The sequence below is a fragment of the Crocodylus siamensis genome, chromosome 1, assembly GCF_052110815.1.
Source record: "Crocodylus siamensis isolate JL-2025a chromosome 1, ASM5211081v1, whole genome shotgun sequence".
Lineage (NCBI taxonomy): Eukaryota > Metazoa > Chordata > Crocodylia > Crocodylidae > Crocodylus > Crocodylus siamensis.
The window spans coordinates 33,238,712-34,392,144 of record NC_143395.1 but is presented as its reverse complement, the minus strand read 5'-3'; the positions used below and the strand labels follow the sequence as shown (position 1 = coordinate 34,392,144).

Genomic DNA, 1,153,433 nt, shown 5'->3' with positions numbered 1-1,153,433 from the left:
TCGTAGTCAGCACCTGGATGAGTGGCCTGCTCACTCTGACCTAGTTACTCTACTGGGAACAATACTAAAATATTCTTCCTATCTGTGTTGTAGATTACCTTCTATTTAATATTCTTGTCTGGGTCCAGACATGCAGGCACATGTGGTTTGTGGTGCCATAAACCTCTCTGCAGCATCACAAACCGTATGTGTTGCACGTTAAGCTGTGTGTGTTGCTGCTAGTTTGGAACACTAAGGCAAAATATGCCACTGGGATTTCCTAGTAGCCAAAATACCCCGGAAAAAAAAAGGTGGCACAAAACATGCCAAAGTGGCATGCACCAGGACAAATGCAGAAAGGCAGTAGGCAGCGCATTTGTCCGAGTGCACGCCACTTTACTCCCATGTTTCTGCCAACTCCCTCATCTCCGTATGCTTTTCCTTGGCTGGGGGCACAGGATGCTGCTGCACAGGGGCTTGTAACCTACCTAATAGGCACAGTGTAACTTCCACATAATGTGGAGGGATGGATAGATGATCTGTCCTTTACCCCAAATTATTCTGTGTTATCATCAGGAATCCGGGTTTTCTGCTTGCCATGGAACAACCAAGTAAACCACGGATTTCACCATTTACTGGAGGCAAACATGGATTTCTCATTTTACCAGTGAAGCCTGTGGATTTTGCAGTTTTGCAATGAGTTCCCTCAGGGAGCTGGGAAGGATCAGGAGGAGGGCGGTCAGGCAAGGGGCACCATGTGCATGTACATGCACATGTCCCCAGGCCGCTCGGAGAGCAGCTTCCACAGGTATGTAGGTGGGGCGGGGCATATTGAGCCACCTTAGGGAGGGAGGGGGAGAGTTGGACAGGGCTGGGGCTGGGACTGCTGCCCAGCCAGGCAGTGTGTAGGGCCTGCGACCAGGGCCTGCAATGTACACTTAACAGGGCCCCAGCAGGGAGCAGGGCTGTAGGGGGTATAGTGAGAGGCACCAGCAGAACCAGGGGGCTGTAAGGGGGAGTGAGGGGAACCAGCAGGGCTGGGGAGCAGCTGTGGGGGGAGTTAAGGTCACCAGCAGGGCTGGAGGGCCTGGGGGGAGGGTATTGGGGGGCACAAGCAGAGCACTGTGGGGGGCTTTTATTTTAAACATGTATTTTGGGGTTTTTTAACAGAATTTACAACTTTTTAGCAGAGAATTTGCAATTTTTTTCTCAGGGAAAAACAGGATTCCTGATGATCATGGGTACAGATTCTAGCTATCCATTTTGTAACGCACAAGGATGGGGACCTCATAACAAAGTTTCCTTCTCCTTTTTTCTCCCCCTGAAATAGCCACTCTGCAGGTAATATAAAATGCTAAAAGAGCATTGAAGTTGCAGTGTAATAATAACAAGATTGTGGATCCTTTTCAAGACCTGAACCTGGCTCTGCCTTTATCATGGATTTTTTGACATTTGTGCTTTGCTAGCTGGGTTTATGCAGTAGGATTACCAATGGGCCGCACTAGCAATCTGTAGGAGGAATGCAGGCTGTGTCAGCTAGTGTTGTTTCTGGTGAATTGGGGAACAATATAGCCTCTCAACAACACCATTCAGCTCATAAAAATGGGTAGATAGAAAGTAACATCATAAAATTCAACATAAAATAAGCAATGCGCTGTATTCAATATCTTTTCTCCCAGCAGTTCTTTAATTTTTTTTTTTTTTAGTGAAGGATGTTGGACGTAAGAGTTGCAAATCCTTACTTGGGAGAAAGTCTACACAAGTCTTCCAAGTGACACAAGTTTTCCAAGTGAGAAATCAAGGGCTAGAAAGATACAAACCTAGGTGGCAATCTTAATGGGTGCATCCAGACGAGTGCGAATGTGTCTCTTGCCCCACTTCAAACCCCTTTGTGGAACTATACATCTATCAGCCTGACTTCTATCTCAGGGAAGATCTTAGTAAAGTTTATTAAAGAGGCCATCCTTAACGGACTGGCCAACGCCAACATCCTGAGGGATAGCCAGCATGGGTTTGTTGCGGGTAGGTCTTGCTTGACCAATCTCATTTCCTTCTACAACCAGGTGACCTATCACCTGGAAAAGGGAGAAGAGATTGATGTCATATATCTTGACTTCAAAAAAGCCTTCGATCTAGTATCCCATGATCACCTCTTGGCGAAACTGGCCAATTGTGGCCTTGGGTCCACCATGATCCACTGGCTTGGCACCGTGGTCGGACCCAGAGGATAGTAATTGATGGAAGTCAATCGTCATGGTGTCCTGTGACCAGTGGGGTCCCACAAGTCTCTGTCCTTGGACCCATACTGTTCAACATCTTCATTAATGATGTGGACATTGGAGTCAGGAGTGGACTGGCCAAGTTCACCGATGACAACAAACTTTGGGGCAAAGCATCCACACCTGAACAGGAGGGTAATCCAGGCCGACCTGGATAGGCTCAGCAAATGGGCAGACGAGAACCTGATGGTGTTTAACACCAAAAAATGCAAGGTTCTCCACCTTTGGAGGAAAAACCTGCAGCATCCTTATAGGCTCAGCAGTGCTACGCTGGCTAGCACTATGGAAGAAACAGACCACAAGATGAACATAAGCCTGCAATGTCATGCCGCAGCTAGTAAAGCGACCAAAATGCTTGCTTGCGTCCATAGATGCTTCTCAAGCAAATCCCGGGATGTCATTCTCCCCTTGTACTTGGCCTTGCTGAGGCCGCAGCTGAAGTACTGCCTCCATTTTTGGGCTCCACAATTCAAAAAGGATGTGGAGAAGCTTGAGAGAGTGCAGAGGAGAGCCACATGCATGATCAGAGGTCAGGAAAGCAGAACTTATGACAACAGACTGAGAGCCATGAGGCTCTTTAACCTGGAGAAGGGCAGGTTCAGGGGCGATCTGATGGCCACCTATAAGTTTATCGGGGGTGACCACCAAGATCTGGGGGAACGTTTGTTTACCACAGTGCCCCAAGGGATGATGAGGTTGAACAGTTATAAACTACTGCGAGACCATTTCAGGTTGGACATAAGGAAGAATTTCTTTACTGTCTGAGCCCCCAAGGTCTGGAACAGCCTGCCATCAGAGGTGGTTCAAGCACTACATTGAACACCTTCAAGAGTAAATTGGATGCTTATCTTGCTGGGATCCTATGACCCCAGCTGACTTCCTGCCCTTTGGGCGGGGGGCTGGACTCGATGATCTTCCAAGGTCTCTTCCAGCCCTAATGTCTATGAAATCTAAGAAATCTATATCCAGGGGTCTAAAAAACATGAAATTTTAAAAAGTGGACAGGCAACCAGAGGCTGAGTCCTCTATGGAGACGGTCTGGGTGCCAGAGCATCCGAGTGTATACAGTGGTAGCTGTAGTCAAAGAATTGAAACACTCAGCTCTAAAACTGGCAGGTATTCAGATTTCAGATGTATACTTTGTACTCTGAGGTGTGAGGATGTGTAAATGACAGAAGCATAGCATTCCAAAAAAGTGCAAAACCTGGCTAGATTCTGTAACTGAGTTGACTGGGATGAGCACTTTTATAATAAAAGTTACAAATAAATGCAAATTACAACTACATATAGGAAGTAAACCGGAGAAAACTAATGATCCCAGTCAGCAGAAGCCGAAGAATATCTCCAGATGTCCATAGTGGCTGCTGCACACAGGGGCAGCGGTAACATCTGTGATCATACAGTTGTGGCAAAAGCCATTTCTCCACACAATCCTACCACATCTCAATCAGTGCATGGGGCAATTGCCCCCTACATGCTCCCCTCCCCCTCTCCAGTTATGTCCTGACTCAGTGCTGTCTGGCAGACGTTTAAAGCTACGGATATGATGAAAAAACTTAAGACACTTCAATAGTGATTTGGTTCTTACTTCAGACAGACTGGTAAAGGACACACATTTCCCCAGGCAAAATGTCTTATTAAAAAAGTGAACAAATACTACAAAGAATTACATTTTTAAATGGTTGGACTGCTTTTATAGCATTTTTTTATTTTGCAGTGCTAAGTTTCACATTTTGTTCTTCAAAACTTGATATGAATACACAAATACTGACTTTTGTACAGCACTTTGGAAGATTTAATGTATGAATGTTTCCTAAATTAATTAATTGAGATACATATTGAAATGTTATTTTTATATTCAAAGTTCAAAATTTATACAGCTTATTTCCAGAGTTGCCTAAAATAAAGTGTATTTGAAACACCAAGAGATCTAGCTATATTAGGAATGGAGATGACTAATGCAAATCATGGAATCACAGGTTTGTAAATAACCTTGATGGTCACAGCAATAATGAAGAAAATGTCAAATCCTAAAAAGCTCCAAACTATTACCACACTATTGAATGAAAGTATAAGCTTCAGTTATCTGGAGAATATTGATAATATAGATCATACTCCATCACTGTAAATCCTTCCCCAAGACTACCCTCATTTTCTTTTGCCTTATTTTTTCCCTGTAATTATATGCAACATTTCATGGAGTACTATCCATAGTACAAATACTACAAATTTAATATGTTAGGATTGTGAGAATCCCCCCACCCACCCCTGACAGTTTAACACTTTTTGTTACCTTCTAATTCTTACTGAAAAGAGGAGAAAAAACCCTATAATTTAAATTCTTTATGTGAACTAATTTATTTTATTACACTGACAAACCTATTGTAATAAGTGTATGAACACTCAGGGTTCCTTACATCTCCTCTACAGTGTTAAGCTTGCTTATCACTGTGCAGCTGACATGCAGACTCTTGCAGATCCACTCTGTAAAATGACAGCTACTTTCTTAGCTGAAAAATAGGTTAAGCTGAAAAGTAACAGCAACCAGAGAAGTATCACCACACTGGGTTATGTTTTTTGAAATATATTTTTCATTCATGTTGGCAACTCCAAAAGTTGTTTGCTCAGAGGATCTTGATATTAACCATTGGATTATGAATACTAGATTCACATTTGTTTTTCTATTTGGAATTAACATTGAAAATGGAGAATAAGAAAAAAAATATGTACACTGCAGTTTATCATCAAGTACCCTATGATACCCATAACCTACAGGAATTGTAAAACAATGCCTGTCATCTATCAGGAGAAAGAAGTTTAATTGGTATTTATATTAAAAATATCCTTCAAAGGACCCCTGAATTTTATTTTGGTTTTCAATATTTATCCACTTTTTGTTGTTATTTGACAGCTATATAGAAAAACATACAGTAGGCACCTGGAGTATCCTAATATTACAAAAAATATTAAAGTCCTGTTTTTCATAAACTGTAATAAAGTAGAAAACCAGTCTTCTATTTAAGATATCTTAAATTAATCTTCCCAGAATTTTTGGTAACATTACAATTTCCAAGAACTGTGCTATCAGGTTTTGAAAAGCTTTAGTTTTTAATTAATGAAACATTATTTATATCTTTCATGTTAGAGGGACAAACATGCAGTATAATATGTTTCCAAAATAGGAAGGCAATTTTTATTACCCTGCCTTAGGAAAAAAACAAAAAACAAACAAATATGGTGGATAAAACAGTCCTCATTTTCCAGTGTTCTCTTAAATTTTATTTAAAAAAAAAATTAGATACTTGTGAAACGCTGTAATATACTCATTGGGCACGTCCACCCATGCAAGCATGTGCACCTGCAGTACCTCAAATAGAAGCAGTGCAAATTTGAGCCGGGACTTTTTCATAGTTTCATAGTTTCTAGGGTCAGAAGGGACCTGAGTAGATCATCTAGTCTGACCCCCTGCCAAGGCAGGAAATAATACTGGGGTCAAACGACACCAGCAAGATGTTCATCCAACCTCCTCTTAAAAACCCCCAGGGTAGGAGCCAGCACCACTTCTCTTGGAACTTGGTTCCAGATCCTAGCCGCCCTGACCGTGAAGTAGCGCCTCCTGATATCTAGCCTAAACCTGTCCTCTGCCAGCTTGTGACCATTATTCCTGGTCACTCCTGGTGGTGCACGGGGGAATAGTGACTCCCCCAATGCCTGCTGATCCCCCCTGACTAGTTTATAACACTAGATCCACTAGATCCCCCCTCAGCCTTCTCTTTTGGAGGCTGAACAGGTTCAGGTCCTGTAGCCTCTCCTGATAAGGCCTGCCCTGCTGTCCCCTGATCATGCGAGTGGCCTCCTCTGGACCCTCTCCATGCTGTCCACATCCCTCTTGAAGTGCGGCGCCCAGAACTGGATGCAGTACTCCAACTGCGGCCTGACCAGTGCTGCATAGAGGGGGAGGATCACCTCTTTGGACCTGCTCGAGATGCATTTGTGGATGCATGACAAGGTACAGTTGGCCTTCCTGACTGCCTCCCCACACTGCCGGCCCATGTTCATCTTGGAGTCAGTGATGACTCCAAGATCCTTTTCCACCTCCATGCTGACAAGAGGGGAGTTCCCTAGCCTGTAGGTATGGTGCTGGTTGTTCCTCCCCAGATGCATCACCTTGCACTTGTCTGTGTTGAATTCCATCCTATTTTCATCCACCCACTCTTGTAACCTGTCTAGGTCTGATTGCAGCCTGATGCTTCCTTCTAGTGTGCCCACATCCCCCCCACATCTTAGTGTCATCAGCAAATTTGAACAGGCTGCTTTTTACCCCCTCATGCAAATCACTGATGAAGATGTTGAACAGTGCAGGCCTGAGGACCGAGCCCTGTGGAACCCCACTGCCCACGTCCTTCCAGGTTGAGAAGGACCCATCCACTACCACCCTCTGGGTGTGGCCCTCCAGCCAGTTGGCAACCCAATTGACTCTGTGGGTGTTGACACCACAGTCCCCCAGTTTCATAATGAGAACAGGGTGAGAGACAGTGTCAAAAGCCTTCTGGAAGTCCAGGAAGATTATATCCACTGCTACCTCTGCATCTAATGATCTGGTGATCTTATTGTAAAACGCCACCAGGTTGGTCTGACAGGACCTGCCACTGATGAACCCGTGTTGGTTGCCCCTAAGCATGCAGTCCCCTGCTGGCCCCTCATGGATGTGTGCCTCAGTGCACATGCTCAGACATGCACTTTGTTGTGGAACAAATTGTGCCACTCCGGGAAAAATAACCCTTCCTGGCTCCTCCCGCACCTGCAACCAGGGGGAGCTAGAGCCTGGGGCCAGCACCTGTGCTGTCCCCAACAGTATAAAAAGCTACCCTGTCCTGGCCTCATCCATAAACTGGCATCTCACAAACAGGCATGTTCTGTTAACTGGCATGCTGGCTTGTAAGGTAAAGTGAAACTGGAGGAGCCCACCATGGTGCTTCCAGATTCGCCAAGCCCCCACTGCCCAGGGCATAGCAGACTGTGCAGGGCCTGCCTCCCTGTCCCTCAGGGCCTGTGGGAGGGTCAGCAAAGCGGAAGGAGGGTTGGCAATGCCCTAGACATGGCAGGAGAAGCAGCAGCCCAAACAGGCAAAGATGCCTTTTCAGACCTCTTAATTAATCTCATTAATGATGTGGATGTTGGAGTCAGAAGCAGACTGGCCAAGTTTGCCAATGACACCAAACACTGGGGCAAAGCATCCACACCTGAAGACAGGCGGGCAATCCAGGCTGACCTGAACAGGGTCAGCAAATGGGCGGATGAGAACCTGAAGGTGTTTAACACTGAAAAATGCAAGGTTCTCCACCTTGGAAGGAAAAACCTGCAGCATCCTTATAGGCTCGGCAGTGCTACGCTGGCTAGCACTATGGAAGAAAGAGACTTGGGGATCATCATTGACCACAAGATGAACATGAGCCTGCAATGCAATGCTGCAGCTAGTAAAGCGTCCAAAATGCTGGCTTGCATCCATAGATGCTTCTCGAGCAAATCCCAGGACGTCATTCTCCATTTGTACTTGGCCTTCATGAGGCTGCAGCTGGAGTAGTGTGTGCAGTTTTGGGCTCCACAATTCAAAAAGGATGTGGAGAAGCTTGAGAGAGTCCAGAAAAGAGCCACGTGCATGATGAGAGGTCAGGAAAACAGACCTTATGATGACAGGCTGAGAGCCATGGGGCTCTTTAGCCTGGAAAAGCATAGGTTTAGGGGCAATCAGATGGCCACCTATAAGTTTATCGGGGATGACCATCGGGGAAGATCTGGGGGAACGTTTGTTCACCAGAATGCCCCAATGCATGATGAGGTTCAAATGGTCATAAACTACTGCAAGACTATTTCAGGCTGGACATAAGGAAGAATTTCTTTACTGTCCGAGCCCCCAAGGTCTGGAACAGCCTGCCATGGGAGGTGATTCAAGCACCTACATTGAACACCTTCAAGAGTAAATTGGATGCTTATCTTGCTGGGATCCTATGACCCTTAACCTCTTCAGCCTCTCCAAGAGAAGACTCAGAGGGGACCTTGTGGCAGTATACAAATTCATAAGGGGAGGGCAACACAAAGTAGGCAATGATCTGTTTATCAGGCCCCCCGGAACAAAAAGGAACAATTGCCATAAGCTATTGGAAAGTACATTTAGACTGGACATTAGAAAAAAGTTCTTCACAGTCAGGTTTGCCAGGATCTGGAATGGGCATCCAAGGGAGATGGTGTTTGCCCCAACCTTGGGGGTCTTCAAGAGGACACTGGACAGGCACCTAGCTCGGATCACATGATCCCAGGTTTGGTGACCCTTTTCTTGCCTGCCAGGGGCAGGGGGTCCGACTAGACGGCCCACTGAGGTCCCTTCCGACCTTAAAATCTAGGAATTTATGAATCTATGAAAACAGATAAATTAACTTCTTGGTGGTTATATTTCATACATCACCAGATTATCAAGGCATCTCAAGAAAATTAAAGAATATAATTTTGTCTAGTCTTATTAATAATGGTTGACGGATAGAGTTTAACCAATTTAAATTATGTTCAAGCAATAAAAATGGTGTGTGGGGGGGGGCGGGGTTAAGAAGAAAAATATATAGTTGTGCATGAGCCTATCACTTTTTGGGTTAAATAAAAGTATACTTCAGCTCAATGTGCATATGTTCATATTTATAATTATAATAGTGTGTGCTTATAGATAATCAAATAAATATAGACTGACATGGCAACATCTCTTAATCTTTTGTTTTCCTGGTACTATAGTGTGTGTTCCTAGCAAAAAGAACTCTGATCCTATTTACAATAAATGAAGTTATTCTTGAAATAATGTAATATATGAATAGTTACAAAAATAATCAAAAAGAAATACTGTGATGTGGACTTAGAAAGCTTTTTGGCTAATTGGTAGTGTTGGAGAGGTTGTAGCTGTGATGGTCCAGAAAACATGTGGTAGGTGAGAGTTTTACAGATGATACCATTTATTAAACCAACTTGATGCTTGGGATGCACTTAGACAATCTTAGAGAAGCAAGCAGACCTGAAAAAAATCCATTGCATTCCAAAGCTTGTCTAAATCTATCCCAAACATTGTTTGTCTAATAAAAGGCATCTGACACAAAAATCCTTGCCTCTCACATTTGCTAATTGATTTTAGCAAGCATTTGACAGTATAGTCAGGGAATCCGACATGTATACAGCTCAAAGTGGGACTGACTGAGGGAGTGGATGAAGTACTGATATTCCATTAGGGTGTGTATTAAGGAGCTGTACAGGAGGACTAAACTTATAAAGGTTTTTCCAAGTCTTTCTTAATTGTGCTTGAATTTAGCACTTGTAAAATGTGTGAGGCAAGGCTAAAAAACTACTATTTATCCCAAAAGGAAGTAAAGCACCAAAACCGTGTGGTACCAACTCTGCCATACAGTGTACCTCACACCTGATTGCAAGGAATTGATGATAAACATGAGAAAACAGGGCATCTTCTACCTGTATACAGTCTTTCACCTCTGTATTAAGCATAAAAAGTTTGTCTATTATTGTAAATTATACTGGTGAGTTCTATTTTTTGCTGGATACTTGTCCAGTGAGAATAAGACTAACATTACAAATCACACTGTACATAAACCAGATAGTCATGATCAGATAGTAATACCTTCTAGTCAATATCAACCTGAAATGGGTTTGACCTAGTGAATTCTAATTGAAGTGTTCTGTATTTCATTGTCCTAACAAAATTGCTCTCTTATAAACACTTTGCAAGTTTTCTCAGATAGACTTCAAATAAAAAAACAGCAAATTGATTTCTCTGTCTGCATGCATATATACATATTTTTTAACTTTTAAGAAATGTATAGGTAATTTAAACTACACCATTTGGATCCTGATTTTGAGACTATCAAATTTACTTGAATTTTGTAGTCAAGGTTTTAGTTCACTTACACCAGTATGAACTATTTATATCCTTTGAACACAACCAGGTTCGGGTGTTAGATTGATCCACAAACTTTAGTGGATAGTTGGATACTCCAGGTTTCCAGTTCATTTCTACTAAAAAATATAGGTATATGTTGCTAGTAAAGTTAGGCCGATACTGTTATGAGCCAGATAAGAAAGGAAAGGTTAAAGAAACCAGTACCAATGCTAGAAAATATTTTGCTGATGTTGTTTTTATTATTTATAATTTTTCCTGTTTTCTGCCATATTAATATTTTAGCATTTTTTTGCTACACTAAGATTGTTCAGGTTTTCAGCTGACTTCACTTATCAATAATACAAATATAGGCAAGTTAAACCAATATCTTTCTAATAATGAAATCTTAATTAGTAGGGGTGTGCGAAGTGGGCCATACTTGATTTAGATTTGGCTTGATTCAGGGGACAGTGATTTGATTCACTGATTCGGAACGCTATCCTGGTTCTATTCAGTCAAATCTGAATCTGAAGATTCAATTCTGATTTGGAGAATCAGCAATTCAGCCACAGACACAGTTTTTTCTACATACCTCAAGGTACCAGGTGCAGCTTGTGAATGCTGTGGGAAATAGAGCACCCCACTGAAGCATGCCCCTTCCCCCCCATCTACTTGGAGGTGGACTTGGAGGTGGACCCAGAAATGGATTGGAAGTACTTCTGGTCCACTTCTGGGTCCACTGATGAGCGTGCAGCGAACCCCCCCCACACACCTCCCCCCAACTCAGTAATTGGCCATAGGGGGACCCCAGATGCCCCCCCAGACCCAGGAGGCACCAGTTGCTGAGCTGGGAGGCAGGGGGAGGGTCCCCCGTGTGCTCCACTGTGGACTCAGAAGTGGACTGCAAGTGCTTCTGGTCCACTTCCGGTCCTCTGCCAAGTGTGCTGGGGACCCCTCCCCTGCACTTCCATGGGACACACCATCCACCCCACCATCCACCCCATGCAACAGCTGTGAGTGAATATGGGGGGGGTTTGTTTATTTTGGGGGAGGTTAAGTGCCAGAAGGCTGGGCCAGACAGGGGCTGGGTCCAGACAGGGCAACCATAGGGCCTTCTCCCATGGCTACTTTGGCTGTGCTTGCATCTGCCCTGGCAGGGAGAACCATTTGTCCCCTTCCGCCAGGAGTGAATTGCACCCACATCCCACCCATCCCCACCCTGGCTGGGCAAGTGGCAGAAGGGCAAAGCCCAACGTTGCCACACCCATGCTCCCAGCATTGTCACGCCCGCATCCCACCTCCCTGAGTATCATTCCTCCCTGCCCCGGCTGGGCAGCTTGTCCCAGCCCAAGCCTCAAGCCTTCCCTCCGCCATGCCCATTTCCTCCTTCCTCCCCCAACCTCAACAGACCTACTAGCTGGAGGCAGCTGTGTCAGCTACCTGTTTAGTCTATGGCCAAATCTCTGAATCGGCTGAATCTTTTCTAAAGCTTTTCCAGATCTATTTGGATGCTCCAAAACAATGTAGAACTTTTACTCGATCTCCAGATTTAGAGATTTGGTCCTTGAATCAGCCTGAATCTCCACTGAATTGAATCAGCTATCAAAGTTTTGCACAGCCCTATTCTATATACCCTCAAAGTATTCACATATTATGCCAATACTACCTGAGAATCAAGTGTTCACGGTGCTAGTTACCAGGTACAAAGGTGCTGATATATAATGAGAACAAATATAGCTTTTTCATTTATTGTAAACCATTTTTTCAGGTTAATTGCATTTCTGTCTTAGTTCCCTTTCCTTGCATTGGTTTTCTGCATAATTTTCTCCACAGAAATATCTAAAATGCTAATAATCCTTGTCTTTTGCTAAAATGACATAAAATTATTTTTACAGTATTTTCAACATTCCTCAAAGTCAGGGGATAATGCCAATCTTATAAGTAAACTTAATGATGTGGGATTTTTCAGCTGAATGGCAATTTTGGAAATGGATCTGGTCAATTTGATAAGTTCTTGAATGCCTGAACCTTTTGGAGCTTCTGGAGTAATTAGTTGCCTCTTTGATATTTTCATTCCTCTGGATATGTGTATGATGAGATATTCAGTGTAGTGTAGAGGTACCTTAGCTAAATTTTAAATGAGATAGTTACCAGAAGTGGCTTAGTCAAGACTGCACAGGGCTCAGGTAGGACTAACCTAGGATCAGGGTAAATTAGCATATGTTGAGTTCTACATTGATGTAGTTAGACATTTCTGGTACTTACACTAAATCTTAAGTGTATCTACACTATATTGCAGTCTTCAGCATTGATGTAAATTCTATCTGATGCAGGTTTACCTTACTACTCAGTGAGCACACCTATGAGACATACATGAGACATCTTACTGTGCATTAGCAGTTTTCTACACAGTAAGAGTGTGCTTACTGCACAGTAAAAACTCAATCCTGCTTAAATTTACCACCTTTAATTCTGCTTAATTATTCAAGTAGTAAATTTAAATGGGATTAGTTAATTCTCAGTAATGCATGCATATATGTAACCTGGGAGAAAGATTGCTCCCATGTGTACCCAGCCACTAGGGGGCAGGTCTAAGGGCTGCAGGCTAGGAGCCTCTCCTGCTCCAGGGTTGGGCTGCCTTTGGCAGCCCCTGTCTGCAGGCTATAAAAGCCTGCAGACATTTTGTACTCTGGGGCACACAACACAGGCAGCCTGAGGGCACTGCAGGCCTTGTGTGTCCCTCTGGGAAAGCCACAGCCCTGCTGTGCCTGAATGCCAGTACACCAGCACATGGCTACTAGGGCAGTGCCATTGGGGCCATCTGAGTGCTGCAAATTGCTGCAGTCCCTGGCCAGGGCTGCCAGTCTCCCAGTGCTATCTGCAGACAGCTTCTGAGCAGCAGGGCCAGCACAACCTGCCTGCAGTACACCACAGCAGTCGCCCTGCACCTGAAGATGCTGCAAGGCATTAACTCTGCCATGTGGCTGACTATCTTGTGCCTGTGCTGGGTGTTGCTGGAAGCTACCCAGGGCTGGCAACACTAGGACAACTGTGCAGGGGCCCAAAGAGCTGGTACAGGACCCAGCATGGCATCATCCTCCCCATCCAGGCCTGGAACACACATATTTTCATGCCCATACCCTCCACCCAGGGCCCCAGCTGGAAGCAGGAGTGATCCCATGGTACCATGGGGTGAGGCAGAGGTGCTGTGCCAGTTTATGTGAGGTGAGCACTCCAACTCTCACATTTATGATGCCCTGTCAGGCTGGATGAGGGAGCAAGGGCATGACCAGTTGGCACAGTGGTGCTACATAAAGGTCAAGCCTTTGATGGCACAGTGGGTAGCCATGAACCACCACAATCATCAGTACAGCTGTGCCCATAAGACCATGTCCTTTATGCAGCAGCTGACTAAAATTCTGGCACCTTGGGACCCAGGCCACAGGCATGTATTTTACACAAGCATGAGCAGCCTGCCCAAGCCCCCTCCTCAGCCTGGCCTCTCCAGTGACACCTCCTGACCCGAGGAGGTACCCACAGGTCTGAAGTGCCCTGTCCCACCCAGTTCCCTGGATGCAGTTTCTACCAGCAACTATAGTAGCTCTGGCTAGCACCTGTACCAGAGCTTCACCAGCTGCACAAACTCAGGGCCAGACATGCCAGTCACCGGCAGTGCCGGTTCATCCATGAAGAGGGCGGGGGCGGGGGGCAGCTGGGTGCCTGCATGGCTTTCCCCATGGACTGAGGACACTGGGCATATCTGGATGCCACTGCCAACTGGGAGCACCACAGTGAGCCACCAGCCATGCCAGTCCCCGACACATGGTAAGCCCCACACTGGGGGAAGGGCCAACTCCACCCCTGCCACCAGCCCCAGCCCCTGCCCCTGATGCCCCTCCCTGCCTGGCCCACCCACACTCGCCTGGCTCCAGGTCTCCCGCCACACACAGCATGCAGAGAAGCAGGAGACAGTGCAAAACTTTATTGAGTAGCCCATGCCCCCACAGCTGCATGGGCCTCTCACACATTGAGGAATGTGCTGATGTTGAAGGCAATGCCCTCCTCAGCTGCAGGGGGGAAGGGATGTGTAGTGCAGCCAAAGGTAGCCCTCCAGGCAGTGATGGAGGTTGCAGAGCAGCCTGGCCTTTCCCCCTGCACTGTTGTAACTCAGGGTCCCAAACCAGGAGCACAGGTATGTCCAGAGCACCAAGAGGATCAGCAGCAGCAGGGCATAATGCATCAGGCACATCTTGTCCTGCACAAACAGCTCATTGTGTACTGCCCAGGGAGGGAACACACAGCAGGGACACACTCAGAGATCAGTTTTGGTGTAGTGGGGGGCTGGACCCAGGGTGCCTTCCTGGAGAAGCCCCAAGCAGGGAGGGTAGGGGCATGGCCAGATGCTCACCCCAGTTGTCCAGGAGCCCCACATACGCTTAGCTTGGGCACCATGGGCTAGTTAGCAGGGCAGCAGAGTAGTTGGCCTGCAAGAGGAGGGTGGGGCAGCAGGATCAAGAGTCACAGAAACAGGTACTGCCAGGAACCTAGCCTGTTGCACCTTGGGAACAGGGTGAGGGAGGCATACTGTGTGCAGTCAGCATACAGCAGCCTGCTGGCTCCAGGGTAGTGATCAGGGATGGGGATCCTGGCCAGTGGCTGCCTGGCCCAAGGCCTGTCAGGCCTACTTACCACAGTCCCTGGATACTTGTGCATGCCTGACCCCTGATCTGGCCTCTGGTACAGAGCATCTTATCTAAAAATGTTGCAAACATTCACAAAAAGCTTCTGTTTCGTGGCTGTACAGGGCCTCCAGCTGCACATGGGAGAGAATCCAACCTGGACAAGACCCTTCTCCTGGACCACCTGGTCACAGTATTGGAGGACTGGCTGGGGTACCCTTGAGCTTGGCAGGTGGAGGAAGTAGTTCACCAAGACAGGTGGCAGGTGGAGAACATCACCCATAAGGACATGTGGTGGGTGGAGGACATTGCCCATGAGGATGCATGGGACCAAGTGGACAGGGAGTTCTAAGAGAGCTCATAGCCCTGGACTGCCAGCAGGTGGAGGCTCTGCACAAGCAGAATGCCATCCTGGCCTAGGCAGTGCAGGACATGGGCAATGACCACTGTGTACTCTGCCTCTGACCCTAGCCCTGCAAGCCCCCTGGTGGCTACCCACCGCCCAGCAGCAGGCCTCCACCATGGTCTGGGAGAATGTTCTGCACCAGCTCCAGAAGCCAGAAGCCACTGGCCCAGACCCTACCCCAAGTCTGGTGCCACCCACCCCACCCCCTGCCCTACCCTCTACCTGAACCCAGCCCCACCACTCACCCCAGCTCCACATGGGCACAGAGCAGGAGCTGCCTGCAGCTGGGACAGGACTGCATGCTGGTCTTGATGGGCCTGGACATTGGCTGCTTGAGGGGGAAGCCCCTGCACCATGTGACCAGTGGCTGCCATCACTCCTGGGTGAGCTGCACTCACTGCAGCATTTACAACCATGGGGGAAGGGCCAGAAGCTAGGGTGACTCTGGACTCTGCCCCAAGATGCCCCCACCTCATGGCCTCCTACTCCAGGACACCACACAAAGTTCTTTGTAAATAGTTTACACAGGAAAGAGGGTGTTTCATTGTTGGTGTTGGGGTGGGTGGTGGAGGGTTTCTATTTGTTGGGAAGAGATGGGGCTCTTTGTTTGAGGAGGGAAAGTGGAGGTGGCATCTGTTTGATATGAGGGAAATAAAAAATTGTTCTTGTGAGATGTGTTTGCAGTAAATGTGCTGGGAGTAGGCAGGGTGCTAGCGGGGGGCATGGGTAGGCAGGGAGGATGCAGTGGGTAGTGTTGGAAGAGGTGGTCAACCAGCATCTCCTGCACCTTGTGTCCTGGCCCCCACCTATGGGTGCACAGCTCTCCTGGGACCTCAGCAGGGGTGGAAAGCCACTGCTGTCACTGCTGCTGCTGCTGCCACTGCAGGTGGTGCTCCCACTGCCCGGGTTCCTCTGTTCATCATGCCTCCTCCACCCAGGCCTCATGAAACAACTCCCCCAGGGCCTCAAAGATGTTATGCAGCACACAGGCTGCAACAATGACCGGGGGAAGTTGTCCTCAGTGAACTCAAGGTAGATGGTGAAGATGCACCACCGGCCCTTGAGATGGCTGAAGGTTCACTCCACCAGAGCTCAGATCCAGCCCAGGCAGTGGTTGAAGTCTGCCTGGTGGGGGTCCAGGTGGCCTGCATAGGACTGCATAAGCCTGGGCAGGAGCAGGTAAGTAGGGTTCCTGAGGAGCAGAGGTGGGACAATCATGGTGCCAAACTCCAGGTCCAGCACCCCCAGCATGAAGCAGCTGATCTGCAAGCCAGAGTTCTAAAAGATGCAAGCACTATGGATGCTGCCTATCCAGCCAGCACTTACGTGCATGAAGGTACTTCATTGGTCCATAATGGCCTATAACACCATGAAGTGAAAGCCCTTCAAGCTGTAATGGGGGCAGTCTCTCTGGGGCATGTAGGTGATGGTGATATGGGTCTTGTCCAGGGCTCTGATATACTGGGGAAATCCCAGGGCACAGAACCCTGCCACCACCACAAGGGAGTCATGCACGTGGAGCGCACTGTCCACCAGCACATTCTGGAGGGCACTAGACACCTCCAAGATGGCCACCCTCACAGAGGCCTTTCCCATACCAATCAGGTGTCTGACATACTGCATACTGGCAGATATGGCCAGCTTGAATAGGGCAAGGGCCAGGCAGGTGTCTGTGGGGAGGGGCAGCTGCATGCCAATGTGCTGCTGCTCCAGATGAAGCCAGAGCTGCTTCAGGTGGTCCCAGAAGGTGGCCTGGGTCATCTGGGATGCCTTCAGCCCCTGCTTATAATCCCAGGTGTGCTGAATGACATGCAACCACTAGTCCTGGCTGGCCAGGCAATTCCAGAGGCAGTGAGGCTGGAGGCCCAGGAAAGTGACAGCGGTTCTGACAGTGGCATCCTAGAGTTTGTCATCAGTGTTCCTGGTGGGGTCCAGCCAGGTGGATGGGGTGGAGGTGACAAGTGCATGGCTACAGCCCTGGGACAGTGCATGGCAGCTTAGCAGGTGGTCACTGCATATGAGGGAGCAGGGAGGGATGAGACAGCCATGGGCCAGGTGGCAGTCAACATGTTGAGCCAGCAAGGCCAGCACAGCAGCCAGCAGGAGCCTGGGATGCTGGTCAATACTGCCAAGGGCAGGGGCAGAAACAGTCATGGCATGGATAGGCAGAGGCAGGGAGGAAAGCACTGTTGTGTGATGTTCCCATGCTGGGCACTGGGCATGCACGTCTGCCTTTTGAAGAGGACTGCCAGATGCTGGCACCTGCAGCCAGAGCCTGGAGCTCCCCCTGGCAGTGACAAGGGCCCATTGCAGGGCCCCAGAAAACAGGAACAGATTGGCAGCAAATCTATACCCACTCCCCTGCATGTGTAGACACCTACCAATCACCATTTACTCACAAGTTATTTACTTACAAGTCAACTGGTGCCACAGGACATGCATGTGTAGATGCACCCACTGTAAGTCTGTGTAAACCTTCCAGTATAAAACCATCTCTTGACCACACGCTATAGAAACTCTGGCAAGAAGAACAGCAAGAACCAAATGCAAAAAGATGCTCAGCCTCTCCAGGTCCCATTAATTTCAGTGGGAGTTTACATTTACAACCACCACTATAGAAGGCATCTGAGAAATCCTAAAGGCAGAGCAGAAAACAAATACTCTGAAAAGAATGCCAAGAACAGAAGCATCCACTGTGGCTTTACAAGGACCTGCTCAAAGATGTGAGGTTGAAAAAAAATAACTAAAAATGGAAGGAGGGGAGACAACCCAAAGCAAACAGAGTTACAGGAAAAGGATAATGAAACAATGAGGCAAAATGAACTAAAGCCTCTAAAATCTAATCTACTTTATTGTCCACTTCATCTTAAAGTTCTTTCTTGCCATAAGGTTGTGTATAATTTAATTCCTGTATACCAAATTGAGTGTCACCAGGGTAACAAGGGAAAAGTGACCCCGTTTCACAACAGAACTGAGCACTTCATTTGTGTCCTACCTTCATACAGAAGCCATTATGCAGGTAGCTCCTCCTACTGCAGGTGGGAAACTCCTGCCACCTTCTGCCACCTTGCAAAAAAAATCTTGTCCATTTTTGGGTGCCAAGCAAAGTGTTCGAAGTTGCAATTGCCCCTTGACCATATCAATAAAATAAATAGATCTTGATATCAAATTAAGTACCACAAGACATACTGCACTTCTTTCTTATTAATTTGTTACCGTTAACAAATGCCTAGGAAAAAGCAAACTTGTTATATGGGTACTTTGCATCAGTTTTTCATCAGCCCCATGGGATGGCCCTGCCCACTATGGGTCAGGGAGGCCCAGGTGAGGGAGATTCCTTGCCCTCCATCAAGGGAGATTCCTTGCCCTCCATCCAGCCTGACCTCATGAAGGAACACTTCAACAGGCTGGATACCTTCAAGTCAGCTGGCCCTGATGGGTTACACCCAAGGGTACTCAGGGAGCTGGCAAGCATCATAGCTCAGCCCCTGGCACAGATCTTTGAGAGTTCTTGATGTTCTGGTGAAGTGTCCAATGATTGGAAGAGGGCCAATGTCATGCCTATCTTCAAGAAAGGGAGGAAAGTAGATCCATCAAACTACAGGCCCATCAACTTGACCTCTATCCTAGGGAAGGTCTTGGAAAAGATTATCAAGGAGGCCATCCTTAACAGACTAGCTGAAGGCAATATCATGAGGGATACCCAGCATGGGTTTGTTGCGGGTAGGTCTCCAATCTCATTTCCTTTTATGACCAGGTGACTTATCACCTGGACAAGGGGGAAAAGATCGACATCGTATACCTTGACTTTAAAAAAGCCTTTGATCTGGTATCCCACGATCACCTCTTGGCTAAAACAGCTAACTGTGGCCTTGATGTCACCATGATCCACTGGCTGGGGAACTGGCTCCACAGTAGGACCCAGAGGGTGTTGGTCGACGGGAGCCCATTGTCTTGGCATGCTGTGACCAGTGGGGTTCGACAAGGCTCTGTCCTAGGGCCTATATTGTTTAACATCTTCATTAATGATGTGGACATTGGTGTCAGAAGCGGACTGGCCAAGTTCGCCAACAACACCAAACTCTGGGGTAAAGCATCCACACCTGAGGTCAGGAGGGTGATCCAGGCAGATCTGGACAGGCTCATGAAATGGGCAGACAAGAACCTGATGGTGTTCAACACTGAAACATGCAAGGTTCTCCACCTTGGGAGGAAAAACCTGCACCGTGCTTATGGGCTCGGTAGTGCTACGCTGGTTAGCACTACAGATGAAAGGGACTTGGGGGTCATGATTGGCTACAAGATAAACATGAACCTTCAGTATGATGCTGCAGCTAGTAAAGCGAGCAGTAACACTGGCTTGCATCCACAGATGCTTCTCAAGCAGATCCCAGGATGTCATTCTCCCATTGTACTCAGCCTTGGTGAGGCTGCAGCTGGAGTACTGCGTCCAGTTTTGGGCTCTGCAATTCAAAAGGGATGTGGAGAAGCTTGAGAGGGTGCAGAGGAGAGCCACGCGCATGATGAGAGTTCACGAAAACAGACCTTATGATGAGAGGCTAAGAGCAATGGAGCTATTCAGCCTGGAAAAGAGCAGGCTCAGGGGTGATTTGGTGGCCACCTATAAGTTTATTGTGGTGCTCATCAGGATCTGGGGGAACATCTGTTCACCAGAGCCCCCCCAGGGATGACAAGATGGAATGGTCACAAACTCCACTGTGACCGGTTCAGGCAGGACATAAGAAAGAACTTCTTCACTGTCCCAGCTCCCAAGGTTTGGAACACACATTTGGATGCTTATCTTCCTGGGATCCTGTGATCCCTGCTGACTTCCTGCCCCTGAGGCAGGTGGCAGGACTCGATGATCCTCCGGGGTCCCTTCCAGCCCAAATGTCTATGAAATCTATGAAATTCAATGGAATCCTTCTTTTTACTGGAACTTGCTACAAAACCTTGGAGCCTCTGTGACTAAAGGTAGATTCATCTGGACAGAGTATAAATTCACAGGGCCTTGATTATAATCTGATTTATACTGGAGCTTGACAACATTGATTCACATAAGCATAACAAGAGTAAAGATAAAGCTTAAACAAATTTTTTTCTAGAACAGAAATACAATCTGAAGCCTTTCCTAGAAGTTAACTGTATAATTGGCAGACAAATAAATATAGGGCTATGTAGCCCATGTCATGGGACTGCTTAGCTGGACTCACTATTTCTGTGCTTCTGTTGCCCAGATTCTCTGCTTAAGGAAGGCAGCATCAGCTACAGTAGCAGTAACAGTAGCAGCTTCATCCTCTGTGTAGAGATCCTGGATAAGTAACACTTCCCTGCCCCTTGCCAGTACCACCAACAGTCGTTGGCATACACCTGTCTCTGCCCATCCTAGATGCTGAATAAGCTCACTACAGCTCTGTGTTGGAGTCATAGCACTAACAACTCTGCTTACCTGGGTGACACACAGGTAGTGGTATGTCCACCATCTTCTCCCAAATCCTATGCATGGCTAACTGGTTGGAGAAGAAAGTTGGTTTCAGGGCCCCAAAAATTCTTTTAAGTGTCAGACTTCTGTGGATAGGATGCATCTAGTGTGATGAAGTGTCAGACTTCTGTGGATAGGATGCATCTGGTGTGATGTACCTCAGACTCCCCTGCTAAAATAGGACTACAGCACTGTTGGAAGCCATGGCCAAAATCTTATCAAATCTAATGTGAAGAGTGTTTATCCCTTATAACTAAATTTGGCGCTGGGTTCAGCAGATCCTCAAGCTGAATTTGGCTCTCAAGTGTTCAAACTAGTGTGTGGATTTCTACAATAAGCACGCATTTTATTCCAGATAAAATAAGCGATAAAAAGAAAGTTTGATCTAGTTTGTTTAATTGCCTTTGCAGAAGTGCCAGTGTTTTTGTACCTTTAGGTTTCTTCAGGAAATGTCACAGCAATACTGAAAAAATTTATTTCATACAGGTGGAGCCCATTCTTCAAGTGAAGAAATGGATAGTGGAGGTGCTCTCACTTGGAAAGCATAATATTCTATTTCGCAGTCACCTGTGACAAGTTGAATTATGCCAAACTGTTTCAGAGTACAGAGGAGACTGAGAGGAAATTCCGAGCAAAATGTAAAATGTCCCAAAGCAAGACTGTGTCAGATAAGCAAGGATTATTTGACTTCAGTGGCAATATAGTTAGGAGATGCCATAAAAGCTTTTCTAAGTTAAATGATCTGGTTAGTGGATGCTGTTGCTTCAGTTTAACACATGTAAAAATGTTGCTAATCATAATTATGCCACTGGCACATCTGTCTAGATTCTCAGCTCACACATAATAATACTTTGACAAGCTAGAGATGGATAGTGACTAAGCCATGAAAGCTTCCACATTTTAATATGACTTTGGCTCTAACTGGTTTCTCTTATAGATTCATAGTTTCATAGTTTGTAAGTTTGGAAAGGTCCTGAGCAGATCATTGAGTCTGACCCCCTGCCATGGCAGGAAAGAGTACTGGGGTCAAACGACACCAGCAAGGTGTTCATCCAGCCTCCACTTAAACACCCCCAGGGTAGGAGCCTGCACCACTTCTCTTGGAATTTGGTTCCAAATCGTAGCTGCCCTGACTGTGAAGTAGCACCTCCTGATATCTAGCCTAAACCTGCCCTCTGCCAGCTTGTGACCGTTATTCCTGGTCACTCCTGGTAGTGCTTGGGGGAACAGGGACTCCCCCAATGCCTGCTGGTCCCCTCTGACTAGTTTGTAACAGGCCACTAGATCCCCCCTCAGCCTTCTCTTGTAGCTCCTGGAAGGTCAAGACCCCTAGCAGCCTGGAGCAGTACCGGCACTGGTGGCTGTGGGGTAGAGTTTCTGCCTACCACATGGGCGATCTGAGTTTAAGTTTCAGCTTAGGTGACCTGGGATGAGTAAGCTAACAGGAAAAAATTCCTGTTGCTGTGGAAAGGGACCATTGTGTTTTCCCCCCTCCAGGTACCTAGGCCCTATATTCCTTGTCATTTGACATTTTGTATTTTGTGCCTTTTGTATTTTCAGTAATACCAACCAGTATTGTTTGTTCTCCTGTTTGTGTTTTGCATTTTGGTTAACCCTGTCTTTTGTCAACTGGATGAATATGTCTATGATTGTAAGTGTCTAGCCTTTGTTGAATCCTGCCCCTTCAGGGCATTGTAGTGTCCCCTATACCCCCTGCTTTATACTGGTTATAGTTTCATAGTTAGTAGGGTTGGAAGGGACCTGAGCAGATCATCAAGTATGACCCCCTGCCATGGCAGGAAAGAGTACTGGGGTCAAACAACCCCAGCAAGGTGACTATATAGCCTTGTCTTAAAGACCTCCAAGGTAGGAGCCAGCACTACTTTCCTTGGAAGTTGGTTCCAGATCCTAGCTGCCCTAACAGTGAAGTAGCGCTTCCTGATGTCTAATCTGAATTTATCCTCTGCCAGCTTGTGACTGTTATTTCTAGTCACTTCTGGTAGTGCTCGGGGGAGCAGGGACTCCCCCAATGCCTGCTGGTCCCCTCTGACTAGTTTGTAACAAGCCACTAGATCCCCCCTCAGCCTTCTCTTGTGAAGGCTGAACAGGTTCAGGTCCCACAGGCTCTCCTTGTAAGGCCTGCCCTGCTGCCCCCTGACCATGCAGGTGGCCCTCCTCTGGACCCTCTCCATGTTGTCCACATCCCTCTTGAAGTGCGGCACCCAGAACTGGACGCAGTACTCCAGCTGCAGCCTGACCAGTGCCACACAGAGGGGGAGTATCACCTCCTTGGACCTGTTTGAGATGCATCTGTGGATGCATGACAAGGTGTGATTGGTCTTCCTGACTGCATCCCCACACTGCCGGCCCATGTTCATCTTGGCATCAATGATGACTCCAAGATCCTTTTCTGCCTCTGCACTGACAAGAGGGGAGATCCCCAGCCTGTACGTATGGTGCTGGTTCTTCCTCCCCAAGTGCATCACCTTGCACTTGTCAGTGTTGAGTCTCATCCTATTCTCATCCGCCCATTCCTGTAACCTGTCTAGGTCTGATTGTAGCCTAATCCTCCCTTTTAGCATGCCCACATTGCCCCACATCTTAGTGTCATCAGAAAATTTGAACAGGGTGCTTTTTACCCCCTTGTCCAAGTCACTGATGAAGATGTTGAACAGTGCGAGCCTGAGAACCAAGCCCTGCAGATCCCCACTGCCCACATCCCATCCTGCATTTTGGCTAGGAACCTACATGAGAAGTCAGACCTGGCTGACTGCTTTTTCCAGCAGATGTCTGGAAAGTTCAGGTCACCCATGATGACCACATCTTTTGACCTAACTACCTGCATGAGCTGACTTAAGAATTCCTGGTCTGGCTCTTCCCCTTGGTTGGGAGGTCTGTAGTAGACCCCCACTGTTAAGTCTCTTTCCCCTCGACTGCCTTGTATTCTAACCCAGAGCACTTCAGTGTGCCCCTCCTCTGATTCTGTGTTACTTGACGAGGATGTGTATAACTCCTTAATGTAGAGTGCCACACCCCCGCCTTTCCTCTCTGTCCTGTCCCTCCTGTACAGCCTATAGCCCTTGATATTCACCACCCAGTTGTGAGTTGAGTCCCACCACATTTCAGTGAGCCCCACTATGTCTGGGTTGGTGTCAGCTAGCAGGAGGGTAAGTTCCTCCTGCTTGTTTCCCATACTATGAGCATTTGTGTAGAGGCATTTGAGGTCTCCTGAGGATGTGTGTACTGGCCCCCTAATCTCAGCATTGCCCTGGCCCCTGTTGCTCACCTGTGTATATGTTCTGCTCGTTGGTCTAGGCTGGGCTGTACTTGTGGGTGCTGCTTGGTTTAGTGGTCCAAGGCTTCCTCTGCCTTCATTTTCCCCTTCCCCCCGAAGAGCCTAGTTTAAAGCCCACCGGAGAAGATCCACATTATGTTCCCAGTATTGTTCTGTCATTAAAAAGTATATGATTAAGTCCCCATTGGTGGTCTGGCTCTGCTCCTTAGGAGGAGGAAAGTCCCTACACCTCCCACAGTGTTTGTGCACATGTTTTTATCCCTTCAATTGGAGGGGGAGTACCTCTTGGAGTACCGCCCCGGTTACACCTTCATTTCCATTTTCACTGACTGACTTTCTTGCCTGCATTACTCCCCCACCCTCTTCTAATTGCCTCAAAATGGCCAAAGTGGCTCCGAAGCATCCAAAGCAGGTCCAAAGCACTTTGGATGTCCCCAACCCACTCCAGACACCATTGATGGTATCCCACTTCAGCCTGGAAGTGCTGCTTTGGACGCCAAAGCATCTGAAGCAGGTCTGGATCCGATGCGGTATCCAGAGACTTGCACAGCCCTAGTTTTTATATCAGTTTATTTTGATGGGTAGTTTCCCCTCCACTCTTGGGCATTTTTATTTCATTTTAAGAGTGGCTTGTATTGATTTAGTTTAGGTTTGTTCCCTATTGAAAAACCAGTCTTCAAACTGAACAAAAAGAATCTATTAAGGAGGTTACCCTAGTTAACCTGTGGCAGTTTAAAGTCAGATTCTCAGGTTAAGATAAAGCAATTTGTTGCATGGATGGATTGCTTTGGGCATGTGCATGAGACCCAAAAGACAGTACCTACTGTTTGCATTGGTCTTTTCAATCAAATTCTATCAACATATCTTAAATGATACCATTGCAGAGAGGCACAATAGTGCAACTCCATACCCTGGGTATAGGAAGAGCAGGAAGCAGCACTGGAAGCTATGCTGCCATTGTCAATGGCACAGTCAGTCACTAGTTGCAGACCAGGACTGCTGCCCCAGTTGCTCAGTTATGTTACTGCCACTGTAAACTACTGAACAGAGTCAATAGCCCCCCAAAATGGGTTATTCTATGACAAAGACAGAGAGTTATTCTGACATTGAACAACAGACTTCCTTAAAAAAGGAAAGCAATATTGTTCCTACTGTTTTCCTCTACTCCATTTCACACTAGATACAAGTGCATGACCTTCCCCAGTTTCCTAGCTTTCTACTATGGTTTCAAAGGAATAATACATGTGTTTTAATTGTGTTGGTCTTGTAATATTAGTGATCCTACTTAACTAAAATTGCATATATGCAACCCCCATAAAAAATGTGACCATTCTCCAAGAGACTCAGAAACACTTGGAAAAGGGCGCAGAAATATTATGATCATCTCTTAATACTCAACATTCTGCCAACAGCTACTGATGAGTGAATTCATTCATATGAATAATCTATCTCTTGGTGATGTCACATTGACAAGATCAGTAAATACTAGTTTCAGCAATGTACTGTTCAAAGAGATCAGACACATTGAAATGCTAAGTGTGATTCGTAAATCATATCCAGATGGTTTGATAGTGTGATACAAATGTTTTATTTGTGCTGAAATAATATCATATCATCTATAATCCATCTGGCAGTGGAACAAGTATGTAGTCATTAATTCTGATACCACACATGGAAGATTAGATCAAGGCTCTGTATTTTCCAAAATTTCAAAACTATGGACCTGTTTCTTTGTTCTCCAAACCTCTGTGAGATAGTTGAGGAATCTAATAGATTTAAAGAATAATTCTAAGTTAAAATGGAGCTAACATTTCTATTAAAGCTGCTGCATTCTGTTCCTACATCCAAGGTGCATCCAAAGTGAATTGAGACAATATTTTATACCAGCTGTGCAAACCATTTCCAACTTACAGCAGATTTTGCTTTCATTATTTTCTTTGTGTGCAGGGCGGACAGGAAAGGGAGTAGAGGGAGAGGGGGGAAAAGAATCCCTTTTTTTCTGGACTTATTTTTTACCATTAAAGTCTATTGTTGAAAGTTTGTTTTTTCCACTTCCTCAAAACAACTTAGATTATTATCTTGTGTAACCCTGGCGGGGGTGCTACCCACAGCCATGTCCACATGTTTGGGATCCCGGGGTACCAATAGATCTCGGTCTACTCTCACTCTGTCTACAGGCTGGAAGCACCACTCGTTGGAGTGCTCTCTCCCATGGTCCTCCCCACATCAGACCACACACTAAATAACCACTTACAATAATTTATTATTTACAATAATAACTGAGAGACTGACAAATTTGACATCCCATAAATAACAAACAAAATATTTTCAATGAGCTCTAGATAATAATCTAGACCAGCAGATATAACAAAAATTATTATGTTATCAACTTTACCACTCAGGCAACTTATAACAGGTATACACACTTAATCATCCAGGCCTCCACAAAAATCACTCTGTGCACAGCAAAGTATCCCACTGTGCAGTGGCTGCAGCAGAGCCCCCAGGAGTGGTGCTGAAAAGGGGTGACGATGCCATCATCTGGACAGAAGATGGGGGTGCCTGTGCCTACCTCAGGTGTGGCTGCTCCAGAAACCAGGGCTTCTTCCCTTTTCTAGTCTTTTCTGGGTGCCTGCAGTCAATGACACCATTCCCCAGACACTTCCCAAAGCAGCTCCTCTGTGTTTGGCATGGAGTGCCCCTTCTTAGCTGAACTTTATTGAGCTCTCTGCTGGAGCTCCCACACAGCCATGATTCCCTGCTGCTTTCTCTAGCTCTCCCAGAAAACCTTTTCTAGGAACCCCTGTCCCTGATTCCCTCCCAGTGACTCTTTGCACCCAAGGATCTTAAGAGTAGGGAGGGGAAGCCATTTGCACAACCCCATCTCCTTTAGTAAAGGATACCATGCAATCCTCTCATTAGCTGTTGGCTCCTCTGCCCTCAGTAGAAGCAGCCCTTCTCAGCACAGCTTCAGCTACCCCTTCCCCAGATAATTTCCATTTTTTTCCCCTGTGCTTCCTGCCTTGGAGTTACAGCTGTCCAACCAGGTGTATGCATTCCGTGTGCACAGCCTGCCGCAGATCCTTGTCCCAAGAGTGCAAACACCCTGACTGAGCTTACAAGCTCTGAGGAAACCTTCAGCACCTTTACACTTGCTATAATGAATAATGCATTCCCTTGCACTTCTATAGTTCTCTTTTATCCCTGAACTGGTCCACAATATCATATAAACCAACAAATGCAGGAGCTGATGAAGACTGTTCAAACCCACTTAAAACCACTCTATGTCAAGACTGTGTACCTTACAAGAAGTACCTTTGACTTCAATATAACTATACCCCTAAGAGTAGATGCTCACCAGGAAGAAGTTCATAATCTAGCCCTGCATTAGAAAATTCCATTAGGCTGCTTTCCAGTTTGGATTATGTTAGCATCACAAATAGAATTCTGCTTATAGTAACTGAGAAAAAGTGTCTGTATTAATAAACCTATCACATTCAAAAGTAGACCCTAGATTCCTATAATGGCCTATTGAAAAATTTAGTGAAATCTTATCATTGCAATATCTAGAGAGCTGCTATACTGATACCATAAAAGGTCTTAGCCAAAGCACAGACATAATCACAGAAAAGATAAATTTCAGACTTAAATTGTTTGGGGCTTTTTATGTAATAAAATGACCTGACCGTTTCTTAATACCATTTTTGTTCTGAAATTTAAACTAACAGCAGCTTCAGGGACTTTCAAATCATATTGATACTAAGCCCTAATTATTTTATAAGCATTTTATTATTAAAATATCTATATTTATATAACGGCTACTTCTATATGATAAAAGTATCTATTTTGATTAATGCACAAAAGATTAACTTGTGACAAGTGCCATCAGCGAGAAAGATTTCGACAAATCCCTTGTGTATCAATACAGAATAGGTCCTGCAGACCCTCACTCAGCCAGTATAAGCAAATACTTAATTTCAGGGTAGTACCATCAATGACAGTGCAGAATCAGGGTTAGGATGATTAATAATACAAATAATGCCTTTTTTGTTTTGGTGTAGGGATCCTTGTGTATTATCAGACCTAATATAAGGTGAGATAGTTTGTCCTTTCCTTCAATTCCCCGATGAATTAGTTAACACAGAACAGGAAACCTCAAAGATTGGTGTTAAAATAGAAAGACAGATGTTTTCAATGTTATAAAATATATGACCTACTAATTATTATTTTAGATGCTCAGATTGGTTAATTTTGAAGTATCCCATTGAAGTATCTTCCAGTGAAAGATTTCCTGTTTAGAATCATTCCCACCCTATAGTCATGATTTTATGCCAGGGAGAGCCCCAATTTCACACTCTAACCAGTCAGTTTGACAGCTTTATTTTTAAATGTCTTCTTATAGTAGTATTTATAGCTCTTCTTTGATTAAACATTTTTCTTTAATGCCTTTTGAGAATTTCTGCTACTATCTGGTCATGTTTTGGAATAAAAGATAAAAGCATCCTACATAAAGAAGAAAATCAATTTGTTATCTTACTATGTGGCTATAACTTCACTGCTTCATGAAAAGAAATATATTTGTCTGTTGCTTTTGAAATAGAATACAGATGGACTGGCACAAAAGTTACCTTAAAAAAATCAACCTATGGGATATTGCATTGGCTTACTTATATAAATCTGTGTGTCACAGGATTTTTATACTATAACTATAGATGTGTAAAGTTTATTGGCTATAATTTAGCTTTCTCTATCACCCTAGGGCCTTTCCTGAATGTTTATATCTCCCTCAGCCACTTTAAATCCACATATCTATCACTGTACATAACAGGAGATTCTAAAAAGAAAACAGTCTCAGTTCTATAGAGTCCAGAAATTATGTGGTTAATAGAAACATACATACCCATATTCCTGCAATCAAAGATTAATTATTTGGCCCATACAGTCCTAACCTATGAAACCTGATCAGTGCTTATAGAAAATAATAATTAAAAATAACTCTAGCATTATTAGTGGTAGCCATATATCTAGTATATCTTCTAGCAGCCCAAAGAAGATCACAAATGAATTGTGTGAAACACTACAAAAAAATCAGAGAAAAAACAATCCATGTTATTCCTATGTTACTGATAAGGCACAGAACACATGGGTCTAAAATCCACTGTAAGGGGCAATATAGCCATCCACATTTTCAGCTAAAACTCCTAGAAACATTAATCCACAGATGGGGAAAATGCCTTCATAAGTAAAGGATGCAGCCTGTGTCATTGTGCATAGGCATTATGAATTTGCCTAGTGGCTGGAGCTAGCTGTGACAGTGTTAGCTTTAGCCTAAGAGTCTTTGTAATCTAATATAAGGCTGTGCTTCTAGCAAAACTAATTATCTTGGGTACAGCACTACACTAACAAAGGTGTATTGCTTCCAGTTCTGGACTTCTACATACTCCTGCCTGACACTGAATAGATGTGCCTTGTTTGGGAAATCCTCATAACTTATCCATGCAAAGATACTTCATGCATTCTCAGCATTGCCCTGGTATATAGGTATATAGTCCCTCTCTCTGTATCTTTCAACATATATGAGAGAGAGACTTTTAACTGCAGGTATGGATGCCTATTACTCACTACCATGGATTTTGAGACCCAGCGGTTGTTCTACAAACACATTACATGGATATATTTTATTTATGTATCCTAATCACTTCCACAGATATTAAGTTATAGGAAATATAACATTCTCTTTTATCATATTGAGAAAAATTGTTCCCTCCCAGCTTAATGAAAAAATGTAATCAAGGGGAAAAATGAACAGGCTTCATTCTTTTCATGAATTTGATTGCGTTAACTTGCAGCATAGGCACCTGGTAGAAGGTGCACGTGCCTCCCCCCCCCAGTGGGGCCGGTGCTTCCCCTGACAGCCAACACGGATGCTGTCGGTAGGGCTGGTGCCCTACCTGATGGCTACCACTGTCGGCGGCTTCTGCGAGTGCCCCCCAGATTCAGGAACCACCAGTTACTCATGACTCGCAGGAGTAGAGCCAGGCCCTTTGCATCTTACTCAGTAAAAGCAAAGGACCGTTTCAGGCTGGACATAAGGAAGAATTTCTTCACTGTTTGAGCCCCCAACGATTGGAACTGACTGCCACCGGAGGTGGTTCAAGCACCTACATTGAACACCTTCAAGACAAATTTGGATGCTTATCTTGATGGGATCCTATGACTCCAGCTGACTTCATGCCCCTCGGGCAGGGGGCTGGACTTGATGACCTTCCATGCTCCTTTCCAGCCCTAATGTCTATGAATCTATGAATTATACCCTAATGTGAAAGATTACTAGCACCATGAAAGAGGAAGAAAGAGAGGTCCTGTAATTCCATACATCACATTTGCCTGCAGAATGTTCTATTCCAATCTGGTGGCACAGTCCGGTAGTAAATTATTTCCCTTGTCAACTAAAAAAACATCTGAAGTTAGCCGTACAGTGGTGCAGGTTATATACCACCTGCTGCTCACAACTGTACTTAAAAGTACATTCAAGCTGTGTCAAGTTGAACTAGTTAACTAGTCCAAACTAAGATGCCTACATATCACTTAACACAGTTTGATATACATTCTGTCAAAGAAATCCTTTATTAAGCTTATGTGGTGAACTGATATGTCATAAATAAGAAGAGTGTAGGCCTACCAGAGGTAGATAATGTCCATTGAAAATAACTTGCTATGAAGCTACTCTGCTCTTGCCAGTATTCCTCAGGAAGTCTGGTATTATTGCAAAGCCAGATCATGATCTAAATGAGTGACTTGATATCTACAAAAAATTACAGGTAGCTTTTCACAGTTTCACTGCAGTGTGTTAATAAATCAGACTTCAGTAGAGAGCTTATTTTTTGATTATGGGGACATTATCTGCTCACATTTATACCTGGTTTTAGAATTTTTTAGGGTATAAAGGAGCATGGAATTTAGATGCTAACATTTTTAAAGTCTCCTCTGGTCTATAAGCTGTAATCAAACAATAAAACACAAAACTAGTTGGTTTATGTATATAAAATTATGCACTTCACTTTTGTAGTTCAGGTCAAATACAGTTTTAAATACATTTTAATAAATTGCAGGCCTAGACTGTATAGCTCCTAATTAATCAATTTGGTATATACTAACAAAGTTTCAAGTCCACCGGGTATCTCCGTGAGACATGTTACTGTGCGGTTCCCTAATTTACTGCACAGTAAGCGCATGCATCTACATGTGTGTGTACTTACTGTGGAGCAAAATCTCTTAATCATCATTAAATTTGCTACCTGAAATGCAGGTAGCAAATTTAAGTGCAATTCATAACTGCACAGTAACGCACATGTACACACAACCTGGTAACAAATTTGCTTCTGGGTCTGCCCAGTCACTAGGGTGGTGGCTTGAATCCAGGCCCCAGGCTACTGGCTGGGAGCCTCTTTTACTTCAGAAGCCTCCCTGGCAAACTCTGGCTTCAGGCTATAAAAACCTGCAGCCATTTTGTGCCCTGAGGCACACATCACAGACAGCCTGAGGGCTCTGCAGGCCCTGTGTATCCACCTGGGCAAGCCACAGCTTAGCTGTTTCTGCCTTCCTGTAGCTATGTGTTCCTGTGTGGCCCTGCACAGCCTTGTGGTTGCCCCAGGCACTGCTGTCAGGCGGGTGGGTGCTGATCAGTTGCTGCAGGCTGCTGCAGCACATGGCCAAGCCTGCCAGCCCCCAGGGATGCCTGCAGGCTGCTTCTGAAAGCAGGGCCAGGGCCACCTGCCTGCTGCAGACCCCCAGCAGCCTGCCTTGAGCATGCAGTTGCTGCAGGGCATAGACTTTGCTGCATGGCTGCCAGTCCTGTGCTGTGCCGCTACAGCACCTGCCCAGGGTAGACAACAGTGGGACAGCTGTGCAGAGGCCCAGAGAGCCAGCACAGGACCCATGATGTCCTCATCCTTCTCATCCATGCCCACCCTTGCCCACATGCACACACTCATGCCCTCCACCCAAAACACCAACTGGAGACAGGAGAAAGTTGCTGATCTCATTGCACTCTGGAATGATGCAGAGGTGCTGCAGCAATTTGAGCAGGGAAGGCACTCAAATACATACATTTATGAAGGCCTGTCAGGTGGGATGCAGGAGTGAGGGCACTTCTGGTAGGTGCAGCAGTGCCACTTAAAAGGTCAATGCCTTGTGGGCACAGTGGGTCACCATGAATGACCACAATCTTTAGTCCAGCCGTGCCCACAAGACAATGGCCTTTATGTGGCAGCTACCCAGCATTTTTGCACCCCAGACTCTAGGACACAACCATGAAATCTTTACCAGCATGTATGGCTTTGCCAAGCAGCCACCCTGCCTTGATCCTCTGATGACATGTCCCAAGAGGAGGGACCCTCGAGTGTTCGGCACCCTGTCCCACCCAGCTCCCCAGCTGTGAAGTCCATGAGCACTTCAGGGAGCCCTATCCAGCTTAGGGAGTGCCTGCCTCAGCTGCTGTGAATCTCTAGGTCCTACCATGAGGACTGGCTGGTAATGTAACCACTGGCAATCACCAGTGCCAGCTCCAGGGGGCCCCCTGGCCAGGCACCTGCATACCATGCACCACAGGCCCAGGACACTGGATGCAGCTGCATGCCATCAACAGTGGGGAGGACCATGCTGAGCAGCCAGCCACACCAGACCCAGACACTTGGTAAGCCCCACACTAGAGAAAGGGCCCTCCTAGCCCCTGCCCCTGCTCCTGGCTCCAGCCACTGCCTCTGCCCCCTACCCCTTCCTGGCCTGCCTACACTCTCTTGGCCCCGGGCTCCCCCTCCCCCCACAACACAAAGAGAGGCAGGACAGAGTTCAAAACTTTGAGCAGCCAGTGGCCTGACAGCTGGGTGGGCACAGGCTTCCTACCCCACAAGGAATGCAGCAATGCTGGTGGTGGTCTTCCTCGGTAGCAGGAAAGCTTGTTGAAATGGGTTGGGCACCCCTAAACCTATACAAACAGTTCATCACACACTGGCTGGGGCATGCACAGCAGGGGCACACTTGGGGTACAGCAGCAGTGGTGGTGGGGGTAGAGTGCACAGCCTCTGGGCACCTCAAAGAAGACCCCTGCGGGAAGGGCAAGGTCACTGGAAGCTCTTCATCCCAGTTGTCCAGGAGCCCTGTGCACCTTAAGTCCAGGCATCATGAGCTGGGTGTCAGTGCAGCAGGGAGGATGGCCTGTAGGGGAGCAGGGGGGAAGTGAGGTCCTGAGGCATGGCAGCAGGTGCTGCCAGGAGCTTGGCCTGTCCTGCATGGGAAAGGGGCAGGGGAGGCAAGCTGCCTGCAGCCAGCACCCAGCAGGCCACTGGCCCCAGGGGTGTGTGGGGAGTAGGGACTCAATCAGTAGCCACCTGGGCCCAGGCCTGCCCAGCCTTCTTCTTTGGTCATGTTCCTGGCATGAGAGTTGTGCTGGGGGTGGACAAGGGGTAGGGAGTCTGTGGGCAGCAGGGTACGAGGGCTAGAGTGGGGAGTTATACAGGAAGTGGCTCACTAAAACCTCCCACACCCAGTGTCCTGGCTCTCACTGGCAGTGTCTGGCTCTCCTGGGGCCTCACTGGGAGGGAGCTGCTACTGCTGCCACAGCTGGTGTTCCCACTCCCAGGCCACCTCTGCACATGCTGCCTTCTCTGCCCAGGCCATGCAAAACAACTGTCCCCAGGCCTCACATATTATGCAGCACATGGGCTGCAATAATGACCTGGGGGAGGTTGTTCTTGGTGACCTCAGGGCAGGCAATGAGGGACCTCCTGCAGCCCTTGAGGCACCTGAACATGTACTCAACTAGGGAGGATGTCTGGCCCAGGAAATGATTATAGTAGGCTGGCGGGGGTCCAGGTGGACAGTGTAGGGCCTCATCATCCAGGGAAGGAGCAGGTGGGCAGGGTCGCCAATAATCAGGTGCAGGACCATGATACTGCCAAGCTGCAGGTCCGGTGCTCCTGGAGTGAAGCAGCTGCTCTCTACTAGTCCAACACCACTAGAATTCCTAAAGACATGGGCATCATGTGCAGTGCCCACCTGTAATAGGGTGCTATCCTCAGAGGCATCTGAGAATGCCTGGAGGCATCCCCCAAGTCCCACTTTACTTTGAATTTTCTTCCAGAAACAGACTTGCCTTCAGTCGCCTGCCACAACTTGTTACTTTGGGTTCTTAAAAGGGCTTTCTGGGTTTGGTCTTGGTTCTCAGACACTTGGAGGTGATGAGTTCCTGTCTGAAGGGCTATTTGCATGACTCCAACCTCCAATTATCATGCCTCATGCCTTGCAGGTGTCATTTGCATCATCTGTTCACTCTGTTGGAGTCTCAGCCAACACAGCTTATGCCACTTTTATATATGCCATCCAGCTCAGACCCAATGTATTGGGCCTGGTTTTGAGGCACTAGGCTCAATCAATATTCTCCTCTCTGGGTCCCTGGCCCTGCATAGCTGCGCTCCTGTGGTGCCAGGCTCTTTGGCCCCTGTAGCTGCACCCCTATGACACGGGGCTTCCTGGCACCTGTAGCTGTGCCCCTGTGGGCACTAACGAGGCCTCCACCTCCCCTACAGCTTCAGCTTCAGCCACAAACCATCAGTTTACTGCAACTTAAACACTAAGCCCCTGGGCTATAACAATGAAAAAAATTAATAGGGGTATTTAGCCTGCTTACCCATGGCTCCATGTCTGTGGGTCACTCTGTTTGGTGCTCTCACTTGCAGGGATGCTTCTTAAAGCCTTCAAGAGTCCACTCTTTGCCACAGCCTGGGGTGGGCCCTGTGATTAAGTTAGCTCTCATCTAAGCTTTCACCCAGTCATGTGACATCACCAGTCAGCTGACTGGTCTGCATGGCTATCTTTTAACCCCTGCTCTGCTGGCAGGCTGTGCTCTACAGACTCTGGTCCACGTGCCCTGGTGATCTACAATGTGAATATGCCCTGGTGGTTTACAATGGCCTGTAGGAACATAAAGTGGAACCCCCTGTGGCTATAATAAGGGTGGTCTCCAAGGAAGTGGGGGCGGGGTAGGTGTTAAGTATGTGGGTCTTGCCCAGGACCCTGACACACAGAGGGAACCCCAGTGTACGGAACCCTTCCACCACCACCTGGGGGTCAGGGATACTGAGGACGATGTCTGCCAGCACATCCTGGAGGGCTCCACACACCTCCAGAATGGTCTCCATGGTGGTGGCCTTGCCCATGCCAAGCTGGAGACCCACATACTAGAGGCTGCTCAGTGTGATCAGCTTAAGCAGCATCAGGGCCAGGCAGGGAGGGCTGGGTGCATGCCAGTGTGGTGCCAGGGCTCCTGGAGCAGGTCCCTGAAGGTGGTCTCATTGATCCAGAAGGTGTCCACCCATTGCTGATCATCCCAGTTCTTCTGGACTAGGTGCTACCACAAGTGCTGGCTGACCTGGCAGGCCCAGAGATGAGGCTGGAGGCATAGGAGGGCAATGGCAGCCATGAAGGTGGCCTCCTGGAGCCCCTCATTGGTGTCACCAGCAGCAGCAGCTGTGCAGCAATGTGCTGCCGTTGGGCAGAAGGTGGCTGGTTGTGAGGGAACCTGCGCAGGTGAGATGCCATGGGCCAGCTGTCAGTCAGCCTGGTGGGTCAACAGGGCAATTGAGGTGACCAACAGGATCTGGGGATGCTGTCTCTTGCTGTCAGGGGCTGAGGCAGCCATAGCACTGAGAATCAGAGTGGGCATGAAGAAAGCGGCCGCATGCTGCCTCAATGCTTCCCATGCTACCTTGAGCACAGGCAGTGGCTGCCCAGATAGCAAAGGGCAGAGCTGCCTTTTAAAGATGGCTGCCAGGTGCTGTCAGCTGTAGCCAGAGTCTGGAGTTCCTCCCAGTGGCTGCAGGGGTGCACTGAATTCAGGGCTGCAGAGACTTGGCAGCAAATTTTTTGCCTAATCCTTGCATGTGTAGACATCTAGCCAAACTTGCTTACTGTACAGTAAATTTAAGCTCGAGTTAATGCTTGTGTAGATCAGCCCACTGAGAATATTATTCAAGGTGATTATTGTCAGATCAGTGAAATTTCCTGCTAGCATATCCTGGGAGGTATTTTTTTATATATATTAATTTAGATATTTTAGCCAATCAGTTTTGAAATCAAGTGGTACAGTCTATTTTTAAAAGAAGTTTAATAAAAAATCTGTAAGAGCATATGTTTAGTTTCTTTCCAGAAATATTTTCTTCTCTGCTGCTAACAGTTGGATAGTAGGAACCATTAATTTAGGACATTTTTTCCTGTCTATCTTTAGAAAGAATACAGAATATGAAGTGGAAGGAATTACCTGTTAGTGTGCTCTGTAATATATAACATTGAGAAAGGGTAAGAGACTAATGGCCTCACTGGTCAAATGAACATCCTAAAATTCTAGGATTGTCTACTTAGGAAAACACTGCTTGGACTTTGGGTATAGTATACTGGTATAATTTATATAGAAAATAAATCTCACAGAAACAGGTTTTTGTGCATACTCCACTGCATCAGTACATGTTAATGTGAATACTTAGTTGAACCTTAAAATGCTTATCTCAAAGAATTAATGCACTGGATTTTGATTTCAACAAAAGAGAGTACCAACCACAAATAAAAAGGAGTTTGATTTCATTCATTTGATGGTTTCTTCGCCTTGCTTCTATAAGCCTTCCTTTAATTGTATCCCCAAAGCAGTGTAGCATTTTAAGAACAATCAACAGTCTGTGCTTCTGAGACTCTGAGGCCTACAGTATGGGGTATCTAGTTTAGGTTTGAAATTCATTGGCATGAATGACTGTGTTCTGTATGAAAAGACTACACAGAACAATGCTTTGCTTAGGTGAGTATGCCGGAGTGGAGGCTCCCCAAGATCTACCACACCCACTTTAGACCACTGAGACAGACTCCAAAGGCCAGACCAAATCCAGGCATTTAATGCCTTGGTGGTTATAGCTTCTACCAGAGAGCAAAAGTTATCTCATGAGATTCAATAATGACAAGTGCAAAGTCCTGCACTTAGGTTGATAGAACAATCCCATGCACTAGCCAGGACTGACTGGCTAAGCAGCAGTTCTGCAGAAAAGGCCCTGGAGGTGACAATAAGCTGAATATGAGTCAATAGTGAGGTAAAAAAAACTCTCTCTCGGTTCGTTTCTTTGGAGGCTCAATGAATATTAATGATCCTTCAGGCACACATTGTTGGTGATACAAAAGGGTATATATTTGCAAATAGGGTCAGAGAGAGAAGACAAAAGATCAAAACCCTCTGCCCCCGGGCACAATCATTAGCAGGCTTTTATCCCCTCTCTTCTGGCACGTGTACAGAAGCAGGAACTCTTACAACTCATTTCCGGTTCATACAAACATGCATGTGAATACGTCAGATCATGCATCCCATGTGTATTATAATTAACTACTTAAGTATGCGGGGCGGATAGGCTTAATATGTATTAGGTTATTGCGCTTGCCCAGAAAGCACTCGAGGTTATGAAGGGTTTAACTTCAAGGCTAAGATTGCAATTATTCTTATCTTAGCCTAAGAATGTGGGAGCCATGAAAGAAAGTGTGATTTAGTGTAACAAAGAGATAGTAAATTTGCAGAACAAAGAGAGAGTGATACCTTAGTACAAAGAGCTCTTGGAGTTTTTCCTTCAGTTTCCAACCCCCCCTTCCCTCTCTCATTAAGGAGACAAGGAGGGCTGGCAGCCGTGCTTATTCAGAGGACAACACTATTGATGGGAGCTAACAGCTATTGATAATGCATTTTTAATAATATTTCTAACAATAGTGTGCCCTTGATGCCAAGATCACTAATAGCATACTGGGCTGCATTAGTAGGAGTCTTGCCAGCAGACTGGAGGTCATGATTATTCCCCTCAATTCAGCACCAGTGAAGCCACGTCTGGAATATTGTGTTCAGTTTTGGGTCCCCACTACAGAAAGGATGTGTACAAATTGGAGAGGGTCCAGTGGAGGGGAAATAAAATGGTTAGGGGACTGGGGCACATGACTTCTGAGAAGAGGCTGAGGGAACTGGGTTTATTTAGTCTGCAGAAGAGAAGACTGCAAGGGGATTTAATAACAGCCTTCAACTACCTGAAGGGTGGTTCCAAAGAGAATGGAGCTGGACCAGCAGTGGGTAAAATATGGCTTGTGGGCCAGATCTGGCTCACCAACTGATTGGATCTGGCCCGCAGCTGCCTCCGTGGCACTCTGCATGGGGGTGGGCCCTGCCCAGGGTAGCAGGTACTGCATTCCACCTCACTCCAGCCCACACCCACTAGCTTGGCCCAGCCAGCATGCACAGCTTCTAGCAGGGCTGCTTCCAGCATGGCTGCTGCTTGGTTCCCTTTGTCTCTGATCACAGCTCCTCCTCCTGTTACTGCTGTGCTGTACTGGGCTGGGAGGAAGTTTCATCTAGGCAGCTCCTGCACCAGTATGTGGGGCTCTGGCTTCAGCTACTGGCTGCCTTCCACCCACTCTGTCTACCCAGTGTGGGAAGAGCCCTGCACAATGGGTCAGAAGCCACCCAGCTGAAGGTCCTGGCTGCCTTCCACTCACTTGGCTGTCCATGCTAGGTGGGTAGAGTGGGTGGAAAGCAGCCAGGATCTGGAGGAAGAGCCCCATGCATTCAAGCAGGAGCCACTCAGCTGAAACTCCTGGCTGCATTCCATCCACTCCGCCATCCTCAATGGGTGGGAGAATGGGTGGAAGGCACCTGGGATCTGGAGCCAGAGCCCCATGTTCTGGTGCAGGAGCCTCCAGGCTGAAGCTTCCTCCTGGCTCAGAGAAGCACAGGAGGAGCAATAGGAAGAGCCACTAGCAGCAGCACCAGGAGCAGCCCCACCAGAAGCTGTGCACACTGGCCAGGGCCAGACCAGTGGGTGCAGGCTGGAATAGAGCATAGGCTGCTCCATGCGGGTCTTGCCCCCATGTGGAGCACTGCAGAGGCAGGCAATGATCACACCACCCTGGCAAGCCCTGCTTCATGCACCCCCTTCTCCCTCCCCACCCCTCTGGCTGCCTTTTAGGACCTAATACCCAGGCAGTACCCCCCCATACACACACACGCACACACACACATGTACCCCTCCATGCACCCAACACACACTGCCACACACCCACCCACAGCCTCCCACAGGGCAGAGGCCACGCTGTGACCCTGCCCCATGATCCCCGCCTCACCCACCTGTCTCACTCATGAACACTGCTCCCTACCCACCTGCAGCCCCATCCCACATAGGGAGTTTTGGTCAATTGTTGTGGCAGGAGTGGAGGGGTGCTGACCCAGCCCATAACAACCCATCAAAACTCCCTATATGGCCCCCAGGCCCAAATAATTGCCCACTCCTGAGCTAAACTGTTCTCAGTGGTGGCAGATGACAGAACAAGGAGCAATGGTCTCAAGTTGCAGCAAGGGAAGTTTAGGTTAGATATGAGGAAAAACTCTCTCACTAGAAGGGTAGTAAAGCATTGGAACTGGAACAAGTTATGCAGAGGTGATGTGGAATATTGATCCCTGGAGGCTTTTAAGACCCAGCTAGACAAAGCCTTGGCTGGGATCATCTAGCTGGAGTTGGTCCTGCTTTGAGCAGGGGATTGAACTAGAAGACTTCCTGAGATCACTTCCAACTGATCAGAGGTCAGGAAAACATGATCAGAGGTCAGGAAACAGATCTTACGATGATAGGCTGAGAGACATGGGGCTCTTTAGCCTGGAAAAGCACAGGCTCAGGGATGATCTGATGGCCACCTATAAGTTTATTGGGGTGACCACCAGGATCTGGGGGAACGTTTGTTCACCAGAGCGCCCCAAGGGATGACGAGGTCGAACGGTCACAAAACTCCTGCAAGACCGTTTCAGGCTGGACATAAGGAAGAATTTCTTTACTGTCCGAGCCCCCAAGGTCTGGAACAGTCTGCCAGCGGAGGTGGGTCAAGCACCTACATTGAACACCTTCAAGAGTAAATTGGATGCTTATCTTGCTGGGATCCTATAACCCCAGCTGACTTCCTGCCCTTTGGGCAGGGGGCTGGACTCAATGATCTCTTGAGGTCCCTTCCAGCCCTGATGTCTATGAAATCTATGAAACTTTAATTTTCTCTAATTCTATAAGAATTATGTTAACTGCCTTCACCTCAGAGAGGACACATTTCTATCAGGGTGATGACCCTTAGTCTTTCTCCAACCAAGGAGTACTCACAAGGCAGTGGGAGCTAGGGTTTTGATGTGCCCCATAATCACCTTATTCTTGAGGTGTCAACATTGTGGTATTTTATATCCCACCATGTTGCCCCCAGGCCCTCCAGTCAGATGCACTTCACAATCATTTCCAGGACCAAAAAAATTTAGGTAAGATTCCTAAAGCAAAAAAGCACTCCATCTATTGGAAAGAAGAAGGACAGAAGTGTCATACAGAACTAAGAATAGTTAACAACCACCTGATAATCTGTACTTATTTTCACCATGATGGTTCCTATACCCTTACTTATTTATTTGTAACATGCAAAAAGCTAAAAGTGTCATAGATGAGGAACCCATTGTTCTGTGTACTACACAGAACTAAAAAGCAACCTATACCCAAAGAACTGTCAGTCTAAATAGAAGACATGGCAACAAGTAGATGCAAAGATAAGCACAAATTTAGGAAATATTACAGCTCTTGATAATCTTAGGAAGTTATGGCAAAATACTGTGGAACAGCCAGAGCTAGTCTGAATGTTGTATATTGTGTCATGCCTTCCAGTAAGGCATCGATATGTTTACTGAAAAGCACTGAACCTATTTATTAGAACAGAAAGATTAAAACCTTTTCTTTGGATGTAGAAACTGCAAAACAAATCCAAGCCTTTCTTTTTCCCAGTTCCTCCACATTTGCCATTTATCTGTCTGCAAAGAAAATGCAGCTCACAGGCACAAGAAGAATTCATCTTTTCCCATTGAGAATTTGAAAGGGAAACTTGTTTTTAAAATGTACATTTTTGGTAATATATGCAAAAAAGGAGAATTCCAAAAAAAATAAAATAAAATAGAGGATCTCCTAGAATTAGTCAATTAGAGCAAGGGAATCAGTACATATGCAAATGTACAATATGCATATTCTCTAGGAAGTTCTGATTCTCTGGTATATAGTAAAATATGCCTGGTATTTCTGAAAAGAAGTATGAATAAATCAAAGGTCTCTAGTTATGCAAAAATAATTTGTGAAGCTTGGAACCTGTCTAGTGGTACACAAAGTAAGCAGTCAGACAACCCATCTATTATTTATGGCAGTAATCTGGGACTGAAACAGTGAAGAAAGGTTTACTTAGACCATAACACAAAAAAGATTCTGGTCAATGAACCCTAGAGGTACATAGTATTGGGATTTTCAAAAACAACTATAGGATTCAGGCAAAACTTCCATTAATTTTAATGAGTTTTGAATGTCTAACTACCCAAGGCAACTTTTAAAATCTCAATCATTTATCTTTTTCGGGTCATTTCATCAGACAGTCCAAAGCAAGGGCACAAAGGTGACTTTGAGATATGCAGGTAAAACAGATCTGAAGTAAATAAAACTGCTATTTTATTGCTTCTACTTCCAAAGCAGTATTAAGGAGAGATACATCCTCTGAGTAATGTACTAGTGAGGATTTTGATGTGCTGAAGTGTTGCTGCATTTGGCAGTTATAAGAGGGGAGACAGTCATGCATAATGAAACACTAAAAAGGTTTCCATCAGAACTGTGTCAGAGCTGATGGTGGTTTCTGAAGAGAAGGCAGATTAGCAAATTAATGTTGATTTGGGGCCTGAAAATTGGAAGCTAATATGTAACTAACATTGGTCCAGTTTAAATTTGGTTATTCTCCAAGTCCCATCAGGATCTATATGTAATTAAGGGTAGACGTTTACCTTTATTTGATAAAATATCAAAGAAAAGATATCTGAAAAGCAGAGTCTCTGCAGGAAAGCTAAAGATTCTCAGAAAACACACACCCGATGTAAATTGGCATAGATCCACTGAATTCAATAGACATGTGCAAATTTACATTAGCTGAATATCTGGGTCCATTTGTTTATGGTAGTGAAGTTTTAAAGTTGCCATACCATCAGCAAAAGGGAAGGGAGGGGATAGGAAAAGGCAGATGACTCCAATATAACAATATTAGCACCTAAAACACTAGGGATTCTGAAGAAGCAAAGCAAAACTGTATCAGTGCAGGCTGGAAAAGGAGAAAAATAAAGGAAGGGCTGAGTGTACCTAAGCCCTAGAGACTTCCTTGTGGCCTGAACTGTGGTTGCAGGAGGTAGTTCACACCGTGAGCAACCTTTTGAATTGTCAAGGCATGGACCAGTTGGAATGGGAACTCCCCCAGCCTAACCAACCACACCTCTTCATAGAGTCCCAGGTGCACAATGTTCATATGGAGGGGATTCCATGGGCTTAAAATGAAAAGGCAGTGTTATGTTGTGATCATTCCTTACTTTCTCCACTGCTTTCATCACATCCACACCTAAGACCAGACAAGAGGTTGAACCCAAACTTGTTACTGAAGAAGAAAGTAGTATGATATTTAAAAATGCTCAAAAGCCTAGACAGAAAGTAATGGGAGGGCTGTAGAAGGGCTATTAACAGGCTTGAAGAGGTCTGAATGGGTATCTGAAACTCTGAATGCTTATCAGGATTGAACCTCTGAACTTTGAAAGGTTTGTCCAGTACAGCTGAGACAGAATGAGGTGACTGCCAGCATATTCTCTCATCAGAAATGTTAAAGGCTCCTTGAAATGATACAGAAGAAAGAAAGTTGGCAACGAGGAGGTAATTTGAAGTAGAAAACTAGATAAATCATGTTGGCTGCAGCTGAGGAGATAGCAAATGGTCTTGTCAATTGAAAGCTATAAAGTAAAAGAAGTTATACTTATTTCTATTAAAAGAGTAACTCAGGTGAAAAATCTACTTATTTTTTCTCTAATACAAAAGGTGATCATGTTTCAGCTGAATTTCTAGTGACATCAGTGCATACTCTAAATACTCATCTGCTTATTTATTGTCATTTAGTGTGCTAAGGACAACTTAAATGGACTAGGATTTAGAGTCAGAGTCTCCTAGGGATAAAGAGGAGGCAAAAGAGCTTTTCTCTTCATTAGTGTTATTTTAACAGTTCCTACCACAACTACTTGCCCCTAAGAATGACCCTGTCGTATACTGAAAAGAGTCAATTATCAGTATAGGTTGGGGGAAATAATTCACACCTTAAATAAAGGTTTAAAAAAGAAGTGTGTTGCTATTCCGTGTTTTGTAGCAAAGAGCAAAACACATCAAGGGTCCATTATTCAAAATTCTCTTTCTCTCAGATTTCAATCTCCTTGGCAGTTTCATGAAAAGAAAAAAAATGAACTGAAGTTGGGTGTTTTGGTCCACCGTAGGTGTGAAACTTCAATGTCAGTTTTTTTAATCAGTCCTTAATCTGACCTCCACATATTGTGTCTAGAAATAACTGTGGATGAATACTTCAGGTCATTATGAATATCACTATATTAATATGTAGTTTTCTTAGTACCTGACAGGCATGAACAGGTAGGTTCTTTTTTTATGCATCTGTGACATGGATCTCATCTTATCTCATGTTGTCTTGTCACCAGCTCTACTTTCCTATGATTCTGATCCTGTGTGCATAAGACTGAACTATTTGATATTAGTGTCTGTAAGAAAGGTGTACTCACCCTTTGCACACACACTTTTGTTTTCCTCACTAACTGCATACTGGGTAGGCAGCTAAACCATCACTCATTTCCTTCTTATTCTTTATTCCAGAACAACCTCATTGTCTAACCAACTAACCTCACTGCTTGAAACACAATTGCTTAATATAGTAGGATAGGATTGAAAACTGAAGGGATTTCACATATGTTCCTTGTCCTAAAAATGTAAACCTTCTTGCCATTGTTGTTTTAATGTAGCTCTGTATAAAATAGGATGTGTGTTCATACCCTCCCAAGATGGAGAGCTGTACAGTGAACAGACCAGAGCTCCTTGATTGACTTTTGTTGATTATGACTGACAACAGATAGAAAATGGAGATTCAGGCAAGTCCTGTTACTGTCACTGAGAATTGTTAGTCAAATCCTTGCACATAACACTGAAGGTTGGTCTCTTAGGATCTAACATTATTTCTCAAGATTACTTTACAGTCAATTGACATTCATACCTAGCATTCACCCTCAAAGACAACCTTAGCAGCAAGACAAGGCATACAAATCATTCCCTTTGTCTGCCGTGTTAATATGTTTATTTTAGTAATTCAGCTGTTCTTCCAGTAGTAAATTTCACCTTTTACTTATTACTGGACTTGTACTTAATTAGCGCCTAATTAGCACCTCCCAAGTAATGGCTGACTCAATAGTCCAGGTGCAAGTGGGTGATTTTTTGGCCCGCCACTGGCTAACAAATTGGCCAGCCATCTTTATCACCACCCTATCAACCCAGCAACTACTTGTACTATAGCTAAGTAAGGAAACTCACACACTCTGAGGTGTAACTGAAAAAAATCAATCAGTTTATTGATAAGAGGTAAATTTAAATAACTTAGACAACAGGTACAACCATTAATCAATCTAGCTAGAAACAAATTACACACCCAATCAAGCTATTCTTATAACTTCCAAAAGCCTATATCTAACTAATCTAATCTAGTACCTATTTTACAATTCAAAAAGAACACCATAATCTCAGAAACAATATTAACTCAGGAATGAGAATGAACTTTATTATATGGGAAGGAAAACTATTTAAACACTAGGACTTTGAATCTCTTTCACTCCAGATTGCAGTGACCATACACACCAAGGGTGTTTGTCTGGTGGCGGCTAACCTTCTACTTCAGGGAAGGGAGGAGAAAGGGGTGAGAGAGGAGAGGCAGAGGGCTGCTACTTAAGCGTTATGCATGCTCAGGGAGAAAGACTGGGGAGCCAACCCTAACCACTCTCACTGGGAGATCACAACCAGGAGACCTGCGGTGGTGAGGACAGATGGAGTCTCAGGAGTAGGGGTCTCTGATGTCCAGCTGTATGGTGGCTTCACTGTCAAGGGTGTGTTCAGCTCATCGGACCTCTATCTATAATCCCAGATAGATAGATAGATAGTAATCAAATATAATGGTTTATAACCCCAGATGTATGTATGTGTGTGTGTGTATGTATGTATGTATATTTGGGGTTATAAATCATCATATTTGAAGATGTCCACCCTTGGTTTCCGTATGTGTTGTCTCCCTTAATCATTCTTCATCAGATCACTTCAAACTAATTGCCGAAAAGATTTTGCTGCACTTCTCTGCACTTTTTCCAATGTATACTTCTCTGATATTGAAATGACAAGACTGGATGTTTTCTGTGTTTTATATTTCTGAGAGGGACACTCAATGAAATGTTAAATACAACAGCAATTAAATACAGTTAAATACAACAGCTATACACACACACACACAAACACACCTATGTTTGTATGTTATATATCTAACGCTTTGTGATGATGAACTGCAGTAGATTTTGGTGAAAAATGGATTAGATAACAGGTCTTTTACATCAATAATTTGTAAAATTTTATGGAATTTCCTGTTGCAGTCCCATAATCCATAAAGTTCAGATAAGTAAATACATTTTAGGTTCCTTCTCTACGCTGGACTACTAAAGTCTTAAGGATAGCTCACAAATATCATAAAATAAATCCTTTGCTGTTCGCTTAAGTTCCCCATAAACTGAGTAATAAGCATTACAGTGTTATCAGATGGTTAGACCTGTAGGCTGGGAACCAGAATTCTTGTGTTCTAATTCTATATCTGCCATTGACTCACTGTGTGACTTTTGTTCAAATCCTATAAATTTCCTCTCTCTCAGCTGGTCTAAAGACAGATCTCACAGTCAGAATAGTAGGGCTGGAAGGGACCTTAGGAGGTCATCTAGTCTAAACCCCTGCTCAAGGCAGGATCATCTGTGATGAAACTATCCCAATAAAGTGTGTGTCTACCCTGCACCTAAACACATCTAAGGATGAAGATTCTTCAACCTTGCTGGCTAGCCAGTTCCAATACTATCTCATAGTGAAAACGTTTTACTGAACATTGGTCTCCTTGCTTTAAAATGTAGCCTTGGGTGAGAATAAACTTTGCCTTGAAATTATAAGAATTGATTAATATTTAGATTTTTTCAGCTGCCTAGCACTTTGTAAATGCTCAGTGTTATTTTAAGAATACTTAATTCCATTTTAACTCCATTTTTCTGAACTGAGTAAAAGAGAAGTACCACGTTCTGAACATACATGCATAAATACATAATCAATTTTAAACACTTGAAAATGAATAATTATAAGGTTTAGAGCAGTGATTCCCAACCAGGGTGCCTTTTCACCCTGGAGTGCCTTGACATCCTTTCAAGGCAATGTTAGAACACTGTGAGGTGTGCAAAAATGATTCATAAGATAAACCCAGAGATTTTAGCTAGGATTCCATAGTGTTAAAAGCATTCTGATCTGTTGTGGTTTTCCTGCGTTCTTTGCAATAAAATAATTGCTCTAGTATTTTTTTTTGTAATAAAGCATGAGTGAAAACTAAGAGCTGGCTTTTCCAAGGGGGGCCTGAATCTTAAAAGGTTGGGAATTAATGGACTAGAGTTTGGAAATTTGTTTATGCCTTGATGTTTAAACATTATTAAAGGAAGAGAAGTTCTTTTCATTGTAGAGCTTCCTTAAATTTCTTGAATAGTAGTTTAATATTAGAAATGTCTTTCTTATAACCACTAACTCTATATCTACACTGATCATAAGATTCACCCCAAGACTTCATTTATCACCACTTATATGAGTGATAATCATATAGTGGCTCCCAAGTCACAAGTAGCTCTTTAACTTGCCACCTACAGCTAGCTCTTCAGAGAAATGGTTGTCAAAGTTTTCACTGCATATATTGGGTACATCTTTCCTGAAATCATAAATAATGCAACATGCACTACTGATTTCTATTAATCTGGCACAATGTACTATAATTCTTTTTTTTTTAACTGAACTTATTTGCCACGATTCACCTAGAGGTGAAGTGGTTATTGTGGTTTTCTGATTGACACTGATTGTTTGTGAGCCAGTCAAGACTGAGTGTCACTCATCTATATGGTTAACTTTTCAGTTTGATTCCTGGCAACATGTCAGCCAGGTTGTGGAAGCTCTGTTGAATATAGGTTGAATGAAGTTGTCACTGCTAATCACCTCCATGCCGCTTTCATTTTCTGGAGTGCGTTTGGAACTTACTCTAGTGCACAGACCTTGAGAACAGGCTGTCTACCAGGAGATATGGCACAACTCCCTGTTCCAGCTTTTCTGAAATCCTCTTTCTCTCCATTAGAAGACTTAATCCTAGAAATCTACAGACAAATCTCCAGAAGAGGTCCACAAGGAAATGTAGGATATATCTTAGTACCGCATTAAAGAAGAAGAGTACAATTCAGACAGCTTTGGATAGGGTGGCCATTGGTCCTGTTTTATACTGAACTGTCCTGTTTTTAAATACTTTGTCCCCTGCCTATTTCTAAATGAGGAACAGACTGCAAAAAAACCTGTTTCTCAGTTAATTGGTGGAAGTATAGGTCAATCATTTGTCCTCACAATTTGAGTGACTGTGCCTAGAGGTAAGGCAGGGCACAGCTAGGAGATGCAGGGTTCTGAGCCAACCTGGGAGGGAGGGAGAGCGGGAGGTGGCCTTTCTGTGATAGCCCAACCCCTTGCTGCTGACTGGCTGAGGAGGTAGCAGCCCTACCCCTCACAGCTCATTGCCAACAGGGCCAGTTGTCCCTCCCTCTCACCAAAGGAATGTCCCGTATTCTGGGGATGGGTCAGTGACTACCTTAGCTTTGGCACAGGCTGCAAGGTATGATATAAGTGGAAAAGGGGAGCTCACATTACCAATCTAGCTCAGGACAAATCTTAACATCAACCACCAACATCAGCATAAGCAAATCCTGAAAGATAAATATTTAAGCTAAAGGGCCAGGTACAGACATTTAAATAGCCTAAAGTGGAATCAATTTAACTTACAAGGTTTTCTGTAAGCAGCATAGTTTAGATCAGTACCAACCAGAACACATTTGCCCTTTGGTGGGGTGGGGAAATCTTAGAGAGGGTTCAGGTATTTTTAAACTGGTCTATATATGCCATACTTCTGTTCTGCTACGGTTATAGACAAATTTCTGATCACTTATACTAGTAAAAGTGTGATGTCTGTGCCTAGATGTTTCTGATAGAAAATGTTTAAGTCCTGTCTTCACTACTGCAGTTCCTATGGCTGAGATAGCTTGGCTTGAATGACAGTGATATTGTCGCAGCAAAATCATACAGAGTCTGACTGGATTAATAGCTGATGAGTTGTTTTAACTCAGTCTGCTATATCTCTATAATATGACTACTTTGATTGGCAGCTACACTTAAGCTTCAACCTTGATGCCCTGCCAGGCTACATGAAATTAAAGCACTATCTAAATCAAGCTAGAGTCTTTTATGTGTGAATGTAAGTGGACAAGGTACAAAATTCAACTGACTCCTTGACCAAGTACTGCAATCAAGACAAAGTTTTACAGTTCTGAACTGTTCAGCTATATTATCAGTACTTTTTATAACAACCTGACTCACCAGAAATTGTAATTAGCCCAGTCTCAAATTTTACCTTTTGCTTCAGTTGGCTGTCTCAAAGGAAGTGTACATGGATGGGTATGGATGGCCCCATGCTGGATATTTCCCACCAACTCAGCCCTGGGTCTGTTCCCATGCCACACTGGGCCTGCTGCCCCAGCTCCATGTGTACCAGATCAAGTCCATTCATGGGGCCATATTATTTAGTCCACAGGACTTGGAAACCTGGTTAGGGGAGTGGTTACCACTTCCCTAATGCCAAATTTCTGGACCCTTGGAGAGTCTCATCGGCCAAATTACACAACTTCCATGGGCTCAATCTGGCTCACAGGCCAGGGGTTGAGCATCCCTGCTATAGATCAAAGCAGTTGACACACCATAAAACAGTATTCTACATATACTTAAAAGATAACATGGAGTTAGGACAAAAGATAAGTGCAGTAACTGCAGGATGTAGAAGAATTATGATATACATCTTCAGGTTAAGATTCCACTTCTCATCCCTTACAAGACAGAACAGAACTGTGATTTCATCAGTTATTTCATAAGCAACTTTGATCTTGAGTAGCTATAGGCGCTGTAGAGGCCTCTCCTGTACCTTTGGGGCCTGAACACATGAAGAATTTACTCTGGTGTAAATGACATTGATTTTCTACAGCAATATAAATGACACTGGAATCTACAGTGGGGGACCAGTAGTGATGAGAATCTGTATATCATACATATATTGAATATATTGAATATATTATGTATCTGTTCCTTTTATACACTGGTGGAAAGGTTTGATTATACTGGAAATGTGTATCATGTTTCCCTACCTTTTCCCAGACCTACAGGACATTCTATATTACCAAAGACTTTACAGTGTTGTATTTGGCAAGCCCTATCTATTTTTAGCTTTGCCTTGCTCCTGGCCCAACTTCTATGCAAAACTTACAAAGGGAATATTTGGTGATAGCCTTCTAGTTGTTTTCTACCCTTCCTGTGCCTAGGACATCCTACACTGAATGAGTATAGCTTTTCAGGACTTACTGGGTGCATCTATGTATGCTATTAAGGTGATGGAATAAACTCTGGTGTAGTTCACATTGGAATCAGATGTTTCTGGGTGCAGCATGTATACATGTGCCCAGGACAGCAGCAGTGTGAACCAGGGTGGAGCAGCTCCAGGCTGGCAGCAGGTTTTTTGTGGGGGGGGGGGGAGGGTCAGCCCCAGGCTCCAGGTGGTGTCATTGGGCAGCAGAGGGGCTGGCTGCGACAAGAGAGTGCTAAGGTGTGGAACCATATGTCAGGCAGCCCCTGCACTTTAGCACCCTCATGCCCCAACCTGCCCCTGTCACCATCTACATGTGCATTTCATCACACTTAATTACTCCACCATAAGATAGTACTGTCCCCAACAGTATTATCTTAAGCAGAGTTAATTAATTTACTGTGCCCTAACACTGGCCACATGTAAACAGTGATGCTTTACTGAAGATCTAATTAGTCAACTCCACAGTAAAGTACTTGGAGGGGAGTACCCACTGAGGCTCCAGCCTATTTATCCTACACTGAAGAGGACAGAGTAGGCATGAGGACCTTTTGACTTAAAAATAAGGAGTATCCACTAGAATAAGAAAGAAAGAGGATAGCAATGTAGCGTGACACTAACTGATATGAAGCTAGCTGTCAAGGTAGAAAGTGTCTAAATCTATTTCCCTGTATCAAAGCTGAGCCTAGAATGTAGTGCACAGTTGTATCCAATCAACAAGCAGCACACTAGTACACAACTATAGAACTAAACGAATGTCACTGGAACTCCGCATTCAGATTCATTATTCTATAATAGGATTTTTATTTGAAGTTGCATACACAGCTTAACAGAAGTCTTAGTCTGAGTGGAAATTAAGTAAAGTCAACCATCCTACCTCAATCCTTATGCCTTATCATTGAGACATCATATTTCTCAAATGCATTCAAACTGCTTACTTTTGCAACTAACTGGTATAATTCCAACCCACAGTCATCTGTAGCAGTAATATCTTCTTTCTCAAAGATACACACATACAATTTTGAGTGGGAAAACAGACTGCTGAAATAATTGCATAGAGCAATAAGATAGTGTGTTATTCCTGGAATTAAAGTTACATGTATGTGTGAGTGAGAGAGAAATTCTTTGTCTAGATAAGACATTATAAAATAGAGAAATGTTGAGGATACTTAAGGGTCAGCTTCAGTTGTTGTGGTCTTTATCCCATGAAGCATCTTGAAGTGCAACAAGAAAGGTATCTATCAGGTTGGATTGTTTGACATGAAAATATGACTATACAACTATAAAAATAACTAGAGGCACTATGAAGGGCATTTATTAATGTCAACAACTTATATCTAATATCAGAACTATTGTCTCACCTTCTTGAGTTGCATATTTCTAACTATAACCATTAATTTGAGCGAATACCCTGAAGACATCATTGCAGGTTGTCAAGCTGACTTCACCAGTACTGTTGATGTCATCACAGTTGACGTATTGATAAATAGTGACTTACTATAGTAATCTATTCAGGTCAGACATTTAATGACATGACTAAATAGGAGCTGAGTCTAGCAATTCTCCCCCTGAAGATGGCATACTGTCCTTAGTATCAGCAGAAACGTATGCTATAAATTACTGTAAGACATATATATGAAATGTATCTCAAAGTAAAATCCACTGTTCTTTTTTTCTTTGATCATATTCTCAGCAGAACTACATTCATAAATCTTACTGTGCTGTACTAAGTACTATTTTAACATAGTGGCTATTTTTATTTCTATCATCTTATTCACATTCTTCTTTTTAATTAACATTGGAATTTTTGTTGATATTTTTTTAGTGGCTTGAAACTCCACAAGTCATTTCATTCATTACAAACTTCTCAATGCCTGTGTACCTGAGGGAATTTCAGATATTTTATTCTGTGCAACTGTTGCTTGTGTTAAGTGTACATTGTCACCAATGATTCCCAATTGTAATGTAGTTGTCTATTTCTGTCAGGCATCATTTACAGTACTGGAGATTCAGGACTGTGGAACTCAGAAATTTAAAATAATTGAATACAAATATGAGTAAAACATATATCAAATTTCTTTCGTTTAACTTTTTAACACACCACCTTCAGATCAGAATAAGAAACAGCACAAATGCACTGAGAAATTAGGATGCTGTTGTCATAAAATGAATTAAAGTACAATCATGTCTAGTGTAACTTCATGCAGTAAAATTGGTGTATTAGGAGAACCATTCATCAAGGCAAATATGATGAGACTTGTATTGGATAGAAGGTAGCGAACACATTAAAAACAGATAAAGTTGCAATTTAAAAGACATACTACTTGTGTTTTGTATACTTTACATCCAACATTACCTAAATCTGTTGTTTCAAGGGGGATTCAGAGGAAATTTACAGTGAGTTTTACTAAGGATTAACATCTTTATACAAGAAAGGATTTATGCATGCTAATTACTCTTAAGTTGGAATTTGTGCCTCTTCTCTAATGTGTAATTTAGCAAATTCTGCCTAAATACATAGGTGCATGTAAAGTCCTAGCTCTTTCAGATCTAGGCATTCTAGCACTTCACAAAAACCGACATAAATTTAAAAGCATAACTGTTGTACACTCTGGGTACACTTGACATTTTGAATAAAATGTGCATATTCATATCTGAAACCTGCCTGTCTGGGGTTCACAAACTTGTCATCCCTGCACTTCAGTCCCCTTGGGAGCCTGGTCTGTTAAGCGTACTAGAATATGCCCCAATGACAGCAGCAGTGGAAGAAGGGTGATCGTCTATCTTTTCTATGGGCCATCCATCCCAATTTACTACTGGTTAAGGCACTTGCCAATGAAGTTAGATACTGGGATCCTAGGTCCTTCCTACCAGAGGACATTTGAATGCACATATCCCATTTCCAGGCTATGAGGCAGAGGTGAGGGTGCCCTCGCTCACCCCTATGGGAGATAGCTCACGGAGTGCAAGATACAGGATCAGTAGGGTATTATGCAATGAGCAGCCTGACTTGGCAGGCCAATAAGAAGAGAAGTTCTGTAACAGTTACTCTGAGTCCTGATCCATGCCTCCTAGTGCCAGTTCTGGTTATATCTATCCAAAAATTATTTAATGCAAAATGCCTATGCAACTCTAGAGGTTCTAGCCCCCAGTGCAATGACTTCCTCTCTACTTTTACTCTATGACTATTTAATATAAAATACATGAACACTCATTGGAGTAGGCACCTGGCAGGCAGGAGACATGGATAATGGACAAAATTGAATCTCTTGGATGAGTCCTCTAATGACATGCAGAGCTATTGGATAAATGAGTTATGGTGCCATTACTGTCAATTCCTCCATTTGAGCTTTGAAAGAAAGGCCCAGGCATTGTCACTGAGGAAGAACAGGCTGAGGCACCCAGTTCTAAGAGAGGTGTCACAGGTGTGCATCTTGATTGAAGCACCTACTGCAGTAAGATGCCCAGGTCCCAGATACAACTTTTAGATAGTGCAACAGGCATCCAGTTCTGTGCCTAAGTCTCCTGGTTCATTGTACAAGGAGCCTAGGCAAATAACTTAAGTCTCTGACTTTTATAAAAATGGCAAGGCATCTAAAACTGAGACATGGCAGAAGAGATGTATTGTTGCTTCAGGGTTAGAGCATGATTGATATGTAATATATGTTGGACTAGAATATGCCACTAATAGGGACATACAGGACAAGAGAAGAATAAAGGATTCTGCCTTCTTTGCAAAACTATTGTTTTGTGCATGTAACTTACTTAACCTTCTTATGTTCCCATGGGGTAATTTCCTACCCAGACACATATTTTGTGCAGTATCTTAAAGTTAATTTATTGTAAAAAAAAATCTTTTTAGGACATTGTCACTGGCACCACAGTGTACAACATCCCCAAAGAACAGCCAGCTTATATGAAGCTGCTCTTTGCCAAAAAATAAATCCCTTTGTCACACCCAAATCCACCTCTGCTTTCTTTTTTTATGGCTATCTCCACCTCACCTGCCCCTTTCATAACATACAACCTAGTTTGCCCTGCCTTTGTTGGAAGTGAGGACAAGGAGCAAAGAGACAACAGAGAAGAAATAGAATAACATCATACTTCAGTATGGTGTACGCTATGGAACCCCTTCAACGATAAGGGCTTAACAGCCCCCCATGGATCTTTTACCCACTCTCAATAAGCCCCTGCAAGTGTGATTTCCAAACAGCGTCCCCCGCACATTTGGCTTGCCTGCAAAGGGTGGATGCTGGTCTCTGGCTTCTGTGCCCTGGAGGAGAGGATGCTACCTGCACTGCCATAGGGCAGGGTGGAATTGCTTCTGTGACAGCATAAGTGGACAGGCTTGTCTTTGATTGTTATTTACATGTATTCAACAGTAATCTTTTTTTTTTCTTTTTTCTCTGCAGTCCAGGATGAGAAGGCAGCACATATTCAGGGCTGAAGCCTGCCTTGCACAGGTAACTGGGGATGACAGCGACAGATCCACTGATGAAAACTTATCCCAAGGCAGTGAGGATGCTGAGTTTGTTCCAGACATGGGAGATTGTATACCAACACTTCTACTGGGAAAGGGAAGAGGACCAGCATCGGGCTGCCATGAAAGACCAAGGAGAGCTACAGCAGGACATGGAGCAGAACCACTGCTGCCACCCTCAGAAAACATTGCAGATAATGACACCTTTAGAGGAACAAATGGCAGTGTGTGGGGGGAAAAGTCCACAGCTAATACATCACTGGAGAGCAGCCAAGGACATAGTCCATGGAAGTGCTGGGCCAACAAGAGAAAGTAATGAAGACACAGTGGAAAGGTTCCACCTGTTTCTCTCACAAAATATCTGAACTGTTATCATAAGAGAAACAGAGAGGCAGAAAGAAGATTTAGGGAGTGGAATGATAGCCATCCTGAAAATAGAAAGGAGTGGAAAAAGCTGGATGAAACAGAGCTGAAAGCCTTATCCTCCTACTGCTGAGTAGTCTATATCACAGAGGTCATGCGGCACTGGAGGTATTATGGGAGCAATGGATTGGGAGCGTCCTTGCTTCCATGCCACCATGAGTTTAAAATGATTCTGTCAAATCACCAACTACCTGAGATTTGACAACAAATTGACACGTGAGGAAAAAACAGCAGTGGACAAGCCTGCTGCTTTCAGAGATATTGGGACACAATTTGTGGACCAGCTCAGGAATTGGTATAGTCTAGGAATACATCTGACAGTTGATGAGCAGCTCATTACGTTCAGGGGTCATTTTCCCTTCATACAGTATGTGCTCAGCAAGCCTGCCAAATATGGCTTGAAAATTTGGTGGTGCTGTGATGCAGCAACATCATTCCCCCGGTATAAAGACATCTGCCTGGGCAAGCAACCAGAAACTCCACACCAAGGTAGTCTTGGTATCCAAGTCATTGAAAAACTGGTTCATCTCTGGTACAAGACGGGAAGGAATATTGCCAATGACAATTTCTTCACTAGTATTGACCTGGCAGAAAGACTGCTACAGTGGGACTTGACCTATGTGTATCCAATTTGGGAAAAACAAGGCCAGTATCCCAAACTAAATGCAAGCAAATTGAAGAAGGAAAACTTTTTTCATCCATTTTTGCTTTTTACCAATGATAAAGGCTTTGCTATTCCTGAAAAGCTATGCTTTAAAGGAAAAGCAATACATGTTATAGGTAACAAATGTTAGTGAAAATGAACTTTTCTTTTGGAAAAGTGCAATAGAATTTAATACAGAATGAAAACATTTCTACATTATTTTAAAAAAACATTTCCTGCTAGACTTCTTTACCCAAGAGTTTATCACCTATGAACTATACCATATTTTAAACATTTTTAGGAAACATTTCTGTTATTCACATTCCATTTTTAGAATGATTTGTTAAGACCATTTCATTTTGATAGCATTGTATCAATTTTTTTCTATTAATTCTATTGAAGGGAGAGAGGATGCTGAAATATTAGGAGCAGCTACCAGAATAAAAGGAGGAACTTTCACACGGGGCAAGTTTAACCATGTGACTTGACATATCCAGAGGCGCACTGCCTTTTGGCTTTCACAGTATTCCTGTTGTATACTACTAGGCTTCTATTTAAAATTCCAACTTTCCTGGGTCAACCACGAAGAGGAAGAGTGAAGATTATTCCTTAATTAGATAACTCATCACATCTAGCTTCCAGGAACACTGCTGGGAAGAGATGGCCTCCACCTCTCCCCCCTGGGGAGGAGGCTCTTCTAAGCCAGGCTGGCTGACCTGCTCCACCAGGCTTTAAACTAAGCCCGCTGGGGGATGGGGGGACTACTGCCACTGCTGGCCCGCTGAGCAACCCTTGCAAAGCCAGCAGACCAAGGCACTTAAGGGAGCCCACCCCTGCCCCAGCCCTGGCACAATCTGTAGGCAAGGCAAGAGCCCCCAAGGGGACACTTGCCTGCCTGTACACTAATGCCAGGAGCCTGGGCAACAAGCAGGAGGAGCTCATCCTCCTGCTCAGTGCAAAGAATTATGACATCATTGGGATAACAGAGACCTGGTGGGACTCCACCCATGACTAGACCACGGCTATAGAGGGCTATACCCTGTACAGGAGGGATCGTGTTGACAAAAGGGGCGGGGGTGTAGCTCTCTATGTGAAGGAAAGCTACATGTCCCTGCAAGCTGATGTTGGTGACCGGCATGGACAACTAGAGACCCTCTGGGTAAAAATTCGTGGGGAATATGGCACAGGGGACACAACATTGGGAGTCTACTACAAACCTCCCACTCAAAGTCCTGAGCTTGACCAGGAGTTTGCCCGGGAACTGACTGAGGCCGCTTGCTCCAGAACCTTGGTTGTCATGGGTGACTTCAATTACCCGGACATCTCGTGGCAAGATCACTCAGCAAAATCCGAGTGGTCGCAAAGCTTTCTCTCATGCGTGGATGACCTCTACCTGACTCAAGAAGTCTATGGGCAAAACGCTACTCAACCTGGTACTGGCTACGGAGGACGACCTAGTGATCGATGGGAAGCTGGGTGACAGCAACCACGAGCTGATCACCTTCACCATCCGCCATAAAGCTGGCAAGTCAGTCAGCAACACAGAAGTCCTTGACTTCAGAAAAGCCAACTTTGATAAGCTCAAGAGGCTTGTCGGTCAGGCCCTCACGGACCATGACCCCAGGGAGATGGGAGTTCAAGAAGAGTGGTTGCTTCTCAAGGAAGCAATCCTCAATGCACAAGCTAAATCTATTCCAACACAGAGGAAAGGCAGCAAGAAGGCACAGCAGCCCTCCTGGCTCTCCAGGGACCTAGCGGACCTCCTGCGGCTAAAAAGGAAAGCCTACAAAAGATGGAGGATGAGATTCTCCTCCAAGGAGAATTATTCTGCACTGGTCCGGTCCTGCAGGGAGCAAACCAGGAAAGCCAAGGCTGCAACTGAACTCCAACTAGCTTCAAGCATCAAGGACAACAAAAAGTCCTTTTTCAGATATGTGGGGAGCTGGAGGAAAAGCAAGGGCAACATTGGACCCCTGCTGAACCAGATGGGGCAACTGACAACTGACGCCCAGGAAAAAGCCAACCTATTAAATAGGTACTTTGCGTCAGTCTTTCATCAGTCCCATGGGACTCCCATGCCTGCTATGGGACAGGGAGATCCGGGTGATGGGGATCCCCTACCCTCCATAAATGCTGACCTCGTGAAGGAACATCTTGAGAAGCTGGATACCTTCAAGTCAGCCGGCCCTGACAAACTGAACCCCAGGGTACTCAAGGAGCTGGCAAGCTGGCACGGATCTTTGAAAACTCCTGGCTCTCTGGTGTCGTGCCCGAAGACTGGACGAAGGCCAATGTGGTGCCAATATTCAACAAAGGGAGGAGAGTGGATCTGGCTTACTACAGGCCCATTAGCCTGACTTCTATCCTGGGGAAGATCTTAGAAAAGTTTATTAAGGAGGCCATCCTTGATGGACTGGCCCAGGCTAACATTCTAAGGGATAGCCAGCATGGATTTGTTGCGGGTAGGTCTTGTTTGACCAATCTCATTTCCTTCTATGACCAGGTGACCTATCACCTGGACAAGGGAGAAGAGATTGATGTCATATATCTTGACTTCAAAAAAGCTTTTGATCTGCTATCCCATGATCACCTCTTGGCCAAACTGCCCAGTTGTGGCCTTGGCTCCACCACGATCTGCTGGCTGGGAAATTGGCTCCATGGTTGGACCCAGAGAGTTGTAATTGATGGCAGTCACTCATCGTGGTGCCCTGTGACCAGTGGGGTCCCTCGAGGCTCTGTCCCTGGACCCATACTGTTCAACATCTTCATTAATGATGTGGACATTGGAGTCAGTTGTGGACTGGCCAAGTTCGCCGATGACACCAAACTTTGGGGCAAAGCATCCACGCCAGAAGATAGGCGAGTGATCCAGGCTGACCTGGACAAGCTCAGCAAATGGGCAGATGAGAGCCTGATGGTGTTTAACACCAAAAAATGCAAGGTTCTCCACCTTGGGAGGAAAAACCTGCAGCATGCTTATAAGGCTCGGCAGTGATACGTTGGATAGCAGTACAGAAGAAAGAGACTTGGGGGTCATCATTGACCACAAGATGAACATGAGCCTGCAATGCGATGCTGTGGCTAATAAAGTGACCAAAACACTGGCTTGCATGCATAGATGCTTCTTGAGCAAATCCTGGGACGTCATTCTCCCCTTGTACTCGGCCTTGGTGAGGCCGCAGCTGGAGCACTGCGTCCAGTTTTGGGCTCCACAATTCAAAAAGGATGTGGAGAAGCTTGAGAGAGTCCAGAGGAGAGCCATGCGTATGATCAGAGGTCAGGAAAACAGACTTATAATGACAGGCTGAGAGACATGGGACTCTTTAGCCTGGAAAAGCATAGGCTCAGGTGTGATCTGATGGCCTCCTATAAGTTTATCAGGGGTGACCATCAGGGTCTGGGGGAACGTTTGTTCACCAGAGTGCTCCAAGGGATGACGAGGTCGAACGGTCACAAACTCCTGCAAGATCGTTTCAGGCTGGACAGAAGGAAGAATTTCTTTACTGTCCAAGCCCCCAAGGTCTGGAACAGTCTGCCAGCGGAGGTGGTTCAAGCACCTACATTGAACACCTTCAAGAGTAAATTGGATGCTTATCTTGCTGGGATCCTATGACCCCAGCTGACTTCCTGCCCTTTGGGCAGGGGGCTGGACTCGATCATGTCCCGAGGTCCCTTCCAGCCCTGATGTCTATGAAATCTATGACATCTATGACACAACACTATTCCTGACTTTTCCATTCATTTCCAATAAAATAGATTTTGTTCCTTTTTTTCTGTTGAACTTTCTAAAATAATATAACGTTAATGAACAGAAAAATAAAATATTCATGGTTTGCCACATTATCTATGACTCATCACCAGGGATCTTGGGTTTTCCCTTATAAAAGTCACATATTCTCTGATAAAAACCCCAACGTTTGTGATTAAGATGAAAGTCCCCTCACTTACCCCCCCCCAGCCTCTCCGCGCATCCCCCCAGCCCTGCTGGTGCCCTCACTCCCTCCCAGTTGCACCCTGGCCCTTCTCATACCCATCACTCCCCCTCGCCCAGCCATGTTTGTGACCCTCACTACCCCCACATCTCCCCAAGCTCTACTGGTGCCCCTTATGCCCTACCCATAGCCCAATGCCTCCCCCCCGGCTCTGTCAGAGGGGGCCCCCAGCTGCCAGGACTATGGGGTCCAGGACCCAGGGTTACAGCCCCCTGTCCCTGGTAGGAGGTGGCATCTGCTGCAATGGAGTGGAGCCTAGCTCCCCCCAACACTGCCTGATGTGGCTTAGGCAGGGAGAGCTGGCTGCCTGCTTCTGTGCACTCTCCCAGGGGGGCAAGGTGGTCCCATACCCCCCAGATCTGTGTGCAGGGTGGGCACAGGCTGGCCACTTCAGGCTCAGACTCCCACCCTGCTGTCCTCCCCTGGGGCCTCCGCAGCACAGTGGATGTGACCTGGCACTGTATGGCACACTGGGGCTCTGAGGGGCACCTCATTGCTGCTGCAAGCTCTGTGCTGCCCTAGCTATGTGACCCTTGCACACATGGCAGGACTGAGCAGCACAACTCCGCTTTGCTGCCCTTGCTGCTGCCATGCATACAGGGGACACATCGCCAGAGCAGTTCAGAGCTCATAGAAACAAGGAGATGCCCATGCAGCCATGCTGTGCCCTGAAATGCTGGATCACAAAGGCAGCCCATTCCTGCCGCTGCCCTGCATACAGATCTGGGGGGCATGTGTCCCCCCTGCCTTCCAGGGAGTGTGTACAGTGGCGGAGAGCTGGCCCCCCCACCCCCCATATGAGCTGCCTATTGCCCCATCCCACTCTTTTCTGGGGCCCTGTGGCTACACATTGCAGTGCCAGGCCTGAAGCCCCATGCACCCCCCCCAATTGGGCAGCAGCCCCAGCCACAGACCTTTCCAACCCCTTCCCTCTTTATGGGGGCCTCAATCCCCATCCCCGCCACTTACCTACAGGAGCTGCTCTCCAGGCTGTCTTGTGTCCATATGCATATACACACATGGTACCCCCTGCCTGACTGCCCTCCTCCCACTCCCCACCAGCCCCTTGCAGGATGGATCCCTTTGCAAAACTGCCAAATCTGTGGGTTTCACCATTAAAATGAGAAATCTGTATCTTCCTCCAATAAAGGGGGAAATCCATGTTTTTCTCCAGTTGTCAGTGGGGAACAGAAAACCTGCTCATCACATTGTTACCTAAGTACTTCATGTATTTAAATTATTTGTGTATTGCTATTGTTGTTGAAACCAAAATGGCATTTTCTAGTTATATTGTTCTAAATGTATTAGAATGGTTTTTAATCTACTATTTCATGATCATGTCTTACTGCTTTGTTCTGTTTTGATGTTTTTTCTTTTGATCTTTATAAATGAGAAATAAAGCATTGCTTTCAATTTAATTATAAATTCTTAATGGATTAATTACTGTATTGAAATAAATATTTAATTCAATGTTACTGTTGTCTGCTGAATGTGCATTGTAAATTAGTGAATTGTAAATTAGTTCTTATATATCAGTTGCCAATATGCGTAATGTATCTTAATAATTCAAATAAATTAATAAATATATTATTCCAATTTTCATCACCAATATTAAATTGCAAATAGGTTATACATTAATATATTATGATCATGCATTGTTTATAGAACAAGTAAATGCAATGGTACCTGGATTATTTAGCTCTGGCCAATTAATATTACATTTTTACAACTTGGAATTTTGGGAGTCAAACTTTGCTGAAGATTTCTTTCTGTTTTCTAGCATTGCATATTATAGTTACATCTTCCTTTACATTGTGTTATTGTTATGTAAAAAAACAGGCTTACTTGTCAGCTGGAAAGATCTTGGCTTAAATCCTGGAAGAGGATGGAAGAGTGCAACAATCATCAGTATATACAATAAGCCCATTCTACAGAAGCCATGAAGTACATGGTTCTCTAGTTAAATATGATTTGTATATCTGTAATTGTGTGTGCATTTTGAGGAACAGATTTCACTCAGTAGAAAACTAAACTAAGAAATCTCAGTGCAGCTCTGTCTCAGTGTCTATCGATTGGCTTATTATTGATTGTTGCACTTTGTTGCAGAGGTCTTGGCCATATTCCAACTGTGGGAATGATATTGTCCTACATGATTCACTAATGGAGGAAGTAGATACTTACCCCATTATCTATCTTGTGAATACAAGCCAGGAGCAAAGAAACATTTGACCTGCAGCAAGCTGTCTGCAACAAATTATTTTCCTCCTAGCTCATAACTTTACTGCTCAAGCACATCTAGCCCATGATGAACGCCTAGCAAAACTTGAACTAAAATGATAGAAAATATCAAACTGCTCCACATATAGATGGTGAAACTTGCCTTATAGATGGTGAAACTGTGCATAACTGACATGCATTTACTGTAAAGGATTAGAATTAGCAGCCTTATAGGTGTCTCTTTTAGTTTTTAACTTATGCAAGTGAACAGTGAGAAAAACATCCCTGCATCACTGCTGAAATCTAAACAGAATTTCTCTCAGTATGTATGATGCAGGTTTTATTCCAAATTGGGGTATGTCACAGACGAGGAAGAGAGGGAAGTGCACAGAGAGAGCATCAAAACAGTAAGAACAGCACTTTCAAGTACTGAAGAGAAAAAAAGAGAGAGAGTGGGAGAGGGATAAGACAAGTGAGCCCAGGAAATACACACAGTCCACACTCAGATGGAGAGGCTGGTAGAGTAAAGCCCTTTGATTTTTAGCAGAAAACTAGGATGTGTTTTTATAATATATCATATTAGTGTCCCATGTTAGGATATGCATTATATATTATCGACAGTAGCAAGGTTCTCATTTGCTGTTATTAATAGTTTTAGTTATTTCCTTTTCTTTTTGGCTGATTTTATGTTGAACACTGACTGTTGTTCCAGATGATATATTCACCGTATCATTCTCTTGGTCTTTCTCCTGTTTTTTCCTGTCAGTCTCTCAAATGTACTTATTTAACTCTTGGAAGGATTGAGATTACTCTTATCCCAACAACTAGGAAACAACATTAACAAAAGTCTTAGGCAGCACTGCATGCTCCATACTTTTCTCTAGAATAATAATTCCATACTTGCTGCTTCACTTGAAGGTAAATCATAGAGACTGATTTGAAATTGTACTAGTAAAAAATGCTACATTGGCATCAGTTAAACAGCTCATAATAATGTTGTTAGTAGTGTTAAATATATGTAATGCCTCAACAGTGTGGAAGGTGTTCCTTTTAAAGGACATGTATGCTGTTACTTTGGAACTGTAGAAAGGGAGCTAGACAAAATTCTGGGCAGAAAAATCTGCAGTAAAGCAGCAACAGACAGTACACATGAGAGTAATTTAAGTGAACCCCCAGTTCTTTATGTTTCAATAAAGGCTTTAGTTAGTTCTAGGAGAAAGATTTTTCTGTAATCCTTTACCACTGGACACATGTTAAAGTCTTTGTCCAAAACAACTTATGCTCTATGGACCCAGTTCTGTCTAGCCTTAACTGTGAGCTATTCTACTGGGTCCACTTTAGGAAAAAGGACTACTCAGCAAACAGGTAATTGAATTGTCACTGGTGATTATAGATTGTTAGTCACATGACTTTTATAAGCATGTATCATTTGATCTTTTGCCTATATTGTTTATATTTTTATTTAATCTGTTATGTACTTATAGTGCAAGTAGCAAATTGCCCATCAAGAATAATGGGGGACAGTGGGGACGGAGCCCCATGTCTGGCCATGCTCCTCCCCTCCCACCAGGTCTGTCGCTTTGGGTCAGACCCTGCTCCCCACTTCTCACCCGCTGCCTCAGTCCAGCCATGCTTCCCGCCACCCGCCTTCAGTGCTTTGGGTCCGACCCTGCTTCCTCCCTCAAACTCTCAGCTCCCCCTGCCACACATACAGCATCCCTCTCTTAACTACATATACTGCTCATGTCCGGAGTGCGGAGCAAGCTCCTTTCTTTGCCATGCTCACCACTTGGCCAGCAGGTCAGTATTTTATCTCCAGGAAAAATGGGAGATAGTTAACAGACCATTTTACAGGCTCCCTCATGGTTTTGAAAGGCAATCCTCAATGGCTATGTTTCTTTTTCTCTAATATTCTTTCTTTTACATATCTGTTTTGTTACATCTTTAACTTAGACTCATAAAAGTTATATCATCCGCTCATGGCATTACAGAGAGCCACAAAATAATTGTGATATGATCACCTTCACCATCTGCTGTAAAGCTGGCAAGTCAGTCATCAACACGGAAGTCCTTGACTGCAGAAAAGCCGACTTTGACAAGCTCAGAAGGCTTGTCAGTCAGGCCCTAAGGGACCATGACCCCAGGAAGAGGGCAGTTCAAGAAGAGTGGTTGCTCCACAAGGGAGCGATCCTCAATGCACAAGCTAAGTCTATTCCAACACGGAGGAAAGGCAGCAAGAAGGCACAGCAGCCCCCCTGGCTCTCTAGGGACCTAGAAGACCTCATGCGGCTAGAAAGAAAAGCCTATAAAGGATGGAGGATGGGATTCACCTCCAAGGAGGATTATTCTGCACTGGTCCGGTCCTGCAGGAAGCAAACCAGGAAATCAACTGAACTCCAACTAGCTTCAAGCATCAAAGACAAGAAAAAGTCCTATTTCAGATATGTGGGGAGCTGGAGGAAAAGCAAGGGCAACATTGGACCCCTGCTGAACCAGATGGGGCAACTGACATCCAGGAAAAAGCCAACCTATTAAATGGGTACTTGGCGTTGGTTTTTTATCAGTCCCATGGGACACCCATGCCCGCTATGAGACAGGGAGGTCCGGGTAGGGGAGATCCCCTGCCCTCCATAAATGCTGACATCATGAAGGAACATCTTGAGAAGCTGGATACCTTCAAGTCAGCCGGCCCCGACAATTTACACCCCAGGGTACTCAAGGAGCTGGCGAGCAGCATAGCCCAGCCCCTGGCACAGATCTTTGAAAACTCCTGGCACTCTGGTGTAGTGCCCGAAGACTGAAAGAAGGCCAATGTGGTGCCTATCTTCAAGAAAGGGAGGAAAGTGGATCCGGCTAACTATAGGCCCATCAGCCTGACCTCTATCCTGAGGAAGATCTTGGAAAAGATTATTAAAGAGGCCATCCTTAATGGACAGGCCGACGCCAACATCCTAAGGGATAGCTAGCATGGTTTTGTTGTGGGTAGGTCTTGCTTGACCAATCCCATTTCCTTCTATGACCTGTGACCTATCACCTGGACAAGGGAGAAGAGATTGATGTCATATATCTTGACTTCAAAAAAGCCTTTGATCTGGTATCCCATGATCACCTCTTGGTGAAACTGGCCAATTGTGGCCTTGGGTCCACCATGATCCGCTGGCTGGGAAATTGGCTCCGTGGTCAGACCCAGAGGGTAGTAATAGATGGAAGTTACTCATCACTGTGTGCTGTGACCAGTGGGATCCCCCAAGGCTCTGTCCTTGGATCTATATTGTTCAACATCTTCATTAATGATGTGGACATTGGAGTCAGAAGCGGACTGGCCAAATTCACCGATGACATCAAACTTTGTGGCAAAGCATCCATGCGAGAGGACAGGCGGGTGATCCAGGCTGACCTGGACAGGCTCAGCAAATGGGCGGACAAGAACCTGATGGCGTTTAACACTGAAAAATGCAAGGTTTTCCACCTTGGGAGGAAAAACCTGCAGCATCCTTATAGGCTCAGCAGTGCTACCCTGAGTAGCACTATGGAAGAAAGAGATTTGGGGGTCATCATTGACCACAAGATGAACATGAGCCTGCAATGCGATGCTGCAGCTACTAAAGTGACCAAAACGCTGGCTTGCATCCATACATGCTTCTCAAGCAAAGCCTGGGACGTCATTCTCCCCTTGGTGAGGCCACAGCTGGAGTACTGTGTCCAGTTTTGGGCTCCACAATTCAAAAAGAATGTGGAGAAGCTTGAGAGAGTCCAGAGAAGAGCCACGTGCAGGATCAGAGGTCAGGAAAACAGACCTTACGATGACAGACTGAGAGACATGGGGCTCTTTAGCCTGGAAAAGCTCAGACTCAGTGGTGATCTGATGGCCACCTATAAGTTTATTAGGGGTGACCACCAGGATCTCGGGGAACGTTTGTTCACCACAGTGCCCCAAGGGATGACAAGGTCGAATGGTCATAAACTACTGCGAGAACATTTCAAGCTGGACATAAGGAAGAATTTCTTTACTGTCCGAGCCCCCAAGGTCTGGAACAGCCTGCCATGGGAGGTGATTCAAGCACCTACATTGAACACCTTCAAGAGCAAATTGGATGCTTATCTTGCTGGGATCCTATGACCCCAGCTGACTTCCTGCCCTTTGGGTGGGGGGCTGGACTCGATGATCTTCCGAGGTCCCTTCCAGCCTTAATGTCTATGAAATCTATGAAATCTATAATGTTTTAGGATTACAACTCAACATCATTATATTCTACTGAGGCAAGCTCAAGTATTGCAAAATAATATCACTGTATCTGTGAGCTATTGTCTTGTGGTACCTAGCAGACTCTTTTAGTTAAGCCTCCTAGCTATTTATTCCCCTCCTTCCCAGCTTTTTGGAATCATGAGAGAAAATCCCAGCTGCCACAGTGTGCTGATTCAATGATACCTTCAATTCTTTATATGTGCCAAGCATCATGATCAAGTTTGTAGATAACATGTAAAGACAATACAGCTCTAGAGACTCAGCTAAAGCATTGCTGGTTTTGACTCAATGTTGCCTCAGGTGTCTTATGGATTGCATCTTTTGTTGCTTCCTCTTTCCTTTTGGCTTGCTCTTTCTTTAAGCAGTAAATTTTTAGGGATCAATAAGGATTTTGTCTGATCTTCCCGGCTATCTAGTCTTTCCCTGCTAAAAGGTATAAGAGGGGCTTACTCTAAAGTGAGACGAAATCTTGACTAAATCTTTATAGTTGATCTTAGGTATCCACTTCTTTCCCTTCATTTTTTATGTTAGAAAATGGAAGGATGTGAATACAGCTTACTCCATTCTCCTAGCTGAAATTTTTACATCTCTCATCTAATATTTGGCCTTGGCCTCAAGGCTGTTTGCAGGACTGCAAGCAATATGTTTAAAATAATGTCAAAAGCCATATTTGCATATAAAACTTTTTAAAACCTTAATTTTAACTTCTTATTGCAAGAAGTTCATGAATAGCTTGGCATAGGATTAGTGCTGATGCAAAATGCATTAGCACTAACATCGTGAACTGTGGACAAGTCAATAACAAGGGGTTAAACATCATTTGTCATATGACAATTTGTTGGCAATATGGTTAAGCTGTCTTATTCATGCTATAATTTAATTGTTTTCATTGTTACCTACTGTTTCTAACATTTGATGTTCTCATCTATGTTGAATTTTGAATTCTGATGAGACTAATTTACTGTTCACTTACAGTGAGTGAGACATATGGTCTACCTATTAAGAAATTGTTTTTGCTACACCTATTCATATTGAATAATTTCCATGCCAACTGATGCAGTAAATTAACAATGCCAGTGGAGGGTAACCTGTTTAAGGCATAATTATCCTCTATGAAGACCAGCAAGTTGATGGCAGTTGTGTTTTAATGTGACTTGTGTATTGCAGCATAACACAGTATATGATCTGGAAAAGGGCCTCAATTCAACTTGTTCTTGAAGCATTAAGAACTATTATTTAAAAGATTATTTTTATCAGCTGATAATATTTTTATTAACTCAATTGTTTTCCTAACATATAGTCAAAGAAAGTCTTTCAGTACTTGGTCCCTGCAACAGCCTGTAATAAAAATATATTTATGTTATATAGCCTTTGAAAAATAAGATTAAAAAGCAACATCGGATATCAAAGCTGTAGGTGTATCTATGTAAAATAAAATTTTAATCAGAACACCTGAGCAAGGAAGAAGCATTTTGTTTTACAGGCCAGATTCTGCAAAAGGCTGAGTACTCTCAAATCCCACTAAAATTAAAATCAGCTTAATGTATACATTTCACTGGAGCGCTCGGCATGTGTCAGGACTGGAGCATGTTCTCAATAACAGAGCAGTATGTTAGCACACTCTCTCCAAGTAGCAAGTTTCTTGATAAGGACCATTTTACAAGGAGATAGCATTAACTGAATTGAAAAAAAATATGGATCATTTCTGTGAAATCAGTATATGAAACTGTTGCAGGGCACTTAGGTGCCTGCTCCTGTAAGAGCAGAAACTGCCTGGGGAAGAGAGCCCAAAGACCCAGACAGGAGCCCAGGTGCAGGTTACCTTGGCAACAGGCTAAAGAGCAAATTAGCCTGCACCTGGTCAGCTGGCCAGAAGAGAAAGGGTCCTGAGCCCATATAAACCCCAGGGCTAGGACTAGGGAGTTCAGTTCCCTGCCAGCAGCTGAAGGGGAAGGAGCCTCCAGGGAGGAATGGCCCAGAGATGCTACAACTACCCAATATGCTGCACTTAGGAATAATGAGGTACCCTTGCCTACTAGACACATAGTGCCAGGGAAGATGTTGGATTCTTTTAAAAGGGGCAGAGCACACCTTGAACTTTGGTGTTATGTTATAGCCCAAGGGCTCATGTTTTGTTTGCTGTTTTATAATACTGGAGGAACGGGCTGAGGCTATTGGGGAAGGAGGAGGCCTCATTGGTGACCCACTACAGTTTGGGAAACCCCAGAGCCAGTGTGGGTACAGTGTTCAGGGGTTGACCAGACCCCGGCACCAGAGGGCACAGTTGCGGAGGCTGGACTAAGCTAAGGCCGCAACTCAAGGAGACAACATTGGTACGACATCTGCAAGGCTTGGGGCATGGCAAAGGGCCAGTTTTGGAGCCACACATCTAGCCCATAAGGCTGAGGGTGTCCCAAGAGCACCCATTTTTAGCAGAATCCAAAACAGGATCTGAGAATTTATGAGGCTTAGGGGGATCCAGCAGGACCATGTCCAGACAATAAAATCAAGGGCAGCCTCCCTATATTATAATTACAAACAAAGATGTGGCAGGCGAGAAAGAGGGTGCCCACTGGGATGGACTGACATAGTCAAGGGGACATAGAGGAACCATGGCCATTGCTGAGGACCCCATCCTGAGACAAAAACAAAACAGTTGTGACTTTTTTTTTTTCCCCCCAGAATTATTGCTTACAATAATACAGTAATTTGGTACAACTACCAAAACAGTTTTGCTTTCTTACATGTTTAGAAGAGATGGTTTAACAACATTTATTATGGATACTGAAGTGTCTTATACTTCTAAAAGTAATTTACAGTACAATAACATGTGTGTTTTATACAAAAGTAATCTTCATTTTCTACCACAGGAAAGCATATTAATCATGCCATGCACTTGCGAACATGATGAGCAAAATAAATACACTTACATTCTTTTGCCACAATTCCAAACTCTCAGTTTCATACATGCCATCGCAAACATGATTGAATATGGATCATGTAGGAAAATTAGAATAAAAAATGGGGATTTTTTTGGCAACTTGTAATCAAAACATACCATAAGGAAAAAAAGCAATTGACAAGGGTTGGTCACAAGAAATCCATTGGCTCTACAGAACAGCTATTGAAAACTGTGTAATAAACATAAAGGTTATTTGGACAGGAGTCATGACAAGTTGGTACTGGAAAGGCCAAAGGGAAATTAAGCGAAGTGGCAGGATGTGCCTGTTTGAAGAAGGAGGTCCCCCAGAATTGAGGAGAAACAGACTGACGGCAGCCACTTCTTTCAAACACTCTGGAGTATAACAGCTGAGGAAAAGGCAGAGAAGAGGATATCTTCAGTTATGATACAAAGGACTTGGCAGTGGAGAGAGCAGGAACTGCATGGCACCAAGGATGGTTGGCTCTAAGACAACTACACCAAAAAAGGAAGAGAAGGGTGGTAGCGGCTGTTGACTCCCTCCTGCAGAGGGCAGAGGCACCAATTTTTCATCCAGATTTCTGGATCTGGGTGGTTTGCCAGGAGTCCACATTCAGGACTTCAGAATGAGACTGTCAAAGCTCATCCATCCTTCAGACCTCTACCCTTTCTGTTTGTCCATGTAGGCACAAATGATACTGCTAGGCATGACACTGAGCCAAATTTGGCAGGAGGGTTAAGGAACTTGGAGTACAAGTAGTGTTCTTATCAATCCCCCCCCATGGAAAGCAATGACACAGCCAGGGACTTATTTTCTCTTGGAAGTAAATACATTGCCAAGACATTGATGTTTCAGTGAAAGCTTTTGCTTCTTCAGTAAAGTGGCAATATTCTAGGGAGGAGGACTGGTATGAAGACATGGGATCCATCAGATGAAAACTGGAACAAGCAGCTTTGTACATTTTCCAATAAGGAGGGCTTTAAATTAAGTTCCATAGCAGATGGTGAACAAACCCCTCCAGCTACAGAGTAAACAAGCCAAAGGGGACAACCAAACTAGAAGAAGCAGCTCAATTCTGGGAGAAGGTCAGAGAGCCACAGGACTGCAACAAGCAGTGCAAAAAGGAAGCAAGTATGTCGAAATGCAAAATATGTCTGATATATGAATACAGATGCAAGAAGCACGGGGAATAAACTAGAGGAGCTAGAAGCTACAATTTTCAAGAAGATTTATGACCTGATTGGTATCAAAGACACCTGCTGGGACAGCTCTTGTAACTGGAATGTTAATACTGGGGGTTTCACTTTGTTTCAGAAGAATTGCATTAAGGAAAAAAAGTGGTGGTGTTGCTTTGTGTGTCCTAAACACATACATTCCCTGATTCAGGAGGAAAAAGATAGCAGAGTAGAATTAATTTGGGTGAACATGAACAGTGGAAGATGCAGCATTGATATAATAGCATGGGTTTACTATAGGCCACCAAATTATGAAGAGAACTAGGCACTCTTCAAGGAGCTCATAAATCTACCCAAAAGGTATGGGATGGTACTGATGGGAGACTTCAATTTTCCCAACATCTGCTGGAAGAACAAGATAGCCAAAAATAAAAGATCAACTGGTTCCTAACTTAGGTGGAGGACAAATTTCTATTCTAGAAGGCTGAGGATACTACTAGGGGATCATCTTTCTTGGATCTTATCTTGACCAACAGAGAAGACCTGGTCTAAGATGTGAATGAAGGGAATGGACAACTTGGGAGGAAATGTTAACAATATGATAGAATCCCAGATCCTAAGACAGGAAAAGCACAAGGTCAGCAAAACTAGGTTGCTAGTGTAATCCAGGCATACCAGAGTGTGTTCCCCGCTTTCCAATAGAAGGGGATGATCAGCAGGGCATATATGCTGGAGATGGAAACTGCAGCTTGCTCGCAGTGTCCCCTTCTCTGGTGTCTCTATAGAGGAAGACCAGAACACAATATCTTAACTATATACATGGTTTATTCAATTGAAGAATAAAAGGCGAGGGGATAAAATAGACTGGGTGAGTGATAAAGATAAATATTTATATAAAATACATTCAAGTCAACAAATGCAGAACAAGTAAGTAGAGCAATTCCCATGTACCATGAATTCATCTAATGTAGCTGATGTTAACACAGAGTGTAATAATAGTGAAATATAACCATGTTAGTTTTGTCCTGTAAACAACTAGAAAGCTCCATTTTTTTTTTTTTTTATCCTTCTGCTTGACATAAGTAAATGAACTCTGCATAGCCTTTATGTATGTGTGTGTAAAAAGGTGAATGGTGAGAGAATGGCATAGAGACAGGAGAAGATTTAACTGTTTATGTAAGCAACAAGGTACCAGCCAAATGTAAGTTAACATTCAGTAAACTTATTCATAAATGACTGAAAAATCCCTTTCAGGCCTAGGGCACAAAGAAGATAATGAGGAGAAGGAATGCACCCATTCTGCCAGATGGGCAACAAGAACACTCCAAAGCCAAGGTAAGCTGAAGACAAAAGAAGAACAACCACAAAAAGAGAAACTGGAATGGAAAACCCCCAAAGCACTGAAACAAATTATGCCAATCCCTATAAAAGAACTCTTTGAAAATGCCAAGTTGGGTGAGTGTCTTTTTTTTTTTTTACTGCTGTTTCATCAGAGCACAGATGCATCTGTTCACCCCGGTCCAGCTGTTATCAAATCTGCTATCTTCAAGTGATCATCATCTACTCAATAAGCCCATGGCTCATATTGAGCAACCACTGCTGATTAACTATATCTGGTGTATGTGTGGATGAAATGGTTGTTTTGTATAGGCCTGTGTATAATTTCATAGATTTCATAGACATTAGGGCTGGAAGGGACCTCGGGACATGATCGAGTCCAGCCCCCTGCCCAAAGGGTAGGAAGTCAGCTGGGGTCATAGGATCCCAGCAAGATAAGCATCCAATTTACTCTTGAAGGTGTTCAATGTAGGTGCTTGAACCACCTCCGCTGGCAGACTGTTCCAGACCTTGGGGGCTCGGACAGTAAAGAAATTCTTCCTTCTGTCCAGCCTGAAACGGTCTTGCAGGAGTTTGTGACCGTTCGACAATGGTGTGTATGATGATTTGTGTGTGTTTGTATGAATGGTGTGCCTGAACCTCTATGTCTAACTTGTATGACCAATAAACACAGCACCTTGCCTTATCCCCCTTTATAAAGTCCCACTCATGATTTGAGCAATTGGCAATCTGAGTAATACCCAAGACCCACAAGAGAAACCTCACCCATGGATCCTTAGAGGGTAAGTATATCCCAGCATTACATTTTGGCGGTGCTTACCCATGAAAAGCCCAATGAAGAGTTAATAAATTCTCCAGAATCAAAAACACAACAATCAATTAATAAGCACTCCAAAATGTAAGGTGTGGTAATCCCAAATACCCCCTCTCCCCTAAAGGAGTATCTTTTTCTCTCTCTAGCCTAAACCCCTTCTGATCGGGATATCTACTGTGTGGGAAAACCCTTGCCTGAGGACTCATGCTTCCTGGCAAGGAAGGTCCAGCAAGAACTCCCTATGTTTCATTCCCAGCTAGGCAAGCAGCTCCTGCAGTGGGTGCTCTGTCTCAGTCACCGTGTGGGGTGCATGGCTTATTCACAAGCTCAGATGGCTCGGCCTTCTCAGCAGGGTGCGGGCCTGGGCCACCTCGTATGTGTGCCCAGGCCTGGGGCTCCAGTAGAGGCCTGCTGCACTGCAGAGCCTGTGCTTCCCATGGGCTCTTGCACCCAGCAACGGGGAATGGGGCTCAAACCACTCTCTGCCTCTGCCCCCTTCAAGGGCCGTCAGCCCAACAATCACTCACCATGCAAGAGCATCTATACTGGTATGGGCCTCATGCCACAGTTGGAGACCTGAGCCACCTCGACTGGCTCCTGAGGTCCAGTCCCTTGCGGACCCTCTGTGCAGTGATGCTTGCACTGGCTCTCCACACTCTCTCGCAGTGAGGGGTTGGGGACGTGGCCAGTCACTCCTGTCCACCAGTGGAGTCTTCAGGACAACTAAAAGTTCCCCCAGGCTTTCTTCAGCCCTAGCTTCTTCTTTTTTCTCTGTCCCTTGCCATCTCCCCTGCGTGCTGTGCACACAGCTCCTTATATATCCTTTTGGGGCTCTGCCCCAAGATTGAAGAGTAACCAATCAGGGAGGGGAGGGGGGGATGGAGTGCAGTCTTCAATTAGGTCTGCTCCTCGCCTCGCCCTGAAGCAAGGCTCCTACCCTGCTGGTCTCTGATTGATTGGTGGGTTTGCCCCACCAAGTGCTTTGGCAATTCTCTAAGCCCAAGGAACTGGCGAAGATAGGCAAGCCCACCATACTAGATTTTAAAAAAGGAGGATTTCACCCAATTCAAGGAGTTAATAGGCACGGTGTGGAAGACAGACTGAATGATAATGATACCAAGGAGGGCTGGGAACTTCTAAAGGGCACAATATTGGAAATCCAACAAGAATCTATCTCAACACAATGGAAGTACAGGAAGAACAACTAATGTGGCAAGAGACCAATGTGACTGCGAAAAGAGCTTCTAGGATGCCTCAAATGCAAAAGGAAAGAATACAGATAATAGAAAAATGGGCAGCTCACCAAGGAAGCATACTAAGAAATAGCAAGAACTTGCAGGGAAATAATCAGAACAAAGATAAAGAATGAGCTGCACCTGGTGAGGGAAATTAAATATAACAGGAAAAGGTTCTGTAAGTATGTTGGCCAGAAAGAAATCCCAAGGGGTCCACTCTTAAATAGCCAGGAGGAACTTCCCTTCCCAGCTCTGGGAAGACTGCTGCTGCTACTGGCCTCAAGCAGCAGCAGCCTCCTGTCATCCCAGACACAGATGTGGGGGCCTGCACCCCTGGAGGGCTGTGGGGCTGTGCCAGACTCCTCCTGGGGGTGTGGTCACCCGGATCTGCACATAGGATGCCAGAAGGCTGCTGCTGCCAGCTGGGACAAATGCCAGGAGCAGCCTGCGCCCAGCGCCAGGAAGACTGCTGCTGCTCTGGCCCCAGGCAGCAACGGCAACTTCCTGTCATCCTGTGCACAGATCTGGGGGTCTGCACCCCGCCCCCAGGAGGCCCAAGTTTGGTGGCAGTGCTGGGAGGGAAGGTGGAGGGGGGCTACAGTGAATTTTGGGGTGGCAGCAGGCTCCCTTCCATCTCTGCAGCCTGCCTCAAGTGCCAGGGAGAGTCCAGTGCTTCCCCTGCTGCAGCCCCAGGAGCAGTGGATGCTGCCTGCCTGCAGCCATTGAGCTGTGCCACGCCAGGAGCAGCAGATGCACGCAGGTGGCATCCCACCACTCCTGGGGCTGCAGCAGAGGTGGCACTGGGCTCTTCCCAGAGCTCAGTGGCAGCACTGGGAGAGCAGGTTGAGCTCCATGGGGCTTGTAAAACTGCTCGGAGCACAGCCCTGGCTCTCCCACCTCCTGCCACTGGGCTGCACTTTGAGGGCCTCTGCCAGCCCTATGGAGCTGAGCCTGGTGGTGGGAGGTGGGTGAGAGCTGCTGTCCAGGGCTGCGTTCAGTGCCAGGGCTATGCTCTGAGTGGCTCTGACACTGGCTTTCTGACACCTCCCACCACCAGGCTCAGCTCCATGAGGCTGTGGAGCCTTCAGCCACCAAGCTGTGCTCACCAGGGCTGTGCTCAGAGCCACAGCTGCACTCCAAGTGGCTCCACCAGCCCCATGGCACTCGGCCTGTTGAGGAAGAGCCAGTGGCAGAGTGCAGCCCAGCAGCAGGAGGCTCCTCAGCCCCACGGAGTTGAGCCTGGCAGAGGGAGGTGGAGAGCCACTTGTCAGGGATGTGCTTGGAGCCAGGGTTGAACTTGGAGTGGCTCCACAACTGGCTCTCCGCTGCCTCCCACTACCAGGCTCAGCTCCATGGGACTGTGGAGCCTCCCACTGCCAGGCTCTGCTTGCCAGGGCTGCACTCAGAGCATCTCCACCACTGGCTCTCCCACCACTCCTGCCACCACGCTCAGCTCCATGGGGCTGGTAGAGCTGCTCAAAGCATATCCCTGGCTCTCCCCCACCTCCCACCACCAGGCTGCACTCCAAGCAGCTCCACCAGGCCCATAGAGCTGAGCCTAGTGGCAGGACATGGGGGAAACCCACTGGCTAGGGCTGCATCTGGAGCCAGGGCTGCACTCTGAACAGCTTCACCACTGGCTTTCTGTGCCTCCCACTGCCCCCCACCACTACACTCAGCTCTGTGGGGCTGCAGAGCTTCCAGCTGCCAAGCTGTGCTCACCAGGACTGCTCTTGGAGCCAGGGCTGCACTCCAACTGCCTCCGCCAATCCCATAGAGCTCAGCCCAGCAGCGGGAGGCACAGAGACAGCCAATGGTGGAGCTGCTCAGAGCGCAGCCCTGTTGAGCACAGCCCAGTGGCAGGAGGCTCCACAGCCCCACAGAGCTGAGCCTGGTGGTGGGAGGTGGTGGAGAGCCACTGTCAATGGCTGTACTTGGAGTCAGGGCTGCTCTCTTCAAGGCTCCACCACTCGCTCTCTGCTGCTTCCTGCTGCGAGACTCAGATCCATGGGGCTGGTGGAGCTGCTTGGAGTGCAGCCCTGGCTCTCCCCTGGCTCCCGTCACCAGGCTGCTTCAAAACTTTAAATGTTTCAAAACTTTCAAAACATTTTCAGTGCCCCCATTTTGTTTTGAAGCCTTTTGTTTCGTTTTGATTTTGCTGTTTTAAGCTCAAAATGCATCCAAACAGCTTTGAAATGAAACACCCATCAAAATTTCACACAGCCCTATTATACATAACACTCTTAAAGGTATCTATACATCTCCACTCTTTACATGTAGCATATCCCTATGTAATACTAACATTGGAAGTTTAGTTCAACCCATAGTTAAACCACATTTTAACAGGTCTCTGTTTAGTCTTTGTGTTGGCTTTTTAGCTCTAAGTGATCTTCTCAATTTCTTTGCATTCTCAATCCTTATTGGTTCAATGCTTGTTTGGTTTCCTTGTTCAGATGTCTCTACTTCTGTGTCATTTATAATCTCCTCTGTTGTTTCTTGTTCCTGTATTGTTAGCTCTGTTTCCATTGGTGAATCTCATGATGATGCTTCTTTCCCTGCTTTACGAATTGCAAGTGTTGTTTTTTCTTCTTAATACCTTCCGGTGAAACCACTTGATAGCATTTGGGAGCTGCTTGATGGGAAATGAGTGCTTTTTGTTTCTATGTTTTGTCTATCTGCAATAAGCACCATATCTTTGTCATGCAGTTATGGTAACTCTCTGGAGCCCCTGTCACAGTGCCATCTTCATTTGAGTTCACTGATTTTTTTTTTTTAAAACGTTTGTATGTTTTTCTGTTTGTTATGATGGGCAACTTCCACAAGATTTGGCAGCCTGGTTTTGAGTTTCCTGTTAAACAGCATTTGTACTGGTGACGATCCATGTTTCATGGATGTTGTCCTGTAATTTAGAGTGACAGGTAAAAATCAGTGTGTGAATCTGTAGCTTTTTCCAACAACTTCTTCACTATTTGTACTCCATTATCCACCAGACCATTGAATTGTGGGTATTTAGGACTTGAAGTGTTGTGATGGAATCCATATTTGTTTGCAAACTCTTTAAACTCATAACAGTTGAATTGAGGACCATTGTCTGTTCTCACAATTTATGGAATCCCATGTCTAGCAAAAATCAATTTGATGTGAGTTATGTCATGGTTTGCTGTTGTGCTTTCAAGCAATGTAATTTTAGGATAGTAAGAATAACAATCCAGCACTAATACTTGATTTGTTCCTGCATTCATGAATAAGTCAATGCCTGCTTGATACCATGGCACAGGCTCTTCCATGACAATCATGAGCTCTTTTCTTTCTGCTAATCTGTACTTTAGGCACTTTGTACAAGCCTTTACAGCATCTTCTATGTCGTTATTTATGTTGGGCCTGTGGCAGAATACCAGCTCTGTCTTTCCCCAAACTCTGCTATCTGACAATTTAGTTACCGTGGTCACTACAGAGGGCAGACTTCTCTGGTCTCATCTGCTTCGGGTAACACCTGAGCTGTAACCTGAGCTGAATACATTCCTGAGCGAGGGGGGGAATCCTGCTTTTATATGACTGGCCACACATTCCTAGGCTGGGGGCTTAAACGTCCTATTGTTCTAAGCAATGCCAACATGAATGGGAGGGTGCTAAAGACCTTGCCAGTCTACCTGGCAACCAGTGATGCATTTTAAATTGGTTGGCTGGCAGCCAACAGTTGCTGGCCTTCATTGGATCAGGTAAATGAGGTCATAAGGGCTATATAAGCGAAGGACTGCCCAAGAGGAGGGGCAGTAGCCATGATGAAAACTCAGAGAAGCTGGAACATTGGAAACTCTCTCTCTCTTTCTCGAAACTCATGGTCAAGGAACCGTTTGCCTCCAGAGGGAATCTCAACCTGCCTCTGGATGATATTCGTGAGTATGCTACCTGAGATTGAAGGAGATATACAGTTTGCAGTAACACAGATGCATGATCAAAGGCTACAATGCCACTGTTTGCTCTGAGGCATTTCTCTGATATTTTTCTGTACCCTATTCCAAACCTACTCCTTGTAACAAATAATTTTTTTCTTTGTACCTAGCATGGGAGACTTATTGGGAGAGAGTCAAATTATGCCTTGGGGTCCCCTCAGTTTGGCTGACTAAGGAAGACCCCTATTTGTGTGTCAAACTGAGGTAAGCACCTTGAGTTCTTCAAGTGGGTCAAGGACTACTAGGCCTGTGTTTCCCAGAGGGTGCAGGTCCACTATTGTTCCAGACTCTGGGTGGTGGCAATGTTTCCCCTAGGCTTGTGGGTAGGCTCCAGGAAGGGGATTGGCTGGATATGACACACCCCTAGGGAGGCACTCAGAGCCTGGGGTGATTGGCTGCAGTGGAAGGTGGTTGGATGAAGTGAGGTGATTGGTTAAACACAGGTAAACCCCCTACTGGCCCACCACTGGGCCAATATAGAACATTCCTTGTACTTCTTTTGCATTTTTTAGTGCCTAGATGCCCCTCATGTATTCTGTTTAACATGTCTTTTTTTTGACACTGCTGGAACAACAAGTCATGAGCCTTTGAACAAAATGCCTTGTAGTACTGACAGCTCTTCCTTGAACTGAGAGAAGGGGCTAGGTATGTGTTTTCCAAGCCAACCAGCACAAACAGGTGTTATAACTTTTTTGCAATATGGTGCCCTGAGCAATATCTTCTGTAATTAGTGCCCACATTTAATCTGCGACAGGAATCACTCTTTTAATTAGATTAACATGTACAATGTCTTAATCTGGTATTGTCATTTTCCATTGTGTCATATGCTCTGGACAATGTATCTGCAATAAGTAGATGTTGTTCTGGCATGTACTGTATATCTAGATCACACATTTGCAGGTAAAACAACAGTCTCTGTAATCTGGGTGCCATGTCTGATAACCCTTGCTTTACTATAGTTACCAAAAGTTTGCAATCAATTTCAGCTATCACAGGCTTCTTCCCATAGAAGAATATATGACATTTCTTACAGCCATATACCAGAGCTAAACTTTCTTTCTCAACTTTTGCAAATAGATACTAAAGAGTACCCTAAAGATGCATATGCTTCTGGTCTCCAGGTATCCCCATGCTTTTGAAGCAAACCTGCTCCAATGCCTTCTTTAGAATCAGCTGTTGACAGTTTAATGGGTCTTTTAAGGTCATAGTATTTTAGTACCAGAGCTTTCATTATTTCTTTTCCTTCAATGTTTAAAATTCAGCTTCATCTTCATGTTCCCAGATCCACTGGGCATTCTTTTGTAAGAGTGATCTAAGGTGCTTCATCTGCCCTGCTAAGTTAGGCAGATATTTAACAACTGTAACAACTATAGATGTGTAACAACTTATACACAACACTCTTAAAGTGATCCACACAGGATGATATGGTTTGGGATGATAAGTGTAGCTATGCCTGTATTCTACTATGGGTATTTCCCATCCATTTGGACTTTGATTGCTGAATGGGGATGGGAAGAAATTCTGCTCCCATCCCTCCCATCCTTTCCCCTCCCCTTTCCTCACTGATACATATGTGAGGGTTTTTTAAGCCTTCCTCAGAGGCATTGGGCATTAGCTAGAGCCAAGTCTGGGGATTTTAACTAGGATGTGCTGATTTCTCCTACTGGGACATAAACCCAGAGGTCCCTGGCTGGAGAGTCTTGCCTTTCCACTCAGGGTCACATTGATTGCCATATTTTGGGTCAGGAAGGAATTTTACCCTATGGTCAGACTGGAACAGACTTTCTTATGAGGGAAGGGCTGTTACATTCCTCTGTAATGAGGTGTGGCTTTCTTCCTGGGATCTCTTGATCATATATTAACAACTTTGACAACACCAGGATGTTGACCACTGTGGACCCCTCTGCTTTGTCTGCAGCAGGTTAGGGTGTTAAGTCTTCAGTTTTGCTAAGAGGTTAGATAATGGATTTATATAAGATGGTTTGGCTAGGGATGATCCTGCCTCAGGCAGGGGATTGGACTAGATGATCTACAGGTTCTTTCCAAACACACTTCTCTATGATTCTATGATTCTTTTAACAACATCCCTCATTGTTTTGGGACATACTTACTTGTAAGCAAGGAAAAACTATTTGCTTCCTATTTCCAAATGAAGGCGAAAGATAGCTGCCAGCATACCATAAATTTGTCTGTCTGTGTTCATCTCAAATCCTTTCCTTCCTGCCCCCCCCCATATTTCTAATAGGTAAACAGTGTCCATATTTGTATGAAACAGACTTTATCAGATATCTTTACACAACAATATTCATTTTCCTCAAATCAGTAGTAATAAAAAAATGTGTGAAATCAACTAGCTAAACACTGAAAATGGTACTATATGTTTTTCACTAATTTTGCCCATCCAAGGATCTGAGTGTGTTTAGAAAACTTCCTATTAAAAGTCTGTGAAATGTTTAAAACTTAACTGGGAACTAGGAAGCTATACACAGGCTAAGAGGTGGGCCATTTTTAAAAAATGTTATTCATCTCATGTAGGGCAGAAAAACCTAAAGTAGTTAGTGAACATATAAATAGGAACTTGTAGTTTTTTTAATCAAGTGCTCATTAAAACTTTAATAACACAAAAATACTTGTTTGAAACTAAACAGTTATTCTTGTTCCAGCAGGTAAAGAGCAAATACTTTGACACTGAAACCAGTGCAGATCAACATCCATTTTGCTAGAGTTCAGATACCAGGGGATCATACAAACAGGTTCATTTCCAGAGGGCATAGCATCTACAATGTTAAAATTCCCTTGAATGAAAAAGTTGCCCTTTATATGCTAATGACTCAGTTCAAAGAAGAACTCTGTTGCTAAAAATATGAATAAGGCAGGAAAACTGGTAGGAGAATTATGAGAGACTTTGTGGTAGAGAACATTTAAATCTGTGGCAATAAAGAAGGAAGAAACTACCCAACTCTTATTAGAAAACTCTTCTCTCAGCTACTCCTAGCTTGAGGGAGGGCATTCAATGGAAGAAAACTAGATTAGTTTTTGTCACCTCACTGATCATGTCTGACAGACTAGTTTGTCAACACAAAATGTGAAATAGTAAACATATTTTAAGGCCCATAAACAACTTATAAATGGCTGCAGTAAATAATTTTTCACTCTTTGGGAAAGTTGGGAGTTTGATTACTTGTAGTGGTTGTGTTTTTATATTTCAGTAAACACACATAAACAGGTTTAAGTATTTATATAAGCTAACATACTACTTGTCATTAGGGCAAATAAATCATCCCAATTAGTCTTGACACTTGTCTAGCATTTTAAGTATTAGTAAAGTATTTTGAAAAAGATGTGCTCTTGTTTTATGGCTTTTGAGATAAGTTATGTCTAGTCAAGTGGAATTAAACTGGCAAAAGTTTTGAGTTTGCCTCATCTTCATTAGGACAAAAATATAACTTTTCAGAGTTTTTAATGGAAAAAGAGCAATAGGACAGGAAATATTGAGACTCCCACCCTAAAGGCACAGGAATATAATAGATTTCTGTAGTAGAAGTCAAGCTCTTGCTCTGCCATTCTCCAACATCCCACTGGAATATCCTTTCCACTGAACTGTTGGCTGTTCTGGAGTCTGCCTGGGACCCAGCATTTATAGTGTGAATTGTGGTATAAAGTAGAACGTCATTGAGGCTGGTTTGTGTCCTGGCTTAAATTGAAAGTGTGGCATGTGTTCTATACCAAACACTGGCCTAAGCCTGATGCCAACAATAAACTGATGATTGGCATTGGGTCTGGGGTAGCCCCAGGATCTGAGAAACAGCAGCCTCTTACCTGATCACTTGGATGGGGCTGAGTCAGCCCCGGACCTGGTTTGGGCCAAGCAACTGGGATCTGAGGATTTTATGTCTCATCCCAAAAGCTGGGTTCCTTTCCATGAAAGTCTGAACATGAATTTTAGAAAGAAATGTTTAAAATCTGCTTTTATTACATTCCATTCCAGGGCTTATAAAGGCTAAGGAGAAAATAGTACCATGATTGTCACTGAAAAAACTCTCACTTTTTGCTTATTTAGGATATCTGGCTTGTTGCTGATCAAAGGTCAACACTTTCAGGATGAAACAATGGTTTAAGATGATACTAAGTAGCTGATCATATTGTATGCTGAACATTCATGATGTTTAAGCTGTAGTGGGGATGGACTGTTGTTGTAGTCATGATGGTCCAGGAAATAAGAGAGAAGCAAAGTCTGTCTGATAATCTCTTCTACTGGCGCAGTATTTGGTGCAATAAAATATATCATCAGAAAGCCTTACTTCTTGCATGACTTCCCCGGTGGTTGTGAGTATTCAGCACTATTCAAGATGGAGCCCTTTTTAAAATCTCAGCTTTTAAATACAAGGCCAAATCCTTGGTACTGTAAGTAGATGTAACTACATTTACTTCCATGTAATAATGCTGTTTGACACCAAATGAAGAGCTAGGCCAGACATTAGGTGTGTCTTGACTCAGACATGGGCCTGGTTTTAAATTGTAGCAGTATGATGGCGTTCTCCTTCATGGTTAGACTACCAGCCATATTCTAAGGCAATGTTTGTTGTTGTGTCTGTGGCCTAAAACTAAATGGTATTATTAAACCTGCTATGAACAACTATCCCATGCAAAGTCAAGGAGTACAATGCAGCATGGAATTAACATGGGCTGATGAATTTGCAACTTTTGTTTATCAATAATGAAGACTGTAAAACATTTTTCTCCTGTGATACCTGTTGGTGCTCTTCACATGTAAAGGGTCATTAGAACAATGGTGGCTTTACCTTGCATAGAAGAAGATTATGGTAAAAGGTAGATTTGTTTCGGCGTATTACAAATTGAGTATACTATTGTTGCCAGAGGCAACCCTGAATACTTTCTTCTTTTTCAAGAAAGAAGCATAGCTTCTTCCAGGAAGTTTCATTTCTTCTGGCACAATGTTTCCTTCTGACACGGGAAGAAAGAAGAAGACTTCCTGACTATAACTTTGGCTACTGAAGTAGTAGGAAACAGCAAATGTTTATTTTAGAGAGAAGAAAATTGCATACGGAGCAATTTTTTATATATATTAGTATATCTATATTGGTGTGTGTGTGTATATATGTATGTGTGTATATATATATATATATATATATATGTGTGTGTATATATGTGTGTGTATATATATATATATATGCAGAACCATTTAGTGTATATATATTATAGTAGTATATATTTTATATAATCTTTACTAATATTATATCAGTATAGCTGAGATTATAAAGCTCAGATTTTAAAAAGGGCTCCATCTTGAATAGTGCTGAATACTCACAACCACCAGGGAAGTCATGCAATATATATTAGTATATAATATATACTAATAATATATTAGTATATAATATATACTAATATTATATTAGTATATATTTAGTGTATATATATTATAGTGGCTGCTATTTTGGTTAGAAGCAGCCATCGGGGATTTGTCGGCAACAGCACCCTGCTAATTATTCAGATGCAAGACTGCGCTCATACTAAATGGTTCTGCAGTATTACCAACTGTTATTTTTGGCTTTTCTTGAAAGTTCATAGAACCAAGTGACTATATAAAAATCTTAACTAAATATAAAATCCAAGTTGTTTGTTCTTATGAACGTGGAGATACAGTTTGACCATATGGTTCCATGAGGCTCAGAAACCAAAAGGTAAATTTTAAACAATCCCAAAAATCATTGGATATCAAAGGATCATTGTTTCTGAGTAAATGTCATGGTTTTGGAGAACCACTTCATTCTTAGAGTTGGCAATAATGATTCTGGTAAAGAAGCTGCATCCTTGTGGATCCCTTACAGCACTAGTATTACATGCAACTATTCATTTTGAAAAGGAAATTGGTCTCTTAAAATGAAATTTCATACCTTGGGATAGGCACAGTTAATTCCTTATTCACTACAATTAAATACATAAATTACAGTAGCACCTAGACATAGCAAAAGTAAACCTTTGTTCTGAAGCTTGCAGTCTAAATGTCCTCAGAAATATTGGAAGGGGCAGCAGATGCTTAAAGAGTAAGCAATGGTGGAACCAGAAACTTCAGTTCCAGTCTAACAACCTTCTTCACTGACCATATTGCATTGCCTGGTTTAGGTTTAGGCATTCTCAAGATTGGGTTAAACTCCCTGAGGTGTTATTAGAGGGATTAAACTAATTTAGGGCACATTATTTTCTGGATGATTTAAGCCCTGTCAACATCTACGTGACTGGTCAGACCTACCTTTGGTTAGGGAAAGCTAAATGTAGTGCTTATACATATCCCTACAGGTAGTATAACATGTTTCCCAACTGCATAGTTATTCCAGTAAAAATAACCCAACAGATTTTACTTATCACATAAATTAAATCATTTTTTGCTTAGATATCCCATATCCCCTTAATTCCTGCTTTGAAAATTAAGCACCTGTGATATGATCAGGCTCTTAAATCTCTGTGCACAGAGAAACTGGGATGAAGTTTTGGGACACCTCTTTGCACCAACTTCCGCTACATGCCAAGATGTTTACAGAGCATCAGGGACTAATGAAAGATAAACAAGTATAGAAAGTGGAGTAATTGTTTTATGCACCCTTCTTATTAACAAGAACTGCTGTATGAATGGCCTGCACTGGTGATGTATCTTTTCACACCCCTGTTGTAGGATTAGGCCCATAAGAGGAAAAAATGCCTTTGTTTTAACAGAACCTGAAATGCTAACATCGGATATCTTATTTGCAACACTGAAGGCATTTCATATGTCCATATATGAGCTGCAAACTTCGTGAGTAAAGGAGTTTATTCATGTGAATCATCTAAATGTGCTATCAAAGATGTAGCACCTCACTTGTAAAGGAAAAAAGAAACATTTATCACTTTGCCTTAACATTATGTTGATGTAAAACTGTTAGGGGATCATAAATCTCTAAAGGAAAGGAGCTGTTTTATCATCTGGGAAATAATAAATGTCAACACATAAAATAACAATGCAATTATATTTAACAGTTTGTTGACACTGATTGACAGAAATAGTAACAGAGCTTCTTAATCTATAATGGCCTATGGGTTCATTTTAGAAAGCATAATTTCAAAGACTCAGAACTTGTCTCATCAGATTATATAGCAATAATGAAGTTCCTATTCCCTGCAATAGAGGCACACTGAATATACTCTCAATGATTTGTGGACACTATGGCTAGGTACAGATGTTACAATTATTGTGTAGTAGGTGCACAGAAAGTGCTCTGTAGCCAGAAGTGAACGGACGTTCACAGCACATAGAGTACTTTAAAAATGATGGATCCCACTCTAAGTTAACCCAGGGGTTAAGTACAGGCATTCAAAAATGACAAGTCCAGATGATCTCCACCCCAGGGTGCTGAGTGAATTGGCAGGGGTCAGTGCGGGGCCCCTGGCATTGCCTTACAAGCACTTGTGGTGCTCTGGCCAGGTTCCAGAGGACTGGAAAAAGGACGATGTGGTTCCCATTTTCAAAAAGGGGAGGAAGGAGGACCCAGGAAACTATAGGCCTGTTAGTCTTACCTTGATCCTGGGGAAGCTCTTTGAGAGGATTATCCAGGAGCACATATGCGAGGGACCAGCAAAGGAGGTGATGCTCAGGGGCAACCAACATGGGTTCATTAGGGGCAGGTCCTGTCAGACCAACCTGGTTGCCTTTTACAATAAGGTCACAAAATCCTTCGAAGCAGGTGTCACTGTGGATGTAGTCTTTCTGGACTTTAGGAAGGCCTTTGACACTGTCTCTCACCCCATTCTCATTAAAAAACTAGGTGATTGTGGCATTGATGCCTACACAGTCGGATGGATAGCAAATTGGCTGGAGGGCCACACCAAAGAGTGGTGGTAGATGGGTCATTTTTGACCTGGAGAGATGTGGGCAGTGGAGTCCCCCAGGGCTCAGTCCTCAGGCCTGTACTGTTCAACATCTTTACAAATGGCTTGGACGAGGGGGTAAAAAGCACCTTCTCCAAATTCATGGGTGACACTAAGATGTGGGGAGAGGTGGGCATACTAGAAGGGAGGGACAGGCTACAACTAGATCTGGACAAGTTACAGGGGTGAGTGGATGAGAATAGGATGGGATTCAATATCGACAAATGCAAGGTACTGTACCTAGGGAGAAAGAACCAGCAGCATACCTATAGGGTGGGGAACTCCTTTATCATCAGCACAGAGGCAGAAAGGGATCTTGGAATCATTACTGATTCCAAGATGAACATGGGCTGCCAATGTGAGGACACGGTCAGTAAGGCTAACCATACCTTGCCATGCATTCACAGATGCATCACAAGCAGGTCAAGGGAGGTGATCCTCCCCCTCTATTCGACATTGGTCAGGCCGCAGTTGAAGTACTGCATCCAGTTCTGGGTGCTGCACTTCAGGAGGGATGTGGCCAGCATTGAGAGGGTCCAGAGGAGGGACACTCATACGGTCAGGGGGCAGCAGGGCAGACCCTACAAGGAGAGGCTAGGGGACCTGAACCTATTCAGCCTCCACAAGAGAATACTGAGAGGGCATCTGGTGGCCGTCTATAAACTTACGGGGGGGGACCAGTAGGGAATGGGAGAGGCCCTGTTCCCCCAAGCAATACCCTGAGTAACTAGGAATAATAGCCACAAGTTGATTGAGAGTAGGTTCAGGCTAGACATCAGGAGGCACTACTTCACAGTCAGGGCAGCTATGATCTGGAACCAACTTCCAAGGGAAGTGGTACTCCCTCTTGAGGGACTTCAAAAGGAGGCTAGACAAACACCTTGCTGGGGTCATTTGATCCCAGCATTCTTTCCTGCCCATGGCAGGGGGTCGAATTTGATCTGCTCAGGTCCCTTCTGACCCTATCAACTATGAAACAACTATGAAACTATGAAAAAGCCCAAAGGTGAATTGCTTCAGTCTTTGCAGGTTAATGTAAACTGTGTAAATTGAACCAATAAACAAGTGAACCGACATTTACTTTTAATTCTACAAATACAGCCACATTCCTGACTGCCCTAGTTCAGAAGCCACTGAGGTGCTAGAGGATGTCTCCCTGCTTGTTTGGAGCAGACAGCTTAGGCCAAGGCTTGCCTGCCTACCCTGCAAAGGGGTGGGGGGTTGCAGTGGAGGTGCAAAGCATGCTAGGATGCCGAGGGACTATGAGTTAACTTGAATCTGGAGGAGACCTGAAACAGAAGTTCAATAAACTGATTTAATGTAAATCAATTAAGTCTGATACTACATCCATCCAGGTTTATCTTAAACCAGTTTCAGCCATTTTGAAAGCAGTTTATGTGCACTGAACCTTTGTTGTGTTATAGTTTTGAACCAGTTTCTGATCACTTATATCTGGAAAGGATGGAGACAACAGCAACTCACCTACAGGCAGAGAGCAATGGGACCCAGAGCAACCTGCTGTGTTCCATGGTAATTTGTCAGCTTGTGGTCCCTGCGAATCCAGGAGTGCGCTGAGGCTGACAGTTACCAGAAAGTATGGTTACCAGAACCCTCAGGCTCAGGTCCAGAGCAAGGACTGTTGGAAACAGTCTGTTTTGCTGTTCATTTCCCCTTTTGTTGTTTTCTTTTTCCTTTTCTTTCCTGCTCTTGTGGGGTTTATTTTTTCTGGGGGAGGAGGAGGGGGGCATGACTGTGTCTGAAACCCAGAAGATGAAGCCAGATTAGGGGATTTGATCTGGCACATAGGGGATTAACAGTAGCCAGATACTTCCTCAAAGAGGTAGGTCAAAATTTGAACACTGCTAATTCATTTTTGTGACTACACTGCTTAAGTCACTGTGATTTATTTTCTGAGTTATATTGAAAGGACCACTCCACTCTGGAAGGGGACAATTATCCATTTACGTCTAGAGTGGAGATTTCTTTTCTTAAGCAAAGTCACCATAACATTAACTAGCAGTGATCCAACAGTGTGACTGAAGTGCAGGAGTAAAAAGAACAACATCATCAAAAGAGCTTGGGGCCTTCAGAGAACTAACAACAACTGACCAAGTTCCAGGTCACCATCGTTTTTGTGTTAATGGTTGGCATGTGAACAGGGTATAGGGGAGGAGATCTTGCCACTATGTGAGTATGCTTGGGGAGACACCCATATCATCCTTGAGCCCTCCATTCTTTTTTTAAGATCAAAGGTGTGACAGGTGAGCTGAGGGAAGCCTCCCAGGCTCTCAGGTAATCAACACATACCTAGTGAGAATGTGAGAGCACCTCCACCCAAACCCCAGCATAGACTCCTCTACCAGCAGGAGCTGGTGTGAGTTGCTCACCTCTGCTGGGTTGGGATGATGGACTTCAAAGTGCACCAGCATTCTGCCTACATGGAGACAACCCTGTGGCCTCTGCAGCTCAGACACTGCTGGCAGGTACAAGGCCCATGGTCGCCTGGCATTACTGCAAAGCTTTTTTGGTGCACAGCTACAAGCCAGTCTCTAACCCACTCACAGATGCAAATACCACATGGACACCATCATGGACTGTGAACAACCCCACCCCCTCCTCTTCCACCAGCCAAACCAAGGCATACAACTAGGAGTATGGGGAGATGAGTGATCTCATTACCATCTGAGGTGAGGAAGAGATCCAGTACCTGCTCCAGAAAAGGCACTATAACAGGGATATCCTCAAGAGCATTGCCCAGCAGATGCAAGTGCAGGTCCACAACAGGGACTGGGCACAGTGCCACACTAAGGGCAAGGTGATGAGGAGTCAGTATCACCATGTGCTTGATGCCAATGAGAGGTTCAGGGACCAGAGGCAGACCATGCCCTTTTACTTGGAGCTCTTTCACTTCCTCACCTAGGACAGGGACACTAACACCCTGCACACCTACAAAACCATGGTGGGGCAGACAGATTTGCTGAAAGAAACCCCTCCAGAGGAGGAGAAAATATAGGAAGGCTCCAGGGCAGCTGAAAAACTGGGTGACCAGGAGCTTGTCATCAGGAGCCAGAGGGCAAGAGCAAAGCTTCTGGAGCTTGCCTCTGAGTAATCTGGCATACTGCTGCTGGTCCCCAGACAATCATAGGATGTGGGATCAAACGTGCACCTGCAGCTGGAAGTGGGATCCAATGTGCACCTGCAGCTGGCACTGCCACCTGTGGGGAGTGGGGCTCAGAGCTGCCACTAGGAAGCAGCTACCACAGCAGCAAGGCCAGCAGAGGGGAGGGGAAGGGAAGGGAAGGGAGGCAGATGGGGCCATTTGCACCACTGCAAATGACCAGGGTCCCTTGTGGCTCAAGGCCCTATCTGTGTGCCTAGTTTGACTATGTGTTAATCCAGCCCAGCTCCCAGAACATATTCTCACCCATGGCAGAGAACATTGAGTACAAGACGCAGGAAGGGGAGGAGAGCTCTGACACCATGGACACTGGGACATTGTTATCTCTCTAATAATAGCCTACAGTACAATTATTTTCCTTTGTCTCTGCAAGAAAGTGCCCCTAGACTTCCCTTCTACAGTAGTAATAAGTCTTAAGGAATAAAGAACATGATTCTTGCTTAAAAAAAAATTAAAAAGCAAGGCTCCTTATTTTAAAAAAGGTCCAGCTTCTCAGATGTAAATATTCAATGCAGTATTTTGCAAATGGCTTTTCAAACCTGCACAATGGTGAATTTCTAAAGAAAATAATATTTTATGTTTGAACAAATTTCATTTTAAACAAACTAAAAATGAAATTTCTATAGGTTAAGTTGTTATACATTGAATACCCATAAAAACAGTTTAATATTACCAAAATGATCTTGGTAACTGCCATTTCATTTACTGAAAATTTGTTTCAAATTTCCTTAGATATTATAGCAAGAATCAATATGACATTTTTAGTATAAATGTTGGCATTGTCTATTCCAAATTATATTATTCCATCAGTAAAAGAAATGGAAAATATATCCCTATTTATTCCTACTTTCTCATCTTTTTAATCAGAGAACAAGAATATTCTCTGAGAATACTTCATCCTAGAAAATTTCTAATCAAATAATGCATCTTGGAGATAATTTGCTAGATTTTCTTTTTTGCCTTAGCTTCAAAAAGATTCCTCCTTTTCCTACATCTTAATGGCATAAGAAATGCGAGCAATTGAGCATCTATTTCCCTTAATGTTTTCAGTTCAAATAATATGTACTTCCTTCTTTAATTGAAGACATTTCTTTGGTGAAGTACCTTTCATCGGAGCTCTGGATTATCACTTTGTCCAAAGACAAGTCAAACTCTCAGATACCATGTGATGAATGCAATAGAAATGCCCATAATTAAGTCCCAGTGGAACTAAACCTTGTTAATCTGTCCTGGCTTTGAGATTATTTCACCACAATTGGAACTAGAGCATGAGATGCTAAATTTTAAAAGATCTTGTCTTATGTGCCATAAGCCATAGGAAGTTATTTAATTTTGTGTGAATGGTGGGGGAAGAGGAGGAGAGACAGCAAAGAGAAGTTTCTGGAGCAACTTTTTTGGCCCCATTCAGATGTTTCACAGCCAATCATAGATTCCACTGCTGCTGTGTCCAGTGGTCAGCAGAGATGTAACTATAACCAGTAATATGCACTGGTTGATGGCAGTGCACAGTTCAGGGGCAGCAGCCAGAAGTCCAACATTCATGCAAGGGGGCAGAACGTCACTTTTTTTTGCCACTGATGTGTTGAGCAGTCATTTAACACTGGGTAACAAGGGTACAAACAGGAGATGACTTTTCCCTTCCCGCAGTAGCAAACTTTCAGTTGCTAGTCCGGTACCATGCACTGCTGCTGCTTCTGCTGCTCTGCTCTCCCCACTGTTGGAGCTGGAGCTGTTGAAGGTGCAGGGGATGGGGGATGGAAGGGTGTGCCAGTTCCATTCTGGTGCCCTCTTTTTCAGCAGTGCCCAGGGCTTGTGTTCCTCTTGTCTACCCATCATTACATTACTGCCAGTGGTGGATATCAGTAACATTTTCTGCTTCCACAAGATCTACAGGAGTCAGGAAATTTTTAGACAGCGTGATGAGCAGTGGCAGGGTTCACTGTTTTCCCAAAAGCTTTACAGAAATTTTAATGACTAAGCAAGACTACGAGACTGCATTATTTTTCAAAGTATTCTTTTGCTGCTTCAGAGCTTCATGAATGCAGGGGCTGAATCTCACCATCCCTCATTCCCTCCTTTCCCTTCCTGCTGATTCTGTTGGAAGGGCGACTGGGGGGAGGGGAAAAGCAAACAGCAACACTGCTCACTCCCTGGGTTCCAGAGCTGCATGGAAGCGAGGCTTCTGGCACCAACTAGCCAGTGAGTGTATAGAGGTCGTGGAGCTCCCAACAGAAATGATTATAACATGCCAGTAAGCTCAGAGAGCTCATTCTCATCCAGGATCACAGAAAGAGTTTACAGGTACATGCACTTTGGTTATGTGGTGCATGAACAGCAAGCTCTCTTCACTGTGATGTACTGCCCAGCAGGAAGTGTTGTGGCCTCCTAACATAAAGATGCTGGATGGCAGTGAGCTCTGTAATATGTTATGGCCAGTTCTAGATTTGGTAAATGACTAACATAGGTGATTTCTAGGTTATGTGCATCTCTAGTACCCCAGTCAGATTTACCATGTGAAACTTATGTTAATCAATTACTGTCTCTTTTCCCCACGCTTCAGATTTTTCCTAGGCAATTCTGATTTACTCCAAAGTAACTGGGTAAAACAAAATATTTTTCTAACGCCTGCAAAAATGTTAAGTTCCATTTTCACTCTATTTCTGCAAGTCCTTTTCACTTACATAGCTTATCAAAGAGGTTTAACAAGCATAAAACCCTCTAACTTATGCATGTTATTTTGGCATTACTTTCTAATAGCAGATTCTTCAATTTGTTTAGCTAAGTTATGGGTTCATTAATATGTTCCTAATAAACCTTGATTTTTCAGGCTTAGGACATCAGATGTAACTAGGCTCATATCTGAAACTAAAAATTGACTAAGTATTTTCAATGTTGACTAAATAGTTACTGCATTATTAAAACATTTTGGAGGATAGATTGGCAAGAAAAAATACTCTAACCTAGAACAGGAATTGATTCCCAATAAATTACATATCTATTAATATGTCTGGAAATGTCTATTTACATGCCTGTAAATATTTATAAATATATGATGTTCTGGGTTGTTCACAACAGTCTTTGAGTTCTTCTAAGCTTTTATTCTCAATATTTTTTTTTTCCAAAAAGGACTTCTAATTAAACAGAAATAGATACTTGTCAAATATCTATAATTATTTACATTTAAAAATAATTCTTGTTCTTTGTCAGGAAAAAATAAGGTAAAACTCAGCAGTCCATAGCTGACAAGTCCATCACTGATGGACAGCTCTACAAACATTCAATATCATTATTGATTTCCATGAATCAGTAATATGGACTAGAACCCCAAAGGTGCTTAGGCTTCGCAGTGCTACATAGAGCAAGACCTAAATCCTCAACTCACCACTTTGTATTAAAATGCTATACCTTCAGTCAGGTGTCCATATTTCTTAAAGACATGGGGAACTTTAGACAACCTGTAAGAAGGATCATCCTAAATCAGAACAGTTTGGTACTACCTGAGCTTGGCTGGAGTGAAATGTAAAGAAAAGCTTAAGTATTTAAAAGGTTAACTGGCCAGTGAGAGGAAGTCACCTTCTTTTCACTATCTTTAGTCTTCTCCTATTGGACCCCTAACTCCCGTCCACAGAAATCAGGCAGAGAAATGGAGAGAGAGACAGAGTGCTTATATGCTACTGACTAGCTCAGAGGTTAAAGCCCTCAGAAGAATAATAGAATTAAAAGGGTAGTCAAGTTCCTTGCTACTAAAAGCAACCCTGTCATATAGGCTAGGGACAGATGTTCAAAAAACCTAAGCCTGAATTGATTCAGTCTTTCCAGGTTAGTCTAATCTAGCTAGGCTAAATGAGTTTTGTAACTGGACAGACATCCCATAAATGCAGGCACATGCCTGAAGTGGGTCAGGCTAGAAGCTGGGGGGAGGAGGACAGGAGGGAGCACTAGAATAGCCCTCCCTTCCTTCCACAGCATGGAGCTCTAATTAGCCCAGCAGGAAATTGATAACAGTGTTTATCACCCAATTAAGAAAACAACAGAGGGACATTACCAGCTACTTGTTGATTCTACCTGTTGATTCAGCAGGGACCATAGCCAACATGTGGTCTTCTAGCTAATATACAGACACCTCCTCAGCAAGGCAGAGGAGAGGGGGGAATTCCTGCTTAGCAGGGAGTGGTGAGGGGACGGGAGAAGCAGCCCACAGTCTCTGGAGCTCCAGCCAGAGCATAGGGGAGCAGCCAGGCCTACTGTGGAGCATACAGCCCTTCCCAGTCCAAAGAGCATGCTGGGCTGCTAAGGGTATCTGGTTTATCTTAAACCAGCAAGGGGTCTGGGACAGACATTGCATAAACTGGTTTGAGCCAAATTAGTTAAGTCTGATACTACAATCAACCAGGTTTATCTCAAACCGGTTTCAACCATTCTCAAACTGGTTTGATGCACTGAACATCTGTTCTAAGTTTAAACCAGTTTCTGATCACTTAAAACAGTTAATGTGTAATGCCTGTCCCTAGCCATAATCCCTTCATGAACAGACATGGTCTATCTAAAAACAGCTGTTTTTCAATCCTGGTATTCACATTGTAAGTCCAGAGACTCATTACTCTGATAGTTTAAAACATTCTTCCAGTTTCCAACCTAAATTTATTCATGGCCAGTTTGTATCTATTTGTTCTTGTGCCAAAATTGTCTTTTAGTTTAAATAGTTTTTCTTTCTCCCTGGTGTTTACTATGATGCATTTATAAATAGCAATTAGAACCTATTCCGTGTTCATTTTACTACACGAAATAAGCCAAGTTCTTTTAATAGGCTTTCTATTCCCCTGATCCTCTCAGTAGTCAGTCTCTGTACATTTTCCAACCTGAGTTCATCTTTGAAGATCATGGGCAATCAAAACTGGCAACAGCATGGCTGTGACAGGGCACTGTTGGTTCCTGCCACTTTAAGGGCTAAGCCAAACAGCCAGGTACTTGCTTATGGTGGCCATTTTAGAACTCTGGCCGCCTATATAAACAGAGAAGTTCACTGCTGGCAGACCAAGCAGAAACATAGCCTAGCTGAGTTGCAGCAGGAACATCCCTAGAAACAAGGGCAAGAGCTTATGAGGATGGATAGAAGACTCTTGGTCCTGGGAATGCCCTAAAACTGCACCCTGGAGTGGATGGCCTGGTGTGGCTCCCAGTGGCACGGGAGCCCCTAGGAAATGCCAGGCCAGGTACCACCCTGGTAAAAGGTGGGTCAGGGCACCTTAACCCTTAGCCCCCACAACACTATGGGTACAAGGGGGCCAGACATGGCTACAGCCATCTGAGCCCAAAGAGGGTATAAGACCCAAGTGGGGCCAGGCATGGCTTCAGTCACCTGAGCCCCACCAGGGAGGGAAGTCCCATGGCCCCAGTGAGGGGGAAGAGATGTGGAGCCCCAGTGAGGTGGTGGAGATGTGGAGCCCCAGTGAGGGGGGACCCGAAGGCTGGGAGCCCAGTATATGTGTGTGAGTGTATATAGAGTTGCCTGAGGAGGGGACAGGGCAAGCTTGGCCCTGGTAAGGTAATTAGCTGGCCACCACCCTGGTGAGGGTCACAAAAGAAGCCCAAAAGACAGTATGTCTGTGTGAGGGAGAGAAGGAGCCAGCAGGCTCTGGGGCTCCACGCCCAAGCAGAAGCTTGCTAAGCACGTGCACACAGGCCCAAGACATGGGGCAGGAACTCACCTTTTCCAGGTGTGTGGGAAAGGGAGGGGCCGGTACTCCCAGGACTGACATAAAAGAGAGGCTGGGGCCGGCAAGACAGGCGTATGCGGAACTGGAGACGGAAGAAGGCGGTGGCGGAGTGGAAGCCAGCCAGAGCACGTTGCGGTGGCTGTGAGCAGCTCTCAGACATGGTAGGAGCCTTTGGGGAAGGGGTAAGCCCCAGTGGGGCTTTTGAGCCCAGGCGGCTGGCCCGGCGGGGCCTCGGACTGTTGTTTTGACCGGCAGGGAGTGGCTGGGACTCAGCAGGAGCCGAGTACTTTATAAACTCTAATATAAGGGCACTACTTGACTGTGGACACTGTAGCTCCTGTAATGGGGCGGAGCGGCCACATGGAGCCTTAATTAGAACTGAGGAGTCGGACAAATCCTCCCGAAGAGCTCGACAAGAGCTAGAGAGGGGGTTTAGATCCCACGGCGTGCAGGGGAATATCGTCGGTCGTCTGCAGAAGACTGAAGCAGTCGCCTGATCCAGGGAACCCCTGGCCCTAGCATTTTGTGTTGACCCTTATGTTTTCTTTTATGAACTATCTGGGTGATCCATGGACACGTGGCTGGGCCAGATAGGCGGCCACCACCCAGTGGAACGGGCGAGAGTGTAGGGGTGGCAGAGCCCTCATCAACGCGGGACCCACGGGACGCTGAGGAGTCTCATATTTGGACGACACGCACTGGACCATCTGAACCAACTCAATTAACATCAAGGTCGTGGCAGGAGAGGCAAGTGCGTGTAAAACGCCGAACCCCAGGTAAGCCAATATTGGGCGACCGGTAAGCGGCCCCAAAGCGGGGAGGCGGTCAAGGCCATACCCCAACAGTCTGCCACCCAAGGTGTGTGGTAGTTAAAGCCTATGGCTCTAGGGGCCTACTGCAAGAGGGAGCAATGTGGTACAAATTGTCAATGCGTAAAAGAGACCCTGTGAGAGGGGTGGAGTGTGAAAGGCCCTATTGAGAGGGCAGTATGAATGCGTGCATGTCTGAGGCCTGACAATGAGGGCTAAGCTTGGTCCAGCTGTAGGCTGGGAGCATTATGTCACCTGGATGCTATCTGCAAGGCTTGGGCTGCAGTGTAGGGGAAGAACGGAGATGCAGAAAGTGCCCCCTGGCACTGGAGCAGGAATGGGAAGCCTCCCACCTTATTAGAATCAATTAAGAAACAACAAGGCGTGACAGAAGTCGAAGCAGGTGAATGGCTCAGAAACAGTTGGGCAGGCCAATGGCAGATCAGCCTTGAGAGAGCCCCCTGTTACAATAGCAGTGTTTAATACAATTACATTATTATTTGATAATAAGACTTTACCTTATCCACTCCTCTAGGATGTGGGAACCTTGGGTTCAAATCCCTACTCTATCTGATTCAGAGCAGAGACAAGAACCTAGATGTGTGGCTAATCTACTGACCACCAGGCTATTCAACTCACTCAAGCACTCCTGTTGGAACAGTTCCATGCAGAAAAAATAACTATTGGCTGGCATAGGAATTTGAAAATCACTCTCCTACCTCCCAGTTCCTACCTAAACACTGGGCTAGTGTTGTGTCTCAATACATATGATATTATGATTTTAAAAGAAATTGAAATAACTTTAACAGAAACCTTCCACCTGTACTAGAATAGCCAATAACTTGATAATTAGGAAGACACTCATTTGAATGTGGGAGATGGATTAAGTCTAGGGAAGAAGTTCCTACATCTTAAGTAAATTTTCAAGATTTTAATATATCCTAAAGTAAGATGGATTGAAGAATAGATAAATTCATGTGTATTGTGTACTGAGTATGCTTAAAAATCTGGCAAGAAAATCAGGGATGAATTGATTTTGATAATCCCACTTTGGGGTGTCTGTCACAGAATCATAGAAAATTAGGGTTGAAAGGGGACTCAGGAGGTCATTTAGTTCAACCCCCTGCAAAAACCAGGGCCATCCCCAATTATATCATCCCAGCCAAAGTTTTTTATAGCTGGGTCTTAAAAAACTCCGAAGATGGAGATTCCACAAACTTTCTGTGTAATCTGTTCCAGTTCTTGACTACTCTTCTCATGAGAAAGTTCTAATATCTAACCTAAACTTCTCTTGCTGCAATTTGAAACCATTGCTTCTTGTTCTGTCACCAGTGAGAACAGTCTAGCTCAAGGGTGCACAAATTCCAGCCCGAGGCCAGATTGGGCTTGCAATGGACTCCATTTCCCAGCAGCCTTCATGAAGACCAGCCCAAGCAGTGCTGGCAGGGTGTGTGGCTGGACAGAGAGGTGCTCCAGGGCTGGGATCTTGCAGCAGTGACAGCACAGGCTGGAGCTGGGACAGAGCCACAATCTGCTTCCTGCATGCCCCTTCCTGTAGAACCCATGCTTCTCACAGGGGCATGAAGGCACTGGATCATGGTGCTGCTCCAACTCTGGCCTACACTGTCACTGCCATAAGATGCCAGCCCCAGCCCTGGCCCCTGAGCAGCTCCCTGCCCAGCTATGCACCCTGCCAGCACTACTTAGGCCACTCTCCATGGAGACACTGGGAGCATGGGGCCCCATACTGTCACGATCCCATCACTCTTGAGGTCTCCATGGAGAACAGCCCAGGTGACATGGACAAAGGGTGCCAGGAAATTGAGTCTGGCCATTGGCTGGTTCCACCATTTTCCCACCTATGGTCTAGCTCCATCCTCTTTGGAACCAATCTTCAGGTAGTTGAATGCTGCTAATTACCTTCTTTAGGGTCTCATCTTAAGCAGAAGCTCTGACAATAGTGATCCATATTTCATTTTGAGACAACATATTATGTGTGTGCATGCTTGTTGTAAATATCATATTCACATATGCATAATTTAGCTTTGGACTTTGTTGCGTGTTTGTGATATAATCTAAAGAGTATGTCTGCACCAACCCAATTACTTCCAACTTAGTGTTTCCTATTCAGAAATCTGTATATGTTACAATAGACCTGTATTCTAGGGAAATGAAGTTTTAGGCAGAAAAGAACATTTGAAAAGCTTATATTAAAAACCTCCAGGGATGGAGATTCCACAAACTCTCTAAGTAGCCTTGTTCAATGATTTACTAGCCTCCTCATGAGAGAGTTTTTCCTGGTGTCTAACCTAAACTTCCCTTGTTGCAACTTGAGACAATGGCTCCTTGTTCTCTCATCTGCCACCACTGAGAACAGATTATCTCCATCTATTTCAAACCCCTCTTCAGGTAGTTGAAGACTTTACTAAGATCGAAGCCAGCAATTGTAATCAGGCAATTATTCTTCAGAGTGGTTGAGAGTGTTACTTTGTGGAATGCATTAAAGTTGAACTAGTAACCTTAAATCAGGATTTTCTTGATTTTTTTTAGATTTATGTCTCAGCTACCATTATTTAATATTATAATGTTTAAATTTTAAAACTCCCTGGGTAATTCTCTGCCACTGTATCAAATCAGCAGATTAGTATACATCACATATCATATAAGGAAAAAATATCTGTGGCATAATCCTTAGCAAAGACCCTGATTGTCCTTAGTTTTTAGTTATTCCAATTGACTAAGTGAACTAAGTGACTAAATCAACACCACAGAGATTCTTTTGCAACTTCTCCATATATTGGATAATTCTATCTGTTATATTAGGGATCATTAACATCCAGAAAAATAAACTATTACGTTTACGTGAAATATAAAAGCTAAGATTAATTCTGCATTCCTCAGCTTACTCCTCATTCAGCCAGAGAAGCTTTCATCAGCAGCCAGTTCAGGAAAACTCCATGGGGTCCAAAGGCAAAGGGGCTCATTAATTTAAATCAGGAACACTGTGCACATTCAATTGATTGCACAAGGTAAATGCTATTATAATACTAAAATATCTTTGGCACAGCACTGTAAGTATTGCATTCTGGCTATCATAACACCCTCAGTGTGGGAAAAGTTTTTTATGAAACAAAAATCACAAGAGAGCTGTATAAATTATTCTGAATAATTAGTATGCATACTTCTTGTGTATACAACATCACAGGAGATAATAGTAATGATTCCAGTCAAAAAATGCCATGTGCCACTCTTGAGGAAGGTGCCCTCCATCCCCGATCCCACCGCATACACATATAAAAGGCCTAATTTTCAAATGGCCTTGATCCCAGCTTATTTATTTATCTAATATTTATTTAATTTTTATGCCACCCTACCCTCAAAAAGGCTCAGGGCAGCTTACAATAAGGACAAAGCACTTCCATGTTCAAACTTTTAAATGAAAACACCTCTGAATGGACTTTTCATCGTGTTTCAATCTTTAATGACTTTTAGATGTTTAAATTCCATCACCTGAACAGACAAAAGTTCAAAATCTATCATTATAAAGATGAGAAATTAACATTTTTAAAATTTGGCATTGTGTCTTTTCTCTTCCTATGAGTGATGAAAAATTAAATGTAAATGGCCTAATCCTGCAAAACTTGCTCAACAAATTGCTCCCTTTTCATTTTCACTGAATAATCACGGATATGTCTTTTCAGGAGCATAAAGCCCTTATTTTCTTTCTCTGTAGATCTAAGATTTAGAGTCAACATGACCACTCATGAGAGAGTAGAGGGATATTATGTTATTTTAGGTACACATAAGTGAGGTATCCAATATTTTTAAAGCAATAGACTGTCCCTTGCAACAAAGATTTTTCTCAGTATCGTCCTGCAAATAATGTATGCACATATGAAGGGATATATGAAAAACTATTCAAATGAATAATCTTGTTTATATATATATTAATTTCTTTGTATGGTTGTGTTTTGCTTCTGTTTTTATTCTTAGGAGTTCAATAACAACAGATTTTGGCAGTATTGACTCCACTTATAGAAGGATGAAAACTCACTGGGAACATCCACACACGGAGACATGCGCGCTTGCAGCAGCTCAAATAGCAGTGGCACAAATGTGTCTGGAGATTTGTGCCTCAGCACATGTGCCTAAACTTTGGTGAGGCAAATTGTGCCACTTGGGGCAAACTGACCCTGCCCAGCTCCTGGATTTTCAGCTTGTGCTGGCCTCAGCAATATAAAAAGCTGCCCTGCTGAGCAGCTCAGGGTTACTTGCCCTCAAGGGCTTCTGAGGCCCAGCCAGATGGTATCTGGTGACACTAGCCCCTTGTGCCAGCTGGACTGCTGAAGCAGCCTGAAACTGGAATGGCCCCAGCCCTCTCTACCCACTACAGCAGTCTGGCAGAGGGGGCTGCTTCCTGGCTGTGACCTGCTGCCACCTGTGAAAGTCTGAGGCCCCATGGCTTTGCACCTGCCAGACCCATCGAGACAGGGATTGTACGGCCACCTGGTGACACTAAAATATTTCTGTCCCATAAGGTGGTGACTATTCCAGTATTTCCAAGATCATGAACTATTTTATGCTTGTTTATACAATGACTAATTTTGCCTGCAATTAGGGCATTTACTTCTTATAAGATAATGCACATTTAATGAGTCTAGCATTTGTTATTAAGTTTGAATAAATACCAATTCTAATTTTCTGTTAGTGTTGATATTGTTCTCTGTTAAGTACATTTAATAAATGGACTTCATCTCGCCACAAAAGATACAAATCTTTTTTCTTACAGGTTGGTGGACCTCCTACATCAGGCTTTAAACTAAGTTTAATGGGGGACAGGGAGGCAGGAGATGGAGAGAGTCTATAACCTACAAACTGCAAGACATGCAACAGGACATCCCAGGTAAGTACTAAGGGGTCTATTGGGCATCAGAATAGGAGGGGGAGCACCAAAGGCACCGTTTGGAGAGCTCAAGTGCCTCTATACTAATGCTAGCAGCATGGGGAACAAGCAGGAGTAACTCGCACTTCTGCTTGCAGACAATAACTTCAATGTAGTGGAGCTAATGGAAACCTGGTGGGACCCTACCCATGATTGGGTGGTACACACTGAGGGCTCCAGGTTGTACAGAAGGGATGGCATAGGGAGGAAAGGGGGTGGGTGGCTCTCTATGTAAAGGAGCATTATACATCTACCCTAATGAAAATGGGTTCAGAGGAAGAGAAAGTTGAGGCATTGTGGGTTAGAATACATGGATGATGAGGAAAAAAAGGCATGGTGGTGGGGGTCTGTTATAGACCTCCACACCAAGAGGAAAAACTAGACTTGGAATTCTTGAGGCAACTCTCAGAAGCTGTACAGTCTAGGGATGTGGTTGTCATGGGGGACCTAAATTACCCTGACATCTGCTGGAAGGAGCAGTCAGTCAAATCCTACCATTCAAATAGGTTCTTAACCTGTGTGCAGCACCTTCACCTAATGCAGGGGGTATATGGTCCCACTAGGGGGAATGCCCTACTGGACTTGGTGTTGGCTACGGGGGATGACTTGGTAGGGGAGCTACAGATTCATAGTCACCTTGGGGACAGTAACCACGAATCAATCGAATTCACCATACAGCGCAGGGTAGGTAAGATAACTAGTAGGGTGGAAGTGCTTGCTATTCCCTACCTTGGGGGCCTATAAGAGAAGGCTGGATAGGCATATGGTGGGGTTCAGCTGACCCCAGCACTCTTTCCTGCCTAGGCAAGGGGTCAGACACGATGATCTTTGGACTTGGAGATACACCACCAAGGGTATAGTGAGTACATCTGAAATTACAAAATTATTGTATGACCCTGGAGTACCAAACTGTATGCCATTGGTGATGACAGATAGCCTTTAAAGAGCATACTCTCTGTCAAACAGTTTACAGTCTGATGATCTGAAGCAAACTATAACCATACATGTGAACATATTTAAAACATCATGCAATGTATCTCCAGGAATTTGGGATAAACTGGTGATGGAAATGGCTAAAGATGGAACATTGCAAACAATGATACTAACAATAAGAAAAACAGTAAAAATATTCTCCTTTCCATTTACAACCTGCATATTCTCAATATAAAAATGTATGCTAAGAGAACTTAGCAGTACTCATGAAGGGTACCCAGGTTCCTGCAATGATAAGAAAGAAAATTTTGGAAAGAATTAATGAAGGTAAGCAGAAACTTTTGGGTTACAGAACACAAACAGGCCAGCCACAAGACCCTTGCAAGAGCAGTAGCAAAACTGTTACCTCTGTACTATAAATAGTTGTATATAAATTTCTTCAAAAATAATTAGACATATACAAGTCTGTGGGACCAGATGATCTTCATCTGAGAGTGCTGAAGGAGATGGCCAAAGTCATTGCAGAACCCCTGACAAAATTCTTCCACAACTCATGGCACTCTGGGAAAGTCCCTGAGGACTGCAAGAGGGCCAATGTTGCACCCATGCACAAGAAAGGCAGGAGGAAGAAACCAGGTAACTATAGGCCAATCAGCCTAACTTCCACCCTAGAGAGAATCCTAGAAAAAAGTTCATCAAGAAGTCTATTTGTAATAAATTTGCAGAAGGTAAGAGTCTCAATGACAGCCAGCCTGGCTTCATCACAGGTATGTCTTGCCTTACCAACCTCAACTCCTATGACCAGGTAACTCACCACCTGGACACAAGACAGCAGGTTGACACTGTATATCTTGACTTCCAAAAGGCCTTTGATCTATATCCCATGATGTCCTTGTGAGAAAATTGGAGGATTGTGCGCTTAACTCCAAGACAGTCAGGTGGGTGAGAAACTAGCTCAGGATAGGATCCAGAGAGTTGCAGTGAATGGATCTGTGTTAACCTGGCAAGAAGTAGGCAGCAGCTTTCCACTGGGGTTGGTGCTTGGTCCACTACTTTTCTGCATCTTTATTAATGATTTGGATGTGGAGGTGAAGAGCTCACTGGCCAAGTTCATGGATGACATAAAGTTACAGGGAAGTGTGGTCACACTTGAAGATAGGACACAGGTACAGGCAAACCTAGATAGGCTAGCAAGTTGGGCAGATCGGAATCTGATGAAGTCCAATGTTGAGAAATATAAAGCGCTCCAACTTGGGATGAGCAACCTCCAACACACCTACAGGCTTGGTGACACCTAAATGACTAGCACCATGGATGAAAGGGACCTGGGGATAATAATAGACCACAGTATGAATATAAGCCAGCAGTATGATACTGTAGTCAGTAGGGCAAATAATACTCTGGCATGCATCAAGCAATGCATCTCCAGCAAAACCAAGGAGATGATTCTTTTGCTCTACTCAGCACTGGTGACTGCAGCTGAAGTACTGCATCCAGTTCTAGGCACCACACTTTAACAAGGACATGGACAAGCTTCAGGGAGTCCAAAGAGCCACCCATATGATCAGAGTCTTACACAACAAGCCATGTGAGGAAAGGCTGAGGGATCTGGGACTCTTTGGCCTGAAGAAAAGGCTGAGTGGGGACCTGTTAGCAGCTTACCTCTACACTACGGGAGTACATCAAGGGCTTGGTAAGCAACTGTTCACCAGGGCACCTGAGGCCACAAACTCCTGGAAGACCAATTCAGGCTCAACATTAGGAAAAACTTCTTCACAGTCAGGGTGTTCAGACAGTGGAATAAGCTCCCTCCAGAGGTGGTGCAATCACCTACCCTGGAAATCTTCAAGAAGAGACTAGACAGTCAGCTTGCTGTGGTCGCCTGACCACTTGGTGCAGAGGGCTATACCTGATGATCTTCCGAGGTTCCTTCTAGTTTTACAATCTATGAATAATATAGTCATTTCCACATTACAAGTCTGCAGATACTACAGGGAGAAGGATGGAAAGAGCACTGAGGCTAAAGCTTAGGGTGCAAATCTTACTAGTTTTTTTCTCTGGTTCTTCCCTTGAACTCAGAAGGTATCACAGTTGATAGAGCTTAAACTGATAGGGGTGACATGAGGGAGAGACAGAAACTTAACAGGGTCACAATGCATTGTTGTCTTCAAGCTACAGTTTCTGACCTTAGGGATAGAGGGATGTAGAAAGATGGGATTCACATACAAAAGACTAAGGTCCTCCATCAACAACCTCTTAATGAGCAGTCCCCAGCTCCAGTAATTCAGATATGTGGTAAGACTCTGGAGAATGTTGAGTATTTCCCATACCTCAAAAGCCATCTCTTGCAGAAGGCTGACATCAGTGAAGAAATCCAGCATTGCCTTTTATGTACAATGTGAAAAAGTAAATGGAGACGCAGTGAAAAGAACCAGAGAATGCCACTTCTGGAGCCATTACCATATAAGGATGAAGGCTCCGGGATTGGAATGAAGAGGAGAGATGGGTTCTTCAGTGAGAAAGAGAGGAAAAGAGGGAGAAAGAGGATTCCCAGGGGGGAAAAAACGTACCTGAAGACTTACAGCGCTAGAGACAGCTGAGCTCTGAGGAAGTGGGGCGGATCCCCAAGGAGACAAACCACAGGATGTGTCTGACTACTGACCTGTGAAGTAAACAAAGAAGAGAATAGAGTGTATTTTGACCCACTGTCTCAGGCTTGGAGGCAACATCTGATTGTCCTCCAAGAGGATTTGAGGCTTCAGTCGCACTCAGGATAAAAGATAGACCCTCATAGCAACTAAAAAAACAAGGGGGAGTATACAGCAGAGTTGAAATTAAAAACCTACAACAAAGAGAAAACAGATGAACAGATAGAAAGAGACTTTGTTTACTGATACTAAGTTCTGTTCTGTCAAATTGATAGTTGTTGCATTAGAACATTATATAGGTAAAGTTATAAAGTTGATATTACTGATAAAGTTAACAAAAGAAAAGAAAGAGGATACAAAAGGCAGCTTCTGCCTAAAAGTAAAGAAAAATTGTATACAGTGATAACAGATAAAAATAGAGACAAGTGTTAATCTGAATCAGACTGTGCATATATATATATGCCTGTGAGTGTGTGTAGATAGTCGAGAAGGAGAGTGAAGTATTTCCCCATAATACCAGAACCCCTAATAGAGACATTAAAAAAAAAAAAAGAAAAGAAAAAACCCAACAAAAATTGAGCTATATATAATAACCCTCCTGACTAGTGACATCATAAATTAGAACATATAATAATAACATCCAAGATGTGGCAGATGGGAAAGTCAGGGTATCTATAGTTCTTTGGAAGATTATAAGAGGGTACAAAGAGGCATCCTAAACAACACCATCACATGCAAGTGTTGCCTTTGGGGTCCTGAGGGTGTTTGAAGATTACATCAGATTCAAAACCCAGCTAATGGTTTATCAATAAGTTGTGATCCCTACCTTAATGTACAGAGCCATGCTGTTGTAAAATATACAGGATGCACCTTTAGTTGATTGAAAAGTACTATCAATGGTGTCTGTGGAAGGTCCTTTGAATCCAGTGGGAAGACAAACACACTAGTGTTAGCATCCTCTCACAAGCAAACACCATGAGCGTCGATGCAGTGATCATTCAACATCAACTTCACTGAGCCAGTCATGTCATCCAGGTGTCTGATTCCAGAGTCCTGAAGCAAGTTTTATCTCCCAGTTCAGTCACGGCATATGCTCAAGAGTAGGGCAGAAAAAGTGGTTCCAGGATGGTCAGAAGTCCCACTTGAGAAAAATGCAACATTGACATCAACTCATGGGAGGCTATCACCCAGGATCACCCCAAAATGAAGAAGAGTCTGATGAAAGGCTCTAAGCACTTTGAAACCTCATAACAGGAGATGGAAAAGTTGGAGCAGCAGAAACAGCATGCCATGGACAAATTAAGAATCTGGAGCCAACACACACACACACACACACACACACAAAAACCCAGAAAGAAATGCCTGAGTTGCAGTAGAACCCATTGGTCTTGGATTGACTTTTTCAGTTGTCTTTGCACCCAGGGATAAGGCAACCATGGAAAACAATCATTCTCTACTGCGAGGGATTGCCAGTGATGATGACTTCATTCTTTACATCTTATATACTTTGTTAATCATTAAATATTTTAGATGTCTGATTTCATGTTTTTTACAAGCCAGCTGTTTTTCTTAACATGTTCATAATTTGGCACTGTTTAATGAATAGCTCTTGCTCAACATGTGCAAACTTCAGGGTTCCTTATAACAACTAGAATTGTTAAATATTATTTATTATATATTATATTAAATATATTGTTAAATGTATTCAGGTTTAGCAAAAAAGAAGGGAGAGCAGACTCCAAATGGCAAAGTATGAAGAATAATTAAATAAGAAAATATTAGGATTTTAAGTATGACTTGGGCAGGGGGACAATATATCCTATTTATAAATTTTAATATGGATGGAAAATGATATATTCCTCTTGACTACTGTATCAGAAAGTTGGACATGGAGATCTCTCTCTCCATTGCATAAAAACCTCCTCTCTTACATAAAAACAAAACAAATCTAAGCAATGATAAGAATGAGAACTAAGGAGGCAGTCCTTTATACCAATGAACAGCAGATTTCACTGAAGCATCCAGGGGACCTTTGTTTACACATCTTAGAGTCCAATACAGGTTCTTTCAGTCTGTCTGGTGTCAACTGGCAGCAGCGCACAAGGCAGCCCTGACTGGCTGAGCCAAACTACCTCACAGGCTGTGACTCTCTGCAGCACAGTGTGGAACTGTGAAGGGGGCACATTCTACTCCCTGCTCAGCTATAGCAGTAGAATCCACTGAAAGACACACTGTTTCCCAGCTGGGCAGGGGAGGGGGGTGAAAAGCATAAAAAATATACAGCCATTCATTCTCCCATGAGAAACTCTCCAAGGAGACATTTAACACTGGTTGTTCCCAGGTTATTTTTCTCCTGAAATGGTCATTTTTGCTCTGAGAAAAATCCTGAACACCTGTATGTTCATGGTTTCTCCTGAGAAAGCGGACTGTCCCCAAAAGAAATTGAATGTCTTTACATGGATGGTAGGCATAAAGGAAAGTGTTCTCAGTGTATCATTTGACAAATGCAACTTGCACAAGTTTAAAGTAAGGAACAGATATTTTTGTAAATATTGCTAAGCCTTAAGTGCTCATGGACTGTTTTTCCTATATAAAGCAACTGCACCTCATTAAATTTATAATATGATCTGTAGCATACTGGACTTTGTTAGATCACAACACAGAAAAAGTAAATGGAGGAGAGATCAAATGGAACATTATCTTCCTTTCTAAAACCAAGATCCACGTTCCATGCTCCAGGGAGCAGTGCTTATCCCCTAGAGACATAGGAAGCACATCCCCATAAGTGTACACATGCAAGGGCTCATGTTTCCCATGGGACAAATAGTAGTGGCTTATATTTGTGCCACTTCCATTTCTCTCTGGGCATGCCCCTGCATACATGGTCTGGGGTGCAATAAAGTGACCTGGATGGGGTAGGGAATGCTGAGGCCAGCACCTGTGCTGGCCCCAGAAACCTTATCTGGGGTCTTGGGGACTTCCTTGGGCAGCAACAATACTGAGCTAGCCACTCAGAGCCTGGTGTAACAGGGAACCCTAATCCTGTTACTAAGAGACAGGGTGGCCCTTTTAAGTCTGGAACCTTCCAGTCACAGCCGGCCAGTCAAGTAGGGGTTAAGGCTCAAACACTGCCAGCCAGTCAGGTGACCGGAAGGGGCAGGGCCTGGCTCACATTTAAATCCCAGGGCTGAGGCCAGCAGGGCAGTTCCCTGCCAGCAGCCGGGCGAAGGAGCTCTTCCAGAGCAAGCAAGAGGAAAGAGGCCTGACTGCAGGAGCAGCTTCTGACGCTGCTGAGGGATGGAGTATTCTCTGGTATGGCTTGCATCATGTTATAGCCGGGTGGCTTGAATTTATGTTACAGCCCATGGGCTTCTGTTTTTCTTTACTGTTTAAGACCGGTGGTTTGGGTGAGGCTATGAGGGGATGGAGGAGGCCTCATAGGGGACCCATGGCAGCATGAGGACCCCGGTGCCAGAGAGGGTGCAGCATTTTGGGGTATGCCGACCTTGGTGCCAGAGAACGAACAGCATTTTTGGGCACACGGACCCCCATGCCAGAGAGGGTGCAGCATTTTGGGATTCCATCAAAATTGGCAGAGTGGGAGTCATCCCACAAATAGGCAATAGGACCCACCAGATGCTAGTTGGGGTTGCTGAGCACTTACTGGGCTGTGACTGGCCACAGTTGTTGAAAGACATAGCCAGTGTGAGGCAAAAGGAGGGGACTAAGATGAGAGAAAGTTGCTGTTGGAGGTCCCAGGAGACTGGGAAGCCTGAGGCTGGATGGGAAGATAAACTGAGGGCTGAGGGATTCACAGATGAAACTGAACAACCTCCTCTCAAAGAAGAGGCCAAACAAGAGGTGGATGTTGCACATTTGTGAGAGGATGAACATTTCCAGTTGGAGCAGAGTCAGGAGGCAGATTTTTGGTATGCTTTGCAGGAACTCCTGGCTCAACAAAACAGCGAGGTATTACAACCAGAGCTGAGGAAGACAACACCAAGGTTAGAGGTAAGAACTGACCTCCTGTACCGAACTGAGTAAGGAAAGCCTGAAGGAGGGGAGGTCATACAGTTGCTGGTACCTTGGTGATATCGATGGGCTTTATTGATGATGGCCCATGAGCTTCCTATGGGTGGACATTTGGGCAGGGACAAAACAGAAGCCCGCATTTGGGCAAGATTTTTTTGGCCAGGACTGTTGTGGGAAGTGGCAAGGTATTGCACATCATGTCTCATGTGCCAAAAAGTGAACCCAAGGCAGCCTCCAAAAGCTCCTTTAATTCTGATGCCCTTGGTAGAGGTTCCCTTTGAGTGGGTGGTAGTGGACATTGTGAGGCCACTTCTCAGAAGTAGCACCGGAAACCGGTATATTTTAGTTTTACTGGATTTTGCAACAAGGTACCCGAAAACTGTGCTGATGCGGACAGTGTCCACTCCAGAGGTGGAGAACAAGCTTTTGAAGATCTTCTCATGAGTAGGACTCCCTAGAGAACTGTTGACAGACCAGAGAATGCATTTTACATCACACATGTTCAAGGGAGTGAGTAAAGCTTTGGAGATTAAACACCTAAAGACGGCAGTGTATCACCCCCAAACGGATGGGCTTGTGGAGCATTTTAAATGGACATTGAAGCAGATGTTAAAGAAATTTGTGGTTGAGAGTCCTCAGAATTAGGATAAAGTGATACCACCGTTGTTCTTTGCTGTAAGAAAGGCACCCCAGGCCTCAACCGGGTTTTCACCCTTTGAACTATTGTACAGCCAGCGACCAAAGGGAATCCTGGATCTGATTAAAGAGAGTTGGGAAGAACAGCATAGTAAAGATCAGAATTTGATCCAATACATGATACAACTGCGGAAATGCCTTGAAGCAGCTTGGAGTGAGGTTTTAGGAAATCTCAGAGAGGCCCAGCAATGACAAGTGAAGCATTATAACCAAGGCTCACGGGAAAGGAAATTTGACTTAGGGGACTGCATGTTGGTTCTGTTGCCTGACCATGAGAGTAAGTTATTCACCCAGTGGCAGGGAACCTATGAAATTATACGCCAAGTGGGGCTTGTAGACTATGAGGTGTATCAGACAGATAAACAAAAAAAGAAACAAATATACCATGTCAATATGTTGAAAAAGTGAGAAGACCAGGAGTGTATGTACCTAGCCCTTCATCCCAAGGAATTAGAGTTAGGACCCTCCTTGGCAGAGGAAAGTGGACCGGGGGACATAGAACTGGCCTCACAACTATCTGAAGAGCAGAGAAGACAGGCTGCCAGGCTAGTCAGGGAGTATGGAGATGTGTTCCAGGAAACTCCTGGGGAAGCTCGGGGTGTGGTACACCAGATTAAAAACTCCTCCAGGCCAGGTGATCCATGAGAACTGGAGATGGATTCCACCGTGACTGCAGAGCCAGATAAAAATGGAGATTGAAATGATGCTGGAGAAAGGCATCATATGCAAGTCCCACAGTGACTGCCGGAGCCCCATCGTGGTAGTACCTAAGCCTGATGGAGAAATTTGTCTCTGTATTGATTTCTGGAAGGTAAACGCAATAGCTAAGTTTGATGCCTATCCAATGCCAAGAATAAATGAACTGGTGGAAAACATTGGGCAAGCTCGCTACATTTCCACTTTAGACCTGACAAAAGGTTACTATTCATCACCCCTTGGGATTTCTTTCAGTTCCAGTGCATGCTGTTTGAATTACATGGAGCTGCAGCTACATTTCAGTGTCTAATGGACACAGTTTTGGCTCCCCATGGGGGTTATGCCACGACTTACATAGACAATATTATTATATACACTGAAGACTGGGCTGAACACATCATGGCACTGAAAGCAGTAATGCAAGACTTGAGAAGGACCAGCCTGACAGCCAATCTGAAGAAATGTGTGATAGGGAAAGAAGAAACACAATACCTTGTGTTCCTATTAGTAAGTGGAAGGTGAGACCGTTGTTAAGCAAGGTGGAGGCATTGTGAAAGTATCAAGCTTTTCATACCAAGAAACAAGTGAGGGCTTTTTCGGGGCTAGCCAGCTATTTATAGAAGGTTTGTACCTCACTTTGTGGACTTAGTAGTGCCTTTGATGGAAATGCTAAAGGCAGGGGCTCCAGCCAAGGTGAGATGGACAACGGATGCGGAAAAGGCATTCCGAGTGGTGAAGGACGCACCATGCTGGCAAACCCTACTATATACACCGGATTTTAATAAACCTTTCCTGGTGCAGACCAATGCATCAAATGTGGCTATTGGAGTGGTGTTGGTTCAGAAAGAAGAAGAAGAAGAGCGCCGTATAGCCTATATAAGTAGGAAATTACACCCACTGGAATGGAATTAAGCCACGATGGAGAAAGAGTGTATGGCAATTAAGTGGGCTGTTGAAACACTCTGATATTATCTGGTAGGGCAGCAGTTCATGCTGATCAATGATCACATGCCCCTACCCTGGTTACGAGTATGAAGATGGACAATGCTAGACTGATGAGATGGGCCCTTAGTCTGCAACCATATAGTTTTGAGGTAAAGCATCACCCTGGAACCCAGAATGTAAGTGCCACTTTCTTCCTGAGACAGTAAGAAGCCACTGGTAGACAGATCCCAAAGAGGCACCCCGTCATACCTGGCCAGAAGGCGGAATCTGGTTCTGGCTAGCCAGGCTGCCTTTCTGGTTGGACACATTGCTGCCGCATGCACCACACCACTTTTTTCAGTGGTGGTTTTTTGTTTTGTTTTTTTATGCAGGGACCTCCTGGTCTCCAAAAAAAACCGCAACCACACTGCAAATTAACAGTACAGCAAATTGTTGCACATGCACCATATGTAGTTTGCAATGCCTCAAGCTACTTTGAGGCACCACAAATTAAACATGCATGCTCATCGAGATGTGCCTAGGATGGACAGTTATTTGTGTTAAAAGGTCCCAGAAGAGCCAATCAGATCACTTACAATTGCCATTTCACCTGTATGGCAACATCCTTATACTACAGAGCATCATTACATAATGCAGACAATCCAGTGGGAGACATTGGGTTCAACTATACATGCAATTAATGCACCCAAATTATCAACAGAATATTCAAGGGAGCTGTAATAGAGGTGGAAGGGTTGAACCTAAATTGGTAAGACGAGACAGTTCATTGCCAGTGTAGATTGTAAGCTGGTTTGTTCTTCCCTTTTTCTGCCTCACGGACTGAACCCATATACCAAATGCATTACGTCCTTATCAGAAAGAGAGAAGGAAATGATGGTTAATAGCAATGGAAATAAAAGGCAAGCTTGATAGGTCTCCCTCTCCACTTTCAGGGCAAAAGGGAAACCACATTACTACTTGGGTTGTTCTGTGATTGCTATATTTGTTAAAAATGTATCTCCATAATTTGCTTAGGAAATCATATGCAAACTATGAAACCAATTCTGATTTTCTTTGATTGTATCCATTATTCATAAGCCTTTGATGAAAATTTTGTGTGAATAATTTACAGGGCTATGGATGGTTGCCTCAGTTTTTTGCTATTGGATATCTGTACCATGGTGTGGGTCATGTGTTGTTGTTTTGGTCACCTGATTGGGTAGCAAACTTTATTATAAATCATTACTATTGTATAGCATAGTTCCAAAATTCACTTTTGAAGGATTACTCATTTTTGCTAAAATTCATTAAGTTTGAGAGATCTGTAATGATTTTCATGATTGTCACATGGCTTATAATGAATGTTGATAATCCCACACGCTTGAAAAAAGAAAGTGCATTTATTGGTCAATCAGGTGAATTTTTTTTTTCCTTTAACTATCTGGCCCTCTCCTAAAACCTTACAGCATTCCCATAGCATGTCCTTATATGAATTCCTGCAAAACTCCACAATAGTTGAATTTGGTTTGAATTCTGCCCTTTTTTTACTCTGTTTAAGAAGTTCTGACAGTTACTACAATAATTTGTAAGGGCACATATCCTGTGCCAAGATCCTGGGGATCTTGTGGCTGTCTACAAATTCATTGGGGTTTGGTGGGGAGACAGCAAGGGATAGGAGATGTTCTGCTTATCAGGGCACCGCTTGGTGTAACTAGAAATAATGGTCATAAACTGATGGATAGAAAATTTAGGTTAGACATCAGGAAGAACTTATTTATGGTAAGGGTGGCCAGAATCTGGAATGGGCTTCTAAGGGAGGTGGTGCTCTCACCTACCTTGGGGGTCTTTAAGAGAAGGCTGGATAGACACTCTTTCCTGCCCCAGGAAGGGGATTGGATTTGATGATGTGCTGAGGTCCCTTCTGACCATATCTATGAATCTGTATTTTTAGGGCTATATGTGCAGTTGACATCAATGATCAGTGTCTATACATTTGTATAACTAAAAGGAGAGTTTTGCAATATACCTTTTAGCACAGATGAACACTAGGTGAAACTACAAGTTGCCCTCTCAGTCCATCTTATTATCTGCTTTAGATAGATATTTTTCAGACATTAAAAAAATACACGTTCCCCAAAAATCTCATCAATCCTTAAATTCTCACCTGTTATTTTTTCTTCTTTTTAGTAAAGACAGTATCATTCTTTCTTAAGGCAGTGGTTTATGTCATATTATATTATAATATTTTGTATTCTTCTTTCATATTTTATAGCTATTTATATTTTTAATATTTACTCAAATCAAAGTCAAAACTGTACTTAAAACGATCCCCCAATAATTATATTCTATTTATGGAAAATTTATGAAGTGGTTTGTGGTTATCATTTTCCAGGTATCAAATCTAATTATCAGAGGGTAATTTTTATTTCCCCCCCCGCCCTCTGCTGCTGCAGTAGAGAAAATGGTGGCTAGGCAGGGGTCAGTTGGATGGCGGCGGGGCTGCCCTCTGCCCCCTCACTTCTTCCCTCTGAAGCCTTCCTTTCCCCCCACCGCTGGCATCCCCCACCACCACTCTGTGCCTTTCCCCTCCCCATACCCCCTTACTATCAGATGCTGCTCGGGCTCTGTTTTCTTCTGGAGCATGGTACACGGAAGCTTATCCCCTGCTGGCCATGTAATATTGGTGCTGCTGGCTGGCTAGGAAAAAGTCAGAGTTTCAATGTGCTCCATACCCAGGAAGAAACTGAACCTGAGTCCAAACCAAACTGTCCCTGACAATAAGGTGAAGACATAAAGCAGAAGCTGCAGATGGTAAGTGGAGAGGGGCAAGAGGCTGCTGTGGGTCTGACTCCAGCTTCTACCTGTCCTCACCCTGCTTTGTACATTAATATAAGACAAAGGACTTTTTACTCATGTTGATGGAGCTGGGGGTACTCACCGTACAGTTTGAGTAAATAAGGTACATTTTTAAATATGATAGTAACCCTTAACATGATGGAGAAAATAATGGAATTTGGCATATTTTGTTTATGGTTGCCTAAGGTTTTTACAGATCTTTTTTCTTTTTTTCCAAACATCATCGGGCAATAGATTGAATGGTTTTCATCATATTATCTTGAGAAATTTGCTCATCCTTGGTGTCTGTTCAGAAAGAAATGACCTGTCTACCAACACAACCAAAATTTACAAGCTCTAAAAAAAGCTGGTGAGCTAGTACAAACAGTGTTACGTTAATATTTTGTGGGAAAAAATGCAGCAAGTCCTCTCCACTTTTATTTGTTGATTTACATTGTTCATTGTTTGAGAGTAATCAGGCAAACTTCAAATATTCATCGAAATGTTCATGAATCCTGAATGCCCCTAAATTTGTAAAATTTCTTCTAAAAACTCACAAGTTATTTACTTTTGAGTTATTTATCACTAAATACCTTGCACATTACTAAAAGTTTTCTCTTATTTAAAATGATTAACGTATTTAACCAAGCTGCAGAATAAATATTATCTTTATTATTTAACCAAGTGTGTAACAGGAATAGCTTAATAATTAGGTGGCGGTAAAAGGAAATAATTTTTAAATATGCCAGAGGCTAAACATTGTTTAAAAATTCAAATAGATGTATTTGTTTAAAACAAATGCATTAGTGGAAACATGGAATTGTTTACACATTTCTCTAGAGAAGGATTCTGGATTTACTCATACATCATCATTCATTATTATTTATGAAATCTTTATTTAATTTTATAGAACTCATCCACTACACTTTCATAGTAATAAAGTAGTACTTGTTTGCAATTATTTTAATTTGGAAAAAAACAGATTCAGTTATAGTAGTCTGTGTTATGAAAAAGGTCAGATTGCCCTTTCCAGTTTGAAAAAAACAAACTCCTAGGATCTTGAAAAGTGCTGCCTGTCTTCACCTCTTCAAAATCAGGCCCAGAGTATGCAGACAGAAACGGTAAATATTCTTTTTACTTCTAGCCCTGGAATAAAAAATAGGTACTTTCTTGACAAAGTATTCACTTATTACATATTCAATAGTATTTTTTTTCTGTTATTGTCAATTATGACCTTCCTTTCCTGACCTAGGTAGTAATTCAAAATGACACGCCTCACTATGGAGTTCTCGTGAAGTTCTTATCTAAAATGAAGGAAGTCTCTTAGGCCAGTATTTGAGGGAAGGCAGTGTGTGGGAGAGGGCTATTATTAAAACAGCATAATCATTATGTTTTTAAGTGGTAAAGAAAAAAAATCCGGCTTTTCTAAACAGTAAAACTGCTAACAACCATGAACAAGTTTTATGAAAATGTTATGACTTTCTGTCTTTAAATGAACCAAGTAGATAGTCAGGAGAGGGAACCTTTCCCTTTTATTGACCAATCACTGAAGAGTGCTAGGATAAATTAAAGCTGCTTTAATCTTGGTGGATGTGCAGAAGTATGCCAGGAAGATAGAGGAGGTCTTTGGCAAGGATTGTGCCAGGGATTCGGCAGGGATTGTCATGCCACTCCCCTTTTTCTTCCAATTAGGATCAAGATTATTGCTAATAGCAATGGGGACGCTGACATAAAAGTCAAATTTGCAGGAAGCTGCTGGATTTTAGGACTTATTTTGCTTTAGAAGCACCATATTGCAGTGCTTCTGAAATATTTTTTTCTTAGCACTTCTGATTCCCTGCTTTTCAACCAGCTGTAATCCTGATGCCAGCTGGAGAACACAGCATAGGCACATTGCCACAATTTATGCTAATGGATATTTAGCAAGGAGAACTAATCTTTTGACAGACCATTATTATTTGTAGGCAAGTACAAGGTTTTTACCCATAAACCAGCATTAATTATTTATGTTTTTATGACAACAGATTCATTTCTCCCATACATCAGGAAGAGGAAAAACTGACAAGAAGGTTAACTTCACTAAGCAGCATTCCCAGGATCCCTCCTGACTCCTGCACAGCCTTATTATGCCCATTGCCTTGAAGACAGAGACCTATCTACCAAGTGAACTGTCCCAGAGCCAAGAGAGATGTTCTAGTTGGACTGTTTTGGGGCCAGGAGCTTCCAGGGCAACTGTTCACAGGACAGTCTGTCAGAAACCCAAGCAAGGTTATGTAGGAAATCTGCCCAGGATCAGGGGAAAATTCATTAAACCTTAGATGTACACTCTGCAAGCAGAAATTTTTCAACAAAGTTTTGTTACACTGAAAAATTTCTAGTCTGCTATAATGAGAATAATTGTACTTTGAGGAGCCTTTTTTTACAAGTATACTCCAGAATCTTGATTACCACAGCTTCTTTAGCCTTTTCCCAGGGAGCTAAATCCTTTTACTACCACACTCTGAGCTACTTCTATCACACAGTTCATATGCCTTTTACTGCACAGTAAATTACTGCACAGTAAATTACTGAGCAGTAATTGGTTTTTAGGTCGGCTTCTACCTGTGCAGCCATTAACTCCTTAAGGTGCCACTGGGTGATTTTTGTCATCCTGTCCTGCTAAGCACCCTGGACAGCCCCAGCTCTAACCTCCGCCCAAAGTTCACGCCTCCCAGCTGAGGAGAACAAGTCAGAGCCCAGTGTGTGGGGCAGCATGGTGTTGCCAGGTACAGTGGCGTGTGCTGCTATAGATCTGAAGCTACAGTTCTGCCAGTGGGAAAGACCCCTCCAAGATTCCCTGGAGTGAAGGAGGCAGAGCAGCGCAGGCAGTGCCTGGAATGGAGGTAGGCATTACAGGGAAAACAGCACCAGGAGTTGGGACACAGCCTCAACCCTGCCTTGGCTGAGCCAAGCAGAGTGGCTCACTCCATGGTGCAGGCAAAAAAGCACCAGGCACTGCAGACAGATGGCTTAGCCCCAGCCCTGCCCATGCTGTGCTGCCCCCTTCCCCTGCAGGGAGTCCTGGAGGGGGTGCCTTTTCCTGCTTCTAGAACCTCAGCTCCAGCATCTGCAGCAGCATGCACCATGGCATCCAGCAACAGTGCACCACCTAGTGGGCTCAGATCAGGCCCACTCAGCCCACATAGTGTTAAGGGGACTAATATGACATTAATTGTCTCATGTTGCCTTTACATGCTCAGTGTTTCTGTGTAGTAAGGCGTCTATACATGCTTTATTGTCCGGTAACTAATTGGGTATAAATTTGATACCTGAATCAAGTAGGTATCAAATATATGCCCAAGATGGCATGCATCACTGTAGTTACTGTGAAGTATGGGCATGCACATGTAGACACCAGCTATACTACACAGTAATATTTAGGTTACTGCACAGTAACTGTGCACATATAGACATATGTATAGAAGATTAGAAGCAGCAAGACATTGATGCGATGTGGCTGCCAGGCTTCTTCCTTTGCCAGCCTCAGGGAAGGAGGGGTGAAGTTCACCTTTCAGGATAAGAGTTCAGCATCAACCTTTTTAGAAACACAACTGTTGCATTTAGGATCCCCAGCACTTAGCATTCAGCCAGGACTGGAAAACCCCTTTTGAAAATTAATTCTGCTTTTCTAAAACAAGATACGTGTCTTATTTGGGGGCATGTGGTATTCGGAGTAATATGGTATATAGTAAAGCAATCCTATCATTTTAAATTGGGTATCATGGGGAACCAGGGCCCTGGGTCACAGCTGGAGGAATAAACAGTAAATCCAACTGGGATTTCATTTCACTCTCCATTATGCATACTAATAATTTAATATGAAGTTACAAACAAACATAGCCTGGGGTATTATATATTGGAAATAAAAAGCCCCATCCACTTTCATTTTTATCAAAATAGAACCACACATCTTTATTGTTTTGGTTGTTTTACATCTTTTGTTTATTATTATGGACAATAAGTCAATTATACTGAGACTGATTGATTGTGTGTCTTGCTGAGCACCCTCACCTTTCTGTAGATAATTGAGGCTGTTCAGCACCTCCCAGCAGGATGAAGTGGCACACTGTCAGCTTTTGATTTACAGTCCTGGTAAGAATATTGCACGTGGCTCTGCTTTTCACTAATTAACTAAATCAAAATGCTTATTGTAGAAAAGCTTAATTCTACTTTTTAAAATTCATTTGTCACACTAAAATACAAAGCAAATTAGCAGGAGCCAGTAAACGATGTAGAGCATAAAATAGTTTTACAAGGCTATGTTCCATTAAGATAGCTAAGAACCACAAGCTAACTGAATGCCTCTTGGTCATTCACCAGTAGCATGGGAAAAGGATAAACAGGAACAAAGCATTCTGTACACATGCAAGACCTGAAATCTTAAACCACAAACATATTACTTTCATTTAAATATCCTGTAGGAATTCATCCAGTGGAGAAAGAAGAACACACACAATCTAGGACAGACCATGCATTCTAAATCAAATGTTTTCCACAAGGCAACAGTGACAATGAGCTGATTACTAAAACCATATGAGGGCAACGTAGGAGCTAGAGTCTGACCTCCTCAGTAGTCATCTTCTGTTAATGAATTGTTGCCGGGGGGACTACCTCTCCATGGACAAATTTTACAAAAAAAGGTGATAAGAAAGAGTTTTGGCCTGTGATTTTTATATTGAACAAGATATATTCCAAAATGGTTGCAGTGTTTGTAGCAGTAGCACAGATTTTAAGAGACAAGAACAACCATATAAGAACTTCAGTTTAAATAACTAATTCTTGTTGATTTAAAAAACAGTTGTTACAACTACAAATATTTGTCCTGCATATATTTTGGTAAGTACATTTTGGTACATTCTCTGAATGTAGGTTTCAGGGGCCTTTTAATGCCTACTGCTCATATTTCATAATTCACATATGCCAAGCCCTCTAGCATTCAGGCAAAAGAGGAGCACATCACAAATGGTTCCTAAGGGTGCATCCACACATGCAGGCACATGTGCTTGCAGAAGCTCAAATAGGAGTGGCACAAATTTGTGCCAGGGATTTTTGCCTCAACACACATGCCTGAAAAACATGCACCTTGGTGTGGTAGAAGTTGTGCCCCTTGGGCCAAACTGACCCTGCCCAGCTTCTCCCAGATCTGCATCCAGGGGGAGTACCTGTACTGACCCCAGCAGTGGAAAGAGCTGTCCTAGCAAGCAGCTCAGGGCTACTTGCTCTCAGGAGCTTCTGGGGCATCAAGTGGGGGCATAGCTGGGGTGCCCCAGCCTATACTTTATCCTCAGCCTGTGAGCCCCTGGGGATGCCAGCTGACAGCTCCTCCATGGAGCTATCACCAGGGGGGTGTATGTGATGAGCTTCACAGATACTCTCATCTCCTGCCCCTTCTGCAAGCAGAGGGAGACATTGGAGCACATGACCCTTGAGTATGCCAGGCTGCAGCCCCTCCACCTACACTTACAGAACCTCCTCCTGAGCTTCTGGTTGAATTTCACCCTTCACTTTGTTTTTGGTCACCCCATCTGCAACCACAAGACCTGGGACCTCCTGGTCAACCTCCTCTTGGCCCTGACCCAGTGGGTCCTGTACTTGAAGGTGCCTGGAGATTTCAGGGCTGCTTTCTTCTCACTTGTCTGTGCATGTTTCCAGGAAGAACACCAGTGGGAAGTGTCTACCAGCTCCTTAGATGCCTCTGAGGAGTGGTAGGTGCAGCCTGGGGAAGCTCTGCTCGGTGTTCCCCCTCAGGCACACTGATTTTCATGTTTTGACCCTTTGACTCTCACATCACTCCTGTCCTGTTTGTTAGCCTAAGTATTTTATTGTAGCATTAACCCATTATCTCCCATACAATAGGGACTACTAGTTAGCTAGGTGGGCCTTGAGACGCAAGGTATGAGTGTTACAAATACACCGGAGCTTCTGAGGCATCAGGTGGTGGGACCTGCTTAGCGAGGGCATAGGTGGGACACCCTGGTGGCTGAGCCTATACTCCAGCCTCATCCCATAAGCCACTGGGAACCTCAGCTGATGGCTCCTCAATGGAGCCATTGCCACAGGCGTGTATGTGGGGAGCTTTACCAACACCTCAGCCTCCTGCCCCTTCTGCGGGCAGAGGGAGACTCTAGCACATATAACATGCCGAGTGTAAAGTGAAGTAAATCTTTTTTTTTTTAAATGTCTGTAAGCATGTCTGTTATTACTGTTGTTATTGTTGCTTGAACTGTAGCTGTGACTATAAGCCTTAATCAGGGAGCCTGTTATACTAGGCACTACACATGAATAAAATGAAAAGATAGTTCTGCGTTCTTAAACTTGCTTTCTAGGTGATTAAAATGTGCATTCACAGCATCATGCAGAGTTCCAATAGAAGCAAAATCCTCATGGCAAGTGTGTGCCTGCATGCGCACACAGAACCATACCACAAGATTTGTGCAGTGAGGGTGTGCCCATTTGAAAATTTGGACCAATATGTACTAAAATGTTTTTAGCTCGTAGGATTTGCTTGACTCTTCATTACAAAATGGAAACCTTGAGTAAATGTTCCTTTTGATCTTTGAATAATTACAACATAATACAATGCGGGTTATACAGGGTAAGCTGGCTCAAAGCAGTTCCAGGCACTGCTAAAATATTGTACATTGTGTCTATAACATATTATGTATCCCTGATCTCATTGACACCTCTATCAATGCCGCTAATTAGCTTATTTCTATATATATTGACTTTTTCATTGACCCTAGCAAAGTGTTAGCAAGTCATTTAGTATCTTAATAGACCATAAATTCAATAGCTGAATAATTTGTTCAACCTGTATGGTATTACTGCTTGACATTATTGCTCAGTTTATGCATGCTACATAACAACTTGTCTTTACTTATAGCAAATGCTAATCAAAGGGTAAAAGCATTATGGTGGTGTGCTTGGAATAGTAAAGATTTATGTCAACAAGAATAACTTTTACAGTCTTTGCTTGCATAGTATTTAGATGCCATGTAGATAAATGGCTCTTACTTCTGCTGCAGTGGATCTCTGAAGTCCCTGCAAAATGGACTTTATTTCCCTTTGGCTTTAACTGAAGAGAACTGTTCTATATATCTGCTCACAGCATTTGAAGTAACATTTTCCAAACTGAGGGAAAAAGTCCTTAGTGGTTTGTGTTTTTTTCCTAGGATGATATGAACTAGACTAAAGGGCTTTTTAAATGCTGCATGTTAAAAGTTACTGATTAAATAAAAACCCAGTATTACTGGTTTCCCAAAACTCTCTCCAATCGTAGGGTCCCAGCGTGTCAGGATGTATAAAAGCCATGCGTCTAGTTTTGCGCAGGGAGACTTTCCTTTTTGGCCCCTGATTTGGGGAAGTGCCCTAAGTGCCTGGACTGGGTCGAGTACCCATAGGACTATTAGGCCTGTGTTTCCCCTAGGACACAGGGCTGAGAGAGTCCCTTCTCGGGGTGGTGGCAGCTTATGTTGCCCCCAAGCTAATGAGTGTGCTCCAGGAAGGGGGTCAGCTGGATGCAAGGCACCACTATGGAGGCACTCGTAGCCTGGAAGGTGGTCGGGCACAGTGAGGTGGGTGGCTCAATGCAGGAGTGCCCCCTACTGACCCGCCACAGCCCCCACCCCTCTCCCCTAGTTTCCCAATCTCCTCTCAGTTCCTACTGCCTTTTCCCTGTGACTTTCTGCTGTCTTTCTCTGCTTTCCTGCTGCCCTGCCACCTGCTGCTTTTCCTGTGTTTTTCTGCTGTCTGTCTCTATTTTCAGGCTTCTCTCGCACCTTGTGTAATCCTCCCCCCACCCTCCTGTATCTTCCCAGCTCCTCTTGGCTGTCCTGCAGTTTTTTCCAGCAGCTGGAACCTTTCTCCAGCTTCCAGCACCTACTGCCACTCCCTGCAACATCTTTAGCTGCCCCAGAGCCATCCTCTGGCTCCCCACACCCAGAGCCCCTGTTTAACACCTAGACTTTCCCTTAGTCCCATTTTCCCTCTCCCCATCTAAATTTTCAGCTCCCCTATAGCTCTGGCTCCAGTCCCAGCCTCTGTGCCAGCATGCTCCCCTGTTCTGTAGGCTTTGGGAATTGTCTTTTAATCAATTAAGATTAATTAACCTAAAGTTACCCCTGAGCCTCAGTTCTTCAGTCTAGGCCCCTCTAGTCTACTGGTTCTAATCCCAGTCCTGGTGACTTTAATTTCCAGCAACTTTTACTCCCTACATTTCTACTTTCTTACCTTAACTTTTCCCCAAGTACACCAAGCACATACATGCATATCACAATTCTCAACTTAGGGACTCACTTGTGTGTATGTGTAGGTGAGTGGTATATGTGTAAATTAGTAAATGTGCATTTACTATTTTATACACACACACACACACACACCCTCTCTATACATATATAGATATCATTGTGTGTGGGTGGTATATCAATTAGTAATCCACATGTGTATTGAATGTGCAGGTATTGATAACTGGTAACTGATTCTGTCTAAATTTGGTGTGTGTATCATGTATGGGCTCAAACTGGTGATACGTGTGCATAGACCTAAACTAGTTATTTTGAGCATGTATGTGTGCATGCATGCATGCGTGCCTAACTTCTGGGGTGTATAGTGTATGTGCTTGAATTGGTGATGTGCGAGGGTCCGGAGCCGCGGCTGGCAAGCCAAGCTCATGGTCTCGGTCATGGTTGGTTGGTCAAGTGGTGGCAAATTGGAAACGGACAGGTTGGGATTAGCGGCAGTTGAGTCTGAGTGGTACGTACGTTTATGGTTCCAAATTAATGATTTATTACACTTTGATGGCGTAGCTAGGATCTTCAGTTACAGTAACAGATGTAAACAATAAATAACAGAGGGATCTGTTGGCCCATGAGGTTCACAATGAGCGGCCGCCCGTTGTTAGTCCCAGGGCTGGTCAACAGCTCATAAACAGGAGTAATTAAACAGACAAAACTGTAACACGTAGGTCGATAACCGGATAGTTGATGATGAAAGCTGAGGTTGAAAGCCAGGTAAGTAGAGTCATGTCAAGGTACCAAGGGTGATCTGGAGGCGAGGTCAAAGTCAAAAGCCAAAACAGTCCAGTAACCGGAGAATCGACAGGATGAGGAGAATCCAAATCGTAGTCAAGGATGGTGAATAAATCAATCGAAAGCCGAATAATCAAAACCGCAATCACTATCAATTAAGGACACGGAGTGCCAATCGAGGGAGATCAATAGGCTTAGAGGCCTGACTGAGAGACAGTCCCTGCACCACCAGCCTCTGTCTCCAGCTAATGCGATCTCCCCCCGAGGGAGGGGCTCACTGAACTTTTATCTGAATTTAGTGGCCAATCAGAAAGCTCTCTGCAGAGAAATTTCTAGTCAGATTCTCTCAGTCAGAAGCTGACACAGTCTGAGCATGTGTCTGTGGGGAAAGTAGGTCAACAATGATTGACAGCGCCGCAGGTCACCCAGGGGGCAAGGGCTGGGTAAGCCTTGGAACTTTCCACTCACAGAGTCCAATATGCATGTCAGTCTCAATCTTCTGTGTTGGCTGCATATACTCAAAATTTTGCTCTGACAGGTATGCATGTGCCTAGGCTGGTTTGGATGTGTATGTCCCTGAGCTGGTAGTGTGCATGTGTATGCACCCAATTGATTTGTGTGTTTGTATATGTGCAATTGTGTCACACCCTCCTGTCTATCAGCACAATATTCAGATCCTGAGAGTTAGCCTAACCCCACAGGGCAACAGGTTTATTGACACCCTCAAAGAAGTCTAGTAGGTTGTTGCAGCATGACTTCCCTTTGACAGAACTATGTTAATTCATCCCCAGCAGGTCACATTCATCTGCATGCTTAACAGTTATTTATTTATTATCATCTTTACCAGTTATCAAGGAACAGAAGGTAGGTTTACTGGTATGTACTCCCTTGCATCCAACTAGATCCCTTTTTAAATAGAGTGGGGAGGGGGAAACAAGCATTAGTGTACTGATGGCTGGACTTTGTCCAGCATAAACTGGAAGGTGAGGGGTAGTATATCAGAGCTTGTCCCACCTCACAGCCTCCACCTACCCCTCTGGCTGGGGTACTGTGTGAAGTTGGGCTGGGTCCATAAGGGGACAAGGCTCTGATTCACACCCCCTGCTCCAGCTCAGACCAGGCAAACCAGCAGCCTGTGCTGCTCCTTTCCTCCTCTCTGCTTTGCCTGCACCAGTCAGCCCCAAACATGCAAAAAATTAACCCTAGGAAACACAGATTCCCTATGGTGCTCTAAAGCAGAGCACCTTCATCTGATACCTCATTTGAGAAGGGTTATTTTTCATGCAATCAGCCACTTTAAAAGTGCCCTACAGCCGTGCACATATGTATGGCATGCTGTAGGGTTCTTTCACGGACCCGATATGTTGTTGTTGCTTTTGTGGTTGAGTGTTTGAAGATTGAAGCTCAGGTTGTCATCTTCCCTGGCAGCTCATGTTCTCTTAATTAAACTACCAGAACTACTAAGTTCTTTACAATATCACTGCATTCCAGGATACAGTCTTTAGAATTATAAATTCCTTAAAATTATAAGTCTGATTCAGTTGCCTTCTCAATTTCCAGAGAAGACACTTACACAAGCAAGTCATGTTCATAACAGGCATTAAGAAACCATTTTTGAAGTAATGACACCTATCAAGTATCTTTTACTTTCCAAGGGATAAGATCAGAAATAGCAGCTCTGGTAATATGAGCCATATAAGAATGGAGAGGGATATAACAATTCATAGCACTTATGCCTAGATTCTTCTGCACTTAAGTGTGATTCTATTCTACTCTGTTTGAGTCTCTGGAAAAAAAGATAATGCAGAAGATGGATGAGTCCTCCTCCGCTGTGCTTTTTTATGATTCATTCGTCACTGTAAGATGACTGCATTTCAAAGGAAAATGCATTAATGGATTGTCAATATTTGAACATGGTGGAATCGAATTATACTTAGGTCCTGAAGTCCACATAAACATATACTAGATTCAGAAGAATTTGGCCCTTAAAATGCCACAAGTGAGCATTTATACTGACTAGCCAAGCTGATATTTCCTTTCAGCCCTTCCCTTTCCCCTCAGTAAGTGCCCTTTTTAATGTGCTGGTATGACACAGAAAAAGTTCTGCCTATTAGACAGAAATAATTCTATTGAGTTATGAAATACTTAATGTTATGCGGCAGGAGAGTCTCATGCATCAAAGACATCATTTCTATCTAACCTGATCTTTAATTCTACTTAGATATTATATAGAGAGTTGAACCAGACAGAAATGTTAAGTGACACAATGAATTTAAGGAGCATATACTTAAAGCTGGATTCCTTTTGCTATCAGCTTCACATTTTCAGAGGCCATAACAAGCTGAATAAGTGTTCACTGAATTGAAAATTAGCATCCTAGAAATACTGAAGTTAAAGCAATGCAATTTTAATTGTGTTACCATTTATCCATAGTTAACAATAGAATGGCAGGCTAAGAAATTAGTTGGAGCTCATTGTTAAAGGGGTTGAGATTGAAGAAATATTAATGGTCTTGTCAATAAGCACTTCTAAAAAAAGAAATAGAATTATTCAGAATTACTTCTATCTTAAAGAGGTAGTAAACGTAAGCACCTAAAAGCACCTAAAGGAAGAAAGAGGCACATGGCCCTCCCTGGGCATATCTATACCCTCTCAGCAGCAATATCACCACCACTGTCAAGAAAAAAAAAACACCCACTTGCTCCCTCTGCATATGATGCTTGCCAAGTGATGTTGTGTAGTTGCTTTCTGATACATGTCCAAGGATGCTCTCAGCACCTCTGTCTTCAATGTGTTCCTGAGAGCCATGCTGAGACCACCTGGACTGCTGTACCATTGACCACATGTTGGTTTTTCAACATGGACTGCTTGAGGAGAATAAAGTCCTGAGACGGCAGGACTTTCATAGATTTCATTGACAACAGGGCTGGAAGGGACCTCAGATCATCGAGTCCAGCCCCCTGCCCAAAGGGAAGGAAGTCAGCTGCGTTTTATAGGATCCTGAAGAGTGACACCAGTATAACAATGGAGGAGGTATCAACATTGTCATTCCTTGTTCTGCATATATCTGTTATGTGCATCTGTTGTCCTTAGTTTTATGCTTGGATTCCTCAGGACGGGTCTTTCCATTCTGTATTTTTACAACACCTACCACGGTGGGACTATGGTCTTAGAGTGACCTAAGCAGCATTTCAATGCAAATGATAATTAATGTTATTCTGCAGAAGATTCTCTGACTGATCTCAATGTGACTCTAATGTGGTTGAAGAAAGAGCCGTACTCAGCAATCCTCAGTTGTAGGAAAGTTGTTATAATGAGAGATCTTGGAAAGTATGTGTGTAGATAGGTGGGGAGGGGATAGGAAGAGAACAAGCAGGGAAGTGAGAGGATCCTAAACCCATACTTCATGTAGCATGGGAATGTCAGATGTTCAAAAACTTAAGATCTGTATGATAGAAGACCCCTCAAAATAACCCATGCTTACTTTCATATTCATGTTACATAAACTGTGGATATTAATTGCAATCATGAAGGAAATGGAGGGAAATCTTTAACTATACAGTCTGTCTTATGGTCCAGTTGTTGCTTGTGCTGGGTGACACTTTGAAATTTCAGCTCATTAGCAGCATTGAAAGAGAAGAAAGAGTTTGTCTTTCAATGTAGCCAAAAACCAATTAAAAAAATATAACAGCTAAGTTTTTGTAATTAGAGTGTTTTTAATCCTATCTTCAGAAAAATCCTTTCAAATCCTCACAGAACCAATGCATTTAATTTTCATGTCTGTGTTACTTTTTTCAATAAGCATCTGATTCTTTTCTTCTTAAAAAAAGGGAGTGGGAAGGGAATGCATTCTGTAGACTGTCATAATAAGCACATGCTGAAATCTTCCTGCAAACATTTTTTGTTAGTCTTTTGCTTCATAATTTCACTGAAGAAAAATATAGCATTGGATTTCAATGGTATTTGGGCACCTGACTCCCTAGAGCCTTTAAAAATGTTAATCACACATTGGTATTCTCACTAGATACAGACTATTTAAACATCTTAATCAATTTCCTTTATCATCACACCAGCTAATCTCTCTGACATAAGTGACAAACTGCATCTTAGTTGACACTATTTTTTGTGGAAAATAATAGTGTCATATTTGAACTTAACAAAAACATGCACTTTCCCTACTATTGTAGAATAGAAGTTATTTCTGGAAGTGGAACATAATATTTATTTCTAAAAGTTAAAAATAAAATCCTTCTTTATTACTATGAAAATATTTATATTATATTGTCAGAAAGATTACTGTCCAGTAGAGAACAGCTATGTGATTTATTCTTTGCAGATATACCATAACATTTGGTTATCAAGCAAAGAAAATATTTTGGTCCTCAAGTATTAACTTTTCTCTAAACCCACTCTGTGATCTCTCCCTTTTTCATATTCATTGTTTCCCTAAAAGAACATAAACAAAATAAAATAAACATAGAACTTATCTACTTCCAGGCTAATTTGCTATAAATAAAATTAACCATTGATTGTTAGCAAGGTGATTAATTTGTCCAGGGAGTGAAGAAAAATTATTCAATTAACCACTTTTAGACATAATGATATTCTGTAGGGTATTGCATATATGAAAAGGCATGTCAGGAACATTATTTTTTATTGAGGAAGTTGGAATAGTTCATGTACTACATAAAACAATATTAATATTTTTCTCTGCCAGTGTGGTTTCAAATTAAAGCATGATTAGTGGATTCAATATGGCTTTTGAAAGTATTTTGAAAATCTACTTCACTTAACAATTCATAAATATGAACATTTTTTCCTATTAAGCTATATGACCTTCATCTGTGTGGATGATAACCAAAGTGAATCATCTAGAAATGATCTATCTGGCAAGATTACAGCCATGTTATTAGAACCTATCATTTACCATATATTGTAACTCTTATAATTGAGAAATCATATTCGAGGGCAAAGGGTGGTAATTGTCATTAATGCCTTCTTAATGCAGTTCATGTTAATTATTTGGACTTGATCCTTCTCTTCCAGAGGAGGAAAAGGAGCCTCAAGATGCATATGTACAAACTGATTTTTCCAAAAAAAAAAAAAAGGTTCAACATTTCAACTCCTGATTAGCTCTTTTCCACTATTGTTGAGGTATCTTAAATCATCTAGTGCACGGGTGAAAAGTCGTTGGACAAGAGTATAAAGCTTACCAAGAAAATGTAGAGCAGAAATTTTATCAGATTTTTACACACTAAAAAATTATAACTGGTCAAAAAAATAACATCAATAATCAGAACTGCCATAGGTCTCCTTGCAGAGTAAAATATTAAACTGTAGAAGAAAAGTTAGCAATGTTTGACTCTGCATGTTACTTTCAATGTAGCAACATCTTCTCATAGTTGGTAGAGTCAGAAGGGACCTGAGCAGACCATCAAGTCTGACCCCCTGCCATGGCAGGAAAAAGTACTGGGGTCAAGCAACCCCAGCAAGGTGTTTGTTTAGTCTCCTCTTAAAGAACCCCCAAGGTAGGAGCCAGCATCATTTCGCTTGGAAGTTGGTTCCAGATCCTAGCCGCCCTGACAGTGAAGTAGCACCTCCTGATGTCTAATCTGAATCTATCCTCTGCCAGCTTGTGACCGTTATTTCTAGTCACTCCTGGTAGTGCTCGGGGGAACAGGGACTCCCCCAATGCCTGCTGGTCCTCTCTGACTAATTTGTAACAGGCCACTAGATCCCCCCTCAGCCTTCTCTTGTGGAGGCTGAACAGGTTCAGGTCCCGTAGCCTCTCCTTGTAGGGCCTGCCCTGCTGCCCCCTGATCATGCGAGTGGCCCTCCTCTGGACCCTCTCCATGTTGTCCTCTTGAAGTGTGGTGCCCAGAACTGGACACAGTACTCCAGCTGCAGCCTGACCAGTGCCGCATAGAGGGGGAGTATCACCTCCTTGGACCAGCTTGAGCTGCATCTGTGCGTACATGACAAGGTGTGATTGGCCTTCCTGACTGCATCCCCACACTGCCAGGCCATGTTCATCTTGGCATCAATGATGACTCCAAGATCCTTTTCTGCCTCTGCACTAATGAGAAGGGAGTTCCCCAGCCTGTACGTACGGCGCTGGTTCTTCCTCCCCAAGTGCATCACCTTGCACTTGCCAGTGTTGAATATCATCCTATTCTCATCCGCCCACCCCTGTAAGCTGTCTAGATCCAATTGTAGCCTATTCCTTCCTTCTAACATGCCCACATCCCCCCACATCTTAGTGTCATCAGCAAATTTGAACAGGGTGCTTTTTACCCCCTCATCCAAGTCACTGATGAAGATGTTGAACAGGGCCGGGCCCCAGGACTGAAACCTGCGGAACCCCACTGCCCACATCCCTCCAGGTCAAAAATGACCTATCCACTACCACTCTCGGTTCAACCCTTCAGCCAGTTGGTGACCCATTTGACTGTGTAGGTGTCAACACCATGGTCCCCCAATTTTTTAATGAGAACAGGGTGAGAGACAGTGTCAAAGGCCTTCCTAAAGTCCAGAAAGACTATGTCCACTGCTACCCGTGCATCTAAGGATTTGGTGACCTGGTCATAGAAGGCACCAGGTTGGTCTGACAGGACCTGCCTCTAATGAACCCGTGTTGGTTGCCCCTAAACATAATCTCCCCTGCTGGCCCCTCATGGACATGTGCCAGAATAATTCTCTCAAAAAGCTTACCCAGGATCGAGGTAAGACTAACTGACCTATAGTTCCCCAGGTCCTCCTTCCTCCCTTTTTTGAAGATGGGAACCACATTAGCCCTCCAGTCCTTGACACCACACCAGAGCACTATGAGTGCTCGTAAAGCCGTGCCAGGGGTTCTGCAATGACCTCTGCTAATTCTCACAGCACTCTGGGGTGGAGATCGTCCAAACCAGCTGATTTAAATGCATCCAGTCCCTCCAGAAGTTCCCTGACTAGATCCTCCCTGACCCATGCCCTAGGTGCGTCTCACCTGGGGCCTGAGGGAGGATCAGTGCGGGGGCTGATCTGGTCCCTGCTCAGGAAAATGGAGGTGAAGAAGTTGTTAAACAGGTTAGCTTTGTCATCTGGTGTGACAACCGAATTTCCTAGCATGTCTTGCAGGGGCCCCATGTTACCTGGTACCTTCTTTTTGCCCCCTATGTATTTAAAAAAAGGACTTCTTGTTGTCCTTGATCTGGGAGGCTAGTCCCAGTTCCATCTCTGTCTTGGCCTTCTTGACTTCCCCCTGTATCCCCGAGCAACCTCAGTATAATCCTCCCTGATGATAGCCCCTCCCTTCCATTGGGTGTATGCCTCCCTTTTAGCTAGAAGACATTCCCAGATGCTTTTAGTGAGCCATGGGGGCTTTTGTGCCCTCCTTCTCCCTTTGATCTGTGTTGAGATTATCTCCCTTTGGGCTTGGAGGATCATCTCCTTAAGGAGCAACCACTCTTCTTGGACACCTGGCTCTCCTCCCCTCTGGAACCTCAGTGCTTCCCTGACTGTTCTCCTTACATCATTGAAGTCTGCCCTCCTGAAATCTAGGGCTGCTGCCTTGCTGCAGGCCTTTGCCACCTTGTGCTGGATGGTGAATTTCAGCAGGCGATGATCACTATCGCCCAGGTGGTTGAGCACCCACAGCCCCCTCACAAGGTCATCACCCGTGGCCAGCACCAGGTCCAACAAGGCTTCTCCCCTGTTGGGGTTGTGCACCTCCTGGGTTAGATGGAGGTCCTGCATTTGGGCTAGGAGCCTACGTGAGTGGTCAGACCTGGCCAACTGCTCTTCCCAGCAGATATCTGGAAAGTTCAGGTCACCCGGGATGACCACGTCCTTTGACTAAACCACCCCAGCCAAGTGTCTGTCCAGCCTCATGTTCAAAATTTCTGAGGATGCAAATTTCACAACTTTACTAGGTAGCCTGTTTGAATGACCGAAGACTCTTGTAGTCAGAAAGTTCCCCCTAATCTCCAATCTAAATTTGCTGTAGCTTGATGTCATTACTTCTAGTACTGTCCCCTACAGCTACAGAGAAAAGTCCATTTCCAGTCTCTCTGTAATCACCCTTAATGTATTTGAAAACTGATATAGAGTCTCCATTCAGTCTTCTCTTCTCCAAACTAAATAAGCATAGCTCTTTCAGCTTTCAGCCTTTTTTTATACATCAGACTTCACAGTTGCCTAATCATTTTTCTTGCTCTGTGTTGGTCTCTTTTCAATATGCCCACATCCTTCTTGATATTTGGGGCCCAAAATTGGACACAGTACCCTGGGGAAGCCTCACCAGTGCTGAATAGCTGATTTTCAAGTGATACTTCTGCACAACATAGTAAGCTCTTAGCCTTTTTTTGTACCAAGAGCATACTGTTGGCTTTTATTCTGCTTATGGTCAAATGTACCCCTGGTGCTTCTCTAAAGTAATACAGGCTAATCTTTCACTCCAATCTGTATACGTGCAAGCAAATATTCTATCCCTAGTGCAGGACTTTGTGTGTGCCCTTATTGAATCTTATCTGATTGATTGCAGAACATTTCCCCAATCAATCCAGGTTATTCTGGATACTAGCCCTACCTTCCAAAGTGTCTGAAACTCCACCTAACTAAGTGACATGCATAAATTTGGTAGCATGCACTTGATCCCATCATTTAAATCTTTAATGAAGATGTTAATACCAAATGCAGGACAGACTTTGGGGACTTTACTTGATACCTCCTCCCAACTAGACACTGAGCACATCTACATAAGATACTTAATGTGCAGTACTCTAATAACACTGCACAGTTGCACGTCACAGCATGGGCAGCACTATATGCTACTGCACAATTTTATTATACTACTGCAGAATAGCTTCACTAAAACGTTGTTTGCTGGTGCTACTGCACAGTAACTCTAGTCACTGCACATTTAAGTAGTTCTTCATTAATCAAGTACTAAATGTTCAGTAACTACACCAACTGCAGATTCTTCCTCAGCCTTACAGAGGATATTTATACCCAAAAGCTTGCAAAGAAGAATTTTTCCAATTATTTGAGCTTGTCTAATAAAAGATAGCTGATTTACCCAAAAAACTCTGTCTGCTTATGTCCACAGACCAACACAGCTACAACCTGTACTCCAGTAACTACTGCACATTAATGAATGGGTGGACATGCCCACTGAGTAACTGATGATTACTCATTGGGCATGTGTACATGTGAATGCATTTATACATGCCTAAACTGAATGTGCCTTTGCTTAAGGCACATTAAGGTGATTTAGGCTTGTGTGTACATGTGGATGCCCTAATGTACATTAAGGTGCGATAAATTTAGGTGTGAACAGCTAAGTGTGGATGCACTAGTGCACATTAATGCACTGTGCATCCATTAGCACACACTGCATTAATACATATTAGTGCATCTACGTGTGTGCTAATGTGACTTAGCTATTTGCACCTAAATTTGATACCTGCTTTATGCTTTATGCAGGTATCAAATTTGGGCTTATGTAGTCTTAAAATCTCCATTTTTATGGCACATTAAGGGCATACACATGTGGTGCCCTTAATGGTGATTTTAAGTTAAACATGCTTAAAAGAAATACACGTAGATGCACCCATTGAGTGTGATGAAATAACTAGTTATGTATCCCCTTACAGTACTTTAATCTAGTTTGTATTTCCTCAGATTGTTAATGAGAATGCCAAGGAAGACAATGTCATAACTCTTGCTAAAGTCAAGGTATATCATTCCCACTTGTCTCTCCAATCCAGAATTAATATTAGACATAACAATAACAACAGCATTATCCTGGCACAGAAACTACACTGTACATACTCTTGGAAATGTTGGTAAATATTATTGGTGACTAATGTATTCTAAATTGAATGAACTGATTTGAATGGATCATCCTGTGCCAGTAACTCAAGAGTAAAACCTCATTACATCCCTAGAAAGCTAGGGCTCTGCAATTGGGACGTGATTATTCTTTTTATTTGTAACTAAAGAATTCTCTCATAATGAGAGATTTAAAACCTTAAACACTTTTCAAGGTACTTTTTATTTTGTTAAATAATGAAGATTCACTTACTTTGAAGGTTCAGTGCTTTATTAACAGCATGATCCCTTTAATCTAGAGTTTTGTATTTAGATTATCTTCATAGGGTTTTTCTCTAAGGAATTCAAAATTCAACAGCTTTTATTATAACACTGGGTATATTTTTGTTACACTTGCCTTAGAAAAATTTACAACTTTTATTTTTTGTTCTGGCATTTTTAATCTGAAGTTACAAAATAATGTACTTGATTCTGATCTCACTGAAAATGATTAAGTGGAAACCCCTTTGGTTTCAGTAGAATAGATTGGAAAATACTCTATGGTAAAATAAAAATCAGCTAAAAATGGATTTACACTAGCCTCAATGAAATCCAAATCTGGCCCATAGCTGCTTCTTATTTTATTATTTTTATTCCAGGGCTTGTATGCATTAGACACAAAAGCAGATCTTTTCTAATCTAAAATTCTAGTGTTTTCATTAGATATAACTTGATGTACCTAATTGATTTAAATACAGTAATAGCTGAGTTATCTGGCACCTTACAAGCCAGCATGCTCTATTAGCCAGCATGCTGGCTTGTAAGGGAAAACTGAAACTGGAAGTACCCACCCTAGCACTTCCAGTTTTGTGGAAATCCCATGGCCTGGGGCAAAGCAGCCTGCACTGCTAAGTCCCCACAGCTCAGGGCATAGCAGGCTGCATGGGGCCTGCCTTCCTGTCCCTTGGGGCTCACGGGAGAAGCAACGATGTGGCAGGAGGGGCAGTGACACCACAGATGCAACAGGACATGTGGCAGCCCAAAGAGGCAAAGACGCCTGGTCGGGCCACTCAGTTATCCAGCATATTTTGCTATCCAGGACCCTCCATTCTCCATGGGTGCTGGATAACAAAGCTTTTACTGTATAGGATAATCCCCACAAATTTAGATTCTATATATGGAATATGCATACATTTGTTATAATTTTCTAGGTATAGAATTTAGTTATTGGAGGTTTGCATTGAATTTTTCCCTTTACACTGCTACAACATGGAAAATAAATTTAGGGAGTTCAAGTAGCTCTCTTGCTGTCTACCTCCCCCACCCTCAACCTTCTTTCCCCTGCAGCTCCTTCTCCCCCTCCATACTATCAGACCCTGTTCTCCCTGAGTATGTGGAAGTGGGGGACAAATTTGAAAACACCGACTTTGAAATAAACATAGGTTAGGTGTAGTAGTTCATATTTTTTGCAAACTACTTCAAGTTTTAGCACAGGTACTCAATAAACACACTTTTGAGCAGCACTTCTGTACCTATACATGGTACAAGTTTCTTTTTTGCAAAAATATTTATTTCTATAGTACAAACTACATATGACACTAGTCCAAAGCCAAAAGGCTCATGGTTTACCATATAGTTCATTGGGCTTGGCCCCAGAAAAGTCAGAAATGTTTCAAGCCATGATGACCTCACAGCTCAGCAATGCTCAGCATATGTGTGTATTCCATATACCCTACAAAGGATCCGTGTGCTATTCAGCACCCCGCCCATGACTGGAATGAGATATTCTTATCATGAATCCTGGGATCCTCCAAAATCTGCCTGGTCCAGCTCCACCTCATGGAGGGCAGAGTTACACTAATCACATGCGACTGGCTGAAACAGGGAAGACAGAGCCTTTTACCTACCTAGACATCTGGTGATGTTTGCCAAGTATTTAAGGCTGGTGAAGAAACAGGGATCATTAGAAATGGGAAAGGTGTTGCTTAGCTGTGGAAGTGAAGAGGAAGTCAAAATGTATTTGATGTAGTAGATTACCACCTGAAAAAGATTAGATGCTGCAGAGGAACTGTGCACAATAGGCACTATATCTTGTTCAGATTGGCTGTGCTGGCCTATCCTTGTGGTAGGTTCCCATCAACACTGAAAGCCTGATCTATGCCTTAAAAGCACAGAAAGGGAGATCCAAAGCTCCAAACAATGGCAGTAATGGCAAGTAGGCCTGAGGTGGAAAAAGAGCTGAAGAATGAAAACGAAGATTTGGAGACAGATGGAGAATGGATGAAGGTGAAGAAGAAAGGAAGAAATCAGGTGACAGTGGGAACAACGGCAGAGGCAGCAACAACAAGAATTATAATAATGAGAAGGAAGACAGGAGCAGAGGAGAGTGGGAGCAACACTGGATAAGAAGCAGAGGACAGCAGGATCATGACAGCAGTCTGGCTCAGTGAGAGTGGAATGGCAGGAAAATATGGAAGAGGCACCAAGAGAAGCTAAAGAGGAGCAGAGGCTGCAGATAAAGACAACCTTAACTGGTGATGGGAGGCAGATGGGATCAAAGATGAATAGATATGATTTCCTGGAAATGGTAATGTTTGAGATTCTGGAGTTGCAGGCAGAGCATCTCACCAGCCTGATCACTCTCTCAAACCAAAAACCTTGGGGATTGACTTACTAGAATGGAGAAGGGTATAAAACTTTTGAGAGACATGTGTGGCAGTGACTTGGTCATGTCTCTTGACAACAAATAGTGTCTGCTTAAAAGAATGCTTGCTGAGGCATCCTGTGACAGCTAAACCAGCTTTATGAGAGTTAAACCTGGCTTTCTGCTGCTTATGTATGACTTCTCTGGATTTTGAGAAGCTTGTCATATACTAGGCATAAAAGGGGACTACCGACAAGTTGCTGACTCAGATATTTACAGTCTTTGCTGTGTTATTAAGCTTTGCATAATTAGGTGTTTGTTAGATCAATAAGCCTTTCTTACCTTTTTACCCCAACCACTGTCTCAATCCCAAATCAACCCACTGCAGGCAGCTGGGGCAAAAATTGGTGTCACAAAGAGGATTGAGAGATTCTGGTCCAGAGAGAAAGGTGGACATGGAGGAAGTTGGGTGGGCTCTGTTGGTGGTTTTGCTTAAGGAATTAACAGGGACGGAGAATCCTGGGTGGGATAAGGATGAGTTGAAGTCTGCCTGGAGTGACCTGGGAACCATACCTGATCAGTGGGCTAAGTTTGCCTTTGCCACCTGGGGTAAACCCAAGAAGAGGTGTCTATCTTGGCTGCTGGCCATGTGTCTGTGGTTGGGGGCTGAATAGATTATCCAGCTCCGGGAAGTAAAGAACACCTGATTAAGTAAAGAACTAGAAGATATAAAGGATTCCAATAGTGTGGTGTGTGAAGCTGCAGGAGCAGCTCAGAGTTGCTTGGAGGCATTAAAACAGAAAAAAAAAAAGGAAGGTTATAAATTAATGGCGGAGATGTTGGCTTTGGGGATGAGGGAAAACCTCCAGAAGATAATACATGAAGACCAAGTATGTGCAGAACTAGATAGAAGGATCTCCAAAGTAATCAGTGTGATCAGAGATATACAGTCCCACATCAAAGAGAGGAAAACAAATATGTCTATAGCAAACCTAGATTTGGAAAAAGCATATGACAGAGTGGATCCTAACCTAGATTTGGAAAAAGCATATGACAGAGTGGATCCTGATTATATATTTGAGGTGCTAGAAAAAATGGAGTTCCCAGATGAATTTATATGTTGGATAAGGTTATTGTATGGAGAATTATAAAGTCAAGTCCAAATCAATAGGAACCTAAGAGGGGCTTTTAAAATCCATACAGGAGTGAGACAAGGGTGCTCACCAACCCTGTTTGGCACTTGCTACCCCCGCCCCCCCCCCCCCACTGTCAACAGCTCCAGCAGTGTCTGCAGGAGCTCCAGCTTACCATTGCCACACTCCCACTCCCACTGTGCCCCCCAGCCACCAGGGGCACACGTCGTTCCTGGCAGAAAGGAAAGGTAATGTGGCATGGGAAAAGTTGATGGCAAAGCTACAGCAAATATTTTGGTTATGGTCCAGAAGGACACTGTCGTTTGCTGAAAGAGTGGTAGCTTTTAAACCTGTGCTCCTGCCAATTATTCTATATACAGGAATTGCATTCCCACTGGAATGGCAGCAGATAACAAAAGTACGGAGGAAAACGTGTGTTCTTCTGGAATACCAAAGGATAAAGTTTGGCTATATCTGAACTGTACAAAGAAAGAGATGGGAGGGATGGGGGCTGCTGGACTTAGAATGGTTTGCCTGAGTGAAATATGTAAAAGCCATATGCAAGGTGGTAAGGGAGAGAGAGGAGAAAACAATGCATATCACCTGATTTCACTCAACTCCAATTTAGAAGAAATGGGAAGTCTATCAGACATCTTTGAAGAGTCCATGAGCATGGCAACTTCTGATTCATTACATCAGGATGGAAGAATTCATGCAGAGGTATAAAATAGGGAAGGTAGGACTGGAGGCCCTGAAAGATCATAAGATTTTGATGAAAGTGATAAGGGGGAGAGACAAGATGGTGCTAGTGGGAAACTTCACAGAAGGATAAGTGAAAACAGTGTGGTAAGAGGTGGTGGGTAAACAACTAAGAGGCACAGATGCAAACCTAGTCTGGATGGTTATAAGAAATATCTTGTCAGTGAGACAAGTGCAACATAAATGGTGCTTGACAAGCTCTTCAAGATGCCTAAGGAAGAGGTGAAAGGAAGAAAAGACAGCGGGATGTGTTTTGGGAGAGTACATACGAAGTGGGTGTAAGAAAAGGTCTGCCACTGTCTGAGTGTCATCAAAATAAGCCTGTCATTAATATGGGAGATGATACTATGTGCACTCATACAAAGGAACCAGAGGAAATGTTATTAAGGACTTTATTGGAATGTGTTGATACTGGTTTATGGAAAGTAAGAAACCTCTGGGTTTAAGGGGTTGGCTTTCACTACCTGAAGTTGAGGCTGTATGACCTGAAATATTACATCTGTTGGGTCAAGGAAGAGATCGGAGAGGAAGAAGTGCAGGAGAAGTGAAGGAAAAAGGGTTGGACACACTTGTTTCAGAGAACCAACAGAGAGGACTGATGGATCGGGCAAAGAGTTTCAGGTGGTTACTGAAGTAACAATGTTTTCATAGCGTTTAGTATGAAGAAAAAGATTTCTGTAAAGCTTTGGTTTTTGTGGGAAGTGATTGTAACAGAAGGCCTACTGGGGCCGATCTCTGTGGCCCACCCACCTGTTCTTGGGCTAACCATCCACCTCCTCACCCACCATACCTTGGTCTTAATTGATTAATTAATAGATGTAATTAGGTGGGAGCCTGCCCATTTTCTGCCCCACTGCTAGGGGGTGCTATCTGCAGCTCCATTCCTTCCCTACACCACAGCCCAAGCCCAAGCCTTGCAGATGACATCATGATGTTCTCATATGTGCCAGTCCCCCACAATGGGGCCCAGAATCCTGCTGTAGGATCCCTACCTGAGTTCCTCCCTTCAGGCAGACACTGCCACCATCATCATACCAGGCCATATATCTCCCTGGCACCAGTTCCCCTTTGGGTGTGGTCTCCTCACTGGGACCTTTGGCTCACACTAGCCCTGGCCCACCTCCACGCCAGTTGGGACCCCAGACTCTTGGGGGCCTCCTTGCTCTTATGACCCTCCTGGTCCTGGCCCCTGCCTCAGCCAGTTAGAGGAAGCTCTGACAGACCTTGATGCATGACCCATACTCTTATCCCAGGGTCCCCCTCTCTGGGTCCTCCTCCAGAGACGTGGGGAGCTGGGGTTACCTCACACCACAACTGGTACCTCAGGGTCTCACAGGGGACTCTCACTCCCCCCCATGGGCATCAGGTCATGGTGCTATTACTGGTATTATATTCAACCCAAACTCTGCTTCCCTGCATTGGAAGACTTACTGGGGTCAGGACTCAGCTCTCTCTCTCTCTCTGGCCCCCCTCACACTGGGGCTCCACACACTGCCCCCCTCACACTGGGGGCTCCACACTGCTCATAACACCCCCTTTACTCAGGGTCTTGGGGCTTCCCTCCACAGGTGGGCTCAGGTGGCCATAGCCATGACTGGCCCCAACTCTCCTCCTCAGAGTGTCAAACCCCCGCAGGGCTCAAGCAGCCTTGGCCACACCTGGCCTCCAGTTCCCCTCCTCAGGGCTTGCACCTCCACAACCACCTCCAGTGTGCATGACTGGTGAGGGCTAGGGGTTAAGGCACCCCAACCCACCTTTCACCAGGGTGGTAACTGGTCTGACATTTCCTGGGGGCTTCCACACCACTGGGAGGCCCACCAGGCCACCCACTCCTGGCAGGGTGTAGTTTCCAGTCATACCCAGGACCAGGAGCCTCCTACCATCCCCTACAGCTCCTCCCTCACCTCCAGATGAAACTCAGTAGCCTTCAGGCCAGGCAATGTTGCTGCCTCCCCAGCAGCCAAACTGTCCTGATTATATAGGCAGCTCTGAGCCCAAAATGGCTGCCCTCATCAGGCACCTGGAGGCTGCCAGCTCCAGGGCCTTAAAGTGGCAGGCACAGACAGTGCTCTGCCACAGTGATCTATGTTGTTTAAGGGTTTAATATATGTTGCTGTATGTTTTTGATATGTAGTTGTTTCTGTGCCTTGAAGTCTTGCTAAAACAAGGATGCTTAATATGTTTAGCCTTGTAAGGGTAGTGTGATAAGTGTGTTTTTAATAACACTTGTTGAAAAAAAAAGGGGGGGTTCCCATCAGCATTTTTGGTACTAGTGGGAAAATTTTGGAGCTTCCTCCAGCCTCTCCAAGTGCTGGGCTGCTACTGCAGTACCTCCAGGTCCAGTGCTCATTCCCTCATGGGGAACCAAATGTCCTTTTTTAAAGGCCACAAAAAGAATCCTACTATTATGTTTGCCCAATATGTGCTATGTGTTTTACAAGCATGTTCAGTGTTGGCTGTATTTACATAGTTGGTTTTGGAGCACATGTTGCTTCTGACAGCAGTTTAATGATAGATGACATATTTAATGAGGTTTTCATGTACGCAAATATAAAACTCAAGGGGCTTTCCCCCCATGCTGAGTGGCAGAAAAAAGCCCTTGTCTTACATTCAGGTAAATATGGTGAATTAAACAGCTTGTAAAATAAAAAAGCCAACTCTGTACAGCCACACACAAATTTTACTGAGCTCCGAATCTGAGTTCAGAGTTTCTTGTTTTTTAATTTATTTTTAATGATTTCACTCTTCTGTCCATCTGAATTTTGGCTGCAATAAAGATGCCAAGATATGTATATCTTTGTGAATAAAGACTTTACTGAGGATGTCTGATCCAATCAGGAGAAGCAGAAAGTTATCTTTTATCACCTTGCCAGTCCAAGTTTTCAGACTCAAGTTCATAAATTCCAAATATTTAAATTCTCTTTTTTTAACCCAATTCTTTGAGGTCTTTCATCACCATTTATTATGAAATGTTTTTCCTTAATTTCTGTTGAAAATTGGTGTTATTATTCATGTTTCATAATGCATTATAGTCCCAGAAAATGTGGATGGCTATTTGAAAGTGAAACAAATTACCTAGTTATACTATGCGGCATAATTTATCTCAGTTACTCTATTGCAAACAATTGTTCAGTTTGCCCTCCCTTTACACAAATAATTAGGTCTTATTAAGATCTCTGTTACAAAATAGCTACACTGAGGTTAAATGTGCTGTGAGCAGAATTACAACCAACAGCTTATGACAAGATTATAAGTAGTCCGTTGATACACACAGATGGCTAGGATAATGTATAAAGATGGCTCATATCTTATTTGGGTGGCAGAAAGTGAGATCATCAAAGCATGAACTGTATGTGTTAAGAGCTCTGCAGTTTAAGGAGGGGCTCATGAATGAGCATATAAAGCCCTTGGGAGCTGCTTTTCTTAGGAGCATGTCAAAGGGCAATATAAAGTAGAATGCCACTCTGTACTCTAATCCCTGTTCTGCTAATGAGTTTTATCTCAGACATAAACTGGAAACAGGATTTACATGGCTTATCAGGGAACAAAGAGCAGAGAGAAGTATGGAGACACTAATGCCTGATCCTTTATTGCACAACCCCACTTGCACTTTTCTCTGTACTTCTTCTAGGTCTACCATATCCTTTTTCAGGTGGGGTAACTAATAAGAACTGCATATAGAATTTGAGATCTGGATGTGCCAGGGATGTAACGATATATTCTATCTTGTTTTCAGTTTCATTACTAATGGTTTCTAATACTCCATTTGTACTTTACACTGTCACTGTACTTTAAGCCAGTAGTTTTGGAATGCTATCCACAATCTCTCCAGACATATTTCCTAAATGGTAATGACTAAATGGCTAAGTCAGAGTTTGTCATTGAATAAGTGCAATTAATTTTGGCAAAGGGTTTCCCTATGTACATACTGTACTACTTTGCATTTATTAATGTTACATTTCTTTACTTTTATATTGCCTATACTCTCAGTATTGAGAGATCTTTCTGTTACTCTTCACCATCAACTTTGGATATGACTTTGAGAATAATTTTGCATAATCAGAAAAGCATAGCTCTTCACTCTCTTTTCTCCCTTTTCCAAACCATTTCTGAATATGCTGAAGAATACAAGGTTTGCAGGCCCCTTGGGGAACCCCACTATTTACCTTCCTTCATTGTGAAAAATGACCAGTTCATTCTACCAGACCCTAAGAGAATCCTTTGTCTAGTCCTATTGCAGTTTATACTTGCAGAATCTTAAAGGATTCTTTAAGAGCCTTTATGGAGGGGCCAGACCAAAAGATTTTTGAAGATCTAAGAATGCTCTGTCAACTGTATTTGTCATATCCATAATCCCCTTGACAATCTCAAAGACTTTTAACAGATACATTATTTGTTTTTCTATAAGCCATGTTGATTCTTCCCCATATCTCATATTAAACCATTTAACCAGTAATACTATGATTATAGTTTCTAGCAGTTCACTGGGAACAGAAATTAACTAGTATGCAGTTTCTTGAATCACTTCTTTGTTAAGTTTGATGTTACAGTAGCAACCCCTCCAATCCTCTGGCACAGTGGCTGATTTCAGCAATAGGTTACATACTGTTTTGCAATTTCATATCAGAGTTCCACCCAGTCCTGATGACATATTACAATTCAGTTTATCAATTTCCTGTAAGCCCCCATCTGTTGTTGCCTCAACTTGAACCAGTTCTAGTGATGAATCCCCACAAGATGGTCTGTACTAAAGATTGAGGCATTGGCTTCTTTGTTATGGCCTTAAATTTCATGAGTGCATTTTTTACACCCTGGTCATCTAATGGCCCCACGGACTCTCTGGGTGCATCTATGCATGCACTTTACTAATCAGATCCACAATAAAGTGTCACCAACTATACATGTACCAGCATTAAACTAATTAACTCCACTGTAAGATAGTACTGTTGGGGACAGTACTATTTTACAGCAGAGTGATTTACTGCACTGAAATGCATGTGTAGATGATGACCACAGGCATAAATTGCTTCCAGTCAGCCCAGCCAGCTAGGGGCCTACTCTGCCTCAGCTGAAATTGCTGCTATCCCAGGCGCATATGCAGATGCTACACCCAGGAGCAGCTGACTCCAGCTCAAACCGCTCCAGAGTTTATTGCATTGTTTTAATTGCATGTGTAGATACACCCTCTGAGAAGCTGCCTGCTTCTGATATGCCTATAAAATGCAGTTTGCCACTAAGAAAATATGGATCTAAATATAAAAGTAATTCAGAAGCTTGAAGAGTACTCATCAAACACAATGCTGAAAATAGAAGTGTTCTTTTTTTTAATGATCCAGCTAGTTCGTATTAATAAAATTTTTAAAGTATTTGTTTAAATTCAAAGCAGCCTTACATAAAGCTGTACTGCCTACCTGATGCTGGTCTGGCATCTGAACATTGTTGAAGATACAGTACTTCAGAAATAACCATATCTCTGGAGGCTTTATTAGAGAGATTTATTTTTATCAAAATAAGAAATGGTCAAAGAGATCTACTTGTAGGCATACTTGCTATAGAGCCTAGAATATTTTTCAAATATTACAGCATCTGATTAAGCAATATATGAATGGGAGAAAAGTCTTTTCTAAAGAGGACATACGAGGTTTCCAAGACTACAATTACAGTTGGTCTGATTGGGATGAAGGATTATTTACAAATATGGGTCTTAGCAAAGCATTCAAGCATGTCCAAAAACATGATGAAGGTCAATGCTGAATCAGCACCATGCTGACGATCTATTGGACCAACTCACAATTCAGGAAAATACACTTTTATGAAAAAAATCTCTAAATTGGGCAAATTTCATGAACTACATATTACATTAAAAATTATATGACATGTTCTATTTAAATCACTGTCATCTTCCTTCAATGCAACCAAATGCACTAATAGGAAATGCAATACTAGTTGAAACCAGTATGATGGAATTGTCTGGATGGGTTTGAATATGGTTGTAAAGGATTACCAATTTTGTATTTTTTCCCCTAAAGCTTCAGCTACAAAGTTAGCTGAAGTATGCACTTGTATCCTTAGCTTACTGATATACTTGTATCCTTAAAATGCCTTTTCTTTAGTAAATTTAGCATGGTTTTCAGCACTATTCATTCCAAAAGAACATATGTCTTATAATACATTTTAAAAGAGAAGTAATGGAATAGGATCCAAAAAGGAAGTGTGTGAAATAATGTATTGGGACAATTGAGCAGGAATTATCTCTTGTGCTCCCATATGTGTATGCCTTTTAGATTATAAAAAATCCCTAATTGTTTCTGGTGTGATATCTTCATAACATAGCAGAATTCATATAATTTTGTATCTTCGTTGACTAACAAGGATGTGTTTGAAATATTTCCAAAATCTGAACCACTGAGGGAAAGATATAGGCCACATACAGTTTAAAGCTTAATTTAATCAAAGATGGTCAACTTCCCAGATTTTTTTAATACATTATTACTAGATATCTCAGTTATAACAGCAAATACAGCAGAATCGGTTAATGACCAGTTGCCCAATCCTGAAACACAGGGCGTTTATAGACATGCTCCAGGAGTGCAGGGGTGAAGTTGCTTTAATTAAAGTGGCTCTAATTAAAGCACCTGGAGCGTTACATGTATCACTGTCCCTACACTGGAAAATGGTGGTAAGGACACTTTAGCTAAAGTTTATCAACAGAGCTTTAGGTAAAGCACCCCTGCCACCATTTTTCAGTGCAGGGACACTGCTACATGTGATGCTGGACTCTGCTGGAATGCTGTAATTACCATGCTCTGATGCAATGAAATTACAGCACATCGAAGCAGCCTTCCTGCTCCTGTATAGGCGCCCACAGTTAGGATGTGTCAGTCATCATGAGGTCTATGGTCAGACCCTTTCTTAGGGTGTCCTGAATTGCTCCATTTATTTCATAGATTTCATAGACATCAGGGCTGGAAGGGACCTTGAGAGATCATCGAGTCCAGCCCCCTGCCCAAAGGGCAGGAAGTCAGCTGGGATCATAGGATCCCAGCAAGATAAGCATCCAATTTACTCTTGAAGGTGCTCAGTGTAGGTGCTTGAACCACCTCCGCTGGCAGACTGTTCCAGACCTTGGGGGCTCGCACAGTAAAGAAGTTCTTCCTTATGTCCAGCCTGAAGCGGTCTTCCAGGAGTTTGTGACTGTTCGGGGGAGTTTGTGCATCCGTTGGGGCGCTCTGGTGAACAAACATTCCCCCAGATTCTGGTGGTCACCCCTGATAAACTTATAGGTGGCCATCAGATCACCCCTAAGCCTGTGCTTTTCCAGGCTAAAGAGTCCCCTGTCTCTCAGCCTATCATCGTAAGATCTGTTTTCCTGACCTCTGATCATGCGCGTGGCTCTCCTCTGGACTCTCTCAAGCTTCTCCACATCCTTTTTGAATTGTGGAGCCCAAAACTGGACGCAGTACTCCAGCTGCGGCCTCACCAAGGCCGAGTACAAGGGGAGAATGACGTCCCGGGATTTGCTCGAGAAGCATCTATGGATGCAAGCCAGCGTTTTGGTCGCTTTATTAGCCGCAGCATCGCATTGCAGGCTCATGTTCATCTTGTGGTCAATGATGACCCCCAAGTCTCTTTCTTCTGTAGTGCTTTCCAACTGAGCCTATAAGGATGCTGCAGGTTTTTCCTCCCAAGGTGGAGAACCTTGCATTTTTCGGTGTTAAACACCATCAGGTTCTCGTCTGCCCATTTGCTGAGCTTGTCCAGGTCAGCCTGGATCACCCACCTATCTTCTGACGTGGATGCTTTGCCCCAAAGTTTGGTGTCATCGGCGAACTTGGCCAGTCCACTCCTGACTCCAATGTCCACATCATTAATGAAGATGTTGAACAGTATGGGTCCCATTACAGAGCCTTGAGGGACCCCACTGGTCACAGGGCACCACGATGAGTGACTGCCATCAATTACAACCCTCTGGTTCCGACCACGGAGCCAGTTTCCCAGCCAGCGGATCGTGGTGGAGCCAAGGCCACAACTGGGCAGTTTGGCCAAGAGGTGATCATGGGATACCAGATCAAAAGCTTTTTTGAAGTCAAGATATATGACATCAATCTCTTCTCCCTCATCCAGGTGATAGGTCACCTGGTCATAGAAGGAAATGAGATTGCTCAAACAAGACCTACCCGCAAAAAACCCATGCTGGCTATCCCTTAGAATGTTAGCTTGGGCCAGTCCATCAAGGATGGCCTCCTTAATAAACTTTTCTAAGATCTTCCCCAGGATAGAAGTCAGGCTAATGGGCCTGTAGTTAGCCGGATCCACTCTCCTCCCTTTCTTGAAGATCGGCACCACATTGGCCTTCTTCCAGTCTTCGGGCACTACACCAGAGTGCCAGGAGTTTTCAAAGATCTGTGCCAGGGGCTGCGCTATGACGCTCGCCAGCTCCTTGAGTACCCTGGGGTGCAGATTGTCAGGGCTGGCTGACTTTAAGGTATCCAGCTTCTCAAGGTGTTCCTTTCACGAGGTCAGCATTGATGGAGGGTAGAGGATCCCCAACACCTGGATCTCCCTGTCCCATAGCAGGCATGGGCGTCCCGTGGGACTGATGAAGGATTGATGCAAAGTACCTATTTAATAGTTTGGATTTTTCCTGGGCGTCAGTTTTTAGTTGCCCCATCTGGTTCAGCAGGGGTCCAACATTGCCCTTGCTTTTCCTCCGGCTCCCCACATATCTGAAATAGGACTTTTTGTTGTCCTTGATGCTTGAAGCTAGTTGGAATTCAGTTGCAGCCTTGGCTTTCCTGGTTTGCTCCCTGCAGGACCAGACCAGTGCAGAATAATCCTCCTTGAAGGTGAATCCTGTCCTCCATCCTTTGTAGGCTTTCCTTTTTAGCCGCAGGAGGTCCGCTAGGTCCCTGGAGAGCCAGAGGGGCAGCTGTGCCTTCTTGCTGCCTTTCTTCCATGTTGGAATAGATTTGGCTTGTGCACTGAGGATCGCTTCCTTGAGAAGCAACCACTCTTCTTGAACTCCCATCTCCCTGGGGTCATGGTCCCTGAGGGCCTGAACGACAAGCCTCTTGAGCTTGTCAAAGTTGGCTTTTCTGAAGTGAAGGAATTCTGTGTTGCTGACTGACTTGCCAGCTTTACGGTGGATGGTGAAGGTGATCAGCTCGTGGTCGCTGTCACCCAGCTTCCCATCGATCACTAGGTCGCCGATTAGGTCATCCCCCATAACCAGTACCAGGTCAAGCAGTGCTTTGCCTCTTGTTGGCCCATAGACTTCTTTAGTCAGGTGGAGGTCATCCACACATGAGAGAAAGCTTTGCGACTGCTCGGATTTTGCTGAGTGATCTTCCCACGAGATGTCTGGGTAATTGAAGTCACCCATGACAACCAAGGTCCTGGAGCAAGCGGCCTCAGTCAGTTCCCGGGCGAACTCCTGGTCAAGCTCAGGACTCTGAGTGGGAGGTCTGTAGTAGACTCCCACCGTTGTGTCCCCTGTGTCGTATTCCTCACAAATTTTTACCCAGAAGGTCTCTAGCTGTCCATGCCGGTCACCAACATCAGTTTGCAGGGACATGTAGCTTTCTTTCACATAGAGAGCTACACCCCCACCCCTTTTGTCAACACAATCCCTCCTGTACAGGGTATAGCCCTCTATAGCTGTGGTCCAGTTATGGGTGGAGTCCCATCAGGTCTCCGTTATTCCAATGACATCATAATTCTTTGCACTAAGCAGGAGGACAAGCTCGTCCTGCTTGTTGCCCAGGCTCCTGGCATTAGTGTACAGGCAGGCAAGTGTCCCCTTGGGGGCTCTTGCCTTGCCCACAGATTGTGCCAGGGCTGGGGCAGGGGTGGGCTCCCTTAAGTGCCTGGTCTTTTGGCTTTGCAAGTGTCGCTCAGCAGGCCAGCAGTGGCAGTAGTCCCCCATCCCCCAGTGGGCTTAGTTTAAAGCCCGGTGGAGCAGGTTAGCCAGCCTGGCTTAGAAGAGCCTCCTCCGCAGGGGGGAGAGGTGGTGGCCATCTCTTCCCAGCAGCTCACTGCCTCTCTCTCCAAAGAGCGGGCTGTGGTCATGGAAGCCAAAGCCTTCCCGATGACACCAGCTCCGCAGTCTTTGGTTCACTGCGTGGATCCTCCTCTCCCTCCTCAACCCATAGCCCGAGACTGGGAGGATCGATGAAAACACCACCTGAGCTCTCAGACCCCTAAACCCCGCTCCCAATTCCCTGTACCACCTCATGACCTGGCTGGGGGTGCTCCAAGCCATGTCATTGGTGCCCACGTGAATAAGGAGCATGGGGTAGTGGTCTGTGGGCTGGAGGAGCTGTGGGATCCTCTCCGCAATGTCTCGGATGAGGGCCCCCAGGAAGCAGCAAACTTCCCGGGCTAAGGGGTCAGGGCGGCAGATTGCCCCCTCAGTGCCCCACAGGATGGAGTCTCCCACAACAAACACCTTTTGTTTTGTCTTGGGGAGAGCGGGGGCAGTAGCTGCGGTTGAGCCTGGGTTGCCTGCAGGAGCTGGCAACTGAGCAGGATCTGCTGGGGCTGCAAGAGGTGCGAACCTGTTGCTAAGTTCCAGCGAGGGAGGGGCCTTGGTGTGGTGGGCCTTAGGGCCCTTGACTACCTTGGTCCATGCCCCTGACTGGGCAGAGCAGGAGGTCCCAGAGTCCTCCTTAGTCCTGGAGGGAGACGGTGCTCTACCCTGTGGCTCCCGGGGGAGAAGGGCCTGGCAGTAGGAGTCTATTTACTTACTTACTTACTTACTCACACACATTGTAGACTGGATCTTACATAGGCTTCCTTTTTGATGCAATCAGCATCCGTATGTTAAAAAAATTATGCAAACATTTTATTACCGTGTTTATTTCTTACACAATTCCTAGAAACAAATTGATTGTTCCTTATTTCAGGCTCCTTCTTTGTGTTGCTAGATGGTTTGTATAAGTTCCCCATTATCTTTTCTTTAGAGAACCTGCACTTCAGTTGAAAAGACCTCAAATATATTTTACAACTGTTATATCATTCAGACCTAAAATTAAGTCAATCTCATGCTAGGATCTCCTTAGCATAGTAGGGATCTTATTATTATAGGATTATAGGCACATGGAGAACACATTTTAAAACACACATAATCCTTAAACATTTGGTATTCAGCTGAATTGGACTAAGTCATTAAGATTAAAGGAGGACTCAATCTAATTCATCCAAACAGTCCGGGATAAATGCAACTGTCCATCAGAAGAATTCAAAACCCTACTGTATGCCCTATGGCAGAAACAACAGAATCCCTCTTGTTATTACATACAGTCCCCAAGAATTTAACACCTTAGACACATAATTTGGCTCTTATATTCATTAATAGTTTCCATTCCATCCTGGAAAATGATGACCATCTCAAAATAGCTCTGCAGGACAAGTCTGTCCTGGCTTACAGGCAGCCCTCACAATCTCAAACAATGTTTCTCTAGAAATATATTACTTTATTTCCCACTAAACCACCAGGCCACACTACAAACCCAGGTAGAAGCTATGCCTCCTCTTCAACATAGACCACACCATCACTGAGCCAAACTGCACAGAGTAAAACCTCTATGGGCTCATCCATTGTGGATTTATTTATCTGCTTGTCCACCAACTTCATATATACTATCACCTGTTTGCAGTGCCTCACTGCTGTCTATATAGCTAATATGAGGTAATCCCTGTGTAAATGAATGAATGGACACTGGTTCAGTATCAATCTCAGACACATGCAGAAGTCTGTGGCAGAACACTTTAATGTTCCTGGACATTCCATCACTGACCTCAGGGTATCTTAAATTAAAAACCAACTGAATATGAAATTACAGAAGACAAAGTCATCCAGGACTGGATTGTGTTAACCATGGCCTTAACAGGGGCTGGGGATTCTTATTTCATTACTTAGAACAGCTGTTAACTATAGGGTGCTTACACAAGTTAAATTTGTTATGCGATTGGGCCCCTAAAAGTACTCCACAGCTAGGACATAACACACATGCACAGCTGCAAAGCACTTAAAAATGGCTGATTGTGTGAAAAATTAACCCTGGTCAAATGAGAAAACAGATGATGGCACTCTAAAGCAGAACACCTTAGGGAGCTTGTGGGGTTATTTTTTCCCACTTTGTGGGCCTGTCAGCAGGGGAAGGAAAGGGGAAAGAGAGGGAAGAGCTGGCACAGAGTTATGACTGTTTTGCCTGGCCAGAGCTGGAGAGGGAGCAGGGTGGAATGGAACCCCCTCACCTCACAGACCCGTCCAACTACCCCAGCTGGGATATTGGTGGAGGGGGGAAATCCAGGGTAGCCTGTGAGGTGAGGGCACTCTGTTCCACCCCACCCTGCCCCTCCTCAGCTTTGGCTAAGCAAAGCAGTCAGCAGCTCTGTGCTGCTGCTGTCAAGATGTCCCATGGCTAACCCAACTGGGGTATTGGGGGAACTGGGCCAGGCCTGTGGAAAGAAGGGAGGATCCCTTCCACCACTCCATGCAGCCTCTTGACAGTGGCTGCATGGAGTTGCTAGCTGTTTTGCCTGGCCAGAGCTGAGGGAGGCTGGGGAGGAGTGAATTGGAGCCCTCTTGCTTCACAGACCCAAGCTGCCTCCTGCCAGTACCCCATCCAGGGTCTCTGGGTGCCCATGAGGTGAGGGGGATCAATTCCACTCCAACCCCCCTCTAGCTCTGGCCAGGCAAAGCAGCTGGCTGCTCCATGCTGTTTGCTCCCTTCCTCTCCCTCTCGCCCAACACTCACAGCCATAGAGCTGGGTGGGGGCAGGACTAGGGAGAGGGGTAGTTCAGCAGCCTGGTCAGAGGCTGCTGGAGCTCTCCTGCCTGCAGGTCTTGGCCACTGCAGGCAGGATCCTGCCCCCTCCCTGCCTCTAAGTCAACCGCTGAACATCTGTTGGGTTGGTTCTAACTCATGGCACTTTATATACATACTTTGTGCATCTGACAAGGGAGGTTACTGTCCACAAAAGTTAATTCTTTTCTGGAAAGCTCATACCTCTCCGAACCAGTTCATCTCTTTACATGCCATCCTGCACTACCTTCTGTCTGACTTCAGACTAACACAGCTAACCACTCTCCATCATATTCTATTGAATCATCTTAATTCATGCTCATTTTGTATCTGATTTTGTTACATGAACTTTACTGCTAACTTTATTAATGCCAAAACTGGCATTTGACTAAGTTTATTTCTTTTTGTTTAAACACTATTATATTTTAAAAATACCATCTCCTAAGGACAGAAACAAGCAAAATGCAATGTATGTATGAATCTAATGCATATACAAAAGACAAAAATCAATAAACTACCAATTGCAGAGTCATCCATCTTTGTTCTGACACCCTTTCTATTATTATCTGCAGAGTATCTAACAACTCTATTCTCAATTATATCAAGAAATATGATCCCTGTCTCTGTTCCTGCTCTATCTTCTTTCTCCTCTGCAAAGACAGAAGAAAAACAACAGTTCAGCAAACTGCCATTCCTTCATCCCTTATATCCTTTTCGAACTACAATTTTAATGGACCGATTTTCTCTGTTATCTTCAGTCTCCTGTGAATATATTTGAAAAATCATTTACCATTAACTGAAATGCCCTTTGCAATTCAGTGCTTAGAAATTTTTGTGTGCCTCAAATTCTATTTTTATTATTTTTCTTCTTCTTTTTCTGCCTTTCTAAAGCCTACTTAGCAGGCTGTTTTGTGGTTTCACATCTTTACATCCATACTTTATCCTGAGGTCAAAAAGCTTTGCTAACCTGGATTTGAGATGGGAAAAACATCCTTCAACTAAAGTACTCTGAAAAAAATGTTGTAGTTTTATCTAAAAAAGGGAAATGGAGCATCTATTTATTTTATAAGAAATCATATGGCTCCCCATGTTTCAATACTTAAGTGCTTCTGAACCTTAAAAAAAATACTATATCAGTACCATAATCTCTCTTTTTCTTCCCTCCCAAGTATTAGAAAAACAGCTTAATTGTTATCTTTGTGTTTGGTCAGAAAGTGGATATTTGTATGTGTCTAAGTGTGAGGAAACTGTTGAAGGAAAGCTAAGAGGGAAAGCTGCAATTATCTCTGAAACTGATATAAGCTTTGGTTTTTTCATCTCATACATCATTGAGATCTGTCCTATGTAAATCACTAGCTTCCCCTATTGGTTAAGACAAGCACGTCAAACTCAATTGTCCTGCCAGACAGATCCAAATTGTGGAGCTTCCCGTGGGCCAGATCTGGACCAAGAGGCAAAAGCAGGACAAGCAGCATTGGCACAGAGGTTTACACCGCCATCACTTGGTCCCTGTGCTGCCACCTTGTGTACCGATCAAGCTTTCTTGCTATGAATTCAGCAGCAGGTGATGCCTCTGTTCACTTGCCTCCAAATTCCAACCTCCTTTACCAGCCCTGGGCCATATCTTGGACAGCTATGCTTCATCTGTTCCAGGATCAGGAAAAATCTCCTAATTGGACCATAGGTAGGCAAAAAAGGGAAACCAGCCCACCAGGTCTTAGCACTGACTTAGTTAAGAGAAACTTGGAGGGGCTGGATGTGTTTAAGTCAGCAGGCTCAGATGATCTTCATCAAAGGGTGTTGAAGGAATTGGCCAGTGTCATAGCAGATCAACTAGCATGCCTGTTTGAGCACTCTTGGTGCTCAGGTTAGGTCTCTGAGGACTGGAAAAGAGACAATGTGGTCCCTATTTTCAAGAAGGGGAGGAAGGAGGATCCAGGTAACTATAGACCAGTTAGTCTCACCTCTATCCTCAGGAAAACCTTGGAAAAAATTTTAAGGCTCACATTTGTGGGAGTCCAGCAGGGAAAGCAATGCTAAAGGGCAACCAGCATAGATTCATAGCAGGTAGAGCCTGCCTGAATAACCTTGTTTCTTTTTATGACCAGGTCACAAGATGCTTAGATGCAGGAATAGAGATAAATGTCATCTACTTGGATTTTAAGGAGGCCTTCAATACAATATCTCATTCTATTCTCACAGATAAGCTGAATAGCTGTGACATAGATGATTACACGGTCAGATAGATGACAAATTGGCTCAGGGGTTGTACCCAGAGAGTGGTGGTGGATGGGTTGGTATCAGCCTGGAAAGATGTGGGTAGCAGAGTCCCACAAGGCTGGACCGGTCTTGTTCAATGTCTTTATCAATGACTTGGATGAGGGCGTGGAAAGCACTCTGTCCAGATTCACAGATGATGCCAAACTATGGGGTAAAGTTAACATACTAGAGGGTAGAGAACGAATCCATGTGAATCTGGATAGCTTGGAAAAGTGGGAGGAACAGAATAGGATGCAGTTCAACAAGGACAAGTGCAAGGTGCTTCACCTAGGGAGAAGGAGTCCCCCGCACGCTTACAAGCTAGGGGAGAACCTTGTCAGAACACAGCAGCAGAAAGGGATCTCAGAGTTAGAGCTGACTCAAAGATGAATATGAGTCATCAATGTGATGAAGCGATCAGTAAAGCTAACCACACTTTATCATGTATTATCAGGTGCATGACAAATAGGTCCAGGGAGACGATACTTCCCCTTTATGTGGCATTGGTCAAACTGCAGTTGGAGTACTATATCCAGTTTTGGGCACTGCACTTCAAGCGGGATGTGGACAACCTCTAGAGGGTTCCACTCATATGGTTAGAGGCCTTCAGGCAAAGCCCTATGAGGACAGACTGAGAGCCCTAGATCTCTTCAGCCTCTGCAAGAGAAGGCTGAGAAGTGATCTTGTGGCTGCCTACAGATTCATTGGTGTGGGACAGGGGTGCAGCAAAGAATATGAGATGCTCCGTTTACCAAGGTACCCCTTGGAGTAACTAGGGACAATGGCCACAAACTAACAGAGAGCAGATTTTGGTTAGACATCAGGAAGAACTTCTTTATGGTAAGTGTTGCCAGAATCTGGAATGGGCTTCCAAGGGAGGTGGTCCTCTCCCCTACCTTGGGGTCTTTAAAAGAATGCTAGATATGCACCTAGCTGGGGTTGTCTGACCCCAGTTCTCTTTCCTGTCCAGGGTGGGAGGGGCCACACTCGATGATCTTCTGAGGTCCCTTCTGACCCAAACATCCATGAATCCGTTACTCTATGAATTTTCCAGTGGGAAATAGTTATTATGTGGAACCATGGAAAATGACCAAATCTTAGAGAGGTTTTAAATATCAAGTTGGACTTTGAATTGTATTGTAAAGTGCTAAGCCAGTCAAATTTCTATCTTGATTCTTTATTACTTTGTACCATGTTGGAATTTCTGATATTCTGAGATCCAGGAAAGTTTTTTCCTATAGGAAGGGCATCCTAGATTTTGAAAAAAAACACTGCAATGGCACATTAGTTGTGCCAAAAGTAATCTAGCTACTTTTTGCATTAGAGCTTTAAGAATAGACATCAGAACAGCTACAGGTACCTAAAATATGTACTCTACAGTTTGAATGTCACATTTTGAAAGGATAGAGCATTGCTATATCTGTTTCCCTAATAAAGTAAAAGTGTTATTGTATCAGGCTAAACTTTGCTCTGTTGAATTGCCATAAATTCACATCCTTGGTGTGAGGGATTTGTATATATAGATTGACTACTCCTGTTTAATAACTAGAGATGGTCAAATACTCCAAAAATGATTCACCTTTTTTTCTGCACTGTTGCTCCATGTTATCTGCTAGACCATATTAGTTGTCATTTGTGAACACTTAGTGGCTGTTAGTTTATTCATGAAAATGTTCATAAATCCTTACAATCTTACATATTTCATCATTAAAGGGATATATATCCAATTTCATTCTAGCAATGTAATGTTTTTGCTATTCGTCATTCGTTAATCTCTTGTTTTTTAAAAAAACTTGTCATCTAACCAAGTAGTAAAAATAAGATAATCTGATTTATGGGACATAACACAGCATAATCAAGTAAATGGTTTGCAAAGAACACATAGTCTTGAATTTTTGACAAACTATTTATCCTATGTGAATAATGAATACATCAGTGGAGATGGTAGGTTACAAATTCTTTATAAACTGAAAAAAGTTGCAAATTCATCCAGCAGTTTGATGCCAGTGAATAATACAACCAGCTGTATTAATGACATTCATATAATTGGTGGCATATGGAATCTTTGTGAGCAGTGTGTTGCCCTTAGCATGACATCTATTTAGATAATGTCAAAGTGCATTTTTGTCCTAAGCAGCAAAAGGAGATAAAGCATGCCACAAACTTTTTCTTCTTAGAGAAACCTTATAGGGGGGTTGGTGATCACCAACAGGATGCATATGTGAACAAGATGGGTACACTTGTCTTGAGTTTCTGTGTGGCAGTACAGATTGTATGATTCAAAAGGAGTTTTGAATCTCCATACTTTATAACAGTTTTTAAAATTATTTTGTTAACTACAAATTTCTCTAAAAATATTCTTGACTGAAATAAATTATGATTTTTTTTTTCAATTTTAACTTTCCAACTTAATCTCATCAAGGGATTGTGTTTCCCTGGTAAATTTTCTCATGCTTAAGCCCTTACCAAGATACTTACCTTAATTCTTTTTAATTTTTTAGGGGGTTCCCACTTCATCATTCCCTCTTGCAGTTTGAGAGAGATGTTTTCCCATTTTCCTTCATCTTCTTAGAAAATATTTGAGATAACGCCATAGATTGCATTTCCTTTCTGCAGAACTAAAGTTCCAGTTCCCTTTCTCTTTCTTTCTAGGGTTCCAGCATTTAGTGGAAGAGAGTTTCAGTTCTGGTCAGTTATTATATAAATCTATCAGAAATGTAATCTGATCTGCTAACAGGCCTATAAATTTTACTCAGTTACACCTTTATAAAACTTAATAATTTCTGCTTTAGATTAAGGCAGTCTTCCATAAAGGTATATAGTCTTAAAGATATCAACTGAAAGTGGAGGGACTGCCACCTCACTTGATAGTTTGTCCCAGTGGTTAATCTTCCTAAACAATTTCAATTTATTTTTCATTTGAATTCATCTAGAGTCAGCTTGCAGCCACTAGTCCTTCTTATGATTTTCTCCATTAGTTTAAGGAAACCTTTCAAACCTTTTTTTTTTTCTGTAAAGGTGCTTGTAACTCTCAATCATGGTTTTGATAATCTAAACAGACTGAGAGCTTCTATTCTTACTACTAAACATTTTCCCAGCCTTTTGTGCTCTTCTTTCTAATTTTTCAATATCCTTTAAAAGATGTGAACACCAGAACTTCAGGCAATATTTCAGTATTTCAGTCTCTCTAAAGCCATCTGCAAACATGAAATCGCCTGCTTCCTATTGCAGTTATAAATATGTGTCGCTCAAAGTGTACCATGTCAGCTTGAATTTGTCATGTATGCTTTACAATATACAGAAATCCTAGAACATGTGCTACCTGCACACAGAGCAACACAGAGCTCATATTTCAGTGTTCCATCTTTAAAACTCCCATCCACCAACTGTCCTGTCTTTCCCTATCTGGCTTTTGGACTAGCTATAAAATACGTTCTTTCTATAAGTTTAAGAAACCGCAAAGGAAACTGAACCAGCAAAACCTGTAAAAATATCCTACCTGCTTTTGTTTTTTCAAAGTGACATAAATCTGACTTCTTGATAAGGCTCTGTCACTTACAGCAGAATTATTATTATTGGTCTAATTTCTCCAAGTACAAAAAGCACTTGATAGTAATATAGTTTTTAATTTCTATCCAAAATATCTCCGTTGTTTCAGCATAAATAAAAATGCCTGTCTTTAAAAGCTTATTGCTATATTTCACTGGGCATGCCATATTTCCTGCTTTGTTTTGCCAATTCCATCAGTAAATTCTGTAGCTTAGTATGCTAACCCCCCTGTGAATATCCAGTTCAGTGTCTCTGTCATTCTAATATTAATCTCATACAGTGCTTATCTTTGAAAACATGAAAAAAAGATGAAAGAAAGAAAGACATTAGAATTCTTTTTAATATATTATGCTTTGCCACGCCAGCATAAGGCTTACAGTTTTACTGGTGTCCTTAGTGATGAAATAGAATCATATCTTCAACTCTCCTTGTTTCATGAAACTTTCCACAGTTATCTGCCTTAGGGATTTTGTTCAGTTTTATTCTAAAAAAATATTCAGCTTTCATTAGTGTTTTTCATTCTCCAAGTTCCACAGTGCCAGCTGTAGAAACCATCCACAATTTTGGGAGCTCTTAACTGAGCTCCAGTAATGTTTGGGTTTGCACACTTTATGGTGCTGTGTAGCCCCAATTCAACAAGATACTTAAGCATGTGACTAATTACGCACTCAAATGGTCTTACTAAAATTAGTAACATTACTTACTTAGAATGAAGCACTATTTTCCTGATGCAGGAACTAAATCTGCAAAATGTTTCCAATGCTGGCACTATAATTAGGAGGGTCAAGCAGATTTCCATGGTGTAGATCAGTGGTTCTCAACTTTTATAGACTTGAGGAATGCCTCATAAAATGCCAGATCTTAGTTTTTATACTTTTTTTTTACTACAGAAAAATAATAGAGCAGTTTTTCTGTTGCAAAGAACTCAAAAAGATAACAACTATGAATTTCTATTTAAAATCTCTGGATTTATCTTGTGAATCATGTTTACACACCTAAGTGTGCATACAAACATTCAAATCACACAGTTGAAGTTCAATTGGTTGAAGTTCTACCGGTTGGTTTTCAAATTGCTTAACCTGTACATAAGTGCATAAGTGCACAGCTTGCAATGCTAAGAGCATCCAGCCAGGGGGTTCCAGAGCATGTATCCCAGCATGCTTTACAGGCTTTTTTGTCTGCCTGGATGCAAGTTTTTATTTAGCATGTGTGGTTGGCCATCTTAAGGCAATGTCATCACCAGTGTGAACAGCTTGAAGGCCACCAGGTAACATATTAAATGGATACAAGTCAACAATGGAGGATATAGTTTGATCTTATCCACAAGAACATTTGTTGCCATTGTGAAGGCCCCATTGGTATAGGTTTGAGGCACAGTGACCCTGTCCAGTTCGAAAAAGTTTGAGAAATGCCCAGTAATGACATGGCCAGTTGACTGACTGTAGGGTTAGAGATGATGGGGTGACTGATTGGTGCTTATGCTGACCATTCTTCATACCACTGACTAAATAAGGAAAAGTCAAAGGATTTTGAAATGGTAAACCATATTTGGCATCTTGAGGGAAGTCAAGCTATTGGGGGTGGAATATGTTCCAGGGCACTTGCAGCGTAGGATTATTGTGGAGTCTGGCTAGTAAACTTACTTCAGCGTTTGTGTGGTGGAAATGAGGAGCAATGTTACTGAGGACTGGTAACCATGAATGGAGTGGGGCACAATGGGCACCTATAACCTTGATAGAGCTCTGCTCTGATGCATGCTAATTAGCATGTGTCAGAGCAGACTTGATTAGTGCACTCCAGCAGCTTCTGCATCACAGGTATTCAGCAACCCCACATTTAAAAATGGCAGCAGGGGCACTTTAACTAAAGCTGATTGAACAAAGTCTACTTAAAGCAGCTCCACCACCATTTTAAGGCATGGGATACGGAATAACTGTGATCCTGTGCGTGTTTTAATTACAGTGACCCTAACAGCCACTCTAATTAAAGCACCCTGCCTCCACCCTGGGGCACATATATAGACACCTGTGACGGTGTCACCTGAACCACCACTCAATCCCCCAGCTAGGGTCAACACTCCACTGTCCTTTAGTTTCTCACCTGCCACAACTTTGTTAGCATTATTATGGTCAGAAGGAAATGCAGGCCTATGATGGATCTTTTCTAGCTTGTTTTTAAGATTGGTCTTTTTCTAAGGACCAATCCCTTCTTCCTCTACACCCTGGTCCAATGCACATCCAAGATGTCTTGCAAATTATTGACCCTGGAACTTTCACTTTCAAATTCCTTGTCACCTTTTGCTCAGGAATTCCTCTTGATTTATCATAGTATCATGGTGCTTAGGGTCGGAAGGGACCTAAACAGATCATCAGGTCCAACCTCCTGCCCTGGGCAGGAATGAGTGCTGGGGTCATAACACCCCAGCCAAATATCTATCCAGCCTCCTCCTGAATACCCCCAAATTTTCATGAGCTGGTCACAGGTAGATCATTAATATACAGGTTGAAAAAAAAAAAGGTGCCAGTACTGATCTCCAAGGGAGGTCATTGGATTGATGTCTCCAAGAGCTAGTTCAGTTGGCCAGGCAGACTCTAAAGTGTTGACCTCATATCAATAGTTTGCCTACATGAGTGGCCTAATGTGGGAAAATATCAGGAATACCATTCCTGATATTTTCACCAGAAGACCAGTATGCAAACAGTGTCATATGTTGCTGTTAAATTGAAGAAAACAACACCAGTCTTCAATTTTTTCTGAAAGCCATTTTCAATGAAAGTGGTTAAGGCTACAATTGATTGCAAGTGCTCCTGCTATGGTTGAATCCCACTTAGTCCGGGCCTAGACCACAATCACTTATAAATGACAATGACACAAGTGACAGACACCCAGGCTACAGATCAGGTCTGATTGGCTAGTACTCAAGGGACCCTGCCTCTTTCCCCAAAAGGCCCTCTTCCTCCTTCCCTCTCTCAGCAGTTAGACTGTCAGATGCAGACCCAGAGCTCATGTTCTGCCTTTCAAGCCTGTCAGTTTTCTCTCCATCAATCCACTATTACTTCTGTGGCACTAGCTGTCAGATCCAGTACAGATCTTTGCTTTCCAGCCCCTCAGGTAGGTCAGTAGGGTTGACTCTCATAAGAAAGGTGAGAAGGAAAGGTGAGTTTCATCTGAAAGTACTGAAGGAATTGGCCATTGTCATAGCAGAACCACTGGCATAGCTGTTTGAGCTCTTGTGGTGCTCGGGTCAGGTCCTGAAGGATTGGAAAAGGCCCAATGTGGTCCCTATTTTCAAGAAGGGGAGGAAGGAGGATCAGAGTAATTATAGACCAGTCAGTCTCACCTTCATCCTTGAAAAGGTCTTTGAAAAGATTATGAAGGATCATATTGGTGGAATTCCAGTGGGAAAAATAATTCAGCAGGGAAACCAGTGTAGCAGGCTTGCCTTTTCAAGCTTGGATTGAGTCCCAGGCTTGACATCTTGCTGGTTTGATTGGTGAAGCCCATCCACCATTCAGGAGGCAGAAAGAGGAGTTAAGCCATGCCCCTTTTCTGAGGGAAGGGGGAGAGGAGCTCCCCTCCCCCCCGGCCTGATTGAAGACTGCAACACTCAGGTCTGGAAGACTTCAGGGGCAGAGTCCTGAAGTGTATAAAAGGAGCTGCGTGCCCAGCATGAGGGACAGAGAAGAGAAAAGGTCAAGGCTTAAAATATCTGAGGACAGCTGCAAAGCAGTAGCCCAGAAGCACCCCTGAAAACTTCCATCAGTGGGGAATGGCAGATGGCTCCAGCAGCTAGGCTCTCTGTGTGCAAAACGGTGCATGATGTCCAGACCCCGGGAGCTGCGTGATGTGGCTCAGGTCTGCAACCTTTGGTGTGTGTCCAGAGGCATGGTGCACAAGCCGGTGCACAGAGTAGGACCTTTGGAGAACTTGGGCGGCTCAGGTACTCAACCCCCGGAACAAGGCTGGGAGCTCGGTGCAGGAGTCGCTGCATGGAGGGTCTGGGAGTAGACAGCCTGGTGCTGCATGAGGCAGCCCAGGCCTCTGACCCATAGCAAAAAGTGGAGTCCAGAAAGCCAGATGGTGTTGGGCTACTGAGCCAGCAGACAGGGCTGAGCAAGAGGCCCCAGAAGCCTTGAATAGAGGACCCCGTTCCAGGGGACAGCAACCCCCCCCGAAACCCACTGCAGGCAAGACAGCAGCTCAACTCAGAGGACGAGGGCCACCCTCCAGGCCTGGTAGTCATGAGCTGCAGGGAAAAAGGATTTCTACAGGGGAGGGGGAGTCCCCCCTGGTTAGTTAAGGGCTCCCCTGCTGGGAGGGCCCCCCTAAAGTTACCAGCTTTCTTGTAGGGCTTGGGAAAAGCCCAAGGGCATTGGGGTTTCCCCTTGGGATTAAGTTTATCTTTAGGGTTCTTGTGCCATAAGTGGTGTGATGTCAAACCTTATATTTTGTGAACTCTCATGTTTGTAAATTAGTAGATGAGCAGAGTCCTAAAGCTCTTCTGGGACCCCATGTTGCTATTATTTCCCCTGTTGTTCATTTGTATTTACTTGTGGCTTATTTATTGTTCACCCATACTTATCCATAGTTTATCTGTTGGCTATCTATGTTTATTTTGGGGTTTATCTGTTTCAGCTCAGATACTTAGTGGTATCTGGAGTACTGGTGTAAAGTTTTATAGCATTTACTCAGAGGGTGTTGTTTATGTTATTTGTTTAAATATCTCATATATATGTACATAAGTAAATATATATATAGTACATATGTTTATGTCTAAATTTCTTTTCCTTGTGATAAGTTAATGTAAATAAATTTGTATATAGTTAAGTCCCCTGACTGTCCTGGCCTGGTTCTATAGGGATGGAGGGAAACTGAGCAGTCTGCAGTTCCCCCACAGCACAGCTGCCAGCTAACAATTGCTTTCAATTGGAGAAGGGGAGTATATGCCCGAGTTACCTGGGCTACACCAGCATGGATTCATACTAGGTAGATCATGCCTGAACAATTTGATTTCATTTTATGAGAGGGTCACAAAATGCTTTAGTTCTGGAGTAGAGGTGGATTTTCTTGGATTTTAGCAAGGCATTCGATACAGTATCTCATCCCGTTCTCATAAATAAATTAAGAGTCTGTGACATAGATGTTTACATGGTCTGGTGGGTGGCAAATTGGTTAAGCGGTCATACCCAGAGAGTGGTAGTAGATGGGTCGGTATTGGCTTGGAAGGATGTGGGTAGAGGGGTCCTGCAGGGTTCGGTCCTTGGGTCTTGCAGGGTTCGGTCCTTGGACCTGTACTCTTTAATATCTTCATCAGTAACTTGGATGTGGGTGTGAAGTGTATTCTGTCCAAGTTTGTGGACAATACTAAATTGTGGGGTGAAGTACACACCCTGGAGTGTAGGGAACGATTGCAGGCAGACCTGGACAGGTTAGAAAAGTGGACAGTACATAACAGGACACAGCACAACAAGGACAAGTGCAGAGTGCTGCACCTAGGATGCAAAAATATCCAGCACACCTACTGGCTGGGAAGTGACCTTCTCAGCAGCAAAGAAGTGGGCAGAGATCTCAGTGTCATAGTGGACTCCAAGATGAACATGAGTCATCAGTGTGATGAAATCATCAGCAAAGCTAATCCCACTTTATCATGCATCAGCAGGTGCAGGACAAATAGATCCAAGGAGGTGATACTTCCCCTCTATGTGGCATTGGTCAGACTGCAGTTGGAGTACTGCATCCAGTTTTAGGCACTGTACTTCAAGAAGGATGTCGATAGACTCAAGAGAGTCCAGAGCAGGGCCACTCATATGGTTAGGGGCCTACACGACAAGCCCTATAGGAAGAGATGGAGGGACCTGTACCTCTTCAGGCTCTGCAAGAGAAGGCTGAGAGGTGATCATGTGGCTGACTTCATTAGGGGGACGTAGCAAGGAACCAGAGACACTCTGTTCACCAGGGTGCCTCTTGGGGTAACAAGGAACAATAGTCACAAACTGACAGAGAGCAGATTGAGGCTAGATATCAGGAAAAACTTATTCACAGTAGGGTGGCCAAAATCTGGAATGGGCTTCCAAGGGAGGTGGTGCTCTCCCCTACCTTGGGGGTCTTTAAGAGAAGGCTGGATAGGCATCTGGCTGGGATCATCTGACCCCAGCACTCTTTCCTACCTAGGCAGGGGGTCGGACTCGATTATCTGTCGAGGTCCCTTCCAACCCTAGTATTTATGAATCTATGAGTGGGTTGATCAGTATCCCTGAGGGCAGGTGGGTGTTAATCTGGAGTTTTCAGTCCCCGTTATGGGCAGTGGTGAGCAGTATCTGTGCAAGGGTGTGGATCCAAAGTCCCCAGGCCCTGTGGGAAGGGACCCCAACAGTTTGGGGCTGGGCATAGGAGATGAGATCCTTGCAGTTTGGGGGTGGTAGGGGAGGGAAGGTCTGCCAGACCCCATGACTTCTTTTCCAAAACTGTGGGGATTCAGCCCATGGGGACTTGAGAACCCCCCCTTAATACCTGCACAGATACAGCCTTGTGATCCAGATAGGGTCTGTGGAAAGAGAATGAGAGGGAAGAGGATGTGGGGGAGGGCAGATACAGGGAGTCAGGAGAAAGGGGTGGGGGAGAAGTTGGGGAGCAAAAAAATGAGGTTGGGAGATGAGGGATTTGGAAAGGAGGTGGGCGGAATTGGGAGGGAGGGAGGGAGGATTGCAGGGGCCTGGGGGTTTGGGAGGTCTCAGAAAGTGAGGTAAAAGGTGCACTGGGAATAGGGGGATGCAGAGGTCTTCAGGAATAGGGAGTGGGGGCAGGGCCAGGCTATATCCATGCAAGAATGGGAGGCAGCATCAGGGATCCCCATAGTTTAGGGGTGGGAGAGGGCTGGGTTCATCTCCCAGACCACCTCCTCCTTCCCTTGAACTGCAGGATCCCACTACATTGGGACCTAATCCCACCCCCATCCCCATCCCTCATACAGACATTGCCCAGCAATCTGGGTGGGGTTTGAGGAGAGGTGTGATTCAGGGGGGCCAGGAATGTGGAAAGGTGAGCTGGGCAAGAGTCTCTGGGAATGGAGAGCTGAGTTTGGGCCCTGTCTGTGTGCAGGGTGGGGGCCTGGAAAGGGGACAGGATCCCCATAGTTTGGGGGCAGGAGGGGCTGGGATTGATTTCCCAGGTCCCACCAGGACCAGACCCCTTCACATATACACAATATAGTGTCGAGATAGGGTTCATGGGGAAAAGGGAGAGGGGGTATTTGGCTAGGGCCATAAATGTGAGGGGGTGGCATTTCAAGCAGAGACTGGGCTGGACCATGTCCATGGTGGGGGCAGGCCAGGGTCTGTGGGGACCTCAGTGACTGTTACAGGCTGAATCCAGATGGGTGCTGCGGCACTCTGGTTGAGAATCACTGGTGTAGATCTATGCTTTTCTTTGTTTTTTCATGACAAGTGTTTTGTGGCTACTTTTTCACTAAGTAACTTTCCACAGACATAACATAAGCTTTTGTTACTGCTTTATGAACTTTTGAGGTGAGATTAGATTTTGAAACTGCTTACATTTTTACAGATAATCTGTCATTGACACACATGCATTTGAGGTTTTCTCATTTTCCCTCCCTCAAAGATAAATGTTGCTGAAATATTTTCATCGCTTTTTGCTTGAGCTGCTCTAAAAAACAGATGCACCTGGGCTCATTCATTCTAGTATCTCAAGAGTGGACACTTAAAAACTTCTAGTGGATTATATAAAGTTACATCTGAAAGTGATTTCTACAGCTCTGAGCCAGAAAATCAATAGTATGCACTAAAATTGTGTAATTTTCAAGTCTTTAAAGAAAAAAACCCTTTTCTACCTCAAGTGTGTGCTTTTTTTATTACTATACTGCCAAGTGACCCTTGACAAGATAGGCCTCTTGCAAACATGGTTCTTGAGCTAAACAGCTCACAAAGTAAATGTCTGTTACCACAATTTTATTCAGTGGGAAATGTATCAAACAATGCTGATAGGTCCTGCCTTTTGTGAAAGGATTTGCACTTGCAGAAGGAGTAGGTATCTGTCACTGGCCCTACCATCAGAGCTGCTCCCTCCTTATTCCTTTTCCTGTAAGTACTTACACAAATTGGGCCTTCCAAAATTAAGTGGCAGATTTAAATCCTTCCTCCATGTGCAGTACCCATAATGAATTTGCATTGTTCCTCTTAAAGCATCAGGGTAGCTGCCATCCACAAAAATCTCATTTTACCTAAATTGTTACTGAAAGTTAAGTCCTCATGTTCCCATTTTATTTTTATTTTTTTAATGTATTTGTTCCCATTCATGTTTCCAGTTCAATATAAACCCAGTGCAGGTAGGATCTATGTTTGAATCAGTTGCACAAATAAATACATTTTTCATTTGTTTTTATCTCTGCAACCCCACTGTAAATGCAAAGCAGACACACCACCTGTGTGGTGGTGGATCTTACTTTTTTTTTCCCAAGCACTTAAAAAAACTGAGCAGCATTATTCATTCTGAATTTGTGATTTAGAATAACCCTTTATTGAAATTACAAGTTAAATATTTGTGTGTTCTTGGCAGAAAACAAGAATGATGATGTTTATTATATTGATTCTATACATTAAATTATCAAAGAAACAATGAAAGTCCTGAAGAAACACAAATAAGATTATTAATTTTGAGAACACTATTTGTTCTTTGGTAGTTTAGTGTTTGACAGTTTTTCTTTTAAACATCTCTATCTTTTCAGCTAGAGAATTTTTTTCAGACTTAAAATAGCTATTTGTTTTAAAGCAAAATATGGCAATGTAGGCTTACATAGCAGTGTCAGGTCAAATTGAATTTCTTAAGCAGTTACAAATTACACATTACAGCTGTTCTACAATCAAATGGAAGAAAAGTCTGTTTGATACAAAGGGAGAAGCAGTGGTGACACAGTAACTGGTGCTCATCTGCACAGCCTTCTCTTCTGTTTATCACCCAACTGATAGATCCCCAGGTAGTGACAACAGCATCCCTTATCTCACTTCATTTCTGGTCCTTTCAGTTTTAACAAACCAATGTCCAAGGGTTTCACATTAGAAGACAATGTGAGCTTTCTATATGAGGCAAACACTGGCAGGTTATGTCTAGAATACATTATGGAATACATATTATTCGTTAGTGATTTAAAAGTCCCTTCATGATATCCTGGTTTTCTGTAAATTGTTCTCCACTTCTTCCCTAGATGCTTTTCATTCAGCTAGCATCAGCGTTATCCTTTCAAAAGAAGAAAAAAAAATGGCTCAACAGATGAGCACTTTTCTTGAAATACTCTGCTCTCACCTGACTTGTCCTGTAGTAGGATAACCACTGTGCTTCTTTCCCTTTAGTCAAAAAAAATCCCACCCCTGAACTGCTTCCATTCTCAAAGTGCATGAAACTTCTTTTTCCATGCCAAAATCAGGTAGCTACATTGTTATGTGGCTGTAATACTGGCACTAGCACATATCCAGCCTCTCTCTATTGTTTCTAACTTTTCTCATAATGTGAAATTGAAAACTTCATTTTTTTAAGCAATTTAGAACAAAGAAAAGTTTTTGTTAATGTCTTCTGTTATATTGTCAGATGCTTTGGAGTTGTCATCATCAATGATTCCTCATGTTTGAGGATGATTACCACAATGGGTCAAGTAAAGGGTTGCAAATAAGTCTGTTGATGGCTAAGGCTGATCCTAAAGCCATAGACTCTCTGGCAAATGCCACATGGTGATTAAAGGGAGGGTGGAGCATGGATTTCTTGGTCTTGCTTCCTTTCCTTCCATTTCTGTCATTTTTCTGCCTCCCCAAAGTAAGATGTGCCTTCTCTCACAAGGTGTCACCATTAACTAACGTGTTCTGGGTTAGTTTTCCCCAGTTTGTGGTATCAATGCCATACTTCTTAATGTTTGCCTTGAGGATGTCCTTGAAATGTTTCCTCTGGCCCCCACATGTCCTTTGTCTGTGGCTGAGTCAGGAATACAGCAGTTGTTCTAGTATACTTACATGAGACATAGAGAAAAAGCATTTATAGACATGCTCTGGGAGGTGGTGGGGGTGCTTTAATTAGTGAGCCACACTAATTGAAAGCACTCAAGTGCCTCATGTATCAGCATCCCCACACTGGAAAATGGTAGCAGGGCACTTTAAGCTAGAGCTCATTGAACGAGCTTTAGTTTAAAGCACCCGTTGCCATTTTTCAGCATGGAGATGATGCTAAACATGACATGGAGGCTGTTGGAACACATTAATTTCCATGCTCCATCAGACTCAATTAATCAAGTCTGTTCTGATGCTCTGGATTTACGGCATGTCACAGCAGCCTTCCTGCACATCTATAGGAGCCCAACATGCCCTGTCAATCACAAGTGATGTTGAATAATCAATACCTCCATAATCAACACCTCTATACTGATGGTGTTAGTGGTAGTGAGGACAATGATATTTGTGTGATGATGCTCCCACTTTATGCCAAGGATCTTCTGGAGGTAGCGCTAGTGAAGTAGTTCCAGGATTCTCAGGTGGTCCCTGTAGGTCACCCAAGCTTCACAGCCACAGAGAAGAGTTGGGATTGCCACAGCCTTATATAGTAGGAACTTTTGTTCGCGTCCTGATGTCATGATCACTGAACACATGATGATTCAGTCTTCTGAAGGCAGAGCTGGCACATCAGATCCTATACTGGATCTCCTCATCAACGTTGGCCTTCTTTGAGAGATGGCTGCAAGGGTATGCAAAGTGTTCAACATTCTCCAGCTCCTGTCCATCAACGAGGATCTTTGTGGGGGGCTGGCATGGACCGGGGTGGTGGAGGTGATTGACCCAAAGCAGGCTAGTGAAGCACCTTTGTTTTTCTGATGTTAAAGGTCAGTCCCAGGCACTGGTATGCTTGGGAGAAGCAGTTAAGGGCTGTTTGTACATACAGAGGAGAACCTACAATGACAGCACAATCATCTGCATACTGAAGTTTCACAATCGAGGCCAAGGTAACTCTGATTTTGGCATAGAGGTGGGAGAGACTGAAAAGGTTGCCATTCATCCTTTACTTAATGCCTATGCCATGTGGCAGATGGTCATGGATGAAGATCTTGATGACTACAAGAAAGATGGAAAACAGAATCGGTGCAATCATGCAACCCTGTTTGATGTCAGTTTGAATGGCAGAGGGCACTGTAGTGAAGCCACTGCATAGGGTGGAGGCAGTCATCTGGTCATGGAGGAGTCTTAGGATGATGACAAATTTCCCTAGTCAGCCAAACTTCTGTGAGATCACCCATAGAGCCTCTGTTATAATACATGAGTAAATACAGTGCTTTGAAGCAGGGTAAACTGCAAGGGTAATAACTGCCAAAAGTGGAACAGAGGCAAAAGGAGAAGTGTGGATAAATAAGGTACCAGTTAAAAAATGTTATCTATAATAAACTTCAATTCTCAAATGTGACTGTAGCCAGAGCAAGGGCTAGGGCCTCTGGTGGTAGCAATAGGGTCCTTTGGTGGCAGAAGTATTAACCAACAGGTCTGCTCTCCATTCCCATCACCCCTGGGTTTGCCCACCACACCTTCATCTTAAGTGATTGAATGGCTTGAATGGGAACGTACCAGTTAACAGAATCAAAGGCTTTGGTCAAATCAATAAAGACCATATACAGTTCCTTCTGTTTTACTGGCATTTTTCCTGGATCTCCTAGGCCACAAAATCATGTCCACAGTGCCTCTTGATGGTCTGACGCCACAGTGAGACTTGGGAATGATTTCCTCAGCAAGACGAAGCAGGTGGCTCAGTGAATTCTCAAGCGAGGATCTTCCCAGCAATAGAAAGGAGAGCAATACCTTGATAGTCTCCACTGTCAGACTTATCTCCCTTCTTAAAAATAATGGCAATATTAGCATTCCTTGGGTCAGCAGGAATTTTATCAGTGTTCCAGATTCTGAGGAACAGTATGTGGACCTTGTTGGCCATAGTTTCCCCACCAACTTTGAAGACCCCAACTGGTATTCCATCAGGGCCAGATGCTTCATTGTTCTTCATCTGTCTTATTGCCTGGTGGACTTTTTCAGAGTTTAGTGGACTGGCAAGTGCTTCTCTTCTGGATTTGATGGTTTCATCAGTCACCATTGATTCTCAGTGTCACAGGGCCAACCCAGGAGGGAGGGGAAGTGTTGTCACCATAGTAGTGTTTTCCCCCCAAAAGCCCTGTTCCTGCCTAGGTTCTCACCCACCACAACTTTGATGGAACAAAAAAAATACAGAGAATTGACCTTAGCAGGAGGCAATAACTCACTTAGCTTAAATTTCCATGCTACTAAGCTATTTCTAGCCCAAACGGCCTGTTGGCATGGCCCTTATGGGGTCAGGATTAGGAAATCCTCCACCCCTACATTCCCACCTTAGGCCTCCGTATGATCATCCACAAACAGAAATTCTGGTTTCAGCCATAATATCTGCTTGGCACTGGGTTACTAAACTTTCCAGGAAAGATCCCTAACTGGGATTCCTTAGTTTCATGACAGGAATCTCTTACCAGTCCATCCCCTTGAAAATCAAGTATTGTGGGTAACTTGGCTGCCTCTCACCTACTTCTAGCATGGGTCCTATGGTTTGATGTCTGGGGCCACCTCCTTTTAGTTCCAGCATCATCTAATATCCACCCACCAAGGGCTCCAACCCATCCTGGAGTTCTCTACCTAGCTGCCACTCATTGTCCCTGATGAGGAACCCATGTGCAGTAAATTTTTGGAGGGCTCCAAGAAGCCCAAAACAAGAGATTTCCCCCTTCTCTGGCCACCAGTTGGAGAAACTTCTGTCCCTGACCAAAATTTCTCCCACTGGGTGCATCTGCCCTGTTCATCCATGCTTGGCAGCAGGAAGTGCAAACTCAGTATTACAGTATTCAACACTCTAGCTGCATCAGCAATTGGTAGGGAGAACTTTTGCCTCTGCACAGGTAAGGAAGAGGGTGCAAGTGGGAGCTTCCCTTCTCCAGCCCTGCTCACTATGCCACATTCAGTTCAGGAGCCTTTGGTAATGCTTCTTCCAGTTTTTGATTGACTCATATTTGAGGAGTGTACTCCCATCTTCAGATCTAAGCAGGGTGACTCCACAAGATCTTGGTCCACACATAGCTTTGATTGCACTGAAGAACCTCCACATTCATGATTGTCAACAAATTATTGGATTTCTTGCCTTCTCTTCCTACCATTTGTTATTGATTTCTCAAATCTTCCTCTGGGCTTCAGCTTTAAGCCATCAAAAAGTTCCCTGCTTCTGACTGGATGTAGGATGGTTTTACCAGTCACAGAAAGTTTTTCTCTTCTGATCAACAAGGGCTTTGATCTCGGCATTGTATTCATTAAACCAGTTCTGATGGCATTAGGTGATAAAGCCAATTGATTTCATTAGATGGTCTCTTTTAGAGCTTGCCAGTCTTCCTCAATACAAGTGTTATTATTTTCAATCCTAAGACTGGCAAGTTTCTTACTGAGACGTACTTGGAGGGCTCTGCAGTGTCTAGGGGTCTGAAGGTACTCGAAGTTGTACTGCCTGTGGACTGATCTGAGTTGCTTTCAATGTTTCAGCACAACCCTGATGGACATGATTAATCTCACTAAACAATAATCAGTCCATCAGTCATTGGGTCCTTTTATGACACATGTGATATGGACCTCTTTTAGATCATGCACTCCTATAACAATGTAGTTAAGGAGATACCATTATTTTAAGCAGGGGTATTGCATTGTTGTTTTGTAGTTGTCACATTGTCCAAAGATAGTGTTAGTCCAAAGATAGTGTTAGTAGGGTCACATTGTCCAAAGACAGTGGTCATGCTCTGAACATTTACTGAGTAAGAAGATGCCATTGGAATTGGCCTTGCACACTCCTTCCTTTTCAGTGGTACCCCTCCACATGTTAAAGTCCTAGCCAACACTTGCACTGAAGTCTCCAAGGTGGATGATCTTATCCTCTTTTGGGATGATAGTCAGGATTTCACCAATGTTTGCATAAAACTGTTCTTTCTGTTCTTCCCCAGCACTGAGTGTTGAGATGTATGCACTGATTACAGAAGCAAACAAATTTTTGGTCAGTTGGAGGTAGAGAATACTGAGACACTCATTAATGCCAATAGGGAATTCAGTCATTCAGCTGACAATTTGTTTCTTCATGTTAAAACCAGTGCCATGTATTCATCTCTTGTTTGCAGGTTTCCCTTTCCAGAATAACATATAGCCACCCCACTCTCCCTCAGATGGCCTTTGTTTGCATGTCTGAGCAGTGATATTGATGTTGTATCATGAGAGTTCTCAGGTGACAAGAGCTGTTCTGTGTTCAGATCTGTCATTGTTCAGGTCATAGTAAGATTTGTACATTCCAGTATGCAAAAGATATTTTTCTGTTTCAACCACAATTAGACTGATTCTCCTGGAAGCAGCTTAGTCAGGTAAGGTAAAGTGGGATAGCCTGTGTTTGGGGCACCTTTTTTAATTTAAACTTTTCTGTGAGTCCACTCTTAACTGCAACATAGAATATTGTAAGAGATTAAAAGTCTCAAATATAGCACATGCAAGGTTGCATGCATGTGTATAGATACAAGATATGCTGCCTGGTGTCAATTCCTCTTACAGTGTTCCACTGGACCAGATTTTATTAATTGGTAGTCCTGCACAATTTTAATAGCTCCAAAATACTTTGTAAATTGAAAAGTAACCATTTGGAAGTGTTCCTCATTTTAGTGATATACTACAGATGTCAGAAAAGATTTAATGCCATGCCCATGAAGTTGTAGATGAAATGTCCAAAAACCTAGTTTCATTAAATGACAAGGGACAAAACCCAAATATTGCATTACTGCTTTCTTTTAGTTAAAGTTATGCTTTGTGCTTTTTCTTTGTTTCAGTTAACATCACCAGCTAATAAGAACCTATCAACAAGATATCATCAACTTTAGACATTTTTTATGTAGAAGAATGAAACTTATGGCAAAAAAAATTGCAATTAATTGTGGAGGGTGACCTGCCAACTTTTATAGAATTAGTTCAATGCTCTTGAATAGAAATGGTCACTGCTGAAAATATTAAGCAGCAGTGATTTAATTAAATAATGTAATGCTGTTTTTTTATGTGATTTCTAATATATTTCTGACTTGAACCAGGATCAGAAGTCCTGGTACAACAGATAAGCTTAAAAAAATCTTCTCCTAGGCAAAATAAGGCTTGCAGTTCTTCTGCTGACATAACAAGAGTGAGACAGTTAGCAACAACATTTTGCACATCTACAGTTCTTTTCATTTTAACTTTACAGATACTACTAAATTTAGACTCACACCACATCCACAGGGAGTACATGGAGCAACATCTACCCATATGGCACTACCACTTCTTTGAGCCTACTGTGAAAAAAAGAAGTGGAAAATAATCGGTCTCTAAAAAAATAATGATAAAGAAATTTTGCGGGCTGTTTCATTTTGACACTGGTTTAAATCATTTTCAACTCAAAACAGCAAAATTGAAATTAAACAATGGGCTTTGAAACAGCCTCAAAATGACCCCTAGTCCCATTGTAACATTGAAACAGCATTGAAAGAGCAAAACCATTTTGACAAGTCGGAATGTAACAGTGGTTTTTAAGCACAAAATAAAACTTGAAATGAAACACTGTTCCATCGAAACATCAAAATGGATGTCGAAGCAGAATGCTGCTGTTTCGCACAGCCCTAATAGAGAACAAGAGAATTCCTAATTTATGTGAGCAACATTAATCTCAGCTGGAAAGTGTGATTTTTGAATATTTGTGAAAACAAATTAAAGAGAAATGGGAAATAAATCAGCACTGATCAGTGCTGACAGAGTCACCTGAGCCCAACAGCCATATCAGGATGCTAAATGTGCCTAAAGAACTACTAAACTCACCATGTGGTAAGACAATCCTGAAGTATAATTAATTGCTCAGTCCCCAAATCTCAAGTGATAGAGAAAGACTTTGCATTCAGTGTAACATTTTGCGATTGATTTTCACCCTGAATTTGGACATATAAATTAATTTTTAAAGAAAAATATATTTTTAAATGAAAAAGTAACCTTTTCAGTTTGAAAATTCCAAAATGGGAGCTATCAACATTTTAAAACATTTTATTAGTTTTTAAAATAAAATTTCACTAAAATTAATTATATGACGTGATAATAAATCATTTGCAAATGAAATGGTGTTTTCTGATAGAAAGTTCTTTCAACAAAACTTAAATCCCTTAATTTTCAATATGTCATCTTGCTTTCTTCTTAAATGTCTTTTTCCTTTGTTTTTCTATACCATGCTCCCTGCTAGGCCTATTTAAACTGTGCAGGATCTCAGATCTGCAACAAGACAGCAAGAAGCATCTTGGTAAAGGTGGGGAATGAGTGGAACCTTGGCTTTACCTGCCCATTTGCTTGTCCAGGCTAAAGAAAGAAGTGAACTGCTTTCTTTCAAGGTTTAAAATCCATTTATGAAGAACTAACTTTAGCCATCAGAGCAAGAGGATCAATTGTGCACCAGATGAATGGGTCAGATGCACAGGCTTTTTCAAGACCCCTCTGATTAATTCATTTTTCCAACCCTTTGACCCCCTTGCTTAAGTGAAGTCTAGCCCCTTGCTACATGAGTAAATTCTAAGATTCTTTAGTGGGTGGTAAAATAAGACAGAGAATCCTCCACTTCAGAAACTGCTAATTTAATCAACTTCAACTTTTAAAAATGCTAAACTATCTGTATCTTGTTCAGCTATAGTGGTCTGCAGCAAGTACAGAATGAACAGAAATGTCATCTTATGTATATGCAAAACAACAGAGCTCAAACTGAACATTTTAAATTAAAAAATACTAGTGTGTGCCTATTTATTTTTAGATTAGCATCTCGGCCAACATACCTTCCTTTTGAATGAAGCAGAATGCTACAGTGACAATTTGTTAATTATCATAAAAACCACTGGCTTCAGACACTGCATAAACTTCCTAACATTCTACAGTGTTTAAAATAAAACTTCTAAAGAAAAAAATGTTATAACACTTCTGATTCAAAGGACACTAGAATACAAGATTCTAAATGGAAACAGAATGTCCTGAGTTGCATGTCATTCATTTGGTTTGGTGTGGTGCTATTTTCCTTTCCTCAAATAACAGGTTTCTTTATCTGCAACATCATCAAGAAAAGACCCCTTGCCCTATGCCTTAATTCTCAGTTGGGCTAGGGACAGACATTACACATAAACCAGTTTAAGTTATCAGAAACTAATACTGCAGTATGCAGGGTGTCAGGCTTGCTCCTTGGGGTTCCTCCTCCCTGAGTACTGGTCAGCCCTTGTAGGGTCTTTCCCTGCTGGGTACCCAGCCAGCCTCTTTCCACAGTATGCTGGGTGCCTGGCAGACAGGTGATCAAGTTGCTCCCAGCTGCTGCCTGGTTGGCTGGTGGGTGCTGAGGTGACTCAGCATGTGCTGGCCAGGCTGCTTGCACACAGCCCGAGTTCACCCGACAGGCCCCAGCCAGACACTGTCCCCACAGCATGAGAGGTTTCTGGCCAGCACGTGCTGAGTCACTCCAAGCTGCCAACCAGCCATGGCTGTCAGAACAACCTAGCACACAGCAAGAGATTTGGCCAGGCTGTCAACGTGTGATGAATTGCTCCAGCACCCGGTGCTGGGCTGGTCAGAAATCCCACACACTGTGGGGATGGTGCTTTGCCAGTGTCTGCTAGGTCATTTTGACCCAAGTATGGGCTTTCCAGCCAAACGCAGCTGCTTATAGTGACCTGAACTGCCTGGCCAGGAACCCTGAATGCTGAGGGGAACTTGGGCACCCTCTGCTGCCTGACCAGGTGCATTTTCTGGTTTCAGGTACATTTTATGCCGGGGTGGGCAAAATACGGCCCAAGGGCCGGACGTGGCCCACCAGGCCATTCTATCTGGCCCGCGGAGTCCCTAAAAAATGTAGAAAATTAATATCTATCTGCCCTGGGCTGCCTGTCATGTGGCCCTCGATGGCTTGCCAAAACTCAGTAAGCAGCCCTCTGCCCAAAATAATTGCCCACCACTGTTTTATGCAGTCATAAGATGAGGCTTGATTTTCCCCCTGTTCAATGCGGGGTGAACCCTGTTTATAATCAAGTAAATACAGGAGTTAAATTTCTCTTCTCAAGCACCTCAGTAAATATTAAATTCCACTTGTAATTTGTTTTAAATAGGAATTAATGGCCACATCTACATGAGACACTGACTGCTCAGTTGTTAGTAAGCAGTCATTTAATACTTCCATACACAAGTACTAAATAACTGCATTCCCAAATGGCGTTTTCATGATGCTAATTGTGCAGTAGCTCATTACTACTGTGCAATAGTTTGTTAGTACTGCACAGTAGCACTGTACCACACTTTGTGTCATGTGACACTACTGCAGAGGGAATAACGAGCTACTGCATAGTCAGTATCTCTTCTGATGTGGCCAGTATGTTGGATCAGACTTTGTCTAGTAGTTTAGTATCCTCTTTTTGACCAAGCACAGTGGCTAATGATGTGGTTTGTTTATGCTTTGTACATAAGAACTTATTTTTTTATATATATGTGTGTGTGTATACACACACACACACACGCATATGTATATTCCTACTTTCTGTAATAGTAGATGTTTTCATTACTCATATAAAGATTTAATCTTATGTCTGAGCTTACCTAGCAGTGATGACATATAGGAGGCACATGGGGGTGCATTTGCACCTCCTAAGAGTGCCAGTGCATCCCTTGACCAGCCACACTCTCCACTTAGCCGATTGGCTGGGGGTGGAGGTGGGAGTTATGATGCTCCCCTACAAGTGCTGGCCAGGGAGTGGAGTGCCGCTGCACTCCTAGAAGCAGCCACAGCCACACCCGAAGTGGCCACAGCCACTTCTGGAAGCAGCTGCAGTGGGCAGCCGTGGGGGGGACAACTCCCCCACTAGTGTGATCGGCCACAGGGGACCCCCCCTTCACTCGCTCAGTGGTTGCTGAGGGTGCATGTGCCCCCTCTGACTAAGGCTGCACCAGTTGCCCATGCCTAGCCTCAACAAATTAATTATGCTAATGATTAAACAAAACAACAAAAAGAATCCAATCTGTTTTAAGTGCATTGCTTTTCATTGTCATTGAAGGTCCCCTTTTTATGTTATGAGAAAAAGAAGGTAATGTGGTACTCCTAGTTAACTTATCCCAATACTTATATATCTCTATGACTCTCCTTTGTAAACTATTGTCTACACTGAAGTGTTTCAGTTGTTTCAGTCTTTCTTTTTTGAATCCTTCTACTTCATTTTTATCACCTATCTTATTTCCTTGTATTTCTGCTACGTATTTTTTGAAATTGTGGTAATGACTGTTTTTCTGTGTGTGCTATTTTTAGGGAACTGACAGTTACTCGGACTCTCCCCTAACTCTGAATTCTGTCTTTGCTTCAGGTTCAAGTGTTCAGCTGTGAACTCTGCATCAATTTAAAAAAGTGTTTCTTTTCCATTGATCTGTAAAAGAAAATCCCATTGCTGAAAAAAAGAGATGCTTGCAAAAACTAAACAAGGTTATTGACTTAAAAAGAAGTTGCTGCCTAATATTTCAGTATAAATAGTGGTAATTAGAGTTTTTCTTTCCTTGAGAGCCCAGCTGTTGGGCCTACTTAAGAAATATTCATCTATTAGATATGAAGCTGAATGTTGTTTTTACTTATCTGCAAAAAATCTGAAAAACATTTAGAATATTCAAATTTTTTGTTGTTGAAAGTGTTGTATTGATCAGACTGGAGATGGAGGCATTAGTCTTCTCACAGGAAAGACACAGCAGACCTTGTAATCTTATAAAGTCCTTCAGGCCTGTTCTGTCTATGATTACTGAGCCTAACTTACTTTTCTGTACCCTTTGAGCATAACAGCTGGGTGTTAAGAGTTGGACCAACAGCACCTCTAATGTAGGCCCACAATGTGGTAATGACTTTGCAGCAGCTAAGTAAGATACAGTAAGAGTCCTTCAAAAGATTCCAGATTTTCCAAGACTACTTTCAGCCTCTCTCCTGGAAGGTAATTAATTGTAAGGTGACATTAAGAAGAAACAGCATCCCCAGGATTGCTGTCACAGCCCTTGTGATCATTTTGTTATGTGAATAGAATGAAGCCAAATTTAATATTTTACTACAAATTACTATATATATACACTCGCTAAAAATCTATTGCTCCCCTTAAAAATATTTATATTGCTCTAACAAGTACATTTCTGTCATTATATTATGGTCATTTCAGTACTTCTATTCAATTCCTTCTTTTGGTGGTGATTGTTCAGGGTTCCTAATTTATTCCTACCTGAAACTTGATACACAGGTATAATGTATGGTCTACACATTTATAATCATGGTACTCTCCTGTAACTGGTATTCATAGAAAAGATTCCTGGAGGCACATGTCATTCTGCAATCCACAAGACTTCTCCAGAAAGCTTATTACATACCTCCTAGGCAACATGTTTCAAATAAAGGTTCAATTACAATTGTAATGATCTTATTAAAATTATTTGACAATGGTGGCTTTATATTACCCAAGAACTTGCTTCACACAAGCAAGATCCCCAAATACATTTTTTTGCATTTATGCATAGACATACCTGTTCTCAGGTTCTCAAAAATCATTTTCTTCTGTGAAAAAAGTATTAAAGCAATTCTAATTTGCATGACCAGCAGCAGACTGGTACATCAGGTTTCTGGTTGTGGCACCTTCCTTGGATAGAGGTGCTATCCCAAGGCAACTGTAATTAAGGTAGTATTTGCGGGTAGCTCCAGATGCTACACATAATCTAAACTAAGTGCTCAGAAACTGAACCACACCCACAGCCGTACAGAAATGCAGAGCACACAAAAATGGCAGAACCTAGTCTAAGATATTTCTAGATTAATATGAGCTCAGACTTGTGCAAATTAGGTAAGTCTGGTGCACAGAACTTCTGTACCAGATCCTTTATTGAATCAAGTTAGGTCACTGTCTGCTGTGATCCCAAACATTTTGGGGGGTCCCCACTAGCCCCCCCTCACAGAGAGGTGCACTAGCACTGACCTGCACTCTGCTGTTCCACCTGAGCCCCTAGTTGGCTTCAGCCCTGAGCTCTCCCAGACTCAAGCCAACAAAGCCTTCATGCCCAGCTTTGCCTTCTGCCTGCAGCCAGCTGTCAGGGACAGTCAGGCAGTGGGATGGGGGAAACAAAGATTTTTGTGTTCCCTGCAAGCACCTCAGGATGTGAGGATTCACTTCATCGGGCCATGCCACTTCACCCCACTAAAAATCATCCCGTGATATACTCACAGACCTAACACAGAGCTCAGGAGAATCGCCATGCTTGGGCATAGCCCCACAGACTTCATCTCTGGCTCCTGCACACTACATCTCTCAAGCATAGACTCTCATCCCAAGCAGGAGGTGGTGTAAGCAGTTTGCCTGTGGTGGCATCAGGGTGGCAGGGGGCAGAACTTCGGGACTGTGTCTGCATGGAGAAAACCCTGTGGCCTCCACGACTCAGACACTCCTGGCAGGTACCTGGGCCATGGGCACCTGATGTGTGGCAAGGCTTTATTGGCCTGTGTCCGAACCAAGTTTCAAAGTGTATGCTGGATAACACAGAGTTAAGTAATGACATGCGCAGTGGAAAATCCCCAGAGGGCGAACAAGCATGCCCAGCACGTGCCCCCTGTGCGACCTCTGGCTTGTCAATCATAGCTCAGCCATGAGGTAACTTGATTTGTTACCATGTGCATGCCTAGTTCTGCCTGAAGAATGACATAATCTGACCAAAAAATTCCATGAAGGGAATCACCTGATTGCCTACCTAAAACCATATTTAAAACTTGTAAGTATCCGCCCACGGCAGAGACCAGACCCGACCTCAGAGCAGAGACTGCAGCTGCAAAGACTGCTCCTCAGGAGAGCCTTTTAAGCCAGAGCCCTGGTCCGCTTCCCAGAGCTCCGCTGGTCTCCCCGTGCTGTGGCTTTACAGCCTACCTTCGCCTAACCGACTTTCATCTTCATGTTGATCGACCGTTACTGAACCTTGTTCTGACATCGACTACGTATCCAGCTTTATCCTCGACATTGTTGTTACTGACCCGACCTCGTCTATGTTTCTTCGTTCTTTTTATCGATTGTTCATCGTTCATCACCGGTTCATCTATTCTTCACGGACTGAAAGTGCATTACAGTTTCCTTTGTACGAGCTGTTGACCAGTCCTGGGACTATTGAGTCAGGCAGCCGCACCTAGCCTCCAGACTAGAAAGCAAGGGCTCAGCTCAGGAACCCTGTGGACCAACAGACCCCCCTTCAGTTATTCACGTTTACTGTAACTGAACAAACAAGCTCTTCTACCTACGCTACAACATCATCAGTGGCGTCAGTAAATAAAATCCATTCTGTTTCAAAACTGCACGTGTCCCAAACTGCTCTGACTCCTTGCCGCTAATCCCTCCTGTTCGTTCCAAACCCGGCCCACCGTGACCTTGGGGCCCGTCCCCAACAGCCTGCAGCTACAGAACCCCAGAACAGTAGGGTGGGGTGTGTGGGGTGGGGCCACTGAGCATCAAAGAGCTTGGGAAAGCAAGTGATGCCCCTGGAAACTTCAGGAGCAGGTGGGGCATTGCCAGATGGCTCTGTGTTGCAGGGACAGGACACCAAAAATTTCCAGGCAGGGTTGTAGGGCATTGTCACAATCATGGGGTGTCTGCTAGAAGTCCCTGGAAAGTTCAAGGTTGTGAGGGTGGTCTGACCTGTGGAGCCCTGGTCACACAGGAGCAGGGACCACATCCACCTGCAGGGATAAGGAGAGCTACATGCCAGGACCTGCACCCTCACACATCTTCCATTGCTTCCAGCCAGCCAGTCTTCCTTCCACCCTTCCATCAACTCCTTGCATCCACCTATGGATGCCAAGACTGCCACCCTGCCCACCCCTGGCACTGCCATGGGTCATGAATGACCCTGTCCTCCTCACCTAACAAACTCTAGTCACACAACTGTGACTATGGGGAGATAAGAGATCTGGTTACCATCTGGGGTGAGGAGAAGGTCCAGCACCAGTATCAGAAATAGCACAGCAACTTGGATGTCTTAAAATTAATTTCAATGCAGGTGAAAGGTCACAACAGGGAATGGGAGAAGTACTGCTTCAAGACCAAGTCAATAAAGAGTATGCAAGATGTCAACAAAAAATCCAGGACCCAGAGGAAAACCATGATTTTTTACAAGGAGCTGTCCCACTTCCTCACCAGGGATAGGGTCATCAAGACTCTACACACTTTGAGCACCATCAGGGGGCCAGAAGAGTCACCAACAGGGACCCTACTGGAGGAGGAGATGCAGGAAGGCCCCTGAGCAGATGGGATAACCGGGTGCCCAAAAGCAGGTGCCCAGGGGCCATGGGGCAAAATCACAGCTGGTGGCTCACAAGGAATCTGTCCCACTGGTGCTGTTTCCTGCATCGTTATAGGATATGAGAGTTGAGGTGCACCTGCACCTGAAACCGATCTCCTTTGACTTTTTCTCGGGTGTGGTTGGGAGCAGGGAGCACAGCATGCAGCAGTGGGAGGGGAGCCTTGTTGCCATGGAGTCTGGACCCCCACCCCAGTCCTCAATCCCACAGACTTTGTCTAAGCATGCAGGCTCCAGGACTCCATACCCCTCACTGTTGCCACAGGTGTTCTGGAGCCTCTGATACCTCCTCTGACACCTTCTTAGTGCCCCACTCCCAGCTGCTCAAAGCACCCCTCCTCCCAGCCCACTACCAGCACAGTGGCTTCTGTGAAAGAACTGCCCACACAACCCATGGTTAGCCCTCCCCATACTTCTGCTGGTGACTCAGGCACCAAGCATGGATGCCATGCCTCCTGGGAAGATATAGCTCACCCGTGCTTCATGCAGCTGTGATGGGAATCTTGTGCTCTGGGTGAAACTCAGGTGTTATGACCCCCTGTGTGGCCTCTAGATGTACCTGACTTTCAATGGCTACATGACAGGGTTCCATAAGGAGTGCCAATGTCTCAGTGGTCCTCGATCCCAGGTCCTTGGCTCTGGTGGAGGAATATGGCATGGGCCAGTGCCTATGTCCATGCTGCCCCTCTTCTGGGGTGGGTGCTGTCTTATATAGGAAGTTCTGGGTTGGCCTGAGCCAAAGCAGATCCCTTCCTGCCCCTACACATCCTGCAGATGCTGCCAGATATTGAGAGGCCCAGAGGGGCTCACCAGCCCTTGCACCTGTGGCTTCTGGGACCTAGGCAGCACTGTCTGTTCTGACCACCTGCCCACTTCTTGAGCTGGGCCCTGTGTCTGCATGGAGCCTGGGTTCCAGCTATCACTGGCCTGGGAAAGGGGCCTGCTGAAAGCATGCATCTTGACTACTACTGGTCCCACCCTAGGAGAGGAGTTGTAGTGAAGTGTCCTGTCATCCCACAGGCTCCCCTTTTTTCCTCAGTAAGTCCATTGCTTGCAGAGCACAGGCAGTTGTCACCCCAGTAAATACAGGGCTTTGCCAGGACCCCACTACTGCAGACCAGAGCCCCCCCCATCCCACACTCTCTTTCCCCCTCCTCCCTCCTGTCCTGGAATCCTGGTTTCAGGCTTCCCCACCCCTGGCTTCAGGTTAACAGCTCATCTGTCATTCTGTGGAAACATAAATTGCCTCATTCACACCTCCCTTCCCTGTCTGGGAAAAGTGGAGCCTCACCCCAGATGGTCAGACTAGTGGTTCTGAACCATTTTCTCCTCCCTCCTTGCACTCACAGCAAGGTAATAAAAAGGTTTATTTGCTTCTGCCGGAAAAGTATAAAAAACAAGTACAAATGCGAGCACTCAGCACCTCACCCCAGTTGACATCGACATGGGTTCATATGACCGAGAGGCTACTGAGGTCAGGTATAGGAGATAATATGCAGCTATCTATGAAAAGCACTAGAGCTTCAGTGCTGCAATAATGAGAAAAAATCCCCACTCCCTCCCTCCCAGTCCAAGAAAGGCACTGTGGGATGGCAGGAGTCCCACGTGGGAACTGATATCTCAGCTTTGGTCCTGCTGCCAGGATGAATCCCAAGTTGTGCATCTGGAGAGGTTGTCAAGTTGAACTCCAGCCCTTTCCCTCTTCCATATGATTTGATACAAGGATAAATGCCATGGGTGCTGGCTGACCGTGTCTCACAGCACAGGCAGTCACTGTACTCATTCAGGCAAACCCCACTCCCCTTTGGCTATTGTGGCTGCATCCCAGTCCTGGACAGCTCACTCCCTACCCCAAATCCTAAAAGCAAAGCAACCACGAACTACTCCTTCAGCAATTGTGGCCCCATCCCATACCCCCCTCCTGCCCCACAACCAGTGAAGGCAAAGCAACCCCTCCCTCCACCCCCTCCTGGAGTATTCATAGTAGAAAAATAGTGCTGGAATTTCAAGGGTGGTACACAACAGGACTCATCTGAGGCAGCCAGGGCCTGGAGAACCTCTCCAAGGGTCAGGTCCAGGGTGAAGTGGTTCAAGAGCATGTCAATATCTATGGCGATTGTGAACTCTTTTGGAGTGTCTGCTTATCATAGTGGAGCCACAAGTAGCATCCTAGGCTCATTCCCATGTTGAGTGGCAACCTAGGCTGTCCATGGTGCTCAATGATCTGGAATTAGCCAGAGCACCCTGGCATCCACAGAGTCCTGGATGGCCTTATTCTCATTAGGCACATGAAAGTTGCTGGCCTAGTCAAGGATGCTTGGTGGGAGAAGGGTGTAGTGTATGGCTTTGCATGGGATGGGTGGTTGCTGGATTGTGGGCGTGAAGATACATGCCATGGTGACCCATTGCCATATCAGGTCCAGATGGACATGCATGATGTTCCACATCCTCTGGCAAGAGTCATTAAGATTGGCAAGCAGGGCAATCTTATAGCTTCTGGGTCTCTATGCTTGGGCATGGGCAGTGAGACACCACGGCAGGGTGTGGGCAAGCCAGGACACAGAGTCACATGAAAAGTCACAGTGGATGCTCTAGGGCTCTTCTGGAAGCATATGGCTGAGTTCAGGGAAGGGTCCACAATGACACAGCAGGAGGTTGGGGTCAAGGACATCCATGTTCAGCAGCCAATCAAGGCTCTGCTGGCCCAGCTACTCAGGTGTACTTGGTAACCTCCAGCAGCCTGCAGAGCCAACATGGCATGCTGAGAGATGTGTAAGAATCAGGGTTCAAATTCTGGGGGAGCTTGGAGAGGCTGAGTCTCCCCCCCAAAAGTGACAAAAGCCCCCCTGTAAGATTTGAAAATCATAACCTGGGGGGTAGTCTCCAATTTTATTAAGGCATCATGATGGGAAGCCAAATTTTTTTGCAGCCTTCCCATAAGAGTCAAAGTGTAATTCAAACCCTAGCAAGTGTGTGGCCTAAGCCAGTATAGGCAGCATGCGTGCCCCCTCCCCCCACCCCGGCCCCCAACCAAAGTGCGAGCTTGTGTTCTGTTCACTTCTGAACTAATATTATCCACTGAGAGAGACCCACATAATTTAGATCGATTCTGCCTTATGCTTTCTGAATGTCTGTACCAAGTCTGTTTGACAATAATGGCTTCATTTCACACAGAAGCCCCAAATACACTGGTGCAGCTTTACAATCATTTAGTATTATTTAAGCAAACACGGCATTTCAGGGATGAGGATGAGAACTTTATTTGCTGTAATCTCTCTTTCCCCAGTATTTTTAGACACTAACTACTGACATAGTGATAGCTGTATCCATTATTAGATAACAATTTGATGCAGAAGAACTTCAGAAATATTCTTTCAATTTAAAAACTTTGTAAAATTGTTTCAATTTTATTCACAACATATACATCTCTGGAAGTCAATGAATCTGTGCAATTAATGTGGGATCCCTGAACTAAACAGAACTAGAAACACAGTGTTATTATATTATGTACTTATTTTTCATTGTGTTCCTTCCTGCATGTCCACACCATAACAACCATATGCAAAGCTGTTTTAAAATGCTATATTTTTGGAGTGCCATCCAGGTAATCCTCCCTTTCAGAAATGGTTAAATTTACATGATGCTATCCTTATCTCATAAGGCTAAAAACTTATTTTATAGATAAACCTTTCTTGCATTAGCAGATTATCTTTTGCATATAGATATATTTGTTTATATATGTATATTCTTCAAGTGCAATTTAAGTACCTGGGTTTAGAAAGTTGATCAGCAATACTGAAATACACAAGTTAGATCTCCATCTAAAAATATTCCACTGAGATACTGTATAACTATAATAATGTTATTGTTACATTGCACTTTATATTTAAGCTTTTAAATCCTTACAGAAAAAAATTTACAACTTAATACTAAAAGTTTTTTTGACCTAAATGAAAACTTATTGAAGTAACTGCCCTAAAATTATACACAAATCGTTACCTGGCATTAGTATAATTTGTAATCTTAACTCACTGTCACTCACTACTTGTATTCATTTTTCTCTGTGACATCCAGTTAATCACTCGGTTTTATTATGTATTTTGGTCTTAGAATAAAACAGTATAAATATATCAAACATCCTGAAATTTTTTCTTACAGGTTGGTTACACAATGTTCTTAAAAACGTTACTTATATAGTTTAAAAAATCAATTTATGAATTAAAATTTTAATGAAGAATAACTTCAAATATGCTGGGTGCATCTATACAACACTGTACTTCTGAAAGGAAATACAAAAGTACAGCACAGTATGGGCAGTTAGATTTTGCTGCTACATTCCTATAGCAGTACACTATACCTGGGAAGTGCCCCACTATGGAGACATAGCTGGCGATCATGTGTAGCCAGAGGTGATCACTATGTCACTGTAGCGCACTGTATGGTGATGTAGTGCAATGTGTAGATGCACCCATTATGTATCAATGGCAGAAATGGGAGAAGTATGATATGGACTTAACCGTATATACACTGTTACTTTTCTAGTAATGTAATATGAGAACATTAGCTGTGTTAAGAACTACAGAGTAAACTAAAGTGTTTTAAAATTTATGAAGCTGTCTAAAGCAGCTACTGTATATCCCCAAATTAAAATATCTAAATCTTATTGGCCTGAATCAAATAATCCCTCAAGCATTTTTAATCTTGATATAGAGCAATCAGCATTTTGTTTAATAGTTCATAAATAATAAGGATAATGAGAATCTCAGAAAAGCAGAGTTGAAAAACTCAGAGAACTCATAAGTGGAATTCAGTTACTGTGAGACCATATTAAAATACACAACAGCAAATTTTCATGATGCAAAGTAAAGATAGGAAGCATAGTAGGAGATCATTATAGCTGCATCAGGAGATCCTTATTGAACTGAAAATCAAAAACTATTCCTAAAAACACAGCAGAAATAAAGGCATCATGACTATGGATGAGTATAAAGCAATTTGCTTAAGTCTCCATGAAAAGGCAAATTGTGACCTAGAATTAAAGGAAATTAATTTTAATGAGGAACTAAGAGTTCAGGCCTGAGTACTGAAAGTACATATTGGAGAATTCTTAGGTAAGATAGATTTGTCTGAGTTGCCAAGACCTGATGAAATTCACCATAGAATTCTAAAGGAACTAGCTGAAGGAATTTCTGAACCATTTGAGAATTTGTGGAGGACAAGGAAGCTCCCTGGGGACTGGAGAATAGTAAACATAGTGCCTATCTGAAAAAACACCAATAAAAGGAAGGCCTAAGGAATAATAAATAAGTGAGGCTAACTCTGAGGCTAAGAGTTACTGCTACTTGTGGGCAGTAGCGATGGACCAGATAGGGGTGCGGGGCCAGCAGACAGAGGGAGGGTGGCCCAGGCCTGGCCCTGGCCTTGGCCCCAAAGAGGTGGGGAAGAAGAGGGGGAGCTGAGCTGGCCCTGAAGGTGGGGGGCACAGGGCCAGACCCAGGCCTCTGTCCCAGGTCACCTTCCCCCCCCCATCATTCTTGATGGGCACTTGGCTAGCAATCAAAATAAAGGAGTATTGTCCAGATGCAGTGACCATGAAGTGGATGACAACTGGCTGAAAAAATAATCACTCTTGAAGAGTAGTTATCAGTATGTGGGGGGGCAGCGTGGGTCGCTGCGTGTCTCTGACACCTCTCCCCCACTCAGGGACCACCTCCCCCACCTGCAGCGGGCCACTCCTGGACTGCTGCATGCCTCTGACTTGCCTGCCATGACTTTGATGGCTCCGGTTCAGTTTCGATTGTCCGGCGCGTGTCAGTCCAGGACCGAGACTCACTGCGGACGTGGGGTCCCGCGCCGCTGAGGGCTCCTTCTCCCCTACACCCTCACCCATTCCACCGGGCACGTGACTGACTATCTGGGCAGGTCACTCAATCAGGATGTCAGTCCCATCCGTTCATAGAAGGAAACGAAGGATCAACACAACAGTTTATGGCCAGGAGTTCCACGGGTTTGGTGGGCTGCTTCAATCTTCATCAGCCGCTCCCCTCTCTTCTCCTGTCTGCCTCAGGGCTGGGACCCTCTTCCCACTTCCCCCACGTGCTTCAGCCCTCTCTCGGGCTCCCCGAGTCCGTTGAGCCCCTCCCTGCCAAGATGGCAGTTCCCCAGTTGGGCTTGCTCCTTCACTCGGGGATATACGGTACCTGGCCCGGCCGCGCCCGGCAGCTTCAAGTCGTCCTCGGCCTCCCCGTGCCGGATGCTCGAGATCCCAAGCTCCACCGGGGTTGATCCTTACCCCAGAAAGTCCTGCAGCACCCATGGGTTGCCCGCATCTGTGTTCGGGAGCTCCCGGCAGCGGCGGCTCTTCCGCCTGCTCCTTCCTGTCCCATCGCCTCCTCGCCCGGCTCTGGCGCTTCCTTTATGCCACCACCGGTGGTTCCGGGTCTTCTCTCTTCCGGGGACCTGAAAGAGGTGAGTTTCCGCCCAGTGTGTTGGGCCTGCGCCCGGCGGGCTCGCCCAACGGCGCCGGGACAGGGCAACTCAGAGCCCCCTCGCTCCTTTCCTCCCTCACACAGTAGTTTCTTATCAAACTGGTAGGACATCTCTAGTGCAGGGCCCCACAGAGTTCTGTATCAAACCTAGTTTCATTCAATATTTTCATTGGTGATTTGAATGAAGACATAGAGAGTGCACTTAGGCAATTGTTAGAGAACACCAACCTTGGTAGAGGTTTGAAAGGACTACAAAGGACAGACCCAGAATTCAAAATGATTTTGAGAGATTAACATCAGCAAAATGAAATTCAATAAAAACAAATGAACAGAGTTGTGCTTAAGGAGAAGTTAAATGCACAAATACATAATGAGGAATATCTGACAGACAGTAGAATGCCACAGTCTGGGTTACAATAGAATGCTGCAATCTGGATCACAAATAGAATCAGCTGCAGGATGCTGTTGTAAAAAGGACAAATCTTATTCTGAAGTATATCAACAAAAATAGTATATAAGACATGAAAGGTAATTATTCTGGTCTGTCTGGTGGAATATTGTGTTTAGCATTTGACATCACACTATAAAAATATAGATAAACTGGAGAGAGTCAAAAGGACAGCAGTAATGATTTAGAAAATCATAGGATCAATGAGGAAAGGCAGAAGGAATTGTATTTCTTTACTGTAGAAAAGATAATATTGGGAGACAAGAATTGTCATAATAGTTTTCCAATATGTAAAAAGTTGGAATAATTGAAATGATATTAAATTGTTCTCCCTGGATGCTAGAGGAAAGACAAGAATAAATCAACTGAATTTTCAGCAAAGAAGGTTTTAGTTGGATCTTAGGAAAGACTTTCTAACTATTGGTGTGATGAAATACTGGAAAAGGCTAAGTGAGAGCTGTGAAACCGTATTCACTGGAAAATCTATCAAAGACAAGAATACCCAACTACTTGTGGGAGCATACTTCTTACAAAACAATCAGTCCCTCTACAATCTCTCAGTTCTAATCCTGAAAGGGAATTTACAGAACACCTTTCATAGATGACTCTACGAATGTCACTTTCTAAATCTATTAGATACAAAAAATCATGGATTCACTACAGACATTGGATTTATGACACATTACATACAACGTTACAGACATCTGATTCCCCAGATATCTGCCATACCTGACCTCTTACACTTTTCTTTCCCTCCCTTCCTCTTCTTTTCTGCCCTTTGTCTTCCTAATTTCCAGCTATTTCCTTTTTCACAGTCAGCCTCTTTTCTACCATGTATTACTACTTAAGTAGAGACTCCTTTACTAACCTTTGGAGCCCCCCCCGCTTTTTATCCCCTCCCTTCCCTGCCCTACCTTTTGTTTTCCAAATTTCCACCAATTTATACTCTCACTGACATCCAGTCACACTTTTAGGTTCTTTCATTCCTTGGAGTATCAGAACAACAGAGACTTCTTATGCCTGAAAAGGGTGATTGTGCCTGAAAACTTGCAAAGAACTTTTTTCCAACTTCTCAGTTGGTCTAATAAAATACATCACATTGTGACAGGAGCAAGCTTCCAGGACCCGACCTCAGTATTGGCTTACCTCCTATCTATGGGCAAACCACTCACCTTGCTCATCTGCCACGCCTTGTTGTAGTTTAATTAAGGTGTTAATCTTAATTAACTTGAGGCTGCCCTTCAAGTGCCCACTGTTAAAGGGCAATACATACCTGCTCCAGCCTCTCCTTTTACATGTCCCATGCCTCTCATATAGTCACTTATCTTATCAGTGATGTCACTTATCTTATCTCTGGCTTATGACTGTGCCAAACCCAGACCTTCATAAGGCTCCTGACACAGTGACCTGTACAGGCCTCATTCACTCTGCCCCTCTCTCACAAGGGTCTCTATCACTCTGCCCCTCTCTCACAGGGGAGCCACTCTGCCCTTCCCTGGGCCACACACATTCTGCCCTGCTCCCTTGAGTGGTTCCCGTAGGCTTTCAGACTTGTCCTTGCACTCCTCAAGCAGGCCTGGCTCAGCCTGTTGCATCCCTTCCTTGGCCCTCATCTGAGTGGTGACTGCCCAATTCACTCTATTCTGGCTATAAGCATGCCTGGACCCCACCTTTGCTCATACAGAAACCCACTGGTTAGTTGGGGCTAGGGTTTTTAAGGTGCCTCTGCCCACCTTTCACTGGGGAAGTTAGCACTCCAGGTATTTAGGTGACACTACCTCACTACAGGCAGTCCCACCAGGCCTCCCTACCCCAGAAGGGTGCAGTTTTAGATCATGCCCAGGACCAAGAGTCCCCTCCTTCCCCATACCTCCTGTCCTTACCTCCAAGATGTCCTCAAGCAGTAGCTTAGACAGATGATGTTATTCCCTCAGCGACTGGCAGCAAACTGCTGCCCCAGTCTTGAGATATGGGTATTAAAATGGCCACCTTAATCAAGTACCTGCTGGCTGCCTGCTCCAGCCCTTGAAATGATGGAGCACCACAGCTCCTCCACCACACACATCTACTCAAAGAACCTTGCCTGCCTTATTCATTGGAAGTTGTTAAGAACACATTGGACAAACACCTGTCAAGGGTGTTTACATATATATCTGTGCAGGGTGTTGAATTAGATGACCTCACAAGGTCCCTTTTATGATTCTAAGTTGATTTTAGGAGCAGCATTTAATTTAGCCCTATATGCCAGTGTTCCTGTGGGTGCTTGGCACTTTAAGGGCCTGAGCAGGCTGTGAGGCAGCCTGCAGGTGACTACAGAGCCAATCAACTGGTTGCGTTAGGGGTAAAAATCAATTTAATTTAACTTTCAATCCAATGTTATCCATCCCTAAGGACAATGGGCAGAGAAGAACTAGAGAGCAGACACAAGCTTCCGCATCTATCAACCAGGTACTCAGACCCTTCCTAAATGAGGGACTACACTCACAGATTGAACATCAACAAATTCAATGGTTTACTAAAATTTAAGAAATCCTACTAACAACAATTCCTGTAAAATAACAAACACCTTATCCTAACAAAATGCTATACAGGCAACCCCTGCTTAAGACTTTTTCACTTAGCACTATTTCACTATAACGCTCATTTTAAATTGATACCTGATTTCACTTAGCCTTCAGTAAGTTTTACTATAATGCTTGCGGTTGCCATCTTGAATCATTGAAAACAATTGTGGTCACCATACTTCCAGTTTTGCTTAACACTCTTTTTGCTTAAGGCTCAGTTTTTCAGGAACCAATTAAGAGTGCTAAGCGGGGGTTGCTTGTAGTATACTATATACATATTTATACAATATGAACTCTATACGACACTTTACAATACACTGGGACACACAGACATAAAACATAGGGAAGGAGGGGTGATATTTACCTATACAGACTGTGGAGTCATGCTGTAGGGGGTAGGCAGAGACAGATAAACCAGGACAACTCTCACGCAGTTTCCCTCTTTGTAGTATAGATGCAGACTAGTGGTACAAATCCACTCAGTGTCTATAGTGGGAGACTTTGGCTTCCTTTTTGATTCTCTGCCTCACAGGCTCCACCTCTCAGGCACTCTGTCTCACACCCAGACATGTCTACAGAGACACATCACCTCTCAGTCTACCACACAGGCTGTACCAGACAAATCAGGCACTCCCATGAGTCACCAAGCACACACACAACTCTCAGTCACCTCCAGTTGAACCCTGTGACTCCCAGGCACACATAGACTCTGAGGGGACAATTCCTTGTATACTGCATCTGCACACCGCACTCTCCCTTGCACACAGCATTCTTACAGGTAAATTCACACGGCACCAGATATTTTCCACACAGAACATTAGATTTCTTCACACAGCACTCTAATCTTTGCCACATGGCCCTCTACTCACCTGTACCAGCTGGCCACAGGGTCACCTAAAGTTCAACTAGGTCTTTAGCCTTACTATCACATGACAGCCAGCAGGCTGCCTAATTGGAGCAGGGAAGCACCACCTCAGTATAAAAACAGGCCCTGAGGAAAGGAACCAGCAGTTGCTGGTGGGATGCTGCTGAAGTAACATCACCAGCTTGAGATTTGCTGCTCCCAGGAACACCTGGAGGTGAAGGGTAGGAACTATGGAGATGAAGGAAGTTCCTGGTCCTGGGGAATGACCTAAAAATACACCCTGCAGGTTGGGTTGGATGGTGTGGTGGGGCTGCCTGTGGCAGGTCAGTCTCCAAGATATGTGCCCTTGGTTTTCAGTGCCTCCCTAGTGAAAAGTGAGAATGGGGTGCTGGAAAGCCTCAGCCACCACTGCCTTGTGGGTGACCCCATGGAGGGGAAAAGCTAAAGAAGCACACCCTGAGAGAAAAGGACAGGGCCCAGTCATGTCAATAGATACCTGAGGCCCAAGTGGGCCATAAGCCAAGTTGTGGGCCCAGGTACATCAACACACACCTTAGTTCCGAAGAACATAAGGCCCCGAAGCCCCAGTGAGGGGGGCAGAGTAGTGGCCCCAATGAGGGGCAGAGTGAGAGCTGGCAGCCATGCAGAGTAGGGCCTTAGGTGGCCTGAAGGATTGTACATGGGCTGAATGGAGTAGCCAGAGTTCAGGCCCAGTGAGGGAGGCATATGGCCCAGGTACATCTAAGAACACCTGAGGCTCAGTTAAGAGGCCAGGGGAGTGAAAGTGCATAGTGGTTTGGATGCCATCTGCAAGGCATAGGACATGGTAAAGGGGAGGTTGCCACCTTCTATAATGCCCTAGGTATCATGGCATTAAATAGGCAGCCTGCCATATTTTTACTCCAGTTTTAATACATCAAAGCATGGAGGATGAATAAGGGCAGACTGCTGTAGGCAGCTGAGTATGCCAATACTCTGATTGGCCCCAGAATAACCCTCTGTCACACCCTAGAAGATGCTGTGCTCTTTGGCCCTGATGCATTAAAGCACGTTGATACAAAGCATGATACTAATAACACACTGAAGTTAAGGACTTTGTTAAATAGTGAACAGAGTTATCTCTACCTTGTGGTATCAAGCTCTTGGCCTATCATAGTGGGTTGCAAGTATTCAAGCCTAGGAAGTGCTAAAACCTGACATTTCACTAAATTCATACTCTAGAGCTGGGGAAAGGGCCTAAGCCACCTTTCTACCTAACTTGCTTCCAAAGTTGAGAGAGCCTTATTTCACCCCATGGTGTAACTCATTGGTTTTCAACCTTCCTAAGTCAGGGAACACTTTCATATTACTTCACTTCTGACAGATTATCTATCCCTACCCTAAAATTGACACAGAGCCAAGAAAACTGGCCCCAGAATGACAACACACTGTTTCCAAGCCTGTTCTCCCATTCCCTGCAATCTCTTTGTGAAACCCCTGATGGCCTATTGTGGAAGCCCAGGGCTCCACAGACCACAGTCTGAACAATACTGATGTAACTTAAAACCATACTAAGTTGAAAAACCATGCATGTTAGCTCCATCTTTTATTTTCCCAGCTACTGTTAAACTATTTCCTTTTACCTTGACATTCCCCTCCATGGTATTGGGGAGTTGTCAGTCATATCATCTCAACAGAATAAAAAAATTGTCTTCAATCAATGAGATTCTTAAGGTATCCCTGTAGAGTGGGGGTGCTCAATCCCTAGCTTATGGGCCAAATCTAGCCCACAAGCTTGTACCACCTGGCCTGTGCAGATCCAGAAATTTGGCAGTTGGACAGCAGTGACACTGCTCCACCTCCAAATTTCTGGAACCATGGAGAGCCCCAAGCCCTGTGCGCAGTAACACATGCCCAATCCTGGTATGTGGCGCCAGGCCTCAGGGACAAATCCCATTATGTGGTGGGCTGGAAGGGGGCAATGCTGTGACCCAGAACATAATCCCAGTATGGGGGATTGGAAGGGGATAGCACCAAGGCCCCAGAACCCAATCCCAATGCACTGGGGACAGAGGGGGTGGTACCAGACTCCAGGGGACCAATCCCTTCATATAGGTGTGGGAAAGGTTAGTGCTGGGTTCCTGTAGACCAATCCCAGTGCACTAGGATGTGAGGGGTGGTGCAGGCCCCCAGGGATCAATCCCAGTGCATTGTGGAGGGAGGGATGGTGCCTGGCCCTTGGGGACCAATTTGAGGTATGCTGAGGCAGGAGGGGAAGTGCCAGACACCAAGGGACCAATCCTAGTGTGTGGGAGTGGGAAGATGCAGGGCCCAAGACCTGCTCCCATAGCTCAGGGGAGAGAGGGGGTGATGCCAGGCACCAGGGCCCAATCCTGGTACATGGTACTTAATCCAATTCACAGACCAGTCATGCCCTACTCATCTGATCAGGGGAGCCAAAAGATTGAGCACCACTACTGTAGAGTATTGTTTGACGGGCCAGAACAGGTTTCGTGGAACAAGTCTCAAATTCCAAGAGAGAACCTTAGATTTCTTTTAGTAACTTTAGGATTTGAATTGTGCCAGCTGTTATTCATTACAATTCATCTAATGCTCCTCTTGCATGTGTTTAGGATACATTTTTAAGTCTATTGATTGTCAAATATTACTAAGAGAACACTTTCCTTCGTAATTTATATGTTACAGTATCTGGGTCAATTTTATTTCAGAAAGAAATGAGTTGCCTAGCTTTATGTTATGAAAGATGCCTTTTTAATATCCTGTTTAGATAGTTAAGACCTCGCCTTGATGTCTATTACATTGGCTTTATGCTGAGGTAATTTCACCGACATCAGTGAAGTTAGTCCTGATTTACACCAATGCAAGGAAGAGTGAAATCAGGTCATTTTCTTTTAAGCTTTTTTATATTGGATTATAACTTGATTTGTTGGTACAAAGTTCACAGCTTCCCCTGTTCCACATAAGATTAAACATATTTGTGGCAATGAGATCTTTTTTTACCAATTTGCATTACATTTCCTCCATTTAGAAATATCTTAATATATGTAAATAAGCATTTTGTAATCTTTTTATTTTGAAGATAGACTCATTGCCTGTCTTGACTATTTTGTTAAGAATGGAAGGAGAAGTTTTGTTGCAGCAAAAATTTGGGTCTGTGTCAGTGAAGCCATGTCATCTGGTCCAGTGTTAAGTAGGTCACCATGAGAACTCCAGATGACCTTACCCTGTTAAGGATGATGTAAGGCATCTGAGGAAGGTGTTGGGTGGAGATTTTGAGACATGTTCAGAGCACGGGTGAGAGCCATGCACACACTGAGTATAAAGGGTGTATGTGGGCAGAATTCTGTGTGTGTCTGGGGTGCGTTGGACATATGAGTGACTTGAGAGCATGTGGTGGCTGGATGAAGGGTTTCATAGCTTCATAGTTGGTAGGGTCAGAAGGGAAATGAACAGATCATCAAGTCCGAACCCCTCCTATGGCAGGAAAGAGTACTAGGGTCACATGACCCCAGCAAGGTGTTCATCTAGTCTCCTCTTAAAGACCCCCAGGGTAGGAGCCAGCACCACTTCTCTTGGAAGTTGGTTCCAGATCCTAGCTACCCTGACAGTGAAGTAGCGCCTCCTGATGTCTTGTCTGAATCTACCCTCTGCCAGCTTGTGACCATTATTTCTAGTCACTCCTGGTAGTGCTCGGGGGAACAGGGACACCCCCAATGCCTGCTGGTCCTCTCTGACTAGTTTGTAACAGGCCACTAGATCCCCCCTCAGCCTTCTCTTGTGGAGGCTGAACAGGTTCAGGTCCCGTAGCCTCTCCTTGTAGGACCTGCCCTGCTGCCCCCTGATCATGCGCATGGCCCTCCTCTGGACCCTCTCCATGTTGTCCATATCCCTCCTGAAGTGCGGCACCCAGAACTGGATGCAGTACTCCGACTGCCTGACCAGTGCCACATACAGGGGGAGTATCACCTCCTTGGACCTGCTTGAGATGCATCTGTGGACGCATGACAAAGTGCAGTTGGCCTTCCTGACTGCATCCCCACAGTGCCGGCCCATGTTCATCTTGGCATCAATGATGACTCCAAGATCCTTTTCTGCCTCTGCACTGATGAAAAGGGAGTTCCCCAGCCTGTAGGTATGCTGCTGGTTCTTCCTCCCTAGGTGCATCACCTTGCACTTGTCAGTGTTGACATCCTGTTCTCATCCACTCACCCCTGAACCTATCTAGGTCCGATTGCAGTCTATTCCTCCTTTCTAGCGTGCCCACTTCCCCCCACATCTTAGTGTTATCTGCGAATTTGAACAGGGTGCTTTTTACATCCTTGTCCAAGTCGCTGATGAAGATGTTGAATAGTGCAGGCCTGAGGACTGAGCCCTTTGAAACCCCACTGTCCGCATCCCTCCAAGTTGAATATGACCCACCCACCACCACTCTCTGGGTGAGACCCTCCAGCCATTTAGTGACCCGCTTGACTGTGTAGGTGTTGACACCACAGTCACCTAATTCTTAATGAGAATGGGGTGAGAGACAGTGTTGAAGCCCTTCCTGAAGTCCAGAAAGACTACAGCCACTGCTACCCCTGCATCTAAGGATTTTGTGACCTGGCCATAGAAGGCCAACAAGTTGGTCTGACAGGGTTGAGAGAGAGCGAGCTAGTGAGAAGGTGTTTGAGGATGTGGGCCCGGATATTGTTTGAGAGAAAGAGAGAGAGAAAGAGCAATAGCAGATTGGAGTGTTCAGTGCTCTGTGGACATGTGCTGCCTGGGACACTTGTGACTCAAGGATCTCCAGCATTTGCTCCCCTTCCAGCAAGACTCCATAGTGCAGGCAAATAGGGTTGGCTCCTTGGAACCTCTCCCTCTAGGTGCATGTCTCTGACACCTGCAGTAGCCTTTTTGCCTTCCCCTGTGTAAGTACTACCCTATCCTACCTGCTCCCCCGCATCTTTCTCCCCTGTCATCAGTGGAAGGTACGCCACTGTGAGAGCAGCTCCAAGGTGGGCGGCCAGTTGAGGACCAATTGCAGCAGCTGGAGTACAATAAATTACTCCCAGTCCTTCTCTTAATAAAGTTCAGCCCATCTGTCCTTGTTGGTTCATTAGTAATAGTGTGTTTATTAATATTTTGAATAATTATAGGATATAGGGTAGTAATTAGTCCCTTAAGAATATTGGTACTAGAGAGCGCGCAGAGATTGAAGTGGTGCACTTGTTATATGTTACTGTTACTTACCTGTTGTTCATTAAGTAATAAACCATAGATTCATGTCAGTAACATCTTGGTGTGAGTCCTAATTAGTCAAATTATAAATAATTACCAGGTGGATTGGGTGGTGATCCATCTGTTAACTATCTCAGGAGTCAAAGACCACCTCTTCATTTGCTACTGGACTGTAGGGGGAAGCCGCCCATCAAGCAACCCTAATTAATTAGGTGCTAATTAAGTCAGCACACAACTGTTTGGAGGGAGTAGGAGCTGCCTTTATTTCAACTGCTTTCCAAAGAGACATTGTCGACTCTTGTATTTGAGAATATACCCTGTTTTTTTCCTCAGCTACTGAGCTTTGACCAGGTACTATTCATGTTACCAGTTTCACATAAGAAATGTGTGAATTCCTTTTAATAAGGATGCTTTCTCTTGAATGAAGTGCTATATGTGTGTCACACACACAGTGCATCCAATATGTAATACCATAGAGTTATTTATCCCAAGAGACTTATATTTCACTTTGAATAATGATAAAGAGCATGGACATTTTTGCTGGAGGCAAGCCTTATTGAGAAACTGTCAATTCTCTAAAAATGGATATTTCAGGTTCTTAAAACTGCTGAATGGTACATAATCCTAAGCAACTGAATCAATTTACAGAATAATATTTCATTTTCATTAAGAGAGATCATATCCTGTTTTTTAGAATTGTCCTAATAAAGGGAAATAAAAGAAAAATGTAATTTAAGGCAAGTCAAAATACCAAGTAAAATGTTGCTCCTGTTCTTTTCCCATATGATTAGAGTTTTTGTACTTAGCTCTCTGTAAAGATCAAGAACCCTATCAGTAAATATAACTTTTAGTTTAATTTTAGCTGTCAAGTGGAAACTAAAACAATGCTACTGAAAATGCTGACAGTATGATGCAAAGCAGGCTTAAGAAGGAGCTCAGGAGTAGATGCACAAATTACAGACTGTATCAGGAAGAAAAAAGGTACAGTAACTAAGGAGCACTGGTTAGGCCACAAACCTTAAAATACTTATGCTGAAATTTCCTCCTCAGTAATTTCAATGAAGCTTCATAAAAACTAGGACAAAAAAAGACTATGAGATCATCTTGTCTTATCTCCTGTTTATCACCAACTACAGTAAAAGCTCTGTTAATCAGCATCCATGGGGAATGGAGGATGCTGGTTAATCAAATATGCCTGTTATCTGAGAAGGGTTTTTTCAAGAAAGAAACTAAGCCTTCATTTTAACTGTGATATAATAACTTTTAATATAACATTTTAATATAGCATTTTAACTATGATATAACAAAGTTTAATATTTTAACTATTTTAACTTTAAATATTTTAACTACGATATAAGAAATAATAAAGTAAATAGTACAGCAAGATGGTGTCTCTGACAGGTGCTGGTTAATAGAGAATTCCGGATGGTAAAGTGCTGGATAATGCAGCTTTTACTGTATTAACTTTCACCTGATTACCTCTGTATAGAGCCAAATAACTTACATTTAACTAAAGTATAACTTGTATTTGAACTTCTCATTGTGACAATGACAAATGGCATAGTTCAAATAAAGCTGATATAAAAGAACCTACAGGAAAAAAAGAGAGAGAGAAATGGGAGAATTTGGTGAATGGAGGAGATCAGATTGTAAGACAACATTCCAAGAGGAACTGAAGAAGATGTGAGTGTGTGTGCAGCTGTGTGCAGAGACATTAAATTTGGGTGCCCTGAACAGAACAAGGTTGCAGGACAGTAGAATGAGTCCTTACCTGCTTGTGCAAAGGTAGTGGCAGTGACAGTATTTGCTTCTCTCTCTGGGCAAGCTCCCCCAGTATGGAGTGCAGCAGTTGTGTAGGCTGCAATTCTGGTGCCCCCTCTAAATTGGCGCCTGAAGCTTATGCCCCAGTTGCCTTTTCCCCCCAACTTATTCTACTGGTTTGTTATCTTTTACATCTGGATTGAGTTTGTTGATATTTTCACATATGAACAGTAATGTTCAAGAAGATTGTCTGAATTTGATTTATGACATGGTTTCCTATAACTTATGGGGATTGGAGACATCTTATCTGGTGTGTGGCTTGAATATTGAGGGTAACCTGGGTGAGAGCAACCATGACATTATCAGGTTCACCACCCGCCACAAGGTCGACAAATCAACTAGCAGGATTTTGAAGTCCTCCACTTCAAAAATGCTGACTTCAACAGGATCAGAGCATCAGTAGGGGAGGTGATGAGGGACCAGGAAGGGAAGGCAAATGGGGTGCACAAAGAATGGTTATTGCTCAAGGACATGATCCTCAAAGAACAAAAGAACACCATTTCTGCCAAGAGGATATGTAGCAGGAAGGCTGGGAAGCCCTCCTGGCTTAATAGGGATACTGTGGTCCTCTTAAAAAGAAAAAAGAGGTATACACACAGTGGAAGCTAGGGATGGTCCTCAAGGATGACTATATTTTACTGGACAGCACTTGTAGGGAAATGATCAGGAAAGCCAAGGCAGTGACTGAGTTTAGGTTAGCCACAGGAGTCAAGGACAATAAGAAGTCCTTCTTTAGGTATGTTGGCCATAGAAGGAAAACAAATGGAAGTGTAGGACCCCTGCTTAACACCTTGGGACAGCTGGTAAATGACATTCAGGAAAAAACTGGACTCCTGAATGCCCACTTTTCTTCAGTATTTCAGTGTACCATGGGGAAAGTCAAGCAGGATAAAGCTCATAGGGGGCATGCCAGGACTGACAGCCTCCCCACTGAAGATGCTGAGCAAGTGCAATACCAGCTAGAAAAGCTAGCCATTTATAGGTCAGTGGGACTGGATGGACTGCATCCAAGAGTGCTGAAGGAGCTGGCTGAGGTCATTGCAGAACCCCTGGCAAAGCTCTTTCAGAATTCGTGGTGCACAGGGGAGATCCCTGAGGATTGGAAGAGAGACAAGATTGTGCTTATCTTTAAGAGAGAGGACCTGGGCAACTCTAGGCCAATCAGCCTAATCTCTATCCCAGGGAAAATCCTGGAAAAGATCATTAAAGAATCTATGTGCTATACACTCGTGGAAGTTAAGATTCCAAATGACAGCCAGCATGGCTTTGTTGTGGATAGGTCTTGTCTTATCAAACTCATCTCCTTCTATGACCAGGTCTCTCACCACCTGGATATGGGAGACAAGGTAGACATTTGTTACCAGGTTTGCCCATCACTTTGGGGTGTTCTCATTTATTAGGGGTACATTTCTCGGGTCTTTGTAATTCTATCAAGGTGCTGCTTGTGTTATTTGTGTTTCTATATAGAGCTGTATCTTTCCCCTCTACAAGTCCTCACCCCCAGTGGAGCTATCTTGCAGGACTGAATTTCAATGGGGCTGGGTTCCTCCAGCCACCAAATCAGTCAAATACATACACACACACACACAGATTAATGTGACACGCCTGACCCAGCCGGGTTGATTAGCATGTACAGGCTGACATCCTCATATGCCAGGAATCAGTTCATCAGGGCAACAATAAAATGAAGTCAGACACCTGCACACAAGTGAACAGAATACCTCTGAATCAGGCTGGGTGTCCAGATAACACCCTCATGGGACAACATGCAATTCATTTGGGCATGTATGAGCCAAACTAGGTCAATCAGCCTATATAAGATGATCCCCTTATGTGTCTCAAACTCAGCACATCCCAATCTTTTGCCCTAACTGTCCTCATAGTGGCAGCCTCTTGATGAGCATACTCCACAGTATTTGGGGACTTTACAGGGATCTTTGGTTTATGTAAAAGAAGCATTGCTGAAGAGCAAGCGAGGAAGGGGAAGTAGAGAAGGAAAAATTCACCCAGTTACCACCAGTTTGACTATAAATGGTATTTATTGCTAAGTATATGAAATTTATGATGCTACTAGTAGTAATAAACATGCAAGGAAAAAAAATAAAAACAATAACAATATTACTTTGGTTTAATTGAGTATTTGGGGAAACCTAGCTCAAGCTTAACTAATAAAATTCAGGTTCAGAAAGCCATGCCTAGAGAGAAAAAAAAAAAGAGAGAAAAGGAGAAAGAGAAAGAGAGAGCAAGAGCTGGGATCTCACCATTCCAAGGCATTTGGGTGTTTTGTTAGCAGGCAAAGTTCCTTGCATGATCGTTGAAGGTTAAACCAGTGACCAAAAGAGACGATCTGTTTATCCCAGCTTCCTGAGAACAACAGCAGATGGTGTCAGAGAGATTTCTCTCTCTTGAAGCACAGTGTTTGGTGCTTTACAGCTTTTTTATACCCTTAGTTCAGCCTCTTCAAAGCATTCTTTTAATTGTGTAAATCGAGGGGGTCCCAAGCTGTAATTGACAGGGAAAATCCTATTATATAAACAGTTTCAATTTAAATTAATTATCTTTTTCAGTGACAAGGGGTTATTTGGTTTGGAACATCTCAAGAAACTGATTAACAACCAGGAAAAACATAAAGTTTTAAGGGGTAACCAGACACCTAGGAATAAGCTTGAAATTATTATGAATATAGAAGATATACTGGAAGGGATACCACATTGTTTCTTCTCAGATGGCCTAGCTATGCTTGCACTGTGAAGTCAGCATCAGTGTTTTGTATTGTACCTGTTGTGAATAACAGCATGACTTAGCATGAGGTTAGCATGACTTTCAGATCTTACGGTAGTCTTTTAACATACTTAAGGGGATTACTTGGAGTGTTCATAAACTTTGTGGGGAGGACTTCCACCAGTCATCCTGGGAAAAGTATGACAGCATTTGTGGTCAGGGCTTCAACAGGCTGGACATTGTGAATGAACCCTGTACCATTGTTCAAACGTTGCCCATACCCTCTCTGACTTGCTCTCTTGCCTCAGCATTCCCTAACCCAGCAACCAAGTTTTAGTCAATCAAGTTTAAATAGGCCTCCCATAGTGTGACCGGGGAAAGTACAGCCCAAGATGCCTATTAAACTTTTCTTCTTCTCAGTTCTGGTTAGGTGAGGTGTTGGAGGTGGGGGAGAGGCAGAAAAAGTCCTTTGTAAGTCCAGCAAGCTGGGTGCCAGGGTTCCTTCAGGAACACAGAGCTGAGAGGTAACACATTATATACCTAGACTTCCAAAAGGCTTTTGATCTAGTATCCCATGATATCTTTGCAGGAAAACTGGAAGATTGTTGGCTCAGCTGCTCAATGGTTCAGTGGGTGGGAAACTGGCTATAGGGTAGGACCCAGAGAGTTCTCATGAATGGATCTGTGTCATCTTGGCCAGCAGGTGCAGGGTGGGGGTGACAGGGGCTCCTGCATGTTTGGCAGACCCAGAAGTACTTCCATGTTCACCGCCGAGCATGCAGCGCCCCCACCTCATGATCCTGTGGGATGCTCCATCCGCCCCACCATCGCAGCATTCATAAGCTGTGCCTGCTACCTCAAGGTATGTAGAAAAAACATTTAAAGCTGTGTCTTTGGCCAAATCATCAAATCTTTCTGAATCTCCCTGAATCAATTCAGAGGGCTATGATTTGATTTGGAGAAATTAAAGGGTCTCCTGATTCGATTTAGATTTGGAGATTTGGTGACTGAATTGGGACAAATCCCTGCCAAAGTGAATCAGCGACTGAAGCTTTGCATAGCTGCGCTGTCCACCTCCTTCCACAGCTCCCGTACCTGATTCCTGAAAGTATCCAGAAGGAAGCAATCCTCAACCTGGTTGGCCCAGCACAGGCCAGAACCTGGATGGAAGCACAGTTCAGGGGCCAGGCCTAAGCAGAGACTGGACAGGTACAAGCAGAGGGAGGGTTTGCAGTGGCAGGTCTTTGGCATTGTGATGTTTTCCAGCAATCTCATTGTTTTTCTTGCTAGCTCCTTATTCCTCTTCTGCTGCTATGTACCAGAAAATAAACCCCCTTTCTCCTATATGTACTTCCACTCAGCAAACTTACAGAGAAAAGAAGTGGCCAGGTAAATTCCCCAATGAATTCACCACTCAGACTCCCACTCAAACTCACCTGTTTACTGGCCTGTTCACTTGTCCTATGTCTCTGGCTCCTGTGTACAAGGATCACCCAAGTACCTGTTTATATTCACCAGATTATGAAGAGTCCGGCCACAGAGCAGAAGTAACTACATCTGGAAGAATGAACTTCCTTTTCTAATTCATTCTGTTTTCCCTACTGCCATTTTTGGCATACTATTTTGGGATTTCTTACTTTCACTTGCTTTGACTCAGCTATAAAAGTAAAAAAGAAATGTAGGCTCTTCTCAGCCCTAATCTTCCTTACCTCATTTTTTTTCTTATCTTAAAACCCTCTAGTATTCTGAACTGTTACAGCCTCACATTTTCTGACTCTGAGCCAATGTGACAGTGCAGAGCAATAATCTCTTCTATGGCACCTGTCCCAATGTGAGTAAAGGCATCACTTTGTTCAGCCACTTAGAATAAAATGAGTCAGGGCTGGTGGAAAATTATGTTCTCTCCTTTGCAAGTTATTTTATGATTTGGTCTTATTCTTATTTTGTTTTGTATTTATTTTAATTTTTAAAAAGAGAACATTATAAAACTGTTGACTTATTATCTGACACTGGAGTATATTTTTCAAAGTGAATATATATATATTCACACACAAATATGTGCACGTGTAATTGATTTATATAAAAATTCATAATATACATTTTATTAATTATGGTAAGATTTTTGGAAGAGAGAGTGGTTTGCAGAGTTTTATGAGCTGTGAATATGGTGAAATTCTTAAGAGATAATTAATACTTGTTTAATTGTGTTTTGCAGTTTATTTTTGGAGAATTTTGTGCATATGGATTGGAGCCTGGTATCTGCCTTAGATTCTGTAAAGTAAGTTTTGTGGGTAGAATTGCCTTTGAGAACCAGGCATTGCTCTATTGGCAGAGACAGAAATAAAGAATTGTCTGCACAGTTATGACTACCTTGATGTGTATAAATATAAAAAGTTATGCTAAGAAAATACCAAGGTTCTATACCACTGATTTTTTTTTCCCTAACAGAAGACTAATCTGCAAATCCCAAAGCTGCTGCCACTTGGAAGAAGGATGCAATTTTTTAATGGAGATTCAATTCACTGGTATATTAATGCTGCTTTTTATGATTCCAGCAGTGTAAAACTGCCCTTGGTTAAATTTTAGAGGATGCCTCCTATTTTGGAGACCCCTGTGAAAGTGTGGAGCCACCATGGCAGCTCCTACACCATGCTTCTGTTGCTGGCATAGGCAGGAAAAAGGAAAGCATGAGACTTCTTATTCATGGCTGATGCATAGGGGGTGCAACCTCTAGAGCAAGGATTGACAACCTACAACATGTGGCCTGGATCCAGCCTCCAGAGATTTTATTAGGATGGTTTGGTGTCATTTCTGAGCTGGGGGTTGTTTCATCAGGGCAGTAGGGAAAAGTGGCAGCTACACTGTGAGGGAAAGTAATGACTGGCTATGTGGCTCTGCCTAAGCTTTGTTAAAATTCCCTTCCCACTGCAAAATATTGCTGCTTCCTGTTCTTGAGCATTGGTGGAAACTGGCTTACACAAAGGGATACTGTTTTGTGAATGATTTCAAAGAATTATTTGCAGAATATTTAATATATTATGTCTTATACTTTTCTAGCACCTTTCATCCCCCAAAGCATTTTTAGAGCTCTCCTTCATTTATATTAATTGCTTCACATCCCTAGTGGTATATTTACAACACAGTTGAAAATATTACTAAATATTTTAAACATAACACATTCAGATAGCCACTTGAACTTTCTCATATATTTTTACTGAAATGGTTTAAAGATATACTCTTGTGACACTCTTTACTCATTAAAAAGTAGAAAAGGAAGGTCTAAATCAAAAGATGAGAGATTTCTGAAATGGGAATCTCACCAAATGAAACTATTGAGGGAAAATCCTCTTTGTTAAAATACATACTAATGCTGGGCTTTGCATTATCATTTTAAAACCCTTTTTGTCATAATTAATAAATCCTAAGAATCATTAATGCTCTGGGTAGCCCTGTAAGAGCATGGTGGGAAGCAGGTTGACTGAACTTTCCTGTGCTTTTCTTAGCTGTGTACCTAAAGTGAACCACAACTAGATCCAAAGGTGCAAAAGAATAGTCTCCCCTTATTGCATCTTACAAAGTGGATAGTAAACCATTCCCTACACAAATGAACCTTAAGGCTTGGGACAGACATTACACATGAACTGGTTTAAGTGATCAGAAACTGGTTTCAACCTGTACAGAACAGATGTTCAGTGCACATAAACTAGTTTGAAAATGGCTGAAACTGGTTTAAGATAAACCTTTTTGAATGTAGTATCGGACTTAACTGATTTGGGTCAAACTGGTTTATGCAATGTCTGTCCCAAACCCCTTGCTGCTTTAAATTACATCAGAATGCCCCAGTATCCCAGCATGCTCTCTGGGCTGGGCGGAGCTCTCTTCTCCACAGCAAGGCTGGCCCCTCCCCTCTGCTCCCCAGCCAGAACTCTGGCAGACTTACAGGCACAGCAGGGTCTACTGCCCTCTTCTCCACTCTCATTCCTCACTACTTAAGCAAGGATCCCTTCATCCTTTCTGCCACAGCATGGACTTTAGTCAGCAGGTGGTATCCTAGCTATTCCTATGTAAGTCTATGGCAGAGACTGCAGACACAGCAGGGTCTGCCTGGCTTCTGCCTATCCTCCCCCTCCTCCCTCCCTCACTGCTTAAGCAGGAAATCCCTCCCTTCCCTCTCTCACTCCCATCTCTCACAGCAGGAACCCCAAACCCAGGGACCCTAGGCATGTGGTATGCTAGCTAATGCTGAGCGATGTCTGTATGTGTCTTTCTCTCCAATTTCACTGGGCTAGGCAGACATAACAGTGACTGCTTAGGGCTTAGGGCATGCACCACCCTCCTCTTGCCTCAGAGTGCTAGCCCAGGGATGGCAACACTCCCACCCTCTCAGCAGCCATCAGGGAAAAGCTTGGGACCATGCAGGCAGACCTCCTAATGACAGTCCTGCTTGGCCCTGGCCACACCCACCTTAGCTCAGCTCCCTGCAGAAGGGAAAGGAGATCTGGCACCCTCCAGCTTTTAGCCTGAGCACTGCAGGCATGTCACTGCAGGAATTTCCTCAGTCCAGAGAGATTATCTGTCTGGTTTCAAACCAGTTCAGCCTAGCCAGGTTAGACTAATCAGGAAAGACTGAATAAATTCAGGCTCAAGCTTTTTGAATGTCTGTCCCTCGCCCAAGAGAACAACAGGGTCTGAGGCTGGGAGACATACTATGTTATTAATTTATCCCTGGCATTCCATGGAACATGTAGAAAAATCCTTTTCTTCATTGCCATAGGCTTTACCATATTTTTGTGAAAATAAACATATAGGGCATGTCCAAACAAGCACACGTGCACTTTGTGACACCTGAAAATGCATGCAGCACACACGAAAAGGTTCTCCAGACTACATATTTGCAGTTTGGAGCCAAAATTAGATACAAGAAAATCCCAGGATGTAAAAAAAAAAGCAGTCAAAAAGAAAGCAGGGTGGCATACTTTGCTGCAGCATACATTGCCCAAAACCAGAACTTGGCCAGCCAGAGCCATACTCCGGCTGCCATCCAGGCTCCATGCTCTTAGATTGCCACCACTGAAGCTCTGGAAGGCCCTGAGGATGCCAGATAAGGTTGCTGGAATCAGCCCAGCTTCCCCTACCCCGCCTGGGGCAATTTGCCACATGTGAGAGCACATATGCAAGGGTATTCCCGAGGAACAGGTAGCAGCAGCACAACTATGTGGCTCAGTTTGAACTCCAAGTAACTCAAGTCATTTTACATAAAAATAGGATTTGGTGCAGGAGGAACTACAATTTAAAATTGACATAAAACCCCTGTGCATCATTTGGACAAACTGCTGGACAACAGAATTGCACCTGTATATATTGGCTTGTAACTTGGCTCAGTGAGTTTTCTATTTTCTTGGAAGATGGAATGGAATTTTCATACAGAACAAGACTCCAACCTATTTTCACAGAAAACTCTTGATCATATTTAGGAAGTGCTCTATAGTTTAAAACCTCAACCATATTGAATAAAACAAGTATATGCTGGGTACTATTACATTAGGACAGTGTAACATGGAGACATTGCTCCTGTTATGGGAAAGTCCAGGCAAAGAACTCATTTGTTTAAAACTTACAGTTTGGCCCAGAAACTGGGATGCAGCCCACTGAGGACTCTAACTACCCAGCGGAGAACTGTTTGGGAAGTGTTAATTACTTCTTAGAAGTTACAGTGGTCAAAGACACCAGGATACAAATGGCTTAATTGCCAATCAAGGATTCTCACAGCGCAGCAGCTGAGCGCGAGGAAATGCTAATGACTCATTGGAAACATTGTATCAAAAGACTGGTTAGAATGAAGATGACCCCCCGCCCAGAAGGGGAATTGGAGCAGGGGCATTAAAAACCAGAAGCAATGAGCAGCCCTGTGTGGAGGCATAGGTAAGGAGAGAGAGCTGACAGAGAAATTCCCACTGAAGTGGCAAGCAGTGGAGTTAACTGTATGCTGAAAGTGGAGAGTTAAGTCCTGCAGAACACAGCACCAGACAGACAAGTAAAAGATTTTTCCTGTTGATGTGGGAAATGGGTGGGCAAACAAGCACCCGCCCAAGAGAGTACTTATTAGAGGGCTGATAAGATAATTTGGGAACAGAAAAGTCAGTAATCCTGCTAAGGGACTGACAGCTGACAGCCAGTTGTGGTAGACTACATGTGAATGGGCATATGTGATTACCATTATTAAATTAGTAAGCCTTCCCCTTCTGTGGTGTACCCTCTATAATTACTCCCTCCCATCACATCGTGGCAAGTGAGATTGACACTGTTATGAATGAAGGCAGGTTCTGACATCTTATTTGTGACCTAGAGAAAAACCCCATGCTTACACACAAATATCTAGATTTTAGCATAGGTGAGTTCTCATTTTGTGTACAGGCAGTCCTCAGGCTTATGACACAATTGGTTCCGGAAAACCATGTCTTAAGATGAAACGTTGTAACTTGGAATCAATTTGCTCATAAGAAACAATGTTATAAATGGGGGATTCAGTCCTGAACCAAGGCCTGATACCTTATTTTCACTAAAAATACCCCAGAATGTTGTACTCAATCAATTATAGATGAGTAATACAGCTACATTCATGTTGCTATTGATTTGGAAGGAGTTCTTTGAGGTGACTTTGATGGTCTTTTTGAAAGGCTCTTGGTTGGACTTTTTGAAGGGTTCTTGGCTGGAGTCTTCTCAGGAGTCTTGGCTGCAGGTTTTTCTGGAGTCTTGTCTGCTTTCTTAAAGAAAGTGTCCAAGCAAGTTTGGACAGAAGTTCTCCAGGGAGATGGGCAACACAGCAGACTTGTTTGGTGGCATGGCATGGCATCAAATCAAGCTTTGTAAAGTCAAAACTGAAGTCATAAAGCTGAAACAGTGTCAGTATATAAATGTTGTAAGTGCGAAACTTTGTAACTCGAAACGTTGTAAGTCGAGGACTGCATGCAATTGCTTATGTGCAAGGTAAGTTTCCATCTCACAACATTCTCTTTTTTAACAAAGACAGGAAGAGAAGAGCTCTTCTACTGAATGTCTTTGGAGGTATGCATGAAGTGAGGTCTCCTCTCAAAGGATTGTAGTTGTTCCACAGAAAGAAGAGGGGCATCATGGCAGAGTGTTCAGATTCACAATGCTAATTATAAATTTGTGCCAAAGGTGTTTGAAAGTTGTGTCTAGTACCAGAGTCTCTCTCCCGTGGATAAACAAAAACCTGGCCATTTTTCAATGGGAAGTCAGAACAGCTAGTCATTTGCACTGGCAACAGTAATGGGCATATTTAGCCATAGTCTCATGGACCATTATTCTCAGAAGGAGCACTGACATTTGATATTAGCTTTTGTGTAAGACTCTCTACACATCACAGACTGCATTGTTATTAATGAATTTAGTCTGATGCGTGTTAATTCATAAAGTGGGAGTCATACGGAACCTTTTCCACACACCTGAGCGTTTTCACTATGCGGCATGCTAGATTAACTCAAAATGTTTGAATTTAACAAAAAAAATGTACAGTATAAAACATCTGTATATTCTCAGTGTATGATTTGGAAATACTCATAACTTGATCAATACAAAGCTAACTTACATATAGGTGTAGCTATAGGTATAGATATAACAATTATTACTTTTTCTTACAATATGAAAACTACGTTGTACTCTTCTACTTCAATACTCAAAAAAGGTAAATCATTTTTGTTCAAAGTAAAAAAAACAGATTTTTTTTAAAGAGCTGATTTAGAAAAATATGCTATGAAAGGTGAAAGTTTGAAAAGTTATGGGAAAATAAAAGGATAGGATTTGCTTTGGCATTGTACTGCAACCTTAAATATAAAAAATCTCTGCTGCTTCCTGCAATGAAATATTGACCTTCAGTAGAGAAATGTCAAACACATTACAAAGTCTGAATATACACACAAAATAATTTGGTTTGGGGTTTTTATTCAGTTCTGAATGCAACTAAATTAAGAGGGTTTTATTTAAATATTTTTTGAGCGTGACTGAGATTCAGTAAATATAGTGGTAAAACATCTATGTTTGGAAATATTTGATAATAAAGGGACTGGAGTTTGCTTTATATTTAGGGTACATTGGGGAATCCATGCACAGAAGGTCAGAATCATATGCTATGCTGAGTTGAGCCTCTGAGTAACAAAGGGGAAAGATAAACCTCTTGTAAGTCTTTCCACACAAAAATACTATTTTTGTGACTCTGGGGAGCAAATAGAAAGTTGAGAAACTTGGGATGGATTTTTAGTTTGGTTGATTGGCTTCAGAGAGAATTCTACTAGTTCTAACTTCACCAAAGGAGCTACTATGAAGTGGTTTGAATGTACTGGCCAGATTGTTATCCAACAGTAACAGTGGCATTTGTTCCTTGCTTGTATTAATTCTACCTTTAAGCAGAAAACATTAGAATTGTTTTTTTCAGAGGCTGGACCTCTCTGCTTCTTAAGGCATATGGAGACACTGTCAAAAATGAATAATTATCAGGAGCAACAGAATGCATTTCTTACAGTCAGTATTTTCTTCTTCCTGCCTTCTCCAAAAGAGCTAAATAGTGCCCATTAGGCTTTTCTAATATGGAACACTAGGAGACATTCTGCTGGGGAATGAACCATTTTTTGCACCAAGGCAACATATCCATTTGTGTAGCCCTTTTTGGGTTCATAGATTTCATAGATATCATAGATTTCATAGACATTAGGGGCTGGAAGGGACCTCATGAGATTGAGTCCAGCTCCCTGACAGAGGCAGGAATTCTGTGGGGATCAAATGATCCCAGCAAGATAAACCTTCAAATGCCTTTTGAATGGGTCAAGAGTAGGTACTTGCACTACCTCTGGGATGAGTCTGTTCCAGACCTCAAACACTCTGACTGTAAATAAGTCTTTTCCTTATTTCAAGTCTAAATCGGCCTTCTAGAATTTTGTGGCCATTAGACCTAGTTATCCCTTGGGGAGCCCTGGTGAACAAGTGCTCTCTGAGATCCTGATGCACCCCCCTCATATAATTACAGGCAGCAACCAAGTCCCTCATGAGTCTTCTCTTCACCAGGTTGAAGAGTATCATGTCCCTCAGACTTTCCTCATAAGGCTTGCACTCTTGGCCTTGGATCATACCGGTGGCTCTCCTCTGGACTCTCTCAAGCTTATCCTGAAGTGGGGGGCTCAAAACTGGATGCAGTACTCCAGTTGCAGCCTCACTAAGGCTGAGAAAAGTGGGAGGATGAGGTCCCTGGTTTTGCTTGAAATGCATCGGTGGATGCATGCCAGAGTTTAGTTTGCTCTGCCAGCCATAGCATCACATTGTTCCAGTTTCTATCACCTGTACCTGTATCATTGATGGAAATTATAGCAATGCTCTCATATGCTCCCTGAATATTTTGGCATGCTGTTCATGCCCAGATGAGCAGAGGGGAAAGTTTACAATTCTCTTTGGCCTTTCAACAGGCTGTCAAAAGAAAGAGATAGAGTCCCTAAGCAAAATCTATGCCTAAGTATTAGTAGCAATCTGGCTAAAAGTTTCCCCAATTTACTGAATTCATTTGAAAGATAAACCATGATGTTTTGTTTACTGTAATTAAAATATTTTACAATATCTGCTTTATTTTAATATCTGGACTGTTTTAAATAATTTTGAAGGCAAGTTGCAAAACTCTGAAGGACGATGTGCATGTTTGGGTCAAAATATTGAACTATTTGTCCTGAGACAGGGAATATGAAATGAGGGTATCAATGAATATCACAAAAAAACTAAATAATAATTCACAATACATGTTAACTACCTCAGCAACATGAAAACAAAAAAACCCATGATATATCTGTTAGAGGTTAGGCTGGAACCTCAGGGGGTAAGCCCATATTTTTGCCTGTCTCCTGTGCAGAGAATTTCTTCCTCAAGGTATTAAAATTGTTGTATGAATATTTCATATTAACATAAAAAGCCACATATGTATTGTGGCCTCTACACTATTGTTCCCATCTGTATTTCTAAGATTTTCCAAATATAATACAATCTCAAAGTTTTATTATTATACATAAAAAAGAGTATACATTACAAAGATATTTGATACTGAATTCAAATCTAATATCTAATTTGGAGTCAAATGTGTAGTGATCACCAGCTTTAATAAATACAGGCATATGTGAATGAGAAAAATTAAACCATGAACTTTATTATGAAGCAGTAGGCAAACTCAGAGATAGAGACGCTTGGTCTCTTTCTATCTAACCTGCTAGCTGCTTCCTAACCTGGGCTGTGCAGACAGTCAAAAAGCCCAAGGCTGAATTGATTCAGTCTTTGCAGGTTAGTCTAAACTGCATAAATTGAACTGATAGGCAAGTGAACAGACATTCACTCAGGAAATGCAGCTACGTTGCCTGCAGTGCCCCAAGCCAGAAGCTGGGGAGTGCTAGAGCATGTCTCCCTGCTTGGCTGGAGCAGACAGTTTGGGCCAAGACTAGCCCACCCACCCTGCAAAGAGGGGTTTGAAGGGGAGATGCAAAACATCCTGGGGTGCTGGGGACTGAGAGTTAATTTGAATCTGGAGGGGATCTGGGACAGAAGTTCAGTAAACTGAATTAAAGTAAATCACCTAAGTATAATGTTACATGCATCCAGGTGCATCTTAAACCAGTTTCTGCCAGTTTGAAAGTGTTTATTGTGCACTGAAATTCCATTGTGTTATAGACATGAGCCAATTTCTGGTCACTTATACTGGTTTATGTGTAATTTCTGTCCCTAGCCCAAGACACCATATCCCAATTCCTAATTCTCTCAGTCTCCTGTTAAGGACCATTTTAAAATTATAACTTCTATCACTATAAAATGCTAATTTAGGCTTTCAAAACTGTGCACTAGGACTGTGCGGAACTTCGGTCACTGATTCGATTCAGTGGAGATTCAGCCCTATCCAGCTGCCTAACCTGCAAATCCAAATCAAATCAGGAGACCCTTTAATCTCTCCAGATTGAATCAGAACCCTCCAAATTGACTCAGAGAGATTCAGAAAGATTTGACAATTTGGACATAGACACAACTTTAAATATTTTTTCTACATACCTCAAGGTACCAGGCAGCTTATGAATGCTGTGATGGTGGGATGGGGGGAGTGTCCCACAGGAGTGCGGGGGGGGGTCCCCAGCATGCTCAGCAGCAGACCCGGAAGTGGGCCAGAAGCACTTCCAGTCCACTTCCAGGTCCACTGGGGACCACACTGGGGATTGGTGCCTCCTGGGTCTGGGGGGGCACCAGAGATCCCCCTGCAGCTGATCACTGAGCTGGGTATTGCAGGGGGGACCCCCAGCATGCTCAGTGATGGACCCGGAAGTGTCCACTTCCAGGTTCGCTGCCAAGCATGCCAGGGCCCTCCTGCACTCCTGTGAGGTGCTCTATCTGCCCCACCATTGCAGCATTCGTGAGCTGTGCCTGGTACCTCAAGGTATATAGAAAAAACATTTAAAGCTGTGTCTATGGCAGAATTGCTGATTCTCCAAATCAGCATTGAATCTTCAGATTTGGATTTAGCCAAATCAAATCAGGGACAGTGATCTGAATCAATGACTCAAATTGCTGTTCCTGATTTGGGCTGAATCTGAATCCAAATCGAATACGGTCCATTTCACACACCCCTGCTGGGCACAAAAATCTAGAGCCTGGAAACTTAGGATGCCTGTATATGTGTGGGGACTCTGCACCAAAGCACTGTAATTACAGCTAATTAGCACACCCCAGCAGACTTTGTGTCTCATCTAGTTAGCATTCCCACACTTCAGAATAGTGACAGGGGTGCTTTAACTGAATCTTGTCAAATGAGCTTTAGTTAAAGCTCCCCCACCACCATTTTGTAGTGCAGGACACTGAATATACAAGACTCTGCTGGCATTTTAATTAGAGTGGCTCTCAGAGCTGCTCTAATTAAAATACCTCACCCATGGAGCAAGTGTAAAGATGCCCTTACAGACCATTTTGAACATATGGCCCAAGTCTACACCAGTCTGATCCTAGCGAATGAGCTTCAGGGGTTTTGTAATAGCAGCCTGAGCTTGCTGGCCTCTGAGAGTTGCAGGAAGATAATGGATTCTTCCAGATACATCTGAGGCAGAGATAATTCCTTCACATCAGGTTGGTTTGTTCCTGCACGCTCAGTAAGGCTTCTTTAAAGTACAGCCAGCGCTCCTGGACCCCTCTCCCCCTCAGACTGGCTTCCCAAGGGATCCTGCCCATGAGTTCCTTGAGTGAGCCCAAGTCTGCTTTTCTGAAGTCCTGGGTCCTTACTCTGCTGTTCTCCATCCTTCCTTTCCTCAGGATCCTGAACTCAATTATCTCATGGTCACTGCTGCCCAAGTTACCATCCACTACTACATTCCCCACCAATTCATCCATGTTTGTGAGCAGCAGGTCAAGAAGAGCATGGCGCCTATTTGGCTGCTCCAGCACTTTTACCAGGAAGTTGCCCTCAACATTCTTCAAAAACTTTCTGGATTGCCTACACACTGCTGTATTGTCCTCCCAGAAGATGTCAGGGAATCGAAGTCCCCCATGAGAACCGGGGCTTGAGATCAGGAAACTTACATTAGTTGTTTGAAGAAAGCATCATCCACCACTTCCTCCTGGTCTGGCCCCTAGCCAGAAGACCCCTAGCACAACATCACCATTGCTGCTCTCCCCTCTGACCCTAACCCAGAAGCATCTTAATATTTAGTTACTTTTAGTTGCTAGGAATTTGACCATCTCTAGTTCACATATAAAATATCAGAAAAGGAAGAAATAAATAAAACTTGTTTAAAATTAATAGCATGTTTCTTCTTTTTTTTTTAATATAACATTCACTACCTCTTTATTGGCATTTACTCTGAATTCTGTGAGGAGAAGTACCTATTTTGTACCCTGAATTTCCCTTGTGTTTCATACTATATTATAGGCCAACGCTAATGTGGAAAACCACTCAGAGAAGTATTCAATAGTTAAGACTTGCCTTTAATTTAAACCTAAACAAATGTATGATTTTTTCAGTGCATCAAATCTTTATATGAATTGTCTGGGTTATAAACTACTTTGGATAAAATAATTGTAGATTAGTTATGAAACTACTTGTTATTTTATATTTCTGTAATTTAAGTTTGTTCCCTCCTGGGAGAGCTCGAACATAGTGACCCAGTGAGGCATTTCTGTCAGGCATTAAATATTAGCATATCATGCTACTGAATTATTAGCAAACTTTGATATTTTAATTCTTCCCACTGTTCAGTAGGATGATCTTTTATTTCAATAATCTTTGAAAAATCTTTGAAAAATCCCAAATAAATTTTAAAAATCCCAACGACAGGAAAAATGCTCATGATTTGATATTTTACATGAATACATTTGTAAAAATGAAGACCATTGATTATAAATACATCTTTGATTTAAGCAGATTTGTACATTTCTACTAAATACATCCTGACAGACATGTAGGGTGATCAATGTTCTATGTCTATTTAGAGTGGTCTATAGGCATAGGTTAGAAGGCAAATGAACCTAGTGTCATGATCATTCAAATACTTTTTCTTATTAATCAGTAAATAGCAGCACACAACAAACATACTGGCTTCAGGCATACTGTCATATGGCTATTAGTATTTAAATAAAATGTTAGTTTGCAAGAGCAGAATTGCTGACAAACTGACATTATAATCTTGAGAAAATGAAAAACAGGGAGATCTGAGCTCTAGAATATTCTACAGTTCCATATATAAAAGAACCAAACTATTCATTGAGTGGCCTTGATTTTTTTTCTTTTTTTCTTTGATTTTAGTTACAAAGCAAGCATAGATTTTTACTAATTTGGTCATTTTTTTAAACAGAATAGCTTCACTGGGGCATGCTATAAGCTTTCTCCTGGGTATTCACTAGTGACTATTAGGTTGACCGTTGATCTTTCAGTCACATAAAGATGTTTTGGTCCCCTTTTGGTGTTTAAAAGAAGGGAAAAAAATAGAGAAAGGAGCAAACAAATCAATAGGCTTCTAATCCTCTCAGGAAGTGGGTAGGAGAAGGTAGTGGACTAAATAAGCCCAAAGAAGCTAAATTGTTTGGATTGGAGGTTTTTTTTAAAAGACTTTAAAAATTGTTAGCTTTATGGACACCTGAACATACGTTCTTTGTCTGTAACTCTTATATTATGACTTCTGTATTAAAAAGGTGTAAAAAGCCTAGGCCCAGTTGGAGAGTCATCCCCGCAAAGGGCTACAGTAAGAGGGCCCTACAACATATGTCCATAAGCTATGACATGTAAACTCAGAGCAGACAGCAGTAAGCCATCCAGGCAACAGAGTGCCTTGCTGTGCCATGCCCTGCTTCAAACCCTGTCTCTGGCTCCTGGACTCCTGCTCCTATCTACATTCCTTGCCTAAGTGCTTTAGACTCTTGACTTGTGACCTTGCAACGAAAGAGATGTTTTCCAAATACCCATGCCCTTCTCTGTTATGTAAAAGGTTCCCTCACCCTGGAAAAGATTTTCAACAAAATATGCATACACACACACAGATGATATCCATTTGACCAGTTGCAGAGACACGCGGCAAACAGATTTATGTACCTAGCCCAGTAATTGATCCCATTTAAGACTATTTCTAGCTTTCTGAAAATTTAAACAGCATGACCTGAAGCCATTTTTATTTATATAATCTGCCTAAAAAACACAGACTATTTCCAAACATTGTTTGTCTCTGACCTATACTACCAATTTTCCATACATTAAAATGTCCTACCTAATCACAAGTCCTTATAGGGATGAAAATAGCATTAGCGCTCACAATCATGAATGCATTTAATCAGACTATCCTTAGGATGGAAAGGATAATTAAATCCTATTTTCAAAAGGTGACAGAAGCACGGAATTATAAGTGGCTTGCCCATATTCACAAAGAAGACCTGTACTAAAGTAGAAAATTGGATTCAGGTCTCCCTGAATTTGGCTAACTCTATAATCATTGGCCTATACTTCCCTTCTCTTTCTTCCATCATTTCATTATTTCCACTGTTATTTTTCTCTCTTCTTTTCTATTGTTCCAGTCAGGCATCTTGCATTGTCTTTTCCCTCCACCTCTAAAGCTTTCCGCATCGTGCCCCGCCCCCCACTCTTAGCTGAAAGGACATTTCCACCAACCTTTGAACCTTGAATCAGAAGGAATGCAATCCATGTGAAGAATGATTATTCTGTTGATTACAACATCCTGGATATCAAAAATACTAGTCATACGTCTGTTATATTTAGAACTGTTTGAGAAGTCAGTTTTTCCTCCTTTATCAAGTCCTGAAGTCAAGGTTTCATAACTCCCTATCTGGATTGATGATTTCTGCTGACTGACTACTGTCATGAGTGGTTACCAGGTAAACATGAAGTATTGTACTTGATGGGTAAAGGTATTTCATTCCCAAATGAAATCTAACCTGTCTTTCTCTCATGTTTGAGTGTATAAATTAAAATTGACAAATATAATTAGCTGTGTTAGTCTGAAGTCAAGCAGAAAGTAGAGTAGATTTGCACCTTATAGACTAACTAAATTAGAGAGCTCTCCACTGCCCCTTGCCTTCTAAATTAGAACTGCTCATTTTATTCTCCTTGGCAGGTGGGTAAAGGTGAATTTTATTTCTTGGGTATTTCATTTTCAAATGTAAAAATGCAATTTAAGTCTGTGCATGTATTTCCTTTACTTGGTTAACATCCCAAATCATTTTTAACAGCTCTGTAATTCATTTTGAAACAGTAAGACGAGATGCTTATCCAACTGTTGTTCATCCCAGATCATCCCAGATGGATTTAGATACCATGTATGAAATAAACTTTAGAGTTTAAAAGTTGCATTGAATGACATATGCAAATGATTTTAAAACGTCTTTGTCCATTATATATTTTTACAATAATAAGACAGGTAAATATATATATTTACATATGTAACAGCTGGTGCTGGATTTGCAGCAGGGCAGAGTGGGTGATAAATCCAGGATTGTTTCAGTTATCAGCACAAGGGGCTGTATCTGGAAACTGGAGAAAAAGGCACTTTTGGGGAAAAGGGGCAGTGTGTGTTTCTTTGCAGATACCACAGGCAGCTGGAGTAGAGAAGAGCAGCTCTCCTTCACACTGGCAACACAATAACCATCGCTGGTGCTGCTGCTTCAGTAAGTCCTGCTCTCTGCTAGAGTCTGCATGGGGAAGAGAAGATGTTTGTGTTAACCCTGTGTGCTCCTGTTGAAATTCAGTGGAGTCTCAAGGTTTAAGCTGGGGAGTTGTACTGAGAGTGTTTTTGATACAATTTGTATAAAGTGTTTTGGTTCATTGAGACCTGCCTTTGACAATAGATTACTGATATCCTGTTCTGCTATTAACCTCATTCATATGTTGACTTAGAAAATTCCTGGAGCTCTGGTGTAGTGCCCGAAGACTGGAAGAAGGCCAGTGTGGTGCCTATCTTCAAGAAAAGGAGGAAAGTGCATCTGGCTAACTATAGGCCCATCAGCCTGACTTCCATCCCAGGGAAGTTTATTAAAGAGTCCATCTTTAATGGACTGGCAGATGCCAACATCCTGAGGGACAGCCAGCACGGATTTGTTGCTAGTAAGTCTTGCTTGACCAGTCTCATTACATCACCTGGACAAGGGAGAAGAGATTGATGTCATATATTTTGACTTCAAAAAAGCCTTCGATCTGGTATCCCATGATCACCTCTTGGCAAAACTGGCCAATTGTGGCCTTGGGTCCACCACGATCCACTGGCTGCAGAACTGGCCCTGTGGTCAGACCCAGAGGGTAGTAATTGATGGAAGTCAATCGTTATGGTGTCCTGTGACCAGTGGGGTCCCCCAAGGCTCTGTCCTTGGACCCATAATGTTCAACATCTTCATTAATGATGTGGACATTGGAGTCAGAAGCAGACTGGCCAAGTTTGCCGTTGGCACCAAATTTTGGGGCAAAGCATCAACACCTGAAGGCAGGAGGGTATCCAGGCTGACCTGGACAGGCTCAGCAAATGGGTGGAAGAGAACCTGATGGTGTTTAATGCTGAAAAATGCAAGGTTCTCCACCTTGGGAAGAAAAACATGCAGCATCTTTATAGGCTTGGCAGTGCTATGCTGGTTAGCACTACAGAAGAAAGAGACTTGGGGGTCATCACTGACCACAAGATGAACATGAGCCTGCAATGTGATGCTGCAGCTAGTAAAGCAACCAAAATGCTGGCGTGCATCCATAGATGCTTCTCAAGCAAATCCCAGGACGTCCTTCTCCCCTTGTACTCGGCATTGGTGAGGCCGCAGCTGGAGTACTGCATCCAGTTTTGGGCTCCGCAATTCAAAAAGGATGTGGAGAAGCTTGAAAGAGTCCAGAGAAGAGCCATGCGCATGATCAGAGATCAAGAAAACAGACCTTATGACAACAGGCTGAGAGCCATGGGACTCTTTAGCCTGGAAAAGCGCACGCTCAGGGGTGATCTAATGGCCACCTGTAAGTTTATCAGGGGTGACCACCAGTATCTTGGGGAACATTTGTTCACCAGAGTGCCCCAGGGGATGACAAGGTCGAACGGTCATAAACTACTGTGAGACCATTTCAGGCTGGACATAAGGAATAATTTTTTTACTGTCTGAGCCCCCAAGGTCTGGAATAGTCTGCCATTGGAGGTGGTTCCTACCTACACCTACATTGAACACCTTCAAGAGCAAATAGCTTGCTTATCTTGCTGGGATCCTATGACCCCAGCTAACTTCCTGCCCTTTGGGTGGGGGGCTGGACTTAATGATCTTCTGAGGTCCCTTCCAGCCCTAATGTCTATGAAATCTTTTAAATCTATGACTGTTTTGTAAATAATAAACTATGTAAATAGTTAGACTGTACATACTCCAGTGTGTGGAGAAACCACAGGAAAGAACTCCATGAAGAGGTGCCCCAGCCTTAGGGGCTGGGAGGTTTCAAATTTTCAAAGTTTCATAGTTTCTAGGGTCAGAAGGGACCTGAGTAGATCATCTAGTCCGACCCCCTGCCATGGCAGGAAAGAATACTGGGGTCAAATGACCCCAGCAAGATGTTCATCTAACCTCCTCTTAAACACCCCCAGGGTAGGAGCCTGCACCACTTCTCTTGGAAGCTGGTTCCAAACCCTAGCCACCCTGACCGTGAAGTAGCGCCTCCTGATATCTAACCTAAACCTACCCTCTGCCAGCTTGTGACCATTATTCCTGGTCACTCCTGGTGGTGCTCGGGGGAACAGGGACTCCCACAATGCCTGCTGATCCCCCTTGACTAATTTATAACAGGCCACTAGATCCCCCCTCAGCCTTCTCTTTTGGAGGCTGAACAGGTTCAGGTCCTGTAGCCTCTCCTCATAGGGCCTGCCCTGTTGTCCCCTGATCATGCAAGTGGCCCTCCTGTGGACCCTCTCCATGCTGTTGACATCCCTCTTGAATTGTGGCGCCCAGAACTGGATGCAGTACTCCAGCTGTGGCCTGACCAGTGCCGCATAGAGGGGGAGGATCACCTCTTGGACCTGCTTGAGATGCATCTGTGGATGCATGCCAAGGTGTGCTTGGCCTTCCTAACTGCCTCCCCACACTGCCTGCCCATGTTCATCTCGAAGTCAGTGATGACCCCCAGTTCCCTTTCCGCCTCCGTGCTGACAAGAGAGGACTTCCCTAACCTGTAGGTATGCTGCCGGTTGTTTCTCCTGAGGTGCATCACCTTGCACTTGTCTGTGTTGAAACCCATCCTGTTCTTGTCCGCCCACTCTTGTAACCTGTCTAGGTCTGATTGTAGTCTGTTGCATCCTTCCAGTGTGCCCACGTCCACCCACATCTTAGTGTCATCAGCAAATTTGAACAGGGTGCTTTTTACCCACTCGTCCAAATCACTGATGAAGATGTTGAACAGTGCGGGCCTGAGGACCAAGCCCTGCAGAACCCCACTGCCCACGTCCTTCCAGGCTGAGAAGGACCCATCCACAACCACCCTCTGGGTGCGGCCCACCAGCCAGTTGGCGACCCATTTGACTGTGTGGGTGTCTACACCACAGCCCCCCAGTTTCTTAAGGAGAACAGGGTGAGAGACAGTGTCAAAAGCCTTCCAGAAGTCCAGGAACACTATATCCACTGCTACCCCTGCATCTAATGATCTGGTGATCTGATCGTAAAAGGCCACCAGGTCGGTCTGATGAACCCATGTTGGTTGCCCCTAAGCGTGCAGTCCCCTACTGGCCCCTTATGGATGTATGCCAGCATAATTTTCTCGAACAGCTTGCCAAGGATCAAGGTAAGACTAACTGGCCTATAGTTTCTCGGGTCCACCTTCCTGCCTTTTTTGAAGATGGGGACCACGTTGGCCCTCTTCCAGTCCTCCGGCACCACACCAGAGCACCACAAGTGCTCGTAAGGTTGTGCCAGGGGACTTGCCATGACCTCGGCCAGTTCATTTAGAACTCTAGGGTGGAGATCATCTGGACCAGCTGACTTGAATACGTCCAACCCCTCCAGAAGCTCCCTAACTAAATCCTCGCTAACCCATGGCCCAGGTGTGCCTCCCCCGGGGCCTGAGGGAGGCCCAGCAGGGAGGCGGCTGTTCTGGTCCCTACTTAGGAAGACGGAGGCAAAGAAATCGTTAAACATGTTAGCTTTGCCTTCTGGTGTGATGACCAAGTTTCCCATGGCATCCTGCAAGGGACCTTCTTTTTACCCCCTATGTATTTAAAAAAGGACTTCTTATTGTCCTTAATCTGGGAAGCTATCCCCAGTTCCATCTCTGCCTTGGCCTTCCTAACTACCCCCCTACATCCCCGAGCAACTACAGAATAGTCCTCCCTGATGATGACCCCTTCTTTCCATTGGGTGTAAGCCTCCTTTTTAGCAAGGAGACATTCCCGGATGCTTTTGGTGAGCCACGGAGGCTTGTGCTCTCTCCTGCTCCCTTTGATCCTCGTTGGGATTACCTTTGGGCTTGGAGGATCGTCTCCTTAAGGAGCAACCACTCTCCTTGGACACCTGGACGTGATGTGCCGGTCATGGCTGAGGAAGCCAAAGCCCTCCTCAAAGCACCATTTCTGTAGCCGCCATTTGGTCTCTGTGATGCATGTTTCATGCTGTCTGCCTCATCCACTCACTGGCAGGATAGAAGAGAAAACCACCTGTGCTCCCATCTCCTTCAGCACGCACCCCAGAGCATGGTAGTCGTCCATCAGGGCTCCTTCTGGCCGCATCGTTAGTGCCCACATGGGGTAATAATCGGTGGGCTGGATTACGGTCTGGAGCATCCCTTTCACGTCCTGAATCTTTGCTCCAGGTAGGCAGTATACCTTGCGTGCCGAGGGGTCCTGGTGACAGATGGGACCCTCCATACCTCTCAGAATGGTCACCAATGACGATCACGTGATGCTTCTTCCTCCCGGCCTTCTTGCCTCCTTCGGCTTGAATGGGACACGGTGTGCGTGGAGTTGCCTCCTCCCCGGTTTTGTCCTCTCCATCCTTCTCCTCCAGGGCTGCCAGGACTTCGTACCTGTTCTCCAGCTGGACTGGAGGAACTGGTGCTGCCGTGTCTCGAGCAGCCCTGGCATGGGAGGTGACCGTCTGCCACTTTGCAGTGGAGGGCTCATCTTGAGGTGCATCCTCCTTGGTCGTACAACCCTGCAGGGAAAGAAAATAGCTGTCAATTTCTTCCTCTGCCTCCCTGATTCTGCTCAGCCTGCTAACCTCCTCTTGGAGCTCCCTCACCTGTGCCTCCAGGGCCCTAAGGCGGGTGCCTGCAGGACAGGTGTGACGGTCTCCAGTCCCTGCCCCCCCCAGGCCTTTCTGGGCAGCTCCCGCAGGCCAGGGGGTTGGGGGACGCTAGCCCCCCCATAGGCTCCGTCTGGGTAGAGGCCTCAGACAAGCCCCGGGAAGGCCGCGCCCCGCTGGCAGGGGCCCTGGAAGCACTCTGTGTCAACACCATTGTAGGAGTTTCTAGCTGAGTTCAGGTCCTCTGGCCCGCGCTAACACGAGTCAGCCTCTGGGCCCCTCCTGCTCCCCCTCCGGCGCGAACGCCGGCGCAAACACCGGTGCACTCTTACAGACCATGCCTGTTTGCGCGGCTCGGGAGCACGGCTCCCTACCGGCTCAGCTAAGAGGGATCTGGGGGGCTTCTGCCCCAAGGTTGACCAAGGCTATTTGACACCCCAGGACCCTGAGTCTGGACTTGGCTGTGGGTGGCTAGGGTTACACATATATTTTCCCCTCTGTTACAAAAGAAGACTAAGGCAATCTCTCAAGTTAGACAACCTATAATCGAATACAAGTTGACATTTTGGCCCTCAGCAGTGAAGTAAGCAAAAAACTGAAGAAACAAAGTAGACAAGAAAAAGAATGAAAGTTCCATCAACTTTTATGCCATCGTACTTTGCCTTTAAAATGCAAATAGCATCTCATAGGAGCATTGTCATTCTTGTTCAGACATACTGGATGCATCTGCATGAGATGTTTACTGCACAGTAGACTAATTAGCTGAGCAGTAAACTTTGTACATCTACATGTGTGGCCCTACTAGGCTGGAGTAAGCTCATTAACTCCAAGTTAGTATTTAGTTAGTAAATACAAGTACCAGCCTGCTGCAGACATTTTTACTCCACAACAGTACATGTGTAGATGCTGGAGGGGCTGGCTGGGGCACAAGGGTATTTCAGTGTGGGGGATGGCTGCCAGCTAGCCGTGCGCTGATGCCCCAGTCAGCTTCTCCTCAATGCATTGAGCCAGGGGGAGCAGCCCCAGGCTGACCCCTGGGACCCCCTACCAACCATGGCTGCTCCAACCTGGCTCAATGTGCCATGGTCCAGGGTACATGTTAACACGTAATGCTCTCCATACAAGGCCCCAACTATAGCAATAAGCTCCAAGTTTATTCATGCAGCTTAATTGCATGTATAGACATGCCCACTGAAGGGAATAAAATGCTGTATTTCATTATAATAATTATTTCTTGAATGAATTACCCTCTTCTATAAGGACTATCAGTAATTTTCAACAATAATCAGTAGGGGAAGTAATCAGTTTCCAATTGCTAATATGTTGTCTGGTCTATTTTTACCAATTAAACTGGACTAATTTGCAGAGGTGTTTAGATATTCTATCTCCTATTTATTTCACACAACACAGGTACTCCGTGTCAGACTGTAAATGCCAATCCTTTGACAATTTTTTTATAATGCATTGGTCATTTATAATACATTTCTGAAACACTTATTGTTTGTTTGTTTTTATATGTTTTAGGTCTACAGATAATCCGCTTTTAAATGTAAATTAGAGTTCATCATTTATTGAAATCTGAAACTAGCCCATAGAAGAGGTCATAGTGAACAGATAAGAATTCTAACATATAAATGAGAAAGCACTGACACACAAATATGACATATACTTCTTGATGGGCTGGTTTGTGGTCCTATTGAAGTCAATGGCAAAACGTCCAAGGACTTCAATGTGAGTAGGAACTAACACATGCGTAACTTTCATATCTAAGTTAAATTCTTCTTAAATTACTCCTTTCTGTTAAGTCACAGAAATTATTCTATCCACAGTTTTTATGTATGTCAACAAATTTTGACCAAGGAAAGCTGAATCAACCAGAATCAAATAATGTTTGTTAGAACATAGGAAAAATAAAAGACTTGATTGTCTGAGATCCAAGTTTACCTCAAACTTTTAAATACATTTCCCCAGTATTTCCCTTTTAATCACATTTCCCAGTGTGTTCCTTAAATATAGATTATATCTATTTTAGAATAATGAGATCTTTTACTTGAAAGCTTGTCTAACTTTATAGATATCACCCTAAGAAATCCTTGCCTCTCATCTGTGCTTATATCATTCCAAGGGAGAGAAGGTATGGAAAAATAGGAAGGTATATAAATCAATGGGAAAATAGATGTAAGAGTAACAGAAAGAATGCCAAATGTTATTTTATTGATTGATTTAGTCAACTCCTTACTTAGACCATTCTTTAAGCTGTTTTTTTTTTCTATTGTGTCCCTCAATTATACCCCAGTGGGTGTGTCTACACAAGATGCATTGCTGCACAGGTGTCTAATTTACTGTGCAGTAAGCATGTGTGTCTAATTTACTGTACAGTAAAAACCCTTAATCATGCAAAAGCAGGCAGCAAATTTAATCATAATTAGTAACTGCTCAGTAATGGATGTGTAGATGCTACCTGGCAGCAAATTTGCTGCTGGGTCTGCAAATTTGCTGCCTGAGGCTAGCCCCAGAGCTAGGCTGGGAACTTCTCTTGCTCCAGGGCTGGTGCCTCTCTGACAGCCCCTGCCAGCAGCCTATTAAAGCCTGCAGCCAGTTTGTGCTCTGAGGCACACACCACAGGCAGCCTGAGGGCAGTGCAAGCCATGTGTACTGCCTTGGGCAGGCCAAAGCACAGCTGTTCCTGCCTTCCTGGAGCCCTGTGTTCTTGTGTGGTCCTGCACAGCCTTGCTACCAGGCTTCTGTCAGCAACCCAGGGCTGCTTTCTGATAGCAGGGCCAGGTCCACCTGCTTGCCACAGACCCCCAGCAGCCTTCCCTGTGACTGCAGCTGCTGTGGGGCATAGCCTCTGCTGTACAGTTCCCAGTCCTGTTTTGTGCCCTTGTGCAAGGCACTCCGGGCAGCTGCCCAGGGCCAGCAACAGCAGGACAGTCAAGTTGGGCCCAGAAAGCCAGTGCAGGACCCACAGTGTTCTTGTCCTCCCTGCCCAGGTCTGCCCCTACCTCATGTACACCTGCGCTCTCCATCTGGGGCCCCAACTACAGTAATTTTTTACTGACATGGGCAGCTTGCCCTCAAGCCCTTGCCCACACTAACCCCTTCTGTGACACACCAGAGGAAGGGCCCTTGGGCATTTAGCACCCTGTCCCACGCAGCTGTTCATTCTATCAGCAGCTTGGGAAGCCCTGTCCAGCACCTGCCTCAGCAGCTGCAAAGCCCCAGGCACTGCCACAAGGACTGGCTGGCAATGTCACTGCCAGCCATCAGCAGCACAAGCTTCACCCTGGGGAGGGGGCCTGGATGGGCATCTGCACACCAGTACACTGGGCACTGCCAGATGCCATCACTGATGGGGAGGGCCATGCTGAGCTGCCAGTCTTGCCAGCCACAGACACATGGTAAGCTGCACACTGGGGGGAGAGCCCTACCTGCACCAGCCCCCATGCTTGCCCCTGCCTTCCCTCCCCGCCTGGTCTGCCTGCACTCCCCTGGCCCTGGGTTCTCTCTCACAGCATGCAGAGAAGCAGAAGATGGTGAAAAACTATTGAGCAGCTTGTGGCCCCACAGGTGGGCAGCCACAGGCCTCTCACACACAGGAAGGCATTGATGTCAGTAGCAATGTCCTCCCTAGTACCAGAGGGTGGGGGTGCATGCTATGAGGGAAATTATCAGTTATTTGAACATATGTCTTCCTTGAGAGTGGTGCTGGGGGTAGGCAGGAGGTAGGGGATATTTTGGTGGTGAGGCAGGTGGGGTAGAGTAGGGAGTGCTCCAGAAGGTGGTCCACTAGGGACCCCTGCACTCAGTGCTCTGGCCCCTGCCAGTGTGTGTGTAGATCTCCTGGGGCCTCACCAGGGGGATCCACCACTGACACCATAGTTGGTGCTCCTGTTGCCAGGCCACCTCCATCTGCTGTCCCCTGTCTTCCCAAGCCTCACTGAACAACTCTCCCTGGGTCCAACAGAAATTATACAACACACAGGCTGCAATGATAACCTGTGGGAGGTTCTCAGTGACCTCAATGTGGGCAGTGAGGTTGCACAAGTGGCCCTTGAGGTGGCCAGACACACACTTGATTGGGGCACGGGTCTGACCCAAGCAGTGATTAAAATGGGCCTGGCAGGGGTCCAGGTGGCCACTGTAGGGCCTCATCAGCCAGGAAAGAAGCAAGTAGGCAGGGCACCTGATGATCAGGAACAGGACCATGATGCCGCCCAGCTGCAGGTTCAGCTCCCCAGTGCAAAGAGGGCACTCTCTACTAGCCCTGCAAGGCTGGAGTTCCTAAAGACATGGGTATTTTGTGCGCTGCCTACCCAGCCAGCATTCACATGCTTGAACGAGCCCTGATAATCTACAATGGCCTTCAGGACCATGGAATGGAGCCCCCTGCAGCTCTAATATGGGCAGTCTCCATGGAGCAGGCAGGTGTGCATCCCAATCAGGGCCTCAATACTGGGGGAACCCCAATGCACAGAACCCTGCCACCACTGCCTGGGAGTTGTGGCCATGGAGGACAGTGTCCAACAGCATATCCTGGAGGGCACCAGACACCTCCAGGATGGCCTCCCCAGAGGTAGCCTTGCCTACACCAAACAGGTGGCCTACATACCAGAGGTTGGTGGGCATAGCTTACTGCACAGTAAAACTAGGCTGGAGTAAATGCATGTGTAGATGTGTCCATTTACATGTAAATTATACCAGAGTAGATCCCCTTAGACCTAGTGGGCTAGCTTCACTTTTGCCGTGTAAAAAGGAGGGTAAGTTACATGTCACTCAATGGATGTGAGTACAGTGAATTTTAAATGTAACTGTACCTCTGTCAGAGACTGAGCCTAAACTGGTGTAATGGATGAACTAAGGGGTCTGAAGAAAATTCATATTACATCTGATAGGATTTCACCAAAACTACACATATAATCCCTGTGTCACTCTAATATTTGTTTACTATTACCTGATCATTCTATGGCAATGCCCATATAAAAAGAAAAAAAAGCAAATGTGCTAATCATTAACAAAATGTATTGGATAAATTATTTGTAATGAATACCTGAACAGATCTAGTTCCTGCAGGTATTTAGAATACATATATAACCCTTCTGCTGTGCACCTGTCAGCAGCAACAAGTGCTGGGTTCAGTTTTGGGGGTATCAAATATATTTTACCTTAGCTCAAGCCCCCACCCAGTCTACCTGGGCAACACTAAATGAATCACTACAGTATCCAATAAAACTAACAACCCTTCCCTCACATGCAGTATGAACACAAACCCCTGATTTATTACAGAGACAAAGACCAGAACACAACATACAGTCAAGCAAAACAAAACAACTATCCTGGTATACCCTGTATCACCCCTACCCCTATTGAGGAGCCTTTGACCTCAAGCTCAGCAGTTTGAGAGTGGGGGAGTCTTGACTTAAAAGAGGTCAGTCCCTCGGAATTAGGGTGTATCGTCTCCCTTGCCATCGCTGTCTCCTGGGGGCATCACTTCCCTCTTGCAAAGGGCCCTTTGATGAGTTGATATAGCTCCGCTAAGCTGCTAGGGAACGCCAGTTTCTGCCCCTGCCCTGGATTCCTGTTGATGTGGCTCTGCCAAGCTGCTGTGAAGTGCCAATCTCTTCTACTTCCTGAGCGGCTGTGGGGGTGAGCTATCAGCTCATTCCCTGGACTCCCAGTCCAAACCCAACACAGCTACTGGACTTGAAACTCTGGCTCTCTCTACCACCTCGCCTCAGGCTTCCAGCATTCCCTGTCTCCTCCACAGGGGACCCAAGGGATAAACAGAGAAAGACCCCTTGGCCCAGGTGGCCTGAAACTTAAATAACTTTTCTGACTTCATCACAGGGCCCCAGTCAAGAGGCAGCCTCACTGGAATACTGCTAATGCAGACCAATCCATTCAAAGAGGGTCAGCACTCCAGGATTTGGCAAGAGTCACTAAACTGGTTTTACAGTTTCTGTTGAAGAATGTAAAGGCAATGGTCTGGTGGTTCTCTCCAGTCACAGAGGAGGCCCAATATATAACAATCACACAGAAAACATGATCATGTTTTACAGCCAAACAAGATACACAGTGACACAAAACACACTTTATAGCACAAAATTACTTATACATTTTGGGTGCCCTACATGCACATTTATGCAACCCTTAAATTTTATAAGGGCAGGTAAAACTTAGTTTTAAAAAAGCCATATTTTTGTGGTACCAGAACAAGCAGGAAGTTTCTGCACTGTTGTAGAAAGATGAGAAAAAAAGGCTGTTACTGGCTCAATGAATATTTTCATTTATTTGCTATTCTACTTTACATGGTTAACTATTAAATATAGCTCCTGTGGCATTTTGGAGGCAATAAAAAGCAGAAGTAAAATTGTTGCTTTCTGAAAATTGTTCTTTTTTTTAAACAAGTATGTCTACTTTAAATGAAGCTCCAGCCACATTTTTTCCCCAAAGAAAGCTGATTGTTGGTTCTAATGGAAAGTGCAGTAGGACAACTACTTGAAGAATTCAAGCAATATATTTAACACTCCGTTGTGCCTGTGAATTGCCTAGAAACAAACCATAATTTTTACAAATTTGTTTGTCATTCATTACTGAAAATAGTCAGCATACTAAAGCTGTAGCATTTTGACAGAAGTATACTGGCAATTACATACTCAGAATTCTCTAATCTGTTCAATGTGTCTCTGCTCTCCAACTGAAAGCTATTACCTTTATAAACTACAAGTGCTTTCCCACCTGCAAAGAAATTACTTTTCATAGTGAAACAGTTTTTTCATGACTAAATGAATCTTGGGTTTTTGTGAATATTCATATAAACATGATTGTAATCAAGTACATATTTATGAAGAGTAAAAGACAAGTTTATAAATAATCCAAACTCAGTTTCTGTTACAGCAACCTGTTCAGAATCATGTTTATATACTAGTTAGTAATCGTTACAAATGAGTCAAAGCAACTAATGCCAGTAGTAGAAATAGTGTTATTTTGGCCATTAATTATGTCTAATCATATTTCTACAATTATGAGAAAACAAAGACAGACAAGTAGTACCTGACAGTCAGGCAAAATAAATAAATAAATGTTTTTTAACGTTAAACATGTTCTTTCCACTTCAGAAATGGATTTCAAAATATAGAGCAAGCAGTTTCTTAATAAAACCTAACAGGTAAAGAAAAGGAAAACACTGGCTCCATCAGTTTTATATTTTTTATTATTTTGTGGCTCTAGCTTTGGCAGGAAGGTTGAAGAATTCCCAACCTCCTTGCTTGGTGGTTGAGCATGCTGTTAAGAGGTAGGAGATATGAGTTCTTCTTCATGTTTCCCCTAGGCTGAGTGCCCAGGTCTTACACTTTTGGATAAGTGCTCTAATCGATAGGATGCCATATCAAAGTCAATGCATGCCTTGGAAGCATGATATATGAGGAAAGGCTGAAACAGGCAGGCTTATTTCATTTGGAGAAGAAAAGACTGAAGGTGGGGTTTGCTAACACTCTTCAAATACCTGAAGTGCAATTATTGGGGGATGGAGATAGGCTTTTCTCTGTGGCTGCAGGGGACAGAGTTGGGAACAATGGTCTCAAGCTGTAGCAGAAGAAATTTAGGTTGTATATTACAAGGAACTTCCTGACTGTGAGAGTAGTCAAGTCCTGGAAAAGGATACCTAGAGAAGCTGTAGAATTTCTATCCCTGGAAGTTTTCAAGAGCAAACTAGACAGATACTTGGCTAGGATGGTTTAGTCAGGGATGAACTTGCCTTGAGCAGGGGGATGGACTAGATAACCATGTGAGGTCCCTTCCCCTATGATCCTTGCCTAATTCAAGTGAACATTGTTCCAAAATTTAGTGCTTTCACTGTGTGTTAATTAGGCTCTAAGTGTGCCTAGACGATTGAGCCTTTCAGGTACCTAAAGTCAAGGAACTTTGTGAGTCTCTAAGAGTCTTAGGCATGAATTGTCAGTGCTGTTAACCATGTTTGGTATCAGAACTTCAGGTGCCTATTCAATTTTACTGTTGCAAGTTAAGGCATATAGGTTCTCAGATAACTAAGGAGATAGATGGGGTTTTTTGTCAGGTTATCAATAATTTTAGAAATGCTATTCCGCCTAAATCGCAAATACTTGCTTTTTGATCTGGGCCTAACTGTGTAAACTCTTTTTTAAATTATAGATACTAAAACTGTATTTAAAATTTAAAGAAATTAAGTTTTTCAGAAACTCATTCCTATCAAGCTTAAAGTCTTCAAAAAAAACAAAAAAAGAAAACAAAAATACTGTATCTCAATATTCTGATGTTCCTAAACTGCTCTGGGTTGGAAACTTCAAGGATTAGAGTGATTTCACTAAAAACAACAACAGATTTATTTCTCTTTAATGGAAGTTTATTAAAGAGTCTCGGGTTGACTATGAAGTCCAAATTGCCAAAGTTTTAGAAGAGAACAAGTAGCCTGACCACGTAAGAGACAAGACTCCAAATTTTGCAGCTACTAATGTACCTGTCTGTCCTTACTCCCAGAATTACTTACACTAATGTCACACAAGTAAAGATATGCCTGTGCTTTATTAGTTCTCCTGATGATAAACAAGAGGGGATAGATTCTAGTAATATATGCTTTGGCTATGCTGGATCCTCGATACTAAAAGCAGTAAGCTTGACAGATACCTTTGTGTCCATCCCCTTTACTCAAGAGAATTATATAAAAAAAAATTGTGAGTAGTTGTGATCAAGACCTAATTTGATCTTCAGTGGGTACATCTACATGGGATACTTTACTGCACAATAGACTCATCTAATGCACCATGAAGTGTCACTCTCTACACGTGCACAGCAATTAGATAGATACAGGCACTAGAAATCGGTGCATTAAATTAATGTGCTGTTCCCAGATGCTGACTGGGAACAAATTGTTCCAGGTCAGCTTAGGCAGTACAGAGCCACAAGGGTGGGGAGAGCTGCCTTGGCTCATGGGATGCTGCCTAGCAGTTCTGTGGAGACTGGGACTGATCTCAATGTGGCTGGGAGGCAGCGGCGCCAGCAGCAAGGACAGCTGTCCCCTGCCCTGAGGAGATCAGGACCAACCCCTGTGTCCCTGCCAGTCCAGGGCTGACACCCAGGGGAAGCTGGAGCTCCCCTGGCCTGCTTCAGGAGGCCAGACCAGGTCAGGAGAAGCTCTACGGTGAACTGATCCCATGAGCAAATTTGCTCCTGACAGGCATTCAGATGTGTGTGAGGGTGCAGTTTAATGTGACTGAATTTTCTGCACAGAAAATTCAGGTGCATTAATTGCATGTGTAGACATGCCCAATATATTGTAATTTTTTCCAAAGTTGCTCTGCTCCTGTTCCTAAACTGGAGTAAATTGGTGGCTGAACAGCAGGGCTCACTAAACCAGGATCCAGTTTTTTCCTGAACTCTCTATCATTTTTACCTTGCTTTATTCCTGGAACCCTCTCCATGTGTGACTCATGAAACTGGGGCTGCAAGAAGCTCAGGATGATTTCCTCCATTATAACTTTGGTCCTCATTCACAACACAAAACTGAGTAAAAAGGATTTATTTTGGAAATAGAAAAAGAAAGAAACATAAAAAGGAAGAATAAAACCCCTAATGTTTAAAGAAACAAGTTAAATCACCCAGAAAAGTTTAGTGTAATTTGATGTCTTCTTTACTTTGATGACTACCGCAGATATTAATGTATGAAAAAGTAAACTGACACATCTGTTAGTTGTGGAGTTTATTTTAAGATAACAACCTGATTTCAATAGCTGTGTGAGTGTCTAGTTTAGACACAGAAGTGTTTGCAGTGTCTGAATGGGACTTTGCAACACTGCCTGGAAAAAACTAATTATCCTCTTTCATCCACTTCTCTTTAAAAAGCCTTTAACCTTGGCATCTATTTGCCTTAGTTAATAAATTATTTATAGGTATAATGGTAGTAATGCTCAGATTCTATTCTGCCAGCCAAATGGGCATGAATTTGTCTACAGGGACTCAAACTGAGAGGGAAAAACAGACCTGTCACTTGATACCTTTCCCAATCAAGAGTTCATTTCTGTTTCCATTAGTCCAGAGTAGGTTCAGACATTACGCACATTTTGAACTTTTAACATTATTGCCTGATTTGCAGTGAAAACAAAAACTAATCTGGTATTATCTTCACAAATACATCTTTTTTAAAATCCTTTCACATTTGCCTTAAAATCATTAGATGTTATAAATGACACCTTGGTATTCTTTTTGTTTGTTGTCTAAGTTTAAGTCTTTTTCTGGTTCTCATTTTCAAGATTTCATACCAAGATTTCCTACCCAAGGGGCACATCTACATGACACGCTGCATCACTGTAGCAACACACTACCGTGATGTATCATTGGTAGGCACAAACCATGATGTCACAGCTACATCACCGTAGCGACATGCTCCCTCCCTATAGTGCATCACTATGGCAGTATAGTGACTAAAAATAATTGTGCGCTGCTGGCATGGTGCAATAATGGCTGTTACTGCAACATCATTTAGTACTTTCTGAAGGAAATACAGTAACAACGGCACCATAGAGGCAGCGATGATTTCCTACAACTATGAAACTAGTTAATGTGGTCCCAATTTTTAAGAAAGGGAGGAAGGAGGACCCAAGTAACTATATCCCTGTAAGTCTCATCTTGGTGCTTAGGAAGATCTTGGAGAGAATCAAGGAGCACATCTGTGGGGGGCCAGCAGGGGAAATCATGCTCAGGGGCAATCAGCATGGGTTCATCAAAGGCAGGTCCTGCTTGCCCAACCTGATTGCCTTTTATGACCAAGTAACTAAATCCTTGGATGATGGTGTCGCTGTGGACGTAGTCTTTTTAGACTTTAAAAAGGCCTTTGACACTGTCTCTCACCTTGTTCTCATCAATAAATTAAGCGACTGTGGCATTAATGCCTCACAGTTGGATGGGTAAAAAATTGGCCAATGGGGCGCACTCAGAGAGTAGTGGTGGATGGGTTGTACTCAACCTGGTGAGATGTGAGCAGCGGGGTACCCCAGGGCTCGGTCCTCAGGCCCGCACTGTTTCATCTTCATCAGCGACTTGGACGAGGGGGTGGGAAACACGCTGTCCAAGTTTGCTGATGACACTAAGATGTGGGGCGAGGTGGACACACTTGAAAGGAGAGAGAGGCTGCAACTAGATTTAGACAGACTACAAAAGTGGCAGATGAGAATAGGATGGGGTTCAGTATAGACAAATACAGGGTGCTGCACCTCAGGAGAAGGAATCCACAGCATACTTACAGGCTGGGGAGTTCCCCTCTTGAAAGCACAGAGGCGGAAAGGGATCTTGGAGTCATTATTGACTCCCAGATGAACATGAGCTGCCAATGCCAGACCGCAACCAGCAAGGCCAGCCATACCTTGTCATGCATCCAAAGATGTATCTCAAGCCAGTCCAGAGAGGTGATACTCTACTCGACAGTGGTCAGGCCATAATTGGACTACTGTGTCCAGTACGTGGTGCCACACTTTAAAAAGGATGTGGCCAGCCTGGAGAGGGTTCAGAGGGGGGGCCACCCCCTTGGTGAGAGGGCAGCAGGACAGGCCCTACAAGGAGATACTGAGGGACCTGAACCTGTTCAGCCACGGCAAGAGGAGGCTGAGGGGGGACCTGGTGGCTGCCTACAAACTCATCAGGGGAGATCGACAACAAATAGGTAGAGCCCTATTCTCCCCAGCACCACCTGGGGTGAAAAGGAACAATGGTAATAAGCTGATGGAGAACAGGTTCAGTTTAGAGATCAGGAGGCAATATTTTACAGTTAGGGTGGCCAGAATCTGGATCCAACTTCCTAGGGAAGTGGTCCTCACCCCTACCTTGGGCAAATTCAAGAGGAGGTTAGATGATCACCTGTCTGGGGTCTTGTGAACTCAGCACTCATTTCCTCCTATGGCAGGGGGTCAGGCTAGATGATCTGATCAGGTCCCTCCTGACCCTAGCTACTATGAAACTATGAAATTATGAAAGCTAGAAATTGGTTTTATTTCTTATTTTTTTACGTGGAAACTGAAAGTCAGGTACTCACCTGATTCTACAAAGCAAGAATTTTATTAGAAATATCTAATATAATAGAACTGCAAGTAAAAACCACAAGAATGGGGAACACTAAAATAACTGCTTGACATGGCCGTCAGTTTCCAAGTATGTATTTCAGGAATAGGAAAAGAAGAACACTTTACAGAATTGAGACTGTAGTGTGACTAGAAGAATGAACAGAGATGAGAAAAATTATAATGAAAAAAATGAACTAGATATTTCACTAGGAGACAGGAAGAAGCGGCCTACTTGTAACAGGTAGCATTCATTTGCCTAGCTAGTTGGTGTTTTTAAACTTGAAATAAATACCTTTCTGGATTCAAAGTAATGTTGAATTATCTCTAATTCTTTGAGAGGCCTGTGAATACCTGAATGCCACAAGTTTGTTTATTTCCACTCTCTCAATGCAATCCTTTATTCCTTCCTGTTTTCGAGTACATCACATCACCACAGAAATAGAGTAGGAGAATATAGTTTTGTAAAGTTTACTCATCAAATCCAAATAGAGTAAATGTTAGTTTAGCTCCTTAGCTATTCAAAAATGCTATCCAATGTTCACCACATCACATAATTAATTAAAAATAACACTGTTAGAAAGATAAGATTCTCAAGAAAATACGCTTTTTATTCTGGTCATTAAAAAAAAATGCTTTCCAATTAAAAATACATGTCATAGATAAATAGAAACATTTTGAAAATTAATTACTGCCTATTCTACTTATCCTCTTAAGGCACTTTCTATTATAATCCCTTAAATAACAGAATGTGTTTGAATATAATTTTTTTCTATTTACATTATTTTGGCATTTCTACTTTGGCATTTCTACTTTTTAGTTATAGACTATATTTATACTAAGTATAGAATAATGAATATCATCAGGAAGAGAAAAGCTGCAGTCGAAAGGGAGCTTCAGGTATAGTTTGGCCATGAATCACATCATGGTGTCTGGAGGCCCCATGACCAGTGGTTTTCAACTTTTTTTTCATTTGCAGAGCCCTAAACATTTTGAATGGAGGTGTAGACCCCATTGAATTGTAAGTGTATTGATCACAGTCATCTTTTGTGCACCTGTTAGACCTAGTCTGCAGACCATCGGTTGAAAACCACTGTCCTAGGCCATAACTGAATCTCATTTACAAACATAACAATATGAAAAAATGTATTATGGGTCCTCATGTTTAACATCTATGCCCAATTCTCCCCCTTCTACAAGGAACCATAAAATATCTTCTAACATCTTCCTGAATAGTCTAGACACTTTTCTGCAGAGCAATATCCCTGCACTGCACTGCTGTCCCTTGCCAGCCACACATGTATATGTCCTCAAGAACTATTCCACACAGGAAGAAGCAGTCTACCTGTAATGGGTAGCATACATTTCCCTTAGCTAGTTGAAGTTTTTAAACCTGAAAATAATACATAAGAATTGCTAGTTCCTTCTGTGAAGCCCAGCTGTAAGGATGTTACACGGAGGCATTTCACTACTATTGAGGCTACAGGAGCAGCGGCTGCCTCCCTGTTGCAAGGACAGCGCATGCCCCCAGTGGCTGGGGGGGCACAGCTGCACTGGTGGCATCAGGAGAGCGGCGGCAGTAAGCTGGGAGCTCCCGCAGACACTGCCGGCAGTGGGGGTGGGGGGTGGCAAGCGCCAACCAGGGGTCGGCAACCATCCACAGGCGCCACCGGCCGCATTGGCGGCAGCCAGCAGCGATTGTGGATTGCCCACAGATGCCGCTGGCAATGCTGGAAAGTGGCAACCGCCCACAGGCACCTTTTTGCAGGGGGTACACCGCCACGCACAGGGGGTGCACATGTACCCGTGCGCACCCCCTACACATCATCCCTGCCCTGTTGTTTTATGTTTCCCATATTCTGGGCCACAAGCCTGGAGGAACCAGTCTCCAGACACCTGTGATACTTTGTAGTTGCTTAATTCTCATTAACAGAAAGCCTACCTCCCCCTTCCCCTTCCACCCAACATTAAATTTCACACAGGAAAACTTGGATCCTCAGGGAGAGCAGCACAGGGAGCAGGGCTTGGTTACTAGAAGCAGTAGGTAAGGAGAAGGCAGCCAGATAGGCTTTTTTGGGTTTTGGAAGGAAGTTTAGGGCTTGACTAGGTCAATAGTGTCAAAATGGTGTGTAGAGGGGAATAAATGTACCAAAGGTGGCCACTGAGGAGAGAGAGAGGGTTTTTTTTTAAATAAGACATATGAGTTACACTTTCCAAAAACATCCTACCAAGACATTGGATCACTCCAGTTATAAACTGTCTTTTGTTATGCACTTGGATATGACACCTCTCACTTAAGAAGTACCTATCTGCCCCAGGGTAGCTACCTTCCAAGTATCTGGACTCCTTCTACTTTGAGTCACATGCCTCTTGGCCTTTTACCTAGTTCACTCCTTAAGCCACTGATTCTCAGTCGGGATGCTGAAATCCTTTCAGGGGTGTCACACATTAGCACTGGCGGGTGTGGAAACATGACTCACAAGATAAACCCAGAGAGTCTAAATGGGAATCCATGGCATTAAATACATTCTGATCTGTTGTAGTCTATCTGAGTTCTTGGCACCAGAATTGGAGAGGTGCCTTGAGTCTAAAAAGGTTGAGACCCATTGCCCTAGGCATTCCTACTCCCCCCGTGCTATCACCATCCATTGCTTCGCTTTTCCTCTCCAATGTCCTGTCTTCTCCAGCTCCTTCTTCTGCATCTCTGTCCACCTACAACCCCCCAACAGCTTTCACTTCAAACCCTAACCTTGCAGGTCTTGGTTCTCCTTTACACACGCAGAGACACGGCTGTTTTAGAAAGCAACTAGCTTGAGCCTTCGCCTAATAGAGATGGCCTATGTTTTCTCCAGGGTAAGAGGCTTCTACTTTCTCCCACTTCTCACGGATCCTGTTTTGAGCTGGGTGAGGGCCACCTCTTCTTTTTGAGGACAGGATCTAGAAAAGTCCTGCCAAAGAGAGCATAGGCATTTTCCCTTTATTTTTCTTTAAACACTGTGCAGTTAAGACTCCTCAAGACAAGGGAAGGGGGGAAAGAAGGGGCACCATTCAATTGGGGTCTGGCTGGCACAGCTAGCCCCTAATTCAAATACAGTCCCTCCCTGACTGCAGCCAGCTGGCGCAAATCCGAGGAGCCAGGAGGCTGCTCTAATCTGTGACCCAGCATGTAAATAGGTGCCCTCATGTGTCTCAGCTTCTTCCTTGACCCCTCTCCAGGGTAGGGGGGAGAGAGGAGTCATTGAAAGGGCCCTGCCCCAGGTTCAAATGAAAGATGGATGGAAACCATGAGGCATGTTGGAGCACTGCCTTCCTAGCCCGCTGCTCTTCTTTAGAGCTGGACAGTCCTTTTGGCGGGAGCATGACTTTGCACCTGTGGCCCGCCTTTCCTAGTCAGTCGTGCGGAGCATGCACTGTGACAGGGACCATGGTGCCGCGAGGGCGGCCGTCAGGGCCCCCCGTTGGCACAGCCCCAGCCCAGGTCCTCTCGGCTGCAGGCGACCTCTCCTCGCCCCCCCTCGCCGCAGGTGAGGGCTGGCCGCGCGGGGGCCCAGAGGGAGCGCACGGAGCCGGGCAGCGACGGCGGCGGCGCCTTCTCCGCGCAGAGCAGCGAAGTTCAGGAGGGAGCAGGCGCCGCCGCCGCCTCCTCCTCCTCCGCCTGCTCCTCCCCGGGCAGCCCCGGGCGGGCGCGGGGCGTCCATGCGCGCGGCGGCGGCGGGGCGCAGCCTTCAGCCGCGGAGCCGCCTGCTGCACGGGGGACATGGAGGCGGCGGGGAAGCAGCCGCCTGCAGCGCAGCAGCGGGAGCGCCCGGGCAGCCTGCTCGTCCCCACCTGGGCAAGTAACCCCGCCGCGGCGCGGGCGCGGGGAGGTCGCACGACGGGGGCTGGCCGTGCCGCTGCCCCTCCGCGCGGCGCCGTCCAGCCCCCCGGGAGCCGGCCCGGGCTCTCCCGCCGCCCCGAAGACGGGAAACTTCCCCGCGCCGCGGCGCCAAGTCGCCGGGAAGTTGTGGCGGGGAAGCCCGGGCCGGGGCGCGCGGCAGCCCCAGGGCTGCGCCTGCCCGCGGCCCCGGCGGAGACCCCCGAGCGGCGCGCGCCGGTGCCGGGGACCCGCGTTTCGGGGGAGCGCGGGCGGAGGCCGTGCGTGTCCGTCCCTGAGTGTGCGAGTGTGTGCGTCTCCCCAGACACTCTGCGTACATCCCTCGGACCCAAATACTCCGGGGGGTGTTCGCGTGAGTCCCTTAAGACCCCAATATTCCGTGTGTGTGTCTGTCAGACCCAAGTAGTAAGTGCGGCTGGGTGTGTGCGCCTCAGACCCAATGTGGGGTGTGCATGTGTGTGTTCATGTATCCCTAAGTCCCAAATATTAAGAGTGTGTGTGTGTCCCCAAGTCCCACTGGTGTGTGTGTGTCCCCAAGTCCCAACTAGGTGTGTGTGTGTGTGTGTGTGCGTGTGTCCAAGTCCCAACTGCGGGGGGGGGGGTGTCCAAGTCCCAACTGGAGTGTGTGTGTGTGTGTCCAAGTCCCAACTGGTTGTGTGTGAGTGTGTGTGTGTGTCCAAGTCCCAACTGGGGGGGCAGTGTCCAAGTCCCAACTGGGGGGGCAGTGTCCAAGTCCCAACTGGGGGGGGGTGTCCAAGTCCCAACTGGAGTGTTTGTGTGTGTCCAAGTCCCAACTGGAGAGTGTGGGTGTGTGTATGTCCAAGTCCCAACTGGTTGTGTGTGAGTGTGTGTGTGTTCAAGTCCCAGCTGGAGTGTGTGTGTGTGTGTGTGTGTCCCCAAGTCCCAAATATTGTGTTTGTGTGTGTGTCTGTGTCCCTAAGTCCCAAATATTAAAAGTGTAAAGTCTTAAATATTATGTTTGTATCCCTAAGACCCAAATAGTGTGTGTGTGTGTGTGTGTGTGTGTGTGTGTGTAAGCTCTGGTTAATGCATTAAAATAGACTACAGAAAGTTATTTATTCATCATTGAAAAGCAGGGAAAAAAGGTTTTTTGCCATGAGTGGTGGGTGAGGGCATCACTTAAAGAGTCGCTTTTGGATGTGGCTTTCTGCCTGTATCACCCTTCACTGAGCCAGCTGCTAAATGCCAGTGAAAGTGCACTCCTCCTTTGCATTACTATGTACTTTAAATTTTTAGCAATATGCTGTAATGTTAAAGCAAGGCACCTGTTTGTGAGTGTCTTTTAACACATACTTGAATTGTTTTTTGTTTTTTTTAATTTGTCAATTGTAGTTTATACTAATCGTATCATATGTGAGTCATACAGCCAGAGTGCCACACTGAGCAAATATTGTTTCTGTAGTCTAAAGTGTATAATTTTATATGCATTGAGAACAACAGCTGATTAGGGAGTTGGAGGGGCAGGATTATCACCACATATTTAAAAAAATATATTTATAAATGATGCCCTCTGATGGCTGATCACCATCCCCGATTGAATAAATGAAAGCAGTCTGGTATCAAAGAGCTCTGCTCCATGATTATAAGGGACTTTAACTATAAACAATATGATGTTCTTCATAGGTCATGACTGAAATTTGTGATAGTTTTTAAGTACAGTTGATATTCTTATTAATCATCTAGAAATAATTGTATTATAAACACAGTGCATAAAACCGATTGCTTTTATTGAAATATAAAAGCATCCCACTTATTTATGCCCTGTCCTGATATCTTAAATTAGTTATTTACATGGCTTCCAGTGACATGCCATCCTTGAAATCAGCTAGTATTTTTTTGTAGAGAAACTAAAGTTAAGTATTTCTATCTTCTTTCCAATGGTTTTCCTAAAAGCTTTGTTCCCTTTTTCTTTACCCTCAAGTGGATGAAGTTGTACTAGCATCAATAAACATTTTGATTATTTTTGTGAGCTTCAGTAATTTCTAAACACTAGATCTAAATATAGAAATCTGTGATTTAGGTATGCTGAGAATGTGAGTGACAACTAATGCAAGTTGGTCAAGCAACTGGAAATTTTGCTTTATATATAACAGAAGTGTCTAGCTTTAGCACGTGTCTATTTTCTGAATGTATCCCTGTTATCTGTGTGGAGATTGTTGTAACCATTAATATGTTAAACTATTCACAAGCAAATGATAGCTTTAAATGTGGAAAATTCTGAATTGGGCTTAAGACATGTTATTCCATAGCTTTTAATTTGAAAGCCCTGTTCTAACTTGTGAATAATCCATGCAGCAATTATCTTAAAATTTTACTTATTGCGTAGGTTGGAAACTAATGCATGACAGTTTGGAATATTTCAATATTAAAGGTGAAGTTTGCTCCTTACTATTAGATCTAAAGCTATAATTAGCATTTGTCTTGCAGTAACGTAGATATGTAATATCCCCAATACAATAAGAACCAAATCCTGTGCCTATTGGAGACAATGGTACAACTCCCATTGACGTAAGTGGGAACAGGAATGGGCCATGGTAAATACTCTCCTGTTAATCTGAGCATTTCTGAAAACTTTCTGTAAGGTCTGAAATTCTAATAGTTGTAGCTTATTAGGCATCTTTTTAGAGATGAAGGGGAATGCCTGTTCCACTGATTACAATGGGAGCAATGGGTTTACTGCATCTCAAAATATCAGGCCATTCCATGAGTGTAGATGGAACTGAAATTGTCTGATTTACTGAATTAATTAAGTAGTGTTGTCTTAACTACAATTACTGACCATTTACCAAAAGTGGGTATGTTATACTATTCTATTAGTAAAGTGTTTCTTGAGTTGCTATAAAAGCACAGTTGGTAAACTGATTATACTTCATGCAGAATCCGTTCAGATTTCACATAGTATTAATCAGCCAGTTGCCACTTCAGGATTAAATGCCACTGAACACATGTCCCACAGTTCATTGTCTATCTATTAACAACAGAATCTTAAGGAATTTCCACATTCTAAAAATTTATGAAACTTCTGTTTTCATTTGCCATGATTATTCAATAGTTCTTTGGGAAAAATATCTAGAACATTGTTGTTTTTTGAAAATACAGCGCTGTCTTATTTTGTGGTCCAGAAAATGCTTTTATTTTCTACAAATGAGAGAGAAATATTATTTACATTACTACAAACCTATATTGAATATTTTATAAACATTGTTAGCTTGTTGGAAAATAGGGGCAAAGTAGTAATCAGTGAATGAATGAAGTCTCAGATTTGCTTGAAGTAGTTCCTGATAGATGTTTATCACTTTGGTTTTATGTTTGATCTAGCTGACTTTCTAACAGCATGCATTTTCTATCAATGTTCAAAACTTCCAAAAGCTTATTTCTATATCTGCCTATAATTTTCCTTCTGTCTGTCCATCAAAAGAGAATAAATGCATTCACAGAAGGTCAAACCCATTAGCAGTGAACGATACTACAATGTGTAGTCTTAAGTGAGTTTTTATCTAATACATGGTTCTTACATATTGCTCACTATTTGTACTAGGGCTGTTGCTGAAAACAAAATCTACTTTCCTGAGAATATGAAAATAAGTGAGAGACAAACTGTGTCATACTACTAGTGTATGAACTGAAGATTTTAAAAACAAGAGTGGAATTAATGTAGTTCACTTTGTCTTTTTGTAATTAAATTTTGAATTCATTTTGGAGAAATTCTCTGTGTATTTTATGTTTACTTTATTTCATTAGTTAGAGGGATACCTAATATTTGGTTTTCTAACTCTTTTTTTCTTGCGTGTTTGCCTAAGGCCTATGCGTGTCAGGGGAAATTTCAGATAACTTGTTTCTTTTTGAGCCTCTAGCCAAAGTACATGTCAAAGTCTACAGAAAAAAAACTAGGATTCGCATGTTTTTGGAATGAGTGGCTCTTCTGGAGGTGGAAAGGAGGAGATTCTTTAAATGGTTAAGAGGAGACCAAAAATGAAAGCAAATTCCTTTGACTAAAATCTCTTTTAGCTAAAATGTTACATTATTTCATGTCTTTACCAGAGCATAAGGACCAGATTCTCAGTTTATGCAAATCACCACAGCTTCAGTGAAGTCAGTGAAACAATAACTATATTAGCTAGAAATCTGGCCTGACAGGGATCTGAAGAGCTTTCCTTTTTCTTTTTTTCTCATTTGCTTATCAAGTGTTCCAAATTAGCTATTCACAGCATTTCCTGCATTCTGTGTGCTCCATGTTTGTAAAATAATACCTTTATTTCGTCCCTCATTTTAACGTGCCTAATGATCAGATACTAAAAGAGTTGCAGAATATTTTATAGAGCTCTTCGCTTAAAAATTAACTGACCAGGGTTGAAACTTCAGCCAATTTTGGCAGGAACTAAAGGAAGTCATAGCTTTTATTATTTAAAGCTAACACTAGATGTCATCTTGCAACAGTCATCTAGAACTTACATTTACCCCTTTCATTAGTATTGGGGCATATTTACCACTTCAGTTCTTTTGGAATATATTTTCACTATTAATTGGTATCTTACTTCTCATCTTGGCAGTTTTCCATAATACACTTTGGGAATTGTATTCAATTTCATTACATGACTGTCAGTAATGAGGACTTGCAAGCAGTGAAGTTCATGCTCTCTCTTTCCTTTATACCAGCCCCCCATGTCTCCACTGAAAATAACACAAGTTCCATCAATTTAAACACTAATTTCAGTGTCGCTTCCAAATAACACCTGCTATCTGGCAGCACAATATAACTAAATTGCTATGTTTTGTTATCTCTGTTCGAGTTTTCTGTTGAAATGTTTGGTAAGAAAAACTTCTTGGTTGGTGTTTTATTTTGAAGTGGACAATTTGAGTTTGGTGTGGGGGGATACACAATTGTAGTATGACAAAAATCCTCTATGTATTTCATTATTGCAACCTATATAGTAATGCTTGCGGGGTGAGGGAAGGGGGATAAATCATTGTTAATGCTGGAACAGTAAATTTCCTAAAAATCAAAAGTATCCACAATTAAACTATAATGTTACCATCCATACTAAATTAAATTCCTTTGCCTTGCAAGCTAAACATATTTCTAGCTCTCTTTTCTCTTCCCCTTCCCACCTGCTTCCTTTCAGTTATCAAATACAACCATTACTTTGTCAAAATTACAGATTTAATTTCTCCCTGTTTAGGCAGAAATAACACTTCATGATCTTTTTTACTTTTTTCAAACTAAATCTGTTAGTAACTTAGTACTGTGTTTAAAGTTTTTCATTTGGTGTTTTGGGTGTTGTTTCTCTTGTCCCTCCCATTCAAAACCCTTTTTCATTCACCTCCATTTCATAGTCTATTCCTATTGGTGGTTGCTTTCTGTAGACCATTCATTAAAGAAAACAGAACAACCCCCCCCACGTTTCTTTGGGTTTGTTTCTTCAAATACTAACACTCCATCTGCAGCACAGGAGAGACTGAAGAGTTGGGAAATCAGACAAGCAATCTAGAGAATGCAAAACCGTACTTTTTTCCACTGTGGCTGCTTGAGACAACTAATTAAAACAGATCATAGAATCATAGAAGTCTGGTCGGAAGGGACCTTGTAGAGCTTCAAGTCCAACCCCCTGCCTGGGCAGGAGAAAAACTGGGCTCAAATGACTCCAGCCAGGTAGGCATCAAGCCTTCTCTTAAAGACCCCCAGGGTAGGAGCCAGCACCACTTCCCTTGGAAGTTGGTTCCAGATCCTAGCCGCCCTGACTGTGAAGTAGTTCTTACAGATGTCTAATCCTAACCTACTCTCCAACAACTTGTGGCCGTTATTCCTTGTTATGCGAGGGGACGCTAGGGGAAACAAGGTCTCTCCCAAACCCTTCTGGTGTCCCCTACTGAGTTTATAGATGATCACCAGGTCCCCCTTCAGCCTCCTCTTGTGAAGGCTGAACAGGTTCAGATCCCGCAGTCTCTCATTGAAGGATCTGCCCTGTTGTCCCCGGATCATGCGAGTGGCCCTCCTCTGGACCCTCTCATTGTTGTCCACATCCCTCCTGAAGTGGGGCACACAGAACTGGACACAGTAGTCCAGCTGTGGCCTGACCAGTGCCGCATAGAGGGGGAGGGATCACCTCCTTGGCCCTACTTGAGATGCACCTGTAGATGCATGACGAGGTCTGGTTAGCCCTGCCAACCATGACCTCACATTGTTGACCCATTTTCATCTTGGTCCTTAGCCAGCTCTCACACAGTATCTTATATCCCTCTTCTAACCTTATGATGATCTGCTGAATTTCATCAGTAGAAGTCCTGGTTTGATGGATCTGTTGAGATTCATTGAAGCAGGTCCGCTATAGCAAGTAATAGCATACCTGTAAGACAGAAAAAGTGGTTTCCCTTATGGAAAGACAAGTTCTGCTCCTTGGGCAATTTGCTTGCAAGCCATTTTCTCATAAGGATAAATCTTGATATTCTGAGGCCATGAACCTGCAAACACTGTATACCACTATTAAATAATATCCATATTGAATGTGAAGGCTTCAGCTAGATGCTAGATATCTATATACATAATAAAAAAGACTATCTGTTGGAAAGAGATTGCAATAAAAACGTGAAATACAATACAACTACTCTGAATATCCAAAGTTAGATCTTTGCAAGATGGGACCTGTGGTATTAATATTGAAGGCCAAATGTGGCAATAATGAAGATGTGGAATGAGAAATATAAGTGGGGAAAATTCTTGTTGATTATTGAGGTTTGAGTGGGAGATAATGAGTGAGAAATGTAACTTTGACTACTACTGAAGCTGGCCTGTAAAGTTTTAACTTGGTTTAAAACTAAAGAGAAATAATGTTGAATTTATTGAATTCTAGGTAAAGGAGAATAATTGGGCTTTGTGTGTATGTTGTAAATTCAGCTATTTCAAGTCAAAAGGCAGGATGTAAAGCTTTTGCAGAGCTGTACTGAATTCCTCAACATATCTTGCTTCCTTGAGAAGTGGATTTTGTCCTTCTGTGTCCACTCTGCAGCAGTTTTTTTAAGTGTATAAATCTGATTTTTTTCCTCCCTCCTTGCACTAGCATAACAGTAGCAACTATATAGCTCAGAACCCAGCATGAAGTGTGCAGAAGCCCCTGAAGTGCCTGCTCTGATTTGTGTTTGGAGATAAATGTGGAATTTTTATGATATTTATTGGAATTTTCCTCAATTAAAATTAACTGTAATATTTCATAGTAGTGGGGCAAGTTTTATAAATAGTCAGTACCCAAGAAGGGGGCTTGACTTGGATATCTGGTCTTGTTAATTTTCAAACTAAACATCCATTTTAGATTTAAACATAATTTTCTCCTTAATATGATTCTGATTCCATTATTTTATTCCTGATTCTGCTATTTCTTTCAGCTGTGATGTGGCTTTTTTTTTTCTTAATTTACACTGCCTTTTGTTGGTGTCTGACAACAAATAATAGGCCGTCTAAAAACATATTCCATCTAGTTTAGATAGTTATTCATCAGCAGTTGCTGTGGAAGTACTGAGGATTCTGGATTAGGAGGAGGAGAACTAGGTCAGATGGAGCAAAAAAAAAAAGAAGCAAATGTACCTAAAATTGAAAATGAATAGGAACTTTTTCTGAGTTTTTCATTTAACACATTAATTATCATTTTTTTGCACATCCCAAATCTACCTGGGAATGGAGGTAATAATGGTGACATTTCATGAGGAAACTGTATTTCCAGCCTGTGGTAGTAACAAACTCATGAATGTGTATCTCTACAAGATTTCAGGCCAGTTTTTGTAGATTCAGATAATTTACCTAAGCATCTGAGCTTGTGGGCTAAGTATAGACATTAGGTGAGGTTAAATCAGTTAAAAATGTTGCCTGATATCAGGTAAGTTAGGATGGGAGGGCTAGCAGGAAAATTGGGGGTCCACTGGGGGATGGGGGGAGGTGTGATCCCATGAAGTGGTGGGCAGGCTTGTGTAACCTGCAGGTGGGGTAGGGGGACGTCATGACTTGTGGATGAAGTGGTGTCCTCCCTCAGCAAACCTACACCTTCATTTCTCCCACCTCTCCCTCCACTATACCAGGACTTACTGAGCTCTAGCAGTGGCAAACACTGATTTAAAAAATAAAAAAAGGCTGCACCCCAAATGGCTTGCGGGATGGGGTTTGAGAAGGCTGGCTGGTCAGAACAGAGAAAACAAGGAGCCAGGGGGAGCAAGAAATAGTGCAGGGTGGAGTGAAAAGAGCAGCCTTAGCGCTGGGGTCAGTGGCTGGGTGTTTTCAGGCCCAGGGCTGTGTAGGGAAAGTATACAGAAGTCCCATGCACTGGTCTGACCTAAACCAAATAAGTTTGATACTACATAGATCCATATTTATCTTAAACTGGGTTCTAGAATTCTTAGACCAGTTTGTATGTGTGGAACTTCTGTTCAGTTATAGGTTTAGACTAACTACCTGTCACTGAAACCAGGTCTGTAAGTGTAAGGTAAGCACCCGAACAAGGTAAGTTTAAACTGGGTGGCCATGTTGAACTTGATTTAACCTCTTCAAATGTCTGTATTTAGCCAAGGTGATTACATAAATCTTTTTTTTTCCATGTCAGGGTATTCCTGCAGCTATCATTTTCTCATATACAGTACTATCTCCTTAGATCCCATCATTTGTATGCTTGTATGCTAAGGCTAGAAGCATGGGGAATAAACAGGAAGAATTGCAGGTCCTAGTACAATCTAAGAATTATGATGTAGTTGAGATAATGAATGTGAATTTGGCCATGGATGGATAGACCTTGTTCAGGAAGGACAGACTGGGGGTGGGGGGGTAGGGAGTGGCAGCATAAATATATATGCATATGTGCATCACCTCTTTTTTCCCCATCTGACCTTCCTGAATAATATATATATGGTAAAAGCCCTGTTATCAGGGATGTTATTAACCAGAATATTTTATTAACAAGAATTCCAGCCAGCTGGCCAGATGTGGGGGGAGGTTTGTGTTGGGACGGGGGCGGGGGAGCTTGCACTGCTGCCACCCTCCACCCTGTGCTAATGCTGCTCTGCGTCCAGCTGAAAATGTCCACCCTGCACTGCTGCCGCTTTGGCCACCCTCATCCCCCACAAGTCTGCGTCCAGCCAAAAACAGTTGGTCTCAGCTAACTGGAATTTTTAGTTAGCCAGCACCCCACCGTTCCCCACTCATGCTGGATAACAGGGCTTTTACTCTGTGTGTGTGTGTATGTGTGTGTGTGTATACATATACACACACACAACACAGGAGGTATCGTATGTATGAAGGTGATGCACATGTGTTCAGAAGTGCAGCATGAAGTGGAAGGGAGGTCTGTTGAAAGCTCTGGGTAATGGTCAGAGAGGAGAGAAGCAAGAGGTATGTTATGGTGGACTTCTAATACAGGCCACCAAATCAGGAGGAGGAGGTGGCTGGGGCCTTCTTTAAACAAGTGATGGAAGATTACAAATCGCAGGGTCTCGTTTTCACGGTGGAGTTTTAATTAATAGGAGATCTGCTGGAAGGGAAACCCAGCAGTGCACAAGTAGTTCAGCAAGTTCCTGGAGGGTTTTGGGGCCAAATTTTTGATATAGGTGGTGGAGAGGCCAACTTGGGAGGGAAGCTCTTCTTGACTTGCTGTTTGTAAACAAGGAGGAATTGGTTGAGAATGTGAAGTTGGAGGGCAACTTGGGTAACAGTGACCACAAAATAATAGAGATAAGCATGTTAAGGTGAAAGAGGAAGCACAACAAAGACTGGACTTCAAGAAAGCAGGATTTAACAAATTCAGGGAACTGGTGGGCAGGATCCCCTGGGAGGCATATCTGAGGAGAAAAAAGTACAGCCAGCCCTCCTGGACTCACTAAGAAGACTTGCTTAAGGGCACAAGAACAAGCTATCCTGATGCAACAGAATAATGGCTAGACAGTGATCTCTTCAGAGAGTTGAAATTCAAAAAGGAATAGTAAAAAGTGCAAGCTTGGTCATAATACTAGGGAAGAGTATAAGAGTATTTGCACAGGTATGCAAGAAGAAAATTAGGAATGCCAACACATGGTTTGAGGTGCAACTAGTAAGGGACATAGAAGCCAAAGAAAAAAGATTGTACAAGCATGTCAGAGAAATACCAGAGAAGCTCTAGGTCCCTTATGCAGTGTGGAAGGCAATTTAGTTATGGATGACACAAAAAAATGGTTGAAGTATGTAGTGCCATTTTTTTACTTCAAACTTAATAAACGTGGGCTGTTACCAGATGATGAGTGCAGTTGGCAGCAAAGTTAGGGAAGGAGTAAAACAGCCTAGAATAGTGGTTAACAGGTTAAAGATTACTTAAAGAATTAGATGCTTTCAGGTCAGCAGGACTGGCTGAGATGCATCCTAGGGTACTGAAGGAATTGGCAGAGGTAATTTCAGATCTATTGGCTATACTTTTTGAGAATTCATAGAGGTTGACTGAGGTCCCAGGTACCGGATCATTGTTATCAATAACTAGTTGCCAATGGCTCAGTGTCTAGTTGGGCAGAGGTATCAGGTACGGTCCGTGTAGTTCTCAAAAGATAAAGGAGTTACACTATAGAAGGATAAAGCTTGTTTATTCAGAAAGCAGTACAACCCTACCTGTAGTTCTGCTGTTCTACTTTTTCCTCCTGCAATCCATAGGCCAAGGTAACAACTTATACATAACACTCTTAAAGGTATCCACTACATGTATGTGCAGTAAGACACCTTGGGGCAATCTCCTTACCACCCCAGTGGTGCATGTGCAGTGGAAACACTTGACCAGTTTGAGTAATTGAGATAGCTACTTGTTTAAGTGGGCAGCAAAGCGCCTATACTGACACTCCAGCCCAGGTAAAGAGCTGTTGGGAGGAAGGTGGAAGACAGGGATGTTACCAGATTTGCCTATCACTTTGGGGTATGCTTATTTATTAGGGATACATTTTTAGGGTCTTTGTAATTCTATCAATGTGCTGCTTGTGTTATTTGTGTTTCTATACGGAGCTGTATATCTCCCTTCTGCAAGTCCTCACCCCCAATGGAGCTATCTTGCAGGACTCAGTTTCAATGGGGCTGGGTTCCTCCAGTGTCCAAATCAGTCATACACACAAACACACACAGATTAACGTGACACACCTGATCCAGCTGGGTTGATCAGCATGGACAGGCTGACACCCTCATATGCCAACAATAAACTGCAGTCAGACACAAGCACACAGGTAAACAGAATACCTCTGAATCCAGGTGGGTGTCTAGCTGACACCCTCATCGGCCAGCATTCAGTTCACAAGGGCACGTCTGAGCCAAACTGGGTCAATCAGCCTGTACAAGCTGATCCCCTCATGTGTTTCAAACTCAGCACATCCCAATCTTTTGCCCTAACTGTCCTAGTAGTGGTAGCCTCTTGATGAGCAGACCCCACAGTATTTCTGGGCTTCACAGGGATCTTTAGCTTAGATAAAAGAAGTGTTGCTGCAGAGCAAGTGGGGAAGGAAAGTAGAGAAGGAAACATACACCTGGTTACTACCAGTTTGACTATAAAAGCTATTTATTGCTGAGTATATGAAATGTGTAATGGTACTAGTAATAATAGACATGCAAAGGAACACAATCAAAGCAATTACAATACTACCCTGTTTTCACTAAGTATTTGGGGAAACTTAGCTCAAGCTTAACTAATACAGTTCAAGTTCAGAAATCTATGCCTAGAGAGAAAAGAGAAAAGAGAGAGGGAGAGGGAGCGAGAGCTGGGAGATCACCAGTCCAAGGCTGTCGGGTTCCAATGCTGACAGGCAGGGTTCTTAGCACAATCCTTGAAGGGAGATGATCTGTTTCTTCCAGCATCTCGAGAACAACAGTGGATCGTGTCAGACAGATTTCTTCTCTTGAAATATAACTTTGTTGCATTTTTACAGATTTTCATACTTTGAGTTCAGCTTTTTCAAAGCATTCTTTTAATAGTGTAAATAATTATCTTTTCTATTGACAAGGGGTTATCTGGTTTGGAACATCTCAATAAACTGATTAACAACCAGGAAAAACATAAGTTTTTAAGGAGTAACCAGACACTTAGGAGCCAACTTGAAATTCTTATGGATAGCAGATATGCTGGATGGGATACCTCATTGTTTCTTCAAAAACAATAGATAGCTTGCAGCATCAGGGTTTTGTATTGTTACCTGTTGTGAATAGGCATCAGCTGAGTATGAATTTTTCAGACCTTGCTAAAAGTTATTGATTACTTGGAGTGTTCATAACTTTGCCGGGAGGACTTCTACCAGTCATCCCGGGAAAAGTATGACAGCATTTGTGGTCAGGGCTCCAACAGGCTGGATGCTGTTATGAACCCTTAACCATTGTTCAAGTGTTCTCCATACCCCCTCTGACTTGGTCTCTTGCCTCAGCATTTCCTCACCTGGCAACCAAGTTTTAGTCAATCAAGGTTAAATAGGCCTCCCATAGTGTGACCGGGCAATCTACAGTCCGAGATGCCTATTAAACTTTAATTCTGCTTAATTCTGGTTAGATGTTGTGTGTGTGTGTGTGTGTGTGTGTGTGTGTGTAGGTGTGGAGCCTGGGGGGAGGGAGTCCTTTGTAAATCCAGATAAGAATTGGTCTGCTAAATGCTGAGCTGGGTGTGTGTACATGTGGGTTGATTAGCATTTGGAGCACAGATTCCCCATCATGTAGCATTCATCTGCTTTTCTGATCCCAGAATTCAGTGTGGTCCTTGCCTTGGAATTTCTGTTCTCCATCCTGAATGCTAATGAAGGTGCATTCCTGTCCCATCTCCCATTTAAATGAGTTGTCATCTGGTTCCATCTCAGGTGCAAATTAGACCGGGTGAGTTGTTCCCTTATCTGGAGGGCTTTAGGTGTGTCTCCCACTGCATCTTCATTGTCTTTCATAATCAGTTCCTGTTTAGGTAAAGGTGGGGAGGGGAAAATTCTTTGTGAGTCAGACAGGCTGCGTCCTGTGCCAGGGTTCCCCAAGAACAGTGAGCTGAGAGGTAACAGAGGTGCCACATGCAAAGACATGCACTGGCCCCAGGCAGCCTTCAGAGTAGCTCCAGCAGGTAAGTGGGGAATAAGGGAATTGAGGCCGTTGTAGGGAAGTAGTGGGACAGGACTGGAGCTGCTGCCCAGCCAGGTGGGGCTTGGAGCTGGGCCTGTAATGTGTGGCTGAGTCCCAATGGGGAACAGGACGGGGATGTGGGTGGCTTGTCCAGGGGAGGGGGAGAACCGGCTCCCCAGTGCTGTGTGCACCATGGGGGAGCTGGGGCATATTTCCCCACTTCGGCTTCACCGTGCTATGCCCCTGGATGACCTGCTGGGCTCTGATTGTCCCACGACCCAGGCCGGCCGAGGATCCAGTCATGGTGCATGAGGCCACAGCTGTGCTGGGTTGTGGGACAATTGGAGCCTGGCAGCTCCTCCAGGGGCACGGTGCTTGACAGCCAAGGGGAGGCCATGGCCCCCTGATCTTTGCAGCAGGCATGGGTGGGCTACAGCTGCGAGCTGTGCTCTGCCTGCTCCATGCCTTACTGCTGCTTTTGAAAGTGGTGTGGTGCTATGTTCTGTCCCGGGGGGGTGAACCAAGCCCCAGAGTCACGGTGGGCTGGGGTGGCAATTAGACACGGAAACAGGCCGGGTTCTTTGGATATGGAGAACTGAGGCAGGGGAAGCATAGCGGTTTCTTAAACAAGATGGAATTTATTTGACTTACGCTTAGGTGCGTAGGAAAATGATGTCTTCAGTTACAGTTAGCAAACTTACGAATGACAAGAACAACAAAGGGGTCTGTTGGCCCACGAGGTTCAGTCCGGAGACTTAGTCCCAGGGCTGGTCAACAGCTCATTGAATGGATAACACAAACAACACAACGAATCTGTAACACGGTGAACGATGAAATAAGACGTGACGCCAGTCCCAATTGATGGACAATTGGGTAGCCGTAGAGTAATGCCGAGGTCAGGATGCCAGATTGCTGAGGTGAAGTTGCAGTGGGATGGCCCAAATCGTAGTCAGTAATCGGTGAAACTTAATCGGGAACCAGGAGATCAAAACCGCAATCGCTCTTATAGCACGAAGTGCCAATCGGGGAAGGAGATCAGTAGGCCCGAGAGCCTGACTGCCAGACAGTCCCTGGAAACACCAGCTTCTGTCTCCAGTGACGCGATCTTCTCCCCCCAGAGGGAGGGGCCCTCAGACTTTTTATAGCAGCCCTATAGCCAATCAGGCTGCTTGGCTGAGAGAAATTTCTAGAGGTATTACCTCATTCCAGTTGTACACTGGGCATGCTCTGCAATAAGATCTGTGTAGCAACTGAGTCTGCTCAGGGCTGAAAGTGGGTCAGGGCTGATTGACAGCTCCTGAGGTCATAGAAAGGGTAGTTCAGGCCCTGTATGGAATTTTCCACTCTCAGTCAAACTGAGTTCATGCATTGGCAGCACCTATACTTAAAATTTTGCTCCAACATGCCCCCTTGCTGTCAATGCAAGAACCAGGAACGTTATCTTAGAGCTCGTAATCTCCTTCATTTTCAGCTCCCTCTTGCAAGCTTATGTGAGTCGGTATGCGAGTATAGACAAAGACAGATAAATCAGACATTTGCTTTTTGACGCACTTGAATACACAACAAACTAACGTAGTTATAACAATGACGATAACCAGAAAGGATAGTAAAGGGGGTAACAAATTCATCACCCATGATGAAGCATTCCATCCAAACCACTTAAAGATCTGAGATAACCATCCCTTTCCAAGGCCAGAGATGGCGTTAACATCTTCTGCTATTTTTCGAATTTTTTACTATCTGTTGTTGGAGGGGGATAGATATGTTAGGAATGGCGATGCAACACATCTCGTGGGATAGGTTGAGATACTGACATAACCCCACTTGTTGGATCAGTAAGGTATCTAATGCCAATTTATTCTGCATCATCATGCGGGAGGTGGCTTGGAGCTGTTGATTAATCAGCTCGAATCCTGTAACCGTCTCGTTGGCCAAAAGCTCAACTTGCTCCGCTAATTCTGCTAGAGCTATTCGTGCTTTTGCAATTCCAAGACCCCATAGAAGGAGTCCTTCAAATGCCCAACTCGATCCCTGGGCTATTCTTTCTCCCCTAGTCAGAGAGCTCCAAACTGGACTGGATGATCGGGCGCTTCTATGTAACACAGCTGGACTGGGTGGATGAGCGGTGTCAACGGATAATGGGGGACAGAATAGAACAGTACCTAGAAAACACCGAACCCCAGAAAGTGTTGCAGGTAACCTTAACATCAATCGCCCATCATTGCAGGCCCACACAAGTCCCAATGGAGCAGGAGTATATAATTCTAAACAGCTATCTCGAATTTAAAAAGCTGATCTGGGTAGTTCGCATCTATATAGCTGGTTATACCGTGACACGTGGCACTGAGTACTGAGGCTCGCAGGACAGGATAGTAAAACATTAGGTACTTTTCAGCAGAGCTGACTTTCCATTTCGTTATGGGTTTTGGTGTCTTAAGGGGAACCCGGATAACTGGGACTACTTGTCCTGGTCCTGGATGGGGAGGCAATGACACTATCCAGGCCGGATTTACAGACCTAGGGTCCCAATTAAGTAAATCGTCCCCAGGGGGTTCTTTTTCCTCATTTGCGTTAATTCCCCATGGAATCTTTGAGCATGGTATTTTTTCGGTCTTAAGTGGGGTTGATTGTTCTATGGGGGTTCGTTCACACCTCTTTTCTCTAAAGTTATATAGGTCAAAAATAGTTAAATCTTTCCTCCATGCATAATTTATCACCCAGTTTTTATTTTTTAATGAATTTTGGGTGATATTTATAGATGACACCTTATGTCTTACTATCCTATAAAACCATTCGGTGACGTTATGGGGCATGACATAGGGAATAAGGATCTGATCTTCTGTTGACATGGGGACCTTCAAACACGCTGTTAATCCCTCCCCCCTTTCATCATTCCCAGTGACATTTGCCCATAGCGATATAAGTCTAAGAACAGAATTTGATGAAACATCAGAGCTCTGAATTGAAGCAACGGTAACATATATGCAAAATATACAGTACAACAGTCTGATTGTCCCAATCATGTTCTGATGTCCGCGATCCGATGTCTTCGTTTGGTGGGTGGTTTGATCACTTCTCCGTATGCTCAGTTACTCTTGTCCTGAAATATAAAACACAGCAGGACAGAACAGGATTTCCAATATCATAATTTACATTACATTACGGGCCTATCTTATCAGGCGGTTGTTTTTCCGCTCTTCGTGTCAACCAATTGTGGTGGGTTATAATACTTCGACCGCTCTCTTCAAGCTCGACTAAGTACGTATTTGGGTACATTTCTGGTGTCTTTACTACTCCTGTTCGGACCTTTGGGTGTTTGTTTTTTGGGTCTGGAAGCATGACCCACACGAGTTCCGAAGGCTGGAATTTAGGCTTCCATGGATCTGTCGGTGCAACATCTCTCGTATTCCAAAGTTCTTTATCAGCGTTAAGGTTTGTGAGTACTTCATGATTGTGCTTTACCCAGCCTTTATATGTTCCGTTCCCTCTAGTTCGCAATGCCTCTTTATATAACCCTATAGCTCTCTCCACTACACCGTTTGACTGAGGATGGTAGGGTACATGGTGATGCCAGTGTATATTATATGATGCAGCAAATCTTTCTATTGCGGTAGAAGTAAACGGTGGTCCTCTGTCCGATTGGATAATATCCGGTACTTTCCAGACAGAAAATACACTCATCAAGACAGATATTACGGCTGCAGCGTGAGTATTTCATAATGGGATGACGGTAACCTGTTGTGTTCCCAGATCCACTACTATCAACCCTTTATTCGGAATAGCAGCTTCGGGTAACGGTCCCAACAGATCAATTTGCCAAGTCTTTCCTGTATTAAACTCTTTCTTATCAAAGATGCCCTTTGTGTTTCCTGTAGGGTGGCACTTTTCTTTTGCACATACTTCGCACGCTTGAACTATCCTTTTCCAATCTTGCGAGCGGCCATACCCTGGATTTTCTTTCACTATCCAGTTCCATCGCTCGTGGCATGCTCGAGACCCTGGATGGTTCCAGTGTTCATGCAGCCATGTCAAGTAGGGGTCTGTACATATGGATTCATTGACGAATACTTGTTCCCAGCAGTTTGGTTTTTGCAGGATTTTATCTATAACTTCGTGCACTGGATCAGTATCTGTAGTGTGTGATCGGTGTGCTTTACTAGTGGTGGTATTTCAAACTCACTCAGTAAATCATAGATCTCTTCCCACACATCGAGATTTTCAGATTCTGTGGCTCGGCCGGTAACAATATTATAGATGTATTGGGAATCTGTAGCAAGGATTGGAACTGGAAAGGTTCCATTGTGACACGTAAGACAATGTAGCAGGAGCTCTTTAAACCCTAAGAGTTCATTGTGTTGGGCCGACTCACACCCCGAGTGGACGTGATGTACTCGGCATGGTTTACAGTGATACCCGTATCTTCCTCCCTCTCGGGTGGTACCGTCTAAGGCCATCCAAGCGGGTTCCGTAGTTCCATATAGAATGACCTTTTCATCTTGCCTCACTGGTTCTAGAGGTGTTATATCCACATGCTTCCAGTGGTGCCACTGGTATACATGATTCAGCACCAGACCACTCCAAGTGGATGAATCCCCTTGGAAGCATGGGTCCCGTCGATTATGGAGCAAACGCAGGAGTAAGGTGGCTCCTACCGCTTGGAATTTCCCGTGTCCTACCGATAATGGTTCTACTAACTGGGCAGCCATCAAAATTTTACCAACGGTCCTGTACCGATGTTGAGCTGACTGAATTGTCCTATGCACCGTATAAATCAGATTTCCACTAGAGTCCTTTACGGTGGAGAACAGATGTTCATCCGAGAATCCTATGGTTACTATCAATGGAACTGAAAAGTTTATGGCGCTTAAGGAAGTGTTTTCAATGGTATTTAACAGCCTCTCCAAAGCCTTTGTATCTTTTCCTGTCCACGGTGCTCTTCTTCTTATCTCTGATTTGTTGTTGGACCCTCGATAGGACTGACAATTGTTCAGGTAAGATGTAATGTCTCAGCCAGTTTAACTTTCCTAAAATGGATTGGAACTCTGCCTTAGTTTTGGGGATTTTATCCTTTAACCGGTGGCAATATCTTTTCCTCCATGAGACACTCCGTACCGTCTCTCTCCCTTGAACAGTGTTCCCAAGAATTCGATTTCAGAGGTTGGGTTCAATTTTGACTTCTTTAAATTTACCATCCATCCATCTTTTGAGAGATGCTCTACCAGATCCTGGGTAATTCTTTCAACTACTCCTTTCTCCCGACCCATTATAGCTACATCGTCAATATAACTCCACATTTCCACTTGTCTACTGTCTGGGTTATTGTGGCAGAACTTCTCAAGACTACAGTTCATTGCAGCAGTGGCTAATGTGGGAGCGTTCCGATATCCTTGAGGACATACATTCCACCGGAACATTTTACCAGCCACACACATATTTAACACTCCATCATCGTCTTGAATGGGGATTGAAAAAAACATATCTTTTAAATCTAAGGTAGTTCCTAGCCATTTCTCTGCTTGATATTCAGCCATCTCTCTTAAACTCTGAACCAAGTTGCATGGAGTAGGTTGTGTCAGTTCGGTACAACGTTTATTCACCTCACTGTAGTCCACAACTAACCTGACCTCCAATGGTTTCCCGGGTTTTTCTATGCCCCATCTTGGGGATAATCTTGCGCTTGCAGGAATAGCAGTAATAGATCCCTGATCTTCTAAGTGCTTCAATAACTTTTCCAACGGCTCCCTAAGTTTTCCCTTTGTGGGGATAGGGTTATATCTCCAGGAAGAACTGATCTTCAACTCGGGTTTATGTCTTTCGTGGGTTGCAATAGTAGTTATAGGCAATGCCTCCATCACTTTCTGTTTCAAACCCAACATTCTTATCCTGGGCACTCCTAAGATATGCATACTTCCTACTACTGCCTCTAGACTCTTCTTCTTTCCTTCTACCAAGATTTTTACTTTATTTGTCGTGGTGGCAGTGTTCAACCCTTCCACTAGCATTATCCGATTCATTCTGATATGCGGGATTGTAGCTCTTATTACATTTATTTGCGCCCCTGTGTCCAATAAAAATTCCGTGGGGACTATTTTATCTGGATTCTCAGGATCTTGAATCTTTACCACTGAATACGGTCGTGGATCATTACTGAAAACTTTTGCGTGGTTTATTGCCACACCAACTCTTTCTCCTAAAACCGGTGATCCTTTTTCCTCCATACCGTCAATACCCTCGTCTCCCGACGTCCCTTCCATCTGAAAATTAATTTCCACTCCTTGTTTTACCTTTACCTTTTTATAACTCTCCGAACCCTGTATAACTGGTTTAAGGGTCATTTCATCGTGACAGGATAATGTTTTCTGCTTTGGGTCATCGTTTCGTTGAACTGGTGAGCATCGAGTTAACTTGGATTGTTTTAAACCGTTATCCGTTGTCCGTTTGCCTTCTTGTTTTACAGAGCTGGTGTAGCTGCCGGTCACTGGACCTCCGCCGACAGCACTTATTCGTTTTTTTGCTTTCTTTTTTCTTCGAAGCCCAATGTCCTGGCTAAAGCCCGCTGTCCTTCACCCCCGAGTGACCGCAATTGTTCTTTTGATAGACCTGACTTCTCCATCAAAAAGGCACATATGGCTCTTTCCAATGGTGTCCGTTGAAAAGGCGGATAGCTTGAGGAATTCCTGGGATTTTGTGGCGGTGAATTCCGCGGCTGATGATTCATTCTCATTTGTGGTGGACTTCTAATCACCTTCTTCTGATAAGCCTGATGGTAAGTTCTCTTATCAGCTGGTCAGAGGTAAGGCCTTTTGGAACTTCCAATGGGGTACACCTGTTGTATTTCGCATTCTTCATTTTGAGTAGGGTATGCACTCTTTTGGGGTCTCAGTCGCATCGCTCCTTGCAGTTGATCTAATAAGCCTAGAGTGTGCATCACGGGGCCATTTATAGAAGGACTTAATAATAGACAGACGGTGATAGTTAGATTTCCTCCATAAATTTCTGATGCCGCTTCTATAGCTTCTGCTAGGCAAGGGACATCCCCTGGTGTGGTGGCATAGCGGTGTGGCCATGCTCCTTGCACCTGATCTGGAGTAAGATTTAATGCCCTAAAGGTCGGATTCCAAAGAGCATAGGATGCTCCTATAACTGCATGTATCAGGGTAGCAGCATTTGCTTTATTCACTATTCCTTCATGCCATGCATGAACCTTCCGCTGTAGTCCCTCTACTGCAAGTGCTGGTAAGGGGATGGGCCAGTAATAGTTTGCTAATACGGGGATTGGATCCACCACCTTCGCTCGGCTCCATGCTGCATTCCTAACCAATTGCAAGGCTTCTTCCCTGTCTACTAACTCACTTCCAGCCTCAGCTACTAACCTTCCTAGCCAGGCTATAGGAGTCTCTTCATTTCTGATGCTAGTCTCTCTTTTGAGTTCATTCATTTCTGATCTTGTCCTAGACCTGGTGGTTGTGGTCATTTGCTGTTGTCTGTTAGGTCCCATAGTATACTTTTGTACAGCTATTGGATAAGCAGATGTGATCTCTGGTTCCACATTGGTGGTTGCCACACTCCTATCTTTCTCGTTACTCCTCCGGTTACTTTCTTCCTCCGTTGCTTCTTGTTCGGAGTCCTGGGTTACATTGTTTCTCCCTCGGCTGTGAATATAGTTGCAATTCTCCCGTGCGTCCTCCAGAGGGCGCTGACTGACATACGGAGGCAGTGACTTGATTACAGAGGGTGGTGCTGTAGCAGGGAGTGGATCCCAGGCAGGCGGGGTCACAGGCAGTGCTTTACCTGGAAGTGGGCTGGGTATGGGTGGAGCAGGATGCTGTGGCGTCAGCATGTTTCTAGGCATGCTCACCACATGGCCGGCGCCATGTTGCAATGGCCCTCCGGCTATAATTTTGCTTGCGACTTTTGTTGCGGACATGAGCTGTGCTCTGGTGTCAGTGAGTTCCCTTAATAAAGCCACGTACTCTCTAAATAAAATGTTTATTATGCAGCCTTTTCTCCATTTCACTCCTGTCCACTTTATCTTCCTCCCGTTCTTCTCCAGATTTTCTCGTAGCTGAACCAGGAGCTTGTGCCCCCTTAACCCACTCATAAGGCTCGGACAGTTAAATTCGTCGGGAGGAGTATCCTCACCCCCTTCCCTCATATACTGTATGCACTTTGCAAATTCCCGGTCTGGATGGGATTTTGCTACGGCTGGAATTTTCTTTTTCATTAAGGCTAAGGATCCAGTGTCTCCCTTCGGGCGATACACAACCCTAGGGTCTTTTAAAACACAGCCCAGAGCTCCCGGGGTGAGCCTTCCCTGCCATCTCCCCGGAGGGACAGATACCTGCTCATAGTTTCCCCTGCTGGATTCACAGCTTGGTGGTAATTAAGATGATCCCACACATTGCTCAGCTCAGTCGTCTGGCGATCCTCACTGCTCCATGGGCACTTTTTTATCCACTCAGTCTCCAGTTCACCTCCCGCGGATCCTGTTCGTGACGCCATGTCCCGGAGGGGTGAACCAAGCCCCAGAGTAACCGTGGGCTGGGGTGGCGATTAGACACGGAAACAGGCCAGGTTCTATTGGCTATGGAGAACTGAGGCAGGGGAAGCATAGCGGTTTCTTAAACAAGATGGAATTTATTTGACTTACGCTTAGGTGCGTAGGAAAATGATGTCTTCAGTTACAGTTAGCAAACTTACGAATGACAAGAACAACAAAGGGGTCTGTTGGCCCACGAGGTTCAGTCCGGAGACTTAGTCCCAGGGCTGGTCAACAGCTCATTGAATGGATAACACAAACAACACAACGAATCTGTAACACGGTGAACGATGAAATAAGACGTGACGCCAGTCCCAATTGATGGACAATTGGGTAGCCGTAGAGTAATGCCGAGGTCAGGATGCCAGATTGCTGAGGTGAAGTTGCAGTGGGATGGCCCAAATCGTAGTCAGTAATCGGTGAAACTTAATCGGGAACCAGGAGATCAAAACCGCAATCGCTCTTATAGCACGAAGTGCCAATCGGGGAAGGAGATCAGTAGGTCCGAGAGCCTGACTGCCAGACAGTCCCTGGAAACACCAGCTTCTGTCTCCAGTGACGCGATCTTCTCCCCCCAGAGGGAGGGGCCCTCAGACTTTTTATAGCAGCCCTATAGCCAGTCAGGCTGCTTGGCTGAGAGAAATTTCTAGAGGTATTACCTCATTCCAGTTGTACACTGGGCATGCTCTGCAATAAGATCTGTGTAGCAACTGAGTCTGCTCAGGGCTGAAAGTGGGTCAGGGCTGATTGACAGCTTCTGAGGTCATAGAAAGGGTAGTTCAGGCCCTGTATGGAATTTTCCACTCTCAGTCAAACTGAGTTCATGCATTGGCAGCACCTATACTTAAAATTTTGCTTCAACATGTTCCTCACTGAATGGCCAGCCCACTGGCAGGACTCACATGGCACTGCACTGCTTTCAGCCAGCTTGTGCTCTGTGCAAAGATTGGGGGGCCAAGGGTCCCCCTTCATTGTCCGGTGCTGTGCTGCTGGAGGAGCCACCAGGCCCTTCTTGGGACGATGCAGGGCAGGCACAGGGGGCCCACAGACTCTGTCTCCTCTTGCCTGGCAGTTCAGCCAAGACTGGCCCTGGTCTGGGCCCCCCTGGGTGGTGCAGGGTAGTGAAATTACAGGGGTCACAGGTGCCAGGCAATGACCCCAGGTACAGGAGAAGGGACAGGCACAGTGGGCCCTGGCCTGGTTGAAGCCCCATTCCCCACCATGGCCCTTCTCCCTCCCCCCACAGATTTTCTGGGGGGAGGTGCATGTGTGCATGCACATTCAAGCCCCCTCAATTTTTTTTCTCCCTCTGCCTTTGCCACCCACCTAACATGTTTCCAAGATCACCAGTCACACCTGTATCATATTCCCATGTAATACTAACATTGGCAGTTTAGTTCAACCCATAGTTATAGCACATTTTAACAGGTCTTTATTAGTCTGTGTTGGCTTTTTTGCCCTAAGTGATCATCTCAGTTTCTCTGCTTTCTCATTTCTTGTTTGGCTTCCTTGTTCAGATGTCTCTACTGTGTCATATTTAATCTCATGTGTCATTTCTTGTTGTTTTGATGCTAGCTCTGTTTCCTTTGATGAATCTCACAATGCTGCTGCTTTTCTCCCCTTTACACGCTGCAAGTGTCATCTGTTCTTTCTTAACACCTTTCCTTCTGGTGTGACTACTTTATACAAGCTGGGAGCTACTTGATGGGAAACTAGTGCTTTTTGTTTCCACATTTGTCCATTTAAATAAGCACCATATATTTGTTGTGCAGCTGTGGTAACTCCCTGGAACCCCTGACATAGTACCATCTTTGTTTGAGTTTGTTGAGGACAAAATCAATTAGGCAATGAGAACTGTTAGTTCTCAATTTGCCTCAATAAGGAAGTGGGCAGCCTAGTATCTCCCTGTCAACATAAGACTCCAGCCCGGCTCTAGTCAACATCTAATTGCCCAAGTATAATATTCACAGACTCAAAGATATATATACACAAGACTGTTTTGGAATGTAAACAAAGTTTAATAACAAAATACAATGGAACAGGTAAGTATAAAAGAAATTACATATGTACAAGGGTAACAACATAATTATATGCATGGGGGTTAAAATCAAATGGTGGCTTTCTCTTAAACACACAGCACTGTTGCAGGAAACACAAGGTAGTTTATCACTGCCATACAGTTATTGCAATGTCAGAGCAACTACTTTTACCAAGGAAAAATCCAGTGCCCACCTCCCACACAGAACTACTTTCCCTCTTGGAGAGATAGTTCTGGCCCAGGGAAGGGTGATACTTTACCCTCAATGGTCACTTAGTTGATCAGACTGCTCCTTCAGCCAATCAATGGGAGTACTGGGTTTACACAGCATCTTGTTGGTAGGATTAGTCACTGCTGTGTAATCTGTTAGACACCAACGATTCAGCCACTCTGGCTCTCACCCTTATACAACATTCTTTTGCAGAGCCAACCAACACAAGCTCTACAGTTCAGACACACTAGTCTTCTCACACCAACCGACACTTCAGTCATCCCCAGTCACACACCAGTTGAACACACTTTCTCTTCAGTGACAGTTTTAAATACCTCTTGCAGGAAACCAGCTGTCAATTATGCTCTGGATTAATCATATCATGAGCTGACTAGTCACTCAGGCTAGGGACAGACATTATACACAAACTGGTTTAAGTGATCAGAAACTGGTTTAAACCTGTAACACAACAGGTGTTCAGTGCACATAAACCAGTTTGAAAATGGCTAAAACTGGTTTGAGATAAACCTGGTTGACTTAACTGATATAGTTTGAACCAGTTTATGCTATGTCTGTCCCAGACCCTTTGCTGGTTTAAGATAAATCAGATTCCCCTGGCATCCCAGCATGCTCTCTGGCCTGGAACGTGCTCTCTGCTGCACAGTAGGGCTGGCCCCTCCCTTCTGCTTCCTGACCGCAGCTCCAGATACTGCAAGCTACTCCTCCCACTCCCCATCACCACTCCCTGCTGAGCAGGTATTCTCCCCTCCCCTCTGCCTTGTGGAGAGATGTCTGTGTATTAGGTAGCAGACCACATGCTGGCTGTAGTCTCTGTTGAATCAACAGGTAGCTGACAATGTCCCTTTGTTGTTTTCTTAATGGGGTGATAAATACTGAGTTAGGGGTGATAAAACCTGTTATCAATTCCCTGCTTGACTAATTGGAGCATCCTGCCAGGGCCTGATGATACCCCCCCACCCCCTCCAGCTCCAGCTCAGTGCTGTGGAAGGAAGGGAGGGTTGCCATAGCTCCCCCGGCTTCTAGCCTGAGCCACTGCAGGCATGTGCCTGCGTTTCTGGGATGTCTGTGCAACTAAAGTGATTTGCCTAGCCTGGTTAGACTAATTTGCAAAGATTGAATAAATTCAGGCTCAGGCTTTTTGAATGTCTGTCAAACCTGTTCTGTGAGCTCTTTCTAGTGCCTTTCTTAGCTTCAAGTCATGTTCTTCTATAGTATTTCCCCAAACTAATACATCATCAACATAAACCATAGTTCCATCAGGACCTTAAAAATGTATTGCACCTTTCTGTGAAATACTTCAGATGCAGAACAACATCCAAAAAAGAGCCTACGAAAGCAAAATCTTCTGAAGGGCATATTGAAAGCAGATATTGCTATTCTTTTCTAGGAGAATTTGCCAAAACCCAGAAATGGCATCCAAAATGAAGAAATATTTAGCTTCTGCCACCTTGCCAAAAACCTCTTCCCTGGAGGGAATGGGAAAATGCTGTCTTTTGATGTGCCTGGATCCTAAACAAATGAACAGGTACAATATCAAGGATCCTCCTTTTTTTTTTTTATGACTAGTGAACGAACCCAAGCAGTTCATTGTTTTACTTTTTCTGTTATATCCATGTTAACTAATCTATCTAATTCAGTTTCAGTTTCTCCCTTAGTACAAGGGGGACATTTCTTGGAGAATGTGTGGTGGGATTATTTGGCTCTCTTAATCCTAGTTTTTAGTCAGTTGACACGACAGTTTCCCAATTCCTTGAAACACATCATAAAACTCTTCTATGTTGTTGCTTCCTACTCTCTCAATGGCATCAACTCTTTTACTCAAACCTAGAGTTTTTCACATTTGCAACCCAATAATTGGCACCAGTTTTCCTGGGACTGTTTCAAACTGAATTTTTAATATAGTACCCCTGTGTCTACAGTACACAAACACCCTGGGTTGCAATCATGTTCCCATTATATGCTCTAAGTCTCATGTTCTTATTCTCATAGTACACAGATTTAGTTTTTCTTTTTTTGAATAATGTATTCTGTTATTACATTGACCTGTGTCCCTGTATCTAACTTAAAAGTTACCATGACTCCATTGGTGTCCAGGGTGATTGTCCAATTCATGAAGGCTGCTCTCCCCCTGGAGGCTGGGGGGACATGGCAAGCTCCAGCAGGCAGTGCCAGCACTGTTGGCAGTGTGAGTGTGGTGGCAGCAAGCAGAGAGCTCCCGCAGGCAGCTGCAGCGCTGTTGGGGGGGTGGCAAGTGCTGGCCAGCAGTCAGTGACCACCCGCAAATGCACCTGGCAGTGCAGTGGTGGCCAGCGGCGATCACAGACTGCCCATAGATGCTGCCAGTGGTATCAGCGGCAAGGGGGTGAGGGGTGGTGAGTGGCAGCCACCAGCAGACACTGCTAGCAGTGTCAGCAGCGCCTTTTCACAGCGAGTGCACTGCCACACTCAGGGGGTGCACATGCACCCATGTGCACCCCCTATGCATCACCAATGGTCCAATCCTCAGAAGAATGAACTTCTTGCATTGTGCCAGTGAGGAACTCTTCCTCTTTCTTGTTGCATAGAGCATGCACCTGCTGTTTCTTCTGTGGTGCATCCTGCTCCTTTCTGCAAAGTCTTATAAAATGATTGAATCATTTGCATTTGTTGCAGCACTTACCAAATGCAGGGCATTGCATGGGTTTGTGGTAACTCCTAATGCATCTGCAGTTGACCATTGTTTCTTCAAGCAGTTCTCTTTGGCCTCCACTTGCCTGCTTCATAGTGAAGTTCTCCTTTCTGTATTGTTTGTGTGTTGCCTTAGGTTTTTGCAGTCTTGTAATCCTGTCTAGTAAAGCTAGTTCTGTTTTTGTCTCCAGCTTCTCCAACCTCACATTTGTTCTCAGATGCTTGGTACATTCTAACTACCATTTACAAATTAAACTCAGGATCCTTTAGCAGTGTTTTCCTGAGGCTTGTATCCCTTATACCCAATGCTATTTGGTCTCTGATCATGGACTTTTTTACATCTCTAAAGTTGCATGTCTGGCTCAGCAGTCTGAGGTCTTTGACAAATTCCTTTATTCTCTCACATTCTTTCTTGTGTCTCATGTCAAAATTATACAGTTCAAAGGTTTCATTTTGTTTGTTATACAATATCCCTCACTTTTTTTATTACTCTACCATATCTTTTCTGTTCTGCTGCTGACAGTTGTAGGCTATTTTAAAGAGATAGTCCTGTAATATTAAAAAAAAAAAAAAAAAAGCTACCATGAGTCAATCTTCCTTCTCTGTAGCTCCATTCACCATCATATACATGGTGATGCTCTGCTTAAATTTCTTCAAGTTTTCACTTGCATTGCTGGACAGCTTTAATAGCTCAGGAATTCTGAGATGCTCACCATTGTTTTTTTCACATCGCATTCATGGTACCATCTGTAGTTCTCAACAGATTCAGGAATTAAGATATAAAATGATAACGCTTGTTTATTCTAAGACCAGTACCCTGGCTACAGGTCTGCTGTTCCTCCTGCAATCCCCTGGGCCAGTGTAACAACTTATAGATAACACTTTTAGGCTAGGGACAGAAGTTACACATAAACCAGTTTAAGTGATTAGAAACGGGTTTAAACCTGTAACAGAACAGAAGTACAGTGCACATAAATGAGTATCAAAATGGCTGAAACTGGTTTAAGATAAACCTGGTTGAATGTAGTAACAGACTTAACTGATTTAGGTCAAACTGGTTTCTGAAACTTCTGTCCCAGATCCCTTGCAAGTTTAATCACAGTCCTGCATCCCAGCATGCTTTTCAGCCTTGTGCTGTGCTCTGCTGTCTGCTCCAGAGAGCAGGGCTTGCTCCACCCCTCTGTTCCCCAGCTGAAGCAGTGAGGGCTGGCTCACCGGCCTCACCGGCTGGCTCACTGCCCTCTCCCCCCCACCACCGTGGCATGCCCTGGTTGGGGCTAGGGCCAGGGTGGGAGGTTAAACTCACCTTCCTCCAAGTACAGAGCTGCCCTACCCTTCTGGCTTACTTGGTGATGGTTGTGATGGTGGACTACAAATCGCAGAGACACCTGGAAGCAGGAAGAGGAAGTGATGAACAACTGTGAAGAGTCCTGCTTCTGTGATTGTGGACTGCAAATTCCAGAGACCTGAGGGGCAGCAGGATGAGGAAGCGAATACACAGCCCATGCTGGCTATGTCCTGGAGAGCTGGGCTCTAGTGCCTCTGGCTTGAACCAGAAGGGCTGCAGGTCCTGAATCAAAAGTGAATGTGCGTTCATTTGCTTATTGGTTCAATTGTAGCTTAGATTAACCTGTAAAGACTGAATCAGTTCAGCCTCGGGGTTTTTGACTGTGCTTAGCCCTACAGGTATCCCCACAAAGTTCTCAGGGATCTGTCCTAGGTCCAGTATCGTTTAATATATTTAATGAATTTGGACAATGGGATTGTGTGCATACTTAATAAATTAGTGGCTGATGCTCAGTTGGGTGGAATTTTGGAAAAAATTGCATGCACAAATAGAGACTGGGGAATGATTGGGTAGGCTGTAGTACTGCAGAGAAGAATCTGGGCAGCCCAGAAATGGCCGCAGCATGGCAAACCACAGCCCAGAAGTCACAGCCAACTGTGGCTGGGAGAAACATAAGGATACTCCTACCCCCCAGGCACTGGGGATGGGCCAAACCCTGCACTCCTGCAGGCCCTGTGGAAGAAGCTGCAGCCTTTCCACCCCGCTCTGTGGGGCTTCAGTTTTGCTGGTCTGCAGCCACTTCCAGTCCAGCAGCTGGCCCACCACACCCTGACCCTGGACCATGAGTTGGGGATTGAAAACCCCTGATCTAGGGGTTACAGAAAGTTAAATGTGAGCCAGTGCTGCTCTTGTTGCGAAATAGGCCAGCAGCATACTGGGTGATATTAACAGAAGTGTCACTTGTAAATCAAGAGAAGTGATTCTTTCTTTCACCTGGAGTGCTGTGTCCAGTTTTAAGCCCAAACTATAAGAAAGATGAGGATAGATTGGAAAGAGCTCAGCACAGAATAACAAAAGTGATTATGGGCCTGGGAAGCATGACTAATGAAGAAAGGCTGAATTGGCTAAAGGTATCTATCTTAGAGAAGACGAAACAAATGGGGGATTTGATGGCAGTCTTTAAATATCTGAAGTGTGATTACAGAGGATAAAGATGGACTTTTCTCTGTGGTTGTAGGCGATGGGACGAGGTACAATTGTCAGGGACACTAACAGGCAGCCTAGCTGGCCTAGTTACCTAGTTGGCCACATCTGCCTGGGGCTCTGACTGCAAGTTATACCCCAGATAGTGAACCAGTTAAGGCCTCCAGATTGACTAGTGGAGAGAGCTGCCTCCCTCCTTATTTTACCTGTGGCAGCAGCCTGCAGGCCAGTTGATAGTTCTTCTGAAGATTTGATGTAGCAAGCTTCTCTGTTCTTGTCTTGGTTTTGTGTCTTCTAACCCTGCTTGGCTCTGTCTCTGCACTTTGGCTTTTTGAATATTCCCCATAAATCTGTAAATTAGCTGCTGATTGTTGGCTCACCTAACTTCAGCTCTGAACTCCTAGCATTTTCCCAACTTTGGCTGACTCCTGCCTTATCCTGACTTTGGCACCAGCTTCTGACTCCTGGACATCGGCTCAGTCTGTGCCTTGACCTCTGCCCCTGGATTTCCCTTTAAATATGGTAACTTGGTCTCTGACTTCCGGCCACTGATAGTCTGCGATTGGCTCCTGCTCTCCGCCAGTGGCCTAACCACTTAGCAAGATTGCCTACAACCCAGTCTTTACAGCAATGGCCTCAAGCTGCTTCAGAGGAAATTTAGGTTGGAGATTAAGAGGAGCATCCCAACTATGAAGGTAGCTAAACATCTGAACATGCTCAATAGAAAAGGGGAATATCTGTCTTTCAAAATGTTTAAAAGTAGGTTAGATAGGCAATTGGCTGGGATGGTTTAGTCAGGGACAGTCCTGTCTTGAGCAGGGGGCTAGACTAGATGACCTTTTGAGGTCCCCTCCAGCTCTACTATCCTAGAATCCTGTTTTATCATTCAGATTTATTTTTACATTATTTATTTCTTATACTTTATCCTGCATGTATAATTTTAGGGTATTTTAACAGGAAGCATTTTTGTTGCATTTAAAATTGAGTTGTGTTTCTTTTTAACAAGGACAGATTTTTGTAATTTTCTAATTAACTACATTTTAAAGGTAGTTTTCTCCATAGCTTAATGACTAACTAAAATGTAACTAAAACAGTCTAATCAAAAACAATTATTACTATAGGTGTCAACAAAAAGTCATGAACGAATTCGGATGAATAGTACATATTATTTAGAAGGATGTTACTTCACCAACTTATTTAGTAGAAAACAGTAATGTAGAAAGTTAATGTGATGTAACTGCAATTCTTTCAGCTTTAAGAATGTAATACAGAATTCAGTATAAAAAAAAATTCTTTTTAATATATCTCTACCTTTTCTTCAGTTAACTTTTGGCTGACATGTTAATTGCAGAGCAAATTAAAATGAAATCTGTGTTTTAAGTTGTAGTCAATAATTAGATAGGCTTCACAAATTCAGATGTCTGCTCCCAAGTTCTTAAAGTGACCTGATATGGTAGTTGTGTTCTGAGCAAGACTAACACATTGACAACATTGGTTTCAATGTAAAATACAGCAGTCAGAGTTGCTTTCCTTCAAAAACATCCACTGCTGGCTCTCCTGGAGTAGAGTCCTGGAGGATAAATTGTTCATATGGGGGAAGAATAGGAGGGCTGGGAGCGGTGCATCCTGGGATGGGGGCAGACTGAAGATTGCTTATATTTGTCCCATGGGACAGACTGATGTTTCAACAACATGAAAGACCTAATACCAGCCAGAGATTTTGCATATGCTGAGATGTTCAGAGCCTGCTTGGCTCATCTTTTCCTGTCCTAATGCACGGACACACCTGTTTTAAGAGCATTTAGCACATGGAAAAGGTAATATTTAACAAACGTAGGGTGATTATATGTCTGAGATTGGCTGAGACAGTCCTGGATTCCATAGGCCAGTCCTAGCTGGTTCGTCAAAAGTCCCAGACCAGAATCCAACAGGGAACTAAAGCCGCATGGTGTGCCAGGCAGGCGGCAAGCAGGCACCACTATTACTGCGTGGGAGCAAGAAATGTAGGGTCTTTGGATATGACATCTTAGGGTGATCTGCCTTGCTCCACCCACCTTGCTTCCTCTTGCCTGGAATACCATGCTGCTCTGCCTCCCCACTATACCCTGGTCTGGGACTTTTGAACACTGGCCGTGACTGGCCTATGGAAGCTGGGGCTGTCCTGGCCAAACCAGGATGTATGGTCACCCTAAACAACACCCTCACTATCAAGCTCCTGGCTCTGGCCCTTGAATTTTTTATGTGAGTGGTGAGTGCTGAGTGCTGAGCTTCACATTCAACAGAACACAGGAGTTGCCATAGTATCTATAAGCTCTTGGGTCCATGGGAGAGTTTTGGTGTGTAAATCCTTATCTTGCATAGGGCATCCTTACACTGTGACAGCAGTCTGTCTTAGCTAGGATGATTCCAAGCTCTGCACACACATTCCAAACCCAGAAATGCATTAGTGAAGACACTATCATGTTGTCTACGGAGGCTTTAGTTTCTTAAGCATACCAGAAACTGAAGTCTTGAGAGCAGCCATAAAAGTATAGCTTAGATTGTCTGTACCACTTTATTTCTAGCATCAGCACATGTATATCATGGTGTAGACAGATCTGCCCACAGATCTCCAAGGTTCAGAGAGGTCTGACTTCAGACATACCCTTCTGTTACTGGTTAGTGTACATGCTGCCTCATCACCATTGGCTCCTACTGTTTCTTTTACATGCATAAAATGTGTGGAGTGTTACAGATCTCATAATGAGGTGCCTACACTGTATAGGGAACTCTGGGCATAGTGTCATAGTTTCTAGGGTCGGAAGGGACCTGAGTAGATCATCTAGTCCGACTCCCTGCCATGGCAGGAAAGAGTACTGGGGTCAATGACCCCAGCAAGGTGTTCATCCAACCTCCTCTTAAAAACCCCCAGAGTAGGAGCCTGTACCACTTCTCTTGGAAGTTAGTTCCAGATCCTAGCTGCCCTGACCATGAAGTAGCACCTCCTGATATCTAGCCTAAACCTACCCTCTACCAGCTTGTGACCATTATTCCTGGTCACTCCTGGCAGTGCTCAGGGAAACAGGGACTCCCCCAATGCTTGCTGATCCCCCCTGACTAGTTTATAACAGGCCACTAGATCCCCCCTCAGCCTTCTCCTTTGGAGGCTGAACAGGTTCAGGTCCCGTAGCCACTCCTTGTAGGGCCTGCCCTGCTGCCCCCTGATCATGCAAGTGGCCCTTCTCTGGACCCTCTCCATGCTGTCCACATCCCTCCTGAAGAGTGGCGCCCAGAACTGGACGCAGTACTCCAACTACAGCCTGACCAGTGTTGCATAGAGGGGGAGGATCACCGCTTTGGACCTGCTCGAGATGCATTTGTGGATGCATGACAAAGTACGGTTGGCCTTCCTGACTGCCTCCCCACACTGCTGGCCCATATTCATCCTGGAGTCAATGATGACTCCAAGATATTTTTCCGCCTCCGTGCTGACAAGAGGGGAGTTCCCCAACCTGTAGGTATGTTGCCGGTTGTTCCTCCCCAGGTGCAACACTTTGCACTTGTCTGTGTTGAATCCCTTCCTATTCTCATCCGCCCACCCTTGTAACCTGTCTAGGTCTGATTGAAGCCCATTGCTTCCTTCTAGTGTGCCCACATCCCCCCCACATCTTAGTGTCATCAGCAAATTTGAACAGGGTGCTTTTTACCCTCTCATCCAAGTCACTGATGAAGATGTTGAACAGTGCGGGCCCGAGGACCGAGCCCTGCAGAACCCCACTGCTCATGTCCTTCCAGGTTGAGAAGGACCCATCCACTACCATCTTCTGGGTGCTGCCCTCCAGTCTGTTGGTGACCCATTTGACTGTGTGGGTGTCGACACCACAGTCCCCCAGTTTCTTAAAGAGAACGGGGTGAGAGACAGTGTCGAAAGCCTTCCAGAAGTCCAGGAAGACTATATCCACTGCTACCCCCACATCTAATGATCTGGTGATCTGATCGTAAAAGGCCACCAGGTTGGTCTGACAGGACCTGCCACTGATGAACCCGTGTGGGTTGCCCCTAAGCATGCAGTCCCCTGCTGGCCCCTCATGGATGTGTGCCAGAATAATTCTCTCAAACAGCTTGCCTAGGATCGAGGTAAGACTAACTGGTCTATAGTTTCCCGGGTCCTCCTTCTTCCCTTTTTTGAAGATGGGAACCACACTGGCCCTCTTCCAGTCCTCCAGCACCACACCAGAGCACCACGAGTGCTCATAAAGCCATGCCAGAGGTCCTGCAATGACCTCGGCCAATTCCTTTAGACCAGCTGACTTGAATACGTCTAGTCCCTCCAGAAGCTCCCTAACTAGTTCCTCGCTAACCCTTGGCCCAGGTGTGCCTCTCCTGCGCCCTGAGGGGGGCCCAGGAGGGAGGTGGCTATTCTGGTCCTTACTTAGGAATACAGAGGCAAAGAAATCGTTAAACATGTTAGCTTTGTCGTCTGGTGTGAAGACCAAATTTCCCAACATGTCCTGCAGGGACCCCACATAACCCTTCTTTCTACCCCCTATGTATTTAAAGAAGGACTTCTTATTGTCCTTAATCTGGGAAGCTAGTCCTAATTCCATCTCTGCCTTGGCTTTCCTGACTGTCCCCCTACATCCTCGAGCGACTGCAGTATAGTCATCCCTGGTGATGACCCCTTCTTTCCATTGGGTGTACACCTCCCTTTTAGCAAGGAGACATTCCTGGATGCTTTTTGTGAGCCATGGAGGCTTGTGTGCCCTCCTGCTCCCTTTGATCCTCATTGGGATTACCTAGGTTCCTTTGGGCTTGGAGGATCATCTCCTTAAAGGAGCGACCACTCTCCTTGGACACCTGGCTCCCCTCCCCTCTGGGACCTCAGTGCTTCCCCAACTATCCTCCTTAGCTCATTGAAGTCCGCTTTCCTGAAATCTAGGGCTGCTGCCTTACTGCAGGCCTTTGCCACCTTGCGCTGGATGGTGAATTCCAGCAGGCGATGATCACTGTCGCCCAGGTGGTCGAGCACCCGCAGCCCCCTCACCAGGTCATCACCCGTGGCCAGCACTAGGTCCAACAAGGCGTCTCCCCTGGTGGGGCTGTGCACCTCCTGGGTTAGATGGAGGTCCTGCACTCTAAGAACCTACATGAGCGGTCAGACCTGGCTGACTGCTCTTCCCAGCAAATGTCCGAGAAGTTCAGGTCCCCCATGACTACCACATCCTTAGACTTTACTACCTCTGTGAGCTGACCTAAGAATTCCTGGTCAAGCTCTTCTCCCTGGTTGGGAGGTCTGCAGTAGACCGCCACCGTTAAGTCTCTTTCCCCTCGACTGCCTTGTACTCTAACCCAAAGCACTTCAGAATGCCCCTCCTCTGACTCCTTGCTAATTGACGAGGATGTGCATTCCTCCTTTATATAGAGTGCCACGCTCCCACCTCTCCTTCCTATCCTGTCCGTTCTGTACAGCCTATAGCACTTGAGATTCACTGCTCAGTCATGCGTTGAGTCCCACCACGTTTCCGTGATCCCCACTATGTCCGGACTGGTGTCAGCTAGCAGGAGGGTGAGTTCCTCCTGCTTGTTTCCCATACTATGAGTGTTTGTGTAGAGGCATTTGAGGCCTCCTGTGGATGTGGGTACTGACCCTCTAGTCCCAGTGTTGCCCTGGGCCCTATCACTTACCTGTTTATGCCTTTTGTTCATTGGTCTGGGCTAGGCTGTAGTTGTGGGTGCTGTTTGGTCTGGCAGTCTGATGTTTCCTCCGCCCTCATCTTCCCCTTCCCCCAACGAGCCTAGTTTAAAGCCCACCAGAGGAGGTCCGCCAACCTAGAAGAGAACACATGCTTACCTTTAGGCATGTCTACATGGCTCTGTGTTTTAGTACTTCCCTTTGGCAGGCACACGGTGCATGGTTAGATTTCACTGCTACTTTGTTGTAGCAGCACAGTACAACAGGGGAGTGCACCACTACTGGTGACGTAGCTGCAGATCACATGTAGACCCACATGATCTCTATGTCACCATAGCGTGCCATAGGGCAATGTGTAGATGTGCCCTTTGGCACTTAATTCAGGGCTGAAGGTTCTAATATTAGAGCTGGGCATCTGAAAATTAGGCATTGACACATTTACATTCCCTTCTAAGTCTAGCCTAATGTTATCCTGAGACCTGCCAGAGTTTGAGCGCAGACATCTTTAGAAAGCACTGCAAGTTTTTCTATTAGGGTAGCAATGAAAGGAAGGCCAAAATGCTGTTTAGAATCTTTACTGTGTTTTGTCTTATTTATTCTAGTTCTTCTTTTTTCTCTTTCTCTTATTGTAAGCTCCAAATCTTTGCTGGGAAGGGCAACATATAAATTGCATAAATAAATAATGTCCCTTGGCTTTTGTGTCTGTAAAATGGGCTCTTTCATATACTTTTAAGTTTAATGATGGTGTGTCAAACAGTATGAAGAGAAAATGTGTATTTTACAGCTACCCACTTTTAAAGCTCCATTAACATACCAGTTGTGATGTAGAAACTGACTTTATCTGCAGATCTGAAGATTTACTAGGATAAAAGGGTTTTGTTTATTCAGTATTTTAATGAGATTCAATAGAAAATGATACATTTAATATTCAGTAAGTTTATTAACCACTATTCATAGTAAATTAATCTGAAAGCTCACTTGCAAAACAATTACCTTTTTATAATAGGGATGCAATTAGTTTAAACAAACCGCTTCACTCAAAACCGATTAACAATTTGACATGATGAGTAGATGATATGCCACTATGGTCCTATTCATTAAAGCAAGCATACATACTCTGAGTCAATGTTCCTGATCTTTCTGGATATACTAAGAGTTGTACAGCTTCCTCCTTCCTGCTATGACCCATTACTTTTCTCATTATTATCATTTATTTATGTTCTAGTTACTTTTTTTTTGTTAAGCCTTCATGTTTATATATGGCCCTGTCACAATATTGAAGAGATGGACAAATGTTGGCTTCCAGGCAGTTTAAATGTGGTTCCTGAAGAACGGTGATAAGGAGGAGGTGGACAAGGCCTTCTTTAAACAAGTGATGGAAGTTTCCCAATTTCTGAACCTGAATCTCATGCAGGACTTGAATTATTAGGACATCTCCTAGGAGGGACATATAGCAGTACACAACCAGTCCATCAAATTCCTGGAACGAGTTGGGGGTAACTTTTTAATTCAGATGTTAGACAGGGGGAAGGTCTTCTCGACTTACTGCTTGGTTGAGAATGTGAAGGTGGAAGGTAATTTAGGTGACAGCGGGCATATCTGCACATGCGCTTTAATGTGCAGTAGACTATTTTACTGCGCATTAAAGCTTCACGTAAAAAAGTGACATGACAGTAATATGCAATAAAATAGTCTACTGCACATTAAGCAACACTAAAAAAGCATGTAAATGTACTACTGTGTATTAGTGCAGCCCCAATCTGCATTAATTTAATACCTCACACTGGAGGTGCTAAATTTATTGTGCCTTAGAAAATGCACATTAATGCATGTGTAGATGCATGGAATGACCACAAAATAAAAGAGATAAACATCCTAGGGGGGGAAAGGAAGAAGACCAGCATGACAAGAACATTGGCTATCAGGAAAGCAGGATTTAACAAATTCTGGGAACTAGTGGGCAGGATGTCTTAGAAGGCAAGTCTGAGGGGGAAAGGAATCCAGGAGAACTAACTGTACTTTAAGAAGGCTCTCTTAAGTGCACAGAAGCAAGCTATTCTGATGCAATGGAAGACTGGGAAATGCAGTGGGAAACCAGATTGGCTAGAAGCCCTAGCTGAGAGTGAAGGGGTGAGTCTGAGGAAGCTGAAGCTCCAACGAAAGAACGACATTACTTTACTACCTGCGAGGCTTGGGGCATGGTATAGGGAAGGAATGGAGTCATGCAATTAGCCTGTAAGGCTGTAGGTGCCCCACAATGGCATGGTCTAGAGAGGCCCAGTGAGGGGTCTGGGAGCAGTAGAAGGCAGTAGGGTGCTGGGGAACCCCAGAGGAGGGGCTGGCTTTTATCCAGACTGGGGTCATGCGAATACTGATGGGCAGCCTTCTTTTTAATATTATTATTATTCCATCAAGGGATGGCAGGCAAGAAGGAAAGGGATGCTAGGAGCAGAGTGGAGCACCATTGTGGAGCCACTGGGGGGCATTGTGGCTGCCCCTGGGACTCCAACATGCTACAATATGCACTTTTGATATAACTATGTTTAACTGGTACAAAGTATTTTTTTTCTGAATGAATAACTGTTTTGTATTTCACAGTTCACCCACATGGCTGCTGGGCATTACGTACTGGGTGATTGTTCCTGTGGTACATAGTCAATTGTCTAGTGAAAGACAGAAAGAAGGTTCTGCATTCCACATCTGGGGAATAGTGGGTCAAACTCAACAAATCCCATGATTTATCTCTTACCATCCAAAGATCCTTTTCTTTTCGGACATCATTTTTTAAAATCCTGATATTCCATTGCATCTCACAGAGCTGCAATGCTCGTAGCTAGGAGCATGCAGTGGCTGGTGCAGATGTATTGGGCACGCTCATATCAGATGCCTGACACTGTACAAGCTACTGAATATTTTTGGTTGTGTTTTATAAAGTAGGAGCAGCAGTTTTAGCTACAGCTACAACTTCCTTCATCAGCAGCTTGAACCTAGAGGAAAAATGAGAAAGAAGATGAGGACCACAAAACCTTTAGAAACTACTTCAGGAAAACTTTTCTTGGAACAGCATTAGGTGGAGCACTATTTCTGAAAGAATCAAGCATAGAGTGATAGGAGAGAATTATGTTGCTGACCTGGGATGACCGAAAGTGAATGCAGAACCTCTGAATGAGAAACCATGCTTTCTAGAGCTCTGTGGAACTTATCCCAAAGCTGCAGAGAGAAGATTTGGTAACCAACATTTGTTATAGACAGATCAGCCTTTGCGGTGGTTGGGACAGTGATACATAACACCATCAGGAAGGTTTTCTTAGTGCTAAACTTGCCAATCCTCAGGAAATTATTGATGTGGATGCATGCATGGTATTCCCCAACAGGATTGGTGCAGTTGACAGAATCAGAATTCCAATTTTCCATCCAATATTGGCACTTAAGAGGTCATAAATAGAAGCAATATCTTCCTTGTTATTCTCTAAGGCCTCATTGGCCACAGTGACAGGATTGCCACTATTAATGGATTTCATGTGGAAGTGTTCATGAAGCTAGAATTAACAAGGACATTTTCATTAGGAAAAATGGCAAATTTTCAATAGCTGTTAATATTCCATGACTAATATCAGTATCACCCTTGGGAACTTTTCTGCTGTTTTGTTTGGTAAAACACTGTATTGAGCATTTAGATAATAGAAGAGAACTGTTTATCATTTTACAAGCTGTGTGACAATGAAATGTACCTTTTGGGGATGGAGAAGTAGATGGCAGGCCCCAGCTGGAAGGCTGGACTCATTTGAATAGTACCTGTTTTGAAATATAGTTACAAACTATGTTCTGCTCATCTGTGAAAATAAGTGTGGGAGACTCACCAAGGTCTGGGAAGTCTTTCTTAAGAGCTCCTCAGATTTTCAGGAGAGTTTGAGCAGCAGATGTGATGCCTCCTAAAATAAAAGCTTTTGTGGTAATGTTATCCACACTTATACACCAGCTTTGTAGTAGTGGCACAATGATTTTATATGTTATTAAGATATTTTTTGGCTATGAGGTGTTTTTAAGTTTGTGTGTTCTGCATGGCTATAAATTTAAAAATAGAAGGATCCATCTCAGTCAACTGAGGGTTTCTTTCAATCTGTCTTCAAGGTCTCCTGTTCATTCTATATGTGTGCTATGAATTGCAAATCTTTGTGCATGACTAGTGTGAGTGCTTGTGCAGCCTGTGGATACACTGTCTCTATGTAAAGTTTATTTTGTACTTTACAAATGTTGCTCATTGGCAAAAGTAAAACTCTCTTACCCTTATTTTTGTTGTCTTTTTAAATTGCATTCAAAAGAAATAGTGGCAAAAATGTAAAACACTTTTGATGCTTGTGGTATTTAAAACTAGAAACTTGAAGGCATATACATTAATGTAAGGGAGATTTAATTTTTAATTTACAAGAATGGGAGAATGGAAGGTTTAGTAGCTATTAGTAGCCTTTTGTTTTTGGAGTCAACTCAGAAACCTGAAGGGCTAGAATGACACAATAGCCACCCAGAATTTGGATTTGAGGGAAAATGTAGTGATCAGGGATCTGGGTTTTCTGCTTCCCACAGAAAAACAGAGTAAACCACAATTTTTATCTTTTACCGGAGGCAAATGTGGATTTCTTTTTTTACTGGAGAAAACCCATGGATTTTGCAGTTTTGTGATGAGCCCTTTGCAGGCTGCCTGAGTTCCAACCTGCAGGTGGCTGGGGGGAGTGTGGTCAGGCAGGGGTGCCATGTGCACATATATGTACATGGCTGCCAGGGAACCTGGAAAGCAGCTCTCACAGGTAAGTTGTCGGGGGGATTGAGGCCCCCATAAGGAGGGAGTTGAGTGAGGCTAGAGCTGGAACTGCTGCCCAGCTGGGCAGTGCCTAGGGCTGCAATGCAAGGTTACAGGGCCCTGGCAGGGAGCAGGATGGGACCACAGGAAGCTCATACAAGAGGTGTGGGGGGATGGGGCTGGCTACCCACCGCTGCACACACTCCCGGGGGGGAGAGGGAATGTGCGCCCCCCCGGATTTATGTGTATGGTGGGGGGCTGTGCACTTCCCACTTCAGATGCGGGCTCCTGCCCTCCCCTGGGGCAGCCTATGAAACCCAGCGTGTGCGACTGGTGCTGCAAGGGACAGCAGTGCTATGCAGGAAGCTGCCTGGTACGACAAACTCCATGCTGCTTGTGTCCCCTGTGTGCAACTCCATGCTGTTGTGTTCCCTGCAGCCACACAGGCAGGCAACACCATGCTAAGGCATGGGAGTGCGTCCCACAGCAGGGAGCAATGCGGCAGGGGGGAGGCAGGCTCCACTTCTTTGCAGCAGCCACCGCCTCTTGACAGGGGCAGAGGGCTGTGGATTTGGTCTTTGGCCCTGTAGCCCTGGCATCTGGGAGTCCCCTCCAGCAGGCCTGGGGGAGCAGAAGCTGTGGGTTGTGGGGAGAGAGGCACTAGAAGGGCTGGGGTAGTTGTGGGGAAGAGCAAGGAGCAGGAGACAGGCTGAGGTGTTGTGGGGAGGAGTGAGGGGCACCAGAGCCAGGGGGCTGTGGTTGAGGGAGTGAGGGGCACCAGCAGGTCTGGGGGGCTATGTGGATGGCTTTTATTTTAATCATGAATTTGGGGGTTTTTATCAGGAAATTTGCAACTTTTTATCCGGGAAAACTAGGATCCCTGATAGTGATCATTAGGTTTGATAAATACAAGCATATACAAAATGAGAAGAACTAACAAGTTCTGTTGTGCAGCACAGTGGGTGAACCCCTTCAGGCCTTTAATCACTCTCTGGCCCCTCTACATGTTACAAGTATTGTGCAATTAACTGGTTAGTTACACAGTTACCTTAAGACCAGCTACATGTACAAGGTAGCTATCACATAATAAAAAGCTCCAACCAGCTATAAAGTTAGACCTTGAAAATGTGTACTAATTTTATGGCTGATTGCTATTGAGCTTTAATTTGCATGTGTAGCAAGGTCTACCCTGTGGCTGGGAGTCTTGTCAGCTGACAGGTCCCCCAGCCACAGGGGTGCACTGTGCCCAACATGAAACCTCCAAGTCCTGGGGATTATGACTGCCATGATCCACAAGGCTGGGGATTATGAGAACCCCCGGCCCCCATGGGAATCTCGGTTCTGGCTGTACAGGCAGCTGAGAGCCCTGTCAGTTGTGAGGACAATTGGTCTGGGTTGCAGGTGGCCCCCATGGCTGGGAGCCTCCACAGAAAAGGGGTTCCCAGCTGTGGGAGCCTGTTTCTTGCTAGTGCAGGGGAAGTGCAGGATCAGGCTCCTCCTACACCAGCAATACGGTACAATTTACCTAATGTGTGATCCCTCAATCATGTCTCCTGCCATGCATGTGTGGCATGGCAGAAGACATGATTGTGTGGACCATACATTAGATCTAACCTTGCCTTTATTTGCACATGTAGACGGGGCCTCTGACTATATGCTCCTTTGGAAGGACTCCCAGTTCCCAACTCCTTCAGTCTCCTGATAGAGAGCATTACTAAGCTGTAACTTCTGTCACTATATCATCCCACTTAATAGTAATTACTTAATTAGTCCCAAAATCTATTAATGCCCATCTACAGGAGAGAGGTTACTACCACATCACTCTGGGGTGAGCGTTTATTACAGGTTTCCCTCACCAACTACAGTTTTGTCAACCACGGTTTTGACTATCCATGCTTAATCTTCTCTATACTATTTTAGATACCCTGGCATACAGTTTTGAGTAACCATGGTTTTCCATGGTCCGTCACCTGCAATTTTTCCCATAAGCCTTTTGCCTTGCCAGCCATGGTTTTGCCAACTGTGGGAACTTTCAGGAACCTGACCCCAGTGGTTGGCAAGGGAAACCTGTACTCAGTTTACTACTTTCCCTTTTTCAGAGGTCTTTTAGCAAGTCTGCGTCTTTAAGAAGGTTTTGCTTTCCTTCCTGACTGACAAAGAATCTGACCCTCAGAGGCACCCCAGGGAGCTGCCCATTGGTCTGGTTTTGTTTTTTGATTCTCGCACTAAGGTGCCTCATGTGTACCCCAGTCTGTTTGGACCTGATATAAGTATGAATTCAATAGGCACTTGACAGTACCATGCTATCTACATATTTGAGTTTAGTTCCTGAGACTGGCTCTGTCCCCAGTTTTTAGTAGTGGAAGCTTCTGGGCTCCTCTGTCAAAATATCATTGTTGTTTTTGTTTCTGAGTTTCTTTTGTCTCCCTGACAGCATCGTTATGCTGATTTTTTTTGTAACATGTAACATATCAGCAGGCTGGAATGTATTTATTGACCCATTAATAGCTGTGCTGGTGACCCGCCATTAGCCAGATGCATACTTTGATATGTCGATACTGCTTTCAGAAAGTCACCTCCGCTGTCAAATGATTTCTTTGGTAGTTTTTTGATGGTCTGAATAGACTATTCCATGAGACATTTGATTGTGAATAATTAGGACTTGATGTACTGTGCTAGATCTCCCAATCATCAGTAAATTACTTACACTCAGAACCAGAGATCTGAGGCCCATTGTCACAAAAATCCTTCCTCTGGAATCCCACAATATGGCATTGAAGCTGGCTATCACTGACTTCCCGGCAGTATACTGGAGTAAGTTGCATACAGAGAATAATAGCCTGTAACTATTAAATAGGTCTTTGAATCCCACATAAATCAATGCCAACCTTTTCATATGCCCTAATTGGAACTGGATGGGTTTGGCTTGGCTTGCTGACATGGCTAAAACTTGAAACAGGTGTCACAGTTTTCTGCTATGTTTGCAATATCATTATAGAGCCTGGGCCAGTACATCACTGTGCACTTGCTTTTTACATTTCTTGTTTCCTAAATGGCCCACATAGCAGCATTTCCTTCCAGAGGCTCCCCCTATCATCTGTATAGCCTTCAAAAACTATGTTTTCTACCACTAACAGTTTATGTCTGTGAGGTAATATGATATATCTGTGGTGCACTTTTATACTTTGGCCAACCTTTAACTGTCACTTCTTCAGTAGTCTTAACGCATTATCCTTCTCTGTCTGTTTTTCTTTGTTGCTGTTTCCTGTCTGCTCTAAGGAGTGATTTGACAATTAAGTCTATATAAGCTTGCACTTCTGTCTCAGAGGTCTCTTCTGATACTACACTGGATAAATAGCTCTTCAGGACATGTCCCCCCATGCAGGGGTGTGCAGTTGTAGTGGTAAAAATAGCAAATTTGTGCCATTGCTTTTTGCTGTTGTGTATGCCCCTGCATGTGGGATTGGTGCGGGGCCAGTTGTTCTGGGTGGGGTAGGGGAGGCTGGTGCCGACACATGTGCTGATTCCAGCAACCTTACCTGAGGTACTAGGGGCTTCCTGGGGCAGCAGTGGCAATGATCTGGCTGCTTGGGCTAGGGACACATTTAAAAAGACTGAGCCTGAATTGATTCAGTCTTTGCAGGTTAGTCTAATCTGGCTAGGCTAAATCAGTTTTGTAACCAGACAGACATCCCAGAAATGCAGGCACATGCCTGCACTGCTCAGGCTAGAAGCCCGGGGCGGGGGTGCTAGAAGAGCCCTCCCTTCCTTCCACAGCATTGAGCTGAGGGGGACCATGGTCAGGCCCCAGCAGGATGCTCTGATTAGCCCAGCAGGGAATTGATAACAGTGTTTATCACCCCATTAAGAAAACAATAGAGGGACATTATTAGCTACCAGTTGATTCTGCCTGTTGATTCTACCTGTTGATTCAGCATGGACTGTAGCCAGCATGCGGCCTGCTAGCTCAGGGGTTTTCAGCCTTTTTAGATCAGTGTACCCCCAGTGGCTGGACATGGCGCAGTATGCTTCCAACGGTGGAGTAGGGTAGGAGGGTTTTGGTGCATGGCTGAATGCAGGCTGAATGCATGTGTGAGCTTCTTGTGTGTCCAGCTGGGTGGGTGGGTGGTGCCTGCATGGCAGTACGGGATAGTGCATGATGGCGCTTTGTCTCCGCCCATGTGTACCCCCTTGGGCCTTCTCAAGTAACCCTGGGTGTATGTGTACCCCCCTTTGACAACCCCTGTGCTAGCTAATACATAGACACCTCCTCAGCAAGGCAGGGGAGGGGGGAATTCCTATTTAGCAAGGAGTGGTGAGTGGGAGCTGGTGAGCTGCAGCCAGCGAGTAGAGGGGAGGGGACAGCTCTTATGTGGAGCAGAGAACCCCACCCAGCCCAGCCCAGAAAGAATGCCAGGATGCTGGGAGAATCTGATTCATCTTAAACCAGCAAGGGGTCTGGGACAGACGTTGCATAAGCTGGTTTGACCCAAATCAGTTAAATCTAATACTACATTCAACTAGATTTATCTCAAACTGGCTTTAGCTATTTTCAAACTGGTTTATGTGCACTGGACATCTGTTCTGTTACAGGTTTAAACCAGTTTCTGATCACTTAAACTGGTTTATGTGTAATGTCTATCTCTAGCCTTGGATTCTGGGCAGCAGCCAGAGCATAGCTCTGGCTGGCTGGGCTCTGTTTGTGGTGGTGCACAATGCTGCCATGTTTTGCACTGCTTTTTGCAGTGGATTTTTTTTTTACATTGAGATCTCCTGATGTGAAACTTTGGTGCTGTTACCAGATTTGGCTGCTGCTTTGGGGTGTGCTCATTTATTAGGGCTAGGGTCTCGGTAATTCTATCAATGTGTTGCCTCTGTTACTTGTGTTTCTATACGGAGCTGTATCTCTCTCTTCTGCAAGCCCTCACCCCCAATGGAGCTATCTTGCAGAACTCAGTTCAGTGGGGCTGGGTTCCTTCAGTCTCCAAATCAGTCATACACACAAACACACACAGATTAATGTGACACGCCTGACCTGGCCAGGTTGATCAGCATGGACAGGCTGACACCCTCATATGCCAAGAATCAGTTCATCAGAGCAACAATAAACTACAGTCAGACACAAGCACACAGGTAAACAGAATACCTCTGAATCTGGCTGGGTGTCCAGATGACACCCTCATGGGCCAGCATTCAGTTCATTAGGGCATGTCTGAGCCAAACTGAGTCAATCAGCCTGTACAAGCTGATCCCCTTATGTGTTTCAAACTTAGCACGTCCCAATCTTTTAGCCTCTTGATGAGCAGACCCCACAGTATTTTTGGGCTACACAGGGATCTTCAGCTTAGGTAAAAGGGGCGTTGCTGCAGAGCAAGTGGGAAAAGAGAAGTAAAGAAGGCAAAATATACCCAGTTACCACCAGTTTGACTATAAAAATTATTTATTGCTAAGTAGATGAAATATATATTGACACTAGTAGTAATAGACATGCAAAGGAAAAACAAACACAAACAGTCACAGTATACCCTGGTTTCACTAAGTATTTGGGGAATCTTAGCTCAAGCTTAACTAATACAGTTCAAGTTCAGAAAACTATGCTTAGAGAGAGAGAAGAGAAAAGAAAGAGAGAGCTGGGATCTCACCAGTCCGAGGCATTCAGGTTACAGAGCTGGCAAGTCAAAGTTCTCAGCACAATACTTGAAGGGAGATGATCTTCCTCCTGCAGCCTCTCCAGAAGAAAGCGAGTGGTGTCAGCACACACCTTGCTGCTTCTTTTACAGATTTTTATACCCCCAGTTCAGCTTCTTTCAAGCATTCTCAATAGTGTAAATCAAATTGTCTTTTCTATTGACAAGGGGTTATCTGATTGGAACATCTCAGGAACTTGATTGATACTCAGGAAACACCTACTTAGGAGCCAGCTTGACATTCCTATGGATAGCAGATATACTTGATGGGATCTCTCCTGGTGTCTTCAGAAACAATAGCTTGCAGCATCAGGATTTTGGATTTTTACTTGCTGGGAACAAGCCTCAGCTTAGCATCACTTTTCCAGATCTTACTATAGTCTTTTAACAGACTTAAGGCAATTATTAGAGTGTTCATAACTGTCATGGAGTGGGAACCTACGAGCGGCCGTGTACTCGCTAGCACCCCCCCTGCCGTGTCACTTAGGCAATCCAGCACCCTTGACTCGCCTGCCACGTCTTTGATCTTAGGTTCAGTATGGGAGGCTGCCTACTTGCACCTACGACACCGCGCTGGTATTGCCTCCGTTCCAAATGGGGTGCTCTCACCCCAGCCTTATGGGCAGTGTGTGTCTCCGACCTCCCTTTATAGCATGCCCCAAGCCTTGCAGCTCTTCCTGGACGTTGTCTGGTCCTGCACCCTACTGGCGCCCCCTGGGCTGGCCTACAACCAGCGCCCCTTCTCCGGCGCCCCTGGGCCTGACCCGCAATCTGCGCCCCTTCTCCGGCGCCCCTGGGCCTGACCCGCAATACGCGCCCCTTCTCTGGCGTGGCCCCCTTGACTGGATTAACCCTCTATATCGACTGGGATCAGGCGGCTTAAGCCCTACCTGGCCCCTTCTGAGTCCTGCCCCTGGTGACCATCCAATTGGGCTCAGGCGGCCGGAGCCTTACCTGGCCCCTGCTGACCCCTGCCAATGATGGTTGTCCAACTAAGTGTGCCCTGGTAGGCTCAGGTGGCCGGAGCCCTACCTGGCCCCTTCAAAGTCCTGCCAATGATGATCCTGGCATAAAGTGTGTCCTGTAAGGCTCAGGCGGCCGGAGCCTTACCTGGCCCCTCTGGTTCCTATGGCTCCCCTGCTGGTACGGGGACCTTCCAGACACCCCTTTAGCTCACACCTGTCTTGGGTGCCTGTCAATGAAACTTGCTGCCCGCCTTGGGGTGGCTTGATCAAGTACGTGGCCCACCTAGGGCCTTTGCCGCGACTCTCGCGCCTGTTGCCCCCTCTGGGGCCTTTGCCGTGCCTCTCTGGCGCAAACCGCTGTGCCCCACCGGCACCACTCGCTGTGCCCCGCTCAGCACTGGGAACACCCAAGTGGCTGGGGAGCCCTTGTGAGGCCTCCTCTCACCCCTACAGCCTCACCCAGTCCTCCGGTGTAATCATAACAAAACCGTAAGCCAAGCAGCTACAACACAAGCAAAAGCCCACCAGCTTATAACACAAACCACACGCCGCGCTGGTTCTCACCGATACCTTTCTCAGGGCTTTCTCTCTCCCCTCGCATCATTGCAGTGGTCAAACTGCCACCGTAGGCTCTGCTGCTCAGCTCTCCGCTGCAGAGCTCCTGCTCATGCAGTGACTGGAGGGGAACTGCTCACAGGCTCCAACCTGAGCTGTTATAAAGGGCCCGGCCCTGCCCCCTTCCGGTCACCTGACCGGCTGGTTGCCCCAGCAACCCGCAGCTGCGCTGCTCTGCTGCTTGTCACAGGGCACCTCAGTGCCCCTGTGACAATAACCTGTTGTGGAGAGGACTTCCACCAGTCATCTCGGGCAAAGTATGACAACACTTGTGGACAGGGCTCCAACGGGCTGGACGCTGTGATGAACCCTGTACCATTGTTCAAATGTTGCCCATACCCCCTCTGACTCAGTCTATTGCCTCAGCATTCCCTAACCCAGCAACCGAGTTTTAGCCAATTAAGTTTACATAGGCCTCTCATAGTGGGACCGGGGAATGTATGGCCCGAGATGCCTATTAAACTTACTTTTGCTTACAGTTGTGTGTGTGTGTGTGTGTGTGGTGGGGGGAAGTCCTTTGTAAATCCAGATTAGAACTGGTCTGATAAATGCTGAGCTGGGTGTGAGGGTTGATTAGCATTTGGAACACAGCTTCCCCAGCATGCAGTGCTCCCCTGCTTCGCTGATCCCAGAATTCACTGCAGTCTCTGCTTCAGGCTTTCTGTTCTCCATCTCTCATATAAATGAATGGTCATCTGTTCCCATCTCAGATGCAAATGAGACCTAGGGCAGTTGTTTCACTTTTGTCACCCTTATCTGGAGGGTTTTAGGTGTGTCTCTCACTGCATCTTAATCATTTCTGTTTAGGTGGGGGAGGGGGCGGTTCTTGTGGGTCAGACAGTCAGACAGGACGCACTGTGTCAGGGTTCCCCAAGAACATGGAGTGGACAGGTAACAGTGCCTCACTGCAAATCTACAGCACAGCCCCTCAAATGGGTATGAGGTGCTGCCAGGTGCACATGCGCACTGGTTTGGACTCGCCCTTGGAGTGCATCTGCAGGAAACAACTATAAATTTATATCACATGTAGGTCACAATCAAATCATAGTTTTTAGCTTAAGCATCTTTTTGAATCCTCAAAGTACAGTTATTTAATGGCTAGTTAAACAATATTATCAGAGGTTTGTGGTCTGTTTCCACATATGATGTCTAGTCACAGTTATATTGGTGAAATCTCTCACAGGCAGACAGTATTTCCAGTAACTCCTTTTCAATCTGCGCATATTTGGTTTTAGACCTCAGTCATTGACTTGGAAGCATATGCCAGCAGGTTGTCATCCTTGTTATATTTTTTGGCAAAATCACTGTTCCATACCTTGATTGTCATGTGTCCAATAACATTTTTATAGATTTTCAGGTGTATAAAATTGTAATACTGGCTCTTACATTAGCTAGCCGTTCCTTCAATTCAAGCCATGATTTCTGGTGCTCTGCATTCTAGCACCGTTCATTTTTATTCTCAAGTAATATCTTTAATGATGATGATTTTGCTGACAAATTATGTATCAATTCATCCAGAAAATTTACCATGCCAAAAGACTGGGGACATGGCATCATTTGACTGGGGGCATGGCATCACCTTTCTTTGACTGGGGGTATGGCATCATTTCAGTGGCCTTAAAGTTTTGCCTTCGCAGGTTTCACTTCAGGGGCAGAAAATATATCTTGTATAAAAGTCTTTTCAGTGACAGCCAGCATTCACTTTGCTCTATTGAACTGGTGCTCTACCTTTTGGCCTTTCAGGCTGGAAGAACAGTGCACCAGCCTGTGGGCTGTATTGGATCTGGCCTGCACTGCATCCACCCATCTGAGACATAATACCATCCTATAGTATAATGTATTTTACCTTTTTGGTTTCAAAGGTGATCACTGGCTTGAATAGCACTTGCTGACAGCTTATACAAAAATGTCTTCTTTCCTCTCAAGAGTATGCAAACACCTAAACAAAGCTCTCCTACTATCCAACCTCACAGTGCATGCATAGTAGTTGTAGTCTCTATTCCTCCCTGTAGAAACAGTGAAGTCTGAAGCATTTAAACTCATGCCCAAACTTCCATTTACTTTACTAAAAAGTCAGGACTCCCAGCCCTTAAATATGGAAGACATTGTTAATGGTGTTCACTAAGAGACATAGCCACTGATGTCAGTTTAGATAACTGTAAGAAACTATTAGCACTTTTAGCAAGGCATAGATGGTGCAGGGTTATGTGGTCTGTGAGAGGAACAGCAAAAGGGTAGGAGAATGTAGGGAAGAAGCAGAAACTAGGAATCCGCTTTGGTGGTATGACAATAAGAAAAAAACCCCTAGGTTTTCGGGCTGAGTGAAAGAGGTTTGGAGTAGTAAGCAAAAGAACTCCTCTTGCTTGAGTCTTCCTGTGCTGGAGAAAGAGGACATTCTTAATAAATGGGATTTCAGAGGTTATAGGGGCATCTGTATAGATGCCTGCTGTGCTAGACTGATAAGAAATGGATACTAAAGACTAGGTGTAGTGAGTTTCTGGTTTTGGATTTAGAATTTAATTAGCAAGTGAATTTGAATGCTTACTAGAATTTGAAATAAAAGCATTTTGTCAAAGAATCCTGATTTACATTTTTAAATTGTCTTCCTGTTGGAACTACTCTACAGGGGCCCAAACTTCAGATATCTGCTTGGTTATACGAGGTCAACTGCTTATTTGGACAAATCTGCGGGCCTTATGGTGAAATTGGACATGGACGCAATAAGATATCCAAGCAGGAGGTGTCAGGATAATTTGATTAAACATAACTCAGTTACAGATGTTTAGTGTGGAAATAGCTTTGGGTTCCAGAAATCTAATTAAGGGGTATGTGTGTGCTGGCATGGAGGATGCCTGTGCATGACTTCTTTTATTATGAAGAAGCTGCTTCACATCAGCTTCCATACAGCTCTTGACAGAATGGGAGCTTAATCCAGTGGCAAGGGCTAGGGACAGACATTACACATAAACCAGTTTAAGTGGTCAGAAACTGGTTTAAACCTGTAACAGAACAGATGTTCAGTGCACCTAAACCAGTTTCAAAATGGCTGAAACCAGTTTGAGACAAACCTGATTGAATATACTATCAGACTTAACTGATTTGGCTCAAACCAGTTTATGCAATGTCTGTCCCAGACCCCTTGCTGGTTTAAGTTAAACCAGAGACCCCCAGTATCCTGGTATGTTCTCTGTGCTGGGCTCTCTACTCCATCCCAGCCAGGCTGGCCCCACCTCTCTTCTCCCTGGCCAGAGCAGGGCCAGGGGTCTGGCCAGGGAGGGATTTAACACCCCCCCCCCGCCTCTATCCCAGTGGCAAGGACCTGAGCTGGGTCTGCTGGGTGCTCCCCACTTGCAGCTACAGCAGCTCTTCCCCCTACCCCCAATGGCAGATGGGTATACCTGCCCTTGCCGCTGTGCTCCCTGCCCCCACCCAGGGGCTCTGGCTGGCTGTGCCCTCTCCCCACTGCTGCAGCGGGAGGGAGCGGGGCTCTTGTTGTGGGCAGCAGCCCTTGTCATAATGTGGGGGAGTGTGAGCCCCTTCCTGGCAGGGGTGCTGTGCTGTGGGGCTGGCAGAACTGCAGCAGGCTGTACGTGGCAGCACTGGGGTCTGAAGCAGGCCAGAGTTCTGCAAGCCCTCTGACATGCCGCTGCCCTTTGCATCAGCTTTGCCAGCCCCACAATGGAGCGCCTCCACCAAGATGGGGCTCACGCTCCCCCACATTATGACAGGGGCTGCTGCTCCCAACAAGGGCCCTGCCCCCTCCTAGTGCAGCTCAGAGTGGCTCCTTCTGCGAAGGAGCTCATGCTCCCAGAAGCTGTGATGGGCTGCTTGCTGCTCCAGCTGGTGGGCAGGGCTGGGGCTAGGGTCCTGCCATTCGCTCTGTGCTCGGGGCAAGCCCCCTTCTGGCAGGAGGGGGCTTATTTAGCTGCTGGCCCTGAGCACAGGCCAAGTGGCAGCTGTGGCTGGGCCAAGCAGACCCCACTGCGGTGCCAGCAGCCAGCAGCTGAATAAGCCCCCTCCTGCTGGGAGGCCACTTGCACTGCAGTGGGGTCTGCCCAGTCCAGCTGCAGCTGCTGCTTGGCCTGTGCTTGGGGCCAGTGCAGAGGGTGGCAGCACTGGCCCCAAAGAGCGGCTGGGCTAAACAGACTACATTGTGGTGCCCGTGGCCTCTCTGTGTTTGGAGCAAGCTCTCTCCTGGCAGGAGGGAGCTTATTCAGCTGCTGTCCTCTGGCACCGCAGTGGGGTCTGCCCAGCCTTGGTGCAGCTGCCACTCGACCTGTGCTCAGGGCCAGCAGCCAAATAAACTCCCTCTTGCCAGAAGGGGGCTTTCCCCAGACACAGACCTAGTGGCGGGGGCCAGGTGCCGGCCCCATCTCTGCCCGGCAGCTGTAGCAGTGAGCAGTGAATGACTGTGATGGGGAGCAGCCTATCATGGCTTCTCGGACCATGAGCCCCTTCCTGATAGGGGCCACTCTGCTGGGCTGGAAGAGCTGCTGCAGAGCTCTCGGTGTGCAGCTAGGCTCTCAGTGTGCAGCACAGCGCATGGTGTCCAGACTCTGGGAGCTGCATGAGGTGGCTTGTGTCTGGAACCTCTGGCATGAGGCCAGAGACACGGTGGACAGGCTGGTGCATGGAGTAGGGCCTTTGCAGCACTTGGATGGCTCAGGTCCTCACCCCCGGAATGAAGTTGGGAGCTTGGTGTAGGAGGCGCTGCACGGAGGGTCCAGGAGTGGACCAAGCCTGGTGCTGCAGGAGGCAGCCCAGGCCTTTGACCCATAGCAAAAGGCTGAGTCCAGGGAGCTAGACAGTGCTCGGGCTACTGAGTCAGCAGACAGGACTGAGTCAGAGACCACAGAAGCCCTGCATAGAAGAGCCCTGTTCCAGGGGACAGCAATCGCCCCGAAGCCCACTGCAGGTGAGAGAGAAGCTTGGCTTAGAGGTTGAGGGCCACCGTCCAGGCCTGGGAGCCATGAGTTGTAGGGCAAAGAGGTTTTCCCCAGGAGAGGGGGTGTCCCACCTGGTTAGTTAAAGGCTCCTGAAAGTGGAGGTCCCACTGGGAGGGCCCCCTAAAGTTACCAGTTTTCTTGTAGGGCTTGGGAAAAGCCCAACAGCATTGGGGTTTCCCCTTGGGATTAAGTTTATCTTTAGGGTTCTTGCGCCATAAGTGGTGTGATGTCATACCTTATATTTTGTGAATTCTCATGTTTGTAAAATAGTAGATGTATAGAGCTCTAGGTCTCTGCTGGGACCCCCTGTTGCTGTTATTTCATCTGTTGTTTATTTGTATTTGCTTGTGGCTTATTTATTGTTCACCCATACTTAGCTATAGTTTATCTGTTGGCTATCTATGTTTATTTTGGGATTTATCTGTTTTCGGATTAGATACTTACCTGTGATTTACCTGTATCTGGAGCACTGGTATAAGGTTTTATGGTATTTACCCAGAAGGTATTGTTTATTTGTTTAGATATCTGATAAATATATATATTTCATAGATTTCATAGACATTTGGGCTATTGGAAGGGACCCCAGAGGATCATCGAGTCCAGCCCCCCGCCCCAGGGGCAGGAAGTCAGCGGGGATCATAGGATCCCAGTAAGATAAGCATCCAAATATGTCTTGAAGGTGTTCAAAGTAGGTGCTTGAACCGTCTCCTGTGGCAGTCTATTCCAAACCTTGGGGGCTCGGACAGTGAGGAAGTTCTTTCTTATGTCCAGCCTGAATCAGTTACAGTGGAGTTTGTGACCATTCAATCTTGTCATCCCTTGGGGTGCTCTGGTGAACAGATGTTCTCCCAGATGCTGATGAGCACCCCTGATAAACTTATAGGTGGCCACCAGATTACACCTGAGCCTGAGCTTTTCCAGGCTAAAGAGCCCCATGGCTCTCAGCCTATCGTTGTAAGGTCTGTTTTCCTGACCTCTGATTATGCGCATGGCTCTTCTCTGCACTCTCAAGCTTCTCCACATCCTTTTTGAATTGTGGATATATATATATATATTACATATGTTTATATTTATGTTTCTTTTCCTTGTGATAAGTTAATGTAAATACATTTGTATATAGTTAAGTCCCCTGACTGTCCTGGCCTGGTTCTATAGGGGTGGAGGGAAACTGAGCAGTCTGCAGTTCTCCCACAGCACACCTGCCAGCTAACAATGCCTTCAGCTGGAGAAGGGGAGTATATACCTGAGCTACCTGGGCTACATTTGCAAGGAAAAACCATGATATGGCCACTTGCTGAGGAACTTCCCAGCAAGTGGCCTTAATGTTGTGCATTTTTTGTGAAAATCTCTTAATTTTTTGATTTTCACGAAAAATGTGAAATAGTGATTTAACACAGGGCCTAATTATTAATTATTTTTCTTGACTATCTTGTATTACTTGCAAGGTAATGTCTACTATAGTTTGTTCTTTCAGATAAATTGAAGCTACCAGGCACCATCCAATTTATTCTATGTATATGTTTGTATTGAAATGAAACCTAATGAGTGGTGTTTTCAATGCATAGGGACTGTCTTCCTTTTTTTAGTTTAAGTGCTAGATGCTTGTGCTTTGACACTGATTCAGCAAATTGCTTATGTACATATTGAGCTCTAGGCATATAAGTAAACTTACTGAATTCAAAGCGCATAAACGTGTTCAAATATTAGGCTGTATTAGCTTAATACAGCAAGGAGGTAGCTTCGTAAAATATTTATAAGCAAGCTATTTTAAATGGGGCAGGTCCTGGACAGGTCAAGTCATCATCAACTCAAACTGCATATTAGATTTGGTATTATAATATTGATGCTGAAAATCCTAAATTTAATTCCTATTGATAATCCTGGTATGTATATGTGACAATAATATATTAATATGCATGCAAATGAACTTGATTTCATTCCCCTACTCAATGGGGAAACCTTTTTAGACTGATAATGGGTTGGCTTCATGTTTCTTGTTGTCTTGACTAAAAATTATAAAGAAAGTTAAAAACTGAGATGGGAATTCAGCTTCTTTTAAATACTTTATGGATCATTTTCCATGCTCAAACACAAATTGGTTAGAACTCCTGAAAATGTACAGTTGCTAAATTTGTGTTGAAGCTGCACCTGGCTTCATGAGAGAGGATGAGTGGTATGCAGAACGGGAGACAGCTGCAAGCTAGGTATGAACTGTAATTACAGTATATACCACTAGTGTAATTAGGCCATCCTCTCTTCCTGCCCTGCCTTTGAGGTGCTTCACAGCCCACCCCCCTCAGTTCTCTTGCACTTAACAGCATCTCTGCCCAGGCGACCAAAATTGCTAGTTATGTCTCTGGTATACACCTTAATTTATACCAAATAAAGATGAGCACCATTTGTAAAAAGTAACTATAAATTCCTCCAGAGGTTAATGAGTCATGCCTACTTACTTAACTCTATATGTGCATACAACAGAAATTAAAATTGTCTGATTTGCTTATTTTTTGTTTGTTTCCCCCTTTGGTGAAAATGTGCACACAAGATGGAGGATTAGATGTTTTATGTTGTTTCTATGCAACAAAGAACTGGATGTTAAAGGATATTATATGCAAAAAGTAGCAGCTTGCTATTGCCAGAACTATGTTCCCAAATACCAGAAATATCCATCCTACGTAGATTTTTATGATATTGTTATTGTTATTGTAAAATAGCTCATGTCCCTTTTCAGGGACAGCTTCTGACATCACTGAAACAAATTCAACTTCTCTGACTTTCATTCTGTATTTATAGTCCTGAGAGACCAGACCAGCAAGAGGCCCTCCAGGTCTTATATTCTCACATGTGCTTGGTCACTTATACTGGCTACTTATACATAGAAGCAGTCAGTTTAGATAGCTGGCTTCAGTGTCAATGAATGCCAAAAGTCACTGTGTTCCTAGATTAGGTCCCATGAACATCCATAAATACACTTAGAATTTCATACATCTATGGAAGAAGCTCTTTAGTGTATGTAATAGTTTTGCAGATTTTTATTCTCTTTCAAATATCTACAAAATACTTGACAGCAATTAAGCAGCTCTGTGCAGCAACTGCTTATCTCATGTCCATATTTTTCTCATGGTTGCTGTATCCTCTGCATTGTTTTGTCTCTTTGCTTGCCCATTTGCTGAGTTTTTCAGCAAGTACTCTTGGGACGTGTCTAGATGAACACAGCTGTGCTGTATGTGGCACATCATCTTGTACTTAGATCATAATCTCCTTTGGGGAAGTGCCTGTGCTACCGTAATAGAATTCACTAATACTGTAGTAATAAATAATACAGTGAATAAATAAAATTGGTACTATTTTAAAAATAAAATTGATATGCTGTCTTCAGCACCCTTACCTGGGCTTGTGGGGGGCCTACTTGGACTGCAGCAGTGTGGAGCCAGCCACTGACCAGCATCCAGAGTGTTTGAGGTGCCACAAATCACACATGCACATTCATGGGGACATGCCCTATGAGTTCCAATTTCCATGTCATCTGATCCAAACCATTTCATATTTAATAAGAAAGAAGAAACCTAATAAAAACAGAGAAAATGCATATAGACATATAAAGGTAGAAGACTGGTTAATTTTAGACAGGTTAAGCCAGGTAGTTTAAGAAATATGACTTTTCTCAGATTAAAAATAATAATAACAACAAATCCTGTATATAGGACCAAGCTTCCCAACAGTTTTCATGAAGCAAAAAATACATGTATACAATGTGTTCTCAAAACCTCATTGTTAGCAAAATATTACCTCTTTCTAAAATTTTTCATTAGTTATGCATTAATGCAAAATTCAAGAAGGATGCTGTTTATTGTGGAATTGTTTTCTTTGAGCAAAAAAACCTATTGCAGACCTTAGTCTAAGTAACAAAACTTATTGTAAGGAACTGTGTGAAAGTTATCCTCTAAGAATGTCTGGAATCATTATTATGACTTTTTCTTAAACTTCATAATATAGGCTAAGGACAGAAGTTACACATAAACCGGTTTAAGTGGTTAGAAACTGGCTTAATCTAGTAACAGAACAGAAGCCCAGTGCACTCAGGCATTTTCAAAATGGTTGAAACTGGTTTGAGAGAAATCTGGTTGAATGCAGTGTATCAGACTTAACTGATTTGGGTCAAACTGGGTTATGAAACTTCTGCCTTAGACCCCTTCCTAGTTCAAGTTAAATCACAGTCCCCCACCATCCCAACATGCTTTCCAGCCCTGGGCTGGGCTGTTCTGTCTACTCCAGAGAGCAGGGCTGGCCCCACCCCTCTGCTCCCTAGCTGCAGCAGTGAGGGCTGGCTGACATGGTAGGGCAAGCCTGGCTGGAGATGCAGCCCTGTCTATAGCTGGGGGACTGCTTCCTCTCCCAGCAAACCCCATCTGGAACCTGGGGGCAGGGAGGGGAGTTAAACACCCTTTCCCCATCCAAATTTACTGCTGGCTGCAACTGTGGACTACAAATCCCAGAGGCACTTGGTTGTGGAAGAGGAAGTGATGAGCGCCCCTGTAGAGTCCTGCTTCCATAATTCTGGACTGCAAATCCCAGAGACCTCAGGGGCATCAGGAAAAGGAAGTGAACACACAGCCAGAGAGGTATCCTGTAATGTCCCTTGGTTTCTGGTCTGAGCCACTGCAGGCACGTGGCTGCATTTTCTGAATCAAAGGTAACTATTTACTTGTGTTTCAGTTTAATCTGGGCAGTTTAGACTAACTTGCAAAGGCCTCAGGCTTTTTGACGGTCTGTAGCTAGCTAATAAATCAAAGAAACATTTCACGTTAAACTGCATACTTTTTTAATTATGCATTCATTCACTAACAAAAAGAGGTATTATTTTGCCAATCATCTGGTTTTGAGAGAGACGAAGACCAAACTTCGTTAAGTGCTTATGGGCTAAAATGGCTCTTACATCGTCAGTTGTTATCATTCAGTTGTTTTATATTTATAAATATAAAATATTATTTATATTTATAAATATAAAATAACTGAATGTTAACAATTGATGTTGTAAGAGCCATTTTAGTCCATAAGCACTTAACCAAGTTTGGTCTTCGTCTCTCTCAAAACAGTTAGGAGGCACATGAGTTCAAACATATATATGGTGATTTTAACCAGAATAATCTCAATTTATTTCATTTTCTACTGATAGAAAAATGAGTCTGATCCTATTTGTTTGAACTCATGTGCCTCCTAACTGTCCTGAATGTTCCATCTCAAGAACAGCATGACTCTGCTGTAAAAGCTGCCATGCCAGAATCCTGCCATTCTTTATAAATAAATAAATAAATAAAAGCAGGCAGATTTCTATAATGAGATTTACTAACTGTCTACAGGATATAACCTTGAAATGTGGGAGCTCTTTGGCAAAATCTAATTAATATTACCTCAATTATCTTGTGAAACTTAGATTGTAGTAGGGACAAAAATACATTTGTAACATTTTAAAGAAAAAGGCAGGTTAATCAATAAAATGAAAAATCTCAGTGGTTCCCCCTCCCGTATGCACACTGTATTAAAAAAAAGTCCAAAACTGTTTATTACCCAACTTCCTCTCCTCCCTCCCCCGACCCATAGCTTGCTGGATAGATAACGTGGTCTTTACAAACTTGTTCATTATTTCAGTAATAAATACCTTTGTGGTTATTTTGGGTTGGGTCTTTTCTCTTCATATTATATAATCATTCTGGTTCAACAGATGTGTAAACCAAGGACAATGTTCCTCTTATGCATGTACGTCCTATATAAGGCAATTAGTTATATAAACCATATTGAAATGTTTACTTACAGAAATGTGTATTTTATACAGTGTCGCCATACCTTGCAATGCCAAGCGAGTCAGCCTCACAGCAGTTACTATGAAGTCAGGGAGTATCAATGGATTCAGCTGGTGGATAAAGTGACATAAGACTAGGTTATTTTATACGATCATGATCACCAGGAAATGTATATCTGGAAATGGAACTAAATTTGATATTCAGTCCTTTTTTTTTTAATTGACTGTCCATCTTCACCATAAAAGAGGATAAAAGGTGTGTTCAAAACAAATCTGATTGTGATAAGGAAAATCTTCTTTCCAAACCAGCTCTTTTTTTAATTGGGGTTCCCTACTTGCTGTTGACATTTGTAATTTTTTGTGGAAGTATTTTACAAATATTAATTAATTATTTCTTCTAAGTTACCTCTAAAATGGGCAACTGTGATAATTCGATTTCTTAGATGGAGAAAATGAGTTTAGTTAAAATTCAAACTGAAGACTACAGTAAATAATTCTCCAAAATATAACACTAGGTGATATACAAAATATCTGAATGTTAGGCAGTAGATGTTGCAATTTTCCATAGTAATGTATGATACATTGACTTGTCTTGCATAAATCTGCTAACTTTAACTATAGTATTGACTGACTCTACCATATGCTTATTTAACTCAAAATACACATTTCTCATCTGTAGAACATCAAAAAAAAATGTAATTTGTTTCTGCTGCCTACATAACTTGGGAGAGTTTAGTAACCTTTTCAGTAATTTAAAAACATAAAATAAGAGCATACTTTTAATAACTGAACAAGCCAAGGACCACTAGCATTTGTAGATATTCAGAATATTTTAAAAACAGTCTTGCTTTATTTTAACTTGCTTTTGCTATGATTGTATACTTTTTGTGTGTTTTAAGGATAATTACTCTAATGACATTCTTTTGGGGGAAAATGATTTCATACTTTCAGATACAGAGAGAACTACAATTTAGTTTCTCACACAAATATTTGCTTTTTAAGTGTTTGTGTACTCAATGTAGTGTATGCAATCACAAATTACAGCAGTATGTGATTGATTTGGTCACAACTAACCCAGGAACCCTTATCCTCATGTAAATCCCATTATCAGTATTTAAAGCACTTTTTCTTTAAAAAAAAATCAAAGCAGAATAGTCTATAACTGGGGCTGTGTTTATGATAGAGTTATTCATATGTTTGGAAAAGAAATAAGCATCAGTTCTTGTAGAATCACTCACAGTCTAGCTCAGGAGCTGGCAGCATTTTTGGGCAGAGTGCCATAAACACCCACAAGCTCAACTTGTAAGACGTTGGTGTGCCAGGGGTGAACGGCAGGGGACCTATGAGTGGCCCATTTCTTGTTGTGGCAGTGCAGCCCTGACCTCCTCCCTGCTGTCTGTCCTGAGATTCATATACCAAGCAAAATGTCTTTGAGTTTTTACCTCCTAATGTTTCATAATTTCATAGTTGGTAGGGTCAGACTCACTGCCATGGCAGGAAAAAGTACTGGAATCAAACGACCCCAGCAAGGTGTTCATCTAGCCTCCTCTTAAAGACCCCCAGGGTAGGAGCCAGCACCACTTCACTTGGAAGTTGGTTCCAGATCCTAGCCACCCTGACAGTGAAGTAGTGCCTCCTGATGTCTAGTCTGAATCTGTCCTCTGCCAGCTTGTGACCATTTATTTCTAGTCATTCCTGGTAGTGCTCGGGGGAACAGGGACTCCCCCACTGCCTGCTGGTCCCCTCTGACTAGTTTGTAACAGGCCACTAGATCCCCCCTCAGCCTTCTCTTGTGGAAGTTGAACAGGTTTAGGTCCCTTAGCGTCTCCATGTAGGGCCTGCCCTTCTGCCCCCTGATCATGCGAGTGGCCCCCCTCTGGCCCCTCTCCATGTTGTCCACATCCCTCCTGAAGTGCGGCATCCAGAACTGGATGCAGTACTCTAGCTGCGGCCTGACCAGTGCCGCATAGAGGGGGAGGATCACCTCCTTGGATGTGCACGAGGTGCATCTGTGGATGCATGACAAAGTATGGTTCGTCTTCCTGACTGCATCCCTACACTGCCAACCCATGTTCATCTTGGCATCAATAATGATTCCAAGATCCTTTTCTGCCTCTGCACTGATGAGAAGGGAGTTCCCTAGCCTGTATGTATGGTGCTGGTTTTTCCTCCCCAGGTGTATCACCTTGCACTTGTTAGTGTTGAAACCCATTCTGTTCTCATCTGCCCACCCCTGTAACCTGTCTAGGTCTGATTGCAGTCTATTCCTCCCATCTAGTGTGCCGACATCCACCCACATTTTAGTGTTATCAGCAAATTTGAACGGGGAGCTTTTTACCCCCTCGTCCAAGTCACTGATGAACATGTTGAACAGTGCGGACCCAAGGACTGAGCCCTACGGCTAACCGCACTGCTCACATCCCTCCAGGTCGAAATTGACCCATCCACCACCACTCTCTGGGTGCGGCCCTCCAGCCAGTTAGTGACCCATCTGACTGTGTGGGTGTCGACACCATAGTCCCCCAGTTTCTTAATGAGAAAGGGGTGAGAGACAGTGTCGAAGGCCTTCCTAAAGTCCAGAAAGATTATGTCCACTGCTACCCCTGTGTCTAAGGATTTTGTGACCTGGTCATAGAAGGCACCAGGTTGGTCTGACAGAACCTGCCTCTAATGAACCCGTGTTGGTTGCCCCTAAGCATAATCTCCCCCGCTGGCCCCTTGTGGACATGCGCCAGGATAATTTTCTAAAAAAGCTTACCCAAGATCGAGGTAAGACTAACTGGCCTATAGTTTCCTGGGTCCTCCTTCCTCCCTTTTTTGAAAATGGGAACTACATTGGCCCTTTTCCAGTCCTCTGACACCACAGTGGAGCACGATGAGTGCTCTGTCCTGTCCTTTTCTCCCTGTCCTGTCCCTCCTGTCTCATACAACATCTCAGATTATGCCACATTAGTGCTGTTTTGATCCTATTCACAAACTCAAAGAGTTTTATATATGCATTACATAAGAGCTGAACAGTACTGAAATGACTTGCAACAATGCCTGCTGATTCATAAGACAATAGTATGTCAATAGATACCTGTGGCTGTATCAGTCTTATTTTATGTTACCTCTTGATTTTTTTTGGTATAGTTTATTCTGTCAAATAATTAATATTTGTTATAAATTGCCAGTATTGTTGTTGTTATTTGATTCAACATGTTCTTTTAATTTTATGCTATGTACCCTGGTGTTCATTTTAAAATGAGTAATTACTATAGCATCTGGCACATCATATTACTCTGATTAAACAGGGTAAACTTTAAAAATTATGGACAAAAATGACATTTTACACAAGTGATTAGGTTTTTAGTGTGCTTTTAAGTGCTTCTATATTGCATCATAATCTCCAACCCCATTATCTAGGATTTAATGACCATTAAAAAAAACAAAACAAAACTTGTATAGAAATGACTTGTCTTTTCAGTTCTTTTTTCTTTAAGACATACTTTGATCATGCTGTTTCAGTAGCAAAACCTTTTTTTCAGGTTTTCCTAATTACTATGCACTATTATGCACAATATTAATATTTTAAGTAGTCATTTGAAAAATGGAGCCATATCTTACAAAAATGCAAGAAAATAATCACAGCCATTAAAAGAAAGAGTTAAATGAGTTAATACAGATTCAAATTATGGATGGACCCCTAAAATTCACTAGGTGTTGACTGGCACAGTAAACTAGCTGCTTTGAATAACACTATTTATTTCTGCCTTTTGTGTCCAAAGAGTGAAGTACCATATTTTCTTGCATATAAACCACACCTTGTTCACCAAAACCAGCTGGTGATCTAAACATAAGCCTACTGCATTAACCTGGGAGGGTTGTAAAGTGAAATAGGGTTTTTCCTTTAGAATTCTAAAACTTTTGTCATCTAAATCTTTAATCAAGATATTCGTCATCTTCCATTGTAAATAATTCAACAGTCTTTTCCTTTCAGTGACTCATCTGGTTATATTCTCTAGTATTTGTCATCAAGTTTTAACCTGTCTGTGGAACATGTAGCATAGATAAACCTCTTTTCACTAGCACCATGATCTACTATCATATATAGTGACTGTCCTGGGGCAAGGGGAGGATATGAGCCCCAAAGGGCAAAAGGGGGACCCTGGGGAACAATACACCCCAGGGAGAACAAAAAGAATGGAGGAATGAGTAAAAGCATCTTACCGGCTGCAGGAACCACGGCGGAGCTGGAAGCAGCGTCGGGACCAGCGTGGCTCATTAGCCACATTTTTTTTAAAGTGGTAGCAGCTGAGGAAAAGGAAAAGGAAAAGGAGAGCCGACCCAGAAGTATAAGAGGGGGAGAACACAAAGCAGAAGAGGTGGAGAGGTGGAGAAGGAGCACCGAGAGAGGAACTCCTGGACCAACCGGAGAGTTGGAGGAACCAGGGAACGCTGCTCCCAGGTCAGGAAAGGGATTAGAGCTGCTTCCAGGTAGAGACGCTGCTGCTGGATCAAGAGGGACCTAGGTATCCCGGCTATATATCACCCTCGGGCCATGAAGAGAACCTGTGGGAAGGAGCTCATCAACAGAAACAGGGGTCCAGCGGATCATTGGAAAGGAGGTAGCCAATAAAGGGGCCAGTTAAGACCCTCACATCCGGGGCGGAGGATCCAGAGGGAAGCCCATTGAGGGAAGGTTCCTGTGCTGAGGGATGTCGAGGGCAGACACGTACCGGACACACCACGGGCTAAGGGAGGTAGCACTAGGGGGTAGTTGGTGAAGGGGAGCACTCCATCACGGGTGCTCCAGGGTAGTGTCCAAGAAAGAAAGTGAGAGGGGGCATACGCTGGTGGTGCCAGTTTTTCCTTTTTTTTCTCTGCTGTGATAATCGTTAACTTACCTGGGACACCGGATTAAGAGAAAGGGAGACAGAGCCACCCAAAGGTTCAAGAGTCAGGGGGGCTCAGGTTTCATACGGATCCCAGTAGGAGCCAGGGAGACCCTGCATAGGAAGAGGGTTGGCCACGGACAAAACAACAGGAGCACACCGTCGGGGCTGGGTATAGGGTGAGGTACAGGGGAGGTTGGAGCCTCGCGAAAAACATTGCTCCTCGACCTGGGATAGCCGGAATCAGACGGTCAGCCCCCTCCACCACTGAGATATCATCAAAGTCGTGGCAGGAAGGATTAGGGGGGGATAAGACCACCCGAGGCAGGAGACCGAGGCCCCATACCTTTGAGGTACGGAGCAGAAGGCTACCACCAAAATCCAGGGCTGAGCGGCGAGGGACTGCATGATCGAGGCCCGATGGATGCAGTGACATATATAGTGACGTAGATAGATAGGCTATCTATGATAACCCCCCCAAAACCATGATTAAAATTAAATGCCACACGCATATATGGTGAGAGAATTTCTGGTTTTTGTTTGTTTGTTTGTTTTAATAGCAGAAAACCAAGCATCCTCGTAATCCAGTGAGCTGAGTAAAGTGACTGAAATACAGTTCCTTCAAAACCAAAACATAGTTCAGTTGCCCAGTGTTATATAGAAAATAATGTTAAGGATAAACAATCATTAGAAGAAATGTCATCTAGGCTTCTTGGCATGAAAGGCCCTATTTCATGTCTGGACAAAAAGCAGACAGAGCCTATACTAAATCCCAGGCAAAACAATTACTCTTGTTTAACTCTAGTGTGTGGATGAAAATGTTTTGTTTTTGTTTTAAAGAGAGTGTTAAATCTGTGAACCAGGGAGAAGCTATCAGAAGCAGTTACAAACCAAGTGAAGAAGTTGAAATAAATAAACCTAATTCTACAAAAGAACAACACCATTTTTAAATGAAAGGGCCATTAGAAGAAACAGGTATAGTCCTAAGAAGTCATTAAGAGTATTGTCTAGTCCGTGGTGTTAGTATCCAGTAAAGTATTGAATTTTTGTTCCCAGGTCCAGCTTCTGAAAGTAGTATGTAGGTTTCCTTTGAGGAGGACTGTGAAGTCAGAGGGGTTATTGTTCTGTGAGAAGTATTCTCCCACTGGTGATAATGTTTCTGTCCTATTATTTTTTCTGTGAATTTTGTTCTGGAGCATAGTGACTTGCTTAGTTTCACCCACAAACCAGTTTAAGTGATGAGAAACCGGTTTAAACCTGTAACAGAACAGACATTCAGTGCACATAGAACAGTTTCAAAATGGCTGAAACTAGTTTGAGATAAATCTGGTTCAATGTAGGGTGTCCAGACTGTGAAGTAAGCTCCCTCCAGAGGTGATGCAATTGCCGAGCCTGGAAATCTTCAAGAGGAGATGAAACAGTCACCTTGCTGGGGTCACCTGACCCCAGTTTTCTTTCCTGCCTCATGCAGGGGGCTGGACCCAATGATCTTACAGCCTTGCAGTTTATGAATGTATTGTCAGACTTAATGATTTAGCTCAAACTGGTTTATGCAATGTCTGTCCCAGACCCCTTCCTGGTCTAAGTTAAACCAGACTCCTCTAGCATCCTGGCATGCTCTCTAGGCTGGGCACAGCTCTCTGTTCCAGCCTCAGGGCTGACCCCAGCCCTCTGCTCTCTAGCCTGAGCAGGGACTGGCCCTAGTGGAGACACTGGGCAGCATGGCCCTGTTGAAGCAAATCTGACTCCCTTACAGCCATTCCATGCATCCCAGCTGGGCCAGGCTGAGCAATGTTGCACAGAGCCCCCACTCCCTGCCTCACAATGGTTGGGGGAGATGGGAGTAGGGAGGGGAAAGAGTTGGAGGGGAAAGAGTTGGAGCTGGATGGAAGCAGGAGTGCAGTACGGAGCCTACAGCCAAAGGGTCAGTAGGAGTATGGTGCTCAGCTGACAGGGTGTTGGAATGAGGGTGGGGGGTGTCGGGACCCCCCACAAAATCGCTACATTGCATGCAGGCTCCACTGCTTGGCCAGTGGCAGCAGGCGGGGATGTTGGGGCACTTGTTCTCCATGCAGGTATGGCTCTGGCCAGCAATGCACAGGAGGAAGAAGAGGAGCCTACCCTATCATCTCGGCCTTTCACCATGTGCCTGGAAATCCACACTTGCAACAGGGCAACCCTGTGCTGACCTCCATGAGGAAGCAGGGGGTGCCCCCCCACCAGAGTGTGGGGATCTGGGCACCAGGGAGCAGGGGAAGCAGCAGGTTCTAGTATGGGGCTTCCCCCACTGTGAGTGCTGGAGCTGCAGGCAGGCAGCACAGAGACCTGGCTATAGGGCAAGCTCCACTCCCTCCTCCAGTGCAGTGCTGGCTGGAGCCATACCTGCACTGGGCACAAGCACCCTGACCTCCCTGCCTGCTGCTCCTGCCAGGCACTGAGGGCTGGATGCCATGGGGAGAGTGTATGGGGGTCTCTACACCCTACACCCTCACAGCCATACCCTGCCCAGCTGAGCTACATACTTCTGCTGTCCCTCTGGGGGGAAGAGGAGGAAGTGAAAGATTTTGCCTCACCATGAAACAAAGCCTCACCCTGCCCTAGGGTGGGGGGAGGAATGGGTGGGAAGAGTCCTCTTCTGGGGCTAGGCAGCATCCCATAGAGGCCCTGTGGCAGGGCACAGTTTGTGCCTGCCACTTTAAGGGCTGGAAGCTAGCAGTCAGCAGGTGCCTGATTAGGGCAGCCATTTTAGATTTAGGGGTGCCCATTTAAACAGGGCATTTTGCTGCTGGGAGGCCAGGTAACAACATTGCTTGGCTGTGGGGCTGCTGATATCATCTGGAAGTAAGGGAGGGGCTGTAAGGGATGGTCAGGAGGCTCCTGGTCCTGGGTACAACCTAAAATTGTACCCTGCCAGGAGTAGGTGGCCTGGTGGGGCTCTCAGTGGCGCAGGAGTCCCCAGGAAATGCCAGGCCAGTTACTACCCTAGTGAAAGGTGGGTTGGAGCACTTTAACCCCTAGCTCCCACAACTGGGTGGGTTACCCCTTTTTGTAGGGTCTGGAAGGTGGAACCCAGAGGAAGAGTATGAGGCCATGGACTCAGAAAACTGTCTAAACATTCCCCTGACTGGTCAATGCTGGGACCAGGACTGGAAGGGTCAAAGGGCCAGGGGCCCACTACAAGGAATGCCCAAGAGCTGAGGGCCTGGCTGGTCTGACTGGCCTGGAGGTGGGCCAGGGCTAGTAGCCCAAGGTCCCGGGGGGACCACACCCATGAGGGGGAAGCAGCTTCATTGCCAAGAATGAAGGTGGATTAGGCTGCTGGAATGGAGGGATGATAGAGCGGTTCAACAATAAGATTCTGGGGCCCAGTGAGGGGCTGGTGATATTGAGAACTATAGATGCCATCTGTGAGGCTTGGGCTGCAATGTAGAGGAGGAATGGAGCTACAGATGGTGCCCCCTGGCATTGCGGCAAAAATGGGCAGCCTCCTACTTAATTACATTAATGAACTAATTACCAACAAGGCATGGCAGGTGAGAAGGTGGGTGGTTAGCTCAGAAACAGGGGGGAGGGCCACAGTGAGATCAGCCCAGAGAGGCCTTCTGTTACAAACCCCCATTGCTGCCCCCCCTCTCCACCCCACAGTAATGAGGGAGAAGCAGGGGGATGAGTCCCCCTCTGGGGCTAGGCAGCTTCACAGAGTCTGCCTCCCACCCCACAGTGGTGGGAGGAGGAGGGAGAACATCACCCTCCTTCCCCCCCACTGAACAGGCGAAGATAGAGGAGGGGGAAGAGTTCCCTGGTGGGGTTAGGCAGTCCTGTGTGTGGGGATGGCTCCCAACTTTCAGAGGGCTGATGGGACCTGCCTGCCAAGGCCTGGCCATGCCCCCTCCTCAGCTCAGGTTCTCTGTGAAAGTGAGGGCTGTTCAAGTGCCCTCAGGCTTCTGGCCTGAGTCACTGCAGTCATGAGCCTGCATCTCCTGAATGGAAAGGGAATGTCTATCCACTTGGAAATTGATTCACTCTCTTCAGGTTGGATGAACGTGCAAAAATTAACTTAATTCAGGCTCAGGATTTTTGAATGTCTGTCCCTAGCCAGAAAGTTTAGGAAAAATGTTTTTTTCAGGTCTAGAAAATGTGATTTACACAAATGGTTTGGAAGAGCAGGGATTATTTAGTCTGGAGAAGAGAAGACTGTGGCAAGATTTGATATACTGATGAGAAGGATCCTGTATCAAGAGACAGGACAAAAAGTAATTGTCTTAAATTACAGAAAAGCAAATTTATGTTGGATATTGGGAAGAATCTTCATACTATGAGGAAATACATTGAAACAAACTATGCAGAGAGATGCTGGAATCTCATTCCCTTCATAGTATAAGTTAAACTATTTAATTACACTTCTGGAACCTGCACTTGTAACTGTCAACTCTTATTAAAAGACTTTTTTAACAACTTGTTTGAGAAACATTCTTGCAATTTCCATCCTAAATTCATTCCTGGCCTGTTTATTGACATTTGATTTGTGCTGCTTTTGTCATTTGGATTAGTGATCTCTCCTTAGTGTTTTACCCTTTGAATAGCATTGTCATTCTCTTGATCACCCTAGTAGCCCTTACCTACATTTTTTTGTGCTTTGACTTCATCTGTCTTCAGTAAGAGTGAATGAATTGTACACTATCTTCCCAAGTGAGGGGTGTGGTGAGCCAGAAGGGGGTGCTCCTGCGCTGAGCCACCCACCTCACTGTGCCTGACCACCTTCCAGGCTCTAAGTGCCTCCCTGGGGGTGCCTCACATTTGTCCAACCCCCTTCCTGGAGCACACCCACTAGCCTGGGAGTAGAGCTGCCACCACCCAGGGATGGGCTTGGTTCTGGCATGGTGTCCCCTTGGAAACACAGGCCTAGTAGCCCTCAAGGGTACTTGACTCACTTCAAGAACTTGGGGTGCTTCCCTCAGTTGGAAGCACAAGTAATGGTCTCCCTTAGTCAGCCAAACCAAGGGGACCCCAAGGTATAATCTAGACCCACTCCCAATAAGTCTCCCATGCTTAGGTACAAAGGAGGACTTTATTGGGTGCAGGGAGTAGGGTTGGAATAGGGTACAGAGTTGAGTAGTATCAGAAAAATCCCATAGAGCAAGCAGGGTGGCTGGAGTAGACTTTGGTCATGCATCTGAGTTACTGCAAGCTATATATCTAGTGAGATCTCAGGTAGCTTATTCACAAGTATCATCCAGAGGCAGGTGGATGATATTCCCTCTAGAGGCAGGCAGTTCACTGATCATGAGTTTTAAGAGAGAGCGAGTTTCAGGTGGTCCAGCTCCCCTCTCTGTCTCTCTCTGCCTCTCTGTTTTCATCATAGCTACTGCAGCTCCTCCTGGGCACTCCTTAACCTATATAGCCCTTATGACCTCATTTACCTGGTCCAATGGAGGCCAGCACCTGTTGGCTACCAGCCAACCAATTTGAAATGAGTCACTGGTTGCTGGACAGACTGGCAGTCTCTAGCCCAGTAGAGAGCCCAAGCCCCTCACACAGTTATGTGATTCCAGTCATGGAGGCAGAGGGAGCAGGTTTCCCCCCTCCTCCAGGAATGTATACAGCTCAGGTTACCTAAAGAGATAGGGTAAGGTGTGTACCCTCTGCAGGGCGCATCCTAACCAAGCTGTCACAGAGCAGATTTTTTTGGGGGAGAAATAGAGGTGGCCTGCTGCCACAAGGAACATACTAGTGTCTCATAAAATGGTATTAATACCACCCTATCTTTATTAGAAATCCCTGACCTAATGCATTTTAGGATTGTATATGCCCTTTTCATGGCCATATCATACTGATGGCTTATATAATCATCCTGTGATGAACTGATACTCCCAGGTCATTCTTCCTTTTAGTTGTTTCCAAGTAGCAAGCTCCAGACATATAGCAGAAGTAACTGTTGTTAATACTTAAGTGTGTGACTGTACTTTTTGCAACTGGATCTTATCCCTTCTGGGATTGCAGAGAACTAGTAAGTGAAACAGAGCAAGGGAAACCTAGAAAAGGGGTCCTTAGGCTCTATTCCTGCTTCTGCTTTAAAGAAGATCCCAGTTATAGATCTCCAGCCCTCTGGGCTCTGCAACAAAAAGTCCCCTAATGGGGGAGAAAGAGACTCCCCTCACCATACTTCAAAAATTGATCTGATTTGGGGATGCTTTAGGATGTATTATGAAACGTGCAAAGCAAAAGATTTCCTTCAAGCAGCAAAAAGCTGCACCATTGAATGGTACAAATAATTCCCATTGCATAAGTTCACTGCTAACCTTCATAGAATGGACAATAGGATATTAAACCATTGTGCTGAATTCTGTTGTGAGGGAGGGAGGCAGGGTAGATCAAGTCACAAGAGACCAACTCATAGGCATGGGCTGATTCTTCTAGGCATGTGCACATTACTACAGCACAAATGGCATTTTACCTTCTGAAGGAAAGTGGGTCAGCCTTCCAAATTAGATTTTGGGAATAAAAGTAAAAATACTAATACTAATAATAAACTTGAGAAAAGGGGAAAGAAGGACTGGACATTGGTTATTTTCTGATCCTATCTTCAGAGATGGGTGGTCTTTGCTGTAGAACCCTACTACCTTTTAATTATTAGGAAAGAATGTTACCAGTTTTGTTTTGTTTTTGTAAAGCGTCTGTACATACCTATGTTGCCTTCACTTTATGACTGGCTGAAACAAATAATCACATGCACTGATACAGTCTGGGGGCTGAATGGCTGGGGATATAATGTACAGTAAGTTGAATATGAGCCAACAGTGTGACCTTGTTGCCAAGAAAGCTAACACATACTGGGCTGCATTAGTAGAAGCATTGTCAGCAGGTATAGGGAAGTCATTATTCCTCTCTGTTTGTTTGGCACTGGTGAGGCCACATGTGAGTTTTGGACTCTCCACTATAGAAAGGAGGTGGAAAATTGGAGAGAATTCAGTGAAGGGCAGTGGAAATGGTTAGAGGGGTTGGGGCACATGACTTCTGAGGAGAGGGTTTCATAGTTTCATAGTTGGTAGGGTCAGAAGGAACCTAAGCAGATCAAGTCTGACCCCCTGCCATGGTCAAGAAAGAATACTGGGGTCACACAACCCCAGCTAGGTGATTGGAGGGTCAGGGAACCAGGTTTATTTCTTCTGGAGAAGACAAAATTAAGAAGGTGATTTGATAGCAGTCTTCAACTACCTGAAAGATGGTTCCAAAGAGGATAGAACTAGACTGTTCTCAATGGTGTCAGAAGACAGGACAAGGAACAATGATCTCAAGTTGCAGTGAGGGAAGTTTAGGTTAGATGTTAGGAAGATTTTTCTCACTGGGAGGGTAGTAAAATACCAGAACAAGTTACCCAGACAGACTGTGAAATCCCTATCCTTAGAGATTAAGACCTGGCTAGAGAAAAGCCATGGCTGGGACAATCTAGTTGGACTGGTCCTGCCTTGAGCAGAGGGTTGAAGTTGATTCATAGTAGCTAGGGTCAGGAGGGACCTGAACAGATCATCTATCTTGAACCCCTGCCACAGGCAGGAATGAATGCTGGGTTCAGAAGACCCCAGACAGGTGATCATTCAACCTCCACTTGAATTTGCCCAAGGTAGGGGTGAGGACCACTTCCTTGGGAAGTTGGTTCCAGATTTTGGCCACCCTAACTGTAAAATATTGCCTTCTGATCTCTAACCTAAACCTATTCTCCATCATCTTATCACCATTGTTCTGTGTCACCCCAGGTGGTGTTGGGGAGAAAAGGGCTCTACCTATTTGCTGTTGATCTTCCCTGATGAGTTTGTAGGCAGCCACCAGATCCCCCCTCAGCCTCCTCTTGCTGAGACTGAACAGGTTCAGGTCTCTCAGTCTCTCTTCATAGGGCCTGTCCTGCTGCCTTCTCACCAAGAGTGTGGCCCTCCTATGAACGCTCCCCAGGCTGTCCATATCCTTTTTAAAGTGTGGTGCCCAGTACTGGATGCAGTACTCCAACTGTGGCCTGACCACTGTTGCATAGAGGGGGAGTATCACCTTTCTGGACTGGCTTGAGATGCACCTTTGGATGCATGACAAGGTATGGCTGGCCTTGCTGGCTGCAGTCTGGCATTGGTGGCTCATGTTCATCTGGGAGTCAATAATGACTCCAAGATCCCGTTCCACCTCTGTGCTTTCAAGAGGGGAACTCCCCAGCCTGTAAGTATGCTGTGGATTCCTTCTCCCGAGGTGCAGCACCCTGCATTTGTCTATGTTGAACCCCATCCTATTCTCATCTGCCCACTTCTGTAGTCTGTCTAAATCTAGTTGCAGCCTCTCTCTCCCTTCAGTTGTCTCCACCTCGCCCCACATCTTAGTGTCATCAGCAAACTTGGACAATGTGCTTTCAACCCTCTCATCCAAGTCGCTGATAAAAATGTTAAACAGTGCAGGCCTGAGGACTGAGCCCTTGGGGACCCCACTGCTCACATCTCACCAGGTTGAGTATGACCCATCCACCACAACTCTCTGAGTGTACCCCATTAGCCAATTTTTTACCCATCCAACTGTGCAGGCATTAATGCCACAGTCGCTTAATTTACAGATGAGGATGGGGTGAGATACAGTGTCAAGGGCCTTCTTAAAGTCTAGTAAGACTACTACATCCATGGCGACACCATCATCCAAGGATTTAGTTTATAGTTTTATAGTTTCAGAGTTAGTAAGGTCAGAAGGGACCTGAGCAGATCATGAAGTCCGACCCCCTGCCATGGCAGGAAAGAGTACTAGGGTCAAATGACCCCAGCAAGGTGTTCATCTAGGCTCCTCTTAAGCAGCCAGCACCACTTCTCTTGGGAGTTGTTTCCAGATCCTAGCTGCCCTGACTGTGAAGTAGCACCTCCTGATATCTCGCCTAAATCTACCCTCTGCCAGCTTGTGACTGTTATTCCTGGTCACTCCTGGCAGTGCTCGGGGGAACAGGGACTTCCCCAGTGCCTGCTGGTCCCCCTTGACTAGTTTTGTAACAGGCCACTAGATCCCCCCTCAGCCTTCTCTTGTGGAGGCTGAAGAGGTTCAGGTCCCATAGCCTCTCCTCATACGGCCTGCCCTGCTGCCCCCGATCATGCAAGTGGCCCTTCTCTGGACCCTTTCCATGTTTTCCACATCCCTCTTGAAGTGTGGCGCCCAGACCTAGACGCAGTACTCCAGCTGCGGCCTGACCAGTGCCGCATAGAGGAGGAGGATCACCTCCTTGGACCTGGTTGAGATGCATCTGTGGATGAATGACAAGGTACAGCCTTCCTGACTGCATTCCCACATGGTCTAGCTCTTCCCCTTGGTTGGGTGGTCCGTAGTAGACCCCCACTATTAAGTCTCCCCTGCGTCCGCCTCCACTTCGGGTCAGGTAAGGGGGCACATGTGTGTGCGGGACACACGTGTACGTGGATCCCTCCTCTCCTCCCTGCTCCTGGTTCCTGAGTTACTTGGTCATAAAAAGCAATCAGGTTGGTCAGGCAGGACCTGCCTTTGATGAACCCATACTGATTGCCCCTGAGCATAATCTCCCCTACAGGCCCCCCACAGATGTGCTCCTTGATGATTCTCTCCAAGATCTTCCTGAGCAGAGAGGTAAGGCTTACAGGCCTGTAGTTACTTGGGTCCTCCTTCCTCCCTTTCTTCCTCCTTTCTTCCTTCTTTCAGACCTTATTTTCTATAATTCTAAGCCCAAATACCAAGGGATTACCCTTGTTTTCTTGAATACATAAGATTTTTATCATTGGAGGAAGAGGATCTCTAGGAATCGTATAAGAAGTGTTGCAGTTCTGAGGATTAGGAAGATTTCTTCTCAGCTCCCTCTTTTGTACCCTAGAGGCTTTTGATTTAAAAGAATGATAAAAATCCAAAGTACAAAGCTTGTAGTGTAAATGGAGAAGATGCTGATATGCCAGTTCACATCTTTCTCATGGAAACTTCCAATCTAAGAGGCTACGTCTTTATGATGGAAGACATCAAAAGAAATACTTCATAAATTCAATCTAAAAAGATAACATAATTTGTCTTATTACAGTTTAATTGTATGTCATGGACTGCCTCTTGCAATACGGAAACATGTTTTGTATACTTTTAAAGCATGGAGAAAAATTATAGAAGACTAGGGTAAAAGGGATCTCAGGAAGTCATTTCGTTCTATATCTTGCTCAAGGGAAGATCATCCATGTGTTTATTTAATCTGCCCTTAACCACCCAGTGGTGGAAATTTGTGCAACTTCTCAAAGTAATCTTTTCTGTTACTTGATTGCAGTCATAGTTATGTTGGATATTAGGAAGAATCACACAGTACAGCAGTGTATGGATGCTGCTGGGTACCTGGAGCGAAGTGGAAGCAGTGACTTCCTGTTTGTGATGGTGAATGTAGCTGCTCCTGGCAGCTGCACTACTCTCCCTCTCCCCCCTCTCCCCCTCCTGCCTTCTCCTATTTGGTGCCTGGGCTGGCTGTCTCCATTAAGTCACCCCTCCTATTAAGTTATGCTACCGACACAGCATTCTTAAACAGTCCCTGGCAAATGCTTATTCAGTTGTCTTGAAAACCTCAAAAGGTGTTTTATCAACTGCCATTATTTGAGCTTCTTTAGTGAAGGCTGATGTGCAAACATACATAATTTCAACTTTTTCTGCATTGTCCTTTAGTGGCTTTCACCCTAATTTAATAAGAAAGCTACATTTTCTTTGGTCATCACCTTACTCTAACATTTTCTACTGAAGTTTTTTCATGAAAATTCTGGTTTTTCCTTTGAGTCTTTTGTGGTACAGATGCATTCCAAATTTCTTCACATTTTTTCAGTTGAAAGCATGACTTTTGTGGGCATAGAATGCTTTTATTCCCCCCTCCCCCCCATTTCAAAATAGTTTTCAAAAAAGTTCCTACTCTTCCTGGTATCTGTTTTTTAGTTGAGTTCCAGCTTTAGGTGGAAGAGACAAGCTTTTTAGAATTGTTCATGAGGTCTGTAGGGACCCAGAGCCATAGGAGACCATAAATAAGGTAAGCCTAAACCATAGCAGGGACAACTTGCATTGAAACCTGATAGTGATTTCAAGACTTGCTTTCTGTTGATTTATAGATTTCATGTCATGGTGCATCTGATCCTGATTAGGTTTAGAGGGTTAGCTGCTTTGTGTTAGGGTTTCAATAGTGCCTATTCTAGTAATATCTGTAGGTAGGACAAAAAGTTCTCAAATCTTAGTTAATAGCAATGAGGAGAACATAAGAGATTTTTTGCAATATTTTTGGTGTTTCTGGATGAGCATAGAAGTAAACCCTCCTTGTTGAGTAACTATGTAGGTACTAGCCTGCAACTATTATAAACTGTTCTAAAATCACGTTTATGACTACCAGTTAGTATATTTAAAACTTAGTTCAGAAAAGACACATTCTATTTCTACTTTAAATGTCTTTCCTGCTGGGAAAAACTAAATGATGACTTGAAGAGAACAAAGCAATCCCTCTCCTCCCAACAAATTACCACCCACCCCCCAACAAAAAGCCTCAAAAATAAAAGCAAAGAAGAGAGCAAGTAGAAGGAAAAATAAATTGACGTAAAATGCTAAAAAGAAAGAAATACAAAAGGAAGTAAGAATAAAAAGGAAAAAAGTTAAGTGTGGAGGGGAGAAAAACAAGGTGTACCTTCATTTACATTATTTTACCGTTACAAAAGTTTTATTCTGTGACTGGGATGGGTGAACTTAAACACCAAATTGATGTTTTTGTACCTTGGATGCATCAGCAGGAAAATCTTTTGGCGAACAAGTTATAAGCAAATACAATTTTTGTATTTCTTTAAGATTTATTATTGCTTTGTCAAACATGCTGTCACCATTTTCTAAATCAATGTAACAATTCTTTCATCCAAAAGAAGCAATAATTTGGGAGCATGCAATTTAAGGCTTTTAACATTGTGAGGAAACTGAATGAGCAGTTGGTTCCCTTTCAGCTTCCACCACTCGTGTAACACATCTGGGTTTTTTTGTCTAGCATTTGGCAAAAATGGAGAAGGGAGTGAGGTATACATATGTGAGTGGAAGGGGAGGAGGAAGGTAGTTTTAGTTTTGTTTCAGTCTTACTGGGAGCAGCTGGATACAGTAAAAAGTTTCTTCTTTCTGGCTGTTTGTTGCACTTCCTTTTTCTGACCATTTTACTATGCGTGTGGGTGCAGCTCTTGCTATTGAGGAATGCAAAATGAGATTTGCATAAAGTAAACAGGTACATCTCCAGTTTGATCACAGCATTAGTGTGTAAACATTTCCCTTCTCTTTTTTAAAAATCTTGTTACCATACTTGTCATGCCCACCTGTATTATTATATTGTGTCAGGAGTAGTTGGGCACCAACTTGATGGAGGGAGACAAAAAAACTGATGATGCAAGCAGTCATGTGTTTTGTGTTTGTGATCACAGCAGCAAGCACAGGTCACTGCTTCTGCTTTGACTCAGGTGCTTGCCCATGTCGCTGCAGTGCTGGTAACTTTCTAGATCTATATTTTTATTTCCCTGGGAGCTACTAACTTCAATGAAGTTTTGCAATAGAAGTAAGCTCTGAATTTGAACTGTTTTAGTAATATGTTCTGCTGCTGAACCCCTCAAAGTAAAGTTACTTTGGCTTATTCACAGAAGCAGAATGAAAAATTATGTGCACATGATCTCTGTTTCTCTGGGTCTGTGTCCCTGTGTCTGTCTCCGTTTCTGACCTTCTTATCATGCAGTAGTTTTGAAGACCCACAGAACCAATGCTTTATATTGTTAAAGAACATTAGGGAATATAGTTAGGTCTGTTTTTAACAGTCTGTTCAAGGAATCATGTGTATTCACTTCAGATACTTTTCAAGGCTGAGTGTAAATACATCAAAGGCATTTATGGTGACAGCTTCTCACTCCTCAGTGCAATTCTATTATGTATGCATAACTAAATATAGAAGACAAATTAAGAATTTAAATGATTAAGACAAAAAGTTGACTGGTTCAGATTCTTGTTTTAGAAAAACAGATGTGTTAGTTTGACTGTTGTTATTAAAAATACCAAAAAAAAAACCTGGCGTGTGTTTAGAATATTTCTCGGTTATGCTTGATACGGATCAGTATTACAAGCATTACATTTTTCGTTACACACATGCAGTCTATTTTGACAGGTGTTTTGTGCAAACAATGTGTGTCATAGAATTGGCAAAAATCCAGCAGTTGTAAGGCCCATTTTTAAGTATTTTGTAAGGTGCCCACCTTTGCATATAGCAGGAAAGAAGAAAATTGTAGGAGGCCTCTCTTCTCCCCCCACCCCAAGTTTAACTTCGGGATTACTTGTTCCATTTTACTTGTCTTCAAAGACATCCTGTACAACCTTGAGTTCTCTGCTTTTCTCTGAATACACTTTGAGGTACAGGGGCTGGTCAACAAGCAGATTTTAGGCCTTGCATAGCTTCAGCTGTGCTCCAGGCTAGAGACAGATATTCAAAAAGCCAGAACCTGAATTAATTCAATCTGTGCAGGTTAGTCTAACCTACCTAGGTTGAATGGATTTGCAGCTGCATAAACATACCCTCTGGACTGAGAAAATGCAGTGCTGGATGGGTGGGGGGGATGGCTAGCTTGTGCAGTAGTCTTGGCTGAACTAGCCAGAGAGGGATTTAATTCCCCCATTCCTGTCCCATGGGCAGGGACCCAAGCCGGGCCTGCTGGGCACTCCCCTATTGCTGCTTCAGTGGTAGGACTGGGTAAGGCCAGACACCTCCACTGCCTGCCACTCCCCCCTTACCTCCACTGCCTGCCACTGCCACAGCTTGTTCCCTGCTTGGGGCCAGTAGCAGAATAAGCCCCCAGTTGCCCCCTCCTCCAGACACCAGAGAGAGGGAATTCCCTCCCATCTGCCCCCCAACTAAGGGGCCCTGCTGGTCAGCATTTAGCCATGCCCCCCACCCTGCTGCTGCAGTGGCAGGGCCCCTAAATATTTAGAAAATGTATATTTCTCTGCCCTTAGTTCCTGTAAAAAATGACAGGAACCAAGGGCAGTAGGACCCAGGGGAAGCCCAGCAGGCTCCCACAACAGAAGGGCCTGTGAGGATCTGCAACCCCAGCTGGAATCCCCAGTGGGGGCTTCTGGCCTGGGACCACATGGCTGCCCCATGCCAGAACCACAGGTAGGGGGGAAGGGCAGGGGAGGACCACGGGCAGGGAAAGAGCCCGGGGAAGTGTGGCCCGGGGAAAAGCTGAGGGGGGGAAGCGGCTCCTTGCCTGCCCCCATGCCGGTGCCCCATGCTGCAGCCACTTGCAGCCTTCATGGGGCTATCTATGCCTGTTCTGGATAGCCCTGCGTGGGCTGCGAGCTGCAGCAGGGAGTGCCAGCCATGGGGCAGGGGAGGGGCCACTTTTCCCACCCCTCATGCCTAACTTCCCTGGGCTCCTTCCCTGCTTCTTCCCAGCACAGAGGAAAGCATCCCTTCCCTGCCCCATGACCAGTGCTCCCTCCTGCAGCCACTCATAGCCCACATGGGGCTGTCCAGAGAAGGCACAGGCAGCCCCATGTGAGCTGCAAGTGGCTGAAGCACGGGGAGCTGGCCACAGGGCAGGTGAGGAGCTACTTCTCCCCCCCCCCCCCGTGCTCAGCACCACCTTGTAGCCCAGCCCCACTGCCAGCCTGGGCCCCATGCTGGCTCTGGGCTCATCCATTAGGGCTGTGCATGGCAGCAGCAGTTGCAGCCCCCACACTCACCACGCTGGGCAGTGTTTGCCACCACTGCCTCTGTGCTGCCCAGTGCACAAGCGAGCTCTGGGTGGGTAGCAGCAGCCAACACTGCCCAGTGTGGCAAGCAGGAGGGTCGCAAATGACCCCAGTGAGGTGACTGTCAAGTCTCCTTTTGAAGATTTCCAGGATAGGTGACTGCACCACCACTGGAGGGAGTGTATTCCACAGTCTGGACACCCTGGCTGTGAAGGAGTTTTTCCTGGAATTAAGCCTGAAGTGGCCTTCCAGGAGTTTGTATCCATTGCTCCCGATCTTCCCCAGGGGTGCCATGGTGAACAGCTGTTCACCAAGTTCTTGATGTACTCCCCTGATGTAGCACTATTGAGATGCAATGGTTAATGCATGCCAGCATATTGTTTGCCCTGCTGGCCACAGCATCGCACTGCTGGCTCATGTTCATCTGATGGTTGTTCACTGCCCCTAGGCCCCCTTTGACCATGTTGCAAGTCAAATTATCATCACTGATCCTGTAGGTATGTTGGGGATTGTTTACCCCCAGATGGAGCACCCTATACTTCTGAGTGTTGAACTTAATCTGGTTCTGGTTGGCTCAACTATCCAGGTCTGACTCTATCTGCCACCTATCTTCTGGCATGGCCACAGTCCCCCATATCTTGGTGTCATCCACAAACTTGGCCAGTGAGCTTTTCACCCTTACATCCAAATCATTGATAAAGATGTTGTCCAAGCACAGAACCCTGCGGAACATCACTGGCCACTTCTTACCAGAATGACACAGATCCACTCTCTGGGTCCTTAGCAGGTAGCCATTTTTCCTCCCACTGAAGTGTTGAGCAGTTAAGCCCACAATCTTCCAATCTTTTCCACAAGGATATCATGGGATACTAGATCAAAAGCCTTTTGGAAGTTTAGGTATATAATGTTGAACTTCTCTCCCATGTCCGAGGGTGAGAAACCTGTTTGTAGGAGATGAGATTTGGTAAGACAGGACCTTTCTGTGATGAAGCCATGCTGGCTGTAATTCAGAATCTTACCCTCAATGAGCATATTCTTTAATGAGTTTTTTCAGGATTTTCCCAGGTATGGAGGTTAGGCTGATCTGCCTATAGTTACCTGGGTCCTCCCTCTTCCCCTTCTTGAAGATGGACACAATGTTGGCCATTTTCCAATCCTCAGGGATCTCCCCTATGTGCCATGATTTCTGAAAAAGTTTTGCCAGGGGTTCCGCAATGACCTCACCCATCTCCATCAGCATTCTTGGGTGAAGTCCATCTGGTCCTGCTGACTTATACATGTCTAGCTTTTCTAGTTGGTTTTGCACAAGCTCAGCATCCACAGTGGGAAGGCTATCTTTCTCACCATGACCCCTGTGATCCTTGTCATGCTTGTCTTTCCCCTTGGTCCAGTGAAATACTGAAGCAAAGTGGGCATTCAGCAGTATAGACACTCAGGAAAAAACTATTTCCAGTTGTCTTGAGGTATTAAGCAGGGCCCCTACGCTTCCATTTGTTTTCCTTCTGCTCCCTACATACCTAAAGAAGGACTTCTTATTGCCCTTGCCTTACTTGGCTAACTTAAACTCAGTCACTACCTTAGCTTTCCTAATCACTTCCCTACAAGTGTGGACCACTGTTGTATAGTACTGTCCCTAGCTTCCACTGTGTGTACACCTCTTTTTTCTTTTTCAAGAGGACCACAATGTCCCTATTGAGTCAGAAGGGCTTGCCAGGCCTTCTGCTACCTTTTCCTCTTCATAAGAACAGTTTTTTCTTTTGTGCTTTGAGGATCGTGTCCTTGAGGAACAACCACTCTTTGTGCACCTCATTCGCTTTCCATGCATCCATGCCTGGTCCTGCATCACCTTCCCTACTAATGCCCTGAGCCTTTTGAAGTCAGCATTTTTGAAGTTGAGAACTTCAGTCCTGCTGATGAGCTGATGGTTGTTGTCAATGTTCAAGCCATGCACCAGGTCACCTCCATTGACCAAGACCAAGTTTAGGAGAGCAGTACCTCTGGTTGACCCTTGCATTTTCTGGGTCAGGAAGAGCTCCTCAATTGCAGTTAAAAAGCTACATGACTGATCTGATCTAGTCAAGTGTTCCTCCCAATCTGTCCGGGTAATTGAAGTCGCCCATGACAACCAAGTCTCTTGCATGTGCGGCCTCTGTCAGTTCTTGAGAGAACTTCAGATCAAGCTCCTCCCCGTGGCTTCGTGGCCTGTAGTAAATGCCTAAAGTTAGGTCTCTCTCATCTCCCCCCCACCTCCCCCCCGAAGCTTGACCCAGAGGGTTTCAAGCTGCTTATTTTTGGAGCCAATGTCAGCCTCCAGGGAAGTATACTGCTCCCTCATAAAGAGAGCTACCCCTCTGCATTTTCTCTCTGCTCAGTCCTTTCAGTGTACAGTGTAGCTCTCTACACCTATGCTCCAATCATGTAAGGAGTCCTACCAGGTCTCTGTGATCCCTACCAGGTCATATTGCCCACTAGAGAGCAGGAGGCTAGCTCCTTCTGCTTGTTCCCCATGCTCCTGGCATTGGTGTACAGACAGCTGAGGCCTCCAACTGACACCCTTGATTTCCTGAGATGCTGTGGGAGAACCATTCCATTAGCATTTTGTAAAACAGTTACCGTAGTGTCCTCCACATGGGAGCTTTTTTGTGTGCCAGTCCCCAGGCATGCTCCACTTGGAGATTCCCTGTCCCCCAGCAAAGTCAGTTTAAAGCCCTAAGCCCTCTCAGTAGCACAGCTGTTGGAGATGTCTGTTTACTTCTTCCATACAGCCTTTCCTCTTGGGTCTGTGGCCTGCAACAGGGAGCACAGAATCAAAACTATGCCCACGTGGATGAGGAGCATGGGGTAGTAGTCAGAGAGATGAACAAGCCTGGGGTTTCTCATCACATCCCAAATGCAGGCCCCAGGAAGGCAGCGGACCTCTCAGGCCAAGGGAGCCAGATAGGTCCCTCCATGCTCCTCAGGAGAGAGGCCCTCCCCCTGCCCACATACATGCACACAGCATTCCCTCCTAGGCGTGGGAGTACTTGCCGCCTCCTCTGTTGTCCCTGTTGGAGTCTCTTCATGCGTGATGAGGGAAGCATATCTGTTATGCAGCATCAGGGGAGGAGTAGCCCAAGCTCTGCATGCTCTGGTGCTGGAGATTACTGTCTTCCAGGTAGCTCCAGGAGGGTCTTTGTGGCCAGTCTTCTTCATGGCCACCTTGTTTACTACTTCTTTTTTCTGGTGTAGGGCCTGGCAGTAGCTGTCAATGTAATCTTCATGGGCCTGATGGTATGTAGCTGACGTACCTCCTCCTCAAGTTCTCACACTCAGCCCTCCAGAGACTCTGCCAGGGAGCATACCCCACAAATGGGGATGCCCCTATGCACAGTTGCCAGCAGCCATGCCAGGCAGCCCCCACAGTATGGGGCCATGGGCTCTGTCTGGGTGAAGGTCTCAGCGATGCTGGGACACCAGTGAGTACGTTGAGGCACTGGCATGCCCGTGAGTGATTGTGTGGTAATAGGCTATGCTACTACCCATGAGCTCATCAGTGAACTGCTTCCCCTGTTGGCAGTCCCTGGTCACTGCCTCCCTGGTCCCTCAGCCCCTTTGTTGGGCTTCTGTGAGGTCCAAGCAGCAATCGTACAGCAGTCAGCAATCCCACAACAGTCAGCAACAACCAGAAATCAATACTCACTCAGCAGTTACTCCCAGCCTCTGGAAGTACACATCCCACCAAACAAACAGTCAACACAACCAAAGGTACAGGCAGCAGGATCACTTGGATTTCCTGGGCAGCATCTGGTTCCTTTTTCCTCCTTCCTCCTGTTGCCTCCAGCAACTGATAGCAAACTGCTTCACCTGTTGGCAGTCCCTGTTCACTGGCTCCCTGGTTGCTTGGGGAGTCTCCTTTTATTTCCCTGAAACAAAAGTATCAGAACTTTTCACAAGAAGATTTTGCAAGAATTCCAACCAAAATAGCAAATTCTGAATTACCCTACCTTTCTGAGTACTGTTTGAATGGAGCACAGATTGTGAACCACTTGGAAATTGTCTATGACCAGTATTCATATCAAGGTAAACCATTCCTTGCACTAGGAACACTTTCTCCCTCAGATCCCTCAGTAGTGCTCAAAGCACCACCCAGAAATAACAGCACTCCTTACACGCCTCAAAATTGTGCTAGGGTATTTTTTGTTTTGGGTGGTTTTTTTGCTGACCTAAAATTAAGGTCCTAAGCACAGGTATACTGTATTCCTTCCAGTCTCCTGAGCTAACCTAGACAACATCTATGTGGACTAGAAATAGCACCATCAACGATATTCTAAATCAGCCTCACTGTAAAATTTTTTTATAGATTCAGATTCAGAATACATTTTTAAATGTGTCACTATTTTCAAATGTAAATATGTGGTCAATAGCTAAGTTATTTTCTTATAAATCAGGAAGATTTTCAGATATGTAAGGTAATGAGATACAGCAGCATGCAACAGTGGTTTCAGTATAGATTAGATTAGGTGTGGGCAGTTATTTTGGGTGGAGGGACACTTAAGTTTTGGTGAGCTCTTGAGGGCTACAGATGCAAAATCAATGCTGAATATATTTTAAAATTTAGAGATAAAAACACCTAATCACATACTTACAAATTTAACATCTACTATAAAATATTTTAATTTTATTAAAAAATATATTTTTGTCATGATTTTGTTTGGTTTTTTTGGAGTAATGTATATAGAAGCAATTGTACCCTAGCTCAGAAAAAGGTCTTACTCCTGTATTTTGAAAATTAGGTTAAAGAAAAACAAATAAACTCAGTGGGAAGAATGAAGTCTGTGATGTTCATTAACCAGAGAATCAAAGTCAGGGAGCATCTCTGTTGCAGTGCAGACCACTGCTGCAAGGTGGTCATTGCTCATCAAAGATCTTTCTTTTGAGTTATTGAATTTCATGAGAGAAAATCTCTGCTTACATATGCATGTTGATCCAAACAGCACAGGCATCTCCTAGGCATCAGCTTTTATCTTTAGAAAGTTCTGTTCATTGTGAGAGGCATGAAACCTAGGAAGCAGCACTGATTTGAATTGTTCAGCAAGCAAGGCATCACTTGGCAGGTCAGTGAGCTCAAGTTGGAGGTCACATGGAGCACTGCCAACATCAAATGTGAAAAGTGAGGAGACCAAAGACAGGTAACTTTCTGTTGTTCAAATATCCTAGAATTGTCAAGAAAATTCAGCATGCAACTTGAGTAGTGATGATATGTATTTTTTTCAGGTTTTGATCACAAACAGTAATCTGACAGTGTAGGAAAATGGATGAACTTGTTTCCTATCTGACAGGAGAAAAAAGTAACTTTGTAATAAATGACTTGATGCGGAAATGCAGTTCATGAGCAAAAAGCCCTTTTCCTTGCAGTCTTGAATTCAGTTCATTCATGTGGCCCTTGGTATCAACAGTGAATGCAAAATCAGAGCCAATCCACCATCATTCAGCTGTAAGAAATCTAAATCTTTTTCTTTCCTGTTCAAAAACAAACCAATCTCGGCTCGGTTCTCTCACTCTTTTCAAAACATTACCCAAACTAAGCTATCTTACGTTGGCATGATACATAACACCTGTGTGCTCACTTTCATATTTCTCAAGCAGAGTTGGTTGTGATTTAATATTCTTGCTCAAATATAGTTGACCACTTTTGGAACTGTCCATGACAGTGCTTAGTTTTAAAACGGTTCATGAATAATGTAATATAGAAAAATAATTTTCTGTTCTGTATTTGTTTCTTTGACTTGGTCTTGAATTCTTTTCAGCAATTCATCATGTTTGCCTGTCAGGTTTGGGCTTCCATCAGTGGTCACACTCGCCAATTTTTTCCTCTCTACATCTAATTTTGACATGCATTGATTTACTGCCTCCAATAAATCTTTTCCAGTTTTCATATCTTACACTGCCTGCATCAATGCCAATTCTTCTGTGAGCTCAATTTTGAGTGACATCTCAAATGAAAATCAACAACTGGCCTGTGTCTTTGACATCACAACTCTCACATGGAGTGCCAATACAAAAGATGAAAAATTGTTTATTTTACTTTTCAACTGAATGTCCAGGTTCTCAGACATATCCTTGATAAATCTCACGGTAGTTTGTCTTGACAAGTATATGTTCTTGAACTGCTTTTTCTTGTCTGGGCACAAAATTGTGGCAGTCAACCATACAGTCCTTTATAAATTCTCCTTCAGAGAATGGTTTGTTTTTTCCTAGTGATTTTGCGTGCAATCAAGTAGCTCATTCTTGTAATTCCACCCTGTGCCACTGATGGTTTTGTGGAAGAAAAAAACCTGGTTCCTCAAATGCAGAAAGTTCAATCTTCCCATCTTTTTTTGCTTTTTCTTCAGCAGACAAGTTCTTGTATTTGGAGTCATGCTTGCTGTCACAATGCTGATTCAAATTATATTCTTTGAACACTGCCACACACAGCCACTGCAAATTTAAATGCAGTTTTTCCCCCTTACATTGGACTTCTGAATATTTTTTTACCATTCTTTGAATATTCAGCATTCAAGCTAGTGACAGACATTCAAAAAGAATGAGCCTGAATTGATTCAGTCTTTGCAGGTTAGTCTATCCTGCAAAGCTTGAACTGATTTGGAGGTGGATAGACATTCCCTTTTCATTCCAGAAATGCAGGCACATGATCACTTAAACTGGTTTATGTGTAATGTCTGTCCCTAGCCTCAGCGACTACCTTCCTCCTCTTTGATTTAAGCTCATTTCCAATTTGAGTTGTCAGTGTTCGAGGCAGCCTCCCCATATTACCATGGGGTCCCAAGCTGCAAGCAGGTTAGGGCACCGCCAGTCCAGGCCAAGTGGGTATGTTGTGGCCTGAGCGCAGCTCACCCAGGGCTTGCCAAACAGTTGGGAAGGTGGGGCTGCTTTTGCCTAGTGTCTGTCACGGTGCCAGCAGAGGATGGAGCTGCAGCTGTCGGGACCCAAGTATGGCTCTCCTGGGGTTTGCTGTGCAATGACAGGTGAATGGGTAGGCAGGGCTGCTTCTGTCCAGTGTTCCCTCTGGCACAAGCACAGGCTGGAGCCAGAGCCACTGCCCACTTGCCGGCTGGATAGAATCAATTGGCAGGCTGGATATGGCCCGCTGACTATATTTTGCCCACCATGGTATATATGCCCATAGTCACTGCAAAAATTATTGATATCTTTTTTTCAGTTCATCCCACTCAGTTCATCTGCTTCAGTTCAGTATATGTAGTAAAGGCAATAAGTCACAAATCTTTTTTTTATATTTGTCAACTTTGTAGCCCTAATTCGTCTTTATCTTTGCTTCTGCAATATAACTTTAGTAATTGGGTTATTGAATGGCTATAATAGATGTCAAGAAGTGAAGTAATAGATATAGTCAGAGTAATTTCATGCTTTTCAGATGAGATTATATTACATTTAGGCTAGGTCACAAATGACTCCATGACTTCACCAATTTTAATTAACTTTAATATCTAAAAAGCAAGAAAATAGCATAGCTAAACTGTCAATCCTTAATAGTTCTGGTCATCATTTTGCCAGTTGGCTAATAACTTTTTCAAAGTTAACATATATAAAACTTTCTTTTGAGATACTTACATTTTACAAAGACTCTGAAAAGTATTTCTGTATCCCCCAAATGACTGGAATCTATGAGAAGTAGGCTGGAAAGACCAGAAAGATTCCTTACCAACCTGCCAGCCAGTTATCAGAAATCTGGAATGGTTTAGTCCATCAGTGCTCTTTAGGTGCTCTAACGGTGTTTTTAGGGTCTTATTTGCTTTGTTTGTTTTGTGTTGGGTTTTTTTGCTGTTAATTTTGTCTCTATAAATTGCTGTCTAGACTCGTGTCTTCCTTTTTTAATTTTTTAGCATTTTATATGGTTCCTTAAAGCATTGGGGGACAAAAATTGTGGTAGACATGCCATAAATTAGTCCTGCATGCTCCTCAAATATCACTCCAATCCAATCTCATGCTCTGTTTTCTGCTTCCTGCCCATTTTGCTACTGTGATGCCTGTCCCCCTCCTGATCTGCTGTGTGACACACAGAGGTTGGCTGTGCCATAGGTTGGCCATCACTACTTTGTTATATCCCATAAGTTTTTGTAAATGGTTAGAGCAAGTCTTATGCTTGTATGGCAAACAAAGCATCCTTAGAGTAGAGAACTTGTATTTAAAATTAGTTGCTAAGCATGTTTTGCCCTATCTGCAGTGACTGACCAAACCTTACTAAAACAGGTTTAGCTGATGCAATTCAAAAGCCATTGTGGATGGAGCCTTATATATGGCTTCAGGGAAGGGATCAGAATTAATGACTAACAATATCACACATTGAAAGTGGTCATTCCTTGAGATGAATGCAGTTTTGGTGGGAAATATTTCCTATGTAATAACTTTCTGTGGCACTTGGCCAACTTGTGCTGCTCAGGTTGTTTCCTGAGGCTGCATGTGTTCCTATACCTGATGGTATTTTTCCTTAGATAAGGTATAAAATGGGATAAATGAAAAACAAACATAGATTTTTTTGTTTTCACATATAGAAAGTATATGCAGAGTATATCCAACTTAAAACTATTGTATTATGTTTCCTGTCAAATTCTAGATATGTATAACTTAAAAGAATTTAAAATGCTGGTAATAAAATGGCAGGCAAGGTTCTTTGGGTAAATGTGATATCTTTTATTAGACCAACTGAGCTGCTTCTGAGGATTGTTCTGTGGCTGGAAAAGTTGTTCCTGAAGTAATTGGTTCCACTTGTTCTTTTTGCATTGGATGGATGCTGTAAGAAATCCTTTGTAGTCTTGCTGTATCTATTGTGTAATGCTTGGGAAGATCTCTGGATTTATCTTCTGTAGGTGTTTATAGCATGTCTTTGATTTTCTTCCTGAGATGATGTCTTTCAGAGTAGAGTATGTGAAGGAGATGATTGATTTCTAAGTTTTTCTGAAGTCCTCTTGCAGAGCTGTGATGTGTAGGGGGTGTACGGAGGTACACCCTCACTCGCTTAGAGCACTGGTGCACCCCATGACAGGTCATGCTCCCTGCTAAGGCGTTGGACGGGGGGTGGGGCAGGCAGGAGTACCGGTGCCCACCCTGTGAGCGCCAGCCGGGGTGTGAGCGTGCCAGATGAAGAGCCACTTCTGGGAGCACCACAGCTCCTTCCTGGTCAGCGAGAGCGGCTGCAGGGGACTCCCCCTGGTCACTGACTGGTCATTGGGGGGGGCACATGCCTCCCCTGATTAAGGTGGCACCAGTTACCCATGCAGAGCTGTGAAGCATAATTGGAGTTGTGTGTAGTGGTTACAAGATTGTGGACCCTCAATCCTTTGGGGATGATGTTGTGTTTCTTGCATACGCTTAGAAAGTATATGTCACTGTTGAGGTTAGCTTCATGTTGTAAAGTTTCTTTGCAAACAGCAAATTTCGAAATCTTCCATGTTCCTGGGTTTTTGGTTGTAGCCATGTAGGTCTAAGGGCATAGGTAGGCATCATATCTTCTTTGTGTAGATTTGGTAACTTTTAATAGACCAACTGAGTAGAAAAAGAATAGTAAAAGAGGAAATTTAAAGTTTTATTATGAAATGATTTGGACAAATCTACTACCAAGCTCGAGCTCTGAATTTTATTATTTAATATCGCACTTGTCGTTTTTTGTTCCTTATTAGCAACTGGAGAATAACAGAAATAGCTGTTGCAAAAATTTTTAATAATTGAATCAAATAATTTCAGTTGACAGGTACATCTTCTGGAATTTCCATATGGTCCCACTGCAACGTAGGAAAACAAATTTTATTATCCCTAACTTCCCTAATAGGTGTTGTGTCTCTAGTGATGATGAATCCATAACTTCCCCTGGAAGCTTTTTTAATTAGCTGATAAGTATAATATTTTTTCCTTTTAGTATTGACAGTAATTTTCTTCAGCTGCAGCTTGAAATATTGTCATTTATTGTCAGCATGGACTAATGAGATGGCTTGGTCCTGGTTCTCTTTAAAATGTATTTACATACATGAATATAATTAACTTTCCTATCAGTTTTTTCTTCCTGTAGATCAGAAGTGGAAAACCTGCAGAGCGATATCTGGCCTGTAGTGCAGCCTGCTGCATGGAAAACATGCTAGGCCCAGCCCCACATGGTGCATGGGGGGATGGTCTCATACGGGCTGCACATAATGTGGTATAGAGTTGATCTGGGGTGTGCACTACATGTGGTAATTATGTCTGGCTGGCCCTGCATGCCAATATGGATAGAGCCCACAGATGGATCTCTTGTCAGACCTCCTGTGATAGATCCAGAGCACAGAGCTGTGTCCACATGGGCACCACATACAGTGTGTGTCCTGGACAGGCCCCACAGTGCCAGCCTGGAGCTGGTGCATGCCACACGTGGTGAGCAGGGCTGGTTTGGGGTGCACAATGTAATCTGCATGTGGTATGCACCTGAGACCAGCCCTGCACTCTGGATCCAGGGCTGGTCTGGATCAGGCCCATAGACTGGCCCCATGTGCTTCATCTTAAATGAAAGGCTGGCCTCGTGTGAATACCACATGCAGCGTGTGCCCTGTACTGACACCACATTCTGTGTGTAGCTGCCATCCTGGACCAGTTCCACACATCACATGCCATGCATGGGGCTGGGGCCTATGCATGCTCTATCTTGTTTTCCACTCCCCCAGTAATCTGTTCTTCATTTTCTTAAAGAAACAAGAATGGAGTTTTACTTTATGGAATAGCTGGAAATTTTACAGTGTATATGCTCAGTTGTACATGCATCTGTGGCAAACTGGTGCTTCAGAGAAGCAACCTCAGCCAGGTCAGAAGCACTGACCTGCCTTGAATGGAGTTGCATTGTTGTTTTGTTTCGCTTGGGAAATCCCTTAGAAGCTGAAGAAGAGTTACACTAGAATTGGTATCATTTCAGCAGTCTAATGCTGAAGGTGGATTAAGGGATATATTTGGTAGGGTGTGTCGGTCTGAAACAAAGAAATGCAAAACTCCAGAACTCTTGCTTCAGAGATGATACCTTTTATTAGACCAAATAAGAAATCACAAAAAAAAAAAAAATCTTTTTTGGAGGTGGCTTAATTTTCTTTTCTTCAAAGCAAAGTTAATAAGCCTTGGCACAGCACTAATATTCTATGGCTAGGGACAGACATTACACATAAGCCAGTTTAAGTGATCAGAAGCAGGTTTAAACCTGTAACAGAACAAATGTTCAGTGCACATAAACCAGTTTGAAAATGGCTGAAACAGGTTTGAGATAAACCTTGCTGAGTGTAGTATTAGACTTAATGGATTTGGCCCAAACTGGTTTATGCAGCATCTGTCCCAGACCTATATGATCATGCTGCTTCTGGTTTGGGAGGTGTAATATATATAGAATTAATTTGTATAATACCACCTTTCCTCAACATACTGCCATTTGACTACCTGAAGGGTGGTTCTAAAGAGGATTCAGGTTGACTGTTTTCACTAGTGGCAGATAACAGAACAAAGAGCAATGGTTACAAATTGCAGCAAGGGGATTTTAAGTTAGATATTAATAACAACTTTCTTACTAGGAGGATTGTAAAGCACTGGAACAGATTACCCAGAGAGGTGGTGTAATCTTCTTCATCTTGGCAGGTTTTTAAGACCCTGCTAAATAAGGCGTCGGCTGGGATGATCTAGTTGGGGATGATTCTACTTTGATCAGGGGGTTGGAACTAGATGACCTCCTGAGGTTCTTTCCAACCCCAATATTCTATGATTTTCAAGTGGCTGCATAGTGCCTCCTGATCGGGCTATACTACTACCAGTTCTGGAAGTTGCATGTTATGTGTAGTTGTCAAGCCAGTCTATGAGATCAAAAGGAGAGTTAGCTCTAGGATCCTGCAGCCCACATACGGGCACCTCTTGGGCTACATGCAGTCTGCAGGCCTTGACTTAGACAGCCTCACCCTACATAAATAATTAAGCCTGACCTCATAAAACATCTGAGTTAATAGGAAACTTTTTTTTACCAAATGCATGGTATTTTAGATGATAAAATTGGAAAAATCATAAAGGCAGCTTGCAGTATTGTGACTGATTTTGTAATTATTTACAATATAGATATAAAAATAACACAGTTAAGTAATAGCTAGTGAAAGGGAGACAAAGTAAAGGTTGACATGTCAAAGTAACTTATCAGAAATGCAGCCAGTAAACTGAAACAAGATTAACCTTTCTCTGTACTGTTAGTTTTCTGTCCCTTGTGAGTTCCTGGGTAATTGCACATGCTGTAGGCTATCTAAAAGAAGCAAGACAGTTTTTAAGCAGTGTTTCCCTGGAGCCATTTTCATTTCATGATACACATAGCCAAGTTGGAATTGATTAAATAGAGTAAAATGTATATCCAAAGACTAACTTAATTATTCATGTCATGGAATAGGAATGGCTTTATGTTTGCAGTGATTTGGGGACTAATTGTAGAAGTGTTTAAGACATAAGGAAATAAGACCATTTGAATAAAAAGTGCAAACAATGAATAATAAGATATGCTAAAGAAACATTTAAATTAGTGTTTTCCAAAGCCATGTACATAATCTTTATTTAAATTCATTTAGCAGTGTGATTGTGATGACAAGCACATTGCTCCTGGGTTCCAATCCTATACTCTTAATGCAAGCAGACTTCCATTAAATATTTAGGAAAATTATAGTGATGAGTAAACCTCCAAGAGACAGAAATTTTGTTTTTGCTTCTGCTGAGCACCCAGAAGTTCCAAAGCTTCAGCGGGCTTAAATAAACCTTACGCTCTGTGAAACAAGTCTGGTAAACTCTGTCAATGTTTACAGAATCAGCCAGAAACAAGAAATGAAGGTGTATTTATTTGACTACCCTATTGCTTTAATCTTTGATTCATATGTTGTTTTGGAGGCTGTTGAGTGTTCAGGATCCTTGAAAACATTGCCACCTGTCTGGATGACCAAATATTGGTGTGTTTTTTGTTTTTTGTGTTTTTTTAAGGAGTCTGTTGGCAACGTGCTGGCAAATCATAACAGTAGGCACTTGTTTAAGAGTTAGTATCAGTTGTCAGCATAGCTGACGATAGAATTATAGAATGAAAAAACTGGTAAGTACGTGTAAGATCATCAAGTCCGGTCCCCTGCCATGGGCAGAAGGATTTGGGGCTCAAATAAGCTCAACAAGGTGCTTGTCCAGTCTCCCCTTGAACATCTCCAAGGATCGTGATTGCACCATCCCTTTTGGGAGCATGTTCCAGATTCAAGATACCCTTATGGAAAAGAAGATTTTCCTAATGTTCAACTTTCCTCATTTAGTATGTGCCATTAGTCCTGGTCCTCCCTGGAGGTGCCTTTCTGAAGAGTTGCTCCCCTAGATCTTGGTGTTCACCCTTGACATACTTGTAGGCAGCTATCAAGTTACCTCAATCTCTTGCTCAGACTGAACAAACCCAGTTCCCGAAGTCGCTCCTCATAGGTCCTATCCTCCAGACCCTTGATCATATGGGTGGCACTTCTCTGCACCCTTTTAAGTTTAGCCACATCCTTCCTGAAGTGTGGTGCCCAGAACTGGACACAGTACTCCAGCTGTGGCCTTACCAATGCCGGATAGAGGGGGAGGAACACTTCTGGATCTGTTCACAACAGCAGAAGTGAGCCAAAAGGTTTGGAAATTTTACCTTGTATTTAAGGAACAGGGCAGATAGTATTATGCACAATATTATGAACAGCATCTAAAAGTACATCGGCACGTGCAGCCACTGGAAAATAAAGGGAATATCCAACATTACATCTTGGATTAGGAAAGTGCAAGATTTAAACTGGCAATGGCACCACGGGCAGAATACTGTTTTGTTTCTTCTCTCTAGACATTCTCTATACCTTTGTAAGATTCCCAGTGCTCCCCAAGTCCTCAGTCATCTCCCGAAGTCAGTAAGCAGCTACTCTAACAAAGGTGTCGGAATGGTTGGGTTTGGTCACTGCTGCTTCACTGGACCCACAAATGGGCTGGCACTTGTAAAAGGGGAAGGTGCAGAATATTGGAAGGTGTACTAATGATTAAACAGCCAGGAGTAGGTTGAACAAAGCAAGCCTGACAAATATTTGATAAGGAAAAAATCTTCTTAGAGTATAGTGACATTTGGACAAACACAGCTAACGCTATGTATACTGTAGCTCAAAATGAAGAATAGTTTGGAGAGTTGTTTGACCAACAGAACCCCTCCCCCACCATCTTTCATGAATCCCCTCCCCCTCCTGGGCACTTTTGTACATCATTTGTTAATAACGTATTTAGATAAGAAATAGCTTAATTATTGCCAGTAATTACTTTACTGGCAGTAAAATTATGACTAGGATTGAAATTTTCACCTCTTGAAGTGAGCTGTGACATTCCTATGACTTTGACAGGGCTAGGATTTCACCCACAGTTTCTTAATACAAGAAAGCAGTTGAGTTTTTCTGTGAATTCTTCTATGTTTGGTTTTGCTTATGATCCTGTTATCACTTTAGGGATTCATACTTTATCCCTTGTCTTTTGAAGGTGAGAACTATTTCTCTTTCACTTCTCTTGCCTTCCTCTTCTTCCCCTCACCTCCACCCCCCCCATTTTTCTGTGATGAGGTTGTCATTACATCTTTGTTTTTCTTTACCATTTTAAAAGCATTTGTACCATCAGGAAACAACACCAAAAGTTACCAAATGCCTACTGAGGAACAGGACATCTGATTTTTAGAAGACTCTTCAGTCTTCTGGGTATATGAAGTATGGTGAATGCTATCTTTTAGTATTTGTAGGCCCTCATGCCTGTGTGTGTATAATACTAAAAGAGATTTACTTTTGTATCATCTTTTGCCTTTCCTTCCAGAACTATAATGGAACAGGAAATGGAGTAGAAAATATGTCTTCCTACATATTTTTATAGTCTTTAGCAATGGGACTCTAATCCTGATGGAGGCCCTTCTCTACTACCATGGCATAGATTACAGAAATAATGTTACAATTAGAGTATTTTTTTGACAGAGACCATAAATACAATTTTCTTTGTCCCACTTCAAGGCTTTTGCTAACTGTAGACTTCCCGACTCCTCTGTTAATGCAGTATTTGTAGTCTACTCTAATTCTTATCTTTTTTTTCAATAACTGCTTAGAGGCTAAAAACCATGTCATGTTTCTGCAGTCAAATATCCAAAGAGTACTTTGGTTAAAGCATTAATTTCAACCCAGGAAATTAAATGAAAACACCTCTTCAGTATTTAATATCATATATATTTAATATTTAATTCAGAATGCTCTATTATCTATTGTAAATTATACGTTAGTGCTGTTTGTTAATTTTCTTTTTTCCTTGCTGTCCGTGTGCCTTCATTGAATTGGCAAATGAATTAAACATAGTGTTACACTTAATTTTAACTGAGATTTATTGACCAATGAGACCAGTCCATTCGCAACTCAGAGGCTTTATTAGAATATGCAATAGCAAAGATTTATTTAGATCAATAAAGACGATGCTTACATAGCCTCAGACTGAGGGAGAAAACAGGTCTGCCTGCCAGGCTTCTCTGTTCTCCTGGGGACTAGAGCTTTGGAGAAGTCCAGATTTTGAAGTCCAAATTTCTCCACAGCCTCTGCCCAATATTTATAGATGGCTGGTTTTAATATTGTAATGAATGATCTCTGATTGATTTTATTTAAATTTCTTTGCTTCACTGAAACTTTCAGAACTGGATTAAATTAGATTTCTTGGGGGCCAAAAAGATGTCAACCAGCTGGGATTTATACCCCTGTGAAAGTAAGAGGAACAAAAGAAAGGTTTGCTTATCTCTTTTCTCTCTTTTACAACTTATGTGAGCATTCTAACAAATACCTCTAGTATAGCAACATAACAATCAATACATTTTGTTACATTGATCACTACTTTTAATTCTTTTAAGATAAAGCTACAATTTGGACTATTTGAAGCATGGTTTTGGATTATTTGAATTATTCAATATTCTTCCTTATAGTGCTTCCTTTACAGCCTTGTGCTCTCTCCGTGTCTAATTAAACATTTGAATGTTTTCTTTGCTTTTCTGACCAAGCTAGCTGCCACATCCATGAAGGTTCATGCTATGATCACTTCAGACACTGGTTTTTGGGACCTTTCTTCCTTAGGTGTATTTCTGCAGTTTAGGCTGAGGGCTCTAGAAAATAAGTGAACCCGGCAATAGGATGTAGCAGAGGTTTTCAACCTTTTTGCATTGGTGCACCCCCAGTGGCCAGATGCAGAGTGGGGGGTGGAGGGCAGTGCGGGTGGATGTGGAGTAGTAGCAGCCACCATGTGCAAGGTTTTGAATCTGGCTGGTAGGTGGTGCCCGCGTGGTATCACGGAATGGTGCGTGGCAGCGGTCCGTTCCTGCCTACCCGCATGTACGCCCTAGGGCTTTCTCAAGTACCCCCAGGGGTTAACAACCCCTGTCATGTAGCATTGCCTTACAATAGGGTCATAGGAAACTAGAGCTAGAAGAAACCTCACAAGTCCTGTTTTTATCTAACCTCAGTTGAAAATTTCCAGGGATGGAGATTTCATACCTCCTCTGTAACCTGTTCCAATGCTTAACCATTGATGACACATATGGGGTGCACACGGATGCATGTACACCCCCTATGAAAGGCATCACCAACCATGTGGGCAGTTGCTACTCGTCACCCCCTCCCTTCACCACCAACATTGCCGGCGGTGTCTGCGGGTGTTCAACAATTGCTGCTGGCTGCTGCTGACGCTGCCAGCGGCATCTGCAGGTGGTTGCCGACCCCTGGCTGGTGCTTGCCTCCCTGCTTACCACTGTGACACTTCCACCACCTCCAGCACCACTATGCCCCCCAGCTGCTAGGGGGCACGTGCTGTTCCATATGCTTGATCAGCCTTATAGTCAGAAAGTACCTTCTAATATCTAACCTAAATTTTCCCTGCTGCAGCTTGAGTCTTGCCTTCTCCAGTCTATCTCCAGCTACACTATAATAATTTTCCAGGTATTTGAAGACTTTTATCTTTCCTTAGTCTTCTATGCTCCAAATTAATTAAACCTAGCTCTTTCAGCCTTTCCTCATAAATCATTTTTCCTTGGCCTCTAATCATTTTTGTCATTCTCTGCTGGACTCTTTCCAAACTGTCCATATCCTTTTTGAAGCATCAGGCCCAAAATTGGACACAGTATTCCAGGTGAGGCACAATCTCCAGTGCTGACCAGAAAAAAAAAAAAGAATCACTTTCCTAGATTTGCAAAGACACTCCCGTTAACATAACCAGTGTGCTGCTGGTTATTTTTGCAACAAGAACAAAGCATTACCTGCATTGCTGCATACTAGATGTAAGCAAAAGCAACCATGGGGAAAAAATAATTTTTGCCATCTAAATTTCTGAAGCAATGCATTTGACTAAGAAAAGCACCAAACCTACCTTACAAAAGAGCTGACAGTGAGGATCAATAGATATGTAGATTCCAAAGAAATGTTATTCTGATTAATGTCAGTATATGGAACAGTTGAAAGAATGTAACTGATGTGCTGCTAAAGTACTTTGCAGGAATAATAAACCTTCTCTTTCCAAGAACAGAAAACTGTAAAGGACCTCCTGGGTTATCCAACCTAGTCCTCTTTTTTTTTTTTTTGGTCTCAGAGATCATATAATAAAATTACTTCCATAAATCTTGAATTCCATTTTAAATGTGGCTAATATTCTTTTTCCTTCACTCCTCAGTTTGGAAGGGTGTTCCAGATCTCTGCTTACCTAGTGATTAAGAATCTTCCCCTAATTTTTCAACTTCAGTTAATTAATTTATTACTACCTATTCTTGTACAAAGTTATCCTTTACATTAAATAGATTTTCTTGTTCTTTCTTCATAACCCTGGTATATTTACAGAGAGCAGTCATATACTCTTTCTTCACTCATCTAGTCTGCTCTCTATTCCCCTCTTCTTACTAGTAGAGTTTCTGTCTACCTGCTCCAGTTTGAGTATGTTTCTTAAAAATGTAATTTGGATTGTATGCAGAATTCCTGATGTCTCACCTGTGCCTTTTTACAATGGCAGAAATACTTCCATGGATCTACTTGAAAAATCTTACCTGATAATATCATTGGCATTATAGTTGCCTTTTCATTATCTTTTATGCTAAGTGCATTATATTTGTGATTCAGCCACCCTGTGATTAATGAGTACATTTATTAAGTCCAAGACAAATTTTATTGTTAGACCCCAGGTGCATGACCTCCCCTTCAGGTGCATTTTATAGAAGCAAACTTCATTCTGTTTCAGTCCTCAAGTTCATCTAATGCATTTGTCTGATATTCCAAACTTCAGTATTGACTGTATCTCCCAACTTCATGTTATCTGCAAATTTTACGATTGCAATGTTACTGTTTGTGCCAAAGTCATTAATAAAAATATTAAACAAGATTTATCCTAATCTTGAACTCACTGACCACTCACTGGCCTTTCTTTTTTCTTCTCAGGGTTACACTGCTTATTCCCATGTACTTCATTACATTTCATTAAGATCATTCCCAGAGCTCTGGTGCCACCTACCTTGGCACTGGGAAATATGTGTTTTGTACACCATCTTAGGATGAAGATACACTTAAGCCATACTGAGTCTGTGGAATGGTAGGTGGCATTAAAGTTAGTACAAACTGGGCATGTCTACATGAGCATTTTAATCCTCAATAGACTATTTTATTGTTTATTAAAGTGTCATGAAAAATGTGCAATTATGCTAATGCTTAGTAAAATAAGCTATTGCGCATTAAGAGGCACTTAAACTGTACACATTTGTGACTCCATTAAGGCACTTTAATGTGCCTTTCTTCAGTATTTCATATTGGAGATACTAAATTTAATGCACATCATAAAAAAGTGCCTTAATGGATGTGTACACTTATAGATTCACTGTAAGGCCAGAATGGACTTTGTTCATTTGGTCCAGTCCCCTGCCCCAAGCAGGAAAGATAACTGGGAGTCATGTGACCCCAGAGAGGTGACTGTCTAGTTTTCTCTTGAAGACTTCCAGACTGCACCACCTCTGGAGGGAGCTTATTCCACAATCTGTACACCCTGACTGAAGACATTTTTTTCCTAGTGTTGCGCCTGAATTGGTCTTCCAGGAGTTTGTGGCCATTACTCCTAGTCTTTCCCCCAGGTGCCCTGGTGAACTGTGGTTCACTGAGCCCTTGATATACTCCCCTAGTGTAGTGATAAGCTGCTACCAGGTCCCCTCTCAGCCTTCTTTTCTTTAGGTTGAAGAGTTCCAGATCCCTCAGCCTTTCCTTGTATGGCTTGCTGTGTAAGACTCAGATCTTATGGGTGGCTCTTCTTTGGACTCTCTCAAGCTTGTCCATGTCCTTGTTAAAGTGTGGTGCCCAGAACAGGATGCAGTACTCCAGCTGTGGTCTCATCAGTGCTGAGTACAACAGAAGAATTTCTTCCTTGGTTTCACCGGAGATGCATTGATTGATGCATGCCAGAGTATTATTTGCCCTACTGGCTACAGCATCACATTGCCAGCTCATATTCATACTGTGGTCTGTTATTACCCCCAGGTCCCTTTTATTCATGGTGCTAGTCATTTTGGTGCTGTCAAGTCTGTAGGTGTGTAGGGGGATGCTCATCCTGAGGTGGAGCAGTTTACATTTCTCAACACTGAACTTCAGCAGATTCCCATCTGCCCAACTTCCTAGCCTGTCTAAGTCTGCCTGTATTTGTAGCCTATCTTCAAGCGTGACCATGCTTCTCAATAACTTGTTGTCATCTGCACACTTCACCAGTGAGCTCTTCACCTCACATCCAAATTGTTAATAAAGATATTGAAAAGTACTGGACCAAGCACCGACCCTCTGCAGGACATCGATGCCTACTTCTCACCAGAATGAAACAGATTCGCTCACTATGACTCTCTGGGTCTCATCCTGCTGCCAGTTCCTTGCCCACCTGACTGTCTTGGAATTAAGCCCACAATCCTTCAATTTTCTCACAAGGACATCATGGGGATACTAGATTAAAGGCCTTTTGGAAGTCAAGGTATACAATGTCAACCTGTTTTCTTGTATCCAGGTGGCTAGTTAGCTGGTCATAGAAGGAGATGAGGTTGGTAAGGCAAGACCCACCCGCGATGAAGCCATGTGGCTGTCATTCAGAATCTTACCTTCTGCAAGCTTATTGCAGATAGACTCCTTGATGAACTTTTTCTATGATTTTCTCTAGGATGGAAGTTAGGTTGATTGGCCTATAGTTACCCTGGTCTTCCCTCCTGTCCTTCCAGTCCTCGGATATCTGCAGAGTGCCATGAGTTGTGCAAGAGTTTTGCCAGGGGTTCCACAATGACTTCAGCCAGCTCTTTCAGCACTCTTGGATGGAGATCATCCAGTCCCACTGACTTGCATATGTCTATTTTTTTTTTAATTGGTCATACACTGATTCTATGGCAATAGTAGGAAGGCAACTATTCTTACTGTGCTCATCCTGTACTCTACCTGGCATTTTTTTTCCCCTGTGGTCTGGTCTCATTCAGGAGTTCAGCTTTCTCTGGGTGCTGGTAACGTCCTGAGTTGTTTAGCAATGGCCCCACACTCCCATTTGTTTTCCACCTGTTCCATATGAACCTAAAGAAGGACTTTTTTCCCTTGATTCCCATTGCTAATCTAAGTTCGGTTGCTGCTTTAGCCTTTCTCATCTGTTTCCTGCAAATGTGGGCCCTCATAGAATAGTCCTTCTTGAGGCCCTTCATGAGCTTCCATTGTTTATAAGCCTCTTTCTTAAGAGGACCATGATTTCCCTGTTTTTCATTTCCCTGTTTAGCCAAGAGGGCTTCCCCGCCCTTCTGTTAACTTTTTATCTGCATGGAAATGGACTTCCTTTGTGCTTCATGGATCGTGTCCTTGAGGAACAACCACTCTTCAAGCATACCTTTTGCCTTTGGTCTCTGGCTCTGCAGCACTTCCTCTACTAGTGACCTAAGCTTGTAACCTAAAATGCACCCACTAGTGACCTAATTTGCACCCACCCCTACCAGTGATCTAAGATGCACCCATTGTGCATAATTTAAGGTACTGTTTCTTGCCTGCACAGCTCTGACTCACCACTACAGGCTGTGAATCAGGGTCACGGTTAAGAGCCAGGAAACATGGACTCTATCTGTTCTTTGATGGAGAGGGTGCTGGGAGCAGTTTATCCTGGGATGATGGAAAACTTCAGATTTGTCATTTTATCTTTATGGAGCAGACTGAAGTTACCCAAACACAAGCTAAGTAACATATCCCAGAGTTAACCCTTGCCTGAAGTGGCATAACTTCAGGATGCTCAGAGAGCACTTAACATGAGTTCTCAATTTTTAATGAGAGGAAGCTAACATTAAGTGCCCTTAATATAGTATAACCCTTAGTGCCTTTTCTTCCTACACTGCCAATAGTTTCCACTGTGTTTCACTGTGTGGGTAGGACAGTAACAGTGCATTAGCAACCTCCCTACCCTTCCATCATTAAATTAGAAAGCTAATCTCCATTCTTAGTTTTAGAACACAAGAGGAAGACAGTCAGATAAACAATGCTATGGCAATGGATCCATGAATATTTAGTGGGTAGCTGGCTAAAGAATCAAGAGAAAAGTAGTAAGATGAATGAGAATGCTATTTAGTAGATGCGTCACAATTAGTGCAATGATTGTGCCTAAATTTGGTGGAAGAGGGAAATGGGGGGATTCTGGATGTGGTCATAAAGAAATGTCTGTATTCAAATACCAGAACACTGAACAATACATGGGGAAATTTGAACTGTTGATGGAAGACTTCAAATTGGATATTATGATCGAGGCCACTGTGGCGATATGGAATACATGATAAATATGTGAGTTTTCATATAGGCCCTATTTACCAAGGGGTCTGAGATTATAAATTCAAATAATAAAACACCTTACTTATCTACCTCAAGGGAGGGACAGTTGTTTGGCTCTACTTCAGTAAATTACTTCAGCATTTGACTGCCTTTAGTTATGCTTCCATGTTAATTCAGTGAGAATACACACATGCTTCAAGACAAGCAATGGCTGATCTGTTTGCTGGGTTTGGATCATTAATGTCGATATTGCCTTAGCACAATGGTCTGGGGAATGGCAAGGGTTAATTGGTTTCTAAAAGCCTGTTTTTGAGCTTCCTTCAGGGCAAACTCCATGTCTTAGGCCAACGGCTAAGTGGGGATAAACAGGCTCGGAAATTTGAACAGCGTACCCAAAAAAAGAGATAATGTGGCATTAATCACAGTAATCGGCTGCAGAGCCCTTGGTATTTCCGGTTTTGGTGGACGAACCAAATTAGAAGGTCAGGGCATGCCCAAATTAAGACACCAGTAAATGACCAAATTAAGATGGTGCATGGGATGGGTTTGGGAAACATAGAAATATGCTGACAGGTCAGAACATGGATAGTATGACTACCACAGGGAAACCAGTCAATGGTACTTGGAGATGAAGAGCCATCAGGAGAGGAAGAGGATACTGAAGGAGGGATTTCAGACCAGCAAAGGGTCCCTGAGTGAGAAACCCGAGCCCACCATGGATAGAGGGCACATCACCAGCCCATCTCACCCAACCTGCTGGGAGGGGGTGGACATCGGCCTTCAACCTCCAGGCTGCTGACATCTGACATTTACAAAAGAACCACACAGTGAAGCTTGCCTACTGGCCAGATGTACCTGGCCTCTGTGATAACCCTAGGACTGGTAGATATAGAATCAGGGAGGCTATTTTGTCTGCCTTGCCTACATTATTCTTATCTACTATCACTGTTTATCAGTAAAATTTGCCTGTTTTTGAATGGAAGAAGTCATGGTCAGTATGAGGGTTTGCATCCACCCAGAATAAGGTATCTGGGTCATAAGTCCAGTGCCAACAGGTGGTAGCATCCAAAACATACTACTTGCTATTCAACAATAACAGCTGGTTTAACCACCTGAAAGTAATGGGTTCACCTGTACTCAGTAGCTTGTCTGTCACAGCACATCAAAATGGAAACTTAAGTTATTCTGAGCAAAGTCAAGCATGAAAATAGTTTATAGTTAATGGGTAATTGTTGAACATAGATGTTTGCTGCTATTAGAAATGAATCTTTGTCAAAATGTTATGTTATGATTCTAGTTCTGACAGTGAATGAGAAGATTAATGTAATAAGGCACAAGCTTATTTGGAGGCATTATGACCTTTCGGTATCTGATTACGACAAGGTCAACTGAACAACCTCATTGTAATCAGATACCAAAAGGTTATAAGACAGGGTGATATGCTTTAATGGGTACTTTAGGCCTTCATGCTAATAGGAATTTATTCTGAGGATTTAAATACATTGTACATCAGAGCTAAACATTATGTAAATGTTACCTATTCTCAATAATGGACAGAAGCAGAGCTGTTTCATTTGTTCCACTGAAAAAAGAAAATACTGATTAGATACAAGTTTTGAGGGTTGTTGGTTATAGCCATGTTGATCTAAGGGCATAGTCAGACAAGGTTCTTTGGGTAAATGTGATATATTTTATAAGAACAACTAAATGGTTGAGAAAATTGTTCTTTATAAGCTTTCTAGTACAAACATACTTCTTCAGGCATAGAGAGAGTCTGCTGGTGTTTGTATACCCTCCTGGGTGGAATAAAACTTAAGCTAATATGGAAAAAAGCAGGTCTGTGAAAATGCAGGGAAGATCAAAGGGGATGGGAGTTAATAGGTGAGAGACAGGTAGGTGGGGGTGGGGAAGAAGAGAAGGTTTACCTAGTGATAGAATGTAGCTGGAAAAATGTAGAGAGGTGACATGGGGTACAAATTTTAAAGTATTTCATGTGAAAATGGCACACTCAGTAAGTACCATATTTACTTGAATATAACATGACCTGCCAACAAATGTGGGGTGGAAAATTTTCTAGTGCTTTATTTTTCTATGGGAAATTTTCCATTTCTAAAAGTTCATGGTTTCATAAAATTCGTTAATAACAATGAATGAATGCAAGCTTGGCAGTTTCAAAGTTGTAATTAATGTTTTTCAGGTGATTATCCCTAGGAAGTGTGAGAGAGAGTGCATATATGTTTAATTGATTTGTAAACAGGAGGGTAAAAACACTCACATAACAATCCATACCAAAAATCATTATGAATTCACCTAATTGGCTGTACAGGGCAAATCAAACCAAAGCACAGCATATCGTATGTAGTTCTTTGGGTGTGCTAAAATTAGTGTCTGAACAGTTTTTAGTACCTTCATTTTTTTTCTTTAAATTTAAACAAATAATGTAAGGGAAGTACATGCTATTGTATACTGTCTTTACATTTTTACAAGTATTCCAATAAAAATAATTTATTTCCACAAAGCTGTGAATTTGTTTGAATATAACATTTAAACCACATTAAGTGTGCTGTATTGAATTTTTTTCCTAATCAAATATTTGAGTTCACATACTTGTGGCTATTGGAACATGAAAGTTAACATGGGGGTACTTTTTTTAGCTTTGTTTACTAAATATAAGTCAAATAAACATGCTAAATCAGATCACATTCTTTAGGACACTGGAAAATTTTCAGGAAAATTCAATTCAGAATTTTCCAAAAAACCCACATCTCTGCCTGCCAAAAATTAGATTTTATATATGGAAAATTTATAAACGTATTATAATATTTCAGCTAACGAATCTAATTATTGAAAGTTTTTCTTGACTTTGTGCCCCTCCTACTGCTACATCAGGGAAAATAAATCCAAGGTGGTCAAGTGGCTCATTGCCTTCTGCCCCCTCCCCCAGCAACTTCTTCCCTCCTTCCCCTTGCCATCACTGGCAGCTGTTGTTTTTCTTGACCACATGGAAGTGAGGGGCAAATTTTGAAAATGCTGATCTTGGAATAAAATATGCCTGTATTAACTTCATCCAGAATTGATGTATTTTACCTTTTTTGAAACTCTTTATAGTTTTTATAGATCCACTTTTATGCAGCATTTTTGTATCCACTTGCATATAGTGGCCACTTAAATTTGCACCAGAAGCACTGTGTGGTGGCTCTTTTATTCTTGGAGTTTCCCCTGGACATCTCCCCCCCGCCCCAAATTGGCAGAAAGGCCCCTTGACCCCATCACTTGCTGCTTGCTCCTAATGGCTGGAAGGTGAAAACCTGTTTTGAATATGCCATGTTTTTTGCCTCATATCTGGTTGGCAGCACATGGTGGGGCCAGTAGGGCCCCTCCACCAATCAGCAGCAGTAGGCAAAAACTGTGGCATATTTAAAACTGCAGGTTTTGCTTCCCTGCTGATCAGGGTTGAGTGGTGGGGCCAACAAGGCCCCTCAACCAATCGGCAGCGGGGGTGGGGGGGCAGGAAACCACAAAATTTAAAGGAGTGCACACTTTGGGTATAAATTCCAGTGATTCCTACTTATATAAGCTATACACTATGCATGATATTAGTCAAAAGGCTCATGATTTACCATATAACTATTTGGGCTGCACTGCAGCAGTCATCAGCATTTCAAACCATGCTGATCCCATAGCTCAGTACTGCTCAGTATGTGTATATACTCCAGGTACCCCTGCACAAAAGGTTCAGGTGCTAATTAGCTCACCACCAACTCATGACTGGAACTGGATGTTCTTTTTATGAATCCTTGGATCCTCCCAACAATTTGTATTTATATTGAGGCACAGGACAACATTGTCTGGCTCTACATTGTGGAAGCTGGACCCACACTAATCATATGCGAGAGGTTGAGAAAGGCCATGAGGGGGATTCTAAAAGTTTGCCAGACATTTAAAGCTGATGAAGACACTGGAATAATTGGAAAAGAGGGAGAATGGCACAGATTAGCTGTTGAAATTAAGTGAAATGCATTCAGTGTAGTGGTTCATCATGTGTTGAAAAATGGTCAGCACTGAGGGGGACTGTGCAAAATGGGCACTACCATATATGTTATTCAGATGGGCTGCACTATCCTGTCATTGTGGTAGGTTCCCAGCAGCATGTTTGCTTCATATGAGCCATATTTTTTATAGTCATGCTTAGTAGGGATGTGCAAAATGGGTTGCATTTGATTTGAATTTGGCCTGAATGAGGGACAGTGATTCTTGTTTCAGATCACTGTCGTGATTCGATTTGGCCAAATCCAAATCTGAAGATTGAATGCAGATTCAATCTTCAGACTCAAGAGGCACCAGTCACCCATTCTGTATAGCATCATATATAGAGATGATATATCATTACTGACCTCTCTCTCTCTTAAATCATAGGTAGTTAAGATGGGGTGAGGGGGAGCAACCTTTTGGTAGGCAAGACACAACTTCTGTATGATTTTCAGATGCCACCCCAATCCCTTTCCCTTACCCAGTCTTCTGTTCAGCTTTTTATTCCCTGATCAACTGCTGCTCTGCTTTCTGTTCTCTACTCTATCTGCCACTGTGCTTCCTTCCAACCTGTTGTACCTCCCCAGTCCACTGTGTGCCACACATAGAAGCTGCCTGGCCCATTCAATAGCAAGTTCACCATCCCTAATTACAAAAACAGGTTATTTTTCTTGATAACATAGAATGAGTAACACTCAGTATTCAAGTATGAAAGTCTTGATCATCTTAAAATATAAAATTTACATTAATTTTTGATGGGCCAGTTTTTTTTTATGTTTAGAAGACATATTTGTGCTTCAGTTTTTTTAATGCTTTATTATTGTAGCTGTCACTTAGGCTTTCCTTGTCAATCCAATGAAAAACTGACCTGTTGTGATTTATGTACTATAATTCTGGCAGTCCTATAAAGCCAAATTCTAGCTAAGAATTGAGTTTTTAGTGGTAAAATGGTATTCTTCATTTAATAAAGGGGTATTCTAGTTCATTTAGTAGCAAGTATTGAAATGGCTGTATTATACAGTGATACTTTAAACAAATTACCTTTATATTTAAAGTAGTTTGTACAAAGGAACAGTCCATTACTCTTCTGGGAAGAAAATGTCCAGATTGCAGGGAGACTTCATTTTCACTTAACATATTGTTCAGAATTTGGCATATGTGAACATATGCAGTATGTGTAATAAAAAAAATCAGTGCAGTTGTGTTAGATGTTTTATTATTGGTACATGTCAAAACAGTAATTTATCCATCCTTTTACATAAGGCTTGGTAGCATCTCAGCTGGTGGGTGTTGGCAGCGGGGGGTTTTCTCTGTCTCTTTCATAGGTGCTAGAGGGCTGGGAGTTGTCTACAGTGCATCCAGTGAGGTGGAGAGAAACTGAGACAAGGAAAACCTGCGGTCATGGCAATACCGGTTTACCTTTGACCCAAGTTGGTTGTTCTGGTTTGCAGGTCCGAAAAGTTGATGACCATTGCTTTTATAGACTAAGACCGTTATTTTATATTAAAAATATGATTAGATGTTGTTCGTATACCCTGATAACTTTACCAAATTCAGTCTTGAAGTTCAGTTACGTTTTTCCCCAAGGCTATACTGAATGAATGGCTTCATTATTTAACTGAGCTACTGATAATCTCAAATGTTGCTGTGTGCTTTATTATGTAAAATACTAAGTTAGCATGTCTAAAAATCAGCAAGAAATACGTGCATTCAAGAATAAAGTGCCTTTTTGATGTTGGGTGGGGAGAGCATGTAAAGTCTGCTCAGTTTGTTAAATGACAAAAATATTCGCACCCAGTAGAAACTTTCTAATTTGCCATTTACTAATCTGTCCACTTCATAATTCAGGCACCAAAAAACCTTCATTGCTTCTCAGTAAATATTTATCTGCACTCTAGTGAAATCTTACATTTGCAAAAATATTTAAATATCAGCAATTATCCTGTCAAATACATATGCATATGCTATGAAGTAGTATTTTAGATAATTTAAACTAAAACTTGCTTGTTAAATAAAGCAACAAGATGGATTATAACACATTATCCTTTCTGTTTTAAAGTTTGTTCACTTAGGTTTGAAAATCAGGAAACTGATAGTTACTCCAAATATGCCAAGAGTATTTTCCCTTGTGGTATGGTTTGGTTAACAAGCCAAACATTCTAGAAGTTTCATTTTATATGGAAACTCCCAAAACAAACCAACAAAAACAGGCGCTTAAATCCTAATCACATCTGTGAAGAGACAGCAGTAATAAATAAAATCCCGGCAGGAGAAGGATCCGAAGAGCAAAGAAACAGGAGGAGAGTGGAGAGTCCACGAGGCTTGGGTGAGCTGTGGAGGAAGGGCGGGGCTGGAGAGAAATGGCGTCAGGAAAGGGGTGGGGCCAGTGAGAGAGCGAGGAAAGCAGAGAGCGAAGAGAAAAAAAAAGTCCCAGCAAGGGGAAACAAGCGAGAATAAATAGAGTAGCTCCGACTGAAGAAGCAAAAAAGGGAGCCTTCGAGGAGAAGAAAACAAGGACCAGGGGACTCTCCTTCTTTTGGAAGATATCGGGACTAGGGTGGGTGTTGTTTTTTATTTTATTACATGTTGCGTAGATGGTCAGGCAAGTTCTTAAAATAAATAAATAAATGGAAGGCAATTGAGAGAGAAGTCACTGCAAGTCCCAGGGAAGAGGGACCAAGCATAAGGAGAAATAAAGGAACAAAGAAATAGAGCTCAGTGCAAGGAAAACAGGACAGACTCCAAAGTAATTGATAAGCAGTAACCCAGTAAGGGGAATTTATATCCGAGCAGGATTCTGTTTTAAGTTGATGTTCATGTTTAATGTAAAGAAGTAATGATAGTCTTGCAGACAGCAGGACAATAATAGATGTAAGATTAAATATTGAAAAATAAAGGATGTTGTAAACCTGACTTGAATGACATAAGGCTGTAATTGCCAATCGAAGGTTGACACATTAGATACCTAGAAAAAAAGGGAAGCAAAGATGCATTCCTACAGGATCCTCTTCCACATGATAGGTTGCCAATTATTATGATGGTAGATAAGAGTTGACACCTTCCAACTTATAACATCGTATATTAATCAAAGCGTGGCAGGAGAGAGTAAATAGCGTTATAATATTAGACAACACAATCTGAAAGTCTAGGAGAGTATACTGGGTAAGACGCAAACCTGCCCCCACCCCCAACATCCAACTGAAGTTCTTCTTAAATAATAACTTCTAAGTACTGTAGGATCCATCCCCTTTGAAAAAAATAATCAAACACAACCATACTTCTTCAATTTGTTCTTTTTTTATGCCTGAAACTTCCTCCCAAGCTAATGTACAAGGACATTTGTTTTTTTTCTATCTGTATCCTTTCTTACAACAAGAATTCTTGTTTTGGCTCTTATGAGAAATGAGTCAACCCAAGTTGTGTGGGTTCTATTTTAGTCAGAAAATGTAAATTATTGTTACTTAAAATAATTATTTGGAACCATGCACTAAGCTATCCATGTAACCCTGTGATTTTGTTATCACTCTGATCCTCATTCCCAGTTTACACTCTCCCCCCCATGTCTTTCATTTTCGTGTGTTATCTGGAATTAAATCTTACTCTGTTTGAAAAGTGCATTACTCATTGGTTCTCTGGAAGGCTTCATTTCCTCATAAATATTTACATGACAGCTAAGTAAAGGGAGTGCAAAGACAGTGTATAAAACTTTAAACACTTTAAAGAATCATAGAAGTAGGGTCGGAAGGGACCTTGTAGATCTTCAAGTCTGACCCCCTGCCTGGGCAGGAGAAAACTGGGCTCAAATGACTCCATCCAGGTAGGCATCAAGCCTCTTCTTAAAGACCCCCAGGGTAGGAGCCAGCACCACTTCCCTTGGAAGTTGGTTCCAGATCCCAGCCACCCTAACTTTGAAGTAGTTCTTACAGATGTAAGATCCATTATGGATTTAAATCCATCAGTAAGAGATGCACACCACACATGCAGGTGTGCCCCATGCTGCTATCTTGAAATTCGGGGGGTGGGGGGAAGGTGACCCTAGGAGATCCTAGGGTCAAAAGAATCCACCAAAAAAAAAGCAGGGTGGTGCATGTAGTGGCAGTGCTTGCCACCCAAAACTGGAGCCTGGCTGGCCAAAGCCACACTTCCTGCTCTGAGAGGCCCCCAGGATCCTAGACAAGGCTGCTGGGATGAGCCCAGTTGCAGGTCCCACCCTCCCCTATCTTACCTGGGGTAACCTGCCATGTGCTAGAGCACATGTGGCATGGACATTCCCTGGGAACAAGTAGAATCATAGAAAGTTGGGATTAGGAGGGACCTCAAAAGATTGTCTAGTCCAAAGCAGGACCATCCCCAACTATATCATCCTAGCCAAACCTTTGTCTACCCGGGTTTTGAAAACCTCCAAAGATGGAGCTTCCACCATGTCTGTGGGTAACCTGTTCCAGTGTTTTACTACCTTTCTAGTGAGAAAATTCTTCCTAATATCTAATCTAAACTTCCTTTGCTGCAACTTGAGACAGTTGCTCCTTGTTCTATTATCTGCCACCACTGAGAACAGTCTAGCTCTTTCAAACCCTGCTTTAGGTAAGTGAAAGCTCCTATTAAGTCCTCTCTCATTCTCCTGTTTTCTAGACTAAATAAGCCCAGTTCATTCCATCTTTCCTCATAGGTCATGTTCTCTAGCTCCCTCACCACTTTTGTTGCCCTCTGCTGGACTCTCTCCAATTTGTCCACATCTTTTCTGTAGTGGGAAGGCCCAAAACTGAATACAGTGCTCAAGATGTGGCCTCACCAGTGTGGAATGGAAGGGAATAATCACTTCCCTTGACTTACGGTCAATATACTTAGCAATGCAACGGAAGCTGTTAGCCTTCCTGGCAACAAGGTCCCACTGCTGGCTCATATTCAGCTTATTGTCCACTGTAACCTGCAGGTCCTTTTCTGCAGAGCTGCTGCCCAGACAATCGGCCCGCAGCCTGTACTGGTGCATAGGATTGTTCCATTCCAAATGCAGGACTTTGCACTTGTCCTTGTTGAACCTCATGAGATGCCTTTTTGCCCAATCCTCCAATTTGTCTAGGTCACTGAATCCTAGCCCTACCCTCCAGTGTGTCTACCACTTCCCCTAACTTGGTGGGATTTGTAGACTTGCTAAGGGTGTACTCTATGCCATCTTCCAGGTTGTTGACAAAGGCATTGAACAAAACTGGCCCCAGCACAGATCCCTGGAGCAGTCCACTTGATACTGGCTACCAACTAGACATCAAGCCATTGCTTACTATTCTCTGAGTCAGTTTTCTATCCTCCTTAACAGTCCATTTATTCAACCCATACTTCTTTAGCTTACCTATGAGAATGTTGTTGGAGACAGGATCAGAAGCCTTGCTAAAATTAAGGTATACCACAGCCACCAGTTTCCTTGCATTCACGGAGTCAGCTATGTTATCATAGAAGGCAATTAGGTTGGTCAGACATGACCAGTGGCGTACCAACAGGGGAGTGGGGACAGTAGGGGACCATGGACCCTAGCCACTGGCCTGGGAGGGTGAGGGGGCACTGCCTCCTGCATTTTGTGTGGCTGACCCATCTGTCCAGCTGGTTGTGGGTTTCATTTGTCATTCCCGCCAGAAATTGTGTCTGCCACCCCTCCCCCCATGGCTGGTGTGCTGCACTGCTAATTCTCCTACAGAAGTGCTGTCGGACAGGAGGCAGGGCCCTACACAGCCTGATGTGCATCGGGACCCACATCCTTCCAGATAATCCTGGAGGGGCACAAACACAGGCATTTGCCCCTGAGTGCCAGAGACCCATGGGAACCCACTAGGTTCCTTATCAACATGTTGTCCTCCAAGTACTTAGAAATGGATTCCCTGAGGATCTGCTCCATGTTTTTTTCCAGGATCTGAGGTGAGGTTGACTGGTCTGTAGTTCCCTGGATATTCTTTTTTCCCTTTCTTAAATATGGGCACTGTGTCTGCCCTTCTCCAGTCATCCAGGACCTCTTCTGATCACCTTGAGCTTTCAAAGATGATGGCCAATGGCTCTGCATTCACATCAGCCAACTGCTTTAGCACCCTTGGGTGCATCCCATCCAGCCCCATGGACTTGTACATGTCCAGTTTTTCTTGGTAGTCCCTAACTAACCTGTTCTTTCACCACTGAAAGCTGCTCATCTCCTCCCCAAACTGCTGCCCAGTCTGGGAGCTGCCCTTGCCTGTGAAGACTGAGGTGAAAAAGATATTGAGCACTTCAGTCTTTTCTGCACTCTTTGTCACAAGGTTGCCTTCCCCATTCAGTAAAAGACCCACACTTCCTTTGATTCTCCTCTTGGTACTGACATACTGTAGAAACCCTTCTTGTTACCCTTCACATCCCTTGCTTGCTCCATTTGTGGTTTGGCCTTCCTGACTTCATTCCTGCATGCCCAAGCCATGTTCTTATATTCTTCCCTACTTATTTGTCCAAGTTTCTACTTCTTATAAGTTTCCTTTTTGTGATTTAGTTTACTGAAGAGTTCCCTGCTAAGCCAAGCTGGGCTTCTGCCATACTTGCTAGTCTTCCTGCACATCAGGATGGTTTGTTCCTGCATTCTCAGTAAGGCTTCTTTGAAGTACAGCCAGCTGTCCTGGACTCCTCTCCCCTCAGATAGGCTTCCTAGGGGATCCTTGCCAAGAGATGCCTGAGTAAGTCAAAGTCTGCTTTTCTGCAGATAAGGTGTGCCACTGCTACTGGTCCCCGGGGAAACAAATGTCCATGGTCTTCCGGACATGCCCTTGGAAACAAGATACTGGGCTACATCACCCATTGGCCTGACTCATAATGGCACTTCTTATGTTCTTATATAGATTTGTACTGTCAAATTGCCACTGAAGTTAGAGCTGTGCTTTATAGTGTGTTCATTGGAACTTTACCTAGGAACACTTCAATGTGTCTGGACTTTAGACTTCATTTTTTAAAGACAAAATTAATGGCCTGATATTACTTGAATTCTGCTGTGAAACAATCATTTCTCTGTCCCAATGAAAAAAGTTATTGCATAACTTACATGGACTATTTGAAACAAAGTACTCTAAATATGCTTAAGGTATCCTTTGGTTTCAAATGCTTTCCTCACACATAAGTAATATATATTCCTAGTAATATCAATTTGCCTATAACAGTAAACACAATTGTGTAAAACACAATAATTTTATAAAACAGTGCAAAAATCAATTTAAAATAATTTTTCTCTCTAAGAAAATGATTTCAGTTTGAGAGAGTGTGATTTTTTTCCCCTAGACAACATGATTTGCACTCATAAGTCAAGGCTTTTAACATTCTTGGTTGCTTGATACAAAAATGAAGTCTGCTTATAATGTAATTCTCTAGATGCATATAGTCACTCATTGTTAGTTGTGCACAGAAATGTATGCTATAATAAATGACAGTATAGCCAGCAAATTGTTACCTACTAGTTCTTAACCTTCCAGTGAATAAGATGAGAATAGAGTGAAGAAATATGAATATTTGTAGGAAAATGGTCCTCTTATGTGCAGTCCCATACAACTGCCTAATCTAAAGCCAACTGGAGTTGATTTATTAAAAAAAAAAAAAAAAAAAAAGACCTTAGCGAACTTTGAATCAGAGCTTAAGAAAAGTATTCTCTTGACTGATAGGTGCATGCCTTGATATCAGCCAGAAATGAGCAAGGACATGCATAGCCAAACACAGGAATCATTCTGCTTAGCAGCTAGATTTTACAGACTGGGTCCACTCCATGTTACAGTCTTAGGATAAAATAAAAATTAGGATGTCCATGGCTATTCACCCACTTATTATATCCCCCCTTAGCCAACTCCTTTCCAAACTGAAGTCTCATCACTTTTTTAGCTTGTTTTGGTATGGCAACTGCTCCATAACCCTTAGTATCATTTTGTTTTCCTGTTTCTGTACTTTTTCCAACTCTATTATATCCTTTTGGAGATATGAAAACCAGAACTGAAAACAGTATTCAAGGTTGGGTTTGCTATTGATGGCAGTAGTAGTCTCTCGATTTGAGAAAGATCTTTACAATAACTTATTGATGGTTCTTGAGAGAAAAAAAATACAAGACAACCATAAGGCTGCCTATGTGAAGATTCATGGTTGGAGATTGTTGGATTCACTAGTCCTGTTTCTCTCAACACTCACCCATCGCCACAGAGCTTTTAGAGGTTGGTACAGGAGAGGATGTCATTTCTTGTGATAGAAGCCTAAGGTATGTTTAATGTGAAGAAAGAGCAACCACATGATTTTGACAAGATGGAGATCTGAACTGAGTGGCAAGGGAGAACCCAAGACAACAAGAGACATCCATCTTGCTGCAGCCTTCTTCTGTCTTTACAGCTGTTGAGATCCTGACATCTTCTTCCACATGATCTAGCATTGAGGACTTGGGGTTTGGACCATGAGTTTTGTAGAACCTACCCTCAGGGCTGCTCACCATGGGTGACCCTGCCAAGACTGTGAGACTCCAGGCAACATCTCTGAGGATCATTGGGATGCACAAGCCTCTCCAGGAGACCTCCACTATAAGTCTTTCTCCATGGAGAGGATGGGTTTACCATGGATTTGCATAATGGTATGATGATAGTCTCTCTTTAGTGTCCAATTCCTTGTGTAATTATTCCCCACATGTTATAAGCTTTTTGGTCACTGATGCACATGCTGACATTTCAGACAGTTACCTACAATAACTCTAAGATCTCTTTCCTAAGTCATAGCAGTTATTTAAGAACCCAGCCTTGTGTATGTATAATTGAGGTCATTTTTCTCCAAGTGCATTACCTTGCACATGTCTACATTGAAGTTCATCTACCACTTTTTTGCTCACCAAGTTTGAGATTTTTCCAAAGCTCCTCTCCCTCAGTTTGAGACTTGACTACCTGTCATAATTTGGTATCATCTGCAGAGTTGGAGATTTCACTCTTCTCCCCCATTTCCAGGTCATTGATTACAATTTTGAACACAACTGAGCCCAGCAGAGATCCCTGAAGGACTCCACTTTTGACCTCCTTCCAACCTGGATAATATACATGCCCATGTGCTCATTGATACCCTCAAGGGACTCCAGCAGATCAGTGAGGTGGGATTTCCTTTTACAAAAAACTGTTGACTCTTTCCCAGCACATCATATTTGTTCATGTGACTGCTGATTTTATTCTTTGTTATAGACTCTGCCAACTTGCCAGGGATGCAAGTAAACCTCACTGGTCTCTAGTTCGCAGGATCACTTCTCAGGATCATCCTTTTTGAAGATTGGTAGTATGTTGGCAAACCTCCAGTCCTCTGGCACAGAAGCTGTTTATAACTATAGGTTATACACTGTAACTGTAGGATATATACTATTGCTAGCAGTTCTGTAATTTCACCTTCAGGACTCTCAGGTAAATGCCATCTAAAGCTTCTTTTGTCACTTCCGTTGCAAATATTACTTGTATTCTAATAAGGAAGAAGTGATGTGTAGTGAAAAATAAAATGAGAAATAAAAAATAAAATGAAACAATAAAATGCGTAATGAAAAATCTACTACACTGTAAAGTAGTATCTTTATATTCCATATTCATTCATGTTTTTCCATTGGTGAGGATCTTCAAAAGATTTATGGATTCTTAGATGTATTTTATTTAAGGACAAATTGTCACAGGAAAACAGGGTTTTGTTTTATATATATATATATACACACACACTACTTTTAACTTTCATATGAAGGCAGGCAAAAGTAAAACACATACTAGGGCAAAATTTGCCTTGAAGGGTGACCTTACTTGCCTCAGCACAAGGGAAACTAATATCAATAACAGGTTTGTGACAGAGATGATACCCATTTCTTCCTTCTGATTTGATATGCCATATGCTCAGGTGCTAAATGCATCTGAAGCTGTGATATTTGAGAGCAGCCATACTATGATACTGTTCATCATTGTGAGGAAAAGATGTACTACTTCTCATCTTGGCTGTGGCAGAGCAATTGGTGTGCCTGTCCCTTTCAAAGAGAAAACAGCCTGAGAGGTTGCTTGCATGAGGTGAGGGAGGGCTAATTAGAGGCTCACCTGACTGGAACAGGGCTGGGTTTGGGTCTCATAAGCCCAGAGATAGATTGGGTCAGGCCCTGAGAGCAGAGCAGTAGTGCTCCTGAATTGGCAGTGGAACTGGAAGGAAGCAACACTGCAGGCCTGGGAACAAAGGAGAGTTACCTAGCACAGAGAAAGACTTGCTGATGCAGGAAAGTGACCTTTATTTTATGTTAAACCAAGAGAGGATTTGGATGTCTGCCAGAGGGCTGAGATGTTTTGATTTAAGTTGCACCAGTGGTTTAACCTTGAGCCTTGATGAGGGCACTCCCAAGGCCTACTCAGAGAACAGGTAGACCAGAGAGGGCCTAAGAGCAGGACCAGAGGGTCCACAAGCCCAGCAAAGGGGCTACAGCCAGGGCCAGGGTATCTTGTGATCTCAACTGGCCCTGAGCAGGGCCAAAGGTCCAGGAGGAACCACTGCCAGAGACCAAGTCCTGGGGGTTACTTGGGTCAAGGAGCCTGTAGGTCTCAACTGGATTGAAAGGAAGAACACAGCCCAGGAGGGGCCAAAAATCCAAGTGGGACCACTACCAGAAACCGATAGTGTCAGGGACCCACAGTCAGAGAGGATGCAACTTAGAAGCAGGCCTGATCCTGTGGGCCTAGGCTAAAAGTCACAGTGAGATTTCAGCCCCTACAAAGTGAATGATGAAGCAGTAACACCCATGAGATATGGGGTGTGTTGTTAGGGGAGGATCGAGCCATACAGTGAGCCCTTAAGGCTTACAGGTGCACCGCAAAGGCATGGACAGGCCAAGAAGGCTTATTGAACTTCAAAGTGGAATCGAGACAAGTGGGGTCAGGAGGGACCCAGTGAAAACTTGCACAGGACTAAGGCTCAGAGGCAGCCTCACGTTCCTAATGATTCATGAAACCAAGGCACGGTGGGTGAACAGTCAAGAGATGGCTACAGTAGAGTGGATGGCTACACTCATCTCCTGAAGCAAGTTGTTTCTCTCAACTCAGTCATGGCAAGAGGACCCATGGAAGACAGAGGAAATGCTACAAGGACACCCTGAAAGCAGAACTTAAGGGTAGCATCAACATTTCAAACTGGGAAGTGCTGCCTGGTAATAGGTCTCAATGGTGCTGCATCATACATGAAGCTACAGCCCACTTTGAAGAGAACCATTTTGCTTAGGAAGCTGAAAAATGGTAGAGGAGGAAGGTAAGTCTCCTCCCTCCCCCCCAAAGGCACCACCTGTCATATCTGTGGAAAACCTTGCAGAGCATGGATTGGACTCTTCAACCATCATAAAATTCACAAATAATCCCCCCCACCTCCCAGCAGAGATCTCTTGTATTGAGGGATAGCCAAAGAAGACCATAGAGACTGAGCTGGGCAGCAGCCACATTGCTACCAGGGAGCATCATGGCCACCTCTGGGGCTTGAACCTGTCACATGGGCATTTGAGTTTGAAAAGCCCATAGAATCAGGACTGTGTAAGAAATTTAATATCAGGAGGGTTTTGATGAAAAACGACATGACAATTAAGAGAGCTTAGTGTCAATTATTGAATTATATTGCCCATGGTTGTTAGTGTTTTTGACTGACATGGTTTTATCTTTTATGTAAAATAGTGTCTTACTGTGTTTTACTTGTTCTTATACTTCTGGGCTTTGCTGGTGTGAAAAGAATTATTTTTCCTTTTCTCTGCTCTCTGTGTCAGGTTTTGTTTTTATTTCACCTTTCCCAGAAGCACTGGCTTCTGGAGAAGTATTGGCTGCAACGAGGAGTGGGGATTTTGACTTGGGGGTGTTATGCCATCTTCTGGAACTAAATCCCAGAGTTTCCTGGTGAGAAGGAGTTGCTCCGTCACGCAGGATCAGACCAATAGTCAGATTCATAGTCAGGAAGCAGGTTTTCCCCATTTATATGGTCTCATTTATATGGTCTGTAGGTGCCTGTACATGCCTATAACTATAGTACTATATTATAATAGTAATATTATAATAGTATTTACAGACTCTCCTGTCACTTCTTGATCAGTTTATGATGTTATAATTCAGGAGATGTCAATTATCATCTATCGTTGTAATAGCTGGTAATCTATCATGAAGAAGAGGATCCTCTAGGAACGCACTTTTGTTCTCCCCCCTTTTTCTTGTAAGGTGTCAAATGTGTCAACCATCAACTGGCAATTACAGCCTTAAGTCATTCAAGTCAGATTTACAACGCCTTTTATTTATCCATATTTAAACTTACATCTATTATCATCCTGCTGTTAGCAAGACTGTCATTACTTCTTCACATTAATTAAATATGAACATCAACTTAAACAGAGTCCCGCTGGGATTTAGATTCAACTTAACTGAGTTACAGCTTCTCCGTTACTTTTGAGTCAGTCCTGTCTTCCTTGCCCTGGGTTCTATTTCTTTATTCTTTTATTTCCCCTCGGGTGAGGTCCCTCCCTGGGATTTGCAGTGACTTCTCTCTCTATCGCCTCTTTTGGTTTTTTTTTTTTCTTTTTGGTTAAGAATGTGTCTGACCAATTATGAGACATGTCATTAAAAAAAACAACTGCACAGTCCTGATATCCTTGAATGGGGGGAGAGTCCCTAGGTCCCTGTTTTCTTCGTCTCGAAAATTACCCCTTTTTGCTCCCTTCGTTGGAGCTCCTTCATTTGGTTACTCCCACTGGTCTTCTTTGGTCCCTGGGAATCTCCTTTCGCCAGTGTTTTTTGGTCCCTGCTCTCGCTGGCTCTGCCCCCCTCCTCCTGTCTCCATTTCTCATCAGCCCCACCCCTCTCTTGTAGCTTGTCCAACCAAGATGGAGCAGCTGTTCTGGAATCTCTGCTCTCTTCCTTTGCCTCCTTCTTTTCCTTTTTCCTACCCTTCTCCTGCTGGGAGTCTTTTGTTTATTACCACTGTCTCTTCACAGATAGAAAAGGATTTGTATGGGATGGTTTGGATAGAGATAAGCTTGCCTGAGTCAGATGGTTAGGATAGATGATCTCCTGAGGTCCCTTCCAACCTGCTTTTTCTGTAATTCTGTGATCCAGTCATCACAAAGCAGGAGCAGACTGTACAATTTCTAGCTTGCAACCATGTAGCAGATGACAAAATGACTTCTAAAATGTTATCTGTTCAGTGTAAGAAAGTTGGAGTTTGTCTCTTGCAAACCTAAAGGAATCCTAAATCAATATTGCCTTATCTAATATGGCAACTGTATTTACATTTCCAATTCATTAAAAAAAAAAATAATACAGCATAAAGGAAGGCAAATTACTAATAGTCTAGATATTTGATAATGTCTTAGCTGTCTCTCTTGTGCTTAAAATGAAATAAAATATTGTACTGGGTAGAAAGTTACCTCGTCTATTTTACCTTCCAGTTGACTTCTCTCTCTTGTTCTCCCTCTTGTCTCTCTCCCCTCTCTCCCCAATCAATATAATTTCTGACTACAAGATCAGTTCATGGGATGCTGTCTTCACTTAAGACATAAAATAATTCTTTATTGTAGGAAAGCAAAAAGCAAAACAACAAACTTGTGAACTATTTATTGACATAATGGGATGTTAAAGAAAGCCATATACTGTATTGATCTGATTTATAAGTTGTTCCTGTATATAAGTTCATCCTATATTTTCAGGTGCAATTTTTGGAAAATCAGTTTTTCCCTGCATGTAAGATATAAACTGTGAACTGTTGTTGTGCTTATAAAACAACACAGGTGAATCAAATAATAAAAGACCAAGTATTAAATGCACTAAAAATACAATTAAAAAACTGCACTGAAACAAATTCTAACTTGGTATTTTTCAAGCTTATACAAAAATACTGCAAGTATAAAAGTAAAGACAGAAGGGGACTTGGTTTTATGGATCAGCCTTACATATAAGTACAATTTTATGATTGTTTTGGAAGGGAAAAGATTTATCAGAAAAATGGTTATTAAAACTAAGTCATTACATCAGTAGAAAAAATGGTTATATATATGTTACTGCTGACCCTGGGGCAATGCAGTTTGTTGACTGATCCAACTTCATGTTTGTGGCTGATAGGTCAGTTACTATTCTGCTTCCATTTTGTTAAATAGAATCATAGAAAATTAAGGCTGGAAGGGAACTCAGGAGGTCATCTAGTTTTAACCCCCTGCTCAAACAGGGTTAGGAGCTTATTGTTGCCCGTGTCTCACTGTTGGTATCATAACAGGTTTTAAAGCATCTGTGTCTAGCTCTGTTGACTTGAGTGGCTGTAGTTTTAGGATTGAATTGTAAGTATAGGAATCCCACTCCAGATCCTTAAGGTGCACATCCCAGTTAGTGGGATCAGGACAGATGTAGTTGTAACATAGAGCTTGGATGTAGATGATGAATCTGGTGGTGTGTTTAGTATGGGACCTACTGACATGAATTTAGTGTGGCTGAGGATTCCTTTCCTTCCTGTGCCCTTAGCAGAGCCATGAGCTTCTGTAAAGGTGACCTTTTAAAGGCTCTTTTTTCACCTGAATTTGTGACTAAACAACTGCTGTGTTAGATACATCCATTTTACAATTCTCTGTAGGATTCGTATATTAACTGGATATAGTGCTATCCTTCAAAGAGTGCTACTAAAAAGGAAAGAGGTATTTGTTTCTATGCTAAGATAGAGGAAAACATTGCCATTGATGCTATGATACTCTTTGGGAGTGTAACACTTCTGTGGATTCTTCTGTGTTTATACCTCTGTGTTTAAATAGAATAGTTATCCAGGTGCATGTGGGTATATATTTGTACATTTCTAGTCTATGTATTTCTTGAAAAGTGGATTATTAGTAGAGTTTCTATGTATTTTTAAAAGGTTATTCCATAATGAAGACTCCGGTTTGGGGGGTTCATTATTAGTTAAATTATATATCAAATATCACAGGATGTGTGTAGACTAAACAATATTTCCAGTTTGTTGGTGCAACTGCATTTGCATGACCCAGGATTCTCCACTGCTCTAAAGTCCATTTAGTGCTTTAAACTAACACTGTTAATTTGCAGCACTCTCCAGTTATGCCGCTCTAACTGGATTTGCTCATGCAAATCCAAAAATTTCTAATTAATCCCCTTCACCACGAGGGGGTGCTGTGTTCTGGCCTTTAGCCAGTAGGTGCATCTGTGTGTGTGTTTTTTTGTTTTTTTACCCTCTTTCACTCCTCATTCCTTTCTCCTCCCTCACAGCACACAGTTCTGGTCAGGACAGGTCTGCTCAGACCAATTATTATTTTAAAATGGGGGAGACAAATAATGTCTTTATATATCTCTTCTCCATGGGAATAGAGGGACCTAGGGAGGAGCTTGAACCAGGAGCTGGGAATTTCTCCCCTGCCCCCCCACATAAGGAAAGAGGCAGGGAGGGCACATAATCACCTGCCTTATGCTCAGTATCTGCTTTCTCATTGTAAGGAATCAAACTGTAATTATATGTCTATATAACATGTCTATATCTTTACATTGGCTATATATATATGGTGGAGGCCCAGGATGTGTGTGATGTATGGAGGATGATAAAGCAGATTATCTTTTTTGAAATGCTGTGTTAAGGACTTGAACTGTTACAATCATTATTGACCATCAGTAAACAATCATTAATATTATTATTACTACAAGCTCTTATTAATATATTACTATTGGAACTAATAGTATTACTGACTGTTATTATTAGTATTACCTGTTATTATATTGTAAGTTTATATAACTAGCTTCAGGCATCAAGGACAACAAAAAGTCCTTTTTCAGATATGTGGGGAGCCGGAGGAAAATCAAGGGCAATGTTGGACCCCTACTAAACCAGATGGGGCAACTGACAATTGACGCCCAGGAAAAAGCCAACCTATTAAATAGGTACTTTGTGTCAGTCTTTCATCAGTCACACGGGATGCCCATGCCTGCTATGGGACAGGGAAATCTGGGTGAGGGGGATCCCCTACCCTCCATCAATGCTGACCTCTTGAAGGAACACTTTGAGAAGCTGGATACCTTCAAGTCAGCCGGCCCTGATAATCTGCACCCCAGGGTACTCAAGGAGCTGGCGAGTGTCATGGCCCAGCCCCTGGCACGGGTCTTTGAAAACTCCTGGCGCTCTGGTGTAGTGCCCGAAGACTGGAAGAAGGCCAATGTGGTGCCGATCTTCAAGAAAGGGAGGAGAGTGGATCCAGCTAACTACAGGCCCATTAGCCTGACTTCTATCCTGGGGAACATCTTAGAAAAGTTTATTAAGGAGGCCATTCTTGAGGGACTGGCCCAGGCTAACATTCTAAGGGAGAGCCAGCACGGGTTTGTTGTGGGTAGGTCTTGTTTGACCAATCTCATTTCCTTCTATGACCAGGTGACCTATCACCTGGACAAGGGAGAAGAGATTGATGTCATATATCTTGACTTCAAAAAAGCTTTTGAACTGGTATCCCATGATCACCTCTTGGCCAAACTGCCCAGTTGTGGCCTTGGCTCCACCACGATCTGCTGGCTGGGAAATTGGCTTCGTGGTTGGACCCAGAGGGTTGTGACTGATGGCAGTCACTCATCATGGTGCCCTGTGACCAGTGGTGTCCCTCAAGACTCTGTCCTGGGACCCATACTGTTGAACATCTTCATTAACGATGTGGACATTGGAGTCAGGAGTGGACTGGCCAAGTTCGCTGATGACACCAAACTTTGGGGCAAAGCATCCACGCCAGAAGATAGGCGGGTGATCCAGGCTGACCTGGACAAGCTCAGCAAATGGGCAGACGAGAACCTGATGGTGTTTAACACCGATAAATGCAAGGTTCTCCACCTTGGGAGGAAAAACCTGCAGCATCCTTATAGGCTCGGCAGTGCTACATTGGTTAGCACTTCAGAAGAAAGAGACTTGGGCGTCATCATTGACCACAAGATGAACAAGAGCCTGCAATGCGATGCTGAGGCTAGTAAAGCGACCAAAATGCTGGCGTGCATCCATAGATGCTTCTCAAGCAAATCCCGGGACGTCATTCTCCCCTTGTACTCGGCCTTGGTGAGGCCGCAGCTGGAGTACTGCGTCCAGTTTTGGGCTCCACAATTCAAAAAGGATGTGGAGAAGCTTGAGAGAGTCCAGAGGAGAGCCACGCGCATGATCAGAGGTCAGGAAAACGGATCTTACGATGACAGGCTGAGAGCCATGGGACTCTTTAGCCTGGAAAAGCGCAGGCTCAGGGGTGATCTGATGGCCACCTATAAGTTTATCAGGGGTGACCACCAGGATCTGGGGGAACGTTTGTTCACCAGAGTGCCCCAAGGGATGACGAGGTCGAACGGTCACAAACTCCTGCAAGACCGTTTCAGGCTGGACATAAGGAAGAATTTCTTTACTGTCCGAGCCCCCAAGGTCTGGAACAGTTTGCCAGCGGAGGTGGTTCAAGCACCTACATTGAACACCTTCAAGAGCAAATTGGATGTTTATCTTGCTAGGATCTTATGACCCCAGCTGACTTCCTGCCCTTTGGGCAGGGGGTTGGACTCGATGATCTCCCGAGGTCCCTTCTAGCCCTAATGTCTATGAAATACTATGAAATAAGTCAGGATGAAAGTCAACTGTAATTATAATGCATAATTCAGTTGTTGAGAGAATCCTGAAGGAAGTTTCATAGTTTCATCGTTTCTAGGGTTGGAGGGGACCTGAGCAGATCAAGTCTGACCCCCTGCCATGGCAGGAAATAGTACTCATCTAGGTGTTCATCTAGCCTCCTCGTAAAGACCCCCAGGGTAGGAGCCAGCTCCTTGGAAGTTGGTTCCAGCTCCTTGGAGTTGGTTCCAGATCCTAGCCGCCCTGAGAGTAAAGTAGTGCTTCCTGATATCTAGCCTAAATCTACCCTCTGCCAGCTTGTGACCATTATTTCTAGTCACTCCTGGTAGTGCTCAGAGGAACAGGGACTCCCCCAATGCCTGCTGGTCCACTCTGACTGGGTTGTCATCCTGTTCATTTTCTCTGTCTTCCTTTCTGTTTCATCCCCTTCTCACACCAACAGGAATTGATCAGCCTGTGGCTAGCAGTGGAAGGGGATCTAAAAACCAGAGGGAGGGAGGATAGAAAGAACATTGGAATTTGTATTGGTGCTGCTTGTGCACCTTGCATACCTTCCTTGACACCCATAAAATTCCACCAGCCCCATTTACAATAAATTTAAACTAAACAATACATCCCCCCCAAACCAGAGATGACCCTATCAGGGTGCAGGGCAGTGGCATACTGATGGTGGCACAATCACCCCTGAATGGATGCAAAGGAGGAGCCACTGGCAGGTGTGAAGGGGGCACCACTGCTCTACACTGCTTGCCCTCCCCGCCACATTGAAACCACTGCAGAAGGCAGCTTGTCTTGGGCACACATGAAAGTGATGGCAGTGGGACTCTGGGCTCGTTCCCGGCCCTGGAGATGCTGGAAATCTCCATACCTGGGATGTCTCCTGAATCCTTGGAGAGAATGATGGACAGCTTGTCATAGAAGGGAGCAATTGTGTGACTTAATCCAGAACAAGAGTTCACACATTTGGTTTCATAGTTTCATAGTTTCATAGTAGCTAGAGTCGGAAGGGACCTAGGTAGATCATCTAGTCCGACCCCCTGCCTTGGCAGGAAAGAGCACCGGGGTCAGATGACCCCGGCAAGGTGCTCATCTAACTTCCTTTTAAAAATCCCCAGGCTAGGAGCCTGCACCACTTCCCCTGGAAGCCGGTTCCAGGCCCTAGCCGCCCTGACTGTGAAGTAGCGCCTCCTAATATCTAATCTAAACTTACCCTCCGCCAGCTTGTGACCGTTATTCCTGGTCACTCCTGGCAGCGCACGGGGGAACAGGGACTCCCCCAATACCTGCTGATCCCCCCTGACCAGTTTGTAGCAGGCCACAAGGTCCCCCCTTAACCTTCTCTTGTGGAGGCTAAACAGGTTCAGGTCCCGTAGCCTCTACACATAAGGCCTGCCCTGCTGACCCCTGATCATACGAGTGGCCCTCCTCTGAACTCTTTCCATATTGTCCACGTCCCTCTTGAAGTGTGGCGCCCAGAACTGGACGCAGTACTCCAGCTGCGGCCTGACCAGTGCCGCATAGAGGGGGAGGATCACCTCCCTGGACCTGCTCGAGATGCATCTGTGGATGCATGACAGGGTACGGTTGGCCTTCTTGACTGCCTCCCCACACTGCCGGCCCATGTTCATCGTGGAGTCAATGACAACTCCAAGATCCTTTTCCGTCTCCGTGCTGGCAAGAGGGGAGTTCCCCAACCTGTAAGTGTGGTGCCGGTTCTTCCTCCCCATGTGCAACACCTTGCACTTATCAGTGTTAAACCCCTGTAAAATGCTGATCTCAGGGACTTGATCTTGCACCAGACTTGGGTGCAGTCATGATTGTGCCCTCACGCCTGCATGCCTTTTCTGATCTCAACATAAACAGTCTTATTCTTCCTACTTTCCACCCTGTCTACTATCCTTTGCTCTGACCAATAGTTGATTAAATCCTCCAGTTCTTTCCAGGTCCAGTTGGGTCCATGGGCATTGAAGGTATCAGCCGTCTGGGTCATCAGCTCCATACTGCTGGCCTTGGGTTTCTGAGACATGGTGAAGCAGTTTGTGGTCAATAGCAGAAGGAATTGTGAAAGAGCACTGGCAAATTTTGGGTGGGCACCTTTATGCTCAGGCTGTGCTTACATGAGGGTCTGGGAAAATTCCAAGGATTGTGAAGTCATTATCTGTAAGTGTCAAAACACCCAAAGGTGAGGAAGCATCCAGTTAACAACAAAAAAGACCTGGTGATGGGGTAAACAAGGCCTTTGTACTTTGGGATGGCTGCTCAATGGCCTGGAATGTTGCAAAAATTGATACCTACCTACCTACCTGCCTGCCTGCTTGTGCAAAATAATTTTATTACTGAAGCACAGACTGTTTTCCCTAAAGTGGCAAAAGTTTTGAGTCGTGTACATTACCAGGAGAATGTACATGTACAAAACATGTTTTGTTTGCAAGCTTGATTACATTAGAACACCAGTGGCTGCTAAGCTCAGGATGAAAGGATGTGCAAAAGCCCCGATGACCCAGGCTGCCAGGGTAAAGTGTTGAAAAAGCAGCTCCACCAAGCTCCAAGCCACACAACACCCTACAGTCCCTGCCCCCCACTTGGTGCAGACAGGTGAGAAGCGACTGCTAACAGAGAGGGGCAAAATGGAGAATGAGGATGAAATATGCGATGATGGAAAATAATGCAGTGAAGAGCCCTCCGACATGGAGAATACAGAGGACATGGGTGAGGAGAAGGTATGGTGGCAGTACTGCTTTTGCAAATGCTGTTTACTTGGGGATTACTGCTGGAACACTTGAGGAGGATAGGAACTATGCTACAGTGCTCAGTGGCAAGTTGTGTTTCTTGTTTAACAGCATTAGTGACAATAAGAAGATACAGGTACCCAGAGGGCTTGGAATTCACAAAGGAAAGTGAAGAAGTGGAATTTGACTGGCCTCTGTTGAGAAACCTAAGGAGGACCAGAATCTGTATGGTGTGGGACCGTGAGCAACTCCGACTGGTGGGAGTGAATCGTGCTGATGATTTAGAATGACCAGCAGTGGCTGGAGATGCTCCAAATGAAAAGGGAGACATTCTATCATATCGTCTCAATGCTGGGGCCCTACATTGCGAGGCAGGATGCTAACGTTTGTCAGGCCATCCCACCAGACAAAAGGGTTGCAATGACCATCATGAAACTGGCCAGCCGATTTAGCCTCCACTTCATCATGAACCAGTTCAATATGGCTGCCTGCACGGTTGGTCTGGTAACTTGTGAGGGAAGGGGAGGACTTTCACAAACTGGAAAGGATATGCCTCTGATCCTGCAAGCCATGGTGGACCACTGGGGCTGGTTCATGAACACTTATACTGATCAGGCTGGCTGTGTGCATGATGCACATATGTTCAGAAACTCCCCTTGGCTTGGCCTCATGGAGAAAGGACACTACACACCCAGCATGGAGGAGACAGTGATCTGTGGTGTCACTGTTCTCCTGGTTATATTAGTGGATGTAAAGCCCTGGCTCATGAAGCCTTATGGAGGGAGCTTCACTGACCTACAGAAGGTGATTTTTAACTACTGTCTGAGAATTGCAGGATTGCTGTGGAATGTGCGTTTTGCCATCTGAAAGGACAATGGAGGGCACTTACATGCTGGCTCAAGATGGAGCAAGAAAATATCACGGCCTTTGTAGCGGCAGCCTGTGTGCTGCACAATATCTGTGAGAGCCATGGAGAGGTTTTCAAAGAGTCATGGGAAGAAGAACCATGACAGGCAGTGGCCAGACAAGAGATGTGTCTGGGGAGCAGCAGCAGCAGCACAGAGATTGAGGAAATATCCTCAAGGGGAGGCTGGTTGAGTGGCTCTTGTTTGTGATTGCCTGGCAGGCTATATGGCTGACAAGGACACCTAGGAGTGCTTTGTTCTTTCTCTTGGTTATGTTAAAATAAATTCATTTACACTTTAAATCTGTGTCTGTCTACAGGGGCATGCAGTGCTGTGGACAGGGGGAGGAAGGGAAAGGGGGAGGAAATCTAGACTGGGCTAGCAGTGGTTTGGGAGAGCAGGGCATTATGCACCATTATCCAGATCTGAATGTGCCCTCCATCCCCCATGTGGGTGAGAAAGTTAACTATAGCACTTGGACGGCTAGGTGGATGCAAGGGAGAACCAAGATGAACAGCAACCCGCATTTTCAAAAACATTTCCAAAACATTTATGAAACAATTCACAACACAGCTCCAAGCCAAAGGCACTACTGAACAGAGTGACAGTGTACCTGGTCAAGGAACAGAAGGGTTACAAGGGGAAATTTTCCTCATTGGAAAATTGTATGACAATCAATGAGCTCAGGAATGCTGGGAAATGTAATCCAAAAAAAAACAAGAAAAAAAGTCAGAAGAGCTCGCCACCACCAAAATCGATTACAGCAATGACCACTCAATCAGGCGTCAACAAACACCCACTCACCCACTAGTCTAAACTCTGTATATTTTATGGTATCATAGCACTTATCATAGCAACTATAGCAACTATAGTAAATGAAAGAAAAGCACATATATTTGTAACATGGTGGAATGGGAAGGGAAAGGATTCAAGCAGCTTGTCTTTGGGATTGGGATGGGGTCTTTGGGATTGTGTACTGATGGAGAGAGATCAGACCAAATGAGAATATGCAGGTGCAAGTGATAAGGATTTTGGGGTGACCATGACTGTGGCCAGGCGTGACTCCCAGTGAGAGTCAGGACTGCTTGGTGAGAGTTTGGGGTCAGGGACTGGGAAGCCTGGGTGATTTACCTGTGCCTTCTGCTGAATATATTAGGAAAGACATTACAGGGGGTAAATTGGTATTTCCCCTACTGAAATCTGTGGGGAATGACACATGAGGCTTAAGTTGCTTGAAAGCACTATTCATGCAAACATGAAAGCCATGCTGTGTAAACAAAAATGCACCGCCCCCACAAAAAACATGGTTAATGTGAAGAGCGAGTGGGGAGTAATAAAAGACTCTCAGCAAGAGAACGGTCCATGGAAAGTACAGGAAGAGAAGGGAGGTTCCAGGGCAGCTGTTCCGTGACACTGGAATGAGCTGTGGGAGAGAGGGGCAGGGCCGGTGATAACCAGAGTGAGGAGGAGGTGGACACAGCCAGCAGGAGAGGAACATCTACTATAACACATTTAATTTTCATAGATTTCATAGACATTAGGGCTGGAAGGGACCTTGGAAGATCATCAAATCCAGCCCCTGGCCTGAAGGACAGGAAGTCAGTTGAGGTCATAGGATCCCAGCAAGATAAGCATCCAATTTGCTCTTGAAGGTGTTCAGTGTAGGTGCTTGAACCACCTCTGATGGCAGGCTGTTCCAGACCTAGGGCGCTTGGACAGTACAGAAATTCTTCCTTATGTTCAGCCTGAAATGATCTTGCAGTAGTTTATAACCGTTCAACCTTGTCATCCCTTGAGATGCTCTGTTGAACAAGCATTCCCCCAGATACTGGCGGACACCCCTGATAAACTTATAGGTGACCATCAGATCACCCCTGAGCATGCGCTTTTCCAGGCTAAAAAGCCCCATGGCTCTCAGCCTGTCGTCATAAGGTCTGTCTTCCTGACCTCTCATCATGCGCATGGCTCTTTTTGAATTGTGGGGCCCAAAACTGGACGCAGTACTCCAGCTGCGGCCTCACCAAGGCTGAGTACAAAGGGAGAATGACAAAGCGGGATTTGTTTGAGAAGCATCTATGGATGCAAGTCAGTGTTTTTGTCACTTTACCAGCCATAGCATTGCATTGCAGGCTCATGTTCATCTTGTGGCCAATGATGATCCCCAAGTCTCTTTCTTCTGTAGTGCTAGCCAGCGTAGCACTGCCAAGCCTATAAGGATGCTGCAGGTTTTTCCTCCCAAGCTGGAGAACCTTGCATTTTTCAGTGTTAAACACCATCAGGTTCTCATCCGCCCATTTGCTGAGCCTATCCAGGTCAGCCTGGATCACCTGCCTGTCTTCTGGTGTGGATGCTTTGCCCCAAAGTTTGGTGTCATCGATGAACTTGGCCAGTCCACTCCTGACTCCAATGTCCACATCATTAATGAAGATATTGAACAATATGGGCCCAAGGACAGAGCCTTAGGGGACCCCACTAGTCACAGGTCACCATGATGATTGACTTCCATCAAGTACTACCCTCTGGGTCTGACCACGGAGCCAATTTCCCAGCCAGTTGATCGTGGTGGACCCAAGGCCACAATTGGCCAGTTTTGCCAAGAGGTGATCATGGGATACCAGATCGAAGGCTTTTTTGAAGTTAAGATGTATGACATCAATCTCTTTTCCCTTGTCCAGGTGATAGGTCACCTGGTCATAGAAGGAAATGAGATTGGTCAAGCGAGACCTGCCCGCAACAAACCGATGCTGGATATCCCTCAGGATGTTGGCATCAACCAGTCCATTAAGGATGGCCTCTTTAATAAACTTTTCTAAGATCTTCCCCGGGATAGAGGTCAGGCTGATGGGCCTATAGTTTGCCGGATCCACTTTCCCCCCTTTCTTGAAGATAGGTAGCACATTGGCCTTCTTTCAGTCTTCAGGCACTACACCAGAGCACCAGGAGGTCTCAAAGATCTGTGCTAGAGGCTGGGCCATGATGCTCACGAGTTCCTTGAATACCTGGGGTGCAGATTGTCAGGGCCAGCTGACTTGAAGGTGTCCAGCCTCTCAAGATGTTCCTTTACGAGGTCAGCATTGATGGAGTGCAGGGGATCTCCCTCACCCAGACCTCCCTGTCCTGTAGTGGGGGGGGGGGCAGTATTTCAAAAAATATTGTTGTCCTGATTTGTGTGTGTTTGCTTAGCACATATAGAGGTGATTTTATAATGGCTCAAAATAAAGTCTTACTCCTGTATATTGTGTGTGGAGGAGTATATATAGGGGGAGTGTGTGGTTGGGGGGTGTATGGGGTGTGGGTATGGTGGGTGCGTGTGTGTGTGGAGTGGGTATATGTGTGAGGGATGGGGAGTGCATGTGAGTATGATGGCATATTGGCTGTGTAGTTGGTGGGGTGTGGGTGGTTTGGGTGTACACATGGGGTGGGGGCTTCCCCCTACCTGGCTTCCTCTCCCTTCTCCTGCTCTTTGTGATGTGCCGTAGCCCAGCCTCTCTGCAGGCAAGGGGGAGGGGGAGAAGGAATCAGTTCTGCCTGCCTGACTTTCAGCATGCTGCAAAGGGGTAGAGAAGTAGCTTCTGCCGGTGCGCAGCAAGGGAAGCTCCGAAGACAGAGGAGGGGGATGGAGGAGTAGGAGCCAAACCTACTGCTGCTGACTTTTTTTAACTTTTGTCCCATGCCTGCCCAGTGGGGCTGCAGCTGAGCCCATGCTAGCCCCTAGTTAATGATGAAGATTAGCAATTTTTCTCAGTTCAGTTTGTATTGTTTTTACTGCTTTTTTTCTTTAAAAAAGCATACTAGTTTATCATCTATGCATTTTTAATTGTTCTTCAATACATACTATTCTTGTATAAATTTGGTAAACCTTTGTGAAATCATCAGCCTCTTTGAAGTGCCACTCATTATTTAAGTTATAGGTAATACTGATTGCTTAGCAATATGAAGTGAAAACAGTATTTTCAAATTTGAAAGCATATAAGTATCTAAGGTTAAATGGGTCTGTTCTAAAATTAAAATTAAAAACACAGATTTTACAGTATTAAAAGTGTCATTATTATTGAGTTTCATACACAGAATCTGGTAGAGAATCCCAACATTTTGTTTTCTGTTATTAAAGTCTGTGTGGACTGTAGTCATCCTTTCTGATAAATTAAAACCATGGAGTATAAAATAAGAATATCAAGTTCAAGAAAAAGAGAATGCGCAAAAATGTGTTTTTGTTCACAAATTCATTTGAAATTTGTGCTCAGAATTTGTTTAAGTTATTAAGGAACCTGAAACTAGAATTAACATTGGAAACCAGATTGTGTTTTCCACCATTGTTTTAAGTCTTTCCATTATGCCTTTCCATTCTATTACTAGGTAACAAAAACTCTTTTCATAAAACTGGTCTGTAATTAAATATAAAGCAAAGAAACACATGAGAAAACAGGGAAAAATTAGAAATTTGAGCAAGTACAAAATACCGTATTTTTCGGACCATAAGACGCACCTGACCATAAGACGCACCCAGTTTTTATGGCAGGAGAGACTATGTGTGCCGGTGGCCGGCCATTTTTATTGCCGGCTCCCGGCCACCGGCACGGGCGCTGGCTTCCGGTGTAAACAAGCGGCGGATGTCCCGCTCGGGCTCCGCCGCCTCTGTGGGCAAGCTCCGCCCCTTCTCCCCGGGACACGGCATAAACAAGCGGCGGGTGTCCCGCTCGGGCTCCGCCGCCTCCGCGGGCAAGCTCCACCCCGTCTCCCCGGGACACACACCTTCGGACCATAAGACGCACCCTCGTTTTCCCCCCACTTTTGGGGGGAAAAAAGTGCGTCTTATGGTCCGAAAAATACGGTAAGTATCTGTATGAATTCCACTGTTGCATTATTGTATATTTATAGCTTTCCTTCACTTTTACTCCATTTTGAGTTATGGAGACTTATTTATTAAATCAGGTAATTTATTAAATCAGGTAAATCAGCCTTCTCACTTGTTCTTCAGTCTGTATTTTTGCATCTGGTGATTAAACCACATTGTAAAGGCTCCTTATAGTGCTCATTTTACTTGGTCTTTTTCTGGGTCACATTGCTTTTTACTTTTGGCCTTTGTCTGTATCCCCCTGGTTAGAGCAGGGATACTCAACCTCCAGCCCAGTGCTACTGTTATCTGGCCTGTAGCACCATGCCATCCAATCCACAGGGTTCCCCATGGGAAATTTGGCAGTGGGGGAGCAGTGGCACCACTCCCCTGCTGCCAAGTCTCTGGATTCGGGAAGAGCTATGGACCCTGCACTCTGCATTGGTACCCAATCCAGTATGCAGTTTTGGGTGGGGGTGTCGTCATGTCCAGGACCCAATTCCTGTGTGCAGAAATGGAAGGGGTGGTGGCAGACCCCTAAGACTTAATTCTGGTATGTAAGGGGATGGAGGGGGCCATGTTGGACCCCAAGCACCTAATGTAGCCTGCATACTAGTCCTTGAGTGAAGGGAAAATTTTTGGACCAAACTCGGACCGATGATCTTGGGGCAGAATTCTCTGCAAAACTTCCTTTTTTTTTTCTGCTCTCAAGCTTTGAGTAATCAACCTCTCAAAAAAAGAAATCTCCTACTTTCTATCAATGGATTATAAAATAGAGAACACTATTTGTAAAACTTTACCAGAAGTGCTTCTACTATAACCACTGAATGCTCTTCTGAAGTTTGTGGTAGCAGTAAATTTTTTTATTTTTCCAGAGTTTGGAAGCCCTGAAGCAGTAAAAAAGGTCTCTTCAGTTTTCTGCAGCTTATGTGCAGCCACAAGCTCAGAGAAAGAACTTGAAACAATCAGTACATTCAATAAAGTCTACCAAATGGAATATAAAGAAAAAATATATTTAATGGGGATGGGAAAAGAGGGAGGGTTATGTAATTAGATATAATGTATGATTATGTAACACAATAATGTAAATGAAATATGTTTTGGAGAGAGAGAGAGAGAAAACCGTAAAGCTGCTATGAAAAGTGTAAAGAAACAGGTGGTCTAATTAGTAGTGGAATTACAGTAAATGCAGGAATTTTATATACCTCTAATTTTAATGGAAGTTTCATTTTATTCACTGTTTTTCAGGAAGCATCATCTGTTTCATTAACTGTTTTCCGCTAATCCTGAAAACATAATGCCCCACCATATGTTCCTGTATTTTGTTCAAATAATATGTAGACAAGCAAAAGTTTTGTGATTTTTGGCTTATGTTGATTTTTGTAAAAAGTACAGATTACCTTGCGGACACTTTATGTTAAAAGCCTGATGAAGAGTTTGAAGAGGAATAATGCAAGTTGTACTGTTATTCAGAACATTAATGTGGAATGTGGGTACTTCTGATGGCCTCAGAGGGTACTTGGCAGTGGTCACTACCGGCGCTGCTGTGACTTCCACCACTGGCACTTTTGCCACCACTGTGCTGCTGGCATGTTAGTTGATCAGCCAATTGCTGATCAGCTGCTGGGGGACACCCCTCCCCCCCAGCCACCAGGGGACTCCTGCCTTCTTGATCGGCCGCCGGGGGTACAATGACCCAAAAAGTTTGAAAACCCCTGTTGTATAGACTTCACTAAGAAATTTAAAAAAAATGTTTCTGATTAGACTAACTACACACAGGTAAAATACAGAATAGAGCCAGCTTGAGGATATCAAAACCAAAGTCTTCATTTACAAAGGGAATCTGGACAAATGCTATTTTTCTTCATGTGATGGATGTAAGGCCCTTTATTTTTCTCAGTATGCACTGTCTATAATAGCCAATAGGGATACTTGCTTCCAAGCCTAAAATATTATTACACTGCACCAGATTTGTCACGGAAATCTTGTAGCCTCAGAAAATGTCATTCCTGTCAAAGATATTTTCTGAATAACATAGTCCAGCAGTTCCCAATCTATGGTACCACCAGTGGTATGCAGACAACCTGTCAATGGTACACATTAATAGATTTATTATAATTACTTCATATGACAAAAATGTGCCGGTGGTACTTAAAGTTGTATCATTTTAAATTAGTGGTACGCAATCTGTCAGAGTTTGGGAACCGCTAACTTAGTCATTTGAATATTTAATAGGGGGAACATGATGAGCAGTCCAGATATGTAGTGGCTATTGAATATCTGTTAAAGTTAGATGAATACAGCCAGGCAGCATGGAGAGCAGCACCCTGCAGGTAAGTCTGTGGAAGAGAATTAGTGTAGGGGAGGGAAGGGGTATGGTGGGGGCAGACTGAGGCTTCTGTGGTAAGGGAGGGAGTAGGGCAGGGACTGGGGCTGGGGGTACTTCTCAGCCAGGATGGCTCAGAGAGCAGGATAAAGCCATGTGCAGCCTGTCCATAGGGCACGGGGGGAGTGGGCAGGGGGGCAGATCCTTGCCACTGTGCACACACCCAGGGGGAGGCATAGTGGGGTGTGTGCCCCCCCAGATTTGTATGCTAGGTGGATTCTGGCTGCTACTGCATGCTCAAGGCTTTCCACTCTGCTTTGTTTCCCTGGGGAGCCCCACCCCAGCTGAACGTCCCCTTCCTGCTTGGCAGCACTAGAGATGGTGAACTGTGCCTCCCGCTGCCTGGTGGACAGGGGGCATGTGGCTGGAGTGGAGCTCCCAAGGTAAAGGCAGCAGTGTGGAGATCCTCTAGCCCACAGTGGTGAGCCCGCATCCATCCTCGCCCTGCTCGGCTCTGCTCTGATTAAAAGTGTCCCCATGTATAAAAATGGTAATAGCAGCACTTGAATTAAAGCTCATTTGATGAGATTTAGTTCAAGCACTGCTACCACCATTATTAAGCACAAGGATGGTGATCACCTGGACCAGTTGCCCATGGCTTTGTCCTGCTCCCCACCCTGGCCCCAGGTCCCATTCACCACCCTGGCTAGGGAGCACCGTACCCCTGCCCCACTCCCTCCCTCACTGTGGGGGCCTGACCCTCCACATGTACCTTTCCCCCTCCACACCCCTTCCCTTCCACACACTTACCTGCAGGGTGCTGCTCTCCACATTGTCTGGCTGCATTCATGTAAATCGGTTATCGGATCAGTATCGGCTGATATGGCTGGTTAATAATCAGCTACTGTTATCTGCCAAAAAAAATATTTATTGGTGCACCTCTAGTTAAAGTCATTTGATAAGACTAAGTATTTAATTGCTTTTGAAGCTTTCTTCAAAATACGATGTATTGTTCTGTAAATGAGGGGAATATTTGATTTCCATATTCTGTTTCTTTTAGCTTTGGGATATATGACTATGGGAGATGGATAGTTCACTTTGGAACTTTAAAATTAAGTTTGTCTTACTTGGAAACAGTATTTGCATTTTTATAAGATCTAAGTATGATATATTTACTTAATATGTTGTAATAAGATTTCATATTTTGTAGTGATGTATGATTGTTGCTTCATGGGGCATTCTTATAAACAAGATGTTTAATCTCTGTCACATTTCATGTAAAAAACATTATATAAACAAATATTAATTTACCTGCCTTACCAAAAATTACAGTAGCAGTATATTCCAACTACTGCCTGTTCTCTGTAATTTACTTAAATGTCACAGATATTATTCACACCTGTGGTCTTAGTATAAAAATATTCTAGTTAATTGTTAGTAGATAAGGTTGTGCATGTATTCTCACTTACATTAAAAATTAAAACCAGGGAATTCAATGATTCATGCACTAAGCTTATGCTTGATGCAGCTTCAATGAGAAAGGCAAATACGGCTCTAGTCCACCTTCTGCTCTTGTGATTGGGGGTGGGGAGATGGGGTAAAAGTTTGAATATCTACCAAGAAGGGATGAGCTACAAAGGAAGGGGAGAGAATATGTGAAGTAGAGGAAGCAAATGGGGAGAAACAGAAAGGGAAGGACTGAGGGAGGGAAAGTAGCCAACCCTCATAAGGGTTGTCTGTGAGGGAAATGAAAAAAAGCAAGCCTAATAATATAATTTTTTTTCTAATTGTGGCAGTTGAGACCTGTTCTTTTAGATGTTTTTACTAGCTTGGTTTCTTTTACCTGGCTGGTCCTGACCTAGAATTTCCTCATTTCTAGAGCCCAGTTGGGGATGATTAGGGACTGTAATAGAAATAGTTTCCCCATTTGAGGGAGATTTAATTGATAGTCATGTCCCTGACTTAAGCAGCATTTTAAATACATACATGATCTTAAGCATGTTTCTCTAAAATTGTCTAAATTCACTGTCAATGCATACTTGGTTATATGGTCAATTGCCTTAATTCACAGTCAGCCCATACCTCTTGTCTTATGATAGCATATTAGCTAAAGCATTGTATCAAAATCACAATGAAGTCTTTTCAGACCTGGAGAAGCTCACCTTACACACAGCAAAGTACAAAATATATTACAGACAGAAGGGACCATGCAATCATACATCCAGTTATGGGCCATAATAAGTTATGCAGTTACTTGTACATCATGGGCCAAAATACCTTATGCAGTTGCCCCTGTATTGAGCACATAACTTGCATTTGGTTCAAGAAAATCTTCCATTAAGACAAATATTCTGATTCTAAGATATACCAAAATTGTGCCTTATTTTAAATTTTTTCAACTTGTTCTGCTCCAGTCTGCTCGGTGAAGACTCCATTAACTATTTCATAAGATTGACCATTTGGCTTTTAGAAAATTCACTATATTTACAAAAATTAAAATGAACACTATGACTATTTCTTAGTGAATTCTCAAGGAAAAAACTCAAAATTTTGTGTTTGCATGTTTATGCAACTCTTTAGCTGTATAGCCTTTATGGATGCTATCCTACTGACCTCAGCAGGTGGACACAGACATTTGGGGAAGCTAGGGGCAAGTTGGATCACATTAAAAATGGTTACTAGATCTAACTTAGTTTGCCCAAGTGTGAATCTTACACTTAGATCAATTAGGGATCTAATTAGGGAACTAAGTGTAAACTGTGCAGAAGTTCCAAGAAGGTTAGATCTGTCTAAAAATGTCTGACTACCTCTGAGGTTTTCATAGATTTCATAGACATTATGGCTGGAAGGGACCTCAGAAGATCATCAAGTCCAGCCCCCAGCCCAAAGGGAAAGAAGTCAGCTGGGGTCATAGGATCCCAGCAAGATAAGCATCCGAAGGTGTTCAATGTAGGTGCTTCAACCACCTCCGATGGCAGCCTGTTCCATACCTTGGGGGGTCAGACAGTAAAGAAATTCTTCCCTATGTCCAGCCTGAAATGGTCTTGCAGTAGTTTATGACCATTCAACCTCGTCATCCCTTGGGGCGCTCTGGGGAACAAATGTTCCCCAGATACTGGTGGTCACCCCTGTTAAACTTGTAGGTGGCTATCAGATCACCCCTGAGCCTGCGCTTTTCCAGGTTAAAGAGCCCCATGTCTCTCAACCTGTCATTGTGAGGTCTGTTTTCCTGACCTCTCATCATGCGCATGGCTCTTCTCTGGACTCTCTCAAGCTTCTCTACATCCTTTTTGAATTGTGGGGCTCAAAACTGGACGCAGTACTCCAGCTGCGGCCTCACCAAGGCTGAGTACAAAGGGAGAATGATGTCCCAGGATTTGCTTGAGAAGCATCTATGGATGCAAGCCAGTGTTTTGGTTGCTTTACTAGCCACAGCATCGCATTGCAGGCTCATGTTCATCTTGTGGTCAATGATGACCCCCAGGTCTCTTTCTTCCGTAGTAGCACTGCTGAGCCTGTAAGGATGCTGCAGGTTTTTCTTCCCAAGGTGGAGAACCTTGCATTTTTCAGTGTTAAACACCATCAGGTTCTCATCTGCCCATTTGCTGAGCCTATCCAATTCGCCCTGGATGACCCATCTGTCTTCTGGTTTGGATGCTTTGCCCCAAAGTTTGATGTCATCGACAAACTTGGCCAGTCCACTTCTGACTCCAATGTCCACATCATTAATGAAGATGTTGAGCAATATGGGTCAAAAGAAAGAGCTTTGGGGGACCCCACTGGTCACAGGACACCATGATGAGTGACTTCCATCAATTACTACCCTGTGGGTCCGACTACGGACCCAATTTCCCAGCCAGCGGATTGTGGTGGACCCAAGGCCACAATTGGCCAGTTTTGCCAAGAGGTGATCATGGGATACCAGATCGAAGGCTTTTTTGAAGTCAAGATATATGACATCAATCTCTTCTCCCTTGTCCAGGTGATAAGTCACTTGGTCATAGAAGGAAATGAGATTGGTCAAGCGAGACCTGCCCGCAACAAGCCGATGCTGGTTATCCCTCAGGATGTTGGCGTCAGCCAGTCCATTAAGGATGGCCTTTTTAATAAACTTTTCTAAGATCTTCCCCGGGATAGAGGTCAGGCTGATGGGCCTATAGTTTGCCGGATCCACTTTCCCCCCTTTCTTGAAGATAGGTAGCACATTGGCCTTCTTTCAGTCTTCAGGCACTACACCAGAGTGCCAGGAGGTCTCAAAGATCTGTGCCAGAGGCTGGGCTATGATGTTCACAAGTTCCTTGAGTACCTGGGGTGTAGATTGTCAGGGGCAGCTGACTTGAAGGTATCCAGCTTCTCAAGGTGTTCCTTCACGAGTTCAGCATTAATGGAGGGCAGAGGATCTCCCTCACCTGGACTTCAGTTGCAGCCTTGGATTTCCTGGTTTGCTCCTTGCAGGACCAGACCAATGCAGAAGAATCCTCCTTGGAGGTGAATCCCATCCTCCAACCTTTGTAGGACTTCCTTTTTAGCCTCAGGAGGTCTGCTAGTGCCTTTTTGCTGCCTTTCCTCCAAGTTGGAATAGAATTATCTTGTGCGTTGAGGATCGCTCCCTTGAGGAGCAACCTCTCTTCTTGAACTCCCCTCTCCCTGGGGTCGTGGTCCCTTAGGACCTCACTGATAAGCCTCCTTATCTTCCCGTCGATCAGTAGGTCGCTGATTAGGTCATCCCTAGTAGTCAGCACCAGGTCAAACAGCGCTTTACCTCTCATTGGCCCATAGACTTCTTGAGTCAGGTAGAGGTCATCCACACACGAGAGGAAGCTTTGCGACCACTCAGATTTTGCTGAGGGAACCTCCCAGAAGATGTCTGGGTAATTGAAGTCACCAATGACAACTATGGTCCTGGAGCATGCAGCCTCAGCCAGTTCCCAGGCAAACTCCAGGTCAAGCCCTTGACTTTGGGTGGGAGGTCTGTAGTAGATTCCCACTGTTGTGTCCTCTGTTCCCCATGGATTTTAACCTAGAGGGTCTCCAGTCATCCACACTGGTCACAAATATCACTTGCAGGGATGCGTAGCTTTCCTTATCATAAAGAGCTACACCCCCACCCCTTTTATCTACTCGATCCCTCCTGTACAGGGTATAGCCATCTATACCTGTGGTCCAGTCATGGGTGGAGTCCCACCAGGTCCTGTTATCCCTATGATGTCATAATTATTTGCATTAAGCAGGAGGACAAGCTCCTCCTGCTTATTCCCCAAGCTCCTGGCATTTGTGTACAGGCAGGCACGTGTCCCCTTGGGGGTTCTTGCCTTGCCCACAGATTGTACCAGGGCTGGGGCAGGGGTGGGCTGGGGCAGGGGTGGGCTCCCTTAAGTGCCTTGGCCTGCTGGCTTTGCAAGTGTTGCTCAGCAGGCCAGCAGTGGAGGTAGTCCCCCCATCCCCCAGAGGGCTTAGTTTAAAGGTAATCTGACTTGGATTGGCTTGACCACTTTTAGACCATTCTAACTGTCCTAAACTGCTTAGTTCCCAGCACAGCCCCAGTGATGGAAAAGCCCAGCCGCTGGCCCCAGCTCTGTGCTCTTCCTACCCACCCCGCTGGCACCAGGCTATTTTTAGTGCCACACCCCATGTCCAGAAAGATAACATTCCCCCCAACCCCCCAGCTCCCCCTTCACAAAACACCCCATCCCACAAGCTACTTCTGTTGCCGGTTTTATCAGTGTTTGCTGATGCTGGGAGCCGAGGATGTAAGTTGGGGTGGGAGAGACAGCAGGGATGGGGAGTAGGTTTGCCAGGGACTGTTTGGTGGTGGAGGAAGGGATGGAAGGGCTAAAAATAGTTCCTGGTCTTGGGGGTGGCAGGGAGAGCTCCTTCATTCCTCCAACCCCTCCACCCCCCGGATGCTGCAAGCCCACCTGGTGCTGCTAAACATTCTTGGACCCTGCCAAACCCTATATGGAGCTGTCTTTCCCCCTTAATGCTCCCTGCAAACCATACTTACCAACCCCAAGCCCCCAGTCCTCATGTCCCCCGCAATCTCCCTAAATTATCCCATGGACCCTACCTGCTCTGCTGTGGCCCTCCTGATTTCCACCCCACCAACTCCTCCTCCCCTCTGTTAGCAGCCAGCCCATTAGGTGGCTATTTTTACTTGATCTAACCTTCCTTAATGTCTGTATGGAGCCAGTGTGACTACTTGTTTGAGTAAATGCACCTGTTTTGAGCAGCTTTGAATCAGGTTCTTCACTGTTTTATAGTTGAAGTAATAGTGCTAGATAAGATATTGTTAAAGTGGACATTAATTTAATATTATCTGCACACTGATTTAAGTTTTGTATTGATTCTTACAGGTTTGTTTGTAAAACAGTGTTATATTAAGTGAACTAAATTATCCCTGCAGTTATAATTCTGCAACTCCAAGTCAGTGTAAGAGGCTTGAATCTGTTATAGTATTTCAAAACTCTGGGGCACTGTTCTGGCATCATGATTTAGATCATAAATGCTTACATTGCATATCCTAATTAGACTTTTAGATATATGAATAATTCATAACATGAAGTTAGTATTCGTGCTGATATAACAAGTGTTTGTGTTTCTGCAGAAAATAGCATGGATACTGCTGTAATAATCATGTTTGCCAGCTCCAGAAAAATTAGTATTTGCAACTAGTGCCAAATAAGTGGTGACAGTATAAACATCTATATAATACTTGGGGAAAAGTTTTTTAAGAAGGGAGAAAGTATAAGTGAAATTGTGACAAGGGGTCTGTTTGGGGGAAACTTTGTGCGCCCACTTGACCAAAAAAAACCCAGTAAACATTAAAAAATGCAGATTCTGTTCAATTTCAGATATCATGTTTTTCTAGGAATTGTTTGAAGTTGAATTTAGCTAGAGATTTCATACATTCATTCATTCATACAGTACAACAAGGAATAGAATGCAATACAACAAGGGGAAGTGCAGAGTGCTGTACCTAAGGCACAAAAATATCCAGCACACCTATTGGCTGGGAAGTAACCCTCTCTCAGCAGCACAGAAGTAGAAAGGGATCTCGGAGTCATAGTGGACTCCAAGATAAACATGAGTCATTAGTGTGATGAAATCATCAGCAAAGTTAACTGCACTTTATCATGCATCAGCAGACATGACAAATAGAACCAAGGAAGTGATACTTCCCCTCTATGAGGCACTGGTCAGACTGCAGTTTGGAGTACTGCATTCAGTTTTGAGTGGTGTACTTTAAGAAGGATGTGGATAACCTAGAGAGGGTCCAGAGGAGGGCCACTCGTATGGTTAAGGGCTTATAGGACAAGCCCTATGAGGAGAGACTGAGGGACCTGGACCTCTTCAGTCTCTGCAAGAGAAGGTTAAGAGGTGATCTTGTGGCCATCTACAAATTCACTAGGAGAGGGCAGCAAGGGATCAGAGATGCTCTGTTCACCAAGGCGCCTCTTGGAGTAATAAGGAACAATGGTCACAAACTGACAGAGACCAGATTTAGGCTAGATATTGGGGAAAACTTCACAGTAAGGGTTGCCAAAATTTGGAATGGGCTTCCACGGGAGGTGGTGCTCTCCCCTACCTTGGGAGTCTTTAAGAGAGGGCTGGATAGGCATCTGGTTGGCTTCATCTGTCCCCAGCACTCTTTCCTGCCCAGGCAGGGGGTCGGACTTGATCTGTTGAGGTCCCTTCTATGAAGTCCCTAGCATCTATGAATTCTATAAGCTTACATTCCTTTTTTATTTGTATTTGTTTCTTTTTTACTATCAACTCAATTTTTCCTGACAGATACTAGAAAAAATATTTTTTGACAAAAAAAAATATATATATATGTCAGAAATATATAGCAAGCATTCATATTTTGTCAGCATAAAATTATATGTATGAATAATAGTCCCTCTACAAATTGCTGTGAATGTGTGTACTGAGGAGGAAGGGATCTTTACTTTACACCTTTATCTCAGACCACCCAGTCAGTGTAAGAACCCCTATTTTGAGATTGACAGCAAGGTACTTTCATTAAATTATGACAGCTTCTGGCTTTGGGAAACACATATTCCAGCCACAGCCTGCAACTAAATAATAGTTGCACTTGCCATTGGTATATCATCTAATCATGGAAATACACATTAATCTTTTGGTTTAAACTTTTAATTTTGTTAGCCTCAGTACCCAGAAGCAGTATTTTTTAATGTCTATCTTCCCTCCCCCAGCCTTCTACATCATGGTATTTACTGGCACCCTTTGATTCCTTTTATTAGCTATACAAGGCAACAGCCCACAAAACATAGGTCAGCTTACTCTTTGGAAAGACGTATTTAAGACATACTAAAGTATGTCTAATATATTATTGCTAACTTAATGCATGGAGCAATAAGTGCATTTTTCAGAGACAGCAATGATACTAGTATATATGTCTAATTCCATTACCTATTTAACCTACGTCATAAATACTGCTAATGTGCTTTTCTAAATTGTAAATGGATACTGCTGCTAGGATACACAGCAGACAATAGTTTTACACTTGATGCTTATGATAACAGATAAAATTAGTAATGCTCTGTGCCCCCCTTCCTATTATCTGTTGTCATGTTTAGACACTAAGCTTTCTGGAACATGGACTATATTTTAATTAGATGAGATTCAGTGCAGACCCTTCCGCAGTGGGAGTTTGACCCTTACTTTAAGCTACTGTGGACCCTTACTTTAAGCTACTGTAAGCCACACAGTTATTGGTGGAGCTTCCAGCTCTACCTAGAGATTAATATTGCCTAAAGCTTTCCATTATGTGTCTGGTTTCAGTTGCTTATAACTTTACAAAATATTAAGCATTTGAGCATGATAGGTTTAGGCTTAATTATTTTATTTTGACAGCTGTCAGCCAATTATAATATGTTCACAGAATGCATTTAGGTGGAAAAAAACATATTATTTATACTTGTGTTAAAATTATACAATTATTTGAAAAACTTTAGTGTGTTCATGTTTTGGAGCATGGACTTAAAATTGGGCAAGGTTTTGCTTAAATCAGAAAGCTGCCTTTTGGTATCCTTATTGAGCTGCGCTCTAATATATCCAGTTTATAAACCTCTGAAAATATAATTTTTTGCACATATGCCTAAGAGATTTTGGAGACTGGCATTTACATTTTTAAAGGATTGTCTTCATTGAATGTATTCCTTGACATGCTGATCAAATTGTGTGCCAGCTCCACTGAACATGCTCCATCCCAGAATTTAAGGTATTGAGCAGGATTTCTCATGTTAGTGTTCTTCTCATCTGGATCCAGAGCAAGTCACTGGAAGTGAGAAGGAGGAGGTGGTCCCTCCTCGACTGTCAGTGCTACTTCTACATGTGTGCTTACCTGCACGGTAGACTAATTTGCTGTGATGTAAAGCATCACAGTCTACACGTGCAATGCTGTTAGACAACAGCAAACTAATTTTCAGTACTGTAAGACAGTACTATTGGGGACAATACTATCTTATGGTGGTGCAAATAACTGTGTCTAAATGCACATGTAAACTGTGACCCAGACATAAATTGTGCCTGGTCAGTCCAGGCAACAGGGCCAAGTACAGACATTCAGGGGCATTAGAGTGAGTTTAAATCAATTAAAAATAGCTGCCCAATATCAGGTAAGCCAGGATGGGGCAGCTAGTGTTGGGGCTAGGGGGTTGCCAGGAGATGAGGCATTAGTTTGACCTAAACTGAGTAAGTTTGATACTACATAGATCCAGGTTTATCTTAAACTGGGTTCTGCAATTTTAGACTGGTTTAGGTGCATGAAACTTCTTTTCAGTTAATGTTTTAGACTGACTGCTGGTCACTGAGACCAGGTCTGTAAAGACAGCACCAGGACAAGCTAAGTTTTAAATCAGCCGGTCATTTTGAACCCAATTTAACCTCCCCAAATGTCTGTACTTAGTCCAGGGGGGACAAACTCCTGTCTGCTGCCTAGCCACATGGCTCTGCTTTTTGGGCACCCCAGCCAGCCCCTCCAATACCATGATCTGGAGTCTGGGGCTGATCCCCCAAGCCTGCTGCCAGACATACTTGAAGAGGCTGTGCCCAGGAGCTGTCAATTCCGGTGCAGACTCTTCTGAAGTTTGTTATGCCACACTAATTGAACACGTAGATATTTCCACTGGTACGTGGCTAAAAGCGGGGGGGGAGGTAGGTAGAAGTGTGGGGAAAACAGGGCAAAGTTAGACAGAAGGCTTATAGAAGACAAGTATGTATTAACAGGGTGAGAAAATACACACAGCGACCTGAAGGCGGGTTGATTGTGTGCTCAAGGAGACATAAATAGCATATTCCTGGAGTTACAGAATTGTGGCAGGGAGAGTATTAATGGTAAATGGATTCTTTACATTCCACCTGCTTCTTTAGTCTTTTATCTTAACACTTGGCTTCTCCCTAGGGGTAAGGTGGTTTGCTGGCTTGGTAATGTGGAAAAGGGATCTCAGATAATATATATACAGCATTCTGCATTTAGTTTCAATTTTGTGCTCTTCAGGAACTTGTGGACCCTCAGATATCCTATTTAATACAGAGGCAATTCTGCCTTTTATTAAGTATTGTATGTTGGTGTAGGCCTTTGGTAAACTAGTGTATATAATTACCGCACTAGGCCATTGTTCTGAAGAATCGGTTGCAAGCGATCTCTTGATCAGAAATTTGAATTCAGAAATATGATCAGCTGGGAAGACATTTTCTTACAGTTTCTTTCTGGAAAGCATTCATTAGTCAAAACTGAATTTTTTGTAGGCACATTCCTAATGGTTTTAACAAGGATGTGATTTCCTGTCAGAGAATGCCAACTGCTTCGGAAGAGCTTAGGGGCTTAGGATTCTGAGTTTGGATACAAGAAACCAAGGCATAAATCCCTGTTTGAATTCAAGCAAAGCAAGTACTTAAGTGGTGGACAGTAATGGTCCAAGTGAGTTCCCAGTCCACTGCTGCATTGGCTGTTCTTGAGTTGGTGAGTCTGTCACCCCAATGAACAGCCGAGCAGGGGAAAACAGTTCAAGATATACATATTTTGAGGGGTAGATAAACCATTTTCTATCCAGTTCTAGTCCTGCTTGTTCCGGTTTTTGATGTTATCCAGTTGTTACTCTCGGTCATTTTGTTTTTCTTTATGTTGTCTGTCTATACCTCTCTCAAAATGCTTTCTCTCAGGATACCTCCAACTTCAAACTAACTTTGAGGTCATAGCAATGCCAGCTAACACTTTTACCAACATACCTACCTGTCATGGAATTAATTGTAGTATGTTTTCACCAGAATTATGCATATGCATTGCGCCTACGATTCAGTCATAATGTGTTAAAATTAAGGCTTCAGAGGAAACTTTAACAGTGAAATCACTGATGCTTGCCAACATTAAAATTTTAGCTTTTAGTTAATAGCAAATTTATCTTAATTTGTTTTATTTAAAGAAGCCAGTGGAGTTCAGATGATAGGGAAAGCCATATGAATGCAATCTTTCATGCTTCACTTCCTCTTTGTGGGCTCAGAAGATACAAAAGGAAGGACAGAGGAATAAGCCTGGCATGCTGAAAGTCGTATTCCGCCCTGCAGTCTCTCTTTTTCTCCTAGGCCCCTCTACAGGTTACAGATATTTTGCAATTAACTGGTTAATTGTTCAATTACCTTGAGACCACCTACATTTGCAAAGTAGCTATCACACCATAAAATGCTCCAACCAGCTATAAATTTAGACCTTGAAAAATAGTCTTAACTTTATAGCAAGTTTTAATTTGTACGTGTAACAGTCTTTAGAGGCAGCATATTTCTGGATACAGATGTGCTGTATGAACCTGCCAGAGTGAGAACAAAGTGTCCAAGCACACTACCTTATCCTGCCTCTGTTACTCAATACCTTGGAAGCAGAAGGAGGTAAAAAAACAAACAAACCCAAAACCAAACATGTTCTGGCATTTTGTGTTCTATTTAGCATTACAATACTGCTCCACTATTCAGAAAACAGGCATTTTAGAAATATAAAAGTATAGGCTAGTCAGTGAAAATGAAGGGCATGCTGTACAGGGTTTCTCCACACATTATGTTTCCTCATTTTATACCATTATTATCATTCAGTCTTGTATACTGTACATTAACCCTGATTTGATTAACATGTCTTTTCATAAAGTAGCTTATGTATTAGATAAGCTAAACGAATTATACACTTATCATACATATAGGATTCCTAGGGAAATTTTTTAATTTAAAATTGATAGTTATTTTGACTGTCTCAAGTGATTACTCCTGTTCAAGGGTGACTCAAAATAGTTTTCACAAATTCAGCAACCAAGGATCATTAATCATTATAAAATCACTACAAAATTTTTCAGTTAAGATCAAATTCACTTGATGCATAAAACAAGAACAGCTGGGCTCTACACAGCAATACTGCATAGGATATGAGCAGGAAGTTTTTCTCTCCAGAATTCAGAGGGAGCACAGAGTTACAGTGCACTCCTTCAGTGGCTACTCCTCCAACCAATAAACTAGAAATCCACACTGCCTCTCTGCTATTATGAAGCCAGCCATCTGGTGCTGCATTTAAGGGTCTGAACTGACAAGTAGTAGATTGAGAAACATCCAGAGTATAATGCTAATCCACTTTTTGTTTTTTGCAAAAGAAAATAAAAGAGGAAATAGAAGTTGTCCAAAGTTATAATTTATTACAGTGTTTCAAAGTGTTTTATGACTAGTCAATCAAAATCTCTCTAAAACGGAACTGTAATGGAAAAGGAAAAATGCCAAGCCAAAATGTTAGGGAATCCTTAAAGCACAGTCCTATTCTGTGTATTTTTTTAAAAGAGAAATAAGATCAAATAAAAAATAGAAAACAGAATTGTGGGTCCCATGTTTGACAGAGGTCCAGTGTTTAACATTTTTCATCAATAAAATGTTTTTTTAAATGTCAACCCTGTCAAAATTTTAACTGTCTACCAAGATGCACCTTTTTCTACTTATCCACATGTTCCAAAATCTAAAAGACAAGCTGTATTCATTCTGGCTAATGTGTCATTGCTAGTAATACTGTTAATCAAATTTTGCTCTCTGTTACTTTTACCATTGGCAGTCCCTTGATTCAAGGATGATTTCTATCACAGCTCATGGATGAGTTTTGAGGTCACTTAAGAGTCCTATCCTTGATCCGCACATCCATCTGCAGAAGTTGCAGATCTTTCCAAAGGGGAGAGTATGTCATAGGCTGAGATTCCTCTACTTTTCCTTCTTCCACTTTCTCTGCTTTGAAGAGAAGACATTTATAATGTTTTTCAACCGCAGAAAGAGCAACCCTGCTGGATGCAGTTATCCAGCCAGGAACAGATAAGACAGCTTAGGTTTAGGGTACCTTTTCTAGTTCCCCTCCCCATGTACAGTGAGAACGGGGGGGGGGGGAGAGGGGCTTAATAGGACTGGTTAGTCATGCTGGCAGCTGCTGAATGGCACTCCTGACTCAATCTAGGTGCAGGATGACCATCAGGCTGCTGCCACCTTCATGGATTTCTTGCTCGAAATTGCTACATTCATGGGTCCCATCTCTGTCGCCATTAATCCATCCAGTGGTGATTGGCTTTTGCAGCTTGGTACAGGAGAGTGTGTTGTTTCTATGCACCAGCTTCCTCTCATTAAATGAAGTCACTCATAGGATTCCAGCATGGGAAACAACATCCACATAATCTTAACAAGGTGGAGATCTGGGCCAGGGCAAAGGAGAACCGTAGCCAACAGGGAAACTCCAGCTTGCTGCAGCTTTTATTCCATCTTTATAGCTGTGGAGATCCTGACATCTCATTTGACCTTATCTGTACTATTTATACTGTTCTTGCTCATTGTTTTTCAGAGTTAAATTATAACACCCTTTTGAGTCAGATAATTATTTCCTACTCACATGTGTTGGATGTTGTTTTTAATACATTCTTAACTTAGGTTGCTCGGAGTGCTTTCTCATTTAAGGATGAATTTACCTATACTAAAGTCACTGGAGTGGACTTCAGTATACACTGGATCAGGCCTTTACTTCAGGTATTAAAATTTGTGCATGAAATGAGATGGACTTCTTTCATTGAATTTGTTATCTTCTTTCATGTAATTTATTTAACACTTAAAATATTTCAGAATACAACACTCATATTGCAGAGCCCTGAATTATCTAACCTGTACAATGGAGCCAGTGAAGTAACTCTGGGCTGTGCATGACAAGGCTGTGAATTTTGAGAAGTTTTTTTCCGTTACTTAGAGTACAGGTTTAAAAGAACTGATACAAAAATCATGATTTGATTTTTTGCCCCCCCAACCTTTATTTCAGTGAAGATTAAAAGGAGCCTTTACTTGAAAACTCTGAGGTGCTGTTCTTCCACCAGGACTATTTTTCTGACAGCTTCTAACTTTCCTACTCCATATGTTTCAGTGCTCACACTGTTTGTTCATAAAAGGGAGATAGTTCTGCTTTAGCCTAACTTCTCTTATGCTAACTCTCAAAGCCATTTTTACACAAGTTTTCTATAGAAGTTTGCTAACAGGTAGAGATCAAACCAGAAAAATTTGACCCCAAAAGCAGGAACTGTGGTTTAAAATGAGTGGCTAAAACAAGGATTTATAGTAGAAACTTTTAAGAAGTCTTAAATAAATCTTTGCTTGTAATACACAGCTGGAGAATTACCAGTATGCTTAAACTGTTTTTGTTGGTGATATGTTTTATTGGACCAGGTCCACAGTTGGTATTTAGATAAGCTTCCAAGTACATGGTACCCTACCTCAGATCACAGGGAGAGAAGTAAAAACAGCAGAGCTAAATAATAGATGGTACAAGGGTTGTAGAAAACTCCAGATGTAAATAAAAACAGGATATCAGAGAAATTATCAGATAGCCAACAGGCAGGGAAGATGCAGTAGAAACCTGATAATGGAAGAGCAAGACCATTCAGGTGAGTCAGTACCACCTGTGAAATGCAGAGATTAACAATTATCAGGTAGATTATAGTGGGTCACACAGTAATTGTCTACTTTAAATCCCTGGTTTTTAGTGACCAGTAAGTTAGTTAAATTCTTTTCTTTTGAAGAGCATATAATAGTGTTCCTGGGATAGGATAGTAGGGGATTAGTAGAAGTAGGTTTTTGGAAGCTGCTGTTGAAAGGGTTTTCTAATATTTTCCAGTTTCAGAGTAAATACTGGTGTAGGGTTCCCCCCAAGTTTTTTATGGTAGTTTGTGGGAGAGTTGCCCATTAACCTTATTAATGCATTCTATTGATGTATTCTGCTATTTAGCTGTGTCTGCTTCTCACCTAGAAACTTAAGGAAGAACACTTAAAGTTTATCCCAAAGGTAAAGCTGGCCCAACTGAAGATATCATCCCACAAAAATCCTTGCCTCTTATATACTTTCTGGACCATCATGACTACAGTATCACTTAAATGTTCTTTAAGCTGTTTTAATTTTAAAAAAATCTAAGGACCCATATTAGAATGGCCACTAATGCACCCCCAGAATACAGGAGAGCACCTTGGTAAGGGGCAGCCCCCTTTGGCCAATCGGTGGTGAGGAGTGGAGCTACCACCTCCTTGGCCAATCAGCAGCAAGGGGCGGGACCATCACCTCCCTCCCTCAATGGCTCAAAACCCTCTCCTCCTGGCTGTGCACTGTCCTACCTCTAGGCACAATCAATAGAATCACAAGGACAAATGATTGATATGTATTTTCACCAATGAACTGAAACCCCTCCCCGGATTTTTGCTGTTCATTCCTCATTCAGAAATAGACAAGGGACAAAGGGTTTAAAACAGGACCAATGATCACCCTAACCTAAATACATGAATGTAATATGAAAAAGCAAAAACAAAAGCCCAAGAAGTTGTTGTCCATGAAATGTTCTTTGCTGATGATGCAGCAATTGTTAGTCATTCAGAAGTAGGACTGCAAAGTCTCATGGATGGCCTTTTTCATGCTTGTGACAATTTTGATCTGACCACTAGCTTAAAGAAGACAGAACTCATGGATCAACAAGTGATAAGAGCGTACACGTATTTGAAAAAAATTACTTACCTGGGCTGCATTTCACAAAATCTTGGCCTGGAAACCAAAATCAATGCTTGCATTGGAAAGGCAAGCAACACCATGGCTAAACTTCAAAATAAAGTTTGGAAAACCAGAGCTCTCACTCTGTTGACAAAGATGCTTGTGTACTTAGTTCTCTATTTTATGGTGGCAAAACATGGACTGCTTATGCTACAAAAGAAATAAAACTGAACAGTTTCCACCTTCAATATCTCCCCTGTATCCTGAGCATGACAAAATCTCCAACTTGGCTGCTCTGGAATGGGCCAAGATACCCAGTAGGTTCATGCTCCTGAGACAGAGACAACTACATTGGTTAGGACATGTGAGCAGTGGCTGAATCCCCAGTGACATATTTGGTGAGCTGGCCACTGGCAAGCATCAACTTTGACAGTCCAAACTGTGTTTTGTTGAAGTCTGCAAGAAAAGCTTTTGTGAGCTGTACATGGACGGCCAACACTGGGAATCAATCACTTCGGACCACTGTGAGTGGAAAACCACTGTGGAGCAGGGCCTATGATACTTCAAGATGAAGAGGGTCAATGATGAGCTAGAGAAGGAGTGTCAAAGGCAGGCAAGACAAAACAATACTTGGCATGCCAGTGCAAGCTTACCTGAGTTTGTATGTTCAACTTGCCAGAAGGTCTGCTTGTCACACTTTGGGCTCCTCAGCCCCTCAGGAAGTTGTGGTGGTACCTGGTAACCCACTAAAGGTGCAATCTCCATGGTGTCCCGAAACCGATGGCTGTCAATGATGAATATGAGAACTACCTTTATTAAGGACATTGACTTATTATCAGGAATGAATAAAAGAGCAACTGAGATGATTTAATCCTGAAAGAGAAACTAAGGAGCTGCCAGGTCTTGGGGAGAAAAACACTGAATTGATCTAACTTTATCTTATTTGGTTTCTAATAAAGAGAAACCTAGGAAAGGTTTACCAGACTGTGTTTATTAGGCATAATGAAAACAAGTATTTCCTCACTGTAACAAGGGAAGGGAGTTGTGTGCTAGGGAGGGCAGGAGGTAGGGAATACCTACTAAAAGAAAAGGTTTCCCTAGGCTCAGTGTTCACTTTAATCTGTTTGCAGCATCTGTGTGATGCCAGAGTCTACTTAAGTTACTCTGCCTATGGAGTGAGAAATGATCTTCTCTGATTTTAGGGATTAAAATGCTTTTTGAAGTTTTTGAGTAAAACAAGCAAACAAAGATATATAATGTATTTTTTGCTTAAAATTTTACTTAAAAAATATTTTACAAGTTGAATAAATACAGTTAGTGTTAAGTTGTACCTAAGAAAAACAGGAAGATTTTTAGCATAATTCTCAAACTGTGGCCTGCCTGGAGCAGTTAGGTCATGTGGAAGGGCCCTGTATATTTTTTTACCAACTAAGAGAAGCAAACCAGAAGATAGACAGCAAAAGTAGAGTTTCAGAAAACAATAGGAGGTTATTGCCTCACAGGCATTTAATAATACGTAATCTCTTATCTAATATTTTCTATTTGGTTGGAGTGCAGTGTTATGTAAGAACATGCTTCTATTAAATATGCCTTTTTTGATACTGAACAAGTTCAACCTGTTTGAACAAATTGAGCAAGCATGTGCAATATGTTCATTGGAATATCAAATTCCTTCTGCCCTTATCCTTTCTTTGTCCTCAGTTTCGGTGAGTGTTTCACTTTCCCAGATAAAATGAGTCTGCCTTTACAATGACACATTTTGAGAGGTATGCTGAGCCTATTAAAATCATCCCATTACCTACTTTTCATCTGTGGCCTAGAGGAAAAATATGAATGATTTTTCCTGATGTGTATTCTGAGCATCCATTTTCTTCTCAGCCAATGTCAACTTCGATGGCTTGGTCATATGAAGAGAATGGATGATGGCTGTATACCCAAGAATCTCTTGTATGGAGAATTCTTTAGAGGAACAAGACCAGGTGAGTGTCCTTATCTTCAGTTCAAAGATGCTTGCAAGAGAGGTATGAAGGCAATGAACATGAAGCCAAATGACTGGGATAAGATTGCTGAGAACTGAAGCACTTGGAAACAGTCTTTTAATGGTGGAATGAAGGCTTCTGAGGAAAAAAGAACCCAATATACAGAGGACAGCAAAATCCTTGGGAAGAACCCCACATCACATTCAGGATTGTTCAGTGTGAACTTATTGATTTCATTGACATTAGGGCTTGGAAGGGACCTCACAAGATCATCGAGTCCAGCCCCCTGCCATAGGCAAGAAGTCTGTGGGGATCAAATGATCCCAACAAGATAAACATCCAAACATCTTTTGAATGAGTCTAGAGTAGGTGCCTAGAGTAGGGGGGAGTCTGTTCCAGACCCTGGACACTCGGACTGTGCAGAAGTTTTTCCTTGTGTTCAATCTAAAGTGGCCTTCTAGAAATTTATGGCCATTGGACCTTGTTATTCCTTGAGGGGCTCTTGTGAACAACTATTCTCCAAGATCCTCATGCTCTCCCCTAATGTACTTATAGGCTGGCACCAAGGCACTCATGAGCCTTCTCTTCTCCAGGCTGAAGAGTCCCATGTCCCTCAGCCTCTCTTCATAAGGCTTGCTCTCGTGGTCTTTGAACATATGGATGACTCTCCTCTTGACTCTCTTGAGACTACCTATGTCCCTCCTGAACTGGGGGGCCCCAAAACTGGATGCAGTATTCCAGTTGCAGCCTCATCAATGCCAAGTAAAGTGGGAGGATTATGTCCCTGGTTCTGCTAGAGATGCATTGTTGGATGCATGCCAGAGTTTGGTTAGCTTTGCCAGCCATGACATCGCATTGGTGACTCATGTTCATCTTGTGGTCAATCTGATCCCCCAAGTCTCTTTCACAAGCCTATAAGTATGATGCTCGTTGTTCCTCCCAAGGTGGAGCACCCTGAACTTTTCCTGGTTAAATACCATCAGGTTTTGGTAGACCCACTGTGCAAGGGTGTCCAGGTCAGTCTGTATCCCCAGTCTGTCTCTTAGTGTGGCTGCCTTCCCCTATAGTTTAGTGTCATCTATGAGCTTTAACAGTCTGTATCTGGTATGATGTCTGCCAGCTCCTTCAAGACTCCATCTGGGTGCATTTCATCTGGGTCTGCGAACGTATGTACATCTCAGCCTGCAGACTTATGTACATCTCATCTCACTTTGAGGTCTTCGTTCACCTGACCAGCATATATTTTGGGCCCATCTCCCACTCCCTGGAAGTTTTGCATTCTGTCAGACTGTGTGACCTCCCTGGGCAGATGGAAATAGCACAGAGTATTTGTTTAGGAGATTGGCCTTTTCTTGGGATTGAAATGTCAGTTGCCTCATTTTATCTTACATGGGTCTAATGTTGCCTTTGTTCTTTTTCCTACTTCCCACATATCTGAAGAAGGACTTTTTGTTGTCCTTGATTCCAATGATTAGTTTGAGTTCAGTTTTTGCCTTGACTTTTCTGAACTGCTTTCTACAGGTGCAGGCAAGTGTTGAGTAGTCGTCCTTGGTGATGATTCCCATTTTCCATTTGGTGTAGGCTTCTCTTTTAAGTTTCAGGATGTTCAACAGTTCCCGGTTTAGCCAAGGGGGCTTAAGAGGGCTTTTGTGCCTGCTGACTGCATGTCCTGTGGGACAGGATGGACTTTCCTTGCAATTTTTAGGATTGAGTTCTTAAGGAATAATCATTCCTTGTGGACTCTCCATTCTGAGGGGCCATGATCTCTTAGTGCCTGACTGACCAGTCCCCAGAGGTTGTGAAAGTCTGCCTTCCCAAAATTTAGGATTTCTGTTTTACTGAGGGATTTGTACATCTTGCATTGAATGGAGAAGGTGATCATTTCTTGGTCATTTCACCAAGCTTCCCCTCGATCCCCAGATTCCTCACCAGATCATCCCCCTTGGCCAGAACCAGATCCAGCAGTGCCTCTCCCCTAGTTGGCCCATAGACCTCCTGTGTTAAGTAGAGGTCATCAACCCAGGTGAGAAAGCTATGCTTCACATGTGATAAGTGTGGAAATGACTGTCACTCAAGAATTGGGCTCTACAGCCACGCTGGCATATGTTCAGGGAGATGTCTCAGTGCAGTTCTATTGTTTTGTGACACAGCCTGGTACTTCAGGGCCTATATTGCCTTGGTTAGGGGTGAAATCAAATATATTTATATTTCAGCCATGCATTTTGAAATATAGTTTGACATTAGTTTAGGGTTTGTTTTTTGGGGGGTGAGATTTAAATGAAACAAAAACATTTTTAGAGCTGGACACTTGCCTTCTGGGAACAGGGAGCTCCCTTCTAAAACTGAGCCTGTTTAGAAAGTAGTTTATATGATTTCCCATGTGGGCTTGTGCATGGCAAACTAAATTCATACTGTATCAGTGGAAGTACGCTGTTCTCCAATGGTGTCTTGCTCATGCTGTACTGAGCAGAACTGTGAGAAAGATGTAAAATCGGTGATATAAGAAGATGCATCATAATAATTTTACCACCACATTAATCTCCATAACTTTCAAGTAGAATCGTGGTAACTGAAGTAGTAACATAGCATGCTACATCTAACTGGAGAATTTGAGTAAGTTGTCAAAATAAAAAACAGGCTTTCCAGTAATTTCTGTACTGATCCTCTGTCATATTGTTTGATTGAGAAAATATTTAGACTATATTGGGAAATGTCTTAATTTTTGCCTTAAATATTTTCCTTATGGAAAAATAATATGATGAAGGTAGTATGATTAGAACCTTTAAAAATAGCCTTTTTAACACTGAAAGCCACAAAAACAAATCCTTTAAATGGTCTAAAATACTGCTTTGTTCCTTTTCATGAGGAAGTAATTCCTCAAAAGTTGTCACCAATATAGATTATGGAGAATTCTGACTCAGTGTAACAAATCAAGAAATACTCCAGAGAAATACTGATAAAGAATAAATGTATAAAACCCTGAGAAATTTTCTAGAATAAATCAGAATACAGTGCTCTTAACAAGAGCCAATAAAAGATAATATTTTAAATTATTTTTCTAATAATGAACAAAGCAAGTTGCTGTTGGCAAGGATTAAAGAAATGGAAGGTCATTAAAAAAGAGATTATGATTTCTTTGCATTTAGCAGAGAGGTTTAACATGTACATCTGATTATTTTATTTTATTGTATTTTTTGCTGTTTATGTTGAAGGGCTTTTTAGAAGCCTAAAACCAATATATTGAAGCTGAAGGTAAGGTGTACTTTTGACCCCTTACTTTGTTTGCCTGTGGGCCAGCCTTTCAAGTGACAGACCTGACTGTGTACTTGTTTCCAGAAGAAATGTCATAATTTACCTTATACTTAGACTGGGTTGTCAGGTCACAACATTACTGTTCACCCTCGGTAAGCAATATTTTGCTTCCAGCTCTAAACTTAGAGTTTAGAAGCTGTGAGTATTATGAAAATGCAGTGACAGAACAGCCTCTTCAAAACAGAACATTTGTTATATTTATCATAGGTACAGTAAAAAAAGGAATGTAATTAAAACTAGAAAGGGCTTATTTATACATAATCCTTTTCACTAGTATGTTTCTGCACTGAGAGGCTGGATGAGACAGTTAAAATATCTTTGCAATCTCTGTTCCATAATTGGGCATAGATGTACATAACACTTACAGCAATTTAAATGTGGTTAAAACCTGAAGCCTGTAGGCTGTTAAACTGATTTAAATTAGCCTGCAATGCTTTAAAACTATATTGAAAAATGATGTAGTATTTTGAACTAATTCACTGTGAACTAGTTTAGCACAATGGGTGGACACCAAAGGTATATACAAACATTGCAGGGTAGGTCGATCTAAGTGGCCAGGCATGCAGGCCTTTGCAGGGCTGAGATTGCTCTAAAAATGGTGTACCCTATGTAAAGCTAATTCACTTTTGAGGTGAAATCAGGTTAACTCTGGCTGATCAGTTAGTTAACCATTTCAGATGAACTAGCTTTAGATCATCCTGATTTAATGTGATGTAACAAATGCCTATATGGCTAGGGGCAGACATTCAAAAAGCCTGAGCTTGAATTGGTTCAATTTTGTAGGTTAGTCCAACCTGGCTTGGCTAAATCAGTTTTGTAACTGGACAGACATCCCAGAAATGCAGGCACATGCCTGCAGTGGCTCAGGCTAGAAGCCAGGGGCAATAGAGCAGTCCTCCCTTCCTGCCACAGTGCTGAGCTGAGAGGGGCATGGCCAGGCTCTGGCAGGAGCTCCAATTAGCCCAGAAGGGAATTGATAACACAGTTTATCATCCAGTTAAGAAAACAACAGAAGGACATTACTAGCTACCTGATTCTGCCTGTTGATTCAGCATGGACCTTAGGCAGCATGTAGTCTGCTAGGTAATACACAGACACCTCTCCACAAGGCAGAAGGGAGAGGGGAATTCTTGCTTAGCAGGGAGTGGTGATGGGAGGAGGGAAGCATCCTGCAAGACTCTGGAGCTCCAGCCAGGGAGCAGAGGAGACGGGCCAGCCCTGCTGTGGAGCAGAGAGCCCTGCCCAGCCCAGAAGGGATGCTGAGGGTGTCTGGTTTATCTTAAACCAGCAAGGGGTCTGGGACAGACACTGCATAAACCGATTTGAGCCAAATCAGTTATGGCTGATACTATATTCAACTAGGTTTATTTCAAATTCATTTTAGCCATTTTCAAACTGGCTTATGTGCACTTACCATCTGTTCTGTTACAGGTTTAAACCAGTTTCTGATCACTTAAACTGGTTTATGTTTAATGTCTATCCCTAGCCTTCATGTTGAGGAGAGAAGGGAAAGCAGAAATCTGAAAATTCCCTCCATCACAGGTCATTCCATAGAACCCCAGCCCTGAGTGCAAGTCTCCCTCCACTTACCCACTGCAAGGCATGATGGGCTGGATGCTTACTTCTACCCCCTTAAGCTCAGAACTTCACTCGATTTATAAAATGATTCCAAATCAGTGATGTTTTGGAATGGTTCAGTTGCTATGTGTACCCACACCCAGGAAGTATACTGTTATCCTCCCCTCTTGACATTTGCAATGACAGTAGGTGTTCCTGCTTTTTATGTATTGGATCAGTGTAAGTTTATCAGAAATGTTTGTGATGTTCAAGTGAGCTAAATCCTTCTCTCCCCTATTTGGTGGACTAAGGTCAATATGGGTGAGGCAGCGTAACAGGAAAAAAAATTGTTCTGTTATATCACAGATACCTCATGGATTAGAAATTGGATTCTGGCTTGCAGGGTCAGTATCAATTTGAAATCCAGTCAGTTTTAAACAAAATGAACTAAAAGTAGGTTGGGACACTACGTGAGCTGAAATCTCCTTGTGAATTTTAATCCTGTTCCTGTTTGAAAATGTTTAGTCAGCAAGGAAAAAAAAGCAAACGATCCAGAGAAATTAAATTGACTGAACGTGTAGAGAAGACACAGAAACTAACTGAACACAACTATAATAGACAACAACAAAAGGGTAGAAACCATGAATAAATCTAGGCTGGAACTTAGAAGGAGCTTTCTAGACACCAAAGGAATGAGGTTCCCAAGTAGTTGTTCACTAGTGGGAAGGGTAGGGGAGGAACCTGACTTCCTTTTAAGATTAAGCTGATCAGTTTATGGAATTGTCTATATGACTTAGTTGTTAAGAGTATTAGGGGTCTGGACTTGATGATCCAAGAGATGCCATGTAATCCTGTGTTTCTAGTCACAAAGTGTTACAATTGTATCAAACAAAAAAGCAGCTTAAAAATAGAAGAAAGCGGAGCAAAAAAATTGCATTTAATTCAGTTTCGTTTAGCCATACCTCTTAGTTGTTCTTGTTAGTCACAGCTATTTTCAGCTCATATCTAGTATCCCCTTTATCATATATCAGAAACAAACAATGATTTAAATCAAGTTGATATAAAGTTGACATATTCCACAGCCCGTTACATTTCCTATGTAGATAATTACTATACCCACATTCCTTTGGGCTTTTTTTATGTAGTGCATCTCCTGTTTGGAACTTGGCAGACTAACAGTGGTTTTGTCTAGTTCACATTTCTCTCATTTTGTTTATGACAGGGTTATGTGGGACCTTGTCAAAAGTCTTGCTTAAGTCCAGATACACTATATCCACAGAATTCCCTTCATCCACCCCTTTTTTAAAGAGGGGCACTATACTGACCCTTTTCCAGTCCTCTGGTACCTCACCCGTCTCCCATTGCTTAATGAAGATTATTGCCAAGAGCTCTGAGATCTTCTCCACCAGTTTCTTTAGTACCCTGTGATGAAGTGCATCACACTTTGTTGACTCAAATTCATTCAGGACCATCAAAAGTTCTCTGACTGTATCTTCTGTTATCTTATCCCTCATTTTGCCGCCTCAGTTATGCAAATTATTTTATTATGTGTTTGGTGGCAGCTTAATTTTTTAAATGAAGACTGAGGCAAAGTCACTCTTGAGTAGCTGTGTCTTCTTTGCCTCTACCATGAAGAGTTCACTGTGGCTAGTTAAAAGTAGACCCACAGCTTCCTTTGTCTTTATTTTCTGTCCAGCATATTTATAGACTCTCTTCCTGTTGTTCTTAGCTTCCCTCCAGAGGTGTACCTCATTTTTATCTTTGTCCTCCTGATTTTGTTCCTACAGGCCTTTGGTACTCCCTGGTATATTTACTTGGTGACCTGCCCATTTTTCCATTGTCTGTATGCTTTCTTCTTGCAGTTGAGACATCCTAGAAGCTCCTTTTACAGCCACAATTTTTATTTTACTATTCCTCTTTTGTTACCATCATCTTGGAACAGTTTCTTGTTGGTTATCTGATACTGTGCTCTTTAGAAGCTTCCTACCCTCATGGGCACCTTTATTCTTCAGTCTGTCTTGTCATAGTACCGTGCCTATTAACTTCTTGAAATCTACCCTTTTAAAACCTAGTGTGCTAGTTTTGCTGGTCTCATGCTTTTCCCATCCCATGATATGGAATTCTGTCATATTGTGATCACTTCCATCCCAAGTTGCCCATCACCTTCCCATCCTCCTTTAATTCTTCCCTATTGATCCAGGACACGATCCAAAATAGATGATTCCCTAGTTGTATCCTCAACCTCTAGATCAGAAAGCTGATCATGCATGTTAGAAACCAGCTCGAAATCTTGCGTTTGGCTGTATAAGTTATTCTAGCAGATGTCTGGAAAATTGAAGTCTCCCATCATTACCATCCCATAACTTTTGGATAATTTTGTCAGCTTCTTAAAGAGTGCCTCATTTACCTCTTCTGATTTGTGACCTGTAATAAATAGTCACCATTATATCAGTGTTGCATCTTTTATCTTCAACCAAATATATTATGATCTGCCATTGTGTTCTTCCTGAACCAGGGAACAATGTGTTTTGACATAGAAGCAACACCATCTCCTTTTCTCCCAAACCCCATCTTCTCACAACAGGGGGTTGACATTCTGGTCACAAGGGCTGTCCCACCAGGCTTCCGTGATACCAGTCAGATCAAAGTTCTTTTTACTGGCTACAACATCCAGCACATCTTATTTATTCCTCATACTTCTTGCATTTGTATACATACATTGAATGTATTTTGCATTTTGACCTGCTTGCTTCCCTTTTGCATCACCTGCTGCTACTCTGTGGCACTCTGACCTTTTCCTAGAGTTGGGCTGCTTCTTTCAGTTCTTTCCCCTCTGGAGTATTTACTCTGTTGCTGGAAGGCTTTATTTACTATTCCCCATGGAACCTAGTTTAAACCCCTCCTTATTAAGTTGGCCAGATGATCCCAAAGATGCTCTTCCCAGTTTTGGTCAGATGGATCCCACCTCTTGATATTAGTTCTCCTCTCCAGAGCATCTGCTCATCAAAGCCTTCATGCTGACACTACCAACTCAGCCACACATTTACCTCCATGTATATTGTGGGAGATGGTGTCCAAAGCTTTGCTAAAGTCTTTTCACATCCACTGCTTTCCCCACCATCCACAGAGCCTATTTCCTTATAGCAAGAAATCAAGTTGGTCTGCCACAACTAGCTCTTAGTGAATCCATACCAGCTGTCCTTAATTGCTAGTAAAAACATGTAATAATTCTGAATTAACTGCTGTATTTGAATGGCATGGAATTAAAAGTGTACGTGTACAAAAGTTGAATGGAAAGGATAAAAAGATTCCTTGAATATCTACCCATTTTTGAGTGCTTTTCTGTGCCATAAGCAGACTTTCTTAGGTCATTTGCAGGTCCTTTGCATTTTCCTGTCCATGTTCATTTAATCAGAGAACTCTGATGGAAATAGCAGTAAGACTACTGGCTAAAAATAAGCAATTCAGCCTAAAGCATAATAAATAAAATAATGTAACAGACTTTGTCTCAATAAAAGATAATGTTACAAATGCTGCTAAAGGGGAGCATTTAATTCTTCAGAACTTGCATAATTTTGCCAATTTAAAATTAAATTGCTTCAACATTCCAAAGCCTTGCTATATTAAGAAAAGCCTTTAAGAATTATTTTTCCAAACAATATTTTTCACTGCAGGAAAAAAATCAATTTAGCAGCTGCTCATCCATGATTACTGACAAATGAACTAACAGTAATTTATTTGTTTAAAATATGTGTGCATGCATGCATGTGTGTAATTTCATACATATGTGAGTTTCTTCAATGAAATTCAAGAAAATAATAATTTTAAATATCTGGTATCAGATAAATGTACTTGCAATTCTTTTTTCCTCTATGCCTGTCTATAAAAACAAAGTTTTTTGAATGTTCCAGAAGAGGTGAATCATGGATAATTCAAATGAATCTGGACAATAATCTCTTTTGAAGATGAAGGTGTAAATTCTAGTCTGGGACAAGTTTGTAGATGTAGAATGCATGGATGCTTGTGTTGAATCTTGCCTTGCCATCTGTCTTCTGTATTTCTTATATGAACATATTTTTACTTTCCTGACCGTCAAATAGGCTAGGCATGCAAGCTAGACAGATGGGATTATTTTTCCATAGTTTTATTACTTTCTTTTTGAAAGAGTTTATAATAGAGATTGCTAGTTTGCCACCACTGCTTTCTTTATGGGCTTTTTTACAAGGATCTTTTCTGTATTCTCCATTCTGTTCAATATGAACAAGAACTCATTAGGAGCATTAGGAAGGAAATAGATTGTGTTATTTGTCCTGTATGTGTTTGACACTTATTGTTCTACTTCAGTCTCATCTGACAATGCCCAGTGTCGTTGAGTGATTTGCCCGTATTTAGACAGATAATCTAACTGGCTAGTTGGGACTAAATTTAGAAAAGACAGAAGTAGAAATAATTCCATAAAAGTTATGCAGGTGCTATTTGTCACATTTAATGGAGATGTATCCCCATCTCAGACTAAAAGCTTTAATAGGGGCCTTGTTGCACCTCAGTGGCTGCTGCTATTTGCAGCTGGCAGCATCTGTCAGGATTTCTGTAATAAGGTAATACAGTTTTTTCTTTTGGATGAATGCATTTCCACAGTAACCCAGGCTTTCACGGAAATGTTCTTTTTTAGTATTATTTATTTCTGTAATGCACATTATACAGTACTAGGCTTTAAAATCACACTCTCCATATGCACTTCTGCCTATAAATCATCTGGAAACATACAGCTAGTGCTGAGTATGGTTTCCAGTTGTAAACACTCCAGTGTAACTGCTTTTAACTGTGTATCTGCTTTAATAGACTTAAGGAGTAAGATACTTTAAAAGTATAACTATATATATTTAGTCTAATTATAGACTAATTATAGACACTGTTAATGTACGTTTTTTTAAAATAAGAGTTGGCTCTATTCAGCAGACTGATCAATCCACTGAGTTTGCTTGTTTGGAATCAGGGCCTTGTTACTTGGTAATTTTGGGTGGCTCCTGGAGCTCTTAACCCCTGGATTGTCTACACATTAACACCTGAAATTGGTTCTAACCACTCATTATGTCACTTAAAGTTATTCCATTCCAGGGCAGGATTATCTGTGATCCACATTACCTACGTCCTATTCCAATAAGGTGTGACCACTTCTCACAGCTGTGCCACCCAAGTTGAAGTCCTCCAGTAGCTGGGATGTCTTACATCTTCACCTGTAGGTCAGGATAGAAGCCTGTCCTGGCTCACCAGCCCTCTAATGGCATCTCACCGCTATAGCTCCTAATCCTCCCCATAGACATCTGGTGAGTAGGGGCAGGACTAGGAGCTGTAGCTGTGAATTGCAAGTCACAGGTGTATAGGTGGAAGATGGTCAGAGAAGGTTTCTAGACTAAGGGTGTGACTGTTTTAAACTCCAAGCTAGCACTGACGCTGATTAACATTTGTGCAGCTCACAGTGTAAGGTGCAACAGGGCCTTCTGAGTTGTAGTTTGTAGTTTGATATTAGAATCAGTGGTTGAGGTAAACCTCTTGTGTAGGACCATGGCTTTGTGTCTGTATACGTGTGTGTGTATAGTTATGTGTATATATATCAAATTATATATTATGTAGTACTGTATCCTGTAATTGTATATATGGCAACAATGTGAAAGGACCTAACTCCCAAGTCTTTAGACCAGATGTATAATTTAAACCAATTATACTGACATGTTTAAAATTAGGCAACCCTATGCAGCAAAAACTTTATTTATATATGTACATGTTTGTATGTATACTATATATATTATCCAGGGTATAATTAAGAAAGTATATTTTCCAGACAGACAAGCACATCCCATTATATTTTAGGCTTAAATAAACGAACGTAAATCTCGATGAGCCCTACTGGATGACAGTTTCTGTCTTTTAACTTCTATACAAGAGATCCAACTCAGGCAATGATTCTGTTATTTCAGATTATAACTGCTGTGGTTACATGAAAATTCAGAAAAAAAACTGTCTTTTTCATTGAGCCACCTCTTATTGAAAACACACACACACACGCACACACTGACACCTGAACCAATGTCTTATAAACAGGGATCCAGGTTTTCTCTGATGGAAAAAAAAAAAATCACAAATTCTAACCAAAAATTGCATATTCTTTGATAACCTTCCCAAAATCCATTATTAAAATTAAAAGCCCCCCCCCCCCCAGCCCTCACTCACCCTCAAAGCCATCCCAACCTTGCTGGTGCTCCTCACTCACCCCCAAAGTGATCCCAACCCTGCTGGTGCCCTTCACTGCCCCCAAAACAGCCCCTGGCCCTACTCGTGCTTCTTGCCCCTGGCCCCCAGCCCTGCTGGAGGGGGACCCCAACTGCCAGGGCTTTGGGGCCAGGGATCCAAGTCTGCAGTTCCCTGCCCTCAACAGCAGGTGGCTGCAGCAGAAGCAGCATGGAGCCAGCTCCCCCACTACTCTGCCTGCTCCAGTGGGGGCATGGCTGGCTTCTGGATCCCCGCTAGCCCTGCTGGTACCCTTCGTCATGAACTTCAACCCCCCCAGTCCTGCTATCTTCCAGCCTCCTGCAAGCCCTGCTTATCTCCAGCTCCAGGAGGGAAGAGTAAAGCTGAGCTGAGCAGAGCTGTGACTGAGAGCTTCAGGCTCTGCCCTTCCCCTTCCCCCTCCTCCCCCTCCAGGCAGGACTGGGAGTTTCCCACCCTGTTAGCAAGCAGCTCTTGCAGGCTGGAGCTCAACCAACCTGCACAGTTGCTTGCAAAAGCATGGAATCCATGAATTTCTCTGCTAAAAGGAGAAATCTGCGTTTTCTCTCATAAAAAAGGGAAAACTGTGGTTTTCTCTGTTTTTCTGTGGGAAACAGAAAAACAGGATCCCTGCTTATAAAGCTGATAATGTGTGGAGACTTCAAATAAGCTGCCTTCAGTCACTGATTCCTTGGGGCATAGCTATTTATAAGTTTCATGCAAGGTACAAAGCTTGATGGCCCCCATTTCCCCTCTGCTGTTTTACACTTATTTAGGACTAGCCAATTGCCCATGAAGAGTGATGGTGGGGTGAGCGGGGGGAATGGAGCCCCATGCCACCCCCATCCAGGCTCACTCCCCCCTTCCTTCCTGCTCCTTGAGGTCCAGTCCTGCTCCACTCCTTCCCACTGTAGTGGTGGGGGGAGTGGAGGAGTGGGCTTGGGGCCAATGGGGAGGGGAGGACCAGGCCCAAAGGTTGTGGGGGAGAAGCTGGGCCGGCATCGCGGAGTGGGGAGATGGGTTGACCAGGCAGTGGCAGCAGGTTGGGAGGAGGAGGCTTGGGGCTGATGTGGGGGAGGGGAGTTGGGGAGGAGTGGGCCTGGGCCCAAGTGGGGCAGAAGGTTCTCTCCTCCCCTCCCCCAGGTGCTGCCATGTCAGGTCAGGGCCACTACTCCTCCCCCACCACCATGGCAGGCCTCCTCCCACCAGTTGGGTTCACTTCTTCTTCCCCCACCCCATGTCAGGCCCGGGCCTGGGCCCACCCCTTCCCTCCCACCACCACTGCTGCCATGGGGCTTCTGCTCCTCCCCTCCTTGTGTCAGGCTTACTCCTTCCCCCACCACTGCCGCATTGGCCCTGCAGGTGGAAACCACAGAAGGGGGTAGGGACAGGTCACGGCTAGTGCCAGTGGCCTCACCCCCCTTTGGCTTCTCAACCTCACTGCCTCTTGTGCTGCCACTGCTGTCATCATGGTCAACTCCAAGGAACAAGGGTGGGGTGAGGCCTGCTTTGATGGCCTCGCCTTCCCCCTCCAAACATCACCACATGGAGAGGGTCCAGAGGAGGGTCACTCGCATGATCAGGGAGCAGCAGGCAGGCCCTATGGGGAGAGGCTATGGGACCTGAACTTGTTCAGCCTCCACAAGAGAAGGCTGAGGGGGGATCTAGTGGCCTGTTACAAACTAGTCAGAGGGGACCAGCAGGCATTGAGGGAGTCCCTGTTCCCCTGAACACTACCAGGAGTGACTAGAAATAATGGTCACAAGCTGGCAGAGGGTAAATTCAGATTAGACATCAGGAGGCACTACTTCACTGTGAGGGTGGCTAGGTTCCGGAACCAACTTCCAAGCGAAGTGGTGCTGGCTCCTACCTTGGGGGTCTTTAAGACAAGGCTAGACAATCATCTTGCTGGGGTCGGACTTGTTGATCTGCTCAGGTCCCTTCCGACCCTACTAACTATGAAACTATGAAACCACCTGCAGGGAGCAGGACAGCGGGGGTAAGGCCAACACTTCTGGCCTCACTGCACGCCCCCCGTTCTGTCTGCTCCATTGTTGCCACCTCCAGGGAGCTGCACTGGCCTCACCTCCCCACCCCCAGCTCCATCCCCTGTATCCCTGCCATCATGGTGGCATGCTGCCACCTATTCAAGTGCTTCTTTGCACTTTGATTGGCTGTTTGTCAGGCAATCAGAGCACAAAGAAAGTGTTATGGACAGACAGACAGATTAAGGCTTTTATAATATTAGAATAGTGGGAACTTTGATACACAGCCTAGGAAGTTTTATATGACTTTTCCCTTTTGAAGGAGAAGGTCAGCTGCTCCACAGATGCATCTTGAGAAGGTCCAAGGAGGTGATCCTCCCCCTCTATGTGTCACTGGTCAGGCTGCAGCTGGAGAATTGCGTCCAATTCTGGGTGCCGCACTTCAAGAGGGATGTCGACAGCATGGAGAGGGTCCAGAGGAGGGCCACTCGTATGATCAGGGGACAACAGGGCAGGCCCTATGAGGACAGGCTGCGGGACCTGAACCTGTTCAGCCTCCAAAAGAGAAGGCTGAGGGGGGATCTTGTGGCCTGTTATAAACTGGTCAGGGGGGATCAGCAGGCATTGGGGAAGTCACTGTTTCCCCGAGCACCGCCAGGAGTGACCAGGAATAATGGTCACAAGCTGGCAGAGGGTAGGTTTAGGTTAGATATCAGGAGGCGCTACTTCATGGTCAGGGCAGCTAGGGTCTGGAACCAGCTTCCAAGAGAAGTGGTGCAGGCTCCTACCCTGGGGGTCTTTAAGAGGAGGTTAGATAAACATCTTGCTGGGGTCATTTGACCCCAGTATTCTTTCCTGCCATGGCAGGGGGTCGGACTAGATGATCTACTCAGGTCCCTTCCGACCCTACAAACTATGAAACTATGAAACTATGGCAAAGGACAGTAGAGAAGGAGTATCATCTTGTAGTGAAAAAACTGAAGTGCTCAAGAGAGCTAGGTTTAACATTGGCTTCACCAAAGATTACACAGAATTACCAGATTGTGAAAGCATTGAAGAAGGCTGGTCCAGGTAGTTTCATAGATTTCATAGACATTAGGGCTGGAAGGGACCTCGGAAGATCATCGAGTCTAGCCCCCCGCCCAAAGGGCAGGAAGTCAGCTGGGGTCATAGGATCCAATTTGCTCTGGAAGGTGTTCAATGTACGTGCTTCACCCACCCCTGATGGCATGCTGTTCCAGACCTTGGGGCCCTGGACAGTAAAGAAATTTTTCCTTATGTCCAGCCTGAAATGGTCTTGTAGTAGTTTATGACCATTTGACCTCGTCATCCCTTGGGGTGCTCTAGTTGTTTTGGCCCTTTTTGAATTGAACTTCTTAGTTATCCTCTGTGGCTAACCATATTAATTAATTAAATATGATATAATAAATTCTTAGGGCTAGATGTCTGTAGGGGCCAGGAATACATTCTCCCCCTCCCCCCCATTTATGCATACTTTTGTTTCATTCTTTTTTGTTTTTCTACTTTCTCTTTGAAGATTTAGAGAATGACCATAACTTGAAATGGGCAGTTTTGTGGGATGAACTGGTTTTCCTAGTATTTCCTACTCAGGGTCTTGTTGCACATTGCATTTTGAGCTGCTCAGATGTTGATTGGTGTTAGTAGTGGCTCAAGTTTGGAGCAATCGCACCGTGTGGCTAAAAACCTTTCAACTCTCCCCCACCTGCACAGCTGTGACTTGCTACTAGAGGGCTGATAAGCAGAGGCCTAACTAAGAGGTGTAGCTGTGAATTGCCACCACAGGGCCAGTGAGCCAGGACAGGCTTCTGTCTCTGCTCTAGGAGAGGGCGTGTGAAAGATGGTTTGAGAGGTGGGAACTTGAAGTTGAGAGGTAGAGAGTTCATGAAAATGGGGTGGGTAATGAGACCAGGAATCCTGATTTTCCCTAATAAAAAAATTGCAGATTCTCTAATACCCCTCCCCCGAAAAAAGTCTGTGATTAAAATTAAAGGCCTCCCACGTGCCTTCAGCCCTGCTGGTGCTCCTTACTCACCACCCAGAGTCCCCACAGCCCTACCAGTGCCCCTCATCCCCCACCTACAGCTCCCTGTTACCCCAAGACCTGCCCGAGGGGGTCTACCAGGGACCTGGGTCTACAGCCCCCTGCCCCCAGTAGGAGGTGATGGTTGCTGCAATGGAGTGAAGCCTGGCTCCCCCCTGCTGCCAGTTGTTGGCTCATGCTAGGGGTGCTGCTTTCCACTGCTGCACACACTCACAGAGGACAGGGGAATCCATGCCCTGCAAATCTGTGCGTGGGGCAGTCGCAGGCTCTGGCTCCCTCCCTGTTGCCCTCCTCTGCGGCCTCTGCAGCCCAACGGGTGCAACCCAGTGCTGCAGGGAATGGTGTGGCCACACAGAACAGCTACTTGCTGCTGCAAGCTCTGTGCTGCCCTGACAATGCATCCCCTGTGTAAGTAGAAGCAGCCCCTATGGGAGCTTCAGTCCTCACATCCCCAACTTACCTTTAGGAGCTGTTCTCCAGGCTGCCTGGCAACCACGTGCATATATATGGACATGGTCCCCCCTGCCTAATTGCCCTCCTCCTGCTCCCTCCCAGTCCTTGCGGGCTGCAACTCTGCCAGAGGACTCATTGCAAGGCTGCAAAATCCTTCGGTTCTCCTGGGTTTCTCTACTAAATTGAGAAATCTGTATTTTAGTCCGATAAGGGGGGAAATCTTTGTTTTACTCCATTTTTCCATGGGAAACAGAAAACCTGGATCTCTGGTAATAACATGGGAGGTGGAAAGGAAACAGAGATGGGGGAAGGGTGGTGAAATGAAGGAAGCCAGTTGCTGAGGGATAAAATAAAAAGTAGAAAAAAACAAAAACAAGTGGAAGTAAAGAAAGCTTCATGTTTTAATAAATGGGAATTTGGAATTTAGGTGTGGGGTTTCTGACCATGCTTGCTGGGGTTTCTGGGAGGTGGGAGCAATGAGGAAACACACTTTTGGGGAAGCTGCTGCCCCTGCCTTGGGAACGGATCCCCAGATCACGGGGACCCGATTTGGCCTCCTACTTGATTCTGCCCCACTTTGTGCCCTGTGACCTGGCTAGGTGTCATGTCCCCTGCAGGCTGTTTGCATGGGGTCACATCCCTGGGGAGGGAGGGGGGTTGGCTTGGTGCCAGAACTGTCACCTGGGTAGTAGAATTCAGGGGTTGGAAAGTTTGTCCACACAGAACAGGAGGGTGGGGAAGGGACATTTGCATGCTGGGATGCTTGAGGACTGCAACTTGGGTAACTCATCTGTGGGGAATGGCCACACATTAATGGAACACAAGCTAGGTAACATGGATCAAAGAGAAACTTGCTCTGGAGTGGCATAACTTTAAGCTATCTAAAGTGTACTTAAAAATAGTTTCAGTTGTTAGTATGTGGATGATCTAGGGCAGTGGTTCCCAACCTTTTTTTGCTGCAACCCTAAATTGGCCACCAACACGACCTCCCAAGTGTGGCCCTGCCCCGCCCACTTGGCGCTCCCAGGCCACGTGCATGAGTGTGTTTGTGGATGTATCTGTGTGTATGGGCCCTTTGCAACCCTACTGAGGACCCCCTGTGACCCTGATTTGGATCATGCCCCAAGGTGTCCCAAATGATCTAGGGGTCAGGAGTTCCAGTAACTGCCTTAAATTAATGTGTAACAAGGTACTAAGTGTATTTATTTGACACACACCCTACTGTTGCATGTGCCAAAGATCTTTGGTAGCACTTGTCTACCATGATTTATTTTTGTGGCATGTTGTTCTTAAGGCCCTTTATGGTACTACAGATCCCCAGTTTGCTATAATACGTTAAATAGTACTTCTATATTTTAGCATGGAGGGACTGGAAAGGATGATCTTGTAGACCCTTTTGACCTTAACATCTAGACACAGTTGTGTGTAATTATAAGGGACTGGGCTCAGTGACCCAGGTGGTCCCCTCTTGTCCAGGTTCCTGCAAACTTTTGAGAACTAAGGCATGCAGATTTAAATAATCTGTCTTAATTTCCATCTGTAAAACAGGGATAGTAACACCTATTTCACAGGATAGTTGTGAGGTTAATGTTGTAAGTATTTGAGAATCATTCTCATTCGTTGTATGTTATAGGATGATGGAATGTTTGGGGTGGCTGTATCTAAGTACCCTGGTAGCTGGGTTTAACATTTTACCTTCTGTATGTCCATGTCTGCTGAAGACCAGGGTCACCTTTCTGTAGAAGCCACTTACCTCTGCATTGTTGTCTATCCATTTCTTTTAGTTCTTGATCCCTGAACCCATACAAGCCTTCTTAATTTTAATGGGAATACAGTTATGCATAGAAGTTTGTATTATTTGAGCTTTATTTCTTTTATGCTTACACTGATTGAAAGAGACAAGGCATTTTGGAGGACATTTTGATCTTATTTCATTTGTACTTTTTATAGATAAGTAGAGCATTGTAACATCAGTGTCATTTCACATTTTTATGTGGTGCTTCTGTTTTTAATGACTAATAATATGATGCCTTTAGTTGCGACCATACAGTCATTTAATAAATATCAACAATTACTTTATGGCAGAGTACTATCATAACTGTGGTTAGTGATAATAAATTACATGTCAGTTTGACCAGGTTTTCTATTAGTTAACACTTATTTGAAAGCTTGTTAGCAAAGCTAACAAGATTTCCTTGTTTTCATAGTTTTAGATTTCCTTGTTTTCACAGGTTCTTTGAAAATTTCATAATTAAAGACAAAGAAATTAAATATTCTCAGGTAATGAAAGACCACTTATAAAAATGTATTTTTTTGCCAAATAAATGTCTTAGCTGTTTTTCAGGTAAATGATTTAGCCACTTTTCACATTAAAGTCCTTGTAAAACTCTGCATTAGGCAGAATTGTAAATAGGGATTTGTAAGAAACTATATATCACTGTGAACTGTCTGTAAACTACTAATTTTTAATGTCTTTCCTCTGTTTGTTGTCTAATGAAAAAAGTTATTGTGGTAGAGGAATGCTGTTGATTTTACATATGGCTTATTTAAGTCCAAATATCCCACCAGCATTAATTTATCTATTTCTTAATGTATTTATATATCAGTAGAAGAATATTTTAATGAATGACTGTTCAATTTAGTTATGAAATGTATTTACCTGATTTCAGTATGTTTGTACACAAGTTTACACTTTAACTTTTTTTTATCAGTGGTACTGTGATTTTACAAGTGAAAGGGGAAAGCTGCTTGCTTGTATTTTCTGTGATTTTTTTAAAAGTTGTTCTTCATGGGGCTTTTACCTATAACTCAAATAAAGTATATTTTTCACTTTCACAAAGGTAGTAAAAATGCAATCATTCACTTTTCTTTTTTCTAAGGTTTTACTTTCTTATTTTTAAAATAGAATCATAGAATCATAGAAGTAGGATCGGAAGGGACCTTGTAGCTCTTCAAGTCCGACCCCCCACCTGGGCGGGAGAAAAAACTGGACTCAAATGAGTCCAGCCAGGTAGGCATCAAGCCTCTTCTTAAAGACCCCCAGGGTAGGAGCCAGCACCACTTCCCTAGAAAGTTGGTTCCAGCTCCTAGCCGCCCTACCTGTGAAGTAGTTCTTGCAGATGTCTAATCTAAACCTACTCTCCAATAATTTGTGTCCATTGTTCCTTGTTATGCCAGGGAGCGCTAGGGGAAACAGTGTCTCCCCCAAACCCTTCTGGTCCTCCCAGTGAGTTTATAGACAGTCACTAGGTCCCCCCTCACCCTTCTCTTGTGAAGGTTGAACAGGTTTAGGTCCCGCAGTCTTTCAATGTAGGGTCTGCCCTGTTGTCCCCGGATCATGCGGGTGGCCCTCCTCTCGACCCTTTCAGTGTTGTCCACATCCCTCCTGAAATGGGGTGCAAAGAATACAGAAGTCATTAAACTCTAAGGGATGTCCAAAGCCCATTGAAGTCTAGTGATTATGGCATAGTTTCAACCGCTAGGTTTGTTTTCCATTTATAGAACTTTTTATTTGAGTGGCTGATAATGAAAATTAGTGTGACATTTCTTTTACCTAGACTTCTTATATATGGTTTCAGTAAAATGGCATTCCCTTTGCAATAGTAAAAACACCATATTAAGCCCAAAGGCTAATTTATAGCTTGACAAAGCCAGCCTTTTTCCATATGTATATGTATGTGGGTTCACTCTATGCCATATGATGGTAAACTTAAAATTAATCCTTCAATACATGTGTATACTTGGATGCCTACAGGTGCTAAATTACTTTTCCAATTCCACATGAGTTTTCATCAGTTTCTGCACAAAGACCTTGTTAAATCACCTGATCTGAAATTTGGAGAGGAGACATTTCCTCCTGTCATATTGGAAAGGACCCAACAATTCTTTAGTGATATTTGCTTTGGCATGGATCTTGATTTACTTTTTAGGATCATCGAGGGCATATTTTGCTGAATAATTCCTTGCAAATGCTGTTGTATTGGTAACACCTTTGCCTCTCCTGTTCTCTTTCTGTTATGCAGGCTGCTTAATGTTAAAGATCTTTAAATTGATATGGAGTAGTTTTGTGGTTATGGTATGGGTAGAGGGTCCTGTTGACCCTTTTGGGCAAAAATTTGTTATATTGTTGCCTGAGATTGTTAAAAGACTGGATTTAGAGGCCCAGATGGTCTGTTCCAGCTCTACATTCTTATGGTCAGTAACATAATTGAAGGGGAGGGCAACTGGGGCAGTAGGTGAGGGTACCAGCTATGTAGAGGGAAGGAGGGTGAGAAAGCAGTTGTTACTGTAATGGCAGTTGATAATGCTGCCCCAGTTGGTGTAGCAAGGACCAGTACTGCCCTGGGTGCCACATGGCTGCCTTGGATACAGAGCTCTGTTGCTACACTCCATGTAACTCACTTGGAAGCTTTTTCCTAGTGCCAGAATATAGTATCTGATGTACTTGTAGTTGTGATAGCCCTCCATGAAAGAGATTTTCAGGGGAGGATGTTCATAGGATTATCAAAAGCTGATCTTCTCCTGACTTGGGAGTCCTGAGGGGTGGGCTGGCAGTGAGGACACTTCCTACAAATATGTAGTCTGGGAATTCCCTTTCCCCACTTTTGAGAGTCTGGCTTCTCTCTCTGTCTAATTTTTTTTTTCGGGGGGGGGGGGAGGGGGGCCGAGGGTTTCTATCTGTGTTCTACCTTGGGTGTAGCTATAGACATCAAGCAGAAAGAGAAGCTAATGAGTAGATGATTAGCAAGGGCACGTATCAGGGAGTTTAAGTGTCTCTGTACTAATGCTAGGAGCATGGGGAACAAACAGGAGGAACTCACACTCCTGCTTGCCAACAAAGACTTCAGCCTGGTTGGACTAACTGAAACCTGGTGGGACCCTACCCACAACTGGACAGTAGGCATTGAGGACTACAGGCTGTACAGATGAAATAGGGTGGGGGAAAAAGGGGGAGGGAGGGAAGTTGCTCTCTATGTTAAGGAGCAATACACTTTTTTCATAATCAAGTTGGGATCACAAGAGGGCCAAATTGAGGTACTGTGGGTTAGAATACAAGGGGGTTGGGGTGAAAGGGACTTGGTAGTGGGGGTCTATTATAGACTGCCATACCAGGAGGATGAGCTAGACCTGGAATTCTCAAGGCAGCATATTCAAGGGACATGATTGTCATGGATGACCTAAACTACCCTGACATCTACTGGGAGAAGCAATCAGCTACATCTGATCATTCACATAGGTTCTTAACCTGCATATAGAACCTTCACTTAATGCAGGAAGTATACAGTCCTACTAGAGGAAATGGCTTACTGGACTTAGTGTTAGCTACAGGGGGTGATCTGGTGGGAGGTTTGCAGATACAGGGTAACCTAGGGGATAACTGGTACCACCAATTGTTGGAATTCACTATCCGGCAAAAGGTGGGAAAGGACCAATAGGGCAGAAGTGCTAGACTTCAGAAAAGTGAACTTCAATGAGCTCAGGAGATTAGTAAGAGAGGACAGGAGCGTTGGTGAGATGGGAGTCCAGGAAGGGTGGTTGTTTCTCAAGGAAACGATCCCATTGCACACAAATGGGGGCAAAGGGGCCAAAAATGGTTACAGGCAAAAAACTTGGGCACACCCTCAGCCTCCTTTGTATTTCTCTCAAGCCTTTCTCAGATGTTCTAGGGTTATGGTATTGGAAGATTTCTTATAGTTGGTTAGCACTGTCCTTTTCTTCTAAACCAGTGGCAGGACAGTTTCAAGAGTGCTCTTCAAATCAATCTGTATTTTCTTGCATTTTTTGCCAATCATATAGCAGCATTGTACATGTTAGGTTTTAAACTTTCCCAAGGCTTGGTGGCTGATTTGTTAGGTAAACTTCCTTTCACACCTTCTTCATTGAATAGTCTACATGTTTCTATGTCACGTGATGTCTAATATCAGATAATGGCTAACGTCTATCTGATGGTAACTGGTAGGTTTGCTACAATGGATCTTTATGGCATTGATTCTGACTTTGCAGCAAACTAAGTCATAGTTAGTGTCACAGTCAGCACTGTGATAAGACTTCATATGCAGAATTTCTTTCAGGTGATTAGGTCTGCTCAGTACTAAATCTAATGGTGCCAGTGCCCTGATCTTGGATGTTTCCACAATGTCTTCCCTGTGATTTTTCCAGCAAAGTAGATGCTGGTAACACATAGGTTTTGACTTGAACTTCTTGTTTAAACTGAAAACCATCAACAATTCTCCCACTCATTCTTAAATTCCTTGCCTGATCAAAACCACTGCTCTTTCAGCACTGCTACAGTGCTCCTTTTTCTCCACTACCTACTTCTTCCATGGCTTCTAGTCCATGCTATTCACTTCTCTTCTGGTCCACCTCCCTCTACTCCATGTTCCCATTTAACACCACCACACATTATTTGATACCTTTGACTTCTTTGACCCTCTTTCCCCTGCTTGACCCTCTTTCCCAGAGATCTGGTTCACCCCCTTACATCTGTGACATGAATATTTCAGTCTTCCTCCTTAATGATGAGAATTAAATGAATGGTAGTACTCTTGGGGACTAGCAAGAAGGACTGACCATTGCAGACATCCACTAGGAAAATGAAAGAAACAAATTGTCCATCTAAACTGTGTGCTTGAGGGTTGGACTGCCAGCAAGGACTGAATCAGTGAGAGGAGTTACTAGTCCAGGTGCATAACTGGTACCATAGATAATCAAACACTTATCCAAAACAACCTGTAAACAGTTAAGAGCATCTAGAAGTACATCCAACCTAAATCAGAGTAACATTTATACAAAAGAAAGTGGATATACCTCCAGGTAGGAGCTAGCTCTCAAAATCCCCCCCCCCCTTGAACTAAACACTGGACATCTTTTAGAAGCAATGTAAGATCTTTCTATTTTGACAGACATTTAGCAAAAAAGCTAGGCAGAGATACTATTTAGTCCATCACTGTTTTATGCTGATTTTCTAGTTGACATTTTAAGATATTTTTTCTCTTGTTGCTCATTTTTCTCTTATCACTGTCCTCTTTTATAAGTTATTCTGTTCCTTTACTGTAAGCCACTCTGAGCCTTTTATGGGAAGGGCAACACATAAATCATTTTATGTATGTATTTATTTATAAATGTAGGATTTAAAACAACTCCACTCTGTTTCTCAGCAACAGGAGTCCACCTGACCTGACATACTATCCAATTGCTCCCAGAAATTTCATAGATTTCATAGATTCCATAGATTTTTAGGGTTGAAAGAAACCTCAGATCATTGAGTCCAACCCTGGGCAGGAAAGAGCACTGGGGTCAGATGATCCCATCCAGGTGCTTGTCCAGTCTCCTCTTATAGGCCTCCAAAGTAGGGTAGAGCACCACCTTCCATAGAAGTCCATTCCAGATTCTGGTAACCCTTACCGTGAAGAAGTCCTTCCTGATGTACAATCTAAATCTACTCTCTGTTCAGTTTGTGGCCCTTGTTTTTAGTTACCCCAAGAGGCGCTCTGGTAAACAGAGTATCTCCTATTCCTTGCTGTCCCCCAAGGATGAATTTGTAGACAGCCACAAGATCACACCTCAGCCTTCTCTTGCAGAAGCTGAAGAGATCCAGGTCCCTCGATCTCGCCTCGTAGGGCCTTACCTTCAGACCCCTAACCATCTGAGTAGCCCTCCTATGGACCCTCTCAAGGTTATCCACATCCTTCTTGAATTGCAGCACCCAACACTGGATGCAGTACTCCAGCTGTAGCTTTACCAGTGCTGCATAAAGGGGAAGAATCACCTCCTTACACCTGTTTGTGATGCACCTGATAATTCATGATAGAGTGTGGTTAGGTTTACTTATCACTTCATCACATTGATGCCTCATGTTCATCTTGGAGTCCACTATGACTTTGAGATCCCTTTCTGCTGCTGTGCTACTTAGAGAGTCATCTCCCAAACTGTATGTGTGTTGGCGATTCTTTCTCCCTAGGTGCAACACTTTGGAACAGGATCCAGTTTAACAAAGATAAGTTCATTCTGCCCACTTTCCCAACCTCTCCAAATCCGCCTAAATCCATTCCCTGCCCACCTGTGTGTTTACTTTCCCCATAATTTGGTGTCATCCACAAATTTGGACAGAATGCTCTCCACATCCTCATCCAAGTCACTGATGAAGATATTGAACAGCACTGGTCCAAGGACTGAATCCTGGGAGACCCCACTACCCACATCTTTCCAGGTTGATACTGACCTATCCACCACCATGCGTGGATGCGTCCCATAAGCCAATTCGCCACCCACCTGACCATACAATCATTTACAACACAGCCATTTAGTTTATTTATATGAATGGGATGAGACACTGTATCAAAGGTCTTTTTAAAATCCAAGTAAATGACATCTACCTCGACTCTTGCATCTAAACTTCTTGTGACCTGGTCATAAAAAGAAACAAGGTTAGTCAGGTAGGTTCTACCTGCTATGAATACATGTTGGTTGCCCTTCAGCGTTATTTTTCCTGCTGAACTCTCACAATTGTGTTCCTTAACAATTTTTTCAAAGGTTTTCCCAAGGATAAAGGTGAGATTAAACAGCCTGTAGTTACCCATATCCTCCTTCCTCCTTTTATTGAAAATAAGAACCACATTGGCCCTTTTCCAGACATCTGGGACCTGTCCTGAGTGCCACAAATGCTCAAACAGTCTTACCAATGGTTCTGCTATGACACTGGCTAATTCCCTCAGCACCCTAGGATGAAGATCATCTGGGCCTGCTGACTTAAGCATATCCAGCCCCTCCAAGTGTCCCTTCATTAGGTTGGCACTAACAACAGTGGTGGGCTGGTGTCCCTCTTGTGCCTGTCTATAAGCTAACTGTGAGATGTCTTTTCTCTGTTCAGGAATATGGATGCAAAAAATTCATTGAAGAGCTCAGCTTTGTCTCTCCCATCTGTCACTAATTGCCCTAGTCCTTTCCTCTAGGGGTCCTATGTTCCCGTGAGCCTTCTTTTTTGCTCCCTGTATACCTGAAGGACTTTTTGTTGTCTTTAATCTTTGAAGCCAGCCTGAATTTCATTGCTGCTTTGGTCTTTCTAACTGACTCCCTGCAAGTGCGAGACAAGTAGGTATACTCCTCCATAGTGACTACCCCCTTCTTCCACAGTCTGTATACCTCTTTTTTGTCCCCAGACTTTCCTGGATTTCCTGAATTTCCCTGTTCAGCCAAGAGGGTTTTTTGACCCCTCTTGATGTGATAACTGTGACATATACAAAGGCAGCAAATGAATATTTGGTCTAGTCAAGAAGGAAACAGCTCTGCTGAAAGACTTAAATGGAAATGTCATTAGTGATAAACAAAAACAACTTGAATGTTGGATTGAACATTATGGAATTATACTCCAGTGAGACTGAAATCAAACATGAAGAACTGGAATTCAACATTATGATGGATTTAGACAATGAGTTTACATTGGAAGATTTGTAGAAAACCATTAAATTGATTCCTTGGTCATCTGTTTTCCTACTAAAATCTACAAATGTGCCAACAATGAATTACTTCAAAAGCTTCATGACCTTATACTGCTCTGCTGGAAGAGGTAGCACAAGATTTCAAAGATGCTCAGTTTGTACAGTTATAGAAAAATAAAGGGGATAGAAGCAACTGGGGCAACTGTTGAACATCATCAGAAAAAATATCATTTGAATCATGCTACCTAGGCTGCAGTCTCTAGGTGAAAGAATCTATCCTGAAAGGCAATGTGGTTTTCACTTCGGACAATCCACCATTGATATGATATTGTTGGCCAAGCAACTGCAAGAGACGTGTAGAAGAAAAACAAATACCACTGCACATAGCCTTTATATATCTGACTAAAACCTTTGATACAGTTGATAAACAGGGCCTTTTTGGTGTTCTGAAGAAACTGGGTTATTCCCCCAAACTGTTGAACTTCACTCATTACATCAAGGTATGACGGCAACTGTAGTATATGAAAACAAAGAATAAAACACCTTTGACATCAACAGCAGGGTGAAACAGGGGCGTATAACAGAAAGCCAGAAATCTCCTTTTACCTGAGGAGGAGAGCGTAGCAGGCTGAGCTAACTACAAGGAAATGGTCAGCCGGGGGAAAGGCAGATACTTAAAAACTACTATCAAGAAGAAAAGATTGAAATGGATAGATTACACCAGTAGAGCAGGCATGGGAGAAGACCATACCACCAAGATTATTTTGTATAATGAGATTTGAGACGGCTCTAGAAAGTGGGGTTGCCATCTATCGTGGTACCATGGTGTGTGCAAAAATTATTTGAAGTCATTCAACATCAACATAAAAAGCTGGGAGGAGCATGCAGAATCCTGTCCAATCTGGAGGGAACATCTGGCACTGAGTGCAGCTCAACATGAAGTCTTTGATCCAGAGGATGGAAGCAAATCAAGAAAGAGGAAAGCAGCATGCTGTAAACTTGGATTCTAACTTGGACAACATATGGATCTGTGAAACTTGTAACAAGCTGTGTCTCTCTCAAATTGGGCTTGTCAGCCACAAATGGATTCATCAGGCATCTGACTACACCTCTTATGTGGATACCATGATCCAGAAGATCAGTGGTTGTCTACTGCTTTTCAAAATGAGAAGTCAAAAGACAAGAGAAGAAATGTATTTGCACAAAATTGTGAATCAAATAATTTCCTCCTATTTTACAAGACCATCAGAAATTGTTTAATTGTAGTCCTTCAACTAAAAATTGCATTCTCTCAACTAGAAATCTTTTGTATGTCAACAGGGGAAGAACACAAGGCAAACGGGAAGAACACAAGGCAAACAAAGGTCCCAATTCATATTTTCAGGGCAGTTAACAAATGTACAGTTCTGAAATATGCAGTGTTTGTTTTCTTTTCCTGTGCAGTTGGGGAGGGAGGGTTCCCATTGTGTCAAAAAACTTGAAACTGGGAAGGGGTTACAATCCATATACTTCCATAACTATGCCCTTGACAATGTGTAACAACTAATTAAACATACTTTTTTGTGGTGAATAATGTAGTATGTATTGGTATTTTAGAAACTTTATCCCTGTTGAATAGGAAATGGAATTTTATAATCTCATAATAATTTGTTATTCTCATTTATTTCTGTGTATGTTTGCAAATGCAGGACAGTGTGAAGTCTGAGTGAGGACTATAGGTCAATACAGTAAGGGTCATGAAGGATTATATTGCAGTAGGGATTTTACTACTTAATTTACCAGCAGCAGATAGTCCTCTGGAAACCCTTGCAGACAGTGTCTGTTCAGTCTGGTTAGTATGTCTGTCATGATTTCTGCTTTGCAATGGTTACCCAAGACTGGTGAAAATGTAAAGCGTTCTTTAGTGGTGGCACACTTGTGCTTTCCACTGATTTGGTCTTTTCTTTACTTACTTTTTAAGGTTTGTAAGAAGAGATGAAGTATTTAAGGGAAATTTTCTTTTTCTTTTTTTCAGCCTACCAGGTGATTTAAAAAAGTAATTGGGAGTAAGGCATAAAGGAAGTCAAGGGTTCCAATTGTCACAGGCATTTATTCAGAGGCAGGCAGCAGGGGATTTTCCTACCACTGTGCCCACTTGTTATGAACTTTCTATTCCTAATTAGTGTACTGAACCAGTACAATAACAAGTTTACCTCTGGATGTCCTGTTACAGATCTTGAAGTCAAAAATGAAAACAAGTTGGATCTCCTAGCTCTTATTTTCATTCTACTTTAGTTTGCTTCCCTCTCTTTTCTTTAGCTCCTCCAAGTAAGAAAAGGCATTTTAGCTTTGCTTTTAATAAAAAGATATATATTGTGTTTGAACCTGTAAAATACAACATAATTTTGGAAACAGCTTTACATGTTAAGCTAGCCTTCTTCCCTGTCCCAAGATTTTATCTATGGTTGTTAAATAGGTATGCAAAAATCTGTGCGAAGCATGCAGTTCAAACAAACAAACAAACAAACGAACAAGTCTTCATATTTATGTCTTATTTTTTGTAGAGACCAGTGTTTCATGCAGACATTCACTGTCTTGGGATGTTTTGTCTTAAATTGATAGTAACAGACTTCTTTTGGAAGCTCTCCATACATACATATGGGAACAGTATACCCAGTTTGAGGATCTGTCCCGATATCTTCTCATTTTTCAGGAAGAGGAATATTGGCTTATCGGGTTTCCATTATAAAATGTCATGTCAGTGGGAGCCTTCAGTTCCATCTCTTACAAATACAGCAGCTTGACTGGCATAATATAAGTATTTTATGGCTACATTTATTATACATGACGTACACAGTGTACTGTAAGGTAATAAAAATATATATGTATTCTTTGTGTGTTGTAGGTTAATGAGACCATAAATATTCTTTTAGGAGGATAACACACACATTATGCAACTTGTCAGTATAAGCTTCAGGAAAATATAATAACTACATAATGTTTTTACCTTTTGAATGGAACAGCTAGAGATGTTTACTATATCCTCTAGGGTTGGGTTATTCAGAGAAAGGAATTCCCAGTGCGCCTTACACATTTTTATTTAATTTCTGTTTGATTTTCTATGTAGAAATAGCACCTGTCTAATGGAGGAATAACACTATATACTTGATCCCTGATACAGCCATTCTGGTTTGGTCAGTAGAAAGTAGAAACTTAATTAATCATTAAAGGGGATGCTCTTTATTTCCAGGTAGAAATGCTAAAGTTTGGCCTTACAGCACTTGAGTTTGTGTTTGTACTTAAGATGGAATGAAAATGAGTCCCAAGGAAGGGATGAGACCTGGCTTTCAAATCCTTATCCAGATTCTCTGTCACAAAATGGTATGAAGTTAGTTTGTACCTTATTCATTACCATCTTCAGCATAGAACTATGCTTCTGATTCTGTAATTTACTCATATCACCAGTCAAAAGCTTTCAGTGCAGTAGGCAGACATTTATTTTGTTCATTTTTGTGTATGCTTCTGATTATTTCAGGAATCAAATCCTTCACTTTTGGGAAGGATTTAATAGTAATCTCTCTCTTGCATTTATATTCATTGTCCAAGATGAATTCAATTAATTTATTTTGTGGATATGTTAAGTTGTTCTTATATGTTTGGACTTTGCTTTTCCAGATCTGTGGTTAAAATACAGTGGGTGCATCTACATGTCATCGCTACATGCTGTAACAAGTACTAAATGACTGCACAGTAACTGCCGATGCTGCACAATCCGGATGGCACATGGATCATTTCTGACCCTACTGCACAATAGCAGTCCCATTCTGACCTTCCCTCCTACCCCCTCCCCACTGCAGATCCCCTAATTCCCCTCAACCCTTAAGGCTCCCCACCTGGTCCTCTGAGTTCTCCCCTGCCTTCTCCTGTCTTTGGGGTGTTACTTGGGGCATTGTGCTATCTGTCCCAGGGGAGAAGATGTGGAAGGGTTAACCTGCCTGCCTGGTCACCACTGCTTCCACTCTTTTGGCCCAGAGAGCAACAGTCAGGCAGGCACTTTAACCCTTCCCTACATCCTCCCCTGGGAAAGATAGTACAAGCAGCCACAAGTACTTGGGGGAAGAGGATGGGAGAAGCAGTGAATACGGATCTGGGATGCTGGGGGGGAGGAGGGGGCAGTGGGCCTGATCCAGGCCATTGTGGGAAGGGGCTAGTTGGGGTCTTTACGCTAAGGTCCAGTCTAGAATGGCTATACCTTGGATTAGAATTATGACACACTACAACCTGCCTGACTTCTGACTCCCCAGGTAGTGGGCACCTCTCTACTTTTACCTGCTACATCCCCCTTCCACCCTTCATCCCCACTCTCAGCTTGTCTCTTGCCTCACTTTACATTTTTACTGACTAGCTATTTTGCCCGCATTGCATGCCAGTCTCTGGCTTCTTTACTATTCCTTCCATCCAGGAAGAACACACACACACAGCAGCTGTACATTCTTCCTCAGCCTGACGAAGGGTTTTAAAGCTAGGTAGAACTTGGCATGCATATGGTGGCTGGAGGTTATAAGGTGCCTCCTACCTGCCTTTCACCAGGTAGGTCCTCAGTCTTGGCATTTCTTGGGGGTTGCCACACCACTGGCAGTCCCACTAGGTCTGCTAAACCTGGCAGGGTACAGTTTTAGTTCATACCCAGGACCTGGGGCCTCCTGCTTTTCCATAGTCCCAGCCTATCCCTCCAAGTTCATCCTAATATGAGAGCCCAGCAGGAAGATATTCTTCCCCTGCTGGCTGGTGATGCAGACAGTGCCGCCTCCAGCTCTGAGAGTGGAGCATTAAATGGTTTTAAAAAAATAAAAAAAGGACACAGGTGCAGATGGAGTGAGGAGGGTGGCACTCACTCCATCTGCACGTGGAGCTCAGGGAACCCCAGCAGCGGGAGGTTCACCTTGAGAAACACCAGCTGCTCCACCAAACCAGGATCCAAGGAGGTGTGGTGGGGTGTCACAACATCCCCAGCAATGTTGAACACCCTCTAACATGGAACACTGGTTGGTGGACAGGACAGGTGTTCCTGGATGATCCTGCCACATCTGGCTGTGGGTTACACAATAGGTCAAGGGGTCGCAGTCCAGTGGCTCCATGTCCTCACTGAGATAGGTAGCCACTGAGGGCTTTGCACTACCTGCCCAAGGCTGCCATCTGGTGTGTCTTGATGCCACCATTGAAGCCATGCTCTTGGCCCACATTGGCAGCTGCAGTCATGGAGGAGACTTGCTGGTACTGGGAGTGCTGGCACAGGAAAGTGACACCCCCCCCCCCCCGCCTGTGCCCTTCTGCCTCCTGGACTCTGTTCACCAGAACCTCCATCCAATGATCCAGGGTTTTGCTGCCACATGTGCTGTCCTTCACACTTGGGTCACACATGGATGCTAGCACATGGACCATACTGGACCACAACAGATCCAGCCATTTCTTGATGCCCTCCCTCAGCTGCTTCACCAGTGCCTGCATCTCTTGTGACAGCGGCTTGGCCCAGCCAGGAACATCAATCCCCTGAAACTTCTCCATTTGGTTCTCAAGTTCTCTCACTATGGGGATCACCTGCATAAGGAGGGCATTGCCAGCACTGATGGTCTTGGTGATCTCAAACAATGACTTGAGGACCACCAAGATTTGGGAGATGGTATCCCACTTTGTTTTGTTAAGCAGGCTGCTGATCCCAGTCTCCCCGAACAAGGCCATCTCATGGATGACCTTCACCAGCCTTTCCAGCATGAGGTATGTGGAGTTCCAGTGAGTCTCCACATCCTGCATGATTTTGTGCTGCAGGACACTCAGCTATGACTATTTGTTCTGCAGCATCTTGACCCCTTGATGCTTCAGTGGAAGTAGCCTGCCACCTTCCTGCATTTTGAAATGAGCTGTTTGGTTGTGATGGCACCTTCACCTGCAGCCCTGTCTCCCTCCAAGGCATCCCTGACTATATGAGGTGGAACTTGTGTGCCACACAGCAGATGCTGACAAAGTTGGCATCATGGACCGCCTTGACCATATTGGCCCTGTTGTTGATGACCATGAATCGGTGGGTGAGCTTATCCTGCCCAATGAGCCATGGATCCTGCACCATGCAGTTCATGGCCACCGTGATCTGTGTTGCTGTGTGGGACTCATCATCCATCACCTCAGCTTGAAGGAGAGCCCACTGATGGCTTGACTGGCACCAGTGCCCTGTGAGGGAGAGGTAGGCATGATCTCCACCCCAGCTGCTCCAGATGTCCAAGGTAAAGTGCAAGACCATCTGTGGACCTGCCTTTTGAAACTCCACCCTCAAGTACTCCCTTCATGCCTTATACATGGAGGCACCATCATCTTGCTGACAGCGGTGCATACAGGCACTTGGTAGGATGGCAGCATGAACACATGAGCTCCCTGAACCCTGGCCATTCAACTAGGAAGAAGGGCTGGCTATTCAGATCAAGCATCTTGATGCTCTGGGTGATCTCACTCACCTTTGCAATGTACCCCCCTTTCTATCTGACTTTTCCCCACTGTTTCAGGGTGGCCTGCCTCTGCTTTGGGGGGACAGGGGCTTTGGAGTGAGAGGGGGACTTATTTTGGGGCACACTCCCACTGGTGCTAGGCTGAGGAGGAGCAAGGGGAAGGGGTGGTTCCTTCTGAGATGCATCAGCATCCCCGTGGTGCTGGAGTGTTTTACCTCCTTGCCCCAGCTGGCCTTACATCAGCAGTGCAGGCAGATAGTGTATGTGGGATCATCTGCCACCTCAAAATGATCCCATACCACACTACCCCCTCACTTCTGAGGTGCGGGTGTGGATTGTTCCTGATCCCCCTTCTCAGCAGACACACCCTCAATGTCAACCTCCTCCAAACTGCCTTCTGGGGAAGCAGACCTGGCTCTAGGGGAAGTTGGAGTGGAGTGGAGCGCAAACTCAGATTCTTCCTCAGTCTCCAGAATTTCTTTTGCTAGGGTTCTCAGGTTGTCTGGTTCCAAATCCAGTTCCTCCTCTGGCACTCGAACGCTTAGGCTGGGAACTGTAATGGGGGTAGAGGAGACTGTCATGCTGGTGCTGGGGGTTATTATTATGGCTGGTGTTATTGGAGGGGGTGCAGTTGTAGGCACTGGTCTCATCTCCTTGCTGCTACTGGCAGCAGAAGCCTCATTTCTGCTAGTGCTTGGAAAGAGGGTGCGTTTAAGTTTGGAAGAGGGGGAACTTACAGCTCTCCCTCTGCCTCCCCTGCCAGAAGACCTGGCACCTGCCTTTCCAGCATGCTTCATATTTTGTGTGCTGGAAAATAATGTATGTCTGTGTGAGTGTGTGTGTAATATATGTGTAACCTGGGCAGTGCTCCAAGAGGTACCCCCTCTCCAATTGAAGGGATCAAAACAGGTGCACAAGTGCTGTGGGAGGTGTAGGGACTCTCCTCCCTCTATATAGCAGAGCCAGACCACCAATGGGGACTTAACCATACACCTTTTGATAAGGGAACAATACTAGGAACATAACAGGCATAAATCAGAGGGTATAGTGGACACTACAATGCCCAAAGGGGGCAGGATTCAACAAAGGTTAGACACTTACAACCACTGGCAAAAGACAGGGTTAACAAAATATAAAAACACAAACAGCAGAACAAACAATACGGGTTGGTGAAATATAAAAAGGCACAAAATGTCAAATGACAAGGAAATATAGGGCCTAGATACCTGGAGGAGGAGAAAGGGGTGGAAACACAATGGCCCCTTTCCACTGTAAGATGATTTGTTTCTTATTAACTCACTCACCCCAACTATGACTTGAAGTCAGATCTCCCATGTGCTAGGCACAAACATCACCACACAGCCACAAGTAGTGGCACTACTCCACCCTGCTAGGGGTCTTGACCTTCCTGGAGCCCGGGCCTCACATTGAGCTACCTGACCTCTGATTGGAGGAGCTGGAAGCAGATCTAGGAACCTCTCAGGTCACTGCTCAGATCCTTGCTGGAGCTGGGGAGCCTCTCTTGCTAGCTGCAGCCTCTCATAGGGAATCCTGGAGCCTAGTGGGGAGCCTCTCCTGCCAGCCACACACTGCACTGCTGCCTGCAGGTCCTGCTCTTTCAGGCTCTTCTGGGGCACTGCTCCTGCCCTGCTGGCTCAGCTCTTGCCAACTCTGTGAAGCTCCTTCCTTATTGTCTCCCTGAGTCATCTGCGCTGCCCCTTTTATCCCCCTCCAGGTGACCCAAGTGGCCAATCAGAGGACACGGAGGGTGTGTCTCTGGGGCCTGATTGGTGAGGAAAGGGAATCCCAAGTCCTCCAATCATCTTTTACCCCTTCAAAACCCTTGGGCTACATCACTGCCAGCTAGCCCATCACATATGTGTAGTGCTTTTCTGCAGTGCACAGTGATGAGATGCTGCCAGGCAAACACTGCTTTCTTTTTGTTTGATGGGGGAGAAGAAGAACAAATAACAGGATTTGTGGGGGAAAAGAGTTGCAAGGGATAACAATAGGGAGGGTATGCAAGGGTAAATAGGAAAGAATTGGCTACAACTTGGTAGGAAGGCAAGTTGCAAGCTTACAGATGCTGCTCTCTGGTGCTACTCCTGCTGCTACACAAACAGAACACAGCTGAAAAATGGCAGAGAGCAGTTCACAAACAGCCTTTTATGGTGCTTTTCTGTCCCTCCTGCAGAGCACTGGGATTGGAAGGGACCTCAGGGACAGATTGTTGTCACTGGCCAGCTACAGGCACCAATATCAGAGCAGTCCTCCCCCCTCCTCCTCCCCCCTCTTGGTTTCTTTTTCTCTGCAAGCCCACCTCTGAAACAGTCCAAAACATTTTGGATGGATATGTTTCATTTTGGAGCTGTTTTGGAGCCTTGCATTTCATTTCAGATTTGGTGTTTTGGCTGCCAAAGCATCCAAATCTAAAACAAAATGAAATGGCTTCCAAAATTTTGCACAGCCCTACTGACTAGGAGCAACAACTATGAGTTGCCACTATAAGGATGGTGATCCAGAACCAGCTTCTGTTTCTGCTGTTAAGTGGGGGCTTGGGCAGGTGAGGGGAGGAAGACAGGAACATGAAGCTGTGAGGCAGAGAGTTAATGGGATGGGGGTGGGTAATGAAATGGCAGGTGGAAAGGAAATAGGAATGGGGTAACAGTGGTGTAATGAAGGAAGTCAGCCACTGAAGGATAAAATAAGGAAAAAAGGAAAAAAAAAAGAATTTAAAAAGAAATTAAGGTAGTAAATTAAAGATTGTCTTAAGTTTTAATAAATGGAGATTTGGCATTGAGGTGTGGGTGCTGGTCATGCTTCCCAGGGTGGCTAGGAAGTGATAACAATCAGTGAAGGCTTTCTTTGGGGAGCTACTGTCCCTGCTTTGGGAAGGAAGCCCCAGCTCATGCAACACAATCTGGCCCTCTATTTACCACCCCCCCGCCATGCCTTACCTAGACTCTGCTCCCAGAACCATCTGTGCCCTGTAACCTGACTAGCTGGTATGTGCTCTGCAGGCTGTTTGCATGAATTTGTACCGCTGGGGTGGGAAGGTCACACCCTCTGGGGGAAGGAAGGGGAGTTGGCTTGGTGCCAGAACCACCCCCAGGACAGTAGAGTTCAGGGGATAGAGTTTTTGTCCACACAGAACAGGTGGGTGGGAGAGGGGACAGTGCCTCCTGGGATGGTGAAGGACTACAACTTGGTCAGCTTATTTCTGAGGAGTGGCCACACATTAACAGAACATGAGTTGGGTAACATGGATTGAGATAAAACTGCCTAAGGTGTGTTTAAAACTAGTTTCTGGTCTTAATATGTGGACAATCCAGGGTTTAAGAGCTCCAGGAGCTACCTAAAATGAATGTATAACAAGGCCCTAAAACATACTTAAAGCCTTAAAAAACAAAAAAATGTAAACAATATTAAAATGATATAAATAACTATTTGATTGCATTTACAGAAGGAATTATATTTTTATTGCTCTGTTTTATCTGTATTTTCACTGTCAGGTAAACACTTCAATGTACAATTAACATCGCGTTTTTTTAGTTTGTTGTCTATCTCAGGAAATGAAGCTGAGATTTGTCAGGCCAGAATTTATATTTTCTATGTGTGATTGATCCAGAAATGTATAATAAGAGGGAAGTTCAGGGAGCCTCACCATTTGGCACAGCTACAATCGTGTATAAGGCTTGTGCAGAAGTGAAGCCTCTATACTCCTAGGCTAGTGACAGAAATTGCACATAAACTGGTTCAAGTGATCAGAAACTGGTTTAAACCTGTAACCAAACAGAAATTCAGTACACATAAACCATTTTCAAAATGCCCCAAACCCACTTAAAATTAAACCTGGTTGGATATAGTATCAGACTTAACTGATTTAGGTCGAACCAGATCCCTTCCTGGCTCAAGTTAACTCAGTCTCCCAGAATCCCAGGATGCTTTGCAGTCCTGGGCTTTGCTGCCTGCTCCACTGAAGCAGGGCCTGCCTCACCCCTCTGCTCCTTACCCTGCTTCCTGCCTGTGTCCATCAGGGACAGGGGGGCAAGGGAATAGACCCTCAGCCCCCGCTAGCCAGGGTCTAGCCTGTGGGAAGGGCTTTTCAGACCCTGCCAGCCCTTTCCCCATTCCCTCTCCCTTCTCATCTGCTGATTGCTTCAGCAGCTGCCACATGACAGAGGGAGAAGGAGACCTCTGGGTCAGGTACCTGCCCATGCAGCCCAGTGTTGGGGCACTGGGGAGCCCCTGCCTTGAGGGGTTTTCCCTACCGCAGCCCAGGGTCACTGTGCCTGGGTCAGCCCCAGGGAGCTGAGGGGATTTCTTCTCTTCCTGAACTGCAGAGCTGCTTGCTTAGCTGCTGCAAGTCTCAGGCAGCTTCAAGGAGAGGAAGGAAATTCTGCTCCTCCACAGCTGGTTTCGCCTTAGCTGCTGTGAGTCTGAGGCAAAACTAATGCATGGGGAGCAGAGTAATTTTCTTGCACTCTCTGGGCTACCCATGAGACTTGCAGCAACTAAGGCAAAAGGTTGGGTTTGGGGAGGGGAAGAATCCCCTTCAGCTCCCTGGAGCTGCCTCAGACTAGGGGGCCTTGGGCTGGGGTTGGGGTAAGGCCCTCAAGGTGGAGGCTCTCCGGTGCACGAGCAAGCACCTGGCCCCAAAGACTTCTCTCTCTCTCCTGTGGGAGCCACTGAAGCAATCAGCAGCTGGGAAGTGGAGGTGTGGGGAGGAGGGATTTCCCTCAGCTCCCCAGGGTGGCCTGAACTACAGAACTCAGGCTGGGGGATACTCCCGGGGCGAGGGGGAGGTGCTCTTTCAAAGCGGACCAGCACCCAGACAGGCTTCTTAACCCACTGTGATCGGCAGCAGAGACTTGGGGACACTTGGCTGGGCTGGCAGTGGCCAGCAGGCTGGGAAATGTGCGCTAGCACCTCCCCTCCCCCCCCCTCCACACTTATCTGGGCCAATGCAGGCCTCCCCCTGACTTTCCCAGTTCAACCTATGCAGCTTAAAGGAATCTACCTAGATTGAATCAGTTCAGGCTTGGGCTTTTTGGCTGTCTGTACTTAGCCTTAGATTCCAGAGCCATGGACATATTCTTACTCAAAAAGCATACTAAGGCATGCACTTGGGCTGTGGCCTGAATGAGTATGAATGAAAACATCTGCTTTAGGTGCTTTCTAAAACTAAGGCTAAGGATCTTTCTCATAACCTTGTTCCAGCAACCCAGTGGTAGAAAAGGCATTAGACTTTCCCTTCTTTCAAAGTCCATGTTGCATACTAGTGTTTCTTTTTGAGGGCTGTGTCTCCTGACTCTAGATAGACCCTAAAATATGCAATCTGTCCCTTTGTAAACTAGGAGGAGGATTATAATCACTATTAGATTAGTTTCACTGAATGAAAATTGTTGCACTTATTTTCATGTATTTAATTTAGAAGTACCTGGAGTATCCTATTTAAAGTACTAATTAAAAATGCACTTGATTAAATAAACTCAAAAGGAAAGTTTTAAAAATGCAAATAATCAGTATTAGCACGTTTTTGTTCCTTCATTTAAGTTTTGTGTTAGTTGTCCTCATAAATTAATTTTGATTCTCTATGATTAAAGTCACTGGGGAAAACAGGAAACTAAAACATGATAAAAAATGGGGTGGATGTGCTAAAATATGCGCAAACTTTAAAATTAATCTGTTACTTTGCAGTTTAGAAGGCTTGTCTAAATTACAAACTTACCCTGTCAGGCAGGGGCACCCTGAAGAAGCCATGTGGCTCCATGGAAGACACCCTGAATTGGAAGCAGTGGAAGCACTGTAGAGTGGGATAGCTTAATTTGAGGCAAACTGCTGACAATGGACCTCAATAAAGTACTGCCCTCTTCCTCCCTCACAGCCATCTGTTCTGTGCACCATGCAGAATGACTCACCAAGAGAATTATTCTGCAATATTTTTCTTTCAGAATGATCCTCTTTTCTTTGGGAGGGTTACATTTAGCACCTCCCCCCCGCCCCCGCAAGCAAAGGGGTTTGAAACCCCAAATATGTAGAACCCCCAAGTTGGGATTCTGTGCAAAGACCTAGGTCATATGTGTAGAAGGCCATTGGTTGCCCATCAGCTTTTGATCTACTATCCATACAACTCACCGGTCTTTTCTGCTTGCTGGCATTCTTGTAAAGTTTTAATCTTGAACACTGAAGGAAACACATGCTTTTTCAATGAGTTTAATGGCAAAATCCAAGTGGCTTTGGAGAGGAAAGCGGGTAGAATCATAGACTGTCATCATCATCTTTGGTGGTGAAAGTTATGTTGTATTTAAATCTCAGTGCTCTGGCATTGCAGCTACCCTTAGAACCCTTCAACATGCTTATCTCTCAGCTACAGCACCATTCTGACTCAACTTGTTTTAAGCAAAAATAAAACACTATTGTACCTATCCCCGTGGTAATTTACACTTTTTCAAGGTCCATGTGCAATTAATCCTTCAGTTCAATTCCAGCTTTCTCTTGTTCACCCTTTAGTAATAACTGTTTAAAGCACTGTCTCTTATATCTCTGGCATCTCCACGTAATGTATTCAGTAAGTACTCGAATCATTTTGGCCGTGTGCGCGTGTGTGTGGGCGCTTTCCAGGCAGGCCTGAAAGAAGCTGCAGCAGTATTTCAGCTGTGACAATATCAGCATCATCCATTTTAGGACCAGCAAAGAAGAAAATGCGCGCGCGCGCGCACACACTCTCTCTCTCTCTCTCTCTCTCTCTCTCTCTCTCCCCCCATAATGGAAGAATATGCTTCTTAAGAGGTTATGTAAAACCTACAAGGCCTCTCTCTCTCTCTTTCTCTCTGTGTGTGCGTAACTGTTTGCACTGGTGAAAAATGGTATTTCATGCTGCAAAACCATAAAAGGAATGTTAAACTTGCTTTAAATTTAATGGCCAAATTCTGAGCTATGTCTCCCTTAGCATAGAGGGCAAAGATATCTGTATGCAACTGTTTTCAGCTCCTGGGCTGTGCAGCTGGTCAAGGATGGGTCACAGTTTTGGAAATGTTACTCAAATAATATGAGTACAACAGTGATTTAACTGACCTTTCATCCTGGAATATTTTTACTGCTAATTTTCTTGTCTGTTGCACAAAAAATGACAAATGACAATATACATTTTGATAGAGTTAAAACTGCCTCAGCCCATAGCAGTGCATTTACAAAACTTGGTCCATTTATATTTTATTGTCAATTACAGGTGCGTTTTAAAGAAAAAAAAAGACCTAAAATGTCCTAATGGGCTATTGACTTGAATGCCACTGGAGTATTGCCGAGTCCTCATTGCGACTAACTGACACAAAGAAAAGACAGCTTGTCCCAAAAGGGTAACAGTATAGATTTTATTGCAGAAGGAAATGGTATAAAATTGACTGATGTCCTTTCAAGTCTAATGGTTACAAAAGTAGATTTTTGACCCTTAAATTAGAATTTGTACAAAAGCACTGTGTTCTGTGCTTTTCTATATCTTCCCTAGTACTGTCAGGGAGTTGCCCCACTTTCTTTCACTTGGAAACCTATACAAAAATAAAATAGAATTGATCACAATCAGCTTTTTATTTTGTTTTGTTTTTACAGCTCAACACCAATTCAGTAATGCCTCCAAACAATGATGTATGTAGATAGTGATGTTTGTGGGACAAAACTGTTTGATTAGTGTGGGTACAGTCTTGATCTGATCTGATCTGATCTGCCCCGCACTGTAGCCAACAGAATTTACCATCTATAGCAGGGGTAGGCAATTATTTTGGGTGGAGTGCCACTTAACCAAGTTTCAGTGAACTGTTGAGGGCCACAAGGGTAGCCCTGCCCCTTGACAGTTGCCCTGCCCCCTGGTTACCATTTTGAGATCTGAAGTCCCACCCCTAATCCCTGTCCTTTGCCACTGGAAGTCCCTCCCCTTGCCCCTTGAAAATACTCCTTTTTTGGAGGGGGTTGCCAAATTAAAACAAGAAAAAAAACCCAAATCATACACAGAGTCAAACACCTACTATAACATATTTAATATTTTGTTCCAGAAAATATTTTTGTAATGATTTGTGTTTCCAAAGTATATATAGAGATGATAGCATAATAACGTGTATTTTGTCTTGTATTTTGGGGGGCTGGGGGCTGGGGGTGTGCATGTGTATATATGGTGGGGTGTATGTGTGTGTATGGTGGGATGTCAGGGTGTGTGTGTGTATGTGTGTAGGTAGGGTGTGGTTGTGTGGCAGGATTTGTGAGGGGGTATGGCTGTATGTGTGGGGAGCACAAGGTATATTGGGGAGTTGTGGAGGCAGGGTGTGGGGTTGTGGTGTTTGTGGGGTGTGAGGGAGGGCGGGGACCCCCATGCATTCTCCCCATGGCATAGCAGCAGCAGGCAGGGGTGCTCAGGGTGCTGGTGCCTGGTGTAGCCATTGGTTCCCAGAAGGGCGCAGCTCCAGCCAGTGCTGCACATGGCAAGGGGCACAGCCCCCCACTAGGCAGCCTCTATTGCCAATTCTCCCTGCCATCACATACAATCCCTGTACTCATACAGTATGGGAAGGAAGCCCCATGTATTGGAGCTGGCTGCCTTCCCTGCTGGGGCTGTGTGGCATAGGAGTGAAGCCTTGTGGGGGCAGGGAAGGCAGCCAGCTCCAACATCTGGGAATTCTCTCCCATGCTGCACAGCCCTGGTGGGGAAGGCAGCCAGCTTCAGTGTGTGGGGCATCCCTCCCATGCCATGCAAGTGTGGGGGCTGCACATGCATGGTGGGGAATGCTAGCAGTAGAGACTGTCAATCGGGGGTTGTGCCCCTTGCTGCAGTGTGCAGCACTGGCTGGAACTGCACCCTGCTGGGCACCAGCACCTCAAGTGCCTCTGCCTGCTGCTGGTGCCACTGCCACCACCTGCCAAGGACTTCATGGTATGAGGAGAGTGTGGGGGGGGGTCCCCACTTCCCCCCTCTCTCAAACCTACAGCCTGCCCAACCAAGCTACGCATTACCACCACCCCCCTGGGCTAGAGCTCCATGCTGGCACGAGTCCCACGCTTTGCACTCCCACCCAGCTGCAGCCCTGCCCCCACTGCTTCCCTAGCTGCTGCCCAGAGCAACCGGGTGCCAGGGGAAGCAAAGCAAGGCCCTTCTGCCCATGAGGGTGGGAGTGAGGTGCAATAGGGTATGTTTGGGGGTGTGAGTACATGTGGGTGCCTCACTCCCACCCTCCTGGGAGGAAAGCCTGGGCAGAGCACAATTCATTGGTGGGTGCCATGGGCCAGATAAAAGTGCCTGGTGTGCCAGATCCAGATTGCAAACTGTATTTTGCCTTCCCCCTCCCCCACCCCACCGATCTATTGCTATACATTTTGGGGACATCACATACTTCGTTATTAAAATTAGAGAATATCATTCTATGTATGCCTCCTTTTTATAATTATTAAATCATAAAATTATATATATTGTATATTTCAAATAAAATGGTTATATTTTAAAAATGGTAGAAAGGGGCTTGGATTATCCAAGGTTCCAAGGTAAAAACCTGGTCATATTAAAGTCAATGGGAAGTTGTTGTTTTTTTCCATTGAATTTCATGATGCCATGATTTCATCTGCAGTCTCTTTATTTGTAAGTGGAAAGCGGAGGCAAAATACTTTTCTTTTGGAAAGACAAATTCCCCTGTGTCATTCATAATGAAGTTTCTGGAAGATTTGAGAGAGGCGGGTGGGGATTTACTAACCATCTCCTGGTGTCCACAGGCAGTAGGTTTATGGCTGTAAGGTGTATAATAATAATAGTTCCTTTTACAACATATGGAAGCTAAATTGTTTGGGGAAAATATAGAAAAAACAAATCTTTAATGCAGTAATGATAGACTTCACATCTCAGTGAATAGGAAACTTCTAAAATACGTAGAATCATACTTCAATTTTATTTTGGTTTATACTGTTAATGCTGTTGCACCATGAATATATATCCAGATAGCACTTTTTCCATATTTTATACCTGAAAATAAAGACATACAATAAATACATATTTATAAAACCATTGTAAAGTCTTATGTTAACAGAGAAAGCTCTTATAAAATATGTTGTCCTTTGTAAAGCTGTTAGGTAGTAGTACCTTAGCAAAATACTAAAGATATAAATAGAATATAAAATATAGCCATGTCTGTTAGTTTTTTACATTTCATTAAAATGAAGTAAGCTATTTTGGGTCAAAAATGAAATATGCCCATTATGTATATCTGTTTTAAAGATTGCTTATGGCACTGTTTCTTCTTTAAAGAGTTTAAAATCATATATTCAGAATAGAACTTGTGTAGATTAGAGAATCTAGATGTCCTAAAAGAGGAATATGTTATCATTTCTTTCTAAGTACAAATGTGCTTGGTATCTGGATATATTGCACAATAACACATTGGCAGGCTGGAGCTCAAAAGATGCATTTTGGTTGCTCAGGGGATGAAGACTACAAAGCAAACCTTCAGTCCTGCAAAATGTCTCATAAGAGACCCCTGTGCTCACAGAGCAATAGTTAAGTCAGGCTTCCCACATTTACTGAGTTTACTGGTTGTTTTGTAGCATAAGGGCTGCAGCCATGTAGAACTTCTAATAGGAAGAAATGAAGTTTACTTTTCTACATTTTTATGGCATAGGAACAAAGGCCATAGAATGTAAAGCCCCCTTCCCCACCCCCCACTCCCAACCCCTTCCCAGGTCATGACATGCAGATACCTATTATCACAGACATCTGTGCTGTGTGGTTCTTTTTGATAAATTTATCATGTTCCATGATTACCCATTTGTTCTTGTGCTATTATTGATATTCAGCTTAAAAGATCTTCTCTCTTCCTGGTATTTATCCCAGAGATAATCATATTCCTCCTCAGTCTTCCTTTTGGTAGCCTAACCAAGCCAAGCTCTGTCAGTCCTCTCTCATATAACAAAGGCTGCCAACAGACATGAAAACAAAACAAAACACAAAAAAAGTACTACTGGAAAAAGCAACACATGAGTTCAACCCAGCTCTGCAGCATCTGTATAGACTGGCAATTCAGCAGTGCCTTTTGGCACTTTGATCTTAAGCTGATTCAATCAGCTATTAGATAAATGCCCCAACCCCTCCACACACACACTGACGTGCCTGATCTTACAGATATTAGGTAAACTGAGTCCAGGGAACGTGATGCCTCTTCTAGGCATGCACTGGGCTCAGTGTGGGGGCATGCAGAATTGGAAGTTAAGTGCCGTTTTTTCCCCCTCACACGTGCAAGCAGCCAAATTGTCTATTTGATTGGCTCCTCTCTGTACCTGTTATAGTTTTGAATAGCTCTTTCTTGGATATATGTGGCCAAATTGTATACAAATATTCTTTCTTGTGCCCTGTACAGTGGCACAAAAACTTCCCTGTAACTGGTGTCAATAATTCAATAAAGCTGAGACTTTCATTTGCTTTTTCCATAGCTTCACCATATTAGGAGTTCATAGCCATCCTGTGATTAACTGGGTACATCCAAATCTTTCTTGTTTGTGATCTTCATCTGATGAAGTTGAACTGCAGACCAGAAATTTTTGCTATCATTTTCTACCTAAGTAATTACACTTTGCCCTTTGAAGTGCATCCTATTTGCATGGTGCCAGACCTCACGGTTATCTAGGTTGTTCTATATCTTTGTATCATCCTCTGTATCGGTGAGACCTCACAACTTTTGTGTCATCAGAATGGTTGGTACTTGGATCAGTCCTTAGGCTACTAATAGATTTCCTTTTCTCTCTGCTAAGTGTTCCTACTTTTGAGTTCAATCTGTTGTCACCTCATCCCTATTTTGTTCCTTCTCCAATTTACATTTGTACTAATACCTATATTCTCTAGTTTGACTAATAATTTTCCACATAGAATAGTTTCAAATGATTTACTTAAATCTAAATATATTAGAAGAAATAGATTAGATTCCTCTATAACATCAGTCCTTTTAAGGAAATATATTGGGTTAATGCGGCATGAACAAGTATTGGTAAACTCCTGGTGCATGTCATACTTTCTTTCATTTAACTCTGTCCTTAAATTATTTCTTTCAAAATTTGTTCTAAAACCTTCCGTACCACTGTGGACAGATTTAAGTGTCCTCTAGTTCCCTGACCACTTAGCCCCTTAAATGCATGTACTTGATCCTCCAGGGTGACAAATTCACCTAATTTGCTCTTGATATTAGACCAGATATCTGAAATTGGTGAAGTTATTTCCACTGACTTTGGATGAGGTCCTTTATAAATTGTAATAAGTCTAAGGTAACTTTTCAGTAACTGTAAAATGGCTGGAGCTGGGATACTAAACCAAGTAGGTTGGTGCTCTCAGGCGGTACATTGTTTCAGTCTACCCAGATCTGGTCTTGCTCACATGCTCAGGGTTGTGCTAATAGGGTTGGAAAGAAGTTTCACTTCATTTGAGATTGGCAACTTTTCCTCTCTTCCCCAGCAAGGTCCCTGCCATTCTCTGCAGCATGAGGAATGATTAATCTGCCAAGATCGTCTAGGCACACCTTATTTTTAATCTGTTTTCTGCCATTGCAGGGGCTTCAGGCATAAGTGTTGCTTGTTCTCTGCTGTGGGATGCATTTTAATTTGTTGACATTTATAGCTAACTGATGCCTGTAGGTGCAGAACTGTATGGTATACAGAAGATTAGACTAGAATGATCAATTGTTTCATTATTTTTGTCTAAAAACTTATTTTTTTTAAAAAGCTGGTACATGGTTGATGGCCAAAGAGAAAGCACTTTTGACCTTCTATCTCTTTAAAAAGTAAATGAAAGGTATGTAATCACAAATATAGTCCCGAAGTCAAATAGTGTGTGTGCTTCAATAATGTTAATTCATTTCAGTTAGTTCAGTATGACTGAAAAATCCTAACAAGCTGCAGGCTAACATGTCTGAAATAGGTGTGAGTGTTTAAGCCTGGGGAAAGTGTAGATGAAAGCACAGCCAGCTAGCAAGAGTTCTTCATTTTTGCATGGCATTTGAATCATTAAGCTAAACTTTTTTGCTAGTCCAGAAAAACAAACCGTTATAATTAATCTGCCCATGCAGCTATGCCTCTGATAACATTTACAAAATTGCATGAGTTGCAAATAAAAGATCAATAAGGAATGAAAAAAATATTTTATCTTCTGGGAGGAGATAAGGAATATTACTTAGTCCTTGGTGCCAATTGAAATTCTTCCTTTTAGGGATAACAAACTTGGAAAATTAGAGGGATATATGAAATCCTTGTTAGGTTGAAACTAAGAATCTCTTTTATTTAACAGACGGAAATCCTGTGTACCATAAGAGCTGCCTTATTTTTCTGTTCCACTGAAAATTCTGAAGATTTTTCAGTGGCCCAATCTTCATTTTTTGGGGCTGCTTGGAAAATCTCATTGAAATAAACAGCAACAAGGGGAAGTCCACTCTGTGCAAAGAATTCTGACAATGGACAGTAAACAAATTTGATATCCACTTTTTGTCATGAGGAAAGGAGCAGCAAACAGAGAGACAAATTTGACAGCTTTTTTTCTAATAACTTTACATTAAGCCCATGGTCTTATTGACTTTGGGACTCTTGATTGATGATAACCATGAATAATGTTGAAAGTAAATGTTGTGATAAGACGAATTATTTTTTTGTGTAATGAAAAACTGCTTATGTCCAGCAAACTCAGGTGGCTAGAGTACAGAACTCAATGTCAAGACCTACGGTTCAATTTACCCACTGATCAAGAGCTGATTGCTATTTCCAACACCCTTCATCTGTCATGCGTAGTTATTAACAGCAGCATTTAGAGAGAAATGATGCAGGTTGGATACATTAAATGTTCTGTATCTTTCAAAGCTCTTACTTTTGAAAAATCAGCACAGAAGTCAAGGAGTTCAAATCCTAGATGTAAGAGTCACTTGCTTTGTAAATTTTCCCAGGTCAATTGATTTTTGTATCTTAGCTTCCCATATATAGTTTTAGGGAAAATCATGCTTGGACCCTTCAACTAAGATCAAAAGGTACGTAGATCTAAAGATGAAAAGCATGTTTTCAAAGATTATGATATCCTCACAACAAATTGTATATCCTTTATCAGTTTGTAAGAATGGACTAGTCACTTCTCATCTTGCAGAAGCAAAGACAATTTATTTCTCAGTATGAGTTGCTAGGTTCTTGTTCCTCAGCAGAAGGCTTGAACTTTGTTGGTTTGTCCTGGTTGTAAGGAGATCATTGACACAATACCTAGGACAGAAGTAGTCATATATTCATCTCCATATCAGTAGAAGATCATTGTATATTGAGTTAAACATCAAACAAGTGACTAATAATAAAATGGATGAGGTCTAATAAATTTGTCCTGGGAATTTAACGATGATATAGAAAACAATGTGAATCAGAATTTTCGAAGGAGTATTTTGCAGTAGTGAATGGGTATTTGAATAAAAGAAACAAGCCAGATTTTGCTTTGAGATGACAAGGTTTAGTATATTTTGTATTGTGAGTAACAAAACTAAAATTAAAAAAGCACATAAAAGTTCTAGTGCAGTGGTTTTGAAACTAAAGTCACAGAGCCCTTTCATCTGAATTCTGTCATGGAACCCCTACACCTGGCTCCGTGGGCTTTGTGAACTGACATAGAGCTAGGAGATGCAATCTGGCAATGGAACTGCACCACTTACCACCCCATTCTGCCATGACCCCCAATCTCTTGGCAGACCCCTGATGACTTACGTGAACCCCCCCAGGTTCCACAGAATGCCTGCTGTTCTACTAGAAATCTCAAACTTTTTGGTGTTTTGGTTTTTAAGTTAATTATTAAAGTAGAAATAACCAGCTACTATTGTTACTACAATTACTAGCCATAAAAATGCAATGACTTGAATTCTGATAGCTCTGTGGTATTTTTCATGTATTTCCTGGTAATGGAATTTAGTTTTCATTGCATACTTTTTAAAGGTATAAATATATTCATACGTGGCACTTTAGAGTTTTTGGAATCCTCTGATCCAAGACCACATTCAGGATTGTAATAGTAAACTACCTTATTTTCAAGAGTTAAGGTGGGGTTTTTTATGTGATCCTTTTTATTGGACCAACTGTATAGAAGAAATCCAACATTTCCTCAAATATGCAAGTGCGGCCTTTGGATGCCTGAGGAAATGGGTTTTCAAAAATTATGACATCAGATTCTAAACCAAAATCATGGTTTATCAAGCAGCCATGATCCCTATACCTTACTGTATGGAGCTGAGATGTGGACAATGCACAAGCTACATCTCAAGTTATCAGCGCTGCCTACTGAAGATTAGGGCTATGCTAGGCTTCGGACAGAGCTTCGGATCTAGAGAAGCTTCAGATGCTTCAGGGTCTGAAGCAGCACATCTGGGTCGAGGCGCTGCCCTTGTTAGGCTTCCCGAAGGGGTTCAGAGCTCCCAAAGAGCTTCGAAGCTGCCTCAAAGCTGCCTTGGAGATCCAGCCATAGGGTATAATGGGGAAAAAATAAAATATTTATAACATTGTTGATTGTTGTCAGATTTGAATGAACTTTTCAGGGGTGGTAGACTCTGCAGAGAGAATGAAGCCTGCCAAGTTTCAAGAAGATCGGTATAAGGGTTTGGGGGGAATGGCACCTCAAATTCTTGAAAGCAAAACTCATGTCACATCTAGGCGTTACAACATAGCAGGGTTGAAAATGCAGGGGTGGTAGCTCTTACTGAGGCCACAAATCCTGCCAGGTTTCAAGAAGATCGGTGGAGAGGTTTGGGGGGAACTACCCCTCAAGCTGTAGACAAGCAAAACTCGTGCCATGGGTGCTTGTGGAACTGATTTTTCTCTGTCTTGGGTCAGGGAGAGGAGATGCTACTGCAGGCCTGGCTGCTAAGCTACTGTTACCAATTAATCAGTCATGATTCACTTATGGACCAGGGACTCAGGGACCAGCTCAATATAAAGTATCTAGCTACTACATAATGACTTAATGAGCATCAATTAGCACCTACAAAACCAGGCTAAGGAGAGGAAAGAATCAGTACAGACAATCAACTGCCCCAAGACAGAGACAATCTTGGCAGGAGTTTTGTCTGTCAGCAGCAAGGGGTGCAGGGCCCCAGAACCCCACTGCACCAATCTCCTTGGCAGCTGGCAGGCATCGTGGCTGCATCAGGGGCCACCATCCCTGCAGCTGTCACCCTGCTGTGCCTTAACACATGCAGTGTCACCCATGGCATGAGTTTTGCTTGTCTGCAGCTTAAGGTCCAGTTCCCCCCAAGCCCCTGCACCTATCTCCTTGACACTTGGCAGGCTTTGTGGCCTTAGTAAGAGCTACCTCCTCTGCAGTTTTGACCCCCCTGTGTTGTAACAGCCATGACATGAGTTTGGCTTTCAAGAATTTGGGGTACAGTTCCTCCCAACCCCCTGCACTGATCTTCTTGAAACTTGGCAGATTTCATGCCTCCATCAGAGGCTACATCAGCAAGTTCCATACAGATCAGACAAAAAACAACAAAGTTATAGATATTTCATTGATTCCCCATTATACCCTATGGCTGGATCTCTGAGGTGGCTCAGAAACTTTGGAGCCACTTTGGCTGGATTGAGGTGGAAACCCAGTCCAGAGCTCCGGATCGGATCGTGGCCATCCGAAGCGGCTGGAACTGAAGCCAGATCAGCTTGCTGCCAACTGGCACAGGCCTACTGAAGATCCTTCAAAACCAGGGGAGAAGAAAAGGGCACCAAAATTAGCATCCTCTCACAAGCAAATACCATGAATACTTTGAAGTGATAATCATTCAACATCAACTTTTCCAGGCTGGCTATGTCATTCAGATGTCTGACTCCAGACTCCAAAGCAAGTTTTATTCTTCCAACTCAGTTGAGGCATATGCTCAAGAGGAGGGGAGAGAAAGCACTTCAAGGATATCCTTAAGGCCAAGTTCCAAAAATACAACATCAATATCAACTCGTGGGAGACTGCCGCCCAGGACTGCTTCAAATGGAGGAAATCTGCTGAAAGGATCTCAGTACATTGAAACTCAGTGCTTTGAAACACAGGATTAAGGTCCTGTTCTGTCACAAGGTACATGGAAGCTGATGTGTGCAGCAGCTTCTCCATGATAAAAGAAGTTATGCACAGGCATCTTCCATGAAAACAGATTTGCCATCACATTCCTGAAGACCTTTGGCAACCAGCTAATGGTGACAGGAGTAGGATTGTGAGGTCTGGAAGCTCCTAGTCATAAACAAGCATGGAGGCGGCAGTTAAGAGAAGGTTGCCTAGATCGTGGATAAGACAGGAGTGTAATTCAGCAGCTGTAACTGACTGAGAAGGTCTCTTCAGGATCTGCTCCGCTTACCCCCCATGGGGAGGGTGCTAGAAAAGGTACCCTAAACATAGCTTGTTTAATACAGTATACTGTATTTCTTCCTAACTGCATCCTGTTGGCTCACTTTTACTGCAGTCAAAACAAACCAATCAAGACACCATTCTTGGAACCTGGAACATCAGGGCCCTTGTGGACAATCCTAATGGTGAACACCAGAGTGCTGCACTGCAGTGGTGGCGTAAGAACTCAAGTGGCACAACATTGATGTAACTGCACTGAGTGAGACCTTGTGAGTAGGAGATGGGCAGCTCAAAGAACATGGAGGTGGCTATACATAAATTTCATAGACATTAGGGCTGGAAGGGACCTTGGAAGATCAAGTCCAGCCCCCCACCCAAAGACCAGGAAGTCAGCTGGGGTCTAGGATCCCAGCAAGATAAGCTAGTTTTGTAGGCTTGATGAAATCATTCCATGAGATGAATCCAGCCTCTAGACTGTCAGCTACCAATCCCTATGTTTATGTATGACCTAGAGGTGATCAGATATTATGGCAATGAGTAGGGGTATAAGAATCTTTGTAGCATATTCTTTTTGTCTTAATGAATGTATTTTTATATCTTTGGTAGCGTGTGATCTTGGTGGCCACAAGATGCTGATTTAACACTCTGTGGTTGAGATGTCAATTCTCAAAAATATTTCACTAGATTAGGAGTGTTAGCCTTAGTAGTCTAATCAAATTCTAACTGAGCAGTTTCATTATGACTTCTGCAAAAGGTGTCTTTCCACTTGCTTTCCCAAACTATTGTGAGCTGTTGGTAAAATAGGTTTCCTACTGTATTTATAGACAAATATCAATTAGTTTCTGTAGTAAATGAAGTAATCTTATGCATCCTAATATGAAAAGGGCAGGGTGCTATATTATCACAAGCCAGGGCTTGGCAACCTTTTACTGGTGTGGGCTTCTCCTTGTGACCCAAAAGCCCACCGTGGGCTGTAAGTCTCTCTGCCTGCGCTTACCAATACTGCTGTTTCCCATCTCCTCTGTAGTGTGTGTATGTGCAGACACAGTGGAGGTGCAGAGTTTGCAGCAGAGGAGAGGGCTGCAGAGTGGATGGATGGCATAGTGCCACTGATCCCTCAGGATCACATTGGACCTCATTATGAGTCCTTGTTATGGCTGTAGGAGAATTCAGGTCAACTGCCCATAAAATAAGTGTGTTAAGAAAATCTAATTTAATCAGCCATAATTACTCTTTGGGCACATCTACAGGAAACACTTTACTTGAGGTGAGAGCTAATTACTGTGCAGTAAGCATCACCGTCTACACATGCAGTCATGATCAAGGAGCAGGGCTTGAGAGATTTTTATCTCCCAGCCTAGGTACCACAATCACTGAGCTTGGGTTGGGAGATAAGAATCTCCTGGCACTGACCCCGCGACTGTGGAGCTCAGGCTGGTAAATCAGAATCTCTTGGGATTGGCCCTCCAGCCACACAGCTGGTGCTGGGAAATAAGAATTTCCCAGCCCGGGCCCTGTGACAATGCAGTTTGCACTGGGAGATAAGAATTTCCCAGAGCCAGCCCCACAACTGCAGAGCTGGTGCTGGAAGATAAGGATCTCCAAGCCCCCACTCCCTGATCGTGATTGGGAAATGGGTGCTGGGAGCTCCTTGCTGCCAGGGCAGGGGGACATTGTTCTCACCTGGGCTTTGCTGGTGGACCCTGGCCTGGCAGCAGGTAGCTCCCGGGCAGGGAGCAATGTCCTAGTTCCCCGCCCCCCAGAAGACAGCTGTCTTCTGGTCCTGTGCTCCCTGCCAGCCCCTGGGCTAGCACCCAGTGGGAGCCTAGAGCTCCCTCAGGCTGTTTCAGGGGCTGTGCAGGGCTGCAGGGAGGGAGCAGTCTGTTGCTAGGAGCAGCAAATCTACTTCTGCATCCCTGCACATGTAGTTTAACATGGGAACATTTTACTGTAGATTATTTGCAAGTGTAGATGCTCCCTTTGTAACGTAAAGTCACGCACTGCTTTGGAGCTTATCTCATTTGAACAAACAGCCACAGGGGTGCACTTTGCCCAGCCAGGGCTGTGCGTTCCACAACTGCTGGGGACTCTCAGCCCCAGGAGCTGTGGACTCTGGGTTCCAGCAGCACCCTGCAGCTGCTGGGACCCAGAGTCCTGCAGGTGCGGACACTGGGTTCCCACAGTATACCTCCCAGTGCTGGGACCTGGCTGGGTCCCAGCAGCCTCGGGGCGCAGCTGTGATCTCTCAACCTTGGGGGGTGCATGAATGTTTGAGGATAGAAGAATGGAAAGAAAATGAAGCAACCTAAGAGGCAAAAAGAAAAATTATCAGAGAAGGAGACTTGTTGGAAAAACGCAAAACTTTTGTTGGTTGTGGCCTCTAGTATATTTGGGCATTTCCACTCTATAACATTGGGTACAGGGGACATTTAGATGAGTTTAGCTAGTAATTAGTGTTTTTCTATTAATTCCAAAAACCTGTAATTTTAACTTTCAGGCTGAAACTTGCATGTTTTTCTCACATTCTGGGGTGAATACTTTTAGAATGTTTAAATAAAATTGTCATGGTAATTTTCTTTTTCCTTAAAAATGGAAAGGGAATAAGAGAGTATTTTGTTATATCTATGGTTATATATAAAACACGAGAAAAATCACAAAGATTTGTTGAACTATCCTTATACCGAGCTGTCTGCCAAAATAATGAATTGTAGGCTTTTAAAGCCATCAATCTGGTGGCTGGTTCATCATATCTGGAATCAGATTTCTTGTCTGTTTATAGATGATTCGTTTTAAAAAATAAATCATGATCTAGGGAAATAGATGTACAAAGTGACCTCAAAGCTCATGCACTGAAAGATGGAATACACATATTGGCCCACGGTAAGACCTTTCTTTTTACATCAACTTGGTGTTATAGTTGGCAGGGTTTAAATAGCCATTACCAGAGGTCTTGTCAGAGGTGTTGATGCAGTTAAGTTCCATCTATGCCATTTAGGAAATTATTAACAAAGGTGAAGAAGACAGGGGTTATAGGTATAAGGTGGGTAAAGAAATGGCTCAGGAAGAGACAGTGGATTGTGATGAGAGGGGAAGTACTGGGTAATACAAGAGATAACTCTCAAGGTGTCAGCCACTGCTACTACTCTCAGACCAGTCCCTGACCAGTAGCTGATCTGCAAGCACAAAACTGCCTCTTCCCTGCAGCTGCTTCTCTACTGTGGGGTGGGATGAGCAAAAGACCAGCACCCTATTACCTCCTGGCAGGAGTGTAAGTATCTGAGGTGACTTTATAGCTCTCCAGCAAATAGACCAATTATATTTTTACATCAAGAGTAAAGCACCTTAAGCATTCACACTATCAGCACTGATTAGATATGCTTTCCCCCTATAATTACACTGCTTGCTGTGTGGCACACGTGCTTTATGTTCGCTGTCCATTTCAATCACTCAGTCATACTGGGGAAGCCACACTTATTGCTTTTATTTGCTTTATAATTTCACTTTTCATAATTTATTATATGGAAACTGGGAAATACGCCTCCATGTTCCTATCACTTATATAGCTTGTAGGTAGCCAAATCGCTTTATTAAAATTTCAGAAAATACAAGGCTCCTTTACCATGATTTTAACATTTTCTTGCTGGTAATTAGTATTTACTGTTGTTGTAAATATATAAGTAGGTATTGCGCTACACCAACTCTTTAACCATGGCGGCTAAATTGTCATTGTTGCCATTATTGCCATTTATACTTCTTATTTCATGAACCCTTATTGGAGTTCCATATAACACATTAGCAATATCATGCATATTTATAAATGTTAACTATTCTTTAAATACTCCCTTTTAACTTCTAATAAGTGGATAAAGTAACTTTCTTCTTCTAATTGAATCTATTCATTTAAAAAAAAAAAATCTGAATATCTTTTTGATTTATTAGAGAAGTTCCCTATCTAGAGTCCACTAATGCTCCCTATTATTCTGCTGACATTTCTAGCCTCTTGTTTTATTTTTAGAGACATTTCAAAGCTGATTCATAAATCTCTTATATAATTTCCCTGCTTGACTTTGATTTCAAAATCCCATTTCAAAATCCCATGGAGATATGTTTTGAATAATTGGGACATGTTTATAATTGGGAGAATAGTAATCTACATTCTGTTCCTTGGACTGTATTGGGACACTTCTTTGTCTTATCTATATAACGTATTTTTAGACAGCAACCTATAACTATTTTAAGTAAAGTAATTGATTAGTCATAAGTGCCATTGTTTAGGTTTCTTCGGTTACTGTCAGGTACTACCAATTTGATCATTATGCCAGCCATGTTCATTTCTCTGCTTTCCAAACCAGGCTATATTACTTTGTGCCTTATATTGTAAGGGTATAGAAAATATCATCGTACACAATATCCCAACCCTACTTGATACCACAGATAAAAGCTAGAGGATAATGCAGTAGCATCCCTTGTCTGTTTTCTTGCTTTTCTCCAACAGATAATATAACCAACATACTAGGGATTTTCCAATGCACAAATTTAATTCACTTGTTGAATTATTCTTCCTCTTCTTCTCAGAAACAATACTTTTCTGGGTTAGTCATTTTTGACAGGTTTTAGGTATTTCACTAAAATATAAATGAGCTATCCTAACTTTGCAACACAGGAATTATACCACCTACACACAGTCCTGTGAGAAAGAAGTCTACAACTCTCTTGCTTCTCAGGGAGTATAATATCTTTTGTTTTAGGTCTCTATAGACCCAGCTCTGATTATTTCTTTCTCTTTATAACATACTAGTTCTACACTCAGCTCTCAATATGGTGGCCCCTACTGCCCTTTGTCCCTCCCATGGCCATAGCACCCTTTTCCACATCCTCAATTATAGGGACCCTTATGTCCTTTCTCTGGATTTCAGCTCCCAGAGTTCCTCACACTTCCTTCATCTGCCTTGTTCCTGAGTCTTAGTCTTTCCTGTCTTTAACCTTCTTGCCAATTAGGGAGATACCTAATGAAAATGCTGAATAGCATTGAACCATGATGAATTGCTCTGGAACCCCACAAAGATATTTCCATTTAATGTTTTCTTATTTGAAAACCTATTACACTTTGTGATCTGTGGGCACATCTACACATTCATTAATGTGTCTTAGATACTGTGTATTTAGTTTAGTACTTCCTAAATAAAGTAGCAACTAACTGCATAGTACCTAGAGTTACTGCACAGTAGTGCTAGCAGTGATGCTTACTGTGCATTAGCCTAATAACAGTGCACAGTAGGCTATTAGGCCTGTGTGAAATGGCTAGTATTCACTTTGGATTCTAATTTGGCCAATTCGGGGGACAGTGATTCGATTCAGTCATTTAAATCACTGTCACAAATCAATTAGGCTGAATCTCATTTGGAGATACGGCTGCTGCCAAATTGGCTGAATCTCTGAATCAAACAGGCCCCATTCTCCACCTGCTCTCCCAGCCCCAACAATTGCCGCCCCTCCTGGCCCCAGTCTCCTGGCTCTTAAAAACAAAGAAACAAACAAAAAAAAAACAACTGGCACTCACTGGCTGTTGCCTGGTGGGGGCACGATTCCCAATGCCCCACACTGCATGGGGGGCTCTGCTATGAGCCGCCAGCCCTAGCATCCTGGCTCTTTAAAAAAACAAACAAACAAAAAAATGCCCCTCACTCCCTGGTTGCTGTCAGGTGGGGGAGGCAATCCCTGCTGCCCCCCCACTTCTCTGCACTTCCATGATCCCTGAGCCCCGGCACCCCAGCTCTTTAAAAAGAAAAAAGCAAGCCCCACACTTACCAGTTGCTGTCAGGCCGGGGGGGGGGGATCCCTGCTTCCCCCCACTGCCCCGTGCTTCATGGGGGCTCTTCCATGAGCCCCCATTCCCTGCCCCAACATCTGCTGCAGCTGCCAGTGAGTGTGGGGCCTTTTTTAAAAAAAAAAAAAGAACTGGGAGCTGGGGCCAGGCAGGTCTGCCATTGACAGGGCTGGGATAGCGAGTAGAAGATGGGGCTTGTGGCAGAGTGCCCCATGCAGGTTGGGGCAGTGGGGGGCAGTGGGAGTTTCCCCCCTGCCTGGTAGCAGCTAGTGAATGGGGGCTTATTTATTTATTTATATTTTTTAAAAGCTGGGAACTGGGGCTGGGCAGGGCAGTCATGAGGTGGGGCTGGGAGAGCGGACGGGGTGGGGGATGCTCAGGGGGGCTGCAGGAGGAGGCAGGGGATGGGGCCTGGTGGGCCCTCCCCCTCCAGCCTGCCCCACCCACTACTTACCAGGTCCAGGTCCAAGTCCCTGCAGCAGCAAGTGGGGACTGCCTGAATCTTTGAAGCTCTCCAGATCTTTTAAAATCAATTTAGAGAGCTTTGAATTGATTCAGACCTTTTTACTGGGCTCCTGATTCAATTCAGATTTGGAGATTTGGCCACTAAATTGGGCCAAATCTCCTCCAAATCAAATCGGCACCCGAAGCTTTGCATAGCCCTATAGGCTATTAGCATGGTTTGTTCTGTGACGCACTACTGCAAAGTGTTATTAAGCCAATGTGCAGTAAGCATCTCGTGTAGACACACCCAGTCAATCTTAATCAAGTTAATATGTGTTTTAGTATATGTTACTGCAGGGGTAGGCAACATTTTCTGGCTGGAGTCCCAAAAAACCCACAATGTCTACCTTGGAAGGTGCCGGTGTGCCAACATGCCAGAGCCTAGAGCAGCTGTTTGCAGCCTCCCAGCTGCAGCCAGCCCACGGAGCCCAGTCTGCTTGCAGCAGGGCTTGCAGCCCTCCAGCTGTCTGCTGGGAGCAGCCTGGGCTTCTTGGCTGGCAGCAGCTGCTTAGAGCCTAGGTTGGCAGTGGTGTCCTGAACAAAATGGCCTTGTGTGCCATGCTTGGCAAGCGTACCAGGGGTTGCTAACCCCTTTACAGTTACTGTTTTTTAAGGAAAAAAGCAGGCAATGTTACATTGCATACCTTACAAAAATCTTAGGTCAATATAGCTGTGCAGCTGCCTATTTCAACCAAATTTTATGTCCTCAAACAATGAAGTTGCATTTGTCTGGTATGAAATCACATTGCCTGGTACTAAATGGCCATTCTTCAGCTGTTTATCAACTATTCCTATTATTTTGCCAAGATTAAGATCAAATTAATTGACAAGCAGTTGCCCAGTTCAAAATGCTTGCTGTTTTTTATTTTTGGCACAACATTAGTACTATTTCAGTCTTCTAGATTTTCCCACTGCTCTGAGTTTTAATAAAAATTATCTTCAGTTAGCTAGATATCTCTTCAAATATCTTGGGCACAAATTATATGATCAGTATATCAAAAAATATATTTCTAGTAGGTGTCCAACAATTTTGGTTATGAAAGGGCTGGAAATATTGTCATCATTCTTACATGAGAAAAGTATATCAGTCATATTGTCTCTTTCCAAATGCACAATAGAAATATGATATCCCTTGTCAGTATCATTATTTTTTTTCCATTTTACCCTTTGTTAGCATTTATTTTGTTTTTAATGTAATTAATCCCATTATTTAGTTAGGCATGGGGTTTTCCTTACCAGTGTTCTGCATATTGTAACATGTAATGTACCATGTTCACTCAGTTCCATCAAAGCCTTAGAGATGAGGATCAGACTGCTCCTGCTAGGAGTTGTGAGGAGTGGTTCAGCTGACACAAGCACAGGAAGCTGCTCTGGAGCTACTTCTACTCTGTTCCTGTCCCACACTGTAAGGAGCAGCTGTGTTTGTGCCCAGATTCCTCCTTTCAGCCTGCTCCCAACCCGTGGGGGAGATGGAGACAGGGCAGAGCAGGGAATTGGAAAGGAAAGAGGAATCTGCATGTGCTGCCTCTGTCTTTAGCCAAGCTAGGCTGTCCCCACAGCTGCTCCCCACAGTCCCTAGCTGGGATGTTATCACTCCCAGCTAATTCAGGCTTGGGGGCTGGAGAACCCCCGAGCCACTTCTGTCCTGCTCCTGCTCTGTGCTGCAGACAGCAGCTGAGTAAACAGCCTGCCTAGGGAAAATGGCAGTGGCACAGAAGTTCCTCCTTCTGCTCCTTGTTAGTGAGGGAGGTGGGGTGTGGAGGGGTGGAACTGGGCAAATAGCAGCTGCTGGAAGGAGAAGCCTGCACACTGCTTATATTGTTCCCAGCAGAGCGGGGCTTCCCATACAGCTGTTCCTTGAAATACAGGCTAGGAACAGATCAGGAGTAGCTCTGAGACACTCCATGCACCTGGATCAACTAAGGACAGCAGCAGAAGTGCAGGGCCAGGGGTTGTGGGGAAAAGTGGTGGTTTGGGAAAGCACTAGGCAGACAAGGGGCAAGGGTCAGGCTCCCTGCTCCCCGCTCCCCATGCTACTTACCTTCCCCACCACAGCAGTTGTAGGCAGTGTGGGTGATGAATTCAAGACAACCATGTAATAAGTAATTCAATACATGGAAAATTATAACAATTTTGAAGTTCTTCATGCATAGCATCAAGTTATTGGGGGTGGGGCATCATAAATTCAAATTTGTCTTGGATGTGGGTAATAGGGATCAGCTCAGTTGCTATCCTTTTCCTAGGGCTTTTTTTTTTTATTGGCATTGTACACATGCACTGTTATTTGATATACTTATTCAAAAATTCAAAATGGACCATGTAATCTAACCTAGTATACCTGGTAAGTCCAAGACTATGTTCACCACAAAAGACCGCATTCATCAACATCATTTCCTATTACTAAAGCAGTATGAAAGCAGATGTGTGTTGTGACTCAAGGAAACCCACATGGTCACGTATTATAAGAAGAGAATTGTTTTACTTAAAGTATCATGTTATTTCAAAAAGTCTCTAAGAAAAACATCTTTTCCCCAACTGAGCTGATCCCTGTTCTTATTTCGAATTATATTTGCTTGCTTCAGTGAATAAATCATGTTTACTATTTTTTCCACAACTGTTAGCATTATATATGAAATATATATGAATGAAATGGAACTATATTTATTCATTCTTGTTCCTTATGAACAGCTTTGTTTACCAACTCCAAAATGAGAAGCCAATCTCTAATAATTTTCCAAAAACATTGAAGACAATTGGTGCAATCATGTAAATAAATGAGTGCAGAATGTATTAATGACGCATTAGAAGGAAGAATGCAACTTGAGCTTTCAAATCCTAAAATGAGATTACATGGTTGACAGTTAGTAAAAATAAATTGATTATATTTATTATATTTAAACAGGAAAAAAACCCTCTCTTGTTACTCCTGTCTTTCTGGGAAGCCCAGTCTATGCCATGTCTCCAGACGGGCTGATATTTTGAAATAACATCAAATGTAACATTCCTGGGTATGATTTATACCTGTGTATTTATTGTTACAATACATGACAAAACAGGTCTTTGAATATTTTAGGTTAATGTTCCAATAATATGGGCTAGTGAGATATAGAATGGAGGGATTTGTTTCATAATATCTAAGTTATTATGCTTGAATAATATGCATGAGGGTGACATGGATTTTACTTGCACTAAGAGGCTCTTAATCCAAATTGAATCATATACTTTGAAAAGAATACCAATTCAAGGATTATTTTTTTAAACACAATATAGCTGTAGGTGCTACATTTTGTCTCAATTCTGGTTAACTTAATGAGGCTAGCACATTGCTTAGTATCATTGGCATGCATGAAGAAATAACTGCCATTTTTACTGGTTATAGTTTCTCTCTAAATTTATAAAAGTAACCCCTTTGGGGGTGTGGCAGCGGTGACTCAGCTTCCCGAAGAGTATTAACAGGAGGATGCAAACACATAAGCATCCAGAAAACAAGCTGTAAACCCAGCATGGAAACCTGATTACAAAATTATCCCTTTCGACAATATAACTTAAAACCCCAGCTCCAGCAGTCTCACAAGGATCCGTTAAGGTGAGAGTCTTCATCTTGTGCACCACTCCAGCTGTCTCAGATGGCACAAGGACTTTCACTGCGCTGCAGTCACACTGACTGCATTAACTTCTGCTGCCTTTTAAGTGGAACCCAGGCCCTGCTGTGTCTCAGCAGTTAGAGTCTCATCCTGGGTCTCCTCAGTGGGGAAGTTGATCTTTCTCCTGGCTGCACTCAGACCAGGCTTCTGCAAAGTCTCTGTGGGGCCCCTTTCAGTGGTGCATGGGGGTCATACCAGGGAACAAGCCCACTCCCTTGTTCCTTCCACATGGCTCCAAACAAAATACTTCCACTTTGCAGCTCCTTTTTTCCCACTTTCCCTTGTGCTGCCCAGCCAAACAGCCTAGGGGCTGTATTTTAACCCAGCTCCTGGGGTCTAGTTTTCCTGGATTTGGCCTTACCCCTCTTTGCTTAACCCGTCACAACCCAGGGGCAGGGGTTACATAAAGAAAATATGATAATCCATTTATGACATGATAATTAGGCTTGGTGAGATTCAATTTTTTTTTTAATCGGTAAATGTCAATAAACAGCAATTTCATGTCACACAGACTGACAAAAATATTTCCATCATTAATAATCAAAATTTATAGAAAGGGGGATAAGAATAGGCTGCTGATTCAGTGCCTGGGTGGACTCCTGTGGAGCAGCAACTGGAGATGGTGGTAGGCTGGGCACTGTGTGTGTGTGGGGGGGGGTGTCTGTCCCTGTGCCCCCTCCCCAGCTCAGTACCTGCAGGGTGCCACCAGCCAGGACCTCCCTTGCAAACTCAGGTGGGAGCTGGAGGACAGAGTGAGGCACTGGCTGCAGGGGGCAGAGACAGCAGCCTGAGTTTTCTCTGCCAGAGAGCAGGGGGGCTCCAGGAGGCAGTGACCACCATGGGACAAAGTGGGTGCAGATCTCAGTGGTGCTATGCATGGGGGCTGGGTGGTGGGCTGACAGTCCAACAGCACAGCAACTCCCCCATGCCTGCTGTGTGCTGGAGGAGGAAGTGGGCATGTGTGTGTATATACGTGCATCCCCACACCCCTAATTTTGCACAATCCTGAAAATTTAAATTGATAAAAAAAAATAGATTCTTTAATGAGTTTTTCTAGGATTTTCCCTGGGATTGAGGTTAGGCTGATTGTCTTATAGTAGCCCAGGTCCTCCATCTAGTTGCCCAGGTCCTCCCTCTTTTCCTTCTTGCAGATGGACACAATGTTGGCCCTCTTCCAATCCTCAGGGATTTCCCCTGTGTGCCATGATTTATAAAACAGTTTTGCCAGGGGTTCCACAATGACCTCAGCCAGCTCCTTCAGCTCTCTCAGGTGAAGTCCATCTGGTCCTGCTGACTTATAAATGTCTAACTTTTCTAGGTGGTTTTGCACCAGCTCAGCATCCACAGTGGGAAGGATATCATTCTGTGATCCTTATTTTGCTTGTCTTTCCCCAAGACTCTTTTCAAGAGTTCATTTTTTTCCTGAATGTCCGTTACCGGCTGTCCCATGGTGTTAAGCAGGGCCCCATGTTTCCATTTCTTTTCCTTCTGCTCCCTATATACCTAAGGAAGGACTTCTTATTGGCCTTGACTCCCCTGGCTAACTTAAATGCAGGGTGGAAAACTGGCTGCATGGTAGAACCCAGAGAATTCTCATGTACAGATCTGTGTCATCCTGGCGAGAAGTGGTCAGTGGTGTCCCTCAGGGGTCCGTGCTTGGACCACTGCTTTTCAACATCCTTATCAATGATTTGGATGTTGGGGTGGAATGCTTGCTGGCCAAGTTTGCAGGAAACACCAAGTTATGGGGGAGTGTGGTCATGCCAGAAGATAGGTGGCAGATACAGGCAGACTCGGACAGGCTGGACAGCTGTGAGGACCAGAACCAGGTAAAGTTCAACACTCAGAAGTATAAGGTGCTCCATCTAGGGGCAAACAATCCCCAATATACCTACAGTCTTGGTGATGATAATTTGACTTGCACCACAGCTGAAAGGGCCCTAGAGGTAGCGATCGACCATCACATGAATGTGAGGCAGCAGTGTGATGCTGTGGCCAGCAGGGCAAGCAACACACTGGCATGCATTAACTGTTGCATCTCATGCAAAGCTAAGGAAGTGATACTCCCACTGTACTCTGCACTGATGAGACCACAGCTGGAGTATTGCATCCAGTTCTGGGTGCCACATTTCAACAAGGACATTGAAAAACTTGAGAGGGTCCAGAGAAGAGCCACCCGTATGATCAGGGACTTGCAAAACAAGCCATACAAGGAGAGGCTGAGGGACTTGGGCCTCTTCAGTCTACAGAAAAGAAGGGAGTACATCAAGAACTTGGTGAACAGTTGTTCACTAAGGCCCTCCTGGGGAAGACGAGGAGCAATGGATACAAACTCTTGGAGGGCTGCTTCAGGCTTGATTCCAGGAAAACTTCCTTCACAGCCAGGGTGTCCAGACTGTGGAATAAACTCCCTCCAGTGGTGGTGCAGTCACCTACCCTGGAAATCTTCAAAAGGAAACTGGACAGTCACCTTGCTGGGATCACTTCACCCCAGTTGTCTTTTTCTGCCTAGCGTAGATCATCGAGTCCAGTCCCCCTGCAAGGTGCCTTCCAGCCCCTAACAACCTATGAAATAAATGCTTTAAAAAAACCCATCAATTTGAACCATCAAAATTATTTAAAAATACAAATGAAATTCTGCCAAGCCTAACGATATTTCATAGAATCATAGAAGTAGTGTTGGAAGGGACCTAGTAGATCTTCAAGTCCGACCCCCCACCTAGGCGGGAGAAAAGACTGTACTCAAATGAGTCCAGCCACATAGTCATCAAGCCTCTTCTTAAAGACCCCCAGGGTAGGAGCCAGCACCACTTCCCTAGGAAGTTGTTTCCAGCTCCTAGCCGCCCTAACTGTGAAGGAGTTCTTGCGGATGTCTAATCTAAATCTACTTTCTAATAATTTGTGTCCATTGTTCCTTGTCATGCCAGGGGGCGCTAGGGGAAACAGTGTCTCCCCTAAACCTTCTGGTCCCCCCTAGTGAGTTTATAGGCAGTCACCAGGTCCCCATATTTAAGTGTAATACACGATTTCAATATCCTTTAGTATGTGTATTCAGTTTTATTGGTATCTTCTCAATCCATAAATTAGGTACCAAAATGTTTTGGAGCAGTACAGCTAGAAATGGGTAATTTGTCTGATACCTGGTGTAGTGAGGCCAGGTCAGAACCCTGGAGCCAGTGCTAGCTCAGATCAAGGGATCAGACCAAGTCATCCTATGAACAGGTGCTACCTGTGGCATGCCTTGATCCACACCTTGGTCCCAGCTGGGCTAAGCAAGGCAACCAGGGCAGCTAATAACCTGAAGCCACAGAAAACAGGCTCCACTCATTCTGGCCATGAAAAGCCAGACCCAGCTCACAGCATCTTTGTTGAGGCAAAGGCAAGAGTTGTTGCTTCTGGCCTTCTATGCACTTCCTTCCTGGTCTTCTATTTTTAACTCCTTGCTCTGACACTAGTACGAGCCTTGACATTCCCTGATTCCAATTTCCTACTAGTGGTTCTGGTTTGACCTTTGGCGCTCTACCTTTTTGCTTTCTGATTCCAGTTCAGGAGCTAATCTGGTTTACCTTGTTTCTGGCTTCAGCGTCTGACCCCAGTTTGGGAACTAATCTGGACTACACCCACATGTTGAGTAACTAACCCCTAGGCTACACTGCCCCTGCCCCAGTGCTTAACACCAGGTGCCAGAAACTGGGGGTTGGTGGGATGCCTTTCATGATTTCTTGAGTTTAACTTACTTACATGGTATGTGTAGCCTCTGTGTAAAGGCAACATCAAGCTGTATGGAACCTTATTGTCCTTATGTAGTATTGTATTGTCCTACACATTGTAGTATTTGAAATAAATGCAACTTTTATAAATATAGTATAGCCAAGGCTGTCATAGTGAGGCAGTGATTTATTTACGTGAACTTCACCTCTGAAGAGCAGAAATGTCTTAGAAATAGCATTTATCCTGAATTATTTACTGTCTCTTGAATTTACATTTTAAAAGAAATAGCACTTGGCTGGTCGAACTATTGGGGGATGAGAGACAGTATATTAGATTAACAAATCTCCATCTCTGAAAAGATGCACATGCGACCCTACTGTTTATTGGATCAGGAAAGATTTTTGCTGTAGTAAGCATGTACCTCCAAGGGGGCAGGAAGATACAGGTATAGTGTTGGTCCCCCAAGAATCCAAGAGGTGATGTATGTGAGTAGCTGGATAAGCAACTATGCTTAAGTCTGCCTTGAGAGCATCTTTCTGCCTCTAATCTTTTCAGGTACAGGGAAAAGTCCCTTAGCCTTAGCAAAGCAGGTTGAGTAAAGAAGCTGACAGGAGAAACTACAGGAAGCTAGAGGGAGAAGCTGATTTTAACCTACTGAAGCTGGCTAGGGACTGCATCTTTGGATATAAGGTGCAGTGTAAGGGCAAGTTATTATTCTGATATTTTCTTTTGCTTGTTTACTCTAATATCTCAGTTTGTATCTTAACATAAGCTTGCTCATTCATATGGTGGTAATTTTGCATAATAAATCTTCGATCTTGTCTTTGTACTCACTTATTTTTAGCATAACTGTGATTCCAGAGTATTTTGACTACATAGGCTTGCTGATTCTATGAAAAGGGGGATCCATCTTTTTTGAGTACATTACTGGACACAGGTGTAATTCTTCTAGCTGGCAAAGTCCCCTTTGCTAAGGGTTGGCACAGCCTCAGTGAGACATGTGGGCCTGAGGCACCAATGGCCAAAGGTTGGCCTCTGGCACTCTGGTTCTCACTGGTACAGGAGAGCAGACAATGGAGAGGGGTTTGTCACAGTGCTTCTAAAAGTGTGGAAGCATTGTGGAAGGGTGTCTCAAAGGTCTCCATCTGGGGTCAGGATTTGTCACACATTCATGTCAGGAAATTAGAATCATAAGGCAGTATACTAATCTTCTGAAATCTATTTTGGAGATAATTTGAATAAAATTAGTTATAACACTTTTTCTAAAAAAAAATAAAATAAAACAATTTTGATTTGAAAACTGGTGCGATTAAAGTGGCCAGAGTTTTTGTTTTTTCTTGGGGTCTTGCTCCTCTCACCTAAGCACTGTCATTTTTACATCCACATGAATGTGAAATAAAATGCATTTTCTCACATCATACTGTCATAGCACAACATCTGTATGTGTGTGAAAGGAGTATTTTATTAACCAAAGGAGAGCATTTTTTCTGGAAAACAGATTTTTCAGTGGTAAAATTAATGGAAAAATAAATTTCTGCTTATTCCAAAAGAGCCACTATGTCTTCAAAGAATTTTGAATTTTTAGTATCAATTAGTTGCATGGATTCAATTGTGACAGAACACTGAAAGATGCTTTTTGTACATGTTTGCTGAGACTTCCTATGTATGTTCCTGAACATTTGTACATAATGAAATAACCTTCTGTGGAAGGCATTCAGCAGGATACAGCAGCAAAAAACTGGGTTGAGAGACAGAGAGCATGCCTATATGTTGCCCTATGTCGCTGTAGTGATGCACTACGTTGCTGTACAGTGTACTGTGGCAACTTAGCAATCATGTAGGTCTACACATGATTGGCAGCTCCATCACTGTAGCGATGCACTCCCCCATTTTAGCGAGAAATCTGTGCGCCACATGCACGGCACAGCACAGGCCATTACTGCACCATGCTTTGGGACTTCCCATTCTAGGAATTCTAGGTGAGGCTTCACCAGTGTTGAAATACTCAGATGTTACTCAGATGTTACTCCCTTCCCATTTCAAATTTCCAACCTTATCTGAACGTGTTTAAACATATTTTTAACTAGGCTTTACAAATTTGATTGCCAAAAGGAAGTACTAAAGCATGGCAACATATAAACACACCCAGAGTCCCTTAATAAACATAAAAACAGTTTTAAGTGCAGAAGTCATTCAGCATTTCATTACTGGCCAAGATTTTGAACTCCATTAGCCTTGTACTATTGGACTGAAATCCTGGAGCCACTGAAATTAAAGGCAAAACTCCAGTTAACTCTGATTAACTCCAGTATGACCAAGATTTCATTCCTGGTGTTTAATTTGTTTCTGAGAAGATTTTTCTCTCTTAAAACAAAATGATAGATGCCAGAAATTTTATTTGCATGAATTCTGGTAACAATGACGAAATTAATAGTTTTTAAAAATCTTTTTTTATCGTCAGTCAACATGCTAGCTATAATTTCAGATGGCAAATTATATCTCAGGACATAGATGAAATGATCAACATAGCATAAGAGCCAGCATTCAAATAAATTTAAGCCTAAAAGTTTAAGTTTATAAAGCCTAGTTAAAAATATGTTTAAATACATGTTTAGATAAGGTTGAACACTGGAAATGGGAAGAGAGTAATATTTGAGTATTTCAACACTGGTGAGGCCTCACCTGGATTAGTGTGTCTAGTTTTGGACCCCATACCTCAAGAAAGATATGGACAAATTAGAAAGAGTCCAGCAGAGAACAACAAAAATGAATAGATGCCTGGGAGGCAAGATTTATGAGGAAAGGGTAAAAGGGCTAGGGTTATTTTGTCTGGAGAAAAGATGAGTAAGATTGATATTCAAATTTTTGAAGGGCAGTTATAGAAAGGATGGATATGGGTTTTTGTTTGGGGCTGTAGGAGACAAGACTAGAAGAAATAGCCTCAAGCTGAAGCAGAGAAAATTTAGGTTGGATAGTAGAAAGAACTTCCTGACAATGAAGGTGATCAAGCACGGGAACAGGCTACCCAGGGAAGTTGCTGAATTTCCATCCCTGGAAATTTTAAAGAGCAGTTTAGACACTTGGCCTGGGATGGTTTAGTCAGGGTTGATCTTACCTTGAGCAGGAGCTGTACTAATGACCTTGTGAGGTCCCTTCCTTGTCAACTTTCCTGAAACCAGTATGTATTCACAACTTCACAGGAAAACATGAACTGAGAAATTTTCTATAATTCATTTTTTTTAATCAAAGAGCTTGAGAGACATTCAGATATAGTTGGGATTTTACCTGTGAACTCTTTGCATACGTATCTTTTGCGTATCTTTTGAGATGACTCCGTGTAATGTACAAATTTTAGTAGAGGTAAGACCTGGTGAGGTCAAGAGGCAGTTCTGCAAGAAGCTAAATCTTTTACAGGTTCTGAATAAAAAAGTTGTGCCAACAGCCTTATTGTCTTCTCTTTCCACTTACACTAGTTTTTTCTGCTATTTTCTTAACTATTTCAGCTCAGATTTGGACTATTCCTGCTGTCTGTTTCAAACACTATTTTTTTCTCTTAGAATAACTCAGCTGAAAAATTCCTGCTGCTGAGGATGTTGATTTAATCCACTTGTATGTATAAGGGCGTGCTCTCTTGCCATCTTTTTGTTCCTTTCTCATTCTTTTTTCTTTACATGTTTCCTCTGTTTTCATGTTCCTTTAGTATTTCATCATCTACCCCATTTTTATTCTCTTCAGTTTTCTTCCTCCTTACTTTATTGTCTCTAGGACGTCTCCCATTCTCAAGGTGCTTTCATTCTGGCTTCAACTTTTAAGTATATGTATGTCTTTTTACACTGTTTGTTTTGCTTTTTTTGCATTGCTGAATGCCTTCCATGGAAGGCAACACTTGGTCATTATTTAATTTATCTGTAATTACTGTAGTGCTTGTTTCCTCCTACCGTTTGTCAGAAAGTACATTTCTAAAAGCTAATTTCTACAAAAATAGCATTACAGGGAGGCAGTCATTGTAGAGAGTCCTAATAACAGATCACTGCTAAACCATAATTTTGGAACATTTCACAGGAAGACTCTTCCTCTTTCTTAGGCGCTTTGAAACAAACCGTTTTGTTCTTAATCAAGAATTAAAAAAAAAATAAAATGTATTTATTTTTATTCCATTGCACAGGAAGTTGTCTTTGGGTAATACAAAGAAAGTTTTGTCAGGTAGAAAGATATGTTTCCAATTCTCTTAATTTCTCTACAGCAAATGACACCTCAGAAGTTTTAGTGTTGCCTTATTAGAGCTCCCAGTCCTACAGCCTAAGCAGCTGATTGACGGGTCTGCTCAATGGGTGTAAGTAAGATTTAATCTAGCTTTTCTGTCAAATGAAATGTTTGGCAGATTTTGAAAGGCAGAATTTAATAGCAAGTAATAAAACCACTAGGAAATACTTAGCTAATAAAATGAATTATTTCATAATACTTTTTCATATGTACAACTATTTCATATTTGTAAGTGTGTGGATACTTGGGCTGCTAGTACACCTAAAGGCACCATGGTATCTGATATATGATACCAACAATCACTCTTCCTGCCTTGCTACATGTGCGTGGCAGGAGGTGTGACTGTAGGATCAGAGATCACTCAGATCGCCATTGCGCCATATTGCCAAGTCAGGAGCAGCCAGGATCGTGACTGCACTAGCAAGTAGGAAGCTAGGCAGATGTTTCATGCTCCCACCCTCAGAACCATATCGGAGTCAAAAGCTGCAATCAACTCCTGAGGCTGGAGCTCTGATCAGCTGATTTGTGCTCCCAGCCTCTGGGTTGCAGCTGGCTTCAAGGGCTTTGCAGCACTCCAGAGGCTGAATGAATACATTTGGTGGTCTGTGCTCCCACCCTTTGGGGTGCATGGAGTTCAAAGGCTCTGGTGTCACCCTGTGGCTGGAAGCAGCAGCTGATCACATCTCCCCATCTCAGGGGCACATCAAAGCCCTTGACTCCCATGTATCTCTAGGGCTGGATAGGCAGTTGGCTGATCGGAGCTCCCATCCTCAAGAGGCTATGGGAGTCAAGGGGTCCCATGCACTCCTGAGGCTAGAAGCCCTGATCAGCCTGGCCGTATGTGCAATTTCCCATCATGCCTTAACCAGCCACAATGTAAAGTTATTACACATGCTTTGTGTAATAACTTTCTGGCTTATTCCTTGTTTGATCAAACCATTTAATTGCATTAACGTGTGGCTTACTACATAAGAAATGATAACTGGTTAAACACATCTTAAGTGTAATGTCCACTAAAAGCTTTGTAATCAAGAGTAAGTGTGCTTTACTCCATGTTGGCCATGTCTACATGTTGCCATACGGCGATGCTGTTACTGTGCTGTGTTTTAGTAGCCTTTTGGAAGTACTATAACACAGTGCAATAACTGCCCATACTGCACTGTCTGGCTAGTGCATGCCTAAATTTCCCTGCTACATCACCATAGTGGCACCCTATAAGCAGGGAGCACACTGCTGTGGCAATGTAGCTAGCAATCATGTATAGATTGCTACATCACTGTAGCGCAGCTTACAAAATATAGCATGTTACTATGTCGCCATAGGGCGATGTGAAGACACGCCCTTTTAAACTAGATTAAGATGACACTCTTAATCCTGAGTTAAGAGTGTCTGCAGTCTTTATCAATATACAGTAGGTGATAAATATAGGTAATAGTTCATTTGAAATAGGTATTTCAAGTTGATGCTTTACTTTATCTTGGATTAAATTTTGTGTGTTAATGAGCTCTTTGTACAGATCATTAGAAGTATTTAGGTATCTAGATTATCCAGAAAAGCCTTTTGACAGTCTGGTTTGGTAAGTATAGGTCCTTTGAAGCTCTCTCAAACCTTCTCATGCTTGTAATTTTTGCTGAAAATGATGAAATACAAAAGGATTTCTTTCTTCACTTTGATGCTCCATTTTAGCAGGAAGCTAGTAAACACTCATGCACATAGAACAATTATAAATAAAATCCTGGCCTCTTTTATAAGAATACTTCAAGAAGATTTCATTTAGAAGTTTCTTAATTAAGAAGAACATCTCATTTGTGAGAGGCTGAGAGGCATTTTTAAACACATAGTTAAACATATAGGATGGCTAGGAGAACTCAATAGAGGCTGTAATTATTAAAACAGCATTTAGCACTTATACATACTTCAGGGACTTGCTGTGAAACTGAGCTTTAAAAAAATCTGTCAGAAATTTTCCATTTAGAAAAGAAGAAAGAGTTGTTTTGACAGATTCCGCCTGTAATGTCTGACTGACTTACACTGGAGTTAGTGGTACTCTGCAGTGACTCAGGTTTTATTTTCCAAGTCCATCAAGGTTTTTAAAACTTAAACTTTTTAAAAGAGGAAACACATTTTTCAAAGACTTTTTGTAATGGGATTATGTTTTAAAATGGCATTCCACAGAGCAAGCAGCCTCTCTTTCACTGCAGCAGTTCTGATTCGATTGTTTTAGGGATTGGAGATACTCAGATATGTAGAATTAAAAAAAAAATCTTTGCTAACTCTTTGTTCATTTAAAATTTTCTCTTTTGTAATGGTAGCAAGACAGTATTGCAGAATCAAATTTTGTCATTTGTAACTAAAATACCCCATGGATTTTTTTTCTAACAGCTCTCATATAATTAATTGTTCTTTGATATCCTTTGGCATACTTTGATATTAAGGACCCGAGAGTATTTTTCCACTGGAGAGAATAGAAAGGAAAGACTCAGTAGGAAACTTCTGAGTATAGATAATTATTTGAGCTTCAATTCCAAAATAATATTCCTGTTATTCTGTTGAATAATTCTATTTTACTGAATAATACTATTAAAGCATTATCTCCACTTTTGGTTGTTATGAGATTATAAACTGCTTCTGGTATAGCAATTTACACTTTGCATCCACAGGCCTTTTGGAGATGGACTCTCTGGAGCATGCCCCACCCACCTATCTATACTCCTGCTCGAACACACTGAATTAATTGGATGTGGGTGGGAAGCCATTTTGGGGAGATCACTCCAGCTGTCTTCAAGACCTCTTATTTCTGTGGTGCTAGATATTAGCTGCAAAGGACATCCCCTGAAGTGGCTGCTCTTAGCAGGTTTGAAGGAGAAATTGCCCTTTCTGGGAGCACAAGCAAATAAACGGTGTCAGTGTGTAATCATAATTTAAGAATTGCACAAGTGGGAAAATATTTGTTGCAAAATCCAAAAGAGAGCAGGGTTCCAGTCCATGGAATTTATCCATACACAATTTGTCAAAAAAAACCCCCAAATCATACCTGTTATGCAATCATAACAAAATTGATTTCTTTTCTCTTTGGTCTTAAAAATGATCTTGACAAAAAACTTGATAGTATTTCAAAAAAACAGTAGCACCCAGTCCCCAGCTAATTACCTAGCAGGATAGTATATAGTTCTGAGTTAAGATTTGTTTAGATTTTTTATGTTAATAACATCTGATTTCAATGCAGAGTCGTAGGTTTGGGGCAGGCTTGCTTTGTTTTCAGGAATTGAATTTTTCGTATTAACATACTTGTTTGCGAAAATACACTCTATAACCCAATCTTAATTTCAGGCAAAGATGATATTCTGTATACTGTAAATATCTTCCCAACTTCCTAGTGAGTACTGCATCTTCCTGTCCTCCTGTGAATTTTTGGGGGTTTTTTTTCCATTAAAATCCTTGAGAGAAACAACACTAGTTAGAAATTTAGAACTCTGCTGGAACCAGAAAATAACCTTAGAAGGATTTAATATTATTTTATAGTGGTGTTAGTTTTTATAAGAGGGTTTTAATTTCATTTTTATATTTATATTATTTGGCCATAAAATAATTGCTAAACAAAATCATGGTAGACTTGACCACTGTGTTGAGGGGAAGTTTTAAACAATCAAACTGTCCTCTCCCCGAAAGCCCAAGTTTAAAAGGAATCCATTGTTTAATTAATGCTATCAGCATTTAAAAGAAACCTTTAGTTGGAAAAGAAGCTAGCGATGGTGCACTCTCGCTGTATTGGGATTTACAGTGACTGTGTAGAAGGGGCATAGATGTGCGTTTAATCATGATCTCACAGCTGAGGCTTCTTTGTGCACTAGATGTTATGGAGGATGAAGCAACACTGTTCTCAGTGGTGGCAGATGACAGAATAAGGAGCAACAGTCTCAAGTTGCAGCAAAGGAAGTTTAGTTTACATATTAGGAAAAAAAATTTCATGAGGAGGGTAGTAAAGCACTGTAATAGACTACCAAGAGGGGTTGTTGACTCTCCATCCTTGAAGATTTTCAAGACTCAGCTAGAAAAAGCTTTGGCAGCAATGATCTAGCTGTGGGAAGCCCTTCTTTGAGCATGGAGCTGGACTAGATGATCTCCTGAGGTCCCTTCCAACACTAATTTTCTATGGTTATGAGGTGTTCTTCCTACTATGCACCTGGTAGGAACTGGCCTTGTCAGATGCCTCATCTTTAAATCTGGAAAGAAATCTCTAGCCATAATGGTGAGACAATGTAGCATTCATCAGCTTGAGTCACAAAGCTGTAGGCATCCTACCTCAGTCATGAATATAGACACTGTCTTTGCTAATATGTTGCCATATTGATTCTTTCATGTTGTTGGCATGAAAGACCATATAATGATATAAGGCCCTGCAAGACTCAAATGTTTGTTGTTGGTATAAACCACATTTACCACCTTTTATGGTTTAAATATTTCACACATTTGTACAGTGAATTAATCAACTTCTTACATGAATCGGTCCTGTTTTTCATCCCGGGCTCCCAATTTTATTTGGGGATTTTGCAATGAATAGTCAAAGGTTAGTGAGTCTCCTCCTTTGTTATTTAGACAGGGACTGCTCAGGAGGAGTGGTTTTCCTCCCTTCCCCCAGCAGCAGCAGTGGCCATTGGGGTGCACCTGGCCTGCTACTGGAAAAGCCCCTGGTGGTGCAGTATAGCTCCACTGCCTGGGACCTAGTGCTGCCTGTGCCACATGGAGGTGGCCCAGGCCAGCCCACTGGCACTGTGCACCCTCAGTGCAATGCCTCCATGTGTCCTGTGTGCTGTTTGGCTTGGGCTGGCTCCATGCAGGTAACAAGAGTGGCTTGGTTTTGCCTGAGGGCTCAAGCTAATGGGCCAGTCTGGGCCGGCTGTATGTGGCACAGGTGGTGCCAGGTCCCAGAAAACTGGGGCCACACCATGCTGCACCACTGTGGGGGCTTTGCTAGTAATGGGCTATGAGTACTCCAATGGCCAGTGCTGCAGGGGTGCTGTGTACCATGCAAGGGGGTGGGTGGGGGATCCATCATTCTCAGGCAGTTGCCCTCATCCCCATCTTCCACTGTATACCCACACCACCAAACTACCCCCACAAATCCCCCCCACACCTAGCAATAAACCCCACACCCACAAACCCCATACCCCCCACAAACCTCACCCGTACAAACCCTGTACCTACCCACAAGCCTCCCCAAACTCCCCTCACAAACCTCACACTCACCCCTCAGCCCCCTTCTACCCCAAACCCCACATCCCACCTACAGATCTCACAACTTGCATGCCCAGCCGCCACATGGGATGGGATGGAACCTGCTGGCAGGAGCCATGGTTGCAGGGGCGACTGTCATGCTGCAGCCCTGCCCTGTGTCCACACGAGTGGGACATGCAGCCCCAGCCTTCAGGGGCTCCTGGTCCCAGGAACCACTTGGGTGTGTGATGGACTGGGGAGATGGATGGAGGTGGCATTAGGCATGTGTGTGTTTGTGTGTGTGTGTGTGTGTGAGAGAGAGAGAGAGAGAGAGAGAGAGATGGGGGTTGGGGAGTGGTCTGGGTAAAAGAGGCCACCAGAGCTAGGCTTAAGAGTCCCCTTGCCCCTCTAAAGCAGCCTGTGCAGGGGGAGGATGGCCTGGAAGGGAAGGGGCTTGCCCAGCCCGGTCCCTAAGCCCCAGTCAAGGGCTTCCCAGAAAATGCATGGGGATCGCTGGGGTCTGGGCACAGGTACAAGGAGAAAAACAAGGGCTGGCACTGCTCAGAACCACAAAGCAGCGGGTGGAACAGCTGCAGCTAGACTCATGTCTTGTTGCTAGGATGGAGCTGGTGCCAGGAGGGAGCTAGTGGGGGGATGCCAGCTAGGAGTGAGGGGCACTCGGATAGGGAGGGAGGCAGAGGGACTGTGGGTTGGGAGTGAGGGGCAAGGGCAGGGGCAGGGCACCAGGATATCAGTGCTGCTCTGCCCCCCCCACCCCCTCCATATCTTGGTGAGCAAAAGGGGCAGGGGCAGCTCTGATTTTTCTATGATAAAAAAACAAACAAAGCAAACACCAGAATTTATAGATATTTAGAATTTGTTTTATTATGATAATAGAGGCACTTGTAGGCTTCCATATTGCTTAAAAATTGTAAATATATCAATAAAACTTTGCCCAACTGAGCTCTCTACATATAGTGGTGTTGCATTTTAATTGTGAAGAATACAGATTTTGGATATTTTAATAAGAGAATTTGTTTTTGTTTTTTATCAGAGAATTTGCAATTTTTAGACAGGGAACACCAGGATCTGTGCTGGTGAGGCGAGTGGTAAGACAGGCAGAGGAACTTGCCCGGGGCCAGCACTGGGGACCCAGCTGGAGGGCAGATAAAGTGGCTGACCTGGCCATTTGGGGTCAAGAGGACACACTTTGACAGTTTAAAGTGGGCCACTGCAACAAACACATCTTGATGCCCAGGTGGCAAGAGTGGGGCCACCAGGAGACATGACAGCAGTTCCTCATGAAGGCCAACTGTGCAGACATGGCCCACTAGCAGTCAGGCTAGAGTGCAGGGGGCTCTGTTGCAATGCCCGTACCAGAGCCCAGGTGGCTGTGCGGTCCCCATCTGGTTTTGGGAGGCATGCAACCATGGGGCCACAGGTCCCAGGGAATGAATGCTATTGCAGGTGCGCAGCAGCTTACAGCCAGGTAGCAGCCCCCACTGCCAGACTGCTGAGTGGATAGAGGGTGCAGGGGCCACTCTAGGCAGGGTCTGCTTCAGCAGTCCAGCTGGCACAACGGATTAGTATCCCCAGCTTTTTATACTGCTGGGGCCAGCCACTAGCTCTCCCTGGCTGAAGATCCAGGAGGAGCTGGGCAGTGTTAGTTTGCCCCATGTGGTACAATTTGCCCCACACCAAAGTGCATGTTCAGGCATGTGTTCTGAGGCGCAAATCTCTGGCACACATTTGTACTGCTGCTATTTGAGCTGCTGCAAGTGCATGTACTTGCATGTGTGAATGCGCCCATAGCAACCAAAATGCTTTAATAGAATTATTTAACAAAACAGAATTATTCAATAGAATAATAGGGATATAATTATTTGAGCTTCAGTTCTAAAGTAATCTTTCTCAGATGGTTCCTTTTTTCTTTCCTTTTCTCTTACTCTTTCTCTTTGTTTTTAATTATCTTGTCTGGGAAGACTGAAATATTTCTGCACATTCTTTCTTATTCAGTAGTTTCTAGTTTTGCTCTGTGAGTGAATACCATGCCTTCCCCATGCCTTTGTCTTTACCCCAAGAGATGTGGTTGCAAAAGGAAAATAATTTAGGAGCTGGTCTTAAGTGTGTTGACACAGAAGTTCTTTGACTCTATTAGGCCAGGTACAGACAATATTCTTTTACTGGTATAAGTGATTGGAAGCCGGTCTAAACCTGTATCAGAACAGAAGTTTGCCAATCATAGACTGGTTTTAAAATGGCAGAATATGGTCTAAGAAAGGCAGCTTGTGTACACCTCCTCTGCCCTGCCCCACTCCCTCCCCACCACCAAAGAGCAAATGTGTGTTCTGTTGGCTACTTATCTAAACTACGTCTCTTACAGAAACTGAAAACCACACAGCTTAGATTGATTCTACCTCAGCTTTTTTGAATGTCTGTACCTAGCCATTACGGCTATCCCAGGAAAGCTCAGACCTATGTACCTTCAATTTAAGCAGAAAAGTCTATGGCGGGGGGGATGGTCAGCAAAATAATGGTGATAGGTTGTGAGTTTTCTGGGACAGGACTATGCATAAAGAGAGCCAAGCCTGGTAATGGTACCTGTGGAAAATAACAATGGTGATAATAGTGTGCTTTAGGAGGATGTTTACTGGGGGATCAACAAATAAGTTCCTTTACAGGCAACATTGCCCTGTTGGTTATTTGTATTACCAATGTCTGTTAATATAATTGGTTAATGTTTGTCCGGTAGCATGTTCTGAAAACATAAAACTGTTTCTAAATATTTGGGTAGAATACAGTTAGAATGCAAATCAAACATTAGTTGCTTTTGGATCCAGATTATTGGTATGTCAGTTTTGGCAAATCATATAAAGAACTTGTTGATATTCAGTTTGTCAATTTCTTTACTTTTCTTCTTACACCTTGAGCAGTCTCTCCACCTTTTTTTGCATTGCAGCTCTGCAATTTTTACTTTATACACTTGTATCAAATATTTAGTAGGCTCCTTAGACCCTTTGCAATTTTAAAAATCTAGGCTATTTAGTCAGTTATTGTGCAGATAACACAGAAGTATGTGAAGTATGTGAATTATTCTTTCGTTAATACAGTTTTTATTAGAGTTCTTCATTATGTTATTGTTGTCTTTTTATATTTGAACTATTTATTACTTTGCTTATATTTAATGAAATTGAGTATAGTTAATATCAGTACAGTAGCACAATATGCAAGCTTCTTTTTACATAAAATGTTGTATGATACACAACATACAATTCCTGTTTTAGAAGTCTCATTCCACTTCAATATATTACATAGGTAATCTCTTAATTCACAGACTAGTCCTGACAACAGCATCTCCAGCCTATATATCATATATGGTGAGATCTCCCCATTGTGAATCAACATGCAGTAACTTTCATACACTGCTCGAGATGACACCTGACAACTGCAACATGTACGTTAGTCTGAATCATGTTCCTGTTTTGCCCAGAGGTCCTAACCTGGGATTTCCTTTGTATCCCTTTGTTCTTGGATAAAAAGATGGATACAGTCCCTGCTTTAGGTTCTTTACAGTATAAAAAGCATGGACATAATTGCATGCATCGCTATAATGCTAACTTGCATAACTCGCTGTAATGTCTAATATTATTAGAATACATGAAATTAGGGATTTACCTGTTTCCAGGCACACCAGATAACTGTAAAATTAAAATAAGTATTTGTCTTTGGAGAAAGAAAAGTTAACCAAGAAGAAGGAAAGATCAGTAAAGAGTTTAGTTACGATTCTGGTATGTTGTCAGTGTTCAGTTTTCTTTTGTTTCTCCTTCTATGTGCTTCATCTCCCTGTGCAATTTTTTGCAGATAACTTTTTTTTAAATTGAGGGTTACCTTTTTTCAGTATGCCAAGCTGCTAGAAGTCTGAGATTTAGATTCTACTATAGTAGATGCCACAAATTAGTTTATTTAAAAAAATTATAGTAAGACCTAATCACCTAATATAAACCGGGCTTTTAGGGTGCCTGTACACAAGCAATGAGGCTGCTCCAAACTGCCGTAATTACACTGTGTCAGAGCAGGCTTGATTAACTGAGTCTGCTGGAGCGTGGTAATTGCTGCACTTCATCAGACTCCAGTGTCTTGTGTATCAGCTTTCCTGTACTTCAGAATGGCAGTGGGGGCACTTTAAAGCTTGTTGAACAAGCTTTAGTTAGTGACCCTGCCACCCTTTTTTAAGTTCAGGGGTGCAGATACACGAGATGGGCTAGGTGCTTTAATTAGAGCAGCTCTTGTAGCCCCCACTCCCAGAGCACATGTATAAACACGCTAAGGGTGCCTATACACATGCTCCAGGATGGGGAGGGGGCATTTTAATTCATTTGAATGGCTCTAATTAAAATGCCAGAAGCGTCTTGTATTGTGTCCCGTGTTTCAAAATGGTGGTGGGGGTACTTTAACTAAAGTTTGTTTGACAAGCTTGAATTAAAGCTCCCCTGCCATCATTTTGAAATGTGGATCACTGAATACATGAGATGCTTCAGCACACCGGAGTATTCTGATTAGAATGCTCCAGCAGACTCGATTAATCAAGTCTGTTCCAACGCATTGTAATCAAAATGCATTGGAGCGTGTGTAAAAATGCCTTTAGGTTCTGGTACTTTGTTTGCTTTGCAAGTAGACTAAATGACATCTATATTTGATCACCTGCTGCCTTTTTATCTTTATGATTTCTTGTGAGTCAAGCAAGTTGCTTGCCTGAAAAGGAAGTTTTTAAAATGTCCCATTAAGTCACAAACTGTGTACCCTTTCCTAAAGAGAATGAACAGGCTAGTTGATTTGAGACAACCCTCCTTGCTTTGGTTGTGCCGGTTTAATGAAGTAATGCCCAATATATGGGCATTCCTGGCAATAGTGGGTGTTGGACCGTTGCCTTACAGTCAAGCTCAGGGGTGGGTGTCAATAGGAAAAATATTTTTTCCACCAAAAGTGTCATATATTAGGAATGCTGAACTTCCTGAAGCTGATGCTTATGTGTAAGGGAGTAAATGAATTCTTCAGGCAGCAGTAACTTTATGGCCTATACAGGATTCTCCCTCTTACAGCCTTCTTAAGTTCCACAGGGAAATAATAGATTGAATCTCTTTGGCTAAGTCAGTAATGTCAACAGTCATTGGCTCACAACATTCCCTCTAGGAAACACAGAGCTCTAAAGCAAGTTGTTTTTCAGCTGATACATTCTGGTGGAGAGGTTTGCATCTGTCATGTGGGACAGAAGGAAGTTTCAGACTGGATATAAGGAAACACTTCTTTACAGTTTGAGTGAAGTGACTCCAGAATAGGTGCAGACACCTACCCTGGAGATCTTCAAAAGAACACTGCAGGCACACCTTGCTGGTATTATTTGACCCCAGCAGTCTTTCCTGCCTAGAGCAGGGGGGCTTGATGCAATGATCTCACAAGGTCCCTTCCAGCCCTAGACTTCAGAAAGTCTGACATAATATTGAATCAATAAATTGCTGGAATTTTTTCATAAAGAATGGTGCGGAGTCATACATAATTTAGTGTAGGTTCAGCCTCTCTTAAGACTATAGAACATTCTTATTTCTTTCTCTCTTCCACCTTTTTCAATAATTCTAAGTTAATTCAGTATAAAGGAAAATATTACTTCTCTAACAGGTTACAACAATGGTTATTTTGTCTGGCACAAGCATCTTTTTCTTTCTCCATCTGCAAATACCCTAATAAGTAGGCAAGTTTCAGGACAGTGCCCATCTGTGTCCTTCAGTTCACATTTATATTTGCCTTCTGAATTTGCATCTCTTCCATTTTACTGCATTTTAACTACAAGATAAAATTTAAAGTACTCCATCTGCAGCACAGCTTCAACTAAGCTGCATTTTTAGAACTTTTTGACAAGTAATATATGTTTTAAACAGCACTTATTGAAAGAGACACTTGTCAAGCTAGTTGAAGTTTGACTTACATTAAAATTGCCACCCTCTAGTGGGGAACAGCCTCCAAACTCTAAATATATTGCATTTAAAAAAATCTTATTTCTGTTTTCTCAGAAAGTTAGAGAGTTCCCACAGTCATCTTCCACTGGTGTCAAACAGACAGTCAACAATAAGCAACAGTTAAGTTTTTTGTTTCAACGATATTTAGAGACTCAGAGCTAGAAATTAAAAACGAAGGTAAACTGGAATCTCATAGGTGAGGGAAGAAAGAAAAATTACAAAATGAGAAAGGGAAAAAGTTATATTAAAGTTTCTATGAGAAGCTCATGAAATGGAAGACAGAAGACTTTAAGGCACTTGATATTGTCCTTTTACAGCAAAATCACACTGGGTGTGTCTACACGTGCTTTTACGCACACCTAAACTTAATGCATATTTGCCTAATGCACAGTAAGGTGATTTAGCATGCATCTACATGTGCATACATAAAGCAGGTATCAAATTTATGAACAAATAGCTAAATTACATTAGTGAATGTGTAAATGGGTGTTTCTATAAATTGAATGTTTCTATAAATTTTGATTCTCTCTTTGATTTTAAGTAATGTTAACTGGCACACTTTCCAAAGTTTCATCAGTTCATTTCTGCAATCATGTAACAAGAAAGCAAGCATGAAGTCTTCCTTAGGGAGACCAGTCATATCACTTCCACAACATGACCAGTTTACTTAGTTCATTAAATATATTAATTTTCTGAAATGGAACAGTTGCTATATTTGGTCATTGCATGCTATATCTACTATTCTTGAGTTATATGCGTTTGTGCTCTATGTATGGGTATGTGTAAGCCAATGAATAGAAAATGGGAATATACAAGCTACTCTTGTGTTGAAACACATATATATATGAATGAAACTGTACATATATGTGTGTATGTATAGAGCTAGAGATAAATTTTATATATGTGTATAAATACATAGAAATGAATATATATAAATGTATTTGTCTCTACATAGCTACATAACTCTTTACACACACATGCACACACACACACACACACATATAATTTTCTTGAATGTGACATCAATATATGTACTAAGGCATGATGAAAATATCCTTTCTGTTGACACAGTTTTAGCATTTTTTTTAGTTAGATGCAGGAATCAGAAATCATTTTATAATTCAAGAACTATTATAATTAAAGGCTAACACTTAGGGCAGATCATGCACATTTAACTCACAAGTCATGACAGTGTAGTTATATTTCCCCCCAAGAAGAAAAGCACCAATGGACATAGAGAGATAGACATAGTGGATTCTGCCATGGCCTATATGGCAGGGTAGGGAATGCAAATAGAAATGCCTGTCAATGATTTGGAGGCAAATGAGGCCTGAGTTTGTTCATGGAACAGTAGCAAAGCCAAAAGGCATATGGTGGGGTAAATCAGAACGGAGAATGCAAAAATATGTCACTACTATAGTTAAATTTAGGGGAACTTTGGCCAAAATGTCAAGGAAATAATATGGCAGCACTAGGATTTGCACTTTCAATGTGGGACCTGTTGGATGAATGTAGCAATTTTAAAATGATTGTTACTGGACTTGCATCATTATTGTGTCATCATATCCCAATGCATTAAAAACTGCTATAGCTTCAGGAGGGTGAAGTTAAACTTAGACCATACTAAATCTGTGAAATGTTAAGCAATGTTAAAGTTAGAACAAGCCGTGAGCTATCACAGATCAAGGGTAATACTGTTTCTTGCCAGTGCAGCTCTGCCTTGCCACTAGAGCAGCGGTTCTCAAACTTGGGGTTATTACCCTGTTTGATTTCATAGATTTCATAGACATTAGGGCTGGAAGGAACCTTAGAAGATCAAGTCCATCCCCCTGCCCCAGGGGCAGGAAGTCACCTGGGGTCATAGGATCCCAGCAAGATAAGCATCCACATGTATCCTGAAGGCGTTCGAAGTAAGTTCTTAAACCAATTCCGATGGCAGTCTATTCCAAACCTCGGGGGCTAAGATAGTAAAGAAGTTCATCCTTATGTCCAGCCTGAAATAGTTATGGAGAAGTTTGTGACCATTCAACCTTGTCATCCCTTCGGGTGCTCTGGTGAACAGACATTCCCCCAGATCTTGGTGAACACCCCTGATAAACTTATAGGTGGCCACCAGATCTCCCCTGTGCCTGTGCTTTTCCAGGCTGAAGAGTCCCATGGCTCTCAGCCTCTCATCTGTTTTCCTGACCTCTGATCATATGTATGGCTCTCTTCTGGACTCTCTCAAGCTTCTCCACATCCTTTTTAAATTGTGGAGCCCAAAACTGGATGCAGTACTCCAGCTGCAGCCTCACCAAGGCCAAATACAATGGTAGAATGACATCCTGGGATTTGCTTGGGAAGCATTTAAGGATGCAAGCCAGCATTTTGCTTGCTTTACTAGCTGGAGCATCACACTGAAGTCATAGGATTCCAGATCGAAGGCTTTTTTGAAGTCAGGATATGTGACATCAATCTTTTCCCCCTTGTCCAGATGATAGGTCACCTGGTCGTAAAAGGAAATAAGATTGGTCAAGCAAGACCTACCCGTGACAAACCCATGCTGGCTATTCCTCAGGATTTTGCCATTGACCAATCTATTAAGAATGGTCTTTCTGATAATCTTTTCTAGGATCTTTGGGGTTACAATGATAAAAAATGGGATCACAAAGACACTTGACAGTGTTGACTGATTATGATGAAAATCACTGAAAAAAGTGGGAAATGGCAGACAGACTGCATCCCCTCCTTGCCCTCCCAATGGGCTCTGCTCCAGCTGTGCCACCTGTGGTAGAAGGTGGTATTGATCTTGTTGGCATCATTTTAGGGTTGCAAAAAATTTCTTACGTTTAAATGGGATCATGTTGTGGAAAAGCTTGGGAAGCACTGTATTAGAGGGTTGGTGAGCAGGGACATGGCTTGGAGCCAGGACACCTTTTTGCACAGGCTGGGAGGGGAGCAGTGCATCCTGGGATGTTGAATTACAGCAGATTGCTTGTTTTTTATCTCTGTGGACCAGGGAAGTTACTGTAATGCAAGCTAGGTAGCACAGTCCAGACTTAACCCTTGCCTGAAGTGCTGTAACTTTGAGACATTTAGAGAGCATTTATCATGAATTAACAAGCTTTGACTCACAGACACTCATGTTTTAGTATGCCATAAATGGAACATGTAACTTCATCTTAGATTTAACGTCACCTTAGTTCATTTCAGAAGTTTGCAAAGGCAGAAGTCTTCTCTCCCCTCGTACACTTCTACTATTTCATTCAAAAACATGGAAGCTTCCCACTTAAAAATTGTAGTGTGGCGTATAAAGAGGAATAAGGAGTGACTGTTTTGTCTTTTCCTCATCTTCAGTAAGACTTACAAATTAAATGCACAGACCTCTTATCTAAGGTGCTGTGCAAACTATGGAGCCCAGCTGGAAATGTGAAGAGTCTCATTAATTTCAACAGGACTTTTCTTGTTTAAAGTTAGGTATTCACTGAAGTATCTTGCTGAACCAAAGTCTAATCAGTGTACATCCAGCTATTAAGTTTCTTTTTCATTCATTTTTATGAGGCTATGGTATATTTAGTGTCCATATTTTCCATATTAGTTGAACTGTTATATCATTGAAACAATGATAGCTCTGCGTTTCAGTCATTATGAACCTGGAGATTCTCATAGGATTTGAATTAATTACTGTAATTAGCATTTGATAAATTGCCTATGTATGATGAGTCTGGAAGGATTTCTAATTGATTGTAAAACTTGGCACCATGGTTAGTATTTCATAAAGTTTGAACTGTTATTTTCTGTAATAAGCATCCTAAATCTATTAGAGATACAAGCGCCAAAACATGCTCACCTTTGATTCCTACCAAGAGGGTGATATTGTTACTCTATCCTTTGTGAGACTGTGAATTTAAAATCAACAGTAAGCAAGGATGTATTTTTACAGATACCATAGTTGTAGATGACTTGCACTGTGGGAAAATTGATCCACAAACCCCAGCTATGTTCAGTTCCAGGGATTTTGCTATGTAAAGTTCAGATAGGTACAAAGCAAGTGCACCATGAGTCTTCATGCTCCTTTTGCATGTCAGATCTGTGGCTTTGTGCCAATTCTTCATAAAATTACCATGTACTGTAGAAGAATACAGGGGGCAGTTTATCAGAGGAAGGGGCCTGTGATAATGAGAAATCAATTACATGGATCCATTGGCCAAAGTCCACTGAATATATGGGCAGGTGCGTTGGAAGAACAGTTGAGGAGCTGCTGTCTGTGAACGAGTTGGAGTAACTTTTGTTTCTCCAATTCCCAAAGCCAATTACTTCAGCGGTGTGTGGGAAAATTATCTAAATTTCAGTAATAGCAGCAGTTTGCACCACAGTCATCATAGACTATTTTTAACCTCTCAGAATGGTAATAAGGGGATTTCTTTTCTGTTTGCAACAGAGAATAATAATAATAACAAATCGCATTGTCTTTTTTTTCACATTGGTTTTGTTGGGGAGTGAGTCAAGGGCTCGGTAAGCAACTGTTCACCAGGGCACCCAGGAGGAAACCCAGGAGTAATGGCCACAAACTCCTGGAAAATTGATTCAAGCTCAACATTAGGAAAAATTTCTTCACAGTCAGGGTGTCCAGACTGTGGCATAAACTCCCTCCAGAAGTGGTGCAATCACCTATCTTGGAAATCTTCAGGAAGAGACTAGACAGTTGCCTTTCTGGTGTCACTTGACCCCCAGTTATCTTTCCTGCTTGGTGCAGGGGCTGGACTTGATGATCTTTTGGGGTCCCTTCCAGCCTTACAATCTGTGAATCTATGACTAGCTGCAGTACCCCTTTCACACACTCTTTGCAGGTGTTCTAAAGACCAGGGTTAAGTAGGCATAAAACATTTTCAAATGTGTGTTTTATATTTATAGAAATCCTGTTAGGAAAGTTGGATCTCAGTGTGTTGATTGCAGAACTTGGCACTATGGGTTCAGTGCTTCAAAACATTTTCAGTTTGTTACCCAGATGCCCGGTGTATGCTATTCAAAGTTGAAAAACATGACACAGGGCACATATACATTCCCTGGCTGACCAGAGAAATCCAGGGCAGACTAAGGGCCAAAAGGGGAGCACATAAAAAGTGGAAACAGGGAGAGATCACCAAAGAGGAATATACCTCTTCTGCTCGTGCTTGTAGGGAGGCAGTTAGACAGGCCAAAGCTACCATGGAGCTGAGGATGGCAACCCAAGTAAAAGACAATAAGAAATTGTTTTTTAGATATATAGGGAGTAAAAGGAAGGCCCAGGGAGGAATAGGACCCCTGCTAAATGGGCAGAAACAATTGGTGACGGACAGAGGGGACAAGGCTGAACTCCTCAACGAGTTCTTCGCCTCAGTGTTCCTAAGCGAGAGGCATGACAAGTCTCTCACTGGGAGTGTAGGGAGGCAGCAGCAAGGCACCAGACTTCCATGCGTGGACCCTGAGGTGGTGCAGGGTCACTTGGAGGAACTGGATGCCTTTAAGTCGGCAGGCCCGGATGAGCTCCATCCGAGGGTACTGAAGGCACTGGCCGACATCATTGCAGAGCCACTGGCGGGAATATTTGAACGCTCGTGGCGCACGGGTCAAGTCCCGGAGGACTGGAAAAGGGCCAATGTGGTTCCCATTTTCAAGAAGGGGAGGAAGGAGGACCCGGGTAACTATAGGCCAGTCAGTCTCACCTCCATCCTTGGCAAAATCTTTGAGAAAATCATCAAGGCTCACATTTGTGAGAGCCCGGCAGGACAAATTATGCTGAGGGGAAACCAGCACGGGTTCGTGGCAGGTAGATCGTGCCTGACCAATCTAGTCTCTTTTTATGACCAGGTCACAAAACGCCTCGACGCAGGAGGAGGGGTGGATGTCGTATACTTGGACTTCAGGAAGGCCTTTGATACGGTATCCCACCCCATACTGGTGAACAAGTTAAGGGGCTGTGACTTGGATGACTGCACAGTCGGGTGGGTGGAGAATTGGCTGGAGGGTCGCACCCAGAGAGTTGTGGTGGATGGGTCGGTTTCGACCTGGAAGAGTGTGGGCAGTGGGGTCCCGCAGGGCTCGGTGCTTGGACCGATACTCTTTAATGTCTTCATCAGCGACTTGGACGAGGGGGTGAAATGTACTCTGTCCAAGTTTGCAGATGACACTAAGCTATGGGGCGAAGTGGACACGCCGGAGGGCAGGGAACAGCTGCAAGCAGACCTGGACAGGTTAGACAAGTGGGCAGAAAACAACAGAATGCAGTTCAACAAGGAGAAATGCCAAGTGCTGCATCTAGGGAGGAAAAATGTCCAGCACACCTACAGCCTAGGAAATGACCTGCTGGGTGGCACGGAAGTGGAAAGGGATCTTGGAGTCCTAGTGGACTCCAAGATGAACATGAGTCGGCAGTGTGACGAAACCATCAGAAAAGCCAATGGCACTTTATCGTGCATCAGCAGATGCATGACAAATAGGTCCAAGGAGGTGATACTTCCCCTCTATCGGGCGCTGGTCAGACCGCAGCTGGAGTACTGCGTGCAATTCTGGGCGCCGCACTTCAAGAAGGATGCGGATAACCTGGAGAGGGTCCAGAGAAGGGCCGCTCGTATGGTTAAGGGCCTGCAGGCCAAGCCCTACGAGGAGAGATTAGAGAAACTGGACCTTTTCAGCCTCCGCAAGAGAAGGTTGAGAGGCGACCTGGTGGCTGCCTATAAGTTCGTCAGGGGGGCACAGAAGGGAATTGGTGAGTATTTATTCACCAAGGCGCCCCCGGGGGTTACAAGAAATAATGGCCACAAGCTAGAGGAGAGCAGATTTAGATTGGATATTAGGAGGAACTTCTTCACAGTTCGAGTGGCCAAGGTCTGGAACGGGCTCCCAAGGGAGGTGGTGCTCTCCCCTACCCTGGGGGTATTCAAGAGAAGGTTGGATGTGTATCTAGCTGGGGTAATGTAGGCCCAGCACTCTTTCCTGCTTATGCAGGGGGTCGGACTCGATGATCTATTGAGGTCCCTTCCGACCCTAGCATCTATGAATCTATGAATCTATGAATCTATACGTGAGACGCTATGGTGTCTCATAGCTATGAGCTATGGTGAGGTAGCGTCAGCAGGCACTAACTATGACTCTGCCACTACTATGCAGTAGCAATGAACTACTGTGCAGTAGCTCATTGGTACCAAGCAGTCGGGTCGGAAATGACCTGTGTGCTACCTGGACTGCACAATACCACTGTGCAGTGGGGAGCATGTGTAAATGTGCCCAGATAGTTAAAACTGGTAAAACGTATCCAGATTTTGCATTACCTTTTTTTCTATATTGCTACTTATATTGTCCTTTTTCTTTTTTCATTTAGAGAATAGTCATTGGGATAACCTTTATGTTCTCCAGCAAGCACTCACTACTTGTCTACCACATCCCCATATACAGATATCTGATCACTACAGATGATCATGGACCTAGGGGGAGAAAATGATTCTTCAGTAAAGGTAGCTAACTTCTAACCAGATATAGGAGTATTCACCTCTGTAAGGGCTTTCTATCACATTTGTAGGAATTCTTTCCTATAAAATACTTTTATTAGTTGAAGTAAGGAGAGGAATCAAAATCAAATATCTAGTCTGTCTTTTGAAATTTATACAAAACTGATTCCTAACTTGTCACTATCTTTTTTCCCCTCCAAATAATTTAACTGTGGTTCCATATTTTTCTAACTGATACCAAAATTTTAAGAAATTAATAATAAATAAGTGCAATGCCTGTCAGTTAGTTAGGAGTAGGATAGTTTTTGGAATGTCGGCAGTTCATTTGCTTAAATCATAATGCTATATAGAGGTGCTGTACAATAGCAAAAAGAAAAAAGGGGTGTTTTCTGCTCATCAAAGTGATTATTGTATGTGTAATGATAAACTTGTTCTTTTAAATACAGGTATGAGTATTAAATAATGAACATTTAAAGTCATTTCTGTAAGGAAGTTCTTTACGTTGCAGATCAATGTTCTGATTCTAAAATTGCTACATATGCAGAGTGCTCTCATAAGCATCAATAGGAGCTGCATATTCACCATTACTGTAGAATTAAGTCCAGACAGAACAAGTGGAATAGATGATTAATGAAAATAGCTCAGATCTGTTACCATCTTCACCATAATTTGTTACTGTGCAGCTTGTAGATGTTAGCATTTCAGGTTTCTCAGCTGTTGTTGCTTTTCTACAAACCAGGAATGAGGTGTCTTGCATAATAATACAGCTGACAAGTAATTAAGCCAAGCAATCTGTCTACCTGTTAATAAAGGCTCACTCGTTTGTCATCTTGAAAAGTAGTTATAATAGCATAATATCCTAAAATAGAAAATGTGAAGATAATGTGAAGATTTAAAGGGTCAGATTCTGCTTTTGGTTGACCTCAAGCAACCTCAACCAAGTCTAATTGAGGGCAGAATTTAACCCACAGAGAATAACTTTAAATGGTATTCTAAATTTATATTCTATTGTCTTTCAAGTGTCAGATTTAAAATGCATTTTGGCAGTAATGAAATGCATATGCAACATTCTATTTAATAGATTTCATAGATATCATAGATATCTAGGGTCAGAAGGAACCTCAGTAGCTCATCAAGTTTAACCCCCTGCCCTGTGCAGGAAAGAATTCTAGGGTCAGATAACCCCAGCCAGGTGCTTGTCTAGCCAGGTGACAAGGTGGCTTGTCCAGCCAGATGACCCCAGCCAGATGCTTGTCCAGTCTCCTGTTAAAGACCTCCCTTGGGAGCCCATTCCAGATTCTGGTCACCCTTACCGTAAAGAAGTTCTTCCTGATGTCTAATCTAAATTTGTTCTTTATCAGTTTGGGGCCATTGTTTCTAGTTACCCCAAGGGGTGCTCTGGGAAACAGAGCATCTCCTATTCCTTGCTACCCCCCCGATGAATTTATAGATAGCCACAAGATCACCTCTCAGCCTTCGTTTGTGGAGGCTGAAGAGGTCCAGGTCCCTCTATAGCTCCTCACAGGACCTTACCTGCAGGCCCTTAACCATACAAATGGCCCTCCTCATGACCTGTCAAGGTTATTTACATCCCTCTTGAAGTGGACGCAATACTCCAGCTGCAGCCTGACCAGTGCTGCATAGAGGGAAAGTATCACCTCCTTAGATCTGCTCATGATGCACCTGCTAATACATGACAGAATGTGGTTAGCTTTACCTTTATGACTCATGTTCATCTTGGAGTTGAGTATGATTCTGAGATCCCTTTCTGCTGCTGTGCTGCTTAGAGAGCCATCCCTGAGTCTGTAAGTGTGTTGTTGATTCTTTCTCCCTAGGTGCAGTACTTTGCGCTTATCTTTGTTAAACTGCATCCTATTATTTTCTGCCCACTTTTCCAGCCTGTCCAAATCCACTTGAATCCATACCCTGCCCTCCCCCAGTGTTTACTTTTCCCCATAATTTGGTGTCAGCTGTAAATTTGGACAGAGTACTCTCCATGCCCTCATCCATGCCACTCCATGCCTTCATCCAAGCAGTGGTTTAAGAACCGAGCCTTGGGGGACTCCACTGCCCACATCTTTCCAGGTTGATACCGACCTGTCCACCACCAATATGGGTGCATCCCATAAGGCAATTTACCACCCACCTGACCATGTAATCATCTCTGACACAGCCACTTAGTTTATTTATAAGAATGGGATGAGACACCGTATCAAAGGCCTTTCTGAAATCCAAGTAAATGACATGTACTTCAATTCCTTCATCTAAGCATTCAGTGACCTGATCATAAAAAGAAATAAGGTTAGTCTGGCCGGATCTACATGCTATGAATTCATGCTGGTTGCCCTTCAGCATTATTTTTCCCACTAGACTCCCAGAAAAATAATGGTCCTTAATAATATTTTCAAGGGTTTTACCGAGGATACAGGTGAGACTAACTGGCCTATAGTTACCCAAATCCTTTTTTCTCCCCTTCTTGAAAATAGGAATCACAATGGCCCTTTTCCATTCCTCTGGAACTTGTCCTGAGTGCCACAAGTGCTCAAACAGTTGTGCAAGAGGACACAATCACATATTGTTGCACAATTACATATTGTTCACAATCACTATTGTTCAAGAGGACACCATCACATATAAGTTTTGCTTGGTAGAATTCTTTTTCCTTGTAGAAAAGTTTCTTAAAGTCTCTTTTAATTTTTTTTAATTTAAAAAAGTCCCTTATTGATAGAATTAGATTGATTTGTGTTGGAACAAGTAGATATGGTCTATTATTCTTCCCTGTGCCCTTAGAGCATTTATCAGTTTGAAGGAGGATGTCCCAGTTCTAGAAGGATATTTCAGTACTCTCACTTTTATCTTCCCTCAGGGCATTCTGTCACTTGGACATCTTTAGGCCCCAGATCAGCACATCACTTAAATATATGTATTGGCTTGAATATGTGAGTTATTCAATCAAGACTCTGACAGATTCTGTTCTGCCTGTTTAGGCATCAAAATGCAATCCTGAAATCACTGGAAAAAACATTAATGTAAATGGGAGATGGGTATTTCATCTAGCAGCTTTTCCTGACTTAGTTTTAAGACTAAGATGAAAATGTGTTATAAAGTAGACCTGTCCTCAGTGATTCCCTGAAGCGAGCAAAACGCTGGCTTGCATCCATAGATGATCCTCAAGCAAATCCCAGGACGTCATTCTCTCCTTGTACTCAGCCTTGGTGAGGCCACAGCTGGAATACTGCATCCAGTTTTGGGCCCCACAATTTAAAAAGGATGTGGAGAAGCTTGAGAGAGTCCAGAGAAGAACCACATACATGATCGGAGGTCAGGAAAACAAACCTTATGATGACAGGCTGAGAGCCATGGGGCTCTTTAGCCTGGAAAAGCGCAGGCTCAGGGGTGATCTTATGACCCCTCCCACCCCCACACTCATTCCTGCCCATGGTGGGGGGTCGGACTCAATGATCTGTTTAGGTCCCTTCTGACTCATTGATTCTATGGCCACCTATAAGTTTATCAAGGGTGACTACCAGTCTCTGGGGGAACATTTGCTCACCAGAGCGCCCCAAGGGATGACAAGGTCAAATGGTCATAAACTACTACAAGACTGTTTCAGGCTGGACATAAGGAAGAATCTCTGTCCGAGCCCCCAAGGTCTGGAATAGCCTGTCATAGGAGGTGGTTCAAGCACCTACATTGAACACCTTCAAGAGAAATTTGGATGCTTATCTTGCTGGGATCCTATGACCCCAGCTGACTTCCTGCCCTTTGGGCAGGGGGCTAGACTCAATGATTTTCCGAGGTCCCTTCCAGCTCTAATTTCTATGAAATCTATGAAGTCTATGAAATCTATGAAATTCCAGCAGGATGTTAGGTACCTATAGGTGGGATAAAGACATGCATGTTGTTTTGATAGGACAAATGAAGAGAAAAAGAGATATCCAGAGACATGACTGAATTAAGCCACAGGGACAGTAACTACTCTTCAGCATCCCTCACTCTGTCCTTGTAAACTCTGTAGCCCAGGATGTAATGCTTATGGGTTAAAGCTATGGAGTTTGCAGGGACAGAATGAGTTTCCTCAGCAGCAGAACCTTCCCCCTTCCATGCAGCCTGGGAAAGGAAATGAAGGCAAAACACCCCCAAGTAGTCATTTCAGGATATCTTTGGGTCCATTCTGTTGTGGTAATATCTTCTTCAAAGACTCAAACAGAAGAGTAGCTCCCTGTTGTAAATGATGGCACTTTGCAGGAAGCACCATGAATTGCATTGATCCCCCAGACTCAACAGGTGTTCACTGTTGGGTCTGAAGGGTTGAGGAACTGAAATGTTAGAGCAGATGTGAGCCTGTAGCTGCTTTCTCTTAGAAATACCCTCCCAGCTCCTGCACTGTTATGGGAAAGGAAGCAGAGGGAGCTCATTTTGGGGTTTGCTCAGCCAGCGCTGGGGAGTGGGGTGGGTGGATTGGACCCCACCTACCCCACCCTTCAGTGGAGACTGAAAAACCCCCAGATCAAACTCCTTCCACTCCCTTTCCACACACCCTCCATCCTCTGATTCTGCAGACTGTGCCAGGAGTAGGGCTGAACTGCATCAGCCCAGCCCTGCTCCCAGTGTGCACAGACATGAGTTCCTGAATAGACTTCAGTTTGAAGCACCTTCATCTGAACCTCATATATATTGTCATGGGATCGGGCCCTTTCAAAGCACTCTGCAGTTATGCCCTTATGTTTGGTCACGGCTGTAGAGTGTTTTCAGGGGCCAGATCACACAAAAATTGTTACTTCTGTCTATGCCTCAAGATTCTAGTCCACCAGTTAAGCAGATGAAGGATGTGCTATTCCTAAACTGTCCCCCCAAAATTGTATTCCAGACTCTTCTTGAAACTTAAAAGAGATTTCACAGTCTCCTAGCAACTTACTCCATTGGGTTTTAGAGTTAAGAGGTTTTGTTGTTGTTGTTTTTATTCTGAGATGGAATCTAAATCTGATTGGCTGTATTTTAAACTTTTGCCTTGTGTTCTGCTTTCTTTGTCAAGGAAGAAGCCCTGAGTAGTGAAAGAAAGTAGGGACAATTTTAAAATAGTAGGGACTATTTTAAAAAGCTGGACGCATAAAAGTCCAAGAGTTCTGATGCAGTTGGCTGATGCCATGGCACAGCCACTGGCCATTATCTTTGAAAATGTGTGGCAACTGGGGGGCGGTCCTGGATGATTGGAAAAGGTAAATATACGGTGTTTATAAAATTCTTGTGCAAATTTGAACTTTAATAACTTTTGATGTACACGATACAGGCAAACTGTAAATGGTGATTGAAAGCAGAATTCATTGTTTTAACACAGTACAACTCAAACATAGACTTCAACATACCTGCATCTTTTGTGAAACACTGCTTAATCCAATTTTCCAATTCATTTTGGAAGTGATTTTCATTTTCAGTTATGGGGGTCTGAAATAAAATTTTACAAAATGCTACACTACGCTAAAAAGCTTAATGAATCATGAATCACAGTTTGCTTCTATCATGTGTATTTCCAAAGTCATTAAAGCTTAAAGTTGCACAAGGACTTTATAAACACCCTGTATAATGCCTATCTTTAAGAAAGGGAAAAAGGAGGATCCAGGGAACTACAGACCAGTCAGCCTCACCTCAGTCCCCAGAAAAATCATGGAGCAAATCATCAAGGAATCCATTTCTAAGCACTTGGAGGAGAAGAACGTGATCAGGAACAGTCAGGATTGATTTACCAAGGGCAAGTCATGCCTGACCAATCTGATTGTCTTCTGTGATAAAGTGACTGGCTCTGTGGATGCAGGGAAAACAGTGGACCTGAGCAGTGCAAGGAGCAATCGTCTCAAGTTATATGACGGGAGGTTTCCATTTGATATTAAGGAAATCTTTCTCACTAGCAGGATGGTGAAGCACAGGAATGGGTTACTGAGAGAGGTGGTGGAATTTCCATCCTTGGATATTTTTAAGGCCTGGTTTGACAAAACCCAGATGCGAATGATCCAGTTTGGGCTGGTCCTGCATTGGGCAAGGGGCTGGACTAGATGACCTCCTTGTGTCCCTTCCAAACCTATTTTTCTATGATTCTAACAGTTGCTTTAACTGTGTTGCCACAGGGTTGGAGGGAAGGTTACTTTTGTGGATTCAGAACTGGTTCAAAGATAGGAAGGAAAGGGTTGAGAAAATGGTCACTATTCAGAATGGAGTGAGGTCAAAAGTGGGGTCCTGCAAGGCTCTGTGCTGAGTCCTGTTTTGTTCAACATTTTTTATCAGTAATCTGGAAATGGGGGTGCACAGTGAAATCCCAGATAAGGCATTCAAATTCCAAGCTGACAGAGAGGAACTGCAGAAAGATCTCACCTGGCTAAGTGAGTGGGCAAAAAATTGGCAGATGAGCTTCAGTGTCTATAAGTGCACAGAAATGCACCTGGGGAAAAATAACCTCAACTATGGGCACATCTACACGTGGCGCTATGGTGATGTAGTGTCCACAGTCATCTACACATGACCAGCAGCTATGTCACTGTAGCAACACACTCCCCGGTATAGCGTGCTGCTTTGGCAAAGTAGCTGCTAAAGTTAACCACGTACCATGCATACAGTGAAGTATGGGCTCTTACCATTCCATGATTTACTTTCCAAAAGGAAGTACTAAATCATGGAGTAGTAACAATGTTGTCATAATGACACATGTAGATGCACCCTGTGTGTACCTGATGTTGGCTTCTGAACTAGCTGTTATGACTCAGAAAAGAGACCTTAGAGCCATTATAGATTGAATGGACATTTTTAGAGAACTATGTACAGTGGGAACTAAAATACACCAATAAAATGTTGGGTGCCCTTCAGAAAGGAATAGAAAACAAAATAGAGGACACCATTATGCCTAGACAAATCCATCTGTGGTCTAGAGCAGTGGTCTTCAAAGTGGGGTGCGCGCAAGACGTCCCATTGGGGTGCAGGAAGAAAATATTAGAACTTCTATTTATATTTATATTTATACAAATATACATAAATTGGGGGTGTGTGCTCAAAAGTTTTTACTGATAGGGGTACATGATCAAAAAAGTTTGGAGACCACTAGTCTAGAGCAGTTGCCATACCAGGAGAGACAAAAAAGCTAATATTTCAGTCTGGAAAAAAGAACAGGATATGATAATGGTCTATAAAACCATGAAGGGTATGGACAAAATGAACAGGGAACTGTTATGTACCCAAGTCCCAGAATACTAGAACTGGGGGTACATACTGAAACAAGTAGGTGACAAGTTTAAACCTAACAAAAGAAAGTACTTTTATAAAAAAATTCAACTTGTTTAATTTGTAGGATTCATTAATACAGGAGGTGGTAGAGGCAGATACCATAGCTGGTTTCAAAAAGGCACTTGATGGATCATGGTTGAGAGATCTATTAATGGCTAGTGAGGAGATATGTTGGAGATGTTTCTTCTGGAACCTCTAAACCAAAAATGGTGGATGTTAGAGAGGGAAATGAATAGGGGACAGATCATTCTAGATATATACCTGGTTTAGTGCTGCTCCTGCCACTGTTGGAGACAAGACACTGAGGTAGATGGACAATTGGTTTAAACCAGCATGACACTTCTTACCATGGGCGGATCCAGGATTTTGAAGACAGAGGTGCAGATGGTGTGGTGCACAGGTATATAACACAAAACACACACTTTCTTTAGTTAAACAGAAACTAGAATCTTTACTAATATGGTATGGTCCTAGTGCTATATTATTCTGTTTAAGATCAAAGGAAAAAGAAATATAAATTAATTTAGAATTTGCTGGATTGTATATACAATTACAAAAAAGAAAAAGAAAAGAAAACCCACAAAAGCTAGGCAAAAACCATCAAAATATAGGGGTTTGTTAGTCCCATGGTCACTGTAGCTTCCTTTATTCAGACTTATAAAACAAATAACATATGTAAAGGAGAAAAATGTAGAAATTATGGATTAGATTTTTTGGACACTGGACCACAGTTAAAAAAAAAAAGTAACCATTCTGTCCTAACAGCTGCTACATTTACTGTATTCACCTGACCAAATAGGAGCGTTTCTAATATCTTTTAATAAGTATGTCTTACACTTTTTTTTAGCCTTTTAAAAAACTGTTAAAAATATTGGCCTATACGTGACCCAGAAACCTTCCCATTGAGTTAGTCAATGGATATTTGTATGGGTTTCTAATTTATTGTACTGAATTTATTGAAGCTGGTCTCATCACTTATCATTTATGTATTTTGTTAGGTTGAACATTTTTCTGGCTAACATTTGCAAGAGATTCTCAGACAGTGTGATGTTCAGTCTTGAAATCCTTACTTTACTGTCTACCATTCCAAAACTTAACTGAAGTTTTAGTGGAAAGTTTTCCTGAGTATTGAATGACTGAATATTGAATAAAGACCTGAAGAAAGGATTCTCAGCTACTGCAAAAAGTCATAGCTTCACTGGACCTTTGTCAGTGTATAGCCACTGAACAACTATTCCAAGAAAAATTGCTCCCCAACTTGTTATACTTTTAAAAAATCTTTATGGTGACATTCCCTAGCACATCTTACACAGTTTTAAATAAATGAAAGGTACATAATAGTCACAACAAGAAGTGAAGGTCAACACTATTTGTTGCTAACTGATTTTATTTAGCTCAAGCAACGTGTAGTGATCAATCAGTACAGGGTCAGACATCTTGTGAAAATAATCAGACTTAAAGTAGGATGTAAGGGTGCCTGTTGACATGTGGGGACACTGCTCTGATGTGCTGTAATTACAACAATTAATCGAATCTGCTGGGGCATGCTAATTAGTGTGCTGCAGCAGCCTCCATGCCTCATGTATTCAGTGTCCCTCTGCTTAAAAATGGCAACAGGGGCACAGTTAATACACCCCCACTGCTATTTTGAAGTGCAGGACATGGGATACACAAGATTCTGTGGACACTTTAGCTCTCAGAGCCACTTTAATTAGAGTGCTCCCCCCTACCACCACCAGTATATGTGTAAAGACGCCCAAAGATTTTAACGTACCCTACATATTTCTCCTTCATCATTTGGAATCTTTACATGAAGAGTAGATATCTTTATAAAAGATTCACTGTCATTTCAATAAAATTTGTGGAGCTGATGCAGAAATCATTTGGTGCATTCTTTGGCCTGCATATTCAGGATGTTAGAGTGTCCTTTTGTTCATAACTTTTATGAATCTTACCACCTTGATACGCTCTCTTCATTGCAGCAATTCAATGTAAAAACATCACAATTCCTTTTTCTAATGATATCTAACAACACATTACCTTTTATTTCTTTCCTTAATGCACTTCTATCTTTTGACATACAAAAGGAAAGTATGCCTCTGCAAATGCCAGCAAAAACAGATTTTGGAAAGAACTAAACAACTATCTAAGAAAACTAATAGGACTGCCCCCACCAATACGTTGCTTAGGATTTTTGGTGGCAAAGATATTGCCTTCGTCGGTTATGGGGACATCTGTTAAGGGATCATTCATGTAGAAAAACATATTTTTTGGAGTCTCTGCCTGTTACAGGCCAAAGCTATGCTGTGGTTCCAGAGTCTAGGAGTCAGCAGTATCTGGAGGATGGAGAAGGAATCTCTCTCATGCAGGCAGCTGTCTTGCACTGTTTTGTAACTACGGCTGTAGTTTTTGCTCCATGGAGAAGGAGTAGCTAGAAGCCCCCCAACCAGGAATATATGTCTTTCCTTTCCCTTACTCTGCCTTTAGGTTAATGTGTGCCTCCTTTACTTACTGGAACACAAGAAGAGCAGACTATTTCAGGGAGTGCATATACTTCCAATTATTGCTCCTCTATTAAGTCGTTACTTCTGCTTGGTCAGGGTCTTTCAGGGAAGAGTATGGCCCAAAACAGAAACATGTACTAAATTAAAAAAAAAGAAGCAAGAAACAAAACTTGAACAACCACAAGACCTTAAAGGGTTATAGTTCCATTATTATCCACTGAGAAATTAATATATTTTGTGTGATGTGTGTATCATAGACTGGTGTTACTTTAAACTTTACAGATAAACATCTAAGAGAATAAAAGATTTTTTCACAGACTTTCATGTTTTGGATTTATTAATTCAACTCCATCATTTCTCTTGGTTTATACTTTGAGCTATAGCTTTGAATAAAAACCTACAACAAAATAGTTTTCCTTCAAAATGTCAGTGGATCAGACTTCCACAAGCACAACAGCTGCTATCAATTTTAAGTCTTCATATTTTCAGATTGGAATCACTGTTTACAAGAAATGTATGTAAACAAATTCAAAACAAGTATTTACAGTACTCATCTGCATACGATTACACTTCAGGTTACCTCATTCACCTCATTTACAAATAAAAGTGTTTGTAATTGAGCTAATGGTCTCAGTCAAGTTGTTATATGGTTCTTATATGTGTTAGTAGGAAACTAGATTTAATGTCATAAAAGGTCCTTTTCAGCGATGGCTGCCAAAGCACTACATTAAAGAGTAGGGATGGGGGGAAAAGGCATGATGTTCATTGCCTTAATTGGTCTCAGAGAAGCACAGGAATGAATATTAATGAAGATGGAACTAGAGATCCAAAAGACTTGAACTTATTTTGCAGATGCAATTTGAACAAGAAGCTGAACATTGCCATATGTAAGTTGCTTATGGGTACAGACAGAAGTACAGCTCCTAGCTGTAACTCAGAATGATTTTTGCAAAGCGTTGAGTCACAACGTTACCCCTGACCAAACAGAAGTTCACTGCTGCTTCCAGGGGGGAGGGCAATTTATTTGTGTGCTGGGAGCCTGCAGCCAGGTTCCTACAGTAACTGCCAGGGCTCTCTACCAGCCCGCATTGTTTTCAGAATGGGAAGGAAGAAAGGCAATGCAGGGAGCTTGTTCTTGGGGCTCCCCAGCTGGTGTTGAAGGGCGGGGTGGGTGAAATGGACCCCTCCCCACCTTTGGAGGGCTCTAGTAAACCCACCCCATGCTCCGGGAGGGCTAAAAAAAACCCAGACTGAACTCACTCTGCTCCTTTTCCCTACTCCCATTCTGAAAACTGCAGACAGGCTGGGAGCTTTGCAGACACAAGTCGCAAAAAAAGCTACATTTTGAAATATCTTTGTCTGCTACCTCATGCAATAAAGAGTCATATTTTCACCAGCTCAGCCATTTTGGAAGCTGTTTGCAGCCATGCACTTATGTTTGGTCACAGCCATAAACTGCTTTCTGTGGCCAGATTGGGCAAAAATTATCAGTTCTGTCTGCATCCTCTGGCACCAAGAAAGAAGTGAAACGCATATCCCCCAAGTTAAGTGCCTAAATTAGTATCTGTGGGAAGAGTTAGGCCCCTATGAATGGGATTCACAGCACACAACATATTGAGTAGAGGGGACAACAGGAAATACTGAGGGCAGGGTTTGATCAGCCATATCTGTAGTCCCAAATTACAAATGGTTCCCTCTTTTTTTAAAACTTTACTGGGTGAATCCTGAAGGAGCTCAAAGTGACGTTTCTAGTTCAGCAGGCTATAGAGGTATTCTCCTCTTATCAAACCCCAGCCACTATGCAACAAGAAATCCAAGGTCACGTGCAGTAAGCAAGTGAGAAAGTGACTCTGCAGTTATGTCATGGGAGCATTTCCTAACACATTACTTTATCCAGTGACTCTTTAATATGAAATCTGCACAAGGACCAGAAAGAAGGGAAGTTCTCTATCCCTATATTGGGACAAAGGGAGCTTACTTTGTTGGATGGGGCCCTGTAATAAAGACAGAGTACACCCTTCCCCTCTCAAGAGAAACACTTTAGTGGAAAGGTAAACAAAGTTTAACTAGCATTCAGATTAGGCAGTGGAAATGCAAAAACATATCCATGTCTGGGAGGATGGACCTAGACTGGATCCTAAGAACTCTGAGCTCTTGTTCGCTTCTTTCAACAACTCAGGTTTGTGATTCCTTACTTTAGCCCCAGATTTACAAGGCTAGATACACAATCAGTAATGACATGCATCTAAATTGGGTACAGGTTAATGGAAGGGGTGATCATAAAGAGCTGATCCCCAGCTAAGTGAAGAAGTTATCAATATTTAACACCTATTTACTTAGGATGTCCTCAGATGTGATCAGTTTGGTTTGGACACACCACAAGGAGCACTATTCCTTATGGTAATTAATTTTAATTGCTTTGTTTGTGTTACTGGGGTCAAACACTCAAGTCAGCACTTTCTTGCTTACATCAGAAGAAACATGGAATCTGGCCTTGTAAGCCTTTCTCTCTACAAGGTTATGCAAAGTTTGTTCCAACTTTTATATAATGGAGGATGTGTACAAGGTGTACAGGATGTCTCCAAGCCTCTAATGTGTTTCTTACACAACATTTAGGACTACTCTTTCCAGGTGACTCTCTTTATTATTGAGCTACTTCTCGCCTACTCTCAATCTGGCCACATGAATGGTGCATTCTTGTCATATCTTTAACAGAGATATGCATTTAAACCTATTAGGCTAAGAAGGGCCTATAAACTGGAGTACCACTTTCTGGGAAGTCCTCTAGACACTAGGTATTCTGTAATAGTAAAGTGGCATAACCTCAATATTTCCTCCTCTGGGTCTGTTTTGAATGAAAGCTGCTTATTTTTATGTAGAATTCATTGCTATCCATGTGTATTAGAACTGTTCTGAATACTTTGCAGATCAGGCCCCTCAAGGAACTTATGTAAAATGTCTTATTGCTGACTACTAGACAGCATTAGGCATGATCAGGCATGAAAACTCTGAGATGGTTAAGCGTGCCAAAATAGAAGACAACAGCAGAACTTTAGGTAGGTTATAGATTTCTAAATTTTTACCTAAGTGATTCGACTGGCTTATTGTTGACCTCTTTCAGACTTAGACACCTTAGTTCTACCTACTTGCACTTTATGTACATATTGATTTAGGCCTTCATGGATCATCAAGACCAATACGCTGAATTTTAAGGGTACCATACTGAGTAAATCAGTTTCCTAAATGTTTTCTCTTGCCTTTTTTTTTAAATATCTTTATTGACTATGCCTAGAAAAGCTCCCTGATAATTTATCCCACTTTTCAGTTGTACTTTTCTTCAGAATGTAGTTGAAGTTTCATTCTAAGTTTAAAATACAACCCTATTTAAGCAGAGGTACTAGCATGCACTATGATTGTCTTCCATTTCTTTGCATTTAGACTTTCTGATAAATATTTCAGTTTTGAAAACTATACATTTAAATGTTGGGTCAGGACCCCAAATTCTGTTAGTACCTTAAAATTAAGATTCAAAATAACATTTAGGGACTTTTTTATTTTCTCTTGATTCTGAAACATTAGGCCATACTTGGGTTTCATTTTCAAACTTTCCCCTGAAACATGTGGGATATTTAATTTAACAAAACAGTATTTGTTTTCTGATTACCATAAATTCAGGAGTAGACTTACCAGACATCATGAACTGCATGATAAAATCATGAGATCAGATAATGGTATTTTATAGCATGACATTGTATCCTTCACTTGGGCAGAAACACTTATGTCTATCAGGGAAAAAGAAAGTAATTCAGATTCATTTTACTTAACAGGTGCTAAACAAAATGTGCATGCATACTTATACCCCTGAAATATGTGCTTTCTAGTAATTATGAAAATAGCATTTTGAAAATTCAACATTTGTGACTAAATGGGATGCATTCTGTTTTATTATTCCTAGGGTGAAAATATTTTTTTCCCGCCATTATTTGTATTAGCCTGGCAAGGGCAAAAGGAATTTGTCTGAAAGTAAACAAAAACCTCAGGATATGCCCCTTTAGTATGAAACTCAGAAGATGAAGGCAAGAGAAAGTATTCTTACAATTCCCACAGGCAGGCAAACCGGGGCATGGGGGCTTTCTTGTTCCCAGCCTCCCTCCTCCCCCTCTTGCACCGACTGGTGCTGGTAGACTGTGCTGGAAGCCCCCAAAGTATGTAAGAATCCCCTCCATGCTCAAAGGCACATCCCTTCCTCTTCCCTTCCCATCTCCCCCAACCCAGCTGGTCACTCATGCTTTCCCTGCAGTCATGGGGGATGAAAAAGCTTCAAAGCTGCTCCTGTCTGCTCCAGGTAAGCTGCACAGTGGCTGGATTAGGCTGGGAACACTTATCAGGAGTGACTAGAAATAGCGGTCACAAGCTGGCAGAGGGTAGATTCAGACTAGACATCAGGAGGCACTACTTTATGGTCTGGACAACTAGGATCTGGAGCCAACTTCCAAGCGAAGTGGTGCTGGCTCCTACCCTGGGGGTCTTTAAGACAAGGCTAGACAATCACTCTTTCCTGCCGTGGCAAGGGGTCGGACTTGATGATCTGTTCATTTCCCTTCTGGGCCTACTAACTATGAAACTATGAAGTGGCAGCAGCAACGTTGGGCAGGGGGACACTTCCTGGGCAGGAGCAGCTTTGAAACTCCCCTGTTTCCCAGGACAGTGGAGTAAGCAGGCAACAGGAGGGGAGGAGGGATGCCTTGAGGGCATAGGGGAAGGGAGGATTCTTACATGCTTTGAGCGCTTGAAACAACTACACGGAGGCTCCTGCAGCGTGGTCCTAGCCAAAACAGAGATGCAACCACACAGCTGCACTCCCTCTAGATCTGCCACTGACCACATGGAAGAAAGGAGAAACATGAGAGGTCCCTTCTACTGCTGCTTCTAAGGAGAAACATCTTAAAACATTTTATGTTGTTTTTATAGGCACAGGTCTGTGGTAGAAAAGCTTTCAAGTATAATCTGGATAAAGGTGACAGCAAACAAATTAAAAAAAAAAAGAGTAAGTATTTATAAAGAGAGAAAGACACAAGACTCTTATTTGTTTCATCTTTCCTGAAGATAAAAAGAAACCCATGCACCTGGGTGTTTTTTTCAATATAAAGGTTAATTTCATTTCACAATTTGCTACCATATGACAGTTTACAATTCTACTGGACGATGGGGAAAATAGCTTCACTGGGATAGAAAAACTACTACTTACATCAAAATGCATATTTACTTAAGCGACTGTCACACCCACCTTTTCTTCTCAAACAGGGAGGGTGAGGACAAGCCTCTGAGGGCTTCTCTCCCAGCTTTGCTTCTTACTCTTTGGCAGTGGCTGGCAAGCTGGGAGGCATGATCTAGTGCCCTCAGCTTCTGACCTGGGCCACTGAAGGCACGTAGCTGCTTTTCCTGAATCAAAGGTGAATGTCTATTCACTTGCTTCTCGATTCAATCTAAGCAGTTTAGACTAACCTGCAAAGATTGAGTCTATTCATCCTTGGGCTTTTTTACTGTCTGTACGTAGCCCAGGTGGTTTGTAGTCCTGCTACTGGGGAGCAGGTTAAAGGCAGGTGGAAGTGCTCCAGTAAGAATGCTTCTTCCTTCCATTGCAGGTCCAGCCAACTTCACCAGCTCAGCAAAGGGAGTTGAGCTGGAGAGAGGCAAAGGGTATTTTTGGCTGTGTGACATTCCTAGGAAAAAGCAGTTGCAGCAGGAGATTGTGCTTCGGAGCAAGGAGAGAGCCATTCTCACTTTTATCTTCCCAGGTGTAAGACAGTTGGGCAGACAGGATAATTGCAGGAAGGGGAAAATTAGTAGTAAGGGACTGTGGTCTGAATTCGAGCCTTTTTGTAGGCACAAACGATATCGTTTTTAATCATTTCCCGTTTCCAAACATGGGACAGGGAGGTCCGGGTAAGGGAGATACCCTGTCCTCCATTAATGCTTACCTCATGAAGGAGCACTTTGAGAGGCTAGATACCTTCAAGTCAGCTGGCCCTGACGATCTACACCCCAGGGTACTCAAGGAGCTGGCTAGCATCATAGCCCAGCCTCTGGCATGGATCTTTGAAGACTCCTGGCACTCTGGTGTAGTGCCCAAAGACTGGAAGAAGGCCAATGTGGTGCCTATCTTCAAGAAAGGGAGGAGAGTGGATCCGGCAACCTATGGGCCCATCAGCCTGACTTCTATCCCAGGGAAGGTCTTAGAAAAGTGTATTAAAGAGACCATCCTTAATGGACTGGCAGATGCCAACATCCTGAGGGATAGCCAACATGGGTTTCTTGCGGGTAGGTCTTGCTTGACCAATCTCATTTCCTTCTATGACCAGGTGACCTATCACCTGGAAAAGGGAGAAGAGATTGATGTCATATATCTTGACTTCAAAACAGCCTTCAATCTGGTATCTCATGATCACCTCTTGGTGAAACTGGCCAGTTGTGGCCTTGGGTCTACCATGATCTGCTGGCTGGAGAACTGGCTCCGTGGTCGGACCTAGAGGATGGTTATTGACGGAAGGCAATCGTCATGGTGACCTGTGACCAGTGGGGTCCCCCAGGGCTCTGTCCTTGGACCCATATTGTTCAACATTTTCATTAATGTAGACATTGGAGTCAGAAGTGGACTGGCCAAGTTCGCTGATGACACCAAACTTTGGGGCAAAGCATCCACACCAGAAGACAGGAGGGCGATCCAGGCTGGCTTAGACAGGCTCAGCAAATGGGCGTATGAAAACCTGATGGCATTTAACACTGAAAAATGCAAGATTCTCCATGGTGGGAAGAAAAACCTGCAGCATTCTTATAGGCTTAGCAGTGCTATGCTGGCTAGCACTGCGGAAGAAAGAGACTTTGGGGTCATCATTGACCACAAGATGAACATGAGCCTGCAATGCGATGCTGCAGCTAGTAAAGCGACCAAAATGCTGGCTTGCATCCATAGACGCTTCTCAAGCAAATCCCGGGACATCATTCTCCCCTTGTACTCGGCCTTGGTGAGGCCACAGCTAGAGTACTGCATCCAGTTTTGGGTCCTACAATTAAAAAATGATGTGGAGGAGTTTGAGAGAGTCCAGAGAAGAGCCACGCTCATGAACAGAGGTCAGGAAAACACACCTTACGATGACAGGCTGAGAGCCATGGGGCACGTTAGCCTGGAAAATGCAGGCTCAGGCAATCTGATGGCCACCTCTAAGTTTATCGGGGTGACCACCAGTATCTGGGGGAACGTTTGTTCCCTAGAGTGCCCCAGGGGATGATGAGGTTAAACAGTTATAAACTGCTGCAATTCTGTTTCAGGCTGGACATAAGGAAGAATTTCTTTACTGTCCGAGCTCGCAAGGTCTGAAATAGCCTGCCATTGGAGGTGGTTCAAGTGCTTACATTGAACACCTTCAAGAGCAAATTGGATGGTTATGTTGCTGGGATCCTATGACCCCAGCTGACTTCCTGCCCTTTGGGCGGGGGTCTGGACTCGATGAACTTCCGAGGTCCCTTCCAGCCCTGATGTCTATGAAATCTGTGAAAAAATGTAGGTTCTTGGTGTACATTTTTACTACTTCGAAGTGCTTGCTTATAATAGTTAAATTACAGTACAATACATTAGGCCACCCATACATTTTTAGAGTTTGGTTTCATTATTACCTTAAACCCTATAATGTTAATTAGATTAACTGGGAAGGCTGTAAAGATTTACTTTACAGTGTTAAAGTTTGTATTTGACAATATTAAGAACTCTAGGCATGGACCGACTTATGATTGGAGCCATTTCAAAAGGCGAGGGAGATGCAAAAGTTGTTTTGATTCAACAGTCACATGAGAACAGGTGGGAAGCCATACAAATGTAGCAAAACAACCCAATTTTAACCCTCAATGCAGCAGTGTTAAAACTAGAGCTGTTGTGCTACATTTGTATCACCCGCAGTTTGTGCATTGTCCAAAGCAACCCCCTTTCCACTTTTGAAACCACTCTAAGGCTGTGTATGGACATTTGGGGAAATCAGGGGGAGGTTAGATTGAATTAAAATAACCACCCAGCCTAAGGTAAGTGGGGATGGGAGAGATGGGGGGCAGCTAGCACATCAGGTTAAGGGATGGCGGGGCAGAATCTGCAGGGAATCACAGTGGGCAGGTGGTGCCTGGGGGAGGATTGCTGTGGTCTGGGATGGTTTGGAAGGACTAGGGGGCCCACAGGGTCTGCAAGGAGGGTTCTCTCACCCAACCCCTGGTACCAGAGTTTATTTTTAGCCCCCTGACCTACCCCAGTCCTCCCTGGTAAACCTCTCTCCCCAACCCTCCCACTCCTCCTTCCACCCTGACTTACTTTCTCAACTCCTGGCATTGGCAAGTGCTGATAAAACCAGAAATGGGAGTGGTTTGCAGGAAGTGTGGGGTTGGTAGGCTGGGGGAAATCTGGGTGGTCCTTGGAACGGGGGCGGGTTGTCCATCTGGAGGTAGAGGGGAGGGGCCAGGGGTTAATATAGCCCAGTGCTAGGGAGGGGCTTGGAAAAGAACAGCCCTAGGGCTGGGTCTAGAGGCTAGGCTTTCCCAAAAGAAACTGTACAGAAGTTCACTTAGATCAGTCTCATCCAAAGTTAGACTATGCCAGAGGTATGCTTTACTTAGATTGAGTCAGCCATTTTTATACCAATCTAACTGTTCTGAACTTTTGTACAGTTTGTACGTAGATCCACCTAGCTAGTGTAAAGTCAGCACCTGGGGAAACTGTTAGATACAGGAGCCATTTTCAATGTGATCTAACCTCCACTTAACCTTCCTGAATGTCGGTACATAGCCTAAATGTGTGTGTCCATGTGACCACTTGGAAAAAAAATAGCCAGAAGAAATATTTTGTTCTTCAACTAGTTCATCCCTAATAGAGTTATCACTTGAGGAAAACCATAGATTAAATTAATTTTGGAGGATGGGGAAGTTGTATGTTTGGTTGGTTGTTTTTTGCTTTTCTTTTTCTTTTCCAAATACTGGTTTGTTGTAGCTGTAAGGCTGTTGTGCTGTAGGTCCTTCTTTTCTCTCCTTAACGAACATGAGTGCTGTTTAATACCTTGATGGTAAACTGCTTCAAGGAATGTGTATTTTGGAAATTAATTCCCGTAAGGTCTTTTATAGCAAATATGCACTTCTCTTGATCAATGAAATCTGTCACCTATATTGATGAGCTGTCTTTAAGCTGAATAGTGCTGAGTACTTTTGTATTGACATACTGTAATCTCTTATCCATCATGTCTTTGCTTTGCTAGCTTTCTTGAGAATTACTAGAAGCCTGATTTTTCTGTAATCCTCTTCCAACAGGTTCCTCTATATGTGACAGCTTTCAAGGGCATACAGTTTTGTGGTGACCTTGTACTTACAAAAAATCAATCTTGATTTTACTTGCCCTTTGATTTTTTTGATTTTTTTTACACATTTATTTAAACAAAGGTGCTCCAACCCCTAGTCCATGAACCAGATCCAGCCCCTGGTGACATGTCATCCAGCTGGACTCCCTACAAGTCTATGGGGAAACTTGTTGGCCTTGGCCCTGACCCCTAGATCAGATGCTCAGGGTGTTGCAAGGCCCCAGTCTCAGCACATAGGGTTTAATTCAGTACACAGACAAGCCCTTTGCCACTGAACTAGCCCAAAAGGCCAAAAGATTGCACTCCACTGATCTACAGATTTAAAATATATTCTTACAAAAGACAAAACCTAGCATAACCTACCCCCTAAATAAATAAGTTTGTTGTATCCAATTGACAGATATTTGTAATGCCCCATACTTTTCCTTCTGTGCCTTCCAGATATTTATGCATTTGTATTCACAGCATCCATTGAGGTGAGCAAAAATTGTTTGTCCCTATTTTTAGCTAAGAAAATAAGCAGATGGATTGATTTGTCCACTGATGCAAAGGAAGCCTGAGAGAAAGCTGCACACTTTAACAACAGGACCTTGCTTTCTTCTGTCATTTTCCATTCTGAAGCGCTCTCTACCATCACACTCTGAGACAGACTTCAAATTAAACTTTACAGATATGGTTTTAAAGTTCCTAATTCGCTCAGGAAATAATTCTATATCAAGGGATTTGGAAGGGATTGGAGAAATCTGTCATCAGCAGCAGCAGCAATCCCTCACAGTCAAGGATGATTGTCTTCCATGATTGCCTTATCTGTGGGTCCAAAGTTGGCTAACAAGGCCAATTTGGGTTTGACATGTTCTGTTGTTTCTGAGCTCCTGCTTTTCTATCTCCTGTTCTCACTGTGAGTTTGCAAAGTACTGAGATCCTTACAGCAACTCGTCCTCCATTTTGGGGTGGACCTGGGTGATAGTCTTCCATGAGTTGATGTTGATGGTGCATTTTTTCAAGTTGTCTTAAGGACGTCCTTGAAGTGCTTTCTTCACATAAGCTTTTTCTCCAAACATTTCATTGAGCCCAGTGCACTTAACTAGAATTTTTGTCTGTTACACATATAAAGAAGTAACTGATCCTAATGTCACATATGGGCTTTATTGTCAAAGCTGGGTGCAGAAGAAGGGGTAAGAGAAAGGATAAACTAAGAAAATCCATTATGCCTTTGGATGAAAAATGGGGTTAAACTAGCTACCCATTTTCCAGGCTGTCAGCTAAATAAATGGTTAGGAGGATTTTTGTTTCTAACCTCTGGGCTTATCTAAACAACTGGATTGTAAAATAATAACCAGAAATGAAAGTAAAGGATTTTTTCTAAACTCTCTCTTTAATGCAGAAATCTGTTCTTTAAAATGCCAGTTATCCTTGTAAATAGCCTGTATCTAAATGCTACTACCAAAACTAAGACTGTATAAGTAAAGAAAAAGATTACATCGTAAGAATTTTCATCAAAATAATGTACTAGAATAACAATCAATGCCTTATCAGAATTCACACTAGATTAACTGTAGACTTAAATTGTCCCTTATACTTAAGCAGAAACTAAAGTTCGTTAGACACCTTATTTAATGTGTTAGAGACATCTTTGCTTAGCTGTCCTTGGCAAATGACTCCACAACACAGTTTAATGAAAAAGGAAATGACTATTGGAAAACTGAACAAATATGTTACTGTGATTGAGGTATAACTTTAAATGGGATGAGAAGTATGAGTTGGACAGACTGATACATGAAACAGAGCTGGCAAATTTATGCCAGAAACAATGAGTTACAGCTGCCTTGTCGTACCTTTTTATTCCAGACCCCAAAATAATCAAGGGCATTCATGAGGAAGTGTACTGTATTCAGAACTCTGCATCTTGGGAATGAATGTTCTTTGTTCACACGTTTCCATTTAAGACTATGGGTGTATCAAAGTCCTTTTAGTCTAGATTGATCTACACCAACAGGAAAGATGCTAACATCAACTGCTAGAGGTTATTCGAGCCAGTTTTCTGTTCTGTTTATTATTTAAACAATCTGTAGAAATACAGTAGGATACTCAGGAGGTGATTGGAATCAGACTTATAATAATACCCCAAGTCCAAGTGTCTGATTTCTTGCAAGAACATAATTAATATTGTATTTAGAAATATTCAGTACATTGATAACCTTTTCCCATTGTCTATCAGCCTAGAAAATGAGATTTTATCTATTAATTAGCCATTGGAGTATTCTGTTAAAGGTTTCCAGTGAACATATTGTTATTATCATTATTATTATTTTTGTTGGTGTTATTAATGTTCTTACGGACAAAATCTTCATCATATAGTAGCAGATTCTGCTACTCAACACATACTACTAGATTCAATTGCCACATTGTTATACAGTTGAGATATATTTTTTATTTTTTAATTTATCATTTTTACCCAAAGTAGGTAATCTGAATGTTCATTCTCAACATGTATTGTAAAATTCTATGTTTGTGTCTGATCTCTTGAGAGGACCATGAGGATGACAATAATCCATCATATCTAATTAGCTGGTGATGCACTGCATTTACAGTAATTAAACAAGACATTACCACTTACTTTCTAATGATTGAGATCATACAGATTGAAAACCAGCTGTTAATCACTTCTCTTGCAAGGCTAATGTCATTAACTGAAAATGCCAACATTATACCAAGGGTTATTTATAACAAACATTTTAGTTAAAATACGGTGATAGAAATAATAACATTAGGCATTTTTAAAGTTTATATTGTGAACATACTTTCAAAATATATCTTTGAGTGCATATTCATCTTAATAAATTGTCAGAAAATAGGTCCAGATTTGATAAAGAAATATATTTTGTGATCAGGTGAAAATAGAAAATAATAGGCTGTCACAGAATCATAGAAAATTAGGATTGGAAGGGACATAAAGAGGTCATCTAGTCAGCCCTGTGCTCAAAGTAGGCCCCTCCCCAACTAGATCATCCCACCCAAAGTTTTGTCTAGCAGGGTCTTAAAAACCCACAAGGATGGAGATTCAACACCCTCTCTGGGTAACCTGTTGCAGTGTTTTACTACCCTCCTAGTGAGAAAGTATTTCCTAATATCTAACCTAAACTTCCCTTTCTTCAACTTGGGACCACTACTCCCTGTTCTGTCATCTGTTACCACCGAGAACAGTCCAGCTCCATCTTCCTTCTAAACCTCCTTCAGGTAGTTGAAGGCTGCTATTAAATCACCCCTCAGTCTCCTCTTCTCTGGACGAATAAGCTCAGCTCCCTCAGCCTCTATGCATAAGTCATGTACCCCAGCCTCTGAACCACTTTTGTTGCCCTCCACTGGACTCTCTCAAATTTGTCCACATCCTTTCTGTAGTAGGGGGGCCCGAAACTGGACACAATACTCCAGATGTGGCCTCACCAGTGCTGAATAAAGGGGAACAATCATTTCCTCTGATCTGCTGAGAACACTTTTACCAGTGCAGCCTAGTATGCCATTATCCTTCTTGGTACCAAGGACACACTGCTGGTTCATATTCAGCTTTTGTCCACTGTAACCCTCATGTCCTTTCCTAAACATCTGCTACTTGGCTGGTCAGACGCCAGCCTGTGCTGGTGAATGGAATTTTTTCGTCTTCAGTGCAGGACTTTGCACTTGTCCTTATCGAACCTCATGAGATTTCTTTTGGTCCAATCCTCCAATTTGTCTAGGTCTCTCTGAGTCCTAACCCTACCCTCCAGTGTACCAACTGCTCCCCACAGCTTGGTGTCATCTGCACATGTGCTGAGGGTACACTCCAGATCATTGATGAAGATATTGAACAAAATCAGCCCAGGACCAACTCCTCGGGCACTCCACTTGATACCTGCTGTCACCCAGACATCAAGCAACTGACTGCTACCCTCTGAGCCCAATGAGCGAGTTTTCTATCAACCTTATAGCCCATTAATCTGAACCCATACTTCCTTAGCTTGCCTGCAAGCTAATCTTGTGGGAGACCATATCAAAAGTGTTGTTAAAGTCAAGATAGACCACATTGACTAGTCTTCCCACATCCACAGAGCTAGTCATCACATCATAGAAGGCGATCAGGTTGGTCAGGCATGACTTGCCCCTGGTGAATCTATGCTGACTGTTCCTAATCACCTACTTTTCCTCCAAGTGCTTAAAAATAGATTCCTTGAGAATTTGCTTCATGATTTTTCCAGCTACTGCGGTGAGGCTGATCCATCTGTAGTTTCCTGGATCTTCCTTTTTCCCTTTCTTAAAGATGAGCACTATATTTGCCCTTTTCCAATCATCTGGCACCTCTCCCAATCATTATGAGTTTTGAAAGATGATGGCCAGTGGCTTTGTAATCATATCAGCCAATTCCCTCAGCACCCTTGGGTACATCCCACCTGGCCTCATAGACTTATACACATCCAGCTTTTCTAAATAGTCCCTAACCTCTAATTTTGCCACTGTTGGCTTCTCACCTTCTCCCCAAACTGTGCTGCCAAGTGCAGTAATCTGGGAACTGACCTTGCCTTTGACAATTGAGGTGAAAAAGGCATTGAGTACTTCATCCTTTTCTGCATCCTCTGTCACTAGGTTGCCTTCCCCATTCAGTAAGAGACCCACACTTCCCCTGATATTCCTCTTGTTGCTGAAATATTTGTAAAAACCCTTCTTGTTACTCTTCATATACCTTGCTGGCTGTAACTCCAACTGTGCTTGGCCTTCCTGACTTCATTGCTGCATGCCCGAGCAATACTTTTATACTTCTCTTATACTTGGAATTAATTTTCCAAGTTTCCACTTCTTATAATCTTCCTTTTTGTGATTTAGTTTGCTGAAGAGTTCCCTGCTAAGCTAAGATAGTCCTACCATACTTGCTAGTCTCCCTGCACTCTCAGTAAGGCTTCTTTAAAGTCCAGCCAGCTTTTCTGGACTCTTCTCCCTCTCAGACTGGCTTCCTGAGTGATCCTACCCATGAGTTCCCTGAGCAAGTCAAATTCTACTTTTCTGAAGTTGAGGGTCCTGACTCTGCTATTCCCCTTCCTTCCTTTCCTCAGGTTCCTGAACAAAATCATCTTGTGGTTGCTGCTGCCCAAATTGCCATCCATTACTACATTCCCCACCAATTTTTCCTTGTTTGTGAGCAGCAGGCCAAGAAGAGCAAAGCCCCTAGTTGGCTGCTCCAGCACTTGCACCAGTAATTTGTTTCCAAGACTCTCCAGAAATGTCCTGGATTGCCTGTGCACTTCTGTATTGTCCTCCCAGCAGGTGTCAGGGTGATTGAAGTTTCCCATGAGAACTAGGGCCTGTGATCAGGAAACTTCCCATAGCTGTTTGTTGAAAACATCATTCACCACTTCCTCGTGGTTGGGTGGTCTACAGCCAGCCCCCACCATGACATCACCCTTGTTGCTGTCCCCTGTGACTCTAACCCAGAGACATTCAACAGGACCGTCTCCAGTTTCATACTGGAGCTCTGGGCAATCATACAGCTCTTTTACATAATAGTGCAACTCCTCCTCCTCGTCTCTCCTGCCTGTTCTTCCAGAACAGTTTACACCCATCCATGACAGTGCTATCCCACCAAGTCTCTATTTTTCCAATAATGTCATAGTCCATGAATGTTCAAGGATTCTGATTCTTCCTACTTGTTTCCCAGGCTGCATGCATTCGTGTACAGGCACCTAAGGTAACTAGCCGACGGCCCTGATTTCTTAGGAAGACTGAGAAAGCCTCCCCTGTTGCCCACTCCTGCTTGTGCTTCATTAAGATCACCGACTTCCGCACCTACCTGTGGGCTTTGGTCTTCATCCCCTGGTAGACCTAATTTAAAGCCCTCCTCACTAAGTTAGTGAACCTGTCTGCAAAGATACTCTTCCCTCTTAGTCAGCTGGACCCCATCTCTTCCTAGCTTATTTGTAGAATATTTATTTATAGTAATTTATCTACTATCTATCTAGTATTTATAGAAATGAGTAGGCTAAAAGTCCTAAAAGTAAATACAGCTCTTTAACTGTATCCCACTACTATTAAGTATTATTACTTAATATATTCAAAAATAGAATGGAATAGGTTTTTTGAAATCTAGTAATTTCCAAAATATAGATTAAATCTAATTGCTCATTTTGTTCTCTGGAGTTCTAAAAAAAAATGTGTTTCCACAGACACACTTTTCTATTTATAAACATCTTTCCCCTTCTTTTTAACTTTTCTATTTAATTTTATGTAGTTCAAGTGTCGGATATCTCTCGGTATGTATCTTACACTTGCATTGAAATCCAAGGTCTGTTTAAAATGTATCAATATCTAAAATACACTTTTATATCTTCATATATCTTATTAGGTTTAGGCAAATTTTTTTTTAGCAAGCTATTGGCATTTGGGGATTTTAGCACAATTTGTGCTAATGTAGCATGGTTGCATGGTTCACATACACCCAGTCCCCTGGCTGGAGTGCAACAAAGTTTACTGCAAAGGAAAGCTTTCCAGCCAGGGGGAATAGAGGGCTGCTCCTGTCAGTCAGCAGGACAGGATAGAGTTACCAAGTGTTCATAAATGCATGGACATTCCTTAAAAATAAGTTTTATTGTCAGAATGAGGCTCGATGCAAGTATTGATGGACAAACAGAGCAAAGCAGTATCACCTCATGTCCGAGCAAGCGTACAACATGGTGTCCTTCAAGGATACTCTGTCAGGCCTTTGTAGCCCATGGGAACCTATGTAGCCCCCATTTTCCCCCTTTTCTTCCCCTACCACGTAGTGCCTCTGTGTCCTTTTGGCCATGCAGCTATCGCCTGTCTGTAGCAACTTTTCAACTTGAAGGTGTCCTGGGCAGTACATGGTACTGGGTGGGACAGGGAGGTGGGTGGTACAACCAGGATGGAACTGTAAGGTTGGAAAGGGGAAGAAGTGGGGGGGGCTCCATGGTGGGTGGGAGGGGTAGAGCTGATGGGTAAGTTTGAAGGGTGGACTGAGGTGGAGGCAGCATGGTGTGGGGTTTAGTGGGGGTATAAGAGTGTGGGCATGAGTGGGTGACTCCTGAGTTAGGGACAGGATGGTGTAAAAGCATTGTAGCACTCAAGTTAGACTTTTTTCATCAAGTCATCAATGGAATATCAACTTTTTGAGTTTCAGTTAATGTTTAATAATTTAGGTTTTATATATGTGGGCTTATTCCTTTTCCCTCTGTGATAAACCCTGTTTTTAGCTGGACACACAAGCAACATTCACTTCCAGTTAAAGATATGGTTTCAGGTTTTTGGGTATGAACTGGAGCTAAATATATACAGTTAGTTCAAGTTCCTAAATTTGAATCCAGCACTTTTCATTGCTGTCCATGGTCTGGCAGAAGAATTTCACTTACTTTATTCAAAGTATACATGTCAGCAAAAAAGTTTGGTTATCAGTAAAAAGTTTGAAGCTTGTCGGTAAAAACAATTTATTAGGTTAGCAATTCTTGGACAGACATGCTGACAAACTCATGTAGTGCTCATGTCACAGTCACAGACGATGTTTTCAAGGACAAGGGCTGATCTGGCAGTCTCGGCTGCCTGCTCAACCCTTGTTAGAGCTTCTAGGAATGGTTAAAGCACCAGCACTATTACCGTTTAAAGCTGCAGTAGCCTTTTACATTCCCAGCTCAAAGGCAGGTATAATAGGGCTGCCTGGAAGGAAAAGGACTGATCAGGCAGCAAAGACAACTTCTTTGTCATGCATCCACCATTTTTGGTTGCAGATTGGCAACCAACATGAGAATCAGCATGGACACATAGTAGCTTTTTTGTTATGCTAAAATAGCTGATGTAATGTGAGAAATGTAATGTCTGCCTAAGCCCATAGATATCACCTTATTAGAGCAAAATCTGGACTCATTTAAAGTAATAAGTGATTTGTCATTGACTGCAATGGGACAATGGCTTTGCTCACTGACTTTATAAGTGGCTCAGCAGGAATATCATGCTTATTTGCCTATTGTTTGATGGAATCACAGACATTGATATGGGGCAGTCTGGTCTGTCAAGGTTTGCAGTTTAATCATACTTGAACCTGGCAATACAATGACTGCCAATGATAAATCTGTGATTTAAAAATGGGGACAGGTGGCATTTATGATAAAGTGATATCCATAGCATGAGACCTGAATTGAAAAGCATGTATGCATGCTGCAAATATATCTCAGATAAAGGTCAGATAATTTTAAGGTCATTCTGGCTGGGCATACTTCAGGCCCAACAACTGGAAACCATGGTTCTGTGACACAGAAAATGACTTTTGGGGGGTTTTGTTGTTTGTGTTTGTTTATTTTTGTTGTTGGACCAACATAAAAATTGTGTTTAACTTGTTTTATTTTGTTTTTCTTTTCTTTTTTTTCTCACAAGCAGTACAAAATTCCCCTATAAAACTGTTTTAAAATATTTGACTAGATAGCCAGCTACTTTGTTTCTGGTTCAACCTATCTTTTAGTAGAATTAGATTGTGTGAATCTCATTTCATGTAATTACTTTTGCCTGCAGAGTACCTTGGTAAAAAAATATACAAAATATGTGTCCACCTCTAAGTAAAAAAGAAGTAAAATATTCTGTACCAGTTACCCCGAGGAGATTAGAAAAGGTGAACACATATACTTTCTTTAAAAAATAAAAGCCATAATTAATTTTTCTCTTCTTTTCTTCAGTGTATAAAATTCTGCTGAATCCAGGTTAATGAATAATTGATTATAACTGGTGCTGATAAGAATAACTATGTGGTTCACTGAATTAAAAACATGTTAATTTGAGGATATAGGGTTATGTCAATAGTAATATTTATGCAGGGTCATATTAGGTATAAGATTGATCTGGTCATATTAGGGTCATAATACACAATGCTTGTCCAGTCCAGCCTACAAAATACCTGTTATTGTTGGGAGGACACACACACACACACACACACACTTGCAATAAAGAAAGCTATTCAAATCCAATGTCTAGAATAATCAAGGTTGGTAGTGAATCTGTAAACAGAAGGGAACTCCAGTCTCACAGTTCTTTCACTGAGGGTTTTTAATGTTTAAGCTGGTCAAATAATAATTGTCATATAAATTACTACCATTTTCTATAGAATTACGTCTTCCTTGATTTTTTCCCTTGTATCTGACAAGCCAGAGAACTGGTCAAATAAGTACTTGAAGAGTGATAGAGACATATAAATAATATATTTGTTATTCTTTTCCATAACCAGTTGTAATAAGGTAGTGTTTATTTTCATAGGGCTTTCCCCTGAAAGGTACTGGGGAGGGCTCTTGATCCACCAAAACATTTAAGCACACATGGGGTGAGAACAAGTACTTGTGGGATCTGGTTTAGATTTAGGCATCTTGCTTTAAACTACCAAAACCTAAACTTGGAGTGGTGTGTGCTGGTGTTTGCCACATGCCTGGAGTGGCATGGGCAGCCCCAGGTAAGTAACTTACCATTTTTGAGGTTAAGCCCTATGAATGCCTGAACACCCAGACATTTAGATCAACCTAACCTTGGTTAGGTAAATATGTGGGTACATAAAGATGTTCAGAGAGGTTGGGAGGAGGTTGGTTCATATTAAAAATAGCCACTAGATCTAACCTGGGTCACCCAGATACAGAGCCTACAATAAACTCTAGTGCATACTGCACTGGAGTTTATTGCTCCCAGGCAATAAAGAAGGGTCCTGTTGAGAGGGAGAGTGTGATCCTAGAAACAGCCAAGCTTAGGTGAGGGTTTGGAATCAAGTATATATTTTGTGGTGGTTTGTTTGTCATAAAGAATAAAGGACCCTCCTTCAAAGAGGGCTAGAAATTTGGACCTACTCTTTCGTGGTCCTTGATATAGGATCAAAACTCCACCTACTTACTGAATGGTGTTACAGATAGGGTGCCTATACACATGCTGGGGGGTAAAAGGGGGCATTTTAATTAGATCTGTTCTCAGACAGTCACTTTAATTAAAATGGCTCAGTGCAAAATGGCTCCCCCCTACACTTCCCAATACCAGTGGGGGAATTTTAACTAAAACTCATTCAATGAGGTTGAATTAAAGCATCCTGTGGGCTTTTTGAAATGTGGGGGACTTAAAACACATGATGCTGAGGTGATGCTAGAGTCTGCTCTAATGCGTTCTAATTAGAGTGTGTTGGGTACTGTCAGAATTTTAAAGGTATTTAGGCACCTAAGGAAATTAATATGTTCCTAGTATGGTTTTTACAAGTGCCTGAAAGGAAGCCCATAATCATTCTTGACTGAGTCTTTGACAGCCACAAGGGAGTAAAAATGGCTTTTGTATTTAAGGGAAACATAAAAGTGGACTGTACTTGAAAAAGCATGAAGATGCCAAAATGCCGTGTGGTAAAATTCCTGACTTATCAGTATCACCGTATCCTTGAATGAAACCCAGAGGCCCATGTTAGGTAGCTGGGCTCCCTAGGGGAAATGAGCACCTTTAAATGAAATCCAAAACAGGCAATTTCGGAGCGCTGCCTAAAGTTGGCCCACAGGGAAACGTTGATTACAAGGTGTCCCTTATATCCTGCTACTTCAGGGCTCAGCAACATAGTTGGTGCTTCTGGGAAGCATTGTCCTTTACTTAGAATTTCTTGGCCAAAACTTTCCTAAAAGTAGGTGCCTTTGCCCCCTCTTTCAAAGGTAGAGAAAGGAATACTGTACTATTTTTTTCTAAAATGTTAAAGGGCTGTCACAACTGACTTTTTCCTATAGTTCCATGGTTAGGACACTTAACTGGGGTGTGTGAGATCTGGATTCATGTCCTGAAGGGGACTGCTTTTGTATTTCTTTCTTATTACTAGTTAGTATCTATTATGTAGACAATCTGTGGAGCAGGAACTAGAATCTAGAACTAACATATGAACGTTAATTACCACTATTCAAAGTCAGAACCAAATGCATCCTCCCTTCCTCCCCCTTCAAATTAATCTATAATTAAGTCATGGAAAAAGAATGATTTCAAAAGGAGGGGTGAGAGATCACTTTAGAATTGTTATTATCAGGTGATTAGAGTAAATTGCAGAAAGATGGTTAATATGAATCTGGATTTTCTGAGACATAGGAAGGCATGGACCATCCGTTTCTCAGGGCCTGGGCAAGGGCTCTGAGTACTAGGCCAGTGGTGTTCAACCTCCTGGCTTGTTGGTCTGGATGAGTGGTGCAGAGCTGGTCTTCAGGATCAGCACACAGATACAATCCTGCAGGCCAGCCTAATTCTGTGTACCAGCCCACGTTGGATACAGCTATGTGCCAGTCCAACCCAATTGGCCAGATCCAGCTGCAGAGTGATCCCACACACAAGCCCAAGAGCTTCTGAAGTGTCCCTTTCTGGACCCAGGCACTCTGGTCCCAGTTGCAGTTTTGTATGTATAGTGAATTTTTCTTATTTTTAGTTTTTAAAAAAATGAAATCCCTATAGTGGAGCAAATGTCTGTCTGTGCAAAAACTAAAATTTACCAGTGATGATCGTGTTAAGACACAGTTACTTTACCTACGCTGTCTCTAACACATAGAATGTGAATCAGCAATTGCTTTGAACTCTGATACAAATCTATTAATAATGATCTAAAAAGACAGTCTTGAAGGGCTACAAAAATTTCATTGATTCTAAAAGCAAATAAGGTATTGCTGCATGTCATCATAGATCACATCAAGAGATAGATGGAGTGTAAGGTGAATATTAGGCTTTCATAGGAACAGAGTGTGATAGAAAACTGCCAGAGATGTAATCATTTGCCCTAATTTTGGTCTCCATGTTTTATTCATTACTTAATGAACTATTGCAAAAATAATTCAAATATTCAAGGGATTTTTAGTAGGGTTACTTCAGAACATATGCAACAGTTATTAACCAGGAGGTATGTACTGTGTTAGATTCTATAAGATGTTCTGCAGATTTCTTTTCTCTGAAGATATGTCTTCAGCTTACTCTGAGATGCCAGTACAAGTGCCTGTGATTGGCTCTCAGGGTGAAATGTAATGGAACAGGATTTCTTTATAAATGCATGGAAATTTGGATTAGGAGGGATCTTCAAACTTTTGAAAATATCTGTTGGAGTAGTTGTTTTGCCAAAAAGTTAATGCAATATGGCTGTACAGTTATTTATAAGGAGATAGTACTATTTATAAAAAGATAGTACTAAATCATCAGACCAAAGTTGGCAATATAAAAATGCTGGAAACACTGAAATAGAGAGAATTAAGAAAGAGTTTAAAGACTGTGTTCCCTCAGGCAGTCTAGTACTTCTCTCAGACTTTCCCAACACACTTGAAGCCTTACAAACCCCCACCAAAGAATCTCCTCTTCAGTTGTTATAGAAACTAAAAATTATCAAAGAGTTTTTAAGTGCTGAATTTGATCTACCTTCAGATTGTTACAAATCTATAGTGAATATGTCAAATCCCAAAGGCATGTTTTAGTTCATCACTTTTGTTGCATATATATATAAAACTACAAAACTATATATATATATATATATATATATATATACACATATATAACTAAAAAAAGTTAGCCTCCCCAATTTAATATACTACAGTCTTTGTAAAAATGCTGTAGCTGAATCACAAATTCTTGAGTTTAATTATTGATGTCTTTTATAGTAGGAAAAAAGAGCATTTCTGCATTGCAGATATCATTGAAAGAAATACTATAGTCTGTGTTATGCAAGAGATCAGATTAGATGATTGTAATTACTCTGACTTGATCTTATAATGTAATGTTTTGCTTTGGTAAAGTCAGTAAAACACAGAAGGAATACATTAATTTCAGTTCTCAGGGCTGTGATGGCATCCTCAAATTTGTTAGTACATAAATAGGCAGTAATCACTTAATGTAAAAATATCAAAATATCAAATCATGAGTTTAAAAGCTTTAAAAATATGTGAAACAATGGAACCTTATGACTTTTTGTTGACATGGAGATTTTTATCATTATAAATGGTACATATATTTTATGGCACCAATATTATCCTTCTTCTCTCGTGTCCTTGTCATAAACTAGATGTTTTTTTTTCCAGAGTTGTGCTCAAGCAATGGTTCTTTTCATTGCTGCAGTGAGGTTCTCCTTCATACAGGTCTCACCAAGGAGTTGGCAAATGAGCACGTGCTCCATGGTCTGTACTTTACCATACTCGCATGTATTTATGTAATTAGAGTGGCCCCATTTGATCATGTTTATTTTGGCTCTTCCAGTTTGCATGTGCAGGTGGTTCAGGCATCACCATGTTGACTAGTCTGTATCAGCCCCTCTGATAAAGTCTTTCTGGGGTTCCAGGTCCATTTCAAGGCATATGGTTGCATGTTATCTTTCCTTCCATAACCTCAGTCACACCCTGTAGCTGTTGTGTCCAAGGACACAACACTGGTCACAAAACTTTTTTTGTGTTTCAAGCCATTTAGTTATTTCTGTGTGACTGTAGAGCAGATGCCTTGGGTCTTCTATTTACTGTGATCTTTCTTTTTGGCTCTCTATTTTTCTTCTGATATCAGATGGTGTAATGCCAGCCAGTAACTACAAGCTATCCATTGGTATTAGCTTTAGACATCCTGTTATTTCACAACCTCTGTTGTTTAGAACTTCCTAGTTTCTTGGCATGAACTGATCGTTCCCATACTGGACATGCTTACTGGACAATGGAGTAACACAAGGCAATAGCAGTGATTCATAGTGGGACTGGGTTTGCTCTCCATGTTGAGGTGGCCAGCTTTCATAGGATGTTGTTACAGGCACTAACTTGCCTTTTCATCTTCTCTACGTGTGCTTTGAAGGAAAGTGTTCAGTTCAGTGTAAACCCCAAGTACACGGATTTAGCTGGTTAGTCTGTGGAAGTCCATCCCAGGGGATGTTTAATTTCTGCTTGGCTTCTGTATGATGAAAGTGAAAGGCTGTGCCCAGTGTCTTTGTTGTGTTGGTGCAAAACTGGTTCTTATTGTAATAATCTGAGAGGATACACAGTGGACATGTCAGTCTGTTCTCAACAGTGGCAAAGTCCTTCTCTTGTGATATGTTGCATAGATCTTCAGCATATATGAAGCTTCTCATATTGCTCTGTATAGGTTGATCATTGATATACATATTAACAAGGATGAGTGCTAGCACACTGTCCTGTGGGAGGCCATTTCATTGTCATCTCCAGCAGCTCTTTCTTACACCATTCTACATAAAAACAACTATTCTCCAAAAGAGAATGAATGAACTGCACCAGGTGGTAGCTTTATGTCATATCATAGACTTTGGCAAGCAGGCTTTGTTGGATGACTGTGTCATATGCTGCTGATAAGTCTACAAAAAAGAACACCTGTTATCTTTTTTTTTATTGAATCCATCTTCTATATGCTGAGTGATATTTAGTATTTATCCAGTGCAGGACTTTTCTGGTCTGGATCTCATTTGTTCAGATATTAGAAGTTGTTTGAGATGAGGTAAGAGGTAACTGAAAATAAGGCATTTATAAAGATGGCACAAGAGTGACCCTGGCCTGAAGTTCTCTGGATCATAGACATCTTTCTCTGGCTTTAATATAGCTATTACACAGGTTTGTTGCCATAATTTTGGTATTCTAAGGGTTGATGAAAAATTGTTAAAAAGGTGTAATACCTATAACTTGGTTGTAGGTCCAAAGTGCTTGATCTGCTCCATGCATATTTCAGGTCCAGCTACTTTGCCATTCTTCAAGTGACTTATTCTGACATTGAGTTCAGCAATTGTGTATGGCATGCTAAAATGATTTTCTTCCATATCAGTTTGCTATCTAATCCATATTTTAGGCTGTTTATTCAGAGTTTTGCCATTAAGCAGAAGCTGATGAGGAACCTGGTTGCTTGTGTTGTTGTGATATTGCTGTACTTTCTTCAGATCATTACTCAGGTTACAAATGGGTGACCATGCTTTCCTATTATTGTGGGTCTTATCTAAGTGTACATGGAGTATATGGTATAGTAGAAATAAAAACATGTTTAGCTACGATGGTGATAGGCATATTAGATATTCGAAGGCAGATAGTAGTTGTGCCCTTATTACTAATATCACACAATCATTAACTCCTGGTTTGAAAATAGATCTTTTGATCTTCAGGGTGTGTGGGATGGGGCAGGATTCTGCTGCAGAGAATGCTGAAAACAGTTGCAGAAGAGGTCCTAATTCTACAATCCTTATTAGAGCAAATATGTCATTATTAAGGACCTACCATTTTTCCAATTTAGTGGATTTTGCAGATTTTGTGAATTCTGGGCCATGTGAGCAAAATCTGTGTGGGAAAAAAAAAACTTAGTGCTGTGACAGCTCACCAGGAGAGGAATAGGGTGGGGTAGGGGGGGAACTGCCCACTAGGACTGCCCACAAGATAGCTAGCTACCACCCCTGCCCCTCACTGTTAATTGGCTGTGAGAGCTGCCTGCCATATGGCCACGCCCCCTCTATGAATCGACAGTGCAGGGTGGAGCTCCATGACGGACACCCCTTGCAGCCAATTAGTGGTGAGGGGCAGGGCCACCCAGGCCCCTCACCCAATCAGAGACATTTTCCCTGCAAATTTGTGGGGCATTTTCCATGAATTAGGTAGGCTTCTAATCATTAGCGATTAGTAGGATGTTTGCAGCGGAAGCAGTGTCAAAGAACCAATCAATGAACGTTTTCTGTAGATACTCAGACGGTATTGGTTCACACAGTTTATGTTTCACAGAATTATGTACAGAAATGTTATATTGTGCAACTATTTCAATTGTAATTCTTAAGCCTTTTGTAAACTGACTTTCAAAAACAAACCTTCAATACAGGGTGCTAATACCATATTTACTCCAGTACAAGACGTTTTTTTTTCCTCAGACTTGGGAAGAGAAAAGCCTCTTCTTAGAGTCAAGTATCAGCCTGGGGCAGACAACAACTCATTTCTGGCTTTGAGAGCAGACAGCAGGAAGGACCAGGGGGTGGGAGTGAGGGCACAGGGAACAAGGGGTGGAGGGGAGGTGGTAGAGAGAGTACAGGGTGGGAATAGGCACAGACAGAGGGGCAAAGGGGGAGGTGGCAGGGTCCAGGCACAGGTACAGAGTATGGGGAGGGATGGCAGGCAGCAGGGTGCAACTTAGCAGGGGCAGGAGGGTAAAGGGGAAGGTTTCAGGCATTAGGAGGGGCAAATGGTGATGGGGCAGGCACCAGGGGGTCAAGGAAAGGGGAGTCCAGCAGGGAGGAGAAGGGGTTGGGGGTCTGACCCCCCCATCCCTACCACTGCTTTCCCATCAGAGCAGTGGGGAGACAAATTTAAGATTACCTCCTACTCATTAGATTGTATACATGGGCAATTGTAACACATATACTTTTCTACTTATAGAATCTAATTATTGGGGGATCACTTTAAATTCAAAATTGTTTTGAATTTCGATATCTATGGTATTATGTGTGTGCATTTATTATGTATGGCACAGTGGCACTACAATAAAAGTAAGGTGCATTTGTATGGTAGACCGAGCTTTCAAGCTCCTAAGGCTAGCTTTAAGTGATGGAGTGGGCTTCTCAGCTGGTAAGGTCCACAAATGTCATCACCTCGTGCTGTAAGAGGTGTTTGCCTTAACCTGGCCTTTTCTAATATAAAAACATAGTAACATGTATACTTAAAACAAATAAAGATCCTTTCCAAAACAAACCACTCCACTGTACATACTTCTTTCACCAGCAACATAATAGGCTGTAAAGTGGAAATGAATTACATTTATACCCATTTCAGGGCCCGTTTACGGTACATCACCAGATAAGGGTGATAATAAGATATTTTGTACAAAAGGTATTGAATAGGATGGAACTTATTGTTTAGTCTCAGAAAAATGCTCTTGTACTTAACCTTTTTTGTGCTTTATTTCCACAGACTAAAACGGGTATTGCATTGTTATATGATGACGGATCTGAAAATGCCTATGACATCCGACTTAAGCTTACCAAAGAGGTACTAACAATTCAAAAACAAGATGTCATCTGTATTAGTGGAAGTGAGTGCAGTGCAAATGTAAGTGCTTCTGTATTTATGTGCTTCCCAACTCTGTATTATAGTTCACAGTAATCATAATATGAGGTTAACAGAATGTGAACTTTTTTGTCATAAAACTCATATTTAAGGAATGAACCATATTCATTTACCTTACAATGTACAAAGATATATATATTCACACATAGGGGCTGATCTAGGGGGTGGGGAGGGGAAGTGGGGGGTGGCAATGGTACAGTTGCACCCAGCTTGATTCCTGATCCACCTAAACTTTAAAAAGAGCTGCCTGGGAGAGGCAGTATCATTTCTTTTCAGACAGTGCTGAGGGAGTCGATTGACTTCAGGGCTTACTTTAATATATCTGGTTCCTGCTAATCTCAGGTGCTAATGACCCTTTCTCCTTTTTAATGATCTTTATGTATCATTAACTTATCCTTTCTTCTGCAATTTTGGTGTCTGTTAGCCATTCCTAGTAGTAGCTCTCTTCTGTTTCACAGCCCCGAAGATTGTTTTTAGTCCTAGGTAAAAACTAACTCAGGTGTGGTAACATTAACTCAGGTAAACTTTAGGGAATTTGGGGATATCCTGTAAGTTTGTAATACTCTATGAAGGATTAATAAAAAATACATACCTCAACTATATTTACATAGCTTTTTCATTTCTGCCAGTGTTAATATTTTTTAATCCTCTTTGTTCAACGCCATTCAAAAATAACCCAATACAAGTTTTTAGTATAAGTTAGAAATGTTAATTAATGGCTTGAGAATATTGTTTATAGAGGAAGTCAGTGGGACATGACCTGCTTTTTAAAATGTGAGAGAGTGTGCTATATTTTGTGATACGTTGAGAACCTCAGTGTCATTTTCTAGTTGGGAGATGGAAACAAATGCCTTAGGCAAAATTATCAGTTTGTGTAGACCTTCCATTTCACTGAGAGGCACAATATGTGAATCTCTGACTGAGGAATGCTGCATGATCTGTTGGTAGTAGCAATAAATTACATATAAGCTGTGGTCACAGTAAAATACAATATATGGTGTTTGTCTGCATAAACGTTTATGATGTGCCTGTCTCAATAACGTCTTATATGCAAATTATGAAAGGAAAGGGAACCCTTTCCCATTTCCTCATTTTTTTCTTGTCTTTCTGTCTTTCTGTTTGTCTGTCTTTTGATTGAATCAATTCCTGGGTGTTATGTTCTAGATAGGAATATGTTGAACCACTCTCTGAACTGATTATTTGGATGGTGTGTATACAAAAATATGTTTTGCTTTACTCTGTCAGTGCCTAGATTTGATTTCATTCTGAATTTTTTGATGGAATTCAAAATCACATTCAGAGGGCCCTCTATTTACCATTTTTCTGCTTTGAGAGTACTGTGTGAGGTTCAGACAGAAAGATTATTTAAAGATTAAATTTAAAGATAAGAACAAGGACTTGAAACAGATTTGGGAAAAAAGAGTCACTGTGGAGGTAAAGTAGATGTTGTGTAGGTCAGAGTACTTTCATGACCAGACCTAGTAAAACAGCTGATAAGCCTGGAGGTGAGCAAGGCCCTTGTGTGCCCATCAGAGAGCTACTGCTATTTCTGGAAGCTGACATGTTGCAGTGCAGCTATGAAGGACTTGGAGCTATCAGAGGCAATTCAGGTGGCAATTTGGTTTTGACTGGTAAAAGTATACTTGGGTTAAAGCTCAGAAAATCTTAGATAACATGTTTCTTTTTACCGCCAGCTGAGATAGCTGGGAAGATCAGTTGACAATGCTAAGTTGAAATTTCAGGTATTTGTATGGAAGGAATTCCCCAGAGATGTCCCACAACACACCTGCTGCTGCTTGGACAAACAGTCTGTAATTTTGTAATCCGTGGCCCAGATTACTAGGCTTGTGTATTTGAATGAAGCTCTCTCTAAGGAAGTAGTTAGAGTTGAGTGTGTTCCTTTATTTCCTTGGTGGGTTAGATTATTACTGTTCAATGTTTTCTTTACATTGCTTTAATTGGATTTAATATTTTCAATGTATTTAACAGCTGTATATTTCAGTGGTCTAGGGTCCTAGATATATTTTTGAAATAGACAAACTTTATAAGTGAAAAATGTTGTGAACATGCTATTCTATGATAGTTGGTTGCCTATTCCAACATTATTTTCCTGATGTTCAGCAGATGATCAGGCACAGAAATCTAAATTGTAATACTCAGATCAATTGCATTTCAATGGTCATTGCAAGGTTTTCTGAGAATTCTTTCAAAAGGGACCCATCTTCTATCTGTACAGGTTTCCTTTGCCAGTCCATACAGTATCAAAGTATGCTATGACCTTAAATTAAATAGATTTTTTAATGTGGGTTCTTTACATTAAAATTTGACATCCCTATAGAAAATCAATGAACTCTGTTGAGAAAAAAATGATTAAAATCATTGTTTCTTAAATTGGGATAGTATAGGCAGTATCTGAAAAGCAAATATTATTGCCTAAACTCTTTCTGCTTCTAGAACTCGGGAGAAACTATAGGATTCTCAACATTAAAAAGATGACAGATTTAAGTATGAAGAGGAATGAAAATTTTCATTGAGTATAAACTATTAGTAAAATAGATATAGACAGTTAACCTGAAATTAGGCTGAAAAAGTAAGATGGCATTCTGGCAACTTGTGTGAAAATTATGATGTTTTCTACATGCTGCTATCTAAGAAAAGATGAATGTTAGATGCAACAGAATGGCAAAGAATTGGACCTGTCTCTTCCTGTAGCATTCATACATGCATATACAATTACACACACACACACAGATATTTATATACATGGGCACTTTAAAAATGATTTTATAACCAGCCTATTCAACTTATTGTCTTAAAGTTTTTATCTTTGTCAACTTTTGTCCCGAACATTAATTTGTATGCTGTTACTCATAATTAATGTGTACTTTTATATCTAGGTACTCCTACACCCCTTTCACCACAGTGTATCCCCAGTTCAGAAAAATATTGATTGCTTGCTTTTTTTTCTGTTGTCCCTTCTAAGCATGAAGAGTTAAATTCCCGATATATGGGTTTTGAATTTGTTGTTTACATTTGGATGAGCATGTGAAAAAATAGTGTAAGAAATTACTCAACTTTCCCAGTGATCTAAAAGATAACAGCAGCCAGCAGAAAGTGTTTTTAAAATCACTGCTCAAGTTGAGCTTTACTTCTTACTCAGTTGCCAAGGATGGTGTCAACAGAGGAGCAGAGTGTCTGTTCATTGATCAAAGAAGTGGTGCTCAACCCCTGACCCTCAAGACAGACACGACCTGCAGAGTTGTGTTATCCATCTCCTGGGTCAGGAATTTTGATGAGGGAGTAGTAGCAGCATTAATTGCTTCTCCCCTGCTGGCAAACTTCCAGATCTGTGGGAAACCCCGCAGGCTGGACAATGTGGCCCCATACACCAGATTGTGCCAGTGTGCAGGATTGGGCCAGCGCACTAGATCACACCAATAGACTGATCCTACTTGTGGGTCCCACTGGTGCTCTGCACCATTCATTTGGCCTGTGGGAGCCTATAGATTGAGTATCACTACTCCAGAGCAGGGGACAGCAAACTTTTCAAGTCATGGGGTAGAACAACCCAGCTTCAGTCTGGCCAGGAGGCTTCAGCAGCTTGATGAGCCTGCTGGGATGTGAACTTAACTTCCAGCTGGAGGGGAGCTGCACTGGGGCCAGGCAGCTGGAGCCATGTCCATGCTGCCACCACCATTGAACCAGTCAACAGGCTGTAGGTTGTTGACCCCTGCTCTGGAGGGAACACATGCATAGGAGAGACTAGAATGTATCCCCAGAAAGGTCTAGACAGAGACCAAGATAGCTATTGGCTCAGTCTCAGACTTTTCTGACATCTTTGATGCAAGTATTTTTGTTCAAAAAAAAGAAGAAAGAAAGAAAAGTAAAAATATCAAAAGAACAAGTAATTAAATGTTCCTCTGTGGCTATGCAAATAGCAACACCTAGTTAAGGGGAAGTTCTGCCTTCTGATACTCAGACATCCAAAAATAAGGGGAAAAGCTACATCATTTAACCCTCTGTTGTTTATTTTTCCCTATGTCTGAGGAGTTGATTTAGACATCCAAGAAACAGAAATCAAATAATACTACAGGGCATGTTTTTACATATCTTAGCCTATTGACTGCTGTCAATTTTTGAAAACGCTTCACCAAAGTTTGGACCACCAAAAAATAACATTTATTGCTTATAAATAGCATTGTTATTTCATCTTTAAACAGTTGTATGAGAGGTAGGAAATGTAACTGAGCTTCCCTCCAGCTCAAGCTCAGTCAGTGGGGAGGTCTGAAAAGTGTCGGTGGAGTGGTGGGGCAGAAGCAGGAGGCAGGGGTTTGCTGCAGCTTGGGCAGATATCAACAAAATGAGGGACCATCACACAGCAATAGTAAATCTCTATCTCCAGTTCTGGGTCCTGTGCTACTGCCACTGCACTGTCCTCCCCACTGCAGGAGCCATAACAGCCACAAAGAAGAAGTGGAAGAGGGGCGGGGAGATAAAGGAAGGGAGGGCAAAGTGCCTCCGCTGGTCTATTCTGCCTCTTCCTGCCCTTTAGGGAGTACCAAGTGTTCATTATCCTGATCACCCACCCATCCTTACGGTACTGGGACCATGAAAGTTTGTCAAGGTTATAAAGTACAATAATATAATGTAGATAGGTGCTGATGTTTGAGGATCAAATTTCCGAAAAGTACAACAGAAAGACCAAGCCATTTGATATTCCAGTATAAAGAGGTCACTCATGGATTTCACTTTGTATCATTGTGTTTCATCTTCAAACTCTCCAGAGCTAATACAACCCAGTAACCCATATGTTTTTTATTGTATGCCAGTGCATAACAGTTATGCATATTAACTGTAAAACATGTTACAGGATGTGTTCTCCATTTATAGAAAACACATTTTATCCTGTACATCTCTTGTGAATTGTCAGCAGGGTTTGAACTCTAGACATTTTAGATAGCCCATGAATCTCTCTGCCATTTGAATTCTGTAAACTACCTGCTTGACACAATTAATAGAGGGTTTTTTCTCTCCACTTGTTGCTTTCCCACACTATTTTTCTTGTAATAGCAGAATTCGGTGTCAGCGTTCCTGGGTTCTTTTCCTGGCACTGAGAAAGAACTATGTCAAATAAGCTAGTTCCGTGATTATAGGTAGGCTATTCAATGCCACAGTTTTGGCCATTAATTCAAACTTGTGCATAAGATTTGGGTGCCCCACATCAAGAATCAAGAACTGATCTAGTTCCTAGCTTTTTCTGAAATTACTATGTGTTCTCTTTCATTTACCTTAATTAGAAATGGCAGGGTGATATTTTACTGGCTTTCTAAGGATGGATATGAGCTTTTGCTCAATAAGGGCTGTAAGACCTGTACAAATATAACTTCAGTGAGAAATGTGAATAACTTTATTCATGGTTTCCTGATTCCCAGCTGAGCAGGCTTCCCTCTACAGCAATTATCACAATATGTAACTGTGCTCTGCATCAATACCCCCTTCTACCAACCAGAGCTTTCCAATTTTATGGAAGTCACATAGTGAAAGAATAGAGATCACTTGGTTCATCTGCCCATGCAGTTTAAACTCACGGTGATAACTACAACAGATAATGAAAAAGTAGCATTTGTCTATATTTAATGGTAAAGTTGGTATTCAATGGTAAAAATATTTTGTCCTTGGGGGGAGTATTTTCTTTTGCTGTTTAGTTAATTTGTCCATTCATCTATGTATTCCTATTTCTTCTCCTGCATAGATATTATAGAGTCTGGTTCAATTCTCCCTTCTTTTATGTGTTTCCTTTCTCTTTGTGTCATCCTCTGTGCTCTTCTGAATATTTCCCTAGCTGGTGGCTGTAGTTGAAAAAACAGTTTTAAACTTTATCTTGCTTCCTCTTCTTCCTGCTACATAGCTTGTAGTAGATCAAGATAAGGTCCTTTCAGTTCCTTTTTAGTGCTTTCAGGCTTCTCAAGTCCTTGGCTCAAATTGCTCAGTGTCTGCTATACTCTTAGGGCCCTGCTCACAACTGGATTTTTCAGGGCCATACTTTCCTTCTGCTTGCTTCCTCTTGGCTTTCTAGTTCTAGAAATAAATAGATAAAACATTCATGATGTGTCCCCCCAGGTACGTGTGTAAGAAAATATGTATAATAATAATATGTAGTTCCAGATAACTCATAGTCAGGTCAGGTTTACCTGCTATTATAGTTTACAGTAGATGGTACTGTCTACAATTGTTATGGCCTAGTGCTGCAGTTAAATAACCTGGCAACTTCTAGGGTGCCAATGTCTTTGGGCGAAAGAGCACTGGGGGGCATAGGGGGGTACTAATTATAAGTCCAACTCATATGGCAAAGAGAAGAATGCTAAGGGTTGTCTCTGCTGGTGGGAGATATTATTCTATCTCATTGATCCAGTATAATCTGTCTAAAGCTGGGCAGCCCCCAGCCAGTAAGGTGCTGATCCTCCATGGTCTGTTTGCTCTAATCTGTGCTGAAAGCCAAGAGAAAACTCAGAGCACATTGCATTACTGAATCAGACAAAAAGAAAGAGAGAAAATCAATACTCTGTAGTTCAACATAGAATATTAGGACTGATGATTGTGTGAATATTTCTGGTGCTCATAAGATAGCTGTAATAGATACGGAATTAAACAGGCTGAACATTAACATCACAGCATTGCAAGAAACATGCCTGTCCTTGGATGACTCCTTAAGAGAACAATACATTCTTTTGTCAAGGGAAAGTTCCTGGATATGCATGAGAATGTGGCTGTTAAAAAATCTTCCCCAAATGACTGTGCACTTGCAGGAATTGATTCCCTTTATCAAGGCCAAAAAACCTGCTATGTTAAATAACAAGAAGAATGCCTCAGATGGAACTTTGAAGGAAATGAGGAAAGCAAGGAGTGCTGTCTAATGAATCTCAATTGTAAAATTATTTAACCTTTAATGCTTTAAAGTTAAGACTAAAGTGCAGAAAGCTTTGATTTGTGCAAACTGCTATTTGCTGATGATACTGCCCTAATAGCCCACACAGAGAGCAATTTTTTTCAAAGCCTCATCAATTCATTCATGGCTGTCAAGAGTTTGGTCTTATGATCAGCATCAGGATGACCAGTGTCATGGGTTATAACACTTATTCACCACCAGTGATCACAACAGGTGAAAATGTATTGGATGTTGTGAGTAATGTATGTACTTTAGCTCCATTGTTACCCATAAGTTGTCACATGAGGCTGAACTAAATAACCATATTGGCAAAACATCAGGCATCATGAGAATGTTGAGAAAATGAGCATGGAATAACAACAAACTAACTTAAAACCAAGATCAGCGTCTATAACATCATCAACACCAGTGTTCCCTTTAAGCTGTGTGGTGTGCGTGGCTGTGCAGGAGTGCAGCTTAGACGGCACACTGATCAACACGCTTTAGAATGGCAGTGAATCCTGAACCTCATACTTAACTCAAGAAAAGCACCTCAACAGCCTCTACATATCTTGCCTTTGCTGCATTCTAGGAATTTCCTGGTGGGACAGAGTTGCTAATGCTGAGATCTTGGAATGTGCCAACATTCAAAGCATCCATTCACTTGTTAGCCAACGCTGACTTTGATGGCTTGGTCATATGTGGACAATGGATGATGGCCATATTCCTAAGGATCTCTTTTATGGAGAACTCTTTTATAGAAAGACCATGTGGACATCCTTATTTCTTGTTTAAAGATGCTTGCAAGAGAGATATGAAGGTGATGGACATCAAGCCAAACAATTTTGAGAAGATTTCTGAGGATCAAAATGATTGGAAACAGTCAATTAAATTTAGAATGAAGGCTTTTGAAGAAAAAGCCCAACATGCAGAGAAAAGAAGAAACATTAGGAAGAACCCATACCATATACATAATTGTTTGACATTAACTTCAAATGAGATAAGTGAAGAATAGACTGTCATTCAATAATTGGGCCCTACAGTCACACTCACAGATGTTCAGTGAGCTGATGCCTCACTCAGTGCAATTCTATCGTCTTGCGAGACAGATACCTATCTACTACAGATAACTGATATGCATCTCAGCATACACTCTCCCCAGAAGCAAAAAACAATATATAAAGACATGGTCCCTGCCATGTTAGCTTACATAGTGATATATAAATGAGATAGGCAGGGAAAAAGGCACACATCATATATGTCTATAATCATATCAAACATATTATTCCATGAAGAAAAGTGTCAACAATATGAAAAATCTCTAACTGCCCACTCATCCTAGCTACTATTAATCAGCCCATTTCTCAGAGGAGTTTCTGAAGAGGTGGGTCTGGAAGAAGGTAAAGAAATCTCATAGGTGATTTTAAGGGTAGTGACATTTAACATTTTTCCAGACCTGTTTGATTATTCATTTTAAAATATGTATGTTTCTTTAATCTATATATTGGTTTGAATAGATGACACATTCAGGAAGTAAGTAATATCAGCTTCATTAATACCTCATTATTAATGTACAGCAAAAAGGAATTTAGTATCCAAATGATTTTTTCCCTCCTCACTGCTGTGTATTTCTGATGTGATGATGATAGGGTAATGATGGACAGGCAAGTATAGTTAAAAATGTTGTTAAGGAAAGCAAAACTCATTGGATGTTCTCTGACAGAGACCAGGCAGTGCTAAGAATTAGCACTCTAATTGGCTACTGACACTATCTGCTAAGCTGCATTCAGATAATTCAGATTAGTGAATATGACCATCTTAAATACATTTCCAGATATAAACTTTTCTGTCAAATCTACTGCTCATATTCAGCGTATGGCCCACTGTGGCTCTCTCCTCTTCCCCCACCCTGCTACTCCCCCCGACCTCTAGTCCTTTTCTTCATTACTGCAACTTATCCAGTCATTCCACAGTCTATGTGTATTCCATCCCAAGTGTAGACTTTTGAATGTGTCCTAATTTAATTCCATCTGATTCTGAACCATTTATACAGTTCTATCCAGAAACCGAACGCACCAACTGTTGATGCTTCCTCAGCTTGACAAATGGTATTTATTCCCAAAGCTTGCAAAGAAGTTTTGCAACTATTTGAGTTGGTTTAATAAAAGATATCAGGTTTACTCAAGGAACTTTGTCCAGTTTATCAAGCACATTCTGAATCCAGAGTGTTTGCAACTCCATCCAACTTGATGTCATCTGCAAACTTGCTAAGTGTGTATTTAATCTCATCCTCCAAATATATTAAAGAAGATATTAATGCTGGACCCAACAGATCACTGGGGAACCCCATTTGATACCTCCTTTCAACTAAACATTAAACCACTGATGACTACTTGTTGAGCACAATGATCCAACCAGTTACGTATTATCCACTTTCCAGTATTTCTATCTCATGTGTCTTTCCTTAGTTTACCAGTGAAAATGTTATGGGAGATGGTGTCAGAAGCCTTGTAAAGTCAAAGAATACCACATCCACTGCTTTCTGCTAACCATAGAGCTTGTCACTTTGTTATGGAAAGATATCAAGTGTGCTCATGCATGACTTGCGCTTGAAAATGCAGACTTCTCTGTCAAAAAATCACTGCTTTGTGAGGGTGGAGCCATAGAACAATTAAGTTATTGATCCTATGATGTAATTTTGATGGCTCTTAGCAGCTGTCTAGAATGCACTGCTTTATGCCCTAGGACATAGCCAGGCTTGCACAGTCAGTGTTCAATATTTCTATACCCTGAGTTCATAGTTGTACTCAGACTGTACACCTCATTTTGTCATTGTGGGGATATGATTACACTGAGACAATGGAATTCTGGCAGATGACAATGGAAAAGTTAGGGCAAGTGTTGGCAGCTAAGAAAAGGGTAAGGAATACATTTAATCATCATAAGTTTAGACATCTAGGAAGGCATTTCAGGTAGACAGAAATGTAGCTTTACTCAGGAGGAGAAGAGGTCAGAGTTGTAAGAGTGACCTAGGAATCGTTACCACACAAGAACTAGCTGAAGCTATGATAATAGATGTGATTACCCAGTGATAAGTAAAATGGATTATGTAGAAGAGAAAAGAACATACCTATGAGAGATGCCAAAAGGGTAGAGAACTTGCTACAAAAATTCAGCAATATTCTAATCTACAGGAATGGTTGCCACACTTCACAGTGTTCTACTAGCTGTGGGTTTTTTTTACTTTTTCTTGAAAGTGTATTTTCAGTATATAGCTAAAATACAAAACTAAAGCAATTCTGATGTTATTAATCATTAATGTGAATAAAATAATCCTTTCACTTTTGTCTTCAAAAAGGATATGATTTTCTTTCTTGCTCTCTGTAGGGACTTTTTAATGAAGGTTATCTGCAAAACCACAACAGTGCTTTTGATGATGAAGAAGGTCCCTTCTAGACTTATATAGCTGTCTGAACCCATGAAATTTCAGGACATAGTCATGCCAAGTTTCTTAAGCAAGGCATAATTTATTGGTTTGAAACAAGGTTAAATTGCATATTTACAGTGGTGGTAAGTTGTTTATTCCTTTTTTGTTCCATGTTGCCAGACAAAATAGAACCTGCCTTGGCAGTACATACTAGGCAGTACTATAACATCATTCATAGGATCATTGATAAATAAGTCTGGAAAGTGTCTGAACTTGCCCAACCCCCTGATAAAGGATACTCCACAACCCCTTTAGGTAATCTGTTCCAGTGTTTTACCATCCTCATAATTATAAAGTGCTTCCTAATATCCCGTCTGAATATGCCGTGTTGCAGTTTAAGACTTACTACTGATTTTGTCCCTGTAGCTACAGAAAACAATCTATTTCCCCTGCCCCCATCATTCTTGACTGGCGATTCGCTAGTTGACTTACTCGGTTTACAGTCTATTGTAACTACCAGTTTCTTTTCTATAATCCTACAGTTGAGGCAGTCATACCCCCCCTCATTTGTATTTTACATTTGCATTGTATCATCCTGTGTGCAGGATTTACTGAAGAACAATCTGTGAATCTTCATTCTGTTCTACAAAGTGTAAGCAGCTTGTATCTTCTACAAGTCTGTGCATTATATCTGATCCTTCATGTCATTGCTGAAGTTACTGAACAATACTGGACTCATGAATGGACAGGGGTGGCATCTGGCTTCAGGGCCCAATCCCCACCTATGAGGGACAGGAGTGGCCAATTTCAAACCCCTAGGGCCAAATCCTGGCTCATGGGGATGGTACCAGAACCCAGAGTCTGATTCTGGCACATGGGGCAGGAAGGGGGAAGTGCTGGGCACCAGGGCCAAATCCTGGTGCACAGAGCTTGTTCTGGCCCAAGGACTGGGCCTGCACTGCTCATCTGGACCATGGAGCCAAAACTTGAGTACCACTTATCTAGGCTGTATTTCCCTACTTTACTAATTCATATGTCATGGGGAACATGGTTGAAAAGCTGTTAAAGTTGAAGTGTGTCATATCGGCTGATCTCTACTATCTACAAAGCCTATCACTTTTTCACAGCAAGAAATCAGGATGGTCATAAATCCATGTTGGCTATTCCTTATCATATTGCTGTTCTCTAGATGTTTATAGATTCCCCAATGGCATGATCCATAATCTCTCTAGGTATCAAAATTAGACTACTTAATCTGAAGTCCAGACTTTTCTCTTGGAAATTCAACTGCTCTTCAATATTAAGAAACAAACAAACAAAAAAAACCCCTTCACTGACCTTGCTAAACTGCTGTTTACTAATAGTGTAGCAACACTATTTGGACCTCTCCAAGAACAAATTTGGAGAAAATATTTACATTTTGTTTTAAAATATTTTACACCTAAGCCAAAACAGCACAATTAAAAAAAAAATCAAGCACCAAAAATCTTCCTGATTTTTGCTTAATTCCACTTAGGAGTTTACTAAAAGGTCCTTGAACTGAAATCACACTTCAAATTAAAGATCCAGCACTGTAATACTGTGGTGAAGTTATCCCTGGCCTCAGAATAATTTGAAGTAAAGTCTTTTGCAAACCTGTAGATGACAACAACTATATGGAATTGTCTTATATTTCAACAGCTAAATCTGCCCTTTCTTGCTGTTGCTGATATTCTTGTCTATGATACATATTTTTGCTATCTAAAACAGGAGATGCTGTAAAAGCAGGAGCGCTGTGTGTGTGTCTTTGGATGAAAAGGTACAACTGAGTTCCTTATACCTACACAAAAATCCCTTAGAGTAGAATGTTTCATATTGTTTTAACCAAGTCCTGGATTTAATTAGAAGCAGTTTGCCTGTCTAACCCCCCCTAAAATTTTATTAAGGGTTGTTATTCATAGAATCATAGAAGAGTAGAGAAGGAATGACCCTAGATACATCATCTATTCCACCCCCCTGCCTGAGGCAACATCATCCCAAACAAAACCATCCTATAAAAATCCATAATCTAACCTTTTAGTAAAACTACCATCTATCCTGATACACACAAGACATAACACTCTAACCTGCCTCAGGTCAAGTAGAGGTACCATAACAGCAAACATCCTGTATTAAATAGTTGTTAGTATACACTCAAGAGATCCTAGATAGAGGGCCATGCCCCTGCGACACAGAAAGTGAAAAACACAAAATTACAGTAGACACATAAGGCTAATAAAAAAGATATCATTTTGGAACCAAGAATTGTAGTTTTTTTGTGTATGTCTTCTTGTCTCAGACCAACACGGCTACCAAGTACACCCCAGTAGACACATAAAGCATTCTGAGATGCTCCATAATGGGAGGTTTGAATAAATATGAAGATATTACTAAGGGATATGATTTTTAAGAGAAAATAGTTGAAAATCAAGAATACTGTTAATTTCAGTTTGGCTTTTGTCTTTTTTCTTGTCAGAAGAGCAATTATCAGCACTTTCTAAAGAGCTTTCTAAGTTCATAGTGAAATGAAATTGCCATCATGGAGTGAACTTTGCAGTTCTTTATGCAAAAGGCCAGTACAGTCATGTCTGCTTCACCTTAGCTTCAAACTTAATGCAGCAAGGTGCATGTCTCAGCAGCTACACCCCAGCTATAGGTGGTGACAAAGAAATTACATGCCTACCTAGGAGTAGTGGGCCACCTGATGAGGATCATTAGCTGTCCCAGAAGAAGTTAAAAGCTCTCAAGAAAGGTTGCTGTGAGAGAGGGAAGTTTGTGAGGCTAGAGGTGGCAGCATCAAGACCCAGGGCTCTCTCTCAGGGTCTGGGAAGAGACTTGGTTAACTCTTTATCATTTTGTACTTGGTGTTTGCTTTATGGTTTGGGTTGTGTCCTGTGGGGCAGGTTTGCCTCAGCGAAAATATAGACTCTGTGGTGCAAATTGACAACCCACTACATGCATGTGAAGGAGTGAGACAGAACTTCAGCATGGAGGGTCGGCAGGGCTGCAGCTGCATCCCAGAAAGGAAGGAAAATACCCACCCAATTTCCAGAGGAGCATCTCGCTGAGGATTGGTGGAAGCAGGCCGGTCAAAGGTATTTCTGGCCCCAGAGAGGGGCAGAGAGGGGTCAGTTCCCTGCAGGCCGAGGGGAGAGAGGAGCAGCTGAGCATCTCAGCAGGCAGGAACTGCAGAGCGGGCCTGAGGAAGGCTGCTGTGGGAGTGAGCCTGAGGCAGGCAAAGGCCTGTGAACAAGCAGCTAGTGGGAATCTCTGGAGCAGAGCCACAGCTGAGGATTCGGAGCAAGGGAGCCCACGAGGCCAGAGAGACTCTCCAGACTGGAGTTTTTCCGACAGAGGATCTGGAGGACGGCTGAAAGAGAAAGATCTACAGTCACAGGTAGAGCCTTCCTGCACAAGGGGGAGACCCCAAAAAGACTATGTACATTCATAGGGGTGCAGGGCAGGCTAGCACACAGCAGAGTATGGAGTAAGGGATTGGATTTTTTTTGCAAGACATTGCCAGAGCCTGACAAGAAGGCTGAGAAGCAGCCAAGGTTTTTTTCTGTGATTTTTTTTTTTTTTGCTATTTCAATTTTGTTGAGCACTGGCCAAGACTGGACCCTGCAAAGGTGTACCCACAAGACGCACTAGGACACCCTGGGGTGCAGAGAAGGTTACAGCAGGCAGCAGTGCAACCTGGCTGTGGAAGAACATCATAAAACACCATCTGGAGAGGCTAGGCGGGGGTAAAGGGGAGGTTTGGAGCCCCACTGAAGACACAGGGATCAAGACCAGGTAGGATCAATGTGGACATTGCCTCCTGGGAATACATAGGTCATCAAAGTCATGGCAGACGAGAAAAATGTAAGATCCACTCCCTGGCAGACCTGGTGATCCAGAACCAAGGTCTACCCTGTCACCACCTGTAGGCAGACGAACACGGGACAGCATGAGCAAGTCCTATAATACCTACACAATGCACTTAATTCATTCATATAATCACTGAATTAGTTTAAGAAGTAAATCTATCCCAAAACAGCCAGCGAAAGGATGAAATATGATGGGGGAGGTTAATATATTTTTATTTGTTTTTACCAAGATTGCCTTCCTTCACCATCTTGCTTGTGAAGTTACCATTTCTTTATTTACTCATTAGACTTAAATGTCACATACGAAATATGACAGGACCACATTCCCCACAAAACACCTCAGAACTTTAAAAGTCCATCTCAACCGACCAATGGAATGTAATGGGGAGAACAGACCCCTTTCCTAATTTTAAAAGGAAAATTAAGGAAAGTTTAAAAACTGACTAAATGTAATCATTGTAAAGTTTCTCAGCTTCATATACTCAATAGTTAGGGAAACCTTGTTATGGATACTATATAAAATTATAGATCCCACATCTATATTTAGTAATTAATTTTTAAACCAATACTTTAAAGTGTTACTCATTACACATCTTAAACCTAATGTATCTGCAAGCTGTATTTCAGTTTGAACCAGTTTCCTACAATGTTATGAATGTGACATCTTAATTTGAATGTGGCTCTTTGGAAGTGTGTGTGTGTGTGTATGCGTGTGTGTTTTAAACTGTGTTCTATAATTTTAAAAACGGAAATCCATGCTCTGCTTAGCCTAGATTCAAGCAAATCATGACTGTAGGAATTCCTGCTTTCAGAACTCATTCAACCATACTGAAGCCTATCTGTTAAGTTTTTAACCCATATTTGTATATAAAGATTAAGGAATGATGTAACTATCTTGGTGCATGTCAGCAGTTAGTCTTTGCTGCTTTAAAACTACAGGAGTTGATATCTTGGAGAAAAGAGTAGAGACAATAACATGGAATTCATAAACCAAGGGTTCTGTTATCAGAAGTCACTCCAGCACATGCCTAATACCTGCTGAGGCAGATAGGGTTATTATTGGGATTAGCTTTTAGAAACCTACATTCAGACAAACCTTTGGATCACAGAAGTAAAAATATGTCTGCAAAATGCTGCCCTTTTATATACTATATGTCTGGGGAAATGATTTTCTAACTAGCACAATACTAGTGTTATATCCGTGGCACAACCCAGAGATGCAACAGTATCTGGAGGTTTTATTACGAGGAAAAGTGCTCAGTGGCAGAGTTGAAATGTTGTCTTGTTCCAGAAACACAAGTTTGAGACTTTAGATTTTGCCAGATATTGATCTTAGCTCTAAACAGGTATGGAGTCTTTCAGACTGAGGAAGAAACTATGAACATAGCACATATATCCCTTGTGTGCTGTTGGCTACAGAAACTGTGTGCTTAATGCTAGCTTAATGGGCCACTTGACACAGCCTTTGGTTATTTCTTATTAGGAGGAAAAGGCTGATCAATCCACAAAGTACAAACTGTGTGCCCTCAGTATTTAGGAAGCATCTGGCAGATTTTGAGTATGATCACATTCTAAATAAAAGTAATGTTACTTTTTTATTTTACATGTATATTTTGAAATGGCTGATGTTTGTAGGGATGTAAGTCAAAAATGCATTTATTTTCTTTTTTAAAAGTGCTTACAAATTCAAAATCTGGATTTGGACTTTCTTGTGTCTGAGATTTTTAGATTAAGTTCTGGTAGTACCAGAGACTCTTGCGGTGCCAATAGACTTGATATCAAGGAGATTGTCAGGTAGTATAGAGGAGAAGGAAGTAGACTCACAGGAATCCAAATAGATGCAACACTGAGGCAGAAATCTAAGAGACTGACACAGGTGTGGTGGAGGGGACAAGACTGGAACAAAATAAATTAGAGATGAGTAGAGAATGGACCATACTACGGGGTGAATCCCTGTTCTCTTGAAGAGGTTGTGAAATCCCTGCAAAAGCTGGAAGACAAGCAGTGCATGAGGTAAAAACTGCAGGAAGAAAAGTTCTAAAGATTAAGGTCTAGTGCCAATGAGAAGAACTTTATTTCACTGAAGCTTCTGCTGCAGATCTCTAATATAATGCTGGTCTTTTAGTAGTTATCACTGATTTCATATTTGTCATTTTCTGCCTGAGTTAGGATCTGATTTGCAGAAGTGCTGAGTGTTCACTGCTGCCACTGAATTCAATGGAAACTTTGCAATGAACAACTAAAATGTTATAAAATATTATAAACCTTGGGGGGGTAGGTGGGTGGGACACCAAAAAAAACAAGCAAGCAAGCAAACAAACAAACAAAAAAAACCAAAACAGTTTGTGGGCATTTCAAGACAGGCACCTGGAATTTATGGATCCTTTTTTACCTTAATTTCTGTGCCTCAGTTACTCATCTGTAAAATGACCCATTCATCTCATTGGTTTTGTGAAAATGAATTAATTTGTATTTGTGGATTTAGTTGCTTTGGTTATTAATGCCAAAAAAACCCATAAGGAAGCTAATAATTTCATATTCAGAGCAGAATCCTATGTTTTGCTGGTGAATGACAGATCTTCATACTAAATGAAAAGCAAAAAAGGAAATACTCATCAGTTATAAAGCCAGAAGGGATTGTTGTGATAGCTACCAGTGGATTATCACTAAATTATCTTGGGGCACATGTGCCACAAGTGATGTTGGCATCTGGTCTGTTTGGCACATGGAAGATTTTGCGTGGAGGTGGGGAGTTGGAGTAGCAGATCAGGGAGAAGTTGAAAATCAGAGTGAGGCCAATGATTGTCAGAGCAGCAGATCAGGGCAGGTGAAGGGATTGAAGGGGCGGGAGTTGAGTGTCAGTGTTAGCTGGAGGATTTTGCCCTGTGGGTGCTGCAGTAGTATGAATACAGTGTGCCACATATGAATTTGGTGTACCTACACTTTAGAGCGGCTTCTGGCATGGTCTTCCATGGCATTCTCATTTACAAGCTAAGGAAATGCAAACATGATGAAAGTACTGTAAAGTGAATACACAACAGGTTATATCATCAATAACTCAATATCTAGGTGGGAGGAGGTATCAAGTAGTGTCCCCAGGGGTCTTTAGTGGATTCAGTGTAGTTAAAATGTCTGTTAATGACAGGACTGAGTGCATGCTTAGCAGGGCTGTGCAAAACTTCGATCCCTGATTCATTTTGGCAGATATTTGGACCCTTCCCAGGGACAAGGATGGGGACCCTTCTCGGGGAGGAGGAGAGAGGGGGAAGGACCAAGGCAGATGATGATAAGGAGGGATAGAGAGGGACCTTTTGTTGCTCTCAAGTCTCTGCTTTTGTATTCTCCTTCCCTCTTGATGACTCTTGATCCATGGATATCTCTGGTTGGCCTCTCTGTTTTGTCATAGTTTCATAGCTGGTAGGGTCAGAAGGGACCTGAGCAGATCAAGTCTGACCCCCTGCCATGGCAGGAAAGAGTACTGGGGTCAAACGAACCCAGCATGGTGTTCATCCAGCCTCCTTTTAAAGACCCCCAGGGTAGGAGCCAGCACCATTTCTCTTGGAAGTTGGCTTCAGATCCTAGCCACCCTGACCGTGAAGTAGCGCCTCCTGAAGTCTAGCCTGAATCTACCCTCTGCCAGCTTGTGACCGTTATTTCTAGTCACTCCTGGTAGTGCTTGGGGGAACAGGGACTCCCCCAATGCCTGCTGATCCCCCCTCACTAGTATGTAAATGGCCACTAGATCCCCCCTCAGCCTTCTCTTGTGGAAGCTGAATAGGTTCAGGTCCCATAGCCTCTCCTCGTAGGGCCTGCCCTGCTCACCTCTGATCATACAGGTGGCCTCCTTTGGACCCTCTCCATGTTGTCCACATCCTCCTGAAATACTGCTCCCAAAGCTGGACACAGTACTCTAGCTGAGGCCTGACCAGTGTCACATAGAGGGGAGGACCACCTTCTTGGACTTGCTTGAGATGCATCTGTGGATGCCTGACAAGGTACGCTTGGCCTTCCTGACTGCGTCCCCACGCTGTCGGCCCATGTTCATTTTGGCATTAATAATAACTCCAAGAACCTTTTCTGCCTCTGCACTGACGAGAAGGGAGTTCCCCAGCCTGTGGGTATGCTGCTGGTTCTTTCTCCCCAGGTGCAGTACCCTACACTGTCAGTGTTGAAATCCATCCTGTTCTCATCCTCCCATCCCTGTAACCTGTCCAGGTTTGATTGCAACCTATTCTTCCCTTCTAGCATGCCCACTTCTCCCCACACTTTAGTGTCATCTGTGAATTTGAACAGGGTGCATTTTACCCCCTCGTCCAAATCACTGATGAAGATGTTGAACAGTGCGGGCCCAAGGACCAAGCCCTGTGGAACCCCACTCCCACATCCCTACAGGTCAAATAAGACCTGTCCACCACCACTCTCTGGGTGTGGCCCTCCAGCCAATTAGTGACCCATCTGACTGTGTACGTATCGATGCCACAGTCTCCTAGTTTTTTAATGAGAATGGGGTGAGAGACAGTGTCAAAGGCCTTCCTGAAGTCCAGAAAGACTGTCCACCGCGACACCTACGTCCAAGGATTTTGTGACTTGGTCATAGAAGGCCACCAGGTTGGTCTGACAGGACCTGCCTCTAGTGAACCCATGTTGGTTGCCCCTACGCATAATCTCCCCTGCTGGCTCCACATAGCTTATCACATGCACACATACTAGGCCTGTGCGAAGTGTATTGTATTCACTTCAGATTTGGATTCGGTGGATTCGGGGGACTGTTGTGATTTGGTGATTCAAATTAATGTCCCATATTGATCTGGCCGAATCTCTGAATCATCCCCATCCCCCGCCCGCTCTTAATGGCTGCCCCACCTGCTCTCCCAGCTCCTGGCTCTTAAACAAAATCAAACAAACAAAACTAAACAAAACAAAAAATCGAATCGGGCCAAATCTCCTCTGAATTGAATCAGCACCCGAAGCTTCGCACAGTCCTAACATATACTAATTTGGTCTTTCTGGGCCTTCTCCTAATTTGATCTGTTCTCCCAAAACCTGAACTCAGAATCTCCCCCCGCTCCACCCCCGGCTCTGTTGCCTTTCTTCTGTGCTGCTGTAAGTGATTGATTGATTGATTGATTGATTGATTTTTAACCTTTTCCCCTGCTCTCCCTCTCCCCTACAGTTTCAAGCCATTTCTGGCTAAATTACAGTTTTTCTGGGCTTCAAGGGAAAAGATAAATTCTGGGCTTTTCCCTGAAATTATTTGAAGCCTGAATTACAATGATCCCTAGTTATTTAGTCTGGAGAAGAAAAAACTGAGTGTGGATTTGATAACAGTCCTCAAATATCTGAAGACCAAATATATAACTGATGGAGATGGACTTTTCTCTGTTCCCATAGGAGAGATGAATAGAAGCAATGACCTTGAACTGCAGCAAAGGAAATTTAGGTTGGAGATTAGGAGGAACATTTCTAACTATGAGAGTAATTAAGCAGTGGAACAGTCTATGGGGAGAAGTTGTGGAATCACCTTCCCTTGTATTTTTCAAGAGCAGGTTGGACAGACACTTGGCTGGGATGATTTAGTCAGGGGTGATGCTGCCTTGAGCAGCAGGCTGAACTATATGATCTTATGAGGTCCCTTCCAGCCCTACTTTTCTATGATTATAATAAGCATCCTGGTGCTTGTGTGCTTCACTGACAACAGGCAATGGCAGTGGATGATTATTTAAATGACAGTATTTCACTTTGCATATAACTTGTGGCATGCTCACAGACGAGCTAAAAAATATTTCCATCATTAATAACTGAAATGTATTGAAAGGGGATGTAAAAATAGGTTGGTGCTGCAGCACACAGGCAGGCTTCTGCAAAGCAGTGGCTGGAGGCAGGGAGCGGGCTGGGCAGTGTATGTCTGTTTGTCTGTCGCCATCCCGCCTCCCCAGCTTGGTGTCTGCAGGGTATTAGCCTGTCAGGCCCTCTCTTGCAAACTCTAGTGGGAGCTAGCTGGCAGAGCAAGATGCTGGCTGTAGGGAGCAGATGCTGCTACAGCAGCTGGAGGTTTCCTTTCTGGGGGGTGGGGGAAGAGGGGGGAAGTGGACAGCAACCACCATGGGACAAAGGAAAGCTGCTGCTGAGCTTGGTGGCACTGGGTGGCATGGGGGCCAGGCAGTGGGCTAACAGCTCAGTGGCACAGCAACTTACCCTGTGCCTGCTGTGTACCAAGGCTGGAGGAGGAAGCAGGAATGTGTTTGTGCGTGTGTCTCTGTGAATGTTTCTGTGCACATGTTTATGTGTATGTGCATCCCCACACTCCTAATTTTGCGCTATCCTAAAAATTTACATCTATAAATATTGAAATAAATGCTTAATAATAAACATAAATTTTAGCCACGAAAACTATTACAAATAAAAATCAAATTCTGCCGAGCTTACTTATATAATGCTGCCACAGTGCTTTTCTGAAATAATTAGAACAGACAGGTGTTGTGGCACCCTGGGGTGCATTGAGATACTTGAAAGGGTGGCACAGGATATTAGCACTGTACGTAGTGTTAAGAACAGTCTGACCCATTGTGGTCTCTCCAAATTCTTTATAACAGGATTGATTGCTCTTATTTTTTCTGTAGTAAAAAAGATAGTGAGAGCTGGCATTTTATAAGGGATACCATGATTCAAAGACATTTGATAAGCACAACATTAGAAAAATATTGTGTCTTAATTTAAACTTTCCAATAATGTTTAAACATCACCACACCCGGTATACATTGGGTGTGTCTACACTTGCATTTATGGTAGCTTAAATATACTGCATTGTAAGTTTCTGCACATCAAGTGGTAAATTTACTGCACATTAATCATCTACCTGTGCAGGTGTTAAAGTGCATTAATGCTATGTGTAGACTAACTTGGGACTAAAATTAGTCTCAAGTAAGTCCACACACACAATGTTACTGTACAGTAAAGTGTCTATGTGTGCTCTACTGTGCAGTAACTATGCAGGTATACATTTGATAAATTCAATAATCAGGTATCAAATTTATGCTCAAGTCAGCATAAGTCACGAAATTTATTGTGCAATATTGTGATACACGTGTAGATATGCACCTATGCTGTGCAGTAATTTCAGTTTCTGTGCAATAATTGTAGGATTGTAGATGTGTCCATTATGTCAGTTGTTAATTAATCTCATTGTTACATTGCGACGTGTGTGTGTGTATCTGGGTATATATAACTTCCATACTCCTATTTGATATTATCCTATTACCCTGGGTGCCTCCCCAGATCCAGGAGGCACCAGCTACTGAGCCAGGAGGGTATTGGGGGGGGGCCTGTGTCTTCCCCAGCATACTCAGAAGTGGACCGAAAGTGCTTTTGGTCCACTTCTGGGTCTGCTGCCAAGTGTGCTGGGGATCTTCCCATGCTCCTGTGGGACACTCCATCTACTCCAGCATCACAGCATTCACAAGCTGCCTGGTACCTTGAGTTATGTAGAAAAAACATGTAAAGCTATGTCTATATCTGAATCATCTAATCTTTCTGAATCTCTGCGAATCGGTTTGGAGGGTTCTGATTTGATTCAGAGAGATTAAGGGGTTTCCTGATTTGATTGGGATTCAGCGATTCGGCCACTAAATCGGGCCAAATCTCCACTGAATCGAATCAGTGACTGAAGCTTTGCACAGCCCTATTGCACATCTGTGCTTGTCTGGACATGGCGAGATTTCAAATAGGAATCCATAGTATTAAAACCAATCTTTGCAGAAGAACACTTGCTTTATTTTTCTTTAGTCAAAAAAATAATTGAAAACTAAGAACTGGCATTTTCTGTGGGCTGCCTTGAATCTAAAAACATTGAAAAACTGCCCTAGCACTTGACCATCCCATGATACCCATCTAATGGCCAGATGCTGTAATAGCAATTACTGCACACAGCTAAGTTAAGAGAGCAAATTGAATGTCCATTACTTACAAAAGGGTAAATTTTTTTGTAGTCAATGTCTTTTGCATCCACACCCTAAGTATGTTAAATCAACACTGTTACCTTTATTGACCAAACTTGTAATTGCATTAAAAAATATGTTCGTTTGAAAAGATCTGTTTTCCATAAAGCCATTAAGCATTTGATGCTTCTTTAATTCTTTATTAACTGAGTCCTGTATTGGCTGTTCCATTATTTTTCTCAAGATCAATGTCCATCTAACAGGCTTATAATATCCTGAGTAGTTCCATTTGCTTTTTTCACTGCTGACTCAGCTTTAACTCCATCCAGTCCTCTGGAACTTCCTCAGTGATCCAGGAGTTATTTGGAATCAATATTGAATAGCTGTTCTTTCAAAGAAGATGCATTATCCTCTGTATTAAGTCAGGTGAGGCCCCTGTGGAAAAGTTAGTATATGAACTTGTGATTAAAATACCACATCATAGTACATAGACCAGGCAGACTGATTAAAAGTTAGCTTAAACAATCTGAATTATGGAAATTCCCAACTTTTGAATTATTGACTTTACAACCTTACTTTAAGAATGTAACAACACAAGAAATGCCCTACTAGATCAGACCAATGATCTATCTAGTCCATTATCCTGTTTGTGAAGGTGACAGAAGTGGATGCTAGAGGGAGATCCCTGAACCAGACAAATTGAGAGCAGGGATGCTCAACACTAAGCCCACAGGCCAGATCTGGCCTACATCATCATGTCCTCCAGCCCACATGGTGCCCCACAGGACAGAAGGTTGGCAGCAGGGGAGCAGTGTCAATGCTCCCCTGCTGCAAAATTTCTGTACCTGTGTGGAGCCCTGGGTCCTGGTCCCCTAATCAGGCATCCAATCCTAGTGCACAGCATCAGAAGGTGGCCCCAGGCCCCAGGAGCCAGTCCCAGTTTGGGGTGGTGGGGTTAATCTGTCCTACTGTTTTCAGTGGGTGCCCCCATAATTCTAGTATTGTAGGACTTGGTTCATAACAATTCCTTGTTCACTTTGTCTGCACTGATCATGGTTTTATTAAATCTATATTGTATCCCCCCCTTAGCCTTCTCTTTTCCAAATTGAAGTTTCCTAGCCCTTTTAACAGGGGCAATGCAAAGGGGTGCATGTGGGTGCATGAGCACCCCCTGACTGTGGCGGTGCACCCCCTGAAAAAAGGCACTGCCAACACTGTCAGTGGCTCCTGTGGGCGGTCGCCACTCACCAACCCACTGCTGAAATCACCAGCAGCATCTGTGGGTGGTCCACGATTGCCACTGGATGCTGCTGCTGCTGGCGGTGCCTGCGGGTGGTTGCCGACCCTTGCTCGGCACTCATCACCTCCCTCCCTGGCTGCTGACAGTGCTGGCAGCATCTGCAGGAGCTCTGCGTTTATTGCCACTGGGCTCCCACCGCCATCAGCACTGCCATGCTCTCCCAGCCACTGGGGGCACATGCCATTCATGCTTTTTAGTCTCTCGTCATATGGCATCTACTTTATACACCTGATCATTTTGTTTGCCCTTCTCTATACCTTTTCCAAATCTAACATCCTTTTGAATATGCAGAGACCAAAACTACACACAGTACTCAAGTTATGGGTGCACCATGGATTTGTAAAATGGCATGATGTTGTTCTCTATTTTGTTTTCTGTTCCCTCCTTAACGGTACCCAAAAGTTTATTGTTTTGATTGGTTTTTTTTGGTTGCTGACTTTTCAAGAACTATCTACTATCTACTACTTTTCAAGAACTATCTTTTCAAGAAGTATCAAGAACTATTTAAAATGACTCCAAGATCTCTTTCCTGAGTTATAACAGCTCGTTCAGAACCCAGCATTATGTAGGTCAAGCTGAGGCTTTTTTTTCTCCTTAGTGCACTACATTGCACTTGTCATCATTTAAAGTTTAGCTACCATTTTTTTGCTCACTCATTTTGCTTGGTGAGATCTTACTGCAAATCCTTTTTGCCAGTTTTGGATCTCACTATATGAAGTAATGTGGTGTCATCTGCAAACTTGGAGATTTCACTGTACAATCCCATTTCTATGTCACTGATGAAAACATTGTACAAATTGGGCCTGGTACTGAACCTGGCGATACCTCACTTTTGATCTCTGTCTATTCAGACAAGTGAACAGTTAACCCTACCCTTTGCTTCTATTTTTTAACCAGCTCTCATCCCACAAAAGGTCCCTCTCTCCAGTTCTGTGGCAACAGTTTTCTTAAAAGCCTTTGGCAATGGACCTCTCTGAGAGCTTTTTGAAAGTCCAGATATATTATGTCAACTGAATCCCCGTTGTCCATGTGCTTATTAACACTCTTTAAAAAATTCAGTAGATTGGTGAGACAAAATTTCCCTTTACAAAAATCATGCTGAGTTTTCCCCAGTGGATCATATTTATCCATGCAACTGCTAATTTTATTCTTTATTATAACTTCTACCGACTTGCCAGGAGTGGAAGTAAACACTAGATAGAAGAGGTCAGTAGTTCCCAGAATCACCTCTGACATGCTTTTAGAAGATAGGTGTTATATTGATGATGCACCACTTCTCTGGCACAGAGGCTGTTTGTAAAGATAGGCTACACACAGTTCTGCACTTTCACCTTTGAGTTCATTCAGAACTCCTGGGTGAATGTCATCTGGTCCTGATGCTATTAATATTTAATTTATTAATCTGCTCTAAAACTTCTTCTTTTGTCACCTAAATTATGGTCCAACTTCTTAGAACTATCTACGAGGAAGGTTTCATATGGCTTAGGGATTTCCCCAGTATGTTGATACCCTGGCAATCATCTAATGCTCTCACTGATTCTCTCTATGGCTTCCTCCTGATGTATTTTAAAATGTTTTTATGATTAACTTTAGTGTCTTTTGCTAGACACTCTCATATTCTTTTTTTGGCCTGCCTTATTTCACTTTTACACTTGACCTGCTAGTGTTTTGTGAGCTTTCTTACTTTCCTCACTTCTGCACAATTGTCATTTTCTAAAGGACATCTCTTTGCCTTGAATAGCTTCCTTAACTCTGCTGTTAAATTGCACACGGGTTTTATCAATCCACTTGGTGCCCTTTTTGATTTATGTTATGCATTTTTCCTGAGCCTCTAATATGATATTTTTAAACAGCTTTCGGGATGCCTGCAGCCCTTTAAAGTTTTTGACTACTACTTCAAGCTTCATTCTGAGCAGCTTCCTCATTTCTGTGTCATTTCCCTTCCTAAAGTTGTATAATGACATGGTGGACTGTTATGTTTGCTATTACTGAGCGTCTCACCTAAAGGTAACTCTTGAATAAGGTCCTGTGTGTTACTCAGGATTCAGCCTAAAATTGCTTTACTTTTTGTGAGTTGCAAGATGAATTGTTCCAGAATGCAATCTTTTATCACATCCAGAAATTTTATCTCCACGTCTCGCTATGATGTGGTGTTTACCCATCTAGGAAAGTTGAAGTCTCCCATTATTATGGCTTAGCCCATTTTAGTAGCTTTTCAAATCTCCCTGCTGATTTCATAATGACATTCATGTTCCTGACCAGGGGTTTGGTAGTACAAGAGTTGCACTATATTTGTTTTATTCAAGTATGGGATTTCCATCCACAGCAATTCTATGGTAGCTCTCCCTTCAAACAAGATTTTTATGTTATTACCAGATGTTTTAGCTCATCCATCTTTTTTTTCAGGCTTCTGGCATTTGTGTAGAAGCACTCGCAAATTTTATACTTGCTGATCTGCTCATTACTGCTCATGCTATCTGACTGGAACTCTAGGACTAGGTACAGGCATTACACTTTTACCGAAATAAATGTTCAGAAACCGGTCCATACCCATAACAGAACAGGAATTTGGCAAACATAGACTAATTTAAAAATGGCAGAATCCAGCCTAAGATATACTCCCCTGCACTACCCCACAGAAAGGGAATGTGTGCTCGGTTCACTATCAATCTAAATGATGCCACTTACAGAAAACTATGTAACAGATCAATTTTGCCTTGGGCTTTTTGAATGTCTGTACCTAGTCTAGATGTTATGATTTATCCCCTATTATATATAGTTATACTTCTTACTCCTCTACTATCTTCTTCAAGGCAGTATAGAATCTGTATGATGCCCCCCTTTGGGATTGCATCAACCTAACCTGTGTGCTATTCTGGACTTGCTGGTTTCCCCTCACTTTTTAGTTTCAAAACTGCTCTATGACACTTTTAATTTTTAGTGCTAAATTCTGGTTTCATTCTGGTTTAGATAGAGCCCATCTTTTCTGTATAGGTTAGTCTTGTCCCATTGTTTAAATGTTGTATTTTTTCTGTAATTTTATTTAAAATAGCTGACATTTTTAAAAGGATGCAAGCAATTTTTTGAAACTGGCTTTAATATAAATATTTAAAACTATGTAATGAGCCATGCTATACATTGATGTAATTTAAATGCCAGATTCCACAAAACTAAATATAGATATTATGCAAATTACATACATTAAATACTGTTCATCTCAAAGATATATATTTTATCCTCAGTATTACCATTTAAGAAATGTATCTGTCAATGATGTATGCACATGCATGTTAATTATAAATAAATTGCATGGAAAAATGCCAGTAGATTACTTTTTGTTTCCTTTTAGCTTAGCAAAATTCCTAATGATATCCTTCCAGCCTATATGTATTGGAACATCAGATAATTAAGTGTTACAATGTGGTGAGGGAATTTATATTCATTTTCTCAACCATAGCTCTTCCTTTGGTTTAATTTGTTTGCAGAGCTAAGCGTATGCATAGTCACCTTCTTGAAGGAACACTGTAGTAGAATTTACAATAAAATTACTAGACACGACTTATCCTTGGTGTGGCTCTTTTAAAGGTCTGTCTAGACTTATAGTATTTGACTAGAAAGCAGAGTAAGTCAGTAAAAAAAGTTTTAATTTCCTGTCATAAACTGTTAAAAATGATGCAGATAATAGATTGGAGCCCAATGATTACTGTTATTGTCAAAGGACAGGTAACTTAGAGGGTGAATATAGCAGTTAATTGGCACACAGCACAAAGTGGAGGGAGGTCAGACATGAGCCAAGACATCTGAATGATGTCCTCCCTTAAGGAAAGTGCCAGGGGATCATTAGGATCCATGCAGCATGTTGAGGAGGCATCGCACTGGAAAATGGGAAAATGAAAAAAGTGGCATAATAAAAGAGGTTTGGGAAAGGCAGGAGGAATGGATTTACAGTGTGTAATATTCACCTTCATGTGCCATAGTGACTTTACTATTTAATATTATTGCCTGTTCACTTCCATTGTTGCCCAACAGCATAAGAAATCTGTTTCCCAAAGAAAAATGTCCATTATTTCTATAACATTTTACATGTGGCCTAAAGTTATTAGTACATAATAACAGCACACATGCATAACTGTGGCATAGTTCAATGGAATTAACCCCTTTCACTGCCTCTAATCTTCCCTATTCACCCTATGTACTGTCAGCTGTCTACCTAATCTGACCTGACCAGTTTTCAGCCATTTATATATCAGCACGAACATGAAACTCTTTCCCTGTATCAGTGCTCTCTGTCTTGACTCTCTACAAAACTCTGAGAAAAGAGGTGGTTTCAACTTGTTATTCACTGAGCATTTTTCCTGAGTGTTAATGACACAAATGAAAACACAGGAGCAGATGCATCTAAGTTCCATATTCTGAATTTGACTGGAAATTTCTCACTGGAGTCACAGCATTGGTTTAGAACACAGTGGAGACAAGGGTCAACTAGAAGGTTCAGAGCTGGAGTCAAACTTATGCCAAAGCTAGAGCCATTTGATCTGAAGTTGAGTCATATATATTTGAAACGTGTTAAGATGTACCTTAGGCCATTATTTATTAACTTCAGGTGTATTTTTAACATATTCTGCTATCTTGTGATTCGGCCTTGGAATGTACCAGACCATGATAAAGGTATTTTGTATTATTATTATTTTACATTACATTACATTAGCTTTACCATTGTAATATCAGGATGTGATGCATGAAATTCTTATGAGACTATCAAGGGCAACAATGCTAAGCTAAGTACAAGAAAAAAGCTGGAAGTTAAATATGATTAGAGTTTGGACTTTGGACTAAAGTTTGGAAAGAAATTAGCAAAGTCACAGTCAGGCAACAAATATAAATCTAAAAGTAACAATATAAAAGACAGAATATACAAGAGTAAGAAGAATTAAATATCCAAGAGTCAGCATTCTGGATGATGAGATGTGGCTTAATGGGTAAGCTTGTCACTAAAGAAGAAAATCTGTACTACTGTGCTTCCCCCCCTGCCCTTTTTTTCTTTCGTCAAGGGATGAAATAAAGATATTAGTCCCATTATGATTTCAGTTACCATGAGCAAAATGTCAAATACAGAGCACTATGACTAAACATGAGAGACTAGTATAGAAAATGTTTATAAAGATGTTATCTCCTGAGTGTGTTTTAGCAGAAGCATTGGAGAAAATAACCATGAGAAGCAGACGGCTACAAGAAGTCTTTAATGTGTTTTGTAAGAGAGTTGTCACAGGTTAGAAGATAGGAATTTGAAAAACAGGTGTATGTAGTTGAAAAGTAAAGGGAAAAACTGAAAGAACAAAAGAAAATAAACCCAGCTATGAGTGCACACATCTCAGAGTTCGCTATGAAAACATTTCTCAGAACAAAATGAAGAAATATTCATGGAAAAAGTTTGTATCACCTTAGACATAGGAAAATAACAATGAAAAAGCATAACAAAATGTATAGGTGAAGCTTACACCAGAACAAATAGCTGTTCAGGACTGTACATAGTTTTTGGATTTGGCATTTGTTTAGTTTAGTTTTCGTTTCCTTTTTTAAAAACATGTGAAGCAGTTAAATGTGTTTCTGTGACATTTGAACTCTTTAGAGGGAATTTCATTCTCTGAGACTTATGGGGTGAAAGTCTTATGAGTAATTATTTAAGTGTAAGCTAACATATTAAAGTGTATACATGTTATATATATGTTTAGACATTGTATTTTTGCCTAAATTTATTTTTTTTACAATTTTTTAAAGCACAGAACTGTTACACTTCGTAGACAACAAGTTGGTGGCTTGGGCTTAAGTATAAAGGTATGGATAACCCTTTGTTTTATTTTTTCTTTCTAACTTTAGCATCATTAGGGCATGAAAGTGTTAATTAAGATTTCATTATTGATGCACCTTTTTTACAGGGTGGTGCTGAGCATAAAGTGCCTGTCGTCGTATCAAAAATATTTAAAGACCAAGCAGGTAAAACACATATTTATACTCAAACAGGTTTCTGATGTTGTCTACATTATGTTCTTTAAAATGGAATGGGATGTACCTCAGAATTTCAGTATATTTACAGGTCATGACATTGACATTACACCATTTTTAACCCTTTCAGCAAATGGCTGAAGTCAGGATATGGACAATTCTGTGTGTCAGATTGAAAATAGTCCACAGTTTTATGAAGGCATTGAGGACTGAAGTTAAAATCTAATTTTAGAGAATGTATTTTTATGACAGTATATGTCATTGTTTTAAAACACTGTACTTAACATGGCTTGTGAAAAAAATAAAACTAACTCTACTGACTCACTTTTAATAGTGCAGCAGACAAATAAACTATGATGATCCTTTTCCTTACACTAATTTACTACCATTGATATGCCTATACCTGCCTAGATGGAATAAGGCAGCCTGAAGCAATATTGAATACTTTTTTTTGTAACACAGTGTATAAATTAGTGTAACACAGGGTTGTTCAACCTTCAGCCCATTGGCCAGATCTGGCGCATGATGCTATGTCATCTGATCCATGGGGCTCCCCAGAGTTTGGGAAATTTGACAGCAGGTGGCACTGCTCCCCTGCTGCCAAGCCTCCAGACCTGTGGGGAGTCTCAGATTCTGCACCCAGCCCCCACACAAAGGGCTGGACAGGGACAGCACCAGGAGCCTAGGATACAATTCTATTGTGCAGAGAGATGGAAAGGAGTGATGTCAGACACCAGGGTGAGGGTGCATTTTAGCCTACAGGCAGTCCCCACACTGCTTATGTGGCCCATAGGGCCAAAAGGTAGAGTACCACCGATTTAATACAACACACAGTTAAAGCATTACCCAGAAATCATCTGTTTCAGAGAAACTGATTAAGACTTGATGAACTAGTTAATCCCAGAGGGCATAAAGGTGAATTCCAGTTTTAAAGGATAGAGAGTAAAATTGTGTCAAGTATATTAATAATGATAAAAAGTATAGGCAATCAGGGTCAAAGACATGGCTTATATCCATCATCCAAAGATAATGTTTTCTCTAAAAGAAACTTACTTAAGATACTCAAAACCTTAACAGGTTTAGTTAAAAATTGTATGTGTAAGTCAAAAGATAGCCACACAGATCTTGATAATTATACTATCTTTCTGTGGACAAATGTGTCTTTTTAATAAAAATGAATGCATGGACCTCTGCATGATGGGGCACAGAGCTTTGCTACAGCTCCAGCAGGCCAAGTTCTATAAATTTTAATATTAAAGCCACTAAAACTTTTTTTCATCTGTTAATTGATGTAGGAACAGCCTACTCTTTTGTTTTTCAGTTCTTATTAATCCTCATTACATTTTTACTCTACCCAGCTGTTTGCTGCTCATTTCATATACTTCCTGAAAGTGCTGTGCCTCTAAAAGCAGCTTTGAAATTAACAGGGCTAATAGTGTAGCCCTGACAGGTTGAGAGGGGGTAGAGCCACCCACTCCACATCAGGGAATATTCTGATTGTCAAATAAGCATATTACATAAGGAGCACCTGGTATTGCATGTAGTAGAAGAAAATGGCAGAACCTATATTCAGCAAATAACAGAGCAACTTACTAGTACTGTGTGTGTTGGATGCAGTGGATATGTACTACCTTTGATAGCTGAAGATTAGATTCCTTAGCTCAAGCAGTGTAATGAAGCAGGTGTAAATAGGTTATTCTGGCTGCATACTTCACAATACGATTCCATCTATCATGGACTACTATAAATCAGCACAATAGGAAATGATTTTGGTGCCTGTTACAAGACAGAATATGTCAATCTAGCAAAGCTCCTTTCATGAAGTATTTGTTGGGTGCAAATGCTGAATGGTACCTCTATTGTCAACATTTTCCTTTTAAAACAGATGTCCCTTATTAAGAATGCAAAACTGTACAGCCCCCCACCCCCAATAAAATGGATAGCCAAACCTTTTACATTCCAGAGTATCTCTGCATAAAGGAAGAGTTAAGTGGAGGGGGGGAACAAAGCAACAAACAACTCCCTCCCCCCCCACCAAAAAAGAAGCTCATCTATAATTCTTTTCTACAAGTGTCAACACTTGCAACTAAAAAAGATTATATTTAACAAACAATTTAAAACTTTAAGAAAACATTAGCTTTATAGTTATTATATGGCTTGGTAGAGTTGGAAGACAGTACAGGATCCTGTACATTGTAGATAGGTAGGCACATAGTTTGCGTACATTGGTGCACTCTAAGACATGCAGTTAGTCATGCAGCCTATGTCTCTATTTCTGTTCTAGGGCTGACCCTTTCTATCTGTAAGGGAGACAGAAAGAGAGAACAGCTTCTAATATACTTTAGAGTAGAAACTAAAACAGTTTATAATTTTTTATTGGGTAGCTGACGCATGAATTATTTCAGGTTTCACACAAGGAGTTGTCAGGGATGGAGCGGGGAATGAGAAAAAAAATGACCAATCTCAAGCAAGGTTTCTGAATGAACAATCAGATGTGAATTAATCAAACAAGGAATTGCTGTATTCCAGGTGTTGTTAATGCAAAATTGACAGCCTATCTGGAAATACAACCTTGGCAAGAGTATTAAGATGAGCTATGACTTGAAGCAAATAAATTAATTAGAAAGGCTCATATCATATACTAACTTATGTACTACTGTAAAGCCACTGGATTGCTGATTTGAGAATTAAAGAAGTGATGTTTTTGAGGAATTTTGATGTATTTTGTTTCCTCAAGCCAAATAGCCTACATTTTAAAGGAAAGTTGCACCTCATTAGCAATGGCATTAATTTCCTACTGTTTATGATGGCATGTGCTATCATTTTCTCTTCCCTGCAATTTAGAGGATTTAACACCCTTTTCCTGAAATCCATATAGAAGATTTTAATGTTGCTGCCAATATCATCTGAAGATGTGCTTCTTTCTGTTGATACAACATTTTGCTTATCAATGGCACTTCATATTCAGACTGTACAGTGCTGTTCTTGTTTATTCCATGAATTTCCCCAGCTAGTTGAATTATTACGTGTCTTGGTGCTGCATTTAGTTTCAAGCTTAGAATGAAATCAGGGAGAGGGGAAATATTTCAAAAGCATTGACCTCATAGACAGTTGAAGGTATTTCCATTCTAATTGTGATAATACAGAATTTCTAGTTTCCATTGGATCTTGTTACTGATTTTAAGAGCTCAAATGTCAACAAAGAAAAGAAATACATTTCCTTCATCACCTTCATCAGGAAAGACACTCCTTTCTGATGAGGGCCCATGATTTGTGATCATTGTATTTGTAACATCCAGATCAAATTACTCATTCAATGCAGAGTTGAATGTGGCTTTCACAGAGATGTTCCTCATGAACTGGCCAGTTCATAAGCAGAATATTTTTGTGATTTTTTTTATTTTAAAAATATAGTGATAGGCACCTATCCACTGCTCTGATTGCCCAATTGTTAAATTAATATATTTGTCCTATCCATGTTCTCCTCAAGAACCTTAACAAAAAGGCAAAATATTGCTAGTGTTTCATGTTCTCCATTGGGTCTTCACCCAGGTCAGGATTCTTACCCCAGTATTTAAAACCGCTGATGGCCCCATGTCTTAGGTGCCAAGTTTCCATCCTGCCTACCATGCTCCACTTATTATACAGGTCATAGAAACTCTCAATAGCTGAAATGAATATGAGCTGGAGGCAGAAGCCTTCCTATTCTTACTACCCTTTCTAAATAAGAAAAAAGCCCTGTGTATGAACATAATCAGTCCAAGTAAAAGTAATTTATGTGTGGGAGAGCTCAGCCATGAGAGTCCACTTTCATTAAATGCTATAGAAATGTTAATTCAGCATTCTCTGCATAGATATTTGAGTGAATTCATTTTATGCATGGCATTGATTAGATGAGAGTATGTAAAATGATTTGAGGAAAAATGAATGTTTTTGTCCAAGCAAAAGTATGGTAAATGGAAAGAAAAGAATGTTTATAAACTGACAGTGAAATATTATATTGCAGAACCCCAGTGGGCACTATTAAACTATATCTCTCCACTAATTAAGGAAATGGTTATTGTCATAAGCCCAACCCAAAAGCAGGAAGGATTTGAGGGTTTAGTGCGTCTCAGTCAGAGATATTTGCCCCAAGGTTGATTCAACTAACCTAACATTTGATCTCTTTGTAAAGCTAATGATAAACTGTATCATTTGTATCATTTTTTCATATATAGATTAAGTCAGGCTCTGTATTTTTCTGCAATTTTGCAACATGGCTGAACTGAAAAGTTACAGTCAGGTGAGGTAGCAGACATTGAATGGAGTCACCCTAGTTAATGGCTATTTACATTTTAGAAGAAATATACCTACTGAATGAATAGGGGACATGTTGAGGCAGAAGCCAGCAATAAAGCACTTATGCAAATCAGCATGGCCATGGGCACTGCCTTACTAAAGGATGGTAGGCAGCCTGCTCTCAGTCTACAGCCCAGTGCTACCCTGGCCCTAAGTAATTAATTAGTGAATTAAGGCCACAACAACAGAGAGGTAATTAATTATATATATTATCAACAACAGCAAAATATCAACAATAAAACCTCAATTCAACAACAACAATCTCAGTGATACTAACCAATTTACATCTAGCAAGCTCAATGAATACCAATACAAGAACCACTATACAACAGCAAGGGCACCATAGAGAAGCCTTTTTCTCCCTCACTCAGCAGTACCACTCAGTTACACAAAGGAACAGAGGGAAATACAGAAGGGAATATTGGTCACCTCAACCCATACCCACTGTGCCCTCACTCTGTACACAATCCTGGCTCAATGTTGGCTTCTGGCTGCCCCGGCCCTTGGGCACAATGCACCACAGCCGCTGCAGTGACCCTCCTTGGTCACTCACACTCCAGCTCGACCTCTGGCTGCTCCAAGCCTCGGGCACACCACACCACACAATGCAGCACACTCAGCAGGAGACTGGAGACATGGAGAGCCCTGGAGACCCAGGCCCTTTCAATCCATCTGCAGTTATAGACACAGCCACCAGTCATCCATCAATCATTTCAACAGCCAATCATTCATCACTGCACACAGCACTCTATATGTCACACAGCCCTCTCAGCCAGTGCACATGGTTGGTTGTTCTTTCATAAGTATCAATTTATTTACCTCGCAAAGCTTTTCCCGCTCTTCTGAGGTCCAATCACACATGTCCATAACTTCAGAAAGAGGTCAACTCTCATTAAAGATGAAGAGTTCACCTGGTCTGGAATTTTCTAGCCCACGCCGGGGGACTTGAGTGCCCATCAGAAAGGGGAAATTTAAGAGTAACTGGCAAAGAAACTCAGACTCCCAAGACACAGGGCAGGAAGGACTGTCAATACAGGGAGACAATCACATGGTTAGTATGAACAGGCAAAGTATTAGGGGTATCAATCCATCTGTAAGGTAGACACTGGCTTCACAATAGCAAACCTTGTCCAGAGTGGGGCAATTACTTCGGGTCATCCCAGATTCTTCAGGTAGACAGGAATATTCTGGAGAACCCTACAGCTTACCAACAAATAGGTAATACAGTAAAAACATAACAGTATTTAGGAATCATCCATTAGGTAAAAGGCTTGTAGTTTTATTTTTGATTTCCCCTTGCCTTGAGAGAATCCTGGTCCCCAGCTGTCAAAGCTGGCTTACTCCAAGACTAGCTTCTGAAAATACCACTAGAATCTATGAAGAGCTGTGCCATAGCCAGGAAAGAGAGTGAGACTGTTTTGTTTTCTGTTCTGTAATCTGCCTCCAAACTGGTCACTTTTTTTCTCTTCCATGTAATAAATCCTTTTGCTGTTTCATTGCCTGGCTTATCACCAGATGCAAAACCTACTGGCAGAGTCCACAGCTAATCTGCCACCCTCCAGGCACGGCAGGAGATCCCACCTGGAACTCCGACATGGCACCTGCCAGCACAATCAGATCCAGGCAGGAGCTGCTGCATGGGTGGCAACATCCCTCTCTCTCTCCTCTTCTCTTTGTCTGGTTCCACAGCTGAGCACTGGGGCTCCTGGTGAACTACATTTTTGGCTGGGTTCTGGAGGGAGGGAAGGAGAGGGAGAGAGATGGTGAGAGAGAAAAGGAGAGAGACAGAGGAAGAGAGAGAAAGAAAGGAAGGGGAAAGGGAAGGGGAAGAGAAAGGGGAAGGGGAAGGGGAAGGGGAAGGGAGGTGAGGGAGACATAAAGATGGATGCAGCCTTGACAGGTCCCCAAAACTCATTAAGTTGTCCTCCAACTAAAACAATTGCCCACCCCTGCTGTCGAGTCTGGTGTAAGGGCACATTGGCTAAGGAGAGAAGTTACAAATAAACCAGTTTAAGTGATCAGAAACTTGTTTAAACCTGTAACAAAACATAAGTTTAGTGTACATAAAACAATGGCTAAAACTGGTTTAAGATAAAGCTGGTTGGATATAATATCAGATTTAACTGATTTGGGTCAAACCGGTTTATAGAATTTCTGTCCCAGACCCTTTTCTAGTTTAAATTAAATCACAGTCCCCCAGCATCTGAGCACCCTTTTCAGCCCTGGGCCCAGCTGTCCTGTCTGCTGCAGAGAGCAGGGCTGGCCCTGCCCTCATGCCCCCTAGCTGGAGCAGGGACAGAGGCATGGCCAGATGCTGTCCATCATGGCCTTTAAGGTGAAGGGCAGGCAAAGGGTTTGTTCCCCCTCCCTCCTCTCTCCCCCTGGAGACCACAGCTGGAGTCTGCCTGGCTGGGGTGGATCAGCCCCTGTTAGGATCTACCCTCTCCCAACTCCAGCAGCAGGGGGTAGAGGGGGCATGGCTAGAATCCAGCCAACATGACCCCGCCATCTGCAGGCTTTATCTTGGGCTGGAGCTGGGGTTGAAGCTGTGGGGTTGAGCCAGGCCAGCTCATGGGTGCTGCTAAGGACAGGTGCAGAGGAGCCATCCCAGGCTGGGCCGCAGGGACAAAACCCTTCTGAGGTGGAAAGAGGTGACGCCGATGCAGTTGTGGGCAGGTGCCTTAGCAGCCACACTTGCCATGTGAGACATGACCGTGGTTGCCCAGGCTGGCTCTGAGGTGCTGGTAGGCCTGGAGCATGGTAATTGCCTGCTGCGGGGGCTCGTGTATCTGCAGCAGCCACTGCTGTGCCCCCTACATGATGCTTGCTGCTCAAAGGCACCATGCAGGGAGCACAACAGTAGTTGCGGGCACACAAGCCCCCTGTGGCAGGTGGCTGCCAGGCTCTGAGCCTCTGAGTTGGCCTGGGAGCACAGGCACATCCTGTACAGCCAGTCTGGCTGGTAAAATGTCCACCTGCCACTGCACCACTATCCGCCTAGCCATGACCTGTACTGCTGGGCCAGGCTGTCATAGAGCCACAGCTGGCTGGGAAGGACCCTGTCCCCGCTTCCTTGCCCAGGTTGGCCATACTATCCATTCACCTCCCCTGGGGCTGAGTGGGGCTGGCTGCGGACACTGCTGAGGGTGGGCCTGAAGGGGCTGGGCTGGGCCACAGGGGCAGGGACCTGCCAGCTGTGGTTCCATGACAGCCTGGCCCAGCCTGGGTGTGGAGAACTGGGAGCAATCCAGGCAACACAGGTCCAGCAGGCCCAGCCTGAGCCACAGCTGGCTGGGAAGGGTCCTGACCCCACAGCCCAGCCTGGGCTAGCTCCTCTGCACTTGCCCTCAGCAGCATCTGTGGGCCGGTCCGGCTCAGCTCCACAGCACTGTGAGAGGTGGGTGGATGGCACGGCCATGCCGGTTGGCTCTGGCCACGCCTGCAAATGGCCATCAGGGCAGAAAGCTGGGCAGACCCCAGCTGGGGTCCCTGTGCCCATGCCTAAGAGGGGAAACAGGAGAGTTCCCATCCTTGCCCCCACTTCACCTGAAGCTGCAGCCCAGCCCAGCTCTGGCAATGCTCCCCACCATGCAAAGGGTCAGCAGGGCAGGAAACTGGGTAGACCCTGGCTAGGATCCCTGTGCCACTGGAACAGAGGAGAGAAAGGGTAGTTTAATCCCCTCCCCCCTTGCCCTCCTTCACCTGAGGCACTACCTGGGCCAGTGTCTGGCCACGCCTCTTCCGCAAGGGATAAGCCTGGCAAGGGCTGCTTCCCCCTTCTCCCTCCAGATACACCCTGCAGGTCAGGTTGGGGATTTAAACCCCTCTCCAATCATATTTAGCAGCCTGCAGGCCCTGGAAACCACTCCCCCCGCCCCACTACAGGTCAGCTTCCCTCCAGCTTTGCAGCTGCTGCTGAAGAGAAGAGAGGGCTTGCTCTAGCACCACCCAGCTTCTAGTCTGAGCCAGTTCAGGCATGTGGCTGCATTTCCAGAATCAAAAGTAAATGTCTCTTCACTGGCTAATCAGTTCAATCTGTGCAGATTAAATTAAACTGCAAGGACTGAACCAATTCAGGCTCGGGTTTTTTGAATGTCAGTACTTAGCCATTGTTCTCAGGCTTGCAGGAAAAAGGAGTCATTCTAGGAGCAAACATTAATCTGCTCCTTGAGGTAGTAGGGAGAAACTTGGGGCTCTGGGAATACCTTAATAGTTCAAGAGTTCATAATGGTTGTTTTTTAAGAAAATTAGAAATTTAGTATCATTTGTAGAATAAAATTGCAAGGACTCCTAGTATAAAAGAAGGAAAGTGGTATCTTTCAAATCAGCTATCTGCATAGTTTATATAATGCTCATCAATATTATATCTGAGCACCTTCTGGAATTAGACAGCAGATGAAATACAAGTTCATTAGTGGTACTTTTTAAAACAAAATTTGAGTCACCCATACAGATTTTAAAGCTTTGTCATAGAGGAGCTACGTGCTTCACTTGATATCTAGAAAAGGGGAAAAGTTCTTGGAGAAAGCAGCTGTTATGGGTTTCCTCATGCTTTTGTTTGGCTAAAACAGTTAAGCTTTCTAAGATCCATTTTAAAAGTTCCTGTGTTTTGCGACTTCTCTGGATACAATTAAAGTAGTTTGTAAATTTTGTCTATTGGTGTTGAGAGGGAGATCTTTACCTCTCGACATCTTTAATGTCATTTAAATGACATTAGGTTAAGAGGAAAAAAAGGAAGTCATTTTATATTTAGATGTTTTTGATAATTAATTATTGTATGAGGGAATGTGAGCATATTCAGCTGTGATCTAAATAAACTGAATTGTTTAGCTATCATGGTAACTGAGTTTATTTTGAATACAAAGCTAAAACATCATAGCCTTCCCTGTCCTGCCCACTACCTACCAAATACTCTTTCTTCACTAGGCTCCTCTGACATGGTCTACTCCCTAATAATCTATAGGTGCTCATTTCATCTCCATCCCCTGATAATATATAATGGCAAGTCTCATCAGTTAATTTGACTGAGAGTATGTGGTAGTTTTTTACTTTTCCCACACTCTTTTATAATTGTACTCATGGGGTTATGATTATTGAGAAGATTCGTTATCAATAGTGTTTCCAAAGATGAATGTGACTTTTTCCTCCATTGGATTGTTTGGTGTTGAACCACCCCCTCCCCCCCTTCCCCCCCCCCCCTTCTAGGAATTAACATCAGATTATGGGCATATGTCTATATGACATATAAAATTCTGTAAAATTTTTAGCAATGTGCTATTCTTACATTTTTATAAGAAACATTATTAATAATTTGTTTACAATAAGGATGCCAACAGGTGTACTTCAGAGACAAATAAATACAGATTTCTGTTACTGAGAATTTTTATAATCAAACGACCTCAAATTTTGAACTGTTCAGACCCAGCAGACACTTATATCGACACTGAATGGATATTTTTTTATAACAGGCATTAAAGGTCTAGTTTTGGGGATTTCTTTACAGAATCAGAATAAATTCTGTTATTTTTCTGTGTTTTCAGTCTTTTCCTTTATCCTTCTTTTGCTGTGAATTAGAAAGTCCTTGTTAATTTCGGTGGAGTTGGGGATACATTTAATGCAATATAAGGTGTATTTAATGCTGTTTTTAAAAGTTCTTAATTAAAAAAAAATGCTATATAAAACATTCCATCAGATATAGCTCTGGGTCTTGTTTTATAAATGATATATATTCCCATCTGGGCAAACTACATAAATTATAAGATTGGCAAGTATAGGCTGGTTACCTCAATCTACTGTTCCACTTCTATAAGAGCTGCAGGACTGTAATAATCTGACTATTTACTGCTGTTTTGCTCTTTCTGTTTCTCATAACATGGGGAGTGAGACATGTGGCATCAGTGAGACAGACTGGCCTCTATAAACACAGGAGTGAATTGAACTCACTAAGGCATGATGAAAATAGTTAAATAAAATTAAACAAACCCTAGTGTAATAGAGAAAGTTTGGGTTTTGCCAGTGTCACAAAGGGCTCTCTGCTGAGAGCCAAAATTGGTTAAAAGCTTAATCTGGAAGTAATTTCCAACTCTCTGATTTATAAGGTGACTTATAACTCACATTTTGTAGTGCTGGAAGAACTTTTATATGTTGTATTTAATCCAGATCTGACCAGGGATGCCATATACCCCGTAATGCCTGGAATTAACTCAGGAAAAAAAAACATTTAAACATTCTTGGCTTGCCATCTTGCATTCAACAAACATTAGATGCTCAAATATTGTGTCTTGGCAGCATAGATTCAGGACCATCTGTTCAGAGTATATTGTGTCTGTTCGTTAAAACGTTTTGCCAGTTTATCTATAGAACAGATGCCAAGAAAATATTGTTTTATATGGAAAACTTGCATAATATTACAGGTACTATCCACTCTATGGTAAGTCTCTCTTCTGTAGTGGATTACCTGTCATACGTATCTTACAATTGATGCTCTGTATTTGTACTGCAAATATAGAAATGCTCATGAAAACTAAGGCATGAGGTTCAGGACAATAAAAGATCCCTTATCAGTTAGATATTTCAACAGATATTTAATACATTCATTCTAATTATACAAAGCAGGCTATTTGTCTTTATTGCAACAGTTTGCTTGAGTTAGTAATGCTGTGGATGGACTCCACCTCACCCTGAAGGGAAGAAGCTCTTCTAAACCAGAATGGCTGACCCACTTGACAAGGCTTTAAAGTAGAATTACTGGGGGATGGGCGGTCAACAAACAGTTGAAGCCCAGGTCATACAACCATAGTATTAACAGATCAGATAGCCCAAGGTAGGCTAATCGAATGAAAGCCCAAGGAAAGGTCACATCCTAACATGCAGAGAAGCCCAGGGCTTCTGATGGCAGGCTCAGCTACCTGTACACAAATGCCAGGAATTTGAGAAACAAGCAAGAGGAACTGGCTCTTCTCCTGAGTGACAAAGATTATGATTTTATAGGAATAATGGAGACCTGGTAAGACTCCACCTATGACTAGTCCATAGGTACAGAAAGTTATACCCTGTACAGGAGAGACTGTTTTGGGAAGAGGGGTGGGAGTATAGCTCTCTACGTGAATTGAATCTGTACAGGTATCCGAATTAAGGGGCCTATATTAACTTTAGATACTGGTCCCTGGCTTGCTACTGCCCCCATTGTGGCCCCTTTCTTTGGGGGTTGGGCTGGCCAGACTCCCTAGGCCAGATAATGGGGGGGGAAAGCTGGCATGTGCCTGGGAAAATGTCGACAGTTCTGCCCTCAAGGCAGAGAATCCCGCTGGTGATACTGTCGGTGGCGCAGAAAGCTCTACTTTCGGGCTTGCCCTTTTGGTACAGTGTTTAGCCCACAGCCCTCGCAAGACATTGGTGGGCAGTCTATTGATTTGCACTTTATTAAAATGGGCAGCTAACAAGTCTTTCAACATTTTTGCTTGCAGAGTCTTGGGCCAGCCTGTCCTGGCTTTTTTTAACAATTCAGGGGGGTTAGGGGGTTTATCTTTCACTGAGGCCACTGCCATGGCCTTGGCAGTTTTCATCAGCTTGGTAACCTTTGGCTTCTGCAAAATGGGTAAAATTGCCAGATTGCATTTCTTACCGGGTGATTCACCGCCTCTGGCTCCAAGGCCAACAGGACTGAGGTGCACCCTGTGGGTGCTCGTTGGCAAAACCTCCTCTACAACGGTGCTGTCATGGTTTCTGCATCTGGCATGCAAGTCCAAACTCCTGCACAAACTATTTCAGTTAGTGCTAACTGATACAAGCAACGGACAGCCTATTTCAAATTGGCCCACACCCAAGGGACAGAGTTAAGTTTTTTTTTCCATATTACCATAACTGGCTGTAGTTGCTTGCAGCACAGCAGAAAACAAAGTAACATTTTTACCACCTTCTGCAAACTGATTTAACTGGAGCTTAGGGCTCAGAACCATTTGTGCAGCTTTGGCCCTATTCATTGAAATTGCAAATGCCCCTTCACTGTACACTTGAACTAGCCAGTCTATTACTGGCTCTTCTGGCTTGAACTCATGCTGCTTTTGTATATTTTTAATCTCAGCATGGGTAAAGGAGTGCAGCTATGTTCAGGGATTCCCACCTTGTGGCCCTGAATGAGTTATCACCATGGGAAAAAACTTGGCTGAGTTCCTCCCTTCAGGTGGGGAAGGCCTGACCAGATTTCTCCCTCTGGACAGGGACATATGGGGGCGGTTCAGCACTAAACTTGTCATCAGTCTCCTCCCTTTGATCTTCCCAGAGCTCAGCTTCTGGTTTCTCTCTATACAGACACTTGTGGAAGGGTGGCTCCACAGCCTGTGCTAACTGTGCCCTCTTCTGAAGGGAAGCAACCACACACGCAATCATAATTTTTCCTTCCCTCCTTTCTAATGTTTCCAAGTGGCTCTGTGTAGCTCATGCAGCCTCGCACGCCATGCTGTTGGAATATCTCTCACATCTTCTAACTCCTTACTCAGCCGGATGACCTTTGCCCAGAGCTGGGCATTCTCTTCGGCCGCAAACCATGTGGCCAGCAGCCATGACAGGCGTCCCTTCTTGGGCTTACCCTGGGCAGCAGCAGCAAACCTAGCCAAATGATCGGGTACAGTTCCTGGGTCACTCCAAGCAGGTCTCAACCTATCCTTATCCCACCCAGGATTCTCTATCCCTGTCACTTCACTAAGCAAAGCCACCAACGGAGCCCATGCAACTCCCTCCATTCTGACCTTTCTCCCCAGACCAGAGCCTCTCAATCCTGTTCATGATGCCAATTTATGTCTCAGCCGCCAGTGGAGGGTTCAGGATTGAGAGTATGGTTGGGGGTAGAGAGGTAAAAAATGTTTATTGACTTAACAAAAACACAACTACATGTACTAACAAGACAAACAATGACAGACAGAATAATTTGTGTTCACAACTTATCGGCAGTCCCCTCTGATGCATGAGAAGTTTCTCTTTCCACAAAGCTCAGTGAAGTCAGGCATCCCCGATCAGTGCTATCTAAGAAGTCCCGGGAAGGATCCTGGTATTTAGTCCTTGGGCTCCTCGAGATCCACGGGCCCACTGATCCAGGTCAACAGCTAATTAATCCCTTTCATAGAGCTGTATTTCCTTCTGAATGATTTCTGGATGTTTCAGCCAATTTATAACTTCTGAACTGTGCTGATAACTTACAGCCATTTACATTCTTTTTATTTTAATTGGCCTTAGACTGACCGATGGCAGTACAAGCTTTGCATTCGTTTGATAAGGTTAATTTTAACTATGCCACGGGGCCTTACTACTTCAAAGCTTTGCCAAATTTATTAGGCTTTACTTTATACAAGGCCTTACTACATCTTAAACTTTAATTAGGCTCTTAGCAACAACATATAACTTAATATCTGAACAAATGACAGAAAAACACTTGGTTTAATCTTCATAGATCCTTCAGCAAGCACACAGACGTAATTTTCAGCTGTCACACATCTGATTCTGGCCAAAGGGGATAATCTGGAGAGTGATCTGAGGATTGAGGTGGAGCTTGGTGACCATGACCAACCATGAACTGATCTTTTTCTCTGTCCAATGCTGGTTGGACAAATCCCTGAATAAAACAGAAATCCTCAACTTTGGGAAGGCTGACTTTAACAAACTCAGGAGACTGGTCATTCAGGCACTAAAAGACCATGGCCTCTCAGCAAGGGGAGTCCACAAGGAATAGCTGTTCCTTAAGGACACAATCCTTGAAGCACAAGAAAAGTCCATTCTGTCCTGCAGGAAAGGCAGTCAGTGGGCTGGGAAACCCCTTTGATTCAGTAGGGAACTTTTGGACCTCTTGAAACTAAAAAGAGAAGCCTACACCAGATGGAAAATGGGAATCACCATATCTAGGGTGCGGGAGATGGGCCCATAATTGACATAGATCAAGTGAGGGAACACCTTGAGGGGCTCGACATCCATAAACCTGCAGGCCTGGACGGAATGCACCTAAGAGTCCTGAAGGAGCTGGTGGACATCATAGCATGCCCTATGGTGAAGATATTTGAGAACTCATGGCACTCAGGAAAGGTACCAGAAGACTGGAAAAACACCAACGTGGTCCCAATCTTCAAGAAAAGAAGGAAGGACGATCCAGGGATCTCCCTTACCTTAGATGCTTCATGTCCTGTCTGACAGGGTAACCCCCGCAAAGTAATCATTTAGGAGATCGGCCTTTTCCTGAGCATCAGATGTCAATTGCCCCATCCGATTTATCAGCAGTCCAATGGTGCCTTTTTTCTTTCTCCCACTTGGAAACGGGGCTGACCCAGGCCAGGCCTCAAGGGCAGAGCCTTTCCCAGTCAGCTGCAGCTCTGTGATAGGTCAGCATGCATGGACAGCTGTGGTCGATATTTCCAACCAGTGAAGATAAAACCAAGACAAACCTATAGAACATGGAGAAGATGGATGGTTCTTAACATTTGGTTACCGATTCTTAATATAACTTATTAAACTAATGCATGGCTTACTGTTTACAAAAGTATTTATTTATTTATTTATTTATTTTTGTGTTTCCCAGCCACTCTTTTTCTCTGTATTGGAAAACAAAGATGGATAAAAGGAGGGTGACATGCTTTCTCAAATGTACCATCAACAGAAGAGTGCTATTCGTGAACCTGTGCCTCCAATGCCTTTCCTAGTCTGAGAAAGACATACAGGACCATTCCTACATCTTAAGCTTTTGCTTTTTCATGCCCTTGAAGCCATTGGTCAGAATGATTCAGAATCCTGATAGGGAGGATATCCTAGCATCCTATTTAGGAACTGTTCAAGATACAGTGTTTGTAGAGATGAATAATTTAATCTATTTTCAGCCCTTAGTCAATAAAACATTACTCTATTTAGGTTAATATTTAAATATATTATTTCATTTATCTTGAAGTTAGAAACTGTGAGGCAATGATCTTTATCATTCTTAAGCCAAGCTACTCTTGTTCCTGGGAATAAGCATAACTTCAAGCTGACTTTGGCTCATGACTCATCATTTTTTTCTGGGCTTCAATTTTCTTACCTACCCACTGTTTTCAAGGACCAGGCTATATGCATCTTAATGGGGCATCCCTATGATGCTGCTTGCCTTTGATCATCTATATCAGGGTGGGCAAAGTAGCGGATTCAGCCAGTGGCCAGACACCATTTCCCAGCAGCTCCTGCCTGCATCACTGTGGCTGGTTTCCATAGAGACCACAGGAGCAGCATGGCCATGACAGCCTTCAAACAGAGTTTCCATGGAGACCAGCCCCAGCAGCGCTGACAGAGTGCACATGGCAGGGCAGGGAGCTGCTCTAGGGTCAAGATCTTGCAGCAGTGACAGTGTGGTCTGGAACCAAGGTATACCTGTGATCTGCTGTACAGGGCATGTGGGCAGCAAATCACAGCTCAGTACCATATTGTGATCACTGCAAGATACTTGCCTCGGAGCAGCTTCCTGCCTTGCCATGTGCACCCTGCCAGTGCTGCTGGGGCTGGTTCCCGTGGAAATGCTGGACACATGCTGTCCCAGCTTCACCACTCCTGGGGTCTCCATGGAAATTGGCCACAGTGATACAGACAGGGGCTACAGACAGTCCATTGCGGGCCCAATCTAGCCTGTGGGCCAGACTTTGCCCACTCATCTAGATTCTGTTATTGAGAAGCAAAATGTGCTTCTTTCTTTCAGAAAGTAGATGATGGTTTATGTTGTCTTATACTAACTGGAAACTAAATCCCCTTTCTCCTCCATAGAATGTAGTTGTTTTTGTTTCACACAAATGAATGTCCATCTAATGTCAAATGAAAGTCTGATTTAGTAAATCCTCCTTATCCCCATGTTAGCGCTTACAGGATTGATGTGTCTCAGGGCATAGGTTAGGCAGGTGATTTGTTTAATTTTTTTCAGCCACTCTTTCTGTCCTGCTGGCTGTCTGCAGAGATACCAAGGAATGTTGCAGTACCAACATGACAAAGCTTAAATCAAACCTAAAGTACCAGTATTTCATTTGTATAACTAAGTCTAGCATAATCTATTAACTTGACCTCACTGGTACTGTTGACACTTAATGATAGTTTAGATATTTTTTTTGAGTTTTAGTGAATTCATGTTTCTTCAAAAGAAATTTTCCATTGGAGCAATTTTAAATTGTATGGAAAAGACCTAATGAAATCCAAAAGCTGGAAGCATGAATTATACAATTTCAGAATGGAAATAAAACTTGCACTTTTAACAGTGAAGATGATTAGCCATTAAAAAAAATCTTACCTAAGGCCTGATGAAGCTTTGTCACTTGGAGTCTTTAAATCAAGGCCAGATATTTTTTCTAAATGACATACTATAATTCAAAAGCGAACTATAAGCACAAGTTAACTGATGAGATTCTATGGCCTATCATATGCAGGAAATAAAAGTAAATTATCAGAATTGTACTTTCTGGGCTTAAATCTGTAAAACAATGGCAGCACATTCAGAAATGATAGGGTAATATTAAGTTATCTGGATAACTGTGATTTCATTTTATTGGTATATTCTAAAGCCATAGCCTTAGTCAGTTTAGCCTCAGCTTGCACTTATCTACATGCACATGGAATTTTTTTGCTTTTTTCTATGAAGAGTGATTTTAGCACTTTCTTGTTCACATCACACCACTTCTACCCATTACTTTGGGAATGAATCAGACCAACTCAGTGTAGGTAATGTGAGTTCAGGACTTTGATTTGGCAAGCACTCTAGGACTAAAGCTTGAAGAATCATGGTCCTAGGCAAATACCTTGCTTTGGTCTATGACATATTTTCTGAGCTACTTGGGAAAAAAAGTGATTGCCACAAGACATTGTTGGGGCAGAAGAACAAACAGACCTGATACAGTATATTTGTAAAAAATAGAGTGTGGAGGGAAGTGTGATTTGGAAGTCCTATCTGATGATAAAAGAAATTTGATAATAGCCCATAGTAATGGACATAGCACTTCATAAGAGTTCTATTCTTGGCCTCTTCATTGTTCTCATCTTTCATTACTTTTTGAATTAGAGACCTTTATTCTATTTTAGGACTTATATTTCTTATAATATCTTTACTTTTCTTTGAAACTTATCTAATACATATACTTCTCCTGTTCTGATTTTTTTTCAGTTTGTCAGTTTTGTTTCCCAGTTTTCACCTTAACCATTTTTTCTCTGCTTTTTGAATTCTATTAAGGTAAGTAATTGGATCTAATGGATACCCAATGACATATTTTCAAAGAAAAGATTGAAATGCCAGACTGCCTTCCTTTTATTTCCTTATAAAACTTTAAATATTCATAACTTTGTCTGATTTGGTGTCACATTATTCAGCTCAGTAAGCCTTTTACCTGTGATATTAATCATGCCCATACTGGAGTTAATCCCTGTGTCTTAGAGTATTGCAGTTCTCTGAACTGGCTTATTCTTTTTCCTTTTCTTTATGGAAAGTAATGGATTTAGAAGCTTATGGAAAGTAAAGTTTAGGGTTTTTCTATTTAAACATATGCTTGACACTTTTTTGTGTGTAAAAATATTGTATTTGTTATGAAAGTGTCATTAAGGCTGGTAAAATTCAAAAGCCTAACTTCAGATGATATTCATTGAATCACAGAACCTAATCAACTCTATGACACTGTCAACCTTCTCCCTAGATAGACTACATTTTTTGCCATTTTAAGTAAGGGTTGCACTGAGTTTTAATGGAACGTTATTTATTTTTGGCTGATAAAGCTATTTTTTTAAGACTGTAAAAACAAACATTCACAGCTGCAGCTATAGCTTTTGCTGCCTAATTCTTTCTGCTTTTCTGAAAACCAAGCGGAAAAAAATGTTTTAATAGGACTCATTAGATGTTGTTGTGGAGTATGTCTCAATAGCAAAGTCAGAAGTCAAGTTGAACATCTCCCAAGTCTAATGACCAGATTCTATATCCAGTGGCACCCAGGGGAGTGATGTAGCTAGCTAGCATCATACTACTACCATCTACCCATTCTGAATAGCCAGGTACATATTTACAACAGGGTTGACTGGCAGCAGCTTTTGCATGAGTCCAGAGTAGGGCTTAAAACTAATAGCTCTGAAATATCTGATGACATCTTACCTGCTCTGCCACCAGGCACCAGGCCAGAATGAAGTAACAGCAATATATTTGCATACAGTGTCATCATCAGTTTTAATCTTGTCAAGTATAGTTAAGATGCATTTTTTCAAATAATAAATAAAAAATGAGCCAAAGAATTATTGTAGGACCACATCTCCTCTACAGTCCTTTGTGCCTCTTGGCAGTTTGGGAAGGAGTTTCTTTTGAAATGTTCAGGCTTTTTCCAACTGATGTCACAAATCTTCACCTGGAAACTATCCAGGCCAATATATCTTAATTTCTCATATGGGCCATTATTATGGGACTTTGGGATGTCTTCAGAAATTATTAATTGTCAAAATACTCCTTCATCCCAATTTGCATTTCTAAGATTGTCCATTTGTATCTTATAAACAAAGGTAATATAACTTAGGAAGTGAAAAAAATGATATCTCAGTAGAATTCTGGTGAAATTAAGTTACACATTTGTGTAACCATCTAAATTGGAATTTAGCCAGAACAGTGAGCCTGGCATCTCTGCTTCTGTACAGAGGAATAAGGGATTTCAGTTGTTATTACTAGTCAGGAATAAAGGAACACCACTTTACATTTATCTTATTTTCATTAGCAGAACGTTATAGAAACAAACCTGCCTCTAACACCATGCTGAAATATTAGTTCAGTATTATTAAATCAGAGGCTGGAGTAAAACTTACTGATTCAGGAACATCACTTATAGAGCACTTTAAAAAAGAAAAAATGTACTTCTATCCATATATTCACCAGGCTTAATCCTACTTTGCTTGTGAAATGTGATATAATTACAGTCTGCAGTAACATGACAGAAGACTTATTTTACAGTTTTGCCCTGCAAATTTGTAAGTTTTATTTTATACTAGTATAAGATCAGAGCTTATTGTGTCATATAAAAAAAAGCTTTCTACCTTTGATTTCAGTAATACTATATCAAACAAGTCTCTCAGTGTTACAGTTTCATACAATTTTCCTTTCCTTCTCCAGTGAATTTACATGTTACATACTAGCGCTATAATAATCCTGTATGTTAAGGAATGTGTCAGTGGGGGGGAAATAGTAAGTGGAAATGGATAAACTGCAGTTAGAATAAAATGATCAGGTTGGGGCATGGAAATTTCCTATTGCCACAGAGCAGCAAGAAATTATCTAATATCCTTTTTTTTTTTATTTTAATGGGTTAACTGCTTGGTTTGCATTCCCTTAGCTTCCATTCCTAATCATTACATGTTTTATAAAAGAGTAGGTTTGATAGAATATCATACAAGTGTAGTTAGACTGCTGGAATGCCTGCCTCATGGTGAAAGCAAATGTTACATTTAAGAGTACTTTTCAGATGAACTAGTTTAAATCATCAGAGATTCTGTAACTGAAACAGAATTCTATCAAATAAGTTCTGAAAGCAAACTCAGAATTAATTTCCTATTTTGTGTACTCCAATCACAAACACGTACTGCCACAAATTGAATAGAACCTATTATTGTGTACGTCATTAATTTATATATCGCATAAGCGCATAATTCACATAACTGCATAACGTAATGCCACTCTCAATTTGTTGCCCATTGTTTTCAGTAAAACAAAAGGACAATTCTCTGCGTGTCAGATAATTGCATAAAACACACGAATGCATAACGTCTTTGTGCCTGTTTTTCCACCTTGTATCTTAATTGTGTTCTAGTTACCTGCATATTAACTATAACTGCAACCACTTGGTAATTAATTGTACACTTTTTAACTGTGCCAGGAGCCATGAATAGTGGACAGTGTCAAAAGTCTACTGTTAGATGCCTTGAAAATGATATAGAGCTGCATTTTCCCTTGTTTTCAAGATTCCTAGTAGCAGCTTCCAGAATGATCATTAGAAAATGAGAGGAGCAAGTCAATTTTGGGCCTGAGAACTTTGCCCCCTTTTGTCCTTGTTGTAAGTCAGAATGAGAAAGGCCCTTTAAGGAAGACAAAAGAGACTGAGAGGCCCTGTTCTTACAGGTTGGGGACAGAAGTTACACATAAACTGGTTTAAATGATCGGAAACTGGTTTAAACCTGTAATAGAACAGAAGCTCAGTATACACAAACCGGTTTCAAAATGGCTGAAACTGGTTTAAGATAAACCTGGTTGAGTGTAGTATCAGAATTAACTGATTTGGGTCAAACTGGTTTATGAAACTTCTGTGCCAGACCCCTTCCTGGTTCAACTTAAATCATTCCCCGAGAATCCCAGCATACTTTCCAGGCATGGGCTGGGCTGGGCTATGCTGTCGGCTCCAGAGAACAGAGGTGGCCCTGCCCCTGCCCTCTGCTCCCTAGCTGGAGCAGTGAGGGCTGTCTGACAAGGTGGTCAGAGGGAGCAAGCCCAGCTGGGGATGCAGCCCAGTCTATGGTGGGGGGGAGGGCCTGTCCCCGGCCCCCTTGAGGCAAACCCTGGTTGGGATCTGGGGTCAGGGAGTGGGGTTAAACAACCATTGCTCAAACTCGCTGCTAAATGCAACTGTGGACTACAAATCCCAGAGGAACCTGGAAGCAGGAAGAGGAAGTCATGAGCAACCCGGCAGAGTCCTGCTGGTGTAATTCTGGACTGAAAATCCCAGAGACCTCAGGGGCAGCAGGAAGAGGATGTGAACACACAGCCAGAGAACCAGGCTTCTGGCCTGGGCCACTGAAGGCATGTGACTGCATTTCCTGAAAAAAAAGGTGAATGTCATAGAATCATAGAATCATAGAAGTAGGATCGGAACAGACCTAGTAGATCTTCAAGTCTGACCCCCCGCCTGGCGGATGTCTAATCTAAACCTACTCTTTGTGTCCATTGTTCCTTGTCATGCCAGGGGGCGCTAGGGGAAACAGTGTCTCCCCCAAACCTTTCTGGTCCCCCCTAGTGAGTTTATAGACAGTCACCAGGTCCCCCCTCACCCTTCTCTTGTGAAGGCTGAACAGGTTCAGGTCCCGCAGTCTTTCAATGTAGGGTCTGCCCTGTCATCCCCGGATTATGTGGGTGGCCCTCCTCTGGACCATTTCAATGTTGTCCACATCCCTCCTGAAATGGGGTGCACAGAACTGGATGCAGTACTCCAGCTGTGGCCTGACCAGCGTTGCATAGAGGGGGAGGATCACCTGCCTGGCTCTACATGACATGCACCTGTGGATGCACGACAAGGTCCGGTTAGCCCTGCCAACCATGACCTCGCATTGTCAGCCCATGTTCATCTTGGAGTCAATAATGACTCCAAGATCCCTTTCTGCCTCCATGCTCTCTAGAAGGGAGTTTCCCATTCTATAAGTGTGCTGCTGGTTTCTACTGCCTAAGTGCATCACCCTGCACTTGTCAGTATTGAAACGCATCCTGTTTATGTTAGCCCACTCCTGTAACCTATCCAGATCTTGCTGCAATCTTTCCCTCCCTACTAGCATGCTCACCTTACCCCAAATTTTGGTATCATCAGCGAATTTAAACAGGTTGCATTTCACCCCGTTGTCCAAATCGCTAATGAAGAAGTTGAACAACGCAGGCCCAAGGACCGAGCCCTGGGGGACTCTGCTGCCCACTTCCCCCCAGGTTGAATATGACCCATCCACCACCACCCTCTGAGTACGACCCTTGAGCCAATCTGCAATCCATCTGACTGTGTAGGCATCAATGCCACAGTCGCCTAGTTTTTTAATGAGGATGGGGTGGGGTGTCAAAGGCCTTGCTGAAGTCTAGAAAGACTACGTCCACGGTGACACCTGCATCCATTGCCTTTGTGACCTGATCATAAAAGGCAATCAGGTTGGTCTGACATGACCTGCTCCTAATGAAACCATGCTGGTTGCCCTTGAGCATCATCCCTGAAGCCGGCCCATCACAGATGTGCTCCTTGAGGATTTTCTCAAAGAGTTTCCCAAGGATAGAGGTAAGACTGATGGGCCTATAGTTGCCTGGGTCCTCTCTGTTCACTTCTGTTTCAATTTAATCTGTGCAGCCTAGACTAACCTGAAAAGACTGAATCAGTTCAACCTCAGGCTTTTTGACTGTCTGTATGTAGCCATACAGATATAAAGGCAAGGTCTTAGCAGTAATGGGTAGATGTGCCCTAGCAGCAGAAGAGAATGGAGCTCCTACAAAAGAAGGCCAGGTTGCAGACCAGACCAAGAAAGTTGACTCAATGAGCAGTCTTGGAGAGAGTCTCAAACAAAGAAATACCTGTCTCGGTCCAATCAGGTCAGAAAAAAAGCTGGAAATAGTTGAGGCTTATCTGAAGTATTAAAAAAAAAAAAACATTAGAAAATGGCTGGTGTTGGAAAGGTCCTGACAGAGACTAAAGGGATATACATGATGGACTTGAGTCCTGTGAGGATAGGCAGCACACATTAAAGGACAGGGGAGAAGCAATTATCAAGATACTGTAAAAGACCATGTACCATGAGATCCTGAGAAATCTTAGTCATGGCCCTCCTCTGAGAGGGTCCAGAGAAGGCCACTCATATAGTTGAGTGCCTCCATGGCCAGCCCTATGAGAAAACGCTGAGGGACCTGAATCTCTTCAGTCTCCGCAAGAGGAGACTGAGGGGGGTTCTTGTGGCTGCCTACAACCTTATCAGGGGCCAGCAGCAGGGACTCGGGGAAAGTCTGTTCACCAGGGTCCCCCTTGGGGTCACCAGGAACAATGACCACAAGCTGAGGGAAGATAGGTTTAGGTTAGATATTAGGAAGGACTACTTCATTGTAAAGGTGGCCAGAGCCTGGAATGGGCTTCCTAGAGAGGTGGTGCTCTCACCTTTCTTGGAAATCTTCAAGAGGAGGTTGGATAGGCACCTGGCTGGAGTCTTTTGACCCCTCCCACCCCCCCAGTGCTCATTCCAGCCCATGGCAGGGGGTTGGACTCGATCTGTCTAGGTCCCTTGTGACTCATTGATTCTATGATTCTATGACATGAGAGATGCTATACCCTGACAGTGAGGTCCTCTTCTCCAGGTACCTACCCATTGATTTACCATCAAAGTGTGTCAGGTGAATCAAGCAGGGAAACTGGGAGCAAGAGAAAAGTGTTTGTTTGTATGGGGACTGTGAAGATTGTATCTTACCCAGAAAAGGGGACAGTGATGGGAAGTTGCAGGGTGGTAATACCACAACACTTGCAATGCCATGGTCTTAACAAGCATTTCTTACAGACATGTCAGGGGTATTAGTATTCCTGAAACTGACTTGCTTTGTTTCCAAGACATCTAATAGGCAGTGTCAGGACTTCTAGTAGCAGCCATGAAAAACAGTGAAGCCAGTTGATTTCATGACTGCTAGTACCACTGAAAGCACAGTGTGCTTAAGGAGTATTGATTGTTTATATTAAGTTAGGTATGTGCATCCTCTGTGTAAGTGCAGATTCTTTTCCATTTCAAAGTCTATACACTTAAAAAGAGTACACCCTACATCCCAAGTGCTGCATTTCTTTTCTACAGGAATCATGCCTTAATAATTTCTCTGAGCAATTTGATTGTGAAATCTTATTATTTACACTTTTTACTCTGTGTATATATTTTTTTTTAGATTCAGGATATTTACAAAGCACCATCTCTTTTAGTCACATTTAATTAACAATCTCTTTAATTACAGCATTACAGTGATTAGTACACAATGAGCCAAATCCTAATCCACCTGTTTGGCATCTGAATGGATTTAGGTGCCTAAATATGATCTTATTTTATTTATGAGATATATGTGCTACGCTCCTCAAAAAAAGCTTACAGTAAAAAAATCAAATTTTGAAGACCAATAATAATATCAAAATTCAATATGTAACAGAAAAATTCCACAGTCAATGCCCTTAAAAGTAAACCCAACTGCTGAAGGCCTACTAACCAAACAAAAAAAGGACACTTGTGAAAGATTTCCAGGATAATGAGGGTGAGGTCTTAGTAGTCTCCTCAGCTTTGGTAGTCCCTCCCACGTATTTTTGCCAAAGGAACTTGGTGCACAGACAGTAATTACAGGAGGTTGCTCTCAGCTAAACTTAAGAATCACAGTGAAGCATAAGGGACAGGGCTTTCCCTCTAGATGTGTGGGGCCCAGACTGGCCTTATAGGTCAAAACCAGTACCACAAATCACACCTTAGAAAATTTTTGGAAACTAATTCAGACTCTTGAACTCTGGAGTCAGAAGGTAGGCTGCCGTGTTCTACACCACCTGAAGTTTCTGAATGGTTCTTACGATCAACCTCATGAAGCTCATTGCAGTAGTCTAACTTCCAGGTTGCAAAAGTATAGTTGGGTAAGACTGACCAGAGGTCCTGTCTTTTTTTCTCTGGTAGTTCAAAGAGATCTTGTCCCATGGCTTGCTTCCAGAGGAGGATGCAATTCTGGCATCATATATTGGATCTCTAGCTGATCAGAGAAAAGGAGGCTTCACTTTTTTATCTCATTCAAAAGGTATAAAATATACATATGTACAACATATGCAGATACACATATTTGCTACAGCTGAGGGGAGGACAGCACACACGTTTTATTATTAATTTCTAAAGCCTGCAATACATTTAGGACTGTTTCTTGAATGCAGTGCTTTTTGTGGTATAATGCATTTTCATTTCCTAGTCATGACAATTTGTCTTTTTATTTTACTGTAAAAGATAATTGCTCCATATCATGGTACTTTCATTCATCAGGTCTCATTTAATATCTCTTTTAAAATTTGGTCATAAAAATACTATTACATTTTGCTTACTAATATAGCATTTGGCATCTCTGAAAGATTAATATAAGGAAAATGTTTGACAAGCATGTAAGAGGGCAAGTTATCACATTTTTTTCTTTATTTCATGGGCAGTAGAAGAAATTTGTATGGAAAAAAAGAGAAAGAGTAGGTAAATCTCATTGTCAGAAACAGAGATAAAAGATCTGAAGTATTTCTTCTTTACCCTGTTGTTTTCAAGTTTCTTGTACTCTAGCTGAAACAGATTTACTTTGAATACAATATCAAGTTAGTCCTCATTGACAATCCCTCTTGGTCAAGTAATGGGTTGTAGATGAGTCCACTGATGGCTAAGAAGGCCAGTCCTAGAGCTGCAGACTCTCTGGCAGACACCACAGATAGTGGTTAAAGGGAGGGTTGAATTGTGGATTTCTTGGTCTTGTTTCCTTTCCTTCTGTTTCTGTCATTTTTTTGCCTCCAGAGTGAAATGGTTTTCCTCAAAGAAAGAAGAAGCTTGGGTGATCTACAGGACCACCTGAAGAACCTGGAGCACCTTCACCAGCGCTACCTCAAGGAGATCCTTGGCATAAAGTGGGAGGATTGGCAAATGTATGCCAGTGTCCTTACAAATGCTAACCCCTCCAGCATAGAAACATTGATTATTCAATGTCAGCTGTGGTGGATAGGGCATGTGTTCACATGCCTGATGTGCGTATACCAAAACAATTACAATACTCCCAACTAAGCCAAGGACAAAAGACACATGGGGGCCAGAGAAAACACTTCAAGGACATCCTTAAGGCAAACATTAAGAAGTATGTCAGTGACACCAGAAATTGGGAGAAACTAGCCTGGGATAGGGTTTCATGAGAACACCTTGTGAGAGAAGGTATGGGCCCTGCTGTCATGATTGTGGAACACATAATGATTCAGTCTTCAAAAGGCACATCTGGCACATCGGATTCTATACTGAATCTTCTCACTGATGTTGACCTTCTTTGAGAGAAGGCTCCCACAATATGCAAAGTCTTGAACATTCTCCAGCTCCTGTCCGTCAAGGGGGGTCTTTGCTGGGGGAGGTTGATTGGCTTGGAGCAGGCTGGGGAAGCACCTTTGTTTTTCCGATGTTAAGGGTCAGTCCCAGGTACTGGTATGCTTGAGAGAAGCAGTTAACGGCCTTTTGTAGGTCCTCCTCTGTGACCATGTCCACACAAGCATGGACGTTTGGCTCCCTGTGCATGCCTGAGCCACGCTTCTTCTGGTCTGCAGCAGGTTAGCTTGGATGGGGTAGGGAAGGCTTTGGGCAGCACTGAACTGGTCCCAGAAGCCCTACCTGGGGCTTTGGGGGCCTTCTGGGGCTGCAGCAGTGGTTATCCTGCTGTTCAGAGCCTGGTCGGCAGCTGGAGTCTGTCTCTGTCCAGCTAGGCTCTGGTTTTGAATGGTGTATGCTGCCCCTGCGTATGCCGCTCCACATTTGTGTGTGTGTGTGTGTGTGTGTGTGTGCAGGGTTTTTTTTTTCTCCCCTAGATATCAAAGGGTCAAACCCTTTCCCACCCCTACTGTTCCCTTGCAGAGTGAAGAACAGCTGAATGTGCATGATGTGATGCCGCAGGTGTGTCTGCAGCACCACATACCACATGGCTGCACTTGTCTGGATGTGGCTGGTAAATACAATGAAGGCACAACATCAGCATACTGAAGTTCCATAATTGAGGCTGAAGTAACAATTGGTTTTGTCATGGAGTTGGGAGACTTTGAAAAAGTTTCCATCCATTCTGTACTTGATTCCAATGCCATGTGGTAGACAGTCATAGATGAGCATCTTGATGACCACAAAAAGATGGAAAACAGAACTGGTGCAGTCATGCAGCCCTGCTTGACACTGGTTCAAATAACAAAGGGCTCCATAGCAGAGCCACTGCATAGGGTGGGGGTAGTCATTTGGTCATGAAGGAGGCTTAGGATGGTGATGAATTTCTCTGGGCAGCCAAGCTTTGATAAGATCTTTGAGCCTCACAGTTAACAGAGTCGAAGGCTTTGGTCAAATTAATAAAGGCCATATACAGCTCTTGGTGGTATTCTCAGCATTTTTCCTGAATCTTCTGGGCCACAAAAATCATTCCCATAGTGCTTCTCTGGTCTGGAGCCATGTTGAAGGATTTCCTCAGCAAGAGGGAGCAGTCAGTTCAGCAGAATTTGAGCAACAATCTTTCAAGCAATGGAGAGGCTGACACCTCGATAGTTTGCACAGTCCGGCTTATCTCCTTTTTTAAAAGTGGTGAAAATATTGGCATTCTCTAGGCCAATGGCAATTTCCTCAGTGTTCCGTATTTTGAGAAACAAGGTATGGATTTTGTTGGTCATAGTTTCCACACCAGCTTTGAAGACCTCAACTGGTATGCCATCAGGGCCAGATGGTTTATTGTCTTCATCAGTCTTATTGCCTGATGGACTTCAGAGTTTGGTGGTCTGGCAAATGCTTCCTCTGTTGGATGATGTAGGGTGCATTTGATCATTTCATCAGTCACCATTGATTCTCAGTTCAAGACCTTTTGGTCATGCTTCTTCCAGCAATTTTTGATGGACTCATCTAAGCAGGGTGAGTCTGCAAGAGTTTTCACAGATTTATAGACTGTAAGGGTAAAAGGGACCTCAGAAGATCAGTGTGTCCAGCCCCCTGCACCAGGCAGGAAAGACAACTGGGGTTAGGTAACCCCAGCAAAGTGAAGATTTCCAGAGTAGCCGATTGTACCACTTCTGGAGTGAGCTTATTCCACAGCCTGGACACTCTAACTGTGAAAAGGTTTCTCCCAATTTTGAGCCTGAGAAACCTGTGCATGATTTGGGTACAGTGGGAGAACCCTGTGCAGGATTTGCATATGTTCATTGTCCCATTCAGCATTCACTCATTGAAGATCTGGACTTCTAAACATTATTCATAGCAATATATGCTTCATCTGTAGCCCTATTCTATGGAAAAAGCAAAGGAAATAGGAATTGACAAAAATCAAGTTGCTCCAACCTATAGGGCAGTGGTTTTCAACCTGTTTTCACTTGTGGACCTCTACAAATTTTTGAATAGAGGTAGGGACACCTTTGTAAGTACAGGTATTCACATACTTTTGATCACAGGCATCTTTCACGGAGTCCTTAGACATAGTCCTTGGACCCTCAGGGGTCTGCAGACCACAGGTTGAAACCCACTATTATAGGGCAAATCTTATCTTAGATTGTTTGGCCAAAAATAATTATTAAATGAAGAATGATGGGCCTTGCTTGCTTTAAGGGATATTTTTTTCAGACTAATAGACTGTAAGCATCAGTAAAGTTTAATTTGCTTAATTTCATACCATTTTTCCCAGTTAAACCCCCTTGGGTGATCCTGAAGATTTCCTTTCCAAGTAGTATCATCTATAAATGTGATTACTGTTTACTCTTGATAACTAACAAAGATGTTGAATAAAAGCTAGTCTAACACTAATTACTGCAGCAACCACCAAGCATCACTTTAAAACATGATCTATTGTTGCTTATCATTACTCCATCAGCGCATCCAGACAAATGCAATTCTGCATTATGTGGTCCCACAAACATGTTTGCAGCATCACATACCACAGAGTTTGATGTTCTCCATGCTGAAAGGGCATGCTGCCTGAGTGTGCACTGCCCCCAGTTTTTTTTTCCCATGGGTTTTTTTTGACCCCAGGATATCCGTGGAAAAAGAACCCAGTGCAGCACATGCTGAGGCAGCATGCACTACTGAAAAGTGGAGCTGGGCTGTGGCAGCTGGCCAGACTCTGCACAGCAGAATCATCATGGATGCAGCCCTGGGAGGTGCCCAGGACCCCAGGTAAGGCTGCTGGGGCTAGCACAGGCCCCATATAAGGCCAGTGTCCCAGCCCAAAAAACAGTTCCTCATTCAAGCCTAGATACTTAGTATAATGTGCGTGGGGGCCTGTGAGTTGGCAGCCTGGCATGAACAAACAGCACTTTGGGCCAGGCAAGACTGTAGTCAGAGATGTCTGGGAGAGTCCCCCAGTGGCACAGAGTCATGGTGGTGGTGGTGGGGGGGGTTTGGGGGCTAAGAAGGATTTCCATCTCTAATGCCTTTCCAAAATAAATAAGATTGACATGCAAATAGACTAAGTGATGAGAAAATTCCTCTCATTGAGCCTGGGCTGTTTCTTTCTTCAGCTCAACCCACATCATGCCCCAGCTGTGTGGGACTGGGGGTGTTAGCTCGTACTGGCCACTGTGTAGTGATCGTGGAGGTAGAGGGAGTTGGAGTATGCTGACCATGCCTCCCCACCCCCAACCCTATTTTGGGGCAAGCTGCCCTGGGCATGGGGATACCCAAGGAATCTTAATCAACCTCAATAACAACCCCAGGCCACCCCCACACCAAGCAGCCAGACCCTTTGTGTACCCTGGTGTAGCCCTAAGTGTACCCCACTCCCAGTACCCAGTGCAACAAGCATGCAGAAAAAGCAAGGGGCAGAACTGCTTTGGGACCTGGCTTCAGTAGGGAGGCAGCCCCTTTGGGAGGCCTGTAGCCCGATGCCAATCCAGACTTGTGAGGGTGAGGCAGGCAGGTTCGCTGTTGCATATCTTTTCATGAAAAGATTTCCTGCCCCAACCAGCAGCACCCCGTACAACAAGCAACAAATTCCCAGAAAAAACTTGGAGGCTTTGCAAGGAAGGCAGGCAGCACTGTTTATTGAACTCAAAAATCTCCCAAAAACCAGTGGCTCTCAAGCAAAGCCACCAGTAATCCCCCCCCAAAAAACAACCCAGGACGACCCAAGAAAATAAACCAACCAAAATATCAAATCTTGTCCTAAAATGCCACCTGGCAGTAAAGTAGTACTGAAAGGACAGGAGGGTAAAATTTTTCTGACGTGCCATCAAGCGCATTTTACTAGTTATAGCATAATAAGCCATTATGTGTTAAATCATGTCCACATTACTGAATTAGTCATCATAAACTAAGAAAGGAAAATTAAACCAGGAACATTTTTAGTGGGTAAATGCCGATTACGTGGACAAGTGCCCTAGGTGTTTATAAATACTTTCTCTCTCAAGCTTTCTAATGTATTATTAAGCTATAATGAAAGGGGACACTTCTGGGTTCCAGGACTATGGTCTCAGGGTTATTTCTGTTTTTTATAAATTAGGCTAGTATGCTTTTTGAATGGGTACCACCACAAAATGCCATGTTTTTACTAAAAATGGCTTTAGATGCTGTCTTATGTTGAACTCAGTATTGTCAGTTGGGAGGCTTTAAGCACAAGGAATAACTTGGGCTTCTCTGAGGACACAAACAGTTTAGGGCAGGGATGTCAAACATTAAACCCACTGGCTGGAATTGGCCTATAGAGCAATATTTGTCCAGCTCCAACTGTCCAAGATCCTCCCTCCTCCCCTGCATACACTGGATCCAGCCAGTCTGCCAGATCTGGTATATAACACTGTATACCCATGGATATGGCCCATGGATCTTCCCCACCTGCATGCTGGATCCAGTGCCCGCTCTGGGTGGCCCAGGACCTGCGTTGCACACAATGTCTACCCTGGACCAGCTGGAACTGGCACCGTGTGCTTCCTACATCATGGGCAGGCTGGAACAAATGCTTCTGGTGCTGCATTCAGGGACAAGGACAGAGGATCCATGGGCCTGATCTGGCCCTGTGCCATTCATCAGCCCCATGGACTAGTTCTGGGCCACTCCTTTTGCTTGTGGGGCCAGATGAGTTTGACAGCCCTGGTTTTAGGCCGTCTTCTCCCCAGCTCTGGATTGGGGCAGAGCTCAAGGGATCAACAGTCAACTAACAGCTCAGGTTCAGATGCTTTTGTTTATGCACAAACACCTAAGGATCTTTACAAGTCAGAATCTGGGTGCTGAATTAATTTAGGATCCAGAGGGTTTTGTGGGTTTTGGTGTAAGGATTTTTGGATTACTCTTTCTTCCTAAGTCCTCTTTAGGTATCTAGTGTCCTTATCTGGATCTGTCCCTGTATACCTCAGAGAAGCCAACACAACATTATGGAGTTTTTTTTATAACTGTAATAGGAATGAAATCAGGTTCTTGAAAAACAGTTTTCCTTCTAATTGTGTGAGTCTGTATAATACAACATATGCAGGTAGACGTGAAAAAAAAAATATATATATATACACACATATATAATGTGACTGTTTTATAAGAAAAAACACTGATTTTGCCAGACTTTCAGCCTTCAGCCATTGTGCATTTACCTTTGCATTAGGCCAATAAAATGTAAAACAAAAACATCCTGGTTATCGCTTTGGCATCTAACCACAATGTCCTTTATATTCTGCTTCAGAGCAGTCAGACTTACTCTGTGAAGGGCCATTCCCACTTTCACTATGGTCCATAGACCAGAATACATGTTTTATACCATATACTAAACTTAGTACTAGAATTTCCTGAAATGTACAAAAATTAACAAATGTAGACTCTCTCTATATAGTAAGTAACTAAACCATTATTTATTATTGCTTCTTGCCTTGTTTTATCAACAGTCACTCTATAGATTTTTTTTTTTAATACTGATTTTTCTGGCCCCTGCTATTTCTGCTTTTTTGCTCTTCTATATACCCTTTTCTACCATTGTTCCCTCTTTTGGGGATTTTTCCCTCCAATCTTCATTCCCTGAAACAACCCTTATTTCCTCTTCTAGCCTTTACGCCATCTGTTTCTCCAGCTTACCTCCTGAAATAAGTCAACAGTATAACAGTTGCTATAATCGCTTAAAGAAATAGTGCTGCACATTAGAATCAACAGTAAGGTTTAAATAGCAGGTGATTTACTGGTAACACTATGAGTATGAATACATGCACATTTTGAGCCATTTCTAAAAGGGAACATTTAAAAAAGGCAGCAGTGATTACTTTCTCATTACTAAAGCCTTCTAAGATTTAGTTCACATTTAAGTTTTTTTTCACAGTAATGAGGACTTAAAGGGCCAGATTGTAATCAGCCTCCACTTTTGAAGTGTGGCTTTGTAACCCAGTGCTTGTGGACTCCTTTGAAATGGGGGTACCCTGGGCTCTGGGTTCTGCCTATTTACATTAATATTTTTGTTTTGTTTTTAACTGTTCAATATTTTTGTTTTGTTTTTAACTGTCTAATGTAAAGTATATAAACAATCCAGGGAGACAGCGGGGTGGGGGTAGGAATATGACTCTCTGTTCCAGCAAGGAGAATACTTTTGCGGGAAGGTAGTCCTGAGCTGTGGTTGATTTGAACCAGACTCAAAATATTAAATTCCAGAACTTAAATAAGAAAAAATGAAATCTTTGATTTAGATTGAATTCCAGATACACGTGAACATCATACCTATACCAAGGGGTACCTTGCCCACAAAGTGGGTATTGGAGAATGCTATAGTACAGAGGTGTTAAATGCAGCCCATGGGTATGATCTGGTGCACAGAGCTACTCTGTCTGGTCTGCTGCGCTACTGGCAGGCCACCAGAAGTTAGAAGACATTGTTGGGGTGTGGCTTGCTGCAGAATCTGGGGCCCTTGGGCCTGGCAGACCTGGTGATCATCAGAAGGAGGGAAAATGAGGGCTAACAAAACCCTAGTTGCCCTTCAGGCACTTTGCCTGCTGCCACTGCCACAGCCCTATCACCCCAGCTGTGAGCTGCTTACTAGAGCTGGAGTTGCAGATGTGGCTGTGGCAAGAGATGCATGGTGGTGGCATCTCCAGCTCCTACATGGGGGAATGTAGCAGGTGCTGGACCTATCATCACATGCCCCAAGTCACAGGTGGAGCTGCTGCCACTTACACTGCCACTGCCACCATCACCATGTCTCTAGGTAGGAGCTGGAGTTGCATGTTTCCATCTGGATCTGGCCTGCAAGGAGCCCTGTGGACTGGATCTTGTGCATGGGGCACAAAGTGAATTTCTATTGTGGTATATAGAAATGTAGTGTAAAAACATCAAAACCATGTTAAATACAGGTCCAGGTAGCAATCTAGCCAAAGCAGTGTGGAGCTTGGCAAAGAAAAGGTCACGCACAGGATTTTGTGCAAAAGGTAAGTATAACTGAGCTATTTAACAACAATGGCCACAATGCAATACGGTTTGGCTTCCATGGAAACAGAACACTACACCCAAATAAGAAGGCTGGTTATACAGAAGTTAAAGGGGGTGAGGGAGGTGGGGCTAAGGAGGTGAGAAACCTGCAAGCAACATGTTAACTACTTAAGAACACCATATTGAAGACACAGCAAATGCATACTGGAAATTTAAAAGGCCAGTAAGCCTAACTTCTGTTCCTTGAAACCTGGTAGAAACAATAATAAGAAAAAGAATTGTTCTGCACATGGATGGACACACTTGCTGTGGAGGAATCATACCTCACCAATCTACTAGAGTTCTTTGAGTGTGCCAATAAACCAGCAGATTGGGGGAATCCAGTTGACATAGTATATTTGGAATATAAGCTTTTGAAAAGGTCCCTGTCACAGAGCACTGTGGTGCTCTGCTCCTATAAAGAGTGGAGGTGTGTAGCAGGGTACTGAGCAGCCTGCTACTTGTGGAGCAGCAAGCAAGGAGCCCAGCTGTGGGTTGCCAGGGTAACCGGTGGGAGTCAGCTGACCGGAAGGGGCAGGGCCTGGTTGCTATATAACTCCCAGGCTGAGAGAAAGAAGGTAGCTCCCTGCCAGCAGCCATGGGGGTAGGACTTCTGCCTGAGTGAGGAAAAGGAAGATGCCTGAATGACTGAACAATGCGATACTGGTGAGAGTTGGAGAAATCCTGGAGTGGCTTGAATGTTGTTATAGTCAGATGGCTTATGTTTATGTTATAGCCAAGGGGCTTGAGTCTTCTGTTTATTGTTTTACTGGCGGTTTGGGTGAGGCTATTAGGAGTTGGAGGAGGCCTCATAGGGGATCCATGGTAGCATGGGGACCCTGGCACCAGAGAGGGTGCAGCATTTGGGGTATGGACCCCAGTCCCAGATAAGGGGTAGAGAGTTGGGGCCAGACATGGCTGCAGCCACCTGAGCGTGTGAAGCCCCAGAGAAAGGGGACAGCACGAGAGGCCAGGTAAGGCTGAGGCCACCTGAGCCTGGCAGGAGGTTTGAGACCCTGAGGAGGAGAGTTGGGGACCAGGCATGGCTACAGCCACCTGAGCCCCAGGGCTTTGGAAAGCCCAAGCCCTGGCCAAAGGGGCAGTGATTGGCAAGTGCCAGAGGGTGCAGAGAGAGACAAAGCTGCGGAAAAGCCAGAGCGCCAGAGGGCGTAGAGAGACACAAGGGCTGCGGCTAAGACTGAACAATGTCTGGTACATCAGAGAGGCTTGAGGTGTGGTACATGGGCAGCTGGAGCCATGCATAGCCCATAAGGCTGGGGTGCCTGGAACCCCATTATATTAGCAAGACACGGGGTACCAGGAGAACCGTGACCAAAAAGATAAGAAGCAGCCTCCCTTTACTCCCTTTATATATATGTATATGTGTGTATGTGTATGTGTGTGTATGTATGTATGTATGTACGTATATATATATATATATGTAAGATCAAGACATGGTGGGCAAGAACGAGGGTGCTTTGAAGCAAACTTGGCATGGTAAGGGTTGCTAGGGGAAATCACGGCCACCCCTAAGACCCTGAGCCATGACAGTCCCCCATCAGAGGCTCTTAACTAAATTAGGTAGTCATGGGATTGAAGAGAATCTCTGCTCGTGAATTAGAAACTGGCTCCAAGATAGAAAGCAAGGAGTGAGTAGAAATCATCAGTTTTTAGGATGGAAAGAAGTAAACAGCGGGATCCCCCAAGAATCTTGGTTAGGACCAGGGCTGTTTAACATATTCATAAATGATCTGAAAAAGGGTGTAAGTAGCTACAGAAGGATTTGGACTGTGAGAAGCTACCAAATGATCTTGCACAATTGAGAAAATGGGCAACTGAAGCAGATAAAAATCAGTGTAGATAAATATAAAGTAATGCACACAGGGAAAAATAACACGAACTATATCTACACCGTGATGGGCTCCACACTAGCTGTTACCACACAGGAAAAAGATCTAGGAGTCATTGTGAACAGTTCACTAAAACATTGGCTCAGTGCTCAGCAGCTATCAAAAAGGCAAACCAAATATTAGATTATTAAGAAGAGAATTGCAAACAAAACAGAAAGTACCATTATGCCCCTTTATAAATCTGTGGTGTGCCCACACCTTGAATACTGTGCCCAGTTCTGTTCCCCACACCTCAGGAAGCATATAGCATAGAACTAGGGGAGGTACAGAGAAGGACAACAAGGATGATGAGTAGTATGGATGGGGCTTCCATATGAGGAAAGACTAAAGAGGATAGGCCTACTCAGTTTAGAAAAGAGATGCTTGAGCAGGGTTTGCAAAATACTAAATGATGAAGGGAAAGTAAATAGGGATTTATTATTTACTCTCTCACGATACAAGAACTAGGGGTCACAAAATGAACCTAGTAGGCAGTAAGTTTAAAACTAACTAAAGCAAGTTCTTTTTCACCCATCGTGTAATTACTGTGTGGAACTCATTGCCATCAAATGCTGTGGAAGCTGACAGTTTAGCCAGATTCAAAAGAGGATTGGACAAATTTTTGGAGGAAGGGGGCATCAGTACCTCGTGAGCACGGGAGTTTGGGATACAGCCTCTGAATTAGAATTTCCAAGACCTTAAATGCTGGAGTCTGCAAGTGAGAGAGGAACAGTGGGGTAAAAAACCCTAGGCATACCCAATTCATTCTCCCTTTCAGCATCCACTCTGTCTTCTTGTGTGACACAGGACACTGGGCAAGATGGACCTATGGTTAGACCCAGTAAATAACAATTCTTGTGTTCTTATGGTCAGGGGAGGGTTAGCCTGGGGCTGGTTGTCATACCTGACACCTTCTGTGGCAGCAGCACCCCGCTTCCCCGCCCCACCCCACCCTGCACACCTGATGGCTTGAGTCCCCCTTCCTCCATTTCCCTGTCTCAGTTTACTGTGTAGCTGGAACTTGTGTGCCACACACAGCAGTTGCCCATGGCACTTGTGCCATGCATGCAGCAGCTTGGTCACTCCCATCTACAGTATGCCATTTAAAGATGACTAACATACATGTGGAAAATTGCCCAAATACTAATATGAAAGTCAAGTAAGTTTAATAAATAAAATACCTACTTTATCCAACAGTAGTTGGAGTTATATCAGGGATGAATCTCACAACTCTCACAACTTCATAAACTGAACTTTGTTTGAACTAAAGCCTTATTTTCCATGTTTTCAGTGATAATACCATGTTGTTAAGCCCTTCCATCCAGCTCACACTCTCAAAATGTTAAGTCATCTCTGCATTTTTTTAAACTCTTGAAAAACTTAGGTCCTCATTCGGCAAACATCTATGTATGTGTTTAAATTAAAGACATGTTTTAGGATCAGGGCCTTAACCATTTTTACTGGGGTTTCAAGTAAGTGAATAATCTGTCATTTTGTGTGAGGTGATAAAATCCCACTGAACACCTATTTGCATGAGATGTATGACAACGAAAGTAACTGTTGGCATTGCATGCATATGTTACATGTATAGTTAATAGTTTTATTTGTATGGAGGTGAGCTGTATGAAAATATGTATGTTTCTGATTGAAATAATATATTGTTTTTGTTTCCTGAGTACAGCAAACCCAAACTTCATGTTAAATCATTCTATTCAATTCTAAACACAACCTCTCTAATTATAGCAGTCCCTGTAAATTTCTTTTCAGGGGGGCAAGAGTTGCTAACTATGTTCTAGGATTCCTATTTTACTGTCTGAGCAATACTAATGAAAAATCTGAATCACACTTTCCAGATAATTTAATGAAATCCTTCATTAGTGAGAAATGGCATTTGTGTTCTATATTTAATAAGTCCTTTGTGCCTGGAAAGTAACTCTCTTAATTTGCTTAAAATTGGTACCAATCTAGTTAGCATTACTGGATGATTACTGATTGCTATGCTGCTGGCATTTTCACAAAAGAAGCAATTTCAAATGACTGTTACAAACAGCATGCTAAAACAATTGCTGAAGTGGAATATGTCATTATTTTAAATCTTTCAATTAACATCTTCTGCTTTTGTAACCCTGCAGCTGACCAAACAGGAATGTTATTTATAGGAGATGCAATAATACAGGTCAGTATATGGTTTATTTATTTCATACACAGATTTGTTTCATGCACATTTTTACTATTAATTTTATTGAATTATTCCGTTCTACGTTCACTTTCAGGTTAATGGCATAAATGTAGAAAATGCTACCCATGAAGAAGTGGTAAGTTATGTATCTTTCATATTTAAAAATTTTTGTTGTTTTAACTCTGTCTGGATTTCAGTGTATCAAATCACCACTGGGTACAGTTTAGCAGTAGCAAAGCTAGTCAATATCATAGTATTTTGAGCCTTGCAATGTAGAAACAACTCTTTATTACATACCGAAACTCATATACAACAGTTTGTGGTAAAGAGATAACCGTTTTTACTATTCCCTTTGCAAGGGTCTTGTGGCTGTCCGGTTCCTGTTCTCTCACCCGGATATTCCTGCTGACCACATTTTGTGAGATGCCACACTCCTGCTTTTTATAATATCCTACCTAGATTAATGAGATTAAGATAACAACTATTACAAACTCAGACTAACATGGCTTGATCAATCTGTTTGGCAGTTTCAGAAGTCTTCCAGTTATACTGTATCAAAGTCTCTCTTTATCTAGATGCTTGTCTGCATTTGAATGTTGAGTCTCCTGACTGCGGGGGGTGGATCCAGGTGAAATGTGCAGCATGGTCACACCTCCCTTTGAGCTCTCTCAGAGCTCACTGGCATGTTAATGGAGTTTCTGCTGGTAGCTCCAAGGTTGATTTCAAGCAGCTCCAGGCCCTTCTGTTGTTTGTTCTTCCACTACTCCCTGAATTCAGCAGCAGGGGAAAAAGAAAGGATGAGCAGCAACAGCAAGGATATGCAGCCCCTGCTTTGTATATTTTTCATTGTGGCTGTTTTGCATGTTAGGATGGATGCATTTGCTGCACTAATGTACTGCCCCAAACTTTAATTTCTGTCCTCATTTGCTATAGTTTCCTCAGTTTTTGGCTTAAACTGTAGTTCAATATGAATTTCAGACCATAAACTAGTACATAAAACATAATGTCATGTCATGTACATGTGACTCTATGTGGTCATCTCAAACCTACAATTTTTTTATCAAGTGTTTTGTCACTTGCCTTAAGGATTAAGCAGTACGCCACTACAAAGTTTGCATTACATAAAAACTGCTTATAGTCCCATGAAATAAGTGTTTCATCACAATCCCTGTTCCTGATATAATATTTCGAGTACATGAAAAGTTGCATCCACATAAACTGTTCATGAGGCTATGAGCTGTGAAAACTTCATAGAAATCCACATGCCTACATGAGGTTAAACAAGTTCATTGTTTGAGAGTCGATGTTGCAAATAGGAGCAGTATGCATTTCTTAATCCTCTGTGGTATACTTGAAAAGATTATTTTCATGTGCAATCACATTGTAATCTGAATATATTGAAAACATTGAAAGATATCTGAGAGAGATTTTCTACCTATAGTGTTACATCGTATCCAGGATCTGAAATATGTTGCACTGCCTGTTTTATATAATCGGAATGCAGTGCATGCGTGTACAATTTCTAACACACTAGAGCCTTGGTTCATGACTTGGGTACTACATTAATACAAGGCATTACAAGTCATCCTGTTTCCTTCAGTAGTGCAGATTCAGGCATGGAGGTTTGATGAACCATCTTTATTGGCAGTTTAGGTACCTATATTTAAAAGATGGGTCCTACAGGGATAGAGACTTCACTCTGATAGTATGAGAATAGATCTAACAGTTTGCAGGACTAAGCCTTGACTGTATATAGAAATAGAGAATATGTTTGAATAATTAGACTTTTGAGATGTAGAGCCAAAGATATAGTATCCTGTTGAGAAACTGGGAATACTGCTCTGAAGTTAAGGTATAAATTGATATTATGTTTAGACATAATGCGGCCTTCTATAAATGGCAAGCTCTCAGTGAAGAGATGTGTGTACAGCACCTAACAAAATGAACCCTGATTTGGAAAGACAGCTCATGGGGGTTACCAAAGTATAAATATTGGTAATAGTAAATAATGAATTTTGTGTTTAACAAACATTAATCAGCCTTAGTCTGTACCCAACTATTTAGCTTGGCTTTTGGCGATAAAGAATAATGTATTAGAGCTGGGACAGGAATGGGAAGATTATAAAAAGTGTAACCCTCCTGCAATGGGGTGTAGCAGAGGTGGTTCAGTGTCCCCAGTAGTACCAAGGTTTAACAAGAGGGTACAAACAAGTTGGATTTATTTAAAGCCATAGGCATTAAGATAACCCATGGAACCCTGCATGGAAATCTGATGACAAAATTACCCCTTTCAAAGGTGCAACTAAAACCCCAACTCCAACAGTCTCACAAGGACCCTGTGGGATGAGAATCTCCACCTTGTGCACCACCCAACCTCTTCCAGATGGCACGAGGGCTTTCACCACTTCACAATCACTCTGACTTTACTACCTTCTGCAGCCTTTTAAGTATGAATCACTAGGCAAATCTACACAAGATGTTATGCCACTGTAGTCACAAGCTATGGCAATGTATTTCATCATTACAGTGGAGTAGCACTGGCGGGCACAACTGTGAGCAAGAAAACCAGAAGTACAGGATCAAAGTAGATTTTTGCTACTCTGCAGAAGGGTCAGAAATGACCCGTGCAGTGCTGGGACTGTGCAGTACCAACTGTTAATGCACAGTTATTTAGTACTTGCTAAAGTGCACAGTCATTTAGTACTTTAGCAAATACAAAAAATTGCACATTAACTGTGCAATCAGGTACACATGTACATGTGCTGACTCTGTAGCACCAATCGATTCCTCTCTCTACTGGGGTCTCCTGTGTGGGGAAGTCGATCCTTCTGCAGCTGCTTTCAGATCAGGCTCCTCCACAATCTCCCTGGGGCCTCTTTCAGTGGTTCTGGGAGTATAGCAGGGAGCAAGGCCTCTCTCCCATGCTCTAACTGTGCTGGCTGTGGGCAAAATTGCCCTCATGTTGCAGCTCTGCTCTTCTACTTCCCTTTCTGCTAGCCCTTCAAGCAGCTTGGGGGGGTGGGTAGCTCAATTCAGCTCCCTGAGTCTGGGTTTTCTGGGTTTAGAGTGGCCCCATCCCTCTCTGCTTAACCCCTCACAGCCCAGGAGCAGTGGTTATAAAAGTAATTGTGCCAACCCCAGAAACTGGCACAAAAAATAAAGCGGGGGCGGGAATCCAACTTTTATGTAGAAAATCATAGGGGTTTGGGTCACAAGCCAACAGGCCAAAAGGAGGAAACAGGTAAAAAGACATCAACATTATGATAACATATACTCAGCACCTTAATTTTCCCCCCACACCTCTAGAGGCGTCCCCAGGTAATCCTTTAATCCCTAGAGCACTGAAACAGCAGCCTGCAGCTGTCCCTATGTCTGAGTCCAGCTTCTTCAGTCCACAGTCACTGACCAAGCCAGTGAGATCTCCAGCTCAAGCCACTGTGCACTCCTCTGTGTTGGGCTGACCAGGTTCCACACACAGGATGCTCTCTTCCCCTTACTCCAGCCTCAAGCTTCTTATTCCTTTTTCCTTTGGCCCCCCTTAACCCCTGGGGGTTTCTGGTATTTGTAGTGCAAATAAACAGAATTTCACTTCTAACTATAAATCGAGCATTGGAGATATGCAAGAAGCGCTTTATCTATAGTTAGCAAATGTAGGTAAGAGCTATCTGAAGAAATAAAGGATTGTTTCTTTTGGCTAGGGACAGACTTTCAGAAAACCAGATCCTGAATTGATTCAATCTTTGCAGGTTATTCTAACCTGCCTGGACTGAACCAATTTGCAAGTGAACAGACATTCAGGAAATGCAGGTACATGCCTGCAGTGGTTCAGACAAGGCACTGGGGGACACTAGAGTAGCCGTTGGCTGCAGGGAAGCTGTGTTTGGGGGGGAGGCATGGCAAGCCCCAGCAGTAGCCTCAAGTGAACTGACCAGGAAGAAGGTTTAATTCCCCCCTCCCTGTCCCACCAACAGGCCTGAGCCAGGTCTACCTCGTGTTCCCCCTTCACTACTGCAGTGGCAGGGGTGGGGTGCAGCCAGACATTGGCCAGCATGGCCTCTTGAGGCAAAAGGGGAAGGAGGGGGGTTTATTCTTCCCTCTACTCCCTCTGTCCCTGGGAGACTGCAGCCAGGGTCTGCCAGCCCTGACCACTGCTGATTGCTCCCTGGACAGGGTGAGCATCAGGATAAGCTCCTTTCATGTCTCCTTCACCAGATGCTGGAGGGAGGGGGGAATTAATCCCATTTCCTGCCTCTTGCCTAAGCAAGTCATGCCAGCTAGCCTCTGCCATTAGAGCAGCAATGGGGTAGCAGCTCTGATGGGAGCACCAGCCCTTCTTTTGGTTTCCCAGAAGCATAAGCCTCTTCCTGGTGTGTGTGTGGGGGGGGGGGGGGGGAGGGGGATGTGTGCTGTGACCAGGAGCTGGGAGGCAGAGATGCCGCAGACTGTGCAGGGTGAGCAGTGGCACCTGGGCTTGGAGTGGTGGCCACAGCCCCCCAAGCCCTCCCTAGTGCCCGCACTCACTCTATGCAGTCTGTGGCAGCTCTGCTTGCCCCACAACACAGCCTCCTCCCCCACCAGCCCCACCGGGAAGAGGTTTGCAGTCCTCAGGAAACCATGAGAGGGACTGCTTCCCCCATCATGGTCCCTGTCCCCTCACCACTTCAGCAGCAAGGGTGTGAGCATGGCCAGAGGCCTGCTGCCATGGCCCCCTTAGTTGAGGGGCAGGGAGGGGAGTTATTTTCCCCCTCCCTCATGCACCTAGTGAAGGGGACAGGGAAAGAGCTTATTCTGCTGCTCACCCCACGTAGGGAGTAATTGATGGTGGCAGAGGTGGTCAGGGTTAGTAGTCTCTGGCTGTGGTCCTGAGGACGCGGAAGTGGGAATAAACCCCCTTCCTGTCCCCTCTGCTTCAGGGGACATGCTGGCTGTTGTCTGGCCACAGTCCTAGCCCTGCTGCTGCAGTGTCAAGGAGGGAGTGCTAAGTGAACCCCAGCCTGGGTCTGAGCCAGTGGGGCAGGGACACAGGAATTAAACCCCCACCCTGGACTGTTAACTTGAGGTTACTGCCAGGGCTGGCCACCCTCTCACCACTGGAGCAGTGAGTGGAGAAATTCCTGGCTGCTGTGCCCCTTCCTGACAGACTCCACTGGGGTCTATGCTGGTGGGGCAGGGGAGGGAGGGGGGAATAAACCTCTTCCCTGCCCCCTTCACCTTGGGGAGGCTGGCATCTGGCCATGCCCCTGCCCCTGCCTGCATCTGCTCCAGCTAGGGAGCAGAGGGGTGGACCAGCCCTGCTCTGCTAGAGCAGAGAGGACAGCCAAGCCCAGGGCTGCAGAGCATGGTGGGATGCTGGGGGTCTCTGGTTTGAGTTAAACCAGGAAGGGGTCTGGGACAGAAGTTGCATAAACCTGTTTAAGCTCAGTCATTTAAGTCTGATACTATATTCAACCAGGTTTATTTCAGCCTTGTTGAAACTGTTTTATGTTCATAGAACTTATGTTCTGTTAGAGGTTTAAACCAATTTCTGACCATTTAAACCAGTTTATGTGTAACTTCTGTCCCTAGCTTTTGAGTTTAGTAAAGTTTCTCAAGAGAAACCAGAGATTGCTTTCAACTGGATAGATGAGAATTAAAGCTTAAATGGTGAAAGATGTATGTATGTCCTTTTTTCTGTTGAAGCCTATTGGTACATTTTTGAGAAACTCAGCATCTATATGGTTTTTCTTTTCAGATTTTGAAGAATTTTAAGAATACAGAATAAAGTGATAGCACGGAGAACAATGCACTTAATTTTATTTGAAACACTCATTCTGATAATATTATTGAAAAGTATTCAAGAAAAGGGCAAAGCCACTCCATCTTGTGTTCCGAGGAATTGTGTAAAAAGCAGATGTAGTTTTTTTATGAATAGATCATAAAGATTACTTAGTATTGTACTGGTCAAGAATTTGATTGGGCCTTTGGTTTACTCATATTTAAAGATTTTTTTTTTTGGTATTGTTTTGTAACACTGAGATGGCAAGAGTCTGTCTTATCATAGTTAAATTGGAAACTTCTCATTGGGGGGAAAAAAATCTTATCTTTTCTTGATTGAAATGGTGAACTTTTTGCAGAGATACTTCATGGTTTTACTTATGGGAAAACTATAAAACACTGAGTTAATTTTTGTTTTTAACTACAAAGCACAGTTTTTGTATAATTCTTACCATGTACTTGTCAGAGCTTAGATGTCATAATGATAAATATGAAAACACTTTTCTACTATCCCTGAATATGACACATCAGAGACTAGAAAATTGATAAGAAAAACATTTACTGGGTTAACTTGCAAAAAATATCATCACACCCTATATTGTCTAATAATTCCAGATAATTATTGGATAAGGATACTTAGCCTTATATTGTGTGTAGCGAAGCTACTGGACCAAATCTGGGTAAGTACATACTAAGTAAGTACGTATGTACATACTGGGTAAGGAAGTACTAAGTAACACTCATTTAGGAGTGTGGGGAGTCAATCCCTGTAATGTCTGGAGTCTCTCAAAGTTGATGGGTTTTTCCTTGTATATTCCATAGATCAGTCTGAGACCACATACAGGTGTTAGATTTCTACTGGGAGAATCACCACTATCCTGGTAGCAATTGCCACCTTTCAGGCCTTTATGCCATTTCTCCCTAAGGAAATGCATCTTCCCAGTCTTTGTGTTTCCAATCTTCAAGAAAGGAAGGAAGGAAGATCCAGGGAATTACAGGCCAATTAGTCTGACATCCATCTCTGGAAAGATCTTGAAGAAAATCACCATGGGATCCATCAGCAACAGGCTAATGAAAGGCAACCCTCTGAGTGCCAGCCAACATGGCTTTGTTACTGGCAGGTCTTTCCTGACCAGCCTTGTCTCCTCCTATGACCAGCTAATGCATTGCCTGGACAAGGGAGACGAGGTTGATGTCATATAACTAGATTTCAAGAAAGAGATTTGATTTTTAGTCTCCCATAATGTCCTCATGATGAAGCTGGGGAGCTGCGGCCTTGACCATCTCCCGGTCCGATGGCTGGGGAACTGGCTCTGGGGTCAAACCCAAAGAATACAGAGAGAGTCCAAAAGGAGAGCCACCCATGTGATCAAAGGCCAAGAGGGCAAGCCTTATGAGGAGGGGCTGAGGAACATGGGACTCTTCAGCCTGGAGAAGAGAAGGCTCAGGGGGGACTTATTGGCAGCCAACAAGTATATAAGTACATCAGCATCTGGGAGAACAGTTGTTCACCAGGGATCCCCAATGGATAACAAGGTTTAACAGCAACAAAGTCCTGGAAGGCTAACTTAGACTGGACATAAGAAAAATCTTTACAGTCTGTGTGCGCAGGGTCTGGAACAGACTGCTCCCAGAGGTGGTCCAAGCACCTACTCTGTATACTGGTCTGTGACCTGCTGCCACAGGTAGAACTAAATGGGAATGCTGGTCTCCCCAGCAGCCAATCAGGAGGCCCAGACAGTGGTCAGCTCGTTCATTAGCTGGGTTACGACTGGGTCCAACTGTATAAACTGTCATTAGCCATCTGCCATTTGCCTAAAATATCAGGGATTCTTTCCCTATCTTTCCAAATGCAGAGAAGCATCTCTAGTTCCAAGGGAATTAAAGTGTTGTTCTTATTAGGAATATAGGGTTGAAGAGGACCTGCTATGCCATCAGGTCCAGTCCCCTGTATTTGTGAACCATCATTTTTCCAAAGAGTCCGTGAGATTATCCAACCTGAGCTCTTTCAACCACAGTGAGGAAAAACCCCTAAAGTGGGCCACAGAGAGAGAGCAGAGGAGAGAAGGGAATAGCCATGACCCTTCCGCTGTAATGTCAGGGAATAGGCAAGGTTAATTTAGGTTAGCTCACTATTAATTATATAACTAATTAATTTAATAGGTTATTTTTATAGGAAAATGACTATACATTAGGGACAGCAGTGAGACCCAGTCTCTGCCTGTGGCAAATATCCTGGCAAGGGAAAGGGAGAAAAGCCAAATAATCCATTTATTTATGGAGGACAGTGGAGGATTCCTTCCTGGTTTGCTACAGGTAGCCTGAAGATTAGTTAGTTATCCTTCTATGATAGGGGATTAGACCAGTCCTAAACAAAATTACTTGGATAAAACCAGGTTGTATTTTGTCCCATTTTATGTTCACCTCCACATCTTTGATTGTTCTTTCCTTCACTATCTTTGTGACATCTGTAATACTGAAGTTAAACCAACAGGCTTGTGCTTGTTTGAGATACTCCTTTCCTTTTTATTTTTAATATAAGTAGTATATTACTCTTTTCCAGTCATAGTGCACTATCCCCAAATGATCCATGTCTTAGGAGTTGTTTCATATGAGAATTCTTTCAGTATTTTGAGATTATCCAGGCCTCTGATTTTTGTTACAGTGAATCAGCTAAATGTTTCTTGGGTTTAGGTTGAATATCCAGAAAAAACTTCTTCACTGTTAGAATAGTGAGGCAGACTGCCTGGGGAAATTGTGGTATTCAATCACTACAAGCATTCAAGAAGACATTGAGCAGCCACTAGTCAGAGATGATATAGGTGTAGGTAGGAGCTAGGTGTATTTCCCATGCTCCTAGGCTTTGCTGTTTGCCCTCTCCCTCCTTTCTGCTACATGTATCAGGGTTTTTTTAAGCCTTCCTGTGAGGCATTGGGCCTTGGCGGCAACCAAGGCTGGGGATTTTGACTGGGGCTTGCTAGGGCTCCTGCTGGGACCAAAGTCAGAGGTTTCTGGCTAGAGGGTCTTGCCCCTCCACTCAGTCAGACTGATTGCCATATTTGGGGTCAGGAAGGAATTTTACCCCTCGGTCAGATTGGTACAGTCTACATATGCCCTCGACAGAGCAGTCGTTACCTCACCGTCATTTAGTAGTTGCTAAGGTAAGTACTAAATGAGGATTCCTTTAGCAAGTACTCAATGACTGTGCAGTAACCACTGTTACTGTGCAGTCCCAGTGGTGCATGGGTCATTTCTGACCCTACTGCACAGTAGTTTGTTGCTACTGCACAGTAGCGTTGGTGTCATGGCTTATGCCTGCCAATTCTATGTTGCCATGGCAGCAACAAGCCAGGTAACATCTTATGTAGATGCACCCCCTGTGAAGTGTTTTGTCCTTCTCTGTAGCAGAGGGTCTGGCCCTCTGCCCACAATCTCTTGAACGTATATTAAAAACCTTTTATAGAAGCAGGAATTTAGCTGCCGAGGTTGCCCTGCTTTACCTGTGGCAATTTAGAGTGTTGTCTTGTGTTGTGTTAGGGTTGATGGTAGTTTTATGAAGAGTTTAGATTATGGATTATATAGGATGGTTTGGATAAAGACGCTCCTGCCTTAGGCTTGGTGTTAAACTAGATAACCTCTGGAGGTCCCTTCCAGCCCTACTTCTCTGTTATTTCTATGATATGATGATTTATTATATTTCTATGATATGATGATTACCCTATATTTGTTCTGATGTTATCCTTATTTACATCTTTATCTTCATTGGACTAAGCTAAAATATTCTTTAAGTACTTAGGCCATATTTAGATTATTCTTGACCTTTCACTCCATCTTCCTGTTGTTGTTTATATGATTAGCAAAACTTTTCCTGGATTTTTTAAATCATTATTTGCTCTATTTAGTTTTGTTTGTAAATTTCCTTTGCCAACTTCTAATTCAGTTAATTTCTTTGCCTGAGTATGTCTTCATTTTCTGAAAAAATGTCTTTTTCTACCAATCAATTACTTCCTTATATTACAAGTAGATCCTCTCTTTGGATTAATGATCATTTGGATGAGATCACTTAGAGTTAATTGACAAAAGTATTTGTCCTTTATCTTTATTGGTAGCATTTGTTATATAATCCATATATGGGAAGTTAAAGTACCTGACAAGTATATAATTTCTGATGTTACTAAATTATCCCATCTTTTTAAAGACCTTTTTTATTTCCAAGTTCTATACACCCCTGGTCTAGGAAAAAAATAAAGGGCCTAAGGCCTATTCCTAGAACTCTGTTCCTTCTATGATTGTTAAACAAACAGATTCTGTCTTGCCTATATGCTATGGTATTTATTTTCATTATAAATTGCCATTTGATCAATATACAATGCTGTCCCACTACTTTAACCCTTATTCCTATATTTCTTAAACCACCCTTCAAAACCTGGACCTTGGTTGTGAATACTGCTCCTCAGTGCTTCTGTTATTAATTCCTATCATGTCAGAATAATTACTAATTCGGTTTCAGAAACAAATGAGAAAGAACCTGGGCTACCTCAAAACTTTGCTAGATTGTCTGTCCATTTATAATTAATTTTTCATAGACATTAGGGCTGGAAGGGACCTCAGAAGATCATTGAGTCCAGCCCCCAACCCCAGGGGCAGGAAGTCAGCTGGGGTCATAGGATCCCAGCAAGATAAGTGTCTAAACATTTCTTGAAAGAGTCCAGAGTAAGTACTTCCAGGCCTTGGGGGCTTGGACCAGAACAAAGTTTTTCCTTATGTCCAGCCTAAAATGGCCTCAGAGGAGTTTGGGATCATTGGACCTTATCATCCCTTGAGGTGCTCTGATGAACAAGTGTTCCCCCAGATCCTGATGCATACTCCTTATATACTTAAGTAGCCACCGCATCATCCCTGGCCTGCACTTTTCCAGGCTGATGAGTCCCATGGCTCTTAGCTTCTTTTCATAAGGCCTGTTCTCTTGCTCTCTGATCATGCATGTGGCTCTCCTCCTAGACTCTGTCAAGCTTCTCCACATCCTTCTTGAATTGTGGAGCCCAGAATTGGATGCAGTACTGCAGCTGCAGCGTCACCAAGGCCAAGTACAGCAGGAGGATGACATTCTGAGATTTACTTGAGAAGCATCTATGAATGCAAACTAAAGTTTTGTTTGTTTTACCAGCTGCAACATCACATTGGTGGCTTATGTTCATCTTGTGGTCAGTCGTGACCCCCCAAGTCCCTTTTGGCCATGGTGCTAGCGAGCGTAGCACCATTGAGCCTATAAATGTGCTGCACGTTTATAGGCCCATCCCCCATCCCCCCACCCCCCCCAAGGTGGAGTACCTTGCATTTTTCTGTACTGAATGATATCAGGATTATATCTGCCCACTTACTAAGCCTAACCAGGTCAGCCTGGATCACCAGCCTGTCCTCAGGTGTGGAAGTTCTACCCCAAAGTTTAGTGTCATCGGTGAACTTGGCCAGTCCACTTCTGACACCAGTGTCCACATAATTAACAAAGATGTTAAAGAGAGCAGGTCCACGGATGGAGCCTTGGGGGATACCACTGGTTGCAGAGTGCCATGATGATTCACTTCCACTGACTACCACTCTCTGGGCCCGACCACGGAGCCAACTCCTCAGACGTCGGACTGTGATTTAGCTGAGACTGCAGTTGGCCGATTTTTTTTCCATGAGGAGATCATGGGACACCAAATCAAAGGCTTTTTTAAGGTCCAGTTATATGACCTCAATCTCTTCTCCCTTGTCCAGGTGATATCTGACTTTTGTCATAGAAGGAGATGAGATTGGGCAGACAAGACCTACTCACAACAAACCTGTGCTGGTTGTCCCTCAGGATGTTGCCATCAGCCAGCTTGTCTGGTATGGTCTCTTTGATCACTTTTTTTTCTAGAATCTTTCCAGGGATTGAGGTCTAGCTGATTGGCCTGTAGTTGATTGATGTCTAGCTGATTGGCCTGTAGTTCCCCTTGAAGATAGGCACCACATTGACTTTCTTCAAATCTTTGGGTACTTCACCTGAGTGCCACAAGTTCTCAGATATCCTTGCCAGTGGCTAGGCTATGATGCCTGCCAACTCCTTAAGTACTCTGGGGCTTAATCGGTCAAGACCAGCTGACTAAAAGGTGTTCAGCCTCTCAGGGTGTTCCTTTACAAGGTCTACACCAGGGCTGGGTATAAATTTGCCTTCACCCTGACCATCCTGCATCATGCTAAGATAGTGAAAAACCCATGCATAGTACCTATTAAGCAGTTTGGGTTATTCCTGGGTATCAGTTGTCAGTTGTCCCATTTGGTTTAGCAAATCAAATCTGAAAGTCTCCTTGACAATCCTGGTTTGTGGTTCGGTGACAAGTGCTTAGTTTGACTTGTGGTGTATTGGAAAGGAAATTTCATATCTTTAACACATGGCCATGAAAAGTAAGAAAAATAGGGATTTGTCTGGAACACTAGACTTCCAAGGGAACCACACAACACACAACTAGACCTCTAGAGATTCTACCTGAGGACTCAGCCTCACACATCGAGCTGCAGGCTCTTACAACAGGACCCTCCTACTTTGAAGAGTGGAGCTTAGAAGCTCCTAACTCTTCTGGAAGTTCTACAGCTTCACAGTGATTTGGTTTCCCTAGTCTATAATTCTTATATCAAATATTGTCTTTCTTCACCTCAATACTGATTCCTGATTCCTGTATCCCTCAAGTTTCTGTTAAGTCCTTTGGGACCTCCAGTAACCCATTAGTTCCTTGCCCCCTGATGACCTGTGGGGTGCAATTACAATGCCTGAATAAACTGGAGCTTATTGCTCTTGAGTTAATTGCTCCTGAGCATGCCATTTGAAAGTGTGCCAAGGAGCAGTTAATTCCAGAGCAATAATCTCTGCAGTTCATTCAGGTGCAGTACGTGGAGTCCGGGTCAGCCTCTGAGCCAGGTCAGCTGCTCCCCCTGGCTCAGCGTGCCGTGGAGTGACTGGCTAGAGCAAGGGAACTTCAGTACAAGGCTAGTTGGCAGTCGGGTCCTGCCTGCACTGAGGCACCCGTTGTGCCCCAGGCAGCACCTACACATATGCTGCGGTGGAGATTTTTACTCTGCAGCAGGATAGTACTTGTATTTATAAGTACTGTCCTGCTATAAATTAGCTTACTCCAGCCTCATAGAGTTTCATGTGTAGATGCTGAGAAGTTTACTGGGTAGCTAATTAGTTTACTGCACAGGAAAAATCTTGTGTAGACAGCCCCATGTTGTTGGTTCTGCTATCCCAGGCTGCCTGCTCTTGCTCTGTGCTTTAATTCTCCCATTATTCCAGTGTCATCACCTGTCTTTGTCTACATCTTTTCTTCTTTCTTCCTGCCATTCTCTGAAATTGGTCACAAGCATCCAGCAGTCAGATAAAAAAAACAAAACAAAACAAACATGAAATAGGCAGAAGGATTCCTTAGGATTTGAGCTGTCCTACAAGCACAAAGTGTCTTCATTTGGAACCAGGCCTGCCTTCCGTGGACTTTTCTCTTAGTCTTTATTTAGGAAACTGGTCCTACTCCGATCAGCATTTAAACAAATGCTTGTCTCATTGAAGGAAATGGGACTAAAATACATACATAAGTGTTGTCCTGAATCAGAAACTTAGGAAATAGAAGGCCAGTTCAGGCATGTGCTTCTGGAATTCCCGTGGTAATTTCTACCAATATTCTATAATATTGTGCCTTTATATGGTCTATGACTGACATTGATTTACTAGTTAATTAAATACAGTAAACAATCTACAACAAATTTAGTCCTGAAACTGTACTGGGAAATTCAGTTTAAATTTGGTGCATTCTGGATATTGGACAGTTCATTTTTAATTTCATAATAAAAAGAAAACATGTAGCCAGGAAAACAAAAAACCTCTCATACCCAGTCCTCATCACTTTCCTGTCCCTGATGCAGCATATTGTTCAAGGCAAAGATAAGCCTTCTAGGTCACCTATGTACTCATGAGACCTAGCCTCTACCTCCCTCCTTTCTCTTTCCCCTCTTTCTTTTCTCCTTTTTTCCCTCTCTTCTCCCTCCCTGTCTCTTTCCCATTTTTTCTTTCCCCCCTCCCTGCTGCATGCTTTCGTCTTCATCTGCAAAGGACAACAGTGCACTAAGAAGAAGTCGCTCTGACTTTCGAAAATATGGCAGCTTCCATAACGCCATAGCTATTGCTAAGAGACTGGATGTATACCAAGTGAGTTTATAATTGTTGAAGATAAGTTTGAAAGCTTCCACTCAATAATGTTGAGAGAAAAAACTGAGAGCATGGAAATAAAGTTTGATAAAAATGGTACTATTACAGTAGACAATTGAAGAGACAGCGAAGCATTGAAAATAACTGAATGCTCTTGAATATAAGCTTATCTTTAGACATATAAGGTTGTTGAGGATTCAGAAATGCGGATACATGGAATAATATAGCTTCAATTGTGTGGGGAAAGGATTAGTCTGTTTCCACAATCCCTAATCGGATCATCACCATGTATATTACAAACAGAAAACAGTTCTTCTGATAAGCAGTATTCTAAAGTTAGTGCATAAATACAGATTTTTCTTTCATGATTAGAAAATCCTGTTTTATTCTCTCATAAATCTCTTTAGTAGTAGTAGTTTATTTTTATCTTTTGCTAAAGCAATACAATAAAATGAGCAATAACATGTATATATTATATAATAATAATATTTTTATGAATAATTTATAGTTTTTGCTAAATCCATAATACAAGATTATCCATTCTGCCAGTTTGCAAAAAATTTCAACAGAACATAGAATATAAAGCTACAAAAGTAGATAAAAAGAAACAGCCCTTATTCTTTGTACAAATAACACAAATGTATCTAGAGAGTATAGGACAGGCTCGCAGTTCTTAGAAGCCAAATCATTTTTCCTCATTAGCCAAGGATTTAAAGTTTTCCATAAATGAAGGGATGCATTTTCCTCTTACTACTTCAAAGAACAAACAAGACCACAAGTACTGATTTAGGTATTCCCAAAAGAACATGTTCTGTCTAAATATGAAGTTGACATCATATGCCCATAAGAACTGCAAATTTCATTAGACTGAATTGTACTCAGGTAATAGCCTCTCAGTGTTTGTGATTCTGGATTGCAGACAGGTAGGACCCAAACCAAAGGAATTTCTAAAAAGGAGAAATTTGAGAAAATGTCATTGTCTGCCTATCTGTCTGTGTGCTTTCATCTTTAATTGTTAAATCTATGTCTTGTTCTAAGGAATGCCTAGGTCTGGGCATAGGTTTATTATAACAGAGTTCTTATCATAATTATTATAATCATTAGCATACCAATAATAGAAACACCCTTTGTTTTTGTTATCAGTAAACAGAGTTCTGTTAGTACAGTTTAAATTTACAACATTTTATTATTTTAAAAACCTTTTAAAACCCCTCTATTTTTTTTAAACCTAGTTATGCCCCCAATACTAGTCCAGCAGCACAATTTAGACAAACTGAGGTGTTGGAGGGAAAAATGAAAGATAGGGACAACCTACTTTACATATCACCGACTACTGTCTACCCCCACTTACATTTCATAAAAACAAGAACTGAATATTTATTTTTCATAATGTAATGATGCAGAGATGCATCTTTTTCCTATACAAAGTAAAACTGACAGTTTAGAGTTTGTGCTGGTTTTTCGTTGCTAATTTTAGGCCTATATGCAAGCATGTGCACTTGCAGCAGCTCAAATAGAAGCTGTGCAAATTTGAGCTGGGGCGTTTTGCCTCAGTGCACGTGCTCAGACATACACTTTGTTGTGGAGCAAATTGTGCCACTTGGGGCAAAATAACCCTGCCTGGCTCCTCCCAGATCTGCAGCCAGGAGGTGCTAGATCCTAGGGCCAGCACCTGTGCTGTCCCCAGCAGTATAAAAAGCTACCCTGGCATGTAGCTTAGGGCTGCTCACTCTCAGGAGCTTCTGGGACCCAGCTGATTGGTACCTGGGGACACTACCCCTTGTGCCAGCTGGATGGCTGAAGCAGACCTGAGAGTCCCCTGCACCCTTTACCCACTGCAGCAGTCTGGCAGTGGAGGCTGCTGCCTGGCTGTGACCTGCTGCACAGCTGCCAGACCTGGATGGAGACTGCACAGGCAGTAGAGGCATATGCCCCTCTGGGCCAGTTGCCTGTGGGCTGTGGCTGAGGGGTTTGCCTTTGTGGGACACTACTGCCATGTGTGCCCCTGCCTGGCCATCTGGGCAGCTATCACCCAGAAAATGTTTCCAGTATGATAGCCTCCTTTGAACTGTCAAAGCATGTGCTCCTGGCACCAATTGGCCAGAAGGTCAGCCACCTCCAACTGGGTCCAAGGTGCCAGCTCTGAGCAGGCAGGGTCCTGCCACTGGCCTCCCTAGCAGGAATTCTGGTATTCCCTATTGGAAAACTGAAAAATCCCTGATAAACAAAATCTCAAAGTCACTCTTTAAAATACCCCCAAATCCATGTTCCTCCATGATTAAACAAGAGACCACTTGTTTAGAGAGAGAGACAGTGAGCAGCTGGGCATGTTTTATTGATATATCTACAGTTAAAGAAATTTGGATGCCTACCAGTGTCTCTATCATCATAAAATTAATTCTAAATACCTGTATGTTTTGCTGCCCCCCACAGGGGCTACAGCCCCATACCAGGGGTAACAGTCCCCCCCCGACAGGGGCCACAGCCTCCCAGTGGGGGTAACATCCTCCCTACAGGGACTACAGGCCCCATCAGGGATTATGGCCCCCTCACCAGGGGCTTCAGCCCCACCACAGGGGTAAGCCTGCCATCAGGTATTACAGCCCCCACCACAGGGGCTACCACCCCCCAAATGGCTCCCACAGGGGCTACCACCCCCCTGCAGGGCCCACATGCCCACCCCAGCCCCCTCGATTGCTGCGCCACCTGCCCCCATCCCCTACTGGCTCCTGCTCCCCCAGCCCCCACTTGCACCCCCATACCCCTGATGGCTGCCCCCCCCCCAACCCCAGGCACTGGTACTTAAAAAAAAAAAAAAAAAAAAAGCTTCTACTTTACTGTCAGGGTGGCTAGGATCTGGAACCAACTTCCAAGAGAAGTGGTGCTGGCTCCTACCCTGTAATATAAAAATATTGCTTGCCTTTGGTATGTGTTTGTTTATTTTTAATTTTCCTAATCCTAGGAATATATCACCTGTGTTGACAATCAGATCCTAGGCTCTCAGGTTTTTTCTCACATTAAGTGAAATTTACTGTTTAAGTAGGCTCACAAACACTTCCCATTTTAGTGCTCACCTAGAACTAAAACAGAAACTTTGTATCCCATTCCCCTGTTATGTTTTCTAAAGTTTTTGGAAACTTTGAACAACTTTAGTCCTGATAAAATTGGTTTTGAGATCAGATCAGCTGTACTTTTTGGATTCTGCAAAGCCTGAATTTGGTCTGATTTCTTTAAATTTGTTTGATTTTGATGATCTTCGGGCCAAATTCTGAAGTTCCTCTTTTTGGTTTTTTTTATTCCAATAATATGTAGGCAAATCCTCCATTTATAACAGTTTTCTCCTAGTAGATATTTCAATATTTGATACCTTATTTATATATCAGACACCATCCAAAATTTAAAAAAAATCAGAGATGGACATAAAAGATGATGATAAAAGAAACCAATTGCCCGTCATGAATTTCAGTGGAGTGTTTACATGGCTGACCTGAAGGGTGGCCCTTTCGCTGCCCATTCTGTTGCCCCTCACTACCAAACCACAGGCCCCCAGCTCTGCTGCTGCCCCTTACTCTCAACCCACTGGCCCCAGTCCTGCCAGTGCCCCTCAGTCACCAAACTGCAGTATGCTGCCCCCCTGGGTCACGATGGTCCCCTCACTCCCAGCCTGCAGCCCTCCACCCCCCATCCCTGCTGGTGCCTCTCACTCCTGACCCACAGCCTCCTGGCACTTCCAGTGCTCCCCTGTACTCCTAGCCCACTCCCCAGTCTGTCCTGGTACCTCTTGCTCCTGGCTCACAGGCCCCTGGCACTGCTAGTACCCTTCACTCACCAAACTGCAGTACCTTGTCCACCGGGCTATGATGGTGTCTCTGACTCCCAACTGACAACCTCCCACCCCTGCTGGTGCCCCTCACTTCTGACCCACAGCCCCCTGGCACTATCAGTGACCCTCACATTCCCAACCCACAGTCTCCATCCCCACCTCAGTGCTCCTCACTCCCAATGTGCAGCCCCCCACCCTCCATCCTTGTTCATGCCCCTCACAGCCTCATGATGCTGCCAGTGCCCCCCACATTCCTAACCCACAGTCCCCCGTTCCCATCACACTGCTCTGTACTCCCCATCCTTGCTGGTGCCCCTCAGTCCTGATCCACAGGCCCCTGGAGCTGCCAGTGCCCCCTGCACTCCCAACCCACAGTCTCCCCTGATGCCCCTCACTCCCGACCTGCAGGCTCTTGACCCCCCAGTCCTGCCAGAGGGACCCCAGCTGTCCCTATCCTGCCTGGGCCAGAGCACAGTGGCACCAATTCATGTAGGCAGCAGTGGAGTATGTCTGGCCTCAGTGTGAACTGAGGGAAGAGAAGGGGAGGCTTGTGGCACCCCTGCCCTGGAATAGGGCTGCCCTGCCGTGTCAGCAGCCTGGCCACAGCCCCCTGCTCCTACTCCTCCTTCCCCCCTTCCCCAGGCAGTGGCTCCTGGCTGCTCAGCCCCTCTGAGCACAGGCACCAGCACCTGTACTGCTGCCTGGCCATTGAGTTTCCCGCTGCCCCCCTGCTCCTTTCCCCCGCTGAAGAACTGGCAACCCTCTCCCTGCCCTGTTGCAGCTGCAGCCCCACTCTCCCTGTCTTGACCAAATAAATGTCTCTGTTTCTCCTTTGCTTTCAGGGTGGGAGCAGGGCAAAGTGATCCGAGGCAACAGTAGCACTACATGGCTCTGCTGCCTCTGCAGCTGCAGGCAGGTCTGTGTCTGCTTCCTGCTGCCTCTGATTGCCACCCTCCTGCTCCCACCAGTGAAGCAAAGGAAAATTTCAGACATTTGGGTAAATTAAAAAAAACCCACCTGGGCAGAGATCAGAGGGCTTAAAAAGAGTGGGGACATGTCTGGGGAAACGCGGGTGTATGGTAACTCTATCTTCAGCAGCGTATGCAAACTTGAGCAAAAGCATTATGCATTACTGATATTGCCAATAGCTCAAATCAAAAGTAAGACCTTATAATGAGGAATAATTGCCGCATTTATTGATTACATGAATTAGACATAAAGGTTTGGACACACCGTTCATACAAACAAACACAATTCTTATGCACATCATTACACACAGACACACACACGCACACAAGCAACCTTTCCATCCACACACATACATCAGATATAGTTACCAGCAATAGTACATCAGATATAGTTACCTTCAATATCAGCATGGGTTGGCCAACCCCAGCTTATTGAGTAGATGATGATGTTAGAAGATAGCAGCTTGGAGAAAGATCTTGGAGACAGCAGCTTGGAGCCGGGTGCTCTGATGAAACAGCAGTAGAGAGAGACTCACCCAGCTTGGCATTTTTGAAGTCTTCTTTTATAGGGATTGGCATCCTTTGTTTCAGTGCTTTGGGATTTTTCCATACTCAGCTTCTGTTTTTGCAGTTGTTCTTCTTTTGTCTTTAGCTTATCTCAGCCTTGGAGTGTTCTTGCTGCCCATTTGGCAGGCTGGGTGCATTCCTTCTCCTTGTTGTCTTCTTTGTGCCCTAGGCCCGAAAGGGATTCTTCAGCCATTCATTAATTGGTTTACTGACTGGTAACTTACATTTGGCGCCTTGTTGCTTACATACACAGTTAAATCTTCTTCTCCCATCTCTATGCCATTCTCTCACTATTTACCCTTTTGCACACACTTATACATAAAGGCTGTTCAGACTTCATTCACTTATGTCAAGCAGAAGGATACAAAATGGAGTTTTCAAATTGCTTACAGGACAAGACTAACATGGTTACATTTCACTTTTATTACACTCTGTGTTAATATCAGCTACATTAGTTTAGTTTCTGGTACATATAGACAGACAGACAGATTAAGGCCTGTATTATATTAGATATATATTACATTATCATTTTCTTATGTTAAATCAAAGATAGAAATAAGCTTCTAGAAAAAAGTTCCTCTAATTAGCTATTTTGTCTAGTATATAATAGTTTTCCCTTTTTCAAGTAATATTTTTGTAAATAGTTTTACTGTGCAAAAATGTAGTAGTCCAAACATTTTGGGTCCTAAAAACATTTAGGCATATTTCTTCATCTGAAATACATCTCTCTTTCCAACTGATTATATTGTGATTTCCTAGCTGACTCAGGAACTTGAAAAAGAACGTAATGTTTAATTTTTTCTCAATGAATGACCTTAAGTTTTATAAACCAGCCTTGTTTGTAATAAAAATTACAAATTAATTCAATTAATAGTGCATTAATTCAGTCCATTTAATTTTGGGGTATATCAGTGGAATAATTAAAATAATTATGCTGTTTTATATTACACCTGGGATATATTTACTAGTTTTTACTAAATTTTATACTAGCTATTATTAAATAGCTAATATAAAAATTCTTTTTATAGAAAAATGCTTTATACATATATCAATAAGTAAGTTTTGCTAATTTATCCATTGTTAAAATAATTCATTGCAGTTAAATTAATGGCGTTTTTTGAAAAAAAGCATTGGGGTAGAGTGGTGGATTTTTTTTCTGTAACTGTAACTACATAATTTCAACTTCTGTATACATATATTGAAATAAAAAGACATTTATATTATACTAAATAGAGTGAATAAGGGCAAAGAGTTCATTTTGGATAGCAAACCACTTGAAAGCCCCCAAGAAAAGAGGAAGCATTGATATAGTCATCAGTCACAACAGAATTGTGCCTTAGGATTTTGTTGTACATTACACTTCAAATTTCTTAAAGGTCAGTGTTAGTGTTAGCTCAAGTCTTCTCTGTCCCCAGCCCGCAGAGATGTGACTTGCCATTAGAGGGCTGGCGAGCAGGGGTCTGACTAGGAGCTACAGCTCTTAGTTGCCACTAGAAGGCTGGTGAGCTGGGACAGGCTTCTATCTCTGCTTTAGGTGGGGGTTGAGAGATTGGTTGGTGGGGTGGGGGACATGAGGCTGTGAGAGGGATAATTTAATAATGAGGACTGGATAGTGAAATTGGAGGTGGAGAGGCAATGGGCAGGAAAGGCAGCTCAGGGTTGAAAGGTAAAATGAAGGATGTCAGCCACTAAGGATAAAATAAAAACAAGTAAGGGGGCGGAAAAAAACAATGTAAAAAGAAGTAAAGCGTAAATTAAAGAAAGTCTCTTTTAATGGATTGGGACTGGGATTCCTCAGATCTCAGTGTCACTGCCTTTGGAGGGAAGCCCCAGCTCATAGTGACCCCAGCCTGGCCCTCTACCTTGCTCACCGCTCCACTCTCCCCAGCCATCCCTCCTGGACCAGTCTGTATCCCTGCAAGCTGCCCAGTCAAGTCACACCCCAGGGACGGGGGGGATGTGGGGGGCTTGCACCCCCTAAGCAGTAGAGTTTGGGTTTGGAATATTTGCCCACACAGAACAGGAGTGTGGAGGGGGAGGACGCTGCAAACTGGATTGAAACTTGAGTGGCTTATCTCTGGGGAGTGGCCACACTTTTGTGAGCATGAGCTAGGTAACTTGGATCATACGGCTTTGTTACATGTTCATTTTGGATGGCTCCTGGAGCTCTTAATCCTGTGGGTGCCTATACATGAGCAGTGAGGTGGCTCTGATACACTCAAATTTCAGCATATTGGAGCAGACTCAATTAATCGAATCTGCTGGAACATGGCAATTGCCATGTTGCCGCAGCCTCCTGCGTCTTGTGCATCAGCATCCCTCCATTTAAAAATGGTGGTGGTGGTGCTCCAACTAAAGCGTGTTGAATGACCTTTAGTTCAAGTGGCCCCACACCGTTTTTAAGTGGGGGGGAGAGGGGTATGCTGATACACAAAGCAGAGCACTGCTTTAATTAGAGCAGCTTTCAGAGCCACTCTAATTAAAGTTACACCCCTCCCCCCACTGTCACCTCTGGAACATGTGTAAAAGTACCCTGAGAGGCTGGGAGTGGGAGTCACCAGCCCACATGCACCACACAGCTGAAGGGACTGTGGCTGCAGTCCCTGGATGCCAGTAGGCTTTCAGCAGCCTGTGCTCTCAGCCTGTGCTCTCAGCTCCTTAGCACAGGCTCTGCCCAGAGTCCCTGCTTTCAAGCAGCAATGGAGCTTGCTGTTCTTCACTCTCCCTTTCTCCACTGCTGCATTCAGCAGCATTGAAAAGAAGAGACAGTATGGGCAACAGTACACTGGAGCTGAATCAAAGCAGGGTCTGAGTATTGCTGGCTGCTCCTTCCCTCTCTTCCCTGCTGCTGAATTTAGGAGTGGGAGAGAAGAGAAGGGAAGAGCAAGGAGTAGCAGACTCCAGGCAGAGACCATGCCAACTAGCAGTGAGCTCATAGGGCTTGCAGCTCATCCAGAGCTCCCTGCAAGAGCTGCACTGAAGCACTGATGAAGACCTGAATCCAGAGGTGGTGTGGCATGAATTGCCACCAATAGTTTCAACAACAAAAAAAGCTTAGATTCTGATTAGTACATTCAGTATATTCACATATCACAGACTATTATATCCACTTATCTAATGCTTGAGGAAGACTTCCACCAGGTCCAGAGTAACAACATCCTCCATTCAAAGTCTGATAGTGTCCTTCATTAGTAGGCATTGTGGATCTGTTTTTCATTAACTTCAGACATCTTCGTATTAATAAATTAGCTTGAACTTTCATGTTGAGAGGGTTGCACTGATAAATTCTCATGTCTTGTTGTTGGAATGAAGGTTATATTTCTTACTCAACCTCATTCAGTAAATGATAAAAAAATACAGTAAAATAATACCATGCTATTACAGCTATAAGTTGACCTGCATTTAAATTGACTCTACATTTCCAGGCTTAATTTTAGGAAAAGATTTTGCCCTGAATTTTGTTTTTCTGGAAGCCTGGCTTCCAGTCTAAGTTTTCTCTGTTTGATTTTTATATTGATGGATATTAACCCCAACTGTCAAATTCTCCCACTAGTGCCTGTCTTTGCTAAACAGAAGCTTAGAGATAGTGGTCTGCCTTAGGAGACCTTTTATAGTTCAACTGAAACTACAGGAATGGGGTGTCACCATGAGAGACAAGGGATTGGACTTATAAATCCAAACTGTGCATCTCTACACAAGGAGCAGGAGAAGGATTGGTTTCTGCATCTGTTGTGTCCCCCACAACCACAGAGCATAGTTCAACTCCATCTTCTTAATGCTATATTTTGTTTCCTGTAATACCCCTTGCTAGTTCCATCATAAATCAGTCCTTGGCCTTCCTGATCTTCTCCATGTGTGCCCATGCAATGCTCTTATACTCTTCCCTAGTAATATGGTTATGTTTGAACTTTTTGTAGGACTCCTCTTTCAGTTTCATTGTGTTCATTGTTTAACCTGGCTGCCCTCCCATTGAATTTCCTATTCTTTGTTACTGTAGAGTAATATGGATTCAGGAGAGTGGAAAGAAAGGTTCATTTCTTTTTGTTTGTTGTTTTGTTTTAAATTCATTAACTAGTAGGAGGAAAAGTGTGTGCGTGTTCCACCATGGGGAATCTAAGGAACTTTGAAAGAGAATTCTAATATAATAAAGGACTTAGTCCGTCTGTCTTTCTGTGTGTAACACTCTTGGAGCACTCTAACTGGTTACTGAAACAACCAGTCGGAGCGCTCCAAGAGCGTTCTGGACAGGAGGCGGTGGCTGTGGCACAGTGGAGCACTGCCATGACAGTCCAGCTGTGTTGGCCTCACCCTGGCCCTGCTCCTCGGAGGTGGTGGTAGTAGTACAGGGTGTTGGTGGAGCGGGATGGAGGGGCAAGCTCCCCCACCCTGCTCCTGGGAGTTAGGGAGCCCCACCCCTCCAACCCCATCTCCCCTGCCCCCCCATCATTCTTGACTGGCAATTCACTACTAATTAAATAAAGTAGCAGACTGTACATACAGACTATGCAAGAATCCAAGGAGAAGAGAAGTATTGAAGGGAACATGAGAAAAAATAGAAAAGAAGTGAAAATCTGTCCTAGTGGCTTCAAGAGAAGTTGCCATTGATTTCAGTGGTGTTGAGCTTTCATCCAAGTTGTCTACATTTTACTAAGTTTTGGTGACAAAAAACTATTTGATAATGTGAAGTTCAGGTTGGCTGATGTTATCTTGTGCCCTTCTTTAAAACTGAGTTAAAAAAAACAAAACAGTTTTTTGAGAAAAAGGAAATGCAAAGCTATATATCCATGCAATCTGAACTCTGCTTCCTGAGCTCTCTGTAGCCAATGGGAATTAATGCAACTAGTTTTGCTAGTTGTAGCTGTATCAAATGCTAGCAGATTTATTGAAGCAGCTACATACAGCTGTTTTTGTGGTTGGGGGGGAAACATAGAAGGGCTATGTCCTTTTGATAGGTATGCCCCTCTACCTGATCACATGTCTGATCAAGAGAGAGATGTGAATCTTGTCCAATGGAAAAGGGACTATAAAGTTGTGGTTGTACATTGCAATGTTTGGAATGTGTAGTTGCTAACAAGGGAGAAGAGAATATAATAGATATGCTCTGTGTCCTAAAATCTTGACAGTGACGTTACGCATGTAAGAGAAATCTAGTGTGCATCTTTTTTTTCTGCTCCATTCTCTCTGGTCCTGTCTCCCACAGTGTGCACCCTTTCCAACAATGTTTCCCATTCTTTCCCCATGAATTGCCATTAACTGTTTTTTATCATTTCTCTCTATTACAGGGATCCATTCGCTCCACATTACAAAGGAAGAATAAAAAAAAGGGAGGGGCCTTTTAGAAGGCATGGTTTAACTGGGAAGCCCCATCTCTTTCAGGGATATAAGGGAAGGGCTTCAGCAGGGAAGGGCAGAAGTGTTCTGTGAGTCTGTGCATGTGGGCCAACAGCATGGAGACTGTGGGTAGAAATCACCAAATGAGCTAGATAAGTTGTGCTGGGATGTATCCTGGCACCCTGAAGTGATCCCAAATTTGGATCACCACCCCTTTCCTGTACCACCGTGATGTTCACCAGTTTTCAGGGCAATCAGGCTAATAAGCATTTGGAAATAAAATCATTTAGAACAGAAAGGGGTTCTCAATCTTAACTTTTGAGCTTCTGCTCCACTGAAATTAAGACATGTCAGAAGAAGATTCTTTAACTGTGAAATAATCAGCGTCGGAGCTCCTTTTACTCCTTTTACTCCATTTGTTAAACTAAGAATACCAACATTATTATATTTATCTTGATAGTGAGATCATTTCTTTTTTTTTACATTGTCTATGTCCATCAAGAAAAAGGGCTTTAGACTCTCCATTATGTGAGAAGCAAATATTTTAAGTTGAATAGAGAGAGACTCAGAAAGGTTATAGACATGAAAGGCCCTACGTAGGAACTGAAAGAAACAAACAAGTCTCCTTAACAGTAAAGATGTATTAATGGATTTAACAAAAGCAAGCTCAATAGTTAGGAATTGTGGATTTTTTTTATAAATACACCAGTATACACATTAGAGAACTACTTGCTACTGTTTATTTGGTCACAGTGGTAGATATTTAAGTTAGTATGGATAGGGTGTGTCTAAAAAATTCCAATTTGGAACTGAGAACTTGTTGTTTCTTTTCCCTAAATTATAGATCACTTATTTAGCAGCCACTATAGCATTTTTACAGGATATTTCTATGCTTTTGTACTTTCATTGGGAAATAGCCCTCCCTTATCATTATGAAAGAAGTAATTTGAGACTATTACGCATCTTGCTTTAATAACAGATGCCTAGATATTAGATAATAGAGCTAACAGATAACAGCAATATGGTTTATCTTTCCAGTGTCTATCTGTCATAGGCATTCTAGATGCCAGAACATCAATTCACATGAGAAAGGGTGAACTGAAATGCTACATAAAAAAATAAGATCAGTCTGGTCTTAACTAAAGTCCAGTATGTCACTCCAGCTGGCTTCCAACCTAAATACCTACCTAAATCCTTTGGGGGAGGGAGGGAGCTTTTTTCTGTACCCCTAGCAGAGTCTGAATTCTGATTGGAAAGGGGCCAGTTGAGTAGCATCCAGACAAAAACACATTTTAGCCTCTTTAAAGTGGACTGGGGAGCTGCTGCTTAGGAGTCCACAAAGCCTGTTGCAATGTGACCTTTACATTTACATGATCCTGTAGTAATTCAAATGATCTAAATTCTCCTTTTACCCTGTATAAATCAGAATTAAATCTGGAGTGGTTTGGTACACTTGTACCACTAAAGAATCATGCAGCTAGAAGATACAGCAATTTGTACTGATAATCTTTGCTATCAATACAATTGTTTCTATGCTGGCTGTGAGTGAACTCTATTGAGCCCATCACACTCAGGTTGTCTCTAGCAACATCCCTCATTTTGAGTCACTCTACACAAACTTGCCCATGAGCCCCAGCAGTTGTAAAAAACAAAAAAGAAAAGAAAAAAAAGAATCCATTTGCTTTGCACAGTTTCACCTTCTCTGTCATTTCATTTTCCATGATTTTGCCCCAGTGACATTCCTTTGTACAGTGGTCAAAATATCCGAACCATTTAAAAAGGCCTGCTTGTCAGGTACAAACAATACTTTTACTTTAAAATATGTAATGTTTATCTAAAATCTTCATGGAAATAGATCTATTTGAACTCAAAGCAGGTTTAAAATGAGGCAGGAGTTCTAGATTTTGTACTTTTATTATATACACATGTAATTTATAACTGCTTATTAATTTCCTTGGTATAAAGAACAGCAAGCAATTCATCGGGTATTATAGCACTTAAAAGCTGCATTGTCTTTGAGCTTGAAAGCAGAATTACTATAATCAAACTACAAAGGCACTGAAAACCAGTTATAGGTACAACAGAATATATTGTTCAAGTATGGACACAAAACATAGTGCCCTTGGGATACTGAATGGGTAAAACCAGGATGGGTAAAATCAACCATCTAAAACATTATATAATATATATATGCACACACACAAAAATATTGCAGACATTGACAAACGTAATTTTCAAGCTCTGGCATCTAGGTCTAGTGAAAGAACTGAAAAGAAAATTGAAACAAATAGTAAAAGTCTATTCATTCAAATATATAACAAAAGATCAGGGAAATAATTAGAGGAATTCAGCAATTTTATTTGTGGTTTTCATTACTGATTCACAACTATAGGCACGTACGAATGATACAAATAGGCACTGTCAGTACAGAATAGAATAGGAATATCACATAGTAATAACTGAATGACCCAAAGGACTGAAATAGAAGAAATCAGATCAAATTTAGTAGAACAAATAGTGCAAACCATGCACAAATTACTTAGCAACAAAAAATTCAGCAATAGGCTGGAAGCTCATCAGTCAGAAAAAAAACAAACAAATGGGGACAGAGACCAAGGTATGCTTGTCAATCAGAAGGGAACAAATCCAGAAAAAAGACAGTATGCACCCAAAATGTCTAGAAGCTGGAAGCCAATTTCTAAACAAGAGATCATAAAATCTGCCAAGCCTTTCGGTACCTGACAGTCTATAGGCACCTGAATTTTACTGGTAAAGTTACTAATTTGTTTTAAACTGCAAATGCCTAGAGGTATGCCATGTTGGCTGAGTGAAACAACTTGGCACCTCTCTGGTATTTAGGCCTGCCCTGAAGTCCTCTGATAATTCTGATTCAGTAAGCATGCTCTAAATACATGTAAACATACTAAAAGCATTGATTTCAGCACAAAACACGCAGGTGCAGCCTTTTTCATTTAAAAAATGGTAAGAGGAGGAGGGGGAAGTCAAGTTCTGGGTCCTCCTCAGCCTGAAAGGTTCAAATCCATGTCTCCAAGGGAAGTTCCCTAATCATAAAATTTCATGCATTGAACTTGAGCCACTGTTCAGCAAAGGAACAGAGCCAATTCCCAGGGCCAGAAATTCAGGCAAAGGAGAATCTGGTCTGCCAGATTCATTTGATGCAGTTATTCATCCAACAAGGGTCACTCATGTGTTCCTGCTTGTGCACTGTTTAGGAATTTTACATTAAACTTGTTAAATAAAAATTGAAAGAGCACTGAGAGCCTAAAGCTGAGGAGGGAACTAACCCCAGGTCTCCCACTTTCTGGAGAAGTGCTCTTTAAGGTAGACAGCAACAGCTTTACCTCTTAGAGCACGACTAGATCAGGCTCCCCTTCTAGGGATTTAGTATACCGTTCTTCCAACTTTCTGGAGCCTACTGGAGATTTAGGTAGAAGCAAGCCATCTAAACAGAGATGACGTTTTGGACACACCAGTCTCTTCAACATTTTGTGTTGGTTAGTTGAGGTGCATGTTTTGAATCCCATTACTAGATGCCTTTCCCTAAGATACAGGGATCTTATGCACCTAACTCAGAGTTCTGAATTCTACACTGTGAGGAAAGGCCAAGATTAATAGAAAATTCACACTTCCCCACCTAAAATTTAGACATGAGAGACTACAAGCAGAATTTTTTTTTTAAATTACACATCCTCTATCTCCTTGTTGACCCTGGACCACTGCTGAGGAACTGAAGAGTAAGCCCAACACAGTTACTTCCATAAATGCTCCATACTTACCCAAGCCCGGCAAGTGGCAGAACATATGGCTCGAGGGGTTCTAAGTGTCCAGCTCCATGCCACTCTCAGACTCTCTGACTCCTAAGCCATGTACTCTGCCCAAAACCTTAACGTGCTCAGGGGTTGTTCCTTGGGCTAGGGATACACATTCAAGAAGCCTGACCCTGAATTAATTCAATCTTTGCAGGTTAGTCTAACCTACCTAGGCTAAACCACTTTGTAACTGCACAGACATCCTGTCTGGACTGAAAAAATTCAGGCACATGCATGCCTGCAGTGGCTCAGGCTAGAAGCTGGGGGGACACTAGAGCAGCCCTCCCTCTGTTTCCTCACGGCTGAGCTGAGGGGGCCATGGCCAGGCCCTGGCAGGACTCTCTGATTATTGCCTCCCCCCCACAAGCTGCCCAACAAGGAATGTTTATCTCCCCTAACTCACTGTTCATCAACCCATTAAGAAAACAAAGCCTCCCTCCATTAATTAATAGAGCTCTTCTTAAACAACTCTTCCAGGGAAGGACATTAAGCTACCTGTTGATTAGCTCCAAAAAACCTGTCTGCCTTTGTTCTCTCCCACAGTGTGGACTGTAGCCAGCATGTGGTCTGCTAACTAATGTTGAGGTGGCTGCATAAGGCACAGGGGCGGGGGGAATAATCCCTTTTTAGCAGAAGGGAGGGGCCAGCTCTGCTGTGGAGCAGAGAGCCCCACCCAGCCCAGAGAGCGTGCCACAATGCTGGGGGAGTCTAATTTATCTTAAACCAACAAGGGGTCTGGGACAGATGTTGCATAAACTGGTTTGACCCAAATCAGTTAAGTCTGATACTACATTCAACCAGGTTTATCTCAAACCAGTTTCAGCCATTTTGAAACTGGTTTATGTACCCTAAACTTTGTTCTGTTACAGGTTTAAACCAGTTTCTGATCACTTAAACCAATGGATGTGTAATGTCTGTCTTTAGCCTTAGTAGCAAAATGATACAGATTTACATGTATTGCACTGTCTTGACAATGCAGAGTATTAAGGTTTCCATCAGATCAGATGGAGCTCAGACAATGCTATGGTAGGAATGGCTTTGCTACTCCTTCAATAAGGCAAGTACATTTTGCCTTATTTTTCATTATGCTATGAGACCGCACCCAATTTTTTTTAATACGTTTTGTAAGCCATGTATTAAATCTTTCTTTCTAGACGCCATGTTTGTTTTCCTCCAAAATGGTGTATATTTCATACATAAGAAAATATTAATTCTAGACCTTATCCAAAGGCCATCTTTTTGTTGATTTCCATAGTTTTTGGATCCAGGAGCTAAGTACACCTCAGCTACACATTTGAGAATATAGATGCTTGAAGCAGTTGTAATGTGTGTGGGGAGGTTGTGTTTGTTTGTTTTTGGAAGGTTTTTTGTTTTGTGAATCATATCTTAACTTTAGACAGGGTCTGGAAATATATGTCTAGTGTAGGACAGAGTAGTACACTGTAGCACAAAGAGAACACAGGTGGTTAGGATCCCCCCCCAAAAATGCACCCCCCCAGTATCAAGAGCTTTCAAATCAGCAAACTCAATATAATGACTGCTGCTCTTGATAACACTAAGATTGTAGTTTAACTATAGCACTTAGCAACACAAGGCAACCTGCACTCAATATTGGCCATCATTCAGATAGAATTACGTTCATTGTCATTTCATACCATAGCAATTGAAATGAAGGTTTTTCAGTAAATATCTCTCTATTTAGAGGCACTTCTGGTTAGATATATAATCTTTTGACTATCTTCAGGTGTGCTATGAATATAAATACTGTCAAATAAAACTGGAACAATAATGGCTACAAAAAGATTATATCAAGACCTGTTCTTAGTCTCTTTAGATCAGTCTAGACTCATCAGAGTTTGCATGTGTCTGAAACAAAATTCAACCATTTAACTGTCACTTAGGAAGCTTTACAATGTCTCTGAAAAATATGAATAATCCAGTGGGTACAGAGTAGTCCAGGTAATATTGACTTAAAACTATTTGTGTTCACTAAGGAAAGGTTCCCCTCCCCGTGCCGCCACTTTCTACCAACAAATACACTCACACAATTTCCATCAATTTTATTTGGAGCTTTATGCATATTTATCTGAAGTGAATAGGGCAAAGAGACCTCTCACCAATGTGTATATTCAAACTAACAAATACATGACTGAAATTATGTCATTTGTTTAGTTTTTGATATATCAGCAAATGTTCTTTCTTGTAACACTGGAATATCTGAAGGCTATAACTTACTGTACAGTTCACAAATAGCTTTTTATGAGACTTACACCTGGCTCAGTTAAGGCAGAGCTAATGCAAATTTAGAGTGACCCACACTCTTAGCCTAGGCTGGAGTGAAAAATCACCCTGGTGTTCTTATGTTCTTTGAGTTCTTGAAGCATGGCAAAGTTATAGTCCCACAGATGGGCACTTTATGCTTCAGTTGATAGTTAGCCTTAAGCAATTTTCTTCAAAACTTCTATTGCTTCACAGAGCAATTGAAATGGCCTCAGATTAAATTTGCCTATTCGGCATTTACGGATGCTTCTTTTTATCTCTCAAAAATGTGTACAAGCATAAATTCATAGTGGAACTCAAAGGAAGGTGTGGGCCCAATGTTCAGCTGAAATATCAGCTTACAAAGTCCCAACATTTTTTTTCTATAGCCTAATAATCACATTAGTTAAAAACATTATTCAAATGGAATCAGTGAGTCTTGCGGTTAAAGAGTTGTCACTGAACTTAAAAGTATTTCCAGAAAGAAATGGGGAAAGAAGTTAATGAAGTGAAAACAGAAAATTTAGTGTGTTTAATTGAAATCTATGATAACTTTTATTTTGATAATGCTAGGGGGTGGGGAGATTATTTTAAATAATAAATGTCATGCATATTATATATCTGTTTCTCACTGCTTAGCTCATTTTATTTTAATGTAACTATATAGATACTTTGATCTTTCAGTGACCCGTCTTAGGAGAGCATAAATTGCTATGGTTGTTACTAATCTACCCATGGATACGGGCTGGCTACCAGTGAGAATCTGTTTTGCAAGGACTGAGAGCTATGCAGTGTAGACATGCACCCTATTTGCACAAATTGTCACAAACATGAAAAAACAGAAAAGAAAAGTACTAGGTCATGGGACGAATTAGGTGTATAAAGTTCCTTTCCATTTACTTCACATTCCTTATCTATACATTGTTTCCTATGTAGCTGGCTGTAGTTGAATTGTCAATTCACTTCAGCCTCAGAGCAGATAGGTGGCTGTAAAGAGGCTGAATGCAACTGAAAATGTAAATCTACTTTTCACTTTGTCTTTCACTTCTGTTCTGGTGCAAGAATGCCACATACTTAGTCTCTGATGTACCTTTGTGCCTAAGGGCCATGTACGACCTTGCACTTTTTCTGGTTTAGATGGCTGGAAACCAGTCTATATGTATAACAGAAGCTCGTGACACACAGACTGCTTTAAAATGAGCAGATCCTGGTCTAAGATGCACCTGGATTGATGTAGTATCAGACTTACTTGACCTAGGTTAGACGAATGAATTGAACTTCAGTACCAGGTCTGCTCACGGATAAAAGTAGGTTGCTGTCTGCTGGCATCCCAGGGGCTTCTGGGGGCCCCTGCTATCCCCCTCATGGGGAGCTATAGTTTGGCTACTCCAGCCGAGTGCCAAGCCAGCCCCACCCTTGCTCTCTACCTGTCAGCCACAGGACAGAAGCTGCAGGGAGGGGGAAAGCAGGGCTTCTGAGCTACTGGGTGGAAGCATTGCCAGCAGTACAGCCTGCATTTCTAGCCCAGAGCAGTGGGCACAGACAGTCCCTCCCCTATTCCAGTTCTGTCCAAGACCTGGAACCATGTGCTGGAGTAGCTCTGGAAAGGGCTTGGAGGATTGCCCCTGCTCCCAGCCTGTGCCAAGTTCCCAGCTGAAGAACTTCCCTTGCAGCTGTAGGGCTCCATCCCTGGGAGGGGGAGCAGCCATGCCTTTGCTTCAGCCCCAAACTTGGCACTGGCTCCAGGGTCAAGGGAATCCTGTGAGACCTTTCTGCTGTCTGAGCCCCAGGACTGTGCACTGGAGCGGCTGCAAGTGCATGGCTGCACTCTCCCTCCCCCCCAAGCACTGGATCCCTATAGCTGCAGGGGAATCAGTTTCAGATGGGAAATCAGCACTGGTTGGGGGGTGGAATCCTCTGAGCCCTTCCCAAAGGCGCTCCAGTGCACGGTCCCGGGGCTCGGGCAGAACCGGGACCTAGGCTGGGAATGTGGTGTGCGCCACTAGTATCACCTCCTCATGAGCCCCACTCCCTTCCCCCCCGCGCCTCTCTCCTGCCTAGAGTGGACCCCACACCCTAGTGCAGGGACTCCCTTGCCCCCACAAGTTGGGCAGGGTGGGGAGGCAAGTTTCCATTGGTTTCCTGCAGCTAACACCCGCCTGAGAGATGGCAGGCAGTGGGAACAGGCATGTGCCCAGCAGGCAATCAGAGATGGTACAGCCATTTAGCTGGACTTAGCTGCCCTCAGGAATCTCCAGCATGCTGGGAGACATACAGGAGTGCCCGCCAACTTCTGGCCCTAGCCAGTGTAGGCATCTGCCTGCCTCCCTACATAGAGGGAAAACATGAGTTAGCTTGCTATCAATTCAATGTAAACAATTTAGAGAAACCCACATAGATTAGATCAATCCCACCTTGGACTTTTTGAATGTCTGTACTTAACCAAGGAGACCTGTGTTAGACTGAGTATGAACCACAGTTCTTGCTGAAGGACAGGATAGCCATGATGCAGTTTCTAGATTACCACATTACTGTGTGTATAGATGCAGTTCTTCAGAGGTCTAAACCTCATAAAACATCTAGCCCTGTTGTTCCATGTATTATCACAACCCCACTTGTTATTCATGTAGGACATGTCTATCTACTCAGCACAGAACAGTGAATTTCTGCAGCGAATACTTGACTTAATTCTTCAGGCTGGCTACCAAATCTGGAGCAGTATAACTACTTTTTCATAGCATTGTACCCAGACTATTTAGTGCTGCTGAAATGCTGGGCTAGTTAAGTAACTTAGGGACAGAGCAGTACATAATGGTGCTATTTCAGGGTCAGGAGAGAGCACAAGCCAAGCTAGTTTGGTAGCTATGTATGGTGTTGCCTTATACTCTGTGGTTAAACACAAGAGTAGCCTAAATTGCAACAGGACTATTGCATGGATGCCTGGGATTTTTTTCTTCCTCTCTTGGATGTTTTTTTCTGATCATTGCATGCAAGGATATTGGTTACTCCAGGTATCAAAGGAATCCTCTTCCTGCTATTCTCCCTTAGTCTTCCTGATTCCAGATCAGACTCCAGTTTGTGCTGCTCTTGAGCCAGGGCCTAAAAAACCTGTCTGCTCCATTTCTCGCCATCTGTTTTCAAGACTTATACAGTGCTGCAGTTGACTGCCTGTTCATAGCCTTAGAGTAGTGTACGAAAAATAATGCAAGTGACATTTGTAAGTAAGGAAATGGCATAGGGCTTGAAGTGAATGATTGCATAAGATATATTATTCCTATACAGAAATAAAAACTAAAATGACAAAAATAAAAACTAAAATGAAATGAAAAACCTTTGTGTGTGTCAACTTTTTAAATAATAAATATGGAAGTTATTTGTTACGGACTTTCTGCTTTGAAACCATATAATTGCTGCTAGCTCTTTCCATTGATAGAGTCATGCCATACTGCTGAGCGTAATTCATTTACCTTTGTAATTTGTTGTTAAGATCATCCTTAGAGAAGTTCTTACTATTGTGCTTTTTTTTCCGATTTATAACAAAAATGAAATGGTGCCCTCTCATGTCAGATACCAACTGGTGCTTGATGGCTTTGTATTTCAGAAGCTGATTGAGAAAGTGCTTTACCTTTATGTAAAGATGATATCAAGAACAGTAGAGTGCTATGTTATCTGTGTTACTTCAGATTTAGCAATAGTGATGCATTCTGGAAGGAGAATACTCAGTAAAAATAATTGTGGGCATGCTTTCCTATCAACCTTCTGTCTGGTTGCTCTATTTATAATTTAAGCTGTTTGGAACAGGGACTGTGTTTATGTGTTTGCACAATGTCATGTAATATTGGAACCATTAACAAGATAGTAATATAAATAATAATGTTATAATCAAAGAGAATTCTGTTATAACCAGTGAGTTGTCAGGCAGTACATTAGCTATGGTTGAGGTTACTTAGTTTACATTTCTTTGCAGCATGAATGTAGACACATTGCAGTCTCCCATGATCTTCAGAGCCAATGTGACAGCACCCTAAGGCAGGAGGAATTTAAATAAAATAACAGAATGTTTGAATTATTTATAGAAGTCACATACAGGTGTTGTTTCAACCAAGAGAATCACCACTCTCCTGGTAGAAAGGAGGAGTGTACAAACGTTCATTCAATTTCTCCCAGAGGGGACATGTTTCCTCCAGGAGAGAGATTTTCCAGGTTGACACCTGGAAAATCTCTCCTATGAGAAAGTTTATTACACAAGAATGAATGCCCATACATTTGACTTCTCTGTGATCAGGAGATGCCAAGCAGCAGATTCCCTTGTCTCTTCACCAGACCAATGGATGCCACAGCTTGACTCCTCCCAGTCAAGGAGTTGTTGAGCTGCTGCTGCCCACAGCAACCTTCAGTAGGGTGAAAGATGTCTCCAGTCAGGGTAATGGATAGGGGGCATTTCCCCAGTACTCTAATCCTCCTCTTAATCCAATCTACAGGAAGGGACGGAGGCAACAAAGAAAGACTCTGGGGAGACGACTTCTGCTCCCCACCACTCCATTCCCCCCTGGGAATGGGAGGAGTGGAGTAGCCACTGCTCCTTATGGCTTCTTCAGATTGGGATCACCCTTGTCCAGGGAAGGCATGGGGATCAGGGGAGAAAAAGCTGCAGACTGAATGCTTGTGAAGATCCCTTTCCAAGAATAATTTCTAGTAGTGGAAATTTCTATGAAAATTCCAGAAATGAGCACCTGTTTTTACAAGGAGATAGAGTGTAATGACCAGTACAGGCTAGGGACTGACTGGCTAAGCAGCAAATCTGCAGAAAAGGACCTGGGGATTACAGTGGAAAATAAACTGAATATGAGGCAATGGTGTGCCCTTGTCTCAAGAAAGTTAACAGCATACTGGGCTGCATTAGTAGGCACATGGCCAGCAGGTTGAGAGAAGTGATTAGTCCCCTGTATTCAGCACAGGTGAGGCCACATGTGGAACACTGTGTTCAGTTTTGCCTAAACAAAACTAGGATGAAGTCCCTGGACATGATACATTACAATCAGCAGACCCATGAAGGAGGGATACATAAAGAAAAGGTTTCCAGGCTTTCCAAATCTTGGAATTTGATTGATTATCTTCCATTATCCCCATAGTAGCCTTATCAAATAATTCCAGATCTATATGCAAGGACAGCTACATAGAGTTTCAATGTATAAAGTCATTCAGGCCAGTATCTTGGTAAATTACCCAACAAAATATATGCCATTTTCATTTTTCTGCTGGCACACACAGGTCTTAGACCAAGAGATCAGAACAAGAAGTCTTATTTTTAGATAATCACATCTTGTAGCAGGGAAATAGTGGGGAAATACTGATGCTTATTCAATACTACAGCATGGAAGAAGACAGAAAGCAGCAATATCTTTCAAATGACAAGGTTGATTTAGAAAGTTGATCTTTGAAGAGTTCTAGTGGGTACCCATACTTTTTAAAAATTATTGTACATTTTGCAAATAAAAAAGGCTGAGTTATCACTAAACCAGCCTTGTACGTTTTGTTCCCTGTTGCTTCTCAATTTTATTTTTCCCCAGAAATTGATGCAGAAATATCTCAAATAATTTTAAAACTTTCTTTCAATCATTTGCCAATTTCATACTTCCACCCAGATTCAAGAGACTACATTTACTGTGAGCAGATTATACTCTGTTTCTGGTTTTTAGTAATTGACAATGGAATGAGGTTTTTAACAAATATATCAAATTTATCATTTGGATCTGTATCCATTAAGCACTACATTGAAACCAACTTGTTTCCATTTGCATGTAAGCAACAGGAAAATGGTAACAAGTAGCTAGGGTGGGGTGAATCCTGGATGTTCCCCCTAGGGAGGGGGAAGCAAACAAGGCACCAGGAGGAGGTTCCCAGGCTAGGGACAGAAGTTGCACATAAACTGGTTCAACTGATCAGAAACTGGTTTGAACCTGTAACAAAACAGAAATTCAGTGCATATAAACCAGTTTCAAAATATCTGAAAGTGGTTTAAGATAAAACTGGTAGAATGTAGTATCTGATTTACCTGACTGGTTGAAACCACTTTATGAAACTTCTGTCCCAGATCTCTTCCTGATTCAAGTTAAATCACAGTCCCACAGCATCCCAGTATGTTTTGAGGACCTGGACTGGGCTATACTGTGCTCCAGAGAGCAGGGCTGGCCCCACCCTCTGCTCCCTAGCTGGAGCAGTGAGGACTGGCTAACAAGGGGGTGGAGAGGGGGGCAAGCTTGGCTGGGGATGTAGCCCAGTCTACACGGGGGTTGCCCCCCCCAAGCAAACCCCATCTGCGGCCAGGGAGGGGGGTTAAACATCCCTTCCCCTGCTTAAACTTACTGCAGGCTGTGGCTGTGGTCTACAAATCCCTGAGGCACCTGGAAGCAGGAAGAGGAAGTGATAAGCAACCCTGCACAGTCCTGCTGCTGTAAATCTGGACTGCAAATCCCAGAGACCTCGGGGGCCACAGGAACAGAAAGTGAACACAAAGCCCATGCTGGCTGTGTGTCAGAGGGCTGTGCTCTAGCGGCCCCCCAGCTTCTGGCCTGAGCCACTGCAGGCATGTGGCTGCATTTCCTGAATCAAAGGAAAATGTCTGTCACTTCTGTTTCAGTGTAATCTCTGCAGTTTAGACTAACCTGCAAATACTGAAGCAATTCAGCCTTCAGCTTTTTGATTGTCTGAACTTAGCCCCAGTGAGCACATTCCAGGAAGCTGCTGACACCCAAATTCTTCTTCTCCTATATCTCCCCTTCCCCCCAGTCAATTATCAACACTGCTTTGGGCTAATATTCTGCATGTGTTTGAACATGGCTACTTGATCTGTAAATATGATGTCCAGGATTATTATGTGGTCTCACATCCAAACATTAGCTGAGCCCATAACTGTGTAGCCTCTAAGATCAGTCTAGGGTATATTCAGTTCTGCATGGCTATGTGCACTCATATAATTTATCTGAATTGGAAGGGCCAGATAGTAGAATTTTTCCATCAGTGAAATGTTCCCATTTCTATCAGGGATAACAGTCTTCTGTCTTTGTTCCTCTCACTACTGTAACAATTAATAAGAGATCCACAAATCCAAAGCTTCTCTCAACTGAATCAAATGTCAGCTTTGCCAGTGACTCAAGTAGGGTTTGGATTTGACCCAAAATCCTGTTATGGCAATAATGGTGGTTAAGTTCCTGGTCTGATGGAGTGAATAAATTTAAATTGCAGATACTACTGAGATCTAAAATAATTTAGATTTACAAATGTGGCTCCTCAAACATTAGCCTACAAATAATGTATGGTATTAAGATCATGTTACCAGTTGAAATTTAGTCTGAAAAGTATGCATGTACATATTTGATGGTTAACACAAGCGTTTTTTTATAGTTGTTTGGGGTTTTTTGCTTATTAAGTATGAGAGAAAACAGAATGGCATTGAACAGAAAAAGGGCAACAATGGTTTATACATATTTAAAATCCTGTCCTCCTTGCAGCTGTTTTTTTAGAATGATTTTTAAGAACCGCAACCTCTAACTAACATTAAATATAAAAATAGAAATAAAAGTTCTCCCATGTATTTAACAGTCTATCAGCATTTTTCACCTGTGTTATTGTGCTCATCATAAAAAGGTAGATGTTTGATCCTTGGCTTACCTTAGATGGAAAATTGTAGGCTCGAGGGAGAATGGGACTATAATTTACCACCAACACAGAAGTTAGCAGCCTATCCTGTCCATATAATCAAGTGGGTTGATCAATAATACACTGAGAAAGCAATAACATTTGTCAGCATAAAAGTTACTCAAACTACTTCTATTGTTCATGCAAAACTCACAATCCACCAGTTGTACCAAGGGAGATACAGCAGTATTTTATAGACATTTAAAATGTCAGTATTGCTCTCTGCCAGCAGACAACGAAGTGCAGCTACTTCACACCAGGAAAATCTAATTATAGAGCTGGTGTAAATTGCCTTTGGGAGGTTTATCAAGAACAGTGGGATACTCCAGTGGCAAAAAGTTGATGTGCCAGCTTCTGTACTGACACCTGGCTGCAGTAGTATTGACTTTGGAGGAAAACAAAAAGATATGAGCATGTCATGTCAGTGTAGGCATACCACAGAAAATCCTTCAGGTTTTTCTCATGTAAGCTATCACACTAGACCAATGCAAAACTGACTCAGAATCAGGGAAGTGCACGAGGCAATTTTCTACCACCTATTAGTCCCAGGCCCCAGCCCAGGCTTTGGACATAACCAAGGGTCTATTTGGTCCAATGCATCTAATTTACTTCCTCACTAATTAAATGATCAAATCTTCAGTTTTCTCTAATAATTAGCATTTAACAAAGAGTTAGTTTCATATCACACAACAGTGACCCACTAGTGTTTGTAGGAGCCCAGAGATGTATAGATTTTTTAAGTGGGGAAATTTTACAGCAATTACAAAAAAAAAAGGCAAAGTTCTTCTGTGTGGTTGTAGTTTCATCAGTCCTTCCGATGTGTGGTTATTTTTAAGGTCTTTTGGGCAAAGCTGATTAGCTGACATTTCATACTAGCTACAGTAAAAACAAATAGAGCTTCTATAGCCTGTAGAATTTCAATATACTGAACAAATATTAAGTTCTTACAGTACAATATGAGATCCAATATAAATACTAGCTTCCTTTTACAAGGAACAGATTCAGCAAGAGATAAAAATTACTTGCTCAGATTTTCACGAGTGACATTTCATACATGCACATGCACATTTAGAATAAATATGCTTATTGCAGCTACCATTAGAAAAAATCCCCACCTATTTAATTTTTGTTTTCTGTTGCTAGCATACTAAAGCAGCATTTCAGTGCAGGGAATTATTCTAGGGCTACTGGATTTGTCTTTTTCTGTTGGATTTGTGCTAAAAGCAAAGCATGCATTATTTAATGATGTTCTGCACCATTAATTTCTTCTTGTGGATGCTAAAATTGATTTTCTGCTCCTTGGTATGTGGTGTTCCATACTGTTCCCTTCTTCAGCATTACCTAAGAATGATGCAATCCTAATATTTTTAGTTGCACTAACGTAGCATTTTTTTTATTTTAAATTTAAATATTACAACTCTTTTTCTGGGGGATGCAGGGCCCAGGGCTGTCTTTGTTCTCATGCCAGTTCTAGTTTTCTATTTTGTTCTGTCATATATCGTTTCTTTTGAGTTCATCACCAGAGTATCTGTGTACCTTCCACTAGTGTATCACAGATTCATCTTCTGTAGTTTATTCTCTCATCTCTTGAATACAAGTACATCAAGTCACTAAGGCTAAGTCACCTGAACATTCCTTCTGTAAGGATAACGACATTTCTTTGTGTATATTTGGAGCAGTTACATCAGTTACATCAGAAAATGTGTTTATCTGTATTTCTGACTGAGGGAACAGAGCTCTTCCATCTTAGTTCAGAATCAAAAAATAAAATTGGCTGTTAGCTTACGTCAGGGAGGCGATGCTTTTACATAGGGTGACCGCAAGTCTTGGGACAGTCACAGATTTCATAGGCTGTCCTGGCACCCCAGCTGTTTGGGGAAACTTGAAGCAAAAGTTCCAGGTTAGTGGGGATTGGGGAGGGGTGGGGGGAGGAGGGGACTGCTGCTGCTGCTGCTGTGTGTGTGTGTCTGTGTGTGTCCCAGGATGAGGGGCAGGGCAGCTTGGACTCTTCCCCATGTGGGTAGCAGAGGTCCTACTTCCCCTGCTGCCAGCTGCTGGCAGAGACCTGGGCTCTGGGGGTGCTTGTACATGTGCTGGGGTCCATGGCAGTGGTGCTCCAGCACTTCTCCCCCAACCAAAGGCAGAAATGGTGAGGGGCTCAATCTTTTTTTTTTCTGCCCCAGTGGAGCTTGCCTGCCTCTCCTGTGGCCATGGGACAAGCTGACAGCTACAATGCATCGTTGCAAACTAAACTACAACTCTAAGAGTGCCCCAAATTGGTGCAGGTGTAATGTGTGATGCTGTTAAGCCACACAAATGACATTTTTAGCACTTGTACATCATGACAACTGTCATGTGTACAAGCACCATGGGCTCTGGGGCTCTGCCCTGGGACTACAACCCCAGCCAGGCCAGGCCAGATCAGGCCAATTGGTAGCTGCAGGAGCAGCAAGAGACTTTCCACCTGCAGCTTCTGCTGCTCCAGATGCTTGAATGCACTACTTGTACAGGAAAGGTGTGGGGGGAGGCAGAACCCTATGACTGGTGTTGCTGGCTGTGGGGGTGCTGTATGCCTAGGCTGCATGGAGCCCTGCACCCCCCAACCCCCCATTCCATGCACCTTTCCATGCCTCCTTCCAGATGCTGCAGCAGGGAGCCAAGGGGTGCTAGACAGCCTCATGCCGGGTGAGAGGGTTCATGCACTGGGCTAAGGAAGAGTCAAAGAGGTATGAGGCATAGTCTGAAGGGGAGGTGGAGTAGTGTGGTGAGCCAGGCAGGCAGTTGGGCAGGGACTGCTGCTACCCACCTGCCTAGAACACCCTACTGCTCAGCCTCCACCTCTGCCTGGACCAGCACCTCTGTCTTGGGGAAGCAGGTGGGGAGCAGTGTCCTGGATTTCCCATAGTCCATATGATCACCCTACTTTTAGAAAACATATGTAGATCTCAACTGAAGAAGCACATTCTTAGCATAGCAAGACATTTGTTTGGTACCAGATTTGGTGCATGATTTATTTAATTAATTATTCAGTGTTTTTACAATAATTGCATAATGTAGCTACACCACATGACATGCAATATTATCACAGAGGACAAGAGCCATCTGCACCAAAGACCTGCACTCCTCCTGTCTTCCTAACTCCTAATAACCACTGTTTCCCAATGTCTGACTATGGGCATTTATACACATGCTCCGGGAGGTGTTTGGGGAAGGGGGTGGGGGGGGTGCTTTTATTAGAACAGCTCCAAGAGCCATTCTAATTAAAGCGCCCAGAGTGTCACATGTACCAGCATCCCCACAATAAAAAATGGTGGTGGGGGCACTTTAACTAAAGCTCACCTAATAAGCTTTAGTTAAAGAGCCCCCACTGCCATTTCCAGCATGGGGATGCTGATACACGTGATGCTGGAGTCTGCTGGAGTGTAGTACAGCACATTGGAGCAACCTCTGTGCAAGTGTATAGGCACCCTATGTGATTTTCTTGCTGTGAAGGTATGAAGGGCCTTTTATTTTCCTTTCCCTTTTATTCTTCTGGGAACGTCCCACTCATCCTCTGAATTTTTGCTCGGTGTTGTGCTGCTCTATCCAGCACACTTCATAGTCTCAAGGCCACCTACTGCTTAGCAAAACATTGTAACTGGTATATCAGAATCCATTGGTTTGAAAAGCATAGTACTTAGATGCCAAAAAACAGTGAGTTTAGAAGTAACTGAAGACCATGGCAATATTTGCCCCGTTGCTAAAAAACTAAATTTCCCCCTCTCTTTACTGTTATAGTCTGTTGCAGGTAGAGTCAACTTGCTCAAGAGGGTAGGTAATAGTGCTGTATACTTTGCCTGAGGTTTGACTCCGTGAAACTATGTTTGGTAATCCTTACATGGATGAAAGGAAAATTAGGCAATTTCATTTATTCTTCTACTGTCTATCACATTTTTTTAAATTGCGCATAGTAAAAAACTTGGGAACTGAATTGCATCAATTGGTTTTAAATATCAATTGTTAACTCATTAATATAGTCACTATAATATAATTCACTGTTAAACTTTATAAAGCCACTAAAAAGCAATTTATCCATATTCTACCGTCTTGGTTAATGAATCCAAATCTCTGTCATTCCACCTTTGGAATGGAGCAGGCACTTGATGTACTCTTTTTATCTTAGAAAATGTATTTGCCAAATTTAAAAACATCAGATGTGGCTTTGAAGGCTTCATTAACCTGCAGAATAACCTAAATAGTACACACTGATTAGGTGATGTGACTGGTCTGGGAACAGCACATCAATTTGTTTCAATCCTAATGTGGATATTAATGAAGTTCAGGAAGCCACATTCATCAGCCTGAGATGAATAAGGAAAATAAATAATGACTCATTTAAAAATGTACGAGACTTTACTACCCATTTCCTTCACCTGTATCATAAGTGTATTTCCTTAAATAGACTGGCCTGTAAAATGAGGCTCCCATATTATTTTTTCAGCTCCAATATATCTAGTGTTTTCCAAAACGGAACTAAGTTCAGGAAATTTTACCTCAACTCTTACTAAAATTTAACATTTCATGTCACCTTATACATATATTAAGAGGATTACATTGCAAAGAAAGCACTGGCTACCGTGGCAAAGAAGAACTGGACTGAATTATCAGTCAGCCTTTTCTCAGGCAAGTAATTTAATATAGACATCCATGCCACTACAGTTAGAATAATGCTTCCTTACAGCCATGATGTTGAAATAAAATCCATTAATGATTGTGATACAATCCAATACTATTCAATGACAGCTTCTACTATGTAGCATTATAGAATCTTCTGACACTGGACACAGTCAGTAGTCATAATTAGACCTAATTGATACAACATTGCTTCTTAAAACTTTCTGTGCCTAAAAGTCAGAGCATCATTACTGTGAATTTTCTTGAATTTGCCAACACTTCTTACAAAGTAGCTGATCTACAATCATAAAACATTCTATTTTAAGGAATTGTGCAATTTGCTTTGTTCATATTTCTTTCTTCTCAGATCCTTACTGAGTGGGAAGGATGGATTAATAATGACTTTCCACTTGCTGAAGTTCTGAGCTTCCATACTTTTTTTTCCCCTTCTCTGATAATGTGAATGGAAAAGGCTTCCTTAGATGTGCTCAATTTAGCTTATGAAACAAGGCTGGATGGGTCAGTTTTGGACATAGGAGAATGAATCAGGCTCAAAGGTGGAGTTTAAGCAAATTGTATTGCTGGAATGACTGAAACAATGAATCTTGATTTAGGTAAAGGTAAACAATATGAGGCTTGAGAATTATTACAGAGTTATAATTAAAAATAATACTGTATTGACTTAAATGCAAGATGAGGTGGTTTCCCCCCAGTTGGCATAAGGGGAAATTCCCCTCATCTTATAATAGCATACAAGGAAACCTCACTAAATGCATGGTCTGTCATTAAACTGCTGCCAAAAGCAGCGTATGCTCAGCAATGGAAACCAACTATGACCTTGATTAAATGTAGCCAACATTGAGTATGATTGTAAAACACATGGTCTACATTGGGTAAACATGCTGATGGGAAATTTTTATTTTTTATTACAAAATAACTAAAAGAAACTACATGAACAAAAAACTTGACCACCACCCCTACAACAATACCTTGTTCTTCTTATACCCCTTATTACCATTAACATACTAACCTCTCATGAGCCACCTGCAAGCCAGGCTGAAGTGATTCAGTCTTTGCAGATTAGTCTAAGCTTATGATTTATGAGGAAAAATTGAGAGAACTGGGCTTATTTAGTCTAGAGAAGAGGAGACTTAATAGCAGCCTTCAACTACCTAAAGGGCGGGGTTTGAAGCTAGACTGTTCTCAATGGTGGCAGATGGCAGAACAAGGAGCCACGATCTCAAGTTGCAGCAAGGGAAGTTTAGGTTAGGTATTAGAAAGAATTTTCTTACTAGTAGGGTAGTAAAACACTGGAACAAGTTACCCAGAGAGGTGGTAGAAGCTCCATCCTTGGAGGTTTTCAAAACTTGGCTAGACAAAGCTTTGAGATTATCTAGCTGGGGCTGGTCCTGCTCTGAGCAGGGGGATAGACTACATGACCTCCTGAGGTCCCTTCCAACTCTAATTTTCTATGATTCAATGATTCTAAGCTGAAGAGATTGAATGGATAAGCAAATGAACACACATTCACTTTTGATTCAAGAAATACAGCCACATGCCTGCAGTGGCTCAAGCCAAAAGATAGGGGGGCACTAGAGCATGCCTGCCATCCACTCCAAGGCTTTCCCCCACCTCCCTGATGGAGCAGAAGAGGCATGGCTAGGCCCCAACCCGTGCTCTGCCTGGGCAGGGGAAGATAGTAACATTGATTTCATAAAAGCTAGAATAAGAATAGTTCTCTCTCTGAAAAACTATAAACTGAAAATTATAAACACAGCCTGGGAGGTGTGTTTATTTACTTTTCCTGATACCATCCCCGCCCCCCCACAACCTCCTGATGTCTCTCAGAAGGAGAGCAGCAGGACTTTATGGGGTTGCTTACCACTTCCTTTTCCTGTTTCCAGGTGCCTCTGGGATTTGTAGTCCACAGTCACAGCCAGCACTAACTTTAGCAGGGCAAGGCAGCTTTGTACTTGGTGGAAGGTGAGTTTAACCCCTCTCCCTGTCCCTAAACCCCAGGTGGGATTTGCCTTGAGGTGGGGGGGGGGTGCAGTCAGCCATCCAGTGAGCCAGCTTTCATTGCTCTAGCTAAGGAACAGAGGGGCAGGGCCAGCCCAGGTCACATTCCAGCCCAGGGCTGGAAAGCATGCTGGGATACTGGGGGACTGATTTAACTTAAGGAAGGGGTCTGGAACAGAAGTTTCATAAACTGGTTTGACTAAATCAGTTAAGCCTGATACTGCATTCAACAAGGTTTGTCTTAAACCAGTTTTAGACATTTTGAAATTGGTTTATGTGCACTGAACTTCTTTTACAGGTTTAAACCACTTTATGTGTAACTTCTGTCCCTAGTCTGGAAGTTCAGTGGATATAAACTGCTTTCAAAATGGCCAAACCTATTTTAAGATAAACCTGGATGGATGTAGTATCAGACTTCAGTAATTTAGGTTACATTAGTTTATTTAACTTCTGTCCCAGATCCCCTCCAGATTCAAGTTAACTGATAGTCCCTCAGCATCCCAGAATGCTTTACACCTCCACTGAAAACCTCCCTCTCACAGGGTGGGTGGACTAGTTTTGACCCAAGCTGTCTGCTCCAGCTAAGCAGGGTGGCATGCTCTAGCACCATTCAGCTTCTGGCCTGGGCCAGTGCAGGCATGTGACTGCATTTCCAGAATCAAAAGTGAATGTGTGTTCACTTGTATATAGGTTAAATCTGCACATCTTAGACTAACCTGTGAAGATTGAATTGATTCATCCTCAGGCTTTTTGACTGTCTGTACTTACCCTTTGTAAAAGCCAGTCCTTTGATCAACAGGAGGTTTCTGACTTTCCATGTTGCTACTGTTGCACAAAGTAGTATGGCTCTCAGTCTCCATGTCTCCAGTCCTTTGGGGCATTAACCCATACAACTTAGTTTCATACGTTAAGTCACAGTTCATATTGATTCCCCCAGAAAATGATTCACCCCTTCCCATACACCTTATGCAAAAGGGTAGCCCAAAAGTGCATGCAGTACAGATTCTTCAGCCCCACATCCCTCTCTCAGTTATGCTGCCAGTCTTACCAAACCCCATTTATGCTGAATGCCCCTCACAGGAAGAATATTCCACATTATAATCCATATGATATCTGTAAATTCTCCTTTCAAGCTATCCTATCACTTCTTTCCACACACTTGCCATTTGTCTGTCTGTCAAATCCCTAACTATCGTTATCTTTCTTATCGTATTAATCACCTTCTTATGGTCTTTCAAGCAATCTTATCCCAGTCCCTCAAATTTATTTACCTATACAAAGTTCTCCAGCTTTGCATAGTGGGCTGGTAGCTGCCACACCCATAGCTTTTTCCAGTCTCCCCCATTCTCCTTAACATTCTTCCTGCAAGGTAATAATAGAAATATGGAGTGTTCCCCACTCCCTTCATTGTCTCTTTACAGAACATACTTATAAAACAAGTAGACACAAGGCTTTCCAAATCTGGCATTGATATGTTATCCTCCCTCCCCTCTCCTATACCCCCTCTCAATAATACAGTTAAAATTCCCCACTGGAATTTGGTACCTACCTACACCTACATACACCTCCAATTTCTTTCCTTTCCTTTTCTTTTTTTAGTAAAAATTTCCAAGACTTTCTTTTCAAACTTCATCACCATCCATTTCAGTCTCCCTTCCACAATCATTTGCACTTGCCAGACTTCTACTTTCTCACTCTTGAACAAAATCCCTTTGTTTACAATTGTCCCCACCCACTACAATGGTCCTTATCCCCATCTCTCTACAAAATGCTTGTAATCCCTTTCCCCTGCAAATATATTATGTTTGATTTGACCCCACTCAATATGGGAATAATCTTATCCCACCTTTTCCTCAATAACACACTTCCGACATTTATAAATGTAATATACAAAATCATGCTTGTCCATTTAAATTTCAAATCTCTATCACTTTGAGTCTTCTATGCTGTGGCTTGATGCCACTAGGTCTAATCCTCCCTCTGGTTTCATCTCCATAGTAGTCGTTGCCAGTTGTTTTATTGCTCTACCATTTAAAAAAGTTTTCCCTTTCCCCTCTCCCATCTCTTTCTGTTCCCCCCTCCCCCGCCCCCCACTTTCCCCTCTGCATTAGACCCAGATTGCATTTGCTCCAATGAGCTTTCGTTAATCAGTCCCCCTCTCTCTTTGTCCAACTTGCTAGACGAACACCTTGCTGGGGTTGTTTGACCCCAGTACCTTTTCCTGCTATGCAGGGGGCTGGACTTGATGATCTGCTCAGGTCCCTTCCGACCCTACCAACTATGAAACTATGAAGCTTCTTTCTAAGCTTCATAGCATGTGATTTCTTTTCCCAATCCAGCACTCTTCTTCTTTCTCTTTGGCCAAATCCTCTCTCCTCCCTCTTCTTTCTGTATCATTCTCTCCTCTTTTCCTTCTCTCTCCTCTGTATCAAAGTCACTTTTTCCATGTATGTTGCCTTCTCTTCCCTCCTCTGTTGCTAGCTGCTCCACTTAGCCTACTGAAATTTCACTCCTCTCTTCCTCCCTGGCTTTTTCTTTTTGTGGTGTCTCCTCCACTGTCATGCATTCTAACTGAACATTATCTTGTTCTCCACTTTTCCTTTCCTCTCTCTGCTGCTCCCCGGTAGATCTAGCTTTATCTGAGAAGGACCACAGGCATTGGCACTGTACATGTCCTTCTTCCCCACAAATAATACATGTCAGTATTTCTTGGTACTCCACTGTCCTGTACCCTTTCCCTTCACATCTGTAGAATATTGTATACTGGCAGTATGCAGGCAAGTATCCTTCCTGTTCACGCTTGCTACAGAATTCAGGCTGTTTGAAATACATTGTAAATGCTCTTTATGGCCCTACTTGGAATACTGCCAGCAGGTGTATTATTCTACCAGGACTCCTTTCTTCCATCCCAATTATCACCCAGGCTGTCTACAATCCCATCCATATACCGTATTGATCATATATCTTCTCAACATACCTAACTTTTGGTACATAATTTTACAACCATTTCTCTCTCTCTCCCATCTCAAGCATGGTTATGCACAGTCAAATAATTATTGTCCTTTTTCTTGTCTCTTCTCCTACAATAAAACTTAACCCCTTCAGTTCTTCTCTCTGACCCATTGCTGCATACATCTTCCAAAGAATACTCCTAACCTTCTTAACTCCAGTATGAAATTTCCCAAGACTTCCAGTTAAGACAGGTGGCCAGGCTATTCAGATGTTCCACTTTAACATCCAAAACTTAAAAAAAAAAAAAGATTCTATAAATTCATATCTATTCATTGTCTGACTTCTCTGTTCCCCTTCCCCTGTTACTACTGCTCTTACTCTCAGGTGTAGATTACATGCCTGGTGCTCCATCTCTTGCTTCCTCCCATCTTCTTCCTCTTTGTAGATCTGGTTTATTCCTCCCATCAGTCTTTCTCTTCCCTTCAATCACTGTTTCATTCCTCATTTCTCCTTCCTGATCTCCTCTCCTCTTCTCCTGTTCTTCCTGCTGACTGGACTCTTTCCTCACAATAAAGCCTTCTCCAACAGCACCAAACCCACCACACTTTTCTTTCCTACTTTCTTTCATCCTTTCTTCCTCACCTTTGTCTATCCTCCATCAGACACTGGAACATGGCTTCCACTCTCCGATTCATTTCTCATCCCTTGGTCCAACTTTCCCATCCAGAACTGTTACTCCCCTCTCCAAGACCACCACTGATGCTCTTCTAGGCTCTGACAACTCCTCCTTCTTCTCCATCCCAGTACTCTGTCACTATCCCTCCAGAGCTTCTGGCATCAATCCAGGCAGTATACTGGGCCCTCCATCTGGGCACTGCACTTGATCCTAGCCAAAGGTGGCCAAGAAGCTGTGCCACTGGTGGGAAAGAAAGGTTAGTACAGCCCATCTGAATAAAACATAGGGTAGAGCCTGTTAAGCACAGCCCCCCCACCCCTCCACCTCTCACTTTTTTGGGAAGCCATTATTTTACATATGTTTTACTCCCACAGCTGAGCTGTGCTTTTCTTTCCCTTTTCCAATAATTCCTGTTTCTTCACCAGCTTTAAATGCCTGGAAAATATCACTAAATAAGGTCCCAAGCAGTTCACTCAGAATCCTTCCATTGCCTCCTCTCTCAGCCTGGTGTATATGATTAGTATGGCCCAACCCTTCATGAGGTAAAGCCAGACCATGTTGCCCTTCCCCTTATCTGTGTAGACATTTTTAGAGGATTCTAGGACTCAAGATAAGAACATCCACTTCTAGTCATGAGTGGGAGGCTGAGTAGCACGTGGATCCTTTGTGTGTGGGATCTAAAGTACATATCCATACTGAGCAGTGCTGAGCTGTGGGGTCACTATGACTTGAAATGCCCTTGAGGATTTGCTCTGGTGGGGTCCAGCCCAATGAACTATGTGGTAAATCGCAATCTTTGGCTTTGGACTAATCTATTACATGGTTTGTTTTACATATAATAAGTAAGTGTCAAAGTGCTGCTTAACAGTGTGTGTATGGAGTACATATGATAAATCTTGCACTAGTTTCAGAAACATGTAACATACATCAATTCTGGATGAGCTAAGTTTATGGGTACTATATGCAAATTGCTACAGTTATGTTTAATTTCAAGGCTGTTATTGTCAAATGTGTTGCTCAATTCTGTGTGTTCAGGGAGAACACGGTTTGACAGTAAGGAGAGAGGGAAGGGGCTACCAGGGAAAAAAGTTGGGGTGAGGCACTACCTGACCCCCCAGATTTACTTTCCTTGCTGTAGCAGTAGGAGGAGGACAAATTGAAGGCAAACCTCCAAAAATCAGATTTTATACCTGGAAAATTATAACAAATGTATTTTTTTCATATATAGATCCTAATTATTGGGGAATCATCTTACAACCATGGTCATTTTCTATTTGAGTAAATATGGTCATAATCATCAGTTGCTGAGAAATTTGAATAAAGGAACTAAAGAATGAATGTTAAAACATTTACTGGGCAAAGGGTCCTTTCAATACAAATAGTGCCAGTGGTTCTTACATTAGCCTCAGTCCCCCTTCCTTCCTTCACTAGGCTCTGGAACCACATACTAACAATTTTCTTCCATCGGCATGATCACTTTGGAGCTGCCAGCTCCCTTTTCTAGCACACAAGATCAAGCCCCTATGTCATCCCTGTAGAGTACTGGTATTAAATATGGAAGAAAGAAATAAAAAAAAATATAGCTAGCTTCAGTACCATTTATGCTATATTCCCTTGGAACCTCCAGGCTCTGGAGCCGGGAAATACAGTCTCCCCACTTAAGAGAAGTTTAGATCCACCATAGATCTCTTTTTCTGAGTATCTGAACAAAAATTCCCTCTTTAGTATACTAAAAAGCCAGAGGGATCACACCTTTTTTATTAATTTAGTTCAATATATATTTAAAATTAGTCTCTTCTATATTGTTAGCTAAGCTTAATTGCTCTGGATAGCCAAGAAAAACAAGAGCCTACTACCAATTCTTATCAGCTGAGAGAGAGAAATAATGTAATAACCATTTTTGATCATTTTATATAGTATGAAATATATACACGTTATTCACCATCCTGTGACAGGTGTATAGCATAAAATAATTTTCAGATATTGTATTCAGACTTTATATAAACTCAGGGTATCCATTTACTTTTAATTTCTTAGATGTTTAATAATCATGTGTATACCTGCTTTCATCATTTGTTGGTGTGGCTTGACCCTCAAGATATTTTTCATTTCAATAATAATCATTAGTATTGGATTTCTAACAGATCAACGAAGATGTAGGTTTTGTTGTAGACTACTTTGCTTTCTGTGCCCTGTTCTTTGGTAAAGTACCTGTTATTTGTCATACTGACAGGTACATCTACTCAGAAATGCTGGCGATGAAGTTACCATCACTGTTCAGTACCTCAGGGAAGCTCCATCATTTCTAAAGCTCCCATTAGGTAAGAGGAAATTAATGGATACAGATCATCTTTCCCCTTTCCACAATATTTCTCATTGTGAGAAGATACCAGTAAAAGCAGCAATTTTACTCTTGAATGCTTACCTACATAATATAGACTACAATGTAATATACTTTATTATTTAATGTAGGTGTGTATCCATTCCATGATTTATGTAGCATAGTGAAAAGAAGTAGATTCTACAAAAAAAATAGAAAAAGAATATCATTTATAAAGGGTGGGCATAAAAAATTTATCAGAGTTGACTGAAAAGCATTTCCAGGGATTTGAATCTCAGCTGGCTTATTGAGTCCAACACATTGATAACCAACATTTACATCAGGGGATTTTTACTTTCCTCAGCGTAATGCAGTTTGTTTTAGGGATGCCTAGATTCACAGGAGCAGAGAGGTGGTTAGTTGTGTTAGTCTGAAGTCAGGCAGAAGGAAAGCAGGGTGGCACCTTAGGGTGTGTCCAGATGCTATTTGTGCCACTACTAGTTGTCCCCGGGGAATGACCCTGCATGCACACTCTGGCATCGGGCAAATTGCCTAGGATGGGGTAGGAGAGTGTGGGCTAGCTCCTGGGCTGGCACCAGCAGCCTTACCTAGAGTCCTGGGGGCCTCCCAGAGCTGCAGCAGTGGAGATCCAGGCACATGGAGCCTGGCCAGCAGCTGGAACATAGGTCTGGCTGGCCAGGCTCCAGTTTCAGGCAGCACTTGCTGCTGCTATGTGCACCACCTCATTTTTTTTCAGCGTGCTTTTTTATTTATATACCAGGATTTCCCAGGACCTAATTTGGTTCTGTACTGCATATTTGCAGCACAGAGATCCAAATCACATGCACAAGGTACATCTCAAAGCCTTTGAGATGCTGTAAAGCTCATGTATGTGCTTGTGTGGATGCACCCTTAGAAACTAAATGGTTCACAGATGCATGAGCCTTTGTAGACCATAGCCTATTTTATCAGTCTGATGAAGTATCTGATGAAGTTGGCGGTTGCCTGTGAAAGATCATGCCTCTGAACCAGTCTCTTCTGCCATTACATGTTATATATATATTATACAATTGACTGGTAAATCATGCAATAAATGTGGACCAGACACACAAAATAGTTATCCTATGGTAAAAATGATTATCCAGCTATAAAAACAGCCAACCAGCTATATACATTTTCAGACACTAAGAACTCTATAGAAGGTTTCTATCCAGCTTAAGTTAAACATGTAGCAGGGCCCTAAGTTTCCACCCACCCTTCCCTACCTTCTCTTTAGAGTCACATGCAGAAGAAAAACATTGATTGTATTCACTGTTTAAAACTTAGAATGAATTAATTCTTGGTGTACTTTTTATGATATTTCAATCATCTAGTCACAGAGTAGAAGCATTGCTGTGATGCAAGCAAATAGTTTCCTGCTTTAGATACTATATAGGCTAATCTAAGTTTGAGTGAAATTCTGATGTTGAAATTTTTCTGTCCAAAGTATTTGGCAAAGAGTGACTAATAGGAAAGATATTCACATAAATAAGGATTAGTTTAGATATAGGAAAAAAATACTAAATGTGTAATGAGACAAGGTCTATTTTAAAAGTAAGCACAAAAATATGTAATTAAACTATACTTATTTATTTGGTATTTAAACAGTGTCTTGTTATTATTTTAGCCTCTATGGCAGGGTTTTCAACTTTAAAAAAAAATTTTTTTGATGAGTCTGGCGGGCAGACACAGAGTGGAGGGAGCAGGGTGGCGTATGGCTAGACATGGAGTAGGGAGATGTATGTGGCAGTGCAGGGTGCTGGGTGGCGGTAGCGGCCACTGCATGCGAGCTTCCCCCCTCAGCCTTCCTTGCATCCAGCTGGCCAGTCAGTGCCTGTATGGCCTGCAGAGGGGTGCTGCTGCCCTTGCCCCACCCTGGCCCTGCTCCTGGGAGGCAGCAGCACGAGGTGGTGGGTGGTGGTGCTCCATTCCCAGCTGTTTGTACATACCCCCTAGGCCTTTCTAAGTACCCCTGGGGGTACACGTGCCCCGGTTAACAACCCCTCTCTATGCTGTCATAATATGTATAAGTGCCCAAGGATTTTTTTGCATTATTTAAAAAGAATCAAGTGTATCCTAAACAGATAACAGATAAGGATGTCTGTCTGTCTGAATTGATTCTTGTATAATTTCTGAATGGACCTGATAGAAATATTATTGATAAAATTGTCTAATACATCCACTGTGACTTGTTTTTCAGTTGTTCATGACTTTTCCACTTGCATCTTTTGGACTAAAATTTTCCAAGGTGGACATAGTTTCAGATGGAATTTTAAGAAAATTTTCAGCAAAGACTGTTTAGCCATTTCTAAGGAAAGCATAAAAGAAAAAGATACTTTACCTATATTAAATACATTCTTAGCACTGGAATTGTTGAGAAACTGGAATTACACTTTTGTGGGAAGCTGCAGAATTTCAAAATAAAATTTTGTTCCCAAATGGAATGAAAAATGAAAAGTTGATATTGCCCATCCAATAGGGATTCCGAAATGTAATTGAGAAAAAGTAAACATGACATTCCCTTTGGACCTTTTTGAAGTATTTCCAAGACTCTACAGAGACAGGAATGCTAGGCCACCTTGGCCTAAGAACTGAAGCTCTTTGGATAGCCAGTCTGCTGAGGAGCCAGGAAGGTAGGAAACCTGACTCTAAGGCAATGGTTGCTGTGCTGTGAGGAGTTTAGAAGCCCTGGGAGCTCTGGCCTTGGGAGTCCTGGCCCGGTGAGTTGGACTGTCCCAGAGCCTGGAAGCCCTGGAAGTTCGGTCTCTTAAGAAGGCCACCAAGGTATGAGCTCAGGAGCAAGAGCTGCTACCTCTCAAGCAGTCCCCTCCAGGTGGCCAAAAAGTCAGGAACCTGGAATTCCAGGTAGGGCAGCTGGGAAGAAGCAAGGTAGTTTTCCATAAAAAGCCTGACCATAAAAGTGTACTTCAGTACATTGGTTGAGATGAACTGACATTTTATAATGGGAATCACTCTGCTGGGAAATTTTTAACCAACTCAAGTCTTTTTGATCAGGGTCATACTTTGTATCAGGGACAAAAAAATTGTCCATACTGACAGAACCTTGAGCTTGAAGAATTTGGGACTTTCCCTAAGCAACCAGGGAGGTTGCATCTCCTGTTTTGCTATTGTTGCTCACCCAGAATGAGGAGGGAGCAACTTGACTGACATGAAGAAGGCTGAGAAATTGAAATGGGGGAAGGTGCAGAGACTGAAGGAGGAGATTGAGGCAGGGAGCCTGGGGAGGAAATTTTAGATTGAGAGCTAAGGGTTGAACTAGACTAGTGTGGGAGAATAAGACAAAGAGGGGAACATGTTGCTGTCTGGTCAAGGATACCAGTAGCAGAAGCCTAAAAGAAGACTGCTTAAACAAGGATACTAGGCCTGGAACAAGTAGCTATGGATAAACTGAAGGAAGAAATGCTACAGACTCATTAATTATGTATCCCTAATCTATCCTCATAGAGCATACCTGTGTAATGAATGCCTCATGGTCTCTGCTGAAAAATATTATCCTCTATTTAAGAATACATGCAACCCTAACAATCTGTTAACACTGGCTTCTCTCGCTCTCATTCTCTCTCACACACACTTTTCCATTTTTAATAACTTTTTGATGGGTAGTGAAAATATAGGGTTGGATTATCAAAAGCATCTGAGAGAGAAAATTTTGAAAATCCTATCAATAATCCCATCTTCTTTCCTCTCAATCTGTCGGTCTTCATTTCAGAAGACCTCCTTGTGTTGGAGTCTCTCTCAGTTTCTGCTCCTCTTTTCTTCCACCAATGTTTATGTTTTCTTTCTTCATATTTCCCTGGTCACCAGAGACATCTAAAGGAATTAGGAAAAAAGTGGAGACTTTAGTCCCAGTGCATTTATGGTTAATTCTTAAGTCTTTGCAACCTACTAAGTTAGTGTTTTCATTCCTGTTTGGTGGGGTGGGGTTATGGAAAAGCTTATTTTGGGACGGGCCTTTTTCTGTGAGTTTTTTGGGGGAAGATCATATCATGTTTTTCACTGCTGGACAGAAAGTATTATGATTTTGGGGACAGAAATTAAGAGAAGACACCCAGTCCAGTATTATAAGGTATTTCTTTTGTTTACTTTATTAATAATAGACTGACAAAAATTAAGTCCAGGATATAATTTGCTATACTTGCACATGGGCAAGATAAACCATGAAAAAAAAAATGAAGACAGAAAATGCTAAGAGGTTTAGGGCCATTACAGAAGAAGCTTTCCTGATATGGATGTTGAAGGCTACATTACATCTTGGGAGTTTTTTCACCCAAGCAAAAAAGGATGAGATTCATGTTTTTGAGGAAAACACTCCATTTCAGAAGATGAATAGGATTTTTAAAGTATGAGAAGGATGAGTAGAATGAGTAGGAGTTTTATGAGTAGGATTTTTAAAGTGTAATTAGAAATTTGCAAGAGCTTTTCTTTGAAGCGTCATCTCTTACATTTCAGGCTTGATGCCAGACCAAAATAAAATGTCTCATCCTTCTTCATTCTTGTTTTATTCTGAGAATGTTTATAATGAATAAGCAGCCTGACAAATGGGATTATGCCTGTAGCATTATCCAGCTAATTTTGATGACTCAGGCTAAATCAGGACCTTCTGTTCTGATGTTATAAATAATAAAGGCATCACTGACTATCCATGGTACATTGATTTGCTGTTAGACATGATCCTGGTGCTTGTTTTACTGTGTTGAGTAAGCTAGACTGACTGACTCATGTGCAACAATCTTGGACAGGTTGAAAAGTACAGTGATGTGCATCTGCTGAGTTTGCACTTCTTGTTGGGGTTAGAAGGTATTCACCTAAATTTGAACTGAGTAGGAAAAGAATTGGGTGACAATGTTTTTTTGTGCCAAATATCCAGTATTTGGCACGTATGCCCAGTTTATATGGCCACTGTGCTGTTATGCTATACAAAAGAAAAAAGCTGGTGAAGCTTTATTTCAGAAGAATGGGGAATCGAGTAGTCGATAGGAAGCATTTAATTTCTTTTCCTTTTTTTTTAAATCTAGGGAGCTGTCTGCATGTCATTATGAACTGAGAGTTTTTTTAATCTTAGCACTGAATGTAGATTATTCTTTACTATTTCTTGCTAAGTATGAGTTGTTTTGGGGGATTGAGCCACCAACCCTATGAGATATACTAATAGGAAATTGATTGAATAGAAAGGTAGGACTGATCCCATTTGTTGCAAAGTTTTTATTCAAAATGTACAAATAGTTTCCATTAAAATCAGTTTTGTTAGCATCTTACCAGTCTAAGGGCCTTGTTACATTGTGAACTTTAAGCTTCTCAAATGACAATTGCTGTTAGTGTTAGATCCAGTTTAGAGTAGGTGCAGGTTCAATCTGGGCACATCTACATGAGATGCTTTATTTACTACAGAGTAGAGTTAATTACTGAGCAGTACAGGTCCATGTCTACAAGTCCACAGCAGTAATTGGCTCTAATTGTGAATAAATTTGTTACTTGCAAATGCAAGTAGCAAATTTACTTATGGTTAGTAACTGTAAAGTAGCACACATGTAGACCCCTAACCAGGAGAAAACCCCCTAACCTCCCTGATTTGCCAGATGCTACACACACAGCTTTTCCATGCTGCTTGTGACACATTGTATTGCAGTGGTAAGAGGGCAGAATTAAAACTGTGCTTTCAACTTAGTTTTTTACATTTCTTGATCTTTGTACGATTAATTATAAAACCTAGGCATTACAATAATAAAGTCCATACATGTAATATTCTTTGCACATATTGTCAAAAATGTATAAAAAACCTTGAGCTTGCAGTAGAACACTTTTTTATCAAAAAGTTCATTATTCTGTCTGCAGCCATCACTTGAGATTGCCTGTAAATCATTTCTTATTAGCAGGTCTATCAAACCTAACTTAATAACATGCAACATAGGTCATAGGCTCTCACCTGGTGGTTTAACGAACATTTACAACATTCCAGGGAAGGTTTCTCTTGGATCCATGTTACCCAGCTCATGTTCCAAAAGTGTGTGGCCACTCCCCAGAAATCCAAGATTCAGTCAGGACGCAACACCCCTAGGATGCAACGCCTCCTCTCCCTAACCTCCTGTTCTGTATAGACAACTCAGAACTGTAGCCCCTAGTCAGGCCCCTACTCACCAGCCCTCTAGTGGCAAGTCATAGCTGTGGAGATCAGAGACAGTCAGAGAAAGTTTTTTAGCAGGTGTGTCTACACGTGCAATGATCCAAGGGCAGCTTACTGTTGAGTAAACTACTTGAGAGTAAATTCTCCCAGGCACATGTCTACATGTGCAGGAATGCAGAAACAGATTTGCTGTTCCTAGTAGCAGACTGCTCCTACTCCCTGTGTCCCTGCAACTGGCCCCTACAGCAGCCAGGGGGAGCTCTAGACACTGCTCTGCAACCATGGGTCCTTATGTCCAAGTGCCAGCTCCATTATCTCCCAGCCCAAGTCCCACAGTTGCAACAATAGAGCTGGTGATGGGAGATAAGGATCTCTGAGCCCAGGCCCTGTGGCTGTGGGACTTGGCCTGAGAGATAAGGATCTCCCAGCCCAGGCCCCATGATCACAGAGCAGGGACTAGGAGCTCCCTGTTGCCAGGAAATGGGGACATTGTCCCTGCCCAGGCTGCACTGGCAGAACCTGCTGTAGCGGCAGGTAGCTCCTGGAGGCAGGGAGTAATTTCCCACTCCCTGTTGCCTGGCTGACCAGGAGCACATTTGCCAATATGTGTGAAGAATATTAAATGTACGGACTTTATTATTGTAATGCCTAGATTTTATAATTAATTGTTGCATTTCTTGGTCTTTGTATGCTTAAAATTGAAAGCACATCCTTAAATCTGCCTTCTTACCATCGCATTACAATAGGGGTGGCCAACCTGTAGCACATGTCACAAGCAGTATGCAAAGGCTCTGTGTGTAGCACTTGGCAGATCAGGGAGGATACAGGTACCACAGAGGGAGATAGGGCAGGAGCAGAAAGCAAAGCAGCCAAATCAGACAGAGGAAAGGCATTGGAGTGGTATTCAGGGAGAGTATAGGGCTAATTTATGGCATGTCTGCCAAAAAGGTTGGTCCTCAATGCATAAAAACATTTTAATTAAGTATATTCCTAGTATAATATATAGTATAATGCACTATTCTATAATCTTAGATAAAAGTATGCTCAGATACTCTACAATCACAAATAGTATAAAAAAATCATAACATATGATTGAGCTCACAGAAGAGTTAGCTCAATCCTTGGCTTTTTAGAATACATATGCAATGTTTGTATGGTGATAATATTTTTTCTGTGCATTTAATCTCACATTTTTTTAAAACAAAGAGGAAATTCCCTTTTCTCTAAAATAAAGTTATTTCTAACAAAAGACTTCTGAGCTAGCATATACATGTAAACAAGGATTTCACAGACTAGGATTCATTTGGAAATCACTGTACTGAAGTTAGTATGGTCTAAGTGTAATGTGTAAGGGCCCTTAAAACTTGAGTGTCCTCATATTAAAGCTCATTAGCTCATGCTAAGTGCCCTCGGAGCATCTTAAAGTTATGCTGCTTCAGGCAACAGTTAACTCTGGGCTGTGCTACCTAGCTTATATTAGAGTAACTTCAGTCTGCTCCATGGAGATAAAATGAACAATTTGCAGTCCTCCAGCATTCCAGGATGCACCTGTCCCAGTCCTCCTTCCCTAGAGCAAGGATAGGGCCCAGGTGTCCTGGCTCCTAGCCGTGCCCCTGCTCACTGGCCCTCTAGTGGTAAATCAGAGCTGTGCAGGCAATAAACCCTATTAACCTTTATACACAATGTTCACAGAGGGCACAGCTACACGTGCATTTAAGCACAACTAAATTTGCTGTGCATTAAGCTAATGCCCACATGCAGCGACTTGGCAATAAATCAAGTGCCAACTCCCTTCAGCTGTGCCATGTGCCCCTGTGGCCACTGGGGGAGCTTCATCCTTCAGCCACATGGCTGCCAGCACTCAGCAGTCATGTTGAAGCCAGAGCCAGCTGCCAGCACTTGGCAGCCATCTTAAAAACACAGTCCTGATCCCTGGCCAGCTCCTTCCCTACCCAGGAGCTGTGTGCCTAGAGAAGGAGCAGCATGCACCAGCTTCCTCCTTCCCCACCCTGCCCTCCTGCACCAGGGCTTCCCCTGCCAGTGACACCCAGCCCCTGCTGCTTCAGCCCTGCACCTGCCAGTGATGACCAGTAACTCATGTTCCTGCTGGCCATGGTGCTGGCCCCAGGAGAGCCGTGCACTCACCAGCAGGGGCCAGAGCATAGGGTGAGGGAGGCCCTGGTTCACCTTCTACTCCAGTACTCCCCACTCCAGCATGCCTGTCCTGCCACCCACACACCCCTACTTACCCCCAACAGCACTCTCAGGCCATAGATTTCATAGATTTCATAGACATTAGGGCTGGAAGGGACCTCGGGAGATCATCAAGTCCAGCCCCCTGCCCAAAGGGCAGAAAGTCAGCTGGGGTCATAGGATCCCAGCAAGATAAGCATCCAATTTACTCTTGAAGGTGTTCAGTGTAGGTGCTTGAACCACCTCCGCTGGCAGACTGTTCCAGACCTTGGGGGCTCGGACAGAAAAGAAATTCTTCCTTATGTCCAGCCTGAAATGGTCTTGCAGGAGTTTGTGACCGTTCGACCTCGTCATCCCTTGGGGCGCTCTGGTGAACAGACGTTCCCCCAGATCCTGGTGGTCACCCCTGATAAACTTATAGGTGGCCATCAGATCACCCCTGAGCCTGCGCTTTTCCAGGCTAAAGAGTCCCATGGCTCTCAGCCTGTCATCGTAAGATCTGTTTTCCTGACCTCTGATCATGCGCGTGGCTCTCCTCTGGACTCTCTCAAGCTTCTCCACATCCTTTTTGAATTGTGGAGCCCAAAACTGGACGCAGTACTCCAGCTGCGGCCTCACCAAGGCCGAGTACAAGGGGAGAATGACGTTCCGGGATTTGCTTGAGAAGCATCTATGGATGCACGCCAGCATTTTGGTCGCTTTATTAGCCGCAGCATCGCATTGCAGGCTCATGTTCATCTTGTGGTCAATGATGACCCCCAAGTCTTTTTCTTCTGTAGTGCTAACCAATGTAGCACTGCCGAGCCTATAAGTGTGCTGCAGGTTTTTCCTCCCAAGGTGGAGAACCTTGCATTTATCGGTGTTAAACACCATCAGGTTCTCGTCTGCCCATTTGCTGAGCTTGTCCAGGTCAGCCTGGATCACCCACCTATCTTCTAGCGTGGATGCTTTGCCCCAAAGTTTGGTGTCATCGGCAAACTTGGCCAGTCCACTCCTAACTCCAATGTCCACATCATTAATGAAGATGTTGAACAGTATGGGTCCCAGGACAGAGCCTTGAGGGACCCCACTGGTTACAGGGCACCATGATGATTGACTGCCATCAATCACAATCCTCTGGGTCCGACCACGAAGCCAATTTCCCAGCCAGCGGATCGTGGTGGAGCCAAGGCCACAACTGGGCAGTTTGGCCAAGAGGTGATCATGGGATACCAGTTCAAAAGCTTTTTTGAAGTCAAGATATATGACATCAATCTCTTCTCCCTTGTCCAGGTGATAGGTCACCTGGTCATAGAAGGAAATGAGATTGGTCAAACAAGACCTACCCGCAACAAACCCATGCTGGCTATCCCTTAGAATGTTAGCCTGGGCCAGTCCCTCAAGGATGGCCTCCTTAATAAACTTATTCTAAGATCTTCCCCAGGATAGAAGTCAGGCTAATGGGCCTGTAGTTAGCCGGATCCACTCTCCTCCCTTTCTTGAAGATCGGCACCACATTGGCCTTCTTCCAGTCTTTGGGTACTACACCAGAGCGCCAGGAGTTTTCAAAGATCCGTGCCAGGGGCTGGGCTATGACGCTTGCCAACTCCTTGAGTACCCTGGGGTGCAGGTTGTCAGGGCCAGCTGACTTGAAGGTATCCAGCTTCTCAAGGTGCTCCTTCACGAGGTCAGCATTGATGGAGGGTAGGAGATTCCCCTCACCCAGATTTCCCTGTCCCATAGCAGGCATGGGCATCCCGTGTGACTGATGAAAGACTGACGCAAAGTACCTATTTAATAGGTTGGCTTTTTCCTGGGCGTCAGTTGTCAGTTGCCCCATCTGGTTTAGCAGGGGTCCAACATTGCCCTTGCTTTTCCTCCGGCTCCCCACATACCTGAAAAAGGACTTTTTGTTGTCCTTGATGCCTGAAGCTAGTTGGAGTTCAGTTGCAGCCTTGGCTTTCCTGGTTTGGTCCCAGCCATGACCTTGGTTGAAACAACCCCCCTCCCCTTTATTTCTTTATTTCCCTAACAACACTCACCCCCATGCCTCCTCTCATCTCCTCAAAAACAGAACCCCTTCCCCACTCCCTGTAAACCAAAAGAGCACCTCCATCACCCTCCCAACCCACAAAAATAAAAAAATCTGCTTACAATTGGAAAAGTATTTACAATATTTCTGGATTTTGAGCCCAGAGTGGGGGAAAATGGGGGAGGGGGGCTAAGGGGCACAGCAGTTCCCATGCCTTTGCCACCACCACCAGCCACTGGAGCAGGAAGGTCCCATCCATGGTGCACAGTTGGTGCAATCCAACTGCTCTGCTAGCTGCCGCCCAGCCCATGGTGCCCAGGGTCAGGGTGCATGGGGCTCCCAGACGATTGGGGCCTCACTGGGGGTCTCTCTGGGGAGAGGCCCTGGGGCTGTCCCCGCTCCCCCCATGCCCCAAGCATGCACCTGTTGTGCACAATGAGGTATTTGTGCAGGCTGACAGATGCCCAAGGCACTATGCCCAGCTGCTGCTGATCCTCCTGGTGCTCTGGGCACACCTGCATTCCTCGTTTGGGTTCCTGAGCTACAATATCAAACACTTATCTGTGGCCAAGCAGCAGCTGTGGAAAAGGGACAAGCAACGTAGAGGCAGCCTGTGACCTGTCCAGGGGGGCACACAAGGCTGCACTGGTCCCAGGGAGTGCATAGGTTCCAGCAGGTTTTGGTGTAGTGTGCCCCAAGGTACAAAATGGCTGCAGGCTTTTATACCCTGCAGCTAGGGACTGCCAGAGAGCAGCCCAGCCCAGCCCAGCCCTGGAACTTAATGTGCCTTGCATTAGGTGATTTAGGAACACATCTACACATGGATGTGCTATTGCACATTTAAGGATCATTACATTTTGGCACAAACAGTTATGTTATATTAGCACATGTGCAGACATGCTAATGTGTGTTAACACAGTGTGTATCCATTGACACACAGCATTAACATGCATTAGTGCATCTACAATGTGATTTAGCTATTCGTACCTTAATTTGATACCCGCTTTGTTCAAACTCCGACCTATTCTCCAAACTCCAACCTAGCACTAATACTGATCAACATTATGCAGCATAAAGTGTAACAAGGCTGTTAGTCACATAAGTAATTCCAATGAACACAAATCTCTAAGTAGAGCTGTCTAGGTGCCTATATTCCCTTTTTCAAATGCAGCATATGTTCAGACAGATGTCGAATGCAGTTAGATGGGTGTTCTCATTTGGTGAGTAAAAATTACAAACCCTCATGCTGTTAGCCCACTTCCATTGAAATTATTATTACCTGCTTAATGCTTCTTAAATGTAATTAAGCAACTACTCTTCATCCTGTGGTTTCAGGTTCCCCTGGACCATCCAGTGATCACAGCAGTGGAGCCTCCTCACCTCTCTTTGACAGTGGTTTACATTTAAATGGAAACTCAACTAACACAGTAAGCGTTGATTGTGAAAAGATAATGTTGGCTGTTTTACCAACTATCTGCCAAGCTTCAAACAAGACTATCAAAAACATTTATTTTGAATTGGTCATGAAAACACTGTAAGATTATAGATTTAAATTATATATATACCCTCATATACTTACCAAAGCCAGTATACCCAAGGCAGTTGGTAAGCCTGTAGGAGTGACCACTGTAAAAATATAGTACATTTTTATATGACTTTCCAGATTTTATTAAATTCAGTACAATGGCAAAAATCAAAATATATTTGGTATGCCAGGTATGTTAAGCAATTTCATGATGTAATTCAATAGAAATCAGTGACCTGCTAAGAAGAAGAGATGGGTAAATGGAAAGAAAAAAGAAGATTAGCATGTGGGGAAAAGAACATTTTTTTAAGAATTTCCTCAGTCTGAACCAAAATTATTGTGTTTTAATGAAAACAGCTGTGTTTTGTATGGAACTCAGTACTGTCATTGTGTCTCAAGCATGCCTCTCCAGTTGGGAATTTTAGGACCGTTCCATATAGTTTTTGAATCCCACTCATCCTAGGCAAGAACTGGGGATCCAGATGTTCAGACCATCTCATTTCTTAGTGTGTCTAGGTGTCAGAGTCAGAACTGCAGATCTCTGCACAACTTTCAGGTCGCAAAGAGAAATGTGGGAGTGGCTCCAGGGATATGTACCTACTTCACAGGAAGTTTAAATTCCTTCTTATTTCTGAAGTCAGCTCAGTGCCTCCCACTCAGGTGATACTGGAACTTTCACTCTGTATGACAGTTCAGAATCAAGTCCAAATTCCTCCTCATTTCTTTTTGACTTACTATGTTAATTCTTTCACTGTGTTTTCTTGCCAGTGCCTGTTGCCCACTTGTCTGGTGTCCCCACAAACTGTGCACTTCCTTGCATTATGTCCATTTCTGAAGTGATCCATCATCAAACCACTATTCCCATGACCACTGTTTTAGGTGAACTTACACTATGATTTAGTATAGTATGGACAAGAGTAACCTAATGTATGGGTGCAGATTGAATAGAGGGGGTGCATATGTGCACATGCGTGCATGTGTATGCACATGTTTGTAAATATTAAACCATACAAATCAGTAGTAGCAATGGGTGGAGATGGAGAAAGAATAGGAGGAAGAGCAGTGAGAATATGTATTATAATGACTCAGCATGAAAATATTTTGAAACAGGGGTATAGCAGGTTGCCAGCTAGCTTGGCTCTGCCTGACTCAAATCAGTCCTTGAGCCTTATAATCTGGTCCTAGCAACAGTCTTTCTGTGGGCTCAGAAATACAGGCTGTAATGTCTGGGTTGTTCTGCTTTCCAGGCCTCAGCCAAGAGTAAAACAATCCAAACTGAGCTTCAAGCCCTAGATCAATCCATTCCACAGAGCACAACTGAAAAATACAAACACTCCACAATGAACCCCCAAAAGCAAAATCTGGTTCTTACCTTCCACTCTTTTCTCTCTTAAAACCACCTGCCTCTCCCTGCAAAGAAAACTACACTACACCAAGTCGCATCCCAACTCACTTTCACTTCCTGTCCCCCTTTTTTCCAGGTCAACCAGTCAACCTCCCCTCATTTACTAATTAACTGGGCCAGCTGCAACCCCTTATGTGGAGATCCTGCTAACTGGCTTGCTAATTGCTCCAGGCTGCAAGCCTGTGGCCTATTACAAGATTGTCCCCACCAAGTGCCTGAGGGCACGATGGGGATCAGTGGGGTTCCGGAGGATTGTGTGTTAGAATACTGAATGGAAAAGAAGGGTTTCAGCACACACCTCCACAGATAGATACTGTCACAATAGATTCATTCATAGATTCATAGACATTAGGGCTGGAAGGGACCTCGGGAGATCATCGAGTCCAGCCCCCTGCCCAAAGGGCAGGAAGTCAGCTGGGTTCATAGGATCCCAGCAAGATAAGCATCCAATTTACTCTTGAAGGTGTTCAATGTAGGTGCTTGAACCACCTCCGCTGGCAGACTGTTCCAGACCTTGGGGGCTCGGACAGAAAAGAAATTCTTCCTTATGTCCAGCCTGAAACGGTCTTGCAGGAGTTTGTGACCATTCGACTTCGTCATCCCTTGGGGCGCTCTGGTGAACAAACATTCCCCCCGATCCTGGTGGTCACCCCTGATAAACTTATAGGTGGCCATCAGATCACCCCTGAGCCTGCGCTTTTCCAGGCTAAAGAGTCCCATGGCTCTCAGCCTGTCATCGTGAGATCTGTTTTCCTGACCTCTGATCATGCGCGTGGCTCTCCTCTGGACTCTCTCAAGCTTCTCCACATCCTTTTTGAATTGTGGAGCCCAAAACTGGACGCAGTACTCCAGCTGCGGCCTCACCAAGGCCGAGTACAAGGGGAGAATGACGTTCCGGGATTTGCTTGAGAAGCATCTATGGATGCACGCCAGCATTTTGGTCGCTTTATTAGCCGCAGCATCACATTGCAGGTTCATGTTCATCTTGTGGTCAATGATGACCCCCAAGTCTTTTTCTTCTGTAGTGCTAACCAACGTAGCACTGCCGAGCCTATAAGGGTGCTGCAGGTTTTTCCTCCCAAGGTGGAGAACCTTGCATTTATCGGTGTTAAACACCATCAGGTTCTCGTCTGCCCATTTGCTGAGCTTGTCCAGGTCAGCCTGGATCACCCACCTATCTTCTGGCGTGGATGCTTTGCCCCAAAGTTTGGTGTCATCGGCGAACTTGGCCAGTCCACTCCTGACTCCAATGTCCACATCATTAATGAAGATGTTGAACAGTATGGGTCCCAGGACAGAGCCTTGAGGGACCCCACTGGTCACAGGGCACCACAATGAGTGACTGCCATCAATCACAACCCTCTGGGTCCGACCACGAAGCCAATTTCCCAGCCAGCGGATTGTGGTGGAGCCAAGGCCACAACTGGGCAGTTTGGCCAAGAGGCGATCATGGGATACCAGATCAAAAGCTTTTTTGAAGTCAAGATATATGACATCAATCTCTTCTCCCTTGTCCAGGTGATAGGTCACCTGGTCATAGAAGGAAATGAGATTGGTCAAACAAGACCTACCCGCAACAAACCCATGCTGGCTGTCCCTTAGAATGTTAGCCTGGGCCAGTCCCTCAAGTATGGCCTCCTTAATAAACTTTTCTAAGATCTTCCCCAGGATAGAAGTCAGGCTAATGGGCCTGTAGTTAGCCGGATCCACTCTCCTCCCTTTCTTGAAGATCGGTACCACATTGGCCTTCTTCCAGTCTTTGGGCACTACACCAGAGCACCAGGAGTTTTCAAAGATCCGTGCCAGGGGCTGGGCTATGACGCTTGCCAACTCCTTGAGTACCCTGGGGTGCAGATTGTCAGGGCCGGCTGACTTGAAGGTATCCAGCTTCTCAAGGTGTTCCTTCACGAGGTCAGCATTGATGGAGGGTAAGGGATCCCCTTCACCCAGATTTCCCTGTCCCATAGCAGGCATGGGCATCCCGTGTGACTGATGAAAGACTGACGCAAAGTACCTATTTAATAGGTTGGCTTTTTCCTGGGCATCAGTTGTCAGTTGCCCCATCTGGTTTAGCAGGGGTCCAACATTGCCCTTGCTTTTCCTCCGGCTCCCCACATATCTGAAAAAGGACTTTTTGTTGTCCTTGATGCCTGAAGCTAGTTGGAGTTCAGTTGCAGCCTTGGCTTTCCTGGTTTGGTCCCTGCAGGACCAGACCAGCGCAGAGTAATCCTCCTTGGAGGTGAATCCCATTCTCCATCCTTTGTAGGCTTTCCTTTTTAGCCACAGTAGGTCCGCTAGGTCTCTGGAGAGCCAGGGGGGCTGCTGTGCCTTCTTGCTGCCTTTCCTCCATGTTGGAATAAATTTAGCTTGTGCACTGAGGATCGCTTCCTTGAGAAGCAACCACTCTTCTTGAACTCCCATCTCCCTGATTAGAAACCATCAAGTTACAGGGGAGGAGAGAGTCCTAAATTCCTGTCCTTGTTCTGTGGGCATTTCTGCATTTTACATTAGGCAGTCATTGGATAGAAAACAGAACTCAGGGCTTCTTCTTCTTGGCTGAATGCTATAACCCAGTGATCAGAAACATTTTCTGGTGGTAGACCAGAATAGCCCAGCTTGGGTCTGAGGAGGGCTGGCACTGGGACACAACAGCTGCTGTTACAGTTGCTGACAGTTCTTCCCACTGCTTAGCTGCAGCATAGATGAAACGCCCTGCTACCTGGTTGAGGTGCACATGAAAACCCACTGCCAAACACTGCTAAATATCCTTGACTCTATGGGCCAAAACCCACCCTGTCCTAATCATCTGGTCACAGAGTCAGGCTTCCTCTTTCTTATAGTCCCTCTGGCCCCTTGATTCTGGTCATGCTGTCTGTACAATGAATGGCTTAATTTCTACCAGTTATAGCATGGTGGCTAAGAAACTCTACTTGGAAGGAGGGTGAGGGAGATGTAAAGAGTAGTTCCTCCTCTTCCTGGTTAGATGCTTTAAATACTAGGCTATTGTGTAAAAGCTGGGTTGTGGCAGCACCACCAACATCCTTTAGGTTTCTGAGTAACAGTGACTGGCTGGTTGTTGCACTTTGTATTGAATGCACTGCTGTCATTGTGCACTAGCTGTGCTCAGTGCATACTTAAGGGATCAGACCCAGTGACAGGTAGCCAAGGCTCTTGTTATTTTAAGGGGAACATAGCAGCAGCAATTTCCCCAAGGGAGCAGGGGGGAGGGGGAGCTGCACATGATGAGCTGAATGCAGGTGAATAGGCAACCCAGGGACTAGAGGCCATTAAGACAATAGGGCTGAGCCCTGCTCAAGCAGAAAGAGTGCTGCTAAAGGAGCCAGAGCAGCAGTTGTAAGCTGCCCAAGCAGCCAGCCCTCAAGCCTATTTGGAAACTCCTATGGGTGGCTGTAGACGTACCTGACTGAAAGGGCCAGGGCTCAGGAGGCACATAAAGCCAGTGCCTGACACCAGGTGGTCAGTGAGGCCTTGCAGGCATCAGAGTGAAGAGCTCTGCAGTCAGATGGCTGCAGGGGATCAGAGAATCATAGAAAGTTAGAGTTGGAAGGAACCTCAGAAGGTCATCTAGTCCAACCCCCTGCTCAAAGCTATATAATTCCAACTATATAATTCCAGCCAGGGTTTTGTTGAGCTGGGCCTTAAAAACCATCAAGGATGGAGATTCCACCACTTTTCTAGGTTACCTATTTCAGTGCTTTACCACCTTCCTAGTGAGAGAGATTTCCTAATATCCAACTTAAACCTCCCTTACTGCAACTTGGGACCATTGCTTCTTGTTCTGTCATCTGCCTCCACTATGAACAGTCCCGCTCCATCCTCTTTGGAACCACCCTTCAGGGAGTTGAAGGCTGCTATGAAATCACCTCTCAATCTTCTCTTCGGCAGACTAAATAAACCCAGTTCCTTCAGGCTGTCCTCAGAAGTCACGTGCCCCAGCCCCCAAACCATTTTCATTATTCTCCACTGGACTCTCTCCAACTTCTCCACATCCCTTCTGTAGTGGGGGGGGAACCAAAACTGGACACAGTACTCCAGATGTGACATCACCAGTGCAGAATGAAGGGGATCACCAGACTGATACCTGAGCTGCCCTGGGACCTGCAAGCAAGGAGCTGACAGCTTTTAGGGCAGTGGGACCCAGTAGGAGTATGGGTAGTGTTTAAAGCAATAGTGTACATATTTCTTTTCTCATGTTAGTTTACCCAAAGGGGAAAGGTTTTGTGTTAAATAAATGCTTATTTTGTTTTGTTTTGTTTCATTTTGTTTGGTCTAGTTACCAGTGGACTGAGATAACAAGGGAGGAGGAGTCACAGTGATGCCCAAAGAGCACATCAGTGTTTTAAGCCCTAACAGGCAGCAACCAGGAAGGGGTTAAAACCTAAACCTGGACAGGTGGTATAGGGGGCCTGCAGCTAGGAAGGCTAGGGTCAGCACCTGAGTGAGGCAGAACCATGGCCAAGGGCCCAGAGCCCAAGAGGGGCTAAGTGGAGATACCCTGAAGTGAGTGAGAAGGAGCAAGAACCAGAGCCAAGGTCCCAGTGCTCAAGACAGCAATAAGCCCAAAAGAGAAAAGCCAGGGCCAGGTACCCAAAGCCTAAGTGGGGTGAGACCAGATCCTGAGGTGGTAAGATTAATGTTGGTTCCCATAAGCTAAGATGCAATGCAGTGGGCCTAGGTTAAAGGGGCCAACTAGAAGAGAGGGGTGGAGGCCAGGAAGGCCAAGGCCCCAACAAGGGCATAGAGGCCTGAAATTGGTTTGGGTCAAGTGCCTCACACAAGTCATGACCAGTAACATCTTCCAGTCATGGATATGACTATAGGGGAGTTTGGAGGCCATATAATTAGGCCTTAAGCCAATTAGTGCAACAGAGGAGAGCATGGATGGGTCAGGAGGGCCCCACCAAGTGCCTGAGGGCAGGATGGGGATCACTGGGGTTCAGCAGGAACCCTAGCTGAAAATACAGTTTCACTCTGGGATCCGGGGGCAGCCCCCCTTCTCCCAATCAAATGATATCAGCAAGGCATGGCAGGAGAGGGGGCAAAAGGGTAGGGTATCCGGAGAGCCAGAGCAGGACAGGAATCATAAGGCCACCATGGGGAATCATGGCAACGCACAGGGCTCGGGCCTGCTACAGGCCCCTTCAAGTTTCTAGAAAGAGGTGTGCCCCACACCTCTCCCTGAGGATTCAGTAGAACTTAGGTGTTGAGGTAACTGCTTAGACTGTGGTTTTCTGTCCATCTCCATAAGTATAAACCTAGGCACCTCTGTAGTCCAAAATCTAAGAGCTAAGCACTCTGAAGAAGTTTTGTGGCTGCTTCAGAGATACTTACATTTCACTTACTTAAGCACCTACTTTATCAATCAGAATATTGTCTTAAATACATGTATAGATTGTGTTGCTTCAGAATCCCTTTTTCACTAATGGTTTATTGAAAAACCCCTTTTCTTTTAAGAGTGCTTTTGGTTGCTACTGGACACAGATTCCCAAAGAGGGTTCACCATCTAAATGAATCTATTGGTCACTGTTAAATTGCCATTGTGAGCTCTTTTCAGAAGACAAAATGAAGGCAGAGCTACTCAACAGCTACTTTGCCTCGGTCTTCACAAAAACATGAGTTGATAAAAATTAAATAGACAGTGAAAGGGAAAGGCTAAGGATTGTGGTCATGGTAAAACCCTTCACCTTCCAGGAGCTTTTGTTTCAAGCCAGCAAGGACCAGATGTCCCAGGATGCTGAAGAAACTGGCAAAAAGGATCCTAGGGCCCTTGGCAATAATATTTACTAAATGTTATAGAGTAGTTAGCCTGACTTTAGTATTGGAGAATTTAGAAGAGAAAATTATGAAGAAGTCAGTCAGTTTGTAAGGATCTAGGAGGAAGACAGGCTTATCACAAGCAGCAGCTTGGGATTTTTCTAAGAACAAATTGTGCCAAATAAATTGGATCTCCTTTGACAAAATAACTGCTTGGATGGATGAAGGGAATGCAGTGACTATTGTGTATTTAGACTGTAGTACACATGACTTTCTCATACGTAAACTGCAGAAATGTAGCTAGACATTACTACAAGGTATATAGATAACTGACTCTATAGCTCCAAGGAAAGGGTAATTATAAAAGAATCTGGAAAGGTCTCAAATGGAGTCCCTGAGTGATCATTCCTGGATCCAGTTTATTTAATTTGTTTACTAATATTTAAATGCCAGAGTTGGAATAGATGCTGAGATAAGTTTATGGAGAGAACAGAATGATAGGAAAGGGTATATGATGCATGGACTTTTCATTTTCTCAGGAGTGGGTTTTGGCCAAAGCTGGGAATTTTGGTTGTGCTCATATTCCTGCTGGAACTTAAACCCAGAGGTTCATGGCTAGAGGGACTTGGTCCTCCACTCAGGGTCAGACTGAGTGATCACCGCATTTGTGATCAGTAACAAATGTTATCCCATGGTTAGACTGGGATGGACTGTCAGGGTTTTTGCCTTCCTCTGCAGCAGGAGGTCTGATTCTCTTCCTTAGTTCTCTTCAGCATCTTTTAACAGATTTCTTCCTATCTGTGCAGTGCCATGAATTTGATAGTTCTCTTGCCCCTCTTTGCCTGTTAAAGGGTGTTTTTCAAATTTCAGGCATCATACATGGTATGATGGTTGTTGCTGACGTTTTTAAGAAATAAGTTAAACAATTGCCTATGATGGTTTAGATAGAGGTGATCCTGCCTTGAGCAGGGTGTTGGCCTATCTGACCTCCCAAGGTCCTTTCCAGCCCTACCTTTTATGATTCTGCTATATGCTTAGTAAAGAAATGGTCTAAGAATTGGTTTTGTTTTCACCAGCTTTGGGGCAGGGACCAAATACATAAGATGAATAGACTTGGAGAGACCAAAATATTGTTTTTAAATAATAAACCACAATATGACTCTGTTTTAATGTAATATCAGCTGCTTGTCATCTTTTCTACATTCCTAAGAACAGTAAAACACTAAAAATATTTATGTTTCATACTACATATCTCAGCATACTATAGAAGTAAGAACTAATAAAAGCCTTTCTTATTCTCTTGTTCTGTTTTGTTCTTTTCTGTTAATGTAAAGCTACATACAAAAACTAAGGATCTAATTAAAGTTTTACTTTTCTTTCATTGGGGCAAAATTAGAACAACTGTAGACACAGTTGCCAATCTAGCCCCTACTATTTAATCTTAAATCACAATTATCATGCTTAATATTTCATCCATTTTTGGTTAAAACTATGTTTTAATTTTAGGCCCTGATTCAGCATGCAATTAATCTTTCCATCTTTCTTTAGCAAAGAAACTAAAAACTTGGTTATGACCCATTTAAGTTAAAGTTGAGCAAGTTAAGTTTTTTTTTTTTTGATTCAGTGCCTTGGCCAAAATATGGTGAAAGTGTAAAATCACATTGCAGAGCGAAAAAAAATAAACACAGAACCAGTGGAAGAAATGTCACTTGAGGGAACACTGAGAAGTATGTTTTGCATTTGGCCATTTATTCCATGCAAAAAAAAATCCATAAAAATGTTAGCAGATAATGTAATAAAGATTCATTATCAGATCTTTTGAAAACAAAAATAAAAAAATCATGGGGGTCAGATAAAAAGTGCTGTCTTTTTTCACTATCTGTGAACAATCAAAAGTCTAATACACTTAAAGAAATAAACCTAATATTAACACACAGCAACAACAAAAGCCACAGGTGGTCTGACACACTGGGGTCTCAGTTCATGATCAGACCTCACTAGTACATTTTTGAGCTGACAGCCAATGGAATTGATATGGAAATACATGATGAGCAGAAGAGAATCACTTATGTTGTTCTTTCTAGGCAGTCTGTAGTTTAGCGCTGTTTAAATGATTCATTGTGAAAAATACAGTTGCTTGACACAGCCCTTTTGGCTACTCACAAATTATTTAGCTTATTGTATATGTATTTGATGCTGTACTGTTAATTCTTAATGGTGATTCTTAGGCCAGCGATTTCCCAGATTCTCCTCACAAGTGCAAACAAGATGGCTTAGGTGATATAGATTCGCTTGGTTTTGCTTTTTTAATTAGTTTTTTATTCTTCTTGATACAAGTATGGTTGTTTACATTATTGTTATACAATTCTAATCTATATTAATTCCATTAAGATTTAAAATTGAGTGGTTGTGTAATAAACGTGCTTTCCCTGCAGATGGGTGTGGTTTGACAGAGAGAAAGGAGAGGAGGGAGGATTAAAATAGGAAACTCTTTCAGTTCATGAATCAAATGGGCCAATCCTGAGAGAAGCAAGTGTTGCTATATTAAAAGTGTGTAGGGTTTTTTTTAACAATTGTCTCATCTTACTGAATACCTGTGTTGATGCTAATGTAACAATGTCAGAATTGTGGGCTGGTAATGAAATGAGTCCAGACCCCCAGTGGAAGCAGAAGTTGCTTCAAGTACAACCAGGAGGACTCAAGATGAAGCAGACTGAGTCACAAACAGGCTATACACTGAAGGTGAGAAGGAAAGGACTTGACATCTTGCTGGAAGAGAGAGCAAACAAGTTGAATGGTTCAGGAAATGATGAGAGCAATAGTGTCCTTTTCCAGTGCTAGACAGGTTGTTGGGGAGTAGCAGTAGAAAGGATCCCAGTTTGATAGTAAGGTGAGATAGGAAACTAACTTAGCAAAAAAAAAATTTCTTCATAGAAAAAAGAGGCATATTTGGCCAAAAGCTTAACAGAAAATCTCTGCCAGTCTCTGCTTGTATGTGCAGATGAATGTACAATTACCAGGTTTTTTGTGATGGAGATGGCTTGATATAACTGAGATACTTCCAGGTTTGTTGAGGATTAATAGATGATATAGGTTGATTGTCCAAGATCTCTGAAAATAATAGAACAAAGTGGACTGGAGCTTGCACAACTCACATGCATCATCCACACAGTTTCCACAACAAACCAACATTTCCTGAGCAATATCTAAGCTTCAAAACAACTCTGCAGGACTTTCAGCACACCCAATGTTGATTCTAAGGGCTGGACCTACTGCACGATGCAACATGTTCATTAGGTAATCAGTGGGGCAGCACATGGTCCATGGGTCACAAACCCCTACCATTTTATGAAGCATTTGAAAGTGGGCTTGAAAAACGGCATCAGCAAAATTCCATTGTTAGGAGAGGAAAAAAGATTATCTTTTTAACTCTTCGTCTAGAACTGTTTTCATTTTTCTAATCATTCTGCTTACCTGTCTCTGGATCCTTTCTGCTTTTCCTGTTTTAAAGACGACCAGTTTGACTACAAGAGTTGGGATTTGGGCACATCTGAACTTATTGTGTCATACTAATCTTATTATTGGTTTTCTACCCCAATTCTTAATGGACTCATGACTTCATGTTTGATTGTTGATTGCTTCTATAAATTGTCTATATGTGCAGTGAAGATATATAAAATTGCACAAGGAATAGAAAAGACTTTTTCTAGCAGAAAATAATAGATGTGGAATGGTCTTTTAGGCAAGGTTACTGAGGATACTCGAGAAACAATTAGATACCAGCTCAAGGGAAACAAATTAATAAAAAGGTGCAACCATATACCAATAATCTATATATAGTCTCCAAAAATGTCTTTTAGTTAGTATTGTAACTATTGATTAGGTGTCTCTCTTTCTCTCTCTCAAAAAAAGTAATTGTACCTGTTAGCACTGTTTTAGTGAATTATTAATTAGTATTTTCATTGAAAATCATTCCCAGAAGAATTTATATAACTGAAAAAGCTGAATTTTGTTTCTTGCTTGAAGTAGATATTAGTTGAGTTGACTTAGACATACAGCTAGCACAATGAGGAGTGTTAGATTGTTAAATAAGCATCATACCAGGCATTACAATTATATACTACTAGGTGCTAAGTTTACATTCTGAAAGCACAAAGTTCCTAATACATTTGAACAGTCAGAATTTGCCTTTTTAATTAAATAAGACATTTCCCCATTTCAGTTGCTTTTTCATTTTTCTACCATTTTAATTAAAGTCAATTTTAGATTGAAATAAAGTGTCATAGAACTATATAATTATTCAGCCCTTCAGTGTAGATTGTCCCAAATTTAAAACATCATTATTTTTACATCATGCTATTAGTACGTTAAAAGTACACACAGAATGCCATTTCTTATACAGATCCCCCTACCTGACAGTCGATTAAAGGATGCATAATTGCTGTTTCTTTGAACTTTTCACAAAATTATATTCCTGGATTCAAGTGTTCAATTAAAATGAATGCATCTTATCTTCTGCTGCACTAGTGCTGTGTCCAGAAGAGATACAGCATGCATAGGTGGCTCATTGTCACCATCATAACTCTTTGAATTCTGGCACCAGTCAGATCATCCTATATTGATGGCTCCTGATTGCAATGACCCTGAATAGTACATCTTAGAACTTGCCTATTCCAGCTGTTCTGTTCCAAGTCAAGCAGGGTGCTGCATAAGAAATGAGTTCTATTGAGTGAAATATTTCATAACGATTATAGGAGTTAATCCATTGGCCAGTAATTAAGATGTTAACTAGCAGAGCTTTGAGAAGTCAGTCTTTTAAGATGTACCAAACAGGCATACAAAATGTATTCTACTGCAGTGCAGCTCAAGAGCATCTCCCATTGAAGACTGTTAAATTGTGGAGAATGTGACTTGCCAGGATCCATAAGGGGCTCAGCTCCCCTTTTTTTTTCAAAGGCTGCTTTTTAATACCCACTAGATCACAAGCTTAAAAGTTTTTCCAGAATATGTGCTTCAACTGTTAAATGTTTTATTAGTTTGAATTTTTCTTTATAGCCAGAGCCTGAATTTTCTTTTCAGATGTCAACAACAAAGCTCACAATTGAGTAATCCTTTTTAAAAAAAAGTATTATACATCAGGAGGGGTACGTACCATCATTCATATTGACCTATTTTTCAAACCACTATCAGGAGAAGACATTTTAATACATGATGGGTCATATTTCTTATAGATATATTTGTGTTTGATAAGAATACATAATTTTGTGGAAGTGGTTGAAATAGAGTAATAATTAGGGCTGTCAATCACAGTTAATGCATGCGATTAACCCATTAATTGGTTCTTGTGATAATTTTCTTAACATGTTAATCATGCACATGGCTTTGGAGCCTGCACTGAAAATCCAGTCTGCTGCCATCACCACCGCCTCTGGGCCACACAGTGGGGCAGTGGTGGCAGTGCAGAGGAACCACAGGACAACATGGGCATGGGTGCTGGGCAGCTACAGTGGGGGAGGATATGTGTGCGCGCGCACACACACACACACACACACACGCAGCTGCAGTCTGCATGCAACCAGAAATGCAGCCTGATGGTGTGTAGGGCAGCAACCTGCAGGTAAGTCTGTGGAAGAAAGGGGAGTGGGGGAGGGAAGAGGCTGAAGGCAGATCAAGGTCCCCACAGTGAAGGAGGAAGTGGGGCAGGTGCAGAGGCAGGGGCTGGGGTGAATGCGACCTGGGGCCAGTGGGGGTCATGGGGCAGACCCACAGGTGGCTTATCCAGGGATGCAGAGGGGTGTGGCTCCCCACCTCTACACACAGCTCCGGGGGAGGCATGGGGGGCACATACCCCTCAGATTTGTGCATGGGGTGGAGGAGTGCTGCCCAATGTAAGCTGGAGCTATGTACCCTGCTGCCTTTGCCCCAGGACCTGTGCGATACCATGTTGTGCCTCCCACATCTAGGTGGACAAAGGACACGTAGCACAGCAAGCTCACAGCTCCCAAGGCAAAGGCAGCAGAGTGCAAAGCTCCAGTCTACAGCGCACCTCTGCCCTGCACAGAAATCTGGGTGGCATGTGCCCCCCATGCCTCCCCCAGGGTGCATGCAGTGTCAGGGTTCCTTGCCCCCCCCCCCGCCCCATGATCCTAAATGAGCCATCCGCAGCTCTGTCCCATGATATGCCATGGCCCCATTCACCCCAGCCCCTGCCCCTGCCCCACTTCCTCCCTCACCATGGGGGCCTCAATCTGACCCCCCCACCCCTGCAGTCCTCCATGCCCCTTCCCTCCACAAACTTACCTGAAGGGTGCAGTGTGTGTGTGTGCAACAGAAATGAGCAACAAAACACTGAAGAGCCATCATCTTACTTCACTAACAAAACTGGACACATTAGGGAAACATTTTCAAATGGGAGGAATCTACCTAAAACCAGCAACCAACCCTGCCTGTCTTCCCAGGGGTCATTACAATAGTTCAACAAATTATAGACTAATTAAAGGGGTCTCATCTCAAGACATTTGAGTCTAAGCCATGCTCTTCCTAGTTCCTAAAACTAATGAGCATCTAGCTTCACTTCTGACAAAAATGGCTAATGCATTCAAACAAACAATAGACTAACCATCACAGAAGATAACTACATCCATGGATACACTGACTGTAATCAACTAAGACCAAAGTCTCTAAGAAAAGTTTTGCAGAAGTTAGCCAAAGGCTAGCTACATGTTTATTTAACCAAAACAAATATTTCAGACCTGGCACAATCTGAATGCGGTGTAGGATATGCAGCTAAAACTGTGGCTGCTAGATATCCCTTGTCAATAAATGTCTTTTTATCCTTCTGAACTTTTCTGCACCATTCAGTAGTGTTGGCCATATCTCTCTTTGAATAAGAGGTTACTATAGAAAGAAACATCATAAAATAGTTTAATTTCTTCCTGATACATGCAAATAGTGAATTGTAATGAAAAATTGCATCTCTACCACTAAACTGTTAACTGTTGGACTCCAGCAACAAACAGTTCTCTTTCTGGTCCTCATAAAAATAAATATAAAGCCACCAAATAAAACTTAAATAGAAGGCAGATATGCATCTGAGGCCTCTGCCATATATTATACTAAAGACATGATTAACTGATTAATATTACATTATATTTATATTATACTAAAGACACGATTAACATGGTTAATCATGTCTTAAGTTGTAACCTGGCTACACATTAAAGCAATTAATGCTATAATAAAACAAGGAATAGGCCACAACATTATTCTGCAAAATTTGTTGAAAAACTTTGTGCCTGGTTCCTGTAACACATTTAATTGAACAGGTGGCCAGGTGCTTCCCTGTGACTACAAGTATCATGAGCTCCCAACTTGGGGCAGAGCACTATCTGCTTCTGAGGCTGGCAGCCCCATCAGCTGACTGAAGCTGAATCCAAGTAAGAAATGATGGTTGTAGATACAGGAAAGCATTTTGAAGAGTTTGTGGTGCCTCATTGATTAAGGTATATGCCCATAATCTATCAAGTCAAGCCATAATTTAGTAGTACTTTACAGACTCCTCATCAATGGTAAGATCTCATATAGAAAGTATTACTCAAGGACATTGAAACCATTTTAAATTGTTTCCAGATCTTATCTGAACCTGTTAATGACCAAACCTTAGTTATTCATATCTTTGTCACCTCCTAGCAGTTCATTATATCTGGTCCTAATGTTTAAAGAACATGGAGAAACTCCAGATTGTACAAAAATGTTGCAAAATATCTCTGTTTAACAACTCTGGCTGCCACATTCATATCAAACTTGTCCTCCTCTCCTTACCACATTAGGGGCATTACTGGGGAGAGGGAGGGGTGATAGGGGCTGCTGTTCCAGGCACCGACTTGTTGGTGGGAGGGAAAGAGTTGTGAAAAAAGTAGTTTCTGCAGTCATGAACTGGAATTTGCTTCTTCTGATTTACCCCAGGTGCTCTGCCACTTGCTTATACTGCTGTATCATATTATATAAAAACAAATTCAAGGTCAGGTCTCTATCTTGAGAAAGCTTGCTTTATTTTGGACTGAGCTAGCTAAATAATTATAGGATGAAGACTATGATTGACAGCTTTGTTTCTCTGGCTCAGTGAAACCATCAATATGGTAAAACTTCCCTATGTAGGGGACTCTCTTTGGAACTACTCCAAAATAGTAAAATGAATTCCTACAGGAACTAAGAACCATCAATGTCCTTGTCCTAACATAAACAGATACCGAACTGATTGGTCTCTCATATAAATAGCAAATACGGTGAATAATACACCTTTGCCTATTTCCATTTTTGTCTTTTGTTCTGATTACATTTAATTAGTCTCCAGGAAGAAAAACCACTGGTTCATCTTTGCACTAAATATGAAGTCTTTTTTTATTCATACCAACATTTTTTCTCAAGTAAATTTTACCAAGATTAATTATATACTGTTATTGGTAAAATAAACATATACACACTGAATACTGCTCCATAAAAAAAATACTTTTTTTGGAAAGTTTATGAGTTAAATAAAACAATTCAGTAGACCTTTAAGGATTATGGCCACATCTGGATGAGCAGGGGCATGCAACTTGTTGCACCACAAGCCACACATGGGGAACGCAGTTTGCAGCATAGGTCAAAATTTACTACTGGGAAATCCAGGTAGCAAAAAAAAAATCACTGGGGAAAAATGTGGGGTGGGTCACATGACAGGAGCATGTGCCCGAAGACATGAAAGCTTGGTCCTCCGGGGAGTTGCTTTGACTGCTGGCCAGAGCATCTCCAATCTTTCAGCTGTACCCTCCAGCAAGCCAGGAGGAGCTGGGCACAGGTAGTTTGCCTGAAGCAGGACAATTTGTCCATCTACAAAGTGCATGTAAAGGAACAGGCACTCTGGCAAAAAGTAGCAGCACAAATTTCTGCCACTAATATTTTTGCCACTGTATGTGCATGCACCTGCACATCTGGACACAGTCTATAGACTTGATCCTAAAGCCTTTATGCAGGTAATACTTACATGGATGATGGATCACACATAATATATTTATCTTTTAATCCATACATATTCAGATATAGGTCCATTAAATGCCTTTGTCATCTCTCAGCATCCATTAAGTGGCCTCTTCTCTTTTGATCAAGAAAGCATCAGTGGGTGCATATACATGTGTGCTTTATTGCATAATAAACTAATTTACTATGCGGTAAAGGGTCACCATCTTCATGTGTGAATAAATTGTGCCAGTGTAAACTAGTTTGCAGCACTGTCAGATAGTCCCATCAGACACAGGTACTATCCAACAGCAGAGTAAATTACTGTGCTTAAACACATGTGTAGATGGTGTCATCAGGTTTAATTTACTCTGGCTCAGATTGCACTGAAGTTTATTTAGTCACATTAATTGCACATGTAGATGCACCCAGTATATAAGATGTTCATTAATGTCATTAGATACTCGCAAGAGAACAAAATAATTTCTTTTAAGCTGTTTTCTTCTTTTTGAAATCTCAGATTTGAATACAGATCTTTTGTGTCCAGTTATACAGTCTATATTTAGAGACAATTCATGACAAATTCAATCTGATTTAATCTTTCTGTTGTATTATTTTTGGCTTCAGTTCTAAAATCATGTAAGCAGGTGGATATATCCCTCCATATTTATGGAAGTGCATGTTCTGAAGAATTTATGAGCATACTCACATTTATAAAGGACTGTTTTGAATTCTGACCCATGATTTCCATTAAATATAAGTTTTGAAGGCCACTTAGGGTATCAGAATTTGGCCTACACATAATTTAATCATTCATAGAATCTTATTTAGTCTAGAGAAGAGAAGACTGGCGGGGGGATTTAATAGCAGCCTTCAACTAAGTGAAGGGTGATTACAAAGAAATTGGAGCTAAACTGTTCTCAGTAGTGACAGATAACAGAAGAAGGAACAATGGTCTCCAGCTGAAGCAAGGGAAGTTTAGGTTAAATACTAGGAAGAAATTTCTCACTAGAAGGGTAGCAAAGCACTGGAACAGTGCTACAATTCAGGGCTCTGGGATCCTCATCACCAGGGAAGTGAAAGCCTCAGTTTTAAACTCTGTACCCATTTTTGGTGCCAAGTTTAAAACTGCGGCTTTCACAATTGCTACCCTGGGAGCTGGAAGCATGGCCCCTCCTCTACCAGTGGGGCTGGGGAGAGGGGGACAGGGCTAGGGTTGGGCTAAGAGAGTCATGCTGCACCAGGGGGAGGGAGGCAGACTGGATGGCACCACGTCTGGAGGGGAGGGGGGCGAGCTGAGCTGAGAGAGCTGTGTCCTACCTTGTGGGGCAGTTGGGGCTGGGGCCGGCCAGCTAGACCAGGAGTGACGTGACATGCTATGCTTTTATTGGTGGTGGCATTGGGAGGGCTTTATGGGATATAGCCCCCCCAAATTCATCTTAGCCCTCCGCAGCTGAGCTATCCCTCCCAGTGACCCCACTTACCCGCAGAGACGTAGCACTCCCAGCCCAGCCTGGCCCTCTGCATCTGCGGACAGGATAGCCAGGAGGCAGCTCTCTGCACATAAGTGTACAAGAGGCCAGGCAGAGAGTGAGACTGAGTTGCAGGTGGCTGGGGTGGGGGGGAAAGAGGGTGGAGGGCTGTGTGGGTCTGTGTGTGTAAGTGGGTGTGTGGGGAGGTCTGTGTCCATGTGCAGAGAGTGAAAGTAGACTGTGTGCCTGTGCCTGTGCACCTGTGTGTGTGCGTGGGGATGTAGGTTGTAGCCATGTTGGTCTAAGGATATAGGTAAATCAGATTATTTGAGTTAATCTGATATCTTTTATGAGACCAACTAAACAGTTGGAAAAATTCCTCTTAGCAAGCTCTCATTTAAAAACCCTTCAAGATAGGCTGGGGCAGAGGTGGGGGGGGGGTGATAAAAGTAGCAGTTAAATAGTGGAGAGGTGCCTGGGGAGTCGGATGTCAAGCAGGTTATAATGTGTCATAAATACAATGTGTATATTTAGTCCATGATTTTTTGTATTCACTAGGTTGATGAAGTGAAGATTGTAGGCTCATCTGTGAAAAGTGTTTTGTGGATTCCCTTTGAGGATTAGAATTGAGAAACTGGAGAGAACGTGGTTTTCTTGTTAGAAATGTACCCCACACCTAACTGAGTGTTCTTGTCTTTGATATATTTCTGGTGTGTGTTCATTCTGGTGCATAGCTGTTGTTTGGTTTATCCTACATCTTTTCCATCAGGGCATTTGGTGCACTGGATGAGATATATAACATTTCTGGAACTGTAGGTGTAAGATCTAGGAATGCTGATGGTTCTGCTGTGGGGTGTACTAATTGTGGCAGTGGTGGAGATATATTGGCAGGTTTTGCATTTCTTATCATGGCATGGTCTGGATCCATTTGGTGTGTTTGGGCGGTAGGAAGCTTGCTTCTGATGATGAGGTTAACAAGGTCCAGTGCTTGTTTAAAGGCTAAGATGGGTAGTTCTGAAAAGACCTCTTTAAGAATTGGGTCTCCTCCTAGTACAGGTTGCAATTGTTTGAGGATTTTCCATATAGGTTCGAGGGAGGGGTGATATGTCATAACCAGTGGTGTGCAATGCATGGGGGGGTTTCTTTTTGTATTGCAGTAATTTTTCACATGGTACCCAGTGGCTCTTTGAAATGTGTGATCTATGTCTGTGGAGGAGTGTCCTTGTTGAGTGAAAGCCTTTTTATGATTTGTGAGATGGCAATCCTGGGTGTTCTCCTTAGTGCAAATTCAGTGGTAGCTGAGTACTGGAGTACTCAAGAAATAGTTGGATGGAGTGGTGATGACTGCTGAGTTTCTGATGGAATTCAATCAGATTGCAGGTTTTCAGTACAAATGATGATGTCGTTGATATATCTTAAGTATAGCAAGGATTTGATGGTAGAATCTTTGAGGAATTCTTTTTCCAGATGGCTCATAAAAAAGGCTGGCATATGTTGTGGCCATTTTGGTGCCCATAACTGTGCTCACGGTCTGGAGGAACTGTTGGTTATTGAAAGTGAAGTTGTTGTATGTGAGGATGAAGTGTATAAGGTCAGTAATATCTTTGGGTCTGTACTCAGAGTTGTAATCTTGCTCTTGTAAAGCTGACTTGGATGCCATCCTGGTGTGGGATGTTGTATATAAGCTGGTAACATCCACAGTGGCTAGGAGGGTGTTGCTGGGAAGGTGGTCTATGTTCTTAAGTCTTTATAGAAAGTCTGTAGTGTCTTGGACAGAACACACTCTTTGCATGACAAGAGGTTTAAGAACTGATTCTATGAAACACACTGACTCTCACCTACTAATTCTCTCTCACCCACTGACTCAATTAACATTTTCACTGACTGACTTTCTTGTGTGCACACTAGCCTCTGGCTTCTCTACTAGTCATTCCATCCAGGTAGAACACACACCAACTGCAGATGCTTCCTCAGCCTGACGAAGGGTTTTTGAACCTGAAACCTTGCTATGAAAAATGTTTCCAACTATTTAGTTGGTATAATAAAAGAGATCAGATTTACCCAAAGAACCTTGTCTTCTGTGTGTGTGTGTGCATATTTGGCCATAGTAGAGGTGGGGAGCACAGAGAGAAGTGGTGGGCATGTGCCTCTCAGCCTGGAAGGCTCCCCCCGTCCTCCTCACCAGCACTAGGAGAAGGGGCCCCTCTCCTCCCCCCCCCACAGCCCAACTCCCATGTGGGGAGGTGGCTTCCAATTTTGTGCTTGCCCAAAGCCCCAGTACACCTTAATCTGCCTCTGATCAGAGACCCAGGAGTCTGAGCAGTATGCAAGCAGTCTTGGCTGAGTCAGGAACCCCAGAGAGCTGAGAAGCAAAAGAGCAGCCTGCCTGGGTCCAGGACTCCCAGGGACTGAGGAGTGTGAGAAGGGTGAGATCAAGGCTTGGGGCCCAGAAGCTAACATCTGTAGCAGTAGCTATAGGCTAGGGGGGCACAGCCAGATAAAAACTTCTGAAGCCATGAAGGCTGAAGCCCCAACAAAGGATTGAGGCCTAAGATGGGGCCAAGGGACTCCTCCAAAATTATCAGACACCATCTGTGAACCATGGCTACAGAGGAGGACAGAGGCCACAGATACAGACCATAAGATGTCTGGTGCCCTGAGGAACTAATAAGGCCAGGAGCGCAATAGTATAGTGTCCAAAGGGGCAAAACTAAAATGAGCTGGGGCTTACTTTGGGACTCTGGGGCAGTCTTTCTAAGCCATATTAGTATCCATCAAGGCATGACAGATGAGGAAAACGGAAGGAGTCAGAGTGGAAGCAGAGTTGTGTGGCCACCAGGGGGCATCACAGCCACTCTTGGGGCCTGGGGCCTCCTACAGAATGACCTCCAGGCCACTATTCATGATTCTTGGGAAAGACTTTTGGATTCCACACCTTCCCCTAGGTGCATACTCAAAACTACCTCTAATGTACATGGAACCCAAGAGGAAATATCCTCAGTAAAATGATGATGTGTGGGGGTGCATGTGCACCCCCTGAGAGGCTGTGCTCCCTGCTTAGGTGATGGACGGGGGGGTAGGTGGGAGTACCAGTGCCTCCCCTGCAAGTGCTAGCCGGGGAGTGGGAGCACCAGATAAAGCACTGCTGCTATTTCTAGGAATGCCGCAGACGCTTCCCAGTTAGCATGATTGGCCGTGGGGAGATTCCCCTCACCCTGGTTGGCTAGGTTGGCCAGAGGAGGACCCCTCCCCAGTCACTGGCTGGTCACTGGGGGGGCATGTGCCCCCCTGACTAAGGTGGCATCAGTCACCCGTGCCCAGTAGCATGTATTTTTCTATGTTTCTAATGCTTCTTCTCATTTCACTTCCTTCTTTATTGTCCCCAAAAACACCCACTGAAGTCAAAGATGCCATCTTGCAGTCAGTCAGTCAGTTTAAGATATGCAAAGAAGAAAGAATCGAGACCATAATGATAATGTCATAAAAATAAATATAAGTTAAACATTAAACAAGCAACTTTTTTTTTTTAAGTTTCTTATTCAGGTAGGCTTCATGTATTTCTCTGTGACATTTAAAAAATTAGAACAAGTATGTAATTTGAAATTAACCTGACTTTTTCCATTAAGGCATTTGATAAAAATAAATATTTAAGTGTGTTAACCTCAAAAGCTTCTGAGGTTGATGTTAAGGGGTAGCTCTAATTGAACTTGTAAATTAAATTGCTGGGTAAAATTGAGAGTCACTTATCTCCCTAGACATGATATTTTCCTTATAGAGCTTTAGAGCCCATGACAGTTAAAAATATTGCCCAGGGTCTGTAAATCGTTTGTTATAAGAACATGAAAAGGTGACAGCTCCAACCATTGTGATACCATTTTTTCTCCTTATTCATTTGTAGAAGCACCACTTTAGAAGCATGCCTAATTAGTCCTGCTCTTTATTGGAGGACATGCTGGTTGATCCTCAGTAAGTTACCATAGAACATGTTTCAAAATTTTACAAAAGCTCTCCCCTAAATTGCTTTTCATGCTCAGTGATTGCTAATGAGATACAGAATCTTTCCCTTCTAAGTCACCAGTTCAAATCTGTCTGAGGTAGATAGTGATTAGATAACACTACAATCAGTGGTTTGGTCAGTGTCCTATCTGAAAAGACATTTCTGAACTGGATCCATTTGGGTTTAGAAAAAAATGCCACTAATTGACACTGACAGAAATGCTGCCAACAGAAAGCCTAAGGTGTAAAAGGAATGTAAATAGTAAAGGATAAATGATCTCATCCCAGAGATGACCTCAGTAGGACCAAGTTTCTGAGGCTTACTAGAGGGATCAGGTGGACAGTCACTTGTCTTTTGTCTCCAGAGATTCCAAGTTATCATCTTTGCTTAGTTGTAATTTCTCAGTGATATCAAGGGGTTGTTAAGGGTTGTTTTTTTTCCAGACACATTGGTCTAACCACTCTGTAATAGGGGGCCTGCTCGGGGCTGCTTTCCCTGTGGCCTGCCCACCTGTTCCTGAGCTAACCACTCACATTCTTGTCCACCATGCCTCAATGTTAATTAGTTAATAGATGTTAATCAAGCAGGAGGCTGCCCATTTTCTGTTGTGATGCCAGGGGGCGCTATTTCCTCCCCTACACTGCAGCCCAAGCCTCACAGATGGCATCTTGATGTTCCTTTAATCACTGGCCCCCACAGTGGGCCCCAGAATCCTCCTATTGAACCCCACCTGGATTCCTCTTCCTCAGGCAGCCTCTTCCGTCATCATACCAGGCAACATAGCTCCCTGAACTAATCCCCCTTTGGGTGTGATCCCCCCACTGGGACCTTTGTCTCTCTAGCCTTGGCCCAACTCCAGGCCAGTCAGAACCCCAGGCCCTCAGCTCTTGGGCGTTCCTTGCGGTGGGTCCCTGACCCTTTGACCCTTCTGGTCCTGGCCCCAGCATGGGCCAGTCACGGGGAGTTCAGACAGGCATGAGTCACTCTCTGAGGGTCCACCCTCTGGGCCCTGCAAACAAAGGGGTAACCCACCCAGTCATGGGGTCTAGGGGTTAAGGCACCCCGACCCATCTTTCACCAGGATGGTAACTGGCTTGGCATTTCCTGGGGGCTCCGACATCACTGGGAGCCCCACCAGGCCACCCACTCCCAGCAGTATGCAGTTTTAGGTCGTACCCAGAATCAGGAGCCTCCTTGCCATCCCCTACAGCTCCTCCCTTACCTCCAAATGATATCAGCAGCCCTCCAGCTAGGCAATGTTATTGCCTGGCCTCTCACAGCAGAACTGTCATGTTCATATGGGCAGCTCCAGTTCCAAAATGGCTGCTCTAATCAGGCACCTGGTGGCTGCCAGCTCCAGGCCCTTAAAGTGTCAGGCACACACAGTGCCCTGCCACATATTCCCATGCTTATCAGAAGGACACAACTTCTGAATGTGCTTCCAACTTAACCAACTATACTCCTGCATTCACAAGCTTATATTTAATTCCATATATATTAAGTAGGGAGGGATGAGCCAAAAACCTTGTCCAGTTATAGCCAAAAGCTTTCTGCTCCTCTCCCTCTGTGTCCTTAGGGAGAAGCAAACTTCTGTTCTTTGTAGAGTTACTATAATCTTTAGGCTTTTTTACATGGCAAACCTATTGCAAAGCTTGGGGGAAGTTCTGTGGAGAAGCAGCTGTGCACTAACTCTCCGTACACATGCTGTGGTCTAGATTCTCTTCCTTTATTAGGCACTTAATAGCTCTAAGGGTATAATTTGCTTTCATCTAGTGGTCAACCAAACTGCAGCTTCATACTAACTGCAGGCTACCTGGCTACAGTGTAGGAGTGATTCTGTTACCTCCTGTGGATGCATAATGTCCCATGTATATACAAAACAGAAGTGCACAGATGTCTTGATATTTATATAATGGGGACACTTATGTATCCCACGTGGGTAATCACTTCTAAACTTTAGTTGGACAACTCAGTGTGAGTCTTAAATGGTGTTTGGTCATCTGGGAGGTAAAACTGAATTGTGCCCTAAGAGTGTTCACCCAGGGATTTGGTATGGAGTAGCTAGTATGCTGTAAATTTACACCCTCACTTTCTCCGCACTCACTTTTCCTTGTTGACAGCCCTTGGCATGGATTTTACTGTTACCCTGGAAAGTTGCCTGAAATGTTTTCTTCAGAATCTACCATTGTCTTCCAGTTGCAGTGAATCCATGCTGTTCAGGCTATTGTTGTAATATTTCTTTTGTTCTGGTTTCTTAATTTCAGGGCTAGTTTTTTTTTTAGCCCAAGTAAAGATTCTGTCACAAAAATCCTGTCCTATCCCCTCCTTTTTTTTCTATTCATGGTGAACCTGAGGAGGTGAATATTCTAAGAATTCAAACTGTAGATCTCTGGAATCTGCAATGATTAAGTTCTCTGCTTTTTCACTGACAGTCCACTAATGGCTCTGACTACTCAAAACAGTCTATGAGAAATGCCCAGAGATAGATATGTATATAGAGTGCCTAAGCAATCAACTCATGAATCTTGAGCTGTTTCTGTTTTAAAATTACCTGGAAGCTTATGCTGAGGAAACTGAAATTTATAGTGTGCCATCACTGCAAATGTAATTTGATGTGTTTTTAGAATAGCTTGCCAAACAAAACCTTTTTCCTAGCCCATAAAGAAGAAAGAAGCTTTGTTCTTAAATTCAAATGAATCTATTTCAACCTCACAGTAAGGGGGATAATTTTGTGCACTTGAAGTGTTACTTTTCCATTCTGTTTGCTGTACTTATTGTAGAGTTCATACTTCGCACAGTAGACCACCTTGAATCTTGTTTCTACACTTAATAATCAGAAAGGCACTGAAGATTTTCAGAGACCAGTTGGGAATGCCTTGTCCAACTTGGTTTGTACAGAATAAGAAGTCCTTTTTTAAATACATAGGAGGTAAAAAGAAGGTCCCAGGTAATGTGGGGCCTTTGCAGGAAGCATTGGGAAACTTGGTCGTCATTCCAGACAACAAAGCTAACATGTTTAATGATTTCTTTGCCTCCATCTTCCTAAGTAGGGACCAGGACAGCCACCTCCCTGCTGGGACCCTCTCGGGCCCCGGGGGAGGCACACCTGGGCCAAGGGTTAGTGAGGATTTACTTAGGGAGCTTCTCGAGGGGCTGGACATTTTCAAGTCAGCCGGTCCGGACGATCTCCACCCTAGAGTTCTAAAGGAGCTGGCCCAGGTCATTGCAAGTCCCCTGGCATGGCTTTATGAGCACTCATGGTGCTCTGGAGTGGTACTGGAGGACTGGAAGAGGGCCAACGTGGTTCCCATCTTCAAAAAAGGGAGGAGGGATGACCCGGGAAACTATAGGCCAGTTAGTCTTACCTCGATCCTAGGCAAGCTGTTCGAGAAAATTATTCTGGCACACATCCAGGAGGGTCCAGCAGGGGACTGCATGCTTAGGGGCAACCAACATGGGTTCATCAGTGGCAGGCCCTGTCAGACCAACCTGGTGGCCTTTTGCGATCAGATCACCAGATCATTAGATGCAGGGGTAGCAGTGGATATAGTCTTCCTGGACTTCCGGAAGGCTTTTGACACTGTCTCTCACCCCGTTCTCATTAAGAAACTGGAGGGCTGTGGCGTAGACACCCACACAGTCAAATGGGTCGCCAACTGGCTGGAGGGCCGCATGCAGAGGGTAGTAGTGGATGGGTCCTTCTTAACCTGGAAGGACGTGGGCAGTGGGATTCCGCAAGGCTCGGTCCTCGGGCCCGCACTGTTCAACATCTTCATCAGTGATTTGGACAAGGAGGTAAAAAGAACCCTGTTCAAATTTGCTGATGACACTAAGATGTGGGGGGACGTGGGCACACTGGAAGGATGCAACAGGCTGCAATCAGACCTAGACAGGTTACAAGGGTGGGCGGATGAGAATAGGATGGGTTTCAACACAGACAAGTGCAAGGTGATACACCTCGGGAGGAACAACCGGCACCATACCTACAGGTTGGGGAACTCCCCTCTTGTCAGCACGGAGGCAGAAAAGGATCTTGGAGTCATCATTGACTCCAAGATGAACATGGGCCAGCAGTGTGGGGAGGCAGTTAGGAAGGCCAACCGTACCTTGTCATGCATCCACAGATACATTTCAAGCAGGTCAAAAGAGGTGATCCTCCCCTTCTATGTGGCACTGGTCAGGCTGCAGTTGGAGTATTGCGTCCAGTTCTGGGCGCCGCACCTCAAGAGGGATGTGGACAACATCGGGAGGGTCCAGAGGAGGGCCACTCGCATGATCAGGGGACAGCAGGGCAGGCCCTCTGAGGAGAGGCTACGGGACCTGAACCTGTTCAGCCTCCAAAAGAGAAGGCTGAGGGGGGATCTTGTGGCCTTTTATAAACTAGTCAGTGGGGATCAGCAGGCACTGGGGGAGTCACTGTTCCCCCGAGCACCGCCAGGAGTGACCAGGAATAACGGTCACAAGCTGGCAGAGGGTAGGTTTAGGTTAGATATCAGGAGGTGCTACTTCACAGTCAGGGCGGCTAGGGCCTGGAACCAGCTTCCAAGGGATGTAGTACAGGCTCCTACCCTGGGGGTTTTTAAGAGGAGGTTAGATGAACGCCTTGCTGGGTTCGTTTGACCCCAGTACTCTTTCCTGCCATGGCAGGGGGTCAGACTAGATGATCTGTTCAGGTCCCTTCCGACCTTAGAAACTATGAAACTATGAATCCCAGCATGTATGTCAGTCTTATCAAGATGATAAGGTTTTTGAACTTGTAGTTTCCACTTTCTTATTGTAAAATTATCTTGAATTGTTCTCTGAATTATTTGTATTAAATATCCATATGTCAGTAGCATCTGCAACTAGGTTTCAACAAGTGAAACCCTGATTATGCCACACATTATACAAGTGTGGTATAGATGTGGCCTTCCCTATAGGCTTTTCAGCCTTTAAGGTGCTCTAGGTTGAAGTTTGGGGCAGTTTTACCATATGTCACCATAACTGCCATTGTTCTAAAAACACTAATTCCCAAGGGTTCTGTAATTCCATGAAAATTGCAGCTTCCTTTTTTGTTGTTGTTGTTTTAAAAGAAGCAAAATTATTAGTTCTGATGATTGTGAAGAACAAGCTTTAAAATGTTAATCCTAAATGGCTCAACATAAGCCAAAAGGATAATAAAAATAATCTAGAATTTATTACTTTGAAAAAAATCAACTTCTGATTTTAAGCCAATTTCTTAATTCTATTTTGGGAACTAGTGAAGCCTTACAGATAATTTTTGAATGTATAATATTGGCAATGCTGAGACTGTGTCATCTTGAATTGTTTTGGTTTTGTATTCCTTACATCGACACTGTTTTTCTACAGTTCACCTGTAAACATCTTCACACCAGGGGATTGTGGATTCAATTCCCTGCTTTGCAAACAGATTTTCTTCATGACGTGATGAGTAGAGACAGAAAGTTAGCCATGTTAATCTGAAATTAGACAGAAGGCAAAGAATGTTGTTGCCTGTAAGGGAGCACTTCTAAGGTGCCACTCTGTCCTGTTTTCTTCATGACATCAGGAAATTTATTTTCATCAAGATCTACAAAGGTATTTAGGCACCTAGTTCCCATTGAAGCTTAATTAGGCCTTAGTGCCTGACTCAGTTTCCCTCTATAAAATACTGGCAGTCCTTGAGGACAGTCATAACTGAAGAATATATACTTTATCTTTCTGTTTCCCAGATATCTACCCATAAGCAATCTCAAAATCTCTGTCAAGAAGAATTGCCACCATTTCTTTCTCAATCTGAATAAAGTTCTTTTCCTTTGTCATTGCTATAGACGTGCATCCCAAGAGGCTATCATTTTACAAAGCTTGTATCTTCTGAGATGATAGGCTACTTTAGTCCAAAACTTCCTGTTTTAATTCCAAAGATCTTTTCACTTTGAAATGCGCAGACAAACAGCACAATTACTATGAAGTAAATTACTGTGGATTTTACTTTGTGAAAAGGTGTGGATGCACAATCTGATCTCCCAAGCTCTCTGCCTGTAATAGGCACTGTTATTGCACCTGGCTACTAAGTGTCAGGGGAGCTGATTCACACTGAACAAGAGGGGAACCCAAGATTAAATTGACTACTGGTATGTAGTTACTCCAGTTCGCTCTATAGTAAAAGTGGCATGCATCATAACTCTTCTCATCCATGTTCCATTTTTAGTCTCTTCAGACAGTATTCAAAATGAAGTGTTTAGTTGTAATAACTTAGGGTTGCACGAATGATCCATGAATCAGCATAAAGGTATCTCTAAGTTTTTAACCCTCTTTGGGTACCTATACACGTGCATCAAGGTTGTTCCGAAGCACTGTAATTAGAGTGCATTGGAGTAGACTCACTTAATTAAGTCTGCTAGAGTGTGGTAATTACTGCGCTCTACCAAGCTCCAGGGTCATGTGTATCAGTAACTGAAAAATGGTGGTGGGTGTGCTTTAACTAAAGCTCCAAGAACCACTTTTAATTAAAGCTTTGGGATCCACTCTAATTAAAATGCCTCCCTCCACCCCTTCCCCACCTCCCAGAGCACATGTATAAAAGCCCTTTATCACTAAGTATCTCTTCTAAGCAACTGACCCAGTTCAATTTGAATTGATCTTTGTGCCTAGTTTTTTTAAGGTGATTTTCTTTCACGTGTTGTGGAACTGATCAATAAAATCCCAGATCTGCACATCATCAACAATGATTTCTAGTCTATTCAGAACATCAAAGATTTGATACATCTTTAGCATACAACAAGTCCTGTTCTTCTGATAATAGGAATCCTTCCAGGTTGTGTCATGATCTGTGTGTCTGGTTCTTCGGAGAGAGAAAACTGCCCAGTCAAATTATTTGAAGCATAAGCCCAAGGCTAAAACTCTCAAAATTTATTAGTTCATATCTAAACAACATGTTTAAATCTGTGAAGAAATTAATATATCAGTAACTATCACTATATACTAGTCAAGAACTATAAAAACAGGATTTGTTATTGTTCAGTTGCTATTGTACGGGCCTTGCTATTGCATGATCGCAGTAGTCCTTTGTATGAATATATTGTATGTCCTTTTCCCCATTTAGCTATCTGTAACTAATTTTCAAGGAAGGCTCTTGTGCATTCCATATAAAGTTTTATCCTATAGTGATTTTTTTTCTGTTATAATCAGAGGGAATTAGTAAAGAAGAATATGATATTTGTGTATAACACAGTAAGTAAAATGAACATAATTTTTATTGCAAATTAGATGTGGGCTTTAAATTTTTACTAAAATAAATGCATTTAATGTCAGACAAATAATGAAGTTAAAGCACAAGCAGGGTACCCACGATTTCTGTTATACTTTTAATTGCATATTTCAATTTCTTTCTTAAACTTAGAGTTTCCAAAACCATTTTATTGCTATACTTTATTAGGGTTTTTTTTTTTAAAGAACACAGGCACAGATACATATTCATGCTTTCTGCACTGTATGATCTGATAGACTGTACGTACTGATTCTCATTTATTCTGCACAGGCTCCATCATCACCTTCCTCACCCATAGCTAATGAACCAAAATATGAGAAGCGCTGGCTAGACACCTTATCAGTTCCTCTCTCGATGGCTCGAATCTCAAGGTACAAAGCTGGAACAGATAAATTAAGGTTTGTAATTTGAAAGGGGAAGAATTACATTTAATAATGGCACCTATTTTTTTTTCTATAAAGGTGTTCGATATGTGAGGATTTTTTTGACTTGAGAAACGAAAGTGTTTTAATTCCTATTATTAATCCAACATTGCCTCTTGTCATTTGAGATTTATGAATGCATAGTGGCTACTGAAGGTAATGTAAAAATATCAATAAGCATTGTTCCTAATAATGGATTAAGGAAGCATATTTTATCTTGGGGCTTCAGTTGCAACATCAACTAATTTAAAGGTTGAGCTTGATTTTATCTGAGTTCAAATTTCTTTAAAGATTTTTTTTACAGTTCCCTCAGTGTAGTTAAAAACAAAATACTTATGAAAATCTGCTTTTGAATGTTTCTTATAGCCACCCTTCAGACAATAAGAACTTACTGTAATACCGTTAGCACTTCGTTCCATACTATGCCCGTAAGGAAACTCATGCTAAGGCAGCAAAAAGATTTGTTTGCTTCAAAAGCACAACATATTGAAAGCTGTAATTTTCAAACATAGAGTTCCCTTTCCTATTGGAGCACTAATCTGTGATTCAAAAAACTGCCACCTTCTCCACACGTACGTTCCTCCTTTTTTTTGTTATGACTGTCTCTATCAGCTTAGGATACTGTAATGGATACTCCACTAAGTATTTGTGTAGTGAACTACATTAGTTCAATGGCAGCTGGACAACAAAAATAACCAGACAAGATGCCAAGAAGGTTTCTAACTAGCCCACAACACTAGTAAATAATGTACCTTGAAAATATTTTGCAATATATTATTCAGTGCAAGTCAACTTACCTTTTGTAACCTTTTACATCTGATGGAGATCTACCGCCAGCTCCTACCCTGTTACCCTCATCCAAGCACTGTTGCTGAGATATAACTGTACTCCACTCATTGAAGACACATGCTGATGTCAAAAAATCAGTGTTCAGAGGAAACTGGCCACCCTTGTTTGGACCAAGTACACAGTTCTTTGCCTGCACATCTAGACACAAATTGTTCTGACCTATTGAAGGAAGGACTAAATAAGAAGTCTAGGATTCTATTCTGTCTTTGAGATGTGTAAGTTATTTCACATACTTTCCTGGAATGATTACTTAACAAAAAATGTATCAACAACATCAGGAGCAGGGGCCATAACTCAGTTTTAACCTTCCACCAAGGGAGGAAAGTACCTGAATCAGGGTCTATTGTTAATTTTTTCCTTCTGGCCCCAGTTAATTTTAAATTCCTTTCCACACAGTGGCCCAGATTCAATAGGAGGGATGGAAAACTCCCTTGACCCTCCTCGACACATAGCCTAGTTGTTAAGGCACTTTCCAGGGAAGTGGGAGATATGAATTCAAACTCTCTCTGACTGGAAGTGGACAACCCAGGAAATCCACTTCCCAAGAAATATCCCAAATGGTAGGTTTGCTCTTTGCAATTTCTTCTTCTCTCCTTTTCTTCTCTTTTTTGTTAGTCAGTTCAAGTAGACATCTCTCCAAGCTGAGTTAACATTACAGACATGTAGGACACGTATGTATCTGCCTGATGAACAAAATAGGAGGTCTGACTCCCTCCTATGGAGTTGTATAAAACTTTATGTTGCCGAAGTGGGGCAATTATGCATCTGCAGTGTGGAATAGGTTCAGCATATTAGACTACATATTGAGGGAATGGGAAAGCTGTTTGTTTCTATTGGAATAGGATCACATTCCTCAGTTGAGTTTCATACATTTTGGACCAGTGGTGGTATTTTCTTGTCGTGATTAGCTCCAGTGTTTGATTAGCTCTGCCAGCTATGGCATCACATTAGTGGCTCATGTTCATTTTGTTGTCTATCATGACACCCAGCACCAGTTGTGGTGCTGGATAGCCAAGCCTGTAAGTGTTGTGGGTTACTTCTCCCCAGATGGAGCACATAGCATTTCTCTGTATTAAAGAACATCAGGTTGAGGTCCGCCCACCTCACAAGCCTGTCCAGATTGACCTGTAGTGCCAGCCTGTCCTGGAGCATGACCATGCTCCCCCATAGTTTGGTGTCATTGGCAAACTTTGCCAGTTCACATTTAATACCCAAATCCAAATAATTGATGAACACATTGGAGAGCACTGGTCTGAGTACTAAGCCCTGAGGGACACCACTAGTTACCTCCCACCATGATGACTCTGGCCTGTCTATCAGTACTCTCCGGGTCCTATAATGGAGCCAGTTTCCTAGCCACTGGACCATAAAGGAGTTGAGGCCACATTTTTTCCAATTTAACCATGAGAACATCATGGGAGACCAGGTCAAAGGCCTTTTTGAAATCCAAGCATACAACATCAACCTTATTTCCTCTATCCAGGTGACGAGTTACCAGATTGTAGAAGGAGATGAGGTTGGTTTGGCATGACCTGCCCATAATGAAGCCATGTTGGCTATCCTTTAGAATACTACCTTCTGTTAGCCTGCTAGTGATGGACTCTTTGATAATTTTGTTTAGAATTTTACCCAGGATTGAGGTCAAACTGATTGGCCTGTAATTCTTAGGGTCCTCCTTTTCTCCTTTCTTATAGATAGGCACAACATCGGCCTTCTTCCAGTGTTCTGGGACCACTCCTGAGCACCACAAATCTTCAAATAACTTGGCCATAGGTTGCACAATGCCATTGGCCAGTTCTTTTAGCATTCTCAGGTGTAGTTCATCTGGTCCTGCTGACTTGTAGATATTTAGTCTTTGTAGGTAGTCTCCCACAAGATCTATGCCAACTATGGGAGTGTGGTTGTTCCCACCATGATCATCCTGCATCCTGTTAAGCAGGCTAGCACCCTTGGATAGTGGTATACAAACATGAAGTATTTATTCAGGGGTTCAGTTTTGTCCAGAGTGTCGGTTATCAGATGTCCCTTTTCAATCATCAGGGGCCCTATGCTTCCCTTTTTTTTTTCTTTTCCTACTCTCTACATATATAAAGAGGGACTTTTTGTTGTCCTTTATTTAAGTCACCAGTTTGTATTCTGTGCTTTTGCTGTCCTGATCAGCTTCCTACAGGTGTGGGTGATTGCTTTGTACTCTTCTTTGGTAGCTATTCCTAACTTTCATTCCTTGTAGGCTTCTCTTCTTAATTTCAGGAGGTCCATGACTTGCCTACTAAGCTGGGGGGTCTCCCAGCCCTTTTATACCAAAAGCCAGTTCCCAGAAAGCAAAACTTTAAATACCATTTTCAAGCCATCAGACACCAATAGATTCTCCAAGGTTTGAGAGAAACTTAGAGTCATGAAGTTTTGAGTTAGTGGGCAGAGGACCCAGAGACCATGAGCTATGAGTTACATCAACTAGATGTCAGTTAGTGTCTGATTAGTCCTCCCATTATTCCACACAATACTGCTCTTCACCCCTCCCCTGCCCCCCACCTCAACCTTCATAGGGCATCTGGCTACTTTGGTACTCCTCAGTGCTCAGATGGGGAGAGTGCCCCTGCTTCTGCTTAGCAATTACTTGGCCAATTCACATTAGCAGAGCATGGAATTGACGGACATTCTGTGATATTAAGTGATCATTCTGCAGTAGCTGTTTTTCCTCATTCAGCAATCAGCAAGTGTTTACAGGGAAAAGCATACCCACCCATCCACCCACCAACATCCCAGTGTTTGAAGGTGGTGAATTGAAATTATTTAAGCAGCTTTCTTGTGAAAGCCTTGTTAAAGCTTCAGCCTGAGTCTGAGACATTGGGCAGCCCCAACAATACCTAGCCCCCTGGGACAGGATTGCCATCTGTCTGTATATTTATAGACAATCTGTAGGAGAGGGAGCAGGAGGGGAGCTAAAGATACTTTTCTGTTAAATGTATAAAATAAATAAGAGTAAAAAATCTATAAAATAAATAAGAGTAAAAAACAAATAAAACATTAACTTAATTGAATATCCATCATCAGAATGAGACAGCATGCAAGTGTTGAAGGAGAGACAAAGCAAGTAGCGGACCACTGGGGTATGGGCAGCAGGGTATAAAACCATTGCTGCAGCCAATTAAAACTTTATTTGTCACCTCTTTATCACTTATGTTAGTGTTATGTATAAAAATGGCAGCTAATTAAAAAGTGATAATCACAAGATAAGTTTCTGAATTTTAGCTATGGTTATAGTGACATGTCCATCTGCTAGTATATCCTGCTCCTCTGGGAGATGGATGATGGCTCCCACTTGGAGAAGAGAAAGGGTGCCAAGAAGTATATCACTGGCCCCCTGACAGGGGATGGCACCCCCTCTCACAGATCCCAGTGAGCTACGAGAAGGGGCGAGGGCTTTCTACATGGTGCTCTTCTCACCAGTCGAACTGTCACAAACACCTACCAGGTCCTATGGAAGGGATCTGCCACAGATCCTCATGGGTGACCACAACTGGCTGGAGAGTACTGTCACCTTGCCTGAGCTTTCAGATGCCCTCCACCTGATACCTACCAACAAAGCGCTGGGCATCAGTTGGCTAACTGTGAAGTTCTGCTGTGCTGTTTGGGACATCCTCAGCCTAGACCTCACCACAGTTTGGGCAGAGTCCAAAAAGAACAGGGAACTCCCCTGTCATGCAGAAGAGCTCTCAGGACCCTGATGCCCATTGGTGTATTACTTTTGTTTTTTATATTCAATCAGTGTCTTTATGTTTACTGGTCTTTGAAGCATCACATCACTGCTTCTATAACCCTACAATCCTGTATGGATACACAGGTTTTCAGAAGAAACTCCATAATGATACAAAAAGACTTTTATTGCTTAATGAATGGGTTAGTTTTCCTGGTTTCTGGGTATGTATTAAGACACTAAGTATTTTTACAGCAGCTTCCTTTACAACTCAGAAATCAGCTTGTGATGGACATGGGTTTTTTCAGGCTGTTAATTAAGAAACTAGCATGCAGCTGATCGCTACAGGTAGTCCTCAACTTACAACATTTCAAGTTGCATTTCACGCTTACAACATTTATAAATTGACACCCAGTTTCAACTTTCTGACTTCAGTTTCAACTTTACAATGCTTTATCCTATGCAACGCCATGCCAGCAACCAAGTTTGCTGCATTTCCCATCTCCGTGGAGAACATCTGTCCAAACTTCCTTGGACACTTGCTTTAAGAAAGCAGACAAGACTACAGAAGAAACTGTAGCCAAGACACCTGAGAAGACTGCAGCCAAGAATCAAGTCTAACCAAAAGCCCTTCAAAAAGTCCAGCAAAGTCACCTCAAAGAAGTCCTTCCAAATCAGTAGAATTGCTATTTACAATCTAAATACATTAATGTAGCTATATTACTTATCTATAATTGAACTGAGTACAAAATTCTGGGTTATTTTTGGTGAAAAAAGGGTGTCAGGCATTGGCTCAGGAACCAATCCCCCATTTATAAAATTGTTTCCTGTGGGAAAATTGTTTCCAAGTTACAGCATTTCGACTTAAGTTGTGGTTTTCAGGAACCAGTCGTGTCATAAGTCCGAGGACTGCCTATACTCAGAATGCAAGATCAGTGATGAAATACTGAGATCAGTAAATTCTAACAGCTGCCTTCCTCAGTCATATATTCCTACCACAGTATATTTTTTCTTACTTTTACAATATATGGGAGGTGTTATGGAAACAGATAACACAATTGTATTGTTTAAAACATCATTAGATTCTTTTATATTTATTTTTCTTGGATCATGGCTAAAACCTTTTCTTCCAGAAAACGTTGTCATTCCAGGATTCTGCCTAGTAGATGATAATAGTTACATAATGATGGCTCTTGCTATCTCTGGTGAATAGAGTAGTAAAAACTCTACTGACTGTATATATGCCATAACTTTGATGTCTGAAGCATTTTCAGTACACAGAGATCCATCAAATTGGTCATTCCTAAGGAGTTGCATTTGGCAGCTAGACTCAAGGAGTGGGATGCTTGTAAATATGAATCCACTTACTGTGCTAATTAGATTTTTTTCTTGTTATCCAGGTGCAATTAATAATTGCAATTAATTGAACAGTTATATTTGACTCAAAGGATTTGTAGAAGAGAGAATATTTTTTAAATCTCACAACCCACGTTAAAAACATTAGCAGAATTGCAAAAGATTCTTCGTTGTAACTATGGAGAGAAAACAAGGCAAGAAGTGGGGACTATGTACAGTGAGAATGGAGTAAAGGTTCTAGATATACATATGGTCCAACAACTAAATTAATAATTTTATTCAATTTTCAATAAGGATAATTACACACAACACTGCTTTTCACTCCAAAATGGAGGTAAAGGCAGGATGGCTAATGGAAATGAAGACTTGAGAATGAACCTTACTATAACTGAAATAGGAGCAAGTCTCAGTGAATTCAGTGTGATCACTTCAGGACTTGGTAATCATGATTTCAGAATTCTGAAACCCTTTTTATTCACATAACACATGCACCTCCCCACTTCCCCTTCTCCTCATGCACCCAAAATTAACCATCCAAATTTGGAGTGCGTGTCTTAAACAAGGAAACTGGTTTCTGCACTGGGATAGAGGTAGGGACACTAGAATGGCCTCGGGGGATCACCCACAGCTGAATACTTCAGACACATGGAGCAGGGGCAGAGTCCCCACATCAGTTTCACTACCCCTCCCCATGCTATGGGTTTAACCCTTTCACAGCCACTAATAAATTCAAGTTTTGAGCAGGTTAATGACAGTGGCTAAGAGAATTAAACCTGTAGCTGTTGGCAGAGCAGCAGGGGCAGGGGGAGTGACTATAGCAGGGTCATGATCACAGGGGTGCCTGTGATGCCTCCTGGTTGCCATGTGGCTTCTTCCCAGCTCACTCTAATGTTGCCCTCCCTTTATTACTTGCCTGCTGTGTCTTTTTTTTTATGGAGAGTTAAATGAGGGAGGCTGCCCATGGGACATAGAGTGAGTCCTTTATGAGTGAGTCATGTAATGTCCTTTACCAGGTCTCTCCTGGACCCACTGGTCTTGACCCAGATCGTGAATGTGATTGGCCCTCATCCTGCCTATAACCTTGCAAGGCAGCTGTATCCTTAAAAGAAAATTGCATGGCTCTGTTCTACCCCTGCACCATAGCCCAATCTTTGCAGGTGTTATCACTACCCCACTTCACATTCTCATCTTCTGTCTGGGCCCTCAGACCTCTTGGTCCCTTACCCAGCTTCTCCCTGAATTCTTGGATGCCTCATCCCAAATGTAACATGAAGTGGGGTTCAAAAAGGGATGGAGCTAGACTGTTCTCAGTGGTGGCAGATGGCAGAACAAGAAGCAATGGTCTGAAGTTGCAGCCAGGGAAGTTTAGGTTAGATATTAGGAAACATTTTTTTACTAGGAGGGTAGTAAAACACTGGAACAGGTTACCCAGAGAGGTGGTGGAATCTCCATCCTTGGAGGCTTTTAAACAAGACAAAGCTTTGGCTGGGAAGATCTAGTTGGGAATGGTCCTGCTTTGAGCAGGGGGTTCGTCTAGATGACCTCCTGCCCTAGTTCCAGCCCTAATTTTCTATGATTCTGTGATAACCCCTGTTCTGGGCTCTTGGGTCCCTGGTTCCATAAGCAGCCCCTCTCTGGGCCTGCAGACCCCTTGTTTCAGCTCTCAGCCCCTCCCCTGGGCTTGGAAACCCCCTAGTCTGGTCAGGCCCTTCTGGATCTGTATACCCAGGTCTCTAAAGTGAACATTGAGACTTCCCCAGCAGGGCTCAAGGTTAAACCCTGGTGCAACTAAATCAAAGCACCTGCATCCTCTAGCAGGCATCCAAACCCTTTCTAGGCTTAAGCTAAAACCAAGCCTACCTGTCTATAGATAGGAGCCCCTCTCTGCCTGGGTGCATTCCCTATCTCCCGGTCTGCATTGTTTCTGATTTAGCTGTACTGTCAGTTCAGGAGTCCTGGTGCTCTGCCATCAGGAGCTCCTTCCTTCATAACTGCCAGGGCTAGACTTCCTGATTGGTGCAGGCTCTGGGCATATAGCTTCAGCATGGACCCTCTTCTGGTTAGGTGAGTCCCTCATTGGCCCCCTTCACCACCTGCAAACAGCCTCTCCAGCTGTTTGCTTCCTTAAGGGAGCAAGCGTGCTGTCATGCCCTACTGCAATGATACTGATGGGTCTTCAACCCTGCTCCATGGTGGTATGACATCTAGGAGTCTGGAAAAAAATCTTTCTTTCTTCAGTTTGCCTTCTTAAAACAAGATGCATATCTAATCAGGGTCTTGTGATATATGAATAGATATGGTACCTTGTGTGTAAAATATAGGTCTGGTATAAAGCATATTTGGTAAATTTATCTATTCACTTATCAAAAAACATATAATTGGAGATAGCACACATGTGGAACTAAAAAAAAACATTGCATGTAGCTATTGGCACATAAGCCTGCTCTCAGTACCAGGAAAAGCTTTTGAATATATATTATATGAATAATGAAATTTGTTCATGACATAAAGTTGGGAGATATCTGCAGCAAAAAGGAGGTAATACATATCATACAAGAGGAATTAGTTGATGTGAGAACTAGTGTAATAGATATGGGATGAAATTTAATCATGCAGATTAAAGTTTAGATTTACTAAAGTTCAGATTTAGTAAATAATAGCTATGTTTAGCTGTGATGCATCTAGCCCAAGGCGGGGGGGCTGTACTACTTAAGGATTTGGAGCTCTGTTTATTACAACCTCCTGCCTACCTGTCAGAAGTGAAGTATTAAGTAGGAAAATATTTTTCATTGAATGACTTGGGTATCATGGTGCCATGGTGGTTCTGTGGTTGGTACTGGATACAGATTGACTTCTGTAGGTAGTTTAAAACAGGGGTTGTCAACCAAGGGTATGCATGCCCCTGGGGATACTTAGGAAGGCACCAGGGAATATGTGGCACAGAGAAACGGGGGTACTTGGGATATCGCTGCTATCAACGCGTGCTGCCGCTCCCTGCTGCCATACGCTGCCTGAAGCTGTGAGCCACTGCATGCCTGAGGTGGTGGCAGGTGGTGGTGGTGGTGGTGTGCAGCGGTGGTGTGTGGTGGTGGCAGGCAATGCATGGTGGCAGGAGCATCAGCACATGACAGCAGTGGCAGCAGTACCAGCATCCCCCACCCCAATCGACTAGCTGCCAGAGGTCCCCCCTCCCTCGTTTGTCAACCGGCTGCCAGTGGACACCCCCCCCTTTCCAGGGTGTACAGTGTAGGAGACGTACCCACCAGAATGGGTGCACTCCTTAAAAAAGGTTGAAAACCCCTGGTTTAAAGTATTGTTTGTTTTATGTGTCCTTGTGTTTGTCTGACCAATGGATGGCAAATGCTTTGGCATTTAACAACCTTGGAGACTGCTTCTTTTTTCTTCCATATGATTTTTTTCATCAAAAAGAGGAAAACAGTATGGTGTATGTTTAATTAAACTCTTAGTTGATATTGGGAAAAGAGAAGCTACAGACTTGGTTTTGCAATATTTGTCTTTTGTTTAAAGTGTTTAAGAATGGGTTACATGCCTTTCAGTTACACACATATTAACATTTTAGCATAAAATAACAGGAGGTTCTGGTTCCTGTAAAGCATGTTTGCAGATTCTTGCAATCCTATGCAAGCAGCAAGATCTTCTAGGACTTGTAGGGTTCACATGACTGCAAAGTCCAAAATAAGCTTTGTGAAAAAAGAAACAAGGATCTATGCAGCAGATCTGCTCTCCAGAAAGAGAGAGACCAGAGAAGAGACTAGATCCATTGTGGGTCTCTATAGTTTGAGAGACTGGCTGACTGACTGATTTCTGGGTAAAATAAACTACCAGCATTGAGGGAATTTGAGACATAGCTCAAAACTGAGGAGAAATGGAGGCAGTGGCTACATTGTAATAGGAAAAGTTAAGAGATTGGTACTGAATTACTAATTCTTGGAGGTTACAGAGCATTTTGCTTCCTTTTCTTCATCAAAGAAATGAAGCAAAACACTTTATTTGATTCAAAGCACTGGCAATTTATCTTGTATAACCATACCTTACTAGTGTACCAGAAATGCAACCACCTTTGACAGCTAGGGCACTTCCTTCTGCATAGTACTATAACATATAACACATAAATCATTCAAATGATATCTGCAGCTCTGTAATTGTTCTGTTTTGAAGTAAAATGTTTCCTTACTTGTTGGCAAAGTATTTGACTAAATTCTTGTTTTGGAATCTGCAGTAATGTGTGCAGTCCAACTGTACCTGAACACAAGAAAAATTATTTGAAAGGTTTCCTTGTTCTTTTCTGAAAAAAAAAATCTATTTATCTGTAGAATTAAAAGCCTTTCTTTAGTTTTCCCAGGTGATGTATTGCATTAGGATATTGACATCCTACTTCTCCAGTCATGCTTGTACTAGGAAATGACACACTTTGGCAAGCCTGAAACTGCACTGTGTTAGAATGTGGCATATTGTCAACAAAAGTAACAAAACGCAAAAATAAAATCCCTATTACATCCCTGGGACAGGGATAGGATCGTGATCATTCCTTGTTCTCAATTAATATTATTGAGGTCAGGGTGCACAGAGTCACCTAGGAAAGCACTAACACTGAGGTACATCAGAGCACCATGTCAGATGGGCAGCCTCCCTTAAACATTATTAACTTCAAAGACGTGGCGGGTGAGATTGTGAGGGTGCTTTTTATATCACATTGGCACGGTAGGGGGTGCTAGGGGAGTTCATGGCCACCCCTAGGACCCTGCAATGTCACACCGTGCTAATGTGCAGTAGAATTAGTCTGCTCTCATTAGCGTCACAAAAAGTGTGTGTCGATGCTAATGTGAAGTAGCACTGATTATGGCACATTAAGTTTAGTACCTGTAATTACTAATTCGCAGTAGCCTGTAATTACAAATACTAACCCTGGTGTACTGTAATTGTGGTGCATTAATGAACAGGCACGAAATACACTAGCTGATAAGACTTTTTCTAATGTCTAGGTTGATATACTACAGCAGTGACATTGGTAATTCAAAAATGCTGCATGTTAATCATTATTTTTGGATGGTGATATTTTACTACTGGTCTTCTTGCTCATGCAGAAAATACATTAAATGTAACATTCACAGTGAATCACTTTTAAATTAAAGTAGATCAGATTTTAAAATATTCTAAAGATACTGTTTCTATATATTGTATTAAGAAGTGAGAGAGTTACCGTTCAGGGTACAGTGAGAGAATATGAGTCTACGTAATGGAATAAGGAAAGGAAAAGGCCTGATTAACAGGAATAATGAACCCATCTGTTTATTAGGCCTAGAACTTATTGAATAATGAACAATCACATTTGCAAATATAGTTGTGACTAAATGGAATGATCTTGTTTGTAGTACCTACAGATCCCAGAGATCAAGGGCTCCATTTACCTGACAATCAGACAAAAACTATATTAATAGGACAACTCTTTTCTTTCTTCCTGACCACAACTTGAGTCATGTCTTGGCACAGAATTATTGAGAACTTCTAAGACGGAGCTACCCATTTCAAGAGTATTTCAGTTCTCTTGATGAGAGAGGAAAACTATTAGCAGCAGCAAGAGAACAGCTTATAGCAATGTAAAATAGTCTTTTGTTATAATTGAACTGATGTCCCTCTTGTCATTTCAGGAATTTATAGGGAAATGCTAATCCCTGTGTTCTAAGTACTTGTGGGGTTATCAAATACTACAGAGATAGGAGTCATAAGTATCTAAACAGATAGAATTACTCACTACAACAGTGATTAGTGTAATGTAACTAATACATTACACTAACTAGTATAAACAAACCATAGTCTGACAACTGGTTGTTCAAACCATTCAATTAATGTAATGATGAATATGTTGTAGACATGCTTGTCTCATAAAGAAAAAAAGCATGGTTAAATTTGAAGTTAAATTGTTTTCAGAAAATGATTCATGACAACCAGATCTTATTCTGAGCTGCTCCTCAGTGCCACCAGCTTCTTTGGGGGAATGCATCAGGGACAGCATCATCTTAGCAAAATCATGCCAGCTGATTTAACTCCTCTCTTCTTTCCCTTCCCCTGACCTTCAGAGGAAACTGTTGTGGCAGTCATGATTACTAGTATCTAGTAAGGAGAGGCCTTAAAAGGCACCTATGCCCTGTAAAGCTGATTGATTTCTGATGTAATTACAACATAGATTATATGAGGTTTACTATGGCTGTGATTCAGACTAATAAAGTTCATTTATTACAGACTGTAGACTGTCTTGCTGCCAATATGCCATCAGGGCATGAGATGACTCTGAATCTGAGCTGACTTCATAGTGACAGGACAGTCTGGTAATTATCAACTAGATCTAATTTTTACTAGCCATTTTATGGCCCCAGGGATACCTAGAGACACGTGTTACACTATGAGATTGAAGACACTGACCTATCGAGTCAGCCATAAAGCTATCATTAAGATAAATGCAGTGTTCCTACAAAGGATTAATTACAATACAACAGGATGATTTATTATTCAATGTTTTTGGCTCTCCAACACCTACCCATTGTGCTGAAGCAGCTATTAGGAAATAGCATGCGACTGTAATCGTCCTAATAATTCAGAAGAAACTATAAATAAATGCATTAAGACTTTTATAAAACGAAGGCTTATTTAACTTTGCCGACATCTATTTTGTCAGTTGATTCAGTAAGATGAATGAAACCAATCCTGTCTGGTTTTTCTACCACATCACTTATCACTTTTAATTTACTCAGTACTATACTCTCATACTTTCTGAATATGGATTAACAATTTTGTTTTGATTTATGAGCTCCAGTTCTCCAAAGGCTTCTTCACCTGGCTTTTATATCAACATTCCAGGTTTGCCCAGTGGGACTTCCCACACAACTAACATGAAACCTTCCTGCAACTGGGGCCTAGTTTGCATAACTGATATTTCTGTTACAGAACACTCACAGAGGTGCACGCTTGTATATTTCCATACCAACCACACAGTTCCATAACAGAGTGCAGTGATAGGCTACAAAATATACTGTCAGTTGTAGCAATTTGTGCTAGTTGTTGTTTTCTTAGGGAGAAAAGTAATTATATAGTTACAGTTTGACTATGCGGTGGCCGTCACTATTTATACTTCATTCGGTCACTTGACACAGCCACTTACACTTGATAGTCAACAATCCTTCCCTTTTATCTTCCCTGTTCACTTTTCAGTCATGTCTTTGTGTGAAAAAGGTTAATTAGTCATGAGGACTATAACTGAAATCACTCAAAATTAACAAAAGCATTAAATCCAAATGCTGAAGAAATGACCTAGTAGCAATCTGTCACTCTTCTCACCATGTGGAGCCTTCAGGAGCAGCTTGAGGGTAAAAAAATCAGGCCTCTTATATTCCTGAGTAACAATGCTTGTAGTCATGAGAAGTAAAAGTTATCATCGTGGAGAAAAGGGCTGAAGCTAATGAAAGCGATAATAGACACAAAATAAAAATAATTGGCCAACTGAGGGACCAGTACATGATTTTTGTAGAGTTCCTCTTTCTGGCTACAAAACTTAGCCATCCAGGAAAAAGAAACAGCTTCAGAACACAAAAAATCAATTTAGGTATTGTGCCAAAGATAGCTTATGCCTGAAACCGGCAGTTATTGAATTAGTTAAATAAAGCAGCATATCAGCAATTAACAATAAAATCATGAAATGGTACAGGATACATATTTCCATCTTTAAAATTTTTCTTCACATCTGAAGCACCTCCATGCTTCCCTCTTAAAACATAAAAGGAATTTTACATTTCATATTCAGTGTATCCATACCTAAATGATTATACTTTCTCAGCCTAATCCTTCTGGCACACTTAAACAAGACCTGCTAATACGCCATGATAATGGGCACATCAGAAAAGGATAGAAGTATAGCTCTTGGAACCAATAATGTTTTCTCTTAATTAATTACTCAGTCATTCATTACAAGTCATACACAGTTGTTTGACATCTATTATAATTTATAGATAATTCTGGCCTTCCCATTCTACCTTTCAGATGTAATAATCACAGTTGTCATTGGCAATGGTGATGAGGGCAGTGAGAACAGCTAAGAATTTCCCCTAGGTGTTGTCTTGTCAGTGAGCTAACACTTAGGCCTTGTATGGGCATTCAGCTTCTCCTGATAGAGCAATGACTCTCCCAGGAGAAACCATGAGCACTGTGGAATTCATTTGGAGATGCATGGACTGGCTCAGGCTATTCTGATGCAGTATTATAAACTGGAATGAATCTTGCAGGTTTTCTTCTTTTTATCCAAACCTTAGGCACAAGATCATGTCATAGAAGAAGGACCGGTACATCTGTTGTCATTGCAGGGGAATACTAGAGAGGAATATCCCTGACCAACTGCATGTTTGCCATAAAAGCATTCTTGTGTCCACCTCTTCTTGCTGTAAATGCAGTTGTGAAACGTCATATGAGCTGGAGTGCTATTCTTTTCCATCAGCAAAACTACCAGAATGGAGCACTCATTCAAATGGGAAAAAAATGGTGCAATTCCTTAAGAAGCTCCTCACTTAGAAAATTAGCTAAGTGTTCTTTGTTTTCTGGTAAAGACATGTAACTACTCCAGGATCCCCATAATAAAAGAGATCTGTTGCTAATGATTCTGTGGATCAGCCTAATAGTTTGAGTCCTTAATATTCTTGTGCCTGTCTTTATGGTTGGTGATATGTATTGATCAAAGACAATACCAACTTGATCTCACTTATTAGAATAGTTGACAAACACTTGTTACACAATGGAATCAGCTGAATCTCCAAATGTTTATGCAGATTTCAACTTTCTTATTCTCTGTACAAGAGCCATGCCATCTACAATAACAGCTGATTTTTCACAAGTAGTATCTAGCAGAACAGTTACTGTTTATCTGCAATGAAGATCCATGACAAAGCTGCTTTATCAGCAGCATTGAGCAATTTATTAGGTTTAAAAAGTGATGGAGGGTATCCTCATAGTTTGTGCTGTAGGAGACAGCACATGTTGAACCTTCTACCTGCTGCAACTACTGCTAGTAACCTTTGTTGGATCTTCTTTGCATTCTGAATCTGTTTCCTTTTGGTGTGCTGTCCCATAGTTGACTTTACATCCTTGAAGGTTTCCACGTTCGCTTTGGGTATGTTTGCATAGAAGCTCTTGGTAGCATCTTCACTAAGACATTTTTGAATTATGGTGTTCGCAATTCCTCTTCCTCTGTCCCATGCATTCAGAATATCTAATGCAATATTTTCCATCATTGAATCTCCTATAGAAATGCATAACAGCTCACTGTTCACAACCTTAAACATGTGGAACTGTTTTAACTGCTCTTGTGACAACTTGAGATCATTGTAATCTCATTTTAGTCATCCCCTTTGTCTTTCTGTGTGATTGAAAGAAGTTGTTCATCCCAAACATTTGATTTACCATCCAAGTAAGATGATCTCTTTCATTATAGTTCAGTTCCCATTGTTGCCTAGCTGATTCATTGTATGTTATGTTTATCATGCCACCAGCAATTTGGCAATCCTTGTTAATGCGCTCTATTACCTGGTCAGTTGAAATGTTTACAAATGGGAAATTAGTTCTCTTGACCCTTAATGCTTCTTCCACCAAGTCAGCATACACTGTAGGAGCAGAATTCACTAAATTTTTCAGATAAGATTCTTTGGGTAATTCTGATGCTTGTTTGAAGGCTAAGATCGGTGGCTCTACAAAGATCTCTTTAAGGATCACCCATCCTTGTCTTCAAACAAGCATCAAACCTCGCTAATCTCATCTTGAGAAGCAAACTTCCTGTGGCCCAAAAGACAGTGAATGGATCCAGACCATGCCATGACAAGAAATGTAAAACTCACCAACATATCTTCACCACCCCCACAATTACTGCACCCCAAAAGGACCATCAGAATTCCTGGATCTTACAGCTGCACCTCCAGAAATGAAATCTATCTCATCCAATGAAACAAATGCCCCGATGGAAAATATGTAGCAGAGACCAAACAACAACTGCACACCAGAATGAATGCATGCCAAAAATCTATCAAAGACAGGAATACACAATTACCTGTGGGGGCACATTTCTCACAAGAAAACCACTCTGTCCCCAATCTCTCAGTCCTGATCCTCAAAGGGAATTTACAAAGCATCTTTCACAGATGAGCCTACAGATTTCACTTCAACAACCTACTGAATACAAAAGATCATGGACTAAATATAGACATTGGATTTATGACACATTATAACTGCCTAACATCTGACTTCCCAGGTATCTCTCCAATATTTATCAGATACAGTCATTCCCCTCCCCTCAACCCAACAAGTCTCTTACCCACTGGCTCCTCAATTTACATTTTCACTCACTAGTTTTCTTGTGTGCATACCAGCCTATGGCTTCTTTACTATTCATTCCATCCAGTAAGAGCACCAACTGCTGCAGATGCTTCCTCAGCCTGACAAAGAGCATTTGTACCCGAAAGCTTGCAAAGAAGAATTTTTCCAACTATCTGAGTTGGTCTAATAAAAGATAATCATATTTAACCAAAGAACCTTGTCTGCTTATTTCTTTAAACTAATACAGCTACAACATATACCCCTCAATTCTTCATACAGTCAAGATATGCTGGTCCCCCATCCTGTGTAATTGGTATGATCATGTGCAGCTATCATGCCAGTTTCCTTCATGTTCAGCCCTGATGAAGCACTAGATTATACTGACTACTTCCAAATAGTTCATCCAGTGCAAATGGACCTTGATGGGAACGTTCTTCCACAAATTCTTGACAATCGTTGGCAGATGCACAGATAGTTCTTTCATCACATTCCTTACTGCTTTGCAGTCACTGAATGCAACAGCTATGCTACCAGAAAGCTGATCAATGACATCATAATCTAATCCTTTGCTTGAGCTACACAACCACACAATGAATTTGCTTATCAACATAAGCCATATAGCTTTGAATGTGATCTTGTGTGCTCTGATAGCACAGTTGTACAATTTTCCTTTCATTATGTTGATGGTGGTGTGTTCTGAAAATAATCCACTTTCTGTCCAAGAGTCTTCAAGTTTTCAAGTGGCAAAATGCTGACCAACTGCCGTTAGGTAAACCACAATGCTATAGAAGCTTCCCAATCAAATGAGTTCATTCACTTTACAATATGCCTGATCAAATGCTATGACTTTGTGCTGTTGTTCCAGGTGTCCTCCAACTGTTTTACATTGCATGATGACAGTCCAAGTAGTGTCATACTCAGCTGCTGGTGCAGACAGTATAGGACAAAATTGAACAGTCATTGGAGACTTTGTACCAGCTTCTAGATCTAGTTGTGTGATATATCATCAAGCCTAATTTAATATTTTTTGGCATTAACTTTTTGTCCCTTGATTGCAGGTAAACCGAATCTTGACATATTCAGTACATCTCTGTCTAGATTCTTATCTTGTGCATGACTTTCAACATCTAAGTCATCATTGTCCTCTTCCAAAATCAAACAGATCAATGCGTAAATGCTGACAGGAACACATTTTTGGGCTTGCTCTTCATTCAGGTTGCTGTATCCCTTCATGCCAGCTATAATTGTCAAATCTGCTTTGATCCTGAGAGCAGTATAATACAAGATTCTTGGGTACAAAACTCTTCTCTGAACTGCAAACAAATGGCTTCCTCATCATTTATATAAAAATTAAAACTGCTTGTACATCTTTACCAATGGTTACAATTTGGAAGGTAGGGAGTGGAAGATTTGTATTTCTTTGGTGCTGAACATAAATGTCTGTCTTGTAGTAGTAAGTCTGAAGTTCTTGCTTCTTTTGCTTCAATGTGATCAGAGAACATTTGTTACCTTCATCATCTACTAAATTGCAATATCTTTCAAGTATATCTTTCAGGCTGTACACATTTTTCCATGCAAAACTAGCAGTTCACTAGCAATCACTTGATGCCATGCTCTCCCTTTAGGAGAAAGAAGAGACAATTAAAGAAGAGACAATATCTTCTTGCACAATCTCCAAATGCAAATGGAAATAAGAGACTTGTTGCTTCTGTGGTTCCTCCTGCCTACATTCAGGATAGTAATGTGCCTCAGCAGCTATTAGAACTTTGACATCAATTCAGCAATGCAACACTTCATTCTTCTGCTGATTAAAATTACAACACTTGACTCATTCTGCCAGAAACATTTCAATAAGAAGAGACTATGCACATCCTATAGTGAACTACTGGAGTATATGATCTGCTTGATGTCAGAGCGAGTTCGTTTCTTGATGTTGTTGGTAGTGTTTCCCTTTTGTCTTCTACCTTGTATGACTTTCTTAACAGTCTCTCAGTATGTCATTTGTGTGTAAAAGAACTGTAACAAGAATGGTGCCAACTGAGGCTTTTGGAATGTTGCAGCACAGGATCAACACAATATAATAAATAGTCTCTGAAGAATAATGCCAAAACAAGTGTTGAATTCAACAACTGTCCTATGTTAAATGAGTGTTTGTTTGCACAGTTGTAGCAGTTGTAATTTGGCTTGGCATTTATAATGATTACTAAACTTCTTTGAGACATGATGCATCCTGTAGATTCTGTGTCATATCTCCCACACTTCATTGATGCTATCAGCTTCATTGTAGTATTTGCTTAAGGGTACATCTCTTGTCAACAATATTCATTAGAAGTTTTCATGTCATGGTAATTTACAACAGAACAGAGTTGATGTAGCAATTTTGCAAACCTTTTGGGTACGTTATAATGAACAAAACTCTAAATTCACAGCAGCTATCCTGGACTCCAGTATGGCTACTATGCCAGAAATTATCTGCATGATTCATATAACATTGGTTTCATCACTGGAATTAATTTTCTTACTATAGTGGGAGGCTGAAATATTGACTAAATTTGTATTTATTTCACAGCAGCTATCTTGGATTCCAATATAGTGGCTATGCACACTACTTGCCAGATTGACAACATGACTTTTCAACATGACCTGCTAAGGCCTTAGTATGTAACTGATGCTCAGGTGCCATAAGAGAACTATTGGCCTAACCCTGTGCATCTTTCTCTCTTATCCATTGGAGCATTCTAATAACAATATGTGTGGGAAAGGGGAATGATGGAGGCAGGGGCAAAGACACAATGGAAAAGAAGGAAGTGCTCTAGATAGGGAGAGCAAGGAAAATTAGAACCAGGAGCCAAGGACAGGAGTCAAGTATGAAGAAGTGAAATAAAAAACTGACAGGAATGGAAGAACAGCCAAGGGAGATGCAGAAAGATCTGGGTCTCAAGAATTTAATTTCTCTGTTAAATCAAGTGTTTTTTCAGTGTTTGTATTATTAATTAGTTGATTCACTTGATTTTATTATCTTCTGCCTTTGCACATAAAAAGCTTTGTAAGGGAATAGTGGGGGAAAATTAACATGCTATTAGATTTGGGGAGAGAAGCTGTTTTAACACAGAGAAAAGGCTGTTATAAACTTCAATACTGAATAAAGATAAAAGAAAATGTTTTATTGTTGACCCAGACTTGTCAGCTAGTATTAAGGCACTTGAAAAGAGCCATACCCCCTTTTCCTTTCACCTGTACTTATTTTAAAGGAGGTTGCTTCTGGTAATATTTATGCCATATAGTATAAAGCCTTTAAAAGAATGAGGGCATAATAAAATATTGTAGAAATTAGACAGGTTCACTAATCTGATTATCTGACAGAGGTATATTGGTTCAAGTGATATATACTGAAGCTATAATTGCTACTGTACAGTTTCAGTACAGTAAAGGTATCCATTTTACCATTTCCAGTATTTCTGTATTTTGGTGAGGTTAAAATTTTTAGCAGTAGGACGCTGCTTCTAATTTAGCAGTAGAAGCAGGAAATAGGAGAAAGTTTAGATGGTTAGATTTTCACCCTCATATGAGGCTGTCACTTTAGACAACCATTTGCTATATCACATAAGCTGGGCAGCAGGAGATTTCCAAGAAAAAGCAATTGTATTCTCAATTCTTTATTCATGAAGTGGTATTTCCAAGTCAGTAACTTATATTCTTTTGAGTTTGAATTGAACAAGATTTCAAAATGGAAGTAGAGGATGATGATAAGGAAGAGGTTTGAGCTCTCTCTTAACTATTTTCTAATATTTATCACCATATCTAAGTATCATCTACTTTAGGGATGGGCAATTATTTCAACAGGAGGGCTGCTTAACAAGTTTCGGTGAGCTGTCAACGGCCGCATGGGTAGTCCCACCTCCTGGCAATTGCCCTGCCCCCTGGTCATCATATCGGGACCAGAAGTCCCACCCTCTAACCCCTGGCCTTTGCCACCAGAAGTCCCTGCTGCTGGCGGGGCCATTCTGCCCATGGGGGTGGGAGCGAGACACAATAGGGTATGTTGAGATGGGGTGCATATGCGTGGATGCCTCACTCCCACCCTCACAGGCAGAAGGGCTGGGCAGAGTACAATTCATTGGTGGGTGCCCACAGGCTGGAGGAAAGTGCCTGGTGGGCCAGATTCAGCTCATGGGCCATATTTTACCTACCCCTGATTTACTTCCTCTGGCTACTCTGGGCCAGTAAAATAAACTACTGTACCCTTGAAACTTTTTTATATCCAACGTTTTGACTTGTGTAGTTATGTGCTACTGCTTAATCTTCCTAGAGCTCCTGTTAGAGAAACCTGGCAATTATGGAATGATGCTACTAGCAAGTGGCTCCTATATTTTACCACTCTAGCATCACAAAATGAGGTGGATTTCTGGGACATGTGTCATATCCCTCTTCTGTATACATTTAGTGAATAAAACAGTGGCTTCTTTTTAAAGACAATACATATTTCAAAAAATGAATCCAAGCCAACTAGACTATAGAATATATCAAAGCAGTTATAAAAAAGGGCTCTTCAATTCAATTTCTTATAACCATGTTAATTTAGTCATATTTTCATGCAAAGTAGGTGAAATTTAAATTTTGCTTGAAATTTTATATAGAAAAATATAAAAAATAATAGAACATACTGAAAATATCTTACTCATTTTATGGTTTATGTTTATTATTTTAGAGTAAGAAAAAATATTTTTAGGTTTTGTGACTTTTACTTAATTAACACATTGTTAAGCCATCTTAAGTTTAGTGATTATATACATAAAACTATACTAGACCAAAACACATAAACAGTAATAGAGAAATGTATTTACTCTGTCTGTCTTCTGAAACTGGACATTTATGGTCCCTCATTTCTGGCTTTTCTCTTGCTTTGTAAAGTTGAAAATAACCATGTTATAAGTTCTAAAGGACAGGCAAAGCTTGAGAATATTGGGTAGTTTCTGAAAACTGTCATAACTTCCTTTATGGTATGTATTTGTTCTTACTGCAGATCTAATGCATTTGAAGTGCTGGCACTCGATGGAGTTAGTACTGGGATACTTCAGTTTTATACAGCCCAGGAGAGTGTTCACTGGCTGAGAGCAATATCAACTAACATCAGTGATTTGACACTTCAAAATGTATGTTACTTTCTGCATATTTTCCTGCCTTCTTTAAAAAATATATTTTTAAAAAGTTTTCAACTGCAGTATATAACTAACACAGAGGTACAATGTGTAAAAGTAGTGTGCGGGAAAGAAAGAGAAGGAAATTCTAATAAATTAACATTTTTCCTAGGGCCACAAAGAAAATACAGACTTTTGATGAGACAGAGAATAACAGAATCTCCTGTTTATTTCATTATATTTAACACTTTTGAAAGATCAATTAACAGGAGTTTTCCCATTCACCTCACTGAACTTTGAGGCCGGAATTTAGTCTTTAAAATTCTTATTAAAATATGATTGAAACACAGTGTCAAAACTGTTTTTGACATTTTTTTTTGGAGTGTGAAAGGAGGAATTTGTATCTCTGTAGGATTGGTTGTGCTACATAGGATTGGTTGACATGCAGTCTCTCTACTCTTATAAATACTTAAGAAGATGCAGCATGACCTTTTAGCAGTTCTATGAAAAAATGTTTATATTGTTATAAATTATTCCTGGAAATGTAAAAGTGAATTTTTGTTTGTTGCAAATACAGGCGTAAAATAATCCCTGGTAGAACAGGAAATTATTACTTGAACAATAGGTTATGTACAATAAAATACAGATGGAAAGTAATGAAAATACTGAAATAAAAACTTATAAGGTGAAACAGGCAACTCGATAAAATACAGGATTGCAAATGTATTGCAGTTTTTATGAACTGGAAGAAAAGAATGAGGAAAAATATGCAGGCTCAATGTCTCCTTGAAGAATTACCCATGCAGTTTTTAAATTTTTTCTCTGTTCCATGTAGATGTGTTTTCAATCCTCAGTATGTTATGTAAATCATGATTTTACCAATATGTAATACTATATTGTATTTCGCTTTCTAGATGAATAATTCTTTAGTTTTAAACGTGTATTTTTTTTTATAAGTTTAAGTATGCAATGTTATTTAAACTAAACTTTAACAATTGCAAGAATTAGAACTGAGCAAAACTATTTATTATCAAGATTTATTAAGCAAAGTGAGGCAGCATCTTGAGGTCCTAGTCAGGAATTTTGCCTACATTGAATAGCGTTATTCATACCGGAATTAAGAGAGAGCATCTGTATCCCAAAGAGTTTATAAACAACAGTTGGCATGGGCTAAAAAACACATTGAGAGGCAGGTGATGTAACACATGAAAGAGCTAGGATTTTGACAATAAGTCCAAATTATTTGACTAACATTGTTATTAACCAAAGTCGTCACAAAGTGAGACTTGCAGGTGTCTATACACAAACTCCAGGATGGGGCGGAGGGAGTGTTTTAATTAGAGTGGTGCTAATTAAACACTTCAGCATTGCATGTATTTAGTGTCCTGCATTTCAAATGGTGGCAGGGGCACTTTAAACCTTGTTCAGTGAGTTTTATTTAAAGTGTCCCCACTACCATTTTGAAACGTGGGACACTATGTACAGTGAGGCATGCTGGAGTCTTCTAATGAGTCCAGCATTTCAGATTAATTGAGTTGTCTTTGACATGTTCTAATTAGAACTCATTTGAGCAAGTGTAGAGGCACCCATTTTTTTTTCATATTCCACTTTGACAGAAGTTTTTGAAAAACAATTAAGCCTAACATTGACCTTGCAACAGGAAGCCAGGGGCTCCTGTTACTTTCAGAGGAGAAAGCACCAGGTTAGTGTGTTCTGGGGCAGACAGCTGAATTAGGGTCAGCTGCATTTTGGATAAACAGGTAGTAGAAAGCTCACAGAAGCAAGGACCCAAGGCCTCGAGGCATGGGACTGCTAGATAACTATGGAGGATTGCAAGGCAGAGGAGTCCAGTCAACTTGTTAGGCTGAACAGAAACTCCTGGGGCCCTTTTCAAAGGCAGCAGTCAGGGAACCAGAAAGGGCAAGGTGTGACTATATATAAACCCAACCTCTGGGCTGGGACTGGCAGCCTGTGCCTGCAGGCTGCAAAGGATCGAGCCGAGGGCAGAGTTGGCTTCCAGGGAAAAGGAGGTACCCTATGAGCTGGCAAATCAAGTCAGGTCTTTATGGGAGGAACATGGCAACTCTAATAGCCCTGAGGAGGTTGAATCGTTTGCAACCAGATTGCTAACACCCGGCTCCAGGTACTTTTTCTGTGTTTCAATTTAAACACTAGAGGAATGGGGGTAAGGTAGAGGTCACAGGGATGCCTATGGGGCACCCAGCATAGAGTCCTATAAGGGTCAGGGACCCCAGGGTGGTATAAAGCAAGAGCAGGCTTGTCAGGGTTGAGCTATGGCCCAGGAGTCCACGGTTTATGGTAATCGTCTTTGGGCTAAGGGGACTCCGCCAGAAGAAAGGGGCAAAAGCCAAGAAGTCTGAAGCTTGTACAAGGGCTTTGGGTTCTTAGGGGTTCAGTGTCAATATGGGGTGAGGAGGCCTCCTCCAAGTGGCAAATGAGTCATATTTACAAGGAATGGGTATGGCTACGGGGGCAGTTGGAGGCCATGATTATAATAAGTCACAACTAGGGTCATCTTAAAAGGAAATTACACTCCATAAAGTTTGAATCAGAAGATCCCCAGTGATTGGGGTTTGGAGGCAGAGGAGGTCTAAGGGCTAGACAAGGAATAAAGACACTATGGGAAGAGGCTGCTCTGTGCTCTGGAGGCAACCTCCCCAGTAAAATATCATAAGATCAAGCCTTGGTAGGCAAGAGACTAGAGATGAGTGAAATTGCAGAATGAGAGCAGGTGAGTCTGACCACTGGGGGGGTGTCAGATGCAGAGCCTATTATAGACAGATAAAGAGAGTTTTGTAAATATTTACTTTCCATTTAAAAAATCATTTCAAGATCATTTAATTGTTACAATATTTTTTTTTCTTGATGAGTCCATTGTCTAAACTGTATAAAGGGGATGAGTTCCTCTTCCTGTTCCTGAATTATTTATGAATTCACATAAGTTCTTGGCAAATTAGTTCTGTGACAAATAATAATAATAATAATTATCATCATTATTGCTATCATGTCTGATGAAAATTCACAGTACTTTTGCTTTCCACAAACATTCATATGAATAAAATTCACTCAACTGGTTATAAGTAAGAGAGAGACATTAACAAGAATTGTAACTACAGACAAACAAAACAAAACAAGTTTTTTTAATGATGGGATTCTGGTCTAGGCCTTTGACAGCTCAGTGCCTGTGACTGTGTAATGTTCTTCTCTTCACCGCTGTGCTCTGTCCTACATATGGCAATATTATTTCCCATCTACTAAGTGCATGTGTGTTTGTCTCTATTTTTTCTCCTATTGATCATCAGCAACAGCAGCAATCCAGGTTTTCCATTCCTTGTGGAAAAAATGACTATGATGACCAGGGATCCTGGTTTTCTCTATTTAAAAATCCCAAATTCTGTGATTAACCCCCAACCCTGGCAATTAAAATGAAACACCACTATATATATATATATTGTGTGTGTATGTGTGTAGGAATAATTTACAATGCACACACACATATGCATGCACTATATATATATATAGTGGTGTTTCATTTTACTTGCAGAAAAAACACATATGGGAGGGGAGGGTAATCAATGAATTTGGGATTTTTAAATAGAGAAAAACAGGTTCCCTGGTCATCATAGTCAATCTCAAACAAAATAGTGTATATGTTGGGGACTTTTATGCCAATGTCTCTTCTCTGGAAAATTTGTGCTCAAGTGATTTCAACAGTTTGTTTCAGATCTGCAATGTGAGGCATTATTCACAAACCTGGTCTCACTGTAATTTCAGTAGGCACTGCTATTTCTGGGTCTACCTTTACTGATCAGAGGCCAAAGACTTTACAAGTAATATATTGACAAAGCATTTAAAAAATCACATAACTGGGAGGGACTTTGTGAGGTCATCTAATTGATCCTTACTGTAATGAGGCAGGAACAAGTATACCTCAACCATTACTGACAGATATTTGTCTTAAAAACCTCCAGAAGGAGGAGTTAGCCTGATCTACTGTTTCACTACCATTACAGTTAAAAAGGTTTCTCTTTTATTATCTTTTCTAGAGAATCTATTATCATTCTTGTTGCTTTCCTTGGAGTCATTCCAATATGCCCGTATCTGTCTTTCCCAGTCTTCCTTGAATTCTTAAAGACAATTGCTAATAGTTCAGAGATTGTTTCAATGAGTTCCTTAACTGCTCAAAAGTGAATTTCATTGGTCCCTGCCACTTTGAATATATTGAAAAATTATTTTGCCTGTTCGCCTCCTCTTCTGGTCCATGCTCTTACCCCCTTTTCAGATAATGTGGTCAAATACCTGGTCACATTTAGCCTTATTAATGAAGACTAAAGCAAAGAAGTTCTTGAATATCACAGCCATCTCTACTTCATCTTTTGTTTCCTGTCCTTCCCTTTTTTTTTCATTCTCCTTGTAATATAAGTATAGGATTGTAATGGATGCCCTATCCCCTTAAGGAAAGACAACTAGTTAGACTGAAAGGCTGCAAAGGGTTGAGGGGAGGCTAAGGAGGGCATGGTTGGCTGGGAATTAAAACCACCCAGTAGGCAGAACCAGGGGGTAGAGTGGAGGAAAACCACCAGAAGCAGGAAACTTCTTTAGTAGGGCAAATCTGGGAAGGAAGACTGAAGCTACAGTGGATCCATCTCAGGGGCTGGGACAATAAGACTTCTGTTTGGTGAAGGACTGTCTACAATGGGCAGGTGGAGAGACTTTTCAGGCAGCAAAGGCCAGCAGGGATGAACAACTGCATCATACTCGGGCTGCTGAGAGATCATCAGGGGAGGGCCAAAGCCTGCTTGAAAGGCATGTTGCCTGAAACAGCAACCTCCTAGGAGGATCTTTTCTTACTGCCTTTTATATCATTTGCAGTTGTAACTCATAATTCAGTTTAGCTTTTCAGAAATACACGTTTCTTCTGATCTTACTTTTATAGGATTTCAGGAAAGTGCCATTCCTTTTTACTTATTCTTTTTCCTGTGTCCTTGTTTTCATTTTGTTTCTGATTCCTTCTTTGATTTTTCAAGTCCTTAAGAACTCCTTATGCACCAAAGAATGCAATTTTGACTCAACCTTCTGGCTGCGGGACCCCAGTGTCTCCCTGTGCCCCAGGAAAACTGGAGACTTCTCTGCTCTCTGGGCAAAGATTAAGTACAATTTCTGGCCATTTACATGCATTATCCATTGGATTTTTGGGGATCCCACATTATATTTATAACTTCCGGTCCCCTCCCTGCCCCCTCAAAAAGGTGCATGAATTTACCAGCCTAAAATTTTTTCTTGATCTAATTAAGGCCAGGAGAATATGTGCATCCTTTCAGACAACCCTAAGAAGCTGTCTCTCACTTAATTTCCTCCACAGTAAGAAATATCCTTCCTTTTCCCAGGTGCTATACATCCTAGGGTTTCTCCTTTTAAAATGTTCCTTTCAAATCTTTTTCTAAGATGTCATTATCTGGAAGCACTTATTCATGAGTAATACACTCCTGCCAGATAGTAATACTAAGCTAGTGGTTTTCAACTTCAGCTAGCGACTAGTGACTTCAAGTTTCAACTAGTGAGAGATGACAGGGAAAGGCTGAAGTACTAAATGCCTTATTCACCTCAGTCTTACCAGGCATGGTCAGCTCTCAGACTACTACACCTGGCAGCATGATTTGGGAAGGAGCCAAAAAGTAGCAAAAGAACAGGTTAGGGATTCTTTAGAAAAGCTGGATATGTACAAGTCTGGATGTGTACAAGTCTATGGGGCCAGACAAGAGGCATCTGAGGGTGCTAAGGGAGTTGGCTGATGTGATTGCAGAGTTGCTGGCCGTTATCTTTGAAAACTCATGGTGATCAGGGGAGATCCCTGATGATTGGAAAAGAGCAAATATAGTGCCCATCTTTAAGAAAGGGAAGAAGGAGGATCAAGGGACCTACAGATGAGTTAGCCTCGCCTCAGTCCCTGAAAGAAATCATCAAGCTGGTCCTCAAGAAATCCATTTTAAGCACCTGGAGAAGAAAGTGATCAGAAACAGTCAGCATGGATTCAGCAAAAGCAAGTCATGCCTGACCAACCTGATTGCCTTCTATGATTGGATGACTAGCTCTGTCAATGGGAAAAGCAGTGCACATAATGTACCTTGAATTTAGTAGTGCTTTTGATATGGTCTCCCACAACAGTCTCACCAGCAATCTAAGGAAGTATAGGCTGGATGAATGGTTTATAAGATGGATGGAAAACTGGTTGGACCCTTGAGCTCAAAGGGTCATAATCAATAGCTTGATGTCTACCTGGCAGTCAGTATCAAGTTAAGTGCCCGATGGGGTTGGTCCTAGGGCTGGTTTTGTTCAATATCTTTATCAGTGACCTGGAAGATGGGATGGAGTGCACCCTCAGCAAGTTTGTAGATGAGACCAAGCTGTGGGGGGGAGTAGACACACTCAAGGGTAGGGTTAGGATTCAGAGAGACCTCAACAAATTGGAGGATTGGACCAAAAGAAATCTCATGAGGTTCAACATGGACAAGTGCAAAGTCCTGAACTTAGGATGGAACAATCCCATGCACCACTACAGGCTGAGTGGTTAAGCAGCAGCTCTGCAGAAAAGGACCGTTACAGCAGACAATAAGCTGAATATGAGCCAACAGTGTGTCCTTGTTCTGAAGTAGGATAGCAGCATACTGGGCTGCATTAGTAGGAGCACTGTTTGCAGACTGAAGGAAGTGATTCTTCCCCTCTGTTCAGCACTGGAGTGGGGCTACATCTGGAGTATTGTGTCCAGTTTTGTGATGAGGAGAGGGCAATTAAAATGGTTAAGTGTCTGGGGTACATGATTTAAGAGGAGAGGCTGAGGGACAATGACAATGATAGGAGGTGGACAGGGGTGTATGTGCACCCCCTGAGAGTGCTGGTGTACCCCCTGACAGGTGGAAAAGCAAGGAGAAATGAAACAAAGGAGGTTTAGGTTGCATATTAGGGAATTTTTTCTCACTAGGAATGTGATGAAGCACTGGAACGGGTTACCTAAAGAGGTGGTGAAATCTCTATCCCTGGAGATTTTTAAGGCCTAGTTTTATGAAGCCCTGGTTGGGATGATCTAGTTGGGGCTGGTGCTGTTTTGAGCAGGGGGTTGGAGTAGATGACCTCCTGAGGTCCCTTTCAACTCTAATTTTCTATGATTCTGTGTGGTGGAATTTCATGGCTTTATTTTTAAATGTAGGATTTATACACATTAGTAAAGGAAAATAATGTAAAAATTAGAAAAAGAAAATGTTAGGATTGCTTGTGTAAGAATCAAAAACTCTGTGGCTTTATGATGAACTAAGAAATATCGAGCAGCTTCCTTCACCTTTTTGGACTACACATCCTTTGCACTGATGTCCAGATCCAGAAAAGCATTTAAGCACGTAATTCATTTTAAGCAGGTTCATAAGACCTTTACTGAATCAGGGCCTTAATGCTTATGCCAGGTAGTGCTTTCTTGGCCTCAGGTGAACAAAATACATGACGCACGCACTTAACTTTAAACATATGCTTAAGTACTTTTTTAATTGATACTCAAGCAAGATAGGTCCACCTTCAAAGTGGCAGAGGTAAGTCTATATAGACAATTTTAATTGTGTCAATTCCTGACCAAGTTCTTTTAATGTCATATTCTTGCATAGAAAACCAGGCCAATAAAATCATTCCAACTGTAATCTTGAGGTGCTAATATCAATATATATGAACTGCCACTGGCAATACCTAATACAGTAAATCTTAGAACAAATCAACCAGTCACCCTGAGTATTCTTTAATTTCTGTTTCTCCGCAGATGAAAATGGCAAATAAATGCTGTACTCCTGCAGACCAGGTAAGATTTTAATGATATTGTTGATTAAACATTTACCATTAACTAATTAAAAATTACTGGAAAACATTCTGCGTCCTTGCAGTTGCGTTAAGTTGCAAATCTTTGGAGCTACATGTAGATGCATACTCAGATGCCAGGTTCTAAATACAGATTTCCTGCAGGTAAGAATGCTTTTAGCTTCTGAGATGTTCTTCTTAATATAGTAGATCTCACTAATCCATATTCATGACTGGAAGCCCCATTTCAAAGAATCTCAGGGGAAAGAACAAATGTAATAGTACAAACATAAAACTACTGTATCACTAACAGTTTGTTCATTTATTTTGAAAAGTATAAAGTTAGGTTTTTTCATCATAATTCTCTACTTGTTAACATTTTGGCAAATATATTGTATTCTATATTATAAATGGAATGAAGACTTAACAATTTGAACCATCATTGCTGCAGCCTGATATTAAGTCACTACTAAAAATTGGAGGGAAACCACAGCTTGTCTTTTATGAGAAACATTAGATTTGCATATTAGTAAAGTGAGAACTAGCAAGCTTGTACTTTTAAATATGTATTGGTTTAATATGGAAGTAGGTTAGGGGTGCTTGCAGACATAAAAATAAAAAGAAATGGCACTTAACTTTCAACTTGGTACGTTCCTACACCGAATCCTATGCGTGCCCTGAAGAGATACTGCATTACCTCAACCCAGCCCTGCAGCATTAGTAAAGATTGGGTGCTTTTCTAGGGCTTTTTTTTTGGCACTTTTAGCTAACAGCTGATTGAATCAGCTGTTAGCTAAAAGTTTCAAAAGACGTTGCTGAAGTGCCTGATCTTTATAGATGCTGCAGGGCCAGGTTGAAGTAATGTGATGCTTCTTCCAGTAAAGTGTGGGTATTTGGGGGGGTGGGGAGCAGGTGTAAAACATGTGCAAGCAGCCTATTATTCTAAATTGAATTGTACTGGAATCCAGAGCTGACTCTAAATCCCATTTGAATCCTGTTTGAATAAAAAGTAGCATTTATTATTAATTTAGCTGTTCATACATTAGTTCACTTTTTACTTATTTTTCTTTTTTGAATTCTGTAATGTTGCTGGGAGGTTTAAAGCATCTCCTGGGAGGTTTGCCTGTTCCCTAAGTTCATCATTAAACAATTTAATATAAAGAAATTTCAAGTTATAAGTAACAGAAAAAAATAATAGAAACAATATAAGTCACTAGTTAATTTTCCACTACTGATTTGTAAATATTTGAAGACAAGAAGAGGTATGTAAGACTCCTTGTTTGGAGTATTGACATATATGTTTTATATATCTGTATTTATATAGATGGATAGATCTAGCAGATCAAATATCAGTTATATGATATATGACAATATAATACACATTGTTAAAGAAGTAGAAAATATTATTTGATTAATATTATTATATATAATTTGTTTTCAGCCTGTGGGGGTTGTATGAATAATAAATATTATTACCAACTGGGTGTACATTTCTAGTTTCTGTCTACAACATGTGCCTGGAGTCATTTTTATGTATGCATATATGTGCTAAAATAAAACAAATTCTGTCTGTACTGCACTGCAGCTTATTATATGACAGACTGAATTAGAAAATCCAGTTTTCATTACATTAATTGGTAAATAGAACCTGGCCAACTTCTATTTGTTAAATTGCCACTAACATTAGTTAGTGGAAGTTAGTGAAACTAACATTTAGTTTTACTAAAGGGGCCAGCAAGACTAGAATAGAATAATCTAATTGAAAACATCCAAAGGGATGAGGCAATACGGTAAAGTTAAGAAAGAGACTGACTTGCAAGTGATCCATTTCATAATCTTAATTTTGTGCCCATGATTTTATATATATATATATATTTTTTTAAGAAGTTTTTTTTTTCCTGTGCAGTTTCTGACAGGAAGTTGTTGTTTCCATTAAAGATAGGCTCAAATTAATTTCAGAAGCAGAAAAAAATCTAAGGCATTTTTGTCAGAAAATATGAAGGGAAAGGTTCTCTGTTGAAAGCAAAAAGAAAAACATTATATAAAACTTATTAAGATAAAGTGAATAAAGGGAACAAACATTACTGTAACTTTGAAATGTCTTGTGAAATTGTGCCTTAAAGGTACGCTCAAACACATATGAAGCTCGTGTACATTTCACAAAGGAATAAGGGTATTTAGGATCTGAAAGTAAACTTTGTAGCAATAAAGAAAAACAAGAGGATTTGAGCAACATAAGATTAATGGAACCTATTTGTGTCAAAACTGTATAATGTGTACAGATTCATAATGTGTATATGAATCTGTACTGTTCTTGTTAATGCAGTGTGTATAGAAAGGAATAAAATGTACAGGGTAGATTTTTTGGAGGTAGTGAAAAAAAGTATCACTGAGAAAGTCAGTGGCAGATTAAGATTTATTGGGGCCCTGGGCAAACAGAAAATTGGAGGCCCCCCATACCCTGTTATAAACATGATACATTCATGAATGTATCTTGCCACTCCTGCCCTGCAGCTGGGCCCCAGATCCCAGTAACTGGACTCCAGTGGGGCAGAGGGGCCCTTTCCCTTCCTGGTGCTGCTGCCAAAGGCAGGGTGGGCCTCCATGACATGCAGGGGAGGTTAAATGGACCCAACTGGGCTGGGAGTGGGGTGGGCTGGGGTCGCACATGCCCACCTCTCCTCCCTGCACCCCCTGCCCCGCCACAGCCAGAGCAAAGCCGAGCAGGGTGAGGGCAGATGTGGGCTACCCACTGCGGGTTCAGGCCTTTCCACTCTGCAGTCTTTGCCCATGGGGCCCCATGCTGGTCTCACACCCCCTGCCCGCCCAGCAGCAGTAAGGGTGGTGAGTTGTGCCCCCTGCTGCTGGGCAGGCAGGGGTTGTGCAGCTGACATGGGGCTCCTGAGAGAAAGGCAACAGAGCAGATAGCCCTGAGCACACAGCAAGCAGCCTGCATCCACCCCATGCATAAATATGGGAGGGCACACACTCCCCCATACCGCTCCTGGAAGGGTGTGCACAGTGGCAGGGAACCCCTCCTCCCTGCAGATGAGCCATCCATAGCTGTGTCCCACTCCCTGCCCTGGCACTGGATCTTAAGCACCACCCTGACTGGGCAGTGCCCTGAGCTGCAGCCCCACTCCCTCCCTCACCATGGGGGGCCTTGATTTGTGCTCCCTCACACATCCCTCCCCTGAAGGGAACTTCTCTTCACACTGTCTGGCTGTTCTGGCCACGTGTGTGCATGCAGCTGAGCACATGCCCCCTCCATTAGGACCCCCTGCGTCCTACTCTCAGCAGCTCCAAGCAGGACCCCTTGCAGGCTAAAAGGCTGCCTGCCTACAAGGGGAAACCTGCTGTTTCCCAAGAAAATCCAGCCACCAAGGGGTCCCCTAATTGGCACCTAGAGGGTGCTATGGGCCTGTGCATTAATCTGACTTTGGAGAAAGTGGAGTAGATTTGAAGTACTGCTTTAAGAATTTAGAAGGATATTTGTCCATGGTACAGCTTAGAAAAAATATCACAAAAATAAGGTAGTGTTGCCCTATGGGATCAGGCCAACTCTCAGGATTTCAATATTGTGTTGTTAGACAGGAGGATGTGACACAATTGCACACATACAAATACACAAATCAATTAGGTGCATACACATACACACGCACACTCTATCAGCTCAGGCACATACACATCCAAACCACCCTAGGCACATGCTACCTATCACCAATTCAAGCACATAAACACTAAAAATTAGACAAAAATCTATTGTCAATATGCACACACTCAGTACACATACACAGATCACTAATTCGTATATTATGCACACAGTTTATATATATATATACACACACACACACACACACATTCACAACCCACCTACACACACACACAGGTAAGTTCCTAACTTGGATGGTACAGTGTGTAGGTGTGTGCTTGGGGTACCTGCTGGAAGGTTAAGGTGAGAGAGAGAGTGTATTAAAGTGTAGGGAGTGAAAGTTGCCAGAACTGGTGGACTAGAGAAAAGCTGAGGAACTGAGGCTTGGGTTTACTTAAGATCAAGTGGCCCCAGGTTTACTTGAGGTCACTGGTGCATGGGACGGTGGGGGTGGGCAGGAAAAAAAAAAGGCTGGGGGCAAGGAGGAGACAGCCAGGAAAGAGAGAGAGACAGAAACCTGGGAGCTTGGGGCTGGAAACTGAGACAGACAGCTAAGATATTGCAGGGGGGGCAGATAAGTGGTGACAAGAAGGAGACAACCAGGAAAGAAACTGAGGCAGAAACCTGGTTGCTCAGGGAAAAAGGAAAAGGTAGTGGGGATAAGACAGTGGCAAAGAAACAGTGGGGTTGGAGGCAGAGAAGAGCTCAGGACAGGTGTTGGAGGTGGCAGTGAGCCAGAAGGAGGAAAGGGAGAAATGAGACAGAAGTTAGAGGAGCGAGGAGCAGAGAGTGGAGCAGGGCTGAACCATCGGAAAGCAAAATCCAACACAGGGGTCCATATTACAGGTTTATTAAACAGACAACACGCTACACAGCCCCATGAAGTTATTGGTTCCCACACACACACACACACACACACACACGCACTCACAATTGCAGCAGGAGAAAGAGACTAAGTGGAAGGGTTGGAGTCCAGGTAGGGAAGAGAAGCAGAGTCCAAGTCCTTGGTTGAAGAGGGGGTGAGGGAGGTGATAGCTACCTATCCAGGCTGGAAAGGGGCCTTTGTCAAGTAGGTGTTGTCCAGAGGGGGTCACCAGCAGGGCCTCTGGGTGGATAGGTGGTGTAGCATGGTCCTGGCCCAGATGGAGGGGGCATCCCAGGGAGTCAGTCTTCACTACCCCTTTTTATGGGGCAGACTATCTCTGATCTCCTGTGGGGGGGTCTGTCCAGGCAACATCAGTCCTGTTCCAGAGGGTGGTTCGAAGGGCTGAGACATTAGTCCAGGTATTGGTGTTGGTAGTTTGGTCATTCACAGGGAGGTATTTTTAGACCTACTGCCATTATCTCCCAAGCACCCTCATTCATCCCCATTCATTCAGGAACCAAGTTACATAGTGGAGGTAGGTGTGAGTCACAAGTTACACAACTGGGCCTGGGGAAAGGATGGAGACTTGACAAAAAAAATGGGCACACCTGGGCCACAGGTTAGAGAGGATTTAGTTAGGGAGCTTCTGGAGGGGTTGGACGTATTCAAGTCAGCCAGTCTCGATGATCTCCACCCTAGAGTTCTAAAGGAACTGGCCGAGGTCATTGCAAGTCCCCTGGCACAGCTTTATGAGCACTCGTGGTGCTCTGGTGAGGTACCAGAGGACTGGAAGATGGCCAACGTGGTTCCCATCTTCAAAAAAGGCAAGAAGGAGGACCCGGGAAACTATAGGCTGCTTAGTCTTACCTCGATCCTAGGCAAGCTGTTCGAGAAAATTATGCTGGCACACATCCAGGAGGGGCCAGCAGGGGACTGCATGCTTAGAGGCAACCAACATGGGTTCATCAGTGGCAGGCCCTGTCAGACCAACCTGGTGGCTTTTTACGATCAGATCACCAGATCATTAGATGCAGGGGTAGCAGTGGATATAGTCTTCCTGGACTTCCGGAAGGCTTTTGACACTGTCTCTCACCCCGTTCTCATTAAGAAACTGGAGGGCTGTGGCGTAGACACCCACACAGTCAAATGGGTCGCCAACTGGCTGGAGGGCCGCACGCAGAGGGTAGTAGTGCATGGGTCCTTCTTAACCTGGAAGAACGTGGGCAGTAGGGTTCCGCAGGGCTCGGTCCTCGGGCCCGCACTGTTCAACATCTTCATTAGTGATTTGGAAGAGGAGGTAAAAAGCACCCTGTTCAAATTTGCTGATGACACTAAGATGTGGGGGGACGTGGGCACACTGGAAGGATGCAACAGGCTGCAATCAGACCTAGACAGGTTACAAGGGTGGGCGGACGAGAATAGGATGGGTTTCAACACAGACAAGTGCAAGGTGATGCACCTCAGGAGGAACAACCGGCACCATACCTACAGGTTAGGGAACTCCCCTCTTGTCAGCACGGAGGCGGAAAAGGATCTTGGAGTTATCATTGACTGCAAGATGAACATGGGCCGGCAGTGTGGGGAGGCAGTTAGGAAGGCCAACCGTACCTTGTCAAGCATCCACAGATGCATCTCGAGCAGGTCCAAAGAGGTGATCCTCCCCCTCTATGCGGCACTGGTCAGGCCACAGCTGGAGTATTGCGTCCAGTTCTGGGCACCACACTTCAAGAAGGATGTCGACAGCATGGAGAGGGTCCAGAGGAGAGTCACTCGTATGATCAGAGGACAGCAGGGCAGGCCCTATGAAGAGAGGCTACAGGACCTGAACCTGTTCAGCCTCCAAAAGAGAAGACTGAGGGGGGATCTTGTGGCCTGTTATAAACTAGTCAGGGGGGATCAGCAGGCATTGGGGGAGTCACTGTTCCCCCAAGCACTGCCAGGAGTGACCAGGAATAATGATCACAAGCTGGCAGAGGGTAGGTTTAGGTTAGATATCAGGAGGCGCTACTTCATGGTCAGGGTGGCTAGGGTCTGGAACCAGCTTCCAAGAGAAGTGGTGCAGGCTCCTACCCTGGGGGTGTTTAAGAGGAGGTTAGATGAACATCTTGCTGGGGTCGTTTGACCCCAGTATTCTTTCCTGCCATGGCAGGGGTTCGGACTAGATGATCTGCTCAGGTCCCTTCTGACCCTAGAAACTATGAAACTTTGGAAACTTGACATGACTTATATCACTTTGCTGGGATTGTTTGACCCCAGTACTCTTTCCTGCCATGGCAGGGGTTGGACTTGATGATCTGCTCGGGTCCCTTCCGACCCTACTAACTATGAAACTAAGCTACCTTACATATATAGGCCTAAATCATATAGTACCAGTAAAACAGTTATATAGTAAAAATCAATATATCAGTATAAACATAATAATTATACAATATAAAGGAGAGAAAACAAAACAAATAGAACTTGATCCCAAAATAAAATGCTGAAGCTTAGTCTATGTCTTAGCTCACTTATACTTATCTACAGGGAATAGAGAGGGAGAGACAAAGTCAGAAATGGTCAGGAAGGGGAGGGAATGCATTTAAAAAAAAAGAAGAAAAAAAGAAAAACTGGAGGTTTTGCTATGGAAGTGTTGTTCTTTAATATATGGACATATCTATACAGTTACTTTCATTGTTATTCCACCTGAAACTACATTTTACCTGCATGTCTTTTAACCTGCAAATTTAATTTACCATATTGTCTTAACTCTTTACACTTGCAAATTAGTAAATATAATATTAGCAATCCATTTTTACAAGCCAAGTTTTTCAATGTAGATACTGAGTAAAATAATACTTTAGTCATTTGAATTCACTATCTACAAATTTCTACACACACTGAAGCAAGTTGATGTGTCATATATAACTACCAGAACTAAGGCTAAAAGACTACCACTGGAAGATTTTGTCCCAGATGGTGTACTAAAGACATTCTGGGTATGGGACTTCAGTAAGCAGTAGGTGTTGTAAGACAGACTGGGTGCATCTACATGTGCAATTAAGCCTAAGCAATAAACTCTGGTGCATGTCATGCCAGAGAAAACTGCTCCTGAGCATAGCATTTACATGTGCATCTGAGACCACAGCAATTCAAGCTAGTGCAGAGCAGGCCTGGCCTGGCAGGGACTCCAGGGGGGTCAGCTCCTGGGTCCAGTTGGTGGGGTTGGGTGGCAGAGGGTCTGGCTAGGGTATGAGGGTGCTACAGTGTGGGGTTAGGTGGCAGGCAACACCCATACTGTAGCACCCTCATCCCTCAGCCAGCCCCTGTCACAATCTACATGTGTGTTGATGTGCATTTAACCACTCTGCTGTAGAACAGTACTGTCCAAGATAATACTATCCTATGGCAGAGTTAAGTTACTGAGCTCTAATACCAGGACATATGTGCAGACTGTGCTGCTTTACTGTAGAGCTAAGTAGTCAACCATGCAGTAAAGCGTACATGTAAATGAACTCATGGTTACTCAAACCATGCCATAACTTATACCCCCAGCAGGAGCACAGCAGAATAGCCAAAGACTCCATAGATGAAAGTGTGACTAGAAGACATTTTAATCAGCTTTCAAAATACACCATGAGTCTTGGGCTACACCTGTTAGAATTCCAGCACAGAATGGCACCCTTTGTTTTCATATATATTTTCAAAATGCTTCAAATGTTGGTATAAACTACAGGAGATTATAGTACATCTCTGACAAACTATGAAGTCCATTATGTTTTATGAACAGTATTTTGTAATAGCAACCTGCAGTTTGCATTGTGACCTCTGTGTTAGGATAAGGGACCAAGTCTGACCTGAAAATCACAATAAAGCCTCCTCTACCCACCCTGTGATCTTTCCAGATTTGCTTCCTTCTGAGGGAGCAAGCAGCAATAGAGCCGTTAAGTGCCAGTGGCTCTAATCATCTCTGCTACCCCAGCCACAAGAACAACTGACTTTCTGTACAGAAGCTGGCTGGCAGAAGAGGCTGCAGTTTTTCAGCCCAGGTGTATGGCCAAAGAGACATTTTGCCGGCACAGGGAAGAGAACTAAGCAAAGGTGTCAGAAGGTGCTGGATGGCTTAAGGCAGGGGTCAATAACCTTCCGCAAACATCAAACAAGTGCTTGTAACCCAGCCTCCATTGCAGACCACCAGCCCCCACTGCAGTTCCCCAGCCACCTGCTGCCTGATCCACTTAACAACATGACTAAGCACTGCACATTCCTCTGCTAAGTGGTAGTGAGGACAGAGACAAATTCCTATGCTAAACTGGCAGTGAGGAGAAGTGCCAGATACCATAGGGGATGCAGAAGAGCTGTGGAGAAGTCCACTGTGGAAGAGATCAGTGGCACAACATAGGACGGAGAAGGGAAACACATCAGAGTCAGCTGCATGCTGTCAATCCACGTACTGCTGCAAGCCAAATCTAATCTCTTTGAGGCTGGATCCAGTTTATGAGCTATACATGATTTAAGGCCTAGAGCCTGAATTCAGCGTGTCACAGAAAGACTTAGATGAACACCTTGCTAGGGTCATTTGCCCCCAGTATTCTTTCCTGCCATGGCAGGAGGTTGGACTTGATGAGCTGCTCAGGTCCCTTCCGACCCTACAAACTATGAAACTATGATTGACTTCCAGAGCTCATCTATCCTGCAGACCCTTTCCTACTTGTCCATGTTGGCACAAACAATACTGCTAGGAATGACACCAAGCAAATCAAAGTTAAATACAAGATGCTTGGGCAGGAGGGTTAAGGAGCTTGGAGCACAAGTAGTATTCTCATCTGTCCTCCCCGTGGAAGGAAAGGGCCTAGGCAGGAACATTGTATCAAAGAGCCTTTGAAGACAGGTGGATGTTCTGGGGAGCAGGACTTGTATCAAAAGTTGGGATTCATCCGATCACAACTGGATATAGAATTTTTGGTTGTTGCCTGGAGTTCTTTACACTAAGTTCCTTAGGGGATCGTGAACAAAACCCTCCAGCAACAGAGCAAACAGTCCAGAGGGGAAAAGGACCAGAAGAAGCATCTCAACTCTGGGATAGGGCCAGTGAGCCATGGGCAGCAACAAGTGATGCAGAAGGAAAACTGGTAGGTTGAAATGCAAAATATATCTGCTGTATGCATACAAATGTAATAAGTATGGGGACAAACAAGAGCTGCAAGCTGTAGCCTGTGAAAAGAACAGTTATATGATTGGTAGGACAGAGACCTGAGTAAAACATCAACATTGAGACCTACACTCTGTTTCGGAAGGATAAAGTTGGGAGAAAATATTATTGTATTGGCAAGTATGTCAAAAATACACGCACTTATTCCTTGGACAGAGAATAAGAAGGTAGCAGATCACAACACATTTGGGTGAAAATAAAAGGTGACATACAGTGCCAATATAGCAGTAGGGGTTTACTATAGTCCACCAAGTCAGAAAGAAGAGGTGGACAAGACGCTTCCAGGATGTGACAAAAGTATCCAAAAGCTGTCAGAAGGTACTGATAGGAGACTTCAATTTTCTGGACATCTGCTGGAAAAACAATGCAGCCAAACATAACATGTCAAGCTGATTCCTAACCTGTGTGGGGGACAACTTTCTGCTCCAGATGGTGGAGGATACAACTAGGAGATCATCTATCTTGGATCTTGTTTTCACTGATAGGGAAGAATTGGTGGAGGATGTGAAGGTGATGGGGAAATTTGCTAGGAAGCAATCATGATATGAATATGATAGAATTACATGTTCTGTTACAGAAAAAGCATGAGATCAGAAGAACTAGGACACTAGATTACAAAAAGGTGGTTTTCAACTCACTCAAGGAGTTAATAGGTATGTGCCATGGAAAGATAGACTGAAGGATAAAGGCATCCAGGAGCACTGGGAGCTTCTGAAGGGCACAGTATTGGAAGCCCAAGAAGAAACTGTTCTGACATGAAGAATAGGAAGAGACCAATATGGCTGAGCAAGAATCATCTAGGATGCCTCATTATTTCTACCCTGGGATAAAGTTCATCAGGCCCTTGCTTTCCTGATTTTGTCCCTGAAGATTCTTGTGATTTTTTTGGTATACCTCCTTGGTGACCTGCCTATTTTTCCATTACCTGTATGCTTTTCTTTTGTATTTTAGGTTCTCACAGAGCCCTTGACAATAATATTTATGAAATAGTGGGAGATGGGCAAGGTACCAGAGGACTGGAAAAAAGCCAGTAGGGTACCCCTCTTTTTAAAAAGGCAAAAAGGAGGACCCAGAAAACTAAATACCACATAGCCTCACTTCAGTACCCAGGAAGTTACTGGAACATATCCTAAGGAGGTCCATTTGCAAGTATCTGGGGGAGGAAGGGGTGATCACTAGGACTCTGCATGGATTTCCAAAACCACTCTTGCCAAGTAAACTTGATCTCTTTCTTTGACAAATTAACTACTTGGATGGATGAAAGGCATGCTGTAAATATAATGTGTCTGGACCTTAGGAATGCCTTTGACAAGGTTGCACATGCCCTTCTTATGAACAAATTGGAGAAACATGGGCTAGACGATACTACTACAAGGTAGATAAAAAAAGACATTTCTTAACTATTTCAATGCTAGAACTGACAGCTTCTTGAGCAAGTTTACAGACAATGTAAAACTAGAAAGGATGGAACACAGGAGTACAATTCAGAAGAATCTTGACAGATTGGAAAGTTGGGCTGGAGCTAACAGGATGAAGTTCATTGATGACAAATGAAAGGTGCTACACCTTGGAAAGAATAATCAAAAATACAAATACAAAATGGGTGACACCAGATCACAGACTCAATATAAGTCTGCAGTGTTATGCAACCACACAAAACTTGAATTCAGTTTTGGAATGCATAAATAGAAGCATTCAATTCAAGATATGGTGGTGGTCATAGGGTGGTGATAGTGGCTCTTATAGAGAAGTTAGACATGGTCCAGTGATAGGCAACAAATATAATAAAAGTCTTGGAAGGCAAGCCATATGAAGAGAAGTTGAAGGAAATATGATTTTCAGCCTGTGGAAAAGGTGCTTAAGAAGTGACATGGTAAGAATTTTCAAATAGTTGAAGGGCTTCCTTGAAGAAGAGGGAAAACTCTTTTTATTTCTTGCTGCAAAGAGTAGGACTTAGACCAATTGACTTGAATGAAGTTAAAGCAATGTAGATTTGGACTAGACAGCAGGAAAAACTTATTTACTGTTAGAACAGGGAGGAAGTGAAATAAGCAAAGTTGTGGACTCTATCATTAGTGTTCAAAAAAAGATTGAATTGTCATTGATCAGTGGCGATTTAGGCATAGTTATGCCTATGTTCTACTATAAGTATGTCCCACAGTGAGGGTAGTCCTATGTAGAGTTTAGATTATGATTGTTTGGAATGGTTTAGATATGGATGACCCTGCCTCAGGCAGGGGGTTGAACTAGATGACCTCTGGACATCCCTTCTAGCCCTATTTCTCTATGACTATGCACATTTGAGTGTATGTGAACAAACTTTGAAGCAGTAGGATGTTTGATGCAATGGTTCTCCTGCTTTACCTTTGGTATATTACAGTGTCTTGTGGCTGTGTCAGGGTTGACTGTGTAGTTTTGCTAATAGGTTAGACAATAGCTTTGTATGGGAAGGTATTGATGGGGATGATCCTGCCTCAGGTATGGGGTTGGGCTAAATGACCTCTGGGAATCCTCTCTAGCCTGTCCTCTCTGTGATTCTGTGGAGTTCCCTTAGTGAATTTGGGTGCCTTGGGATATTTTATGGACCTGGAGTTTGCCAAGGTATAGGGCACAAGCTTGTTTTAGTTACAGTTGTCAGTTGAAAGCTCACCCCTCACTTCAGGGCTTGTTCTGCTTGAAACTGTTTCCCTATGAGTCTCCTTCCAAGACCGCAGTGAGATGTGACAATTCAGCCGGATTCAGTCTACCTGTATTACTTGGAATCTCTTGGCTCACCCTGCATGCAGGTAAGTGATCTGTGTTTTAGTGGGTTTAGAACTGGTATTGGGCTAGAAAGGCACAGAACCAAGAGGAGTCACCAGAGACCTTAAAATGCACTCAGGGTCAGAAATTGTGGCCTGTTAGAACATAGTGGTTCCCAGCCACGGAGGAGAAGTGAATCCGTTTGGTTTCATACGGGGCCAGTTCTATTTCACTTATTTGTTATTTAAGGGGGTTTAGGCACCTAAATGTGATTGTGCACTACCTATCTATTTGTAACACAGTATTATCTTACCAAGATTGAACTGCAAAAAAAGTATTAATGAGGAGAGTATTAACTCTCATTTACAATGAGAGTTTTTCAGTGACTCAAGCAGGGTAGAATAGAGTTACACTTAGGCACCTAAGTCTATTTATGTGACTAATAGAATAGAAATGGCCAATGGCATATCATTTTGCTGGAGACATATAATGTTTACAGTTATCATTGTCCAAATACTCTCACTTTATGATTTGCTTGATATAATTTATTATGCTGTTTCAGAAGCTTGAAAGCACTTGTTACTGTATTATCAGACAATAAGTTTTGTGATTCAGTTTTACAAAAGACACACATCATTGAAAAATGGCATATTTTTTATGAAACATTAAGTAATACCATTCTTTCTATATGCAGGAAAACCATTTGTAAATTTTCTGTACAAGAAAATGGGAGTTCCCTTCCTCCTATTTAATGGAACTATAAAACTGTGCAATTTCTTCTCAGTATCTAATATTATAAAAGGCATAGTCTGTCTGTCTGTCTGTTTGTCCATAATGCTTTATTTGTACTCTGATTGGCTGACAGAAACAATCAATCAGACTGCGAATACAACATTCGGACAGGAGGTGGCAGTGCAGCAGAGTGCCACTATGATGCTGGGAACATAGGTGCTGCAGCAGGGGGGAGGCTAGCTGGCCTTGCCCCCCCTGCCCTGCTCCCTGGAGACAGTGGCAATGGAGCAGGTGGAATGGGGGGCAGTGCCTATGCGGGGGGAAGCAGGGTTGGGACGCCATGGCAGGGGGTGAAGCTAGCAGCACTGGCCTTGCCCCACACCCTGCTCCCTGCAGGTGGTGAATACAGAAGGGGGGGCCTGAGGTCAATAGTGCTGGCTCCCCCCCCCATACTACTCCCTCAACATGGGGGGAGGAGCAGTAAACCCGGGCCAATGTGGTGGTGGGGAGCCCAGCCCCGATATGGCAGCAGGGAAGTTGGGGAGGCAGGCCCGTTTGAGCACAACAGTGGTGGGGAGGGTGGGGGGGCAAGCCTGGCACCACAGTGGAGTGGGGGAAAGAGGGACTGGCCCCCTCAGCCCCACTCTGTTGAGGAAGTGGTGGTGCAAGGCAGTGGGAACAGGGTCAGGCCCACCATGGTAACTGGGGGACAGGAGGAGTGGCCCCAAACCCTAACTGCCAGGGGGGAATGGGGTTGGGTTTGAAGCAATGGTGGGGTGGGGGGACAGGGTCAGGACCAAATTGGGGGCATGGGGCTGGACAAGGAGAGCAGGGGTGCAGGGCCGAACACTGGGCTCTGTCTCTGCCGGCCTCCTGGGTGAGGGGAGCAGCCCTGAAGTGGCAGGGACAAGGGTGGGGGAAGCAAGCCCGGCCCTGGGTGTCTGTCCCCACCCCCCCAGCAGGCAACAGAGCAGACGGGCCAGCTCTATTACTCCCCCCCATGGCAAGGCCAGCGGCTCCCCAACCCTGCAGGCAGTGGAGGGGGGTGGGGCCAGCAGCGCTAGCCCCAGGCCCCATGCTTCCTGCAGGTTGTGAAAACAGAGAGGACGGAGGAGGCAAGGCAAGCGCTGCTGGCCCCTCCCCCCAGTCTTGCAGGCAGCGACGATGGAGTGGATAGGGGTGTGGCCTAGCCCCAGCCTCAAAGCAGAGGGGGTGGGAAGAGGGGGAACAGGCTCAGCCCTGAAGGTGGGAGGGAGCAGGGGCAGATGCGGACTGCTGTCTCTGCCACCCCCACACCCTGTCATTTTTGACGGGCAATTGGCTAGTTGATATGTAAGTATTGACTATGAATTAATACAGAATTTATTATTTTACTTAATATGCTATATAACAGTTTTACATCTGGTTTCAATAGTTCCCTTTGTACTTCCATTTTCATCAGTTTTGGAGGGAAGATATTGTTTCCCTTTTATAAAATAATTTCTTGGATTTTGTTTGGGTTTTTTTTAATCTTAATTGGTTTATAGTATCAGCCCAAACCAAGCATTTGGGACTTTTTAGTTTATTCTATAAACTTTCTTTCTCCCTTTTATCTAATCTTAGCCATGGTTTAAGCTGGTTATTTTTTAGGTGTCTCAAGAGTTCTGTGGATTTTCACCTCTCATGAAACTTCCATAAGAAATTCCCATTAACTTAAATAGGAATGTCACATCCAGATAGGCTTCACTGGCTAAAATAATGTTGCATCTGAGATGTTAATACCAGGATAGTACACATTTAAATTAAACTGTATTCATGCCCAACCAAGTAACTTTTTTATACCCTTGTCTTCTCATCATTTTCTGAATCACTGTCCAATTTAATACACTTTTGTTTTATGGCCAAATGCAAGGTCTACTGAAATCCATAGTAAGACTTTGAATTCACTGGGCTTCAGATAGGGGATTTTTCCCTGTTTCACCTGCCCTGAAAACAGTACAAAATCATCATGAGATACACTTTCTTCTAACAATGAGCAAGAACCTTAGTACTACTGCCTCTTTGGCTTTCTTTCTTTATCTCTGCTTCACTGAAGAATTACTGCCTAGAAGCTTCCTAAGCCCCTTCTTCTTGGTCACCTACTACAGATTGTAAAAGAATGTATATATTCTCTGTAATGAGCCAAGGCCCAGCTGGAAATAATGAGGGAATTAGGCTGAATCATCTCTCAGGAAGAAGCGCTGCCCACACTGGCTATAAAGGCTCACGTCAGACTGCAGAAGCTGTATTGCTGCAGTTCTGGCCTGCTTGGAACTCCTGAACCAGGTTTCATACAAGGAACTTCTGGCTTGGATCTTCCCCACTGTTCTTTGTTACTCCTATTTCTGTCTTGGACATCCTGGGTTAAATCAGTTGCTTGCCCTGACCATGACCTCCATCTCAATTATTAGCTTGCTATTTTGGCGTAGGCGTGGCTTTGACTTTGGTTTCCATTCCAGTAAAGCCCTGAGCTAAGATGTTCCACTCAAACTGACCACCAACACTTGTACCCCTTATATTGTCAATCTCATCTCATATTTTTTATACTAAATACAAATAATTTATGACTGTCTCAAACTCACCCACAAAATAGAAGGATTTTAGAGTGTTCATGGAATACCATTCATAGATACTTTCTTATATCAGTTCTGTTGATACAGTATGTATTCTCTATTGATAGCTAAAGTTAACCTGTGCTTAACTTCATCATTTTTATGTTTGTATGATCTATAGTATGTGATGTTATTTTGTTTTAATATTTTAGAGTATGCCTGAGATTGGATGATACACTAAAGAGTAAGTGGTACTTTCCAGGCAATAAGGTTCAGATCAGAGGGAGACAATTACTAGTTCGCTCAGGATGAGTAATTACTAAAACTATTGAAGGGCCATGTTTAATAAGCAGCCACATGAACCCATCTGGACATGAGCTGATGCGCATGATTTGAGGCCACCATGAGACAACAGAGCTTTGCATTTCAAAATAAGAGATTGATGGCAAGGCTAACACCCAGAAAAATGTAATTAAAACTGATAATTGAGAAAACCATGATAGATCTTAGAAGGATAGGCCAACCTCTTCATAAGCCACCTGGAAGAGGGATTTTTGGAAAACCATACCAGCAAACCTGCAGTCTACCTGTGTTACACAGATTGTATTCTCATCATCTGGACTGGATAGATCAAGGGGTGACTTCTTCTACAGGTTTAACAATTATCACGCCCTAATCAAGTACTCTCTAGAACATCCCTACACTTATATCAATTTTCTAGATACCATTACCTGCATGCAGGAGGGCACCTGGGCACCTGATAAGCTACTATATACAAAAAACCCATGATCCGCCATAATTGCATCCACAAAACCAGGAATTATTCCCAGCATACCCAAAAAGATGTAATCTACAGTCAGATCTTTGAATACTATTGTATTTGCTCTGAGGAGCATAGTATATGCTCCTCAATAATTCAGTAGGAATTTGAAGATGAGTAGATATAGATGATATTTAAGAATTGCTCTGTGGAGTAAGTGGTCTCTAAGAATCCAGGAACTTAGTCCCCACAGTGGGAAAGGTAGGTAAGGTAAGCTTACAAATTTGTTTTCTTGAAGCCTTATCAGGAGGTGAGAACTAGCCTTGTATTCTAGTCAGTAGTGCAGAATAGGGTAAGTAATCATAGTTCTTATAATCCCTTGTGTTTCTTTATTTATATATCTCTCTATATGCACAGATGATTACTTGTGTTTATGATTTCTCTTGTTTATATAATAAAGTGCTGTGCTATTTCTTATAACTTATTGTCTATTTTAGAGCATTCAGCTATGCAGGCTGACCTCTTCTGTGAAGAGCATCTGCAATTTCTTGTATAAGCAGGATAAAAGGCATCATTCTTTAAGATGGCAGAATGCCCCCTACTAAGAGCTGGCAAGGCCTAGGTGAAAAACGAGAAGTTGAGGTGACCTGGACCAAGGAGTTCGTCTCTTGAACACATCTTGGCTTGTTCAAATAGCCAAGGAGGAGACAGCAGAGATGGATTTAGGGCTGAATGTGTAACAGGCACTCATTCTCTGGGTGGGATTCCCCACTAAGCTGGGGGGGTCATTACTAGCTCCCCCACCAGTGGATCAAGGCAGGGGAATGGGACCTGCCCCTCCCCTATAACTCTTTCCAAGTCCTCTGCCCCGAATCAGGAACACAGGGCCAGGAGCTCCCTGCTGCCAGGGCAGGGGGATATTGTCCCTTCCCTGGCAGCAGGCAGCTCCTAGGAACAGGGAGAAATGTCCTAGCCCCTGCTAGGGACAGCTGTGTCCTGGCCCCATGCTCCCTTTCAGACCCTGAGCTAGCACCCAGGATGAGCCTAGAGCTCCTCCTGGCTGCTGCAGGGGACTGGTGCAGGGCCAGCGGGGGTGGGAGCAGATTGCTTCTATGAGCAGTGAATCTGCTTCTGAGACCCTACATGTGCAGATGCCTGCCCAGGTCAGTTTACTCCAGAGTAATTTACTCTGGAGTAAACTGACCTTGTATTATTTGCACGTGTAGACTTCTCCAATGAGTATGTAACATGTTGACAAAATAAGCTGCTTTTATAAATTTCATAGACATTATGGCTGGAAGGGTCCTTGGAAGATCAACGAATCCAGCCCCCTGACCAAGGGGCAGGAAGTCAGCTGGGGTCATAGGATCCCAGCAAGATAAGCATCCAATTTTCTCTTGAAGGTGTTCAGTGTAGGTGCTTGAACCACCTCCGATGGCAGGCTGTTCCAGACCTTGGGGGCTCAGACAGTAAAGAAATTCTTCCTTATGTCCGGCCTGAAATGGTCTTGCAGTAGTTTATAACCATTCAACCTTGTCATCCCTTGGGGCACTCTGTTGAACAAACGTTCCCCCGGATACCGGTTGTCACCCCGATAAACTTATAGGTGGCCATCAGATCACCCCTGAGCCTGCACTTTTCCAGGCTAAAGTTGTTAGCTGCAAAAGATTAAATTTTCACAGTACATTCTTAAGGCTTCTAACCAAAGAATGTGAAATATTAGTATAGAACAAGTCTGAAGATTGTTGAGTGTAGAATATCTATTTCAGGTTAGAGTTCTCTTATTGAAAATAAAACATTATAGTGACAAATGTAGTAGCACTTCAAAGCACTTGACAAATATTAACTACTACTCAATTAGCTGCTGCTTCATCCATGTAGTACCCCTGTGGAGTAGATAACCTTTTTTGTTCTGGAGTTTCCTCATCTGTAAAATGAAGATAAAAATAGTTAAGTGACTTCCAAAAGTCCACATAACAAATCAGTGTATAATAGAACTTGGGATATCTTAGCTTGAAATTCTGTACTTATTTCACTAGATTTTATTGTCTTCCCTAAAATTAATGTTTCAGAATATACTTGAAAGTTTTGCACCCTATAATTCATAGTGCAGAGGGATTTGGATTAATGAGTTATTTGGTATTAGTTTGCATTTTTGAAGTTTCATAGCACTATATGAATGATTCCACACCAAAATTCCCTGTCATTTATTATGAAAAATTCACATTGAAATCTTGGAATTTCCCTCAATTTTCTTTACGCTTTTCTGTCACAGGGATGAAGTTTTCATCTTCAAATTATTCATTCATGTGATGGGGGCTGAAAGGCATAGTCCCTATGACTGAGACCTGTGCCACTGCTTTGCTTTTAAGCCCTACTGAGTTTCAAGGCTCTGAGACATCCATGGCTCTGAGACATCACATTACCTATTTAGTGTACTATAATCTTGGGGCCTTCATCATCACAGTTTTCCCCAGAAAATATTAGATTCAGATAAGAGTTAATATTTTTGCACAGAATCTAGGTGTTGTTGGCAGAGATAATATGTGGATTTCATAGAGATCAGAGAATGATGCCAATGAGGCTATATTTTCTCTTGTGTCCCTCTTACTCTCACCAGGGATCAGGAATTTTCATTTCCTACACCAGGGAGAATTTCAGACTTTAGTTATCCAGGAGGAGAGCTATTTGAGGTTTATTTTATGTTGTGTTTAGTACTAGTAAAATAGGTAGAATGATCTAAAACAGCATAATGGCCAAGGGCTCATTTTTGCCATTCTTACACAGTTTGAGTAGTAACTTATTTAAAATGAGCGTGGTTAGCAGAACCAGCCCTTAAGTAATGTGGAAGATCAGAAATCATAAAGAAATCAATAGATTTAGACAACATATTACTTAGACTGCTAATCTGGAGAGGGAGGGTGTGTATACACATTCATTAATGTGCTGTAGTTATGGCACATTAAGTTTAATATCTTCTAACCAAGTACTAAATCAATACACATTAACTGGCACTACTGTGCAGTAGTGCCAGTGCACAGCTTTTTAGTGATGGTAACTGCACTAGCCTAATACTACTGTGCATTAATGTATTAGCATAGTTTTTGCCCTGCACACAAATTCACGGTAGAATTAGGCTACTGCACAGTTACTGTCTCATGCAGACACACCCAGGGAGAGGCAGTATAAGTGATCAGTGTGAATGGAGCAGAAATAGTATTAGGTTACATTTTTAAATCTATTTAGATTCAAGATAGAAAATTAATTTTAAATTCTGTCCAAAAGTATACCAAATAATGACTAGCATATAATCATATAAAATTAGGGTTGGAATGAACCTCAGGAAATCATCTAGTCCAAACCTCTGCTCAAAGCAGGACTGTCCTCAACTAGATCATCCCAGCCAAAGCTTTGTCTAGCCAGGTCTTGACAAACTTCCAAGGATGGAGATTCCACAACTTCTCTGGGTAACCTGTTCCAGTGTTTTACTATCTTCCTAGTGAGACAGTTCTTCCTAATATCTAACCTAACCTTCCCTTGCTGCAACTCATTTGTGTATCATGCAACTTGAGACCATTGCTCCTTGTTCTGTCATCTGCCACCACTGAGAACAGTCTAGTTCCATCCTCTTTCACCCCCCCCCCCATTTAGGTAATTGAAGGCTGCTATTAAATCCCATTTCAGTCTTCTCTTCTTTAGACAAAATAAGCCTAGTTCTCTCAGCCTTTTCTCAGAAGTCATGTGCCTCAGCCCCTTCACTATTTTTGTTGCCCTCTGCTGGACTTTCTCCAGTTTGTGCACATCCTTTCTGTAGCAGGGAGCCATATCATGAGAATGAAGACATAGAAATACCATGTTTAGGACTTCAGAGAGATTACTTGAGGGAAGATATTACAGGAAAATAGAGAGGGGGAAAATATTACAACAAAGGGAAGAGATGAAAGGTTACTGTCAAAACAAAAATATATTTATGGTATATTTAAAAAATGTGTTCTGCAGACTAAACAGAAAAAAAAAAGTACAGAAGGGAAGAAATATGCTAAGACATTCTGAGAATAAGAGTCCTCACATCTAAACTGTCGGGTGGGATGCACGAGTAAGGGCACAATCGGTCAGTGCAGCAGTGCCGCATAAAGGTCAAGGCCTTACAGGCACAATGCGTAGCCATGACTGACCACAATAATCAGTCTTAGAGATTTCATAGACATTGGGGCTGGAAAGGACCTCAGAAGATCACTGATTCCAGGCCTCTGCCCCAGGGACCTGCCTGACCCCTCCAGTGACATGTCACCACAGGAAGAACCCTCAGGCATTTAGTGTACCATCCCGCCCAGATCTCCAGCTGTGCAATCCACCAGAAGTTCAGGGAGCCCTGGCCAGTGGCTGCCCTGGTAGCTGCATAGCCCCAGACCCTGCCATGAGGAATGGCCAGCCATGTCACCACTGGCTATCAGCATTGTCAGCTTCTCCCTTGGGGGGGCCCTGGCTGGGTGCCTGCATGCCAGACCCCATGGGCCCAGGACACCAGGTGCAGCTGGACACCATCGCAGATGGGGAGGACTGTGCTGAACCACCAGCCTCACCAGGCCTGAACACATGGTAAGCCCCACACTGGGAAAGCCCTCCCCACCCCAGCTCCTATCCCTGGCCCAGGCCCCAGACCCTGCCCCGCTCCCTGGTTGGTTTTCCCATGCTTCCCTGTCCCTGGGAGCCACCCTCCATAGCACACAGAGATGTGGGATAAAGTGCAAAATTTTATGGAGCAGTCTGTGCCCCAGCTGCTGGGTGGCCACACACCTCAAGGAAGGTGTCAGTGGTGATGGCAATGTACTCAGTAGTCAAGCAGTGCATGGCCCCTGGTACAATATATCTTATCTCTGCAATGTTGCAAACTCTTACAACCGGCTTATGTCTCCTGGCTGTGTGTAGGCTCAGCAGCTGGATGTGGGGGACAGGCCAGAGTGGCCAGCAGGGATGCCAGGTCAGGGACAGCACCAGCCACCAATGGGGCCTTCCAGATGTGTTGGCTGTGCCAGAGGTGTACCATGGACAAAACCCTCCCCCTCCAGTGGCTGTTAGCAGTAGCTGAGGAATGGGATGAGACCTCACAGGCCTGGTGGGAAGAGGACCTCGCCCGGCAGCTAAAGTGCTGGGAGGATGACATGGTCTGCCAGGACAGGTGGCAAGTGGAGGACTTGACATTCTGGGAAAAGCTTCTGGCCCTGGAGTAGAAGTTAATTCAGGTGCTGGAGTAGCAAAGTATCATCCTGGCCCAGGCAGTGCAGACCCTGGATGAAGACCATTGGACCCTGGACACCGTCCTAGGCCTGGTGTTCTCCTTCATGCCTACTACTGCCCAGCCTCTATCCCTAGCCCCGCGAGCCCCCTACAGCCACCCACTGCCCCACAGCAGACCCCCACCTGGGCCTGGGAGGAGGTATTCTGCCACCTCCCACCAGCAGGAGCCCATGGCCCAGCCCCTGCTCAGGGTCTACTGCCACCCACCTGGGCCTAGGCCTGCTGCTCACCCTGGTTCCACATGGGCATGGAGCCAGAGCTGCCTGAAACAGTGCCAGGACTGGACATCAGCTCTGTTGGACCTGGACTCCACCAGCCTGAGGGGGAGCTACCTGCTCCAGAAGAGCTATGGGCACCACCACCCCTGGCCAAGCCCCCCACCCACTGCAGTTGCTTCAGTGTGCAGATCTATGCCAAAGGCTGGGGTGCTGGCTGCCTGACCCAAGCTCTGCCCCCACAGTGCCCCCACCCCTCAGCCCCTTGCTCTTGGATACCAAAATAAAGATTTTGTAAATAGTTTTCACATTGGAAAAAGGGTTTTTTTTATTGTTGGTCAGTGGGGAGAGTGACGGATGGGCTCTGATGAGCAGGGCCAGTACCATGACGGTACCCAGCTGCAGATCTATCACTCTCTACCAGTTCTGCCACACCAGAGTTCCTGCTAGGTTTGGGCATCATGCACACTGCCCACCCAGCTGGTGCTTACATGGGTGAACATGCCCTGGTGGCTTGCAGGACCATGGAATGGAATCCCCTGAGGCTGGGCTGTAATAAGGGTGGCATGGAACCCTGCCACCACCACCTTGGGGGTCATGGACATGGAGCACGGTATCTGCCAGCATGTCCCAGAGGGCCCTGCACACCTCCAGGATGGCCTCCCCAGTGGTGGCCTTGCCCGTGCTGAACAGATGCTCCACATACCAGAGGCTGGCAGGTGTGGCCAGCTTCAGCACGCCAGGGCCAGGCAGGTGTTGGCAGGGATGGCTGGGCACATGCCAGTGTCCTGCCACTCCAGATGGGACCAGAGCTGGTGGAGCAGGTCCCAGAAGGTGGATGGGGTCATGCATAAGCCGTCTACCTACTGATCATTATCCTAGGTCTGCTGGACGAGGTGCTGTCACCAGTGCTGACAGATGCAGCAGGTCCACAGGCAGCAGAGTTGGGGACCTAGGAGGGCAACTGGTATCCTGGAGCCCCTCATTGGTGTCCCTGGCAGCAGCAGCTGCACAACAACAGCCATGCAAGGGTGTGCTGAGCGCAGGCAGGATGCCACTGGTTTTGGGGGAGCCAGTTGGAGTGATATGGCTATAGGTCAGACAGTGGTCATCATGGTGGACCAGCAGTGTGATCACAGAGGCTAGCAAGATCTCAGAATGTTGTTTGTCATTGCCAAGCCCAGGGGCTGGGGCAGCCATAGTGCAGAGAGGCAGAGTGGGCACAGAGAAAGCTGTTGTGTGCTGCCTCTGCGCTTTCCATACTGCTCCTAAACAAAGGAAGAGGCTACTCAGAGAGAATAGAGTGGGGCTGGCTTTTAAAGAGAGCTTCCAGGCTGCTGGCAGCTGCAGTCGAAGCCTGGAGCTCCCCCCACCCAGGCATGCCAGGGGTGCGTTGCAAGACCTAGCACAAATTTAGTTTCTAATCTCTGCAAGTGTAGACACCCTACCCGAAAGCCCTTAATGCACACTAGCTTAATTGCACAGTAAATCTAGACTGCAGTAAATGCACATGTAGATGCACCCTCTGTTTTCTACCTCTGACTACTTCTTTGCTCCAGTTGAGGATCTAGCCCTGTAAATGCTAATATGAATAATGCAATGATCAGATGTGTTCCTAACTTTACAGAAGCATGTATTTTGCAAATGAGAGGGAAAAGTTACCTTACAAATTTAGTGTTAATACTGATAGGATGATGGGGTTCCATACTGGGGGGAGGTGGAATCATCCACATCTGTCATCTGAGTGATGCATCTGAAATGGGACAAGCAGCTCACTGAGTAACTGTGACATAAGCAATGACAAATGACTAGTTCAATGATGTTGTAAACTTTATATTTAAAAAGAGTATTTATTAATTTTATTAATTGCCTTTGTATTTTTCTGTTTCACTTTTAAACATTATAATATATCCCTTAGTTCAAAAGCTATTCTGGAGGCTTTGGTAAGGAATTAAGTGCACAGTTAATTAATAAAACAATTTACACAAGCAAAGGTAATGAATTTGATAATCATCATTGTCCTGTACCTGAGTGAACCTGTCAAAAAGTTTTATAAAATAAATTCCCCCCTTAGTAAATACTGACTGATCATAAACCAGGTTTCTCTAGTCTCTCATCCAACATCATTCTTCATTAATGAGCAATACCTGATGCTGCTCTGTAAGGTGCTGTATTCCTAAACATGTTAATATGGCAGGAGTGTGTCAGGATTCTTTTAACGAAAAGGTTTTATAGAGAAAATGTTGATTTCTGAAAACTTTTGGGGTACCATTCTGAGTTCATCAACGTTTTCAGTCAGGGTTACCATAGAATTACTAATCAACGTGGCAATGAAAAAGGCAGACAATCTGATGCTTGGGATGCTTGCGTGAGATGTGAAAGATCTTGCTTCAAGCCCTGCTCTGCCTAATTTGGAAGAGGGTATGAACCTAAGTCTCACTTACTCTCTGTGAGCCCACCCATCCCCAAGTGTTTGAATCTTCTGGAATGGGTCTTTTTCAGTCTCTCTTGCTCAAGTTGTTCATCTTGGTGTAAATAATTAATTGTAGTAGGGATTTCAAGTTGATCCTTCCATATCTTAGGTGAGTGCTCTGCATTCTGACTAATAAAATCATTCAGGCTCTTTGTCTGCCTCTTTCTCCCACAATATCTTTTATTTATAAAAATGTCCAGTACAAGAAAATAAGGAAGAGGGAGAGAGGCTGACTTCTCATGGTTCTTAGATTGGTAAAGATTCATAGGACTGTGTCACAAGAGGGACTAAAACATATAGCTCTAAAAAGCAAGCATTTATAATGCATTTATAATAAGAAATACTTCTCCAATTAATTTAATTTAAACAGTTAAACCTCAAATGATTTTGTAGCTTTGCTATTTTAAACATCTCAAGGATTTCTGTTTTTTTTCTTTTGGACATAATCTCATTTTGTTGTGATGTATCTATTTCTGTGACGTGCCCCATAAATAAGGCCATAACAGCTGCTAGTTTTTTTTTTCTGTAGTTTATCTTTTTCAAAAAATTGCTTCCACCAAACAAACATTTGTATTCGAATAAGTAAACCAATGTCTTAAACTGCCAAAAATTGTACTTTTCCTTGCCATCTGATTTTTTTAAATATACCATGATAGTTAGTAGCATGCCATTAATTACTCATTTAAAGACACATCTTCCTCCCAGTGAAGTAATTCCTCCTACTTTGTCCTCCTACTACAGTAACCTACTTCAAGTTTTACCTACAATAGCTGCCGCAAACCAATCAAGTGGCATGAATGTGCAAACAGTATTCATTGAGATTGTGGACATTATGTTAACACTTAATATCTCATTTTGTTTTGCAGTTTTGCATTACAAAAAAGTCATTTGTCATTGCTGTTCAAATCCTTGTCCCTTTTTAAACTGCACTATACATCTGGTAATTTGACCTATATGGACACATCCACACATGCTAGCACGTGCACTTGCAGCAGCTCAAATAGAAGTGGTGCAAATCTGAGCTGGTGCTTTTTTCCTCAGTGCACGTGCCCGGACATGCACTTTGGTGTGGAGCAAATTGTGCCACTTGGGGCAAAATAACCCTGCCTGGCTCCTCCTGGATCTGCAGCCAGGGGGAGCTAGAGCCTGGGGCCAGTACCTGTGCTGTCCCCAGCAGTATAAAAAGTTGCCCTGTCCTGGCCTTGGCAGTACAAAAAGCTGCCCTGGCAAGCAGCTTGGGGCTACTTATTCTCTGGAGCTTCTGGGGCCCAGCCAATTGATACCTGGGGACACTACCTCTTGTGCCAGCTGGACTGCTGCAGCAGTATCTCAAATCCATTTTTTAAAATACCCCAAAATCTATGTTCTTCCACATTTAAAACAAAAAAAAAACACTCTGCACACAACACACACAAATATATAGAGAGAGACAGACAGTGATAAGTTTGGTAATGCTTTATTGGTATATTTACAATGTTAAAGCAATTTGGAAGCCTACCAGTATCTCTATCATCATGAAAAAAATAAGTTCTAAATACCTGTATGTGTTTATCTGTGCTTTTGGTTTTCTTCACACATGATGGGTGTGTGATGGAGGGATGTGGTGTTTGTAGAAAGGGGGTGATAAGGGGTGTGGGGGAAGGGGGGGTGGATGTGGAGGGATGTGGATTGGTCTGTGGGTAGGAGTGGGGCAATTGCTGGAGGCAGTATGGATGTGGGGGACCTTGTGTGGGGGCTACTCAGGAGGGGTGGGTCTCCTGGCCCCCACAGGATGCAGCCCCCCCAGACTGCACGTGGAATGCCTCCCCCCACCCAGGGTCCCAGCTCCCCCCTGGAGGGCCACAGCCCCTATCCCCCACAGGGCCCCAGCCCCCCTGACCCGGGCCCATAACTAATCTTTAACAGCAGCAGTAGGGGGACCATGCACCAAGCCGATTTGGTTCTGCTGGCCCAGGGGCTGCTCTTGCTGCCCAGCTGAGCTAGTTTTGTGGCAGCAGGAATCAATGTGGCATGCAGGGATGTGTGCCAGGCCCAGCCGGGTCCTGGGGCCCCTCTACAGCCCAGCCAGCTGGGCCCAGGTCACTGAAGCTCACTAGTCCAGGTTTGCACCAGAGCGGGTCACACGGCTCCAGGAGGCATGCACAGGAGCCGCACCTCCCAGAGCCCTGTGACCCGCTCTGGTACAAGGCCATACTAGTGAGCCACATGGGGCTGGGCCAGATCCTCACCCGCCTGCAGGCACAGGGGGCAGAGGCAGGAGCTGGCTATAGGAAGGGGCTGCTATAGGAAAGTCCCAGCTATGGGAAGGGCCCAGCCATGGCAGGACCTGGTGCAGCACGTGGGAACTGCCTGCCATGCCAGCTCCTGTCATGGCCAGCTTCCACCTCTTCCCCCTATGCCTGCGGGGGGGGTGAGGACCTGGCCCAGCCCCATGTGGCTAGCTAGTATGGCTTTACATTAGAGTGGGTCACAGGGCTCCAGGAGGCGTGGCTCTTGTGCGCAGCTCCTGGAGCCATGCAACCCGCTCCAGTGCAAAGCCAGACTTGCGAGCCTCAGGGATCTGAGCCAGGTCTTCACCACCTCCGCAGCCCCAGGGACATTCCCCCCCACCACTCTTCAACCCCCCCACATCCCCCTGCCACCCCTCACCCCCCATACCCATGAACCCCCCCAACTTACCTTGGACAGCATTGGGGCAGCAGGAACATAAAAGAGACACTCTGACCATAGAATCATAGAAGTAGGGTCGGAAGGGACCTTATAGATCTTCAAGTCCAACCCCCTGCCAGGGCAGGAGAAAAAACTGGGCTCAAATGATCCCAGCTAGGTAGGCATCAAGCCTCCTCTTAAAGACCCACAGGGTAGGAGCCAGCACCACTTCCCTTGGAAGTTGGTTCCAGATCCTAGCCACCCTAACTGTGAAGTAGTTCTTGCGGATGTCTAATCTAAACCTACTCTCCAACAACTTGTGGCCGTTATTCCTTGTTATGCCACAGGGCGCTAGGGGAAACAAGTTCTCTCCCAAACCTTCTAGTCCCCCTAGTGAGTTTATAGACTGTCACCAGGTCCCCCTCAGCCTTCTCTTGTGAAGGCTGAACAGGTTCAGGTCCCGCAGTCTCTCATTGTAGGGTCTGCCCTGTTGTCCCTGGATCATGCAGGTGGCCCTCCTCTGGACCCTCTCAATGTTGTCCACATCTCTCCTGAAGTGAGGCGCACAGAACTGGACACAGTACTCCAGCTGTGGCCTGACCAGTGTTGCATAGAGGGGGAGGATCACCTCCTTGGCCCTGCTTGAGATGCACCTGTGGATGAACGACAAGGTGCGGTTAGCCCTTCCAACCGTGACCTCGCATTGTCGGCCCATGTTCATCTTGGAGTCAGTAATGACTCCAAGATCCCTGTCTGCCTCCGTGCTCTCAAGAAGGAAGTTTCATATCTTATAAGTGTGCTGCTGGTTACTACTGCTCAAGTGCAGTACCCTGCACTTGTCAGTGTTGAAGCACATCCTGTTTTTGCTAGCCCACCCCTGTAACCTATCCAAGTCTTGCTGCAGTCTTTCCCTCCCTACTAGCATGCTCACCTCACCCCAAATTTTGGTATCTTCAGCGAATTTAAACAGAGTGCTTTTCACCCCGTTGTTCAAATCGCTGATAAAGAGATTGAATAGCATGGACCCAAGGACCAAGCCCTGGGGGACTCAGCTGCCCACTTCTCCCCAGGTCGAATATGACCCATCCACCACCACCCTCTGAGTGCGACCCTTCAGCCAATCTACAATCCATCTGACTGTCTAGGCATCAATGCCACAGTTGCCTAATTTTTTAATGAGGATGGGGTGAGAGATGGTGTCAAAGGCCTTGCTGAAGTCCAGAAAGACTACATCCATGGCAACACCTGCATCCAAGGCTTTTGTGACCTGATCATAAAAGGCAATCACGTTGGTCTGACTTGATCTGCCCCTAATTAAACCGTGCCGGTTGCCCTTGAGCATCATCTCTGAGGCCAGCACATTGCAGATGTGTTCCATGATGATCTTCCCAAAGAGTTTCCTTAGGATTGAGGTAAGACTTTTGGGCTTATAGTTTCCCGGGTCCTCCCTCCTCCCTTTTTTCAAGATGGGGACCATGTTGGCTACCTTCCAATCATCCGGCACCTGGCCCAAGCACCACAAGCGCTCCTAAAGCTGTGCCAAGGGCCCTGCAATAACCCCTGCTAGCTCCCTCAATACCATGGGGTGGAGAGCATCTGGACCCGCTGATTTGAACATGTCCAGCCCCTCCAAAAGCTCTCTAACCCAGTCCTCCCCAACCTGAGGTCTGGAACCGTTCCCCTCGAGTCCGTCTTGCATCACGGTGGGGAAGTCCTGGTCCCTGCCCAAGAAAACAGAGGTGAAGAATTGGTTAAAGACCAGAGTGTCTCTTCTGGAGGACTGACTCCAGGCATGGTCTTGAACAGTGCCTTGCTCCGCTCTATTGCGGAGCATTTTTTGTCTAATTCTCTCCCCACGGTGCAAACTTGCAGCGCAGGGAACATTTTTTCGTTACCACACGTGCCTGTTGCCCCGCCTCAAAGGGGTTTGAGGTGGGGCAACAGGCACTTGCACACTCGTCTGGATGAGCCCTATGAGTTTGCAACTATGCCAATGGTTTCTAGTAAAATTTAACAATTAACTAAAGTCTTTTTTTATTCCTAGTGATCAAATGCTCTGTGTGATATTTTAATTAGCATTTGATCACTAGGAATAAAAACAATGACTGTAGTTAATTGTTAAATTTTACTAGTAATCATTGGCATAGTTGTAAACTCATACAGGTCAAATTTGAATATATATTTATTTCCCCACTTATGGGAAAACTTATAGGAAAATTCCTGTTCAAACCAGCCAGCAGTTCCACTTCTTTGCCTCCTCCTCCTTCACCTAGCCATGTGTCACCTTATGAACAATATTCATCTGCCTCAGCTTCAGTCGGTCCCTCTAAGACATCCAGGCATTTTGCACAACACACAGCTTGTAAACCCTTGTAGTGCAAGTGTGTCAAAGTCATCTGATCCCAGGAGCCAGATGAGTGGTGCAGGCCATACAAACCTGCAGACTGGCCCCACATTCCAGTATGTGTTCTGGAGCATCCTGATGTGGCTGCACTGGGATGTGAACTGGAGCACACACTTGGAGCGGTGTATCAGACCATTTAATGTACCTTGATACCTGTGGGCAGCACCAGGGTCCAGGGCATATCTTGTAACACACCTGCTGTAGTGTCTTCAGTAAGCATGTGGAGGGAGTCTGGGGAGCATACCAAAGCAGTAGTGTTTCTCAAGAAAGAGCCTATTGAATGGTTTTTGCATTTAACATCTGCTTTATTCTTTACTCACTGCATTAAGTAAAATTGGCCAGCTATTAAATTTAATTTTGTCAGGCATTGTATAAATGCCAGGAAATTTCTAAATCCTATTCATTGGTGCTTAACAAGGACACTGTAGTTAAATATCTAGTAGTGTTTCCATTATATGTCCTGGCTTTGAAATGTTAAGTTCTTTTAAGTATGTTAATTCATATAGAACCATAAGTTAGCACCCAGTTTCATTGCATGAGTTTTTGTTTTCTTTTGTAAGAAGTGGCATAAATCAGTAAAACATTTTTTACCTGTATTGGAGAGCACAAAAATACTTTCTTGTTTCAGCAGCTATGTTGACAAAGTAAAGTTAAATAATGGCTGGGGGAAAAAAACCCTGAAAGAATCTTCATCACTTTTTGGCACTTCTGGGGAGCTAGAACTCTTGGAACCAAAACAACTCCCTGCTGCCCTTTTCGCCCTTCCTGCTCCATTCCTCATGTTTTCATCCAGCCTTTCAGAATTTATCACTTCCTGCTTTCATAGTATTATGCTGTTTGGCTTTTTGCTTCAAGTAGTTTTTTTTTCCTTTTGTTTTCTTTTTCAAAAAAATATAGATGAAGTATATAATTTGTAAATAATTGTTGTACAGATACTCTTAGGGAAGATATTATAATTGGTTCTTTCCCTGTGAATTTGAGTTGGTAATTTTGGAGGTCATTTCAGTTGAGCAATGCACTATGGAATGTTTCCACAATCCAGTGCAGTTGAGATATTGCTCTGTCTGAGTTTCTGTAGACTTTGATGGAGTGGAGTCATTAAACTGACTTATGATAATCTGTTTGTTTCTATTATACATTAAATGAATAATGCTGAAATGTTGTAGTAATTCAGCTCACAGTAATTCAGCACATTCTCAAAGTGGGCCTTAACCTTACCCTTAAGATTGGAGTGCATCCAGGTCTGGGACTGAGGAAGCAACTGCAAACAAGCTGCAGCAGAGACTTGTATAGTCCCACTGATGGGACTTAAAAGTTCCGACTTTAAATTCAAATCAGTTTTCATTGAATTTAAATGTATTTTCTCCTGCTACTCAAGGTAAATGACAACTAAATGGCTTTTATCTGGGTACCCACATTTTTATATGGGAAAAAATGGATACAGAATTGTACGTGTGAAAGAGACAATTTAGTTTACTGATCAACACCAGTAAAGCAAATTTAGATATCAAAATATATTAAATTTGAACCAAAGCTGATCAAACTCTTTTGGTACTTTGAAGTTCCATTAACTACTATTTCAGTGTTTTTCTTTTAAAGTACATGTGCACTTCTCTCTTTGATCTGAAGCTGAAAACAGAGATTCCATCATACCGTTGTTACTTTGATTATTCACACCAGCCACATCTACGCAAGATACTGACTGTGCAGTTGCAGTCACTTAGTACTTGCATACCCACGTACTAAATGACTGCATCCCTGCATGGTTTCCTGGTGATGTTGACTATGCAGTAGTGCATTACTATTGTGCAGTAGCTTGTTATTACTGCACGTGGTTCATGCCATACGATGCTACTGTGCAATGGTAATGAACTACTGATCAGTAGTAATGAGCTAATGTGTAGTAAGTGTGAAACAGCACCTTTCCATTTTGATGTTTTGATGGAATAATGTTTTGTTTTGAATTTCGTTTGATTTCAAAAGCACTGTTCCATTTTCTTTCATCAAAATTTTTGCTGTTGCGACGTTGTTTCTAAGTTTCGCACATAGGCTATAATGGGGAAGCACAGAACTGCCTATACCTTTGTCATTTCTAGCCTGATTTGGATGAAACTTGCAGAGATGGTAGCTGCTTATGAGGGCATGAAGCCTGCCAAGCTTCAAGGAGATAGCTGTAGCAGTTTCTGGGAAACTGCACCTCAAGGTGCTGTCAAGCAAAACTATCACTTGTCGGCAGTGATAGCCTCCTGTCATCCGGCAGGCAGATCTAGGGACCCACACCCCTGGGAGGGCTATGGGGCTGCACCAGACACCTCCCAGGGGTGTGGTCCCTGGTCTGCCTGCCGGATGACAGGAGGCTGCTGCTGCCACCTAGGACAAGCGCTGGGTGCGGGCTGTGCCCAGCACCAGTCCCAGGGGCAGCAGCACATTTGATTTCATGTATGAACTGAGCAATTTGCATAGTCTGCCCGTGTCTCAATTTTCCCATCAGTTGTTGTGAAGAACTTCAGGATTCTTGAATAACTAGCACTATAGGAAAGCAAATGATTACTGCTGTGCACAGCATAGTTGAATAGCAGTCTATAATTTTGTCTCTGGAATAGAATCTAATTGATTTTTCACTAATGGATGAGAAATCCATTGCAGGTTAATGAATTTTGCAAATTAGCAAGTAAGCAAACAGTTATGATTATAAAAAATATTAAGGATCTTGTTTCTCAAAGTGTACTTTTTTCCTTGCTTTTGAACATTGACTGCTCTTTTTGTTTTAATTTTTATTATTAGGATATTAGCATACTACTATAAGTACCTGATACTGTAATTTATATTAGATTTTCAGCAGTACTGTGGATGTAATTTCTTAATGTAATGAAGTGTCTAAAAACTCTGTTATTTAAGCTTTACTGGTGGACAGGGTGAAGTAATATTTGGGTGAGAATTATTGAATTTCCCCAACAGCTAAGTGAGAACTGGAAGGCCTACTGTATTTATTGCCTTGCTTTCTGTAACTTCATTAAAATGTTAATGTTATAGCTCACGAGAAAAGTGTACTGAAACAACACGGGCTTCTTATGTTCTTACATATTTTTAAATAAGCAGACTGATAGATACATTATTTCAAATTTTTGTTATTTTATATATTGTATGAAGTATTTCACATAAACATATTACTCTAACAATATAAGTGTGTGTTACAATTTGTTCTCTTACTACATATTGCTTCACTTTCATGTACTGACAATATTTAAAAATAATTTTATGTTTATCTCAAAAGAATAACTTCTTTTCAAATCTCACTTTGGGACAAATCTTGAAGTTGTTATTCTTTTTAATACATCTTTGATTCAGGCTGATTGTCATTGATTTCAATAGGAGTTTTCCCTTTTGTGAGACTCAAAGATAGGATTTTCAGAAGTCCCATGGGACTTGTGCTCTTTAATCCTACCCCAAGTAAAAAATTAGCAGGCATATAAGTACTGACCATTTTGATCTGGAAATTCATATATTATTATGGTGAAGACGGATAACATTTTCAGGAGCCAGTAGGGGCCATATATTCAGCATATGCATGTAAAATTAAACTTATGAACTTCATTTGTGGGGACAGTTCTTCTACTGTTTATATCTAGCTTAGAAAGAGTTATTGAAATCTTACTTCTGCCTGAATTTCAGGATACCTTAAAACTGTAAAACAAAGTATTAAATACATTATTTGCCTTTAGAGAAATTAATACCTTCAGAGAAAATCTAAAAATATGTTAGATGAGGGAGAAAAGAAAACCTAACCACCTTAGAATTTGGCTGAACCAGAATAGAATTCATCTATCCTGCTCTTTGATGAAAATTTACACAAAAACGTAAATTCCATGAAACACAGAATGTGTTGATGTGATGATGCAGTTCTTTGTTGTGGGTAAACTCAATGTACAACAAATCACCTGTTGTTCAGATTACCCACCTGATATGTGGGTAATCAGAAGAAAAACAAGGTCAACATTGGACCCTTGCTAAACCAAATGGGGCAGCAGGAAACCAACACCCAGGAAGAAGTTAATCTCATGAATGATTACTTTGCATTGGTCTTCCACTAACCCAAGGGGATCACCCTGCAAAACAAGATGCAGGATTGCCAGGGTATGGGCACCCATCATTGGTAAAGATCTTGTGCGAATTTGAGACCTTGAGAGGCTGGACATCCACAAATCCGTTGATCTGGATGGAATGCACCCAAGAGTGCTAAAAGAACTGACAGATATCATTGCATGGCCAATGGCAAGGATATTTGAGAACTCTTGGTGCTTGGGTGAGGTTCCTGAGGATTGAAAGAGGGCCAATGTGGTGCCCATCTTCAAGAAAGGGAGGAAGGAAGATAGAGGGAACTACAGGCCAAACAGTTTGACCTCAATCTCTGGAAATATATTGGAAAAAATCATCAAAGAAACCATCAAGAACAGGCTACTGGAATGCAGCATTCTAACATGACTTCATTGTGGGCAGGTCTTACTTCCTTCTATGACCAGGTGATGCATCACCTGGAGAAAGGAGAAGAGGTTGATATCGTCTACTGGGTCTTCAAAAAATGTCTTTGACTTTGTCTCCCATGATTGACCATGGTTAAACTGAGGAACTGTGGCCTCAACAACCTCTGATGACTCAGGATCTGGCTTCATGGTCAGACCCAGACAGTCATTGTTGATGGAGCCATGTCAGCCTGTTGCATGGTTACCAATGGTGGCCCCCAGGGTTCTGTATTTGGACCAGTACGCTTTAATATATTTATAAATTATCTGGATTCAGGTATCAGAAGCAGACTGGCTAAATTCGCTGATGACACCAAACTGTGGGGAGGCATGGTCACACTAGAGGATAGGCTGGTGATTCAAGCCAACCTGGACAGGCTCGCAAGTTGGGAGGATGAAACTCTGATGGCATTCAACACTGAGAATGAAAGGCACTTCACCTCAGGGGGAACCCCCCCCTGCAGCATGCTTATAGGCTTAGCAGGGCTATGCTCACTTGCACCCCAGCCAAAAGGGACTTGGGGGTCATGATTGACCACGAGATGAACATGAGCCACCAATACAATGTTGCAGCTGGTAAAGCAAACAGAGCTCTGGCTTGCATTCATAAGTGCTTCTCAAGTAAATCTCAGGATGTCATCCTCACACTGTACTCAGCCTTGGTGAAGCTGCAGCTGGAGTACTGCATCCAATTCTGGGCTCCACAATTCAAGAAGGATGTGGAGAAGCTTGAGAGAGTCCAGAGGAGAGCCACATGCATGATCAGAGGGCAAGAGAACAGGCCTTATGAAGAGAAGCTAAGAGCCATGAGACTCTTTAGCCTGAAGAAGTGAAGGCTCAGGGGGGACTTGGTGGCAGCCTAAGTATATAAGATGTGTGCACCAGGAACTCAGAGAATGTCTGTTCACCAGGGCACCCCAAGGGAAGACTAGGTCTAACAGTCACAAACTCCGGGAAGACTATTTTAGGCTGGACATAAGAAAAATGTTATTTACCATCTGAATCCCCAGAGTCTGGAATAGATTCCTCACAGAACTGGTGCAAGCACCTACTCTGGACACCTTTAAAATGCGCTTGGATGAGTATCTTGCTTGGGTCATTTGACCCCAGCAGACTTCCTGCCCCTTAGGCAGGGGACTGGACCCAATGCTCCTGCAAGGTCCCTTTCAGCCCTAATGACTATGAAGTCTATGATGTAATATCAGACTTAACTGATTTAGGTTAAACTGGTCTATCAAACTTCTGTCCCAGATCCCATCCCAACTCAAGCTACCTCACAGTCTCCCAGCATATTGGGATGATTCGTGGTCCCCTGCAAACATCCCCTCACAGGACTGCTTGTTGAAACACGGCTCAGACTCCGCTGCTCCAGCCTAGCACCTAGATGGCCCCACCCCCGGGCTATCACACAGCTGAGACAGCAAAGCCTCTTCCTTTGCTCCCCATCCTGCATCCTGCCTGCGCTTGTCAGCCCAGTGGAAGTGGGAGGTGAGGAAAACAGAGCCTCCCCCCACCCCAGCCACAACCACAGTAGCCTTGGTCTGCCATGCTTCAGGGAGCCAAGGTGAACCCGCCCCAAACCCTCCACTCCCCTGTGTGGCCAGTAACCTAACTCTGCCACTGCCACAAGTTGGGGGGGGTGGAGCATTTCTTCAGGCCAGGTACCTGCCCATGTTGCTGGGCATGGGGGCACGGGGGAAGCCCCTTACCTCAGGGGGGTTCCCCTGACCTGGGGTCCCCCAGATTGGGGCTGCCCTATCCTAGGAAACTGAGAGGAATTACTCCCCAACCCCTTGCATGGCCAGGCTGCAGGTGGGAGGAGGGAAGCATTCCTCTAGGCCAGATGCCTGCACATGCAGCCAGGCATGAGAATCCAGTGTGAGCCCAATGCCTCAGGCGGATTCCCCCAGTCCATCCTGGGGCCCCACATCCAAGGGAGGGAGCCGATGGGAACCCCCTCTCTCCCTCCCCCATGGGGTCGGGCAGTTTGGTGCAGGTGGGAAGCGGGGAGCATTCCCCTGATCTGGGTGCCTGCAGCTGGGTGTGAGGGCATAAGGGGAGACTCATGCCTCAGGGAGTTCCCACTGGCCCAGCCTAGGGTTCTGCAGCCCTGCCCCAGAGAGCCAAGCGGAATTCCCCACACCCCCGTACAGCTGGGTGACTTGGCTCTGCTGCAGGTGGGAGGGAGGGAGGGAGCATCCCCTGGGACACAGGGGGAGCCCCATGTTTGGAGGGGCTTCCCTTGGCCCATGGCTGCCCCTACCCCCTGTTGCTGCCACACATGGGAGGGGGGAGCATTCTCTTTGACCAGGTGTCTGCCCCTACAGTCAGGCATGGGGGCACACAGTGGGAGCCAAGTTGCCAGCTGGATAGCGGGAAGGTGGAGGAGTGGATTCCTCTCAGCAAGGGGCACCTCATGGCAGGACAGCCCTGGACTGGGTGACCTTGCTAAGGGAAGTCCCTTGAGGCTTCTTTCCCATGTCCAGATGCCCAATTGGGGGGCGGGGGGAGGATCAGTACTAGGACGGGGTCTGCTTTCATCTCCCCTGCAGGGGGACAGCAGGGGGCCTGGGGTGTGCATCAGGGATGGCCCCTGCTTGGCTGGGCTGGGCTGGACTTGACAATGGCTGGCAACATGAATTCAGTTCACTATTGGTTCAATCTTCACAGCTTAGAGAAACCTGAAAAGAATGGCTCAATTCCACCCTAGCCTTTTTGACTATTTGCACTTAGCCAGGAACTTCAGTGTATACTGAACTATATACTGCAGGGTTTTATACCAGTGGCATTTTTTTGGAACCTCCAGAAATATTCAAGTTCAATTAAGGGAAAAAATATTTGGCCAGCTGCAACTTGTTATATCAGAATAAACTTATCTATCCCAAACCTTTACTAGCTGTTTCCCATCCATGTTCACACCACACACGTCTGATGAAGGTCCTTGCTGGAGCAGAGTCAATATGATTCAGCTACATAGGTTGGGGCCAAGAGCCTATGCACTATGGTTCATGCCTCTGTGTACACCTGAAAGCTAGTTGTACAGTGGATGGTCAAGGGCAACAGAAGGAGCTGAGGAAGGTGAAGATACAGATTTGATGGACTGAAATTCAAGGTCACTCATCTGAACTGTGTTAACTCAAATATAAGACAAGATTTTTTCCCCCCCAGTCAGCAAGGGGAAGAAAAGCCCCTCACTTTATATTTATGTACCAGCAAACCCCTGCCCCCCTTATCCCTCCCCCTCATTAAAAACACTGTCTAGCATTAAACTGCTGCTAGAAGTAGCATGTACTATGAAGTTGATTGAATGCAGCTCAGGCTGAACATGCTCATAAAATACATGTCCCACATTAGGCAAGCGCAGTGATGGGAACGTAGCAAAAGACTAGATTAGTGCAGTCCATCTGAATGCAAAATTGTGCCCATTGTGCTCAGTCCCCCTTAGCACCAACTGTTTTTAAAGTCATCGTGAACCACTATATCAAATACATTTGTACTTCCTCTTGACTCCCACAGCTGAACTGCACCTTTCTTTTCCATTTCCAATTATTTCTGTTTCTTTACCAGCCTTAAATATCTGGCAAACATCTCCCCTCTCTTTGCTATGCGATTACTGTGGCTCTTCTGTCTATGGACTGTCCCCACATGCAGAAACATGTAGTTGCTGCAGCAAAAAGAGCAGTAGCACAAATTTGCACCTTTGCTGGCCCTAGTAGCTTTACCTGGGACCCTGGGGGCCTCCTGAGACAGCAGCAGTTTTTATCTGACCACTCAGAGCCTGGCTAGCAGCCAGAGCATGGCTCTGGCCACCAAGGCTCCATTTCCGATGGTTCACATTTTTTTCTCAAAAGTGCAGATTTTGTTAGCAGAGGATTTTTTTTTGTTTTTTCTTACACTGGGATCTCCCTGTATCAAAAAACCCCACCATGCTGCAAGTTAGCAGCACAGTAAATGGGTATACACACACTGAGTGCAGTTTGTGGTGCCTCAAACAGTTTTGAGGTGTCTCAAACCACGTGTGTGCACTTCTTGGGGTGGAGATGGACCGGGCAGGGGTGGAGATGGACCTGTGGGGTGGAGATGGACCAGGCAGCCCTGTACCCCATCTGCATATACATTTTTTGAGGGTCCCAGGACTTCCGACCAGAACATCCAGTTCCAGTCATGAATGGCAGGTCCTGTCAGACCAACCCGGTGACCTTCTATGGTCACCAAATCCTTAGATGCAGGGGTAGCAGTGGACGTAGTCTTTCTGGGCTTTCTGCAGCTTCTGCCCTTCCCTCTGTCCCTTTCCCCCACCTTACTGTCACATACAGCTCACTTTTTCCACATTGTCCTCAGGGAGGAAGCAGAGCCTAAGTAGGGTCTGATAGTAAATGTGGCAGGAAGGTTGCAGGGAGAAGAAATTGGTCAAGGGGCTGAGGACAAGGGATCTGACCCCGCCAGCCACCTGACCCCCCACCACTATTTTCCCTGCTGTAGCACTGGGAAGGGGACACATTCAAGACAAACCTCCAATAATTTGATTCTACACCTGGAAAAATATAATATTTTTTTTTCTTGTAGAGAATTTAATAACTGGGGGGTTGTCCTATATACAGGGTCACCTTATGTTGAAGTAAATATGATATATATTGTGCTTCTGTTGAAGATTGAATTTTAATTATCACTGCTTTTGCCCTACAGATCATACATATGGGATGGGTGAATGAGAGACTTGATGGAATTGATTCATCACAGATATACAAATTCAAGTTCCTGGCATTGAAAGGTTCATCCTTCTACATTTTCAGCAGTCCACCAGTAAGAAGTCAATTATAATTCTTGTCAGTTTTGGGGGGTTTTTTGTAAGAAACAGTTTTTAATAGCACTGGACACTAATTCTTTCCTATTAATTAAAGCTGTTGACTGAGATTCTTTAAAAAAAAAAAGAAACTTGAGGAAAATAGTCACATGCATGCCACAAATTACATTAAATTTAAGTAGGATTAAGATATCTAACTGTTAAGCTTTTTTGAAAATCACTTACATAAAAGTCTGTGGGAACTGGGGTGTTCAGAATATGTTAATGGGCACATTCCTGGTTCAAATTCCTCTCAGGTGGATTGTGATCAAAATTTACTCTTTCACACTGAGCATCTAACCTATTTATATGTGAAATGATTTGCTAGTTAGTCTAGCTCTCTTCAGAAGGATGTTAACAGTAGTACTAACCAGTTGAAAATTTTGCATGCAAGTCATAGATTGAATTATAACCGAGAACTATCACCACTAAAGGTGGATTTTCTTTAAGGATTACGGCATGCTGCCAAGATAAATTGTGCCACTATTACCAGAGTTGTAAACAAAACACCCATATTCCCGTAACAGGTTCATTGAATACCTTTTAAAAACACTAAAAGTTCCCCTAAAGAAACAAATCAAAATGAGGAAAAGAGTTCTAAAAATCTCAAAAACAAGTTGTGCTCCAGCCTGGGAGCAGCAGACCACAGCAACAGCTGCCAGCTGATCAGTGACAGCCTTCTGAGTCTTCTTTCCCCTAAAGAAGGAAGGCAGGCTGTCATTGATAAGGCTTATTAACAGATTCTGTTGGGAGGAGGGGGATCAAAGAAGCAGCTACTTTCATCTACTGGCTCGAGAGCACACCTTTGTGGTGACTCTGTCATGTTAAGGGGAATATATACTTCAATGACACTATTTTTGTAGTGCTAGAAAGCATCCAGGACCCCAAGGAATTGGTACTCTGAAAAAATTTTAAAGTATTAAAAATAGAATTAAGTGCAGCTGCAAAAAAACTGGTCAACTTAAGTGTCAAAAGAATTCAACAGCAACACTTCCATTGCTTTCAGCTGAAGGAGGAGCATATCTTACCTTATTAAGTGTGAATCACATAACTGTGAAGTGAGAGACAGCAAGTATAAATTATGAATTGTACACAGGAGCAATCAATGACACAGTATATCTTTTACATATTAGCATTCCAAAGCAAATACTCCTGTTGTGTTGGCTCACAAATGGCCATATAACAATGCCTTTTTTAATTTGGTAGTGTTGGAGAAATGTTGAAATTAGGGAAAGCCACATGTGAAAAGCATGTCGTCCTCCCAAAAAATCCTCTTTACCTCTGGAAGGCAAGCTAAAGAACTACATTTTTATTCAATTATCTCCATCTAGGTAAAAACCAAATCAAAAACAAAATTCAAATATTAAACCAATAAATAATATGGCATGCAAATATAAATTTTAAAAAATCTTAATTATGGCTTTCAAACCTGTTCTAGAAAGAGAGTGTTTAATATAATTAAAACTATCCATCTACATGATGCTAATTGAGGCTAAACTACTTAATTTCTCAAAATTCATCTCTCTGCAAGTAGGAGACAAATGATAATATATTAGGGCTGTGCAAAGCTGTGGTATCCAATTAGATTCAGAGGAGATTGGCCTGATTTGGCAGCTGAACTTCCCAATCCAAATTGAATTAAAGGTCAAAATCTAATTGGAAGCCTCTGAATCGATTCAGACAGAATCAAAGAGATTTGGAGATTTGGAAGGCTTGCAGCAAACAGAAACTGAAAAGAGGGAGGGGGAGGGGTGATCTTCCATATATGGATATGGCTGAGTGTGGTGGGGAAAGACTGCTCTAATATTGACATCTGTAGGTGGCCAGTGACTGTGATCTTTCTTTGAGTTCCCTTCCAATCACAGTGCTCTGGGGGAGGGACATAGCTTTATATGTTGTTTCTATGTCTGAAGTGATCCGTGCCTTTTGTGAGCTGTCTCTCTCTTGGAGCAGCAGTGCCTGAAAGGCTTAGTCTCTTGCTGCAGTCTTTCTTCTTGTAAGGTATATCCTGTCCATTGAGGATCCCCACCTTCAACCCAGAAGGAGGTGGGTAGTGTAATATGGGATCATTCTGAGGTGACAGATGATCCCAGGTACATTACCTGCCAGCACTGCCAAAGCAGATGAGCTGGGGCAAGGAGGTGAAACACTTTACCACCACAGCGATGCTGCTGCATCTCAGGAAGCAGCACCCCCCTGCCCTTATTCCTCCTCAGCCTGGCACCACTGGGAGCATGCCCCAAAATAAGTCCCTCTCTCACTCCAAAGCCTCCATCCCCAAGATGCAGAGGCAGGCCACCCTGGACCACTGAGGGAAAGGCAGAGACAAGGGGGTGCATTCAAAAGACAAAGTCCCCTAGAGCAGTGGTCTCCGAAGTGGGGTGCGCAAGATGGTCCATTGGGGTGCAGGAAGAAAATATTAGAACTTCTATTTATATTTATATAAATATACATATATATATATTTATATATTTAAGCATGGGGGTACATGCTTAAAATTTTTTTACTGATAGGGGTGTGCGAATATAAATATACATGTATTGGGGGGTGTGCTCAAAAAATTTTTACTGATGGGGTGCGCAATCAAAAAAGTTTGGAGACCACTGCCCTAGAGCATTGGGGAGATGCTTGCTCTGGATGGCCAGCCCTTCTCCTTTGTTGAACGTCCAAGGTTCAGGTGACTCATGACCGCATTGTACCAAGTGCTCACATGCACCACCTTTAGCAGAACAGTGGTGCCTTGGAGGCATGCAGGGAGTATTTGAGGGAGGAGCTGTGGAAAGTAGGACTTCAGGCCTTGCACTTCACCTCGGACATCTGGAGCAACAGGGGTGGAGATCATGCCTACCTTTCCCTCACAGGGCACTGGTGCGATCAGTCAGGGCGTGGGTGGGCTCTCCTTCAAGTGGAGGTGATGGATGAGTCCCACACAGCAAGGGAGATCACGGTGGCCATGAACAGCATGGTGTAGGTGGCTTGTTGGGCAGGGTGAGCTCACCCATGGGTTCATGGTCACTGACAGCAGTGCCAATATGGTCAAAGCAGTGCATGATGCCAATTGTGTTGGTATCCTCTGTGTAGCACATAAGTTCCACCTCATAGTCAGGGACCCCTTGGAGGGGGACAGGGCTGCTGGTGATGGCACCGTCACTGCCAGCCATCTCATTTCAAAATGCAGGAAGGTGGCAGGCTACTTCCACTGGAGCATCAAGTGGGGGCAAAATGCTATGGGAAAAACAGGCAGAGCTGAGCATCCCACAACACAAAGTCATGCACGATGTGGAGACTCAGTGGAGCTCCACATACCTGGTGCTCAAAAGGCTGGTCGAGCTACAGAAGGCCATCCATGAGATCTTGGTGGTCCTCAAGCCATTCCTCAAGACCATCAAGAGCCTCAGCACTGGCAATGCCTTCCTTAGCCAGGTGATCCCCGTAGTGAAGGAGTGTGATAATGGAATGGAGAAGTTCCATGGGATTGATGTTCCTGGCTGGGGCAAGTTGCTTTCACCAGAGCTTCAGGCACTGGTGAAGTAGCTGAAGGAGAGCATCAAAAAATGACTGGATCCATTGCGGTCCAGTACAGTCCATGTGCTGGTGGGCATGTGCAACCCAAGGGTGAAGGGGAGCATTTGCAGCAGCAAAACCCTCAATCACTGGATTCCCGTGCCAGCAGTCCAACCACAAACCAATCTCCTCCACCACAGCTGCTGCCAGTGTGGGTCAATGGCATGGCTTCAGTGCTGGGGTCCAGAGACACTAGATCCCAGCATTGGGCAGGTAGTGTGGAGGTTTCTGTGGCTACCTATCTTGCAGAGGATGTGGAGCTGTTACACTGTGACCCCTTTGTCTATTGGGCAACCCATGGCCAGGTGTGGCAGGATCTTGCCACGGTTGCCTGGGAACACCTGTCCTGTCCACCGACCAAGAAAGTGTTCAGCATTGCTGTGGATGTTCTGACACCCCACCCTCTTGGATTGTGTTTTGGTGTAGCAGCTGGTGTTCCTGAAGGTGAACCTCCTGCTGCTGGGGTTCCCCAACCTCCATGTGTAGATGGAGTGAGTGCCACCCTCCTCACTCTGCACCTATTTACTTTTTGTATTTGCTTTCAGAACCTTCAGGTTCACTTTCACAGAAACCCCTGCACCACTCTGTCTGAAACCTGGCAGGCCTCATGCTTGTATGAGGAGCTACCATCCATGCTGTTTTCATTCCACTCTGCCTTAACACACACAAGTGATATGAGTTTTGCTTTCAACAATTTGAGGTTCACTTTCACAGAAACCCCTGCACCTATCTCCTTGAAACTTGGCACATTTCATGCCCTCAGAAGCGGCTACCATCCCTGCTGCTTTTATCTAAATCTGCCAACAAATTACAAAGTTACAGGTATTTTAGTGATTCCACATTATAGTCTATTGCCGAATCTCTGAATCTGAATCAGCCAAATTGAATTGGGACAGTGTTTTGAATCACCAAATCAAATCACTGTCCCTCTGAATCAGCCAAATCTGAATCCAAAGTGAATATTTGCTGCTTCACAGAGGCCTGTAATATATGTACTGTAGCATTTTTCCAATTTGATCTCAATATTATCCATTTCACTACATTGCTGTTGCAAAAATGTCTGTAGTAGTATTGGACCTTGTGAAAAACTAATTACTAGGTTAAAATGAATGTCATGATTAGGCCCATTGACAGATATACTCTGAGTGAGGATGATATAAATCACTAAAGAGATCAATTCTAATGCTAAATTACCAGTTTTCTGTTGGTGGCAATTACTGGAAGAATCAGGACTCAGGCATGGAAACAGGGCCACATTTTGCAGCCAGCATCTATAACAGGATCTTACAGTAGGGACTGTAGAGCTGAAAGGGACCTCATGAGATCATCTAGTCCAACCCCCTGCTCAAGCCAAGAGCATCCCTGACTAGACATTCTGTCTGACCTGCTCTTGAAAACTTCCAGGCATGGAGATTCCACAATTTTAAGTAGCCTGTTGCAATATATGACCTCCCCCTCTCCCCACCCAGAGTCAGAAAGTTCCTCCTAATCTCCAATCTAAATTTCTCCTACAGAAGTTTGCAGCCATTTTGCCTAGTCCTATCCCTTACGATCACAGACAAAAAATCTCCATCCTCTCTGCTCTTCAGGTATTTGAAGACTGTTACCAAATGTACCCTCAGTCATCTCTTCTCCAATCTTTATTCATGCAGCCTTTCCTCATAAGTCTTATCTCCAGGCCCCTAATTATTTTTGTTCACTGGATTGCACTCTTTCAAAACTGTCCACATCCTTCTTCAAGTGTGGGACTTAAAATTGGACAATGGGCCCAAAAAGGGGTTATTATGTGGAACTGGGCAATGGGTCCACAAAAAGTAACTTTGTGGAATTGATATGCATTTTTAACCTTGGACAGGACTATAATAATTATTATAAAAATATATCTAATAAAGCATTTTTCCCTACATAAAATGAAAACTGCATATGTAACATTGTAATTTCCTACAATGAAGGAATAGTTATAATACAAACAAATTTATCATTTAAATTAGTTTCCTTGATTTTTAAAATGATGCTTTTTCATAATGTTCTGTTTCAGTCATGTTTCTATTATGCTGCCTAACACCATGAATATGCCAGAAGGAAAAACAGTACATTAATAAATTATGTTACAGTATTTATTTGGCTAAGCATACAAATTAGATTGGCTATAAGGTAATATATATATGTATGTGTGTGTGTGTGTATATATATATATATATATATATATATATATATATATAGTCAGTCATAATGATCCTGTCCATAGTGTTCTGAGCCACTTATATAAAAAATGCTCCCTGCAGTTTTTAGTCTTGTCCTAGTACTTTGTGCAAAAGGAAAATGTTTGCTTGTGACCTCAGCTGACATATCCCATCACAATAAACAATATTCAAACCAGTAATGGGCAAAACTCCAAGAAAATGCTTAATAAAGGTTCGGGTCCTATGGTTATTAGCAATGGAAGAAGCTAGTTTATTGAATAATAGTATTTTGAAATGGTTTTACAAATGTCACTTAGATCATCATCCTGGCAAGAATATGTCAGAGAAATCTTTTGATTGTGGGAAAAAGTCAGCATGTTCATGAAAGTCAAATTCAAAGTTTTTTAGCTGAGTTTCTGCACTGTTTATTTTGATTTGTTAAATCCATTAAAGCTAAAACTTTATCTATAATTCAGGAGGTGTGTGAAGCTTTCAAGAGACACCCTCCATGAAAAAGAAAAATTCTATTAATTGATTATTTGTTGCCTATGCAGCCAAACCATTAAATACCTGAAAGCTTTGATCAATCATACAATCATAGAAAATGAGGGTTGGAAAGAACCTCAGCAGATCATCTAGTTCAACCCCCATCCCAAAGCAGGACCAGCCCCAACTAGATCATTGCAGCCAAAGCTTTGTCTAGCCAGGTCTTAAAAACATCCAAGGAGAGAGATTCCACCACCTCTCTGGGTACCCTGTTCCAGTGTTTTACTACCCTCCTAGAAAATTCTTCCTATTATCTAACTTTAACTTCCCTTTCTGCAACTTGAGACCACTGCTTTTTATTCTGGCATCTGCCCCCACTGAGAACAGTCTAGCTCCATCCTCTTTGGAACCCCCTTTCAGGTAGTTGAAGGCTGCTATCAATTCCCCCCACTCAGTCATCTCTTCTGCAGTTTAAATAAGCCCAGTTCCCTCAGCCTCTCCTCAGAAGTCATGTGCCCCAGCCCCTGAACCATTTTTGTTGCCCTCCATTGGACTTACTTCAACTTGGTCATTTCTTTTCTGTAGTGAGGGGCCCAAAATTGAACATAGTATTCCAGATGTGGCCTCACCAGTGCTGAACAGAGGGGAATAATCAGCTAGTCAGCCTCCAGCCTATAATGGTGCATGGGATTGTTCCATCCTAATTGCAGGACCTTGCACTTATCCTTCTTGAACCTCATGACATTTGCTTTGGCCCAGTCCTCCAATTTGTATAGGTCATTGAATCCTAGCCCTACCCTCCAGCATACCTACTACTCCCCCCAGCTTGGTATCATCTGCAAACTTGCTGACAGTGTACCCTATGCTATCTTCCAGGTCATTGATGAAGACACTGGGGAAAAAAAACGGCCCCAGGACCAACCCCTGGGGCACTCTACTTGATACCAGCTGCCAACTAGACATTGAGCCATTGATTACTACCCTCTGAGCCCAATGCTTCAGCTGATTTTCTATCCACCTTACAATCCATTCATCCATCCCATAATTTCATAGCTTGCCTGCAAGAATGTTGTGGAAAACTGTTCCAAAAGCCTTGCTAAGATCAAGGTATACTACATCCACTGGTCTCCCTGTGTCCACAGAGCCAGTCATCTAATCATAGAAGGCAATCAGGTTGGTCAGGCATGACTTACCCGTGGTGAATTCATGCTGACTATTCCTAATCATCTTTTTCTCCTCCATGTGCTTAGAAATGGATTCTTTGAGGACCTGCTTCATGATTTTTAATAGAACCATAGAATCATAGAATAGAAGGACTGGAAGGGACCTCTAAGATCATCAAGTCTGGTCCCCAGCCATGAGCAGGAGGTAACTGGGCTCAAATGTTCTCCACGAGGTGATTGTTCGGCCTCCTCTTGAACACCCCCAGGGATAGCAATTGCATCACCTCTGCTGGGTGTGTCTTACAGATTCTAGTTACCCTTACAGAAAATAACTTTTTCCTTATGTATATCCTACATTTTTCCTTAACTAGCTTGTGCCCTTTGGACCTCATCCTCTGAAAGGGTGTCTTTCTGAAGAGTTGATGTTCACCCCTGACATACTTGTAGGCAGCTGTCAAGTCACCTCTCAGTCTTCTTATATTCAGACTGAACAGGCCATGTTCCCAGAGTCTCTCTTCATAGGGCCTATCCCCCAGGCTCCTGATCATGCAGGTGGCCCTTCTCTGTGTTCTTTTGAGCTTATCCACATCCTTCTTGAAGTGCAGTGCCAAGAACTGGATACAATACTCCAGCTGTGGCCTCACTAATGCCGAATAGAGGAAGAGAACCTCTGTGGATCTATTTACAGCACATTGGCTGATGCACACCAGAGTTCTGTTTGCCCTGTTGGTGACTTCATCACACTGATGACTCATATTCATCCTTTGGTCAATTGTCACCCCCCCAGTCCCTTTCAGATGCCAGTTGATCTCTACCTATTGTATAGTTATGGTGAAGGTTCTTCCTACCCAGATGAAGGCATTAATCCCTATTGAACTTCATCTGATTACATTCAGCCTATAGGACCAGCCTGTCAAGGACATCTGGGATACTTCCTCTGTCCTCAGATGTGTCCGCATTTCCACACAGCTTGTTGTCAACTGCAAACTTAATCATTGCACTTTTCACTTTATCATCCAAGTCACTGATAAAGATATTAAAGAGTACAGGCCCAAGCACTGATCCCTGGAGGATGCCACTAGAGACAGTCCTCTAGGATGAGGCCACCCCATCAATTACAACTTGCTGGGATTGACTGCTAAGCCAGTTGCAAACCCACCTCAGTGTAGCCTAATCTAAACCAGCACCCTCCAACTTAATTGAGAGAATCTCATACAAAACAGTGTCAAAGGCCTTGCTGAAGTCTAGGTAGATGATGTCTACCTCATGTCCTGTGTCCAGCTGATTAGTTACCTGGTCATAAAAGAACACCAGGTTTGTTAGGCATGACCCCCCCTTGACAAAGTAAAGCTGGTTCTTTCTTAGCACACCACCAGTTATGAGCTTGTGGTTGATGGTCTCCTTGTTGATTTTTTCAAATATTTTTCTAAGGATCAAAGTTAGACTGATTGGTCTATAGTTTGCAGGGGTGTCTTTCTTTCCTTTCTTAAAGATGGGCACCACATTAGCCTTCTTCCAGTCATTCTGGACCACTCCTGAGTTCTGTGACTTTTCAACAGTCTCACCAGAGGCAATGCTATTAGTTCAGCCAGTCTTTCAGGATTCTTGGGTGCAGGTCATCTGGCCCAGCCAACTTGAAAACTTTCAAATGTTCAAATGTTCTTTTCTGGGGAAGCTCTTTGAGAAAATTATCCAGGAGCACATCTGCGAGGGACCAGCAGGGTAGATTATGCATAGGGGCAATCAACATGGGTTCAATAAAAGCAGGTCCTGTCAGACCAGCCTGGTTGCCTTCTATGACCAGGTCACAAAATCCTTGGATGCAGGTGTTTTGGTGGATGTAGTCTTTCTGGACTTTAGGAAGGCCTTCGACACTGTCTCTCACCCCATTCTCATTAAAAAATTAGGCGACAGTGGTGTTGATGACTACACAGTCAGATGGGCCGCAAATTGGCTGGAGGGCCACACCCAGAGAGTGGTGGTGGATGGGTTATTTGTGACCAGGAGGGATATGGGCAGTGGGATTCCACAGGGCTCGGTCCTCGAGCCCACACTGTTCAACATCTTCATCAATGACTTGGACAAGGGGGTGAAAAGCACCTTGTTCAAATTTGTGGATGACACTAAGATGTGGGGAGAGGTGGGCACACTAGAAGGGAGGGACAGGCTACAACTAGATCTGGACAGGTTACAGGGATGGGTGGATGAGAACAGAATGAGTTTCAATACTGACAAGTACAAGGTACTGCACCTGGGGAGGAAGAACCAGCATACCTAGAGGCTGGGGAACTCACCTCTAGTCAGCACAGAGGCATAAAAGGATCTTGGAATCATTATTGACTCCAAGATGAACATGGGCCACCAATGTGAAGATGCAGTCAGGAAGGCTAACTGCACCTTGTCATGCATCCATAGATGCATCACGAGCAGGTCCAAGGAGGTGATCCTCCCCCTCTACGTGACATTGGTCAGGCTGCAGTTGGAGTACTATGTCCAGTTCTGGGCACCGCACTTCAGGAGGAATGTGGCCAGTATTGAGATGGTCCAGAGGAGGGACACTCGCACGATCAGCGGACAACAGGACAGGCCCTACGAGGAGAGGCTATGGGACCTGAAGCTGTTCATCCTCCACAAGAGAAGGCTGAAAGGGGATATGGTGGCCATCATAAACTGGCCAAAGGGGACCAGCAGGCAGTGGGAGAGTCCCTGTTCCCCCAAGCACTATAGGGGGTAATACGGAATAACAGCCATAAGCTGACTGAGAGTAGATACAGGCTAGATATCAGAAGGCACTACTTCACTGTCAGGGCAGCTAGGATCTGTAACCAACTTCCAAGGGAAGCGGTGGTGGCTGCTACCCTGGGAATCTTCAAAAGGAGGCTAGATAATTACCTAGCCAGGGTTGTTTGACCCCAGCATTCTTTCCTGCCCTGGCAGGGGGTCGGACTTCATGATCAGCTCAGGTCCCTTCTAACTCTACCAACTATGAAACTAAGCATATCTTCACCTGTTTGGGGCTGATTTTATGTGGACTACTGTTATTGCCATATTCTCTGGGACTCTGGACAGGTGATGAGTTCATGCCTGATCTCAAGAATACTGATGTGAAGTAAGAATTAAGGAGCTCTGCCTTCTCACAAGGATCAGCTGTGGGCTCCCCCTCCGCATTCAGTATGGGACCCACAGTGGAGCTTGACTTTTTCTTGCTCCCTATGTATTTGTAGAAGGACTTTTTATTCTCTTTTATTTCAGTTGCCAGTTTGATCACCATGCATGTCTTGCTTTCTTTGTGTCATACCTGCAGGCCCTGGCTGTATGAGTGTACTTCTCTCTGGATGCTGAACTGTTTTTCCATTGCATGTACACTTCTTTTTTCTTTTTGAGAAGTTCCCTGATGTCCCTGTTGAGCCAGGCAGGTCTCTTGCCTCCTTTCCTTCCTTTTGACCGCACAGGGATAGCCTCTTTTTGAGTAGTGAGAATTGCCTCCTTAAGGGAAGCACCACCATTCCTGAGCTCCCAAATCAGGAAGGGCCTTTCCAACTAGGCTTCTAAGTTTACCAAAGTCTGCCCTTCTGATGTCAAGGACTTCTGTTCTTTTGGTAGAATTACCAGCCTTTTGGTAGATGGTGAATCTAACCTAATCATGGTCACTGTTGCCCAGAGTACCTCCAGTCTTCAGATTGCCTACCATTTTTCCAAGGACTGAGGTGAGGCTGACTTATCTGTAGTTCCCTGGATCCTCCTTTTTTCCCTTTTTTAATTATGGACACTATATTTGCCCTTTTTCAATCATCTTGGACCTCTTCTGATTGCCATTAGTTTTCAAAGATGATGTCCAGTGGCTATGCAGTCTCATCAGCCAACTTCCTCAGCACCCTCAGGTGATTTCCATCTGGTCCCATGAACTTGTATATGCCCATTTTTTCTAAGTAGTCCCTAACCTGCTCTTTCACCACTTTTAGCTGCTCATCTCCTCCCTAAATTGTGTTGCCTGGTGCAGTAGTCTGGGAGCTGACTTTGCCTGTGAAGACTGAGATAAAAAGGTATCTAGCAATTCAGCCTTTTCTGCACCCTCAGTTACAAGGTTGTCTCCCCCATTCAGTAAGGGACCCACACTTTCCCTGATCATCCTCTTGCTACCCACATACTTGTAGAAATACTTCATGTTATCCTTCACATCCCTTGCTAGCTACAGCTCCAATGTGCTTTGGCTTTCTTGACTTCATTCCTGCATGCCCAAGCAAGGCTGTTACACTCCTCCTTAGTTATCTGTCCAAGTTTCCACTTTTTATAAGCTTTCTTTTTGTGATTTAGTTTACTGAAGAGTTCCCTGCTAAGACAAGCTGGTCTTCTGCCATACTTGCTAGTCTTCCTGCACATTGGGATGGTTTGTTCTTCCACTCTCAGTAAGGCTTCTTTAAGTACAGCCAGCTGTCCCCTTCAGACTGTGTTCCCAGGGGATCCTGCCCTTGAGTTCCCTGAGTAAATCAAAGTTTGCTTTTCTGAAGTCCAGGGTTCTTTCTATCCTTCCTTTCCTCAGGATCCTGAACTCAATCATCTCACGGTCACTGCTGCCCAGTTTGCCATCCACTACTACATTCCCCACTAGTTCATCCCTATTTGTGAGCAGCAGGTCAAGAAGACCATGGCCCCTAGTTGTCCACCATAGCACTTTCAGTATGGAAATTGTACCCAACACTCTCCAGAAACAGTCTACCTGTGTTTTGCTATATTATTCATCCAGTAATACTAAGGTATATGGGTTTATGTCAACATGTGGCATATTGTCAAACATTTTCCTAATAAAACTGATACTGAGGATAAACACTTATTGGCATTAGTAACAACACAGAGAGAGTTATATGAAGTAGACTATCAAGTGTGAACCTTGGAGATTTCTTATTACTGGAGTATTAAAAAGCCTGCAAAATCATCATAGATTTTTCCAACATGTTCTACAGCAGGGGCAGGCAATTATTTTGGGCTGAGGGTTGCTTACTGAGTTTTGGCAGGCCAGCGAGGGCTGCATGACAGGCAGCCAGGGGCAGATAAATATTAATTTTCTAGTTTTTTTAGGGACTTGCGGGCCAGATAGAATGACCTGGCATGCTGCATCCAGCCCATGAGCTACATTTTGCTTACCCGTACTCTACAGTGTTATCCATCTTTTTTTTCTAGCACTATATGAGGGTTATTTGACTTAGCATCTTTTATGCAGAAGAAATCATTGACTTACACTTGTTAAATTCTTATGGTACATTTTATATATGTTTTATTTCCATTTGTGCACCCACTTCTCACTTTCATGTCTGAAGCATTATCGCTTGTTGCTAATAAGTTCTTCCTCTTGTACAGGTACATGATAGATTTTGCAAATGCAGCTCCCAAAACCTGTACATAGGAAGAAGAAAATTGATCATTTTCACACGAAATCATTTGCAAACTCAGTGGTCTATATGCACGAATGAATATGGATTTATGACTCTTTAAATTTGGCTCTTACAATTAAAATTAAAACTTGCTTTGTCTATATAACTTATCAGTACTAGGAAATTTACCTTGTGATTTAAAATTCTGTAAAGTTCTTGTAATAAATAAAATTTAGTATAAAATCTGGTTAAGAAAGAAGTGATTTTAAAAAGACAACATTTTAAGGAGATATCACACAGTTACCACAGGTATTTCCTGTAGGAGAAAAATATCTTGTACATAATTCCTCATTTGTCACTTCTTACAGTCCCCTCAATTCTTCTCAGCCCCTAGATGTAGATATGTGTTGAGGTTATAGCAATTAACAAACTGTGCTGACTTGCTATCTTAGACCATCAAAGTTCAGAGATTAGTCACAGGGAAGTACTTGCAGCCAGAGATGACATGTCATTGTTCTTAGTAGATTTGGTTGTGCATGTTCAGTTAAAGTTTATTATTTAAGAGAGAAAGAGAGTGCATATGTGTGTGTGTGTAAGCACCAACATCTTCTCCATTCACTTTAGAAATAATGGCTGCCTATAGACATGCTTGCTTGCTTTCCAGTTAGAACACGAACAAGAAGACTTGGTTAATCAAGTCTGCTCTGTGTTCTAATTAGGATGTGAATGAGTCACCTCACCATTACGTGTATTAAGCCTCCCCATACTTTAAGATAGCTGTGGGAGAGCTTGCACTTAAAGCTCATGCAATGAGTTTTTGTTAAAGTGCTCCCATGGTGATTTTAAAATCTGGTGGTGCTTAATACATGTGATGGTGAGTCATTTTAATTAGAGCAGCTGTCAGGAAACTGCTGTAATTAAAACAGCACCCCCTACCCCTGAGCACATGCATAGGCATGTGACCTCTTGGAAGTATATGCACCTTTGTGATTTTTTTGGGTATGGTCATTCTCAATTAAAACCAGTAGGTTTACACTTGCAGTTTAGCTTTTGCTTTTGGAACTAAAATGACTAGCTGATGTTAGTCTAGATTCTTGTTAATGAAATATTACCCAAAGTCTGATAGTAGACAGAAGTCCGTCTTTAGTCTGCCTTTAAAGTAAGCAGTTAAACTATGTCAGGTATCATAAATATTACCAAACGTTGTCTCAATGAAAAAATATTTCTACAAGGTATTGCCAAATATCGGGCTAGGCTATTATTCTCGAAACATGGCTCTCTCAAGAGGATAATTAAGGCCTAAAAATTATGCCTTTTTATTCTATCTGACTGAATTGGAGTTATTACCCTGCACACATTATAATATGTAAATCAAACAAAAACAAACACGATTATAAAAAAAATGAAGTATAAGCTATTAGGCAATTTTAACTTCTGTTTGTAGTTGAATTCAGTTGTGTATACTAATGGAATATTCTTGAATCCTATTAAGATGCTGGAGGGTTGTATTTTTGTAAGGCAGTATTCCAGTTTCCTTTTATACAAGCTCAAAGACTATAACATTATCCCAGTAGGGGTTTGTAGACAGGGCTTAGCTATTAGCATCATATAATGCTAGTTATATTAATTTAAAAACAAAATCTTACTCTTCTTATTTTAGGGTTGTTGGTTGTAGCTGTGTTGGTCTAAGGATATAGGGAGACAAGGTTCTTTGGGAAAATATGACATCTTTTATTAGACCAACTAAATAGTTGGAAAAATTGGTCTTTGCAAGCTTGTGAATAAACTTTCCTTTTAAATATTTCTTATAATGGCTCCCTTTCCAAACTTCCTTTGTGGTTTATACAGATGTTAAAAAGAATACGAAAACAACCCCAAAATTATTCAGGTGGTAGTTAAAGTAGAACAAATCCTTTTTACAGCATTCAGTTTTGTCATAAGATGAAGTAACAGACATCTTAGAACATGTATGATCAGTAGTACATGAGCTGTGAGTCTGAAATTTAGTTTTGCTTTACAATAGTTCATTAAATTGTGAGGCATTAAGCCTGCGAAACTGAGAGAGAGATAACTTAGCAGGTGATCTTTATTGAAAATACTTCAAGGGTGAACAAAGAATAAGAGCAATAGAGAAGTACCACGAGATCTTGTAGAAGGTACCATATATATTGAAAGAAGGCAGGTCTTTCTATCTCTTATTTCATACCAGTGCAGGCCAAGGGCTCCCACTTCACCATACATGGAGGTGCCCTAGCTTTGAAGAGTGGGGAAAAGAGAAGGCAGGCACACCACAATAAAGCAGAGAACCCTGTGGACCACTTCAGGCACCCACCCACGTTCTCAAACACACACAGAGGGTTGTTAAGCCTCTACCAACCTCCTTGTTAGATTCAAGGGACACCAAAGAGTTAAATCCATCTGGAAATTGGCCTACTGCCTGGCCCCGACCAGAGGTACAAAATACCAAGCAAAACTCCACACAAATGTAAAGTTTAACAAGTGTATCAAAGACAACAACCAACAAAACCAAACACAGCTGTATACAGACACAGCACACAGTACTATAAAATAGTTAAATTATAGAACAGCTAAAGAACCCAAGGCCAGTTTGTCACCCCCGGTGGCAGACTGTCACCTTAGAGAGCTGACAGGCAGGGCAGGCCTGCTCTGCAGCCTCACACCCCTGAGGATTTCTATGCTGTTCCCTCACGCAGGTGGATACTGAGCACCCTGGAAAAGGGGTAGGTGATACTTTACCTGACCAATGCAATACACAGAAGCATTTGAGTGGCCGGCAAGTGCTCCGGTGATCAGGACCCTCCTGTTGTTGCTCCTGAACACTGTCCCACACACACACTGTTCTTACTCACTCCACAGTCAATAAAAGATGGGTTCCACAAACACTAAATTACTAAATCAGTTGCGTGCACACACACACCAGGCAAACGAGGGAGAGAGAGCAAGACAGAGCAGGTCTCAGAAACCTCTAACTCAGATGACAACTACCTCTAAAAGCCACGCCTGCCCCTACGCTGGACAGGCTTTATAACATCCAAACCACGCCACCTGTCAATCACGTGCAGATCCAATTGTTACTCTCTCAGTCAATGCCAATCAAAGTCAATCACAGCTAGGACTATACAAATCAAACTATCTCAACAACCCATAATAACTCATTAATATAATGGTCCTAACTGCCACAGTTCCCCTGGTTACCAAACAAACAACTAGGTACTGGTCAAACCACTCACTGTGCATGCTCAGCTTTCAGAAGTGGGTTATGACATCATTAAGGTTGGGAGTTCAAATGTTCTAGAATACTCCCAACCTCTAGTCATCCCTCGCACGCGTAACGATGCCAGGACTCCACTGCCTGCAGTTTCACTATCAGCTCCCAGCTCTTGGCTCCCCCGGTGCACTATGCCATGCCACACCATCACACCCCATGGGGCAGGAGCAGGAAGTGGAAGCTGGAGTAGGGAGGCTTGGAGAGCCCAACAACTGCAGCCAAATCAATGAGGGGAGCGGCAGCACGGTAGGATCTTAAGAGCTTCATATTAAGCCCTGGTGAGTTGTACATTGTCTGTAGGTCACTAGTTGGTCAACCCTGTGTAATTTAAACAGGTATATGAATATAAGGCTCCTGTACTTAATATTATACTTATCCTTTTTCAGCAGTAGGTTTTCTGATTATTGTGATTGCTTGAAGATAGCTATGTAGCTTTGGGAGCAGTTATTTCAGTTCTTGCCTATCTTCAGCCTATAATCTTCTTTCCATTTATTTTGCCAGAAATTTTGCCAAATAACTTTGTTGGTTAATTCAAGATGCCAGTGTTACTTCTCATTAAAGTATTTAATCATTTCTCCCTCATGTATGCAGCTTAGTCTGCTGAGCAGTTTGCTAAGGATGAATGTTTTGAAAAGTCTAAAAATATGATGGAAAATTTGACAGATGATGAACACACTGATTTTATATTGAAAATGGTGCCTAATGAAGCAAAAATGTATCTAACATTTAACCATCTAGTAATTTTATACAAGCATAACCTGTCTGTATCCAACTGAAAACATTTACTGTGATTACAAGACTTAAAAGCAGAATGGACAAATACAAGGGGAGCATAGCTATTCATAGTACAAACATAAATATTTTTAATGTATTCTGAGAGAAAATACTACCTTTAAAAGCCAAAATAACATTTCATATTAATTTAAATCTGAAAATAAAAATGTCCTCTGCACATGCCTTTTCAGTATCATACAGGAACAATTGTGTGCTTGTTAAACCTTCCAAACTTCAACTTCATTCAAACTACAGGGCAAAATCCTGACCTAATTTAAGTCACTGGTAAAATTGCCAGTGGCTATAATAGGGCCAAGTTTTCAGTCTCTGTATTTAAGGGTGTCCAGTAGTTTATCAGCATAAAGAGTGCTCTTCAGGTACAGGAACATCAAGTTTCAGGTATTACAACAAAATAACTTAAAATCTGAGAAAAAATGTTTGTTTTCTATTTAGTTGTTCAGGTTTAAGAAAGGTCTGACATTTTAGCACAATAGGGGCCTTTATCAAGGGTAACAGTGGGAATATATAGTTGTGCTTAAATGCACTGAGCCCAAGCATAGAAACAGATCATTGATTTCTGGTTTACAAAAGAGAGTACCAAGTGTCATCATGGGTGGTAAGTCTTGTATTCAAACAAAATTAAATAACATAAAGCAGCCAGCACATAGATTTACAACTATTAACACAGCAAGCCAGATTCTTTTTTCTGCTTTCCATCAGTGCAGGTACATTAAGATATAAAAAAGTAAAAGTCAATGAATTTATACTGCTGTAACAAGAGAATTCAATTTTTACATTATAAATCTCCCTCCACATGCACATACACACACACACACCATATGTGTGTGATTTGAAGTTCGTTGTATGTTTGCACTGAAATCAACAGAAATGTTGAAATGAGACTGTTATCTATCTGTATTGTTGCAATGTGTGGAAGCTGTAGTCAGGAATGGAGCCCCCATTGTGCCAGGCAGTGTTCAAACACAGAAAAGAAAGATGGTTCATCCTGCCCAAAACAGCTTGCAAACTAAGACAAAAAACAAGATGGAGGCAGATAGAGAAGTACAGAGGGACAGCAATGCTTGCAGTATGGCTGGTGGCAAGCTGCACAGCAGCAGCTTAGCTTTTGTCAAATTTTTGTAGGCAAGGAAAATGTCAAAGAAGTATTTGAAGAATAGTTAAGTGCCTGTGGATGTTTACAGGAATCTTCTTAGCTTGAGGGCACCATGACAGAGAGAAAGCACAACATGCTTATATGAAAGTGTAGTAAGTAGAGGATTAGAGGCTGGTAGCTAGGGTTGACAGAGGAGACTTAATATCAGGGGTGTTCAAAAGAGGATAGAGCTAAGCTATTATCAGTGGTGGCAGATAACAGAACAAGGAGCAACAGTCTCAAGTTGCATCAAGGGAAGTTTAGGTTAGATATTAGGAAGAATTTTCTCATTAGGAGGGTAGTAAAACACTGTAACAGGTTACTCAGAGACATAGTGCAGTCTCCATCCTGGGAGGTTTTTAAGAATGGGCGAGATGAAGCCTTGATGGGATGATCTAGTTGGGGATGGTCCTGCTTTGAGCAGGGGGTTGGACTAGATGACGTCCTGAGGTCACTTTCAACCCTAATTTTCTATGATTCTGTGATTTGCAGTTATGCTGTGAGATTCCCCAAAGCACATCTCTGTAAGCATGGAAAGCCAGGCAGGTACTCCAAGGGCTTGAGGGACCCAATTATGCAAGAGAATTCCCAGGATGCACAGAATTAGGCCCCTCAATCCCCTGGAGCACCTGCCTATGGTGGCTGGACAGTATAAGCAGCTTCAGGCTGCCGTCACTTTCCCACCAGAAATGGGCATGTGCCCAGAAATGGGCATCTGCTGCAAAAAAAACCAGCCCTATTTAATACTACCTTTGTCACAGAACAAAAAAAGGTAGTGACATTTATTTGCTGTCCATTTTTTGCTGCCATAAATATTTTTATTGTGACACAGTTGCAATGTTAGATGTCTATGTCTACCCTATGTTAACAGAGTTTTTCATTTGACCATTTCCTTTTTTTAATGTAATAGTGAAAAGGTATGTGCAGATAGTGGGGCTGAAGAATGCCTGAAGGAGGGAAAAAGTAGCTAACAGGACAGTAGACAAATAACCACTTTGAAAACTTTGTACCCCAGAGAGCTTTAACCACATAATAGTGACTTGCTCTAAATGCAAGTCGGAGCTTTTTACATGGAGCCTTTGAGCCTAAAAGGATTTAGTAATCAACATAAAGCTTTTAGCAGGAGGTGGAAAAAGTCCAGAGATCAATTATATTTTCCACTGTAAGCGTAAAGTTTATATTGAACAAATATAATAGTTTTGCCAGATCCCTAGATCTCCAGCTTTAATCCATAGCTAGTTCCTCTCCCCAAATCCTCAGTCATTCTCCATCCTGTACATTTAAGTCCTGTTTAGGGTCATTCTTATTCCCACTTTTTTTCCCTCTGTCACCATCTCTTCAGTTATTTCCCTGTAAGCAATGAATGCATCTAAATTACCATCCTTGCAAAATACTGTCCTGATGTGTATATAGATAGGTCTAATCCTAGTATTTAGTACAGAGTAGGTACATCTACATGAGATGCTTTACTGTGAAGTCATGTAGTTTACTGGGCAGTAAACATGTGTGTCTATACATGCACGTGCTTAATGTACAGTAAACCACATAAATCATGAATAAATTTGCTACCTGTAAATGCAAGTGGCAAATTTACTTGCAGTTACTAATTGCACAGTAGCACTTGTGCGGATACCTGTCAGCTGGGCAACAGGGGGCAGGAGATTGCTCCCTGCCCTCAGGAGTTGCTTGCTGCTGAGGTGGGCTCTGCCACAGGAACTTGGGCAGGGATTATGTTGCCCTCCCCTGGCAGCAGAGAGCTCTAAGCCCCCTGCTCTGAGATCCTGATTGGGAAGTGTGGGTTGGGAGATCCTTATCTCCCAGCCCCCACTTCACCACTAGGGTTGGGAAGCAGGAGGCTGGGAAATCCTTATCTCCCAGTGCCAGTTCCATGACAGTGGGGCCAGCACTGGGAGATCCTTATCCTTAAGGATCCCAATCCTTAAGGCTCTCCCAGCACTACCCCTGCAGCTGCTAAGGATCTCCTAGCTGCTAACTGATATAGACCTCCCAGCACCAGTCCTGTGGTTTCAGAGAGCAGTTTGCTGCCAGTAGCAGCAAATCTGCTCCTGCTTCCCTACATAAGTAAATGCCCCCGGGCAGGCATTTACATGCGAGTAGTTTACTCATGAGTAAACTGCTCTTAGATCTAGACACACCCAGTTGGTAATAATGGAAAGAGATAGGGATGCTTTAGACTGTGGGACAGAGAGCAAATGTCTCTGTCTCCAAGAAGACATAAGGAAACATGCAGGAGGGAAATTATTTTCCTGCAAACTCCCAAACCTCCCTGAAGGCTTCTCAGGATCAACACAAATTCTCAGAGCAATTCCTCAACTCAACTCATCCAATGAAGCTCTGGTTGTCAGAACTATAACACAAGACAAAGTTCCTTTGACAAAGAATATGTCCTCTGTTCACTTCCATTATAGGTGTCTGTTTTCTGTAATTGTATGCTAAATTTAAATCATTGAAATCCCAAAGCTGTACCATAAAGGCCAATTCTGATTTTTCTATTTGGTTCTAAAGGGAAGCCATTGCTATTTAGGCTACAAGTGATTGTTTTGTGTCTTTGGAAACATCTTCTAGAGCTTGCAAAATTCCTTTATAATTCTGACACAAAGCTGGCATAAAATCTGTCCAGTTACTCCAAATGGTTTCTGAGAAACTTGTGAGTATAAGTGTCTAGCTATTACCAGAGCTGCTATCTTGTGGCTCCATGGCAGAGAGTAAAAGAAAGAAAGAGCATTCAAGCAGCCATAGTTAATAGTTTTGACCCAACTAGATTTAGTGAATGTGTACAGCATAATCAACATGATAAATAAGTATGTTTACTTGGTTAGGTGGGCCTGTAAACCATTATACTGTCCCCTGTATCACTAGCCATGCCATAGAATTGCCCACAGGAATTGGATATGTTCCTCACTGTCAGCACAGAATTAGCTAGGCTTGCAGCAGCATGGCTTTCTGTTTGCTCAAATCCAATAATCCTTTTAATAATTTGGACCTCTGGACTGACAAACTGGAATATGAAAGTCAGCTGATCCACATGTGATAATCCTGGTATTGGAACAACGATCTCTGAAAAACATTTTGTTTGTTTCCATTCATTGGCTGTTGTATATTTTACTTTATCACCCATCTAGGCTATTGATTAATCACAGATACCTGGTGGGAGGAGAAGGAAGCCTCCTGAGGAACTTCTCACCTGTCCCCCTACAGGTCTGAGCCAGGTTGGGATCAGCTCAGACCCACCCCCTGCATAGCCATGCAGCTATCTACTTGCAAAGGGGTGGGTGGGGAGAAAGGCAGGGTGGAGCTTTTCATCCTCCCCTCCCACAGTTCAAGTCCATCTGGGATCCTTCAGCTCTGTCCCTTTCCCAGCTGTTACCTCCAAGAGGGACAGGAGAATGGGACCCCCTCCCCATAGCCTGGCACAGGCCCTTCAAGCTAGTGCCTGTCTGGTGCAAGGAGAAAGCACCCACCTGTGGCTTTTCATCTCCCTGTAGCTTGAAGCTGGGCTGGGATCATCTCAGCTCTGCCCCTTCCTTGGTCATCTGCCAGCGTAGACTTCTGCCTGTCTTGGCCACCCAAACAGTGAACATCAGTTTAATTGGTTACTGATTCAATCTAAGCAGCTTAGAAAAAAATATAAAGAATGAATCAAGTTTGCCTTGGGTTTTTGCACCTCTGTACTTAGCCTTAAGGTACTGGTTAATTTTGACTATCTTTCCAAGAAAAGCCACTTTTATACTTTCTTTCTCTAGTATCTGTTTCCTCTTATCATTGCCACATAAATATTTCATCATTTTTTATATATCTGTATGGGTACAAAAGAAAGAGAATGTTTACAGCATGTTTTTACTTAAGTTACTTAGACTAATAAATCACCAGCAACTAGTGCAACACAGTAGGCAATGGGATACCCTCAATACAATCAGTGGCACAATTAGGATTTGGTTAAGGGAGGAGGGGCATTCATTATCTTCTTTGTTGGGGTACAACTCAATACACCTCAGAGGTGGGAGTGGGCCAGGGAGGTTACATGAATTACACAACAGCACTGCTCTCCAATTAAAAGATCAAGCAAAGCTTTCTTCATTACACACATGGCTAAAGTAGCAATACTACACTTGTTAAAGTGAATCTCATCATGCTGCAACAATCTTGGATGTATTTAATGAGAGTTCTCAGTCAGCTGGCCATACTGGGAAGCTTCTGGGTTCCCATGTCTGAATTCATCATGTGATGTTTCTTGGGGCACAGGCTGGCAGTGACAACTTTGTTGTCCTTTGCTGTTTCTTTTATGACTTGGAATAATGTCAGCATTGCTAGGCAGTTGTTAGGCACTGTTGTTACCCTAGTTTATTTTTCTAAGCAGTTTTATTTTTTTAAGTAACATTTACGCTATTTACAGCTGCAGCTTCTAGCTTAGGCACCACAATCTTGTATTTCCCAAGGTTGGTTTCTTGTTGTTCTTGGGCCTTCTTGACCTGACTTTTTCCCATCTGTTTTTTGTTCTAAGTCTCCAAGTCTAAATGCAGCACCGGGGCATGAAGTGGACCAGAGCCCTACAAGCCCCTGCTATGCCACCACGCTCCACAACCTCTCTGCCAGCCCCACTGCAGTCTCTACTGGGAAGCTGTGATGCACTCCTGCCCATTGGGCACTCACCACTCCAGCTGCTTGGAGGGGGCAGGGCCAGCCCCTGCTGCTCATTCTGTGCTGGGGCAAGCCACTGAGGGGGCTTATTCCACCCCCCTCACCCCCTGAGCTTCAGCTGTGGCCCAACTGGGCAGACCCCACAGCCAGCAGCTAAATAAGCCCCTTCCGGCCAGGAGGCGTTTGGTCCAAGCACAGAGGGGCTGCTCGCACTGCAGCCAGGTCTGCCCAGGACAGCCGCACAGAGACAGCTCCCTGCCAGCATGAGGGAGCTTATTCAGCTGTCTCTGAGCACAGGGCAGCAGCAACCGGGTCTGGCATGGGGATAATGTTTGGAAGGGGTTACACTGCCAAATTGAAGCTTGGATCCATAGGCGACATGCAGGGAAGGTACCAGGCAGGGGGGAGTGGGGAGGGAGTATGTTGGCAGTTGGCTGTTGGGAGACCCCTCCCTCTCGGTTGGCAATCAGCCTCTGGGAGACCCCCCCAGTCAGCAATTGGCTGCTGTTGCCCCCCAGATTTCAGAGGCACCAGTTGCCCATGCTTGGATCCCTGGTGTCACAGGCACTAAGGTGTCCCTGATCTTTTAAGAGCAGAGGCAGCTTAGCTAGAGAGCCCTGTAGTTTCACAGCTGCTTGGGCCTTGGCAGCAGGCTAATGAAGATATTAGCTAGCACCTGCACCCAGTCAGCTGACAGGAAGGAGACAGGGCCCTGGGCATATATAAGCCCCAGGGCTGGCAGGAGCTAGTCCTCTGGTAGGTGTTCAGGGAAAGGAGCTCCTGCAGGGGAGAAATGTCCAGCGATGCTGTGGCTGTCTAAACTGCTGCTTAATGGGGTTCCAGCAGCCCATAAGGTACCCAGGACTGGGAGGCACTCTGTGCTCGAGGAGAAGTTTGTCTTTTTAAAGAAACAGGGTGTAGCTTGCACTGTTTGTATTATGTTATAGCCCAGGGGCTTGTTTTTGTGCTAGCTTTTATACCAGTGGACCAGGATGAGGCTAAATGGGGAGAAGGAAGCCTCATAGAGAATGCTGCTACAGGGGGTGAAGAGACCCTAGCACCAGAGGGTGCCACTACTGGGGCTAAGGGCTTAGTGCCAACAAGAGGCCAAACTAGACTGAGGCCTCACTAAAAGAGACACCATTTAAATCCTATCTGTGAGACAATGAGGTGAGGTAAAAGGGCAGTTTTGGTGCCACCCCAAGCTTTATGGGCTAGATCTGTATCTCATGAGGCACATGCTTAGAGCAGGACACAGCAAGGGGTCTAGGAACCCACTGGATTTAGTGGGTCCATCAGGATTGTGACTGCATAGCAACTTGAGGGCAGCCTCCCTATTATCTTAACCAATAAGATGTGGCAGATGAGACTAGAAGGCACCCGCAGGGCAAAGCTGGCACGCTCACGAAGCCCTAGAGGCATCATGGCCAGCCCTGGGGACCCTGCACCGTGACACCTTGGCTTAGATTTTTAATTTCTAGAAAACTAAAAGTAGGCTTCTAAATCTATAGTGAAGCACTGAAAGAAGTGACCTGTTTTGTTGGTTGGTTGGTTTTTAAGGTGCTGAGCACCAAGCAACCCAAACGAGAGCCAGAAGAACCTGTTGAACAGTCAACGCTTTTGAAACTTGAGTTACTGATTTCAGTGCCTCATTATGGACTTGGAATTCCATCTTGTATTCCTGTCCTTTAAATCTTGGCCCTCTTATTATATCTCTGTCCATGGGTGCTGATAACACCTTTTACCTCAATTTGGTGAGCATGTTATTAACAATTTAGAAGAAGCAGTTAAATAAAACTAGTAAAAAATCTTATGCATGCTTGTACACACACACCAGATTTTGAACTCAAATATTTAGCTTGCTAGATGATTGTTTATATACCAGAAACATTCATCAATGGACATCTTTATACCAGTGTTTTAGTGTATATATCTAATACAGTTAAAATAACTCTGGTTGTATACAACAATATTAAACAACAGAAGACTTAACACACATAATTAAATGCCACCATCTTCAGTTTGACACTTAGACTATTTCTATTGCCTTTTCTGTAGTCTTTCATCCAATTCTGAATTTTCATGACTGACATGTTCAAGTCCAAACCTGAATGAAGCCATTCTGACTGTTTTTGTGATGTCTTTATTAAGTACACTACTAAAATATAATATTTGCTACTTTCCATTAATTTTAGTAAACTACAAAATTACTGTAACTTAAGGCAGCTAGGATCTGGAACCAACTTCCAAGGGAAGTGGTGCTGGCTCCTACCCTGGGGGTCTTTAAGAAGAGGCTTGATGCCTACCTGGCTGGAGTCATTTGAGCCCAGTTTTCTCCTGCCCAGGCGGGGGGTCGGACTTGAAGATCTACAAGGTCCCTTCCGACCCTACTTCTATGATTCTATGATGAGAATTATCCAGGAAGGTAAATGGAGTAAGAGAATACTTTAATGTCCTAATTATTCTAAATACAATACAACTGTTTCCTAACTATACAATAATGAAATATATATTATAGGATACTAACTTTTCCTAAAACAATTAAGCTTGCTCTAGCAGAGCTGCACGGGGGCTGCAGTCAGCCTGGGACAGCAGCAGAAGAAGCAGGCAGATGGGGTCCCTGTAGCCATGGCCCCCTTTTTTTTTTGCAGCTTGATCAGCACTGTGCACACTGCTAGGGAGTACCCCACCTTCTTGGGATGTTTGCCTACTATTACCTGATGGTATTAAGGTAGAATTCTATCCCAGAGAAGGAAGCCAGCTTTGCCATATGGGCTGTCTCTTTACTAGTCCAAAAATAATTAGCTATGGCCTGGAGCGTGGTCTCAGAGGCCTGTAACAGGGGGTCCTCTGACCCCTGCCTCCTGGTTGATTAAATGCTCCTGCTGTTATTTCTTTACAGACAGGAGCTAAACAGAGTACCTTCTCGGCTTCCAGGAATTGCCCGTAATCCATCAGTCACAAAAATAAAGAATTATAGGCAGGTGTGCCCCTCGCCCCCTGCCACCACCTCTCTCTAGTGTAGGGTTTCTCCTTTCACCACTTCCTTTGTCTTTTCAGGTCCTTCTCTGCTCATTCTGAGCCTATCAGCATTAGTTGCTGGCTTCCAGTTATGGTGTGTCTGCCTGGTATTAAAGTGAATTGCCTGTGGTGAGCTGAGGTTATGTGTTTCTGACCTGAGGGAATTAATTGCTCAGGATGTCCTGTCCCTGCTTCAGTGATCCTGAATAGGGCCTTTCCCTTTAAGGAACTCTGGCGGACAGTGCATCAGCAAGGACAGCTGTGGTCTGACCCTTTAAGGGGCCAGACTACAGCTGTCTTGGCTGAAGCACTGCACCGGGCATCCCTGTTGCCCATCCCTTCACTTCTGGGCCTGCCTGTACCCCTGCCTGGGGAAACTTGTGAGGTAAGGGGATTATCCCTTTCATGCCCCTAGACCTACCTCGGGTCTTCCTGGGAGTACTGCTCTGGGACCAGCTCTCCTTCTGTTCTGCTCCAGCTGCCACTCATCCAATTGCTCATCCCATTGCTAGTGAGGCAGCTTGGTACCCGGGAGCTGAGGTGAAGGGAGCAAGTGGAGATTTCCACACCCTTTCCCCGCCCCCCCTCCCCCCCCCCCGCCCATAGTCCCCCTTTCTACACCTGATCCTGATCTAGTGAGGAACACCTTGAAAGACAAGACAGGGAGGAGGAACCCACATGCTACCACCACTGCTTCTGTGCCAAGCTGAGCCCAGTCCCTGTACAGCCCAGCTGAAGGAGAACAGGGGCTTCCCTTGCCCCTGGGATTGGGAGGAGAGCAGTGACACTGGCAGGTGGCATAAGGGAGGGGCAGTGGAAGGGGAGGGGAAGAGGTATGCCTCTGATCATGGAGGGGAAGGGAAGTGGGTGAAATTCTTACTTGCTTTGGGGACTAAAGTCCCCAGCTTCTGCTCCTACCATGTGGTCAGAAAGGGGGTTGTGGCTATACCACTGAACATCTAGATTCACCCCTCCTACTATCACTAATTTTTAGCATAACAGTGATCTAGAGATTATATTTAATTTAGAAATACTTTGATAATTATAGGAGTTAGCAATAAGTAATATCATCTGGCTCTTTTGGATTACAACATCTTTTTATTTTTTGTTTCACTGCCTCAACCTTCATAATATTACTTGTATTCTTATGATGCCTTTGCCCACTGGAATTTTTCAGAATACTCCAACATATAATCTTAAGTATTCTTATTTTCTTTTAGCACACAGAAAAAAGTTCTCGCTTATGTAAGTGGTGTTTGTGGTGTATATCAGGCCCAGTATCTCAGTTTCAAAGTCATGGAAGATTGTCAGCATGAAAGAGAACCTAAGGGTAAAGGGGAGTGAACTTAAGGATGGAGTGTGAAGATTTGGCAAGAGAGAAAAAAGTTTAATCTTCAAGACCAAACCAAGACATGATCAAATGCAGTTACTGCCAGGAAGGACAGCAGCTTCATCATTAAGTGCAAGCACAAAAATAAAAATGTTTTTGCTTCTTTGCCCATCTGATCACAATTTCTGCCTAAGCATGTTCAAATGAGCCATTAGAAATTAAGCAATTTAGATTAACTGTTGAAACAATTGAAAACTATACTAGTTCAACTGTTTATCCACCTGGCAGCTGCCTGCTTTACAAATGGACTACACTGTTGAGGGTACCTAGAAAAGGCTGGGATGTGGGGTCCCCATCCCATGTTTTGCAGGCTCTTCAGCCTGCCAGGAGATAGGTGGCAGCACAGAGCTGGGTTGACTGGCTGTAACTCAAGGCAGCTACACCCTCACTCCTAACAACACCCCTTCCTGCCTAGCCTGCCAGCTCTCAGGCTGTTAAACAGCAGACCCGTAGGGGTCTGCAGTCTTTTGAAGCTGGGGTGCTGACTTTGGAGTGAGTGGTTCTTTCACCACAGTGATGCTGGACTTCTGGCCACAGGAAGCCCCAGTTTCACCAGCACTCTGGGCTCTCAACCTCTGCCAGCTCATGGTCAGGAGGGGAGGTGTTTAACAGATGACAACCCAGTCCTGGATTTTAATAGGTTTTCCCAGGTGTGCACAGAGGAAACCTGGGTGCAGACAGAAGAACAGCTTCCCATTGTAAGTCATGGTGCTTTTTGGGAGACTCCCCTAGCAACTCCCCTCCTCCCTTCCAGCCTTAGAGCTGTTTTCAGAATGGGAGGTGGGGAATGGAGTGAAGGGAGCTCTTTCTGGGGCTTCCCTAGCTGGTGCTGGAGAGTGGGATGAGTGGGTTAGAGCCCTTCCACCTTCAGGGAGGGCTCTAACATGCTCCAGCACTGCCTGAAAAAACCCAAACCGAGCTCCCTCCATTCTCTTTCCTCTCTCCCATTCTGAAAACAGCACCAGGGCTGAGAGGTACTTCAGACACAAGTTACTGCAGTCACACCCACATGCAATGAGGGCTCAGATTTCTGTGGTATCAGGCCCTTTTAAAGTGCTCTGTAGCCCATGAACTTCTGTTTGGTCATAGCTGTAGAGCACTTTCAGGGTCCAGATCAGGCAAAAATTGCCACTTCTTTCTGCACCTTTGCAATCAACCAAACTAGGCTTAAGTTGATCTAAATTCCAATCTGTACAGACATTCAGAGAGGTTAAATGAGGCAAAAAAAATGCCTAGCCTGATCTAATTTAGTTCAGAGCACACCCCAAGAACTAGGAAAGGCCAGTAGCTTGCCCCAACCCCAGGGCTGCAATTTTTACACCTCACCTCATGCTAACAAGGCTATTTTTAGCCCCACTAACTCCTTACCCCTTATGCCTAAAGAGACAACCACCCCCAAAAACCTACTAACCACCCTCCCCAATGTAAAACTGGTTTCTATGTGTGCTCCAAACATACAGTAGGTGAAGCTAAACTGCAACTCACCCCCTGAATTAAATTAGGATAGTTCAACATCACCTCTGAGTGAATATATTAAATGGTTGCACCAGATTTAACCCCACTGTGCTAAGTCCACTCTCTTCATCTCTTACAACATTGTGGATGTTTTGTCTGTCCATGCCTCTAATTTTACCCAAAACCATGGATGGCCCTGCCTATTATAAAATGAGGCATCATGTGAGATTAGATTCTAACTATTAAGCAAATACTTTGATGACAGTACACAGACAGTTCCTTGACTTGAGGCACTGTAAATATGTGTACCTTAAGGCAGGTCTGTCAAATTCATCTGGGCCCATGGGCTGGAGGAAGATCTCTGGGCCAGATCCAGCTAAGCTGGAGCCAGTGGGTAAAGCCAGTCCAGTGGGGCATTGCATGCAAGCAGTCAATGTGTCAGCCTCAACAGGGGCTTGTGCTACAGGTAGCACATGGATTGGACCTGATGCTAGAAGCACCACCTATGGCCTGTGGAACTGGCACCCCCACATGACTGGCCCTGAGCCAGGTCATGGCACGTGCTACAGGCAGCACAAACCATGAAGCAAGTATGCCTTCCTGCACACGGTGCCCCACTGAACCAAACCAGCTCACTGGCTCCAGCACGGCCAGATCCAGCCCATTCAATGCCCCAGTGGAGAGCCCTGTGCCCCAGGGCCAGAGCACAGGGTTGGTCTGGTGTGGGTGCTGTATGCGGGTGCTGCATGCGGGTGCCCCACAATGACCTGTGCCACAAGCAGTGCCTGCAGTGCTGAATCAAGCCTGTGCACCATACTAGCACCCCAGGCTGCAGGCCATATGTTTGATACCTCTTGCCTTAGGACACTGTAAGTTCAAAATAACTGATTTTACTAAAGAGATGATTAAGCAATTTCCTTTGTGAAAAAGTGGTTTTAGAGGAATGCAATAAAATTTAATATATTTTAGCTGCAATAAGGATTCAGTGAATGCCTCATTAAGAGACATACCAGATGTAATAGATCACATATTACATCTGATACCTGATATTACATTAATACACATATTGTAAAAGGCTGGGGTTTTCATTTATGTGTGTAAAAGAACAACCGTTAATGGCATTTCTTTGGGAGTTCTGAATCTTTACAATAATATGTCCCTTTGAACTTTTTTGGTATTGCAGGTGAGCACACTAGACTGGGTACGAGCTGAAAAAATCTATAACCTCTGTGAGGTTCTGTTTAAAGTTCACAAGGTAAGTTCCCTTAGAATGACTGACTGCATTATTTAACAAAGATAGTTTACAGTTTCCTAACATGAAACAACTTTTAATTATAATTAAGTTTAATCTGAGTTATCAAGATCCAATCCACAGTCTAAAGTTATAAAACCAGTTTGTAACCAGTGACTACTGCAGTTACCTATTTAAGTATCATTCATTGTGGAAGCTGGATTAGTTTCTAAAAAAAGTCTAAACTTTTTCTAAATTGCGGCAGTATTCATTCACATTTTAATGACTGGATATACTGAAGCAAACTATAGTCTGTAATAAAGCCCAGATCTTACAAAGTTTTTTAGGTAGCAAAACCATTTTAGGGAGGTCCAACAACCCATACAGACAACCTCCAGCCAATTGGGTAAGTATGGTAGAATTGCTGTCTTGCCAACTTTGACTCTATTGCCAATCGCACTGCCATTCTTAAGGAGAGGGAATAGGACTCATACTTCTGCCCTTGCCTCTGTGGGACGAGTGGAGAAAATCTCCTCCACTGCCACTCCAAAAAATAGGCTGGCTGAAAATTTGTAGGTGGGCCATCACAGATTAGTAAGAGCTACTAAAGCACAGCCATGTTAGGATGTGTGATTATCTGATGCTGTTTCCATCAGAGAACTTGCAAAATCTGACTAGAACAGTTAATGGAACAGAGCATAAAATGCCCCCAAGTTATTGATTCTATCCCTTGATCCTTTTCTGATGCAGTAGTGAGACTAAAAAATGGATAACAATGATGTAGATATACAGGAAGCCTTTTAAAAGAGATGTCGGTGTGTTTTTTTCTCATCAGACTATTACCACTTGTTAATTTTATACTCAGTCCTTCCTTTCATATTCTGGCAAGGTTAATTTCAAGGACAGCTATCTTGAAAGCAAATTCCATGGTTATATTTTCATTAAGAAAAACACGTAGGAAATAAACTACCCAAGATTCGACTGTTAATGTTCTTAACATTTTAATAAATGAATGCTTAATTGTCAGTCTTGGCGAATACATTAGAACACACTAAAAAAGCTCAAATGCAGCACTTTAAACCTTTCTGTTGACACTTTAGTATAAATGATAATGAAGAAAACTTAGCAAATCAATTAAGATGGAAAAAAATATGGATCAATTTAAAGTTTCTGTTACTGTCTAAGGTTGTCAGCCTTATGGCAATATGAAAACTGCAGTGTGAATAAAGGTGTATTCAGAGGCCAAATTAGGACCAACAACAATGCTGTTAGGGTAAGTAAAATAAAAGTTAGTACATAGTTTTTAAAACCTAGATATATTTTCTCATCTAACCCCAGATATTACATTACAGAAGTTAAAATGCGCTTATAGAGATTATAGTTTGAAACAGTAAGGGTGTTTTTACAATTATTTGTGCATATGATAGTGTTTGCATTGCTTACATAGTGATTGCATACATACAATTACTGTATATCACTTATCTGGTAGTAACATCCATATGATTAAAGCTTTTTATTTATTTGCTTATTAGGTTTATATCCCAGTGTATCCCAAAGGCTCAAAGATGCTTACGATAAACAGCCCACAAAGGGGATTCCTCAAACAACTCCCCAGAACCAAAAAACTCCAGCTCTCTCCTACCCTCAAATGCTGCCTCCCTGCCCAAAGCCCCACAAAATAAACCATCCCCACCAGTCCTGACCATGTCTCTGAACCACTCACATCCGATTACAAAATCTCTTTTTCACTCCATCCCCTGCTGGCTGACTGTGCACTCCCATAGCTTTGCCTCAGTCACAAGGGAGATCCTCCACCCTTCCCAAATATCCCTTCCAATCTTGCACCTAATCTCCTACAGAGGGGCTGCAAGTGTCACCAGTTCTCTAACTCCCCCTCTCCCTCACAACACATGCAACACCGAATTCTAAAGACCCTTAAAAAAAAGGAACAAAAGGAAGATCTTTAGTCCCTGCCAAAGGGCAACACCCAAGGGTGCCTTCTTGGTGTCCCAGGGCAGTGTCCATCCATGAAAGTCTGCTGGTTTTGTAAGGCCTGCAGACTAGCAGGGTCCTTCTGACTCCTTTTAGTGGTCGTGTTGGTGTTCCTAGGACTATCCAGTCTCAAACTGTTCATCCTGATCCACATCTTGAACTATTAGAACTAGTGTCTTCTCCACAGTACTTACCTGGAGTCCAGGAAAGTGGAGCAATGGGAATTATATTCTTTTATTTCCAGCTAATGTCAGAATATAGCAAATAGGACCCTATTTACAAATTATTTTATGTTCTTTCCAGTTTTGCCACCATGCCAAACAGAAATAAACGAAAGATGGGTCTTGAATAATAAGGAAGTCTAGAATGCTAATATGATTTCAAATTAGTAAAACAGATTAAAAATAATATTTGACATTTACTTATAGAAGCTTCTTATATATTTTGCAAACTATAGCTGGACATTAGGAGTAATTGTGTAATATATTTTTGCTTTTATCTGGATACATATTAATAATCAACTGAAGATCACACTAAGGTTTTTATAAAGTGTTATTTAAGTTCACTAAAAAGACTAGTATATGGATCACTTCCTTTCGTAAATAAAAAGAGAATAAGATTCCCTTCCTATCATTCATTCATTGAATGATGGCATGGACCTCTTTTCACTCCATAAAGTTGCAGAGTACTCCTGTTAGATGTTGGCAGATCTCTGAATGGCCTTATTGCCATTTCCAGGCTTAATTCATGAAGTGGATGGCAAACTCTGGCATTCCCAGCATTTTAGCACAATGTAAACCAAACATAATGGAACAAAAGTTCTTAATAAGCAGTGAAACTTCCCTCCTACTACTGCCTGAGTACATGCACTCACATATTTGGACTTAAAGTGAAAAGCTAAATAAATAAAACCATTGGACATGCTTCCAAAAACAAACAACTCCCCCCACACACATACATACACAGTCTTTCAAAACAGAATGCATTGCCTGAAATGGATGCTCTTTAAAAGAAAAAATGCATCATTTCCAAAAACATTTTCATTTGTGTGGCGGGGGGAGGGGAGGAAGTGGGGTTGTTGTGTATAGACTTTTTAAGTTTTAAAACAGGTAGTGGATAACATTTCTGTAACAGAAAAATTGAATCAATCAGTGCCTTGATTAAGCAGGAACCTAAAAGGGGGAAAGTAATTAGTTGGATTTATTCCTAGTAAACTCCAGTGACTTTAACTGGCTTATACCATATAGATATTTTCAAATCTCTGAGGTGAAAGAGATGCTTTTATAAAGACGTCTGTTCATCATATTGCATATAGCATACAACTAATGTTTATTTTAAGCTAATAAATGAAATATTTTAATTTAAAAAAACTTGTCCAGTTTTCAGTTGTACAGTATTGCCAATTCTCATGATTTTTGTCATTGTTCTTAAGGGCTACACTTCAGGAATATGAACAACTTAGCTCTCTCTTTTATCTATATCTATATTTATATATAAATCAAAGAAAGAGCTAAGTTTTTCACATTCCCGAAATGTACACTTTAAGAACTCCACCAAAAAATCATGAGTTGGCAACACTGGTTATATGAATTCAGATATTTATATCAAAACTTTTGTATCAAACATGGAATAAAATACTCACAAATTGTCTTTTCAGTTGTTTAGAAAAGTATGAATTCAAATGTGTCCCTATAAAATAAAATGATATGTAGATATGTAAGTACCCTTCCAAGTAGGTGCCTAGAGAAAAGGTGAAAATAATCAACAAGTATTTATTTTTTTCCTTTATTCATAGTTCTACAGTTAATAAGTACAGTACTTCTTTCTCTCTGCAGCTTGAAGGCTGAGAACTTTGGTTCATTAGCTGGATGTTTGTAGCCTTTCTTGAGGAATTCCTCATCATTTCTTGGCTTCTAAAAAAACTCAGTGATGGTCACCAGTCTTATGAAGATAGATAAGGGCTTTATTAAGCTCTGATCAAATTATGTGCTCCTTAACCTAATTATAACATTTCAGAATTGCTTTAAAATACCACAGGCCCTTCAGGATGTTTTAGGTCACTGTCCCTAATGAGTTCCATTCCCATGTCCTTATGCCTTCTCAGCAGAAATTGTATTTCTTATATTTAATATCTGGGGTTACATTGCTTGCCGGTGTTTTTGCAAATTACAGAAATACCTGGATTGGATTAAATGATAAAATGAGGAAGTCCGCTATCAGTAGCCTGGACAAATACTAAATGATTCTCATACTGTGGCTCTGAGATGGATAAGTATTATCACATCAGTTTTAGAGAGGGGTTAATTAAGATACAGAGAGGCTCAAATTGACAATAATTCAATCTCGAGGCTAAGAACAAAACCGATATGTCCTGATCCTGAGTTACTTGCTCAAACTAGAAGACAGCAGTGCTTTATCATATATGTGTTAGTAGTTGAAAAACCACATACTAAAACGTGTCTTTCAGCTCTGGCTTGCTGATGATTGCTGGCTACAAGCAAAGTTATATTTAGGTATTCATCAGGACTATGATCTTGAAGACCCAAGACCATACTGTTTCAGTGTCACGGTTGGACATGGCAAGAATCATTATTTCAATGTAGAGCTGGCCAATGAGTTGGCAGCGTGGGAGAAATCATTTCAGAGATCAATTTTCTTGGAAGTTCAAAGAACAGGGGTAAGTAATATATGATTTAAATACTGCATCTATTTAATTGTTTTTAATTAATTTTAAATGTCTTTAGACATTCTTATGGAAAGTATTGTTTAAAGTGTCTCTGGAAATTAATGTCTGAATCCTATGATATAGAGGAATCCATCATCATGTAAACATTGATTGGTCTATAAGTTCGTACTCTATCTCATATGAAAAATAGTTTTTATATGAACACATTATTATAACAGTTACCCTAATAATAATACATGAAAAATGCATTTTGTTATTGAAATCAGAAAAATGAACCGGGTTGTTAGCCTTCTAAAAGGTTAATCTTCCAGTAAAAAAGGACTAAGCGTTCACATTCAGAAAGAGGTTTAGTTGAGGTGATATGGTGCGTTATCTTGCATAGCATCTAGGCCTCAGTGCCAAACAGTAATTAAGGCAGACAAGGTTATTTGGGTAAAGGTGATATCTTTTATCAAACTGACAAAATCATTGGAAAAAAGTTCTTTGCAAGCTTTCAGGCACAAATACTCTTCCTCAGGCATAAGGAGAGTCTGCAGCTGCCATGTTTTCTTGGTGGAATAGAAACCAATATGCAAAATACAGGTCTGTAAAAATGCAAATGTGTGGCAGTGAGGATCAGAGGGAATGGGAGACAATAGGTGTGAGACAGGTGGGGGAGGTGCGGGAAGAGGGTAATGTTGAACTGGTGATAGAATGTAGCCGGTAAAATGCAGACAGGTTAGCTGGGATTATCAGATGGCAGACTGGATTTATGGCACATTATAACCTATGTCCTAGATGATTTTTTGTATCTAATAGATTTATGAAGTGAAGTCCATAGGCTCATTTACAAATGGTGACTAAAAAGAGTAGAAGAGCAATGTTTGTCTATAATTGTATCTCTCTCCTGTTTTAAGTGACTCCCTGCAGCCCCCAGATTAGCTATTTCTATTAATACAGGATTCACCATGTGACATGTCTACTTAGACTTATATCACATAGCACCAGAGAAGGAGGAGCCGACATTTTTGCCCAAGTTCCTAGTGTTTAGAATACTTGTCTAGGAAGAAAGTGAGTTTTAGGTTTCTTCACCTAAGGGAGGTTCAAACATCTTCTTCCCAGGAAAGTGGCCTTACCACTAAGCTGTCACTTTAGAGTAGGCTCAGAATACTCTCTGTCCTGCTGAAACTGGGTCTCTAGACAACCAAGTGAACAGGATTTATGAGCTCAGGAGATGAGCAAGCCATTAGCTCAGGCTCCTGCCCTTAGATGACTGATGCATATTGTACTAAAAAGTTATTGGGAAAGAATATATAAACAGCATCAGTAGCAGGGCCTAGAACCAAAGGCCTACTCTTCAGGATACTGCCCTTCACACTATGATACAGAGTCATATTACTTTTTATTTGGTCTTCTTCAGGATGCATGAACCTTGTGCTCCTGACTGCCCAGTGGCACTGTTTCAGCAGGAGGTCTTTGGCACTCATACCTAAATTTTCTGCAAGACAGTGTACCACATCATTCAACTAGATCTATGCAGAATATATTTGGGGCACCAGGCCCCTCAAAGGACCTGTAGGAGCAGGGTTGACCACTTAGTGAATCCCAAGGAGTTTTAAGAAGATTGAGGTACTAACAGAGATCTCGCATTCAAAATACCAAATAATTCATACTACCATGGTCACAATGGTTTTCAATGCTGTGGTCCATTTTTGCCTATGGACTTACACTTAACATTTGCCCAGACACCTAGGCAAGCTTATGCTAAGTCACATGTTAGGGAGAAGACACTTTGGGCATCTTGACACATGCTCCAGGGTGGGGGTGGGGGTGGGGCATTTTAATTGGAGTGGCTTCTGATCTTGGGAGGCGCTCTAATTAAAACGCCTGCAGCATCTCATATGCATTCAGCATTCCATGCTTCAAAATGCTGATGGGACACTTTAACAAAAGCTTGTTTAACTAGCTTTAGTTAAAGTGCCACCACCATTTTGAAATGTGGGGGCACTGGGTACACATGATGCCAAAGCTGCTGTTGCATTCTAATTAAAATGTGTCAGAGCAGGCATCAGGTATGTGTATAGGTGTCCCTTAATTCCAACTAAAAGGTTGCTAGACCACCTAAATCCCCTTTTCAGGCTGGGTTTAAATTAATTTACAAGATCCTCGATTTTTAAAATTGAGATACCAGATTGCATTTTGTTCTCATATTATGTATAGGTAATTGTAAATGAGGAGTGACTCACTTGATTTGAAATGGTTCAGCCAGTGTAAAATTGTTACAAGATGAATTTAAAAGGTGTTGTGCTGAATGAGTAGTTCTTAGCTTATCACTGGTTTATGACCCATCTCAACCCACTTCTTTCCTTAGCTATGACAATGCAACTTCTGTTCACTTGAATGGTAATTACCTTGGTGGTTTTGAAGACATGGTTGGATGTGTGGTTTTGGATGTAAGACTAACATCTTATTAAAAGAATGCAATTGTAATAAACAAACAGTAAGGTAATTAGTAATACCTAGAGGCCATATTCCCAGGTGCACAATACAAGCTTCTAGCTACCATACAGACTCCTACACCACTCCAAGACCCCAGAGCTTCCAGAAGACTAGTTCAGCCCTAAATGCAATTTAGCAGAGTCTTGATGCTAATTTAATAAATGCTGGTTTGCAATGGCCACAGGTTTTTATCCCAGGTAGGAACTGTAGAGTACATTCACACTTCCTTAAGCCTCTAATCCATCAGCATACACTATGTCTGATGGACAAGAAGCCTAGGAAAGGTTATGAAGTAAATTATACTGGGCTTCCACTATTTAAGGCATAGGATCCCCATATGCCAGGAAAATCTCCAGGCACTCGAGACAATTTTAGGCTTGTTTGGACCCCTCAAGTAGAACAATGGTAACAGAAATGTTGAAGATGCATGGTCCTTACAGTCTATAGGGAAATACTATTCTTTAGATAAGTTTATTTAAATAAAAATAATGTCAGTAATTCTGAGGTATTTCCTTTTCTGAGATGGACTAATTTGTTAAGGATATTTTTTTTTCTCCAAGCAATCTTTGAAAAAAAGTTATACATATTATAGATTTTTTTTTACTCTATAAACAATGGCATATGATTTTCAAATTCCTTGCCGCCACAAGCTCAGTAATATTTTTTGGTAATTTTTTTTAGTTTTGGCTTCTAATTTTAAGTTAACTTCTGTGAGTTAATGTTAAACATCTACTAGCATGTCTTTTAGCCAAGTATGTGCATGAAGATAAAAAGTTATCAAATGACATGCCTTATATGACATTATATGACATCTTTAACTGCTGAAGGGGGGTGGCTTAAAATGGGAAAAAATTATAATGCTTGCAGTGGAGAGTCAGGTTCATACGGAAGAGGCTGTCTTAAAATAGAGGAAAGGGAAACCAGCTTTCAGCAGATTTCTATTGTGTTTTATATTGAGGATTCACCATCCAGCAGATGGCTGACCCCAGAGACAGGAAGGGCTTACAAAAAATTCTAGGTAGGTACATCTTTGGAGTAAAACCAGTATATTTATTTATTCCAATAAATATGTGTTTCTGTATTTCTGGGCATTGATTTCTTCCTTACAAATTCTCAAAAGCTGGTTTGAAAACTGATTAGGATTCTGAGAGATACTAAGACTGTTCACTGTGTATACTGGGCACATCTACAGTAATCCCCCCATGTAAATTAAAGAAATAATAATTAGTTCCCTGACCAGCCACATAATTATCCTATTTATTAGTAACATAAATAGCACTCAGAGTAATTAGGGTGAAGACTAGCCAAGAGGAATTGGCTCTGTACCTAATTTAAAAATAGATAAATTGCTGAAGTGCTTATTGTTGAATCTCAAAATCTAATGCCCTTCTACAAAACTTTCTACAGGACTTTCTATGTTAAGAAACAGTTATTCACTTCTTATATTTTTGTGCAACTATCTTTCTCATTTAAGTTCATCAAACTTCTAACCAAAAATAATGAAATAATAATGATCCTTCTCCCAATCTTAGTTCATGCCAATCAGAAGCCTTCAGTATGACCATCCAGTTAGAACCCTGATGGCAGGACCCAGGTTTTATCCATCCTTCACTTATTTCCTTGCTCCTAGATATATACACTGCTTCAAACTACTGTTTTTGCCTGGGATTAGGACATCCTGGGTTCCTTTGCAGCAGTGAGAAACATGCAGGTTGTTCTGACTCCACACATTCCTGCTTTACTTCATAATGTAAACACTTAAAGGGTCAGGTGCAAGAAGTGCCCTCAGTAGGATTGCCATCTCTTCAAAAGTATTTCAAGATCAGCAGAGATGAGTGTTCAAATGCTGCATAACATACAAATGTTACTGGCAGAAAAAAGGCTAAAGCATTTAAAGGATCACCATGTTTGAGACTAGCCTATCCCTAGGAATTTATTCTTTTCAGTATTCATCTTACTGCAGTGAACACAGTCTGAATTCACATACCACTATCCCAGACTCACACCCAGTGAGAGCAGATCAAACTCTGTCAGTCAGAATTTCAGTCATTCTTTTTAAATAGTACCTGTTTCTACGATCGATTCAGGTGTGGTAAAGAACCCTCTCTTTTAAGTAATAGTATATAACTTTAGCTTAGACACATATACACATCTGCCTATACACTTGCTTATTTGCTCTTCAGTTAAAACGTGTTGGAGCAGACTTGATTAATTAGGTCTGCTCTGTGTTCTAATTAAACTACTCTAGCATTGCCTCATTATGCCTATTAAGCCTCTGTGCATTTTAAAATGGCTGCTGGGGCATTTTGACTAAACCTCATTTAATGAGCGGCCATTTTTAAATGTGTGGCGACATAATAGATGTGACAATGAGGTGTCTTAGAGTGGCTCTACAGTAACTACTCTGCTTAAAATTTTCCCTCCCCACTTACCTCTGAGCATGTATATAGGCAGCCATACTTTTCATTCTGGTTATAAGGATAAGAATAAAGTTTATTGGGTGCATCTACCTCAGACACTACTGTAAAGTCATTACTGCATGTTTATTTAGTATTTGTATGGGCAAGTACTAAATAAATCCACAGGATCCAGAGTTATTGCACAGTAGCGCTGGTTAACGTCTTTTAGGCAATGCTACTGTGGAGTAGCCTAATAATACTGTGCAGTAGTGTATTAGCACTGTCCGTGCTGTAACATGCTACTGCACAGTATTTTTTGGCTACTGCACAGTCAGTATCTTGTGAGGACACAACCGATGAGAAGCTTTGACTACACGCCTGGTGAAAGGAACTGTATTTGATAAGAGATATTTAATAAGGGATATTGACAAGATGAATATCAATAGAAGGCTAGTAGCCTCTAGAAAGCCATCTTTGCTATGTTTACAACTCTATTCTGACAACAGTAGTAGTAATAAGTACTGAAGAAATACAAGTAGTATGATGGTATTTTTAAGGCCCTTATAAAGTTGTTTTCTTTACCACTTTTTAAAGGTTGAAAGTCCTTCAATATTATTTATATGACATTTCCAAGCAGTCTAAAACCAGTTGATCGGTAATAAGAAATTGAAGATGCTGGCTGCAAGGAGGTACAGGGACTGTGGTGTCCAGGAAACCCAATAAAACAGAGCCAGATTCCCCTAAGCAAAATACAAAGGGAAGTAGTAGCTCTTTGCAGACAAACTTATTGCATTGGAACTGTCTATATTCTATTGCTGAAAAATATACTGTGTTTACAAATGGGAGACTGCAGGGTAATTTGGACAGATGAGAGCATTGGTAGAAACCTTTCAAGTGAAATAGAGCTATTTCTCCTTTTTGGGGGGAAATACCTGAGGTTTTCATTCCAAAGGAAAAAAATGCTATTATGAGTAATTTATTGTAAAAAATCCCTTTTGTATGGGAAACAATGGGATAGGGGTTAGCTTCATTAGAATTTTAGGAATTCATTGAACCCCCACAAATACCATCAAGCACCTCTTGCTAACACACAATAGTCTGACAAGTCTTTTCAAATTTGGTTTGCCTCTGATTTAACTACAAGCTTCTGATTTAACTACAAGTGCACTCAGCAAATCAAAGCTAATATTAATGTATAATAGCTTCACTATGATTTATTTGTTAGTGAAGTAAAAGAGATACTTAGACCAATAATAGAAGTATCGAAAGTTGTCTTGTTTCCAAGTTTGTTGCCTCTTCCTTTGTCCATTACTGCTTCTAAGGTATTTGCCCAGGATTTGATTAGGTTGTGTTTTGCACTTACTACAAATGAATAGCAAAAAACAGAGAAAAGATTTAGCAGCCCATGAAAACTGTTATTTTACAAGCATGGAAACTGTCACACAGGTAATTTTGAAAGAATATCTGGGAAGAGAAGCATCTAATAGAATGTTCTTGAGATACTTGTAGTTGGTGTTAGGGGAGAGAGATAAGGAAGTAACAAGTTCTCCCTCAGAGTTAACTAGAGACTTGGAGTTAAAAGCTTAATGCAGATCCAAAGCAAGAATCATTTTCTGCTTCCAGATATGCCAGAGGTACAGAAAGAACCAGTAAGAATATATGGGTATGATGGAAAAGATGATAGAGTGGAGAAGGGAAGAATTAAAAATAAACTTTCATGTCTTCAAAAAGTATTTTATTTTAATTTGCAATTAAATGCATAAGTAGAGAACCCAGACATCCTATTTTAAAAAGTTGAGTCCCCTAACCCTTCTTCCTTCTAAAAGGAATCTTGTTGACTTCAGCAAGTGCTTTTCACAGTAACTTTATAAAGTATAAAACAGGTACTTGAAGATATGGTATAAATAATATATATAGTGAATGCTGTAGGAAAAAGTCATGAAGCAAATGAATCTGCTCCTCACAATCCTGATATGGTTGAATAACTTGATTTCATAAATCATTTATATTGCTTGGTCAAAAAAAGTTATTTTTTATAGGGTACTATACTGCAAGTTAGATTTGATCCTAGATCCTAGCTTAATGCACTTAGAAGGCTAGATTAAAGCCATCACATGTTAGCCCCTCTGTACAGTGTTATTACTTATGATGATGCCAAAAGGGTAAAAGCTCCAAGACTTTTTTTTCTCTTTAATGCTGTAATTCAGCATTTTGGCACTTGTCACAAAATCATGTAGACGATCAGAGGAATTAACCTTGACTGTCAAAAAATTATAGTTAATATGTTCAGTCTAGTATTTTTCTATATTAAAGGACAGTAAGATATCAACAGTTAGAAGTGTGGTCCTAGACTTTCCAATTTTGAAGTAAAAAGGGTTTTTTTCCCATTTTTATAAATATATAATGTATATTATTTATAATAAAAGCTGTATAAAAGGTAAAATGATTATACTGTAATAATAGTATTGCAAATAGAGTATTTCATTTCAATTCAAGGAAATAATCTATGCAACTAATTATTAGAAGTGCACAAGTCAGTCATAATGAACAACGTAATAATATACTTAATTTAGCCTCTGCTTATGGAAAATCTGCTAGTAGATCTCTACATCTTGAGATTTTTATCTGTTGGTCTGATGTTGATGCAATATAATTTTGTACATTTTAATGCTATGAATTAAAAACACAGTTCTTGTAAGTGTAATGACTAGTCAATAATTTACATTTGAAGTGGAGCTATTACTTACAATTGGTTACCTAAACTGGAAGTTGATTGTGTCAGTTCCTGGACTGGGTAAGTGTGAAAAAAATATTGTGTGAATATTTGTGGATGCAAATATAAAATTATCTTTCCATAAATATTTTATGTGCAACTTAATATTTGCTTACAATAAATATTGCTCTTTATCATGAAAATGACAAAATATAGTCAAAACAAATTTACTTACTATCACTTCTCTGTTTTGTGCATTAGTTTAGCAGTACCATGTTATTTGCCAAAACTAGACTTCAGCCTTGCATGTCCTCAAACTCTGTTCTAATCCAAAATAAAATCCACCAAACACTTTCTGGTCCACTTCCTGTTCTTATTACTGCTAATTAATTTTTTCTCAGGTACTGAGAGAGCACAAACCTGAAAGTTATATGCCATATCTCTCCATAGTCCATGTCTTTCTGCCTCAGGTTACTTTTTCTTTACCACTTCTTCTTAAAGGTTGAAAGTTCTTCAGGGTTATTTATATTACATTTCCAAGCAGTCTAAAACCAGTTGATTGGTAATAAAGTTTTGCTTAGTAAGATTAAGGAGAAAAATCATCAACAAGGCTTTCTCTTGCATTTTTGTTGCATCATATATCTTCTCCTGCAAAAGCATCCTTAAATAGTTATCATCAGGCCACTGGAGGGAAAAAGCAATATTTTCCATTTCACAAGCACCCATTCTCAGTGTTCACCCTTTTCCTTTCATTTTTCTTTTGTCAGATGGTAAATCAGAGACTGAATCTGTAGTACCAGGTGTCTTCTGTCATCCTCTTGGCTGAGGCTCTGGTAGTTGTGCCCCCTGAAACTGTCTCCATGAAAATATTCTTACAAATTTCCTCTCTGAAAATAATATAATGATCTCTTAGGGAATATTTATTGTCTATTTCTTAAATACTCAGGATTGTATTCTGTTCTTGGACAAGGAGCATTTTTTCTGTAAATGTTTATGATATTAAAAATGTCTTTGAAAGTAAATCCACATATTTTGTTCTAGCTTCCAAAATAATCATTATAAATATCTCTGACCCCAAGGATTGCTTGATCTTTGGGTTGGTCATAACTGCTTTTTAGATTAACCCAATTCTTTCTGCTTTCTTATTACTTCCCCTTAAATATAATCTACTGAAGATATAATTAAAACAATGTCAGTCTATAGCACCATTTATGTGACCATTACAAAAAGTCTTAGCAAAAACATTCCAAAAAGGCAGTTCCTATTTACAGACATGGTTCTTAGTACTTTGGGGATAAGTATTACAGAATGAAAAAATGTGCAAAATTTCGCTGAAATGATTATAGTATAACATTACTCTAAACTGGTGTGGGGGGGGGGAGAGAGAAAGAAATAGAAGCATGCTGCAGCTAAAAACTAATTGAGCTTTGACATAACCAAAAAATATAGATTTGTACATTGCAGCTTTATTCTGAGCCCATCGGAGCTGATCTTATAAATCCTAAAGACTTCAGTACGTCAAGATCAGGTACTTGTTGAGGAAGGATTATTGCTAGTGTCTAACTCATGGAACAGTGTTATATTTAATAATACATCAATCATGGCTGATGCAGGACTGTATTAAAAAGAATGAAGGAGAGTAATATAATTATTTCCAAACAACACGGGTTCATGAAAAATAGATCATCTTAAACTAACTTGATATATTTTTAATAAAATTACATGTTTGGATGATGAAGGGAATCATATTAATGTAATATTCTTAGAGCTCTGTAACACATTTAACTTGATATGAGATTTTGATGCAGAAAAGAGAATGAATATGAACATGTACAAAAAATGAACATGGCTCATAATAACTGAATTAGAAACCCTCAATTAATGGGGTTCAATGTAATCATGAACATGATATCATCACTGAGCAGAAGTATTTTTACTTGGCTTCTGACAGAATTCATTCTTGATATTACACTAATATTTTACCAGTGATCTGGAAGAAATATAAAGTCATTGCCGAAAAAGTTTGCTGATATTACAAAGATTGGGGAAAAGATAAATGAAAAAGAAGGAAGGTTAATAGTATTAAGTAGTCTGGATTACTTGGTAAGCATGGCATAAACATGCAAAATGTGTTTTAATGTAAGGTTACTAATTTAGGGACAAATAATTTAGTCGCTACTTATTGGATAGAAGATTACATCTAGGGAAGCAATACTTGTGACAAGGTTTTGGATGCCATGGTGGCTAATAGTTAATCATGACCCCTTTATGCAATGCTATGGTGAAAGAGCTGTTATGACTCTTAATATAAACAAGAGACTAGTGAGTACAAAGATTATTTAACCAGTACTGTTGTAGATATATGATTTCCATTTGTAAGAAATCATATATGATTTCCATTTCTAAGAGTCATGATTCAAGTGAAAGAATTAAGGAACTCAATCTGTTTAGCTTTTGAAAAAGAAATTTAAAGGATTATTTGTAGGTCAGTCAATCTCATTTAACTTCATTTAACGACTGCAAAGGAAACATAATTTTTATTAAAAAACTGTTCCGTAATTTAGTAAGCAAAGTATAACATTCTCTAATGGCCAGATGCTGAAGCAAGAAATATTAAGACTAAAATAAGGAATTCATAACACTTGTTAATTAACCATTGAGATGCATCCATTTGGGTTGTGAGTTCTCCATCCTGTGATTTTTTTTTTTTTTTTAATTAATTTGGATAGACTTCTTTCCCTCCTTCCCCCTGCTCCCCAACATATTTGCTATAGTTCAAACAGGAACTTATTCAAGTGCTGCCTATTACTTAGGTTATACAGGAGGCCAGACTAGATTATGACAGTAGTCCCATTAAACTGTAAATCAGTTTTACGCTAATTTCTTTATAAAAAAAGAACAAAAACACTAATCTATATAGGGTTACTGTTCACCTGCATTAATTTCTTTAAATATGAGGGGCAGTAGTATACAATGTACTGTCAAGCTATCAAGGGAACTTTAAATTGAGTGCATAAGGATACACAGGACATGGGAAAGCAAGTGTCGCTCATAGATATTGTAGGGCTTGAGTCCCCACTTGACCGGTGCCTCAACCCTACCCTCTTGGGACATTAGGGACCTTTGTAGCACCACCTGCAGGCTCTGGTTGCTGTTCCTGCTCACCTCCCACAACTTGATGTTTTTCTTGGAAGATAGTTCCAGCAGGGGACTTGTGAGGTCCCACACCTTTAGTATCTTTGTGGGGCTCCAACCTCCCCTTTATCCCACCCTTGCCACATCCGGTGCTGGAACAGACATTGTTGTCTTGTGGCTTGAATTCCAGGTGATCACTTCTCACCTGAATGAGAAACCTAGTTGTCAACTCTTCTTAGGCTGTCCTTTGACTATGGGCTGATGTCCCTGTAACTAAACTTACTGAGGCCTTGTGTTAATAATGTTCTTATAAAGGAAACTCAAGAAAAAACAACATAAAGTGTAAAACGCTCTGCTTTCACTGAGATGTACATGGGGCTGTGCCTCCCCACCACGATCTGTGTTCTGTAGGCTCAGCAGCTTCCCGCTACAACCTCACAGCTTTAATAGGGGCCCTCTACTGGGTCCCCGCCCCTTCGGCCACAACCTGAGGACTCTGTGGTGCCAGTTACTCAGTGGCCTGGCTTGGCCCTAAAACTCCTGCCCCTCTGCAGGGGCCTCTCAGCAGTGGGTTTTCTAGTGTCCCACAGCCTGTCTCTCTCAGCCTTGGGGCTGTCTGTTGTTTCACCACCTGGACCAGTGGTGCTCCGCAGTTCCCTTCCCCACACTTCCCCGGGGGGTACCTGTGTTGCCTGATTTCAACCTGCTCCAGCCATACTCGGTGCTTCTCCTTGCTTTACCCACTGGGCTCAGCAGCTTCTCCCAGGCTCTCTCACAGGATTTTGACTTGGCATGCCCCTGATGGGACATGCAGCTGGATCCTCTCCACTTGTGTGCAGTGCTCAACTTCCCAGCTCCTGTCCCCATCTCCTCACTGCCCAATGCTCTCTCTCTGCTCCCCTCTCTGGCCCCTTGCTCAGCCGGCCCCACCAGTCTCTCCTCTCAGTCTGTAGGTTCAGGTTGCTCCAGAACTGTTATGCGTGAGCCTTGCGTCCCAGCATTTCCCCACCTGTCATACGGGATGCAGAAAGCCTCTATCAGTTCTCCCTTCCCCTTTCACAGCAAGGATCAGAGTTATACACAGGATGCCTTTTATAATCAGAGCAGCATTATGTTCTACTCTGAAAATTTACTCTATACTCTTCATTGAAAAGCAAATGAAATTCATACTATAAATTCAAGTGAGATATTAAAAAGCAGTTAGATTAGGTTAGATTTATAGGGTCATTAAAAGATAATTATCAGCTTATTACCAGTTTAATTACACAATTACGTTTTAGATTGTTTTTCATTATGTATAGGACGCTTATTATAATTCCAATTTACCTGGTCATTTTTAGGCATATCATTAAAGCCTAATTAATTTTGAATCTAATGCAAACAGCCACCAAATCTTGAGCACCATAAGGATTAATGGTAAATACATTTGCAAAAAACATTAAATAATTCAGCCAGTAATATGTGCTAAATTATGAGTTTCAAATAATGCACCTGTTAACAAAACCAAAAGATTTACTTATGTAAATTATATTAAACAAATTATAACTATACTAGTTATAATTTACAGTTTAGGTGTGTATGAAGGTAAAATTTACATTTCTTATGTAATAGAGCAGAATTTACTTAACATTTAAGAAATAAATAACACTACACAGCACTGATATCTATGATGGTTGAATAAAACCTGAATAAAATCCTAGATGCATCAGCAAATTATTTAAATAAGATAAAAATCAAGATCAGATCCATATACCTCTGAGTTTCAGACAAGTTCAAATCCAGATTTGAACTCTGTAGCCTTGTCCAACTTTCTTATTATCATATAGGAAAATTCTAAATAAATAAGGTGGATAAAAGAAAAAAGGATCTAAAGAGAGTACTCCAAAATATATTAACTGTATACAGTATTACCATCATAGCAGGTGCAATTATGATGTTTTAGCTGAAAATTCAAAAGAAAGATTATTCATCAATGCTAAATTCTCCACAGATTTAAAAAAAATATTAAAAATGAGTATAAAACCACCCTCAATGCAAGCACTTTAAAAGTCTGGTTGAAGTTTATGTTCTAATCTAAAGTGAATGTTGTCACTAGGAAACACCTTTTGTTAAAAAGCTTTTTTAAAGAAGCACAATCGGTTGAAGTATCATTCAAGGTAGTGAGAAAATCTTACTTAGATTTTTCCTATGTGAGTTTCTGACGTGTTCTATAGCTGTTCTCCTACTTCTTTCTTCTTGCAAGAGCTCCTGATCTCTTCTATAAGTGTGACAACTGCACCTGCAGAAAGTGAATCAACCAAGTGGAAGTTTTACATGGATGTTTGTTCCAAGCAAATGGAGTGTTGTTGAACCCATATCATCTCCTGTTAAACTGAAAAAGGAATTGTTAGGGTGAAATGTTTAACTGAAATACATGACTGAACTGTCATTGTTTTGGGGACAAGCTTTCAGCGTGTGTTGTCTCTTGCTCTTACATACTATTGGATAAATAAATGTATCTAATGTTCTGTCTCACATCACGTCTTAAAAATTGTTGAAAACATAAACATGACTCAGTTAACAACTTCACTGACTTCAGGAGTGTCAAGCTGATTTTCAACATCTGTGGATCTGTTCCATACATTTACTTAAAGCAAGGATCGGCAACTTTTTTGCCATCATGGGCGGCTGCTGGCAACTCAGCCCCTGCTGCTCCCCCTCCTAATTTGCCACTACATAATCAGAAGATGCAAAAGGAATAAAGGAAGGCACTAGGACATAGTGGATGCCACTTTTGCTGCAGCAGAGAGAATATACTGAACACCTCAGGCAATAGGACCTTGGGACTCCTCTGGTGCTTCAGCTAGAGCCCTGAGCTACTGCAAGATGGATCCAGTCTCTTTATGGGCTGAATCTAGCCTCTGGGCCATATGTTCCTGACCTCTACCTTAAAAGACAGTGAAAAAATCCTACAGACATGAAGATGTTAAACATATTTGTGCCTGGACTTTGTACAAAGCCACAAAACTTTGCTCTGAGGCATAGAAGAGAAAAGAAGATCCTGGCAGGGAGTCAATTGCATCTGTCAGCAGAAAATTAAAGCTACAGGGTGGCAATTTGAAATTACACAACTGGAAGATTTGCTGCCTGCAAAGCACCTGCTGTAGGGGAGACTCACACAAGGACACATCCTTCTCTCCCTTGACTTGCTCAATGTCTCCATTTCCTGTCCCAAAAACACCCCTCACCATCTTTGCCTTCAGTAGAGGCAGCCAGTATCAGCAAAGTTACTTTAGGGTGTGGTTTCTTTTGTCAACTTTACAAGAACCAGAGTTTCCCCCCAAAAGTGAATGTGAATCGACCAGAGTACTCAGTCATAACTATTGTCAGCCAACTTAGCTCAACCATTCTGAGCTTACAGAAACTCGGTCTCCCTCTTGTAATTGTGGCTTGCTCAATGCTAGTTGAGAAAGGTAGTTTGCTCTATCTCAGGTAGTCTGAAGTCAGGTAAAAGGTATGGCAGAGTTGCATCTTAGAAACTAATTCATTCAGACATGCATAAGCTTCTGTAACAGTAGCAGGGCTCCATCCAGGGGTAGCCATGAACCCCTGGAGTCCCCTCAGCCCTTAGCCACTTCAGTGTCTTTGGGCAGTCACACCTTCATTCATCTGTCACACCTTGATGTATCTAAGTTAGATAAGGGGAGCTGCCCTGGTGCTTCCCAAGCTTACTCTCCTTCTCAGGACCACAGGCTAGTTGCATGGCTCCATCCTTCCCTACACCAGACCCTGTGCCTCACAGGTGTTATCACTCAACGTTCATTCAACTTACTTTCTCTACCTCTGGGCTCTTGGAACCCCTGTTCTTACCTTTAGTCCCTCTCTTGGACCCTGTTGTCTGGCTCTCAGCCTCTCCCTGAGCTTGTGGACCCTCTAGTCCAGTTCTCAACCCCTCTTTGTTCTCATGGACCTTGTAGTCCAACTTAGCCCCTCTCTCTGAGCTCTCAGACCCCCTGGCCTCATATACAGTTCTTCTCTGGGCTCTCCGGCCTCTTGTACCCATACTTAGACCCTCTCTGGACTTTTGGAACCCTTGGTCCTACAAATAGTCCATCCCTGGGCTCATGGGCCCTCTGGTCCAACTCTCAGTCCCTCTTTGGGCTCATGGATCCTCTAATCCAACTTAACTCCTCTGCTTGTACTCCTCACCCAGGCACTATGCCTACATGGGCTATTCCAATGCACTGCCTCCTGCCCTACCAGGCTCTAACTCCACCTCCTCTTGGACTTCAGGTCCATGGCTCCATTGGTCTCTAGCAGTGGGAGCTCCTGGACCTCTGGCCTTTCCTGGGCCCTGGCCCCACTTCAGGCCATTTGGGAACTTTGGGCTCCCTGACTCTGGTAGTCTCTGGCTGTGGCTCCTCATTGACCTCCTTCTGGTCCCTGGTCCTACCTCAAGCCAGATGACACCTTTTGGGCTCTGTTGCCCTACCTGCTTCCTCTGAGCTACAAGTTGCTGTTTCTGGTTCTCATCCTTTTGTGGCCTATGCGCTTCAGGTCCTCTGTCTCCCAGGTCTGCAGCCCTTCTCTGGGTTCCTTCATAAAGTAAAGGCCACCTGCCTGCATAAACAACTCTGTCCACCCCCATTCCCCAGTACCATAGTCCTTTCAGGAACCTGGTTGCAGTCCTACTGTCAGAAGCTCCTCTCCTCATGGCTCTTTGGGCAAGACTGCCTGACCCGCTCAGGTCATGGGCTCAAACCCAGACCTCCCTTGGTCAGGTAGCCTTCTCATTACCTCCCACCCCCTCACCACCTGCAGGCCACTTCTCAGGCAGCCTCTCCACTTAACGTGACAGGCATGCTAAGCATTCTGTCACAGTAGGCAACAACCTGCTTTGTCAGATGCCCTGTACAGGTGTTATGTTTCTAATAGGGGAATCGCTGCTCTCCCAGTAGAAACTAGGAACTTAAAGCATTCATTCTTTTTTTTTTTCCAAAAGAGACATGCCTCTCTGAGAGGGACAGGTCAGCAGTAGAAAAAGGCAACTGAATATGATTCTGCTGTCTCTCCTCAAACTTAAAGGTTTAATTCTACCTGTCTCCTACAATATTTTGTAATGCTCTGTAATATTTCTCTGTCCTCTGTTTTAAATGTACACTCCTCTCAACATCTCCACTTCCTCTTCCTCAGAGTTCATATTCCAAGCATGGTTTTTTCAAAAGTGTTCAGCATTGGCTTGATCCTAAGTCAAAATAATGTTAACCAAACTATATGAAAGCAGAGTTTGGTGGGTTCTGAATGCCTTAAAAAAGTCTATCCTGTGAGAGTAACAATTGCCAAACAAGTTTTGGGGGCTGGACTCAATAAACTTCCAAGGTCCCTTCCAGCCCTAATGTCTAATGTCTATGAAGTAATGAAAAAAGGAAAACAAATTTCTCATATGCAAATTTATTCTCTTTATTTACATCCTTCCAGTTGTAGAAATGTTTCTGTGTCCATCTACTGACAAGAGAGGGACACATTCTGGGGCCTGAATCCTTTTTCAGTTGTGTAAAAACCTACTTGTCTTTTTCTTACTTCATTTTAAGTTCCCTGGTGTTTTATTTTAGCCTTGAATAGTACAGTAAAATAGTACAGACTCACTCAAGGACATATCCTTTTCTCCCTTGACCTGTTTAATGTCTCCATTTCCTGTCCCGAAAACACCCCTTACCATATTTGCCTTTGCTTTCTTGGCTCATCTACTAGTTATGTGGGTCAGCCTTTCTGTTCCTCTGATGATGATTCTGAATCTTTCCTTACATTTTTTTCTGTACTTCCCCATGATATCTATTACAAAAGTGAACAGCGAGAGGGCATATGCAATATGAAGCTCGTATGTGCTACGTAGCTAGAGGAGATATAAATATTAGTGCACCTTGGGCTACTAGGATTGTAGAATGAGAAAACTTTTCTTTTAGCAAATGCCTATCTGACTGTAATTAAATTATAATGTCAATACTCAGTCAACTACAAATCTATATACAAATTCTCTTATTTTGCCACAAAGGCATAAACTTTAATTATTTTCAAGATTGGGGCCTCTACTAAAGTGTTAATAAAATCAGGTGACTGAAACAGATAAAATTCAGTTTAGCCTTTCCATTAGCTTTTCTATATTAGAGAAACATCTGTGTACTACACAAGTAGTAGGAGTTCTTTTTTTAAGAAGAAGTTCCATGTAGTTCTGTTCCATTTAAGGTTTTCAGTCACCTGACTTTATTTTACATTGTGATTAAGATCTAGTAAGTTTTTTTCTGCTCACTGAAATAGTGATTGACAAGTCTTGCAATGCTCAAAGGAAGCCTTACATTAATTTTAATTGTAGGAAATTATGGTCATCAGTTAGTGTTTACACAAAGCATCAGAAACTGTTAATTGTTCTTGTGCATTCATTTTTTATCACTAGGTATCTATAAAAGACAGAAATTACCACAACTGGACAATAATGACAATTTTATAGTGTATCAAGGAGACACTGTTTTTGTTTATTGGGCAAATAAAAAGTGTGTTCTCATTCATTAGATCTGTTTACTAGGTTTCACTGATTATGCATTTAGTTGGAATGACTAATCTCTTGAAGACAATAAATATACTCCAAATACATTAATTAGGTTCTTAAATTCTTGATTTAAGCAAAAAAAGTTAAATTATTTTTGTACTTGTATATCTCTGTAAAAAGACAAATGTATGCAACAAGCATATCTATTATTTATATTTAATTTATATTTTAGCTTACATTCTTTTAAAGTTATATTTCATTATTATTTATTTTTATAATGTTGTTAATGCTTATGGAATTATATAACAGATTAATAAACTAAGTGTAGGAGCCCTGATCCAAAAAAAACCCCCACTTGTAGCAGTTATACAAATCCACCTAAGTATAAAAATATTGACGTTTTTATGGTGTAATGGTTAGGGCTGCTGGTCTGACAGCCAGAGTTCTGTGGTTCAAAGTTCTGTGGACCGAGAGGGCAGGAGTTATCTTTCTCTAAATACCCCTGTTGAATTTTTCAGAATAAATGTTTTATGGAACAGGAGACTATTGAGTTTATTTTGTGAATTATATAAATATTAGCTACATGTTGATAGTTATTCCACAGTTGTAAAAAGTAGGGTTAGTGTAAAATTTGAGGGGGAGGACAATGAATGCAAGAACTTTGTTTTTATTATAAACTTGGTGGATCTATAGCTCTGAAATAAGATTCTACAGAGCCTAGAATGAACAAATGTATTGCATACATCTCTAATTATAAATAAGAGTGTTTTGTTTTTTTATGTGCCTGTTTAAAAATTAACACAATCGAAGCCAGTGTTTGGCCAATATTTGGCAATAACATGCTTGATGAGGTATTAGTAACCACTGTACAAAATAGACTTCTGCAGGTCAGTTTTTTAAAAATAATTCTATACAGTAGTATTTTTCTAACTGTATTTTCCACTCCTACATAAGCTAAATCATTGAATATCATTTGTTCTGGAGAGTTTCTAATTGAAAATAATTATTTTTAATAAGAAATACAGTTGGAAAACTCACTTTCAATTTTGATGTTGTGTGGAATTGTGCTCAATAAAATGGTATTTTCTTCCCACATTTAACCATGTATGATCCTTCATGGTACCCCCCAAACAAGCAACCATAATTAATAGGTTGAAATTTTAAAAATTACTTTATGATCAAATTCTGCCTCTGCAGATGTTGAAAACAAAAGAAGCCAATAAAGACAAGGAGATAAAAAGCAACACAGTTGGTTACACACATTTGGTTGTTGAAAATTAATTAATAGTTATGATATTGTTAAACTATGCAGAAATTATGCTTCACCATTGGTGAAACTTTGTTACACAGTTACTTTTAAGCAGTATTGTTAAAAGCTGTGTCATGCTGATTGTATTTTTTTGCAGCTATTTATTAATCAGGAAAAACTGTTATGGTAATATCTTGTATTTACCAAGTAGTTCACTGGGATAGGTGTTATTCAAGATTTGGACTGTGCTTCTCATATGCTTCCTGGATTATCACTGCTATAACAATATTGCTGCTACTACTACTACTTCTGCTTCTGCTGCTTCTACTTCTACAAAAGTTGTAGGACAAATCCTGACATGCAAAATTACCAGCCCTGTAACAGGATTTTTACCAGAAATTCATGTTTCATTGAGCTAGTAAAGATTAAATGCGTTTAGATCAAGGTCTCGGTAGCTCATTTTCTGAAGTGCAATGTTGTTCAGCTTTCCACATTTCCTGAAACAACCCTAATAAATTGTGTTCTTCAGCTCAGGCCCTGAATGAACATGGTGATCAGTCTGACCCTGAGAGGAGGGGCAAGATCCTCTAGCCAGGAACCTTGAGCTTTCTTCTGAGCAGGAGAATGGACACATCCCAGTTGAAGTCCCAAGCCTTAAGCCAACTCCCAGTGACTCGGGGCAGGCTTAAAATACACAGAAACACACAGCAGCAATAAAAAAGGGAAGATGAGAAAGTGGTGATGGAGCAAGCAGCAAAGCCCAAAGGCATGGGAAAATACCCTTGGTATAAAATAGGCATAGCTATGCCTAGATCATCCCCAACCAGTGGCTACCCAACCTCTTCTTGAACACTTCCACTGATGGAGAGTCCACAACTTCCCTAGGCAGTTTATTCTACTGCTTCATTATTCTCACAGTGATGAAGTTTTTATGGATATCCAATCTAAATTTATACAATAAATGCACACAATACTCCAGATGAGACCTAACCTGTGCCAAGTAGAGAGGCAATATCACCTCCCACATCTTGTACTAATGCTTCTATTGATGCAGTCCAAAACTGCATTTGCTTTTTGTGCAACTGCATACCAATGCATACTCATATTGAGTCTGAGGTCTCCCAAGACTCCTAAATCCTTTTCCATAGAGGTGCCATCCAGCCAGGTGTCCCTCATTTTGTATTTTTGTTTTTGATTATTCCTCCTGAAGTGTAGCACCTTGCACTTGTCCACATTGAACTTCATCCTGGTAGCTCTGGATAACTTTTCAATCTGTCGATACCCTTCTCAATTGTGCTCACATCCATCAACATGTTCATGATCCTTCCCAATTTTGTATCTTTTGCAAATGTGATTAAGAAGCTTTCTATGCCTCATAAGAAATTAGAGATGGAACGGGCATCTAGTCTGGCCCCCTACTCAAGGCAGGAGCATCCCTAAGTCATCCTAGGTAGTCTGTCCAATCTGCTCCTGCAAACTTGCAAGGTTTGAGATTCCACAACTTCTCCAGTGTTTGACCACCCTCCTGGTCAGAAACTTTCTCCTTCTCTCTAACCTAAATTTCCCCTTCTGAAACTTGCAGCCTTTGCTTCTAGTCCTGTCCCTTATAGCCACAGAGATTAACCCATCTCTACCCATTTTGTAATTGCCCTTCAGGTATTTAAAGACTGTTATCAGGTCCCCTCTCATAAGTCATGCTTTTACCCTTAGTCTTTTATCTCACAACCCAGGGTTTTTGTTGATCAGGTAAGGTTAGGTATTTTTTCCCCCCTTCATCATGAATGTTATGAGCTCATGGGGGATATTTTTGCCTAAAGTGTGTGGGGGGGGGGGAGTGATTGAGGTGCACTGATTTTATTTTTTCCCTGGTACTTAGAAAAGCCAGACTTTCCAACCTAGACTTTCTCTTGCACTGAAGGTTATACCAACCACATTTGGGATAAGGAAGGAATTTTTCTCCTAAGTCATACTGGCGCAGACCATGGTGAGGTTTGTTTGTTTTAGGGCATTGTACTTGTCCTAGGACCTTTAAGCATATATTAATTGACAGTGGTCTCATCTTCCCTGCTTTTATCTATGACATTATAGGGCATTTTTGCCTGTTTAAGATGTTGTCCATTGCAGTTCTGTGTGACAATCTGCAGTAACATCTATAGGGATTCTTTGGTTAATAACTGCCTGAAATGCAGCAGGCTGGCCTAGAAAGTCCCTTGGAGACTCTTTCTATTTCTACATTCCTATGTCTTTGACACTTTGATTAGAAGGTCACATCAATTTCTAGTCTACATCTCCAACCAATGACTGAATCCTCAAAGTTAAAGATGGCAAAGTCAGTTAGCTCATCTAGCTCATCCAGGAGAGTCCCTACAGCATGTTTCTTAGGGTATTTTTGTATATGCAAGCACTGCAGCACCAGGTGCTTTCAAAAGCTCTTGGTGCTGCGATGCTTACAGTTGTATGAGCGGTGAAATGTGCATCAGTGCTGAGGAAATGGTAGCAATATGCTTTTGAACTAAAACGCATTGGAGGTGCTTTAGTTCAAAAGTGCACTGCCACCATTTTCTGCATGCTGGTGCTCATTTTGCCGCTTATACAACTACATGCAGCACAGCACAGTTCTCCTCAGTTTGTGTGCGGAGCAAACTCGATTAATTGAATCTGCTCCAAAGCAGCAGATCTCTGGCACATTGTGGGGCAAAAAAAGTATGTTTATAAATGTCCTTAGTGTTTTAAATTATCATATACTTTTATACTGTAAGTAAAACTCCTGTGTAAGTAGAACTAGGGAGATGTATATAGATTATTCTTAAACTATTCCACTATATCTGAAACTTGTTTTTAATTGAAATTTTAAAGAATGTTTAGGCCAAATGCAAGTTAGAATTACCTACATGTACACATGCACACACAGAGACACACACATGCATGCACACATTTTCTGAGTACCCTGTAGTAAGCTGATGTCTTAGTCAAGTTTATTTTAAAGCAGCAAGGAAGATGTTTAAAGTCATTGTCATGGGACACTGAAGTGCTCTGCTCCTAGAAAGAGGGACAGGTGCCGGTTGCCAGGGCAACCGAAGTTTGGTCAGCTGACCAGAAGGGGGCAGGGCCTGGCCTATATAAACAGCCTAGGCTGAGGCCAAGCAGGCAGTTCCCCATTAACATCCAAGGGAGAAGGAGCTCTGCTGGAGTATGCAGCCTAGAGAAGCTTGATGGCCTGAACAGCTTCGGTTTGAGGACTAGGGGGAGAAAGCCCTGGTAGGGATTTGAATGATGATTAGCCAGAGGGCTTAGAGTTTGTATTTTAGTCAGAAGGCTTAGTTTGAGTTGAAGCTGATTGGCTTATGTTATTGCTTTTGTTCTTACACCGGAGGACTGGGTGAGGCTAATAGGGGTTGGAGGAGGCCTCATAGAGGCTCCACAGCGGTGTGGGGACCCTGGTGCCAGAGAGGGCATCGCATATAGGGGTGCACTGGTCCCAGCCCTGAGAAGGGGCATGGTGCATTGGGGGCCGGGTAAGGCCGAGGCTGCCTGAGCCCCAGGAGTTATAGATCTGCAAAAGGGATTTAGGGGCCAGGCACAGTATAGCCACCTGAGCCCAAGCACAGAGAAAGGCCCTAGGGCAGGCAAGAAGCCCCAGGGAGGATGCACAGGTAAGAAGCAGGCCACTGAGAAAGAGGCCAGAGAGCCCATGAGGGCCTGGACCAGGGTGAGATAACCCTAGGGAGCCCATGAGGGTGCAGGCAATTATGTGAAGAGCCAGGGGTGCCCACGAGGGCACAGATAGAAGTTGACTAGACAACGTCCGGTACATCTGCGAGGCTTGGGGCGTGGTATCAGGGTGGTAGGAGCCACGCGTAGCCCCTAAGGCTTTAGTGCACAGAGTCATCTCAGGCGGGGCACAGACTGGGATATATCAGGGGTACCGTGTCCAAGGGGTCGAAAGGGCAGTCTCCCATAACACTAATAACATCAAAGACATGGCGGACGAGAACGAGGGTGCATTGACACAACTTGACATGGTAGGGGGCGCTAGGAGAGATCACGGCCGCTCCTAGGACACCGCCCCGTGACAGTCATGTTATTTCAAATACTATCACTAGCCTAACTAGGGCTTCTCAGAAAGTGGTCTTTGGAGAGTCACTGGAAGTAAGCAGAAAGGTGGCAATTCACATGATGCTAAAGCTACTCTCTGCTAAATTCCATTTAAAACAGCTAAAATTAAATAGGTTTCTAATAATAAATTTCTGCGTAGGCAGTTGGTGTAGAGACACATGTGGCTGCCATGAAATCACAACTGTAAGGAAAGGCTGCTGCTACACTTCTGAACAGAAAGGGATCAAAGTCTTTCTTTTCATCAGTGGGAAAGGTACAATCCTTAACACAGGCTGCTAGCAGATGTGGGGGGAAAAAATCAGTGCTTTACTTTAAACTCAGCACCCTGCCTCACCTAGCCCAGCACATGCCCAGAAGAGGCAGCACCTTAGTTGCATTCAGCTTTCTCAACATCTGTAGAGATCAGGCACATTAGTGGGGCTCTTTGGTGCTTTTATCTAAATGACGGAATTGAATGAGCTTTAGCTAATTTGCCAAAAAGCCCCACTGAAGCACCTGATCTATACAGATGCTGTAGAACTGGGTCAGATTAATGCACTGCTGCTTCCAGTACAGCATAAGGTTGCTTTTTTCCCCCCACAACTGTCAGGACCCACAATGTCCAAATTAAGGACGTGTTTGAGAACCTAAACTTTTTACAGTTTATTTAGAGAAGTTGTGTAACATGTAGACTATCAAGTTAAACATCAACCATGTATATAGCTAAACTTAAGGTATTTTTTGTGGAATAAGAATAAGTGTGATTTGTAAAGAAAAGTTCTGTTATAACTTTAGTAAATATTGATTCTGTTAAAATTTGATTGCATAGTATAGTGTTTCTCAACAAATTTGACTCTGAATAGGGGACTCTCTCAACCCTATCTTCTTACCCACAGCTAATGTCCCCCACAACCCAATTCACTGTGGGCATTAATGTCCACCCCCAGCCCAATGGACATTGGCTGTGGGTAAGTCTGAGTCTACATCCCTTGTGATTCTCTTGTCAGGCAGGCTGCAAAGACTCTTAAACTAGGTCTCCACCTGGTAGTTCTGGAACAGAAGCAGCATAAGCACATTGTCACAGTGCTATACCTGGGCTAAATAGCATTTTTTTCTCAGAGGCTCTTCTACTTCCTGTTTGGGTGGTAGAGCATGCATCACAGCCCAGTTTCTCAGTGTGGTTCTTCCTGGCACCAGAAATGTTTGGGGATATGCTATGTCCCCTGGTTACCTCTGTATTCAGCTTTATTGCCCCTCATTGGCCCACCAGTTGAGAACCAATTGCATAGTTGGCATATCATGGTTGAAATGCAACAAATTTTGTCTTGCATTAGTTTTTAATTTTTCTATGAAAAGCTTCTGTAAACACTTGTCATTAGACACATAATTTTACAATATTTGCCAAATATTTCAGTGTAAATTCATGAACTGTTCACTTCAATATTTACTGTTTATGACTGCTCAATTGCTTGCAGGGTATTATTTCTTCTTCATGATTCAGGACCTCAATTAAACATACATTTAAAGTTAAGCCAGTTCTATACTACATCAGGTTCTGGCCAACAGATGAGACAAAATAGGAGAATAAATTAGGTCTATTGCTTAATACCATTTTATAGTGAATGAGAAATGATGTTATAATCTCTTAAACATTGGTCGCAACTGCATGCAAGTATTCAGAATGTTCATGGATCTCCAAGAATATATTCTCTGAACAGCAGCAGATAAAAAAAAAATAAAATAGTTTATTCAAAAATATATTTATAAATCTGTTTTTTCATTATTCATCCTGCTGAAATACTGAAATATGAACTTTACAAACTATGAAAACATTTAGTAGCTGTGAAATTTCAAGGCTATAACTCATTTATGGGTTTTATATTAGAATAAGTGTGACACATTTTGTATTTTGATGATTACAATAATAGGATTGTAAAATGTTAGGGAAAGCCTTCATGAACATTAAATATCAAAGATTTAAAATATGCTAATAGTTTGTTTTTCAACATCAAGAATTACTATTTTTTAAAACCTGAAAAAAAAATCCTGTTGAAGTTAATGATTCCAATCTTCCACAGACTGTTCACTTGTTACAGCCACATTCAATAGCATTTCAAAAATATTATCCAAATATGATATTTTAAATAAACTCTAAATGTGGGAGGCCCATGCTGTTTATGAAAAATTTAATGTCAGACCGAGAAATTGCTTCTTTGGAAAACTTTCTATCAAAATTAGAGGCCATATTTAGCATTTTAGAAAGTGCTTTGTAAATTGGAGTAAAGAAAAAATGGAGAAGATGCCTGCTCTTTACATGCACTAAATTTAGTGGTATTTTTGCTCTTTACTTCAATATAAAACCCATCAAGTTATTTTTAAATTTGTAGGCAGTAGCACCACAGACTGCCTGTCTTTGCATTCTGAATCCAATTTGCATACAATACTGATAGTCTAAAATGTGTGCAGAGGTAAATTTAAATTTTAATAGACTTTTGTTGTAAAACACATTCATAACTTTAAACAGAAACTCCGTTTTTAACTTTAAAAAGGTCAAAGAATTAACATTCATATTTCATTGGCTAACAAGATAGCAGCCTTAGTTAATTAGTTCAGTATAACTATTTTTACTGCAGTAGAACTCTTAACAAAGTTTTAAGAGCTTGCAAAGATATCTTGCTGATTCCAAAGGCAATTTGGCAAGTTTAAAGTGGAATTATAAAGGTGGCAGATACTAATGTCCTAGACCAGGAATGCTCAACCCCCATCCTGTGACACCATGTTATCCGGCCCAAACGGCTCCCCACTGGTCTGGCAAGTTGGCTGTGGGGGAGCAGTGGCAACTGCTGCCAAGTTTCCAGACTCACAGAGAGCCTTAGGCCCTGCACTAGATTGGATGACTGGATTGGGTGGGGGTAGCGTGAGGCCCTAGTGCCCAATCCCAGTGTATAGGTTTGAGAAGGGGCAGTGTCAGGACCCAGGGGCCCAGTCCCAGTGTGCAGGTCCCAGAAGGGGGCACCACAGTCCCCAGGACCCAATCCCAGTAAGGGGCTGGAAAGAGTACCTGGGGCCCAATCCTGGCGGTCATGGGGCTCTGTTCAACCCATAAACTCATCCTTCACCACTCATCTGGCTTGTATAGTCAGAAGGTTGAGCACCACTGTCCTAAACGGTAACCACACTATTTAGACTAGATTATCTCAACAGAGCTCATTAGAAACCAGGTGATAACCAACTCATATTTAATGCTCCTAGACCCTTGTGTTAGTTCTAAATAGTCTGAAGAAGGTTTTACAATGATTATATTCATTTAAATGGTCCATGTCTACATTTTGTAATGGACAGAAGCAAGTAGATTTCTGGTCATGTTCGAAAGATGCATTTTTGTTTGTCTTTGACATAGTAGAGAGGAATCACCTGCAGTGAATAGGTCTGATATTTTGTGCAGTTATACATTACTGACAAACTCTTTAAATGACTGATATAAACTTGTTCTAGTGTTACTGGCTTGTCACCTTGCACAAATAATAAGTAAGATTTTAAGTATTACTGTTATTGGTAAACTGAACAATTATAACCATTTTCTCAAAATTAACACTTTTTCCAGTCTAAAACATATATGTGCAGTTGGCAAGGAGATTCCCTGTGCTTCACAGTTGACTTTGCTTTGGGATTCACCTGTTTTGACAGTAAAACAAAGGTAAGAGGGGAAAAGAAACAAAAACTGTAACCTGCTCTATTTCACTGTTGCTGAATTTGTTCAAATTATTGTTTTTAGTGATGGTATTTTCCATTTGTTTGATTCACACCATATTATAATCTATTTTCTGTTGGTATCACAGAAGGGCATCCTGGAAAAAGAAAAGCTTTTTTTGACCAAGATGGACACAATTATTACAAACAGAAAAAGAAAGCTATTTGGATATTTAAGCTGAGCTACAGCCTCTAAAATTTCATCCAAAAGACCCCAAGTTATAGAAGACTTGGCCAATCTCGTGAAAATGAAATATTGTGTGATCCTGATTAAATGTAAAACTTTGTATATAGGACCTTCTACTCTTCAACAATAGGACAGTTAAGGACTGGCTTGTGCCTCCTCCTAGGGGTCAGGAGAAAAGACAAAGAATAGGGCAGCATGTAAAAAGCCTTTCCTTCTGCCTTCTGTAAAGTTCAGCAACATCTGGTCCTTATGCCTTTCTGAATATACAGATTTTGAGAGACAGCACATCTTTTAGTGATAAATTTCCCAAACTTGGTGGAGGAGGAAAGGGCAGGGACTTGCCTCTATTCATGACCACTGATAAAGAGGTGATAAGATCAAACTTTCACAAACATGCATTACCTCACTCATTAAAAAACAATGATTGTACACATGCATATCACATTGTAGGTAGGCATGCGGATGCCCAGGGTGTTCTACTCAGAAACTTTTAGTACCTGTAGGGGGATATGTGCTCCCATCTTATCTTTTTGCAGGCTGAGGACATAAGGAACTAGAGCCAGCCAGACTCTCCTCAGTTCCTTCTCAGAATCCTTGACTGAAATTTGAAGATTCCCACGTTACCCTCACCCGCACAATCTTTTGTGCACTTACAATGCTGAAATACTTAGTATTCATACATATTTAGTGATCGTGCACCCAGATGATGGAAGTTCAAAATGTCTTATCAGAAAAGGACTTGTAAAAGAGAAATGCAGCATGTTGATATCATATACTCATAGATTCAAAGATGTTAGGATTGGAAGGGACCTCAATAGATCATCGAGTCTGACACCCTGCATAGGCAGGAAAGTGTGCTGGGTTCAGATGACCCCAGCCAGATGCCTATCTAACCTCCTCTTGAAGACCCCCAGGGTAGGGGAGAACACCACCTCCCTTGGGGCCCATTCCAGATTTTGGCCACTCTAACTGTGAAGAAGTTCCTCCTAATCTCCAGTCTAAATCTGCTCTCTGCTAGCTTGTGGCCATTATTTCTTGTAAACCCCAGGGGCGCCTTGGTGAGTAGAGCCTCACCAATTCCCTTCTGCACCCCAAAGATGAATTTATAGGCAGCCACAAGGTCACCTCTCAACCTTCTCTTGCGGAGGCCGAAGAGGTCTAGGTGCCCTACTCTCTCCTCGTAGGGCTTGGCCTGCAAGCCCTTAACCATACAAGTGGCCCTTCTCTAGACCATCTCCAGGTTATCCATATCCCTCTTAAAGTGTGGTGCCCAAAACTGGATGCAGTATTCCAACTGCGGTCTGACCAGTGCCCGATAGAGGGGAAGTATCACCTCCTTGGTTCTGTTTGTCATGCATCTGCTGATGCATGATAAAGTGCAGTTAGCTTTGCTGATGACTTCATCACGCTGAGGACTCATGTTAATCTTGGAGTCCACTAGGACTCCAAGGTCCCTTTCCACTTCCATGCTGCCGAGCAGGTCTTTTCCTAGGCAGTAGGTGTGCTGGACATTTTTCCTCCCTAGGTGCAGCACTTTGCATTTCTCCTTGGTAAATCACATTCTATTGTTTTCTGGTCATTTGTCCAACCTGTTCAGGTCTGCCTGTAGTTGTTCCTTGCCCTCCAGTGTGTCCACTTCTCCCCAAAGTTTTGTATCATCCACATACTTGGACAGAGTACACTTCACTCCCTCGTCCAGGTCACTGATGAATCCTGCTAGAAGGATTCAGTACAGGATTTTGTATTAGCATCTACTCATCCATCAGTTCAGAACCTTCTAAAAACATCTGTGTTAGCCTTAGTGTCATCCTGAGGACTGCCTCAAGGACCATTTATTTATCTTAGTGGTGTGTGCCAGCCTCCACTGCTGGAAATTCTTTCTTCCTCCTCTTTAAAGGTGAAATCTGCCAGAGAAACTTCTCACTAGTTTACAGGTTCATTGAGACTTACTAACTGTGTCTTTAAGACATCACTCTGTGATGATATAGAGTCACTGGGTGGGTCCAGATGAGCATACACATGCAGGGACATGCATTTCCCACAGCAAAAATAGCAGTGGCACAAATTTGTGCCACTGTTTTTTGCTACTGTGTACACACCCCTGCACATGGGTTTTGGTGCAGGGCAAAATGCCCCACTTCTGCAAAACTGTAATTTCCCCACTTCTCCCAGGTCCCAGCATGCTGGAGGACGCAGAGGACAAAAAGAGGAGGGAAGATGCTCTCACTGACAGCCAGAGCATTTCCCAGAAGTACTGAACCTTTGTACCTTCCAGTGCACATTCTTGGAGTATGTGCCATGCTGCTTTTTGGTTGGTACTTTTTTTGGTTGTTTTTTTGCCTTTTGCTACTGGGATTTCCCAGTAGCAAATATTTTCCCTGCACTGCAAACTTGCAGCATGGAGCACTTTTTAACATGCCACACTTGCAGTTTGTGGCACTGCAAAGAGGTTTGCGGCACCACAAACCATACATGCCTGAACATCTGAATCTAGCCATTGTGACTATATATCTGGATCAAAGAAATTTTCCTCACTGGGTGTAGAGTACCCCAAGGACCATATAGGTACCTTCTGAGTTCTACTAGGCTCCCTGAGGCATGCTTTATTCCATCATATCACTGTCTACACCTTCTTCCAGACCAAGGTCCAATTGTCTATCAACATAGATATAGTTTCAGCCCACAGGTCAAAGCATATGTCTATCCTGGATCCCCTCATGAGGATGTAAAAGCCAGAGCAGCAGCTGCCTGTACATATTTCATTTTCGTCTCGTGAGGCCATAATCTAAGGATTATCTTCCTCCACTCCGGTGATTTAATGACTTTTCAGGAACTAATGTGGCCTTGTTTCTAGATACCTAAGAAAAAGTAATTCAAGAGTACACTCAAAAACTTTGTCAGGCAAATTCACAGACAAACTCCCACAAGAGAGACATCGGCTGTAGGAGCATCTCTGTGGCAGACACAGCCAACAAGATGCAATAATTTTGCTTCATACTAATCATCAGGGCTGTATGCATCTGGAATCTCTTGAGAGGCTCAGATGACAATATGAGATAGTATCATTCAGAAGGCTGTTGCCTTTTCATTACGATGCATTGTGCTCCCCACACTGACCCAGACAAGTCAGGGCTATAGACAGTTTCTAGGGTGACCATTAACATTAGTTTCCTCTCCTATTTGGCTGATTTAACAAAAGCAGGGTACTAGTTATACACAGTTTTCTCATTTTATCCCCCCATCTGGAAACCAGTTAATTTGCTCCTTTAGTGCTTGGAGATCTCTCTATAGACCAGTGGATACTAAACATCCAGAGAGTGGTGGTGAACCCAGAGAGTGGTGGTGGATGGCTCATTTTCAACCTGGAGGGATGTGGGCAGTGGAGTTCCCCAGGGCTTGGTCCTCGGGTCTGTGCTATTCAACGTCTTTATCAGTGACTTGGAAGTGGGCGTGGAAAGCACGCTGTCCAAATTCTCTGGTGACACAAAGATGTGGGGAGAAGTGGGCACACTGCAGGGGAGGGACAGAATCCAACTAGATCTAGACAGGTTACAGAGGTGGGTGGATAAAAATAAAATGGAATTCAACGCAGACAAGTGCAAGGTGCTGCATCTAGGGAGAAGGAACCTGCAGCATACCTATAGGCTGGGGAACACCCTGCTCAACAGCACAGTGGCTGAAAGGGATCTTGGAGAAATATATATATAAAATATGTGTGTGTAAAATATGCCACAGAACATTTCAAAGAGCAGGTTAAAGGACAGGTAAGTAGTCATTATTTATCAGGTATTTCTATGTTGTTCTTATTAATAGCAAGATAAGTTGTTTAGGGTAAAATATTGTAACTATAAAGATTTTAACTATAAAGTGGAATATCTGAAAAAACTGCAACAGATATGTTAAAAATGATAAGGAAATATTTTTTAATGGATACTGACTGATCTATGGTATTTAACTCATAAAGTGGTTAAAATTTTTTATAACCTTATTTTCATTTGTATTTTTTTATATATTGAGACTAGAATGAAACATTTTTTCTTTTTTTCTGATTTTGCAAAGATCATAGTATGTACTGCAGAGACTTATTGCATCTCTAAGAAACTAAAGAAATTCTTAAATGTTGGTTCTAGAAAAAGATGATTATATATATAGATTGCTAGTTCCAGCTTCGGTTCTTATTGGAAAGAGTTTACCTATCTCATCACCAGTACACACTGAATTAAACTGCTTTCTTTTAGGCTCTTGCTAATTGTTAAATAGATATATTTCCATGCAACCCTCTGGGTGTGAGCAAGTCCATCAGATTCTCAGTAGCAGCTAGCAGCAGGCACTCAAGTGGCTTTTATGTTTGTTTGTGTGTTAGACAGTAAGTCTGTATTATAAACTTGAGTCATTAGCTCTATGACTGATCAGGCAAATAGCCCAGCTTCAAAAGTGGAAATACTGGAAATATTTCATTTGTATTAAAAAACTAATTATGTATTTGAAACTTGAACATTTGAATTTCTGTAGTTTTCAAGGTATTTTTTATAGTAGGCAAAAACAGAAGCACAAGGGAATAGGAATAATACCGAGATTAATTATATAGCTCATAAATTTGCAAGTCTTCAGGGCTACCAGTACAAAGAAGGAGCCACCTCATAAGGAAATGTTAATCTCTAATTTGGAAAATTTGTATATGGGTATAGGCATGTCAAGGTTAACTCTCCCTATGGACTTTTTAACATGTCATGTCTGGCACAGGGAAAATTCTCTAATTGTTTGTATTTCCATTTATATTATCCTGCTCTGGCAAAAATTATGATGCTATAATACTTACATAAGCTTTCACATTATCCTCCTGTTAAACTCCAAGTAGTGATGTGTTAGAGAAAAAAAATCAGATTATTTTAAAACTTGTATCTTGTTCTTTAATAAGAAAGTCCTAAGCATAATTCAGTTCATTACACCTAAATTCTGTGGAAGGCCTCTGACATACATGGCAGAGATACATTAATGCATTGAATTCTCAGGGCAAGAAATATTAGCTAGCAAGGTTATTTGTATACAAAACCATTAATAACTTCAAGCATACGTTAATGCTTTTAAAACACATAATGAAAATCCATAATTAATATATCATTTAAATTGCAGTGTATCAAATAAATACTGCCCCAGAAGACCATATGAGTTTTTGATATACTCTATGGGTGCCTGTACATGAGATGCTTTACTCAGAATTAGAGCAAATTACTGTGCAGTAAGCATCACTGTCTACACATGCAGATGCTTACTGCACAGTAATTTGCTTGTGATTGCAGAGCAGGTGCTGGGAACAGGCTAGATGCTTATTCCCAACCCTGGTTCCATGATTGCGATAGTAGGGTGAAGGCTGGAGGCTCCCTGCATGGGGAGAGTTCCCCACCCTTCCACTTCCCGCCGCTCCCCACCAGCCTGGAGCTGGCTGGGGCCTCATCCTGACCAGGGTAGTTCCCAGCCAGCCTCAGGCTTCATGGGGAAGTCTGCAAATGAAGCCTGTAGGTGGCTGTGGACTATCCCATTTCAGACAGTCCCAGCTAGCTCTGGGCTACACATGCAGACTTCCCCATGCAGCCTGGGGCTGACTGGGAACTGTCCTGGTCAGGGGCAGGTTCTAGCTCTGTGCCCTGATTGGTCACCCCTTCCCTGCAGCTCTTTCCAAGCCCTGTATCTTGATTACTATGTCCCAGTTGCCCCACTGGCAGATCAGGACAGGGGACTGGGACCTGCTCCCGCTGTGGCTCTTTCCAAAACCTCTGCCTCTGATTGGGGATTTGGGGCCAGGAGCTCCCTGATGTCGATCAAGGGGACATTGTCCCTGCCTGGGCTTCATCACTGGAGCATGCCCCAGCAGCAGACAGCTCCCAGAGGGCAGGGAGGAAGTTCCCAGCCCGCGCCAGGAGAGAGGTGTCTCCTGGCCTCATGCTGCCAGGGGGCAGGAGCAAATCTGCTCCCACATCCCTGTGTAGATGTCTGCCCAGTTTGGGTTTTCTCTAGAGTAAACCCACCCCACAGCATTTGCACATGTAGACATGCCCAGTAAGTAGCACGCATAAACAACAGCCATGAGAGGCTAAAGCTTTTACTGTGAGGAAGAACTGTAAGAGACAACAGGAGCACATAATGACAAGGATTTCTAAAACCCATACTCATGTAGCTAAGGAGTAATGAACAACAGGTTTCACTTCCTGTCAGCCTCTTCTATTTCCCTATAAATAATGTGCTTGATTGTTCTGCCACCTACCTCTAGGAAACTTTATATTATGAAGACTTTATAAAACCTAGGATGGCTTTATATTAGAGCTTGGGAAATGCCAAAAAAACAATCTAGTTCACTTGTTCAGTGGTTAGATACTATAACTATGGAAGTGTCTACATGTCACCACATGACGACATTGTTACTTCTATTTGGAAGTACTAAAGCATGGTACAGTAACCACCCATACTATACCACGAGTGCGGCACATGGTTAGATTTTGCTGCTACGTTGCTGTAGTAGCACGCTAAAACAGGGACAAACACTGCTGCAACAGTGTAACTGCTGATCACGAGTGGACCCACAGCATGCCATAGCATTCCATAAAGTAATGTAGTGACATGCTGCATTACTGTATGGCAATGTGTAGACTCCCAATAAGCACAAAAGCACAAAAAATCCCTGGAAAGATAGGTCATTGTCAGGCTTACTGGTCTAAATTGCAACGGTTCTTCATCCTGCTGCATCTTTTTAAAAGAAACAGCACAGATGTAGGCACAAGAAATCCCCTCTACTTCTTGTTTTTATGAAAACAAAGATATAAGTGAAACGTAAAACAACAGGGGAATAGGCTAAGGAACTGGATGCTTATAGGAAAATGGTTTTCTATGGTGTATTTATGCATCACAGAGCTATTCATGCAGCTTTTTGGCTAAAGTGATACAATTGCTTTATAAACTTGACAATGAACTGCTGGTATGCTTCATGTCAGATTTCAGAACTACTTATTATAGGTAAGGCCTTATTACTACTTGTTCATAATACAGAGAGGTATTTAGACATCCCATCATTCATCATAACATGTGGGAAGCAAAGCTTTGGTGGTTTCCTTATAATTTTGACAAAAAGTGGTGCTTCTCCTGGTGCCCCTACTCCCTGGCTGGCACTTTCAGTGGGAGCACCAGTGCTTTCACCTGCCCCACCTAAGCAGGGAATGCTGGCTGTCAGGGGGTGCACCAGTGCTCTCGGGGGATGCATGTGCACCCCTATGCACCCCTTACGTATCGCCACTAATTTTACCATGTATACAACTGCATGGAAAGCAGCACAGTGCATGTCAGCTCGTGTGTGGAGCAGACTTGATTAATCGAGTGTGCTTTGAACCACCAGATCTCCAGTGTGTCATGGGATGAAACGATATGTGTACACATGCCCTTTGTTTTTTGTGTGCTGCTAATTCACATGGCTGTTTTAAAACTTTCTGAATGACTATTAATGCCTCTGCCAAACTTATTATTGTTATTGTTTGTATTGCACTGGTGCCAAAGGTCCCAAATAAAGTGAGGCTTCATTGTTTGGGCCATCTCCAGCATAATTTAAGCAGGAAGGTGTGCACTGAGCAAAGTAACAGTTTTACCACTTGCACTTATTACTGTGGCCTATGTTGAACTCCTTTTTAGGTAAGCAAGTATAACCCGTGTTATACTTATTTTGGCTAAGTGGCATTTTGCCTACCTTTTCTATCCTGCCCCCCGTTTACATACAATTTGCCTTGCCTTTCTGAACATGCTCAGAAAGACCTGCTTCAGCCACTTACACCCTATTACTACCCGAGTCTACCAAAGTAGATGTATAAACTCTACATAAGTCCCCAAAATCTTAGTCAAATGAAAAAACATGATCAGTGACTATTTGGTACTAGAGGAAGAAGAACAAGGGGATCCTGTCACTTTTTAACCCAATAACAGTTAAAGCATTTGCCTAGCGAACTGTGGACCCAGGTTCTAGGTCTCCATCACCCAGAGGGATTTAAAACTATATATTTCATTTCCTGGACAGTGCACTAACCACCAGGCTATGATGAGGTATTGCCGAAAGCAGTCTTCATCTGTTGTGTTGAAGCAAGCCCACGTATTATCCACTAGTAGAAGATACATGGGGCCAGGTAAAGAACAAGTCTAAGGAAATCTGACTTAATGAAATGGATGCTGCCTTGGAAGGGAGACAGCCTTGGATTCTGGCTCCTGCTCAAATCCCTAGTGGAGAAGGAGCTACCCCATTACTGGTACTTCATTTTATCCAACAATTGTTAAATGCATAGGCATGATTTTTTTTGTAACTGGGCTACTTTCCTGCCTATAAATGAAGTTTAATCTCAGCCATATGTTTTATTTCCAGACCTTTAGAATGTTCCAAATGAACCCATGTAAAATAGTAGAACCCTAGCATCAGTTTTGCAGGAAATTTGGTAACAGTTAAAGAGTGAATATGCAGGTTTTAAGAACCATACAAAATTATTTATTCTAAAGAACAAAACCTTCCCTGCAAATCAGCAGCGAACATGTAGGAACATATTTTGAAGACTCATCAAATCTGTGTCTCAAAACACCAGATGGCGAATGTGTGTTCTGTTCACTACCAATCTAAACGTCACCACATACAGAAAACCATGCAACTTAGATTGATTTTACCTTGGGCTTTTTGGATGTGTGTACCTAGCCTGAGAGAACATTGCCTCCCAAAGTCCCTAACAATTCTCTGCCCACTATAGGGGATGTTATGTCTCTTCTAGGATCCTCCTTCCTATCCTCTGCCTCCAGCAGGACTTCTGTGCCAACAAGAGATCTCTCAGTATATGTACTTCCTCCAGTTTCCTTCAGTTCTTCCCTACAGTCCTTGTCCTTTTCTTTGGGGGGGGTCTACCACTGAGGGAAACATTGACTACATTGATTTATTCTCTGCATTTCCAAGACCTTACTGATTTGGTCTTTCCTCCTTACTAAATAACTCTCTCATAATAAATAACCCATCACTTCTCAACTGGGTGTGATACTCAGTTAAGTCTTTCTGGCCTTCCAGGTGCACCCAGTTTGCTCATCTCCTTTAACATATATTTTGTTTATCTTTGTGAGCTCATGTACCTCAATACTTTAATAAAATTGACACTTCATCTGTTGTGTTAGGAGATCTGATATACAGCTTGAGGCTGGCTCACCTGAGCTCATGGCTACAAAGGTAAGAGAGGTCCAACAAGGCTTTTCTAACCTTCTCTCAACATTTTTGGCAGAACAGCAATAGTATTCATCCACTTTCCTACACATCATCAAAATGTGAGTAGAAACCATCCAAAGTGTTCTGGACCACCAGGTTCTCCTGCCCACCATGCTCCCTCCTTAAGTGAGGTATTGCATTTATTTATCATTCATCCAATTTGACACTTAGTCCTTCTCCAACTCTTTCATTTTTCTGCTGCTTCCTTCTCACCTCTTCCAGTTAGGAAAAAGAACCATACCTTCATGTAACAATGCTGTGCAGTTCTTCATTGGGTTTAATTGTTGCATACCCCTCTTCAAGACAGTATGTTTCCTCAGTGCCCAAAACAATAGAATTTAATCAGATAAATATTACCATCAGATAAATGTTTATTAATCATCATCATCATCAAGGGATGCAAATATATCAGTGAACGTGTTTTAGGGTTGTTGGTTGTAGCCGTGTTGTTTTAAGGACATAAGCAGACAAGGCTCTTTGGGTAAATGTGGTATCTTTTATTAGACCAACTAAGTTGTTGGAAAAATTGTCCTTTGCAAGCTTTTGGACACAGGCATCCTGGTGAATTGTGTGCTGCCCTGGGTAAAGAGTCTGCTGGTGAACTGTGTGCTCTCCTGGGTAGAACAGAAACCAAAATGCAAAATGCAAATCTGTGAAAATACAAATGCATGGCAGTGAAGATCAGAGGGATGGAAAACAATAGCTTTGAGAGAGGAAGGAGGTGGGAGGGGGAATGTTTAACTGGTGATAGAAGAATGTAGCTCGTAAAATGCAGACAAGTTACCTGGGGTTATCAGATGGCAAACAAGTTATAATGTGCATAAATCCAATGTCTATATTTAGTCCATGATTTTTTTGTATCCAGTAGATTTATGAAATGAAGTTCATAGAATTGTCTATGAAAGGTGTTTTGTAAATTCCCTTTGAGGATTAGAACTGAGAGACTGGAGCAAGAGTGGCTGCCTTGTGAGAAGTGTACACCCACAGATAATTGGGTATTTTTGTCTTTGATGGATTTTTGGTGTGCATTCATTCTGGTATGCAGCTGTTGTTTGGTTTCTTCTACATATTTTCCATCCAGGCATTCAGTGCACTGGGTGAGCTATATTACATTTCTGGAGGTGCAGGTGTAAGATCCAGGAATGGTGATCATTCTGTTGTGGGGTGTATTGATTGTAGGGGTGGTGGAGATGTGGGTACACCCTTCTCACACTTCTCAAAGAAACTTGTCTGCAGTGATCGTATGTTTAATTTGTAATTTGAGAGAGGAAAGGATCTTGCTCTCCTCTAAAACAATGAATGATCTAAATAGAAAATAAGCCAATATCTCCCTTGTTGGTTTTAGTTTGATTTGCATCCTTTGATTTGCATACAGTAGTTCAAAACTTCCCCAGTACACTCATCTTCTCAGTAAGTTAAAATACTCTAAAGTCAACTACAAAGGGCTTGATGTTTCTTCTCTCTAAAAATTGATTTGAGTCACAGTCATTTCAATCAACATTCAATCAGTATTATCTACAAAAAATATCCAAAGTGAGACTGACTGCATCTTTTTAAATGGGATTTTCTTTATTTTAAGATCCCAACTTAAAAAGAAAACAAAAAACAAGATGCAAACAAACCATTGTAAATTTTTCTTCTGCCATTTTTCATTTTGAAGTAGCTTTCAAAGTTTTCAGCAGTGAATGATTAATTTTTCCTCGGAAGTGCTCAGGGATCCTGCTTGACCTCTGTTTCTGTTTGGAATTTCTGTGAATATCATTGAAGGTTAACAAAACATCAGAAGAAAATCTGGACTCTATATGAGTCATATCTTTTTGTGCCTAACCTGAAAAGCAATGAACAGAAAATTAGAGTAATTTTAAAATAATTTCCCAAGATTGGTTTTAAACATCTTTCTTCATCATTATAAAAATTATCCCAATCAAACTTGTGCCTCATTTGGTAGCACAGCACCAGGCATAGCCATAAGAGAGACCTTTGGTTGACACAGGCCTTGGGATTCTTAGTTTTGTTCTTATAAATACCTGTATAATGCACTGCATTGAATACTTTAACTACAATTTGTTAGTTAGTATTTTATAATATTTTTTTATAAACAAATTTAATTATATAGCAGTTTTCATCTGAGGATTACATACCACTTTACAAACATGAATGGATTAAGCTCTGCAGCATCTATGTGAGGTAGGGCAGTATTATTACCCTCATCAGGTAGGTGAGCCAACCGGGGTATGAAATATTACAATCTGATTTGAAATTTTGGCTCTATTGAAATCCATAGCAACATTTCCATTGACTTCAGTACAGTCAGGATTTTATCCTGAACCCTCTATACCATATATGGGTAGCCAGCTGACAAATGTATAATGTTAGAATGTTTGCAGGTGATTGCTTAACATTGATAAGAAAAGTAATAAACCTCTACCTTTTTGCTTTTATTTCCAGAGCTGTTAATTCTGATTATTTATGCAGTCATTGTATTGCCCAAAATATATTAATCATTTTGTTTAATTTCTTTATGTATGATATACTCAATAACTATAGTTTTGAATATGAGAGGGAAACATTAATGAGTCCAATTAATAGTTTTTTTTCCTTACAGAATGTACTTTGGAGGTTTAAATTCTCTCAGCTCAAGGGCTCTTCAGATGATGGAAAAACAAGAGTAAAGCTACTTTTTCAGAATCTAGACACCAAACAAATTGAGACAAAGGTAGGCAGCATTTTTTCTCCACTCCATTTAGAAACAAAATGGAATGAACTATATATATCCACATTTCCATTGAATGCTATGCGTATTCACAGTGAACAGCTACATTTTGTATTATCTTTTCCATATTTTCTAGAAGCTGTTCACCAAATAAAGGTTCTGATGTGTCTAAAAATGTATTATGCTATATAAATGATTGGCTTAATGAATTCTATTACTATAAATTTTGAAACTTGCATTCACAATGATAATTTCTCTGAAGTTAAGGGCAATTATCCTAGAACTGATGTAAGATTTTGTTTTACATTTAAAATCAATGTTAAATTTATGTACATTTATTTTTAATATTTATATTGTAGAGGCATTTTAATAGTAAAATATTTTCTAGCTGCCGTATAGTAAAACTAGAATGTCACACAAAAATGGATGTTGTGATTTATTGATAAAAACAAATTATTATCTATTAGTAGTACCTACATAAGGGAGAATTCTTGTGAGGGACCAAGAACCCTCAACTTCCCTTGAACCTATTAGTTTCAATATGAGTTAAAGAGCAGTGAGCACTGTGAAGGCTCAGGCATTAAATAGTGCTAATGTACAATTTGATTATATGCCAACTATTGGATGATGCCAAAATGTAGGTGAAACAGTTCAGAGTTTTATTTATTTTTTACCAACATAATTTAGACAAAGATCTAAGCCTTACAATTCAGATTCAAAGCTAAGTATAGATTCCAACCCCACTACCAACCCAATTTCATCAGCCATTTGATTCAGAAGTCTAGTTTGACATGAACTTAATTGTGGGGTAGACTAAGGTGCAGAGTAAAGCGTCACCATCTACACATGCAATGTTATTCAACTGTGGTAAACTAATTAACACCACAGTAAAATTGTACTGTCTGGAGCAATACTATTACATGCTGGGGTAATTTACTACAATTAAATGCACATGTAGATACTGACCATGGGCATAAATTACACCTGGTCAACACAGACAGCCAGCCTTCTGCCTGCAATCTAGCCACATAATTCCATACTTTCAGCATCTTTGTGCCCCAGCCAACCCTTCATTCACCTTCTGCCACCACTCATAGCCCTGGGCTGAGTGGCCCTGGCATAAACTGCTCTGCCTTATCAAATTGCTGCTGCCCTGGCTGCACCTATAGATGCTACACCTGAGAGTAGTTTACTTTACCTCAAACTGCTTCAGAGTTTATTGCTTCAAATTAATTACATGTGTAGCTGCAACCAGAGTGACTACAATATTTAATTCTTGATCAGGGGACTTAAACCCATTAGTTTGAAAGTATTCAGAGTTCCTACATAGATAGTGCATAAGAAAATGAAGCATCAAGACTGAAATTTCTGGCAGAGCAGAGAAAATTGAGGAATAATGTAAGTGAGATAAGAAAAAAATGATAAGAACTTACTTGTGATATGGTGAAAGGAAGCCCGTGGAGAGATTCAGGTAGGATGGTTAGATATTTGAGCAAAGATTGATGAAAATAATAAAGAATCCAAAGTGTTTTAAACATTCTAAAATCCCTTCTTCTCTTATGTTCCTTAGATTTCATTGTCTATTCACTTGTGAATTTATAATTGCTTTGTTCTTTAGTAATTTTAAAACAAAACAGGGTAGAGAAGACCTGAAGTTTCTAATATTACAAAGTTGCAAAAAATATTCTGGCATTCTTTATAAATAGTCAAGAAATAAAATTGAAGTTATAACATTAAAGAAGTAAAATTAACTTACTTTTCTTTTGTTGTATATGTTTTCTAATTATTTCAGTATTCATTGACTATTGGCCTCCATTTGGCAAACGTCATTCCTAGGGTTGGTGGAAAATAATGACTTTTCTCAGAGAAAAATTGCTGTTTTGACTAAACACTTGTTTTAGTCAAATAAATAGTGCCTTCTATCTTCAGAAGTTTTTTTATATTTTGTCAGAAATGATAAACCATTACACACCTAAGTATTACCTAAACTCTGTTGCAATTCATGCTGGTATCTGGAAGCCTCTAAACTCCATTAAGTCCCTGGAGAGGTACTGTTACAGATGTTCAGAAGGTGACTATCTCACACTTCAGTATAAAAAAATGGTGGTAATAGTGGTGCTGCCAATCACTTTTGTTCAATAACTTCATGTCTGTGGCACAAACACAGGAAGTTGGAGACATAAGATCCCAGGCCCTCATCACCCACAAAGCATGCAGACACATACCTCCCACTACCAAAGCAATTATCAGGCTCCTGCTGGAGAAGCTGGGCTAGTGCACAGTCAGGAATGCAAGAATCACAGTGAACATCCATACATGCAAGCATGTTCACTTGCAGCAGCTCAAATAGAAGTGGTGCAAATTTGAGCTGGGGCTTTTTGCCTCCACGCACTTGCCCGGATATGCAATTTGTTGTGAAGCAAATTTTGCCACTTCTGGCAAAATAATCCTGCCTGGCTTATCCCAAATCTGCCAGGGGGAGCTAGACCCTGGGGCCAGTACCTGTGCTGGCCCCAGCAGTATAAAAACCTGCCCTGGCCAGTTACTCAGGGCTACTTGCCCTAAACCCTCCTCTGGAACCCTCAGCCAGAGTTGCCAACAGCAGAGGCACCCCAGTTGCAACAGGAGTTGATCCTGTGGTCACCCAGATTGGAGACCTGGACTATGATAGGCAGGAGTGGATGGACCCCACTGCACTAGCCTAGTGCATGGCTCTACCCACGACATGTGCAACCTGCCGTCTGGTCCAGGAGGTAAAATCTGCCCTACCTCCTGACTCCCTTGCCTTTGCTGACTAGGTCCTGCACAGTGGCAGTCCCCACCCCACCATATCCTTCATCCCACTGGAGTATGTCACGGGACCGGGGCTGGCACCTCAGCGGGCATCATGGCACTCCCCTCTTCACCACCTGAGCTAGCTGGAGGACACCAAACTGGTCTGCTTTTCTACCATCATTCACTGCCATCCATCTACATGCTCATGCACCCCACGATCCATCATGCCGCTCTCACATCCTACCCAGACATCAAGTGGCGGGACCTGCTTGGCAAGGGTGTGCCTGCTGCACCCCAGTGCCTGAGTTTGTACTCCACCTTCATCCCACAAGCCACTGGGGACCTCAGATGGCAGCTCCTTCACGGAGCCATTGCCACAGGCATGTATGTGGCAAGCTTCATGGACAACCCTGTCTCCTGCCTTTTCTGTGGGCAGAGGGAAACCCTGGCGCACATGACCCTTGAGTGTCCCAGGCTGCAGCCCTTCCACCTCCACCTCCAGAACTTCCTCCTGAGGTTCTGGTTGAACTTCACTTTCCAACTTTTTGTTTTTGGTCACCCCATCTGCAGCTCCACCAAATCCTGGGACCTCCTGGTCAATCTCCTCCTAGCCCTGGCCAAGTGGGTCCTGTATTTGACCAGGAAAGAGGCTCTGACGAGGAAGGTGCCCTAAGACTGTGGGGCTGCTTTTCTCTCACTTGTCCATGCATGTTTCTGGGCAGAGCATCAGTGAGCGGCATCCACTGGCTCCTTGGATGCCTTTAAAGACATGTGGGTATAGACTGGGGGGCTCTGCTTGGTGTCCCCTCTGGATAACTTGTTTTCATATTTTGAAACTTGATCACCCCATGTCACTCCTACCTTTTCTTCCTTACTTGTCCAACCAACAAAAAAATCTAACCTCCTGATCACTCCCACTCTTGGCTCCTGCCCACCCCCCCATTGCTCCCCTGCCTGCTCCCCCACCTAGCTCCAAAAAATGGGGACCGGAGTGGGGGCTGGGGCTGGGTGGCCCCTCCCATGGTTCCCTCCCTACCTCCTTCAGCCTCCCAACCCCTTACTTACTTGGCATGAAGCCAGGTCCAGGTCCCTGCAACCTGCACTGCTGCCTGCCCTTCATGGTCAGGGAGGGTGCTTCAGCACTGGGGCAAGGGTCAGCCTTAGAGATGCTCTGCCTTGCTACCACAGCAACTCTGTGGAGGATTACGCATCTGGTTGTTTCAGGATGCTCTTGCTTTTTTCCCCTCAAGGTATTTTTTGGCCCCTGGGTATCCAGGGTTCTAATTTTGCCCCCATGCTGCAAATTTGCAGTGCAAGGAACATTTTTTTTGTTCCTGCATGCACGTCTTGCAGCATTTCAAAAGGGTTTGAGATGCTCCAAAAGCACATGCACACTCATCTGGACATGCCTATGGAGTCAAAAGGATATAAGAAGTGCCTTAATGCTTATAGCATTCCTTTGCAAGGAAGAAGACCTAGATTCTGGTCCTTACTCCTAGAGTTTCTTACATAGTTTACATTAGTGAGTGATTGACTAAAAAACAGAAATAACCCTGGGAATGAAACCAGAATCCAGCTTTCCCCACTCCAATTGGAATGTAATTTCTAAGCCTCAGAGAGGCTTAGCAAGAAGGAGCATACTCATGCTCCTTCTTGCTTGCTCTGTGTTACTGTGCTTGGTGCCTTATTATGAATCACTACTCATAGACATTTTAAATGTACATGTTGACTATAGAAGACAAAGTAGAGGTATACCTTATAGAGTAACTGAATCAGAGATGCATAAGCTTTCATGAACCATGAGCTGTGGAGATTTTTTTTTCAACCAGCTTTATTTATCTTATACCTTGGTACTCTCCAAAGTACTCAATACCATCTGGCTAAATACTCATAATTAGTAAACCACTCATCCTTTACTGATGGCTTATCAGAATGGATCCTGTGTTTAAATATTGGGTACATAGTTAAGTAGGGAAGGCAATAGATATGAGTTCAGGAAATTTGCTGAGTGATGACAGGTAAGTCAACTGATAATTAACTTTCTCCATTTTTTAACATGCAAACAGCTCTCATAAAGATGTCTTATTTTATGAGCATCTTTGTAATGGTTGTAGAAAGCCTTGAAATTATCACATGGAAGGTGCTTTATAAGTACAAAATATGTGCATTTATATATGTGTGTATACAGTATAGAAGTTGATAGAACAGATTGAAAGTCCATTGTGTCATATGAAGGACAGTGTGTTAGTAAATTGTAAATCTTTGTAGGCTCCAGAATTATGGTTGTTTACATCAGAAAATACCAGTGAAACTCCAACATGTATTTTTCATATAATACATGACTGAGTTTACAGTAGCAAAAGAAGAAAACAGATTTTAAAGGAACAGATGGTGCTCTAAAGGAAGTAAAGCCAACAATGAAAACCCAAAATATCATCATATAATGAAAGTTTAATTTATCTTGAGTAAATGATGTAGTACACATCAGATGAATCTTTGAACACATTACAATGTTCATTTATCAGCAAACAGCATAGTTAATGTTACATAACAGTTTGTCTGATTACCCCTAATTTCATGTTTTTATCTTTCTCAACAATTTTTACTTGTGAAATATTCCATTTTTGCTGTAGGCCAATGTAATTTTTTTTTCGGGGGGCAGGGGGGATTCCTGTAAAATTTGAGGCTCCTCCTTGTTTTTAAAGTATATTTGAATTCTAGACACAGATAAATGCACTATTTCACATTTTTAAATATTGCTATATTTTTAAACTAATAACTGAAAAAGCTTTTAAAATTGGCATGTAAATAGGACTCATTAATTGGCCTGTCTATAACTACTTCTGAAGGCAAAATACTTATATTAAATCATAAAACTAAAGGCTGAATGATAATGAAATTATGAACAATGGAAAATTACTTTTTTATACATGCAGTAGAGAATAATTTAAGTTGAAATATTTTTAAAAATTTGGATAGAGAATCACATATGCATGCATTAGTTAGGGGAGGGGCGCTTACATTGTATGCTTTTAGTACTCAGCTATTTTAGTGACGTAGTCAGTTCCTACGTCCAAGACATGTAGAACTATCATAATGTTGCAAAAGTTTCACACAGCAATCGTGGCTTCCCTTGCTTACGTCTCTCCTATTAATCTACCCTTTGTCAAATTCAAAATGAGTTCCAAATAGTAAGTCACATAATAGATAAGTGGCTGCATACACACATTCAAAACATCCAAGACAATTTGCCTAGGTTTGTTTTCCTGAGAGAAAAACTGACCTGTACAGTCAGTTCTGTGTACACGTCTGTGCCCTGCACAGAAGTCCTCTGGCCTTTCTCCTCCCCCATGCCATGTTTGAGCCCAGCTAAGACTGGGCAAAAAAGGCGCTTGTATGCTTCTCTGAACTCAAGTGTTGCAGTGTGATTTGGGCAGGGAACAGCCAAGAGAAGAACATGCCTCCTAAGTGCTTCATCACTTGGCTTTTCCAGCCCAGACTACACAAGGGGCATGTTCTGCTCCCTGCCTGGTTGGGACTGACATGCTCACCCTCCCCACTGTGGGACAGGGCAGGAGGAAAAGCTGAGCACATTGGGACTGCAGAGGTCAGTTTTGAGTCTGCTTCCTGTACAGAAATTCTGTCTCCTGAGAGATGCTCTGGGGAGCCATTTCACTCAAGTTTTTACCAAGTTATTTTTCTCCTCAAGCGGCCACTCTTACTCTGAGAGAAAAATTACAGACTTCTGTAAACTCATGGTTTCTCCACAGAGAGCAGGGACTCTCCCTGGAGAAACTGAATGTCTGTCTAAACCCAATAAAAAAATGTTCTAAGGAATATGTAGTTACATTATTAAATCAAGAAGGTAAGCAAAGCATGGATGACTCAAAAAAAGGCTGTAATGGTCACTGCCTGTTTTTCTGTTTTTGTCTCCCCCTTCCTCCTTCACAACTCACAAGTAAAATAAAGAAGGAATTGGAAAAAATACAACAATTGGAAAGAAGGTTAAAAACATTTAGACAAACTGGACATGTTGGAGTCTGCACAGCTTGATGAAATTTATCCTAGAGCTCTTTCAAACTAGCTGAAGCATTGATGATTACCTTTTAAAATTCATAGCAAGCAGGGGAGTTCCCAAAGGACTATAGACTTCTAAACATAATACCTGTCATAGGAAGAAGAAAATGAGTAATTGGGGAATTATTTACAAGTCAGTCTAAACTCAATACCCAGAAAGGTACTAAAACAAATTATTAAACAATCAATTTGTAAGCACCCAGAGTATAATAAGGTGATAAGAAACAGCAGATATGGATTTTTAAGGAACAAATCACATCAAAACAATCTAATTTCTGTCTTTGACAGTGTAATTAGTCTAGAGAATGGGAGGGAAGCAGCAGATGCGATCTATCTTGACTAGATAAATTTAATATATGCTGGATAACTGGTTGAAAACATACTCAAAAATTAATCATCATTACTTTCTTCTCAAACTGAAAGGATATGTCAAATGGCATCTTAAAAGCATGTGTCCAAGGTCTTGTGCTAATTATTAGGCGCATCTCCACGAGATGCTTTACTTAGTAGAGCTAATTACTGCACAGTATGCATCTGCGACTAACACATGCAGATACTTACTGTGCAGTAATAAGCTCTAATCTTGAGTAAATTTGCTACCTGCAAATGCAAGTAACAAATTTACTTGAGATTACTTGCTGCACAGTAATACACAGTAACACACATGTAGATACCTGACTGGGAGCATCTACGCTCCTGGTCAGCCAAACAGCAGGGGATGGGAGATTGCTCCCTGCTCCTAAGAGCTGCCTGCTGCTGGGGCAGGGAAATCCTTATCTCCTAGTGTCAGCTTTGCAGATATGGGGCCCAGGCTGGGAGATCCTTATGTCTCAGCCTGAACCTTGTGGTCATAGGACCTGGGCTGGGAGATCTTTATTTGGGAGAAGAATCTCCTGGCTCTGGCCTCATGATCACTGAGCTGTCACTGGGAGAATACGTATCTCCCAGTCTATGCCCGGTGACCATGGGACTTGGGCTGGGAGAGGAGGATTTCCCAATGCTGGCCTTGCAATCACAGAGCTGGCACTAAGAGATAAGGATCTGCCAGCCCAAGCCTAGCAACCATGGACATAATGCTGGGAGATAAGAATCTCCCAGCACAGGCTCTCTGACCATGAGACACAGGCTGGCAGAGAAGAATCTCCCAGCCCAAGCTTCATGATCACTAGGAGCTGCCAGGGCAGGGGGACATTGTCCCCACCTGGGCTCCAGTGGTGAAGCCCACCCTGGCAGTAGGCAGCTCCTGCAGGCAGTGAGCAATGTTTGAGTCCTGGCCCCCGGGCTCACATCCAGGGGGAACCTAGAGCTCCCCCTGGCTGCTGCAGGGGCCTGTTGCAGGGCCATGGGGAGCAGGAGCAGTCTGCTGCTAGAAGCAGAAAATCTGTTCTCATATCCCTGTGTGTAGATATGTGCCCAGGAGAGTAGAGTAAACTGCTCCCAGATTATTTGCATGTGTAGACACACCCTGTATTCTTGTTTAAAACTTGGAAGTTGGGGAATAGAGTAGATTTTTATAAAATTTTCAGATAACACCAAACCAGGAAGAGGTTCAAGCAGTTTTTAGGACAGGATTATGATTCAAAATTATCTTCATAAATTGGACAAATCGCTGAGATTAATAAGATTACATTTAGTCAAGGGAAAATTACTGCCCTTAAAAAAAAGAAATGAATGCTCCAAAAATGGGAAATAACTAGCTGTAAAGCTGTACTGCAGAAAAGAATCTGAATATTATATGGAGTACAGAGAGAACTGGAGTCAGTGGCTATGTCTACATGAGACACTGAGTGTGCAGTAGGTCATTACTGCTGCGCGGTAGCATCACATGGCATGAAGCATGATGTGACGCTACTGCACAGAAATAACAAACTGCTGCACAGGAGTAAGGAGCCACTGCACAGTCAGCATCACCAAGAAATCATGCATGGATGCTACTGCTCAGTAACTCTCATTACTGTGAAGTCATTTGGTACTTGTGTGTGCAAGTGTATACACAAGTACTAAATGACTGCACAGTGTCTCATGTAGAGGCAGCCAGTGTATGCTATTGCAAAAAAAAATTATATATTCTACCCTATATAAAGAGTAGCATCATGTGTAAGACACACAAGGTAATTGATCCATTTTCTTCAGCATCGGTAAAACCTTGGCTGAGGTATTGCATTCAGTTTTGGCCCCGGTACTTTACAAAAACTGTAGACAAATTGGAGAGAATCCTTGTGAGAGAAACGAAACTCAAAATAGGTTTAGATAATCTGATCTATTAATAATGACATATTGAAAACAATGGGCTTAAGTCTGGGAAAAAAAAGACTGTGGGAGGATATACAGATAATTTTCAATATATGAAATTATGACAGTAGTGATCAGTTGTTCCCCATCTCCACTGGGAGCAGAACAAGTAATCCACTTATTATTTGTAGCAAGGGAAATTTTAACCATGTAAGAGGCAATGTTATCCCACTATAAGTATTGGAACATCTTAGCTGAGGAAGATGTGAACAATTTAGTATCATTAGCCTATTCTTAAATCATTGGAAGTTTTAAGAATGCGCTAGACAAATGTCTGTCAATGGTGGGATAGTCATCTTGCCTGAGTATAGGTGTCTGGACCTTTTGAGTTCCCTCCCAGTTATGCATTGTTATACACTTAAGCAATCCTCATTAGCTCTTAGAGTTGTGTATTCCCTAGGGGTGCACCAATAGAGATTTTTAGGGCCAATACCAATAGCCAATTTTTAAGGAGGCATATTGGCCAATACAAATCTAATTTCTGATACCAGCCCGGCGGGTTGAAGAGCAGTGTACATCTGGTAAGTCTGTTGTGGTGGAAGGGGAGGGAATAGGCATGCGAGGGCAGATCAAGGCCCCCCACAGTGAGGGAGGGAGTGGGACTGGGACACGGGCTGGGGCAAGAGCTGCCCAGCCAAGGCAGGATGGGTGTGGGACAGAGCTGCAGATTGTATGGGGGGCACAGGGAAAGGAGGGGGGTGGCTCCTGCCACTGCACACTGCTCTTCTGGGAGCCGCTTGTTCGGCAGCTCATCCAGTGCTTGCCTACTTGTCTGGCGGCTCCTGCTGCTGCTGATCCCACTACTTGCCCAGAAGGGCATGGAGGGGCATGTGCCCCTGGATCTGCATGGGGCAGGGTGGGACAGGGTAGGTGAGGCCAGGGTTGCACTGGTCTGTGCTCAGGGTGGGCAGTGGCAGTGATAGGAAGGTGGGCTATGGGAGCTATGGCAAATTTTGGGGGTGCTGCATTTCCCCCCCACACCCCTGCTCCTAGTGCCACCACTAATAACCCTAAGCACAGAGCCTAGCACAGCTCCAACCCTGCCCAGATCTGGGATAACAAGCCCCCCCCCCCGCCCATGCTTTCCTGGAGGAAGAGCAGGAGCAGCAATGGAAGCTGCCAGATGAGCAAGTGAGTGCCAGATGAGCTGCTAAATGAGTGACTCCTGGATGAGCAGTGTGCAGTGGTGGGAGCCACCTCCCTCTCCCTGTGCCCCCTGGATGAGTTGTGGCTCTGTCCCATGCCTGCTCCACCCCAGCTGGGCAGCGCTTTCCCCAGCCCCTGTCCCAGCCCCAGCTCCACTCCATTCTTCACTGCAGGGGGCGTGTATTTGCCCTTCCACACCCCTGCTCTTCCCCCCCCCCCTTCCACCACAACAGATTTACCAGCTGGACACTGCTTTTCAAGCTGCTGGGCTCTGCTCCTTGCTGCTTATGTGCTGTGCTGTGGCTGCACATGCATAGGGCATTTATCAGCCAAATTATTGGCCATATCTGGCTGATTTTTGAGACAGACAATTGTCTTTATAATGTTGCTGATCCAATATCAGACTGATGTATCTATGCACCTCTAGTATTCCATTTAGTAGCAGGAGCACATAAGAAGTTTATTATCATGCTACTTCCCCTAAGGTTCAGATCAGGCAATAGAGACTCACGGTTTTAGGTCCATAAGACTACATTATTTAATTACAGGTGTATGGTTATGCACATGATACACACACAAAAACCCGAAGTTCTGGGGTTTAGACACTTAAGTGTTCCTGAGGATCTGGGCCAGAGAAATCGACATCAAAAGTTGGCTCAATTTTTACCTCTAGAGTGCTCTAGAATTCAGAGTACTTGGTAATACATTTCATTGTATTTCAAAAACAGAGCTTATTGAGTTCAGGTGCAGCTAATGCTTAGCATTCTCCAACTCAGACCTTAGCCTTTTAAGTCCAGGACCTGATACTGAAGCCGGGGACAGGGAGGGAGGAGGGGAGTGAATAACCACCTGTGAAATGCTGGTTTAAGTGTCTTGTGTAGTATCATGTTGGAATGCTGTGGCAAAAGTAAGGCTAGAATCCAGTTCTCCAGTGCAGTATTGAACCTTACCACATGCACACCTTCCAACTTCTAAAACAAATTAAGTCGGGGCTTATAGACAATATATTCCTTCACTGTGAAACCCCCCATAATCCATATAGCAGGACCATTCTGTCATCCCATGGCATCATTTTATTTATCAGTGGCTGAACCTACACAAGATGCTGACTGCAGAGTTATACTGTGCAGTCATTCAGTATTTGTTTAAACAAGTACTGAATGACTGTGCAGTACTAAATGACTGTGCGGTAACCTGCATTATTGCACAGTAATGCAGACAGAATACTTTTTTGTAGTGTTGGGTCATGGTTTCTGTAGTAGTCTTGGGCTCCTGTGCAGACAGCGCCTTGTGTAGATGCAGCCAATAAGGTTGGAACTTTTAGATCTACCACATATTTCTATTTAATTTAATAGCAGAACTGGCAGACATACTGTGTTGTTGTCCTTTAAGTGAACCAGCACTGTAGAACAATGAGAAATTTTTCTAGGGGAAAAAGAGGGTCATTCCAAAGATACAGGCTTACAGAAGAGGAATGAAGAGAACTGAGACTGTGAGGTTCTGTTACAAGTGGATTAGTGAGTGTTTGATTAGTCGCATGTTATTCCATCCATTCTTCCAAGAACGGTCACTTCTTTCCATCCTCTTCAACCTGTCTGACACTTGTCTCCTTCCCAGCCCTGGCTACTTCCATGTGATGAAGAGTGGGGAGGACCTGTGAGGGGAAAATGTGTGTCTCTGTGTCTGCCTGTGTGCATGTGTCTGTGGGTGCCTGTCAGCATGTGTCTGTGTCCATGTGCAGAGAGTGAGAGTAGAGTGTGTCCACCTGTGTCCATCCGTGCCTGTGTGTATGCATATGTGTGTGTGTGTATGTTCAGCTGTAGTAGAGGTGGGGAGCAGGGAGAAGAGTCAGACATCTGCCCCCCAGCCTGGTGGGATCCACCCAGCCTACCCTACCAGCACGAGGAAGGGAAGAGGCCCCTCTTCTCCCCCACCCCTGCAGCCCAGCTCCCAAGGGGGGGTGGCTCCAATTTTGAGCTTGCCTAGGGCCCCAGTACACTTTAATCTGCCTCTGCCCCACAGCCACTAGCAATAAAATCTTGTAAAGAAAAGTGTCAGGAAACCTTAAAACTCAGCATTACAACATTTGTGTGCATAAATAGTTTGGAAGATTAAATCTTTATTGATTAAACATAACATTTTCAGAAGTTTTGATAGTTTAATGTGCCTCATCTTTGGAGCACATATCTGAGATACCTTCATTCTGATTTTTAATTGTATTGCATATCCAGACATAAAACTAATCCTAACTAATATTTTTCTTATGTTTCATTTAGAAAAAAATAATTTGAAGTTCTTTGACTCCTTCCTAAAAATGAGGTGGGAGTGGGAAGTCACTGTTTCTCCCTTATGTAAACCAGAAAAGGGGTGGGGGAAGCAAAAGAAAAAACTTTGAAAAGAAATAACACTTCTCTTCTTGAAGAAAATTGATAACTACCTTTCAGAACATAATTAATGGTCTAAATACTGATGTGGACTTAGACAGAAAGATATTTTAGAAAATATTAATATTAATAAGTATGAATTGAACTTGTTTGGTTGTGTCTAGCAATCTCGGGAGCCACTTTCCAAATTATGGTCCAGTGCTACCTTAGCTCCTACCCACACAGATGCAGCGGGGAACAGTTCCTCCAGCCCAGGGCTGAGCTGGCACCAAGCCTCTGTACACATGGGGGGATCCCCATGACTCAGCAGGGGGTTCTCCCACTCTGGGTAGGGTCCCCTGATCTCTGCTTCTGGTGCAGAGAGGGAATTCCCCACTCCCACCCATCAGCATGGTCCAGCACTGACTTGCTTAGCCCTGCACTGGCTTATACCCCTTAGTATGCAGAGGGAGATCAGTTCCTCCAGCCTGGGGCTGAGTTGGCAGTGGACTGCACCAAGAGGTGGGAGGAGGGAATTCTCCATTTTACCCCCAGCAGGGCTTTGGGAACCCTACCTGGGGTGGGGGAACCCCCTGTTGAGGCATGGGCTCATGCAGGGCACCAGCCTGCAGATCCCCCCCGCACAACCCTGCACCTGCACCTGTGGTGATAGGGCTAAGCCAGTGCTAGACCACGCTGATGGTGGGAGGTGGGAATTTACCCTCTGCACCAGCATCATGGCTTAGGCAACCCTGACCAGGGTGGGGGAACCCTCTGTTGAGGCATATGGGCTGATGCTGGGTTCCAGCTTGACCCTGGGCTGGAGGGATTTGCCCCTCTGCAGTGGTGGCAGGGGAATCCCTGCTGAGATGTGGGGAGCGCCCCCCCCCATATGCTGGCTGGGCACTGGGCTGGGGGGTGTTCTCATCCTGTGGAAGGTGGGACAGCAGGAAGTTGGGGGCTGTGGGCTGAACAGTCAATTAGCAGGGACTCTCAGGTTCGTGAATGTGCTCTAGTGTCACTCACCCTCTCCCCAGCGTGTGGCCTGGGACTTCGGAGGCATCTAGCTACCTTTCCGGATTCAAAAGTGAACATCAGTTCTTTTCATTATTAAGTCTCTGCAGCTTAGAGAAACCTGTGCATATTAAATCAATTCAGCCTCAGGCTTTTTTGACTGTCTGTACTTACTCCTAGTGGTTAGTAGCCAAAACAGCTTGTGTTGTTTGTTCTCATTTTTGATAAGCTCCTATATCTGAACACAATGGTGTTCTCTTGGAGACTTTGGGGAAAATCAGTGATATAAATATAACACTAAAAGCTCTCAATTTTGTGGCACCATTTGTATGACTTTGCCAACACACAATTGCATGAAATGACAAACACACTTTGGTAGAATAAGCCATTCACATTTTGAAGAACAATTATGTAGATCAAAGATGTCAAACTTAAGTGCATCCTTTGGCCAGATTTGGACCATGCAGTTCCTTGTAACTAATTCCAGACCAAGAGTTAGAGAGAGAAGTGCAGCAGCAGCATTAAGGTGAGCAGCAGTATTAGTATCAAAATGAGTAGTGCCTGGGGAGGGGAGGGGAGGGGTTTAGAACAGCTGTCTCCCCTCCCTTGCCAAGATATGTACCAACCTGGGTTCTGAAGTAGGGAATTGAGAGATGAAAGGAATGAAATAGCTTTTGCAGGCCATAAGTTTGACACCCCTGCTATAAGTGGAACTGTTTTTCCTAATACTGCATTATAACTATTGTTTCTAATTCCAATACATTTGCTAAAATTTAGATTAAGGCTGTCACAAAGTAGATATGGAGCTGTGGGAATTTATCTCAGTGTGTTGCCTTCCAAACTGACTAGACCAGAAACATGGACTAATTTAATTATTTTTTCTTAAATGATACACAGAAATAACATACTACAATACAAGCTGTTTTACAATAGCACATCTGTACTTTCAGCAATAAGTAATGGATATTGAGAATCAGCAATAATTCTGACCTTGGAAAAATATGCAGGGTACAGTCATATTGTTTATACAAATCATACATAAACACTCCCCACCACTCCATGGCTTCCAGGAACCCTAATGGCGGTGCAGGGTGGGGCAAGGCAAGATGGGACAGGAGAGCACAGAGGCACATGGCCTGGCTCCAGCCTCCATAGGCAGGGGCTCGATGAGCCATGCTTGCACCCTGGTGACTGCTGGGCTGGGCAGAAGCAGCCCTGCCTACCTGCCTGGCAGCACATGATGGCTGGAGCCAGAGCCATCAGGGCCTGAGCATGGCTCTCCTAGGGCCCTCTGCATGGTGCCAGGTGGCCAGGTCTGCTTCTTCCCAGCTGGGAGATGCAGTCCAGCCCTGCAGGTCCTGGGCACTGCCCACCACTAGAGACTGGGGACGAAGTGCAGCTTGCCCAGGGTCTGTGGAGCCAGACTGCATCTCCCAGGCACTGTGAGAGATGCTGGGTAGAGACAGCAGCACCCACTCACCTGCCCAGCATTTCATGGCAGGCCCTGAGTGAGCTGTGCTCAGGCCCCTGCTTCTGCTGGCAGGTGGCACAGGTGACAGCTCCAACTCTGGCCTCTGCTGGGTGGGTGGGTCTACTTCTGCCCAGCATTCCCCTGTGGTGTGAGAGCATGTGACCCAGTGGCTGAAGTGTTGTACTCAGAGGGTGGTGGTGGATGGGTCATATTTGACCTGGGGAGAAGTGGGCAGCAGAGTCCCCCAGGGCTCAGTCCTTGGGCCCACGCTGTTCAATTTCTTTATCAGCGATTTGGATGATGGGCTGAAAAGCAACCTGTTTAAATTTGCTGATAATACCAAAATTTGGGGTGAGGCGAGCATGCTAGTAGGGAGGGAAAGACTGTGGCAAGACCTGGATCGGTTGCAGGGGTGGGCTAACAAAAGCAGGATGCGTTTCAATACTGACAAGTGCACAGTGCTGCACTTGGGCAGTAGTAACCAGCAGTGCACTTATAAGATAGCAAACTCCCTTCTTGAGAGCATGGAGGCAGAAAGGGATCTTGAAGTCATTACTGACTCCAAGATGAACATGGGCTGACAATGCGAGGTCACAGTTGGCAGGGCTTAACCGGACCTTGTCGTGCATCCACAGGTGCATCTCAAGTAGGGCCAAGGAGGTGATCCTCCCCCTCTACACGACACTGGTCAGGCCACAGCTGGAGTACTGTGTCTAGTTCTGTGCGCCCCACTTCAGGAGGGATGTGGACAGCATTGAGAGGGTCCAGAGGAGGGCCACTCGCATGATCTGGTGACAACAGGGCAGACCCTACAAGGAGAGACTGCGGGACCTGAACCTGTTCAGCCTTCACAAGAGAAGGCTGAGGGGGACCTGGTGACCATCTATAAACTCACTAGGGGGACCAGAAGGGTTTGGGAGAGATCTTGTTTCCCCTAGAGCCCCCTGGCAAAGCAAGGAATAATGGCCACAAGTTGTTGGAGAGTAGTTTTAGGTTAGACATCTGTAAGAACTACTTCACAGATAGGGCGGCTAGGATCTGGAACCAACTTCCACGGGAAGTGGTGCTGGCTCCTACCCTGGGGGTCTTTAAGAAGAGGCTTGATGCCTACCTGGCTGGAGTCATTTGAGTCCAGTTTTTCTCCTGCCCAGGCGGGGGGTTGGACTTGAAGATCTACAAGGTCCCTTCCAACCCTACTTTTATGATTCTATGATTATAAAAGCACCAAACAATGCAAATTAATAGCAGAGTGTCCAGGCTTAAGTCTGAATTTGCCGGTATTTGTGCATTTGTTATAAGGCATCTATTTATGGTTTAATGGCATCTCTGTGGACAGAAGGCAGGGCTTTAACCAGAAATACAGTGATTTACAACTGTGTATAAGTTAGCACAGGACTGGGCAATATACAGCTTGCAGGTTGGATCCGGCCCACGATACCCCTAAAAAATTTAGGAAAGTAATATTTATCTGCCTCTCAGCCTGTCAGAGACGACAGGACTCATGGGAAACTGGCAAGACCCAGCAGCCAGGTCCACCCAGCCCTGCCTGTCAGGCCCTCCCCACCCCTGATCCCCCCACTCAGAAGCCTAGCAGAGCCTTTGGGCCTGGGATCCTGAGTCTATTGCTGTGCCAGAGTGAAATTCAAGTAAGAGTAGGGAGGCAGGGACGGGCTGCAGAAATTGCCCCAGTCCTCAAGGCCAGGCTGGTTCCTGCTGAGTCCTGTGGTCCAGCCATGCAGCTGAGAGCCACATGGTGCAGGAGCAACTGGTGGTTAGACAAGGACGTGGTGAAAGCAGTGGGGGGGGGAGTGGCAGTAAGTGGGTGCACGGAGCACAGTGGCAGCTGGGTGGGAGCACAGGGCCCATGCTAGTTTCCTGGGGCCAGGAGAAGGAGGGGCAGGCTATGTGTGTGTGCATGCATCTGTGCTGTGAGGGAGGGAGAGCAATGAGGGAGGGACAGAGTGCATGTATGCAATGAAGGAGAGAGGGACTGTGCATATGTGTATAATGAGGGAGGGAGGGACAGAATGTGTGTGTGTGTGTGTGTGTTCATAGGGCAAGTCCCACATGCATACCCCACCATATACATGCTCCCACACCCCCTCACACACCCTAGCCACTCTCAAACACCCCCCCACGCACAGCCCCACACAAACTCCCTACCCACCCACACCCCACATATCCACACTGCTAATCTTTCAGGCTCTAGATTTCAAGCTTGCTCTCCATGTGAGCCTGAAAAGGCCATGATGAAGTGCAAATCTCTGTGCACATTGCATCTTTAAGAGAGATAAGCATCTACCTCTTGGTAAAAATAATTTATTCAGACCAATATGGCTACAGCCTGTATCCCTGAAACATAGAAGATATCAAATTTCAGCTATTTTTAAAATGAAACCATCAGAATTTCACAAGAAGGAAGCAAATTCACCACCTTGGAACCTGAAAGCTGACACCCTGGCTCCTGCCTATATTGTTCCAGCTCAATCTGCATATTCACGGAGCTCAAAGTACTTCAGCACAAGAGAAGTTCCTTCCCAGGAGAGCATCCATGACACCATCCTCCTGTGATATATCATAACCACAAGAAAACATAATTCAACATCCTACTTGAACCCAGACAACATTGAGTTAAATATACTGTTCTAACTTTTATCTGATTTACACAAAATGAACTATTCCAATCAGGAGATCTTACAACATCTTCATCTGTCCTGTGAAATATGAATTTTCATTTCCACCTAAGAGAAATTTTGTACCCTTTGCATTCTCCTACACTTGAGGAAGAGTATATGCACCCAAAAGCTTGCAAAACAACACCTTTTTTTTGCAGCTATCTAGTTGGTCTAATAAAAGATATAACTTCTGCCCCAAATTCTGATTCCTTTTTCATGAAAGATTTTTAACACACTGTCAGATACCCATGCACAGGTGGCCTCCTTTAAATATGCATGTCCCATTCCCCTGGCTGAACCATGTCCAAAACTGTAACAATATACATAAACAGTATAACATGAACTTTACAGTGATAACAATAACATGTAAATACATAAAACATTTATGACATGCTGTGAACCCCAAAACATAACAGGGTTAGTAACAGAGTTATGTATTATGTACTTAAGTAGTCCCACTTGCTTCAGTGGGACTGCAGGCCTTACCTGCAGTGCAGCAGAGACTGAGCCTAGAGACCCCCCCACCTAGCCCAGTGGGACAGGGATCAGCTACCCAGGGACAACCTGCAGGGGCTAACTGGGGAATAGCTCCCCAAAGTAATACCCGAACCACACAGGCTCACTGGGGATGCCTGTGGACCCAGGGACTTGCCAGCAGGCAGCTCATAGGGAACACAGGCCTTGTGGGAGCAAAAGAGCAACCATCCTGAGATGAAGCCAGACCTGTCCCAGTGCCACTATGGGAAGGGTCTGCCTGGAACAGACATATTACCAAGAAGTCCAAGGCCCAATAGCAAGACAAGAGGGGCATGTAAGGCACAGAGTAACTCACACAAAGACAGGGGAAAAGCTCAGGGTAGTGAGGCACAAGACCCCTTCCTAGTCACCAAGCTGCACCTTTTTGAGCTCACCTTATCTGTTTAGTTGCCCTTTTTTTTATGTTCCTGCATAAATGTAAGCAAGGGCCGTAAGCATTCAAGCCTTAGAACAAATCCCAATGGGGTGGCCCATTTAGCAAACACTTATGACATCCTAACAAGAATGGCAATAACACCAGAGCAGAAAGGGGTAGGGTGTATGGAAGAAGGAGCTCCACAGAAAACGCACCACTACGGTCACACATGGCCTGTAGAAAACAACTGGATCACCTCCAGGCAAATAAAGGATTATCTTTGGAACATCAAGTTATGGCAGGTGAGAGGGTCAGGTGTGACATAGCCCAGGGGTGCAGGGCATGCCTGTGACTTTCAGGCAGCAATTCTGGGTGTGGTCCTGTCACAGTGGTGCATTTGCTGGGGAGTAAGAGCAGCCAACCACTCATCTGACTCCAGACAAGGCAGCCCTGGAAGGGACCACAAGGCCTGAAGAGAGTTGTCAGCAGACCCAGAGTTGGAAGGGACTTCAGGATATTATCTAGTCTAATCCCCTGCTCAAAGCAGAACCATCCCCAACTAGATCATTCCAGCAAGGGTTTTGTTAAGCCAGGCTTTAAAAACTTTGAAGGATGGAGATTCCACCACCTGTTCCAATGCTTCACCACCCTCCTGCAGAGAAAGTTTTTCCTAATGTCCAACCTAAACCTCACTTGCTGCAACTTGAGATCATTACCCCTTTTTCTGTCATCTGTCATCACTGAGAACAGTCTATCTCCATCCTCTTTGGAACTGACCTTCAGGTAGTTAAGGATGGCTATCAAATCCCGTCTAAGTTTTCTCTTCTGCAGACTAAATATACTCACTTCCCTCAGGGTCCCTCAGAAGTTATGTGCCCCTGCCCCCAAACCATTTTCATTGCCCTCCACTGGATCTCCTCCAAATTGTCCACATTTTTTTCTATAGTGGGGGAGCCCAAAACTGGACACAGTACTCCAGATGTGGCTTCTCCAGTGCAGAAAAGAGCAGAATAATTACTTCCCTCAATCTGCTGGCAACACTTCTACTAATGCAACTACTTGCAACTACTTGCTAGGGAGGCCATTCACATTAGAAACTGATGCTTCACCTAAGGTGGCTGCATTTAGCAAAAACTGAAAATGCATGGGTCACTTGGTGGGCCGTACCCCTACAACACTATCTGGGCAAGTGGAATGTGGTAGCTTGTTGTGTTGTCCTGTCAACACAACAAAGAGTGGATACCAGGTGATCAGGGGCAGCAGACTCATCAGGATCACAGCCTCAGGCCCAAGGAAGGTGAGGGAGCCAAAAACAACCTGAGCTCCAAGCTAAGGGGTGGGGTATGTGAAAGCCCCATGGCTGACTCACCTGCCCATGGCAGCACAGCTGGCCATATCACATGTGTGGAAGCTGGCACTGCACCAACTGGAAGTGCGCTCCTGTTTGGCCCAGAGCCTCTGGGCAACAGGCCAAAAGTACATCAGAAGCAGAGCCGGGGGGAGCATCAGCCAAGAGACCAGAAGCAGGCCCAGCCATTCCCACCCCCACCAAAGCACCCAGGGAAGAGCCAGACACTCTCCCCACTGTGGAGGAAGCCAAGGAGGCATTGGACATGTGTCCCAAACATGGCAGGTAGCTGCATCCCTCTCAGCAGAGACTTATGGGGAAGCCATGGGTATGGTGCTCACTGAGAGCACCATAGAGATGCTGCCAGCAGGCTCCTCAGCAGGCAGAACTAAGCCAGGCCCCACCTGGAGCACAGCAGGGGCTGAACATGTACCCAGAGACCTCCTCCTGAGGACCGTAGCCGAGAGGGGCAGGGAACAGGTGCCCAAGGGAAACCCACAGGGGGTAACTGGGGAAGAATGCTAGGAAATCTGGTCGTCACACCAGACGACAAAGCTAACCTATTTAACAATTTCTTTGCCTCCATTTTCCTGAGCATGGACCAGATCAGCCCCCCTACCAGGACCCTTGCAGTTCCCAGGGGAGACGCACTTAGGCCTAGGGTCAGTGAGGATCTAGTCAGGGAACTTCTGGAGGGACTGGTCATATTTAAATCAGCTGGTCCTGACGATCTCCACCCCAGAGTGCTGGGGGAATTAGAAAAGGTATCCTGCAGGAATCCTGCATGGGTTTATGAGTACTCGTGGTGCTCTAGTGTGGTGCCAGAGGACTGGAAAAAGGTCAATGTGGTTTCCATTTTCAAAAAAGGGAGGAAGGAGGACCCAGGAAACTATAGGCCAGTTAGTCTTACCTCGATCCTGGGTAAGCTTTTTGAGAGAATTATCCTGGCGCATGTCCATGAGGGGCCAGCAGGGGAGATTATGCTTAGGGGCAACCAACATGGGTTCATTAGAGGCAGGTCCTGTCAGACCAACCTGGTGGCCTTCTATGACCAGGTCACAAAATCCTTAGATGCAGGGGTAGCAGTGGACGTAGTCTCTCTCGACTTTAAGAAGGCCTTCAACACTGTCTCTCACTCCATTCTCAATACAAAACTAGGGGACTGTGACATCAATACCTACACAGCCAAATGCTAACTGGCTGGAGGGCCACACCCAGAGAGTGGTGATGGATGGGTCATTTTCGACCTGGAGGGATGTGGACAGTGGGGTTCTGCAGGGCTCGGTCCTTGAGTCTGCACTGTTCAGCATCTTCATCAGTGACCAGGACAAGGGGTTAAAAAGCACCCTGTTCAAATTCACAGACAACACTAAGATGTGGGGGGGACATGGGCACGCTAGAAGGGAGGAATAGGTTGCAATCAGACCTAGACAGGTTACAGGAGTGGGCAGCTGAAAACAGGGTGAGGTTCAACACTGACAAGTGCAAGGTGCTGCACCTGAGGAAGAACCAGCAGCATACCTACAGGCTGAGGAACTCCCGTCTCATCATGCAGAGGCAGAAAAGGATCTTGGAATCATTACTGATGCCAAGATGAACATGGGTCGGCAGTGTGGGGAGGCAGTCAGGAAGGCCAACCGTACCTTGTCACGCATCCACAGATGCATCTCGAACAGTTCCAAGGAGGTGATCCTCCCCCTCTATACACTGGTCAGGGCTTGGAATACTGTGTCCAATTCTGGGCGCTGCACTTCAGGAAGGATGTGGACAATGTGGAGAGGGTCCAGAGGAGGCCACTCACATGATCAGGGGGCAGCAGGGCAGGCCCTATGAGGAGAGGCTCAGGGACCTGAACCTGTTCAGCCTCCACAAGAGAAGGCTGAGAGGGGGATCTAGTGGCCTGTTACAAGCTAGTTAGAGGGGACCAGCAGGCATTGGGGGAGTCCCTGTTCTCCTGAGCACTGCCAGGAGTGACTAGAAATAATGGTCACAAGCTGGCAGAGGGTAGATTCAGACTAGACATCAGGAGGTGCTACTTCACTGTCAGGGCAACTAGGTTCTGGAATCAACTTCCAAGCAAAATACTGCTGGCTCCTACCCTGGGGGTCTTTAAGAGGAGGCTAGACGAACACCTTGCTGGGGTCATAGGGGGTCAGACTTGACGATCTTTTCAGGTCCCTTCTGACCCAGCAACTATGAAATGATGAAACTCTCTGAAGCAGTACCCAAATCACACGGGCTCATCAGGGATGCCTGCAGACCAGGGACTTACCAGCAGGGGAGGAAGCATGGGTGTCATGGGGGCACAAAAGTGGCCACCCCAAGCTGAAGCCAGACCTGGTCTGGTCCCAGCATGGAGAGGCAGTATTGCCAAGAGGCCCAAGGGGCTCAATAGCAAAACAAGGGACATTCAAAGCCCAAAGTAACACACACCCCAAGAAGGGGTGTAGCTGAGGCAGTGAGGGACCAGTGCCCTGCCTGGCCATCAAGCTGAACATTTTTGAGTTCATCCTATCTGTTTAGTTGCCCTTCTTTTATGTTCCTGCATCAACATGAGCAGGGCCAGGCCCATGAGTATCCAAGCGTAGCCCTGTGGGTTGGCCCAGGTGGCAAACACCTACAACGTTCCAAAAAAAATGGCAAAAACACCGGAGTAGAAAGGAGTGGGGTGTACGGGAGAAGAAGCCCCACTGAAGATGCACCATTGTGGTCACATCTGGCCTGCAGGGAACAACTGGATCCCCTCCAGGCAAGTACAGGGTCATCTTTAGACCATCAAATTGTGATGGGTGAGAGGGGCATGTGTTATGTGGCCCAGAGGTGCAGAGCATGCCCATGGTATTGGGGAAGCAGTGCTGAACATGAGTCTATCACAAAGCCCTTTGTCCATTTTAAACATCCTCCAAGGCTTGTGACTTTGACTGGGGGGTGTCAGAGCTTGCTGGCTAGAGGGTCTTGCTCCTTTGTTCAGGGTCAGATTGATCATTATACTCGGGGGCAGTAAGGAATTTTATCTCATGGTCATATTGGTATGGACTGTTGTACTTCTTGCCTTCCTCAATAATGGGGGCCATTGCCCTCTGCCCAGGACCTCTTAGGTGTATATTGACATTTTTTTAGAAGCAAGACATTAGCTGCCATGGTTTGCCTACTTTATCTGTAGCAGGTTAGGGTGTTAGGTCTGTGTAGTGTCAGGGTTGAAGTCTTATGCAGAGTTTAGATTATGGTTTGTATGGGATGGTTTGGATAGGGATGATCCTGTCTCAGGCAGGGGATTTGATTAGATGGCCTCTGGAGGTTCTGTCCAGCCCTATTTTTATGTGACTATTGGTTCTAGCACCCTGGAACAGGGTCAGTCTCATTTATGGATGGATTCAATGTAATGTTCATTAAGCACCAGTGACTGAATTAGAGACATTGCCTGCCTTCCTACAGATACGTAAGCCACTAAGGATTTTTTTCATTCTCTTATATTCATAATTTTTATTTAAAATAATATAAACATGTCTAACATTTTCACAATAGTATAAACAAATGACAACTGGTCTTTATGTATAGTATGCCATTTTTCCAAAGTGTAAGAGGTTTACAAATGCAAACATCTGACTGCCTGCCAAGGAAATCAACATACATGCCTAAACCAAAAAAAATGGAGCTACTGAAAAAGAAAACCTAAAAGACATATAAGTGAGTAAAGTGGTTAATTAGAAGAGAATTAGATGTACAATAGTATAGAAAGTGGGAAAATTAAACATTACAAGTAAGATGAAACATAAAACTGCACCACCTGACTTAAGAAGGTAGGGAGAAAACATGATCGAAAAAGTACCTTTAAAGACCCCATAGTCCTCCATTTTTTGCAGTAGCCTAATAATACTGTACAGTAGCTTACTGCACTGTTAGTGTCTCATGTTAATGCATCCACTGTTTTCTAAAATTAGATGAGATGTAAAACCAATATTTTGATTATTACTGGCTATTAAAAATTCTGTAGTACTCTTAATTATTTATAGACAAAGACAAGTTCAGTATGCTACTCTTCCAGTGTATTTCCTTATCTACATTTTTTGACAGTCCAAGGGGATATGATATTCTTTGTTCATTTTATAAACTGTGGTGTGTAGTGCTGTTGTGCTTCAGTGAGAACATCTACATGTGAAATTAGCGCAATGCCATACACTCTGGTACAGTTCACACTGGAGTTTATTGCTCCCAGGCTCAGCATTTACACAATGCACCCAGGACCACAGCACATTGAGCCAGGGCGGCACAGGCCCAGCTGGCAGGGGGCCTGAGGGGTCAGCCTGCCAGCCCAGATCTGCTCTGCCCCAGCTCAATATGCTGTGGAGGGGCTGTCTGGGGTATGAGGGTACTACTGTGCAGGGCTAGCCACAGGCAACCCCGTACTGTAGTGCCATCAGCCCTAGACAGCCCCGATTACTGTCTACACATGCCTTGTGGCAGAACAGGTAACTCCACTCTAGGATAGTACTTGTATTGGACCATTTTAACCTATGGTAGAGTGAATTAGTTTACTCTGGCCTAATAGCTCCACATGTGTAGATGGAGATGCTTTACTGTGGAGCTAATTTGGCAACTGCAGTAAGTATCTTGTATAGATACTCCCAGTAATGGGTGAAGTAGTTTTAGGTGTAATACATAAACAAATCTTGAATCTGAAAAGCTCAAAAGATTCTGTATAAATGCAAAATCATAATCTGTATCACTGACTTTAATACCCAAATCTATCTTCATTTTCAGAAAGCTCTGCCTGGCAATCTTGGGCCTGATCCTGCAGCCCTTACTCATGTGAGTAATCCTTACATACATGAGTATTTCCATTGACTTCAATAGGACTGCTTGGGTGAGTAAGGACTGTTCGTGTGACTAAGGGTTGCAGAATCGAGTCCCAGCATAATTGGGAGTTTAAGAAATTTGTTTTTAGTCCATGAAAATGTTAGAGAAAATTTCTGTCACTCAGAAAAATAGCCATGTTTAGCAATGTATGTTCTCAAATGACAATGGTCTGATGATTTCTTTTTTTCCAGTACCGTGACCTTGAGTTCTAGGTACTTGATTTGAGGAATTTAATTTAAGAGATATCATCAAAATATTTCTATACAAAGCAAACAATGAGTGTTTTGATTTGTATCAAACTAAAGACACACAATGGCCCTGGATAACCTACTGTGTACCCAACATATTGAATAAATAAATGTCCTGTTAACACAGAATGTCTTTCCCACCTGAAAAAGCCATTCTCATTGTATATTTTAAGTGTACATTTTATAGTATCCTGTACCCTTTAAATTGACTATTATTCCATCGGAATGGTGGTATTCCTTCACCAGAATATCACCCCGTTTCTGGTTGGTATTGGCTGGGGAATTAAGTGATGTAATTTGGCATGAAAAGGAAAGTACTAGCTACTCAAATAGGAGGGGATTTGAGAGCTGATTAAAAGCAAAGTAACTGACTTTTTCACTGAGCTGAGGTATATGAATTTGTGCTCAATCATTTTTTAAACAAGCAGTATTCCCTGCACATCTTCCCAAATGTAAACACATTCAAAATTCGGGATGACAACAGTTATGAATTATGGAGAAAATACTATATAGCCTTCTTTCCATGGCAATTTAGATTGTTAATGCTGAATTCATTCAAAAAAGTGTGTTAGTTTATAGCCATGTTTTCATAACAATCAGTTTCATCTGTTGTTCCTTTATCAGTACAAACTGAGTAGCCTGTATTTGCTTTCCAAAGCATAAGAATGAAAGTAAATTGTCATAATTTAAGATATTGCTAATAAAGCAGGTAAGGAAACTTCTCTTTTAATAATATTACTTTTAGTCTTACGGTCCTTCATAATGTTCCAGTTTTCATTTAAAGAACACTGCTATTGCTGTTGTATCTTCTTCTCTTTGCTTAAAATGTCAGACCCAGTATAACTTACCATTTTCCTTTTCCTTTCTTTCCTTTCCCTTCCCTTTCCTTTCCGACTTTCTCTTTTAGGAACTTGAATTTCAGGATCTGACTGCAGTTTTACATTGTATTCACTCGTTTATAGCAGCAAAGGTGGCATCAGTGGATCCAGTATTTATAGACAGCCAGAGTATTGCAAGAAAATATATGTACAGTAACTGAAATCAATCTCCATGTTGTGATTATGGCAAATAAATTATTTTCTTAAAGAAATTAGCTATTTCCTTCACAATATTGCAATTCTGTGTGATTTTATAAGGAGTTTATTGTTGTGCTACCAATAAATATTACTGGTTTCACATTTTGTTCATGAGTTAACAAACAATTTGAACTGAGCCAGTTTGTTATATTTAGCATTATTCTAAAATTGAAATAAAATATTTCCAGTGTTATTCTGAGCTCCTCAAAATCACACTGTCATGCATGCATTACATAAAATGCAGATCAGGGCTTTCAAATTGCTTGTCTAAAATTGGGCTCTTGAATCCACATGATGTTTAAAAAGTAATGGGCACACAGAAAAGTCCAACAGACTTCACTTTAGAACACAGTGCAAATTTTCAGAAGTTCTTAAGTCTGTGAGCAGGTATACTTTAATCCATTTTAAAAGGGTGGGAGGACTTGACACTCAGAAGCATGTATCAGTCAGTTATATTTGTCCACAATTGTATAAGTTACCCAAAATGCTGAAAGTTTAACCCTTTATCCTACTTCATTAAGTTACAAACCAGACAGATACAAATGTTATGTCAGAATGTCTACTCATTCATATACCACGTACCCTTGGATAAAACTGTCTTACCTGCCTCAGCACAGGCTCACCATGCCTGAATGCTGGCCTCAAGGAGTAGAGTCTACTTAGCATCACTGCCACCCTGCTTGCTGCTCAGCCAAAACCTCACAGTTTAACCCTCTTGAAGTTGCTGCTGAATTGGCAGCAACTTTTTGTGAAATATTAAGCTGAACGACCAACTGCCACCAGTTTGGCAATGGCTGCAAGCGAGTCATTTTCTTTAGCTGAGAGCTGTAGGGGACAAGAATGTGACACTGAGAAGTGTATTCTGCCTCTGCTTCATGCAGGAGGGAGCCACCCACAGCATCCCCAGCAGCCATTCCAGCATCTCCATGCCATTGTTTCAACATAGAAATCAATTTTTAGCCTTAAGAAATGTACACAAATCAGTTTCTGCAGTTAAGACATGCACCTCAATGGCTAACTTTTGTTAATGTGTGTTTGGTATGCAAGTAAATACAATATATCTGTTCAATGTAATACTCACCAAACTCTTACTGTCCAATACCAAAGTTAGTTGCCTAATTCCTATGAAAGCTAGTGCAGGTTGGGCATCTATTTTGGTTTGCTGTAACCGAGTATCTTCTACCAAGCCAGTAGCCACAGCCTGCAAAGCACTGAATACTAGCCTTAATCCAGAAAAGTAGTTTAGCAAATGCTTAATTGTAAGCATGTGAATGTTATCATAGCTTAAAGTTCAGCATGTATTTAGGTGCTTTGCAGACTAAACAAAGACCATTTCAAACCTTGTAGGATCAAGCCATGAATTGGATGAAGAGCCTAACTTTAGGCACTCCTTTTTAAAGTTTTGGTCATGGATTTTCCCCATCCATTGATAAAAATACTCATTGCTCATTCATGTACTCATCATTAATAATATTCATATGTCTCCAGCCCTTGGTCGTAACTCTTTGCTCAGCTTCTTTAATAATTATTTTGTTTGGAGAGGAATGGTATCAAATATAGGGCAGGTGCAATGTTCCATAAAAAAAAATTCTTTCCCATCTGCTCACTTCCTCAGTGTTTTCTAAATATCAAATTCTGACCTCATACACTCACACACAAATTTAGTTTCCAGCAGTAGGGTCCCTTTGATTCAGGAAAAAATACAGAACTTGTTGGGACATGTTCCTAATCTACATCTGTACAGAATTTTGCTTCTGGACTCATTTGCCTGAATACACAGTTTAGAAATGATGAGCATTTTCATCTCAGGGCCCATTCACACCAAACAACTTCTAGCATTCCTTGTTGCCATGATAAAAATTGTGGATGTTCTCAAAGCATTTGGTGAATTGAATTTGGAGCATCAGACACTAAAAAACAATAGAAAGACAAATAAAAACACAGAAAGAAAACTGTAAATATAATAACTATCTGTTTCAGATTGTTATCATAATGTAAATTCATCATAACAGCAGAAACAGTGTTTGCAGTTACAGTATTTGCAATTACATTGTCATTTGCAAGATGTATTAGAAAAATTAAGTCCTTATCAACCTAGTATTTAGCATAGATGAGAAATATTTTATTAATTATTTGTAAATAAATATTTATAACCAATATGGTATTCTATTTTTAACAGATATCATCCTAATTTTATATTAAATATTTTTTAAAAAACAACAGTGTAATGTCTCTTGGACACACAGTTTTAACTGAAATGTTACATTTAATCATTTTTCCATTGTTTTAACATTATACAAACCATAACATAAAAATGGTTTGATTTATTTAGAGATACTTCTCAATTATTAGCATTTTTTTTTTACTAATATTGGGAACAGGATTAAAAATTAAGGCATCCCCTGATGTCCTAGTTTGTTGTACTACTTTCATGCAGAATTTCAGAATTTCAGTTCAGAATTATGTATATTCAAATAATAAAAACATTGCAAGTAGAATGAAAAATGGTGATGACAAACTAACAGCGACAAAGGCAAGTAGGTCATTTTTCAGTTATATCCTCTTCCAAATTCTGTTCCAAATGTAAATATTCAGATCACTTTTCCCCCAAGACTTTGCCCAGAAAATAAATTAGTTTCTGCTGAAATCAACTTTTAATTGAGTTTGGAACAATAAGGATGCCACTAGTCCTTGATCCTTGAAGTCCTCTTTATGCCATTCTCCCTGTTTATTTTAAGTCTATAACCTGTTATCATAGAAGATAGATGTCTTCAACATTTTATCTACAAATGTTCTTCATCTGTCTTGCTTCTTTCAGATTTTTTTCAGTTTCTGTAGTTATAAAAAATTGTAATAATGCATCTGTTTTAGACATCCATCTCTCCTGCTCTGAAAATAAACTCATGTATTCTTTTCTTTTCCTTTACATCCTTTCCTTATTATGGTAATCAAAAAGTTTTTTGCATGTCAAATGGAAATTAGGAAACCACAATGCACCAAGAGAATTTGCTATTATACATCTTTGTTTAGAACTGATGTCTTCCCCTTTTAGTTGATAGTCTTGCCATTTCCAATCATTCTAATAATTCAACATTTTAGATATCATTAATACCATTTGTATGAATTATATTAATTACATCATTCTCTTCCATTATTTGGGAGGTTCCTGATCATCTTCTTACAATATGTGTAGAGGAGAATCTAAGTATATTTAGCATCATTTAAAATGTACATTCCAGCAACATATATTCTTTTTTGCTACTCCCTTGGTAGTCCTACAAAGTCTCATTGTCATTGCTGGGAACAGTTTTAATTCACCAAGAATCTTCTGAATAAGGAGGTCATAAGAAATAAAAAATCTAAAAAGAAAATGGATTGGTGCGGTTTATACTTGAAGTTTTTGTGAAGAATCTTAATTTCAGAGAAACCTTCCAATCAGAGAATAAGTTTCCTCCCTTTTCTTTTTTCTTAACTTTTTTCCCCATTTCAAATAGAAAAACGATGCAGGAAAACCATAATTTTGGTTGACATTCTTCAAACTGGATTTTCCCAAGACATTTTTCACTGGAGTAATGTGAAAGTGTTTTCCAAACAGCAACATGAGAAGGAGGAGGGCTACCTATGGAATCAGAGCAGCACATTCTTTTTGCATAAAGCCATGCCACAAACAGACACAACGTTTATTGTGTACTTAATTTATTTTCATAAAACATACCAGTATGTCTTGAATTCTTTTACCGAAATGTATCCAACTCAAAAAAAGGGTTGCATGATAGGCCATCCAAATAAAACAATGGCATCCAAATACAAAAAAGAAAAACTAGATTCCAGAAAGATAATTTATTATTCATTTTTTATGAATATGATACCAGATGAAAGACAACAACTCTTTTCTTAGAGAGATGAAGCAGGTCATACATCAGAGGAACATAAAATACAAACAACAGTGGTTTTCCTTCTTATAATACAGTAGGCTATTTGAAGAATCTCTTTGAAGAAGCTTTGCTCTATGTGGTAAGATATGACAAGCAGCCTTTTAGAAGACTTCCATACAGACAGCCCATGGACAGGTCCAGCATTTTGTAAAAGGAAGTGAAGGAGCAGTGACAGGTGCTGCAGGAATGCTTGCACCCCCATGCCCATTTCCAGCTTCTCCCCACACCATCAATGGGACAGGGAGATCACATCACAGGAGCAACAGCTGGGGTCTTTTATTTCTAAGATTCTGAATAAGGTGGGAATTTCCACGACTTCCCTTCCTGCTCTCAGCACTCCCTCCTTTCTGCGCCATGCTCAATGACACCTCCTCTCTTCTCCCATTCCCCACCCACCACTGCCACTGCCTCTGGCTGTCCCAGCAACAGTAAGAGTTCCAGAGTTGCTTCTGCCCTGCTCCATGGGGAGTTGGGGATAGTTGCAGTGGCAGCAGTGGCTATGGGTTCCCCCTCCCTGAGCCTCCTCCTAGGCCTGCAGACAACACCTAGGGGAATTGGGTAAGGAGGAGAAAACTTCCCACTGCCGCCACTGCTGCTGTTTGCACCTGAGCCCAGCTACCCGCACAGCCAGGTTGGAAAGGGACAGGAGCAACTCTGGAGATCCCCTCATACTTGGGGGAACCAGAGACAAAGGGAACAGGAGCAGCAATAGGCAAGGAAGTGGGGAATGGGAGTGGGACAAGGAGAGAAGTGGATGTGCCACTAAGCACAGACAGAAAAAGAGGGGTAGGAATTCATTCCTGATTTGGGGTTTTAGAAAGTCCCTGGGTGCTTCTCGCATGGCATGGTCTGAAAGGGAGATGTGACATTGTCATTGTATCCCATCTGGATACACTGCTGACAGACCCAGCTTTGGATCCTGCCTTGGATTCTAAGTAGGTGATATGCTCCTTGAACTATCTAGATTTTGTATTAAATTTGGGTTGCTTTGTTCACTGAGACTTCACTAATGTTAATGCTGCAACTTAAAATTGTCAAACACAGAAAGATACGGAAAGAAAAGAATGTCATATGGATCTCCTTTCTTCTGAATACTCCATCTGACATAGCGAGGGATACAGTGGAATCACTGAGAGGTCTTTTTTCTGAAGGGTTTTGAGAGATGTTAAAAAGAAAAAAAAATTTCTAGCTCTCTCTCATATTTCTGACATCAGTTTCTAGTACAGTTGCAGCACTGGGAGTGCTGCACTCTCATATTTACTTCATAGGGATTTAGCCACTCATTGGCTAAATTGCCATAAATTGCCAGAAGGTGAACAACCAGCTATAAGACTGTGAGGCAACAAAAATAAGAGAAAGGAAATTAAAAGTAAGCATCCCTCTGGTTTTCTTTCCAAGTATTAATAAACCCACAGAATAATGTTGCATCTGTTATATTCATTATCTCACTCTAACTAGGTTCCTAAATGTCTATCAATATTCCAGTTATGCCACAGAAAGAACTGACATTTACATCATTTATTACACTGTTACATTACATTATTCATTAAACGTGTTTTGTTGTTGTTATTGGTGTCATACTGTATTTACTAATATGGTAATAGTATTTATGAACCATTCTGGAAGAAACTCAAACTGAATGTGGCAATAGTAAAGTGATTAGAACATTAGCTTGTTACAAGTCAGGTTTCTCATTAGTCTAATGAGAAAGATAGGTGAGGGCGGAGGGCGGGACTTCACTGATCTATTTTTCAAGGCATGCATTGCTCTAAATTGCCCGATTGAAAAGATTTCTCAAATGAGAGCCACCACAGAGACAGAGTCCATATACAGATTAATTCTATAGGAGATGGTTTTATTTTTTTGCAGCAGACAGCTACTTGCACAAATAAACTAGAAATATTTTATTGTTTTGTTCAATTAACATTCAGGACCAACCTAAGTTGCTGCCCTTTAATGTACCCAAACAATTCTCAAGAAGGCTCCATAATAAACTGAACCTTTTTCTTTGTTGTATGCAACCTGAACAAATATTTGTTAACTGAATTAATATTGAACTGGTTGTAAAGAAATAACTTTTCCTAAACATAAAATGAGAATGTTTAAAATGAAAATGTTTTAATTAGTTACATGGAGAATATATTAGTTGTGTATTACAAAAATTATAGTTATGGCTAGTCAAAAATGGGAAAAATCCATATTTTTTCACTGAAAGGGAAGAAATTCTCATTGTGTTGAAGTGATGTTATAGCCATGATCACCCAGGAAATATGTGAGACAAGTATTTTTGTGCATGCTATCTTATGTTGGACCAGCTGCATTGTTGGGGATAGAGGTAGACAAGTTTTGGGGTATCATAGTAAAGGTCTCCCATAGATGAGACCTGAGAAATAGTGTGCGGTACCTGAAAGCTTGCCTGAATCTATCCCAACCATTTTGTCAGTCTAATAAAATATATCCCCCACAGATTCCTTGCTCCTTCCAAGACTTTCTCATTAAATTCTTCCCAAAAAGTTTTGCCATATTTTTCAACAAGAAATGTGAATTTTTCAATCAGATATGCTGCAGACCCCAGATGTTTCATAAAGAGATAGTCCACAACCTGCTTAGTCCTCAAAGGGTTGCTGAATTAAGAATGATCACCTCATCTGCTTACTACAACTAGGGTCATTCAAGGCTGCATCCAGAGGAGCATGGACATGCAGTATGTGGTGCTATATCCCCATCTGCAGCACTACACACTGCACATGCAGGTGTTCCTCATGCTGTTACCGCGCAGCATGGGGTGGTTTTTTGACCCTGGGAGATCAATGTTTATGCTGCTGCTACTTGCCCTTGGGAACACAAACATCCACACTCATCTGGACATGCCCTCAAAGGGCACTGCTTTCCACTCAGCTGTAGTCTTGTACAGTTGGTTAGTTACCGTGAGCTAGTTTGCAAACCATCATACTTCCATATTGCATTTATTTTTGATTAAGTCTTTAAAATCATAGACCTAGGTTTCTAAATTGAGGGTCAACTGGTCTGGGTTCTCTGCAAAAATGCAGGATGCACTATTTGTAAATTGATGTTATCAAATACTTATTCAATCTCCTCTCAAAAACCTGCACGGAAGATTCTATAACTTAGTCTATTCTGTTCTAACTGTAAGGCTTTCCTTAGAGCTAATCTATCAATTAAGGTTGCCATAATTTAAAATTATTGATTCATGTCCTGCCCTTTCTGGCAAGGGAGAACTGTTACTCTCCCTCTTTTTTATGGCAACCTTTCAAATATTATCTTTCTCCAAACTAAACATACCTTCTGCTACCAGTCTCTCCCCATACAGATTCCTGTTTCAGCTATTCCTAGCCTTTACTTTGGACACTTACATAAAAATAACTATATTGTTTCAGTAGAAATATAAAAAATAAATATTATCCATTTTTCTATGATATGACAAAGGCCAGTGGTCAGAGAAAAGCTCTAGAATCTCAGTTTCATTATAACTTATCTCCAAAGATCAGTTTATCTGAAGATGCAAAGAAGGTGGAGAGGCTCAACAGCTACTTTGCCTCCGTCTTCACAAAAAATTAAGCCAGCCTCCTAATAAGGATTATCTTAATAAGGAAGGGGGGAAAGCTGAGGGAGGAGATAACAAAAGAGATGGAGATGGTCAGAATACTTTGATGGGTCCAAATGAATTCAGGTTAGTAGGGTCATATGAACTTCATCTCAGGGTATCATAGCACCATAGTACTTAGGGTCAGAAGGGACCTAAACAGATCATCAGGTCCGAACCTGAAGGGATACTGAAGGGATGCAGAGGAGATCTCAGAGCCTTCAGCAAAGATATTTATGAAGTTGTTGGAGATAGCCAGGTACCAGAGGACTGGAAAAGGCAGAAGCAAAAAGGAGGACTCGGGGAACCACAGGCTGTTTAGCCTCACCTCAATACCTGGGAAGTTACTGGAGCATTTCCTAAAGAAAGCCATTTGTTAGTATCTGGAAGAGGAAAGGCTGATCACAAGCAACAAGCATGGATTATGAAAAACAAATCATGTCAAACAAAACTGACATCCTTCTTTGACAAAGTAACTACTTGAGTGGAAGGACTTCCACTGTATCTGGACTTCAGCAAGTCTCTTAACAAAGTCCCACATGACCTTCTCAACAGATTGGAGAAATGTGGGTTGGATAAAACTACCTATAAGGTGGATAGATAATTATCTCAATAACTGCAAACAAAGGATAATTATTATGACCCACGGCAGGATGGCAGGAAGTTTTGAATGGAGTGTCACAGGGGCCTATTTTGGGCAAGTGCTATTCAGTGTGTTTGGATGCTGGCATAGAAAGCTTTTTGAGCAAGTTTGAAGATGACATGAAAATGGGAAGGATTGTGAACACAATTCAGAAGGAACTCCACAGATTGGAAGGCAAGGCTATAACTAACAGGATGAAGTTCAATGTAGACAAATGCAAGATGCTGCACCTCAGGAATTACATCAAAGACACAAATATAATATGTGTGACATTTGGCTGGATGGCAGCATCACGGAAAACGATTGGAGAATCTCGATAGATCACAGACTCAGTATGAGTCTGTAGTGTGGTGCAGCTGCAAAAAGGTGAATACGGTTTTGGGATGGTTGGGCCTCGGCTGGATATTGCTTGCAGTACTGGGCTCCACATTTTAAAAAGGACCTGGAGAAGTTAGAGACAGTCCAGAGGCCGGCAACAAAGAGGAGAGCAAGTCATACCTAGAGAAGCTGAAGGAGCTAGGCATGTTCATATTGCAGAAAAGGTACTTAAGAGGGGACATGGTATCAGTTTGCAAATATTTGAAGGGCTTCCATAAAGAGGAAGAGCACCTTTTTTATTTTGCTGCAGAGAGGACGCAGGCCAATGGCTTGAAGTTCCAGCAAAGAAAATGTATATTGTATCTCCAAAAAAACTTTGATGTGAGAATAGTAAGGCAGTGGAATAGACTGCCTAGGGAAATGCTGAACTCTCCATCACCAGAAGTGTTCAAGAAGATGTTCGAGAGCCAATGATCAGGGATGATCTAGGAGTACCTATACCTAATTCCACTGTGGGTATTTTCCCATGCTTTTGGGCTTTGCTGGATGTCCCACCTCCCCTTTCTGTTACATGTATCAGGGTGTTTTTAAGCCTCCCTCAGAGTTATTGGGTATTGGTTACAGCCAAGGCTGGGGATTTTGACTGGGGCATGCCAGTGTTCCCACTGGGATGGAAGCTAGATTTTCCTGGCTAGAAGGTCTTTCCCCTCTGCTCAGGCTCAGACCGGCTGCCATATTTCAGGTCAGGAAGAAATTTTACCTAATGGTCAGACTGGTATGGACTGTGACGGTTTTTATCTTCCTCTGTAGCAGGGGGCATAGTTGTCTGCCTGAGATTTCTTAACCATATATTAACAACCTTTTATAGAAGGAAGAAATTGGCTGCCATGGTTCCCCTACTTTACCTCTGGCAAGTTAGGGTGTTATGTCTGTGTTGTGTCAGGGTTGATGGTGATCTTACGTAGCATTTATATTAAAAATTGTATAGAATGGTTTGGCTAGGGATGATTTTCCTTGGGCAGGGGGTTGGACTTGATGACTTCTAGAGGTCCATACTTCTCTATGATTCTATGATCTACAAGGAATATAGGGACTGTATTGAAATCTGCAGCATTTAAATTAGGTAATATTTTCCTGTGCTGTGGATTGGAAACAGGAATAATGATATTTCAAATAGCCAGGAATAATGATATTTCAAATATGGTAAATGACCTAGTTTTTTAGTCTAAATTTGGTAGTATTGTAAAAAGTAAAAGAGAAAAGGAAAAAGACAGTTCTATGGCTTTTTCTAACAAATAGTATCTTTTTCAACTGTACTCCCATCACCACCCCCATCATCTCTCCTCCCTCTCTTTCTCCTCCTACTACATTGATTACTACTACTATGACTCTCTGGGTTTGTCTATATGTGTAATTAATGCAAAACAATAAATTCCAGAGCTTATTGCTCCAGAGTTTATTGCTCCTGTGTGCACTGCTTGAACACATGCCCAGGAACGCAGCATTTTGAGCTGAGTTGGAGTAGCTGCAGCTGGCAGGCCCTGAGAGTCATCCTGGGGCTTGTCCAACTTAGCTCAATGTGTTACAGAGGGGTTGCCAGTGTGGGGCTAACTGGCAGGCAGTGTCCACATGTGCTGCTGTGGAGTAAAAAATTAGTGTACTCCAGCCTAATAGGAGTGCATATGTAGATGTGCAATGTTTACTGCAGAACCAATTAGCCTACTCTGCAGTAAATGTCTCATGTAGACATGCCCATGTTGACTTTCTACGTTTAGCAAATAAGCATTTTCAAGAGGAGAGATGGGATTGAATCCATCCTTTCAGGATAAAAAAACCCTCTTTTACAATCCAAGTTGCAGAAATAATGGCTAAAGTTGACAGTAATGTAAAAAAATGTTTTTGTTGTTTTTTCAGCCAATTGGACTGAAGACAGTGGCTCACTGGTCATGTTATTCCTTTCATACCACAAAAATGGGATTTAGTTTGGCCATAAAGGGGTATCTTATTTCACTGTCAGATTATTTTATACCAATTTAAGTAGGAAAGATTTCAGAGATTTCAGAGTTTTTTAGGATTGGAAGGGACCTCAATAGATCATTGAATGCAACCTCCTGCCCTGGACAGAAAAAAGCACTGGAGTCAGATTACCCCAGCTAGGTGCTTGTCTAGTCTCCTTGTAAAAACCTCCAAGGTGGGAAAAAGTATAACTTCCCTTGGAAGCCCATTCCAGAGTTTGGCAACCCTCACCATAAAGAAATGTTTTCCTAATGTCTAATCTAAATCTGCTCTCCGTCAGTTTATAGCCATTGTTCCCAGTAACCCCAAGGGATGCCCTGGTAAGCACAGTATACCCTATTCCTTGCTTCCCACCACCCAGTGAATTTGTAGATGGCCACAAGATCCCCTGTCAGAGTTCTTTTGCAGAGGCTGAAGAGATTCAGGTCCCAAAATCTCTCCTCATAGGATTTTACCTGCAGGCCCTTAACTATACGAGTAGCCCTCCTCTGGACCTTATCAAGGTTACCCACATCCCTCTTCAAGTGTGGTGCTCAAAACTGGATGCAGTACTCCAGCTGCAGTCTTACCAATGCTGCATAGGGGCAAGTATCACCTCCTTAGACCTGTTCATGATTCATGTTCTAATGCATGGAAGAGTGCGGTTGGCTTTACTTATGACTTTGTTACATTGATGACTCATATTCATTTTGGAGTCAACTATGACTCCGAGTTCCCTTTCTGCTGCTGTGCTGCTTAGAAAGTCACCTCCCCATCTGTAGGTGTGCTGGTGACTCTTTCTCCATAGATACAGCACTTACATACCCCTTATGTGGAATTACAGAAGTAGAGTAGTACTTGGATGGAGGTGCAGATATATGAATCTGATTATTCTTTAATTATCCTAAACCCTTTCTTGTCTGACATAGTAGCCTATCAACTGTTGTTTATTAAATGAAAATGCTCTTCAACTATATGAACCTTCAATTCCAATCCACCCTACAGGGGTGATAATTATATTCAGGTACTTGAATTTGTCATGCAAATATGGGTGTGTATATAACTTCTATGAAATATTTGTAGAGGTCATAAAGAAAGTTATAGAAATCAATATTAGGTCTGTGGAAATTCATTGTCATTATACTGTGTAGTTGTTTTGGATAACTATAAGCAATTTAAATGGGACATGCACATAATACAGACGTTACATTAGAATGTTAAAAGGTTAGGAAAAATTGAATGTTGATATAGGGTGGTCCATTGGCTATTATCTTTTGAAATCTCAAATGTGGGGAACTGTCAGATTATTATATAAATAGTCTTATCTTAAATATTTAGAATATCCCATGTAAGTAGAACAAAGATAAAGGAACCTGTTTTTCAAACTTATGAGGAAGCATAACAGCTAATTAAATGGTTGTATGGCTGTAACAGAGAGCTTGAGGCTCCTGTTACTTTCAGAAGAAAAACTGAAGCTAGGAGAGTCCAGGGAACAGCATATTCCTGCTGCCTGGCAGGGGAAAGGCCCATCAGAGTAAAGGGTTGCACATGATGCCAGTCAAGAGAACTCTGCCTAGGGTGAGCTGGCTACAAGGGAATAGGGAGCTGGAGAGCAGAAGCTATGATTGCTTACCCCAGGCCTGGTAGAATTACAATAGGACAAAGCCTAGCTTGAGTAGCAAGAGGCTGCTAGAGTATCAGTCCTAAGCAGCCAAGGCAACCAGTCATTTGGCACTGAGGGGGAACCCCAGTGGGTGGCTAGGCCAGAGGGGTCAGGGCTTAGTTGGCATGAGAGAGCTGAGCCAGGGAGGCAGTCTAGCCCTGGAAGCCACTGGATGAAGAGTTCTTGGCCAGGAAGACTGCAGGGGGATGTCAGAGCTGCTCTAAGGACTGTCAGCAGAAAGTGGTGCCTTAGAGACGGACACAACCCTGGGTAAGGGGAAGCTTTGCTACAAGACAGTCAGCTTTTGTTCTTGCTTGCTATTACTAGAACAGGTTATGTTTATATTACAGCCAGTGTGCTTTTGCCCTTCGTTACAGTTTACTACTGGTGGCTTGGGACTGCAGGCACAAGGGTGTCTGGAGCCCTGCCAGGGGCTAGGGGCTCAAGACACAGGGCACACTTAGCCATAGGTATGAAGCTTGGAGAAGGCAGCTGAAGCCTAGCAAGGGTGAATGCTAGACCAGGGCCAGGGACTCAGCAGCCCAGGAAAGGCAGTGTCCAGAAGCCTGAAGATCCTTACAGCTAACAGGTCTGAAGTTGACAGAGCCTGACACAAATCAATGGGCCAGGATTGAAGGCTTTCAGCCAGAGAAAAGGGCAAATGTTGAAAAGACTGAGGCCCTGACAAGGGAGTGGTTGTGCAGTGACACCTGTGAAGCATGGCTGTAAGAAAGATCAGAGGCCATGAATAGTCCTTAAGGCTACAAATACCCTGAGGAGCACAGGTGGGCAAGAGGGCCTACAAAGCATGACAAAGGACTGAGACCTGTGGGGTCTGAATGGGACCTGCTGGCTGTCAGAAAAACTGAGGTCTCACTTTGGATCCTTAGGCAGCCTCATCTTCCAGCATTCAGTACATTCAGTAGAGTGTGGCAGGTGAGGAGTGGGTACCCTACAGCCAAAGCAGGGCAAGGGTTGCATGGCCACCAGGACGTACCCCTGGAGCAGGCTTTTGTTACCATGGCATGTATCTTTGAAGGCTGCTGTGTAAAATATTTCAGACACATTACTAAGGGCACAGCCTAACATGAGCAAAATAATGCATGAAGCGCAACATGCTATCACTTTAACATACACATTACAAAATGTTTCAGACCCTACTGCTTTTTTTTTTTTTTTAAGAGCCTTAAAATAAACCATAATATAACAATAAGACCAGAAAAGGATTTACTTAATAGTTGCATGCTGGAAAGTGTGAATCATATTGATTACTTTGCAGGAGATGCTTCTCTTTAAGCCAACTGTTTTGGCTCCCCAAAGGGATGGCATGATTTACTGAAAGTCTCTAACAACACTATGAAATCCTATAGAATCCTGCTGCATTGGTGTTAAATTACTGTTCTACAATAGGACCTTATTTGCTATATAAGAGAAAACAAGTTGTTCTACACATCAAATAGGTTCTCTGGAATAATGTTTGTATACTTTAATTAGCTGTTTATTGCCAATTTAGAAATCTGCATAATCAAGATAAATCACTTGACTTCTGCCTACTCAGAAAGCTTACACTTTTACTACCTATACTCTAAACTTGTTCCTGCTACCAATTAGGACATTTGGGTTATTCTAACCTGATACTGAAGGATCCAAATGCAAGACCCTTTCTACATTAGGGAGATTTTTCAAAATGTTTCTACTATTCCCAACATTGGATTGTCTCCACTTCCCATATTTGGAGCACTAGCTCTTCCTATTATATTAATCCATCACTGGCAAGATTTAAAAAATAGGAGCCTGAGGTCTGATTCTGAAATCTAGTCCAATTCACTATGTACTGCTTTGTAATACTGCTGTACTCAGCCGGTTACATTTTTTCTTTATTACCACAGCCAAATCTTTATTATCTCCTCCAAAATCTTAATATTTCCAATGTAAATAATATTTTTCTGGAAAAAACTGATATTGTGGTTTTTAGCCAATTTTTATTAACTTAAAATAACAAAGTATAAAATCTAATAATCAGATATTCCACTGTTGGACCATAATACCTTGTATGTGAGTGTTCATTTTCTCCATGTACCATTCAGAATTCTTTATTTTGTAATTATTAACTTCTCTTTAATTTCCCCCAAAAGTAACAATATGCCTGAATTTTATAGAGACACATCAATCAAGTTACTTGTCTATAAGAAGATGTCAACCAAACTTTCTGTCAACTAGTGCATCTCTCAAAAACATAATGCCACTCTTACCTCAATAGTAATATCCCATGTAATTTCAGCTTTTTACATTCATATCACATTCAGTCACATGCATCTTATTTTATATGCACTTTTATACGTGCGATGTCTACAGTTTTTTTGTTGTACATTTAGGTAATCTGGATGCAAATTCAGTTGCACTGGACCAGAAGGGCAAGAGGTAGGGAAGAGGTATTACTTTGGAATAATGGTGATTTTTGTAGTGGGAAGACATCCACAGAGAAATGCTTGTACTTCTTGCTATCCCTAGGATGGGGCCATGCCATGCCATGCCAGTAATGAGCTGTGCCCCATTTTCCCTGGTACAGAAGCAGCTGAAAGAGAGATGTATGACCACAATGCCTAAATCAGTTTCACAACATTAGAGGATCTAGAAAACTGAGTTAACCTCCATGGTTGATTAAACCAGGTTTATTATTTTATTTTTATTTTTTAGATTTATATCCTGCCCAGACTGGCCAGTTAACACCAGTAGTGACACAAAAGCATTGGTTCTATAGTGTACAGACACACAAAATGTATAGTCGTATACTCACAGATATCACTGAGAGACAAATGCATATGAATACCTTGAGTATATGTGTATCAAATGAAAACTGAAGTATAACATTCCTATCAATCAAAAATGTGATCAGTACTCTTGGGTTCCTAAAAAAAAATAATTCTTCAGCAAATATTCTCCAAAATTCTGTGCAGAAATATGTACATTTCACAAAGCTATAGTAGTATCCTCTCAATAATCTATCTGCATAAGTGAACACAATGGAAGGGTGCGCTGGAGCTGAATAGACATTGGAGGTGATTAACAAAGCTTCTGAAGTAGAAAAGATTAAATGATTTAGTCCAAGGCCTTGTCTACAAATATAGGTAAATGCTAGCTCAGCTGGGTAGCTGGAGTGTAGCAAACCTAGAGGAAAAAGGAAAAAAAGCATAGAAAAAAGACTGGATCATAGAACTTTCTGGAAAAAGAGGTTTTATGTCTCATGCATTTTCTAAAGGAATTGATTCCTTAAGATGGGCAGCAAAATTGTGAATGGGTACATGTTATATCATATACCTCCTGAGCATGTGCAATGAGAAAGGAAGAGAATTTAGTTATTGTATTTCCAAGCTCTAAAATAAGGGCAAGGTTTATAACTGTTTCTAGGAAAAGGATGACAGTTTTTTAGGAGGAAATATTTATGGACATAAGTTTTTCTTTTTTTCATATGTTTTGTTTGTTTACATTTTAAACTTGTTGCATATTAACTTGTCTTATTTTCATTAAATTGATTGTATTCACAAGACTTCTGGTTGTAAATCATCTACTATTTCAATGTGTGTTATTAAAAGGAAACTTTGGAACTGTGTTTATCAAGTCGGGAGGTGGGGATCATAAGAAAGTAGATCTAGAAGATACTCTGTGAGCTCATCTACTCTAGCCCACTGCTCAGGGAATAATAGTCCAGGACTTCCCCGGGGCTCTGTCCCCTCCAGCCCAGTGTCACAGCCAAGGCTGGCCCCGCTCTAGCCCCTGGCTCCAGGCCCTGCTGGGTGGGGTGGGGCCAGGGCCAGTGTGGGGCTGGGGGGTGGTGGATTTGTTGACTTGGGGGGGTGCCTGGCAACAACCCCAGGTGCCACATGGGTGTAGCGGGCCCTGGCCCCAATCCTGATTCTGAGCCTGGCTCAGCTCCGCTCCCTCCCAATCCCTGCCCAGTCCTTGTCTCACTCTCTCCCCCTCCCCCCAGCCCTTCCTCGCAGACTTTCCTACCTGGGGGCGGTGCCTCAGACCCCCTCCCCACCAAAAATATTTCTCCTTCCACCTATGATCAAATACACTGTTCTCCCTCCATTCACAGAACCTGTCACCTCATCATAGAAGGAACTCAGGTTGATCAGGCATGCCTTGTTCTTGGTTAAGCCATGCTGGCTGTTCCTTTATCACTTTGCTCTTCTCTAGGTGTTTCAAAATAGATTTTTCAAGGACCTGCTCCATGATCTTTCTGGGTATTGAGGTCAAACTGACTAGTCTTGTAATTCTCCAGATGCTCTTCCCATTTTTATTTTTTTTAAAGAGGAGCACTACATTCACCCTCTTCCAATCATCCAGACTCCATGTTTCCTCTACCTGTTCTCAAAAACTTTTAAATTACTTCAGGCAGTATACATCCAACTTGGTGCGAATGCATTCTTATCTTAAAACTAATGCTGTATATTTGTCAAGTCCTCCAACTAGATTACTTTGCTGCTTATGTAGGATTACCCTACCTGTTTATCTTTTTCTGTCCTGTGTTCTCTCTCCTTCTGGGTGTCAACTTCCTGTTTAAACACCTGCACAAAGCTCTGTGGATCTTGATACCAGAAAGAGGGACACTTGCATACATCTGTGTTGCTTCTGACTATTCATCAGTCAAGTTGCAATATAGTTCTCCGCTGAGCTCCTGAACTTTATGGCTGCTCAGAGAAAGGAATACTTCCAGGCCCAACTGAACAACAGTAACTTAACACAGGTATGCCAAAGATTACGACAACAAATTTGGGACAGAAAGTGAAATGAGGACCCAAGCCAGTGCCACAGAAATAGAAAGAAGCTACAGGTGGGGCTAAAAGAATGGACCATACAAGGATTACAGTAAGACTTCTAGGAGAGTTTTCAAGAACTACTAAGAGAAACTGCATCAATTTGCTGGAGATCGCACAGTTCATCCACAGATTTCATGAACTCACAGATTGAATTCAGATCCAATATCTCATTGACCTGGTGAAGCCCAGTTAGACAGTTTGGGAGAGCTGGGATCTCCCCAAATCACAAACAAAAGAATCAGCATGAAAGGCAGGTCGTGAGGCCCTCTTCTAATAGGTACTATAGTATATAACAGAGTTGTACATGTAGATTAGTCATCTTCTCTCTACTTTTCTGAGCATTTAAGCTCCTCACTTCAATGGCCAAAATCATGGACACCCTAGAGAGCATACAAATTCCTCATTCCTTTTTATTCCCTAAATAAGTAAAAGCACAACTATCAATTATGTTCTGCAGGATGTTGTCAGATGGTACCCTATCATGAGGCTTGTTGGTCAGTCCTCCTCCCCACATACCCCTTTAGCCAAGATAGCAGCATCAGCAGCACATGAGTTGATAAAGAGATGGCATGATGGAAAGGTGGTTGTGATAGCAAATTCAGAAAAGAGAAAGCATTAGAAGTATATTTGGTTCCTGGTTCCATTAATGTCAAAGATTTGAGCCATAGGAAATAACATGATATTAATTCCCAAACCCATGCTACAAAGAATTTTTAGAGAGAAGGAGACAACAGGACATTTCAATGAATTCATACCACAGAATTTTTTATCTTTGATAACACATTATGCTATAACTTGACATGAAGGAAAATGCTATAACTTGGTATGGAGGGGTGCGTACACATTTTGACAGTTAAGCTGGCTTAACTTTTTTAAGTCAACGTAACTGTCAGAGCATACACACATATACACACACACACGTGGTGCACTGTCAACTTAAACGCATAGCAAGAAAATACACCTCTGAGGTATATTATTAACCATGTTTCTTAAAAGTGTAACGCTTCAGAAGTGTATTATCTTCAGTCTCATTAGTTCAGTTGATTTAGCTCACAAAATGGCTGCCACTATGTCAAGGAGCTTTACATGCATATGCTTTGATGTGCCTTAACTTAAACTAAGTCAACTTACACTGACTTTGCATGTGTGTATGCACCTGAGATTGCAAAACCATCCATCTTTCTTTATATTACCCATGTAGTTTTGGGGGCACCATCCTCACAAAAGCAACACAGTATATCGTTCATATTGTGACAAATAAGAAAAAAAAATCAAGAATCCTCCAGCCTTTTTTGGGGGGCACATCTCAGGGTAACATCCAAATTAAGGATTGCCTGCAGAACTGCACATGCCATTACTAGCCTACCTTTGCTACCCTTACTCTCACCAACTACCATCATATCCACAACCTATAGAATTATAATGCAATTCCTACCCTACCTCTGTAGCATCCTTTTTAATATATTCAGAGAACACCAACAGCTGTCTTTAACAAACATTTCCACAAGTCACCACACTAATTCTATGAGCTATTCCCTCCCATCAAACAGGCCCAGAGATTGTACAAAAATGGGGAAGATTACTATGAAATATTTTACAATCTTCCACAACTAGGAAGAACTTATGGGAAGTGAATTTTAAAACGGGGGTGGGGTGTGGGGCATGTTCTCTCACTTTTGGCTTGGAAACTACCATTTGGACAATCATTAGGTTTCTTTTTGTTCCTTATAGCACCAGAAATATAGCAACTACACATGTATTTTCATAAAATATTAAAAGAAAAAAGGAGAAAGAAAATGTTTGGTTGCAGCCCCCATAGACTTTGCTACTGATACTAATGGAGAGACCAACAGTCATAGAAAATTAGGGATTGAATGGACCTCAGGAGGTCATCTAGTCCAACTGCTTGCTCAAAGTAGGACCACCCCCAACTAGATCATCCCAGCCAAAGCTTTTTGTCTAGCCAGGTCTAAAAAACCTCCAGGAATGGAGAATCCACAACCTCTCTGAGTAACCTGTTCCAGTGCTTTACTACCTTCCTAGTATTCTTTCTAATATCTAACCTAAACTTCCCTTGTGGCAACTTGAAACCATTGCTCTTTGTTCTGTCATCTGCCCGCACTGAGAACAGTCTATCTCCATCCTCTTTCAAACTCCCCTTTGGGTAGTTGAAGGCTGCTATTAAATCCTCTCTCATTCTCCTCTTCTCTTCCTCTTCCCAGTTCCCTTAGCATGTGCTCATAAGTCATATGCCCCAGCCCCGGAACCATTTTGTTGCCCTTTGCTGGACTATCTCCAATTTCTCCACATCCTTCTGTAGTGGGGGTCCAAAATTGAACACAGTACTCCAGATGTGGCCTCACCAGTGCTAAACAGAGGTGAATAATCATTTCCCTTGACCTACTGGTAACATGCCTACCAATGTGGCCTAGTATCTGTTAGCTTTCTTTGCAATTATCTTGAAGAACATACTTTTATGCATACAACAGTATGGAGTTTTAATGGGTGTTTAATAAATACAGTTTGCACAGGGTGATATCTGTTCAGGACTTTTTTTTTTTTACTGTTCACAACATTGCAGTTGGGGTATATATTTAAATGTCTTTACACTTCTGGTTTTGAAGCTTGCATGGTTCATTAACATGCCCATCATCACTGCTATAAAATTCAAAAAGACTCTATTAAAATGTACACCTGAAGCATGATAAAATCCTTGTACCATTACATTTATATATAAAAGTACCTAGTATTTATGATTAAAGACCTATCAAACGATAGCTATTGTCACAAATAGCACCTAACCTCACAGCAGGAGCATGTAGCATCTCTGCCTCTGCAAAAACATCTTTTCTCAGTTGGTTCAGTTGATTTGCCAACCTCTTCCTCCTGCCCTCCTCCTCCTGCTCATCTCCAAGGCATTGTCCTTTGGTCTCGCATAGATTGTGCAAAGTACTGTGATTAGTCTTCAGTTTTAACACTAGGTACCTCTACCTACTACTCACTTCCAAATGCACATTTCACTGTCATTATGCAATTACCCAAATTTATTTAAACTCTTATTTCTCCTACCAAGTTTTCCATATAAACCTTGATAAGCCAGAGAAACAGATGTTAAGCTGGTCCCTCATGAAGATTTGAGGAACGAAAATGTCATAAACGGCTCTAGAGACTATAGAACTGCAAGCCATTTCTCATACAAAATGGGCCATGGTTTCTAAGGATTCCAGCATGCTACAAATTTCCAGATGAGTCCTGTTAATATGGGTATGCCTTGTGCAAAACCATAAAAAAAAGACCTTTCTATTAATGAACTCTAATGACAGGCAATGAATTGGGCAAAGAATAGGCACAAGGGTTTTATCATGGGCCCTAGTACAATTAGGAAATCCCAATTTTATCCTCTCATGCCTTGACCAGTCTTTTAATGTAAAGCAACAGTACTTTCTTGAAACCCTTCCTTACAACAATTTTAAAACAAAATATTTAGCTATTGATTGGTAGCTATCAAGATGGTAAGTTTCCAGAGAGTGCTACGAACAAACTTCTCCATGCTCAGTACAGCTCTCATATATGTGTTCCACCACTGGTGCTCCAGGAACGGTGCTGAACAGATTCATAGGAAATGGGCTTCTCATATCCTGAAATTCTGACACCATTTCTGGTTGTGTAAGTTATGCTGCACTCTGTGGTTATACCCATCAATACACCTGGCTAAGTCCAAAGAAAAATAGGCTACTTGATGAAGCTGTTCGTTAACAAGATTTAGGTGCAGTGTCTACTGAATTTTGCCTCCCCATTCTTAGTTTCCCTTATCACCTTTGTTCTGAAGTTGCTGCACAGTTTTAGATGGTAAGATTTCAGCAGCCTATTTATCACCTTGAGGACTGCAGCTCTGAACTGTGGTTTTTCCATTCTGCCCGATGACATTTTGAAAATGGTGCTAGTTCACAAAAACAAGATGACAGAATAAAAGAAAAAAACATGCAAATTGCTTATTCTGACCTTATCCAATGAGTGATGGTGGCTAATGGACCATGCCACAGGGATGCAAGGAAAAACACAAAGGAACAAAACTTACTCAGAGATGCTGAAGAAATTGTGCTGAGCTGAGACAGGAAAGACACTGTGCCCCAACTAATTAAAGGAAACAGCTGGGGCCATGCAGTTCACAGGCTGCCGTATCAAGCCCAGCTGCTGGAGTTCAAGCCTGGGAGAAGGAGAATGGCATGGCAGAAGAAGAAGTCAAAAGCCATGCTGAAAAAGTAAAAGAAGAATAGCTGAAGCAAAAAGGCAGCGAATCAGATGCTGCCATGGAGAGAAAAGCTGGGAAGAAAGGGGTTTTAATGGGACACAAAGGAAGCGTCTGGGGTCAGTTCAGAGGAGGGGGAAGCAAGGTAAAGATAGGGAAGAGGACAATGGGAGAAGGAACTGACCTCAGGGCTTGGCGGAAAGTCCTCATCCCCAGGCTTACCTGGAGGGAACCAGCAATGTGACAGAAGAGACTGCTCTGTTGGTGAGTCCAGTCCTAAGGGGTGGAGATAACTGCTTCAGGACCCTAGAAGAAAAGCCACATGGATAAGATAATACTCCAAGAAGGAGTATATCTATCCCAACCCTGAAGGTAAGGGCAGGATTAGAATGAAGAGGCAGCTGGCTTGGGACCTGTGCAGGGAAGAACGGGGCAAAAAGCCAACTTAGAAGAAGACTTCTTGACAAAGGAGTCCAGAAGACTAAGACCAGACCTTCAGTCCAGTAGGCAAACAACAATGGGCCTGAAACATCTGGTGTCATTAGGGCAGGGGATGGGGATGGTGGAGCCCTGAAAAGATAAGCTGACCTCTTGAGCCTTTAACCGATCCTTTTTGTCTCCCAGAAGTTTTTGGTACCTCTCTCTCTCTAATATCAATGCGTGGCAGGAGATTTTCAAGAGACAGAACACTACTAAGACAGTAGAGCGACAACTTGGCTCCAGGCAGCACAATACAGGCCCCTTGCACACTGACCTCTTTTTGTTCGTCCACAATGCAAAGTATGAAACATATGCAGCATAGAAGCAGAAACAGTAGCCCAGCAAAGATGATCAGAATACTTAGTACTTATTTTGAAATATTGTAATGCTGATGGCCACAATGCTACAAAGTAAAAGAAACCTACGTGGTGTTGCTTCACCGATTGCTTAACAGTTATTACTAATTGTTTAATATGGATAAAGAGTACTCATAACAAGTATCAAGTGTAAGCCTACCATTAGACCCAAATATCAATTTGTTGTGAAAATAACTATTTTGGAGGATGTTTGGAAGTTTGAGTACCATAGAAAATAAAGAGAATATATACCTTAATTATTTTCTGGGTGTCAGAAGCTTCTGAAAAATAACTCGCCTACTTTCAGAGCTTTTTGAGAGTCAAACGTCAAAAAGATACTGATGACGGTGTTTAACTGTTGGGAACTATTAGGTTTCTTTTGTATTTGTCACTTAGATGTAATGAGTTTCAGAATAAATTGCAAAATGTATTTAACGTGAACTGAGGATAAGGCAATTATTCAAGATAGAAATCCTAAAGGCTAGAGAAAAATGTAATTTTACCTGCTGTGAGTTACATACACGAGAAAGTTCTTGTTACTGCATATTGAATTTTAACGTTTGCCTTCTGGTCTTCAATAATTTTACCAGCATTTAAGTTTCTGCATGCTAAACCTGGCATTGATTTCAATGATTGAGGTATCTAATTACCTTTAAAATGTACCAGTACACTGGCTGCTTTAGTTTTCCTTAGGCACATCAATGAGATGTTTAGTGTAGAGCTGCCTACTTAGCTCCGCAGTAAAGCCTCAATATCTATGACCTGAAATTGAAGCAAAGTAAACCCTTGTGTCATGTACACCTGTGTTTTAAAGCCTGATCCTTACCTGTCTCCCCAGTGATGGAGGGGAGAGCAAGCTGCTGGTGGGGACAGCAATCCCTGAGCTGCAGGGGTGGAGGCTGGTGCTTCCCTCCACGGCAGTGGTGCCCTGCCTCTCCACCTGTAGGCACTCGGCTCAGGCAGTCCCAGGGGGTGCTGCGGCTGCAGAGGGAAGCACCAAGCCCTCACACAGCTCAGGCAGGCAAGCAGGCTTCAGGGGAAAAAAAATCAGGTTCGCACCCTTTTTTTTTTTTTTTCCCCCCTTCTGTAGAGATTGCCTTCCCAGGCTGCCTTTACAGTCTGCGTGCAGACTCCCTGAGCTGCACAGAGCCCAATGCTTCCCTCTGTAGCTGTAGGGTAGGAAACTAAAACTCCTCTTTGGGGTTCTATAAAGTAAAACACCTAAGTCATTTGCTGCGTCCCAAAGTCATTTAAGGTGGATTATGCCGCCGAATGTGCTTCAACGGCTGGAATTAATGCACAATATGTTGCTGAATTTTCAAACTCGAGCAAACAGCAATGCCATTAAAGTGGTGTAAAAGGCATTTAACCCACTTTAAACCTTCTTTAAAGTGTCATCTACAAATGGCCTATATGCAGCCCTATTAGGCTACAGGAAAGGTATCTCACTGCAGGTTAGTACTTGTAAATAAAATACAAGTACTACCCTACAGCAGAGTTCTTCAGTGCATAGCAACACGCATGTAGACACTGACAGGACTTATAGGGGCATGAGGGTGCTTCAATATGGGAACTGCCTGTCAGCTAGCTCCATACTGGAGCACACTTGTACCCTACCCAGCCCCTCTGCAGTACATTAAGCTGAGTCAGAGAAGACCTGAGCTAGCAAGCTGACCCCCTGGCCCTCCCACCAGCCAGGGCTGCTCCAACAGCTCAATGTGCTGCAGTCCCAGGTGAATATTCAAACATGGAGCCTGGGAGCAATAAGCTCTAGCACAAGATGTGCCAGAGTCTATTGTTTTGTGCTACTTGTATGTGTAAATGGACCCCTTGACACTAGGGTAGTCCTTGGCTTGCTCTAAACAAAAAAGGAATCCCTTTTAGAATAATGAAAGTCTAAATCATTAAAAGTCAAATGAAATAAGTCCAGATGAAATACCAAATGACAGCTGCTAGTTTCTCAGTGAGTGCATCTATGTGTGATGCTACATTGCTGTAGCAATGTGCTGTAGCAGTGTAGCATCAGCAGTCACAAACCATGACACCACAGCTACATTGCTGTAGCAACACACTCCCTCATTATAGTGCATTGCTACAGCAATGTAGCAGCTAAAAATAACTATGCACAGTGCACAGTACAGGCTGTTACTGCGCCATCATTTAGTATGTCCAAAAGGAAGTATTCAGAAGGGTAATTTTAGATATGCGTATCTGAAAATCATAGCCACAAACTATTCTCTGGTAAAACAGCTGTGACCGAAGAAACCCTTGGGCTAAAAAGAAAAAAAAAAAAAAGGTGGGGTGGTATACTCCAAGCTTAGAGCCCCAATTAACCAGTCTTTTCAGTGAGAGGAGTCTGGGGTCTATGAAAGCCAAGGAGGCTGTCAGGCTACTGAAAGTGAGTCAAGGGGGGAAAAAATAAAGAAGAAGAAATCAGATCTTGCTTTTACCAGATCTTGCTTGTACCAGAAGGGCCTTAATTAGGTGACAGTCTGGAATAGAAAGCTGGGGGTCTGTCTCTACAGGCAACTCTGGGCTTCCCTGAGAGGTCAGAGACCTTATGAAAAATGGGAATGACAAGTTTAGGGTACTGATAATGATGATGAACTCAGTACTGTTACATGCTTTTTCATAAGAGCTATGACATTCATTTCATTTTTCTTTTTGTTTTCTATTGTTGTTAGGTTAGCCTGGCCCATCTGGTAATAGTCTAGTAACAAGAGCTGTTTCATATAAGAAAATGCTCTTCTATATTTTGCACTGCTTTTTGATATAGTTAAAGCAACCTATTGTATATTCATTTTAGTGTGATAGAGGAGTAACTTATGACAAATGAGTTCTGTCAATACAGCCAACCCCACATGGTCAAAAAATCACAAACCCAACTTTCGAAGACCATATGTAAAGTAGGTTTCCAGTGCTGCTAATATATTTTAATGATATTAGAGCAAGTTCTGTTAGCTAAAGTTTAGAATAAGGGACAGCACATGTCACTCAAAGAAAAGTAGCTGAGGTACATTCCTAGACTGTCTCCTTCTAATGTTAAGCTGACTGCAGGCTGAGATGGGGCTGGAGACATAGTGTTGCATTCTCTCTCCCCCTCCCCACCCACTTTCATGTTGTTTATTTTCTGTAGGCAGAAGAGCAGCTAAAGAATAGCATTTATAATCATTTGAATTCAGGGCAGCTGATTGGCTAATCAACTCTGCAATGTTCCTTCAGCACAGAAAGTTTTAACTTTTCAGCTCTTGGGTTTTTTTCCTTGAAAGTACATTTGTACTCATAATTCTGATTTAAATGAAAAACATGAATGTGGACAAAATCTTTAAAAATACTATATAGAACTTTGCATGTAAATACTTCCTGTCTTATTTGGTTATTGAATTCACATAACTTTGCAAATTCTTATTTTAAATATCAGTTAATTAGCAAGTTTTTTACTTAAATGTAAAATAGTAGATTTTTCATGCAAAGGATATTAAAAAGCAGGCTCTTTGACTTAAAAATGGGTTGATTTTTTTTGCTCGAAATTATTGCATACAATGCTGAAATATTAGGAAAATATGGAACCAGTTTTAATGTGTAACTAAGTATAAAGAGCCCTGCAAAGAAAACTGAGTATCCCAAGTTTGATATGTATGAGGACAGTTAAAAAGATAGGATTTGCTAAAATAAAATAGTATGGTAAAAATAGTTTTTTACACTGATATTGCCCATTTCCATATATAATAACACACTTAAAAAAAGGAAGTAAAGATTTTGATCTGTTTTACGTGCTGGGGAACCAAGTAAGGCTTATGTTAAGTAACCTTCCATTGGCTCTGCCATCTTGAGCAACGTTGGAAATGAAAATGAGCCCCTTTCCACTTCATATTCAAGTCATTAGACCATAAATGTTTATTAAACATTATGTAGGGCTTCACTCCTGGAGAAAATTAATTAGTCGTATCACTAAACCATCAGAAACATTTTGTAATATAATCTATAACACTTAGCTTGAGCATGGGTAAAATTGGCAATGTTTTTGTCAACCAAGAAGAGCTTTTTTGCGTTGCAAACAGCCATTTCTAGTTATAGTAAAAGTGTCATGGATGTAGCTTGGGAAGGGTTTCCATGAAACCAGTGACTAATAGATTCTCAGTCTAAGTTCATACGCTCATGCCTGTCATCAAGTTACCTGCATTATTGTTCTTGTTCTTTTTAAAAGGTCTAGTGAGCAGCACATAATATAATGTGCTACTTTGTGGATTAATTACTCCCTGTCATTGCATACCAAATACGGGGTGTGCATCTCAAGTTGGCATTTTAAAATGTTTCTTTTTTTCCTATGCCAAACCAAGGGCAAGTTCATAGTCATTCAATAAAACCTTTTTAATAAACATTTTAAATAATGTCAGAGCTCAATCCTGAAGCAACTAAGTGGTTCTCAATAGATTGGAAATTCTACTGAATTCCCAAAGAGTTTAGGGTTTCTATAATTGTTCCTGTTGACAAATCAATATTTTGCTTCTAAATGTGATCCAATGTCATTATTTCCTTCATCTTATCTGCAATGTATTTGAATAAAAATCTCTCATTACCTTTTACTAGCATTTTACACTCCTTTAGGAAGTTGGACTATGTTGAATTACTGCCACAAGGGAGGGGAAGAAAAAATGATAAAATAGCCAAGAAAGGTTTTCAGTATTGGAAGTATGCACAGTATATATACTAGTCTCATTTTGTAAATTAAAAACACACAAACTCCGTGAATTTGAAAGTGAAATATTTTACAGCAATTAACAACCTTATTTTTTAGAATGCCTTTCTCACAGATTGTATGCTTCTTTATGTATCTCTGTCTGTGGATGTCACAGATTATTATACATCTAATGATGAAAACCTGATACCACCACATTAGGCCAGGCTGTCATTTTTCAGTCCTGGTCATGTGGTAATAGAAAGAGGGAGGTAACAACTAGTAATTATTGCATCATTTCTGCAAGCAAAATAGAAGTCTAAATACTGAATGAGCACTGATGACTACATGGAATAGTAGCCATGCATTAGCTGCTGTGTAGAGGACTGCTGATAAATAATCATCAAAGCCATCATTCTGTAATAAAGAACATTTTATGAGATTATTTTTAGGAGTCTGATAGATATTCATAATCTTTCACATCTGTAATTTTGTAGCTTGGTTTTGTATATTCATTTCTGTTGGTGTAAGTGAAAGAAATATACCTGAAATGCAGAGTGCTTGTATTGCTTTCCATTTTGAGAAGTGCAACTTTCAAACTTCTGCATGATCAAACTTTATCCATGTGGAATGACTGCACAATTAGATTTGAAGGGCATGTAGTATGTCATATAGATGAAAGACAGCTTCCAAACACACAGGAAGTGTGTTTGTGTTGCACTTTTCAAACAGTCTTTTAATAAGAGAGTTTATTTGTTTAGTATACTCTAGATCTACCACTAGCAGTACTTTTGCTATTGTCAATGTGCTGTCTTTACATCTGGGTGTGAACATTGTGTGTATAGTTCACAGGTGAATTCTTTGATGCAGTATGTGCTCCTTGTACAATTTTTAATCCAGTAGAAAACAATCCACCATAAATCAATATGTACCAATGACTTTTTAACAAGTTATGAATGTACAGTATAAATTAATAAACCAAATATTGTAGCAATGAAGAGATGCACTTTAGAAATGTAAAGGTGTTTATCGCTAAGAGCATTACTTTTGTACAGCATTTTTTGAGTAAATACTTTATTGCTCATGTTTTTCCCTATTCATAAAATAAATATAAGGGATGTGTTAACAACTGTTTAATGTCTGTATTTTATTACTAAAGATTTTGTATTGTTGAATCTTTCTGATTATAGAAACTACTGATATAGAAGTATAGCACTGACTTGTAGTCTCCGGCATCATCCTGACTCTCTCCATTTTACATGCCTAAGGCCTTGATCCAGTACCTATTAAGATCTATCATGCCCAATGGAAGGACTTGCTCTCAACTCAGTGGACACTTTCTAAGACTCGAGTACACTTTAAGAGACCAGTAGGAAAATCCTAGTACTTATGGGGCGAGTCCACACAGGCAAGCAAGTGCACTTGCAGCAGCTCAAACAGAAGCAGTGCAAATTTGAGCCAGGGCATTTTGCCTCAGCGCATATGCTTGGACATGCACTTTTGTTGAGGAGCAAATTGTGCCACTTGGGGCAAAATAACCCTCCTTGGCTCCAGCCAGATCTGCAGCCAGGGTGAGCTAGAGCCTGGGGCCAGCAACTGTGCTGGCCCCAGAAGTATAAAAGCCTGCCCTGTCCTGGCCCCATCAGTACAAAAAGCTGCCCTGGCAAGTAGCTCAGGGCTACTCACTCTCAGGAGCTTCTGGGGCCAAGCCAGTTGGTACCTGGAGACACTACCCCTTGTGCCAGCTGGACTACTGAAGCAGCCCTGAGAGTCCTGCACCCTTTACCCACTGCAGCAGTCTGGCAGTGGGGGCTGCTACCTGGCTGTGACCTGCTATGCACCTGCCACACCCAGATAGGGACTGCACAGCCAGTAGAGACATCTGCCCCTCTGGGCCAGCTGCCAGTGGGCTGTGCCTTCAGGGTTGGTCTTTGTGTGGTACTACTGCCATGTGTGCCCCTTCCTGGCCATCACCCTGAAGATGTTCCCAGTGTGGTAGCCTGCTTTGAACTCTCAAAGCATGTCCCCCTGGCACCAATTGACCAGGAGGTCAGCCACCTCCGGCTGGGTCTAAAGTGCCAGCTCTGAGCAGGCAGGGTCCTGCCACTGGCCTCTTAGGAGGAATTCTGATGTTGCCTATTTGAAAACTGAAAAATCTCTGATTTAAAAAATAAATAAATAAATAAATCCCAAAGTCACTCTGTAAAATACCCTGAAATCCATGTTCCTCCATAATTAAAACAGATAGATCTATACAGGTCTCTTCGTTTTAAATATGGAGGAATGTGTATGTGTATGTGTGTATACACACAGAGAGCGAGAGAGAATGAAATACAGAGAGACAGTGATAAGTTAGGAAAAGTTTTATAGATTTTTTATCTACAGTGTTAAAGCAGTTCAGTAGCCTAGCAGTCTCTCTATCATCATAATAAAAACAATTCTAAATACCTATATGTTTTGCTGCCCCCCACCAGGGGTTACAGTCCCCCCACAGGGGCAAAAGCCGCCCACCAGGGTTAACATCCCTTCCACTGGGGCCACAGCCCCTACAGGGGCTACCGCCATCCCTGCAGGGACCACATGCCCCACCCCTGCTTGCTCCCCCAACCCTCTAGATTGCTGCCCTGCCTAGCCCCATCACCTGCCAGCTCCTGTGGCCCCTCCAATGGCTGCCCCACCCCACCTGAGCCCCTGGCACTTAAAATAAATAAAAATAAATAAATAAATAAAGCCTCTTCTCACCATAGTAGCAGAGCCCTCTCCCACAGGCAGCACAGGACAGTGGGGGGAAGCAGGACCCAGGCTGGGGCGGCAGGGGCTGTCACCCAGACCCACACTGCAGGGGAGGGACCCAGTGACCCAGACGACAGCTGTACTGCCAGTAACTACTGGAGGGGGTCGTTTGTTTTCAAATTGTGGGGATGCTGGAGTGGGAGGCAGTGATTGGAGGGCCTTTGGGGGTTGTGGGACAAGGGGCCATGCAGGGCAGTGATGGAGAGCTAAGGGGGCAGGGATTAGGGAATCTGGGGGCTGGGTGGATGGGGCCGGGCAGGCAAGGGATCTGAGGGGCTGGGGGGCATTGGGCTGGGTGGAGCAGGGATTGGGGGAGTGGGTTGGGCCAGTGGGGGTCCCCCCCATGGTTCCCTTCCCTTTCCTTCAATCCTCCCAACCCCTTACTTATCCACACTGGGACCCGAGTCCAGCTCCCTGAGGCAGGCAGCGTGCTTCAGCACCAGGACAAGGGCCAACCACAGAGATGCTGTGATTGCTACCAGACCATCTCTGTGGAGGACCCAACCTCCGGTTGCTTCAGGGCATAGTCTGCCTCTGGGACCATGCCCTGACCCTTCTTTTTTTTGGCTCCAGTTTTTTTTTTTTTTTGACCCCTGGATATCCCATGCTGCAAACTTGTAGTGGAGGGTACCTTTTCTTGTTATCACACATGCCTCTTGCAGCATCTCAAAGGGGTTTGAGAAACTGCAAGTGGCATGTATGGGCTTGTCTGGATGAAGTCAATCACCCATGAAGTCAATGGCAAAAGCTCACTGGACTTCTAAAGAGAGAGGATTTCACCCTAAATTTAACTTGAAAACCATGACACATTTTATCATTTGGTTATCTTCCCTATAGGAAGATTACAAGGACCAAAAAAATATTGTAATCATGTAAAATATTGGCCAGTATAAACTCTTGACAGGCAGTACTTTTTAGCTAATGACTTAAAAATTCTCTAAGCATATGTTTAAACTTTTCACTGGATTGAACCTCTTAGAAGCAAGTTTCTATATTTCTAATATTTCTAATGCTCTTCTGGCTACATGAAAAATACTCATCATGAGCTGTTGGGAGAATTGATTATGCAAAGGAATACTTCCTATTGCGCAGAGAAAAATACTTGAAAATAGCTTTAAAAAAGAGAGGGAAAATGGCTGAAACTTATTAGCAGCTCTCATTTAGGAGAAGCAGAGTTTTCAGTGCTGGCTTAGATCACACTAATCTACTACAGATGTGAGACATTTGCTGTGCAGTAAATTAGGCTACTGTGCAGTTAGCTAGCACCTGTAAATACAGGCACTAGATTTACTGTGCAGTAGTGCTCATGTAGGCACTGACCAGGATGCGGCCAGGAGCAGCCCCGATCACCTGATGATGGACTACCACACTCTGGGGGGCATGCTGAAGGAGATAGAGGAGAATGCCACCTGTGCCCCTGTCCTACCAGTGACCGGACGTGGAAGACGACACGAGACCTGCATCAGAGAAGTCAACTTGTGCCTTTGGGAATGGTGTCTCGAGGTGGGCTTTGGCTTCCTAGACAATGATGCCCACATCAGGAGAAGAAACATGCCTGGATGGGATGGGCTTCACCTTTCCCCCAAAGGTAAGCGTGTGTTCTCTTCTAGGTTGGCTGATCTCCTCCAGCAGGCTTTAAACTAGGCTTATCGGGGGGAAGGGGAAAACGAGGGTGGAGGAAGACTTGGACCACTAAACCAAGCATCAAGGACAGATCTGCCTAGACCAATGATGAGCAGAACATATACCCAGGTAAGCAACAGGGGCCCGGGTAGTACTGAGATTAGGGAGGCAGTGCATGCAACTACAGGAGGCCACACTAATGCTTATAGTATGGGAAACAAGCAGGAGGAACTCACCCTCCTGCTAGCTAACACCAACCCAGACACAGTGGGGCTCACCGAAATATGGTGGGACCCTCTACATGACCGGGCAGTGAATATCAAGGGCTATAGGCAGTACAGGAGGGATAGGACAGGGAGGAGAGGTGGGGGTGTGACGCTCTACATCAAGGAGAAATACACATCCTCAATGAGTGGCACTAGGTCAGAGGAGGGGCACACTGAAGTGCTCTAGGTTAGAATACAAGGAAGTCAAGGGGAAAGGGACTTAACAGTGGGGTCCACTACAGACCACCCAACCAAGGGGAAAAGCTAGATCAGGAATTCTTAAGTCAGCTAATGGAGGTAGATAGTTCAAAGGATGTGGTCATCATAGGTGACCTGAACTTTCCAGACATCTACTCGGAAGAGCAGTCAGCCAGGTCTGACTGCTCACACAGGTTCCTAGCCAAGATACAAGACCTCCATCTAACCCAAGAGGTGCACAGCCCCACCAGAGGAGACGCCTTGTTGAATCTGGTCCTGGCCATGAGCAAAGATCTGGTGAGAGGTCTGAGGGTGCTCAAACACCTGGGCAACAGTGATCATTGCCTGTTGGAATTCACCATCCAGCACAAGATGGCAAAGGCCTGCAGCAAGGCAGCGGCCCTGGACTTCAACAGGGCAGATCTCAATGAGGTAAGGAGAATAGTCAGGGAGGCACTGAGGTTCCAGAGGGGAGGGGAGTTGGGTGTCTGGGAAGAGTGTTCATTCCTTAAGGAGATGATCCTCCAAGCCCAAAGGGATGTAATCCCAATGCGGATCAAAGAGGACAGAAAAGTCTCCATGGCTCACCAAAAGCATACAAGAATGTCTCCTAGGTAAAAAGGAGGTGTACACACAATGGAAGGGTGGGGCCATCACCAGACAGGACTATACCTTGGTTGCTCAGGGCTGTAGGGGGGCAGTCAAGAAGGCCAAGGCGGAGATGGAATTGGGACTAACTACCCAGATAAAGGACAGCAAGAAGTCCTTTTTTAAATACACCGCAGGTAAAAAGAAGGTACTGGGTAACATGGGGTCTCTGCAGGATACACTAGGTAATCTGGTCGTTGCCCCAGATGGCAAAGCTAACCTATTTAATGATTTCTATGCCTCCATTTTTCTGAGCAGGGACTGGGTAACCCCCACCCCCACCTGCCACTGGGACCTCTGTAGGTCCCAGTGGTCCCCACAGTCAGGGAACTTCTGGAGGGACTGGTTGTATTTCAGTCAGCAGGTCCTGACAATGTCCTCCCCAGAGTGCTGGGAAAATTAACAGAGGTCATAGCAGGATGCCTGAAATGGCTTTACAAACACTCATGGTGCTCTGGTGTGGTGCCAGAGGACTGGAAAAGGGCCAATGTGGTTCCCATTTTCAAAAAAGGAAGAAAGAAGGACCCAGGAAACTATAGGCCAGTTAGTTTTACCTGGGTCTTATGTAAGCTTTTTGAAAGAGTTATCCTAGTGCATGTCTGCAAGGGGCCAGCAGGGGAGATTATGCTTAGGGGCAACCAACAAGGGTTCATTAGAGGCAGGGCCTGTCAGACCAACCTGGTGGCCTTCTATGACCAAGTCACAAAATCCTTAGATGCAGGTGTAGCAGTGGACATAGTCTTTCTGGGCTTTAAGAAGGCCTTCAACACTGTCTCTCACCCCATTCTCATTAAAAAACTAGGGGACTGTGGTGTCGACATCTACACAGGCAAATAGGTCACTAGTTGGCTGGAGGGCTGCACTCAGAGAGTGGTGGTTAACGGGTCATTTTCGATCTGGGGGGTTGTGGGCAGTGGGGCTCCTCAGGGCTCAGTCCTTCAGTCCTCACTGTTCAACATCTTCATCAGTGACTTGGAGGAAGGTGTACAAATCACCGTGTTCAAATTCACAGAAGACACTAAGATGTGAGGAGAAGTGGGCATGCCAGAAGGGAGGAATAGGCTGCAATCAGACCTAGACAGGTTACAGGAGTGGTAGGATGAGAACAGGATGGGTTTCAACATTGACAAGTGTTGCACCTGGGGAGGAAGAACTAGCAGCATACCTACAGGCTGGGGAACTCCCTTCTTGTCAGTGCAGAAAAGGGTCTTGGAGTCATTATTGAGGCCAAAGGGAACATGGGCCGACAGTGTGGGGAAGCAGTTCAGGAAGGCCAACAATACCTTGTCAGGCATCCACAGATGCATCTCAAGCAGGTCCAAGGAGGTGATCCTCCCCCTCTATGTGACAGTGGTCAGGCCGCAGCTGGAGTACTGCATCCAGTTCTGGGCACCGCACTTCAGGAGGGACGTGGATAACATGGAGAGGGTCCAGAGGAGGGCCACTCAAATGATCGGGGGCAGCAGGGCAGGCCCTACGAGAAGAGGTTAAGGGACCTAAACCTGTTCAGCCTCCACAAGAGAAGGCTGAGGGGGGACCTAGTGGCCATTTACAAACTGGTCGGGGGGACCAGCAGGCATTGGGAGAGTCCCTGTTCCCATCAGCACTACCAGGAGTGACAAGAAATAATAGTCACAAGCTGGCAGAGGGTTGATTTAGGCTAGATATCAGGAAGCACTACTTCACTGTCAGGGTGACTAGGATCTACAACCAACTTCTAAGAGAAGTGGTGCTGGCTCCTACCCTGGAAGATTTTAAAAAGAGGCTGGATGGACACCTTGCTGGTGTCGTTTGACCCCAGTACTTTGTCCTGCCATGGCAGGGAGTCGGACTTGATGATCTGTTCACATCCCTTCTGACCCTACCAACTATGAAACTATGAAATTTACTACCAGGCAGCCCAGGCATCAGGGGACAGGAAGCTCTCTGTCCCCTGTCCTGGTGATGCTGAGATCCTGGCTCCCCCAAGAGCCAGAACCCAATCAGCACCAGGACTGGGGAGCTCTCTGTCCCCTGTCCCAGCTCCCAGCATAGAGCTAGCTACTCCATGGGATAGGTGAGGGCTGGGAACTCAAGCAGGGAAGCTGCTGGCAAGCAACAAGCTCAGCTCTGGGCAGAGCTGCTCCAGGTGACAGGCAGGCTGGGAACCCAAGCAGGGAGCCCCATACCTTTGTACCTGGCAGGAGGCTCACCAGCTCTGCCCAGTACCTGGGACAGCTCCAGTGAACACCCTGCTAGGCAGGGAACCCCCATCAAGCAGGGAGCTCACTGGCAGCTGTGTGCCCTGATGGGCATGAGGCCAAGAGAGCTCTTCCCACTGCAGTGGCAACTATCTCCCAGCCAGTGTACATCAGGTCCTATCCCAATGGGTACAGGGCCAGGAGACAGCTGCTGCAGCAGCTGGAAGATCTCTTCTGGCCCTGTGCATATTAGGACTGGCCCATGCCCCTTGGCAGCCCCCAGGCTAGCACCCAGGGGAGCCTGTAGCTCCCCCTGGCAGCTGCAGGGGGCCAGAGCAGGAGAGGAGCAAATCTGCTTTCAACAGAGAGCATGGGCAGATCTGCTCCCAGGGAATACTTTGCAGTAAGAATAATGTGAATTAATAACACATGTAGATGCAGTCACTGATCCATATGTAGAAGTAAACTTGTAACACTTGAAAGACATTAATTTTTAACACTACTAGTATTAAGGGAGTCTACCTTCTTCAGACCAATTTGAATAAAGGACTTGAATGCCTATGTGCTTTACTGGAATCCTGGAAAATGGTTGTTGGATGTTAATTAGCTCTGCAGGCTTCTGAAACCAGGAGGCAAAATAATCCTTTTTCTTTAGCATCTAAAAGTTCTTTACATATGTGGATGCAGAAACACTTGATTTTTTAAATAGGTTTGGTAGCTTGAATTAAGCTCATGTTTAAGCCTGATCAAGATCCATAATATAGCGGTATGGACAAACATACATTTTAGCTTCTTTAAAATAGGGAGATTGCTGTTTGGGAGAACACCTACAAGAGCCTGTAGTAATGCAAGTGAGCTAAATCACCTTATCTGACTGAAGCAGTTTTTTTTCTACACTGGTATCAGTACAAGATCGTACAGAAGTAACGGTTACATCATAACACCTTTGTATCCATCAGTATCTTTGTTGGGGATTCAGTTATTTCTATCTAAATTCTAAGCCAGTAGTGGCCAACCTCATTGGCTGGCATGCCACAAGTTAAACCACTTCTCCTTCCTGCCCCCAAATGCACTTATTTTCCCCATCTCCCAGAAGCATATCTGATAGTTTGTGCCCTGGGGTACTAGAATGTGGAGGCAAGGTGGCTTCAGCCTCTGGCTGCAGCTGCATTGCACAGAGCAGGGGCTGGGCACTACTGCAAGAGAAGGTGTCAGATGTTACCACCAAAAGCCAAAGTAACCCTTTCCTGGCCCTGTGAATCAGCATAGAACCATAACACAAATCAGGGCTTTACAGAGATATGTGAGCTAGTTCAGGAACAGAACCCATATGATGCATTAAGGCAGAGCTTTCTTTGGGGTAATGCACAAAGAATTCTTAGCATACCACGTGCCCCCAAATAAAACATAGACCTTGTTTTTGAAGGGTAGAATGTAGAAAAAAATACATATATCCAGAGTCATGGTAGAGTATGACATAGAGTCATTCCTTCTAAAAATAGAGGCTAAGTTTAAGTCTTGAAGAAGGCCAATGTGGAAGCACTCTAACATTTGAGTTTTATTCTAAATGCCCAAAGTTAGGTCAGGATAGAACAGAACAGCCCTTGGGGGCAGGGGACTCAGAGCCTGCCTACACAGGCTGCGCCTAGCAGGTAGGAGGGATTCTCACATGCCTCTCAGCATACTGTATGAAACTAAATGGGTGAGATGGTTGTTGGGCATGGCCTACCATGTCTCTGACCCCCTACTGTCATGATTTGCATGTGCCTTCATTTCTCAGCTCATCAAATGAGCTTTAATTAAAGTGCCCCTGCTGCCAATATGCAATGTGAGATACTGAATAAATGAGGTGCTATGACCCTTTCAATTCAAACAGCTCCCAAGAGTTGCTCTAATTAAAATTCCCCTCCCACTCTAGAACACATGGAAAAGTATCTGAGACTACAGTAGCAGCTAAACCACATTCAGCACTTGTTCTTATTGCATATTGTCATGGGTGAAGTTGAACAGTTCAGCAATAAGGAATTTTATTTTTGTGGATATATCTATGCTAATGGGAGGGGTCAGGGTGGGGATAGATAAGCCTGAAGGGGAAAATAAGCCAAGCCAAGACATTGGGCAAGAGCAACAACTGTTCTTGCCAAAACTATGCCCACATGGTGAATCAGCAAGACCAAATAGAGAAAAAGGACATGGGCCTAGGGACAGAGGCTTCACTGACTCTGGTCAGTGACAGCCTGGAGGACAATGCTTGGCTAAGGTTAGAGTGCCATTCTGCCAGGGGCAGTGAGAATGGTGCTGAAAGGGCCATGGAATGCTTTCAGAATATGACCGAACATGAATCAAAATGTTAACTTGGGCCTGCTACTTGGCAGAGACACATGGGTAAACACCCATCATGTTCCCAGGAGCCGAAGACCCAGACACCACTGACCCCTCCCCCCCTGCCCCAGCATAGAGCAGGAGGTGAGGGAACTGGGGCAAAGGAGAGGGTGACTGAGAGCAGGGGTGCTCAGAGTGCCAGTGTGTGCAAGAGTATGTGTGTGTGCAGGTGGGACATGCTGGCTGACCAGGATCAGGAAGGGGAGTGCCCTTCCCTCCCCCAGCCTGGGCCTCTACTTGACTGATGCCCCCAAGAAGCCCTGTGAACAGAGCACACAAACAGGCATGGCTCTGCTCGGGTGCTGCAGTTAGCACAGGAATTCATGCAGAGGGGCACATGGAAGGCACCCAGAGGACTGGGCTGAGCAACAAGCCTGAGGCCCAAAGCCTGAAGGGAAGCTGCTGGGACCAGGTAGGTGCATGGACTTGGTCTCAGGCATGGTCAAGACTCATTATGCCCACAGGCTTCCTGATGCTGCCAAGGTCTCCACCCAGACTGAGCCCCCAACTCTGGGCTATGAGTACTGCTTAGCATGGCCACTGGCAGCTGGGCATGGAGGTATCCTCACTTGTGGGGTGTGCTTCCTAGTGGAGTCTCTAGAAAGCTGAGTGTAGAGGCTCAAACAGGAGATATGTCAGCTACACACCATCAGGGCCCATCAAGACTACATCTATGGCTACTGCCAGACACTTCTCCAGAAAAACAAAAAGGGAGAGAAGGAAATAGAGGAGAAGGTGGCAATCAAGAAGACTGGCTACCAAGACCCACCCAGAGCTACATGGAAAATGGTTGTATGAGGCTCCAGGGTTGTATGAGGCTAGGGCTGCTCCTCCCCTGGCACTGCAGAATGCTCCCCTCACTATGCATGAGGAAACTCTGATGGAGACACCAGAGGAGGAGGTGAGTAGCCAGTGAACTACCACCCCAAAGAGGAGCTGCCAAGTGGTGGGGGTGGGGGAGTCTCTCTTGCAGGGCACTGAGGGACCCATCTGCCATCCAGACCCCCTAGTCTGGGAGGTCTGCTGTCTCCCCAGGCCCACATCTGGGATGTTATCGAGAGGATCCCTGGGCTTAACTGACCCTCCACCCACTACCCCATGTTCTTCGTTCATGTGGGCACAAATGACACAGCCAAGAGTAATCTGGACTGGGTCATGAGTGACTACAGGGTTCTGGGGGCTGGGCTCAAGGGGTTGGAGGTGCAAGTAGTCTTTTTTTCTATGCTCCCAGTTGCAGGCCATGGACCTAGGAGGGAAGGATGTGTTGAAGAAGTAAACCGACGACTCTGATGGTGGTGCTACCAAGACGGCTTTGGTTTTTTCAAGCACAGTGCTCACTTCAGGAAGAGAGGACTCCTGGGAAGGGACAGCATCCACCTCACATGCGGTGGTAAGTCTCTGTTCTCAGCCAGGATGGCCGGTCTTCTAGATAAGGCTTTAAACTAAGATTGCCATGGGATGGGGAAAGTCCAGCTGGAGAATACCCAGGGACTGGAACACAAGAAAGCTCTAATGTTAGGGACAGTAGAATAACCACTTTTGAGAGATCTGAAGGAATGGTTCTCCCACAGCAGGTCAGGAAATTGAGGGTGTCAGTTGGAGGACTCATGCCAGAAGCATGGGGAACAAGCAGGAGAAGCTAGCCCTCTGACTCTCCAATGGGCATTAAGATCTAGTAGGAATTGTGGAGACCTAGTAGGATTCCTCACATGATTGAAACATAGCCATAGAGGGCTACACCTTGCACAGAAGGGACCAAGTAAGGAAGAAAGGTGGAGGTGTAGCTCTCAATGTGAGGGAGCAGTACACCTCCTTGGAGGCTGACATCAGTTCCAAAGAAGAGCAGCTCAAACCCCTCTGGGTCAGACTACGGGGTTGGGGGTAGAGCACAGTGAGAGAGACCTAATTATAGGTGTATACTACAGACTACCAAATCAGGGGAGAGAGCTAGATCTGGAGTTCTGTCAAGAACTGGCAGAGGCCGCACACACGGGAAATGGTTGCCATGAGCGACTTCAATTACCCAGACACTGCTTGGGAGGAACACTCGGCTAAGTCAGATCAGTCACATAGCTTCTTGACCTGCATCAAAGAGCTCTATCTGACTTCGGAAGTGCAAGGGCCAACCAGAGGTAATGCTCTCCTAGACTTGGTCTTGGCCAAAGGAGATGATTTGGTGAGCGACTTGTATATAGAGAGTTGCCTGGGTGACAGTGACTGCAAGATCATCACATTCACTGACCATTGTAAGGCAGGCAAGTCAACTAGAAGAGTTGAAGTTTTAGACTTTGAAAAAGCAAATTTCAACAGCCTCAGGGCAATATTAGGGGAAGTGATGTGGGACCGGGGACCAAAGGTGAATGGAGTACATAAAGAGTGGTCATTCCTTAAGGACATGATTCTTGAAGCACAAAAGAAGACCATTCCCATGGAGAGGACAGGTAGCTGAAGGTCTGATAAGCCTTCTTTGCTTAATAGGGATAACATGGTCCTCTTGAAAAAGAAGAAAGGGGCAAACAGACAATAGAAGCTTGGGACAGTCCTCAAGAAGGACTATACAACAAAAACCCACACTTGTAGGAAAATTAGAAAAGCTAAGGCAGCAACTAAATTTCAATTAGCAATAGGAATCAAGGACAATAAGTCCTTCTTTAAGTATGTGTGTCAGGACACTGTGTGTGCCTGCCACTTTAAGGCCCTGGAGCTGGCAGCTTCGAGGTGTCTAATGAGGGCAGCCATTTTAGGTTTAGGGCTGCCCATATAAATAAGGCAGTTTCACTGCTGGAGCCAGGCAACAACACCGCCTAGTCAGAGGGTGGCTGAGTTTTATCTCGAGGTAAGGGAGGAGCTGTAGGGGATGGTAGGAGGCTCCTGGTCCTGGGTACGACCTGAAACTATACCCTGCCAGGAGTGGGTGGCCTGGTGGGGCTCCCAGTGGTGTTGGAGCCCCCAGGAAATGCCAGGCCAGTTACTACCCCGGTGAAAGGTGGGTCAGGGCACCTTAACTCCTAGCCCTTACCTTCAGGTGGCTTGTGTTCCATCGAAGGCAATTGCAGTTCCATCGCATGTAGTTGTCAGGGTGTAAGCCTTGAGAAGGAGAGTAGGGAGCCAGGGCCAGGTAGGCCAAGGCTGCCTGAGCTCTGGGGGTGTGAGACCCCAAGGGGGAGAGTTGGGGCCAGGTGCGGCTGTGGCCACCTGAGCCCACCTGAGGAGGGAGGCCCTAAGACCCCTGAGTGAAGGGGGCATTATGAACAATGAGAAGCCCCCAGTGGTGAGAAGGCTGTGTGAGAAGCCCCCAGTGGTGAGGGAAGAAGCGGGGCTCAGCCAGAGAGTAAGAGAGCTGAGTCCTGACCCCAGTAAGTCTTCCAATGTTGGGAGGCAGAGTTTGGGTCAAATATAACACCCAAGCCCCAGTGTGAGGGGGCAGTGTGACGTGGAGCCCAGTGAAAGGAGAACGGGGGCTCAGCCTTAGCGAAAGCCAAGTCCTGACCTCGATAAGTCCTCCACTGTTGGGAGGCAGTGTGAGTCAAAAATAACATCCATAGAAGCACCACAACCTGCTGCCCAGGGAGGAGTGAGAGTCCCTGTGAGACCCTGAGTCACCAGTCGTGGTGTGAGGTATCCCAGCTCCCCATGTCCTTGAAGGAGGACCCAGAGAGGGAGACCCCAGGAAAAGAGTAAGGGTCATACATCAAGGCCTGTCAGAGTTTCCCCTGGCTGGCCCAGGTGGGGGCCAGGACCAGGAGGGTCAGAAGGGCAAGGAGGCCCACTGAGAGGGATGCCCAAGAGCCAGGGGCCTGGGGTCCTGACTGGCCTGGGGGTGGGCCGGGTCTAGAGGAGCCGAAGGCCCCAGTGAGGGAAGGGAAACTGGTGGCAGAGAGATATATGGCCCAGTAGGAAGATGGCAGAGTCCACCTGAAGGGAGGAACCCAGGTGGGGTCCTACAGTGGGATTCTGGGACCCATCGTGTGGGACTGGCATGTGTGAGAACATCATGAGGTCATCTGAGAGGCTTGGGTTGCAGTGTACGGGAGTAATGGAGCCTCAGATAGTGACCCCCAGCAGTGGGGCAGAGAATGGGCAGCCTCCCGCTTAATTAACAACTTTATTAATCAATTAAGAAAGATCAAGGCATGGTGGGTAAGAAAGCGGGTGGTTAGCCCAAGAACAGGTGGGTGGGCCGCGTGGAGATCCACCCTGAGTAGGCCCCATGTTACATAGGGAACAAAAGGAAAACAAATGGAAGTGTGGGGCCACTGCTTAACACCTCTGGACAGGTGGTTACTGACACTCAGGCAAGAACCTGAGTTCCTGAATAACTACTTTGCTTGGGTGTTTCACCAGAGTAAGGGGAATATCATGCAAGATAAGGTTCAGAGTGGGCATGGTGGAATTGATCAGCTTCCTACTGTCGACACTGAGATAGTGCATGTTCAGTTAGAAAACTTAGACATTTATAAGTCAGCAGAACCAGATGAACTTCACCCAAGAGTGAAGCTGAGAGGAGCTGGCCAAGGTCATCATGGGACCTCTGGTGAAACTCTTCCAAAACTTGTGGTGCTCAGGGGAAGGTCCCCAAAGACTGGAAAAGAGCCAATGTTGTATCCATCTTCAGGAAGGGGAGGAAAGAGGACACGGACAACTATTGGCCAATTAGCCTAATTTCAATCCAAGGGAAAATCCTGGAAAAATTTATCAAGGAGTCTATGTGTGATATGCTTGCAGAAGGTAGGATTCTGAAAGACAGCTGGAAAGGTTTCATTGTGGGCAGGTCTTGCCTTATCAATCTCATCTCCTATGACCAGGTATCTCACCACCTAGATAAGAGAGAAGGTCAACATTATATACCTAGACTACCAAAAGGCCTTTGATCTGGTATCACATGATGTTTTCATGGGAAAATTAAAGGATTGATGGTTAGGTGGGTAGGAAACTGGCTGCGAGGTAGGGTCCGGCGAGTTCTTATAAACGGATCTGAGTTGTCCTGGCAAGGAGTGGCCAGTGGTGCCCCTCAGCGGTCCATGCTAGGTCTAGTGCTTTTCAACATCTTTACAATGATTTGGATGTAAGGGTGGAGAGCTCACTGGCCAAGTTTGGAGATGACACCAAGCTATGGGAGACCATGATCACACTTGAAGATAGGCTGCAGCTACAGGAGGACCTGGACATGCTGAAGAGTTGGGTGGGTCAGAACCAGATGAAGTTCAACACTGAGAAGTGCTCCATCTGGGGACAAACAATCCCCAACACACTTACAGATTCGTTGGCACCAATTTGATGAGCACCATGACTGAAAAGGTCATAGGGGTAATAATAGACCATAACTTGAGCCATCAGTGCTATGCTGTAGCCAGCAGGGCAAACAATACACTGGCATGCATCAACCAATGCATCTCATGTGAAACCAAGGAAGTGATTCTTCTACTTTAGTCAGCATTGGTGAGACTGCATCCAGTTCTGGGTGCTGCACTTCAACAAGGACATAGAAAAGCTTGATAGAGTCCAGGGAAAAGCCACCCATATGATCAGAGACTTGCAAGGCAAGCCATATGAGGAAAGGCTAAAGTACAGGCCTCTTCAGCCTAAAACAGAGAAGGCTGAGAGGGGACTTGGTAGCAGCTTACTGCTACATCAGGGGAGTACATCAAGGGCTTGGTGAACAACCATTCCCCAGGGCACTCTTGGGGAAAACCAGGAGCAATGGCCACAAACTCCAGGAAGACTGCTTCAGGATCAAGTCTAGGAAAAACTTATTCACAGTCAGGATGTCCAGACCGGAATAATCTCCCTCCAGAGGTGGTGCAACCTATTCTGGAAATCTTCAAGAGGAGACTGGACATTCACCTTGCTGCCATCACCTGACCCCAGTTGTCTTTCCTGCCTAGTGCAGGGGGGCGGGACACGATGATCTTGCGAGGTCCCTTACAGCCGCTTACAATCAACTTACAATCTGTGATATCTGGTACAGATGTTTAATGCAGCACTTTAACCTACAGAATTGTACTCTGATACTACATCCATCCAGGATTCTCTTAGAGTAGGATCATTTTGGTAGCACTCTATGTCTATGTACAGGTTAGTCTAAGCTGTGCAAATTAAATTGATAAGCAAATAAGCAGACATTATTTTTTTATTCAAGAAATGCAGCCACGTGCCTGCAGTGGCTCAAGCCAGAAATCAGAGGGTGCTACAGCATGCCTGCCAACCACTGCTAAAGGAAAGGGAAGAAAGAAGCCCTCCAAGGCTTTCCCCCTCACTCTGATCCAGAGAGGGGGTATGGCCAGGCACCAGCCCAGGCTAGGCTGCTGGAGGGTGGGGAGATGCAGGAGGGAGGCAGTGCCTACCAGGCTTCTTCCTCCTTCCCAACTCCCCAGTCAAAGGCAGGGAGGGTGCACCACTGCTGGACTGAGTGGGGTGTGGGAAAGAAGTGGCACTGAATTCATAAAAGCTTTAACAAGAATAGTCCTTTCTCTGAAGCAAGCATGTATTGAACAGCACTTTGTAACCTCAAGCAAATGACAGAACAACTAAAAACCTTCACCTAAGCTAAGATACAGCCCAGTGTTACATAATGAGATAATGAGAGTGCATACAGCATAGTTTAACTTAAAATCAAATATAATATACCAAAAAGACAAGAGAGAGCCTTTCATAAGTCTTAGGTAATCCTAAGGGCACAGTGTCCTGCAGCCACGTATTCAGAAAGTCCTTGCTTAGATATTCCAGTTTCCCACCTTTTACAGGTTATGCTTTCTAATGTAAATGTAGTTCTGTGCTTTCTTTGGTCACAGGAGCTCAAGATGTCTGCAGCCCTCTCCTGTTCCTCTGTCTCCAGCACATACATGTGATGATTGTGCACATACATGTGATGGTGCCAGCACACTGAACTGGTAAAGGCAGGGATTAAAGCCCACCCCAGACCCTAGCTGGGGTTTGCATGTGTGGGGCAGTCCCTCTTAAGCTGTTACCTGCCTGTGCCCTGCTCCAGCAGAGAGCAGGGGCACGGGCAGCACACTGAGCTGGGGAAGCGGGGATTAAAGGCCCTCCCAGACCCCAGCAGGAGTTTGCCTTGTGGGGAAGTCCCTCTCAGGCTATTGCCCCACTCTGCCCTCTTCCCCGACCCCTGTGCTCCAGGGGGAAAATGTCTGGCAGAGGCTGCCCCCTCCCCCCCAGCAGATCTGGCTGTGGTCCCCAGCCATGTTTCCCACCCCCAACCCCTTGTTAGCCAGCTCTCACTGCTCTGGCTAGAGAGAGGAGGGTCAGGGCCAACCCTGCTCCTCTGGAGCAGATAGCACAGGGCTACCTCTTTGGAGCAGGGCTGCAAAGCATGCTGGGATGCTGGTGGACTCTGATTTATCTTAAACCATTAAGTGGGCTGATAAAAAAAGTTCCATAAGCTGGTTTGACCTCTGTCAGTTAAGTCTGATTGAATTTTATTAATAGATGTTAAGAATCATGAACCAAAAAGATAACAAAGCCAGAAGGGAAATACATTAGTCCCTTGCTTGGGAGCTCTGTAAGAGGGATGGAGGTGAGCGCAACTAAGTTACAGAAGATACAATATTAGCCAACTAAGCCTGGGGGTGGGGAAAGGGAAAGGAGAGGGAGGCGGGTCGTGATGCTGAGAGAGAAAGATAGATGCACATAAACCCGTACAATGGTCCACAATGGTGGAGGGGTAGGTTGAAGAATGTTTCTCAGTCTATATAGTCTTGTTGCAGGGGATCTCTTCTGGTGGAGTGGAGTGGTCCATCGTTGAAGATTTCTCTCAGAGTCCATCAGGTGCAGAGGTGGGTTCAGGAGGTCCCCTCTGGGTCCAGACCCAGCGGTGGTCAGTCTGGTGAGGTCGGTGTACTGGTGGGAGCCCGTGATGTGCTCAGCATAGATATCACAGGACCAACGGATGGTGTCAGACACCATGAGGCAGTGCATTGGCTTGGCGTGGTGGTGAGAGACACAGCAGGCACACAGGATTCTCTCGTTCCTGGGGTCCAAAGCTCCAAGCGTTCCCACGATAAGTGCATCAACGTCATAGCTGTGGCCTCCAAGGATGTCAGCCAGTGGGTCATACTTCTTCTACTTCACCACTGACCGTGAGAGGGTTAACACAGTACTCAACCCCTACTGACTGCAGGCCCAGCAAGAAGTCATCTTGGCAGCAATCTTCTCAGTAATAAATTACTGTGTCTGCTTTCTCTATTCCACCCTGCTTCTAGTCCAGTAACGATACATCAGTGTCCCCACTAAAGCTACATACACTAATTTTGGAGAGCTGAAGAAAACATACATGTGGTATGTAAGTAAATATGGTATATCCTGCTTCTTAGTAGAGCTAAGTAGTAGGGGTATGTGAAGCAGGCAGTATTCGATTTGGATTCGGATTCAGATTCAGATTCAGCCTGATTCGGGGGACAGTGATTCAATTCACTGATTTGGATCACTGTCCTGATTTGATCAGCCTCTCCCCATGCATTTTATAGGACATGTGAATGATTAGTCAAGGATTCCATGTTGGAATAAAGCTACTTAAATAATTAGATGTTGCAACACCTATATTTCAGTACCTATATTTTACCTTTTGCCATAAAGGGATTGTCCTCTATGGTGACACTTAGAAAGTTAACATAAATTACCTAAAGGTGTGAATGTGGTTTAGAGGTTTCATTTTCTGAAACAGATAAAGAAATTTCATCCCTAGTAAGGGAAGGGCAAAAAGTGCCATAGAAATACACCACAGCTTTAATCCTTCCAGGTGCTATAGGTGGATGGAGTTCAGAGTCTGCCTGGAGCTCATGTTTTTCAGCCTAAGTGTTCTTCAGACACAGTTTTCATAGTGTGAGTCTTTGAGGCTCAGTTCTCTTATTCTTAGCTAGGTGCTTTGCTGTCAGGTGTTATCATGAAAAGTAAAAGTGTCTTAGCAAGTTCATTCTTATCTAGGAGCATAGGTCTCTGTTGAACAGAGATTCACCATGCCCCCTTTGTAGCCAGTCACAAAGATACTTTGCATGATACTTCATTGACTGCCAACCTGGGAAGAATCCTGAAAGAGGCTTCCTGCCTTTGTGACTGAAGGGTGAACATGAACTTTTAAAGCAACAACTCATTTACATTCAGCTTAAATTGTATTTTGCAAGGACATATTTGACTTTTTTTACTTCCCTGTGGTAGAAAATTGTTCTCCTCAAGGCAGTGCTTTACACTGAATAAAATGAACTTTTTGAGATGTTTCACTCTATGTCCATACTCAGTGTCAAGTCTGAATTATTTCCTCTGGTCTCTAACTCAAAAGGAGAGAGAAATTCCTGCTGGTCAGAAAAAAAAAGGGTTTATGTCTGTGCTAGGCAAGATCTTTAGATAAGAGCTGTTCCTGAAGTAAAAAAAATATTTTTAAATGTGTGTTTTCTTCTATAGGGAATGCTACTGAATGTAAATTTTGTTAGCTTTTTTTTCCCAGACAACAGACATTAAAAATACATCCTTTTCTTCACACTTCTTTTATAGTAAAATAGGTGAAAGTCTACTTTTCCTGAAGTCAGAATTTGCACTTGGGATGACCATGTTCTAACAAGGAAAAAACATTGCAAGCTGGTTTTAAATTATTTAAAGGGAAGATGCCACATCCTCACTTCGCTTTCTGTTGCAACTGTTCACATATATGCAAAGACCTTGCAAATTTTTTTTGAGGACAAGGACAGGAGCTAAACTTGCCTTTGCCCTACCCAAATATATACCAAAAAGTGAACTGCTGTTCACTGCACCTGTGAAACCTCCATTAAATTCAAAGTATGTGTCAGGGACAGGTGGTACCCTGCAGTTTCTTCCCACCCTGGAACTCATCCTACGCCAAGTTTGCCCACGTTCTAGTGCCCGCCGTGTGATCTAGTTCAGAGTAAATGTTAATGTAAGAAGGGAGGCTGCTTATGGCTCACAAGGATCGCCTGTTGTACGCATCTCTCTAGTTCACTCATCCTTCCAGTCTGAACCATAGCTTTTAGGCTTTGCAGTTCCCCTGTCTTCTATCCTCTTGTCTCTCCCCGCAGGACCTTGCTATACCCTGCCCCCCTAGATTTACCCTCAGTTGCCCACTGGGCCTTCTCCTGCCCTTTTGCACTGTACTCTTCAACTATTACTTTCTTACTTTGTGTTTATGCCTGGGTTCTTGTGGGGATCTCCTCTTCATCCCTTTTTAGTTGCCCCCGCCCTGCCAGGTCCTCCAGGAACTAAAGTAGGATGAGATCACTCCGGCTCTCAAAACAAAATAAAATACAGTCCCTTTTGCCTGGGACAGTTAAAGCAGCCTTTCTTTTTCAGGTGGTGACCCTCTCTGACCTTTCTCCTGTCTGCCCTGCTTAAGTACCTTTCTGCTATCTTCATAACTTCTCCCTCCCCACAGGAAGGACTCTCCCAATCTCCCCTCTTCTCTCCCCATTTTCTCCCTTCCAGTATCTGTTTTATCAGACCTGGGCAGGCTGCTAATTAGTCCGCCCAGGTGCCCCCCATTAACAATGCTGGCCCTGGGCTGTTTCCACCCTCCCTGCTTGTTAATCCCCATGGTAACCTGCTCTGCTTGTTTACCCAGCCATCCCTCATACCTTGCCCCCTGCCACAGCGCGCACCTTTGCTGTCACTTGGAATGAAATATTGAGGTATTTCAGTAACAAGTATGCAATAGAAAGCAGGTGAGAGGTGATTGGCCCTGTGGTAGTCCCTTATACGAAAACCCCATATCCTGAACTATGTATCGTTGTTGTGGATTGATCTCTGGGTGTGCACAGCTTTACATACATTTCTACTGGTGGAGTCCAAGTTCGACCAATAGGAAACCTAAATGTATAAGTGTTCAAATAATTTTTGCCAGACCAAAAGTTGCAAGTATGATAGAAATGTCCACTTTATCTGACTAACTAGAACTGATTCTCAGTAGAGTTTTCACCAGGGAAAGAAACCCCTGTACACTTACCTCTGATACTAGCCTCTGCTTGGTCCTCCAGGTATCTCAGGTACGCTGCTCCACCCCCTTCTCCATTCCTTCGGCTGCATTCTAGAGCTTGATTTCAGATGGCAAATCTCCCATGGTTTCTACACTGTCATGTGGGATGGCTATATCCCCCTGCTTTATTCCAGATACTTAACAGAAATATCTCTTGAACACGTTTATCTTTTTTGTATTGTTTTGTGATTTTTAACATATGCGTAAGTAATGATCTTAGGCTGATTTTTTTTTTTTTGTTCCTAATATGTTAAAAAATGCTTCCTATTACATCTAACTCTACATGCCATGGATATTTCATTGATTTCCTTAGCTTTCCTTACTACCGGTGACATTTTTATATTTCTATTATGATTAATATTTATTATCATGAATTTACTTTTCCCCAATTCTTTATACATTTATTTTAAGTATTTGAGCACTGCTTTCACAGCTTCTTATAATGTGATGTTTTCAAGGAAGGAGTGTGGGGAGGGGGGCATGCAGAAGGGAGCTGTGTAGGGGTGGGTTAGTAAAATTACTTCTTTTTGTGTTTGTGTTATTTGGAGCATTGAGTTATTCAAAGGTATATAACTTCCAGAGTTTGTTAACAATTTCCACTTAAATTTAGAGTTCTCAGACAGTTATGCTAACAATTGTTTTAAGCTTTTTAAAATTTATGTTTTTTAAATGTATTACACCACTGGTTGGTGCCATACTGTGAACCAAGTAAATCTAATCATATCACGTTCATTGTTTTCTGTCCAACCAAGCATTTTAAAGCCAGCAATTTAGCTTTTATTTTTCAATCAAAATGAGTTCCAATGTTGAGTTACACTGGGCACATCTACACATCGCCCTGTGGCAATGTAATGACATGCTACATCACTGTATGGAGTGCTACAGCAAGGTAGTGATCATGCAGGTCTACACATTATTGCCAGCTCACTCACTGCAGTGGCATCCTCCCCTGGTATAGTGCACTGCTACGGTGACATAGAGGTGAAATCTAACCATGATCCATGCGCACAGTACAGTAACCACCCATACAGCACTGTGCTTTAGTACATCTGGAAGGAAGTACTAAAGCATGGGGCCATAGCAACATTGCCGTTATGTCAAGGTATAGATGTCCCCACTGTGTCAAATATATGGCTGATGATGTTCGGAAACTACCTTTTTTAATAAACTTGAAAGAAGTTTTGTTTATCAGGTTGAAATTACCCAGTATCACACAGCTTTTCCTCTTACACATTAGATATCCAAGGATCAGTTTGTACTATTCCCTAGTGAGAGTTGATGTGCTGTAAGATATCCCTCCCAGAGCTCCATCTTTAGTTTTCCTAGCAGAATATCAGTATGTAAGCATTCACGTTTTTATCACAGCATTTGATGTTAACACAAAGCTGGGTGTTCAAATAATGCATATACATTTAAAATACTTTTTGTTTTCTTTCTATATTTTATTATTAATCATATAAAGCAAAATGCATAACAACATTATGGAAAATGTCCAGTTATTTTCTTGCTTTAATAGCGTTAGAAGAATTAAGAACCACACGATACACTAAGATCAGTAAAAAGATAGCTAAGAAGAAAGCAATAGAATAATCTTTCCAATCATAAAAAGGCAGGTTGGTTCTATAATTTACACTTTCTTCAGTTTTTAAGATTTATGTAAAATATTGGCTTAAGTAGATTAATCAAGAGCTTTATTGTTGTAGCCACCTGGTTGCATTGGAAATGCCTCTGTTCTTTCTCATTTATTTGATATTTCTTGTTTACTCTTTTATTTAGTCTCAATAATAATAATTTTAAATTCTATTGTTTTCATTCTTGCTAGTGTTTAATAATAAATAACTTTAAATTATTTTAATGCTTTGATATTCCTCTATAATCCTAATGTTTGGCAGAGAGGAAAACACCCTAAAACTTCTTGTACTATTTGAGAGCTTTCTTTATACCAACTATGAAATACTTTAAACTCACCAAAGCATTAAAAATAACTACTCTTTTTTTCCTGAACTTGATATGACGTCAAATGTCTAAATTGTTTTTATTGCTCAATTTTAAGGCCCACTTGAACATTAAAAGCCCATAAACTGACTGATGTGTAACCTCTTAATTTCAGGGCTGTTAAAGAAAGTTGTATTTTTCTTCGTCCTCTCATTTACTTTCCTGATTTGTGAAAGGTTAATGAAAATTTGATAGTAATTCAGGAGCATACATATTTGTCCAAGTGAATTTGAACTTGGATGACTAGAGGTCAGTAGTGGCTCGTTAGGTTTAAAATGTATTTTTCAATTAACAAAATGTATTCATAATGTAAGAAGCTTTCAGTGAACAGTACCTTTAATGAATTTCTCATTATGTCTGCAGCTCTTGCATAATTCCACATACTGAATAGAAAGCCGTTTATCTTCCACTGGTTGCTTAGGTCCATTTACTCTCATTCTCTAGTTCTTCTTGACAGCTGTATGTATTTCTGATCATTACTCACATAACTAATGTCCACCATTATTTTAATGTTTAATTTTATTGTATACTCAATTGAAAGAATTATTTGTAAAATGACTGCAGCCTTTAGGATCACAGGAAAGTCAGTCTGGAAGGGACCCCTCCAGGCCATCTAGTCTAGGCCCTTGCTTAAGGCAGGATCATCCCCAACTAAACCATCCCAATCATGTATCAGTCCAACCTACTATTGAAAACATCCAAGGATGGAGATTTCATAGTTTTTCTAGGTAGCCCATTCTAATGCTTGACCACCCTCAACATCAGAAAGTTTTTCCTAATCTCCATGGGAGAATCAAAGTTTGTTAACGAAGATTTTGAACAAAACTGGCCCCAGGACTGACCCTGGGGCACTCCACTTGATATTGGCTGCCAGCTATACATTGAGCTCAACGGTCCAGCCAGCTTTCTATCCACCATACAGTCCATTCATCCAAACCTTGCTTGCAAGAATGCTGTGGGAAACAGTATCAAAAGCCTTGCTGAAATCAAGGTATATTACATCCACTGCTTTCCCTGAAGCCACAGGGCCAGTTATCTGAGAAATACTTAAAGGGTGATTATAATTTGAAGGGCAATTAAATATTATTATGGCTGCACAGGCAATGGGGCCAGGAGGCTTTGGCTTCTTTGACCATGGGATGTTGTTCCAAGAAGGATTACTGGGAAAACATGAGATCCACCTGACAAAGAGAGGGAAGAGCATTTTTACAGACAGGATCATTAACTTAGTGAGGAGGGCTTTAAACTAGGTTCACCGCAGCCTGGAGACCAAAGCCATGAGATAAGTGGGGAAGCGGGACACCTGGAGAAAGAGCAAGCAGGAGGGCAAGATGAGAGATGCTCTCACACTTCCTGATTAATCAGGGCAATCCACTAGATACTTCAGGTACCTATACACAAAAACACAAAGCCTGGGAAACAAGCAAGAAGAACTGGAAGTCCTTGCACAGTCACAGAACTATGACGTGATTGGAATAACAGAGACTTGGTGGGGGCTTACATGATTGGAGCACTGTCATGGATGAGTGCAAACAGTTCTGGAAGGACAGGCAAGGGAGAAGAGGAGGAACAATTGCACTTTATGTAAAAAAGCCATATGATTCAGAGCTCCAGTATGAAACTGGAGATAGGCCTGCTGAGAGTCTCTGGCTTTGGGCAGGATCCACTAGGAAGCCAGATTGAGAGAAGGAGTTGAGCAGAGCTGGCTACACAGACCTACCTCATTTTATTGCGCTTTGCTTTATTGCACTTCGCAGATATTGGGTTTTTTACAAATTGAAGGTTTGTGGCAACCCTGCGTCGAGCAAGTCTATCGGCACCATTTTTCCATTGGCGCCATTTTTTCAACAGCATTTGCTCACTTCATGTCTCTGTGTCACATTTTGGTAATTCTCACAATATTTCAAACTTTTTCATTATTATTATATTTGTTATGGTGATCTGTGATCTTTGATGTTACTATTGTAATTGTTTTGGGGCACCACGAACCGTGCCCATATAAGACGGCAAACTTAATTGATAAATGTTGTGTGTGTTCTGACTGCTCCACCAACTGGTCGTTCCCCCATCTCTTTCCCTCTCCTTGGGCCTCCCTATTCCCTGAGACACAACAATATTGAAATTAGGCCATTTAATAACCCTACAATGGCCTCTAAATGTTCAAGTGAAAGGAAGAGTCACACGTCTCTCACTTTAAATCAAAAGCTAGAAATGATTAAGCTTAGTGAGGAAGGCATGTTGAAAGCTGGGATAGGCCGAAAGCTAGGCCTCTTGCGCCAAACAGTTAGGACAGGCTGACTCTCTTGTTAGGGGCTAATGCAGCTGGTGACTTTAAGTTGAAGCCAGTGCTCATTTACCATTCCGAAAATCCTAGGGCCCTTAAGAATTATGTTAAATCTACTCTGCCTGTGCTCTATAAATGGAACAACAAAGCCTGGATGACAGCACATCTGTTTACAACATGGTTTACTGAATATTTTAAGCCCACTGCTGAGACCTCCTGCTCAGAAAAAAAGATTCCTTTCAAAATATTACTGCTCATTGACAATGCACCTGGTCACCCAAGAGCTCTGATGGAGATGTACAACGAGATTAATGTTGTTTTCATGCCTGCTAACACAACATCCATTCTGCAGCCCATGGATCAAGGAGTAATTTCGACTTTCAAGTCTTATTATTTAAGGAATACATTTCGTAAGGCTATAGCTGCCATAGATAGTGATTCCTCTGGTGGATCTGGGCAAAGTAAATTGAAAACCTTCTGGAAAGGATTCACCATTCTAGATGCCATTAAGAACATTTGTGATTCATGGGAGGAGGTCAAAATATCAACATTAACAGGAGTTTGGAAGAAATTTATTCCAACCCTCATGGATGACTTTGAGGGGTTCAAGACTTCAGTGGAGGGAGTAACTGCAGATTTGGTGGAAATAGCAAGAGAACTAGAATTAGAAGTGGAGCTTGAAGATGTGACTGAATTGCTGTAATCTCATGATAAAACTTTAACAGATGAGGAGTTGCTTCTTATGGATGAGCAAAGAAAGTGGTTTCTTGAGATGGAATCTACTCCTGGTGAAGATGCTGTGAACATTGTTGAAATGACAACAAAGGATTTAGAATATTACATAAACTTAGTTGATGAAGCAGTGGCAGGGTTTGAGAGGATTGACTCCAATTTTGAAAGAAGTTCTACTGTGGGTAAAATGCTATCAAAAGCATCGTATGCTACAGAGAAAACTTTCGTGAAAGGAAGAGTCAATCGATGCGGCAAACTTCATTGTTGTCTTATTTTAAGAAATTGCCACAGCCACCCCAACCTTCAGCAACCACCACCCTGATTAGTCAGCAGCCATCAACATCGAGGCAAGACCCTCCACCAGAAAAAAGATTACGACTCATTGAAGGCTCAGATGATGGTTAGCATTTTTTAGCAATAAAGTATTATTTAATTAAGGTACGTACATTTTTTTTAGACATAATGCTATTGCACACTTAATAGACTACAGCATAGTGTAAACGTAACTTTTATATGCACTGGGAAACCAAAAAATTCATGTGACTAGCTTTATTGTGATATTCACTTTATTGCAGTGGTCTGGAACTGAACCCGCAATATCTCCGAGGTATGCCTGTACTTTAAAGAAGCCTTACTGGAGTGCAGGAACAAACCATCCTGATGTGCAGGAAGACTAGCAAGTATGGCAGCAGACCATCTTGGCTTATCAGGGAACTCTTTAGTAAACTAAATCACAAAAAGGTAGCTTATAAGAAGTGGAAATTTGGACAAATAACTAGGGAAGAATATAAGAGCATTGCTTGGGCATGCAGGGATGAAGTCAGGAAAGCCAAAGCGCAGTTGGAGTTGCAGCTAGCAAGGGATGTGAAGAGTAACAAGAAGGGTTTCTACGAGTATGTGGGTAGCAAGAGGAGGATCAGGGAAAGTGTAGGTCCCTTACTGAATGTGAGAGGCAACCTTGTGACAAAATGCAGGAAAGGCTGAAGTGCTCAATGCCTTTTTTGCCTCAGTCTTCACAGACAAGGTCAGCTCCCAAACTACTGCACCTGGCAGTACAGTTTGGGGAGAAGATGAGCAGCCAACAGTGGTGAAAGAACAGGTTAGGGACTATTTAGAAAAGCTGTATGTATACAGGTCCATGGGGCAGGATGGGATGCATCCAAAGATGCTGAAGGAGTTGGCTGATGTGATTGCAGAGCCACTGGCTGTGAAAATTCATGGCAGCCAGGAGAGGTCTCAGATGACTGGAAAAGGAAAGGCATAGCACCCATGTTTAAGAAAGGGAAAAAGGAGGATCCAGGGAACTATAGACCAGTCAGCCTCACCTCAGGCCCTGAAAAAATCATTCAGCAGATCCTCAAGGAATCCATTTCTAAGCACTTGGAGGACAAAAAATTGATTAGGAATAGTCAGCATGGATTCACCAGAAACAAGTTATGCCTGACCAATCTGATTGTCTCCTATGACAAGGTGACTGGCTCTGTGAATGCAGGGGGACAGGTGGATGTGGTGTACCTTGATTTTAGCAAGGCTTTTGATATGATCTCCCACAACATTCTCCCAGGAAAGCTAAGGAAGTATGGGCTGGATGAATGGACTGTAAGGTGAATAGAAAACTGGCTGGAGCATCAGGCTCAGAAAGTAGTAATCAATGGCTCATTGTCTAGTTGGCAGCCAGTATCATGTGGAGTGCCCCAGGGGTCGGTCCTCGGTTTTGTTTTGTTCAATGTCTTCATCGATGACCTGGAAGATGGCTTAGAGTGTACTCTCAGCAAGTTTGCAGATGACACCAAGCTGGGGAGAGTAGTAGATCTGCTGGAGGGTAGGACTAGGATTCAGTGTGACCTAGACAAATTGGAGGATAGGGCCAAAAAGAATCTCATGAAGTTCAATAAGGACAAGTGCAAAGTCCTGCACTTAGGGCAGTACAATCCCATGCACCAGTACAGGTTGGGGACTGACTGGCTGGGCAGCAGCTCTGCAGAAAAGGACCTGGCGGCTACAAGTGGACAATAAGCTGAATATGACCCAGCAGTGTGCCCTTGATGCCAAGAAGGCTAATGGCATATTGGGCTGCAGTGGTAGGTGTGTTAGTAGATCAAGGAAAGGTAATTAGTCTCCTCTCTTGAGCACTCTTGAGGCCACATCTGGAGTACTGTGTTCAGTTTTGGGCCCCCCACTACAGACAGGATGTTGACAAGTTGGAGAGAGTCCAGCAGAAATCAACAAAATTTGTTTAGGTGCTGAGATTCCTGATTTCTGAGGAGAGGCAGAGGGAATTGGGCTTATTTAACCTGGAGAAGAGAAGACTGAGAAGGGATTTCATAGCAGCCTTCAACTACCTGAACCTGCTAAACTGTTCTTCGTGGTGGCAGATGACAGAACAAAGACCAGTGGTCTCAAGTTGCAGCAAGGGTGGTTTAACATGAATTTTAGGAAGAAGTCTGGGTTCATACTGCCCATGACACGAGATAAGTGGGACCACCTGCAAGGTCCCGGAACAGAGTGGGGCTTGAGTCCTGATTTTGGGAAAACAGACCAAATTAGGAGAAGGCCCAGAAGGCCATGTGGATGTGTGACCACAGAAAGACAACCAGCCAGAGATAGCCAAGGACGAAGAGTCATCAGGAGTCATCAGGAGGGAAGGAGAATACAAAAGCAGAGACTTGAGAAAAACAAAGGTTCCTCACTGTCCCTCCCTGTTCCTTCTCATCCTTCCCTGTCTCTCATCTTTCCCATCCCTCCCCATCCTTCACCCCACCCCAGTTCCCTGGGAAGGGTCCCCAAGACCAACATGCACAGAGGGCATACGACCAGTCCATCTGATACACCCCAGTCAAGGTGGGGCGTAGGCCTTGGCATCCCACGTCCAGACTACTGATGTACAGAAACCTAAGAGAGAGCCTCAGAGTGAAGACTGCATCCTGACCAGATGTACTTTGATTCTGAAGACAGCCATAGGATTTGGTAGATATCTAGAATTGCTTGATTGTTTGTATTGCTGCTTTTCTGTTATCACTGTGTATCAATACATTTGCCTATTATCAAATGAAAAGGTAGTGGTCAATATGAGAGTGGGTCACCCCCCCCCCCAAAAAAAAATACAAGGTCTCTGAGTCCTAAGTCCAGAGCCAACATATATTAATAATAATATATGTATCTATTGATTGTCAAACCCTGCTGTTCTCATTCAGTCTCTGTTCAACTTTTGATAGAGTTTCCATTGAATGGGGAACTACACAATTTGGTGAGTAAATTAATCTTTTAAGTAAAAGTACAAGAAACAGAAGTGAACTTGAGCTACTAATGGAAAAGGTAATGCAAAACGGAGTCTGTGCAAATGGTTCTATTACAGTCATTATAATCTCTGACTTGTACCTAACACTGTCTTATTAGAGATTCAGTAGATGGGCATAGTTATATTCTGTCTGCAAACTAGGGGATGTCTGATTAAAGTTGCAAAGGAAAGAAGGCACAACAGAGATGCTGCCGTATCAAATTCTCTATCATAGACCAATTTATTGTGTATGTCTATTTATGGTCTTTTTTGCTGATAAACATTTCAAGCTCAGACATTGAACAAAGGTTGAAATTCCCCTTAAACAGACTGTCTTGTAAGTAAGATCTCCTTTAAATTAATGGGATTGCTTTGATTTTTACCTGTGAGACTACAAAGTAAATCAGACCCGTTATCGACTACAAGAAAACCCTCAAGTGGTAAAAGCAACCTATAATACCTGTGAAGTATATGAAAGGGTATAGTTCAAAGCCTCCTATTTTATTAGGCAATCAAAATGAAAATGCTTTTTGTAATGATTTTGCTGTTTACTAGGAAGAAAGTGCTTTCATGTTTTCTTTGTGATGAGCCAGCCTCAAAAATTTTTTAATTTAGAATTGGCTTAACTAAGCATTTGGAAGTGAGGTTCCCTGGTCAAATGTGAAATTCCCTAATGGCATGGAGACAAGTAGCACTTAAACCAGTTTAAATGCAGTTTAAACCTGAAGCAGACAGATGAGGAGAGGACAGATGTAACACTTAGGACATTCTAAATACACTTTAAATCCTGAGTGTGTAGATGTCCAGGCCACTTTAGACCATTTTAAACTTCCTGAAACATTTCAAAAGCTGGTCACTCCTACACGCATCCCACAATGCACTGCTCCTCACCCTGCCAAACCCATGCAGGGCAATGGGGCTGCTCTGGGATGCAACTGGCATTCTACTGCCCAAAGATCTATTGCCTATAGAGACCACAGGGATGGGGAAACAGAAAGCCTGTGTGTTAGTTTCACTTCCCTGAGTGAAATTTTCTGGCTTATTTGGGGTATTGCGGGGAAGGGGATAGCCAGGTTCGGGGGGGAGGGTCTTCATGGCCCCCTGCTTGTGGTTGGTGGATGGTTGTGTCTTCAGCAGTAAACACCTGTGACTTGCTGGGTGCTGCAGGGACTGGTGTGTGTATGTGTCGGGGGGTGTTGGAGACTGAGCCATTTCATGTTGGGCATTTTATAAAACAAAATGGGCACCAGGGTCAGGCCTGGGCTCTGGGAGGTGGGAGAAGCTGTCCTGCCTCCCTGCGCCGCAGTTGGCCAATTGGGGCATAGGGCTGGGAACCCGGTGCTCAGGGGAAGGGATAGTTCCCCTGCCCCATGCTGCTTGGACTGACTAGCAGCAATTTACTAATCTAGATTAGTCTACTGTGCAGTAAAGTGTTTTGTGTAAATGTGCCCAGTATGAAGTAAATTAACGCATTTACGCTTAAGATCAGACCATCACGCATTCAAGGATGCCTGGAGTTTCTCCAGGATTCCCTAGAGGGCAATAAAGGCCTGGATTGGGCCAGTAAATTGAAGCAGATGGGTTGCTAGGTGCTGGGGGGAGGGATTTTGCTGTTTATGGTTCCCAGGGGGCTGGATGCTATGGGGCCCCAGTAATCAGTTCCCATCTTTACTAGCCCTGGACCTGGCCCATCTTTTCAATTTCACTTCCCTGCTCTGGTTCATTCTAGCAGCAATACAATCCCTGAACTGCGAGGGTTCTACTGAGCAGTATGCGTGTGGACACTTCTGTCCAGAGAAAATTGTGAACCAGTTCCCAATCAGTGACATACTTGGAACCGTTTAAGTGTATGTCTATGTACCCATTTACAAGCCTGTTAAAGTGGGTCAAAACTGCTTGGAATGGTTCAAAGTTGCCCTTAGAAAATCAGGTACACTTTTGTACCAGTTCACTTTGAACCAGGTCCATATTATATGAGGATATTGAGCGTTCCATGACATAAGTCTGGTCTGTCCTCCAGGCATCATACTCTGGTGTGGCCACTTACAAAGCTTTCTCTCCTCCTTTTGTTGGCATTTTAATTAATGTGCTCCCTTGAACTAATTGTTTAATAAAAGTTATCTTTCTAACAGCTGTCTGTCTCTTCACTCCCTACTCAACCGTGGACCCTCATAATGCCCTCTCCCAGCTCCTGCAAAGCCCAAAATACAGTTCTGTGTATACATACTCCTCCTGGGCAAGTCCGGTAAGAACACTGTAGAGTTCAGTCAAATGCAGGCTACTGAATTTTATTTAATACATATTTAGGACAGGAGAGAAAGCAAATTCACAGCCACAAGTCATCCACCCCCTAACAAAAAAGTGTCATTATCAGTACAGAAAGAAACATAATGAGCATTGATGTGAACTGCTACATTTGCATAAACATAACTTAGTTAATAAAATTTCAAAGCCATTCTGTGAGTACTAGTGCATTAGAACAAGTTTATATTGTAGGCTGGGTCCCTAGAAAGTACTTCACTTTCACACTTCAGAAGTCTTACTGCCACTGATACTGTACAGAGCCATGGAAGATAATCTTCTCCACAGAAAAAAGGTCAGAATGTAAAAATTTTCCTTTCCATTTTCTAAGAGAAATTCATAATTTTAACTTGTGAAATATGATAGGAAGTGTTGTTTATTTGTCTGGTTTCTATGGACATTATTACTTTCCTGCATCTTCAGGGTTGATTTGTTTGTGATTTTTATGTTCATAAAATATAAAGCTTATCATTTTTGAAGTCTTTCAACTGAGGACATTGTACTCCATTTGAAAAATGGCAAATCTCAAATGGCTTAAATAAATTTGCATTGATATACTAGCCACACAAGCAAGATGCAAGAATGGGGCATTTAGTCTACTTTGCTACTTTGCTACTTCAGCATAGTTTTGAACATACTAGTGGTGCTTAGATACCATGATGATATGGATAATATAAATGCCTATAACTGTACATTAATAGGATAGTTACTCTTTCCCTAAGAATCTGATTAATTATCCAGTGCAGACTATATAAATGTAAGAAAGTGAGTCTCAAATTGTAATGAAAAACTGTGTACAGTATTTGAAAAAGGTGAGATTTATTTTTTTTTACTGTATTGGCATAGGAACATGATTTCTGTGGTAAAGTCTGATTCTGTAAAAATATTTTTGCTGTAAAATGAAGATGTACATCTAACTTCCTTAGATGTTTCTCAAAAATATTTCAGTACTACTCTGAAAAAAGTAAAAGAGTTGAATTTTTAATAAATCTTTAGAGTAGTATTACATTTTGTAATTTTATTTCTAATAAAAAAAACCCACAGATCTCTACCGGGAAAAGAAAGTTAATAAGAGAATTATCAGGAACCTCTGTTCGTGTTTGTGTTTTAAAAGGCATACTATTTATTTTAATGACTGTGATCCTTTTTTTAATCACTACAATGTTTCATTCCTTCAGATGAGATTATTCATTCTTTTGGGAATTTCAGCAACAATGGCCTGTACAGCTGTTTTATTTTCTGTGTTTTACAAAGACAAAAATCTGATCACTGGTAAGTAACAATTAAAAAATACTTTTTTAAACCTTAATGTTATAATATTTGTGAAACTGAAACGTTTCTGGCAGTACCTGGCAGGTTTGGATATAAAAGGGACTTTAACCTAAAACAGAATATTTAAGATTTGTAATATATGTCCATGTAATTTTTTTCTTTAAAAAATAAATAAAATGTGTATAACTTCATACAAAATCACTGTGCTCTGTCTGAGAGTCCTATGTATCCTGTGACTATGAGGAGTTCAATTACTCTGATACATAGCTTTTTCATGCCCAGCTATGCACATATGTCTAGATGCTGACCCCGCTGGCTGGAGCCCAAAGGTGCTTCGGTGCATGGGCTACCTGCTGACTAGCCCTGCACTGAAGCACCGTCATACCTCAGCCAGCCCATCCGCAGTGCAATGAGCCCCGTTAGAGTAGCCCCAGGTTGGCAAGATGACCCCTGGACCCCTCTGCCAGCTGTAGCTGCTTTGACCCAGCTCAATATACTGAAGTCCAGGCGCATGTGTAAATGGTGCTCCTGGGAATTTCCTATAAATTCTGGGGCAATAAACACTGGACATTATTTTGCTGCACTTTAATAGCATGCTTATATACACCCTGAATGAATATTTTACCTTACTGGTATCATAACTTGTGGTGATATATTTTATTAGAACAACTAGATATTTGCAAAAAAAATTCTTACCTTACTGGGTGCATTCACAAGTCTCACACAGTGTTTCTAGATATAATTCTTTTACTTCATTCTTAGAAGCATAATTGTGAAATTTAGGTTGCTCAAGACTTCAGTGCTACTTAATTAAAAGACAGTATAATCTAACTCAGCCTGATCTGTTGACCCCTGGATGGAGAAAAATTGTAACCTAAATTTAACTGAGATCTACATTATAGTATGGTTAGACAGTATAAAATACTGAGGGTTTTCTTTCTTTTTATTCTGTTATTTTACTACTGTAGGTGAGAATTAGTATTTGAAATTATCTTAAAAACTGTTGTACTTCAAAGTGATAAAGTAGATCTAAACTGGAAAAAATAGGAAAAGTCTTTGTTTTTGCTAGACCACATCTGCCCAATTCAGAGATTGAATATGTTCCTTATGTATTCTGGCAGGTGCTGTATTGTAAATTGAAAAGGAGATTGTGAGTCAGGGAATGGCTAAGAAAACTTCAGACTAGTGCAATTACATGACCAAAAATAAATGGGCACATCCAATATGGTACCTCTGTTCATGCCCGTGTTTTAAAAGGTATAGGAGCCTAAGAGTGAGGTTGTAGTTGTGACAGTCCATCATTTAGATTTTTCTAAATATATATTTTTTGGTTTCATGATTGTAAAAAAATGTATTTAAGCTCCCAATATAGTTTAACAGATTTTCATTGGTGAAAAGCAGCTACTTCCCACAAAAGTTTGCATGGAAAAAAAAAAAACCCTGTCTTCTTACAGAGGCAAAAAGGAAGACTGCAGGTCAAAATTCAGCTACATCTGGGATGTGTCTACACATGAATTTAAGCAGGTTTAAATTTAATGCCAATTAAGCTAATGCTCATTAAGTGTTTTTTGGCAGGTGTCTACATGTGATACTTTTAGTCCCAGGTCAGTGCAGCCCTGCTATTAGGGCTATGCAAAGCTTCAGTCACCAATTTGATTCAGCTGAGATTCAGCCCAATTCAGCACCTGAATCTCCAAATCCGAATCGAATCCGGAGACTTGTTAAAAGGTCCAAATCAAATCTGAAGCCTCCGAACTGATTCCAATAAGACTCAGAGAGATTTGAAGACTTGGATTCACCAGGCAGAGGCGGTCACAGCAAGGCAGCTGCAGGTTCTCCTGCAGCTCCTCCAACTGTGCCTGTCTTTCCCTGAGTGGGGGGGCTGCAGGAAAAGCCCCCATGGCTACCCTGTGCAGCTCCATACCCTACCCAGCCCCAGCTTAGTCCCAGCACTCAAAAATAAAGCCCCATACTCACCGGCTGCAGGAGGGGCTGTGGGGGTTCTAGGGCTTCCTGACAGAGCCCACCCACACAGCCCCCACTCCCTAATCACACCCCCCCCACACCTAGCCCCAGTAGTCAAGGAATAAAAAAACCAAAAAACCCAAAAAACCCAAAAAACTCACAGGCAGTAGCAGTGGCTGTGGGAGCTCTGGGTTCATGATCTTCCCTCCCCCACCCAGCCCCACCCCCAACGGCTGTCTCACCCAGCCCCAGCATCCTGGCAATTTAAAAAAAAAAAAAATTCCTGCAAACTGCCTCCGGATATCAGCCCTTCCCAAGACTGCCATGAGGTAGCACACCTCCTCCCAGGTCCAGTTGGGGCCCCTGGCACTCAGGATGGGTATGGGCACATGGGCAGGGCAGAGGGGGTCAATGAGGAGGATGTGCTGAACGCACTCCCTGTGCTGGCTGTCTGGGCCCTCATGCAGCTGTCCCCACAATGACAGCCCTGGAGGGCTGCCAGCAGCACTCAAGACAGGGGAACAACCAAGGATGGGGAGCCACACAGCAGCGGCACTGCACAGTGCCTACAAAGAGACAGAGCTGGGGGTGAGCAAGAACAGGGAGCAGGTGCTGGCCCTGCTGCCATAGAGAGCAGAGCAAGCAGACCTGGGGTGAAGGCTCAGGGCTGGGCAAGGGATGCAACAGCCCTTTGCAACACTCATCTGTGGCCAAGGAGCAGTTCCATCTAGGGCCAGGATGGGGAGATCACCATCAGACTGAAAACATAGGGACTCTACTAAATGAAGGTGGAAACTGAGCCAACAGGATTTTAAACCTAAGGGTAAGCTTTAGGGAGTCATCTAGTCCAAGCCCCCTACTCAAGGCAGAATCATCTCTGTTTAAATCATCCTAGACAAGTATTTATCTAACCTGGTTTTAAACTTCCAAGGAAGGAGATTCCATGACATCCATAGGTAACCTGTTCCAATGCATAATTACCTTAATAATGAGAAAGTTCTTCCTAATATCCAACCTAAATTTCCTTTTCTGAAATTTAAGTCTGCTAGTTCTTGTCCTGTCCCCTGCAGCCATCAGGAACATTTCAGCATGTCAGTAGGTTAATCTAAACCAATATATAATATATGGAAGGAAAAATGGCATAAAGCCATTAGCCACATAGTTCATAATGATATAATTATAAAGATTAGTGCCATCAAAGAACTCACAGGGAATATTAATATATCAGTTCTGGATCATTGGCGACTAAAGTACTGTGTAGGAATCCCAAGTGTCAAGACACCATTAATGTGGACAGGAATACAGGAATACTAATTATGGGAAAGGCCACTTCAGCATGTCTGGTGTCCTCATGGTATAATGAATAGTTACTGATGGATCCAGAAGATAAGACTACTTATATGAAAAGATTGGAGAAGGTCTAAAAACAGAAATAACTTTGTGTAAATGAGAAAATATCTGGAGAGTAGCTGAAAAATGACTTATGTGTCTTAGCATTAAAAGCAATTATTACTAAATAGTACATTAATGGCCCCACAGGCCTTTCAAAGTAAGTTAAATATATATTAAAAGGGAGAAAAAAATAGAGATGATGATGTTGAGCTTTGAATAATTTTCCCTAATTTCCCTAAGAAAATAGTATTTGTGGAGAAAAGTAATTTTTTCAAGCTAATGTTAGTCTCCTTACCAACCCCATAGTAGATCTGTTATGTTGAATAATATAGTTATTACTAGAAGCCAGATACTAAGGCAGCTTCCCTCAACATTAGCCAAATGAAAAAAAGAAATCTTTTCAACACAAACAGTTAGATTGCCTTATAACATATTCAAATACATGTTATAAAGGAAAACAAGTATCTTTTTTGGTGGATTCTTTCAATGATTATTTCCTCTTTTTTGACTGTTTTATTTTCTAACATGAAGGAGAAACTGAAGATACTTGCATTACTGGAGCTATCCGGGAGGGATCCAACATGGTTGATTATGCTATGCACCGTACACTGAAAAGGTAAATATACATATATTTTTTATATATATGAAGGTCATTTCAAGCGAGTGATTTCAATGACACTAAGATGTGGCCTTAAGCATGTCCTAATCTGAGCCAGCCTGTTGTATAATATCCTGGAAATGCATTAATGCATAGTTCTATCATTTGACAACTAACAGGACACTTTAAATGTCTGTACAGTTAATGGGTAAAAAAAGAGAGTATATATTAACAACACTGAGTTTCTGAGTAATTTGAATCTAAACTAAGGTGGCTGGCTGCATAATGTTTTGACTCAATATTTTCTGAGTTTTCACACCTACCTAGATGTGTATTATGCTAATGTGCAACACTGAATTTTCATTATATTTTCCCAGTAATACAGTCAGCTAAAAAAGAAAAGTTGAAGGTAGGGCAGGGTACCATCTTGGAGACTAATTCCTGTTATCTTTTTCCATAACAAAGAAGATAATTATTGAAAGCCAGGTGATAAATTTGAAACTGATTAAATGAGTATTTATTAGATCCAGTGTAAACTGTTGGATCTGATGTAAGCTGTTTATTGGATCCAGTGTAAGCTGTTAACAGTTAGCTCTTTCTAAGGTAGGATATTATTGGTGAAGAGTTTAATAGAGTAAAGAATGCATTATAAAATATATTATACATTTTCCATTGTGGGAAATGCTTCATTCTGCAAGCTAGTGAACACTCTGATCCTGATACAAAAAAGAGCTTAATTAATTGCTAACTTTATTCACATTAGTAACAGAAGAACATATCTATGTTTTGCAAGATCAGAGCTGGAATGCTCATTACCTGCAGGCTGAACCCATAAACATATGGTTAGCATCTATATTTGCATTAACTATTATAATATAGCAGGGTGGACCAACTTCAAGGCACAAACTGTTTACTAGATAAAATCAATAAGACACGTTCCTGTATCATGCAACATTACACCATTTAATGCATTGTAAGCCAAATCAGTGTGCAAATGAGTTTTGTAAAAGTCAATGAGAGAACATCTGTCTATGTAATTTTTCTCTTTATGGGTGTTTTGCACTTTTCTTTTAAACATCAATCCCTGGCCATGGGGAGTCCTACATATAAATGGTCTATTCTGATATTCTCCTAAACGTCTTGTAGCATGTCCTAAAATACTTCTGTGTTTCCATTTAAAAATGCAGGCAATACAAGTTAAACAATTTTTCTTTTTAAATATTAGAAAAAAGTTGCTACTTAAGCTATGGGTTTACTTACTGGAAGTCCTGAGAACTAAAGGAGAAATTGGTTTAACTCAGTGTCTGAACTTCTGAAAGTTCTGGAGTTCACAGAACTGTGAAAGCTCAAATCACGTCACTTTGGCTTCCAAGTAATTGAAAGAAGCCACAATACAATACAAATCAACTCCATGTTGCCCTTGAGAATGAAAAAGAACTCATGGGATGAAAAAGCAGTTTCTTATTGAGTCTGAGATTGAGAAACTCTTAACCATCTTGGGTACAGTAGTAAAAGGTTATGTTTGCCAAATTCATGAACTAGGTTTCTGAACTGCAAACATGCCGAGTGCACAAAACTGGATTTAATTTCTGACCTCAGTTTGAACTTGAATTGTGATCATAATGTACAGATGCATTTCCTCAGTCAAGTTGTTTAATATCACAACTGGATTCTGAAATTATTTTAGTCCCTCACCATTTACTTAACTGCCATAAATATTGAATGGCAATACATTAAAGTTATTGATTTGAGTTATAGTTAAACTTCTTTTTTAAATATAATGAGTTTCTAGAAAACATATAATATCTTCAAAATAGCATTTCTGAATAATAACCTGTTCCAATTCCTACTGCTTACCGTGCTGTTCAAAATTATCTCATTATTGTCCTGAGTTTTCCCTGTTTGTTGTCTCTTACTGTGAACTCCAGGTTGTCAGTAAATCTAACATTATCATTATTATAATGTATTATTTGCATTTAATCGGTGCCTAGATACTCCAATCAGGACTGTGTTAGGAATGGTTCATACATAAGCCTTGTAGAGCCTACTGTCTAAGGCTGCTTGTATATGTGACAGGGTATAGCAGGGCATTGTTGGTGCCTGCCACTTTAAGGGCTCAGCCAAGCAGCCAGCAGGTGCTTGATTGCAGTGACCATTTTAGATCTCTGGCCACCTATATAAACAGAGCAGTTTGCTGCTGGCAGCGCAGGCAATAACATTGCCTGGCTGCAAGGCTGCATACAACATCCTGGAGGTAAAGGCTGGAGCTTGAGGGGATCGTTTGGAGGCTCCTGGGCATGACCTAAAACTGCACCCTTCTAGGAATGGGGGGCCTGATGGGGCTCCCAGTGGTGCAGGAGCCTCCAGGAAATTCCAGGCCAGTTACCACCCTGGTGAAAGGTGGGTTAATAACCTCAGCTCCCACAGCCAGGTGGATTACCCCATAGGACGGTCAAGAAGGCAGACCAAAGTTAGAGAGGGGGCTAGAGGCTCATAGACCTGACTTAAAAACCCTTGACTGGTCAATGCTGGGGCCAGGACCAGAAGTGTCGAAAGGGCCAGGGGCCCACCACAAGGGATGCTTAGAGCTGAGTGCCTGGGGTTTCTGATTAACCTTGGAGGTGAGGCCAGGGCCTGTATGTCCAAAGGTCTGAGGAGGAGAACAGTTCAGGGAGATAGGCAGACCTGAATGAAGGCGGAGTAGTCTGCTTGAGTGGAGGGATCCAGCTGGGGTCTGGACTGGAGGACCACTGGATCAGGGCTGCCTTTCTTGGTCAGTTCATGTAGGGGAGCAGCTGTTGCTTCAAATCCAGAGACAAACCTCCCATGGTATCCAGCCAGACCAAGGAAGGCTCTGAGTTGCTTCTTGGTTTGTGGGGGCAGCCTGTCTCTAATGGCCTCGATCTCACCCAACAGGGAGCAATCTGACCTCCACCCACACAATGTCCCAAATATACCACTTCAGATAGTGCCAACTGGTACTTTTTGTCTTTCACAGCAAAACCGGCTTGCTTGATCTTACCTACATGGTGGTCACATGCATCAGGTGCGATTCAAAGTCCTGCCTGAAGATGGAGTCCTGATGTCATCAATGTAAACCATGGCAAACTGGTCATATCTTTGTACCAGGTTACAATCAATAACCACTGAGTAATCAGTCTTTGAAAAGATGAGGAGAGTTGTGCATACCAAAAAGTAAAACCATAAACTCATATAGTCCCACAGTTGTGATAAAGGCAGACTTGGCTATGGCATCCAGATCCAGTGCCATTTGCCAGAATCCTTTGGACAGATCAAAAGTAGAGATGACCTTGGCTGGGCCCAGGCAATCAAGCAAAGAGTCTGCCCTGAGCATAGGGTAAGCGTCAGGGGTGGTAATAGCTTTCAGTTTCCTGTAGTCCACACAGAACCAGATAAACCCATCCTGCTTCTGGACAAGTACCACTGGGCTGACCCAGGGACTCACTGAAGGCTGAATTACACCTAACTCCCTCCTCTCTGTGATCTCCTGCTTTATTTTCTACATTACCTTCGCATTAACTGTGTATGGTCTGGATTGCATAGGGTGATAGCTGCCTGTGTCTATAGACTGTACTGTCAGGTTCGTTTTACCTGGTTTGTTGAAGAACACTGTTTCAAAGTCTTTGAGTCCTGTGAGTAACTTGTCCTTGTCCTGGGAGGGCAGATGATCTGACAGGAGAAGTTCCTGTATTCCTGCCTCTCCATCCCAGTCACCATACATGACTGGCTCCTCTGGGTCCTCGGGTGATCCTTCGACTGAGGAAATCCAAAATACCACGTCACTTCTATTGAAGTATGGTTTAAGCATGTTCACATGTACTATCTTAGGCTTTTTGTCTGACCCGTTCCTCGTCACTACATAAGTCACATCATCCAGCCTGTCAAGGATGACATGGGGACCTTCCCAAGATGCTTGCAACTTGTCTGTCTTTAGTGGAAGTAAAACCATGACCTTATTACACCATGCAAAGGTTCGTAAGTGAGCCTTGTCATCATACCAGACACTTTGTTTCTCCTGGGCCTGGGCCAGGGAGTCTCGTGCCACCTTCATCATGTCAGTTAGCTTCTGACAAAAGCTGAGCATGTATTTTACCATGTAAGTCTTAGTGGAAGAGATTGTTTCTTCCCACTCTTCTCTCACCAATTCAAAAGGACCCCTAACTCTCCTTCCAAACATCAGTTTGAATGGTGAGAACCCAGTGGACTCCTGGAGTACCTCTTGGTAGGCAAAGAGCAAACCTAGAAGTTTCTCATCCCAGTCATTGGGGTTAGAGTCCACCGAGGCTTTTAGCATACCTTTCAAGATCCTATTGAACCTTTCTACAAGCCCATTTCTCTGGGGGATGGTACGCAGTGGTCTTGAGGTGTTTCACCCCACAGCACTCCCACAGGCACTTCATCACCTCAGCCAGGAAGTTCCCACCCCTGTTAGTCAGAATCTCAGAGAGGAAACCCATCTGAAAGATCTGGGTCAGGGCTTCAGCAACTACAGGTGTCTCGGTAGAGGCTAAGGCAATTGCCTCTGGGTACTGAGTTGAAAAATCCACTAGAGTCAGGATGTATTTCTTCCCTCTTTGAGTCTTATGCCTCAGTGGGCCCACAATGTCTATACCTGCTCTTTGGAAGGGTTGATCAGTGATAGGGAGGGGCTGTAGGGGAGCCTTTCTTTTGTCATTCCAGGTACCAGTAAAGTAAATCATTAGCCATGGAAAGCAATTGTTGTCTGAACTTAAGAGGTACTATGAGCTAGTGACAGGGCTTCCAGATCCTGGCATGGTTCTTTGGTACCCACAACCAATAGAGGAGTTCCTTATCCCAGACCACCTGTTCCCTCTTATCTGGGGTGAACTCTGTCTCTTGCTCCTGAGCCAGCTGCCATAGTTCTTCCAAGCTGGGGTCCTCTAGAACCTCTTGCTTGAATTCCTCTTTCCTGGCTAAGCAATCAGTGGGTAGTTCTGGTGCTCCTGTAAGGAGTGCACCTTCACCCTTGGGGATGTCCTCCAACTTCTCCCTGAAAGTCTTGGTTTCCTTTGCCATTCCCTTGGACTGTCACTTAACTCAACCTCAAGGTTGCCAATTTCCTCAGTGGCTGGTGGATGGTTGCAGTCATCAACCATCTGACTCTGCCTCTTCAGCCAGTTGGGTGATTGGGCCCTAGAAGGTTTCCACTCCTCCCACCTTAGCCTTTTTGCTCTGTTGACAAGTCACCACATTAACGTGGTAGGGCTCTATGAAGTGGCCCCCCTTTCTTTGTGAGTATTCAAGCTCCATAACATCTCACCCCACTAAGATGGGGACAGGAGCCTTTTCCAGCATTCCTAGTACTATGTACATCCCGTGGCCTCTCCACTTAATGGAGAGATGGGTTACTGGTACCTCAAATGACTGGAGCCCCACCCCTTGTATGGTAAAGGGTGGGGCTCCCCAGGACTATATCCATAGGTGAAACTAGGTTGGCATTGATTAATGACACACTGGCCCCTGTGTCCAGTTCCCCAACAAGGGTTCTCCCTCTTACCATTATCTCAGTCTGGTGTTTGGCCCACCTCCTCTGGGTTTATAATCCTGTAGCAACAGATACACCCATCAGAGTGGCTCAGGTCTCTTTCCTCATTGTTTACAGCTGTAGCATGGCTGATTGGCTGGGCTTTGTTGCTTAGCTTTAGGCAGTTGGACCTGATGTGGCCCAGCTCCCCGCAGTTATAGCAAGCCCACTGAGTCGAACTGAGTGGTTTGTCTGACTCTGCGGTTGCCTTGCACTCAACAGGAGGTGGCCCTCTTTCCCCTTTTGGGCTTGGCCCTCCCTTCCCCAGTTTGTGGAATCCTTTCTGTTCCTTCCCAAAGTAGGAAACCTTTTTGTTCAGCCTCTGTCTATTTAGCAACAGCTGGTCCACAATTTTTGTAGCTTCCCAGATTGTTTTAGGGTCCCTATCCTTGACAAGTGTTTTAATTTCCCTCAGGCATTTGCAGTAGAATTGGTTCAGCACCATAAGCATGTCCAGCTGCTCCACAGTGGAAGCTTTGGCTCCCTTCTTCCATTTCCCATATCAGGGCCCCAAATTCATGCATGATCTTTCCTGGCTAGGGGTTAGCACTAAAGAATTTTTTCTGAGAAATAATCTGGACCTAGCTTAAACCTTACATACACTGCCTGTTTAAAGGCATCATAGTACTCTGCTGATTCCTAGGGCAGGCTGTTCAGGACAATGGACATGTTGCCCTCAATCAGAAAAGCCATATGTTTCATGAACTCTTCCTTTTGCAACTTCCATTGGTGCACTTGTTTTTTTTTAAGTTGCTTAGGAACACTTCTGGATCATCCCCATTTTTTGTAGTGAGAGAAGACTGGGTTTTTCAGTCTGGGGGGTATTGCTGATGCTGGCTGAGCACTCACAGCTCTAGCATTTGACTGCATTTGGAGTACTGCCAGATTGTGTTCACATTTGAGCCTTGCCTCTTCGGCTTCCACCTCGTGCTGGCACTGGGCCTCTCTAGGCTTATGATCACACTGTTTCTTCTCGTGCTGGCGCTGCACTGCCCTCTCCACCAGCTCCATCTTAGGCAGCCCTAGCTCAAGCTGGTGCGCCTCGTGCCTGCACTGGGCTTTTGGAGCTTCCAGCTCCAGCCTCTGTCTCTGGAGGTCCAACCCATTGGGTGGAGAATGGGGTCATTCCTTGGGCATTTCTCACTCAGGGAAGCTCGCTCCCATTGGCTCATCAGAAAGAGCAGTTCCATCATCTCCACTCTCACTTGGAACTCGGGTGGGCACTTCCCTGGTTCACTCATAGTCCAGCAAGACTTCAATCAGGTCCTATTTCTTTTACCCTTTTTTTCTTTGGAAGTTTATCCCCTTCAGCTTTTCCACCAAATGATCCATGGTCAGGTAGCCATACTTGTCAGCCATCCTAGCTGTCTACACTGTCCAGTAGACCCGATGCCAAATTAAAGATTATTTGCTCAAGGGTTTTCAGTGACTTTATTCCCTTCCCCAAATTATGTCTCCAATACAGCAAGCTGTCAGATCCCACAGCTCCTGCCACCTACCTAACTGTGCCCAAACACTGTCCAGGCTCCAACTGCCTCCTTTGGGGCACCTCACGTCTGGTCGACCCCCTTCTTGGAGCACATCCACTAGCCTGGGGGTAACACTGCCACCACCCAGGGTCTGGACTGATATAGACCACAGGCCCCCTGGGAAACATGGGCCTAGTAGTTCTAGATGGTACTTGACCTACTGCAAGAACTTGGGATACTTCCCTGTCTGAAGCACAAATAGCAGTCTCCCTTAGCTGAACCAAGGGGACCCCAAGGCATAATCTAGCCCGTCTCCCAATAAGTCTCCCATGCAAGATACAAAGGATAACTTTATTGGTTACAAGGAGTAGGTTTGAAACAGGGTAGAGCAATATCAGAGAAAACCCTTAGGGCAAAGGGGCACTGTAGCCTTTGATCTCATATCTGAGTTACTGCAAGCTAACTTAGCTAGTTAAGTCTCAGGTAGCTTCTTCATGAGTATCATCCAGAGGCAGGTGGAGATTCCCTCTGGAGGCAGGCAGCTCATTGATCATGAGTTTCAGGAGAGAGAATGAGTTTCAGATGGTCCAGTTTCTCTCTGAGTTTTCATCATGGCTACTGCCCCTCCTCCTGGGCAGTCCTTAACTTCTATTGCCCTTATAATTTCTTTTACCTGGTCCAATGGAGGCCAGCAACTGTACATCTTACTCTTCTGTAAATAAAACACAGCTTTAAAGAAAGAAGTATGCTATTGCAGGTTGACATTTCTTTGCTGTGTGGTACACATGATATGACAAGCATGCACAACAGCCAGAGTATATCATTTCTTCTTCAGCAAGATGTCCATTCACCTCCTAAATTTGTTTTTGTGCCCATAGCCTGAAGATAATGTTTTCTAGGGTTATAGTAATTGAAATTGCAACATGTACATTTATATACATTTATGAACATACATATATGTAATATTTTCATATCACATATATATGTATAAACCTTGACAAGAATTCAGCATTAATCTTTGTGGTCTTGTCTTATATTTTAGTAATTTGCTTTTGATATGCACTTATCAAAATTAGCAACACATATCACTTATTAATCCTAAGAATAACAGGCAGTCCTGCTGAGCCTCTACCTATCCTGTTGGCAATTCCTAGATAAATCAGAGCCTGTTAAAATTGTATGCAATCTAAATGATTTGCATTAGAATTGGATCATGACCTATGACAAATTCTATATTTAAAAGTTTCACAAGTCTGCTTTAGTCACTGATTTCTTCCGTTTCTCTCCTATCTGGTTGATTATGCCTAGGCACTATAGTAATTTGTGCTATTATAGATTTGCACACAATTTAAAACTGGAGCTCATGGGGAAAAAGCATTTCTTTTCTGTAAGAAATTCTAGTATTTCTAAATCTGCTTTCATCCTGAATCAGAATGAAAAGCCAAAATGGGAAGTATATTCATGGAACAAAAAAGTCTTAAAAGCTAATTTAGAACTTGCAAAAGGTATTGTCTCATTGTTTTCATTGAGAAAAAAATAATTGCTTCAACATTCCTGACATAAATGTTGTACCTGGATAAAGTAGACACTGATCTCCCTATCTGGTAAATTCTGGAAACCAATGATGGTGGATGCCAGAAAGGGTAAAGAACAAAGGATTGATCACTCTAGATATACCGTGTTCACTGCTTGCCTCTAAAGCAAGAGTCAGAGACAGAATACCAGGCTAGATTCACCATTAAAATTAAGATGCACCCAGTAAGGCACTTCTTATGCTCATATATAGTGCCTTACACAAAATATATGCCCTCATTATTTCTCATGGGCTGTGCTCTTCAGCTGGAGTATATCTGCCCATTATGGCCACATCCAGACATGCAGGCATGTGTGGTTTGTGGTGCCACAAACTTCTTTGTGGCACCACAAACTGCATGCATGTATATTAAAATTTTTCCTGCACTGCAAATTTGCAGTGTGGAGGCAAAAATTGCTACCAGGATTTCCCAGTAGCAAAAAAATGTCCTGGGAGAAAAAGTGGCACAGAGCATTTGAAAATAACATGCACTGGAACAATTCGAGACTTGATCCATCAGTGAGATACTCTGACTGTTGACCAGAGAATCTCTACAGCTACATTTGTGCCCCTGCTGATCCAGCACTCTAGGACCCAGGAGGAGTTGGGCAAGGGCAGTTTGCTCAAAGCAGGGCAATGCATCCTGCAAAAAAAACAGGACAACAAAGGGGTGTGTGCTGAGGCGTAAAGTGGTGGCACAAATTTGTACTGCTACTCTTTGTGCCACTGCAAGCACATGTCCCTGCACATCTGGATACAGCAGATATACCGCATTCAAATAATTTCCATGAGACCCTGTGGTGGCCTCAAGGCCCTGTGGTGGCCTCAGCCACAAGGAGAGACTGGTGCATCATGAATGGTGCATTCTGATCTACAGAAAAGATGAAGGCCTAAAGAACTCTAAGAAATAATGATAATTCAGGCAGAAGTAATGATTAAAGGTGTCATGACTTTAAATTAGGTGTTTAATTGTGGATGGAAAATTCCACTGAAAATATTTACTTGTATAAAATTTCAATTTCAATTTCTTCCAGCTAAGAAATATTTCCTTGAAAAATTTCCTTTGAATTTTTACCACCTTTGCTGAATAATATATTTTTGTCATTGTAGGATATGTATAAAATGAGTTAGCTTAACTCAACTCATAGAAAGGTAGTTAGCCATGAAAAGGTTGCTTAGAGAGTACATACATTTGTTTGAAAGTACATTTTGGTGCTATTTGTTCAGAAAATAGTTCTTTCATAAAGGCAACTATTGAATAACCATTTCATGATCCAGATTATTAAATATTCACTACATGATTAAGAAAAGGAGACAGGCCTGACGCTGTGATTTTGATCTCTTTGCCATTGATAGACACCTTCTCAAGAAATTAAGTTTCAGAGGTAAAGACCAATGGATTGTATTATAATGATCAAGGAAGAATAACAAGTAATTTCAATTTGATCTGTGTAAGTAATTATGTAAATAAAGTTCAAATTTTATTAATTTTTAAAGCAAAATTGCAATATTGGGTACAGTGGATAAAGCATCCTAATTTTTTATGAAAAAATATCAAACTAGGAGGGAAGCTCTGCCAGAAATCATTTTAAAATGCTTCCTGTGAGGGTTTTTTTAAAACCAGATTTTGTAACGTTCAAGTGTCTTTGGGTTTTTTTGGATAAGGTTTAGATGAGTCTGAAATGAGTCTAAATGATGACTATTTTAGGTTAATCCAATTCAAATGAAAAATATATGATATATTTTCCTAAACAGATCAGAAAATAAGACTTACAGAGTTGGGGAAAATCTTAGGAAAGCAGAGCCTTTTAGCTGGCTCTTGAGGCTAAAGAGGTCCAGGTGCCCAAGTCTCTCCTCATAGGGCTTGGCCTGCAAGCCCTTAACCATACAAGTGGCCCTTCTTTGGACCTTCTCCAGGTTTCCACATCCCTCTTAAAGTGTGACACCCAAAACTGGATGCAGTATTCCAACTGCAGTCTGACCAGTGCCCAATAGAGGGGTAGTATCATCTCCTTGGTTCTGTTTGCCATGCATCTGCTGATGCACGATAAAGTGCCGTTAGCTTTGCTGATGAATATATTCATCAATGACCTGGAAGATGGGATGGAGTGATCCCTTAGCAAGCTTACGAATGACACCAAGCTGGTGGGAATAATAGATATGCTGGGGGGTAGGGCTAAGATTCAGAGAAACTTCGAGAAATTGGAGGATTGCACCAAAAGAAATCTTATGAAGTTCAGTAAGGATAAATGCAAAGTCCTGCACTTAGGACAGAACAATATGATGCACTTCTACAGCCTGGGGACTGACTAGGTAAGCAGCAGCTCTGCAGAAAAAGACCTGGGGGTTATGGTGAATAGTAAGCTGAATTATGAGCAAATAGTGTGCCCTTGTTGCAAAGTAGGTTAACTGCATATGAGGTTGCATTAATAGGGGAATTGCCAGCAGATCGAGGGGAGCTATTCAACATCTGGAGTAATGTGTCCAGTTTTGGACACCCCGCCCCCCCACACACTCACACACACACTACAGAAGGGATGTGAACAAATTGGAGAGAATCCAGCAGAGGGCAGTGAAAATGATTCAGGGGCTGGGGCACATGACGTCTGAGGAGAGGCTGAAAGTACTGAGCTTATTTAGTTTAGAGAAGAGGAGACAGAGGGGAATTAATGGCAGCCCTCAACTACCTGAAGGGGGGGGTTCCAAAGAGGATGGAGCTGGACTGTTCTCAGTGGTGACAGATGACAGAACAAGAAGCAATAGTCTCAAGTTGCAGCAAGAGAAGTTTAGGTTAGATATTAGGAAAAACTTTTTTCATGAGGAAGGTAGTAAAGCACTCTAATAGGTTACCCAAAGGGGTTGTGGACTCTTCATCCTTGAAGGTTTTTAAGACCTGGCTAGACAAAGCCTTGGGTGGGATGATCTACTTAGGGATGGTCCTGCTTTGAGCAGGAGGTTGGGCTAGATGATCTCCTGAGGGCCCTTCCAACCCTAATTTTCTATTGTTCTATTATTTTATGATACTTTATGACTGTATTATATTTTGGGATTGATATGTGTTTTGCTTACAGGCCTGACCTTTTCCTACACAATACAGGTTTTGCTTCAAGGGCATCATCAATTCATAATAAATGTGTACTGATTTGGCCGATTTGGCCTGAGATACAAAAGAAAGAAAGAAACTATGAGAATTGTGTTGAATTAATGGAGGGAGAGTACTGGCTTCTTGGGCTAAGATCAAGTATGAAAATGAGGGTGAGACTTCTCCCTTGCATTCCGGGAAGGCTGACCCTGTGAATCTCCCCAAATGCAGGGATCTTAACTGCACAATTCTGTGGCAATGGGGGACTGCCTTTGTGCTTTCTCCCTAAATTTTAAAGTTGTGGGGTGGGAAAGCAGAGAGCTATCTGATCCTTCACATTTATCTTCCCTGTTGTAGCAGTAGCAAAGGGACAAATTCAAGGCAAACTTCCAGTAATTAGATTCTATGCCTGAAAACTTATATCAAATATATAAATTTTTCATATAGAGAATATTGTTATTGGGGGTTATTTTTTAATTAGGGTCATTTTCTATTTGAGTAAGTACAGTAGGTAATCTTACAGTATTCTACATTTGATTTATAAATATGTACAGCAAGTAGTCATGCACACCATATGGTATTTTAATTTGTTTAATTGTAGTTCCAAACCAGGGTTTCTAACTTGTTCTTCTAGACAATTTTATATGTAATCATGAAAGCTGCTCACACACATGGGACACTGCAGGAATGCGCTTTCCTTTATTAGAACAGAAAATATAAGTTTAAGAAATCTAGGAAGACAACAAAAAGTTGCTGGTGTTTCATTTTTCTCTCTCCATTCAAGCCCTACTTACAAGTATCAGTATGTCCAAAGGGGACTTTTTAAAGAACATATTTTTATCTGTTACAGAAATCTCCAACGAAGGGGAACAATGACTTCTGATCTACTGCTGGCTTTTTCAAAATCTCCTGAACTGGAGAGCAGAGAGATTTCCCAAGCAGCTGAAAGGATGGAAACTTCAATACAGCTGTTGAAAGAAAAAGTATGCCAGAAGCACAAACGTTCAGTGCATCCAACTGGTAAATACAACATACAGACATTGGCAGAACTTACTGTTGGTCACTTCAGTTGTGCCTTTTACATTAAAGCTCTTTTGACTTCCTTTTTTGTATTCTACTGAAGGCTGTAGTACAACTCGTATCCACCTATTAGAGTAATAGTGCCTGCAGTTCATTTCTTTAAAACATCTTACAAAATACAGGTAACATATTTTCTCACACATGACATGCACCCTATATAATATGACCTTTGATTTGAAAGGAGAACCTGAAGAAAAAAAAAACTTTGATTGAGGTGAGTGAATGGCAACAGTTAAGGCACTGAGCCTGCCTCTAAGCCTGCTGCCAACCCTATGTGCTAGATGGGGCCTGTGCACCAGCTTGACATGCTGGATCCAGGGCTGCATACTGAATCTGACCCTGTGCTCTGACAGCACAGCTACATGACAAGTCCAGGAACTACATGCCAGGTCTGGGGCCACCCACTAGCTGCAGAGACATGTGCTTGGTCTGATCTCACCTGCCTGCTCTGGAGCCACATGCTGGGTCTTACCCTGTATGCTGGCTCTGGGGCTATGTGCCAAGTCTGGGACTGTGCTGGCTCTGGCATTGTGTTACAGATTTGACCAGATTCAAATCAGCATGCAGCTCTGGAGTCAATGCATGGGGTTGGACCGTGCACACCAGGTCTGGGACTGTGTGCCATATCAGACTCCATGCACTGGGGCCAGTCACAGAGAAACCTAGCCTGATCAAGCACACAGCTGAGGAGAGGAGCTCCTCACAGGTCAGGAAATTTGGCAGGGTGGGGGATGGGGATAAATTGCCATGGCTCCCAGAGTCATGGAAATGAACTCTGCAAAGACCCCCCAACATGCACCAAATTTCTTAACCCATACCGTTCACTTTTCCTTGCATATAATGCACACTTCAATTTTCCCCAGCTGGATTTGAGGGGGAAACTGTGGGGTTTTGTGTGAGAAAATACAGTAATAACTCATTTATTTCTTACATCACGAAGAAAGAGATAAAGATTAAAGAGATTCAGATTACATTTCTAGGGTACTCTTTAGCATACACACAGCAATGTTTGCAGATGACACAAAACTCAGAGGGGTTGCAAATGCTTTGAAGGATATGATTAAAATTAATAAATTATTGATAAATATAGACTTGGGTTATGAACAACATGCAGAAAATTCAGAAAAAGACAAATGTTAGGTCCTACATGGGCAAGAAAAGCCAAATAAATGAATATGAACTAGAGAATATGAATAGACCGTTTTTTCAGTAGCACGGCTGAGAAGAATTTTGGTGTTGTGGCAACTCATATTCATCATGAGTTAGCAATATAAGACCATTATATGAAAGAAATGAGAGATGATAGAATAACTTTACTCAGCACTTGTTAGGCATCAGCTGGGTATTTGGTGAAACTGTAGTGGGTCCGCTGTTGTATGTGTACATTGTGATGTCAGTTTGTCACCTGTGTAATATTCTCACACAAATATCCATAAGCATCACATCTATTTTGCCGATTATTTAAAATAATAGGAACTATCTCTTATTTTTTGGTCTTATGTAGTTTTGGAGAACCCCTGGGCTTGCAGAGAGAGGAGGGTACTGCATTTTTGTAAATATGCTTTTTTGTTTCAGAAAGATTTCTGAATCCCCTATTTTCGTTCCAGAAGTTAATATCGTAATGCTTTTATGCTTTTTATCTGCTTTGATTCTTTTATGTGTTTTACTCTGTTTCATAGCAAGATGTAACCAGTCTTTTCTGTGCCTTGGGTGGCAGCGACAGATGGGGTAGTAACAGTGGCTGTGCTGCTGGCAAATGCAGCTAGGATAGCAGCAGAACTACTGCTATTTTTGCACACCCATCCCCTACAAGCATCAGGCCCTGCCTGGCTGGTCAGCAACCCCCTTCATTACTCTACTGGTTTTCATAGTGCACCAGATAATCTAATGTTGAAAGGTCACCTAAACAAAATTCAGAACTAGATCCAAAAGTTATGCTTTGATTCCATATTTATTATCAACAGCATACTTCTAATAATGTGTGTTTTCTTTCTTGGTACTACAATATTAATTTTTTTAATCCCCACTTTTTAATGCTTAGGAGATAGCATTTAACTTGCAAACAAATATCTGATGCTATAGTTATATCCCATCTGATTCTCCTTCTTGGAATGTATGACACACATTCAACTATTTACATTGTTAGGTCCTTAATTTGTGTTTTTCCCTGAAGGAATAACATCTTTTTTATTTGATGATGTCATATTTTAATAACTTCAGAGGAGCATGAAGAATTTCAGACTTACAGATCCAATATCTGAATGCCTTTTCAATTATAAAAACACATACACTTCAAAGAGATCAATCAAAGCCTTTGCAAGAGTTACATATAATGTATAGAATGGGATAATTTGCATTTATGCAAAATGAAGGGTTCAACACATTTCTGGAGAATATTCGAAACTTCTTCACATTCTGAGGATGCATATGCCACTATCGCCAAAGTCAAACCACAGTATTATGAGTCAAAATGGTATTGCCTAAAAATAATGTTTATATTCATTTTTTAAACTTTCTTTTTCCACCATATCTGTGTGTGGTTATGAGAAAGAGACTGAGACTGTGTGATTGTTACCAACCTTTCCAGGTGATTTTCACAATCCCTGCAGGAATTCTCACAGGAACATGCAATTGTTATGAAATTTAAAAGATTGTATAAAATAGAATAATAGAATGTTCTGTTCTATAAAATAATTGAATCACAGAGTTGGAAGGACCTCTAGGGTCCTCTTGTCCCACTCCCTGTACAGGGAGAATGCCACTTCAAGTTACCACTTCCGAATACTTATTCCGCCTACTCTTAAAAGCATCTGGTGAAGAGGTTCCCTAGCTTCCCTGGGCAGTTGTGGAACTGCCTAGTTGTTAGAACTGCTAAATTGTTCTAACAGTAATGTGACCACCGGGCCTTGAACGTCTGGTCACGTGCGGCCTTGGTCTGAGTGGCCAGTGGTGTGAGCCCCGCAGTCTCCAGTAAACCATCAAGTAGGTGTTTGTTCCCCAAGTGGCCTCCCCCAATCTCTCCTGCCATGTCTTTGAATTTTCCCCAGTGGTGGGGTGACTACTCATGGTTCCTCTGTGGCATGAGATCTATCTGGCGGTCACCTGAAGGGCTCCACCTCCCCTCCACCCTGACCTTATGCCACCTTGATGGGTCACCAGGTCTTCCTGGCCACACTCCCACTCTCGTTGAGTTGCAGCAGCCTTGCTAGCCCCCCTCCTGTCCAGGGCACAGGCTCCTGAGGTGGATTCACTTAATCAGCCTAGGGTTACTTGCAGCTGGTAATCCTCAGCCTCAAAATCTATTCTATTCAAGGTATGATTCCTGGCTAGTGTTTTAAACACAAAGGTGAAGCCTATAAGAGGTCTGTGGCGGCTACCTCAGCCATGTCGCCTACCCCTACCTCTCAACCCCTCCAAATGGGGAAACACAAAGGAAAACACAGAATAGCAATCTACTCTGTTGTGAGAAATCAGTGCGGCCCCTATGTCAGGGTGCTGGGTGCCTTACTCCCTAAACCTCTCCAGGGTATTACCCCTACATGAGACCAGGTACCCATGGCCCCTCGCTCAGGTCATTTCTTCTGTTTTATCTGGCTCTTCCCAGGATATGGTCCCACTCCTCTTCTCTCTTTTTCCTCTCTTTTCTCTCTCTTCACTATTCGGGTGCCTTGTAGCCCCTCTGTTTATGCCCGATTGCTCCTCACACCCAGGAGCAGCACCCTGTCTCTTCACAGCACTTCATGCTCCTCCTGCTTGAAGCCTCTCTAAGGGGAAGTTTCCTCCACCTCCCAAATGTCCCTGATGTTCCCACCTGTTAGGGTGTCGATCGGCACATCCCCCTCTCTGCTCCCTCCACTATTACTGCCTCTGCCGGCTGTAGGGGCTCCCTCTGGCTTGTCCTTCGCTCTGACAAGCTGTTCCTCACCACTGCCATTGTGGCCGGTACCAGAAGCCTCCTCTGGCTCTGTCTGCCCAGATGGGCTGTCTTCTTGCCTCCCTGAAGGACCCTTGCGAGACACTCCGTGGTGGTGCCCTCCTTGGGTCTGCTCCCTCTCTCCCTCTGTCTTTCCCAGTGGTTTGTTTTATTCCCACCAGCCGGTGATTGCCAGAGGACATCACTGGCTGTCCTCTACTATATGAAGATGAGGCTGATGAGCCGCGTGGGTTTCTTTCCTCGCTCCAGCTGCACGGTGGTTCCTGCTGCAGATAAGGAGTTTCTTTGGTTTATTTTTATGTTTATTTTATTTTCTTCATGGGAGTTTCGTCCCCCGGGTTCCCCCTTTTTGGTTCAGCGTCCTTTCTCCTGCTGTCTCCCAGGACAAGTAAGAAAGATTTTCCTGGTCTAATCAAATCTTCTTTGCTTTGTATCCTACCATCTACAGCATGGAAAATTGTTCTCCTTCCTCTTTAGAGAATCCCATGAGGTAGTTAAAACTGTTATCATGTCCCCACAAACCTTAATCTCCTTTTTTCTGCATGCTAAAGATGCCTAGTTCTGTAAGCCTTTCATGGCTGATGGACTGGAGTTTCCAGCTTCTCTATCACTTCTAATATAGCAGTCAGTTAATCCTACGCCCACTTCTTCCCTTTGTTCCTCAGTATATCTGTGCTCTGGGTATGGTTCACTCTGCTCTCCCACATATAGAAGCTTGGTAGCTGTTTCTACATTGGAGGAAATAGCTCCAAGGATCCCACCCTTCTACCCCATGCTAGGTCTTGCAGGAAGGGAGAGAAGGAGCCATCAGGAAGCAAATGGACCACCAAAGAAGAAAAGGAGCATAGCCACCTCTATTGACTCAGCGATTTTTTTTCACTGTGAAAATCATGTCAGGGGCTCCCTCCCATGACCAAAATCTCTTCTTGGATCCTGAAAGTGGATGAGAAAATGAGAAAGGGGGATGCAAGGAAGGTGATTATCCAGAAAGGAAGTCCCTGCAACAGCTGAAATTTGCATGAAAGCTGGATTGGATCTTCTTGCTTTATGCTGAAACTTAGGCCAGCAGTAGCTAAAATCATGACTCATGTTTGATCACTGATGATTATGGAATTCGCTGGTGACCTGTAGCTATTTTGGTGTAGAGTAGCTTCTGTTGCTATGTGTGATGTGATTCTGGCTGCCAAGACCAAAGATCATCCTCTGGCTCTGAGGGCGGGATACTGAGTAGGTCCATTCAGGGAGGTATCAGATCCAGCACCAGGATCTATTTCCTTTTGTGTTAGAATTATTAACATAAACAGTGAACTACAATAAGAGTAAAGTTGTTAAATATGTTATCTCTGTGACTTAAAAAGAAAAACAAATGAGCAACAGAATTTGAAAGTGTAGCTCTGTTCTCAGTTTAAGTCAGTTCACCTTAGTGATGTGGGATGTGTATTTATCAAGGGTAACACAACTCATGTAAACAAATGTTGTCAAATTATAGGCTGTGAAATGTTTGTATAAAGTAGATGGTGAATACTAATGAATAATTAATATGCTAGCAGATATCAGGATCAATTACTAGCTATAGGTAAGGAGATAAAATGGTCATATTTTTTAGATAATGGCAATGAATAATTTGACCAGACCTAAAATGTGCTGTATCTAGACAAAATTGCACAAATAGTCACTGTACTGTCTTTCCTAAAATTACCCATTTTTCTCTTCTTAGAATGGTAATTATATTGCTGCTCTAATGCTGATAGAGTCAGACCAATGTTGATATTTGAAATCGCTATAACAGTACTCTGTGACAACAAAGTAAACTTGTTGGGTTAACACTTTTTTCCCCAGATCTTTTACCAGCTGATCTGCTCAGGAAAATTGCCAATATGTCTGGATGCCTACCTTACATGCTGCCACCAAAATGTCCAAATAATTGCTTAGCCAATAAATACCGATTCATTACTGGTGCTTGCAACAACAGGTAAGAAAAACAGATTTTTGAAAGACACACTTCTCTTTCCATTACTGAGAAAGTTGTGTCTTCTATGCAAAAATATGTTTTACCCAACTTTATCTTATATTTAGGAAAACGGTAGTAAAAGACCTACAAAAGATCTGCATGTAAAGGGAAAGAAAATTGTATCTTGAATTTTTTCAGATCCTTCCTGTACTTTAAAGCCTTAGTACAATTTATTGAATGCAGTGGACTGTGATGTTAAAATGTTTGTAAGTCTCAGCTTTGTTTGGCTGAAATTTCTGGAATATACTTATACACATAGCACCACAAAGATAGTGTGGATGAAAGGGGAGGTAGAAGGTTATTTTTAAATAAACTGTCTTTCAAATATAGTATAGAAATATAAGTCTGCACAGTATGGCTGATCTACATTGAAAAGGTTTCTGTCCCATGAGTTCAGTAAAGAAAATGCTGCCTGGCTCCCTAGAATCATCAGCTTTAAAAGACCATGAGGTGCAGTATGTCTGGATATGACCGAACACTGGTAACTCAGGAGGCTTGATTAATTGGGGTTAAGCTAAGCAGGGTTATATTATAATTGTAATAGTTCTATGAAAGCATAAATGACATATTACCGCTAGCTGTGAGGGTTTCCAGAGCCTAAACTCGTATATGAGATATATCTGAGAATTCTTATTTGCTAATTTCTGGGTATGCTACAGTAGGACTTCAAAATTGACTTTTCTTCTTGTCAAAGTTTTTTATTTATAGCTTCTTCCTCCCTAAAAAGTTTACTAACAAGACTTGTTTCTTTATTGATGAGGCCATTAGAAAAATTATGTCTGTGATTATATTGCAGCTCTCATGATTCACATGCTGATGTGAGGTTTCCCATTCCCTGGCTCAGAAATGATAAAAATTTATTAATGTTGCTCCTCATGCAACTTGGTCTACATGAGCACTGAATAACATCATGTCATGGCGTCACATCATGTTTTCTAACAGCAGTAAGCAAACTTTGGTGGCTTACTACCAATGATAAGAGTTACAGAGATTTTCCAAAGTGCTAATGCAAGTTATCAAGCCAAAGCATTCAAGTTTCATGACAGAAGCATTAAAGTGCATAAAATCATAGAAAATTAGGGTTGGAAGTGACCTCAGCAGATGCACCCAGTTGCATGCATGTTCTAAGTCTTACGTTGAAGTTCAATTTGAGCAGGGACTGTAACACAATGATTTTATCAGAGAGACTAAATCACCTTCCTGAAGATGATTTGTAATGTGGCAACACTGACTGATCTCATAACAGAAGTAATTGATTGAATAAAACCAGGGAGTTCACCAAGGTCCATTCATGGTTTGTTTGAAATATACAGGTGGCACAAAATTAAAAACAATTCCGGTGACTACCTAGAATATAAACAAAACCCACTAGATTTAATTGGAAATCCAAATGTGGGTGGTTCTGACCGATCCATTCATGCATGTTTCATTTATATATATATCTATATCTCACTTATATAAGCTATATATCTTTGAGTCCAAAGGCTAGGGTGCTGGGCACCTGCCCTGGGTTTCTGCTACCTAGCCCCTCCCCCCTCGCCCACAGCCCCTCACTCTGGGCCTGAAGACACAAAATATTGCAAATAGTTTTCCACTGGTAAGCAAATTTTTTTATTGTTGGTGTTTGTGGGGTGGTGGTAGAGGGGTTTTGTTGATTGAGGTGGGAAGGGGAAGAAATGAGGGTGGGTGTTGTGAGGGTAATAGAGTTTTTTGTTTCACCCACATGCATGTTCTGAGAGTGGTGCTGGGGGTGGGCAGGGAGAATGGGGGGTGTGGGGAGTGGGGCAGGTGGTCTAGGAGTGCAGGGAGTGGAGGTCAACCAGGGTCTCCTGCAGCTGGGGTTCTGGCCTCTGCTGGTGGGTGTGCAGCTGTCCTGGGACCTGGGTGGGGTGACCATGGCCAGCAGGAGTATGGGGCACTGGTCATTGCTTGCAGGATTGGAGCAGTGGGGCACTGACCATTGCTGGCAGAGGCCACAGGGGCACATGGCAGGGCTAGAGGGACTTGATACTAATGGTAGTGCCAAGTTCTTGCACATGTAGACACCAGCCAAAAATAACTTAATGCACATTATCCTAATGCACAGTAAATTTAGTCACACTTACTTGTGTGTATGGACATACCCTGCAGGTACTAAATTTAATGCACATTAGGAAAAACACATTAATGCATGTGTGGACGTACCCTCATATTGGAGGTACTAAATTTAGTGTGCATTAGTAAAAGCACATTAACGCACACATAGGTGTGCCCACTAAAAGCTTCCATATACCTATAGAATTATTTAGCGTCTGAATTAGAGATTCATGTTGTGGTTAGGTCTTTCTAGTTTGTGACACATTTTCCTGTCTTTTACTTTTTACAGACATTTGCACTGTATAATCATTGTAAAAAACAACCATTCTGGTAGACAGTTTATACTAACTGCCTACAACATTTACAATATGTTGTACAGCCTTGTAAATAATTTGGCTGGGCCATCAACTAGTGTAAGTTAATATGGCTCAACTAACCTACATATATTGATAGGTAGCAACTGAGTAGCTGGCTCATTAAATTACAACATTAAGAACCTTCAAAGATTTCAAATCATGTATCTGTATTATCACTATATATATTGTTTATTAATTCTATTTTTTCCATTCAAAATGCTTCAGATCTAATCATCTTAACTCCCTATTAGTAGAATGCAATTTTTATCAGTCAGTAACAAGAATATTATGTTATATGTTAAAGTTAAGCAGCTATTCTATGCTGATATCATCTGGAAGAGGAATCAAGTTATGACAAACTTTAAATAATCAAAATGTTTTGCTTGTAGCTATCTCTTCAATTAATGTATTTGCAATATTTATGCATTTTGCGAACAGTACTCTTGGATTATGGAATATATAATCTGGAACATTAATATTAAATTTTCCTTTGAGTGAAGGCCCTAAAACAAAGCTAAAATATAATATAATACTATGTAGGTTTGTGTGGTAAAAGTATTTTAACTGGATGGGGTTGGAGAGGATTTTAAATGGAAAGGATATGTTTTGTAATGGAAAGGAATGAAAGGAAAGACCTGTCCAAACAACTCCTTTGTTTTATCTTGGGAGCCACCAAAATGTTGTATATACAGGAATACTTTTAATTATGTAGGAAAATGAAAGAGATCTGAAGATAAACTAATTAATTATGTAGGGGCAGGGAAAGGTAGCTTTTCAGTTTACACTTCATGAAGCAGATCATTAATTGGTATAATCAAGTGTAGTCTTATTAACCAGTTCAACCCTATCTGAAGTTTGACTTCTGCTATGTGGCTTAAAGCAAGCCAGATGACCATAGGCTGGGTCCTGTCAATGTCTGTATTATATTATTCTTGCTCTTGCATCCTCATTGCCATTTTCTCATGTGCCTTTTATGCTGTCAGTCAGCTCCATTAACAAAAAATAAACTTGCAGCTATTTCTCACAGCTTTCTTTGTATCTCTTTCTATGTTTTGCTATGTATGTCCCTGTTATCTCAGAAAATTATAATGCATAGAGGAATCCTCCAGTAATTTTTATATAGTCATGCCACATTCATTCAAATATTCTCTCCTGAAAATACTGATACCAAAACTAGGCTGGCACGTTAAAAAAAAATTTGAAAAACAAAAATCTGGGCATTAACCTCCATTTAAGAATTTTGGGTTCCTTCCAAGGCCCCCCAAAAATCTTTAAAAATGTTACAAAAGTAAAAAATATCCAGTGCATACATCAGAGAATCTTGTATTTATATGTGATTACACTGTAGAGTTGTGTATAAAAGCAACCCTGTTATTTCAGCTGCCAGAATTAATGCAAAACTCCACTGATTTGGGTGAGAATTCTACATGGACAATATAATTGAGATTTATTTCTGAATCTCTACTGTTTGACCATCAATTATTTCATAATATAGACTCAAGGTTTCAGTTTTGAAATAGTGGATACCACTAAAAATAAGGACAAGTAGGGCACCTGAATGAAACCTGCAGAGCAAGCATTTTCAATCAGAACCAAGTGTACAGTATTTGTTAAACAGACTTGATACACTGTTTAAGATAACACAAAGGATTTTTACTACAGTAATATTCTAGTGAGCAGCTAAGCAATTAGGAGAATAATCACTGGTTAAGCAGTTAAATTAACATTTTATTATTTTAATTGAGTGAAATAGTGCTACATTATGTGCAATATTTTATGCAATTCCAATATGGACAAATCAACTGTAACTAATTCGAATGCTTTATTAAGGCACACTTCAACCTTCAAGTGTGAATTATTGAAGTTAATTAAGTGTATTACTGTCCCATATAGCCTTGCAAATTGAGCCATTTCGGTGTGCTCAAGTTCAATGAAGTATTAATAAAATAATTGTTCCCTGTTTGGTGTTCCCCTGGACCTATAAATGTATGTGTACCACCTGGAAGGTGCACTTACTGTCTATGAATAGGGTGACCATATGTCCCAGTTTGGCTGGGGCAGTAACAGATTTTGTAAGCTGCATCAGCATCCCAGCTGTTTGGTGGAAATTGAAGTCCAGATTGGCGCCACCCCACTTGTATATGTCCAGCCCAGCTTCTCCTGAGCAGGCTGGAGGTGGAGGGAGAAGCTCAGCTGAGCATCACTCCTCCTGCCTGGGGGAGGGATCAGGCAGGGCATGGTAGGGCAAGCCAGGGGAGGGAGCCAAGGCCAGGGCTTGGGCACCTGCATGGGGCAAGCCAGGATGGCAGAATGGGGTGAGGTGGGACAGCGCAGAGGCCTGTGGAAAGGCTCTGTCCCCTATGTGCAGAGTCTGGGCCCAGCTAGAAGTGGTCCCTGTGCAGCATCTCCTGGGCTCCACTGGCTTGTGCTGTGTGGCTACATGGTGCCTCCCGCACCACTGCCAGCAGCCTTGTGCCCTGCCTCTGTGGCCACTCCTGAGGTCCATGCTGCATGTGGCAGCCCCAGCTGGCTGTTGGTTGTGGTTCAGGGGGTTTTACCATGTAGCCAAGCAGTACAACCTGGTGGAGCCTCAGGGGTGCTCCACAGGGGCTGTTACCTTCTGGGTCCAGCCTCTGCATTTGGGGGATGGAGCATGTGCATGTACCCCATTCATGAATGATGATACAGATGTAAAGGCTTTAAACAAACAGTGCCCCCGTAGATTTCAAAAGGTTGCAATCTTAATTAAAAATGTTAGTTCCAGTCTTAAAAATACTTGTATTTACTTCAGTAATTAAAAACTACTGAGTCATTATTTTGGGCCAAGTTCACTTTGGTGTACATCAAGTCTTGTATCCAGGGACATTTCAGTCATTCATCAACTAAATAATCCCTTACTGGGAAATGCACTCACATAAGTAAATATTTTAAACTTGAAAAATATTTTCTAATCTTTTCTCTTTTTTTTTTCCTCAGGGAACACCCTAGATGGGGAGCATCAAACACAGCTCTTGCTAGATGGCTCCCTCCAATTTATGAAGATGGAATCAGTCAGCCGAAAGGATGGAATCCCAGCATGTTGTACAATGGATTTGAGCTACCACCGGTTAGGAGACTAATTAGCAAATAATTTGAAACAGCTCTTGGCTTCATTTGTGCCTAGTACTCTAGAGTTTATTTTATATCAGTGAAATCCAGCCACAAAATCTATGTTAATTTTTTAAGTGGTTTGTTTTACTTATTTTTTCAGTGATTTAAACACTGAAGCCTTTACTTTTCTTTCAATCTGTGCAGAGGAATGAGTTGTTTGAGACTGACTAAGGATCTGGGTCATTATTAGGTACTTAATTAGTACCTGAATTTTAGGCAGGATTTCACAGTTCAGAAGGAAGACAAAGTCCAGGGAATGAAAACTAATATATGTGCATTACAGCAATTCATTCAACACTTCAACATTTTAAGTATCATAATACCTTAGTGGAAGTACCCACAAGAACCATTTTGATTTGATCCAAGGTGATCAAGGTATCAGTATGGCTTCCCTCCTGACCCTGAGACAACTGCTGATTTTTTTTAAAATGGCACAACAAGGCCCAGCAATCAAGCCAAGTATATAGCTCAGGTTCAGTTCTGAATAGTTCAATACAGACTACTGTACCTCCCGACAGTGCTTCTCAAGTTCTTTCATGACAGAGCTTGAGCTTGCACACAGAGGTGTGCCATTAGCCCAACATTAGTACAGCCAGTGACAGCAAGTGGATTAGGTTTATATTTTCAGTGATGAGGTGAAATTACCCATAGGCTTCCTCCATTCAAATGGCTTTAGCATATTTTTCAAGCCCTTCGGTGTCCAGCTAGTGACAACAGGATCAGAATTGAGAGGTTTGGAAGCTCCTAGTTTGAACTGGTATAAAGGCAGCAGTTACAAAGTCATCTATCACTTGAATGAGGCAGGAGTGCAATTTGGCAGCTGTAACTGTGACTGAGCATCCCTCTTTAGGATCCACTCTACTTATCCCACATGGGGAGGGAGCTAGACAAGGTGTCCTAAACTCAGCCTGCCTACTTTTTTTCCTAACTGGATAACTGTGTCCAGTGGGTTGACCTTTACCGTAGGTGAAATCAGTGAAAACACAATCAGTTTTGGGACCTGGAACATCAGGACCCTCATGGACAATCCTAACAGTGAATGCCCAGAGCACCACACTGAAACCATGGCTTTAGAATTCAGGTGACACAACATTGACATTACTACACTGAGTGAGACCCAACAAGTGGGAGATGGGCAGCTCAAAGAACAAAGAGGCAACTATACCTTCTGGAAGGTAAAGAGTAAGGAGAACACCAACTTCAATGAGTTGGATTTGCCATTAAGAATGAACTCATAAACCTACTCAATAAGTTCCCTGTTGAAATTAATGAGTGCCTAATGGCTCTCCATCCCAAACTGGCAGGGAGACAATAGCAAGGAGGAATTCTATGCCAACCTTGACCAACTTCTTTCTGACAGTTCAGAGGGAGACAGGCTTACTCTGCTTGGAGATTTCAATGCCAGAGTCAGAAAAGACTCGAACCTTTGGAATGGAACCACTAGCAAGGAAGGAATGGTACAACTTAACTCCAATGGCATCCCCCTCTTGATCAAATGAGCAGAATGTGGACTCACCATCACCAGCATCCTGTTCCACCAGAAAAACAGGCACAAGGCATCATGACAACAACCACAATCTAAGCACTGGCACTAGATTGGCTACCTCATTGTTTGTGCCTGGGATCGCAGAGATGTCTGCATCATTCAACTTATGCTAGGAGCTGACAATTTCTGGACCAATCACTGCCTCATCCACTCAGTTATGTCATTTAGACTGGCTCCCAAATTACAGCTGCAGCAGATTTAGCGCCAATGGAAGATCAACATTGAAGCTCTCAGTGACCCAATCAAGTGCGACCTCTTCAACCTGTGCCTCAAAACTGGTGAATTCCAATAAACAACAATGGGAGAATGTTGGCAGCACTTGGGGTGCCTTCAAGTTCACCATCATTGGTGTCTCTGAACAGACACTTGGATTCTCTACCAGGAAACACAAAGACTGGTTTGATAAGAATGACTGGGAGATCCAAAAGTTGATATACTGTAAGCCCAAGGCCTTTTGTGCTTGGCAGAATGACACGAACTCCAAGTGAAAAGAACTGAATCACCAAAAAGCCAAGGCAGAGGTCTAAAGGAGGACCTGCAGTATGAATAATAGATGGTGGGAAGACAAAGCAGAGGAGCTTCAACATGTCACTGACATCGAAGATATGTACAGTTTCTTTAGTGTCACCAAAGCCATCTACTGTCTGAGACTCATGGGGCAACTACTTGAGACCTAAGGATGGAGGAGACCTGATTAAGGAAAAGGGAGTCATCAAGGCCCACTGAAAGGAGCATTTTTAAGACCTTATTAATTGAGACTCAGCTGTTGATGGGCGTGTTCTCAGTTCCATCCTTCAATGCCCAGTCAGAGATGATCCTGTAAACCCTCCAGCCCTTCATGACGTGAGAAAAGCTATCAAGCAGATAAAAGATGAGAAGGCACTTGGAGCAGATGGAATCTCTGCTGAAATGTTCAAGTAGGGGGGTAAGGAGCTTATAGCACAACTCCACACCCTCATTTTAAGGATCTGGAATAATAACAAAATCCCAGATGACCTCAGGGATGCCATGCTTGTGACAATCTTCAAGAAAGGAGGCAAGTCTAATTGTGAAAATAACAAAGGGATGGCCTTGCTGTCCATCATGTAAAGATCATTGCAAGAATTCTCCTGAACCGTATTCTTCCACCTAATGAAGAGCTCCTCCCATGATCTCAAGGTGGGTTTAGGGCATCAAGAGGCACAACCACCATAATCTTCACTGCTCACTGGCTACAGGAAAAAAAGCTAGGGAAAACATAAACTTCTTTACATGATCTTTGACCTCATGAAAGCCTTGGCCCTGTCAACTGAGAAGTACTGTGAAGGATTTCAGATGACACCAAGGTGGGGGGAGTAGTAGATACACTGAAGGGTAGGACTAGGAGTCAGAATAACCGAGACAACTTGGAAGGCTGGACCAAAAGAAATCTCACTAATTTTCTATGATTCTGTGATCCTAAGATCCTTATGAAGTATGAATGCCCACTAACATTCTTCACTTCATGATGGTATGTGAGCAGTACAGGCAACCCCCGCTTATCACCCTTAATTGGTTCCTGAAAAAATGAGCATTAAGCAAAATGAGTAAGTGGAACTGAAAGCATTTGACAACCCAAAGTGGTGACCACAAGTATTTTTAATGACCCAAGATAGTGACCATGAGCATTATAACAAAACTCGCTGAGCGCGAAGTGAAATTGGGTATCAATTTAAAATGAGCATTATAGCAAAGTACTACTAAGTGAAACAGCTTTAAGCAGGGGTTGCCTGTAGTTCCCGTAATGGATCTATCACAAATCCTTTTGAGGTTAAAATAGGAGCTAAGAAAGGGTTCATCATCACTCCAACACTCTTCTTGGTATTCCTTACTGTGACATTACATCTGAATACCAACAACCTTCCAGTCGATGTAGAGCTAAACTACTAATTGGATGGTAAGCTATTGAATCTCAGCCAATTCTGACCCAAAACCAAGACTACCCTAACCCCAATCATTGAACTTCAGTATGCTGATGATGCTGTAGTATGTGCTCACTCAAAAGCAGACCTTCAGGCAATAGTTGATGTCTTTACCAAGGTATACAAGAAAATGAGACTGACACTTAACATTCAGAAGACTAAGGTAATCCATTAACAAGCTTTTAATGAACAGTCCCCAGCTCCTGCAATCCAGTCTTAGTGTGAAACTCTGTAGAACATTGAGTATTTCTTGTACCTCAGAAACCATCTTTGGCAGAAGGCTGACATTGATGAAGAAATCCACCATCACCTCAAATGTGTAAGTTCAGCCTTTGGATGCCTGAGGATATGGGTATTCAAAGATCATGACATCAATTTGAAACCAAGCTCATGGTTTGTCAATCATTTGTGATCTCTACCTTACTGTACAGAGCTGAGACATGGACAACATACATGAGACATATTAAGTCACTGGAGAAGTACCACCAACTCTACATGCAGAAGATCCATTGAATCCAGTGGGAAGACAGACACACCAATGTTAGCATCCTCTTAAACACCACAAGCATCCAGGCAATGATCATCAAAAATCAACTTCTTTGGGCCGACCATGTCATCTGGACGTCTGACTGCAGGCTCCCAAAGTAAGTTTTATTCTTAAAAAATAAAATGCAACATCAATATAATGGGAAACTATTGCCCAGGACCTCCCAAATGGAGGAAGAGTCTGCTGCAAGGATCTCGGTACATTGAAAGCTCATGATGACAACAGGAGAAAGAAAAGCAGGAGTGGTAGAAACAGTGTGTTGCAGACCAAATCAGGAATCTGGGGTCACCCACCCCACAAGGAAACATGTGCCTCTGTAGATCCCAGATTGGCCTTGTCAGGCATCTATGAACACACAGATGAGTCAGTTGTGGAAAACTCTCATCCTCAACTGTAAGGGATTGCTGCTGCTGCTGATGGAAGATGGACGGTCATACCAAAATATAAGTGAGTTGTATTTGGCGTTTCTGGTTCAGGCTCCCTCAAATTGCCAAATTTACCCCTTACAACTTGAATTGGGAAAACATTGTCTACTGTTGTTCTCACAGTATCTTGTCACTTTATATTCTTCTGGCTTTTTCCCTTTCATTTTCAAATGCTTACTGGTAATAATGATGGGATGACACAATATTTAGTATTAAGGATGCTTGCAACTGCTGTTACAGATCAAGTGGTGCATCTCTAAACAGTACAAGACGGTGCTTACAAGTGAAAAACTGACACATGAATGAGAAATAGTACACTAGATGTTATCCCTGGCAAAGGTCTCCAGAAAGGTCTTTAGAATGTGTGTTAATGAAGCAAAGCACACCAAAATAAGGCTTATCCTATTGCATAAAATCTGCTCATATTTTTGACAAATTACATCAGCAAGCTCCCCTACGCCTTATATTAAGCTAAAACAATGCTTTCTTTTCAACATACCATGTGACATGCTAAAATTAGTACCACCTAAAAAAAATCCCTCCTTGCTGGCTTTCCTCAGTTACAAATGTATGCAGTTTTGTTCTTTTAACATTTTATGTATCCCTCTTTAATAGCAGAACATACACAGAGTCACAGAGATCCTTATGTGCTGTTTCTACATACCTCCCCTAGAGCACTATGATTGGAAGGGAACTCAGGGAAAGATCACACTTACCGGCTAGCTGCAGATGTCAATATCAGAGCAGTTTCTTCCCCCTTCCCCACTTCTCAGTTTCTGTTTCCCCCCAAGACTGCTTTCCGAAATGCTGAATCTTTTCTGAATTGATTCGGATAATTCAAATAAATTTGGAGCTTTTAATGAGTCTCCCAATTTGATTCAGATTCAATGATTCAGCCACTGAATTGGGCCAAATCTTCTTTGAATCAAATCAGGGACCAAAGCTTCGCACACTCCTGGAAGACAGTGCCAGTTTCATACTGCTCTCCTACCATTGTACCACTGCTACAAGACTAGAAAAAAGTGTAAGGAGAATGCAAGCATTTAGACATTCTAAAAGTCTCCATTACAAAAGACTATGAAAAGTAGGTTATCAGAGCTGGGTTGATTATTTGGTTATAGCTTTTATCACTTTTTCCGATTTGGGGGTTTTGTGAGGTTTGTAGTCATTTTGTGAAGGGGTTTGGTGGGGGGGGTTTGGTGTTTTATCATTTTGTGAGAGGTAAATATTATTTGGCATTCCAGGTAAATTAGTTCTTTTATTTTAGGTCCGTGAAGTGACAAGAAAAATTATTCATGTATCTAATGAGGCTGTTACTGATGACAACCTATATTCTGATATTCTTATGCTGTGGGGACAGTACATAGATCATGATATTGCATTTACACCTCAGAGCACAAGCAGAGCTGCCTTCCTAAGAGGAGTGGATTGCCAACTGACATGTGAAAACCAAAATCCCTGTTTTCCAATGAAGGTATGATTTTAATTGCATTTGCTCAGAAATGCTACCAGGCAAACAGGTAAAAAATGTAAAGTAGGGTAAGTTGTACAACAAATATGTGGACACGATTGTAATAGAGCATGAAAGGGATTTGAAAGATTTTCAGAAATAACACAGCATAAAATTATTGAATTGTGTTCAACATAATTATTAAATGACAGAGAAAGTCAAATGTACAGAGGGAAGGGGTTTTAGTGAAGTGTACATAGATATGTCTACATCATTTAGTACAAATAGAGAAATATTAATGGGCAAGAAAAAATAATTGGCAGTGTTTTTGTGCTTTAAGGTTTTAAATGCCAGTGAGAAAAGAAAGCAAATAGTCGCACATAATTCTGTTTTTTAAACTGTCAGTGAGATAAGTTCAAGGAACTTAACTGTACTCTGTGAATGCATGATTATTTTCATTGGCTAACATGAAATTGTGAAAAATCATGCTTTAATTATTTCACGAAAATGATCTTCGGTGGTTTACAGAAATGTACATAAAATGGGTCATAACTTTTGAGCAAATGAGGAAAAGTTGGACTCCAAATCTGGTTATCTTCTGGTTGAAAGAGAAAATAAGCTTGCAAAATAGAGGATTATGAATCCTTGTCTGACTTGCTAGTAAGATCTTTCCATTACACTGTTAAGTAACAAAATTAAATACAGCGCATAAACCAGAGGAGATTTTCTTCCTTGCATAGAAAATAACACTGGGTGCAATAAGTCTTATTATTTACACATATGACTCTATTAGACTATCATAAACTAATAAACACCACTATAGGTTAGTAGTTGCCAACACAAGTACTATCCTATGCCAGTGTTATTTAGTGTGCCACGAAGCATGTGTTGATGATGACAGGGCTGGTTGAGGCATGAGGGTGTTTCAGTGTGGGGGCTGCCTGCCAGTTAGCCCTGCACTGGAGCCGCAGCATGTTGAGCCACAGGCTGATAGGCTGACCCCCTGGGGCTGCTCCAACCTGACTCAGTAGGCTGCTGCCCCAGGTGCACATATAAACATGGTGCCTGGGAGCAATAAACTCTGATGCAATATGTGCTGGAGTTTATTTATTGCATTAATTGCAGGTATACACACACCCACTAAGTACCTTTTAAAAAGGCAAATTGTGTCTTTTCAGAACAACAAAAATCCACTAAAGATATTCAAATTATGACACTCAACCAAAAAACAGTCCTGTGAATGCTGTGGCTTCTCAAGGCAGCTTCAAAAATATTCAGGCTAATTGATTCTTTTCCGCGATTGTTGTCCTTTACCTAGTGAAATTCTTATTCCATTACATGTAGGGATGGTGCTAATTCCTGTTAAGTCAGAATGGTAGCTTACTTACACGTACATTCACTTTCCATTGACATAACCAATTTTCCAAGGTGCCGCTGATCCACTGTCGGATCCATTGTCTTCATTCACTGTATCTTTTTACATTTCCATTGATGTCAGTGGAAAGATTCCTGTTGATTGTCATGGACATGGACAGCCTGTGTAACTGCAGTGATGAGTCATCTCCCATATGCTTAGTTGCTCTAAAACATGGAGGAAACTGAGGTAAATTAATAACCTGTGTGCTAAATAGACTACTGACAGGGAGTATGCATAAGGGATGTGTATTCCAAATAGACCATAAAGCCTTTCTTGGAGGCATTTTAGAAAGCAGTGACTAAAAAGGACAATCATGCTTTGTAAAAAAATATGAACATTTGAAAAACAGTTTAATGTACCTGGGTAAACCTAGCTATCATTAAAAAAATTGTATTGTGTTTTAAATTAGAAGAAGCAAATATGGCACGTGTCTTTAAACGTAAAGAACAAATTCATTGTAGAGCTAGAGCACTTTCATAATATACAAACTGACTTGTTCCTCTACCATTCCTTAAACCAAACCAAATGGGACCCATTAAACCTATTTAGGAGCACAAAGGAGGAAGAGAAGTCTGGTTACTTCACCCTACCGCATCAGTTTCCTGCATAGTCCTCCTGGCTCCTCTTCTGTGATCCCCTTCTTTTACTAGCTGATGTTCAGCTAGTCCAATAGCATCCCAAGGCCTCCCCAAGGTGGAAAAGATCCATATCACTGCCACAAAGAAGAAGCAACAGCTGGCGGTAGTTGAAAACTCCCTTCTTGAGAGACAGAGGAATCCATCTGCTGACCTGACCTGTTCTCTTGGGAAGTCTGCTGCTTGCCCAGAGCCCAGATCCACGAGGTCATGGAGAGATTACCAAAACTCATCCAGCTCTCTAACTACTACTACTACTGCTCATCCATGTGGGCACCAATGATACTGCCAGGGGTGACCCTGAGCAGGTCACAAATGACTACACAGCTTTGGGTGCAGGGTGAAGGGAATGGTGTTAAGTGGTGTTCTCTTTGATCCTTCCAGTTGAGGGAAGGGCCAGGACAGGAGCAGGTGCATCCTGTAGTTTAGTGCCTGGCTGTGCAAGTTGTGTCGACAGCAGGACTTAAGCTTCTTTGACCATAGGATAATGGAGAGGCTACGGGACCTGAACCTGTTCAGCCTCCACAAGAGAAGGCTGAGGGGGGATCTAGTGGCCTGTTATAAACTAGTCAGAGGGGGATCAGCGGGCATTGGGGGAGCCACTGTTCCCCTGTGCACTGCCAGGAGTGACCAGGAATAACAGTCACAAGCTGGCAGAGGGCAGGTTTAGGCTAGATATCAGGAAGCGCTACTTCACTGTAAGGGCGGCTAGAATCTGGAACCAACTTCCAAGAGAGGTGGTCCTGGCTCCTACCCTGGGGGTGTTTAAGAGGAGGTTAGATTAATGTCTTGCTGGGGTTGTTTGACCCCAGTATTGTTTCCTGCCATGGCGGGGGGGGCGGACTAGATGATCTACTCAGGTCCCTTCTGACCCTAGAAACTATGAAACTATGTTCCAAGATGGGTTGCTGAGAAAAAATGGGATCCACATGATGAAGAGAAGGAAGAACTTCTTCACAGATAGGCTCACTGACTTAGTGAGGAAAGCTTTAAACTAGGTCAAGCAAGGGGGTGGAGACACAAGACCTGTGGTAAGTGGGGAAGTAGGTGATGTGGAGGAAAAGCAAGCAGGATAGGGCAACAGGGTAGATGAGAGAATGTTCTCATTCTTTTTGACCAACCAGGGCAATAGGCTAATTACCTTAGGTGCCTGTAGGCAAATGAACAAAGCCTGAAAAACAAGCACACATAATTGGAAGTCTTTTCACAGTCACAGAAATATGCCATTATTGGAATAACACAGACTTGGTGGGATAGTTTGCATGACTGGAGCTCTGTCATAGATGGGTGCAAATTGTTCAGGAAGGCTAGGCAAGACAGAAGAGGAGGAGGAGTTGCACTTCATGTAAAAGAGCCATATGATTGCTCAAAGCTCCAGTATGAAACTGGAGATGGGCCTCTTGAAAGTCTCTGAGTTAGGGTCAGAGGAGAGACAAACAAGGGTGATGTCATGTCTGCTATAGACCACCAAACCAGTAAGAAGTGATGGATGAGGCTTTCTTCAAACAGATAACGGAAGTTTCCTGATCACAGGTCCTGGTTTGCGTGGGGACTTCAGTCACCCTGACATCTGCTGAGAGGGCAATACAGCAATGCACAGGCAATCCAGGATGGTTTTGGAGAGTGTTGGAGACAGCTTCCTGGTGCAAGTGCTGGAGCAGCCAACTAGGGCGCATACTCCTCTTGACTTGCTCACAAGCAGGGAAGAATTGGTGGTGAATATAGTAGTAGATGGCAAATTGGGAAGCAGTGACCATGAGATGATTTGAGTTCAGGATCCTGAGGAGAGGAAGGATGGAGAGCAGCAGAGTAAGGACTTCAGAAAAGCAGACTTTGACTTGCTCAGGGAACTCATGTGCAGGATCCCTTGGGAAGCCAGTCTGAGGGGGATGACTGGCTCTGTGGAAGTGGTATATTTTGTTTCTAGTAAGCCTTTTGATACAGTCTCCTACATTCTTGCAGGCAAGCTAAGGAAGTATTGCTGGATGAATAAACAGTAAGGTGAATAGAAAACTAGCAGTAGCATCAGGGTCAGAGGGTAGTAATTAATGGCTCGATGTCTACTTGGCAGCTGGTATCAAGTGGAATGCCCCAGGGATCAGTCCTAGGACTAGTTTTGTTTAATATCTTCATCAACAACCTGGAAGATGGCATAGAGTGCACCCTCAGCAAGTTTGCAGATGACACCAAGCTAGGGGGAGTAGTAGATACAGTGGAGGGTCAGGCTAAGACTCAGAGTGACCTAGATAAATTGGAGGATTGGCCCAAACAAAGTCTTATGAGGTTCAGGGACAATTGCAAAGTCTTGCATGTAGGACGGAGCAATCCTATGCACTGATACAGGCTTGGGGCTGACTGGCTGCTCAGCAGCTCTACGGAAAAGGACTTGGGGGTTACAGTGGCCAATAAGCTGAATATGAGCCAGCAGTGTGGCCTTGTTGCCAAGAAGGCTAACAGCATACTGGGCTGCATGGGTAGGATTGTTGCCAGTAGGTCAAAGAAAGTGATTATTCCCCTCTATTCAGCTGGTGAGGCTGCATCTGGAGTACTATGTCCAATCTGGAGCCCACCACTGCAGAAAAAATGTGGACAAATTGAAGAGAGTCTAGCAGCAAACAACAAAAATGATTCAGGGGCTGGGTCACGTGCCTTCTGAGGAGAGGCTGAGGGAGCAGGGCATTAATAGCAGCCATCAACTACCTGAAGGTGGGTTCAAAAGAGGATAGAGCTAAACTGTTCTCAGTGATAGCAGATGACAAGGAGCAATGGCCTCAAGTTGCAGCAAGGGAAGTTTAGGTTAGAGATCAGGTAGAACTTTCTCACTAGGAGGGTAGCAAAGCCCTGGAACAGGCTATCCAGTGAGGTTGTTGAGTGTCCATCCTTGGAGGTTTTAAAGATATGGCTAAACAAAGCCTTGGCTGGTCCTGCTTTGAGCAGGGGGTTGGACTAGAAGACCTCCTGAGATCCCTTCCAACCCTAATTTTCTACGATTCTATGATCTCTACTAGGTCATGACTGTCACTAATTACCTTAAGTAATTATTATTCTCATAATGAATTTCATATGGATTTTCATAATGAAAATTTATTATGATCTAAGAAATGTATTATCGTGGATTGTTCAAATGCTTGAACTGGTTCAATTAAAAGCAGTGGCACCAGAAGCTTCCTAGAAACTTTACTAGTGTGTAGGAAGGAGATCATCTACATCAGAGGTTCCCAAAGTTTTTCTTACTGTGTACCACATCTAGATTTATCAGCAGCCCATGTACTCCTACCAACATACATTTTATTTTTAACAACATAAAAGCGAATTTATATAATGAAAATTAAATCTGCCATTACACAATTTTCCCCATGCCCTTAGATGTCCTGCATACTCTCAGGGGTATACGCCACAGTTTGGGAACCCCTGATGTACGTCAGCTGGATTTCCCTGAGGCTTTTCTTGTAGTAGTGTTTAATAGAGAGGAGGATATATGGCCTTCTCCAACCCTGTGCTTATAAAACACAATGGAAAATATGAGTCTGGTTAAGGAATCACATACAACTAGACCAAGGTTAGGAAGACTATGATAATGGTTACAAGGAAGCAGCAAGTTTAGATTCATTGTCGTAGTTACCACTGACAACTTGAGGCTTCTGAGTAGGAAGCAGACCCATTAGAGAGTCTGGAGAGAGAGTGTCAGGCAGTTTACATAATGCAAATAACTTCTGGAGAATCATCCAATTTTTTAAATTCTTGTCTTAATTAAACTAATTTCCTTTAAACCATGACATCTTGGTACCTCTCACTTCTATTCTTCATTACTGAATTTATGAATCCAAATGAATGACACTGACAATATTCCCTTTGATGTTAGCTAAAAGTAGGTTGCAATTTTTTCTCATTTCTTGAAGGTCTCTCAACTTCTTGTCTGGAGATTCTTGTCAAAAGCTATGAAGCCATGTTTTAAATACAGCAAAACAGCAATCTTCTTAGGTAGACCCCCATAAGAAGCTCCTAATAGATGCCATATTGAATCCATCCATTAATATCAAAAGTCTCCATAGTCCTCATTGTTATGTAACATTTTTCTCTGATAGGACATGTGAAAAAAGTATGCCACCTCATCTGTGAAGTCAGAGCATGATGCATTTTCAGACTATCATAAAAAGATGGCTCACTGTCCTAACAGAACCTGTTAGGGACAGAGCTCAGAATGAGTGTTTATAACCTGAATGTTACTTTCGCACAAAGTTTTAAGGATTTTGAGGGCAATTAACTGACATTTCTTTAGAACTAATAGGTACATAGTTAATAGGCTCTATAATTAATTAAGCAATTTTGGAGATGCCCTTTAATAACAAAGGGTATTACATCAAATATTTGCTAAATTGTGAAAAATATTGCTAACTTCAGCACAGCAATATACCTCTATCCATTAGATTTTTCAAACTTAATACAAACTTAAGCAGGGGCAGATGAAGATGGATGTGTTTCTGCATCTACTGAGTTATATGCCAACTCCTCATCTGCTTTTGTGTAAGGCAGTGGAGACCATTACAAAAGCAGTTCATTAATGTGACTAGAGGAAGCATTTTTCAAACATTGAAACAAGGAGCTAATAAAAAATCCCTCAAGAATCAGTTTTCTCCAGCAAGCTAAAGTATTTTTTTCTTCATTAGAAAGAAACCCACATAACGAATTATGGCTCTATTCCAAAGAGGCTAGGCTGGGGAGTGAAAGCACTAGAATGTTGTTCAATAATCTGTACACAAGGGGTACAGATACACAAAATACTTTACTGTGTAGTTGAGTACTCAGTAGGCATGTCTACATGTGTTTTTGCTGCACAGTAACTTACTGTAAGTTACTTCACAGTAAGTGGTTTTTACAGCGGCATCTTCATGTGCAGTCTTTACAGTGCAATAACACTGTGTGTGGACTGACTTGGAACTAAAATTGGCAACTTTTAGTTTTTGCCCCAGCGATGCAAATTTGCAGTGCAGGGCACATTTTAACATGTCAGGCATGTGGTTTGTGGCACCACAAAGTGGTTTGTGGTACCACAAACTGCACATGCCTGCTCATCTAGATCTAGCCCATGAGTCTTTTCCCTAGAACAGATGGTGTAGTCTTCATGACTGAGTATGACAATAGCTCCACTGCCCACTTGTTTGATTACTATTTTGTTGTTAGATCTTAGGAACTGCATGTCTTTCCTAACTGAGGAAAAGAGGTTGTGGTGGTCCTAGCTTTTTTTGAGAATTTCACTCTTAGCTTTCTTCCTGAAACAGTCATTGTAGCAGTCCAATATGTTGTTTCATCCACTGGGACATGTCTAGCCAGCCTTTTTGGGGGGATGGGGGGAGGGGGGATAGGGGGGTGTTGGGAGTTTTTTGTTTGTTTGTTTGTTTTTTATCTGTTGCGGAAGAAAGATTGTCAGAAGGGATAGTGTCTTGACTGTGAAAGTATTGTTTCAGGCAAACCTGCAGAGGATTTCTCCTAATTCTCCACATATTAGTATCTTGCTAGATTGTTTCTCTGGGCAGAAGTTTAGGCCTTTGAATAGGGAATGTTGTGATGTCATTGAAGATGTTATTCTGGGTGCTGCTGTTTGGATTCTCTCCTGAGTTGCTAGTATATGCTGCCTGTGAAGTGGCTCTTGTTGAGATATCTCATTTCACTTTTTCCTCATCTATCGGTTGGCTATCATCAGGAGAGGGGGAGGGGGCCTGCTACCCAAGTATGTTTCCAGGTTAATATTAAGTTTAGTAGCATAAACTAGTATGCCCTATTTAAGTTTGTCTCTTTTGGAGTAGGTTAAGTGAAGAAGATGGTTTCTCATTTTTTATGTTCTCCTGAACAGTTGGGTAGCATATTCAGAGTTCTGTGTGTTATCTAAAGTAATCAAGATGAGTGCCGTGGAAATAATATTATATTTCTTATACAAGGTTAGGAAGAAGATGTCGCTGGGTGCATCTACATGTGAAATTAATGTGACACAATAAACTCCAGCACAAACTCTTCTACTTATGTCTCTGAGTGCAGGAAGGAGAGACTTGCCCACCACCGTCATTGCCCCATGCATTCCTGCCCTGACCCAGGGAAGCTGTGGAGAGCAGCTGCTCCGGGTGCTGGGCTTGGCCAGGAACAGGGACAGAGAAAGGGACAGGGACAGGGACAGGGACAGTGATTTGGTGGGTGGGGTTTGTGGGTTACCCATGCTGCCACTGCCACTGCTGCTATACTCTGCTGAGCTGTGCTCCCTGCACAGCCACTCCCCACAGCCCCAGCTGGAGTGGCTCTGGAGCTTCCCTTCACCCATGGGTCTGCTGGAGACAGCAGTAGCAGTGAGAAAGTCTGCCCTTCCTACACCTGGAGGCATAAGTAGAGGAGGGAAGGAGAATGGGAGGGAAGCACAGACAGGGTGCCAAGTAGTGTGATTCATACCTGCTTCATGGGCTTAAAAAGCCTCTGCTCCTATAAAGTAGTCCCAACTCCACAGGGGACCAAAACTGTGGGGAAATAGAGCTAGTGAGTTACATTGCAGAAAGAAGGTTTCACCACACCACCCTCAGGATCCACACCTGATTGAAAGAGCTTCTATGCCATACTGTTGCTGTCCTTATTTATTATTAATTGTAGTAATTATTTTTAATTGATTTAAAATCAAGTGAACTCTTAGCATGAGGTCACCAGCTTTTAGAAACCCCAGCTGACATCATACACTGTGCAGTTATATAGCAAGAGAAAAGTTTAAAATCTAAATAGATAAGACATAAAAATGATGGAAGGGGAAACGAAGGCACAGATAGGCGTGACGTCCAGTATTGCAGATGTTGAAGCTGACATACAACTCAGGTCTCCTGAACCCTGGACTTCGTTGCTGCTAAAATTTCCTCTACAAAAATGTAGGACTTAATATTTCCTTGCTATCAATATGGCTATCAGTATGCTATCCTTGTTTTCACAAACCCTTACTTCATTTTAGAAATCTTCAACAAAATCTTAATATGTGATCATTTCTCCCAAAATAGTTTCACTAAAGGGAAATATATACCCTAAAGAAATTGCAGTTTAGATATTGCAATGCATGGAAGCAACTAGTGTCTTTCATTCTGCTGCCTTTGAAAAGAATATCTCTGTAAGTCGTTTCCATTTATAATATAATTTTAAGCCTGTGTACAACTAAACCAGGAAAGCTACAACATGGGGTTTTTCCCGTGAACTATGCTGTACCAAGGAATGTATTTATATGAATACTTTTCATTAGGAAAAATGCAATGGTGTACTCATCTTAACAAAACAGGATTTTTTCCTAGGTCATGTTTGATGTCACATGAAAAATAACATCAGAAACTCTCATTTGCACATTCAGCTGCTGGCTGCAGACTACTTATCCCATGAAAAGGAAAAGAGCTTCATTATACAGGTCTGCCAGTCCTGTATAATGGCACAACAGGTCTGCCAGACATTGACTTCTGTGGTTCCCCTGCTTTACTTGTGGCAGGTTACGGTGTTAAGCCTGTGTTGTGAAGTAGTCTTACACAGAGTTCAGATTATGTTTTGTATAGATGGTTTGGATAGGGGTGATCCTGCCTCAAGCAAGGGGTTGGACAAGATGATCTCTGGAAGTCCCTTCCAGTCCTACTTCTCTAAGTTTCTATGATTCAGTGGATGTTTCAGGAGCTCCAGTATGGGGAACTTATATCTATTTAACAATTTTTGAAAGATCAATGGTTAAGAAATCTCGAAGATTATAATTGCATTTTCTTTGTACTCAAATTATAATGTTAGCAGCAATTTTCACTGGAAAATTCCTTTTTTGAAACTCCTGGGCTTGAGTCATTGTTGTGGCTCAACATGGCTCATTACACTGATATGTAATGATGTATTGGTAGAATTTGGAAATAATGGGGTTTTCAGAAAAGTGCAGTACAGAAATGTACTGCAGGACTAGTGACAGAGCATGCACTGAACAAAGCAAATATGTTATATACATAAAAACCTGTTTTTTTCAAGTTAGTTATTAATTTTATCGCTTTAAAATGAATTGTTGGCTCTAAGCTTCTCTCTTGGCCCACCTACAGTATAAAAAAAATCATCTGTTTTCCTCCCTGCTGATTTAGAGAGGCCTATAGGACATAAATGTTTCCAGCATTCATCTTAGGAGGTTGGAAGTAGAGAAACACCCACGGTTCATATTCCACTTACTAATATGCATTTTTAGTAACCCAAAAGCTCAATGAAATAAATGTATATTGACACCTCTGCTTCTTCACATTGATTTCAATCAGCTTTGACTCAGGTTCTTACTGGGTCAGTCTCCTCTGCCTCTCCATATGCTCTGTGCACTGAGGCAAATATTTTCTCAGTCTTGTTCCAGACCTCACATATTTTCACAAACCTATTTAGCACATCATATCTGATGGCTCCTGGTTTGATCATATCAAAATGAATCTCACCAAAACAGCTTCCAGGACTCACTTGTACTTCTGTTTCAGTTTTGAACCCCCTAAAATAATTCACTTGTAGAGCTGTTTAAAATGGATGGAAGTAAATAGCTTTTATAATGAGAAAAAAATACTGCTTCATTTTCCTTTCCTTAAAACAGCTGAACTTTTTTTAACAACTTAAGGAAAACCCAACATTTTCAGTTTCAAACCAAGACTTAGCCTGGAAAATTTCAATCCAGGAGGTGGGAGGTTGGAAAAAAGGGCCAAACAATTGAAAACTGGGATTTAGAATGAATTACTAATTTAGAATGACTGCATATTCCATGTATTGGTATTTGAGCAATATTGTTTTCACTGACAAGAATGTTCATTTTTATTGCACAGATATTTCCCAATGATACACTGTCCACTGGAATGGATTGCTTGCCCTTTTACCGTTCTTCTCCTGCATGTGGCACTGGTGATCATGGCATTCTCTTTGGAAATCTATCAACATTAAATCCAAGAGAACAGATTAATGGCTTGACCTCCTTTCTTGATGCCTCCACTGTTTATGGAAGCACACCTGCTATGGAAAAAAAGCTGAGGAATTTTACAAGTGAAGAAGGCCTCCTTAGAATAAATGTGCAATATTACGACAATGATCGGGAATATTTACCTTTTGTAGACCAGGTCCCATCACCCTGTGCACAAGACCCAAGTTCAAATGAAGCTGAAAGGATTGAATGTTTTATGGCTGGGGACAGCAGATCTAGTGAAGTAATCTCATTAGCAGCTATGCACACATTGTGGCTGAGAGAACATAACCGGCTGGCTAAAGCACTGAAGAGGCAAAATTACCACTGGAGCTCTGAAACAGTTTACCAGGAAGCTCGAAAAATTGTTGGTGCTCTACATCAGGTTGTCTTATTACTTGGTTAATAATTACTATTGCTATTTCTATGGATCTAGTGTAACTAACCTAGGCAAAAAAACCTTACTATATGTTTTCACAAGCAAAAAAGAAATTGGGATCTTCTTTCCTATTCTAGTCTGTAGGACTTTTGGGTTAGATTTACTCTTTTATTGAAAACCTGGATACTCACGTTTGTTGTCCTTATCTTGTTCAGAATCCATGTCTCTCTGTTCTTATTTTTAATGCACTTTCTAACTTTTTCCTCTTTTGTAAGAATTTCCTCATAGGTGTTTATTCTATTGAGGTCACTCTACTTTTTCAGGCTCTCTTCATGATAGTGGTTTTGGAAAAGCAAAGCAGCAAGGAGAAAAGCATTTTCCCCACTTTTACAGAGTTCTCTTTCTCCTGAAAAAAATAAACAAATACCTGGGAGCTTGTACTGACAGTCCCATTGGCTGTATTGACACATGCGCTTAACTGCAAAGTGGACTAATTAGCTGCAGAGTAAAGCATCACCATCTATATGTGCAATGGTATTAGGCCACAACAAACTAATTAATGCCTCAGTAAGATAGTTTTGTTGGGGACAGTATTCCCTTATGCCAGAGTAATTTATTGTGATTAAATGCATGTATAGATGCTGACTGTAGGCATAAATTGGACCTGGTCCTCCCAGCCAGCTAAGTACCAGACTCTTGCCTGCTGCTTAGCCACACAAATTCACATTTTCAGCACCCTTGTGCCCCAACTAGCCCCTTTGTCACCCAGCACTACCACCTAGAGCCCAGGGCTGACCTCCCATATCCCATGCCAGACTGGGCCTGCTCCACACTGACTCAAATTGCTGCTGTCCCAGAAGCACATGTAGATGCTGCACCCAGGAGTAGTTTACTTCAGCTGAAACTGCTTTTGAGTTTATTTCTTTGCATTATTAGACATGTAGACATATCCATTTACAGTTTAATGCATAAACTCCAAAAACTGGGTTTTGGGCCCAAGAACATAGGAAGGAGAAATCAGTATTGAAAAAAACAAAGGAAGTTCAATAAAAATTTTCATTTGAAACAGTGGGTGCATCTACACATGCAAGTAATGCACCTTAAGATTACTGCACATTAATATAAGGCACAGGAAATGTGCCTAGGAACACAGCTACACATGCACCTGTGTTGGGATCAGATTTGCTCCTAATAAGAACAGTTGAGTCCTGGGCTGCTTCTGCCCCCTGCCCTGCTCTCCCTCCTGGAGCAGCCAGAGGGAGCTCTAGGTTCCCCCAGTTCCAGCCCTGGTCTGGTAGTGGGCACCAGGGCCAGGTCTGGGCTCCAGGGAGTGGGGAGGAGATGGCCCAGAGTGGGAACAGCTCCCAGCTTCATGGAGCTCAGGACTGCAGCCTGGCTTGGTGGCATTGGTATCAGTAGATTCCCTGTGGGTGAGCAGCAGCAGTGCCCTGATTTCTCCCCTCACTTTGGTTGCTGAGGGGATGAAGGAGCCCTCTGTCACCAACCCTGGTACTACTCAGCTCCCAGTTCCTCCCAGCAAGGGGTGGGGGGAGTGAGAGCTGACTGGTGCATGTGCTGGGGCAGCAGCAGGACTGAATGGACAGGGAAGATCTCGGTTCCTAGACTGATCATGGGGAAACAGAGGGCTCTCACATCTCAGCACTGCTCAGCTCCCCGCTGGGAGGGAGCTGAGGAGCACCAGGACCAGGGACAGAGAGCTTCTCCTTCCCCTCAACAAGCAAAGTGAGAGGAAACCTCAGAGTGCTGCTGCCAGTCAGCCATGGGGCACCGCCCCAGTGCTACAGAACCAGGCTGCAATCCTGAGTTCTGCACCAGAGCCGTGGACAGCTTCCCCCCAACCCTGCCACCCCTTGTGGCTCTCTGCTGCTGAGGCTGACTGGGAGAAAATTTCTCCCAGTCACCATCTACACATGTGCTAGTGCACAGTAGCTAATGCACTGTTAAATTAGTAGCTGTATTTGTTTGCACTAGCAAATGCTGCATTAGGCAAACTTATAGTGCAGTAAGTCCCACGCATGTGTAGATGCTGATGCTTTACTGGACATTAGACTAGTCTAATGCACGGTTAATCATCTCGTGTAGACATGCCCAGTGGCCGCATCTACATGAGATGCTGACTGCGCAGTTGTTACTACACAGTCATTTAGTATTTGCATATACAAGTACTAAATGACTGTACAGTAACCAGAGCTACTGCACAATAATACTGCTGAATGGATTTATGTGCCATGTGATGCTACTGCACAGTAGTAACAAGCTACTGTGCAGTCACTATCTTGTGTAGATGCTGCTACTGAGTAGGAAATTGTATTTCCATTGGCTATTCACCTATTTTGTTTTTTCATTAACCATTATGAGGATTCCACATTCAGCCTTTGCTTTGCTTCACTTTTCCCTTTTTTCTTGTTCATTACATATATTCCATTGAGACAATTTTTGCTACCACAACCTCAGTGGGACACAAATTGTTCCCTTCGTTATTAAATAGGGTTTCTTTTCCAGGAACTATAATGTTCTACTCTATTTACATGTTTTAGTTTCACAGATCCTTTACTTCCCTCTCTCAACCAATTCAGGATTATTTGGAAATTGGTTTTCAGACTAAAGTGTGTGGGCTAATTTTGAAAGGGATAGAAAAAATACTTCATTCAAATATATATGTCAAGTAGAAACCCATTGCATAACCAATTCACACTATGATGTGCATTTGAATATTAAAATTATATTTAGGTCATGAAAGTAATTTTTTTCTTGAGTAGTTTTGCAGGGGTAAAATGCTGTTTGTTTAAAAAGAATTGTATTGACAGGTTCAGAATGGTGGTTGAGTCTAGTTAGCAGAAAGGGATAAGTCAGAAACCAAAAGCTCTGCTTCTGTGCACTCAGATGTTAATAAGCAGGAATCAGAAACATCATGCTCTTAAAGAAAATAGTTTGCATGAGGCATTAAGGCATTATACTACATGACTCTGAGCTACTCATTATCTCTAGCAGTATTATAGACTAATGACATCTGCCTGTGGCATATTAGTAACTGGCTCAGGCACTTTCATTCAGTGTATGTAATTGCACTATCTCTATTAGAGCACTAGTGATAGCTAAAGTTGAAGTTGGATGCTGTTTCCAGTTGCTATATATTTCTAAAATTTTCACCCTTTAAGTTAAATCTATACAGACGCCCTCTTTGCCTGAGGGGATACATTTTATGGAAAGGTTCACCAGGATTTAAAAAAAAATTCCAATAACAAGACTGAAAAATATACTTTTCCCATTAGAATAGTTTTTGTTTTGGGGGCTGTTTTTTTTTTTTTTTTTTTTGCAATATTGTTTTTAAAACATTTTTCATAACAAGCTAATACTGGAAGGTATTTGCTATTGATATAACTTATGTGGCATGTGTACACTGTGGCAACAAACAGCTCAGTCTCACCACTGGGGCAATTAACACTTCCTACTCACTCCCATGCCCATCATTAATACCAGAAATGAGGCAGAAAAGACACTATGGCACACACCAAGCCATTATAGATCAGTCAGCCTGCCTTCACTACCTGGGAAGTAACTGGAGTAAATTATAAAACGATCGTAAAGAGGAAGAGGTGATCACTAGCAGTCAACATGGATTTGTTAAGAATGAACTGTGACAAGCCAACTTAATATCTTTCTTTGGACAGGATAAGAGTCTGGCAGATTAAAGAAATACAGTATAATATACTTAAGCTTTAATAAGGTTTCTGATGCAGTCCCACATGACATTTTCATAAACAATCTGAATAAATGTGGGCTGGATAGTTATGTCATCGATTCCATAGATTTCATAGACATTATGGCTGGAAGGGACCTCACAAGCTCATCGGATCCAGCCCCCTGCCCAAGGGGCAGGAAGTCAGCTAGGGTCAAATGATCCTAGCAAGATAGGCATCGAAATGTTTCTTGAAGTGTCCATAGTAGGTGCTTGCATCACCTCTGGGGGGAGTCTATTCCCTGCCTTAGGGACTTGGACATTAAAGAAGTTTTTCCTTATGTCCAGCCTAAAACAGTCTTGCAGGAGTTTGTGACCATTGGACCTCATCTTCCCTTGGAGTGCCCTGGTGAACAGAAGTTCTCCCAGTTCTTGATGAACACCTCTTGTGTACTTATAGGCAGCCACCAGGTCCCATCCCCCCTCTGAGCCTGCACTATTCCAGACTGAAGAGCCCCATGGATTTCAGCCTCTCTTCATAAGGCCTGTTCTCTTGCCCTCTGATTATGCGTGTGGCTCTTCTCTGGACTCTCTCAAGCTTCTTGACATCCTTCTTGAACTGTGAAGTCCAGAATTGGATGCAGTACTCTAGCTGGGGCCTCACCAAGGCCAAGTACAGTGGGAGGATGAAATCTTGAGATTTACTTGAGAAGCATCTATGGATCCAAGCCAAGGTTTTGTTCGTCGGGGTTTTGTTCATCAGGTTTATGTCCGCCTACTTACTAAGCTTATTAAAGTCAACCTGGATCACTAGCCTGTCCTCAGGTGTGGATGCTATGCCCCAAAGTTTAGCGTCATCAGCAAACTTAAGCAGTGTGCTTCTGACACCAAAGTCCACATCGTTGATAAAGTTGTTGAAGAGAACCAGTCCAAGGACAGAGCCTTTGGGGATGCCACTGGTTACAGAGTGTCATAATGACTCACTGCCATCAACCGCTATTCTCTGGGTCTGACTTCAGAGCCAATTCCCCAGCCATTGGACTGTGGTGTAGCCGAGGCCACAGTTGGCCAATTTTTGTAGCTGAGGCCAACTGGCCAAGTACAGTGGGAGGATGACTTCCTGGGTCTTGCTTGAAGATGCATCAATAGATGCAAGCTAGAGTTTTGTTTGCTTTGCCAGCTGCGATATCACACTGGTGGCTTGGCTTTTTTTCTCCCGAGGTAGAGCACCTTGCATTTCTCCATGTTGAATGCTATCAGGTTTTTATCCACCCACCTTGTGAACTTGTCAAGATCAGCCTGGATCACAAGCCTAGCCTCAATTGTGAGCACACTTCCCCATAGTTTGGTGTTGTCAGTGAACACCAGAGTCTGGATCATTTATAAATATATTAAATAGTACAGGTCTGAAAACAGAGCCCTGGGAGACACCACTGCTCACTATGGGCCATGTTGATTCCATTCCATTAACTACCATTCTCTGGGTCCAACCTCAGATCCAGTTCCCCACCCATTGGACCATAAGGTTGTTGAGGCCACAGTTCCCCAATTTTTCCATGAGGACATCATGGGACACCTGGTCAAAGGCGTTTTTGAAGTCCAAATACATTATATCAACCTCTTCTCCTTTGTCCAGGTGATATGTCACCTGGTCATAGAAGGAAATGAGATTGATCAGGCAAGACCTACCTGCAGCAAAGCCATGTTGGCTATCTCTCAGACTGTTGCCTTCCATTAGCCTGCCATTAATGGTTTCTTTGATGATTTTTTCCAAGATCTTTCCAGGGATTGAGGTCAAACCAATTGGCCTGTAGTTTGCTGGATCTTCCTTCCTCCCTTTCTTGAAGATAGGCACCACATTGCCCCTCTTCCAATCTTCAGGTACCTCACCCGAGCACCATGAATTCTCAACTAACCCTGCTAGTAGTTGTGCTATAATGTCAGTCAATTCCTTAAGTACACTTGGGTGCAATCTGTCCAGGCCAGCTGATTTGTGGATGTCCAGCCTCTCAAGGTGTTGCCTCACAGCATCTATGCTAATGATAGGCATGTGTTCACCCTTACCCTGGTGATCCTGCATCTTATCAGGCAGGAAAGTTCCTTTGGGCTGGTGAAAAACCGATGCAAAGTAAGAATTAAGGAGATTTGCTTTTTCCTGGATGTCAGTTATGAGCTGCCCCACTTGGTTTAGCAGGGGTCCAATATTGCCCTTGGGTTTTTTTGACTTCCCATATATCTGAAGAAAGACTTTTTATTGTCCTTGATTCATGTACCCAGTTGGTTACAGCCTTAGCTTTCCTAGTTCACTCCTTACAGGTGCAGACCAGTGTTGAATACTCCTCCTTAGTAGTGTTTCCTGTCTTCCACCCTTTATAAACTTCTCTTTTTAGACACAGGAAGTCTATGAGTTCCCTATTGAGCCAAAGGGGTTGCCGAGCCCTTTTACTACCTTTCCTATGGGATGAAATGGACTTCCCTTGTGCTTCAAGGATTGCTTCCTTAAGGAAAAATGACTCATCATAGACTCCCCTCCCTGTCAGATCATGGCCTCTCAGGGCCTCAACAGCTAGCCTCCTGAGCTTATGAAAGTTGTCTTTCCTAAAGTTGAGGATTTCTGCATTGCTGACTGACTTGCAAGTTTTGCAATGGCTAGTGGAAGAAATCAATTCATGGTCATTATCTTCCAGCTTCCCTTCAATTTTTAGGTTGCTGACCAGATCATTCCCTTTGGCCAGTACCAGGTCCAGCAGTACCTTACCTCTTGTGGACCTGTAAACTTCTTGAGACAGGTAGAGCTCATCCATTCATGTCAAGGTTTGTGACTGATCAGATTTGGCTGAGTGCTCTTCCCATGAGATGTCAGGGTAGTTGAAGTCTCCCATGACAACCAACCACTGAGAGCATGCAGCCTCAGCCATTTCCCTAGAGAATTTGTGGTCAAGCTCTTGCTCCTAATTTGGAGATCTGTAGTAGACTCCTATCATTATATCCCCTTCACCACATTCCCCTCATATTCTAACTCAGAGGATCTCAAGTCACCATCCTTGGGTGCCAATCTCTGCTTGTAGGGAAGTGCACTGCTCCTTCACATAGACAGCTACCCCCCTGCCCTTTCTTTCAACACAATCTTTCCTGTACAAGATATAGCCATCTATACCTGTGATCTAATCATAGGTGGAGTCCCACCAGGTCTCCGTTATCCCTATGAGATCATAGTCATTTCTCTTTAACAGAAGGGTCAGTTCCTTCTGTTTGTTCCCCAGGCTCCTGGCACTTGTGTACAGGCAAATGAGTCTGCCATTGGAGGCCCTAGGCTTCCCTGTACTCCTATCTGTCTAAAAAGACCCTATCTGTCTAAAAAGAAAAGCCCCATCCCTGGGCTGGAGTAGGAGTTTCATAGATTTCATAGACCTCAGGGCTGGAAGGGACCTCGGGAGATCATCGAGTCCAGCCCCCTGCCCAAAGGGCAGGAAGTCAGCTGGGGTCATAGGATCCCAGCAAGATAAGCATCCAATTTACTCTTGAAGGTGTTCAATGTAGGTGCTTGAACTACCTCCTCTGGCAGACTGTTCCAGACCTTGGGGGCTCAGACAGTAAAGAAATTCTTCCTTATGTCCAGCCTGAAAAGTCTTGCAGTAGTTTATAACCATTCAACCTCGTCATCCCTTGGGGCGCTCTGGTGAACAAACATTCCCCCAAATATTGGTGGTCACCTCTGATAAACTTATAGGTGGCCATCAGATCACCCCTGAGCCTACGCTTTTCCAGGCTAAAGAGCCCCTATGGCTCTCAGCCTGTTATCGTAAGGTCTGTTTTCCTGTCCTCTCATCATGCACGTGGCTCTTCTCTGGACTCTCTCAAGCTTCTCCACATCCTTTTTGAATTGTGGAGCCCAAAATTGGATGCAGTACTCCAGCTGTGGCCTCACCAAGGCTGAGTACAAGGGGAGAATGATGTCCCAGGATTTGCTTGAGAAGCATTTATGGATGCACCCCTCCACCCCCATTGGCAAGCAGCTGCTGGGGACTCCACCCATCAGTGATCTGGTGCCCACCTCCAGACTTGGGAGGGACCAGTCACCCATGGATAAAAGTGCCAGAAAAGCCCCACTAATGCACCTGAACTATATAGACATCGGGTTAGCTCATGCCAAATAATGCATTGTCTCTTCTGGGTATGCAGTGGTCTTGGCACAGGAGTACACAGAGTTTAAAGTAAAGCATTTTTTTTTAACATCTCCAAGCAGCCTCCAATTATTAAAACTAACAAAAGGACATTGCTTTTCATAGTTTATAATTAAAGTGTAGAACTCATTGCTAGCGGATGTGGAAGCTAGCAGTTTAGCCAAATTCAAAACAGGGATTGGACTAATTCTGGGAGGAAAGAGGCTATTAAACATGGGGGTTAGGGCTACAGCCTCTGAAACAACTCCCTAGACCTTAAATGCAGTAGGCTGCAAGGGAGAGAGGAACAGTGGAAAAAATCTTGGTCATACCCATTTCATTAGCTGTTTACATGTAGGCTTATTTTTTAAACTTCTGCAGGATATAAATTGTGACATTTCATTGCCAAATGAAACTAAATAAATTTATGTATAGGGTAGCTCCAAATCCTTGGCATTATATGTTCTGATATACTGTTCCTATGGTTCTCTGGCAGGTTCCACATCTTTCTTCAGTATGCTACTCAGTTTCTGCTTTACTTTCCTAAAGGGTACTTCTGTCTGACATCACACCCATCATCCAATGGATGTATGAGTTTTTGTCTCACTCTCAAATACTTGCACCTTTTAGCATAAGACATAAGCAAAACTCTTCTGTCTTCAGTCCTAATAAAAAAATTTAGTCCCAGAATAAATAGAGAACCTGAAATTGAGTTGACCCCTTCTTTCAGTTGTACAACCAAAATGGACATTTGAAATCCATTTCCAATAGAAAAGCAAAGGCTTGCCTGTTGTTAACTGCTGTATTAAGTTGGAAGGCACACAATAAGAATTGTACCTAGAGCTGGTTTTGTCCCAGTTAGTGCTGTTCTGAACTAAGGTGGACAGTTTGGGTTGTTATGTCTGCAGAACAAAGTACCATTTCCCTTTATTCCACTTCCTTCTCTTCTTAAATATTTGAATATTGCTGCCTCAATATTTTCCACTCTTACTAGCCTGTGAGGCTGGGAAAATTAGTTCCTCACCTTTGTCTGATTCTATGAGATGCTACTGGTAGGATACAAAGCTAATTCTAACCATGTAACAGTTGAAAAGAACTATCATGAAAACCTTGATCATAACATTTAGAAAATGTTGGAAAATTATAACTAATGGCATCCACACTATTTCCAGCAAATAAAAAAAATCTAATTATTTGACAAGTAACATGTAAGGAAGAATCTAATCAAGAAACCATCCAAAGTCCTCATGTATAATGTTTAAAGTAGCTCCTTTGCTACATGAACATTTTTAATTTAAAAAGTACAAAACTTCAAGCTGACAAGGAGCCACAACTACCCATCCAGTTCTAGGTACAGTGATTGTTACAGGTGTACAAGTCATAGCTCATAGATTTTATGGGAGCCTGCTTTTCTGGGTGTCATACCTAAGATAATGAAATATATTATCTGATGAAGTTTTTTAATACTAACTAGATTTTCAATATTCACTGCATCAAGCTTATAGTGTATTTGTCCTTTCGGTTTATTTCATATTCTACTGAACCTATGATATATTTAATGAGTTCACTATACTTCATAGTCATCCCATTATGCTTTATTAAATTCAATGTAATCTTTAATCTATAATACAATTTCATTTTATTCTGGGAATTATATAATTTCCTCATTTTTGGTCAGTTTTACTTATATGCTTCAGTATTACTTATATGCTTCGATAATTCTATTACATTATAAAAAGACTTTGATAGGAAATGTTTATCAGAATTCCTATTTTAAATTCTGATTTTTAGGAGTTTATAAATTGGCTGCAGCTTAGCATAAAATATCTACCAAAGAATATTGGGAATGAATATTTTAAAACCTGGTCATTTTTAACTTACAGGAAACAAGATTTGTGTCACAAACAGGTGACTTAGAATCTGATGATAACAAAGGGAATTTATGTAGGTTTTTATAATAGTTTATGTTGTTATCACCACTTTTTAAGTACCCAGTACTTGATATGGTAGCAATATAATTTCTAAGGTTCACATCAACTCTTGTAAACAGGCAGCTATTTTAAAAAGGACAGGTAACCTCTCCTAGTCAAACTTTGGTTTAGTTGATATGCTAGGCAATTGGGGTGCTTGTACACTGATCTTTTTTTTCTCACAGAGCCTGCCTACCTCTCCTGTGGCCAGGGGGCAAGCTGCTGAGCTGTGGGGGCCCCAGGCCTTCCCTCCACAGTGGTGCTGCTCCCCAGGCAGCACCCACCCACTAGCGGCCCACCTAGGTGGCCCCAGGGGCTGCTGCTGGCATGGAGGGAAGATCTAGACCTCTCTGCAGCTCAAGGGCCACTCGGCCTGCTGGCAGCTCACCGCCCCCCACCCACCATGGGAGACATGGGCAGGCTCTGCAGGGGGAAAAGAAAAGGATTCCACCCCTCACCATAAGGATGATGGAAGCCCCTAAATTGAAATGGTGGGGTTTTAGTCATCACAATTAAAAACCCACCATTTCAATTTAGAAGACTAAATACCCATCATGTGTACAAATGGCCTTGGTGGTTAAAACAGTTTCTGGGAAGGTGGGAGTTATCTGTCTCCCCTTGGATTGAGGAAGATTTTGAACCCAGCCTGCCACTGCTTGCTGATGTGCTTTAGCGATTGGCCTATTATTAAAAAAAAAAAGTAAGCAGCACCACTTTCTCATCTAGCCAGAAAATAATAAACTTTGCTCATTCTTTCAAAGGTATAGACATCACAGTCAAATGGGTCGCCAACTGGCTGGAGGGCCGCACCCAGAGGGTGGTAGTGGATGGGTCCTTCTCAACCTGGAAGGATGTGGGCAGTGGGGTTCTGCAGGGCTCAGTCCTCGGGCCTGCACTGTTCAACATCTTCATCAGTGACTTGGACAAGGGGGTGAAAAGCACCCTGTTCAAATTTGCTGATGACTAAGATGTGGGGGGATGTGGGCATGCTGGAAGGAAGCAACAGACTACAGTCGGACCTAGACAGGTTACAAGGGTGGGCGGATGAGAATAGGATGGGATTCAACACAGACAAGTGCAAAGTGATTCACCTGGGGAGGAACAACCAGCACCATACCTACAAGTTGGGGAACTCCCCTCTTGTCAGCACAGAGGTGGAAAAGGTTCTTGCAGTCCAAGATGAACATGGGCCGGCAGTGTGGGGAGGCAGTCAGGAAGGCCAACTGCACCTTGTCATGCATCCACAGATGCATCTCGAGCAGGTCCAAGGAGGTGATTCTCCCCCTCTATGCAGCACTGGTCAGGCCACAGTTGGAGTACTGCATCCAGTTCTGGGCACCACACTTCAAGAGGGATGTGGACAGCATGAAGAGGGTCCAGAGGAGGGCCACTGGCATGATCAGGGGACAACAGGGCAGGCCCTATGAGGACAGGCTACAGGACCTGAACCTGTTCAACCTCCACAAGAGAAGGCTGAGGGGGATCTAATGGCCTGTTATAAACTAGTCAGGGGGGATCAGCAGGCATTGGGGAAGTCACTGTTCCCCCCGAGCACCGCCAGGAGTGACCAGGAATAACGGTCACAAGCTGGCGGAGGGTAGATTTAGGCTGGATATCAGGAGGCGCTACTTCATGGTCAGGGCGGCTAGGATCTGGAACCAGCTTCCAAGAGAAGTGGTGCAGGCTCCTACCCTGGGGGGGTTTAAGAGGAGGTTAGATGAACACCTTGCTGGGGTCGTTTAACCCCAGTACTCTTTCCTGCCATGGCAGGGGGTCAGACTAGATGTTCTACTCAGGTCCCTTCTGACCCTAGAAACTATGAAACTATCTACTTTAAGGGCAGGATTCTGGACTGTGGATTCAGTGTGAAAAGAAACACCTGCTTTCAGCCCAAACTAATAGTTATGTTGTGCTGAGGGAAAAGATGTCACACCCCAGTACTTAATGCCTCCTATTGGCTAGCTGTAACACATGGTTTCTTGTACCTTTCCAAGGCATATAATTCTCTCCATCTAATTGATTAGATTTTCAATTGAACTCTGACAGCCATTTATCTAAAAGTTGGGCATTGCTATGCCAATATTTTACATAAGTAAATTCTTAGTAGGATCTAACCTAAACTTAAGTTGTTTGTTACCCTCTGTAAACTAAGGACAATATTATTTTCTTTCCATATATCAGTGGTTTTCAACCAGGGTGTCACAGCACTGTGGAGTATCTTGCAATCCTTTCAAGGGTCACACGTGGTATTGCACAATGTTAGCAGTGTTAGGTATGCAAACATGTTTGACAAAATCAAGACATATTGAAGTCAAGTAGAAGGCAGAGTTGATTTCCACCTTATAAACCAATGAAAGTGTGTGGTTAAACACACACAATCACACAAACACAAACTTTTGTGAACCAAAGCTCATTTCATCAGATTCTGTGAAAGGAAAAGCAGAAAGCAAAGTATGAGAGAGAGAGAGAATGATAAACCCAGAGATTTTAAATAAGAATCCATATTCTAACATCTTGTGATCTTTCTGAGTTTTTTGCAACAGAAGAATTGTTGTTATTTTTCTCTAGTCAGAAAATAAGTGAAAACTAAGAGCTGGCATTTTCTGAGGGGTGCCTTGAGTCTAGCGAGAGGTGCCTGCATTCTAAAAAGGCTGAGAACCACTTCCATACATGGCTGTTGAGACTATTGGGTCTCAGACATCCATTACATTTCTAGTGGGAGAAATGCCACTCTTCCACTAGAAATTCCCAGGGTACAGACAATTCCTCCCTCTTGCGCAGGGAATGTCCCATCTGCAGAAAGAACTACTTTGACACTTGAAAGATCTCCCTAGTGTCAGAGTTTCTCTTGACAGAATGAATGCCTGTATGCTTCTGTTTGACTCCTCTATTATCAGAAGGTATCTGGGGAGGCTCAGGGGAGGAATTTGGATGATCTGTGGGATCAGGGAACCAGTCAAACTGCCTCTGTTTCGGGAAAATGCGGGAAGGAGGGGAGAATCCCCATAGCTCAGACCAGGGTGTTGCCAGTCTGGGAAAGGTGTGAGTAGGGAAGCAGCAGAATCTTCAGTCTGGAATACTTGTGTGCTTCCTTTTTCAGGAAAATTTCTGCCTCTACAAACTTCCTAGAAATTTGTAGCAGTAGAAATGAATTCCTATCACTTCTTTTTGTGATTAAGTGTTTAAATTAGCTTTTAGAAAGCTCCTTAGAAGTGGTAAGCATTATCATGTTATGAAAATATTAGCTATGATATCTTTTTTCTTTCCTTTCAGATCATTACCTTAAGAGACTATATCCCAAAAATCATTGGTCCAGATGCTTTTAATCAATATGTTGGACTATATAAAGGTTATGATCCCTCAGTAAATCCCACAGTTTCTAATATCTTTTCAACCGCTGCTTTTCGTTTTGGTCATGCCACAATTCAGCCAATAATAAAGCGACTTAATGCACAATATCAAGATGATCCAGACCTCCCAAATCTTCATTTACATGAAGTTTTCTTTAGCCCCTGGAGGCTTATAAAAGAAGGTATGCTTTTAATTGGATTACATCTTTGCACAATATTTCAGCATTTTTCAAAACTATTAGTCTAGTGACAGAAATTATGCTTAAACCTGCAAAAGTGTTCAAAAACTGGTTCAAATCTGTAACATAATAGAAGTTCAGTGCACATAAACCACTTGCAAAATGGCTGAAACTAATTTAAGATAAACCTGAATGGATGTAGTATCAGACTCAACTGATTTAGGTTAAATTGGTTTACGGAATTTCTGTCCCAGATCCTCTCCAAATTCAAATTAACTCACAGTCTCCCAGCATCCCAGGCTGCTTTGCATCTCCCCTGCAAACCCTCACTTGCAGGGTGGCTGGGTTAGCCTTGACCTAAGCTGCCTCCTCCAACAGAGCAGGAGGCATGTTCCAGTGTCCCCTGGCTTTGGGCCTGAGCCACTTCAGGCAAGTAGCTGCATTTTCAGAATCAAAAGTGAATGTCTGTTCACTAGCTTATCAGTTCAATTTACACAGTTTAAATTAACCTGTGAAGATTGAATTAATTCAGCCTTGGGCTTTTTTGACTGTCTGTACTACATTCCAGAATCATCTAAAACCAGTGTGTTAAACTGATAATGAATTGTAAAAGCTTTTACGGCTAAACATTCTTGTGATCTTTTAAATGTGTGTTGTCCTAAGAACAAGATAACACAATTTCAATTGCAGTATTATTTCCCATTTCAAAATGCACTGTAATATTCTTGTCATTAAATGCACTTTTAAATACAGTTCAGCCAGGGTTGTTAGGAAAGTTATAATGAGTTATGTCTCATAGTGTAACATTGAATTTGATTTGTGTTGAAAGGAGGTTTGGACCCATTATTAAGAGGTCTCCTAGCAAGGTCAGCAAAACTACAGATGCAAGATCAAATGTTGAATGAAGAATTAACTGAAAAGCTGTTTGTATTGTCAAATAATGGTTCACTGGATTTAGCATCATTAAATTTACAACGTGGACGTGATCATGGACTCCCAGGTCATTATTTTTTCCTGTTTTTTTTCTTGTTATGTATTAGGAAGTTCCTACTTCTATTTGAGATATATCAAGAGTTTACCAAAAGGTTCTGAAGTGATATTTAATCAGAGATGTAACCATGTAACCAGTGCTGCTTTTAGAACACCACAGCATTTTGATAGTAACATTTCACTAGCCTTTCACTACATTTGATAGTAACTATTCACTAGCATTAAAATGAAAAATTACCCCTAGAGACTCTAACGGGTCATTCATTTGTGAAGGGATTATTATATCTTTAAGGAGTAGCTTTAGCAGCTATGCCTGCTATTGGGATTTTTCAGAACTTTAAAAATCTCAAAATATAGGGAATAATGGGCAGGGGGTGGGGAGCGGGACATGGGGGACAATTCAGTTTTAACTATTTATCAACCATCTCCTATTTTGGTTTTCTAAATGCAATGAACAACTTCAAATTTTCAATCTTAAAATGACTTTTGTGTTTAATCAAAATTACCTGAAAAAAAGGAAAGGTAGTCTCTTTGGGAGAGCACAGTATGTAAATTACTTCCATCTCTGTAGAGAGAGACTTCTTAGAGATGTAAAAGTACAGTGCACAGAAAATAGAAACAGCAGTTTCATAGCTACTTATGTCACACTGTCCTTTCTGATAAGCATCATTAGATGCCATGAATTCATCTCAGCATGAGCTGTTAGAATCTTTTCACCAAAATGATTCTAACGATTTAGGTTTTAGATACTGGTAATATGTCATTTTTATATTATTCAGAAAAGCTGTGTTTCCCATTTTCTAGTCTTCTGGTAGCAGTATACTACCTTGTAACCATCGCTACTGCCTCTGACATTATACTCTGTGCCTCCATCATTTTTTCTTCATTCTAACAGGCAACCTTACAGATTCAGGTCAACTATAGGGAAAAACAGTCACATGGAGTGCCTCTCTATATTTGTAATAGGGTGTGTTTATTTCCATTCCTCTTTTTTCTTTTATTAAAAATTCAAAGCCCAAACATGTTTTTCTTTGTGTTTTTATATTAATTTGCCTTCACCAAAATGTTTCCATGGTCTAGTTTTCAGAGTTTTTAAATATAAATGCTATTTTATATCCAGATTTGTTTCTATTAATATGATATGGCATCAGTTAATATATCTTAAGTGCCATCACACTGGACACATCTACATGAGATACTTACTGCTCAGCAAGCTAATTAGTTGCACAGTAAATGTTGCATACCTACACGTGTGCCCCATTCGGCTGGAGTAAACTAATTTACTCTGCAGCAAGATAGTTCTTGTAAATAAAGCAAAAGCTGTGTTAACTGACCGGCATGAGTGGGGTAAGGGTGGTGCTGGGTATCTAAAATTCTGGTTATCTGAGGCAGGGGTTTTCAACCTTCCTAAAAACCCCTACAGAGCAGGGAGGGTGGAGGGCAGTTAACACAGATTTTACTTTACAAGTGTTATCCTGCTGCAGGGTAAAAAACTTCACAGCAGCACACATGTAAACAATGTCTCATCTGGCTGAGGCACAAGGGTGATTCTGCGTGGAGCTGCTTGCCAGCTAACCCTGTGCTAAAGTACCCTCATGTCCCAGCCAGCCTTTCCACAGCATGCTGACCTGGGGAAAGCAGCCCTGGACTGGCAAGCTCACCCTCCAGGTCCCCTGCCAGCCAGAGCTACTCTGACATGGCTCAACATGCTATGCTTCCCGGCACACATGTAAATGCACAAAGGGGAGTAATAAACACCAGAGTTTATTTGAGCACATTAATAGGCATGTGTAGATGCTCCCAGTGGGCGCATCTATTCAAGACGCTATGGTGCCATAACGATGCCCTAGGTGCCGTAGCATCTGTTGGCAAAAACTGCAATGCTGCTGCTATGTCAGAGTTATGCACTCATTATAGTGCATTGCTACAGTGATATAGTGGCCAAAAATAACCATGCACAGCCAACACGGCACAATATGAGTTGTCCCTGCACCATCTTTTAGTACCTCCCTTAGGAAGTAACAAAGGTGCTATATAGCCATGTGTAGATGTGACCACTGAGTAATATCTCACTCCCTAAGAAGTCCAGTTGCTTTCAGCCAATTATAATTAATCTGTTTTCAGAATTAGGTGCTATTCATTGTGAATAAGTCAAAATCTCATCCAAATAATTAGTTAATTTTGAATGTTACATTAATTAGTGAGTTTTCAAGTCTAACTTTATTATATATATAATATTTACAGGTTACAATGATTGGCGAGAATTCTGTGACTTACCAAGAATAAAGACTCAAACTGACATGAATACAATTATAGATAACAAGAAAATAGCTGAAAAAATCATGAAATTGTACCATCATCCTAACAATATTGATGTTTGGCTTGGTGGCCTAGCAGAAAACTTCCTTCCAGATGCTAGAACTGGCCCACTGTTTGCATGTATAATTGGAAAACAAATGAAAGCACTGAGAGAAGGTGACCGGTGAGCATTTTTAAACTGTTGATTTTTATGCAGCAAAAAATTGCTGGGCATTTTACAGGTGTGAGAAAATAAGACTTGAAAGGAAAGAGGAATGTTGTTATCAGCAATTCCTATGTTCCCTTGTTCTTTATCCCTTGACAGCTTAGTGATTTAGTCAATTTGCTTTTTTGCCTGTTTTGTTTCTCTTAGGATGTGTGCTCTATTCCTGCCTACACAAAGATCATTCCTGTGGATAGTCATGTCAGTATTCAGCAGGCAGATACCTGCCTTCCCAAATTCCTGCCTGCATAACCCCTGTGTGAGATTTAAGCTGTCTGTGTATAAAACTTCACTTTGGGAGAAAAAAAGGAGTTTAAGAACTGAAGGTTCAGACTTTGAATGAATAAGGGATTCAGTCTTAATCACTGCATTCAAAATGTAGAGTGCCCATGCAACACGTTATAAGTATTACACAATTGACTGGTTATTCACACAATTAATTTAAATTGGCCACGAGTGCATTTTTATTGCACAAATAGCTGTCCAGCTATAAAAAGAGCCAACCAGCTATAAAATTAGTGCTTGAAAATGTGTAACAATTCTAGAGCTGGTTTCTAGCCAGCTTTAATTTTAATGTGTAGCAGGGATCATATTCTATTTCTAATGGATTCTAAAATCCATTGGAAGTCCTGAAGAATGGATATCATTTGTGAAGATATGGAATTCTGGGGAAAAAGAAGGACCCAAATAATCTGTTACTAGTTAGAGTCCAGTCCAACAAGTATTCATATAAGTAATATTGACTTATTTGATGAACTCATTTCATATTAATGTAGCTGCTGGGACTATTTTTGGACCCATGCAGAAGCAGAAGTCTAGGTACCTAGATAATTTGGAAGTCAAACATTTAGGTGACTTGTGGGGCTAGGCAGAAAGTGAATGGAATTTTTTTGGATTGAAGTTTTCCCATTTATATACCTCCTTTCCACTCAAGTCCTGCTTTAGGTGCCAAAGTCCTTTATTAAATCTAGTCTTAAGGCCCAAACTCCATTTCTTTGCCAAAATGACATACCCATCATGTAAATAAGCATGTAGTCCCTAACCAATGCTAGCTGACTTAGTTCAAAATATCAGTTCCCAGATGCTGGCTCAGGCTCGTAAATCAAAATCAAGCAAGATTTCTGACTGGTTAAAATTCATCATGACAGTTTAGGCTTTTTGTTGGTGATATATAAGCAAGCTGTTGAATACCATAATACCCTTCTTTAGGTCTCTGAGAAAAAAGGAGGCACAACAGTGCTAAATAGGTGATAGAATAAGGGCATGTGCAAAACCACATATGTAAATAAAAACAGGATAACAGAGGTATTATCAGATTTTGGATGACTGCCATAACGCTTTTTGGATAAAAGGCTGTGGCATGTTGAATAGTGACAAAGTATATCTCCAGATTTGTATCTTTTAGTTTGGTAGTCTAAGTGCATGTCTACACATGTGCTTTAATGTGTATTAGTTATTTTAATGCTCATTAAAGCATCACTAAACAAAACATGCTATTTAGTTAATACACATTAAAATAGGCTAGTGTGCATTAAGCATCATTTAAAAACTATAGGTGTTTTTACACATGCTCCAGGTTGGGGAGAGAGTAACCGTAACTAAAACACCCTCAATACATCATGTACAAGTGTCTCTGAATTTCAAAATGGTAGCGGGGGCACTTTAACTAAAACTCATTGAATGAGCTTTAATTAAAGTACCCCCACTGCCATTTTGAAGTGCAGATATCCTGATACATGAGACAGAGAGGCTGCTGGAGTGCGCTCATTAGCACACTCCAGCAGACTTGATTAATTGCAGTTTGTTGAAGCAGTCTCCCTGCATGTCTACAGTCACCCCATACTGATCTGATCACGGGGTAAATTAATTCCTGACCCCAAATTTCATCATTGGTCTAAATCTGAAAATCTAATTGGAGGGGTAAGACCATTAGGCCAGGGCATTGGCATACCTCACTCAAAATTCTCAGGCAGCCAAAACTCAATGCTTCTGAAAAAGCCTCCAAAAAGTCTTACTGGCAAGTTGGTAGAATTTATTATAAAGAAAAAAATCAGTAGTCACATGGTTATGCATGGCCAGAGAAGAGTCACAGGGAACTCCTGTCATACTCCTGTCATACTCCTGTCATACCAATCTGCTAGAGTTCTTTGAGGGTGTTTACAAGCATATAGATGGGGGAGGAGCAGCTGACATAATATATTTGTATTTTTGAAAAGTCAACAAAGTTCTTCACCCAAGGCTTTTTAAAAAACAAGGTACAAAGCAACACAAAAAATATTAGATAGAAAGTTCTTTCTTGGGTTAAGAACTGGTTAAAAAATAGGAAGCAAAGGGTAAGGATGGAAGGTCGAAAGTGGCATCCCACAAGCATCTATATCAGGCCTGGTTTTGTTCAAATTTTTTATTAATGGCCTGGGAATTGAAGCTTACAGTGAAGTTTGCAGATGACACTAAATGATGCCAGGTAGTCAATTCCCAAAATAATAATAGAGACCTCTAGTCCAATTGCCTGAATTCTGAATCTACTGCAGGTGGTTCCCAAGACTTCCTGGCTGCTCTTGCATATCTCCCCGAATCTCATCAAAGCTGTGAGCCTTTTATTTTATGGCTTGCTTCTTCATCTGGAAAGTGAAAATACTACTGCTCTTTACTTAGTAGCACAAGAGACACAACTTGTAAATCCCACACTTATTTTCCTGGTACATTCTTTGTGATTGGGTCAGTCTTTTGGGTGTTCAGAATTCTCCTCCTACAATACACGACTTGCCATCTGAACCATGAAGTCTTTTCTGCTCAGCTCATGTTTTCTGGCCTGATTCAGCCCCCAGCAACTACCCCTCAAGCACTACAAACGCCAGCTTGTCTCTTCTTCTTTTGAGCCTGCTGCTGCTTCCTCCTGTGAGTCCATTGAGTATATATGTCCCTATTCCCTGCTCCAACAATGTGGCTTCTTTGTTCTGCTGCTTGTGATTTTTCTACCCTCCCCTTGAAAACATGTTGAAGGAAGTTGTTTCTTCCAGTTTTAGTCAGTCTTCATAGCATACCAGTCATTTGATCCAAACATTATGTTTAATAATTCCATTGTAGCTAGCCTGGGAGAGATGTATTTATCATATGCCTGACACATGGAGAAGTCCATATTCATAGACAGGCATTTGATGATACATTTTGCAGAAACAATTTCATAATCTCAGCTAGTATTTTTTACATTACACAAAGGTTTCCTAAACCATTTTAACAGTCCTCTAATGTAAGTTAAACATATATTGTGGAGATACATAAATACTTATGTCACAACTGTGCAATCTAACTGCTAGTTCATAAAACACTAAACACCAGGTACAACTTATGCAATTTGAAACTATTACTTCATGATTTCAATATTTTTAGTTAAGTATGAAAAGTAAGAACTGATTACTAGCTCTGCATGTAAGACTAATGTTAGAATAGTGTTCTGTTCTAAAACTTGGTGTTAGATATTTCTGACACCAGGATGGTGATAGGGATGTTAGATATATCTTGGGTGCATTTACATTTGCACTTTGCTGCTGAATTGACTAATTAACTCTTTGGTACAGCACCACCATCTACACTTGCACTGGTATTATGGTGCAGTCAATTAATTAACTCCGCCATAGGATAGTACTGTTGGGGACAGTGTATTATCCTACAGTTAAGTAATTACATGCACTGAAATGGATGTGTAGATTGTGACAGGGGCTGGCTAGAGCACAAGAGTGCTAAAGTGCAGGCCACCTAGCCCCACACTTTAGCACTCTCATGCCCCAGCCGGCCTTTCCACCACCAAACGGTCTACCTGGAGTCTGAGGCTGACCCGCCACCAAGCCTGCTGCCAGCACTGGGCTGCTTGGGGCCAGCTCAAACTGCTGTGATCCTGGGTGGACATGCAGATGCAGCGATGGTGGGAATGCAATGGTGGTGAAAGACAGAAATATTCAAGAACAGGATCAAACTGTTCCTCTTTGCAACTTGCCAATATAAACCTATGTTTAGTATACTGATGGATAGATAATCCTCTCCTTTAATGTTAGCACTACCTCTTTTAGACACTTTTTTTCAGCTCCTTTATTACAGGATCTTATCGTCTTTATTTTGAAATACCTAAGGGGAGGTTTCTGAGTTATCTCCAGGAGTCCTTGTTTTCCCTGATAAAAAAACACAAATTCATTGATTAAAAAATTACAAATTCTCTGAGAAACCCCCCTAAATCTGTGATTAAAATGAAAGACTCCTCATTCCTCCAATGCCCCTCCCCCCTGCCCTGCTGATGCCACTCACTCCCCCCCAGTAGACTCATGGTTCTGCTCATGCCCCTCACTCCCCCCATTAGCCCTCCAGGCCTTGCTCATGCACCTCACTCCCCCCCAACCCTCCATGCCCTTCACCCCTGCTCCCCCCAGCCTGCTGGCCTTGCTAGTACTCCTCACTCCCCCCAAAAACCTCTTGGTGCTTGTCACCCCCGCCATCAGCCCCCTGGCCCTGTTGATGCCTCTCACTGCCAGCATGGCAGCAGTGAGAGGCACAATCCTGCAGCCCTCTGCTACAGTCGTGTGGGCAGAGGACATATTGCCATGTCAGTGCGGAGCTCACAGCGGCAAGGAGATCCCCATGCAGCCCTGCCATGCTTCGCAGTGCCGGGTTGCATCCACTGGGTTTCAGAGGCCCCAGGGGAGGGCAGCAGAGTGTGGAGCCCAAGCCCACAGCAGACAACCCACACCTGCCTCCACCCCACACACAGATCTGGGGGGGCATGGGTCCTCCCTACCACCCCGGGAATATGCTCAGTGGGGGGGAGCTGGTCCCTCCCTCCTGACCCTCCAGATGAGCCATGCGTGGCCCTGTCCCACTCCCCACTGGGGCTCTGAGGCTACGAATTGTGGTCCTGGGCCCCAAGCCTGAAGCCTCATGTACCATCCGACTGGGCGGTAGCCCCAGTCCCAACCTGTCCAACTCTCTTCCTCCCTTACTATGAGGGCCTCAATTCCTTCCACCCCCCAACACACTTGCCTGCGGGAGCTGCTCTCCAGGCTACCTGGGACCATGTACCTGTACAGACATATGGTGCCCCCTGCCTGACCACCCTCCTGCAGAGAACTCTTTGCAAAACTGCAAAAACCACAGATTTCTCTGATAAAATGAGAAATCTACATTTTCTTCAGGAAAAGGGTAAAATCCATGTTTTTTTCCCATTTTTCCATGGGGAACAGAAAACCCAGATCCCTAGTTATCTCTGTCAGAGCAGGTATTCAATCCTGGATCCTCCATTGTCAATGAGCCATTCAAGGGAGTTCTGAGCACCTACATTTCTTACTGACATCCATAGAGGTTGCTGAATGTTTGGTACTTTGCAGGGGTATTGAGCTCTTTGCATGACTGAGTTCCTCGTGAGTTTTAAGATGGGATTGTAAAACTTCAACCTATTAAATTAAATTAATTATTATTGTATCTCCATGAATAAGTGTATATTTCATAACTGTCTTTTGCTAAAATGTTTATTTTTGGTTTTATACTAACACTGTATCTGCAGTCATGAATATTCAACTCTTTGAATTTTATCTCTTTATAATGCCTCTGTTATCTTTCCAGATTTTGGTGGGAAAATGATAATATTTTCACAGAAGTTCAAAGGCATGAGCTCAAAAAACATTCTTTGTCCCGCATAATCTGTGACAACACAGGACTTGCAGAAGTGCCACTTGATGCCTTTCAACTTGGGAAGTTTCCTGAAGACTTTGAATCATGTGCCAATATTCCAGGAATAAATTTAGAAGCTTGGCAGGAAACCTATGAGCAAGGTAATCTAGAAAATTAAGCATCTTCTCTGGTTAGGTAGAATGGGTGGTTATTGATTACAACATTGTCTTCAGAGCTGAGAGCCCTGAATTCAAATCCCCTGTTCATCAAAGCTCTCCTATATGACCTAAGGTGGGGCCAGAGCTATTGCAACCACTGCTGCCAAGCTGGATACTCTGTGTCCTGGGCCACAGTGGGACCAGTGCCAGAGCTGGAAACAGAGACGTGATAGAAAGGAAGCAATAGTGAAGGGGGAAAGAACTGGTGCAGCCAAGAAGGAAGGCATGGGTCAATGGTACATCAGGCATGGTGGCGCAGGCTGAAAGCAGAGGCAAATGGTGGGGCAGAAAGGGGTCAGGGCATGCAGGCCTGGGGGGAGGCAGGATGGAGACAAATAGTAGGCAGCCAAGGAGTATGTGTCAGGAGGCAAGGTGTGTGAGGGAGTTTAGGCACATGTGGGAACGGAGGGCCAGGCCTCAGGGCCTGAAGATACCAGGGTACACAGGCAGGCAGCATTGGGAAAAGTTGTGGGGAAATGAGCAGCAGGAGGCAAATGACAGGAGTCAGGCCATCTGACCCCCCACTGCTTGTCCCCCCATGCTACTGCTTGCCCTGCTGCATCCGTTGGGTGGGTGATGCATAAATTAAAGATGACCCTTTGATAATTAGATTCTATACATGGAGATTTATAAATTTTTATAAATCTCCATGTATAGAATCTAATTATTGGAGGTTGCCTAAATTCAAAGCTGTCTTGGATTTGGGTAAATATGGTAAATAGGTAGAATATAGATTCTACCTCAGCCCAGATCCACAAAAGGTCTTCATTGCCTGAGCCCAATTGTGTGATCCACAGAATTCCTACTAATCTCTTTAGGCTTTATCCAGATGTGCAAGGGCATGTACTTGCAAGCTGCATCCACATGTGGTGTGGACGTTTGGTTTCCTGGGAACAACTAGCAGTTTGGCACCTTGTGCCGTCTCTGTCCCCAAGAAAAGCCCATGACACATACTCTGGCATGTGGCAAGTTACACCTGGGGGCAGTAGGGGAGGCTGATGCCAGCACACTTCTGGCCCCAGCAGCCTTACCTGGGGTCCTGGGGGTCTTCTGGGGCTGCACCAACAGCAATTGCACCACATGGAGCCTAATTGGCAGCCATAGCACAGCTCCAGCTGGTCTAGCTTTTGAGCAGTGCACTCTTCCTGTGCATGCGCTGCTCTGTGTTTTTTCTCCAGATATCCAGCCGTCAAAAAAACCCTCCACACTGCTTCCTTGCAGCACAGAGAATGACTGAACATGCAGTATGTGGTGCCACAGACATGTCTGCACCACTACATACCCCATGGCTGCACTATGGATGCAGCCTCAGTGGCACAAATAGTAACAGCACAAATTTGTGGCGCTACTTTTCGCTGCAGAGCCTGCCCCTGCACGTGCACTTCGATGAGGGACAAATTGTTCTGCTTTGGGCAAACTGCCCTTTCCCCACTCCTCCTGGCTCCCAGTGTGCTGGAGCAGCTAGGGTAAAATAAAATAGTAGAGACACGCCAGCAGCTGGAGCATCTCCCTGGAGGACTGAGTCTCTGTTTGTTCTGTCACATTCTATTGTAGCATGTGCCGCAGCACTTTTTTTCTTGGCATTTTTTTTTCGACTGGGAAATCCTGGTAGCAAATTTGTCCCCCTACCCCAATTGCAAATTTGCAGTGCAGGGCACATTTTAACATTTCAAGCATGCAGTCTGTGGTGCCACACACCACATGTGCTTGGATGTCTGGACGTGACTATAGAGTCTCTGCATACTTTAGGTTCACCAATAAAGTTTTGTAAGTGCCTGGAGTGCTGCTACTGTGTATATGCCCAGAATGACTACCATGCTACTGAGGTGGAGAAAGGCAGGATTGGGTGTCTGAGTGCTGGTCACATTCCTAAATACATTTGTCCAAATACAGTCCTAGGGACCAGGTCTACCCACTCTACAGGGAGTGACCTCATCCCTGGGCTAAAGTCTCATGCTCACGCTTGTTCGCTATTTCTGTCTTTCTGGCCCCATGACTTGCATTCTTTTCTGCATAACAGCATCTATTTAACAAAATGCCCCAACCCATTCTCCACAATATCATTATGTATTGAGCACCCTCTTCTAGTTGTTGGTTTGAACTCACTCTGACTGGAAAATGCCTACATCCTTTTATCCTACTTTGTACATGAGTGCTTTAACTTATAGTCTCTTATATAAAAAGTGACAGTCAACAGTTCCCCATTACCTTCTTTTCCAGATGCCTTTTAAAAGAAAGGAGGAAACAACTCATCTACACTCAAAGAGATGACTTAGGTTCCTAAATTCAGAGTGAAGTTCAGGGTTGAGAATATTGTTTTGCATAGCTATCAGCCAGGGAGAGGGTGGGATTTTACACACACTTCTCCTTCAGGCTAGCTTAGCCAGCTCACACTCAGTATACTGGATGTTGTGACTCCAATTCTGAGATGCAATCCACTCCGTAGGCATTTTAAAGGGATCTTAGGAACCAAACTCACAGTTGCAAGCTCCTCTCTGAGGGTGATGCTAAGTGGGTTATGCTAATTATTGCCAATCCACCTTTTTTTGCATCAGATCCTAAATAATAACTGTACAATGTTCAGTATGAAAAAGTAAACATTTAACAAGAATAATGCTTCTTTCTGATAGAGTTTAATACAGCTTTTGTCTAATTTTTAATTCTTGGTTAACTTTAAGCCTGACTCAATAAATGTAGTCAGTGTATCAAGGACATGGAAAATGATGTTTGGTATATAAAACTATTCAAACTGACATGTATCTTTAATATATATGTCTCCCTTTATTTCCAGAGGAAACATGTGGAGTCCCAATGAAAGTGGCAAATGGCGACTTTGTATATTGTTCAGAATTTGGAAAATCCATAGTGATTTATTCATGTCAATTTGGATTCCGGCTACAAGGAGAAGAACAATTAACCTGTACAAATAAAGAATGGAGTTTTCCATCACCAGTTTGTATGGGTATCTACATTTAAATGTGTCTTACTTTGTAATGGCCAAAGACTTACAATATTCACCAAAAATAAAATTGCCCTATTGTCCTTTAAAATATCTGAGGGATCTCAGACTCTTCAGCCAAAAGAAAAGAAGGCTGAGAGGGGACCTGATTGCGGCTTACCGCTATATCAGAGGTGTACATCAGGGGCTTGGTGAACAACTGTTCAGCAGGGCACCCTGGGGGAAAACTAGAAACGATGGCCACACACTCCTGGAAGATAATTTCAGGCTGAACATTAAGACCTTCTTTACAACTAGGGTGTCCAGACTATGGAACAAGCTCCCCCCAGAGGTGGTGCAATCATCTACCCTCAAGGTCCTCAAGAGAAGACTGGACGGTCACCTGGGTGGAGTCACCTGACCCCAGATGTCTTTCCTGCTCATGCAGGGGGCTGGACCCAATGATCCTTCAGGGTCCCTTCCAGCCCTATGATTCTATGCTTCTGAAAAAAAAACTGTTTCAAAACTTTCACTTTCCATATTGTAGCAGCCAGGGGTGTGCTTTTTAAACTGAAGAGACAGCTAAACTTCTAAAATTAGTATAGCTGTAACTCCATACAACTACTTAAGGGATTTTTAAATAGATGTTTCAACTCCACCAAGTCTGATTCACAAGTCAACTTATAGGTATGATGTCAAGGGAAAATACTGATTTCTACTAAACAGGAACTTAGAATGAAGTTTTGTGACTGCCGCTGAGTATTATACTGAAAACATATACTTTCCTTTGTTCCTATAGTCAGCATCATAGCAGAGCAACTGGAGACTGACCCCATTATCTTTCTGGTGCTGTTTTGAAGGGAGCTGTCCCTCCCATAAATAACTAGTATAGCACCATGAATCCAGACATCTAGTCAGTAAGGAGCACGGGAGTTATAAAAGTAGTTAATTGACTCTCCTGCTCCTTCATATAAATTTGCTAATTAGAATTAGAATTAATGCACATGAAAAATAGTACCAGTTAAAAATTATACAGTGCAGGTTTTCTTTCTTAGCATGGTTCATGAATATTTTCAGGGTGTGGCCTTTTGTGTTTCTTTGCTTTTCTTCCACTTCTCCTTTTTGCTACTGAATGGGAGAGGAGGTTAGAGGAGAAAGGGGGCACTGCAAACATTTTATTAAGGAAGTTTCACTGTATATGAGTTCATTTTATGCAGGGTTCATCTTCCTCTGTGTGCTCAGGTTTCTGAGTTCCTATATATACTGAAACTGTTTAGCCTTTATGAGAACTTTAGAGAAAATCAAATCTGAAAAGGCCATATTTAGGAATACTTTGTAGGTGTTGGCAAATTAATTTTAATGCAGGTGCTACTGCTGATGTTCAGTAAAGTCTGCTTATCAGTATTTCTGTGACAGTAGAATAGACAGCTATTCACCTTAATTGCATACCAGATAGAGAAAAATCAAATGAAATCTGCAGCCTTCCCTTTATTGAAATCCTATTTGTCTGCAGAATTCCACCCACATAAATGCCATATAAAGAAATAAAGCTGTTAAATAAATAATATATTTTTTCAATATATTAATGTTCTAGCATAAAACTGAAAAAATAAGTTACATGAATTAGCCATTTCTCATCCCAGTTTTTATTAATATGTTCAACAATGTAAACAAAAGTTTGTATATCTTCTATATGAAAACAAGCCATTAAATAGACAGTACCTTTTTAATAAAAAGAAAATCATCAGGAAAGCGCTTGTACAGAGGCTACTTTACTTTATTTTACTTTTTTACTTGTACTTTATTTTCACAGTAGATACCACTTATACTTTATACTTGTACTTGTGCAAGAACACAGTAACACCTTATTACTCTTGTTGGCTCATGTAAATCAGTTGATTCCCGACTTTGCCAGCTTTTCTTATATTCTCATACTTCACAGCCTTATTTTCTTCAGCAGAGCAAAAAATGAATATGGAAGTGGGTGGCAGAATCTAGGCCTAATTCACTCTGCCTCTATTTTTCCATCTCTAAAATGGAAATAATGGAGCTTGTTGTAGTTAAGAGATACCTGAGGCAGGTTGTACAAAAGTAGCTAAGTCAGCTAAGTCAACACAAGACTGCAGGTACAGTAGGCTATTTTGTCTATATTTTGCTTTAGGGTATGTCCACCATTCAAAAATCCAATTCAGAGGTGTAACTGCAGCTCTTGTAACATTCACTTGAGTTTTAAATTGCCTAGTGCACATATTGGCAGCATTGCAGAGCATTTATCCTTTGCTAAAATATGGGTGAGTCCTTTTCTTCCTCTTCCCCTCCAGGTGATTTGGATCCTAAGATAATGGAAGTATAACATATAATCAACCCTGAATCAGATGCTTAAAGTGGAGAAATTTGCATATAGCCAGGAACTTAGCATTTCCCACTGGTAATCTGTTCAGTGCCTGCATGTTCTTGGAGGCACCTACAGCTGTCCACTGAGAGGAAATAAGAGAACTTTGTGCCTCTACAAACAAAGTGGAATCACTCTCATAAAGCAAGATCATATTTGTGTACAAGCAGTCACATAAACTTAGATGTCTAATATGTGGACCAGGATCTAGGAATTTGTGTACAAGTGTTCTTCTCTTTGTAATACCTGTTATTGGAAGCATATTTAATAATGTAGTGAATCATCTTGATAGTTTTTGGCCATTAATTATCATGATGTGTTTATTTTACAGACATAAATGAATGTGAAAACCACATGAGTTCACCCTGCCACCCATCTGCTAACTGTATTAACACCAAAGGCAGCTATGAGTGTCTTTGTTCTGATCCCTATGTGCTGGCAGAAGATGGAAGAACTTGCATAGGTAATGTATCTGCTCCTACCAGTGATCTGGGTATGCAAATTGCAAACTTGAAATAAAAAATAGTTGTTATTCAAAATCTACTTTTAACTGGTTAAATTATATACTTTAATCAGCCATACCTGTAAAGATACACTCAGTTTGTCAACCAAAATGAGGCTGCCAAATGAAATATAGGCACAATTATAATCCAATCTCATCTTGAGTAATTCCAGTATTTGTGATATTCTCTAATCATTCTCTGAGAGTGCTTGATTTTCAATCTATCTGAGCTGGATGCTTGTATAGCGGATATTGAAAACATTGAGGTAATATTATATATAGCCAAAGTTAGGTTTAAAGATTTTCAACTTTTATTTTTTCAGACTACTAATAGTACACAGTACATCAAAGTCGCATCTTACGCGGGGGTTACGTTCTGAAGTCAGCGTGTAAGGCAAAAATCGCATATAGTCAAAATTACCCCACCACCGCCTCCCTGTAGTAGCGGCGTGCATGCAGTGTAACAGCTGCACCTACTATGGGGTGGCGGCGGCGGGGGACAACCTGCTGCTGCTGCTCCGCACATCCTCGCTGCTGTCAGGCACCTTCCACATGCACTCCTCGCCCCTCTCATCTTCTGCCACCTAGTCCCGCCAGGGCACCCAGCTGAGCATGAGCAATCTGCTGCCCCCCAACCATGCCGGCACATGCAGGCAGTACCACGCGGCGCTGCACTACATGCCATGCCCCAGCTGGCACCCGGTGGCCAGCCGCAGCAGCCAAGCATGTATAGCTGAATTTGCATAAGTTAAATGCGCGTAAGATGTGACTCCACTGTATGCTACTGCAAGAGCTGTATAGAAGTAGTAACTGTTCACATATTATAGCATAATACTTGTGCCTTATAGGTTGTTAAAAAAAGGGAGCAAAAATAGTTCCATATTCTAGTTTTTTCATGCTAATTGTATTCATAAATCAGTTACCTACATCCTTTTCCTTCATTGCTTAGACAAATATAATATTTAGTTGGAGAGAGATAATCTTGAAATTATCTCTGAGGAAATCTTGGTAGCAGTGTATGATCCTGTTATATATGGAATCAGCACATCATGCAGTGTATGAAGTAATGCTATTCGCTTTCAGAGCTGCATCGACTAGCTGAGTATGACATGTAATCTCCCTTTCTGGGAGATTTCCCTGGGCCTTCTACATGGACTTCTGATGGCTGGAATAACCCCAAACCTGTCGCCACTTTCAAATACTATCAAGTTGAATACAATTTTAACTGGTGATATAATAGTAAAAAGTTCTGTATTTCATTAGCAACCTCCAGCTTCTCAGACTATTGACTTTAAATTCACTGTACTAAACTTGACAAAAATGCAGACCCCTTACTTACAACCAATATTCCTTTCTATCTCCACTCTGCTTTCTTTTTCATTCCTTACCTTTACCCTTTTCTCTTCAAGGCCCTGGTTTCTCTTTTCACAGAAGCCTATTTATCTACCTCTATGATTTGGTTAGGTTTAGAGCTTGTAGGGCATTATAAACGATTGTCTCACTTTCTGAGAGTGGAAGCAGAAGAATCAGCTCCCTAAAATGCCTGCTGGGTTCCTGCTTCCAGAGAGGCTGTAACAACAGAACTAATTCACATTCATGCAATGAAACTAAGAAACTTGCTATCTTGATTCATTGTTATAACCTACAAAAAGCACACTCAGATTCTTTCCAAGGTGAGTCTAATGGGGTGTATTAATCAGAACTCCAATTTCTCTCTCACTACAACACCAAATTTTCTTTTTTTAAAGTGATGCTGTATTTTGCAATATTATTAATGGGCCATGAATCTCATTGCATATACAGTTTTAACATTCCAACTCACTGCACACCTTACCTATGAAACCTTGAAACCAGCTGGATGTTATTTTTAATTGCACAGAGGAAAAGTAAGCTGATACCTTCCCCGAAGACTCATAGTATGCACTGTCACCTTTGCAAATATTGAAGTGCTCATTTATGTGATATGCAATTGGTTGTCATGCTATGGTTTGGGACCACTAACAGTTCTCAGAGTACTTCCAGGGAGATGTGCTGCTTCTGTGTGCTGGAGTGACATTTCCTGCTGATTGTATTTAAAAAAGAAGTCTTGTGGTGTTGCCAGACTAGTTTTAAAAAAGCAGAGAAATGACACTTTTCTGTACTCTGTATAGGTATTTCTTTTTTTAATTTGCAGAATATTCCTTTAGCAGAAGTTGAGACATACTGCAATTTGTAGACCATTCCAAATTCAGTGAGACTAACATGCAGATTAATGTAGAAAAATTAGATCACTGGAATCTGCAACAAGAGGTTGGGATTTGTTATAAATACATGTGCACCTTGGGAGAAGAATATAAATAGCGTAGAAATGGACTCGGGGTATAACCAGTCAGCTGTCTTCATTGTATTAGAATTTATTTTCATCCTATACTTTAACTGTCACCTGTTTATGACCTCACTACATTTGTGGTGTTCTTTCCCATAGGAATCAGATCAATTTAATAATGGACTGGGCCACTTGGGTTGTCAGGTCTAGTCTTCTGCTATGACAGACAGCAATGTTGTATAAATATTTTCATAAACTGATCATACTCCATTTTAAAATTAGTTAGGTTTTTTGTTCCCCATTATTTCTTTTGGATGACTTTTTCAAAACTTCATTGTTCTGACAGCCAGAAACCTTCTAGTTCCATCCTAAATGTATTCATGCCAATGGATACATATTTCTTCTTGAGCCAGTATTGTTCTTTTGTTAGTGATGAATTGATTAATGCCTTAGCCTCGTGGTCAGCCAGTCAACAGCTATTTATATGTATTCCTGTTTATTGCGACGTAAGAAAAACTACTCATTTACTGACAGACTTTTTAAGAGGGGTCTTATCTCTCTTCCTAGATCCTGGGATTAAACCACAAGCATTCTGTATCATCTATGGTCTCATAAGAGCTCATAAGTTAAGTACTGTGAGAGAAGATCAATATTTAATAAGGAGACTTACTAAGAAAATTGTGGTTCAGGCATACTTCCCAAAACATTGGTGCTAAATCTACATTTTAGCATTGTTGTTGAATCTTCACCAATGACTTTGGGCCTTGTAACATGCTGCGCTTTGAACTGCTCAAATGTTGATCCATGTTTGTGCTAGCTCAAGTTTGTAACAGTCACACCTTGAGGCTAAAAACCTTCTCTGACTGTTCCCCACATATACAGCTGTGACATGTGGTGAACAGGAGCCTGAGTTCAAGCTACAATTGTAAGTTGCCACTACAGGGCTGGTGAGCCAGGAGAGGCTTTTATCCCTACTCTAGGTGGGAGGGTCTTGAGGGCACAGCTGGACAGATAGTTGTGGTCAGTCACGGTGATGCACTGTGCCTGCAAGGCCTTGATCTTTATGTGGCACTGCTGTGCCCACTGGTTGTGCCTGTGCTCCCACATTTGGTCTGATATATGCATGATGGAGCAGCCATCCTACTCAAACTAGTGCTGCACTTCTGCCTCACCCCACAGCACCAGAAAATCATCCGTCTCCTCCTTGGTCCAGTTGGGACCCTGGGTGGAAGGCATAGGTGTGGGCACATCTGCAGACAGGGAGGAGGCCATCATAGTCCCGTGGGGGCTCTCTGGGCCCCCGTGCGGCTGTCCCTTAGCTGCCAGGCCCACACAGCTGCCTGCAGTGCCCAACGCAGGGGCACGGCATGGGACAGTCAGCCATGCAGCAGAGGCAATGCCCTATGGCACCTGCAGGGTCCAGGCAGGTTGCTGGCACTGTGCTGTGGGCTGGTGGAGCTGGCAGTGCTTGCCTTACAGCTGCCCCTGGGGGCTGAAAGGTCTGGCCGGAGGCTGGAGCAGCTTGCAGCACCCTGAATCCCTGGACAAGGTGGTCCAGGTAGCCATATAGCAGTGCAGAGACAGGCAGAAGCCCTGGGGTGCAGGCAGGATGGTAATGGTGTGGCCTGCCCGGGGGGACACACGGGCCCTGGAGTGCTCTCAGGCTCCCTGTTTGTGTGTCCTAGGGTTCAAAATGTCTGCAGGCTTTTAAAGCCTGACAGGGGCTGCCATAAAGGTAGCCAGCCCTGGGGCTGGCCTGAGGCTGGCCCCTACTGGTAGGGCTGACCCAGGATCAGACTTGCTCCTAGGTCCAGTCCAAATGTTCAGTACTGCACACTGACTAATCCTGCTTAAATTTGCTGCCTGTATTTGCAAGCAGCAAATTCAAGCAGGATTAAGGTGTTTTACTGCACAGTAACTATGCCAAGTGAAGACACAGACATTTACTGTGCAGTAAACTATACTAATGCATGATAACATGTCTCATGTAGATGTGCCCAATGTAAGTCATTATTATTAATTGCCAGAATCATTAATACCAATCTTTTCAATGGGCAATAGATTATTACTACTGTATGTAATCAGAAAAGAGCTAGTTTAGTTTATCTCTGTGATGTCTAATGGGAAAAATTTACATATTTATCTGTGATTATTAGGGATGTGTGAAGCTTCGGGTGGTGATTTGATTCAGAGGAGATTCAGCCCAATTCAGTGGCCAAATCTCTGAATATGAAATGAATCAGGGGTCTAATTTAATGGTCCAAATTGATATAAAGCTCTCTGAATCTTCGGAAAAGATTCGTAGCGCTTTGCTGATTCGGGTAGTCCCCCAAGCTGGTAAGTACTAGTGGCGGGGAAGTGGGGCTCAGGTAGGGGACCATAGGGGGACCCCCACCAGTCCCCCCAACCCCTCTGCTCCCATAGCCCCCCCACTCCTGCATGCTCCCACAGCCCCCCATGGCTGCCCCACCTGCCCCAGCTCCCAGTCCTTTAAAGAAAAGCCCCGATACTCACCGGGTGTTGCCAGGAGGGGGACAATCCCTACTGCCCTCCACTGCCCCTAGCTGCATGGGGGGCTCTGCCATGAGCCCCCTGATCCTCCTGCTCCCCCAGCCCCCCCATGGGTGCCCCGCCCAAGCCAGCTCCAGCCCTTTAAGAAAACAAAAGCTGAGAAAAGCCCCCCCTGTGGTGTGGGGCAATGGGGGGCATTGGGGTTCACCCTCCACTGGCAGGAACAGTGAGTCCAGGGATTTTGGGGGGGGTTCTTAAAGGGCCAGAGCTGGCCCAGGCGGGGCACCTGTGGTGGGGCTGGAGGAGCAAGGAGGGATCAGGGGGCTCAATCAGAGCCTCCCACGCAGCATGGAACAGTGGGGGCAGCAGGGATTGCCCCCCTCCCAACAGCACTTAGTGAGGTGGGGTTTTTTTTTCCAAAGAGCCAGGAGCTGGGACAGGCAGGGCAGCCATTGCTGGGAGAGGGGTGGGGGATGGGCCTGGCCTGGCTGATTTGGAGATTCAGCAATAGAGGAATCTCCGAATCAGGTTCAGGTGACTTGAATCGGGACAGTGATTCAAATCATCGAATCAAATCACTGTCCCTCAAACTGACCAAATCCGAAGCAAATGTTAGCCGCTTCACACAGGCGTATTATAGTGTAGTTGCTATTCAGTGTAATTTATGTTGTTCATTGTTTTATTTGTATTTTTATTTCATAACTTGTATTTGAATAGCCTTTTTTTATCTTCAGCTGGTACTTTGTACATTCAGAAGGAGCTTGTTGAACCAAAGTGAAAATGCATCTCAACTCTCTTAAACCAACACATGGCTTATAATAAATGAACAGCTGGAATTATAAAGTGATTGAAATTTTAGGCGTATGTGGTTTAAAGGGGTTTAAAATTATTAAAGTACTTCAAATCATTATTAGGATTTCAGTCATCTAAAGTGCTCTTAAAAATGCTAATAACATTAATTATTCTATGTGGCGCATTCATATAATATTCAGTCCTGTTTTATGGTGGACTTTATCATTAGTTTCCAGACTTCCTTTTCTAAAGTTGGGTAACATTTCTAGTTTAGTCAAAACTTGTACTGGGAAATGATGGGAACAGTAAACTTGTTAATTGACTCTCCTAGTCACAATAATGATAAATAATATAATACAGATTTGTTGCTTATCTTCAGTTTACAAATCCCTATTTTCTCCATTTTCCTGGTCTTAAAATAATGGAAAAAATAGATGAATTCAAAATTAGGACTGAAAAGAAGATACTTTGTACAAAGAGATTATGAGAAGTGATTCAAAAACATCTTTGAACCAAAATTCTAGGGTATGATATGTGACAGAGGGATGTCATTTATGAGGAAATGTTCAAAACTGGCTAAAGTAAGTTGTATTCCACAATCTTTTAGGTGCTTTTGAAAATATCCCCTAATTTTCACCATGCTGCTGGTAAGAGGCATGACTTGGATTTGTTTTGCAATCACACAATAGTGCCATGAAAATCCTTTCAACTTCTTAACATGCCCCAAAATGGTAGGACCCATTAAAATACACTATAATGTAAATAACAGATAATAACCAGGAGCAGGAGAAGCACATTAACAGAAAGATTGGTTTTTGTTTAAAATACATTATATATTAGGTGTCAGAAGCTGTGCTGTCCTGCACGTCAGCTCAAAGGAGTAGAAGTAATGATAATACTCCCCAATATCAGTACTATAAAAGTGGTTTTTCATCATAGGAAATCAGGCTTCACAGAGCATTAGGTTGGTAAAGATTTGTTTGTACCCTCCCTAACATACTCACAATAGTAATTATATTCATGCACCAGCAACTGAAATACTAATTGTCTCTCTCTCCTTGGGGCAGATGGTAGACTAGGGCCTGCTGCAGTCATACCCTCAGTGGAGAGTCCCAGACCTGGCCAGGCCAGGGCCCAACGCCACATTCGTCTGGCTGCCAGGCAGGTGCGGCTCAGCACAGCCATGGCACAGAAGTGGGATTGGGCCCCACCTGGTCACATCTGGGACTCTCCATTGTCTAGGGCTATGTGGGGGTGGGGGGCTCCTGCAGTGGAGGCCCCAGGGATCTGTTCCCATCCCCCACTTCTACTCCAGTCACAGCGGGAAGCCACAGCAGTAGCTGCCTTGTCCCAAGCACAGGTGGAGGAGCATGAGCCCCCGGGGCCTCCATTAAGCTGTCCCCAGCAGAAGGACCCCCACCCCTTCATGCCTAGACCATGGAGAGTCCAGACCTGGCCAGACGAGGGCCTGATGCCATGTTCATCTAGGCACCAGGTGGGCAAGGCTCAGCATAGCACAGAAGTGGGATTGTACCATGCCCAGCTGGGTCTGGGAAGATCTGGTCATCCAGGGGCACATGGGAGGAGGGGACTCCTGCTGCTGGATGCAGCCTGGAGGAGCCCCTGGGGGGTCCATGCCCCCCCCCACCTGTGCTTGGGATGAGGCAGCTGCTGCTGTGGGCTGTCCTCTGCGTCCTGAGCACAGGTAGGCACTACCACCTCCAGCCCCCTAAGTTCAAATCCTCCCACTTGGCCAGGCTGGGGCCTTACTTGCCTTTCCCTGATTTTGGCTGGGCTGCATGGTCAGTCACTCACTGCAGGGGCCTTGCTCTGACTCCTACCCCTCCCCTCCCCAACAGATTAACCTGCTGGGGGTGGGGGCGGGGGGGAGTATGTGTGCACGTGCATAAGCGCCCAGCTCTCCCCCAGCCCAGAATCAACCAAAAGAGGCCCTGGGATCTACCTGTCAATTAGAATCGATGGGTTGGTGACCAACTGAGCTGGACTGTAGACTAATAATATAGCCCAAACATGGCATAAGAAATCTCTACAAATTCTATAATAAATTATAAAGAGAAATTTAAGCTATGGATGTTTCCAAAAGACGAAAGTAATTAACAGTGATACAACACATACCTGTTTCCCAAAAATTGGGGTGACACCTCTAGGGGGAGAGTGATTTTCTGCTAAGAATTTCTTCCCATTTTAAAAGCCACTGTCCAACAACATCAGTGGCATTTCTACTTCATTCCATGGGTGTCAACAACCCTCTCTCCTTTCAATAGTCTTAATGTTCCACTAATCGAGCTATCCTTTCTTTTTGCAATTTTCTCTGCTGTTAGCTACTCCTTGTCTTTCTTTCATTCCACAGACCTGCGAGCTATTTTAATCTCTTTTGAAAATCTCAGATTCAGCCATGATGTCCAGTCTTCAGCAGCAGGCAAGAGCCTCTGACAATTCCACTGTAAAAGGGTTAAAACTATATATCTTTTAACTAAGCAGGAAAGGGAGGGTGATTAGCTCTACCCCTGCACTATGCTGCCATAACTATGGAAAAAATAGTCATTCTTCCTTTTTCAAAGAGAAGGTGTTCTGCTTATTTGGGGATGTATGGTATATGAGAAAAAGGGTACCACCTAGGAACGAATGCTTCACAGAGGTAAAAGTCACCCTTAAAAAAGTATAGTCTAACAATGCATTTATGTACAATACAATATTGATCTCTAGGAGGTGGTACCAGTTAAAAGAAACTTGTGTTGTTTTGTTGTTTTTTGTTTGTTTTCTCCTTTTAGGCCATACTTTATCTTTCAGTCACTATGAATATAACTGCTACATCCTTGCTCAGGGACAAACCAGACAGGGTATGGTGGTGCAGTTGTATCCCCCTTTCACTGTGTATCGCATATGTTGGGAGGTCTCAGAGCTCACCACCATGTCAGCGAGCTCTATGAGCTCGCCAGTTGTTTGGCACAGCATCTGCCCAAAGTCCTGCTATCCCGCCTTCCCCCTACTTCCTCTAATTCAACATCAGGGGAAAAGAGGGAGGCGTGAGCAGTAGTGGCAGGAACACTCAGCACTGTTTTACCGGAGTTCAGGGGCTGCCCACAAGTGCTCATCCTTTCCTTTTCCCTGATGCTGAATCTGGAGAGGACCACGGCAGGCGTGCGGGGCCCCGGGGTCGGTGCCCAGCTACCCCGGGAAGGGGCGGATGGCCCATGCCGGGGCGGCAGGAGTTGGGGGAGGGTTACAGTTAGGGTTAGGGCAAGGCCCAAAGCTACTTAAAAGCAGGGACTCCAGGCAAACCCTGAGCTGAAAATCTCAAAGAGTTCATAGCACATGCTGAATTCCAGCAGGAGCTGTGCTGACATGCTGGTGAGCTCAGAGAAAAAGTTCACTGGCATCAGGATCATAATGAAGGGTTGAAGCCAAGGCCCCTTCAGCTGTATGTCACATACACCATGAGCTCTCTTCACTGTGCATGCACCACACAGCTAAAGTGGGTGTAGTCCCACTCCCATTGCCACAATCCTGCATGTGCCCATGACTTCACTCGGTTTAATTAATCCCACTATTTTTTTAATTTGAGACTGATTTCCGCTCAGTATGAGTATGAGATGAGGAATCAAACCTTTGTTTCCATTGCCTGGTAGAATCTGCATAGTATTATGTACCAATATTTCATGCAACAATGAGGACTGACTCAAACGGGAAAACTGGCCTTATTAATATCATAGTAGTATTGGAGTGATATTGTTGCTGTGATGGGTCAGGATATACACAAGAGGCAAGGATATTTTGGAGAACGATAACTTTTATTGGACAAACTGTGTGGCTGCGAGAGGTTTAGACTAGTATTTTTAGCACAAACACTCTTCTTCAGGTCTTAGAAAGAAACAGACACAGCTTGAGCTAAATAATGAATAGAATAATAATCTATGGGAAAACTCCATATGTAAATAGAAACAGCCTGGCTAAAGGGTAGAATAGGGCTGTAAAAACAGCAAAGACTCATTATCCAGTTAGCTGAAAGGCCAGAGAAATGCAGTAGGAAGGATAATAACCTGATAATGAAAATAACAAGACTATCAAGGAGGGAGAGAGATTAATACATAGTTTATAATAGAGCCAATGTTTGTGTTTAGTCCTTATTTTTTTCTGTCCAGTAAAGGTATGAGTATTTGTTCCCAGACCCATCTTTTTTTCAATCTGTTTTGTAAATTCCCCTTCAGGAAAAGGATTGTGAAGTTAGAAAATGAGGTTCTGATATTTTGTAGCCATGATGGTCAAGGAAACATGGAGAGGAGAAGATTTTTCCTTTGTTATTTATGATCGATATTATTGGACCAACTATATATTTCTTTAGAGACTGGATGAAGAGCATCTGATGCCTGAAAGCTTGTCCAGTAGCTCTCCCAACTAGGCAGTTCATCCAATAAAAGATATCACAAAAAACGTTGCTTGTCACAAAGTGAGTGGTAGTTCTGTTAAAAGAGTTTTCCTCCCTGTTTATCTATGTGTCTGTCCTTTATCCTTTTCCTGTGTTTGTTCATTCAAGAGTGTAATTTTTGTCTATTTTCACCTAAGTATTTTCTGTGAGGTCATCTGTTTTACTGGGTGAGGAATAGATATGTATAGGATCTGTGGATTCTAATAGTTTCAGTATGGGGGTGTTTGTTGTGGTAGCAGTGGAGGTGAGTTGGCAAGTCTTGTATGTCTTATTAAGACAGGATTGTGACCCATTACATCCCGTTAACTGTACGCTGATCAGTGAGGAATTGCTTATGATGATGAATTGAACAAGATTAAGGAGTTGTTTGAAAGCCAAGAACAAGGAGATTGGGAATATTTCTGTCAAATCTGATCCTTTTTGAGTATTGTCTGTAATTGTTAGCTGATCTTTCTTATTGCAGGGTGATGTGTAACAACTAAGGGTATGTGGTCAGTGGGGGTTACTTCAGGGTTTTTAAATGGCTCTTTCAAAGATACTCTGTCTGCTGGAACATCCTTGCAGGGAACAGGTTTTCATATCTGAGGGATGGCCTGATGGTTTTATAGAGTTTTATTGGGAGTTCTAATGTCTAATGGGCAGGAAATACAAAAATGCATGCTGGAAAAAATACTATGACTGATATGTCACTACACTGTGTTTGTTGCTGACACAGTGAAACCCATTTTTATATGTTACAGATTCTGGAAGACTTCCTAAAGGCTCTTTAGTTTCCATCATTTTAGGTGGTGTTCTGAGCATTTGTTTAGCAGTATTAAGCTGGACACTAATTTGTCAGTGGTAAGTTTCATGTATATTTTTTTCACCAATCTTTCTTTGACAAGCATACATTTTTTTCTTCTCTTGGAATTTTCTTAAATTAAGTCTTCTCTTTCTGCAGTCAGGAGGTGACATAAAGTTATCTATCTGTGAATCCCTGCAGTATATAATTTGTTTGACACAATATAACTATTAGTCTGTTCATTATCTCTTGCACAAGGAACATTTTCATTATCATTAGTTCATTTTAGATACACCAACCAATACCTCATTGGAATCAATGGTACCTAAAAATGTCAGTTATCTGAACTGAATTTAATCAAAATAATATCTTATTCAGAACTAAAATATTCAGTGACATTTTGAAGAAAAGTGGGGGGTTTTCTGAAAATACTGCTTTAAAAGCAGATTTTATCCACTTAGTGCTATTTTCACCTCTGTTTATGAGGGCACTGACTGAATTAAGAGCTGTAATTAATAGACTATACCCTAAGCACCATTCTAAAAATCTGAGTTTCATTCCTGCTTTCTAAGGGTACATACAACCTTACATTGAGCTCACCCCAACTAAGGACAATCTGAATGCTCAGAATGCATAGCCCAGGGGCTAGGAAAGCCCAGCCATTCACATCCCGAAAGCTGTGCTGTTCTTCCCTCTCCCCTCTGACCAAACTATTTCTCTCCCAGCTCAATTACACCTCTCTAGATCAGGCAACCCCCTGCCTGCAGACTGACAAGCTACTCAATCCTACCAGTCCCTCCTCTACCCATTTACCTCCCGCTGCCCTGCCAAGTAGCAAACACTTGCACATGCCACCTTGAGCTCAGATTTATGTAGCTTAAGTTAAGCCACCCAAACTTCATCTGGGACCCATGAAAGCTTGTGCATGTCCAGTGTTTGAGGAAATGGTACTGTTGGAGACCACTTGTAAGGTAAGGAAGAATAAAAATAGGAATAATAAACTTCATGGCCTCAGTCAACTCTGCCCCCACTGAAATTAAGGTAACATTCCCCATTAGTTCAATTGTAACATATACAAATTTGATTATTATGTATAACATCAAGATAGATATTAGTATAAACATTCTGTTGATGGGAAACTCTTGATACAGTAAAGTACAAACTTTTAAAGCTGCCCTCCATATTTATGAGTACAATTATAAGCCTCAATCAAATGTAGCTATGAATACTAGCATTTACACATAGCTCAGTTAGGCACACAAATGTAGCCTGTCAAAATTTCTTACTTCCAGTTGCCTTCAGGAAAGTAGTACTGCCACAGATAACAGCACACTTACATGCATTCTACTCTGTGTTTTTGTATTTTCTGAAAATGTTTAAAATGTAAACCATTGCTAGAGATTTGTTACATTAAACTTTCAACTTCAATCTGTGGAACTTAGGCTCATGACACCTCAGGACCATTCAGCTGAAATGCACTCAGTGGCCACTAGTGGTCTTAATTGGCTTTTATTTTTCATTGACTTGGAAGGATGTGGGCAGTGGTGTCCCACAGGGCTCGGTCCTTGAGCCACTGCTGTTTAACACCTTCATCAGTGCTTTGGACAAGTACATAGTGAGCACGCTGTCCAAATTTATGGCTAACACCAAATTATGGGGCAAAGCAGACACACTGGAGGGCAGGGAATGGATTCAGGTGGATTTGGACAAGCTGAAAAGGTGTGCAGAACAAAATAGGATGCAGTTTAACAAGAATAAGTGCAGGGTAGTGCACCTAGGGAGAAGCAATCACCAGCACACATACAGATTGGGGGAGGACTTTCTAAGCAGCACAACAGCAGAAAGGGATCTAAGAGTCATAGTTACCACATGCTATCATGCATCATGAACAGGTCTAGGGAGGTGATACTACGCCTCTATGTGTCACTGGTAAGGCTGCAGCTGGAGTAATGCATTCAGTTTTGGGCACCACACTTCAAGAGGGATGTGGATAACTTTTGAGAGGGTCCAGAGGAAGGCCACTCATATGATTAGGGGCCTGCAGGATAGGTCCTATGAGGAGAGGTTAAGGGACCCTAGATTACTTCAGCCTCCATAAGAGAAGGCTGAGAGTGGATATTGTGACCATTTACAAATTTGTTGGGGGAGGGGGGGAGGGGCAGCAAGGCATAGAAGATACTCTGTTTACCAGGGCACCCCTTGGAGTAACTAGAAACAATGACCACAGACTGACAGAGAGCAGATTATTAAGAAGAACTTCTTTACAGTAAGGGTTACCAGAATCTGGAATGGGGTCCCAAGGGTGGTGGTGCTCTTCCCTACCTTGGAGGTCTTTAAGAGAAGACTGGACAAGCACCTAGCTGGTATCATTTGACCCAGCACTCTTTCCTACCCAGGGCAGGGGGTCAGACTCAATGATCTGCTGAGGTCCCTTCTGACCCTGAAAATCTATGAAATGTATGAAAACTGGATTAAAAGTGACTGCCTTAATTGATGTAATCTTGTTATCCTTCCATATATCTTTTCATGTTATGTGTTAACAGTCTGTTAAATTTGCCAGAACTGTGACCTATATCAATAGGAAACTAGCTGGCTGGGCATGACACAACAAACTTTTGGCATTTTTGTCAGGATCATGACAATGGTGCTGCCTTTACTAAACTTAGCAGCTTAGTCATAGAGATCATGGGAACCCTTAACACTCTGGTTTTTTTGGATTTTTGAAAGAAAATATCTGCAACTTTTGACACTTGAAAATTGTATTCAGTGGGTTCATAGATGTGCCCATAGATGCGTATGAATAAATTGTATTGAGACTTGAGAGATGTAAGTTAAATCTTCAGTTGTATGGGAGGGTTATAAACAGCAGGGGATGAGAATTTACAGTACAGTGAATTTACAGTAATGTTATTTAATAGCACAAAAGTATTTATAAAACACAGAACAAAATACTTAAAAAATTGGAGCATTAGGACTTCTTTGTAAAGGTTATTGCTGATATTGCAACTACTATAATATATTTTTATTTGTCCTCTTTCTATCATATCTGGATTGGGGAAATAAAATTAACTTATTATAAGAATTACTTATTATAATTCTCTTCAGGCCACTACATTGGAGAGAGAACCTCACCATATTTGGTTGTTTCTAAACAATTCAGTTCTTAAATAGACTTAGTGGCAATATATTGCTTGAATAGTGAAAGACCAACATAAGTGAAGAAAGTTTGCATTCAATGCATCTTAACTAGCACCAGAATGTATGCATCTGCTCATAAGTGGTCATTCTGTCCACTCAGACAGTAATGAGTGACTCAGTGCAAGGGAATTCAAACATCTGGTGCTTGTTCTCACTGAAAACTCCAAAAAAGAACCAGAGATGTATATACATTGACCTTTACCTAACTAGGTAGTTCATAGTTTGTTACATAATGGGCGCATCAGCATGAGATGCTGACTGTGCAGTTGTTATTGTTGAGTCATTTAGTATACTGAGTACCCATTTAGTACTTGTGTATTACTGAGCAGTCATTTAGTACTTGTGTACTACAGAGCAGCATCAACTTACATGAACTCTCTTTGAGTCTTGGCTCTGCACCGCTGGATACAGTCTTGGTAGTGGATGCAGTGGTCACCTCACAGGGCTTCTGTGCCTGCCCCACCGCACCATTGCCCTCATGACAGGGTTTGGGTTCCCTGTCACACTGGGCCATACAGTCAGGCTCCTTTTTACTTGCTTTGTTGAAGTATTCTGTCAAGGTGGTATATAGATTTTCAGCTGACCTACAACATGAACAATAATATTGATCTACAACATGACCAGTCTATTATTTTTTGCTCATATTTCTCCACTGTTTAGTTTAGGGGAGCACTCTATGTTCCAAGTGCTTGTAGTCTATCATCCTAAATAGTTATAGACTGAAAGCAAATGATCTATTTTTCTATTTCTTTTCTCTTTCTAGAGCTCTTACAGTAATGTACACAGCCATTCCCTCTATGTCAAAACATTAGTAGAGGCAAATACATTAAGAATGAGACCACTATTAACTTGGATAAGATGTAAAGGGAAAGTTCTGACCCTTTATGATCATTACAAATCCCAATGCTGCATGTTTGAATGGAGAGATTTAGAGTTATGTGGTCCAAGATGCTTTAGGGAGCTTTTGACATTTCTCACTGAGATGATAACCACTGTCAACTGGGACATATTTAAATTAAACTAACTTACAACTAAAACAAAATAATATCTTATTTGACTTATTAATGGTTCCCCTATTTTCCTTTCTCTGATGATAATTTATAGGATTTACCCATCTTCCACCATCCTTTTCAGACAAAATTCAAAGCATCCCACTGCTGCTGGACATTTTTCAATTAGAATAGTTTTGATTGTGTCTTTATTTATTTTCCAGACCCAGCTGGCTTTATAATTATAATTTTTTTCATGGCCTCTGATCTGGGGGGGGCGGGGATGTTACAGCCTAAGGGTTGCATGAAACTCCTGGGGCTGGGAGATCATGGCAGCAGCAATCTTTCAGCTCTGGGGGTTTCAGCCACCCCAGGGCTCGGCAATCACAACCATACCCCGGCATCAGGAGGCATGCTGCAGGGTACCAGTATCTTTGAGTCCGAGGGGCTGCAGGGTCCTGCTGGGAATACAGAGCTACTGAGGCTGAGAATCCCAAAAGTTGCAGGACTCCCAGCCCTAGCTGGATGTGGTACAACCCTGCTACACATGCAAATTAAGCTCAATAGTAACCAGCTATAAAGTTAGTACACATTTTCAAGGTCCAACTTTGTAGCTGGTTGGAGCTTTTTATGATGTGATAAGTACTTTGTACATGTAGCTGGTTTCAAGGCAATTGCACAATTAACCAGTTAATTGTGTGATACCTGTAATGTATATGGGGCCATAGAACTGTTTCTTCAATTTAAATTTATCCTATATGCTCAGACACATTGCTGAGCAAGCTCTTCCATTATATTTTTTTCCAATATTATTCAGACAAAAATAAAATTCTTTAACCTGAGTTACTTCTCAAGGAATGTGAACAAGTCCTAAGACAGTGGAATTCTTACTTGTTGGACTCAGTGGCAAAAATATCTTTTAGTTACATGGGGCTTCATTGTCAGCTAGTATGCTGTTGTCACAGTAAGTAGCACTGTTTTTTTAAATGTCACTTTTTGTCCCTGTATTTCTGAGGTATATCGCATGATTCTATCTTCCATGTGATCACTTTTCCCCACAGCAAGCAGACCAGTAATATAATTAAAGGCACAACATATGAAAACCAAATTTTAGCTATCTTCACCATCAGATAAGAAAAGACAGAAAAAAAGATAGTAGACAAAGTTCTTGAACACATTCAGTCATAAAACATCCAGAGATTTTATGCCTTTTTTTGGTTTTCAAAAAAAAAAATAAAAAATTGGAACTTCTTGCCATTTGCATATGGGAGTATGACAATTATAACATGCTCGTGTATATTTTCTGTCTTTATAGGATCCATTGGTTAAGTTAATCAGTTACTTTCCTGCAAGTCCTAGTATGTAGAATTGTAGTGCAGATTGGTTGCCTTATTTTATACCAGAAGTGGCTGCATTTTAGCAATACACATGTGTAGTGTAGAGCTACCTTAAGATAAATTCACTCTATAATCATAACATATTCTTTATATGTGATTAATAGAGAAAGCTAAATGGAGAAAGAGGCAGAAGGATAAAAGGAAAAGAGAAATATCCACTGTGAATAAGTAATAATCACTGAGTTATGAACAATCAAATTAGAAAATACTCTGAAAAGTCCACTTTACAATTTAACCTTGCAGATATTGAACTTGGCAGCATAATAGAAATAATACTTCAGTAAAGAGAAGCTTTTCTATAACCTAGGACATGTACAATATGATAGAGCAGTTTTCTCATTTTTTTCCAGAACAAATGTATTTCTTGTGGCTATTTCACAGAACCTTCAGGTTTCTTAATGTTAACTTTTTTCTCTCCCTGTTATAACAAAACCCTGAAAGTCATATACGCATAAAACAGATGTCTTGTGAAAACTAATTCCTATAGGCAGTTAAAATGGATGAGAATTTTATTTAAGACCAATCATTACTAAGTTATCCTCTCAACTGCAAACCCAGTAGACACTGACTGGTTATTTATTTATTGAAAAAATGATTACGTATGTGTTTATGAAGTATCTTTCCTCCTGTAGAATGCCAGTGCTCTTTAGAGACTCTGAGGCTAATAGTCATATACCCTTAAAGTTGCTTTTTTAACACTAGGTGTTAATGTAATTACAACAGCTATTCTGCAATTGCAAAACCACACAAGATATTTTATTTGAAACAAAAGTTTAAACAATTCTTCAACTGAACCTTTAGTAGGGAATTAAATCGGCATCCAGTAGTCAACTAAGCTGTAATTTAGTCAGGGCAATAGGCTCAACACCTTTAAAGTTATCACTAGGAGACAAAACCCTGCATTAGGTTCATAGGGATTTGTAATAAGAAAATTGAAAATACTGTTAAAGGAAATAAATTGCCTGTTGGTTTGAGTACAAATCTGCATTTTGGCAAAATTCATTATTATATTCCTCTGCACATACTCATACATTTGTCTAGAGTGCCTCATACAGTATCCTTTCAATCACAGTTTAGAAGGGCTACCATGCACCTCACATTCAAGTCTGTCTTGAAAACCTTGTCCTTGCATTATATGCATGAGAAAACAACCTTACCAAACTAAAAGAAACAAGACAATCACACTCCGAATTATTTCCCCACATCTTCCAGGCACGTCCTAACTTTTCCATTCTCACATCTTGGAATGGTAAGCTTTTCAGGAGTAGGACTGGTTTTATTTTTTCTTCTTCACTTTAGACCTTTCTTAATGCTATTAATAAAGAGTTGTTAGGAGAAAACCTTGCAAGTAAATAAAGTTCATGGAGGAAAGATGTGAAGTGACGAAATAAATAGAGATTGCATCATAGTTTCTACTATTTAAACTCCTTTGAAAAATCAAATGACAACTTTTAAACAGTAGCATGTCTTAGATGTAATTCCTTGCTCACAAACAGGGAAGAATTGGTGGTAGATATAGAAGTGGATGGCAACTTGGGCCGCAGACTAGTCTAGGACCATCCTTCTTGGAACCTCCCTTCAGGTATTTAAAGGCTGCGATTAAGTCCCCTTTCAGTCTTCTCTTCTCTAGATTAAATAAACCCAGTTCCCTGAACCTCTCCTCATAAATCATGTGCCCCAGCCCCCTCAAAATTTTTGTTGTCCTCTGCTGGACTGTCTCCAATTTGTTCACATCCTTTCTGTAGCAGGGCGCCCAAAACTGAACACAGTACTCCAGATGTGGCCTCACCAATGCAGAATAGAGGGGAATAATCACTTCCCTTGTTCTGCTGGTAACACTTCTACCAGTGCAGCCCAGTATGCCACTCACCTTCTTGGTAACAAAGGCACACTGCTGGCTCATATTTAGCTTATTGTCCACAGTAACCTTCAGGTCCTTTTCTACAGAGCTACTGCCCAGCCAGTCAGCCCCCAGCCTGTACTGATGCATGGGATTGCTCCATCCTAAGTGCAGGACTTTGCACTTGTCCTTGTTATATATCATAATGAAATTCTTTTTGGCCCAATCCTTCAATTTGTCTCCCCTCTGTGGATGAGGGGAGACCAGTGGATGTGGTGTACCTTGATTTTAGCAAGGCTTTTGATGCCATTTTCCACAACATTCTCAGAAGAAAGCTAAAGAAGTATGGGCTGGATGAATGGATTGTAAGGTAGATAGAAAACTGGCTGGAGAATTGGGCTTAGAAGGTAGTAATCAATTACTAGATATTTAGTTGGCAGATGATATCAAGTGGAGTGCCCCAGGGGTCAGTCCTTGGGCCAGTTTTGTTTAATATCTTTATCCATGACCCGGAAGATGGCATAGAGTACACTCTCAGCAAGTTTGCAGATGAAACCATGCAAGGAGGAGTGGTAGATCTGCTGAAGGCTAAGGCTAGGATTCAGATTGACCTAGACAAATTGAAGGATTGGACCAAGAGGAATCATGACTTCTGAGATGAGGCTGAGGGAACTGGGCTTATTTAGTCTAGAGGAGAACAGAATGAGTGGGGCTTTAATAGCAGTCTTCAAATACCTGGGCAGGGAATTCCAAAGAGGATGGAGCTAGACTGTTTTCAGTGGTGGGAGATGACAGCACAAGGGGCAATGGTCTCATATTGTGGTAAGGAAAGTTTAGGTTAGATATTAGAAATAATTTTGTCATTAGGAGGGTAGTAAACTGGAATAGATTACCCAGAGAGGTTGTGAACTCTCCATCCCTGGTGGTTTTTAAGACCTAGTTAGACAAAGTCTTGGCTGGGATGTTCTTGTTGGGGATGGTCCTACATTGAGCAAGAGTCTGGACTAAATGACCTCCTGAGGTCCCTTCCAACCCTAATTTTCTATGTCCTTTCTAAAGAGAAGGAAGATATATATATATATATAGATAGATAGATAGATAGATAGATATATAAACAATTTGTAAGAGAATGTCTGTAGCTCAAACTTATCACTCCAGGTATTATGACTCTTAGCATGTCATACTGCTTCATGGATCTCTTGACCTGCATGCAATGCTGCATTCACATTGCATTATGAGTAGGCTCAATCACACTGCTATTCAGCAATAAAAGTTAGCCCTTGCCTCCCACACATCATGCTTTTTGAACATGTACCACCTCAATGTCACATTCATGTTAATCACAGCATAGATGGGAAGGGTGCTACACATGCACCCAATTTAAGGCATCATAAGATGGCAAGCAGACCATAAAAATGTCTCACATATAATAACCCAAATAATGTAGAACATTATTATGATTTATATGTTGCATTAAATTTAACATGTGGCCAGAGTCACAGTCAGTTTGGAATGAGCCCTCACAGGGTCCCAGGTCTGGGACCAACAGTCATCTGAATGTTGGCCCCAGTGTGAGACTGGGGAGAGGTGAGGAGCCAAAAAACTTCCCTACCAGGGATTTTAAACCCCATGACTGGCAGCTTTTGCTGGGCTACAGGATGCAGGGGATCAGAGGATGCCAGTGAGGGAGATGAAGGGATTCCCCTACTGATGACTTTAACATGAGATTAGCTGACTTTTTGGACCAAGCTTGGACAGCTCCAGGTCTAGTTCAAAACTCAGGGCTGTCTAGGGACCAGGGTTCAAGACCCAGGGCTGTCTAACTGGAGCCAACAATCAGTTGACCATCTATCTGGATAATCCCAGGTGAACCAGACCTGAGACTGTCCAGAGCTGTGAGTTGAAAAATAGCTGATTATCAGCCCTGGTCACTGGAAAGCCCTAAGACTGAAACCAGACCCTGGGCTGTCTAGTTCAGCAGATTTTTGGGTCCTCATGTGGGGTTACAGCACTCAGTTTCAACTTGCCAGTACAGTGAGAGAGTGAGATTATGTCTCTGGCTTCCTCCTGCACTGGAAAGTAGTAATGGTGTGACTATAATCTGATGCACTATCCTAAAATTGTGCCTTCTGCCATGCACATGATGCATGTATGGCATGGAAGGAGGTATGATTTTTGGACTGGGGACAGATTCTATCAGACTGTTAAATTAATGTATGCTAGGGGCCATGGACTGCTTGAGGACATCACTACTTGGCCTGGTAAATTTGTGGTGTTGATCTGCCCTAAATAAGATTGAAAATGTGGTGGTGATGGTGCCAGATATTAGGGCTGTGTAAAGCTTGAGGTGCTGATTAGATTCAGAGGAGATTCAGCCTGATTTGGTGGCTGAATCTTCAAATCCAAATCGAATGGGAGACCAATAAAAAGGTCCAATTCAATTCAAAATCTACAAATAGATTTGGAAAAGATTCGGAGAAAGATGTCGAGATTCGGTGATTCAGGCAATCCCTACTTGCCACCATGGGGAGCTAGACCTGGACTCCATGCTGGTAAGTACGGGGCGGGGGAGGAGGCTGGAGAAGGGGGAAGGGTACCATGGGGGGACCTGCACCAGGCACCATCCCCTGCCTCATCCCCCAGCCTCTCTGAGTGCCCCCTGACCTGCGTCTGCTTTCCCAGCCCCATCAATGGCTGCCCCACCAGGTCTCAGCGCCCCAGCTCTGAAAAAAAAAAATTAAAAGCCCCACACTCACTGGCTTCTGCAGCAGCTGTTGGGGCTTCTGGGGGCTCATTTCAGATCCCTCCCACACAGTCAGGGCACTGGCGGCAGTGGGGATCACCCCCTACCCCCCACCCCCCAGCCTGGCAGGAGCCAGTGAGTGCGGGGCCTTTTTTTAAAAATTTTTTTAAAGAGCCGGGGCGCTGGAGCTGGGAAGAGCAGCCATTGACAGGGCTGGGAGAGTGGGTGGGGGATGGGGCCTGTTTGATTCAGAGATTCGGCTGATTCGGCAGCTACCAAATCTCTGAATCAGATTCGGCTGAATCGATTCGGGATAGTGCTTCAAATCACTGAATCGAATCACTATCCCCTGAATTGGCCAAATCTAAATCCAAAGCAAATGCTAGCCACTTTGCACAGGCCTACAAGATAGGGAACTGAATTTTACATTTCTCCCACAGAAATCATGTATGTGAACTCAAAAACACGACTTATATACTTAAAAGTTAAACATATGAAAAAGTCTTCTACAAGTTGGCACCTAAATTATAATTCATAATGTAGAGATGAAAATTAAATGTCCTGATTCAGGGAACAGAGACTTGCAAAAGTTTGGGGAAAAATAAGGATTCAATGACATAGAAGTGCTACTAGAAAGATAAATAAAAAGTAATGGTTTTGATATAAAATTAACTGCTTTTAACATCATTGAAATGTAAAATTTTTAAACTACTTGAAAAACCTTTAATGAATAATGTGACATTGGATTTTAACTATGGGTGTGAGTTGCTTTTTCCACCTTCCAAAAATTACTGTAATGTGCATTAAAATGATAATGTTGCTAAAAATGGTTAAGGCTTAATATTCACTTATACTTCTGGTGGTTATGAAAAGCATTTTTCATACTGAGAAACTTACCTTGTATTAGAAAGTTGTTCCAACCAGATGGGTAAGGTATGTGGCTCAGAGCCTGGAACTCCTGGGTTACCATTTCAGCAGCTGTCTGTCTTTGAGCAAATCATTTAGAATCCAGCTGCACTTCATGAAATGTGTAAGGCTTGAATTTCCATTTATATAGGTAGAGGGGAGCATATTTCAGGGAAGCTGAACTACAGAGAAATATAGGCTCCATATTTTAAGATCTATGGATGTGCTCCTTCCTGGAGTAAAGAGGTCCCAGTACTATGATTCAGGAAGAGGTTGGTCCTGATGATATTATCAGGGAACACCACAGGAATTACACTTTTGCCTAACCAGGGTCCATATTTGCTGTTCAGAAACTGAAAAGAACTGCTTAGGTCTATAGTGTAGCATGCAGTGCAGTCCAATTACATATACACGGCCTGTTTTTTTTTTACCTCTTGACGTGGCTCTACTTATTTGTACTTAGCTGTGTAAGCTGAGCATCTTTCAAAGGTGTTTAAAAAGTGCATGGTGCACAATGAGTGCTACCACAAAAAAATAATCATTAGAAGAATAATGCCTTGCTGGATCAAGCCTCTCAGTGAGTGTAGATGCAACTGCAAGCATACATTTGATGCAATGACAATGCAGTGCCATATGTATGATGGCTCTGAAAAGCTGTTGAACAGCAGAATATATCAGCTCAGGAAAAAATGTGCATTTTAGGGCTCTTTCTGGTATGAAGTTTAGCTGCTTCTGAACTAGCTTGAGTGTCTTTGTATTGTGTTGTGTAGACGTACCTTCAGTGAGATTATCAAGAGGCAGTTTGTCTATCATCCTTGAATGCTCAAGAAGGAGTGAGACATCCCATAATGAGTACATTTCTAAGGGCTAGGAAAAATTGCTGTCCCTGCACTAACAAGATATGCATGCACAGAAACATCCTAGCGAATTGCCCATCAAGAATGACAGATGAATGGCGACTTTCTTAATGGCATTGTTCATCTAATTGTCTTCTCACGGTAGCCTCACAGTAGCTGGGACCCCAGTTCCCACTGGCCCCTCCCTCTGCCCTCCCCACCATGCCAGGCTCCGAGTAACCTTAAAGAGTGATACAGACAGACAGACACACAGACAGATGGACTAAGCCCTTTATGTATAGAGATGTTAAGCAACAAAGGGTGTGTGGAGCAGGAGGGTATTACCACTGTCTCCAGCGAATGGACCCTGTGCACCACAGAGAAAAGCAGTCTGCACATTTCTTCTCCTCTACCTCAGGTACACACCTCACTGTAATGCCATAAGTACTGGTGCCCAGCTCATCTATCCCTGGTGCATGGGGCAAGTCCAGAGGCCCAATCCAATGTGAGGAGTCACATCATCTTGCCAGCAGGGCTCCCCATGAGTCTGGACATTTGGCAGCAGGATGTTCAGTGGTAGTATTAATTGTGGAAGGTCCAGGCACTACAGTATTTCATTCTGCTGCTGCGCTGCCACCATATTTCTGGACCTGTGGGGAGTACCCCAAAAAGCCAGATGGCATGACTCTGCATGCCAGATCCAGCCTGCAGGCTGTATCTTGGTCACCCCCATCCTAAAGCAATGTGACTTCATGCTGCTTCTGTACAAGAATATGCCTACATCCCACAATTCATTGACAAGTAGATATGCCTGCTTGGAACTGTGCATTCTAAACAAGTAGTTATTAACTTGGTAGATTGAAAAAAGATAGTGGTGGTGCTTCATAAAATTATCTTCTGTAATGAGGCCATATCAAGGTCACTGTCACTAACTCCTGCAGCAGGAGGAGTGCCAAATCAATAAGTTAATGCTGCCTACAGGACCAGATTACTCTTTTTCCTTCTGTCTTGAATGAACAGCATTTTCTTCACCTTTTTGCCCTCATTCTCCTACTCATATTGTCTGAAGCATCTTGTTTCATGTAGCAGCGAAAAACCTGAGCACACCAAAGAGCTGTCTGAAAATTGATTTTATGCAAGGTTTAAGCCATTCATTGATAGCAGTACTGAGTAAAATTTGATGTCCTAATTTAACTTTCATACAGCCTGAAATGTATAGAGGTTTTTAACCTGCATATGAAATGAATGAAACTGATTATTGATAACTGCTGCAGAAATTCTTTATTTTATTTTCCTTGGATGACATTTCTATCCTAAGTGACTTAGGAGCCTAAGGGCATTTTTACATGTGCTTGGGAAGTGGCTCTGAGAGCATAGATTCATAGATTCATAGATGTTATGGTCGGAAGGGACATCAATAGATCATCGAGTTCGACCCCCTGCATAGGCAGGAAAGAGTGCTGGGTTCAGATGACCCCAGCCAGGTACCCATCCAACCTCCTTTTGAAGACCCCCAGGGTAGGGGAAAGCACCACCTTCCTTGGGAGTCCATTCCATATTTTGGCTACTTTAACTGTGAAGAAGTTCCTCCTAATGTCTAGTCTAAATCTGCTCTCTCCTAGCTTATGGCTATTGTTTCTTGTAACCCCCAGGAGCACCTTGGTGAGTAGAGCCTTACCAATTCCCTTCTATGCCCCATGATGAATTTATAGGCAGCCACAAGGTCGCCTCTCAACCTTCTCTTGCGGAGGCTGAAGAGGTCCAGGTGCCCTAATCTCTCCTCATAGGGCTTGGCCTGCAAGCCCTTAACCATACAAGTGGCCCTTCTCTGGACCCTCTCCAGGTTATCCACATCCCTCTCGAAGTGTGGCGCCCAAAACTGGATGCAGTACTCCAACTGCGGCCTGACCAGTGTTGCATAGAGGGGAAGTATCACCTACTTAGTTCTGTTTGTCATGCATCTGCTGATGCATGATAAAGTGCAGTTAGCTTTGCTGATGACCTCGTCACACTGATGATTCGTGTTAATCTTGGAATCCACTAGGAGCAGCATTTCTCCTTGTTAAATCGCATTCTATTGTTTTCTGCCCATTTGTCCAACCTGTCCAGGTCTGCCTGTAGTTGTTCCCTGCCCTCCAGTGTGTCCACTTCTCTCCACAGTTTTGTATCATCCACAAACATGGACAGAGTGCACTTCACTCCCTCGTCCAAGTCACTAATGAAGACATTGAAGAGTATCGGTCCAAGGACCAAGCCCTGTGGGACCCCATTGCCCACGCCCTTCCAGGTTGATACTGACCTGTCTATCATCACTCTCTGGGTATGACCCTCTAGCTGATTTTCCACCCACTGGGCTGTGTAATCATCCAAGTCACAGCCTCTTAATTTGTTCACCAGTATGGGGTGGGATACTGTATCAAAGGCCTTCCTGAAGTCTAAGTAAACAATATCTATCCCTATTCCTGCATCCCGGTACTTTGTAACCTGGTCATAAAAAGAGACTAGATTAGTCAGGCATGATCTACCTGCTACGAACCTGTGCTGGTTTCCCCTTGGCATAATTTTTCCTGCTGGGCTCTCACCGATATGACCCTTAATAATCTTTTCGAAGACTTTACCAAGGATAGAAGTGAGACTGACTGGCCTGTAGTTGCCTGGATCCTCCTTCCTCCCCTTCTTGAAAATAGGGACCACATTGATCCTTTTCCAGTCCTCCAGGACCTGGCCTGTGTGCATATCATGTATCGGCATCCCCACACTTGAAAATGGCAGTGGGGGTGCTTGAATTAAAGGTTGTTCAATGAACTTTAGTGCAAGCACCCCCACCACCATTTTTAAGAGCATGGACCCTGATACACAAGACGCAGGAGGCTGCTGGAGTGCGGCAATTGTTCCAAAGCTCTGGAATTCCAACACAGTGGGAGCAGCCTCAGTGCTCATGTCGGCAACCTAAGGGACAAGTTCCAGATACAAACTAGGTCAGGACTTTCCCAGAGAGTACCTAGTCAGAATGCAGGTGTCTGAATTTGAAAAAGCAAGCCAAATTAGTTCTGTTCCACAGTTATGGCAGTGGCACCATTTTAGACTGCAGAGCTTCTACTTGACCTTCTGGGCATGCTCATAGGTATCTGGGGATGGGGGCACCTGAATATTGGAGCTCAGGGCACCTGAATTTCTAGTTTCCATTTCTAGTTTCCATAGTTAACCAATAACTATCTGATTTTAGTTATGTACAGTACTGGAAGTGGGAACCAGCACCCAGTATATCCAGCACACCCAAGGGAACGTCATAACCATTAGACTGTAGAATCAGGCTCCTTTTCATGCGTTCTCTTTCTGGGACTATGACTCTTACATTCTTGGCTGCCCATTGACACAGTTTAAAGGAGAGGGAAAGAACATGTTCCTACCAAACCAATTTTATAGACTTGTGGGTAGGGCATTCTCCTAGAAAGTACATAACAGTAGGAAACAATCCCCTTAAACTGAATAGGCTGTAGACCCCAAAGTATCCTCTTCCTGTGCAAATGCTTTAATGAGGCTAGCATTCAAGACATAAGGACTACCACCACCTTTGAGTTAGGTACCTACCCAGAGAACTAAGGACTAATCCAGCATTTCTCAGCCTTTTTTTAGATATGAGTTCCCCTCAGACTTGAGGCACCACTCATTACACTCAAGGTACTCTTTGGAAAATGCCAGCTCTTGGTTTTTAACCCTTTTATTATTGAAAAAGAATAGAGAAATTTTTCTCTTTCAAAAACTCAGGAAAACCACAACCAAACAGGAAGGTTTCAACAAGATATTGGCCATGTGGTTCCTCTGATTTACCTGTGTCAGGTCAGGGTGTTAGGTCTGTGTTGTATCAAGGTTGGCAGTAGTCCTATGTAGAGTACAGATTATTGATTATATACGACAGTTTGGATAGGGATGATCCTGCCTTGGGATGGCCTCTGGGGATCCCTTCCAGCCCTTCTATCTCTGATTCTATGATTCTTTGAACTCTATGGATATGTTGTGAATCATAGTTTCATAGTTTCATAGTAGCTAGAGTCGGAAGGGACCTAGGTAGATCATCTAGTCCGACCCCCTGCCTTAGCAGGAAAGAGCACCGGGGTCAGATGACCCCGGCAAGGTGCTCATCTAACTTCCTTTTAAAAATCCCCAGGCTAGGAGCCTGCACCACTTCCCCTGGAAGCTGGTTCCAGGCCCTAGCCGCCCTGACTGTGATGTTGGTACATCTAACATTGGGTGGCACCCTTAAAAAGGGACCCTTGAAATTATTCCAAGGCACTCTAGGCAGGGTGCCACAGCACCCTGATGAAAATCACTGGACTAGTTATTTTGGATCACAACTGAATGCCTAGATGCCTAAATCAGGGGCATCAAAGACGTGGGCCATAGACCCACCTAAATACCAAGAGCTAACTCAAGGAAATGCTAAGAACAGAGATGTGGCTGAACTCCTGGCCCTCTGTAGAGCATAGGCTCCTGATAGACACATGCTTTATTTCTTCTTAGGTTCCAGAATATGTTCAAATGTAAGAGCCTATATCTAAGTTTAAATCAGCGGGTCAGGACTTGGTCAGTGTTTGTTTGTTTTGCTTTTTAAGAATAGTCTACTGGCTACAGCAGTCACCACAGAAGTGGGATATTAGGCATCAGTTACCATTTCAGGAGAATGCCAAACCATTAGGCTCTTAGCCTACCTGGGGGTGTTTTCTACCTTTCCTGATGAAACAATGAATTCAAGATTTGTTTGGCCAGAAATAGAATACATGCAGGAGCCTCACACCATATTCTAGTGCTTAGGGCCCTTACTTGGCTTCTGGTACCTGTCCCATTATTAAACAGTCATTGCTGTGTTTTCCAGACTGAGTACTTTAACTTTTACTTAAAAGTCACAAGGAACTACTCTTGTTTTGAAAGGAGACGCTGACCTTAACCTTACTGCTGTTTGATCACCCCATGGAGAGAAGGGATTGTAATTGTAACTTTATATTGTCAAAAAAGGGCTAGTTGCACATTCAGATGAAGTTTGCCCTTAAATAATCTCAACTGCATTAGCTACTTGAGATGCCTAACCAACTGATGCCTTAATCAGCCCTCGTGATCATGAATTTCAGATGTGAGCCATGTGACTTGGTGGATGTAGTAATCTAGGTAGGGCTGAGGGGCATATAATTTTACCCCTATTTCTATCACAATAGCATGTGAATACTAGCATGTAAAATAGTGATACTTCATACAGTACCACTAGTAAATGTATCCTTCTCTTGTTTTTCTTTAAACATCCTGTTCTCTGTAGGAATTATTACATTATTTCACCTGCCAGACAATATGCACTGATGATGAGTGAGCTCTTCCTGAGATTAAATCTTTTGACTACCCTGTATATAATAGAAAACATAGCTTCATTTGGGTGATTCAGAGGACGGGAAAAATGTAACACCTGTACTGAGCCAATTTACATGTTTGACCCACTTATACAAGAAGCATGCTGAATAGCCAAACTGCAGCCGCAGGACTGTACAGATGACAAATTAACAATGCCTTCTCAGCATTCTCAGACAATGTTTTGCTAAGCTCAGTCTTAAATTCACATTTAATGCCCCCAAGTAAAATTGCCACTTTTTCCTTATTTACTTCTAATTAATGTATTTTTAGCTGAAAAAATTAGGAAATTGATAATATTTTCAGTTACTCATTTGAATACAGGCACCTTTTTGAAGTAGATGATGTAGATTAGATATTTGTCAGAGTCAAACTTCCATGGTATAGAACATGATTTTCAAAAATGTTGTACTGGGGAGATTTGGTAATAGAGTTGGAGTGTTGTAGTCTTGATGATCCAGAAAATGTACAACAGACAAGAATTTTCTTTGGTATCTCTTATTGGATTAACTGTATCCATTTGGAAGACCCGTTAGGCAAGCATTTGGGTACCAAGTGCCCCTTCTGAAGTCTAAGAAAGAGGCAGAAGCAGGCTGAACTAACTATCAGGGAAAAGACTCCATGTAAATGTAGAGTTTGACTGAAGGGATGCAAGAGGGTTGTAAACTGAAGAGGTGCTACCAGGACCTATTATAGGATGAAAGAAGTGCAGCAGACTAGGCTATCTAGTTAGCGGCAGAGTGAGCCTATTCAAGAAAAGGGAGAGGAGCCTTCAGATGGACAAATACACATTCACTATTATTAGTATACACATTCAATATTATTAGTAATAATAATTCTTTTTCATTAAATATGCTTTTGTTTTAACATTTGAAAAGTATTTTATGTTATTTACTCTCAAAGTTCTTCTTGATTAAGGGTTTCAGATTTGGTCTCAGGATTCTTATTCCTTTCTGTTTAGTACCCCTACTGTCTGCAGACCTACTCATATCATTTACTGAATTAGGTGGTAGCCTATGAAAATACATGCTTCTCTGAATGGGTTAACCTAGGGGAAGGCATCCTGCCCTGCCTTCATTGTTACTTAATTTATACTTTCCAATAATCCCCTTCAGCTGAACTATATTTTGACTCCATGATAAATTGTATAATTTGTTGCAATTTGATAATAACTTTAACATGTTTGTTTTAAACAGGGCACATGATGCTAAAGGATCGATTCAGCCAAACGTGTTAAAAGGCAGAACTAATGCACTCACTGAATTAAAAGACAGAACTAACGTGTCCATGGAATTAGATTGCAAAAAATGCCATGAAATGAAGACTTCACAGCCCAGTGCACAGGTTGAATCAGTTAATAAGGTATAACACGTCTTGAAGCATCAGATTATTTCTTGGTAGTGTTGTTGCTGTGATGGTCCAGGAAAAATGCAAGAGCAGAAGATACATGGCTTGGTGAAATAGGTGCTAGCATGGATGGGAGGAAACCTTACGGTCTAACCTAGGCTCTTGTTCCCAATGGGGTAGAAACTTCCCTATTGCTCTTCACCCAATGGATACAAAATGCAAGGCACAACAGGTAACCTTCAGGGGGAGGACAGGGAGGAGACTGAACTGGATAATGTCTTATGGTGGCCTGTTGGTTGGAACACTGCTGGAAAGCCGTAAATGCAGGTTTAGACCCTGTCTAAAGGGGATGAGAGCTCAGAAGCTGGGTCTCCCACATTTGGGCAAGAGTCCTAGCCACTGGGTTACTGGGTTAAAACAAGGGAGGGACCCCTTTCTCCTCCTCTCTTTGGTTTGCAACAAGCATGTGTGTAGGCATGCAAGACAATGTGTTTCTCCCTGTGGTGAAAAAGAATGCAAATGTGTGTAAAAGTGCCTCAGTGGCAGTCACACAGCAATTTCCCATAAAATGAAATAGGAATCTTCCTCAAGAGTGCTCATTGGGATCCCACCTGAAATAAATGATGAGCCCGTGGAATTGTTTTTTATATCAGAAGGGGATGACATGGGTGTGTTCCCAAGTTAGAAACCAGGAATACTGGGAAACAAAGTCAAAAAGAGGTAATGGAGCAGATAAGGAATACAATGCATGCACAGTAAGTGGGCAATATATAAATCTAGGTAAAGATCCACTTAAAGTGCATGGAAGTGAAGTAAAAGATTGTTGGCCACTCAAGGCACCCAGTAATATTTTCACATTCTTTTTATGGCCCTGTCGCCCTGGCAGCTGGTGGTCCCCTCCCACAGGGTTGGTGGGGAAGGGGCTGTGGGTGGAGTGTGAGGGGCACCAGCAGGTCTGGGGAGTTCTAGTGGAGACACCAACAGGGACACCAGCAAGGTCAGGGGGCTGTGGGTGAGTAGTGAGGGGCACCAGCAGGGCTGGGGAACTGTGGCTTGGGAGTGAGGGTCCTGGACCTGCATCCTGGTGAGCTTAAGGGGCAGGAGGAGCTCTGATTTTCCATGATAAGAAACCCAAAACCAAATACCAAAATGTATAGGTACTTAGAATTTTTTTCAGTATAGTGATTGAGGCACAGGTAGGCTTCCAAATTGCTTTAAGATTGTAAATACACCAATAAAACATTGTGTTCTGTTGATACATATAGATATATAGTGGTGTTTCAATTTAATTGCAAATTTGGGGCTATTTATCCAAGAATTTTCTATCTGTTATCAGGGAAAACCAGGATTCCTGCTAATCAGTGACATTCTTGGCACAGTTTAAGTGTTATATCTGTCCACATCCTAAGGGTCCATATCAACAAAACATTTAACAGCTTTACTGAATCACGGCTTAGAGTTAGATATGAAATTAATGTAACATTTTCTCTTTTTTCCTTCCATTTAGGATCATACCAGTGACCCCCATATTCTATTCAGCATGTAAATTATTTTTACAGCACTTGAGGAATAATGGACAGCTACAGCACACTTCTTTGTAATAAATAAAATATCAAAGGAAGAGGCAATTTAGTCAGAATCATCCAGATATACTTATTCCAAACTGCTTTGCATTTTTGATACAAAGAGCCTACATATTATAATTCTGTATTAAACATTTTGATTTTTGGCATTATGCATCACCACATTTCAAATGTTGTTGCATTCAGTTACCTCACAGTCTCCTAGTACTACCAAAGCAATTAAATATGAATATAATGGCTGCTGTAAAAGTGAATTATGTTTGCTTCTGAGAGTCCCACAAAGATTTGTTTCATCTCCTAGTAAAGCAAAAGCACAGGTGACTTCAGAAACAGGTTTATTCTTAATTCCAAAATACCATTCAATAAAATATAAAGAGTAGAAATACATCCTTCCTTTTATTTATTCATGCTTTATTCCAATTATAAATGTCCTGTATATAATCATTAACATAACCATTTTAAAATATGTAATAGCTTTTTTGCACTGTATTCATCTAAATTGCTGCTTTTACATGCTAACCATTAGCTATTTAAAGATTCTTAATTTGGAAATCTGTATTCTCAGATTAATAATATGTAAATAAATGGATCTTTGTGTTAGGAAATAAAGTTTCAAAGAAGACGACTTCACTTGCACCAGCACATAACTATATTTCAGACTGTCATTTTGGCTGATATTCATAAATACTGGTTCCTGCACAACCCTCATTTTTAAGACATTGTGCCTTCATGCTGGTTATCTATTTCTACAATTTTCAAGGTGACTTTGCAGTATATACGTACAGCACCTGTAAAAATGTCTATGCATATTTTTCATTTGATGATAACTTCTAATGGCATTTTCAGCAGAAAAGCCTCATTTGTAGTACTTTCTTGTGATTTTAAATATTTCTCCACTACTTTGGTAATCAAACTTTTTCTCTTTTAACTCTTCCTTTCAGAGCTTTCTCCATCCTTCCTACCAGTCCTAGACACTCCCAAGAACATATTAATTTTTCCTGTATCAAGTGACCCAAGAAGGAAAGAAATTAAGTTACATAAGAGAAGGTGGACAAGTTAGCAAGCACCTGCAAGTACATCTAGAAATAAATTCCCTAATTTACAAAAACAGCAGTTAGAAAAAAAAGAGGCATGGCAAAATAACATCCCTAAGGTATGCCAATGAATACAAACATGAAAGCATGCAGGCAGTGAAAAACAAATGACAGGCCACTATTAAGTGTACAAATTATGCAAGGATTTCATAATCGCAAAGATACTTAATTGACAAACTTTGTGTCACTGCTACTAGCTAATGCAATGTTATTTAAAGAACTAGCAATGGGATAATGCAATGGCTTTCAGATCTTCTTGCTTATTTCTCTTTCTTCAAACCCACAATATATTTTTAAAGGGAGCTTGACCAATTTTTTCTTCCTGCATTATTAAGATAAAAGGAATGTTAATGTGTTGCAGTACAGATTTACTGTAAGGCATAACAAGATAACAGGAAACGTCACATGCTCTGTATTCTTCACTTTGAATTGATAAATATGATCTTCAGCATGAGGAGAAAAATAACTGTTGTTATATTATATAAGATGGAAACCCCACATAGTCAACTGTGTCTCCAAGGGAATGGAAAATTAACTGCATATTCTGTAATGATTTCTGTGGCTGATGAATTTACCAGTGTTGACCAACTGGGACCGATTTCACTTTTCTTATTTTAGGATGATAATACATCTACCATATCACTTACCATAAATCATGAAAAGCTATCAAGCTGTGTAAATTCTAGCCAGGACTAGCAGCACTCCCTATTGTTAAGATTAGAAAAAGCTTTATGTAAACAATACCCCCTCCACCTGCAATTAACAAATGCTCAGTCAAAACTTGTTACAGTTAAATGGATAAAAATTCTGAAGTTCTCATGTGCGGTGAACATGCTCCAGACCAAGGCTATGGAAATCTGAGTAGGATTAAATACAATTCTAAGCTTATGAGCTCACCTGTGTATCAGATTGGAAACTAAGAAGAGAAAAGACTATTTTTCTCCCTGACTGGGTTGAAGCTTCGTGAAGGAGGAAGCTATCTTCATTTAAGCACAGGAGCTGGATCTGAAAGAGGCTGGGATGTGCAGTCCAGAATTGGAAGCTTGAGGGTAGGAATGCAACATTGGAAGCATCTACACATACTGTCAGGGCCACCCCCACAGGGGGCCAATCAGGGTGACTGCCCCAAGCCACCCCACATGCTTTGGGGGGCTCCATGGAGCCGGGCAGAGCAGCCATGGCAACTCTGTGCTGCTGCCGCTTTCATGTCTGGCCACTTGGCACCTCCTGCACCCCAGCCCCCACCCCCACCAAATCTGCTGCTGGCTTCCTTGTGTCTGGGGGCGGGGCTTCACACAGGCTGATTTGCCCTCGGCCCTGCACCCTGTTCAGATTGTTTCTGTTCATTCGCATTAAGCTTACTGTGCAGTAAAGTACTAAACAGTGGGTATGTCTACATGAGATGCTTTACTGTGTAGTAGCATAGTTTACTGCACAGTAAGTGTGTACCTCTACACATGCACATGCCCACTGCACAGTAAATGATGCTTCTTAGGAGTAAATTTGCTATCTGCAAATGCAAGTAGCAAATTTACTCATGATTAGTTACTGTGCAGTAACACGTGTGATACCAACCGGGAGCAAATTTGCTCCTGATCAGCCCTGCTACTAGGGGGCCAAGGCCTCTTCTGCCCCAGGGCTGGGCCAGCTCTGTGCCAGCCTCAGCCTCAGCCTCAGGATCTTAAAATCCAGCATTTTCAGCCCTGGGGCACAAGTAGGCACCCTGAGGCCACTCCAGGCTCCTGTGTCCCCCTGGGAAGGCAGCAGGCTAGCAACACCAGGCTGCCTGAACTCTGGCCATGCTGCCTAACACTGCAGTGCTGCTCAGCTGTAGGCTTATGCTGTCCAGGCCTGTAGGCTGGTGTAGGATCTTGTCAGACCTGTGAGCACCCAGTCCCAGCTTCAGGCAGCTCCTGCTGCCCACATCCTACTCTTGCCAGCCTGCCCAGAGCCGGTAGGTGATTCAGGACACAGTCTCACCACACAGCTCCCAGTCCCATGCTGTGCCCATGAATTAGGTGCTGCAGGCAGCTGCCCAGGCCTGGCATCACAGGGACAGTTGAGTGGAGGCCCAGAGAACTAGCATGGAAGCCCCAGTGGCCTTGTCCTTGCCAATGCCTATGCCTGCCACCCAAGAACCCAACTAGTTATAGGAGGAGACTGGTGACCTCCTGGCACTGGGGGGGTGAGGAAGAGGTGCAGTGCCAGTTTGTACAGAGTGGGTGCTCCAATACCTACATATATGATGGGCTGTCAGGCCAGATGTGGGAGTGTGGGCATGACTAATCAGCCCTGCAGTGCCACATAAAGATCAAGGCATTGCAGACACAGTGGGTCACTGTAACTAAACACAATTGTCAGTTGGGGAGTGCCTAAAGTCCATGCCCTTTATGTGGCAACAGACATCCTTGTGCCATAGGACCAAGGCTACAGCTGTGCTCTGTACAGCAGCATAGGAGGCCTGCCTGAGCCCCTGCTCTGGACTGGCACCCACAGTGGTGTGTCACCAGGACCCTTTGGGCCTCCAGCAGCCCATCCCACCAATCTCCCCATTTGCAGCCTCCATCTAGGGACCTAGACAGATCATCTAGTCTGACCCCCTGCCATGGTCAGGAAGGAGCACTGGGGGTGGCAGGGGTCATAAGACCCCAGCCAGGTGCCTATCCAGTCTTCTCTAACATCTCTTCACCAGAGCACCCCAATGGATGACAAGGCCAAATGGTCACAACCTCCTCCATGACCATTTCAGGCTGGACATAAGGAAGAGCTGTCTGAGCACCCAAGGTTTGTAATAGACTGCCACCAGAGGAGGTTCAAGCACCTACTTTGAACACCTTCAAGAGACATTCGGATGTTTATCTTGCTGGGATCCTATGATCCTATGATCCCTGCTGACTTCCTGCCCCTGGGGCAGGGGGCTGGACTCAATGATCTTCTGAGGTCCTTTCCAGCCCTAGTGTCTATGAATCTATGAATCCCATGTGGTAAGCCCCACAATGCACGGAGGGCCCTCCCCACACTGGCTTCTGCCCCCGGCCCCAGACCTGGCCCCAGCCCCTCTCCCTATCTGCCCTCCTATACCCAGTATAGATGCACTCCCTTGGCATCTTCGTTAGTAATGATGATGTCGGGTCACATCTGGCTCTCGCAGCACATGACGGTGTGGTTCACGGAGATCTCCCCCACTGCAGCCAGGATGGCCCTCACCAGGCAGCATTGTGGTGGAGCTGCCAGGCTCTGGCATGCAGCTTGCAGCTGCATAGCACATGGTGTCTCTGCCATGTAGCCATGCCATCAGCACCTCTTGTCCTGGTAGCCAAAGCAGACGACCCTGTTCAGAGGCAGGCAATTGAGGCGGGCGTGGTAGAGGAAGCGCCAGTCCGTGAAGCGTGTAACGTTCCCACTGGGCATGAAGTGGTTGCTGGAGTCCCACTTTGAGATGACATTGAAGACCTTGTCTGGTCAGGTTTGGCCCTCAGGTCGCCGGCATACTTGTTTCGGACGGTGTCCTTCAGGAACCTCTTATGTGCCCAACCATGTCAGCACTACCCTCGCAATACCTGCAGTATATTGAGGTCTAGACAATACAAAAATCTCTGACAGTGAAAAGTTAAATGGTGAGGACTTTATAAAAGATAGAAAACTTAACATCTAAAAAGGTGAAATGCTTATGCCATTAAAATCAATATGAATTTTATCTCTGACTTTGGTGGGATCAGGATGGCTGCACTGCTGAAACCTTAATCCTTTTTATATTCAATTCATTATAAGCCTACATTAGTAAAATGTAACTGAAGTGGTGAAATAATTTTCAGTCTACTGTAGAAAATGCTGCTGAGAGCTTCCAATTTGCTGCACAATCTAGGAAGTTTGCTACAAAAAGCAGGCTGAGTTTGCTGTGGACCACATAGAAGTTTTGCTCTATACACTACAAGCCAGTAATAGTAAATGTTTGTTCCATATTCCAAGTAATTTCATCTGTAAGACAGGCAGACAGCAGACGATGTATTTGCAAACAGATGGCTCTACAAGCTAACCTTGTATTTCAGCCACTTCTACTTCCCATTTATGGATTAATTTTCATCAAGTACTAAAACTTCAGCATTAGTGCCAACTTTTACAGTAATTTTAAGCAGCTTTTAACATGATTTAACTTATTAATATTTTATTATGCGCATTTTATATTTTCTTTGTGCAGCATCCTGGGGTGTATGCATGAAAAAGGCTTTCTAAATATTAATGTAATTGATTATGTTTACTTAATGTACAAGTATTAAAAAAAGAAATTATACAATCAAATTATTCCATTATGTACAACATAGTACAGAGATATTGGTTCTGCCATTAGAGGAGAAAACGCTAACTGTAGATATGAAATAAGTATAAAGGGTACCATGACATGGCTAATACAAAATCTGAAATGCTGAAAAAAGTTCAGGAGACGAGAGGTCCAGGTTATCAAAGAATGGACTGAAATGAAGAATAAGGAAGAACCAGAACCTTTGTCAGCCAAGACTCATAGTTCCAATAAATGGAATGAATAGTACAGAAGTGGCCAGGTGTTTGGCAGAATGAAGTAAGTGATGTTAGAAAGGTTGAGACCATTGGTGAAATAATTGAGGAGGAACAAGGAGGAGAAAGGAGACAGGAAATGTTGAACTAAAGGCCTATATGGTCATAAATTAAAGAAAGACTAGACAAAAGGAGGATTACATCAATAAATATAGAGAAGACAATTAATGATGTGGTGTAGGAGGATCTCTGAGGGATGTTTAGTCCCTCTTTTAGAGGGAGCTGAAAGAGAAGGAATGACTGATGTGGGCAATTTAAAGACACTGCACAAATCAGAGACATAGGAACTGGTACAACTGTCAATAATGTTGGACAAAATAGGTGCCTTGCCACTGATCTAAATGGGCATTTGTACACATGCTTGTGCCACAACACCGGGCACTTTTAAAAGATCCTGGCACAGATTGAGGTTCATACAGTTATACAAGCGGTGGAAAGCACATCAGCACTGATAAAATGGTGGTGGTGCACTTTTGAACTAGAACACCACAGTGGTGTTTTAATTTAAAATCTCACCACCACCATTTACTGCACACTGATGTGCACTTCACCACTCATACAACTGCACACACTGCAGTGCAGTGCACATCAGCTCGCATGCGTAGCAGACTCGATTAATTGCAAGACAAAAATGTATGTGTATAAATGCCCAATAGAGATACTTAGTTTTCTCCATGCTAAAGGGGAAAAAGCAGAATGATCCTGATACAGATATCACATAGTTCTATATTACATTTGATTTCAGCAGATGTGAGAATAGGATCAAAAATTCCAAATCAAATCCTATACTGTCTTTAAAAAGTCAAAAATCTACCTATGCCAGAACCAGCCCACCAAGCTATTGTGATGAAGAAGCATTAATTTGTACACACAATTTTTGACAAAGTTTACATATATCTTGCTTTTTTTACTATTTTAAAGTATATTTTCATGTATTTGCCACCACGTAACTACCTTTGACAGTTTCTTTCAATTTCTGCCCTTCTGGGGGGGAATTGACTTATAGGTATAGGCATTATAAAGGTTCAAGATGGGCAGCAGGGGTTAAATCAGTTTCTAAAGAGCTTGGAAGACACACACACAGCTTCTCATGGCTCTGGGAGCTGATGGGCTGTCTAGCACAACAAAGCCAACGGATGGACACAGCCTGAGAATTGAGGGGGGCATGCCATAACATGACATCACAGCCTTCAAGGCAGACAGGATGTCTAACACAACAAGGACACAGCCCGGGAAACAAACATGTGCCATACCTTCCCATAACACAAGATAAGTGACAATAACAGCAAGGCCTCAGAGAGCAGGGAGGCCTATGTCCCGGTTTTGGGGAACAAACCAAATCAGAAGAAGGCCCAGAAGTTATGTGGACATGTGACCGCAGAGAGACAGCCAACCAGAGATAACCATGGATGAAGAATCATCAGGAGTCATGAAGGGGGAAGAGAATACAAAAGCAGAGACTTGAGATTAACAAAGAGTCCCTCCTGTCCTTCCCTGTCCCTCCTCCTCTTCCTTGAGAGGGGTCCCCATCCCCATCACCTGGGAAGGGCCTCCAAGGCCACTATGGACAGAGGGCACACACCAGAGGGGGCCTGTAGGCTTTGGCATCCCACCTCCAGACTCCAGACACCTAAAAGAAAGAGCCTCAGGATGAAACCTGCTTCCTGACCAGATGTCCTTTAACTCTGATGAGAGCCCTGGGATTGGTTGATATAGAATCGCTTGATTGTTTGTATTGTTGCTTTTTGTTATCACTCTGTATCAAAAAATTTGCCTGTTATCAACTGGCAGGTGTTGTGGTTGGTCTGAGGGCTGTACTCCCCCAGAACAAAGGTATAGGGGCTGGGTTCCTAAAATCCAGTGCCAACAATGCCATAAAAGCTATCCCAGAGAGACACACAGGGTGAGCATAGCTCCACATGTGCAAAGAGAATCCACACTGTGTGTAAGGGCCAAACATTGCAGTTATGCAGATATGTAAGTGCCACTTAAGTACAAAAAAGTGGGCTAATACTTAGTCTGAAGAACCTTAATAGAGATAAAGCAACCTCCCCCTCCCCCCCGGATTAATATGTAATAATTTTAAGAATCACTAGATTGTGCTCATATAATTTTTAAGACTTACTAAACTGAGCATACAGGTATTATTATCTTGATACATGTTATTTGTGATGCACTTCCTGAAGTATTTATTTTTAACCCCATAAAAATATGTCCACTGTCTGGATCATTCTGAGACCAGCCTTTATACGGGCCTCTCTTATTAGCAGTTAATAACTAAAGTTTTGACTTTTTATTAGAATTTTGAAAAAAGGCCACAGTTTATTGCAGGTTTATCTCTGCAGATGTTAATATATATATATTAGACACACACACACAATAGGTATACTAATATGTCCGCTATATGATTTAATATATATAAATGCTTGCCATGTTTGTGATTGTGAAGTACCTGAAGAACAAAGTGGTTGGGAACAGCCAGCATGGAATCACCAAGAGCAAGTTATGCCTGACCAACCTGATTTCCTCCTATAATAAGATGAGAGATCTGTGGACAGGGGAGAGCAGTGGATGTGATATACCTTGCCTTTAGCAAGGCTTTGGACACCGTCTCTCACAACATTCTAATTAAGAAGCTGAGTAAGTACAAACTAGCTTAAAGTACTGTAAGATGGATACATAACTGCTTGGACCATCATAGTCAATGAGTAGTCATTAGTGGCTCATAGTAGTCTAGTTGGGAGAAGGTAACAAGTGGGGTTCCTCAAGGGTTTGTCCTGGATCCATTATTGTCATACTTGTCATGCATCCACAGATGCATCTCGAGCAGCTCCAAAGAGGTGATCCTCCCCCTCTATGCAGCACTGGTCAGGCCACAGCTGGAGTACTGCATCCAGTTCTGGGCGCCGCACTTCAAGAGGGACGTGGACAACATGGAGAGGGTCCAGAGGAGGGCCACTCACATGATCAGGGGGCAGCAGGGCAGGCCCTACGAGGAGAGGCTACGGGACCAGAACCTGTTCAGCCTCCACAAGAGAAGGCTGAGGGGGGATCTTGTGGCCTGTTATAAACTAGTCAGGGGGGATCAGCAGGCATTGGGGGAGTCACTGTTCCCCCGAGCACTGCCAGGAGTGACCAGGAATAACGGTCACAAGCTGGCAGAGGGTAAATTCAGACTAGATATCAGGAGGCGCTACTTCACGGTCAGGGTGCCTGGGGTCTGGAACCAACTTCCAAGAGAAGTGGTGCTGGCTCCTACCCTGGGGGTGTTTAAGAGGAGGTTAGATGAACATCTTGCTGGGGTCGTTTGACCCCAGTATTCTTTCCTGCTATGGCAGGGGGTCAGACTAGATGATCTGCTCAGGTCCCTTCCGACCCTAGAAACTATGAAACTATGAAACTATTGTTCAATGTTTTAATATGTTATTTGAGTGATGGGGCTGGGTTCATGCTTACCAAATTTACAGATGACACCAAGGGTGCAAGCAGAAGTGACATTCTTTGCATGATCTGGCCCTTAAAAGTGCTCTACAGCCATGACATAACACATGTGCATAGCAGCAAGACACTTTTAAGATTGCCAATTGCATAAAAAATTAACCATCATCTAATGAGTTATTAGATTAAGGCACTCTGCTTTAGAAAGCCTTGGGGAATGTGTGTTCCCTCAAGGGTTAATTTTTCACACAGCTCTGGGGCTGTCATGGGGAGAGGGAACTTGCCTGCTGAGCTGGAGCAGGGTGTGCAACAGAACCCCCTTGTCTCAGGAGCCGGCCGGGGTATTGGGAAAAGCTGGGCCAGGGCCTGTGAGGCAAGCAGGGAGGCTGCCAGGCCACCCTGCTTCCCCCAGCTCCAGCTGGACCTCTTGAGAGTGGCAGCAGCCATTGCCAGCTGCTTTGCCTGGCCTGAGTTGGAGGCGGGCTGTGGAATGGAGGCTCCTTGCCTCAAGGGCCCAGCTCAATTTGCCCAGTACCCCAGCTTGGGTACCTGTGGGGGAGCCTATGAGCAAAGGGAGTTTTCTTCTACCCCATCTCCTCCAGCTGAGGCCAAGCAAAGCCCAGCTGGCAGCTCCATCCTGCTCCCTTTACTCTCCCCCCCTGCTGACAGCCCTGGAGCTGGGCAGGGGAGGAGGGAGGACTGAAGAGAGGGGTGGTTCACAACCTCCTCAGAGGCTTCTGTGGTGACCCTACATGCTGGCCAAACCTGGTGCAGACAGGCTTGATTCCTTCCACCCCCCACCCCATACCCAAGAGGTAAACACCTGTTGGATCAGGGGGAGGAGGGGCTCTAACTTACGTAAAGGTACCATGAGTTAAAATGGGGTCCTGAATGACTGTAGGCACCCCAAGTTATGTAGAATTACAGATACTTTGGAGTGTAGGGCCAAGATGCAGGATGACCTTGATAGACTGGAGAAATGATTTGCAATCAGTCAGATGAGTTTCAACAAGGACGAATGTAAACCTCTGCGCTTGGAACAGGCTACCTAGAGAAACTGTGTAATTTCCATCCTTGACAGTTTTAAATAGCAGACTAGACAGACACTTGGCTGGGATGATTTAGTCAGAGATGCTATAGCCTTGAGCAGTGGCCTGGACTAAATGACTATATCTTCTTTTTATCAGTTAAATGTGTTTGTACAAGAAGAAAAATATTGATGTATTGTAGGGGTGTCAGATTATCTGACCCCACAGGCTGGGTGAATGGTGCAGGCCCAGTACATACATGGGCTGGCTGATTGGTGCAAGGCCTGTCCTCCAGACTGGGTTGTGCTGATGGACCCCTCCTGCTTTCTGAATCAATCATATGCAGCAGGGTCTGCCAAGTTCAGGACATATGATGCACATGCTGCATGTGGACAGCTTATCTAGGATGTGCACTGCCATGCATGCAGCATGCAGACCAGACCAGCTGGAGAAGGTGCCATATGTGGTGCTGGTCCCAAATTGGCTGGAGCAAGCACTGTCTACTCAGACAGATGTGACAATTTTTGCCCTATCTGACCCCAGAAAGTGGTCTACATCTATGACCAAACACTAGTTTACAGGCTTCTTTAAAAGGACCCGATCCTGTGACAATCTGAACCCTTATTGCATGGAGCACCTTCATTAATTTCTGTCTGTGCATGCTGGAAGCAGGACTCAGCTGACCAGTCTAGCTCTGCAAACTGTACTATTTTCAAAATAGGAGGTGGGAAAGGCAGTGGAGGGAGCTCATTCTGGGGTTTGCCTATCCAGCGCTGGAGAGTGGGGCAGGTGTATTGGAGCAGGTGGATTGGAGATGGCTTCAATCCACCCACCTCCCCACTACAGCATTTTTGAGGAAACCCCAGAATGAACTCCCTCCTGTGCCGTCTCCCCTCTCCCATCCAGACAGCACCACAGCTGCAAGGACGGGGTTGAGCTAGGGGAGAGACACTGTAGAAACACAGCCTCTCTCCTTGGATCAGCTTCAAATTTGAGACAACCCTCCACCCTCCCAACCCAACAGCTAATGTTTGTTAGCTCAGGAGGACTGGTCTGACTCAGGGCACTTTCTGTGATGCACTATGAATTAGACCAAGTTGTTGCATTTCTTTCTATGCCCTAAATGCAGCAAACATCACAGACTGGCAGGGGCAGGTGCCCTGTCTAGCACTGGCCCTGGATTGACGGGAGAAGGCACTATGTATAGCAAAAGTCTGGGATCTTGTTCACAGGGCTGGTCTGGCATATTTCATGTCCAACATGTGGGTCAACTCTGAGACCTAGGAGCAGTATTTATGGCCGGATGATGGGACTCCAAGGGCTGCCCTGATTTTTGACATCCCTGATGTATTTCAATGCGTTTCAAATGGTAGTGGAAAATATTCTTCAGAGTGAGGGATGGATTTTTTTTTCTTTTTTCCTACAGATAGGGCCATCTTGCCTTTAAAAAAACCCTGGTATAGCCAGTGTGGGCAGTTCCTAGAGTTTGAGGGCCTGGAATATTTCAGGAAATGTGCACTGTATCCTATGATTTTATCAAGGCCTCTTAGGCTTAAATTACTTGGTTATTTTTATGGATGAAGAATTACTAGGTCACAGATTACCTACTTTATACAAATTGTACATACATTGCTGTAAGAGAAATGCTTGCTATATGGCTGTATCCTAAGGGCTCTGACATGAAAGAAGATATCTGGCCATGGGGTTTGTTGGAAAATTGTTATTATTTCTTATTTCCCCCTAATGGTACAGTGGCTGAAGGGAGACTGTGAGGTAATTTTGCATAGAACTGTTGAGTTGGGCTGTGAAAAATGTTTTTCCATATAAATCAAACCTTAAACTGCATTAGTATAGTAAGTAGCATGAATATTTTCTCTTACAAATCACTCTTATCCCAGGGATATAACCCAGTACAATATTTGCTTTTAATTTAATACCCCTATATAATGCTGCCCGGTTAATCTTACTTTTATAGAGGGTACTTTTACCACTTGTACAATTCCCCAGCTCTACGAAGATTCATGTATGCAGGAATTATCACCAAGAACTTATATTTACCTCTCTCTTTATAAACCAGGAACAAATACAAATGGAAGGTGAGCCAGGGAATCTGTGTGACTATTTGAAAAGGGAAGATGATGATGCCTTACTCTAGAGTCAGACCCCAGCAGGTAGATTTCTGGATATGTTTATATTTTGCATTATAGTGTAAACTGTGCTGCTGGCAATGCTTCTGTCCAATTAATATTTTATAATGGATTTTGGAATAAAATCCTATCATTAAACATTCCAAAAATAGAATTGGGGGCAAATTGCAACTTGAAATCGGACTGCACCAGTTTACTTAAACACTGTGAAAACGTGGTAAGACTTGTTTGTTAATGCTATGGGGGACAGAAGGGTTATAGAGCCTCTTTTATTGTTACTGCCTCATTTTCTTTTCAAAAGCCTACTTGGCCTAGCATAAACAACAGCTATTATTACTCAATAATAGCCACTAAACTAGGAGTTCCCAAGGCAGAATTACCACTAAGAAAATGTCTTAAAAAAATCCTAGGTATTATTATTAGTAATCATTCCCCATCTCCACATTGTTTCTTTTCATGAATTGTGCTAAAAAAAATAAACCCAAAGGCCACTGAAGCCAACAGAAGGGCACCAGTTGACTACAATGGCCATAGGACAGAACCTTTGACTAGCAGCCTTTTTTGTGCAACCTACAGAGCACATGCCATTCTTTAAGTATTATTCAATAGATAAAGAGATAATGTAAGATTATTTCAAAGCTAGGCTTTGGTCAATTCAAAACATTTATGAATCTTGAGTGAAGGTTTGACGACACTGGGTTCCAGTTAAAACCCAGAGTTTGGGGTCTTCAATTAAAACCTAAATAAGACATATTCTAAAATAAAAATCAGTCTTGTAATGAAAGTGTTATATAGCTACATTCTGGAAGGACCATATTCAACTTAATTTTGATCCTTTCAGTATAACTATACACCCCATCCTTTTCTGTCATTTCTAAAAATATAGGGCACAGATCAATGTTATACTATTAAGGAGATAAGGTATCTTATCAGAGTTAGAAACTATTTAAATCAACTACCCTTTATCTCTACCATTAATTCTTGTCTTAATTAATGATCTCCTAAAAATACTACATAGACCCTTTATGGTAATGATGTTAATCTGTATTTAAGTGTCTTTCTATAAAGCAAGACATGCATTCCTTTCTTGCTGCAGGGATAGGAAAAGCATACAAATGAATGCTCTATCTCTTCACATGGGTGACATTACATATCTGTGTTACTCAAATTAAGAAAATATGAGACTGGAAATGAGTAAAATCCTAGTATATTATAGTATATCATACTTTATTCTGAATGTATTAGTTGCCTCAAACAACTTACAGTCTAAGAGACAGATCTTTAGCTGTGGTAACCTCGGCACAGCTTCATTCAATGCAGTTTTCAGCTTTCTGGATTTACATCAACCCTAGTCTAGCCCAGAAATGAAAAGAGAATAATCTGGAAGTTTGGGTTTCTGTAATATTAACACTGTTAAATCAAAGTCGATTTGCACAAGCATTTCAAACACAATCATTTAGAAGTGTAAAGATGGATGAGTAGAAGGAAGTAGCTTGTCATATCAGAGAGGGACAACAAAAAAGAGCCATTAAAATGATTGAGGGAAAAGGACTTGTATATTGAGGGTTTAAGCAAATATTTCAAATGCTACAAAGTGATTTAGGAGGACAATTTTTTAATTTATTTGTATAGGCATTTAGACTCCTAAAGATGCAAATAAGGTCCTAAAGGGATTTTCAAAAGCACTTAAAAAGAGGAGATAGGCACTTTTGAAGTAAATTTTGCAATTACCCCTTTATATTAAACCAGTGCACCTATGCTAGGGGTAGTTGAGTGGATATGCCATCTTTGCTACATGAGGGAGAAAACATAAGCCACCTATTTTAACCTAAAGTAATATTTTCAACTTTCTGGAATTGAAAAATTGTATTTTGTAATAGTGGTCCATGTTAAGTCAAGGAATATGGTAAGCCCTGGAATATAGCTATAGGTAAATTCCCCAAATAAGAATTAATTAATAAAAATGCATCTGATTGCAAATTCATGAACAGAAAAAGGACAAATCAATTATTCACTGCAAATAGTTTATGACAAACTCATTTGTTACCATGACAGTTTTCTATTTGTACAAGTGCTTTACCAATGCCAAATAGCATTCCCAAATAACATCAAGGAAGTATCATGACCATCAAGTTTCACTACATCATACACATCCCTAATGAACTTTCCTCGAATCAGGCAATTTCTTCAACTGTGGCTTTTTAATGGCATAAATTTTATTTACAGCAGGAAAACTCTTCAAATTGCAGATTTTGGGAAACACATGCACTAGCACAGTAGTATAACTAAGGGTGGGTGAGAGCAGCATCCACCCCAGGAAGCAGCTCAGGATGGTGCCAGATTTGCCTGCCAACCCCGTGGAGTCCTGGAACCATTGCCATGCCAGAAACAAACGGTTCCCAGCTGCTGTTGCTTTAAGAGCAGCAGAACCAGGGCAGGCAGAGCTCACAGTGTAGCAGCTCAGCTGGGACTATTTAAAAGCTCCCAGATGGATATGGTGGTGCCCCTCCTCCCCCATACTACTACCCCCATGCTTGCTCCCAAAACCTATGCCCTGCACCTCCTCCCACTCACTCGGAAACTGTATGCCCTGGGCCCCTCTCCCCACCCCCACCTCCACCACTCCCAGAATCATGTCTCTCCCCCTTCTTCCCCAGCAAGTTTTTCCCCAAATGCAAACCCAGCTTGATAAGCCAGTTCACTAAAGTATAAAATATAGGACAATATTTAGAAAGAGAAAGACAACATAACAGTAAAAGCCAGGGAGCCAAAAGATTGGGGCAAGATTGAGTATTAAATCAATCAGCTTGACCTGGAAATGTGATTAATATAAATAAGTAGCAGCAGAGAATGTCTTGTAGATTTGAAATATTCTTTTATTGTTGCTCTTTTTATTCTACCACTGACCTGGCAATTTTTATAAACCACTGACCTGGAGGGACTTCTATGGAGTAACGAGACCATTGCATATCCATTCATTCCTTCATATCACCATTAATATTGTTAACAAAGCCATGTTGCTGTGATTTGCAATTTTTAATCACTCCCTTTGTCAAAATCATTTTAATAGACAGTGCAGGGCTGGATTCAGGAGGGTGCAGTGATGCAGTTATACCACCTTTGATTCCTGCTGCACCTAAACTTTGAAGCCAATAGCCTTGGAAGGGGCAGCAGCATTTCTTTTCAGGCAGTGCTGATGGAATCAATTGATTTCATGACTCATTATAATATAACTGATTCCTGTTAATCTCAGGTGCTAATGACCCACTTTCCATTGTAATGGTCTTGTTCCATTAATTAAGTTAGCCTTTCTTCTGCAGTTTGTGTGTCTTTTAGTCATTTCTGGTAATATCTCTCTTCCATTTCACATTCCTATCTTTAATTCAAGCTAAAAAGCTTAACTCAGGTGTGGTAACATTAATGCAGGTGAACATCAAGTCATGAGTGGAAATAATAGATAGTGAAGCATGGGATATACCATCAAGACTCTCAAGGAAGCTAGTTTCAATATTACAAATCTTAATAAGAGATGTACATTTAAATACAATGACTACAGGACTAATAATCTTTTGATTTAACATATAATCTAGGAAACTAGTGTATATTCCAATAAAGTTAAATTCATCTTTGCTTTGATCTTAAACTGAATAATATGGCCCCTGGCATACTAGTGAAACTTCTCATTTATTTTTACCTGGAGAAAAGTGTATCGTGTTATATGTGATGTTGCACCACACCATCTGCACCCCCTTTTTCAAAATTTTATATCCACCCATGTCTATAAGTACAGAAAAAAGTTATATGGCAGAGGGCTTCTTAAAAAAAAAGCAAAGACTGTGGGATTTTTCAGCACTTTCAACAAAGATCCCAAAGAGTACAAAGGCATAGAAATCTCATTCTACAAGATCTGGATTGGTGCAACTGTATGAGGAAATGTGTTCTGCAAGTGCCCCTATTATGCCTTCCCTCTGAACACTTCCAAGTGAAGCATATTTCATAGTGAAACTAGACTGCTCCGGACTAAATTAATACCTGGCCCTATATTTATAAAAGTGGGCTGATCCTTCTTGCATGTAGTTGGTAGAGGTTTTGACACAGACAAAAGGAGAAGCAGAATCAGGCAACCATGCTCAGCTTTTCTTTGCTGCTGCTGCAGTTGGAGGATTGAACACAAGTAAACTAGAAAACAACCTTCCCAGGGCGTTCCTTTTGTGCCATCCTTAATGCAGGTACATAAGCAGGAAGCAAATGGAGTGCAGGTACCATGGTGTATTGAACTCCATCAGGATCAGTGTTTTCCATCTGAAACGTGAGCAAATTAACAGGAAAAAATAGGTTAGCTTTGGGTTTTGTTTTAGTTGGTAGTGGTGGTGGGTTTTTTGTTTGTTTGTTTTTAGCTTTACAATAAGGATTACAAATATAGAATAAGAAACCCAAAATGCAGAGATTGAACAAGTATCCTGTGTCCTTTAAAGGGCATAAAGGGTGTTCATAGAAGTGCTTCAGGAGGTGGGAGAGGGGGCACTTTAGCACTTTAATTAGCACAGCTCTGAGAGCCATGCTAATTAAAAGTGTCTCGAGCATCATATGTATCAAAGTCCCCATACTGAAAAATGGAAGCAGGGTGCTTTGAACTAAAGCTTGTCGAACAAGGTTTAATTTAAACTATCCTGCCACCATTTTTCAGCACAGGGACACTGTAGCCTGCTGGAGCGTGGTAATTACCATGTTCCAACTAACTTGATTAATCAAGTCTGCTCTGATGTGCTGTAAGTACAGAGCGTTGGAGCAGCCTCCCTGCATGTATATAAGAGCCCAAAGGGTTTGCACTAGTAGGCTAAAAGTCTACCCTTATTTACTCTAGTAACTCTACTAGAGTAGGTCATGTACCTGGAGTCAGACTTGTAACTTGCAGCAAACTCAATGCACAAGTTTTCTCTCATTTTACAGAAAAACATTTCCATTCTCTGTCTCCAGATACTTCTCTTAAATAGGCATTATTTGTGCCACTTGCACTAAATTTTAGTTCTCATGCCACTGCCCTGAATTTAGAAAACTAATTCCTATTGACACCAGTCGAAATAAAGATCCCCTATCAGATACATGAGACTGGAAACATCCAGGATACTGGATACTAGATGGAAATAGTATATCATTACGGTCCAGAAATGAAAACAAAGGACAAAAGTTTAATTATTCTCAACAATCAGATCACTGCTTTTTCCCCACTAAAGAAACATATGGACTTGTTCAATATTAAAGTATCTCAGTATCTTATATTTATGACAGACAAGGTTCTTTGGGTAAATCCAGTAACTTTTATTAGACTCATTTAAATAGCTGGAAAAATTCTTCTTAGCAAGCTTTGTATTTTTATTTATTTATTTATTATTGTTTTTATTTGTGTTGTTTTATTTATTATTTATTATTATCTTTTTTATGATAATCTCAATATTGGCTTGTTATTTATCCATCAATTTTTTTAGTTCCAAAATCAAACAATGATCAAATAATATCCTATCCATATAAATATAGAAAGACTTTAGGTGACTTGTGGAAACTATAACAAAGAATTGCAAGTTAATCTCTCATTCTTTTATCTCCAGATGTGACACACCACATACGTTATCACACAGCACCATCTGTAGTGAAAACTTAAGAAGTACAACAGGGTTTCACCAGAAATTAAACCACATGATTTTTCTTGAATACACTACATGGTTGGGACTGTAATTTGTTAATTGCAGTCAGCTTAATTTGTTTCATCATATATATATATACACTAGTTAGTTTTTAAGGTACAAATCTAGCCTGCCTTCAAATTCTACTGGCAGTTTCTTGTAGTTTGCCATCTCTGACAGGTACTGTGTCCCCTGAAACAGTCTTACAGTTGTGAGCAGCCCAAAAATTTCAGACAAGTTAAACTACATCCCACCGGGGTGCACAGGAATGCACCTGGACCAGCTTCATGTATCAGTGTCATAGAACATGACATTTAGACATTTCATGATTAATTCATTTAATCCAAGATGTGGATAATGGTGATGTGACCCACAGGGGAGAAGTAAAGCCATCATTTAGGTAAGCCCTAGAGCTAAGACGAAAGTGAGGCCCCCTGATATTGCAAGGTTATCAGAGACTTGTTCCTCAAATGGCATTTGAAAAAAACATGAGGAAATGCCAAGAGAGATGAGGGAAAACAATTTGCTAACCAGTGAATTTAAACAAGAATGGTGTTTATATAGTCATACCTTTTGTGCTACACACTAATACTTTTTCCAGGGAATACCTGAATCACAAGATTGCAGTTGGACAATTCCCATAAACCATTACCTGGGGATGATATAGTGCAATGTTAAGATGTCTCACCACAACTCTTTTTCCTAAAATAGATACATGAAATAGGCCTAAGAAGCAACAAGTGTAACTGAAAGTGGAGCAGATTGTGAACCCAGGCTCCTCTCGCATCAGTGATAAGATGCCATGGGATCTAATACATGATTCCGCAATTGCATCTCCAGCCACGCATGTGGGGCATGGCAGGAAGTATGATTGTATGGATTGCACATTAGATCCCATTGTGCCTCTCCCGCATATGTAGAGGGGTTCTTAGCATAGTGATGCCTAAGAAAAATGATAATATTTTTGGAATGCAGGGGGTACATTCTTTAAAATTCCAAGATACATAAATAAAAGGACTTTAAACAAACTACTTAATGTCAAGGACTGGATAAATGGCCTTACAGTCATTACATTTCATCACAGAGAGCCCAATAGATATCAATGGGAGAAGTTTTTAATAAATTATTATACGTTATTTATGTCAAAACTGAGATTATTTCAAAGCAATGCTTAGATCACAGGTGTTGCCATAAATTCATAAATAGATTTCATAGATTTCATAGATATTCGAGCTAGAAAGAACGTTGGGAGATCATTGAGTCCAGCCCCCTGCCCCAGGGGCAGGAAGTCAGCAGGGATCATAGGATCCCAGCAAGATAAACATCCAGATGTCTTTTGAAAGCGTCCAGAGTAGGTACTTGAACCACCTCCGGTGGCAATCTATTCCAAACCTTGGGGGCTCGGACAGTAAATAAGTTCTTCCTTATGTCCAGCCTGAAACGGTCATGGAGGAGTTTGTGACCATTGGACCTTGTCATCCCTTGGGGCTGGAAGGGACCTCAAATATCATCAGGTCCAGCCCACCTGCTCAAGGCAGGAAAGATTGCTGAGCTCAGATGACCCCAGCAAGGTGTGCATCCAGTCATCTTTTCAAGATCCCTATTCCAGACTCGGGACACATAAACCAGAAAGAAGTTTTTCCTAATGCCTAACATGAAGCAATCTTCTATCAGTTTATTACCATTATTCCTACTCTTCCCCTGGGTGCCTTGGTGAACAGGTGTTCTCCTAGCCCCTTATGTTCAACCCGTATATGCTTAAAGGCTGCCACCAACTCCCGTCTGAGTCTTCTCTCTTCCAGGCTGAAACAGTCCCAAGTCCCTCAGCCTCTCCTCATATAGTCTGTTCTCCAGACCTCTAATCATTTGTGTGGCCCTCCTTTGGATTCTTTCCAGCTTCTCCATGTCCAAAACTGGATGCAGTACTCCAGCTGAGGCCTTACCAATGCTGAGTAGACCAGGACGATGACATTCGTGATCTTACGTGTGATGCATCGGTTGATCTTGCTTGTGATGCATTGGTTTGCTTTGCCACCTATAGCATCGCCCTGGTGGCTTCATCCACTATATAAGCTTATCCAGGTCAGCCTGTATCCTCAACCTGTCTTCCAGTGTGACCACATTTCTCCATAACTTGATGTCATTTACAAATTTTGTCATTATAATTCCCACACCCATGTCCAAATTGCCATGATATTTTTCTGTGTTTCTGGCAGAACAGGGAATTAGTGATGGTTTGTTCATATCCCACTCCTTTGGTCAAGAGGAAGATGACACTGGAGTTAACTTTTCCCACTCCTTGCTTGCCAATAGTTCCATTTCAGAGGTCTGAGTCCCTTCCAACTCTGGCGTTCATTGAAATCACTGAGCAGAATAAGTCTATCTTCCTCCAGAATGACAGAAAGGACTTGGTCAGGGTTGGCATAGAATTCCTCCTTGGTTTCACTAGCAGCATCAAGATTCAAAGCATATGCACTGACAGTGGTGTCACCTGAGCGTGAGACACGATTTCAGTGGGGTGAGCAGAGTGGATCCTAAAGAGAGATGCTCCGTTACAGTTACAGCTGCTGAATCATGCTCCTGCCTCATCCAAATGCTAGGCGACCTTCTTGTAACTGCTGCCTTCATGCTAGTTAGTAACTACAAGTTTCTAGGCTTCATAATTCTGCTCCCATCATCACTAGCTGGTTGTCAAAGGGGTTGAATAATGTGCAAAAGCAGTTTTCATGGAAGACACCTGTACATGATTGCTTTTATCATGGAGAAGTTTCTGCACATTAGCTTCCACATGGTTTTTGACAGACCTGGGCCTTGATCCAATGGCAAGGAAGCCAAGATAATTGGAGATCTCATTCCACTGAAGCCTTCATTTGCCTTCACAGCCATTGAGATTCTAACATGTTCTTCTACCACCTCTACCGTTGAGGACGTGTAGACCCATGGCTGGGGGCTGGACAGGCTGATTATAGTGGCAACCTGTACTCACCATGTCACAGCACCATCAGAGGATATATGTGGCTTTTCAGGCGGAAAAGCATTGATATCTGCTGTCCCCACTACATCCTGGTAGTGCTGCACTGCTTGGTCCATGACTCTTATTCACTGGACTTACCTCTGATTATTTCAGTTAACCTTCCCTGGCACAGCTCTGCCACCAGAATCTGTTTTCTATCCTGACCTCTAAGGCCATTTTTTCCCCCAAAGTGCAATCTTCCAACAATAAGTATGAACAATTCCCTAGTTCATCAATATATGATATTACATTTAGCTGCATTGACATGCATTTTTTAAGTGAATCCATTGTGTCATGCTATCTAGACCGCTCTCACCTGACACTATCATCACTCCACAATTTTTGTGTTGTCTAAAAATTGTCAGGTTTTATATTTTGTTCCCAAACATTGATAAAGATATAGAATAGCATTGGATGAAGAACATATTTCTTCAGGACCCAATCTGAAACACTCCCACACCTCAGTTTAAAGGAAATGGTAGTATAAAAAAATATATTGAAATATTGTCTGACAGTAAGAAAAATGTCTTTCAGAAATCTAAGCATATTATGTTGATCCCTTGGTAAATCAAACTTGTAATCCTATAAGAAAATCAGGTTTATTCGATATTATGTATTTTCTATAAAACTGTGATTACTGCTCCAGTTCGTCTGCTCTGCTTTAATTTTTTATTGCTACATCCTACAATCAGCCTTTCCATGGAGAGCGAACAGATGTTCACATTAAAGTAAATTAATAACAATCATGAACAAGATATTGCAGCCACATTTATAAATGATTTTTCCTAACAGCTTACCTCTACCAGAAGCAAACAAGGATGTAGGTACAAGTCCCAGTTTATGATGAATAGGAACATCTGAGGTACTGTGTATAATGTTAGTTGAACCAGAGACAACTATAGAATGGTAGAAATTGATGTTTCCTTAAGATGCCCAAAACTAAGGCTTGCTTCAGGGTCAGACCCACCCTGGAATACAAAAAGAATGTAGTAAACAACCCAGGGAGACTGACAGGTGCCTAAAAGACTTAAGTGGTTACAAATTGTTTTATTTATTCACCCCCTATTGAGTATCTTGTCAGTCAGGTTGTGTCTTCCTGGGAAGTTTACAAAACAGTCAAGGAATATAGAAAATATATTAAAATGATCATATCCTAAAATGCAAGTGAAAGAAATGCTACCAAGTTGAGTGTACGTGTGTTAGACTTTCCTTGCATGGTTCAAGGAGTCAGTGGTGGTGGCAGCGATTCAAGGATAATCTGTACCACAGCTCATTGATAGGTCTTGAGGTGACCTAAGGGTCCAGTCCTTGAGCTGTATATCTGTCCATAGAAGTTCCAGGTCTTTCAGGGGAGAGTAGGCCATAGGCCAAGATTTCTCAAATTTTTCTTTTCCTGCTTTCTTGTTTCTGCTTCAAGGGCAAAACACTTTGCCTCAAACTGGGCTGCCACTTAGTTGAGGTTGTGGTGCCATTGGAGTCAGTTAGCAGCCAGCTTCTCCCAGTTCTTGATATCAGTGTCCGTTTTCTTGAGGCATCCATTCAATGTGTCCTTGTAGCATTTCCTCTGGTTGTCACAATATTTCAGGCCACAGCTAAGGATACAACAGAGCACTTTTTGGAGAGTCAAGAGTTGGATATCTGCACCCAATGCCTGGTCCAGTAAAGTTGGTACTTGGAAATCACTGATTTATTCCTGATAACATTGGCTTCAGCAAGGATTTGTGCAGTGATTTTCCCATTTGATGAAGAGGATTTTCCAGAGGTATCATTGATAATACCTCTCCAGGCTCTTGAGATGACAACAGTAGGTCACCCACATTTCAAATCCATAAGGCATGTATATAATGTATGTTTTCAGGGGAACTTTGGATTTGTCTACACTGGCATTTATTTCCTTTGTTAGTTGGACTGACCAGTCAGCTACTAGTGAATACATGCTATTTAGTTTATTCTCACTATAGAACAGGCAGCAGTGGGCCTGAAACAATGATTCCCAAAGGGTGTGCCCCAGCACCCTAAAGAGCTATGAAAGTTATGGAAGTTATAGGATCCCCTTGTATGACCTGTGTCAGGAGATAAAAGTCCTCCTCCCTGTCCAGCACTGTACTTTTGCCCCAGCTACTTCAGCAGTACCTACTTCTTTGGGGACTACTGCCACAACTGTTGGCTTCTCCAGCTCTGCCCTGAACCCTGTGCCCTTCTCCTCCCCAGCCCAACATTCCCAGCAGCATGCTGTGCTGGAAGTAGGTGGATACATAGATGGAGCCACATTTTGCAGCGTCGCTCATCCCCCTCACCCCTCCCATGCTCCTAGGGCTGCCAGGGTGAGTCTAGGGGTGGTTGCTGGCATTAGACCCTGCAAAAGCAGCCTCAGCAGTAGGGGCTGCTTTCACCTCCTGAGGTATATACCAGGGATCAGGATGGGGGCAGACAGTGGAAAGAGAAGGGCACAGCAGGGTTAGGTTCTGGCCTGCTGCCTTTAAGTGACATGAACTAAATCAGTGATTCTCAGATTTTTTCACCTCAAAGCCTCTGTATCTTTTCTGAATTTAGATCAGTCTCAGTGATTTTCAACTGGTAACCCTGCTGTGAAATTCAGAAAAAATATAAAGGGATGCCTTGAGGCTAAAAAGGTTGAGAACCACTAATATAGAGACTTTGCTTTAAGGAAAGATGTATTTAGTGTCATTTTTTAACACCTCAGCACTAGTATGATTTCCTCTGACAGGGGAATGGAGTATGTTATATATCTATATAGATATAGATATAGATATAGATATACACACACTTTTTCACAGGAGCATAACAAAGAGAGTTGATGCCCTGGGAATACCCTGTGGGAGCACAGGGGGAGGGCATGTATGGGTTACAAGCAGGGAAGCAGGGGGAACACTGAAGTCTTACCCAGTTTTACTTTGAAAAAGTCCTCAGGCAAGCAGCTGCAGCAGCTACTGCCACCTGGTCTGGCTGTTGCTCTTAAAGCAGCAGTCAGGGACTATTTTAGAGCTCCCTGCATGGCTAAGCCACAGGCTACTCTTGCTGCCAGGGTGAAGGCTAGACAGAAGTGAGGAGTGAGTCTGGATCCCCTTCTAATTTGGTGCCCATGATGAATGCCCCTCTTGCACATTCCTACTTATGTTACTGCCTTTATAGGTATGAGAGGGAAGTATGCTGCCAATTTTAATGCATAGCAAAGGTGTGTCCCAGGTATCAAAAGTGTGAGAAGCACTGAGCTGGAAGAAGTCTCTCTGAAGATATAACACTGATCTGTTGTGCAGGACATATAATAGGTAGGGTAGCCACTGATGCACTCCCAGAAACCAGGGCATCCCCTTGGTGAGGGGCAGCCCCCTACCCAATCAGCGGTGGTGGGGTGCCACCTCCTCAGCCATTCAGCAAGAAGGAGTGGGGCTACGGGGGCCCTTGGCCAGCAGGAGGCAGGGCCACCACAAAAAGGCCACCTCACTGTGTCCATCCCTGTTTGGAACCCTTGCTTCTCCTGGCTGTGCACCACCCTACCTCTAGGCACAGCCAATAGAATTGCAAGGACAGATGATTGACATGTATTTCCACAAATGAACTGAAAAACAAGACTTTTTTTCAGTCCAGTCCTCATTTAGAAACAGACAGGAGACTCAAGAAAGACCAGCCCTGAGGCAGTTTAATTTGCATCTGAAGCTGTTCAACTCTGGGAGCTCACAGGTTAAAGGGACAGAAAGGTCAAATTTTTAACACCTTGGTATGAAAAAAAATGGAAGTACACTAGTTCAATTTGTTGAGGACTCAGAGCTGGGAGACATTGTCAATTTAGAAAGGGATTCGAATACCATACAAGAAGAACTGGATGACCTTGAGATGTGTAATTAAAAAAATGGAAAGACGCTTAATAATACAAAGTGTGAAGTCATAATCTTAGCAATTAGGGCTGTGTGAAATGGCTGTTTTGTTTCAGTTTTGGATTTGGCCATTTTGGAGGACAGCGATTCATTTCAGTGTTTCACATCATTGTTTCATTTCTATTTGGTCTGATCTGTTTCAGAGTTTTGATGCTGTTTTGGCACTGATTCAGAGATTCGGATCAGCCTGGGGAGGCAGGCACAGCCCCCCACTGCAGACTCTCCCGTGGATCCTCTAGCTGTGCCTGCTTCTGTCCTGATGCGGGGAGCCACAGGAGAAGGCCCCACGGCTGCCTTGCCCAGCCCCATCCCCCGCCTGGCCCCAGCCTCCCAGCACTTTAAAAGGAGGGCTGGGCTGGGCTGGGCTGGACTATTCCCAGGAGGCACCTCTGAAACGTTCAAAACGTTTCCAAAATGTTTTGGATGGTTTCGTTTAATTTTGGAGATGTTTTGGAGCCTTCCATTTCATTTTGGATTCAAGGTTTTGGGCTCTGAAACAGGCTGGAACACCTACAAAATGAAATGTCTGCCAAAAATTCACACAGCCCTATTACCAATGAATAACAAGAACTTATGCTATGAGGTAAGACCTCATCAGCTGGAAATGACAGAAGAGGAGAAAGACTAAGTTATCTGAGTCAATCACAAAATAACCATTAGCCATAAATAGGATCCATTCTTGGACAAGTTAGATATAGTGTATCAGGAAAAGCATTTTCTGTAGAGATTAGAAAGAATGGAAGGAGTAAGGAAATGCCAAGGTCCAAGGTACAAATTAGATCACATTTTAAATCAACAGTGTTAGTCATCTGTGGGTGCATCTACATGAGACACTTATTGTGTAGTAGCCTAATAACACTGTGCTGTACATAAAAATATTGTGGAACCAACAGTATGGAAGAAGAAGAGTGATTTAAGATAAAGGAAAATGTAGATACTAAAACACAGAACTGTTCAAAATATGTGAACTGTTCAAAATAAATGTAGTCTTGAGAATGGCGAATGTACATTGCTGGGGAATGTACTAGTGAATAGCAACTTGAGCAGCAGTGAGCACAAGATGTTTGAGTTCGGGATCCTGAGGAAAGGAAGATAGAGAGCAGTAAACTTCAGAAAAGGAGACTGTGACTTGCGCAGGGACATCATGGGCAGGATCCTCTGGAAAGTCAGGCTGAGGGGGAGAGGAGACCAGGAGAGCGAGCTGTACTTTAAATAAACCTAGCTGAGAGTTGAGGAATAAACCATTCTGATTTGCAGGAAGACTAGCAAGTAGGGCAGAAGACCAGCTTGGCTTAGCTGGGAACTCTTCAGTAAACTAAGCAACAAAAAGGAAGCTTATAAGAACTGGAAACTTGGGCAAACAACTAAGAAGGAGTATAAGGGTATTGCTTGGGCATGCAGGGATGAAGGCAGGAAGGCCAAAGCAAATTTGGAGTTGCACCTAGCAAAGGATGTGAAGGATAACAAGAAGAGTTTCTACAAGTATGCCAGTAACAAGAGGAAGACCAGGGAAAGTGTAGGTCCCTACTGAATGGGAAAGGCACCCTTGTGACAGAGTATACAGAAAAGCCTAAAGTACTCAATGTTTTTTTCACCTCGGTCTTCACAGGGAAGGTCGGTTCCCAGACTATTGCACCTGGCAGCACAGTTTGGGAAGGAGTGATTTGTCTCTGACTGCCCTTCCAATCACAGTGTCTGGGGGAGGGCCATAGAAACAGCATAAAAGCCTCTGTTTGCAGGCTTGCTGTGCCTTTTGTGAGCTGGTTCTGAATGAGCAACAGCATCAGAAAGATACTGTGCTGCCTGGCTTGCTTCCTAGTCAGTCTGTAGCCTGCTCCTTTTTGTTCTTAGAAAGGAGCTTAGTTTAGCTTAGCTTACTTTAGAATAACTCTACTTACTACTTATCCAATTAATTTTTCAATTCATATTTGTTCTCTCTTTTTTGCAAACTTTTAAAAAAGAAATCTCAGTGCTTTCCCTAGCAGTGTGATTCATCACTGTGCAGGGAAGCACACGTTACACACACTCACACAGATCATAGAAGAAGTCCTATATTTGTAGAAGAGGAGATTGTATATAGTTAGTTATTACACACATCACGTCACAGAAGTGCAACACACACCATAGTTATTATTCATAATCAATAATCAGATTCATTAACCCACAGTCCACTACACACAACACAAAACAATCTAATAATCGTACAACCCAGAAAACAAGAACCTACATTACAGAAGAACAACACAGACATTTATTAATGCACAACACAAGCAATCTAATAGTCACACACCCCAGAAAAGAAAAACACAGAAGAAGTCAGACACACTCAGTCACACACCTTTTGCAACACAGGAAAGATGAACATGAAGCATGCTAGAAAGGCAGGAGCCAGGTCTTCTGGCAGGGGAGGGAGAGAGGGTAGGGGGAGAGCTAGATTGGCAATCCCCCCACCTGCCCCCACGCAATATAGATGAATTATCTTCCCAAGCAGGCATGAGGCTTCTGCTGACAGTGGAAGAAAGGAGGTGGGAGTGGTACCTGCATCCAATGTCCCTGCACCTGCACCATGTCCCCTAACTCCAGAAAAAGTCACCACCAGCAGAATCACTTTCTCCTACACCCCAATGTCATCTCCCAGCATAAGCCTCCCACTGCCAAAGGAGGAGCTGGAGCTGGAATGAGGGGACCTGAATGCCCTGGCTCAAGCAATTCTGGTGACCGAGGGGGAATCAGAGTTTGTGCTCCACACCCCTCAAAGTTCCCTTAGTCCCAGGTTTCCTTCTCCGGAAAGCAGCACCTCACAGGAAGTTGAGGTTGTGGAGGCTCAGGCAAGTGGCTCAACTGAGGTAGCTCCTCCTGCTGTTGTACCTCAGCCTGCTGAGGAGTGGGATGAGGCAGTATCCCCACGCTTAACCCAGAAGCAGGCTAGTAGCATAGTGTGGGAGCATTTTGAGCTGGCAGATGATCCCAGGTTTGCTGCCTGCCAGCACTGCTGAAGGCAGATCAACCGGGGCAAGGACATGAAAACTTTGCCACCATGGTGATGCTGCTGCATCTCAGGAGCCAGCACCCCCCAACCCATCTTCTTGCTCAGCCTGGCACCAGTGCAAGTGTACCGAAAGGGAAGTCCCCCACTTGCTCCAAAGCCCCCATCTCTCCAAAGCAGAGGCAGGCCACCCCGGAATAGTGGGGGAAAGGTGGACAGAAAGGGGGGCGACCACTAAAACTACACCCTGCCAGGGTAGGGAGGCTTTGTGGGACTGCTGGTGGTATGACAGCCCCGTAAATGCCACGACTAATGATCCCCTGGTGAAAGGCGGCTAGGAGGCGCCATAACCCCCAGTTAATGCACGCACACACACATTCTTCCCTGGGGACAGCCCAGGCCTATCACATCTTTGACAGGCCTGATGCTTGCTGGTTGCAGTGCAGTTGTGAGGCTCCAGGTGAGCTCAGCTTAGCTGCCTCAGATGCCAGCTTCTGCGTTGAAAAACCCCTTGTCAGGCTGAGGAAGTTCCTGCAGTTGGTGTGTCTCCTGGTCCTGGATGGAAGGAATAGTAAAGAAGCCAGAGGCTGGCATGCAATGCCAGCAAGAAAGCCAGTCAGTGAAAATGGAAATGTAGGTGTCAGGGGTGAGGGAAAGGCTGGGCTGGGGGGTGGAGGGGAAAGGAGCATGTAAAAGTGCAGAGGTACCTGGGGGTCAGATGTCCGGCAAGTTGCAGTGTGTCAGACTTCCACTGTATATACTGAGTCCGTGAGTTTCTGTACCTAGGAGGCTGATGAAGTGAAGTTCATAGGCCCAGCTGTGAAAAGCGGTTTATAATTTTTTTCCCTCTTGGGATCAGGCCTGAGAGACTGGAGGCAGAGAGTTTTTTTGGTGAGGAATGTGCCCCCTCAGGTAGTTGGGAATTGGTGTCTTTGACAGATTCTGGTGTGCAGTTTGTGGGGGGGGACTGGAGATAGTTGGCAGGTTTTGTGTTTTGAGCTGTAGGAAGTTGGCTTCAGTTTTGGTGATGAGGTTAGAGCTTGTTTGAATGTACAAACCGCTTTTTAGAGCTGGGCCTGTGAACTGCACTTCATCAGCCTCCTAGGCAGTAGGTGCAGAAACTCATAGACTCAGTATAGATTAGACAGTGGAGTTCTGACACGCTACAACCTACTGGATATCTGACTTCCCAGGTACCTCTGCACTTTGACCTGTGCTGCTACATCCCCCTTTTCCCTCCCACCCCCTGACAGTTCTGTTTGGGTACCTTTGATGATGCTGGTGCTATTGGTGTTGAGCCAGCTAAGTTATTTTCACCTGCTGTCATTTACAGTGGTGGACTGAGCTGAGGCTGTAGGGTAGGAGACCTCACTGGGGCACACTGCCGTGTTGTGCAGAGGCCCCAGTGCCAGGAAGGGCGCACCTGAATAAACACACAGTGTCACCCACCCATGTCATGAGTTTTGCCTGCCTGTGGCCAGAGGTGCAGGGCCCCAGAACCCAGACTCCCCCTGCACTTATCTCCTTGACAGCTGGCAGGCTTCATGGCCACAGCAGGCCCTAGCAGACCTGTAGTTTTCACCCCGCTGCGACTTAACACACACAGTGTCACCTATGTCACAAGTTTTGCTTGTCAGCAATTTAAGGTGAAGTTTCCCTGAAACCCCTGCACCTATCTCCTTGAAACTTGGCAAGCTTTGTGGCCTTAGCAGACTCCACCACTCCTGCAGTTTTCACTTTGCTGTAGCTTAACACGCACATGTGACATGAGTTTTGATTTCAGAATTTTGAGGGGCAGTTTCTCAGAAACCCCTATACCTATCCTCTTGAAACATGGCAGGCTCCATGCTCACAGCAGACACCCCTATCCCTGTAAGTTATATCTGAATCATCCAAACAACAACTAAGTTATAAATATTTCATTGATTCCCCATTATACTTTATGGCCAAATCTCTGAATCGGCTCTGAATCTTCCAAAGCTGCTTTGGCCGAACCGAATCGGAAAAGTGATTCAGAGCTCTGACTCAAATTGCTGGCATCCATATCGGCTGAATCTGAATTGAATAGTTCCCTATTTGCACAGGCCTACTCTCCATCCTTGGAGGTTTTTAAAACTGGCTAGGCAAAGGCTTGGCTGAGATGGTCTAGTTGGGGATAGTTCTCTTTTGAACAGGGGGTTGGACTATGACCTCCTGAGGTTCCTTTGAACCCTAATTTTCTATGAGTCTATGATTTTCCCTGGTAGCCAAAAACATTCATATTCATTAATCAAAGAAAATAAATGCTTTACAACTTTGAGAAACTGTTTTTCAACGAACTGCCAAAATTACTCTATCGATTGTATTTGTTATCTACTAGAAAAAAGAATGACTTTAATAATTAAAGCATAATTAAAGATAACTTTTGGTGAGTTTGTGGTAAAATTAGCAAAATCCTCTGGTGATTAGCCTTGAAATTAAATACATGGATATTTCAAATTATATCAAGGATTTGGCAAATTTACTGTTTAGTTACCACTACAATATGATGCTTCAATGATTCAATATTTTGTTAATCACTTTGAAGCTTTAGACTACATCTGGGCTTTGTGGTTGCCTGCACAGCTGCAAATTTTAACCCTAGTTCTTAATAATTCGAAGGAGTTAAAGAAAGACTTAAATCACAACGTTCTTAGTTGTTCAACACCTTTCAGGTCAATCCATAAGATAAGTCTGATTGCAGAAGCAATATTTTTCTTTCCAGTGCGAAACAAATGGAGAATACGATCAGACTTTCCAGCACAGAAAGTAAGAGGAATAAGGGTGTAAAACAAAGAGCAGTTCTGCAAAAGTTAAAAATCCCAAAGGAGACTTCAATGATACCAAATACAGTGCCAAAATATGAGAACATGCACTTGAACATATTCATCATTATGACCAGCTTAGTGTTAGAAATTATTTGCCAGTTTATTCTTGTTACTTAGAAAAACGTTTCCAGCCAGCAACATTTGCTATAATACTTGTTTGAGGGGAAATAAATTAGGTTATTCTCGCAAAAATGAGTTACTTTTTGCCAAAACATTTTTGCATTGGAAAATGTGGATTTCTCAAACCCCAAACTTTTCAAGGGAATGTCACTTCTCAATGAATCTCACTGGGAAAGGTTTCTGGGGAGACTAAATCTCCTACCAAAATAACAAATACACCATCAGTCAGAGTGTTTGCTTGAGATGTAAGCTATAGACACAACTCAGGTACAGCAAGGAGTTAAACTGTGGACTTCTTGGGTACATCCTGATCAGTGCACACATGTGGTATTCAGTTCTGCAGACCTGTCAGCAGCACTGCACATTGCACACACCGCACATGCAGGCATTCCCCACACAGCTAACTTCGCCATGTGGTGGGTTTTTTGACACCGGGAGATCACAGTGTCAAAAAAAAGCCAGGACTGAAAAAAATGGGGTGGCACACATAACAGCAGCCTGCACCACCCAAAAAGCTATGCTCCAGCTGCTGGTCAGGCTCTGCACACCAGATCGCTACTGCTGGAGCCCCAGTAAGGCCCCAGGACCCCAGGAAAGGCTTCTGAGATCAGCCCAGGTGCTGGCACCAGCCTCCCTTACCCCACCCAGAGCATTTTACCCCACACTGACCCCATGTGTGGAGGCATGTACTGGGGCAAAAAGCTGCAGCACAAATGTATGCTGCTGTTTTTTTCACCCAGTTAACTGCATGTCCCTGCTCATGGGTATGTGGCTCTTGGGTGCATACACACTTACAAAGTTAACTTAAAATAAGTCAACTTAAGTTAAGCCATGAGAGAGCATACACATGTACAGCTCCTTGACATTGTGGCAGCCATCTTGTGAGTGAAGTCAACTAATATGACTCAAAATAATACAAGTGGGAGATGTGTTATCTTATGTTACATTTACATCAACTCTGTGTCACATACCTGTGTACGCTCTGACATTAAAGTCGACTTAAAAATGTTAAGGCAGCTTTAACTGTCATAAAATTAGTATGTGTGTATGCACCCCTTGTTACAAGTGAGTACTCTAACTGCAGAGGTTTTTGCTCTTTTGGGTTGGTTGGGATTCCTCTTTTCCTTTCTCTAACTCTGCCACACACAAAAAAACCCTTTGAAACATTTTTTCACCTCCATGTCTCATTTCTCAATAACTTGAAAAGTTTGCAGGACAGGAAACAATTCTTCACCAGTTTTAAGAAGAAATAGATAATGTAGTCAATGAAAAGGAATTGTATAGAATTCCAATGAATTCAGAATCTCAGGTAAAATATTTCTAATTTGCTATACTGTACATGCAACTTGTCAGAAACTGAATGATGTTAGCTGCATGTAAACATTTAACAGTTGATCTGATTCTTCTCTTGCTTATAGCAATGTAAACTGTGCAGAACTCTAATGAAGCCACAGGGGTAGATAGGAGTAATTACACTGTAGTTGGGACAGCAACAAATTAAAGATGTTGTGTCTTTTTTGTCTAAACTTCACTGATTGTAATTAAGAATTCACCTTCTCAGGTTCTATTATGAAATGTAATTCTTTGTCTGTTTTGGCTAAGTTTTTGAGATATGACTAATAGTTTGGGATGCCCCCATTTTTTAGTGTTCAGTTTGAAATAACAGGACTCGGTTTTCAGAAAGTACTGAGAACCCACCTGTAACAGGGGGCAAGCTCAGGGCCAGATCTCATGCTGGCCCACCCACCTGTTGCTATGGACAATCTGCCCAGTCTTGCCTTATGTGACTTATGACTTTATTTTTAAAGGTATTTAGGGATCTATAGACTGATAGCTACACACAAGTGGGATTTTCAAAGAAGTCCATTTGCCTGAAAGTAAGGCTGAAAACATTACAGGGGCAGACCTTAGGCAACTAAATTGCATTTTAAATGGCATTTAGTCATCTTGATCTAAGTTAGTCATAAAACCCCTGACTACCTGCTTAGGCACTTTAGACAGATTCATAAATTAGGGCTAGATGCAACTGGGTGTTCGCAAACCTAACTCCACTGAGAAGCCTAATAATAATAATTTAGATGTGATCTAAATATGCCCAACTTCTACTGGCAGCACTGAATTCCATATGCATGGATGCACTCCTTTAAGAAAGAAAGGTGTGTGGTGGCTATCTTTTGCATTATGTCTACCTGTTAGAGAGACCACAAAAAAAGTGAGGGGCCTGGGTTAAATTTCTTTTAATATGGATTCAAATCTGTATCTCACATCTACTAGGACAGTACCCTAACCATCCAAATATGAGCTAGGCTGGACTAAGTATGTACCCTCCCCCATTTCTGAGTGTACTTACATGTTTTGCAATATATAATCACTGTATAAAACATACAAAGAGCATTGGAAACAGACAGGGTTTTTTTTCCGTTCCCAAGGAAGGGCCCTTCTCAGTGAGATACATAATCAGGCCCTCTCCTGTTTTCTGTCACTTTGTGACACTGTGACTTTTATACTTTTTCTGCAAGGTGGCCTGGGTTCAACAAGAGGAGTAAAAGGTGTCTTTGGTGATTAGGACATTCTCCTGGAAAATGAGATGAGATGTGAAAAATCCCTTTGTTAAAAAAATGCAATTAGAGTTGCAAAATTAAACATTCTATACTTAGAAAATGTCATAATTAAGGTTTCAAACCCATTCCACATCATTATGTGTAGGCCTCTATTGCAGGCTTTAATTATATGATTACATACTATTTTTCCACAGGACTGTATCATTCAGGGTCAGAATAGACAGCGCTTAGGGAATAAGTTAGGATTGTAGTAAATGAGGTGTTCTCTTTCCAAATTCTGTCTCATCTACTGGAGGATTTGAAAGGGAGCATGGTGATATAGGAGTGGACTTGAGAAAGAAAGAGGACTGTCTTGTGCTCATAGCAGTTGACTGGCTTCAGGTCTAGCTCTAGCTCTGGCTCTGCCACGGAGGCCTAGATCGTCAATAGCACTTAAGCAGCCGTGAACTCAAATACCCTTGTGGATATGGCCAGAAGTGCCTAAGTCACTTCTAAACATTCAACTAAGCTATCTATGTCACTTAGCAATATTAAGTGGCAGTGCTAAGGAAGGAAGTGAAGGAAGGCAATACTAAGCAGTAAAATGCTTAATGCGTTTAAAAATTAATTAGTTGGTCTAATAAAAGATATTGGATTTACCCAAAGAACCTTGTCTGTCTTTAAAAATCAAGGAGTTGAAACTAGAAGTTCAGTAAGTGGCTACTGTGTATTTCCAAATCAATGTTTATGGGTTATTAATATATTTACGTTCATTTAGCCAAAATCAAATTTCTGCCTTCATCCTCCTTGGCTCTTTCTCCTTGGGCCTTTGCAACATAACTGTTTCTGTTAACTATCTTGTTTATAATTTCAAGAACATTTGAGAGAAAACTGTAAATTATCCTTGAAGCTAACTGAGCTATTTTTCTTTCCCACAAGGTGGTAGTATTATTACATGTTATGATATGACATGATCCTTTTGGAAATAACTTTACATACAAGTTTTATTACTCAAGGAAAGGAAATACAATGTCATTACATGTCATGGGAAAAGGAACAAATAATCCTGTGTTTATTAAGTAAAAAGGCTAAAATGGTATATCCCTCTGTATCTTATGGTATTAAAAGTTTTTCTAGGTCATTGATGAAGACAAAAACAGCCCCAGGACCGACCCCTGGGGCACTCCATTTGATACTAGCTGCCAACTAAACATCGAGCCATTGATTGCTACTCTCTGAGGCCAATGCTCCAGCCAGTTTTCTATCCACCATCCATCCTGTACTCCCTTAGCTTGCCTGCATGAATGTTGTGGGAGACCTTATCAAAGCCTTGCTAAAATCAAGGTACACTATATCCACTCTCTCCTCACATGAGCCAGTCACCTCATCATAGAAGGCAATCAGGTTGGTCAAGCATGACTTGCCCCTGGTGTATGCATGCTGTTTGTAATCAAACTTTTCTCCTCCAAGTGCTTAGAAATGAATTCCTTGAGGATCTGCTGCATGATTTTTCCAGGAACTGAGGTGAGGCTGACTTGTCCGTAGTTCTCTGGATCATCTTTTTTACCTTTCTTAAATATGGGCACTATGTTTTCCCTTTTCCAATCATTTGAGACCTCTCCTGATCACCATGAGTTTTGAAAGATGATGTCCAGTGGCTCTGCAATCACATCAGCCAACTCCCTCAGCACCACCAGGTGCATCCTATCTGGCCCCACAGACTTATATACATCCAGCATTTCTAAAATAGTCCATAACCTGTTCTTTCACCATTGAGGGCTGTTCACCTCCTCCCTAAACTGTTCTGCCAAATGCTGTACTCTGGGAGCTGACCTTGTCTGTGAAGACTGAGGCAAAAAAGGCATTGAGCACTTCAGCCTTTTCTGCATCCTCTGCCACAAAGTTGTCTTCCCCACTCAGTAAGGGACCCACACTTTCCCTGATCCTACTCTTGCTACTAACATATTTTTAGAAACCCTTCACTTTTCTTGCTAGCTGCAACTCCAGTTGCACTTTGGTTCCTGACTTCATCCCTAGATGCCTGAGCAATACTCTTATATTCCTCCCTAGTTGTTTGTCCAAGTTTCCATGTCTTATAAGCTTCCTTTATGTGATTTAGTTTACTGAAGAGTTCCCTGCTAAGCCAAGACTGGTCTTCTGCCATACTTGCTAGTCTTCCTGCTCATCAGGATGGCTTGTTCCTGCATTCCCCAGTTTGGCAAATAATCTCCCATGAAGTACAGTATTATAAGCTTTGTTTAAATATAAATAAGTTAACTTCATTGCTTTTCTCTTATCTAAGAAGTTTGCTATCTTGTCACAGAAGTATATTATCATATTTACTCAAATCCAAGATGACTTCAAATTTAAGACAACCCACACAAATAAAACCTATACAGAATTCAGTATAGATTTCTTTATAATTTTCTTCATATAAAATCCAGTTATTGGAGGGTCAACTTAAATTTGTCCTCCCTACCACTGTGTCAGGGAAAGCAGAGTGGGGAGCAAGCAGTGGAGGCAGGTCAGGCAGCCTGACCCCAGCCCCCTTCACCCTGCCATTTGCTCCCCTCTCCTGTGCCCGGCTCTCTGCACACATTGCTCCATTTCCCCTCAATACCTCCCCACCCCCACCATGGCTGATATCTCTTGCCAATCCTCTGGTCACTTGTCCCCTTTTGCCTGCTTCCCTTTTCCCCCAACCCCACTTGCTATGATCACAGGTGACTCTGTGCTGTGACCCTTGTGCTCTCTGTCTGTATGCTGGGTCCTACACTTCTCCTTTACTCCAAGCTGATTCCCTTACTACTCCCAGAGCCAGGGAGCAGCAGGACCCAGCACAGAACCAGAGAGCAAGGAGGGAATCAGCATGAAGCCAGGAAGCAGCACAGGACTGAGAGTTGCCTTCAGGTACTGCATTTTTACTCAGTCCTAAGATGAGGCTAATTTTCCTAATGTTGAATCAAGTAAATATGGTAAATTAAGGATTATAAGATTCTATATCAGTGAAAATATGGCATGAATTACATCAGTTTGAGGGTTGACCATTTGCAAGAGGCTGTGTTATATTATTTATTTTCATAGTAAAATTAGTTTAAAAGTCCCAGTTCAGTTGCCTTTATGGTAACCAATATATAGTTGGTATATGAATATATCTGCACTACAGTATGGTTAGTTATACTGCAAAGGAATTGCTAACATAGAGCCAAATCCTTTCCTCAAAAGCACATATGTAACCCACATTGGAACAAATGCTGCTTTTTATTGTTTCTTTACCGTTGCATTCTCTGGCACTGGTATAACATAAGGGGAGAATTTAGTCTACTGAATTCACTGTGAATTGTACATAAATAGAGACAGGATTTAGGGGACTCATTTCCTCTGGTGGGTGGTCTCACATCACTGATGTATGTGCAGTCATGTGAAAGAATCGCCTCAGCCATTCAGAGAAATCTCCCTTCTCCAAGCTATGAAAGGAGTAGTAGTATTTCATTTCATATTGGGTAGTTCATTTTTTGGTCCACCTGGGCCTAACTTACAAGTTTGCTGTCTTTGCTGATAATTGCTCATGAATGCACTCTAAACAGCAGGCTACTGAATATCTGGAGGAGGTGCAATCCGTTCCTCCGCTTGAGGCTGGACTATTGTGAAGAAGTTATGCAAAAGCTATTGAAATAGGAGCAAGAAAAAAACCCTAACTGTTGCCCATTAATGACACATTCAAAGAGGAGGAAACCTGGGCTCTAGCCCCTGCTGACAGTGTCATTAATATAATTTCTATTAGAGAGTTACTGAATAAAAATGGGAAAATGTCATTGGGAGCTAACCTTTGTGCATCAAATTCTTAGCCACTTAAGTCTCCCCATGCAATGTATAGAGTCAGAAGGCATAGCACATTCGTCTCTAAAAGGGTGCTGTTACAAGTTACCTTTAAAACATTTTAAAGCTGTGGAATGTTATGCCATCATAAAATTAGGACAGTTTCAATGCAATCACAGGCCTATGTCATCTTAGACCTGCAGAAGTCTGGCTCACAACTAGAGGGCCTGGCAAGCACAGCCATGGAAAGGAGCCTGCCTCTGGGGTGGGAGAGGAGGTATGAGGGTAGTACGTAGCTCCAAGCCGGGAAAACCTCCACTGGGACTGTGGCTTTCCAGACAGTGCCATCTGGAGCCACAGGTGAGAAGGGAAACATTTTGAAGAAAAAACTGGTTAAAGAGAAGAAATAAAACAAAGGAGTGAGGAAAAGAATAAAAACAAACAAAAACCCCTAAAATGTTGTACATGTTTCACTGATTTGGGATTTCATTGGGGGGACTGAGTGAGCACTCATAGCAGAGGAGAGCTGAAACCCAGTGGGCTCACTGCATGCATTGTCAAAATTGCAGCAAAGGTGGCAATGCCCATTATTTGAAGGTACATGTGCAATGAAAGATCTCACAAAGTACAATAAATGAGCACAAGCGTATGTAACAAAATGGACAAATGTGGTGTACAGACACGAGAAGAAGAAGAAGAATCTGCATGCATGTCACACTGAGGTAGAGCTGGGACCTATCAGAGAATGGTTCCCATTTTCTGGCTCATTCTCATAGTGGAGATATGTAGTAGGACTGCTGTTTGCATGGGCCTGCTAGAGCAAGCAGCGAACTGGTGAGCTGCACCTGGGTGTTCAGAGTGGTCATGTGATGGGGTCATATCCTTTGGGTGCAGGAGGAAGTATTGACTTGGCACTAGCACTGCCGTGCTGGACAGTAGAAGTCAGGAGGGTTGAAAGTTTACCCACAGAGTAAAGTACCAGGAAGGACTGGGAATGGTGCATGCTAGGATGCTAGAGGAATGAAAATAGAGGTCACCTCTACACAAGATAATTAGCTTGCATAAGAGCAAGCTCAATTAATCAAGTCTGCTGGAGCATGCTATTTAGCATACTCCAGCAGCCTCTGCATCACATATATGCAGCATCCCCAGGCTTCAAAATGGCAGGGGGAGCACTTTAACTGAAACTCATTGAACATTTAACACCATCAGTTTGAAGTACAGGGACACTGAATACATGTATGGCAGCTACTGCTTCAATTAGAGTAGTGCTTGGAGCCACTCTAATTAAAGTGCCCCCCACTCTATCTCGGAGCACATGTATAAACCCCCAGAATGTTTTATCTCCCCAGAGCAGACTAACAAAACCCTGGAATGACCTGGGTAAAGGAAATCATCAATAACCCTCACATGAATTGGAATAATGTTAAAACATATAAAGGGTATTTACCATGAGTTAACATCCTTTAATGGGTGAATGCTCACTTTTTAAGTGCCTGTATGACAGTTTGAAGTAAAGCTGTACTCCCCATAAATTACCACCCTGCCTTCTGTCTGCCTTCAGACTAACATAGCTAATTATCTCTCTGCTTCATGATATAGACAGGCAAGGCACTTAACACAGAGCTGTTGACTGCACTAGACAGCAAGTAACCAAAGAATTAGATGATGTGACCCTGAGCCTAAGTTTTCTTTGTAGCCTTTAAGTTCTGAGAGATCTAAGCTCCAAGGATTTAATATCACTTTGCTAGCTAAAAAAGGCACAGGACTTATAGTAAAAAGAACATGTATAAATATTAAAACATTATGAACCCTTTGTTCCATGTTTTTTCAATAGGAGATAAATTCAAATAGATCCATGCAAAATGCTTGAAAGAAATCCTGATACCAAGAACAGCACAAGGTAACACATATTTAAAACTGTGAGCCAGGTCACTTAAAGATTCTTCACAATCTTTTCCATGTTTTCTTGGGACAGTTTGTGATTATATGCTGAAATTCTGCTCAACTCACAACATGACATAACACCCTATTGTTTCAATTTTTAGCTCCATTCAAAAACAAGAATTAGGAGCCTGATTCTTATTCAGTGTAAATCATTATCACTCCATCGCCTTCAGTAGAGCTCTGGCAATTTACAGACACTGAAGGTTGGATCCTACTGCAGTAAAGCCATGTGAATCGAACCAAGGAAAATGTTCAAATGAACAAGGCCAGCTGTACAGTTCATGTAAACTATGCATGCTGGCACTTTGCCAGTCCTCTCCATTAACTCTCTCCCTATTCCTCACTAAGAAAATTTGGAGCTAGTCCAAATGTTACACACTCAACCCAGTGCTGCTCCTCTGTTTCTACTTCAGCTACTGCCTACAGACAAAGCTCCTACAGAAATAGGAGTATACAGTTTTCTAAAGTTTGAGAGGACATCTCAGATGGGTCATAGTCCTAGATAACTCTAGTCCTAAGAGAAGCAGAACAGAAGAGGTTAGTGGCCATAAAATGAGCAGAGGAAATGGAGTGGGAGGGAGTGCTGGCAGGATAGGAGACTGAGATAAAGAGCCTGCAGAGGTCATATGGGCTGCTGCAGAGGGAAGGAATGAAAGAGAGCCCAGAAACCGTGAAGAGAAGAGAATTAAACGGTGGAGTGAGAGGGGTGTGCGAAAGGCAGGGAAAGAAAGTGACAAATGATTATGGGAAATAATGAAATTGGATCATAGATGCAGGACTAGGGTGAAAAGAGCAGTAAAGGACTAAAGGGATGAATTAAAGTGGGAAGGGAAAACAAAAGACATTTGAGATGGGGAACTAGAACAAAGAGAGGCCTAGTGTGAGGAAAGAAAATAAGGTGAAAGTGAAGAGATTAAAACTGCTCAGATAAAGAAGACAGAAGACACAGCAGGAGAAAAGAACTAGACAGGGAAAGGAATAAGATGGAGAGAAAAAAAAGGAATATTATTTTTTACTGGTACAGTTACCAACATCACCATTATTTAAGGCTGCTTGAACCCACCTCATTATAAGATCCTGCTTTCAGTTGTTTATAACTTTGTCATACTATATCCCTCAAGGATGATTTTTTCCACACTCGGGGTCTGCTATGTTGAGAACAGTGGAGCAAAAGGAAGTAGATTCATATAAGGAGTAATAGGTAAGATGATAACGTGCCTGGCAAAGCAAGGAACCTGATACTAGGTAGGAAATAGAGCAGAGAGAGGCATCGCTGGCAAACTGAGAGCTGGTGGCAAGTGAAAGGCGGAGAAACAGTTCCAATAAGGAATAGGGACAAGCTGGCAAGGAGACTGTTACTGGAAGTGAGCAGAGCAAGAGGAGGGAAAAACTAGGATCTCAAAAAGACCTTTGACCTGGTCTCCCATGATGTCCTTATGGTTAAATTGGGAAAATGCAGCCTCAACTACTTTACAGTCTGGGGGCTGGGTAACTGGCTCCATGGTACCACCGAGAGAGTATTTATTGATGGAACTGAGTCATCATGGCAGAAGTGACCAGTGGTGTCCCTCAGGGTTTAGTACTCATACCAGTACTTTTCAACATGTTCAGCAATGATGTGGACTTAGGTATTAAAAGCAAACTGCCAAAGTTCACTGATAACACCAAACTATGGGGGAGCGTGGTCACACTCAAAGACAGGCTGGCAATACAGGCCAACCTGGACAGGCTTGCAAGGTAGACAGACCTCAACCTGATGTTGTTTAATATGGAGAAATGTAAAGTGCCCTATCTGGGGAGAAATAATTCACAACACAATTACAGGCTCGACAGTGCTACGCTTGCCAGCACCACAACTGAACGAGGCCTGGGTGTCGTGATAGACAACAAAATGAGTGTGAGACACCAATGCAATGCTGTAGCTGACAAAGTTAATCAAACATTGGCATGCATCTACCGAGGTATCTTGAGCAAGGCTAAGGATGTCATCCTCCTGCTCTACTCAGTCTTGGTGAGACTGCAGCTAGAGTACTGCATCCAGGTCTGGGTGCTACACTTCAGGAAGGATGTGGAGAAGCTCGAGAGAATCCAAAGGAGGGTTATGCATCTGATTAGAGGCCTAGAAACCAGGGCATATAAGGAGAAGCTGAAAGACTTGGGACTGTTCGGCCTGCAGAAGAGAAGACTCAGAGGGGACTTGGTGGCAGCCTATATCATGGGTGTACATCAGGGCCTGGGGGGACCATCTATTCACCAAGCCCCTCCAAGGGAGGACAAGAAATAATGGGCACAAACTGATTGAAGATCGCTTCAGAGTAGACATAAGGAAAAACTCCTTTACAAGTCGATGCTGAGGGTTTGGAACAGGCTCCCTGCAGAGGTGGTACAGTGATCCACCCTGGCGATCTTCAAAAAGCATCTTGAAGCCCATCTTGCTGGGGTCATCTGACCCCAGAAGTCTTTCCTGCCCAAGTGCAGGGGAGCTGGACCCAATGATCTTTAAGGTTCCTTCCAGCCCCTAACATCTATGAAACTATGAAACTATCTAAACAAGGACAATGGACCCAGAAGAAGAAGGTAAGGCAGGCACAAGAGATTTGAAAAAGAGGGTGAGGAGAGATTAGGGGAAAAACACGGAAGACCAGAAGAGATATGTGCATAAGGGCTTAAATTTGTGGGAGACTTTAACCACCACGACATGATACCTCTTAGAACCATAGAACCGGTATTAAGATTCCTTCCTGTCACCATTCTGATGTCAACAAACAGCTGTGAAACCCAGTGGCAAACTGTCTTGTCTCCTTCTGGTCCAGAGAGATGATGACAACCTACTGCTGAGGTTGCAGAGATCAGTGTACTAAACTTAAAATTGAGTTGTCTGATAAGTTGTCTGGTAAGTTATGATATTCTGCAATCTGGTTTTCTTCCAAACTGGAACAAATACTGAATAGTTTAAAACTCTCCAAGAAGGAAAATTTAGGACAAGAAGAATAATTTTGGGTCACTCAAAATGTTTTGTTTTAAACAAACATTTTGTTTTGATTTTGCTGTTTTCAAGGTTTTAGAATACCAAAAAAAAAAACCAAAAAACCCCCCAAAACAAGTCATTTTGAAACCAAAAAACCCCCCTTTTCTTTCCAAAAATGTTGAACCAGTCTCACAATTAAGATAGCTAAATGTTGCTGAGGATAATTTACCAGTAGTTCTATCCCTGCCTCGACCAAAAATGTCGTTTGTCATTCTTGGCATACCAAACTGTCGCATTTCAGGAGAGTGGACACTTCTTTGCTTTCATTTCTTTGAGCTTTGCTTCTTCATGTGGAACAGAGATGTGATACTAGACAATGTCCAGTCTATACACTAAATGAGTAAGGGTTCCATAGAAAAATATCAAGTAAATAAATAATGAAAAACTGTGACAATACATAGGCACCAGGGGGACAAACTGAGTTTGCCAAGTAGCATTTCTTTACTTCAGGGTACCCAGAGGGATGAAGGGGAATTCAACCACTATTTTATGCTTATCTCATCTCTAAGTTTACAATTTATTTATAAATCAATACCAGAAGGCTCAGCCCTTTAAAAAGAAAAGATCCATTGGAAATAGTATGGACTAGTAGTGTGGAATATTTAGAAAAGTATATAAAATATATTTCCTATTATTTATTTATTGTTTATTTTTTATTTGTTAGAAGAGTATATAAAATGTACAACCTGGATGCTTAAAATATACTTCAACCCCCTGTTGGGATTTTAGCATTGTCAAGGCAGTTGCATTTAGCTGGTATTTGTATTTCAAAACCTAGGGTACTTTATTATGAAACATTCAATTATCATGTTGGAGGTAAATGGATAAATAATAGAAAAAAAGTAAATATTTAATAGCTGTTTTAATGAATGGTTAACCAATTGTTATAGATTGTTCAAATTCAAAAGATGACTTGGTAATATGCCATTGTTATGTTTTTCTGTAGATGTGGTTTAAAATCACCAATAACACATACAATTCATACTTTGTTATTATAGCATCTATAAATCATTCCTAACCTTTTATTAAATTTAATCTTAAAATCCATTGTGACTCCGGATCTCCTTGCCCCTTCCTACCACAGGCTGAAGAATTGTCTCAAGGGTACTAAATGCTAGATCAGGGGTGCAAAATTTTTTCAGCTGCGGGGCCACGTAATGAAGTTTGGTGAGCTTTCAACGGCCACATAGGTAGCCCTGCCCCTTGACAGTTGCCCCCCTTCCTGCTTGCCGTCTTGAGATGGAAGTCCCACCCCTGAGCTTTGCCACTGGAAGTCCCTTCTCTTGCCCCATGGAAAAAACTCCTTTTGGGAGGTGGGGGTTGCCCTCTTAAACCAGAAACAAAACCAAATCATATACTAGAAGTCAAACACCTACTATAACGTATTTTAATTTTATTACAAAAAATATTTTGTCATGATTTGTGTTTGTGTACTGTATATAGAGATGATTGTATAATAACTCAAAATAAATTCTTAGTTTTTTTTTATTGTATGGGTATATGTGCGCGCACGCGAGCGCATGTGTGTGTGTGTGTGGTGGGGGGGTGTTTGTATGTATAGTGGGGTGGGCATTGTGTATGGTGGGGTGGGAATTTGTTGTGGGGTGTGGCTGTGGGGGGGCAGTAGGTATGTTGGGATGTGTATATGTGGGGAATTGTGGGACCAGGGTGTGAGTCCGTGGCATTGTTGGGTTTGAGGGAGGGTGGGGGGGTGTGGGGACCCCCTCACTCCCCCATGGCACACAGTCCGCACAGGTGGCAGCAGCAGCAGCATGTTCCCAGTGCAGGCCTTGCTGCCTGGCAGTGCACAGCTCTGGCCAGCTTTGCATATCACAGTGAGAAGCACAGCCTGGCTGGGCCACTTCTAACTCTGGTAGGACTCCTGGGCCAGACAGCCTGACCAAGGAGTTTCATCTGACCTTCTTGGACCTGGTGGGCCCGGATCTCCTGGAGCTCTTCTGAGAATGTCTGCAGGAGGGCCAGCTGGGTGCAGGGGGACCCTTCTGTACAAGAAGGGCCCAAAGGAGGAATTGAAGAACTGGAGGCCGATCATGCTCCAGAACTTCGATTACAAGCTGCTGGCCAAAGTCTTGGCTGAGCAATTCGCATCTGTCCTAGGTGCAATCATTCATGAGGACCAGTCATGTGGGGTGCCGGGATGCCCTGGTGCAAATGAGAGATGCGTTGGAGCTGGAAAGTGAGAGAGGACAGAGTGTCACTGTCCTAAACCTGGACTTGAAGAAGGCCTACGATGGAGTGTCCCACTGGTTCCTGTTCCAGATGCTGAAGTGGATAGGAGTCCCCTCAACCTTCATCAGCTGGATCAGGAGCCTTTACATGGACATGAGCAGCAACATGCAGGTCAACAGCTTCTCGAGTTCCTGGATGGCAGTGGAGTTGGGGATCCAGCAGGACTGCCCACTCTCCCCAGTCTTGTTATTGAGCCCCTGGCCCAGTGCCTGATGCAGGACCCAGGGATCCACGGAGTCCACATCCTGGGTAGCAGCAACCGAGAGGCCAAGGTCCTGACCTACATGGAAAACTTGAACATCCTGTGCTGAAACAAGCAGCTGGTAGAGATCACCCTGTGGCACATGCAAGTATATGAGGTGGTGGCAGGGGCCAAGCTCAACATGAGCAAGAGCACCTGACTTGCCGGGCGTGAGCTCAGAGATCTGGAATCCCTGGGGGTCTCTGTCCCCCGCGAGGGGGTCAAGATCCTCAGGATAGATTTCAACCCCGAGCTGAGTGGCAGGCCAAGGCAAAGGTAAAGCAGAGACTGGGGCCGTGGCACGTGCACTCCCTTTCCATGGAGAGGCACATCACGCTTGTGAAGGTGGTGTTGTTACCGGTGCTTCTGTAAACTGCATTGGTCTACCCCCTTCTAAGCATGTCGCCCACAGGATCCAGAGGGCTGTGTACATTTTCTTCTGGGGCTCCAGATGGGAAAACGTTGCCAGGAAGACCTTGTACAAGGACAGGAGGGCCTGGGGCAGAGGCAAGCCAGAAATCCGCTTGTTCCTGTGGGCCAAATATGCAATCAGATCTGCAGGCTGGTGACAGGCACAAAATCCAGAACTGCTTACCTTGTGAGATATTTTGCAGGGCACATCCTGAGACACTGGAGGGGTTCAAACTGAGCAACCACAGACTGTGGATCATGGGCTTACTGTGGTTTTGCAAGATCCTAAACCAGTTCTGCCATCTAATGCCTGCAGAGCACAGGCCCCATGACCATGAGCAACCACAAGAAGATCCAGGAGACAGTGAGGCTGAGGGACATCACGTCACCCATGAACCTGCTCCTGGGCAATGCATGCCAGGCCATGAGGGAGCGAATCAACCATAAGGACCTGCACAAAGATCACAGAGATTTGAACTGGCTGATAGCCCACCAAGCCCTGCCAGTGAGGGCCCAGAGACATAGAGACAGACACCTGGGGAGACCAGGCCCAACTGCTACAGAGCCATTGAGACAATCAACCACCTCCTCTGGCTCTGCAGCTGTGCCAAGGAGGTATGGAACAGGGCGAAGCAGCTCTGCAAAGTAGTGACTGGTGTCAACTGGATGACCCGAGAAGTGGCTCTGTACGGGCACCTCACCAAACACCAATGGAACCCATCGGCCCATTTTGACCAGTTTGCATCCTGCGTTAGGAGCACCCTGTGGAAAGCCAGGAACCTCATGATGTACAGGCACCCGGATGGTAGTAGACTGTGTGAAAATGGTTCTAAGCGAACTCCAGACCCACTACCAGAAATCGGTAGTAGAGGATGGGGAGAACACGGCCAAACCCACCTGGCACAGAGACATGTGACACAGGATCTTCCAACTCCCCCGTAGCAGGGAAGGGGGCGGTGACAGTGAGGAAGGGAGGAGACAAACGGAACTGAGGACAGAGACAGTGACAGCAGCAGCAGGCCCTTCAGCAGCAGCTGGAGCAACAGAAATATGGACAACAGGTGAACTGAGTCTGTGACCCTGCAAGTGGGATGGGGATGAATGAGTTGCCTGTTCTGAGAAACCAGTGTTTCTGCCTGTGTGTTGTGCAGTGCAGGTATTGTAATAGGTCCAGGTGGCCAGTGGGCTTTTATATGGGTGTGCGGGCTGCGCATGCAGATTTTGTAATGGGTTATGGTTTTTTCTTTGTAGAGTGATACTCGGAGTGTAGATCTATATAATCACATATTTCCAAAAAAACACCAAACTTCTATTGCTGGTGATCCCAGAAGCACATGCAGCTTCTGCACTCATGCACCACTGGAGGGAAGCTCCATGCACTGGAGCTGGCTGCCTGCACTGCTCTCTGCCATGCAGTTCCTGGGACTCTGTGGGGAAGCATGAGCTGGGGCTCGCCTCCACTTCTGGTGGAGTCCTGTGATCAGCACAGCTAGAAACAGTACAGACAGAGAGCTCCAGAGTGTGCAGCTACCCTCTGGTGGTACATGAGTGCAGAAGCTGCATGTCCGTGGCAGGTAGCCTGAGTGATAACGGTGGCCTAGCCAGGGTGCACTCCTCACTCTCATTTACAGCACTGGCTGGAGCTGCACACCACCAGGGAGCAGCACCTGTGCTGGGCACAAGCACCCCAACACCTCTGCCTCCTGCTGCTGCTGCTGCTGCTGCTGCTGCTGCTGCCACCTATGGGGGCTGCACACCATGGGGGGAGTGTGAGGAACGTCGCCATACCCTGCCAACCTGAGCTCCACACTGCTGCTATACCCCTGGTGTGGGTTCCACACTGTGTGTATACATGGGTGCCTCACTCCCACCCTTGTGGTAAGGAGGGCTGGATAAGGTTCAATTAGTTGGTGGGCACTGCAGGCCAGATGGAAGTGGTGGTGTGGCCCGTGGGCAGTATTTTGCCTGTCCCTATGCTAGATAGAACATCCTGGAATATAGCACAGCATGGCTACCCCCTCTCTCTACCCCCTTGGGCTAGGAGCAGGGAAACAATTGCTAAGAAATCAATTCTAAGCCTGGATGGGATGGGATGCCCCCCCCCATCTCCCCCCACCTGGGAAATTTTCAGCAGTGAAGATATAGCCAGTTTCCATCTCTTCCATAACCCTAGAGCTGTGCGTTAGCAGTTGAATCCCAGTTGAGTTAGAAGCTGAATCCCAAATATTTATCTGACTTACTTGTACCTCTGCCATTTGCTGTGATAAAGTCCTTTGGGTCAAGTTCTACTGTAATTTCAGCTAAAATATCCTAAGTAATCTAATCTGATTGAAAAGGCAGGAGTACAGTTACATGGGTTTGATTTCCTTAGATATTTACTTCAGTTTGAATGAGACGAGAATTTACCCCCATTCCATCCTAATCTACATAAAGAATGTCTACCTGAATTATCTTTTTTAGTCTTTACTTTTAACTTAGCTTATTGTTATTTGTTATAGTAACTGAGACTATCTATATTCTCCAACCTTTGTAGAATATAAGATACTTTGGTGAAGTTCCCTCATAATCTCCTGCTATAAAGATAGCATTCAGTGCACCACAGTAAACTACAAAGGGATTTTCCTCCTTTCAAATAGTGGAATTTATCAGAGTCCAAGCTCTTTATCTTGGAACAATGAATGGCCATCCTAGGAGGTTTGAAACGCAGATGACTGGCATGTACTAGATTTATCACTGCACTGTAAATTCTCACAAAGGTCTGGCATGCATTGTTTTTAATCAGCAACAATGAAACAGTTCACAGTCCACTGTAAACACGGTGTCATCTTTTTGTCTCTGATAGTGGGAAAAAAGAGGGAGGGGAGGACTGATGAGAAACATGAATGAGTAGGCTTTGCTGACTCTTCTAGCCAAAGGACTTGACAAAGTGCCTGCAAGCAAATTTCCCATGCTGTTTATAGCAGGCGGAAGCTTTGTTGTATAAGTGGGTATTTTGGAGCTTGTCAAATGCAGACAGGAGCTGGGGCAGTAATTAATGGTCTGAAAAGAGAGTATTGCTTCTTACAAAAATTTGTTGTGTAGCATGAAACAAATTTCAGCTTTTAAATAGATTTCTTAGCAGATAATAGAAATATTTTTTTTTAAATATACCCAGTTGCTTACTTGCACTATTGATCATATTTTCAAGTTTCTTCTTTCACTGGAAGGATAGTCCTGCGCTTCAATTTTTTTTTTTTCCCCCAAGCAAGGTTAAAAGTTCACCCAAGCTTAGCAGCCCATTGTTGTGCTAACATGGTTAAGACAAACCAGTTTTCCAGCCAAAAGCACACAAGGGAACTCACATCCAGCCAATCTTGACTGCCCAGCTAGAATAATTAGGTAGCCATTTCCAGCTGGATTGACTTGGGGGAGCAATTTTCAGCATTAGCTCAAATCAAGGCTCAGACTCACCTCACATCTCCCACGCGCATCTTTTACAGCACTCTTTCACCAGAATTTGTTAGAATAAACCATTTATAGCACTTCTTAATGTTGATTTTACAACCCTCACTATTGATTTGTGCATGAAATGCCTGTTTAGAGTATATGCAAACACATGATTTATTGAAAATGCAAGCAAATGTCCCTGCAAATAACATGCTAAAAAGAAAAAGCCATTGAAAATTCACCCTACGTCTACAGTGGGAACAAAACAAAACATTAATTGCTACAGAAAGATTTTCGTGCAGACATTTCATTGCCTGTAAAAATCCTTTATTTATTTTAGACTTTGAAAACCATTTTTCAGGCACACACTGAAAATCAGTTTCATGGTAAAACAAAACATTTTATGCGATTAAAAATACGATTTCCCATTGCTAGCACACAACAGCCACTGGAAAAAAATAGGATATTAAATTTTAAATTATAGAGAGGGCAGGGAATTTCAATGTATTCAAATTTAAACTAAAACTGGTTTAAATCAAAACTTACCATCTCCTAAACTTGAATCTGCAACCCACTGGTGTGGTTAGCACCTACTCTATAATAGACACAAATAAAAAAAAGGTAGGCTAAACTAGCACTGAATTGTGAAGAGGATGAGATTCAAAATCAGGATCCAAACTGTTTAGCCTGTGGTTTCCTCAATTTAAAAGTTGCTGATTCCTTAAAATATATATCATAATATCTGCAACACAAATGATCTCAATGTGATTTTTGGTATTATTTTTACAGGCACAAATTTTACTCTGTTGAGGGCTAAAATTTACTATAACTAATTGTATTTTGAAAGATGTTTCTTGTTACTTGATCACACCAATAACCAACAGTGGTAGTGGCAGCAGTCCCTCAATAAGAAAATTATGATCTTCTAGTAAATAGGGAAGCCACTGGTGAGTCTGCAGATGCCTCAGGAAGCTAATCCGAGCTCTGTATACTCAGCTGTAGGCAGGACAAATAGTTCCAAGAGGAAAGTGTCGATCCTGGTGATGTCATGTCACATGCTTTCCTTTTGTCTCTTTCATCTATCCATTTGCCTAGTGAGGTGAGTTTTGTCAAAATGATCAATGAGTTATTGCATCATGGCATCACTGGGGATGACTCAGTGCTTGAGTCTCCCATGTATTAAGATCACATGTCTTCAGATTGGTCTTCAAGGTGTCCTTGAATCTCCAAGCATCAGCATCTCTCTAAAATCTTCTAACAAATGCATACTGTGGTCCATACTGGAATTCTTTGTCCTAATGACATGGAATTTGAGGGTTGTTTTTTTGCTTCCTATTTTGAGCTGAATCAGGAATATGGGTTGCACATTCATGCAAATTATTACCTATAAGAGGAAGTGTGTCCTGTAAAGGGAACAAATTGTAAACCATTCTCCTGCCTTTCATAGTTTCATAGTTTCTAGGGTCGGAAGGGACCTGAGCAGATCATCTAGTCCGACCCCCTGCCATGGCAGGAAAGAGTACTAGGGTCAAATGACCCCAGCAAGGTGTTCATCTAACCTCCTCTTAAACACCCCCAGGGTAGGAGCCAGCACCACTTCTCTTGGAAGCTGGTTCCAGATCCTAGCCGCCCTGACTGTGAAGTAGCACCTCCTGATATCTAACCTAAACCTACCCTCTGCCAGCTTGTGACCATTATTCCTGGTCACTCCTGGCGGTGCTCAGGGGAACAGTAACTCCCCCAATGCCTGCTGATCCCCCCTGACTAGTTTATAACAGGCCACAAGATCCCCCCTCAGCCTTCTCTTGTGGAGGCTGAACAGGTTCAGGTCCCGTAGCCTCTCCTCAGAGGGCCTGCCTGATCATACGAGTGGCCCTCCTCTGGACCATCTCGATGCTGTCGACATCCCTCTTGAAGTGTGGCACCCAGAACTGGACGCAATACTCCAGCTGCGGCCTGACCAGTGTCGCATAGAGGGGGAGGATCACTTCTTTGGACCTGCTCGAGATGCATCTGTGGATGCATGCCAAGGTGCGGTTGGCCTTCCTAACTGCCTCCCCACACTGCCGGCCCATGTTCATCTTGGATTCAATGATGACCCCCAGATCCCTTTCCGCCTCCGTGCTGACAAGAGGGGAGTTCCCTAACCTGTAGGTATGGTGCCGGTTGTTCCTCCCCAGGTGCATCACCTTGCACTTGTCTGTGTTGAAACCCATCCTATTCTCATCCGCCCACCCTTGTAACCTGTCTAGGTCTGATTGTAGCCTGTTGCATCCTTCCAGTGTGCCCACATCCCCCCACATCTTAGTGTCATCAGCAAATTTGAACAGGGTGCTTTTTACCACCTCATCCAAATCACTGGTGAAGATGTTGAACAGTGCGGGCCCGAGGAACGAGCCCTGCGGAACCCCACTGCCCACATCCTTCCAGGTTGAGAAGGACCCATCCACTACCACCCTCTGCGTGCGGCCCACCAGCCAGTTGGCGACCCAATTGACTGTGTGGGTGTCGACACCACAGCTCCCCAGTTTCTTAATGAGAACGGGGTGAGGGACAGTGTCAAAAGCCTTCTGGAAGTCCAGGAAGACTATATCCACTGCTACCCCTGCATCTAATGATCTGGTGATCTGATCGTAAAAGGCCACCAGGTTTGTCTGACAGGACCTGCCACTGATGAACCCATGTTGGTTGCCCCTAAGCATAGAGACTTCACTATATATTCTTCATGGACAGAGCCACAAAAGAGCATTCAGTGGTATATGCTGCATGTTGCAATATGTATTTCCCTAATCCCCCATGCTTTGCCCCTGCTGAGAGGGGTTTAATTATCTACGACTGGTCTCACATACATACATCAGATGGAAAATCTCTTTCACATGCTTGTGTGTCTTAGGCATCTTTTTCCCTCATAAGACAACTGGTCCAAAAGAAAGACCCTGTCTCAAGAATGACCTCAACCATCAGTCCCAGTTAGACAAACTACATACCCATCCTCTTCACTACCCCCACCCACATATTCATTACTTGAGTCTCAAACCTTCTACTTCCCCCCTCCCATAATACATTTTTCCATCAGAGCAGGGGGCTCACCTCTCCACAAGAGAATCTAGACACATTTTCTTCAGGAGAACTCCGATGCAAATTTCCAGCTTTCATGCTCAGCAGGTCAGTTTCATTCCCAGACGAGAATTTATCTAGGATCTTATTGAGAAATGAGACCCCCTTGATGGAAAAATGTATTGTGAGTAGGGGAAGTAGAAGGTTTTATACAGTATCCCAGATGTGTTCCTTCCCAAACCACAGATCCTTGCTGCAGTTAGTTACGACAGTCTCAAGAAGGTGTCCTCTGTAGCGTGCATCTACATGAGATGCTGATGGTGCAGTAACTGAAAAATACCGCAAAGTACCACGTAACAACACAGTGATAATACACAACCGCGCAGTATTATTAGTCTACTATGCTACTACTACTACTTAGTAGTACCACCTAAAAGACATTTGCTGGTGATAGTGAGCAGTAACTCTGGTTATTGCACATTTATTTAGTACTAGCTAATATAAGTACTAAATTAATGTGCAGTAATGACTGTCCAGTAGCATCTCACGTAGTCGCACCCTGTTTGAACAAAATGTGTGATTCCTGATAGCTGTGGTGACACAGCCTTTCCTCACTGCTTCCACATTCATCCTCCTGTCACAAACACCTTCTCCCCATGAACTCCACTACCCTTATATCAGATCTCACTACAGCAGGGAAATCTCTTCCAGCTCCATGTAGTTCCCCCTGAGTTGTAAAAGAAATCTGTAGAACAGGCTAGCTTAGGCAATCAGCCACCCAGATGTCACTCTTTCCACAGGCAATCAATGAAGAGATTTTATAGATTTCATAGACATTAGGGCTGGAAGGGACCTCGGAAGATTGAATCCAGCTCCCCGCCCAAAGGGTAGGAAGTCAGCTGGGGTCATAGGATCCCAGCAAGATAAGCATCCAATTTACTCCTGAAGGTGTTCAGTGTAGGTGCTTGAACCACCTCTGATGGCAGGCTGTTCCAGACCTTGGGGGCTTGGACAGTAAAGAAATTCTTCCTTATGAAGAAGAATTTCCTTACTGAAATGGTCTTGCAGTAGTTTATAACCATTCAACCTCGTCATCCCTTGGGGCGCTCTGGTGAACAAACGTTCCCCCAAATATTGGTGGTCACCTCTGATAAAGTTATAGGTGGCCATCAGATCACCCCTGAGCCTGCACTTTTCCAGGCTAAAGAGCCTCTATGGCTCTCAGCCTGTTGTCGTAAGGTCTGTTTTCCTGACCTCTGATCATGCGCGTGGCTCTTCTCTGGACTCTCTCAAGCTTCTCCACATCCTTTTTGAATTGTGGAGCCCAAAACTGGACGCGGTACTCCAGCTGCGGCCTCACCAAGGCCGAGTACAAGGGGAGAATGATGTCCCAGGATTTGCTTGAGAAGCATTTATGGATGCAAGCCAGCTTTTTGCTCACTTTACTACCCGCAGCATCGCATTGCAGGATCATGTTCATCTTGCAGTCAACGATGACCCCCAGAGTTACTGCTCACTATCACCAGCAAATGAGATAAAAATACAGAAGGATTCATTATGGAGGAGAAAAGAAATATACAAACAAAACCGAGCATAAGTTTGAAGACAGAATAAAAAGACAAATAAAGTTTCTTAACTTTTCCTCTGCCTACCGCCTGAGAGTCTTGTCAGTATCTACAGAAATCAGCCTTTCTGTTGATTTTGCCATCCCTGGCTGCTGGGGACTGGGGCCCTTCTCCAGTCTGGAAAAAATCTGAAGACCACAGCCACCTTACATAACAGCCCTTATAATGTGTCTAATCCAGTCCTGCTTTTCTTACCATCAGCACTAATCATGAGTCTCCAGAATCTGATAGACATTTCTCACCCTGTGACATCTGGCATTCCTCTGGCTCATGGGCCATTTCTCAGGTGCCTTTGCTATACGGAAGTTGATTTCCCCATTACCCAAGGAAGGAAATGCCTTGGGTGCCCAAGTCAATAATGTATCCTGCATGTGTCTGAGTGTGGCAATTCTTTTTGCCCTAATGACACAATGGCAAGAGATATTTAGCAATACAACCCCCTCTCTTTTTTGTGAAGTATGCATCTGTCAGTTCCTTTCCTAAGCCATGTCCAAAATCATAAAGATATACATAGCCAGCATAACATAATCTATACATTGATAACAGCAACATAAATGGATATGACACAACATGGACTTATAAAGAAACCACACATGGAGTATCTGAGCAGCTAGAGATATACATTCTGAAGCTCCCAGTATGAATCACATGTCCAAAAGCTCCAGAGGAGTATTAGGTCTGGTAGTTACACCCCTTATTCATGTTTATGATATGAAAAATCACATAGGTAGTGGCATTTCAAAGCCAATTTGAATACAGGTATAATATACAACTACTGTTCCACTTCATCATTTACAACCTTTTGGTAACCAACACAAAAGAAGGAAGGAATTTGGCCTATGGCGTGTTATTCTTTGTACCATTGAATATCCTATGTATTGTTGAATATTGGATATTAAATCACTGCCAATGTCCAGTCTAAAATGGTCTGTGGTTTCCTGTCCCTTCCAGCAGTTTGTGACCATTAGACCTCATCTTCCCTTGGGTGCTCTGGTGAACAGACGTTCTCCCAGATCCTGTTGTACTTACAGGCTGCCACCAAGTCCTTCTGAACCTACACTTCTCCAGGCTGAAGAGCCCCATGCCTCCCATTCCAGGGCCTGGAAGTGTAGACAGCAGGGTCCTGTTGCTCAAAAAGGATGTCAGTTATGGAATCTGCACTCGGGAGTCCACTTGAGAGACCCAGTGACCAGTCATTAGTACAACTGGAATCACATCCAGAAGGGGTACAGTGGAGCAGTCCCATCCTGCTTTGATTACTGCCCCACCCAAAGTTTAAAATCAACTGCCTGGAAGTGGGGAAGCATTTTTATTCAGACAGTGCTGAGGGAGTGTCACAGGAGCACTGAGGTGTCCTGTGCCTTAGATAAGTAAATAGCTGCCAATCAACAGGGCAGTGCAGCTGCGGGTTGCTATGGCAACCAGCCAGTCAGGTGACTGGAAGGGGGCAGGGCCGGGCTCTTTATAACAGCTCAGGCCTGGGCCCAGGAGCAGTTCCCTTCTGGCAGCTGCAGGAGCAAGATCTCTGTGGCTGAGCTGAGTGGCCTGAGTTGGTGGTGGCAGCTTTACCTTGCTGACTGGCTGCGATGATGCTAGGGACGAGAACACCCTGATGGGAGGTAGGGTTGGGAGCCCTAGAGGGGCTCGGAGTTTGCATTACAAGCAAGAAGGCTCTTTGTTGGTTTCATTATAGCCGTTTGGGCTCAGCTTGTGTTATGGTTAAACTGGAGAACGGGGTGAGGCTGTAGGGGTGTGAGGAGGCCTCACTGGGGCTCCCTAGCAGCTTGGGGGTTCCTGGTGCCCAGTAGGGGCACAGTGTCAGTGGGGCACAACTGTTTGCGCTGGAGTGGCACGGTGCACAGGGGTTTGGAACCCAGCCCAGGAGTTTCTGCAGTGGGGCAAATGGCCCAAGAAAGGGTCAAGGGGCCAGGCACGGCTACGGCCACCTGAGCCCCAAGCGTGGGAAACGCGTGGCGTGAGAGGCGCAATATAGGCCCCAGAGGGGGCGAAGCGCAAGGAGCGTGGTATAGGCCCCAGAGGGGGCGAGGCCCCAGATTGGGTGGCAGGCGCTAGAGGCGCGGCCAAGACCCTGAGAGGGGCGGCAGACGTGGAAAGAGTACCTGGGCGAGGCAAGGCCAGGGGCGCCAGGCTAGGGGTGCTGGTGGGGAGACAGGCCCAGAGGCGCCAGACAGGGCATAAGGACACAAGGACCAGACATCATCCCCAAACAGCTGCGAGGCTTGGGGCGTGCTAAGGGGGAGGCAGGAGGCACGCATAGCCCTTAAGGCAGGGGTGCACAGAGGTACCCCATATGGAGTAGGGGCAGGAACATACGTACCTTTCACCAGGGGGATAAAGGCAGCCTCCCATATAAACTTAATGGTCATCAAAGTCGTGGCGGGTGAGAATCCAAGGGTGCTGAGTCCACCTTGAGTGATGGTAGGGGGCACTAGGGAGTTCACGGCCGCTCCTAGGCCCCACCCCCTCACAACTGGTGCATTAGCCAGGAAGTTGGCCGTGCGCGGGGGTAGAACCCATGTCCCTGTAGAGGGAACTGAACCTAAGGGCTATAACAAAAGAGGGACGTAGACCCAGCATGGAGACCCATTACGTAAGGTGCTGTGGAGAAGTCGAGGCCACGGGGCGAATGAATGAGACTGGTGGAAACATGGCCCAGGAGGGGCTTGGGGAGGGCCAGGATGCGAGGGAGCTAGCATGGCAACTGAGAATGGGAGAATTAGAGGAGCAAGTGGTCTGGCTTGACTAGGAGTTGAAGCTGGTAACGGTCCAGAAGGAAGGCGCAGAGGTGAAAGCGGCCACTCTTGAGCGACACTTGGCTATGGGTAAAAAGGGTGGAGCGTCCAAAGAAATTAAACGCCTCATAGCTAGTGAGGCGGCGAGGATAGAAAGAGTCAAACAGGTGTTGACTATTGAAATGAATCGGAGTCGAGACGGGGAATATAAATTATGCGTGATGCAGGTGGACTTGGGGCGCTGGAGGGACCAGGCTCTTGAGGCTGGCCAGACCCCGACGCAAGAACAACGGGAGTTGCGGTTGAAACTGGAAGTATCCAGGGACCTGATAGCGGCCCTGCGGAAGGAGCTCCAAGCTCAGAAGGAGCAGATGCAGGACCTCAGGGAGGACCGGGAACAGTGGCAAGAGAGGTGCATAGGGGCAGAATGTACTGTTGACCAGTTCCAAGAGCAGATGAGCCTGGAGCATGCCCAAACTGAGGCATCTAGGAAAGTGTGGGAACAACAGAGAAGGTGAAGGCCTTAATAGAGGACCAGGAGGGGCCCTGGAAAAACAATTGGAGAATAGCCAGAAGGAGATCGAGCGGCTAGGGGCCGCAGTAAAAGGTCTGGAGGGTCAGCTAAGAGAAAGCCAAGGTAGGGAGACCGACTTAGCCGCAGACAAGAGGCAACTCCAGGGGGAGAAGCAGACCCTGGAGGATAGGATACAGGGGCTGTTGGAAGCCAATAGCCAATTGACCTTAGAGCTCTCCGAGGCTAGGGAAACTGAGGGATTAAGGGCCGCGGGCTTAGTCGAGTGCGAGGTACAGACCTTGGACAGTGTAAGCCTACCAGAACAGGCATTTGAGGAGCTAAAAGAACGGGGGCGAAACCTGCAGATGGAAAGAGACTGTCTTAAGGAGCAGACTCGATCCCTGGAGGCTCTCCTCGTGGAGAGCCAGGATAAAGTAGCAAGCCTCATTACGGAGCAGGGACAGTTGCAGGGAGAACTGCAAGCCCTGAAAGAAGAGGGGCAGAGGCTAGAGAACATTAATTGGAGAGTCTCTGAGATCGCTAGCCAGGTGAGCATGGAACTCTCACAGTTCCAAGGGGGTGAGAAGGACTCCATAGACCAAGGGGTACAGACCTCAGAAAGTACAGAAGGTCTAAAGGGAAGGCTAGCGGCTGTGGAGAGGCAGGTAGCAGGATATGTGAGGACTATGCATCTGGAACTCCAGGAAAGAGGGTCCCTAATCGAGGTTTTAAGGCCAACTGAGGCAGCAACTAGTAAGCAGGAGAATGAAGGACTGAGAGCTCAGATACAAATCCTGGAAGGGCAAAAGGCAAGGGAGGCTGACGACCCGGAGGGGCAGATGCAGAGCCTGCAGGTGGAGAGAGACCGCCTCAAGGAACAGGCGGACACACTAGAGGCTCTCTTAGCCCAGAGTCAAGTGAAAGTAACAAGTCTCCTGGCTGAACAAGGGCGATTGCAACAGGAGGTGCAGAACTTAAGAGAGGAGTTGCAGAGGCTAGAGAAAGGTAAGAGGGGAACCTCTGAAATAGGCAGCCAGATGACCGCGGAGCCCTCACAGCTCCAGGAGGTCGGGAGTAAAAGGGAGTAGGAGCTCATAGATCAGGGGGTGCAAACCCTAGAGGGTGCAGATAACCTAGAGAGCAAGCTGGAGGCTTGGGAGAGGCAACTAACGGGCTACATGGAGGGTGCCCAGAGGGAGCTGCAGGAAGGGGAAGCACTCATGAAGACTGTGAGGCAGACGGAGGCCCAAGTTGAGAACCTCCAGTCCACGCTGGCACAGGGGCCAGGGAAGGAGGAATCGACTAGTGCTGAAAACCAGGAGCGTCTGGGGGAAGAAATGGGACTAGGGCAGCTGGGGAGGAGTCACGAGGAGGAGAGCCTCCTAGAAAAGAAGGTGGAAGCCTTACACAAGGAGACTCAAGCAGCCCTCTTGGGACACGGGGAACTAAGGTGGTCCCAGTGGCAAGAACTTCACTCCCAGGGCTTGAGCCAGCTAGAACATCAGCTGGGAAAGATAGCCCTGCGGGGAGGCAAGGCAACTGGGGTAACACCCGGTCAAACACAGCCTGAGGGGCAGAAGGTGCTAGAGAGTGGTGCCATAAAGATAAAGGGAGAGGCCCCTCAGAGGAGAAAGACCCCATGTCAGAGGGGAGAAGGAAGGGAAGGACACCCAGTCGGGCAGAGACAAGAGCCTGAGAAAAGACCTTGTCTATACATGGCTGGTATACCTGAACGAGTAATGGGCATGCTCCTCAGGAAAAGCATCGAGGAGAAGGTAGGAAAGGTGGCCTTTGTATGGATTTATAAAGGATCAGGAGGAAGATATACAGGTCAGGGCAAAGTGGAATTTTGGAGGAGAGAGGATGCCCAGAAGGCACGGAGGTGCCGGTGGGAAATCTGGGGCAAGCTCCAAGACCTCCAGGAGGCTCAGGCAAGATCAAAGACCCGCAAAGACACTGAGAAGGGAAGACGGGGAGTTAGAGAATGGCGATCCCGGAGACCAGATGGAAGAGCAGCTGGAGAGGTAGGACATCTACCAAGGGTAGCTAATGTGGGGGGGCTACCTGTGGCAGGTAAACCCCAATAAATCCCACATGGTGCTCCCTTGGGTAAAAGGTGAGTTGGGGTTGCCTTAAAACCTCCGCCCCAGATTAGAAGCTGCTGAGTGCCTGCGGGAAGGGAAGGCCAACAAGAACACCCTCCGACAGCAACATATCTCATTAAGAAGCAGGATGGCTCTCCCGCCCCCTGGTGAGTGTGAACTTCAGGGGGGAGGTGTGTCACAGGAGCACTGAGGTGTCCTGTGCCTTAGATAAGTAAATAGCTGCCAATCAACAGGGCAGTGCAGCTGCGGGTTGCTATGGCAACCAGCCGGTCAGGTGACCGGAAGGGGGCAGGGCCGGGCTCAGGAGCAGTTCCCTTCTGGTAGCCACAGGAGCAAGATCTCTGGCTGAGCTGAGCGGCCTGAGTTGGTGGTGGCAGCCTTACCTTGCTGACCGGCTGCGATGATGCTAGGGACGAGAACACCCTGATGGGAGGTAGGGTTGGGAGCCCTAGAGGGGCTCGGAGTTTGCATTACAAGCGAGAAGGCTCTTTGTTGGTTTCGTTATAGCTGTTTGGGCTCAGCTTGTGTTATGGTTAAACCGGAGGACCGGGTGAGGCTGTAGGGGTGTGAGGAGGCCTCGCCGGGGCTCCCCAGCAGCTTGGGGGTTCCTGGTGCCCAGTAGGGGCACAGTGCCAGTGGGGCACAACTGTTTGCACCGGAGTGGCGCGGTGCACAGGGGTTTGGACCCCAGCCCAGGAGGGCAGCAGTTTGCCACCAAACGGCTACGGCCACCTGAGCCCCAAGCACGGGAAACGTGCGGTGCGAGAGGCGCGGTATAGGCCGCAGAGGGGGCGAAGCGCAAGGAGCACGGTATAGGCCCCAGAGGGGGTGAGGCCCCAGATTGGGTGGCAGGCACGCTGAGTGCGGCCAAGACCCCGAGAGGGGCGGCAGGCATGGCAGAGACCCCGAGAGGGGCGGGAAAGCCCAGAGATGGTTGAAAGGCCCTGAGGGGGCGAGGCGTGGAAAGAGTACCTGGGCGAGGCAAGCCCGGGGCACCAGGCTAGGGGCGCTGATGGGGAGACGGGCCCAGAGGCGCCAGACAGGGCATAAGGACACAATGACCAGATATCATCCCCAAACAGCTGCGAGGCTTGGGGCGTGCTAAAGGGGAGGTAGAAGGCACGCATAGCCCTTAAGGCAGGGGTGCACAGAGGTACCCCATATGGAGTAGGGGCAGGAACATATGTACCATTCACCAGGGGATAAAGGCAGCCTCCCATATAAACTTAATGGTCATCAAAGTCATGGCGGGTGAGAATCCAAGGGTGCTGAGTCCACCTTGAGTGACGCTAGGGAGTTCACAGCTGCTCCTAGGCCCCACCCCCTCACAGGGAGTCAGTGCACTTCATGGCTTATCATCTTCCTGACTTTTTTTTTTTCTAAACTCTTCATGCCACAGTTGTTAATGGCCTCCTTTCTTTTTTTAATGAACTTTACTGGTTCCACTAATCAAGCTATCCTTTCCTCTGCAATTCTTCTGTCTACAAGCTGTTCCTAGTAATGTAGCTCCTACTTCACAGCACTGAAAACTGTTTTAACTCTAGTTAAAAACATTCACTCAGGTGTGGAAATAACATTCAGTAAAACACTGGAAACTCTGCTCAAGAAAGCTAGATTTTGTTTTATGGAAAATAGATGTTCATTAATTCTAGGACTAATGAAACTGTCTTTTGATTATTTTTGCCTACCTGTTTTATGCTTAATGCATGGTGTAGCATATTAACGTACATTCCAATAAAGGGTTTGGTTTTTTTTTTGCTTGATCTTAAATGCAATATAGCGTGGACCCCCTAACCCCATAGTAATGCTTCTAATTTCTTTTTACCAGGAGAAAATGTGTGTTGTGTTCCATGTGGTGATGCACCAGGACATTGGCAAGCCCTTCCCCACCCCCACCCCCTTTCAAAAGGGGATGTTGGCTGCAAACTGAGAAATCCCACAGAATCATGGCCTACCCTCTCATGTTAGGCACATAATGCATTGATCATGGTGCTGTAAGAAAATATTCCTATCAGATAAGATATTCTTAGCCTGACCACAATTTGAAGGCAATCAACTGACAGAATTAGTCAGAAACTAAATAAGAACTGCAAGCAAATCTATTCAGATCTTTGGCTCCAGATTAAATCAAGTACAAATGTAGACTTCCCATACATCTGCTAAAAGTCAAACCTATAGTTACTTTAACTTACTTACAAGGCTGTTTACATGATAGCTGTTTTGATGGATGCAGTATGGCATACTTATTCATTGCAAAAGTGCTTTAAAACCTTTGCAAACTGATTTACTATATTTACTCAAATATAAGACAACCTCCCAATAATTAGATTCTATACATGGAAAAATGTATAAATATACTGTATTTTCCCAGGAATCTAATTATTGCAAGTTTACCTTGAATTTGTCCCCCTCCCACTGATACAGCAGGGGAAATTAATCTGGGAGGTAAGATTTACCTTTTGTCCCCCACAAACTTTTGCTCCTTACATCTTCTTCCCTTTCTCCTTACCATAAGACCCTGCTGTCACTGAGCGCATGAAAATGAGGGACAAATCTGAAGACGCTAACCTTAAAATAAACATACCTATAGCAATTTGCATATAGCACCCAGAGACTTAGTTCATCCAGAATTGATGCATTTTACCTTTTTTGAAAGTGCTGCAAGCTTTGGCCCAGCTGCTCCATAAACACACCATTAAGTATAACTTTTGTACCTATTCATATACAAAACAAGCTATGCATGATACTGGTTTAAAGCCAAAAGACTCATGATTTAAGACATAACTCACTGGACTGGGCCCCAGGATGTCAACAGCATTTTGAGCCACACTGACCCCACAGCTCAGCACTGCTGAGTATGGATGTGTAGTCCAGACATTCCCCACAAAGGATCCATGTGCTAATTAGCCCCACTCATGACTGGAAGTGGGTGTTCTTGTCATGAGTCCTGAGATCCTCCAAAAATGTATATACAAATGAGGCACAGGGCAACCTGGACTGGCTCTACCCCTAGGGAGGGCAGGACCACACTAATCATTTGTGACCAGCTGAGAGAGGGGTAAGAGGGATTCTGGGTGAACTGTTTGGGATGTTGTTTGGTGATGTTTGCTAGATATTTGAAGCTGATAAAGAAACAGGAACTATTGCATTGGAAGTGGGAAAGAAAGGTGAATGTCTGCTCTGGGAGTGAAGAGGAAATCAAAATGTATACAAAAGAAGGCTGAGGGGGGACCTGGTGACCGTCTATAAACTCACCAGGGGGAACCAGAAGGGTTTGGGAGAGATCTTGTTTCCCCTAGCACCCCCTGGCATAATAAGAAAAACGGCCACAAGTTGTTGGAGAGTAGGTTTAGATTAGACATCCATAAGAACTGCTTCACAGTTAGTATGGCTAGGAGCTGGAACCAACTTCCAAGGGAAGTGGTGCTGGCTCCTACCCTGGGGGTCTTTAAGAGGAGGCTTGATGCCTACCTGGCTGGAGTCATTTGAGCCCAGTTTTTTTCTCCTGCCCAGGCAGGGGATCGGACTTGAAGATCTATAAGGTCCCTTCCGACCCTACTTCTATGATTCTATGATGATATGATTCTATGACAATGTAGGGCATGTCCCCACGAGCACTCATGCAGTTCACAGCACCTTAAAGTCTTTGAGGTGCACACGTTCTCTACACTGCTAATTTTCCATGTAGCAAATTTTTCTGACACAGGGAGATCCTGATGTAAAAAAGAAAAACTGCCCCAAAAAAGTGGGGCAGCACACATGGCTCTAGGGTGCACTACCCAAAACCAGAGCCTGGCCAGCCAGAGCCATGCTCCGGCTGCTGGCCAGGCTCTTCATGCCTGTATCACTGCCACTGCAGCTCCAGGGAGGCTCTCAGAGCCCCAGGTAAGGCTGCTGGGGCCAGCCCAAATGCTGGCCCCAGCCTCCGATACTCCACCTGGGGCAATCTGCCTCACACCAGAATGCACGTGGAGGGGTGTGCCCAGGGACAACTAGCAGCAGCACAAATATGTGCCACTGCTATTTGTCTCTGGAGAAATGCACATTCCCACTTGTGGGGATACATGTATAGTGGCTCAACATGACTTGAAAGAGTCAGTGCTGAGCAGGACTGTACTCGATGGGCTCTACCATATGTCTTAATTCAGATGAGCTGCATTAAGTTATTTCTATGGTGGGTTCCCATCAGTACGTTTCATTGTTGATTTCTATTGAGTGTAGGCTGCTTTTAGCAGCAGTTTAATGATATACAATAGATTTCATGAGGTTGTATTGTATGCAAATGTAAAATGAGGAGCTTTTTACAGTGTTGATTGGGGTAAAGAATGTTTTCTTGTATTCAAGTAAATATGTTAGCTTAGAAACTGAGGAGTGCATGTTATGCTTGTATAACATCTATGCATGTAAATTAGTCTTTCACATGCTTATGTAAACTTATATCATTACAACATTACATTTATTAGTTTCATTAAACCATTAATAACTTTAACTGTTTGTAAAATTAAGTACCTTTCTGTGCTAACTTATATGACAGATGTATGTATTAAAAATTGTTTTAAATCCCCAATTATTCCCAACTTCTGGTCTCCAGGAGATCTGAGAGCAGGTGCCAGAAATATGTGTGGAATACCAACAGGAATTTTGTGCTACTTAAGTTCTGGGTCTTAATCTCTCTGTTTTGCCTCTGCAGAATGGGAACTTCCTATCTCACATAGCTATCGTGAGGTGCTCATATATTACGGTGAATGACTAAAATGTTATACCAGGGGAATGCAGTGCTATTAACTGACTGAGGAAGGGAAGAATATATCTGGAATTCAATAAGTTCTCTGTGTTATCCAAGGAGTTAAACTTATAGAACGATAAAGATTATTTATTCAGAGAGCATTCTTAGCCTACTCCTCTGCAGTTCCCTCCGATTTTCCTCTTGCAACCCCCAGGCCAATGTAACAACTTATACCTAACACTCTTAAAGGTATCCTCACATTCTCTCTTCAATATTCAGTTTATTCCAAATTCCCAATAAGTTATTTGTAGTTCATCTCAGAATCCATTTAATATCTCAGTGAAACAAGAACATATCTTGCAAGAACCTCTCTTGCATTCTACAGAAAAAAATCACAGTCCCTTAAAAACATTATTATGCTTTCTACCGATATCTAGACTTTTTCTGCCTTTATAGCCTATCTGTATTTGGCTAATGCACCATCACTACAATAGCATTAAAACTATAACAAACCCCAGCATAACTCTGTATTCCTGTGGTCAAGTTCAGTTCTCCAACTGAACAAATGACAAAAAAGCCCCTGTCTGAAAGACACTGCCGTTACACTGTCAATAGATAAGACAGAAGGAAAGATTATTACTCTCCCCTTACAGAAAGAGGACCGAGGCCTGTAGGAACCCTCTGGTAACCCCAGGAATTGAACATGGGTCTCCTGAGTTCCAATCTAGGTCCTTAAGCTCAGGGTTTTGCTTCCTCTCTAATTACATACTCATAATCATGGACTGTTGATACTCCACTTTCAGGCTTGCAGAAGGCAGACAGCAGATCACGCCCCTTGTCTGTAACATTACAGGTCATCCTTGTGGATTTGCTCTCCCTCCTATAAATAGTCCCCAGTCCTATCTTTCACTGTCTTCTAGGGTTGTTTCTTTTCCTCTCAAAATGAAGCAGTGGCTCACTCAATTTTCCTCTCTGGCATTTTCTGTTCTGTTCCTGCGAACTGTAATATAACCCAGGAGCTGCACACAGCAGAGTGCACAGTTTGATTTGAAAATCCATCTCTCGCATTATGTGAGGTGAGTCTGGATAAAAAGCAACTTGAATACTGGGGGTCTGAAGTGGCAGGAAATTGGGTGACTGAAGTGATTTATTTCTAAGAGAAAGGATTGCGAGTATTTTGGATTTTTAATCAAACCTTCTGGCTAACATTTCTTTAAAGTGCTCATACCAAACAAATTAAACCAAGAGAAAATTACAGGTTTTTTTGATTTTTTACTTTCTGTTCCTAAAGCAACTTCCCCATTGAAGTTAAAAGCAATGACTGCTTCTTATATCCTCAGTCTGGGCCCATGTATTACCAACAATAAACATTTTCTGTTTATTACCATTGTCCTTAAATTGTAGCCTCATTATGAAAAGTAGCACTGTACAATAGGCATCAAGAAATTCCAGGTCAATGGTCTTCAATGATGCAAGATTAAAACTGCTCAGTTTACACAGACTTTTTTTCTAACTGCCCACTCTAAAAAGCTCACTGCAGAATTTGAATGTCAGCTGGCCTCACACATGACCAACAATACGGATTCCTCAAGCAGAATATAGTAGACAGTTCTGCTGATGAAGCACAAACCTGACTACAGCCCTCCCAGAGCTCTTCATCAGCTCTGCAGCACTAACGGAAGTAAAAAGCAGCAACAATTTATTGTTGTCACTAGTATAAACGGATATTACTCTAAATATCCACAGCATCCTATTCGAAGTCTCCTGAAGTCAATAGAAGCTTCTCCATTGATGATAGCGGGCTATAGATCAGATGCTGGCCATGGATCTCTTCAGTAGGAACACCATTCCTTATATAACTGCTATTGTCAGCAGAACTGCAATTTTAAAGGAATAAATGAACAGGCAATGGAAATGATGATGCAGTCTGTGGTCCGGCAAATTAATCAAGTCTCTTTTATTGACGTGTTTCATGGGCCCATAAAAAGCTTCCTAAGTACAGGTGTTTCTATATGCTACAGGCATAAGAGACTTTGAGAACTCTGGATGAAAAGCATTTATATTTTATAAATATAAAATATTATTACGAATTAGTTCTAGATTTTTATGTTTATTTCTTGTGACCTCCAAGAATCACCAACGTGTGAGCTTGCTTGTCAGAGAACTCATTCTAATAAATGTCTTTCAGGTAGCCTATAAGAGTGCTTGGATAAAATCCCTCAAAATGCTAATTTGCTTGAGCTTTATAATGTGTAATGTTAATGTCATAGGACCTAGGTTGGGGAGGAGAACTGCGAGTGATTATGGATAATAAACCATCTGCACACTGTTTTGCAGCAACAAAATAAGAAAAACCAAGTCCCAAGACATGTCTCTTGAGTTATGAAGTATAAACCTGCAGATCATCTGGCATTAATGAGACCTCATTTGACAGAACAGGAAAATCTTGAACTAGGCTTTACTAGTCTTGCAAAGGTTTAATGCAGAGAGAAATGTATAAGTGGCTCACAGGAAATTAATTTTGAGGAGGGAAAAGTAGCTAGATTTGGCTTGTAGCATATTTGGTTCTTCCATGTAAAGCACAGCTTGGATGATAGAACTTGCCCTACCCCTTTTCAGAAAAAAACTGGCATTCATGTGTGCTTTTCTTTCTTGGGTGGGTTTCCTTTCCACTTAGATTTGTATTGTCTCATTTAGGGAGACAGCTTGAAAACTGACCTGGGAAAGTTAAAATATAATGCTGAACTGAAATTGTCTAAGTCTGCAAATATTTCAAGCCCACTAGTTAAAAGTGTTAAATTACTTTTTATTGGTACAAGTTTTAGTATTAGAATACATAATGGTAGCCACACTTAAAACTGTAATGCACTGGGATTAAATTAACTAATTAAATGCATGTGCATCCTGCTAGCACTTAAAGGAACAAGGGCACAAGTAATTATCTTACAAGAGATGCATTTATTTCTTTATATGCTTATCAAGGCCACAAAAGCAAAGGTTAGGTAGGTTTTCACTTACCTTCCTATGCTCCTTCTATAATTCCTGTGGGACATCTAAATACTTATCCTTTGAAATACCAAAGTCTACCTTTATCCCAAATGGTAGTTCTATGATTTCTCTGGACCAGTTTCTACTGAAGTCACTGGAGTTATGCCAACATAGAATTTGAGCTATGTGTTCTTAAACCAGTGAACAGTAGTAGCTACTGCTGTCACATGATTCTTTTGGGAGCTTTACAAGAAATTAGGAATATGTACATAATATAAAGGAGATTATTTCCCTTTACAGGAAATTAGGCTTTTTGAATACTGCAGACTTTGTTTGTCTGGAGAGGTGATTTCAACTGCCCACTAGATAAGCAATTAGATAAATGTCTTGGAACATACCATTCATTTTCAAGCATGATGTAAAAACACTGCAAAATTCAACCCAGTTTTTATATTTGTTTGCAACGTGCAAACCAAAACCAACCCACACATTTATAATACCCAGGAGTAAATGATTCATTTTTCCAGGGCAAATTTGTTTTTTTTCTCTGGAGTTATACTTGCAGAAGTTTTGAAAATGAAACACTGAGCATATTCATGAGACATTTTCTGTGGAGCTGCCTAATTAGCTCCACAGTGAAGTCTCCATGTCTATACGTGTGGCCGTGTTAGGACACAATAAACTAATAAACGCTGCCATAGGTTAGTTCTTTTAAATACAACTACTATCCTGGAGCTGGTGGTTTTATTTAGTGTAGACGCTGACGGGATTGGCTGGGGCATGAGGGAGCTTCAGTGCATGGCCTGCCTGCCAGCTAGCCCCATACTGGAGTACCCTCATGCCCCAGGCAGCCCCTTCATAGCACACTGAACTGGGTTGGAGCAACCCCAGGGTGTCAGGCTGACCACCTAGGCCTCCTGCCAGTTGGAGTGCAAATTATGGGGGAGTTTTGGGGGGAGGTAAGCCCCCATAAGAGATGAGTGCCCCTCTGTAAGATTTGAAAATCATTACCTGGGGGGTTGTCAATCGGATTGGTCCTTCCAATGAACCGGTTTAACTTTTTTTGCAGATCCCCCACCTCCCCCCCAAAAGTCAAAATGGAATTTGAACCCTAGTTGCAGTCCCGGGCATACATGTAAATGCAGTGCCTGGGGGCAATACATGCTGGCATAATATGTGCCAAAGATTATTGCTGCATGCTAATAATATGTGTAGATGAACCCACTGATTCCTGAGCTCTCACCTAAATAGGGGGGCTATCTGATGGCCAACCTCCTTCCTTTTCTGCTTTGCACCAACATTTTCAAGCAAATTGACACATTCCTGCAGAACATTTCATTTCTGCTAAATGAGTAGTATCCATCAAAAAATGTTTGACTATCTCGACTCCTTAGTCAGGTGATTTTAAAAAATCGACAGATTTAATTTATTTTCATCTAAGGGCTGCTGTTGCTTATCCATTTAGTGGTTAATAGGACAGTCTTTTATCCAGGAATACAGACAGGCTGGCACCTAGACCTCCTATCTACTTTTATCACCCCATTTGAAACTATAGTTAATATAAAGCATGAGATTGTTGAAGTAAGGAATAAAGAGGACAAGTACTGGAAAAGTTGCAGAATGGAGAATTTTCACACTACTGAGCTGTTGTAAAGAGAGGCTATAAAACAATTATTTTTCTCTGCCATAGTAAAGTATCATCCAGTAGAACACCACAGAATGGAGAAGTCAGTATACTTTATTTGTGAGGGGCAATCTACTTTGCTGAACACAGTAATTTGGTCAGGACTAGTTTACATAATAATGCAAGAGTAATGTGAGAAAAGAAAGCGATAGATGTAGTACCACATCTTTCTTCTAGGATTGCCACTCAGTGGACATATCTATATGTGCACTTTCGAGCCCAGTAGTCTATACATGTCATTTCACTACTGAGCATTAGAGCAGCCTAACATGCATTTATTTAGCACCTTACATTAGAGGTACTAAATTTCATGCACATTAGGAAAAGCACACTGATGCACATGTAGATGCAGCCAGTTTTGTTCAGTAAGAGCTTAGCCGGGTTAGGAGAGTTATAAGAAACTACTGAGGTAAACCCTTGTCATTCTGGTTTGGGTGAGAGCAGTAATAGAGGTTTTGACCCTGTACTTGATAAGGATTCCTAATACATCACATTCTAAAGGCTGTCTTGCAATGGGCACTTGTAAACCTAAAGATCAAGGAACCATCTATTGATGCTAACAACTTCACCAATTACACTTCATTCTCCAAGCTACTATTTTGGGGGAATATCATGGCAAAAATGAAGCTGGATCAGCTCCAGTCATGTATATATATGAAGGTAAAGCTAGGCACAAGGCAGGGCAGGGTAGAATCGTAGGGCACTTTTACATGTGCTCTCGGGGGTGAAAGGGGTGGTGTTTTAATTAGAGAGCCTCACATTGCATTTTTATATATTTCTCACAGTGCATTTTTATATTTCATCTGTCTCATCTTTACCATGGCATTTTGTATTTTATAGTTTTATACTTTTAAACCCTTAAGGAATGTACTCCCTGTAGAATGAAGTTACACCCTGTACCACTGTTAAAAACTGCATTAATATTGTAATTGTAAAGTGATAACATCTGCTATATTGGACTGGTCCTTGAGTGAATGTGTGTATGCATGATGATCAGCAGGTAATTAAATAACAATAGCCTAGCCAGAGGAACTTATAAAACTCTACTCTACAAACCATTTTAAACTAATCAAGCCAAGGAACTGATTCATGGGACTAATCACCCATCCTATTGACTATTTCTGCAACCCTTAACAATACCATAGTTAATCAAAATCACAAACTGACTCCCGAAACGAAACTGTAGCGGAAACCCCTGTGAATAACAAGTGTCAGGCACTACCCAAGACCCACATGTGACAGTGACCTGTGGATTGGGCAGCCAAAATGATGCTGGGGGATCACACAAGTCTGCCAGAAAAGGATAAAAGACACTGAACCATGACCCTCAGTGGTGCTCTGTCATCTAGCACCTGACCTACAGAGACAGAAGGACAAGCAGGCGAACCCCTTCTGGAGAAGACATCAGCTTGAAGTAAACTGACTACTGACAGCAGACTCCAGGGTCTCAGATAGATAGATATAGTGACACCAGTGCTCTCACAATCACTACAGTAGCTACTATACACTATACTACCTGGGTTTAAATGAGTGAATGAATAAGTGTGTGTGTGTGTGCATGCACGCAAATGTGTGTGCATGCTTGGGTGCATGCATGCTAAGGTGACTGGTACCCCTCATAACTCAGAGTTTGCATTTATGATTTTATTTGTAACTTCACATCCCATCCAATAAACTAGAATTTATGATTATCCCAAGTGTTGGTCCTTTGTAGCCAAGAGAATCTAATCACAGCCTAGTGATCATGAATTTTTGGCACCTAATAAGTGAGAACAAATTGGAATGTCCTTTACCAGGTTAGCTCTATTCTCTTAAAAATGTTTAAAAGGATGTTGACATTCTTTCATAGGAAATTCAAGCAGCACAATTGCTGTATAAGTGTATTTCATTTCAGGTATTTCATCTAAAAATGTGTAAGCATTCCTGTTTTATGTGTGATTTGAATACTATTTTGTCAATGTTGCAAATAAAGCAATATTTGTGCATTCAAAGGCATGTTATGCAGAGAGGAAAAATGGGCAATGTTGCAAAATAGAAAATTTGAGGGTTGTATACCCTAATCTTTCTAGACATATAAATACTAGAACTCTTGGCTCCAAAATGATACCTTTTATTTGCAAATTACATGAAATTTGTCCTTTTCTGAAAGCTTTTGGGATCAAAGTAAATTTTGTATCCTACCTATGGGGACATTTTACCATCTTGTACCATCTATACTTTCCCCAGAGCCTGACGAAAGGACTTTGATCCTGAAAGCATGCAGAAAAGGACAATTTTCTTTTGATTTTCCATTTGATTTAATAAAATATATCATTTTGGAACCAAGAGTTCTAGTTTTTGTATGTCTTTTTGTCTCAGACCAACATGGCTACCAAATACACCCCTAATCTTTCCAGACACACATCAGTTGGAAGTATTAGTTGACCTGAGTGGTTTTGAAAAAAAAGACTTTACCTGGTCAACTAACTTCCAATGTTTAGTAGAGTAATTACATCAAATGAATTTAATTTACTGAGGAACAGCAAAAATTTTATGTATTCTAATGTTGTAATTCCCTTTGTATCAGGTCACCCTATTTATCAGATTGCTCACAGATTAATTACAGTTGGCCAGAAAAGCAAACCATCTGCACTCAATTAACATGTCATTCCTACTATACAGTGAGCATTCATTATTTGCAAGGTTATTTGTAAGGTTCTTCTTACCTACATTATAAAGAAACCTAACTCTGATTTAAATAACTATACCAAATGCAGTCATGGGGAAAAGTTCAAATTCACAGCAAATACTTTAGGAAATTATTCCTGCCACACTGTCCTAGGACAATCTTTATTCTGTTCTGCAGTGGAAATGAGCACCAACTTATTTATTTTGATCCAAACATAGAAAGACCAGCTAACCCAGGCTCAATTAAATCACTGAACAATAAAACCATTGTAAAACAAAATGGTTAATACCACTTCATATAAAACCCTATTCAGAGAAAAAAATAGTAAAATCTACTTGGCTTTTAACTTCCCACAAGAAACCCAGCAGTAGTGCTCTACCAATACATATTTAAAAAGTGGAAGGATTTAACAGGAGTTATAGAAAGCAACCCATATCTGAAAATAGTCTATACTCTGATGGTTAGGGCCCTCATGGGAGATGTGGGTTCAGATCCCATCAGACAGAGCAGAGTATTGAATGTGGGTCTTCTGTGTCCTGGGTGATTACATTAATCACTAGGTTATTCTATAAAAGTTGGCCAGAACTCCATGGTGTGTTTCTTTTTCTTTGTGTGGAGCCCAGTTGCTCTGATGTGCTCTAAGAATGCCTACCAAGTCAGGTCCTTATAGCTGACATAGGTGAAGGAAGGCTTAAATTGTGGTTTACCATGAGGCTTGAGTATGAATGAAATACATAACTGATCTGCACTGTCAAGATTTAGGGATGTCCAGAAGCAGAACTTACAATGCGTAAGGAATGTTAACTGTAGAAATGTAGACATCCACAGACATTTGGTACCATCAATATTAGGCAATATTTAAGGGGCTTTAAACTTTGGATTCAAGTGAATCAATTACCTAAATAAAGGTCAAATTGAAGTTAGACATTATATTTAGACCATATTAAGGTCATTTAAAATGCACATTAAAGTTGTTAACTCATGCTAAGTGTCCTCTGAACATCTAAATGTCATGCCACTTCAGGTTAGGGTTAACTCTGGGCCATGCTACCTAGCTTGTATTAGGGTAACTGCTCCAGAGAAATTAAATGAAACTGCAGTCCTCTAGCATCCCAGGATGCACTACTCCCAATCCCACCCTCACCCTCCCCTCCATATGCAGAGCAGGAATAAAGTCCAGGTGTCCCGGCTCCTAGCCACACCCCTGCTCACCAGCTCTCTAGTGGTAAATCAGAACTGTTCAAGCAAGAAACAATATTTACCCCACATGGACTGATTCATGAAAGAAATATGTGTAGTGAGAAACACTAGCAGATTCACTTAGGCCTTTATTTCAGTGCATGATTTTTACTAATGCTATTCAGAAGTTGCGTTTCCATTAAATTACTCAAAACATATAAGCATTTGCTCTTTAGTCGTAGAAGTCACATAGTATTATTTCTGATAATGACTGGAATGATTCTGTTTTAATAAACCTAAGCCATTCAAAAATTATCTGTGAACATTCATAATGGTTTAATGAATTGATAGAGGAAATAATAAAAAGTACCTTCAGAACAGCTGCTACTAAAGCACTCCAGCTGTGAATCCCTGTGCTAATGTCTACCCGCATTAGTAGCCACAATTCTTTTGTTTTCATCCAACACTGTGCATGGATCTAAGTTTGTTAGGGGAATATTCAATAACAAGGAATGTAAGTTATTTTGCATACCAACTAAGTGGGTCAGCTTGATTTGTTTGCAAACATATTCTTAATACATAATAGCTGCATTTGCCTAGTTATATTTAAAGCTAGGGGTTTAAATTCAATAATTGCTCCACTATGGTAATAGAATACATGTGTACAAATTAGGTTGTCACCTGAAAGAAAAACTTCAGCATTCTGCTCACACATCTTACTGCCTTTTCCACAATGGAGAATTGGGTGAAATTCTCATTTCAGTGTCCTGAAGCCTGGCACTGCCTCTTTGTTTAAGCAGTTGCATGCCTGACATTCTTTGATCTCATGCTTATACTTTTCTCTTAGTCCCAGACTTTAGTGTGTGTAAGTCTCTCCTTCAGACCTTTCCTTCTGCAAAAAAACTAGGGCCATATCCTATTATATCTAGGTACACTTAGACTAAGTACAATCCGGTTCCAACATTTTTGAAAAAAAAAACATCAGTTCATTTATCTTTGTAATATACTGTTATTCCAATATAATAAAGGGCTTAGTCTGTCTGTCTGTGTGTCTGTCTGTATGTCTGTCTGTCTGTAATGCTTTTGGCCAACTGCCCATGTACCACCTCACCCCAGCCACCTGAGCAGCAGGGCTTCCCCATGCCTCTCTGCCTGAAAGCAAAGTGAGGGTCACAGTGGTGGCACCCCACCACCACCCTTCCCCCCCCCAAAGCAGATAGCATGGAGGGGGATGTGATGGGCAGGGAGGAAGGAAGGGAAGCAGGGCAGGGGGAGGAGAAGGAGGGGTCACAGTGACAGCAATTGTTGGGATGGGTGGCAGGGAGGGAGGGGAGTGGGAAGGGGGCCCCAACAACAGCTGTCAGGGAGGGGGAGATGGTGGGGAGGGATGGAGGCTGTACAGGCCTGGGTGGCTGTGGGGCAGCGGGAGGCGAAGCAGGGGTCATGGTGGCAGCACCCCACCCCCACTGCCCTGATAGCATCCGGCAGGAAGAGAAACAGGGAGGGGAAGGGATGTGGGGAGCAGTCCCGCTAAGAGGTGGAGGTGCGGGGGGGTAGAGAGCCTTCTCGCTGGAGGCCAAAGGAGGAGGCAGCAGCAGCGGTGGAAGTCTTTACATGGCCGGTCCTGAAGGGTGAGCAGAGGATGAAGGAGGGGCCATGTAAACACTCCCTGAAATCCATCATTCTTGACGGGAAATTAGCTAATAGTGTAATAATCTTAGTTTTAAGATTAAAATGTAGCAAGGAGAAGAAGCTTCCACCCATCTCTTACATTAATAGTTTTAAGGGCCTTGAGTAGGGTGGAAATGGATCACACTTTGATGGCTTAGTTCACTTAGGAACATCTACATGAAACACTGACTGTACAGCCATTACTGCACAGTCATTCAGTACTTGTATAAACTTATTTCTACATATCTGGAAAGTGTAAAGTAATTTTGGTCCAAACAAAACTTCTTTGTATAAGTTAGTACTAAATGACTGTGCAGTAACCCAAGTTCACCCAAGACCGATGAATGCCTTTTTTGTGATGCTGACTGCACAGTAGCCTAATACTACCACACAAGTACCATCACAGCATGGTTTTTGCTATGCAACACTACTGCACAATCAACGTCTCATGTAGATGTAGCCGTAGGGATCTAAAAGGTGGAATAGGATTTGGAATAGGAAGTGGGTGCACCTGCATATGCAAATGCTGTGGGGTAGGTTTACTGTAGAGTAAATTACTTTGGAGTAAACCCACCCCAGGCAGGCATCTACCTGTGCAGGGATGTAGGAGCAGATTTGCTGCTCTTGGCAGCAGTCTGCTCCCACCCCTCAAGCTCTGCACTGGCCCCCTGCAGCAGCCAGGAGGAGCTCTAGGTTCCCCCTGGGTGCTGGTCCAGGGGCTGCCAGGGAGCAAAGGACTGTCACTGGGTGGGGGATGGGAAATTGCTCCATGCCCCCAGGAGCTGCCTGCTGCTGGGGCAGGCTCCAGTGGTGGAGCCTAGGTGGGGACAATGTCCCCCTTCCCCAGCAGCAGGGAGCCCCCAGCCCCAGCTCCCTGATCAGGGGCCAAGGGCTTGGAAAAAGCTGCAAAGGAGAGGCAGTTCCCAGCCCTCTGCCCCAATCTGCTAGTGGGGCAGCTAGTAGTGAGCCCCCAGCTGGGTGGGGAGTCTCCACCCAGCTGGGGGCTTACTGCTAGCTGCCCCACTATTAGATCAGGACAGAGGGCCAGCTGCCAGAGTGGCGTGGCCGCCTTATAAGCGTCTGGTATGATATCCTCTGTAACAGGCAAAATAATTTTGTCCAGTTACTCCTGTGTTGATCCTTCTGCAAGGTAGGGTCACCACATTTTGCTGAAGCAATTTCAGGACACCCCAAAGAGTGTCACAGAACTGTGCAAAAAGACCCCAAACCACCCTCAGAAAAGCCCCTATTGCCTCCCGGTCATCACCATGGACTCTCGGGAAAGCCTTTGGCAGTACCCATCTCCTACCCAGCCACCTACATCAACTCATGGTCACTCCTGGTGCATCTGTACCTCACTGTGCTCCCAAGGATGCCTGCATCCTGATTTTCCAGTAGAAGCTGTCAATCTGCAGTGGAAGCTCTAATTTTTGGGCAAGTGTTCAAATAAATCCCAGAAAAATACCCCAATTCCTGGACAGTTCAGAAAGAACCCAGACTGGAAGCAGCCTTACTTCAGGATCATGGATATGTGGCATTCTCTCCCACTTACAGCTGACACATTTTGAGGTATAAAAGATTTCCAAAATAGGGGTGACATGTAATGCTATAAGAATTACTTCACACTTTCCACGTATGTAGAAATAAGTGGACTGAAGTCAGTCATTTACTGGAGCTGCTGAAAGCAAGGGATACACAGTTCTCCCCCAGCACACCTACATCATTTGAATTATGGAATTTTTTTCTACAAAAGAAAACATATGCCTTTTTTAGTAAACTCAGCCCTTGACTGAGCCCTCTTTTGTAAACAGAGACTGATTTGTCTTTCACCTTAAGGGTTTGTAATAGTTCTTTGTCATTTCTTATGGCCAACCAAATTTAGATGCATGCTCTGCAAGAGGGGTAAATCACTCACCGATTAATTGGCTATTCCTCATCACCTAGTGATTTTATGTGCTTAAAAGCTCAAATTATGCTGACACACAGAAGATTATGATGTTCTTATAATCATTTGTCAAGGTGTGCCTTGTAGTAAATCAGACCTCCCTGTACATCCCAAAGGCATATCTGGAGTTAAAGCACTGCAATGCAGCAACTTTCATGCAGAGTAATTCGAATACTTTCTTGTCCACCAGCAGAAATGTATGATGGGGAAAGAGGTAGATATGGTGGATCCTTACATTAATAAATCACTGGACACCTCCAGATAAGCTCCCTTACCTATATTACTTCTCTAATCTAAGAATGTCACTGTAAATCTAAGGATAACCTGATTTCAAGCACAGACCTCAAATTAGCTTATTTCCTTGGGCAAAGGCAGGTCAGTTATAAGCTTATGAGACATTCCTGTCTCTGAGAAAGGAATAACATTTTTGATGAAAAATCAAGATTTAACATTGGAAGTCATTGAATCTCCTTGGAGAAATTTATCTGAAATTTTACAGTTGTTATTTTGGAAGTACCTGTGTACATCTGGGGGCAGGCAGATGCTATTTATTGATGAATAGCTATAGTAAAGGAGGACAGAATCCTGTTTGATTGAGAAAAAGGTAAAAGAAGAAAATTAGGAATCAGAGGGAGCATGTACACATCAAATTAATTTGAAGCAATACATTCCAGTGCATATTGTGCCAGAGTTTATTGCTCCCAGGTGCCACATGTGTCTGCATCCGCAGTATGTTGAGCCAGGTTGGAGCAGCCCTGGCTGGCAGGGGGGCCAAGGGGTCAGCCTTCCAGCCTGGGGCTGGTCCAACCCAGCTTAATTTGCTGCAGTCCCAGGCACATGTTGAAATGCGGGGCAGCAGACAGCCCCTGCACTGATGCCCTAGCCAGCCCTGTCAGCATCTACATGTGTGCTGCTGTGCACAAAAGAACACCACCCACCATAGGATAGGACTTGTGTTTACAAGTACTAGTCTGCAGCCATGTTTATTACTTTACTGTGGCATAATAGGGCTGCACATGTAGACACTGAGGGCATTTATACATGTGTATGTATCACAGCCCCAGGTGCTTTGAAAAGCACTTGGCGCTTTGACGTATGCAATTTTATAAGCAGCGAAATGCAAGCAAGCGCTAAGAAAATGGTGGCAGTGCACTTTTGAACTAAAACACCTCAGAGATGCTTTACTTCAAAAGCGCACTGCCACCATTTTCTGCATGATGATGAGCATTTCACTGTTTGTACAACTGCACGTGGTGCAGTGCAATTCACCCCAGCTAGCATGAGAAGCAGACTCAATTAATCAAGTCTTCTCTGAAGCAGCAGTTCTCTAGCGTGGCGCTGGAGAAAAAGTATGTGTATAAATGCCCTGAGACATTTACTCTGGAGCTAATTAGGCAGCTCCACAGAAAAAGTGTTGTGTAGATCAGTGGTCTCCAAACTTTTTTGATCATGCACACCTATCGGTAAAAAATTTTTGAGCATGCACCCCCAATATTTGTATAATTATATAAATAGAAATAGAAATAGAAGTTCTAATATTTTCTTCCCACACCCCAACGGATTGACTTGCGTACCCCCTGGGGTGCATGCACCCCACTTTGGAGACCACTGGTGTAGACACATCCAGACATACTAACTAAATCTCTTTGAGGACAATCCACTTCTATTATAAGTAGTTCTCTTTCTCTTTGAAGCCCAGCATGATCATTAACTCAGACATCCCTTCACCTAGCTCAGAGTATATTTAACCCACACTGGACACCCAGGAGTAGAGGACGACTCTCCGTAATCCAGTATCTTAGTGATTAGGGCCCTTATCTGGGAGACTAGAGACTCAGGTTCAAATCTTTCTACAATCTTATTTGGAAGCAGGGCCCTAAATTAATGTCCTTTGCCTCCCACATGAACATCCTGACCAGTGGGCAATAGGATATTCTGGGATGGAACTCTCTCTTTGAGCTGTTTCACTTTTCATAGGGCCTGAGAATAAAACTGAGTCCGTGCCCTTGCAATCAGAACACTCACCTGGGTGACCTGGGTTCCCATCCCTCCTTCAGTGAGGGAATTTAATTATTGATATACAGAACAGCTCCAACAGCTGTCTGGATGCCCAGGCATTGTAAAGAGAGCCTGAAACTCAAGCTCAGCTCCTAACTCGAGCCTAGAACTGTTCAAGATGCAAAAGCTCTTAGAAGTAAGGCCTCACAAGATATTGCTACGCCAAACTCCATAGTGGGACTTTTATATATCAATGTTCAGCATTGCCCTGGTATACCGACTGGAATGCTTGGCCCTGAGTTGGAGGTCTAAGTCCCCTTATGGATCCAGGACTTAGTAGCCATGAAAAATATTCCCTTTTTTGCTTTATACAAAACCCACAAAAAAGGAAAGGTTGTGTGTAGAGGCAGGAAATGCGATTCCTAGAGAGCTTTTAATTTTGTTCAAGGAGCAAGAGAAAGGTATTTGTTCCACGTACCTCAGTGGAAGTGGGTAATTCCTCAGACTACACTGAACTCATGTGTCTGCCACAGGAAGATGACTGCATAGGTCCACTCCTATTCACCTTTTCCATTAATTCTGGTCTATCATAACTCCACCCTTACAACAGCAGTCACAAGTCAGTAAGCAGTATAACATGCATGAGTTTAGCCTTTGGCTAATAGTTCATGTGAAAAATGAAGAACTCACTATATTTCTTTCTCCTTTATGGCTATATCATTTTCTTACTATTGTGATGTTTCTGGCACAAAAAATGTGGATGGCAGGGGCGGGGGGGTGGCTAGCTTGTTGAGGTAAACTACAAAGACTCATAGGAATATAGGGATGGAGGCACCTCAGGAGGTCATCTAGTCCAACCTTCATCTCAAGGCAGGATCACCCCTTTCTAACCCATTTTATCTAAGTGTCCATCTAGCCTATTCCAAACAAAAATGCATAAATAATCCTGTTATTACTAGGCATAATGCTTGAAAGTATCATGAACACTAACTTGCCATACATAAATCAGGGGGACTGCTACTACAGGACAGGATGTAGTTTGTTAAAATACGCTTAAGAGATTAAAGTTAAGAGACAAGGAAAGACTGGAAAGAGTATGATCTAGTCATAGGGGGACTGAATTTGGAAAAGGAGAGAAGCCTTTTCTCCCTGATAAAACAAAACTTCAACACAAAATGAAAGCATTTACAACTTCATCAAGTTTTCTTTTTTCATTTATTGTGGGGGTTTTTTGAGAAACTAAAATATTTGGTGTTTCAGTAAGTGCAAACAAAAAATATGTTGTTTTTGGCAACTGCTGGAAGCCTGGCTTTTCTACAACCCCCTGATTTCTCCCCATTTTTTCTGTTAGATCAGTGGTTGATAACATTTTATGAATGATGGAACAAAACAACCAAGCTTGGGTCCAAGGCAGGCCAGCACTTTTGACCCAACTGCTGTCACTGCCCCCACTGATTCTCTCTCATGCCTGGCCATAGCACAAGCAAACCCCTTTGCTGCCAAAATACTGATGAAGCCCCAGACACTAAAATGGTGCAAAAACTCTCCCATACCGGAGTTAGCATAAAATGGGTCCATGGGCTGTAGGTTGCCAACCCCTAGTTTTGAGTATAAGCTCTGGGGGCATTTCATTAGTTGTTTGCACAGTGCGTGGCATAAAAGGCACCTAAGCAAAACTGGGTCCACTACATGCTACTATCATACAAATGAACGAATGATTATTAATAGTAATAAACCCCATGCATACCTATTGTCATATTTACATTTAAGATTAAAAAGGCATGAGATATTTAATGGATACATAATCAATTATGAAGAGATATACAACGGTTAGTATGTGCACGAAGCACCTTCACTGCAGGCTTCCCCATTTGCCCTTCTCCCTACTGACTTATCAATAGCTCAATAGCCAAACTGTAGCACTTTTATGCCATAAAAGATTACTTTATCCTTCCTATCTTACTTATTATCATTTCATTTGTTTTTTCATTCACAAGCCTACAAAAAGCTTACTGGGAAAATTCAAGGCTAGTAGTTTTATCCACTATTCCATTCCCCAGGAAAACTGCATGTAGTATTTTGCCTCAAAAGGAACAAAGGTTCAGGCCCTAAATCACTATTAAAGCCTATCAGTTTTTATGCCTCATTTCAAGCACCTACATAATTCAAAACCTTGGTTCTAGGAGTCCATGAATTTAAATGGGCTTCACATCTGGACAAAATACCATACTCAGAGAGTTTCTAGACTGGTTGATCTCAGATCTTTAATCTGTGAAAAAGCTTTGTGTAACTAGCTATAACTTGAATTCATTTTCCTCATGAAACTGAGTTGAGAAAATCTGTGTGTGTTTATCTCATTTCTTAAAAATCACAAGTTTTTCCAGCTACTTTGTGTTTTAAACCAGAATCTCTATTAAGTTCCTTTAATATGGGGTTTCAAATATTTGGTTGGGTTGATCAGTCAAAAGTCAATCAACTGTGTTTGTGACTTCTATTGATAGTTCACTTTAGAGTTTTCTGCCAGGATTTTCAAATATAAATAATGATTCTATGTACCTCAGTATTTGGGTGCCCAGCTTAATAGATTTTAAGTGGGAAATGTCATTTGCAGAGGATAGGGCCTCACTGCTTTATGAAAATCAGGCCTATTTAACATGTACAACACTGGTCACACAAAATCATACTTTGTCCCAGTATGTGTAATGGTATACATTCATGTGTTCTCAAATTCACCTTAATTACATGATTAAAAGGCTTCATTACAAACCATCATAGGATATTAGGTTCATAGATAAGATACCTCCCTGCCTGCACTCATGGGAACTGAAACGTAAAAAATCCTGAGGCCTTTTCCAGAGGTAGATTAATCTGATGTAGATTAATTCTGGTAAATGTAGCAGCCTGCTATAGGTTTCATTAACCATAACAGAACCAGTTGTTTGGCCTGGCATTCAACTTTGGATTCAAAACTCCTTTAAAATAGCTTGCAGAGATAAATGCCCTTGAGTGCATTATCAGGGCAACCTGAACCCTTGGATAAGCCAATGTAACGAGTGAGACATCACAGAAGTAGAACTTTGCAATTGAAGTAAACAGAACAATGGCACTTAGCAGAAACCCACGCTTGGAACGGTGGGGGAGAGAATATATGGTGAAGATGTAAAAAGATAGCTGAACTGTTTGGTCATAAGATGGTGAATGCCCTTGAGTAAAAGCTTCAGTAATTCAAGAGTTTCCGTATGATATTCTAGTTTTATTATTCATTCTCCCACATTTCTGTTTTCTTCTTCATTTCCTGTCACAGCTGCTCTTTGAAAACTATAGGCCTGATTCATCTTTCACTTGTCCCACTTCCACTGGGTCTGTGGTTTGCATTGTCTTTTCACTGCAGTCAGTTACGGAGGGAAGGCCAAGTGAATTTTAGAGAGTGAGCTTGTCTGTGTGGGTGGTGCGTTGAGAGGGAACACAGGATGGGAACTCTGCTTAATCACACTCAAGAAATGCCAATAAAATGCTGAGAAATGGAACAAAATAAAACTTCTTTCTACAGAAGTTGTGGAGGCTTAAGAATGCATTTGGGAGGGAGAAACAAGTTTTGAGAGTCATTGACTAAAGAAGAACATAATGGTTAGCTAAGACAAATATGGGTGTTCTGTAAGAGTCTAAAATGCATTATTACATTGATCTCTATGTCGATTTTAACAAAACAATAGTTATACCTAAGACAGGAAGTTGCCTAAGGATATGCTGGAATGTATGATTTCCACTGAATGTGATGTCCTGATACAAAAAAACTCACAAAAAACTCTTGCGTCTTGTACATTTCCTGAACTATCGTTGCTACATTGACACTCCAACTCCAGACAGACCCTGCACAGACCTGCCAGTGAACTTACAGAGCTCCAAGCATCTGCACAACTCCTTAAAAAGTGCCAATGAGTCCAGAGGTGACTGGAGAGGCTGATCTGAGATCCACCTGTCTGACTACAGATATGGCAAATGGTTCCAGAGGGAAAGAAAGGATCATGGTGATGCAGGGTCACAGCTTTTCCCCTTGGTCTCCCTTGTCTAGCTGTCTCCACATTGAAGTAAGTTTCCTCAAAATGATGGATGCCTTGTCATACATCACAGCACCACTGGGAATGATTTCAGCGCTTGACTCTCCTGCGTATTGATGTTAATACTGCTTTTCTTGAAATTAGTTTTCAAGGTGACTTTGAATCTCTTCTTTTGCCCACCTCTAGAGTGGTGACCATTGATGAGTTGGGATTTTACAACCTGTTTTGGTGGCCAGCTATCAGGTATTCTTATGACAAGTCCTGTCTAATGGAGCTGGTACTGTATAAACATGGCTTTGAGGTTGGTTGTTTTTGCTTGAGCCAGAATGCTGGCATTCGTTCTTCTGTCCTTCCAATTGATATGGAGGATTTTCCAAAGACATTGCTGATAGTAACATTCCAAGGCTTTCAGATGTTTTTCATATGTTGTCCAAATTTCACATCTGTTCAACAGAGTAGGAATGTCAAGAGCTTGCTAGACAAGGCGTTTGGTTTAGGTCCTGATATCAAGATCATAAAAGAGACAATTCTGAAGGCATCCAAAGGCAGCAATGGCACATTTTATTTGGTATTGAATATCATTACCTACGTTTACTTGTATGAGTCTTTATACATCTCCTGCCAAAAATTCTTCTCAGATTTCTATCAACAAAATCCTAGTATTTATATAAAGCCTGTTACCTGTTCTTTACTACAATGTAGAAATCCTTGATCATTTTCCAATGGTTATGAAAGGTATTCCAGGTGGAAAAATTATGCAAATAAGCATTTGCTTTAGTTACACTTCCCTTTGTTCCTCAAGGGAAGGAAGCAGAGAGTGTCTTCCTTTTGTATTTCCCTGTACTGCTGGAGTTTGGCAGACCAGATTACGCAGCTAAAACAGCTCTTCAGCTTCGGACCCTGTTCATCAACAGAAAGGAGCAGAAGTGCTTTTTTCCCTTAGAAGCTTTAGCCCACCCAAGGCTAATATCATAAAACTATTGTGTGCATGCATGCATGGCTCCATGTCAAAGAGAGAACTACATTGATGCCTTTTGTGAAATTACTTCCTGTAATGGCAAGAGAAGGGACTGCTCTCATCTGAAGATACTATGTCTCTGCCCCTGGGTAGTTTTGCATTTATAAACAATTCTTTAAACTTTTACATTTTTTAGGCAAATAAATATTTTGATGAGATCTTAAAAACAAAGAAGGGGTCAGTTCTGAAGCCTTTAGCTTGTCTAGAGGTGTCTGCATTTCAAATGTATTGTAGGTATATAGCTTGTTCTAGGACATCTTAGGAGAAAAAGCCTAGATAATGAAAGGTATTCTGTAAATATGTGCTTATAATTACTCTCAAAACTTGCTATCAGGTGTATTATTTAGTAAATTGTAGCATTTAGACCTAAGCTAAAGTTATTGAGGCTGCATGCAGATGACTGCATTCATGTGGCATGTGGTGCCGCAAACACGTCTGCGGCACCATATACTGCACCTTCAGCTGTCCTCTAAGCTGTAAGGATTTGGTGGGGAGGCCTGTGCAAAGTCAAGGCAAACCCCACCTTTGCTGTCAGGAGGCACAGAAAGAGTCAAGGAAGTGTTGGGCCCATTGCCCAGGTCACTATCCATGGACTGTGATCCAAGAGTCTAGACAGGATGAGGCACCCACCCCGCCGGGCTGGTAGGTAATGCTTGGCAACACATAAGCAGCCATGGCGTGCCATGGCAATCCTACTGTTACTTTAAATTACCAATTAATCAAACCAAGAGCAAGTCCTTAAAAGGGGGATGAGGCAAAATGCCACATTCATTAATTACATAGAGCAGACAGAAGCCTGAGCACACCATTCATATATACACACACATATCACCATACACATCATCATGCATAAACATACATACACGCAAAACAACCATTCCATTCAGATGTCATAGTTACTGTTAGACCCTGACTCCATGAAGTGTCCAACTACTAGGGAGATGATTGTCCAATTGCTCATGGGTCCTGTTACTTATTAGCCAGAGCAAGCAGGGAGCAAACGCTACTTGCACACATTGCCCGCAACAGCTTTATTTAGAATGGAGACAGCTTCGGGTGAGCTCCCTCACAGACAGCCAGTCTATGAACATGGGGAGCAGCCACAAACAATAGTTATTTCCACATTTATAAACTTTGATTCAAGCTTGTTAACATTTATTCCCCCTCCGTCCCTCCTTCTGTTCCACCCATTTCTCCTCCAATCTCAAGCTCCTCCTCCATTTACTGTTTATTTCATTAGCATGGAATTGCCTATGCATTTCATTTATTTACACGCCTCTCTGCTAAGAATGCATGCATAAGGCAATGAACTCAGGTACTCTCAGTCAATCACTGATTCTTTCTAGTTCTTTGCTGACTTCAGCACCATCTCCAAGGTTTTGCTTCTGCTTTATCTTCTGTTGATAGCTGGTGGGCTGCATCTTGTTCTTCTTACACAATAGGCTCTAACACTATGACCTTGTTAAAAAACTGCTTGCCTAAGGATATTTTTAATACATCATTGTGTCTTGTGACCAGCAGCCACGTTGAGACACAGGAAAAAGCCTATGTATTCAGCTGCAAATCCAGTGCTCCCCATAATCCAAATTATTTTCACCATAACAGTTACCAGCAGCAGTTGCTCAATATTGGCACTGGGTGGCCAGCCCGGACCTATTGAGGAGGTGATGAAGAAAGAAGCTGGAGAAGAGTGAACAGATGCACCTATGCTCCAAAGAAAGCAGCAGTCAAGATGGCTCACCCAACTTGGCATCTTTCAGATCCTTTTTTCATAGGGATTGGCAGTCTTTGTTCAGCACTTTGGGATTTTTCCATGCTCAGTTTTTACGGAAATGACAGGAGCATGACCCTTGAGCTAAGGGAGGGGCCATGACCCAGGAACATATAGCCCCACCAGGCGGCATGCCAGTTGGCTTGATTAGTGTATCAGTGTGTGTCTCACACAGAAAGGCAACATCTAGCTGGCTCTGGCACAGGAAATCAAAGAAAGCCATCTGCATCACATGGCAGGCCGCTGGCATTGAGAGATCCAAAGGCCATAACAGACATGCAGGAGGGGTGCAGAAAGGAGGATAGGCAAAGCCAAAAGAGCAGACAGGAACACTAGAGAGGAGTAAGCATGCAGGAGAGTGGGGGAAAATGGGCCTATAGCGCACCAGCCTGTGCATCACACAACAAACAAGTTTAAGTGATACTTTTTTTCTGCCACCTCAGCACAGAACTTAAACCAGTTAACATTCTCTTGAGGTCCCTTATTAACTGTATCAGTTGGACCCACATGAATTTAGTAGTATGCAGCAATTATCCATCTTCTCTCATCCACTGAGTTAAAACATTCTAAACTAATATCATTTACACTTGTCTGTGATGTACCCAGAAAAGCAGCAGAAGGGAGGTTGTCATCTCTACTTCCAAGTGTACCTGTCTCCAACTTGTTGAAATGTATGTAACACCAGCTTGCACTCCCTTACAATTATTTACCCAGTAGTAAGTTGGTATAAAGAAGCATGACTCAGTAAGAGAGTTTGTGGTAAAGTCTAAATTAGCTAAAACAAATTTTATTTCCACATTTCCTTTGGCTTCGTCCCTTATCTTTGGAGAGTAAATATAGTATTAGTGGTCATGTTGAAAATTTGGGGAATATTTTTATCCCTTTAGCATTGAACCCACAAATATAAAGCAACTCCAATAAAGCAAATGGAAAGACATTTAAACAATATGTGCTTATAGTAATGGAACTGTGATGGGTACTTTTGGTCTTCTAATCTTGAGTCTCACATTGTGTATAGAGAAGGCTTTATTACTCCCTATCCCCACCCTTTCTTGCAGTAGAACTGACTTCCATCATACTACCTTTCTACCAGGACATTTACCAGATATGAAGCATGACAAGAATAGGTTCTAACAGCTGAATATGAACATCCCTGATCCATAAACAGGCCATTAAAAAAATACATTTTTTCAGAATTTTGATATTGATGTCACCACTGTCCAAAACATTCAGATTCCTGTTACTGCTGTCTTTCATAACCATTTTGTCCTCTCTCCCTCAGCATCAAGCTAAGTGCAGGTATCACTGACATGTATGAAACCAGAAAGCAAATGGCAGATGCATAGCTTTAAACTCATCTGTGATCCTGTCTTGTTCACAGGGCCCTCAAGTATAATCCAGCTATGAAATGATTCCCACAGAAATCCAGTGCATCAGTTCACAAAGGACTTTGTATTTATTTGCCTATTTGTATTTGCCGTAGTTACAAAAGCAAAAGCATATCATGGATTGCATTAACCGTCCCCCCCCCCCACCACCACCACCCCAAACTATGTGAAATGAGATCATCCCTCAAACCATGAGAATACATGTGAGAAAGTTTATGCAAACCAGGTTTCAAACAGTCTCCCAGGGTTAATGTAAACCACTAGTTTAGAGGCGGGGGAAACATACACCCATATATTCAAAAATTATATTCTGCCGTATATTATGTTCCATAAGGGATGGTCAGATCTCTCTTCATTACTATGTAACAGAAATAACAATATGGTAATCTATTTATATTTTGCAGATGACTAACATTACCCAGGAATTAAGTCATTCTTAACTACAGTATTCTGATTAATTCTGCATGGGATTATTAAATTTATGGTCAAGACTGACTGCAAGAGAATTGTAAATAAATGGACTCCAGTGTTTGCTCCCAGAAGATACTGAATTACAGTTACTAAGAATATTTCTTTAGGAATAACCTAGTATGGTGCATTTTGAAAAACAATGTTCCTATTTAACTTAATAAGATAAAGATAAAACTGTAAATTATCAAAGTGAAAGAAAGGTTAGAAGACAAGGGTTATCATCCCCCATTAATATAGATAGCAACTATATATTAACTTCTAAAAGTGTGTTATTAGTACACTCAAAGATCCTAGCCTAATAATCTTATGCCTAGGAGACTAAACAAGACCAAAATTGTGCTACTGATCAGTACCCAGTGATTAACACTTGTTACAGCATCACTTTGTATTTTCTGGACCTTGCCAGCTTTAGGTTGAGTCCCAGTAAGCAGCATTGGAAACCGCTTATCCCTTCACCTCTGTGAATGCTAAAGTAGTTCACTCTCCTTTAAGAAAAAATGGTTTAAAGTTTAATTACATTTGGTGTGATGGCCTGGACTATGAAAACAAGTGAGTGTCAGGATAGCCAACCATCCATTAAAAAAAAACTGGCTAAACATGCCTGTCCAGAAAAAAATGTGCTGTATGTTTTAAAAAAACCCTAAGCAAACAGGAGCTTGATTGAAGAAGCTGAAGGCAAGCACTGACAGAGAAAGCAGAGCAGCACCACCTGGTATCTGAATAGTGTAGAACCCTGAAAGACTCATTCTTTCAGGGTTTTGTAGCCCTGCTGACCATCTGCAAACTTTGTACTGACAACCAAACTCGTACTTACTATGGTTGATGTTAAACCGCTAAATATGAACCTTGTCCAGGGCAATCAATGGAGTACAGAATTTAAGAACCCCCACATATTTTAATTTAGTTGTGAAGAATTTCAGCAACAACTGGCATGGCAAAAGTAGTTTTGCAATAAGGAAGTAAAATTAGCTCTGCTCAGGAAAACATTAAAACACATCTCTTACACCACCCACTGCTTTTCACCCAGGAAAAAGATATCCCACAAAGGCTGTATGCATATGGCCTCTAAAGTATGCACAGGATTGTGTGCTCCTTGGCTCTCTACGGCACCTGATCTACTTTAGCTAATTTGGTGCAAGTGGGCAGGGCTTACCTTTTGCCAATCTCCTGGGTTTGTTTCAAGGGCCATATAGAGAAAGCCAAAGATTGCTGTCATCCACATTGCTTTGGTGTCACCCATTCCTTTCTGGTCCTGTACAGCAATGATAGGTTAGTATAGTATAGCACTTTTTCTTCAGAAGTCTGATATGGCACTTTATCAGTCAGTTGGTGTTTTTTTGCTGCTGCCTTCACAAAAGAAAGATAAAGCACAGAAACCTTTGCCGAATCTTTGTGAGCACTGACAGAGATCAATGTTTTGAACTGGATGAAACATATGAGCTAAGGTAGAATGCAGGAAATGTATAAGATCCTGCAGCTGAGAAAGGAGAAGGAAAATTAAAAATAGTTTGTTTAATCAATGTATAAATGTATACGATTCCTCATTTAGGAGGTAAAGACTAAAACAGGAAAGATACATTTTGAACCATTCATACAGGCTCTGCTTATGCTTCTCAGATTTTCAATGAAAAATCATAATATTGAGAAGGGTACCTGGGCCCAGGGTTGCAAATTTATCAGTAGTTTTATCAGACTACTAAAGGCATGACTAGATATTTAGTCAGAGCCCCAGTGGGTGAGAATCACTGTAACTTCACTGAATGGTTTCCACAAATTTGGTTGTGACCTATGTTATCTTCTCAAGAGGACCATGGTTGCCTGCACTGGATTTCTTCTATTTATAGCAGGTTCCAGTAGCCAGAGCAAATTCTGGCAACATTCAAAATTATTTATTTGCAAGACATTTGAGGTGTGTCCACACATGCAGGCATGCGCATTTGCAGCAGCTCACATAGAAATGGTGCATATTTGAGCTGGGGCTTTTTGTCTCAGTGCACATGCCCAGACATGCACTTTGGTGTGCTGCAAGTTGTGCCACCTGGGGCAAAATAAACCTGCCCAGCTCCTCCCAGATCTTTAGCCAGAGGGAGCTAGAGCCTGGGGCCAGCCCTGTGCACTTGCCAGGCACCTGCAGCTGTCACCCAGGGCCCAGCACCACTCAGCCCAAGTGGCCCCAGCTGCCTGACAGCTCACAAAGCTGTGTGGCACCCTGCTGACCCCGGCAGCACCTGCACAATGGGGCAGTGGCAGTGCAGGTATCAGGCAGCTGGGGCCAGTTTCCACTGCCCCACACTGTTCAGGGGAGATCTTCCATGAGCAGCTGCTACTGCCTGTGAATGTGGGCTGTTTTCTTTTAATTGCTGGGATGCTAGGGCCAGGCAGGGCAGTGATGGGGGAGCTCATGGGAGCAGGTGGGGGCTGGGTGGGACAGTGATCGGGGGGGCTCAGGGATTGGGCGGAGTCTAGGGTCAGCAGACATCCCTCCATGGTCCCCTTCCCCCTCCTTCAGCCCCTCCCACCCCCTACTTAGGGGCATGGAGCCTGGGTCCAGCTCACTGTGGTTGGCATGCTGCCTGCCCTGCACAGGCAGGCAGTGTGCTTCCACACCAGGATGCGGGCCAGCCATAGAGATGCCTTGGCTGGCTATTAGAGCATTTCTGTCAGGGACTGAGCCTCCAGTTGCCTCAGGACCATGCCCTGCCCTGCTTTTTGGGGGGGTATTTTTTTACCCCTGGATAATCCAGGAGTCTAACTTTACCCCTGTAGTGCAAATTTGCAACACAGGGAATTTTTTTTGTTCCTGCATGTGCTTCTTGCAGCATCTCAAAAAGGCTTTGAGATGCTGCAAGAGGCACATGCACGCTCATCTGGATGCGCCCTTGGAGTGAAAACATTTTGGCAGCAAATATTTAAGATCAGATCTGCAAGGTATTATCCACAGTAATCTTCGGTTGTTGTTACAATGCAGTGAAGGCAATATAAGTGAAAGTTGTTGAGACAATTTTCTTGCATACAATATGTGGTTCAGGATTTACTGCCATACAAAAGGGTTTTGATGACACAAGCACTTTGGTCTTAACCATTAGTGTGTTGTTGTTTCACACTCATTTGCTGAGCATGCCCATGATACCTGATGCTTCACCAATAAAATTATTCAGTTCAGCCTCAAGTGACACGCTATTGGTAACAATGGAGCAAAGGTATGTACATTTACTTACAACAGCCAATATAGTTTTAGCTATTGTAATCATAGTGGTGAATCAATGTTTGGGCTCATAACATTCGTCTTCTTGATTCTGGCTTGGCAGTTTGCACTCTCTGTGGCTATCTGCAAACAGCAGTGTCATCTGCAGTGTCATCCACAAACAGCAGCCCATGAATTAAAACTTTCCACATTTTCACTTTGGTTGTCTTCAGCCCATTCTAGGAATTTCCTGAAGTCTTGGAATGTGCCAACATTTGGAGCATCTACTTTCTTCTCAACCAGCATCAACTTTGATGGCTCAGTCAGATGCAGAGAGTGGGCAATGGCTGTATACACAAGGATCTTGTATATGAAGAACTCTTTACAGCATGTGTGAAATATCCATTTCAAAGATGCTTGCAAGAGAGATAAGAAGGCAATGAATATTGAGCCAAAAGACTGGGAGGGAAGATTGCTGAGAATCAAAACACTTGGAAACTGTCTAATCAGCATCAAATGAAATCTTTTGAGGAAAGAAGAGCCTAACATCGAAAGGAAAGAAGAAACCTCAGGAAGAACACCTCACCATATTTAGGATTGTTTGATATGGACTTCACATGTGATAACTGGAAGGGGGCGTCAGTCAAGAAGTAGGCTCTACAGCCAAACTTACATATGTTTAACAAGCTTGTTTCCCAGGCTGCTTGCATTCATGTACAGGCACCTAAGGTAACTAGTCGATGGCCCTCATTTCCTCAGGAAGTATGAGAACAACTCCCCCCGTTGCCCCCTTCTGCTTGCTGTTCCTCCAGGTTTCCCACTTCCCCATTTACCACAGAGCTTTGTCCTCCACCCCACAGTGGAGGACATATTGTTATACATGTAGTTTAGATACATATTGCTTTCTACTGTTGATTTGAGAAAGAGCATATTTACAGACACTTTCTGAGTATTTTAGTTGTATGCAGCAGGGCAATTGCTTTAAAGGCACTTCAGCACTAATAAAATATAACTGAGAGACTGAGCCTGATATTACTTAATCAAAAACAATTGCTTTTAACCAGACCTTCTATTGACTTCAATGGTGTTATTTCTCCTTCACAGCAGAAAGCATTAGTTCCCGTGTATTTAAGTTTTAGTTAAATATAACTCCATGATGTTTTGGCTCTTTGACCATTATTAGGTGCCAGAGAAAGTGCCACTTTACATAGGAAGCTTACCCTAATATATTTTTAAGGTACCTATCACCTTGCAATGCTAAGTGTCTGGCATATTGTCTGACTCACTACAAATGACTATTTATGTAGTGTAGCTTTACATGTGCTGATTTTAAAATTATAATCCCAATATTTCAATCAAAGTTTTCAAATCCTAAACCGGGGATGTGGACCAAAGTACACCATATGGCCTAGCATCTGGAAATAAGCAGATATCATTGTTCCCTAGCTACCACTAAACTATTACATTATCAACAAATTTATGCTGCCAGTTGCTTCATTTCACCATTTTTAAAACCTGTGTAGCATGTAATGTCTCTTCAGAAGCTTCTATTTAAATCTTTCCCTTCTATTATGCCCATTATTACGGGACCAATGATTGAGAAATTTTCCCAAGGTATTAATAAAATGAAATTAAATGGATTTCTAAATTATTCACTGAGACACTTCATGGTTAAGAAATTGTTTTATTTATATTTTCATAGTGTATCTTGCAGATTTACCCCAAAACCAAGTTGGGGATCACCATGTGGCATGGTATTCTGCCAAAATAGATTTACTTTCGCTGTGTTTATTTTTTATTTGCAGTTAATGTGAAACTGTGTCCAGCTTTCCAATTTTTCACACATTTGTATGTATCTTGCTGTGTTACCCCCTGGTGGCCACACAGCTCCTGCCTCCCCACTTCACTTCTCAGGAGACCTCCCTCTTCCTTTTCTGCCATGCCTTGATGGTACAATTATGAAATTAAGGGAGGCTGCCCTGGGGTCCTAAAGTGAGCAGTACCCCTTGTACCCAGCTGGCCCCAGTCTTGCCTCTCATGCATGGGGGGTGCAGACAGAAGTGCAGCTGCCCACTGTAACGGAGGATGCTTTGCAGGAAGTGTTCTGAGTTACAACAATCTTCTGAAACAAACAGAAGTTCACTGTTGATTCCAGGTGGGAGGAGAATCTAGCTGCTGGCTGGGAGCCTGTATTCAGTTTCCCTTAGCAATGGCCACTCTTCTCTCCCAGCCTGGCCCTGTTTCAGAATGGGAGGGGAGAAAAAGAGCGGAGGAAGCTTGTTCTAGGGGTTGCCCAGACAGTGCTGGAGGGTGGGGTCAGTGAATTGGAGTGAATTGGATCCCAACGCAGGGATCAGGGGCTCCAATATACCCACTCCACCTTCCAGCAGAGGCTGAATTCCCTCCACTCCTTTTCGCTCCCCTCCCCTTCTGAAAAGAAGCTAGCAGGCAGTGCAGATAGAAGTTACAGAAGATGCTCTGTTTTGAAACGCCATCTGACCCCTCGTGCAATGTTTGGTCACAACTTGTGTTTGGTCACAGCTATAAACTGCTTTCTGTTGCCAAATCAGGTGAAAATTATCACTTTTGTCTGTGCCCTAAGTTACAGCCCTCTGGTTCTAACAGTGCCAGTTTTCTTAGGGGCTATATTCATGGCACCACCATTGCAGGTGGGCTTCCACTCCCTCCTCAAGGCCATCTCAGTTGTGCATCATGAAGGTCAGTGGCCCCAGGAACACACCCAGGACCTTAAGGCCCTCACGACAGCAGGTGAGGCCCCCTGGCAAATCTCGGGGGGGGGGGTCATGCTGGTCCATGCACCAAACAGCGGGGTATCACTTCTTGGCCTGTTGATATGGGCTGAGAAGGCACGCTCATAGGCTCACTGACCCATGGCTGATGGCAGGGCCCCACCATTCAGGTGGTGCCTCAGGCCATGCAGCAGCAGCTTGATGGCCAAGGCATAGAGCATGTCCAACAGGGGGCAGCCCTGATGGATGCCCCTGTGTGTGGGGAACAGGGCACAGAGCACAGTGTTCACCTTGAGTAGGCTGGAGGTGTCTTGGTACAAGACCTGGAGGGCCCTGGTGAAGAGGGGCCCAAAACCAAAGGCCTTCAGGGTCTGGAAGAGGTAGGTATGGCCCACCTGTTCAAAGGCCTTCTCCTGGTCCAGAGAGATGAGGCCAATGTCAGGCCAAAGAGTTCACTGGCTGTAAGTCACACAGCAGGAACAGATTGTCTTCAAGCGGTAGCTCTGCTAAGGCCGAGTGATGGAGGCCATGACAGTGCAGAGGCGGGTCGCCAGTGCTTTGGTCACAATCTTGTAGTCTGCACAGAGCAGGGAGACTGAAAGCCAGTTCTTAATACAGCCAAGCTCTCCCTTCCTGGACAGCAGCATCAGCATGACTTGGTGGCAGCTGATTGGCAGGGCCCTGTTGATAGGCTCTCCTGGAAAACATGCAGGAGGCAGGGGCTGAGGAGAGGCCAGAAGGTCTTGTACAACTTGTCAGGTAACCCGTTAAGGCCTGGGGCTTTTCCAGAGGCAAGGCCAGCCGTGGTGGCTGCCAGCTCCTCCAGAGACAATTCCTGCTCAAGCTTGCCAGCCTCCAGGGGGCAGAGATGTGACAGGCCTTTGTGGAGTTCCCACGTGGCCTCAGGGCAGGATGGCTCAGCTGTAAACAGGTCATGATAGAAGGCAACAGTGTGCTCATGTATTTTGCCTGGGTCCATGATTACTCAGCCCTAGGGGTCTTGAGGTGATATACTCGCTCACTGCCCACCACCACTCCAGGTTGAAGAAGCAGGTTGGGGTGTCGGTTTCTGCCAGTTCTGGGCAGCCAGCATGGATCCTTGCTTCACGGGCTGCACTCTCCACCAAGTCACGCAGGCATTTCCTGCGGAAAGGGAGGCTTTTGCACAGCACTGCATCACTGCTGGAAGTCAGCAGGGCAGCCTCGAGCTCTGCCACATCTTCTTCCAGCTCTTGGATACAGTGGTGCAGATTGTTTGTAGCCTGCTGGGTGTACTGCTGTCAAAAAGCCCAGATCTGTACCTTGCCCACATCCCACCATCGCTTCCAGGAGGAGTAGCTTAGTCTTGCAGTCTCCCAGCTCTGCCAAAAGTGTGAGAAGCAGAGTCCCAGAAGTAGGAGTCTTGAAGCAGGCTGATGTTAAAGCACCAATAAGACACCTGCATGCAGGCTTTCCCAGGCAGGCTCAGTTCACAGCAGGCCTAGCCCTGATCTGACAGGCCAGAAGGCACTAAGCAGCTGCTGCGCAGGAGTGGCAGGTGGTGCCTGGTGACATAAAGGCAGTCAAGGCAGGCCATGGTGAGACCACCAGCACCCATCCTGGCCCAGGTGTACTGGTGCACCTCAGGACTCACCAGACGGTGACAAGGTCTGTGGTCTCCTCACCAGGCAGTGTGCCAAGGCACCTGGTTGAGCCTGTCAGAACACGACTCCTGGAGGAAAGCTACGGCCAGCCACTTCTGGCACAGGAGCTGCAGGATGGCCTTCCATTTTACCCGATCTTGACAACCATTGTTATTAAAAGTGCCAATGGTCATGGCTGCCATGGGTGTGGGTATAGGAGAGGAAAAGTGAAGTAAGGTGTGGGTGAAAGAGCAAGCACCCAAGAGCAGAGCAAGATAGCAGAGACAGGTCGGGGAAGGTCTGTCATGCCCTACTGTACTCCAGGTCCCACTCATCTCTCACCCGCTGTGCGAGCTTCTCCAGATTGTAAGCCATCAGCCAGGTGCCTAGATCTTGCTGCATAAGTTTGGCCACAGCTCTGGCAGCCTTGACAAAAAGCATAGGGTCTGTTCACCACTGGGTGATGTGCCCCACTAGATTCTTCTGTTCTTTGGTTTGCTTCAAAAAGGTGGGGAGGCTCTTCAGCCAGGTGCAAGGGCATGCACTGCAGCAATTTGTGCCACTGCAAGTGCATGCCCCTGCATAACTGGACTTGACCTAAGAAAAGAACCTAGAAGTATACAGTAAACTCAAAGAAACCACAAAAGGTGAGGTAAAATAATTACTGATATAAATCTATTTAGTTCCATAGAGTTATTCCAGGAACTATGCAGTTACTAGATTAGTATACCTTTAAAACCCTCACCTCTACCCATATTACCAATAACAAATATGTAACTAGATTTTTATATGTACTTGTATACACACACAAAAATCTAGATACATATTTGTTATTGGTAATATGGGTTGAGGTGAGGTTTTAATAGTATACTAATCTAGTAACTGCACAAACTCCTGCAAGACCATTTTAGGCTGGACATAAGGAAAAACTTCTTTACTGTCTGATCCCCCAAGTCCTGGAACATCCTCCCCCCAGAAGTTGTGCAAGCTCCTACTCTGGATGCATTCACGAAGCGTTTGGATGATAACCTTGATAAGGTCCTCTGACGCCAGCTGACTTCCTGCAGTGAAGTCTCTTCCAGCCCTAATGTCTATGAAATTATATACACACACAGACACACACATACAGAGTGTGTGTGTGTGTGTGTCTGTCTGTGTGTAAAAATGTACATACATATACACACATCTCTCTCTTGCTCATTAAAACTCGCCTATGTATTCTGTGTAACCCAGGCAGTACTCCAAGAGGTACACGCTCTCCAATTGCAGGGATCCAAGCAGGTGCACAAGCGCTGTGGGAGGTGTAGGGACTCTCCTCCCTCTATAGAGCACAGCCAGATGACCAATGGGGACTTAACCATATAATTTTTAATGACAGAACAATACTGGGAACATAACCAGTATAAAGCAGGGGGTATAGGGCACGCTACAATGCCCTGAAGGGGCAGGACTCAACAAAGGCTAAACACTTACAATCATGGACATATTCATCTAGTTGACAAAAGACAGGGTTAACCAAAATGCAAAACACAAACAGCAGAACAAACAATACTGGTTGGTGAAATATAAAAAGCACAAAATGTCAAATGACAAGGAATACAGGGCCTAGGTACCTGGAGGGGGAGAACACTCAACAGCTCCTTTCTGCTGCAAGAGGAATTTCTCCCTGTTAGGTCACTCACCCCAAGTGACACTAGCTGAGACTTGAACTCAGCTCTCCCACATGGTAGGCAGAAACGCTACCACATAGCCACTGCTCCAGGTTACTAGGGGTCTTGACCTTCCTGGAGTCCCGGCCTCACATCGAGCTGCCTATCCTCTCATTGGAGGAGCTGGAAGCAGGGCTGGGAATCTCTCAGGTCACTGCTCGGATCCTTGCTGGAGCTGGGGAGCCTGTCCTGCTGGCCACCGCCTCTCACAGGGGATCCTGGAGCCCAGCGGGGAGCCTCTCCTGCTGGCCGCATGCTGCGCTGCTGAGGGTCCCACTGCTGCCTGCAGGTCCTGCTCTTTCAGGTGCTTCTGGGGCAACTGCTCCTGCCCCGCTGGCCCAGCTCTTGCCAACTCTTTGTAACTCCTTCCTTGTGGTCCCTCACTGGTCTCCCTTGAGTCAGCCATGCTCCCCCTTTTATCACCCTCTGGGTGGCCCAAGGGGCCAATCAGGGGACACAGACGGTGAGTCCCTGGGGCCTGATTGGTGAGGAAAGGGAATCCCAAGTCCTCCAATCATCTTTGCCCTTTCAAAACCCCTGGGTTAAGTCACTGCCAGCCAGCCCGTCACATCTGTTCATTTCCTTTTCACGTTTCTCACAGCTCGGGCAACAATAAGTCAGTTTCACTTTTGTTTACAGTGTATTCCTATCCTAGAGTTGGCATTTGGCTTGCAAACACTCTGAGGTAACCTTTACTTGTTTTAAACCAGCTTCTTTTGTTTCAAAATATCATGGAACCATTTCAGTTTTTGATTCTTTAACAGCTTGTTTTTGTAGTTAATCTAAGTTTTGTGCCAATTTCCGTTGATTATATTCCTGGAAGCTGGGGTAATTTGGAAAAAGAGAATAATATAAAACACATTTTTAAACAGGTTTTGGTGTTCCTCCTGTTGAGTGTGCAGCTATTTATGCTTTTCCTTCTCTGTTCTAATTCAGTTTCTTTGTGAATCTGAAAGACATATTCATGACCTTGACAGTACTGTAATTTGTTGTGATAAATGATGTTAGCAATTCCAGAAGATGGGGCAGATCCAAACTGGCATTGCAGGTGCCTAAACAGGATTTAGAAGTGAATTTAGGCTGAACTTCGGTACATAACTCACAAAGAGATCAAGATCAACTATGCAAAATGCCATAGGCACCTAGATTCATCAAAGCTTCCATTTTGGTCCTGTAGACATCCCTAGGCATTTTCACCTCGGCTATTTTACACGCCCAGAAGGTAACCAAATTAGATGCTTAACTCCTGTCTGAGCTCTGTTGAGATCCACACTGGTGCTAGGAGCCAAAGTTACAAGTTCTTAGGCAACCACCCAAGATGGCTAACAATGGTTTGCTGCTGACAGCATGCATATAGTTCATTACAAAACACAGCTGCTGTTGGTAGTACTGCCAGCCTTTTGCCCAATCGTCTAGTGGTTAGAGCTCTCCCTCAAGAAATTGGAAACCTGGCTTCTACTCTCCCAAATTCACATTCTACCTTGTTGTGTACCTTAAACATAGCAGAACAGGTTAGTCTGGAGAGAAGGTTAGTCTGGATACTATCTCTCCTATTGTAGCTGGAACATTGTGCAGCCACAAGTGAGAGATTCATGGGACCAGAAGGAAAGCAAACAAGAGAAACCATGTCTTGGTAGGCAAGTGAGGGAGGCATTCCCCTGGGAAGAAGGGTTTCTAGTCCCAGATGCCAAAATTATTCTGTTTTTAACCAATGATGGTCTTATCCAAAAAATGCATAAACCATATGATGGGCAGGGACCACAATTCAGGATTCCTGCCTCCTAAGGGGGTACCTTCCTCGCTGACCTACAGTCACACTCCCTCTAGCTTTCATGACAACTCAAGAACTCATGTTTCATGACAATTTACACATTTGAAAATGTTTGCTTAAAAAAAATATGGATGGAAGATTATCTGACCATTGCATTACTAGTGCTAGATTGTTCCTACAGTTTATTAAATGAAAACAAATTAAGAAAACTGTGCATCCAGGACAGCAAAAGTAGCAAGAAATATCGAATAAAATAACATCAAATTAAAATAATTAAAATTGGATATATTTTGTCTAAGGCTGATTTATTGGAAAGTTTCCAGCAATAGGCTTTTTTATTTAAAGATCCACATGGACTATAAAAATGTCCACACACTCAACTCTTTCTCACTACCCTCTTTCAGCCACACTCTCAGCCCTAGCCCAAGCGAGACTTGGATTTTTTTCACCTGCCAGATGAGCAGAGCACCAGAACTTGTTCAAGTTTTACTCGCATACTTCTGCAGAAAAGTAGACAGCCAGAACTCATGGTCAGGCATTTGTAGAAAGCAGTAAATCTTGGACAGAAAGGTATTTCCCATTGCTTAATCAGAAAAAGCACATCCAACTGGAATATCTGTGTGAGAGAGGGGGAGAGAACGACAAGCTGTGCTTTGAAGCATGCATGTTTTTAATGACATGCTGAGCCTCTACACCAAAATATATTTGCAAAGAATTAATATGTGAATGAGAGTAAGCAATTTGGAAGACTTTAGAAAGTGAATTACAGTTTTGCAGTCTGAGATTTTCCTGGACTCAACCAGTTTTATATATCACAAGGACAAAACCATTGCATTAATTTATCCTGCTCTGTATAGGCACATATTTCACCATTATTTTATAGTTTCTTCTGGGTGGTTTTATGCATTTTGCATAGCTAAATAAAATACCTTTAGGAGTTTTCTTGGCAGACAGGACACCTACTCCTTTGCACAGAGCACTTGCAAATTGTATTGTTAATGGTATTTTCTTATTTCACCACAAAGGACTAGCTAAAATTATTCAGAAACACCTGTGATTTTTGCTTTCTTTAAGCATGTTGATATTTACAGTGCAGTATCTAATACTGATGCTGCAGAAGTAGTAATATTAGTCCATATAACCAAAATACAACCACAAGTATAAATGATCCCTTTTCTAAACAGGTGAAGAATATAATTAAAATAGACAGTTTCTTGAGAATGGGGCTGTTTGCACTGCACTGAGCCAAAAGAAACTGAAAAATTATATTGCTTCTGTCTACATTTTCTTTGTTTCTTCACTCAAGGGATTGATGGGTTTCCTATGCTCTCCTAGCTCAGAGGATGGAGCTGCCCACAATGTTCCCCTTCTTGCCCTCACTTGGCTGAAAAATCCCCCAGACAAGGCTACCTTTTCCTTTCTAGACACTTCTCCAGGTTTTATATACTATGCCTGCTACTGCTCCAGTTACTAGAAAGGCATGGAACTGAGCTAAAGACTTGGTGATAAATAGCAGGAGCCATCTAAATTCATAAGTTCATGCTCTCATCATTTCTTGCTAGGAGGGATTCTGAATGGGTGACCAAAAGTTAGATACAAAATTGGCACTGAGATTCTAAAAGTGAAGATTTTTAGGCCATTTATTTCAGCTGCAAATAAGGTTCTATCAACTCTACTTATTCTGGTCACTGTATGTCTTCTATTGTTGTTAAAATTACAATGATAAAATAAAATAATTAGATTTGCATAATTTAATTCTGTTGCTTTCAGTAACAGAACCACTGGAAAAAAATCAAGTATTTATTGAGTACAAAAATAAAATTCAAAAATGGCAATTGAAAGCCTTGGTCCCACAGACTGTTGAAACTAGGAGCAAGATTTCTGTTGTCATTGGACTGAGCTGTGAATGGCCCTGGATGACACAGGTAAATGAACAAATTGCTGCAGCCAGCTGCAGATTTCAGATGTCAGAGATTGTTTAGGGAGAGAATGTGAGAAGTTCCTAATTTCACAGTAATAAGGTCATAGGAAAGTAAGGCTGGAACTGACTCCAAGAGGTCATCTAGTTAAGCTTATTGTTCAAAGCAGGATGACAGTGGCTATGACCTGGAATGAATAGGTCTTTTTTTTGTTGCCAGAAGTCAGAAGAAACATCCTGTGTATGAAGTGCAAGCTGGGGGCTGTGCTGGAAATAAAAGCTTGAGACTGGAAGGACAAGTATATGAAGTATATGGCATTATGGAGTATCAGAGAACCTAAGGAGTTGAGGACACAGCACTACCCCAATTCCAGAAGAAAGGAACTGGCCTCATGGGCAGCAAAGCTGAGGCTCGGCAGTTTGTAACCACCAGAAGTAAGGGGATGAGGTGGCATGCTGTATAGCCAGAGTCAGAAAAGGTTGCCTAGGTGATGACCACAAGACAGTAGGGATTTTCAATAAGTAGATATTTCCTATGAACACCAACTCCTCAGTTTGGAAACTACAGAAGATATTATGGAAAATTAGAGTGGTTGAATGGAACCTGCTCGCCCTGACAAGTAAGAAAAGCAAGCTTGCCCACAATGAACTTTTTAACACCAAGGAAGAAAAATGTTTTTTGCTGGGCCTTCTGTTCTAAACTGAATGGAAAGATCATTCTTCAAGGGACAAGCAAAGAGTACTGTATCCTACTGAAATCAAAGCATGAGCTGTCGTTCTAAGTTTAGATGAACTTTTAAAGTGAAAGCAAAAACATCCAGTGGCTATGATGCATCTGAGCAGACACCAGCACTATAGGATCTCTCTCCTGAAAGCCATTCAATTAACTTGCTTTTTTGGCAACTGCACAGAGATGTGTGAGCAGAGCAGGGCAGGTGGCAAGTGTGCAGGTGTGCAGGCAGGAGGCTGAGGAACAAATAAAAAGGAATGGCGTAATTCATATCGATCAATCATTTTGTGGTATTAATTGCCCATTTTCTAGTGGCTCAGTTTTCCTCATCTAGCAACTGACAGGTGCTTATGGTCTAAGGTACACCTGCCCACCAATCTTTCAGCCCTCCAAGAATTCAGAAGCAGGGATGCAGGCAGACACCCCCCCTCCCCCCCCCTGCCGCCAGGCATCCCTCCATCCCTATCCTTGGCTGAAATCAGCCTGGAATGCAGCAGACTGAGGTCCATGGCCAGCAAATAAAAGGCTTCCAGGGAAAGTGCTTGTTAAAGCCACCATATAAGGCAAACACTGTGGGGAGCTCCAGAGCACCCATCCTCTGGACATACAGAAGCAGGGGGCTGGACAGCATTACCCACCTGGCCACTCTTCTGAATCCCCCCAAGTTACCCTGGGATGATGTGGACTGAAGCTGAGTGCAACCAACAAAGGCTTGGACAGTAGGGTTCTGGCAGCATACCCGGGCAGCCAGATGCCATAAATGACTGGCAGAGAGGGTCAAGGGAGGATTTTAGACACATTTAAAATAAATAGATACCCAAAACTGACACCTAAGCATTTTAAGAGATTTTATATAACCATTAAAATAATGAGAATATTCTAGGAGTTTAGAAGAAAGCTAATGCTGTGGAATATTTAAAATGGGTTAATAAAAGACCTATATAATTATAGGCTTGATGTAATTCATTGAATCTCCTATCATTATTAATAAAGAAAGGAAACATGGCAATATAGTTACTTCCAATCAATATGAATGTATGGGAAATACCATATTTTCCTCACATACTATACACCCCTAAATAAGACATACATGTTGCTTTTAGAAGGCACAAGATTAAAAAAAAAGTGATTTTTCAAGATCTGGAGATCTTTCCAAGGCCTAGAATTGTCTTTTTCATGGAGAAGCTATGTTGAAAATAGCTACTAGCTTTTCTCTCAGATAACAGACTGAAAGCAGCTATAAAAAGGTTAACACTGGGCTCCACTCCTCCTGCTTGCTTGCTGACAAAGAAGCTAACAGGCATTTTGTAATATGGTGCCTTCATGCTTCTATTCGAAAGAAAATCACCTTCTGCATTAAGATGCACACCTTAATTTTGGAGGGCTGAGTTTTTGGGAAAAGATGTGTGTTGTGCAAGTAAATATGGTAGTGTCTGTCAAATTGCCGTGTTCCCTTTATGATGAGGTGCTAGTTCTGTTGATAAAGGTAATAATGCTGATACAATGTACTTCTTCTGTAAGACATCTGCCTTGATACAGCACTCAGTTTTAATTAAGAAACTTGAATGTTACAAAACCAATATAGCACACCAATATGGATTAAAAGCTGCCTAATTGAGAGGTCTCAAAATGTAATTGTAACAGGGAGTCATCAATAAGTATGCGTCATCCTTAAATACGTAGGTTCCAAGAGAAACTGGTTCTTGGTCCCATGCTATTTAATGCTTATTTAAAAACCTAAAAGAAAACATAAAACATGTTAATGCCATTAAATGCAATGTTATACATATGAAGAATAAAGAGCACAAGCCATACTTATAACATGGTATATCCAATCCCAGGGAGGAAAAATGACAGAAAAAAGAGACCTGGGAATCATGCCAGAACATGCAATACCGTGGCCAAAAATGCAATCTTTTGAAGTATAAACAAAGATATGTTTAATAGGAAGGTGATATGACATCTGTAGTCATATGCTGTGTCCAGTTTCATAGATTCATAGATTGTAAGGCTGGAAGAGACCTGGGAAGATAATCAGGTCCAGCCCCCTGCACCAAGCAGGAAAGACAACTGGGGGGTCAGATGACCCGAGCAAGGTGACTGTCTAGTCTCCTCTTGAAGATTTCCAGGATAGGTGACTGCACCACCTCTGGAGGGAGCTTATTCCACAGCCTGCACACCCTGAATGTGAAGAAATTTTTCCTAATATTGAGCCTGAATCAATCTTCCAGGAGTTTGCGGCCATTACTCCTGGTTTTCCCCTTGGGTGTTCTGGTGAACAGTTTTTCACCGGGCCCCTGATGTACTCCCCTACATGACAGGTAAGCTAGCAACAGCCCGCCTCCTGTCTATGGGCATGCCGCTGCCCATCTAGTTCACCTGCCGTGCTCTCCTGGTAAATAATAAAGATGATACTTAGACGGGAGGCTGCCTATTTTGAACCCCTGGTGTCTAGGGGTAACATCTTCAGCTCCAAACCTTCCTTACGCTGTGGCCCATGCCTCACAGATAGCATTCGTAATTATAGGTGCTCCATCCAGAAGCTGAGCCAAACTCTGCCCCGTGTTGGGCCTCTTTCACTCAGTCAGTCATACTGCCCACTCTCACAGGGTCTCACTCACTCTGCCCCCTCTCATGGGGCCTCTTCCACGCTGCCACTCTTCTGGACCTCTTCCACTCTGCCCTGCTCCCCAGGAACGCTTGTTTCCATGCGTTCTGGGGCACTCTGGGGACCACGCAGCCCTTTGGATGTCTCTTACAACCTGGCTCACGAGTGACATCCCATGCCTAACCCTAGGCTGGATCTAGCCACCAGCCCCTTCCCAGGCAGTTGGCTCTTTCTGTCCACTCTTGGGGCCACTCTCCACCCCTCCTGGGCTTCATGCTTCCCCATCCTGGGCTTCATACTGCCTCGTCTCTAGGGCTAACTCTATGCCCCTTCATGTGCTTGGGGTCTTTCACCCCCAGGGGTTCAGGTGCCTTCCCCTCAGCATGCCCTGCCCCATAGTTTGTATATTCTCCACTATATAGTGAGGGCTGAGGTTTTAAGGCACTCCTAGCTGCCTTTCACCAGGGAGGTACCTGGACTATTATTTCCTGGGGGCTCCCACACTAGCAGGTGCCCCACCAGGCCACTTTTCCCTGGCAGGGTGAGGTTTCAAGTCATACCCAGGACTAGGAGCCTCCAAACCATCCCTCATAGCTCCTGCCCTTACCTCCAAGGTGTTCCTGGAGCCGGGGCTCAGCAGAGAGATGTTTTTTCCCTGCTGATTGGTCACAAACTGCTCTCCCTCTCTCCAGGCACTAAGCCTTAAAATGTCTGCCCTCATCAGCCATCTGGAAGCTCCCTGCTACAGCCCTTAAAGTGACAGGCACCAAAGGTACTCTGTCACACCCTAGTGTAGTGGTAAACTGCTACCAGGTCCTCTCTCAGCCTTCTTTTCCTCAGGCTGAAGAGTCTCAGATCCCTCAGCCTTTCCTTATATGGCTTGCCTTTTCAGACTCTGATTATACAGGTGACTCTTCTTTGGACTCTCTCAAGCTTCTCTACATCCTTGTTAAAGAGAGTGGTGCCCAGAACTGGATGCAGTACTCCAGCCATGGTCTCACCAGTGCTGAGTAGAGCAGAAGAATCACTGCCTTGGTTTTACTGGAGATGCACTGATTGATGCATGCAAGAGAATTATTTGCCCTATTGGCTACAGCATTGCACTGCCAGCTCATATTCATATTGTAGTCTATTATTACCCACATGTCCCTTTCATTCATGGTGCTATTCAGTTTGGTGCCACCAAGCCTGTAGGTGTGTTGGGGGGTTGATCATCCTGAGGTGGAGCACTTAACATTTCTCAACATTGAACTCCATCAGATTCCGATATGCCCAACTTGCTAGCTTGTCTAGTTCCACCTGTATCTGTAGCCTATCTTCAAGCATGACCATGTTTCCACATAACTTGGTGTCAACTGCGAATTTGGCCAGTGAGCTCTACACCCCCACATCTAAATCATTAATAAATATGTTGAAAAGTACTGGACCAAGCACTGACCCTTGATCACTTCTCACCAGGATGACACATATCCATTCACTATGACTCTGGGTTCAATCCTACAGCCAGTTTCTCACCCACCTGACTGTCTTGGAGTTAAGCCCACAATCCTCCAATTGTCTCATGAGGATATAGTGGGATATTAGACGAAGGCCTTTAGGAAGTCAAGGTATACAATGTCAACCTGTTGTCTTGTGTCCAGGTGGTAAGTTACCTGGTCATAGGAGATGAGATTGCTAAAGTAAGACCTGCCCATGATGAAGCCATACTGGCTGTCATTCAGAATCTTACCTTCTGCAAGCTTATCGCAGATAGATTCCATGATGAATTTTTCTAGGATTTTCCCTAGGATGGAAGTTAGGCTGATTGGCCTATAGTTACCTGGGTCCTCCCTCCTGCCCTTCTTGTTCATGGGCACAGCATTGGCCCTCTTCCAGTCCTCAGGGACTTCTTCAGAGTGCCATGAGTTGTGGAAGAGTTTTGCCAGGGGTTCCACAATGACTTTGGCCAGCTCCTTCAGCACTCTCGGATGAAGATCATCTAGTCCCGCTGACTTGTATACGTCTAATTTTTAACATTGGTCATACACCAATTCTATGGCAATAGTAGGAAGTCAATTATTCCTACCGTGTTCATCCTCTACTCTATCTGGCATGGTTTTCCCCTTGGTCCAGTGAAAGTCAAGGTACAGGCATGTACACTAATGCTAGGGGGTTGGGGAATAAGCAGGAGGAACTGGTCCTTCTGCTGAACAAAAACAACTACCATCTCATAGGGATCATGGATACCTGGTGGGACTCCTCCTATGACTGGACTACTGGCATAAATAGCTATACCCTGTACAGTAGAGATCATGCTAAAAAAATGGATGAATGTGTAGCTCTCTATATGAAGGAGAGCTACACATCCTACAAGCTGAGATTGGCACCCAAGGAGGACAACTGGAGACCATTTGGGTTAGAATATGAGGGGAACATAGTGAAGGGGATACAATGGTAGGACTCTACTACGGACCCCCAAACCAGGAATAAGTGCTTGACCAAGAATTCATCTGGGAACTGGCCAAGGCTGCACACTTTCAGTACATGGTCATCATGAGAAACTTCAACTGCCTGGACATCTTATGGGATGAGTATTCAGCCAAATCCAATCTGTCACAAAGCTTGCTTACATATGTGGATAAGCTCTACCTATCTCAAGAATTTTATGGGCTGACAAGAGGCAAGGTGGTGCTGGACCTCGTATTGGCCAAAGGGGGTGATTTAATCAGCAACCTAAGAATCAAAAGGTAGCTGGGTGACAGTGACCACAAGTTGATACCTTTCAGCATCCTTTGCAAAGCTGGCAAGACAACCAGTAATGCAGTAGTCCTTGACTTTAAAAAAGCTGACTTTCATAAGGTCAGGAGGTTTGTTCTTGAGGCCCTGAAAGGCCATGATTTTACAGGAAGGGGAGTTCATGATGAGTGGTTGCACCTTAAGGAAGCAATCCTAGAAGCACAAGGGGAGTCCATCCCAACCCATAGGAAAGGCAGTAAAAGGGCCCAACAACCCCCTTGGCTTAACAGGGAAACATGGACCTCCTACTTCTAAAAAGAGAGGTGTACAAAGGATGGAAGACAGGAAACAACACTAAGGAGGAGTATACTGCACTGGTCCGCACCTGCAGGGAGTGAACTAGAAAAGCTAAGGCTGCATATGAACTCCATCTGGCTACGTGAATCAAGGACAATAAATAGTCCTTCTTCAGATATGTGGGGAGTTGAGAAAAACAAGGGCAAAGTTGGAACCCTGCTGAAGCAGCTGACTACTGACACCCAGGAAAAAGCCAATCTGCTTAATCATTACTTAGCATTGGTTTTTCTCCAGCCCAAAGGGACCACCCTGCCTAACATGATGTATGATAACCAGGGTAAGGATGAATATATGCCCAACATTGGTGTGGATCTTGTGAGGGAGCACCTTGAGAGTCTGGATCCCCATAAATCAGCTGGTCTAGATAGGTTGCACTCAAGAGTGCTAAAGGAGCTGGCAGACATCATAGCTCAGCCACTGGTGAGGATATTCAAGAACTTGTGGTGTTCAGGCAAAGTACCTGAAGATTGGAAAGGGACAATAAGGTGCCCATCTTCAAGAAAGGAAGGAAAGAAGACCTGGGAAACTACAGGCCAATCAGTTCGACCTCAATCCCTGGGAAGATTTTGACAGGCTAACAGAAGGGATAGCCAGCACAGGTCTGTTGCAGATAGATCTTGCTTGACCAATCTCATTTCCTTTTATGACCAGGTGACATATCACCTGGACAAAAGGGAAGAGGTTGATGTCATATATTTGGACTTTAAAAAAGCCTTTGACCTGGTGTCCCATGATGTCCTCATGGAAAAATTGGGCAACTGCAGCCTTGACTACTCCACAGTCTGATGGCTGGGGACCTGGCTCCAAGGTCGGACCCAGACAGTGGCAGTTGTTGGAACCAAATCAACATGGCATTAGGTGACTAGTGGCATCCCCAAGGCTCCATTCTCAGACCTGTATTCTTTAATGTCTTCATAAACCATCTGGATGCTGGTGTCAAAAGTGGACTGACCAAGTTCACCGACAACACCAAAATTGGGGAAGAGTGTCCATACTTGAGGATAGGCTGGTGATCCAGGCCAACCTCAGTAGGCTTGCAAGGTGGATGGATGAAAACCTCATGGCATTCAATGTGGAGAAATGCAAAGTTCTCCATCTCAGGAACAAAAACCTGCATCATACTTATAGGCTTGGCAATGTTACACTCACTAGCACCATGATCAAAAGAGACTTGGGGGTCATGACTGACCACAAGATGAATATGAGCCACCAATGTGATACAACAGCTGGCAAAGTGAACAAAACTCTGGCTTGCCTCTGATGCATCTTGAGCAAGACCCAGGCTGTCATCCTCCTGCTGTATTCAGCCTTGGTGAGGCCGCAGCGGTAGTACTGCGTCCAATTCTGGGCTCTACCATTTAGGAAGGATGTGGAGAAGCTTGAAAGCATGATAAGAGGGCAAATGAACAGGCCTTATGAAGGGAAGCTGCGAGCAATGGGACTCTTCAGACTGGAGAAGGGCAGGCTCAGGGGTGACATGGTGGCAGCCTGTAAGCACATAATAGGTGTTCATCAGGATCTGGGGGAACACCTGTTCACCAGAGCACCCCAGGGGATGACAAGGTCCAATGGTCACAAACTCCTGCAAGACCATTTTAGGCTGGACATAAGGAAAAACTTCTTTACTGTCTGATCCCCCAAAGGCCTGGAACAGACTCCCCCCAGAGGTGATGCAAGTACCTACTCTGGACACTTTCAAGAAACAGTTGGACATTTATCTGGCTGGGATCCTTTGACTCTAGCTGACTCCTGCCACATGGCTAGACCCAATGATTTTACAAGGTCCTTTCCAGCTCTGATGTCTATGTAATCTATGAAAGACAGAGGTAAATTAGTCATTTAGGAGTTCAGCTTTCTCCTGGGTGTTGGTAACCAGCTCTCCTCATTTGTTGAGCAATGGCCCCACACTCCCATTTGGTTTCCTCCTGTTCCCTATATACCTAAAGAAGGACTTCTTGTTGTCCATTGCTAACCTAAGTTCAGTCACTTCTTTAGCCTGTTTTATCTGTTCATGCAAATGCAGGCCATGGTGGAATAGTCCTCCTTGGGGCCCAGCCTGAGTTTCCATTGTTTATAAGCCTGTTTTCTTTCTTAAGTGGACTGTGATTTCCCTGTTTAGCCAAGAAGGCTTCCCAGCCTTTCTGTTACTTTTTCTCTGCATGGGAATGGACTTCTTTTGTGCTTTAAGGATCGTGTCCTTAAAGAACAACCACTCTTCATGCACACCTTTTACCTTCAGTCCCTGGTCCCATACTACTTGCCCTACTAGTGACCTAAGCTTGTTGAAATTTGCATTTTTGAAGTCCAAGACTTCAATCCTACTATCCAATTCGTCTGCCTTATGTTGGACAGTGAACATGATGGTTTCATGGTCACTGTTGCCCAGACTTCCTTCTATATTTAAGTCAGTCATGAGGTCATCTCCTTTGGCCAGGACCAAGGCTAGCAGAGCATCACCTCTAGTTGGCCCAGGCACTTCCTGAGTTAGAAAGAGCTCCTTGACAAAGATCAGGAAGGATTGCAACCAATCCAACTTGGCCAAGTGTGCCTCCCAGGAGATGTCTGTATAATTAAAATTGCCCATGACGACCATATCACGTGCATGTGTGGCCTTATTTAATTCTTAGGTGAACGCTAGATTGAGTTCCTCCCCCTGGTTTTGTGGTCTGTAGTATACACCTACAGTTAAGTCTCTCTCACCATCCCCCTCCCCCCCGAAACTTGACCTAGAGGGTTTCAAGCTGTCCATTTTTGAAGCTGATGTCAGCCTCCAAGGAGGTGTACTGTTCTTTCACATAGACAACAATGCCTCCACCACCTGGTCCCTTCTATGGCTCTTCTCTGAATCCTCTCCATTTTTTCCACATTCTTTAACACTGACAAACCACAGGGTGTAGTCCTCTATAGCTATGCTCCAGTTATGTAAGGAGTCCCATCAGGTCTCCATAATCTCTACTCAATCATAATGCACACTGGAGAGTAGGAGGTCTAGCTCCTCCTAATTGTTCCCCAGGCTCCTGGCATTAGTATATAGGAACCTGAGTCCTCCTACTGAGGCCTCCATCTTCCTGTCCCACTGATGGAGAACTATTGCCTCAGCTCCCACAAGAGTTGCTGTCCCAGTGTCCCTATCTACAGGGATTACTTGTATGTTGGTCCCTGGACATGCTTGAATTTGTGTATCCCCATCCCCCAGCAATCTTCATTTAAAGCCCTGTCCAGAAGATCAGCCATCCTGGCCATGAATAGGGACTTACCTTTCCTCATGAGGTGGATGCTGTCAGGAGTCCTCTCTCCCTGAAGTGTGTGCCATGGTCAAGGAATCCAAAGCCTTCTCAGTGGCACCAGCATTGGAGTTGCAGGTTCACTTCCCCGATGCTTGGTGGTTTGGTTCCTCAGTGTTAAAGAATATAGAAAAAAATGAATAGGATTCAGAGAAGAGCCATAAGAATGATCAAAATTGTGGAAAACATACCTTCTGGGAAAAGACTCAAGATACTAAGTTTATTTGGCTTATCAAAGAGAAGGTTAAGAGGAAACTTGCTCATGATGTGTAACTACTGTATGTGCAACAAAGCTTATATTATGGGCTGTTCAGTCCTGCACACTGGTATAAGAGCATGCAATGGCTAGAAGACGAAACTCAAAAAAATTCAGGCAAGAAGTAAAATGGAAGTAATTAACTTTTAGAACAACCTACCAAGAGTTGGACTGGATTCTCCACCTTTAGCACTGTTTTAATGAAAATTAGATGTTTTTCATAGAACCACAGAAAATTAAGGTTGGAAGGGACCTCAGGAGGTCATGTAGTTCAACCCTCTGCTCAAAGCAGGACCATCCCCAACTAGATCATCCCAGCCAAGTTTTGTCTGGCTGGGTCTTAAAAACTTCAGGGATGGAGATTCCACAACATCTCTGGGTACATGATCCAGTGCTTCACTACCCTCCCCATGAGAACGTTTTTCCCAATAACTGACCTAAACTTCCCTTGCTGCAACTTGAGACCACTGTAACCACTGAGAACAATCTATCTCTATCCTCTTTGGAACCCCACTTCAGGGAGTTGAAGGCTTCTGTTAGAAGACTGGGAGGGAATTTCTTCTCCAGACTAAAGATTTTCTCAAAGAAGATTCAATAGTGAAGTCCCATGACCTATGAGATGAAGGAGATCAGACTAGGTGATTACAATGGCCTCTTCTGGCTTTGACATCTATGAATTATTTGTGTCACAACAGCTCTCCATTTTCAGTTTTCTCCTGATCTGCATGTGTGAATACATGCCCTTCCAGTTCATTACTGTTATCCATTACCATTGTTACCCATGCCAAGGCTAGCCTTATCAACTGTAGAAAGCAAGGCAAAAATAAAGCATAGAACCTCTTAAAAACTATACATTAGGTGGTTTATGGGTATGTTACTGTAACAGGATCCCCACACCATGACTAGAAGGAGGGCTGGGGTAGGGCATCTCAGGTACCCTAGAGCCTTTCTGTGGCTTTCCATTCCATTGCCTCCCCCATCCTCACCTTAGGATCCCTCACCTTAGGGCTGGGGGAATCACCACTCACAAAGAGCTAGGTGTTCTCCTTCCTAGCACTCAACACACCTTATCAGGATCAACTTGGAGCTGGGTTGTCAGGCAACAGCACATGACTGGATCAGGAGGTCAGGTGACCAGGGATGCTGGAGAGGATAAGAGGGAAAGGAAGAAGAGCATCAGACAACCAGAAAGGGAGAGCTATAGCTGTTGGGACTGTCCCCAGATGAACCCCTGAAGAAGAAGTGGGAATCAGTGGACCTGCTGCCTCAGGACAATAGAGTGAATCCACAGATATGCTTTTCTTTTGTTTAGAGCTTTGGGGCTCTGCACAAGCCCCATCAACAGCCTGGGCAGGGCTTCAGGAACCAGCCAGGGATTTGAATTTTACCAAAGCAAGAAGCATCCAGGAGCAGGGCACCTGGAGCCTGAGTGGCTTCCAAGCTATGCTACAAGGGCAGCTTGGGTTCCCATATCATGGACCTGGAACAGGACCCTAGGCAGCTAGAGCAAACATGGCCAGTGACAGAGGCACACTTTGGGAAAAGTGCCAGCCTTGCAGGTGTGCCCTTTGGCAGCCTACAGTTTCCATATCAAAAAATACCACAAAAGAATGTGTATTCTAAGCACGTTTGTGTACAAATTAATTAAAGGTACAAAAGTTTGCCACCATTTAAATCAGGGGTGTCAAAGAGAACACCCTGCAGAGCTCCATCATCCAGCCCATGTGCTATCCTTAGGTCTCAGAGTTGAGGCCTATATGCAGGGCCCAGGACTCACACTTCATTAGTCACCCTTCCTGGCCAGTTGGGGACCTGTGCTGCATGTATCCCAGATTGGCCCTACACAGGTGGTATATGTGGCACAACCCCAGACAAGCCAAAGAAGGTGCTAAATGTGCTGGATCCAGTATGCAGAGGGGAGTGGGGAGCAGGAGGTGGGGTTTCTAGCCCCAATCCAGCCAATGGGGCTGCACCTGCATCATTCATCCAGCCTGTGGACTAGCCCTGCACCACTTATCCAACGTACAGGGCCCAATGATTTTGACACCTCTAAGCTAAAACAATTTACAAACAAAATAGGATACATATTGGTGTCATTGAAAAATACTCTTATGACAGCAAGTGTTAATTTAACTTTGTAAGAAAACTTTTCAGGCTTTTTTCCAGAAAAACCATGTGTGACAACATCAAGCAGCAGTGTAATTTCATATTGAGTTGAGAGGACTTAAACACTTAGATTGTTCTTGGCTCATATTTGATCTTGTCTAATTGTTTATCAGTTTCATCTTAGAAAAACTACATTCAGCACTTGTAACAGCTACAGGCATTGTCACGAGCACCGTTGCCAGTTTGCTTTTCTATGCAAGATAGCAGATTTCCCATTTTTATAGTTAGCCTGTCAACACCTCGTACTTGTAAAACCTTTGTACTATTTTCTTGCCCTATGGCATTAAAGACACAACATGTAAAGAAAAAATCCCAATTTTTATTTCTGATCTGCAAGTTTTGTTCCAATATATGGGGGTTACATGCAGCGGGGGAAGGGTGGGGGAGATGGGGAAGCTGCCCTGTCATAAGGCTGATCCTGATCTGCACTCTAATAAAAAGTTTAAAGCATACTAGTAGATGCAGAGAGTCACTTTAAGGGGCCTGGAATAACAGGAGGACAAGCACTGTCAAGGGATGCATCATACTCTAGCAGATAAGGCAGAGTAGGAGGGTAGAGAGCTGGATTTTCTTTCTGGCTCTGACACTATCCTGAGTGTACTTCAAACCTTAGCACTTCTGGTTCTCATCCCAACTTGCTTATTCAGGAGATGGGGTTTGGCTTTACCGATGTGTTTGTACAATGTACAATACTGTGGGGCTGTGCTTCTGGGCATGACTGTGACAAATATTAATTAAGCATCCTAGGTCTCCATAATGAAAATGCAGATAATGAATTACTTTTACAGAAGCCAGCAAGCTAAGCAGGGGAATGCACATGCCAACCAATAGGAAGTGCCTGCAATTTCACCCCTTTTCTGAAGTTAGGCCATGTTTATGCTATTTCCTGCAGCTCCAACTTAGACATGCCTACTAAGGAGTGATTCACAGCCTGAATCCCCTGTCTAGGCTTAAACAGCAAAGGCCACTAAGTAGGAAAAAGAAGACTACCTACTACTTGCTCAGTAGCTTTGTGATGAAAGGACTTGCCCAGGAAATGGGGGACCCTCAGTGTTAGGGCTAACTCACAAGTTCTTAACAAAAGTTGGTACTTGATGCATTCACACTTTCCCTAGTTACTAAAATGCTGTTTCTCTTAATTTCCATACAGATTCCAAACTGTTAATACTATATAGTGTAGCACATTTAAAGTACAGAATATACCTGGTTATCCAATCTTTTGTATAAAGAAGCATTTCATCAAACCCACATATTACCTTGTTTTCTTTCCTTTTACAGCTGCTGTTGCTATCAGTGGGAATTGCTTTTGTGGATTAAAACAAGATATTTTCTTTGGGGATTAATGTTAATACTTTTATTGAATAATACATCTGAGTCATCTCAGTTTCTCCAAATCCTGGTTGGACACCCTGGTATAAACAGAGTAACCCAACATTTGGGGTTTTTTTACAGACCATAAATTCATCTGAAGATTTCTCTTTTCCTTAAGTATAGATGGTTGCTTTGAGAGTGTGAATTTTGTTAACCCTGATTTATTTATGATATATGACATCCCTTTTCATTCTGATACCACAACAAGTGAGTGTAGATTGATAAGATATATGCAATAAATTTTTGAAGTTGACACCCTTCACAAGATTCCAAACAATAATGGACATCTATACATATTATAAAAATATCAAAAGAATTGATTTAAGATTATAAACAGACATTTCCTAAGAGATATCTATTCTCGTTGTTCAGGGCATGAATCAACTTCTAATTACTGAAGGAAAGAAAGCAACTTTCCCACAGTTAGGGTATTCCACAGCTACTTACGGCAGGGTTTCTTACAGCTGTCTCTGAAGCATCCGGTATTGTTAGAGACAAGACACAGCACCAGATGGACCAGTGATTCAGAATAGTGATCCCTGAAACTTCTTTTATTATTAATAGATTTGCATAAACATAGCAAATCTCTTCCACAAATACTCACATTTTAAAGCAATTTATGTTTCACCCCGCCCCCTCTGTTGCAACCTCTCTCCATAAATATTTGTGTAATTGAGTTATATCAGAGATGTTCACAATAATATCCATGGAAAACAAGTTATTCATGCCAGAAACCCAATTATAAGAATTACAGTTAGCTAAGCAGAAAGCAGAAATAATATCATATAAGGTATGTGATAAATCACAATTGAGCTTTAATGCCTGAAGTTCAGATTTCTCCATTAGAATAGCAAAAAAGAAAGTAGAGAGAAATAAAAAGTATAGAATGGAATGGTAAGAGCTGCATTTATATATTTGAGTGACATATTTGCTTATTTACATTTTTCTTTACCTTTGAATTCATGATTTCCCTACCTTATTTCTATATACATATATTATTCTTCATATTTTTTCTCCTGAGAAGGAACTCTATTGAACCAACTCCAATTACTAATGGAGACTCTGAGGATTTTTTTATTCTGTTTCTTGCACTTCCTAACAAATGTAAGTATATTAATCCAGAGGTTGAAGTGTTTGAAAAAGCAATGCTTTTGAATGCAGAAAAAAATCAGAGAGTTACCTCAATGAGAAATGAAGATGTGGAAATCTCAGCTTTAGTTAATAGGAAACGTAAAGGAAAAATAAGACTGAAAATTTGCTTGGAGTATATGCTCAAAATTGTTTGATCACTCAGAACTTAGTGAGAATCTCCCAATGTCCAAACCAATTATAATTTCCAGTAAGTCTGGAATCCGACTGCATATTAGAGGTCTTACAGCAAAGTAGACTGAACGCATGCAAGTGATTAACAACATTGACCTGCCAAAAGTATCCATACAGACGTGTTCCAAAAATGAGAGCACGGAGAATAGAAAAGCTAGAAAACAGGCTATGAAAGAAAAGTGAAGGAAGGCAGAACTGAGCAGGAAGCCAACAAATTAACTGTCAAACTGGAGAAACAAGACAGGAAAAGGAGCAGCTCAAAAGGAGACAGAACGTTCAATGGCTCAAGCTGTCATAATAGAACAGCTGGAACAGAAGAATCTTTTCCGATGCTGGATACTGTAAATATCTTATTTTATTTCTGTATAACTGCCGTGCGGCACTCTCACATTTATGTAACCTTGTAGTTTTGGCTTCTAATCAAAATGAAAGCTTTATATTTTCCCACGCTTGTATTAAGCTGCACATGCGTATTTTGTAAGTTTCATTTCTTATCTATAAGCGTCATTCCTACAGAAATGAAACTTATGTAGAAAATCTACCTAGTAACTATTATGTAAAAGAAAACTATCCTATCTCTGTATGCTTAGCTTATATCATAGTTAGTGTCACAGAGGCAGTCCAACCAACATCTATAAAGAGGCATAGAGGCAAGAAGTAGCAGAGACGACGACTGAACGACCCTTTCAGGCTTGATCACCCTGTAGCCAGTCCTCAGCCTCCCCGCCTGGGCGTATCCCAGCGAAAACCAAGGCCTCGAAAATCCGACAATCGACAGCGATTCACCGCGTTACAGTTTTGTTATCTATCATCCTGTTCATGAGCTGTTGACCAGTCCTAGGACTAACTAGTGAGTAGCCGCACCTATCCCGCGGGTGGAAAGCAAGGGCTCACTAGTGAACCCTGTGGGCCAACAGACCCCCTTTGTATCCAGCATACTGTAACTGAAGAAACATCGGAGACTCCACCTCTTGACTGCCTCTCTTTGTAGTTTAGACAGCATATCTACGCTTTCTATATTTATATTTACTGCAACTTCGTTCCAGCCGGTCTCCCCTCTTATTCGTAAGAGGGTGAGGCCAGGTGAGTGAATAAAACAAATTTTTACTTTACCTTATATTTACTCCATAATAACTTCTACCACTAACACCCTATCTCAATGAGCTGTTGACTAGTTCTGGGACTTAAGGAGTTGGCAGCCGCACCTAGCCCATCGGGTTAGAACGCAAGGGCTTACTCTGGAACCCCGTGAACCAACAGACATCCTACAAACTTATTATAGAAAACTAACAACTTACTCTTAGTCGTCTACTTGCACCAACTCGGCGAACCTTGAAGGCGGTCATAAAGCTACCTCCAATCCCACCCCACAAGCCGCGCACTCGCCCACTCTGTAAAGCCCGTGGCTCCCCAAGCGGTGCCGGAATCGCTAGCCCGGCATTCCACTACAGATACTTCCTCACATTTTTCTTTTATGCTGAGATCTTGGGAAAAGACACAACAGAAGCTTATGCATCTCCGATTCAGTCTATAAGATGTACCTCTACCTTGCCTTTTTCCTTTGTAAGAATTTTAATATCTATGGATGAAAAGCATCCTAGCAGATAAACATTTGACAATAATATGAACATAATTAATAAAAATACTCGCTATTTTCCATGTAAAAATCTGAATGAAATGTTCTGTGGGATACACCAAAAAATTAAATGAAATGTCTTTCAGTGAATTGAACACACCATTTCATCCCCCCTAAAACAGAGAAGCCAATAAAAAATAAAATAAATAAAAAACAAACATTATTCAGTCTTTTGAAAACTATTTTTGTTTGCTTTCTGTAGTAAAAGAACTCAGAAACTGTGATTAATTGTGATCAAAATAAACATGTTTTGATCTAAAACACGTTTCCATTTTAAAAGTAACAAAAACCTATTTTGATCAGCTCTAATTGTTTATCAGGACCATAGTACTTATTGGGTTTTCCCCAAACTTTCTAGTTTCATAGTTTCTAGGGTCAGAAGGGACCTGAACAGATCATCTAGTCTGACCCCCTGCCATGGCAGGAAAGAGTACTGGGGTGAAATGACCCCAGCAAGATGTTCATCTAACCTCCTCTTAAACACCCCCAGGGTAGGAGCGAGCACCACTTCTCTTGGAAGTTGGTTCCAGACCCTAGCCACCCTGACTGTGAAGTAGTACCTCCTGATATCTAACCTAAACCTACCCTCTGCCAGCTTGTGACCGTTATTCCTGGTCACTCCTGGCGGTGCTCAGGGGAACAGTGACTCCCCCAATGCCTGCTGGTCCCCCCTGACTAGTTTATAACAGGCCACAAGATCCCCCCTCAGCCTTCTTCTGTGGAGGCTGAACAGGTTCAGGTCCCATAGCCTCTCCTCAGAGGGCCTGCCCTGTTGTCTCCTGATCATACGTGTGGCCCTCCTCTGGACCCTCTCCATGCTGTTGACATCCCTCTTGAAGTGTGGCGCCCAGAACTGGACGCAATACTCCAGCTGCGGCCTGACCAGTGCCACATAGAGGGGGAGGATCACCCCCTTGGACCTGCTCGAGATGCGTCTGTGGATGCATGACAAGGTGCGGTTGGCCTTCCTAACTGCCTCTCCACACTGCCGGCCCATGTTCATCTTGGAGTCAATGATGACCCCCAGATCCCTTTCTGCCTCCGTGCTGACAAGAGGGGAGTTCCCTAACCTGTAGGTATGGTGCCAGTTGTTCCTCCCCAGGTGCATCACCTTGCACTTGTCTGTGTTGAAACCCATCCTATTCTCATCCGCCCACCCTTGTAACCTGTCTAGGTTTGATTGTAGCCTGTTGCATCCTTCCCATGTAGCCACATCCCCACACATCTTAGTGTCATCAGCAAATTTGTACAGGGTGCTTTTTACCCCCTCATCCAAATCACTGATGAAGATGTTGAACAGTGCGGGCCCAAGGACCGAGCCCTGCGGAACCCCACTGCCCACGTCCTTACAGGTTGAGAAGGACCCATCCACTACCACCCTCTGGGTGCGGCCCACCAGCCAGTTGGCGACCCATTTGACTGTGTGGGTGTCTACACCACAGCCCCCCAGTTTCTTAATGAGAACGGGGTGAGAAGAAGAAGTCCAGGAAGATTATATCCACTGCTACCCCTGCATCCAATGATCTGGTGATCTGATCGTAAAAGGCCACCAGGTTGGTCTGACAGGACCTGTCCCTGATGAACCCATGTTGGTTGCCCCTAAGCATGCAGTCCCCTGCTGGTCCCTCCTGGATGTGTGCCAGCATAATTTTCTCGAACAGCTTGCCTGGGATCAGGATTACTTCAGTGAGTTCAGGTAAGATGCCAATGACTTAAGCACTATTTCATATTTGGCCCTGAATACAAATGTATAATTTATACAGGTTTCCAAAAAGTTGATGCCATAACTTGTTCATAACAACATACAAGGATTCACATTCCAGTTCTAGCCCACTACAGACAAAATAATCCTTTTAAGTAATTTCCTTACATCCATTTACCAGGCATCCTGGCCCTCCACGTCATGGGAAAGAACATTTAGAATTCCGATAGGATGACTCAATTTCCCTTTAAAACTTAGACTGGAACCAGATGAAGGTAGGAAGCTCTGCTTAGACCATATTAAATCTGTAGAATGTTAAGTGGTGTTAAAGTTAAAACATGCTGTAAACAGTCACACATTAAGGGTTAATACTGTTTCTTTTCTGCACAGCTCTGACTTGCCACTAGAAGTTTGGTGAGCAGAGTTGTGGCTAGAAGCCAAGACAGTGGGCTCTATTGCTGCTATGGGTTAGAGGGGGGGCTTGCAGCAGAAGGAACATGGGTCTGGAAGGCAGAGAGGGGTGAAGGCATGGAAATTGTGGGTCACTATGCTATGGCTTGAATAACCAAAGTTAATTGAACTTTTCAGGGAAAGCTGGAGGGGCTGAGATTGGGGTGGCAGGGATCAGTGGAGAACTCCTCACATAGATTCATTGATTTACAGGTTGTAAGGCTGGAAAGGACCTCAGAAGATCATTGGGTCCAGCCCCCTACACCAAGCAGGGAAGACAACTGGGATTAGATAACCCCACCAAGGTGACCATCCAGTTTCCTCTTGAAGATTTCCAGGGCAGACAATTGCACCACCTCTGGAGGGAGCTTATTCCACAGTCTGGACACCCTGGTTGTAAAGTAGTTTTTCCTAATGTTGAGCCTGAAATGGTCTTCCAGGTGTGACCATTACACCTAGTTTTCTCCAAGGGTGTCCTGGTGAACAGTTGTTCACCAAGCCCTTGATGTACACCTCTGATGTAGTGGTAAGCTGCAACCAAGTCCCCTCTCAGCCTTCTGTTTTTCAGGCTGAAGAGTCCCGGAGCCCTCAGCCTTTCCTCGTTTGGCTTGCCACGCAAGTTTCTGATCATAGGGCTGGCTGTTCTCTGGATTCTCTCTCAAGCTTTACCACTTCCTTGTTAAAGTGCAGCACCCAGAACTTGATGCAGAACTCCAGCTGCAGTCTCACCAATGCTGAGTAGAGTGGGAAAGTAACTTCCTTGGTTTTGCTAGAGATGCATCAATTGATGCATGCCAAGGTATTGTTCGTCTTGCTGGCTTCAGTGTCACGTTGGTGGCTCATGTTCATACTGTGGTCTATTATTACCTTTTCATTCATAGTGCTGGTCAGGTTGGTGTTGCCAAGTCCATAGGTGTTCATCCCAAGGTGGAGCACTTTACATTTTTCAACGTTGAACTTTATCTGGTTCCAGTCTACCCAACTTGCAAGCTTGTCTAGGTCCCCCTGTATCTACGGCCTATCTTCAAGCGTGACCACACTTCCCCATAACTTGGTGTTGTCCATAAACTTGGCCAGTGAGCTCTTCACCCCCACATTCAAATCATTGATGAAGATGTTGAATAGCACTGGACCAATGATTGACCCTTGCAGGACACCACTGGCCACTTCCCGCCAAAATGACACAGATTCATTCATTAGAACTCTCTGGGTCCTACCCCACAATTTCCTATCCACCTGACTGTCTCACAGTTAAGTCCACAGTCTTCCAATTTTCTCACGAGAAAATCATAGGATACCATATCAAAAGCTTTTTGGAAGTCGAGGTATATAATGTCAACCTCCTTTCTCTTATCCAGATGACAAGTCACCTGATCATAAAAGGAGATGAGGTTGGTAAAACAAGACCTGCCCATGATGAAGCCATGCTGGCTATGGATTCAGAATCCTAAATCCACAGCGGAGCCCTGTCTCACCATTCCCTATCCCTTGATGAGAATGCAGGGGCCTATAAAGGGAAGCCACAGCTGCTATGCTCCCATGCCTCTCCACCTCCCAGCTCCATGCTTCTGCCTCTTCAACCCCTGCCCCCCTCCCCCCCCCCACTCTGGCATTGACAGGGCCCTGCCTGCTCCTGGGCAGTTCTACCCCCTGGGCAACAGAGTTTGGGAGAGTGGAAAGTTTGGCGTGGGGAGTCTTGGTATAGTGCATCCAAAAATGCTAGAGGACTGCAAATTTCTTGTTTAATCTCTGTGGAGCAGACTGTAGTTATCCGAAGACAAGCTAGATAGTACAGGGCAGAGTTAGCCCTCACCTGAAGTGGGATTACTTTGAGACATTCTGAAGAAACTTCACATGAATTAACAAGCATTAACATGTAGACATTCGTGCTTGAAGTGGCCTTAGTATGGTCTAATTATACGATGCCCCATTGGTTGATTTTAATGCTTTAACATAGATGAAGCAATATGTTCCATTAAAATGGCAAATTACAATAATCAGAGAAATTATTCCATTATCAGCATCCTGAAGAGATCTGCAATGGTCCTTCAGGGATTACAAGATCTTTAGGACAAAAACTATGTCTTTTTAAAAGAGGAAAAACTCTGTAAAAAGTTATATGGCATGGTATGAAGGCAACAGTAGTATACAAAAACAAAGAATCAAATACCTTTGATAGCAACAACAGGGTGAAACAGGGGTTGTGCTCTTAGCCAATGTGCTCTTTAACATCCACTTTTCATTCCTGCTTCTTCATGCGTTCAAAGACAGTACTGATAGCATATATCTTCAAACCAGACTATGTGGAGGCTTGTTCAATATCGCAAGATTTAGAGCAGAAACTAAGATGAAACAGCTGGTTCTGAAAGATTTCCCATTTGCAGGTGATGCAGCCTTTATTGCTTACAGTGACTTTTCCCTGCAAAATCTGTTGGGCAGATTTTCTGAATCATGTAAGGCCTTTGGGTTGACAATTAGTCTCAAGAAGACTAATCATGTACCCAAGGGTGGAAGGACTAATGTCTGCGATCACTCTGGAGGGCAAATCTCTTGGCATCATTGACAGCTTTTGCTACTTGGATTCTATGATCAGCAGGAATCTTGATCTTCCAGCTGAACTGATTAAAAGAATTGGAAAAGCAATTACAATTTTGGGTTATTACAAAAAGTGCATGGAATAGCAACAAACTATGAACTAAAATGAGGATTTTAATCTATGAGACTTGTGTACTATCATCTCCACTTTATGGTTCAGAAATGTGGACTACATATGCTAGGCACATGAGGTACTGGAGCATACAGGACTGACACACTTAAAAACCACTATTGAGAAGAGGGGGTTGCAATGGTTTGGCCATGTCAGGAGGATGAGAGTAGAATGCATCCCCAAGAATATTTTGTATGGCGAGATTCAAGATGGTTCTAGAAGGCAAAGTTGCCCTCTATGGCAGCACCATCCCATGCAAAAATGATATAAAGTTGTTCGGCATCAAAGCCGGGGGGGAGTGCATAGAATCCAGTCCAATCTGGAGGAAACATCTGGCGCTGGGTGCAGCTCAACATGAAGCGCCTTTGATCCAGGATGGAAGCAAAGCAAGCAAGAAGGAAGCAGCATGTTGTAAACTTGGACTCCGATTCAGACAGCACATGGATCTATGAAATTTGTAACAAGCTATGTCGCCCTCAAATTGGGCTTGTCAGCCACAAGCGGATTCATCAGGCATCTGACTAGATCTCTTATGCATACCGTGATCCAGATGATGGATGGTTGGCTATAATAGGTTCTACTCAGATTAATATTTATATGAGCAGAGAGAGGCAGATAGTTGTGTTAGGATGTGCTTACACATTACAATTAGCAGGTTCTAAATTTAAGGAATGTTAGATCCTTGTTAAAGTTAGCAAGTGCTGGGAGCAGTGGCAGACTCAGGGTTAATACCCTCTGTAACATGCACAGCTCTGAGCGCCACAAGAAGGCTGGCAATCAGAGGCATGGATAGGGGCTGACCTGTGCTCTGTGCCTGCCCTGCTTGCCAGCTGTCTAGCAGAGATACTTATTACTGTTTGGACTGTCTCCTGCCTCCCTGCATGAGGGCCAGGAGAGAGCAGCCAGGCCATGCAGGAAGGAGGAACAGGGGGGCCAAGGCCAGAGCTGGGGCCAGGGCTGGGACTGGGGCCGAGAAATCCCTCACCCAAGTACGGGGCTTACCACGTGGCCAGGACTGGCATGCCCAGTGGCTCCAGTTGGCTCTGGCTTGCGGCAATAGCATGCAGCTCCTGGCAGACTCACTGGGCAGTGGAACACAGCATGCAGGTGCCCAGCCAGGATCACCCCCAGGGAGGAGCTGGCACTGCTGTGGCCAGTGGTGACATGGCTGAGTACACTTCATGCCTGGGGCTGAGACTAAGGAGCTGTTGGAGGAGGCGCTGACCCAGGCTCCACAAGCTGGTGGTGGAGGCTGGGGGTGGGGAACTCAGCGGGATGGGCTGCTAGCGCCCTGAGGGACCCTCCCCCAGTGACATGACCCCGCAGATTTGGCCTGGGTTCCAGGGCAGAAGCATACTGTCCAGTTGCCATATAAAAGGGATGAACTTGCAGGAACTCCCTAACAATTGTGGTCAGAGATGCTGACCAACTGTGCCCAGAAGGCTTTGTCCTTTATGTGGCACTGCTGCACTGACCGGTCATGCCCACACTCCTGCATCCAGCCTGACAGCCCCTCATAGATGTGGGTGTTGGAGCACCTGCGCCATGTGAACTGCCGCTGCACCTCCACCTTGCCCCACAGTACTACAAGTTTGCCAGTCTCCTCCTTCAACCTGCTGGGGCCCTGGGTGGTGGAGTCTAGCATCAGTGGTGATGCCATCAGGGCTCCCATGCCAGCTTTCCAGGCCTTTGCGCAGCTGTCCCTGTACTGCCAGGCCTGGCAGCACCCAGCCCAGGGACACAGATTGGGACTAAGAGCTGTGCAAAGAAGTGATGTACTGCAGCACCTGCCAGGTCCGAGGGTTGGCTGCAGGCAATTTGCGCTGGCCCCAGTGGCCAGGAGCCAGTTGCAGCATGGCTTTGGTGCTGGCAGGAGCCTGCAGCAGCCTGCAGGGCTGGATGGACAGTGTAAGCCTGGCAGCTGCACGGCACTGCAGTGCCAGGCAGCTGGCTGCATGCAGGCTGGTACAGTTAGCCTGCAGCTTGTGCAGGGGCACTAAAGACCAAGAGTCCCCCCAGGCTCCCTGTTGTTGTACCCCAGGGCTCAAGCTACCTGCAGGCTTTTAAAGGGCCTATGGCTGGGGCTGCCCTAGAGGTGGGCCATTCCTAGGTTAGGAGAGGCTCCCCGCCCTTGGGCCCTGGGGCTGTAGGGAGGCTGGCCCCTTAGTGGCAGGGCTGACTTTGAGCAATATGCTCCTAGTTGACATCTACATGTGTGTTACTGCACAGTAAGTACTCATGAGTAAATTTGCTACTTGCATTTGCAGGTAACAAATTTACTTCTGAGTAGCAAAGTTTACTGCATGGTAAGTGTGTGCACATATAGACACACATGCGTTACTATGCAGTAAATTATGCTACTGCATAGTAAAGAATCTTGTGTAGACACATCCACTGGACCACAAATGAACCAGATTCCACAGCACCTGTTGGGCATCTAAGTAGATTTAAAAACCTAACTGCAATTCTAATCTGCTCAAGTCCATGAAAATCTATGAATATATTGACTTTTATAACATGCCACCATCTTACACTTGTGATTGAGTCACAAAAAAGCAATGAGAAGCAGGAAGACCTATTCACCTTTTGTATTAACTATTTATGTGTTCGAGCATGGTAGAATAAAATTGCACTTAAGCACCTAATTTCATTTAGAAACCTAATAGTTGGAATAGAATCCACCCCAAAGAATGGGATCCATGCAGACGATCATTCAGCATATTATAACAGATTTAGCCAACTGCTTAGCTCACCCTGATGATTTAGACTCTTGGCAGCAAAAGTTCTTTGGAAATATGGGGCTATTGCCAAACACCGAGCACTGTACAGTCTTGTAGCATTTTTTCTCCATACTGGGTTATGACTTCCATTTGCACAGACAGTGTTTATTCCATGTAATGAGCTGCCTAAGTCAGAAACAAAAACATGCACCATGAATCATTTAGACAAGTAGCTGAATAATCAAATAAATAAAATCAGAGTTCAACTACCAACTAAAGTTTCTATGCTGAAGTTCTGATTTACAACAAGGACTGGGCCCGCTTGAGAAAAAACACAGTAACAACAAAAAACTGAAAAGTTTCAAAGGGACATTCCATTTTACATACATCTGATTAAAACAATGATATTTATAAATATTAAGGTATCTATAAATAGTCAGCTAAATAGCCAATTCAAAATTGTCAGCTCTCCCCAGTATTCACACTCTACTGAAACTGGCACAGCTAAGATGGGCCGGCCACCTCTCAAGAATGCCAGATGCTTGCCTGCCAAAGAAAGTCTTCTATGGTAAACTGTCAAATGGACTATGCTTTCGCAGCACACCAAAGAAGCAGTACAAGGATACCCGCGGCCAGGAAAAAAACCCCTCCAGTGTCCAGTTCTCATCGCTCTCCTGCCCCTGCTGCAGCAGATTGTTCAAAGAAAAGATCAGACTTATAAGTCACCTATGTACTCACGTGACCTAGCTTCCATCCCCCTTTGTTCTCTTCCCTTTCCCTTTTTTCTCCTTTTCCTTCTTGCTCCTTTTCTCTTTTTTCCTTCCCTTTTTCTTCCCTACTTCTTCTCTCTCTCCTTCCGTCCCATCCCCCCACTGGATGCGGTCATCTTCACCCATGAAGGACGAAAAACACAACTCTATACATGCAAGTCCTAAAAATAGAAGGTTACAGCCTTGCAACTACTTGATTATTCCAACAGTGACAAAATATCAGCCAAATTTGTTTAGCAGAGATGGTCTGACGAGACAGACTTTGCACCTGGCCTAAGTTCAAGCTTGACTCTAAAGTACAGGCATGAAGTCTAATCAGAGTTAGGGTTTGGTTCGGCAGTAGATTCAACAGTACCAAAATCTTGTTAACTATCACAAGATTTTGGCAGAAGCTTTGGGTACTCTTCTGAGAATTCGTGCGAGACTGTGACTGTATCCCAACAGAAAATCGTTGTGACCTTTGGTTGTGACCAGAAATCAAAAAAACACAGTAGTGCTTGGGAACTCCATTCTAATTCTTCCCCTCCTCCTGCTGGATCGAATGAGACTGGATTTAAAGGCTTGCTTTTAATCCATCTCTGCCCCATAGCAGCTGATCTCGCTGAATTTCAAGTTCCACATTCATTTAATGAGAGCTAACTCTCAGAATAATTCACGTTATTTGTATTCTCCAATATCTTTAATTATCTTGTCCCTTCTTCCCGCTTCTCCTTGACACACTTATTCATTCTGTGTTCTTCGCTTCCTAGTATTGTGAGACAGCTGTGCTCTCATAGATTACTTTAGACTATTTGGCTGCTAATGCTGGCTGGTGATCCAGGACAGCTGTAACCTTGGCCTGTTAATACTCTAATAAAAGCCATGCCACCATGGGTACTAAGAGGAAAACAAATACCCTTTTGTCTTAAAAAAGTCTGTCAGGAAAGAAAATTCCCTTGTTTCAACAGCAATTTTCTTTGACTGCAGCCCTCCCTCTGCCTTTCCTTTGATTTCTTTACACTTAGTCAAGTTGCCTGAATAGCTGGGGGTAGTAGAAGATCTACTACTTTGCAAACTACAGCTGAATATTATTTGAAACAAAAAACTATGAACAATTAGCATACATGCTCTGCTAAAAGTGCCTTGCTTGACTGGGAAGTTATTTTGAGTTTTAGAACTGACTCTTTTTTTATACATTTGTGCACATTCACTTTAAAAAACCTAAAGGAATGTCTGGTATTTCTCTGCCATCAATGTGCATGTACATTAAAGCATGATATTTTTAGACACCCAATACATCTGAGTATGCATGAATTCTCACGTAACATCACAGTCCCAACTAATGACTCACACAGGCATGAGTGTGGGGACCTTTCTGATTAGGAATATGCATGCTTCCCCCTGAGTGGTGGAAAGAGGTGGAAAGAAATGTGAACTTGGGGTGCTCACTGTTTTTAAAAATGAAAAATCAGGATTTTAAAGGTTAATTAATAGGACTCTGTGTATATAATTTAATCACAGTTTGGAAGTTTTAGCCTATCACTGTTTGTTAAGTGAATGCAGATAGGGCATTCCTCTATAATGTAGCTTTGATCTAATGACTAATAACAAGGAATGTTTCTATCCCTACATTTCCCAACAAATGGAGTGTCTTTTGTGTTAACTGTCTGTTATCTTGAATAGGCCTGTGTGCCTGGTAGGTCTAGGAGGATAAAGCATGAAACATGAAAGCTGGCGAAAAATTAGACATTTATTTGCCTAAGGGCAATCCCCACTCTCAGATCTAAAGTATTTTTTTAAAGGGACTGAATTTAGTCTTCAAAGTGTCTTTAAGAAGCCAGCATGAAAAGAAATAGAAATACTGCACTAATGAGATGCCCTCTGTTCCTTGTTGATTTTTGTGAACTGCCCAGACTTGGAATATATTTTTTCCTTAACAGAAAAGATAAACTGTAAAATAAAGACAGATAACAGTGTCATGCTACTGGAATTGTACAGACTTCTATAGCAGCCAGCAATAACTGTGCGAGAGTCAGCTGAAAACCTTTCCAGTCCCTATGGTAACAACTGCAGCAACAAGTTGTTCTCAGAACAAGTGGGAAAAAAAGTTATGAGAAAAGCAGACCGTTTCTAAGTACAGCACAAAAAAGGTGCGAGCTCTTCAGCTTACCAACAGTAAAATACACCGTGATTATCATTCTAAAAAGGCAAAAGAGCCGTGTGTCACAAAGGTGGTGAAAAACAAAAGCTGACTAGTCTTTGTTGACTGTATGGTGGGATATAGAGGTCAGACTATAGTTGATTTCCCCAGCTGCTGACAAGGCCCCAGTTGTCCCTAATCTCCTTTTCCCTAAATGCTTCAGGTTTCCCTATCTCCCATCCCCACCCCTATTCCACAAAAGAAGACGCATGATAGCAGTATAAAAGCAAGCAAGGTGGATCAGCTCTTGTGATGATTTCCTGGAAGGAGGGAAGTCTACTGCTAAAACAAGTTACTTTTTTACATTAAACACTTATTGGTTAAAAAAACCGAAAAATAGAAATTAATCTGGCAGCAGGACTAGAACCTAGATCCATGTCTAGAGTTGAGTAGAGCCCAGAACTCAGATCTCCTCTTCTTTGTGAGTGCTGCAATGATTAGACTACTGTAGCAGAGATGGGCCCTACCTCCACACCTTAAAAGAGAAGACTGAATGGACAACTTAAGGGACCAAATCCAGACAAAGGTTTCAAGGCTGTGAATCCCAGACTCATAGAGGTACCTCACTCAGGGTTCTTGATGGGCAGCTAACATCCACCAAAGTCCAGGAGAGAGAGAAGATTTCAGACACACCTTTCTTCCTCACTTCCTATTATAGTAAGCTTCAGTGTGCAACACTGCTGAGTGTCATGAATTTAACCCTAAACACCTACCTCTCACTATTTGAAGTAAAAAGAACTTGGAAGCCTCCCATGGCTTTGCATATTATGCATCCAGAGCCAGATGCCTAACTTTTAGTTGTATGAATCCCCAGTATCACATTTGACTAAGTCTCTTTTAGGATCCATACCTAAAAGACTGCTCCCAAGCCACATCCATATACTGTTCCATCATACCACCAAAATGATCCTATTTTGTACATCTGCTTTATAAAAAAAGGTGTACCGAGCATTATAAATGAAGATCAACAAACCCTGGTTTTACAAGATGACCAGGACAATGAATTCTGCATTGGGCAGTTAACAACTACCTTTAATCTGGGAAACATATGCCTACAAGAGCTAACTGGAAAGGCTGAGTTTTCCTCATTAGTGAGTCCATCATTATTGTCAGCCTTTGAGCCTTAAATGTGCAAGTCATCCTGGTTATTTGGAAAAAGGAACTTTTAAATCTGGTAATTTTATTTGATGCTTTTTTCAGAATTGCAATAAATGTAAGCACAACACTGCTAAAAGTTGTGAGATATCCTGAGAAATTGCATAAAGCCTGAGACTATACGAACACTGGACATTCTTTATAATAAACTGTAGCTAACAGTGCTAAGCCACCAGTTCATGCTTTTGTCAGCCCTGTTCATTATCATCACACGTAGCTCTGTTGACTGAATTAGAAACACAATATGACACCTTCTGATGAAAAGATTGTGGGGCCTGGGAGTGGTATATTACGGGCAATTTGGACAGCAGCAAGGAAAGTTTCAGTTACCAAATGAGAAAGTGCAAGATGACATCATAAGTGTCACTTGCAAATCAGAGCAGAGAGAAGTGACAATTTTCACCCGATCTGGCCACAGAAAGCAGTTTATAGCCATGACCAAACACAAGTGCATGGCTGCAGACAGCTTAAAAAATGTCCGATCAGGTGAAAATCTGAGCCATGAGGGGTCAGATGAAGACATTTTTAAAAAGTTTATTCTGTAACTTCTGTCCACACTGTCTGCCAGCCTGTTGCTATTTTCAGAATGGGATGGGGGAAAGGGGGCAGAGGGAGTTCAGTCTGGGGGGCATTTCCAGCCCCTGCTGAAGGGTGAGGCGGGTGTATTGGAGCCCCTCTCCAAGGTGGGGTGGGAACTGCCATACACCCACCCCACCCTTCAGAGCCAGCTGGCAAACCCCTAGAATGAGCTCCCGCTGCTCCCTTTCCCTCTTCCCATTCTGAAACAGGAACAGGCTGGGAGAGAAGAGGGGCCACTGCTTGGGGAAACTGGCTGCAGGCTCCCAGCCAGCAGCTAGATTCTCCTCCCCCCCAGGAACCAGCAGTGAACATCTGTCCAGGGGACTTTTAGTAACTCAGAACACTTCCTGCAAAGCGTTCTCAGTTACAGCAGGGAGCTGCACTTCTGTCTGCACCCTCGAGCAATTCTTCCACTCTGTTTAGCAGAGTGAAGCCTCATCTAGAGTACTGTGTCCAGTTTTGGGCCCCATGATTCAAGAAGGATGTGGAGAGGTTAGAAAAAAGCCAGTGCAGAACAAGAAGCATGATGGTGGGCCTCGGATGCAAGACTTTTCAAGAAAGACTTAAAGAGCTAGGGTTATTTACTCTGGAGAAGAGAAGACTGAGGGGGAATTTGATAAACAGTCTTCAAATACCTGGAAAACAATTACAGAAAGGATGGAAATAGGCTTTCCTCTGTGGCCATAGAGGACAGGACGAAGTACAATGGCTTCAAGCTTCAGCAGGGAAAATCCGACAAAACAAGCAACCCGCAAGAAAATAACCCAAGCAGTTAGAGCTATGCAAAATCTTGAAGGAAGAGAAAGTGCAAGAGACTTATCAGTGTCTGGCTCAGGGTAGTGCAGGCAAGTCAAAATGTTCTGGGCTACAAGTGTGAGACTGTTTTCCCTGAAACAGGGAAGAGGGTCATTGAGTGTCTTCAGTTGATCCCTCATGTTCTAGTGCACATGCTAAGGCACTGGCCTTTTTTTCCACCTCTTCCTTAACACATTTCCTTTCCATTCCAGCCCCAGAGTGCTACTCAAGTGTACTCTTATTCCATTGACTCTTGACCTTATGTGTACTCTTCAACTTGCCCATGAACATGTCCTCCCTGGAGCACCTTTTTATTTTCCTCATAAGTATCAGCCTTGCTACTGCCACTGAAGGTGCAACTTTCAAAGCCACTGTAGCCAAAAGCACTGATACCCCCCCCCAAAAAAAAATAAAAATAAAAAAGACAATGGAAGCACAAAGAGAAAGATAACTGTAAAAGCTCTTAACATTTTTTACTAGTTGCAAGAGACAGAGTTGCTGTGGCCAGATTGCTTGCAGGGAAGACTGGTATGATGGTCTTTGCTATGGTGGTATCACCATGGGACGAAGGAAGAACTCAGAGGATCATGGCAAAGCCAAGCGAAAAATTCCTAAAACACCATTGTAGTCTGAAAGTGAATGCAAAACCTAGAGAATGCGAAAGATGTTACCCCAACCACCCTGAAAGCCATTGGAAAGTAATGGTGCCCATACAAGTGTCACAAAGTGGCACAAAATGGCATTCTCACTCGCCCTTTATCTCTTTTACCCTCTACCAAAGCCAGCCTCCTGCCAAGAGACATCAGGTTCCAAATTCACTTACCTTTGCATATAAATGAGGAGACCCACCAACAGTCAATTTTTAATGGGTGCATGATAAAATGTCCCACCAGCACTAGGAGAGAAAACAGTACCCTTTCACAGGAAAATAAGGTTTTGGTAGAATTGTGCTCATCCCATTGGACTTTTTCTTTATCAACAATGGGCTTTAGCATTTCTGAAGGAAAGAGTTGGATAAAAAAAGACCATACCTTTGGGAAGGCAAGAAGGAAGAAGTGTGAAAGCAAAAAAGTTCTCACAGGCTAGATGAAAAATGTTTCTTATTGCTCAAGAAAGGGACCTGCACTACCCAAAAAAACTCAAATACATAGAAATTACTAATAAAATAAGGAATGAGTTACAAATAAGAAAAAGGAAATAAGCAGGAGTTAGAAACAGAAATAAAGGTTAAACCCCCTCCCCCATCAGAAAACACACAAGTTAAAAACAAGAAACAACCCAGATAGGGACAGTGCTTCAGTGTAATTTGGACCAAGGCTGTCAACTGGCAAGCTGCATTGGCCTGTGAGGGGTTAATTTATGGCAGGTAGGTTCCCACTAGCTGCTGCTCCCCCCATCACTTAAAATGAAGCAGTTGCCCGATTTTCCGGTCTCTCTCTCCCTCCTCTGGCTTTCATTTTCTACCCCTGCCCCATGGTGCACGGCAGGGTGCGGTGGCATAGCTCTCAGTGCCAGAGAAGCCCACAGTCAGGTTGCTGAGGGTGATGCAGGTGGATGTCTGCATGGCATGTGGCCCGTGGCTCACGTTGGTGTGGTCTGTGTGGAGTGGGGCCCCTAGTTACTTAAAAGTTGGATAGCCCTGACTGAGACAAAGGTCAACCTTTAAAACAAGCAATAAAAAGGGCATGGCTCTCTCAGTGAGCTGAGACATATCCAGAAGTTTCTAACTTTTGTTCCTCATTGCCTCCTTCTTTTGTTTTCCCTTCTTTTTTCTATCCATGTATATGCTTAGGTCCAGAAACACATATTCAAGTAATTTTCCTGATCTGAGTACTCCTGTTCACTGAAATGGTATTGGTAGCCCCTGTCCAAAAATTATTTAGACATTTTTAAAACAGGTTTTAAATATATATATTTTAAAACAGATATTTTTATGATGATATTCCTTGATGCATTTTTCAGGGGGCAGGTAAAGTTTGTATGTCAAATTATTTAGTAATAAAGTAATAAATAGTCATTCTTACTAAGCATGTAATAATTGCAGTTTATTGTAGCTCAAAAAGAACTAAGAAAAGACTACCCTAAAACTTTAAAACATTTTCTGGACAGAGAAAAATCATGAAAAATTCCTCCCCAAAGATGAATTACTTGTAAAGTTGTAATATAAAAAACAAGTTTGAATAATGGAGCTGTTTACCCTGTTTAACAAGTGCTAACTCATGATTTGCTAACAATAAATATTTTTTCTCATTTAATTTGTACTAAAATCCTATCCTAAAGTTCTCTCCTAAAAATCTTTTAAGTCTCCCATAAATGCCATAAATGATGCTGGCTGTGTCCCAGTGAGAAACAAACTAAAATATCCACAAGATATATCCACAGACTAAGGTATACCACAAGAGGATTTTCCATATGAAAGAATATATAAATAGATGCAAAGAAGTAAGCAAGACAGTCAATTCTGACATAAGGAATCTGCTTCGAATTACTGAGAGTTCACTCTCTCATGTGTCTTTTGCTGACACATCAAATCAATGGCTACTACAACTCAGCTAATTAGAGGAAACCAGAACTTGGGTCAGATAAATAGATTTCAAAGATTTCATAGACATTTGAGCTGGGAGGGACCTTGTGAGATCATCGGGTCCAGCCTCCTGCCCAAGGAGTCAAATCACCCCAGCAAGATAAACATCTAAGCATTTCTTAAAGGTATCCAAAATAGGTGCTTGTACCACTTCTGGGGAGATGCTATTCCAGCCTCTGGAGACTTGTACAGTAAAGAGGTTTTTCCTTATGTCCAGTCTAAAATGGTCTTCCAGCAGTTTGTGACCATTAGACCTTGTCTTCCCTTGGGGTACCCTGGTGAACAGACGTTCTCCCAGTTCCTGATGCACACCCCTGATATACTTATAGGCTGCCACCAAGTCACCCCTGAGCCTTTGCTTCTCCAGGCTGACTGATAAATAATTATCTCATTTAGAGCGAGTTTACATGAGAAGTATACTGCACATTAGATTAATCTAATGTTTAGTAAAGCATCGCCATCTACATGTGCAAAGCAAGTATTGTGCATCAGATCACCCCTGAGCCTGCGCTTTTCCAGGCTGAAGAGCCCCATTGCTCTCAGCCTCTCAACATAAGGTCTGTTTTCCTGACCTCTGATCATGTGCATGGTTCTTCTCTGCACCCTCTCAAGCTTCTCCACATCCTTTTTGAATTTCGGAGCCCAAAACTGAATGTAGTACCCTAGCTGTGGCCTCACCAAGGCCAAGTACAGCGGAAGAATGACATCCTGGGATCTGTTTGAGAAGCATCTATGGATGCAAGCCAGTGTTTTGCTCACTTTACTAGCTGCAGCATCACACTAAAGGCTCATGTTCATCTTGTGGTCAACCATGACCCCCAAGTCCCTTTCATCTGTAGTGCTAACCAGCACAGCACTACTGAACCTATAAGCATGGTGCGGGTTTTTCCTCCCATGGTGGAGAACCTTGCATTTTTCTGTGTTGAACACCATCAAGTTCTTGTCTGCCCATTTCATGAGTCTGTCTAGATCTGCCTGGATCACCCTCCTGACCTCAGGTGTGGATGCTTTACTAGAGTTTGGTGTCATTGGTGAACTTGGACAGTCTGCTTCTGACACCAATGTCCACATCATTGCTGAAGATGTTAAACAGTATAGGCCCTAGGACAGAGCCTTGTGGGACCCTACTGGTCACAGTGCACCAAGACTATTGACTCCCATCGACTACCACTCTCTTGGTCCTACCGTGGAGCCAGTTCCCCAGCCAGCGGATCGTGGTGATGTCAAGGCCGCAGTTAGCCAGTTTAGCCAAGAGGTGATTGTGGGATACCAGATCGAAGGCTTTTTTAAAGTTGAGGTATACAACGTCAATCTCTTCCCCCTTGTCCAGATGATAAGTTACCTGGTCATAAAAGGAAATGAGGTTGGTCAAGCAAGACCTACCCGCAACAAAACCATGCTAGGTATCCCTCAGGATATTGCCTTCAGCTAGTCTGTTAAGGATGGCCTCCTTGATAATCTTTTCCAAGACCTTCCCCAGGATAGAGGTCAGGCTGATGGGCCTGTAGTTTGCTGGATCTACTTTCCTCCTGTTCTTGAAGATAAACATGACATTGGCGCTCTTCCAATCATCAGGTATTTCACCAGAGTACCAAGAACTCTCAAAGATCTGTGCCAGGGGCTGAGCTATGATGCTTGCCAGCTCCCTGAGTACGCTTGGGTGTAACCCATCAGGGCTGGCTGACTTGAAGGTATCCAGCCTGTTGAGGTGTTCCTTCACAAGGTCAGCTCCACTGGAGCACAAGGAGTCTCCCTCTCCAGGGCCTCCCTGACCCATTAGATTAGTCTAATGTGCCATTTGCTAGTTCCAATAAATACAGGTACTAGAAAACAGCACATTAAGCTAATGCACTATAGCACATATGTAGAAGCTGATGTTGAGCATAAACTCAACCACACCAGCAGGGTCCAGCCTCCTGCTTGGTGCTGAGCCACGTGACTGGCAGTTTCTGCAGCCATGTGGCAGAGATAGCCCAAGCCTGATTCCTCGAGGCACCTGACAACAGCTTCCATGTCAGCCTCTCTGACAGTGGAGACAGCAGCCCAGGGGCCAAACTGGACCAAGAAGGAGATTGTGGACCTTATTGCAATTTAGGGCAATGCACAGATCCAGCACCAGTTTGCCTGAGCCACAAGGGTCAACACCCATATTTATGCAGGCATGACCAAGCTCATGTGGGAGCACAGCCACCAGTGCTACATCAGCCACCTGTTCAGGGTGGGCAAGGCGACCACTGGGGAGCCTGTCCTGGAAGTCTACTAAACTCTCCACTATGTGCTGGCCAACCCCATGCTCCCTACTGCAGTAGTGGTGAGGGCTCACCAGCATCCCTTGAGACACCCAAGGGCGCACTAAACCAGCACACAGCTCCAAGCCCAGGCATATGAGTCACAGGAGCAACAGGTAGGTGGGGTCCCCAGTGGGGAGGGGACGGATGGTCACATCACCCTGCTGCAGGCCCAGGACACCTGGTATGAAGCAGCTGCTCTCCACCAGGGCTGGCAAGGCAGAGTTTCAGAAATCCTGGGTATTGTGGGTGCTGCCTGCCCAGCTGGCATGGATGTTCATGAAGGTGTCCTGGTGTTCCACAATGGCCTGCAGCATGATAGAATGGAAGCCTCTCCAGCTGTAGTAGGGGAGGTGGGAAGGTGATAGGGATGTATGTCTTGTCAAGAGCCCCAGTGCACTGGGAGAAACTGAGTGCTTGAAAGCCCACCACCACCTCCAATGGGTCAGCAACTCAGAGCATGGTGTTGGCCAGCACATTCCGGAGAGTGCTGCAGACCTCCAGGACAGCCTTCCCAGTGGTCGCCTTGCCCACCCTGAACATGTAGCTAATGCAGCACAGGCTGGTGGGTGTGGTGAGTATCAGCTGGGTCATGACCATGTGGGTCTCCACAGGGAAGGGACAGACACATGATGGTGGGCTGGTGCTCCAGATGCAGGCCCAGCTGCTGGACTAGTTCCTGGAATATGGCCCAGGTCATCCAGAATAAGTCCAGCCACTGGTCATTGTCCCATGTGTTCTGGACAATGTGGTGCCACGAGTCCCAGCTTGTGGGGCAGGCCCAGAAGTGGTGGGGCTTGAGCCCCAGGAGTTTGTAGATGGCAGCTGAAACAACTTTTATATGGGCATTGTCAGCATCCCTGCCGGGGCCCAGGAGACAACCCAGAGGATAGCATTGGGGCAGCAGGGCACAGGCTGGGCCCTATGCTTGGACATGGGGCTGTGCAGCAGGATGGGCCAGATGGAGTCAAGGCCCCCAAGACCGGGTGGTAGTCAGTGCGGGTGTGGAGTTTGGCTAGCACAGCAGTAAGTAGAAGCCTGCATAGTAAATTCAGGCACAGTAATTGCACGTGTGGATGTATCTGCTCAGAGTCATAGATCTGCAGCATCTGCCCTTCCCCTTCCCTGTCTACAGCATAGGCAACCTACTTTCATACTAATCTACCTTCACAAACACAGAAAACTTATCTTCAGCTAAGCCTACTACTATTGGTTAGGAAAGATTATAATTTGTTCCAAACTGTTACATGAACTAGGGAATATGAAATAAATTTATAATTGTGGGAACTCTTGAGACCTTTTCAGCTTCATACACCATATTTATTTTAGGGATCTGGTGACATCTCCACAATGTGGGTTTGCTGAGATTTAAAACAGGGATTAATTTCCTTAGCCACCTGGAGGAGAGTAAAATACTAAGAGAAGCTAGTTTGTAGAAACTCTCTAGTGTCCAAATTCTGGTCTGGTTAATCAGAGAAAAATATTTCTGATGCTGCAAAACAAATGACTAAGTGTATTTAATTGCTGTTTTCTTTTAAAAATACTCTCAAGGGTCTAATAGGCCTTAAAAATAATGCACAGTAGCTTACCAGTTGTCATGTCCTTTTAAGCTTCAGGGTTATGAAAATGTTTTTATTTTGCAAAACTATATTTTCTGGAATGCTAGATCTAGAATCAGAGAGATGAAACTCAGGGTTTTCCTTCTGTTTTATCAGGATGCAGATAGGTGAATAACACATATAATCTTGCTTCTTCATCTCAGGAAAAAAAGTTAAAACCTCTTCCTTGCTATGTCTTCCCCAGGAAAATGATGTAGTCTGGAGCAATAGTACTTCCCTCACATGTAAAGCATTGTAAAGAATTGTGCTGATAGCAATAGAGTTAATATTGTTTATGATCCAAACAAGCCTTCCCACACTGAAGGAGTTTGACTGCAGACAAAGTATCTCATCAGTAGATTGTAAACAATCACTTTTCTCCTTTGCTTTCCTCTGAATGACAAAAGTCAATGGAGGAAAGCCAGTTTTGGGAGCTGCTGCTAAGAAGCAGCAGCCAGTGGTCACCAGAAATATCTTTTCCAGATGGCAGAGACCGTAGAAGTGTTCAGGGAAAAGCCCAATGGTTTTCATTCATAGCCTTTTCAAATGTCTTCACTTCTAGAACTTAGCAGCATGAGACTGCCTAGAACAGGTCCTGAATTTGTTCTGTTGAATCACCTGAAACTTCAGCACCATGCAAGTCAGGTGAGGGAAGGTAAATTTGAGTTTTTGTTAGGAATTGGAAATAGCATAAAATATACAATGATTAATTCTTGGTCAAAGAATAGAATGCATTTCCTTAAAGATATGTAGTTAGCCTCAGAGGATGCAAAAAAATTGTGCTTATTGTGCTTCACCAAGCTTCTTCCATGAGCTACTGGCTCAGAGAAAACATTTTCTTGGATCGATTAGACTCCAAAAAAAAAAAGGAAAAAAAAGAAAGATCTTAAAGCAGATGTTTTCCAGTGCATTGACATTTTCATGCTACATCTTAGAACTAAAGCACCTGCAGGGAGATTTTCAAAGAAAGGTCGAATTTTAACACTTGCCATTAAAATTAAATGCTTTTTTTTTGAGAATCTTAATTGTAGTTTGTCAGTTATTTTTCTTTAGACAATTATCTTTTAGATAATAATCCTCATCTAAAACCAAAATTGTGTTAAATTTACCTGCACTCCTCTGCTGTTTCCTTATATAAAAATGTAAGAGCTAGCTAATTAAAATGCATGTAACATATCACTGCATCATTGACAAAATGTTTCTGTCTTCCTGGTACCGTGGCTAACCTTATGTAGTATACAATTTACCATAATTTTACCATACATTTACCATACCAACATTTTACCATAATTATTGCTTCTATCCTTGGAAATAGCTGGTGATAACTGTGCATAAATGCTCCTTTAAATAGCAAATACTGCATGTAGTTATTAACAAATAAGTACTGCTGTTTGTTCAGTATGTTAACTCCGTGCAAAACTGGGTTTTCGTTTTTTGATTCTGCAGACAGAACTGGAATTTAAACACAATCAAAGTCATTTTCTTTAAAACCAATCAGACAAAATATGATATGCTTTCTTATATAAAATAATGTTTGAAGCTTTGTTATCTAACAATGTGTAATTAGTTACATCTGCAAAACTATATAACTCTATTGGAAAACCCCAAAGGTCTCATTGCAATTTCTAACAGATGTATCATTGCTTTTACACAAAGAGGAATAATAGTTTGGTCAGTTCTTCAGCCCACTAACCACAAGAAATACATCAAGTTATACATCCAACATCTGTTGATGATATCATGGCCCTGTTTGTTTTTGAGCATCTTAGATGAACCTAGGGACATGTGTTGTTGTGGAGCTCAGCAGCGATTTGGACTACAGTTCATTTCTATTAACTATTTAGAAATCCCCATGAAATATTCTCTAATTGAAATGATAATGCAGTTATGAAAGTGTATTATTTAGTGAACCATTTGTCATTCTTTCAACGGGGAAATAATCCAGGTATCAGATTTACAGGAAATGTCTACCTATGTTAGAGTCAAAATTGTTCTTTTGGGGCTTGTTGATATGCTCATTTCTTTCAGCCAAATCCAACTTGGACTGAAGGTACAGTCAAGATGGGGCACCAGGACAAAGAGCTACAGAGGCTGGAAGGAGAAAAAAACAGAATATGGTGGGATGGCAACTTATAGTCAAAGGAAAGGAAACAGTGGAAAGGGGCCAGGAGCTGAGGGTCAGGAGCCAGGAGAAGTATGGGAGGAGATACTGGGTCAAGGACCATCCACTGGCAGTGTTGGGGGAGGAGAGCGGGGCAAGGTTAGGCTGGGGAAAACAGGGACAGAAAGATTTGTATCCTCGAGGATGTGTTCCCCTTAGAACTGGCACCAGAATCCAGGATTCCCAGAAGTCAGTGTTCCATTGCTGCTAGTGAATAGTTATGAAAGCTCATTGGTAACATCAGTGCACTGTAGTCATATAAAGGATACGGGATATTAGCTGTATTAGTTTTCAGATGGTCTGTCAGTCAAGCAGAAGGTAGGGCAGAGTGACACCTTAAAGTCTGTTTCAGAGAAGCAACAACCTACTTCATCAGATGCTAGAAATGGTCCACCCTTCCTTAATGGGAGAGTTGTAGGCTAAATCTTAGGGACTTCTCCCTTCCTGGCTAACAGATGTACCTTGCCCCAGCCAGGAACATCTGTAGGCTGTATATAGGCCTATGAAGTATAAGCCATGGGTACATTGTTGCAAGGCTTGGCCATTTTCGACTGGCCCAAGTAAAAGCTGCAGGAATGTAGGTCTCAAAACACTGTCTCTGACTGGCCATAATATAAACCTTTGCAGATGTAGCAAATGGCTTGGTTAGCAAAGTAAAGAAAGCTACTATTAAATTTAACTCAACATAATCAAACAGAGCACAAAGATAATGTGGGGAGAGGAAGGACACAGGCACACGTGTGTCTTACACACACGTGTGCCCCCTTACCTGACCCGGAGCGGAGGCGAGAGCAGCAGAAGCAAACGGAGCAGCAGCGGGGGCAGCAACAGCTGATCCCCCTAAGGTAAGTGGGGTAGAGGGACAGACACAGCTGAGCTGGATCCGGAGGGGAAGCCCCCCGGATCCCTCTAAGCTGAGTCGGTAGGGAGCTGCGCTCCCAAGCCATGCGAACAGAGCGCGCAAACAGGCACAGTCTGTAAGAGCGCACCGGCGTTTGCACCGGCGTTCACGCTGGAGGGGGAGCAGGAGGGGCCCAAAGCCTGACTCGTGTTAGTGTGGGTGAGAGGACCCGAACTCGGCTAGAAACTCAGCGACTCCTACGATGGTGTCAACACGGAGTGTTGCCAGGGCCCCTGCCCGGGGGGCGCGGCCTTCCCGGGGCTTGTCTGAGGCCTCCACCCAGACGGAGCCCACGGGGGGGCTGGTGTCCCCCAACCCCCTGGCCTGTGGGAGCTGCCCAGCAAGGCCTGGGGGGGCAGGGACTGGAGACCCCCACACCTGTCCTCCAGGTGCCCACCTTAGGGCCCTGGAGGTGTGGGTGAGGGAGCTCCAGGAGGAGGTTAGCAGGCTGAGGGGAATCAGGGAGGCAGAGGAGGAAATTGACAGATATTTTCTTTTCCTGCAGGGTTGTACGACCAAGGAGGATGCACCTCAAGATGAGCCCTCCACTGCTAAGTGGCAGACCGTCAGCACCCGTGCCAGGGCTGCTTAAGACATGGCAGCAACAGTTCCTCCAGTCCAGCTGGAGAACAGGTACAAAGTCCTGGCAGCCCTGGAGGAGGAGGAAGGAGAGGACGAAACCGGGGAGGAGGCAACTCCACGCACACAGCGTCCCGTGCAAGCTGAAGGAGGCAAGAAGGCCAGGAGGAAGAAGCGTCGCGTGATCGTCATTGGTGACTCCATCCTGAGAAGTATGGAGGGCCCCATCTGTCGCCAGGACCCCTCGGCATGCAAGGTATACTGCCTACCTGGAGTGAGGATTCAGGACGTGAAAGGAATGCTCCTAACCATAATCCAGCCCACCAATTATTACCCCATGGTCCTAGTCCATGTGGGCACTAACGATGCGGCCAGGAGGAGCCCTGATCGCCTGATGGAGGACTACCATGCTCTGGGGTGCGTGCTGAAGGAGATGGGCGCACAGGTGGTTTTCTCTTTTATCCTGCCAGTGAGTGGACGAGGCAGATGGCATGAAACGTGCATTGCAGAGACCAACTGCCAGCTACAGCAATGGTGCTTCGAGGAGGGCTTTGGCTTCTTCAGCCATAACCGGCACATCACGATGAGAGACATGCTGGGATGGGATGGGCTCCACCTTTCCCCTAAAGGTAAGCGTGTGTTCTCTTCTAGGTTGGCGGACCTCCTCCGGCGGGCTTTAAACTAGGCTCGTCGGGGGAAGGGAAAGATAAGGGCGGAGGAAACATCAGACTGCCAAACCAAACAGCACCCACAACTACAGCCCAGACCGACGAGCGAAGTGAATAAACAGGTAAGAGATAGGGGCCAGGGTAACGCTGGGACTAGGGGGTCAGTACACACACCCACAGGAGGTCTCAAATGCCTCTACACAAACGCTCGTAGTATGGGTAACAAGCAGGAGGAACTCACCCTCCTGCTGGCTGACACCAGCCTGGACATAGTGGGGATTACGGAAACGTGGTGGGATGCAACGCATGATTGGGCGGTGAATGTCAAGGGCTATAGGCTGTACAGGAGGGACAGGATAGGAAAGAGAGCTGGGGGCGTGGCACTCTATATTAAGGAGGAATACACATCCTCATCAATTAGCAAGGAATCAGGGGAGGGGCACTTTGAAGTGCTTTGGGTTAGAGTACAATGCTGTCGAGGAGAAAGAGACTTAATGGTGGGAGTCTACTACAGACCTCCCAACCAGGGAGAAGAGCTTGACCAGGAATTCTTGGGTAGCTCACAGAGGTAGTGAAGGCTAAGGATGTGGTAGTCATGGGGGACCTGAACTTCCCGGACATCTGCTGGGAAGAACAGTCAGCCAGGTCTGAACGCTCACGTAGGTTCTTGGCCAGAGTGCAGGACCTCCATCTAACCCAGGAGGTGCACAGCCCCACCAGGGGGGATGCCTTGTTGGACCTAGTGCTGGGTGATGACCTGGTGAGGGGGCTGCGGGTGCTCGACCACCTGGGCGACAGCGATCATCGCCTGCTGGAATTCATCATCCAGTACAAGGTGGCAAAGGCATGCAGTAAGGCAGCGGCCCTAGATTTCAGGAGGGCAAACTTCAATGAGCTAAGGAGGATAGTTGGGAAAGCACTGAGGTCTCAGAGGGGAAGGGAGCCAGGTGTCCAGGGAGAGTGGTCGCTCCTTAAGAAGACGATCCTTCAAGCCCAAAGAAAGGTAATCCCAACGAGGATCAAAGGGAGCAGGAGAGCACACAAGCCTCCGTGGCTCACCAAAAGCATCCAGGAATGTCTCCTTGCTAAAAAGGAGGCTTACACCCAATGGAAAGAAGGGGTCATCACCAGGGAGGACTATTCTGTAGTTACTCGGGGATGTAGGGGGGTAGTTAGGAAGGCCAAGGCAGAGATAGAACTGGGGCTAGCTTCCCAGAATAAGGACAATAAGAAGTCCTTTTTTAAATACATAGGGGGTAAAAAGAAGGTCCCGGGTAATGTGGGGCCCTTGCAGGACGCCATGGGAAACTTGGTTGTCACACCAGACAGCAAAGCTAACATGTTCAACGATTTCTTCGCCTCTGTCTTCCTAAGTAGGGACCAGAACAGCCACCTCCCTGCTGGGTCCCCCTCGGGCCCTAGGGGAGGCACACCTGGGCCACGGGTTAGCGAGGATTTAGTTAGGAAGCTTCTGGAGCGGTTGGATGTATTCAAGTCAGCCGGCCCGGGTGATCTCCATCCCAGAGTTCTAAAAGAACTGGCTGAGGTCATTGCAAGTCCCCTGGCATGGCTTTATGAGCACTTTTGGTGCTCTGATGAGGTGCTGGAGGACTGGAAGAGGGCCAACGTGGTCCCCATCTTCAAGAGAGGCAGGAAGGAGGACCCAGGAAACTATAGGCCGGTTAGTCTTACCTCAATCTTAGGCAAGCTGTTTGAGAAAATTATGCTGGCACACATCCAGGAGGGGCCAGCAGGGGACTGCATGCTTAGGGGCAACCAACACGGGTTCATCAGTGGCAGGTCCTGTCAGACCAACCTGGTGGCCTTTTACAATCAGATCAGCAGATCATTAGATGCAGGGGTAGCAGTGGATATAGTCATTAAGAAACTGGAGGACTGTGGCGTAGACACCCCCACAGTCAAATGGGTCGCCAACTGGCTGGAGGGCCGCACCCAGAGGGTGGTAGCGGATGGGTCCTTCTCAACCTGGAAGGACGTGGGCAGTGGGGTTCCGCAGGGCTCGGTCCTTGGGCCCGCACTGTTCAACATCTTCATCAGCGATTTGGACGAGGGGGTAAAAAGCACCCTGTTCAAATTTGCTGATGACACTAAGATGTGGGGGGACGTGGGCACACTGGAAGGATGCAACAGGCTACAGTCAGACCTAGACAGGTTACAAGGGTGGGCGGATGAGAATAGGATGGGTTTCAACACAGACAAGTGCAAGGTGATGCACCTGGGGAGGAACAACCGGCACCATACCTACAGGTTAGGGAACTCCCCTCTTGTCAGCACGGAGGCAGAAAGGAATCTGGGGGTCATCACTGACTCCAAGATGAACATGGGCCGGCAGTGTGGGGAGGCAGTCAGGAAGGCCAACCGCACCTTGTCATGCATCCACAGATGCATCTCGAGCAGGTCCAAAGAGGTGATCCTCCCCCTCTATGCGGCACTGGTCAGGCCGCAGTTGGAGTATTGTGTCCAGTTCTGGGCGCCACACTTCAAGAGGGATGTGGACAACATGGAGAGGGTCTAGAGGAGGGCCACTCGTATGATCAGGGGACAACAGGGCAGGCCCTCTGAGGAGAGGCTACGGGACCTGAACCTGTTCAGCCTCCACAAGAGAAGGCTGAGGGGGGATCTTGTGGCCTGTTATAAACTAGTCGGGGGGATCAGCAGGCATTGGGGAGTCACTGTTCCCCCGAGCACCGCCAGGAGTGACCAGGAATAATGGTCACAAGCTGGCAGAGGGTAGGTTTAGGTTAGATATCAGGAGGAGCTACTTCACGGTCAGGGCGGCTAGGGTCTGGAACCAGCTTCCAAGAGAAGTGGTGCAGGCTTCTACCCTGGGGGTGTTTAAGAGGAGGTTAGATGTACACCTTGCTGGGGTCGTTTGACCCCAGTACTCTTTCCTGCCATGGCAGGGGGTCGGACTAGATGATCTGCTCAGGTCCCTTCCGACCCTAGAAACTATGAAACTATAAGGAAGAAGTATATGTCAAATAATCTAAATATACTATATTATAGCTTTATATTAAAATATTAGTAATGATTGATGTAAGCAAATGTATTGAATGTTATTTTGCTATAATAATGGTTTGTAAATTCAAACAAGCACCAAACTTCATTAGCCTCATCACCAGAAGCCAACTTCCTACAGCCCAAAATACACCGGATGGATCCAGACCACGCCATGACAAGAAATGCAAAGCCTGCCAGCATACCTCCAGTACCCCCACAAACGGTGCACCAGAATCTATTACAGACCAGAATACCTAATTACCTGTGGGGGCACATTTCTCACAAGAAAACCACTCTTGTCTCCAGTCTCTCAGTCCTAATCCTCAAAGGGAATTTACAACCTACTTTTCACAGACAGGCCTATGAACTTCAATTCATGAACCTTCTAGGTACAGAAACTCATGGACTCAATATAGACATTGGATATATGACACACTATAACCTGCCTGACATCTGACTCCCCAAGTAGCAGGTACGTCTCTACCTTTACCTGTTATACCCCCTTCCCCTGCCCCCAGCCTGTCTCTCACCCCCTCACACCCCATTCTCTCTTTCACCCCTGATGCTTCAATCTGCATTTTAACTGACTGGCTTTCTTGCCTGCATTGTATGCCAGCCTCTGAATTCTTTACTGTCCTTCTATCCAGGAAGAGCACACATACACCAACTAGATGATTCCTCAGCCTGACGAAGGATTTTAAACCCAAAAGCCCATGCCTCGCAGATGGCATCCAGGCAGCTAAGCTCATCTGGAGCCTCACAACCCCACTACAACCAGCAAGCCTCAGGCCTCACAAAGATCTTAGGGGTCTGGGCTTCCAGCATAAGGTGGCTGGAGGTTATAAGGCACCTTCTACCTGTCTTTCACCAGGGAGGTCCTTGGTCCTGGCATTTCTTGGGGGCTGCCATGCCACTGGCAGTCCCACCAGGCCTCCTAACCCTGGCAGGATGCAGTTTTAGTTCATGCCCAGGACCTGGGGCCTCCTCCTTCTCCATAGCCCCAGCCCATACCTCCAAGTTCATCTTGGCATGGGAGCTCAGCAGGGAGATGTTCTTCCCTGCTGGCTGGTGATGCAGTGAGTGCCACCTCCAGCTCTGAGAGTGGTGCATTAAATGGTTTTAAAAAAATTTAAAAAGGACACAGGTGCAGGTGGAGTGAGGAGGGTGGCACTCATTCTATCTGCACGTGGAGCTCAAGGAACCCCAACAGCAGGAAGTTCACCTTAAGAAACACCAGCTGCTCCACCAAACCAGGATCCAAGGAGGTGTGGTTGGGTGACACAACATCCCCAGCAATGCTGAACACCCTCTAACACGGAACACTGGTTGGAGGACAGGACAGGTGTTCCTGGGTAACCATGGCCAGATCCTGCCACATCTGGCTGCAGGTTGCCCAATAGGCCAAGGGGTCGCAGTTCAGCAGCTCCACATCCTCACTGAGATAGGTAGCCTCCAAGGCCTCCATGCTACCTGCTTGAGGCTGGGTTCTGGTGCCTCTGGACCGCACCATTAAAGCTATGCCCTTGGCTCACATTGGCTGTGGCTGTCGTGGAGGAGACTGGCTGCTGCTGCGAGTGCTGGCATGGGAAAGTGGGTCCCCCTCTTCCACACACCCCAGCCTGTGCCTTTCTGCCTCCTGGACTCTGTTCGCCAGCACCTCTGTCCAGTGATCCAAGGTTTTGCTGCTGTATATGCTCCCCTTCACCCTTGGGTCACACGTAGTCATAAGCATGTGGACCATGCTGGACTACAACTGATCTGGCTGTTTCTTGATACCCTCCCTCAGCCACTTTACCAGTGTCTGCACCTCTGGTGACAGCGGCTTGCTCCAGCCAGGAACATCGATCCCCTGGAACTTCTACATTTGGTTTTCAAGTTCCCTCACTATGGGGATCACCTGGTTAAGAAGGGCATTGCCAGTGCTGATGGTCTTTGCGACCTTGAAGAATGGCTTGAGGACCACCAAGATCTGGGAGATGGTATCCCAGTCTGTTTTGTTAAGCGGGCCACTGATCCCAATCTCCCCAAGCAAGGCCATCTCATGGATGGCCTTCTGCTGCTCCATCAGCCTTTTCAACATGAGGTATGTGAAGTTCCACCGAGTCTCCACATCCTGGATGATTTTGTGCTGCAGGACACTCAGCTCTGCCTGTTTGTCCCTCAGCATCTTGCCCCACTCCGGTGGAAGTAACCCACCACCTTCCTGCATTGTGAAATGAGCTAGCTGGTTGTGATGGTGCTGTCACCACCAGCCCTGTCCCCCTCCAAGGCACCCCTGACTATGAGGTGGAACTTGTGTGCCACACACTGGATGCCAACAAAGTTGGCATCATACACTGCTTTCACCACATTGGCCACATTGTTGGTGACTATGAACCCATGGGTGAGCTTGCCCTGCCCAGTGAGCCACCTCTGCACCATGTGGTTCATGGCCACCATGATCTCCATTGCCGTGTGGGACTCATCCATCCCTTCAGCTTGAAGAAGAGCTCACCGACAGTCTGACTGATGGCACTAGTGCCCTGTAAGGGAGAGGTAGGCATGATCTCCACCCTGGCTGTTCCAGATGTCTGAGGTGAAGTGCAAGGACACCAGCGGACCTGCCTTGTGCAGCTCCTCCCTCAAGTCCTCCCTGCATGCTTCATACAGGGAGGGTACCACCATCCTGCTGGAGGTGGTGCATGCAGGCATTTGGTAGGATGGGGCCACGAGCACCATGAGTCATCTGAACCCTGGATGCTCAACTAGGGAGAAGGGCTAGCCATCCAGAGCAAGCATCTCTCAAATGCTTTGGGTGATCTTGCCTGCCTTTGCCCCACTCTTCCAGGGTGGCCTGCCTAACTAAATGAAACAGCTGCCAAAATTTTGCACAGCCCTAATGCCTAGGCCCTGGTCTGAAGAATAAAGTCCATTTCTGGGAAGTAGGAAAAGTTAACAGTCTTAACTTTTCTCTGGGTGAGAGAGGGCTTAGAACCCAGGTCTCCCATTCTCTAAATAAATGACCTAACTACTAGTCTCATGAGTTGAAAGGTGGGTGGATTAGCTCCCTCTTCTGTCAAACTAGTCATGGATTTGTTGTGATTATCATTTTAGGAATTAGTATTCTACATGTCTAATTACTTCTATCTATTCCAGACATGCAGTGGGATTCATTCCACTTGAACAAATATGCAACCAGAATGCAACACGTTCAACAGGAAAGCACAGGGTGAGCACAGCTATGCTGAATCCTTTCCTGTGTACAAGGACCAGCAAACTACAGTTATGTAGCTGTGCAATTTCCTCCTAGGAATATGAGGGTTTAATAGGATTTAGCTCTAAGTGTGAGTTCCTCATTTTACTAGGCACTCAATTTGAGACACCTGACATCAGAGTTGTACAAGCTCTTAGCGCTCACAACTGCAAACCAAGTTAACAAAACCTACCTTTGGAACAGTTAAGTCCTATAAAATTCTAGGTACTTGAACAAACAGGCATTAGCATCCCAAATTGGTCACACAAAATTAGTTGACATAATTAACTTTAATCTCTCTGTGCCTACATTCCCCAGCTGTAAAATAAAGATAATAATAGTCTCTGGTTGCATGAGTGTACAGTGAAGTATTCATTAATGTTTGGGAAGTGCTCTGACTCTGTAATGAGGTACATCATAGAAAAGTCCATGAGGAATTTAGAAGTCTGCCTTCAGAAGAGAGTGCTATAAGTATAGAATAGGGGCCACCAAGGGGATTCAACCAAGTATTGAATAGCTGCTTGTGTGGCAGGGCTCTGGAGAAAAGTAATATATGATCAGATAATTATTGAAAGACTGTATTATAAGGCACAAATGCACAAGAAAGGTAACTTAAAAGTTGAACAGGCAGCCTTAATTCAGACATTTTCTAACTCTGACTGCTTGACTTCACAGCCTCTTAACATAATTTCTATGAGTAATTTCAAACTACAAGCGGCATGCTGAATTATGGGCAACTCACTTTCAAAATAAATAATGCTATCTAATTTTAACCATAGTCACTGTATACACCCTAGGAATGTACTGATTTGACAATGGGTGGGAGTGATAGAGTAGTGACAAAATTCAATTTTGGTTTTGGTCTAACAGTCAAGATAACATTTTTTCTAAGCTATACTGCAAGAAAAGAAAGAACAAAGAAAAGATTAAGAACTTGGAAAAATGTACTAGAAATCATGGCATTCTTACCGTATAGTTTACTATCAATTCCTATAAAAATGCCTCGCCCACCTGTAAAAACCGTACATGTCTTAACTAGGAAATGACTTGAGCCTTCTTGCTTACATTCTTATTTTAGGACCAGACCCAAATATCCAAGTTCAAAACTACAATCCTGGAAGCCCCTTGGTAGCTGCCATGTAACCCAAGAGGTACATGAAGTCTGTTGGCACTTCAGTTTTCAGTAATGGTTGCCAAATGCCCAAATTTCAGCTTCTGTTCATGCCCCAAAACCCCTAAGTCTTGATCTGTGTTAAACAACTTGGTACCTAGATCAGGCCTTAGTAAGATCCTTTGACATTCCTCTACTAATTTTTCATAAAGGAAACAATCTGGTGGCTGTTTTTTGAAAATACTCAGCATAGTAGATTGGGTAGCACACAAAATGCATCAGTGGCTGATTCTCTCTCTCAAGTCAAAAGGGAAGGAAGAGAAGGCACAGCTGACCCCTTATTACATAGCCTAGATATTAGATCCCTTACAGGCTCGGCAGTGCTACGCTTAGTAGCACCACTGCTGAAAGAGACTTGGGGGTCATGATTGACAACAAGATGAAAATGAGCTACCAATGCGATGTTGCAGCTGGTAAAGCAAGCCAAACTCTGGTTTGCATCCACAGATGCTTCTCAAGTCAATCTCAGGATGTCATCCTCCAACTGTATTCAGCCTTGGTGAGGCCGCAGCTGGAGTACTGCATCCAATTCTGGGCTCCACAATTCAAGAAGGATGTGGAGAAGCTTGAGAGAGTCCATAGGAGAGCCACGCGTATGATCAGAGGGCAAGAGAATGGGCCTTATGATGACAGGCTGAGAGCCATGGGACTTCAGCCAGGAAAAGCACAGGCTCGGGGGGGCCTGGTGGCTGCTTATAAGTACATAAGGGGTGTACATCAGGACCTGGCAGAACGTCTGTTCACCAGAGTGCCCCAAGAAAAAACAAGGACTAACAGTCATAAACTCCTCCAAGGCCATTTTAGGCTGGACATAAGAAAAAAATTTCTTTACTGTCCAAGACCCCAAGACCTGGAATAGGCTCCCTCTAGAAATTGTGCAGGCACCTACTCTGGACTCATTCAAGAAACACTTGGATGCTTATCTTGCTGGGATCCTTTGACTCTAGCTGACTTCCTGCTGCTGGGGCAAGGGGCTGGACTTGATCATCTTTGAGGTCCCTTCCAGCCCTAAAGTCTGTGAAACCTATGATGGTATCAACTCTGGAAAACGTAATATTAATATGCTGAAAAGACTAATATAGACATCTCTCATTATATTCAATTAAGCCTGTAATTTATTACAAACTTTATAGAACACTCTGTAGTTTGGGAGGGGAAACTAATTCCAGGATATCTGTTTGCTACCTGAACTTAATGAATGGACAATAGGATTAAATACTAGAGGTGTGTGAAGCAGGCAATATTCAGTTCAGATCCAGATTTGGCCCGATTTGGGGGGCAGAGATTTGATTTGCTGATTTGGATCACTGTCCTAATTTGGTTTGGCTGAATCTGATTCAGATTTGGAGAATCAGCAATTCAACCATAGACACAACTTCATATGTTTGATGGCAGCCCGGCCTGATGGTTTGAGCTGGATGGTTCAGGCTGATTGGTGGAGGCATTTCCCTTCCCCATCAATCAGGAGAAGGCAGGAGGAAGACTTTCCCTACTGTGACCTAGGGGCAAGGTGAAGAAGAGGACCTGAGGGGAAATAACCCCTCAGGCTTTCCCATTGGTCTGTTTCCAATCTGGGGGCAGAGCCTCCAGAAGGGATAAAAGCCCGTATGCCCAGCTCACATGCAGCTTCAACAAGGGATGATGAAGATGGAGCTGCAAAACAGCTTGTAGAACTGACCAGCAGGGTAGAGCAGGTGCCTGATAAGGGCCCGAAGATGCCTTCACCGAGCGGGAAGTAGCAGGAGGCCGAATGGAGCCGTTTTATATTAGATTGCACAATGAAACCTGTAAATAGTTAAGCATCACTGGGTGTCCCTTGTCTCTGCTCTGCTCTGTAGGGAAAGGAGGTCAGCTGGCCTGAAGCTAGGCAGTTATCCTCCCACAGCATACACACACACACCAACATCCCTTTAATTCAAGAGGGGGTACCAGCCGTGTACCACCCGGGCTACCTAATACTGAATTACTTTGGACTGTGCCATTGCTGGTGCCACAGAAAGGGGGCTGTTCATATAAGGATACCAGAAGTCACCCATCACATGAATGAGTAGATGGATGTCCTCATCCTCATCATAGCCTGGAAACAATCAAAGTCTGTTGTCACATTACAAATACTCTGTTTTGAAGAAAGTATGTGTAGTCCCATAGGTCATGGGTTTTTCCCTTCCAGTCCTTCAGCTTGAAGCTAATATGCATGAAAACAGCATGAAGACAGCTAAACTAATTGCCTCTAACACTGACTTGATTTAAGAGAGAATTGTTTTTTTTTTCCCTGACATCTTGCAGAATTTCTTTTCAAGGCCCTAAGGAGAACTGTATTAATGAAAGCACCTCTGTAAGTCCTGATCCCTGTGCTTGTCTTTTGCTCTGTTTTTGCCAGGAATGCTGCAACAACGGAAATCTTGAGATCTCATTCTTCATTGAAGACCAAATCCTGCTAATTGGAATCCTATATAGCAGCAACCTAGAAGACTCTCAAGGTAATATGGTATATCGACTGGCTGGGCAAGAGAGATGAATGTTGGCCAATTCTGCAGTCTGGTCAAACAAGATGATATCTATTTTATACCTGCATTTCACTTGTAAATAGTCACTCTTGGAGTATGATGTAGTCCTTTGCAGTTTTTTGTTTGGTTGCTTTTGCTCTTCAAGGGGATTTCTACTGAACATGTGAAAAAGGGTAACAAATCCAGTGCAAAATACAGTATTTTTAGCAGGATTTCGGTGTTCAGAAATATATCCTGGATTGTTGTCACATACCACCACGGTAATATAGAAATGAACTTGAAGTAGCACAAGAAATTCCTTTGAAGAAATGGTGCCCCTAATTGTAGTTATATATTATTCCTATCTGCCTAATGAAGTTAATTCTGTAAGGAAGTTCAAGCCCTTGAGTGACTGTAAATAATACTATAAATCTTTTTAATAGGCTGTCTTTTATTTTTATAAGTTGTCATTGTAATTAATTTGCATATACATAAACCTCCACAGCATTGGATATATATTCAAGAGGGAAGGAACGAGTTAATAGGACTGGGACCATATAGTTTATTCATTATTTTTTGCCCATAAAATACTGTTTTCAGTAAAATCACTGCTTTCAAACTAATCATTTGGACTGGTCCTATCAAAAATTCTCTCTTGTGTAAGCCAAAAGAAACTAAAACATGCCCATATTCTTCCATATGACATGCTCATGTACCAGAATTTCAGAATATTTTTAGAAGAGCTTGAGATCTGAGATACATTCCTGGGTCAGTTGAAATGAAACTCACATGAACTTAAATGGGATAAGTTTTCACCCTTCATCTTTTATTTCCTGAGGAAGTGTGTTGATTGGAATTCAGTTCACTGCCCTATCTAAAGAAAGTGTCAAGTACAGTATCTCCCTCTACTAAATTATGAAGACAAAAGAATACAAGAGGAATTGTAGGGAAGGACTGCCTAGATTTCTCTCACATTCACCATTTGTAGAACCTCAGCTTCACAGGTATGCAATTTTCTAAACTGCAATCATCTATGCAATAGAAGATTGAAGGAGCTGAAATTATAGAAGTGAAAGCATCTCCATGATGGTTTCAGTAGTGCTGTTATACTGTTTGCCTTTTAGCAATAAAATCAAAATGATACATTTTTAGCATAATAGAAAGTGAGCATAACCCTCATTTTGTTTTGTCTTCCCCCTAACGGTCAACTTTTCCCCCATTTCAGCATCTTGTTTACACAAAAGACATGCTGCCATCATGGATTTGAACATATGACTGAACAAGGAGCAATGGTCTCAAGTTGCAGCAAGCGAAGTTTAGGTTGCATATTAGGAATAATTTTCTCTTTAGGAGAGTAGTAAAACACTGGAACAGAGAGGTGGTGGAAGCTCCATCCTTGGAGGTTTTCAAAACCTGGCTAGACAAAGCTGTGGCTGAGACAATGTAGTTGGGGATGGTCCTGCTTTGAGCAAGGGGTTGGACTAGACAACCTCCTAAGGTCCCTTTCAACCGTAACTTTCTTTGATTCCACTCTTTCTTTTTTAATTTACCCATGCAAAATATTTCTTCTAGGCTGTATTTTTGTTTTCACAATTTAAATAGTAGCTAATAAAAATAAAAATGAACTAGTTTACAATATACAAATATTCCTAGATTCCAGAATACTTTTCTTTCAAAAGGGTTATTTTAATTAGGCTACTGTTAATACAGTGCTGACTGAGAATGGGAAAGATAGCTCTTAGGACCTGATATGGGAAATAAAGCTATGTGTCTCTAGTTCTCTATAAAGCAATCCCAATATGGTTCCCAGTGAGCAAATATTCCATCATAAAAAACACCATAGTTAGTACTTGCAATGATAGGCTCAAGAGAGGCACCCAGGACTGGTGAACTCAGCCCCTCATCTATGTACTGACTAATGCTCTAGGTAGAGTAGTATACTGACACCAGTAAAATTGCACTGCTGTAAGCCATATGTCCTGTTCATCATTTTGTAAACTAGCAAAGGAGTTAAATTTCCAATGGCATAAATCAACACTACATTCATTTAGAATATGCAAGGCTTTTCACAGTAGGTATACTTCAGTATAGCCCAGGCTCCAAAACCCCTGTGACAGCAACTACCATTTCCACCACTTACATTTTTCTGATTTTTCATAACAATTGGCTGCTCTTGCTTCAATTTAATTTAATTCAAAGACAGAACTCTGAACTCCAACATCGGCAGTCTTAGGCACTAAAGTAGAAAGCAGAAAATCATAATTAGGAACGTCTAAGCCATAAGCTATTTTCAGCCAGATCTTCCTTTTAATCAAAAACATTTTCTGTACCAAAAAGGAAAGACAGCAAGCTTTTAATCAGCACACAGAGGGTGAATGGCATAATGGGAGATGGGGGAAAAAACAAATAACACCTCTCACTAAACTTCATCCTTATGGTAAAGTTTTGAACAATAAGACTACTGATAAGTGCATAGAAAGGAAGTAAAAGTCCATACATTGCTGCTTTCCCAGGAGAAACCACATTAAGGATTTTTCTTCCAGAGCAAAAATGGCCACTCCAAGAGAAAAACAACCTGGGAACAACCAGAGTTAAATTACTAGCATGAAACTTTTTTTGGTAGGGGGAGAGTGAATGTCTGTACAACTTACCCTTCTGAGAGAAGCCACAGCTCAGTCCTCCAGCATCCCAGGTTGCTTGCTCCTGTGTCTCGCCCCCCCACCCCATCCCAAGAGACAGTGTATTGCTCTGACTAGACTCTGCTGCTCCACCCTTCACGATCACACATTGTGCTGCAGGGACACAGGCTGATTCTGAGCAGTCTGGGGCAGCCAATCAGGGTTTCCCTGCCATCTGACAACAAGCAGACTGAAGGAGCCAGCAGTGTGTGCTGCGATGTGCGCATGCTTCCCCTCCACACACTCCCCCACAAGCTGTACAGCCTCAGGAAACAAAGATGGTAAGTAGGTCATATATATATAAAATAAGAGACAAAGCAGCAACTCTGGAAAAGACCTAGAGCCAAATGCACAAAGGGACATAGGCAAAATGCTGTGCATCACCACTTTTCTCTTAGGCTAGGGACAACATTACACATAAACCAGTATAAGCGACTGGAAATCAGTTGAACTCTGAAACACAACAGAAGTTCAGTGCACACAAACCACTTTCAAAATGGCCCAAACTGGTTTAAGATAAAACTGGATGGATGTAATATCAGGCTTAATTGATTTAAGTTAAAACAGTTTACAGGTTTCCCTTGCATTATGCTGTACATATGTCCCTGGTAAATGGCGCATAACGCATAAAGGGAACCCACTTTACAATTTAACAAATAGTAATATGTTCTAAGACCTCCACTGTACTGACCCCCAGACCCATTTCTACCACTTTTACAAGACAATTTTGCATTTTCACAGAGCTGCCTGTTGCAAATTAGCTTCTTTTCTACCTTGCAACAGCAGATAGTACACACACAAGTCAAGGACACTATCATATTGGGGATGGCAACTAGAGAAACATGTCGCAGACAATGAGTGAGGAGCACAGATCCACATAGAGACAATATTTTGGTGCGCTTCACTCCCACAATGCACTGCACAAAGCAGCTGACTGTGGGCTTCCACCACACTGATCGCATAAGTGTGAATTTACCTTGCATATAACAAATTTTTGGTATAAAAAGGTAATCACATAAGAGCGAATTCACACATACAGAACCCGCATAAAGTGAGGGAAACCTGTATTGAACTTCTGCCCCTGATCCCTTCCAGATTCAAGTTAACTCATGGTTCCCCAGCATCCAGGATGCTTTGCACCTCCCCCACAAACCTTCCCTTTGCAGGGTAGATGGGGTGGGTGGGCTAGCCTTGGCCCAAGCTTTCTGCTGCAGCTGACCAGGGAGACATGCTTTAGCATTCCCTGCATCTGGCATGAGCTATTGCAGGCATGTGGCTGCATTTCTGGAATCAAAAGAGAATATCTGTTAACTTATCAGTTCAATCTATGCAGTTTAGATGAACCTGCAGGGAGTGAATTGATTCAGTCTTGGGCTTTTTGACTGTCTGTACTTAGCCTTATACATCAAGCTCCTGAAGGGAACTCAGTTAAGCACCTCAGTTTCTTATAAAATGCACAGGGGATCTTAGCTGTTAAGATGAGATTCACAACCAGCATGCCCAGCAAGGTAATTGCTAAGCTAGCCTAAAAGAAGAGAGGTGTCTGAAAACCTACCATTCTCCTGGATGCCTCCCACTGCCCAGCCCCCACTCCCAGTGAAACTCCATGGCTTGTGTTATGTATGGAGGGGAGGGAACCAGCCTTGGCACTGATTCATAGCGGGCATCAGAATGACAGCTTCCATGGAGCCTGTGCCATTGCTGCACCCCACAGTGGAGGAGCTAGTCAAGGCAGGAGCAGCCCATGCCACTGTAGCCATCACCGCATCCTGCATGAGGAGGTAAGAGCCACCCCCCGCCCCTGCCATTACTGTACACTGCTCTGGGCACCAAAATGGAAAGTTATGCTTCTATTTCTGGCCATAAAGTCTCTGAAAATGTCATAAAGTCAGGCTCCAAGTTCATTTCTACTCCCCTAACTCCAACATAATATTGTCGCTCAGATGAGCTGAACAGCACGCTCTTTGAGGACGTCAAAAGGATGAATGGAAAATATTACAGTATACCTGTAGGATTTAGGGGAAGAAAATAAAATAAATTTCGCCTAGAGATTTCAAAATCCTTATTAACAGCTTTGCACCACAACAAATCAGTGGCTCTGGTTGTAATTGCTCATTATTGCTGAGATGGATAATCTAAAACTGAAGAGCTTTCCATGTTGATCTTAAACATACCTAACATCTAACAAGAACCTGGCAATTGTATCCAAAGTTTGGATGTGTTGATGCCACGACAGCTCAGCTGAAAGGGAACTACTTATTTGATTTCCATAAAGGCTTGGATCTGTTTCACTAGGCTCAGAGGACACTTCTCAAAAGTATATTAAAAACAATCAACCTTCTCTGTTACAATATTTGAGGTTTCAGCCACAAGGTGCCATGTAATTTCATAGTTTACAAGAAAAACTGATCTCATTTGGGGAAAGAAAGAAAGCCCTTGGCTTAAAAAGCTTGGTTACACCTTCAATAAGTGATTTCTTCCTTTATGAGAGTGAGTGGGTCACTCATGCCTGACAAACTAATTGCTTTAAGAAACATGTTTGCAGAGAGAAGTGCTGAAAACGGTTTCAGAACTCAGCCCAATGTATTCCTTATGATTATTAGAGCTGGCTGAAACTTGGAATTTGAGTTAATTGGAAATTCAGCATTTCAAAATTTCCTTTCAACCTAAATCATGGTAAAAATGTACTTTTCTGTAAGAAAAAAAATAAGAAAAGCACCATTTTGGGAACATCAACACGCTTCTCTTCAGCATTATCATTTAACCTTAGTAATATAGGTTACATTAGACTATAAAAAGCAAAGGAAAGTGTTGTGACCTTATCAATAACTTTTTTTATACTTTTTCATTTAAAAGAGATGAAAACGTTACATAACTTTGAAATTTTAATTCTGTGGACTCAGCTTTTCTGATGAAAAAAGTCAGTCGTATGTGATGACCATTAAATGCTGAGTCTTCCAAGCTGAGTCTCACAGATGTGGCAATGCCAAGCACTCCCAAACCTGAAAGTTAGCACTCAGCTGTGGGAAGGGAAATCATAATCCTTAACCTGCTTTGAATGAGGAGGTAGGTGTCTAAGAATGAGATTCAAAATGTTCAGCATGGTGAGCCCCTGCTCACTGCCTATGCCAACCTACAGGAAATATTGAAGAGGGGGCACATTTGGTGGTTCCTCCCTTTTGCATGATAAGGAACGAGGAAGTGGGAGACCTAGGTTCCACGCCTTCCCCACTTGGAGGGAATGCAAAACCATCGTTCCTACTTCTTGGGAAGGAGCTGGGCTGGGCTGGGCTGAGCTGAGGACCGTTTCTAATAAATCTTGATCACTGTAAAGAAAGGAAGTCAAGGGGAAAGAGGAAGCCTGATTCTGTTATCTGAGTGATATAGGGGGTCCTGCTCACTGGGCTGTTGAGGGGCCTTCAACCACCTGTGTATTGAAAGAGGAAATCTGTATGCCTTATTTCTACTCCCTTGGTCTGATACACAGGCAGATCCTCCATCTGATCTCAGAAACAGATTTGGAAGGGCCATCAAGGGCTATCTACTTCCATTCCACATAAACACACAATTTATTGTTCCTAAATTATCAAACACAAATAGTTAAATAATCTCTGCAAATGATTCAGTCTGAAAAACAGTAATGGGATGATAATACATTGTGGTAATTGTGCTTGTGAGCTGCCCTCCCCCAGGGCCTCTGCAGCCCCAGCAGGCAGCACCCAGTATGGCAGGGCAGTGTGGGGCTGGGCAGGGAAGCTCCTTGCTGCTGTGATCTCTGAGCCACCGTGGCAGAGCATCCCTTGCCTGCATGGCAGCAGTGAGGGGCACAACCCCACGCCCCTGCCCTCACTGCTGCTGGGTGAGCAGGGGACACCTCACCAATGCAACAAGAGATTTGCAGCAGCAGGGAGTTTCCCTGCCCGGCCCTACTCTGCCCTGCTGTGCCAGGTCCTGCCCATTGGATTGTGGAAGCCTCGGGGAAGGACAGCAGAGCAGGGAGCCCAAGCCCACAGCAGATAGCCCACCCCCGCCCCTGCTGCTCACACAGGTATGGGGGTACGTGTCTCCCCTACCCCGCCAGTAGTGCAATGATGGGAATCCAGCCCCACCACCTGTCCCCAAGTTGCCTGTGGCCCCATCCCACTCCACACCGGGGCCCTGCAACGGCACATTCTGGGCCTGGGCCCCAAGCCCTACAGACTGCCTGGCTGTGCCCAGCCCT

At 43.1% G+C, this 1,153,433-nt stretch overlaps 2 protein-coding genes and 2 long non-coding RNA genes across 5 annotated transcripts; 2 read left to right on the top strand and 2 right to left on the bottom strand.

Moving 5' to 3' along the window:
* The first annotated feature begins 234,601 nt into the window (after window positions 1–234,601).
* Window positions 234,602–832,502, top strand: SNTG2 (syntrophin gamma 2). Its single transcript, XM_090031379.1, has 17 exons — window positions 234,602–234,759; window positions 505,846–505,983; window positions 535,253–535,309; window positions 535,411–535,468; window positions 572,733–572,776; window positions 572,874–572,915; window positions 623,764–623,851; window positions 635,571–635,662; window positions 664,926–665,053; window positions 686,371–686,500; window positions 694,305–694,343; window positions 733,094–733,210; window positions 762,940–763,011; window positions 767,447–767,656; window positions 793,862–793,954; window positions 806,065–806,175; window positions 832,238–832,502. Exons 1-17 carry the CDS (start codon window positions 234,685–234,687, stop codon window positions 832,367–832,369), a joined length of 1,626 nt encoding a protein of 541 aa, XP_089887505.1. The 5' UTR covers window positions 234,602–234,684; the 3' UTR covers window positions 832,370–832,502.
* A 68,661-nt stretch (window positions 832,503–901,163) lies between these two features.
* Window positions 901,164–977,115, top strand: TPO (thyroid peroxidase). The gene is made up of 13 exons (XM_090031890.1): window positions 901,164–901,210; window positions 908,587–908,728; window positions 914,580–914,722; window positions 920,170–920,299; window positions 926,069–926,275; window positions 937,129–937,644; window positions 950,745–951,003; window positions 951,830–952,000; window positions 954,235–954,472; window positions 960,119–960,327; window positions 963,176–963,346; window positions 966,046–966,177; window positions 977,012–977,115. Exons 1-13 carry the CDS (start codon window positions 901,164–901,166, stop codon window positions 977,113–977,115), a joined length of 2,469 nt encoding a protein of 822 aa, XP_089888016.1.
* A 117,221-nt stretch (window positions 977,116–1,094,336) lies between these two features.
* LOC149872702 (uncharacterized) lies at window positions 1,094,337–1,149,675 on the bottom strand. Of its 2 annotated transcripts, none has more exons than XR_016439790.1 (4): window positions 1,149,185–1,149,675; window positions 1,148,674–1,148,769; window positions 1,106,009–1,106,145; window positions 1,094,337–1,095,039 (listed from the first exon to the last, which is right to left on the bottom strand). It is a non-coding gene; the product is annotated as an uncharacterized LOC149872702 (long non-coding RNA). The 2 variants fall into 2 exon arrangements; XR_016439791.1 differs by lacking the exon at window positions 1,094,337–1,095,039 and adding an exon at window positions 1,098,336–1,098,808.
* LOC149872703 (uncharacterized) lies at window positions 1,106,728–1,120,546 on the bottom strand. Its single transcript, XR_016439792.1, has 3 exons — window positions 1,120,400–1,120,546; window positions 1,107,358–1,107,434; window positions 1,106,728–1,106,903 (listed from the first exon to the last, which is right to left on the bottom strand). It is a non-coding gene; the product is annotated as an uncharacterized LOC149872703 (long non-coding RNA).
* Window positions 1,149,676–1,153,433: the final 3,758 nt, after the last annotated feature.

Excerpts from the sequence above, each read along its gene's own strand:
- SNTG2 (XM_090031379.1), top strand. The coding sequence starts at position 234,685 with ATGGAGGCGGCGGGGAAGCAGCCGCCTGCAGCGCAGCAGCGGGAGCGC. Across the intron at positions 665,054-686,370 it reads GCTGGAACAGATAAATTAAG|ATCTAATGCATTTGAAGTGC; the intron begins GTTTGTAATTTG and ends TTCTTACTGCAG. Across the intron at positions 733,211-762,939 it reads ACATTTTCAGCAGTCCACCA|GTGAGCACACTAGACTGGGT; the intron begins GTAAGAAGTCAA and ends TTGGTATTGCAG.
- TPO (XM_090031890.1), top strand. The coding sequence starts at position 901,164 with ATGGTTGCAGTCATCAACCATCTGACTCTGCCTCTTCAGCCAGTTGG. Across the intron at positions 908,729-914,579 it reads TGAAAGAAAAAGTATGCCAG|TTTTCCCCAGATCTTTTACC; the intron begins AAGCACAAACGT and ends GGGTTAACACTT. Across the intron at positions 920,300-926,068 it reads ATGGATTTGAGCTACCACCG|GTCCGTGAAGTGACAAGAAA; the intron begins GTTAGGAGACTA and ends CTTTTATTTTAG.